Source organism: Lissotriton vulgaris, chromosome 7 (genome assembly GCF_964263255.1).
Source record: "Lissotriton vulgaris chromosome 7, aLisVul1.2, whole genome shotgun sequence".
Classification (NCBI taxonomy): Eukaryota; Metazoa; Chordata; class Amphibia; order Caudata; family Salamandridae; genus Lissotriton; species Lissotriton vulgaris.
This window is the reverse complement of record NC_141695.1, coordinates 1,375,457,523-1,376,610,955: the sequence shown is the minus strand read 5'-3', so window position 1 is coordinate 1,376,610,955 and position 1,153,433 is coordinate 1,375,457,523.

Here is a 1,153,433-nt window from a genome sequence, read left to right as displayed (position 1 = left end):
TGAGTCTGACATGCAGCTGACTCTGCCCCAGCGCTGAGGCTCTTTCACAGGCAATCGATTGCGGACTATTTTACACTGCCACCCTCACCTTTCTATCTATTTCGGGATGTCCATCCATATCCTACCAGAACAGACACCCTCTCTTAAAGTGTTTTGAAACATCAATGCATGGACCTCAATTATTCCTACAACCGATAAAATGACCCTCAAATTGCCTATAATATGACAAATCAAATCCAATCTCCTAAAATTAAGCTAAAAGTTGAAAGCAAAAGGTACAATTTATAAAACAAATAACAGAACTGACCTAGAAATCGACGCTAGTCTCTTATTGTGGCTGTCCGTGGTGTACGGGGGGGGGGGGGGGGGGGGGAACAAACAGAGGCCCAGAAGGAGCACACGTGGGACAAAAAAGCAGACATGATAAAATAAGTATTGGCAACTGACACACAGCAGATGGGCTATTTGTGCCAACAAACAGAGAGCTGGCAAGCCCACCAGGCGTGCAACGCCCATTGGGCTCAAAGGGCTTCAGACCCCCCCCCCCATCGTGTGTGGCACCCTGGGCTGGGACAGCTTCCCGGGCACACACACACAGCTGCACCCGAGTACTTCACAGGTCTTTAAAAGAGCATTTATGTGTTAATGAGACTTTGTTACTTCTCACCCCTTCTAAGTGCCCTTGCATCTTCACTCTGCATATTATTGGAAGAGTCAGCCCCCCCCCCGAAATTTTTCGTAGCTCTCCCCCCGAAATTTTTCGTAGCCCCTCCCGAAATTTGCCTCTAGTTGCGCCTCTGAAGCCCACATGGGAATGGTGCTGGTGGAGAGGTGGTTCGCAGAGGACTGGGAGAAACACCTTGGAGCAGTCAGAAGGTGAACCTAGCAAAGACAGGGTATTTTTATCATCTATGCAGCGGGCATGCAGCCAACTGAGCTATCATAGTGCTGGGAAAATGTACTTACTCGTCACAGTTCATGATTGGGAAATTATTTGCAGTGAAATGAGACAAGCAGAACATTCAGTCAGACCTCCCTGATTCTAAAGTTCGAACCTGTTTCTGCGATGCCTTTGTAAGTCCCGAGGCCATGGACTGCCCGGTCTGGACTGAAGACCCCTCAACCAGAGGAGCCGCTGTGACCAAGAGCTTCGGCTACAGTGAAAACAACAGCCCCCATCACAGCAGCGCCAAAGAAGCAGCTAAGAACGGGTCGACGAATGTTGAACTATATAAAACCCATATGCCATGGCAAGGCTTGAAACAACATAGCACATATGACATAGCACAGCACAAGTGGTGTCATGTCATAACATAACATCGTAATCCATGTCAGAACATAGAGTACCAGGAGAAAACACAATATATACCGTGACATATTGTAATATCATATAACATGAGATGAAGACGACATGGCACGAAGAGACATAGGACAAGGTAACATGACATAACACAACACAATCTGGAGTATAAAACAACATGAACATAACATAACAGGAAACGGCATAAAGGAACACAAACTAATGGCATAACCAGGTCTGGTCATGACATTACTTGATCGAGATTTCTAAATGAGATTTGCCAAGCCAGAGTTTACCTCAGCCTGCAGCCTATGTGTGAATGTGCGGGTGGTGGGTGCTGCTTGTGCATGCCTGGCCTGCACACCCCAGAGGCGACCACTTTCTAACGTGTCTGCAGGAGGGTCTGTGTGCTTCTTGACAGTGCCTTGTCCCTAACTGGGATATTATCTATTGATTCGCAAGTGACGGACTCTTTAAATCCCCTCAAGTGATGTGTGGGGTCGAAGGGAAGGCGGTGAGAGATGGCTTCCCACGGGTGGGGAAGGGTCTGAGTGAGGCAGAGTAACAAACTGAAGTAAAACAGACAAGGTATCATGGGCCGTTCACTGGGCCTCGCCAATGGGAGAGCCGGCGCGGATATGTAAATGAAAAAGCATGATTAAACATAACCTTACTCGAATCAAATTACAGCATCTTACACGCTCTCTGATCACGAGGCGGCGAGCCACCGCATGGCTGCTTTGCTCACAAACAGGCCAGGCTTTCGCCTGCTAAAAAAACAAGGATGCAAACTTTCACGAAAGTGAAAGCTAAGAAGACAAGTGGTAGCAAATGTAAAAGCAGCTGCAGCGGGAGTGGTGCATGCGCGCTCGGCACGACCTAACAAACGCGAGCACCATCTGTTCCCAATTACCGCCAACGCGATAGTTGGAAACAGATGGGATTATAGCTCGCTCCCGTGGATCCTAGGCAATGAAACAACCAAGGCGGGACAATCACCCTCCTTGCACCAATTGCGTGCTGTGTTTTTAAAAAAGACACATGCTCAGGACAATTCGCGGGCTATTTAAAAAAAAAAAGCACAAGCGTGTGTTCAGTGCTCTAAAGCCCTTAATTAATGCCTCGCTGAGCAGCGCATGCGCGCTGGCTCAGGCGAGACCTAAAATGCACAGTACGTGTTCTTTTCAGCTGAATCATTAACCCCCAGCACTACTAGCCCTGCTGTTAAGTTAAAACTGCCAGCAGACAAGAAAATTCAGACCTCTCGGCTGGAACATTAGCCCCAGCGCGTTATTTGACTTATCTGTGCACCACAGAGTCTTACAACTCTGTGATGCAGCTGCCTGTTGCCTCGGGCTGGCCTGAAGTGTCCATGAGCCACACTGAATGCAGACAGCTGGTGTGGATGTCTGTCACTGTGAGGAGGTGATGGAGTCATGGCACCACTGTCTTGATTTTAGAGATTTGCTTTGTGCCTTTTAAAGAAAAGACACTCAGCGGCTCTGCCTCACCATCACTAAAAACAAAATCACCCCGGGTGTGGCGCCCCCTACGTACACACAACAGGGCAGTAACATGCGTGTCAAGGTCAGGGAGGACAGCCAAACTATGGCGTGCTTCAGCAATTCCAGGGGGGCCAGGCCCGCTTTAGCATTCCGCTTGTCCTTCCACTTAAATCAATCCAGCCTGAAGTGAAGGGGCCTAGCGGGCCCTTTCAAACCACGGCCGGGCCAATCACCACAACAGCAAGCATTTAGAATGCAATAGGTTTCGCAACTGTGAGTTTTGGAGCTATTGGCATTGTAAATGGCAATACATTTTATAAAAAATTAAAATGCATTGTCATTAACAACACCAAAAGCAACACTAATTGCATTGCCGAGTGCAGTGTCCATGAAGCAGGCGCCGCGCTCATGACTAAAGTTAATTAAAAAAATAATAAACCCAAGCGGTGTCCCTGAAGCGGGCACAGTGCTCTGTATTACATTTTTTTAAATAATTTAAAAAACAGGGCGCGGTGTCCCTGAAGTGGGCACCACGCTCAACATGCAAATACGACAAAATAAAGCAGCTGCCATTATCCCCATCAGTGTCAATAACAAAAATAGTGCTCACTCACTAGATAAAGCAGACCGTGTAATGTGCCAAGTAAAAGGTCCAGTCCTTATGTGCGGTAACAAATGGCGACAAGGCGGTAACAAACCTCATAATGAATCAGAGGCCAGCATTTACCAAGGACAATGACACCAGCCAATGAAAAATATGGGATGAAAGTGGGCAAGGCTTCCACTGCATACCCTACTAGGTAGGGTAAGCTCGACCTAAAAACATGCACTTTTAATAAGTACTTCTCAGTGCAGTGCTCTATTGTGATGCACTAATGTCAAACCTTCTACACATTTAAGAAAGACATTTTATGTGCTTTTATTATTTTACGTGGTTTATTTTATGATTTACATAGCAATTGTTTTCATGGCCCAGCTGGTGCACTGGCTCTCAGAGCCAAGCCAGGCCCTGGATCGGCTCTAGCTAGGCTCCCTCTGTTCATTTGTTTGCTCGACCTCCTCCAGTATCCACGCCCCTGTTTGTCATCTCTATGTTTTCACTCCTTTTCCTGACACTGGGTTGAGGATGTGGCATAGCAGCCAGAGCGGTTGACTTGGCTTGAAGTTGAGCTTAATTTGAGCAGGTGCTTTCAGGTGCTCAGCACCTGTACTTCTTTCACAGGGCCGGGGCTACAATTTCTGAACCTGCAGGTGGTGGTCTCAATATTAATTGTTCAATTCAAAATAAATAGAATAACATACATTGCATGGTGACTGGCTGGTAAATGTTCATAGGCAGGCCGGCATATGCCTGTTCAGGCAGGCATGACTGTGTATCACCACGTTAGTGATGATGTCATTGTAGGAGAGTAGGGTCTGCAATCCTATGATCACCCAGATTTTTTGCTTTTGTTTCACTGGTTTACGACTTTCTCTGGCTGTGGGCCTGCTGATCAGACCCACAGCCTGGCTGTTCTCTTTCTAAATTACGAGATGTACCCTAGGTGCATTTACCAATTGGTACTGGGCCACCTTGTCAGACCCCGTAACGCAGGGCATAGGGGTACCCAGGGCCGCCAGGGGCTGAAGCATGTATTATGCCACCCCTGGCTGGCCTCCTAAATTTGACACAACTGGCTGCACGACAGCTGGGGCGAAGCCGTGTAACCACCCTTCGCTGTAGGTATAGTAGCTCTATATCTAACCATACAATGGACACCCGAGTTCCTATCAGTCACTCCTATGGCAGGCCTTGACAATCCTGAAGGCAGAGTGCGTGGGCTCGTGTGAGCTAGGTTCAGGCCCGAGCCGAGCCCGGTTGCAGCTTGCGGAATCAAGACCCAATAGCTGTTCCATGATAACGCGTACCATATCGGTAACTCCGGTGTCGCGTTATCAAGGCATGTCGAGTAAGGTGTCATACGAATCGGGGTGCTGCCCTCTCACCAATTCTGGCGATGAGGTTAGCATCCCACCCTTCTAGAGGGACACGACATGTACGTAACTGTGAACCCCGGTTAAAGTTAACTGAAGCCTCAGCTCCACAAAATGGATGCTGCCACCACAGACACGAGTCTGACCTCCTGCTGCTGGGAGTCCTTCCAGCGAGGAGCACTTGGACAAAGGGTTTCCTGTCGAGGGCGCTGTTCGCACCGTCCCAGACAGGGTTTGTGTATTCTGGGTAGGTAGGGCTTTGGCGAGAAGGTGACTGCGAAGTGGCACCCCGGTGCTCACTACGCATCTGCCGGTTAGAACCAGTTCCAGGGGCGACAGCCCTGGCCTGGGGAAAGTCCGGCAGGGGAGAGGGGCGTAACTACCCCCCTTCCTGGTCCCACCCTTAGGGCAGGACCTAGTCATGTACCCACCCCTTTCTTTAGCATAAAGACCGGAGCGGGGACCCTTCCAAATTAGATCATCTTTGATTCAAGAACTACTTTCTACGAAAGGACATTCAAGACTCTTCTCAAGATTTCTCCCTTGTGACTAAGGAGTAGTCACCCTGCATCAGCGGGCACCAACTAAGAACTCTGCGGTTTGCTGTAAGTCCTTCCTCAAGGAATCCGACGGCCCAGCTCGACGAGAACCGGCTTCCCTGGCACCTCTGACCTCTACCCACGTCATCAGCTCAGCTGTGATCTGTGGGTGCGACGAGACCTCGAGGGACCGGCCATCATCAGAACCTGCACGCTCTTAACAACCAGCACGACCATCGAGGTAACTCTCTGGTGAGTGCTCTGGGGTCCGAGAAGCCCCGACCCTGAGCCGCTCCAGCACCGAAGTGCAGTCTCCCAGCATCTCCACGATCTGCGTGGGGCCCTTCTGCTCGCTGCTCAGCACGTTGTCTGGTCACTAGCCGCTGGCTTGTGCCCTTCTGTGACGACATCCGAGAATCATCACTGCTGGTCTGGTTGCTCCAGACTGGCCCTTGCTTCCATCTTTGCGAGAAGCACCCCGGACCCTCCTGGTCCACTCAAGACGCCATCTTAGGCCCACCACGTGGCCCTGAGATCTGCCAAGGCTTGTTGCCCCATCCTGGGCCCAGCGACGCCGACAGCATCATCCTTCGTGGGACAGCTCGCACCTCCACCGTGGTCGCCGACAACGCCTCCTGGTCCGTGAGACTGCAGAGCCTAGCGTCGCCCACTCACCTGGTCGAGGTGACGGCCAACCGGTGCCTTCCTGGTACCCTCTGACTACTGGCTAGTAGTACGAACTTGGTCCCCTCTGCTTTCAGGTTTCTTCAATCTCCGATCCAGGCTTGGATCTCTACGAACTATTCAGCACTGGTCGCCGGCCAGCAACTCCTTTTCTTCCGGCTCCTGGCTCGTCAGCGAAGACCCCGACGCCTGTAAGACTTGTGCAGCCGCAGCCCTCGTGGCTAGGTAACTCGGCATTTCGGTGCCTGCATAGCCTCCTTACTCTAGGGTCCCGAGTCCCTCGCTTCCGACTTGCCTTATCGGGTCCGCCCGAGACCTTTATCTTTCCGTGTCCTCGGACACTTGTGTCTAAATTGTGCACTTGAAGTATTTGCTAAAGAGATTTGGTTTGTGCTTAGTACCCTGTCCTCATAAAGAGTACAGGGCTGTTGTGATTCTTAATAAATATACTGTTTATTTTCATAACACTTGTGTGGTGTCCTTTCACTGGGTGTTCAAGGGGTACATGTGTGGTAAACAGCTGGCTTAACACGCCCTCTCGAGTCTTTAGCCTTAGACTGCTCGTATCCACGCTACTAGGATAGCTGGTCTATAGGTTGACTTACAACCAAACACCATAAGGGTCGTTGGAACGATACATAGCGGTCGCTAGAATAGCGAACGTTGCATATCGGGCCAACTTCTCACATTGGTGGCAGCGGTGGGATTTGAGCTTGCTGTTGTTTTACCACACGTATCCTAAGAATATCTTGTTGAAAGATCGCACAAAGTACTGTTAGTACATATAACTGAAAGCTTAGAATACTCTGAGTTCTACTGAACCAGCTGTTGTAGCTCCTCAAGGCTTAGCACACCTTGGCTACAACTCTTAGCAAGGGTACAGTAGGTAAACACGTAGTGTAGGTAGGTGCATCACTTACACCACACTAGAACCAGTATGTCGGACAAAGGAGGAAACTCTGGGTCTCCCCTTGTGTCAGTTGACCCTCCACAGGTCATCCCTTCAGGATATACTGTGCTGAGCTTCAAGGAGTTAAGACGACTGTGTCACTCCAGGAAGATTCAGCAGGGGTCTAACCCCACAACGTCCTTTCTGATTGGTCTCTTGGAGACTTATGATGCCAGGAGAGCTGAGAAACTTCGTAGCTCTTCTAATCCAGAAGGAGACATGCCTCCCCTCGAGGGAACCCGAGACGATCCTGACCTCATTCACCTCGCAACTGAGAACGAAGATGTGGAGGAGGATGAGGATGAGGATCTCTCTGGGGATGAGGCAGATAAGGGACAGGTAGAAGTCATCAGACTAAGCAGGTCCAACTTAAGCAAACATGATAGCGGTACTGGGGGACCCCCTGGGGCCACTATCAGGTCAGCTTAACATTGGGAATGGACGAGCCCGATCTCTGTCAAGAGACTCTGGCGGATCCCTTCGAACCAATGGCTCTCACAACTCTTCTCAAAGAGGGATGACATCCCCTCAGAGGAGAGTGTACGAAGCTAAGGAAAGGGCAGCCAATCTGAGGATCGAAAGGGAAGAACTTGCCCTGGCCAAAGAAAGGCTTGCCTTTGCTAGAGAGCAACAGTTAAGTGGGGCAGTCCCCACTGGTGGCAGCAATGTACCTAGTAATAGGGAAAAGAGTTTCGATACGAAACACCTTGGTAAGATAGTGCCCCCCTTTAAACAAGGGGACGACATCCACAAATGGATTACTGCGTTGGAGAGGGCCTGCACGGTGCAGGGTGTTCCCCAGAGTCAGTGGGCAGCTATCTTGTGGCTCTCCTTTGAAGGAAAAGGAAGAGACAAGCTCCTCACCACAAGGGTGGAGGATGCTAACAATTACCAAATCTTGAAAAATACACTCGTTGAAGGGTTCGGCCTAACCACTGAGCAGTACAGGGTGCTGTTCAGGGATACCCAGAAAACGCAGTCTCAAGATTGGTCTGATTTCGTCGATTGTGCCACTAAGGCTTTTGAGGGCTGGTTGCTGGGCAGTAAGGTTACTGATTATCAAGGATTGTATAATTTGATGATGAGAGAACAAATTTTAACCAATTGTCAGAACCAGTTGTTGCATCAGCATCTTGTCGACTCGGATCTGACCTCTCCCCAAGAATTGGGAAAGAAGGCAGACAGATGGGTTCGTACAAGAGTTAAGCAGAACCAGGGCCAGAATCAAGGTGGTCAGAAGAAAGCAGACCAGAAGGGTAAAGATTCTAAAGGGGAACAAAATGACCAGAAGTCTTCGACAGGTCCCCAACAACCCAAAGAGGGTGGGGGTCAGGCTCCCCAAAAGAAGAAAGAAGGCCAATCCAAAAGATGGTGCCAGTACTGTAAAAGTAAGTCTCACTGGTTTAGTGAGTGCACCAAGAAAGGAGGAGGGCAGACTCCTGCCACTGCAGCCCCTAAGGCACCTGTGCCCCCTAGTACAGTCAGCAGTGGTAGTGCACCTCCCAAGGGTTTAGTAGGGTTAACCCTGGGTTCTGAGGGGCGTGACAACTTAGTTGGCACACTCACTCAGGCTGTCCTTGTCAGTACAGGGGATGCAGACGTATCCCCTGACGTAAGCCCCAATACTTTGGGCAAATACCGACAGACGCCTTTCATAAATGGAAAGATGGCTCAGGCCTATAGGGACACTTGTGCCAGCGTCACCATGGTGACGCCTAACTTTGTGGACCCTGGACAGATCATGCCAGGTACAGAATTCCTGGTGACCAATGCAAGCAATGTCATTACCAATCACAGTATGGCAATTGTAGCTTTCTCCTGGGGAGGGGTAACTGGCCAAAAGAAGGTTGTAGTTAGTCCAGACCTCCCAGTGGATTGTTTGTTGGGCAATGATTTGGAGTCGTCACAATGGTCAGAAGTGGAGCACCGGACTCACATGGAAATGTTAGGTTTGCCAGCACATGTGTTCGCTGTGACTAGGTCACAGGTCAGGAAATGCCCCACTGAACAGGTGCTGGATCCTGGAACAACGGACCAGACACCTCCCAAGAAAAAGAGCGGTAGGGTTAAGGCTGCGCCTTCCCCCTTGCCCCAGGTCGAGGATCAAGTCTCAGAGGAGGCTGACCTACAGGAATTGAGGGAAACTGAGCCAAGGGAATTCGAACTTGATCAAGTTGAATTCTTGGGGTCAGGGGGACCCTCAAGGGAGGACCTGGGGAAGGACCAGTTAGACTGCCCTTCTCTTGAACCCCTCAGACAGCAGGCTGCTGCTGAGGCTGCTGGGAACGCCACAGGTACCCACAAGGTATACTGGGAAGATGGACTCCTGTACACTGAGTCAAGAGACCCCAAGCCTGGCATGACCAGGAGGCTGGTTGTACCCTTGTCTCAGCGTGGTTTCCTACTTACCTTGGCCCACGAGATTCCCTTAGCAGGTCACTTAGGCCAGACGAAAACGTGGGACAGGCTTGTCTCACACTTTCACTGGCCTCACATGAACGAGGATACCAAGGAGTTTTGCCGCTCCTGTGTCACTTGCCAAGCCAGTGGTAAGTCAGGTGGCACGACAAAGGCCCCCCTTATACCAATGCCTGTGGTGGGGGTGCCCTTTGAACGGGTGGGGATCGACATCGTCGGTCCCATGGAACCACCTACAGCCTCAGGGCACAAGTTTATACTGGTGGTAGTGGATCATGCCACCAGGTATCCTGAAGCTATTCCCCTTAGGACCACTACAGCACCTGTTGTGGCAAGAGCCCTAGTTGGAGTATTCTCCAGAGTGGGCTTCCCTAAGGAGGTCGTCTCCGACAGAGGTGCAAACTTCATGTCGAGCTACTTAACTGCTATGTGGAAGGAATGTGGTGTTAACTACAAGTTCACTACACCCTATCACCCACAATGCAATGGGCTTGTTGAGAGATTCAACAGGACCCTAAAAGGGATGATTCATGGACTACCGGAAAAGCTTCGGCGTAGATGGGACGTCCTGATCCCCTGCCTCTTGTTCGCCTACAGAGAAGTCCCGCAGAAGGGGGTTGGCTACAGCCCTTTTGAACTTCTGTACGGGCATCCTGTAAGGGGACCCCTGTGTTTGGTGAAGGAAGGATGGGAGAGACCTCTCAAAAAGCCTGCAGCCAACATAGTGGACTATGTGCTTGGCCTCCGCTCGCGGATGGCTGAGTACATGGAAAAGGCATCTGAAAACCTTAAGGCCAGCCAAGAACTCCAAAAAGCTTGGCATGACCAAAAGGCTGTCTTGACTGTTTACCAGCCCGGACAGAAGGTGTGGGTGTTGGAGCCAGTGGCCCCAGCAGCACTCAAGGACAAATGGTCCGGGCCCTACACCATCCTGGAGAAAAAGGGAGAGGTCACCTACCTGGTCGACCTGGGAACTCCCCGGAGCCCCCACAGGGTGCTTCATGTCAACAGGCTAAAAGCATATGTCGACAGGAAGGACATGAGTTTGCTCATGGCCCTAGATGAGGGACAGGAAGAGGAGAGCGACCCTCTCCCCGACCTGCTCACTCAGAATCCTGACGATGGCTCGGTAGATGGTGTTGTCTTTTGTGGCAGCCTCTCCGAACATCAACAGAGCGACTGTAAACAGGTTCTTCAGTCGTTCAGGCATATGTTTTCTCTAACACCCAGTCAGACCGATTGGTGCACCCATGAGGTTGACACTGGTGACAGCTTGCCAGTCAAGAGTAAAATCTACAGGCAGCCTGATCACGTTAGAGACTGCATCAAAAGTGAAGTGCAGAAAATGTTGGAGTTGGGAGTCATTGAACCCTCGGATAGCCCTTGGGCTAGTCCCGTAGTTCTAGTGCCGAAACCTCACACCCAGGGTGGTAAGAGAGAGATGAGGTTTTGCGTAGACTACAGGGGTCTCAATGCAGTCACTAAGACTGACGCCCACCCAATACCAAGGGCAGACGAGCTTATCGATAGATTGGCTTCGGCCAACTACCTAAGTACGTTTGACCTGACAGCTGGGTATTGGCAAATCAGGTTAGCTGAGGACGCCAAGCCTAAAACCGCATTTTCAACCCCTGGTGGGCATTACCAGTTCGTGGTGATGCCCTTTGGTCTGAAAAATGCACCTGCCACCTTCCAACGGTTGGTGAATCAAGTCCTTACTGGGCTGGATGACTTCTGTGCGGCGTATCTTGACGATATTGCTGTCTTTAGCTCCACCTGGGAGGATCACCTGGTCCACCTGCGGAAGACGTTAGAGGCACTGCAAGCAGCAGGACTCACTATCAAGGCCACCAAGTGCCAGATAGGGCAGACACAGGTTGTATACCTGGGCCACCTTGTAGGTGGAGGTCAGGTTCAGCCACTGGAGAGCAAGATACAGTCAATCAGGGACTGGGCTCCTCCAACCACCCAGACTCAGGTTCGAGCTTTCTTGGGCCTGACTGGTTACTATAGGAAGTTTGTCAGGAACTATGGTTCAATTGTGACACCATTAAACGAACTTACAAGTAAGAAAATGCCAAAAAAGGTTCAGTGGACAGCGAGCTGTCAAAAAGCATTCGATGACCTAAAGCAGGCCATGTGCACGGCGCCTATCCTCAAGAGTCCGGACTACTCCAAACCATTCATTGTCCAAACAGATGCTTCTGAGTTGGGTGTGGGAGCTGTTCTTTCTCAACTGAATTTTGATGGTCAAGACCAGCCCATTGCTTTTATAAGCAGAAGGCTGACCCCTAGAGAGAAGAATTGGTCAGCTATTGAGAGGGAGGCCTTTGCTGTGGTTTGGGCCCTGAAGAAGCTGAGGCCATACTTGTTTGGTACTCACTTCAAGATTCAGACCGACCATAAGCCCCTCTTGTGGCTAAATCAGATGAAGGGTGAAAACCCCAAACTACTTAGGTGGTCCATTTCCCTACAGGGGATGGACTTTACAGTGGAACATAGACCTGGTACTGATCATGGCAATGCCGATGGGCTCTCCAGATATTTCCACTTAGAACAAGAAGACTCACCTGGTCAAGGTTAGCTTATTGTTCCGACGTTTGGGGGGGGGTCATGTAGGAGAGTAGGGTCTGCAATCCTATGATCACCCAGATTTTTTGCTTTTGTTTCACTGGTTTACGACTTTCTCTGGCTGTGGGCCTGCTGATCAGACCCACAGCCTGGCTGTTCTCTTTCTAAATTACGAGATGTACCCTAGGTGCATTTACCAATTGGTACTGGGCCACCTTGTCAGACCCCGTAACGCAGGGCATAGGGGTACCCAGGGCCGCCAGGGGCTGAAGCATGTATTATGCCACCCCTGGCTGGCCTCCTAAATTTGACACAACTGGCTGCACGACAGCTGGGGCGAAGCCGTGTAACCACCCTTCGCTGTAGGTATAGTAGCTCTATATCTAACCATACAATGGACACCCGAGTTCCTATCAGTCACTCCTATGGCAGGCCTTGACAATCCTGAAGGCAGAGTGCGTGGGCTCGTGTGAGCTAGGTTCAGGCCCGAGCCGAGCCCGGTTGCAGCTTGCGGAATCAAGACCCAATAGCTGTTCCATGATAACGCGTACCATATCGGTAACTCCGGTGTCGCGTTATCAAGGCATGTCGAGTAAGGTGTCATACGAATCGGGGTGCTGCCCTCTCACCAATTCTGGCGATGAGGTTAGCATCCCACCCTTCTAGAGGGACACGACATGTACGTAACTGTGAACCCCGGTTAAAGTTAACTGAAGCCTCAGCTCCACAAAATGGATGCTGCCACCACAGACACGAGTCTGACCTCCTGCTGCTGGGAGTCCTTCCAGCGAGGAGCACTTGGACAAAGGGTTTCCTGTCGAGGGCGCTGTTCGCACCGTCCCAGACAGGGTTTGTGTATTCTGGGTAGGTAGGGCTTTGGCGAGAAGGTGACTGCGAAGTGGCACCCCGGTGCTCACTACGCATCTGCCGGTTAGAACCAGTTCCAGGGGCGACAGCCCTGGCCTGGGGAAAGTCCGGCAGGGGAGAGGGGCGTAACTGCCCCCCTTCCTGGTCCCACCCTTAGGGCAGGACCTAGTCATGTACCCACCCCTTTCTTTAGCATAAAGACCGGAGCGGGGACCCTTCCAAATTAGATCATCTTTGATTCAAGAACTACTTTCTACGAAAGGACATTCAAGACTCTTCTCAAGATTTCTCCCTTGTGACTAAGGAGTAGTCACCCTGCATCAGCGGGCACCAACTAAGAACTCTGCGGTTTGCTGTAAGTCCTTCCTCAAGGAATCCGACGGCCCAGCTCGACGAGAACCGGCTTCCCTGGCACCTCTGACCTCTACCCACGTCATCAGCTCAGCTGTGATCTGTGGGTGCGACGAGACCTCGAGGGACCGGCCATCATCAGAACCTGCACGCTCTTAACAACCAGCACGACCATCGAGGTAACTCTCTGGTGAGTGCTCTGGGGTCCGAGAAGCCCCGACCCTGAGCCGCTCCAGCACCGAAGTGCAGTCTCCCAGCATTTCCACGATCTGCGTGGGGCCCTTCTGCTCGCTGCTCAGCACGTTGTCTGGTCACTAGCCGCTGGCTTGTGCCCTTCTGTGACGACATCCAAGAATCATCACTGCTGGTCTGGTTGCTTCAGACTGGCCCTTGCTTCCATCTTTGCGAGAAGCACCCCGGACCCTCCTGGTCCACTCAAGACGCCATCTTAGGCCCACCACGTGGCCCTGAGATCTGCCAAGGCTTGTTGCCCCATCCTGGGCCCAGCGACGCCGACAGCATCATCCTTCGTGGGACAGCTCGCACCTCCACCGTGGTCGCCGACAACGCCTCCTGGTCCGTGAGACTGCAGAGCCTAGCGTCGCCCACTCACCTGGTCGAGGTGACGGCCAACCGGTGCCTTCCTGGTACCCTCTGACTACTGGCTAGTAGTACGAACTTGGTCCCCTCTGCTTTCAGGTTTCTTCAATCTCCGATCCAGGCTTGGATCTCTACGAACTATTCAGCACTGGTCGCCGGCCAGCAACTCCTTTTCTTCCGGCTCCTGGCTCGTCAGCGAAGACCCCGACGCCTGTAAGACTTGTGCAGCCGCAGCCCTCGTGGCTAGGTAACTCGGCATTTCGGTGCCTGCATAGCCTCCTTACTCTAGGGTCCCGAGTCCCTCGCTTCCGACTTGCCTTATCGGGTCCGCCCGAGACCTTTATCTTTCCGTGTCCTCGGACACTTGTGTCTAAATTGTGCACTTGAAGTATTTGCTAAAGAGATTTGGTTTGTGCTTAGTACCCTGTCCTCATAAAGAGTACAGGGCTGTTGTGATTCTTAATAAATATACTGTTTATTTTCATAACACTTGTGTGGTGTCCTTTCACTGGGTGTTCAAGGGGTACATGTGTGGTAAACAGCTGGCTTAACACGCCCTCTCGTGTCTTTAGCCTTAGACTGCTCGTATCCACGCTACTAGGATAGCTGGTCTATAGGTTGACTTACAACCAAACACCATAAGGGTCGTTGGAACGATACATAGCGGTCGCTAGAATAGCGAACGTTGCATATCGGGCCAACTTCTCACAGTCATCACGCTGATCCAAATCCAAGAAGTCATTGACGAACTATGGCTTGCATTCTATTCCCCTAGTCTGCTGCACCCTGCCGCTGCCTGAGCCTAAATCTCCCATTGAATAATTGTAGCTGGGAGCTGGTGCATGACAGAGTTGAAGCAAGGAAGTGCAAGAGCGCATTTAGAACATGTGAGTGTGGGCTCTTGAGGAATAATAAATGAAAGTAGGTGTAGACTTTCCACTTGTTGTGTAGCCAAAGTAGCTTATCCCGAAGTCCTGCATTGCTGCTATCTTCAGTGTGCTCGATGAGGCAGTGGCCCAACACAACTTTTGTGCGCCATGGCATCACCAGTAGAATCTGTGCGCTGCACCCCAGCATGGTAATTGCTGAGCTTGAGTGAGTCCAGTAGGCACCACAGCCATACTTACCAGCCTTGGCAGCATTACTGCTGGGGACAATGCCTGTGCTGTAGCAGGCAGGATCACAGCAAGCTGAGCAGTGGATTCCGATGCCGTCGCCATCCCTGAACATACTAATTGCAGGCAGCACTAGCAGTGACATGACCTGCTGTGCTCAAGCAGCCGCCTGTTCCGCAATAAACCCAGTCATACCACACTGATTAATATATGCAAAAAAGCATTTTCATTTGGTGTACATTTTGTTTTTGCACTAAGGGTAGGTAAGAAAGTAAAACATCTTCTGCTTCTTTAGGAATGACAACAGGAAAATGCAGAGTTCAAAATAGCAGGGACATGTACAGGCTGAAGACAGAGGTCACAGGCAGCAACAGTGTTAGAGATGAGACAGCGAGAGTAAAGAGGAGAAGAAACAACAAGAGAGGTGAGAGATAAAACAGAACAAAGTAGAAGAAAAGGAGGAGAACAAATCAGATACAAAGAGAAAGCAGCCATAATGTGAAGAAGAGAGCATTAAGAAGAGAGAAGATAGAATGAAAGGATCTGGAGGACAGGACAGAGGAAAAAAAGCAGACAAATGGTAAAATGGAGACACAGCTAATCACTGCTAGAGAGTGATAGTAAAGAGCCAAGATTGAGGAGACAGAGAGCAGAGCATGGATAAAAGTGAAGAGAAAAAAGGGCAGGGCTAAAATGAATAGAGGGCAAATAAGAAATACAGGGTGTGACAAAGGTGATAGAAAGGAAATACAGGGTGTGACAAAGGTGATAGAAAACAATTAGAGAGGTGAGAGGATAGACTCTTAGAGCAAAGACTTAGGGCACAGACAACAGATCAAGGTTAGAAGATAGAGATTGAGGCACTTCGAGTTTTGAAAATGGGGCTCACCGGAGGAAGACGTGTGCGCTGGCCTGCTTGGCAACATTTTAAGCACCTGCATTTCTTTTCTTTTCAAATTAAGCACTGGGAACCACATTCAGTCTCTGAATTAGCACAACATCTTGTGATCCTGGGCTAATCACTTAATCGGTCGGAGCCTGAAAATGAATTTCTTCACCTGTAATTCGGCTGCTGCTCAGGTAAAGTGCTCCGATACCTTTGGGTCGAGTTTGCGCTATATGAAACTGCAAAACAAAATATATCCTCCCGCGTGTGCCACTCACATCTTTTCTCGCCTCGTCTCTCGACTCTTCGTGCAGCTGCATATTTTGGCCGCACCACCGCTTTCTTCATTTTGGTTGCAGTTGTAGGTTAGCACAAATTCGATCCAAGAGCTTTGGAACGCTTTGTATGAGCACCTGTTACATTACATAAGGCTCAATTCACGGGGAGCTTAAATGATTTCTCTAGAATTAAAGGCTATTGAGTCGAGGCGGGGACTCAAACCAGGTTCTCCAGCTCTGATCGTAATGCAACATTCTCTCATCATCTTCATCACTGTCTCTTCACACTCTCCCTCGACATGTCTCACTCGTTTCTTCTGACACTCTTTTCAGAGAGGTCAAAGAATGCATGAGCACAGAGACTCTGAACAGTCTTCTAACCGGCTTGAGAACATTGCTATGAGAGGAGTGGGAGTGCGAGGGTTGGGGGAGACGGCTGCCTTCAAAGCTCCATTTGTTTCACGAAACCCTGAACTCACCTATATGCCTACAAGGCAGACAATTCATACTGTTCGCTACACACATCTGGGGGGAGGGTGTGGTGGTGGTGGGGGTGGGGGGGGTCACGTACCCTCTGCTAAGACAAATATTGACTCAATCAACCAATAGTGAACTTAAGTTGATTTGAACAACAAATCATAAAAGCATATAAATAACAAGTCATTCATAAAAGATCTCACAAGTATACATTTCTCTAAAACAGGCTGTGAGAGGGTTACCACATACATGAATCAGACACTTGGACTAGGTATTGCGGCAGAGTAACAAAGATACTTCAAGACTTTAATCCCCCCTCGTGATTCTTAGCTTTAGAGCAGATCTTAAAAAGTTAACCACACAAAAAAGAGTAAAAACATCAGTTGACAATTTAAAAAATAGCAAAGCTATTGCCTGCCTGCTTAAATCCAGCTTTTCCTAACAGACCCTTCAATTTTTTTTTTAGGGTAGGCGTAATAAGGGCAGAGAGGACTAAATGAGGGGTATCCTGCGAAGACCCATTGTCACAGCCACAGGGCCTTCTCTCTTCTGCGTTTATAATAAAACCTGTTGGTACCGCCAATAGTTGATGAATAAAATGTAATCTAAAATGAGTAATTTAAAATCTATCATGTGCGCTCGTCATTAATGTTAAATATGGTTCTATACCCTGAGTTGTTTTAACTAGAATATAATCTCTCACTGTGTGTTTAACAAGTTCAGCTGTTTCGCGTTGCACCATGGCAAACTTTGAGTAGAGGACTTTGGTATTACCCTTGTCCTTAGGTCTTATTGTTTCCGGTGTGGTAAACAGTCCTGCACGCCCTAGTTTGGTGAAAGAATACTTAACGTATTTTATCCAGGGGATTTTCATTGTGTGGTCTAAGGAGAGACAGTCCTGAATTACCAGCCTTGTCAGGCGTGTCCAAATCTTCAACCAACATAGTAGGGGCTTAACTGCCACCAGGTCTGAGATATATTTAATCCCCAGTTCTCCATGAACGCTAAATGCCGGGGTACTATGATGGACGTTCAATAAACGCCTCAAGTGTATTGTTTTCTTCCCTTTGCAAATTAGTAGTCTTGACGAATTCAAACACCTCACTTCCATATAAAACCTTGGCACAACAGATTGAGATATATAACTTTAACTCATACCTGGGATGCAGCACCCTAACCTATGTGCAAAGTTTGCAATAGAACCTGTAGACCTGTTCAGGACCAGGCACTTTTCCTCTAATAAATGTTTAAAATTCAAATGACCGTCAAAAACATGCCCAAATATGCAAAGGCTGGGACTTTGCCTAGGGTATATGAGCCTATGGTAAAATTGTAGGAATTTCTTGGCTTCTTCCCCATCTCCATGAAATATGATTTTGTTTGATCAGGGAACCTATCCAGGTTTTCCATAAACTTTACAAAACCATCAATTAAAAGCTGCAGGCCATGTGGGGTATAGGCAAGGAGCACCGCATCATCTAGGTAAAGCAGTACCCGGGCCGCCCTTGCCCCTATTCTCGGCAAGTCTGCTTTAATGTCGCGCAAAGTGGTGTCTAGACTGTTAATATATAGGGTAAACAAAAACGGCGCTAATATGCATCCTTGTCTGACTCCACTTAAACACTTGAAATGATCCGTTACCTTCCCCTCCTGTGTGTATCTAACAGCAGCTGTAGTATTGGAATGCAGCGATTGAAGAATGTTTATTATTGCCGGATCCACCTCAAGATCACCCATTATTGCCCACAATTTACTGCGATTCACGCGGTCAAAAGGCGCAGTGAGTTCATGAAAAGCTAAGTATAATGCCCCAGACTTAGCTACTGTATATTTTGCGGTGATGTGAAACAAGTTGAGGCATTGCTCTATAGTGGATTTCCCCAGGCGGAACCCGTATTGAGCGTTTGTGATAATTTGTGTAGCCTCTGCCCATTCCATCAGCCTGTTTGAAATCACCCACCTCAGAACCTTCGCTGAGACATCTCTTCAGGGATATGGGTCGATAGCAGTGTGGACTATCCCTATCGCCTTTCTTGAAAATTGGCACAATAATGGTAGAAGACCAAGAAGCTGGCATTGCTGAGCTTATTGCTGCATTTAGTACCCTAGTTAGTGGAGGGGCCCAGACCTCCGTGTTACAGCGAAAGAGGTCTGGTGGTATCGCATCTGGCCCGGTGCTTTGTTCCCCATCAGGCCCTCAATTCCTACACTTACTTCGTTCAAGGAGAAGGTAACAGGGTTGATGAATCACTGACAAAATTTCGACCTCCAAAATATCGACCTACAGAAATATCGAGTCTAAAATATCGAGGGCAAGAATATCGACATCCTATCAACAACATGGTAAGTACAAAAATATCGAAAAAATAATATAGATGTTAAAAATATCGATGTTAAAAATTATCGTTTTTTTTTCTTTTAAAATATAATTGTAAAATTAATTAAATTACACAAATAAATATAATATACATAGTTATAAGTATCTAATAATGTTTAAAAATAATAAATAATACATATATAATAATAACACATTAATTAAATATATACTGTAAATATGTAATATATATGTTCTGAACAATATGTTGTAATAATTATTTTACTAACTTATAAATTATTAAATTATATTCTAATTTACAAATACATTTACAAACATAATACAATAACATAAATAAAATGTACAAAACATAAAAAATTAAATATACTTTTAATATTTTTACAATTAATTATATAAAATGTTGGATAGCGTAGGGGTCAAAATTACTATTCTCACTCCAGAGAGTGCAACAGTAGGGAAAGCATTGGATAGCGTAGGGGTAAAAATTACTATTCCAACTCCAGAGAGTGCAACAGTAGGGAAAGCATTGGATAGCGTAGGAGTAAAAATTAATATTCCCACTCCAGAGAGTGCAACAGTAGGTAAAGCGTTGGATAGCATAGGGGTAAAAATTACTATTCCCACTCCAGAGAGTGCAACAGTAGGGAAAGCGTTGGATAGCGTAGGGGTAAAAATTACTATTCCCACTCCAGAGAGTGCAACAGTAGGGAAAGCATTGCATAGCGTAGGAGTAAAAATTACTATTCCTACTCCAGAGAGTGCAACAGTAGGGAAAGCGTTGGATAGCGTAGGGGTAACAATTACTATTCCAACTCCAGAGAGTGCAACAGTAGGGAAAGCGTTGGATAGCGTTGGAGTAAAACTTACTATTCCCACTCCAGAGAGTGCATCAGTAGGGAAATAGTTGGATAGCGTAGGAGTAAAAATTACTATTCCCACTCGAGACTGCAACAGTAGGGAAAGCGTTGGATAGCGTAGGGGTAAAAATTACTATTCCCACTCCAGGGAGAGTGCAACAGTAGGGAAAGCGTTGGATAGCGTAGGAGTATTAATTACTATTCCCACTCCACAGAGTGCAACAGTAGGGAAAGCGTTGGATAGCGTAGGAGTAAAAATTACTATTCCCACTCCAGAGAGTGCAACAGTAGGGAAAGCGTTGGATAGCATAGGGGTAAAAATTACTATTCCCACTCCAGAGAGTGCAACAGTAGGGAAAGCGTTGGATAGCGTAGGAATAAAAATTACTATTCCCACTCCAGAGAGTGCATCAGTAGGAAAAGCGTTGGATAGCGTAGGAGTAAAAATTACTATTCCCACTCCAGAGAGTGCAACAGTAGGGAAAGCGTTGGATAGTGTAGGGGTAAAAATTACTATTCCCACTCCAGAGAGTGCAACAGTAGGGAAAGCGTTGGATAGCATGGGAGTAAAAATTACTATTCCCATTCCAGAGAGTGCATCAGTAGGGAAAGCGTTGGATAGCGTAGGAGTAAAATTACTATTCCCACTCCAGAGAGTGCAACAGTAGGAAAAGCGTTGGATAGCGTAGGAGTAAAAATTACTATTCCCACTCCAGAGAGTGCAACAGTAGGGAAAGCGTTGGATAGCGTAGGGGTAACAATTACTATTCCCACTCCAGAGAGTGCAACAGAAGGGAAAGCGTTGGATAGCGTAGGGGTAACAATTACTATTCCCACTCCAGAGAGTGCAACAGTAGGGAAAGTGTTGGATAGCGTAGGGGTAAAAATTACTATTCCCACTCCAGAGAGTACAACAGTAGGAAAAGTGTTGGATAGCGTAGGGGTAACAATTACTATTCCAACTCCAGAGAATGCAACAGTAGGGAAAATGTTGGATAGCGTAGGGGTTAAAATAACATACGTAAAAACTAACAGCTTTTTATGTCAAAAATGATATAAAGTATTAAAATAATTTAAACCATATACAATACCTATACATAATTATAAAAAACATGATTACCTAAATATATTTAACCAAAAATAAATATTAAAATATACCATTTTATAATATGTATTTACCAATTACTAATTATTTAACAATTATATTATTTACAAAACAATAATTTTAAAAAAAGTATTACTTAATTACATTTACATTACTTTCCACCATATTCCCCTATAAACCCACTACCCACAACAGAACCCATTTATCTATTTATGAATTAATTACAATTATTTACCAATCAATTAAAATTAATTACCAATTAATGTTAATTATTTACCAATTAATTAAAATTAATTTATAATTCCTACTAATTAATAATTTATTATACATAATTAAATAACTTCCCACCCTATTCCCCTATAAACCCACAACCCGCTACAGTACATATATATCAATTAATCAATTATTTATAATGAAATAACCATTAATTAAATTTATTTACCAATTTTTTTAAATTATTTAATAATAACTACTAATTATTTTTTAATTTAACATAATTAAATTACTACCCACCCTATTCCCCTATAAACCCACAACCCGCTATAGAACATATTTATCAATTAATCAATTAATTAAAATAATTTACCAATTAATTAAATTTAATCACCAAGTATTTATAATAATATTAACTACTAATTATTAATTAATTTAAGATATTTATATTACTTCCCACCCTATTTCCCTATAAACCCATAACCCGCTACACAACATATTTATCTATTAATCAATTAATTTAAATTATTTTCCAATCAATAAAAAATAATTACCAATTAACTACAATGTATTATTAAATCCTATTAATTAATAATCTATTTAACATAATTAAATTACTTCCCACCCTATTCCCCTATAAACCCACAACCCGCTCCGGTACTAAAACATATAATTTACTTATAAATAAATGTATTAATATATAAATGTAATACACATATAATATTAATTATTTTAATTACTTAAGTAAAACATATAACACATACATAATAAAAAACAAAATAAATAATACAAATATCGATATTAGTGTAATCGAAATTAGTAACATCGATATATATGCTATTGATATTACTAACTTCGATATTACTTACATCGATATTAAGTATTTCGATATTACTTACCTTAGGGTCAATGTTCTGTCCTACGATATTCTTGTCTTCGATATTCTGCACCTTCGAAATTACTGACACGATATTTTGGTACATCGATATTTCATACTCGATATTTTGACTGTGTACCAGGGTTGATACTTAGTGATGTGGATGGGGTCTGCAGCTCACCCTGACTATGACGGTGGTTACTCAAGCCCTAATAAAAAGCTGCTGCCATTGTTCTGGGAGAATATTATTGCATAGCCCTGGCTTATTTGGGTCCGTGAAACAAGGGTTATTAATTACTCTCCAAAAGCGGGCTGAGTCCTTCAACCCCCCCGCCTCCGTGAACGCCTCCAAGGCTGCACGTACCCTCTGCTAAGACAAATATTCACTCAATTATAATAACACAGAAGTGTGCTTGGAGATTTCAGTCTCAAGGAATCCTTGGGTTCGCCTAACTGCGTTGACTGGATTACTGAGCTCTGAAACAGAAGCGCCGCAAGCCCCCCGGACTCCAAGGGAACTATGACGTGTACAAAGGGCATGTGACGCCATACAGTTTATTACACGTTTTCTTCAGAAAGTTATACAGTCTGAGTCCTAGCCTGAGAAGCAGTCTTTAGCATTTTTGCACCCTCCCCCCTACCCCATTTCAAACGCTTGAAGCATTGCATGCGCTTCACAGTGTAAGGTACAGGGCACACATTGTGTCCTTCTGTAACAAAACTGGTGCTATGTAAAACACTCTGATACCCGATGTCTCTGGTCTAGTTCGCGCTATATAAAACAACAAAAAAACATGTAAAAGAGCAGGCACTAGAAAAAACAAGGAGAATGGGCATTTGACTTCTGCACACACTTAAGTTTGCAGAAAACGAATTGCAGATTAGGGTAGGAAGCGGCCGCCATAACCGAAGCTGGCACCCCATGCGTGCTGTGTCCCTTAAAGAAGTAAATAGTTCTCAGAGTTGGTAAGAAAGCTCCAGAGTTAGGAAACAGTAAAAGATCGAGTCCTCATGGGCGGTACCAAATGGAGACAGGGTGGTAAGAAAGAGGGACTAACAAGCCTCATAATGAATCAGAAGCCAACATTTACCAAGGACAATGACACCAGCCAATAAAAAGTATGGGCGGAGAGTGGGCGAGGCTTTCACACCATACTCTACTACTGTATGCCTCGCAGAACAAGCAGCGCATGCACGCTGCCGCTAGGCTCGACCTAAAAAGTGAATAACTGGGCTGCCCCGCATGACAACATTGCTCTAGAAGTCACTCTTGCGGTTGGCCAGCAGGATGAAACAGGGCCGTCACGCTTCCAATGATTGACGTCACTACCAAACTGCATTACCGTACTGGGGCCTGAGGGCGAACATTTTCTCTAGTGGCGTACCTGTATCAAAACTTTTGTACACAAACGGGCAAAAAAGCACAACCTTCCAGGAGAGGTATTTCCCACACAAATGATAAAAACATCACCCATCTGTGCGGGAAACAGCCCAGTCTGGCAACACTGCGTCTTACAGCTCAAAATGCCACTTTTTTATATGTTGGGTTATCCCGCTTTGCAGGGGTAGCCCAGATAACCCATACAAGGCCTGGGCTGTTTCAAATCTCCCATAACTCGGGGGGGGGGGGGGGAGTGGGCGGGGTGGTGCCCTTCTGGGGGTCGGCTCCCCAAATACTCATTCTACACGCCAGAGACCATCATGGAGTGGCCACTAAAATTAAGTTTTTTTTCTGCATAATTGAGGATTGACTACACTTGCCCCATGATCCACCATCTACTGCATAACCTGGTGATCTAAGCAAATAAATATTTATAGCTCATATCAATCGAACGTTTCTACAAAATCTTTTGGTACTAAAGAGGTGAAACGTTTTCCCCACCTGTGATAAAAATGTGTCTTAAAATGACAAGCAAATGACATAACGCTGTCACAGATTGCCCTGCAATTCTATGTTTAATTTTCTTTCTTTGTGCACATAATTTAGGAAATTGCTGTAAATTTCCTCCTCAACTGAGGCATAATTCCAATGGACTGAATAAAGGACTTTGCATGCTGGGCCCTTCTTAACTCGATATCTCTTTGTCACTGACGATTCTATTAATATTAATACTCATTTCAACACAGTATACTTAAATAAAAAAAGAACAGCTCCTGAATATTGGTTTTCCAACCACGCATGTCTTTAAAAGGGAAAGGCCAGAAGCAGTTTGCTTCGTGAAACAGTCATTAACCAGAAATGTTTAACTTTCTCTGAATTAAACGCGTTTTATTTTTAACAGGTCTCTTTCATTTATTTTTAAAAGAAATCTGTGGCTGTTTTAGGCTTTCTATGTTCATTGTAGGCCTGCAAGGCCGCCTCCAACCTGCTGTTCCTCCCCCACATGCTGCCAAAATAGGTCTTACTCTTAGTAAGTCTTGTTCTTAAGTGTGAGAAATGTTTCAAGAACAGGAGAATGCGATTTAAACAGAAAGTGCGGAAGAGACAGATCTCCCACGAATCTCAGTCAAATTACCTAGCTCCCGTGCTCTGTCAGTAAAGGGTCCATTCTATGTTCTAGCAAAGGTCCCTGAATCCTGACCTGCAGCATTCCCTGCCATTGTAGCACGGGGGTCGAACGCCACCATTGCACCTCAGCCCTAACTTCCAGCACTCCTTCTCTTCTATTAGGTCTGCCAATGTACCCCAATCATGACCCCCTGCTTCTCCTACTTATTTGTAAAGTTATATCGACTTGGACATGGCCTGAAGGCTATACAACAGTAGCAGGATATATGGGTTACAGGGCCGGAATGGCTGTAGCGGCACCGGGCATTTCTCTGGTGGACGCCAGGGTGGGGGCCGTTTTTGTTACCGGGTCCGGTTTTGCAGGATAGCTGCAATACCGCCCCCCTACCAAAGCGGCAGCCGTGAGAAGGGCGTGGTGCTTTCCAGTAGCACCATCCACCTCTCCACCCCTGGGGGTGTCGGCCGAGCTGTTTGCCAGGGCCGGTTTCGGTTCCCAGTCCGGCCCTGAGCAAGTTCCAGGTACATTAATTTAAACATGGGCGTTTACATCGGCAAATGCAAGTAAGAGTTACCACATGAGACAATTACAAGAGTTGGTCAAAGGTCGTTCAAAGTTAATGTATCGAATTAGATGATGGGGTCACATAACAAAGTTAGTTCAGATCCTGGTGGAGAGAGTACTTAAGTTTGGTCGAGATTGAGTAACCAATGTGTCTTGTTAAATAGGAGGAGGTTGAGGTCCTTTTTGCAGGTGACAACTCTAGCACCGAGATCCACACACCACTGCACCCCATCCCTTCCTGGCAGTGCCTCTGCCATTCCAGTACTGTGGCACTACCAATGCAGCACAACCTAACATGGAACAGTTCCAGTTATTCTAGCACTGGGAACTGCAAATCACCAATGTGTTTCATCCCGCATAGGAGTTTATAATAAATGATAATAATTCCACATAAATGATCAACGTAACTTATCATCCCTAAGGGAATGCAAGCGCTAAGGGCCATAGGGGAGATTAAGTAAGCTATTGCCCAGAGTCACATGATGCTGAGTTGCCACCGGCGATCGCGTGAGATGCTCAAGCCACTGCGCCACACCTCTCCCACACACAAACTCTGCAGTGATCCAATTTGCTTTTATTTGCCTCTCCTGCTTTGTGCTCTTACAGAGTTACCACTCTAGCTGTTCTTGGCCACACCACCTCCCAGAACAGAGGACTACAAAAGTAGCAAAGCTGCGCATTCGCCTCCTTTGAGCGTGGAATGCCTGACATCACCTTACTGGGAGGTATTAGTCCTCACCGCCGGTATGCCTAACCCTACTGTTCATTCCCTTGTATTTCTTGGTGGTGTTTTGCTCCCACAGGACATTTGACTGTACTCCATGTGAGTTTTTCTCTTATGTTTATGATTTTAATGTTCAAATTTTTATTATAGTTATATTATTTTCCTTGGTAGTGTGTGTGGCAAGGGAGCTTTACCTCACACCCTGGATCTGAAGGAATCCAGGGCCATATTATAAAGCCCCAGCGATAATTATGGCTAAACGCACTTAGCGCTAGGATAATTATCGCCAGGTAGCATGAGTTTTTATCACTGAGATAGTGTACTATTAGCAACGCTTATCTCAGAAGTGATTAAAATCCTCGCGCTAACTGCCAAATGAGAGATTATCGCTGGAAAACCAACGATAATCTCTCGATGTTTGGCGTTAGCTTGATGATAGGGGCTCACAAACGTAGCCATTATATCCACCTTCCATAGGATATCATGGCTAAGTCAGGAAAATACCAGGTGTAAAAAAAGCAGCGCTAACCGCGGTTAGCGCTGCTTTTTTAATCACTAACAGGATTAGCGATATCCTTGATAATAGGAGAAATGTCGCTTAACAACATTTCTCCTATTATTTTTCTCTGGAACGCCCCCTTTGCATCTCATTAGAGATGCAAGGGGAAGCGTAGAGAAAAAGGGTGCTAACATGGGAATTTGCGTGTTAGCACCCTGTTGCTGATAGGGAGATACTTTTATCTCCGCTTTCTTGGCTTTTAAAGTTAAAAAAAGCAGAGATAAATCCCTTGATAATATGCCCCTTAGTTCGTTTTTATTTGTCCCTCCTGTTTTGTGCTCTTTGCATGCTCTCACAGAATTAGAACTCTAGCGCTTCTTGCCCACAGCCCGGCCAGGACATAGGACTGCAAACGTGTCAAAGCTGTGCGTCCGCGAGCTAATGGCACGCCAAAGGCAGACCCTTCTGTGCCTGTCTGTGCTGAACTGTGTCTGGCTTCACTCCCTTTGGTAGCGCTATGACCAAACATTCATCATATTCTCGGCTTGAGCTCCCTTGTTTGAGCCCAATGGGTAAACGTAAAACACTACATGGAGAAATAATTAACTTTGAACAAAACATTTGTTCCATGTGCCCTACAATACGTAATTACCCTCCATATGTGGACAATGCTACAGCTCCCCTAAGGAAAAAGTTTAGCTGGGCCAGAGGACAGTCTTTCAAATTGTATTTAATTAATATGAGATCATTATCAAAGCACAAACGCAACATCTTCAATTTCATCACTGACCTGAATCCTGATGCAATTTCCCTTATGGAAACTTATTGTAAAAAGTGCTCTGTATCTGATATTGAAACAGGAAACCCCCCTGGCTACTCCATTGCCTACCAAAGCTGCACAGATAGCAAGCACTGGCAAAGCCAATAGGTCTGGCGTTGGCAGCCAGCCTTTGCCAATTATTTTGTTTTTGTCATGATTTTTGCACAACTTTATTGTTTGGGAAGCTGTTTGGCCCTTGTTAAGTCTTAAAAAACATTGCCTAAAGGCAAAAGTGTTGTACTGGTCTCAAAAAAGTACACATTACTATGGTACATCCAGTACTGGAGGGAACTATCTTGTGTGTGGGTGTTGTTCTTTTGAAAGGGCAGCATGCCATCACCAACAGTGATGTCATTCAATAGCTGAAGGAGGCTATTTTTGCCCCTTAATGCTAAAGGCAAAAGTGTTTTTCTGGTCTAAAAAAAGTACGCATTAAAGTGGTACAACTGGCACTGAAGGGAACTATCGTGTGTGGCTGTTCTCCTTGTGAAAGGGCATCCTGCCATTACTCCGAGTAAGTCAGTCAATGGCTGAAGTAGGCTTACATTGCCCCTTAATGCATGCTGGAGTGTGTATGGAAAAAAATATGCGTTACAGAGTCACAGGCTAATGGAAGATGTCTGATTAAAAACACTGTAACAATGTTTTTATTACTTTTAATAGGATCAAAAGGTCGTGGCTAACACAGACCTAAAAAGCTATTTTCTGGCATTGACTGCTGGGCTTTCCTTTCAGGGAGAAGAGAAGAGAGAGAAGAAGGAAGGAAAAAAGGAAGGAAGGACAGCAAGCGAAAAAGATGGAAGGCAGACAAAAAAGGAAGGAAGAAGGGCAAAAAAAGGAAGGAAGGGGGCAAAAGGAAGGAATGAAGTGAGGGAGGCAAAAAGGGAAGACAGGAAGTCAGAAAGGAAAAAAGGAGGAAAGATGGAAAAGGGCAAACAGAAGGAAAAGGAAAGAAAGAAAAAGGAAAGGAAAAGGAAGAAAGAAGGTAAAAAAGAAAGACAGTAAGCAAGAAGGCAAGAACAAAGGAAAGAGACCAAAAAAGATAGAAGAAAAAAAAGGAAAGGCACAAAAGAAAAAAAGGTAAGAAATAAGGAAAGAAATAGGGAAAAAAGAAAGAAGGAAGGTATGGATGAAAGAAGGCAAAACAGAAAGCAAGAAACAGGGAAAGAATGGAAAAAAAGAAAATAATTCAAAAAGGAAAGAAAATTGCAAAAATAAGGAAGAAACTAAAAAAGAAAGAAAAAATGCCAAACAGAAAGTAAGAACAAAGGCAAAAAGATAGAAATTATGAAGGAAAGAAGGCAAAAAAAAGAAAAGAAAGTAGGATAGAAGGAAAGGAAACCGTAAAGAAGGCAAGAAATAAAGATACAAAAAGGAAACTAATCAAGGAAAGATGTAAAAAAAGGAAAGAAGGCAAAAAAGAAAGGAAGGAAGGAAAAAAAAAAGAAAAGAAGCACAAAGAAAGAAAAAAGAAAGAAAGAAAAAAGAATGAAATAACAAAATAAATAATTAAAGAAAGAAAAGAAACAGGAAACTAGGCAAAAAGAAAGAAAGAAGGAAAGAAAGACAGATGGAAAGGAAAGTAGACAAAAAAGGATGGAGGAAATAAGAACAAAATAAGGATGGTCTGGAAGAAAGAAGGCAAAACAGAAAGAAAGAAAGGAAAGAAAACTGGAAAGAAAGAATGAAGAAAAGAAGGCAAGAAAGAAAGCACAAAGGGAAAAGGGCAGAAAGAAGGAACAAAGGCAAAAAACAAAGTGAATTTGAAAAATAAAGTAAGAAAGATGGCAAAAACAAAAAAAAGGATGAAGGAAAGAAGGAAAAAATAAAGACAAAGGAAAGACAGTTGGATGAAAGGAAAGAAAACAGTAAAGTAGGCAAGAAATGAAGATGCAAAAAGGAAAGATATTGAGGAAGGAATAAACAAAAAAGAAAATAAGGAGAAAAAGAAAGAAAGAAAAACATGACATCAGACAAAAAGGAAGTAAAGAATGAAAGAAAGCAAGATGGAAGGAAAAAGGAAAGTAGGCAAAACAGAAATAATGATTGAAAGGAGGCAAAAAGAAAGAAAGAAGGAAAAATAAAGAAAGGAGCTAAGAAAGAAGGTGGATTCAGAAAGAAAAAAGGCATGAAGGAAACGAAAAAGAAAATAATGCAAAAAAGAAAGAAGAAAGACAGTAGGAAAGAAGGCAAAAAAGAATGATAGAACGAAAAAAGGAAGAAGGCAAAAAAGAAAGGCAAGAATGAAAGAAGAAGGCAAAAAAGGAGGAAAAAAGAAGGCAAACAAGAAATTCCAAGATGGAGGGAAGAAAAAAGGAAAGAAAGAAGATGGAAGGAAGGAAGGAAGGAAAGAGGGCACTCGGTGTAAAATATTAGATGCTAAAACCCAAATTACACCCACCAATTTTTAAATGAAACTGTTACAAGTGTGCGGCAAATTAAATTCAATAAAGTTTGGCTTTCTTCCTGGACTAAATTTATTAAATAACCATTGGTGAAGCAGAGTCCAAGAACAAAATATGATATGTTGTGAAATAGCAGCAGTCCACTTCAAAAGGAATTTACAACAGTATTGGAAGGAGACAGTAACTGATAAAGCTGGAAAGTGTTCAGCGTTCACTTTAAATGTGTCCTACTATGACACCAGGCAACACTGGCAATGAAGAGAACTAGCTTGTGTGTTGATGTTCACCCCGTGAAAAATCAAAATGAGTCACTCCAAGTGATGTTAGCCAGTGGCTTACGTAGGCTGAACCATTGCCTCATACTGTATGCTGTAGTGGGCGGGAAGCAAAATGGAAATGACACAACAAAAGATCAATGGTGGCTGAAAGCCCCTTTAAGTAAGAATATTACACATATTATTTTAGTAAAATCAAACTGTCTTGGCTAATGCCAGGCCTAATAATGAGGATAGCATTTCCATTGATTGCAAACCACCTTTTACTTGCACAACCACCACTGTCAATAAAATTGCTCAAATTGAGGTGCTTGTTTTTACCATTGGACTCACCGCTACTTACTCTAAGTCTGGATCCCTACTTACAGATATATGAGCCATTCTTCCTCTTTTTCTAAAGATATTCTTCTATACTACATTACCAAAGCCCCAAATGTTGCCATTTTGTATGATTTCAACTATTTTGTCGATGTAAGTACAGATAATACTGCTACGCAGCAGGCTACTCTAATCCTTATTGAAGGAGAATCTCAAGCCACTCACATTGCAGGCCATAGATTAGATTGGATATTTGCACAGCTACCTCTAATCTGGCCGGATCATCTTGCGGTTCTTTTTACAGTACTTAAAACTATCACTGAGGCCAAATAAAAAACTGCTTCTCTTTTAAAAGAGTCTGGTATCTGGTTATTGAACAAGAATTTAATTCTACATTAGCCAGGAATATGCCCTTGGGAGGTGTAAAAGAGGAAGTTTGCCATCGCCATGTCAGGATCATTTTAACCTCCCTTCATAAAACACCGGTACCTTGATTTACCATGGAACTAAGAGGAAAAAACACAGCACTGTCGACAATTAGAACGGAAGTGGAGACTCTCCCATAGTGAATCAGTAAAAAAAATGATATTGGATAACCAGGAAACTCTACTAAAAATAAATAAATCCTTGCTAAAAGCAGCTTCTAGGGGAACAAAATTGAATTGCCGAAAAAGCTCATCTAAAAAGATCTTTAAATTGTCAAAGCAATGACCCACCCGATGACCACCACTCAGAGATTTACCCATTGACAAACACTCTGTGAGAATTTGCTCACTTTCTTCCTATACAAAATCCCAATTATGCATGCTGCTTTTACATCCCCAATCCAGAAGCTCTCTACAATCTGATTTCATCAGTAACTTCTCTCCTGTGATTACCTACAGCCTTAACGAGTTCAACCCCATCTCTCTACAGTCCATGCGGAACCTTATTAGCAATGGAAAATCAGAATCTCTTATGATCCTTGATCCCCTGTAAACTTAAACTAAGTGCAATCACGATTGCACCAACCTTATGTGAACTACTCAACACTTCCATTAGATAGCTACTACTCCCAAATCTTGGAAACAAGCTCAGGTTACACCACTTTTAAACAAACCCTTTGTAGACCCGCCTACACTTCCTAATTATAATTCTATATAATTATTACCAGCACTGGCTAAAATCCTAAAAAAACACATAAATCAGTAATGTATCCTCTACCAGGAAACCAATAACATCCATGACTCCTCCCAGGTTTGTCTGTGGGTGGCTCCTAGAATAGAATAGATTTTTCTTTCTGTTTTGAATCACCCAAAAGGTATTATAGATAATTGAGTAACAGCTGCCCTTGTCTTTCTGGACTTGTCAGCAGCGTTCAACACCATATCACATACCATTCAGACTGGAGGAAATAGGATTAAAAGGTGCAGCTATTGTGTAGATCACTAATTTTGTTTCTGACAGGACTCAATCCATGAGCTTCCTCCTTTCTCTTTGAAACCATGATCACTCCCATATGAAGTACGACAGGGGTCGTCTCTGAACCCTTTACTCTTTAACATTTATATGATAGCCTTGGCAACCATAATTCTCAACTTTGACTTAGGAATGAGTAGTCCTCATGCCAAGATAGGTTCAAGCAATGCCTCATCTCATTCTTCTCATGAATCAATGGCAACTGTACAAAACTGTACAAAACTTAATTTGGAGAAGACTAAAATGTTGATTCTGGGAAAGATCCTCCACTTTGGTCTAAAAACTGGTGGCCCACAGTGCTCGGTCAATCTCCCTCTTCATCTGAGTCTGCTTAAAATTCTGGAATGAAGTTTGACAATTAGCTATCTTTCAAATGTCAAATTATTTCTGTGGCAGCTTCCTGTTTTACCCTGATAAAAGGCTTGGGGAATGATTAGATGCATCCCACAAACAGACAGGAAGATCAAGGTACATGCTCTGATCACCTTGAGGTTAGACAATTCTGACTCTGAGCCAGGTTGCTACATAACCTTCTCAAAATTGTTCCATCTTGTCCAAATTTAGGGATCTTCACTGTCTAAAATTTTACACATTGTCATTTGTCCATAGCGTGCTTCAAAAAAGTGGCCCACATGGCCTGCAAAATGTAACTATTACCTACTCACCTCCAAGAACTTTGAGATCATCTGACTCTAGTCGTCTACTCCCTCCTAAATATTGTTAAATCAGAGAAGAAGTGTGGAATTAGCTACCACCGAGATTAGAAACTATACCTAATCATCCTAGTTTCCTGAAATAATTAAAAGCCTAGCTTTTTTTCATCACCCTAACTTTCGGAGGGATTGCTCTGGTAGTAGGTTGTCACTTTTAGTACCTAGAGACCTATCCCCTGGGTATAAGTCGAGCTTTACAAATCCTCCTTATATTCCATGACATCCCTCTACTGTTGCACTCCTGCTGCTCTATTACTGGGGCTCAATCAAAGCTCTGCCATTGTACCTCAGTCCTGACTCTTGCAGTATCCACTGCTATGCCAGTGTGCAGGGACTAAATATCTAATCACAAATATCGACTTACCTGAATATCGTTGTAAAAATATCGTGGCTCAAGAATATCGACAGACAAAATATCATGGTGCAGAATATCGACTTTGGGTAAGTAATATCAAAGCATAAAATATGAAGTGTTTAATATATTTTGCAAAAATATAGAATTTTAAAATATAGATTTTGTATTAATGTTATGTGTGTTATTCTATATTTTATTTGTGTATGATGCATGTATTTTTTGTATAAGATTTGTTTGTATTTTTATGAGTTGAGTAAAAATTTAAGAAGTTATCAAAGCAGAAAATTGCTTGAATTTTGCCTTTTTAGTTCCGTTGGGGGTTGTCGGTTTATAAGGGAATAGGGTGGAAAGTAATATACTTTTATAAAATGTATTGAATGTTTTGAGTAGTTGTTATGTTTTTTAAAATTTGAATTTTGTGTTTTAAGTACCATAGCGGGTTGTGAGTTTATAGGGGAATAGGGTGGAAAGTAATTTAATTATATAAAATGTATAGAATCATTTTTGTTTACTAATAATTGTTGAATTGAGCTGTTATAGTTATAAATGTATAAATAAATTTTTTATCAATTATGTAATAATTAGTTGTTAATTAAATTTAATTAATTAATTGGCAATAGTTTATGTTAATTGTGTAATTATTTTTATGTATGTGTTGTGTTGTCTATAGGTGAAAATGGAGGAAATGTTGGGAAGTAATTTAGTTTTTAACCTGTTGACTGCGGCATGTATTCCGCTGCGGTGTAGGCAAACTAATCAGTGGGCGGGGTTCGAACGACCCCCGGTAGTCCTCCGCACTCGCCCACTCTGACGTCGTATGGTCGGGGGCTGTCCGACACATGGAACGGGTTAATTGATGATTTAATAATTAGTTGGTACTTAATTTTAATTCATTAATTGGCAATTAATTATATAAATTGTGTAATTATTTTTATGTGTGTGTTGCGCTGTTTATAGGTGAAAATGGTGGGAATGGTGGGAAGGAATTTAGTTTTTAATTGATGATTTAATAATTAGTTGTTAACTAATTTAGATGAATTACTTGGCAATAAATTATGTTAATAGTGTAAAAATTCAAAGTATGTTGTGGTGTTTATAGGTGAAAATGGTGGGAAAGGTGAGAAGTAATTCATTAATAAATATTAGCTAATTAATTAAACATAATTAATTAGTAATTAATTATGGCATTTGTGAACATCATTTTAGGTGTGTGTGTTGTGAATAGTATAGTGTTAAAGAATGCATATTAAATCAATGTTTATAAATTATTGTGCTTAATAATAATTTGTCAAATGATCAATAATTGTGTTAGTTATGGAAATATATTATAATAAACACTTTAAGTTTTTTTTATTGGTGTGGTGTTATAGGCTAGAAAATTAAATAAATATGTATATTTTTTTAAAGAAATTGTTGGTTAATATTTGCTTATTTAAAAAAAAATTGTTTATACATTTATTTATTTTAGATCATAGTTCAACCTTTTTGATATATGTAATTAATATATTTATTGTTAATGCTTAATCCATTTAATCTGCTATTTTTAAAATATTGTTTATTTCTTTTTTATATTTTTTACATTTTTTAAAACATTTAAATGTTATTATTAATGTTTGTTTCCCTGCTATCCAACACTTTCCTTACTGTTGCACTCACTGGATTGGGAATAGTAATTGTTACCCCTCCGCTTTCCTGCACTTTCCATAGTGTTGTACTCACTGGTGTGGGAATAGTTATTTTTTTTGCCTCTGCTATCTAGCACTTACCCAACTGTTGCACTCATTGGAGTGGGAATAGTAATTTTACCCCTCCGCTATCCAGCACTTTCCCTACTGTTGCACTCACTGAAGTGGGAATAGTAATTTTTACTCTTCCGCTATCCAGCACTATCCCTACTGTTGCACTCACTGGAGTGGGAATAGTAATTTTCACTCATCCGCTATCCAGTTCTTTCCCTACTGTTGCACTCACTGGAGTGGGAATAGATATTTTTACACATTTGATGTCCAGCAGTTTCCCTACTGTTGCACTCACTGGAGTGGGAATAGTCATTTTCTCTCATCCGCTATCCAGCTCTTTCCCTACTGTTGCACTCACTGGAGTGGGAATAGTAATTTTCACTCCTCCGCCATCCAGCACTTTCCCTACTGTTGCACTCACTGAAGTGGTAATAGTATTTTTTACTCTTCTGCTATCCAGCACTATCCCTACTGTTGCACTCACTGGAGTGGGAATAGTAATTTTTAATCCTCCGCCATCCAGCACTTTCCCTGCTGTTGCTCCCACTGGAGTGGGAATAGTAGTTTTGACTCATCTGCTATCCAGCTCTTTCCCTACTGTTGCACTCACTGGAGTGGGGATAGTAATGTTACCCCTTTGCTTCCCAGCACTTTCTCTACTGTTGCACTGACTGGAGTGGGAATAGTAATTTTTACGCCTCTGCCATCTAGCACTTTCCCTACTGTTGCACTCACTGGAGTGGGAATAGTAATGGATACTGATCCGCTATCCAGCTCTTTTCCTACTGTTGTACTCACTGGAGTGGAGAACAGTAATTTTTACTTATCCGCTATCCTTCACTTTCCCTACTGTTGCACTCACTGGAGTGGGAATAGTAATTTTTACTCATCCGCTATCCTGTACTTTCCATACTGTTGCACTCACTGGAGTGGGAATAGTAATTTTTTACCCTCTGCTATCCTGCAATTTCCTTACTGTTGTATTTATTATATTGCAAATTGTATGTTTGATTTTTTTTTGTTAAATGTATGAATACATTGGGGTCGATTTTGATTCGGGAAATAAATCCATACGACGATTCGAATTCGTAGCCGTTTCCGTACGAATCGTACAAATCCGTCCCAATCGCGTAGTACAATCCATAGTAAAAAAAAACGGTTGAATCGTTGCGAACCGTACGAAAAGCAAGGGAAAATCCGTACGATACGGACCCTGAAAGTGAACCGTACGAATTGAAAACATGCCGTATGACCCAACAAGTACGATCCGGACCGGAAAATGAGTACGCGATTCGTACGGTAAACGTCGCATATGAGCAATTCGTACAGAGAGCCACACAATCACATAGGGTATGGTTCGTACATCCCATGATCGTAGGGGTACGGTTCGAACACCCCATGATCGTAGGGGTACGGTTCCTACACCTCATGATCACAGGGGTACGGTTCGTACCCCTATGTTCATGGGGTGTACGAACCGTACCCCATGATCGTTGGTAGCTCGACGTGACAATTTGCCCTACAAATTCACACTACAAACACAGCGATGACTGATCCTAGTCAAGTGACTGCACCACCAGCTCCAGCTTCACATGCACAGCTTCAGAGTGCGCAGGCCTCAGTGGCAACACTACCAACTTTTAGACAACTGGATTTTCCTTTGACTGCTGTGCCCAGATTGTACCACTGGGTAGGAAGATTGCAAATTTGTTTCCGTACAAAGTGCAAAACAGACCGCGCCTTCAAGTAGTCACTGATGCTACACATAGGAGGTACGAACTATATGACTTGTTCCAAAGCTTGCCGAACACTAAGGTGCCTGAAGACCTTGATGCAGCAGTGGCAGAGCTGAATAGAACACTTTGATCCACAGATGAACCCCGACTACAAGAGATTTAAACTGCACCAATCATATCAAACAGAAGGAGAGTCTGTGGACACTTATTTTGCTAGGTTCCACAAACTGGCAAACATGTGGACAGGAATAGACAAGCAGAAAGAGATTCGAGCATGACAGATTCAGGGCTGCCGACCATCCAATCTTCGAAAATTGATCCTGCACCAACCTGGCATATCGCTCAGAGAGATCCTCATCCTTGCCAGGTCTCCCATGAACTTGCAGACAATAAGGTTTCCTGAGCTGTTTATATTTATTTATTTATTTATTAATGACACTTATAGAGCGCGTACAATTACCCGTGGGCGTCTCGGCGCTAAACTGCAATGATGTCTCTCCCTGATCCGATTGTCCAAAAGCATGTTTTACTGATTAAATAACCAGGTCTTCTGTTTTTTTTCTAAACTGAAGCAATGAGGGGCTTGTTTTTATATGGTTCGGTAGTGTGTTCCAAAGTTTAGGGGCCGCAATTGAGAAGCGGCGATCACCCCAGGAGACTGTTCTGCAGCGATGAACCACTCGTTGATTGAGTGAGGTAGATCGAAGTGTTCTGGGCGGGTGATAGGGAATCACTTGCTCTTTGAGGAATCGGGGTCCTTGGTCCTGTAGTGTTTTGTAGACTATGCACAGTGCTTTAAATTTTACCCTGTTGTGGATGGTTAACCAGTGGTAGTTTTTCGGAGTGTCCGAGATAGGTGCAAATTTAGGTTTTTTGGCCAGTGCGCGTGCTGCTGCGTTCTGCACGGTCTGCAATTTTTTTGTAACTCTATTTTGTGCGTTAAGCAAAAGACCGTTACAGTAGTCCAAAGAGGTCAAAACCAGGGAGGTGACTAACGTTTTGGCTGCTGAGTCTGGTAGATAGGGAAGAATTTTTCTTACCATTCTGAGCTTGAAATGGGCGTTGGCTGCCACCTTGTTTGCGTGGGCCATGAGATTGAGCTGGTCATCAAATGTTACTTCTAGGTTTCGGACTTTGACCGTGGGACAAGGAGGAGTACCTAGGGCCGATGGCCACCAGGCTGCAGATGTTTGAGGTACCTGAAAGATGTCCAGGTTAAACTGCACATTGATAACACATACATCCTGTAGCACTGAGACACAGGAGGGTGCCTTTTCATTTTCGCCCTCAGGTGGAAAAGGAACTTGAACAACTGGAGCAAGCAGGGCTGATCGAAGTAGTGAAAGGGCCAACTCTTTGGGTGTCCCCTCTGGTGATTCTACTCAAACCTAAACAGTCTGGTGTGCTACAGCTTTGAGTGGATATGAGGCTGCCGAACAAGGCCATTGTTAGAGAAAGGTACATTACAACAACCATTGATGAAATAGCAGCAGATTTGAACAGGGCTAAATGGTTTTCTAAGCTGGATCTCAACTCTGAATGTCACCAACTGATGCTAGATGAAAAATCAAGTACTTCAACACGTTTTCTACTCACATGGGGTTCTAGAGGTTCAAGCTCTTAAGTTTTGATGCGTCATCAGCGGCCGAAGTGTTCCAAGAGCCTATAAGAAACCTACTGTCTGGGCTGTTTGGTGTTCTCAATGTCAGCTATAACATTTTGATATTATCCGCAATGCTGGAAGAATATCACGTGAGGTTACAGGCCATCATGCAGAGACTGGCAGAGTATGGGTTAATGTTGCATCCCCAAAAATATCTATTCTACATCAATGAAGTCGATTTCTTTGGCTACAAGTTATTGAGCGGAGGTTTGCAGGTGGATCCGAAGAAGATTGAAGCAATCAAAGTTTTGCGGATCCTCACAATCTTACGAATAGCTGAACCTCAACGGTTACGGTCGGGGGGATCCATTTGAAACCAGACGGAAACTTTCCGCATCTAATCTCTAGAGCCTCGATACGCCGGAATTGCGGAGGCCCTTCCATGCCGATTATTTATTAGCCAGGAAACATTTTGACTGAAAGACGCTAAATTTTGATTTACGAAACTACATTGTGAGGGTCGGTCAATGCATTTATTTCTTCATAGTGAAATCATGCCCATGTAGCAGTTTACTGTCTTCCCCGTCCTCTGTGCTCTAAAACAACCAGTTGGTTTTTGATTGCGTGTATCCGTCTAGAGCTGAGCACCTCCATTAAGAATGTCTCAATTCTAATAAAACGCCGTCCTTAGAAGCTTATGAGACAGCGCTATGCACCACTCGGATTTGAGAGTGGCTGCCTCCTTGATATATTACCCCCTCCACTCCCCATCGTTTACATGCCCTGACGAAGGTGCGGCCGTAGATCTGGCCTGGCACTGAAACGCGCGTCGGCGTGGTGATCTTTTGTCCTGCTATTACCATCTTGATTCCTCAGCCAGTTGCTGAGAGGATTCCACAGGACAACCTCAGTATATTATTACACCATGTGTACTGAGGCCTATATGTTATGTTAACTGGTGTGATTGATGGAATGTGTGGGAAGCTTAGTTGAATGATTCTGTGATGATGAATGAAAGATGAGTGGGTATTTTGGGGTTTATGTATTGTAATAATTTTTTGTATTGTGATGGAATTTTTGTGATTTGTATATCTTTGAATGATGTTTTGTCATATTTATTGAATAGCACTGATATCCTGACAAATGAAAATAAAATGATATATTTTTTCAAGCTATGTGTGAAGAATTAAATTGTGGCAGCCTTAAATACCAGTGAGCTCATTTATGTGCTTATGAAAATTGTTGGACTCTTTATGAGCCTTTAATTAAAACATATAGGGCAGACTTATCTCCTTTGGTCTTTGGATCCTCACAATCTCTCAGAAGCCCTCAGTTTTATGGGAATAGTCAACTACGGCAGGAAGTTTATCCCTAAACTGGCCACCCTGGAAGAAACTCTGAGGGCTTTCACTCGGAAGGACGTCAACTGGGAATGGAAGAGCAAGGCGGTCCAGGCGTTCAAGGATGTCAATAATGCACTATTACAGGGTGCTATGAATGCCTATTTTGACTCCGCGGAAAACAGAACAAATTATTGATGCCAGTCCAGTTGGGATGGGGGCTGTGATGCTGCAAGCTAAAGGTTCACATTGCGTACGTAAGCAGGGTGTTATCAGCAGGGGAGACTTGCTATACCCAAAAAGAAAGGGAGGCGTTGGCCATAAGTCCTGCAAGCATTTCCACCTCTACTTGTGTGGACACCACTTCCAGGTAATAGCTGATCACAAGCCCCTAGTGCCGCTATTCGCAGGGTCAGCTCACAATGGTCCACAGAGAATTGAGAGGTGGGCTGTTCAGCTCTAGCATACTCATTTGAGGTATCTTATCAGCCTGGGGTGAACAATCCTGATGACTATCTGTCACGCCACACTCTGGGCATGTCACGGGAAGTTGATGCAGGGTCGGAAGACCTAGTCGAAATGATCACAGAAATGGCATTCCCAGAAGCTCTGTCGGTTGTGGATGTTTTCGAAGCCACCAAGGGAGAGGCTTGTTTAATGCGAGCGACTGAGGCTCTCAATAGTCACAGGTGGATGAACGTCCTTGATGGAGAGACGGAGCTGACAGCAGAGGATCACAGCAATCTCACATACCTGTGTCGCTATGGAGATGAGTTCAGTGAAAGTGAGGAGAAGCTGGTGTTGAGAGGCCATCAAATAGTGATACTAATGAAGCTGTGGGACTGCACCATTGAGCTGGCACACCAGAGTGTGGCCTAAATGAAAGCCAGTCTACGACGGAAAGTGTGGTTCCCAGGGATGGATAGCATGGTGGAAGAATGAGTAAGGAACTGCTGGGCCTGCATCATCACAGGCGCCAGTGATCACCAAAAATGCTCCCATTTAGCTGTGGTCGTCAGTGAGTCTTGTTTTTGGAGTTTCCCGGACAACTGCTTGATAGTGGTTCTAATGGGTAGTTACACCAAATTTCTGGCGGTAGAACTAATTCAGTCCAGAGCATTTGAATATGTCAGGCCTGCACTTGAGTGCGTACTCACCCTGCTGGGAATACCTGAAGAGGTCACAACGGATAATGAGCCACCCTTTCACGGCCATGAGGTTTGAGAAAAACCAACAACAGCTTAATATTCGGCATCGCTGCATCACCCCTCAATGGCCTAAGGCAAATGCGGAGGTGGAGAGGATAATGCAGACACTCAACAAAGGGCTTCAGATAGGGAAAGATCGAGGAAAGATCTTGGAAAGCTGTTAACACAAGTACTTAGGGGCCTACCGCCAGACACCCCATAATACAACGTGATGTGTATCAAGTGACTTGATAATGAAAAGGCAAACTCGGGATTTGCTGCCAGCAAGTGATTCCTCACAACTAGCAGCAATCGACGAGGCTGCAGCAGTGCAGCCCAAGAGAAAAGAAAGGCCAAGAACCACAATGCTTGTCATGTCAGGTGAGCGGTGGAACTGACCTTAAGAGCAGGTGATCATGTGGTCATCAGAGATCGCCACCTGGGGTTGAAATTCTGGACCCCATTTGAGAGAGAGCCTTGGGAGGTCGTAAATGTTAAAGGAATATGGGGCCCGATGTAGGTGGCCATTTACCGGCCGGTAACGGCCGATTTCGGCCGTTACCGACCGGTAAATGGGTTTTGGGGTTGTAGGGGGACAATTTTACCGATTCGGTAAATTTACCAAATTGGTAAATTTACTGAATCTGTAAAATACCGAATCGGTATTTTTACCAATTCGGTAACTTCCAGATGTAGGTGGGACTCTTCTGAGTCCCAAAGGCCTTTCTGATTTGGTATTTTACCACCCAATCCAATTGGGTGGTAAAATACCGAATCGGTATTTTTACCGATTCGGTAACTTCCAGATGTAGGTGGGACTCTTCTGAGTCCCAAAGGCCTTTCTGATTCGTTATTTTACCACCCAATCCAATTGGGTGGTAAAATACCGAATCCAGGTGTGCATGCACATGTATGCATGCACACCTATGCCATGTGACAGGCAGACCTGCCCTTAGGGCATATATGCCTGCCACATGGCACACATGCCTGTATTTGGGGTGCTAGAGGGTGTCAAAGTGACACCCCCTGCACCCTTGCTGGAATCGGTATTTACCGAATCGGTAAATACCGATTCGGTAATGCCCATTGATTCCTATGGGCTTCAATGCCCATAGGAATCAATGGGCATTACCGAATCGGTATTTACAGAATCGGTAAATACCGAATCTTAACGATTCGGTATTTACCGATTCTGTAAGACCTACATCCCCCCCCCCCTCTATTTTACCACTTCTTAAATACCGAATCGGTAAAATTCGGTATTAAAGAAGTGGTAAAATAAAATTACCTACATCTAGCCCATGGTGACCCCAAAAAGAGGAAACACCGATGTAACTAGGAACACATCCTGGTTCCGGAGAGTCCACCGATAAATTGAGAGGGAGGATGTGGAGAACAGCTCTGGGTATGAACTGAACGCCAGTGGTGTAAGTTAAGGACTCGTGGACAAGGGTTACCCAACATGAGAGGAAAGTAGTCGGGGTGATTCCGACGACATAGTGAGGAGCATCTTGTCGAGAGCAGCATGGTCTCCTCATCTCAAGAAAGGAGTAGCCGAGCAGTCACTACAATTTGAGGGTGAACCCCCATGTCCAGTCGGAGACTCAGAGACTACGTCTGCTGCGATAGTCCAAAGGCCAGGAGTGACGAATGAAGCCGAAGTATCCTGCCAGAGGTGGCTCCCCATGGACATGGTAATATACTGTCAAGTTGTATTGATGGTGAACCTTTCATCTCTCTCTGGGATGTAGTGATCCACCAGCCACTACGTGCATTAGTGATTCGCAAACAATCTGAGGGCCAGAAGAGATGAGTAAAAGGTGCGCTGGCCGCTCTAGGTAAGAGCACAAAAGAAACTACCCTGCTTCGTGTCTGCGGCCTGCGTGACATATTTAAAGGCCCGTGTTCCAGCAGACGAGCCTTTTGACAGCAGGTACCAGCCATTGGCATTTCACACGCCTGGCAACATCACTCGCAACCTGAAAAGGTCTTGGTATTTTCAGTGATTTCATTTCAGACCTAATCCAGTCGAAGTGGGCCATTTCATGTAGATAAAAATATGCGTATTACTTTTCAAATATAGTCATTAGATGAGGGGTTGATTCTGCCGATGAGCTGGAGGCAAATTCCAGTCTCCGCACAACCAGGAGATTGTACACACAGAGAGGTCGGTCTGTTTGGTTTGTAGGTTACTAGAAACTGGTATTACAACATAATGAAATGGAGAGGTTGATAAAGGAGATTTTTAAATGTACAGCATTTCATATGGGTTTAGTACTTTTTTAGAAAGAAATGTAGTGGAGCAGTTGGAAGGAAAATATGAATTTTGTAGCAAACTGATAACATGAAAGTTTCCATTCATGAAAACACTGTTAAAGGGTTTTGGCAACTTGTGCCAGGAGCTCTACAAAACAATTGAGGGGCATATTATCAAGAAAGGGCCTTACATTATCGACAGGAGACTGCCGATAAAGCGGCGATAATGGGCTTGATAATATGCTCTATGAATTCCAATCGAAGCCCATGTTAGATGTGAAGGCATGTAACATGGGCTTCGATTGGAATTCCATAGAGCATATTATCAAGCCCAATATCGATGCTTTATCGGCAGTTTCCTGCCGATAAAAGCGGCGATAACGTAACGCCCTATCTTGTAAATATGCCCCTGAGTTTTTAAAAGTTACATATTGTGTGTATGCAGTGCACTAGTTGTAAAAATGTAAGTGTAGGGGCTGTTTGGTCTTGATTCCACCTCATTTCACTTCCTGTCACTTTGCCTCACTCTAGCATGGACTTTTTTTATTCATGCTTTTGCCCACTGACATAGTTTTTCTATCTTTATCTCACTTCTTCTTTCTTTCTTCCTTACTGTCTTTTTCTTGCTCTGGGTTTAAGTCAGATGATGAAACTTAAGTCCCGGTCTCCACCACCCACAACCACTAGAATAATTGTAATCACTGTCTCCCTCTTCTTCGGATTGAATTTAGACCAGACCCTATATAAGATAATTGCATGACCTTAACCTTCCATACCAGAGGTTTCCATAAGCAGGTATGGTGCTTGATGTCTTGAGGCCTTTTTGAAGCGACTGATCATACTAATCTAAGACTTCTGTTGGGGAAGCTGTTTTACTGCCATATTGATCAGCGACTTTTAACGCTCGTTATCGGTATCCACTGTGGTATTGAGTCACTAATTTACGTATTACATTTATACGCTTTTACAAATTATTGGCAGTTCCCTCAAATTGACCTTTCATTATTCCACTGGTCATAGCAAGAACCTGCAGTGTGCCTCTGAGCTCTCTCCATCATGGCTGGCCTGAACTAGTACAAGTCTTGCTGCAGGCTGTGGTTTGTTTTAGTGTTGTGTCCGGCCTGCCACAATTTTCTGCCATTCTGTGCAGATGGTGCAACCAGCTGGCTGGCGCTGGCAGAAGAAGTTGAACAAGGAAGCTGGCCGGTCTGGAAGTGAAGTTGTCATGTGCCTTCTTAGCTGATTGCTGCTGTGTCCATTCCAGAAAGTTAGGCAGCTGAAAGAATGTTTTGGGGAAGGAAGTTGTGGATGGCGGATGGAGGAGACAAAGGTTGTGGCTGAGGTGTTGAATAAAGAGCCTCTGTTTTTCACTACAATCAAAGGACTTGCTATTAAGACTACACCACAATTTGGCGATAAACACAAATGAGTACCTCAGTACACTAGCATACAAGGGAGGACACTGGAAAAGGCTTACCAGTGATATGCAATGTCAATGCCTCTGGAGTGAGTAGAAAAATGGTTGTGAAGGCATGATGGAGTGAGTTGAGACGGCCACCAGACAAAACACTGTGTTTAACTTAAAAATAATTTACCTCATTTTCTTAAAGATACTATTTGCGGGGTGAGCTCATGAGGTTGGTGTGCAATTGTGTCTGATCGGCAGTAGAATCCGAATGAAAACAAAAAGGTTGTGGAAGAACTCCAATCATCTGTAAAAAATGACGCTCAACTTAGTGTCAAAGCGGCCATTTTGTGAGAAAGGAAAGTAAGGAAAACAAGCCCAATTCACAACAGAGAGATAAAGAAAGGTCATTATGGCAGCCATTTTGAGGAGTTGAGAAGAAGCGCTTAAATGGTGCACACAGATTTTCTACTAGGTGCAACTCCAAACAAGAATAACAATAACAAGAAAGGTACATTACACGCCTATCCGAGGAAGTGTGATAGGCACACCTCATTGTTATTAAATAAAGAGACTATTAAGAGGTGGTAGGTACACCCATATGTATATAAGTTTATAGCCGGAAGCAGAGCCGGGGTGGGTGCACCCTGCTCAAATCATCAGTCTATCAGAAGAACATTACTAGGCACAACTTAGCAATTGTTTTGGATTTTGCACAGGGAAGTGTTTAAAAACCTGTACATTGTGTAGTACACAGAAACATTCAGAATGAAACATCACCACCGTGTTTATTACCTTCACCCAGAGAACCAGTGTTACCTTGGAGTAAGTGAAAGAAAGTGTTTGAAAATTATGCAAATGTATATGGAACGAATTTAAGCTCAGAGCAAACATATTCTTTACTACTAAATCACTTAGGTTCTGAAGGTCAGAAGGTCTTCGAAAATGTATTTGATCATCCACAGGGAGAGATGAGAAATATGAATGAATATGAAGTCTGCACATGATAACACCAACATCAGTATCTGGAACAACCCACCAAACACATAGTAGGCATAAAACGTGCAATTCGTCCCACCATACAAGTGGCTGGTCTTCACTGCGTAGTCTTTATTAATTCTCTCATATAACGCTCTCTTTATTTGTTGATGCATTGTCAACATTAGACCAACTTTATTAAAACAATCCAACACACATTGATAAACATAGGGCTGTGCAGTATTCGTTTGCACCACAGGTTACAATTGTATTTACAATTCAGGATCTCCAGATCCACCTTGGAGGTGGGTTGTACCAGCAGGCCACAACCCATCTCCATTTCTTCCATTCTATTCCAGGTAACTATCCGTCGTCTACCCCCTAGACGCGGCCACCTTGTACTGCTTTGCGCCTTTCCTCGTGCCCCAGTTTTCCCCAAATTGCTTCTTCCAAGCGCCTGCATCTCGGGTAGGGCCGGAGAGTCCAGGACCACCAGCAGGATGGCCCCCTCTCCAGCCAGCCCTGATCCCCATTGACTGCCCTCCTTGTTCCAGGATGAGCCAGTCCCCGCCAAAAAAGGAGTCCCCAACATTTTTCTTGGCCGGGACGCCACCACAGGGCGAGGAGCCAACTGGCGCCCTCACCCCCCCCCCGTAGCTGCTTCCTTTCCAGATCTGGCACTAAGGCCCCCAAATTAGTGTGGATGGATGATACCAACCCTGCATTCCTTATCACAGGAGACTACTGCAAATAACCATTTTGGTACTCGCCCCAATCTGTTATTGTTGGCTTATTTATGGGGAATGCAATCCTGCTGCAATGCAATGCATATGTTTTATATCCCTTGATGGAGGCACCCGCCCCCAAACTGCCCCCTGTTGCTAATAGGTGACCCTTTTGCCCATTAAACTAAACAGTGGCATCACACCTCCTAGAAAATTATGCAACCAGGTAACATGTGTGAAATTGATCCGGACCATATCAGCCCCCTGTACGGCGCTTTCCATCGACTGTACTACTACCTTACCTTTGCTGGAAATTGGTGCCCAATAAACTTAATCTGGCCTGCAGGACAGAATACCTAGCCTATGCCACATCCTGTGCCCACATGCACCATGAATGCAGCACAGCTGAACCCTTAACACTGCTGTATAGGCAGCACTGCTCAAACCGGTGAAAATAGCAATTGAAGTGCAAGTAGTACTGGTACCTGCTCTATCCATGGTAAATCCCAATACCCAACACCAGGCTAACTGAGCCTGCTCCCCTCTCTGGGCCCCAAGGCGGATTCCCCCTCCAGTATTGCCCGCACAGAACCATTACTGTGTCAGCGCCCAGGGGGAAGCTTCCACTTTTGTCCCGTATCCACCAAATTATACCTCCATGTGGCTATGCCCGAGTGATTACCTTGCAACATTCCTTACGCCCTTGATGGTAAGCGCTACCCTTTGTTCTTTTGCTCTCTTAGGATGGTGAACTGCTCTATAGCCTAACCCATGACAGGACACATAACCACTGTTAAAGCACTACCGCACCGAACACGAAGTCCTCCACTCTTGTGTGCCGGTACTGAATGCTGGCTATCCTGAAGGTTCTGCCAGTTGCCATCCAGAGATCATGTTACTGCCATGTCAGCGCCATGCGCCTCCCACCAGCATGTGGAGAAAAAGAAAAGAAATAGTCAGCGTTTGGATATCCACCCTTTTGAAGGCGCACTTATAAATACATAGTAAACAGTACATTTGTATAAACTCATGAGCAGCTCCATGGCAATAAAGCTGTAGTTCCAGTACACTCTGAAGCTGCTCCTCCCCAAGCGTGAGCTGTGTTAGCAACTTCTGCATCACCCACACCTGTGCCTAAATCACACCTTTGAAGACCTCACCCCGGATATTTGGCATGCCTTAACCCCTGCAATAATTGTGCCTCCTGCATAGCAGCGATTTATTTACTTTTTTCCAAAATGCCAGTGACCCCAAGTCTAACCTGCCGGTCATGTCAGCCAATTAATGTAACTGCCCCAACTGGTATTTGGAGTAATCTGCTAGTTATCTAATGAAAGAGTCCAACTTATTTTTGGGAGTAATCTGCTGACTAGCCCGCCATTTAATGTAAGTGCCCCCTTTGGCATTGAGAAAGAAACAACAGCTTGAAAAACCTTTACGCGCGTATGAATACATAACCAAACGGTTATTGCAGAGCAGAATAAAATCTGACTGAACCTTTCAGCTCCCTCCTGGTAAACAAGGGACATGTTATTTGCTGTTTTGCCTCCTGCTCAATTGAGAATGAAGTAGAATCAAAATCTAAATGCGCCTTTTTTGTTGTTGTTTTTTTTTTTACTTGTTGAAGAAACCAGTGAATGAATATCCATCCATGCTCACAAGCTAAAAAGCAAAACTGTCCAACCTATTTCTTGACGCCCAAGGTACCGGAACATTGCCCCTTTCACAAGTGCCTACGTCTTCTTATACACTGAATTCAATTAACTATGGAGTAACACGGATTATCACGCTACTCCACTAGCAAAGACTGACACCCCGACGGGTCCCCTCAGCCTTTCATCCATCTGAGGTCGTGTAACGGGGTGTACAAAAGGGTGCAAAGCAGGCAGGACTCAGAGTCTCCCGGTGATGGTCTACCTTGTGAAAAGGAGAAGACCGAGGGGAGGTCCGAGCTAACTCTTGTTCCCACCCCTCCTCTCTCTCTATCTCAAACACAGGACCCGTTAGCGAGCTGGACGGCGCCGAACGACCTGGACTGGCCCTTTAACCCTGAAGGACAAGCCGAGTGGGAGGAGCCGACTTACCTGCCCTGCCCCTCAAAAGGAGATCCCGACGAGACACAGGTGTGCTTGTTCACCTGGAGGGCGGAAGGAGAGAGAGAGCGGAAGACGGAGATTCAGGAGGAGGAAGGTACCGAACGGAGGAGGATCGCAGTTCTGGAGGAAAGACCGGGAGAAGACACAGGAACCCTCGAGAGCCGAGCAGCTGGAGAGAAACTCGGGAGTCGGACACCAGGAGAGGAAACGCGTGCAGAGTCGGCGCCTGCCCAGGACGGAGGAAAGCCAGGAGGCCACCGTTCCCACGAGCCGCCCAGCCACTCACCCAGGGGAGGTGCGTGGCTTCTCCAGGTACGTGACCGTTTGAGGGGCTGGGTCGGAGGTCATCGTACGCTAGGTACAACCCCGCGGGACGTGTAGTTTTAAAGGTGTCCCTCAAGCACCCTTCACCGCCGTTCACGCGTTAGTTGGAGCACCGGGAGTCCCCTCACTACCCTCCCCTGCACCGTGTGTTATTTGAAGCAGATCCCTGACACTTTTCTTTCTTTTCCTTTCCTCTGGCTGGGTGAATGCTGGAGAGCTACTCCTACAGTCGGGACGGACTCCGAGGCCGAAGAAACCCCTACCCGAAGACCAGACGGGACCCGGAAGAAGGAGAAGGTCATCCACCGCCGACGGAGTAGAAGCCGCTCACCGAGGAAGTTTCCCAACCGTAAAAGCTGTACTGATCAATTGTTTGCCGCAATAAAACCGAAGTTACCCAGAGCACGCCTATTGCCCTTAAATCCAGCGCCGTAACCCGCACCCGTTGTAACAGTGGTGGAGAATGCGGGCAACCTAAATCTCGATACGGAGATGGAAACCATTCTGCAGGAACTCGTGAAGGGACAGGAGAAGCTAGGCTGGGTGGCTGAACAGCAGTTAACCTCGGCCCAGGCCGACAGGGAGATCCTTAAGAAAGCCCTCGCCGCCAGGGAGGAAACACAACAACCCTGGGTGGATCCCGTCGCCACAGGGGGAACCAGAGGAGAAGGAACTATCCCCCACGGCTCCTCTGCTGTGGCCCTGCAGAAGTACCATGTAGGCGACGACCCTGATGCGTTCTTGCTGAATTTCGAGAGGGCCGCCAGGGCCTGTGGGTGGCCCATCAGCAAATGGCCCTTCTTCTTGGCACCTCTCTTATCAGGGGAGGCGCAAGCCACCTACCAGGTCGCCAACCCGAAATGGGACACTGCATACAAAGATATAAAGACCATCATCCTCGATCACCTAGGGCTAGATCCCGAGGCCTACAGAATAAGGTTTCGTAAGGAAAGGGGCATGCCCGGAGAGACCCCTAAAACCCTATTCGTGAGGCTGAAGATGGCCGCAGATAAATGGCTGACCCCGAACACCAGCACGAAAACCGAGATAATGGACCGCATATATCTTGAACAATTTCTGGAGGCGCTTCCATATGCGACACAGCGGTGGCTCCGCCAACATCACAACCTGTCCACAGCGGACGCGGTGGAGATGGCCACCACCTTCTCGAGAGCCCAACCCCGCTCCTCGGGCTGGGAACACGAGCGCCACCCGAAGGTGCCCGTAAAACAAGAGAGACGACCTGTCCCGCGGTCCATAGAACCTCCAAAACCTCGTACTTGGAAGCCTGAGGTTCCCTCCAGCGCTGGTCCGCAATGCTTTGATTGTGGAAATTGGGGCCACATTGCCAGGTTTTGCCCCTCCAAGAAACCCCAAGATGAACCGATGGAGGTGGGGTACCTGCCAAGGACAGTGCTGTACTCCGCCGAGATGGGGAGCACATATTGGGTGAGTGTACAGGTGAACGGAGTGGTCATACAGGCTCTACTAGACTCAGGGTGCAGGCAGTCGGTTATTCAGGCCCCTCATGTCCTCAGGTCACAATACCTCAGCTCGCAAACCGTGGCCATAAGATGTGTACACGGGGATGTGCGGACCTACCCCCTCGCATATATACCGATACACCCCACAGGCGGGCCTCCACAGCTAGTACGGGTAGGCGTCCTCGATACCCTCCCAGAGCCATTGATTATAGGCACTGACAATCCACAATTCCTACACTGGTTCAGGCAGAGTTTGGGAAAGGGGGAACACCGCTCACCATCTCCAAAACCAGCCCTTCTAACTCCTGAACCCTGGGTTATGGACCGGAGCTTCAAATTCGCGCAGATAAATGACACCACCCTCTTAAACGCTTGGGAACAGGCCCATAGGGAGACGGATGACCCTCACCCCAGATACCCCCGATTTATCATTTCCAAGGACCTTTTGTACCGTCAGGCTAAGGAAGGCGAACCCGAACAGTTGCTGGTGCCTGTCTCCTACCGAGAGCAGATCCTATTTTTCGCCCACTCACATCTAGCGGCTGGACACACCGGGAGCGAAAAGACCACCCAACTCATATTACGGTTCTTTTACTGGCCCGGCATATATAAGGACGCCCAGCGTTATTGCCAGGAATGCAGTATATGCCAAACGATGAATATGACGAGACCACCCGCGGTGCCTCTCCAGCCGCTCCCCATTATTGGGAAACCGTTTGAAAGAGTCGGTATGGACATCATCGGTCCGTTGCCCAAAACCCGGAAAGGATATCAGTATGTGTTGGTGTTGGTGGATTACGCCACTAGGTTCCCGGAGGCTTTCCCCCTCACGGCTACCACTACGAAGCAAGTAGCCGACAAAATGATCGAACTGTTTAGTCGTGTGGGGTTCCCGAAGGAACTACTGACCGATCAAGGGACCCCGTTCGTCTCCCGGCTGATGAAGGAGGTATGCAAATGCCTAGACGTGCACCAAATCAGGACCGCAGCATACCATCCCCAGACGGATGGCCTAGTGGAGCGCTATAACCGCACACTCAAGACAACATTGCGGAAAATGATGGAAGTAAATGGGAGTGAATGGGACCAGATTCTTCCCTTGGCTCTTTATGTTATACGAGGGCAACGCCAAAGCAGTCTCGGCGTTTCATCATTTGAGCTGTTATACGGTCGTCAGCCCCGCTCTCTGATGGAGATGACTAAAGAAGCATGGGAGAACGAGGTGCCCGAAGAAACCTCGGCCACCCTGGACTATGCACAGAACCTCAAATCCAAACTGGGAAAGCTCCGCGACCTGGCATATGCCAACATGGGGAACAGTCAAGAAAAACAGAAACATTTCTACGACAAAGGCAAGAAGTGGAGACAGTTGAGGGTAGGAGATTGGGCCCTAGTGCTGTTACCCTCCTCCACTCAGAAGTTTCGTGCCAGTTGGACGGGGCCTTTCCGAGTCATCAAAACCATTGGGAAGACTACCTATTGTCTACAGATCGGACCCAGAAAGACGCAAACCTACCATATAAACTCCCTAAAGAAATGGTTAGGAGCCCCCCCAGCCGACGATGTACGGGTCCTGACTAGCAGTGTTCCGTCAACTTCTACGCAAGACCAGCTGAACATCAACGATGAGCTAACTCCAGCGCAAAAAAAGGACATACAGACCGTCTTGAAACAACACGAGGGATTATTCTCAGATCAGCCTGGACTAACTAGCCTGGCAGAACATCGAATAAACACTCCGCCTGAAAAGGTTATTCATATCAAACCCTACAGAGTGCCTGAGGCCAGACGTACAGCCATACAGAAAGAAGTACAGGACATGTTGGATATAGGAGTAATAAGGCCTTCCACCAGCCAATGGTCCAGTCCGATCGTTATGATTCCTAAGCCGGACGGGAGTCGGCGCTTTTGCATGGACTTCAGAGCCCTCAATGAGATATCGGAATTTGATGCGTACCCGATTCCCCGAGTCGATGAACTTATAGAACGCCTCGGGGAGGCCCGGTACATAACAACACTCGACCTTACCAAAGGATATTGGCAGGTGCCCTTACAGGAGGAAGACAAGAAGAAAACCGCCTTCAGCACGCACGAAGGGCATTACGAGTTTACCGTCCTCCCGTTCGGGCTCCACGGGGCACCTGCCACCTTTCAGAGACTTATGAACACGGTTCTAGCCCCAGTATCATCCATGGCATCGGCTTATCTTGACGACATCGTCATACACAGTAAATCATGGGAGGAGCATTTGCGACATGTCCACCAGGTGTTTCAGGTACTTGAAAAAGCCGGACTGAAAGTAAACTCCAAGAAATCACGGCTAGCCTACCAGAAGGTGAAGTACCTCGGGTATGTCTTGGGACATGGCATGATAGAACCCCAGATAGAGAAGGTCAGGGCTATTGTGGACACCCCTTTCCCCTCCACCCGGAAAGAGATGAGGGCCTTCCTAGGGTTGGTCGGGTACTATAGGAGGTTCATCCCACTATTTGCGAACATAGCCGCCCCCCTTACCGACGCCCTCCGCCAGCCCGGTAAGTCTAACGCCCCCATCAAGCCCTCTGAGAGCATGGCCGACGCCTTCAACCAGTTAAAACGCATCATAACCACTACGCCGGTGCTCACGTCCCCCGATTTCTCGATCCCGTTCCTGCTCCATACGGATGCCTCCGAGTATGGCATAGGAGCAGTTTTATCCCAGATAGGCAAGGACGGGCTGGAACACCCCGTGGTATACGTCAGCCGCAAGCTCTTTCCCAGGGAACTCAAATATGCCACCATTGAGAAGGAGTGTTTAGCTGTAAGGTGGGCTATTGAGAAGCTAGCTTACTATCTAGAGGGTCGACCATTCCACCTGTACACTGACCACGCTCCCCTCTTGTGGATGTCAAGGAACAAATCCAACAACGCTAGGGTAATGCGCTGGTTCCTGGCACTCCAGCCGTATTCATTTACAGTGCATCATAAGAAGGGAACGGAAAACATTAATGCGGACTACCTGTCGCGCCATCCCCTCCCCGATCGGGAGCGTCCTAGGGGGGAGGTGTGTAACGGGGTGTACAAAAGGGTGCAAAGCAGGCAGGACTCAGAGTCTCCCGGTGATGGTCTACCTTGTGAAAAGGAGAAGACCGAGGGGAGGTCCGAGCTAACTCTTGTTCCCACCCCTCCCCTCTCTCTATCTCAAACACAGGACCCGTTAGCGAGCTGGACGGCGCCGAACGACCTGGACTGGCCCTTTAACCCTGAAGGACAAGCCGAGTGGGAGGAGCCGACTTACCTGCCCTGCCCCTCAAAAGGAGATCCCGACGAGACACAGGTGTGCTTGTTCACCTGGAGGGCGGAAGGAGAGAGAGAGCGGAAGACGGAGATTCAGGAGGAGGAAGGTACCGAACGGAGGAGGATCACAGTTCTGGAGGAAAGACCGGGAGAAGACACAGGAACCCTCGAGAGCCGAGCAGCTGGAGAGAAACTCGGGAGTCGGACACCAGGAGAGGAAACGCGTGCAGAGTCTGCGCCTGCCCAGGACGGAGGAAAGCCAGGAGGCCACCGTTCCCACGAGCCGCCCAGCCACTCACCCAGGGGAGGTGCGTGGCTTCTCCAGGTACGTGACCGTTTGAGGGGCTGGGTCGGAGGTCATCGTACGCTAGGTACAACCCCGCGGGACGTGTAGTTTTAAAGGTGTCCCTCAAGCACCCTTCACCGCCGTTCACGCGTTAGTTGGAGCACCGGGAGTCCCCTCACTACCCTCCCCTGCACCGTGTGTTATTTGAAGCAGATCCCTGACACTTTTCTTTCTTTTCCTTTCCTCTGGCTGGGTGAACGCTGGAGAGCTACTCCTACAGTCGGGACGGACTCCGAGGCAGAAGAAACCCCTACCCGAAGACCAGACGGGACCCGGAAGAAGGAGAAGGTCATCCACCGCCGACGGAGTAGAAGCCGCTCACCGAGGAAGTTTCCCAACCGTAAAAGCTGTACTGATCAATTGTTTGCCGCAATAAAACCGAAGTTACCCAGAGCACGCCTATTGTCCTTAAATCCAGCGCCGCAACCCGCACCCGTTGTAACAGGTCGACAACCTGAGTACCCTTAAGTTGGATAGCGACAAACCGCTGCTACTCAGCGCCAAAATTCCCACGAGTGAACACTAAAGATGTCCACTTATCATGCAAAGACATTTTTGTCAATTATTAACAGAACCCCCCAACTCCGTTTCCAAAGGCAGTGATAAGCTGTCATGCTATCCCAAAATGACATCAAAAGCAATTCATTGAAATAACTGAGGCGTGCAGCAGATTCTAAATGGCATCCGTAATCTGACGCCGCTTACAATTATTGCACTACCGACCCTGCAGATGTGTGCATAACTATGCATCCCGAACCTCTGTCTGCTTCACCATCCTTACGGAATTCTTTCTTTGTTCATAAAATTGTAACTAGCCACCCCTTTTGACGTAATATTGAAAATGTGACCTCAAAAAGACGGTATTTGAACTCATAACTTTGGAGTAAGAATCCAGGACCTTAACCACGAGGCCACCGTGACTCCTTTGACCACTGTTGCTTAATTGTGCCATCGTCTGCCACCCCAATACGACTGCCACCAAACAGTCAACCTTTCGACTGGTTTACCACTGGTGGCAGTGATAACGTATCTTGCTATCACAGAATGTCCTCCCAACCAATTCATTGAGACAACTGAGAAATGCCGCAGATCTCATAGGGCATCTGCAATCTGAAGCCAAGCACATGCAGTGTGAATATAACTATGCATCCCCAAAACCTTAGCCTGCTACACAATTCTTTCAGAATCTTACTTGTTCATAAAATTGCCACCAGTAACCCCTTTTAAAGAAATACTGTAAATGTGAACTCAAAAGGACCTGATTTGAATGCATAATCTTTGGAGTGAGAGTTAGAGACCTTAACCACGAGGCTGCGGTGACTCATTCACACCCTATTATTTAAATGTGAGATCGTCTGACACCAATTTTTTTTTTTTTGAACTGCCAACAACCCGGCCACCTTTAAGCTCGTTTACCACCTGTGACACCTGTTGCAACATCTGCAGCTCCTGCCATGACACCACATCCTCTCCACATATTAATGTCCCATCCCTCTGAAACGCAGGGGAAATCTTCGAAATCTCTCCCCCACCTCCCCATCACATGACATACTGCCAGCCTGAGAGCCAACTTCGACCACTTCCAGAAGCCCTGCTCCTTTGCAACTGCACCACAACAGTTGATGGTACAGAACGCAGAACAATGTCATACATTCACCCCAGTACAGCGATCTGGCCATGACTGTTTTCTTTCTGCTCACCGTGCTAGTTCGCTTTGAACCCAGCCATATGCAAATCAGTCTTGACACTGTGCCCCCTGGGAACAGTCCCGCCCGGACTGCCACGCCAGTTCTTTCGCTAAGCGGCTATTCTAATTGAGAAGCCCAACGTCGTGCTCACTAGCCACATACTCGTAACTGAACAATGTATAGAAAAGGCCCCTGACATCAAAGCTTTTCTTTTCACCCTTGACAACCATAACTTGCATTATCCTTTTTACTTTGCCAACCAGGAGCTTTTAGCTGTAGCCCAGCCGTGACCCGAGGGCAAGAACCTCCCGCTTGTTGTCAGCGTCTTAAAATTTTTAATCATTCCCTAACTCAACTGAAGATCGGCACCTCGATGTGTGCCAACTGAATCGGGCATGCATGACAAGCCGTGGCTGTATTTAAGCAGGAGTAACTCTCGTCCGGGGCGGGACCTTCCTCCTTCAGTCAGATTCCCCCTACCGGTCTTTCTTTGAAAACCCCAATGCCCTGCTCCCTATTCTCGCTATGCTGGCTCTTCTTTCCTTTGCACCAGCCTGTTACAAACTCCGGACTCATTCCGTCAGCCTCCACCTACCAGTTTTATGATGCTGGATGGGCACCAAATATCGCCTGACATACTTCGCAGCGCTCTCACCACAGGATAGACATTACCAAGTTTTTTTTTGTTTTTTTACATGCCGCCCCACGCCTTTCCTGCAAATTACATGGTGGCTTTTTACCCCCAAACCTCACCACTGTTACCAACGAGCGTGGACTGGACCGGGTACAACCCCCAAACCCATTTGCCACCAGCGAACTACAAGTAAAGCATCCCAATATTTAAGCATTCACTCAGTTATGGGAAAAACCCACAAACCCCGCCCCCGGGTTACCTAAGATTTGCATCAGCAACTTACGCATCCAAGGTCCACAACCCCACCGCAGGAACGCTCGCAGCACTGCCTGTCGCCCCAGCGCTCCCCACATTCTTGCCTTGATTTTTTCTCACAGGTGCGTCGCGCCTTAGATACTCGCTTTCGTTCCCCGCCTCCTTTCGAATGCTAAAGCGCGCGCTTCGCTCCACCACCACCCCAGAGTGTGTTCAAAATGTCCCCTTAGGCTGAATGTTACGCAGAATAGTTTTTTTTAATTTTCAGCGTTTTTTATATAGCGCAGACTATTCCCGAAGGTGTCAAAGCGCTTCACAATAGGAACAGTAAAGATACATTAGGAGAAAATTAACTGACGCCCAAACACCAATCTAATTTGGAGGATCATCACACCATACATTGTTCTCAATACATCAAATATTAGCAATTGTCTAAATTGTCTAGCTGTCAGTGAGCCATGAGAAGGGCTTCCTGTGGGAGGAGGAATTAGGGGGATTTTCCTAGTAACGTGAACAATATTTTTTGCCGTTCCTGTGGCGCATGAAGTGATGTGTCGCATCAGAGACCCCGTCTAAAATGTTATCTGTGTCTGCTTCCTCGGTCCTGACAGTGCGTTTCCTCACTCTGCGCTTTATCGGAGAGTGAGCCTCTATTTCTATTAAGATTTCCCTGCCATCTGTTGCCAAATAGTCATAAATAATGGCTGTGTCAAGCCAAATGCTATAAAGGGTTAATGTGCCTTCTCATTGGAGACATAACTGATAATAGCTCTTACCAAGTAAGGTATCAGGCAGCATTCCCAGTGGCAGTGGCAGCACCCACCTATTGCCATGGCATTGTCGACCGGAGTTTGATGGATCTAGATCCATTGGAGGGCCCTGTATCTGCGACTAGAGCTGGAAGGGGGCAAGAGATTCGTAGCGGAGGTCTTAGTCTATTATCGTGTAATATTGTGGGCCTAATGGCCAAAATAGATTTGCCAGATTGGGGGGGACTCATTTATTCATTTGGAATCTGCCTCTTTCAAGAGTCGTGGGCCCTAAACTCGATTCATCGGGTGGGTTTTGCGACCTTCTCCGAACCTGCAGTTAAGGGCCCCAGAGGCAGACCTTCAGGGGGCATGTGCATATGGGTAGGTACCCACATTGATTGCATGGTTAAAAGAGTCAATTCAATTCATGTTTATTTGTTTGATTAATTAAAATCTTACAAAACAGGTATATATTTAAAATATCTTTGAGTAATCAGATTTTTAAAAACGTTATGCATTTCATAAAAACGAAATCTAATTAAAATTTTCTTTAAGATTTTTCCCGATCACTGATAAAAATTTTACAAAAGCAGAGTTCATTAGTAGATCTTTCGGGTTTAGACAAGCCATTACTGCTTGTCTACAAGTCCTTATACCTCGGGCATTAAATAACCTCCTGAGGATTGCTTTCCTTTCTGTATCCATTGCAGAACAAAGACATACCAAGTGCAGAATATCTTCTTGTCCCAGTTTACATAGCCTACATGTCATATTGCCCTCAATGGCCTTCCATGGTGGAAGATGGCACAAGCCTGGCCAGAGTCCAAAGCGTACACTTATAAATGATCGCTTACTTTGGTGGGACCATGGAGTTTCAAGGTATTTTTGGACTTGCTTTTTTTTATATTCGTTTATAATTGGCCATGCATGCTTCCTTTTTACCAATAATTCTTTGTCTTTTAGCAGCGATAAATGAGTAACTAATTTATTAATTGTTTTTTTAAAGCTTTCCTGGGTGATTGTATTTTCCCAAATTGCTGTTATTCCAAATTCTTCTTTTGCTTTATTTAGATAAGCCCAGGCTTGAAGTTTACGATTGTCTCTTACTTCTTGCCATAAGGCTCGGGACAATTAATTATCCTGGTCATTTTTTATACGGTTCCAGACTTTCAAAATTTGGCCTTGACGGGCATATTGTTGATTGTTTATCCCAAACTCGAGCCTTACTTGTGCCTGTGAGGCATTGCATGGTAGCTGGAATAGTATTTTGTATGTTTTTGCCACTGCGTTGTTAATTAAGTCCGCATCCTTACCATTTAGGGCTTCAGCACCGTATGTTAAGGTCAGTAATAGTTTAGCAGTTATGATTTTTAGTAAAGGACCGTATGTCAAGGCAGTTAGTTTCTTTTGTATGGTTCTAAAAGCCGCAATCAAGCTATTTGCTTTTCTAGTGATATCTTTCCTCTGGGGGAGAAAATTTCCATTCTCATTAAATAGAACGCCGAGATATCGGTAGTTATCAACTTGCTCTAGCTGAGTTTGTCCCAGCATCCATTTGTTTTTTTGTCTTCTCTTCCTTGTGACCACCATTACTTTTGTCTTTGCCTCATTTATTACCATTTGATTATCCTTTGCGTAACTAAGTGTTAATTAGTCTTTGCAGTCCTACTTTTGTCTGACTCAACAACACCACGTCATCTGCATACAACAAATTTGATAATTGTGTTCCTGCCAGCCTTGGTGGATGTGAGTTCACTTCGTTTAGTGCATTGGTGAGGTCAGCTAAAAATAAGTTAAAAAGTAATGGAGCAAGGACGCAACCCTGCTTAAGGCCACGCGTCACCAATATTTTACTGGATAAGGTTCGCCCATCACCGATCCTCACCCTGACCCAGTTTTCGGAATACAGTAATTGAATAAGGTTCAGTAGTGAGCCCGGGATTCCATAATCTTCAAGTTTTTTCCATAGAAGAGACCTGTTTACAAGATCAAAAGCCGATTTAAAATCGATGAAATAAAAATAGAGGGACTGTTTACATAAAAGTGCCTTATCCGTTAAAACTGATAGAATTAAAATATTTGTTGCAGTACCTAAACCTTTAATGAATCCGGTTTGGTTTGGGGGTAATATTAGCTTTTCTTTAACCCAATCTGACAGAGTTGCTAGTAGAAGACCCGCAAATAGCTTTGCATCCGTGTCTTGGAGTGTGATCAAGCGATAATTTTCTGGTAGTTGCCAATTACCCTTCTTGTAAACGGGAGATATTAATGATCCTCTCCAGGATTCCGGTATTTGCCTTGTTTCGACAACTTCATTAAACACCTTTGTCAGGAAAGTAGCCCATAGAGCCGGGTCCTCCTTATAAAGTGCAAATGGTATTCCGTTGGGTCCCGGTGCTCCATCCTTTTGTTTCTTTATTAGATTGGCTACTTCGATTTCTAAGAAGACTTTTACCAGATCCATTTCTTGCCCTCTTTCGGTCTGCAATATTTGATTGTTCTCCTTGGGGCTGAATTCTGATTCAGCAAATAGGGTCTTTTTAAGGAATCTTACCCAATCCTCTTCAGTTATTGGCGAGGCTACAACGTGTTTGTTAGATCTGTTAAGATCATTAATTATTTTCCAAAATTCTCTAGAGTTTGTGAGATTACTTGCGTGAAAGATTTTTGTCCACAGTTCCTGCTGGGCTTTGTTTTTTGCAGACCACAACAATTTTCTCAAGTTATTGTTCACACTTCTCAGTTGATTTCTAATTTCCTCGTTCTCTGGTAACCTGGTTAGCTGTTTCCTCAGTTTGTTACGGGTCCGCCTTATTTTTTTAATTGTGTGTGGAAGGTTAATATCAATATCTCTTTTTACACTTATCCATACTTGGGTTTTCCTACTACTTGAAGTACCTTCATCCAATTCGATTGCATTCTTGGTAAACTGTTCCCATTGTTTAAGAGTAGATTGGATAGAATGGTCATTAAAACATTCTTGGACCAATTTTTGGGCCTTTTTTTCCAAAACATATTTTTTATCTGGTTTCCAAATGAGTTTCCTATGGTTAATCGTACTGATTTGACCTTGGATAGTTAAATAGTTTTGGTGTTTTGGAAGTTCAAAATACATTTCTAATATTTGCTGGCTATGGTCACTCTCAATTACATTTTTTAGTCTATAAGAACCAATTTTATCAAAAATATCTATTGACAATAATGTGAAGTCTATTCTTGATTTTGATTCTTGATTGTGAAATGACCAGCCAGCAGGTTGATCAGTTGGGAATCTACCGTTTAATGTTCGTAGTCCCATTGCTTCCAGATCCATCAGTAGATATTTTCCAATTGAGTTTTGTTTGGTATTTATGCTAACGTCGAGTACCTGTTCCGGGATGGACCATTCGTAATTTTGAGATTGGATGAAATCATCCCGTGTCATTTGAATCAGCAAGTTTATATTAAAATCCCCCGTAGCTAAAATATTAACGGACGGGTCAAGTATTATTTGCTCCAGTACAAATGCTACTAGTTCGACACTTATGTTCTTGCGCGATGACTGGTTCGGTGGAATATATATGTTGATTATTATTAACGTATTTATGTTTTTTTGCTCACCGGTTGTAAATGACATCTTTACTGCTTGTATATTTGCGTTATTGGTGACTACCTGTTCATGCTTGATTTGCAAATCAATCCTAATAAGTATTGCCAATCCCCCACATGGACGACCAAATTTGCAATATCTAATTGCTGGCACATAGTACCCTTTATAACCTTGCAGAAAGAAGGGGTCTGTTTCCCAAGTCTCTTGTAGACATATGATTTGATAGAGATTTGCCAGGGAATCTATTTCAGCATTTTTGATCTTTTTACACAAACCATTTATGTTCCAGGAGCATATAATAACTGGTTGCCGGGCATACTTCCTTTCTTCCAATTTATAACGGTTTTTTTCCTGTCAGTGGTCATGTAGTGCAGTCCTTATCCAATTTTCGTTTATTTGATTAAATTCTACAACTTTTGTTTCTTCCGTGCACTCTTCATTGGCCTGTTGTGTACTACCCTGTGGGTTTTTTAATATAGAGTACACCGGGTTGTTCTTTGGTTCCCAGGGAGACTTTTGTGGAGGTTCCTCCTTTTTAAACGGAGTCGGGTAAGGCTTGGGCATAGGTTTACTAATTTGTATCCCCCAACTTTGAAAGATCTCTTGCTCCTGCATGATTTGATCCACTAAACAAACAGTTTTTAACGTTAAGATTGTGTGTGGTTGGGTGCCTTCCAGATTTTGTACAAAGCCCACAGATTCTATGTCTTTTGTTGTTACTTTCTCTAATGAAGGAATTGATTTCATTAGTTGTAAGATATTACCTCGATTCAAAATGTCACTGTTGCCTCTTGAATCGTATAACGGTGTCAAAAGTATATGTGTCAAGATCTTTGAAGTCTGTCTTGTTTTCATTTCTTTTTTGATGGATTTTACAGATAATTAGCTTCTCTTGGACAGTCTTTGTGATAGTTAGTTCTTCATTGTTACCTATGTAATCCCCAATATCCATCTTTTTATTTGCTGGTTCTGAGATAATTGCGGTTTCACATGACTGTTTTCCAACAGGATCCAAGTATTTATTTTTTTGCATGGAGTTAGTGCTTGCATTCAGTAAGTTATTGTGATCTTGATAAATTGTTCTCTGTAGCCTTGAATCTAAGTGATTTTTTTCGATGTTTAGTGATATGTTAGACTCTACTGCAGAAAACACGGTCTTTGTTTCATTAGGGTTACTTTGAATATGACTTGGGTGGCTCCAGGCAATACATCCATTTCCTTTTTGAGAACGTGTTAATTTCCCGTCATGAATTTTTTTTCCCTCCTTTTGTTGCTGTTTTTTATTTTCCTTGGTTTGCCCTTGCGCCAGTTGTTTTTGATCCATAACATCTTCTAATTTAGTTTCATTTAGTGCATGTTGCTTGTTATCTATGTGGGCTTTAGTCGACTTATTGAAGATGTCAAAGTATTTTTCATTACTTCCCACTGTTTCAGAATGTATTTCCTCCACCTCGCTTTTTTCTAGATCTGTTTCTTCTTGTATTGATCCTTCCTGGTTCATTTCTACGGATTTCTGTGACGGGGGATATATTTTTACTAGGTTTCCATTTTTTACCTTATTTCTAGCCTTACAAATTTTTTTCCTTTGTTTCTTTGAAATTTTGTACCCTTGACCGTTTTCCTGTTCCGTACTTGTTTTGTCATGAGTTCCTTGATTGGTGGTGATTATCAAGTCAGTTTCCCCATTTTGGCATATTATATTTTCCGTTTGTTCTGATTTATTGACTTCCACTAGTTCCCCTTGATTTCTTGATGTAGTCTTTATATGTTGATAATTGGGGTGCGGAGACTGATCTGTCTCCTCTTTTTTGTTGTTATATTTTTTATGCACTATGACTTTAACGTCCTCCAGTATAGTATTCACTACTTCAGGGATAGTTGAAAGTTTATTTAGAATCGGTTCACAAGTGCATTCAGAGGTATTACTTGCTGCATATTTTTGGGCTTTAGTAATTAATTGGTTTAGCTCTGACAATTTTCGGTCAATTCCAGTGACTGCATTGGCCATTACTCCTAGTATTTCTATTTGTGTGTCCATTTTGTTTGACTGATATGTCAGTGCTTCCAGTGTTAAAGTAGAAGTTTGATAAAATATATCCCACATGGCTCCTGGATCTTGACTTATTATATTTTTTGGTTTTTGATCAAAATATGTTTTTGTTAACTGGGTTTTATTGGCCATTTCTTCTATATGGTGTACCTCTTCCAGTTTTTTCTTTTTTACAAAGTGATCATCATTGTCAGTATTATTTGGCATCTGTGATCCTTGTCTTTCACTTTCTGCGTTTATGTCCCTTGAGATGCTAAGTTCTGTTTTTGCATCCCTCACATCCCCATATATTGGGATCACACAATCTTGCTTTTTTCCTGTTTGATCGGTGATTTTACTCCCAAGGTTTTTTAATAGTGTAGTTTCTACTATATGTGATTTCGTTATATCGGTGTCGATGTTGATTACTTCTTGTAGTTTCCGCTTTTTCGTTATTTCCACTTTAACTTCTAATGGTATTGGAATATCCCATGCTGGAATTCCTACGAGTTGTTCTGTGGGTTGTTGTTGCAGTGGAGTAGATTGTATTGGCTCTTCAATCTCGCTTTTAAATATTCCTTCTGGGAATTTTTTTAGCTGCCGTGGGGTATGATGTATTAGTTCCCTTTTTTGATCCAAAGGTTCGCATAAAGAATTATTTTGTTTCATCACATTTATGCAATTTTTTTCCTTGTCTGATTCTTCTGTATCCCTGTTTTTTTCCTTAAAGATGTGTAATGGTTCAATTGGGATTTGCAATTTAGTTTTGGATGTGTCAGCTTCCATTGACATTAGTGTCCCAGTCGGGTCAACCAAAAAATCGAATTTCTGCGGTATTTTAGTTGATTTCTCAAACATCCGAGCAATTGGTGAAATTAGGGTTTGATTTAATCCTTTTGCCTGCGCTTTTACCTTTTTTTGTACCTTAGGGGCTTGGTTCTTCCGCACCCTCTTGGTCTGGGGACCTGCTGATCTTTCCTTCCCGGAGCGCATCCCCAGTTGTCTTATTGTTATTCCGTTTGCCCAATTATTAATCCGCTTACCGTTATTAACACTGTCTTTTAGGTGTTTTAAGTTCCCCCTGCTCCCCCTATTCCCCCTGTTGTTGTAGGCTTGTGACCTATGAGTTGCAGCAGCGTTGTTATCTCAGCGCGGATCTCCGCGCTCACACCTGTATGCAAGCTGCACGTGATCTACGCAACCTGCGTGCCACCTACCACCTCAGGTATTTTTCAGGTCTCCTCAGGACTCAGGGCTCGGTCTCACTCGGATTCACTCTCAAATCGACCACTTGCAGAGTGTACACCTGGGGTCAGGGGTTGAGTAGTGATAATCTGACCCCGGTGGCAGCTATGCTTCACACTCGCTTCACACTCTTCCTCACGTTCGCGCTCACCCTCCCAGGCCCGTCTGCCCCTTAGACGAGGGACAGCTGCCGTCAGGGAGAGGGCGGTAGTGGAAGGTAGGCGCTGGGCGATATGCCTATTATAGTGGCTGCTCTCAGTCAATTTATAGTAGTGTATGAAGCTGTTTTGGCCCGGAAATGGGATGGTGCTTCGTTCCTTTTACCTCACGTTAAAAAGAAAAACAAAAACAGAGCTAGAAAGAGTGATGGTGGTGACGGTATCAGTATCGTGCTAGTCTAATCGTCGTCCTTTTAGTGCGCCTGCTTAATCCGACCCCCCTCTTGTTCTTACTGTTGCTGTTTTGGGGGCTTAGAGGACCGGCTGGACCGTAGATTTGACCATGTACGCTTAATTTCACTCTGTAGTGACTGTGTTCGTGAACAGCGCTGCTCAATCACGCTAGTACTCCCCCCCCCGCGTCGCTCACTCACCGGCCACAGTGAGGAGATGCCCAGCGGCTCCTCGCCACCACAAAGGAAGGTCTGCAGCTTTGGTCGTGGATGTATTTATTCCAATAACTCTGAGGGTTATAATTTACTGCTGGTCGCCTCTCCAAATTGTGTCTGACTGCTGAATTCGGATCCTCAGCGCTCCGCCACAAATCTGGCAGCTCCGGCTGCACCCTGCTCCACCTGGCGGCTCCGGCCACAAAGTAGAGTGCTCAGCTATGTTGGTATGTTGGCCTGCCTTGCCCAGGGATGACCAACGATCCTCTAGTCACTCCGGGGTGTGGCCTGCAAATTCACACCGGCTCCGGCCTCGCAAATTGCCCCCAGCGTGTCCGTGCAGCTCCTTCGCAGCACCTCTGAACAACTAGCGGCCCCAGCCGCGTTCACCCGGTCAATCAGCTCCGCCCGCCCGGAGGAGCACCGACGGACCAAAGGAGACACGCCAATCAAAACCAAAGGCTCCCCCAGCAGCTCCCGCTGCAACTGCAGTCCCCGGCAGCCAAGCCGCCCCTTGGCCCGGCCTCCTACGGGCAGTGGCAGTCGGCAGCACTCGGTGTTCGGCACTTGGCAGCACGGGAGACTCCCTCCTCCCTTCTTCTTCTCAGCTGATCGTGTACACTGACGGCTGCCTCGCTCGCGGCTCACTGCTGACCTCTAGTGGACGGAAGGAAAATGCATGATGGTTAAAAGAGTCAACACCCTGTCGCCAGATATAATTTGCATTCTTTTGTCATTTAAAAACCGACAAAAACTGGCACTAATAAATATTTATTCCAGACCTGTCCAGTATAGTGGCACCTCTTCGTGTCTGGCCCAGCTGGATACCCTTTTGAAATCCCTACCGGGTGATGTGACACTTGTGATTGGTGGGGATTTCAATTGCCACTATGAACCCCTCGAGGGAGCATTGAAATCTATTACCGCAGAAGAAGATGCTATTTGGTCTATCCCATCCCCCAACACGTACGAGGTAAAGAGCTGCACACCACTTGTGTTCCAAATGACTACCCTTACATTATCCTCTTCATTAAGGGCTTGTATTGGGCGTTTCCCGAATGACAATCCTGGGTTCCCGACTTTTAAAAGACTAGACCAGGCATCAGTGATTGATTACTTTTTAATTTGTTTGGAACTCTGGCCTAAAGTGATAGATTTTAAGGTTGTTGAGCGTATGGAAAGTGACCACAACCCGTTGTCCATCAAGCTAGATCTCCAAATAGGCGATACGGAACTAGGTCTTTTTATTCGGCCCCAAAATGATCTTACAATCTTAAACGGAGGGAGGCGTATTCGTTGGGCTAAAATTATTCAAACCCCGAACATTGTGGCAAAAATGTACAACGCTATCATTCCCCTTATAGAAGAAGCTGCCACTGTTCAAGTGAACAACATGGTAAGTACTATCGGGAATGAATTGGGAAGCATACACTAGGAGATGGTGGCAACCCTGGCGGTTTTCTTCTATTGTACTTAGCCAACAAAAGGCAAACCACGTGGTCTTTAGACCCAGTGGTGTAGTAGGGCTTGCAGGGCTGCTAAGCGAACCCTTCTATCCTCCCTCAAGGGCAGAGATCAAGTATTAATTAAGGCAGCAAGGGCTGATTTAAAAAAAAAATCATTAACATTGCAATATCCGAATGGGATGAAAATAGATGGTTAGATATTAAGTCCGCCCTAGACGAAAAAAACGCTAGGGCTTTTTGGAACTTGGTTCACACAGGGAATATTGAGGGAAAGACCTGTGTGAAACCAAATATTCCAGAGGAAACATGGCGTCTATATTTTAAAGCTCTTTAAACTACATTGCCAAATGAGCAATGTGAGCTGCCAGCAAGCTTGCTGACAGCAGACCCTTCCTGGTATATCCCACCCTGTACGGTGGTCGAGGTAAGATTAGCCTTAAGTAATCTACAAATGAACAAAGCCCCAGGATTAAACAGGATCCCCAGAGATCTAAATAGAAGTGAGCAGGTAGTGTGGGTCCCCTACTTACACTCACTATTTAACGCAATTCTACAGGGACTCTCAATACCCAGTACCTGGCCCGGGGCTGAGATCATCCCTATTTTTAAAAAAGGCTCTCCTTTGGACCCGGCTAATTATAGGCAGATTAGCCTTATTGATGTATCTCAAAAAGTTTATGCTAGGGTACTCTTACAGCAATTGCAGGAATGGATAAGCGATCATGAAATCCTTACCCCATTGCAAGCAGGCTTTAGGGCCAAAACCTCCACTATAGCTCAACTTTTCAGACTCCCGTTAATCTACTGGAAGCACGTTGTGTTGGAGGGTGGGAGCCTAATTTAACCTTCGTTGATTTAAAATCAGCATTCGATACGGTGGACCATAGCCAGCTTTGGACCATCTTGCTGGCTATGGGGGCTCCACCATACCTATGCTACCAGCTCAAATTACTCCATGAAGGTACCTATGCTAGGGTTAGGTATGGCAGGAACGGACAATTGACAGCCTCATTTCCTGTCGAGAAGGGGGTGAGGCAGGGCTGCGTGTTGGCACCGACCATGTTCTCCCTCTTCCTAAATGGATTGATAGATGTCATACTCACCACTAAAGATATAGACTCCCCTAAATTGGCCCAAACTAGGTTTCCCACTCTGATGTTTGCGGACGATACCCTGTTGCTGTCTAAGTCAGCTCGGGGTTTGCACGTGTTTTAGACCAGTTTGCACAGTTCTGCCAAAAAAGGAATTTGGTGATCAATATTAAAAAAACGAAATATATGTTTTTTAATGCCAGATCCACCAATTGCCCTCAACCGCTGCTAGAGTACGGAGCACTTGAAAGGGTCTCCACCTTCGATTACCTTGGACTTACACTGACTGAAAAAATGGGGTGGGGTCCCCAGCTGGCTAAGGCTAACATAAAACTCACCCAGGCAGTTGGGGGAATTTTAAAAGTCCATAGGAGTTGCGCTGTAAAAAATTTGAGTCCACCACTGGAAATATATAGGGTTCAAGCTAGGTCTATGTCTTTGTATGAGGCCGAACTGTGGGGGCATATGCCCCATATTGCCCTCACAGTTACCGAAAACAATTTTCTTAGAGAAATCCTGACTCTCCCTAAAAACACCCCGCTCGTTCCGCTAAGGATGGATCTAAATATCGTTCCTCTTGCGGACATTATTTCCATTCGGCCACTCTTATATTGGCAGCGGTTGTGGAGCACCTCTGAACTGGCTAGCTACAAGGAAGAGCTAAAAGTGGTGTTGTCAACACTTGGGGCGGGTAGCCTACCCTGGTTCTCGCATGTCAGGCACTCGTTTAGGACAATTGGCTTGGAAAATTTGTGGACAGATCCTGAAGTATCCTGTCCAGCCATCCCCAAGAAATTGTTGGTAAAAGTATGGAAAGAACATAAACTAGCACAAATATTCCAGTCAGCGAACCCCTCCAGCCTAACCTATAGATTTCTTGATTTCAAGAGCCATTAGGAATTTGAGAAGGCCCTGGACACTATCCATCCTACTCTAGTGAAGAAGCTGTTTCTACAGTTTAGATTTGGAACCTTGCTGCTATTCGCAATCACTAATAAGTGGGCGGGAGCTTCCCCTCATTTGTGCTCCGGGTGCCAAACCGAGGAAGAAACATTAATCCACGTTACGCTTTTTTGTGGAGCATATAATCAGCCCAGGCGTAAATGGATTCTACAACTATGTAGGAACTTGGGTGCCAGGAACTACCTAGAGTTCTTTAGGAATTTCAGGTTGAACACCGACTTGGTCTATGTGATCGCTGTATCCAAGTTCCTGATTTCCATGTGGCTAACCCGCAGAAACCTGTTAAAAAGGAATAGCCTATAGCTATTGATTAGGGTCCTAAGATTTCTTAGATTGATATTTGGATGCACAACCATAGTTCATATATGGGGGGGCAGAAGAGGGAGACCTGGTGGGAAGCAACTGGGATTTATGTGGAACAGCTGGCTTTTATTCCTCTTTTAGAGTTTTTAGAGTTTTAACATTTTTTAACTAATTGAATTGTAATTTATCTTTTATAATGTATTTTACAACCATAAAATCCCAGAAAGATGACTGTATTAAGTATTAGTATCATGCCCAAATGCCCACGTATATCATGAATTGTTTATTCTGACCTAGGATTTTTAACAATATTTGTTTTAATGTGACTGCTTTTATGGCTGCACCTAGCCGCAATAAAGTTTTGAACGAACGATAATAGCTCTGAGCGGAGCAGTGTGCCCAGAAGTTTACCCACAAAGCGCTGCCTACACACGCCTACTCCTCAATCTCTTCTGCTCCCACGATGCCATGCAATCGTCACGCCCTCCTCAGGAACCTTTAACGGAACCTCCTCATTCGATAGCTAATTCCCAAAATTACTTGAAAACAGGTCAGGCCCTGGCCTCGAACCCCACACTCAATAAGAAAATACCGCCGGCTCCTACCCGGCGTATACCGCCTTCTGAACCCCCCCTACTCAATTCCACGTTATCAATATAATATCAATTAAACGTCGACAAAAAACGGCCCTAAATACGAACCTTGCCTGCTTTGCTACACTGTGAGGCCCCCTCACCCCGGTGCCCGCCGCAACTTCCAACTTCCTTCTAGCTGTGACCCGCGGCGCCCGGAGGCAAGAGGACAAAGAGGGCTTCTCACTCGTGGTCAGTGCTCTTATCCCTTTCCCTGGGGAGGGGTCACCTGCGCACCTAGGTGACGCACTAAGAGCTCGTCCGTTCTACCTCCTCGCATTTCCTGTTAACCCCTCACACTCCCCTTGACCACATGTCTACTGGCCCAGCCTCTTTCTCGCCGCCTCTCGCCCGTAATGCCACTAAAGACCCCCTCCCCTCGGCGCGGGGGGCTCTCAATCTAGTTACTCCACACAAACTCGAGGACCTGGCATTGCAATGGCAAGGCCCCCACTCCAAGGTAACCTTGGTCCCCACCAATGAGCAAGTGCTAAAAAGTAGAGACGAGGCCTTGGATACGGCGACCAAGTTCAGGGACTCTGCCGTGTGTATATACTCTGCCTCTTCGGAGGGAAGTATTAAACAATCCGATTCGGAGGACAGCGTTGCCTTGTTCCGTACAGTAACATCACAAACTGCTGATGATCTTCTGGGCTGTTGAACCCAGAACTGCAGCCTCGTCGGTACAGTCGCTTGTGGAACTAAGGAACTGTTGCCACATGCTCTCAAGGACATACATATCCTTTTTTCAGTAACTACGTAGGTACTGTAATGTTTCTCTGAGTCGTTCCGGGCTCTTTCGAGCTGGTATAGGTAAATACCGAATTGTACTTGGCGTAAGCAACGTACCCCCAATTGTGTAAGCACTAGTTAAATGCAGAATGATGTCAGTTGTTGTATTTCTCATTTGGTCTGGCATAGTTTACTCGCTGAGCCTTGTATTAGTAGTTCACTTGGGATTAATGTGTTCTAACATAACTTTAATGACACGTCCGGTCCTACCTCTTGGTTCCTTGTCCTGGCCACGGGTCCTCCCACTGTGCATATCATGTGATGCATAAACTAAGTACATACACATTGATAACATGGAACGTTTGGGGTCTGGGATCTGTGCAAAAATGACACAGGGTGCATGCATAGGCGTGGGGCGCAAATTTTATTACGTTATCAGAAACTGTAAAAATTTGAAAGAAATGGAAAGGAAAACTATATTCCACTGTTTACTCCGCCTTTGCTAGAGGTGTCACAATTTGGATCAGATATGGAGTCCCATTTGTGGAACTGTAACAACGATGCGCAGGGCAGATATATTTTTTTTCATGGGACCCTGGATGGCAGGCATATTGTATTGGGGAACATATACGCTCCAAATTTTGATCAGAACAAATACTTTATGGGTTTAAATGTGATTTTAGTGGGTGGGAGGCTTTTCCATGGGTCATAGGTGGTGACTGTAATGCAGTAATGAATATAGAGTTGGATCGTTCACACCCCCCCCGCCGTCGCGCAGGGGGGTTAAACAAGCTTAGGCTCTGCGTAGTTGAGTAACTGGCTGGGACTTGTGCGACGTGTGGCGCTTACAAAATAAAACACATAAAGAATACTCCTTTTACTCCCCAGTTCATGATTTACATAAGAAAATTGACAGGATTCTCTGCTCTCTTTCCATAGCCGTGCAGGTGCCCCACGCTGCTTACTTGGCGAAAACTTTCTCCAATCACAACCCACTAGAAATCTGTATTGCATGGGGTAGGGTCCCCACCCCTGTCCCTGCATGGAGACTATGGCCCCAATTATTGGAAGACACTGTGTTTCGTTCTGCACTATCCACTGCAGTTGTGAATTATTTTGCTGGAAATGGTTATACTGCGTACTCAATTTTAGTGGAGTGGGATGCGCAAAAAGCAGTGACTAGGGGAACTGCAATTAGTACCACAGTGGGTGCCAAACAGGAGGTGCATAAAAATGTGAAATCTGTTGAAAATGATATGGGCTGGTTAGAACAAGCTGCGGCGAGAGACCCGATAAGTGTGCTGCACTGCAAGAGGCTCGCATAAGACATGCTGAGCTGCTGGAAACTCTCAGTCATTTACTGTAGAGCGTACACACAATCACAGCACACAGACGCATATAAATCAGGGACACTTCTGGCAAAGATATTGAGAACGGATCCTCCACCTACTGTAATTAGCCAAATAGCCATGCCAGGTGGAAATATGGTTTATACCCAGCAAGGAATCAATGACTCCTTCTGTTTATATTACACTGCCCTATGCAGTACACAGCCCTCGGTGGATGATGCTCTAATAGATGCATTCCTGGTGGACCTGCCCTAATCTCAGATCTCAGACGGATCGAAAGACAGTTTAGAAGGCTCCATTACGAGCACAGAAATAAAGGCCGCTATTAATGGACTCCTGCGCAATAAGACACAGGGACTAGACTGTCTACCGATGGAGTTTTGTAATACTTCCTCAGAAACTTTAGTCCCACAACTGAAAACCCTATACAAACCTTGCTAGAATCAGGCAGACTCCCCGATTCCACTAAGCAAGCTCTAGTAGTCACAGTTCCCAAACCAGGAAGAGAAACCTCAAACATTACAGGATATCGCCCATTCTCATTATTAGTGACTGAATATAAAATATTAAGAAAAATATTAGCCAACAGGCTTCTTCGCTTTCTACATACACATTGACCAATGTGGATTCATACCTGCACGCAACGCGTTTTTGAACATTAGGAGACTAAAGCACATAATGACAACTAATCCGGATCACTTGGTTAATGCTGGTTGTATAGCACTCGACCTCTGACAAGCATTTGATACGTTTATCATGGAACTATATGTTTCGGGCTATTGTGAGATTTGGGCTTTGTTGGTTATGTCTCTTATACGAAACTCCCAGAGCTAGAGTGAAGACAGGTGGACACATATCGAAGGAATATCCCATATATAAAGGCACACACCAGGGATGTCCTCTCTCCCCACTATTGTTTGTGTTAGCTTTAGAACCACTGGCACTCAGGCTACGTCAGGAAGCTATCCATGTGGGGATACCATCCGGCAATACCACACATTTAATATCTGAATATGTAAATGACATATTAGTTTATGTGAGAGACCTCTTAGATACCTTAGATCCGATACCTAGAATATTTGCCTCCTTTGAACATATATCTGGTCTTGCAATAAACTAATCGAAATCCAACTCCTTTTTCTTTCTAAACCATACATACCCTGACAGGATTGACTTTGGTTTGTGCCAGCTGCTGGTGGCCCCCACACCTTTAAATACTCAGGCATTTAGATATTTAGGTTATCTGTGGATATGTTGGAGGGTAATCTGAATAGAGAAATACGTGGGCTGCTTTCCAACATTGCATTCTGGACCTTGCTCCCGCTCTCAACGATGGGTCGCGTAGCAGTGTCCAATATGGTGGTCCTCCCTTGACTCCTATACTATTTCACCAACTAACTGATCATAATACCTCCGGCCCTTTTTAAGACATTTGATACTGCACTTCTATCATACTGAAGTGCAGGCCTCAACCTGCAAGAGATAGGTTATACAGTGGTCCATGTTGACCAGAGGGCCCTGGATACTCTGCTACTACCAAAGGCTAGGATTCCATCGGATACACCACCCCTATTACAAACGGCACTGCACTCTTGGAAGAGAACACTACAATACATGTATAATTCCCCTCATTATGCAGACAATACACAGCTGTTGGGAATACCACTAAACACTGGAAGGCGCTCCTACATTGCATTCTGGACTTCACTTCTCTCTCAAAGATGGGTCGCGTAGCAGTGTCCAAGATGGTGGTCCCCCCTCGACTCCTACACTATTTCACCAACTTACCGATAATAATACCTCCTGTCTTTTTTAAAACATTGAATACTGCACTTTTGGAATTAATATGGGAACCTAGTAGAAGATAGATGAGCCTTAAAAAGTTACAGGTGGGAATGTGTAGAGGGGGACTGGGGATGCTGGACTATTGAGCATATTATTATGCATGCCAGTTGAAATGGCTATCATACTGGACTGCAGGCCGCAACCTGCAAGAGATAGGTTATACAGCGGTCCATGTTGACCAGGGGGCCCTGCATACTCTGATTCTACAAAAGGCTAGGATTCCATTGGATACACCACCCCTATTACAAACGGAACTGCACTGTTGAAAGAGAACTCTACAATACATGTCTAGTTTCTCTCACTATGCAGACAATATATAGCTGTTGGGAATACCACTACACACTGGAAGGCTTATGACACACAGGATCTGGACATGGTTGGATTAGGGTATAGACACAATTGGGGCTTTTTCAATGCTGGTATATTGATGGACCATGACAACTTTGTACAGGAAAACGGGGTACCAAATCATCTATACATGGTTCATGCATCGATCTTGCATTATGTGAAAAAACACTGGGCCCCTCCAAGGGAGGAACCTCAAACACACAAACTAGTCAAGGCATTGTACTACATTGGACGGGGTAGTCACCTCATTAAATGGTTGTATGTGGGGATTTGTACACACACAGCTATATCCATGGATGCCCTGTGAGTTAGGTGGGCAGAGGAGGTAGAACGTGAAATTACGGATAGGGAATGGGCGACTATAATGGAACATCCCAAGACTAGGAAAGCAAAGTTTAAATTCATACAGTGCATGATTTTGCACAGAGCTCATCTCTCACCACGTCGCCTATTTAAGATGTACCCCCACATGCAGCAACATTGCCCTGGATGTCAACTGGAGGAAGCAGATTTAATTCATATGTTATGGGCATGTCCGCGCTTGAGGGAGTTCTGGGCAGAGGTCCGCCAACATACACAAGCAGTTACAGGTGTGGGTATTGAGGACTCGGTCTTGGAATGCTTGCTAGGTCTCCGTAAACGATCGGCCTCTCATAATGTCCAGCTCATTTTCCTTGATCTTGCGATTATATTAGTGAAAAGATACATCACTATGAGATGGAAATTGAAGAGGCCACCCACAATATATACATGGCACAATGAAGTGATACGTTGGGGAGGGGATGAAAGTGCAGCGGTCTCTGCAAAAAGCAAATATCCTTGGATTGGGACATAGTGATGGAGATGCTCAAAGGAGTAACTACAGACCATGCATCTAGTACCCCGAGCACACAATAAACTATATTTCTGCTATGACACATAACAACATGTGGGTTGGGTGCCCAAACCTGAACGTAATATCGACAAGTATTATTACATTTAGACCAACGACACAGGACTGTGTCACGCTTTACTTAGCAACAGAACATTAGAACACCAGGGGGAGAGTGAGGGGGTTAGAATAAGTTTATGAGGGTTTATACGATTAGCCATACTGCGAATAATAGAACAATTTGGATTAATGCCTGTCAATTTGTCACTGACACAATTTCACAGATTGAATAATGTAGACGTTGCACTGCAGTGTAAGATTATTCTGTCTAAAGGCTGATCATATGGTGCTGAATCAATGTAAATGTGTCAATCTTCTGTGCAACTTGTTCATGAAAATCAATAAACTATGTTTAAAAAAAAAGGCTTGCTGGAGACAACATTTGTACGTTCTCTCACATTTTAGAAAAAGGAAAACTCTCTTCACTACCATTATGGCGATTGCCCTTGTTGCCAAAAAGGCATTTGATAAGGTATCTTGGCATTTTTTACATTTGGTTTCCGATTCACACAACCTTGGCAACCCTTTTAATAAGATGTTCATGGCCCTTTATGCGCAACCTAAGGATAATATCAGAATCAATGGTATAACATCCTCTTTTTTTGGCCTTCATCAAGGAACAAGACAAAGGTTCCCACTTTCTCTCCTACTCTTTCCATTGATCCACTGCTCCGTTTGCTTAATATGAATCCTGGGATCAAAGGGTTCTAGTTTGGAACATATAACCTTAAAACGGCTACATATGCAGATGATGTCCTTATTTTTTCAGGAGACATTGAATCATCGATCCCTTCCATTTCTAACATTATTCGTGATTTTTCTGTTGCCTCTGGCTATACTCTCAATAAAAAAAAGACAGAAGTGTTCCCCCTGAATCCATTGTGTCTTTCCTCACACTTAGGAGATTCAGGCTTTAAATGGCAATCCAGAAGCAATACATATTTTGGGAACTGGTTTTGTAGGGACTGTTAGAATTGAGACATTATTGTCCTATTGTTCATATTTTCTCTCTATCATAAGTTAGCATTGATGGCGCCATTTTATTAGCAATCGCCATTTTGTTGTTTTGATCAAAACTTATCCATCTGCCATTTCCGAGAAACAGCCTTCTCTAGGTAATGATTCTCCGGAGCTGACATCTGGTACACTAATGAATGCACTGTTCTTATTAGAGCATACGTTCCCGTTGGATGTAAGCCTTCTCCCACTTGTCTAGCGGTGGGCACAGGCAGAGTGTCCTTGACTAATAGATAAGGTGTGCCCGGCCTCTGAATCGAAACTTACTTCTTAGTAATTTACTGATCAGCTGCATCTCCATGGAAAATTCCATGGTAAGCATGCTTACATTGGTTTTGAAGTGAACATAATGTATAGTTATGTTTGCTGATGTCAGTCCCTCTGCAGCTATCTCAGGATGCTGGCCAGACTGGGCTCGCTGTAGTGCAATTAAAAACAAATAACTTGGTTTGAATTCCCCACTGTATTACTGACTCTTCGTTTCTTGGAAGGCTGACAGGTGGTCGCAAGTGACCCGGTTGGTTCCGATTTGGGTCACTTCCTTCACGTGGCGCCTGAACAGGGACTCCGTCAGGCTGACCCATCTCGCCCGCAACCAGGTGTGGAGGACAAGCCGCTTTAAATAGAAAGAGAGAACACCCTGCCTCAGGATATAAAGGCCCCAAGGGTCCAATAGATATATATGAAAGGGTGATTAACCTAGGGGTTGACACTACACAACACAATCACATGGTCAAATCAAGTAGACTATACAGTTCATGTTAGAAATATATATTTTTTTATTTTTTAAAGATAACAAGGATATAAATATTGGATGACATTTTTGTATCACAAGTACATTTAGATCATAAATAGGACACACATAGATATGGGGACAACAAACAATAATGAAAAATAATCCTACCCAGTACCTGTCACATTTCATACACACTGTCTCATTCACTTCAATCTCTTCCCACTCTTTCTCATTTTATACCATTCACCATTCATTCTACCATTCGGTCTTCGAATCCTGGCGAGTACAACACATGGGTGTTTAATGTGTTGTATGAATCGGGGTGTTAGTCCAGGTAGATGGTTTTAACTACGGGTCCTGATGTAGTGAGGACAATGACCGTATTCCTGGAGACACAAGCCGACGCGCGTTTCGGTGACAGGCCAATGAGGCCGCACCTTCGTCAGGGCAAGGGGCAGTATACTGGGAGGGGCAAAGGAGTACAAATCTGTAAGCGTATTTTACTCTGTTAATCACACATAACAGATATCTGATGGCAACATGAAATGCAGGAGCACCACTGTGACTGGTATTCATAGGCAAGACTTCAGATCGATTTGAGTCCGGTATAATCGGCACGTCAGCTCTGTGTTTTTTTCCAAGTGCCCCGAGGGTCACGCAAGTTCTAAGCAATAGCCGGCATCTAGCGAGCCGGAGAAGCCGGCTCGTCAGTTCTGCGTTTTTCTTCCCAGTGTCCAGGGGTCGCAGGGGTACACAATTATATTAGGCGTATCACGAGCCTTCCGTTAACAGGACAGCCGTTTTTAGACGGGGGTTCAGGTATTTCTTTCCTTCGTCCGTTTTCTCCGTGGATAACGGGTCGACGCAGCGCCTTCTCTACGTGGTGGGGGCTGACTGAAGCTAGGCCTTAGTCCCGAGGGTTGTCTCCTTCAAGGTGGGGTTCCGCCGACCGAGTCAGTCGGCCTACTGTTCGAGAGGATCCAGTCTCGAACAGTAGGCCGACTGACTCGACCCGTTATCCACGGAGAAAACGGACGAAGGAAAGAAATACCTGAACCCCGTCTAAAAACGGCTGTCCTATTAACGGAAGGCTCGTGATACGCCTAATATAATTGTGTACCCCTGCGACCCCTGGACACTGGGAAGAAAAACGCAGAACTGACGAGCCGGCTTCTCCGGCTCGCTAGATGCCGGCTATTGCTTAGAACTTGCGTGACCCTCGGGGCACTTGGAAAAAAACACAGAGCTGACGTGCCGATTATACCGGACTCGAATCGATCTGAAGTCTTGCCTATGAATACCAGTCACAGTGGTGCTCCTGCATTTCATGTTGCCATCAGATATCTGTTATGTGTGATTAACAGAGTAAAATACGCTTACAGATTTGTACCCCTTTGCCCCTCCCAGTATACTGCCCCTTGCCCTGACGAAGGTGCGGCCTCATTGGCCTGTCACCGAAACGCGCGTCGGCTTGTGTCTCCAGGAATACGGTCATTGTCCTCACTACATCAGGACCCGTAGTTAAAACCATCTACCTGGACTAACACCCCGATTCATACAACACATTAAACACCCATGTGTTGTACTCGCCAGGATTAGAAGACTGAATGGTAGAATGAATGGTGAATGGTATAAAATGAGAAAGAGTGGGAAGAGATTGAAGTGAATGAGACAGTGTGTATGAAATGTGACAGGTACTGGGTAGGATTATTTTTCATTATTGTTTGTTGTCCCCATATCTATGTGTGTCCTATTTATGATCTAAATGTACTTGTGATACAAACATTTCATCCAATATTTATATCCTTGTTATCTTTAAAAAATAAAAAAATATATATTTCTAACATGAACTGTATAGTCTACTTGATTTGACCATGTGATTGTGTTGTGTAGTGTCAACCCCTAGGTTAATCACCCCTTCATATATATCTATTGGACCCTCTAGCTGGGGCCTTTATATCCTGAGGCAGGGTGTTCTCTCTTTCTATTTAAATTGGTTTCTCCCCCCTACTTCCTGCCCTTATCCTAAAGCTACCCACGGGGAACCCCCTTCTTTGTCTAAGTGGAGGACAAGCCGCGTCAGGTCAGATGGGCGGATCGGGGATCCCCGCAAGACAGAGCATAGTTCTCGCAGCTGCCTGGCCTGTCTGATATGGCGGTGCCTCGTCCAGTGGTCATCCAGGCTGGGGTCCTGAAAGGCAAAACTCTTGGATCGGACTATTTGGTTTGAAGAGTCAGCAGTGGAGAATAACTTTGTTTGACCTGTGTGCACCAGGTGAGTTTGCCTTGATTTAGTGAACATGTCACCATTTTGAATAATCTTGGGTATGGCCTGGAGACCATTTCTTGGCTTGCTTGAACTTGTTAGGTCTGCGAGTCGTTCAGACACAGAGGGTCTGCGGAAACTCTGCCAGGCAACGTAATGAATTTGGCGTACTCTTGAAAATGCCTGGTGCCTTTGGTGCAGTCTGAGGACTGACTCTTGGTTTCCTTTGTTGATGTGGTCTGAGGACCGACTTGTATAATAATAAAAAAAAATTAAAAAGGGGAGTTAGTATATTGCAAGTTATTCATCTGATACGGTTAGTGAATGTGTCTTATACTAAGATGCCTTGCTTGAGATGTTTGGGGTGCCGTTGTTGTTCTGCTGATGCTCAACTGGAGGAAAGGCAAGCTGCACCTCCGGAAGGCACCCCGAAATGTGACATTTACGTAAAGCATGACATTGGCCCTATTATCTTTAGTACATTGTGGCACAAATATACGAGGGACAATGCCCAGCTCCAGTGGCCACTGACAGGTACCTTTGATGAACAGAAACTGAATTTTCTTCAGGATCAATTGTTTGCAATACAAAGTAGTACAAAAAGGAAGTGGTCCGAGTTACAAAACAATTAACTTACTGGATTTATTCTGTATTGCATCATACAGACAAACACCACATGTTCATTTTAATGAATATAAATAAACAATTCTAAAGAAGAGATATACAGTGTTCGAATTCAAATTGCATTTATTTATGCAATCATTTACTTCTGTTGTTTGTTCAACATATTGTGTCTCATATATTCAACAACGTTACTTCAATGTAATTGTGAAGTCATTACATTTAAAGTGCTCTCAGTGAGGAAGGGAAGGGAAGTGCAAAAGTTGTGAGGGACTGGGTAAAGGTGGTGTGACATTAAGAACATCGCATTAAAATCAGAAACGCCTTTACAATCAAGGTAGTATAGAAGTTCCCAAATTGCATCACACATAGGTTAAATATATTCTTTTCTTTAGGTCCTATGGTGTGTGAGGCTGGCGTAGTCTACGTTTCGACCCCCATGTACGCTTAAGGGTTATTCATGCCTCATGTTGGGGTCTTCGTCAGGACCGTGGATAGAGAGCATCAATTGACGGACAGCATCTGTACCGTCGTTTTGTGGGCCCTGGCGTGCTCCTTGAAGTTTTGAACAATATTCCTCATGGAAGAATTGGCAACACCATGTCTCGTGTGGTTTCCGTGGCCAATCTTTGAGTTCAGTGCACAGCGAGCACCATTCTGTTCTGCGTGAAGCCGCCGCCGTCAGCACACGTCGCTACCTCGATGCATCTGAGGATTCCTCACTGAGAGCACTTTAAATGTAATGACTTCACAATTACATTGAAGTAACGTTGTTGAATATATGAGACACAATATGTTGAACAAACAACAGAAGTAAATGATTGCATAAATAAATGCAATTTGAATTCGAACACTGTATATCCCTTCTTTAGAATTGTTTATTTATATTCATTAAAATGAACACTTGGTGTTTGTCTGTATGATGCAATGCAGAATAAATCCTGTAAGTTAATTGTTTTGTAACTCGGACCACTTCCTTTTTGTACTGATTTATGGACCCAGGTCCTCGAGTTCTAAGGGCCCACCCCTTTATAACTTGCAATACAAAGTAGGCAGTCGATGTTTGATTCTCTTCAGGTATGGCAAAAAGAGGCTAGGCAAAGGTGCATGAAAACTGAAAAGGAGGCCCGGAGAGGGAAAATGCAGACAGTGACACAGAAAGCAGTAGCGTATGATAGAGAGAAAATAGAAAAGGGTATAGAGGGTGCTGATAGACAGTTTCGATTGCAATGCATCAAATCTTATGTCACCTGTGTGAAGGGGGATACATTCGTGGAGGAGCTGTTAGAAGCTCGACCCCCACCTCCCTATGCTCGGCAGAGAATATACCCTGTATCCCGATGTCTCAGTCTTCCGCCCCTCCTGCTTCCACCAGTGGCTCTTTTGCTCTTGACCTGGATGTTTTGACTACGGTACCTCGTGCCTCTGTTTTAGCTCTACCTGCTGCAGATGCACTAGTTGCAAGTCTTCCTGCTACCCATATTGTTTCCGTTCCATCCCTCACACCCTCAATGCAACAATTAATAACGCTAGTGCCTGCTCCCTCATCTGTTATGTCTTCCTCAAATGTCTCTTCCCCAACATTGCTGAGTATGGGGATGCCAGAGCATGGATTTGGTGAAAGGAATTGGGCAGTAGCCCGAGATCGAATAGGGCGGGTGCTCATATGATCTAATGTGAGGAATGAGGAAAAAAGGATGATGGCTGATCAGGCTTAACAGTGGGCCTGGATTCTGGAGAAGTGTGGCTCAATGATTAGAGCGGCAGACCCTGGTGCAGAGGTCTAGCCCGGTACCAGGGTTCAGTTCCCCGCCTCGGCGGGTCTTGGGCTCAATAATTCCACAGACCTGATAATTCTCGCCTCGGTGCCTATTCCAATCATGGAGTCCCACTCTGCAACTCTGGGCAATAGCTTGCTTAATCTCCACAATGGCCCCCACAACGCTAAGAATGCCTGGCCTCCACCTTGAGGGTGCCCAGGAGTGGACGCCTCACAGGGAAAGCCAGGATGGGTTCCACAGCGGTATTCGTACAAGCGCCTTGAGACCCTTGCGGGTGAGTAGTGCGCTATACAAGTATCAATTTACAATTCTGATTTACAGTGTGGAGCAGGGCTCGAGTGGGGGGACCACCTGGGTGGACGGCATCCCCCCACTTATTTTACAGGGTGGATGCCATCCCCCCTGCTCAAAAGCTGGCATATCTACGATGGCGAGTTACTTGCCAGCACGGATGCCCCAAACTTTCTAAGAGACTTACCGGTCCATTGTTGTCAATCTCGTGTAGCGCGCAAATGCGGAACTGATCAAAGTCCTGCTGTGCCCTCTGCAGTGTCCATGACTAGGAGGCCGGGCCGGAGCAGGTATAATTTGCTATGGCGCGCAACACCCATTGTGATCAAAGGGCTCCCCCCGCCCCCTCGTGTGTGTCAGCCCCGGCTGAGACAGCTCCCGGGCGCACACACACAGCCGCACCCGGATACTTCACACGTCTTTAAAAGACCATTTGCTTGTGAATGAGGCATTGATGTTTTTCACCCGTCTGAGAGCCCCTGCATCTCCACTCTGCATGCTGGAAGAGTCAGCCCTCCCGACATTTTTAGCAGCCTTGTTCCCACCCCCCCCGCCCTCCCCCAGCCCCCTTAGGGAGCAGCATCAGCAACCTTGGACCCAACTGTTCAGGGCTTTTTTCATGCTCCGATGAGATGGTTTAATAACATTCAATTGGTTAAAGAAGCTCTTCTGAAAGTAATGACAGGCCTTGAAACAGAGCATGACAGTTGTGGAAGTACGGCCATAGACTGCTATATTTTAATGCCCTTCATTATTTATTGTAGTAAGTCTGTGCGTTTAAGCTTCACTTTCCCACTGCCTTTCTAAAGATTCATGTGCCCAGATAAGCTGTTTTTCTGCTACCTTTCAGTCCGATTTCATTGACTAATTTCCATCCCGCAAAATTCTAAAAACACGAGTGTGGTTTTTGATTCATTGACTCTGAATTCATAAATATTTTACAGGCAACTCATTCTTAAACACTTATTGGATGCAAGAAAAACTGCAGCATCTTCTGCAAATAATAGTATTGTCACTGCCCCGGTATTTTAGAGCAGCCGTAATTATTTCTTCCACATATAGCACAAATTAAAGAATCCCTCACTATCTGTAAAAGCAACGAGGACAGTTGGCGGCCCTGCTTGGTTTCCTGTTGTACTGCAATATATTACTTACTTGTGCGACTTCAAGCGCTGTGCTGTAACTTGGGAGCAAACTCTGTGAGGGGTCCCAAGACCTCTTCATTTTCTTTGTTTTGTCAATTATTTATTTGTGGCCATTGAGGAGTGAAGTCTTTCTTAAAATTCGTCTGCTTGTCAAGCGCAGTCAGACGAGCCAGTCAGTAGTGACCTTACAATAAAAAGAATAGCTTTTCTCGGCTATTGGTTTTGCCAGTGCTTTTTGCCAATGCTGTTTAGCATTGGGAAATAAAGCCATGATGACTCATGCCAATGTGAATAGGTGGACATCTTGTTTTGGGCTTCTTATTTACTGAGGTAAATGACAAATAATGTAATTTGAGATACTCAGAAGTATGTTTTGCATTGCACAGTGACCTACCAGCAGGGTCGGATTGGGAAGACAGGCAGTCGGGCATTGGCCGAGGTGCCGGCACCCAAGTGTCACCCGTGGGCTGGTTTTTAAGCCCTGTGTCACCTGGCTCACAGAACCTTGCTATCTTTGGCAGCCCCCCAACCAGGCTGCGGTATTGCAAGGGAGGCTGACTGTCAGGGCAGGGACTTGCGTCACAAGGCTTGCCCTGGCGACCTCAGCTTAGCCATTCGGGGGCTGCACAGACAAAGTATTGTTCCTTCTCCCCTGCTGGGCTGTCAAACAGAGACAGGACTCGAAGAATAAAGCAGCCTCACTGGGGGGTTCAGTGTCAGGTGATAACGGCCAATGGCTCATCTTCACCTCAGCTGCCATTGCCCCCTCTACTCCCCACCTCAGAGGCCGGCCCAGAAGCTTTGTTCTTTGCTTCCTTCCACTTCCGCCAGGCCATATCCCTGAGGCTATAGTGGGCTGGGGAGGGAGTGAGTGGGAAGCAGCCTGCCTGGGGGCCAGTTGTTGCTCTGGCTGTAGGGTCATTCTCACATCACCACCTTGGGTTCAACCCAGTCCAAAAGCACTGTCTTTCCCCTGGCCTCTCCCTCACTGGGCCATCTCATCATACTCAGGCGTTGGAGGACAGGCAGGGAGAGAGTATTCAAGGGCTTTGTTAGGGGCCAGGTGTTGTCATCTTTGGCTGTGTCTTTCAGAACTGAGTGTAAGGTGTGTTTGGGGGGCACTGGTGTGTTTGCACAGGCCTAGCTGTGAGGCTACCTTGACCAGAGATTCTAACTTTGGAACTTAGGAACTAAGTTGGAGTCCCGGCATTAGTTCAACATCGCTAATCACTTTGGGCCTCATTTACGAGAAGTGGCGCATCGCTGCGTGAAAGCAGCAATGCACCACTTTTCAGTGCACTCTCCTTGCGACACCAATGATGCGTCATATTTACAGTATGACGCATCATGTTGCAAGGAAGGACAGATACGTCAGAATAACTGACGTATCTGTGAGTGCAAAAAGTGGCGCATTGCTGGAGTTGTGTCAGAAGCCTATTTAAATGTGGTGTTCTAGGTAGCGTACTAAATTTTATAGTTTTGATAATCACTATTGTGGTTTCTAGCATGTGGTTTTCTTTGGGTTTTTTTCAACGCACAAAGTCTGCTTTTGTTCATGGTACCATGTTTTAGTATGCCTCACTTACAGCACTTAATGGCTTGACTAATGTAGTTGTATGCCAAACTTCATCCATATTTGGGCTGTTAATTCCCCCACACAGGGACCTTAAGTCACAGGCTTAAGCACTGAGCAGCCTCAATTGTTAAATCTTGCAATATGTGCAAATGATAGATCTGCCTCACCTGTGATGTCACTTCCTGTTGTAATGTCACTTCTTGCCGTGATGTCACTTCCTGTTGTTGTGTCACTTCCTGTTGTGGTGTCACTTCCTGTTGTGGTGTCACTTCCTGTTGTGATGTCACTTCCTGCTGTGGTGTCACTTCCTGTTGTGATGTCACTTTCTGTCGTGGTGTCACTTCCTGTGACACCACCTAAATTGGAGAGTCCCCCCACTTCTTTTTTTAGGATTTGAGCCCTGGTGTGGAGGATGTGTGGAGTGTGGTGAAAGATTATGAGCCATTTGTGCAGCAGCATGCCCTCAAGCATATGTCGGCTACATTATTAGGGTTGTGGAAACAGTATTTTAATGGTGTTGCACCTCAGATAATTTACAACATCCGGGACCACGTGTATGCTGCTGACATGGCTCCTAACAACGTTTTTAGTAATGGTACCACACTGTTTGGTTACCGAGGTAGGCTATTACAGGAAACCCCAACTACAGTGTCCCAGATGAGGGAAGCACACCCTATTTTCCACCCTGAGATACCGAGCTGCGTAATCAGCATGAAGCTGTTATCAGATAGCGAGTAAAGGCCTACTTTCAAGAACAATGGTTTTGCACTCCATTGAAAAGGAGTGAGGTTTTATCTTTTAAGAGTCAGTTGCCAGATCCTAGAAAAATCCCACTGCATATTGCAAAGAATTGACAGAGGTTGCCTTGTCGACAGTGATGACGGCCGATATTGAGATATTTTTCATTTTGTTCATACCAGTGGAAATTTGGAGAAAGGTACATACACAGGACCATGTTGTGGAGTTGGGTGGCACTTGGGACGACAATAGGGCATGGGATAAGGAGAGGAAGCATGGTGAAAAGCCCAGGGCTGAGATACTAGCTTTGCCGAATAGTATTATCACTTACATGCATTCTCTCATCGCACCTAGAAGGGTAGATTGGGACAAGTTAACGGCATATCGTCAAAAGAAAGATTAAAGTGTGTCTGATTTTTTCACTAGGTTTGAAGGTGTGTTTTGGGATTTCAGTGGGCAGGATTTGTCAATGGAGGAAGCTATCCGACTGTTTGTTAATAGATTTGTTATGAACCTGCTTCCCGAGATCACGACTCGGTTACAGGCTTCGTAGAGCACTTGGACTACAACCTCCCCATCCGTGATATTGAGTATGGCACAGTAGTATGAGCATAGGGAAAAGGAAGAGAAGGAAAAGGAAAAGGTGGAGAAGAAGACTAAAGAGTTGAAGACAAAGATGTTGATGCAGCAGGCATCTAGGGAGAACGGAAGGGGACGTGGTTTTGGTACGGCTCAACAGTTGCCCCGCACTTGCAGGAATAGTGTTCCTGTTGGGCCAAATCAATGTGCGCATTGTAAAAAGGAGGGGCATTGGCACAGTGAGTGCCCAAAATTGTTGCAGAAAGTTGCGGCCCCCAGATTACGTGGTCCTCGCAGACGGGCCATGGTGGAGGAGGTCATGATGGGATCCAGGCAGATGAGTCTTCGCAGGGTCGTTCTGATCAGAACTATTTTGATAACCCTCAAGGAAGGCGGTATTATCACGATGATTATGATATGGATGAGGCGACAGGGATGTCTTACAGCTAGGACAGCCAGGGATAGGGTGAGGGACCAGTTCAGATACTTATAGATCAGCATGGTCCTTATGTCACAAAGGATTTGCATGGCTCAGAGAAATAAATGTTGGTGGATACAGGTGCAATGAATAGCTCTGTTTCTCATTCACTGGTCCCTGGGGCAGCTCTGTCTGGCCAAAGTAACATTTCAGTAGGCTTTTCAGTCGTACCGGTCGTGAGCCCCATTCCCAAACCCCTCGCTTTGACTATTGACCCTTTTACTGTAGATTAACCATTCTTATTGACTACACGTTGTGGAGAGAATTTAATGGGACTAGATCTGTTGAAGAAGTTTCACAGTACAATTTCTTGTTCCCTGGATGGCGCATATATGATGATATGACCAAATCTGACTAGTACCAAACAGTGTTTTTCCAAAGATGCATCACACCCTGCTGAATTCAAGGATGCAGCACCAACACTGTGGGCTACAGGTGATACGGATGTAGAGTTGTTGCAGATACCTCCAGTCTCTATTAAACTGAAAGACAACGCTGTGTTGCCTCGTATTCCCAAGTAGAAAATACTGCAGGCAGGGGAGTGAGCTCTGTGGTGGGGGTGAGCTTCTCGCAGCCTGTGATTGCAGCAATGGGGGCGGGAGGTGGAGAGAGGGCGCAGATTATACAGGATTTTATTAAGTAAGGAGTTGTAGAGAAGACAGCAGGGAATGTGTGTAATGGCCCTATTCTCCCCCTCCTTACGAATGCACCCTAGGATCCCTCTGATGCTCATCCTGATGTCTATCAATTTATAATCTACATCACCTCCCTTCTGACGATGATTCCTTCCACTCCCAAATTCTTTTCTGTGATTGATTTAAAAAACGCTTTCTTTAGCATTCCCATTCATCCAGATAGCAGGCACCTTTTTGGGTTCACTCTGGCCGACAGAAGCTTCCAATTCTGTTGCGCTCCTCAGGGGTATACTGAAAGTCCTAGTATATATAGTCAAGCTTTAAAAAGCCAATTGGATTCCCTCACACTTCCCCTAGGTAATGTATTGCTACAGTACGTCGATGACCTCTTGATAGCTTCTGACAGTGAAGAAAATTGCAAAGATGCAACAGTCAAATTATTACTGCATTTGGCAAAGCACGGACATAAAGTATACCTTTCAAAGTTTCAGTATTGTCGACAACAGGTCACCTATTTAGGTCACATACTGTCGAAGGAGAGAAGGAGACTAACACCTGAACGCATTGCTGCTATTATTAACATGCCCATCCCTAAAACACAAAGGGATGTGAGGGCTTTTATTGGCATCACTTCATACCTTCGGCACTGGATTCCTAACTTCTCTTTACTAACAAAACCGTTGCTGCAGCTGACCACTAAAGATGTGCATGAACCCTTGCCCCGGACGCCTGAATGTCAACAAGCTTTTTAGCAATTAAAGGTTGCGCTTTGCTCTGCGCCTGTGCTTGGTATGTCTGAATACCAGAAGCTGTTCGTATTGTATGTACACAAGATGGCTGGCTGTGCGCTCTCTGTCCTAACACAAGCCTTTGGAGGTAAGCAGAGGCTGTGTGCTTATTTTTCTTCATCTTCTTGACCACGCCGCAAGATCTCTCCCGAGCTGTCTGAGAGCGGTCGCGGCTGTGGCAGTCTTTATTCGACAATTGGCAAGGCTCGTCCTTGATACTGGTCTCACTGTTATGGTACCTCATCGCTGTGGACACACTTTTTTAAAATAAAACCAAGACATAGAGCGTCACCGGTGCACATCTGACTGGTTATGAATTGACTTTCTTCGCACCACACGTCACTATAAAACGATGTGCCACTCTGAACCCAACCATGTTACTACCCCTCCCTTCTGAAAGTAAGGAAATAGACATAAATTATTGTATTTTTCAGACTGAGAAAGACACAAAGGGACGGGTAGACGTGACTGATGTTCCCCTTTCTGACCCACACTAGGAACTATATGTCGATGGCTCTTGTTTTACATTATTAATCAAAAAGGAGGGGTGTAGGGCTTTTAGCAAAGTCCAGCCTACATTCCTGGGCAGTATACAAGGGAAAAGGGTATGCAGTTCCTTGGCGGGTCAGGAGAAGTAATGAGAGCTACAGGATGTTGGCAAAAAGGGCTGAAGGCAGTCCTAAAGTGATAGGCGGTAGAGGGGATTCCTCCCTTCAGAACTTGGGCCCTCAAACACCAGCTAGCTAGGTGTCATGCTTTCATTGGGCCTGCTCCTCTTCAGGTCGGCGCTGCAACACCCAACGTGCAACCAATGAGGGGCTCTTTGGCGGATGTCTTTTGTTCCTTACCATATGGTGCAGTGGGGGTGAGGGGCCTAAAAGGTGTAGATGTGGTGTAGTGGTGGAGGCTTAAAACAGGTTATCCAGTCCAATAAGCAACTTTATTCTGGATGGCTCCCCACCTGATTAAAATGAAGGAAAACGTGGCGATTAGTAATAGTTCAGGATAACTTTGCTCTTCTCTTAAGTGGTCGACATGTTTCTTGCCTAGTAGTCTGGAGGATCAAGCGCAATTCATCAGGACCTAATGAAAAAACTATCTACACACTGTGGCAAAGTAGACCTTTCTACCTACCACGCTGTATCTCTATAGGTAAGGTACCCACAGATGTAGAGGGTGACCTAAAAGAAGACAAATTACCTAGGCATCATTGACAGTGTTAGTTTAGTGACATCATCATTCTCTCTAAATAAAACAATGTGGTGACCCATTGTATGTGCCGAAGTGGCTAATATTGTCACACAACTTTGGTAATAGTGGTAAAACCAAGGCTGTGGTTACAAAATAGATACAATCAATGTGGAGATCTTAATCTTGTATTCTAGCAGTAACAAGGGATAGTGGACATCACAACTCACCTAATAGCTCTAGTAGCCTCACCTCAACAGTGTCCGGCGGGCTGAGACACATAAAATTATTGTGCCCAGAGGAAACAAAATGGCAATCAGAAGCATTAGGCACAAAACAATAGATTCACGGAGTCACCTGTAACCCTGGAATCATAAGCATGCTGAAGGTAAGAATCAGGGACAGCGACGTGCCTGCTCAGACGCACGAGTACACTCACAGGGTTGTATAGTTCCCATTCGCCTAAGCAACTGAGAACAAAGGCTCCCCCAGCGCTCACTAGGTCGCGACCCTCAATGTCTCAGACCCGACGGACGGGGCAGTGCCATATTCCCGTGCTCGTGGGGGGTGAGGCGAATAACCGGCTCCATGGAAAGGCAATGTGCATCATTCTATACAGTCAGCTGCCTCGCTACCCAAACACTCACCGTCAGTGTTACTGCAGATTGGGTCAAGGCTGCTCGCAGTGGCAGTTCTTTACTGCCATACTCACCTCAGATCAATGTTTCCAGGATGGACGACCTACCCCTCACCGTCCGAACCGGGTGGTGAAGTACAGCCCCACTAAGGCGCTGATATATTCACCAGTTCCTGGTAAAGGGAAGGGGCTGGCATCCAATTAGCAACCGGAGTGTATGTAGGGCTAATGTGTCAGTAAAGGATGTATAGGATGAGGCTCGCTAAGCAAAATTGGCGGCCATTTTATACTGTGCTATCAAAGCTCCATTTAGAGTGGTACAGGGAAGACAGATTTGCCCATTGAGGTCTCTGATGGCAAACAATCAGGAATAGGGGGCACCCTTGTTCATGTCGAGTGGTGAGGGCAGTGGTGATGTACCTAATTGTGGATTACCATTAGTAAGGTAACAATTAGTATGTTATAGCCTGTTCTTGGGAGTAAGGTGGAGAGTGTAAAAACACACATGTTCAGAGTTCCAAGTTGTATGCTGAATGCGACCCCCCAGCTAGTTGTAAACGCATCTGGCGGGGTTGCTAACTTGGAGTTTTACAGGGGCCCCCATGGAATGCCCTCATTCAATCCCTGACGGTCGGTGGACAATCGATGTACCCATCTCGGTTCTATCCTAAACAGAGCTCAATTTGTTATCTGAGGAGGGCTTCGAGTACCAACCACCTGAGGGTGTCTGGTGGGTGATTCAGGTCTTTAAAATGTATACACATCTTGGTTGTCACCCGTTGGCAGCTGTCATTACTGCTACTGACCAGCCAAGGAACTGCATTCCCTTTTCTCTTGTATCTTGTTTTAAATTACCAGATGGCACCACCACCGCAGCGTACGCTGTTACTATGCTGCATATTGCAATTGAGACATCACGTGTTCCCTATCAATTGGCCCAAGCTGCAGAGCTAGTTGCTCTCCTTCTAGCGTGCAAGTTAAGTGAGGAACTGACTGTCAATATTTATACTGACAGCCAGTACGCCTTCGGGGTTGCCCATCATTTTGGGCGGCTCTGGGCAGAGAGGGGATTCTTGACTTGGATTAACCAACATATATCTGAAACGCTGTCATACCTCCTGAGGGATCAGGCCATGGCATCGACCTGGTGTTTGAGTGTTAGTAAAGAACTTCCAGAGGAAGGGCTGTTTGGAGCCGCGCTGGAGAGGACCCCTCCAGGTTTTGTTTGCCACCCGCACAGCAGTGAAGGTCGATGGCCAAAATAATTGGATCCACAGCACCCACTGTAAATGGGTGCCCCTACCATTGCTCTACAATCAGTGGGTCCTTGACGGCGTAGGGGGCCACGAGAGGGAGATGGTACCAGGTTTTGTTCCTTTTTCTGACACTCGACTGTGATGGGCGTGAACGGAGGAGGAGATGAACGCTGTTTTGAATGAGGCGTCCCCCCAGAAGTGAGTGCTGCCCATGATCCTCTTCCACTTGGATGACACAGTACCCGGAGTGGCTACGTACAATGTACGTCCCCGACATAGAGCCCGTGCCCCAAAGGAAAAGTCAGATTAGCAGGGATGGACTGCATGGATGAAGAATAGGGTGTATGTACCCTGTCTACGGTACCAACGGTAGATGAGGGAAAGGTAGATTGGTGCATTGTCAGAGACACTGGACAGGATAAGTCAAGGGTGTCTTCCCAGGAGGGAGGGTTCCCTATACTGAGTGTAGTGGATTTTTCAGAAAGAGCTGCAATCACACAGCTCCTTTGAGAAGTGCTCAATAGCACTACCGCAGATGAACAATAGGAGACTACCAGCAAGGCTCAGAAGGACGCTGGATTTTTTGTGTCTCTCTTTTTTGTTTTATCATTGTTGGCTCCATTATATGACCTTCCCTCTGATAGTTTGAATATATATAAAAAGAAAAGAAAATGTACCAATTTGGCCGCCCCCATTATGGAAGAAAAACAGCCTTTTGCTGCCCTGTGTTTTAGACAAACTGGGTCTGGTTGGTCTTCTAAGAAGAAAGTCTTCTGTGATGTTTTTGAATTGTCACTGCCATTGATTTTACGAGGGGTGTTTTTTTGGGTTTTGGAGTGCTGTTATAATACCCCAGCATGTGCCATATATAAGGTTGTTCCTCCAGGTCATGCAAGAAGAGCAATGCCAAGTAATGTCTTTCTAGATACACACAGGAAATTCTTTGATTAAAGTACAGCTTGTTATCCTACTGACTCTGTTATAAGTTTGTGGACTGCTTACCCATTTTCACTGGTTAATTATACATATGTTCACCCACCCCACTTTGTAGAGGTAAAGGGTGAGTTTGGAATGGGATATCCTGGCCCTGTTTGTACTATAGGAAGCCACAAGGGAGGGGATACCAAGGTTGTAACACTAATGTGTATTGCGATGGCATGTATATGAAGGAACAAAACATTACTTTTACAGGGTGGCATTATCAGGATTTGACAGTCACTCCTAAAGCAGGTTACTATCCTGCATGCTGCCCGATAAATAGTACTGGTGCTTTCTTATACATAAATTGTTCTGGACTGGCACTGTTCAAGAATACATTGTCTTTAGTGAGGAAAGATGTTCCAAGTACTAAGGGGATGAATACTAGATATACTAGATATGCTCCTGTAGATTACCAAGGTCCACTTTATGCACACCCAGGATTCTACTTCCTTTCAAATGGTACGTACTCCAATGTTCATAATGGTCCTGAAGATCTGGCTTTGGGAATGGTGCTTCCTATTGGAGTACCTTGTAAGTATAGCAAATAACATGTAAGATGGGTTAAAAGGACATTAACAAAGGAATTCTGCGAAGGAGTGAAACACTTGGAGGTCAATAATTACAATAAAAGTATCACTTTCAGATATTTACTTTCCTAGATTATTATGTTCAGTGGTACCGCCATGGTCAGGGGTGAAAGGGCTAGGGAATATTTTGGCTGTAAGCTGCAGATATTTTCTAACTCTATAGTGGTGGCTTTACGTAACATCACCACCCAGTTGGAGAGTATGCAGATATACTCAGAGCAAACAAGATATGCAGTCGATTTTATCCTTGCTAAGAGTGGTGTTGTGTGCTCAGTAGTGGGGGACCGGTGTGTAGTCAGAATAACATACATGGAAAATAATATCCCCAATACATTTTAGACATTTTAGAGAACGTCAAGGGAATGGAAGTGAAAATTGGGGTTGGTTCCTCTTTGGCGGATAGTGTTGGATTCTGGAAAAGGTAATCTATCTTGTTGTGATTCTGGTTGCATGCTGCGTCTTGGTGCAGTGCCTTCCCTTGTGTTGTTCTTACTGTGCAGCATTCCTCACCCATAGCCTGCAGATGACAGTCTGCGACACTACTCCAATAATGTTGCAGAAGGATATTTATGAAATGATGCAGATAGATGAGGGCATCTTTGGTTCTGCCACATCCCTTGCACCTTCTATTCCTGATATTGCACATATGGATAATATACAGTGCTGAAGTCTCTATGTTTTTCGAATAACTCCTCTCATGAAAATACAAGTTACCACTGAGCTCATGTCTGTTTTGTATGTTATTATATGAATATTACTCATATGTGTGCTGATATCTATCTATTACTGATTTTTCTATGTTACAAATAGCTTTCGCCATAATATACTGTTACTTACGCTTGAATGATTTTTCCTCCCTTTAGATTTGTGAGGCCCTTACCTGCTGGCAATAATAACATTAGCAATGAATGCTAAAAGCAGGGTCTGTTAGAATTGAGACGTTATTGTCCTGTTATTCATATTTTCTCTCTATCATAAGTTAGCATTGATTGCGCCATTTTATTAGCAACCGCCATTTTGTTGTTTTGATCGAAACGTATCCTTCTGCCATTTCCGAGAAACAACCTTCTTTAGCTAATGTTCCTCTAGAGGTGAGTTCTGGTACACTCATGAATGCACTGTTCTTATTAGCACATACGTTCCCTTTAGATGTATGCCTTCTCCCACTTGTCTAGCAGTGGGCACTGACAGAATGTCAAAATAAATAAGGTGTGCCCGGCCTCAAAATCAAAACTTACTCCTTTGCAATTTGCAGACCAGATGCATCACCTTGGAAAATTCCATGGTAGGCATGCTTATATTGGTTTCGAAGTGTACATAGTGTATCGTTAAGTTTGCTGATGTCAGTCCCTCTGCAGCTATCTTAGGAGGCTGGTCAGACTGGGCTCCACTGCCGCACAATTAATAATAAATAACTTGGTTTGTATTGTCTACTGTATTACTGACTCTTCATTTCTTGGAATGCCGAGAGGTGGTCGCGAGTGACCCGTAAGGCTCGATTCAGGTCACTTCCTTCAGAACCTTACAGATACTGTACTCTATCACATACAATAAATAAAGTTAGAGATCTTTTGTTTTCTTAGTCACCTAAAAATATTTCCTGGTGGGGTAGATTGCAAACACTTAAAATGATGATAACTCCAGTTATTAATTTCCTGTCTTCTATGCTTCCTTTAAAACTTTCATCATCCTTCTTTCAAGAAACTGATAGACTCACTTCGATAAGAGAGCTAGAATTTCCTATAAATACCTTAGGAAACCCCCACATTAGAAGGTTGTAACCTTCCGAATTGGAACTTATACCAAACACCTTACTAGCGGCCCAAGGAGCAATTTGTGTTTTAACAGAATCTCATTAAATATCTCAGTGGGTACATATAGAACGAGATTTGTGGTCAACTTTTAGCACTCACTCCCTCCTCACAACCTCAAAATTTACAATTGCACACTCTCAGAGTATTATGTCTGATACGACTAGTGCTTTAAAATACCTTGATAGAAGACTCTCGAAACCCATTCATAAATCTAGAAGGACATCTTTATGGCTTAATCCTAAACTCACTACTAACATTGATCTTAATAAGGCTTCTCAGTGGGCCTCAAAAAGGTATTAGATTGGTGAGAGACCTCTGTGATACTAATCATGATCCTCTTTCTTTTTCCTTCCAAGCCATAACACATAAACTCAGTAACATGGATTTTTATATTTTTTTAAAACTCAAAGTTAAGCTTTCTAAGGTAATTCTTTCTACAGACTCGGTTATTGTTACACTTCTCGCCCTGTGGCTACGGTCGGGCCCTATTGCTTCCAAAATGTACACATTTTTCTCTTCTCCACAGTCTACACAATCCACAATTACTTAAGTTAATCTTTTTGAGAAGAATATATTTATGAATCTACTGCTTGCTTACACAAATTGCAATTACGAGATAATGATCTATGTTAGAATTGCAATTAAGAACCGGGCAGCCATCAACATAGGTTTTTGAAATGAACACTACTAAACTCCTTTTGGGGCCCTATACAGAGACATCTGTCTATAATATTTAATCCACCTATCATTCTCTCCTTTCATATGATTACGTTGGGTTCCTGGGCAATAGTTGTCCCCCTATCACTTGATCATATAAATCTGGAATTATTAGATTTGCTCTTATCCATCACAGTCAAGATTATACTCACAGAATGGAAATCCTTTCATCTCCTATCATACCACATTTGGTGGGCTTGGGTGTCATATCTTCGAGGTGCTCATACTCTGATTGTAGGTAAACAATCTACGCCTTAAATCTCTAGCAGTGTATGGCACTCTTTGGATAAATACATGTGTCATATAGATGCTGCTTTTCTATATACTGTGTTAAGTTAGCATGAGTTTAGCATGAGTTTATTAAGTGTTTAAACATCATATTTTCCTTTGGCTTTAGTTTGCACACAACACATAATTGTTATTGTAGCTTTCAACCTAGACGAAAGATGTGATTTATTTGAGAATAATTATGTTATTACTCTGATATCAGTCGTGCTTGGTACACTGTCTGAACAGTGAGTGCTGAACCCTCTAAGAATAACCTAACACAAGGTTGCTGGGAGGTCTGATCCTCGCACCACTAGACATAACACAAATACAGTTGCTGCCAACATTGGGCTCTAAGCGGGTTTAAGATAGAGTTACTGAGAATGCAAAAACACACTTGATGGTGCTTCGCATGCAGAGAGCTGGTAGCTGATGATGTGATCCTCTCCTCCTCACATTTAGAGGTATGGGCCCGCCCTGCTAAAAACCCAAAAGAGACCATCATAATATAATATAATATGTTAAATAGGGAGGTGAGAACTAGGTGTTAATTCCTATTGATTTTAGCATTATAATATGCTATCACCGTTTGCGTACTATGGACTAGTAACTATGCTGATAACTTTGATTCTTATAATCTGTTTGTTAGTATTGTACAAGATACTGCGTTTGAGAACATTGAATTGATTAATAAATATTTCAAATATGCACGTGTCCTCTTTACTCCAAGTTCTGGTTTGAAATGATTATAGAGCGAAAGAATGTTCATGTATTCCACGATACCTGAGGTAACCTAAGTTCATGTTCTGGTTTGTCTAAGTCATTGGGAGTTTGTTATGACCAATGAGACACTGTAGCTAGCTCGGTAAGGGGATTTTGGATACTGAGGTGAGTTTTGGGTCACCCTAATTCACTAAGGTTCTAGGTCTCTATGTACAGTTCTGTGGGAGAACGGAAACCCTGCTACATGGCGCCCAAACGTTGGTGGTCTTATATCATGACACTCGAGTAGTATATCATTCAAACCTTAACCCCTTCATTGCCGTTTCCGGTAAACGGTGGTGTCGGAAAAACCTACCTATTTTTAAAATAGGTCTTTTCAAGCTTGAATCTATCTAAAACGGTTTCCTTGAATTACTACCCAGTTGTGCTACAAAGTTTTGTTTTTTCTCTTTCCGGTGCTGTCATGGCACAAGCCGTGGACATTCCACTACATAGTCGCATTGCGGTGCGTGACCATTTGCGGGCTTATGATGTTCCCTTGGAAGGCTTGGCTGTGGTTCTGGTGGTGAGTGCGGACAATGCTTACCCGTACAAGCTTTTCTATTCGTGGGTGACATTTCCGCCAGTGGACGCAAATTCTGGAGTGTTCCACTCATACACTGCCTCACCTGTACCTGCTGAGTATGCTCCGTACAGGGCACAGGAAGTCCCTATAGATGTTTGGTAGCATGGAGTTTGGTTTGATGGCACCCTACCCCATTCTATGACCGCTCCGAGGTTAGGTCCTTTGTCCATTCCGGGCACAAATTGGCCCGCTTTGGCTGGATTTACTCCTCACCCTAATCACGGCAATTGTAACGTAGGTGAACTTAGGCGACTCCATGTTGTCGCTATTGCCGTGATTAGAGCGCTTGTACATTACACAAGTCGTAATGTTCAAGGTGCAGCCCCTAGAGGTGCGCATCTTCCGGCAGGGCAGGCTGGTTTGAAAATCAGTCCTGTCATGGTGAATTCCGTTATGGGCAAGAAGCCCCAGGATAAGGATGATTTTCCTTTCTGGCTTGCTGAGAAATTTGACCAGCTGGAGGCTGTGTTTCCTAATACGACTCCTGGTGAAAAACACTGGATTCTTACGCTTAGTTTGCCGAAAGATTTGGCCCCTGAACTTGTTGACTGTGAGACCTGGGGTAAGACTTTTGCAGCGGTCTATTCGAGGTGCTTTGCACCCCGTCTGTGTCCAATCTGTCTACGGTCCTTAAACGTGTTCAAGATGATCACGGACCGGAGTCTGCGGTTGAGTTGGGTATGCGCCTGTGTGGCACCTTTGATGTAGTTTGCGATCTGATCCTTGCGAATGTCAAGGGGGATGCAGTGGACTTTCAGGTAGCTAACGCTTTGGCGGTGCTTCCCGATGCCGAGAAACCCCGACAGTTAGCAAGGATAATTGTGGCGGCTTATAAAACAGTTGGCCGCAATGCCAAGGGTCTTAAGCCTTTTTCTGATAAAGAGAAAAAGCAGCCCCAGGGACAGTCTTCGGTAACGGGTGTTCAGCCCAAGTCCAAGAAACAAAATTGGCCTAAAAAACAGAATCAGGGTAAGCAACAACAACAACAACAAGCACAGGTTTCTCGTCCTGTGTCTCCGTTGCCTGCGCAGTCGGATCGAGTTTATGATTTGCGCGATCGTGCGATGATTAAATCACCTGAACGTTTTCAGGCTTCTGACCAACGCTCTCCTCATTCCTTTCAGGACTCATCGGCCCGACAACCGGTGGAGGAGGGGGCGGCAGGGGTCGGGGTGGTCAACAAGGACGTGGACAGCCCCACCCATGAACCGGTGGAGAGCAGCAGGAAGGCACTACGCCCAAGAGACCACAGTTTGCCAAAAAGAAAGTCGCAGCCTTAACAGCGCATCGATATGCCCCAGATTGTGAGAACGCGGCTTCGGAATCTGACGTGGGCTCTGACCTTGCTGGACAGCGCAGCGGAGATTACCATAGTGAGAGAGGCCCTCCGTCCACTACTGAAGGTGACAGCGACTGACACTTATGTTGTGATTGAAACAGCTGATACAAGAGTAGCTCCCCCTGATAGACTTTTTAAAATTGTCCTGTTAATAGAAGGTGACATACAGCGAACTGTAAAAGGGGTATTTTGGGAAAATCTTTCATCTACGTATGACATTTTGCTTTCGGAGGCTGACTGGCCCCCGCCTTTTGTTCTCGCAGCTCCGCGAGGGGAGGAGGTGATCCTCCCCAGTTTCGCGCACACTGTTTCGAGAGTGGAAGCGCTGCATTTTACAGAAGAGTGGGCTCTGGCGCTTGCGCCGGCTGTGTACCGCAATCAATGTGGCTGGGATAAATTGTCTCCAAGCCATGAGATTCCTTTACGTCTCAGCCGCAGCCTCAACCCCAGTATCCCATACGACGTGAAGCTAAAGCTTCGGTCGCGGCAATCCTTGAACAATTGGAATATCAAGGTGTAATTGAAACGTGTGTGTCACCGATGAATAACCCCCTTTTTACTGTAAACAAGCCGGACGGCTCATATCGTTTGGTTTTGGATTACCGGCATTTGAACTCGCATTGACGTAACTGTGCAGTACAGAATACTCATGGCTCTGCCCTAGTGAATAGTCTTGAGCGTAAACGGTTCAAAACCACGCTTGACATTTCCAATGGTTTTTATGCCCATAGACTGGATGGTCTAAGTTCCCAATGGACCTCCTTTACATGCGGCGGTGTGCAAAAAATGTTTCGGCGTCTCCCAATGGGCTATAAGAATAGTCCTGGAGTTTTTTCCGCCCGCATAGTCTCTCTTTTGGAGAGAATCGACCCAGTTGCTTGTTCGTATGTGGATGACATTTATCTCACAGACGACGAACTTTGGGAGCATCTGTGTCGTGTAAATAGCATAATTTGTAGCTTTGCAGACATGGGTTACAAGTTTAACTTTGCAAAATAGCACATTGCGGAGTATACAGTGTTGTTTCTGGGTTACGAGCTTAACAATGAGGGAAAGGGGTTGGCTCCTCATTTCCTGGAGAAATGCGCACAGTTGCGCTCTCCAACAACACTGAAAAAATTACAATCTTTACTGGGCTTCTTAAATTTCGGGAGAACATACATTCCGGAATACGCCCAGCGTATCAAGCCTTTGTATGCTTTGATACAACCATCTTTTTCCAAATCATGCTGGCTGCCTGAGCATTCAGCTATTCTGCAGTCCTTGCAAGCTGATTTGCTCGCTTCTGAATACTTACAGACTCGTGATAACCAGATCAACCTGGTGATAAGAATTCTCCCTGGGACGGTGGGTTTCACGTACCTAACTTTTAATGAAGGAGATACAGTACCTATTACTTACAAGTCACACTTGTACACTTCGGCTGAAATGCGATTTTCCACTGTGGAGAAAGTTTTGACGGCTGTACAGATGGCAATTCTCAAGGAACGTGCCCTGTCACAGGGAAAACGCATGTTGGTTGTTACCCCGTGTCCTGCCTTGGAGGCAGTTACGAAAGCCAGTGTACCAAATTCCAAAGCTCTGCACCCTCGGTGGATTCAATGGGCTACATCCTTGTCATCCCAGGATGTCACGTTTATTTTTGATGCCACTTTACGGTCGCAGGAGTACTTACAGTATGAATTCGTTCATCCGGCTCCTTTAGCAATGCGGCCGTTGGAGGATTTCCATTGCATCATTTACACTGATGGATCGGCGCAGGTTGCGCATGGCTCAAAACATGCCTACGTTTCCGCGTGTGCCATTGTGGTTGGTGCCATGGTGAACGATGAGTTCAAGTCCAGTGTCGTGCACACGCAGACACTTGGGGACTGCACCGCACAGTTAGCAGTACTTCGTGCTCTGAGGCTCGCATTAGAGTACGCTGATCCTTGTGTGACGACTTTAATCGTAAGTGACTCTTACTACTGTGTCCAGTCTTACAATGAGAACTTGTTCTTTTGGATTCAGAAGGATTTTCATGATTCCAAAGGTAGCACAATAAAACATAAAATGATCTGGGTCCGAGTGGCTGAACTTAAGGAAAAGTTACCACTCGTGTTTGTGATTCATACTCTTGGCCACCAGCGTGTGGGAGTCCACGCTGTCGGTAATTCGCTTGCTGATGAAGCGGCGAAGTCAGCAGTATCAAAATACTTAGTTGCAGCTGTTACACGGTCCAAAAGTAAAATAGATGATGACATCTTGGCGGCTGTAGCTGCCACTGAGAAGGGAGGTAAATATCCTGCGGGGTTCCCTTCGAAGTACACATAAAACTTAAGTCCCGATAAGGTTCCTTACGTGAAAATTCAAAGTGTTAGTGAACGTTTAGTTCCCAACTCGGATCGCAGAGCTACTCTGATTACAGCGGCTCATGAAGGTGTGGCGTCTGCGCATGCGGGCGTTTCGGCCACTGTAACTCAGTTACAACAGAGGTTCTGGTGGCGGGGACTGTACAAACAGACGCGTGATTATGTCCTTCAATGTGACATTTGCCAGCAGATCAAGCCTTCGACTGCTGCGCGTCCGCCACAGACACAGTTGTACATTTCTAATAAACCACTAGGATGTGTTTATTTGGATCACTGCGGTCTTTTTTCTTCTGATACTGCGTATAAGTACATCTTAGTAGCAGTTGATTCATGCACACGCTTTGTGTGAGTATGGCCCCATCGCAGCGCTGATTCACGGACTGTCATAAGAGATTTGCGTGTCTTTGTAGGGATTTTTGCCTGTGGTACCTTCCATTCGGATCAGGGTCCGGCTTTCGCCTCCAAGGCGTATAAGGATGCTATGGTTTCATTGGGACACCAAGTCAAGTTTTTGTCTCCGTACAGACCTGAGGGTAACAGTGTAGTGGAACGAATGAACCGTGACTTAAAGCAATCTTTGACAGCTCGAGTTATAGGCACTGGCAGAAACTAGCTGGCCCACCTTAATGGCGTGCAGCGTGCTCTTAATAATCTCCCTAGAAGGTCTCTGGGTGGGTGGACCCCATACGAAATGCTCTTTGGTATCAAGATGTACGTCCCTGACCTCGACGGTCTAGGCTGCAAGTCCCAGGCCGCGGCCTTTGACGTAGATGAACATTGCAATGCTTTACAGGATCTACAAAAGACCAGAGACAGTCTAGCTAAGGAACATTTGCCCTCCACATCGGATGATGCGTTGCAGATCCCGGTAGTTGGCTGGCTACCCCAAGTTGGAGAACTGGTTCGAGAGAAGATCGATAACAAGAAAGAATTTGGTCCTTCATATCGTGCTCCGGTTCGAGTTCTTGGAGTGAAGGGCACGTGAACAGTCATTTTACCACCACTTCCAGGTCGTAAGGAATACAGATTTATCTCAATTGACAATGTCAAGAGACACAGGGTGTCCGATTCTTCATAGCATGACACCAGCAGTATCCTGTCCTTCCATGGTGAGGCATTCTGTGTTGGCCATTACTTCTGGTGCTGAGCCAGAGGTGTCCCTCGAGATGCCTGTTATTTCCAGTCCTTTATTAAATACTTTTCCTGTTAATGACACTGATGAGCTGAACTACACCTATCCAACTGATTTAACAATGCCGGATTTGCAGACTCGTTTGGACACACAATCCAGATTCTCTTTTGACTCTGTTTCAGTACATTCAAAGAAACACTCAAATATTCCAATATATGCCACTTTATTTAAAAAACTTTTTTGGTTCCCCCTTGGACATACATTTGGATGATTCTATTTTCAGTTTATCTTTTTATGTCAATTGGTTTTGTGTTTTATTTTTTCCGTCTGATCGATGGCCACTATGTCAAAGAAAGAACAGGAATTCGGTACCTAAATGGAACATTGGCCCCTCTTTCCTCTTCACATTCAGCACACAGACTGAAAAGAGATTTAAATACAGTTAACATCACTGCTTGGCCCGTTCTTGATGGGATTGTGTGGGATGCGGTTAGGTTTCAAATACATGGCCCTACTGAAGTGATTAATGTTCCGAATGTGCTTAGAGTAAACATGGGGGATGTGGTAAAACAAAATATACGTTCTGATGATTGGGATATTCAGGCCGTGGAAGCATTATTCTCTGATTTGAAATACTATGCTGCCTTTGATGCTGAGGATTTATACTTAGATTCTGTTCATTATGGTGATTTGTTTTGCTTTCAACATTATGGTAATCATTTTCTGCAAAACAAGTTCCAGAAGGGTTACTGTAAATTACACACAGTGGGAACATTGCCCAGCTCCATTAAAAGGCAGCTCCAGTACATTTCTGAAAAAATACACTTATTTTACAGACTTTAATCAATCAAATCCTGAGTCATTTTATTTTAAAATGACACAAAAGTCCATGTCCAAAGTTAGACTTACCGATACAAAATTGCTGTATTGGAATTCCTTTCTAGACAAGTTATCTGTGGATGGCTATGAGCTATGGAAGGAAACAATTGACCTTAAATTGGTTTGGGGTACCAAAGATTGGCAGGTACAAGGCACTGAGGCTTTGCACCGTGCATGTCTCATACCGAATCACATGTTGTTTCTAAATTCTACTATTTCCCAAACAACATGCTTTGGATTGGCTACTTCTAAAAAACTTAAATACACCACTTGTCCCCGAATTGGAAGAATATTCAGGTTGGGGTAATTATACTGAATTGTCCATTCGTGAGTTACAAACTCAATTGCATAATTCATCCTTTAATGTGTCCAGTTTGGATCCGAAGGGTTGGCTGATGTGGCATAGAAGTGCTGATTCTTGCCAACGTCGTTTTCTGGGTTTGACTAAAGGGTTTACACAAGTCAGGCCTGATCCCCGTTTTGAAACAGATCATACTGTAACAACTTACTCTGTGGGGAAACTGTGTCAGAATTGGTTGCAACATTCCACTTTAGCTGCAGTTAAACTACATCTATCACAGTTAAATGATAATGTGGATTTAAATGATTTTATAAAAGGCCCAGCTAATGGTAGATCTAAACGGTGGATTTAATCGGTTTACAATGAAATTTGGAAATGTTCACAAATTGAGGCTGCTAAGCGCCTAAGGGCAATTGACCAAGCAAATTTGGAAAAAGTGCTTGCAGTTGTTGATAACAGTATTAACATGCTTTCTTCCCGAATTTACACGTTGAATAAAATTGTTTCTTCTGTAGTTGACATTGTGAATGATGAGGTGTCTGTATTATACCATGGTCAAAATCAATTGCGTTCTGTAATGCAGTTTGCATGGACACTACAGACTCTTAAGGCGGGCCGTGTGCCCTGGAGTTACATGAACGTGTCCTCCCTCTTTGCCCCATTTAATTTGACTGACAAGCAGCGCATGCTTTCAATGTGGGATGCATCATTTTCTATGTTACATATTGAAAAGTTAGAATCTTTACCCTTTTCTGTAGCTGAAGCAGCTGCTGCAACATGGCTTATCCATGGATTAATTACGTTACCATTTGCTTTGTACAAATTTACTAATTGTATGCGGTATATTGCAATAGGGCGATATGAACCACTAGGCAGCACATTCCTCCATGAGGCATGGTCTTTACCATACACATACAGATGTCTGAAAGATGGAAAGGAAGTGAATCTTAATGGTGAAGAATGCACACAGTCGCCTGACCGTTCATTAATATGCAGACACATCCAGTTACGCGGTTCTTGTAATCAGCACCGGCCTAATTTAGCCTGTGTTTTGAAAGGCACACCAGTTCCAGCAATAGTTCCCACATTTACATTATTGGCAAATGGTAGTTATTTGCTTTTGAATAACGAAGACTGTTGTGGGTTAATGGTCGGTATCGCTTATGTGGTTACTGTATCAGAACGTGTGGTGTGTTGCAAAAATGTACTATATCCTCCCACACATGGGAATTCAGATGTTTCCATCTGGCCGCGCATCCCAACCTTGAAAGCGGAGTTCAATGGTATGAGTAGAATAAGAGCTCTTTTGTCTCAAAAGGAAGTGGCCCTGAGCTCGGCCCGTGACACTTATGTCCTTCACATAGCTACCACGCACAGAGGTGCAGGCACTTTTAAATACTGACTTGCCGTTTCATTTCTGCGAATTAGTTCATCAAATCTTTAATGCCTCCTCCACGTCTGGCTTAGCTCATTTTTTAAAAATGGTTAGCAGTGGTCTCGTGACTACATTTGAAAAGATTTTTGGTGTCATCCCCGCTTTCGTCCATTCTATATTTTCGAGTTTGTTTGGTGGATTCCCTGTTTTGCTGGCTTTGGCTGCAGGCATTCTGATATTATTCTGCTTCCTAAAACATGGATGCCCGTCCAGCGCAAGAAGCCGCTCAGCTCCTTCTGACACTGTTTAGTAACCAGATGCTTGATTACTATGGCACCCTGGCGCTTGCGACTTTAAGCACGGCATTTGGATTATCGTTTCGATTTTCCTATTTCACATGTGTCCAGCCTGTGTTTCATTGCCTGAGCTGCGATTTCGACTGGGCCATTGATTTGTGTCTCTGCTTGCCGATATCTCCTGACCTCGATTTTAATCACCTGATGGGCCCCGTAGTTGCTCACGAGTTGGTTTGTTCTGGCGAAAGGATTATGGCCTTGGCAGGGATGCATGGACTAATGGGTCATTGGGACATACCCGTAGCAGCGTATGAGTTTCTTGCACATAGCGTTCTCGAGAACCCACCGAGTTGTCCTCTGATGTTGCTAGAGGATCCGGTGCTGGAGGAGCACGTATGTTCTTTCCCATTACTTAATTGGATGGCTGAACTGTTTTCGGATGATGAAAGTGATTTCATGTTGGAAGCTGTTGCTGCCTATTTTGCATATTCTGTCCAATCATGAGATGCCTTGGAGACTTTCATTATTATAGCACGTGACTTTTTAGTATTTTTGAAAGGTGCGTTTTTTCTTACGAACATTTAACTTTATATGATCTAGGCCTATAACTTTATACTTGGCCTCGAGTTGAAGACTTTGGATTAAAAAAAATTTGGGCCACTATAGGCATTCGTACATATTTTTATATAATTTTTATATACACATTTAGCTTGGCTCAATATTGTTGAACTCTGCTTTCATGTTATGCCTCTGTTCTAGTATTGGCTTGTGTAATTTGACCGTCCTCGGATCATTGGGGGGGTGTCATATAGATGCTGCTTTTCTATATACTGTGTTAAGTTAGCATGAGTTTATTAAGTGTTTAAACAACATATTTTCCTTTGGCTTTAGTTTGCACACGACACATAATTGTTATTGTAGCTTTCAACCTAGACGAAAGATGTGATTTATTTGAGAATAATATGTTATTACTCTGATATCAGTCATGCTTGGTACACTGTCTGAACAGTGAGTGCTGAACCCTCTAAGAATAACCTAACACAAGGTTGCTGGGAGGTCTGATCCTCGCACCACTAGACATAACACAAATACAGTTGCTGCCAACATTGGGCTCCAAGCGGGTTTAAGATAGAGTTACTGAGAATGCAAAAACACACTTGATGGTGCTTTGCATGCAGAGAGCTGGAAGCTGATGATGTGATCCTCTCCTCCTGACATTTAGAGGTATGGGCCCGCCCTGCTAAAAATCCAAAAGAGACCTTCATAATATAATATAATATGCTAAATAGGCAGGTGAGAAATAGGTGTTGCTAATTACTATTGATTTTAGCATTATAATATGCTATCACCGTTTGCGTACTATGGACTAGTAACTATGCTGATAACTTTGATTCTTATAATCTGTTTGTTAGTATTGTACAAGATACTGCGTTTGAGAACATTGCATTGATTAATAAATATTTCAAATATGCACGTGTCCTCTTTACTCCAAGTTCTGGTTTGAAATGACTATAGAGCGAAAGAATTTTCATGTGTTCCACGATACCTGAGGTAACCTAAGTTCATGTTCTGGTTTGTCTAAGTCATTGGGAGTTTGTTATGACCAATGAGACACTGTAGCTAGCTCCGTAAGGGGATTTTGGATACTGAGGTGAGTTTTGGGTCACCCTAATTCACTAAGGTTCTAGGTCTCTATGCACAGTTCTGTCGGAGAACGGAAACCCTGCTACACATGGATTTGTCTGCTTGGGGTTTAGTGGATTAACATCCTTTTGGGTCTCTCTCTTGATTTTTTCATTGTATGTGTGGTAGATGTCCCATTGAACACTCCCGACCCCACCCCAACTAGCCTCCCCTCCTCCCCCGTACTTCTTCCTTTCCCCTTCTTGTTTCTTCTCCCTTGGCAATACACCTTATTTACCAAGCAATACACATTCTACCATGCACAACATTATTGCTTTACATGGTGCTCTTTCTTCTGACCCTTTTTCCTTGGGATGATATTTATTATTCATTGACTTGAAACACCTGATCTTTGTCACTATGGATCACTGACAAAAAAGAGAATACAAAAATATAGAATACCCAAAATATCGATGACAAAATATAGAATGACAAAATATCGAAATCCTATCTACAAACAGGTAAGTACAAAAATATCGAATCAAAAATATTGTTAAAAAAATATAGTTAGTCAAAATATCGATTTTTTTTTAAATGTCTTAAAAGTAATTTAAAATTATTTAAATCATAAATATAATGAACTAGAATATACTTAAAAGTACTTAAATAACCTAAAAATTATTAAATAATTAATTTAAGTTAAAAAAATAAACATACAATTTTATTTTTTTATATATATATATATATATATATATATATATATATATATATATATATATATATATATATATATATATATATATATATATATATATATATATATATATATATATATATATATATATATATATATATATTATGTTTCACAAGTTGCCTTTCTGGGAATGCACTCTCCAGCCGGAGTTTTCAAAGCGCAGGGACACTCTTAGATGAAAGACAAATAAAATCTTCCTGCATGCCTCGCCTGACATGTTTCAGAGATAGACTCTTTCCTCAGAGGCCGCATGCTCTGCAGTGTTTGTTTCAAACTCCTCCAACTGATTATCCCCACTTTAAGTAACATGCCCATCCGGGCTTTTGTAATGTTGCATCACAGGAGTTAGAGTTCTCTTTAAACCCATGTGGGTCAGAAACACAAAACACTTTCAATTTGTAAGCAGCATACCTTCTTTTATTCAGCAAAATGTTAAATCATCATGGAATGTCCCCAAATGTAAAGCACATCCTGCTGTTCCAACGTAGCGCTAAAACCTTCTCAGGCCACAGGAATTGCCATGAATCATGCAAAGGTGCACTCCCCGACCTGGCTTGGCCGTTTAAATTATGTTTCACAAGTTGCCTTTCTTGGAATGCACTCTCCAGCCGGAGTTTTCAAAGCGCAGGGACACTCTTAGATGAAAGACAAATAAAATCTTCCTGCATGCCTCGCCTGACGCGTTTCAGAGATAGACTCTTTCCTCAGAGGCCGCATGCTCTGCAGTGTTTGTTTCAAACTCCTCCAACTGATTATCCCCACTTTAAGTAACATGCCCATCCGGGCTTTTGTAATGTTGCATCACGGGAGTTAGAGTTCTCTTTAAACCCATGTGGGTCAGAAACACAAAACACTTACAATTTGCAAGCAGCATACCTTCTTTTATTCAGCAAAATGTTCAATCATCATGGAATGTCCCCAAATGTAAAGCACATCCTGCTGTTCCAACGTAGCGCTAAAACCTTCCCAGGCCTCAGGAATTGCCATGAATCATGCAAAGGTGCACTCCCCGACCTGGCTTGGCCGTTTAAATTATGTTTCACAAGTTGCCTTTCTTGGAATACACTCTCCAGCTGGAGTTTTCAAAGCGCAGGGACACTCTTAGATGAAAGACAAATAAAATCTTCCTGCATGGCTCGCCTGACGCATGCTCTGCAGTGTTTGTTTCAAACTCCTCAAACTGATTATCCCCACTTTAAGTAACATGCCCATCCGGGCTTTTGTAATGTTGCATCACGGAATTAGAGTTCTCTTTAAACCCATGTGGGTCAGAAACACAAAACACTTTCAATTTGTAAGCAGCATACCTTCTTTTATTCAGCAAAATGTTCAATCATCATGGAATGTCCCCAAATGTAAAGCACATCCTGTGTTCCAATGTAGCGCTGAAACCTTCTCAGGCCACAGGAATTGCCATGAATCATGCAAAGATGCACTCCCCGACCTGGCTTGGCCGTTTAAATTATGTTTCACAAGTTGCCTTTCTTGGAATGCACTCTCCAGCCGGAGTTTTCAGAGCGCAGGGACACTCTTAGATGAAAGATAAATAAAATCTTCCTGCATGCCTCGCCTGACGCGTTTCAGAGATAGACTCTTTCCTCAGAGGCCGCATGCTCTGCATTGTTTGTTTCAAACTCCTCCAACTGATTATCCCCACTTTAAGTAACATGCCCATCCGGGCTTTTGTAATGTTGCATCATGGGAGTTAGGGTTCTCTTTAAACCCATGTGGGTCAGAAACACAAAACACTTTCAATTTGTAAGCAGCATACCTTCTTTTACTCAGCAAAATGTTCAATCATCATGGAATGTCCCCAAATGTAAAGCACATCCTGCTGTTCCAACGTAGCGCTAAAACCTTCTCAGGCCACAGGAATTGCCATGAATCATGCAGGTCGGGGAGTGCACCTTTGCATGATTCATGGCAATTCCTGTGGCCTGTATACAATAATTTTACCATAGGATAGCGGGAGGGTAAAATTTACTATTACCACTCCAGTGAGTGCAACAGTAGGGTAAACGTTGGATAGCGTAGGGGTAAAAATTACTATTCCCACTCCAGTGAGTGCAACAGTAGGGAAAGCATTGGATAGCGTAAGGGTAAAAATTACTATTCCCATTCCAGTAGGGAACCGTTGGATAGCGTAGGGGTAAAAATTACTAGTCCCACTCCAGTGAGTGCAACAGTAGGGAAAGCGTTGGATAGCGAGAGGGTAAAAATTACTATCCACACTCCAGTGAGTGCAACAGTAGGGAAAGCGTTGGATAGCGTAGGGGTAAAAATTACTATTCCCACTCCAGTGAGTGCAACAGTAGGGAAAGCGTTGGATAACGGGAGGGTAAAAATTACTATTCCCACTCCAGTGAGTGCAACAGTAGGGAAAGAGTTGGATAGCGTAGGGGTAAAAATTACTATTCCCACTCCAGTGAGTGCAACAGTAGGGAAAGCGTTGGATAGCGGGAGGGTAAAAATTACTATTCCCACTCCAGAGAGTGCAACAGTAGGGAAAGCGTTGAATAGCGGGTGGGTAAAAATTACTATTCCCACTCCAGAGAGTGCAACAGTAGAGAAAGCATTGGATAGCGTAGGGGTAAACATTCCTATTCCCACTCCACAGAGTACAACAGTAGGGAAAGCGTTGGATAGCGTAGGGGTAAAAATTACTATTCCCACTCAGAGAGTGCAACAGTAGGGTAAGCGTTGGATAGCGCAGAGGTAAAAATGACTATTCCCACTCCAGAGAGTGCAACAGTAGGGTAAGCGTTGGATAGCGTAGGGGTAAAAATTACTATTCCCACTCCAGAGAGTGCAACAGTAGTGAAAGCCTTGGATAGCGTAGGGATAAAAATTACTATTCCCACTCTAGTGAGTTTAACAGTAGGGAAAGTAAAGATGTAATATATTGATAAAAATAAATTAAATATCAATACCAATAAAAAATTAATTAAAATAAATTACCAATTTAATATTATGTCATAATTAATCAATTAAATTTCCAAATAAATATTAGTAATTAAAATTAATTTCCTATTAATACAAATTAATTACCAATTAACGATGAATTAACAATAAATAAAAAATCAATACCAATAAATAAATAAAAATGATTTACCTAATTACAATTAATTTACTTCCCACCCAATTTCCCTATAAACCCACAACCCGCTATGGTAAATAAATTATTAAAATTAATATAATTATCAAATAATCAATTAAGAAAAATTAATTACCAATTAAAAATTAATAAATTACCAATTAAAAATTAATTAACAATTAATTCAAAATGAATACCAATAAATAAATTAACATATTTAATTAATTACAATTAAATTACTTCCCACCCTATTCCCCTATAAACCCACAACCCGCTACAGAATTAAATTACGCAAAAATTAAATAACATTAAAAAACACTTAAAAAAATTCGATATTATTAAAAATTCGATATATTTTAATACCTATATAATATACTTCGATATTTTAACTTTCTATATTTTAAAAATCGATATTACATTACTTACCTTCAATTCAATGTTTTTCGCCACTATATTCTGTCCATTCGATATTTTGTCCATTATATATTTTGACTTTGATATTAGTGCTATTCTATATTTTTGATTCGATATTATGTCTGTATACCGTCACGATATGTACATGATCATTTGTATATAATGATATTCTTTCATTATCATCCTAGTTCAAGTGCTTTCTGTCATGTAACTCTTTTTTTTATAAAGATTTTTATTTTTCTTAGCATCAGTGCAGTATAACATACTTTTACAAATAAGATTAACGTCGCACAACACTTCATCACAGTTAAGCACATTCAATATTTCAATGTCACATCTCTGTATTCTAGGATCATTATGATCAGAGCCCCACCCGCACACCCTTTTGTCTTCATTGTCCTTCCGAATCTGAATCTTGATCTTCTCGTTCAGGTGGTGAATCATATATGTCTCCCCTGTATTTGTTCCAGGCCCCCCAGATTTTACTCCATTTTTGGGGGCACCCCCTACTACTGAACACTGTTCTTTCGGCTATCATGGCCGCATCTATGTCCCTTCCCCATGCAGCAAGATATGGTGACTTTGCCCCGCCCCATTTCTGGGCAATGTTCCTTTTTGCGATCCCTAGCGTGGCCTAGCTCTGGGCTGGACGAGTGAGGTAATTCGGTTCCCATATATTCAATAAACACTGTCTGGGCACCGGCACTAGTGACAGTCCCTCTGATTGCGACATTGTCCTCATTACCTGTGTCCGATATTCCATTATTTTAGGACATTCCCATTTGGTATGATAAAAGGTTCCCTCATCCCCGCAGCCGCGTAGACAGAAGGGGTGCGCTATTTTACCTATCTTGTGTAGGGTGTATCTGGTGTAGTATGATCGATGTAGGATTCTGAGCTGCACCAGCCTGAGGCGCGAGGGTATGCCCACCTCCCATGGAGAAGCCAACGCTTCCTGCCATTCCGAGTCATCAAAATCACCTACGTCCTGGGACCATTTGTCTCGCAGGGGTCCCATCGGGTCTGGCAGGTTGTTTACTAATTTGCGATAAGTGAATGAGGTGGCCTTCTTTTGCATGTAGACGGTCAGTAACCTATCCTCCATAGGTATTGCCTCTGGAACTTCGGTACCGTGTGGCAATGCTGTCATTAAGGCATGTCTTATCTGCGTGTATCGGAACAGCTCCAAAGACGCCAGTTCATACTGTTGTTGAAGACGATCAAAGGAAACTATTTCGCCATTATGCCACATGTCGCCCACCGTGGATATGCCAATATCATCCCAATTGTCAAGGCCCTTACTGTTTCTGAGCCTGCCTAATCTCTTCGTGTCCCACAACGGAGTAAATTGGGTCATAACCCCGCGCCATCCCAGTTTGGCCTGGGCAGCATGCCATAGGACAATTGTATGTCGTAGTGGTCCAATCATTGTTGGGGTCAGTTTCTTGTCGTAGAGGGGAGAAAGCATACCTTTTGTACCTAACAGCGCTCTGTCTGCCTTGAATGCTGGGTTTGACTGTAGGGCATGCAGCCATTGATTATTACCTTCAGTTGTGCCGCCCAATAATAAAGTTGTATGTTTAGGAGCACTATCCCTCCATCATACCATCCTTGCACCAACTTGGATTGCGCAATGTGTGCTGGCTTGTTGCCCCACAGAAGGCCGGAGACCTGTGCTGTGATAGCCTTAAAGTAATTTGGCAACACCAGGTACGGCGTATTCTCTAATACATACAGGCAGCGGGGCAGGGCCATCATTTTGAAAAGTGCTGCTTTTCCTAGCAAAGTCAGCGTCAGGTTTCCCCAATTGCGTACATCTCTTTTGAGATGGTCCAGTGGTGGTTGCAGATTCCTTTAAAAAAATCCCACAGAGTCGGCAGTGACATATATGCCCAAATATTTAAAACCACTCTCCGCAATCTGGAGTGGGCAGTCCTAAGGGAGCTGTAGCGGGGAGCCGTGTAGCACATACAATATTGATTTGGACCAGTTTATGGTATATACAGACGCCCTACCGCAAATCGTACAGACATTTAGAAGGGTCAGTATGGAGCGCCTAGGAGATATAACAGGATATTGTTGGCATACAGGGAGACTCGATCCTCCCAGCTGTCTGTCCATTTGAGTCCCTGTATCATCGGCTCCCACCGTATCCATGCTGCCAGGGTTTCCAGCACCGGAGCAAAAAGCAGCGGTGACAGGGGACAGCCGTGGCGCGTGCCCCTTGCCATGGGGAAGTCGTCAGAGGTCTGACCATTAGCAGTGACACAAGCCATTGGTTTGGTATATAAAAGTCGAACCCATACACAGAAGTTTGGCCCAAAACACAGGTGATGGAGCACTGCGAACAGAAAGGGCCATTTGACCATGTCAAATGCCATTTGTGCATCCAATGAGAGCACCACCGCCAGTTCCTGTACATAAACCGCTCGAGCAAGCACTCCATGTAATCTCCTCAGGTTGAGAGCCATGTTTCTACCTGGCATGAAACCTGATTGGTCTGGGTGTATTAGTGCTGACAAATGAGGTGTGAGCCTATTCGCCAATAGTTTTACGAGGATTTTAGCCCCTGCATTTATCAAAGAGATAGGGCGGTAAGAGGTGCACTTATCAGCAGGTTTCCCTGGCTTCAGTATAGCCACTATGGTGGCCGTGCGTTGGTCCAATGGGAGTTTGCCCACTTTCAAGCTGTCAGTGAATATATTTAACAAGTGAGGTGCGATGGTCCCTGCCGTCCTCTTGTATAGTTCGACAGGTATGCCATTTGGCCCTACAGCTTTAACCCTACTGCAGCGCTACGATTGCTACCTGCAGCTCGTCTGCCGTGAGATCTGCCTCTAGTTCCTGTGCTGCTTCAGGGGTGAGTCTGGGCATAGCAATGTCTTTCATGTAAGTCAGCACCTCTTCCAGTGACATCTCAGTGTCTGACGAATAGACTGTCTAAAAGTGCTGCACCAGTGTGTGTACTATCGTCCGTGGGTCGGTTGTTGCCCGTCCCTCCCCCAATCAGAATTGCGTTATTCATCTGTCACCCTTGTCTCTTCTACCTAGCCATGCCAGTAATTTCCCTGCTTTATCACCGGTGTCATATATCTTGTGTCGTGTGGCCGCTATCTGCTGTCTGGTCAAATCTGTAAGGTGTTCTCTGTGTTGCCGCTGCTTGAGGTGCAGGCTGTGGGATGTTTCAGGGGTTGGGTCATGGCGTGTTGGGTCTCTGCATTGTGTAATTCTAGCTCTAGATTGTGCAGCTCTAGCTGCTTCTCCTGCTTATGCGCTGTAATGGAGGCGATGGCCTATCCCCTTAGGACTGTTTTACACGCCTCCCAGAGGACGGTCAGGGAGTCAACCGACCAGGTATTTTCTTGAAAGTAATGGCCTGTCGCTTTTGTGACCTCCTTCCTAATCTTGGGGACTTGCAAGTAGCTGGGACGTATCGGGTAGATACGTCGTCTTTTCTGGTGGTAGTGGGTGTATTTCAGAAGCAGTGGGGAATGGTCAGAGATGCCTTGGGGTCGGATCTCTATAAAGTCGATATTTTTAAGGCTGCCCGCTGATCCCAGGAAATGATCTATTCTCGTTAGGCTATTGTGTACCCCTGGGTGGTATGTGAATTGTCGCTCTGCTGGGTGGTGCCGCTTCCACACATCCGTGAGTCCTAGCGCGTCCATAAAACCCAACAGGCGTGACACTCCCAAGTTACCTGCCCACAAAGGATATCTATCTAGGGCTTTGCTCAGAATGGCGTTAAAGTCCCCACCAATAAGTAAAAAGTAAAAACTCACTGAGATCCGGTAGCGCCACTGCGTGTAGTGCAGGGGGAGATGTAGACGGAAACTATATTGAGGGGCCACCCCTCCCACTGAGTGATTATGGCTATGAACCTCCCTGACCCATCAGTTTTTGCTTTATGTATTATCAATGGGAATTGTTTTCGCACCAGTATACCTACCCCACTGGACCCCGAAGAGAACTCTGAATGTTCCATCATCTTATACCCCCATCTGTCCATCGCCTTGCTTGTGGTGCCAGTAAGGTGCGTCTTTTGCAATAAAACTACCGCTGGGGCGCCCCTCTTGATACATTGCAGAACCAGACCCCATTTTATTTTGTCTCCCAGGCCTCGCACATTCCACGTAAACAGGGAAAGAGGTAGCACCGGGGTTAAGGGGGCTGTAATGTAACTCTTTTTAACTTTTTACTTGTAAGCATCAATTTTTGGTATTCATGTATCACTGATTATATTTCTTGTTCTCCAAATACAATAAAATATTTGAACACCCAATAAAAATTAAGAAAAGTCTTGGGCCTTGATTACGACTACTCAAGATGATATGGTGTTTGTATCACACCAAGTAAAGTCTGATAGCCTAGGGATCAGAATTCACCAGGTTGGATAAATAGTGCCTAATTTGAGCATACCCCTAAAATAGAAGTATGAAATGGATTTTTGTACCTTTCACTTTAAAATCTGCATGTCGCTATATTACCCTTGTCTTTGTTCCTATTAATTTTTCGGCATGTTTGACCTGCTAAAATTTGAAGGAGAAACAAAATCCAGGGTGCATTATTTCTCACACTGCTTGTAATCTCAACTCGTGCACAAAGAAATGCTTGCTCAATAGTCACAATTTTACAGAGACTCATAATCGAGGCCTTGAAGGTTGGATCCTTTTACTTGACATCGGTCAATTGTGAGAAGTTATTCAGCTTGAGTTAGACTGAACTGGAGCGGGCGCTGCTCAGCACACTCTACAGCTGAGAACGCAGTTCTCTCCCAGATTACAGCCCTTGAATTTGGATCCTCACCTTCACAGGGTTCATTAAAAGGTTCTAGCATATAAATGGCAAGCTCTTAGTTTAGAACATATTGGGGAGATTACTTTGTGATGAAGCAGTCATCGGCCATAGCAGAATTTCCATGCCAGTTGCAAGAATAAAGATATTTGATGCATCGTGCCAGCACAGAGGAATGTATAAATGATATAAAATTGAAATGGGACAGCTCCCTATTTCATGATTTAGGGCTAGATGTAGGAAGTCTAATTCCGGTCGGTTACCGACCGGAATTAAGCTTTTCAGATGTAGGTGGCCAAATTGTTGGATTCAGTAATTTACTGAATCAGTAACTTAAGGAATTGGTAAATTACCGAATTCTTAACATACCGATTCGGTAAATTACCGAATCCTTAATGTAGAGAGCACTCAAGTGAGTGCTTTTTACATTTAAGGATTCGTTATTTACCACCAACTATTAGTTGGTGGTAAATTCCGAATACCATTCAAAAATCAATTTTTAGGTTTTGCCTGTCTTTTGTTTTGCAGTATGTGGACTTTGTCCCGCCTCGGTCTTCCATTGGCTAGCTCCATAAATGGAGGCTAGCTATTGGAAGACCGAGGCGTCCGTCATTCTGCGAGGCGACTCGTGGGCGTTCCTGAGATTTTTTCTCATCCAGCCCCTTTTAGCACGTCAGTGCAGCGGTGTGCGGGGTTTATTTTTTTGGTCGGCCATGTTTCTTTTGGTCATTCCGCGGCTGACCGTCGCCGGAGGAAGTCCAGGTCCAGGTGAGTGCTTTTGATTGTGGCCGTTCCCGCCGCCCCCGTGCCCGTTCCCGCACCCCTCTCCCGCTGTCCGTGCCTTTCCCGCCCCCTCCCGCTGTCCGTGCCTTTCCCGCCCCCTCCCGCTGTCCGTGCCTTTTCCGCCCCCCTCCCGTTGTCCGTGGCTTTCCTGTCCTCCCTCCCGCTGTCCGTGCCTTTCCTTGTTCCTTAAGTCAGGCGGGGAGTGGTTTCCGAAAAGAAGGTCTGGCCGGGAATGGCTTCAGGCGCCATTATCCTTTCACATACTGCATGGTGGAGCATACACATAGCGCCATGAAGAAAGACAAATGCACACAGTGACAGACATCACACCATCCTGGGACAGTATACAACCAGCTCCTTTAGCAAGACACGTGCACAGTGACAGCCCTGACACTGCACACTGATAATGACGTTAGACAGGGAGAAGGTTAACCAATCCTTGCAACGAAATACTCCTACATATGGGTGTGCTTCTTAACTGTGGAAAATGTTTCCAAGTGTACACCTTACTTTAGTATTAAATCTTTTTATTGATCAGAAAAATAAGCGCAATGCACCTCTCAAAATCATCAGTGCCGGTCTCGGGAGGAGGCGGCCTAGGACAGAGTCACTGCTTATTCCCAACGTGCCGACACAGGGGCCTACACAGTTAACACAGCAAGCCGCCTACAACCCATCCGGGCCGGCCGCGTCAAAAGAGGTGCCATAGAGGTGCAAGCGGAGCCAATAATAATGCGAGAACTCACAGGAATCCCCAACTCAGGACAAAACAACCCCTGGGGTCCCTCCCCCCTCCCGCTCCCTCCCCTCTCCTTGTCCATTAGTCCAGTATGGGGCAATAGGTCATCACTGATTCTCTACGAGCCAGTCGGCGCCGCATGTGCTGGGCCTCTGCGCTTGTGTGTGCGTGTCTCGGGCTCCGGGAGTGGGGTATCTGCAAGTCGCAGCAGCCGCAGATATCGGGGGCAGCTCACTTCCCTGAACTCCCCGGTCAGCAGGGTGAGGAAGGGTCGCCACAGTGCTGCAAAGTCCGCCCCCCTCCCTGTCGAGGCTAGCGACAGCTTCTCCATTCCCAGAATCGCCCAAAGACGATGCAGCCAACCCAGTTGCTGCGGGGCCTGGACAGCTCTCCAGTGGGCTACTATATTCTGAACTGCCGCCCCCAGGACCAGTGCAATCAGTTTCCCCCTCCAGGATTTCAGGGGGTACATGAGCGCGTTAGGGAGACCCAGTACAATGTAGGATGGGAATCGAGGTAGTTGTGTGTCTGGGTGAGAGTCTATTAGATCCAGAATAGGAGTCCAGTATGGGCGGAGTCTGTCACAGCCCCACAACAAATGTTCTAGCGTCCCCAGCTCCCCGCAACGCCTCTAGCAGCGGTCGCTAACCTGGGGATCCCACCGATGCAACCTCTCGGGTGTATGATACCAGTATGTGGCGACTTTGGTCATTGTCTCAGTGAGACCCGGGTGGTGTGCCGAATGTCTGGCTCTATAATAAACCCCCTCCCATTCCTTCAACGTGAGTTGGCGCCCCAGGTCTCTCTCCCACCTAGCCCTTCCTGCGTTGTATGTGTGAATGTTGGTGAGGAGTAGCTGTTGATAGAGATCTGAGATTAATTTTTTGTCTGATGTGCGGGTCAGCAGCCACCTCTCATAGGGTGTGAGGTGTCGTTGGGCTCCTGGCTGGATCGAGGGGTGAAGAGCCCAGTGTCGCACCTGCAGATATTGTAAGCGATCGGTCTCGGCAATGCCATAGTCCTCTTTCACCTTGTGGAACGGAAGGATACCCTTGGGGTCAAACATGTGTCCCACATCCCTGCAGGGGGTCGCTCTCCATGCCGCGTATGCCCTGGTGTCTAGACCCGGGGTGAAGTCCGGGTTATCAAATATCGGAGTCATCGGCGAGGGAAAGGAGGTCAGTCTTTTAGCCACGGCTACCCTGTCCCACACCCCGAGGACTGTGCTTGTGATCTGTGAGGCTTACAGGTTGGGGGGTCTATGACACCTGGGAGGAATGGGATACCCAGTAGTGGGCGACCGGCCACTGCCTGGTCCTGAAAGAGCCAGTGTTTACCCGATTCTAGTTGATGCCACTCCACTAACGTGTGTAGTTGTGCCGCTTGGAAGTATAACGTGAGGTCGGGTATGCCAACTCCACCGTGATCGGGGGGCAGAGTAGCAATAGTATGCCTAAACCGCGGGCGCCGGCCGTTCCAGATAAACCGCGCTAACTCCGACTGGGTTTTCTGAAGCCACCCGGTCGGCGGCCGCAGGGGAAGCGTCTGGAACACGTATAGAATCTGGGGCAGCAATGTCATTTTAACAGCCGCGATCCGGCCAAGCCAGGACAGCGTGAGGGGTTTCCAACGCCGTAACTGGTCTCGGATTTTCTTAGTGAGTGTCATGTAGTTGGCCTCCGCGGTGCCCTGCACCGTCGGAGTCAGGAGGACACCCAGATAGGAGATGGAGGTGTCAGACCACTGCACTTTGAACTCCGCTTTGACCTCTTCCAGGGTCTCCGGTAGCAACGAGACATTCAGGGCCTCCGATTTCGCCTCATTTATCTTGAAGCCCGACGCCATCGCGAAGGCGTGGAGTTCCGCAAAGAGCGCCCGCAGTGACTGCATCGGATTGATGAGAGACAATAGGATATTGTCCGCGTACAAACTAATTTTGTGCGTGTCTCCGCCAAAGGGAATGCCGGAGATGAGATCATTGCGCCGCACTCTCTGTGCCATCGGCTCCATGTAGAGTGCGAACAGGAGGGGGGGAGAGTGGGCAGCCCTGTCGGGTGCCTCTGTCAATGTCAAATCTCGGGGAAGTATGGCCATTAACTCGCACTGCTGCATTGGGTCGGCGGTAGCAATTGAATATACGGTGTCTGAGGGTTTCCCCGAACCCGAAGTGTCGCAGTACTTGGTCAAGGTAAGGCCAGTGCACCCTATGGAATGCCTTTTCGGCATCGATAGTGAGGAGCATGCAACCCGGCCTCGTGCGCGAACCGGCCTCGATGAGGTGGAGGACCCGCCGGGTATTGTCGCTGGTCTGCCTTTGTGGGATGAAGCCCGACTGGTCAGGCTCTACCAATTGCTGCATGTAAGGCGCTAGGCGACTCGCGAGGATGCCAGTGTAAAGCTTCAGATCTACGTTCAGCAAAGAGATAGGCCGGTAGGAGCCGCAGTCGGTTGGGTCACGTCCAGGCTTGGGGATCACCGAGATGGCCGCTTCAAGCAAGTCAGGAGAGATGGCACCGGGCTGATCAAACGTGTTGAACAGGTCACGCAGGATAGGGGCAACCTGTGGGCAAAATGTCTTATAGAAGGCCGCCGTATAGCCATCCGGCCCTGGGGATTTCCCCACTTTAAGGCGGGATATCACCGAAATGACCTCCTCTAGACCAATGGGCCAATCCAGGAAGTCCGCTTGCGCCTGATTCAGGGAGGGAAGCGCCGCATCTCGCAGATAGTCCAGGCCAGCCGTCGGATCGAGGCAATCTGCATCATAGAGGGTGGCGTAAAATTTACCGAAGGCCGCCGCTATGGCCGCGTCTTCCGTGACCTGGGTGCCTCGAGCGGATTGGAGGGAGCATAGCTGCTGTCTCTGAGTCTGTGCCCGTAGCCTGCTCGCTAAGAGCTTCCCACAGCGGTCACCTCCGGTGTAGTATGCGTGCTTGAGGCGCATGGCAGCGTATTCAGCCACATCTTGATCTAGGGCAGCCAGCATCTTCCTTTCGGTGCACAACTGGCACCACGCCCACGCGGCCCCGGTGCGTTGGTGCATCTGCTCCAGTTCAGCCACCCGTTGAGTGAGTTCGGCTCTCTTCAGCGCTCTTTCCCTATTGTTAGCGGCGGCGATTGATATGATCTCACCGCGTAGGACCGCTTTGAGTGCCGCCCATTGTGTGGTTTTAGTCGTGTCTCCATTCGCATTGTGTGTCAAGAATTGAGCGATTGCAGCTTTGAGTCTCTCTTGTGTGTCTGGGACCTGCAGAAGCCCGTCTCGAAGCCGCCAGTGTCGCTGAGGTGTCGGCGTGGGCGCCACTTGGAAGGTCGCCACCACTGGTGAATGGTCAGACAACGAGGCCGGAAGTATCTCTACGTCCTTAGCTTGTGCCGTCAGTTGGGAAGAGCACAAAAGATAGTCCAACCTCGCATAGGTCTTGTGGGCCGCAGAATAGTATGTGTAAGCTGTCGTATGTGGATGGGAGTGTCTCCATAGGTCAGTGAGGCCTAGATCTGAAATATGTGTATGTCCTGATGTCGAGAGTGCCCCAACCTGTCCGAACCTCTGGCCCGAGCGGTCTGCCGTGTTGTGGAACACTAGGTTGAGATCTCCACCCAAAAGTAAGTGCGGGTGCGCGGTGGCTGTGGCCGTTTCTAATGCTGTGAGTAAGAACCTTTCCTGCCCTTCGTTCGGCGCGTAAACAGTGCCCACCAGTAATGTTTGGCCCGCCACTTGAAAACTGTGGACGAGGAGCCGCCCCTTGATCTCAGCCTCTTTTTGTATGACCCTCCCCTCAAAGGATTTGGCTACTAGTATTGCTACCCCCGCTACCTTCTTCTGAACGGATGAGAAAAACTGCCAAGGGAAGGAGCGCAACTCTGTGGTGGTCTTTAGATACAAGGTGTGTCTCTTGTAGGAGGCAAATGTCAGCTTTCGAGTGTTCCAGGAAGGACAATATCGCCTTGCGCTTGACTGGGTTGTTGAGGCCCCGCACATTAAGTGAAAGTATGGTCAAATGGCGTGTCATGGCGGGCGCAGTGCAGATGAAGCTAAGTCCAGCACCTGGGCTGCGGGCACTAGTTGTAGAATAACATCTCGCTCGACGCAGGTCTGTCTGCCAACCCCATTTGTAAGGACAGAATCCCCTGGACAAGGAGAGCCCTCCCCCTCCCTCTCCCCTCTCAACTCCCCCAACCCAAACATTCACAACACCCCCCTCCCAGCCCGCCCCCCATTCCTTAGTCCCAACCATGAAAAGATCTCGGGCAAACACAGTCCCAGGTCCAGTTAGTAGTCCACTGGACCCGTGGTAAAGTATATCCTTGGTGTGTGAGCAATGGCAACGGTGTGTTAGAACAGGCCCGTCCCCTCTCCACAGTCGTGGAAGAAGTATTAGGGACTCAGTCGGGGAAGTGTGTGGAGTCCGAAATCTCCGCCCCGGCCGCCGGCTCAAGCGGTCCCGGCCCCATCATACTCATCTGGGTCATAGCTCCATCAGTCTGGAGGTCAGCCGCTGTCGGGCTTCACCAAGCCCTGTGCCACGGTTTCCACTGCAGCTCGTTGACCTTCCTCTATCTCCGTCGCTGCGGGGCGCCTCGGTCTGCGACGACGCCGTTGTTGCTTCCATCGCCCGGGGGTCTCCTCATTGGCAGCACCCTCCCCCGTGGGTCCCTCGTCCACCGCCGGTTCCTCAATGCCCAGCAGGCTGTAGGCCTCCCTGAGGGAGCGCAGTTGGTGAAGATTGTTGCCTAGCCTAAACACCAAGCGGAAGGGGTGACCCCAGCTGTAGGAGATATTGTACTTTCGCAGTTCCGCCGAGACCGGCCGAAAGGTACGTCGCTTCTCCAAGGTAAGGGCAGCTAGGTCTTGATACAGAGTCGGGGAGTGTGTACCATAGGTGACCGGAGTCATTTGGCGCGCTTTGTTAAGGATCTCTTCTTTTGTTCTAAAGTCCTGCGCACAGACCAGAATGTCCGCTGGGTGGGCCGCATTAGTTCTAGGAGGGCCCGTCCGGTGGGCTCTGTCCAGCCTCAGGGGGGAGTCCGCCGGCCGGCCCAGGATGTGATTGAACAGCCCCTGCGTAAATTGAAAGAGATCTTCCGTGTCGGGGGTCTGCTTTACTCCCCTTATCCTAATGTTGTGCCGCCGAGAGCGGTTCTCCAAATCCTCTGCATGTGTTTGGAGGTCCACCTGTTGGTCATGTAACTAGCTCCTGTCTCAGCGCCTCTATCTCCGCATCCGCACGTCACTTTTGGCCTCTAAATCTGCCACCCTCTCTCCAATGGCATCGGTATCTCGGCGTACCTCCTTTATTTCCTCCTGGAGCTCTTTCTTTAAGGCATGGATGTCCTCTCGTAGCCCGGTAAAGAGGGACTCTAAAAAGGACCGCGTGACAGGGCCCTCGGGATCCATCTTTCCCAAGGACGGAGATTCTGTGGTCTTCTTCTCGGTGCCAACCCGATGACCGGTCGCAGTGTCGACTGTCCGTTTCCCCATCGTGTTAGGGGTGAAGAGCTCTTTTATGGTGCGTTCTTTCCGGAGCCTCCCGGTGGACATGTCCTCTCCAGCCCCCCCAGCGCACAGATCAGCCGCTACCAAGGTCGGCGGCCCGTGAGTCCCCAAGCCTCGAGTGCGCGAAGGACCCTCAGGACCAGACAAGCCGGCGGCTTAAGGCCTAATGAGCTGTGTGGGAGGGCCAGGAACAGGACCGGACTCAGTCACAAAATGGCGGTCCACCGCCGTGGAGCCCGGGAGGCCACGAGGCAGCGCACCACTGCCTGGGCAGAAGGAGCTTTAGGCGCAGAGGGCCCCACGATCACAGCACCCACGAGGGATCCCCATTCAGTCTCCAGCAACCTGCTATTGTCCACTGAGCAATTGGGGCCCCCTCAGCCTGTCGTCTGTCCCACAGCCTGTCGTCTGTCCCACAGCCTGGGCCGGTGTTTGACTCCGCACCTGTCACTGGCGGTCGCTGTGTAATAGGAGTAGGGCCGCAGAAGGGGACCAAGTGGCGGGGAGCAAGGAGCCAGGCCCGGGCAATGCGTGTTCTGGGTCGGGGCGCTGTGCACTGCAAAATGGCGACCTCCTGCAACGTCCTGTCAACGCTGGGGCCGGGGGTGAATGCAGGCGCCCTGCAGTGTGTGAGGGGGTCCGGCGCTGCCACAGGTCTCCCCCGCCGTCCCCGCTCTGCAGACTCCGTCCCACTGGCCGCTGGGAGGCCGTCCGACCACCCCTCGCTCCTCACCTCCGACCGCGGATCGGTCCCTCCAGGCGCCGCCACTCGCTCCGCCGGTATTCACCGGCAGCGCCGGCAGCACTCAGGGCTGGGGTAGCTCCGTTGCTGGGGAGGGTTAGCAGGTCCGCAGAAGCCCCCGCCACGGAACTGCGGGAGGCCTCGGGCACCGCTGCGCGGGTCGGACCTGCCGTCACCACAGCCGCCCGCCTGGAATGCCTCTGAGGCGGCCTCCGGGCTCCGCCCACCACAGCCTCGCTCCCGCTGCTCCGCTCTCTCCAGGCCCCAACGGGCCGCCTCGATGCAGGGTAGACTCGGCGGGAATTGGGCACCGCTGGTCCTCAGCGCCGACAGTCAGCACCACTGCCGCAGCAGAATCGATTCCGGGCACCCCAGGGAACCACTCGGGCCGGGATGTATGCTATGATAGTGCTAGAAAACGGCGGCCGGCGGCGGGAGCTCGGCAAAGCACGTCCGCTCACACCGCCATCTTGGCCACGCCCCCCGTACACCTTACTTTAAATGTGAAATGTAGTCATTTGCTTGCTCTGGCTGGTTCCTAATAATTATAACTGTTTTAACACAAAGCACATGTGTGGTAGAGTGGTGGGTGAATGCATTGGCTGCACTTACGTCAATGGAAAGAGCTGCACGCGTCACTAATTACAATGGGGTCGTTGATCCTGTATCGATAACCGGCTCCTTCGTGTGTTCCACAGGGCTAACAGATCGGGTGCAAACTCTGGCCAATGCAGGAGGTAGCCCTCTCAATACGCGCCCAGTGAAATGTGGCGCAAATGAAAAGTGAGCGCAATTCTACTTTGCACCCCCCCCCCTCGCCTTCCCTGGACCTTGCGAGGGGGTGTAACGCAGCACAGAAGGTGCCTGGTTAATACTGCTTCCTGGAGCTATGGTAATTAGCATGTGCGCGGTTTGCATCAGTTATTTGCATTTGAATTGTAATCAGGGCTCCGTGATAGGCATTTGTAAGGCTTCAGTGAAGGCTTGTCTTCTAGAGCAGGGGTGAAGTTCAGGTCATGACTGCTGACTCCACTATCCTTCTGATGCGCGTTTCTCAGAGACCATTAACCAGTGCTTTAAGTGTGCCGGGTCTCGCCAGTGCTCAGACCCGGAAGTATTTATAAACAGACATCGACGCGAGTCCTAGTCTGGCCCTATGTTGATGTTCATAGCATAAACGGCAAAAATATTAATCGATTTCTAAACGAATGTAAATGTCATCGTCTATTGGTTCCTGTGTATTTTCAGGTCCTGTGTATACACGTGGGTACAACCCAGTTTCAAGTGTGCACGATACAGGAATAGTATACTACACACACATACACAAAATACAGAACACAACATCCTGGAAATAGCTACTACTGAAATGTCAGAAGCGTCGTATGAAGCATATGTACAACTATTTCTTATTTTTACCTGTTGGTACAGCCTTACAAACCGGGGCCAGTGTGTCTGCCAGTTTTTGCAGTATTATCCTTATACCTGTGTTTGATACTCGTTTGTAACATACACACGCCACTTTTCTCTTGTAACACACCTCTTACATTTTGTTTGCTTTAGATACTTGCACAAGTGCCACCATTGCCTACGTAATGTTTTTTCTTGTGCTTGAGTGTCATACCTCTACTTGTACTTTGGACGCTTTTGTAACCTGCACACATGTCACTTTTTCCTCCTGTAATGCAAGGGCCCTGCGCTTAATGTCCGTCATCATTTTCCTACTGCCAATGCTCCTGCTCCCTTTGCCGTCACTCCCAGAGCAAGGTGAGACTTTTCATTAAAAATTGGTCAAAAGGCCGGGGGGGATCTCTGAAAGCTGCCTACAATATAGCACTGCAGTAGTCTAACCTTAAAATAAACGTGCATAACTGAATTCCATGTAGTGAATTTATGTATCTCATGCAGTGTAGCAAGTTCTCAGTGCTAAGCGTTTCAGCTGTCAATGTCTGAAATGTCATTATTTTTAGCTTCCTGTAATTTTGCCATTTAAAATGAGGTTACAGGAGGGAGCACTAGCTTCTTGAAGTTTCTTGTTGCTCAAATGGCTGTAATTTCTGATATTTTGAAGTTTCCCTCATCTTCATTGCATGATTTTTGTTTGTGAGAAAGTGTCACTCATAGTCGCTGAAATGTCACTCATAAATTCGCTGAAATTATGAAAATGTCACACATGGCAATCTGAAACCTTGGCAGCTATGCGTCCCCCCCTCCCGCTGTCCGTATCATTATTTTTAGCTTCCTGTAATTTTGCCATTTAATATGAGGTTACAGGAGGGAGCACTAGCTTCTTGGAGTTTCTTGTTGCTCAAATGGCTGTAATTTCTGATATTTTGAAGTTTCCCTCGTCTCGTGAGTAATTGCTGTCTGCTGAGCTCGTCCGTAGGGTACAATAGGTCTCATATTTGCGAGAGATTAAGCTAATGGTAATTTAAATGACAATGCCATTTATCTGTTTTCAAAACCAACACATAAATACAAATTTTGTCATTTAAAATGCCAATAGCTCTAACTTTTCCAAAGGCGAAACAATTGCATTGTAAATGCTTGTTAGCTTTTTATTCAGTGCCATGTGGCAGACAAACATGCCCTTAGGGCATGTATGTCTGCCACACGTGCACCCATGCACTATACAGGGGTGCAACAGGGTGTCAATGTGCCACCCTGCCACCCTTGTAAGTCTACCCCCTATTATCGATTCGGTATTTACCGAATCAGTAATTCTCATTCATTCCTATGGGTCTCCAGGCCTATAGGAATGAATGGGGAATACCGATTCAGTAAATACCAAATCGGTATTTACCAAATGTTAACGATTCTGTAAAATTAACTGAATCATTAGCTACATATCAGTTACCGATTCTAAAATACTGAATCGGTAAAATTCGGTATTTTAGAATCGGTAAATGATTTTTACCTACATCTGGCCCTCAATGCCTAACACTGTTGTGAATCCCCAGTTCAAGGGGCACACCTAAAAAGATGTATTTAGCCCCAAAGGGATTTTGCTTATCACATCCCAGTCTGAAAAAGGAAAAAGGGCAGGTGTCTCTCACTCTCAATGCAAGTTAGGTTCTTTGAGATCAAGATTGTTATGAGTCAGACAACCCTGTAAGAGAAGCTGTCATCTGCAGGGAATATTTGCATATATCTGGAATCTCACTGAACCTGGCCAAGAAAACAGTAGACACACCCAGCTGTTTATCATTTATAGTAATAAGTCGTGTATTGCTCAGCTCACATTCAGCACACCAACCTTGTGTGTCAGTGTTATGGAAATTATTAGAAAAACCTAAAATATTTTATATCGCACATCCCAAACCATATGTACTAATATGCCATAAGCTCTACTTAATACCCATAGCTATAATATTAACGCCTGGTGCTTATTGTAATAACTGAGTGATTAATATGTTCCTTATCGATTGTATGTCAAGCCATGTACTATCCCTGTATACCTCAGAAAGCTGTCAGACCTGCAGTCGTAGAATGGCTCTCGGGCATTTCTGCCAGACAACCACTCTTCATGTCTCCCCCTGTCAAACTCATAGGCTTTTCTTTACCTTTCTCTCTAATAATTCTCTATGGAGAGGTGAAGGGGAGTTGTGCAGGCTTTTGCATGTGCATTACAGATAAATTGTGCCTCAGTCAGAGACACATCTGAAAGGCGAGCAAATATATTGAACCATATTTCCTTTCAAATTTGCTCTGTGCTAGGCTGATGGCCTTGCAATGTTGTTCACTACACGTACCTCTCCGAACTGCAGAATAGAAGCTTATTGTTTACTGTATTTCTTTTATATTTGTTAGTGCATCTAATTTCAACCTGCCTCTAAGATAGCACACTCTAAAAATGTAGGGCCTCATTTATGAAAACTGTAACATCACTGCATGGAAACAGCGATGCAACAGCTTTCACTGCGCTCTCTTTGCAACACAATGGATGTGGCGTATTTAATGTCTGCATGTCGCAAGGAGTTGCAGATACATCAGTATTCTGACACATCTGTAGGCGCAGTAATGATGCACTGCTGGAGTGTGTCTCAAAAGTGTCACAACTCCAGCAATAGGTCATTACACATGGGCAAGTCCTATGTTAAATGTGCCTGCGTCAGTCTTACGTCTGCTGAGGCAGGCATAAGATTTGGATGCAGTGGCGTCCTAGAAGTGGCAGCGTGAAATCTGATAGATTTCACTGTGCCACTTCTACGAGTCTTTTTGCAGGGGAATGTCCACCCTACATACATTATACCTGATGCAGGTATAATGTGGTGCAGGGATTTACAAAGTGACACATCTGCTTAGATGCATCACTTTTTAAATAGGGTGCAACATGGCGCATTTTTTACGCCGCTGGAGCCTCACAAAAAGTGACTCAACAGTGGCGCAAAAGTTGCGCAAGGACTTATAAATAAGGCCCTCAGTGCCTTCATATTAGTCATACATTTAGGCATGATTTGCATGTAAGATGCATGTGCCATCAGAAAAGCCCTGCCACCTATGCCAGGACCAAGGAAAGAGTGATGAAGTAGTGGATGAGCCCTCTGCTCGGTCTCTATTAGTAAGCATCACCCCCCCCCCCCCATGTGATAATGCCTCTTAAGACAACCTCTGCGTGACTAATATGATAAGCCTGTCATTACAATGTGATCATCAGCTCTTGTTCCTTCTCACTGCACAAAGAATGTTTGCTCATTCTACAGCGAAGAATGCATTTATTCTCCATCTTATAATTTCTATTCTGTATTTTGGCGTTGTTGTTGTTTTTCTGCTTTGATGAACTTCACTTGTTAACATGCTCTCCAATTCAGAAAGGGCTGGCACATCAATTCCTTGTGCATGAGGCTTGGTCTGCACTTTGTAAAATAATAATTTAAAACAAGCATTTGCAAAGCTATTAGGCCCGGCTTTAATGTGCTAACACGTGTAAATGCAGGCGTTCAAAATGCTGTGTGTATTGCTTTGCATGCACAAATGTTGTGTACCACATTATCGACTGGCCCACTGGCTTTCCCAATACATACGAAAAAGATGCAATTGTTTGCTTTCGGTAAAGAATGCACATAGCAGATAAAGAACTAAGGGGCATATTACCAACAACTAGCGATAATTTTTGTCTCTAACTTGTTTAGAGACAAACATTATCGCCGCACATCGGCGATTTTTATCGCAGATAAACCTTGCTATTAGCAAAGTTTATCGCAAATGCGATAAAAAACGGCCGCAATTCATGAATATCGCTGAAAAGTCAGCGATATTCATGCATTATCGAGCAAATGCTCTTAGCCATGTTATCCACCTCCCATTGGATAACATGGCTAAGAACTGCTCAGGGCAGGTGTTAGCTTTTGGAGATATTCGCGCTTAGCGAGAATATCTCCAAAAGTTGATAATAGGAGATAGCGATGTTAGGGACTGTTTCCAGTCTCTAACATCTTGGCACGCCCACTTTGCATGTCATTAGTGATAAATATCACTGACATGCAAAGCGGGGCCCAAGATGGTCGCTATCTCCTTTTAGCTGTCACTAACTGGTGTTAGCGACAGCTTGGTAATAGGGAGATAATTTTATCTCCGCTTTCTTGGCTTTTAAAGCCAAAAAAGCGGAGATAAACCCCCTTGATAATATGCCCCTGAATGCAGTAAATAGTCTGAGAATTGAGTGTAATTTCAGATTAAAATAGTTCCTCATGCACTGCAATGCAATTATTTCACAGGAGGATTAATGACACACCAAACGCCCAGTAGTGTGAGGTGAAAGCGTGATAGGCCTTTGGGTGGAGATGATTCCCACTCTGTGAACATTTTAAAAAAGTGGTAACAATGTGTCTTTCAGACAGTTGCGCTATCGAACCAGGCCTAAAAAGCTAATGAGGATAAGCTTGGTAGATGCAAGGATGGAGAATCTCTAGCTTTTGACTTGTACAAATGGAATTCCTAGGACCCGAACTGGAATGAATTACTTTTAAGCAGGCGGCACTAATGGAATTTGCTGCCTAGTCGCATTAACTTTGCAATTAACGATAGCAAGGTTGAAAGACATTGGAAGCGTCCGGCCTTCTGTAAAGGCTGGGTTTCATTAGCCTGCTTATGGTAGACTGCACCACGCAAATACAGCTTTCCTTGTTATTATTTCTGTACTGAAATACTCAATACTGATTTTAATTGATTATCATTTTTTTCATATAAAAGGTTATTTTTACAAACTGTAACCCTGATTACAGTATTGAAGCAAATACTGTATTGTCCACAAACTCTCATTTGCCACAAAAATGGGATTAGAAGTGGGCGCAAGAATAATTAGAATAAAAGGAGGAGTGAATTTTACCCCAGTGTCTAGAGCGAAGCCTGGAGGAGGTGGCAGGCAGCAAATGGGTTTCTTGGAGAAAACAGTTGTCAACTTTATGCCAGATAAGGTGAGCATGTACCAGGCGAGCCTTGCGGTGGTCATTAAGACCATGGGGCATATTACCAACAACTAGCGATAATTTTTGTCTCTAACTTGTTTAGAGACAAAAATTATCGCCGCACATCGGCGATTTTTATCGCAGATAGGGGCATATTACCAACAACTAGCGATAATTTTTGTCTCTAACTTGTTTAGAGACAAAAATTATCGCCGCACATCAGCGATTTTTATCGCAGATAAACTTTGCTATTAGCAAGGTTTATCGCAAATGCGATAAAAAACGGCCGCAATGCATGAATATCGCTGAAAAGTCAGCGATATTCATGCATTATCGAGCAAATGCTCTTAGCCATGTTTTCCACCTCCCATTGGATAACATGGCTAAGAACTGCTCAGGGCAGGTGTTAGATTTTGGAGATATTCGCGCTCAGCACGAATATCTCCAAAAGTTGGTAATAGGAGATAGCGATGTTAGGGACTGTTTCCAGTGGCTAACATCTTGGCACGCCCACTTTGCATGTCATTAGTGATAAATATCACTGACATGCAAAGCGGGGCCCAAGATGGTCGCTATCTCCTTTTAGCTGTCACTAACTGGTGTTAGCGACAGCTTGGTAATAGGGAGATAATTTTATCTCCGCTTTCTTGGCTTTTAAAGCCAAAAAAGCGGAGATAAACCCCCTTGATAATATGCCCCATAAACCTTGCTATTAACAAGGTTTATCGCAATTGCGATAAAAAACGGCCGAAATGCATGAATATCGCTGAAAAGTCAGCGATATTCATGCATTATCGAGCAAATGCTCTTAGCCATGTTATCCACCTCCCATTGGATAACATGGCTAAGAACTGCTCAGGGCAGGTGTTAGCTTTTGGAGATATTCCCGCTTAGCGCGAATATCTCCAAAAGTTGGTAATAGGAGATAGCGATGTTAGCGACTGTTTTCAGTCTCTAACATCTTGGCACGCCCACTTTGCATCTCATTAGTGATAAATATCACTGACATGCAAAGTGGGGCCCAAGATGGTCGCTATCTCCTACTAGCTGTCGCTAACTGGTGTTAGCGACAGCTTGGTAATAGGGAGATAATTTTATCTCCGCTTTCTTGGCTTTTAAAGCCAAAAAAGCGGAGATAAACCCCCTTGATAATATGCCCCCATGTTTTTCCAGGTTCAGAGGGTGGTGTCCACCATGTCACTGTGTCAAGGAGATGAAATACAGATTGAGCCATAAGTGTGACTGGGACTTTCAGCATAGGAGGGAGGAAGTGCAGAGTGAAGCAAAACGTAGCACATGTCATATAGCAAACAAGGACATATAAGAATACAAACAATAAAGCATCAGAAGGCGGCAACGAACCCCGGAAGCCCAACCCCCTACTAACCACACCAACCCCCAATCAGGCTGAGATTCCACCCCTACCCACCCCGGGGACCCACAACTGGGATTGGAAAGTTTAATGTCCAGGAAGGGAATTATCCTGTGTAGGCGTGGTGTCGCCCGTCATACTACCCTGCCAAAGAGGCAGGGTGGCCAAGCTTAAGGTTATTGCAGACAACAAAGTAAATTAAAAGAGGGACTAGGGCGTCAGAGGGACTGAGGTGTCTGATGGGATAATGACCGGGGGGCATAGGGAGCAGGAGGGGAAGCAAGAACCTACCATGCAGGAGGGGCAAAAGGCCACGCGGCCACGACAAGTCCCAGAGAGCAAGGGACAGCAAGCCAGAGCACAGTCATAGAATAGAGAACCATGTATAGCAAAAGGTGCAAAGTGGGAGAGAACCACAACAGGCGACTATACACCAAGGAACACAAATTAAAACAGCATCATAACACCAACAGGGTTTAGTCATTGTCACTGAAGTTGCCGTCGGCAATGGCCTGGAAGCCAGCAGGAGAAGAATGTTGTGCCTGTTCTAGTTTCTTTGCGTAGGCCAAAGCGGCTTTCGGATCCAGAAAGACATGCACCTTAGAACCCAAACTGACTCGCAGTTTGGCAGGGTACGTCAAGGAATAGGAGACATTAAGTTTTTGAAGAATCTGCTTAGCCAGGAGGAATTTGTGTCGGGCAGCATTCACAGCCATCTGTAGTCGGGGTAGAATGCCAGAGAGTCGCCCTGATGACAAATTTCACCTTTCTCCCTGGCCGCACGAAGGATGGCGTTGCGTCCCTGAAATTCAAGAGTTTGGCGATGATAAGACGAGCCGGCAAGCCAGGAGCAGGGCGAGGGCCGAGGGAGCGGTGGGCTCGCTCAACAGTAAAAACAGGGGAGAGGAAGTCGCCAAATAGGTCACGAATGAGCTGCTCCACAAAGTCTCCCATTTTAGAGATGTTCAAAGATTCGGGGACGCCAGTGATGCGAAGGTTGCTCCTGCGGGAGCCCCCTCCAAATCCTCATTCTTGTTCCTGATCAAATAAAGAACCTTGTCCATTTGGACAAGCCTGTGGTGGTCTTGAGTTGCGACGTTCTCATTGTTAGAGACCCTCGCCTCAACTTGCAGCAAGCGAGTGTCATGCGAGTCAACTCTGGCTTTGACAGCGTCCAGTCGGGTCGACAGCTGGTAAAGTTGGGCCGCGATGCCAGTGACTGGATTTTACATCCAGCATGATGGCTTTCAGATTGTCTTTCCTTGTCGGGGCCACATTGGTTTGGGGGGCTGATTCGCCCACATCGGTGACCGCACCATCCTGGCGGGTCTGACGGCGCTGGTCGAAGGCGATCTTGGGTTGTTTAGGGTTGGTTTTCGCCATGGTTAGGCAAAGTCTTGTGAGGAAGGCTGCTGGGGATCAGAAGGGAGGCTGAAGTGCAGGGCCGGGTGGACGGTGGAAAAAAAGACTGTTCAACAGCTGAGACGAAGCGGCAAATGTAGGAACCCGGGGGGAAAGCTGAAGAGGAAGTCCGGCCAGTAGTGCAGGGCTGCAGATTCGGGGCTGATGCAGAAGAGGTGCAGTGAGAACAGGCACCTGGCAAGGAGAAAGCCCAGGAGGGTTGGCAAGGGCATGTGTGGCGGCTGCCGGGAGAAGCACATAAACCAGGGAGTCTCCTTAATCATAGAAGGTTGTGCCCAGCTCACAAAGCCATGAAAGATGGGAAGCGCACTGCAGTAGTGTCAGGTGAATAAGCAGTCAGAGTCCAGTTGCAGAGGTCGGGGCACCCGCAAGGCCAACAGCAAACAGGCCTGATGGAGATAGTAGAGGGAAAGTCACTGACACCGCCTCTTGAAATGGCGAGAGATGAGGAGCGGCCAACAGGTCCGAGGGCCCATGGCGAGGAAGGGGATGGAGGCGTGGAGAGCCAGCTGGGCCGATGGTAGGCAGGCGATGGGCGGCCGTGCAGGCACCGGCCCCACAGCGAGCACAGCAGAGGATGGCATAGACGAGGGGACAGAGGCGGCAGGGAGACACCAGGGCGCGCCGCCCACGCTGCAGGTCCAACAAAGAAAGGCTGGAGGTAGTGGGCACCAGCTATGGGAGAGGTATGTACAAGCCCCGCGATGTGGCGAGCGTGCACCCAACCCCGCAGCACCCCCCACCAAAATCAGCAGGGTCTAAGCGGAAGGCAGGGCCCAGCAGGGCGATGAGGTCTCAGCAGGACGGAGAGGTTGAGGAGCAGATGCAGCGGCTCTACGGCAACGCGATGCGGGCTCCAGCCGCGCGCCCGCAGTTAGGCCCAGCAGGAGAGCGCAGCCACCAGCGAAGAAAGGACGGTGCAGCGGCAGGTTCAAAGGCCCAGGAATGGCGAGCAAAGAGGAGCACCCAACAGGTCCGCAGCCCCCGGTGAGGAGGGGGGTGGCGGCATGGAGAACCAGCTGGGCCGCGGTACGCAGGCGATGGGTGGCTGAGGATGGCAAAGCCAAGGGGACAGAGGCAGCAGGGAGACACGGGGTTGTGCCGCCCACGTCGCAGGGCTGAATAAGAAAGGCTGAAGATGGTTGGCACCAGCTATGGGAGAAGAAGGCCCAGGCCTAAGCGCGGGCACACCCAACCCCGCCGTGGACAACCCGGTGGCAGCACCACTCACCCGAATCAGCAGGGGCCGGGTAACAGGCAGGCCCCAGTGGGGCGATCGGGTCCCAGCAGGATGGCGAAGTTGAGGAGCAGGGGTAACGGCTCTACAGCAGCGCGGTGCGCTCTCCGGTCATGCGCCCACAGTAAGGCCCAGCAGTTGAACGCAGCCACCAGCGAGGAAAGGACAGTGTTATGTTATGTTATCAGTGCTTATATAGCGTGCAGCTGCCCCAGCAAAGGGGCATCCTGGCGCTTCCAGCATTAGAAAACGGGCCTAACCACCACAACAGGACAACACCGACAAAAAAGAAAAGACCAAGAAGAACTAAACTGAAGGAAAAATGAATGTTTTGAAGGCTTTTCTAAAGTCCAGCAAACACTCCAAACTACGTATCTGAACAGGCAGGGAGTTCCATAATTTGGCCGCCAAGCAGCGGAAGGACTGGCCCCCTGCTCGAAGGGTTTGACACGGGGAACAATGACCAGGTGCTGCCCCAAGGAAGGTAACTGGGGGGGGGGGAGCATACAGGGTAAGCAAATTACCGAGCAGGCTAGGCGTGGCGAGCTTCAGTATCTTCAAAGAAAGACACAACGTCTTAAATTAGATACGCTCCGCCATGGGAAGCCAGTGAAGCTTCTGGATAGTGCCAGCAACAGGACAGAACGGAGGGTGCCCGAACAAGATTCTGGCAGCAGCGTTTTGAAAATGCTGCATCCGAGTTATTTCGGCCTGATTGGCCCCCAGCAAAAGAGAACTAGCATAATCTAGTCGAGAAAGAATATTCGACTAAACAATCAGATGGCGTGACGGTGGTTCAAAAAACTTCAAGAGGGGCTTAAGACCTCGCAGGAGGCCAAAGCACGTACCGGCAACTTTTTTGGTATAGATTTGAAAGCTGTGAGATGAATCCATCCATACCCCCAGGTTCTTATCTACCTCCTTCGGGTAGGAGTACTATCCAGGATACTCGGCCAAGAGTGCTCGCCCCACAAGCTCGCGTTCTTCTCTACTAACAAAACCTTGTTTTTATTAGCGTTCAACTGTAAGCAATTAGTGGTCATCCATTCATCCATGGCCGCCAGGCAGCCTCTAAACCTGGAGGCATTTAGAGTGGAACCTTTGGCCAGGGTCACCACTAGCTGCGTATCACCTGCATACAAGACCATGGTAAGGTCCCACTGCCTGGTGACCGCTGCCAAAGGCTGACCATACAAATTAAATAGTGAGGGCCGAGCCCTGAGGCAACCCCTGATCGATGGAATGAACTTGAGATAAAAACGGGGAGGGGAGAGACTCGGAAATATCTTTTGATCAGAAAAGATCTGAACCATTCCAGAGCGGAGCCAGTTACACCTGCCTCCTCCAGCCACTGTTGCAGACACCATCCGAGACCGTGTCAAAGGCGGCACTAAGATCCAGCAGGATCAGTGCCGCCGTCTGACCGGAATCGAGGATGGTCCGGAGATGTTCAGACATGGCCAGGAGAGCAGTCTCAGTACTGTGGCCCGAGCGGAAACCGTTTTCCTATGGATCCAAGAGGTTATTGGAGTGCAAAAAATTGGTTAATGTGTTGTTAACATGTGCCTCTGCTATCTTAGCCACCCAGGGGAGGAGAGATATAGGCCTGAAGTTCTCAGGTTTAGCCTGGTCAAGCGATGGTTTCTTGAGAATGGGGGATACCCATGCCTGTTTCCACTGCACCGGCACAGTTGCAGAGGAGAAGGAAGAGTTAGTTATCTGGCAAAGCGAGGCCAGATCAAGAGAGAGTGACTCCCTAAACTGTACTGGCTATAAAGGGTCAGCTGGAGAGCCAGATTTAATTTTCCTGCTGCAGCGGCAGATTCAAAGGCCCAGGAAGGGATCGATCAAAGCCCCAAGGTTAGCAGAGATAAGATTACGTGGAGTGAGGTGGAAGCTCTGTCGTTGTATGCAGGATCATGGTGGATAAACGGCTTGGCGGGCAGAGCCCACTCAAAGTGTGGCCATCTTCCATCCAGCTAAGCCACGCCTACCACAGCCACAGATATCATTATCATTATTTTCTTACATTTCACAACAGCTACTGAACGGATTTACACAAATAACGGAAAGCTTGATCTGCGTAACAATATCTTCCTTTCTGCCAAATTTGGTGTAATTCTGTCCTGTGCTTCAAAATGCAGGTTTGAATAAAGGTCCTATGGCAATTAACATGAGAAATGCATTTTTCTGACCCCCCTTTTACTTGGCCCCCACTTCACAGTTCAACCCGAAACTACACATGCAGAATAAGATTCAGCGGGTAACTTTTTTTCGGTGAAAATTTTGTGAAGATGTGTCAAACGGCTCAAAAAATATAAGCAAGTCAAAAAATGATTTTCCTATGGAAACATGGTCATAAATTTACCCAGTGGCGGCCGCCATTGGGTAGTTATAGTTTGGTCAGAGCTTCCATAGAAAACTTTCCAAAAAGTGCAGAAAAGTCTAGTTTATGCATAGAACGTTTGGGGGTGATCCGGTAAGTGGGGGCCGAGAAAATTGGGGGGTTCCAAAATACAAAATCCTAATGCATTTTCCCTAGAATTTCGAGGCAGTACTACCACAAAAACTGCTGCAGAGAATTATGCAAAATGTGACAGGAGGCTAGATATTGGTCCAGGAAGTACACTTTTTGTGAGTTGGTGTAAATCTGTAAGGTACTTTTTGACATATATATATATTGTAAATGTGTATATCAAGACACAAGGGACAGTCGCAAAAGTCCCTCAAACCCAATAAAAAAAATAGAGTATTCTGATTGGCCCAGCTCTTTTTTTCCCTAGTGCCATCTTGCTCCTGTGGGAATTAGACTCATGTGGGAGAGTCTGCTCTCATTGACGGCCAGCAACATGAAGAACAATGTTGCTGGTAGCCACTACAGGACTGGGGAACTTAAATCCCTGTCCGGCAATTTAAAAAAGAAAATCTAATATGAGGTGTGATACCATGCCCTTAGCTTTTGTGAGATGTAATATAAAAAAAAGATTTGCAATCCCACTGGGATTGGCGGAGGTAGGAGTTATAGTTACCTTAGGTTACAGGTTATAGTTACTAGAGATAACTATAACTAGTGAATTTCAGTTGTTTTCTTTTAGTTTAAATGATATATTGGCACTGAAATTTTCATTTAAGTATAACTTCCCCTTAACCTTTGTTGTATTCAATATATATATATATATCTATATCTATATCTCTCTCTCTATATATATATATATATATATATATATATATATATATATATATATATATATATATATATATATATATATATATATATATATATATATATATATATATGAATCAACAGGATTTCCCTCTCCTAAAGGAAGTAACGCAGGATACCTCTGGATGGCCTAACAGGACAATAGGAGGTTTTGAGTGCTGTATGAAGTGCAAGGCATGCAGGGGGAGCAAAAACTGTGAAAAAATAAAAGTCCCCAATAGTAAGAGAGTGTTCCCTATCAAAGGGCCCTTTGATTGTAACACAGAGTATTGTGTGTACTGCCTTATTTGCCCGTGTCTTAAGTATTACATCGGTAGCACGATTCATAGAGCCAAAATGAGAGTGCTAGAACATAAGAGGGCAATCCGCAATAACAATGAACAATATCCTGTCGCCAGACATTTTAAAATCTATCATGGCCAAAATGACAATTTGTTGTCCTTTGTTAAATGTATGAAAATGTATTTGAGCTTATATAGCGCACAGCTACCCACAAAGGGTTTCCCAGCGCTTGCTTAGGGAACCCGTCCTGGTATTCCCCTGTGAGATAACCCCGGCAGGGTATCCACAAGGTGAAAGTCAGGCATCCCGCCGCGAGGGGCCGTTGTGGAGATTAAGCAAGCTATTGCCCAGAGTCGCAGAGTGTGAACCCGTGAGTCGAGAAGGCACCGGAGCGAGAATTATCGAGTCCGTGAAATTTTTGAGCCCAAGACCCGCGGAGGCGGGGAATTGAACCCTGGTCCAGGGCCGATCTCAGCTTCCGGGTCTGCCGCCTCTAACCCCTGAGCCACACTTCTGTTGTACTAGATGCGGTGAAACAGTCAATAAGGGGTGGAGATAGATTACACCAACTGAGAGTAATGGAGTCAAAATATATCATAGACTTCGAGACTCTACACCCGATTGGTATGAACTCTAATGAAGAGTTAGCAGTACACATAGCGTGAGAAGGTTACTGAGGATCTGCAATCCATCTGTTTTCGTTAACTGAAGTAAACTGTTTTTATGTGACACCAAAATTGTTTTATATTCGTTTTCTATTTAGCTATATTTTTCAGTATAGAACATTTTCACCAACGTATGCACATTTATGTTTTTCATTTGTAGGACATCGTAACTGTTTAACACATTGGAATTCTTGAGACCTCGTCCTTGGGAAGACTGAATGGAAATGTACGTTGCCTTTAAGAACTTATAAGCTCAGTTGGACTAGAGCAGGCCATAAAACAGTCAGAAATTGATATGTTCGGAGAGTATGCCCACTAGGGCGGGACTTTTTGTGAATCCAAAAATTACTCAAACGGAGAATGTGTATATACTTTAGTTATGCCCACTTGGGCGGGAGTATTGCTGTTGTTTAAATAATATTTACTTTTTTGGTTTGATAACCATACAATGAAATTAAGTGTGTTTATAAACTCGCTATTAATGCTTTTTAGCCAGAACTATTCTCCCATGGAACAGATTAGCCAGAGATAATACTGTGGACTTATGGATTTGACTAGTTTAAAATGGCTGCCACGTACCATCTGATAACATGCCCACTTGGGCAGGACTTTGGTGAAGTACACTTGAGCTACGCCCACTGGGGTGTTGCTGTTCGAACATTATTGTATTTATTTTTGCTTGATAATCATACAGAAATCATGTGTGCTTATCAGAATGTTCTTTGAATCAGCAAAGTAACGTCAATTCATTTTCTCATACAATAGATTTGCTAATGAAATAGTATGTGTTTATATAATATGAAGGTCTACTACTATGAGCTTATGGAATTGACTAGCTTAAAATGTCTTCCATGTAATAGTTGGTTGTCCTACTCACAGTTTATGCACAAACATGTAAATAGCACTGGTCACTTTCACAGCTTTACCGTGAACAAGCCGTAACTGGTGAAACGCGTTGGTAGGCAGTTGCCACGTTTGCCTAAATAAACATCTTTACAAGCATCCAGAGGTATCCTGCGTTATTTCCTTTTGGAGAGGGAAATCCTGTTGATTCGTATCTAGGGTGACCGGCACCCACGCAGGATCGCAACCGAGTGAGCGCCAGGAGCAACCGGACTTTGTGGTTAAATATATATATATATATATATATATATATATATATATATATATATATATATATATATATTACCTACTGGCGGTCGCCAGTAGGTATATATAGTTAGGATTTTTTCCCTATGGCATTTTTGAAAATTCTATGTCTAATAACTTTGGCGTTTGTGGACGGAATCGGCTGAAATTTTCAGGAAAATGGCACATTTTGTTTCTGAGCAGGTCCTGGAAATTTGGGGGGGTTCCGTCAAGGGGGGGCCGAGAAAAAAGGGGGGTCCCAAAACGCGTTTTTCCCATGTTAATTTCCATAGGGCGGTTGGACTCACTTTTAGCCCGAACGGCTGAATGGATTTGCACGAAACTTGGCAAAATTGTAGGGACTGTTAGCCCGATGTGCCTTTGCTAGGTCTCAATATATGTGCTTCAGTGGATTTTGAGAAATTAACGTTTAAATCAAGATATATATCTGTAACAGCGCTCCGGGCAGCGATCCGGTTAGCGAACTTTTCGAGTATCGGAACTTTGCGATGCGAAGCTGATTGGCCCTCCGGTGTCTGTCAACATTCTAAACAGTCCGGAGCGGCCGCCATCTTGTCTCTCGGTAGGATCGAGAGACAAGAGGAGGCCAAAACAAAGGGGGAAATTACCATAAGGGGGCATAGTAGATCCTCGTTGACCCCCTAGGTTTTATGTGGAGGTTTTAAAAGGGCCTAGGAGGGTCCAAAAAAAAAAAAAGAATTTTTTTTTTTGCGTGGTAAGCGCCAAGTTCGCGAACCGGAAAGCGTTCTGGGCAGCGTACTATAAGGATAAAAGAATGATAGACTTTTCTAATACTGTATGTTAATTATTTGTTGTTTTTGTTCGTTTTTTTTATTTATTTATTTATTTTGATTTAAAAAAAATGTATTTATTATTTTCATAGTTCATTAAAACTTCCAGCATTACATCATCTGGAATCTCGTCAAACATGGATGTTTCTGTGTCTTCTAAGCTTTCAATACATTTTTCATCAAAAGATTCATCCATAAAATCTTCATCCACATTTTGTTCAGTTAAAATGTCTTGAGTTGTAATGTCGAAGGAAACGTTAGTTTTTTCGTGCTCCCCTTCCATTTTTTTGCTGTAAATTGCATAAAAAAATAATTATATTAGAAAGGTAGGGCACTGTTGGGTTTAAGTTCAGACATGTAGTTCTGTTTTTTTAACAGTGAAGTTAAATTAAGTAAATTCATAATTATAGCAGAGAAGTGTATTTAAATCTATAACTACTACAGAGGGATAGTATATATCTATCAGAAAAAGTCTACCATATTAAGTTATAGTGCACAATATACTTCAGTTTTAAAAATAACAACTAACCTTCACAAACAAGTTGAAGTGTTTAGTAACTATTCAAATGTGATTTACAACAAGAAGTAGCAGTCAAAATGGCTTTGTTTTCTTCTCTTCCTTTATATATATTCAGGTATATAACCAATCAAATGTCAGGTAATAAAAGTAGAAAATGAAAGTAACATTTTCATTGGTTGTCAATTCCAACACTTCAGATGTGTTTTGTGAAGTAATTTACCTCAGGGTATTTAGATAGGTCTACAGGCTAAATGGCTAAATGAAATTTCAATCAAATTTGTGAGAATTAAAGGGATTGTTATGTAGTATGAGCTAATCTATATTTGGTGAGAGTGTCTCTAGTCGTTTTTCTGTAAATTACTTTCCCACCTTTTTTTAGGACCGCTTTCTGGAAAGCGGCCCGGTTAGCGAACCTTAAGCGTCACGGGAGTCCACCATTTTGTGTTTCGGTCGCTTTAAGATACAAGATGGAGGGCAAATAATGTTCAGAATGGGTAGAAGGGGGCACGGTAGACTTATATTGACCCCCTAGGTTTTCTGAGGGTGGCTGAGGAGGCTTATATGTGCGGAAAAAAAACATTTTTTAAAAAAATTCCGCGAGGTTAGCTTTCGGTTAGCGAACTGGGTAGCGCCTCGGGGAGCGTATTTTGTGGAAAATTAGTGAAAAAAGTTAGAAAAAAATAATAATTGTGAGTGATTAGATGAAGGGTAGCTCTGAGAAGAGCTTTTAGGTTTATGGTACATTTAGGTACTTATAAGTAGGTACCAATGCACAGTCTTAAATTCAGAATGAAAATTCTGTTGCCCTCATCTGAGAAGTGAACTCCATCTCCTCTGTAGATATCTTGCATGTAGTAACGCAAGTTATTGTTGTACAGGGAGCCCATTCCATGGTCTCACATGAAAGCTGAAACAGATTTGTTTACATGCTTCCTCGACTTCTCAATTTGTGGACAAAATTGGTTGGACCACCTCCATTTCTGTCTTTGGCATATATTGGAATATACCAAGGCAGTTTGAGGAAAAAGTGCCATTAATTGCTCAAAGGTGTCCTTTAAAAGCATTTCCAGACCTACCCCTGTCAAAGTGCCCAAATCATTACCTCCACAGTGCACTATTAACAGGTCAGGTTTTGGCAAATGCATAAAGGTTTTCACCAATGGTATCAATTGGTGACATTTTAATCCTCTTTGGCCCAACCACTTAATTTCCACATCTTGTAAATTGAGGTTGTGTAAATTTCTGTTCTCAGCATACCTTTGAGCCCAGTGGATGTAACTATGTCCAACAATCCAGACCTTAAACATGGTGGGAGAAGGTTGGGCTGCAGTCAGATGAAGTGTGGTAATGAAAGGGCAGTTGAAACAGTAGGAGTTTGTAAAGAAAAAAAACTGTGGATTTCCAATGCTAATGATTCATTAGCAGTGATTGGTGCATTTCCATTTCTGAAAACAGAAAGTTAGGGTGCATGGATGTGTTCTTTGAAAGATGTAATTTGAATGGTCAAGGAAGAAACTTTTAATGAAAGATTGCACTGGATACGCAGGTGCACTGAGAGTTCAGAGTTCAATTGAAACATTGTTGTGTGAATTTGCAAACATGAGAGGTCTTCCAGGAGGTCGTTGCTATGGAAAAAAGGCAGAGAGGGCAGAGGGGGGAAGGGTTTTGATTTGAAAAAAGTGAGGGAAGAGTTATGATTGGCTAATATGAGAGATATGTGAAATGAATATCTGTATTTCTGTGCTTTCAATAGCTGCAGCCTCTGGAGTGCATCCTTTTTCTTCTGCTGGAGACAATTTGGTGTATTTCTGAGACTGTTTTCAAAACTCAAAAAGTATTTGCTAAGGTGAGAAAAGATTTATTTATTTTAGATAGAGAATAGTATGAATTAAGGAGAAAATGATGAAGAAAGCTGTGTTTTTAAACTGTGGCTTTGTCTGTAGTGATATAGAAATAGATTTTGTTACTTTGAGAAATTGTAATTGCATATTCAGTGTAGCATTCTGGAATGCAGTTATACAAGTTATTGTTGTATATGAAGCCCATTCCATGGTCTCTTATGTAAGCTGAAACAGATATGTTGTTTATAAAAATAATTTTTGAAATCAATTACATTTCTGGATATGTACTGCTAGAGCTTCATAGGTTGTTTTGGGTCATATTTATAAGGCATTTGAGTGTCTTTGATGTTATTTTTCCTTTTTAAATGGAAAGCATTCCTCATGGGGCAAGTGTCTTGTAAATACGCTCCCACCTGCGCTTGGCAAATTTAGATTTTGATTATGGGAGTTACATAGCCATGTTAATAATGTCGAAAAAATGGTGCTAGGGCATTCCAGAAAACGCTTTCATGTGTCTCAAGGACATTTTCAGTCATTTCCTCTTGAATGCAGGTATACAATTGATTTATATGCCGTGTTTAAAAACGATTCTTTTCTATGATGTTATTTTTTCCTTTTTAAATGGAAAGCGTTCCTCATGGGGCCCTGAGCAGTTCTTAGCCATGTTATTTAATGGGAAGTGGATAACATGGCTAAGAGCATTTGCTGGAAAATGCATGAATATCGCTGACTTTTCAGCGATATTCATGCATTGCGGCCGCTTCTTATCGCATTTGCGAGCAGTTCTTAGCCATGTTATCCAATGGGAGGTGGATAACATGGCTAAGAGCATTTGCTCGATAATACATGAATATTGCTGACTTTTCAGCGATAATAGCAAGGTTTATCTGCGATAAAAATCGCCGATGTGCGGCGAAAATTTTTGTCTCTAAACAAGTTAGAGACAAAAATTATCGCTAGTTGTTCGTAATATGCCCCCGGGTTTTTGCTTGCAGAAATCGGGAGGCGGGAGACTAGCACTGAAATCAGTAGTCTGACGCCTGAATCGGGAGGGTTGGCATGTCTGGATTCTCTACAGCTGGGGCTAGGTGATAGCCTGGGACCGGCCTGGCATGTAAAATGGCTGCCGTGCACGACAAAATTGTGGCATTGTAAAAAAGGCAAGATGGCGCAGACAATGTTTATCAATAAGGATTCATTTATAACGAAATATTTTATCGCACTGACAAATTGGTGGTCAACACTTCCTGATTTCCTTCGAATCGAACGTTAACAGACGTCACGCAGCAAAAAAAAAAAAAAAGCTCACGCACAGCCGCTGGAACACATGTATCAACATATATGAGCCTCCTCAGCCACAATCAGAAAATATAAGGGATTAGGATACGTCTCCCGCACCCCCTTATACTTAGTAATTTAATTAAAACGAAGCACAAAATGGTCTCCCGCACCCCCTTATACCTAGTAATTTAATTAAAACGAAGCACAAAATGGCGAATTCCCGTTTCGCCAGCAGTTTGCGGCCCAGTTCGGTGTTCGGAAAGCGTTTCTACCGTGAAAAATATATTTTTTTTATTTTCCTCACGGGACCCTTTAATAACCCCAACAACATTCCTAGGGGGTCAAGAGGGGTATACCTTGCCCCCTTTCATTAAATTCCCCCTTCGTTTTTCACCTCTTCTTCTCTCTCGATCCTACCGAGAGATAAGATGGCGGCCGCTCCGGTCTGTTTAGAATGTTGACAGACACCGGGGAGGCAATCAGCTTCGCATCGCAAAGTTCAGTTTCGCAGGTGGGAGCGTATTTACAAGAAACTTGCACCATGAAGAACGCTTTCCATTTAAAAAGGAAAAATAACATTATAGACACTCATATGCCTTATAAATATGACCCAAAGCAACCTATGAAGGTCTAGCAGTACATATCCAGAAATGTAATTGATTTCAAAAAATCGTTTTTAAACACAGCATATAAATCAATTGTATACCTGCATTCAAGAGGAAATGACTGAAAATGTCCTTGTGATGCAGTGCTGGTGCAAAAGATTTTCTATGTTAAATAATAAGTAGGGCGTTAAGTTTTTGATGATTGTTATTCATTTACTGTTTGGTAATAGTGGTTAATAACATTTTTTATTATATTTTTCCACAGATTCAACTGCAGATCTTTTTTTAATTTGAAAAATGCCAACGAAAAATCGTATTAGAAAGGCTAGAAAACGTCAAAGACAGCAGGATGATGTTTTATTGCAGCAGTCCTCTTCCCCAAATACTTATCAAAACACCAAGAAAGCTCCGGGTAAGAGCACAAAATCATTCTTAAAAAATATTTTTAGTAAAAAAAGTATTTTTCGCAAAAATGTTTCAGTTCAGAAAAAGAAGAGTAATTTAAATGGAAAGGAAAGACCCATCAAAAATGTTATTGGTAGAGGAAGAGATAACTCTGTGCATGATAGTAGAAGGAAACAACAGTTTAGGGACATTCGAAAACGAATGTTTCGTAACAGGATAATAGTTAATTTATTAAAAAATATTAAAAAATGCCAACAGAAAGCGGCATTTTATAAGAAGAAGAAAAATGTAGAGAAAATTATTGATCATGCTTTTGAAATTAAGCGAAAGTTGTTTATTTTGGTAATCAATAGAATTAGGAAACTAAGCAAGGTAATTTCTGATTTCAAAACAAACAGTAGATGGAAGAGAGTAGTAAATCGTAGTAACTTTTGTGAAGTTTTTTCCGGAGAATGGATGCATAGTTCAAGTTCTGAGGCATTTTTTAATGAGGAGAGTTATTTTCAGGATAATGATTTGATGTTTGCAGTTGACACCAGTGGTCGAGCTTATGAAGTGAAGGATGGTTGTCCAGTTGAAAAAGAAAAACTTGTGACAACAGAGACAGAAGAGGTGCTAAGTGATGAGGTTTTAGGAAGACGTCCTAAGGGTCCTGTGTACATTTGGAAGTGTAGTTCTATTTGCAGTGTGCAACAGGTTTCCATCAATTTGCTTTGTGATTTTATACGGACATTTAATAAGAAAAGTTTGAAGCAGAAAATGAAGTTGTTGCAAGATTTAGATCCTTGCAGAGTGAGACAAATGACAGGTTTGCGTGGTCATTCACTGGCTTGTCTTTCCAGGAGAGTATGCCAGAGTGTTTTTCATCATTTCAGGATGCTAGCAGTGCATCATAATAAAGTGAGAAAATTAGTGAGAATGTTGTATTATGCTAAGAGTCCAGCAATTATGCTTAAACAATTATGTGCTGCTCTTTTGCATGGTTCTGAAATAGATGTGAAGAATATTTGTGAAGAAATTGAGTTTTGTTACTTTGGTAGTAGAGATGAGAATGTTCAAATTGACCAAGAAGTAGAGGGTTATGTTGAAGATAATGTACAGGTTTCCAGTACAGATAATTTTCAGAAGGAAATTGCCACGTTTCAGATGAAATCAAGTGAGAGGCCTAATTTCACTTGTGTATGTTGTCGACGCACTTATCATAAGAATCAGACTAAGGTAGTGGATTTATATGCAAAAAGTGAAAGGGAAAATTATAGTGAATGGAAGGATTTTGCCACATACTTGATGGTAGAAAATTATTTTGATTTAGGATCGGATCAACGTGTGTGTACTTATTGTTGTAATAAATTAAACCAAAACCAGATGCCTGCTAGGGCAGTTTATAATAATCTGGAATTGGTTGAGATTCCTTCTGAATTGAAGGATTTAAATACTTATGAATCTATTTTGATTCAAAGTATCCATCCCTTTCAGGCTATTGTAAGAATGGAGCCAAAGACAGGGAAGTTGCCTCCAGCAGATTTACAGAGAGGATTAAAGGGAAGACTTGTTTATTTGCCTCTAGATTTGAACAAAAACATTACCACAATTGGAATAGAAAAAGTGGAAGAGGAACCTCTGGTTATCTTGGTTAATGGGGTTCCGACAAAGAATAAGAAAATCTGGCAAGATTTAGTGGATGTTAGGAAAGTCAAAAAGGCAACAGTGTATTTGAAGAAAAATAATAAGTACTATAAGAATGTATATGTTGCAGAAGAGGAAGTAAGTGATGAAGAGGATAGCGATTTGTGTGCTGGCCAAATTGAGAAAGTAGAGGCCTCTAAAAGTGAAGAAATATATGAACATTATAGTGTTCATCCTTTGCATTCCAAGGAAGTCATGGGGAATGCTATTGAGTTGTTTCAAATGAAACAAGCCAAAGGGAGTCCCATTAGTGTTTGGGAGGAAAGTTTGGAAGCTCGGTGTTTCCCACAGCTATTTCCCACAGGTCGAGGAGGAAGATATGATGAGCGACCTCATCAAATTCCTGCGTCTGAATACCGGACTTTACGATTGTATGCAGAAGATGCTAGGTTTCGTCAATGCATTCCCTATTTGTTTCATCTCCTGTTTGAAAGCGATCTGTCTGGACTGTCATATGCAGTGAACCACATTTTAAAAAGTGGTATACAGATGCGAAATATCTCGGCAAGGGACTTTATGCATAAAGTCAATGTCCAAGACAGTATTTTGGATTCTCACTTAATTAATCTCATGGCGTGTCAGCGTGGTACTAATGAGTACTGGTACCGTCGTCATGGTGATTTAAAATGTATGCTGAGGAACTTAGGAACTCCGACCTGGTTCCTCACTCTGAGCTGTGCCGAGTATGGCTGGGAAGACTTACTTGAATTTCTACGAGAGGCAAATGGAAATATTGAAAACATTGAATTCAAGACACCTGGAGAACTGTGTTCTTTGGATCCAGTGAATGTATGCAGGTACTTCAATCATAGATTTGAAGCTATGATGTCTTTCATCACAAATAAGAAGAATCCACCTCTTGGAGAGGTGTTGGATTTCTTCTGGAGAAAGGAGTACCAAGCAAGAGGTGCTCCTCATATACATATGTTGTTGTGGATCAAGGATGCACCTAAATTTGGAACAGATCCGGATGACTTAGTGATGAATTTCATAGAACAGTATTCTACGTGTGCTGTTCCAAACGCAACGGAGAAGAAAAGCCTAAGAGAACAAGTTCTACGTTTCCAAAGCCATCGTTGTGGAAAGTACTGTCGTCGTAAATTCAGAAACAAGGACAAGTTCTACACCAAATGTCGTTTCAACTTTCCACGACCGGTGATTTCTAAAGGAAAAGTGAACAGTTTGATGTCTTCACTGCGACATAATGTGACGAGGAAATCACCCAAAAATACATACAATTTGAAAAGGAACGAAGAGTCCAAGTACATCAACGACTACAACCCAGTGATTTTGTCCATGTGGAATGCTAACATGGATATACAGTTTGTGGGTGACAACTGTATGGCTGTGGCTCGGTATGTGACATCTTACATCACCAAAAAAGAAAAGACAGAACTGAAGGATATGTGGGAGGACATTTCCCATGAAAAGAGCCTCAGCAAGAAGTTGTACAGTTTCAGTCTGAAGATGTTGTCGCATCGAGAAATCGGAGCTTACGAATGTTCAGATCGATTGTCTTCAGCAAGTCTCTATGCCAAATCCAGGAGTATTGTTTGGGTGAGTCTTGGTCTTGCTGCAACGCGAAATCGGGTTCTAAAACCTGTCCGGGAAATTGAATATTTGGCAGAAAAGGAACCAAACAGTACCGACATTTTGAAGACCAACATGTTGGACACATATTATCCAAATCGAAGCAGTCACCTTGAGAATGTTTGTCTATATGAGGTTCTACAAAATTATATATTCAAGAGGAACATCAAAGAAGATATTGAGAAAGAAGTGTATGCTGTAATTGGAAGTGAGGGATGCTTGGTCAAGCAAAGAAAATGCCAATTAGTAAACCATCGAAAATTGAGTGGCGAATCTTCAGAAAAAAAGGAGTTTTTCTATTTAGCACTTTTGCAACTTTTCAAGCCTTGGCGTGCAGAAGAGGAACTGCTTGGAGATTTCCTCTGTTACGAAGACTCTTTCACTGCTGCTAAGGATAGCATAGAATGTCCTGCTTTTCCAAAATATCAAGAAATGCTAACTTTGGAAATTGAGCAGGAAGCAACGATTGCAGCCGAGATTGCCAGAGACAGTTTTCAGGACAGTCAGAGTTCTGTTTCATTGAGTCAAGATCCACTTGGAGGACCTATTATCGAAAATGAAGCTGCCACTGCTATGAATGAAGTGGAAAGAGCCATGGCACATGCTCAAGAGGATTCAGTTAAGTTAGAAGACTTGGAAAAACAACTCAACGTTGAGCAGAGGAAAATATATGATGAAGTTACCAAGCAGATTGAGCATGGATTAAGTCATGAGAAGAAAGAGTGCTCATGTACATCGTTGAAGCCTGTCCTACTGTATGTGAGTGGAGAAGCGGGAACTGGAAAAAGTTTCCTCATTAAAGCAATTTCATGCTATCTGCAGGAAGGGACTGAGTCATCGCTGTCTTGTGTTGTCACCGCTCCTACTGGACTTGCAGCACATAACATTAAAGGTATTACTTTGCATCGTCTACTGATGCTGCCGGTGGAGCATGACAACAAATTACAATATCACAAGTTATCTGGGGATGCTTGCTGTGAAGTTTCAAGAGTCTTGAGGAAAATGAAACTACTTATCATTGACGAAGTAAGCATGGTTTCCAATGTCATGCTTGCCTTTGTGCATTTGAGAATGCAAGAAGTACTTAAAACTGAATATGATGTGTTATTTGGTGGCAAACACATCATTGTTTTCGGAGATCTTCTGCAGCTGACACCAGTAAAAGGAGAACCTGTGTTCAAAATACTCACGCATGAAGATACCAGGAAGTGCCTAGGGAGCATTGGGAACGTCAATATATGGTTAAACTTCAATTATGCTGAACTGCATGAAAATATGCGTCAGGCAAAAGATGAAGATTACAAGAATATTCTACAAGATATTAGAATTGGAAAAGTGTCCGAGCATGGAAAAGAAGCTTTAAATGCACGATTACTTTCAAATTTATATCCCGAACAAGAGATTGTGGCTGAGAATATTTTTCAGAAAATTACAGAGAAGAAATCCGGAATATGTTTGATGCCAACTCTTGCAGAATGTGCCATCTTCAACAACAAAATGTTGAATTTAGAAAAGCAAGAGATTGTGAAACTTGAAGCTATTGACAAAATAGAGCACATGGGATCAACAATTATTTTGTCAGAAAATTTGAAATCAAAATTGGATTCATTAGAGAAGACTATATCTAAAACAGCGGGTTTTGAAAAGACTTTGAATGTGTGTTTAAATTGCCGAATCATTTTGAGAAGAAATTTACATGTTGAAAGAGGTCTGGTAAATGGATCAATGGGTAATGTTGTTGATTTTGAGAAGTACAGAAATAGAGATGGAATAGAATTTTTAAAAATTAAATTTGATGGCATTGAGGAAGTACAGCTAATTGGTCGTTGTTCTGCTAGGTTTTTGCTTGTTAAAGACTTATATGTTCGCCGTAAACAGTTTCCTGTTTGCTTGGCATATGCGGTAACAATTCATAAATCGCAAGGTTTAAGTGTAGACAGTGCATTGGTGAATATTGGCAGTTCTGTGTTCAAGGAGGGTATGGCATATGTGGCATTGTCACGAGTTAGAAGTTTATCAGGATTGTACTTGATTGACTGTGATGTCACAAACATTTGTGCGGATCTAGATTGTGTTAAGGAATACAATAGGTTAAGAAGAGAGTATGCGCCACATTTGCCTCAATATCCTTTGTTTGAGAAACGTGTGGTAGGCCGGAAACGTAGAAATATCAGTAATAGTAGGGAGGTTGTTGCAAAAAGACTAAAAGTCAATGAACCGAAAATTGTTAGCAGAAAGAAAGTAGATTCTGTTGATGATGTTGTCGGTTTTCAATTTGAAAACAGTTCTGGTGTCAACTGCTATGCAAATGTAGTGGTTAATGTTCTCTTTTCACTAGAGAGTTTAAAAGAACAGATTCTGTTGAATTCAGAACAAATTTTATGCTGTTTGTTGAATTCTGTTTTCGAGAAAAGTAGCACTGATCGAACAAAAGTAGAAAGTGTGTCTGAAGTTCGTTATCTGTTAGATGAATGTTCAGGTCAAACAGACTTCTCTGAAAATAATCAGCAAGATTGTCAGGAGTTTTTAATGTATATGCTTGATGTATTGCAAGATGAGGGTGTAGATGTAGATCACCTGTTTGGGCTTTCTTATCAATGGCGATTGGAGATTGGAGATTAAATCTACATCAGAAGGCCTGAAGTCCACACTATTCCAAAAGAAAACGGATAGGAATAATGCGCTCCATTACGCAAGCTTTCACCCGAAAAGCTTGAAGAACAACCTTCCATATGGCCAGTATTTACGAGTGAGAAGGAACTGCTCGAGAATTGAAGACTTCACCACTCACGGAGAAAATCTGACCAATAAACTGAAGGCACGGGGCTACCCGACAAAACTGTTGAAACAATCAATGAAGAGGGCAAGATGGACACCTCGAGAACACCTCTTACAAAAACGAGAGAAGTCTAATGTCGAGAGAATGGTGTGTGTCTCCACCTTTGGGCCCCACACAAATCCGGTACAGAAAATAATCCGAAACAACTGGCACCTCATTGAGGAAATCCTACCAGACATTGGCAAACCTCTTTTTGCACTCAAAAAGAACAGAAGTATCGGACAACAAATCTCGTCCACAAGAGGGACCATGAAAAAAGAAACACAAGGAACACTCTTCAACATGGGCCCTGTAATGGGGCATCGTAAATGTGGGACTTGTTCAGTTTGCAACTTAACAACAGAAGGGACCCTGTTCACGGACGGCCAAAAACACTGGCGGCATAACAACTTTACGAACTGCAAGACTAAGTATGCAGTATATGCCATTACCTGCCCATGTGGTAAGGTCTACATTGGCAAAACGACCCAGGAAGTGCGCCAACGTATTATCCAGCATCGATCAAGGATAAATAACAAAGTCCTGACGGCACCCTTGGTATCCCACTTTTTACGAAAAGAACATTCATCCAATGACTTTAAATGGACGATCCTAGCCAATATCAAGAACACTCCAGGAGCAGGCGGGGATCCAGATGTACGCCTTGCTCAAAAAGAGGCTTACCTTATTCTGAGGTTCAACACTGCCATGGTAGGACTGAATGACCTCAACGAACTGAGTAATCTGTAGATAGCGTGCCCGCAGCGATTGCTTGTCTGTGCTGCTTGCTACTCATGTGTCTGTAAAAATCACGTAGTTAATATGCTCACGCAGTTGAACAAATGGCAGTACATACACCATTTGCCGACTTCTCATCAGGGCCCCTAAGTATGTCTACTATGCCTCTGAGCCACTTTCCATCGAGCAACCCTGTTCGTCTTAATTCCAACTGTTTTATTTGCCTTTAAATGCCCTTCAACATTGTCAACCCTCTCCCCATGGGAGGAGTAATACCAGCTAATCCGGAGTGGACTACAGGTCCCAGCAGGCCGTTTTACACGCATTACGCGTCCCACAAGGCTGTTTTATACGCATCACGCGTTAAATACCTAGGGACACGCCCCCTCGGCACCCGCGTTGTCAGTTTCTCACCGCCGGTTGCCTGATTCACAGCTCCTGATTCATCGTCTAAAACGTAAGTCCGCTCAAAGAACTCCACAAAATACATTGTAGTCAGATCGAGCGCGACCCGAGCTCTTTCTTAATCTATGCATTCCTTTTGGGTTACAGTTTTCGAACCACCGCGGCGGCTGCCGCCCGTGCCCATGTTTGGAACTCAACTCCTACATACAAAGGTAGGACCGAGTAGACACACGTTGTGTTGCACAGTTACAGGCATTTTTTATGGGATGGTGACACTGTGTTTTACCTCCCTCAGGCGCATTTATTGATTCCGGGCACTTGGGCATTCCGGATAGGTGCATGTACAATTAACACCAAGGTACGTGCCTACAAGCGCTAACATGTATATGGTGGCTCAGAGTGTATACTAAATAACAGAGACTAACTAGGGTCTATACCGTCTTTTCCACAGGTAGCATCCTGATATTTTCCAGCATAAGGTATTTGCATATTCTTCTATAGTGGTTGAGTTGAAGTGAGGTAGTAGTCAGCTTTCCATTGATACCATTTTTTAATTTAACTTTCAGTGACAACGACCTTCCCAATCCTTGTCCTGAGGAGAACCCATTAATTACTGAACGGGTTCGAAACGCGTCGGCGTCCTGCTCCACCCAGATACTGAATCATCAGGGCATAATAGGAATAAAATTAACACACAATTCTACATTGTTACATAGTTTTGTGATTTCCTATTTCTGCACCATTTGACAAACCAATTTATGTGTATCTAGTGGTGGTAAAAACAAGTAGGCTAGTTTGTCATCACAGCGGTCCACTTGTTTATTTTGCATTTAGGATTGGTGCCTCAACAAAGAGAATTTCTTGAGGCATTATACTGTTGTCTTGACTCATCATAATTGTCATATGTTTATGTTTTGATGTAATGTATTGTTTATGGTTTCTTCAATGTATTTGTGAACCTCTGTAAATGCGGTGTGAATTCTTTGATGCCAAAGCATTTTTCCATAACCTTTTTTCATAAAAATACAAGTGACTAAACACAAATGGTTTGTCAGCCTAGCAATTCATTATACTAGGTGTGTATTTGTCTTTTCCAATTGATACTGTCCGGCACCTGTTTTGTTTGTTCACTAAGAGTGGTCCAGCCGGTCAGGGACAGGACCCAGCCTTTCCCCTTTTTCCCTTTCTTATCAATGGCAGCATGACTGCGAGAATTGTAGGGTATCAAGTACTACTAGTGTAGACTCAGAAAGATTTATATATTTAACTTTGCCAGACAGTAAATCAGTCTCCTTTAATAAGCTAGTAAATGCAGCGGATCACAACATGGAGTGTAGCCAATGTAAATCTGAAATGATGTCAACATTATTTATACGTAGATATGGACAGTATGTCATTTTAATGATCCAACGATGTAGGCCTGATGGATCAAAATTGTCAACTTTAATAAAAATTTTTGTGGCTTCTCAGCTTTCAATATCAGGAAGGACTTTTGTAACTGTAGCAATTATCTATCACGATGGTCCTTCAACAACATCAGGACATTATACAGCTTATTTAAAGTCTCGAAACGGCTGGTCATTCTGCAATGATTCCGTTGTAGCTTTCAAAAAAAAATTGCCGTTTGACCTTAAAAATTCTTACCTGGTGTTTTTAAAACCAAAATTTTAATGAAAGAATCTCGGGATTTCCTGTGAAGAATTGCAAAAGGTTCATGAAGTAGAGGGAATGTAAGTCTGCAATGCTGTCTAGATTATTGGTCCAAAACATTTAATTATAATGTCAATTTAAAAATCCAACTATATAAACCTAATGCAAGTAAGTCTGCTTCATAGTAAGCAGTATCAGTGTCATAGGAAAAGGAGAACATGAGTGACAAAGAAGGGTAAGATATTAGTAGTCCAGGATTGTGAAAATAATCTTAAATGTATTCTTTTTGAAAGTTGCGAAAATAGAAAATGTCGGGATTTGATTGGAAGAATTACAAGAGTTGCGAATCGCGGCAACATGATTTGGCCTAGTGGAAACATGTGATAGAATGAGAGAAGTCTTTTCTTCTATGTAACATATTTTTCGAATCGATGGAGGTTTTCTTTCAGAAAGTGGCGGGCTGAAAATATTTATAGCACAACAGAGTGGACGCTGTTCATAGGAGATCCTTCGACGTCATTGAAAGTAAGTTAATTTTAAGGAGTTTTGAAATCAGATTTCTTAGGTTGTATGGGTTTTTTAAACACAGTCATTTTGATTGTGGTTTTTTTCCCCGCTGTTACATGATGAATACCTTCAAGTCACTGATTTAAGTGAAATTTGATACATTCTGAGAACAGCAAAAATAAACCATATAACATGTATAATTAATGTTCTTCTGTTTGTACTTATGATATACATTTAGAAATGTGAGGTAGATATGGAGAAACTGAGTCTTCTGTAAGTGTCAATTTTAATGCTTACAGTGCTGTACTTCTGGGTACTGTTTTTTTTAATAAAATGAATAGGCCTCACCTCAAAGAAAGCTCTTGAAAGCACACATCTTATTTGCATCCTGAAACAATCATTTAAAATATTAGACACAATTTTATGATGGCTTTACATCTTTTTTGCGCTGCTATTGCATCACTATTGTGAGACATCAGCAGTGCAAAAGAAGTACCATGTTCCAAAATAGGTCTCAGTTCATCAGCATGAAGATACTGTTTGTTTAAAATATATATCTTTAGGATTGTGTAGGGGACGTAGAGAAGCAGAGGCTTCTGTAAATGTCAAAGTTGTTGAAAAAGTGTTTCTTCTTGAACCTTTTCCCTTTTCTTTTCTAATTTTTAATTACATGTTGTAATATTTTTGGAAATGTTTGTTCTCTCTTTTACAGATTGAAAGTATGAAAAAATATTTAAAAAAGGTAACAAGAATTATAAGGTAAATGTTTTCTACTCTTTTTACCCGCAATGCACTGCTGATGATGTCACTGACCATGTCATGAATGATGTAATAAGAGGACATGATTTACTTCATTGGTAGGCCTTCACATGCTTTATCTGCTCTGTATTCTTCAACAAGTGTAAAATTGATCTGTAACCCTGAGTAGGTCTCACCTTAAACAAACCTCAGGAGACATCACACCTTATCGTCCTCCTGAATTAATAAATAGATCTATTAAACAGTATCTCTGGTTTACTCCCTATAGCTGTCTTTCTTTTTACATTACTCTCTGTTTACTTCCCTTATACTAACTCTTCTTTTTTTTAAAAAAATATTTTTTTGGTTCGCTTCAAGTTCGCGAACCGGGCTGCGAACTGGAAAGCGAACCAAAAGAAATAGAGCTTGCCAGAATGCTAAACATTCTAGCAATTTTATTTGAAAGGGGAGGTAGTTCTGAAAAGAACTTTTTTTTAATGTTTTTGTTGTTTTATTTATTTATTTTTTTTTCTGAACATTTTTTGTTTTTTTTGTATTTTTAGAACAGTTTTATGTTTTTTTTGTGTTTTTCATGGAGGGGAAACAACAAAAAAACAGGCATTGAAAAGGGCTCAACAGGAGCAAAGGAAAAATTACTGCTTGGGTGGGTTAGGGCAGTTAAGGTTATCAAACACCAAGTTGATTAAGTTTACGCTCATGTTGCCACATGAGAGCATAGCACCACAATGTATGCACGTAAACTTCATGTGCTTGAAGATTGGCTGTATGTTTGGCACAGTTTCCTGTGCCTCTCTTGCAGTCAAAGATATATTTGAAGTTGATCTGGCCACAGGAGTTGTCGGGGGATTATCTTGCAGGTCCCTTAACTCTGCCCGGCTGTAATTTAATGGATGCCACCTGACCATATGGCGATGCATAGTATAGTTGCCCATACTATACTTTTTCTCTGTGCCTCGAGATAATCTGTATTTGCAAATTAGGCAGGTGGCATATTTGGCATTAACCTTCTTCTCCCCTCGAGGAATTGAGAAAAACTGCCATATAAAACTTGTTTTTCTTCGGGAAACAAGGGGCAACTCCTGAATAAATTCAGGTTCATCAGTGTCCTCTTCTTCTAAGTCGTCCTCTTCCTCCTCTCTGTTGGAGATGAATTGTGATGGTGGTCCTCTCTTGTCATGAGGAGGTTGAGGTGGTGGTGGGGGTCCACCAGCTGAAGCAAAGATAGAAGCCATTGCAATCAAAATGGAAAATGATCTTTCTCTCACCAAGATGAAAGTCAGAGTGAGGAAAGAAGAAGGGGTTTACATGATTTGGGAAAAGCAAAAGTTCTGAACCAATGAAAAGTGTTATTTTTAGGTCACATGACCTAGTCATACATCATTTGGAAACCAAAAGTGAAATGAACCAATGAAAAGTTTGATAAACAAGTCACATGACTTGTTCCGCTTACGTTACGCGGTGAGCGCCGCGTCCCGCATCGTTTCCGGTTCGCGGTCCGGAGCACTTTCGGGAGCGCTAAAGCGGCGCGTCATAAGACGCATTACGCGACAATGATACGTCGCGCTTCCGCGACGCGTCACAGTTCCGCTAACGTAACGTTTACCGGTTCGCGTACTAGATCGCGGCATCAAGATGAGCTAACGGAAAGCTTCCCGGTTCGCTTACCGGAAGCGAAGAAAAAAAATATTTCAATGAAAATTATCAATAAACATCTAAAATATATTTTGGGTTTTAAAGAAGAATACATTTTACAGCTACAGATGTTAGCTTTTAAAAAACCAATGAAATTCACAGAAAAAACCATAGGTTATAGTCCATATATAGTTAGGAATTTGCATTTACAAAACCTTGAAAATTCAATGAAAAAACCATTGGTTTTAGGCCATATATAGTTAGGGATTTGCATTTACAAAACCTTATTTTACTCGCATAAAACCATTGAAATTCCATATATAGTTAGATGCGCTAACTATATATCGCGCACCCGCAATCCACTGCTGATGATGTCACATATTACATCATTCATGACATGGTTAGTGACATCACTGATGACATCACTGATGACATCTCAAATGACATCACTGATGATATCACTGATGACATCTCATTTGACATTACTGATCACATCACTGATGATATCATTCATGTGATAATACGATGAACCTCTTCAGACTCTAATATAACCTTAGATACAATCAGTGTAAAGAGACACTCACAGACTGTCACTCATCCATGGAGTTACTCACACACCTAGTCAGTCATGCAAAGAATCAATCACACCTCCATTTCCTCAACTATACAGTTATACACACCTTACTTATTCAAACATATACTAACACATATGTTCTCTCTTATACAATCCCTGATACAAGTTCACAATGATCAATACAGCCACTCACACATTCACTGGCTCTTATGCACAGTTATTTATATATGTCAACTCTCACATGTACTGTGTTTTACATATGTACTTACTTTGACATGTAGCACTGAGATATCCATTCACTCACCAATACACTCATGCACACAGTCAACCGCCCATACAGCTGTTTCCACATGCACTTTTGAACCCATACATCTAGTGAATCAACTACTCACACATCCATGCACAAAGTCCTACACCTCCCAACCACCCACACACACACTCAATCTCCCATACAAATACTTGGGCAACCAATCAATAACCCATACAGTTATTCATATAGCTACTGATCAACACATGCAGCAGTTTGTAGAACAACAGATATAATGATGCACAAATTAAGATAGTTTAGTCACTAACCCATGCACTCATTAAGACACATTTAATCATTCTCTCATACAGTCAGTCATGCACCTACTAAATCCTTCATCCAGACATTTATACATCCACTCATTCTTCAATATGTAAGACACATTTTAACTTTACAAAAACATACAGTCACTGGATGTTGTTATCAGTGATGTCATCAGTGATGTCATTTGAGATGTCATCAGTGATGTCATCAGTGATGTCACTAACCATGTCATGAATGATGTAATATGTGACATCATCAGCAGTGGATTGCGGGTGCGCGATATATAGTTAGCGCATCTAACTATATATGGAATTTCAATGGTTTTATGCAAGTAAAATAAGGTTTTGTAAATGCAAATCCCTAACTATATATGGCCTAAAACCAATGGTTTTTTCATTGAATTTTCAAGGTTTTGTAAATGCAAATTCCTAACTATATATGGACTATAACCTATGGTTTTTTCTGTGAATATATATATATATACATATATATATATATATATATATGTATATCTATATATATATATATATATATGTATCTATGTATATATACATATACATATGCATATATGTATCTATGTATATATACATATACATATGCATATATATATATATATATATATATATATATATACATATGCATACTATATATATATATATATATATATATATATATATATATATGTATATATGTATATATATATATATATATATATATATACATATATATATATATATATATATATATATATATATATATATATATATATATATATATATATATATATATATATATATATATATATATATATATATATATATATATATATATATATTACCTACTGGCAGTCGCCAGTAGGTATATATAGTTAGTATTTTTTCTCTATGGAACTTTTGGAATTCTATGTCTAATAACTTTGGCGTTTGTGGACGGAATCGGCTGAAATTTTTAGGAAAATGGCACATTCTGTTTCTGATCAGCCGCTGAAAATTTGGGGGAGTTTTGTCAAGGGGGGGTCGAGAAAAAAGGGGGGTCCCAAAACACGTTTTTCCCATTCATTTTTCCATAGGGCGTTTGGCCTCACTTTTAGCTCGAACGGCTGAATGGATTTGCACGAAACTTGGCAAAATTGTAAGGACTGTTAGCCCGATGTGCCTTTGCTGGGTCTCAATATATGTGCTCCAGTGGATTTTGAGAAATTAATGTTTAAAAAAACAGATATATCTGTGACAGCGTCCCGGATAGCGCTCCAGATCGCGTACTTTTCGCGTAACGGAGCTTTGCGAAGCGAAGCTGATTGGCTCTCCGGTGTCTGTCAACATTCTAAACAGTCCGGTGCGGCCGCCATCTTGTCTCTCGGTAGGATCGAGAGACAAGAGGAGGAGAAAAACGAAGGGGGAATTTAATGAAAGGGGGCAAGGTAGCTCCCTCTTGACCCCCTAGGAATGATCTTGGGGTTATTAAAGGGTCCCGTGGGGCAAATAAAAAAAATTTGATTTTTCGCGGTAGAAGCGCTTCCCGGTTCGCGATCTGGTAGCGAAACGGGAATTCGCCATTTTGTGTTTCGATTTAATTAAATTACAAGATGAAGGAAAAATAATGTGAGAAATGAGTATAAGGGGGTACGGGAGACCTATCCTGACCACCTATGTTTTCTGAGGGTGGTTGAGGAGGCTCATATATGTTGATACTTGTCTTCCAGCGGCTGCGCGTGAGCGTTTTTTTTTTTTTTTTTTTTGCTGCGTGACGACATGGAGAGAGAGAGAGAGAGAGAGAGGGAGAGAGAGAGAGAGAGAGAGACGTGTACAATAATAGGCCATTTAGTGCGCACACAACGCAGAACAGCAGGGGTTAAGAAATATGGAAACACAGGCAGAGGGACGACGTAGATCCATACATTACGTACACACAAACTCGGGCGGGGGGAGACAGTACATGTATTATATACAAAAATCCAAGACAAAACATAGAACAGTTGCTGACCAAAAAGATCTCTTTCTGCATGATGCGCATCCTTAGCATCCTACTTAATTCATCTGGGGGCTGAGCTCTTTTGACCTTTTTCTTCTCTCATCGTCGGCTGCCTTCGCTGGTGGCTTTGGTTGCAAAAACTTACACCTTTGTCAATTGGTTGGGAACTAACCTGGTCGGGCTAATACTCAGGGGGGATCTTCGAATCATTTTTAGCGAATGGGTTTCCAGGCTGAGGCAACGGTAGATGTCAGTCGGGAGAACAATGGGGCAGCTTTGAGTTTGATGTCTATGAGGGTGCGAGAAGGAGGTGGTAAATTTTAAACATTGGCAACATTCCTAGTCCTCCTGACGGAGGGTACTTGGGTAAACCTCACCTCGGAATATTCCTTAAACTTTCCCTATTTAGTTAAACGTAGGAATTTATTCATTGGTGCACGTCATTCTTGGTTGTATTATTCGGGGTGCCAAGCGAAGTCATATGTTGTCATCCTGTAATAACCCGTCAAGTTTCTGCTTCAGGCTGCCCTCCCAAGCGCTGGGTTCAGAGAGAGACATAGTCATTGTTTGCTCGTTGCGTATAGGCACCATATTCAAAGCCTTTTTCCCATCCCATCGGCCGTTAAGTCACCATTTTTCCGTACTTTAATCGACGTTCCGAAGTGACCTGCAGAAAAGAGGGAAAAAGAAGGGGAGGGGGCAGCGTTTAAAACACATCAGCGCGCATAAACCCGAAAAGGCTTTTACTTACTACATACTCGGCCTATCTCCACGGGATGCAGTCCCTACCATCTCGGCGTTTAAGCCCAGGGGGGACCGGTAATGTGGGAGAGATAATTATCGGAGGCCTGTGGATAGCATAGGTCGCCCAAGTGAGGCATTACGGATCGTGTGCAGGGGAGGGTCAAAACAAAGGGCAGTCGGTGTAAAGTGGGGACGAGCTTGTGCTCTCCTTTGAGGAAGAGAGATAACCTACAGTGGTACGGGGTCATTTTCGTTCGTACTAGGGGGGCCAGGTGACATTCGTTCGGGGTGGCTTAGGGGCATTTAAAACAACTTCCCTGATACAGGTAGCATATAAAGTAGAGGCTAAATACCAGGATCTTTAACGATTGCTTTATGCTGTACAAAAATGAAAAACACATACAACAAACCTGGACCATTCATATTTGCAATGTTTCTGCGTACTATACTTTTTAACCCTCAACTAATCGAGCTGCTTCATTTCACCTGCTTTTTTTTTTATTTTTTATATCGGAAACAGTGGCCATTTATTCGAAACTTACCAATCTACGCGTTACAACTACGTTTGCTTTTTCAAAATCCTTTAATAAAAATGTTGGTGCACAAATACGGGCCTACAACCCCGTGGGCCGGCCACGGAGCAGGCTGGAACTGTAAATGGGGGGGGGTATTTATTTGTGGAAAACATAACAGAGTAAGTGGTCGTTGATTTCATAATAAAAAGTGCGACAAGTGCAACAAAATCATATCGATAATTCATTGTGAGCAAGTACCAAAAGTGTCGACAATTCGAACCTTCAATAAATACAGTAATCAATGATGCATTAGAACTTAATATCAATTCATTTTCCGAACGTGTAATCAGTACCCGTCCCATGTCAATTCATTGTTCGAACGTATAATCAATACCCATCCCCGATCAATTCATTGTCCGAACATATAATCATTCTTATCCCATATCAATTCATGTGCTAAAAACTGCATACATATCTTATGATATCAAGGCTGAGCAATCGGGGCACAACAAGGAGTTGAGAGTTTCATTTGTACCGGCGCCATTTTGGGTGAGGTCAGGAAGGTCCAAGTATAGTCAAAATGTCTCCACCAACTCGTGGTTGGACCGGGACCTCTTTCGGCAGTCCAAAAGTTTTCGTTGAAGGGTAGCAGAGGGGACTGGCGACATGAACCATCAGTGAAAGTGGGGTGGGAGGCAACAATCTCTCCTACCGGGTCATACTGGTGTCCCACCGGAACTGATCAAGTTGGTAGTCTTGCAGGATTTTGGTCATTTCAAGACTGAGGCCGGCGCCGGCATGAGCGCGCCGACGTCCCGTGGCTACGTCGTGGTCGTTCCGTGGGTGATCATGGCAGTCATTCCCCATCGGGGGTGTCTGCGGGGGTCGGGGGCCCCCGTGGCTCTTATAGAATCTTCAAAGTCGAGGAGAACGTGTTTGGACGCAGGACTCATTTTCTAGCTGAACTCAGAAGCGTTGTTGCACCGCAACAGTGGACGAGGCCCCGCTGGGTGAGTGGAGCGCCGCTGCATCGCAAGAGTGAAGGAACCCTTGTCGGGTGAGTGGAGCGTTGGGGGTGCAGCTGAGGGGCCCCCACCTGGGGGGGTGGGAGAGGCTCGTTCGCGCCGCCTCTCCCTCCCAGCGCACCCCACGCCGACACCTGGCGTTGATATCCGTGATGTCCGGACCAGGCGATAAGAGGGGGGGGTCGGAGGCAGAGGCAAGACATCCCCCCCCGTGGCCTGCAGGGCGCCGCTTCAGGGCCGAACGGGGAGCTCATACCAAGCCGGGACCAGACCAGGAGATACGAAGGCAGGGGAGGGGGGGGGGTCGGTGGCATGTGCAAGACATCCCCCCCCGTTGTCGCAGCCATTATTGAAGAAAGAAGAGGGATCCCGTTGGCCTAGGTTCCTCTCCTGGCCCGGGGGGGGGGGGGTCGGTGGCATGTGCAAGACATCCCCCCCCCATTGTCGCAGACATTATTGAAGAAAGAAGAGGGATCCCGTCGGCCTCGGCTCCTCTCCAGGCCCAGGGGGGGGGTTCGGTGTCATGTGCAAGACATCCCCCCCGTTGTCGCAGACATTATTGAAGAAAGAAGAGGGATCCCGTCGGCCTCGGCTCTTCTCCTGGCCCAGGGGGGGGTCGGTGGCATGTGAAAGACATCCCCACCCCCGTTGTCGCAGCCATTATTGAAAAAAGAAAAGGATGGGACAAGGGATCCCGTCGGCCTCGGCTCCTCTCCTGGCCCACCTTACGCGACGACCTCCCCGGCCGACGGCTGCCAGCAGGACTCACCCTACACGTGCCGAAGGCCTCGTCTTCCGGATGGGCGTAGCCGCGAACCTGTTGCACTTCGGGAGTTTCCGGAATGGGGGTAGGTATCTGCTGATTTGTATCTATTTCGTGTTACCGTTATTGTGCGTGGCGGGCGGTGGGACAGACATGCTTGGAGCAGTGGGGGGGTGGCGGAGCCTAGCTACCTCGTGGCTGCCGTAACGTCAAGCTTGGCTTCTCTTACCACTTTCATGTTTCTTATTTCTAGCGAAGTCAAAAACTCATCAGTGGCCTACTCATTTTGTTCGATTTCTTTCCCTTCCTTTTCAAGTGTGTTTCATGCTAAAGTTTCTGTTTAACAGGATACAGTGATTACTTCGTATTTTACATATGTCTTCCTTATTAGGGGTACCCTCCGGTTGAGCCAGATGATGTACCTCTAATAAATGGTCCGGGTGGAACTAGTTTATCAATCAGTGGGGAGTAGATGGGCATGACAGATTACAACGGGGGACAAAGGTCCGCATTACCCACCCTTCACTACTTGCAAAGACTAGACAGAATATTTCTATTCCACGTTATTTGCAAACAGAGAATACCTCGAAAGAACTATTCCTTGAACAATAAATGTCCAGCCAATCAATCAATCAGTGGGGAGAAAAACAGGCATGACGGATTACAACGGGGGACAAAAGTCCGCATTACCTATCCTTCACTATCTGCAAAGGGAGACAGAATATTCCTATTCTTCTCTGTTTGTAGACAGGGAATATCTCAAAGAGCAATATTCGATAAAAAATTAGTAGGATTATAACACTTTAATAACTTATAAATATATACATCGCAACAAAAACAGTAAACACCTTAAAACATTTTTTATTAAAACAGAAGCAACAATGACAACTAACAGTAGTGATATCCTGGGCGGGTGATGGAACTGGGATTGTTAATGGAAAAACATCTACAGAGAAAGCTATTGGTGAATTATACTTCTCCAGAAATTTAAAACTCACAAATGTTTCATTTGTGTAATCGTTTCATAAACATGTACATTAAAAAACTAAATACGCTCCACTGTTTTAGAAAATCTTTACAACTTGCTAGATCACCCTTTAAAGTTACAACTACAAAAACCTACTTACTTAAGCTGTTGAATTCGGCTTCAAATGTAAAGCATAAGTTCAAGCTAGCATATCATATGTCTAAAAGGTTTAACATAATTGATATGCAAATTTAAATACTACCCTTTCTTAATGGTGACACCTTATCTCTCCAATATCCCACAATTTCCATGAGCAAAGCAAAAGAAATTCTGAGGCCCTGAAGAAATAAGGCTTACTGTGGGGTTCAACTCAATCTGGTGTTTGGGAGATTCCATGTTTTAGGGTGATATTCTGTGACAGGGTGCAGGCACCAGAAGAATTTTAGCCTAGTTCATCACATTGGAGAATGAGGGTCTGGGAAAATATCTAATCTGGTGAAGAACCATTCCTTCTTTAAACCCTATGGTGACCAACTATAGTTTATTCTCTATTTCGTTCCCTTGCCATAACAAAATAAAAGTCTTGGGTTATTTATGGAAGGGAATACTTTTTGTTTCTTCCAATTTTTAAAAGAAAAGAGGAGGGGGGGGCAGCGTTCAAAGCATATCAGCGTGCATAAATACGAAAATGTTTTTACCTACCACGTACTTGACATTTTACAGCTTTTCATATTTGCTATTAAAAAACCATTGAAATTCACTGAAAAAACCATAGGTTATAGACCATATATAGTTAGGCATTTGCATTTACAAAACCTTAATTTACTCGCACAAAACCATAGAAATTTGCATATATAGTTAGTTGCAATAACTATATATCGCGCACCCGCAATCCACTGCTGATGATGTCACATATTACATCATTCATGACATGGTCAGTGACATCACTGATGACATCACTGATGACATCTCAAATGACATCATTGATGACATCACTGATGACATCTCAAATGACATCACTGATGACATCTCAAATAACATCACTGATGACATCTCAAATGACATCACTGATGACATCTCAAATGACATCACTGATGACATCATTGATGACATCTCAAATGACATCACTGATGACATCACTGATGACATCTCATTTGAGATTACTGATCACATCACTGATGACATCATTCATGTGATAATACGATGAACCTCTTCAGACTCTAATATAACCTTAGATACACTCAGTGTAAACAGACACTCACAGACTGTCACTCATCCATGGAGTTACTCACACACCTAGTCAGTCATGCAAAGAATCAATCACACCTCCATTTCCTCAACTATACAGTTATACACACCTTACTTATTCAAACATATACTAACACATATTTACTCTCTTATACAATCCCTGATACAAGTTCACAATGATCCATGCAGCCACTCACACATTCACTGGCTCTTATGCACAGTTATTTATATATGTCAACTCTCACATGTACTGTGTTTTACATATGTACTTACTTTGACATGTAGCACTGAGATATCCATTCACTCACCAATACACTCATGCAGACAGTCAACCGCCCATACAGCTGTTTCCAAATGCACTTTTGAACCCATACATCTAGTGAATCAACTGCTCACACATCTATGCATAGAGTCATACACCTCCCAGCCACCCACACACACACTCAGTCTCCCATACAAATACTTGGGCAACCAATCAATAACCCATATAGTTACTCATATAGCTACTGATCAACACATGCAGCAGTTTACAGAACAACAGACATAATGATGCACAAATTAAGACAGTTTAGTCACTAACCCATGCACTCAGTGAGACACATTTAATCACTCTCTCATACAGTCAGTCATGTACCTACTAAATCCTTCAACCAGACACTTATACATCCACTCATTCTTCAATATGTAAGACATATTTTAACTTTACAGAAACATACAGTCACTGGATGTTGTCATCAGTGATGCCATCAGTGATGTCATTTGAGATGTCATCAGTGATGTCATCAGTGATGTCACTGACCATGTCATGAATGATGTAATATGTGACATCATCAGCAGTGGATTGTGGGTGCGCGATATATAGTTATTGCAACTAACTATATATGCGAATTTCTATGGTTTTGTGCGAGTAAATTAAGGTTTTGTAAATGCTAATGCCTAACTATATATGGTCTATAACCTATGGTTTTTTCAGTGAATATATATATATATATATATATATATATATATATATATCTTCACTGAAAAAACCATAGGTTTCACACCAGTTATAGTTAGGAATTAGCATTTAAAAAACCTATTAAATTCACTGAAAAACCATAGGTCTGACACCAGTTATAGTTAGCTGGAAATTTTACTGACATAAAACCATTGAAATTCCCATAGGTAGTTGGACTCACTATAACTTGCGCGCCTGCAATGCACTGCTGATGACGTCACATATTAAATCACTCATGACATGGTCAGTGACGTCACTCATGACAGCCTTTTATGGCCCACATATAAAACCTAGGGGGTCAGGGGGGTCTACCCTGCCCCCTTTTGGTCATTTCCCCCTATGTTTTTGCCACCTCTTGTGTCTCGATCCTACCGAGACACAAGATGGCGGCCGCACCGGACTGTTTGGAATGTTGACAGACACCCGAGAGCCAATCAGCTTTGCGCTCGCAAACGCGCATAGCGCGCTGGAGCGCGCCCCGGTGCGCGTACAGGGGCGCGCTTATAGATATATATATTTTTTTTAGGCTAAACTACTCAAAATCCACTGGAGCACATATCTTGAGACATAGCAAAGGCACATCGGGCTACCAGTCCCTACAATTTTGCCAAGTTTGGTGGAAATCCATTCAGCCGTTCGGGCTAAAAGTGAGTCCAACCGCCCTACGGAAATTAACATGGGGAAAACACGTTTTGGGACCCCCCTTTTATCTCGCCCCCACTTGACAAATCCCCCCCAAAATTTCAGGGAAGGAGCGGAGCACAGCGAGGCAAATTTAAGGAAAATTACAGGCAGATTCCTAAACCGGCGCCAAAGTTATTCCCAATAGAATGTTGCGGATTTCCTATGGAAAACAATCCTAACTATAACTACCTACTGGCGACCGCCAGTAGGTAATATATATATATATATATATATAAATATACATATATATATATTGGACTCCGGTCTGTGGGGTGGGGATGCGAGGCAGCACCTTGAACTTCTTGTGCGTGTCTTGTCCTGCCTTGACCCCTACCCTCGCTATTTTTGGAAACTTGCTCCAACGCCCCTCAGCCACACTTACCTGGGAACAACTACTGCATCCTGGGTCTTGTAGTCCATGGACTTTCACTGGACCGGCTGAAAACTTCATTTGAGAGGCGGAGCTGATAATTTGCACCTATCGGTGCGCGGTGGGGTACATTTTAACAGCGGGACTTCTGGGACTTCCTTTCACAGACACTGCAGGCGCTGACGAAGGCCGATCCGGACGAAATGCATTCGCCACTTCTTGAATAAAAGGTGTTGCCCTGTCAAATCCCCTCTGAGGCTCCCGCTCCTTTCTTCGAGAGGAGATTTCTTTTTATTTGAATTCACGCGTGTGCCAGAAGCGCGTTCAGGAGCCCACTCACTACTTGTGGCTTGGAGAATCTGGATCCAGTCCCGGCTGTTCCTGTTTCTTCACGTTAGTGGATTTCTCCAAGCTCGCCGGATGTCCATGTGTATTGATGCGGCTTAATGAGGCATCTTGCCTCCGCCAGGCGGGTTGCATTGTTCTCCCGCCCCTGCAACTTTGCTTCTTGGACTCCGGTCTGTGGGGTGGGGACGCGAGGCAGCACCTTGAACTTCTTGTGCGTGTCTTGTCCTGCCTTGACCCCTACCCTCGCTATTTTTGGAAACTTGCTCCAACGCCCCTCAGCCACACTTACCTGGGAACAACTACTGCATCCTGGGTCTTGTAGTCCATGGACTTCCACTGGACCGGCTAAAAACTTCATTTGAGAGGCGGAGCTGATAATTTGCACCTATCGGTGCGCGGTGGGGTTCATTTTAACAGCGGGACTTCTGGGACTTCCTTTCACAGACACTGCAGGCGCTGACGAAGGCCGTTCCGGGCGAAATGCATTCGCCACTTCTTCTTGAATAAAAGGTGTTGCCCTGTCAAATCCCCTCTGAGGCTCCCGCTCCTTTCTTCGAGAGGAGATTTCTTTTTATTTGAATTCACGCGTGTGCCAGAAGCGCGTTCAGGAGCCCACTCACTACTTGTGGCTTGGAGAATCTGGATCCAGTCCCGGCTGTTCCTGTTTCTTCACGTTAGTGGATTTCTCCAAGCTCGCCGGATGTCCATGTGTATTGATGCGGCTTAATGAGGCATCTTGCCTCCGCCGGGCGGGTTGCATTGTTCTCCCGCCCCTGCAACTTTGCTTCTTGGACTCCGGTCTGTGGGGTGGGGACGCGAGGCAGCACCTTGAACTTCTTGTGCGTGTCTTGTCCTGCCTTGACCCCTACCCTCGCTATTTTTGGAAACTTGCTCCAACGCCCCTCAGCCACACTTACCTGGGAACAACTACTGCATCCTGGGTCTTGTAGTCCATGGACTTCCACTGGACCGGCTGAAAACTTCATTTGAGAGGCGGAGCTGATAATTTGCACCTATCGGTGCGCGGTGGGGTACATTTTAACAGCGGGACTTCTGGGACTTCCTTTCACAGACACTGCAGGCGCTGACGAAGGCCGATCCGGCCGAAATGCATTCGCCACTTCTTCTTGAATAAAAGGTGTTGCCCTGTCAAATCCCCTCTGAGGCTCCCGCTCCTTTCTTCGAGAGGAGATTTCTTTTTATTTGAATTCACGCGTGTGCCAGAAGCGCGTTCAGGAGCCCACTCACTACTTGTGGCTTGGAGAATCTGGATCCAGTCCCGGCTGTTCCTGTTTCTTCACGTTAGTGGATTTCTCCAAGCTCGCCGGATGTCCATGTGTATTGATGCGGCTTAATGAGGCATCTTGCCTCCGCTGGGCGGGTTGCATTGTTCTCCCACCCCTGCAACTTTGCTTCTTGGACTCCGGTCTGTGGGGTGGGGACGCGAGGCAGCACCTTGAACTTCTTGTGCGTGTCTTGTCCTGCCTTGACCCCTACCCTCGCTATTTTTGGAAACTTGCTCCAACGCCCCTCAGCCACACTTACCTGGGAACAACTACTGCATCCTGGGTCTTGTAGTCCATGGACTTCCACTGGACTGGCTGAAAACTTCATTTGAGAGGCGGAGCTGATAATTTGCACCTATCGGTGCGCGGTGGGGTACATTTTAACAGCGGGACTTCTGGGACTTCCTTTCACAGACACTGCAGGCGCTGACGAAGGCCAATCCGGCCGAAATGCATTCGCCACTTCTTCTTGAATAAAAGGTGTTGCCCTGTCAAATCCCCTCTGAGGCTCCCGCTCCTTTCTTCGAGAGGAGATTTCTTTTTATTTGAATTCACGCGTGTGCCAGAAGCGCGTTCAGGAGCCCACTCACTACTTGTGGCTTGGAGAATCTGGATCCAGTCCCGGCTGTTCCTGTTTCTTCACGTTAGTGGATTTCTCCAAGCTCGCCGGATGTCCATGTGTATTGATGCGGCTTAATGAGGCATCTTGCCTCTGCCGGGCGGGTTGCATTGTTCTCCCGCCCCTGCAACTTTGCTTCTTGGACTCCGGTCTGTGGGGTGGGGACGCGAGGCAGCACCTTGAACTTCTTGTGCGTGTCTTGTCCTGCCTTGACCCCTACCCTCGCTATTTTTGGAAACTTGCTCCAACGCCCCTCAGCCACACTTACCTGGGAACAACTACTGCATCCTGGGTCTTGTAGTCCATGGACTTCCACTGGACCAGCTGAAAACTTCATTTGAGAGGCGGAGCTGATAATTTGCACCTATCGGTGCGCGGTGGGGTACATTTTAACAGCGGGACTTCTGGGACTTCCTTTCACAGACACTGCAGGCGCTGACGAAGGATCCGGCCGAAATGCATTCGCCACTTCTTCTTGAATAAAAGGTGTTGCCCTGTCAAATCCCCTCTGAGGCTCCCGCTCCTTTCTTCGAGAAGAGATTTCTTTTTATTTGAATTCACGCGTGTGCCAGAAGCGCGTTCAGGAGCCCACTCACTACTTGTGGCTTGGAGAATCTGGATCCAGTCCCGGCTGTTCCTGTTTCTTCACGTTAGTGGATTTTTCCAAGCTCGCCGGATGTCCATGTGTATTGATGCGGCTTAATGAGGCATCTTGCCTCCGCCGGGCGGGTTGCATTGTTCTCCCGCCCCTGCAACTTTGCTTCTTGGACTCCGGTCTGTGGGGTGGGGACGCGAGTCAGCACCTTGAACTTCTTGTGCGTGTCTTGTCCTGCCTTGACCCCTACCCTCGCTATTTTTGGAAACTTGCTCCAACGCCCCTCAGCCACACTTACCTGGGAACAACTACTGCATCCTGGGTCTTGTAGTCCATGGACTTCCACTGGACCGGCTGAAAACTTCATTTGAGAGGCGGAGCTGATAATTTGCACCTATCGGTGCGCGGTGGGGTACATTTTAACAGCGGGACTTCTGGGACTTCCTTTCACAGACACTGCAGGCGCTGACGAAGGCCAATCCGGCCGAAATGCATTCGCCACTTCTTCTTGAATAAAAGGTGTTGCCCTGTCAAATCCCCTCTGAGGCTCCCGCTCCTTTCTTCGAGAGGAGATTTCTTTTTATTTGAATTCACGCGTGTGCCAGAAGCGCGTTCAGGAGCCCACTCACTACTTGTGGCTTGGAGAATCTGGATCCAGTCCCGGCTGTTCCTGTTTCTTCACGTTAGTGGATTTCTCCAAGCTCGCCGGATGTCCATGTGTATTGATGCGGCTTAATGAGGCATCTTGCCTCCGCCGGGCGGGTTGCATTGTTCTCCCGCCCCTGCAACTTTGCTTCTTGGACTCCGGTCTGTGGGGTGGGGACGCGAGGCAGCACCTTGAACTTCTTGTACGTGTCTTGTCCTGCCTTGACCCCTACCCTCGCTATTTTTGGAAACTTGCTCCAACGCCCCTCAGCCACACTTACCTGGGAACAACTACTGCATCCTGGGTCTTGTAGTCCATGGACTTCCACTGGACCAGCTGAAAACTTCATTTGAGAGGCGGAGCTGATAATTTGCACCTATCGGTGCGCGGTGGGGTACATTTTAACAGCGGGACTTCTGGGAATTCCTTTCACAGACACTGCAGGCGCTGACGAATGCCGATCCGGCCGAAATGCATTCGCCACTTCTTCTTGAATAAAAGGTGTTGCCCTGTCAAATCCCCTCTGAGGCTCCCGCTCCTTTCTTCGAGAGGAGATTTCTTTTTATTTGAATTCACGCGTGTGCCAGAAGCGCGTTCAGGAGCCCACTCACTACTTGTGGCTTGGAGAATCTGGATCCAGTCCCGGCTGTTCCTGTTTCTTCACGTTAGTGTATTTCTCCAAGCTCGCCGGATGTCCATGTGTATTGATGCGGCTTAATGAGGCATCTTGCCTCCGCCGGGCGGGTTGCATTGTTCTCCCGCCCCTGCAACTTTGCTTCTTGGACTCCGGTCTGTGGGGTGGGGACGCGAGGCAGCACCTTGAACTTCTTGTGCGTGTCTTGTCCTGCCTTGACCCCTACCCTCGCTATTTTTGGAAACTTGCTCCAACGCCCCTCAGCCACACTTACCTGGGAACAACTACTGCATCCTGGGTCTTGTAGTCCATGGACTTCCACTGGACCGGCTGAAAACTTCATTTGAGAGGCGGAGCTGATAATTTGCACCTATCGGTGCGCGGTGGGGTACATTTTAACAGCGGGACTTCTGGGACTTCCTTTCACAGACACTGCAGGCGCTGACGAAGGCCGATCCGGCCGAAATGCATTCGCCACTTCTTCTTGAATAAAAGGTGTTGCCCTGTCAAATCCCCTCTGAGGCTCCCGCTCCTTTCTTCGAGAGGAGATTTCTTTTTATTTGAATTCACGCGTGTGCCAAAAGCGCGTTCAGGAGCCCACTCACTACTTGTGGCTTGGAGAATCTGGATCCAGTCCCGGCTGTTCCTGTTTCTTCACGTTAGTGGATTTCTCCAAGCTCGCCGGATGTCCATGTGTATTGATGCGGCTTAATGAGGCATCTTGCCTCCGCCGGGCAGGTTGCATTGTTCTCCCGCCCCTGCAACTTTGCTTCTTGGACTCCGGTCTGTGGGGTGGGGACGCGAGGCAGCACCTTGAACTTCTTGTGCGTGTCTTGTCCTGCCTTGACCCCTACCCTCGCTATTTTTGGAAACTTGCTCCAACGCCCCTCAGCCACACTTACCTGGGAACAACTACTGCATCCTGGGTCTTGTAGTCCATGGACTTTCACTGGACCGGCTGAAAACTTCATTTGAGAGGCGGAGCTGAAAATTTGCACCTATCGGTGCGCGGTGGGGTACATTTTAACAGCGGGACTTCTGGGACTTCCTTTCACAGACACTGCAGGCGCTGACGAAGGCCGATCCGGCCGAAATGCATTCGCCACTTCTTCTTGAATAAAAGGTGTTGCCCTGTCAAATCCCCTCTGAGGCTCCCGCTCCTTTCTTCGAGAGGAGATTTCTTTTTATTTGAATTCACGCGTGTGCCAGAAGCGCGTTCAGGAGCCCACTCACTAATTGTGGCTTGGAGAATCTGGATCCAGTCCCGGCTGTTCCTGTTTCTTCACGTTAGTGGATTTCTCCAAGCTCGCCGGATGTCCATGTGTATTGATGCGGCTTAATGAGGCATCTTGCCTCCGCTGGGCGGGTTGCATTGTTCTCCCGCCCCTGCAACTTTGCTTCTTGGACTCCGGTCTGTGGGGTGGGGACGCGAGGCAGCACCTTGAACTTCTTGTGCGTGTCTTGTCCTGCCTTGACCCCTACCCTCGCTATTTTTGGAAACTTGCTCCAACGCCCCTCAGCCACACTTACCTGGGAACAACTACTGCATCCTGGGTCTTGTAGTCCATGGACTTCCACTGGACTGGCTGAAAACTTCATTTGAGAGGCGGAGCTGATAATTTGCACCTATCGGTGCGCGGTGGGGTACATTTTAACAGCGGGACTTCTGGGACTTCCTTTCACAGACACTGCAGGCGCTGACGAAGGCCAATCCGGCCGAAATGCATTCGCCACTTCTTCTTGAAAAAAAGGTGTTGCCCTGTCAAATCCCCTCTGAGGCTCCCGCTCCTTTCTTCGAGAGGAGATTTCTTTTTATTTGAATTCACGCGTGTGCCAGAAGCGCGTTCAGGAGCCCACTCACTACTTGTGGCTTGGAGAATCTGGATCCAGTCCCGGCTGTTCCTGTTTCTTCAGGTTAGTGGATTTCTCCAAGCTCGCCGGATGTCCATGTGTATTGATGCGGCTTAATGAGGCATCTTGCCTCTGCCGGGCGGGTTGCATTGTTCTCCCGCCCCTGCAACTTTGCTTCTTGGACTCCGGTCTGTGGGGTGGGGACGCGAGGCAGCACCTTGAACTTCTTGTGCGTGTCTTGTCCTGCCTTGACCCCTACCCTCGCTATTTTTGGAAACTTGCTCCAACGCCCCTCAGCCACACTTACCTGGGAACAACTACTGCATCCTGGGTCTTGTAGTCCATGGACTTCCACTGGACCAGCTGAAAACTTCATTTGAGAGGCGGAGCTGATAATTTGCACCTATCGGTGCGCGGTGGGGTACATTTTAACAGCGGGACTTCTGGGACTTCCTTTCACAGACACTGCAGGCGCTGACGAAGGATCCGGCCGAAATGCATTCGCCACTTCTTCTTGAATAAAAGGTGTTGCCCTGTCAAATCCCCTCTGAGGCTCCCGCTCCTTTCTTCGAGAGGAGATTTCTTTTTATTTGAATTCACGCGTGTGCCAGAAGCGCGTTCAGGAGCCCACTCACTACTTGTGGCTTGGAGAATCTGGATCCAGTCCCGGCTGTTCCTGTTTCTTCACGTTAGTGGATTTCTCCAAGCTCGCCGGATGTCAATGTGTATTGATGCGGCTTAATGAGGCATCTTGCCTCCGCCGGGCGGGTTGCATTGTTCTCCCGCCCCTGCAACTTTGCTTCTTGGACTCCGGTCTGTGGGGTGGGGACGCGAGGCAGCACCTTGAACTTCTTGTGCGTGTCTTGTCCTGCCTTGACCCCTACCCTCGCTATTTTTGGAAACTTGCTCCAACGCCCCTCAGCCACACTTACCTGGGAACAACTACTGCATCCTGGGTCTTGTAGTCCATGGACTTCCACTGGACCGGCTGAAAACTTCATTTGAGAGGCGGAGCTGATAATTTGCACCTATCGGTGCGCGGTGGGGTACATTTTAACAGCGGGACTTCTGGGACTTCCTTTCACAGACACTGCAGGCGCTGACGAAGGCCAATCCGGCCGAAATGCATTCGCCACTTCTTCTTGAATAAAAGGTGTTGCCCTGTCAAATCCCCTCTGAGGCTCCCGCTCCTTTCTTCGAGAGGAAATTTCTTTTTATTTGAATTCACGCGTGTGCCAGAAGCGCGTTCAGGAGCCCACTCACTACTTGTGGCTTGGAGAATCTGGATCCAGTCCCGGCTGTTCCTGTTTCTTCACGTTAGTGGATTTCTCCAAGCTCGCCGGATGTCCATGTGTATTGATGCGGCTTAATGAGGCATCTTGCCTCCGCCGGGCGGGTTGCATTGTTCTCCCGCCCCTGCAACTTTGCTTCTTGGACTCCGGTCTGTGGGGTGGGGACGCGAGGCAGCACCTTGATCTTCTTGTGCGTGTCTTGTCCTGCCTTGACCCCTACCCTCGCTATTTTTGGAAACTTGCTCCAACGCCCCTCAGCCACACTTACCTGGGAACAACTACTGCATCCTGGGTCTTGTAGTCCATGGACTTCCACTGGACCAGCTGAAAACTTCATTTGAGAGGCGGAGCTGATAATTTGCACCTATCGGTGCGCGGTGGGGTACATTTTAACAGCGGGACTTCTGGGAATTCCTTTCACAGACACTGCAGGCGCTGACGAATGCCGATCCGGCCGAAATGCATTCGCCACTTCTTCTTGAATAAAAGGTGTTGCCCTGTCAAATCCCCTCTGAGGCTCCCGCTCCTTTCTTCGAGAGGAGATTTCTTTTTATTTGAATTCACGCGTGTGCCAGAAGCGCGTTCAGGAGCCCACTCACTACTTGTGGCTTGGAGAATCTGGATCCAGTCCCGGCTGTTCCTGTTTCTTCACGTTAGTGGATTTCTCCAAGCTCGCCGGATGTCCATGTGTATTGATGCGGCTTAATGAGGCATCTTGCCTCCGCCGGGCGGGTTGCATTGTTTTCCCGCCCCTGCAACTTTGCTTCTTGGACTCCGGTCTGTGGGGTGGGGACGCGAGGCAGCACCTTGAACTTCTTGTGCGTGTCTTGTCCTGCCTTGACCCCTACCCTCGCTATTTTTGGAAACTTGCTCCAACGCCCCTCAGCCACACTTACCTGGGAACAACTACTGCATCCTGGGTCTTGTAGTCCATGGACTTCCACTGGACCGGCTGAAAACTTCATTTGAGAGGCGGAGCTGATAATTTGCACCTATCGGTGCGCGGTGGGGTACATTTTAACAGCGGGACTTCTGGGACTTCTTTTCACAGACACTGCAGGCGCTGACGAAGGCCGATCCGGCCGAAATGCATTCGCCACTTCTTCTTGAATAAAAGGTGTTGCCCTGTCAAATCCCCTCTGAGGCTCCCGCTCCTTTCTTCGAGAGGAGATTTCTTTTTATTTGAATTCACGCGTGTGCCAGAAGCGCGTTCAGGAGCCCACTCACTACTTGTGGCTTGGAGAATCTGGATCCAGTCCCGGCTGTTCCTGTTTCTTCACGTTAGTGGATTTCTCCAAGCTCGCCGGATGTCCATGTGTATTGATGCGGCTTAATGAGGCATCTTGCCTCCGCCGGGCGGGTTGCATTGTTCTCCCGCCCCTGCAACTTTGCTTCTTGGACTCCGGTCTGTGGGGTGGGGACGCGAGGCAGCACCTTGAACTTCTTGTGCGTGTCTTGTCCTGCCTTGACCCCTACCCTCGCTATTTTTGGAAACTTGCTCCAACGCCCCTCAGCCACACTTACCTGGGAACAACTACTGCATCCTGGGTCTTGTAGTCCATGGACTTTCACTGGACCTGCTGAAAACTTCATTTGAGAGGCGGAGCTGAAAATTTGCACCTATCGGTGCGAGGTGGGGTACATTTTAACAGCGGGACTTCTGGGACTTCCTTTCACAGACACTGCAGGCGCTGACGAAGGCCAATCCGGCCGAAATGCATTCGCCACTTCTTCTTGAATAAAAGGTGTCGCCCTGTCAAATCCCCTCTGAGGCTCCCGCTCCTTTCTTCGAGAGGAGATTTCTTTTTATTTGAAATCACGCGTGTGCCAGAAGCGCGTTCAGGAGCCCACTCACTACTTGTGGCTTGGAGAATCTGGATCCAGTCCCGGCTGTTCCTGTTTCTTCACGTTAGTGGATTTCTCCAAGCTCGCCGGATGTCCATGTGTATTGATGCGGCTTAATGAGGCATCTTGCCTCCGCCGGGCGGGTTGCATTGTTCTACCGCCCCTGCAACTTTGCTTCTTGGACTCCGGTCTGTGGGGTGGGGACGCGAGGCAGCACCTTGAACTTCTTGTGCGTGTCTTGTCCTGCCTTGACCCCTACCCTCGCTATTTTTGGAAACTTGCTCCAACGCCCCTCAGCCACACTTACCTGGGAACAACTGCTGCATCCTGGGTCTTGTAGTCCATGGACTTCCACTGGACCGGCTGAAAACTTCATTTGAGAGGCGGAGCTGATAATTTGCACCTATCGGTGCGCGGTGGGGTACATTTTAACAGCGGGACTTCTGGGACTTCCTTTCACAGACACTGTAGGCGCTGACGAAGGCCGTTCCGGCCGAAATGCATTCGCCACTTCTTCTTGAATAAAAGGTGTTGCCCTGTCAAATCCCCTCTGAGGCTCCCGCTCCTTTCTTCGAGAGGAGATTTCTTTTTATTTGAATACCCGCGTGTGCCAGAAGCGCGTTCAGGAGCCCACTCACTACTTGTGGCTTGGAGAATCTGGATCCAGTCCCGGCTGTTCCTGTTTCTTCACGTTAGTGGATTTCTCCAAACTCGCCGGATGTCCATGTGTATTGATGCGGCTTAATGAGGCATCTTGCCTCCGCCGGGCGGGTTGCATTGTTCTCCCGCCCCTGCAACTTTGCTTCTTGGACTCCGGGCTTTGGGGTGGGGACGCGAGGCAGCACCTTGAACTTCTTGTGCGTGTCTTGTCCTGCCTTGACCCCTACCCTCGCTATTTTTGGAAACTTGCTCCAACGCCCCTCAGCCACACTTACCTGGGAACAACTACTGCATCCTGGGTCTTGTAGTCCATGGACTTCCACTGGACCGGCTGAAAACTTCATTTGAGAGGCGGAGCTGATAATTTGCACCTATCGGTGCGCGGTGGGGTACATTTTAACAGCGGGACTTCTGGGACTTCCTTTCACAGACACTGCAGGCGCTGACGAAGGCCGATCCGGCCGAAATGCATTCGCCACTTCTTCTTGAATAAAAGGTGTTGCCCTGTCAAATCCCCTCTGAGGCTCCCGCTCCTTTCTTCGAGAGGAGATTTCTTTTTATTTGAATTCACGCGTGTGCCAGAAGCGCGTTCAGGAGCCCACTCACTACTTGTGGCTTGGAGTATCTGGATCCAGTCCCGGCTGTTCCTGTTTCTTCACGTTAGTGGATTTCTCCAAGCTCGCCGGATGTCCATGTGTATTGATGCGGCTTAATGAGGCATCTTGCCTCCGCCGGGCGGGTTGCATTGTTCTCCCGCCCCTGCAACTTTGCTTCTTGGACTCCGGTCTGTGGGGTGGGGACGCGAGGCAGCACCTTGAACTTCTTGTGCGTGTCTTGTCCTGCCTTGACCCCTACCCTCGCTATTTTTGGAAACTTGCTCCAACGCCCCTCAGCCACACTTACCTGGGAACAACTACTGCATCCTGGGTCTTGTAGTCTATGGACTTCCACTGGACCGGCTGAAAACTTCATTTGAGAGGCGGAGCTGATAATTTGCACCTATCGGTGCGCGGTGGGGTACATTTTAACAGCGGGACTTCTGGGACTTCCTTTCACAGACACTGCAGGCGCTGACGAAGGCCAATCCGGCCGAAATGCATTCGCCACTTCTTCTTGAATAAAAGGTGTTGCCCTGTCAAATCCCCTCTGAGGCTCCCGCTCCTTTCTTCGAGAGGAGATTTCTTTTTATTTGAATTCACGCGTGTGCCAGAAGCGCGTTCAGGAGCCCACTCACTACTTGTGGCTTGGAGAATCTGGATCCAGTCCCGGCTGTTCCTGTTTCTTCACGTTAGTGGATTTCTCCAAGCTCGCCGGATGTCCATGTGTATTGATGCGGCTTAATGAGGCATCTTGTCTCCGCCGGGCGGGTTGCATTGTTCTCCCGCCCCTGCAACTTTGCTTCTTGGACTCCGGTCTGTGGGGTGGGGACGCGAGGCTGCACCTTGAACTTCTTGTGCGTGTCTTGTCCTGCCTTGACCCCTACCCTCGCTATTTTTGGAAACTTGCTCCAACGCCCCTCAGCCACACTTACCTGGGAACAACTACTGCATCCTGGGTCTTGTAGTCCATGGACTTCCACTGGACCGGCTGAAAACTTCATTTGAGAGGCGGAGCTGATAATTTGCACCTATCGGTGCGCGGTGGGGTACATTTTAACAGCCGGACTTCTGGGACTTCCTTTCACAGACACTGCAGGCGCTCACGAAGGCCAATCCGGCCGAAATGCATTCGCCACTTATTCTTGAATAAAAGGTGTTGCCCTGTCAAATCCCCTCTGAGGCTCCCGCTCCTTTCTTCGAGAGGAGATTTATTTTTATTTGAATTCACGCGTGTGCCAGAAGCGCGTTCAGGAGCCCACTCACTACTTGTGGCTTGGAGAATCTGGATCCAGTCCCGGCTGTTCCTGTTTCTTCACGTTAGTGGATTTCTCCAAGCTCGCCGGATGTCCATGTGTATTGATGCGGCTTAATGAGGCATCTTGCCTCTGCCGGGCGGGTTGCATTGTTCTCCCGCCCCTGCAACTTTGCTTCTTGGACTCCGGTCTGTGGGGTGGGGACGCGAGGCAGCACCTTGAACTTCTTGTGCGTGTCTTGTCCTGCCTTGACCCCTACCCTCGCTATTTTTGGAAACTTGCTCCAACGCCCCTCAGCCACACTTACCTGGGAACAACTACTGCATCCTGGGTCTTGTAGTCCATGGACTGCCACTGGACCAGCTGAAAACTTCATTTGAGAGGCGGAGCTGATAATTTGCACCTATCGGTGCGCGGTGGGGTACATTTTAACAGCGGGACTTCTGGGACTTCCTTTCACAGACACTGCAGGCGCTGACGAAGGATCCGGCCGAAATGCATTCGCCACTTCTTCTTGAATAAAAGGTGTTGCCCTGTCAAATCCCCTCTGAGGCTCCCGCTCCTTTCTTCGAGAGGAGATTTCTTTTTATTTGAATTCACGCGTGTGCCAGAAGCGCGTTCAGGAGCCCACTCACTACTTGTGGCTTGGAGAATCTGGATCCAGTCCCGGCTGTTCCTGTTTCTTCACGTTAGTGGATTTCTCCAAGCTCGCCGGATGTCCATGTGTATTGATGCGGCTTAATGAGGCATCTTGCCTCCGCCGGGCGGGTTGCATTGTTCTCCCGCCCCTGCAACTTTGCTTCTTGGACTCCGGTCTGTGGGGTGGGGACGCGAGGCAGCACCTTGAACTTCTTGTGCATGTCTTGTCCTGCCTTGACCCCTACCCTCGCTATTTTTGGAAACTTGCTCCAACGCCCCTCAGCCACACTTACCTGGGAACAACTACTGCATCCTGGGTCTTGTAGTCCATGGACTTCCACTGGACCGGCTGAAAACTTCATTTGAGAGGCGGAGCTGATAATTTGCACCTATTGGTGCGCGGTGGGGTACATTTTAACAGCGGGACTTCTGGGACTTCCTTTCACAGACACTGCAGGTGCTGAGGAAGGCCGATCCGGCCGAAATGCATTCGCCACTTCTTCTTGAATAAAAGGTGTTGCCCTGTCAAATCCCCTCTGAGGCTCCCGCTCCTTTCTTCGAGAGGAGATTTCTTTTTATTTGAATTCACGCGTGTGCCAGAAGCGCGTTCAGGAGCCCACTCACTACTTGTGGCTTGGAGAATCTGGATCCAGTCCCGGCTGTTCCTGTTTCTTCACGTTAGTGGATTTCTCCAAGCTCGCCGGATGTCCATGTGTATTGATGCGGCTTAATGAGGCATCTTGCCTCCGCCTAGCGGGTTGCATTGTTCTCCCGCCCCTGCAACTTTGCTTCTTGGACTCCGGTCTGTGGGGTGGGGACGCGAGGCAGCACCTTGAACTTCTTGTGCGTGTCTTGTCCTGCCTTGACCCCTACCCTCGCTATTTTTGGAAACTTGCTCCAACGCCCCTCAGCCACACTTACCTGGGAACAACTACTGCATCCTGGGTCTTGTAGTCCATGGACTTCCACTGGACCGGCTGAAAACTTCATTTGAGAGGCGGAGCTGATAATTTGCACCTATCGGTGCGCGGTGGGGTACATTTTAACAGCGGGACTTCTGGGACTTCCTTTCACAGACACTGCAGGCGCTGACGAAGGCCGATCCGGCCGAAATGCATTCGCCACTTCTTCTTGAATAAAAGGTGTTGCCCTGTCAAATCCCCTCTGAGGCTCCCGCTCCTTTCTTCGAGAGGAGATTTCTTTTTATTTGAATTCACGCGTGTGCCAGAAGCGCGTTCAGGAGCCCACTCACTACTTGTGGCTTGGAGAATCTGGATCCAGTCCCGGCTGTTCCTGTTTCTTCACGTTAGTGGATTTCTCCAAGCTCGCCGGATGTCCATGTGCATTGATGCGGCTTAATGAGGCATCTTGCCTCCGCCGGGCGGGTTGCATTGTTCTCCCGCCCCTGCAACTTTGCTTCTTGGACTCCGGTCTGTGGGGTGGGGACGCGAGGCAGCACCTTGAACTTCTTGTGCGTGTCTTGTCCTGCCTTGACCCCTACCCTCGCTATTTTTGGAAACTTGCTCCAACGCCCCTCAGCCACACTTACCTGGGAACAACTACTGCATCCTGGGTCTTGTAGTCCATGGACTTCCACTGGACCGGCTGAAAACTTCATTTGAGAGGCGGAGCTGATAATTTGCACCTATCGGTGCGCGGTGGGGTACATTTTAACAGCGGGACATCTGGGACTTCCTTTCACAGACACTGCAGGCGCTTACGTAGGCCGATCCGGCCGAAATGCATTCGCCACTTCTTCTTGAATAAAAGGTGTTGCCCTGTCAAATCCCCTCTGAGGCTCCCGCTCCTTTCTTCGAGAGGAGATTTCTTTTTATATATATATATATATATATATATATATATATATATATATATATATATATATATATATATATATATTCTAGCAATTCAATAATACACCGCACTCTTCTTGGATGATTAAAGCAGTTTAATCCAGCTCAGTAAAACTTCCTTCACCTACGCGTTTTGAACAATAAATGTTCCTGATCACGGTAGTGTGGTGTATTTTTGAAATGCTAGAAAATAAATTACGAGTCTTGTCCTTGACTCGTCGCCTGCACCAGCTGACTGGTCGCTCCTTCTCAACTAAGGGACGTTTGCTTTGGAAATATATATATATATATATATATATATTCTTCTCCACTCCTTGCCTCGGAAGTAGTCACCGCCGCCAAACCAACGGGTGTCTCGTCTGTACAAAAGACCTCCGCTGCCGGGTCTTTTCGATAAAGCCTCAACGAGTAGAGAAACCACACGCTGACGAGACCGTGTACCAGACAAATTAAAGTTTTATTTGTCAAAACCCTGGACGCGTTTCGCCTGACCAGCAGGCTTGATCACCAAAGGTACAATTATATATATATATATATATATATATATATATATATATATTCACAGAAAAAACCATAGGTTATAGTGGATATATAGTTAGGAATTTGCATTTACAAAACCTTGAAAATTCAATGAAAAAACCATAGGTTATAGGCCATATATAGTTAGGAATTAGCATTTACAAAACCTTATTTTACTCGCATAAAACCATTGAAATTCCATATATAGTTAGCTAACTATAAGCGCTAACTATATATCGCGCACCCGCAATCCACTGCTGATGATGTCACATATTACATCATTCATGACATGGTCAGTGACATCACTGATGACATCACTGATGACATCTCAAATGACATCACTGATGACATCACTGATCACAACATCCAGTGATTGTATGTGTCTGTAAAGTTTAAATATGTTTCACATATTGAAGAATGAGTGGATGTATAAGTGTCTGGATGAAGAATTTAGTAGGTGCATGACTGACTGTATGAGTGAGTGATTAAATGTGTCTCACTGAGTACATGGGTTAGTGACTAAACTGTCTTAATTCGTGCATCAGTATGTTTGTTGTTGTGTAAGCTGCTGCATGTGTTGATCAGTAGCTATAAGAGTAGCCATATGGGTTATTGATTGGTTGCCCAAATATTTGAATGGGAGGCTGAGTGTGTGTGTGGGTGGCTGGGAGGTGCGTGACTCTGTGCATAGATGTGTAAGCAGTTGATTCACTAGGAGTATGAGTTCAAGAGTGCATGTGGAAACAGCTATATGGGCGGTTGACTGTGCATGGGTGTGTTGGTGAGTGAATGGATTTCTCATTGCTACATGTGCAAGTAAGTACGTATGTAAAACACAATACATGTGAGAGTTGAGATATATAAATAACTGAACATAAGAGCCAGTGAATGTGTGAGTGGCTGTATCGATCACTGTGAGCTTGTATCAGGGATTATATAAGAGAGTAAATATGTGTTATTATATGTTTGAATAAGTAAGATGTGTATAACTGTATAGTTGAGGAAATGGAGGTGTGATTGATTCTTTGCATGACTGACTAGGTGTGTGAGTAAGTCCATGGATGAGTGACAGTCTGTGAGTGTCTGTTTATACTGAGTGTATGTAAGGTTATATTAGAGTCTGAAGAGGTTCATTGTATTATCACATGAGTGATGTGATCAGTGATGACAAATGAGATGTCATCAGTGATGTCATTTGAGTTGTCATCAGTGATGTCATCAGTGATGTCATTTGAGATGTCATCATTGATATCATTTGAGTTGTCATCAGTGATGTCATTTGAGATGTCATCAGTGATGTCATCAGTGATGTCACTGACCATGTCATGAATGATGTAATATGTGACATCATCAGCAGTGGATTGCGGGTGCGCGATATATAGTTAGCGCTTATAGTTAGCTAACTATATATGGAATTTCAATGGTTTTATGCGAGTAAAATAAGGTTTTGTAAATGCTAATTCCTAACTATATATGGCCTATAACCTATGGTTTTTTCATTGAATTTTCAAGGTTTTGTAAATGCAAATTCCTAACTATATATCCACTATAACCTATGGTTTTTTCTGTGAATTTCATTGGTTTTTTAATAGCAAATATGAAAAGCTTTAAAATGTCAAGTACGTGATAGATAAAAACATTTTCGTATTTATGCACGCTGATGTGCTTTGAACGCTGCCCCCCCCCCTCCCCTCTTTTGCCTTAGTAGTACTCTCTCTTTGCAGATACAGAAGGGTAGTTAACGCAGGCCTTTACCCCCGTTGTAATCCGTCGTACCTCCTTGTCTCTCCATTTGATTGATTGTTGTCCAAGCATTTACTGTTTTAGAATTGGTTCTCTTTGGATCATTCTCTATTTACAAACAAGCACAAAGTCGCAATACTCTGTTTAGTCTTTGCAGATAGTGAAAAATCGTGTAAAAAAATAAAAGTAATCGAGCAAAATCAGTAGGCCACTAATTGGATCTCTTTTTGACCTCGCTAAAATAGAAATATTAGGAACAACCCTTCTTGAGAAATACGAAAATAGTGAGATGAACTGAGCTCCACACCATGAGGGCTGCAAGACAGCTCGGCTCCATCACCCATCCCGCACAAAATAATGACAAACCCTATGCAAATATTAAAAATATAGACAACACACCAGCAAAGAAATAGGGTAAAACATTTTATTAAAAAACTATTTACATAACGTTGGTTTATAAGATGATCTCAGTAGTGGACCGATGTGTGAATAGATCGAAAACAGCACAAGGCTCCAAGATCCGGATAGCAAGCTCCTGGATGTTGGGTGCCATAGTTTAGAGTTCTAAATTTCAGCCTTTTTCAATGCCTGTGCTTTGTTGAATCAAAATGGCGGCTTGACACAAAGCTGACTCAAGCGTTGTTACTGATGCTATGCAGACCAAAACTGGTTTTCAGTTTGTACATTTTTCTAGATTTTTCAATCCAAGTTTGGTTGACTTTGTAGAACGATGGCTTCAGATTTTCAACATACGGTGTGGTGGCGCTGACTGGGAGGGGGCGCTTCGCTCCTGCCCCCTCCCCAAGTAAGATTTTCATACGTGAAAGTACGTTAATGGTTTTGGTCCCTGAGATGCTTCGATGTCACTACCATTCTCAAATAGCATAAGTTCTGGATGTTGGGTGCCATAGTTAAGAGTTCTGAGCAGCGCTTGTAACACTGTCTGAAGCTTATTTCCACCTACTGCAGCTTCACTATTCTCAAAGTAAGTGAGTGTCGTTTGTGGACCTGACTGCATTAGAAAACAATATGATATGTTACCTTCCTAAACAGCTTGACGGAGGCCCCTGAGGGGCGCTGTGATGGCCATGGACTCGGAGAAGACGCTTGGCTCCGACACCCTCCCCAAGTCTTATAGCACTGGTGTAGCCTGAGATCGCCCCCGACATAGGCGGCCGGCTCCCGGGGTCCGGCGGTACTTTTTGCCTTTTGATGACTCTTCAATTCTGGACCTTGTCCCACAATCCGTTTGACCTGAAGACAAGCTGTAGTGAGGCGCCCCTTTATCGTTTTAGTTGCCATTCCGCCCGCTTTTGCTACACTGTGCCTCTTCCGCCATTCAGCTGTTTTCCGCCCGCTCTTGCGACTACAGCGTCTCGCTCACCATGTAGTTGAGATGCGCCCGCTCTTGCGGTGCAGCGATAGGCGGCTGCCACAGGACTCTCAAAATGGCGGCCGGCTCTTCGGTTTTGGGCCTGGTCCACTAAAATGGCCCTGGGACACCTTGGAACTCGGACGCTTGTCTGCTAGGGCTTGGATCCCATTCTCGAAAAGCATCCCCTCAGCCGTGAAGATTCTACAAAAGTCTTGGGGGCCTCCGACTCCCGCAGGCTTCTGGTGGGGAGCGGCTGCCATGATTGCTCGTGGAATGGCCACGACGGAGCTACGAGATGGTAGTGGTCTCATGCTGACGCCAGCTTTAGTCTGAAACATCCAGAAACACTGTAGACTACCAATTCGATCAGTTCCGGTAGCGCCCCAACATGACCCGGAAGAGAAGAACTTGCCCTCCCCTCTTTGACTGATGGTTCTTGTTGCCTGTCCCCTCTGTTGTCATTTAACAGAACTTTTTGGACTGCTGAAAGGGGTTGTGTTCTGAACGCTGGTTGGTGGAGACATTTAGACTATATTCTTGACCTACGTTGTCGCGTAATGCGTTTTATGACACGCCGCGTTAGCGCACCCGGAAGTGATCCGAGGCGCGGCGCGCAGCGCGTAACGTAAGCATAACAGGTCATGTGACTTGTTAATAAAACTTTTCATTGGTTCATTTTACTTTTGTTAATTTAATGATGAAAAGCTTGGTCATATGACCTAAAAATTACGCTTTTTATTATTTTCGAACAATATTTTTTTTTCAAACATATGTTATAATATTCCAGGCTAATGTACTTTCCCGGAAAATTTACAACTGTCTTGCAAGTAAAATATATTCCTTTTTCGAGAAAAAGGGCGTTTCTTCCTTCCATGACGGAGCCGTTGAGTAAAAGAGATTCGGCCTGCTGTCTTAGTCGCCGATACGCCTGATTATCAGATTCTTATCGATCACTTTATGTTGCAGACATGAAAAACACAACTGCCCTTGACCATTTATCTTTACTGCGTTCCTACATATTATACCTTTTATCCGTCATGTAATTGGACTGCTTTATTTCACTTGCCTTTTACTGATTCGAAAACAGTCACTAAAAGTAAAAACTTTACAAATGAAAATACTACTACCGTGTTTTGTTTTAAAAACCTTTATTTTGAAAATGTCAGTATACAAATACGGGCCTATAACCACGTGGGCCGGCCACGGAGCAAACTCAAATCGTATATGATGAGGAGACATTTACACTGTAGAAGAACGTAACGAGCGGGCCATTAGGTGACAAGAACAAAGGTGTCTAACAGTTGCGGTATCGGTGGACGTACATTTTGTAATTAAAATAGGACAGGGCCACTTACAATAACATTTTCTAGATATACATTTGCGGGCAAAGAGTTACGAGTCCCATTTATACCGGCGCCATTTTGGGCGAGGCCGGGCAGGTCCAAGATATAGTCAAAATGTCTCCACCAACCATCGGCCAGACCAGAACCCCTTTCGGCCCTTTATGTTACAAGATGATGTCTTCCATTCAGAAAATATTGGTGGCAGCATTTTGAAAGGAAACAGAAACAGCCGTTCTCCTAGTGAGTTTCACATTGTTACATTTAGGAAGAATGTTGAAGAGTAGTATGTGGAAAATCTGAAGCCATTTTTCTACAAACTCTCAATCAGACTTGGATGGAAAAAAAAACCTGAAGAATGTACAAACTGAAAACCAATTTTTGTCTGTATAGCACCAACAGTAACGCTTGAGTCAGCTTTGTGTCAAGCCGCCATTTTCATTCAATCAATAGCGTCCCCCTGCACACATTCAGGGACCTGGTCGTGTCTTCAGATGAAACGCATTGTAGGAAAAGAAGCAGAAAGGAAAAGGAAAAAAGTTCCGCCGGACCTAGTGAAGCTGCAGCAGGTGCAAATAAGCTTCAGACAGTCTTACAAGCACTGCTCAGAACTCTCAACTGAGGCACTCAACATCCAGGACTTGCCATTCGGATCTTGGCGCCTTGTATTTTTGTTTTGTTTTTGATGGAGGGGAAAGAACAAAAAACAGACATTGAAAAAGGCTCAACAGTGCAGGGCGCCTTGTGCTGGTTCCGACCTATTCACACATCGGTCCGCTACTGACATCACCTCATAAACCAACGGGGCACCCCACGCCGACTTTCGGCGCAGCATTGTAGGATGGCCACACCAGTGCGGCAATTTGCTGGACACCACCTCGGTGCCATCCAGATCTCGGCGCGTTCATTCATTCAATAGCGTCCCCCTGCACACATTCAGGGACCTGGTCGTGTCTTCAGAAGAAACGCATTGTAGGAAAAGAAGCAGAAAGGAAAAGGCAACAAGTTCCGCCGGACCTAGTGAAGCTGCAGCAGGTGCAAATAAGCTTCAGACAGTTCTACAAGCACTGCTCAGAAATCTCAACTGAGGCACTCAACATCCAGGACTTGCCATTCGGATCTTGGCGCCTTGTGCTGGTTCCGACCTATTCACACATCAGTCCACTACTGACATCACCTCATAAGCCAACGGGGCACCCCACGCCGACTTCCGGCGCAGCATTGTAGGATGGCCACACCAGTGCAGCCACTTGCTGGACACCACCTCAGTGCCATCCGGATCTCAGCGCGTTCGAGTCACTGTGCCGGAAGAGTGACCGGAACTCAGCTGAACACGCCGTCTTTCGGCGCAGCATTGTAGGATGGCCACACCAGTACGGCAATTTGCTGGACACCACCTCGGCGCCATCCGGATCTCGGCGCGTTCGAGTCACTGTACCGCAACAGTGACCGCAATTCAGCTGGACACGCCGTCTTTTGGCGCAGCATTGTAGGATGGCCACACCAGTGCGGCAATTTGCTGGACACCACCTCGGTGCCATCCGGATCTCGGCGCGTTGTGCTGCCTTCGGCCTATTCGCACATCGGTCCGCTACTGACGCCGCCTCACGTGCCAACGGATTTTCTACGCTTTTTGTAGCCCTATGTCGCATAACAGGTCATGTGACTTGTTTATAAAACTTTTCATTGGTTCATTTTACTTTTGGTTTCCTAAAGATGGAAGGCTTGGTCATATGACCTAAAAATAACACTTTTCATTGGTTTAGAACATTTTTTTTTCCCAAACGATGAAAGCCCCACCTTGTTTCTGGATCATTCAGACTGAAGCTGGCGTCAGCATGAGAGCACCACCATCTCGTGGCTCCGTCGTGGTCATTCCGCGAGCAATCATGGCAGCCGCTCCCCACCGAAAGCCTGCGGGAGTCGGGGGCCCCCAAGACTTTTATACAATCTTCACGGCTGAGGGGACGCTTTTCGAGAATGGAGCCCAAGCCCTAGCAGGCAAGCGTCCGACTTCCAAGGTGTCCCAGGGCCATTTCAGTGGACCAGGCCCAAAACCGAAGAGCCGTCCGCCATTTTAAGAGTCATGTGGCAGCCGCCTATCGCTGCACTGCAAGAGTGGGAGCAACTCAACAACATGGTGAGCGAGACGCTGTAGTCGCAAGAGCGGGCGGTAAACAGCTGAATGGCTGCCACCTGGGGAGGCCCGTTCACGCCGCCTCCCCCCCCCCCCCCCGGGCCGCCGCACGCCAATTTTCGGAGCAGCATTGTAGGATACCAAAACCAGTGCGGCAGTTTACTGGACATCACCTGGGTGCCTGTCGTACATGTTGTGTCAGCCATGTGACACTGGACACAGACCGCTACTGACGAGGCCTCCCCCCGCACCACCCGGGACGCCCCACGCTGTTTTTCTGTGCTGCATTGTAGGATCCCTAAACCAGTGCGGCACCCAGGCGACATCACCTGGGTGCCGTCCAGAACTCTGCACGTTGTGCTGCCTTGGGACTATTCGCACAACAGACCGCTACTGACGAGGCCTCCCCCCGCCCCACCCGGGACGCCCCACGCCAATTTTCGGAGCAGCATTGTAGGATCCCTAAACCAGTGCGGCACCCAGGCGACATCACCTGGGTGCCGTCCAGAACTCTGCACGTTGTGCTGCCTTGGGACTATTCGCACAAAAGACAGCTTCTAACCATTGTTGCTTTTTGTGTTAATAAATGTTTAAATGTTTTTAGTTTTTGTTCTGTTCATTATCGTTAAAAGTTAATAAAGTTTTATAACCTTACTTTGTTGGAGTGTTATCTATTTTTTGAAAAACGGGTGAATGGGGCCTTGAATCGGGTTATTGTCATGTGTGGGCTTTGGAAGTGTGCTGCTGCAGGATCGGACATTTCAAACTCAAATGCACGTTCTTTTTCTTACCTTTCCGAAGCATGGAGCGCAATAGCAGGCAGAGAAAGGGTGATGCACGTGTTGAACACTACCTGACCTGGCAAGTTGCTGGCAGTGCCCCCCCGCCCGCTCCTGAAAGAGGGCACACACACACCGCCGCCCCGAGTACTTCACAAATCTTTAAAAGACCATGCGCTTGTTCATGAGGCTTAAATGGTTTATCACCTCTTCTAGAACCCCTACATCGACCCTCTGACGTTTCATGGAAAAATTACCATGTAACACAATACCAAGCCCTATCAGCTGAAACCCCCAAGGAATCGTGGGGCATATTATCAAGGGGGTTTATCTCCGCTTTTTTGGCTTTAAAAACCATGAAAGCGGAGATAAAATTATTTCCCTATTATCAAGCTGTCGCTAACACCAGTTAGTGACACCTAAAAGGAGATAGCGACCATCTTGGGCCCGGCTTTGCATGTCAGTGATACTTATCACTAATGACATGCAAAGTGGCGTGCCAAGATGTTAGCGACTGGAAACAGTCCCTAACATCGCTACCTTCTATTACCAACTTTTGGAGATATTCGCGCTAAGCGCGAATATCTCCAAAATCTAACACCTGCCCTGAGCAGTTCTTAGCCATGTTATCCAATGGGAGGTGGATAACATGGCTAAGAGCATTAGGTCGATAATACATGAATATCGCTGACTTTTCTGCGATAATAGCAAGGTTTATCTGCGATAAAAATCGCCGATCTGCGGCGATAATTTTTGTCTCTAAACAAGTTATAGACAAAAATTATCGCTAGTTGTTAGTAATATGCCCCCGGGTTTTTGCTTGCAGAAATCGGGAGGCGGGAGACTAGCACTGAAATCAGTACTCACACGCCTGAATCAGGAGAATTGGCATGTCTGAATTCTCTACAGCTGGGGCCATAAACTACATCCGCAGGGGTAGGTGATAGCCTGGGACCAGCCTGGCATCTAAAATGGCTGCCGTGCACGACAAAATTGTGGCATTCGAAAAAAGGCAAGATGGCGCAGCCGCTGGAAGAGATATATCAACATATATCAGCCTCCTCAGCCACCCTCAGGAAACATAGGGGATTAGGATATGTCTCCCGCACCCCCTTATACCTAGTACTTTAATTAACGAAGCACAAAATGGCGAATTCCCGTTTCGCTACCAGTTTGCGGCCCAGTTCGCGGCCCGTGAAGCGCTTCTACCGTGAAAAATCATTTTTTTTTTATTTTCCCCACAGGACCCTTTAATAACCCCAACAACATTCCTAGGGGGTCAAGAGGGGGATACCTTGCCCCCTTTCATTAAATTCCCCCTTAGTTTTTCACCTTTTCTTCTCTCTCGATCCTACCGAGAGACAAGATGGCGGCCGCTCCGGACTGTCACGCAGCAAAAAAAAAAAAAAAGCTCACGCACAGCCGCTGGAAGAGATGTATCAACATATATCAGCCTCCTCACCCACCCTCAGGAAACATAGGGGATTAGGATACGTCTCCCGTACCCACTTATAACTAGTAATTTAATTTACGAAGCACAAAATGGCGAATTCCCGTTTCGCTACCAGTTCGCGGCCGCGCTTCTACCGTGAAAAATCATTTTTTTTTTATTTTCCCCACGGGACCCTTTAATAACCCCAACAACATTCCTAGGAGGTCAAGAGGGGGATACCTTGCCCCCTTTCATTAAATTCCCCCTTCGTTTTCCACCTCTTCTTCTCTCTCGATCCTACCGAGAGACAAGATGGCGTCCGCTCCGGACTGTTTAGAATGTTGACAGACACCGGAGAGCCAATCAGCTTTCTGCGCGCAAAGTTCCGATAAGCGAAAAGTAAGCGGACCGGATCGCTGCCCAGAGCGCTGTTACAGATATATATCTTGGTTTGAACGTTAATTTCTCAAAAACTACTGGAGCACATATATTGAGACCTAGCAAAGGCACATCGGGCTAACAGTCCCTACAATTTTGCCAAGTTTCGTGCAAATCCATTCAGCCGTTCGAGCTAAAAGTGAGTCCAACCGCCCTATGGAAAACTCAATGCAAAAAACGCGTTTTGGGACCCCCCTTTTTTCTCAGCCCCCCCTTGACGAAACCCCACCAAATTTTCAGGGGCTGCTCAGAAACAAAATGTGCCATTTTCCTGAAAATTTCAGCCGATTCCATCCACAAACGCCAAAGTTATTAGACATAGAATTTTCAAAAGTCCCATAGGGAAAAAATTCTAACTATATATACCTACTGGCGAACGCCAGTAGGTAATATATATATATATATATATATATATATATATATATATATATATATATATATATATATATATATATATATATATATATATCTCAGTGGGGAGTGACCAACAGGTAAGTTGCACTCAGACAAGACAAAGGATAGCTTTACCCAAACAGCTTTTATTATTGGTCAAACAGCAACACTTGCCAGCAAGTTATGAGCATGAGACTGCAATCCTGACGCGTTTCGAGAAGTCCTCTTTTTCAAAGGATAAAGCAGTCAGAAAGCACCTGATGGCTTGCGATATTGTTTAAAAATGGAGGTGAGAGCCATCATGCGCTTTCTGACTGCTTTATCCTTAGCCATCACGCACTTTTAACAGTATTGGACAATAAAATAATGGGATCTCACTACATTTTTGGAACAATAATTGCGTCAGTATCATGTTATGGGACAAGGCTAGATTGTATACGGGACTTCATGAATAGTGTACACGGATTCTTGCTTATGAGTATGCGTATGATCAAATCTATTTTAGCGTATTTTGCACATAACACTAGAGCACTCTTTTTCTACCGGTCAATATTTCGGTCCTATGACATATTGTGGCCTCTGACTGGTAATATGTAGCACATAGCACTTTTTTTCTAATTCTTGTACCTTATCTTAATTTAGAATATTTTTAAGGACATTGTCACTTTATTAGCGCTGAGGAACAGGATTGCTGCTACTTGTGATGATATTCACTTTTTTATGGGGATACGCACTATTACAAGCAATCAACCCAATTCCCAACTTTGGACAAGGGCTGTGTGGACATATTGGCACTTTAAATACTGGTTACACTGTCTTAGCTGTGTCATGTGATCAAGGCTGTGAATCGGCTGAAACGCGTCATGGGAGATTGAATTGGTGGTAATAAAATGTATTTGCACATATGCTGGGTCCACGCTCGTTCTTTTTGGAATGAGGTTCCCAACGAGGGTTTTAGATATATATAACTATATATACACACACACACACACACACACACACGCAACCACACACACTCCACACACACACCCACCAGTGGGGTGCTCCAGTCCGCTCATATCTTTAAAGTTTCAGGGTGATTCGTCCAGCGGGGGCGAGAAAAAAGAGGGGTCCCAACGCGTTTTCCTCATGGAAAATTTTAGACACAGCTACAGCTTTAACTGCTGAACAGAATTACACCAAATTTTGCAAAAAGGTAGCCCTTGGTCCAGAAAGCACCCTTTTTTTTTAAATGGTGTAAATCCGTTCAGTAGTTCCTGAGAAATTAAAAAAATAGTGGTGAAAAAATCATTTTCCCATAGAAAACTTTAGACACTGTTATAGCAAAAACTGTTCAACAGAATTACACCAAATTTGGCAATAAGGTACTGCTTGGCTCAGAAAGCGACCTTTCTAAAAATGGTGTAAATCCGTTCAGTAATTTTTGAGAAATTAAGGAATAAAGATAGTGATATCTATGGCCGCGCAGGATCCGCGCACCCTCCTGATCCCGAGATTTCTGCTAATTGGCGGTCAACACTCCAAACGAGGAAGTGTTGGCAGCCATCTTGTGCCTCGGTAGAACCGAAGCACAAGAAATCAGTCACATTAATGCGCAAAACGCAAAAAGGTGACAGGGTAGAAACACCCTGATCCCCTAGGCCTGCTTAGGGGGTCCCACAAGGACCCCAGGGCCCCCCAAAAAATATATATTCTTTTTAATCGGCAAAGTCCATGCAGGGTGCGTGGATCCTGCCAAAAAAAAAAAATGAAGCGCGGGCTCCCGCTCTTCGTTGCTATTTAGCCCCTGGGCAGGCCAAATCCCGGGGGCAATATTGTTATGTAATGGGAGGCCCAGAGGGGCCGCCCAGCCCCGGGGACCACCACCCCCGGGGGCTTAGTAAATAATTGGGTGGGGGGGCTCAAAGACCCCCCAAGCCCTGGGGACCGCCACCCCCCTGGGCTGAATTTGTGCTTTATTTATTTTAAAAAAATAGTGTGGGGGTCTCAAGCTCCCCCACACGCCCGGGGGACCACCACCTCCTCAGGGGACTAAATAGTAAAATTGGGGGGTCCGTGGACCCTTGTAGCGGCCTTGGGGACCGCCACCCCCAAGGGCCGGCTCCTGCAGTGTCCCGGGGTGTCCCGGGGTGCCCACCCCGGGACACTGTAGTTTGCTATGGCAGGGAAATCTGCTCTCTCTTTCAAAATGCAAAGCAAATTGCTTTTCCACATGGGGAGCTGCATCTTAGCAGCTCCCCATGTGGAAAAGCAATGCCGGCTCCCGAGGGAGGCGGGTAGCCGGCGGGACCATTGGGGTATTGGGGACCCCCCCACGGTCCCCAACGGAGGGGGCCAGCCCCGGGGGATGGGGTCGCCGGGGCTACAAGTGGCCCGGGAGGGGGCAACGCAGCCCCCCTCCAAAACAATGAAATTTAAAAAATAAGGCCATGCCCTGGGGGATGGGGTCCCCTAGGCCAATTAAGGCCATGGTAGGGGGGCCACGTGGCCCACTTCCAAATAAAAAATGAATAAATAAATAAATTAGGGGGCAGTCCCTGGGGGATGGGGTCCCCATGGCCAATAAATTAGAAAAAGAAGGGGGCCACACAGACCCCCTTCTTAAAGAAATAAAGAAAATAAAAGACCAGCATTGTGCCGCAGGCCACGCCCCCTCCTTTCAGCACTCTGCAAATGCACCCCCTGGCATGTTTGCAGATGGGGTACGAATTCCCCTTGAATACTGGGGGTCCCTGGGGGCCAACTAGCCCACTAGGAATGTCCGGTATGCACCAGGTTGCTGCGTTGCAGAGAGGTGTTCTGAGGCCACGCCCCTTTTTAAACCTCTCTGCAATGCAGCTTTGTGGCGCTGAATGGAGGTAGCTGATGGGCTAGTTGCACCCCAGGGACCCCCAGGATTCAAGGGGACTTAATCCTCCAACTTAAAACACGCCACCGGCGCATTTTAACAGTGGCGATGGGAGTGGGCGGGGCCTGAGGTGACATGTGTGCAAACACGCCCTGTGGTGCGTTTTAATTTGGGGAATTAATTTGTCTTCAATCCTGAAGTCCCCTGGGGGTCAACTAGCCCACTAGGTACCTCCAATAAGTGCCGCAGAGCTGCTTTGAGGAGTGTTGTAAAAAGGGGCGTGGCCTTTGAACACCTCTCTGCAACGCAGCTCCCTGGTGCATACTGGAGGTACCTGGTGGGCTAGTTGGCCCCCAGGGAGCCTCAGAATTGAAGAGGAATGGATTCCCCAACATAAAATGCGCCACAGAGCATGTTTGCACATATATCACCTCAGGATTCAAGGGGACCTAATCTCCCAACTTAAAACAGCCACAGGGAGTGTTTACACATTGGGTAAGGGAGGGGACGGGGCCTGAGGTGACGAGTGCAAACACGCCCTGTGGCGCATTTTAAGTTGGGAAAATAATTCCCCTTCAATCCAGAGGGACCATGGGGGCCAACCAGCCCACAAGGTGCTTCCAGTAAGCGCCACTGTGCTGTGTTGCAGAGAGGTGGTGCAGGTCATGCCCCTTTTTACACCTCTCTGCAATAGCGCTTACTGGAGGTACCTAGTGGGCGAATTTGACCCAAGGGACCCTCAGGATTCAAGGGGACTTAATCTCCCAACTTAAAACGGCCACAGGGCATGTTTACACATTGGGGAAGGGAGGGGACGGGGCCTGAGGTGAAGTGTGCAAACACGTCCTGTGGGGCGTTTTAAGTTGGGGAAATAATTCCCCTTCAATTTTGAAGGTCCCTGGGGACTAACTAGTCCACCAGGTGCTTCCATTAACCGCCACTGCGCTGCGTTGCAGAAAGGTGGTCCAGGCTGTGCCCCTTTTTACACCTCTGTGCAAAGCAGCTTACTGGAGGTACCTAGTGGGTTAGTTGGACCCCCGGGACCCTCAGGATTCAAGGGGACTTAATCCCCCAACTTAAAATGTGCCACAGGGCGTGTTTGCACACATGTCACCTCAGGCCCTCCCCTCCCTTCACCAGTGTGCAAACACACCCCGTGGCGCATTTTAGGAGGTAGTTTTAATCCCCCTGCCCTATTATATTCACTTCATGAATAGTGTACACGGATTCTTGCTTATGAGTATGCGTATGATCAAATCTATTTTAGCGTATTTTGCACATAACACTAGAGCACTCTTTTTCTACCGGTCAATATTTCGGTCCTATGACATATTGTGGCCTCTGACTGGTAATATGTAGCACATAGCACTTTTTTTCTAATTCTTGTACCTTATCTTAATTTAGAATATTTTTAAGGACATTGTCACTTTATTAGCGCTAAGCAACAGGATTGCTGCTACTTGTGATGATATTCACTTTTTTATGGGGATACGCACTATTACAAGCAATCAACCCAATTCCCAACTTTGGACAAGGGCTGTGTGGACATATTGGCACTTTAAATACTGGTTACACTGTCTTAGCTGTGTCATGTGATCAAGGCTGTGAATCGGCTGAAACGCGTCATGGGAGATTGAATTGGTGGTAATAAAATGTATTTGCACATATGAGGCGGGTAGCCGGCGGGACCATTGGGGTATTGGGGACCCCCCCACGGTCCCCAACGGAGGGGGCCAGCCCCGGGGGATGGGGTCGCCGGGGCTACAAGTGGCCCGGGAGGGGGCAACGCAGCCCCCCTCCAAAACAATGCAATTTAAAAAATAAGGCCATGCCCTGGGGGATGGGGTCCCCTAGGCCAATTAAGGCCATGGGAGGGGGGCCACGTGGCCCACTTCCAAATAAAAAATGAATAAATAAATAAATTAGGGGGCAGTCCCTGGGGGATGGGGTCCCCATGGCCAATAAATTAGAAAAAGAAGGGGGCCACACAGACCCCCTTCTTAAAGAAATAAAGAAAATAAAAGACCAGCATTGTGCCGCAGGCCACGCCCCCTCCTTTCAGCACTCTGCAAATGCACCCCCTGGCATGTTTGCAGATGGGGTACGAATTCCCCTTGAATACTGGGGGTCCCTGGGGGCCAACTAGCCCACTAGGAATGTCCGGTATGCACCAGGTTGCTGCGTTGCAGAGAGGTGTTCTGAGGCCACGCCCCTTTTTAAACCTCTCTGCAATGCAGCTTTGTGGCGCTGAATGGAGGTAGCTGATGGGCTAGTTGCACCCCAGGGACCCCCAGGATTCAAGGGGACTTAATCCTCCAACTTAAAACACGCCACCGGCGCATTTTAACAGTGGCGATGGGAGTGGGCGGGGCCTGAGGTGACATGTGTGCAAACACGCCCTGTGGTGCGTTTTAATTTGGGGAATTAATTTGTCTTCAATCCTGAAGTCCCCTGGGGGTCAACTAGCCCACTAGGTACCTCCAATAAGTGCCGCAGAGCTGCTTTGAGGAGTGTTGTAAAAAGGGGCGTGGCCTTTGAACACCTCTCTGCAACGCAGCTCCCTGGTGCATACTGGAGGTACCTGGTGGGCTAGTTGGCCCCCAGGGAGCCTCAGGATTGAAGAGGAATGGATTCCCCAACATAAAATGCGCCACAGAGCATGTTTGCACATATATCACCTCAGGATTCAAGGGGACCTAATCTCCCAACTTAAAACGGCCACAGGGAGTGTTTACACATTGGGTAAGGGAGGGGACGGGGCCTGAGGTGACGAGTGCAAACACGCCCTATGGCGCATTTTAAGTTGGGAAAATAATTCCCCTTCAATCCAGAGGGACCATGGGGGCCAACCAGCCCACAAGGTGCTTCCAGTAAGCGCCACTGTGCTGTGTTGCAGAGAGGTGGTGCAGGTCATGCCCCTTTTTACACCTCTCTGCAATAGCGCTTACTGGAGGTACCTAGTGGGCGAATTTGACCCAAGGGACCCTCAAGATTCAAGGGGACTTAATCTCCCAACTTAAAACGGCCACAGGGCATGTTTACACATTGGGGAAGGGAGGGGACGGGGCCTGAGGTGAAGTGTGCAAACACGTCCTGTGGGGCGTTTTAAGTTGGGGAAATAATTCCCCTTCAATTTTGAAGGTCCCTGGGGACTAACTAGTCCACCAGGTGCTTCCATTAACCGCCACTGTGCTGCGTTGCAGAAAGGTGGTCCAGGCTGTGCCCCTTTTTACACCTCTGTGCAAAGCAGCTTACTGGAGGTACCTAGTGGGTTAGTTGGACCCCCGGGACCCTCAGGATTCAAGGGGACTTAATCCCCCAACTTAAAATGTGCCACAGGGCGTGTTTGCACACATGTCACCTCAGGCCCTCCCCTCCCTTCACCAGTGTGCAAACACACCCCGTGGCGCATTTTAGGAGGTAGTTTTAATCCCCCTGCCCTATTATATACTAGGGGCTTACAGAGGAGGTCATGCTAATCACAGGGATAGCCCAACGCATAGTGTTCCCTAGTATATGTAGGTGTTTTAACTGTATTCTAAGTGTCTTTTAGCATAGCACTGGCTCAAGGACTGGTTAGTCAGAGTCAGTTACCACCAGAACCCATCTGAAAAAGTTGAGGGTACAGGATGATTTTGCAACAAGGCCTCTTTCTGCTCCTCTGTTTCTTCTTTCTGCACGTCTTCCATCTTCCTGCACTTTTCTTCGTCTTTGAGGTCTTCTGCTGCTTCTTTCTGCATTTATTTTTCTTCTTTCTGTGTGTTGTTTCTTCTTTCTTCAAATGTTCTACCTCTGTAGGTATAGTTAGAAACTAACATTTAAAAAAGCTTTGAAATTCACTGAAAATAGCATAGGTTTCAGGCATGTTATAGTTACAAATTAGCATTTAAAAAAACCTTTGAAATTCACTGAAAAAAACATAGGTTTCAGGCACGTTATAGTTAGGATTTAGCATTTAAAAACCTTAGAAATTCACTGAAAAAACCATAGGTTTCAGAGACGTTATAGTTAGTTGGACATTTCACTCGTACAAAACCATAGAAATTCCCCTTTACAGTTAGTTCAGCTAACTATAACTCGCTCACCTGCAATGCACTGCTGATGATGTCACATATTACATCACTCATGACATGGTCAGTGACATCACTCATGACATCACTGTTGACATCTTTAGGAAGGATGTTTTTTAAATCCTGTGTTTGAGAACAGCACTTTTAGAAAGTGGCTATTCTCTTGTCTGACCTTTCTGTGTGCCTTGGACTGTTTGTGAATTGATTGTCTGGTTTGTGAGTGCAGGCTGGGGAGCCCCCAGAAGGCTGGCTGAGTCAGCCCTAGGCTGAATAGCTGCAACTGCATCTTGAGTGGTGGGAGGGGATAGCACCAGGGCCTGAATAATGCTGTGCCTGCCTTCCACAATGCTGACTCCACCTCCTGCTGTGTGGCTGACGACCCTGCCCCTCTCTCTGAAAGGAAAGAAGAAGTCAGGTAGACAAAGTGCTCCAGTACTGACCAGAACTGGTTCTGACTAAGCCAAGGCCTCTCTGCCTCCAGAGAACAAAGGAAAGACTGGTATTAAAAGGGCTACCCAGACTACAGAAAATTAGATCAGCCTGGAATCAAGAAGGAACCTCTGCAAAGGAGAAAGCTGGAAAACTGAAGAGGAAGGACTGTCATGCTGTGTGTTTGTGGGCTGTCCTGCAGTTGCTTTGCTGCCAAGTAGAGGGGAAGGACGTTGCTGTTGCTGTGTCCCCTTGCTTGAAGAGATCTCCAAGGGCCTGAGGGGAGCTGGCCTCCTGTTAAGAAGTCCCAGGAACAAAGGGACTTCACCCCCAGCTCCCCCCTGAACTCTCCTGAGTGAGGTCTGCCCTTCCTAGGGTGCTTGATCCCATTGTGGGGCCTCTGAAAGTTGTTGCCTGCTGTTTGGGGAGCTGGACAAGAAGAAAAGAAGAAGATCTGCAATTTTCACGCATCACTCGCTTGCGGAGCGCATTGACGGCAGTGCGGAAAATTCCTGTCTCCCCGTGCGGGAAGATTCCTGTCACTGTGAGAATCATCGCAGAGCCTGTCATCGCTGGGAGAGATTGACGCACCGCTTGCTTGCCGACCGCATCACGTTGCTGCGAACATCGTTGCAGAGCCATCGCATCGAGGGGCCGTGAGAGGAGAAGATCAACGCTGCGCAGCACATCGCCACCACACCTGAGATCGCCGCCGTCCCGAAGATAGTCGCATCGTGCCTGTGCGAGACACTTCCTACTGAACCTCTGTACTGGAATCCATACAAAGTATCACATCCCTCCCCATACAGACCGGATTCGTCGCAACACACCCACTGCGTCCAGCGGGGCTGTCGCATAGCCTCCCCAGGGTCTCAGGAGTGATGCATTGCTTGTTTTTCAACGCTGCAGCTTCCACTTGGAACTTTTGTCGCATCTACAGGTACTTTGGGCTAAACGTGACGCTACTGTGGATTATTTTGACCCAAACCCTAGAACTCTTTTAAAATCATATTCTTGAACTGTGTATGTTGGATTTTTGTTGTTTTGGTCTTGTGTAAATTAAATAAAGATATTTTCTTTTTCTAAACTGGTGTGGAGTCCATTTGTGGTGTTTTCACTGTGTTACTGTGAGTGTTGGTACAAATACTTTACACATTGCCTTTGATAAGTCTGTCTGCTTGTGCCAAGCTACCTAGGGGGTGAGCAGGGCTGATGTAAAGAGTGTATCCCCCTTATCTTGACACGAAGCAAGGGTCAAAATTTGGACATTGGTACCTACCTCTGCCAACTAGAGACCCAGATCTACCATTGGTGGTCAGCGGTGAGGATTTAAACTTATATTTGTACTTGATGCACAGTAATTGGTGTACATCACTATTTTATTTATTATTTATATAATTTATAGAGCGCACTGCAACCCTACGGGCATCCTGGCGCTTAGAAAAATGTGACTAAGAAATGAACAGCAAGTGGCAGGGAGGGGAGATGAACAGGATACTCCTAAGGTGGTTAGACTTTAGGGAAGAGCCAGGTCTTTACCTTTTTGCGGAAAGGCAGCAGTTCAGTGGTTTTCCTGATCGCAATTGGAAGGCTATTCCAGAGGTGGGCTGCTGCTGTGCTAAATGCTCTGCCACCTTGAGTTGCTTTCCTGATTCTAGGAATACTGATAAGGTTAGTGGATGAGGAGCGGAGGGTCCCTGTGAGCTCATACCATTGGAATTTGTTTTGTAGAGGTTTGGGACCCAGACCATGTACTGCTTTGAAGACAGTGCATAGAGATTTAAAGTGGATCCTTTGGGGCACGGGCAGCCAGTGCAGCTCGGGCAATGCTAGAGTAGTGGAGGATCGACGTCCTCGAGAAAGTGCCATTTTAGCTGCTGCCGCCTGGATACTCTGAAGTCTGGAAATCAGATATGCAGGAGATTCTAGTAGCAGTGCGTTGCAGTAGTCCAGGCGGCTAAGAATGGTACTCCTGACTACGGTTGCTCTGGTCTGTGCTGGGAGGAGAGGCAGCAGCTTTCGGAGGCCCCGCATTAGGGTGAAGCAACTGCTCACTTGCTTGTTTACATTGGTCTCCAGGTTTAAATTTTCATTGAAGCTAACCCCTAAATTCCGCACCGTCTTTACTGGTATCATAGGTCCATCTGAGGCTAAAGGCCAGAAGTCAGTAGGCAGGCTTCTGGCAATTCTTCCCATTTTGCATTGCATAACCTCTGTTTTACCGCTATTAAATTGTAGCGAATTGCTTTTTAACCATGTTGCCATTTCATGCATGCAGGTGTGGAAGGTCTCAAGTGATTCTGCATGAGCGCCATTAAGGGAGATCATCAGCTGCGTGTCATCCGCATAGTTGATCACGCTAATATCATGGGCCTTGATGATACCCATCAGGGGTTGCATGTAGGCATTAAAAAGGATAGGACTGATCGCAGACCCCTGTGGGACCCCGTGTGGGACTTTAGCAAATTCAGACTGGTATGGAGGGAGTGCCACTGCCTGCCATCTATCTGTCAGGTACGATCGCAGCCAATTAAGTGCCGTACCTTCTACTCCAAAGGTTTCCAACCTTGTCAGTAGGATGTCATGGTTCACCGTGTCGAACGCGGCGGACAGGTCCAGAAGAATTAGAATTGCTGATTCTCCCCTGTCCGCCCTCATTCGCAGGTTGTCCAGGACCATCAGCAGAGCCGACTCGGTCCCATGGGCTCGTCTGAACCCGAATTGCTCCTCTTCTAGTATGTTATTTGTCTCCAGGAAGAGGGACAGAGACCTACTGACCAGCCGTTCCGCGATCTTGATCGGATACAGCAGGAGTGAGATGGGTCGGTAGTTCTTGTGGCAACTAGGGTCAAGATTTGGTTTCTTAAGCAGGGGTGTGATGACCGCCTGTTTCCATTCCCTCGGTACAATGCCTGTGCGGAGCGATTGGCCGCATAACTGACGAAGTACAGGAAAGAATTCAGCCCGAGTTCCTTTACGACTTTGTGGGGTAGAGGGTCCAGTGGGGATCCAGAGGAAATATTGAGGGCGATTTGAGCAAACTCTATTTCTGGGGGTATTTAGAATTTGTCCAATTGGCAGTAAGTGCCCATCCATTTCTTCTCTATTCTTCCCATTATCCACGCTACTCTGGTGCTGTGCTAAGGAAGAGGGAGCGTCCTCCATACTCTCTACTATTTTTGTAATTTTTTCCTGGAAGAAGGATGCTAAACCATCACATAGCTCCTGTGAAGGTTTGATGTTGCTACTGGCGCATCTAGGGTGGGACATTTCTCTTACTATCTTAAAAATGTCACGTGACTTATTAGAGCTTTTTAAGATAATGGCTGCAAAGTGTTCTGCCTTGGCTGTGGCAATCTCTTTTTTATATTTAATTATTGTCAGCCTCCAGAGAAGTCTATTCTGTTCTGTATAATCTCTTCTCCATTGTCTTTCCGCCTTTTTACATGCGATTTTCTGATTTTTCAATATTTCCGTGTACCAGGGAGCGGAAGGACTGCCTCTTTTCCTGATAACTTTCAGAGGCACAATATGATCAAGTTTCCTGGTCACATGTTCACAGAGCGAGCGATAGTTCACTGTAATGTCATTTTCCGGGTTAAACAGGGTCTCTAACTGAAAGAGGGCATCCCCTTTTTCCCCTTTTTGTAGTAGTCCTTTCCAGTCACGGCTGATAAAGGTTCTGACCTGTTTGTTTCCAGGCTTTAAGTTAACCAGAGTATGGACATTGAATGTTACTAGATAGTGGTCTGACCATCCCACTGGTAGGGTTTTTCCCATGGACACGAGCTCCTCCCCTGCGAAGATTTGGTCTAGAATGTTGCCTTCCCTGTGTGTGGGAGTGGTTACCCATTGTTTTAACCCTAAGTTGGCACAGGATTGTATGATGCTGTGGAAGGCTGTGTCTAGTTTGCCGTTGTTCCATAGGTTAAAATCCCCCAATCACTAGTTTAGTGCAGACAACAACGCAACCACATACTGTGTCTTGATTGTTGGTTCTTTTTTTTAGTAACTCTTCAAAGCATCATGTCTAACCATGGGAAGGCAACAAGTGAGCCAGCAGAATTGGAGTTTTGCATTGAGGATCTGTATTCAAATAAAGTTGAGCAGCTCAAACAATTCTGCAAGGATCGTGGTTACCCTGTGAAAAGCAGCTTGGGAAGGACGAGCTGCAGAGAATCTTGAAGGTCTGGTGGGAGGCCCAAGATGGAAATGATGCAAGTGGTAGGGATGGGTTTCAACCCCAAGATTTGGCTGTGAGCAACCCAGGCTCAAGGCCTGGCAGCACCCATTCCAGTAGGGATTTCACCCCAGAAGAGTTAGAGGAGGATCAGAGTGTGAGAAACTATTACTTGGAAGTCATGAAGTTAAAGATGAAGCAATTGGAAGTGGTGAAAGACAGAGAAAGGGCGGTGGTGGTGAGCAAGAATGCCGGTACCCTGGAAGAATATAAATTGCTTTTGGCTCATGAGTTGAGCATGAGAGAACTGGATATCAAGGCCAAGGAGTTGGAGTCTGGTTCAAATAGTGGCAGCGAACAGCCAGTGCAGTGGGGTAAAGTATATATTCCCAAGGATTTGGTACAGAATTACAATAGGAGTGAGGATATCTATGGCTGGTTTACCTCGTATGAGTTTGCATTGACAATGAATGGTGTGCCTGAACACAAGAAGAAGACACAATACCCATTACAAACTGGAAAATCGGCATCTCCTTCACATTGGCTCACTGGAGAGCGTCATTATTAATTAAAATGAATTGACTTGGATAGCCGGTATCTGCGAGGAAGGGGAGGGGCAAACCCCATTCCTACACGTCCCACAATGCCTGCAGCCTGACACCAGAGCCAGCCCACCTGGGGGCAGGTAATCAACATCAAAACGTGACTCCCGTAGATGCTGCTGCTTCCCTGTGCAAAGGTCCGTGAGCAAGAGGCAGGAGCCTCGAAACGCGTAGGACTAGTAAATGACTTTGTGGAAGACAGCTGCCGTTTTTTAAAAGGGAATAAAGGACTTCTGAACAAGTAAGGCAGTCCTGTATTGTGTCCTGTGAGCGCCTCCAAGCTACATGGCAAAACTTGGTAACAAATATTACGGCCGGCCACGGTCGTGGAGGGCGCACTGCCACAGAAAGCGAAGTGGACTGCCACGAGGCACCGGAATCTCGAGGGGCAGAAGACACAATACCCATTGCAAACTGGAAAATCGGCATCTCCTTCACAGTGGCTGTTATGGCAGAGTTTTTGGCTTTACTTAGAAGTGATATAGATCATTAATCCTGCTCGCATCTAGTATAGGTATTCTTAGCCTGTGTTGGCCCTTTTAAGCCCTTTTTCCAGACCTAGAAGAGGATAGCTGCTTAATATGCCTTTATTCTTGACTTTAACCTGTCTATTGCCTATTGGCTTTGACATATTAGACACATTGGTATGGTGTATGTAGGTATTCTGACAGAGCTAAGGAGCATTTCACCCCTTTCAGGCCTAAAGCTAGAGAGACTCCATCTTGATGGAAGCAGGGAGGCTTTTCAGGGCAAAGGCGAAGTTTATAGTTAAGGCTGTTTTCCACTTGGAGAGAACCGGTCTGGGCCAGCCCTTATCGGTAGGCTGTATTATTCTCTGTGTAGAAGACACAACAAAAGGCCGGCCGGCTGGTGTGTGTCCTTGATGCGAGGTGATGCAGAGACCTGGTAAGCGGAGGGCTGATGGATGGAACTTTCCATGAGGAAACAGCATTCTATATTTGTGAAGTGCAGAGGAGGAGTCAGTCAGTCAAGCAGAGGGGAGTCGAGGAGTCAGTCGAGGAGAGAGTCCAGCAGAGATAGAGGAGAGCAGTGGAGTGGAGTTGGCAGAGAGAGAGAGAGGGTTCAATCTGGAGAAGAGCTGAGTTGAATAGTGAGCTGGAACTGAAGGAAGCAGTCAGAAGCAGTTGTTTATCAGGAGGAAGTGTGAATAGCTGGAGTCTGAAGTAATGCCTTTTAGAAGAGATAGAGGAGAGCTCGTGGATTAACCTATGGGAGCAGATGGAATTGGACATTGGCGCAGAGAAAGAGCGACTAAGATAGTAGAATGAACGGTGATCAGAGCGGCAGGAACCATTAAAGAGTGAAGACGCAAAGTGGAGAGACAGTCAGAGCGGGGGAGAGGAGTCCAGAGACAGAGCGATCAGCGCAGAGGTGTACCCAAGAGTGCAGGAGAGGAGAGAGAGCATGAGATGAGCCAAGGCACAGACGAGAGAGGAACCCAGATGACAGCTAGAACAAGACTTCACACTAATCAGGTGATATTGTTTTCATCACATTAGCTACACTTAATCTTTTCCCTTTCAGCGGAGTGTTCCTGTTATGTGTAATCCTTCTCTTTCAAGCGGTGTGTTCTATCTATAGTCTTTGTTAGATTTGCATAAATGTTTATATTACTGTAATAAATGTCCCCAGTTTATAACTAATTGGTGTGTAATCCCTATTCTTGTTCACTAAAGGTAAATGGCACTTCTAGGTGTTTGCTAGGCGCATGAATGGATGAGTAATCCCAATCAGGTGAGTGGTGATCACATAAATAGGGAGTGAGTGGACCTTTGATGCCAAGAGCCGGTAATACACAATAATCTGGACCCACATCTAAAGTTATTATTGTAGTTTCATCCCGAGTAGACAGCTGAGATAATATCCCAATATATATATATATGTATAGGTGTTCATAGGAATGTGGTCGTCGTTTGACATGCGGCGTTAATGAGAGCACTGGAGTGTCAAACCAGTGTGTAAAGCCACCGGATTGTGGTAAAAGACTAAGTGAGAGCGGCAGGAGGGACACTGCCGTGGATGTTTCGCAGGATCGCGAACGCTTGGAAAAGGAGAGCACGGGGGCTGCAGACCCACGTGTGTAGACGCACCAGATTGTGTGTCAGATCTGCCCTAGGGTAGAACGGTCTGGGTCAGGGTGGCCGCGAGACCAACTGATGTAAATAAGTGTGGTGTAGGGTATGGATATCCCTAGTAATCAGTGAGTATTCTTAGTATCCCTATAGATTTAGTGGTGTTTTTGATAATATGAGCTTGTATATTGCGAGTTCCCTATCCTCAGGTAGGTACCAGGTGCCTGGATAGGTGGTCCTGAGGACGGAAGGTGAGTACGTTTTGGCTGGGTCATAGGGGCCCCTGGGGGCTGATCCCATCTAAACAGAAAATCCAGCCATTACATTTTGGCGTAGTCGTCATCTTACGAAGCCTGTGTGCCTGGCCATGTGCTTAGAGAGGTTCCCATGTGTTGTGAGGGAGTGCCCTGAACGCCAATTACATTTTGGCGTAGTCGGACAGTTTACGAACTCTGTGTGCCTGGCCATGTGTTTAGAGAGTTGCCCATGTGTTCTGAGGGAATGCCCTGAACGCTAGTTCCATCTGGCGTAATGTTGCAGTTTATGTAGCCTGTTAGACCTATTGGCTTGAACAGTTGCAGCGTGAGGAGATTGTATTACATCATGGCATTTGGTTTATTCAGGGTGGAAGGAATGGTTTTCATCTTGGTGTTTAAACTGTCAGAGTTGAAGGATGGCATTACATGAGGAAGCCTGTTACATCTATGTGATGGTCCAATTGTATAAATGTGTGTAAAAATGCTTTTAAATTGCCCATTAAATTGCTTGCTGCATCTGCTTATGCTGTGCAATATGAAATGTGTTCATTTTAATATGCTCTGTGGAGTTTTTAGAATATAGCTCCTTGTAAATATGGCTTTAGAATAGCGCCATTTTAATGTGCCTTGTGAGGTGCATGTTCTCATGTTGATCTGTTGTGTTGCTTGTGAATGGTGCTTTGGATATATTCTTTGTGAAAAGCGTGTTGTTTTTTGAGTTTGTTTACTGTCTTGTAAATATGGCTTTAGAATGGCGCCATTTTAATGTGGCTTGTGAGGTGCAGGTTCTCATGTTGATCTGCTGTGTTGCTTGTGAATGGTGCTTTGGATATATTCCTTGTGAAAAGCGTGTCGTTTTTTGAGTTTGTTTATTGTCTTGTAAATATGGCTTTAGAATAGCGCCATTTTAATGTGGTTTGTGAGGTGCATGTTCTTATGTTACTTTGTTGTGTTCCTTGTGCATTGCGCCTTGGAAATGTTGTTCGTGAAAGGCTTGTCTTGTAAATATGGCTTGTGAATAGCGCCATGTGGTCATGGCTTGGACAGGACATGTTCTCATTACGTTTGGCAGGAGAGAGCTGGATCTTTCTCGGGTGCTTGGGGATAACGTTTTTGAAAATATGTACGTGTCATTTGTAAACGTGAAGAAATGTGCTAATGATTTTCCCATGTATAACTGGACGTTGGGAAATGTTTCCATTTGAGCTGCCAAAGGGTTAATATCTTGAGTTGAGGTGGCAGCCTTTATTTTTTACATGCTGTCAACATGCATGGTTATCTGACCTGACTATAAAAGTCAGTGAATTATTTTAAGGATTTTTGATGGTTTGATTTTGACTTTTTTTTTGGTTCCTTGGTCAGCCTATGTGCTTTGTCAGTTTCTTGACGGAAAGGTAACATCTTGTGTTTTGAGAAGAGTTCTGTTCATTTCACATTCCTTTTGAAATGCGTCTACGTATTTGTGTGGGTTCACTTTGGAACTGAAGTGTTTATAAATCAACCAGTGAATTACGGAGAAAGCTGTTCTTTTAAAATGAGAGAAATGTTAAAAAGATAGCCCTAGAGTGCACGCTACGAGCTGTTTTCATTAATTATTTCTGTGAGGGGTTTCCATCTAGACAGGAATGTGATGGTTGCAATAATAATAGGTTTAGAATAATAAATCTTGCCCGACAGTGCGTGGTAACATGTGCTTTTAATTAGTGTGAGGCAACCATGTGCTTTTGAATAAAAAGTTAAAATGTAACATTATTATTTTCCCAAATGTGAACTAAAATGTATGCTTTTATAAATGTGTCATCAAAAAATGTGAACTTAAATACAATGTTGAAATGAATATGCATTTTATGCTGTTTTACAAATTATTTCTCTTTGACAAAGGGACCATGTTAATTCGTTTCTCAAATACAACATGTATAATATTGTATGCCAAAGGTAGTTTCCCCTTTAAATGTCTTGCTTTTAGTTTAATTATTTGAACAAATGTCTTTTTATAAAAAATTGGACCTTTTTTAATTGGCAATACACTGTAACAGAATTGTTTTTTTTATTAATATTAGCCTCCGTTAGTTTGAGAATCAGGCCATGAGAACAGGCAAAAGGAATTTGTTTTTTGACCTTGGCAGCCCAGCTGGTCTGCGCAGACAAATTTTTTTCATTCTGCAAGTTTCGATCACGTCCCAGTGTGTTATGATGGGCTACAATCCAATTTTCTTCCGCGCACGGCTTGTTTATTTAAGGGCGGGGTGGCCTGGGCTTCTCTGACCATGGAAATTGGGAGACTTGCAGTGCCCTGCTGATGCTGTCATCATTTGGCAGTATTTCAATTTTTTTTTTTCACACTGTAGCATGACTCTTGCCCAGAAGGGTGAGACTGGCTTAGTTAGGATTAGGGTATGTTAGGCCCCACTCAATGTTACTAAAAGTTTAATTTTGAATGTTTTTAATTAATTAGGATATTTTCTTTTCAATAATTAAAGGCACCCGGGGTGCTTTTTAAATGGAAAATTTTATTTTACAAGAATAATGATACTTTTTCTCTGGTTTCTAGGATTGCTGCAGTTGGGGTGCGTGCGTGCATCTGCCCACTCCCTTTATTTGTTTTAGCTTTTTATTTTCATGTTATTATTTTAGTTTATTGTTTTGGATGATGGAACCAGACCAGACCAGACCAGACCAGACCGGGTGATGGATGGCCACATTGGAGGAAGTGTCCATGATGCAGGGTGGTGGCCTACACTGAAGAATTTGGACATTAAATAATCCCTTGGACTAGCAGGCCCCACTTTTAAAAAGAAATGAAACCCAAACATGTTTTATTTTGTTACAGGATTGTAAAAGGACTTGATTCATAATCCCTTGTACAAGCAGGCCCCACTTTTAAAAAGAAATGAAACCCAAACATGTTTTATTTGTTACAGGATTGTAAAAGGACTTGATTCATAATCCCTTGTACAAGCAGGCCCCACTTTAAAAGAAAAATATGTCACCTATTATAGTTTTTCCAACTGAAGGACTTTTTTCAATGATGGCGCACACATGTGCTCCACTGTGTGATTTAAGCTTGATGTTACACTAGTTATCTTGTAGACTGGGGTTGTAGTTTTTTTTACTGTTCTTGCATTTTCACCTTAATTGATCAAAGGGTGGTTACCTTACAATTTAGATGGTTCTGGGTGGTGTGTCTTTTAGTATGATTATGTGTTAATGTTTATCCAGACCTTGCAACAGTTTGTCATGTTCATTTCTCAGATTTCACCTTAAATTGACTAATGTCAGCAGGTAGGCCTCATTTAGGCCTATTGTTATTTTCATCTCACATATTAGCACCTACACCAATAGTTTCATGTGTCATCATTAGTTTAAGTTGCCTATAGTACGTAAGGCTCATTTAGGCCCTTTCTTGTTTTCTCATTAGGAGTTGAAATACATTTAGCCTTAAGTTGTCCGAAGTAGGCCCCTTTAGGCCCCTTGCTGTTTTCATTCAACACATAAGTCCCTACATCACTAGATTTCACCAATTATCATTAGAAGTTGAGGCACATTTAGTTTGAGGATGCTTTGGTTAGTTTCTTTCGTTATCATATCCAATCTCAGATATTTTCAGCATTCAAGTCAAGGGTGCTTTGATTTGTTTTTAGGTTTCTATTCCCTACAATTGAGTTTCAGGTGGAATTTCCTTGAGTTGTCATTGTTTTTAGGGAGTTTTTTAGGTTTTGATTTGTTGATAGATTGTGTTGATGTTTGTTTATTTAGATGTTATTGTTTGTCAGATGTTCGCAAGATAAGGATCTAAGGGTGGATGGCAGGGATATTTAGCAGTGATATAGATCTTAATCTTGCTCACATCTAGGATAGGTATTTTTAGCCTATGTTGATAGATTGTGTTGATGTTTGTTTGTTTGGATGTTATTGTTTATAAAGATGCTCGCATGATAAGGATCTAAGGGTGGAATGTTATGGCAGAGTTTTTGGCTTTACTTAGAAGTGATATAGATCATTAATCCTGCTCGCATCTAGTATAGGTATTCTTAGCCTGTGTTGGCCCTTTTAAGCCCTTTTTCCAGACCTAGAAGAGGATAGCTGCTTAATATGCCTTTATTCTTGACTTTAACCTGTCTATTGCCTATTGGCTTTGACATATTAGACACATTGGTATGGTGTATGTAGGTATTCTGACAGAGCTAAGGAGCATTTCACCCCTTTCAGGCCTAAAGCTAGAGAGACTCCATCTTGATGGAAGCAGGGAGGCTTTTCAGGGCAAAGGCGAAGTTTATAGTTAAGGCTGTTTTCCACTTGGAGAGAACCGGTCTGGGCCAGCCCTTATCGGTAGGCTGTATTATTCTCTGTGTAGAAGACACAACAAAAGGCCGGCCGGCTGGTGTGTGTCCTTGATGCGAGGTGATGCAGAGACCTGGTAAGCGGAGGGCTGATGGATGGAACTTTCCATGAGGAAACAGCATTCTATATTTGTGAAGTGCAGAGGAGGAGTCAGTCAGTCAAGCAGAGGGGAGTCGAGGAGTCAGTCGAGGAGAGAGTCCAGCAGAGATAGAGGAGAGCAGTGGAGTGGAGTTGGCAGAGAGAGAGAGAGGGTTCAATCTGGAGAAGAGCTGAGTTGAATAGTGAGCTGGAACTGAAGGAAGCAGTCAGAAGCAGTTGTTTATCAGGAGGAAGTGTGAATAGCTGGAGTCTGAAGTAATGCCTTTTAGAAGAGATAGAGGAGAGCTCGTGGATTAACCTATGGGAGCAGATGGAATTGGACATTGGCGCAGAGAAAGAGCGACTAAGATAGTAGAATGAACGGTGATCAGAGCGGCAGGAACCATTAAAGAGTGAAGACGCAAAGTGGAGAGACAGTCAGAGCGGGGGAGAGGAGTCCAGAGACAGAGCGATCAGCGCAGAGGTGTACCCAAGAGTGCAGGAGAGGAGAGAGAGCATGAGATGAGCCAAGGCACAGACGAGAGAGGAACCCAGATGACAGCTAGAACAAGACTTCACACTAATCAGGTGATATTGTTTTCATCACATTAGCTACACTTAATCTTTTCCCTTTCAGCGGAGTGTTCCTGTTATGTGTAATCCTTCTCTTTCAAGCGGTGTGTTCTATCTATAGTCTTTGTTAGATTTGCATAAATGTTTATATTACTGTAATAAATGTCCCCAGTTTATAACTAATTGGTGTGTAATCCCTATTCTTGTTCACTAAAGGTAAATGGCACTTCTAGGTGTTTGCTAGGCGCATGAATGGATGAGTAATCCCAATCAGGTGAGTGGTGATCACATAAATAGGGAGTGAGTGGACCTTTGATGCCAAGAGCCGGTAATACACAATAATCTGGACCCACATCTAAAGTTATTATTGTAGTTTCATCCCGAGTAGACAGCTGAGATAATATCCCAATATATATATATATGTATAGGTGTTCATAGGAATGTGGTCGTCGTTTGACATGCGGCGTTAATGAGAGCACTGGAGTGTCAAACCAGTGTGTAAAGCCACCGGATTGTGGTAAAAGACTAAGTGAGAGCGGCAGGAGGGACACTGCCGTGGATGTTTCGCAGGATCGCGAACGCTTGGAAAAGGAGAGCACGGGGGCTGCAGACCCACGTGTGTAGACGCACCAGATTGTGTGTCAGATCTGCCCTAGGGTAGAACGGTCTGGGTCAGGGTGGCCGCGAGACCAACTGATGTAAATAAGTGTGGTGTAGGGTATGGATATCCCTAGTAATCAGTGAGTATTCTTAGTATCCCTATAGATTTAGTGGTGTTTTTGATAATATGAGCTTGTATATTGCGAGTTCCCTATCCTCAGGTAGGTACCAGGTGCCTGGATAGGTGGTCCTGAGGACGGAAGGTGAGTACGTTTTGGCTGGGTCATAGGGGCCCCTGGGGGCTGATCCCATCTAAACAGAAAATCCAGCCATTACATTTTGGCGTAGTCGTCATCTTACGAAGCCTGTGTGCCTGGCCATGTGCTTAGAGAGGTTCCCATGTGTTGTGAGGGAGTGCCCTGAACGCCAATTACAGTGGCTCACTGGAGAGCGTCATTATTAATTAAAATGAATTGACTTGGATAGCCGGTATCTGCGAGGAAGGGGAGGGGCAAACCCCATTCCTACACGTCCCACAATGCCTGCAGCCTGACACCAGAGCCAGCCCACCGGGGGCAGGTAATTAACATCAAAACGTGACTCCCGTAGATGCTGCTGCTTCCCTGTGCAAAGGTCTGTGAGCAAGAGGCAGGAGCCTCGAAACGCGTAGGACTAGTAAATGACTTTGTGGAAGACAGCTGCCGTTTTTTAAAAGGGAATAAAGGACTTCTGAACAAGTAAGGCAGTCCTGTATTGTGTCCTGTGAGCGCCTCCAAGCTACATGGCAAAACTTGGTAACAATTATTACGGCCGGCCACGGTCGTGGAGTGCGCACTGTCACAGAAAGCGAAGTGGACTGCCACGAGGCACCGGAATCTCGAGGGGCAGAAGACACAATACCCATTGCAAACTGGAAAATCAGCATCTCCTTCACAGTGGCTCACTGGAGAGCGTCATTATTAATTAAAATGAATTGACTTGGATAGCCGGTATCTGCGAGGAAGGGGAGGGGCAAACCCCATTCCTACACGTCCCACAATGCCTGCAGCCTGACACCACTGCCAGCCCACCTGGGGGCAGGTAATTAACATCAAAACGTGACTCCCGTAGATGCTGCTGCTTCCCTGTGCAAAGGTCCGTGAGCAAGAGGCAGGAGCCTCGAAACGCATAGGACTAGTAAATGACTTTGTGGAAGACAGCTGCCGTTTTTTAAAAGGGAATAAAGGACTTCTGAACAAGTAAGGCAGTCCTGTATTGTGTCCTGTGAGCGCCTCCAAGCTACATGGCAAAACTTGGTAACAATTATTACGGCCGGCCACGGTCGTGGAGTGCGCACTGCCACAGAAAGCGAAGTGGACTGCCACGAGGCACCGGAATCTCGAGGGGCAGAAGACACAATACCCATTGCAAACTGGAAAATCGGCATCTCCTTCACAGTGGCTCACTGGAGAGCGTCATTATTAATTAAAATGAATTGACTTGGATAGCCGGTATCTGCGAGGAAGGGGAGGGGCAAACCCCATTCCTACACGTCCCACAATGCCTGCAGCCTGACACCAGAGCCAGCCCACCTGGGGGCAGGTAATTAACATCAAAACGTGACTCCCGTAGATGCTGCTGCTTCCCTGTGCAAAGGTCCATGAGCAAGAGGCAGGAGCCTCGAAACGCGTAGGACTAGTAAATGACTTTGTGGAAGACAGCTGCCGTTTTTTAAAAGGGAATAAAGGACTTCTGAACAAGTAAGGCAGTCCTGTATTGTGTCCTGTGAGCGCCTCCAAGCTACATGGCAAAACTTGGTAACAATTATTACGGCCGGCCACGGTCCTGGAGTGCGCACTGCCACAGAAAGCGAAGTGGACTGCCACGAGGCACCGGAATCTCGAGGGGCAGAAGACACAATACCCATTGCAAACTGGAAAATGGCATCTCCTTCACAGTGGCTCACTGGAGAGCGTCATTATTAATTAAAATGAATTGACTTGGATAGCCGGTATCTGCGAGGAAGGGGAGGGGCAAACCCCATTCCTACATGTCCCACAATGCCTGCAGCCTGACACCAGAGCCAGCCCACCTGGGGGCAGGTAATTAACATCAAAACGTGACTCCCCTAGATGCTGCTGCTTCCCTGTGCAAATGTCCGTGAGCAAGAGGCAGGAGCCTCGAAACGCGTAGGACTAGTAATGACTTTGTGGAAGACAGCTGCCGTTTTTTAAAAGGGAATAAAGGACTTCTGAACAAGTAAGGCAGTCCTGTATTGTGTCCTGTGAGTGCCTCCAAGCTACATGGCAAAACTTGGTAACATATATATATATATATATATATAAGAAAGAGTTGCCCCATGGTGGGAATGCACTTACGGGTAGGAATTAATGCCACCGCAAGGGAGCGAGCCGCGAACAAAGTCCTTTTCCTGCCAGACGCGTTTCGGGCCAACGCCCTCTTCAGTGGCAGACCATGTGATAAGACGGCAAGCGGCAAACACCAGTAAATACCCACAGTAATTATACGCAGGTGTAGCACCTGAAGCAATGCTTTCTGGGACTGGTAGTTTATAAGTAGAACCCAAGTGGGTCGCCGCCGCCATTCACATGTAAAAAAGTATTAAAAGGATTGCCAATGTCCCCGCAAGCACCCCGCAAGTAAAAGGCACCTCCCGTACCACAATACACTGCCCAAATGAGGCAGCTGTGGACCCGCAGTTTTTCGCGGTAGTGCAAACCCGCGACCGGGCTGGCCGCTAACAAATGGAAGAAAGAGTTGCCCCATGGTGGGAATGCACTTACGGGTAGGAATTAATGCCACCGCAAGGGAGCGAGCCGCGAACAAAGTCCTTTTCCTGGCAGACGCGTTTCGGGCCAACGCCCTCTTCAGTGGCAGACCATGTGATAAGACGGCAAGCGGCAAACACCAGTAAATACCCACAGTAATTATACGCAGGTGTAGCACCTGAAGCAATGCTTTCTGGGACTGGTAGTTTATAAGTAGAACCCAAGTGGGTCGCCACCGCCATTCACATGTAAAAAAGTATTAAAAGGATTGCCAATGTCCCCGCAAGCACCCCGCAAGTAAAAGGCACCTCCCGTTCCACAATACGCTGCCCAAATGAGGCAGCGGTGGACCCACAGTTTTTCGCGGTAGTGCAAACCCGCGACCGGGCTGGCTGCTAACAAATGGAAGAAAGAGTTGCCCCATGGTGGGAATGCACTTACGGGTAGGAATTAATGCCACCGCAAGGGAGCGAGCCGCGAACAAAGTCCTTTTCCTGCCAGACGCGTTTCGGGCCAACGCCCTCTTCAGTGGCAGACCATGTGATAAGACGGCAAGCGGCAAACACCAGTAAATACCCACAATAATTATACGCAGGTGTAGCACCTGAAGCAATGCTTTCTGGGACTGGTAGTTTATAAGTAGAACCCAAGTGGGTCGCCGCCGCCATTCACATGTAAAAAAGTATTAAAAGGATTGCCAATGTCCCCGCAAGCACCCCGCAAGTGTGACTTGTAGGCCCCAACGGTTTTAAAGAAATTTGAAAGTACCTCCCCCTCCCCCCCCCTCATTTTGCTGTTCCCTAGCATGCTAGGTCTGCTGTTTTAAATTGAATTATAATATGTGTTCTTCACTGTACTTTTTGTCTTTTATATATGGTAGGAGCTCCTAATGCTGCAAATTTGAATAAGAAATCAAGAGAGCCGTTTATATAGAGCACAGTTGGGCATCCTTTTTCTAACTCATTTGAAATAGATTGGGGTATAGTACAAATCCTTTTCTTCTTTTTTTAGTTTGCGGGCTATGCCTTCAGAAACATAGTAACACAGGCATTCTCCCACTTGAGCGTAATCGATTATAAACTTTAAGATCCATTATATGTAACAGTATTGAAGATTCACCATGGGAGGTTATAGATAGACCATACCCTTTTCTGATGCCTTTAGGGACATGGTGACACTTCTATTCACTCCCTGGTGCCAAGGTTTTAGGTCCAAGGTCCAAAGTTTTAGGACACATGCATAGCAATTTGTTGTATGAATAAACATCCATAATCGATTATAGGAGGTTTAGAAAAGGTCATGCCCCTTTTTATGCAGGCTAAAGGGATCAAGAAAAATGAGATAGGCACCATTAGCAATGTTCCTATATGTTTAGGACATATCTATGATGGTGAACGAATTCCCCGTCTGATTACTTTTCTGATGTGAAACATTGTTATGAACACGGCAATATCCCTTGAAATGAATTAAGGGCAAAGTTTGCCACCTGCAATGTTATTGAGACAGATGACACTACTACAAAGTTATAAAGCCAATTGGTTCTGCTTTAAAGCCTACAGGCTTAATATATTTTTTTGTATATTGACACAAATGTGATATACCACAGTGTTAAAATGGCCGAAATGCTTTGCAAAACCAGGCATCACAGGAGCGTCCATCGTCGATGTTGATTGTAAAACGAATCACATGGTGTATTAAATGGATATGGAAGCGAACGTAACTTTACCTGTGATGAAGGAGCTGATTGCTCCGAAACGTGTTGGGCTGTTTTTGCTGCATTGTAAAAATAAACACGTTGAAATCGCATTGAGCAGCGACCTGCTCCCTTTATTTTCATCAGATGGGTGTGTTACAAGCGTGAACTGGACTTTTGATATGACAAGAGATAAGCTTGTGAACAGTTAAATCAAATCAGAGAAGGGAGTAGAAAGATGCCTGAAACCTAAGTTATCTTTCTTCAAATGTTTGAGTTGTAAGGCATGTAAATAAGGTGAAAATATTAAGAAGATGACAATGAAATACAGGGGATTGGTCAAAATTAAATACTATTTAACCAGCAAAAGCCATTATGCGATTTATGCACTTTGTTGCCCTTGTTGAAAGACAAATGTTGGCAGTACTATATTGCCACCCACAAAAGAATATTACAGCATTTGAGAGCAATGAAAAACAAGGTTGTTAGATACCCAGTTTCTGTACATTTTCATATCATGGAGTAGACTCAGGCAAATTAAAATAAATTGTCATTGACCTAATCACGAAAAGATTGAGGAGTAGTGACAAGGAGAGAAAACTAAAATGATTAGAGTCTTGGTACATTCTTCCACTTGACGCATGATAACCTGCGGGATTAAACATTGATGTAGAACTGCATTATCATTTGTAACACAGAACATTTTTGTGAGTTTTAATTGTTCTGTAGCACAGATGTTGCCTGGCTATTAAATTTGATGTCAGAATATAGCATTCAATGATGTATTGGTTTTTATTTAGTTTTTGTTTCCCATTTTTAGATGTGTTAATTCTCTCATTCTTAGCCCACTGGGCCATGATCACCTAATTGGCCAAGTCCAGGATTAAATAAATGATGATTGGAAATGAGATGGTACGCATATATATTGTTGCTCTATGTAAAATGTTATTGGTGTGCATCTCAACCGATTACACAAGGTGTTTGTTGAATGATTTATAAATGTCATTCCTCAGACAGTTCCCACAGGGAGAGTATGCTGAGAGTGTGATATAATACAGAAAATCATAACACATAGTTATTGTAATTGGTGTATAAACATGATTATTTATATATATTTTCATTTTGTGAATGGTAACTAAACTAATTATTGAGTTATTGTATTCAACGTTTTTCCTTTATGAAGTTTCAAAATGGGAAGTCTGTTTTTATGTGTCTTTAAATGTGAAAAGGGCTGGTTTAAGAAAAACGTGGTGTTTGTTTGCACTGAGACCACAATAAAAGATTGAATTAGTGGAAGCCTCTCCTTTGGAATGGGTGGAGAAGTTGTTGGTGTTTACTGACATTTAAGAAGGTCATGCCTCTTTCGGAGCACCGCCAGCGATCAGGCATCCACAGGAAATCGCCACTCATTGTTTGGATATACACTGAAAGAAACAAAGGTTAAAGGGAAGTTTTTTTCTGTGAATATATAGCTTTGGTTTATTCAGTGTGTGTGTGTGTCTGTGTATATGTATATATATATATATATATATATATATATATATATATATATATATATATATATATATATATATATATATATATATACACATATATATATATATATATATATATATATATATATACACACACACAAACACATATATATACATATATATACATATATATATATATCGCCGCTTCACTTCCGTTACACGAAAAAATCACTCCCGAGAGTCGTTCGGGTCCTTTAATGACAACAAACAAACACAGCAGCAAACAGACGCGTTTCGGTATAAACCTTCATCTATGTTTACCGAAGCGCCGTTTAGATACAGTTGTAAGAAACAATTAGTGTAACAAAAATCAACAAGGGACAAAAGTAACTCATCAATGCCCCTGTAAGTTGAGCGCCATCTTAGAATGTCAAAAATAATTCAGCTAACATCGTCATAGAGCACTATATAGTAGTATACCTTAATTCATTATACTTTACAATAAAGCCAATTGATGGGCAAATGCCAATACAAATTCACGCTCACAAAATATATATATATCATATCTGATAAACGATCCCGCCCTGAATGGGCTTGAATGAATCAACCACATCATAATCCAGTGTCTAATGAAAGCCTCATATACATTGTAATATCTACATGTATACAACAGGGAAATTCAGAGATTAAAGGAGATAAGAAAATCCGAAGGAAGAAGAAAACCAAAAGAAAGGAAGAAGAGAGAAAAATGAAGAAGAGAAAAAAAAAGAATAATCCAATAATTCACTAGAATTCATTTAAACTTAGTAAGAGAGATACAAAGACGCAGAGTATATACAAAGAGATAGGTGAGTGAAACAATGAGCATCTGAATATACAGTCACATGATTCATAACTCAAAAGCTCTGGTAATAACACCCCAAAACCTACTCTAGCAGGTGTCTTGACTGACCAAGGAAACATATACAGGACCATTATTCTCCCAGATGGATCTCTAATTACTCACTACTATTAAGTCCAAGCGGATTCTTAGTTTGCATGTCAATGATGTATCTTGACTCCAATCTACGGAGCCGCAGCAAACTATCCCCACCTCTGGGATTGCTGGGTACATGATCTAACCCAAACTAACTAAGTAGATCCCTGTTGCGTTGATGCACTTTATCAAAATGACGTGCAACAGGGTACGCTTCATCCCCCTGGGCAATGGACCGCATGTGCTCTAGAATTCTAATTTTCATGGGGTGGATGGTGCTCCCCATATAGCGAAGCCCGCAAGGACAGGTGAGACAATAAACACTGTAGGGAGTAGTACACGTGAGAAACCTTCTGATGTTCCTACATACTCCTACATTAGGAATTTTGTAGGTGAGTACTCTTTTGCTGGTTTTACAAGCTTTACACTTCCCACATGGGAAAAACCCTTGAAAAAGAGGCAAAAGCTGATTTTGGGGTCCCAGTCAAATAACTGTGCACTAGATCATTTTTTATTGATCTCGCCTTCCTAAAAAGTATTAAAGGATTAGGAGGAAGATCAGTGCTCAGAACCTCATCTGTCTGTAAAATGTGCCAACTTTTTCTTAAGATCTTTTTCAAGTACGTTGCACTTTTCGAGAATGTAGTGATGAGGCGAAATTTCCCTCCACTATTCTCCAATGAGTCCTTCTTATTGGTCTCCTTCGTCTTCAGTAGGCTCTCTCTTTTGAGGATGTTAGCCCTATTGAATGCTTTATTCAAAATTTCCTGTAACCTCGTGCCTTGAAACGTTGCATACTGGCCTTGGCTGCAATTTGGAACTCCCTCTCATCTGAACAATTACGTTTAATCCTAAGAAGTTCCCCATAGGGGATACTTCTTATAAGATTGGAAGGGTGACTGCTCAAACGTACCAAAAAATGATGGATTTAGGCCCAGATCTCTGTACTGTGGTGAATGTATGACATTGTTCTGCATTCTGTCCATCAACTGAGGTTTTTGCATTTGTCACCCCGAGTGGGATGGGTATGCTCAGACGTGAGTCCCATGCACTCCACACCACTGGATTGAAAGCAAGCCGGTCTGGAGACGGCTGGAATGCCAGAAACCGGTCCTCAGAAGCTTGTTTCCGGTCCAGGGAAGGCATGGCTTGGCAGTTCAGGCTGGACTGTTCCCATGAGGCACAGGGTCAGACTGATTTGCTTATGGCCATGTCGGAACTGGGGTGGTGCGGAGTGCAAAAAAACGATGGATTTAGGCCCAGATCTCTGTACTGGGGTGAATGTATGACATTGTTCTGCATTCTGTCCATCAACTGTGGTTTTTGCATTTGTCACCCCGAGTGGGATGGGTATGCTCAGACGTGAGTCCCATGCACTCCACACCACTGGATTCAAGCTAGCCGGGCTGAAGACGGCTGGAATGCCATAAACCGGTCCTCAGAAGCTTGTTTCCGGTCCAGGGAAGGCATGGCTTGGCAGTTCCGGCTGGACTGTTCCCATGAGGCAGACTGAGTCATGACTGATTTGCATATGGCCATGTCTGAACTGGGGTGGTGTGGAGTGCAAAAAAATGATGGATTTAGGCCCAGATCTCTGTACTGGGGTGAATGTATGACATTGTTCTGCATTCTGTACATCAACTGTGGTTTTTGCATTTGTCACCCCGAGTGGGATGGGTATGCTCAGACGTGAGTCCCATGTACTCCACACCACTGGATTCAAGCAAGTCGGGCTGAAGACGGCTGGAATGCCAGAAACCAGTCCTCGGAAGCTTGTTTCCGGTCCAGGGAAGGCATGGCTTGGCAGTTCGGGCTAGACTGTTCCCATGAGGCACAGGGTCAGACTGATTTGCATATGGCCATGTTTGAACTGGGGTGGTGTGGAGTGCAAAAAAACGATGGATTTAGGCCCAGATCTCTGTACTGGGGTGAATGTATGGCATTGCTCTGCATTCTGTCCATCAACTGTGGTTTTTGCATTTGTCACCCCGAGTGGGATGGGTATGCTCAGACGTGAGTCCCATGCACTCCACACCACTGGATTCAAGCAAGCCGGGCTGAAGATGGCTGGAATGCCAGAAACCGGTCCTCGGAAGCTTGTTTCCGGTCCAGGGAAGGCATGGCTTGGCAGTTTGGGCTGGACTGTTCCCATGAGGCACAGGGTCAGACTGATTTGCATATGGCCATGTCTGAACTGGGGTGGTGTGGAGTGCAAAAAAACGATGGATTTAGGCCCAGACCTCTGTACTGGGGTGAATGTATGACATTGTTCTGCATTCTGTCCATCAACTGTGGTTTTTGCATTTGTCACCCCGAGTGGGATGGGTATGCTCAGACGTGAGTCCCATGAACTCCACACCACTGGATTCGAGCAAGCCAGGCTGAAGACGGCTGGAATGCCAGAAACCGGTCCTCGGAAGCTTCTTTCTGGTCCAGGGAAGGCATGGCTTGGCAGTTCGAGATGGACTGTTCCCATGAGGCACAGGGTCAGACTGATTTGCATATGGACATGTCTGAACTGGGGTGGTGTGGAGTGCAGAAAAACGATGGATTTAGGCCCAGATCTCTGTACTGGGGTGAATGTATGACATTGTTCTGCATTCTGTTCATCAACTGTGTTTTTTGCATTTTTCACCCCGAGTGGGATCGGTATGCTCAGACGTGAGTCCCATGCACTCCACACCACTGGATTCAAGCAAGCTGGGCTGAAGATGGCTGGAATGCCAGAAACTGGTCCTCGGAAGCTTGTTTACGGTCCAGGGAAGCCATGGCTTGGCAGTTCGGGCTGGACTGTTCCCATGAGGCACAGGGTCAGACTGATTAGAATATAGCCCTGTCTGAACTAGGGTGGTGTGGAGTGCAAAAAACCAATGGATTTAGGCCCAGATCTCTGTACTGGGGTGAATGTATGACAATGTTCTGGATTCTGTCCATCAACTGTGGTTTTTAGCATTTGTCACCCCGAGTGGGATGGGTATGCTCAGCGTGAGTCCCATGCACTCCACACCACTGGATTCGAGCAAGCCGGGCTGAAGACGGCTGGAATGCCAGAAACCGGTCCTCGGAAGCTTGTTTCCTGTCCAGGGAAGGCATGGCTTGGCAATTCGGGCTGGACTGTTCCCATGAGGCACAGGGTCAGACTGATTTGCATATGGCCATGTCTGAACTGGGGTGGTGTGGAGTGCAAAAAAACAATGGATTTAGGCCCCGATCTCTGTACTGGGGTGAATGTATGACATTGTTCTGCATTCTGTCCATCAACTGTGGTTTTTGCATTTGTCACCCCACCCCGAGTGAGATGGGTATGCTCAGACGTGAGTCCCATGCACTCTACACCACTGGATTCAAGCAAGCCAGGCTGAAGACGGCTGGAATGCCAGAAACCGGTCCTCGGAAGCTTGTTTCCGGTCCAGGGAAGGCATGGCTTGGCAGTTCGGGCTGGACTATTCCCATGAGGCACAGGGTCAGACTGATTTGCATATGGCCATGTCTGAACTGGGGTGGTGTGGAGTGTAAAAAAACGATGGATTTAGGCCCAGATCTCTGTACTGGGGTGAATGTATGACATTGTTCTGCATTCTGTCCATCAACTGTGGTTTTTGCATTTGTCACCACGAGTGGGATGGGTATGCTCAGACATGAGTCCCATGCACTACACACCACTGGATTCAAGCAAGCCGGGCTGAAGATGGCTGGAATGCCAGAAACCGGTCCTCGGAAGCTTGTTTCCGGTCCAGGGAAGGCATGGCTTGGCAGTTTGGGCTGGACTGTTCCCATGAGGCACAGGGTCAGACTGATTTGCATATGGCCATGTCTGAACATGTGGGATGGGTATGCTCAGACGTGAGTCCCATGCACTCCACACCACTGGATTCAAGCAAGCCGGGCTGAAGACGGCTGAAATGCCAGAAACCGGTCCTCGGAAAGCTTGTTTCCGGTCCAGGGAAGGCATGGCTTGGCAGTTCGAGCTGGACTGTTCCCATGAGGCACAGGGTCAGACTGATTTGCATATGGCCATGTCTGAACTGGGGTGGTATGGAGTGCAAAAAAACGATGGATTTAGGCCCAGATCTCTGTACTGGGGTGAATGTATGACATTGTATGCACCACTGATGCCTAAATGCCACTCCTATGCTAAACCGATCAGCTTAGCTCTAACAGCAGTTGGAGGCATGCATAGGCCCTGACACATTATGCACCCAGTGGCAACTGATTGTTCTTCAGAAACGTTTCCCAAAGGTTTAACACCCACACTAAGTTTTTCAAATGTGGCCAGCCATCTTTGACGTATTTCATCATATTCTTCAAGTACTGATCCAAGTTAAGGGCTTGCAACCACTGATTAGAAATCACTCTATTGTACTCTTACAAATCATCTAGCAATGCCGTCACATAATCAACCTCTTCTTCCTGATCAGACAAACCATCGGATTCCAAAGGCATTCTCAACAAGCCATCAGCTCGGCTGTTTTTAACTCCAGGGATGTCCTTTATGGTAAAAAAAATTCCCGAAGTTGTGCCAAAAGCCTAACCAACTTAGCTGATGCTTTGCCCGTGCCATTACCATTCAATAGATAAATAAGAGGCTTGCAGTCTGTATATATCGCAAAGTTAGTACCCCATAAAAAGACTCTAAACTTCTCAACTTCCCAGCAGAATGCAAGTGCTTCTCGCTCTAAGGTGCTACAATTGGTCTCAGGCTGTCTTAGGGTACGAGATGCAAATGATACACCCTGTTCTTTACCATCCACACACTGTGAAATGACTTCACGTAGACCAACTTTACTGGTGTTCACATTCACTAAACTTTTTTTATCAGAATAAAATGAAGCCTGTGCTGAAGCAGAAGTAATTTGAGTTTTGATTTTTTTTAAAAGCCTGTTCAACATGTTCGTTCTATATGAACTTAACGTCCTTCTTTAAGAAGAACGTTTGGACAACAAAGGCATACCACTCTTTGAACTGGGAATAGTACTCGCTAAGCCCTAAAAAGGACTGAAGACAATCCTTGTCTTTGGGAGGAAACATATCCTGAACAGATTGCACCTGGTAAAATTTTGGTTTAACTCCCTCATTGGAAATATGATGACCCAAATAATCTAGTTCTTGTACTAAAATGTGCATTTATTGTTAATAAATGTAATTCCTAAATCTTTGAAAATTCTAAGGACCATGTCCAATATGTCATTGTGCATCTGGACATTTTTAGCAAAGATCAGATCATCATCCTGGAAATGCACGCCGATATCACCTTCCAGAATGACATCCATGAACCCTAGAAACACAGTGGCAGCAGAGGTCAGCCTGAAAGGAAGACACATGAATTTAAACATACCAAGAGGAGGGATAAAGGTGGTCAAATTATGCAACTTGTTTGCTAAAGGTATCTGGTGGTACGTTGACTGTAAATTAATCAGCAAAAACAATTTGGTGTGGCCCAAATTGGCTAGTAATTTCTGCACTTTGAGGAGGGAGTGAGAGTCCACAACAATGTTTTTGTTCAGAGTGCAAAAATCCACACACAAATGACTTTCCCCAGATTTTTTTCCAGACTACCTCAATGGGGTTCACCCATTCTGCAGAGTCAGTTGACATAATGACTCCTTCAGAAACTAATTTTTGTAGAATTTGTTTGAGGTCGTCATTAACACGTAAAGGAATAGGTCAGACTATGTAGACAATGGGCAATGCATTGGACTTCAATTTAATTTTATGCTCAACATTTTTGATGGACCCAATATTGTCCCATAATGTCGGGAAATATTTGTAAAACATCCGAAACAGTATCTAATGGAACATGGTTGATAGTAGGTAAGGTCTCAAAAGCCTCCACCAACGGGGTATCAAGTAGAGAGAGTGACATGTCATCAGGTAGATGTTTCAACCCCAATTTCGCTTAGAATGTGTCAATTTTCTACTACTGGTGTTTCTGAATCTGTAATTAACATAAGGCCCAGCTTTGCCAAATGTTGCCAGCCAACCAAATATCTGCCTTTCAGAGCAACATACAGCCTGGTAACTGCTGTTCTCCTAAAACAGGTGATAGATTCAAAGAAGTACACAAATAAATCGATGTCCTGCTACCCCAAAGCTTTAGGGTGCAAGTCGGTTTCTTGAAGAGGCATGCTTTTGCTCCAGTACTGATAAAAGCAAACATCAGACAAGATTGTAATAAGGGGCGCTGAATCAGCCATCATTTTAATACTGTATTTACCATTTGTGCTTCTAAAAATGAATGTGTGTGCACTGAAAGTAGTACTTTAGTCAATTCAATTCAATTCAAATTCCTTTATTCGGTTTTCATGAAAATATAAAAACCATAAAAATACAATCTTTAAAAATACATTAAAAAGGATTAAAATTTCATCCTCTGGTTATAATAAATAATTTTAAAAGGTTTTAGGTTCAATCAATGACATTACATACCAACAATATAAAGTGCCAGGATACCAGCTGAATATTAGAGGACCTCAAATGCATCATTAAAGTACAAAGAGGAAAACAACTGTATTCTTACACAGTATATGCGGTACCGATCCTATTCTAAGTTCATCCTGTGTTTAATACAGAGCTTCAAAAAGTGGGCTATATTTTTTGCAAAGCACTCTGCTTCCAGAAATTGCTTTGCAATGTAAGCTGGGCGACATTGTTGCAAGCCCCACATTTTTAATATGGGTGTTACCTGCTGTTTCCTCTGTTCCTTATAAAATTTGCAAAACAGAACCACATACATTGATGATTGCAAAGATACTTCATCACAGGGGCAGGTAGGTAACGTTTTTGACCAATCGTTTGTTTCGGGAAAGGTTATCAAATGGTGGAATATGTTCATCCTAAATCGTACCAAAACAAAGCTATCATTACCACTCAAGTTGAACGTTGGATAAGGCTGTATAGTTAAAGTGGTCTGAATTGTTAGGATATGTTGGACTGAGTTTTTATTTGCCTCCATGGCTAATCTTAGTCCTTCCAAATGAGTCAAGCACAGTTTTTTAGGTCTCGCGACCTATCAATGCGCACAAGCGCATTGAGCAGAGCGAGAATTCAAGTAGCCAAAATCCTCGTCAAACCAAGGGCTTTCTGCTGCGGTTTTGTTTAAGTTCACGTGAACCACGTGACCAAACAAGTACACGCATCAGCCTCCCTCCCTCCTATCGGCCGTACTTTCAGTTTCCCGGCCGCTCATCTTCGCAGCACATCAAAGGACTTCGCCCAGCGTGCTCTCTGCTGCTTCTCGGCTTCTCCTCCCCTAATTATTCTTGGATGGCCGGCCGGCCGTACTTTCAGCTCCAGCACCTCCCCTCACACAGCCTTCCTTGGATTTCTCCTCCCCCTCCCCAGCCAGCTTCCCCCAGGCCGTGTTCCCTCCCCATCTACCCCATCCTCACTCATCCCTCGCACCCCCTCCTCCTTCAGGCCCCCACCATTTGCTTTTGCTTGTTATTTATACGTGGGTACCCTGTGCTCCTTGTTTCTTGAATTATTAGGCTCCTGCAACATCTTCTCAGGTCTTCTTTAGCCTCTCTCGACGTCTTTCATGCCCAAACCCCACTTCAGACCATCAGACGGTCTAAGAACTGATGATAAATCCACGAATGCATTTGCACAGTGAATTGTTAATCAGCCGCATTCTCCCGCCCTTTCACATCTCCGCACTTACTACCAGCACTGTCTCCCCCCAACCCCCACCAGCTGCGTGTATTATTCCAGAAGTCATTTTAACATAATTTGCTGTCCCATTCCATGCCACGTTTCTCTGGTCAATGATTCGGCCTGTTTTTGAGTTATTTAATTACTCGTTATTATTTAAGTGTGCATATTGTTAGACACAGAGAGTAATAACGTTCGGCACTTATTGCCGTTAGCACATTTCTGATCTCTCCCAATTCTGTTACTTTAGACCTCGACCTGTCCGGAGTATGTTTACAAAGCCAGTGCCCCATTTTGCTTGCCAGTGCGTTGTGCTGTGCAGTTGACCACAGGATTTCCCCGGTCAGCATTGTGGATTTTAACCCCCCCCTCCCCCCTTTCACACCTCAACCCCAGCTTCGATTGCGGAGCAGTTTAGTCTCCCACACCAACAGCTCGAGTGTTTTTATTCACGTGCAATCAATAAACTTACATTTAACCCTTCGTTGTGGTCAAGAAATCAATATAAAAGCGGTCAAGAAATCAATATAAAAGCAGTTGTGCTCAGGATTGTGGTCAAGGTTTCAGATGGTCTAAGAACTGATGATAAATCCACGAATGCATTTGCACAGTGAATTGTTAATCAGCCGCATTCTCCCGCCCTTTCACATCTCCGCACTTACTACCAGCACTGTCTCCCCCAACCCCCACCAGCTGCGTGTATTATTCCAGAAGTCATTTTAACATAATTTGCTGTCCCATTCCATGCCACGTTTCTTTGGTCAATGATTCGGCCTGTTTTTGAGTTATTTAAATACTCGTTATTATTTAAGTGTGCATATTGTTAGACACAGAGAGTAATAACGTTCGGCACTTATTGCCGTTAGCACATTTCTGATCTCTCCCAATTCTGTTACTTTACACCTCGACCTGTCCGGAGTATGTTTACAAAGCCAGTGCCCCATTTTGCTTGCCAGGGCGTTGTGCTGTGCAGTTGACCACAGGATTTCCCCGGTCAGCATTGTGGATTTTAACCCCCCCTCCCCCCTTTCACACCTCAACCCCAGCTTCGATTGCGGAGCAGTTTAGTCTCCCACACCAACGGCTCGAGTGTTTTTATTCACGTGCAATCAATAAACTTACATTTAACCCTTCGTTGTGGTCAAGAAATCAATATAAAAGCGGTCAAGAAATCAATATAAAAGCGGTCAAGAAATCAATATAAAAGCAGTTGTGCTCAGGATTGTGGTCAAGGTTTGTGGAGAAGATGTGGTATAACCCAGAGCTGGTGACTTTGGAACTTAGGAACCAGGTGCGAGTCTTGTGATTGGTCAGCTGAACGTCCTGTGATTCTGTGCAAATCACTTCATCGTGCTGTACTTTTAAAGTACAAGTGAATGTATACTTGTGTAATATAGCTGGTGCTCATGTAAAGTGCTCCAATATCTTCGGGTCTAGTTTGTGCTATAATAAACCTTCAAAAAAAAGGAAGGTGGGGCCTGGTGATGGAGCCTGTGGCCAGTGGAAGGACGCTGGCCATGAAGCAGTACTTGGTCCATGATCCACAGCAGGGACAAGGACGGAAGCCCAGGAGGCAGCAAGAGGTAAGGCGGAGGTGTGACCAGTAGGAAGTAAGGAAACAAGGGTGATGTGGGAGGCTACCAATGGTAAGTAATGGGCGGTCTCAAATCCTCATTTGAGTTTTTTTTTAAAATGAACAATAGCTTTCACTGACAGCCCATATAGTGTAGCAGACACTGGCGTGAAATGTCATAGAATGGAGTGTTGTAGAGTAGTGTGGAGTGATGAAGAGGGGCACAGAGTGGAGGAGTGTGGAGTGGAGGTGCATAGCGTGAAGTAAAGCGTGGTGCTGATTTGCATACCACCACACATTGAACCATACATACAACTGCACACACACAACCACACACACTACCACACTCACACACACACAACCACACACACTACCACACACACAATCACACACACACAACCACACGCACAGCCACAAGTCAGTGCACACTTTCAACAGGCACAGACACCATCAGTCGTCAGTGCACGCTTTCAACAGGCAAAAACATCACCAGCCGTCAGTGCACGCTTTCACCAGGCACACATACACCACCAGCCATCACTGCACACTTTCACCAGGCACACACCACCAGCCGTCAGTGCACGCTTTCACCAGGCACACACACACCACCAGCCATCAGTGCATGCTTTCACCAGGCACACACCACCAGCCGTCAGTGCACGCTTTCACCAGGCACACACACACCAACAGCCATCAGTGCATGCTTTCACCAGGCACACACCACCAGCCGTCAGTGCACGCTTTCACCAGGCACGCACACCACCAACCATCAGTGCACAATTTCTACAGGCACATACACCACCAGCCATCAATGCACACATCGATTGTTAACGCATCCACAATTAAGTATTGTACCAATCGCAGTATGGCGCACTTTACTTTTGAACATATTCATCTAAAGCGCAGCATGCCACCATTGCTACAAAAATAAATACACATTTTTTTAACATACAATTTATAGACTTTAGTTGCATTTGGTGTTGCAATATTTAGCAATGCCAATAGCTCAAACTTAATTAATGCGAGACCTATTGCATTGGTTGCCAATAGGTCTCGCAGTAGGAAATTTGGAGCTATTACAATTGCAAATAACAATGCCTTTTTTTTTTCATTTTAAAAACATAAAGGACTTTGTCATTTACAAAACCAATAGCTCCAACTTTCCTACTGCGAGATCTATTGGCAACGCCAGTGCTTGTTTAGCCTTTTTTTTTAGGGATCTCTGATATCTGTGAGGGATTGTAATAATACCTTACCAATACCAAATCGTACAAAACGTTTTTCACATAAGAGAGCCAACCAATCTTGTGTACGTTTTCAAGGCCAAGACAATCATTCAGGAGCTCCTGGTTGAATAGTGTTTTGGGGGATGACCATATACGATGCCATAGCAAAATCGGTTGTAATTTCACTATGATATATGGCAAACCTAATTCTACATGACAGTTGAAGGGCGAAGAACCTTGCGGAACTGCCAGTAGAAACCTCAGAAAGCTATTCTCGACTTTTTGGAGGGCATCTACCCTTCCGTAACCCCACATCCCAGCTCCATAAATCGCCGTGCTGATACATTTGGCTTGGTATATTTGGAGCATCTCCACCGGTTGCCTTTTACCTAGCCTCTGCGCAAAGTTAACTAACGCAGTGGTAGCCCTCATGAACAACAGTTTTCTTACCTCTATTTTGTCTCCATAAGCTCCCCACCTAAACCTCACCTCACCCGTGCCGTGGCATTTGAATATAGTTCTCGTAAAAAAGAGAGCTCTACACCCATCTTTGTTTAAATACTCCATAATTTGGAATGGCTTACGCAGTCGAAAGCTGCGGTTAGATCTACACATGCCATGTACAAGTTCCCCCCCTTTGTGTTCACGTATTTACCCATTAGGAGGGTCAAATTAAGGCCTTGCTCCATGATGCCCAGACCTTCCCTGAACCAGAATTGGAGATCTGACAGTCTTTTGTTCTCATCTGCCCATTGCTGTAGGCAAATAAGAATGATACATCCCGCCACTTTGCCCAAAGATTCTAACAAAGAAATGGGACGGTAGCAGGACGGACTCTGGCGATCTCCTTTTCTGAATATCGGGACCAGGATTGAATCTGTGAGAAATGTTCTATCCATTGTGTTTCATGTACGGCAATTTAAATGTTTTGGTTATCCCTGGCTTCCGAAAGGAATGGAGATTTGATGGCCTTCCAAAATGCAGTACTGTCCTTAATCATACAGCTCTTATGTGGTTTTTCCAAGATTTCTTTTTTTAATTCAACTTTCCTTAATTTTATAGCCCGGTTATATGCTTTTCTAAGCTGGGCAATTTCTTGTTTGTCCCTTACTACTTTATGTAGGGCTAATTTTAGGTCACTGTATGCTTTTGTACAGGTCTCATTAAACCATCCTTTACTTTTACCCTTCCTATATTTTTGTTGGATGAACAGGGCTTCCTTTACTGCTTTTGTTATTGCTGCGAAGCTACTTAAAACCTCTTGATATGGGGTTGTAATGTCCAGGCATTTCTCTATGGATTTAAGAGAGTTCTTTACTACCACTGTTGTAGTCTCAAGTGGGTCAACTTTGTCCCATTTGAGAGAATACCCATTCATCCTGTCCATGATCAAGTTTTTTGCCCATACATTCTCTCTAAATTACTTCTTTCAGGTTTATGTGGGCAAAGTATTGAGACACTATTTGGAAAACGATCGCTGGTAGCATTATCATGGGTTTTAAAATTCAGTAAACGGGACGCAACACTACTTGATACAAAGATGAAATCTATAAGAGTAGTGGCTCCTTTTCCGCTAAAAGTCTGAGTGAGTGGAACTGGGGGTACCACTAGTTCATTAGCCGAACCAAGTTCCAAAATGAATAATGTTTCATTCAGACAGTCGCCACTTATTGTGTGAGGGAAGTGCGTTAAATTATTTCTATTCTCATCTATCAAGCAACAGGTTAAATTGCCATTATGCCCGCATGGCGTTAAGTTAAAATCACCCCCCCATATTACAAAAACATTTTTAGTAATCTTGTTTTTGATTTACTGTAAGACAAAGTTAATTTCTGTTAAAGTTGCAATCAGCGGGTCCTTATGCATGTATTATAAAAACTGAACAGCACGTACATATCATGTTTGTTCGTATTGAGGGTTATAATTTGAAAATTAGGTTAGGATTTAAGGGAAACTATTTCTATAATCTCTAAGGTTGAAGGAGTCGCAGGCGAGAAATAGGTCTTGTAACCCTCAGTGTGTATGGCCGTAGGGGCCCAAGTCTCTTGTAAGCAAAGCACATTAGATTTACCAACGAATTCAAGCCATAGATCGTTGGTAATTTTAGATCGCAGGCCTGCTACATTCCAATAGACAATATGAAGTGTGGATTCCTTCGAAATTCCTGTCTGTATAATGTCATGTTCAGTAAGCCCCAATTGGAATTCGGGGTTCGTCATGTTCCCTACACTTCTCTGTTTTAACTCGATATTTGATATTCGTATATGACACTAAACCAGTGCTATCAGATGCACAGTGATGATGCGAAATCTGAAAGTCGGATTGATGACTAATTTCCATAATGCGGGCCCGTGGACTAGGATTTAACGCATACTCCGAGAAAGGTAGTCCCGGCCTAATATGTTCTTCCTGTGTCCTAAAATATTTGGGTTTTAACTTAGCCAGTCAAACTGTTTCCTCCATGCCAGAGAGCATGTTATACTTATTAAAAGTTGGAAAATTATAGCAGTAGCTTTGAGTTTCTTCGCTATCTCTAAACCTATATTCCCTCACATCCCCAAAAAAAGGTGGATAGAAAAAGCCAAGCGGTAACACATGAATTCCTCCCAATGCTAATGGATTATTTCCTTCCATCCATAAAATTTTCTTCACATGTGAAGGTGTTTTAAAAGTTAGAACAACACAATCTCCTGGCAGCATTTTTCCATGATAACCGACCCACTGGACCCTTCTCACCATCTTGAACTCGGTGAAAATTGTTTAGTTGATCCTACCCTCCTGCCTAACCAATGTAATGATTTATTTCGCAATGTATCCCAAGTTTCTCTTTCTAGTGGGCCTTTTTTTTGGTACGTTTGTCAAAATGATTATGTATGGGGTTGCATCAAGTGGTAAATCAAGGTGTTAGTTTGTTCCAAACCTATCATGGATTTGATCTAAGAGAGGGTCCCCTGGTTGTTGATGGATCTGTGGCACTCGGGGAGGGAAGTTGGGCCTAATATCTCCTACTTTCTTCATAGTACCCCTGTTCCCGTCCCCGTTCTCTATGTTAACCGTTAGATTACTCATCATAATCTGTGGTGGAAAATCTTTTCTCGGGGAATTTGCACTATCTTTGGGGTTGACCAAACTGGGCATTGCAAACTCGTTGTTATTGATTTTATGGGAACTTGTTTCTAGCGCACTTGGTTGCCTACTTTGCACATACTGCCCCTATTCTCCTTTCCTGGTTCGACAGATGTTAATTTCATATTATTGACTTAGTTAGTATTACTGGTCATATAAGCTTCAATGTTGGTCAGTCTAGCACCCATTTGATCTAGTGTGACTCTCACATAGAGGTCCAACCTTTCGACCCAAGTTGTTAGGATCTTTAAATCGTTACTGTGGGAGTCACACCTTCTACTGGACTCATCTTTACCTTTACAAGGACCTTTTCTTGACCCTGCTCTTTTTTTCCCTTGGAAGCCCTGTTTTATCGCAGTGGGAACCGTGGGCTTCAGTGTTTTATTACAGCCATCACCTATTACTTGTACATTGCTTAATTTCTCTCCAGGAGCTGGATTCTTTGTTTTTTCTGGGGAGGTTGTAACGAGGAATCGGAGTCACTCAATAGAATCTCCTCAGAAATATGCTGGATGCAACCATTTGGAGCTGCATTGGACTTTAAACCGAACCTCGAAGAGTCGAATGCATCAGATTGTTCTGGTTCAGAAATAATGCGAGATGTTCCTGCCTCTAGTGACTCTTCTACGGAGGATATCTGTTTGTCCAGGGCCCCCATTGCCCCTGTGAGGTAGCTCAATAAAGTTTGCTGTGTGTCACTGAGAGCTCTTTTTTCTGTGCAGGGCTTGGGACTTGGCATTTTTCTTTTACCCCTTGCTAGTTGTAGAATAAAACAGCTGAGGCCAAACGTTACTACTCTTCACTGGGTGCAATATATACAATATTAAGGTGCTCCACATTCTACTTTTTTCTCCCTGCAAGCTAATAACAGAACCCACAGCCAACTCGAGTACTATGACAATACAAACCCCCGCTCAGCAGAGCACAAGCAAGATACAAGGAGAACCTAGATTTATAGTAGGTATAATCACTTAAATAAAGAGTTCAGTCCCTTACTGACAATCATCTGTGTCCACTTGGTCCATGTGAAGGCTAAGAGACTGGGTCCAGCCCAGCCTCATCCAGGCACAGACGAGCAAGGACGTGCCCGCCCATGCCCCGGGCTTTGCCCGTGCGAGCCCGCACGCGTCCCAAGCCGCGGTAGCCCCGACGAAGGTCTGAAGGCAAGCCGAGTGAGTTGACGCTGCAGCTCCCATGAGATCGCACTGCCTCCTGGGAATTGAAGTTCCGGGCACTCCTGCGCTCCGCGCTCAGGGGCGGCAACAGGTGGGTGAGGCTGGCGGGTGAAGACCACGGGCTTGGCTCAGGCCCTGGGTAGCGTGGCGTTGCAAAAAGAAACAGCAGCAAGTAGGTAAGGGCGTCTGTCAGTAAGTCTTTTGATAGGCCAACCTTTGTTGGATTCCAGGATTTGAGTGGAGATGTATTTTACACTGTTTGTTGCTGTACTCTTCTCCTCTGCCAGTTTCTGGAGCGATTAGACAGCCTCCTTTAATTCATTCTGTGCCTTGAAGATTGTCCAAAGGTTGTCCTGGGCCTCCTTGCTGTCTGTTGGGATAGCCTTGAGGGATTGTAGAATCTGCTCCACCAATACAGAATCAGTTATTTGCTCACTGATGGCCAATGGGGTATTCTGTGTCCTGAAGATCAGAAGATATGCCAGTCGCAAAGTCCTTTAGTCAAATCAGACATTTAGTCATCCATTCCTGCATCCACACTATTGACTTTATGGTTTAAATCTTTTTATTGAAATGTATCCACAAACAGCATGTCTGACATCTCAATCAATCAATCAATCAGTCAATCAATCAATCAATCAGGGCATTTGTAAAGTGTACTACTTACCCATGAGGGTCTCAAGAGGGGGGGGGGTGCTGCTACTGCTCGAAAAGCCAGTGCTTGAGAAGTCTTCTGAAGGTCAGCAAGTCTTGGGTCTGTCGTAATGGGATGGGGAGGGTGCTCCAGGTTTTGGCGTCGAGGTGGGAGAGCGATCTGCCCCCGGAGGTCACTGTTCGGATCCAGGGGACTGTGGCGAGGGTGAGGTCGGCAGAGCGAAGCTGGCAGTTGGGGGTATAGAAGATGAGTCGTCTGTTGAGGTATTCTGGTCCAGTGTTGTGGAGTGCCTTGTGTGTGTGGGTGAGGAGTTTGAAGGTGATCCTCTTGTTGGCTGGGAGCCAGTGCAGGTATCTCAGGTTGGGTGTGATGTGGTTGCGGTGAGGGATGTAGAGGATCAGGTGTGCAGATGAGTTCTGAATGCGTTGAAGTCATTTTCAGGAGTTTGGCTGAGGCTCCTGCGTACAGGACGTTTCCGTAGTCCAACCTGCTGCTGACGAGGGCCTGGGTGACCGTTCTTCTCGTTTCAGTGGGGATCCACCTGTAGATCTTGCGGACCATGCAGAGGGTGTTGAAGCAGGAGGATGAGACAGCTTTGTCATGGGGAGGGCGGAGTCGAGGATGATACCTAGGTTGCGTGCATGGTCGGTGGGTGTTGGAGCTGTTCCCAGTGCGGCCGGCCACCAGGAGTCGTCTTGTCTGAGTTAAGTTTCAGATATATAGCATAGCAAGGGCAGCATAGGCCTCAAGTGGCTGAAATAATGGAGCAAAGAAGTCAGAGCATATGAATAGAATGCCTGAACATGAAATGAAACTTATTCTAAACCCCCCCCCCCCACCAACCCCTCTCCCTTCCCTCGTCCATCGGATGAAACAAAATGTGGGAGCTGTCCGGGTCTCAGTATGTGAGTAGGGGCCTTAGATCAATTTCGGTTGCTGATCAGGGAGTCGTAGGAGTTGCAAGTATCTGCGGTAGGTAACTTCTAGAAATTCAGACGCAAGAAGAGACAAGAATGGCTGCCAGAGCTCTCCGAATGTGGAGCCTTTCCCGGCTAGCGTGAGGGTCAACTTCTCCTTCCCCAGAATGTGTCACAATCAATATATTCAAGCTGTGAACATAGGGGTCTGAGAGGTGCACCAATGTGTTAGTATGTTTTGAAAAGCTGAGCCTAGGGCAATTGCAATCAAGCAGCCTCTGCAGGACCTAAGAGGGTACGTCAAGGGTTTTGGGAGACCTAGTAGAATGTATGCAGGAAACTGTGGCAATTGTGTCTCTAGGTGTTCGTCCACCTCGTTAGGAACCTGACTCCAGTATGCCTGTACGTGTTTGCAGTCCCAAATGAGGTGTACCAAGGTGCCTACGTTCCCACAACCCGCCAGCAGTCAGCGCTCTGTCTAGGGTCCGTGCGGTGGAGGCACTCAGGGGTGTAATACCAATAGGTAGCTAGTTTGGTTAGTGTTTCGGTCAGTCCCGTGGGGTAGGCAGAGTGGCGGGCCCTGTAGTACACTCCTTCCCATTTCTTGTTGCTAAGTAACCTGCCCAAGTCCCGCTCCCATCGTGCACGGCTGTGCTGTACATATGTGCGTTTCTGGCTGGTAGCATTTTATACAGCTCAGAGATTAGTTTTTTATCTGATGTGTGAGTAAGAAGCCATTTATCATATGTGGAAAGGCAGCCAAATTTGAGGCTTTAGTGCCCAGTGTCAAATCTGGAGGTGTCTTAGTTGTTCAGTTTCAGGGATTCTATACTCTGATTTGACCTGTTGGAACGGTATGATCCCGTCAACATCAAAAAGATGGCCCAGGAATCGTCACTCTGAGGATCGCCACCGTACAAAGTCTGCTTCACCCACGCCTGGCTGAAAGTCGGGGTTATCAAATAGCAGGGTGAGCTGGGAGGGGAAGGTGATCAGGCTATGTTTAATGTTAGTGCAATCCCAGGCCTCTACGGTGACTCGAGTAATGTAAGATGCATAGACAGGCGGTCTGAGAGCCCTCTGAAGGAAGGGAACATTCTGGAGGGGTGTAGCTGCAACTGCTTGGTCTTGGAGTAGCCAATGTTTCTCTGATTCCAGACGGTTGCATTCAACCAATTGGCATAATTGTGTCGCTGGCAAATAGGGTTGGAGGTCGGGGACACCAAGGCCGCCTTTCTCTGGTGGGAGGACCGCTAGAGCATGCTTAATCTGTGGTTTGCAGCCGTTCCATATGAATGGCGCGAGGTCAGATTGGGTTTGTTGGATCCAACCTGGGGGAGATCGAAGGGGCAGGGTCTTGAACAGATATAAGATCTGAGGTAGTATAGTCCTTTTAGTGGCTGCTACCCTGCCGAGCCAGGAGAGCGGGTTATGTTTCCATTGACCCAGCTCCTTGCATATTCTCGATCGCTGCTGAGTATAATTAACGGTCGCTATGGCCGGGATAGAGGGAGCTAAGTGGATCCCTAGGTAGGAAACTGTGTCCGACGCCCACTGGATAGGGTGTTGCTCTTGCAAACATGTCCGGGTGGGAGGTGACAGGGAAAGGTCGAGCGTTACAGACTTGTTCTTACTAACCTTGAACCCTGAAGCCTGTGCAAAGGTTTCTAGTTCCAGAAAGCAGGCTTGTAGCGCGGGAACCGGATTTGATAGTGAAATTAGGACATCATCTGCATATAGACTAATTGTATGGGTATCCCCCCCCCCGAATTTGATCCTTGTTATCGCCGGGTTATGGTGGAATCGGTGGGCCAGAGGTTTCATATAGAGCGCAAAAAGGAGGGGTGAGAGGGGGCACCCCTGCCTGGTACCTCTACCTACAGGGAAGCGGGACGAAGTGTGGCCATTCACCCGGACCATGGCTGTGGGGAAGCGATAACAGTTTAGGATGTGTGTTCTGAGTTTATCTCCCATCCCCACGTGCGTGAGCACCTGTTCCAAATATGCCCAATGGACCCTATCAAAGGCCTTCTCTGCGTCGATGGTAAGCCACATTTAATCCCCTTGAGTCCGGGAGGTCTTCTCAATGAGGTGGAGGGCCCATTTAGTTTTGTCGCTCATTTGGCGCTGAGGGATAAAGCCATCCTGATCTTGGCCAACGAGCCTCGGCATGTAGGGCGCAAAGCGAGCAGCTAATATTCCAGTATATAGTTTAATATCAATGTTAAGGAGAGATATGGGAGGATAAGCTCAGCAGGCAGTCCTGTCCCGCCCTGGCTTCGGGATGACCACTATGAAGGCTTTGAGCATTTCTTACGGGATCGCCCCTGGCTTGCCAAAGGAGTTAAAGAGACTGGCCAGGATAGTAGCCACCAGCGCGCAAAACGTTTTATGAAAAGCAGCAGAGTAGCCATCAGTCCCTGGGCCTTAGCTGGTTTAAGGCCCGAAATGGCAGCAATAACCTCTTCTATTCGTATTTCTCTCTCCAAATGGTCTGCCTGAGCTTTGGTCAGTATAGGTAAATTGGTCTCCACGAGGTAGTCGGCGCTGTCAGCGTTGTTCAGTGATAGGCTTGTATATAGATGGGCATAAACATCCCGGAAGGCCTCCGCGATTTCGGAATCCTCTGATACTCGCCTACCATCCCCTAGACGAATCTCTGGGACCCCCTGTCTCTGCCTGGCCTCCCGAAGTTAATGGATGAGGAGGTGACTGCGTATTCAGCCCTATCCTGGTCTAGTGCCGCAAGTTGCTGTTGCATAACCCTCACCTGACGCCACACCCTAGGTGCCCCTGTTTGCTGCTGCATCCGATCTAACTCCCACGTTTTCTGAGTGAGATTGTCTCTCTTACGCCTACGCTCCACATTATCTGCTGTAGAAATGGTCACAAATTCCCTGTGTATGGCCGCTTTGAGTGCTGGGCCGCCGACGGGGGAGACTGAACAACGCTTCCTATTTCGCCGCCACTTTGGCCATACCCCCCCACACTATTGAATTTAAAAGGCGGCTTGCCACCCTTGCAACCTGCTTGGAAATATACATTTACATTTGTTACACCGTTTGCCCATATTCCCAAAATGGGATTTTGAATAACATCTATACCACATTTTGATAGGCACACTCTGAGCAGGTTTGTCTTTCATGTATACAGCATTTGCAGGATGTTCTTCGGAGCATGAGATGTGAAATGTTTGAAACTCCCACAATGAAGAGTGCACTCGAAATCATGGAACGTTCTATGGCCTTGGCAACATCAACCACATCAAGCAGAATGGGATCTCTACAACTCAGCAGCCGTTCTTGGACGTTTTTAGAATCGCAGGCAAAGACAAATTGGTCTCTAAAGTACCTATCTAGCTGGTCACCAAAGTTACAGGAAGTAGCCAGACATCTGCAATCAGAAAATAAACTTTTCAATAATTTTGTCAGGTGATTGTTCCCTCCTGAGAAAGTTAAATCTCTCAAGCAGTAAACGAGGTTGATCAGAGAACATATTCGCACATGTGACATTGCTTCCACATAGACATCCCAACCTTCACAATCACCTCCTGTTGTTGATGAGGCGGGTAAATTATCAAAAACCTGTTGTCCCTCTTGTCCCAGCTAACTGAATAATAATGCTGCTTTCCTTGCAGGTTAAAATGTAGTGGCGTCAATAGCCACTAAATAATTTTTGAAAATGTGGAAACCATTGTTTCCAGACAATAGGTGACTTTCCTGGAATCTGCAAGAATGGCAAAATCGGGACTGGATATGTTAAGTGGCCATAGCAAGAAAGTCATACAACGTGTTTTCAAGGCCCCACAAATCAGTAATTGTAAACAAAAACATCAAATAAACCCAGAGCCAAATAATATAGTACCTGTAGTCTCCATAGGATAATGAGCAAATAATTTGAATAGGAGATGGTAGACGAGTAGTGCATTGCGCACATTTTCCAGGCAAAACACCAAATTTCCAGGCACAACAACAAACTTGGCAGTTACCGTGAGGTCGTTTTTTTGATCCCAACAACAAATAAGTGGCAGCTCTGATGTGACAACAAATAAGTGGCTGCCTTGATGTAGGCGTAACATTGTGACATCACCCTTATCAAAGGTGGATGCTCTTAATACGGATGCACTGTAATGCTGGCCTTTCCCAAAATGGCCGCTCCACCGTGCATAGGGGTGATGACAGTGTATAACTTATTTGATGCTCCAACGTATGTGGACGTGATGATGATCACCTGAAATGCTGAATTGTTTCGGAGAAGCACAGAAGTGATCTGCCTCAAGCCGTGGCAAAGGCTTAAGAAGTGATCCATGAGGCATATTGGTTTTTCATGATACCCATTAAAGTACCGCACTCCAAATCCATTCATATATCCAGCACACAACCCATGCAAAATGATATGACAGCGTCAGATGCTGGCAGGATAGCATCGCTCATCCGCATTAAAATGCTGAAATAAGCCAGGACAGCTCATCTGTAATGTAGACTCCCTTGAATAACCCTTGTTTTTAATTTTAACGTACAGTGCAGCATGGCGGCTTGCTGGGCTGCAATGCATCAAAATATAGTAAATGACGCCCTTCGTCTCTTCAGTATATAAAGCTATCTTTGAAATGTCGCAATTGTAGATTACGCTAGATGATCTAGTAGCAATAAGGATAACTTTGTTGTGTAGTTCCTTCCAATCCGTAGGACCAGCGCATTGTTCGGACAACATAAACTAAAGGCTTGGTGTCAGGAGTGATTCCGGACAATTCTGCAGAAGATGTTGGCCTATAGACCAGCTAACTCACACTGCCACTGTAAGCCCCTCTAACTTACCAGGGAGCAAATAGTTTCTGGTAACCACTTAATATGACAACCTTGACCCCTCAGGGATTGTGTAAACAATACAGAACCTTTCGCTCAGCCACCCTTGCTCACTTATTCTCAGAGAAGTATACAGAGAATAGACAGTGGGACGTTTACAATAATGTTTATATGAATACGTGTGCTGCAATGATTAGTATACAGAAACAGATAAACGTGATTACAAGCACCAAAAGCGTAAATAGTAGATTTAGTTCTACCATGGTGCTAAAACAATGTATATATGCAGGCATATAAACAAGGCAGTAATCTGCCATACTCCTAGTATGTGGACCCTACTCTGAATGTACCTAGAGGTTGTGTAGGTGTAGAGCCATGAATCCCCCAATGGGACGATGTAACCCCATTACCTGATGGGATAGAGTGAAGGACCCTGTCTTGGTCACAGGACACTTCTAGCAAGATGTCAGACCTGTGATTTGTCAGCATGCAAGGACCCTCGGAGTCAGCTGAAGTACCTCCTCTACTAATCTATTGGTATGCTCATCTATTATAAAAAAGAAAGCAGCCTTGCAATACACACATACATTAGTGATGTTATGGATATCCAGATAGCCCTGTCGGCCCGTAGATGAAGCTAGTGATGACATTTGTAAGAATTTCTAAACGAGACCTTGTACATGATGTTCAGGGCGTTGTGATAATGTTGTGCGAAGCTAAATGTAAAAAAAAGTTTTGTTTCAGAGAAACGAATCCACCATTGTTGTGCATGCAAATGTGTGCAAAAGGTCACAGCTGGAAATGTTATTTGTGAGTATAATAAGAAATAAGTTACTTCACTACATGGGCCTAACTCTGCAACATAATAATTAGGGCTCCCGGTTTTCCGTTTAAATGTATTTTTACATATAAATATAGACAGATTTTTTTTTTCCTTTGTCTGTATTTATATGCAAAAACGGCAAAATACTAGCAAATTTTGCCATGTGGTATAATCTTCATGTAATTGATACTTTTGAGCTCTGAAAAATCCTCTCTCATTTTAGTGACAGGATGTTGACAAGTGTGAAGGGGTGATTGTTGCCCCTGGTTACTCTGATTATGACTTGCACAAATCCATAGTCTTTTCCCTGCTGAAATACCCGCAGTTACCGAGGCATGTGGAGCACGTATTCCAGCCTTTGGTTGGTTGGGGCAGGGCAAGGTCGGTTGCCTTATCTGAGTCTGGGGATTGGAGGGGGGCATGGAGAGGGGTCGGTAGTTTGTAGTGCGATGTCAGTCGGTCTTCGTTTGTGTGCACGAGATTCCAAGTGACGGGACGGAATGCTCACCATGTGTTTGTTGTGTTAACTCCACTACTGGTCTCTGACATTTACAAGTTTTCTTTTCTCTTGCGGACTTGAGTGCTGTGAATTAACAATCAGCCTATAGTTAGATGCAAATGAGTTGCATTCCATGTACTTTACACTTGTTTTGATTGAACATGCCCCCTGGTATGCTGTTAGCAGTGTTGTAGAAATCAAGGCCTATAACATTTACTTCCTTGCAATCAGAATGGGACTGATATAATTTCGCCCCCCCTCCCGCTGATGCCTTTAGCCCACCCGCCCCCCAGACAGATGTGTTGTCGTTGCCTCGAGTGTCCATCACTATTACCTACCCCCACCTGGCGCCCTTGGTTGCTCACTCCCCCTTTCTTTGTAACCACTCTGCATGTTCATGACATAATGACGTGTAATCCCACAGCCTGCAGATCCCAGCAGCTCGAACTACGGCAGGCGCACTGAATTCCATGCATCTCAATCAACCTCCACACCAGGCAGAGGCCCAACTAGAGCCAAATTTTGGGAGGGGAGGGGGGTTTGACAAAAAATTCAGGGGGAGACTAATTCTTCCAGCAATAGGCAGAGTGGAGATGCAGGGGCTCTAAGAAGCCTTGTTAACAACTGAATGGTCTTTTGAAGACCTGTGATGTACTCAGGTGCAGCTGGCAGCTCAAAAACTGTCTGTGTGTGTCCAGGAAGCTGACTCAGCCCGGGCTGACACACACGACGGGGAGGGGAGGAGGGGGAACTGAAGCCCGTTGAGCAGTAGTGTGGCTCACTGGTTAGAGGCGGCAGACCCGAGAGCAGAGGACGGCCCGGGACCAGGGTTCGATTCCCGGCGCGGCAGGTTTCTGGACCAGGGTCAGCGGACTCAATAATTCTCTCGCCTCGGTGCCCACTCTGATCAGCGATCACACTCGGCAACTCTGGGCATTAGCTTGCCTCATCTTCACTAACGGCCCCACCAGACCGCCGGGGATGCCTGGTCTCACCCTGGAGATACCCATTAAGGGACCATCTCTCAGGGAAGCCAGGAAGGGTTTCGCAGCGGTCGAAGCGCCTTGGGACCCTATGGGTAAGTAGTGCGCTATATAAATGCCAATACATTTACATTTACATTTACAGTAGCCACCCGTGATGGGAGTGCTGCTGGGCGCTGACGTGGGGCGGGGAGGGGCAGGGTGGGGTGTAGTAAACTACAGATTACGGCCGATTAGAGGTAAGTAATCATATAAATAAATGAAACGAATTTCGCTGCACGCGATGCATCGCCAAATGCGATGCAGCGCGCAACGTAATTCGTTTCATTTATTTATATGTTTCCTTACCTCTAACAGGCCGTAATCAGTAGCTTACTACCCCCCACCCTGCCTCTCACCCACCCCACATCAGCACCCAGCAGCACTCCCACCACGGGCCGCTACCTGCCGTTGAGGCCAATGGGCGCCTGACACCAGGGCTTTAGATGGAAATACAGAAGCGCTGGCACATGTTTGCTCCTGATAAGTGCTTGAACAGGTTTTCAGTGTTCTTCATTTCAATAACAAACTAGAAAGAGCCTCAATGTCCTCAAAATCTCTTGAAATGCACATGTACTTTTACTACAATGGCAAAGTTTTCAGATGAATGTATTGTGTTGACCAATAACAACTGAGCGCATGTGTGCATTGTCAATTTAAAGAAATGTGGAAAAATACTAGCTGTAGCGTCGTCTTTTGCTTGTGGCAAAATTAAATGTGGATATATACAGAAAAAATGACCAAAAAATAAATATGGATAAATACAGACGGAAATGGCAACAAAAAAAATACCATAAAACCGGGAGCCCTAGTAATAATTTATTCCATAAATTCCCTATTTCTTAGGTTAAGTACTACTCTCTATGGACTGAAGTTCCTACCCAGATCAGTAGAGTTCATAATGATTATACCCAGATATCTAAATACTAGGAAACATTCTAGCCATGCTAGTCAGGGAAACCAACTGGAGCATATAGCTGAGATTTCCCATGTGAACTGAGGATAGAGACCTTTTGGCTTTTCTTACATTCCCAGTGGATGCTCACCTTTCACTCCATGCCCCCCTGATAGTGACTCTAGAACGTATTCCCGGCTTCTGTAAAAGTTTCTGAGTAGCTCTGAGAAGACCCCTGGTGGACCTCTAAAAGGCCAGCACACACATCTGGGTGTAGCTCTCAAGAACCTTACTCAAACCACCAGTTCCTCCATTCAGAGCTAAATCCATTAGCCCATTGGAGACTCCTAAGCTCCATTGTTTTAAAATGTAAATGTAAATGTAATGGATTTGTAAAGCGCACTGCTGCCCGTAAGCGTCCTGGCGCTGTAGACCGCTGGGGAACCCGTCCTGGCTTTCCCTGTGAGATGGTCCCTTCTGGGTATCTCCAAGGTGAAGCCAGGCATCTCCGGCGTCTGTGGGGGGCTGTTGTAGAGATGAGGCAAGCTTAATGCCCAGAGTTGCCGAGTGTGATCCCTGTTTAGAGTAGGCACCGAGGCGAGAATTATCGAGTCCGTTGACCCTGGTCCATGACCCTGCCGCATCGGGAATTGAACCCTGGTCCCGGGCCGTTCTCTGCTTCCGGGTCTGAAAAACTAGACTCAAATGCTGTTCCCAGACCAGTGCACCTTTAGCATACATGAGAAACTCCTCAAACCCAGGCAAATGTTATGCCGGTCCTTTAAGAGTTTGCCTGGAATTATGATGCTCACCATCACTTTTGCCATCATTTTGACTCCTGTTACACTGACCACCATAACATTGCACTGTCATTTAGCCATCCCTATATTTAGATCTGACTAATTCGCTTTCCTCTCGATTGAGACAGGTTTGAGCACAAGGCTGGTCGAAGTACTGGTCTGCCAAAGTCAGTAAGGTGATCACGTTAATGGTGGTTGCAGCTAAAATGGGCAATTTACGGTATTCAGTGTTGATAAACACCCAGGCCCACCCTCTTAACCAAGCTCTGGAAGATCCCATTTAGAACTACAGGTGGCATGTGTGCACACCTGGGTGCAATTCTTTGATCTAAACTTCATTCACTGGCTCAGAGTTGTTCTCCTTACCCAAGGCAGAATTCCACATTCCCAGCACGACTTTGATGTTATGTGCACTGCACCACTTTATTGCATTTGACAGTGGTAATATGCATTTTCCGTTTTATTTCCTGTGGATGAAGACTAAAACTTCTCAACAGGCTGTCCGTATAATAAGCTTCAGTTCTGTGCTAACGGTGTTTAACCTCTTCGCTGCGGATGACAAGCTCAGCTCGTCATCCGCCACGGTGGTCGTGTGCGGATGACGAGCTCAGCTCGTCATGTAACGCAGCTTTTTAAAAATTGCCGCACACAGCGGGAAAAGCCGCCGTAGCGATGCGGTTTAAAAGTAACTAGAGCGAATTCTTCCATGTATCCTAAATACTTCGAGTGAAAGCATTATTTTCAACTTATTTTTGCAAACATGTTTTTAGAGCATGTTGGCCCCAACCTTCTTCATAGAAGCACTATAAAGAGAAGGGTAGGAAAACTCTCCCTGATTAGTAAAGGACAGAGAGCCAGGCAGACCGGTTGCTTGGAAACATGTTACTGTTCATAGTGTGTTGTGTGTATGTGTATGTACTGGTTCTGGAGGTTCAAGACAAAGAGACCGTGTTTATGGTGACACAGTACTCTTTACGCCCAGTGCTTGAAATGGAAAAAGAGAAGTGCAGGTACTCTGTATCAGAGTACCTGCTTGGTTCTGAGAAGTACCGGTACACTCCAATTAAATGTATAATGGGGAAGATTTACAAACCCCTTGCGCCACTTTTGTGTCATTTTTTATATAGGAAAAGTGACACAAAAGTGGCGCAAGGGGCTTGTAAATCTGCCCCTATGTCTCTCTTGAGAAGTGCAGGTACTCTCCCTCTCAAAATAAAAAAGTGCTGGTAATCAGTACCGGACAGTACTGGTCCATTTAAAGCCTTGTTTACTCGACATAATGGTCTGCCGGCCAAATTTAAAAGTAGGGGATCCATAGTTTTGCCTTACTTCGTCGGACAGCCAGAGAATTGGCTATTTGTTGCACCCTTATCCTCCACTATTTTCTTCCCATTGGTATTGCCCTCCTCTCCTTTTCTCCCCTTTCCTTTTACTCTTACCTAGTGATGTTCCACACAGCTGGTAACTATTACCTTCAAACATTCATGAGATGAAACCCGGCGCTTGCTGGCTGGATTAGTGATGTCAATTAAAAGAGTTTCACTTCTCATCTAGTATTCAGTATTTTTCCCCAAACACCGGTGACAAGGATAGGATGTTATTGAGCTGTACACACTTTCATTTTTTTCCAATAAATTATTTATTTTGTAATTTGCACCAAAATATCTGTGATCCACCCAAATGACACACATATTATGTATTTGAATGATCATACCATTATGTTTCCCTTCCTACCGCTCTTTATCTCCATTTTCCCTCTTTGGATGCTCATTAACCCCTTCCACGCTGATGACGAGCCGGGCTCGTCATGGCGTAGCCTCCTCGCACGCTGATGACGAGCCCAGCTCGTCACGTAACATGCGCTTTTAAAAATCTCAGCGTACGAGCGGAATTCCGCTAGCGCGCATGAGGTTAATCTATACTACTATTATAAAGAGAGAACAGAAACCTTTTGGCAAGGTAAACTCGGGAACCACAGCGCCAATCCACACACCCAATACATTGTTGTAATCCTCAGGGTGTGTAGATGGACATAGGCTGCATAAAATAAAAAAAAACTTACATTGAAAAATTAAACTATAAAAAAAAAGTAGTCCCCTAAAAGTAGCGCCAGCCGCGACGTAGCGCTGGCCGCGACCTAGCAGTATCCGCAACGTGCATGATGATGACAGGCGGGGAGGAGCGGTGACGAACAGCGTGGAGTGACGGTGAAGTCCGGAGCGCGGGGAAGAGCGGCGGCTCAGGTAAGGCAAAGGCGAGGCGGGGGGCGGGAAGGAGGCGGGAGGGAGGCGGGAGGCGGTCTGGGCAGTGTCGGTGCGGGAGTGCACCCAAGCCTGAAATGTTGCCCCCAGCCCCCTTCTGCCCAGGGCAACGCTGTCGCAATCCGGAAATGCTGCCCCCAGCCCCCTTCTGCCCCAGGCAACGCTGGGGCAGGCTGCTGGTAGTTTATATTTCTTTAGTGGATGTTTAGTTCATAGGTTTTTTTTTCAAAACAAAACCCCAAAGTGGGTTGTATTCTTCCAGCAGAACAAGGCTGCAGACTGAAGCTGAACAGGGCTCCACGAGGCTGGATACCATCATCAATAGGCCCTGCTGAAGAGGGTTTGCTGCTACAGAGAATAGCATAGTGGGAACTGTGGCAAAGTCAATCCCACCAGCAATGCACCTTTGTCCGATTGGTTTGTAGGTACATTCTGATCTCCTGTTGGTTCTCAGAGCAGTTTTTGCTGTAAAATTTTCCAAGCATACAAAACAGTGATGTGTGGAATGTTTGAATTAATCTTAGCCAGTGTGTGGCCGCATCCCAATCCATTGTTATTTTGCACACCATGCCACCTCAGTTTGGACACAGATATATGCAAATCAGTCTAGCCCTGCTCTAACAGGAATAGTCCAGCCCAAACTGCCAACCCAGGTTCTTCCTGAACGAGAACACAAGCAACCCAGGACCAGTGTCACCCTGGTTATGGGTTCATTGGCTGGGTACGTCTTGGTTCCAGTGACACAGTGTGAGTGGGAGTACATCTGGACCTTTCTAAGTCACAGGTTTTGGGTTTTGGTAGGAGAAGGCCACTTTAGTAGCCACACCAATAGTGCAGGGCCTGGAGAGTACCACTTAGGGGCTAGGACTGACTCCAGCAGGGACCAGCTGCAGCAGTTAGGTGGGTTGCAGGGTCTCTTGAAATTGTTGTATCCCTGTAACTCACACAGAGGTAAGTCAGCAAGGTTTTGGAGTCACGCTGGTGGTCCTGAGTTTAAGGAGCAGGCCGAGTCTTCCTTTTTCAGGATGCAGGGCAGTCCATCTTCTGAATTTTCTAAAGGTTCAGAAGTGATCTGATTTGGGGTCTGAGAGTACCACTTTGTATCCCCAGTACCAGCCTTTGTGTTGTGGGGGAAAACACCTGCCCCACTCCCATGGCCCTCCTGGATTTGAATCCCAAATGTCTGGGGTGACAAATGGCTACTGTCATGTTCATTTTTGTTTGTTGTAGCCAAGGTCTATGAATTGTAATTCAGGGTTGGGTGCACCTCCTGTCCCCGCCATCCTGCCAGGATGGCCCATTCTCTCAAACATAAGCCCACTTTGTCCCCATGTCTGGGAGGAATCAACAACACATCACAAAGGAGACACCAACAGCCATGTGACGATGTTTACTGGAAGAAATACACTGTAGGTTTGGTACAGAAATTCCAACTTTCTAAAAGTGGCATTACTAGAATTGTGACCTGAAGTCCAACTTTACCATTAAAGAAGTTCTTCAATTACAATTCAAAAGAGTCCAAAACGTGTTTGCCTAACTGTTCCCAATCTGAAGTTAAACTAAATTAACCATAATAAGGTAACCCAGTGATTGTCCGTGGGAGAGGTAGACTGGTAACAGTGAAAAATGACTTTAGGAGTTTTTCACTGTAAGGACATGTAAAACTTAAACCCATATGTCCTACTTTTTAAAGACCATGCACCCTGTCTTAGAAGCCCTTAGGGCCTCCTTTAGGGTGACTGATATGTTTTAAAAAGGCAGGTTTAGGGATGGCAAAAGTTTCATTTGTCAAGTGGAAATTGCAGTTTACATCCGCATTACAGGCTGCAGGGGCAGGCCTGTGACATATTTTAAAGTGCTACTTTAATGGGCGGCACAACAAGAGCTGCAGGCCCACTATTAGCATTTAATGTACAAGCCCTGGGTATAATTAGTACCATCTACTAGGGAATTATAAGCAAATTAAATATGTCAATAAGGTGTAGGCCAATTTTACCATGTTGTAGGGATAGGGTGCAAGCATTTTAGAGCTGGTTAGAATTGGAAAACATGAATGCCATTTAGAGTTGCCAGGAGTCGCAGCTGAAACTCCTGTCTTGCCTCTTACAATCATTAACACTGCTTTTGCGACCCTTGGCCTCAGAGGTGGCAAATTCAGTGCCAGTAACACAAAGGCAGCTCATCTCCATGGACGTTGATTGGGGCTCCACTCTCCTTGTTTTTTGTAAAAAAAAATGTGTTACACTAATAGTGAATAATATTACATTCTACACTATTGGTGTAATAAAAGAATCGAGTACAGTTAACTGGAATATGAACTACCCTGACACCTGAGGTAAGTAGAGAAAATGCTTTAAAATGTATGGGGTGTGTGTGCTTGCGAGTGAGGGTGTGTCTATCTGAGAGCAGCAGCGGCTGGCACAGGTAAGCGTGGTAGGGCAGGGAGCGGTAGAGGGAGGTCGACGGAATAGGTATTATTTATTTATTTAATTATACCTATTCCGTTGGCTGTTGACTTCCCCCTTCTCATGCCGCCATGCCCATGCCCCTGCCCCTGCCCCATCCTGTTTACTTGTGCTGGCCGCCGCTGTGTGAAACAAAGTTTGTGTTTGTGTGAATGTGTGTGTATGTGTAAGGATGTGTATACAAGTGCAAGTAAAGGTCAAAGGGCATCTAATGTCACTTCCACTTCCCCTGGCATTTAGGTGAATTGACGTCCATGGTGGAAAAGTTCTCACAGTCCGAAAGTCAACAAAAACAAGTTCAACACATAGTTGGTGTAAAGGCAAACAGTTTGGGGAAGTACCACTCAATAGTGTCAGGTCTAACACTTACATACATAAATGCATCCCCCTCCAGCAGGTCCAGCTGCATGACGATCCTGCCTGTAGGATATACCTTTCTTAAAGGTCATGTGTTTGAACACACTGTGATTTCTACAAGACAGTGTCACACTGACCTTTAAGATGAAGGCACAAGCAAAATGACACAGACCCCAGCTCACTGACATGGACTCTGGGAATTGACCCCTGCCTCCATCTCCATTGGACAGAGGGACTTGACCAACTACACTGGAACATGGACAGAAGCAAAGGAACATACACATTGGCGCATCTGTACACAGACAAAAGGGTATGGAACTTGTCACTTATGCACACACTAAGATACAGAGAGTGAGGCATTGATATGGGCTTTTGAACACAGGCACCAGAACAAAGTCCCATGACTTAACACAGGGCATCGGAAAGGGTCATGGACACAAGGGAAAGGGCATAGGACAAGATACCGAGGCAAGAATGCTGGGAAGCTGACACAAACAAAGGTACTTGAATAACCGACACTAGGGCAATGGTGCTGGGACATAGGGACACTGGCACAGACCTGGAGACACTAGAGCACTGTGACAAACACTGAGCTATGACACTGGCCCTGAGCCTTGGGGCACACTGACACTGGGACACTGACACTAGGGCCTGAATCAGAGGCATGGACACTTGGAAAGACGACCGAAGCACTGATAATCCAACAGTAACCCCGACACACTGATACTGAGACATGGACTGGGGGAATGGTCTACGGTACAAGGACAGTGAGACACAAATATTGGGCTCCAGACAGTAGGATGGGGCCAGACTTGGACACAGACACTGGGATGAAGAAACAGGTACACAGACACGAGGCAAACACACAGGAATACACACCATGGGGAACAGACACTAATGTTGGATCGAGAACAGAGACAACATGCATTACTGTGTCAATGACACCGGCTGGGAGAAAAACCGGTGAGCGCTCCATCGTCCAGTGGGACTGTGGGAAAGAGACTGATCCTGACATTTGCACTGGGACACTGACCCCAGGATGGAGGCACGAACATCTGGCAACGCACGACACTCCACCAGCAGATCACAGTGCCAAGAAGCCTTCCAAGTGGTGGACGTTGCACATTACACAGATGACCTTACACTGACAATATGCGGGTTTAAAAGGTGTATTCAAGGCTGCAAGACCACCATGAACTGACAGAGACGTAAAAGGTCGATGTGCAGTTGCAGGGGTTGTTTTTGGTTCTTGTCAGTGAAGAAGGAAATGCACCGGCGAGCTTTGCACATCTTCTAACTCTGTTTTCTTTACTCTGTTGCCGGTTACTCCAGCCCCCTACCGGTTCATTCCTCCACTGTCTCTCACTGTTTCTCCCCCAGACTCTTTAATCGTTTCTCTTCATTTCTCGTGCATTGTGTTTTCCCTCGTGCGTTCTCTCTCCATCCCTCCACTGCCACCATAATAATTTAGACCCAGCCCTGCTCTCTCGCTCACTATCACTCCCGTCTCTCCAGCCCTCCCCACTTCCTCGTCTCTTTTCCCTTTTCCCTCGCCTGTCTGCGTGTGTACATAAATATATCTAATTCGCAGTTATGAATTAGCAGGCTCCGGCCTCAGGGGCTTCGCAGGGGGAAGAGATGAGCGCTCTAATGAGTTATGAGAGTTATTCAAGAGATCCCAGCAGTGAGGTAATTACCGGGGTAGCTCAGCCGCGGACGGCGGCACGGAGGTCTCGCTAATGAGACGCACACGCACCCTATCTGTCTGGAAGTTTCTCGAGGGGATGTCCCCGTTCACGGTGGCCCCGGCCTGACTCGAGCTGTCAGGCAGAGACTGAGACAGAGAGTGTTTCTCGCTGGAGAAAATGCACCTCTCTAGACGTGCAAAATATTCTGCCCACATCCGGTAAGCCCCATAAAACAACAGCACCAGTCAAGAATATGGTTTGGAGGGGGCGGTGGGCAGAATGCCCTCCCACCCCGCCTAGAATTATCAGGCGGGTGGTAGGGTCCAGGAGGAGGGGACACGAGGATGGTGTAGTGTTGTGGGCCCTGGGCCCACATGCTACCAATAATGGTCATAGTCACAGTGTGCTAGGGTACTGGAACTGGCCCAAGGCATGTGTGCCCGGCCCCTTTTATTTGCAGGGTCACCTGACTGCTGAAGCCTGTGATGGTTGGGTGTATAGTGTGGGAGCAACACAGGTGGCACACTAGAACATGTCCAGCAGGACACTACATCCCTCCCAAACTTTAATGAAAAAGAAGCAAACAAAAGTCCAACCTATGGAAAAAAGCAAACAACAATACACTACACCAATGAGTCTCTTCAGGCCATCGGCATGGCAGTGCTGTAGCTCTGGACCACACAGCATTGAGGCTTTGGTCCGGCTTGGTGATGTAGTTCAGACTGGCCTGGTCTCGCGGTGCTGGAGTCTATTTACACAGTTCAATTAGCGGGCATCTGGAGCGGTGATGGAGTCCACTTTGGAGATCTTCTTGAAGGCGGTTAGGCTCTGGTGGATGGCAAACCTGCAAATACTGAGGATGACTTTGGTGGATGAGAGCCTTCCTTGGAGGCGATGATGCTTCCCGGTTCCTGTTGGCAGAGCTGCTTCAGACTTGCCTCTGTTGCCTGGACTCCCCTCTCACTGGAGTCTCCGGGAGGGCCTTCCTACCGGGCTGCCATGGGACTGTTTGGGCTGTGTGGGCCTCTCGTAGGCTGCGCGGAGGCGTCACTGAGAAACTGCCAACAGAACCACAGCCAACTCGCTGATGCAGCCACAAGGGTGGTGTCTCAGAGTGTGTGTGCTCTCGCCGTCAAGACTCAGGTTCTATGCCTTCCTCAGATGGTCTTTGGGTGACCAGTCTCTGAAAGCGACCTCCATGATTCCCGGTGCCTGTCGTGGAGCTGCGGCTGATGCATCTCTCTGGCTGAGATTCCCCTCTCACAGGAACTGCATTGAGTCCTATTCCCCTGGATTGACACAGGAATGCTGGGGCTGTGCGGGCCTGAGGGGTCGCTGCAGAACTCCCAACAGGGCCACAGCCAAGCCTCGTGCAACCCCAAAGGTGGATGGTCCAATGGTCGGTATGCTCTTCTTCAGCAGGCCTTAGGTTTAGGGGGCACACAGAAGGTTCCTGGGTGGCTAGCCTCCCACGTCGCCAGGAGTGCTCAGTTGAACTTCGGATGTCTTGAGCGTTTGAATCCACTCTGGTGATGCGATGCTCCTTAGATGTTCTTAGTGGTGATGCACCTGCATAATGAATATGATGAATTTCTTCCACTTGGGCAGCAGGTGGCCATCTCTTGCTTGAGTTGATATCATGGAGTGAGGAGGACTTGTGGGACTTCATGGCCACTTGCAGTTATCTTCTAGCACGTGCACTTGCTAGACGTGATGCCATCGATGCCAAGCAGCCGAGACAGGTGAGGGGACGGTCGCACTGTGAAGCGTCGGGCCCGGACGCAGATCGCGCCAGCTAGCGGCTTACAGTTGGTCCTCCTGCTGAGCTGTCTCCAGTGACATCTCTGCAACCTGGTGGCTGGCTTGTGTTGATGAACAACTTCACCAGCGCTAGTCCTCTGTCCTATCTCTCTTCTCGTATTCCCTCTTATGCACCTTTGGTGGTTGATCACCCTGTGGCATCATGCCACTCTCTTCTCCTTCACGAAGTGGCGTCCTGCCACGCTGTTTTTTCCCCTTTGCGATATGGTGCCCAGCCACACACTTCTTTGCTTCCCACCAGGTTCCTCACTCGAATGTGACATCCTGCCACATGTCTTGGACATCTCACTGGCCGTGCCCAGTTCTTAGGAATGTCTTAACTTTGTTGCGGACTTGTCGCAGGTCTGTCCTGTTGGTAGGACTTGCTTCTTCTCCTTGAGGACCTTTCGCAAGCCCCATCTCCTCATCAGGGATATTTGCAGTGCTCCTCTGCCAAGATAGCAGATTACCTCTTTGTTCAAAGCCATCTTGCTTGTGCCTCGAGCATGGGCCTTCGGGGAGCTTGCCTCAGTTCGGGCATGCTTGGCTGGGTTGGTCACTTCGTGTGACGTGCTCCTTGCTCCACCACATGTTGCCTGGCGTTGGAGCACATGTTGTGGAGGGGCTGGCCACATGGAGTGTGTGACTCTCCTCTTACTTGTCCGGGGCCACTGGGGACTCCGTCTTGAGGCAGTGTGTGGGAGGACACTCTCGGCCAGATTCCTCAAGCTTAATTGCGCTCGCAAAGGGCCAGATTCTGAGAATCTGGTCCTTTGCGAGTGCAATATTTGCATTTGGGATTCATCACCTTTAGGCCCATAGGAATGAATGGGGAGTTATTCCTTATTTGCGATTAGCAATTTGCTAATCGCAAATAAGGAATGTGTAGGAATCGCAATTTATTTAGCGATTCCTACATGAATTCCGTTTTGCAAGTCCTCAATAGTGATTCCTTAATAATCGCTATTAAGGACACTGGTGCAGTTGAGATGTAGAGGCTCTCCCTGCTGCCTTCAGAATTGATTCTTCTCTGTGGAGAGGTCTCTCTCTCCTGGGCACTTGCCCGTGCTATCAAGTTTTCGTGTGCAGCTCACTACCCACCTCTGACTTCTTCATGGTTGCATGTTTGTTCTTCTTTCTTGCAGTGGTGTCCGTTCACCTGCAAGGGGGGTGGTGCAATTTCCTTGCTTGCGGTGGCGTGAGACAGCCTCAGGGGGTTGCACACTCTGGGCACGTTCTTCACGTACTTCATTTGAGGCTTGCTGTCTTCTTGCACTTTTTTTGGTTCTCTATTTGTTGGGGGAAAGTGCAGAGTCTCGCTACCTCCCTGCCCGATAGGCAGACATGCAGCGGGTGTGCAACGCTGTCTTCCAAATGTTGTTGCTGCCTAGGGACGTGGACTCTACAGGCTTCTAATGTGCCTTTCTCTTGGAGGTCAGATGGGTGCAACTAATGCTCTTGTTCCACTTCCAATGCAAAAACCACAGTTGATGGACAGAATGCAGACAATGTCATCTACACCACCCCAGTTCAGACATGGCCATATGCAAATCAGTCTGACCCTGTGCCTCAAGGGAACAGTCCAGCCCAAACTGCCAAGCCATGCCTCCCCTGGACCAGAAACAAGCTTCCGAGGACCGGTTTCTGGCATTTCAGCCGTCTTCAGCTCGGCTTGCTTGAATCCAGTGGTGTGGAGAGCATGGGACTCACGTCTGAGCATACCCATCCCACTTGGGGTGACAAATGCAAAAAACACAGTTGATGGACAGAATGCAGAACAATGTCATACATTCACCCCAGTACAGAGATCTGGGCCTAAATCCATCGTTTTTTTGCACTCCACACCACCCCAGTTCAGACATGGCCATATGCAAATCTGTCTGACCCTGTGCCTCATGGAAACAGTCCAGCCCGAACTGCCAAGCCATGCCTTCCCTGGACCGGAACCAAGCTTCCGAGGACCGGTTTCTGGCATTTCAGCCGTCTTCAGTTCGCCTTGCTTGAATCCAGTGGTGTGGAGAGCATGGGACTCACGTCTGAGCATACCCATCCCACTCGGGGTGACAAATGCAAAAACCACAGTTGATGGACAGAATGCAGTTCAGACATGGCCATATGCAAATCTGTCTGACCCTGTGCCTCATGGAAACAGTCCAGCCCGAACTGCCAAGCCATGCCTTCCCTGGACCGGAAACAAGCTTCCGAGGACCGGTTTCTAACATTTCAGCCGTCTTCAGCTCGGCTTGCTTGAATCCAGTGGTGTGGAGAGCATGGGACTCACGTCTGTCTGAACTGAACTGGGATGGCAGAGTGGGCTAAAGAACGGTGATGGATTAAACCCAGGTCTTTTGACTGGGTGTGAGTGTTTGATTGATTCAGATGCTCAGTCCATCGCCACCCCCTTTTGTACCGCTTTTGGCCGCCATGGGTGTGGCGGGGTATGCTCAGACGTGAGTCCCTTGCTAACTTTGCCACTGGATTCAAGCAAGCCGGGCTGAAGACGGCTGGAATGCCAGAAACGGGAAACAACCGTTACATCGCAACTTTTACAGCGCACTTCTATTACAACGCAACTTTTACAACGCTGGATCCATTACATCGCATGCCTTTACAACGCATGACATTACATAGCAGATACTATTACAACGCATGCCATTACAACGTAAGTATAGGTAAGTATATGTATATATATTTTTTTTAATTTAATATTATTTAATTAATTTAATTAATATTAACTATAAATAAATATATTAATTTATGTTTTTTTTCATTATAAATTAAATATATTAATTTAAGTAATTTTAAAAATAAGTATGAGTATAGGAGTATATGTTTTGGGGTGTTTGGGTATTTTTAGGTTTTAGGGCTGGGTTTGGGTTTTGGGGTACAGGGGTATTTTTAGGTTTTAGGGCTGGGTTTGGGTTTTGGGGTACAGGGGTATTTTTAGGTTTCAGGGTTGGGTTTGGGATTTGGGGTACAGTGGTATTTTTAGGTTTTAGGGCTGGGTTTGGGTTTTGGGGTACAGGGGTATTTTTAGGTTTCAGGGCTGGGTTTGGGTTTTGGGGTACAGGGGTATTTTAAGGTTTTAGGGCTGGGTTTGGGTTTTGGGGTACAGGGGTATTTTTAGGTTTCAGGGCTGGGTTTAGGTTTTGGGGTAGAGGGGTATTTTTAGGTTTCAGGGCTGGGTTTGGGTTTTGGGGTACAGGGGTATTTTTAGGTTTCAGGGCTGGGTTTGGGTTTTGGGGTACAGGGGTATTTTTAGGTTTTAGGGCTGAGTTTTGTTTTTGGGGTACAGGGGTATTTTTAGGTTTCAGGACTGGGTTTGGGTTTTGGGATACAGGGTTTTTTTTAGGTTTCAGGGCTGGGTTTGGGTTTTGGGGTACAGGGGTATTTTTAGGTTTCAGGGCTGGGTTTGGGTTTTGGGGTACAGGGGTATTTTTAGGGTTCAGTTTTTTAAAAAAAACGACTTTAAATAAATTAAATTAATTAAATTAAATTATATTATTTACAATTTTTAAATTAATTAAATTAAATTAATTAAATTAAATTAATTAAAATAAATTAATTACAATTTTAAAATTAATTAAATTAAATTAATTAAATTAATTAAATTAAATTTATTAAAATAAATTAATTACTATTTTAAAATTAAATAAATTAAATTAATTAAATTAAATTAAATTATTTAAATTATATTATTTACAATTTAAAATTAATTAAATTAAATTAAATACATTTTTTAATTTAATTAAATTAAATTATTAGAATTAAATTTATTAAATTAAATTAATTACAATTTTAAAATTATTTAATTTAAATGAATTAAATTATATTAATTAAATTAACTTAATTACATTTTTTTAAAAAAGATTTACTTATCTATACTTACGTTGTAATGGCATGCGTTGTAATAGCATCTGCTATGTAATGACTTGCGTTGTAAAGGCATGCATTGTAATGGATCCTGCGTTGTAAAAATCGCGTTGTAATGGAATGCGATGTAAAATTATGCGTTGTAACGCCATACATCCGCCAGAAACCGGTCATCGGAAGCTTGTTTCCAGTCCAGGGAAGACATGGCTTGGCAGTTCGGGCTGGACTGTTCACATGAGGCACAGGGTCAGACTGATTTGCATATAGCCATGTCTGAACTGGGGAGGCCGAGTGGGCTAAAGAACTGTGATGGATTAAACCCAGATCTTTTGACTGGGTGTGAGTGTTTGATTGATTCAGATGCTCAGTCCATCGCCACCCCCTTTTGTACCGCTTTTGGCCGCCATGGGTGTGTCAGGGTATGCTCAGACGTGAGTCCCTTGCTCACTTTGCCACTGGATTCAAGCAAGCCGGGCTGAAGACGGCTGGAATGGCAGAAACCGGTCCTCAGAAGCTTGTTTCCGGTCCAGGGAAGACATGGCTTGGCAGTTCGGGCTGGACTGTTCCCATGAGGCACAGGGTCAGACTGATTTGCATATAGCCATGTCTGAACTGGGGTGGCAAAGTGGGCTAAAGAACGGTGATGGATTAAACCCAGATCTTTTGACTGGGTGTGAGTGTTTGATTGATTTCGATGCTCAGTCCATCCCACCCCCTTTTGTACCGCTTGTTCCACTTCCAGCACGTTGCTGCTAGGGGGCATGTATTACTCTCATGGGCTTCACTTTGAGCAGCATGGCAAGTGCAGTCAGCCCCACTTGTCGCCATTGTAGTGGTGTGGGCCATGGGCCCACATGCTACCATTAAAGGACACAGTGTGCTAGGGTACTGGTACTGGCCCAGGGCACGTGTGCCTGGCCCCTTTTATTTGCAGGGTCACCTGACTGGTAACTCCTGTGATGGGTGGGTTTATAGTGTGGGTGCAACACAGGCGGAACACTAGAATGAGTCCAGCAGGACACTACAGGTGGTCAGAGGGCGTGGGGCGGTCCGTGGCCTTCTTAAGGTAAGTAATTTAGGTCTAGGGTGCCATTTTAGTGTTTGGGTACACCCTACAGAAAAATTTCAAACCCCCACCCATCCTGTTACTGGGTTTTGATTATGCAGGTGCTGTTTTCGTTTCGTTTTTTAGATTTCGTTGGTTTATAAGTGTATGTTGTCACTTTGTGAACATGTATATGGCAGTTTTGGTACCCAACTTTAAGTTAAGGCATAGAAATGTTGGTCATGTTAAGACCCAGGTGTAGTTTGGGGGAAGGGGGACTTTATGAATGTGTTGTATGCACGAGGTTTGAATGCACGGGTTTTTGACTGAGGAGAGTGGTGATTGGACTTTACTTAGGGTTTTCGTGGATAGGATGGGTTTAGGGGAGTGGTTTTGTGGATAATTATGAACATGTATATTGAGGCCAAAATTGTGTTAGTATGTAAGGCTGAGAGCCAACATTGTTTTATGGATTTGTGTACCTATTTCATTAAAGCAACAATTTCCTCCTAATTGAAGTAGGCAGTTGTTCTTAGATAGATACCCCATCCTGCCCGAACCCCACTGCAGAGAAAGCAAAGCTCCACAAACAGGACATACAGCACCACTGAAAATATGCCAAAGTGCAAATGCAAGCCCTCTAACCACAGAAAGGATACAGTATGCAAGACACCATGCATGGTAGACCATGGCAGCCAAGATTCACAGCTGCTTACAATGCACACTGAGGCAACCAAGAGGCAGTACCACAAATTAAACAGACAGAACCACACGAAAGAGGACACAGCATCCCAGACAAAATAAATAGCACTGAAATCAAGACACAAAGCACAACAGACATAACAGCACCAATGACAAGATAAATGATCCTATGAGAAACACTAGAGCAGACAGAACACAACACCACAGATACTATTACTTATACACACCTCAGGCAAGATACAATACCACAAGCTAGAAAGACTGCCCAAAGACAACAAAAATATCATCAAAGATAAGATACGTGGGGGCATAAGCAAGATACCCAACACCACAGACAAGACATACCAGCATTGACATATTACATCAGTATATATAACAAACACCAGAGCAGGTAGGGCAGAGCACCAGAGGCACAGAACACCGCAGACAAGACATAACAGAATACACATTCCACACAAAGCCACTAATAAGAAGCAACTCCACACTGTACAACACAGGAAAACAGAAAAAGAACAGCAAAATAGCTGGAATACAACACCCATAGACGTTTTAAAGCATGGGCAGAGTGGGCTCTGGCCCAGGGCCCCAGCTTTTCAGGGGGCCGCTGATAGAACCAGCTCTGTTCAACAGAGTCTTGCCTTTATAGCAGTAAGTGATTCTTAAACAGATTGTCTATTACAGACATTTTGTAGAGAAATGTAATGTTTGATTCATGCAACATCCATAAAATAGTTTCTTTTAGATCAAAGGACCTCATATTTAAGAAATGGGAGAGTGTCACAGAGATTATTTGCACTAATATTAGCGATCAGCTGCTGTGTTACAGTGTTAAAAACACACATCGCTATCCCTGAATATTACATGTAAACACACTCAGAATTTGTACGAGTGTGTCTTTGCACTATCAGTGGCTCGGCCAAAGAGGGCATGAAAGAGCTGAAATAGGATTATAAATTCACAACTGTTACTCACAAGGGCCCCCAAAATATGCTTGGCCCAGGGCCCCCAACACCCTTAAGATGTCCCTGACAACAACGCAAAAGTACACGCCTAGTGAGTCGAAACATAGCACTATAGACTTGTGTCACAAACTTTTAGGCCAGACCTTCGTATTTATTATGCATTTATATGGGGCTTCACACTACTCTTATTGGTGACCTTCGAAGACTGTGGAATCTAGCATTCAGGTTGGTCTGTGGCCTCCATTGCTATGACCACGTGTCTGAAGCTCAGGGCCTCTGCACTGGATGTCTGCTAAGAACATATTGCAGTCCAAGATGCTTTGGAAGGTGCCATCAATAAGGCTCTGACTTCATGACAAATATTGTAACCCCTCTGTGTGTCAGGAAGACCCTTTAGAGAAGTAATATTTCAAGGCACAGAGGTCCTAATGTTAACAGTAATATTGTGAGATAAATATTATATATTGAAAAAGGTTTTTAATAAACAATATAACACGTATAAAGACAGACAAAATCGACATGGAGTTTCTGTGAGGTAAGAAAACCATGCCCAATGATCAAACAATTGTAATACTTATGCGCAAGATCACAGGGTCAATGCCTGCTCCTAGTCCTTTGCTTCAAATGGGCCCAATGTTGTCAGACTTCCTTCAGAGTCCTGTGTCTCCAGCTCCAGAATTCGCTAGCTCTCTGCAGTATTTCAAATTCTGAGCACTTTCACAGATGTTTGAATACTTGTGGGACTTCATTCAGAGTCCTGGATCTCCAGCTCCAGAATTCCCTAGCTCTGTGCAGTATTTCAAATTATGATGAATACTTGTGCTTTTTTTTATTTTTAGCCCTCATTTAATCACAATATGCTCCAAAATCAAGAAGAGGTTTCTCTGACCTTTTTCAAATATTTGAAGGCAGATGTTAACCGGTCTGGTCACACCCCAGAGAGAGAGAAGGATACCATGTATCTCCAGATCCGCACCTTCAAATGCTTGTATGGGCCTCAACCTTTATCTTGAGAATTTGATAGAATTTGATAGACCACTGTATTCCCTCTTGACAGAGGGAAAGATTCAATCCCATCCTGGGATTCTATCTGGGGCATATTCTTAATCATTGAACCCAGAAATCATAATACACAAAAAAAAGAAAGAGTGATAAAATAAATAATATCCAAGGATTTTCAGGGTTTAGAAAGGGAGAAGGGCAAATCCCCGTTTCATAGAGCTTTATATATGACTAACTCCTGCCTCCACCCATTTATCCCATATATCCCAATATTTCATTTTTTTAGTACTTTTACCAGATTTATCTAGGGAGGATACCCTCTGAATGGAGTGAATCCATTCTTCTTCTGTGGGGGGGCAGGGCAAAATCCATTTAATACAAAGCTCCCTTCGAGCTAAAAAGATTAAAGTAAAAAACAGGGGTGGATAGCTTTTAGTTAATACCCTCCAGCAACCTCCCTTGGGGGTATCCCGAAAATTACCAACATAGTTGTTAATTTTATATCCAGACCCATTATATCTGATATGGTCTTACCCACATTGCTCCAATAAGCATGTATTGCCGGGCAACTCCAAAACATGTGAACCTCGTTTGCTCTGTCTTCTCCACACTTAGGGCACTTCTTGGTTTCCCGGTTTCCTATTTTTGATATTCTCTGGGGAGTCCAATAGGGCTTATGAACTGTAAAAAGGTGATTCTTTTTTAAAGGGGCAGCATTTATACAAGACCATAGAGAAGACAGAGATACTTGCCCAATATTTTCGAGTTCTTCATCAGGCAGGTCATTCCTCCATATCTCCATGAATGAGGCCTGCTCTTCTTCTCTGTTTTGGACAAGCAGCCATTACCACTCTGCCACTTCTTTTATTTTTGTTTGCCGAGAGGATATCTTTAAAGCCAGGTTCGAGTTCCCTTTTAACTCTTTTCTGAAGGATTTTGTCCCGCTTAACAATTGATAGTATTTAAACTTTGAGACCCGATTTTCACAATTCGCCTATAGGTGAGGCCAAGAAATAAGTTCCGCCTCAAATATGAGTTGTCCCCAAGTGGTGATCCCGCAGCTCTTCAAAGGGGTTGCAAAGGTATCTTCTAAACATGACGGCATCCCTGGGGAATCCCATACTGGTGCAATATCGTTGTAGTAAGGGATTTTTAAGAGACGTCTCACCGGGGACCAAAGCTTTACTGCGGATAACAAAGTCTTCAAATGTACTTTTTTTTAAAAATGTTGGGTGGCCAAATTTTCAAAAAGAAGCACCCAGCTTGTTGGGAAATATCAGATGTTAACGCTTTGTAAAAAAGAGAGAACATAGAGCTTTCCATCATCAATTGCCGGAAGTTTTTTAGCTGGATAGCACACAGGGGTAAACATCCTTTACAACGCGGTCAAAATACTGCAGTGCCATCACAACGCAGCTTTTAAAACGCAAGTCGTTACCACGACTTGCACTGGAGGGCGCTCTAGGCTAAGGAATAGTAGATTTACTGTTCCAACACCTTGCCTGCTGTGCGTTGTAAAAGCTACGTTGTGATGTACTGCCATCATTTTGATCGCGTGGTAACATCATACATCCCACACAGGTACATATATAAATCGGGAGTTGCAATTCCTCCATATTCTTTTTTTTCTGAGTTTTTTCAAGGCTATTCTTGGACTTTTGTTTCCCCATATAAAGCTTGAGAAGAGCCCTTGCACCTTCTTAAACCAGACTTTCGAGAACTCTAAAGGAATAGTATTATACAGAAATGTATATTTACGGAGAATTGACATTTTTTAATAAATTAGATTTACCCAAAAAGTGTATAGATCTTATGATAGCAGTTCAAAAGAGAGATAGGCCTATGGGACTCGCAAATTCGTGGATTTTTATTTGGTTTTAAAATAATTGTAATAGTTGCCTCTTTCCAGGAGGCAGAGGGGTATTACCTTTTAAGAAGGAAGAGTTAAACAATTGAAGATTAATGGGTGCCAATTTTCTTTTAGTAGGCTATAAATCTCATTAGGAATGGAATCCGGACCTGCTGCTTTTCCCTTTTTTAAAGTCTAATAGCTTGAGCTATTTCTTCCACAGCTATAGGGCAATTTATTTGTTCTTTTTCATTTTGTTGAAGTGAAGGAAGAGTCAGCTCCGATAAGAATTCATCCATTATCTTTTCATCAATTATCTTCTCTTCCATATATAGGTTTTTGAAGGATTGGACAAAGTAAATGTACAGAAATTTATATAGCGCAAATCACCGAGCGGTTTCTAAGCGCTTGCTTAGGGAACCCGTCCTGGTATTCCCCTGTGAGATAACCCCGGCAGGGTATCCACAAGGTGAAAGCCAGGCATCCCGCCGCGAGGGGCCGTTGTGGAGATTAAGCAAGCTATTGCCCAAAGTCGCAGAGTGTGAACCCGTGAATCGAGTAGGCACCGGAGCGAGAGAATTGTCGAGTCCATGGACATTTTTTAGGACTCAAGACCCCGCCGAGCCGGGAATTGAACCCTGGTCCCGGGCTGACCTCTGCTTCCAGGTCTGCCTCCTCTAACCAGCGAGCCACACGCCTCCTCGATTTCGGCATCATCTGTTAATATATTGCCAGTGTCTGAATTTTGGAGATCCCTTATCCAATTTCTCGTTTGGTCAGTTTTTATCTTCCAAGCAAGAAGTTTGCTACACCCCTCCCCATATTCATGGATAGAAAGTTTACTAGCGTCCCACTTTTTTAAAATGATGGTCTCTAAGTAATCAGCAAGCTTGTGTTTTGCATTCGTTACATTTTTAAAGATATTTGAGTTCCCCTGTTCCCTTCCAAGGCTTTCATGTAGTCTGTGAATCTCATTCTCTATTTTTTTTGTATCTTCTTGTATTTTCTTGGCCTGTGAGCAAGATATAGCTATCAATACTTGTGATTTTAATAAGTCTCTTTGTTAGTTGGCTTTAGTACTCCTTGCACCAAGATTCCTTGTGTCCCAAAATACATAAACAGGATAATGAAATGAAAAGAAATTAAAAGAACATTTGTAAAGCGCGGTAGCTACCCTGAGGCGTCCTAGCGCTGCGGACAAACGCTTGTAGAAGAGCGAAGCCTAGTCTGAGTTGATGAACAGCTGGGTATTAAGCTTTTTTCGGAACGAAAGAAGACTGTGTTCTGAGCGCAGGTGGAGAGGGAGGGAGTTCCAGAGTAATGATGGTGTGAATCTCAAGAAAATGCCCCTTTGTATTTCCCTTTCTGTCTGCCCCCAGTGGCATGAAAGATGACACTCAAGCTCTTCTATTCCATGTACAAAGCCTTCTGGAGCAAGGGTCCAAATGGTTTCTAGGGGTGGGCGAAAATTCCGCTCCCTCTGCAAAGTTTGCGGAGTTTTGTCCACTCCACATTCCTCTTGGAAAACGGAGTTCCAGCAAAAGCTGCCAACCGCCGCATTGCAGATTTTTTTTCTCTCACATGGCTTGCCAGGATTAAGTTGGTGATCAAGAATTGACATCCCCTAGCATGATTTGTGAGTGCTACAACACCTCCCGCCTAGATTTCTCAATGTGGGCGGTCATGGCAGGTTGCGATCGTTCGTATTGAGAAAAGTGATACTTGAGTAGAAAATCTACTCGAGCGGCAGAAAGAAGCAGCGCCCTCTGGTACACCGCGTGGTGCCTTTTGTGCTGATTTTACAACTCGGAACGAGCTCCCTGTGCTAAAAATCGGCAGGAGCAGTGCAATGTGCCAATTTCCACCCATTCTGGAAACTCTGCGAAATATGGCAGAGTTTTTATGTAACACCACAGAATTCAGCGGACTGAAACTCCGCAAGTTTCACCCACACCTACTGGTTTCCAGAGTACCTTCTTGTCCACTACATCTAATTCAGGAACTTCACGAAGGCCATGCCAGCTGTACATTTCTGTATTCCCAGAAAATAGTAATACATTATTTTTAACTTCCAACATTAATGGATTTATTTATTTAGTGCATCTAGATTCATTTTATGGGATCAATACGATGCTCACCCTCAAAACAATTAGGAAGTGCTATCCTTATAAGTGGTCTATGTGTTCCTCCTTGTGGCATTCGCAATAGACTTTTCTTGTCAGCTCACCAAGGACATTTAGGTGTTGGGGGTACTTCAAGGAAATTGAAGGAACATTTTTGGTGGCCTGGTCTTGATAAGGATGTTGCTTCATGGATTAATTCTTGTGCCACATGTCGTATTTCAGACAAACATTGGAAGACACCTCAGTTACCCTTGCAAACTGTCCCCTTCCCAGAAGAAGCTTGGCATAAATTGGCCATTGATTTTTCTGGTCCGTTTGAGATTTTGTCTCCTGACAAGCGATACATTATATCGCTTATTGATTATCACTCCAAGTGGTGTGAGTTTGACTTTTGTGAGAATCCCAATTCTTCAACAGTTGTTTGTTTTTTGAAAAAGGTGTTTCTTTCTGAGGGTCCTCCTAGGGAATTAGTGAGTGATAATGGTTCTCATTTTTGTTCTTCTATGGTTGAACATTTTTTTTTTTGAAAACCTTTATTTGACATTTTCAACCAGATACAAACACGGGCCTACAACCCCCAGGGCTGACCGCTAAGCAATTGCAACACAATACTACGATCAAAACTTCAGACCCAGCCTCCCGGGGAACATAGTCGATACATCCACAATGCGCACTGGTTGGAAGACATATCAAATTGGGAACAGGATACAAAAGGTTTCATTTTATAATATAAAATAGAAGGATCAGGTGCCATACAATATCTCAAGCTATGAAGAGAGGGCGAGCGAAATAGCAGTGTGTCCACAGTTAATTCGTTTTCATGTAGGTCAGTGGCGTTAAAGCAGACGACACCCGGATAAACAAGCATACTATTACGGTTCGCGCCAACATTTATGCCCGTCCCGTGGCCCCGAAACATCGCGAGAGTTGAGGCACAGATGTGAAAGCAGAGATGGACCAAACAATGAACCCCCTACTCTGACCCGGAAAAAGAGAAAAGAAAAGGCCAAAGAAAGATAAGAAGAGAAAAAAGGCCATAGAAACAAAGAAAAAACAAAACTCCCATCCCCCAGCCCCCCACCCTGCACCCCTGCAGATGACTACGGCCTACCCCCCTAGCAGCGTGCCTGTCGCCCAAGAACCGAAACCCGAAATATAGAAGAAGCAGGGAAAAAAGGAAAAGAAGTTAAACCCCACCCGAAGAAGGGAAATGGAGGAGGGCTTTATTCAACGTACTCCTGGTCTCTCGCCCCCGTCCTAACCAACCCCGCCCCGGACTCCGTTAATGCAATAAAACAATCCCGTTAACCATAATACCACAATTAACAACCCAGACAACAATCTCAACCTTGGCCCCGTCGATTAAATTCGCTGAGTACGTCAGAGGACAAAAGCCCCGGCCTCAAAATGTCAAAAGGTACACCGAAGTTGGCAGAACAGAGGTCTACAGATGAAAAAAGAACGGCAGGTCCCAAATTAGTCGGCTGGTACCAACGATGCCCCTCCCCGTCTCCGAAGCCAGGCTTTATCCCATCCGCCATCTTGATAGACCGACTGGGGAGGGGGGTCGACACAGTCCAAAACAGGTCACAGTACCAATTGAAAAGATCCGAAGTGGGGACAACATGTAAATGTTCCGACAGTTGCAAAGCCGGGAATTCCAATGGATTAATTGAGTCACCAAGCACAGTACTTTCGGGTAATTCCACTGCGATAGGGGCAAAGACAGCTTCCAGCGCCGGGTCTAAGTACACCACCGGCGCGTCAATCGAAAGGCGAGCTGGTCGCCGGGTCTCGGGCGTCAAGTCAGGATCCGGTCTCAATCCTTTGATTCCATCCGCCACCAACAACAGGCTGCAGGTCTGGGCTGTAACAGTCTCCTGAAGTGCCACAAGGGCCTCCAGCACCGTCCGCAATGACTGGCCACTTTGAGCCTGCTCCGTCAGCCTCCATTGTTCCTCAGGCATGGTGTTCCCCACAGAGAGGCGCCTTCTCCAGGGGAAGATTAGGCGGAGCAGGAATGAGCCACGAGGGACAGACTGGTAGCATGCAGTAGCGCGTAGTGAGATTCCAACCCAAGGGGCACCGGCGATATGAATGCCGGACCCCCGGTCCGGGACCCCCGCAACACAGCGCCGTGCATCACTCGTCACCTCACCTCATATAGAACACCAGGCAGCAGATGGTAGCATAGCAATCCCAAAATTCCGAATGTTCCAGAGACCGGACCCAACCGCATTCAACAGTCCGTTGTTGTTCAACTCGGACCCGGCTAGGCCAGCACTCGAGACCCCGGCTTCTCGGCTGGGTTAGGCCTCAAATCGGTCCTCGACGTTACTCCGCTCCACGATGTCGGAGAAACTCCGGGATCAGATCATCGGAGTGCAAATCAGGTCACACACACGGATCCGGGGCAGGAGATCAGGATAGGTGACAGGATAGTAGAGCGTAGGACGGAGGTCAGCGGAGCCGGGAGACTATGCGGCCATCTTGGTTGGTGTCGTAGCTCCTCCTCCCCCGGTTGAACATTTTTTAAAACTTTATGACATAAAGCATCTCAGGGTTGCTCTTTACTCTCCTTCTTCTAATGGATTGGTAGAAATAATGAATACATTTATTAAAGAAGGAATACAGACTGCCATTGCTTCCAAAGTGGATGTAGAAGAGTTACTGAGAGGTAAACTGTGGTCATATTTAGTGACTCCCCATTGCACTACAGGTTTATCACCCTTTAGACTGTTGAAGAAATGTAATCCAAATGGGAATATTTGCCCATCTTGGATAAAACGTTTGAAGACGGTTGATAAGCCTTGCTTAGCTTGTCATGATAGGGTTATCATTAAAAATAAAGTGTCAAGTCAACAAATGATACAAAAGCGGAATTTTGATCCCAAGGTTATTTCTTCCCAAACTTTTGAAGTTGGGGATTGGGTTATGGTTAAAGTTCATGACAAGGTTAAGAAAGGTTTGTCAAGATTTTCATTGCCCACTCAGGTTCTCAAAGTTTCAAGAGGGTCTCTTTTTCTTGACAAAAAGGGGTGGTGGAATAAACGTGTGATTGTCAAGCTCACCTCAGAACAAGCAAAAAAGATGTTAATGACTAAACATGTTGATAATGATTTTTCCTGTTCTTATTTTCCTTTAGGTACTCCCTCTGATAACATTGATTGTTTTCTACCTCAAAACTTGGTTATTTCAGATAACACTTCTGAGGTCAATGTTGAACCCATTCTTGATTCCCAGGTTGTACCTGTCACCCCTAACGATTCTTCCTTTTCAGCTAGAACTCATAGAAATTGTTCATTTTCTTCACGTTTTAAGGATTATTATTTATTTTAAGATTTTTGTATTCTGGTTTATTTATACTTTTCATTTTTGTGTAAAGAAGGAGAAGATGTGATGTACAGCAAGTTCTCTGCTGATGATGTCATGTACCATTCCACGGCGCGCACTTTCAAAGAGAGTGTTTCTCTTTGAAAGTGCATCGCTCGTGGTGCTTGCAGCTCGTAAATGCTAACTGATGAAAATGCCATTCATCAGTTGGACATTTAAGAGTCAAGACGCGCTCCTGTGATTTTGCCACTGTTTAACTAGAATAAACTTCAGAAATGAAAATCGAAGTTCTTCCATCTCGTTTCGTTTATTCCTACTGAAAACCTTGCACTTTACAGAGGCTAAAGTAGTTTTTTTCGTTGAGCCCAGTTGCCAATGAACAGAATAAGAATTCACATCATGAAACTGGCCGGGGTGGGATGCAGACCCAACAACCTTTGGCAGAGTCAATCAGTCTCACCTGTGAAGAGCTATTGGCTTCGGCAAGGTGTTTTAGCCAAGTTGTATACCATTGCAGCTGCTGATCAGCATGGCTAAAAGTAAGTGGCATGGCGTGATGTGGAGTGGGGTGGAGTACATTGGAGTGGGGTAGATTGGCATAGAGTGAAATGGGGTAGAATGGAGACGATAGATTAGGGTAGATTGGAGTGGGGTAGATTGGAGTAAGGTGGATTGAAGTGAGGTAGATTGGAATTGGGTACATTCGAGTAGGGTAGATTGGTGTGGGGGAGTTGGGTAGATTAGAGTGGGGTAGATTGAAGTGAGGTATATTGGGGTGGAGCGGGGTAGATTGGGGTTGAGTGGGGTAGATTAGAGTGGCATAGATTCTAGTGGGGTAAACGGGTAGGGTAGATCAAGTAGATTGGGGTAGATTGGAGTGGGAGATATTGGGGAAGAGTGGAGTGGGATATAACGTGATAGATTGGAGTGGGGTAGGTGGGGGAAGAATGGGATGGAGTGGTTTGGGGTAGAGTGGAGTGAAGTAGATTTGAGTGGAGTGGGGTAGACTGGAGTGGGTAGATTATAGTAGTGTAGAATATAATGGAGTGGGGGTAGATAAAGGTTGTTTGGAGTGCAGCAGATTGGAGTAGGGTAGTTTAGGATGGAGTATGATGGGCTAGATTGGGGTGGAGTGAGTTAGATAAGAATGGAGGGGTGTAGATTTGAGTGGCGTGTGATGGATGAGAGTGAACTGGAGTGGGGTAGATTGGGTAGAGTGGATTAGAGTGTGGTAGATTTAAGTAGTGGAGTGGGGTAGATTGGGTGGATTGGAGTGCGTAGGTTGGAGTGGAGTAGATGGGGTAGAGAGGAGCGGGGTAGATGTGAGTGGAGTGGAGTTAGATAGATTGTAGTGGAGTCAAGATTGGAGTGGATTCAGATAGACAAGGGAGAAGTGGAGTGGGGTAGATTGGAGTGGAGGGGGTAGAGTAGGGTGGGGTGGAGTGTGGTAGATTAAGTGGATTAGAGTAGAGTAGGTTGGAATGGAGTGGGTATATAGGAGTGAGGTAGTTTGGAGTGGGGTAGTTTGAAAAGGGATGATTGGAGTGGAGGAGTTTGGGGTGGGGTAGATTGCAGTGGAGTGGGGTAGATTAGAATGGAGAGGGGTGGATTGGAGTGGAATTGGGTGGGTAGATTGCAGTGGGAAAGAATAAGTGGGGTAGATTGGGGTTGAGTGGGGTAGATTGGAGTAGAGTAGATAGGGGTAGATTAGAGTGGGGTAGATTGGAGCAGGGTAGATTGGGGAAGGGTAGATTGAAGTAAGGTAGAATCAGATGGAGTGAGGTGGGGTAGATTGTAGTGTGGTGGCTTGGGATGGAGTGGGGTAGATTGGAGTGGGGTAGATTTGAGGAGTGGGGTAGATTGGAGTGGAGTGGGTTAGATTGGGTGGATTAGAGTATGGTAAATTGGAGTGGAGTGGGGTAGATTGTGGTAGATTGGAGTGGGGTAGATTGCGGAGGAGTGGGGTACACTGGAGTGCAGTATGGTAGATTAGAGTGGAGAGGAGTTGGATAGATTGCAGTGGGGTTTGGAGTGGAGTGGGGTAAATTGGAATGTAGTGAGGTAAACTGGGCTAGGGTAGATTGGAGTGGAGTTAGGTAGATTGGAGTGAAGTCGTTTGGATTGGGGTATATTGGAGTGGAGGGATTGGTGTAGATTGGAGTGGATGGGATTGGAGTGTAGTGGGTAGATTTGAGTGGAGCACCATTAATTGGGGTAGATTGGAGCGGGTGGGGTTGATTGGATTAGGTTGAGTGGAGTCGGGTAGGTTGAAGTGGAGCGGAGTAGATCGGAGTGGAGTGGAGTGGAGTTGGGTAGATTGGAGTGGAGCGGAGTAGATTGGGTTAGAGTGGAGGGGGATAGACTGCAGTGGGGTAGATTGTAGTTGGGTGGGGTATGTTGGATTTTAGTGGAGTGGATTGGATTAGATTGGGTTGATTGGAGTGGAGTGGGGTGGAGAGGGGTAGATTGAAGTGGGGTAGAATGAAGTGGGGTTGATTGGAGTTAAATTGGGGTAGGGTAGATTGGATTGGAGTAGATTGGGTAGATTGCAGCGAAGTGGAGTGGGTGTTGATTTGGGAACACTGGAGTGGAGTGGGGTAGGTTGGAATGGGGTAGAGTGGAGTGGAGTAAGTGGTGTTGAATGGATGGGTGTTGAGTGGAGTGGCATGTTGTGTCATGGAGACAGTGGCGTAGATTGGAGTGGTGTGGCGTAGAGTGTCTAAGAGTAGAGAGGCATAGAGTGAAGTGGCATGTCATAGAATAGAGTGAACTGGTGTAGAATGGAGTGGTGTGGCATAGGGCAGAAGGGCATAGAATGGAGGGGTGTGGAATAGTGTGGAGTATACATGATGCAGTAGTGCACTGCCAATTCAGATAAAACATTTTTATTTGAAACGATCATTACATTTGCACTGAAATAAGGTTTTGCTGCACACAAATGATTATGTGTGAAAATGTCATCATATTGTGTACTGATGTGTTTTGATCGTATTCAAATATTGTTTCCACCACACTTCAGAATTACAAAAAGAAATGGTTTTATTTGTACTAATTCTGATATATTCTAAAACATCATCAGTTTTTTTTTTGTTGTTGTGTGCAAGGAAAAAAAACATCCTACACCCTCTCCTCTTACATGGGTACTCAGCAGGATAGTCATATAAATGTTCTCATTTTAAAGCCAAAGAAAGAAAAGTAATTATCAAGCTCCCGCAGAAGAGAACTTGACATTTGACCTCTGTCTTTGAATGCACAGCAAATGTGACACTGATAAGAGCAAGATTTAAAGGCCTATTTACAGAATAGAATAGAATAAGAAGAGTTTGTAGAAGAATATGATAAACACGGTTTGGACAAAAGGAGGGAAAAACTCAAGCTGGACAGCCGAAAACAAATAAAGCTAGAAAATAGAAAGCCAGAAAATGTAAGTTACAAACCACAAAGCCAATGGTCAGCAATGGCAGGAATGCCTTCCTAGGTCAGGTTGCTGATTATCCCCAAAGTGTCTTTAGCAAAACAGGCAGGTCAGCTGTCTGGTAGGCTTTGACCTAAAAAGTAGGGAGATGCCTAAAGTGGAAACCTGTGAATAAAAAAAGGAGAGGAGAGCCTGTATGCTCCTCTAAAGCCTAGGCTGCTCAATTATAAACCACCAAAGCATTGCTATGCTGTAGGAAAAGAGGACACCAGCAAAAGAATTATTCTTATAAAAAGGTACTTATCAACATTAAGTTTTCATATTTCACACTATACATAAATGCAAAAATAATCTGATAAAGTGTAAACATTTAAGTAAGCAGTATATCCGCAATGACAAACAATATACCTTTGTTGGTATTTTTAAATAGCCCTCTCAGGTAGGAACACATGATCCTACTAGATCTATTGGTACAATATGCAACTCAATTGCATGGGTCTATGATCTTAACATAGGTCTATTACAACATTTGAATTAGATACTTGGTCTTCTCATTAGGCACTGATCCTGGATAATGTAGGTTGACGCGTTTCGACCCTTTGCTTTGTGGCCTCCTCAGGACTTTGCGGCACAGGTGCTAACCAAACAACAAGCCCCATACGGTCAGCAGTTAGATGGAGAGAAGACTGCCAGATGTGTAGTGGACACAATAAATGCATCTCAGTGACACAACCCCACAGAGTAGCGTGCTTTGAAAGGGTAAAGAAGGCAGGAGACAACGGGGAGGGACATGCATAGGAATCAACATCCCACGCAGGCTGTAAGAGGGAGAACAAGCGCAATGAATCCGTTGTTTTGAAGCAAAAATAAGCTGTTGTGGAAATGTTTGGTTCGACTACATAATCCTCAAACAGGCGTGAAGTAACTTACGCCCCATGTATAGAACAAGACCCAAGTCTGGCATACCTGTCCCACTTTGTCTTCCTAAGTGGGAAGGGTATGCCCAGACGTGGGTCCTTTGCTCACTGTGCCACTGGATTCAAGTTAGCCTGCCTGATGAGGGGTGATACCCTGAAACCGGTTCGAGGATGCTTGTTTCCATTCCAAGGAGGACCAAGAAAGGCAGTTTGGGCTGGACTGTTCCCATAAGATGCAGAGTAAAGACTGATTTGCATATGGCTGAGTCCAAACTTGGGAGGCATGGAGAGCAAAAAAAGATGGATTAAATCGAGATCTGTGATTCGGGTTGAATGTTTGCATTGTTCACCATTCCATTCATCATCTGTTCTTTTTGCTTGTGTTGCCCTAAGTGGGATGGGTATGCCCAAATGTGGGCTCCGTGCTATCTGTGCCACTTGATTCAAGCTAGCCAGGCTGATGAGGAGTGACACCCCGAGAACCGGTCCCGAGATGCTTGTTTCTGGTCCAGGGAGGACCTGGCCTGGCAGTTCAGGCTGGACTGGTCCCTTAAGGTGCAGGGTCAAGATTGATTTACATATGGTTGGATCCAAACTGGTGTGGTGTGGTGAGAAAAACAACTATGGATTAACCCGCTAACCATGGCGGTAAGTCAGCCGCTGTGCGGGCGTTCTCTTGTGCAGGCGTGGCGCGTTGGCCGTTGGCTCTGCGCAGCACTACGAAGGTAGTGCTCGCAACGGCCGACGGCAGCAGGGAAGGGGTTAAACACAGATCTGTGACTGGGGGTGCATGCTTGCATTGTTCAGCATTCTGTTGCCCTAAATGAAAGGAGGAAGCCCAGGAGTGGGTCCTGTGCTCACTCTTCCACTGGATTCAAGCTTGCCAGACTGGTGAGGAGTGATATCCCGAAACCTGTCCCAAGATGCTTTTTCCCTTTCCAGGGAGGACCTGGCCTGGCAGTTCGGGCTGGACTGTTCTCATGAGGAGCAGGGTCAAGACTGATTTTCTTATGGGTGCTTCCAAACTGAGATAACGTGGGGAGCAAAAAAATGCTGGATTAAACCCAGATCTGGGACTGGGGGTGAATGTTTACATTGTTCAGCATTCTGTCCATCATCTATTCGTTATACTTGACAACATTGTCATGGGCTTAACACAGAGCCCTAAGCCTCTTCTGTTTTGGTGTGTTGTACAGTGTGGAGTTGTATCCTGTCTGTGGCGCTGTGTGGAATATGTATTCTGTTATGTCTTGCCTATGATGTTATGTGTGGGCCTTCGTTTGGGTTCAAACCCTTGAGGGGGTCCCTATTCTGCCCCAAGCCAATGAATGCCAATGATATTGGAGGCTCATGGGTCCTGCATTACATTCTGATGGGGGCCCCGTCATTTACTGTTACACCACTGTACATTGTACATTGTTTGATCCTGTCACATCCACTCCCATTTTTTTTTTATGTTAGTGGTGACAATTTTAGGGTGAAAATGGTGAGCATACGAAATAAAAGGTGTTTGGTTATACAATAAATTAAAGCAATGCTAATTGACAATATACCACCATGTTATCTCTCTTCATGAAGCACATAAAAACAAGACAGGCCAAGCTAATTAAGTGGTTTATAAAAAGAAAACGAAATACGTGCATGTATATGCGATGTCATGAATGAAAGAGTTTTTGATATTAGCTCAGAAAATCGTAGGAAATGATCGAAGTCCGTTATTCCACTGATTTACACCTTTCAGCTGACTCCTCCTGATGGAAAAAGGCTGAAGATGCAACTGGGGGTGAGTGGGGTACTCGGTAGAGTCAGCACAATGGTCGACCAGGAGATGTCTTAATGTCTGCACTTGAAGGTTGGCCGTTCTTTTTGGGCGTAGAAGCTCTGTTTTCCCTCTCTCACTCGCCTTGTATTGCCATTCCACAGACACCTGCTTTATTATTGTTACTTTTAACCTCTGCCTTTTATGGCTTTTATGAATTATGTGGTTGATATGTCATGACCCTGTAAGTGGGGGCGATGCTTTACTCAATGAAATGAATATATTTCTGAGTCACAGCTGAAAAACGTAAGAACCACGGCCCGCAACCGCCAATTAAGCTCTGTTTCTGGAGGTATAATTACAGTTTACAAATCTCAGTAAAGCATCCTTCACCCAGAGGAATCCTCCCTTGTTCTCGCTGTGTCCTCGAAGCATCGTTTGCCTGGAACACAAGCTAACAAAGCCTCGGCTGAATATGCGTCCCCGAAGAGCTTCTTGTTTTTCTCCGAGTTGCGGCTTATGTGTGATGGATGGAGAGCAGGGTTCGGCGTTCGCACTCCAGCAGACAGTGGGTGTTATCCTGGTCCATGTCGGTGCACATACCTTAGGGCCGGTCAGGCAGGAAGGCAGCGCGCAACCTTCGCCCTGAATTAATCGGCACAGTCCTGTCTGTCCGGTCCTTCACATCTTGATTTAATTCGTTAGATACATTACACCAAGCAGCTTGTTAGGAATCGTTGGAGCTGTATGCAGGGCACAAGCCCTATAAAAAGAAGTGGGGGGACTGACCAAGTAAGACAATCTGCAAATGACCTCATGACGTCACGACATAACGCAAAAATAAGAGTGCTATTTCAATTATTTGTGTACATACTGGCACATGCTAACCCATCTGACAGTCTTACAGTGTCTGCATGTATATACAGGAACAGAACAAAGGCAAAAGCATGCCTCTCTTAAGTACCTATGAAAAGAAGGCAGGCTGTGTCCCTTTGTTTCCCTCTGTGGCATTTACATTTAAATGTAAGATTCCAGGCGGCTCCCAGTCAGCATATACAAACAAAAGGAGGCCGGATGGCCCCTTAACTTCGCCAAGCTGGAGGTGAAATAAGCAATAGCTCTCGCAATTACATTATTTTGATCTATTAATATAATAAGTTACATGGTTTTTAGGTCTCGGCTAGCGTAGGCTGCGCTTGCGCAGTCTTGCTGGCGAGATTTTAAGTTTTCTAGTAGTGGGGCTTAAACCCGCCCCTCTTGTCCATTGGCTGGCCTCCTAAAAGGCAGCCAGCCATTGGAGAAGAGGGCTCTGTGACGTTCTGTTTTTGCTGTAAGCCCCGTCCTTTTTGGATTGAGGGGCGTGTTTTTTTCGTTTCTTTCTCTCCTCTCCTCCAGCCAATGGAGAAGAGGGGAGAAAGAAAAACATGCCCCCCAGTCTGAAAAGGACGGGGCTTACAGCGAAAACAGAACGTCATGGCGAGTGCTTGTATGTTTTTCCCGCAAGGCTTCCTCCGTTCCTCCCGCAGCCCTGTCCCTTGTTTAGATCTTCTCCCTTTCCATGCGTCATGTCAACCAACAACAGGTCCATACGACCACTGACTGGGGAATTACGTTCCGAGACCCAACGCTCTTTCAGTGGTAACAGTAAACATCTGTGGGCGGTGTCTGGCCTGAGATCTACTTTCGTTTCACAAAGTGCTGTGCCGGCTGAGAAATGGCTGGGGAAAAAAAGACTTAGGTTTCTATTCCTCTCTGTAGCAGCCAGGCACTGATTAGCATCAGCGATTGCGGAAGCAGGTCGATGTGGCCGAGAGCAGGCTGGGGGCGGGTGTGGCACTGCCTGACTCCCTTGATTCCCGGCCCCGCTGCCCTACCACTACCAACCCCAAGTACTGTTCACCCACTGTGGCCGGAGTTGGGATCTACCCGGGGCCTAGTGGCGAGGAGGAGCCGCCCCTAGGCGCGCTCTGTGACTTCTGTCCCCTGGGGGTGGGGAGACACCAGGCAGAGGGTGGCTGCCTGACCTGCGGGGTCTTCTTCTGCTCGGCGCACCTGGATCCGCACCTGAGGCCCGGTGGCTTCTCTGGGCACCGGCTGCTCGGCTGCCCCCCGGAAGTAGAGGCGGCGGGGCCGGACAGGGATGCCAGGGGTCTGGCTGAACTGCGGCATGACGGGCGGCGCTGCGCCGAGCACCGGCAGCGGGAGGTGGAGTTCTTCTGCCGAGACTGCCGGCTCTGCGTTAGTGCCATGTGCCAGGCCCTGGGGCCGCACCGAGGGCACGCAGTCACTCTGATCCAGCACGAGGCGGAGGAGAAGAAGGAAAGGGGGTAAACAGAGCAGGGTCAGGAGAGGGACTGCACATTCCTTCCAGCTGGAACCGGAGTACAAAGCCATATTCGTAGGAAGTGCAAAATGTAGATCTACTAACATCTGTACATTCTAGCAACGCCCACTTACCCGTGTAATTACATATTCTATTCACTGCTCACCTGTATAACCTGCCACCTGTGTACTCCTTATAATAGAGCAATCTCACCTGTATAACAGAAGAATCGTATGATAGATGATCACACGATTCTTCTGTAAAACCTGCCAACCACTTATTAGCCTCTTGTGTCGTATGCCAGCTAGGGCTGACCCTAGAGTTTTTGACACCTTATACCAAAATGCCCAAGTACTCAGTGCCCCCATGACCACCCGTTCACACACCCATGGACCACACCCACAAGCAAATCAGCCTGTTATTTTGCAACTCATACTTTGATCAAGACCATTTCAGATAATGCATTTTGCAAAGAAAATACATAGGGATTAAACGCCCTTACAAAGTCAAAGATCACCACCACATCCACCACCACCACATCCACCACCACCACATCCACCACAACATCCACCACCACCACATCCAACACCACCACATCCAACACATCCACCACCACATCCACCAGATCCACCACCACATCTATGTGTGTGTGGCTCTGCATGTGTATGTGGGTGAAAATGCAATAGGTTTCACATTTGCGAGAGATTAAGCTATTGGCATTGTAAATAACAATGCAATTTATTTATCTGTTTTCAAAACCAACACATAAATAAAAAATTTGTCATTTACAATGCCAATAGCTCTAACCTTTGCAAAGGTGAGACCGTTGCATTGTAAATGCTTGTTTATATTGTTTTTCTTTTGTAAAACATAAATAAAAGGCATTGAAATAATTTAAAATGCAAATAGTTAAAAGTTTTGTAAATGCAAAACCTATTGCATTGCATTTACATGAGTGTGAGATTGTTCTTCAAATTGACAGGTATGAGTTTATTAATTTAGATAGCATGTTGTTTATAGAGCGGTGGCGACTTAGCACTTTACCCTGTGCATGTTCTGTTTCCACCTTACAAGAGTGGACAATGTATATGCACCAGTGAGTGATGCCTACAATTCTTTGGTCACCATACTTGATAGAAGTCCCGCCTACTCAGCTTATGTTCTGCCTTGAGATTGGTTGTTGTGCTACCAGGAAGTGCTTAAAGCATGGATTAAAGGAATGATTTCCCTTTAAAGAGCACTAGCGGGTGACAAGCTTTAATTTTTTTTTGCACAAGGAAACAGAAGACGCGCTTAGCGACTGTTTCCAATGAGGGGCGGGGGGAAGGGAGCCGCGAAACCTAAAAGAAATATGCACCATTGCTGCCCTTGGGACAGCGAGTCTACAGGGTGTCTTGCTTACGCTACTTGCACGCGCCAGTATGCTCTGTGATTGGTTGACAAGGCCCACCAATCACACTGCTTATTTGCAAGTTGCGAACCAATCACAGACCATACTGGCGCGTGTAGGCAGTATGAGCAAGACACGCTGTAGACTTGCTGTCCCATGGGCGTGTCAAAAAAATATAGGGTGGTAACAAAAACCCGCTGAACACCAAACACAAACAAAAGTTTAACATAAATATCAACATTGCCCAATTGAAAGCATGGGCGGTAACAGAAGTCCCTCTACACAAAATACTTTACCCCAATAGTTTACGTGCTGCAATGCTAGGCGAGACCTAAAAAGGCTCCCTCGCCGCCTGCACAATGCTGCTGGGAATGAAAAGCAGGCCATGCGCAGTTGCTGCTGAACGTGTCCCGGTGTCTGAAAATGACACTGGGACAAGTTCAGCATATTTCTGTGAAGCCCAACCTCTTGGCAGTGAAAAGAGTGGGGGGACGCCATGTACCTGCTTGTACCCCCCACTCGAGCCCTAGCTGTATGCTCTGACAGTTACGTTTTACAGTGCATGGGAACACACTTGCTAAACTAAAATGGTGGCGTACAAGCAAGTAAGGGGTAGGGCCGGACTGGCTATGGGCTTTCCTTTATATCCAATGCAAAACAAATGTTTTTAAAAGTATGCTTTAAAGCTATTTGTTTTGCTTTGTTCATTTAGAAGCACTGGCAGCTCCACAGCAACATATTCAGCCCCTCAGCAGTGAACCTGGAACCCACCTTGCCACCCCAGCAAAAAATACCTGGTAGCCAGTCCGGCCCTGGCAAGGAGGCCCTAACAGGCCGGCTGGTTGAATGTGCCCATGGGGTGCTTGCAGGTGGGGGGGGGCAAATGTTGTGCCCTGCTATATTTGTTCCTGCACTGCGTGGCATGAATGACATGGTACATGTAACACCGTGCAGGAACGTGCAGTAGACTCTGTCACGGCGCCGGTCTGCTTGTTAGGCTCTCTTATGGGCCCAACACATTGCCGCCTTGACACCGCCTCTAGTCCACCTGCTCGCCCTGATTTCAACTCTGAATCTTGTGGGTGGGTACAACACGGGCTTGGAGGTCAACCTGGGAGCGCAGCAGTGGAGGTCCTACAGGAGGTCCGCCAAACTTGTAATCATCCCCTGAGTGCTGTGGCCCAAAGTCATACTTAGAAGCCTTCAGCTTGCACTATTGCATGGTGGTGTGCAGTGCATATTCTTAAATACCACCTCACGCCACTTTCATCCACCACTAAACATTTCCTAAATCTGTATCTCACCCATGCATGATCCTGCTTTCTCCCTTTCTTATGTTTTTTTCTTGATTTCTCCCCCCTTATTTCCCTTTTGTGTCTTCTTCTCTCTCTTAATCTGGGTGTAAGTCGGCTGATAAAATAAAAGTGTTGGTCCCCAAATATGAGTGCTGTTGCCCCCCCCCAAACTCCAACCATTTGCTCAAATTAGGCACTGATTGGGTGCCACATGTAATTCATTATTATGGGACCAAAACATCATGATGGTTTCTAATGGCTGAGGTAGACGGTGGACGGAGGTGGAAGAATCTTTAACTTTTTTTTTATTACAGAGCATCTCTCAATGAGATCCTACATTTTGGATTCCTCCATCCAACCAGGATTGGTGGTAGCTGCTGTGGAAAGCCTAATTCCAGTGTTCAATGCACAGCCAAATAAAGTGACATTGCTTGAGAATCACCTCAGTATCTACTCTCTTCGCTGTGGCTACAAAACACAACTGCCTCATGTTTCTGTCCCTCAAGTGATTTTCCATCTTCTTTTTAGGTCACAGCCTACGACAAAGCGTAGCTATCTGGTTTGTTGAAGACATCTTGGGGACATTCAGACAGTTGACCTAGCAATGGATTCCACCCGTTCCTAACCATTGGCTTTGAGGTGTGTAACTCACATTTTCTGGTTTTCTATTTGCTGGCTTTATTTGCTTTAGGCTGTCCAGTTGAAGTTCATCCGTTCTGTTGCCTAAACCTTGTTTACTGTACTTATCCACAAACTTGCTTTCTGTAAAGATGCCTTTATATCTTGATCTTATCTTGTCACATTTGCTGTGCCTTCAAAGACAGAGGTCAAATGTCAGGCTGAATCTTCCAGGGAGATTGGTGTTTATTTTTCTTTCTCTGATTACAAAGTGAGAGGATTTATGTGACAATCATACTGGCTAGTGGGGTCTGCTTGAGGAAGGCTATAAGATGTTATTTTCTGGCACACAACAACATTTAAATGCCGGTAAATGAACTGTGCTGGTGATCAAATCAACACATTGTTGATCACATTTCCACACATTATTGTTTGTGTGCTGTATACTTTTAACAGTAAAACTGTCTGTGAGTACAAATGTAATGATCATTTCAATTGAAGATATGTTGTCTGTAATGACAGTACGCTACCATACCATGCATACTCCACATTATTCAACTCCACTCTACTCTGCACCACTCCATTCCACACCACTGTACTCTGCTCTGCACCACTCCACACTGCGCAATGCCACTCCACTCCACACTGCATCACTGTACTCTTCTCTACACCACTCCACTCTATGCCTCTCTGCTCTACACCACTCCACTCTACTCTATACCAATGCACTGCACTCCACATTGCTCTACTATGTCACACTCCACTCTTTGCCACTGCACTTTATGCCACTCTGCACCACTTCACCCAATGCCACCCTTCTCTACAACACTGTACTCTATCCCACTGCAGTCTATGCCAATACACTCTACTCTGTACCACTCCACTATACACCTGTGCAATCTATGCCAATCCCCTCTACACCACTCTAATCTACTTTGCTCACTGCACTCCACCGTGAAACAGTCTACTCTATGCCACTGCCTTCAGCGCCACTCCACTCTACTCTGCACCATTCTATGCCACTGCACTCTATGTCAATGCACTGTATACCACTTTACTCAAAACCAATGCACTCTACACCAATCTACTCTGCACCACTGCACACTACGCCTCTATACTCTACGGCTCTGCACTCTACACCATAGTACTTTCTCATGGCACTCTACGCCACTCTATTCTGCTCTGTGTCACTGCACTCTATGCCACTCTATTCTACTCTGCACCACTCTACTCTACACCACTGTTCTATGCCACTCTACTCTGCGCTACTGCACTCCACTTTGCTCCACTGCACTCTGTGCCTCTTTACTCTATACAAATACACTCCACACTAATCTACTATACATCCCTGCACTCTATGACAGTATACTTTGCAACACTGCACTCTCTGACACTCTACTTTATGCCACTCTAGGCCAATGCACTCTACGCAACTTAACTCTGCAACGCTCCACACTACTACACTGCATTCTACGCCAATCCACTCTAATCTACTCTGCAACACAGCACTCTATATCACTTCACTGTACTCTGAAGCAATCTACTCTGTACTATTGCAGTATACACCCCTCTATTCCTCTCCTCACCACAGCACTCTACACCACTTTACTCAAAGGGGGGTCTTCAATGTTGCATAGGCTAAAGAGCCCTTAACAACATTGCGATAAAAAAATGATATCCTTTACACTTGATTCCATCCTTACTTGATTGAGTCAAACATGCCATGATTTTCACTAAACTTGATTTAAGATGGTCATACCATTTGGTAAGGGTTCAGGAAGGTGATGAATGGAAGTCTGCTTCCCTCACTAAGTTTGGGTTATATGAATACTTAGTTATGCCCTTTGTCCTTTTTAACGCCTCTACAGCCTTCCAATTGTTTATAAATAAAGTCTTGAGAGAGTTGTTCCGTATATATATATATATATATATATGTATATGACGTGCTCTGCGGAGATCTGCTAGCGCCGGAATCTGTTAAGTCGCGCTGCTCGGACTGATTTTTAGCACCATGTGTTTGTCCCGCGCTTTGAAATCAGCGTGAATGGCACTATGCTTCGCACCAGAGGGTGCTGCTGCTTTCTGCCACTCGAGAAGACATTCTACTCGAGCTGCAGCTTCCTCAACGCGAATGTCCGATTTCTCAATGCGAGCGGTCATGACCTGCCATGATCACCCGTGATGAGAAATCTCGCCTAGAGGAGGTCTAGCGTGCAATTTTTTCTCACAAGCGCTCACCAACTTACAGATGGTGAGCTGCTCAAGAGAAAAAACTCCACTCCGCGTTACTTCACTGAGTTTTTCGGAACTCCGCGTGGAGTAGGCATAACTCTGCGAACTCCGCCGGCGGAGCGGAATTCTTTACTCACCCCTATTTAAAACTACAAGCATTGGAATGGTGTCACTCTCATCTGTGCATTGGACATCCAGGATTCAAAAAAACACTAGAGCTACTCAGAAGACAATACTGGTGGCCCAATATGGCAACAGACACAAAACAATATAATCAGAAATGTCCTGTCTGTGCGCAAATTAAAAGCTCACAGCAGGATCCTGCTGGTTTGCTAACACCAATGCCCACTCCCCCTGGTCCATGGTACTTTATTTCAATGGATTTCATTGTAGAGCTACCAAAATCCACACAAGGTTGTACAGTCATACTAATAGTGGTGGACAGGCTAACTAAACTGTCCCAGTGTATCCCCCTACATCTAAAGAGTTGGCCACAATTTTTTTGTGGAACACATAATGAGGTTACATGGACTTCCTTCTGTGATAGTGTCCGATAGAGACTCCAGTTTATTTCAACATTTTGGAAAAGTTTGGCCACTCTGTTACAGATCTGTTTTTCATTGGGCCATCATCCTCAAACTGATGATCAGACTGAGAGAGTTAACCAATGCCTTGAGCAGTATTTGAGTTGTCAATTACTGCAATCTTCACTCAATTTGGACACATTTCTATGAGCAGCTGAATCGGCTTACTACAATGGTATGGCTCCTCCATTGGTCTTTCCCCTTTCCTTTGTAATTATGGATTCCATCCTCGCTTCTTGCGTTCACCTCCACCTGTTTCTACTCCTACACCTACTGCTTTGAAGTTTGTTGATCGCATACATGATCTACAGAAGACAGCTCAGGTGAATCTGGATAGAGGCAAGACAGTGTACAAGGGGAATGCAGACCTCCATCACCTCTCTAATCTTGATAATGTGACTCAGGACATGGTTCAGTTATCCACACAAAACATATCTGTAAAAAGGAACCGTACATTTAAATATCACTTTATTTGGCCCCTATAAGATCATCAAAATTGTCAATCTAGTGACCATGAAATTGGGACTCCTTCCTACATTGAAGGTTAATCCGGTTATCATGTTTCTTTGCTGAAGCCAGTGGTGGCAGGGATGCGGATGCCAGTGCGACCTGCCCCGGTGTTAATAGTTGATAAGCCTGAATATGAAGTGAGTGCCATTGTGGACTCTAGGAGAGAGAGGTGTAGGTGACAGTATTTGGTCCATTGGAAAGGCTATGGTCCGGAAGATTGTACTTGGGGAGCTGCTGGCCATGTCCATGCCCCTCGTTTGTTGCGTCTTTTTTTATAGACGATACCCTGAAAAGCCCAAATCAGTTGGGGGAGTTCTTGAGAGGGGTGTACCGTCAGGTTTTCTCTGCCTCCGGCCTGTAGTGTGGCAGAGGCCGAGCGGTGCAGGCATAAAGCCGTCCCGTTTCAGCGGAAGAACGCTTCACATTCTAGATGAAGCATGTGTCTCTTCCGCTTCCTTTTTAAGTCTCGCCTCTCAATGCGCATGCACATTGAGCGGAGCGAGACTATAGGGGCTTAAACAGAGGTTTAACTAAATGGCGATTTGATGCTGTGCCCGTGCGCTTTTAGGTCAATGCGCAAGCGCATTGACCTAAAATGCGCGTGCACAGCATCAAATCGCCAGCCATCTGTTCCCCAGCAGCTCTTCCCGCTCCGCCCCACAAGCTTCCCCCAGCGTGCGCTCTGCCTCAGCCGCACTCCTCCCACACCTTTGAAGTGAAGCTTAGCTTCACTTCAAAGGCCCCTGCTGCTTCACACTATTCACGGCTGCCAGGCCGTGTCTCTCCCTAATCGCCGCTCTACCCGCTCCGCCCCCTGCTGCGGCCATGTCGCATTTCTCCTCCCCCCTCCCAAGTCCCAGAATTCACAGATCAATTGGTAGCTATATGCTATCTTATCCCCTACTTGACACAGAAAACACATTCAAATGGCAAACCTCTTCCTCTAGTTGAATTCAGCGTCTATCGTGCAGGTTTTTCATGTTCGAGTGGGTCCTGCATACCTATTTTTTGCTATGCTTTCCACAACTTGTACTTCTATTTATCTCACTATAAAATCAATATTCAAAGAAAAAAAATGTCGCTGCGAGTGCTACCCAAGTAACCAGGAGTTGTTGACCCTCGCCATGACCACGTGAGAGACTCCAGTGTAAATCACGCACCTGTAAACAACGACTTGTCTTAAAAAATAAAACAGGCCTGCAGCCATCTTTTAACCTTATCCGCATGACTTGCTGTTGATTGAGAGCAATGTAGGGTGACAGAAACCGGGACATGCCATTGACATAGACAAAGGACTACAATGTTGTACTTACTGACAGTGGGGTGCAAAATGACTGACCTATCTCCGACAATTGTCTTTGCAATTTCAAAATTTTTAACTGCAATGTGGTTCACACGCACAAGGCTGTTAAAGGCGGCCAGGGAATAATGGTAATAGAGTCCCTTCCCAGTAATTATTACTGCTTTTTTAAAATCTTTCGAAATTTGAATTGATTTTAAAATATGATTGTAATATGGTTTTACTGATGTAATATTATGTGTATATCTTTTATGGTCTTGTGACCGAAATAAAGATTTGAAATTTGAAAAATTTGAAAATGACTGAAGCGGCAGTGCACCCCTGCGTTGTACGTGGATAACAATCATACACAGTATGGTACCCTAGTTGGTATTTGGCGATCATAAAATAGGATAATAAAAATGCAAATTTGGCTCGCGGTTTCTGTGTTGTTTAGGCTGCTTCCTGATTGGTGCTGCAACACATGCCTGCACACGCGCACATGATTGCCTCCGTGTGTGATTGGTCGACCCTCTTCCCAAACCAGAACATGCGGTTCACTCACATACAACTGCAAGGACAGACACTTAAAATACACGGGGTAGGTGTACCAGGAAATCCGGGGCATCCGGACACTTTACATCTATAACCACTGCTCTTCTGTCCTCGCGCCAGACAAGAAGTCTGAGCTTTGCTGCCAGGTACAGTCTGCACATTGGTTTTTGCTCTGCCCTCTCCATCCGTAGTCCTAAAACGTTAGGACCCTGGTACTTTCCCTTTCTAATCTTCATTCCTCAATGTTGCATCCGCGCCATCTCCTTTGAACACCTCCAACCCTTTAAAAAAAAAAAATCATCGCACACATGGAGTCTGCATAAACGCTAGGCCAATGCGCGTGAGACCGCATCCCCATTCAGAAGCTCGTCAGCTACCAAATCTCATTAGAGCGTCTGGACACCGCCTCGCCACCCCTCAGACCCCCTCACCTGTCGGACGTGTAGGCCGCTGCATTTTGGACTAGTTGGAGTTTATTAAGAAGTCCTCTTGGTAGTTCAACTCACACCCTCACCCACCCTCACCCTCACACCCTCACTCATCCTCACCCCCTCATCCTCACACACCCTCACTCACCCTCACACCCTCACCCCCCTCACAACCCTCTCACCCTCACTCAGCATCACACCCTCACCCTCAAACACCCTCACCCTCACCCACACACCCTCACTCATCCTCACCCCCTCATCCTCACACACCCTCACTCACCCTCACACCCTCACCCCCTCACAACCCTCTCACCCTCACTCAGCCTCACACCCTCACCCTCACACACCCTCACCCCCTCACCCTCGCACCCTCTCACCATCACCCCCCTCCCCCTCACACACCCTTACCCTCATCCCCTCACCCTCAGTCACCCTCACACCCTCACCCTCACCCCCTCACACACCCTCACACACCCTCACACACCATCACTCACCCTCACACACCCTCACCCTCACACACCCTCACCCTCACACCCCCTCACTCGCCCTCACCCTCACACCCTCACACACCCACTCACCCTCACCCTCACACCCCCTCACCCTCACACCCCTCACCCTCACACCCCTCAGTGCTACAACACATATTGTGTTACAATAGGTGTCACATTTGCAAAAGATAAAACTATTGGCATTGTAAATAACAAAGCTATTAATTTCGCTATTTTCAAAACAAGCACATAAATAAAAAATGTGTCCTTTACAATACCAATAGCTCAAACTTTCCTAATGCGAGACCTATTGCATTGCTGTGCTTCTCTCCCCTGCTGCACTCTCCTGCTCTCTAGAGATGTGGCCTAACGACCAGAGCTGCCATCTAAGTCACGTAAATACAAAACATGTTGCATTCCAAATGCTATAGGTGTCACATTCGCGAAAGTTATAACTATTGGCATTGTAAATGACAAAGCTATCAATTTAGCTATTTTAAAAACCAACAAATAAATAAAATATTTGTCATTTACAAGACCAATAGCTCCAACTTTTCTAATGCGAGGCCTATTGCATTTCCAGTGCTTGTTCAGTTACCTGCTCCTTCCGGGTCACGATGCACCACAGTCACGTTTGTCATCAGGCTTCTTGTTCGGTGGAATCATCTGGTTTCTTTTGTTCGGTTTGTGGTCGAATTTCACAGCTCTTCTCCTATTTTTGACTGCGTCTGCAAAAGATAAAAAATAACTATTAAAGTATTGCGTCCAGCATTAATGGTATAACGCACTCTTGCGCTTAGCATTAACAATTTCTTCTGAGTATTACTTATCTAATCATAGTCATCACGGCTTTGGAGATCCCACTTTCTTTGTGCGCATTGTAGAAGAAGCTGTAATAAAGAAAGCAGCTTATTAATGTCTCCCGAGGGTTTAGGGAGATGTATATCACGTAGCACTGCATATTTTTGCATGTTTCTTTTTGTTTAAAATAAGAGGATTATCTAAAGGAATATTTACAGTCTTCTGAACCTCTTATGGATTTGTTGACCTTTTTGGGCTATTCTTGTTTCCCTGCTATATCTTGAATTTAGGTGGGTGTTTACACTGTTACATGTATTTACACACCTCTATTCAATCTACTGAGTTGGGTATACAGAATATTTGTTTTTCCATTTTATAGATTGCACACGGCTCCTGTACACACACTGAATTAGATTTTGAAGAGGGGAATTGAACAGGTAGTTCATACAATTAATACATAGATTCCTAGCCTTAAGTTGCGTGTAGTAATAAAATAGTCATGCACGCTGTGAGCCACGTCTGGCCATACCCTTCCTTCCCACTTAGGGCAACAAAAGCAAAAGGAACAAATGATGGACGGAATGCTGAACAATGCAAACATTCCCCCAGTCACAAAGATCTGGGTTTAATCCATTGTTCTTTTGCTCACTAACCCACCCCAGTTTGGACCCAGCCGTTGCTCCCTTGCTCACTTTGCCACCGGATTCAAGCTTGCCTAGCTGGTGAGGGGTGTTACCCTTAAACCGATCCCAGGATGCCTGTTTTTGGTCCAGGGAAGATCTGGCTTGGCAGTTCCGGCTGGACTGTTACAATTAGGAGCAGGGTCTAAGACTGATTTGCATATGGATGGGTCTGAACTGAGGTGATGAAGTGATCAAAAGAACAATGATGGATTCAACCCAGATCTAATAGTGACTGGGGGGGATTGTTTGAAAAGTTTCAGCGCACTAGCCATCATCTCATTGTGTATGCTGATTCAAGCGTGGGCAAGCTTGCTACACAAATGAGGTAAGTCCTAGTTGATGTATGATATAAAGATAAGTAGCAACAAAGGAGTGGGTCACTACGCTCTAGGAAAAAGCTAAATTCCTACAATATGCTAAAGATTGAGAAAAGAGGAAATTCATGGGCATTAGAATTGATTAGGTAGTATTTCGTTTTTGATATTTCCTTCTGTGTTTTGCCATTTTTTTTGCGTTTTGTCATTTTTTTGCGATTTGTGAAGAAAATGTAGGTAAACTAGTATATTTCCACATTTATTTAATCATGAAATCTATCATTGTGTTTAAATGGCTGAGGGGTACCAACACATGCCCATTTGCGAGGTGTTTAACGGTCATTAGAAAATCTTTACCACTTTTTTTTTATTTCCCTACATGTTACTCTGGCCTGGACGTCATGGCTGGCTGCAGTCTCTACTATTGCACACCTGATGGAACGAGGACTCCACCACAGCCAATGCCCTGCAGGTAGCAACTGAGAATGTTTCAGTGTAGCTGCTAACACAATCCATCGACACATGCACTCTTGAGAGAGAGAGAGAGAAACTTGTTTATTTAGACCATAGTCTTTTAAACAATACAATCAAAATGCAAACAGAATCGGACAAAGTACGAGCAGACAAAATATTCCTACGTCATAAATAGTTAAAATTCATATTTGTTAAAAAGAAAAAAGAGAAGGTTTAAATAGGGTAACACCTCCTGATACACAATTCATTAAACCCAAATTTTACCAAAGTTTTCACATATCTGGAAGAATAAAAAGACAGATTTAAACTTTATAAAAGGCTTAAAAGAACTTAAAATCAGTGCCCATCCTTCGATATCTCCCTTCCAAAATCTTTTACAGCCTTCAGGAATTTGCCCAATGCGATTGCAATTTCTAGCGAATGCATATCTGTTAGTAAGCATATCGCATGGGCACGTGTAAATGTCTTAAGTGATAGGAATATAGGACGTAAAAACAATTTCCTTAAATCCTGTACAAATGTGCAATCAAGCAAAATGTGCAACATATCGTTTCTTATACCACGCCCACACTTACAATTACCTTCTGGGGTAATCAGTACAGATTTTAATTTCCCGTCTATCTTCCAGGGGTTGATCCCAACCCGGGTCCTTAATATTTCATGTCGTAACCCTTGGTTAGGCAATATTTCCAGATAAGGGAACCAGCCTTCATTTACCCATGAGATCTTTAACCACTGGACCGACTTTTTCTCCTGAATGTAATTTAGGTCCTGTGCCCTTGAGAGCGACTGGCCTTGTTCCCTAAGTGTTTTCTTTGTAAAGTGGCCTATCAGGGCGTTATGGATAGATCTCAATTTAAGACGCCCTGATACTTTCTGGAGAGTCTTTCTCACCTCCTTTGCCCAGCCAAGATTGCTTGTCTGGATTTCCTCTCCACACCATTGTGAGACCTTAGGTGTCACTCCTGGGTCTTGGCGCTTCCAGAATCTTGCTAGGGCCATTTGAGATTGTACACTCCAAGAAATCAGCCCTAGTTCCATTCTGATTGCTTGAACCATTGTACAATTTGGTAAAGACAATAACATTTAAAAAAAAAATCCCTCTTCCTGATCCCACGTATGTTTACCGCTCAAGTATAACACTTCAGCCCCATACAATACTTGGGGGGGGGGATCATTGCTTCAAATGCCTTTATCATTGGTTTATGTGTCATGTCTCCATATTCTTTATTAAACTTTTTTAGCCCACAAGTGGATGAGAATACTTTTGCCTTTTGAGCCTCCAAATGGGTGCGCCATTTTAGTGCACTGTCAAACCAGAGGCCTAAATATCTATATTCATTAACTGTCTCTAGTTTATCATCACCCAAAAACCAATTGAAATTTTTCTTACTCTTCCCAAAACATAAAACCTTAGTTTTCTCCCTATTTACAGTCAGTATTTTCCTATCACAATAGTGTTTAAAAGCGGTTAATTTCCTTTGAAGTCCTATTTCAGTTTGATCCATGATCACTAAGTCATCAGCATAAAGAAGGCAAGGGACTTTATGGCCATTCATTTTTGGACTTGCACTTCTTTCTACTTCAAGAGCAGCGGGGAGATCTGCCAAAAAGATTGAAAATAACAGGGGTGCCAAGACGCACCCCTGTCTAAGTCTGTTCCCTACTAGTATCTTGTGAGTTAGTGCCCCCTGCATATCTCTAATTACCTGGGCCCAGTTTCCACTGTGAAGCTCTTTTAGGATCATCAACAAACCAACCGGTAATCCATACTTTGACATATCTTCCCAAAGTTTATTTCGATCCACAGAGTCGAACGCTGCCCTAAAATCGACAAAACAACAATGTAGCTTCCCATTTTGTTCTATCGATTTCCGGGCCAGGGCCCATAGGGCGAAGCAGTGATCTATTGTAGAGTGGCCTTCTTTAAAACCACCTTGTTCCACTAGGATAATTGCTCTCTCTTCTGCCCAAATCTTTATTCTACCCAATATTATCTTAGCAAACATTTTCTCTCCAATATCGAGTAGATTAATTAATCTATAGTTCTTTGGTGCATTAACGTCCCCTTTTTTATGGATCGGCCTAATTATCGCACCCTTCCAAGTACTACGTATTATTCCTGATTTTAGAATTACTGAAAACATGTTAGAGAAAAATTCCGCCCACCATGGTGTTCGTGACTTAATTATCAGTGCTGGCAGGTTGTCTGGACCAGCGGCTCTTGTTAAGTTATGGGTCTTTATCGTATTCAGTACATTTTCTACTGAGAAGTCAGGTTTTAGATCGTCTACTTGACCTCTCCAGTTCCCCTGCAGTTCCTCTTCAATTTCTCTCCCCGCTGGGTATAGTTCTTTCAGGTAAACCTCCCAAGCACCCTCTTCTACCACACAGATCATTGAAGCGGCTGAGGCCTCTGATACTGAACGGACTAGTTTCCAGAACTGCTGTATGTTCTTGGATTCTATTGCCTCCAGAAGTTTCCCACAACAGGTATCCTTATGAGCTCTTCTTGTACTATTAAAAGCATTATATAATCTTTCTTTAATTTGGCGAGGCTTTCTGCTCTAGCCTTATCATATTTTTTACGCAGACTGCGTTGTTCCCTCCTTATTTCTCTTTTCTTATTTAGACATTCCATATTAAACCAATTGCCTTTCTTAACCTGTGTGATTTGACTGCTCTTGCTGGCCTTTACATCTGTTCTAAGTTTAACCTTAATGCTTTGTACCACTTGATTTATTTTATCAACATACCAGGCCAAGTCTAAACCAGCTGCACATCCTAGGGGTATCTTTTGTTGGAGCCTGGTTAACTTTTCTATATATTCTTCAGTTAGCCGTGTTGAGATTCGCCTAGGATAATCCATCTGTTGTATAATTACCTTCTCGGTGACAGTTTCGTTAGGATAGGCCAGCACCAATTCTAAGGTGTTGTGGTCGCTATCTTCTGTATGGTTTACCCTGAACCCCTTTATTAAATTGAATTTCCATGCTGGCATGAACACATAATCTATGGAGCAATATTGTGACCCTTGTTTAAAAGTTTTCTTAGCCGGGCGGTCTTGTGGGAACCTACCATTCAAACAGAAAAGGCTCTTGGTCGCTAGATAGTTCCCCAAGTTTACATCATTCAAAGAGCATGAACTTTCGGGGAACTTTGCTTCCATTATATCGTTTGATTCTAAAATTTCCAGATACATGAGATCAAGCCGCTTAGGGTTAAGTTTAAGGGGGACAACCACCTACCGGCCAGGCACACTCCTGAGGTCACGCTGCGAGCTGCTCCTGCTCCTGCTCCTGGGTGGGGAACGCTGTATGTCTCGCCGCCGCTGCTCCATCCTGGCGGCTGGAGACTACAGCTCCCAGTGAGCTTTGCGGGCACTTCCTGCCTCCCGCCTTCTTCGCGCCCGGAGGCGCTACAAAGCAGGGACGCTCCCTCGGTGGAGCGGGGGACAACCACCTACCGGCCAGGCACACTCCTGAGGTCACGCTGCAAGCTGCTCCTGCTCCTGCTCCTGGGTGGGGAACGCTGTGTGTCTTGCCGCCGCTGCTCCATCCTGGTGGCTGGAGACTACAGCTCCCAGTGAGCTTTGCGGGCACTTCCTGCCTCCCGCCTTCTTCGCGCCCGGAGGCGCTACAAAGCAGGGACGCTTCCTCCACGTCGCAGACGCGCGCAGCCCGGCGCCGGGCGGAGCCGGGCCACCGCTCTTTCATCCATCACTTCTGGCCCAAGGGCTCGGGTCTACCTGTGGGTCTTGAGGTCAACATGTCAACCCGCTCTGGTAAAGCTTTGAGGGGTGGGGGTGAAAGTGCCACGGGGAGTACAATGATTGGCACAATGGACAAATTCATCACTAGGGTAGCTGCCGTCATCGAAAAGGAGATTGTGATGACGGAACGTCGCCTCTCACAAGACTCCTTTCCTTCCAAACGCTCTTCCTTGGGAGCTGTTGCACATGCCTTGTCCCCAATCTCCACACAATCCTGAGAATCTGTCCGGAGTGCCACGGATAGTAGCTATAGTGGCAGGTATTGACAGGATGGAAAGCCTAATAACCAATCCCCTTCCCTCTAGCCCTAGCCTAGTTGCTGCAGAGCCTTGCCCTGCTCCACTTACAGCTACCCCCCCCTGGTCACAATCTCCAATTCTCTACCCAGGTTCCCACACTAGGCCAGAAACCGTTGCCTCAGGCACGAGCTTGTCGGGCACATAAGAAAAGAAAAAGGGTCATTAGCACACGGAAGGGAAGTTATTCCTCGCTTTATAAGCGTCCTAGGATACAGTCCCAGAAAGGTCCTACGCATCCAGAAGATGGAGGGCCAGAACCATCAGGGAGCATTACCCCACCAGTACCAGCGGCTGAAACCCCACTGTCTCACTACTCGGTCCCGCCACTATCTACACCCTCAAACGAGGGGCCCTTTTTTGAGCCCTTCGAGAAATTGGTCAAGTCTTTGCTGGTACCACTTTTAGACCAAGTCAAAAGTCTGGGGGATAGGCTAGACAAATTCGAACAGACCACCCGGGACAATTTTTTCTCCTTGAAAACCCTTTTTAAACTGCAGTCAAGGCTCAGGGAGGATACTGCAGATGGGAACGAAGGGAAAAGGGATTCTGTAGGCTTAGCAAAGGAACACACACCGGCATTGTCCGCTCATGCACAAGCCTCTGGGATGGCTATAACATCAGCACCCCTAGCTAGTGCTAAACCGGCAAAGCCGACTACTATTACCCATGTTGTCCAGGTCCACAATAGTACCCCCTCAGCAGTGAGCCCACCTAAGTCTAACCCTGTCCAAAAAAAGCGGCAAGAAGGAGGGGCTGGTTCCAAATCTAAACCATTGGCTACTCCATCCGCTGAAGCCAGAGGAGTAGCCACGGCTCCAAAGGCAAATATAACTACTTGTCCACCCAAAAATCCAACTCCAGTGGTTATACCACAAAAGGTGGTACGGAAGTGTCCCCCAGTCAATCTCCCCCCTGAGTGTCAACCATACGTTGTTGTCCTTATCAAGGTACCACCTCTGAAGGACACCCAGCAGGAAAGTCACCAGGCACTGAAGAACAAGGTCATTCACTGGTTGCAAGTCAACAGACCCCTTCCATTGGGTGTGGATGGCTTGATCCTCGGTGTACGCAGGGTGGGCTGGATTGGTGAGGAGAAAAAATCATTTGAGGGGGACTGTGTGGTGGTGAATTTCCAAGACTTAAGAGCTGCCCACTCAATATGTAGTTTAGGGCAGGCCACGGCCGGTCCCGGAGTTGAAGCAGTTGATCTAACATTCTTCTACCCGCGGACGGTCACAAACCCCCCAGCTACCCATCCCGTGTTCCCAACCCAAAATAGTTCTTACGGCCAATGGCACCCAGTAACAACTGTAGCGCAGTTGCATGCAGCCTTGCCATCGCCGAGCTGGGGCACCAGGGGTTATTGACTTTTCGACCCCCGTGAGGAGGTTCGGGTGGCCCGGTGTTCCGATGCCCAGTCCCCTCTAACTGCCAAATCTAAAGATCCCTCAACCCTACCAGGCGAACAGGCTGTTTTAGTGGACACAGGGGAATTAAGGGAAGGGAGGGTGTCACTTGAGCCTGCCATTGTCTGCCCTATTATGGGAGAGGTAGACCTATCTGGTCCTGTCGGGCCCGGCAGCATTGCGGCTGTGGCGGACCCACTTATTAGGGTTCTCAGCTGGAATGTGGTTGGTCTCGACAGGAAGCTGGCCCTGCCTGACTGGAACTTACTTGTGGAGCAGTACTCCATATGCCTGTTCCAGGAAACATGGAGTAAGGTGCCCGTACACAAGGCAGGATATTCTACCCACCACTTACCGGCTGTCCACTCAGAGACTGGTAGAGGTCGCCCTTCGGGTGGCCTCCTCATCTGGGTAGCCTCCACTCTTAATTGTAGGGTGGTGGAGCAGGACACTAAATGCCCGGACCTACTTAACATCACCCTGAAAAACCCTAAGGGACATGTTTTCTTAAACATTTTTAACATCTATGCCCGAGGTATGAAGGGGGGTAGAGAATCCCCAACCATAGCCCGTCTGGAGGCTTTGCTTCGATCCTCTCCACATAAACACTGTACCTTGGTTGCGGGTGACTTCAATTGCACCTTTGAGCCCCTTAGCCTTGAAGCCACACAAGATCAAGAGGACAATGACAATAGGTAGGGGATACCAGCTTTAGAGCTCAGCCCAATTAAAAAATGGACGGAAGTAGTGCTCCAGGTTAATTCCCTACTAATGGAGTTTGACCTGAGGGTCCTTAACGGCAGGACCAGTTCCGATAAAAAGGGAGCCCATACATACAATAGGCCCGCGCACACGTCAATAATCGATTATTTTCTTCTTGACGTTCACCTATGGAGCATGGTAAAAGATATGGTGATTATACCCTCTGTTGAGAGTGATCACAACCTCCTCTCGCTTACCCTGACCCATAGGTGGCTAGATGGCACTGGGAGCAGAACCACTTGTATCCCCGCCCCGGATATGTCTTTAGTCTCTAACTGCGGTCGACGGCTAAAGTGGGCCAAGCTGTAGCTTTCAGTGGAGAAAATATCCTCCATAACGCAGCTTTTAGCTGTAGCCCTAGAAAATCTCGAGTCTCCTGTGGGTGGGCTGACGGAGGTTCCTGCCAGGTTCTGTAGCCTAACCCAGGCCCTTAGTGACCTTTTTATTGTCCCAGTTAGTGCCAAAAGGAAGAAACCACGTCCCCGGGCTAGACAAGGCTGGTTTATTCACAAATGCAGGGAGGCGAAGACACTGCTTGTAGAAGCAGTTAAATCCAAATCACTAATTAGGACCAGGGAGGCCAGAAGGCTATACTCTCACTGTCAAAAAAACGCTAAGAAGGAGTGGGAGGATAATTACTGGCAGGACCTCTTGGCTGCAAGTCGAGGGAGAGATGCCAAAGGGTTCTGGGACTTGGTGGGCAGTAGGAATCGCCCTGATGATACCCTAAGGCCCTGCACTATCACTGCCCAGGCGTGGTTCAACCATTTTAAGGCACTTTATTCTGCCGTTGAAGGTACACTTAACGATCCCTTCATCCTTCCCCCCCTATACTTTAGATAGAGATACAGACCTTTTCTCCGCACGGGAGGTCATGAACTTGATTAAAACTCTTACACCACAAAAAGCTGCTGGCCCGGACGGGTTGCCAGGGGACCTCCTTCGAGTCTTTCCAAGTGAATGGGGGATACTGATCTCGGCCCTACTTAATGCTATTATCGAGGGAGGATCATTGCCAGAGTCCTGGAAAGGGGCAGAGGTAGTCCCAATTTTTAAAAAGGGTTGCCGGGATCTACCAGGGAACTATATGCCTATAAGCCTTATAGACTCAACCAAGAAGGTGGCGGGAAAAGCTATTCTGGGGAGGATTTTGCAATGGGTGGATGATAACCACATATTGTCTGATATGCAAGCCGGGTTTCGTTCAGGCACAGGAACCATTGAACAAGTCTTTAGGCTCCTGTTACTTTACTGGAAGGTGGTGGAGCTGGGCAAGGGCAGTCTTTATTTAGCCTTTATAGACTTGAAGACTGCCTTTGACCTGGTTCCTAGGGAGGAACTGTGGAGGGTGTTGTATGGTCTTGGGATGCCCCCCTATATCTTAAACCTCCTTATTAAACTGCATAAATCCAACTATGCCCAGGTTAGATGGGGGTTGAACGGAGAAAAGACTGATAAGATCCAGGTCGTGAGGGGTGTCCGGCAGGGCTGTGTTCTGGCTCCCACCCTATTCTCCCTCTATGTGAATGGGGTTGTAGAGCACCTCTTTGGCGAGCCAGCAGACGCCCCCACACTGGGTGGCGTAAAGATCCCAACTTTGTTGTTTGCCGACGACACCCTTCTCATTTCAAAGACCCCCCAAGGCCTTCAGAAGCTCCTGAACCGCTTCCAGGATTTTTGCACAAACAGAGGACTTGTCATTAATGTGGACAAAACGAGTACCTAATCATGCACCCCCCCGTAAACTTGGCCGCCTCCCGACCCTGAACTCTATCCCCCTTGAAAGAGTGGCAGAATTTGACTATCTGGGAATCCGTTTGAGTGATGTCATGAGCTGGACCCCCCACATCAACAAGATGACTGTTGGCCACAAAAGGGTGGGGGGAGCCTTGCTAAAGGAGTACAACAACTCATCCAAACACTGTGTAGCTCCGATAATAGACATCTATAAAGCCCGAGCTGTATCCGCATCACTCTATGGAGCTGAGCTTTGGGGCCTAGGCAACATGGAGTCTCTGACTAAGGCAGAGAATAAATTCATCAAGGACCTCCTGCCTATCCCGATGAGTACCCCGACAGTTCCGGTGCTATTGGACGCGGGTTGCAAATCAATCAAGGATCAGGCCCGCCTTCGACCTCTCCTGCTTTGGGCTCGCCTGTGGAGGGTCCCGGAACTAAAATTTTACGCAGACGGGCTGGCAGAGGTGATGCGTTCGGACGGTTGGCAGAAGATTAAATGGCTTAGGGACATTAAACATCTGCTAGGGGACCTGGGGTTGGGGTCTTGTTGGTCCACCCACTCAGCTCCCCCAAAGGATACCCTAAAAAAATTATATTGGGAATGGGTTTCTGCCAAGCTCATAAGCAACCAGCGTCACTGTAATTCCACCGCAGCATACCTGAAAATCAAAGACGTTGTTGCCTTTGAGCCCTATCTGGACATTATTACCATCGCCATGGATCGGGCTCTTTATATCAAATTCAGACTAGGGACTCTACCCCTTGCTGACCTTCTTTCTAGATGGAATATGTCTAAGCAGGCATCACGCCATTGCGCCCTATGTACTGACAGACCCGAAACCGTGGCACACTTTCTCTTTGAATGCCCGGACTATGCGCGTCCTAGATCCCACTGGCTGAAACCACTCTGTAGAGAATTGGGTACTCGTCAGTATCTGGTGGCTCTAAGGATTCTATTAACAGATACAGCCCCTCCCATTGTTTGTGCCGTATCCAAATTTTTAAAATGGGCCTGGTTGATCTGCCAAAAAAGACTGTCTATATCAATTTAATTCTTTTTTAACTAATTTATTCCGATTAATTGCTATTTTTATCTGTCTGATTTTAATGTACAGTCTCCCTTACGATGTGCTGTTTTATATTTTTCTCTTGTAATGCTTTTATGATATATGCATATCGAAATAAAGCAATCAACCAACCAAGGGTTAAGTTTATGATTAAAATCTCCTACCAACAAAATCAAATCTGAATCGTACTTTTCATACAATAGATCTAAGTCATTCTTAAATTTTCCCATTTCAACTCCATATTCAACCTGGGTACCCCATTGCATGTACACATTGAAAAGCAACACAGTTTCATACTTGTTACCAGCAGCGGATAGGGTTATTCTACAGCAGAGTAGCCATTTACATGTTACAGTGAGCTTGGACACCTTTTTCACCAGTTTTGTAGATATTAGCGTCAATAGACCCCCCGCCGGGCGTCCTGAACTAGATTTTACAGCCGGTCGGTAAGCTTGACGGAACCCTTTCACTATGGGGGGCTCACCACATAGCCAGGTCTCCTGGATACAAAGGATCATATTATTTTTTGCTAGTTCTTTTAACCGTTCAAGTTTTATCTGATTTCCTAGCCCATTTATATTCCAGGAGACTACCTTTAGGCCACATGGCTGCCCAGTTACCTATTCCACATCGCTAAGGGGCCCGTACCTATTTGAGTCCTCTAAGTACTGCTTGGAAGATCCTGGGGGGCTAGTGTTAAGGCTCCAATTCTTCCAAGAGTCCTCAGGAGCAGAGTTATTTATTATAATATTAAGGTTTCCCGAGCTTAGCCCTGCACCTCTTTCTAACAATCTTACTTGGCGTTTACCTAGCCCAGCATGGTGCTTTAAAAAAGCTTTGCCTTGCGGTAACTTTTCTTCTGCCCCTATTTCTTTAATCGGTACTAACCGAATCCCTGCTTTTAGTATCTCACTTTCTGCTCTCTCAATAGCGTTTTTTACCAAGTCAGAGTAAACTTGAACCTTGGTAAACTCTTTTCCATCGGGCGTTGCTTGAAAGCCCACCTGGCGAAGATATTTTGTGCCGATCCCTTTCAAGTTAGGGCAGTGGGCGAATGAATTAAGAAGAAGTGATCTATTTAAATAGGAGCTCTTCTTCATTTTTTTTCCCGCCCCTTCCCATTTTTACTTGCTCAAAATACAGCCATTGGTTTCCTCTTAGCTCCATACCTTTTGATTTTGGCTCGCTATGAAGTTGTTGTGTGTTAGTTTTAACTTCTATAGCATTCTCGTTGTTTTGCTTCCCCTTATCTAGGAAAAAGCTAAATTCCTACAATATGCTAAAGATTGAGAAAAGAGGAAATTCATGGGCATTAGAATTGATTAGGTAGTATTTCGTTTTTGATATTTCCTTCTGTGTTTTGCCATTTTTTTTGCGTTTTGTCATTTTTTTGCGATTTGTGAAGAAAATGTAGCTAAACTAGTATATTTCCACATTTATTTAATCATGAAATCTATCATTGTGTTTAAATGGCTGAGGGGTACCAACACATGCCCATTTGCGAGGTGTTTTACGGTCATTAGAAAATCTTTACCACTTTTTTTAAATTTCCCTACATGTTACTCTGGCCTGGACGTCATGGCTGGCTGCAGTCTCTGCTATTGCACACCTGATGGAACGAGGACTCCACCACAGCCAATGCCCTGCAGGTAGCAACTGAGAATGTTTCAGTGTAGCTGCTAACACAATCCATTGACACATGCACTCACCATTGTCAACTCTACTGGCCATGCCTCGGTGACTCCCAAGGAGGTTAGCCAACAGCCTTCTCACCTGCTCACATACTATTCTATTCCTCATTGGCACATCAACACACATAACAGCGTACCTTGAGAAGCCATCTGAAATTGTTGTGTGCTCCCCCAACCGTAGTGATAGACACAGATACTCAAGCGCACACATGTTCAGGCGCACATTCATGTGCACACAAACTCACATTCACACATAACATGTAAATCTGGGAGCGCATGTTCACTCCTTGTGGGGCCTTGGCACTTTGTAACATGTTTACCGTTACCCTGCTTAATGATACTCATTTCTGAGCCTCTGAAGTAAAGTCTGACGAGACTCTCTTAGATTCGAACCTGTGACAGTGAGATCAGCACAGATTTCTGCACACAGATTAATGTGCACACAGTTATCCGCAAACTTGTTGCCAATGCAGCTAACATTCTACCTGGAGAAGCCATTCATTTGGCTATTTAAGACGATGAACTAATGGTTTGCCAGTGCATTACATTCTGAAATGCTGGGTGCTGCATCAGCCGCAGCGACGCACACAGGCATGTGCACATATACAGACACAACTCTTGTGCGCACACACTCACTTGAACGCATAGCATTATATAATGTGTTTTTGAAATGTATGTTACACCCTGTTTGTATCTTGGAACTGTGTTACATATTTACTTTTACCTAACTCAATGCTACTTATTTTATCAACCTCAGTAGGATGAGAGGTCGAGTTGACCTGCCAGGATTCAAGCAAACCTGTATCCATGAAGTCAAACACAGATTCCTGCACACTTACACACAGTTATGAGCACACTCCCTAACTAATGCTCGCACATAAATAAGCTAACAGTAACACTCATTTAGAACCACGTTGACGTGCACACTCACTCACACGTACACAAACTCACTTGCACACAATTATGTGCGCCACCGCCACACTCACATGCATACATGTGTACACAAACTGATGTGCACTGCACACACATGTATATCCACACACGCGCACGCAGGCACACACGCACAAGTGCAGACTGCCTCAACATTCAAGACTTTTTGTTTGCTTAGTGGTTACACTGTATCTGTGGGAGCAGAGCAGCAGTTCCCGTCTTTGTCCCAGTCACCCGACCGACCTGTCACTGCTTGAAACCAGCAGGGAACTCTGGGATGAAAGACCCAACCATCTGTTGGATTAATGGACAGCAGCAATGACGGAGCAGGATTTCTAGGTCTAGGACTCCTTAGATCTGTGGCCAGAATCTGCCTTACTGCCCCCCCCCCCCCCCCCCCCCCCCCCCGCGCACCCCTCTCTTCACGTAGCATCAGGCAGGCCCAGACGACTCAAACAGGACAAGGAGTGCCTCGTGGGCGAGCCCGGCTATTAGTATCTGAATGAATTTCGTCGGGTCACTGGGGTCACAATGATTCGGGCCTCCAGCGCGCGGCGCAGCAGCCATTTACTGCTGGATTTTCCTACCCAACTAGCGGTCAGGGAGCATGCTCTTTCTGTCTACGAGGACCCAATGCCCGCTTGCTGCACTGCTGCCCCCGCAGTTGATTATGAACACCTGTTCGGCAGAGCACACAGGGCCGCAGACTTCGCCCGGCAGCTGTCGGTGTCACACATGGAAGTCGCCGGGTGGGAACAGGGGCCAGGAGGACGCTGCCACGCGGTCGGCGACGCCGCGTCCAGCCTCAATGTTCTGCTAACGAGAGCAATTGTTCACGGAATTGCGGCTGAGACCCAGCAGGTCATCCCACAATGCGGTGTAAATGTTTACATGGATTTATCTGCATAACAATTCACAGAATATGTGCGCATCCAGTGAGTCAGAGCAGTGAAGGCAGCGAGGAGGGCTCGACCTAGCTGAGGGGCTCTGGGAACAGAGGAGGCGAAATATTAGCAGCAGCTGTGGCTCTTCAACGCGCGCGCACATCTCTCCTAGTTGCATTTCTATTTTCCTATCAGCTACATCCCCCACATCTCTCTCCCCCCCTCTCTCTCTCATTCTCGTTCTTTAGTTGTCTTGCTCTTCCACTCTGTTTTTTCCGTCGTTGTGTCTCGCTCTTTGCCGTTCTTTGTTTATGTCTATCTCTCCTATATCTCTTTTCTCCCTCTCCTTCTGTGTCTCACCAGAATCGGCACTTTCCCCATCACAGGCTCACTGTCATCTTCCATGTCTCACACACATCATCTATATATTTCTCTCCTCATCTGTGCATTTTCTCCCTCTTTCCTTCCTCTCCACACACATCGTACAAACACACATGCATAACAAGTTTTTCTTTCCCTCTGTGCCGACCTGTCCCTTCTTACCACTTCCTAACAAACACACCTGCAGCTAGACCATGAAGAAGGTGCGCATGTGCAAAATAGGTTGGCATTCCTCTGGGGCCCATTTATGCCCCTGGTTGTCTGGTAGTGCACATTTTATGGCTTGTTTTCCATACTGAGAGTATGGCAGGAAACAGGTCTTGCTATTTTTTCAATTATATTCTCAGCTAGGAAGCGTAAATGTCCACTAACTGATGAGAAATGTACTCCGCACATCTGCGCTAATCACTGCAAAGGCTTGTGTTTAAGTTCGTAAATCTCATAAATGCACCTGCAGAAAGCAATTTTTGCACAGGCATGCATTGCTCATAGTACAAAACACCACTAGAAATGCCAATACTGTTCACTGTTTATTCCCTTAGTTTCCAATTGGGACACATCCCTCACTCAATGTGACACCAAAAGTTTCACTTCATATCTTTTTATTTTTAAATTTTTCATGAGCTAGTTATATTTTTTCTTTGTATCAAACTTCGGTCATGTAATGTACACATATCTTGCTTTGATAACTTTATTTCGGTCAAAGACCAAAAAAGTGCAATAAAATATATACAAGCACAATGATAAAACATAGATACATTGGAATTAAAAAGTTATTAAACTTTGGTTATCAAAGAAATAGTAGAGGGTAAAAAACAGTAGTCCGTTATTTTTTATGAATAAAAACAGTTCTTCTCCGCCATATGCCAAGTAAAAACCGGGAGACGGCAAAAACAATGAGAGGGGCAGTGTCATTAGTTAGCACTCTACAAGCGTGTGCACAGTGTCTGAAACCCAGATTCTTGCATAATGGGATGATCCAGCATTTCCGAATTTCACTGTATGCTGGACAAAAAAAGAGGATATGTACAATGTCAAAGAGCTCTCCAACCCCAACGCCGGAAACAACAACATCACCCCTTCGCAAGACCTCTGCAACTCCCTCGCCTCCTACTTCCACAAGAAGATCGCAGACATACACAACAGCTTCACCACTCAACCGACGAACACCACGACCGAACCACCGCCCCCCGCCACCACCCTCCGCGCCTGGACTCCGATCAGCACCGAAGACACCATCCGCACGATGAACTCCATCCACTCCTGATCTCTGATCGACCCCTGCCCTCATCACGTCTTCAACAAGGCCAACGCTATCATCGCACCCCACCTGCGGGACATCATCAACACCTCCTTCGACACCGCTACCTTCCCGGAGAGCTGGAAGCACGCCAAACTCAGCGCTCTACTCAAGAAGCCATCGGCTGACCCCACCGACCTCAAGAACTACCGCCCCATCTCGCTGCTCCCGTTTCCTGCAAAAGTCATCGAGAAGACCGTCAACAAGCAGCTGGCCGCCTTCCTCGAGACGAACGGATCCCTCGACCCCTCGCAGTCTGGCTTCCGGGCCAACCACAGCACCGAGACCGCCCTGATCGCAGTCACCGATGACATCCGAGCGCTGCTCGACAACGGAGAAACAGCGGCCCTCATCCTCCTCGACCTCTCCGCGGCCTTCGACACCGTCTGCCATCGTACCCTAGTTCAGCAACGTCGGAGTCCAGGAGAAGGCACTGGAGTGGATCATCTCCTTCCTCGCCGGAAGGACACAGAGAGTCCGCCTCCCCCCGTTCAGATCTGAAGCCACCGAGGTCATCTGCGGCGTCCCTCAAGGCTCCTCGCTCAGTCCAACCCTCTTCAACATCTACATGAGCCCCCTCGCAGACATCGCACGCCAGCACAACCTCAACATCATCTCCTATGCCGACGACACCCAGCTGATCCTCTCCCTGACCAACGACCCCGCCACCGCCGGAGCCAACCTTCACGAAGGGATGAAAGAGGTAGCCGAATGGATGAAGAACAGCCGCCTGAAACTGAACTCAGATAAGACGGAAGTCCTCATCCTGGGATCCTCACCCGCCGCTTGGGACGACTCCTGGTGGCCCCACGCCCTAGGCAGCGCACCCAAACCAACAGACCACGCTCGCAACCTGGGCTTCATCCTGGACTCCTCCCTCTCCATGACCAGACAAGTCAACGCCGTCTCCTCGTCGTGCTTCAACATCCTGCGCATGCTACGTAGGATCTTCCAGTGGATCCCCACCGAGACCAGGAAGACGGTCACCCAGGCCCTCGTCACGAGCCGTCTGGACTACGGCAACACCCTCTACGCTGGAACCACCGCCAAACTCCAGAAGAGACTCCAGCGGATCCAGAACGCCTCAGCACGACTCATCCTGGACATCCCCCGTCGCAGCCACATCTCCGGACACCTGAGTATCTGCATTGGCTTCCGATCAACAAGAGAATCACCTTCCGTCTCCTCACCCACGCACACAAAGCCCTACACAGCCAAGGCCCAGGATACCTCAACAGCCGCCTCAACTTCTACGCTCCCAGACGCCAGCTTCGTTCGACCAGCCACGCCCTCGCCGCCGTCCCCCGCATCCGTAGAGCCACCACAGGGGGACGGTCCTTCTCCTACCTCGCCGCCAAGACATGGAACTCCCTCCCCACCCACCTCCGCCTGACCCAGGACCACCTCGCCTTCAGGAAGCAACTCAAGACCTGGCTGTTCGAGCAGTAGCATTTCCCCCCGCTCCCCCCCCCCCCCCAGCGCCTTGAGACCCTCTGGGTAAGTAGTGCGCTATATAAATACGATGATTGATTGATGATTGAATGTCTTCCCTGACGTAATTACAGGCAGGGCAGTTGGCCTTCGTCGTTTTTGCCCATCTGGATGTCAATGCCCCAACCGGTAGAGCCATGCCTCAATTGGATATATAGTTTTCTTGCTAGTGGAGGCTGCACCAGGTCCAGAAACACCTCTGTCCTGTATTCAACTTTTGACACTGCGAGTAAATATATTGTTAAAAATAATTGTTATAAATTAATCCGTATTGATAAACATTGTCTGCGCCATCTTGCTTTTTTTCCAATGCCACACTTTTGTCGTGCACGGCAGCCATTTTAGATGCCTTGACCAGACCCACTCTCTGCACGACGCCGATCGTGACGTCTGTTAACGCTCGATTCGAAGGAAATCAGGAAGTGTTGACCGCCATTTTGATACTGAGCGTCAATATATTGTTAAAAATAATTGTTATAAATTAATCCGTATTGATAAACATTGTCTGCGCCATCTTGCTTTTTTCCCAATGCCACACTTTTGTCGTGCACGGCAGCCATTTTAGATGCCTTGACCAGACCCACTCTCTGCACGCCGCCGATCCTCAGCATGGCTCCCCACCCTCGCAAGCATCTCCCCCACGCATTGGTCACCCCGCTCTCTCTCTTATGCATGGGCCATAAACCTCCCCCCATCTGCGCTGCTCTTCCCTGAGAATCACACCCTGTGCCCGCCCGACACCTCCCTTCCACCCTATTCATTACCGCACCCTCTGACACTCCTCTTCCTTTGTGTCTGATTGTCCAGGCCGGTTCCAGGCTATCACCTAGCCCTGCGGATGTAGTTTATGGCGTCAACTGTAAAGAATCACCCCTCTTCAAAGGAGTTACAGTAGATCAAGGCCCCCACCCCATGAGATCCGTCACACCACATGCGTTCCTACTATCTGATAACGATCCTGGATTGTGATTGGGGAGGGGATTCCCACTGTGAGGGTGTGTGGGACCGAGCCTGAAGCGGAAGATTCCAGGGATGCCTTTTTGTACATCAAAGTCTTCACAATTATGTGTCACATTAAAAATATATAGCACTCCAACAAAGTAGTAGGATTATAACACTTTAATAACTTATAAATATATACAAAGCACCAAAAACAGTAAACACGTTAAAAAAAAAAATGTAAACACAGCAACAATGGTCAGTAGCGGTCTGTTGTGCGAATAGTCCGAAGGCAGCACAACGCGCCGAGATCTGGACGGCACCCCCTTGCCATTCAGCGGTTTTCCGCCCGCTTTTGCTGCACTGTGTCTCGTCAGTAGCGGTCTGTTGTGCGAATAGTCCGAAGGCAGCACAACGCGACGAGATCTGGACGGCACCCAGGTGATGTCCTTTACTTGCCGCACTGGTTTTGGCATCCTACAATGCTGCACCGAAAAACGGCGTGGGGCGCCCCGGGGGGGGGGGGGAGGCGGCGTGAACGGGCCTCCCCAGGTGGAGGCTCGTCTGCTGTAGTGGGGCGCCCTTTTACCATTTCAGTCACCAATCAGCAGTTTTCCACCCGCTTTTGCTGCACTGTGCCTCATCCGCCATTCAGCTGTTTACCGCCCGCTCTTGCGGCTACAGCGTCTCGCTCACCATCTAGTTGAGTTGCGCCCACTCTTGCGGTGCAGCGATAGGCGGCTGCCACAGGACTCTTAAAATGGCGGCCGGCTCTTCGGATTTGGACCTGGTCCACTAAAATGGCCCTGGGACACCTTGGAACTCGGACGCTTGTCTGCTAGGGCTTGGGCCCCATTCTCGAAAGCGTCCCCTCAGCCTTGAAGATTCTACAAAAGTCTTGGGGGCCCCCGACTCCCGCAGGCTTCCGGTGGGGAGCGGCTGCCATGATTGCTTGCGGAATGGCCACGACGGAGCTACGAGATGGTGGTGCTCTCATGCTGACGCCAGCTTCAGTCTGAAACATCCAGAAACACTGTAGACTATCAATTCGATGAGTTCCGGTGGAGCCCCAACGTGACCCGGTAGGGAAGAACTTGCCCTCCCCTTTTTTGAGTGATGGTTCTTGTTGCCTGTCCCCTCTGTTGTCATCTAACGGAACCTTTTTGGATTGCCGAGTGAGAAAAAAAAAGGTGGGGCTTTCATCGTTTGGGAAAAAAAAATGTTTTAATCCAATGAAAAGTGTTATTTTTAGGTCATATGATCAAGCATTTCATCATTAGGAAACCAAAAGTAAAATGAACCAATGAAAAGTTTTATAAACAAGTCACATGACCTGTTATGCGGCTTTGGGCTATAAAAAGCCTACAAAATCAGTTGGCCTGTGAGGCGGCGTCAGTAGCGGACCGATGTGCGAATAGGCCGAAGGCAGCACAACGCACCGAGATCTGGATGGCACCGAGGTGGTGTCCAGCAAGTTGCCGCACTGGTGTGGCCATCCTACAATGCTGTGCCGAAAGACGGCGTGTCCAGCTGAGTTGCGGTCACTCTTGCTGCTACAGTACGCCGAAGGCCGCACAACGCACCGAGATCCGGATGGCACCGAGGTGGTGTCCAGCAAGTTTCATTGGTGTGGCCATCCTACAATGCTGCGCCGAAAGACGGCGTGGGGTGCCCGGGGGGGGGGGGGAGAGGCGGCATAAACGGACCTCTTCCGCCTCCCCAGGTGAAGGCACCTCATCTGCAGTGGGGCGCCTCTTAGCGTTTCATTCGCCTTCCAGCAGAGTTCTGCCCGCTCTTGCGGTACAGCGTCTCGCCCGCCATCCAGCTGAGTTCCGCCCGCTCTTGCGGTACAGCATCTCGCCCGCCATTCAGCTGAGTTTCTCCCGCTCTTGCGGTACAGTGACTCGAACGCGCCGAGATCCGGATGGCACCGAGGTGGTGTCCAGCAAGTTTCACTGGTGTGGCCATCCTACAATGCTGCGCCGAAAGACGGCGTGGGGTGCCCGGGGGGGGGGAGGCAGCGCAAACGGGCCTCTCCCTCCTCCCCAGGTGGCGGCACCTCATCTGCAGTGGGGTGCCTCTTAGCGTTTCACTCGCCTTTCAGCTGAGTTCCGCCCGCTTTTGCGGTACAGTGACTCACCCGCCATCTAGCTGAATTGCGGCTACTCTTGTGGTGCAGCGATAGCCGACTGCAACAAGACTCTCAAAATGGCCGCCAGCTCTTTGGATTTGGTCCTGGTCCACTAAAATGGCTCTGGGACACCTTGGAACTCGGACGCTTGCCTGCTAGGGCATGGGCCCCATTCACGAAAGCGTCCCCTCTTTTGACTGATGGTTCTTGTTGCCTATCTCTTCTGTTGTCATTTAACGGAACCTTTTTGGACTGCCGAAAGGGGTTCTGGTCCGACCGCTGGTTGGTGGAGACATTTTGACTATATCCTGGACCTGCCCTGCCTCGCCCAAAATGGCGCCGGTATAAATGGGACTCGTAACTCCTTGTTGTTTACTGGTTGCCCAACCTTGATATCACGAGATACGTATGCAGTTTTGAAGCACATGGCGGGCGGGGACGAGAATTGATTGAACATTTTGACATCCCTATTGATATTAAGTTCTGATGTGTTATTGATTACTGTACTATTGAAAGTTCGAATTAACGTCACCCATGGTACTTGCCCGCAAATGTATATCTAGATAATTTTATTGTAACTGGCCCTATCGTACTTTAATTATAAAATGTACGTCCACCGATTCCGTAAATGTTAGACACCTTAGTTCTTGCAATCTAATAGGTCGCCCGTTACGTTCTTCTACAGTGTAAATGTTCCCTCATCATATACGATTCCAGTTTGCACCGTGGCCGGCCCACGTGGTTATAGGCCCGTATTTGTATAGTGACATTTTCACAATAAAGGTTTTTAAAAAAAAAAAAATGGTAGTAGTACCTGCATTGGTAAAGTTTTGAATAATAGCCACTGTTTTCGAATCAGTAAAAGGCAAGTGAAATAAAGCAGTCCAATTACATGACGGTTAAAAGGTATACTACGCAGGAACGCAGTAAAGATAAATGGTCAAGGGCTGTTGTGTTTTCTACTCCTGCAACATAAAGTGATCGATAAGAATCTGATATTCATGCCTATCAGCGACTAAGACAGCAGGCCGAGCCTCTTTTGCTCAACGGCTCCCTCATGGGACGAAGAAACGCCCTTTTTCTCGAAAAAGGAATATTTTACTTGCAGGACAGTTGTAAATTTCCCGGGAAAATACATTAGCCTGGAACATTGTTAGTGATAAACTGTAAATGCACCTGGGTCCTTTGCTTTACAAGTCAGAGTGAGAAAAAAAAAGGTGGGGCTTTCATCATTTGGGAAAAAAAAAATGTTCGAAAGCAATGAAAAGCGTTATTTTTAGGTCATATGACCAAGCCTTTCATCATTAGAATAACAAAAGTAAAATGAACCAATGAAAAGTTTTATTAACAAGTCACATGACCTGTTATGCTTACGTTACGCGCTGCGCGCCGCGCTCTGGATCGTTTCCGGGAAGCTGCGCCTTGCGCACCGGAGCACTTCCGGTAGCGCTAACGCAGCGCGTCATATGACGCATTACGCAACAACGCAGGTCCAGAATATAGTCAAAATGTCTCCACCAACCAGCGGTCGGAATACAACCCCTTTCAGCAGTCCAAAAAGTTCTGTTAAATGACAAGAGAAGGGACAGGCAACAAGAACAATCAGTCAAAGAGGGGAGGGCAAGTTCTTCTCTACCGGGTCACGTTGGGGCTCCACCGGAACTGATCGAATTGGTAGTCTACAGTGTTTCTGGATGTTTCAGATTGAAGCTGGCGTCAGCATGAGAGCACCCCGTGGCTACGTCGTGGCCATTCCGCGAGCAATCATGGCAGTCGCTCGCCACCGGAAGTCTGCGGGAGTCGGGGGCCCCGGTGACTTTTGTAAAATCTTCAAGGCTGAGGGGACGCTTTTGGGAATGGGGTCCATGCCCAGCAGTCAAGCGTCCGAGTTCCAAGGTGTCCCAGGGCCATTTTAGTGGACTAGGCCTAAATCCGAAGAGCCGGCCGCCATTTTGAGAGTCCTGTTGCAGCCGCCTATCACTGCACCACAAGAGTGGGCGCAATTCAAGTGGATGGTGGGCGAGACGCTGTAGCCGCAAGAGCGGGCGCAACTCAGCTGGTTGCGTGAAGCGCTGGGGTGTACCTGAGAAACCTCCACCTGGGGAGGTGGGGGAGGCTCGTTCACGCCGCCTCTCCCTTCTAGTGCATCCCACGCCGTCTCCTGGCGCAGGAATATGTGATGGTCGGACTAGGGCACCGCAGGACGTGTCTTCAGGTCAAACGGATTGTGGACAATGTTCAGAATGGAAGAGTCACCAAAAGGCAAAAAGTTCCGCTTGACCCCGAGAACCGGCCGCCTATGTCGGGGGAGATCTCAGGCCACACCAGGGCAACAAGACTTGGGGAGGGGGTCGGCGCCATCACACCGCCCCTCGGGGGCCTCCGTCAAGCGGTTCAGGGAGGCACCGCATCACATTGATTTCCAATGCAGTCAGGTCCACAAACAGCCCCCACTTAATTTGAGAATAGTGAAGCTGCAGCAGGTGCAAATAAACTTCAGACAGTGTTACAAGCGCTGCTCGGAACCCTCAACTATGGCACCCAACATCCAGGACTTATGCCATTTGTGCAAGGCAGTGACATCGAAGTAACTCAGGGACCAAGGAACATACCATATCCAGAGTCCGTCCCACAGCGTCTGCCTTCCTAGTTACCTAGTTATGGTTCTTTCACTCCCACTCCAGGGTTTTAGTTTGTGGATGGAAAACCATGAACCTACACTCACGTATGAAAATGTTACTATTGATGCTTGACTGAGGCCAAGGAGATCAGAGTGCATGAGTCTCATGCTCGATCGATTGAGCAAGCCGGATCAGGCAACAAAAAGGTGGTGGTGGGGGTGGCGGCATCAGCAAGGCATCCTCACACACAACTTGTCGGACATCAGCTCTGGATGTACTGGGGACGAGTCTTGGCGCATGGTGTCGTCCCCGGGCAATTTGCACAACGGTTCTCCACCCCTAGGGCGCCAGCTATGCTACCTCGACAGGAAAAGTGATGGATGTTGCAGCAGGCTGCCATGTAAATAGTTATTTAATAAAACGTTTTACCCTGTTACTTTGCTGGTGTGTTGTATATATTTATAATATTTGCATAGGGTTTGTCGTTATTTTGGGCGGGGTGGGTGGCGGAGCCGAGCTGTCTTGCAGCCATCATGGTGTCGAGCTCAGTTCATGTCACTAGTTTTGTATTTCTCATGAGGGGTTGTTCCTAATGTTTCTATTTTAGCGAGGTCAAAAAGAGATCCCATTAGTGGCCTACTGATTTTGCTTGGTTCCTTTTGTTTTTTTAAACGATTTTTCACTATCTGCAAAGACTAAACAGAGTATTGCGACTCTGTGCTTGTTTGTAAATAGAGAATGAACCAAAGAGAACCAATTCTAAAACAGTAAATGCTTGGATAATAATCAATGAAATGGAGAGAGAAGCAGGCACGACGGATTACAACGGGGGCAAAGGCCTGCGTTACCTACCCTTCACTATCTGCAAAGAGAGAATACTCCTAAAAGAAAAAAGGAGGGGGGGGGCAGCGTTCAAAGCACATCAGCGTGCATAAACACAAAAATATTTTTATCTATCACGTACTTGACATGTTAAAGATTTTCATGTTTGCTATTAAAAAACCATTGAAATTCACTGAAAAAACCATAGGTTATAGACCATATATAGTTAGGGATTAGCATTTACAAAACCTTAATTTACTCGCATAAAACCATTGAAATTCGCATATATAGTTAGTTGCACTAACTATATATCGCGCACCCGCAATCCACTGCTGATGATGTCACATATTACATCATTCATGGCTGCAGTTGTGGAGGGTGGGTGATGTATTTCAAGGACAGTGGGGCATATTATCAAGCCTGGGCGATAAAATTATCGCCGCTTTATCGTCAGGAAAGTGCCGCTAAAGTGGCGATAATGGGTTTGATAATATGCTCTATGGAATTCCAATCGAAGCTCATGTTAAATGTGAAGGTAATCTAACATGAGCTTCGATTGGAATTCCATAGAGCATATTATCAAGCCCATTATCGCCACTTTATCGGCAGTTTCCTGCCGATAAAGTGGCGATAATTCTATCGCCCACGCTTGATAATATGCCCCCTCGCACGTATCTTCATGTGAAGCTGGATATTTCATAAAGCCGGGACAATACTGGAGGGTCTGTTTTTCCCTCATGTTCCGCCCCTGCCCCTCCCCCCCAGCACCCACTGTGCATACCCCACAGCTTCACTATCATTGTATTACCTAATACGTCGTTAGCTGACACCAGACCGCTTCTCGTTGCATGCAATCTGCTCTAACGAGGCCCATTTGAGCACTGGAGCAGCTGGCGTAGCTAGCTATGCAAAGGGGTTGCCAGCTAAAAAATATGCATTCCACAAAAAGCATTGGCAAAGCCAATAGGTTTGGTATATCCAAACTTCTATTGGCTTTGTCAATGTTTTTTATAGGTTGCACAACAGCGTAATCTGCTGTGCAACATGACTTGATTTTTTTCTTTTAATGCACTATTGACCGTGTAATAGCACTTTTTTTCTCTTTACGCCATGCTGCATAGTAGCCCCTTCTGCTGTGCAATATGTCTGAAAACAGCACAGGGGTTAGGTGGGGGTCGAGCAACACAAGGGAGGAGGGTTGGAAACACAATGGAGTGTGGGGGGTCACAATGTGAAGTAGGGAAGTGGGTTAGACACAACAGAATGGACCAGGGTTGCTCAGTGAGTTGAACAATCTACATTAAACTTGCAGAGACACATTGTATAGGTTTTTTGGAAGCTATTGGAGACTGCACGAATTTGAGCTTACTGCAGGCAATGTTTGTTTCAATATCAGGGAAATCAACAGTACAAACTGGCCCAGTAGACCATAAAACAGGCCCACAAACAGGCTCGAACACTGACCTGTCAGACCAGAACGTCACCTACTGCCTAATTGCCCTGTAGGTTGGTCCGGCCTGCCCTGCTGGTATCTAGCATGTCATTTTAACGCTAAGCATGCTCTCTTATGAAAACGTTGTGTACAGAACCACAATGAAAAAAGTCGCACTAGACACTGGGGAATCACATTTCGTTTTTGAAAGAAGTAATTGTGCATAATTCCGCAATATTTAATAAATTTCACAAACTTTTGTGAAATAAATTTGCCGATTTTGCGCATTCCTAATGACTTGGGAATGCACGTGGCCAGCAAACTTTACTGTAAGGAGTAGGTGGCCGTTTTTTCCTGTATGACTTACCACTTGGTAAAAATGTCCCAGTTCTGAGTATTTCAAAGGTAAAAATAGCAGAGGACACAGTGCTGGCTTTAGTGCTGGTGCCGCCCAGTGCGGCAATCCCTTTTGGTGCCCCAACACCCCAGGACCACCGCCTCAGATTCTCTCACTACCACCTGCAAAAGTGCCCCTCATCTCTCCATTCATAAGCTATCGCAAAACACAGCGCCCCCCTTGAGGTCACAGTGTCCCCTCCACAGGTCAGCGCCCAGTGCGACGGTCGCACTGCCTAAAGCCGGCCCTAGGTGTGCTGCTTTTTGCTCTAGGCAGTTTTACGTCCAGATATTTCTGCAGGCCTTAGAATGAGTTCCTTCGTGTGACATCAAGATGAAAACAAACTTGAGATGTCAATATCGGTGCACGTGCTGAAAAGGAAGCTCCGCTTGCACCGCCGCATTTATTTTTTAGTGCGGCAGAATGTGGAATGCGATGTTGTGTCTAAAATCCATAGCGCTTTCAAGTTGTGCCAGTGAGGTGTAGCATAAAGGAGTATAATGCACAATGCTCGCCTCTGATCTTGACATAAAATCCATACTTCACGAAGATAGCTTGCCATTGCTCGGGTAACGCTTTCGCCTTGCTCCGCCGACAGAAGCATGATAGCTTCGATCTTTCTGTTCAAGTCAAGATGTTTCAGAAATGGATTTTACGTATTTTGTCCATGTTGCTTGTAGAGAGGGCGTTCGGCGAGGGCTATGGTTTACAGCAGCGGCTCTTAACCTTTTGACCTCTGTGACCCTCGTCCCTCTGAATCAATACTGGAAGCCAGGGACCCCCACTTTAGCAATTACTATGATTTGAACCTAAAACAAATACTCAAAATTACAGAAACAAGAGTGCATCACATACACAAATTATGTTTTTTTTGATTCCCCAAAAAAATTATGTAAAAATCTACATATTTATTTTTAATCGAATAGTTCTTGCGTTTCATAATACAGTTTTATTTCTAAAAGATGAAGGAATTTCCTTGTCTCCAGCATGCTCCAAATGAATGCTCCCTGTTGTCTGCATTTATCAGTGCTTCAATTGGTGCAACCAATCGTCCATACTAGATCCTTTTTGCTGTACTCGTGCTGCTCCCACCAATCAAGATAAGGATACTAACTGAAGTGTTCGCCTCCAATTTCAAATTCCGTCATACAGCATTCTAAAATGTTCAATGTTGCTTTTTTATGTACATATACCTCCTTAATCTGTTAATAGTTTGAATATCTTTATTCGGTAAAATTTGTTCACCATAAAAGAATACATATACACAATAAATATACAATTCCCCCGCTAAAAAACAGTAATAAAATATAGCAGCATAATTAATATAGACCTGAGATGAAGCATACTCAACAGTCACTAGGTTAAGTAAGGGAGCCTTCAGTTACATGCAGTCAAACAATTGGTAACCTAGAATGCAACTTCAGTAACCGTGAGCGCGTCAGCCATGCACTACTCAAAAATTTTGCCACCCCGCATATCATGACAGTGGATGATGAATCGGTAGAGAGAACACGTAAGGCCAGACTATGACACCTCAACCCCAACTCATACAGGTTTTAGCCAGATCTTCCGGGCCATTTTGTAGGCGGGACAGGCAAAAAATAGGTGGGCCACAGACTCCTTAGGTGCTGCACAGCCAGGGCACGAACGCAAGGAGGCACCTGAATTGGACCACCTCGCGGTGAATTCATGCACCGGGAGGGTCCCGTACGTTAGTTTTAAATATAGCGCTCTGTCTAAGGGTTTGGTTATCAGATCAAAAAAGGGTTCCAGCTTTCTCACCCATTTGAATTCTAAAAACCGATCAGTGAGTGAACCCGCAACCGTACCAGGTACTGCCTCGCCCTGTACCCAGTCCCAGTATAGCTTATTGATCACTAGCTTGGGCGGCGGTATTTGTGACTCCCATGCATCTCTCAGTCCTAGTTGGATAAGCAGGTCTCTCACATTGTTCAGCCACCCAATCTTATTGCCAGTGTCAAGCAGTAATAGATCATCCAACCCTTCAGCATATTTAACAAGCTCCTCAGTCCTTCTTAAGCGGACCCAGAAGAGCAATGGGCGCAGCCCCACTAGGTCCTTAAGGGCTCGTCTACCCAAGTCTAGTCGCAGGGGGATCAGGGGGGTAGAGGCGGGAAGAGCCACCACCTCCCTCAAGAACTTATTTTCTGCTATGGAAAGATCCGAAACATTTTCGAACCCCCAGAGCTCAGAGCCGTATAATGCCGCCGGGAGTATCTGTCCCTCATAAATGGCCATGGCCGGGGAGACAGGTTTACTGGTTGACTCATGAAGCTCCCTCAGAGTCACCCCAGATGCTCTTTTGTGTCCAAGTAACATTTTGGCCAGTTGGTCCTTCCAGGTCATTCGGCTATTTATCCGCACCCCTAGGTAGTCGAATGAGTCGACCATCTCCAGGGGGGCCCCATTGAGTGAAAAGTTATTTTTAAATCTTTTGGAAGGTGAGAAGGCCATCAGCTTGGTTTTCGAGGTGTTGATGGTTAAGCCTCTATTTATGCAAAAGGAGCTAAATCGATTCAAGAGTTTTTGCAGACCCACTGGGGATTTGGAGATCAATAAAGTGTCGTCGGCGAAGAGTAGGGTGGGGATTCTTTCCCCCGCCAGGGATGGGGCATCCGACTCTTCCCCTCTCAGGTGGTCCACCACTCCATTCACAAACAAGGAGAAGAGAGTCGGAGCCATGACGCAGCCCTGGCGTACTCCACTCCTCACAGGGACCCTATCAGTTAGCTGCCCCTGGGTACCCCATCTGATCCTCGCATAGTTCCCCTCGTGGAGCTTTACAATTAAACTCAAGAGTCTACCGGGGAAGCCCATCCCTCCTAGGATCTCCCACAATTTAACCCGAGGGACCAGGTCAAAAGCTGTTTTAAGATCTATGAAGGCCATATATAGACTGCCCTTTTTGATGGTAACTGACTTCCAATAGATAATAAAAAAGCGAAAGACCTGGTCCATCGTGCCTACCTTTCTTCAGAATCCAGCTTGGAAGTGGGAGAGGATGCTAGCCTCCTCCATCCAATCGCCAACCCTTGAGATAATGACCCTGCCAACCACTTTCTGGATTACATCTATCAAGCTGATAGGTCTGTAATTGGCAGGGTCCTCTCTTGCCCCCTTCTTCTAAACACTGTTACCACCTCAGCCCCCTTCCAAGAGTCAGGCACAGGGTGTCCCCTTACAATCATATTCATTATTGTGGCGATTAGGTTGGCCCAAGCCAAAGGTTCCGCAATCAAGAGGTTCCCAGGGATCCCATCCGGACCGGCCGCCTTCTTGGGGGTTAGATGTCTAATAGCCACTGCAACTTCAGAGGCCGTAAATGGGAGCTCGTCCTCCCCTGAAGGATCCCCACCACCACAGCTGGCTACCCCAAGGCTATTTATGTCCTCATTTCCGCCATATAAGGCTGAAAAGTGATTAAACCATTGCTGGCTAGTTATGTGAGCTGCTAATGGTTGCGATCTCCCTTGTCTAGCTCTATTGATTAAGTCCCCAAAAAGATTCGGGTTCCTCCTGCTCACGGCATTTGTTAGGTCTTGCCAATGCTGTTCCTCCCATTCGCGTTTAGCCAGCGCTAATACTTTCAAATAATCCTTCCTAGCCGCTCTAACTAGTAAAGGATCCCTTGAAAGTAGGGCTTCTGTCAGATTTTTCCTTTTACCCTTGTACTGGACCGGATACCAGGGTTTACTTGAGATGGGGGGTGTGGTGTTCTTCCTACGGCTTTTCCCTTTGGAGATAAAGAAGTGACTTACTTGCTCAATTGTGGCTTTATAGACTGTGTCAAGGGAAGTGTGAGGGTTCGTGCTAATCCCGTTTTCACGGTCCTATACCTCCAGATCCAAGTACAGGCTCACCACAAGGGATTTAATGGTCCCTAGTTCGTCCTCCTTCAAATTTGCCTTATGCCATTTCAATCTGCGATTATTGTTATATGGGATAATCTCTTTAGTTATCTTCGTGGGGGCACTCACCCTCCTATCTTTAGTGTTACCCCATTTAAACTTACTACACAAAGGATTATGGTCGCTATCCTGACTTGGTAACACCTCCATATCAATTAGGTCAGTCCACAAACTAACGTCCATTAGGATGTAGTCGATTCGGGATGGCCCAATGAGCCTATTGAAGGTCAGTGCACCTGCCCGGTCGGACGTAGTCCTACCGTTAAGAGCTCTTAGCTTATGATCCCTGGTTAGTGCATTGATTTGAATTGCCCTAGCAGACCATTTTCTAATAGGGGGCAAAGACAGGGTTGGGATGGACCATTTCGAATCTTCTTCTTCAATACCCAGGGGGTCGTCTCCGAGGAGGGGTTCAAACGTACAATTGAAATCCCCCCCACAATGATTTTCGCTGCAGTAGGGCAGTTAGCTAAGGCTGAATCTAGAGATGCTATGGTTGATGAGGGGGTATCCCCTGGTGCCCCTCGGGCATACACATTGAATAGTTCAAGCCTACATCCCTCAATGTGAACCCTAGAGGAGAGATGGAGTATATCACTACACTCCGAGTCGAGGTGGGTCACATCCCAGTCTAAATCCATTTTTATCCAGACCGTGAGGCCTCCCGCCGGCCTGCCCTTCCCTCTGCTTACTGCTGGAGAAAAATAGGTGGTATAACCCGGTTTGTTTATGGGTAGCAGGCTCCAGGTTTCCTGAAACAGACAAACATCGAACTTCTCGATGAATGTATGCCATTCCAGTATATCCAGCTTCCTTTTTAACCCCGCTACATTCCAAGATAACAGGTTTATTACCCGTCGACCCTTGGGTACTTTGGTATGTACCCCCTTACTCCCCCCATTATTACCCACCTTGGTCGTGCAGCTACCCACCGCCCGAATAGGAGATTTGGGGTGTGCAGTGAAGCCAACTGTGCTGACCGTACTCGCGGCTACCAATGGAGCACCAATGGTGCAGGTGGTAGCGGCATTTTGAGCTACAAGGGAACCCTCCTGCCATATATCTTTACGGCCACCTGACCGCGGAGCCTCTACACCTAACTGACCACATCTCTCCCCCTTAGGCTGTGAACATCAATCGCAGTCTTCCAGCCCGGAGAGCTGCGAAAACCTATTATAAGTATCCAGAGGAGTAAAGGGTCTTAGATGTTCCATCCTAGTGTCAAGGTTCATTGTATGTCTCTGGGGCACTGTAATCCAGGCAGAGTGGTCAGCAGCCTGGGCAGGGTACTGCCCGTACTGAGAATAAGTGTTGCTATATGGTAAAGGAGGGATTGGTCTATAACAGTGGAACTTGTTTTGGTACTTGGGAGGAAAGGCCTCTGACCTGGGATAGAAATAAGTTAGGGCCCGAGGGATAATACGAGTGTCCCCACTACCAGTGGGCCAGTTTAAGATGTAGTCTTCTGCCCGAGGGTCTCTGAAGTTAACCACTACTATGTCCCCTTCAATATCTTTGCGTCTGCTACCCAACCAGTTGATCCGCCTGACATGCCCTATATCTCCATCAATATTATGTGCTATGGGCCTATATGTCCTCAACCAGTGAATGATTTTATTTTTCAATTCAGCATAACTCTCCTTCTTGTTTCCTGCTAACGGTGGAACCCCGGTCAAACGGTCAAAACTACCACAAAGGGCACTGCTTCTGGGGGAATTTCCACTTGCGGCCCCTTTTTTCTAGGGTCTCTAGTATATCTACCTTCCCCATGTTCGTCCCGTTTGTTACTTGTGGGGGCCTTCAGCACTGGCCTTTTGGGGTCACCACCCGATTCAGTTACTGGAGTATTTATGTGTTTAGGAGGGAGTGGATTTTGAGGGCCAGGATCAGCCCTGCCCTGGGGCTGTGTCTTCTGTTTAGTCGGCTGGGGTGGGGCGATTGGGGTATTAGCAGCATTGATAGTGGGTATCCTAACTGGCGGTATGGGATGCACCACCCCGCTCCCCTGGGCTTTGGTTAAAGTAACCATGCTGTTTATAGCAGTCTCCAGGATTGTCAGTCTGATTTCAACTTTTTTAATGGTCTCATTAATAGGTAAGAGGAGAGATCTCAGTAAAAATTCCAAATTCCCTATTAATGTGGGGGGAGATGGAATGTCTGATGCTACGACCCCAACATTACTATCAGAATCCACAACCTGTGAGGCTGTTTCAGGGGATTTAGTTTTTGGCGGTGGTGCCTCAGCTGATGGAAAATCGGCCCCTCTGCTAGAACACTCTCATTAAAAATGGGAGTTTTTAACCCTTTACCAAAGTCAGAGTGCGGGATTTTAGCTTTACCTAGGGCCGCCCTTGATTTCCTCCTTTTTTTACTAGGTGGTGGGCGGTGAATCTGGGCAACAACTAATTGCTTGAGTCTCGGCTTCCTCTGCTTCGCTGTAACAGTAATACGGCCGGGGCTAGGGGTAGGGGAAACAATTACAATATGGTCTGAGGGCAAGCAGGGTGTAGGAGTACAATCACGCAACAGAAGAGGGACACCTTCTTGGCTAGCATTTTCCCCACTCATGTCTAGTAAACCTCCCTCCCGGGCCACAGCAAGAGGAGTACTGTCAATAAGGGATCTATTTTTCATACTCTCGACTGAACGTCGCCGCTCAGCCCTTCGCTCAGCCAAAATAGAGTCCTTATCACCCTCACACAGAACCTTAGAAAAGTAATTGTCCAGAGACCCATTACGTAGTCTTCCTCTTTTCCCAGGGGTTTCTTCTTCAGCCAGCATAGCCATTCACCTGCCTGTAGCACGGACCACTGAGCTACAGATGTAAATGGGTGGGCCCAGCCCAGCCTACTCTGGCCTACGAGGGCCTCAGAGGGCCCGCCCTTTGCCCGGGCTTCGCCCCGAGCTCCGTCCTGCGCGCGTCCCGCTGCGCGAGACGGTTGGGCTGTTTATGACCTCTTAGCGAAGGGGGCGGGGCCGCTGCGGGAAGAGGCTTCAGGTGTTGGGAGTGCCTCGCAGTCCCGCAGCGGTGTGGGCGGGTCCTTGTATCAAACGGTGGCAGCTCGATATCCTGAGCCGCGTCCCAGAGGCAAGTAATCCGTGGCGCGCTGTGTCCTTTTCCGGTGCAAAGGCAGGAGAAGTTTCACCCAACAAGTTCAGCCCACGTTAGGATTGAGTAGCACCCGCGCAGCGGGTGCTGCGAAAGTTTATGCAGGCACCGGGCGGGGGGCGGGGCCGCTGCGGGAAGAGGCTTCAGGTGTTGGGAGTGCCTCGCAGTCCCGCAGCGGTGTGGGCGGTGGGCGGGTCCTTGTATCAAACGGTGGCAGCTCGATATCCTGAGCCGCGTCCCAGAGGCAAGTAATCCGTGGCGCGCTGTGTCCTTTTCCGGTGCAAAGGCAGGAGAAGTTTCACCCAACAAGTTCAGCCCACGTTAGGATTGAGTAGCAGCCGCGCAGCGGGTGCTGCGAAAGTTTATGCAGGCACCGGGCGGGGGGCGGGGCCGCTGCGGGAAGAGGCTTCAGGTGTTGGGAGTGCCTCGCAGTCCCGCAGCGGTGTGGGCGGTGGGCGGGTCCTTGTATCAAACGGTGGCAGCTCGATATCCTGAGCCGCGTCCCAGAGGCAAGTAATCCGTGGCGCGCTGTGTCCTTTTCCGGTGCAAAGGCAGGAGAAGTTTCACCCAACAAGTTCAGCCCACATTAGGATTGAGTAGCCTCATTGCCATTGTGAAGCCACGAGGGCTTCAAGGGGGCACTACAGGCATCTCGGGGGGACTCCAAACAAAGGCGCCTACGTGTTCGCGGGGTACAGTAAAGTGCAGATCGGACAAATGTCACTTTATTACTCATGTCGGGTGGGACAGACATTCATGCAAATATGTCATGGCATGAAAGGTGAAAATGCTGCAATTCCTCCTTTAACGTTTGGAGAGGGCTGTGCACCTGCAGTCGTCGTGTTTCACAATCAGTCACTGGGGTTTGCCTCGAACTGGCTGGGGCTGCCCGGAGCTTTGCACTTCAGTAAACATTATTCAGTCATAATATGAACCATAAAAGTGTAACGCGCTGCGCTTTAAAATGTGGACTTTGACTAACAATCAAAGTAGATTTTGTTGCAGTGCGGGGAGGTGCGCCAGGTAAAGCGCCTTGACGCCTCGTAGGGAAAGAGTGAATTGTAGCGCAGGACCTCGTAGGGAAAGAGTGAATTGTGGCACAGTAGAGTGAGCTGGGAGGCCCATCAGAGATGCGTGTCTGGTGCAGTTTGGAAGATGGGAGGTGAGCGGCATTCAGGAGTGTGAGGCACCACTGTGATCATAAGTGTGGTTTCACGAAAGTGAGTGAGGTTGATAGGCGAGGGTATGGGCCTGCTAGAGGTCTCTTGTGAGAGTAGGCGCTGGGGTCGCAGTGAGAGCGAAGGCAAACAGGAGAGTGTGACTCGATATGCAGGCGTGAGGGTGAGTGGGGGGCTGGTGGTAGAGGGCTCATAGACTCCCAGAGATGGTGTGAGGAAGTGCAGGGCTGCATCTGAGAGACCCCCAGGTGTAGGACTTGGAAACCTCCTACTGAGAGTGTGGGAGTGTAGTCGGGTGAGATGTGTGCAAGAGACACCCCCCCTGCCCCTCTCCCCTGGTGTAGGATATTGGAAACCTCCTAATGACAGTGTGGGAGTGCTTATGCCTCGAGCTCCTCCCGCCACTGACTTCGAGGAGCCTTGGCACAGAGCAAACCAGCGTGAAGCTCGACGCCATGTAGCGAATCAGAAATACAATAATGAGCCTGCACTCATTTGATGCCCTTAGCTGTAATTACATTGCATTATATGCGGTTCTATATAGCGCTTCAAACCCTGCCAAGCTGCGGTAGGAGCACGCTTCTTGATAGTAGTGCTAAGGAGGTAGAGAGTGCCTGTGGGCGCTTTGGCGTCGTGCGTGATGGCCAGAGTTGTACTCCTATTGTCCTTTTGTTGCAGCGCCTTGGAATATTGAAAAGCGAGTAAGTGAGGTAGGGCGCTTTAGCCTGCAAGGCACTAGTGTATGGACTAATTGTCGACTATTTTGTGTCGTGCATGTCGCTTTTGGGTGGAGTGGAGCAAGGTGGAATGATAGCTGTACTTGTGGCCCCGCCCACTACCCTTGGGTATGAACTTCGACTCCCAGGCACCTGATAAACATATACATGATTAATTAGCATGTCTGCTGCAGTCCTTCTATGATACTTGGGCCTGCAAAAGCTCGGACAGCCCTCCGGCTGATCTAAGCATGTAACCGACCCTGCCCCAGCCCTGCTGCCTTGTACCAACCCTTATCTCTGGCAGCTCTTGTCTCCCTTGATGGAAGCCTCCATTTTGACTCTGTGAAAAATATAAGATCTCCTTTTGGGGGAGACGCTGAGACCACTGAACACCCTGAAAAATGCATTATTTGTGTTTTCAGAAGTTGTGATAAAAGATGCTATTGGTTCAGAATGTGACTTGGGGGTGGATTTCGAAATACCCTCTGCCCCTCCCGGTTCACTCCAACATTCCTCCCTGTTGTGGCTCCCCCGCGCCCCGAAAGACACAAAGGGGAACAGACACTGAAACACAAAACACAGGTTGTGAGTAACAGGAGTGAGTTCCCTGCTCGGCTGGATGTGGGTTGAATTTATTAGGAAAACAGTGGCTTCTTGTTTAAATACATTCCTGGGGCATTACAGGCCCTGATCATGGGGAAAAGCTCTAAATCCTAAGAAAACAAAGGAGCAGCTTTGGGGGTTTTCTTACAAAAATAAGGCTGCGGTAGCAGATATATTATGATGTTCGGTGGGGCTCGCGCCTGGGCAGCGGCGGCCGCAGAGGCGGTGCGATCCACGCCTGCTTTAGTCATCAGAGCACCACTGCCTTCCAGGCCTCGGAGAGACGTCTGGAGCCGGTCCCTGCAGGGGGTCACTGCACGTCACAGACATCACTGCAGCTCACAGCCCTCACTGCACCTCCCTGCAGGAGCTCACTGCACCTCACAGACCTCCCTGCTGGAGCTCAATTCACCTCACAGACCTCCCAGCTGGAGCTCACTGCACCTCACAGACCTCACTGCAGCTCACAGCCCTCACTGCACCTCACTGCCCTCACTGCACCTCACAGCCCTCACTGCACCTCACAGCCCTCACTGCACCTCACAGCCCTCACTGCACCTCACAGCCCTGAGCCCTCACTGCACCTCAGCCCTCACTGCACCTCACCGACCTCCCTGTAGGAGCTCACTGCACCTCACAGACCTCCCTGCAGGAGCTCACTGCTCCTCAAAGACCTCCCTGCAGGAGCTCACTGCACCTCACAGACCTCCCAGCTGGAGCTCACTGCACCTCACAGACCTCACTGCAGCTCACAGACCTCACTGCACCTCACAGCCCTCACTGCACCTCACAGCCCTCACTGCACCTCACAGCCCTGAGCCCTCACTGCACCTCAGCCCTCACTGCACCTCACAGACCTCCCTGCAGGAGCTCACTGCACCTCACAGACCTCCCAGCTGGAGCTCACTGCACCTCGCAGACCTCCCAGATGGAGCTCACTGCACCTCACAGACCTCCCAGCTGGAGCTCACTGCACCTCACAGCCCTCACTGCACCTCACAGCCCTGAGCCCTCACTGCACCTCACAGACGTCACTGCAGGAGCTCACCGCACCTCACAGACCTCCCAGCTGGAGCTCACTGCACCTCACTGACCTCCCTGCACCGCACAGCCCTCACTGCAGCTCATAGCCCTCCCTGCATCGCACACCCCCTCACTGCACCTCAAAGCCCTCCCTGCACCTTCCATCCCTCACTGCAGCTCACAGCTCTCCCTGCACCTCACAGCCCTCCCTGCACCTCACAGCCCTCCCTGCACCTCACAGGCCTCCCTGCACCACGCAGCCCTCCCCGCACCTCGCAGCCCTCCCTGCACCTCGCAGCCCTCCCTGCACCTCACAGCCCTCCCTGCACCTCGCAGCCCTCCCTGCACCTCGCAGCCCTCCCTGCACCTCGCAGCCCTCCCTGCACCTCGCAGCCCTCTGCAGGAGCTCACAGCACCTTACTTACCTCATTGCACCTCACATCCCTCATTGCACCTCTCAGCCCTCCCTGCAGGAGCTTAATGCACCTCACCGCCCTCCCTGCAGGAGCTCAATGCACCTCACCGCCCTCCCTGCAACTCACAGCCCTCCTTCCACCTCACAGCCCTCACTGCACCCCACAGCCCTCCCTGCAGGAGCTCACTGCACCTCACAGACCTCCCTGCAGGAGCTCACTGCACCTCACAGACCTCCCTGCTGGAGCTAACGTCACCTCACAGACCTCCCAGCTGGAGCTCACTGCACCTCACAGACCTCACTGCAGCTCACAGACCTCACTGCACCTCACAGCCCTCACTGCAGCTCACAGCCCTCACTGCACCTCACAGCCCTGAGCCCTCACTGCACCTCAGCCCTCACTGCACCTCACAGACCTCCCTGCAGGAGCTCACTGCACCTCACAGACCTCCCAGCTGGAGCTCACTGCACCTCACAGACCTCCCAGCTGGAGCTCACTGCACCTCACAGACCTCCCAGCTGGAGCTCACTACACCTCACAGCCCTCACTGCACCTCACAGCCCTGAGCCCTCACTGCACCTCACAGACCTCACTGCAGGAGCTCACTGCACCTCACAGACCTCCCAGCTGGAGCTTATTGCACCTCACTGACCTCCCTGCACCGCACAGCCCTCACTGCAGCTCATAGCCCTCCCTGCACTGCACACCCCCTCACTGCACCTCAAAGCCCTCCCTGCACCTTCCATCCCTCACTGCAGCTCACAGCCCTCCCTGCACCTCACTGCCCTCCCTGCACCTCACAGCCCTCCCTGCACCTCACAGCCCTCCCTGCACCTCGCAGCCCTCCCTGCACCTCACAGCCCTCCCTGCACCTCGCAGCCCTCCCTGCACCTCGCAGCCCTCCCTGCAGGAGCTCACAGCACCTTACATCCCTCATTGGACCTCTCAGCCCTCCCTGCAGGAGCTCAATGCACCTCACCGCCCTCCCTGCAACTCACAGCCCTCCTTCCACCTCACAGCCCCCACTGCACCCCACAGCCCTCCCTGCAGGAGCTCACTGCACCTCACAATCCTTCCTGCAGGAACTCACTGCACCCCACAGCCCTCCCTGCAGGAGTTCACTGCACCTCACAGCCCTCCCTGCAGGAGCTCACTGCACCCCCCAGGTGGTTAAGCTGATCTCGCGAGGATAGCTCTGGTTGGTTCCGGAAGTGGGGGTCTAGGACTTTGAGACCGCCTTCTCCGTGTTTATTCCACCTGGCTTTGCTGTGGCAGAGACTGGTTTGATATTGGACAAGGTGAGAGCAACTCGACGTGACAGCTTCTTGCATTTCCACCAGAATTTCCAGCTAGAGAGATATCTAGACAATCTATCAGTCAGTCTGTCAGTCCGATATACTGAGATGCAGGAATTCTGGCTGTCAGCTAACTTCCCAGATAACCAGCCAGATAAACAGCTAGCCAGCCTGCCAGTCAGTCTACCAGTAAGACAGTCAGTCAGCCAGCCATCCATCCCAGTATCCTGCCAGGCATTCAGTCTGTCAATTAGCAAGTCAATTAGCTAGGCAGTCATCCAACCAGGCAGGGGGCCATTCAGTCTGTCAGCCAACCAGCTAGTCAGTCTGCCATCCAATTAGCCAATCAACCTATCATCCTGTCAGCAAGTCGGCCAGTTAAAGCGTTTGATTAGCCTACGTGCCAGCCAATCACTGTTCCGTTGAGGTATTTCTTGTAGGGAGGTTCTACAAGTGTACATGTCCTACTCGTAGTGTATATGCTTCTGCCGGCTCCCTTGATTACACTTGGGTGAAGCACGCGGCTACAATACACAGCTCTTTGTTCATTTGAAGAGCAGTGAATATCCTGCCCTGGAAACCGGTTGTGGTGATTTATTACAAACTCCCTGTGTCTGCTCTGCTCTGCCTTGTTGATGTGCCCACAAGACAGGTTGATCTGATCTCACCCCGGGCCCTCACTCACCTCTTACCCCTCTGCCCTCAGCTCTTACCCCTCTGCCCTCAGCTCTTCCTAGGCCCTCACTTCTGGCACCTGTGCCCTCTGACCTCAACCCAGGCCTCCAGCCCTCACCACGCTGCCCTCTGCCCTCACCTGTGCCCTCACTGACTCCTGTGCCCTCAGCTCTCACCCATCTTCCATCAGCTCTCACCCCTCTGCCATCAGCTCTCACCCCTCTGCCATCAGCTCTCACCCCTCTGCCATCAGCTCTCACCCCTCTGCCATCAGCTCTCACCCCTCTGCCCTCAGCCCTCACCCCTCTGCCCTCAGCCCTCACCCCTCTGCCCTCAGCTCTCACCCCTCTGCCCTCAGCCCTCACCCATCTGCTCTCACCCCTCTACCCTCAGCTCTCACCCCTCTGCCCTCAGCTCTCACCCCTCTGCCCTCAGCTCTCACCCCTCTGTCCTCGGCTCTCACCCCTCTGTCCTCGGCTCTTACCCCTCTGCCCTCAGCACCGACACCTGTGCCCTGTGACCCTCGCCGGTGACCATGGCTAGCATGGCGGGGGAGATCGTGGCCTTCCTGCTGGCCCTGTCGGGCTGGGTGCTGGTCTGCTCCACGGTGCCCACCGACTACTGGAAGTGTGTGGCTCTGAGTGTGTCTCTGAGTGTGTATGTGTGTGGGACTCTGAGTGGGTCTGTGTGTTTGTGTGTGGCATTTGCGAGAGATTAAGCTATTGGCATTGTAAATGACAGTGCCATTTATTTATCTATTTTCAAAACCAACACATACATAAAAATGTCATTTACAATGCCAATAGCTCTAACTTTTTCAAAGGCTAGACCCCACCCCGTTCTTCTTCGTGGTGCTGGTGTCCGTTACCCCCACCCCGCTCTTCCTGGTTGTGCTGGTGTCCGTCCCCCCCGCTCTTCCTGGTTGTGCTGGTGTCCGCCCCCACCCCACTCTTCCTAGTTGTGTTGGTGTCCGTCCCCCCCACCCCCGCTCTTCCTAGTTGTGCTGGTGTCCGCCCCCCCCCACCCCGCTCTTCCTAGTTGTGTTGGTGTCCGTCCCCCCCAACCTGCTCTTCCTAGTTGGGCTGGTTTCCATCCCCCCCACCCCGCTCTTCCTAGTTGTGCTGGTGTCCGTCCCCCCACCCCACTCTTCCTGGTTGTACTAGTGTCCGTCACCCCCCACACTGCTCTTCCTAGTTGTGCTGCTGTCCGTCCCCCCCACCCACTCTCTTCTTTGTTGTGCAGGTGTCCGTCCTCCCACTCTGTCCGTGTGAGAGTGGCTATGTCTGTGTGAGCTCTTCCTAGTTGTGCTCGTGTCCGTCCCCCCATCCCCGCTCTTCCTGGTTGTGCTGCTGTCCGTCCCCCCCACCCCCGCTCTTCCTGGTTGTGCTGCTGTCCATCTCCCCCCCACTCCGCTCTTCCTGGTTGTGCTGGTGTCCGTCACCCCCACCCCCGCTCTTCCTAGTTGTGCTGGTGTCCGTCCCCCCCACCCCACTCTTCCTGGTTGTACTAGTGTCCGTCACCCCCCACCCCCGCTCTTCCTAGTTGTGCTGCTGTCCGTCCCCCCCACCCCCGCTCTTCTTCGTTGTGCAGGTGTCTGTCCCCCCCACTCTGTCTGTGTGAGAGTGGCTATGTCTGTGTGAGGGTGGCTCTGTGTAGGTGGCTGTGTGTGTGAGGGTGGCTCTGTGGAGGTGGCTCTGTGTATGTGGGTGGCTCTATGTGAATGACTCTGTGGGTGGCTCTGTCTGTGTGGCTCTGTCTGTGTTTGTGCTGTGTGTGTGTGTGCAAATGCAATAGGTCTCGCATTTGTGAGAGATTAAGCTATTGGCATTGTAAATGACAATGCCATTTATTTAGCTGTTTTCAAAACCAACACAAATACAAAATTAGTCATTTACAATGCCAATAGCTCTAACTTTTACAAAGGCGAAACCGTTGCATTGTAAATGCTTGTTTTAAAAGCCGTGCAGGGAGGGCACTAAAGGACGTTCTCTGGCTTATGGGCTTGATTTAGAGTCCTGCACATTCTTAATTGTGGGGATGACAGAGGTATGCATTTGTGGGAATATCACAGTTTTTTACATATTCATAAATTTAAGGGGTTCCCTCTGAATCTTTGTGTCATAATAGGGTATGAACCTAAGGGCCTCATTACAATGGCGGGACCGCCACCGTCAGGCCATCGGTGGTGGTCCAACCGCCATTGGACCGTGGAGGTCCGCCTGATGCATTACAATGGTGGGTGGATGGTGGGTGGTCAGAGAAACTGTCCAACACTAATCTGATGGGCTCAAGGAGCCCATCAGACGGACTGTAATCACTACAATGGTGGTAGTGTCTGCTCAGGCACCGCCGTAGGGAATACAATGTCAGTTTCCGCCGGATTGTTTCATGGTGGTTAACCCGCCATGAAAAGGCAAGCGGAAAGTGACTTGGGGGCCAATAGTGATCTCCCCTTTCTCCCTGGGCCTCCATCATGGGCCCTGGGGGGCACCTTTGGTGCCCCCTAAACATCCCTAGGCCATGTACCTGCCACAAAGTCCAAGGATGTTTGTAATGTGTTTTTTTGAATTGTTTTTTTGTATTGCAGCATGTGCTGAAGCCCGCAGCACACGCCACATTACAAAAGATACACATTGCAACCGCCTTCAAGGTGGTGGCATCCTATTAGAGATGACGGGACTGCCGACAGCTAATTGGACGGTCCCGTTCCCAATACGATGGCAGTCGGATGAAAGTCCGACCGCCCTCATAATGAGGCCCTTAGTCTCTGGATTTAAGGTGATGGATATATACACTGATACCCAAAGCTATACTTAATATAGAGTATGCAGCTGGTTTAGCCAATGATGGAGCTCATTACAACTGGCACATTTATTCCAATGTGGAAGGTAACTATTTTTCTGGCACTACTAAAGCAATAAAAAAAACTGCCAATATCACCTTATAGTATTGGCACACCTCTTAACCATAAGGACAGTGCTGTATTCTTGAGCCAGAACTTATTCAATAAACTCATCTATAGATTTACCTTTTTTGTTATTTTTATTGAATAAAGTAAATTTTTTGTCATACATAAGTTATGTTTTTCTATCCAAATGATGCAGAACAGATTTGGAGGTTTGACCCGTGAGGATTTTTTGTTCTCTTTCAGTATCAGCATTGAACTTCGTCATATAGACTACGGTTTACCAAGTGTCTACCACTAAAGTGCCAGCCCGCCCCTCCCCCCCATCCCTCCCACGGTATCCTGAGATCTCCATTGACAGAATTTTCATCTTCAGATCATTAACTCATCTGTATAGCTGGATACCTTTCATACAATAAAGAAGCCCCCATTTTCAGAGGGCATCGCCCCATGTACAGCCCTTTTTAGCCCTCGGTCACTTCATTCTTAGCCGCCTAGGCTATCCGTGTTGGGTTATTCTCTCTCAACACCATGCCTTTGTGGAATCCAGATAGATGTTACTGATCTACTGTGGACAACACCAGTCTTCCCTCTCTATGCGGTTTGAGCCCTGGTTTTACAGCACCCTGAAGAAGGTGGCCCACATTTTGGTCTTGCACCGAAACGCTCGTCGGCACCATTGTAACCTAAATAGGAACCAGGAAAATGCACAATTATTGCAATATCGAGTTATTTGATTAGTTGGTTGGTATATGGTATAATTTTCTGGCAAAAATGTATTCATCATCGTCAATTCTATTGTATTGTACCAAAAAATCTGTCTGGGAACATACTCCGCATTTTATGATATTTCTGTTTTTAATGTGTTCCAGATTGAAAGAGTATGAATATGATTTATGATTGTTATATGTTTGAATGTGAATGCAATATCTTAGTGTCAGTGGAATGTCGAGTGCTTTGTGACGATTTACATATTTGTTTTGAAATTGTTTGTACATATGTGTAGCAAACTTTCTATAAAAATAAAAATAACAAAAAGGTACATTTAGGTATGAGTTTAATGTACATGTTCGGGCTCAAGAGTACAGTACTGTCCTTATGATTATGAGTTAGACCAATAGTTTAAGGTGGAGTTAGCAGTTTTTTTTATTGCTCTAGTAGTGTATCTTCCCTGGCCCAGCCTCTTCTCTATCCGTTTCTTTCCAGGGCCCTATTATGTATAGTGAACAATGTTTCTGTCTGCATCAGGATTACGAGTCCCAAGGGAACACCAAGGGTTGGGAGTCTTTCACCCAAAAATGTTGTCTTATGAATAACGGTAAAACAGCTGGGTGACACCCTGGAGGAAATGGGGATTTGGATATGGTATTCCCAATTACCCTGGTAATTCTACATTTCTTAACCCCTTCGATGCTTGTGACGGAACGGTTCCGTCACGAACGCCGTTGGGCTTTGCTTATGACGGAACAGTTCCGACACGGCCACGCCCGTTTCTTAGAACCTTCAGCACAGCACGGTGATCCAACAATATTTTTCCCCCAGGCCTGGACTTACTGAATCCATTCCTGTGTTATTAGTAACACCAGCAGGGCTAGCAAGAGGAATGCATGCACATTTGCTGGTATACTTGTAGTGGGCATCTCAGAGGCCACTATCATGAATCAGTTGAACTACTCTGGGGATACAAGCCTGCCCACTGCAACTATGCAGAGATTAAGGGTGACCGCAAGATGCAACGTAGAATGCCTGTAGGCGGCCCTTAGAGGACTGGACCCACCATATTGTCTCGGTGGCCCTATCTTAACCTTGTTTTATAAACAAGTACTAACCTCAGTAGCCCATCATGGCTGGGTATACATAATAGAACAAAATAATGATCTTGTGGGACTCTTTCGCAGTATTACCGTGGATGGTTAATCAGTGGTAATAGAATGAACTTGAAAAAAAGAAATTGACAAATCATTCAATAGTCAATGCAAAGAAATTCAATCAATGCCTCACTTTTCTTAACTGCAATTTTATATTTTTTTGTTCATCATTACTGGCTACAAAATTGTAAGATCTCACTGTCCACACCACCATTAAGTTAAAAAACCAGCTTCCTTTCAGGGATCCTTCTTTCACCTTTAGCCCTTCACTGATTTTATGGACCCGTAATGTAATCAAACTTGATGGACCAAATCCTATAATAAGGTGTCTCCATTCACGCCAATCAGAAGCGAAATAAAGCAAGCATCTATAATTTTCATATCATATTTTATTTTAATTTTAGTATCAAAAGACAAATAAATTCACTCCCACTCATATACTTCACGAATAAATCGTACTGACATTTTAAAACCATTGAAATGAACAATTGTGAAATATTCAATGCCCTTGTCTGAAGGATGCTGCCGGGTTCATATTTCACTACTTAATGACCCCAGCACCGGCAGGGGTCTCCAAACCAGTCCTGGAGTGCTGGATCCATACCAGATTTTTTGGATATCCCCATTGAGATACATGTAGTTATTTTAAAATTCTGGCATGGATCCGGCCCTCCAGGACTGGTTTTGAGACCCCTGGTAGGGGGAATTAAGGGTCACATTCTTCTTGAGGTGTTGTAGGTTTCATTCAGGTCATTACTAAACCTTAAATACCAAAATGTTCAACCTTTGAACCTCAGGCGTATTTTATCTACTAGAAGAAATCTGCACAAAATAGGGACTTCAAATGATGACCTATAAACAATGCACTTCGTCATTTTGGTCGAAGGATATCAGTACTATTAAGATTCCTAATTATAGAAATATACCAAGCATGGATAAAATTGCATAATGAGACATGCTGGTATAAACTGCACTCAACCCATTTCTTTTTCTAGGGAAAAAGTAGCTGATTTCGCAAGTGACATAGAAAGCAGCTTCATTCTTTTTAGAGGTGAGCATGGTTACACATTCAAGATGAGCTAAGAATTTATTGCAATAAGCATAGAATTGGGTAGACACAGAACTGAATATTTAACCCCTCCCCTGCTGATGACGGAACCGCTCCATCATCAGCTACGGTTGGGCTGTGCTGATGACGGAGCGGTTCGGTCATGGCCCGCCCGCCGCTCATGCGCGGCGCGAATTCCGCGCCTGCGCTGAGCGTTCTATTGAGCGAGGCGGGCCATGACGGAACCGCTCCGTCACCAGCACAGCTCAACCGCGGCTGGTGACGGAGCGGTTCTGTCACCAGCATGCGGCCGCCGCGCGGCCGCCCCGCCCCGTTAGCGCTGCGGCGGAATAGCCGCTGCAGCGAAAGGGTTAACATTCAAAATAATGTGTATTTCTTAAAAGCAAAAAAAAAGAAGAAAATTGTGTATTCTTTCTTTAGTAACTCTTTATAACAGAATCAGCTCAACTTAACTGTTATTTTAGCAATTCAATAATTGTACTCTCAAGTCCATTAAAACACAACATTATAACTAATACAAATGAACCTAAAACCGGTGCACATACTAAATACAAAAAAAAACTCTTATAAAAATATAGTGTAATAAAGATATAGGAAACTGATTAGAAATGTTATCTGTTCAAAATATTTGAAACTCATGTAAACAGTCAGCAAGATTATTTGTTTAATATAACACCAACTATTATATTGTGTGGCATCTGCAAACATAAGCACGGCCGACTCAGCGTTGCACCTTCATTAATTGCGTATCATTTGATTGGGTTATTAAAAAAACACCTATTATTTACTGCAATTAAAAGAACAGAAGTGCAGTATATTAAACTAGTTCTTATTAAACTGTTGATGTTCTTCCCTACAACAACTTTTAACTGTGATATGAGGCCTCATTCAAGTGAACTCAGTGCTCTAGTCAAAAAGTAGAAATTGCATGTCTTGATGGGCATCTGCCCAGTGCCAGACAGAATGCCCCTCTTAATTGGGAATTCTATTCCCAATTAATGAACTTGGGAAAGAGAGATAGTACCCTCAGAAACTTTGCTAGTATGCAGGAGGGCAAGAATGACCTGTAACAGGTTATGGCGGGATTTATTCTACAATGATATCATGATGTGTATTTCTGTGGGAACTTCCCATTAGAGGAACGGGCCTTGGTATTTAATACTGGTGGTGGCATCCCACACTCAAATCATTTAAGAAAAGGCCACCAACTATTTGGGCAGTCATGCCCTTGACATGTGGAAAATAACTCCAACCTCAGACAGAGGTAACTATTTCGCTGATGAGCAATGTCAACAAAATCACCCAGAGGTAACAAATAAAGATCAGTAATTCCCTTGCATATGTAGTCCAGGGGCGATCATTCACAATCAGCCAATCAACATGTTTGATTTACACATTCACCCAACAATAACCTGTTAAACTCTCCAATTCCCACACAGACACTCAAAGACAAGAAATAGCAGTCACAAAAATGCTGCAAAGGCTAAAGCACGAGGCTTCCCACACCTCATGTCAAACAGAGAAACTTGATTACAACTAGGTTGTGACTATTATTACACAACAATCCAAGACATGAAACTCTTGGGACCTTGTCGGAAATAAGGCTCTACAACCTCAAGTCTGCACATTTACAATGACACCATACAGCATTTATGCAGGCAAGACATGTAGTCACAGACTTTCAGTCATGCGGCATCCAAGATATGGAACCCATTGGCTTCCTTCGGAAATGACATAACCTATCCTCCTTAAGTCTACACATGCAAGCCACACACAAAACAAAAACATAAAGTTCAATCTTATATCACCTTAACCCCTTCGCTGCGGGGGATATTCCCCCCCTGTGCTGGGGGGGAGGGGGGCGCGCAGAGCGCTCACATGCCAATGACGAGCTGAGCTCGTCATGAGGCACGGCGCTCCTGTGCTCATGACGAGCTCAGCTCGTCACGGCCACACCCGTTCCCGTGGAACACTCAGCACAGCAGGGGAATTATCCCCGTATGCGAGCGTTCCACGGCTCATGACGAGCTGAGCTCGTCATGAGCACCGGGAGCGCCGTGGCTCATGACGAGCTCAGCTCGTCATGAGCATTCAAGGGGTTAAAACAAAATTACCTTTACCAAAATGCAACACAAAATCTGCCCTAACAACAACACTCATACACAAAGTCCCTAGACTTCCATCCCTCACTACTAAACTATACAGGAGACACAACAAACTCGAATACAACTCTAATATAAACAAACTAAATAACATATGCCACAAGGCAAACTCAAGCTTTTGGCTATCATCCTCAACACTCAAATGAAACTTTTAGCTATCCCCAAGAACACAATGGAGTAATACACTACGCACATTGTCACACCATGGGGTGCTTCTAATTGCAACTTCTTGTGACATGGTACTCCTCTTCTCTCACATCGCACCCATGGATTACTCCCCCATGCAATTTCTCATGACAAGATTTTACTTCCCAACAAATTAATTAGACCATTGGGTAGTAGGCCATTCAACTTCTTACAACATGGTACTACTGTTCCCCAACTTAGTAGACCGCTGGGAACTACCCATGCAACCTCACTTGACAGGGTACTGTTCCCCACTTTTGCCCACCACACTTCCCCACATGTGTGACACTTGGACACAACCAACCAGCATGTATCGAGGGGAGGGTGGAGTCGACAGATGACGCATTAGGTAAAATTAAATTAAAAAAATAGATAAAACCACTTAACTTGCGCTCAACTTGGCGATGCGGAGATTGCAAGGTAAGTGTTTTTTTAAAATTCATTTTACCAATCCCATGGTCTGTTGACTTCCCCCACCATACCCCACGCTCTTGCCTGTGCCAGCCGCGCCTGGTATCTAACAACAACAACACCCAGATGCATTCTATACCTTTATCCATAAACTACTAAATCTACTCCATCATACAAAAACATTTGGAGTTGAAAGTAAATGCTGATTCTGTAGTACCAAGACACCCTACAGGTGGACATTTAAACTTCCAACCATTCTTGCAGTACTAAGCAGATTCAGTACACCACAGCCATTGAGATAAACTGCAATTCTCAAAACAACGAAGCTCTAATTTAAGAGAAAAAGTGCCAACCAGATACATTCAGTAGCAGCGGCACGTATATAGTAAATATCAGAACTAATGCCCCCATAGGGTGGCGGGCGGACTTTGTCCGCCCACCATCCTCGCGGTACTAGGGACCGCCCGCCAAAGGGCTGGGGTCCCGTGCATGGGATTAGGATGCTCCCGCCACAGTGGCGGGCGCATCCTGTATCTTTACCATTGAGGCGGGCAGTGCTGAAAGCACCGCCCCCAGCAATGGTAAAGATACATGTTGTGCATTTCAAAGCACAACGTGACAGGCACCGCGTGTTGCCTGCCACGTTGTTCTTTGAAATGCTGGGGGGTACCATAGGTACCACCCGCCCCCGGAGTCCCTGGGGGGCCTGCAACGGGACCCGCAGGGAGTGTCTATATACTTACTAATCATTTTTAATAATTATTTTAATAACAGAAAAATATATAAATTATTAATACATCTATACACATACAACAATAATAAAAAAAATCAAATAAATATATACAACAAATTTTAAAAAAATACAATTCTTTATAATATTAATTATTTACTACATTAACTAAAATAATACAAAAAATATTAAATAGTGGAGGTAATAAAATTACTCTTCCAACTCCAAACAGTGCAACAGTAGGGAAAATGTTGGATAGTGTAGGGGAAAAAATTACTACTCCCACTCCAAGGAGTGCAAAAGTAGGGAAAGTGTTGGATAGCGTACGGGTTAAATTACTATTCCCACTCCAGTGAGTGCAATAGTAGGGAAAATGTTGGATAGCGTTGGAGTTAACTCTAATATTCCAACTCCAGTGAATGTAAAAGTGTGGAAAATGTAGAATAGCGTAGGGATTAAATTAACATACTTATTAATTAAATAATTTCTGTAAAATAAATAACATATTATAAATTAATTAACAAAAAAAATAATATTAAATACCAATAAAATTAAATTAATATTTACTTAAATAACATTAAATTACTTCCCATCCTATTCCCCCATAAACACACAACCCGAAACACATAAAAACCACGAATAATGTAATTGTCAGGTAATCAATTAATACAAATTAATTACCAATTAGTAATAATTTACAAATAAATTAATTAACAAAACAATTAATAAAACATAAGAATACATCAATTATAATTCAATATAATGATAAATGTATCAATTATTACAAATGAATTAACAATTAATAATTAATTAACAATTAATTAATTATCAATAACAATAAGTACAAAATGCTTTTAATTAATTAATTATAATTAAATTACTACCTGCCCTATTCCCCTATAAGTCCACAACCCGTTACACATAAAAATTAACATAATTCATTTAATTATCAATTAACTAATTAACAATAAATTAATTAACAATATCAATAATAAAATAAAATATTAAATAATTAAAATTATATAATGGTAAATTAGCCAATGAATAAAATTAATTACCAATTAATAATTTACTATCAATAAATTAATACTTAATAACAATAAATAAAACATATGAATTAATAAATTATAATTAAATTACTTCCCACCCTATTTCCCTATAAACCCACAACCCGCTCTGATACTAAAACGCAAAATTTACTTTAAAAAATTACCAATTTCGAAACATTTAATACAAATAATAAAAAATAATACAAATACATTACAAACATTTTTAAACATACATATAAAATACATACTAAAATACATAACACTAATATAATATCAATATTATTGACAACAATATTTTTGCAAACAATATTACTTACTTCGATATTACTAATTTCGATATGACTTACTTCGATATAAAAAAAAGCGATATTACTTACCTTAAGGTCGATATTCTAGTCAACGATATTCTTGACTTCGCTATTCTGTCCCTACGATATAAAAACCTCGATATTAGTGTAGGTCGATATAAAAAAATGATATTTTGACTGCTCACCGCCCGAAGCAGTAGCGCTGCCTTCAGGGCAAACCGTACTTGGCTTCTTTATCACTGCAGACCCAGATGACGTGCCATGCTTTTCATTTACTCTGGGTGGGTGCCAAATAAAAAGCGGAGAGCCCTTTCACCCTAAAGCTATGGTTGACAAGCTCTCGTTCTAGGCATCAATCATTCAAAGGTGCCGAAGGTGCTGGCTGCTTGTCTTAAAAAAAAATAGGAAGCACCCAGAGTGCCCACAATGACGCAGCAAAACTGCATGTTTACTGTACTAGATTCCTGAATTTCAGCCCGTTCACATGTCAACTGGTACTGAAAACGAGGACACTGAAGCTCTGCACCCAGGTCTAATTTCTCTCAGCTGACAGGAAAACAATAGCTTTGTTGATCCAGGTCCTTTTCTTTAGGACACAGTAAGGTTGATTTCAGTTCACTGGGAGAACTTGCCAAAGCTCAGTTAAAAGATGATTGGCCGTGAAGCTTCACTAAGTAGAAGTCCTTATCGGTCCTTGCCAGACCTTGCTCAACATCTTTACTGGCCTTTTACTGAATAGCAGCCAGGTTAACACCTCTTGCTGGTGAATTTGAGGGTGGACGACCCGAAATAGTCCTCCATGGTTACAGAGCTATCTTACTTATGACAACAGGGCACCTCCCCTGCCAGAAATTGCTCCCAAATGTCACCATAGTCTTGCTGCATTTTAATGGAGGCCCTTAACAACTCATCACCAAAATACTGCAGTTGAAGGGCGAGGTCTTTATACATGAGTCTGGAGTCACACAATTGGGCCTTAATTTCTTTATTACATTTTAGGCCTTTGGGTTACAGCACCGACAGGTATGTCCTATCGGGGCTCAACCATCCCTCCACTTGTTCCTATATCCTAGCCTTCGCTTCATACCACACACCAACAATTTATTGCCTCACTCACTCTCAGCATTTTACACACCCGGTCAAACCTACGGAATTGAGACAAGAAGGATACTACAAATTGTACTATATATGAGAAATGTGGTTATATGAGGAAAGATGAAACCAGGAGCATGGTGAGATGGTGCTACTGAGCAGGAACTTTCTATCCCAAAGGGGAGATTTCAACAGATGTGCAGGTCTATTAGTCCTTCACACATCTCTGCATTGGGGAATGATATATATGTGAGCTATCGCCAAAGAGGCTGCTGGCACATTTCGACAAATATCCCCTCCTTCCTGAACTTTGTAGTCGTCCACCCCCTTTGAACTTTGAAGACTTCTCTGCAGGGAAGACTCCAATTAGCCTCTGTGAGATTTTACATGAGGGACATTGTATGATCAGATATGGACACATTTTTACAATTAATTGTTTTCCACAGGCATCTGGGCTAACAAGCCCTGGGCAACATAACCCCACTTGTTTTCTTTTTATTATTGCCTGTAGCACAATAGAGAATGTGTGGTACATTTAGGACCTGTGTATGTCTAAAAGATTTCAGGTTGCCCTTTGACTTCCCATATTGGTTTTGGAATTCTTAATATTTGCATTGAGAATAGGGCACCTTCCCACCACATAATTACTTTTGTACTGGAATGTAAATTCTCTTGCAATAGTGTGTGCTGCTTTGCATCACTTTGAGTGACTTTTCCACTGGCAATAAATGTTGCCACAAGTTTCTGTGAAGTATGCATGGTTGTTAAATTAAAAAGTTGTTTTGTGACTCACTTTATCAAGGGGCCCCTTTAAAGGTTAGGGCCACAAGCTATTACCTACTTTGCCCATCCCTTTATTTCTGGGGCTAGTTGAAATGGGGTTTAGAAACTCGTTATCTATCCATTGTGTTAACGTGTTTATGTATATACACCTGTTGTCATATATTTAGTTGTGTGGGTATGTCTCTATGTATTTATTGTTCATTACTAGAGATATTAATATATCTACACATATATTACCATGTCATGAGTGATGTAATATGTGAGATTATAAGCAGTACATTGAGAGGGCGTAAGTTAGAGGGAGAGAATGTGGCTTAAAGGCTAGAGCAGCCGACTATGAGCTGAGGTACCAGGTTCAAGTCTGGCGGGAGGCTTTAGCATCCTGTGATTCTGGGCAAATCACTTAATCACCCCAAATCTAAATAAAATGTATGTGTCCGTCTGTAATGCACCTGGTGCTCATGTAAAGTGCTCTGATACCTTTGCGTCGAGTTATGCTATATAAAACTGCAACAAAAAATATTATAGATAGCCCAGGTAACTATAACTTCTGAATTTCTATGGCTTTGTGTGTGTATAATTTGTGTCCTACTATAACGTCCCAGGAACCTTTGTTTTTTTTCACTGAATTTCTAAGGTTTTTATTACTATTTCCTAACTATACCATATAACTATAATGAACCTTTGTTTTTTCTATGTATATATATATATATATATATATATATATATATATATATATATATATATATATATATATATATTTATATATATATATATTTATATATATATATATATATATATATATAAGTGGAGTGGATTTTTTTACCTATCCGGTAAAATTCCAAGGATTGGATTTAATTACTAGTGCAATGCATCATGGGGCCTGTATTTTAAAGGACTGTCATGTGACTTTTGAAGTTTATAAGCACGCATGTATGCACTTTGCAATTCATTGTCTCCACCTGTGAGCAAGGCAGCAAGATGCTGAAACGCGTAAGGAAAATGGAGATGCCGTTTTGCACTGCTTGCCTGTGATTAAATGCTCCTGCTCCGGTAATGGGCCCCTTGTGGTTCTTTTGGTAGTTAAATTGACGGGCTGCTCCATGCCCGTTGTCCAGAGGCCACCCTGTAGGGTTGGAGGCTCCTGTGCTCGGAGGCTGTGTTGTGTGTGTATATATATATATATTCACTGAAAAAACCATAGGTTTCACACCAGTTATAGTTAGGAATTAGCATTTAAAAAACCTATTAAATTCACTGATAAAACCATAGGTTTCACACCAGTTATAGTTGCATGGAAATTTTACTGACATAAAACCATTGAAATTCCCACGTTATAGTTAGTTGGACTCACTATAACTTGCGCGCCTGCAATGCGCTGCTGATGACGTCACATATTACATCACTCATGACATGGTCAGTGACATCACTCATGACATCACTGATGACACCATCCAGTGAAGTTCTGTCTTTCTGAAAAATAAATATGTTTTATATATGTATTTGTAAAGGTGGATGGAAGAATAAATGTTTAAATAAGTGTCTAAATGGATGTTTTAAAAAAAAAAAATTGATTGGTTAACTGGCTTATTAAGTATATCTCAATGAATACATATATTAGTGAGTAATGTTTAAATATTTAAATGTTTGTATCAGTGTTTCACTTTGTGTATAAGTGGCTGCACAGGTTGGTGAGTAGCTACATGTGTGTGTATATGGGTTATTAGATGTTTTTTTTAGTATCAGTATGAGTGTCTGTATGGTTTGGTGGGGGTATTACTTAGCACATAGATGCATCAATGACTGACTCACTGTTTGTATGTGTTTTGAAGACAGCTTTTGTGCAGGACTGTATGGGTGGATGAGTGTGTATATGTGTGTGTTAGTGAGTGAATGACTGTCTCACTAGTGTCTTTATCAGTAACTACATATGTTTTAATGTAGTATATGTGACTATTGATGTATATAAGTGAGTAAATGTGAGAGTGAGAGATTGTAAGAGTTCCTGTTTAAATAAGTATGTGTTTCTATAAGTGATTGTTTAAGAGAGTAAGTATGTGTAAGTTTCCTTAGAAGTAAGGTGGTAGTGTGTGTATAGCTGTATATGCAAATAAATGGATGTTTAATAGTTTATTTGCATGTGTGAGTATGTGTGTGAGTAACCTTTGGATGACTGTCGGTGTGTAACAGGATGTATAGGTGTATCACTACATATGATGAGTGAGTATATGTATGAGTGACTATATAGAACTGTTGGTGAATGAGTGGATGTGTATATAGATGGCGGAATTACTGAATTGGTTGTTGTAACTGGTATGGGTATCTCCATGTTTTTGAAAATGTTAGTTTCTATTTTTGAATATGTGTTTCAAGGGTTACATTACACTGAAAGGAGGTCTGTCACTCTGTCACAAGGATGGTGTCATCAGTGATGTCATGAGTGATGTCACTGACCATGTCATGAGTGATGTAATATGTGACATCATCAGCAGTGCATTGCAGGCGCGCAAGTTATAGTGAGTCCAACTAACTATAACGTGGGAATTTCAATGGTTTTATGTCAGTAAAATTTCCAGGTAACTATAACTGGTGTGAAACCTATGGTTTTTTCAGTGAATTTATTAGGTTTTTTAAATGCTAATTCCTAACTATAACTGGTGTGAAACCTATGGTTTTTTCAGTGAATTTCATAGGTTTTTTAAATGCTAATTCCTTTCTATATCAAGTTTGTAACCTACGATTTTTTTTAAATTGCTGTTTTGTGTGAGTATTAATTAGTATTATTTTTTTAATAATAATATTTTACTTTTATTTTTTTTTAATCATTTTTTCTTGGGGCGCTCTGGGTCCGTGCACCAGTAAGCTCTCCGGAAAGCGCACCCAGAGCGCTACTTGCTTTCGTGTAAAAAAATATGAATGAAAATTAAATAATAACGCAAGACATTTAGTACCATACATATAAAAGCATTTTTTTTGAATAAGGAAATGAAAATAATTTGGCATTTCCGTGAAACTATCAAAACGTCACTTAGGCGCGCCGCATAAGCGCCCCCGGAAGCGCCTACTTTCGCGCCGCGTATGCGCCCCCAGAAGCGCCTACGTTCGTGCCGCGTATGCGCCCCCGGAAGCGCTCCGGTGCGCGCAGCGTCAGCGCGTCGTCATGTGACCTTAAAATAACACTTTTTATTGGTTGCTAACAGTTTTTTTTTACAAAGAATGAAATCCCCACCCCTTTCCTTCACTTCTTTTTTCACTTTTGTGACTGAAAGACCTACCTTTTTGCTCTTGGATCTTTCTTGGATAATCATGGCTGCCAGGCCATCCAGCAGTGAAGATGACCCTGAATTCATTGATGAAGAGCCTCCTCAGCCGAAGGTCAAAGAGCATTTCATCTTGAAATGTTTTTCCATACCTGATGACCAGAAGAAGGTCAATGCTCCAAAAGTGGAGTGCAGGATCTGTCACACAGTCCTGTCACGGGGTGACCCCACTAAGAAATATTCTTTTGGGAACTCCACAATGCTTCGCCATGTGGAGAGGAGGCACCCCCAGAATTTTGCCCGGGAAAGTGTCAGGGCTCTGGCACAAGAGGTTCCCACTGATGGGGTCTCTAAATCAACCGGAGGAGCAACTACTTCAGTGAGGGGCGATCGCAAGAGCTGGTTCCAAACATTCAGCCTGCATTCAACAAAGGCGTCCTGAATTGCAGATACTGTGATCAGCTACTTACCCTTGGGGAGCAAAGTGTTCTGCTCATGGTTCGAGCATTGGAGAACCATCGCTGCCATTCCCAGCCCCAATTTTATTTGTTTTTTTTGCTGCTTTTGAGCAGTTTCCATTCCCTGTTTTTGTTTTTGTTCTAAAAAAAGAAAAAAGAAAAAAAGTTATTTTCAGAACTACCTCCAATTCTCATCAAAGAGCTATATTCTTAAAAAAAATGAAAAAGAGTAAGTGAAGTGGAGTGCATTGATAATGGAAAGGAAAATGAGTAAGAAAGAACAGAAAGGTATGAGAGGAGAAAGGATGTGAAGTAGGGGGACTGAAAGAAGGTGAGTGTTGGGAAGGAAAGTAAGGAGAAGGAGAGTGAACATGGGGAATGTGGATATTCAAAGAAAATGCTGAAAAGGAACGGGGTGTGGAAGGGTAAGAAAAGATGCATTGCTGGAGTTGCATCTTTTTTGTGACACACTCCAGCAATGCATCACTTTTGTGCTTACATATACGTCTGAAATACTGACGTATCTGTAAGTACTTCCGACATAATACGTCATATATTTAATATGACGCATGACTAGAAGACTGAAGGCCTCATTTATGAGGCCATGCATCACTTTAACGTCACCGGTGCGTCACTTTTTGTGACGCACCAGTGCTGTAAATAATGCACCTTATTCAGTCATATTTACAAAGTGCCGCATCTAGGTAGATGCGTCACTTTGTAAGCCCCTGCGCCACATTATACCTACGTCAGGTGTAATGTATGCAAAAGGGACGTATTGACGCAAGAAAGGGTCGTAGAGGTGATGCAGTGAAATCTATGAGATATCACTGCGTCACTTTTATGACGCTGTTGCGTCCAAATCTTGCCCCTGTATCACAGCAGGCGTTAGACTGATGCAGGCCCTTTCACATGGGGCCTGGCCCCATGTGAAAGGATGCATTGCTGGAGTTGTATCATTTTTGTGACACACTCCAGCAATGCATCACTTTTGCGCTTACAGATACGTCTGAAATACTGACGTATCTGTAAGTACTTCTGACATAATACGTCATATATTTAATATGACGCATGAATAGAAGACTGAAGGCCTCATTTATGAGGCCATGCGTCACTTTAACGCCACCGGTGCGTCACTTTTTGTGACGCACCAGTGCTGTAAAAAATGCACCTTATTCAGTCATATTTACAAAGTGACGCATCTAGGTAGATGCATCACTTTGTAAGCCCCTGCGCCACATTATACCTACGTCAGGTGTAATGTATGCAAAAGGAACGTATTGACGCAAGAAAGGGTCGTAGAGGTGACGCAGTGAAATCTATGAGATATCACGGTGTCACTTTTATGACGCTGTTGCGTCCAAATTTTACGCCTGTTTCACAGCAGGCGTAAGACTGATGCAGGCCCTTTCACATGGGGCCTGGCCCCATGTGAAAGGATGCATTGCTGGAGTTGCATCATTTTTGTGACACACTCCAGCAATGCATCACTTTTGCGCTTACAGATACGTCTGAAATACTGACGTATCTGTAATTACTTACGACATAATACGTCATATATTTAATATGACGCATAAGTAGAAGACTGAAGGCCTCATTTATAAAGCCATGCGTCACTTTTACGCCACCGGTACATCACTTTTTGTGACGAATCAGCAGCGTAATACATGCACCTTATTGAGTTACATTTACAAAGTGACGCATCTAGGTAGATGCGTCACTTTGTAAACCCCTGCGCCACATTATACCTACGTCAGGTGTAATGTATGCAAAAGGGGCGTATTGATGCAAGAAAGGGTGGTAGAGATGACGCAGTGAATAAACTGGGTTTTCCCCATGCTACGCTCCCCGGTCCGCTCCCCGGTGCGCGTACCGGGCGCTCCCCCAGCGCAAATCGAAAAAAAATATATTTTTGTTTTGCCCCGCGGGGCCCTTTTATAGCTCCCACATCAAACCTAGAGGGTCAGGGGGGGTCTACTCTGCCCCCTTATGGTCATTTCCCCCTTTGTTTTTGCCACCTCTTGTGTCTCGATCTTACCGAGACACAAGATGGCGGCCGCTCCGGACTGTTTCGAATGTTTACAGACACCCGAGAGTCAATCAGCTTTCCACGCGCAAGTCGCGTAGCACGTTCGGTGCGCTCTCCGGTGCGCGTACCGGGGAGCGCCTATAGATATATATATTTTTTTGAACCTAAATTACTCAAAAATACGACTGGAGCACATATCTTGAGACATAGCAAAGGCACATCGGGGTACCAGTCCCTACAATTTTGCCAAGTTTTGTGGAAATCCATTCTGCCTTTGGAAATTAACATGGAGAAAACACGTTTTGGGACCCCCCTTTTATCTCGGCCCCCGCTTGACGAATCCCCCCCACATTTTAAGGGAAGGAGCGAAGCGGAGCGTGCCACCTTCTTTGAGAAATTCGCGAAGATTCGTCCACCGGCGCCAAAGTTATCCCCAATAGAATGTTGCGGATTTCCTAAGGAAAGTAGATCCTTACTATAACTACCTACTGGCGACCGCCAGTAGGTTTTATAAATATATATATATATATATATATATATATATATATATATATATATATATATATATTCACTGAAAAAACCATAGGTTTCACACCAGTTATAGTTAGGAATTAGCATTTAAAAAACCTATTAAATTCACTGAAAAAACCATAGGTTTCACACCAGTTATAGTTAGCTGGAAATTTTACTGATATAAAACCATTGAAATTCCCACGTTATAGTTAGTCGGACTCACTATAACTTGCGCGTGCAATGCACTGCTGATGACGTCACATATTACATCACTCATGACATGGTCAGTGACATCACTCATGACATCACTGATGACACCATCCAGTGAATATGTGTCTTTCTGAAAAATAAATATTAGTGAGTTATGTTTAAATATTTAAATACATATATTAGTGTTTCACTTTGTGTATAAGTGGCTACATGTGTTGATAAGTAGCTACATGCGTATGTATATGGGTTATTTGATATTTTTATTAGTATTAGTATGAGTGTCTATATGGTTTGGTGGAGGTATTACTTAGCACATAGATGCATGAGTGACTGACTCTTTGTTTGTATGTGTTTTGAAGACAGCATATGTACAGGACTGTATGGGTGGATGAGTGTCTATATGTGTTTGTTAGTGAGTGAATGACTGTCTCACTAGTGTCTTTATCAGTAACTACATATGTTTTAATCTAGTATATATGAATATTGATGTATATAACTGAGTATATGTGAGAGTAAGAGATTGTAAGATTTCCTGTTTAAATAAGTATGTGTTTCTATAAGTGATTGTTTAAGAGAATAAATATGTGTAATTTTCAATAGAAGTAAGGTGGAAGTGTGTGTATAACTCTATTTTCAAATAAATGGTTGTTCAATAGTTTATTTGCACGTGTGAATATGTGTGTGAGTAACTTTTGGATGAATGTCGGTGTGTAACAGAATGTATAGGTGTATCTCTTCATATGATGAGTGAGTATATGTATGAGTGACTATATAGAACTGTTGGTGAATGAGTGGATGAGTATATAGATAGTGGAAGTACAGAATTGCTTGTTGTAACTGATATAGGTATGTCCATTTTTTAAAAATTTCAGTTTCTATTTTTGAATATGTGTCTCAAGGGTTACTTTACACTGAGAGGAGGTCTGTCACTATGTCACAAGGATGGTGTCATCAGTGATGTCATGAGTGATGTCACTGACCATGTCATGAGTGATGTAATATGTGACGTCATCAGCAGTGCATTGCACGCGCAAGTTATAGTGAGTCCGACTAACTATAACGTGGGAATTTCAATGGTTTTATATCAGTAAAATTTCCAGCTAACTATAACTGGTGTGAAACCTATGTTTTTTTCAGTGAATTTAATAGGTTTTTTAAATGCTAATTCCTAACTATAACTGGTGTGAAACCTATGGTTTTTTCAGTGAATTTCAAAGGTTTTTTAAATGCTAATTCCTAACTATAACTGGTGTGAAACCTATGGTTTTTTCAGTGTATTTCATAGGTTTTTTAAATGCTAATTCCTTTGTATATCGAGTTTCTAACCTTTTTTTTTTTTACAATTTGCTGTTTTTTTTAAGTATTCATTTTTTTTATAATTTTTTTTTTTTGCGCTCTGGGTGCGCGCTCGGGGAAGCTTTCAGCTAAGCTCTCCTGTAAGCTTCTCCGTGCGCTCATCTGAAAGCGCACCCAGAGCGCAACTGTCGTTCGTGAAAAAAAAATATGAATGAAAAGTTAATAATAATGCAAAACATTTCGTACCATACAAATAAAATTTGTTTTTTTTAATATGGAAAATGATTATGCATTTCTATTAAAGATTGATGACGTCACTTCGGCGCGCAACGTACGTGCCCTCGGAAGCGCATACGTGCGCGGCGCCTAAACGCACGCAAAAGCGCCTACGATCGCGCCACGTGTGCGCCCCGGAAGCGCCTACGATCGCGCTGCGTAAACGCACCCGGAAGTGCACCCGAGCGCGCATCGTAAGCGCGTCAGGTCATGTGACCCTAAAATAACACTTTTCATTGGTTGCTAACAGTTTTTTTTTACAATGAATGAAATCCCCACCCATTTCCTTCACTTCTTCTTTCACTTTTGTGACTGAAAGACCTGCCTTTTTTGCTGCTCCATATTCCTGGATTCATCATGGCTGCCAGATCATCCAGCAGTGAAGATGACTTCATTGATGAAGAGCCACCTACCCCAAAGGTGAAGGGACATTTCATTTGGAAATTCTTTAAATTCCCAGCAGACCAGAAGAAGGTGAATGCACCAAAAGTAGAGTGCAGGATCTGCAAAAAGGTCCTGTCACGGGGTAACCCCCAAAAAAAATACTCTTTTGGCAACTTCACTATGATTCGCCATGTGGAGACCAGGCACCCCCAGAATTTTGCCCGAGAAAGTGTCAGGGCTCTGGCACAGGAGGTTCCCAGAGGTGGGGCCTCTACATCAACAGGAGGAGCAACTTCTTCTGGAAGAGAACAATCTCAGGGGCAGGTAGCAAACATCCAACCTGCATTCAACCATGGGGTCGTCAGATGCAGATACTGCAATCAACTCCTCACCTATGGGGAGCAAAGTGTCCTGCTCATGGTTCGGGCATTAGAGAACCATCACTGCCCTTCCCACCCCTAATTTTTTTCTTTTCTTTTTGCTCCTGTTGAGCAGTTTCTATTCCCTGTTTTTGTTCCTCTTCAGTTAAAAGAAGAAAACCAAAAGTTCTTTTCAGAACTACCTCCAATTCTCATCAAAGAGCTATAATCTTAAAAAATGAAGAGTAAGTGAAATATAGTGCATTGATAATTGAAAGGAGAATGAGTAAGAAAGAACAGAAAGGTATGAGAGGTGAAAGGAAGTGAAGTAGGAGGACTGAAAGAAGGTGAGTGTTAGAAAAGAAATTTATGACACAGTGAATAAACTGGAGGCCTCATTTCTGAAAAGTGACGCATCGCTACGTGAAAATAGCGATGCGTCACTTATCTGGACGCACTCCTTATGACATTCCACATATGTCATATTTAATATATGACTAATCAATTCGCAAGGAGTTACAGATATGTCAGTATTTCTGACATATCTCTAAACACAAAAGTAACGCATTGCAGGAGTGCGTCACAAAAGTGACGCAACTCCAGTAATGTGTCCTTTCACATGGAAAAAGCACCATGTGAAAGGTTTGCTGTGAAGCAGGCGCAAGATTTTGGCGCAACTGCATCCTAAAAGTGACGCACTGCGTCATTATTACCAAGCTTTTTGCAAGGAACACCCCCTCTGCATGCATTATACCTGACACTATTTTTTAAAAAGTGACGCATCTAGGTACATGGGTCACTTTTTAAAACTCTGCGCCATATTGTATCTGCATCAGGTATAATGTATGCAGAGGGGGCAATCCGTCGCAAAAAGCTTGGTAATAACAACGTACTGAAATCTATGAGATTTCCCTGCGTCACTTTTAGGATGCTATTGCGTCAAAATTTTGCGCCGGCCTCGCATCACTTTTATGTTTACACATATGTCAGAAATACTGACGTATCTGTAACTCCTTGCAACATGATTCGTCATACATTAAATATGACACATCTGGAATGTCATAAGGACTGTGTACAGAAAAGTGACGCATCACACCAGCAGTGTAATAAAATGTGCCTCGTTGCACTATATTTAAAGGATGCAACAGCATCCTAAAAGTGACGCAGTGAAATCTCAAACATTTCACTGCGTCGCTATTACAAAGCTTTTTGTGGGGGAACACCCCCTCTGCATGCATTATACCTCACGCAGATATAATGTGGCGCTTGATTTTAAAAAGTGACCCATCTACCTAGATACCTCACTTTTTAAATATAACGCAACGCAACACATTTTTTTACACTACTGGTGCAATGCGTCACTTTTCTGTGCGCACTCCTTATGACATTCCAAGTAACGCATTGCTGGAGTGCGTCACAAAAGTGACGCAACTCCAGTAATGTGTCCTTTCAAATGGGGAAAGCAGCATATGAAAGGTCTTGCCTCAGTCTAACACCTGCTGTAAAGCAGGCACAAGATTTTGACGCAACAGCATCCTAAAACTGACGCAGTGAAATCTCAAAGATTTCACTGCGTCGCTATTACAAAGCTTTTTGCGGGAGAACACCCCCTCTGCATACATTATACCTGACGCTATTTTTAAAAAGTGACGCATCTAGGTACATGGGTCACTTTTTAAAACTCTGCGCCATATTGTATCTGCAACATGATTCGTCATACATTAAATATGACACATCTGGAACGTCATAAGGAGTGCGCACAGAAAAGTGACGCATAACACCAGCAGTGTAATAAAATGTACCTCGTTGCACTATATTTAAAAAGTGACGCATCTAGATAGATGCGTCACTTTTTAAATATTGCATAACAATGCGCATTTTTTTACACCGCTGGTGCGTCACAAAAATTGACGCACAGGAAGCGCAAAACTAACAGCGCAAGGCCTTCATAAATATAGTCCTGGATTTAGGGGGTCACAGGGGGTCTACTCTTCCCCCTTATGATCCAATCAGCTTCCTGCGCGCAATTCGCGTGTCGCGCCTGGAGCGCACTCCCGTGCGCGCACGGGAGAGCGCATATCCCCGCGCAAAACGAAAAAAATTTTTTAATGCCCTGCAGGACCCTATTTTAGTCCCTACATCAAACCTAGGGGGTCAGAGGGGGTCTACTCTTCCCCCTTATGGTCATTTGCCCCTTTTTTTTTCAAACCCCTTGTGTCTCGATTTTACCGAGACACAAGATGGCGGCCGCTCCGCACTGTTTAGAATGTTTACAGACAACTGAGATCCAATCAGCTTCCTGCGCGCAAGTCGCGTGTCGCGCCTGGAGCGCACTCCCGTGCGCGCACGGGAGCGCGGCTATAGATATATATATTTTTTTGAACCTAAATTACTCAAAATCCACTGGAGCACATATCTTGAGACATAGCAAAGGCACATCGGGCTACCAGTCCCTACAATTTTGCCAAGTTTGGTGGAAATCCATTCAGCCGTTCGGGCTAAAAGTGAAATCGACCGCCCTATGGAAATTAACATGGGGAAAACGCGTTTTGGGACCCCCCTTTTATCTCGGCCCCCGCTTGACGAATCCCCCCCAAACTTTCAGGGAAGGACCGGACCGCCATGAGACCATTTTCCTGAAAATTTCAGGCAGATTCGTCAACCGGCGCCAAAGTTATTCAAAGTAGAATGTTGAGATTTAACATTGAAAATTATCCTAACTATAACTACCTACTGGCGACCGCCAGTAGGTAATATATATATATATATATATATATATATATATATATTTATATATATATATATATATATATATATATATATAATCCTTGAATCCTGAACCTCGGCCACAATCGCCGGCGCATACACGGGTACAGATCAAAAACGCAAGAAATTTGGATTTCGAGTGGTTTATTTATCCATCGTCTCTAGCATGATGCGTTTCGGCTACGTCACCGCAGCCTTGTTCACATGACATTCAAGAACCAATGGGAGTGCTTAAGGACCGTGAATAGTGATTAACACTGGTCACCAGGTGCATGGACATAGGAAACATACTCTTGGCAAAGGAACGTTCTTGAACATCAGATAATAGTGCAAATACGCAATATAAATAGACATACTTAAGAAATTAGAAGCATAATTGACAAAACATCCTAAATCAAACAATAAATGAATTTGAATAAAATAGGACAAAATGTAGCATCTCTAAACAGTTAGCAGTATTATAAATCTGTTAACTACAATTCAAGTATTGTTATCAGTGTTCCAAAATTCATGCCTACAGTCCTATTGACTTCCTATAACTTCCTAGTGTACACTGCGTATAAAAAATAAAGTGCGAGTGCGAGTGTGAAATGTGTGCAAATTTGTGCATATTGCAAATTCCTAAAATTGTCTTGGGGAAAAAGATATTAAAAACGACATATCAGATTTCCAAGTTAGAAAAAGCATTAAAATAATTAATCTCAGTAAAAAACATGAGCGGGTAAGATGTTACAATTAATTATTATGCCATAATGCCTGAACAAATTAATATATGTATATGTCATCTCATAATTATAAGAATGTAGGTTTTAAGTATAAGCGGAAAATCCGTTCCGCTCGCGGATTTTGCGGATTTTCGGTAAATTCGCAATCCACGAGATTCGCGAATTTCCCGCAAAATCCGCAAATCCGCGAGCAGCGGATTTTATGGCTTGCTCGCACTGTTCGCGTGAGTTCGCGGCTTCCCAGTTCAACTTCGCGCCCCACGAATAAGCGCTAAATTGCAGAAATACGATCTTAGCAAAACTGAAACTACTTACCAGGTTGAAAAGTTCAAGCTCATCATTAGTAGCCATTTCCTGTAGTGCTTCCTGAGGGGCCCCTCCAGAGTTCAGTTGCCTACTTGCAACTATTATGTGACCCTGCTCTGACCCTCAGAATAGTTACACATATGCCACAAAGGTCCTGAATTACAGCTAAGGGAGACAAGCAGGAGCCAGGCTGGAAGTTCAAATCCAGTAACACATTAATCAGCTCCTAATTCATTATTGTCAGTTGGGGCAGGGCAGGTGTTGTAACTAATTTTGCAACAATGAAAGCACTTAGCAAGTGCAAAATATCACTAATCAGGAAGCACTAAGGAAGCAGGTGCCAGCTAAAAAAATATTCTGTGACACATTAATCAGCCCCAAATTAATTCAGGTCACTTGAGGCAGGGAAGGTGTGCTTTGCTTTGCCACAATAATGTACACTGGACAACCAGAGGGTGCTGTGATGAAACAGAGGGTGGCATGGGTGAGCCAGAGGGTGGCATGTGGTGACAGAGGGTGGCAGTGATGAAGAAGAGTGTCCCAAACAGGCTGGACACGTAGAAACAACAAGTTCGCAAAACTTGCAACCCGACAGGTAAGTTCGCGTTTGCGAAATTGTACAAAAACCCTCGCGACCTGGCAGAAACCCGCGCGAACACAAAAAAAAAAATTCCGCAAATTCACGAGAATTCGCGGATATTGCGGATTGCGAGTTCGCAAATCCGCAAAATTCGCGAACACGAGATTCGCAAAATTCGCCCATGCTTAGTAGGTTTGTTCTGATCCCTGGCACTAAGATGTTATGATGGCTAAGTGATCACATCTATAAAGTGCAAGTGCTTGATTCACAGAGTGCAAAGCTGCTGGAGTATACATCACTGAATGAACAATCTATGCTCAAGTGCGGAAATGGTCACGGAAACAACTTAGTTGCCAGGACACTGAGGTTGTTCAGGTAGTGGGGTCCCTGGATCGAAAGGTAAGGATCCACCCACAACTACTAGGTACTGATAGGGGAGTAAACTAAAACTCACTTTTCCTATTGTACAGTTTTTAAAGATAAAAAAACAGTTCTAAAAACCTACAGGAACTCCAAGCACTCTATTGCTCCCGCAATTCTCCTCCGTTGAGCCACAGAGGTGCTTGGCTCGTCAGGGCGGGTCTCCTCCATTGCGCTGTGGCCTCGCAAGAAAATATCTATGTACAGTTGCCTCCTCACAGAAGACAACGAGGGACTCAGCGGGCAGTAACAGGTAATTTTATTCAGTATTTCTTATTGCATGACGCGTTTCAGGAATCGTCCCTCTTCAGATGCCTATGCTTCCCGTCCTGACTCCATGTGGCAGTCCCTGTTTGAATGTGTTCCAATTATGTGACTTACAAGCAGCACACAGTTCCTATTGTCTTGCCCTTCAAGCTTGTATTGAACCATACAGCAGTGGGGTAGGAAGGGGGAGTGCACTGAGTCGTGTGACAAAATGGCAAAAATATGTGTTTTAAATGCATATTATTGCCATTTTGTCAAGCCGGGAATGGCAAGAAATTTTCTGCATCGGGTACCACCTGACTTCGCTACGCCACTGCCAAAAAAAACACTGCCTAATTTGAGCAGGTGGTTTTCGATGCTCGGCACCAACAGCATCTGGCTGATTTAGAGATGACTGTCTGGCTGTTTTAGAGATGACCACAACAGCAGTGAATTATTACTTCATTAAACATTAAAAATGACTATTAGCTGCCGTCCAAGCCAATCTTGTAGCTTTGGGGCGGTAAAATGGGGGCGTGAAATTGTCCGAATTGTCACACTTGTAAGGAGTGTGATGGTTAGTAGTTGTGTTGTAACAATCATTGGCAGTGGCAATGGATGGTGCAAGCTGCAGTGCCCCCCTGGCGAGAGCCCTGGCACTTATTCTTTTTACAAATCAAGCACTGTCTCAAGCTAGTTTGGGTTATTGATCTAATCGTTAGTGAAGTTGAAGAATCATCATCATCAAAAGAGTAAATAAAGTTAAGGTAGCTCTGAAAAGAGCTTTTGTGTTCTGTGTAAATTCTAGGTACTTATAAGTAGGAACCAATACACATTCTTAAATTTTGTATGAAAACTCTGTTCCCCTCATCTGAGAAGTGCACGCCATCTCCTCTGTAGATATCTTGCATGTAGTAACGCAAGTTATTGTTGTAGATAGCACCCATTCTATGGTCTCTCATGTAAGCTGAAACAGACTTATTTACATGCTTCCTCGATTTCTCAATTTGTGGACAAAATTGATTGGACCACCTCCATTTTTGTCTTTGGCATATATTGGAATATACCAAGGCAGTTTGAGGAAAAAGTGTCATCAATTGTTCAAAGGTGTCTTTTAAGAGCATTTCCAGACCTACCCCAGTCAAAGTGCCCAAATCATTTCCTCCACAGAGCACTATTATGAGGTCAGGGTTTGGCAAATGTAAAAAGGTTTTCACCAATGGTATCAATCAGTGACATTTCAATCCTCTTCGGCCAATCCATTTGATTTCCACATTTTGTAAATTGAGGTTGTGTAAATTTCTGTTATCAGCATACCTGTGAGCCCAGTGGATGTAGCTATGTCCAAGAATCCAGACTGAAAACATGGCTGGAGGAGTTTTTGCTGCAGTCAGATGAAGTGTGGGAATGAAATGGCAGTTGAAATAGTGAAGTTTGTAATGAAAAAAAACTGTGGAGTTTGAGTGCAAATGATTCATTAGTAGTGATTGGTGTATTTCCATTGCTGAAAACAGAAAGTTAGGGTGCATGGATGTGTTCTTTGAAAGATGTACTTTGAATGGTTAATTAAAAATGATGTTATGAAAGATTGCAGTGGATTAGCAGGTGTACTGAAAGTTCAGAGTTCATTTGAAACATTGTTGTGTGAACTTGTAAACATGAGAGGTCTGGCAGGCGGTAGTTGCTATGGAAAAAGGGCAGAAAGGGCAGAGGGGGGAAGGGTGTTGATTTGAAAATAGTGAGGGAAGAGTTTTTATTGGCTGACATGAGAGATATGTGTGATGAATATCAGCATTTCAGTGCCTTTGTTGGTTCCATCCTCTGGAGTGCATACCTTTTATTCTGCTAAAGAAAAATTGGTGTGTTTCTGAGACTGTTTTGAAATTCAAAAAGCATTTAAGGTGAGTTTTCGTTTCTATATTTTAGATAAAGATTAGTATGCTTTTTTGCGTAAATAAGAAAGCCAGCTGTGTATTTAAAATCATGTTTTGAGTCAAGTGTTTGCATTATGCTTTCAAAGAAGATTTTGCATTCTTTTACCAATTGTAATTGCAGATAATGTAAAGTATTAGTACTGACAAGGTGTGGTTGTACATAGGAGCTGTGCTGTGTTTTCAAATTATGATCAGAAAATCGTTTTTAAGGAAAAGGAATGCTTTAAAAAATTATGAGAATTTATTTACTTGTGATGTGACTCCTGCAATGCGCTGTTTTTGCGGAACAGATGCATGATGCATCTGTGTTGTTATTGCCCCATGCTGCTCTACAGTGTACATGTAAAAAGTGATGCATAAGTGTTGCACGGGCATTGTAAATACTCTCCTATGTGTGCTTAGCCATTTCAAGCCACTTCCCCCTGGTTCAAGGGCCTTGTAAATACGTCCCCATGTGTGTCTGGTCATTTGTAGTCACTTTCCCCGTGGTGCAAGGTCCTTGTAAATATGCCCCATGTGTGCTTGAAAAATTTTGCTTTTGATTGTTTGAGTTACATAGCCATGTTAAAAGTTATTGAAAAAAAGGTGCAAGGACCTTAAAAAAACGTTTACATGTGCATTAGGGCATTTTAAGTCAGTTCCCCATGAATGTAGGTATATAATTGTTTTACAAAAAAGGTTTAAAAACGTTTTTTGAAATCAATTAGGTTTCTTGATATGTACTGCTAGTGTTTCATAGGTTGTTTGGGGCATATTTACAAGGCCTTTGAGTCCCTTTGATGTAATTTTTTCCAATTTTAATTTAAGACATTTCCCCTGGAGCAAGGTTCTTGTAAATACGCTCCCATGTGTGCTTGGGTAATTTAAGTATTGATAGGGTGTGCTTCTACATAGGACGTAGACTACATCTGCATAATGAGGTAAGTAAGCTGAAGAAATACAGGTGATGTGATTGTTAAATGTGCAAAAATATTTTCACGTTCTTCAATTATATCACTTGTGTTTCCTAACATTACGAATCACATTGTGCAGATGATATTTAGTCATGTTCAGGGAGATAGAGGAGGTCTGGCCTTTGTTCAAGAGTGCAGTGGACAAGATTCACTTCTTTGGTAGGCCTGTACATGTCTTATCACCTCTGTACTCTTCAACAAGTCTAAATTTCATCTGCAACCCTGAGTAGGCCTCACCTCAAACAAAATTCTAGATAGTCCACACCTTATCGTCATTCTGAATCAATCATTTAAAGTGTTAGGGGCAGATTTATGATGGTTGTGCGCCTATTTTGTGCTGCTGTTGCGTCACTTTTATAATGCAGTAGTGATTTACAAGATGCACCATGTTGCAAGATAGCAGCCGCAGGTCGTGGAGGGAGTTACGGTGGGGCAGGGAGGTGGGGAGGGGGAGAGGCAGGGTAGAGGGACCTAAACACTGGCATATGTATTATTGCAGGTAAGTACACAATTTAATGTGCGTAAAGTTTCATGTGGGCTTTTTGTTGCAGGGTGGGCAGTCATTTGCATGAAAGCCCTGTAATACTCTCAATATCACAGTAAAATTAAGAAGATTTCACTGAATCATCTTTATAGTATTGCTGAATCAAATTCTTACTGTTATTGATTTACTGTTTGGTAATAGTGGTTAATAACATTTGTTATTATATTTTACCACAGATTCAACTGCAGATTATTTAGAAATTAGACAATGCCGTCTAAGGATAGAATCCGAAAGGCTACGAAACGTCAAAGACAGCAGATTACTAAATGCTTGCAGCAGTCCTCTACATTAAAATCACCTCAACGCACGAAGAAAGCTCCGGGTAAGAGAACAAAATCATTCCTTAGAAACATTTGTAGAAACAAAAGTATAACTACAGAACAAGTTTTAGTCCAGAAAAAGAGAGCCAATTTAAATGGAAAGGAAAGGCCCGTGAAAAAAGTTTCTGCTAGAGCAGGAGATAACTGTGCATGGCAGTAGAAGGGAACATACATTCAGGGACATTCGTAGGCGAATGTTCCGCAACAGGGTAATTGTCAATTTGCTAAAACAATTTAGGAAAGGCCAACAGAAAGTGGTATTTTATAAGAAAAAGAAAAATGTAGAGAAAATTATTGATCAGGCATTCGAAATTAAGCGACAGTTATTTATTTTGGTAATTAATAGAATTAGGAAACTAAACAAAGTAATCTAGGTTTTCAAATCAAATAGTAGATGGAAGAGAGAAGTTAATCGAAATAATTTTTGTGAAGTTTTCTTAGGAGAATGGATGCATAGTTCAAATAGTGAGGCATTTTTTAATGAGGAGAGTTATTTTCAGGACAATGATTTGGTGCATGCAGTTGACAGCAGTGGTCGAGCATATGAGGTAAAAGATGGTCGTCCGGTTGAAAAAGAAATACTTGTGTCTACAGATGCAGAAGAGGTGTTAAGTGATGAGGTTTTAGGGAGACGTCCTAAGGGACCAGTGTACACCTGGAAGTGTAGTTCTATTTGCAGTGTGCGACAGGATTCCATCAATTTGCTTTGTGATTTTATATGGACATTTAATAAGAAAAGTTTAAAACAAAAAATAAAGTTGTTGCAAGAATTAGATCCTTGCAGAGTGAGAGAAGTGACAGGTTTGCATGGTCATTCACTGGCTTGTCTTTCTAGGAGAGTATGCCAGAGTGTTTTTCATCATTTCAGGATGCTAGCAGTGCATCATAATAAAGTGAGGAAATTAGTTAGAATGTTGTATTATGGCAATTATGCTTAAACAATTAAGCAGAGCTCTTTTGCATGGTTCTGAAGTAGATGTGAAGAATATTTGTCAAGAAATTGAGTTATATTACTTTGCTGGCAAAGAGAACAATGTTGATATTGAACCACTAGAAGAAGGTAATGTGGAAGACAGTGTACAGATTTTCAGTACACATAAGTTTCACAAGGAAATTTCCATGTTTATGGTGAAAACATGTGAGAGGCCTAATTTCACTTGTGTGTGTTGTCGACGGACTTATTATAAGAATCAGACTAAGTTAGTGGATTAATATGCAAAAAGTGATATGGAAAACAATAGTGAATGGAAGGATTTTGTCACATACTTGATGGTAGAAAATTGTTTTGATTTGGGAGCGGACCAACGTATGTGTACTTATTGCTATAACAAATTAAACCAAAACCAGATGCCTGCTAGAGCGGTTTATAATAATCTGGAATTAGTTGACATTCCTTCTGAATTGAAGGATTTAAATACTTATGAATCTATTTTGATTCAAAGTGTCCATCCCTTCCAGGCTATTGTACGAAATGAGCCAAAGACAGTAAAGTTGCCTCCATCAGATTTACAGAGAGGATTAAAGGGAAGGGTTGTTTATTTGCCTTTAGATTTGAAGAAAAACATTAATACAATTGGAGTAGAGAAAGTGGAAGAGGAACCTCTGGTTATCATAGTTAATGGTGTTCCGACAAAGAGTAAGAAAATCTGGCAAGATTTAGTGGATGTTAGGAAAGTCAAAAAGGCAACATTGTATTTGATAAAAAATAATGAGTACTACAAGAATGTATATGTTGCAGAAGAGGAAGTAAGTGAAGAAGAGGACAGCGATTTGTGTGCTGGACAAATTGAGAAAGTAGAAGCCTCTAAAAAGGAAGAAATATATGAACATTATAGTGTTCATCCTTTGCATTCCAAGGACGTCATGGGGAATGCTATTGAGTTGTTTCAAATGAAACAAGCCAAAGGGAGTCCCATTAGTGTTTGGGAGGAAAGTTTGGAAGCTTGATGTTTCCCACAGTTATTTCCCACAGGTCGAGGAGGACGATATGAGGAGCGACCTGTTCAAATTCCTGCTTCAGAATACCGGACTTTACGATTGTATGCAGAAATCCTAGGTTTCGTCAATGCATTCCCTATTTATTTCATCTACTGTTTGAAAGTGATCTCTCTGGATTGTCTTATGCAGTGAACCACATCTTGAAAAGTGGTGTACAACTGCGAAATATCTCGGCAAGGGACTTTATGGATAAAGTCAATGTGCAAGACAGTATTTTGGATTCTCACCTGATTAATCTGATGGCATGTCAGCGTGGTGCTAATGAGTATTGGTACCGTCGTCATGGTGACTTAAAATGTATGCTGAGGAACTTAGGAACTCCCACATGGTTCCTCACTCTCAGCTGTGCTGAGTATGGCTGGGAAGACTTACTTGAATTTCTACGAGAGGCAAATGGAAACATTGAAAATATCGAATTCAAGACACCCGGAGAACTGTGCTCTTTGGATCCAGTGAATGTATGCAGGTACTTCAATCATAGATTTGAAGCTATGATGTCTTTCATCATGAACAAGAAAAATCCACCTCTTGGAGAGGTGTTGGATTTCTTCTGGAGAAAGGAGTATCAAGCAAGAGGAGCTCCTCATATACATATGCTGCTATGGATCAAAGATGCACCCAAATTTGGAACAGATCCGGATGACTTAGTGATGAGTTTCATAGAACAGTATGCTACATGTGCTGTTCCAAAGACAAGCAAAGACAAAAGTCTAAGAGAACAAGTTTTACGGTTTCAAAGCCATCGTTGTGGAAAGTACTGTCGTCGTAAATTCAGAAACAAGGACAAGTACTACACCAAATGTCGTTTTGCATTTCCACGGTCGGTGATATCAAAAGGAAGAGTTAACAATTTAATGTCTTTGCTGCGACATAATGTGACGAGGAAATCACCCAGAAACACATCCAATTTGAAAAGAAACGAAGAGTCCAAGTACATTAACGACTACAACCCAGTGATTTTGTCCATGTGGAATGCTAATATGGATATACAGTTTGTGGCTGACAACTGTATGGCTGTGGCTCGGTATGTGACGTCTTACATCACCAAAAAAGAAAAGACAGAACTGAAGGATATGTGGGAGGATATTTCCCTTGAGAAGAGCCTCAGTAAGAAGTTGTACAGTTTTAGTCTGAAGTAGCCCTGGGCGTAGTGGGCGTAGTAGGGCTTCGCGGAGCTACGTGAAGTGGGTGAGAAACTACCCCCACCTCTGCACTCCGCGTAGCCCCACTACGCAAACACCACTGGCCGCCACCCGCCTCCCTCCCGCCCTCCCTAAATACTTTCAATGAAAAGAGTAAAATAATTAAAACGCACTTTCCTTGCCCGCCGCTGCCCGCCGCGTCCCCGGGGCTCGCTATCTTCATTCTTCCGTTTTGTTTACTAATGCGCATTCGCGGGCGGCCGCGCATGCGCATTTTCTCCCTCTTGTTGGAGGATGACCTGTGGAGTTGGTCCTCTCTTCCTTGGAGGTGGTTGTGGTGGTGGGGATCCACCAGCTGCAGCTACTACAGATGCCATGACTGAACAAGCAGAAACAGGTCTTTCTCTCATAAAAATGAAAGTCAGAGTGAGGAAAAAAGGTTGGACTTTCATCATTTGGGAAAAAAAAATGTTCTAAACCAATGAAAAGTGTTAATTTTACTTCATATGATCAAGCGTTCCATCATTAGGAAACTAAAAGTAAAATGAACCAATGAAAAGTTTTATGAACTAGTCACATGACCTGTTATGCTTACGTTACGCGCTCCGCGCCGCGCCTCGGATCATTTCCGGGGCTCTGCATTTCGCGCCTTGGTTCGCGTTCCAGAGCGCTTCCGGGTGCGCTAACGCGGCGCGTCATAAGGCGCATTACGCAGTAACGCGATACGTTGCGATTATGCGACGCGTCACGATGTGGCTTTCTAACGCGGTACTTGCACTAACGGAACGTTTACCGGTTCGCGTACCGGTGCGAAACAATAAAAAATAATTTAAATTATAATATAAATTAAATTAAAAAAACATAATACAAAAATATATAAAAAATATTTAAGAATTAGAATAAGAATACATTTTACAGCTTTTGATATTTGCTATTAAAAAACCATTGAAATTCACTGAAAAAACCATAGGTTATAGACCATATATAGTTAGGGATTAGCATTTACAAAACCTTGAAAATTCACTGAAAAAACCATAGGTTATAGACCATATATAGTTAGGGATTAGCATTTACAAAACCTTGAAAATTCACTGAAAAAACCATAGGTTATAGACCATATATAGTTAGGGATTAGCATTTACAAAACCTTATTTTACGCGCACAAAACCATTGAAATTCGCATATATAGTTAGTTGCACTAACTATATATCGCGCACCCGCAATCCACTGCTGATGATGTCACATATTACATCATTCATGACATGGTCAGTGACATCACTGATGACATCACTAATGACATCTCAAATGACATCACTGATGACAACTCAAATGACATCACTGATGACATCACTGATGACATCTCATTTGACATTACTGATCACATCACTGTTAACATCATTCATGTGATAATACAGACTCTAATATAACCTTAGATACAATCAGTGTAAACAGACACTCACAGACTGTCACTCATCCTTGGAGTTACTCACACACCTAGTCAGTCATGCAAAAAATCAATCACACCTCCATTTCCTCAACTATACAGTTATACACACCTTACTTTTTCAAACATATACTAACACATATTTACTCTCTTATACAATCCCTGATACAAGTTTACAATGATCCATACAGCCACTCACACATTCACTGGCTCTTATGCACAGTTATTTATATATGTCGACTCTCACATGTACTGTGTTTTACATATGTACTTACTTTGACATGTAGCACTAAGATATCCATTCACTCACCAATACACTCATGCACACAGTCAACCGCCCATACAGCTAATTCCACATGCACTTTTGAATCCATACATCAAGTGAATCAACTGTTCACACATCTATGCACAGAGTCACACACCTCCCAGCCACCCATACACACACACTCAGTCTCCCATACAAATACTTGGGCAACCAATCAATAACCCATATAGTTACTCATATAGCTACTGATCAACACTTGCAGCACTTTACAGAACAACAGACATAATGATGCACAAATTAAGACAGTTTAGTCACTAACCCATGCACTCAGTGAGACACATTTAATCACTCACTCATACAGTCAGTCATGCACCTACTAAATCCTTCATCCAGACACTTATACATCCACTCATTCTTCAATATGTAAGACATATTTTAACTTTACAGAAACATACAGTCACTGGATGATGTCATCAGTGATGTCATCAGTGATGTCATTTGAGATGTCATCAGTGATGTCATCAGTGATGTCACTGACCATGTCTTGAATGATGTAATATGTGACATCATCAGCAGTGGATTGCGGGTGCGCGATATATAGTTAGACCAACTAACTATATATGCGAATTTCAATGGTTTTATGCGAGTAAAATAAGGTTTTGTAAATGCTAATCCTAACTATATATGGTCTATAACCTATGGTTTTTTCAGTGAATATATATATATATCAGTAACAGTCTTCAATACCTCCAGGTCAGCGAAATGAAGAGGCGGACCCCACGGCTTCAGGCAAGGCAATGATTTTATCATTGCAACTTTTCAAAGATGATGCGCTTCAAGCATCAAGTGCTCTTGATCACACAGTGAGCACCGCGTCAGTTCTACTTTTTAAAGTTTTCATATGCCACCTCCTTGTGTGAGTCACATGACCAACCCATAGACATTAAGAAAAGACTATGCAGAGCATTCTTAAAAACCTTAAGCAATATATACATGTTATTGCTTAAAACAAGTTCTTATACCTGTGTCAATACATTGTTTAAATAGAGCATATTTCATGATAGAAACAATAGAAGTCTGATAATTCGGTTAAGTGACTAAATATCGAGGTACAAAATATAGTCTTCCCAAAATATCGACTCTAAAATATTGAGGGACAGAATATACAATGCCTATCTACAAACAGGTAAGTACTGAAATATTGAGTACAAAATATAGAATGTTAAAATATAGTTAACTAAAATATCGATTTTTTTAAATGAATTAAATAATATAAAAGTAATTAAATAATAAACAGAATTGAATAAAACAGTTAAAATAATGTAAAGAAAGCGTAAAATGTAAAAATAATAAATGTAATGTAAGGAATTTTTTTTAAAATATATATTTACTTAATAATATTATAAAATAAGTATCAATCTTAATTATAAAATATATAAAACATGATTACAAATATATGTACATATATATATATATATATAAATTAACCTATTATCTAAATAAAAAATAATATATAATAATTTCAATAATTAAATACTTTTTATGTTAATTAATAATTTACATTACATTAAATATAACAAAATTAAAAACATTACATAGCTAAGGGAATACAATTAATATTCACACTCCAACAATTGCAAGAGTAAAGAATTTGTTGGATAGTGGGAGGGTAAAAATTACTATTCCCACTCCAGTGAGTGAAACAGTAGGGAAAGCGTTGGATAGCGAGGTGTAAAAATTACTATTCCCACTCCAGTGAGTGCAACAGTAGGAAAAGTGTTGGATAGCGTAGGGGTAAAAATCACTATTTCCACTCCAGAGAGTGCAACAGTAGGGAAAGCGTTGGATAGCATTGGGGTAAAAATCACTATTCCCACTCCAGAGAGTGCAACAGTAGGGAAAGCGTTGGATAGCGTAGGGGTAAAAATTACTATTCCCAGTCCAGAGAGTGCAACAGTAGGAAAAGTAATGATTTAATATTTAGATAAGAATACATTAATTATCAATACCAATAAAAACATTAATTAAAATGAATTACCAATCACAACATATTTAATCATTAATTATTTATAAATATCAATAAATATGTCTTACTAAAAATTAATTAACAATTAATAATTAATTAACAATTAACTTTTTATCAATTCACAAAAATAATTTCAAGATTTACTTAATTACAATTAAATGACTTCACACCCTATTCCCCTATAACCCACAACCGACTCCAAAGAATTAATTAATGCAATTAACATAATTATCAATTAATACAAATTAATCACCAATTAATAAAAAATAATCACCAATTCATATTTAATTATCAATAAATTAATTATCAATACAAATACATTAAAATAAATATTTACTTAATTACAATTAAATTACTTTCCACCCTATTCCCCTATAAACCCACAACCCGCTACAGAACTAAAGCGCAAAATGAAATTAAAAATAATTTTAGAATTCATAAAAATGTATATTTAATTTACTATAATTAAATTATTTCCCACCCTTTTCCCTTATAAACCCACAACCCTCTACGGAATTAAATTACGCAAAAATTAAATAACATAACATTCATTAAAAAAACATACATTACAAAAATGATATATCATTTTAACACATATACTAGCAAACATAACACTAATTTTTTTTCTCGATATTATGGAAAACGATATTTTAAATTTGATATTATGGAAATCGATATTTTAAACCTGAATTTCGATATTCTATCCAACTATATTTTGGTAATTCGATATTCTAGCCTATCTGTATTTTTAATTCAATATTTTGGCCAGTTGATATTTTACATTCGATATTTTGGGTGTTTCCCTCTGCTTCCATCTCTCCCTCCTCTCTTTCTGTATCCCTCTTTCTCCCTCTCCCCTATCCCTCTCTCTCCCTCTCCCACTCTGTCACTCTCTTTCTCTCTATTGTCCCTCTCTCTCCTCCTCCTTCTCTCCCCCTCCTTCTCTCTCTCCCCCTCTCTCTTTCTTTCTCTTTCCCCCTCTCTCTCCCTCTCTCCCTCTCTTGCTCCCTCCCTCCCGCCCTCTCTCTCTCTCTCTCACTCTATCCCTCTCTCTATTTCTCTATCCCTCTCTCTCTTGCTCCCTCTCACTCGCTCTCTATTTCTCCCTCTCTCCCTCTCAATCTCTCTCTATAACTATCCCTCTCTCACTCTCTATCCTTCTCTCCCTCCCTCTATCCCCTTTCTTTCTATCCCCATACCCCTCTTGCTTCCTCTCTCACTCTCTATCCCTTTCACTCTCTATCCTTTTCTCTATCTCCCTCTATCCCTCTCTCTTTTCTATCCCTGTATTTCTCTCCCTCTCTTTCTTGCTCTCACTCACTTCCCCTTTCTCTCTCCCTGCCTCTCTCTCTCTCTCCCTCTCTCTCTCTCTCTCCCTCTCTCTCTCCCCCTCTCTCCCTCCCTCTCTCTCTATTCCCCCTCTCTCTCTCCCTCTCTCTCCCTCTCTCCCCCTCTCTCTCTTTCTCTCTCGCTCTCTCTTTCCCGCCTCCCTCCCTCTTTCTCTCTCTCCCCCCTCTCTCTCTCTTCCCCCTCTCTCTCTCTCTCTCTCACTCTCTCCCCTCCCTCTCTCTCTCTCTCTCTCTCTCTCTCTCTCTCTCTATCCCCCTCCCTCCCTCTCTCTCTCTCTCTCCCTCTCTCTCCCCCCTCTCTCCCTCCCTCTCTCTCTCATCCCCCTCTCTCTCTCCCTTTCTCTCACTCTCACCCGCTCTCTCACTCTCTCATTCTCTTTCCCCCTCCGCTCTCTCTCTATCTCTCCCTCTCTGTCCCTCTCTCTCTCCCTCTCATTCCCTCTCTCTTTCCATCCCTCTCCCCGTCCTTCTCTCATTTGTCTCCTTCCTCTATCTTTCTCTTCCTCTTTTCTCCCTCTTCTTTTCCCTTTCTCTTCTTCTGTCTCCCTCTCTCTCTCTCCCTTCCTTCCTTCCCTCTCTCTCTCCCCCATCTCTCCTCCCCACGTAAAAACATAGCCAGGCCTATTGCCACAGTCAGTGCTTGTCCATGCTCACAGAGTTTCTATATAATAGTATTTTGTCAATGAATGTATTATGCAGACATCTTCATTTATTTTTCATGAGTGTTCAGACCTCTCGGCGGATCTGCCTGGGGGTTGGGGTAGAGGGGACTGGGAGCCTCATCACTATTCAGACCTGGTGCTCTTTAAGGTCATCATCTACTATTTACTCTGCTTTGAAAGTTGATACAATATGTAATGAAAAAATGTGCTGTAAAATTCACCATTTTGTTATGTCTTTTTCCAAACTTGTCATGGGGAAGACCCCCCCAAGCCCCCATAGTAGTGGTCCGGCGTTTCGCTGCGCTCGCTCGCTACACACCGCACGGGGAATGGGCTGGCAAAACTTGTCAGGGCTGCTTTCAGTTCCCAGTCCGGCCTTCCGGCTCCCCTGGGATAGGTAACTTGGGTACTTCAGTATCCATGGGTGGGATGGCTCTCCAACCTCCTAAGTTCCGAAGGGTTTCCTCGAAGTCCACCAAAAAGGGTCCTTAAACTTTAAAATTGAAACGCGACTTCCCCATAAATTTGTACAGAGCCTGCGGTCGTGTTAGCAGACTGCACTCGTCCTACGTGGTTCCATGTTTACTCACCTTGGGTGGTTCCTTGAGCCCCCAACAATTCTATGTGTTCTAGACACAGTCTCGACTCCAGTGATGGTTCTTATACCACTATTTTAGTATATAGTTTGGTCTCCCCCTGGAGCCCACTGTGTATTGTGCTACTTACAACTGTTTCTTATCTGAAGTATTGTGTGCTTTGTGTGGTATCCTCATGTAGAGGATACTAGAGTTTGTTATATAAATAAATACGTATTTTTATAGCTACAGTGTGGTTCGCCCTTCATTTAACTATTAGGTAGGGCTTCACTTTTATTCCGTTTTTAGTTTATGGAATGAGGTAGTTGGTATATTTTCTATGACACAGTGCACTTTTTCAGAATTTTTCTGACTTTTTCTGATGTTTTTTAACTTATTACACAAAGGAATGAGTTGTAGGCACGTTAAGGTGTAGATTTAATTGGCCGCCACTTCAGTAAGTAGTAAGAAACTTGGTTGTATGTTCCTATATATACCTCTGTATGTGAAGTTAACATTTCTTGATTAAGGGAGATCAATAAGGTATTTTAATTTTGTAGGTGATTTTGCGCAAAAGTGTATACTCAGCTGCCCGAGTCCTGATGAGGCCCGAAAGTTGATGGGCTGAAACGTTTCGACAGAATAATTGAGGACAACCACAAATCTAAAACAATAAGAAATAAGTTAGGAGTATTGTTGGAATAATAGAGGTAGAAGTTATTAGCCTCAAATTCTCTATTGATAGAGTGATCTTTTTTGCAAGGAATGTTCGGTGTGGAACATTGTTAAGGAGCATCCTGATTAATTAGTAGGGCATTGAGAAACAAAAAGTGAATTATATACTTTTGTGTTTGTGTGTAAATATCGTGTATATATGTCTATGTGATGTAAATGTTGTATATATGTGAAAGTAAGAGTAACATATTCTTTTTTGTGTCTTTGTTAAAACATGAAAAGCTGGAAACAAAAAAGTAATAATAAATACTGAGAAGTACTTTTCAATCAAGACTAATTGAAAGTTGTTTGGAATAACCTTTGGCTATTGATTCTTTTAAAATAGTAAGATTTTTCCAGAGAGTAGCATCTAGAGGAAGAGTTAATTGAAGTATCTCTTCAACCTACTAAGGTTTTGTTATTCATCCCAAGGCATTATTTTTTGTTTGAATTTCCCGTTCGACCCTGAAGCAGGCAGCTGGCTCAATTACAAAATGTCTTTCAGCAAGGGTTTTTCTGTATGAACTAGTTCAAGAGAGCATAATTCAAAATTGCAAATTGCGAATCTTCAATACATTTTGTAAATTTTGCATTACACAGAATTCTGAAATTTTGCAAAACTCACTGTATCATTGACATTTTATACACAAACACTTTTGGGCCCCAGTCTGTCCACCTCAGAATAAGCAGCTTGATTTCTTCGTCTTCCAGTTTACCCTGCTATTTTCATGCTTTAAAGACTGTATTCATCTATCTGTATTATTTGAAAGAGGGACTGATAGCTCCCAGACCCTAAAGAAGAGAAGTGTCTGTGTATGTAGATTGAGTCTGCTGAAGTAGAACTCATATTTTATCCCTGCCATTCTACCATCCATATTACTATATTATTTTACTAGCAGCCCGTCCCTACGTTGTTCGGGTATGAATTGCTCCCGGCCAGTAGTATATTGTTTTGTAGGATTTCGTTTTGATAGCATTTCTTTTCTGTGACAGGCCTATGAAATGCTCCGATTCACAGTGCACTGCTGATGCACTTAAGAGTGCGCGTTCAGTAGTGTGTGAACTCGAGTTTCCCTACTTTATTTTTCATTGCAATATTATATAGCGCAAACTCGACAACATGGCATGAGCACAATTTACATTACAGAAGAACACATTCATTTGTGGTAGGCACGGGGAGACAAAGGCCGTTCAACTTCAGCTCGCGGAATATCTGGAGACCAATTCTTTACTTCAAGATTCCCAATCAGGTTTCCGCACTGGTTTTAGTACGGAAACAGCGCTTTTGGAAGTCTCTGAGACCATTCGAGAGTGTGTGGACAGGGGAGAGGAGGCCATGTTGGTCCTCCTCGACCTATCCACCGCTTTTGATACGGTGTCCCACAGGATACTTTTAGATCGATTGGAGCAGACTGGACTGGGCGGTTCCACTCTGTCGTGGATTAGCTCCTTTCTTCAAGGACGAACGCAGAGGGTTCTTCTTAGACCTTTCCAATCTGAGTGTAAGCCCCTTGTCTGTGGAGTTCCGCAGGGTTCCGCTTTGAGCCCATTGTTTTTTAATGTTTTTCTGGCCCCTCTGGCTAAAGTGGTTGAGTCGTGTGGGGTCAGAGTGATCTCCTATGCTGATGATACACAGCTAATGTTTTCCTTTAGAGATCACTCTGACTCCAGCCTCGCCAGTTTCCGCCACTGTCTGGGCGAAGTTTGCTCCTGGATGGCTTCTAACCATCTTCGACTCAACACTGACAAGACGGAGGTCTTGTTTTTTAATCAAAAAATTACTATACCCTCTACCTTGTGGTGGCCGACTGTACTTAATCCTCCCCCCATTCCTGTTCACACGGCTCGCAATCTGGGTTTTCAGTTTGACAATGCTCTCTCGTGTAGTCCCCAAATAAATAAGGTTACTGCAGCCTGTTTTCGGAAACTGCGGATGATGAGAAAGATCTTTCCTTTTTTGCCTTTGGATGCTCGCAGAACGGTCACACAGGCCTTAATTACATCACATTTGGATTATGCCAACAGCCTCTACGCCGGGGCCCCCCAATACCAAATTGAACGCTTACAGATCGTTCAGAACGCGGCGGCGAGGCTGATTGGCAATATCCCTTTCCGGCATTCGGTTGCAGCTTATCGCAATGAGCTTCACTGGCTCCCAATCGCCAGCCGCATCAAGTTCAAGATGCTAACTCTTGCCTTTCGGGCCCTTAATGGGACAGGACCGGACTACCTACGAAAGAGACTAGTACTATCCCACTCAGTCAGATCCTTGCGGTCCAACAATCTGCGTCTCATTGTTGTCCCTCGGTTCCGTCGCTCCAGAATGGGCGGCAGAGCCTTTGCAGTCATGACGGCCAAACTATGGAATAGCCTCCCCTTAGATCTCAGATTTGCTCCCTCTGAAGCACTCTTTCGTAGCCGTCTCAAGACTTGGCTATTTTCATCTGCATAGGTACAACTCCCTTTTCTAGCTCACAGTCTCAGCGCCGGGACACCCCCGTCGGGGGTAGCCGCGCGCTTTACAAGCTTCCTAAATAAATAAATAATAAATAAATAAAGCGATTTGCCTGGAATAACAGGATGTTGAGCTGATGCCGAGATTCGAACGTAGCTCCCCAGCTCTAAAGTTCGCAATTCTAGAACTTGTGGCTGGAGGTGTGTCTAAAAGTGTATGTCAGTGATGGCCATCAATGAGAGAGACCTGTGCATTTTTCAAATGGGTGGTGAAAAAATATGAGGATGTTGCTGGAGATGTGGGCCGCGTGCCACCGATGTACTTACCGGTGGAGGGTAAACACCCATTTTTCCGCAACTTTCTATCCGCATACCATCACTCCGCATACGTTCATTACAAAAGTACCATGACTCCGCAATGCCACTATAACGCATGGCATTACATTTTTTATGCTTTTACCACGCATACATTTACAACGAAATTCGTTGTAAATGCATGAATGGTAAAAGCATGTTTTTTTTTAAATGTTTGGATAAGGTAAGTATGGGTATAGGGGTATATGTTTTGGGGTACTGGGGTATATGTTTTGGGGTGTTTGGGTATTTTAAGGGTTCAGATATAGTTTTGGATTATGGGGTACAGGGGTAGTTTTAGGGTTTAGGGATAGGTATGGGTTTTGGGGTACAGGGGTATTTTTAGGGTTGAGGGCTAGGTTTGGGTTTTGGGGTATAGGGGTATTTTTAGGTTTCAGGGGTAGGTTTGGGTTTTGGGGTACAGGGGTATTTTAAGGGTTCAGGCTAGTTTAGGGTTTTGGGGTACAGGGGTATTTGTAGGGTTCAGGGCTAGGTTTGGGTTTTGGGGTACAGGTGTATTTTAGGTTTCAGGGGTAGGTTTGGTTTTTGGGGTACAGGGGTATTTTTAGGGTTCAGGGGTAGGTTTGGGTTTTGGGGTACAGGCGTATTTTAAGGGTTCAGGGCTAGGTTTGGGTTTTGAGGTACAGGGGTATTTTAGGGTTCAGGGGTAGGTTTGGGTTTTGGGGTACAGGGGTATTCTTAGGGTTCAGGGCTAGGTTTGGGTTTTGGGGTACAGGGGTATTTTTTCGGGTTCAGCGGTAGGTTTGGGGTTTCAGGTACAGGGGTATTTGTAGGGTTCAGGGCTAGGTTTGGGTTTTGGGGTACATGGGTATTTTTAGGGTTTAGGGATAGGTTTGGGTTTTGGGGTACAGGGGTAAGATCGGTTAGTGTTTACTGGTGTTGGGGTATTTTAAGGAGTAAGGGTGGGTTATGATTATGGGGTGCAGGGGAATTTAAAGGGAGCAGGGTGGGATTAGTTTTTAGGGTGTAAAGGGTAATAAAATAAAATAATAAATAAAAATAATATAAATAATGCAATTTAAAAGAATAAATATTTTAATTAAATAAAAAAAATTGTATATATATATATATATATATATATATGTATATATATATGTATATATGTATATATCTATATATATACATCTATATATATATATATAGCGAATATATGGCGAATCCGTGTGAATAAACTATTTTGAAGTTCACCCTTGCGCTGTGGAGTGGTCTGTACCTGTGGTATCCGTTGTGGCAGATTGGATCTTGGTCCTGGTTTGAGGCAGCGGAACAGGACTGTGAAGTGCATATATATATATATATATATATATATATATATATATATATATATATATATATATATATATATATATATTATATATATTCACTGAACAAACCATAGGTTTCACACTAGTTATACTTAGCTGGAAATTTTACTGACATAAAACCATTGAAATTCCTACGTTATAGTTAGTTGGACTCACACTATAACAAGCGCGCCTGCAATGCACTGCTGATGACGTCACATATTACATCACTCATGACATCGTCAGTGACTCACTCATGACATCACTCATGACATCACTCATGACACCAGCCAGTAACTGTGTGTCTTTCTGAAAAATTAATATGTTTTATATTTGTATTTGTAAAGGTTGATGGAAGAATAAATGTTTAAATAAGTGTGTAAATGGATGTTTTTTTTAAAAAAATGATTAGTTAACTGCCCTATTAAGTGTATTTTATTGAATACATATATTAGCGAGTAACTTTTAAATATTGAAATATATGTATCAGTGTTTCACTTTGTGTACAAGTAGCTGCATGGGTTGGTGAATGACTCACTGTTTGTATGTGTTTTGAAGACAGGATATGTGCAGGACTGTATGGGCGGATGAGTGTGTATATGTGTGTGTTAGTGAGTGAATGACTGTCTCACTATTGTCTTTATTAGTAACGACATATATTTTAATCTAGTGCATGTGAGTTTTGATGTATATAAGTGAGTATATGTGAGAGTAAGAGATTGTAAGAGTTCCTGTTTAAATAAGTATGTGTTTCTATAAGTGATTGTTTAAGAGAGTAAGTATGTGTAAGTTTCCTTAGAAGTAAGGAGGTAGTGTGTGTATAGTTGTATATGCAAATAAATGGATGTTCAATAGTTTATTTGCATGTGTGAGTATGTGTGTGAGTAACTTTGGGATTACTGTCGGTGTATACCAGGATGTATAGATGTATCACTACATATGATGAGTGAGTATATGTATGAGTGACTATATGGAACTGTTGGTGAATGAGTGGATGTGTATATAGATGGTGGAATTACTGAATTGGTTGTTGTAACTGGTATGGGTATCTCCATTTTTTAGAAAATGTTAGTTTCTATTTTTGAATATGTGTTTCAAGGGTTACATTACACTAAAAGGAGGTCTGTCACTCTGTCACAAGGATGGTGTCATAAGTGATGTCATGAGTGAAGTCACTGATGATGTCATGAGTGATGTAATATGTGACGTCATCAGCAGTGCATTGCAGGCTCGCTTGTTATAGTGAGTCCAACTAACTATAAAGTTGGAATTTCAATGGTTTTATGTCAGTAAAATTTCCATCTAACTATAACTGGTGTGAAACCTATGGTTTTTTCAGTGAATTTAATAGGTTTTTTAAATGCTAATTCCTAACTATAACTGGTGTGAAACCTATGGTTTTTTCAGTGAATTTCATAGGTTTTTTAAATGCTAATTCCAAACTATAACTGGTGTGAAACCTATCGTTTTTTCAGTGAATTTCATAGGTTTTTTAAATGCTAATTCCGAACTATATATAGGGCCTCAAACCTATGAAATGTAATATTTTTTATAATAAATCCTATATTGTATATTTATATAATACAAATTTTTTTTTTTGCCCTGGAGCGCTCCTGGTGCGCGCCCCGGTGAGCGCACCGGAAAGCGCAGTTTTCCGGCGCGCACCGGTGAGCGTCCCGTTAGCGCTATTACCGGTGGAGGGTAAACACCCATTTTTCCGCAACTTTCTATCTGCATACCATCACTCCGCATACTTTCATTACAAAAGTACCATGACTCCGCAATGCCACTATAACGCATGGCATTACATTTTTTATGCTTTTACCACGCATACATTTACAACGAAATTCGTTGTAAATGCATGAATGGTAAAAGCATGTTTTTTTTAATGTTTGGATAAGGTAAGTATGGGTATAGGGATATATGTTTTGGGGTACTCAGGTATATGTTTTGGGGTGTTTGGGTATTTTAAGGGTTCAGATATAGTTTTGGATTATGGGGTACAGGGGTAGATTTAGGGTTTAGGGATAGGTATGGGTTTTGGGGTACAGGGTTTTTTTTAGGGTTGAGGGCTAGGTTTGGGTTTTGGGGTATAGAGGTATTTTTAGGTTTATGGGGTAGGTTTGGGTTTTGGGGTACAGGGGTATTTTAAGGGTTCAGTCTAGGTTAGGGTTTTGGGGTACAGGGGTATTTTTAGGATTCAGGGCTAGGTTTGGGTTTTGGGGTACAGGGGTATTTTAGGGTTCAGGGGTAGGTTTGGTTTTTGGGGCACAGGGGTATTTTTAAGGTTCAGGGGTAGGTTTGGGTTTTGGGATACAGGCGTATTTTAAGGGTTCAGGACTAGGTTTGGGTTTTGGGGTGCAGGGGTATTTTAGGGTTCAGGGGTAGGTTTGGGTTTTGGGGACAGGGGTATTCTTAGGGTTCAGGGCTAGGTTTGGGTTTTGGGGTACAGGGGTATTTTTAGGGTTCAGGTGTAGGTTTGGGGTTTCAGGTACAGGGGTATTTATAGGGTTCAGGGCTAGGTTTGGGTTTTGGGGTACATGGGTATTTTTAGGGTTTAGGGATAGGCTTGGGTTTTAGGTTACAGGGTATGTTTATAGGGTTAAGATGGGTTAGTGTTTTTACAGGTGTTGGGGTGTTTTAAGGAGTAAGGGTGGGTTATGATTATGGGGTGCAGGTGAATTTAAAGGGAGCAGGGTGGGATTGGTTTTTAGGGTGTAAAGGGTAATAAAATAAAATAATAAATAGAAATAATATAAATAATGCAATTTAAAAGAATAAATGTTTTAATGAAATGTAATTTTTATATATATATATATATATATATATATATATATATATATATATATATATATATATATATATATATATTATATATATATATATATATATATATATATATTCTCCTCCGTTCCTGCTCACAGCCGTGAGAGGTATTGCCAGGAAATGACACGGCACACCAGGTAAGTCCAGCACAAAAACTTTATTGTGCACAAACTAAAGACGACGCGTTTTAGCGTTAAGCCTTTCTCAAGTAGCCCCCATTTTGTTTTTGCACATATTTAAGTCCCCTTTACCTTGTCAATAATAAACATAGAAAAAACACACAATGTCTCGTATTTTTCCCCAGAAATCGATACATAAATAGTGACACGTCATACAATTGATTGCATTGCATAGTGTATCAGGGACATACATTTACGGCAATTTAGGATGCTGCACAACATTGAGATTTGGATTTGGTCTCCCCGCACTCAGCCGCGCATTGCACAACATGTGGGTGCATTGCATTCTGGTTACAGTATTTTGCGCTATTGCGTGTGTGTAGATAAGGACCATTCGATTCGGTATGAAACCAAATAGAACTCCACCTGTAAAAAAATAAATATATATATATATATATGTATATATATATCTCACAGGACTGACACATGGGTACATCGCGCCCTGCTGCTATTGTTCCCCACCTCCATTTCTTTTCATCAAAGGACTCTCCCCCATTACATCAGCCTGTTCTGCTTGAACATGAAGCATTTTGGGAGTTGTGGTGCGGTGATGTTCAAACGCACTACAACAGGTGAGCAGCACAGCTTGGGGGAGGAGCGGACAGACGCCATCCATACAAAACAGCAGGGGTACTTACCGGGACATTTCCGTCAGGTGTTGGGCGCTGAAGAAGGCAATGCGCCGAAATGCATCCGCTGCCACCAGACTGTTCTGTTTTAATAAAGCCTCTCCAACCAGCCCCCCTCTGGGCTTCTGCTTCCTTCTCCGTGTGGAGGAATTTTCATGCATATATATATATATATATATATTGCAGCTCAAAAAGCACCAGAACGCCGCACTCCCAGGCGGGTGCTTCCATTGCGAGGGTGCACTCGCAAGTCCAATTCTGCTCCACCTCCCAATAGCGAAAATCTCCCGCAGGAAGAAAGGAAGCACTCTCGGAGGTACGTATTCACAAATTTATTTACCACAGCAAACTGACGCGTTTCGGTCGGAACCTTTCTCTAAGTTTACCGAACCGGCAGAGGCGTCGACATTTAAAGTACCAGGGTCATAGAAATCAATATAGGACATGCCTACGGGGAAGGGAAAGAAGCATGAGCGCCATATTGGAGTGTCTGAATATCAGTAGTCAATGGCTGAACTTAAATATCATGATTACGCCCTGGAAGGGCAATACAGTCAGACAAAGCATAATTAATATTATGAAACACGAGTTTCCTGCGCTCCTCCTAAACAAGTAAATATGGTTAAAGTACAAATGTACAATAAAACTGAAAATTCACGTACATTTTCCCATATCCCCACAAAAAATCAATCAAAGTATAAATGCCAATGATGCCATCAAGCCCTGGATGGGCCAATTAGCTAATGATTCAACCAATGAACCAAGGAGGACCCTAACCCCTATGCATCTAGTACCCAAATACGGAGACTCTATGCATTCTAATCTAAAATAAATTAAAGTAAATCAAAATAAAAACAAAAACAACAACCACAAAACCTGACAGCATAATCAATAGCATATGTAGCAAGAAAAATATATAGCAAGTAAAATATCTATCCAAGTAGAGCTCCAATACCTTATGCTGAATAATTTCATGAAATTCAATTACCTAAATTCACACATAATGAATGTAGGACAAAAACAAAAATTGTCATAGATAATGTGTAGCAAAAGCAAATTGAAGTAAAAGTAGAAACAGAACAGAACAACAATCCAAGTCATCACCTAAATGTACCTGAAGGGATACCAGGTCGGATACACATACAGCTTTAAATTCATAATCGACATCTGGTACCTATAAAATACATATCTACAGGTGAACTAATGGAGTCTACTCTCCCAGATGAGATGGCAGTTCTTCATGTATATTCATACCCAATGGCATTTTCGTTTGCAGATCAATTATGTATCTAGACTCGAGTCTACGGAGTCGGACACGCCTGTCCCCTCCTCTCAGGTTCTGTGGTACATGGTCCAGGCCAAAGAAGCTTAACTGATCCCTGTTACGCTTATGTGCTTGATCGAAGTGGCGCGCCACCGGGTACGCCTCATCGAAGTTGGCAATAGCACGCATGTGCTCTAAGACTCGCATCTTCAGTGGATTGACTGTGCTGCCGATATACCGTAGCCCGCAAGGGCATGTGAGGCAGTAGACGCAATAAGGGGTAGAGCAAGTTATAAATTTGTTGATCCTACGTTGTATCCCAGTATTAGGGATAGTGTAAGATCGTACTCTTTTACTAAACTTGCACGCCTTACACTTCCCACAAGGGGAAAAACCACAGGTTTCACCAAAAGCGTTGGTCTTAGGGGACTCGGTCAGATGGCTCTGCACCAGATCATTCTTAATGGAACGTGCCTTCCGATACGTGATCTGGGGATTGGCTGGTAAATCATCTTTGTGTAGGTCATCTGTCTGTAAAATATGCCAACTTTTCTTGAATGTTTTATTCAAAAAAGCGGCATCCTGGGAGAAGGGTGTAAAGGGTAATAAAATAAAATAATAAATAGAAATAATATAAATAATGCAATTTAAAAGAATAAATGTTTTAATGAAATTTAATTTTATATGTATATATATATATATATTCACTGAAAAAACCATAGGTTATAGACCATATATAGTTAGGAATTAGCATTTCCAAAACCATATTTTACTCACACAAAACCATTGAAATTTCATATATAGTTAGTTGCCCTAACTATATATCGCGCACCCGCAATCCACTGCTGATGATGTCACATATTACATCATTCATGACATGGTCAGTGACATCACTGATGACATCACTGATGACATCTCAAATGACATCACTGATGACATCACTGATGACATCTCATTTGACATTACTGATCACATCACTGATGACATCATTCATGTGATAATACGATGAACCTCTTCAGACTCTAATATAACCTTAGATACACTCAGTGTAAACAGACACTCACAGACTGTCACTCATCCATGGAGTTATTCACACGCCTAGTCAATCATGCAAAGAATCAATCACACCTCCATTTCCTCAACTATACAGTTATACACACCTTACTTATTCAAACATATACTAACACATATTTACTCTCTTATACAATCCCTGATACAAGCTCACAATGATATATACATTATGCACAGTTATTTATATATGTCAACTCTCACATGTACTGTGTTTTACATATGTACTTACTTTGACATGTAGCACTGAGATATCCATTCACTCACCAATGCACTCATGCACACAGTCAACCGCCCATACAGCTGTTTCCACATGCACTTTTGAACCCATACATCTAGTGAATCAACTGCTCACACATCTATGCACAGAGTCATACACCTCCCAGCCACCCACACACACATCCAGTCTCCCATACAAATACTTGGGCAACCAACCAATAACCCATATAGTTACTCAAATAGCTCCTGATCAACGCATGCAGCAGTTTACAGAACAACAGACATAATGATGTACAAATTAAGACAGTTTAGTCACTAACTCATGCCCTCAGTGAGACACATTTAATCACTCACTCATACAGTCAGTCATGCACCTACTAAATCCTTCATCCAAACACTTATACATCCACTCATTCTTCAATATGTAAGACATATTTTAACTTTACAGAAACATACAGTCACTGGATAATGTCATCAGTGATGTCATCAGTGATGTCATTTGAGATGTCATCAGTGATGTCATCAGTGATGTCACTGACCATGTCATGAATGATGTAATATGTGACATCATCAGCAGTGGATTGCGGGTGCGCGATATATAGTTAGGGCAACTAACCATATATGAAATTTCAATGGTTTTGTGTGAGTAAAATTTGGTTTTGTAAATGCTAATTCCTAACTATATATGGTCTATAACCTATGGTTTTTTCAGTGAATTTCAATGGTTTTGCAAATGCTAATTCCTAACTATATATGGTCTATAACCTATGGTTTTTTCAGTGAATTTCAATGGTTTTTAATAGCAAATATCAAAAGCTGTAAAATGTATATTTATTCTAATTCAAAAATATATTTACAATTTTTGTAATTTAATGTTTTTATTTATATATTTTTTTAATTATTTTTTTTTGTTTCGCTACCGGTTCGCGAACCGGGAAGCTTTCCGTTAGCTCAATTTGATGCCGCGACCCGGTCCGCTAACCGGTAAACGTTCCGTTTGCGCAACTACCGCATCAGAAATCAACATCGTGACGCGTCGCGGAAACGCGACATATCACGTTGTCGCGTAATGCGTCTTATGACGCGCCGCGTTAGCGCTCCCGGAAGTGCTCCGGACCGCGAACCGGAAGCGATCCGGGGCGCGGCGCGCACCGCGTAACGTGAGCGGAACAGGTCATGTGACTTGTTTATAAAAGTTTTCATTGGTTCATTTCACTTTTGGTTTCCTAAGGATGTAAGACTAGGTCATGTGACCTAAAAATAACACTTTTCATTGGTTTAGAACTATTTTTTTCCCAAATGATGAAAGCCCCCACCTTTTTTCTCACTCTGACTTTCAACTTTGAGAAAGGAAGACCTATTTTGCTCTGTTTAAAAAATGGCTTCAATAGTAGCTTCAGCTGGTGCACCCCCACCACCACCACCACCATCTCCTCATAGGAAGAGAGGACCACCTGCACAGTTTCTTGGAAACCCAGAGGAGGAAGAGGATCCAGAAGAGGGAGAGGAAGAAGAGGCACCACGATGTGTCAAAGAGTTACCCCGGGTATCTCATCACAAAAATAGTTTTATCTGGCAATTTTTTTCCATTCCACCAGGAGAGAAAAAAGTTAATGCACGCTATGCTACGTGCCTTATATGCCAAGATAAATTATCCAGGGGCACTGATAAAAAGTACAGCTATGGAAACTACACGATGCACCGACATATGCAGAGGTGGCATCCATTAAATTATAGTCGGGCAGAGATGCGTGAACTACAAGAGAACCCCCCAACTTCGGTGGCCAGAACATCTACTGATATTTCTCTCACAGTTGCAGAGGCAAGCGAAACAGTGCCAAATATTAAAAAAAAATTTGTCCATATGAAGCTTACTTGCTTATATTGTGGCACTTTAATTTCATGCGCAAATATGAGTGTAAAATTAATTAATTTAGCATTTGAGAAACACCGATGCTCTAAACGCCCCAAGTTTAAATTTTTTTTTTTTGCTCCTGTTGAGCCCTTTTCAATGCCTCTTTTTGTTCTTTCCCTTTGAAAAAAAACAAAAAAAACAAAAAAGTGTTCAAAAAATAGAAAAAAAACAAATAATGTTCAAAAAAGAAAAAAAAAATATAAAACAACAAAAACATTAAAAAAAAGTTCTTACCAGAACTACCTCCCCTTTTTACAAAAATTGCTAGAAAGTGTAACACTCTGGCAAGCTGTTTTTTTTTTAGTTCGCTTTCCAGTTCGATCGCCGGTTCGCGAACCGGGAGCTAACCCCAATTTAAAAAAATAAAAAATAAAGGAGTAAGTACAAGGGAAGAAAACAGAGAGTAATGTTAAAAGAAAGACAGCTATAGGGACTAAACCAGAAATGGTGTTTAATAGATTAATTTACCTAAGAAAAGAAGGAAGAGGATATAATTGTGGAAAACAAAATACATAAGGAAGTGAAAGAATCAAGCATTGAAAATGCAATAGATTTCACAATAGAAGAGTTTGTTCTTTTGGTTTTGCAAATGGATGAGTGGCGTTGTGTGGATGAGAGGCATTGCGTGGATAATTGGCGTTTTGTGGATTATTGGTGTTGCGTGGATGAGTGGTATTGCGTGGATTAGTGGCATTGCGTGGATGAATTGCGTGTGTGAATGGCGTAGTGTGTGTGAGTGACGATGTGTGTGTGAGTGGCGTTGTGTGTGTGAGTGGCGTTGCGTGTGTGAATGGCGTTGCGTGTGTGAATGGCGTTGCGTGTGTGAGTGACGTTACTGTGAGGGGGGGAGGAGAAATGCATACGGCAGACAGGGGAGGGGACGGAGCGGGGACAGTAGAATGAGAAGGTAAAGCAGCCGGGGCGTTTATAGTGAAGCTAAACTTCACTTCAAAGGTGTGGGAGGAGTACGCCTGAGGAAACAGACGGCGATTTGGTAATGTGCACACGCATTTTAGGTCAATGCACTTGTGTATTGAACCAAAACCCACGGGCACAGCTCCAAATTTGCACATTTAAATAATCTTTGTTTAAAGCTCTATAGTCTGAAGCCCTATAGTAGGTGAATGTGATTGAAATGTAACGAAAAGAGTAGAAAACATTTACCTTATAATTCTTGTTAACTTTTTCAATTCTTTTTTCATACTTTCAATCTGTGAAAGAGAGAACAAACATTTCAAAAATATTAAAACATGTATTTAAAAATTAGAAAAGACAAGGGAAAAGGTTCAAGAACAAACAGTTTTTCAACAACTTTGACATTTACAGAAGCCTCTGCTTCTCTACGTCCCCTACACAGTCCTAAATATATATATTTTAAACAAACAGTATCTTGATGCTGATGAAGTGAGGCCTATTTTGGAACATGGTGCATCTTTTGCACTGCTGATGTCTCACAATAGTGATGCAATGGCAGCGCAAAAGAGATGTAAAGGCATCATAAAATTGTCTCTAACATTTTAAATGATTGTTTCAGGATGCAAATAAGATGTGTCCTTTCCAGAGGTTTGTTTGAGGTGAGGCCTATTCAGGTTTAAAAAAAAAAACAGTACCCAGAAGTGCAGCACTGGAAGCATTAACTTTGACACTTACAGAAGCCTCAGTTTCTCCATATCTACCTCACATTTCTAAATGTATATCATAAGTACAAAAAGTAGAGAATTAATTATACATGTTAAATGGTTTATTTTTGCTGTTCTCAGAATGTATCAAATTTCACTAAAACAGTGACTTGAAGGTATTCATCATGTAACAGCGGGGAAAAAAAAACACAATCAAAATGATTGTGTTTAAAAAACCCATACAACATAAGAAATCTGAATTCAAAACTCCTTAAAATTAACTTACTTTCCATGACGTCGAAGGATGTCCTATGAATAGCTTACACTCATTTGTGCTATTAATATTTTCAGCCCGCCACTTTCTGAAAGGAAACCTCCATCGTTTTGAAAAATATGTTACATACAATAAAAGACTTCTCACATTCTACCACATGTTTCCACATGGCCAAATCATGTTAGAGCGATTTACAACTCTTGGAGTTCTTGTAAGCAAATCCCGTCATTTTCTATTTTCGCAACTTTCAGAAAGAAAACGTTTAAGATTACTTTCACAATCCTGGACTACTAATATCTTACTCTTCTTGCTCACTCATGTTCTACTTTTCCTATCACACTGATACTGCTTACTATGAAGCAGACTTACTTGCATCAGGTTTATATAGTTGGATTTTTAAAATGACATTATAATCAAAATTTTGGACCAATAATCTAGACAGCATTGCAGACTTACATTCCCTCTACTCCATGAACCACTTGAAATTCCTCAGAGCACATCCCGAGATTCTTTCCCTAAAATTTTGGTTTTAAAAACACCAGGTAAGAATTTTTAAGGTCATACGGCAATTTTTTTTGAAAGTTATAACAGAATCGTTGCAGAATGACCAGCCGTTTCTAGACTTTAAATAAGCTGTGTAATGTCCTGATGTTCTTGAAGGACCGTCATGATAGATTATTGCTACAGTTACAAAAGTCCTTCCTGATATTGACAACTGCGAAGCAACACATTTTTTTATTAAAGTTGTCAATTTTGTTCCATCAGGCCTACATCGTTGGAACATTAAAATGACATACTGGCCATATCTTCGTATAAATAATGTTGACATCATTTCAGATTTACATTGGCTACACTCCATGTTGTGATCAGCTGCTTTTACTAGCTTATTAAAGGACACTGATTTACTGTCTGGCAAAGTTAAATATATAAATCTTTCTGACTCTACACTAGATGTACTTGATACCCTACAGTTCTCGCAGTCATGCTGCCATTGATAAGAAAGCCCAAACAGGTGATCTACATCTACACCCTCATCATGCAATACATCAAGCATATAAATTAAAAACTCCTGACAATCCTGCTGAATATTTTCAGAGAAGTCTGTTTGACCTGAACATTCGTCTAACAGATAACGAACTTCAGACACACTTTCTACTTTTGTTCTATCAGTGCTACATTTCTCTAACACAGAATTCAACAAACAGCATAAACTTTGTTCCGAATTGATCACAATCTGTTCTTTTAAAGTATCTAGTGAAAAGACAACATTAACAACTACATTAGCATAGCAGTTGACACCAGAACTGTTTTCAAATTGAAAACTGACAACATCTTCAACAGAATCTGTTTTCTTTCTGCTTACAATTTTCGGTTCATCAACTTTTGGTCTTTTTCCTACAACCTCCCTACTATTACTGATATTTCTTCGTTTCCGGCCTACCACACGTTTCTCAAACAAAGGATATTGAGGCAAATGTGGCGCATACTCTCTTCTTAACCTATTGTATTACTTAACACAATCTAGATCCGCACAAATGTTTGTGACATCACAGTCAATCAAGTACAATCCCGATAAAGTTCGAACTCGTGACAATGCCACATATGCCATACCCTCCTTGAACACAGAACTGCCAATATTCACCAAAGCAGTGTCTACACTTAAACCTTGCAATTTATGGATTGTCACCGCATATGCCAAGCAAACAGGAAACTGCTCACGGCGAACATATAAGTCTTTAACAAGCAAAAACCTAGCCGAACAACGACCAATTAGCTGTACTTCCTCAATGCCATCAAATTTAATTTTTAAAAATTCAATTCCATCTCTACTTCTGTATTTCTCAAAATCAACAACATTACCCATTGATCCATTTACCAGACCTCTCTCAACATGTAAATTCCTTCTCAAAATGATTCGGCAATTTAAACACACATTCAAAGTCTTTTCAAAACCCGCTGTTTTAGATATTGTCTTCTCTAATGAATCCAATTTTGATTTCAAATTCTCAGACAAAATAATTGTTGATCCCATATGCTCTATTCTGTCAATAGCTTCCAGTTTCACAATCTCTTGCTTTTCTAAATGCAACATTTTGTTGTTGAAGATGGCACATTCTGCAAGAGTTGGCATCAAACATATTCCGGATTTCTTCTCAGTAATTTTCTGAAAAATATTCTCAGGCACAACATCTTGTTCTGGATATAAATTTGACAGTAATCGTGCATGTAAAGCTTCTTTCCCATGCTCGGTCACATTTCCAATTCTAATATCTTGTAGAATATTCTTGTAATCTTCATCCTTTGCCTGACGCATATTTTCATGCAGTTCAGCATAATTGAAGTTTAACCATATATTGACGTTGCCAATGCTTCCTAGGCACTTCCTGGTATCTTCATGCGTGAGTATTTTGAACACAGGTTGTCCTTTTACTGGTGTCAGCTGCAGAAGATCTCCGAAAACAATGATGTGTTTGCCACCAAATAACACATCATACTCAGTTTTAAGAACTTCTTGCATTCTCAAATGCACAAAGGCAAGCATGACATTGGAAACCATGCTTACTTCGTCAATGATAAAAAGTTTCATTTTCCTCAAGATTCTTGAAACTTCACAACAAGCATCTCCAGATAACTTGTGGTATTGTAATGTGTTGTCATGCTCCACTGGCAGCATCAGTAGACAATGCAAAGTAATACCTTTAATGTTATGTGCTGCCAGTCCAGTTGGAGCAGTGACAACACAAGACAGCGATGACTCAGTCCTTTCCTGCAAATAACAAGAAATTGCTTTAATGAGGAAACTTTTTCCAGTTCCCGCTTCTCCACTCACGTACAGACGGACAGTCTTCAACGACGTACATGAGCACTCTTTCTTCTCATGACTTAATCCATGATCAATTTGCTTGGTAACTTCGTCATATATTTTCCTCTGCTCAACGTTGAGTTGTTTTTCCAAGTCGTCTAAGTTAACTGCATCCTCCTGAGCATGTGCCATGGCTCTTTCCACTTTATTCATAGCAGTGGCAGCTTCATTTTCGATAATAGGTCCTCCTAGTGGATCCTGACTCAATGAAACAGAACTCTGACTGTCCTGAGAACTGTCTCTGGCAATCTCGGCTGCAATCGTTGCTTCCTGCTCAATTTCCAAAGTCAACATTTCTTGATATTTGGGAAAAGCAGGACATTCTATGGTCTCCTTGGCGGCAGTGAAAGAGTCTTCGTAACAGAGGAAATCTCCAAGCAGTTCCTCTTCTGCACGCCAATGCTTGAAAAGTTGCAAAAGTGCTAAATAGAAAAACTCCTTTTTTTCTGGAGATTCGCCACTCAATTTTCGATGGTTTACCAATTGGCATTTTCTTTGCTTGACCAGACATCCCTCACTTCCAATTACAGCATACACTCCTTTCTCAATATCTTCTTTGATGTTCCTCTTGAATATGTAATTTTGTAGAACCTCATACAAACAAACATTCTCAAGGTGACTGCTTCGATTTGGATAATATGTATCCAACATGTTGGTCTTCAAAATGTCGGTACTGTTTGGCTCCTTTTCCGCCAAATACTCAATTTCCCGCACAGGTTTCAGAACTCGATTACGCGTTGCAGCAAGACCAAGACTCGCCCAAATGATACTCCTGGATTTGGCATAAAGACTTGCTGAAGACAACCGGTCAGAACATTCGTAAGCTCCAATTTCTCGATGCGACAACATCTTCAGACTGAAACTGTACAACTTCCTACTGAGGCTCTTTTCATGGGAAATGTCCTCCCACATATCCTTCAATTCTGTCTTTTCTTTTTTGGTGATGTAAGATGTCACATACCGAGCCACAGCCATACAGTTGTCAGCCACAAACTGTATATCCATGTTAGCATTCCACATGGACAAAATCACTGGGTTGTAGTCGTTGATGTACTTGGACTCTTCGTTCCTTTTCAAACTTTATGTATTTTTGGGTGATTTCCTCGTCACATTATGTCGCAGAGAAGACATCAAACTGTTCACTCTTCCTTTAGAAATCACCAGTCGTGGAAAGTTGAAACGACATTTGGTGTAGAACTTGTCCTTGTTTCCGAATTTACGACGACAGTACTTTCCACAACGATGGCTTTGAAAACGTAGAACTTGTTCTCTTAGGCTTTTCTTCTCCGTTGCATTTGGAACAGCACACGTAGAATACTGTTCTATGAAAGTCATCACTAAGTCATCCGGATCTGTTCCAAATTTAGGTGCATCCTTGATCCACAACAGCATATGTATATGAGGAGCACCTCTTGCTTGGTACTCCTTTCTCCAGAAGAAATCCAACACCTCTCCCAGAGGTGGATTCTTCTTATTCATGATGAAAGACATCATAGCTTCAAATCTATGATTGAAGTACCTGCATACATTCACTGGATCCAATGAACACAGTTCTCCGGGTGTCTTGAATTCGATGTTTTCAATGTTTCCATTTGCCTCTCGTAGAAATTCAAGTAAGTCTTCCCAGCCATACTCGGCACAGCTCAGAGTGAGGAACCATGTTGGAGTTCCTAAGTTCCTCAGCATACCTTTTAAATCACCATGACGACGGTACCAGTACTCATTAGTACCACGCTGACACGCCATGAGATTAATTAGGTGAGAATCCAAAATACTGTCTTGGACATTGACTTTATGCATAAAGTCACTTGCCGAGATGTTTCGCATCTGTATACCACTTTTCAAGATGTGGTTCACTGCATATGACAGTCCAGACAGATCGCTTTCAAACAGGAGATGAAACAAATAGGGAATGCATTGACGAAACCTAGGATCTTCTGCATACAATCGTAAAGTCCGGTATTCAAAAGCAGGAATTTGATGAGGTCGCTCATCATATCTTCCTCCTTGACCTGTTGGAAATAGCTGTGGGAAACACCGAGCTTCCAAACTTTCCTCCCAAACACTAATGGGACTCCCTTTGGCTTGTTTCATTTGAAACAACTCAATAGCATTCCCAATGACTTCCTTGGAATGCAAAGGATGAACACTATAATGTTCATTTATTTCTTCACTTTTAGAGGCTTCTACTTTCTCAATTTGGCCAGCACACAAATCGCTATCCTCTTCATCACTTACTTCCTCTTCTGCAATATATACATTCTTATAGTACTTATTATTTTTTTTCAAATACAATGTTGCCTTTTTGACTTTCCTAACATCCACTAAATATTGCCATATTTTCTTATTCTTTGTTGGAACCCCATTAACTAAGATAACCAGAGGTTCCTCTTCCACTTTTTCTACTCCAATTGTGTTAATGTTTTTGTTCAAATCTAGAGGCAAATAAACAACTCTTCCCTTTAATCCTCTCTGTAAATCTGATGGAGGCAACTTCCCTGTCTTTGGCTCCATTCTTACAATAGCCTGAAAGGGATGGATACTTTGAATCAAAATAGATTCATAAGCATTTAAATCCTTCAATTCAGAAGGAATCTCAACCAATTCCAGATTATTATGAACCGCCCTAGCAGGCATCTGGTTTTGGTTTAATTTGTTACAACAATAAGTACACACACGTTGATCCGATCCCAAATCAAAACAATTTTCTACCATCAAGTATGTTGCGAAATCCTTCCATTCACTAATTTTTTCCCTTTCACTTTTTGCATATAAATCCACTAACTTAGTCTGATTCTTATAATAAGTGCGTCGACAACACACACAACTGAAATTAGGCCTCTCACTTGATTTCACCTGAAACGTGGCAATTTCCTTCTGAAAATTATCTGTACTGGAAACCTGTACATTATCTTCAACATTACCCTCTACTTCTGGGTCAATTTGAACATTCTCATCTTTACTTCCAAAGTAACAAAACTCAATTTCTTCACAAATATTCTTGACATCTATTTCAGAACCATGCAAAAGAGCAGCACATAATTGTTTAAGCATAATTGCTGGACTCTTAGCATAATACAACATTCTGACTAATTTCCTCACTTTATTATGATGCACTGCTAGCATCCTGAAATGATGAAAAACACTCTGGCATACTCTCCTGGAAAGACAAGCCAGTGAATGACCACGCAAACCTGTCACTTGTCTCACTCTGCAAGGATCTAATTCTTGCAACAACTTCATTTTCTGCTTCAAACTTTTCTTATTAAATGTCTGTACAAAATCACAAAGCAAATTGATGGAATCCTGTCGCACACTGCAAATAGAACTACACTTCCAAATGTACACAGGACCTTTAGGACGTCTTTCAAAAACCTCATTACCTAACACCTCTTCTATCTCTGTTGTCACAAGTTTTTCTTTTTCAACTGGAGAACCATCCTTCACTTCATATGCTCGACCACTGGTGTCAACTGCAAACACCAAATCATTATCCTGAAAATAACTCTCCTCATTGAAAAATGCCTCACAACTTGAACTATGCATCCATTCTCCGGAAAAAACTTCACAAAAATTACTTTGATTAACTACTCTCTTCCATCTACTATTTGATTTGAAATCAGAAATTACCTTGTTTAGTTTCCTAATTCTATTGATTACCAAAATAAATAACTTTCGCTTAATTTCGAAAGCATGATCAATAATTTTCTCTACATTTTTCTTTTTCTTATAAAATGCCACTTTCTGTTGGCCTTTCTTAATATTTTTTAATAAATTAACTATTATCCTGTTGCGGAACATTCGTTTTCGAATGTCCCTAAACTGTTGTTTCCTTCTACTATCATGCACAGAGTTATCTCTTGCTCTAGCAGTAACATTTTTGATTGGTCTTTCCTTTCCGTTTAAATTGCTTCTCTTTTTCTGGACTGAAACATTTTCTGTAGAAATACTTTTTTTACTACAAATATTTCTTATGAATGATTTCGTGGTCTTACCCGGAGCTTTCTTGGTGATTTGACAAGTTTTTTTGGGAGAGGACTGCTGCAGTAATAGCTGAACTTGCTGTCTTTGACGTTTTCTAGCCTTTCTAATTCGATTCTTAGTTGGCATTTTCAAATTTTCAAATGATCTGCAGTTGAATCTGTGGTAAAATATAATAAAAAATGTTATTAACCACTATTGCCAAACAGTAAATGAATAACAGTCATCAAAAACTTTACACCCTACTTATTATTTAACATAGCAAATCTTTTGCACCACCACTGCGTCACAAAAGTGACGCACACTGGTACAAAACAGGCATACACCTATCATAAATCTCTCCCTAACATTTTAAATGATTGATTCAGGATGACGATAAGGTGTGGCCTATCCAGAGGTTTGTTTGAGGTGAGGCCTACTCACGGTTGCAGATGAGATTTTCGCTTGTTGAAGAATACAAAGGAGATAATACATGTGAAGGCCTACCAATGAAGTAATTCATGTCCACTTCACTCTTGAACAAAGGGCAAACCTCTTTTGAATCTGTGTTCAGACCTAAACTTCATCTGCACAATGTCATTCATAAACTTAGGAAACACTAGTGATGTAATTGAAAAATGTGGAGTTTCTTTTCCTCATTTCAGAATTACATCACCTGTGTTTCCTCATTGACTTAAAATGTCCTTAAGACACATGAAAGCGTTTTTTGATTGCCCTTGCACCATTTTTGGGTCATTTTTAACATGGCTATGTAACTCCCATAACCAAAATCTAAATTTGCCAAGCACAGGTGGGAGCATATTTACAAGAAACTTGCCCCATGGAGAAAGCTCTTCAATTTAAATGGGAAAAATAACCTCATAGACACTCAAATGCCTTATAAATATGCCCCAAACAACCTATGAAGCTCTAGCAGTACATATCCAGAAAAGTAATTGATTTCAAAAAACGTTTTTAAACACAACATATAAATCAATTGTATACCTACATTCAAGAGGAAATGACTTAAAATGTCCTTAAGACACATGAAAGCGTTTTTTGATTGCCCTTGCACCATTTTTGGGTCATTTTTAACATGGCTATGTAATTCCCATAACCAAAATCTAAATTTGCCAAGCACAGGTGGGAGCATATTTACAAGAAACTTGCCCATTGGAGAACGCTCTTCAATTTAAATGGGAAAAATAACATCATAGACACTCAAATGCCTTATAAATATGCCCCAAACAACCTATGAAGCTCTAGCAGTACATATCCAGAAATGTAATTGTTTTCAAAAAACGTTTTTAAACACAACATATAAATCAATTGTATACCTACATTCAAGAGGAAATGACTTAAAATGTCCTTAAGGCACATGAAAGCGTTTTTTGATTGCCCTTGCACCATTTTTGGGTCATTTTTAACATGGCTATGTAACTCCCATAACCAAAATCTAAATTTGCCAAGCACAGGTGGGATCATATTTACAAGAAACATAGCCCCATGGAGAACGCTCTTCAATTTAAATTGGAAAAATAACACCATAGATACTCAAATGCCTTATAAATATGCCCCAAACAACCTATGAAGCTCTAGCAGTACATATCCAGAAATGTAATTGTTTTCAAAAAACGTTTTTAAACACAACATATAAATCAATTGTATACCTACATTCAAGAGGAAATGACTTAAATGTCCTTAAGACACATGAAAGCGTTTTTTGATTGCCCTTGCACCATTTTTGGGTCATTTTTAACATGGCTATGTAACTCCCATAACCAAAATCTAAATTTGCCAAGCACAGGTGGGAGCATATTTACAAGAATCTTGCCCCATGGAGAACGCTCTTCAATTAAAATGGGAAAAATAACATCATAGACACTCAAATGCCTTATAAATATGGCCCAAACAAACTATGAAGCTCTAGCAGTACATATCCAGAAATGTCATTGTTTTCAAAAATCGTTTTTAAACACAACATATCTGTTTCAGCTTACATGAGAGACCATGGAATGGGCTCCATGTACAACAATAACTTGCGTTACTGCATGCAAGATTTCTACACAGAATATACAATTACAATTTCTCAAAGAAACAAAATCTATTTGTATATCACTTGAGACAAAGCATCATTTGAAAAACACAGCTTTCTTCATCATTTTCTCCTTAAATCATACTATTCTCTATCTAAATTAAATAAATCTTTTCTCACCTCAGCAAATACTTTTTGAGTTTCAAAACAGTCTCAGAAATACACCAAATTGTCTTCAGCAGAACAAAGAGTATGCACTCCAGAGGCTGCAGCTATAGAAAGCACAGAAATGCTGATATTCATTACACATATCTCTCATATTAGCCAATCATAATTCTTCCCTCATTTTTTTCAAATCAAAACCCTTCCCCCCTATGCCCTCTCTGCCTTTTTTGCTTAGCAACCACCTCCTGAAAGACCTCTAATGTTTGCAAGTTCACACAACAATGTTTCAATTGAACTCTGAACTCTCAGTGCACCTGCGTATCCAGTGCAATCTTTCATTAAATGTTTTTTCCTTGACCATTCAAATTACATCTTTCAAAGAACACATCCATGCACCCTAACTTTCTGTTTTCAGAAATGGAAATCCACCAATCACTCCTAATGAATCATTAGCACTGAAACTCCACAGTTTTTTTTCTTTACAAACTCCTACTGTTTCAACTGCCCTTTCATTACCACACTTCATCTGACTGCAGCACAACCTTCTCTCACCATGTTTTATGTCTGGATTGTTGGACATAGTTACATCTACTGGGCTCAAAGGTATGCTGAGAACAGAAATTTACCCAACCTCAATTTACAAGATGTGGAAATTAAGTGGTTGGGCCAAAGAGGATTAAAATGTCACCAATTGATACCATTGGTGAAAACCTTTATGCATTTGCCAAAACCTGACCTGTTAATTGTGCACTGTGGAGGAAATGATTTGGGCACTTTGACTGGGGTAGGTCTGGAAATGCTTTTAAAGGACACCTTTGAGCAATTGATGGCACTTTTTCCTCAAACTGCCTTGGTATATTCAAATATATGCCAAAGACAGAAATGGAGGTGGTCGAACCAATTTTGTCCACAAATTGAGAAGTCGAGGAAGCATGTAAACAAATCTGTTTCAGCTTACATGAGAGACCATGGAATGGGCTCCATGTACAACAATAATTTGCGTTACTGCATGCAAGATATCTACAGAGGAGATGGAGTTCACTTCTCAGATGAGGGCAACAGAATTTTCATTTTGAATTTAAGACTGTGCATTGGTACCTACTTATAAGTACCTAAATGTACCATAAACCCAAAAGCTCTTCTCAGAGCTACCCTACATCTGATCATTCACAATTATTATTTTACTCTAACTTTTTTCTCTAATTTTCAACAGACTACGCTCCCCAGAGCGCTACCCGGTACGCGAACCGGAAGCTAACTGCGCAAAATTTCTAAAAAAAATGTTTTTTTCCCGCACATATGGGCCTCCTCAGCCACCCTCAGAAAACCTAGGGGGTCAAGATACGTCTACCGTGCCCCCTTCTACCCATTCTGAACATTATTTGCCCACCATCTTGTATCTTAATTCGACCGAAACACAAAATGGTGGACTCCCGTAACGCTGCTGGTTCGCGAACCGGGACACTTCCCGGGAAGCGGTCCAATAAAAAAGGTGGGAAAGTAATTTACAGAAAAACGACTGGAGACACTCTCACCAAATATAGATTAGCTCATACTACATAACAATCCCTTTCATTTTCACAAATTTGATTGAAATTCCATTTAGCCATTTAGCCTGTAGACCTATCTAAATACCCTGAGGTAAATTACTTCACAAAACACATCTGAAGTGTTGGAATTCACAACCAATGAAAATGTTACTTTCATTTTCTACTTTTATTACCTGACATTTGATTGGTTATATACCTGAATATATATAAAGGAAGAGAAGGAAACACAGCCATTTTGACTACTACTTCTTGTTGTACATTTCAATTCAATTTTCACTAAACACTTCAACTTCTTTGTTAAGGTAAGTTGTTATTTTTAAAAATGAAGTATATTGTGCACTATAAATTAATATGGTAAACTTTTTCTGATAGTTATATACTATCCCTCTGTAGTAGTTATAGATTTAGATAGACTTCTCTGTTATAGTTATGGATGGAGTTAGGCTTCTCTTGTATAATTATGAATATACTTACGTTAAATCACATACACTTTTTTATATTCCTACTTCCACTCTGATACTATACACTGCCCAAAGATAAATTCACTGATAAAAACTGCCTATCTAAAATTAATCCCAACAGTGCCCTATCTCTACTAATATATATATTTTTTTATCCAAATTTCAGGCAAAATGGAAGGCGAAAACAAAGTTGAATTTCAAATTGTCCTGCAAGAGAGCAGCCAAGAATTAATGGCTCCAAATTACATTGAATTTATGGATGAAACTTGGGATGAAGAACTACTGCAATGTGTACAAGCAGTAGATGACCTCCTTCAAAATGAGGACATTTTACACCCTCAGAGATTAGAAAATATGTTCAATGAAAATAATGACATTTCAGACAGTGAAATGTTAGAAAGTTTATTAAATTATGAAACACAATCACAATAATAAATAATTGATTAAAAAATAAAGAAATTAAAAAATAATCAACAAAACCAACAAACAATTAACATACAGTATTTGAAAAGTCTATCATTCTTTTTTCCTTATAGTACGCTCCCCAGAACGCTTCCCGGTTCGCGAACCGGGAGCTTCCCACGCAATAAAAAAAAAAAAAAATTTATTTGCCCTGCGGGGCCCTTTTAAAACCTCCACATAAAACCTAGGGGGTCAAGGAGGATCTACTATGCCCCCTTATGGTAATTTCCCCCTTTGTTTTGACCTCCTCTTGTCTCTCGATCCTACCGAGAGACAACATGGCGGCTGCTCCGGACTGTTTAGAATGTTGACAGACACCGAACAGCCAATCAGCTTCACTTCGCAAAGCTCCGTTTCGCGTCAAGTACGCGAACCGGAGCGCTAACCGGAGCGCTGTCAAAGATATATATCTTTTTTTGAACGTTAATTTCTCAAAATCCACTGGAGCACATATATTGAGACCTAGCAAAGGCACATCGGGCTAACAGTCTCTACAATTTTGCCAAGTTTTGTGCAAATCCATTCAGCCGTTCGAGCTAAAAGGGAGGCCAACCCCCCTATGGAAATTAACATGGGAAAAACGCGTTTTGGGACCCCCCTTTTTTCTCAGCCCCCCCTTAACGAACCCCCGCCAAAAATTTTCAGGGGCTGCTCAGAAACAAAATGTGCCATTTTCCTGAAAATTTCAGCCAATTCTGTCCACAAACGCCAAAGTTATTAGACATAGAATTTTCAAAAATCCCATAGGGAAAAAATCCTAACTATATATACCTACTGGCGACCGCCAGTAGGTAATATATATATATATATATATATATATATATATATATATATATATATATATATATATATATATATATATATATATATATATATATATATATGTAAAGGAGTCCCAGCCTGTCAGTGAGTGACAGGCAGCAGCAGGGTGCAGACCTCGCAGCGCCACAGCAGACAGTCGAAAGTAAAGCTCTCCAATAATCCAGACTCAAGTGAGTAGCAGGTTCAAAACGTTTATTATGAGGTAACGCGTTTCACTCCACTAGGGAGCTTGATCACACAAATGCACTCATAAAAGTGAGGATATATATACAAGGTGTGGGAGGGGCTTGATTGGGAAAAAGAAACGCCCAAAAAGAATAAAGAAACAGTAAAATAAAGCAACAGTGTCTACATTATCCTACATGTTCAGTTCACATGAGAAGCAGCATGTACCACATGAAATTACATGCTGAAGGCAGATCAGTGCAATGTGATAGAAATAAAATATATGAAGTAGAATGTCAAACAAAAACAGAAACAGCGCTACTGAATAAAAGCTAGTTGCGGTTGAGTGGAGAAACATGTAATGTAACATAAAAGTCACGGCATAGTGCCAATATTGATGTTTCATGGGAACAACATTAATCAACCACAAAATAGGAGAGGCGCTAAAGACAATTACGGCACAGTGCCAGAAAAAGTTATCTGCACGTGTTAATCATTGGAACATAGAGGGAAATCATCACAAAACAATGAATTATCACACGAATAAGGATAAACGTGGCACAAGATAACATACTGCAAGAGGCATGTGAGCCAAAATAAGGGCAAATGAGGAGAATACAATACGCTAAAAATAAGTAAAAAAAGTAAAAAGAGGTATAAGAGCCCAACCACAGATGTGAGAAATAACAAGTGAGAGGAGAGGGAAAGACAACAGGACAGATAAGCGAAAAATGGCGGCGTCATGTAAAGCTAGTAAACATGGCAACAAATCCTAGTCAAGTTGAAATAGAACAAGAATCTTGATTCTAAGGTGGCGCCATGCTAAACATTTGGCAAATGGGCCAACAGACAAACAATGACGCCTAGACTAAGCGAGAGGGAGAAAAGCTAAAAACTTAAACAGATCTACACAGACCAGACCACCAAATTGTTGGGAAGAAGAAGCATTACAGGAAGCTTTTCAAATCTTCAGTCAAGTTAAGGCCGTTAGGGGCTTTGGTATCGAGGGACAGAATGAGTTGGGTTTCACCTCCCCGGCTAGGTGGGGGCACTGAACAGAGAACCGTGTATTGGAGGTCCTTAAGTTTCTTGTTATGAACCGCTCCAAAGTGTCGGGCAACCGGGTAACTGCTGTCACTGTTGACAATGGCCCTTATGTGCTGCAGTATTCTTTGATGGACCGGCAGTTTGGTACTGCCAATGTATTCCAAGTTGCATGTGCACTTGAGTTTATAGACCACGAACTCTGATCTGCATGTGAGGTGCTCCTTGATGGGAATGGGAGTGTTACTGAAAGCAGTAACGTAGTGAGTGGCATTAGTGGCAAAATTGCAAGCACGGCAGGAGGTACATTTAAAAAAGCCCATTTTGGTGGTTTTGTTAGGTTTTGGAGGATTTTCAGGTGCAGTTCTATCGAGCGCATCACGCATGGATGGTGCACGTCGGAAAGTAATGGTCGGTGTTTCACTTAGTATTGGGCCTAAGACTGGGTCAGTCAGAATAATCGGCCATTCAGTGCCTATGATGCGCCTGATTTTGTGCTCTTGTGAGCTAAAAGTAGTTATGAGCCTGACAGTGCGCTGGGAATCATCCTGGTTATCATTTGTGCTATTTGTGCGGTGCTCCCTGGGCTTAAGCAGTGTGGCCCTATCTAGTGATGAAGCTTTGGCCAAAGCTTGATCTAGTATGGCTCTTGAGTAGCCTCTTTGCAGGAAACGTTGTTTGGATTCTTCGAGGCATGTTGCAGAAGAATCAGGGTCACTGCAGATTCTGCGAATGCGAATAAATTCGCCGAATGGGATACTGCGGATGGTATGAGCAGGATGGGAGCTATGTGCGTGCAGGATGGAATTTCCCGCCGTACTCTTTCGATGTAGTTTGGACATGAGGGTATTATCCCTGATGAACAGTTGTACATCCAAAAATTCAGCTACAGTACTGCTAAGGTTAGCAGTGAATTTCAGGTTTAGGGTGTTGTTATTGCAGTCTGATACAAATGAGAGGGCTTGGTCTTGGGTGCCCTTCCAGATGATGCAAATGTCGTCTATGTAGCGCCAGTAATGCGCGATACAAGGCGACCAGTGCGCATGTGTGGCTCTGAGCTCGTGCTCCTCCCACCAATCAACATGAAGACATGAATAGCTGGGGGAAAAATACGAGCCCATAGCCACACCGCGCAATTGCTGGTAGATGTTGTTCTTGAAGCGGAAATAGTTGGAGGTCAGGCACAGTTTGATCATGGCAATCAACATAGAGTTGTGTTCCCTGAAACAAATGGCACGTGAATTAAGAAAATATTGACATGCATTTACACCATGCTGATGGTTGATAGAGGTGTAGAGGGATTCGATATCAAGGATCAAAAACAAATAGTCACTGCACCAAACAATATTACCAATCTTGGTCAAAAAGTCAGTGGTATCTTTTAGAAAAGAAGGAAGACTCGCCACATGGGGCTGGAGAAAGAAATCAACGTATTTGGAAATATTTTCCGTCATACACCTAATAGCTGATATGATGGGTCGACCTGGTGTAGGGGTAACAAGTTTGTGCACTTTAGGCAGAAAGTACAAGTACGGTGTTACTGGATGATCTTTGGATAGAAAGTTGCATTCATCCTTAGTAAGGAGACTCAGTCTTTTCCACGAGGTCAGCTGTTTGCGTATCAAGTTGTGATTCTGGACCATCGCAAACTGTGATGAGAGGGTATAGCAAGTTGCGTCAGACAAGTGTCTTTCTGCTTCCATGATGTAGTCTGTGGTTTTCCAGAGAACAGTGTTGCCACCCTTATCAGCACTTTTGATAACGACATTGTTATCAGACTGTAGTTTATTAATGAGTAGATTGTATTGCCGGTCATTGTACTTGAGTTGTTTCCGTTGCATCATGATGGACCTGTTAAGAGCTTTCAGTTCAATAATAACACGGTCGCTGAAAATGTCAACAGCATCACGAGGCATGAGGGGAAAAAATGTAGACTTGGGTTTGAAGGGCGTAGTCACTGATCTGTTGACATTGAACACTTGACTGACAGTTGGCGTAGTTTGAGACGTACCCTCAAATGCTAGGTCGTAAAGGTCTTGCATATATATATATATATATATATATATTGAGATTGGAAGCGGAGGGTCGGCCCGCTGTACTGGCACGCCTCTTGGTTTGGTGCTCCGCATTTGCCGACAAACTTTTGGATTACGTGCATAGACTGCACAAATGCGACGCCCCCCCCCAGCCTGGACTTTGTGTGGGCAAGGGGGAAAGAGTAACAGCTGGTCTGTTGTGGAGTTGGTTCGAGGGATGCAATTTGCCATGTTCCACACAACTAACGAAGGAGCGGGACAAGCTGAGAACTGACTTTGTCAGAGCACAACTGTGTGCTTGTGGGGGGTCACTGTACCTGGCTCACTAAACTTCAGATGTCTGCGGTTCCTTTAAGTGTGTGGGAGGCACACTGCGAGTCATCTTGGGCCAGGGGAGGGGGAAACACTACAAGCCCTCCCCCAGAGATGTCATCCATTTTGGCCCAATGAAAAGACTCACCTGGCGATTTTAACCTGCCCGCGAACGTCCGTCTGAACTCTACCTTCTCAGCACAATCGGCATTGAGGAAGGCACTACGCCGAAACCGGTCTGCCTGAGCTGAAGGGAAAAGACAGCACGAACTTTCTGCAGTGCTGTAATTGGCGGCATTAAATCTTCTTGAAAACAATTCCAGCATGTGTCAGCTCGTTTTTTATGGAAAGCAGGATTGGAGGTGATATATATATATATATATATATATATATATTTATATATATATATATATATATATATATATATATTTATATATATATATATATATATATATATATATATATATATATATATATATATATATATATATATATATCTCACAGGACTGACACATGGGTACATCGCGCCCTGCTGCTATTGTTCCCCACCTCCATTTCTTTTTATCAAAGGACTCTCCCCCATTACATCAGCCTGTTCTGCTTGAACATGAAGCATTTTGGGAGTTGTGGTGCGGTGATGTTCAAACGCACTACAACAGGTGAGCAGCACAGCTTGGGGGAGGAGCGGACAGACGCCATCCATACAAAACAGCAGGGGTACTTACGGGACATTTCCGTCAGGTGTTGGGCGCTGAAGAAGGCAATGCGCCGAAATGCATCCGCAGCCACCAGACTGTTCTGTTTTAAGAAAGCCTCTCCAACCAGTCCCCCTCTGGGCTTCTGCTTCCTTCTCCGTGTGGAGGAATTTTCATGTATATATATATATATATATATATATATATATATATATATATATATATATATATATATATATATATATATATATATATATATATATATATATATATATATATATATATATATATATATATATATATATATATATATATATATATATATATATATATATATATATATATATATATATATATATATATATTACCTACTGGCGGTCGCCAGTAGGTATATATAGTTAGGATTTATTCTCTATGGGATTTTTGAAAATTCTATGTCTAATAACTTTGGCGTTTGTGGACGGAATTGGCTGAAATTTTCAGGAAAATGGAACATTTTGTTTCTGAGCAGCCCCTGACAATTTGGGGGGGTGTCATCAAGGGGGGGCGAGAAAAAAGGGGGGTTCCAAAACGCATTTTTCCAATGTTAATTTCCATAGGGCGGTTGGCCTCACTTTTAGCTCGAACGGCTGAATGGATTTGCACGAAACTTGGCAAAATTGTAGGGACTGTTAGCCCGATGTGCCTTTGCTAGGTCTCAATATATGTGCTCCAGTGGATTTTGAGTAATTTAGGTTCAAAAAAAGATATAAATCTGGGCGGAGCCTAACCACACATCTGATCTGATTGGCTGTCAGCACTTCATCCAAGAAGTGTTGGCAGCCATCTTGGGACCAATATACATGATAGCACCTCATTAAAAAGCATTGTAGTTAATAGAGGGTTTTAGGACTTTAGTTACATTATAAATCATTTGTTGATGGTACCATACTCGTTTTAGGAATTGTGGTGGGTTCTAAGGTGATTTTACCATGTGAAAAAACCTTCTGCTGTGATATCATGAATATTGTTTGAAAGAAAACTAATATCTCATGATTTTCCCACAGTGGTTTGGAAGGGGATCTATAAGCTAAACTGAAAGCATATTTTCTGTAAATTCACATTATCTTTCTCAGTCATGTGAAAATGAAGTCTGACATTCTCAGTAAAACATGTACATCCAACAAGGACAGAGACTGTCAGTTGATTCCTTTGTGTTCTACTGCAGCCTCCTAGAGTGTTCTAAAGAACAACTAGAGCGCTAACAGTCCTACTTATTACAAAGGTATGGCACACCTGAAGCCATCTTGATTGGAATAAAGTGGTAACTCTTAAAACATTTAATTTAAAAAGAAACAACATGAGTGGGTATATTTTGCCATAGAAAGTATGATTAGTGCTGCAGAATGAAAAATTAGGGCACATTTTGAGTGACTTCTCAAATCCTTTTCTATTTCATTAAAACATTCTGACATGCAGTCTCCCAAAATGGCCACCAGAGACAAAAGAGCCCAAATGTAGCCCAAATATCACCCAGATGTAGCCCAAGTATAGCCCAATGACAGAATGTCCCAGAGTGTTCTAAAGAACAACTAGAGCGCTAACAGTCCCACTTATTACAAAGGTATGGCACACCTGAAGCCATCTTGATTGGAATAAAGTGGTAACTCTTAAAACATTTAATTTAAAAAGAAACAACATGAGGGGGTATATTTTGCCATAGAAAGTATGATTAGTGCTGCAGAATGAAAAATTAGGGCACATTTTGAGTGACTTCTCAAATCCTTTTCTATTTCATTAAAACATTCTGACATGCAGTCTCCCAAAATGGCCACCAGAGACAAAAGAGCCCAAATGTAGCCCAAATATCACCCAGATGAAGCCCAAGTATAGCCCAATGACAGAATGTCCCAGAGTGTTCTAAAGAACAACTAGAGCGCTAACAGTCCTACTTATTACAAAGGTATAGCACACCTGGAGCCATCGTGATGGGAATAAAGTGGTAACTCTTAAAACATTTAATTTAAAAAGGAACAAAATGAGGGGGTATATTATGCAATAGAAGGTATTATTAGTGCTGCAGAAAGAAAAATTAGGGCACATTTTGAGTGACTTTTCAAATCCTCTTCTATTTCATTAAAACATTCTGACATGCAGTCTCCCAAAATGGCCACCAGAGACAAAAGAGCCCAAATGTAGCCCAAATATCACCCAGATGTAGCCCAAGTATAGCCCAATGACAGAATGTCCCAGAGTGTTCTAAAGAACAACTAGAGCGCTAACAGTCCTACTTATTACAAAGGTATGGCACACCTGAAGCCATCTTGATTGGAATAAAGTGGTAACTCTTAAAACATTTAATTTAAAAAGGAACAAAATGAGGGGGTATATTTTGCCATATGAATTATGATTAGTGCTGCAGAAAGAAAAATTAGGGCACATTTTGAGTGACTTCTCAAACCCTCTTCAATTTCATTAAAAAATTCTGACATACAGTCTCCCAAGATGGCCACCAGAGACAAAAGAGCCTAAATGTAGCCCAAATATCACCCAGATGTACTCCAAGTATAGCCCAATGACAGAATGCCCCAGAGTGTTCTAAAGAACAACTAGAGCGCTAACAGTCTTACTTATGACAAAAGTATGGCACACCAGAAGCCATCTTGATTGGAATGAAGTGGTAAGTCTGAAAACACTCAATTTAAAAAGGAACAACATGAGGGGGTTAATTTTGCCATAGAAAGTATGATTAGTGCTTCAGAAAGAAAAATTAGGGATCATTTTGAGTGACTTCTCAAATCCTCTTCTATTTCATTAGAAAAATTCTGACATGCAGCCTGAAACATGCACTTTGAATACCAGCAGCAGACGTCCCTGGTGAGCAGTAGCTTTACTACAGTGAACTAATGTGCAACTAGAGTGCTAACATTCAGAATTTATGGCAAATGTGTGACACATCTGAATGCCTTCTTGATGGAACCAAAGTAAACAAGCATTGAAAATGCAATAGATCTCGCCCTCGTTTAAGTTAAAGCCATTCTGTTTGTAATGAGGTGGCTTTTTAGCTTTGCTTTTATTAGTGTTTTTTCAACTTTCATGTAAATAACATGCATCTGTATGCATATAAGTATATGTATGCATGCATTTATGTTTGTATTTATGTAGATATACAGATGATATATGTTTATATATGTATGTATATATATATATTCACTGAAAAAACCATAGGCTATAGACCATATATAGTTAGGAATTAGCATTTACAAAACCTTGAAAATTCACTGAAAAAACCATAGGTTATAGACCATATATAGTTAGGAATTAGCATTTACAAAACCTTGAAAATTCACTGAAAAAACCATAGGTTATAGACCATATATAGTTAGGAATTCGCATTTACAAAACCTTATTTTACTCACACAAAACCATTGAAATTCCATATATAGTTAGTTGCACTAACTATATATCGCGCACCTGCAATCCACTGCTGATGATGTCACATATTACATCATTCATGACATGGTCAGTGACATCACTGATGACATCACTGATGACATCTCAAATGACATCACTGATGACATCTCAAATGACATCACTGATGACATCACTGATGACATCTCATTTGACATTACTGATCACATCACTGATGATATCATTCATATGATAATACGATGAACCTCTTCAGACTCTAATATAACCTTAGATACAATCAGTGTAAACAGACACTCACAGACTGTCACTCATCCATGGAGTTACTCACACACCTAGTCAGTCATGCAAAGAATCAATCACACCTCCATTTCCTCAACTATACAGTTATACAAACTTTACTTATTCAAACATATACTAACACATATTTACTCTCTTATACAATCCCTGATACAAGTTCACAATGATCCATACAGCCACTCACACATTCACTGGCTCTTATGCACAGTTATTTATATATGTCAACTCTCACATGTACTGTGTTTTACATATGTACTTACTTTGACATGTAGCACTGAGATATCCATTCACTCACCAATACACTCATGCACACAGGCAACCGCCCATACAGCTGTTTCCACATGCACTTTTGAAACCATACATCTAGTGAATCAACTGCTCACACATCTATGCACAGAGTCATACACCTCCCAGCCACCCACACACACACTCAGTCTCCCATACAAATACTTGGGCAACCAATCAATAACCCATATAGTTACTCATATAGCTACTTATCAACACATGCAACAGTTTACAGAACAACAGACATAATGATGCACAAATTAAGACAGTTTAGTCACTAACCCATGCACTCAGTGAGACACATTTAATCACTCACTCATACAGTCAGTCATGCACCTACTAAATCCTTCATCTAGACACTTATACATCCACTCATTCTTCAATATGTAAGACATATTTTAACTTTACAGAAACATACAGTCACTGGATGTTGTCATCAGTGATGTCATCAGTGATGTCATTTGAGATGTCATCAGTGATGTCATCAGTGATGTCACTGACCATGTCATGAATGATGTAATATGTGACATCATCAGCAGTGGATTGCGGGTGCGCGATATATAGTTAGTGCAACTAACTATATATGGAATTTCAATGGTTTTGTGTGAGTAAAATAAGGTTTTGTAAATGCGAATTCCTAACTATATATGGTCTATAACCTATGGTTTTTTCAGTGAATATATATGTATATATATTACCTACTGGCGGTCGCCAGTGGGTATATATAGTTAGGATTTTTTGGAATAAGGAATTCTGAAAATTCTATGTTGAATAACTTTGGCGTTGAAGGACGGAATTGGCTGAAATTTTCTGGAAAATGGCACATTTTGTGTCTGAGCGTCCCCTGAAAGTTTGGGGGGGTTTCTTGAAGTGGGGGCCGAGAAAAAGAGGGGGTCCCAAAACATGTTTTTAACATTGAGTTTTCCATAGGGCGGTTGGACTCACTTTTAGCTCGAACGGCAGAATGGATTTCTATGAAACTTGGCAAAATTGTAGGGACTGGTAGTCCGATGTGCCTTTGCTAGGTCTCAAGATATGTGCTCTAGTGGATTTTGAGTAAATAAGGTTAAAAAAAATATATATATCTGTAAGCGCGCCCCGGTACGCGCACCGGAGAGCGCTACGGGCGCGCTACGCGACTTGCACATGGAAAGCTGATTGGCTCTCGGGTGTCTGTAAACATTCTAAACAGTCCGGAGCGGCCGCCATCTTGTGTCTCGGTAGGATCGAGACACAAGAGGTGGCCAAAACAAAGGGGGAAATGACCATAAGGGGGCAGAGTAGATCCTCCCTGACCCCCTAGGTTTGATGTGGGGGCTTTAAAAGGGCACAGCAGGGCAAAAAAAAAAAACGTTTTTTTGCGGGGGGAGCGCCCGGTACGCGCACCGGGAAGCGGTCCGGGGAGCGTACTATGGGGAAAAAAGAATGATAGACTTTTCAAATATTGTATGTTTATTGATTGTTCTTTTTGTTGGATTTTTTTTTAATTTTTTTTATTTAAGTAGCAACATGTAGGTACCAATGCAGAGTCTAAAAATTAATATACACCGTCTCCTTTGTAGATATCTTGCATGTTGTTTCAGAAGTTAATGTGGTATATGGAATTCATATCATAGTCTGTCAGGAAAGCAGAAACAATATGGAGGCAGGAGATGATAAAGAGATGTTAAATACACATTGGAGAAAATATAGTTGGAGAAAGGAAGTAACTATGAGCAAACTTACTATGTAAAACAAAAAAGTTGCACAGTATATTTTAAGTCTCACTTTATATTATATCTTTTTGGGTACTATTTCATAATTTTCATATAAAAAAGAATAATGTCTCAAACAATTGTAACTTTTAAAATTTAAATTCATTGTTCTGATTTTTCTAAATCTAAAAGAATTTGTAACATTAATTCATCTGGTATGTCCTCCTTTTCATTCCATGATTCACATTCTTCAACACATTTAATTAATTCTTGGTCTACAGTGTCATCCAAAAAGTCTATTTCTTCTTTTTCTTCATTAGGATTGTTTTCAATCTTAATTTGAAATGAAATGTTATTTTCTTTTTGCTGTGCTTCCATTTTCTTGCTGTAAATTGCATAAAAAATAAATATATCAGTGGAGATAGGGCACTGTTGGGTTTAAGTTCAGATAGGTACTTGTGAGTTTTTAACAGTGAAGTTATCTTTGGGCACTGTATGGTTTCAGGCAGAAAGTAGAACTATTAAAAAGTGCCTGTGATGAAGCCTAAGCAAATTCATAATTATACCACAGAAGCCTAACTCAATCAATAATTTAAATAACTAAGCCTTTCTCAATGACTAACTCTTATAGAGGGACAGTATATAACTATCTGAAAACGTTTTCCTAAATAAATTTAAAGTGCATAACATAGTTCTCCTTTCAAATTTTTAAAATAACATCTTACCTTTCAAAAAGAAGTTTAAGTTGTCAGTGAAAATGCTCTTGAAATGTACTTCAGGAAGTAGTAGTCAAAATGGCTGTGTTTCTCTCTCTTTATATATATTCAGGTACATAACCAATCAAATGTCATGAAATAATAGTAGAAAATGAAAGTAACATTTTAATTGGTTGTCAATTCTAACACTTCATATGTGTTTTTGTCATGTAATTTACCTCAGGATATTTAGTCAGGCCTACAGCATAAATGTCTCAATGGAATTCCATCAAATTTGGGTAAATGGTAGGGACTGCTATGTAGTAGGGCTTATTCTATATTTGATGAAAGTGTCTCCAGTGGTTTTTCTGTAAATTACTTTCCCACCTTTTTTTAGCGAGCGCTTACCGGTGCGCGCCCGGTACGCGTACCGGCAGCGTTACAGGAGTCCTCCATTTTGTGTTTCGGTAGTATTGAGACACAAGATGGAGGGCAAACAATGTTCGGAATGGGTAGAAGGGGGCACGGTAGACACTTCCTGACCCTCTAGGTTTTCTGAGGGGGGCTTAGTACGCTCATATAGGCAAAGAAAAAAAAATTGCGTGGGGAGCGCCCGGTACGCGCACCGGTAAGCGTACCGGGGAGCGTACTTTGGTGAAAAATAGAGAAAAAAGTTAGAAAAAGATAAACGTTTTGAATGATCAGAGGTAGGGTAGCTCTGAAAAGAGCTATTGGGTTCTGTGGCTGATTTAGGTACCTACAAGTAGGTTCCAATGCACAGTCTTAAATTCAGGAGGAATATTCTATTCCCCTCATCGGAGAAGTGCACACCATCTCCTCTATCGATGTCTTGCATGTTGGAACGCAAGTTATTGTTGTATATTGAACCCATTCTAAAGTCTCTCATGTAAGCAGAAACAGATTTATTCACATGTTTCCGTGCTTTCTCAAATTGTGGACAAAATTGGGTGGAACAGTTCCATTTCTGTCTTTGGCATATATTGGAATATACCAAGGCACTTTGGGGAAAAAGTGTCATCAATTGTTGAAAGGTGTCCTTTAAAAGCATTTCCAGACCAACCCCAGTCATAGTGCCAAAATCATTTCCACCACAGTGCACTATTAAGAGGTCAGGGTTTGGCAGATGCATAAAAAAATTATATTAAAAACATATAAAATATATTTTTCCTTTAAAAGAAGAATACATTTTACAGCTTTTGATATTTGCTATTAAAAAACCATTGAAATTCACTGAAAAAAACATAGGTTATAGACCATATATAGTTAGGAATTAGCATTTACACAACCTTGAAAATTCACTTAAAAAACCATAGGTTACAGACCATATATAGTTAGGGATTAGCATTTACAAAACCTTATTTTACTCACACAAAACCATTGCAATTCGCATATATAGTTAGTTGCACTAACTATATATCGCGCACCCGCAATCCACTGCTGATGATGTCACATATCACATCATTCATGACATGGTCAGTGACATCACTGATGACATCACTGTTGACAACTCAAATGACATCACTGACAACATCACTGATGACATCATTCATGTGATAATACGATGAACCTCTTCAGACTCTAATATAACCTTAGATACACTCAGCGTAAACAGACACTCACAGATTGTCACTCATCCATGGAGTTACTCATACACCTAGTCAGTTATGCAAAGAATCAATCACACCTCCATTTCCTCAACTATAAAGTTATACACACCTTACTTATTCAAACATATTCTAAAACATATTTACTCTCTTATACAATCACTGATACAAGTTTTCAATGATTCATGCAGCCACTCACACATTCACTGGCTCTTATACACAGTAATTTATATATGTCAACTCTCACATGTACTGTGTTTTACAAATGTACTTACTTTGACATGTAGCACTGAGATATCCATTCACTCACCAATACACTCATGCACACAGTCAACCATCCATACAGCTGTTTCCACATGCACTTTTGAACCCATACATCTAGTGAATCAACTGCTCACACATCTATGCACAGAGTCACACACCTCCCAGCCACCCACACACACACACTCACTCTCCCATACAAATACTTGGGCAACCAATCAATAACCCATATAGTTACTCATATAGCTACTGATCAACACATGCAGCAGTTTACAGAACAACAGACATAATGATGCACAAATGAAGACAGTTTAGTCACTAACCCATGCACTCAGTGAGACACATTTAATCACTCACTCATACAGTCAGTAATGCACCTACTAAATTTTTCATTCAGACACTTATACATCCACTCATTCTTAAATATGTGAGACATATTTTACCTTTACAGAAAAATACAGTCACTGGATGATGTCATCAGTGATGTCATCAGTGATGTGACTGACCATGTCATGAATGATGTAAAATGTGACATCATCAGCAGTGGATTGCGGGTGCGCGATGTATAGTTAGTGTAACTAACTATATATGCGAATTTCAATGGTTTTGTGTGAATAAAATAAGGTTTTGTAAATGCTAATCCCTAACTATATATGGTCTATAACCTATGGTTTTTTAAGTGAATTTTCAAGGTTTTGTAAATGCTAATTCCTAACTATATATGGTCTATAACCTATGGTTTTTTCAGTGAATATATATATATATATATATATATATATATATATATATATATATATATATATATATATATATATATATATATATATATATATATATATATATATATATATATATATATATATATATATATATATATTCACTGAAAAAACCATAGGTTATAGACCATATATAGTTAGGGATTAGAATTTACAAAACCTTATTTTACTCACACAAAACCATTGAACCTATGGTTTTTTAAGTGAATTTTCAAGGTTTTGTAAATGCTAATTCCTAACTATATATGGTCTATAACCTATGGTTTTTTCAGTGAATATATATATATATATCACCATTCACACTTTCCCAAAGAAAAGAGAAGAGGCCACACGGGGAGTCGAGAACAGGCTTCCGTTTATTTCAGGGTCCCGGGTTTGACGAATGCATTTCGGCGTATGTGCCTTCTTCGGCGTCTTCCTCCTTAACGAGCCTCTCCCCAATTAGCTCCTTCTGTGAGTGTTCATCTCGAGGCACTGTGTTCCCTCCCCTTAATGCGGTCAGCACAGCGAATGGCAGCCCGTTTTGAATTTGGCGGACTCCAAATCCCAGCATGCGTAGTGTCAGCAGTGTCAGGTGGCTGGTGTAGAGGAGTGGAGAACAACGTGGTTTTGTGCCCTTACAGATGGGTGGGGTGGTTTGAGGGACGATGAACATCGCGGTGCCAGCTCTGTGTCCCCGTTTGACTGCAGCGCCCCTCCTTTCAGGTTAGTTGGAAAACTGGGGCTGTCAGATGCGAGACAGGATGCCCCCTCGAGATTAAATACCTCTGTCAGTTTCCTCCGCGCTGAAAATCCTGGCGGACATCTGGGTTAATCGATCCCTCGATAGTCTTTGAGCTGCAAGCAGCGTGTTTGCCAGTTAAACCCAGTGTCACTTGAAGCTGCAGGGCCTCTTTTCTGCGCGTCTGGCTGCGCAGTACAAATCACCATTCACACTTTCCCAAAGAAAAGAGAAGAGGCCACATGGGGAGTCGAGAACAGGCTTCCGTTTATTTCAGGGTCCCGGGTTTGACGAATGCATTTCGGCGTATGTGCCTTCTTCGGCGTCTTCCTCCTTAACGAGCCTCTCCCCAATTAGCTCCTTCTGTGAGTGTTCATCTCGAGGCACTGTGTTCCCTCCCCTTAATGCGGTCAGCACAGCGAATGGCAGCCCGTTTTGAATTTGGCGGACTCCAAATCCCAGCATGCGTAGTGTCAGCAGTGTCAGGTGGCTGGTGTAGAGGAGTGGAGAACAACGTGGTTTTGTGCCCTTACAGATGGGTGGGGTGGTTTGAGGGACGATGAACATCGCGGTGCCAGCTCTGTGTCCCCGTTTGACTGCAGCGCCCCTCCTTTCAGGTTAGTTGGAAAACTGGGGCTGTCAGATGCGAAACAGGATGCCCCCTCGAGATTAAATACCTCTGTCAGTTTCCTCCGCGCTGAAAATCCTGGCGGACATCTGGGTTAATCGATCCCTCGATAGTCTTTGAGCTGCAAGCAGCGTGTTTGCCAGTTAAACCCAGTGTCACTTGAAGCTGCAGGGCCTCTTTTCTGCGCGTCTGGCTGCGCAGTACAAATCACCATTCACACTTTCCCAAAGAAAAGAGAAGAGGCCACACGGGGAGTCGAGAACAGGCTTCCGTTTATTTCAGGGTCCCGGGTTTGACTAATGCATTTCGGCGTATGTGCCTTCTTCGGCGTCTTCCTCCTTAACGAGCCTCTCCCCAATTAGCTCCTTCTGTGAGTGTTCATCTCGAGGCACTGTGTTCCCTCCCCTTAATGCGGTCAGCACAGCGAATGGCAGCCCGTTTTGAATTTGGCGGACTCCAAATCCCAGCATGCGTAGTGTCAGCAGTGTCAGGTGGCTGGTGTAGAGGAGTGGAGAACAACGTGGTTTTGTGCCCTTACAGATGGGTGGGGTGGTTTGAGGGACGATGAACATCGCGGTGCCAGCTCTGTGTCCCCGTTTGACTGCAGCGCCCCTCCTTTCAGGTTAGTTGGAAAACTGGGGCTGTCAGATGCGAGACAGGATGCCCCCTCGAGATTAAATACCTCTGTCAGTTTCCTCCGCGCTGAAAATCCTGGCGGACATCTGGGTTAATCGATCCCTCGATAGTCTTTGAGCTGCAAGCAGCGTGTTTGCCAGTTAAACCCAGTGTCACTTGAAGCTGCAGGGCCTCTTTTCTGCGCGTCTGGCTGCGCAGTACAAATCACCATTCACACTTTCCCAAAGAAAAGAGAAGAGGCCACACGGGGAGTCGAGAACAGGCTTCCGTTTATTTCAGGGTCCCGGGTTTGACGAATGCATTTCGGCGTATGTGCCTTCTTCGGCGTCTTCCTCCTTAACGAGCCTCTCCCCAATTAGCTCCTTCTGTGAGTGTTCATCTCGAGGCACTGTGTTCCCTCCCCTTAATGCGGTCAGCACAGCGAATGGCAGCCCGTTTTGAATTTGGCGGACTCCAAATCCCAGCATGCGTAGTGTCAGCAGTGTCAGGTGGCTGGTGTAGAGGAGTGGAGAACAACGTGGTTTTGTGCCCTTACAGATGGGTGGGGTGGTTTGAGGGACGATGAACATCGCGGTGCCAGCTCTGTGTCCCCGTTTGACTGCAGCGCCCCTCCTTTCAGGTTAGTTGGAAAACTGGGGCTGTCAGATGCGAGACAGGATGCCCCCTCGAGATTAAATACCTCTGTCAGTTTCCTCCGCGCTGAAAATCCTGGCGGACATCTGGGTTAATCGATCCCTCGATAGTCTTTGAGCTGCAAGCAGCGTGTTTGCCAGTTAAACCCAGTGTCACTTGAAGCTGCAGGGCCTCTTTTCTGCGCGTCTGGCTGCGCAGTACAAATCACCATTCACACTTTCCCAAAGAAAAGAGAAGAGGCCACACGGGGAGTCGAGAACAGGCTTCCGTTTATTTCAGGGTCCCGGGTTTGACGAATGCATTTCGGCGTATGTGCCTTCTTCGGCGTCTTCCTCCTTAACGAGCCTCTCCCCAATTAGCTCCTTCTGTGAGTGTTCATCTCGAGGCACTGTGTTCCCTCCCCTTAATGCGGTCAGCACAGCGAATGGCAGCCCGTTTTGAATTTGGCGGACTCCAAATCCCAGCATGCATAGTGTCAGCAGTGTCAGGTGGCTGGTGTAGAGGAGTGGAGAACAACGTGGTTTTGTGCCCTTACAGATGGGTGGGGTGGTTTGAGGGACGATGAACATCGCGGTGCCAGCTCTGTGTCCCCGTTTGACTGCAGCGCCCCTCCTTTCAGGTTAGTTGGAAAACTGGGGCTGTCAGATGCGAGACAGGATGCCCCCTCGAGATTAAATACCTCTGTCAGTTTCCTCCGCGCTGAAAATCCTGGCGGACATCTGGGTTAATCGATCCCTCGATAGTCTTTGAGCTGCAAGCAGCGTGTTTGCCAGTTAAACCCAGTGTCACTTGAAGCTGCAGGGCCTCTTTTCTGCGCGTCTGGCTGCGCAGTACAAATCACCATTCACACTTTCCCAAAGAAAAGAGAAGAGGCCACACGGGGAGTCGAGAACAGGCTTCCGTTTATTTCAGGGTCCCGGGTTTGACGAATGCATTTCGGCGTATGTGCCTTCTTCGGCGTCTTCCTCCTTAACGAGCCTCTCCCCAATTAGCTCCTTCTGTGAGTGTTCATCTCGAGGCACTGTGTTCCCTCCCCTTAATGCGGTCAGCACAGCGAATGGCAGCCCGTTTTGAATTTGGCGGACTCCAAATCCCAGCATGCGTAGTGTCAGCAGTGTCAGGTGGCTGGTGTAGAGGAGTGGAGAACAACGTGGTTTTGTGCCCTTACAGATGGGTGGGGTGGTTTGAGGGACGATGAACATCGCGGTGCCAGCTCTGTGTCCCCGTTTGACTGCAGCGCCCCTCCTTTCAGGTTAGTTGGAAAACTGGGGCTGTCAGATGCGAGACAGGATGCCCCCTCGAGATTAAATACCTCTGTCAGTTTCCTCCGCGCTGAAAATCCTGGCGGACATCTGGGTTAATCGATCCCTCAATAGTCTTTGAGCTGCAAGCAGCGTGTTTGCCAGTTAAACCCAGTGTCACTTGAAGCTGCAGGGCCTCTTTTCTGCGCGTCTGGCTGCGCAGTACAAATCACCATTCCCACTTTCCCAAAGAAAAGAGAAGAGGCCACACGGGGAGTCGAGAACAGGCTTCCGTTTATTTCAGGGTCCCGGGTTTGACGAATGCATTTCGGCGTATGTGCCTTCTTCGGCGTCTTCCTCCTTAACGAGCCTCTCCCCAATTAGCTCCTTCTGTGGGTGTTCATCTCGAGGCACTGTGTTCCCTCCCCTTAATGCGGTCAGCACAGCGAATGGCAGCCCGTTTTGAATTTGGCGGACTCCAAATATATATATATATTCACTGAAAAAACCATAGGTTATAGACCATACATAGTTAGGGATTAGAATTTACAAAACCTTATTTTACTCGCACAAAACCATTGAAATTCGCATATATAGTTAGTTGCACTAACTATATATCACGCACCCGCAATCCACTGCTGATGATGTCACATATTACATCATTCATGACATGGTCAGTGACATCACTGATGACATCACTGATGACATCTCAAATGACATCACTGATGACATCACTGATGACAACATCCAGTGACTGTATGTTTCTGTAAAGTTAAAATATGTCTTACATTTTGAAGAATGAGTGGATGTATAAGTGTCTGGATGAAAGATTTAGTAAAGGAATGACTGACTGTATGAGTGAGTGATTAAATGTGTCTCACTGAGTGCATGGGTTAGTGACTAAACTGTCTTAATTTGTGCATCATTATGTCTGTTGTTCTGTAAACTGCTGCATGTGTTGATCAGTAGCTATATGAGTAACTATATGGGTTATTGATTGGTTGCCCAAGTATTTGTATGGGAGAATGAGTGTGTGTGTGGGTGGCTGGGAGGTGTATGACTCTGTGCATAGATGTGTGAGCAGTTGATTCAGTAGATGTATGGGTTCAAAAGTGCATGTGGAAACAGCTGTATGGGCGGTTGACTGTGTGCATGAGTGTATTGGTGAGTGAATGGATATCTCAGTGCTACATGTCAAAGTAAGTACATATGTAAAACACAGTACATGTGAGAGTTGACATATATAAATAACTGTGCATAAGAGCCAGTGAATGTGTGAGTGGCTGTATGGATCATTGTGAACTTGTATCAGGGATTGTATAAGAGAGTAAATATGTGTTAGTATATGTTTGAATAAGTAAGGTGTGTATAACTGTATAGTTGAGGAAATGGAGGTGTGATTGATTCTTTGCATGACTGACTAGGTGTGTGAGTAACTCCATGGATGAGTGACAGTCTGTGAATGTCTGCTAACACTGATTGTATCTAAGGTTATATTAGAGTCTGAAGAGGTTCATCGTATTATCACATGAGTGATGTCATCAGTGATGTGATCAGTGATGTCATTTGAGTTGTCAACAGTGATGTCATCAGTGATGTCTTTTGAGATGTCATCAGTGATGTCATTAGTGAAGTCACTGACCATGTCATGAATGATGTAATATGTGACATCATCAGCAGTGGATTGCGGGTGCGCGATATATAGTTAGTGCAACTAACTATATATGCGAATTTCAATGGTTTTGTGAGAGTAAAATAAGGTTTTGTAAATGCTAACGCCTTGAGGGTCGCAGAGTAGATGAGAGGCGCCCGATAGGTTTGGATAGGTTGGCCCAGTTGTTGGCTACACTCCCTGCCACATGTTCATCTCGGTTTGAGGCGGTGTTGTTCCGAGCCGCTTTTACGCTAGCATTTCACGGGGCGATGCGGGTAAGCGAACTGGTGGCAAGGAACAAACAGGATGTGGCGGGGGGTTTGTGCCAAGAACACGTTCAGATCAGAGGAGAGGCAATGACTGTCTCCTTTGTCAGGTCCAAGACCGATCAAGACGGGATGGGTGACTGCATAATCATACGCAGGATTCCCGGGTCCTCCATGTGTCCGGTAAAGTGTTTAGAAGATTACCTAGCACGAAGGCTGGCATTATGGGGGGGGACCTTGTTGAGACACGCGGACGCCACCCCACTGACAAAATTTCAGTTTCAGCGGGTGCTTGCGATGTCAATTGCCGCTGCGGGCTTGAACCCGGGCGAGTTTGGGACCCATTCCTTTCGGATAGGGGCTGCTACGGAAGCTACAGCCAGGGGTCTTAATGTTGAACAAGTGAAACGAGTGGGGCGTTGGTCCTCCAATTGTTATAAGAGGTATGTGCGGTTGCACATGTTGTGAAGCTGTAATGATGTACTCACGCCTCTTGTTTTTGTTTGGTTTTCAGTTGCGCAAGCCTACGAGGCGGGGCGGACTATGCAGTCGACCCAACACCGGGCCAGCGGTCAGACATCACCGGCTGTGAAAGAGGAGGTGTGGGTCGTGGGCCACTCATACGTGAGGCGTGCCGCGGACGTATTCAAGGCAGGTGACATGATTCACGTAGCTGGGGAATACGGGTACAGGGTGTCCTTCTACGGAAGAGGCGGTCTCTGTATTGACCAGTTTCGAACATTTTTCGAGGGTTTGTTAGGGCGGATGAGGTCACCGCCGTCTATAGTCATAGTACATTTAGGGGGCAATGATTTGGTCACCACCGGTAGACGACTTCTCCAGGAGGCAATGCTTTCCACTGTAAGTTGGTTGGCGAGGAGAGTTCCGGGGTGCACAATTGCGTGGTCCCATATGATCCCACGAAAGGTGTGGCGGGGGGCTATTTCTATTCCTGCTTTGAATCATTCTGTTAGAAAGCTTAATAACAAAGTAAGTAGGTTGTTCCGTTCCAGGACATTGCATTCTATTTCGCATGGCTGTATTAATGATGACAGTATGTATTTGGGGGATGGTGTGCATTTGTCTCATGTGGGGAATGAGTTACTCATAGCAGACTTCTTAGCATGGTTAAAAACGTTAAAACATGACCTTTAGGTAGGAGCTTTGTGGGGGGTCCGGATAGCCGGTCAACTATCCGGCCTGTGGTGGTAAGGTCATGATCGGTGAGCACTAATTGGAAGATCCCTATGAGTGGGCGTCACCCAACACGGATGGGAGCGCTCGGGAGAGGTGGCCTTTGGCCCCTCAACGGGGAGGCGGTCCCTTCTAAGGATGGGTCGCCGAAAGAAAAGGAAAGGCGGTCAAGGCCCCTTCCTGTGTAGGAGGGGTTACAGCCCCCTCCTGGGGAATTTCCCGGGGCCAGTGACGTCTGCGACGGCAGATGTGGTAAGTTGTGTGGGGTTTGGGGGGAGGTCTACGCTACCTTATAGATACCTCACACGAGTCCTCGAACGACCTTTAAGTGGCGTCGAGTTTAGGGGTGCCCCCGTCAAGTCAAGGGAAATTGGTAGTTGCACTCGAGGTACGCCTCAGTGCTGTCGCCCCTCCCAAGTGGGGGGGGGTATGTCTGGTTAGGGATCTTGACACCGGTTACGACCTTGCCGTTGGCCCTTAAACGTTAGGATGTACAATTTCAAAATTTCAAGAAAATGTTTTGTAGGTTGTTAGTTCGGCCAGGAGAACCTCTGTATTAGAGAATCTGTTAAGGTTAGCCAAACATCGCAATGTGGTAATGAAATTGTACATTAATATGAAAATGTTTAATTTTTAATTTTTGTTTTAATAAATACGGCCGGGGAGGGTCACTCCCTCCCTCATCCAAAAACTTCAAGAACTGTTTCCGGTTTCCCTCCTTTGGGGATTGTGTTGAGAGGGGGTGGCGGGTATCTCAGCCATATGGAAAGGGGCGACCACTCGGTCCCCCCGAACGTATGGCGGAGTGCCTCGATCCCCCCGGGAAGCCATTTTGGGCGGGAGGCGCGTCTCGGCTGGTATGCCCGAAGCAGCGTAGCCGGGGCGCGCTTTTTCCCGCCCTAGAGTGGGCTGGCCTAGACACTGACGCGGCTGGCCACGCCCTCGGGGCAGGCAGGGGCGGGTTTACGCCCGCCCTGAAGACGGATAAAAAGGGACGCAAGACCAGAAGGCATCCTCTTGTTCCTGTGCTCTGAAGCTGCACCTCCTCGCTGCACGTGAGCTCGAGACGGAACGAAGAGCCAATTTTGACCCACCCACCAGCCCCTGAAGACAGCCAGTTGTTTGTAATAAAAGTGATCGATAATTATATTTCGTTTACAGGTTGTGGTATTATCGTGTTGATAGTGAGTGAGTAATAAAGTTGGTCTACTTTATGTCTGTTTGGTGATTAAAGAAATTCGGATTTAGGGTACATTTATAAGTATGCTTTTTCGGTCATAGTGGCCAATGTATTGTTAGTTTTGTTAGCATTGTCGTATTTATTTTGGTCGGGCGGTAAGGTCATGATCGGTGAGCACTAATTGGAAGATCCCTATGAGTGGGCGTCACCCAACACGGATGGGAGCGCTCGGGAGAGGTGGCCTTTGGCCCCTCAACGGGGAGGCGGTCCCTTCTAAGGATGGGTCGCCGAAAGAAAAGGAAAGGCGGTCAAGGCCCCTTCCTGTGTAGGAGGGGTTACAGCCCCCTCCTGGGGAATTTCCCGGGGCCAGTGACGTCTGCGACGGCAGATGTGGTAAGTTGTGTGGGGTTTGGGGGGAGGTCTACGCTACCTTATAGATACCTCACACGAGTCCTCGAACGACCTTTAAGTGGCGTCGAGTTTAGGGGTGCCCCCGTCAAGTCAAGGGAAATTGGTAGTTGCACTCGAGGTACGCCTCAGTGCTGTCGCCCCTCCCAAGTGGGGGGGGGTATGTCTGGTTAGGGATCTTGACACCGGTTACGACCTTGCCGTTGGCCCTTAAACGTTAGGATGTACAATTTCAAAATTTCAAGAAAATGTTTTGTAGGTTGTTAGTTCGGCTAGGAGAACCTCTGTATTAGAGAATCTGTTAAGGTTAGCCAAACATCGCAATGTGGTAATGAAATTGTACATTAATATGAAAATGTTTAATTTTTAATTTTTGTTTTAATAAATACGGCCGGGGAGGGTCACTCCCTCCCTCATCCAAAAACTTCAAGAACTGTTTCCGGTTTCCCTCCTTTGGGGATTGTGTTGAGAGGGGGTGGCGGGTATCTCAGCCATATGACTCTGTGCATAGATGTGTGAGCAGTTGATTCAGTAGATGTATGGGTTCAAAAGTGCATGTGGAAACAGCTGTATGGGCGGTTGACTGTGTGCATGAGTGTATTGGTGAGTGAATGGATATCTCAGTGCTACATGTCAAAGTAAGTACATATGTAAAACACAGTACATGTGAGAGTTGACATATATAAATAACTGTGCATAAGAGCCAGTGAATGTGTGAGTGGCTGTATGGATCATTGTGAACTTGTATCAGGGATTGTATAAGAGAGTAAATATGTGTTAGTATATGTTTGAATAAGTAAGGTGTGTATAACTGTATAGTTGAGGAAATGGAGGTGTGATTGATTCTTTGCATGACTGACTAGGTGTGTGAGTAACTCCATGGATGAGTGACAGTCTGTGAATGTCTGCTAACACTGAGTGTATCTAAGGTTATATTAGAGTCTGAAGAGGTTCATCGTATTATCACATGAGTGATGTCATCAGTGATGTGATCAGTGATGTCATTTGAGTTGTCAACAGTGATGTCATCAGTGATGTCTTTTGAGATGTCATCAGTGATGTCATTAGTGAAGTCACTGACCATGTCATGAATGATGTAATATGTGACATCATCAGCAGTGGATTGCGGGTGCGCGATATATAGTTAGTGCAACTAACTATATATGCGAATTTCAATGGTTTTGTGAGAGTAAAATAAGGTTTTGTAAATGCTAATCCCTAACTATATATGGTCTATAACCTATGGTTTTTTCAGTGAATTTTTAAGGTTTTGTAAATGCTAATTCCTAACTATATATGGTCTATAACCTATGGTTTTTTCAGTGAAGTTCAATGGTTTTTTAATAGCAAATATCAAAAGCTGTAAAATGTATTCTTATTCTAATTCAAAAATATATTTCATATTTTTGTAATATAATTTTTTTATTTATTTATTTTTTAAAATTATCTTTTTGTTTCGCTGCCGGTCCGCGAACCGGGCAGCTTCCTGTTAGCTCAATTTGGTTCCGCGACCCGGTCCGCGAACCGGTAAACATTCCGTTAGCGCAACAACCGCGTTAGAAAACAACATAGTGACGCGTCGCGTAAGCGCGACGTATCGCGTTGCCGCGTAATGCGTCTTATGACGCGCCGCGTTAGCGCACCTGGAAGCGCTCCGGAACGCGAACCGAGGTGCGAAGCGCAGCGCCCCGGAAGCGATCCGCGGCGCGGGACGCGTAACGTAAGCGTAACAGGTCATGTGACTTGAAAATAACACTTTTTATTGGTTGATTTCACTTTTGGTTTCTGAATGATGTAAGGCTAGGTCATGTGACCTAAAAATAACACTTTTTATTGGTTTAGAATTTTTTTTTTCCCAAATGATGAAAGCCCCCTCCTATTTTTCTCACTCTGACTTTCAACTTTGTGAGAGGAAGACCTATTTTGCTTATTGGAAGATGGCTTCAATTGTAGCTGCAGCTGGTGGACCCCCACCACCACCACAACCTCCTAGGAAGGATGGACCACCTCCCCAGTTTATTCCCAACCCTGAAGAAGAGGAGGAAGAAGAAGAACAGGATGTACATCAAATAGAATTTTTGCCTGAAGAGCCCTGGAAATCACACCACAAGGACAATTTTATTTGGCAGTTTTTTTCATTTCCTGCAGGCCAAAAAAAGGTGAATGCCCGTTATGTTACATGCCTGATATGTAAAGAACCTCTGTCCCGAGGCACGGATAAAAAGTATAGCTTTGGTAACTATACTATGCATCGCCACATGCAAAGATGGCATCCAATAAATTACAGTGTGGCGGAGGTGCGTAATCTACGTGAAAATCCACCAACTCCTGTGGCCACCACCTCAACCCATGAAACTCTTTCGGGACCAGAGGCGAGGGAGACGGTCCCCACTATTCAAACTAATTTTCAACACAGCAAGTTGGTGTGCATTTATTGTGGGGGTTTGCTTTGTTACGGCGAGATGAGCGTAACCTTAATGAACAGAGCATATGAAAATCACAAGTGCTCAAAACGCCCCAGAAAGTGATTTTTTTTTTTGCTCCTGTTGAGCCGTTTCTAATGCCTGTTTTTTGTTCTTCCCCCTGAAAAAAAAAAAAATATATAAAACCGTTCAAAAAATACAAAAAAACTATAAAAATGTTCAGAAAAATAATAACAAAAATATAAAACAACAAAAATAATTTTAAAAAAATTTCTTTTCAGAACTACCTCCCCTTTATAAGAAATTGCTAGAATGTTTAGCACGCTGGCAACCTCTATTTCTTTTGATTCGCTTCCCGGTTCGCGCGCCGGTACGCAAACCGGAAGCGAACTAAAAAAAAAAATTTTTTTTAAAAGAAGAGTAAGTAAACAGAGAGTAATGTTAAAAGAAAGACAAATAGATGGAGTAACACACAGATACTGTTGAAATAGGAACTGAGAAAAGGAGTGGAAAGAGTAGTATAAGGAAGTAATAGAAAAAGAAATAAGGGAAGTAGCAAAGGCAAAAAACTGAGGGTTAAAGAAATGAAGCAGTGGAACTAATAAAAGTTAAATGTGATAGAGATGTAACGTAAAGAGTACTAAACACTTACCTTATAATTGTCGTTAACTTAGTCACTTGTTATTTTTATACTTTTAATCTGTGTAAGAAAGAACAAAAATGTTTAAATTAATAGAAGGTAGTAAAAGATGAGTGAGCATGAGACAAGATGAGTACATATTAAAAATCACAATTCAAAGTACAAAATTAATTATACATATTTAATGATTTATTTTCGCTGTTCTAAGAATATATCAAATTTCACTGAAAACAGTGAGTTGAAGGTATTCATCACATAACAGCGGGGAAAAAAACACAATCAAAATGATTGTGTTTAAAAAACCCATAAAATATAATCAATCAGAAATCAGAACTCCTCAAAAGTAACTTACTTTCTACGATGTCAAAGGATGTCCTATGAACAGCTTATACTCTGTTGTGCTGTTACTATTTTCTGCCCGCCACTTTCTGAAAGATAAGCTCCATCGTTTTAAGAAAAATGAGACATACAAAGCAATTTAAAACAGCACACTAAATTACAGCAACTCCTAGAATCATTATAATCCAGTTACCTACCCTAAATTCTCACTTCTGAAAACAAGTCAAAAGGCAACATTGCTTCATACTAAAATGGTAATCATTGACGAAAGACTAGCCTTTTTTATATTTCAAATAAGCTGTGTAATATCCTGATGTTGTCAAAGGACCATCATAACATATAATAGCTGCAGTTACAAATGTTCTTCCTGAAATCGATGACTATGTAGCCAAAACATTTTTAATTAGACTTGACAACTTATTTTCATCCAGTTTATGTAGTTGAAATTCTAAAATGACATTTCACCCATAAGTTTCTATAAATAATGTGGACAGCATTGCAGACTTACATTTCCTCTACTCCTTGTTTTGATCTACTGCTTGAATTAGCTTATAAACACAAACAGTTTTCGCTCTGTACTACACTTATCCACAAGGCCATATAGAGTAGGAGCCATTAGAAACTCTTGAAATTTCTCAGAACAAATACCAAGATTCCTTCCCTAAAATTTTGGTTGTAAAAACACCAGGTAAGAATTTTGAAGGTGGAAAGCCAATCTTTTTTTGAAAGTTAAAACAGAATCATTGCAGAATGACCAGCCGTTTCCAGATTTTAAATAAGCTGTGTAATGTCCTGAAGTTGTTGAAGGACCGTCATGAAATATAATTGCTGTAGTTACAAAAGTCCTTCCTGATATTGACAACTGCGAAGCCACAACATTTTTAATTAAAGTTGTCAATTTTGTTCCATCAGGCCTACATCGTTGGAACATTAAAATGACATACTGGCCATAACTTCGTATAATTAACGTAGACAGCATTGCAGACTTACATTGGCTACACTCCATGTTTTGATCGGCTGCTTTTACTAGCTTATTGAAGGATACTGATCTACTGTCAGGCAAAGTTAAATAAATAAACCTTTCTGAGTCTACACTAGTAGTACTTGATAGCCTACAGTTCTCGCAATCATTCTGCCATTGATAAGAAAGGCCAAACAGATAATCTACATCTACACCTTCATCTTGCAATACATCAAGCATGTACATTAAAAACCCCTGACAATCCTGCTGAATATTTTGAGAGAATTGTGTTTGACCTGAACATTTGTCTAACAGATTACGAATTTCAGACACACTTTCTACTCTTGTTCTATCTGCGCTACATTTCTCTAACACAGAATTCAACAAACAGCATAAACTTTGTTCCGAATTGATCACAATCTGTTCTTTTAAAGTCTCCGGTGAAAAGACAACATTAACCGCTACATTAGCATAGCAGTTGACACCAGAACTATTTTCAAATTGAAAACCAACAACATCTTCAACAGAATTCATTTTCTTTCTGCTTACAATTTTCGGTTCATCGACTTTTGGTCTTTTTGCTACAACCTCCCTACTATTACTGATATTTCTTCGTTTCCGGCCTACCACACGTTTCTCAAACAAAGGATATTGAGGCAAATGTGGCGCATACTCTTTTCTTAACCTATTGTATTCCTTAACACAATCTAGATCCGCACAAATGTTTGTGACATCACAGTCAATCAAGTACAATCCCGATAAAGTTCTGACTCGTGACAATGCTACATAAGCCATACCTTCCTTGAACACAGAACTGCCAATATTCACCAAAGCAGTGTCTACACTTAAACCTTGCGATTTATGGATTGTCACCGCATATGCCAAGCAAACAGGAAACTGCTTACGGCGAACATATAAGTCTTTTACAAGCAAAAACCTAGCTGTGCAACGACCAATTAGCTGTACTTCCTCAATGCCATCAAATTTAATTTTAAAAAATTCTATTCCATCTTTATTTCTGTATTTCTCAAAATCAATAACATTACTCATTGATCCATTTACCAGACCTCTTTCAACATGTAAATTCCTTCTCAAAATGATATGGCAATTTAAGCACACATTCAGAGTCTTTTCAAAACCAGCAGTTTTAGATATAGTCTTCTCTAATGAATCCAATTTAGATTTCAAATTCTCAGACAAAATAGTTGTTGCTCCCATATGCTCCATTCTGTCAATAGCTTCCAGTTTCACAATCTCTTGCTTTTCTAAATTCAACATTTTGTTGTTGAAGATGGAACATTCTGCAAGAGTTGGCATCAAACATATTCCAGATTTCTTCTCAGTAATTTTCTGAAAAATATCCTCTGGCAGAACGTCTTCTTCTGGATACAAATTTGATAGTAATCGTGCATGTAAAGCTTCTTTCGCACGCTCAGTCGCTTTCCCAATTCTAACATCTTGTAGAATATTCTTGTAATCTTCATCCTTCGCCTGACGCATATTTTCACGCAGCTCAGCATAATTGAAGATTAACCATATGTTAACGTTGCCAATGCTCCCTAGGCACTTCCTGGTATCTTCATGCGTAAGCAGTTTAAACACTGGTTGTCCTTTCACTGGTGTCAGCTGCAGAAGATCACCGAAAACAATGATGGGTTTGCCACCAAATAACACATCATACTCTGTTTTAAGAACTTCCTGCATTTTCAAATGCACAAAGGCAAGCATGACATTGGAAACCATGCTTACTTCGTCAATGATAAGAAGTTTCATCTTCTTCAGGACTCTAGATACTTCACAACAAGCATCTCCCGATAACTTGTGGTATTGTAATTTGTTATCATGCTCCACTGGCAGCATCAGTAGCTGATGCAAAGTAATACCTTTAAGGTTATGTGCTGCCAGACCAGTTGGAGCGGTCACAACACAAGACAGCGATGACTCAGTCCTTTTCTGCAAATAACATGAAATTGCTTTAATGAGGAAACTTTTTCCAGTTCCTGCTTCTCCACTCACGTACAGTCTGACAGGCTTCAACGACGTACATGAGCACTCTTTCTTCTCATGACTTAATCCATGCTCAATTTGTTTGGTAACTTCGTCATATATTTTCCTCTGCTCAACGTTGAGTTGTCTTTCCAAATCTTCTAAGTTTACCGCATCCTCCTGAGCATGTGCCATGGCTCTTTCCACTTCAATAATGGCAGTGGCAGCTTCATTTTCGATAACTGGTTCTCCTAGTGGATCCTGACTCAATGAAACAGAACTCTGACTGTCCGGAGAACGGTCTCTAGCAATCTCGGCTGCAATTGTTGCTTCATGCTCGATTTCTGCATTCAACATTTCTAGATATTTTGGAAAAAGGACATTCTATGGACTCCTTAGCTGCATTGAAAGAGTCTTCGTAACAGAGGAAATCTCCAAGCAGTTCCTCTTCTGCACGCCAAGGCTTGAAAAGTTGCAAAAGAGCTAAATAGAAAAACTCTTTTCTTTCTGGAGATTCACAATTCAATTTTCGATGATTTACCAATTGACATTTTCTTTGCTTGACCAGACATCCCTCACTTCCAATTACAGCATACACTCCTTTATCAATATCTTCTTTGATGTTCCTCTTGAAAATGTAATTTTGTAGAACCTCATACAGACAAACATTCTCCAGGTGACTGCTTCTATTTGGATAATATGTATCCAGCATGTTGGTCTTCAAAATATCTGTACTGCTTGGCTCCTTCTCCACCAAATACTCAATTTCCCGTACAGGTTTCAGAACTCGATTACGCGTTGCAGCAAGACCAAGACTCGCCCAAATGATACTCCTAGATTTGGCATAGAGACTTGCTGAAGTTAACCGGTCAGAACATTTGTAAGCTCCGATTTCTCGATGCGACAACATCTTCAGACTGAAACTGTACAACTTCTTGCTGAGGCTCTTTTCATGGGACATATCCTCCCACATATCCTTCAGTTCTGTCTTTTCTTTTTTTGTGATTTAAGACGTCACATACCGAGCCACAGCCATACAGTTGTCAGCCACAAACTGTATATCCATGTCGTTAATATACTTAGACTCTTCGTTTCTTTTCAAATTGTATGTGTTTTTGGGTGATTTCCTCCTCACATTATGTCGCAGTGAAGACATCAAATTGTTAACTCTTCCTTTAGATATCACCGATCGTGGAAATCCAAAACGACATTTTGTATAGTACTTGTTCTTGTTTCTGAATTTACGACGACAGTACTTTCCACAACGATGGCTTTGAAACCGTAAAACTTGTTCTCTTAGACGTTTGTCTTCCTTTGTCTTTGGAACAGCACATGTAGAATACTGTTCTATTAAATTCATCACTAAGTCATCCGGATCTGTTCCAAATTTGGGTGCATCTTTGATCCATAGTAGCATATGTATATGAGGAGCACCTCATGCTTGATACTCCTTTCTCCAGAAGAAATCCAACACCTCTCCAAGAGGTGGATTTTTCTTGTTCGTGATGAAAGACATCATAGCTTCAAATCTATGATTGAAGTACCTGCATACATTCACTGGATCCAAAGAGCACAGTTCTCCGGGTGTCTTGAATTCAATATTTTCAATGTTTCCATTTGCCTCTCGTAGAAAATCAAGTAAGTCTTCCCAGCCATACTCAGCACAGCTGAGAGTGAGGAACCATGTGGGAGTTCCTAAGTTCCTCAGCATACATTTTAAGTCACCATGACAACGGTACCAATACTCATTAGTACCACACTGACATGCCATCAGATTAATCAGGTGAGAATCCAAAATACTGTCTTGCACATTGACTTTATCCATAAAGTCCGGTATTCAGAAGCAGGAATTTGATCAGGTCGCTCATCATATCGTCCTCCTCGACCTGTGGGAAATAACTGTGGAAAACACTGAGCTTCCAAACTTTCCTCCCAAACAATAATGGGACTCCCTTTGGCTTGTTTCATTTGAAACAACTCAATAGCATTCCCCATGACTTCCTTGGAATGCAAAGGATGAACACTATAATGTTCATATATTTCTTCATTTTTAGAAGATTCTACTTTCTCCATTTGCCCAGCACACAATTCGCTGTCCTCTTCTTCACTTACTTCCTCTTCTGCAGCACATACATTCTTGTAGTACTCATTATTTTTTATCAAATACAATGTTGCCTTTTTGACTTTCCTAACATCCACTAAATCTTGCCAGATTTTTTTACTCTTTGTCGGAACCCCATTAACTAGGATAACTAAAGGTTCCTCTTCCACTTTCTCTACTCCAATTGTATTAATGTTTTTCTTCAAATCTAAAGGCAAATAAGCAACTCTTCCCTTTAATCCTCTCTGTAAATCTGATGGAGGCAATTTCCCTGTCTTTGGCTCCATTCGTACAATAGCCTGAAAGGGATGGACACTTTGAATCAAAATAGATTCATAAGTATTTAAATCCTTCAATTCAGAAGGAATGTCAACCAATTCCAGATTATTATGAACCGCTCTAGCAGGCATCCGGTTTGGGTTTAATTTCTTTAAACAATAAGTACACATACGTTGGTCCGATCCCAAATCAAAACGATTTTCTACCATCAAGTATGTGGCAAAATCCTTCCATTCACTATTGTTTTCCATTTCACTTTTTGCATATAAATCCACTAACTTAGTCTGATTCTTATAATAAGTCAGTCGACAACACACACAAGTGAAATTAGGCCTCTCACTTGATTTCACCTGAAAGTTTAAAATTTCCTTGTGAAACTTATCTATATTAGAAATCAGTAAACTCTGTTCCACATTACCTTCTTCTACTGGGTCAATTTCAACATTGTTCTCTTCACCAGCAAAGTAACAGAACTCAATTTCTTCACAAATATTCTTCACATCTACTTCAGAACCAAGAGCAGTACTTAATTGTTTAAGCATAATTGCCGGACTCTTAGCATAATACAACATTCTAACTAATTTCCTCACTTTATTATGATGCACTGCTAGCATCCTGAAATGATGAAAAACACTCTGGCATACTCTCCTGGAAAGACAAGCCAGTGAATGACCACGCAAACCTGTCACTTGTCTCACTCTGCAAGGATCTAATTCTTGCAACAACTTTATTTTTTTTTAAACTTTTCTTATTAAATGTCCGTACAAAATCACAAAGCAAATTGATGGAATCCTGTCGTACACTGCAAATAGAACTACACTTCCAGATGTACACTGGTCCCTTAGGACGTCTCCCTAAAACCTCATCACCTAACACCTCTTCTGCATCTGCAGACACATGTTTTTCTTTTTCAACCGGACAACCATCTTTTACCTCATATGCTCGACCACTAGTGTCAACTGCATGCACCAAATCATTGTCCTGGAAGTAACTCTCCTCATTGAAAAATGCCTCACAACTTGAACTATGCATCCATTCTCCTGAGAAAACTTCACAAAAATTACTTCGATTAACTACTCTCTTCCATCTACTTTTTGATTTGAAATCATAAATTACCTTGTTTAGTTTCCTAATTCTATTGATTACCAAAATAAATAACTTTCGCTTAATTTCGAAAGCCTGATCAATAATTTTCTCTACATTTTTCTTTCTCTTATAAAAAGCCACTTTCTGTTGACCTTTTTAAAAAATTTTTAACAAATTGCCAATTATCCTGTTGCGGAACATTCGTCTACGAATGTCTCTAAACAGATTTTTCCTTCTACTACCATGCACAGAGTTATCTCCTGCTCTAGCAGTTACATTTTTGAGGGACCTTTCCTTCCCGTTTAAATTAGCTCTCTTCTTCTGAACTAAAGCATGTTCTCTAGTGATACTTTTTCGTCTGCAAATGTTTCTTAAAAAAGATTTTGTTGTCTTACCCGGAATTTTTTGGGTGACTTCACAACTTTTAATTCTAGAGGACTGCTGCAAAGGTCCATTATCTCCATTTTTATCAAGGTGCGGTGTAAGTCGCTTTGCTTCTTTTTTTTTTCTTTGCCTTGAGGGCATGTTTGAATTTTTAAGAATATTTTGAGTTGAATCTGTGGAAAATTTATTTAAAAAATGTTATTAAATACTATTACCCAACAGTAAATCAATAACAGTAAGCAAACAATTGAATTGAAATGGCCAAGCACACATGGGGGCGTATTTACAAGGCCCTTGCACCAGGGGGAAGTGACTTAAAATTGCCAAGCACACATGAGGACGTATTTACAAGGCCCTTGCACCAGGGGGAAGTGACTTGAAATGGACAAGCACACATGGGGGCGTATTTACAAGGCCCTTGCACCAGGGGGAAGTGACTTAAAATTGCCAAGCACACATGAGGACGTATTTACAAGGCCCTTGCACCAGGGGAAAGTGACTTGAAATGGCCAAGCACACATGGAGGCGTATTTAGAAGGCCCTTGCACCACTTATGCATCGCTTTTGACATTGACACTGTGGAGCACCATGGGGCATAAACAGCGTAGATGTATCATGCATCTATTCCATAAAAAACACGCATTGCAAGAGTCACATCGCAAGTAAATACATTCTTATAAATTTAAAAAGCATTCCTTTTCCTTAAAAATAATTTTCTGATCATAATTTGAAAACACAGCACCAGGGGGAAGTCACATAAAATTGCCAACCACACATGGGGCCGTATTTACAAGGCCCTTGCACCAGGGGGAAGTGACTTAAAATGGCCAAGTACACATGAGGGCGTATTTACAAGGCCCTTACACCAGGGGGAAGTGACTTGAAATGGCCAAGCACACAAGGGGGCGTATTTACAAGGCCCTTGCACCAGGAGGAAGTAACTAGAAATGGCCAAGCACACATGGGGGCGTATTTACAAGGCCCTTGCACCACGGGGAAGTGATTTGAAATGTGCAAGCACACATGACGACGTATTTACAAGGAACTTGCACCAGGGATAAGTGATTTAAAAATGCCAAGCACACATGAGGGCATATTTACAAGGCCCTTGCACCAGGGGTAAGTGACTTAAAATGGCCATGCACACACATAGGAGAGTATTTACAAGGCCCATACACCACTTATGCATCGTTTTTAACATTTACAATGCGGAGCACCATGGGGCAAAAACAGTACAGATGCATCATGCATCTATTCAACAAAAGCGACGCAATGCAGGACTCACATCACAAGTAAATAAATTCTTATAAATTTGAAAAGCATTCCTTTTCCTTAAAAACGATTTTCTGATCATAATTTGAAAACACAGCACAGCTCCTATCTACAACCACACCTTGTCAGTACTAATACTTAACATTATCTGCAATTACAATTTGTAAACGAATGCAAAATCTTCTTGGAAAACATAATGCAAACACTTGACTCAAAACATCATTTTAAATGCACAGTTGGCTTTCTTATTTTCTCCAAAAAGCATACTAGTCTCTATCTAAAATAAAGAAACCATATCTCACCTTAGCAAATGCTTTTTGAATTTCAAAACAGTCTCAGAAACACACCAATTTTTCTTTAGCAGAACAAAAGGTATGCACTCCAGAGGCTGCAACCAAGAAAGGCACAGAAATGCTGATATTCATCACACATATCTCTCATGTCAGCCAATCAAAACTCTTCCCTCACTTTTTTCAAATCAACACCCTTCCCCCCTCTGCCCTTTCTGCCCTTTTTCCATAGCAACTACCTCCAGCCAGACCTCTCATGTTTACAAGTTCACACAACAATATTTGAAATGAACTCTGAACTCTCAGTACACCTGCTAATCCACTGCAATCTTTCATAAAATCATTTTTTCTTAACCATTCAAATTACATCTTTCAAAGAACACATCCATGCACCCTAACTTTCGGTTTTCAGCAATGGAAATCCACCAATCATTGCTAATGAACGATTAGCACTGACACTCCAAAGTTTTTTTCTTTACAAACTCCTACTGTTTCAACTGCCATTTCATTCCCACACTTCATCTGACTGCAGCAGAACCTCCTCTCGCCATGTTTTCTGTCTGGATTATTGGACATAGCTATATCCACTGGGCTCACAGATATGCTGATAACAGAAATTTACACAACCTCAATTTTCAAAATGTGGATATCAAATGGATTGGGCAAAGAGGATTGAGATGTCACCAATTGATACCATTGGTGAAAACCTTTTTGCATTTGCCAAACCCTGACCTCATAATAGTGCAATGTGGAGGAAATGATTTGGGCACTTTGACTGGGGTAGGTCTGGAAATGCTCTTAAAGGACACCTTGGAGCAATTAATGGCACTTTTCCCTCAAACTGCCTTGGTATATTCCAATATATGCCAAAGACAGAAATGGAGGTGGTCCAATCAATTTTGTCCACAAATTGAGAAAGCGAGGAAGCATGTAAATAAGTCTGTTTCAGCTTATATGAGAGACCATGAAATGGGCGCCATCTACAACAATAACTTGCGTTACTACATGCAAGATATCTACAGAGGAGATGGTGTGCACTTCTCAGATGAGGGCAACAGAGTTTTCATACAAAGTTTAAGACTGTGTATTGGTACCTACTTATAAGTACCTAGAACTTACACAGAACACAAAAGCTCTTTTCAGAGCTACCTTAACTATAATTAGTCTTTCCAAATTTCGAATGTACCTTTTTTCACTAATTTTCACTTATGTTCGCTTCCCGGTTCGCTACCCGGTTCGCGTATCGGCAGCTAACCACGCGAAAAATTCATTTTTTTTTTATTCCAACATATATGAGCCTCCTCAGCCACCCTCAGAAAACCTAGGGGGTCAGGATACGTCTCCCGTGCCCCCTTATACCCATTTCCCACATTTTTTTTCCTCCATCTTGTGATTTAATTAAAACGAAACACAAAATGGCGAACTCCCGTTACGCTACCGGGGAGCGACCCTGTTCGCGTAAAGGGAAGCGCTTCTACCGCGAAAAATCAAATTTTTTTAATTTGCCCCACGGGACCCTTTAATAACCCCAACATCATTCCTAGGGGGTCAAGAGGGGTCTACCTTGCCCCCTTTCATTAAATTCCCCCTTCGTTTTTCTCCTCCTCTTGTCTCTCGATCCTACCGAGAGACAAGATGGCAGCCGGTCCGGACTGTTTAGAATGTTGACAGACACCGGAGAGCCAATCAGCTTTGCTTCGCGAAGTTCCGTTACGCGTCAGGTACGCGAACCGGAGCGCTAACCGGAGCGCTGTCACAGATATAGATGTTTTTTAAAACGTTAATTTCTCAAAATCCTCTGGAGCACATATATTGAGACATAGCAAAGGCACTTCGGGCAAACCATATCTACAATTTTGCCAAGTTCCCGTGTAAATCCATTCAGCCGTTCGAGCTAAAAGTGAGTCCAACCGCCCTATGGAAAACTCAATGTTAAAAACGCGTTTGGAGACCCCCCTTTTTTCTCATCCCCCCCTTGACGAAACCCCCCCAAATTTTCAGGAGCTGCCTTCATCAGCGCCCAAAGCCTCCACAGGAAAAGTGTCACTGTGCTCACGGTCCCGCCTCTCTTTTGAACTCGATGTGACGAGTCCGCACCTCCCCCAGACAGACTTGAGGCAGCCCACCTGTGTAGTATCCCGTGCATCTGGGAAAACTACAGGTCCCAGAGTCCCTTGTGAGTGGACCATGGGGGTAAGTGCTGGGGGATGGGTTAAAAATAAAGCCATGTGCGTGGGTGCCGGAATGAAGCCGAGTGAGTCCCCAAAACAAAACATAATGCGATGCTCTGTTTTTCAGCTTGATTGTCCGCAACATAGCCTCCTCTGCTCCCTTGGTACGCCTCAGCCTCAGATTTCAGGTGTCCATTAGGCAGGGGCAACGAAGACAATGCCTTTAGCCCAAAACAAGGTTAGGTTAACCTCGCAACTGCCGGTTTTCTTCCTGTGCTCCGAGGCGGATTCAGGACCATCCAACTCACTCTGGTACTACGAAGAACTGAGAACAGTCCAAGCCTATGACTTACTAACCCAAAATGAGGCGGGGTACTCTGTAATGGCGTCTCAGGCTGACACGTGGATATGTACAGCAAGAACTCCTTCCGAAAAAAGAGAACAGAGACCCAAGGGGAAACATTTGGAGGCTTTATTGTGGAAAGTGGCGGATGCTTTTCTGGCTGTTGTTGTGCCTCCGTCAGCGCCCAAAGCCTCCACAGGAAAAGTGTCACTGTGCTCACGGTCCCGCCTCTCTTTTGAACTCGATGTGACAAGTCCGCACCTCCCCCAGACAGACTTGAGGCAGCACACCTGTGTAGTATCCCGTGCATCTGGGAAAACTACAGGTCCCAGAGTCCCATGTGAGTGGACCATGGGGGTAAGTGCTGGGGGGATGGGTTAAAAATAAAGCCATGTGCGTGGGTGCGGGAGTGAAGCCGAGTGAGTCCCCAAAACAAAACAAAATGCGATGCTCTGTTTTTCAGCTTGATTGTCCGCAACAGAGCCTCCTCTGCTCCCCTGGTACGCCTCAGCCTCAGATTTCAGGTGTCCATTAGGCAGGGGCGACGAAGACAATGCATTCAGCCCACAACGAGGTTAGGTTAACCTCGCAACTGCCGGTTTTCTTCCTGTGCTCCGAGGCGGATTCAGGACCATCCAAATCACTCTGGTACAACGAAGAACTGAGAACAGTCCAAGCCTGTGACGTCCTAACCCAAAATGTGGCGCGGTACTCTGTAATGGCGTCTCAGGCTGACGCGTGGATATGTACAGCAAGAACTCCTTCCGAAAAAAGAGAACAGAGACCAGAGGGGAAACATTTGGTGGCTTTATTGTGGAAAGTGGTGGATGCATTTCTGGCTGTTGTTGTGCCTTCGTCAGCGCCCAAAGCCTCCGCAGGAAAAGTGTCACTGTGCTCACGGTCCCGCCTCTCTTTTGAACTCGATGTGACGAGTCCGCACCTCCCCCAGACAGACTTGAGGGAGCACACCTGTGTAGTATCCCGTGCATCTGGGAAAACTACAGGTCCCAGAGTCCCTTTTGAGTGGACCATGGGGGTAAGTGCTGGGGGGATGGGTTAAAAATAAAGCCATGTGCGTGGGTGCGGGAGTGAAGCTGAGTGAGTCCCCAAAACAAAACAAAATGTGATGCTCTGTTTTTCAGCTTGATTGTCCGCAACAGAGCCTCCTCTGCTCCCCTGGTACGCCTCAGCCTCAGATTTCAGGTGTCCATTAGGCAGGGGCGACGAAGACAATGCCTGCCGCCCACAACGAGGTTAGGTTAACCTCGCAACTGCCGGTTTTCTTCCTGTGCTCCGAGGTGGATTCAGGACTATCCAAATCACTCTGGTACAACGAGAAACTGAGAACAGTCCAAGCCTGTGACGTCCTAACCCAAAATGAGGCGAGTACTCTGTAATGGTGTCTCAGGCTGACGCGTGGATATGTACAGCAAGAACTCCTTCCGAAAAAAGATAACAGAGACCCAAGGGGAAATATTTGGAGGCTTTATTGTGGAAAGTGGTGGCTGCATTTCTGGCTGTTGTTGTGCCTTCGTCAGCGCCCAAAGCCTCCACAGGTAAAGTGTCACTGTGCTCACGGTCCCGCCTCTCTTTTGAACTCGATGTGACGAGTCCGCACCTCCCCCAGACAGACTTGAGGCAGCAAACCTGTGTAGTATCCCGTGCATCTGGGAAAACTACAGGTCCCAGAGTCCCTTGTGAGTGGACCATGGGGGTAAGTGCTGGGGGGATTGGTTAAAAATAAAGCCATGTGCGTGGGCGCGGGAGTGAAGCTGAGTGAGTCCCCAAAACAAAACATAATGCGATGCTCTGTCTTTTAGCTTGATTGTCTGCAACATAGCCTCCTCTGCTCCCCTGGTACGCCTCAGCCTCAGATTTTTGGTGTCCATTAGGCAGGGGACACGAACACAATGCCTGCAGCCCACAACAAGGTTAGGTTAACCTCGCAACTGCCGGTTTTCTTCCAGTGCCCCGAGGTGGATTCAGGACCATCCAAATCACTCTGGTACTACGAAGAACTGAGAACAGTCCAAGCCTATGACGTACTAACCCAAAATGAGGCGGGGTACTCTGTAATGGCGTCTCAGGCTGACACGTGGATATGTACAGCAAGAACTCCTTCCGAAAAAAGAGAAAAGAGACCCAAGGGGAAACATTTGGAGGCTTTATTGTGGAAAGTGGCGGATGCATTTCTGGCTGTTGTTGTGCCTCCGTCAGCGCCCAAAGCCTCCACAGGAAAAGTGTCACTGTGCTCACGGTCCCGTCTCTCTTTTGAACTCGATGTGACAAGTCCGCACCTCCCCCAGACAGACTTGAGGCAGCACACCTGTGTAGTATCCCGTGCATCTGGGAAAACTACAGGTCCCAGAGTACCTTGTGAGTGGACCATGGGGGTAAGTGCTGGGGGGATGGGTTAAAAATAAAGCCATGTGCGTGGGTGTGGGAGTGAAGCCGAGTGAGTCCCCAAAACAAAACAAAATGCGATGCTCTGTTTTTCAGCTTGATTGTCCGCAACAGAGCCTCCTCTGCTCCCCTGGTACGCCTCAGCCTCAGATTTCAGGTGTCCATTAGGCAGGGGCGACGAAGACAATGCATGCAGCCCACAACGAGGTTAGGTTAACCTCGCAACTGCCGGTTTTCTTCCTGTGCTCCGAGGTGGATTCAGGACCATCCAAATCACTCTGGTACAACGAAGAACTGAGAACAGTCCAAGCCTGTGATGTCCTAACCCAAAATGAGGCGGGGTACTCTGTAATGGCGTCTCAGGCTGACGCGTGGATATGTACAGCAAGAACTCCTTCCGAAAAAAGAGAACAGAGACCTAAGGGGAAACATTTGGAGGCTTTATTGTGGAAAGTGGCGGATGCATTTCTGGCTGTTGTTGTGCCTTCGTCAGCGCCCAAAGCCTCCACAGGAAAAGTGTCACTGTGCTCACGGTCCCGCCTCTCTTTTGAACTCGATGTGACGAGTCCGCACCTCCCCCAGACAGACTTGAGGCAGCACACCTGTGTAGTATCCCGTGCATCTGGGAAAACTACAGGTCCCAGAGTCCCTTTTGAGTGGATCATGGGGGTAAGTGCTGGGGGGATGGGTTAAAAATAAAGCCATGTGCGTGGGTGCGGGAGTGAAGCCGAGTGAGTCCCCAAAACAAAACAAAATGCGATGCTCTGTTTTTCAGCTTGATTGTCCGCAACAGAGCCTCCTCTGATCCCCTGGTACGCCTCAGCCTCAGATTTCAGGTGTCCATTAGGCAGGGGCAACGAAGACAATGCATGCAGCCCACAACGAGGTTAGGTTAACTCCGCAACTGCCGGTTTTCTTCCTGTGCTCCGAGGCGGATTCAGGACCATCCAAATCACTCTGGTACAACGAAGAACTGAGAACAGTCCAAGCCTGTGACGTCCTAACCCAAAATGAGGCGGGGTACTCTGTAATGGTGTCTCAGGCTGACGCGTGGATATGTACAGCAAGAACTCCTTCCGAAAAAGAGAACAGAGACCCAAGGGGAAACATTTGGAGGCTTTATTGTGGAAAGTGGTGAATGCATTTCTGGCTGTAGTTGTGCCTTCGTCAGCGCCCAAAGCCTCCACAGGTAAAGTGTCACTGTGCTCTCGGTCCCGCCTCTCTTTTAAACTCGATGTGACGAGTCCGCACCTCCCCCAGACAGACTTGAGGCAGCACACCTGTGTAGTATCCCGTGCATCTGGGAAAACTACAGGTTCCAGAGTCCCTTGTGAGTGGACCATGGGGGTAAGTGCTGGGGGGATGGGTTAAAAATAAAGCCATGTGCGTGGGTGTGGGAGTGAAGCCGAGTGAGTCCCCAAAACAAAACAAAAAGCGATGCTCTGTTTTTCAGCTTGATTGTCCGCAACAGAGCCTCCTCTGCTCCCCTGGTATGCATCAGCCTCAGATTTCAGGTGTCCATTAGGCAGGGGCGACGAAGACAATGCCTGCAGCCCACAACGAGGTTAGGTTAACCTTGCAACTGCCGGTTTTCTTCCTGTGCTCCGAGGCGGATTCGGGACCATCCAAATCACTCTGGTACAATGAAGAACTGAGAACAGTCCAAGCCTGTGACGTCCTACCCCAAAATGAGGCGGGGTACTTTGTAATGGCGTCTCAGGCTGACGCATGGATATGTACAGCAAGAACTCCTTCCGAAAAAAGAGAACAGAGACCCAAGGGGAAACATTTGGAGGCTTTATTGTGGAAAGTGGCGGATGCATTTATTGCTGTTGTTGTGCCTTCGTCAGCGCCCAAAGCCTCCACAGGTAAAGTGTCACTGTGCTCACGGTCCCGCCTCTCTTTTGAACTCGATGTGACGAGTCCGCACCTCCCCCAGACAGACTTGAGACAGCACACCTGTGTAGTATCCCGTGCATCTGGGAAAACTGCAGGTCCCAGAGTCCCTTGTGAGTGGACCATGGGGGTAAGTGCTGGGGGGATGGGTTAAAAATAAAGCCATGTGCGTGGGTGCGGGAGTGAAGCTGAGTGAGTCCCCAAAACAAGACAAAATGCGATGCTCTGTTTTTCAGCTTGATTGTCCGCAACAGAGCCCCCTCTGCTCCCCTGGTACGCCTCAGCCTCAGATTTCAGGTGTCCATTAGGCAGGGGCGACGAAGACAATGCCTGCAGCCCACAACGAGGTTAGGTTAACCTCGCAACTGCCGGTTTTCTTCCTGTGCTCCGAGGCGGATTCAGGACCATCCAAATCACTCTGGTACAACGAAGAACTGAGAACAGTCCAAGCCTGTGACGTCCTAACCCAAAATGAGGCGGGGTACTCTGTAATGGCGTCTCAGGCTGACGCGTGGATATGTACAGCAAGAACTCCTTCCGAAAAAAGAGAACAGAGACCCAAGGGGAAACATTTGGAGGCTTTATTGTGGAAAGTGGCGGATGCATTTCTGGCTGTTTTTGTGCCTTCGTCAGCGCCCAAAGCCTCCACAGGTAAAGTGTCACTGTGCTCACGGTCCCGCCTCTCTTTTGAACTCGATGTGATGAGTCCGCACCTCCCCTAGACAGACTTGAGGCAGCACACCTGTGTAGTGTCCCGTGCATCTGGGAAAACTACAGGTCCCAGAGTCCCTTGTGAGTGGACCACGAGGGTAAGTGCTGGGGGGATGGGTTCAAAATAAAGCCATGTGCCTGGGTGCGGGAGTGAAGCCGAGTGAGTCCCCAAAACAAAACAAAATGCAATGCTCTGTTTTTCAGCTTGATTGTCCGCAACAGAGCCTCCTCTGCTCCCCTGGTACGCCTTAGCCTCAGATTTCAGGTGTCCATTAGGCAGGGGCGACGAAGACAATGCCTGCAGCTCACAACGAGGTTAGGTTAACCTCGCAACTGCCGGTTTTCTTCCTGTGCTCAGAGGCGGATTCAGGACCATCCAAATCACTCTGGTACAATGAAGAACTGAGAACAGTCCAAGCCTGTGACGTCCTGACCCAAAATGAGGCGGGGTACTCTGTAATGGCGTCTCAGGCTGACGCGTGGATATGTACAGCAAGAACTCCTTCCGAAAAAAGAGACCCACGCCACGACCACAGCAACGCCGCCCACCACCACCCTCCAAGCCTGGACTCCGATCAGCACAGAAGACACCGTCCGCATGATGAACTCCGTCCACTCCGGATCTCCGACCGACCCCTGCCCTCACCACGTCTTCAACAAAGCCGACGCTATCATCGCACCCCACCTGCAGGACATTATCAACACCTCCTTCGACACCGCCACCTTCCCCGAGAGCTGGAAGCACGCCGAACTCAGCGCTCTACTCAAGAAACCCACAGCAGACCCCACCGAACTCAAGAATTACCGCTCCATCTCGCTACTCCCGTTTCCAGCCAAAGTCATCGAGAAGACCGTCAACAAACAGCTGGCCGCCTTCCTCGAGACGAACGGATCCCTCGACCCCTCACAGTCCGGCTTTCGAGCCAACCACAGCACCGAGACCGCCCTCATCGCCGCCACCGACGACATCCGAGCCCTGATGGACAACGGAGAAACAGCGGCCCTCATCCTCCTAGACCTCTCCGCAGCTTTCGACACGGTCTGCCACCGCACCCTAGTGCAGTGCCTCAGCAACGTCGGAATCCAGGAGAAGGCACTGGAATTTATTTATTTATTTATTTATTGGCATTTGTAAAGCGCAGCATATACCCTGGGGTGTCTTGGCGCTAAATAATTTGCCGGCTGGTTGAAACTGCCTTGCTCTGATGATTATTCTATACCTGGAGTCATGTACAAGTTTATTTATTAAACAGCCAAGTTTTTAATTTCTTGCGAAATTGGAGTAGCGTGGGACATGCCCTAATGTCCTGGGGTAAGGTATTCCAAAGTTTAGAAGCCGCCACTACGAACCGTCGGTCTCCCCACATCACAGTTTTGGTTCGAGGTACCATAAGTTGGTTACTGTTGGTAGAGCGCAGTTGGCGTGTGGGTTGGTACGGTCGTAGGTGGTCTTTGAGGAACTGTGGACCCTGTTTGTTTAGGACTTTGTATACAATGCATTGGGATTTGAATCTGGCTCTATTCTGAATCGTCAACCAGTGTAGTTTGGGAATGGCATTGGATAAAGGAGCAAATTTTGGAATTCCCAGAATGAGACGTGCTGCTGCGTTCTGTATAGTCTGCAGTTTTTTTAAGACTCTTGCTTGGGCGTTGATAAAGAGCCCATTGCAATAGTCTAAGGATGTCAGAACTAATGAGCTCACCAGAGTTTTAATGGCGGTGGTAGGAAGATAGGGACTTATCTTTCGGATCATGCGCAGTTTATGGTGGGCAACTGATGCCACTCTACTGGCATGGTCCATAAAATTCAGATGATTGTCAAAAATTATTCCTAAGTTCCTTACTTTGGTCACTGGATTAGGGGGGGCACCAAAGGTTTGGGGCCACCACGAGGTAGGCCATTCTGGTGAGAGTTGCCCAAAGATCATTACTTCGGTTTTTTCCGAGTTTAGTTTTAGGCAATTTGCTGCCATCCAGTCTCCCAGTTCTGTCAGTCCCCTCTGGAATGTTTTAGCTACTTCCTCGCCATCACCCCTTATAGCCAACACTAATTGTGTGTCGTCCGCGTAGGAGGTAAGGCTCATCCCGTGTGCCTTGATGACATTGGCCAGGTCCGACACATATATGTTAAAGAGTGTCGGACTCAGGGATGAGCCTTGAGGTACCCCACACGGTTGTGACAATTTGGAAGATTGATAGGGGCCCAAAGAGACAGCCTGCGTTCTCTCCGAGAGAAAGGAGGCGAGGAGAGCTCTTGCCGTGGAGGAGATGCCTATTTTTCCAACACGGCCGACCAGGGTACCATGGTCGACCGTGTCGAATGCTGCTGAGAGATCCAGCAGTACCAACACCGCTGTTCCGCCTTGGTCTCTTATTGTTCGTATGTCTTCGGTTGCTTTAATGAGGGCAGTTTCAGTCCCATGGTATTTCCTAAATCCATACTGAGTATCATCTAGCTTCTTGTGGGTTTCTATATACTCAGTTAATTGTTGGTTCATGGCCTTTTCCACCACTTTGGCCATGAATGGAAGACTTGCAATGGGTCGGTAATTTTTTAGTTCTGACTTATGAGCTCCTGGTTTTTTCAGCAGAGGTTTGAGCAGTGTGGTTTTTAGACTAAGGGGATATGTCCCAGAAAGCAGGATGGAGTTACAAACTTGTGTCAGGACTGGTATGATTGACTCCATCACCGGTAAAAGAGCCGATAGTGGGCAAGGATCTAGCTTGGATCCTGCTTTGATTGTCGATACAATTTGTAGTACTTGGTCTTCTGTCAGTGGTTGAAACTCTGAAAAAGATGGAGTCCCTATTGGTGTTAAGTTTTCCTGAGTAATATCGGTTTCGTTCGAATGTGGGATATTTGCCAGAAATGGTTGATAAATATCATCCACCTTCTTAAAAAAGAAGTCGGCTATGGCGTCACACATGTCTTGGGTTTGGGGTGGGGTCAAGTCTGGAATATTACCCGAAAGCACTTTAGTTATATCATACAATTTTTTGCTCGAGTTCTTCGCCTGCTCAATTTGAAGCATATAGTACTCTTTTTTAGCCTTTGTAATCATGGCTTTGTATGTTGCCAGAGCCTCCTTATATTTAGTTTTGCTTGTAGGATCATAAGATTTTCTCCATTGTCTTTCCCAATATCTGTTCTGTAATTTTTGTGTTTTTAGTTCGTCCGAGTACCATGGTGCGGTGGGGGTAATCCTATTTGTGGATATTTTCTTAGTGGGGGCTAATGAGTTCATGGCATGCCCCAACCAGTCATTGAGTTGTTGTATAGCCAGGTTGGGATTAGTGGAGATTGATGGGCGAGAATCATCCAGATAGGTTTTTAGAACCTGTTGATTAACGTTGTGCCAGGCTTTAAAGGTTGTAGGCTGGCGAGGGGGGATGTCAGTGATCGGTTTTTTGTCCATAGCCAATGTGCAAAAAACTGCATAGTGGTCTGTCCAAGGTAGTGGGCGAATGTCATTCACTTGAAGCCCTTGGGCACTTGAGAAGATGGCGTCCAAAATATGTCCCGCTTGGTGTGTGGGGGAGGTAACCAGTTGATGTAACCCCAAGACTTCCATATCAGCAATGAGAGCTTGAGTGTCTTTGTTGTTGTTATCGTCTAGGTGAAAATTCAGATCACCTAGTACTGTGATCGATTCTTCTAAAGCTAGAGATTCCAACTGTGTACTAATACTTGTTAAAAAGTCCGTTCTCGCTCCTGGGGGCCTGTATATGAGAAGCCCTTTAAAGTTAAATTGTTGGCTAAGTTTAATAGAAAACATCATGGCCTCGCACGAGGTATCTTGTATTTGAGTCACTGTTACCTCCATGTTTTTTCTAGCTAAAATGGCGATCCCTCCGCCTCTCTGTCTAGGTTTGTCATTCTGTTGTGATCTATCTTGTCTATGTGCTTTATAGCCTATAGGAGTAGCAGCGACCAAGTCCGGGCCAGAAGATTCATCTGTCCATGTCTCCGTGATGAAGAGTATATCTAGCTTAGAGTCTGTGATTAAGTCAGCAATTTCTTGGCTATGTTTGCATAGTGACCGTGCGTTAATAAGGGCTAAGGATGCTTTATCAGATGTTGCTATTCGTTTTGAGGGATTCTTTATCCCTTGCGGCAGGGTTGTAAAAAGGCAGTGAGGGCAACACAGTTGGGTTTCTGTCTGAATTTTGCCAAGGTTAAAAGTGGCACAGTCATAGTTCCTTAGTGTTCTAAGGTTAAGGAGAACATCCTTGGAGTAGACCAAGCTTGCACCTGTCAGACTTGGGCCAGGGGTCGTGGCCCTCGGCCCGGTCCCGGCGCGGACGGGCGCAGACGGGCTTGCCTTAGGCGCGCCTTCGGCGCGCCATCGGCGCGCCCGCTGCGCCCGCCCGCTGCGCGGCCGGGGTGGTGCTATGTTTTTATTCATTATTGGGCGGAGGAGGGTGGGAGGGTTCTATCGACTACAGCGCTGACCTTCCCTCACCAAGATGGCGCCTCGGGAGGGTCAGGTGAGGTCAGGGCGCCTTCTAGCAGCGCGCTCTGCCTGGCAGCTGAACGGCGACCTCTGGTGAATTACTCTCACCCACGAGGTATTGTAAAGTTAAGATAGCGCCTTTTTAAAATATGTTACAATTTTTAAAATATTTCCTGAAAAATTAGCGAGGGTGTGTAATAAAGGTAGTTCTGCAAGGTAAAGAAAGATTCCCCCGGCTTCCGCCTCAGGGGAGAGCAAAATCGCAAATTACCTTACCAACCCGGTCCTGCCTTAAGTATCCTGGGAGGGCGGGAGGGTTCTATCGACTACAGCGCTGACCTTCCCTCACCAAGATGGCGCCTCGGGAGGGTCAGGTGAGGTCAGGGCGCCTTCTAGCAGCGCGCTCTGCCTGGCAGCTGAACGGCGACCTCTGGTGAATTACTCTCACCCACGAGGTATTGTAAAGTTAAGATAGCGCCTTTTTAAAATATGTTACAATTTTTAAAATATTTCCAGAAAAATTAGCGAGGGTGTGTAATAAAGGTAGTTCTGCAAGGTAAAGAAAGATTCCCCCGGCTTCCGCCTCAGGGGAGAGCAAAATCGCAAATGGATCGTCTCCTTCCTCGATGGAAGAACGCAGAGAGTCCGCCTACCACCGTACAAGTCAGAGGCCACCAAAGTCATCTGCGGCGTCCCTCAAGGATCCTCGCTGAGCCCTACCCTCTTCAACATCTACATGAGCCCCCTCGCGGCCATCGCACGCCAACACAACCTCAACATAATCTCCTACGCCGACGACACCCAGCTGATCCTCTCCCTGACCAACGACCCCGCCGCCGCCAGAGCCAACCTGCACGAAGGGATGAAAGAGGTAGCCGAGGGGATGACGACCAGCCGCCTGAAACTGAACTCAGACAAGACGGAGGTCCTCATCCTGGGCTCCTCGCCCTCCGCCTGGGACGACTCCTGGTGGCCCCCCGCCCTGGGCACCGCACCCAAACCGACGAACCACGCACGCAACCTGGGCTTCATCCTGGACTCCTCCCTCTCCATGACCAGGCAAGTCAACGCCGTCTCCTCGTCGTGCTTCAACATCCTGCGCATGCTTCGGAAGATCTTCTGGTGGTCCCCACGGAGACCAGGAAGACCGTCACCCAGGCCCTCGTCACCAGCCGACTGGACTACGGCAACGCCCTCTACGCCGGAACCACCGCCAAGCTCCAGAAGAGACTCCAGCGGATCCAGAACGCCTCAGCCAGACTCATCCTCGACATCCCACGAAACAGCCACATCTCCGGACACCTGAGAGACCTGCACTGGCTCCCCGTCAACAAAAGAATCACCTTCCGGCTCCTCACCCACTCACACAAAGCCCTACACGATCAAGGCCCGAGCTACCTCAACAACCGAATCAACTTCTACGCTCCCAAACGCCACCTCCGATCAGCCAGCCACGCCCTCGCCGCCGTCCCACGCATCCGTAGAGCGACAACAGGAGGAAGGTCCTTCTCCTACCTGGCCACCAAGACCTGGAACTCCCTCCCGGCCGACCTGCGCCTGACCCAAGACCACCTCGCCTTCAGGAAGAAGCTCAAGACCTGGCTGTTCGAGCAGTAACGGCACCCCCCCCCCCCTAAGCGCCTTGAGACCCTACGGGTAGGTAGTGCGCTCTATAAATGTCTTTGATTGATTGACTGATTGAGAACAGAGACCCAAGGGGAAACATTTGGAGGCTTTATTGTGGAAAGTGGCGGATGCATTTATTGCTGTTGTTGTGCCTTCGTCAGCGCCCAAAGCCTCCACAGGTAAAGTGTCACTGTGCTCATGGTCCCGCCTCTCTTTTGAACTCGATGTGATGAGTCCGCACCTCCCCCAGACAGACTTGAGACAGCACACCTGTGTAGTATCCCGTGCATCTGGGAAAACTGCAGGTCCCAGAGTCCCTTGTGAGTGGACCATGGGGGTAAGTGCTGGGGGGATGGGTTAAAAATAAAGCCATGTGCGTGGGTGCGGTAGTGAAGCCGAATGAGTCCCCAAAACAAAACAAAATTCGATGCTCTGTTTTTCAGCCGCAATAGAGCCTCCTCTGCTCCCCTGGTACCCCTCAGACTCAGATTTCAGGTGTCCATTAGGCAGGGGCGACGAAGACAATGCCTGCAGCCCACAACGAGGTTAGGTTAACCTCGCAACTGCCGGTTTTCTTCCTGTGCTCCGAGGCAGGTTCAGGACCATCCAAATCACTCTGGTACAACGAAGAACTGAGAACCGTCCAAGCCTATGACGTCCTAACCCAAAACGAGGCGGGGTACTCTGTAATGGCGTCTCAGGCTGACGCGTGGATATGTACAGCAAGAACTCCTTCCGAAAAAAGAACAGAGACCCAAGGGGAAACATTTGGAGGCTTTATTGTGGAAAGTGGCGGATTCATTTCTGGCTGTTGTTGTGCCTTTGTCAGCGCCCAAAACCTCCACAGGTAAAGTGTCACTGTGCTCACGGTCCCGATTCTCTTTTGAACTCGATGTGACGAGTCCGCACGTCCGCCAGGCAGACTTGAGGCAGCACACCTGTGTAGTATCCCGTGCATCTGGGAAAACTACAGGTCCCAGAGTCCCTTGTGAGTGGACCATGGGGGTAAGTGCTGGGGGGATGGGTTAAAAATAAAGCCATGTGCGTGGGTGCGGTAGTGAAGCCGAATGAGTCCCCAAAACAAAACAAAATTCGATGCTCTGTTTTTCAGCTTGATTGTCCGCAATAGAGCCTCCTCTGCTCCCCTGGTATGCCTCAGCCTCAGATTTCAGGTGTCCATTAGGCAGGGGTGACGAAGACAATGCCTGCAGCCCACAACGAGATTAGGTTTACCTCGCAACTGCTGTTTTCTTTCTGTGCTCCGAGGCGGATTCAGGACCATCCAAATCACTCTGGTACAACGAAGAACTGAGAACAGTCCAAGCCTGTGACGTCCTAACCCAAAATGAGGCGGGGTACTCTGTAATGGCGTCTCAGGCTGACGCGTGGATATGTACAGTAAGAACTCCTTCCGAAAAAAGAGAACAGAGACCCAAGGGGAAACATTTGGAGGCTTTATTGTGGAAAGTGGCGGATGCATTTCTGCCTGTTGTTGTGCCTTCGTCAGCGCCCAAAGCCTCCACAGGTAAAGTGTCACTGTGCTCACGGTCCCGCCTCTCTTTTGAACTCGATGTGACGAGTCCGCACCTCCCCCAGACAGACTTGAGGCAGCACACCTGTGTAGTATCCCGTGCATCTGGGAAAACTACAGGTTCCAGAGTCCCTTGTGAGTGGACCATGGGGGTAAGTGCTGGGGGGATGGGTTCAAAATAAAGCCGTGTACGTGGGTGCGGGAGTGAAGCAGAGTGAGCCCCCAAAACAAAACAAAATGCGATGCTCTGTTTTTCAGCTTGATTGTCCGCAACAGAGCCTCCTCTGCTCTTATGGTGCGCCTCAGCCTCAGATTTCAGGTGTCCATTAGGCAGGGGCGACGAAGACAATGCCTGCAGCCCACAACGAGGTTAGGTTAACCTCGCAACTGCCGGTTTTCTTCCTGTGCTCCGAGGCGGATTCAGGACCATCCAAATCACTCTGGTACAACGAAGAACTGAGAACAGTCCAAGCCTGTGACGTCCTAACCCAAAATGAGGCGGGGTACTCTGTAATGGCGTCTCAGGCTGACGCGTGGATATGTACAGCAAGAACTCCTTCAGAAAAAAGAGAACAGAGACCCAAGGGGAAACATTTGTAGGATTTATTGTGGAAAGTGGCGGATGCATTTCTGGCTGTTGTTGTGGCCTTCGTCAGGGCCCAAAGCCTCCACAGGTAAAGTGTCACTGTGCTCACGGTCCCGCCTCTCTTTTGAACTCGATGTGACGAGTCCGCACCCTCCCCAGACAGACTTGAGGCAGCACACCTGTGTAGTATCCCGTGCATCTGGGAAAACTACAGGTCCCAGAGTCCCTTGTGAGTGGACCATGGGGGTAAGTGCTGGGGGGATGGGTTAAAAATAAAGCCATGTGCGTGGGTGCGGTAGTGAAGCCGAGTGAGTCCCCAAAACAAAACAAAATGCGATGCTCTGTTTTTCAGCTTGATTTTCCACAACAGAGCCTCCTCTGCTCCCCTGGTACACCTCAGCCTCAGATTTCAGGTGTCCATTAGGCAGGGGCGACGAAGACAATGCCTGCAGCCCACAACGAGGTTAGGTTAACCTCGCAACTGCCGGTTTTCTTCCTGTGCTCCGAGGCGGATTCAGGACCATCCAAATCACTCTGGTACAACGAAGAACTGAGAACAGTCCAAGCCTATGACGTCCTAACCCAAAATGAGGCAGGGTACTCTGTAATAGCGTTTCAGGCTGACGCGTGGATATGTACAGCAAGAACTCCTTCCGAAAAAACAGAACAGAGACCCAAGGGGAAACATTTGGAGGCTTTATTTATGAAAGTGGCGGATGCATTTCTGGCTGTTGTTGTGCCTTCGTCAGCGCCCAAAGCCTCCACAGGTAAAGTGTCACTGTGCTCACGGTCCTGCCTCTCTTTTGAACTCGATGTGACGAGTCCGCACCTCCCCCAGACAGACTTGAGGCAGCACACCTGTGTAGTATCCCGTGCATCTGGGAAAACTACAGGTCCCAGAGTCCCTTGCGAGTGGACCATGGGGGTAAGTGCTAGGGGGATGGGTTAAAAATAAAGCCATGTGCGTGGGTGCTGGAGTGAAGCCGAGTGAGTCCCCAAAACAAAACGAAATGCGATGCTCTGTTTTTCAGCTTGATTTTCCACAACAGAGCCTCCTCTGCTCCCCTGGTACACCTCAGCCTCAGATTTCAGGTGTCCATTAGGCAGGGGCGACGAAGACAATGCCTGCAGCCCACAACGAGGTTAGGTTAACCTCGCAACTGCCGGTTTTCTTCCTGTGCTCCGAGGCGGATTCAGGACCATCCAAATCACTCTGGTACAACGAAGAACTGAGAACAGTCCAAGCCTGTGACGTCCTAACCCAAAATGAGGCGGGGTACTCTGTAATGGCGTCTCAGGCTGACGCGTGGATATGTACAGCAAGAACTCCTTCAGAAAAAAGAGAACAGAGACCCAAGGGGAAACATTTGTAGGATTTATTGTGGAAAGTGGCGGATGCATTTCTGGCTGTTGTTGTGGCCTTCGTCAGGGCCCAAAGCCTCCACAGGTAAAGTGTCACTGTGCTCACGGTCCCGCCTCTCTTTTGAACTCGATGTGACGAGTCCGCACCCTCCCCAGACAGACTTGAGGCAGCACACCTGTGTAGTATCCTGTGCATCTGGGAAAACTACAGGTCCCAGAGTCCCTTGTGAGTGGACCATGGGGGTAAGTGCTGGGGGGATGGGTTAAAAATAAAGCCATGTGCGTGGGTGCGGTAGTGAAGCCGAGTGAGTCCCCAAAACAAAACAAAATGCGATGCTCTGTTTTTCAGCTTGATTTTCCACAACAGAGCCTCCTCTGCTCCCCTGGTACACCTCAGCCTCAGATTTCAGGTGTCCATTAGGCAGGGGCGACGAAGACAATGCCTGCAGCCCACAACGAGGTTAGGTTAACCTCGCAACTGCCGGTTTTCTTCCTGTGCTCCGAGCCGGATTCAGGACCATCCAAATCACTCTGGTACAACGAAGAACTGAGAACAGTCCAAGCCTATGACGTCCTAACCCAAAATGAGGCAGGGTACTCTGTAATAGCGTTTCAGGCTGACGCGTGGATATGTACAGCAAGAACTCCTTCCGAAAAAACAGAACAGAGACCCAAGGGGAAACATTTGGAGGCTTTATTGTGGAAAGTGGCGGATGCATTTCTGGCTGTTGTTGTGCCTTCGTCAGCGCCCAAAGCCTCCACAGGTAAAGTGTCACTGTGCTCACGGTCCTGCCTCTCTTTTGAACTCGATGTGACGAGTCCGCACCTCCCCCAGACAGACTTGAGGCAGCACACCTGTGTAGTATCCCGTGCATCTGGGAAAACTACAGGTCCCAGAGTCCCTTGCGAGTGGACCATGGGGGTAAGTGCTAGGGGGATGGGTTAAAAATAAAGCCATGTGCGTGGGTGCTGGAGTGAAGCCGAGTGAGTCCCCAAAACAAAACGAAATGCGATGCTCTGTTTTTCAGCTTGATTTTCCACAACAGAGCCTCCTCTGCTCCCCTGGTACACCTCAGCCTCAGATTTCAGGTGTCCATTAGGCAGGGGCGACGAAGACAATGCCTGCAGCCCACAACGAGGTTAGGTTAACCTCGCAACTGCCGGTTTTCTTCCTGTGCTCCGAGGCGGATTCAGGACCATCCAAATCACTCTGGTACAACGAAGAACTGAGAACAGTCCAAGCCTATGACGTCCTAACCCAAAATGAGGCGGGGTACTCTGTAATGGCGTCTCAGGCTGACGCGTGGATATGTACTGCAAGAACTCCTTCCGAAAAAAGAGAACAGAGACCCAAGGGGAAACGTTTGGAGGCTTTATTGTGGAAAGTGGCGGATTCATTTCTGGCTGTTGTTGTGCCTTTGTCAGCGCCCAAAACCTCCACAGGTAAAGTGTCACTGTGCTCACGGTCCCGCCTCTCTTTTGAACTCGATGTGACGAGTCGGCACCTCCCCCAGACAGACTTGAGACAGCACACCTGTGTAGTATCCCGTGCATCTGGTAAAACTGCAGGTCCCAGAGTCCCTTGTGAGTGGACCATGGGGGTAAGTGCTGGGGGGATGGGTTAAAAATAAAGCCATGTGCGTGGGTGCGGTAGTGAAGCCGAATGAGTCCCCAAAACAAAACAAAATTCGATGCTCTGTTTTTCAGCTTGATTGTCCGCAATAGAGCCTCCTCTGCTCCCCTGGTACGCCTCAGACTCAGATTTCAGGTGTCCATTAGGCAGGGGCGACGAAGACAATGCCTGCAGCCCACAACGAGGTTAGGTTAACCTTGCAACTGCCGGTTTTCTTCCTGTGCTCCGAGGCGGATTCAGGACCATCCAAATCACTCTGGTACAACGAAGAACTGAGAACAGTCCAAGCCTATGACGTCCTAACCCAAAATGAGGCAGGGTACTCTGTAATGGCGTTTCAGGCTGACGCGTGGATATGTACAGCAAGAACTCCTTCCGAAAAAACAGAACAGAGACCCAAGGGGAAACATTTGGAGGCTTTATTGTGGAAAGTGGCGGATGCATTTCTGGCTGTTGTTGTGCCTTCGTCAGCGCCCAAAGCCTCCACAGGTAAAGTGTCACTGTGCTCACGGTCCTGCCTCTCTTTTGAACTCGATGTGACGAGTCCGCACCTCCCCCAGACAGACTTGAGGCAGCACACCTGTGTAGTATCCCGTGCATCTGGGAAAACTACAGGTCCCAGAGTCCCTTGCGAGTGGACCATGGGGGTAAGTGCTAGGGGGATGGGTTAAAAATAAAGCCATGTGCGTGGGTGCTGGAGTGAAGCCGAGTGAGTCCCCAAAACAAAACGAAATGCGATGCTCTGTTTTTCAGCTTGATTTTCCACAACAGAGCCTCCTCTGCTCCCCTGGTACACCTCAGCCTCAGATTTCAGGTGTCCATTAGGCAGGGGCGACGAAGACAATGCCTGCAGCCCACAACGAGGTTAGGTTAACCTCGCAACTGCCGGTTTTCTTCCTGTGCTCCGAGGCGGATTCAGGACCATCCAAATCACTCTGGTACAACGAAGAACTGAGAACAGTCCAAGCCTATGACGTCCTAACCCAAAATGAGGCGGGGTACTCTGTAATGGCGTCTCAGGCTGACGCGTGGATATGTACTGCAAGAACTCCTTCCGAAAAAAGAGAACAGAGACCCAAGGGGAAACGTTTGGAGGCTTTATTGTGGAAAGTGGCGGATTCATTTCTGGCTGTTGTTGTGCCTTTGTCAGCGCCCAAAACCTCCACAGGTAAAGTGTCACTGTGCTCACGGTCCCGCCTCTCTTTTGAACTCGATGTGACGAGTCGGCACCTCCCCCAGACAGACTTGAGACAGCACACCTGTGTAGTATCCCGTGCATCTAGTAAAACTGCAGGTCCCAGAGTCCCTTGTGAGTGGACCATGGGGGTAAGTGCTGGGGGGATGGGTTAAAAATAAAGCCATGTGCGTGGGTGCGGTAGTGAAGCCGAATGAGTCCCCAAAACAAAACAAAATTCGATGCTCTGTTTTTCAGCTTGATTGTCCGCAATAGAGCCTCCTCTGCTCCCCTGGTACGCCTCAGACTCAGATTTCAGGTGTCCATTAGGCAGGGGCGACGAAGACAATGCCTGCAGCCCACAACGAGGTTAGGTTAACCTCGCAACTGCCGGTTTTCTTCCTGTGCTCCGAGGCGGATTCAGGACCATCCAAATCACTCTGGTACAACGAAGAACTGAGAACAGTCCAAGCCTATGACGTCCTAACCCAAAATGAGGCAGGGTACTCTGTAATGGCGTTTCAGGCTGACGCGTGGATATGTACAGCAAGAACTCCTTCCGAAAAGACAGAACAGAGACCCAAGGGGAAACATTTGGAGGCTTTATTGTGGAAAGTGGCGGATGCATTTCTGGCTGTTGTTGTGCCTTCGTCAGCGCCCAAAGCCTCCACAGGTAAAGTGTCACTGTGCTCACGGTCCTGCCTCTCTTTTGAACTCGATGTGACGAGTCCGCACCTCCCCCAGACAGACTTGAGGCAGCACACCTGTGTAGTATCCCGTGCATCTGGGAAAACTACAGGTCCCAGAGTCCCTTGCGAGTGGACCATGGGGGTAAGTGCTAGGGGGATGGGTTAAAAATAAAGCCATGTGCGTGGGTGCTGGAGTGAAGCCGAGTGAGTCCCCAAAACAAAACGAAATGCGATGCTCTGTTTTTCAGCTTGATTTTCCACAACAGAGCCTCCTCTGCTCCCCTGGTACACCTCAGCCTCAGATTTCAGGTGTCCATTAGGCAGGGGCGACGAAGACAATGCCTGCAGCCCACAACGAGGTTAGGTTAACCTCGCAACTGCCGGTTTTCTTCCTGTGCTCCGAGGCGGATTCAGGACCATCCAAATCACTCTGGTACAACGAAGAACTGAGAACAGTCCAAGCCTATGACGTCCTAACCCAAAATGAGGCGGGGTACTCTGTAATGGCGTCTCAGGCTGACGCGTGGATATGTACTGCAAGAACTCCTTCCGAAAAAAGAGAACAGAGACCCAAGGGGAAACGTTTGGAGGCTTTATTGTGGAAAGTGGCGGATTCATTTCTGGCTGTTGTTGTGCCTTTGTCAGCTCCCAAAACCTCCACAGGTAAAGTGTCACTGTGCTCACGGTCCCGCCTCTCTTTTGAACTCGATGTGACGAGTCAGCACCTCCCCCAGACAGACTTGAGACAGCACACCTGTGTAGTATCCCGTGCATCTGGTAAAACTGCAGGTCCCAGAGTCCCTTGTGAGTGGACCATGGGGGTAAGTGCTGGGGGGATGGGTTAAAAATAAAGCCATGTGCGTGGGTGCGGTAGTGAAGCCGAATGAGTCCCCAAAACAAAACAAAATTCGATGCTCTGTTTTTCAGCTTGATTGTCCGCAATAGAGCCTCCTCTGCTCCCCTGGTACGCCTCAGACTCAGATTTCAGGTGTCCATTAGGCAGGGGCGACGAAGACAATGCCTGCAGCCCACAACGAGGTTAGGTTAACCTCGCAACTGCCGGTTTTCTTCCTGTGCTCCGAGGCGGATTCAGGACCATCCAAATCACTCTGGTACAACGAAGAACTGAGAACAGTCCAAGCCTATGACGTCCTAACCCAAAATGAGGCGGGGTACTCTGTAATGGCGCCGCAGGCTGACGCGTGGATATGTACAGCAAGAACTCCTTCCGAAAAAAGAGAACAGAGACCCAAGGGGAAACATTTGGAGGCTTTATTGTGGAAAGTGGCGGATGCATTTCTGCCTGTTGTTGTGCCTTCGTCAGCGCCCAAAGCCTACACGGGTAAAGTGTCACTGTGCTCACGGTCCCGCCTCTCTTTTGAACTCGATGTGACGAGTCCGCACCTCCCCCAGACAGACTTGAGGCAGCACACCTGTGTAGTATCCCGTGCATCTGGGAAAACTACAGTTTCCAGAGTCCCTTGTGAGTGGACCATGGGGGTAAGTGCTAGGGGGATGGGTTCAAAATAAAGCTGTGTACGTGGGTGCGGGAGTGAAGCCGAGTGAGCCCCCAAAACAAAACAAAATGCGATGCTCTGTTTTTCAGCGTGATTGTCCGCAACAGAGCCTCCTCTGCTCCCCTGGTACGCCTCAGCCTCAGATTTCAGGTGTCCATTAGGCAGGGGCGACGAAGACAATGCCTGCAGCCCACAACGAGGTTAGGTTGACCTCGCAACTGCCGGTTTTCTTCCTGTGGTCCGAGGCGGATTCAGGACCATCCAAATCACTCTGGTACAACGAAGAACTGAGAACAGTCCAAGCCTGTGACGTCCTAACCCAAAATGAGGCAGGGTACTCTGTAATGGCGTTTCAGGCTGACGCGTGGATATGTACAGCAAGAACTTCTTCCGAAAAAAGAGAACAGAGACCCAAGGGGAAACATTTGGAGGCTTTATTGTGGAAAGTGGCGGATGCATTTCTGGCTGTTGTTGTGCCTTCGTCAGCGCCCAAAGCCTCCACAGGTAAAGTGTCACTGTGCTCACGGTCCTGCCTCTCTTTTGAACTCGATGTGACGAGTCCGCACCTCCCCCAGACAGACTTGAGGCAGCACACCTGTGTAGTATCCCGTGCATCTGGGAAAACTACAGGTCCCAGAGTCCCTTGCGAGTGGACCATGGGGGTAAGTGCTAGGGGGATGGGTTAAAAATAAAGCCATGAGCGTGGGTGCTGGAGTGAAGCCGAGTGAGTCCCCAAAACAAAACGAAATGCGATGCTCTGTTTTTCAGCTTGATTTTCCACAACAGAGCCTCCTCTGCTCCCCTGGTACACCTCAGCCTCAGATTTCAGGTGTCCATTAGGCAGGGGTGACGAAGACAATGCCTGCAGCCCACAACGAGGTTAGGTTAACCTCGCAACTGCCGGTTTTCTTCCTGTGCTCCGAGGCGGATTCAGGACCATCCAAATCACTCTGGTACAACGAAGAACTGAGAACAGTCCAAGCCTATGACGTCCTAACCCAAAATGAGGCGGGGTACTCTGTAATGGCGTCTCAGGCTGACGCGTGGATATGTACTGCAAGAACTCCTTCCGAAAAAAGAGAACAGAGACCCAAGGGGAAATGTTTGGAGGCTTTATTGTGGAAAGTGGCGGATTCATTTCTGGCTGTTGTTGTGCCTTTGTCAGCGCCCAAAACCTCCACAGGTAAAGTGTCACTGTGCTCACGGTCCCGCCTCTCTTTTGAACTCGATGTGACGAGTCCGCACCTCCCCCAGACAGACTTGAGACAGCACACCTGTGTAGTATCCCGTGCATCTGGTAAAACTGCAGGTCCCAGAGTCCCTTGTGAGTGGACCATGGGGGTAAGTGCTGGGGGGATGGGTTAAAAATAAAGCCATGTGCGTGGGTGCGGTAGTGAAGCCGAATGAGTCCCCAAAACAAAACAAAATTCGATGCTCTGTTTTTCAGCTTGATTGTCCGCAATAGAGCCTCCTCTGCTCCCCTATTACGCCTCAGACTCAGATTTCAGGTGTCCATTAGGCAGGGGCGACGAAGACAATGCCTGCAGCCCACAACGAGGTTAGGTTAACCTCGCAACTGCCGGTTTTCTTCCTGTGCTCCGAGGCGGATTCAGGACCATCCAAATCACTCTGGTACAACGAAGAACTGAGAACAGTCCAAGCCTATGACGTCCTAACCCAAAATGAGGCGGGGTACTCTGTAATGGCGTCGCAGGCTGACGCGTGGATATGTACAGCAAGAACTCCCTCCAAAAAAAGAGAACAGAGACCCAAGGGGAAACATTTGGAGGCTTTATTGTGGAAAGTGGCGGATGCATTTCTGCCTGTTGTTGTGCCTTCGTCAGCGCCCAAAGCCTACACGGGTAAAGTGTCACTGTGCTCACGGTCCCGCTTCTCTTTTGAACTCGATGTGACGAGTCCGCACCTCCCCCAGACAGACTTGAGGCAGCACACCTGTGTAGTATCCCGTGCATCTGGGAAAACTACAGTTTCCAGAGTCCCTTGTGAGTGGACCATGGGGGTAAGTGCTAGGGGGATGGGTTCAAAATAAAGCTGTGTACGTGGGTGCGGGAGTGAAGCCGAGTGAGCCCCCAAAACAAAACAAAATGCGATGCTCTGTTTTTCAGCTTGATTGTCCGCAACAGAGCCTCCTCTGCTTTTATGGTGCGCCTCAGCCTCAGATTTCAGGTGTCCATTAGGCAGGGGCGACGAAGACAATGCCTGCAGCCCACAACGAGGTTAGGTTAACCTCGCAACTGCCGGTTTTCTTCCTGTGCTCCGAGGCGGATTCAGGACCATCCAAATCACTCTGGTACAACGAAGAACTGAGAACAGTCCAAGCCTGTGACGTCCTAACCCAAAATGAGGCAGGGTACTCTGTAATGGCGTTTCAGGCTGACGCGTGGATATGTACAGCAAGAACTTCTTCCGAAAAAAGAGAACAGAGACCCAAGGGGAAACATTTGGAGGCTTTATTGTGGAAAGTGGCGGATGCATTTCTGGCTGTTGTTGTGCCTTCGTCAGCGCCCAAAGCCTCCACAGGTAAAGTGTCACTGTGCTCACGGTCCTGCCTCTCTTTTGAACTCGATGTGACGAGTCCGCACCTCCCCCAGACAGACTTGAGGCAGCACACCTGTGTAGTATCCCGTGCATCTGGGAAAACTACAGGTCCCAGAGTCCCTTGCGAGTGGACCATGGGGGTAAGTGCTAGGGGGATGGGTTAAAAATAAAGCCATGTGCGTGGGTGCGGGAGTGAAGCCGAGTGAGTCCCCAAAACAAAACAAAATGCGATGCTCTGTTTTTCAGCTTGATTTTCCACAACAGAGCCTCCTCTGCTCCCCTGGTACACCTCAGCCTCAGATTTCAGGTGTCCATTAGGCAGGGGTGACGAAGACAATGCCTGCAGCCCACAATGAGGTTAGGTTAACCTCGCAACTGCCGGTTTTCTTCCTGTGCTCCGAGGCGGATTCAGGACCATCCAAATCACTCTGGTACAACGAAGAACTGAGAACAGTCCAAGCCTGTGACGTCCTAACCCAAAATGAGGCGGGGTACTCTGTAATGGCGTCTCAGGCTGACGCGTGGATATGTACAGCAAGAACTCCTTCCGAAAAAAGAGAACTGAGACCCAAGGGGAAACATTTGGAGGCTTTATTGTGGAAAGTGGCAGATGCATTTCTGGCTGTTGTTGTGCCTTCGTCAGTGCCCAAAGCCTCCACAGGTAAAGTGTCACTGTGCTCACGGTCCCGCCTCACTTTTGAACTCGATGTGACGAGTCCGCACCTCCCCCAGACAGACTTGAGGCAGCACACCTGTGTAGTATCCCGTGCATCTGGGAAAACTACAGCTGCCCCGCTTTACGTGCCGTAGCTCAGGGCCAGGAGCTGGAATCCTCTGCACGACTCCTCGCTCCACCCTCGTTCTGTGGCCTGAGCTACGGCACGTAAAGCGGGGCAGGTGGTTTCATCGTCACTTCCATTGACTCTGCTGCAATTTGGTGCTGGCGTGCAGGCGCGCCCACAGTGGTTTTATTAGAAGAGGACTACCTCACCCAGAAGGCTTTTTGCCAACCCTACTTGAGCAGGGGATGTTTAATCGAGTGCTCTCCTTTAGCGCCTGCATCTGACACTTCCAACACGCCACTGAAGAAAGTAACTCATTCCTGAAACGCGTCTGGTGCTTCACTTTTAACACGAAGTTTCCATGAACTAACCTGCTGGCAGGCTGTTGCTTGAATAAAGAGGGCAGTTATTTTACCTTCGTGAGGCTCCTTTTTCCATAAGGGTTCTGCTATGGCTATATATATATATATATATATATATATATATATATATATATATATATATATATATATATATATATATATATATATATATATATATATATATATATATATATATATATATATATATATATATATATATATATATATATATATATATATATATATATATATATATATATATATATATATATATATATATATTACCTACTGGCTATCGCCAGTAGGTATATATAGTTAGGATTAATTCCCTATGGGATTTTTGAAAATTCTATGTCTAATAACTTTGGCGTTTGTGGACGGAATCGGCTGAAATTTTCAGGAAAATGGCACATTTTGTTTCTGAGTAGCCCCTGAAAATTTGGTGGGGTTTCGTCAAGGGGGGGCTGAGAAAAAAGGGGGGTCCCAAAACGCGTTTTTCCCATGTTAATTTCCATAGGGCGGTTGGACTCACTTTTAGCTCGAACGGCTGAATGGATTTGCACGAAACTTGGCAAAATTGTAGGGACTGTTAGCCCGATGTGCCTTTGCTAGGTCTCAATATATGTGCTCCAGTAGTTTTTGAGAAATTAACGTTCAAAACAAGATATATATCTGTAACAGCGCTCCGGGCTGCGCTCCGGTCCGCCTACTTTTCGCGAAACGGAACTTTGCGCGCAGAAAGCTGATTGGCTCTCCGGTGTCTGTCAACATTCTAAACAGTCCGGAGCGGCCGCCATCTTATCTCTCGGTAGGATCGAGAGAGAAGAAGAGGTGAAAAACGAAGGGGGAATTTAATGAAAGGGGGCAAGGTATACCCCTCTTGACCCCCTAGGAATGTTGTTGGGGTTATTAAAGGGTCCCGTGGGGAAAATAAAAAAAAAATGATTTTTCACGGTAGAAGCGCTTCACGGGCCGCAAACTGGGCCGCAAACTGGTAGCGAAATGGGAATTCGCCATTTTGTGCTTCGTTTTAATTAAATTACTAGGTATAAGGGGGTGCGGGAGACGTATCCTAATCCCCTTATGTTTTCTGAGGGTGGCTGAGGAGGCTCATATATGTTGATACATCTCTTCCAGCGGCTGTGCGTGAGCTTTTTTTTTTTTTTGCTGCGTGACGTCTGTTAACGTTCGATTCGATGGAAATCAGGAAGTGTTGACCTCCAATTTGTCACTGCGATAAAATATTTTGTTATAAATGAATCCTTATTGATAAACATTGTCTGCGCCATCTTGCCTTTTTGTCCAATGCCACAATTTTGTCGTGCACGGCAGCCATTTTAGATGCCTTGACCAGGCCCACTCTCTGCACGCCGTCGATTCTCAGCACGGCTCCCCACCCTCGCAAGCATCTCCCCCACGCACTGGTCACCCCCGCTGTCTCTCTCATGCATCGGCCATATACTTCCCCCAATCTGCGCTGCTCTTCCCTGAGAATCACACCCTGTGCCCGCCCGACACCTCCCTTTCACCCTATTCACTACAGCACCCTCTGACACTCCTCTTCCTCTGTGTCCGATTGTACAGGCTGGACCCAGGCTATCACCTAGCCCTGCGGATGTAGTTTATGGCCCCAGCTGTAGAGTATCCAGACATGCCAACCCTCCCGATTCAGGCGTGAGACTACTGATTTCAGTGCTACTCTTTCGCCTCCCGATTCCTGCAAGGAAAAATCCGGGGGCATATTACCAACAACTAGCGATAATTTTTGTCTCTAACTTGTTTAGAGACAAAAATTATCGCCGCACATGGGCGAATTTTATCGCACATAAACCTTGCTATTAGCAAGGTTTATCGCAAATGCGATAAAAAACGGCCGCAATGCATGAATATCGCTGAAAAGTCAGCGATATTCATGCATTATCCAGCAAATGCTCTTAGCCATGTTATCCACCTTCCATTGGATAACATGGCTAAAAACTGCTCTGTGCGTGAGCTTTTTTTTTTTTTTTTGCTGCGTGACGTTTGTTAACGTTCGATTCGATGGAAATCAGGAAGTGTTGACCACCATTTTGTCACTGCGAGTAAATATTTTGTTATAAATGAATCCTTATTGATAAACATTGTCTGCGCCATCTTGCCTTTTTGTCCAATGCCACAATTTTGTCGTGCACGGCAGCCATTTTAGATGCCTTGACCAGGCCCACTCTCTGCACGCCGCCGATCCTCAGCATGGCTCCCCACCCTCGCAAGCATCTCCCCCACGCACTGGTCATCCCCGCTCTCTCTCTCATGCATGGGCCATATACTTCCCCCCATCTGCGCTGCTCTTCTCTGAGAATCACACCCTGTGCCCGCCCGACACCTCCCTTTCACCCTATTCACTACCGCACCCTCTGACACTCCTCTTCCTCTGTGTCCGATTGTCCAGGCCGGACCCAGGCTATCACCTAGCCCTGCGGATGTAGTTTATGGCCCCAGCTGTAGAGTATCCAGACATGCCAACCCTCCCGATTCAGGCGTGAGACTACTGATTTCAGTGCTAGTCTTTCGCCTCCCGATTCCTGCAAGGAAAAATCCGGGGGCATATTACGAACAACTAGCGATAATTTTTGTCTCTAACTTGTTTAGAGACAAAAATTATCGCCGCACATCGGCGAATTTTATCGCACATAAACCTTGCTATTAGCAAGGTTTATCGCAAATGCGATAAAAAACGGCCGCAATGCATGAATATCGCTGAAAAGTCAGCGATATTCATGCATTATCCAGCAAATGCTCTTAGCCATGTTATCCACCTCCCATTGGATAACATGGCTAAAAACTGCTCAGGGCAGGTGTTAGGTTTTGGAGATATTCGCGCTTAGCGCGAATATCTCCAAAAGTTGGTAATAGGAGATAGCGATCGTTAGGGACTGTTTCCAGTCGCTAAAATCTTGGCACGCCCACTTTGCATGTCATTAGTGATAAATATCACTGACATGCAAAGCGGGGCCCAAGATGGTCGCTATCTCCTTTTAGCTGTCACTAACTGGTGTTAGCGACAGCTTGGTAATAGGGAGATAATTTTATCTCTTTTTTTTTGGCTTTTAAAGCCAAAAAAGCGGAAATAAACCCCCTTGATAATATGCCCCATGATTTCTCGGGGGTTTCAGCTGACAGGGCTTGGTATTGTGTTACGTGCTAATTCTTCCAGGAAACGTCAGAGGGTCGATGCAGGGGTTCTAGAAGGGGTGATAAACCATTTAAGCCTCATGAACAAGCGCATGGTCTTTTAAAGATTTGTGAAGTACTCGGGGCGGCGGTGTGTGTGTGCCCTCTTTCAGGAGCGGGCGGGGGGGCACTGCCAGCAACTTGCCAGGCCAGGCAGTGTTCAACACGTGCATCACCCTTTCTCTGCCTGCTATTGCGCTCCATGCTTCGGAAAGGTAAGAAAAAGAACGTGCATTTGAGTTTGAAATGTCCGATCCTGTAGCAGTACACTTGCAAAGCCCACACATGACAATAACCCGATTCAAGGCCCCATTCACCCGATTTTTTAAAAATATATAGCACTCCAACAAAGTTAGATTTTAAAACTTTATTAACTTTTAAATATAACGAACGCAACAAAAACTGTAAATATATTTAAACATTTTTTGAAATTAACCAGAACTATAACGATAACAACAACAACAACAATAATATAACTTTTATGCCTAAATTACGCAAACATTTAGCTAATCTGCTAAAGGGGGGAGTCGCCATTTCTTTACAATAATCAATAATGAAAAATCAACATCAATAGGGTTGTCCGTTTTCTCGATGCAGCACTATAGTGCAACATACACAGCACCTGGGGTGTCAAGAGTGAACAGGTCCTAGCTGCTTAACCAATGACTGACAAATGCTATATTAAACACTTACTATGTATAATACTTGCGTTCACAATAGTTTTACTTTACAAAACAGAACAAAAGATGTCCCCTGTAAGTAAACCCATATTAGCTGTTTCAGTTATTGAACATCCTAAGGTTTTATGACATGGGGAACAGTGGTGATATCCTGGGCGGGTGATGGAAAAACATCTACAAAGAAAACTATTACTATAACGATAACAACAACAATAATATAACTTTATTAACTTTTAAATATAACGAACGCAACAAAAACTGTAAATATATTTAAACATTTTTTGAAATTAACCAGAACTATAACGATAACAACAACAACAACAATAATATAACTTTTATGCCTAAATTACGCAAACATTTAGCTAATCTGCTAAAGGGGGGAGTAGCCATTTCTTTTGATATTTTTGATAATTCATCCGTAGCCTCTCTAATCTCCATTACAATATGTTTCTTGCTGTCGCTAGCTGATGAAAAAACTAAAGTGATAACTTCCTCATCCTTATTTTATCTTTCTTTGTTCCTTAAGATGTTATCTGTGTCAACCTCTTCCGAGAATGCTGATGCGTTAGGGATTTCCTTGTGTTTCTTAATAGCATTGGTGTCTGCACACTTCTTTGTCAATTCTGTGAACATGATAACTGCTTCATAAACAGACGATATCTTTGTTTAGTCATTAGTGTTAAGTGTGTCTGAAACTACAGTGCCCTTCTGTTTTTCTTTCTTCAGGCTCTACAGAGTTTTGTGTGTTGTTCTTTTGAGCGACAATTATTCCAGAGGTTTCAGGTTTACTTGTTTTGTCCTGCAGTGAGTTAACAGCTTTAGAGACTTCATGTTTATTTGCTATGTCCTGCTGTTCGTCAACTGCTTCAGAGACGTCAGCCTCATTTGTTATGTTTGACTAGATCCTGGACCTGCCCGGCCGCGCCCAAAATGGCGCCGGTGTAAATGGGACTCGTAACTGCTTGTTGTGTACTGGTTGCCCAACCTTGATATCACGAGATACATATGCAGTTTTGAAGCACATGGCGGAGGCTCGTCTGCTGTAGTGGGGCGCCCCTTTATCGTTTCAGTCGCCATTCCGCCCGCTTTTGCTACACTGTGCATTTTCCGCCATTCAGCTGTTTACCGCCCGCTCTTACGGCTACAACGTCTCGCTCACCATGTAGTTGAGTTGCTCCCACTCTTGCGGTGCAGCGATAGGCGGCTGCCACAGGACTCTTAAAATGGCTGCCGGCTCTTCGGATTTGGGCCTGGTCCAGTAAAATGGCCCTGGGACACCTTGGAACTCGGACGCTTGTCTGCCAGGGCTTGGGTTCCATTCTCGAAAGCGTCCCCTCAGCCTTGAAGATTGTACAAAAGTCTTGGGGGCCGTCGACTCCCGCAGGCTTTCGGTGGGGAGCGGCTGCCATGATTGCTTGCGGAATGGCCACGACGGAGCTACGAGATGGTGGTGCTCTCATGGTGACGCCAGCTTCAGTCTGAAACATCCAGAAACAAGGTGGGGCTTTCATCGTTTGGGAAAAAAAATTTTTTAATCCAATGAAAAGTGTTATTTTTAGGTCACATGACCTAGTCTTACATCATTAGGAAAACAAAAGTAAAATGAACCAATGAAAAGTTTTATTAACAAGTCACATGACCTGTTATGCTTATGTTACGCGCTGCGCGGCGCGCTCTGGATCGTTTCCGGGAAGCTGCGCCTTGCGCACCGGAGCACTTCCGGGTGCGCTAACGCGTCGCGTCATATGACGCATTACGCGACAATGCAGGTCCAGAATATAGTCAAAATGTCTCCACCAACCAGCGGTCGGAATACAACCGCTTTCAGCAGTCCAAAAAGTTCGGTTAAATCTTAAGAGTGGGAGCAACTCAACTACATGGTGAGCGAGACGCTGTAGTCGCAAGAGCGGGCGGTAAACAGTTGAATGGCGGAAGAGGCACAGAGTACCAAAAGCGGGCGGAATGGCAACTAAAACGGTAAAGGGGCGCCCCACGACAGCGTGTCTTCAGGTCAAACGGATTGTGGGACAAGGTCCAGAATGGAAGAGTCATCAAAAGGGAAAAAATTCCGCCGGACCCCGGGAGCCGGCCGCCTATGCCGGGGGCGATCTCAGGCCACACCAGGGCAACACGACTTGGGGAGGGGGCAGGAGCCAAGCGCCCCCTCTCAGTCCGCGCCATCTCACCGCCCCTCGGGGGCCTCCGTCAAGCGGTTTAGGGAGGCCCCGTATCACATTGTTTTCCAATGCAGTCAGGTCCACAAACGGACCCCACTTACTTTGAATAGTGAAGCTGCAGCAGGTGCAAATAAGGTTTAAACAGTGTTACAAGCGCTGCTTAGAACTCTGAAGTATGGCACTCAACATCCAGGACTTATGCCATTTGTGTAAGGCAGTGACATCGAAGCAACTCAGGGACAGAAAGCATGAACGAACATTCACGTATGAAAATCTTATTTGGGGAAGGGGTAGAATCCAAACGCCCCCTCCCAGTTCGCGCCACTACACCTTATGTGGAAAATCTGAAGCCATCGTTCTACAAACTCTCAACGCTTGCTATCAGTGCACGAGTTTCATGCTCGATCGATTGAGCTAGCCGGATCGGGCAATAAAAAGTATAAAATAGTTATGTAAATAGTTATTTAATAAAATGTTTTACCCTGTTTCTTTGCTGGTGTGTTGTCTATATTTATAATATTTGCATAGGGTTTGTCGTTATTTTGGGCGGGGTGGGTGGCGGAGTCGAGCTGTCTTGCAGCCCTCATGGTGTGGAGCTCAGTTCATTTCACTATTTTCGTATTTCTCATGAAGGGTTGTTCCTAATGTTTGTATTTTACCGAGGTCAAAAAGAGATCGAATTAGTGGTCTACTGATTTTGCTCGATTACTTTTATTTTTTTACACGATTTTTCACTATCTGCAAAGACTAAACAGAGTATTGCGACTTTGTGCTTGTTTGTAAATAGAGAATGATCCAAAGAGAACCAATTCTAAAACAGTAAATGCTTGGATAACAATCAATCAAATGGAGAGACAAGCAGGTACGACGGATTACAACGGGGGTAAAGGTCTGCGTTAACTACCCTTCACTATCTGCAAAGAGAGAGTACTACTAACAGAAAAGAGGGGAGGGGGGGGGGGGCAGCGTTCAAAGCACATCAGCGTGCATAAACACGAAAACGTTTTTACCTATCACGTACTTGACATTTGACAGCTTTTGATATTTGCTATTAAAAAACCATTGAAATTCACAAAAAAAACCATAGGTTATAGTCGATATATAGTTAGGAATTTGCATTTACAAAACCTTGAAAATTCAATGAAAAAACCATTGGTTTTAGGCCATATATAGTTAGGGATTTGCATTTACAAAACCTTATTTTACTCGCATAAAACCATTGAAATTCCATATATAGTTAGATGCGCTAACTATATATCGCGCACCCGCAATCCACTGCTGATGATGTCACATATTACATCATTCATGACATGGTTAGTGACATCACTGATGACATCACTGATGACATCTCAAATGACATCACTGATGACATCACTGATGGCATCATTCATGTGAAAATACGATGAACCTCTTCAGACTCTAATATAACCTTAGATACACTCAGTGTAAACAGACACTCACAGACTGTCACTCATCCATGGAGTTACTCACACGCCTAGTCAGTCATGCAAAGAATCAATCACACCTCCATTTCCTCATCTATACATTTATACACACCTTACTTATTTAAACATATACTAACACATATTTACTCTCTTATACAATCCCTGATACAAGTTTACAATGATCCATACAGCCACTCACACATTCACTGACTCTTATGCACAGTTATTTATATTTGACAACTCTCACATGTACTGTGTTTTACATATGTACTTACTTTGACATGTAGCACTGAGATATCCATTCACTCACCAATACACTCATGCACACAGTCAACCGCCCATACAGCTGTTTCCACATGCACTTTTGAACCCATACATCTAGTGAATCAACTGCTCACACATCTATGTACAGAGTCACACACCTCCCAGCTACCCATACACACACACTCAGTGTCCCATACAACTACTTGGACAACCAATCAATAACCCATACAGTTATTCATATAGCTACTGATCAACACATGCAGCAGTTTGTAGAACAACAGATGTAATGATGCACAAATTAAGATAGTTTAGTCACTAACCCATGCACTCATTAAGACACATTTAATCATTCTCTCATACAGTCAGTCATGCACCTACTAAATCCTTTTTCCAGACACTTATACATCCACTCATTCTTCAATATGTAAGACACATTTTAACTTTACAGAAACATACAGTCACTGGATGTTGTCATCAGTGATGTCATCAGTGATGTCATTTGAGATGTCATCAGTGATGTCACTAACCATGTCATGAATGATGTAATATGTGACATCATCAGCAGTGGATTGCGGGTGCGCGATATATAGTTAGCGCATCTAACTATATATGGAATTTCAATGGTTTTATGCGAGTAAAATAAGGTTTTGTAAATGCAAATCCCTAACTATATATGGCCTAAAACCAATGGTTTTTTCATTGAATATATATATATATATGTCGCCAGTAGGTATATATAGTTAGGATTTTTTCCCTATGGGATTTCTGAAAATTCTATGTCTAATAACTTTGGCGTTTGTGGACGGAATTGGCTGAAATTTTCAGGAAAATGGCACATTTTGTTTCTGAGCAGCCCTTGAAAATTTGGGGGGGTTTCATCAAGGGGGGGCCGAGAAAAAAGGGGGGTCCCAAAACGCGTTTTTCCCATGTTAATTTCCATAGGGCGGTTGGACTCACTTTTAGCCCGAACGGCTGAATGGATTTGCACGAAACTTGGCAAAATTGTAGGGACTGTTAGGCCGATGTGCCTTTGCTAGGTCTCAATATATGTGCTCCAGTGGATTTTGAGAAATTAACGTTTAAATCAAGATATATATCTGTAACAGCGGTCCGGGCAGCGATCCGGTTCGCGTACTTTTCGCTTATCGGAACTTTGCGCACGGAAAGCTGATTGGCTCTTCGGTGTTTGTCAACATTCTAAACAGTCCGGTGCAGCCGCCATCTTCTCTCTCGGTAGGATCGAGAGACAAGAGGAGGCCAAAACAAAGAGGGAAATTTCCATAAGGGGGCATAGTAGATCCTCCCTGACCCCCTAGGTTTTATGTGGTGTTTTTAAAAGGGCCCAGCAGGGTCCAAAAAAATATATATATTTTTTTTTTTCGCGATGAGCGTCTAGTACGCGAACCGGAAAGCGTTCTGGGCAGCGTACTATAAGGATAATAGAATGATACACTTTTCAAAGACTGTATGTTAATTGTTTGGTTTTTTTTCTTTTTTTTTTTTGTTGTCTTTATTTTTAAAGTTATTTTTGTTATTTTCATTGTTTTTCATACTTTATTAAATTTTCTAACATTTCATTGTCAGAAATGTCATAATTTATTATAGGGTGTAATTGTTTTTCATTTTCAAGCAAGTTGTCTACTGCTTCAACACATTGTAGAAGTTCGTGGTCTCTACTGTCATCCATAAAGTCATCAAGTTTGTCTTGGCTGCTCTCCTTCAGTTCAATCGAAAATGAAATTTGTTGTTCGCCTTCCATTTTGCCTGAAATTTTGAATAAGAAAATATATATTAGTAGAGATAGGGCACTGTTGGGATTAATTTTAGATAGTCATTTTTTATCAGTGAATTTATCTTTTGGCAGTGTATAGTATCAGAGTGGAAATAGGACTATAAAAAAGTGTATGTGATTTAACCAAGACAAGCCTAACTCCATTCATAACTATAACAGAGAAGTCTATCTAAATACATTACTACTACAGAGGGATAGTGTATACGTAGCAGAAAAATTCTATTATATTAAGTTATAGTGCACAATATATTTCGTTTTTAAAAATTATATCTTACCTTCACAAAGAAGTTGAAGTTTTTGGAAGCTATTAAAAGGTGTTGTACAACAAGAAGTAGTAGTCAAAATGGCTGTGTTTTCTTCTCTTCCTTTATATATATTCAAGTATATAACCAATCAAATGTCAGGTAATAAAAGTAGAAAATGAAAGTAACATTTTCATTGGTTGTCAATTCCAACAGTTCAGATGTGTTTTGTGAAGTAATTTACCTCACGGTATTTGGAGAGGTCTAAAGGCTAAATGGCTAAATGAAATTTCAATCAAATTTGTGAGAATGAAAGGGATTGTTATGTAGTATGAGCTAATTTATATTTGGTGAGAGTGTCTCTAGTCGTTTTTCTGTAAATTACTTTCCCGCCTTTTTTTTGGACCGCTTCCCGGATAGCGGTCCGGTCCGCATACTTGGAGCGTAACGGGAGTCCACCATTTTGTGTTACGGTCGAATCAAGGTATAAAATGGAGGGTAAATAATGTTCTGAATGGGTAGAAGGGGGCATGGTACAAGTATTTTGCCCCCCTACGTTTTCTGAGGGTGGCTGAGGAGGACTATATTTGCGAAGAAAAAACTTTTTTTTGAAATTTTGCGCGGTTAGCTTCCAGTTCGCGTACCGGATAGCGCTCTTTAAGCGTAGTTTGTTGAAAATTACAGAAAAAAGTTAGAAAAAAAATAATAAAAGTGTGTGATCAGATGAAGGGTAGCTCTGAGAAGAGCTTTTGGGTTTATGGTACATTTAGGTACTTATAAGTAGGTACCAATGCACAGTCTTAAATTCAGAATGAAAATTCTGTTGCCCTCATCTGAGAAGTGAACTCCATCTCCTCTGTAGATATCTTGCATGTAGTAACGCAAGTTATTGTTGTACAGAGAGCCCATTCCATGGTCTCTCATGAAAGCTGACACAGATTTGTTTACATGCTTCCTCGCTTTCTCAATTTGTGGACAAAATTGGTTGGACCACCTCCATTTCTGTCTTTGGCATATATTGGAATATACCAAGGCAGTTTGAGGAAAAAGTGCCATTAATTGCTCAAAGGTGTCCTTTAAAAGCATTTCCAGACCTACCCCTGTCAAAGTGCCCAAATCATTACCTCCACAGTGCAGTATTAACAGGTCAGGTTTTGGCAAATGCATAAAGGTTTTCACCAATGGTATCAATTGGTGACATTTTAATCCTCTTTGGCCCAACCACTTAATTTCCACATCTTGTAAATTGAGGTTAGGTAAATTTCTGCTCTCAGCATACCTTTGAGCCCAGTGGATGTAACTATGTCCAACAATCCAGACGTTAAACATGGTGGCTGAAGGTTGTTCTGCAGTCAGATGAAGTGTGGTAATGAAAGGGCAGTTGAAACAGTAGGAGTTTCTAAAGAAAAAAAACTGTGGATTTACAATGCTAATGATTCATTAGCAGTGATTGGTGCATTTCCATTTCTGAAAACAGAAAGTTAGGGTGCATGGATGTGTTCTTTGAAAGATGTAATTTGAATGGTCAAGGAAGAAACATTTAATGAAAGATTGCACTGGATACGCAGGTGCACTGAGAGTTCAGAGTTCAATTGAAACATTGTTGTGTGAATTTGCAAACATGAGAGGTCTTCCAGGAGGTGGTTGCTATGGATACAAGGCAGACAGGGCAGAGGGGGGAAGGATTTTGATTTGAAAAAAGTGAGGGAAGAGGTATGATTGGCTAATATGAGAGATATGTGAAAAGAATATCTGTATTTCTGTGCTTTCAATAGCTGCAGCCTTTGGAGTGCATCCTTTTTCTTCTGCTGAAGACAATTTGGTGTATTTCTGAGACTGTTTTCAAAACTCAAAAAATATTTGCTAAGGTGAGAAAAGATTTATTTAATTTAGATAGAGAATAGTATGATTTAAGGAGAAAATGATGAAGAAAGCTGTGTTTTTAAAATGTGGTTTTGTCTCTAGTGATATACTAATAGAATTAGTTTCAAAGAGAAATTATAATTGCATATTTGGTGTAACATTCTGGCATGCAGTTACACAAGATATTGTAATACATGGAGGCCATTTCATGGTCTGTTATGTAAGCTGAAACAGATATGTTGCTTTTAAAAACGATTTAAGAAATCAATTACATTTCTAGATATGTACTGCTAGAGCTTCATAGGTTGTTTTGGGCCATATTTATAAGGTATTTGAGTGTCTAAGATGTTGTGTTCGCCTTTTAAAATGTAAAGTGTTCCTCATGGGACAAGTGTCTTGTAAATACGCTCCCACTTGTGCTTGGCAAATTTAGATTTTGATTATGGGAGTTACCTAGCCATGTTAATAGTGTCCCAAAAATGGTGCTAGGGCATTCCAGAAAACACTTTCATGTGTCTCAAGGACATTTTTAGTCATTTCTTCATGAATGCAGGTATACAATTGATTTATATGCTGTGTTTAAAAACGAATTTTGAAATGAATTAAATTTCAGGATATGTACTGTTAGAGCTTCATAGGTTGTTTGGGGTCATATTTAGAAGGCATTTTAGTGTCTTTGAAGTTATTTTTCCCTTTTTAAATGGAAAGCGTTCCTCATGGGGCCCTGAGCAGTTCTTAGCCATGTTATTTAATAGGAAGTGGATAACATGGCTAAGAGCATTTGCTGGGAAATGCATGAATATCGTTGATTTTTCTGCTATATTCATGCATTGTGGCCGTTTTTTTTCACATTGCTTCATAGGTTGTTTGGGTTCATATTTAGAAGGCATTTTAGTGTCTTTGATGTTATTTTTCCCTTTTTAAATGGAAAGCGTTCATCATGGGGCCCTGAGCAGTTCTTAGCCATGTTATTTAATAGGAAGTGGATAACATGGCTAAGAGCATTTGCTGGGAAATGCATGAATATCGCTGATTTTTTTGCTATATTCATGCATTGTGGCCGTTTTTTTTCACATTGCTTCATAGGTTGTTTGGGTTCATATTTAGAAGGCATTTTAGTGTCTTTGATGTTATTTTTCCCTTTTTAAATGGAAAGCGTTCCTCATGGGGCCCTGAGCAGTTCTTAGCCATGTTATTTAATAGGAAGTGGATCACATGGCTAAGAGCATTTGCTGGAAAATGCATGAATATCGCTGATTTTTCTGCTATATTCATGCATTGTGGCCGTTTTTTTCACATTGCTTCATAGGTTGTTTGGGTTCATATTTAGAAGGCATTTTAGTGTCTTTGATGTTATTTTTCCCTTTTTAAATGGAAAGCGTTCCTCATGGGGCCCTGAGCAGTTCTTAGCCATGTTATTTAATTGGAAGTGGATAACATGGCTAAGAGCATTTGCTGGGAAATGCATGAATATCGCTGATTTTTCTGCTATATTCATGCATTGCGGCAGTTTTTTTTCACATTGCTTCATAGGTTGTTTGGGTTCATATTTAGAAGGCATTTTAGTGTCTTTGATGTTATTTTTCCCTTTTTAAATGGAAAGCGTTCCTCATGGTGCCCTGAGCAGTTCTTAGCCATGTTATTTAATAGGAAGTGGATAACATGGCTAAGAGCATTTGTTGGAAAATGCATGAATATCGCTGATTTTTCTGCGTTATTCATGCATTGCAGGCCTTTTTTTATCACATTTGCAAGCACTTCTTAGCCATGTTATCCAATGGGAGGTGGATAACATGGCTAAGAGCATTTGCTTCAAAGGTTGTTTGGGGTTATATACCATTTTTGGGAAATTATTAACATGCCTATCTAACTCCCATAATCAAAATCTAAATTTGCCAACCGCAGGTGGGAGCGTATTTACAATAAATTTGCACCATGAAGAATGTAAAATAGCATACTAGATACTCAAATAACTTATAAATATGATCCAAAACATCTTATGAAGCACTAGTAGTGCATATTTCCAGAAATGTATTGGTTTTCATTTAATGATTTACTTCATTGGTAGGCCTTCACATGTTTTTTTACCTTGGTTTTTTTTCAGTGAAAATCTTATCTGCAACCATGTGTTGGCCTCACCTCAAATAAACAAAACAGGTGATGGACTGAATGTGGATCAATGACACACATTCACCCCAGTCCAAAGATCTGGGCCTAAACAAACCTTTAGATAGGCTACATCTTATCGTCATCCTGAATTAATGATTTAAAATATTAGGGAGTGATTTATGAGTGTTGTATGCCTGTTTTGTACCATTGAGTGTCATTTTTGTGATGCAGTGCTGGTGGAAAATATTTGCTATGTTAAATAATTAGTACGGCATTAAGTTTTAGATGACTGTTATTTATTTACTGTTTGGTAATAGTGGTTAATAACATTTTATATTATATTTTTTCACAGATTCAACTGCAGATTCTTTCATAGTTTGGAAAATGCCTTCCAGAAGTCGAATACGAAAGGCTAGAAAACGTCAAAGACAGCAGGATGATGTTTTATTGCAGCAGTCCTCTTCCCCAAATACTTGTCAAAACACCAAGAAAGGTCCGGGTAAGAGCATGAAATCATTCTTAAGAAATATTTGTAGTAAAAAAAATTTTGCTCAAAAAAATGTGTCTCTTAACAAAAAGAGAAGTAATTTAAATGGAAAGGAGAGACCCATCACAAATGTTACTGGTAGAGGAAGAGATAACTCTGTGCATGATAGTAGAAGGAAACAACAGTTTAGGGACATTCGACAACGAATGTTCCGTAATAGGATATTAGTTAATTTATTGAAAAATATTAAAAAGAAAGGCCAACAGAAAGCGGCATTTTATAGGAGGAAGAAAAATGTAGAGAAAATTATTGATCATGCTTTTGAAATCAAGCGAAAGTTGTTTATTTTGGTAATCAATAGAATTAGGAAACTAAGCAAGGTAATTTCTGATTTCAAAACAAAAAGTAGATGGAAGAGAGTAGTAAATCGTACTAACTTTTGTGAAGTTTTTTCTGGAGAATGGATGCATAGTTCAAGTTCTGAGGCATTTTTTAATGAGGAGACTTATTTTCAGGATAATGATTTGGTGCATGCAGTTGACATCAGTGGTCGAGCTTATGAAGTGAAGGATGGTTGTCCAGTTGAAAAAGAACAACTTGTGACAACAGAGACAGAAGAGGCGCTAAGTGATGAGGTTTTAGGAAGACGTCCTAAGGGTCCTGTGTACATTTGGAAGTGTAGTTCTATTTGCAGTGTGCGACAGGTTTCCATCAATTTGCTATGTGATTTTATACGGACATTTAATAAGAAAAGTTTGAAGCAGAAAATGAAGTTGTTGCAAGATTTAGATCCTTGCAGAGTGAGACAAATGACAGGTTTGCGTGGTCATTCACTGGCTTGTCTTTCCAGGAGAGTATGCCAGAGTGTTTTTCATCATTTCAGGATGCTAGCAGTGCATCATAATAAAGTGAGAAAATTAGTGAGAATGTTGTATTATGCTAAGAGTCCAGCAATTATGCTTAAACAGTTATGTGCTGCTCTTTTGCATGGTTCTGAAATAGATGTGAAGAATCTTTGTGAAGAAATTGAGTTTTGTTACTTTGGTAGTAAAGATGAGAATGTTCAAATTGACCCTGAAGTAGAGGGTAATGTGGAAGATAATGTACAGGTTTCCAGTACAGATAATTTTCAGAAGGAAATTGCCACGTTTCAGATGAAATCAAGTGAGAGGCCTAATTTCACTTGTGTATGTTGTCGACGCACTTATTATAAGAATCAGACTAAGGTAGTGGATTTATATGCAAAAAGTGAAAGGGAAAATAATAGTGAATGGAAGGATTTAGCCACATACTTGATGGTAGAAAATTATTTTGATTTGGGATCGGATCAACGTGTGTGTACTTATTGTTGTAATAAATTAAACCAAAACCAGATGCCTGCTAGGGCAGTTCATAATAATCTGGAATTGGTTGAGATTCCTTCTGAATTGAAGGATTTAAATACTTATGAATCTATTTTGATTCAAAGTATCCATCCCTTTCAGGCTATTGTAAGAATGGAGCCAAAGACAGGGAAATTGCCTCCAGCAGATTTACAGAGAGGATTAAAGGGAAGAGTTGTTTATTTGCCTCTAGATTTGAACAAAAACATTAACACAATTGGAATAGAAAAAGTGGAAGAGGAACCTCTGGTTATCTTGGTTAATGGGGTTCCGACAAAGAATAAGAAAATATGGCAAGATTTAGTGGATGTTAGGAAAGTCAAAAAGGCAACAGTGTATTTGAAGAAAAATAATAAGTACTATAAGAATGTATATGTTGCAGAAGAGGAAGTAAGTGATGAAGAGGATAGCGATTTGTGTGCTGGCCAAATTGAGAAAGTAGAGGCCTCTAAAAGTGAAGAAATATATGAACATTATAGTGTTCATCCTTTGCATTCGAAGGAAGTGATGGGGAATGCTATTGAGTTGTTTCAAATGAAACAAGCCAAAGGGAGTCCCATTAGTGTTTGGGAGGAAAGTTTGGAAGCTCGGTGTTTCCCACAGCTATTTCCCACAGGTCAAGGAGGAAGATATGATGAGCGACCTCGTGAAATTCCTGCATCTGAATACCGGACTTTACGATTGTATGCAGAAGATCCTAGGTTTCGGCAATGCATTCCCTATTTGTTTCATCTCCTGTTTGAAAGCGATCTGTCTGGACTGTCATATGCAGTGAACCACATCTTAAAAAGTGGTATACAGATGCGAAACATCTCGGCAAGTGACTTTATGCATAAAGTCAATGTCCAAGACAGTATTTTGGATTCTCACTTAATTAATCTCATGGCGTGTCAGCGTGGTACTAATGAGTACTGGTACCGTCGTCATGGTGACTTAAAATGTATGCTGAGGAACTTAGGAACTCCGACATGGTTCCTCACTCTGAGCTGTGCCGAGTATGGCTGGGATGACTTACTTGAATTTCTACGAGAGGCAAATGGAAATATTGAAAACATTGAATTCAAGACACCTGGAGAACTGTGTTCTTTGGATCCTGTGAATGTATGCAGGTACTTCAATCATAGATTTGAAGCTATGATGTCTTTCATCACAAATAAAAAGAATCCACCTCTTGGAGAGGTGTTGGATTTCTTCTGGAGAAAGGAGTACCAAGCAAGAGGTGCCCCTCATATACATATGTTGCTGTGGATCAAGGATGCACCTAAATTTGGAACAGATCCGGATGACTTAGTGATGAATTTCATCGAACAGTATTCTACGTGTGCTGTTCCAAACGCAACGGAGAAGAAAAGTCTAAGAGAACAAGTTCTACGTTTCCAAAGCCATCGTTGTGGAAAGTACTGTCGTCGTAAATTCAGAAACAAGGACAAGTTCTACACCAAATGTCGTTTCAACTTTCCACGACCGGTGATTTCTAAAGGAAGAGTGAACAGTTTGATGTCTTCGCTGCGACATAATGTGACGAGGAAATCACCCAAGAATACATACAATTTGAAAAGGAACGAAGAGTCCAAGTACATCAATGACTACAACCCAGGGATTTTGTCCATGTGGAATGCCAACATGGATATACAGTTTGTGGCTGACAACTGTATGGCTGTGGCTCGGTATGTGACATCTTACATCACCAAAAAAGAAAAGACCGAACTGAAGGATATGTGGGAGGACATTTCCCATGAAAAGAGCCTCAGCAAGAAGTTGTACAGTTTCAGTCTGAAGATGTTGTCGCATCGAGAAATCGGAGCTTACGAATGTTCTGATCGATTGTCTTCAGCAAGTCTCTATGCCAAATCCAGGAGTCTCGTTTGGGCGAGTCTTGGTCTTGCTGCAACGCGAAATCGAGTTCTAAAACCTGTTCGGGAAATTGAGTATTTGGCAGAAAAGGAACCAAACAGTACCGACATTTTGAAGACCAACATGTTGGATACATATTATCCAAATCGAAGCAGTCACCTTGAGAATGTTTGTCTATATGAGGTTCTCCAAAATTATATATTCAAGAGGAACATCAAAGAAGATATTGAGAAAGGAGTGTATGCTGTAATTGGAAGTGAGGGATGCCTGGTCAAGCAAAGAAAATGCCAATTAGTAAACCATCGAAAATTAAGTGGCGAATCTCCAGAAAAAAAGGAGTTTTTCTATTTAGCACTTTTGCAACTTTTCAAGCCTTGGCGTGCAGAAGAGGAACTGCTTGGAGATTTCCTCTGTTACGAAGACTCTTTCAATGCAGCCAAGGAGTCCATAGAATGTCCTGCTTTTTCTAAATATCAAGAAATGCTAACTTTGGAAATTGAGCAGGAAGCAACGATTGCAGCCGAGATTGCCAGAGACAGTTCTCAGGACAGTCAGAGTTCTGTTTCATTGAGTCAAGATCCACTTGGAGGACCTATTATTGAAAATGAAGCTGCCACTGCTATGAATGAAGTAGAAAGAGCCATGGCACATGCTCAGGAGGATTCAGTTAACTTACAAGACTTGGAAAAACAACTCAACGTTGAGCAGAGGAAAATATATGATGAAGTTACCAAGGAAATTGAGCACGGATTAAGTCATGAGAAGAAAGAGTGCTCGTGTACGTCGTTGAAGCCTGTCCGACTGTACGTGAGTGGAGAAGCGGGAACTGGAAAAAGTTTCCTCATTAAAGCAATCTCTTGTTATTTGCAGGAAAGGACTGAGTCATCGCTGTCTTGTGTTGTCACCGCTCCTACTGGACTGGCAGCACATAATATTAAAGGTATTACTTTGCATCGTCTATTGATGCTGCCGGTGGAGCATGACAACAAATTACAATACAACAAGTTATCTGGAGATGCTTGCTGTGAAGTTTCAAGAGTCTTGAGGAAAATGAAACTACTTATCATTGACGAAGTAAGCATGGTTTCCAATGTCATGCTTGCCTTTGTGCATTTGAGAATGCAAGAAGTACTTAAAACTGAATATGATGTGTTATTTGGTGGGAAACACATCATTGTTTTCGGAGATCTTCTGCAGCTGACACCAGTAAAAGGTCAACCTGTGTTCAAAATACTCACGCATGAAGATACCAGGAAGTGCCTAGGGAGCATTGGCAACGTCAATATATGGTTAAACTTCAATTATGCAGAACTGCATCAAAATATGCGTCAGGCAAAGGATGAAGATTACAAGAATATTCTACAAGATATTAGAATTGGAAAAGTGACCGAGCATGGGAAAGAAGCTTTAAATGCACGATTACTGTCAAAATTATATCCCAAACAAGAGATTGTGCCTGAGAATATTTTTCGGAAAATTACTGAGAAGAAATCCGGGATATGTCTCATGCCAACTCTTGCAGAATGTGCCATCTTTAACAACAAAATGTTGAATTTAGAAAAGCAAGAGATTGTGAAACTTGAAGCTATCGACAAATTAGAGCATATGGGATCAACAATTATTTTGTCAGACAATTTGAAATCAAAATTGGATTCATTAGAGAAGACTATATCTAAAACAGCGGGTTTTGAAAAGACTTTGAATGTGTGTTTAAATTGCCGAATTATTTTGAGAAGGAATTTACATGTAGAAAGAGGTCTGGTAAATGGATCAATGGGTAATGTTGTTGATTTTGAGAAATACAGAAATAGAGATGGAATAGAATTTTTAAAAATTAAATTTGATGGCATTGAGGAAGTACAGCAAATTGGTCGTTGTTCTGCTAGGTTTTTGCTTGTTAAAGATTTATATGTTCGCCGTAAACAGTTTCCTGTTTGCTTGGCATATGCGGTGACAATCCATAAATCGCAAGGTTTAAGTGTAGACTGTGCATTGGTGAATATTGGCAGTTCTGTGTTCAAGGAGGGTATGGCATATGTGGCATTGTCACGAGTTAGAACTTTATCGGGATTGTACTTGATTGACTGTGATGTCACAAACATTTGTGCGGATCTAGATTGTGTTAAGGAATACAATAGGTTAAGAAGAGAGTATGCGCCACATTTGCCTCAATATCCTTTGTTTGAGAAACGTGTGGTAGGCCGCAAACGTAGAAATAGCAGTAATAGTAGGGAGGTTGTTGCAAAAAGACCAAAAGTCAATGAACCGAAAATTGTTAGCAGAAAGAAAGTGGATTCTGTTGAAGATGTTGTCGGTTTTCAATTTGAAAACAGTTCTGGTGTCAACTGCTATGCAAATGTAGTGGTTAATGTTCTCTTTTCACTAGAGAGTTTAAAAGAACAGATTCTGTTGAATTCTGAACAAATTTTATGCTGTTTGTTGAATTCTGTTTTCGAGAAATGTAGCACTGATCGAACAAAAGTAGAAAGTGTGTCTGAAGTTCGTTATCTGTTAGATGAATGTTCAGGTCAAACAGACTTCTCTGAAAATAATCAGCAAGATTGTCAGGAGTTTTTAATGTATATGCTTGATATATTGCAAGTTGAGGGTGTAGATGTAGATCACCTGTTTGGGCTTTCTTATCAATGGCAGCATGACTGCGAGAACTGTATGGTATCAAGTACTACTAGTGTAGACTCAGAAAGATTTATATATTTAACTTTGCCAGACAGTAAATCAGTCTCCTTTAATAAGCTAGTAAATGCAGCGGATCACAACATGGAGTGTAGCCAATGTAAATGTGATATGATGTCAACATTATTTATACGTAGATATGGCCAGTATGTCATTTTAATGATCCAACGTTGTAGGCCTGATGGATCAAAATTGTCAACTTTAATAAAAAATTTTGTGGCTTCTCAGCTGTCAATATCAGGGAGGACTTTTGTTACTGTAGCAATTATCTATCACGATGGTCCATCAACAACATCAGGACATTATACAGCTTACTTAAAGTCTGGAAACGGCTGGTCATTCTGTAATGATTCCGTTGTAACGTTCAAAAAAAAATTGCCGTTTGACCTTAAAAATTCTTACCTGGTGTTTTTAAAACCAAAATTTTAAGTAGAGGGAATGTAAGTCTGCAATGCTGTCTAGATTAAAAATCCAACTATATAAACCTAATGCAAGTAAGTCTGCTTCATAGTAAGCAGTATCAGTGTCATAGGAAAAGGAGAACATGAGTGACAAAGAAGAGTAAGTTATTAGTAGTCCAGGATTGTGAAAATAATCTCAAATATTTTATTTTTGAAAGTTGCGAAAATAGAAAATGTCGGGATTTGATTGGAAGAATAACAAGACTTGCGAATCGCGGCAACATGATTTGGCCTAGTGGAAACATGTGATATAATGAGAGAAGTCTTTTTTTCTATGTAACATATTTCACGTATCGATGGAGGTTTTCTTTCAGAAAGTGGCGGGCTGAAAATATTTGTAGCACAACAGAGTGGATGCTGTTCATAGGAGATCGTTCGACGTCATTGAAAGTAAGTTAATTTTAAGGAGTTTTGAAATCAGATTTCGAAGGTTGTATGGGTTTTTTAAACACAATCATTTTGATTGTGTTTTTTTTTTCCCGCTGTTACATGATGAATACCTTCAAGTCACTGATTTAAGTGAAATTTGATACATTCTGAGAACAGCAAAAATAAACCATTTAACATGTATAATTAATGTTATGATTTTTGAAATTATGATATATATTTAGAAATGTGAGGTAGATATGGAGAAGCAGAGTCTTCTGTAAGTGTCAATTTTAATGCTTACAGTGCTGTACTTCTAGGTATTGTTTTTTTTTAAAAAAAAGAAATAGGCCTCACCTCAAAGAAAGCTCTTGAAAGCACACATCTTATTTGCATCCTAAAACAATCATTTAAAATGTTTGACACAATTTTATGATGGCTTTACATCTTTTTTGCGCTGTTATTGCATCACTATTGTGAGACATAAGCAATGCAAAAGAAGCATCATGTTTCAAAATAGGCCTCATTTCATCAGCATGAAGATACTGTTTTTTTAAAATAAATATCTTTAGGATTGTGTAGGGGTCGTAGGGAAGTAGAGGTTTCTGTAAATGTCAAAGTTGTTTAAAAACTGTTTCTTCTTGAACCTTTTCCCTTCTTTTTTCTAATTTTTAAATACATGTTTTAATATTTTTGGAAATGTTTGTTCTCTCTTTTACAGATTGAATGTATGAAAAATTTGCTTGAAAAGTTAACATGAATTATAAGGTAAATGTTTTCTACTTTTTTAACCTACATTCCACTACTGATGATGTTACTGACTATGTTATGATTGATGTAATAAATGGGCATGTTTTACTGCAATGGTAGGTCTTCATATCTATTATCTCGTCTGTATTCTTCAACAAGCATAAATTTGATATGCAACCCAGAGTACGGTTCACCTTAAACAAACTTTTAGAGAGGACACACCTTATCGTCACCCTCACTCAATCATTTAATCTATCACATTTAACATCTATTAGTTCTACTGCTTCATTTCTTTAATCTTTACTTTCCTGTGTTTGCTACTTCTCTCCTTCCTTTCTCTATTACTTAATTTTTCTATTCCTTCAAGTATTTTTCTCAGTCCCTCTCTTCTCATACTTCTTCATTATTATTCACTAATTCTGTCTCTATTAATGTTACTGTTTCTGAATGATCTCCAAAAATTTTAAAAACAAGAACAGTAAGTATAAGGATAGGAAAAGACATTTATGTTACAAGAAAGACAACTATAGGAAGTAAACAGAAAAAACTGTTACTCGCAATCCACTGCTGATGATCTCACTGACCATGTAAAAAATTATGTAATATATGACATGATCAGAAGTGAATTGCGGGTAACAGTATCTTTTCTTTACTCCCTATAGCTGTCTTTTTTTGTAACATAACTGTCTGTTTCCTTTCCTTATACTTACTGTTCCTTTTTTTAAAAAAATTTTTTTGGTACGCTCAAAGTACGCGTACCGGAGTGCGAACTGGTAGCGAACTAATAGAAATAGAGCTTGGCAGAGTTCAAAGAATTCTACCAATTTTTTTAATAATGGGGAGGTAGTTCTGAAAAGAACTGTTTTTTTTTGTTTTTGTTGTTTTAAATTTTTTTTATTAGTTTTCTGAACATTTTTTATATTTTTTTGTTTTTTTCTGAACATTTTGTATTTTTTTTTATTTTTGGGGGGGAGGGGGGAAACAAAAATGATTCATCGAAGACGGCTCAACAGGAGCAACAAAAAAAAAAGAATTTACTTTTTGGGGCGTTTTGGGCACACATGATTGGTGATGGCTCTCATTATCAGGGTAATGCTACTTTCGCGGTAGCAAAGTGTCTGGTTGCACCACACACAGACTTGCTTCACTTCTCCCATGTTGATTTGGATGTTCGGGATCACCTCCCTCGCCTCCGGTCCCGATACCTCCTGAACAACAGATCTTCTTGCCATTTCTGGCGGATTTTGTTGTTGGTCGCGAAGTTGTGCATTGCTGTAATTGTTAGGGTGCCATCGACTCATGTGCCTGTGCATTGTATGATTGCCAAAACTGTACTTTTTGTCTGTGCCCCTTGAAAGACGATCGCCGCAAATGCGACAAAAGACGTATCTGGCATTTACTTTCTTTTGGTCAGCAGGAAATTTAAAAAATTGCCAGATATAATTTTCTTTCCTATTATATCTTCTGGGCTCCTCTGGCAAAAACTCGTCATTTTCTTGCTGTTCTTCCTCTTCTTGATTTTCCTCCTCTTCTATAATTAGTGAAGCAGGTAGTCTTTTCTTCCCATGAGGAGGTGGAGGAGGTGGTGGGGGCACACTGGCAGAAGCAACCATTGAAGCCATTGCTGATGAATCAAAAAAGGTCTTTCTCTCACCAAGATGAAAGTCAGAGTGAGGAAAGAAGGAGGGGTTTTCATCATTTGGGAGAAGGAAAAATTCTAAACCAATGAAAAGTGTTAATTTTATATCACATGACCAAGTATTACATCATTAGGAAACCAAAAGTGAAATGAACCAATGAAAAGTGTTATTTTCGAGTCACATGACCTGCTGTGTTTACGTTTCGCGCTTTGCTCCGCTTTCCGGTCCACTTCCGGGTCCGCTAACTTGGCGCGTCCAACGACGTATTACGCGATAACGCAAAACGTCATGCAAACGTAACAGTTACGCTAAAGGAACGTTGACCGGTTCGCGTACTAAGCCGCGGCTTTAAATTGAGCTAACGGGAAGCAGACCGGTTCGCGGACTGGGAGCGGAACAAAAAAAAATGTTTTAAAAAAATTGTCTAAAGAACATGAAAAATATATTTCAAAATTTAAAGAACAATACATTGTACAGCTACAGATATTAGCTTTTAAAAAACCATTGAAATTCAATGAAAAAACCATAGGTTATACTCCATATATAGTTAGGAATTAGCATTTACAAAACCTTATTTTACTCGCATAAAACCATTGAAATTCCATATATAGTTAGATGCGCTAACTATATATCGCGCACCCGCAATCCACTGCTGATGATGTCACATATTACATCATTCATGACATGGTCAGTGACATCACTGATGACATCACTGATGACATCTCAAATGACATCACTGATGACATCACTGATGACATCTCAAATGACATCACTGATGACATCACTGATGACATCTCAAATGATATCACTGATGACATCTCATTTGACATCTCATTTGACATTACTGATCACATCACTGATGATATCATTTATGTGATAATACAATGAACATCTTCAGACTGTAATATAACCTTAGGTACACTCAGTGTAAACAGACAGTCACAGACTGTCACACATCCATGGAGTTACTCACACACCTAGTCAGTCATGCAAAGAATCAATCACACCTCAATTTCCTCAACTATACAGTTATACAAACTTTACTTATTCAAACATATACTAACACATATTTACTCTCTTATACAATCCCTGATACAAGTTCACAATGATCCATACAGCCACTCACACATTCACTGGCTCTTATGCACAGTTATTTATATATGTCAACTCTCACATGTACTGTGTTTTACATATGTACTTACTGTGACATGTAGCACTGAGATATCCATTCACTCACCAATACACTCATGCACACAGTCAACCGCCCATACAGCTGTTTCCACATGCACTTTTGAAATCATACATCTAGTGAATCAACTGCTCACACATCTATGCACAGAGTCATACACCTCCCAGCCACCCACACACACACTCAGTCTCCCATACAAATACTTGGGCAACCAATCAATAACCCATATAGTTACTCATATAGCTACTTATCAACACATGCAACAGTTTACAGAACAACAGACATAATGATGCACAAATTAAGACAGTTTAGTCACTAACCCATGCACTCAGTGAGACACATTTAATCACTCACTCATACAGTCACTCATGCACCTACTAAATCCTTCATCCAGACACTTATACATCCACTCATTCTTCAATATGTAAGACATATTTTAACTTTACAGAAACATACAGTCACTGGATGTTGTCATCAGTGATGTCATCAGTGATGTCACTGACCATGTCATGAATGATGTAATATGTGACATCATCAGCAGTGGATTGCGGGTGCGCGATATATAGTTAGCGCATCTAACTATATATGGAATTTCAATGGTTTTATGCGAGTAAAATAAGGTTTTGTAAATGCTAATTCCTAACTATATATGGAGTATAACCTATGGTTTTTTCATTGAATTATATATATATATATATATATATATATATATTCAATGAAAAAACCATTGGTTTTAGGCCATATATAGTTAGGGATTTGCATTTACAAAACCTTATTTTACTCGCATAAAACCATTGAAATTCCATATATAGTTAGATGCGCTAACTATATATCGCGCACCCGCAATCCACTGCTGATGATGTCACATATTACATCATTCATGACATGGTTAGTGACATCACTGATGACATCTCAAATGACATCACTGATGACATCACTGATGACAACATCCAGTGACTGTATGTTTCTGTAAAGTTAAAATGTGTCTTACATATTGAAGAATGAGTGGATGTATAAGTGTCTGGAAAAAGGATATCAACTTCTTGCTGAGGCTCTTTTCATGGGAAATGTCCTCCCACATATCCTTCTGCACGCCAAGGCTTGAAAAGTTGCAAAAGTGCTAAATAGAAAAACTCCTTTTTTTCTGGAGATTCGCCACTTAATTTTCGATGGTTTTCTTATTAAATGTCCGTATAAAATCACATAGCAAATTGATGGAAACCTGTCGCACACTGCAAATAGAACTACACTTCCAAATGTACACAGGACCCTTAGGACGTCTTCCTAAAACCTCATCACTTAGCGACTCTTCTGTCTCTGTTGTCACAAGTTGTTCTTTTTCAACTGGACAACCATCCTTCACTTCATAAGCTCGACCACTGATGTCAACTGCATGCACCAAATCATTATCCTGAAAATAAGTCTCCTCATTAAGAAATGCCTCAGAACTTGAACTATGCATCCATTCTCCAGAAAAAACTTCACAAAAGTTAGTACGATTTACTACTCTCTTCCATCTACTTTTTGTTTTGAAATCAGAAATTACCTTGCTTAGTTTCCTAATTCTATTGATTACCAAAATAAACAACTTTCGCTTGATTTCAAAAGCATGATCAATAATTTTCTCTACATTTTTCTTCCTCCTATAAAATGCCGCTTTCTGTTGGCCTTTCTTTTTAATATTTTTCAATAAATTAACTAATATCCTATTACGGAACATTCGTTGTCGAATGTCCCTAAACTGTTGTTTCCTTCTACTATCATGCACAGAGTTATCTCTTCCTCTACCAGTAACATTTGTGATGGGTCTCTCCTTTCCATTTAAATTACTTCTCTTTTTGTTAAGAGACACATTTTTTTGAGCAAAATTTTTTTTACTACAAATATTTCTTAAGAATGATTTCATGCTCTTACCCGGACCTTTCTTGGTGTTTTGACAAGTATTTGGGGAAGAGGACTGCTGCAATAAAACATCATCCTGCTGTCTTTGACGTTTTCTAGCCTTTCGTATTCGACTTCTGGAAGGCATTTTCCAAACTATGAAAGAATCTGCAGTTGAATCTGTGAAAAAATATAATATAAAATGTTATTAACCACTATTACCAAACAGTAAATAAATAACAGTCATCTAAAACTTAATGCCGTACTAATTATTTAACATAGCAAATATTTTCCACCAGCACTGCATCACAAAAATGACACTCAATGGTACAAAACAGGCATACAACACTCATAAATCACTCCCTAATATTTTAAATCATTAATTCAGGATGACGATAAGATGTAGCCTATCTAAAGGTTTGTTTAGGCCCAGATCTTTGGACTGGGGTGAATGTGTGTCATTGATCCACATTCAGTCCATCACCTGTTTTGTTTATTTGAGGTGAGGCCAACACATGGTTGCAGATAAGATTTTCACTGAAAAAAAACCAAGGTAAAAAAACATGTGAAGGCCTACCAATGAAGTAAATCATTAAATGAAAACCAATACATTTCTGGAAATATGCACTACTAGTGCTTCATAAGATGTTTTGGATCATATTTATAAGTTATTTGAGTATCTAGTATGCTATTTTACATTCTTCATGGTGCAAATTTATTGTAAATACGCTCCCACCTGCGGTTGGCAAATTTAGATTTTGATTATGGGAGTTAGATAGGCATGTTAATAATTTCCCAAAAATGGTATATAACCCCAAACAACCTTTGAAGCAAATGCTCTTAGCCATGTTATCCACCTCCCATTGGATAACATGGCTAAGAAGTGCTTGCAAATGTGATAAAAAAAGGCCTGCAATGCATGAATAACGCAGAAAAATCAGCGATATTCATGCATTTTCCAACAAATGCTCTTAGCCATGTTATCCACTTCCTATTAAATAACATGGCTAAGAACTGCTCAGGGCACCATGAGGAACGCTTTCCATTTAAAAAGGGAAAAATAACATCAAAGACACTAAAATGCCTTCTAAATATGAACCCAAACAACCTATGAAGCAATGTGAAAAAAAACTGCCGCAATGCATGAATATAGCAGAAAAATCAGCGATATTCATGCATTTCCCAGCAAATGCTCTTAGCCATGTTATCCACTTCCAATTAAATAACATGGATAAGAACTGCTCAGGGCCCCATGAGGAACGCTTTCCATTTAAAAAGGGAAAAATAACATCAAAGACACTAAAATGCCTTCTAAATATGAACCCAAACAACCTATGAAGCAATGTGAAAAAAACGGCCACAATGCATGAATATAGCAGAAAAATCAGCGATATTCATGCATTTTCCAGCAAATGCTCTTAGCCATGTGATCCACTTCCTATTAAATAACATGGCTAAGAACTGCTCAGGGCCCCATGAGGAACGCTTTCCATTTAAAAAGGGAAAAATAACATCAAAGACACTAAAATGCCTTCTAAATATGAACCCAAACAACCTATGAAGCAATGTGAAAAAAAACGGCCACAATGCATGAATATAGCAAAAAAATCAGCGATATTCATGCATTTCCCAGCAAATGCTCTTAGCCATGTTATCCACTTCCTATTAAATAACATGGCTAAGAACTGCTCAGGGCCCCATGATGAACGCTTTCCATTTAAAAAGGGAAAAATAACATCAAAGACACTAAAATGCCTTCTAAATATGAACCCAAACAACCTATGAAGCAATGTGAAAAAAAACGGCCACAATGCATGAATATAGCAAAAAAATCAGCGATATTCATGCATTTCCCAGCAAATGCTCTTAGCCATGTTATCCACTTCCTATTAAATAACATGGCTAAGAACTGCTCAGGGCCCCATGAGGAACGCTTTCCATTTAAAAAGGGAAAAATAACTTCAAAGACACTAAAATGCCTTCTAAATATGACCCCAAACAACCTATGAAGCTCTAACAGTACATATCCTGAAATTTAATTCATTTCAAAATTCGTTTTTAAACACAGCATATAAATCAATTGTATACCTGCATTCATGAAGAAATGACTAAAAATGTCCTTGAGACACATGAAAGTGTTTTCTGGAATGCCCTAGCACCATTTTTGGGACACTATTAACATGGCTAGGTAACTCCCATAATCAAAATCTAAATTTGCCAAGCACAAGTGGGAGCGTATTTACAAGACACTTGTCCCATGAGGAACACTTTACATTTTAAAAGGCGAACACAACATCTTAGACACTCAAATACCTTATAAATATGGCCCAAAACAACCTATGAAGCTCTAGCAGTACATATCTAGAAATGTAATTGATTTCTTAAATCGTTTTTAAAAGCAACATATCTGTTTCAGCTTACATAACAGACCATGAAATGGCCTCCATGTATTACAATATCTTGTGTAACTGCATGCCAGAATGTTACACCAAATATGCAATTATAATTTCTCTTTGAAACTAATTCTATTAGTATATCACTAGAGACAAAACCACATTTTAAAAACACAGCTTTCTTCATCATTTTCTCCTTAAATCATACTATTCTCTATCTAAATTAAATAAATCTTTTCTCACCTTAGCAAATATTTTTTGAGTTTTGAAAACAGTCTCAGAAATACACCAAATTGTCTTCAGCAGAAGAAAAAGGATGCACTCCAAAGGCTGCAGCTATTGAAAGCACAGAAATACAGATATTCTTTTCACATATCTCTCATATTAGCCAATCATACCTCTTCCCTCACTTTTTTCAAATCAAAATCCTTCCCCCCTCTGCCCTGTCTGCCTTGTATCCATAGCAACCACCTCCTGGAAGACCTCTCATGTTTGCAAATTCACACAACAATGTTTCAATTGAACTCTGAACTCTCAGTGCACCTGCGTATCCAGTGCAATCTTTCATTAAATGTTTCTTCCTTGACCATTCAAATTACATCTTTCAAAGAACACATCCATGCACCCTAACTTTCTGTTTTCAGAAATGGAAATGCACCAATCACTGCTAATGAATCATTAGCATTGTAAATCCACAGTTTTTTTTCTTTAGAAACTCCTACTGTTTCAACTGCCCTTTCATTACCACACTTCATCTGACTGCAGAACAACCTTCAGCCACCATGTTTAACGTCTGGATTGTTGGACATAGTTACATCCACTGGGCTCAAAGGTATGCTGAGAGCAGAAATTTACCTAACCTCAATTTACAAGATGTGGAAATTAAGTGGTTGGGCCAAAGAGGATTAAAATGTCACCAATTGATACCATTGGTGAAAACCTTTATGCATTTGCCAAAACCTGACCTGTTAATAGTGCACTGTGGAGGTAATGATTTGGGCACTTTGACAGGGGTAGGTCTGGAAATGCTTTTAAAGGACACCTTTGAGCAATTAATGGCACTTTTTCCTCAAACTGCCTTGGTATATTCCAATATATGCCAAAGACAGAAATGGAGGTGGTCCAACCAATTTTGTCCACAAATTGAGAAAGCGAGGAAGCATGTAAACAAATCTGTGTCAGCTTTCATGAGAGACCATGGAATGGGCTCTCTGTACAACAATAACTTGCGTTACTACATGCAAGATATCTACAGAGGAGATGGAGTTCACTTCTCAGATGAGGGCAACAGAATTTTCATTCTGAATTTAAGACTGTGCATTGGTACCTACTTATAAGTACCTAAATGTACCATAAACCCAAAAGCTCTTCTCAGAGCTACCCTTCATCTGATCACACACTTTTATTATTTTTTTTCTAACTTTTTTCTGTAATTTTCAACAAACTACGCTTAAAGAGCGCTATCCGGTACGCGAACTGGAAGCTAACCGCGCAAAATTTCAAAAAAAAGTTTTTTCTTCGCAAATATAGTCCTCCTCAGCCACCCTCAGAAAACGTAGGGGGGCAAAATACTTGTACCATGCCCCCTTCTACCCATTCAGAACATTATTTACCCTCCATTTTATACCTTGATTCGACCGTAACACAAAATGGTGGACTCCCGTTACGCTCCAAGTACGCGGACCGGACCGCTATCCGGGAAGCGGTCCAAAAAAAAGGCGGGAAAGTAATTTACAGAAAAACGACTAGAGACACTCTCACCAAATATAAATTAGCTCATACTACATAACAATCCCTTTCATTCTCACAAATTTGATTGAAATTTCATTTAGCCATTTAGCCTTTAGACCTCTCCAAATACCGTGAGGTAAATTACTTCACAAAACACATCTGAACTGTTGGAATTGACAACCAATGAAAATGTTACTTTCATTTTCTACTTTTATTACCTGACATTTGATTGGTTATATACTTGAATATATATAAAGGAAGAGAAGAAAACACAGCCATTTTGACTACTACTTCTTGTTGTACAACACCTTTTAATAGCTTCCAAAAACTTCAACTTCTTTGTGAAGGTAAGATATAATTTTTAAAAACGAAATATATTGTGCACTATAACTTAATATAATAGAATTTTTCTGCTACGTATACACTATCCCTCTGTAGTAGTAATGTATTTAGATAGACTTCTCTGTTATAGTTATGAATGGAGTTAGGCTTGTCTTGGTTAAATCACATACACTTTTTTATAGTCCTATTTCCACTCTGATACTATACACTGCCAAAAGATAAATTCACTGATAAAAAATGACTATCTAAAATTAATCCCAACAGTGCCCTATCTCTACTAATATATATTTTCTTATTCAAAATTTCAGGCAAAATGGAAGGCGAACAACAAATTTCATTTTCGATTGAACTGAAGGAGAGCAGCCAAGACAAACTTGATGACTTTATGGATGACAGTAGAGACCACGAACTTCTACAATGTGTTGAAGCAGTAGACAACTTGCTTGAAAATGAAAAACAATTACACCCTATAATAAATTATGACATTTCTGACAATGAAATGTTAGAAAATTTAATAAAGTATGAAAAACAATGAAAATAACAAAAATAACTTTAAAAATAAAGACAACAAAAAAAAAAAAGAAAAAAAACCAAACAATTAACATACAGTCTTTGAAAAGTGTATCATTCTATTATCCTTATAGTACGCTGCCCAGAACGCTTTCCGGTTCGCGTACTAGACGCTCATCGCGAAAAAAAAATATATATATATTTTTTTGGACCCTGCTGGGCCCTTTTAAAAACACCACATAAAACCTAGGGGGTCAGGGAGGATCTACTATGCCCCCTTATGGAAATTTCCCTCTTTGTTTTGGCCTCCTCTTGTCTCTCGATCCTACCGAGAGAGAAGATGGCGGCTGCACCGGACTGTTTAGAATGTTGACAAACACCGAAGAGCCAATCAGCTTTCCGTGCGCAAAGTTCCGATAAGCGAAAAGTACGCGAACCGGATCGCTGCCCGGACCGCTGTTACAGATATTAATCTTGATTTAAACGTTAATTTCTCAAAATCCACTGGAGCACATATATTGAGACCTAGCAAAGGCACATCGGCCTAACAGTCCCTACAATTTTGCCAAGTTTCGTGCAAATCCATTCAGCCGTTCGGGCTAAAAGTGAGTCCAACCGCCCTATGGAAATTAACATGGGAAAAACGCGTTTTGGGACCCCCCTTTTTTCTCAGCCCCCCCTTGATGAAACCCCCCCAAATTTTCAAGGGCTGCTCAGAAACAAAATGTGCCATTTTCCTGAAAATTTCAGCCAATTCCGTCCACAAACGCCAAAGTTATTAGACATAGAATTTTCAGAAATCCCATAGGGAAAAAATCCTAACTATATATACCTACTGGCGACCGCCAGTAGGTAATATATATATATATATATATATATATATATATATATATATATATATATATATATATATATATAATACACATATATACAAACATATATTTGACGTTTTACTAATGTACTTTTACAATGTATATGACTTTACCACACATGCATTTGCGTTATAATGGCATGCTTGATAAAGTAATATGGTTTGTAAAAGTTTTAGAAATTATGTCTTTGCAGAGTAATAGTCCTGCGTTATCAAAATTGCGGAGTGATGGTATGCGGGATGTTGGTTTGGGGAATATCATCATATATTCCCGGGGGAGGGACAGTCCCTTTCTTGCTATTTCCGTGGAGGTGGGCCTTGTGTCCGGAGGCGCGAGGCCTCTGCGCAACAGAAGTGGAAAAATCTCCAGTGTGCGCTTCAGGCGTCACCAGGGACGCGGAAACAGATGGCCCTGCTGCACAAAGAGACCCGGACTACAATCTGGCACCACGTTGCTTGTCGGCGTTTATTACTCGGGGTACCGAGAAGTCCGGAGACCACCGGCTGTGAAAAACAAGGACTGGAGAATGGAGATATTTTACCTCCTGTAGGGTTTTCTATTGTTGTAATGACGGCCCCCATGCCACTGCGGTCCTACTTCGCAGTCGGTAGCAGCGGTACGAGGGGACACTGTGTGGCGATCGTGGATGTTTGGATCTTACCTTGGAGACACTTGTACCACCTACCTGCCAAGTAACAGCGAGCCTACACCGATGTGTTTTCCTTGCTTTTCATGCCGCGACCTGGAGACATAGCCATGATGTATTCTGGGAGTTGCAGTTGGGACATTCATGCAACAAGCAACTGGTGCGCTGAAACATTTGGGGAGGGGCATTTAAGGCACGCGTGTATACAGCAGCAGTATTGGGTTAACAGGATGCAGGACTCCACGCAGTACAGGGCGCTGAAGAAGGCTCAAGGCCGAAATGCATTTGCCGCTACTATTTTTGGTCCAAAATAAACGTGTCTCCGTGCTGTGAAACCCCTCTGGCCTCGGATTGCTTTCTTGGAAGTTATGTTTCGTCATATATTGCAGCGCAAGCCAGAGACGCGGAAGCAGATGGCCCTGCTGCACAAAGAGACCGGGACTACAATCTGGCACCACGTTGCTTGTCGGCGTTTGTTACTCGGGGTACCGAGAAGTCCGGAGACCACAGGCTGCGAAAAATAAGGACTGGAGAATGGAGATATTTTACCTCCTGTAGGGGTTTCTACTGTTGTAATGTTGGCGCCCATGCCACTGCGGTCCTACTTCGCAGTCGGTAGCAGCGGTACGAGGGGACACTGTGTGGCGATTGTGGTTGTTTGGATCTTACCTTGGAGACACTTGTACCACCTACCTGCCAAGTAACAGCGAGCCTACACCGATGTGTTTTCCTTGCTTCCCATGCCGCCGACCTGGAGACATAGCCATGATGTATTCTGGGAGTTGCAGTTGGGACATTCATGCAACAAGCAACAGGTGCGCTGAAACATTTGGGGAGGGGCATTTAAGGCACGCGTGTATACATCATCAGTATTGGGTTAACAGGATGCAGGACTCCACGCAGTACAGGGCGCTGAAGAAGGCTCAAGGCCGAAATGCATTCGCCGCTACTGTTTTTGGTCCAAAATAAACGTGTCTCCGTGCTGTGAAACCCCTCTGGCCTCTGATTGCTTTCTTGGAAGTGATGTTTCATCATATATTGCCATGCCAGCCAGGGACGCGGAAACAGATGGCCCTGCTGCACAAAGAGACCCGGACTACAATCTGGCACCACGTTGCTTGTCGGCGTTTCTTACTCGGGGTACCGAGAAGTCCGGAGACCACCGGCTGCGAAAAACAAGGACTGGAGAATGGAGATATTTTACCTCCTGTAGGGGTTTCTATTGTTGTAATCACGGCCCCCATGCCACTGCGGTCCTACTTCGCAGTCGGTAGTAGCGGTACGAGGGGACACTGTGTGGTGATCGTGGACGTTTGGATCTTACCTTGGAGACACTTGTACCACCTACCTGCCAAGTAACAGCGAGCCTACACCGATGTGTTTTCCTTGCTTCCTATGCTGCCGACCTGGAGACATAGCCATGATGTATTCTGGGAGTTGCAGTTGGGACATTCATGCAACAAGCAACAGGTGTGCTGAAACATTTGGGGAGGGGCATTTAAGGCACGCGTGTATACAGCAGCAGTATTGGGTTAACAGGATGCAAGACTCCACGCAGTACAGGGCGCTGAAGAAGGCTCAAGGCCGAAATGCATTTGCCGCTACTGTTTTTGGTCCAAAATAAACATGTCTCTGTGCTGTGAAACCCCTCTGGCCTCTGACTGCTTTCTTGGAAGTGATGTTTCGTCATATATTGCCGCGCCAGCCAGGGACGCGGAAACAGATGGCCCTGCTGCACAAAGAGACCCGGACTACAATCTGGCACCACGTTGCTTGTCGCCGTTTGTTACTCGGGGTACCAAGAAGTCCGGAGACCACCGGCTGCGAAAAACAAGGACTGGAGAATGGAGATATTTCACCTCCTGTAGGGGTTTCTACTGTTGTAATGATGGCCCCCATGCCACTGTGGTCCTACTTCGCAGTCGGTAGCAGCAGTACGAGGGGACACTGTGTGGCGATCGTGGACGTTTGGATCTTACCTTGGAGACACTTGTACCACCTACCTGCCAAGTAACAGCGAGCCTACACCGATGTGTTTTCCTTGCTTTTCATGCCGCCGACCTGGAGACATAGCCATGCTGTATTCTGGGAGTTGCAGTTGGGACATTCATGCAACAAGCAACAGGTGCGCTGAAACATTTGGGGAGGGGCATTTAAGGCACACGTGTATACAGCAGCAGTATTGGGTTAACAGGATGCAGGACTCCACACAGTACAGGGCGCTGAAGAAGGCTCAAGGCTGAAATGCATTCGCCGCTACTGTTTTTGGTCCAAAATAAACGTGTCTCCGTGCTGTGAAACCCCTCTGGCCTCTGATTGCTTTCTTGGAAGTGATGTTTCGTCATATATTGCCGCGCCAGCCGGGGACGCGGAAACAGATGGCCCTGCTGCACAAAGAGACCCGGACTACAATCTGGCACCACGTTACTTGTCGGCGTTTGTTACTCGGGGTACCGAGAAGTCCGGAGACCACCAGCTGCGAAAAACAAGGACTGGAGAATGGAGATATTTTACCTCCTGTAGGGGTTTCTATTGTTGTAATGACTGCCCTCATGCCACTGCGGTCCTACTTCGCAGTCGGTAGCAGTGGTACGAGGGGACACTGTGTGGCGATCGTGGACGTTTGGATCTTACCTTGGAGACACTTGTACCACTTACCTGCCAAGTAACAGCGAGCCTACACCGATGTGATTTCCTTGCTTCCCATGCCGCCGACCTGGAGACATAGCCATGATGTATTCTGGGAGTTGCAGTTGGGACATTCATGCAACAAGCAACAGGTGCGCTGAAACATTTGGGGAGAGGCATTTAAGGCACACGTGTATACAGCAGCAGTATTTGGTTAACAGGATGCAGGACAGGGCGCTGATGAAGGCTCAAGGCCGAAATGCATTCGCCGCTACTGTTTTTGGTCCAAAATAAACGTGTCTCCGTGCTGTGAAACCCCTCTGGCCTCTGATTGCTTTCTTGGAATTGATGTTTCGTCATATATATATATATATATATATATATATATATATATATATATATATATATATATATATATATATATATATATATATATATACATATATATATATAGATACACATATATACAAACATATATTTGACGTTTTAATAATGTACTTTTACAATGTATATGACTTTACCACACATGCATTTGCGTTATAATGGCATGCGTGATAAAGTCATATGCGTTGTAAAAGTTTTAGAAATTATGTCTTTGCGGAGTAATAGTCCTGCGTTATCAAAATTGCGGAGTGATGGTATGCGGGATGTTGGTTTGCGGAATATCATCATATATTCCCGGGGGAGGGATAGTCCCTTTCTTGCTATTTCCGTGGAGGTGGGCCTTGTGTCCGGAGGCGCGAGGCCTGTGTGCAACAGAAGTGGAAAATCTCCAGTGTGCGCTTCAGGCGTCACCGGAAGTTAAGGCGAGATTACATTCCCTGCACAATGGCCCCTGTTTGCGCTCCTTTCGGCCTTTGGGAATAGCGCCATGCCTGACCTCCATACAGTAAAGCAGGTGCACGTCATTGGGAGCGCGGGGCAAGCACACCCGGAGCTGGAATGTACAGAACCTGGGAAGAAAAAACAATGAAATATTGGGCACAACGCTCGCTTTTTTTTTCTCCGTAATCCGCGCCCCGCACACGCCCATGCCCCCAGCACATGCCCACAGCACATGATATGAGACATGGCATGAAGGGCGGAACGTACCACACGCCCCCAGCATTTGTCACGTCCCCAGCACATGCCCCAGCACAACGCAGACACGCCCACAAGGGACTACTTTGCTGGCACGGTTCTTTTACCTTTTAAATGTATATGGTGGGCGTCTGCATAGCCTATGTCCTTCTGCTGCAACTGCCCTTTCCAATACTGTATTGGGTGTTGTGATTGGTGCTGTGGTTCCTGAGATTACCTGCCTCAAATGTTTGGGCTCTCTCTTTATTATATTAGTATAGAAGTATAGATGAGCCTGCACGTTCATATTTTGTCCTTTCCACAAGGGGCACTATTGTCTCTTGTGAAAAAGCCCCACAGTCCTTCCATAGTAACTGCACATCTGCACCCTTATACTAATTCCATAATAACTCAACTTTGCGTTATTGGGAAATAGCTACATATTTCAACAGTGCATTGGTCTCTTGTGAATGTCAGTATGGCGATGCACTGTTAAATATAAACGGAAGCACTGCTGAGATCTGTGTGTGCGACCTGCGTGTCACATTTACAGATCTCCGATTTTCATATCCTTCTTTTATCTCTTCTCTCTCTCTTTCTAATTGCTTAGAAAACTGTTCTCTCTAAAAGCTATGCAAACAAAGATCAAGGTATTCCTATTATAAAATATGTTAATCGTAGTATCTTCCTTTTATTCCTGTTGGTATTTTTTTTAGCACAGGCATAGCATATAAGTGCACACCTCCACCATTACTTAGACATTTTTAATCAAAGGATAAATGGTGAACTCTAACCTCTTCAGACGATTAAGAGCTTCATAATGGCTCCTCCTGGGTCAGTCTTAGAGATGAAGTGAGTGTTGCCATGGAGGTGTTCTGCAGGTGGAGACTAATAGCGCTCTTTTATGGTGACCAGGGCTTATATTGTTCCTCAGGCAGAGCAAGAGAGAGAGAAAGGGAGAAGAGGGAGACAGAAAGAAGAGAAATATAGGATAACGGTGACAGCAGGAGGATACGGAGATTGAAAAGACCCTACTAGAGCGGAATAAAGAGAAAGGAAGAGTAGGGTGGTGGAAGAAAGAGGTATGAGGTGGACTCTAGACCAAGCTGCCTTTATGTTCTCCAACCCCTGCATTCGGCTTTTAATAAAAAACTTTGGGCCCCTGCACTTATGTGATTTACAATTCAAGCACTGGTTGGAAGCATGCCCAATAATTGTAGAAGCAATAGCTATTGCGGTGCACACAAGGCGACGCTACTACTTAGTTCACAATAAGGCAGCACCATCCTCTCCATTCTTTAGAAGCCCTGGTGGGGACAGCGGCCTCCATTCTCTGAAAATGGCACAGTGACACCATTCTGTCAACTTCACTCTCAACTTGAGCTCTGAGGATAAGGAATCTGTGTTTGAAAACAACATAGTGAAAAGCTGAAGGGGTAGCAGTAGCTGGAGATAGAGGGGATTAACTGTCTGCTAAGAGGAGAGGGTTTGTAGTCCTGGTCCCCTGATTTACCCTGTAGAAAAATTGTTGTCCAGAGATTTTCATTTTTGATTTGTGTTTTGGTATCCTTAGAGAAGTAATTTAGCTTGGATAGACATTGCTAATCTAGGCTGGATTTTTCTGGATGAAATTTTTTTAAAATGGCAGTTGTGTTGCAGTGATGATGTAAAATTTCAGGACGATGAGATCTATATACTTCCTTTTGGTGTCAAAACATAGATTTTGGAGGGTCAATCAATCAATCAATCATGGCATTTATATTGCGCACTACTCACCCGGAAGGGTCTCAAGGCGCGTGGGGAGGGGTGTCTGCTACTGCTCGAACAGCCAGGTCTTGAGCTGTTTCCTGAAGGCGAGGTGGTCCTGGGTCAGTCGCAGGTGGACGGGCAGGGAGTTCCATGTCTTAGCCGCTAGGTAGGAGAAGGATCTTCCTCCGGCGGTGGCTCTCTGGATGCGAGGCGCGAGGGCGAGGTTCGCCGATCGCAGCTGGCGGGTGGGCGTGTAGAAGGTCAGGCGGTCGTTGAGGTACCTAGGGCCCAGGTCGTGGAGGGATTTGTGTGTGTGGGGGAGGAGTCTGAACGTGATCCTCTTGTTGACAGGGAGCCAGTGTAGGTCTCTCAGGTGGCTCGAGATGTGGCTGCGTCGGGGGAAGTCCAGGATGAGTCGGGCGGAGGCGTTCTGGATGCGCTGGAGTCTCTTCTGAAGCTTGGCTGTTGTTCCGGCGTAGAGGGTGTTTCCATAGTCCAGTCTGCTGGTGATGAGGGCCTGGGTGACCGTCTTCCTTGTCTCGGTGGGAATCCATTGGAAGATCTTGTGGAGCATGCGGAATGTGTGGAAGCAAGATGAGGAGACGGCGTTGACTTGCCTGGTCATCGATAGGGAGGAGTCCAGGATGATGCCCAAGTTGCGTGTGTGGTCTGTTGGCTTGGGTGCGGTGCCTAGGGCTGGGGGCCACCAGGAGTCATCCCATGCGGAGGGGGATGTTCCCAGGATGAGGACTTCTGTCTTGTCCGTGTTCAACTTTAGGCGGCTGCTGTTCATCCATTCGGCGACGTCTTTCATCCCTTCGTGAAGGTTCGCTTTGGCGGTGTCGGGGTCTTTGGTGAGGGAGAGGATCAGCTGGGTGTCATCGGCGTAGGAAATGATGTTCAGGTTGTGGTTGCGAGCGATGGCAGCTAGTGGTTTCATGTAGATATTGAAGAGAGTGGGGCTGAGCGAAGATCCTTGCGGGACGCCGCAGATGACTTCGGTGGCCTCCGAGCGGAATGGCGGGAGGCGTACTCTCTGTGTTCTTCTGGAGAGGAATGAGGTGATCCAGTCCAGGGCCTTCCCCTGGATGCTGGTGTCGTTGAGTCGTTGGACTAGGGTGCGGTGGCAAACAGTATCGAATGCAGCGGAGAGGTCAAGGAGGATGAGTGCCGCTGTTTCACCGTTGTCGAGCAGGGCTCGGATGTCGTCAGTGGCTGCGATGAGGGCGGTCTCGGTGCTGTGATTGGCTCTGAATCCGGACTGCGATGGGACGAGGGATCCGTTCGTCACGAGGAAGGCGGCCAGTTGCTTGTTGACGACCTTTTCGATGACTTTGGCCGGGAAGGGAAGGAGCGAGATGGGGCGGAAGTTCTTGAGGTCGGTCGGGTCCGCTGTTGGTTTCTTCAGTAGTGCGCTGAGCTCGGCGTGCTTCCAGCTCTCAGGGAAGGTGGCTGTGTTGAAGGAGGTGTTGATGATGTCTCGGAGATGGGGTGCGATGGTGGGGGCCGCTTTGTTGAAGATGTGGTGGGGGCACGGGTCGGTCGGCGATCCGGAGTGGATGGTGTTCATCATGCTTGTCGTGTCTTCGGGGGTCACCTCGGTCCCTGTCTGGAGGATGGCGGCTGGGTGCGTAGGTTCGACCAGTGGGTGCGGGGTTTGAGCGCTGAAACTGTTGTGGATGTCGGAGATCTTGCGGTGGAAGTACGAGGCGAGGGAGTCGCAGAGGTCCTGTGAGGGGGTGATGTCGTTGTTGCCGGTGCTGGGGTTGGAGAATTCCTTGACGATGTTGAAGAGCTCCTTGCTGTCATGGGCGTTCTTGTCCAGTCATTCCTTCAGAGATTTCTTCTTTGTGGTGAGCTGGTGATGTCTGCGGGTGGCGAGTTTGAGGGCGGTCATGTTGTCGGTGGTCTTGTTGAGGAGCCAGATCTTCTCGAGGGTGCGGCAGGCCTTCTTGGAGTCCTTGAGTTCATCTGTGAACCAGGGAGCCTTCTTGCTTCTGGGTCTGGTGAGTGGGTCCTTCAGTGGGGCGAGGTCGTCAGCACTTGTGGTCAGCCACTGCGTGAGGTTGCAGGCTGCTGTGTTAGGGTCCGTTGTTCTGACGGGTGGGTTCTGGCTGAGGGAGGTGGCGAGCTGGTCGGCGGTGATCTTGCTCCAGTTCCTGTGGGGAACCTGCTTCGGGTGGTGGTGGACCGTGTTCTTTGCGAAGCTGAAATGGACGCAGCTGTGGTCTGTCCAGTTGAGTACGGTGGAGTGACTGAAGGAGACGTGCTTGCTGGAGGAGAAGATAGGATCGAGCGTGTGGCCGGCGTAGTGGGTGGGGGTGTTGACCAGCTGCTTGAGTCCGAGGTTGGCGAGGTTGTCCAGCAGGGTGGTGGTGTTGCGGTTGTTGTTGTTCTCCAGGTGGAAGTTGAGGTCCCCGAGGAGGATGTAATCGGTGGAGGGGAGGGCGTGTGGGCTGATGAAGTCTGTGATGTCATCGCAGAACTGTGAACGCGGTCCCGGGGGTCTGTAGATGAGGGTGCCTCTGAGGGTCGTCTTGGGGTCGGTGTGGATCTGGAAGTGGAGGTATTCCGCGGCGCTGAATGTGATGCTGGAGTCAGTCGAGATGCGAATGGCGCTCTTGTGTACGATGGCGATGTCTCCTCCGGTCTGGTTGATGCGGTCCCTCCTGATGATCTTGTAGCCGTCCGGGATGGCTATGGCGATGTCAGGGGCTGAGAAGGCATTCATCCAGGTTTCCATGAGTAAGGCGACGTCTGGGGATGCGGTGTCGAGGAGGTTCCAGAGTTCCACGGCGTGGCGGTGGATGGAGCGGGTGTTGAGCATGATGCACTTGAGGTGGTTGTTGCTTCCAGTCTTGGCAGGTGCGGTGCAGGTTCGGTGGCAGGAGAAGTTGCAGGATCGGCAGACGAAGGGTCCATGGGTGTGTTGCGGGGATGCTTGGTAGCATCCGGGGGCTCGGGCGGTGTTGAGTGCGATGAGTGTGGAGCAGTTGTAGGTCCTGCGGGGGGGCTGGCGGGCGCGGGGGCCAGGGGGTCTGGCGCTGGGCGCGGTCCAGGCACGGACGGGCGCAGACGGGCTTACCTTTGGCGCACCTTAGGCGCTCAAACGGCGCTCCCGCTGCGCGCGTCTGCTGCCCGGTCGCTGAGGGGGCGTCATAAATAAGGAGCTGGGAGGGAGGGTCAGGCGGGGTGGCCAATGGGCAGGGAGGGGAGGCGGGACTGGAGGCTGAGGTGGGAGCAGGAGGAGGAGACTGGAGCGGCGGCGGGAGAACGGGGGTGAAGTGACCGGGTCAGCGGCGGCGGTCAGCGGGTGAGGAAGGGGCAGCAGCGGCAAGCAGAGAGCGGCAGACGGTACCTACGAGGCAGGCAGGCTGCAGGCAGAAGGCAGCGACGTCAATCAGCACACTCAGCAGTAGGCAGGCGCCAGGCAGCGGCAAGCAGGCAGGCGGCAGAGCAGTGGGGAGGAGCGACCGGCTGTGGGGGCACAGGGGGTCACACTGACCAGTCCGTCGAGTAGTCTTATAGAGATAGAACATACCTCCTCAGAGCAACCCTTCTGCCATTCTACCTACCTGGGTCTGGAACTGTTGACAAATTAGGCCAGGGCTCTGAATGTTTGGTTGTATAGCAGTGTACCCGGAGCTTTGTGAGAAACCTACACCACACCAGGCCACCTCTATTGGGTATTCCACCAGCTTGTAATCACACCAGGCCTTGGGACTCTTTCATCTTTTAATATAACTCATAAAATTTAAGGTTCATGATCAAAGCTGGGCACCCCCATGCCTATCAGTTCTTTTAGTACAAACGAGGTACCTCTCCAGGTGCTACCTCTGTGAGAAAGCCCAAACATTGACCTGAAACCCCCACACTGACCACTGGAATTCATCCCCACTATCCACTATCTATGAGGCTGCACATTTATTGTGATTATTATACACCACACAACTTACAGAACATTGCCGTGGGATGGTTTCTGCATTCAGGCCTCAGAGATGATTATAAAGCCTTTTTGATGGGTCGGGGGATTGAACTTTTGTTCTTCAGACCCTGCAGGTAAGAAATCACAGTGGAGAGGATGAATCATATTTTTAAAGTAATTGAAGCATGTTCTTTGTATAGCACTTTTAGCCTAGCAACCAGTTTTGGTTAAAGTATTATGACCAAATCTAGCCTGGTACTCACACTAAGGATATTGAAAGTTTGAGCAAACCATGGCAGGATTTGAAACTGCAACATGTAGGCCACACACAGATCTAAGCAGTGAGAACTCAACCAACTTAGCTTCATTGAAATATATATAAAGTGTTTGAATGCTCCATTATATCAAATCAGACCAATACAGAAATACAATGATTATAAAGAATAGCCATTTCTATCTAGGACATTAGACGGAATGCTTCCAGAAGACTAGGCTAAAACTCAGATACGCTTGACGGCAATGCGGGGTTATGATGCATTTTCCTGTGACTTGCATGATGGCTGTAGGCCCTGCATCTGGTAGTAAGGCCTGCCACTTATTTCCTTTTAGAAATTGCCTAAAAACAAGTGGGATAATGGCTTTGATGATGACTTTCAAGGTTTAGAAGAGGGTGGTGGGGAGGGGGAAAGCAGAGAGCGCACGGGGGCATGTGGCATGTCAATAATAATCAATAAATAAACTTGCCTGATGCCGCCACTCACCAACTGTGTTGTGTCGCTCCTGCTGGCCTCTTCTTGGGTCCCAGCACCACCTGGGCAGATCCTAGCCAATCCCTGTGCTGCAGAGCAGTACGGGGATTGGCCTGAGCAGGCAGGAAAGACACCCTGCTCAGGTCATAGAGTCTGCGGGGTTCTCCAGCCCGGCGGCCTGAGACTGCCGCCATACACACACGAACACTTATGGAGTGCACAAGCACTCCTCCTCCACCCTCTCATGCCCCACCCCTCCCTGCGCAAGCTGGCTCAGACTCGGCAAACAAAAATGAAACGATGCTAGAGCATGTTTTATTTTTCGTTTGCTGGCTCTGCGCCAGGCAGTGGGTGATGCTCCTCTGCCATTACGGATATGCCGCCACTGAGGTTTAGGAGTGTGTGTCAAAGACTGTCACTGTTGTGTGTACCTCTAATTCCCCTGCACTGTCGTACATTCACATTCTTGAATGTTCCCCATCGTTGAGGTGGGAGTCCCATAGTAATTATAACTAGTAGTAGAAAGGGAAGCATAGCACAACAAAGCCTAAACAAGTGACATTGTTACCAATCCACATCATTTTAATAGGAACCAATTTTTAGCCAATCAGGAAGCAGATCCTGAAGCACTCTTCCCCGCAAGGGCCACAATACCTCAGATTTCGTATTGCATGGCCCAAGAAAGGAGTTTCCTGAGCCCTTCTCAGTTATTTGCTTCACAGTTATTTTTTAACTAAGCTTTGACCTTTTCTTCTAGCTACATCCTCAAGGTCACATTTTGTGAGTGTTAGTTCTGACAAAACAATGCCAGTGGTCTCTGAAAAGCGTGTGAATCATGTGGTATACTCTGGGACAGCTCTGGGGACCCTCACAAGGAGAGCATCTACTTTCTTCATCCTAACTGTATGCCAAAGGACTGTAAGTATTGCCTTACTTTTTCAGCGAAGACATTAAAGGACAGAGAAGGCAGGCTTCTGGTTAGGCCCCAGAAAAATAAGTCAATCAAGAAACCATCCTCTGGAAACGAAGTTAAGGGTCCATCTACCCCTCACAAGAGAGAACATCCTACAGAAGGGGAATCATCTCACAAAATGAAAAAAGGATCTGCATAAGAGGCCTTTGGATAAGAGTCCTGCCCCAGAGATGATGAAACATGAGAAGAAAAAAGATCTATCTTCTAAAGTGAGGCAATAAAAAAAAACAGGTCAAAGCCTTCTACACCTTCATTTAAGGTGCCTTTAAGTTCGGATATGAAAAGATAAGGGCATCAATGGACCCCTCTCGACGAAAAACATGCATCGACGAGACTGCCAATCATGTCATCAACAGTGAAGAAGACAACACTAATGAACTAAGGAATTTTAAGGACATCATTCTGATCTACAACACTGTCGGCTATGATTTCATCTATGTAGAATGCACCGGTGATAACAAAAATTACAACAATAACACATACATCAGCAGTTGAATTTCTGGAACATTATTCAAGCATTGAGAACAACCGTCAACAACTACCTTGACAAATAAGAACTTTATTTTAAATATGGAAAAGGCATACCGTTTCCTGTTTTACTGGAACAAACTTTTGCCATGCAGGGACTCACCACTTCCCACATAGGGCGAACAGCAAAACACACAAGGTGATGGCCGGCACATCCATCATCTTGTTTGTTTTGCTGTTCACCCTATGTGGGAAGGGTATGCCCAGACGTGGGTCCTGTGCTCACTACGCCACTGGAGTCAAGCTATCCTGGCTGAAGATGGCTGATAGCCAGAAACCGGTCCTAGGATGCTTGATTCCGGTACAGGGAAGACATGGCTTGGCAGTTCAGGCTGGACTGTTCCCATGAGGCACAGGGTCAAGACTGATTTGCATATGGCCATGTCTGAACTGGGGTGGCTTGGTGAGCAAAATAACAATGGATTAAATCCAGATCTGTGACTGGAAGTGAATGTTTTGTGAATGTACAACATCACGTCCATCATCTTGTTTGTTTTACTCTCCACCTCCACCCACATATTTGTTAGCCCTTGATGAATCTGACGATGAGGGTTTCCTTTGCTCTGCTTACAGCCTTACACAACCCCATGTTAAGTATCAGGAAGTTGATGATGAAAACATTGCATACATAAAAGGAGAATTCTCATACCTGATTAGCCAGATGCAACAAGGACCAGATCTATTGAGGCTTTGGCAGAACAATATGCCTGTGACCCATGTGATGAACAAGAATAATATTAGGAGCCGCAAATGCAGGTACTCACAGCTTCATTCATGGATCGCTGCCAAATGCTGGCAGATTACATCAAGAGATTTCCAGAGTAAGGTGGCTCTCTTGCAAGCATGGCTGGCTTCAGCTCCTAAACATATTGCCTCTCCTCATACTCCTTGGTTAATCCAGTCTTTAAGAAGGCAAGGTTCACATTCAGGACAAGTACCACCGCCCAGAACACTCACAGCCATTACCATACAGGATGATTACTCCTACGATGATGAACCCAAGGCGTGTGAGATAACACAGGACTCTCCAGCTGATGCAGGCACAGAGTGGGATGATTATGTGGCACCACTCTCAGACCTGCCTACCCAACCGTGGCTAACTCCCGTCTGGGTGATATAAGAGGGTTCCATTCTCTTTTGGAGAAGGCTTCTAAAAGGTTTGATCTCTCCATCCCTGTAAAACAATCAGACTGTTTTCTTTATTATTTTAAGGAATCCGCACCCAAGTGAGTGAAGGCTAGAGCCATGGTAGACCACACATGAACGGATGTCTTGAAACAAAAGAAAACTCCTGCAATGGGGGAGGCAATTTTACCATGGCTAGATGAAAAATACAAGGCCCCAAACAATTCTTTGACTCACCTTCACGGTCAGATTTAGTTGTCATGCAGGCTTCCCAGAAATGTTTTAGAAATCCTTCCTCGCCTTGATCTGCTCCACCTGACAAGGAGGGAAGATGCCTGGAAAATGTAGGCAAAGCATTTTCGGCTTTGGTGCTTACCACCCTTGGAGCTTTCAATGTCCTAGACTTATTGGGGAGATATGACGGACAGATTTGGTCTAACCTAGAAGCCTATCTTAAAATTTTATCAGAGCACAAAAGGAATGAGGTAAACGTGATTTATTCAAGATGGTTGAGAGAATAGCCACAGTGATTGTAGACACATCCATGAATGTTGCCACTACCGGATTTTGCCAACAGGCTGTCTTAAGGAGGCAAGGATAGCTTAAAAAGCAACCTCCTTTAGACCTGAAGTATGGCTAAAATATTGGACATATCATACGATGGTGAGGCCTAGTTTGGCAAACACTAGGACCATGCCCTTCAGCCTATAAAATCTGATACAGAGACCGCAACAGCCTTGGAAGTACTTCAGCGTAGTAATGTTCAACCCATTTGAGGTACTAGTGTAAGAGACAGTTTTTCTATGAAGGGAACTTTTAGGCCACCAAATATCAACCTTACTCGTAAGTCAAAATAGCAATACAGACAACCACCATCTTCAGTCTACTCCAGACTGCATCTTTGGAAGAAATCTACACTGTCAGGCAGAGGACAAGACTATAGGCACCAGTTACCATGATTTCCACGCATCAAGTATGCTGAAGGCTCTCAAATTACTTCAACAACTGGAGATCTATTACAACAGATCAGTGGGTGCTGATCCTAGTTCAGCATGCCTACGCTTTAGAATTTATTCATAAACCTCGATATCTGCCTCATCATAGATCAGATCAACAACTTCATCTGATAAAATTGGAGATTCTTTCACTCCTCCCCCCAAAAAAGTCATAGAAAATATTCCTTATATCTAACACAAAACAGGTTTTTATTCAGTTTTTTTCTTTATTAAGAAAAAAACAAGACAATTGAAGCAAATACTCGATCTTTGGCACCTAAACACATTCCTGAATAAACAATAATTTGAATAGTTATGCTGCTAGAGGTCCTCTAATTACTGAACCAATGAGATTTCATGAAATCCCTTTATCTACAGAATGCTAATTTTCATATCCCCATCCACCCAAAAAATTGAAAATAGCTAGGGTTCAAGCTGGCCGGATACCATTACAATCTAAAGTTCTGCCCATCAGGCTCAAGTCCACTTCTCTGATTTTCACCAAATGAATGGCCCCAGTTATGGCTTGTCGGAGGAGAAATGTCCATCTAATGTTCCCATATTTGCTCGATTGGCTTATAAAAGATCTTTTGCATCACACTGCAAGGATATCCACAAAAGCATGACTTCAGTTGTTTATGGATCTGAGTTTAACGCTAAACAAGAAAAAATCTAGGCTTCAACACAGCAGGAGAACAACATTCTAGATAGAACATTATGCAAAGCCTTCCTTATAGAAGAAAGGATGCTAACAATAATTAACCTAGTCACCCTCCCATACACTTTTAAAAAGGTGTGCTTTAGTTCAAATATGGAAATCTTTTTGGGGAAAATATCCTTCTGCATTCCCCAAATTTCCAACTGTTGCATACACATGAGATTGTTCCGAGAAGAAATATACAAACAGTGGACTAAAAGTCAAACATCTTTTGAAAACCTTATATAGATCACTCCCAAAATGGGTTTTGCCATTCTTTGGTGGATGTAGAAGGAGAATATATTGTTAGGTCTAAGATTTCTAAACTCACCGCCCCAATTCGTGATGAACACAGATGCATCACTAGCAGGTTGTGGGGCACATTCAGGATCTAGAGGTCCATGGAAAATGGCTTCAGTTCTTTCTTCCAAGGATAATGCGCTCCTCAGTGCTTGTTAGCACAGATAATGCAACAACAATTTACTACCAAAACAAGAAAGGTGGGACAAAGCCCAAAAATAAGTAAATGGATTCTGAAACATCATATCAAGTCTAGCATTGGGAGTCTGTCACAAATGGAAATTAGAGCAACATCAACTAACAGTCAGTTTTCAATCCTGGGGAAGACCAAACTGGGACTTGTTTGGGACATATCTCAATCGCAAGTGCAGATTTTATGCCAGCTAATACCGTCAGAAGGGGTCGTGGAGGAATGCCTTCCCTATACCCTGGACAGCAGTCTTCGCCTATGCATTTCCCCACTTCAATTAATTCCCAGATTACTGAACAAAACGAAAAGAGAGCCGTTCTGCACTTTCCTAACAGCCCCAACATGGCCTAGACAATACCGGTACACAGTGCTGCTTCACTAATTGGAACAACAGCATATTCCACTCAGATCGACATTGGGTCTCTTGACAATGAACATTGGCCAAATTGTTCATTCAACACTGGGATCTCTCAATCCCTATCTCCAGAAAACAATGAATGCCACTTATTGAATATTTCAGATGTTTGCAAAAAGACTCTAGCCAAAGTCCAGGGTGGAAACGGCTAACACAAATTATAAAGGTAAGTGGTCTAGTTTCTATATGTGATGTTCTCAAAATAGCATGCATCCCCTTCTTCTCCACTTGAGCACATCTTAGCATTCCTGTTATACCAGGCACATTTGGGCTTTTATCATCATTTGGTCAAGGTTCACATAGTGGCGATTCACGTTTTAGGAGACCCTCAAGACAATTGTCGCTCTCGTCTAGTAGGCTGGTAAAACAGTTCATTAAAGGTCTTTTAAAAACGTATCCCCGAACGACCTATCCCTTGGCAGTTAAATACAGTCCAGTTGACGAAGAGCCCATTTGAACCCATCCATAGAGTATCACTCAAATATATATCTGGGAAAATGGCTTTATTGTTGGCTTTGACTTCTGCCAGGAGAATAACGAGATTCAAGCTTTTACCATAATAGAACCATATAAGCAAATTAGAGATGACAGAGTCATATTGAGGACCAATCTTCGTTTTATCCCATCAAATTTTCATCTGAATCAGCCAATAGTTCCTGAGTCTTTCTTCCGAAATTGTACTAAAGAAGTGGAAATAGCACTTAATATGCTTGACATCAAGCAATGTCTCAGACTTTACTTTTGCAGAACTGAAATGTTCAGAAAAACAGATCAATTTCTAATAGCCCGTGGTCGTCCAAGAAAAGATGCAGTAGAGCTCGAAGGATTTCTGTGGCTATAGTTTTCTGTTACAAGAAGGCTAGACATCATCTACACGGCAAAGTCAGTGCAAACTTGATGAGAGGGGTATCTATTTCTACTGCTCTTTTCTCTGGACTATCATTACCAGATATCTGCAGAGCCGCTACATGGAGTATCATTAAGAGTAATGGGGTGACCCTGTAACCCTCAGAACCTAGGTGGGTAATTAAACAAATATAATGGTTCTGTCGGAAGAAAGTATTGGATTCTGTGACTACACTTATATGCTCATGTCTCTGAAAACATATGGTAGCACTATATAAAAACACACTGACCACACTGGTAGATAAAGTGATTATTTAGTCATACACTTTCTCAATGTTTTCAATTTGTTTTAGACATATGGTTTGCTGTCCAAACGATACATGAACATATACAATACAAAAACAACGTGGTTTGTGAACAAATAGTGCAGAATAAAAACATACATACATAAATACACAATGATTCAACTTAAAGGTAGTCAATTGTAAATACAATAGTCATTTAGGCAAAAATAAATTCTTTTGTTCCTAATAGACTTTGGGCAGTTAGATCTCAAATATGTTGCGTTAGCCAGAAACCGGTCCTAGGATGCTTGATTCCGGTCCAGGAAAGACATGGCTTGGCAGTTCGGGCTGGACTGTTCCCATGAGGCACAGGGTCAAGACTGATTTGCATATGGCCATGTCTGAACTGGGGTGGCTTGGTGAGCAAAAAAACGATGGATTAAACCCAGATCTGTGACTGGGGGTGAATGTTTTGCCATTGTGCAACATTCCGTCCATCATCTTGTGTGTTTTCCTGTCTGTCAAAACACAGCAGTTGTGTGTAATGTTTTTTTGATTTGTCTCTTGCAGATGAATAACTCGGAATGGGCAGCATCAAAGAAACATTTGCTGGTTGTGCTGTGCATAATTTATAACTCTAGGCTTCTGTGAGCTCCTCTTTAGAATTTTATGAAGCCTATCTTTTATTCACCACTGGAGCTGAATATACCAACAGTTGACTCTTCAGAGCAGAGAAGAGACATGGCGGTTAACGGTAGAAGGCAAGCTACATCCATTGAAAGCATCAGCTCCATGGCATCACCCTTTGTTGTCATCAGTAAGGAAAGCACTGGAGGACGTGCTCACCAGGCTCGTCTAAAACAGCCAGAAGGGACAGGCTCAAGGTCATGCAGTGTATCACATAGCTGAGCCTGCTCCACACAGAAAAAAGGGCAGACATATGAAAAATTCACCTTTCTATAAAATGTGATGTGCTTGAGAGACTTTGAATATCAACAATGAAAACCTTTAAAAAGAAAAAAGCCTTTTAGGGCCATATGTATCATTCCAATTTTCGATCGCAATTTCGGCGTTTGCAATCGCAATTTGGCTCAATGTTATGTATGAAAGAAAAACTGCCTCGCAAAATAAGGAATCGCAAAATTTGCGATTCCCTATTTTGCGATTGCATTTAAGGAATCGCAAATTGCTATTCCTTAAATGCACTCTAAGAAGCACAGAAAAAGTGCAATTTGGCCTTAAGGAATCTCAAATTACCACCAACTTCAAGTTGATGGTAATTTGCGATTTCTCTGAAAAATGATTTTATTTCCATTTTTCAATGTGTCATGTGGCGCACATACATGCCCTTAGGGCATGTATGTGTGCCACATGTACACACATGCACATTTCAGGGGTGCAACAGGGTGTCCTTTTGACACTCTGGCACCCTTGAAATTGCATTCTCAATTTGCGATTCTCTAATTGAGAATCGCAAATTGAGAATGCCTTCCCATTCATTCCTATGGGCCTCTAGGCCCATAGGAATGAATGGGGAGGTATTCCTTAATTGCGTATTGCAATTTGTAGTTAAGGAATATGTAGGATTCGCAAAATTATTTGCAAATCCTACATACATAGCGTTTTGCGATTCTCCAATTGCGATTCGTAAAAAATGGCAATTTGAGAATCGAAAAATCAAAGTTCGATACATATGGCCCATAACTACTATTCTGCAAATTTCCATAAAGCTCCCACCATGTGTGATAAATATATAAGGCTGCGAAATGGCATCAGTGCAGAAGCTTCAATGTGTCTTCCCTTTCTAGGACAGGGCAATGTGCAGTCTTTTCGCTTCTCTCCCTGTGTCAGGACACGCCTGGCCGTAGCGTGCATGGGGCTTTTCCCCGGGAGCCTGGAAGGGTGGGGGCGTATTTTCAGCAGTGGAGGTTGGTTTTGTTACTGGGGACCAGTTTTTCAGTAGTGCTACAATATTGGTCCACTGTAACAAAAGCAGCAATGCACACTAGAGCACCCCCCATCCCCCCCACGAGGCTGGCCTGACATAATTGCCAGGGCTACTTTGGGTTCTCAGCCCGAGCCTGCACTGTGTACATGTATGCATGTATTTTTGAGATATCCAGGTCAGGTGATTTTGCCAGAGTATGTGAGGGCACAGTGTGCATCTGGCACTTTACCAGACCAAAGTGAGAGGTTGATTTGCTTCAGGTGGAGACGGAGGCAAAAGATGGCAATCTACAGCCTTAAATTGTGTCTTGCCTTTGCCTAGGTAGCATGCTCCGAATTCTGTTTGCTGGGAGTCCCTCTGACCGACTGGCTATTCATTTGACTCTTTGTTGATAATCCCTTTTAAGCTTCAATTGGCGCGTGAGTAGAGTTTTATTAACAGTCTTGGCGGGGTAGGCACAGAAGAGCCTTCGGTTCACTGGATGTGTGATGGAGATCGAACCGGAAGCCATGCAACCGCCCCAGGCCCAAAGGTAAGATGGCGAATTCTACATGGGGCGCGTGAGTACAGAACGGCCCGTCACTTGACTGACTGATCGGAGAAGACAGTGTCAGCACGCTTTAAAATGTATGAAATGTAAAGGCTGATTATGAGTATTAACTTTGCGGTGGCGGTGGTTGTGTTTGAAACAAATATTTTTGTCTGTGCAGGTGATGGCTGGATATTACTGTTTATGAAGCTGCACGTGGGCGTCAATAATACATTTCCCAACCTCCCTGCATGAGATACAGACAGGAAGAGCTGTTAGACAGACCGTTTACCTTCTTATCCTTCTAACCCACTACCTTCGTGGGATGAGCTGCAGCATAAGACTGTCAGGCACCTAGATGTGGGCCTGGTTATGACTGGGGGTGCACAAGGGAAGTTGAGGCCATATAACTCAGACATGGAGAAAGCCTTAAGAAAAGGGGCTCCCACCCATGCGACGCACCACCAGTTCGGTAAAGCACCTGTAGGCACACTGAAGATTGGGTTATGCACTCTAGTGGTGATGATGAGAACTATTTTCCAGAAAAAAACCTTTAACATTGAGCACGTGGGAAACCTTAATAAATGATTGAAAGATCCTAAGAATAACCCCAGTCCAAATTAGGAATCTTAGGTGTGGTGATTGAAAGAAGCCCATAGGAAAATAAGATAACAAATTATAAACTTCAGGGACAGAGTCAGGGCTCTTGCTCGTAAGGATCAATTCCTTCTGATATGTTTCTCCTGCAAACCCAGAAACTGTCCAAAAAAACCTGGAGAATAAACCGAATTTTGAGTTTCTCCATACCAATGAAATGCACTAGTTGAATGTTATTGCTGAAATATGTTCTGTTAAAACTGATTGGACCAAGATAAATAAATGCAAACATAAGAAAGGAAAAACCACTGATATTGATAGAGATATGGTAATTGCTCACGAAGCATCATTAGTTCAAGGGTTATTGCCAGAGGTACAGGAACAAATCAGAACATTATGTATTGGGTGACAAAATAAGCATCTTTTGGAAATGGTTTCATTTGCAAATTATTGCATAGATGTGGAATAACAAATGAAGGTATGCCCTGAGACTGAACTAATGTCTTTTCACATACAGTATATCAGTAAACAGTATGGGGAGGGGCCAGGGAGGAATGAAATGACTATGTGATTCCTGAGGGCACGGTGGACGGGAAGGTGGGAGGTCTAGGCAGTGTACCCTAGAATTTGCCTGGCCAGCCTGAGAAATCTGCCATCACTTCTCTTCCACAAAATCAATACCCTCCCTTGTAAGAGCCCAATGGAAGCTAACTCCTCTGTAAATACTTTAATCCCTGTAGATCAGATGGAGGCGTGCTTACAATGTGCCATTAATGGAAGCCCTCTTGTACATTATTCATACTGGTGGTAGAAGACATGCACTGAAAACCTTAGACATTTCCCTCACTACTCCTCTGAGGTGGACAAATTGATGTAGATGCCATTCCTAACATATGTTCCTTACTACATTATTCATCCAGTGTCTATCTCTTTGGGTCAAATTATAGACCATCAAGCTGCTCTCTTGAGCGCGATCTCATCTGCCAGCCTCCTGCAGAGGGCTCTTTTCTGAAAGTGAATTATACTGTGTTTTATACTGGTTATGATTTCAATTTGAAAGTCCCATTCTGGTAGTTCTGCGTGTTTTCTGTTGGAAATGATTCCTGTGAAAAAGAGTACTGGAAAACCTTCACCGCAATCACAATTTGATGTGCTTGATCAAGTTTGTTTCACTCTAAGATCCAAATTTTCTACTGATGTGACTGATTGTAATTGCTGAACACTGTAAAAAGTAGGGTAAATCCTACGAAAAAGCTCCCCTATATACCACAATATCCTGATGAGGACAGGGATCCACCTTGTAATTGCTTTTCTACTGCAACAAGGGATTTTGGAGGCTACTGGAAAAACGTTGGTGATATAACTATTTTAATACAGATATTTTATCATCAGAAAGCATGTTAAAGAAGCCTTTCATTTTGTACAGGATTTACATGCCATAAATAAGTTTGTACTGCTGAGTTTTCATGTTTTACCAAGTCATAGATACTAGCGACTGCCGCATGGTTTATGGTTATGGATTTGTTCTGCTTCTTTTCTGTTCCTTACATCCCGTTAGCCAATATTAGTTGCTTTCTCATTTTCAAGTTCTCGATTGCCTCAGAGATAAACAGAGTTCTGTCTTGTCACAGGAACTCAAGAACGATATGGACACCATTGGCTTTCTAGAAGGAACCATGCTAGTTAAATCTTTTGACAGGTATGCACTCTTTTCAGGGTTGTGGGGTACTGTAGGAATTGGAACATGCTAGCATGGGCAAACTGTTGCAAGGTTATGCTATGATAGACACCCTGAACCTTTGCCTTTTTCTTTAGAGGCACAACAAGCATTCGCATCCTTGAACAAGCACTGTCCTTTGCAGCCATTTTAGGATTGTCCTATCATGCCAAACCTTTCACATTGTAGTGCCCGGGGAGGGGACGCTTTTCTGTGGATGTGTTAGTGCAAGATCACGGCTGCCAAAAGAAACAAATTGCTCATTAATCTTTTGCCCTGGTTGCTGTTGTATAATTTTAAAAGAGACCACAGTGGCAAGCAAGTCAGAGTGGTTGCTCACTAAAGACTGGTTCCATAGTTAGCCCGATAATACCATCTTAGTTGAGATGGCATGATTCGTGCCACAGATACCCACTGGCTTGCTCCCTATTCCCCTTCCATGCTCCAACAATATTGTCATACCTGTGCCACGTCTAAGCTGTCAGTACCAGAAATATTGTCAACCAAGACCACTCCCGCTGTTCCTTTGCCCTCCATGCGCAAATATATTTAATTCAAATTCCTCAATGTTATTCTCATGGCTATGCTCTAGTTGTAGTGTGCATCTTGTGTGGATCGATTGGAACCTATCCTTGTACCCCAGTTGTCTCTATTACTGCAGCTTGTAGCTAAAGAAATGCACGGTAGATTTCACCTCAAGGTTTTAACTCCCTCTGTTGGAGGTGACCAACGAACACAATTTGCATTCTCTGTACTTTAGGAATTGGGAAAAATGTTAGGGCTTAAAACACATCAGCAGTCCACTTATTGCCACGAATCCTCTTGAAAATTGCACTAGGACTTTGAAAAGAAAAATATGTATATTTGTGCAGACACTGGGCATTCGTGGCCCAACATTCTACGAGACCGGATCCAGGAAGTGCTTAACTTGAGCTGTTGACTGCCTGTTGGGACCACGGCACTCACTTTTGGTGACCAGCACTAATTTTTCCTCATCAGACATTTCCTGAGAGAGAGGGAAAAACACAGAACAAGTAAGAAGGAGAACGAAAACAATGGAAAACATTCACAAAGGGAGACATTCTTAATCTGCAAGAGTGAAAGGGACAGGGCGCTCCTGGCAGAGGAATTAAGAGGCCCTGGATTTATTCTGGACCCTGCCACCCTGGTCATTGGCGCACTGACATTCATTTGTGCTGATCGTCAGCTTATAAGCAGTGATTTGGGCACTAGCACTCTTTATTTGAGAAATAAAGCACTGGATCCAAGTGAATTTCTGGCAAATAAAATCTTCCCCCTAGACCTGGTGGTGAAGCTTATACCTCATCCTGCTCACCATGACCACAGTATGAAGTGCCACAAACTACCTGTCGAAATCCATGCAGACCACCAAACTGAGAGCCACTCGGCCTGCAACCTAAAGCACTACTGAATCTACAATCCGAAGTGCTCTGCTATCCAAAGCAACACAGTGCCTGGAATTTGATGTGCTTGTGACAATCCCTTTTTTCCTGTGAACCACACGTGTCCTGAGTGCCCCTGCTCAGTGGCCCTGCTCCTACCATTGCACCACAAAGTTATCATTAGAATGCAACTTCTCCTGTTGCCCACGGCTACGGCATGCACCTACGGTCTTGAGAAGCCTCCCAGCTACATAATCCCTCAATGGATCTAGCCAATCCCAAGCCTGCTTGTTTGTCTTGCTTCGTGATAGTATCTGGTGGAAGGTAGGCACAAAGTAATCCTGCTGAACTTGCTGCCCACTTCTGGGACAAGCATTCTCTCTGCAAAGTAAAACATTTCCTGAAAATTCTGGAGCAGCACAACCGGAATTTTAACCTTTCCTCATGCTGGGCATAACAGCCCAGAGACACTTCAGAGACTTCCCAGTTCCTTACTATACTGATCCCAAGTTATGGAGTGGGACTATTGATCCATGAGATATGCCAAATTTTCAAACTGTTGTAAGAAATATCAAAAACAGCAGAAATTGCCTTACTGTTGTACCCTGACCAATTAGTGGACCAACAAACTATGATTGCAGAGAACAGAATGGCTCCCAAGGAATCGCTCCTGATTTTGTCTTCAATGTCAAAGGTGAAGTTTGTGCCATTATGGGCACAGAATGTTGCACATTTATTCCAAACGTTTCTTTAGGCATACATGAACAAATCGATTACATCTGTGAACGTGTTAAAGGTTTGCATAGAATAGCTAATAGGTGTGCTTTCAGTGATGTTTCCTCAAGAGTAAAATACGTTACAGAGGATGAGGAATGAAGATGTAAGAAACTGTGTTGATCATTTGCATTGTAATCTACGTCCATGTCTGAGTCTGTAACTATACTGGTCACTAACCTAGCCAGGGGCAGGGTACAGTCCCATCTTCCCATCTGAAAATATTGAATAATGATGATTTGAATTCTAAATCTGATTCTAGATATTCAGAATGTTATGAATGTAATATGGGATAGAAATAAATGATTAGATGTCAATTTTCTTGTCAAGTTTTAATTCATATACATGCATGGATCGATGATCATAAGGTACTATCACACTTTCAGATGCGGTTTCAAGGGCACATAGGGACATTAGATCAGATATTCTGCTTCATTACCATTTGCTGGAAGTACATCACTATTAAAAAAGAGCATCTGTATGTGACCTTTATGGACATGAGGGCTGCATTCAATCTAGTACTAAGACATGTGCTTTTTGAGGTGCTGGTAAAGGAAGTGGTCTGATTAGAGTTACCAGGGTAACTCATGACCACTTCTCAGCCTTCCACACAAATGAAGAGTTGGTCAGACAGTAGAGAATACAAATCAAAGATGCTTTATTCAAGGTACACTCAAGTGGAGTACGGTCTGACCAGCCTCCTTGGATTGCTGCAGAGGGACTGACTTCAGCCAGTGTAAAAGTACATTAAATACATTTCAAACCAATGAAGGCACAACCCAGAATGGAAAATCCAATCCCCAGACAGCTAAAACAAAGAGGTACAGTAGGAAAAGTTTCAACTCTAAGGCTGGGTACACACCATCTGTAATTGAAGGTTGGTCTGCCCGTGCCCACCGCTGAGCTGGTGGTAGAAGGCCGATGCTCTATCTAGTGGGAAAGGTATGTGCTAATGAGGAAAATGTACTCAGTAAAAGACAGCGTTAAACCTTGAGAAAAAGAAAAAAACATAAGGAGACATTTATCAGCAAGCTAGAATTAGTTTCGATCACAGTTCAAAATAACAGCTCAACTCAAAAATGGTGCTGCAAATGCTAAGTTTAAATTAAGTAATATGCTAACAAAACTAATGCGTAGCGTTTATATTGCAACCAACCCTCCTTTTAGCAGAAGCTAACCAATTTAAGTTGAGAAACTAGGGAGAGTAACATTGCATGTATATAACAGATGGGCTTCAGAGTTCAGAACAATCCATGTACTCAGCATCAAGGGAAGATGAGTCTTCAAATATAACCTTGTCTATCTGCATAAAGCTATCTATTTCCTTCTGCGTCATAATCACAGCATTGGTATCATGGATGGGCGTCTTCTGCTTTGGGCTGAAAAGGATAACACAATAAGAGTGACAAGCCGGGAGACATTGTATGCAGAGGCAACACATGAGAAAAATACCAGTGACCACAGCTAGGAAAGCAACGATCTTCCAACCCCAGGACGTAAACATATCCCAAAACCACCCATATAGGGTTGAAGTACCATTTTCCTGGTGAATGTCAGATGAGAGTCTATGCAATTTCTGTACGGCAGCATATACATTGGGGCGTGGTTAAGTATGTACACACAGCAGCTACTGCCTATATTGTGACAGGCCCCTCCCTGATCAGCAAGGATGATGTCTAGCACCATCCGTTTTTTTAAGGTAACGAGGTTCGTGGCCTGGAACTCAGCATTGATGTTTGTCAGTATACCAGCTGTTGTAATAACAACCCCTTTAACAACCCTAGTTAACAGATGAATGTTAAGGCTATTAGACATGGGTCCTCAATAGGATACTAAACTCTTCATGGCATCCTCAAACTGTTGTAAGGCGGTATCTGCCTGATCTATATCCTTTGTGTCAATGACCCTTCTGACTCGGGGTAAGTATACACTCCTACGCTGCAACTGGTGATCTTTATGGTAATTGGGCGGAGCAACATACACCGGGGGAAGAAGAAAAGAGAGGGTACACCTACCAGACTATCCCCTAGGAAGCCAGAAATAAGCTTGGAATCCACAGACAAAATAGATGTTTAGGGGTATGATCAGATGAGGACTATTGATTGTGATGAGTGAGTAGGTACAATTGCATCTACTTTCCCCCACCTCTATCTCCCCCTTCCCCTGGACACAAAAGGCAGCTGTTGAGCTGACCACAGACACAGGTATTGGTTTTTTCTTAGTGACATTACGATCTTGGAAAGATTGGAAATACTCAGAGGTGTTAAACATCTCGAAATTGGCCATTTCCATTTGAAGCCATGAATTGTTCTTCACATCATCATATTTGCTTATACAGGAGTCTGGGGACAAAGTTTCAGAGATGTTTTGACCTGCCATACCTATAGGAGTAAAACAATGATGAAAACATATATAATCAACCACAGTGCGAGAATCAGCGGCTGTCATAACCTGAGTGGACTGGTGAACATGGTTGTGTATCATGACAAACAATTAAAACCATCCCTCACAACTTCCTCGGTATGACAAAGACATGGACAACAAATTATCACTTTTGTGAGTAAATGAGGAGAGCAATCCACATACCCAACAATTTGTTGTTAGACACATCATGAGCTTGAGGTAACCTTTATCTAAAGATATCATCTGTGTAAGTCTTTCGGTGCTTCCCTTTGTGAGGGGCCAAAATAACAAACGTGTTCAGGGGAAACAGGTGTTGTCCGAACCCAAGAGCGTACAGAATACTTTTCCTCCAAGACCCATAATATTCCCAACACAAATATTTATGCAATTGCAATTATTGATGCAAAACTATTTTACTTTTTGTGGACCAACCCCTCTCTGGGCGCGGAGGTGCAAATGGCTGTTCTTCCTCAGTAATGGGCCAACCAAACGGTACATTGTGAAGCAAAGAAAAGGGAATGCAATAGAACTGATGACAAAAAGGGGACAAGAGTTCCCAGTGTCAGTCTGAGCCTTACTGGTAGACTCCTATTGTTCATCAACATTGGCGCTCTTGAGCACCAGTGGTTGAGCTGCTCAGTCCTAGCTCATGATAATTCCCACGTTGTCCAGGATAATGTGCCCCCCTCCAAGGGTGAACAGCAAAACAGACAAGATGACAGACAGAATGTTGCACAATGGCAAAACATTTACCCCCAGTCAGAGATCTGGGTTTAATCCATCGTTATTTTACTAACCAAGCAACCCCAGTTCAGACATGGCAATATGCAAATCAGTCTTGACCCTGTCCTCATGGGAAGAGTCCAGCCCGAACTGCCAAGCCATGTCTTCCCTGGACCGGAATCAAGCATCCTAGGACCGGTTTCTGGCTATCAGCCTACATCAGCCAGGAAAGCTTGACTCCAGTGGCGTAGTGAGCACGGGACCCACGTCTGGGCATACCCTTTCCACATAGGGTGAACCGCAAACACACAAGATGATGGACGGAATGTTGCACAATGGCAAAACATTCACCCCAAGTCACAGATCTGGGTTTAATCCATCGTTATGCTGCTCACCAAGCCACCCCAGTTAGGACATGGCCATATGCAAATCAGTCTTGACCCTGTGCCTCATGGGAACAGTCCAGCCCGAAATGCAAAGCAATATCTTCCCTGGACTGGAATCAAGCATCCTAGGACTGGTTTGTTGGCTATCAGCCTTCATCAGCAAGGATAGCTTGACCCCGGTGGTGTAGTGAGCACGGGACCCATGTTTAGGCATACCCTTCCCACATAGGGTGAACAGCAAAACACACAAGATGATGGACGGAATGTTGCACAATGGCAAAACATTCACCCCCAGTCACAGACCTGGGTTTAATCCATCGGTATTTTGCTCACCAAGCCACCCCAGTTCAGACATGGCCATATGCAAATCAGTCTTGACCCTGTGCCTCATGGGAACAGTCCAGCCCGAACTGCCAAGCCATGTCTTCCCTGGACCGGAATCAAGCATTCTAGGACCGGTATCTGATTATCAGCCTTCATCAGCCAGGAAAACTTGACTCCAGTGGCGTAGTGAGCACGGGACCCACGTCTGGGCATACCCTTCCCACATAGGGTGAACCGCAAAACACACAAGATGATGGACGGAATGCTGCACAATGGCAAAACATTCACCCCCAGTCACAGATCTGGGTTTAATCCATCGTTATTTTGCTCACCAAGCTACCCCAGTTCAGACATGGCCATATGCAAATGTGTCTTAACCCTGTGCCTCATGGGAACAGTCCAGCCCGAACTGCCAAGCCATATCTTCCCTGGACCGGAATCAAGCATCCTAGGACTGGTTTCTGGCTATCAGCCAGGATAGCTTGACTCCAGTGGTGTAGTGCGCAAGGGACCCACGTTTAGGCATACCCTTCCCACATAGGGTGAACAGCAAAACACACAAGATGATGGACGAAATGTTGCACAATGGCAAAACATTCACCCCCAGTAACAGATCTGGGTTTAATCCTTCGTTATTTTGCTCACCAAGCCACCCCAGTTCAGACATGGCCATATGCAAATCAGTCTTGACCCTGTGCCTCATAGGAACAGTCCAGCCCGAACTGCCAAGCCATGTCTTCCCTGTACCGGAATCAAGCATTCTAGGACCGATTTCTGGCTATCAGCCTTCATCAGCCAGGATAGCTTGACTTCAGTGGCGTAGTGAGCACGGGACCCACATCTGGGCATACCCTTCCCACATAGGGTGAACAGCAAAACACACAAGATGATGGACGGAATGTTGCACAATGGCATTCACCCCCAGTCACAGATCTGGGTTTTATCCATTGTTATTTGGTGCACAGACATAATATCGAGGCCAAAATATCGTTTGGACATAATATTGAGTATTTAATATAGACTGGACAAAATATCGACAGGACAGAATATAGACAACAAAAATATCGTTTTTAAGGTAAATGAAGTAATATCGACTGTATAAAATATAGATAGTTAAAATATCGAAGTATATAATATAGATAGGTAAAAATATCGATTTTTTAATAATATATAATATTTTATAGTGTATTTTTATGTAATAATATTTGTGAAAAGTGTGTATTTCTGTTATAAATAATTTTATTAAATGATTTTTGTTTTTATAATTATTTCGTAATGTAATTCTGTAGCGGGTTGTGGGTTTATAGGGGAATAGGGTGGGAAGTAATTTAATTATAATTAATTAAATATGTAAATTTATTAATTGATATTAATTTGTAATTCATTGTTAATTAATTTATATGTGTCAATTATTTTAATAGTAATTGAAAAATAATTATTATTAATTGATTAATTGGTAATTATGTAAATTTTACTAATTTAATGCAGTAGCGGGTTGTGGGATTATAGGGGAATAGGGTGGGAAGTAATTTAATAAAAAATAATTAAATATGTAAATATATTGATTGATAGTAATTAGTAATTAATTGTTAATTAATTTATATGTGTTAATTAATTTAATTATAATTGTTAATTCATGTATATAAATTGATTAATTGGTTATTATGTGAATTTTACTAATTTAATTTCTGTAGCGTGTTGTGGGTTTATAGGGGCATAGGGTGGAAAGTAATATGTTAATAATTAATTAAATAATAAAATAAAATACACGTTATTTATTTGGAAATAATAGTGAAATAATTTTTAATTATTAAATAATTAATTGTTTATGTTTAATTAATTTGTATTAATATGTGAATAATTAAAATACTTATTGTTAATTAGTAAATGTCAAATAATATTTATTCTATTACATAACATTTTTATTTACTTTTTATTAATTATTAATAGATATTTCTTGTTAGATTTTTGATTTATATATGAAAGATTTACTTTCCCTAATGTTGTATTCTCTGGAGTGGGAATAGTAATTTTTACCCCTACGCTTTCCAATGCTTTCCTTACTGTTGCACCCACTGGAGTGGGAATAGTAATTTTAACCCCTAGGCTATCCAACGCTTTCCCTACTGTTGCACCCACTGGAGTGGGAATAGTAATTTTAACCCCTACGCTATCCAACGCTTTCCCTACTGTTGCACCCACTGGAGTGGGAATAGTAATTTTAACCCCTACGCTATCCAACGCTTTCCCTACTGTTGCACTCTTTGGAGTGGGAATAGTAATTGTAACCCCTACGCTATCCAACACTTTCCCTACTGTTGCACCCACTGGAGTCGGAATAGTAATTTTAACCCCTACGCTATCCAACGCTTTCCCTACTGTTGCACCCACTGGAGTGGGAATAGTAATTTTAACCCGTACGCTATCCAACGCTTTCCCTACTGTTGCACTCTTTGGAGTGGGAATAGTAATTTTAACCCCTACGCTATCCAACGCTTTCCCTACTGTTGCACCCACTGGAGTGGGAATAGTAATTTTAACCCCTACGCTATCCAACGCTTTCCCTACTTTAGCACTCTTTGGAGTGGGAATAGCAATTTTTACCCTTACGCTATCCAACGCTATCCCTACTGTAGCACTCTTTGGAGTGGGAATAGTAATTTTAACTCCTACGCTATCCAGCGCTTTCCCTACTGTAGCACCCACTGGAGTGGGAATAGTAATTTTAACCCCTACGCTATCCAACGCTTACCCTATGCTTGCACTCTTTGGAGTGGGAATAGTAATTTTTACACTATTATTATTGTACGTTAATAATATTGGCTATTATTTAATTATATTTTGTTACTATATATATATGTTTTAAGAAATATAATTACATTTTTTTTTACTTTCAATAATTATTTTATTATTATAAGTTATTTTAAGTATTTATAAGTATATTTTAGTAATTAATTTTTAATATTAATTTAATTTACCATTGTTTTTAGTAAAGTCGATATTTTTTACAACTATATTTTTGTAAACGATATTTTAAACTCAATATTTTTGTACTTACCTGTTTGTACATAGAAAGTCGATATTTTGACTGTCTATATTTTGTCAACGATATTTTTGAAGGTCGATATTTTATCATTCGATATTATTTCAGTGATCCTTGTTATTTTGCTCACCAAGCCACCCCAGTTCAGACATGGCCATATGCAAATCAGTCTTGACCCTGTGCCTCATGGGAATAGTCTAGCCCAAACTGCCAAGCCATGTCTTCCCTGGACCGGAATCAAGCATCCTAGGACGGGTTTCTGGATATCACCCTTCATCAGCCAGGATAGCTTGACTCCAGTGGCGTAGTGAGCACGGGACCCACGGCTGGGCATACCCTTCCCACATAGGGTGAACAGACAAACACACAAGATGATGGACGGAATGTTGCAAAATGGCAAAACATTCACCCCCAGTCACAGATCTGGGTTTAATCCTTCGTTATTTTGCTCACCAAGCCACCACAGTTCAGACATAGCCATATGCAAATCAGTCTTGACCCTGTGCCTCATGCGAACAGTCCAGCCCAAGGGAGCACATTCAATCTATCATGTCTAATGTCCGAACAATGCACCAATCTCACCTTTCCCTAAACTACTGTTGGTGCTATGGGCAAAGTACACCCTGACTTGCGCAGTCCATCCCTACTAATCTGACTTTTCCTTTGGTGCACTGTTCCTCAGTCGGGATGCACATTGTACCTAGCCACTCCAGGCACAGATGCTTCAGTAAAAAGGGGCTCAGACACAGAGGGGCCAGTGTTAAGGGGCTCTTGAATGGCCTTGATCTCCGGGGGGCACTGCCGCTTTTAGCACCTCATTATTCTCAGCCACCGTTTGGGTCCACGTGAGCTTGGCATCTGAAAAGGGGATGAATCGTGGGACTTGTTCCCACTCTGAGTTTCCGATTCCTTCATTGACCCACTGATCGTAGGGTAAGGGTAGAGGCACTTTGCGGCAGTGTTGCGTAGGAATCCAGTTCTTTCGATCGGTGACCTTTACCGCTGTGCAGGTGGCAAGGAGGACCTGGAGTGGTCCCTTCCACTGGGGCTTCAAACTCTTTTTCCGCTGAAAGTTTTTTGTCAAAACTAAATCACCAGGCCGAATATGATGTCCTGGCCCCTTGGGTACTGGTGGCAGAGAGTCTAGGATCTGTTGGTGAATAGAATGCAGACTTTATGTTAACTCATATAGAAAGTCTGTCAGCAAAAGGTACTCAATTTCGGAAAACTTACGTAGACGCGGGACACCCCAGACATTTGCCTGGTGTCCAAACACGACCTTGTAGAGTGACAATCCTGTCCTAGAATCTGCTGTTGTTCGTGTGGATAAAAGGGCTAATGGCAAAGCATCTGGCCACTTTAACCCTGTGGTCTCCTGATTCTTTGCCAATTTCAGTTTGAGAGTACCTTTGCACTTCTTAACCAAACCGGCGGACTGGGGGTGGTTTGCAGCATGAAACTTTTGTCTGATGTGTAGTCTGTCCCAAACTAGCTGAATAACCTTGGCATTGAAATGACTTCCCATTTTACTCCAGATCAAATGGAGAAAGCAGAAGCAAGGAAAAAACTATTTCAAGAGTATTTTTTGCAGTCGCCATGGCTGTATTTTCTTTCCTGGGATAAGACTCAACCCTTTTACTGAAAGCACAAACAACCACCAACACATATTTCAAATTATTGACTAGATCCATTTCGATGAAGTCCATTTGAAGGACCTCGAAAAGGAAAGTAAGAGGTGCAAAATAACCAGGTGGTGTAGGGGTACTTTTCCCAGGATTGTGCATCATGCACACCATATCGTATTTTACTAAATGAGCAGCGCTCTTTGGGATATTATCATTTTGCCATACAGGGTCTAACAACTTGCAAATACCTTTAGCGCTGATATGAGCTGGCCTGTGTGCCATTGTGACTACTGGAAGAAAATATGCATCTGTTAGCATCCAGTCAGATAACGAAAATCAGTCAGGTCTACCCGTCCTTTCATCTCTTCCTCCATCCGGAAGATACAATCATGTATGTCAACTTCCTCATTCTCAGAAGGGAGGGGTAGTAACATGGCTGTGTTCAAGGAGGCACATCTTTTAATTGTGACATGTTTTGCAAAGAGAGTTAGCTCATAACCTGTCAGACGTGCACTGGTGAGGTGCTGCGTCTTGGTCTTATTCAAAAGGGTATCCACAGCATGGGGCACCATGACTGTGTGGTAAGTATCAAGTACAAGTCCAACTGATTGTCCTACTGAGACGGCCACAGCCGCAACTGCTCTTAGACAGCTAGGGAGGGCTCTTCTGAAAGGGTCAAGAAGAGCAGAAAAATAAGCACACAGCCGTTGTTTACCTCCAAAGGCCTGTGTTAAAACAGAAAGCACACAACCAGCCGTCTCATGTACGTACAGCACGAACTGCTTTGCATAATCAGCCCTACCGAGCACAGGTGCAGAGCAAAGCGCACCTTTTAATTGCTCAAAAGGCTGCTGACATTTAGGCATCCAAGGCAAGGGTTCATGCACATCTTTAGGGGTTAGTGCGAGCAGAGGTTTTGTTAATAATGAATAATTAGGGATCCAGTGACAACAATAGGAAGTAATGCCAATAAAAGCGCACACATCCTTTTGAGTTTGAGGGATAGGCATTTTAACAATGGTACTGATGCGCTCAGGTGTGAATCTCATACCCTTCTTCGACAGTAGGTGACCTAGGAAAGTGACCTCCTGTCAACAATATTGAAATTTGGAAAGGGACACTTTATGTCCGGGGTATGCCAAATACAATAACAATTTAACATACTGTCTTTTCAACCCTTTTCAGTGTCGGAAGCGATGAGAAGGTCATCTACATATCAGGGCAAAACATTACCTGAAGGTAGCGCAAGGGAGTCCAATTGGGCTTTTAAAGCTTGACTATGTATCCTAGGGCTGTCATTATAGCCATGAGGAGCGCAACAGAATCTAAAGCTTCTTCCAGCTAGTGTAAAATTGAACAAGTACATGATACCTGGATTTACCGGAATACTAAAGAATGCATTTTTTAGGTCAGTGACAGAAAACAATTTAGCAGTTGAAGGAATCCTCATCAAAAGAGCAGTAATGTCAGGGACCACCGTGAACTGAGGAACTACTATTTTTTTAACTTTGCGCAAGTCAATCACAAAACGATAAACATCTGCATCATCTTCAGTGGAACCCGAAGGTGCCCTCTTAACAATGGGAAGAATAGGGCTATTACACACATCGGTCGTCGTCTCTTCAACAACTCCTGATTTAATCAAGTCCTGTATGATTTGCAACAAGGCTTGCTCCCCTGCTTGCGGTATTTTGTACTGAGGAATAAGAGGCAAAATAGCATTGTCCTTAACTTTGATAGAAACTGACGATATCTGCAATAGTCCTACGTCTATGTCACTGTTGCCCACAAAGTGGGCAGCAAATCCTTAAATTCAACAGAGAGTGGCGCATCTTTGGACAAACACTGTTTAGCACTGACCACATTCGGGCCCATTGCCTTTAAACACCTGCCGGGAGCAATAAATGGTAGCATGCAACTTCTTTAACAAATCCTAAGCCATCAAATTTTCTCCGCAATTGGACGTCAACAAAAATGGAGAATCCACACTGATAGTACCTATAGTCAGTGTAAGAGGTTTGGAAATTGGGCTCACAACCGGTACACCAGAAAGTCCTACTGAAACATTATTATGGCCAGACAGAGCTGCCCTGGGGACCAATGAATGCGAAATAGAGCTCTTCATTGCACCCCTATCCACCAAATATTCCTTAGCTGAGCCATGCAAATCTGCAGGAACGTAAGGACCGCGCTGATCTACAGGTATTTGAACTGGTCCCTCACTCTATCCCTGGCTGTGCTAGCTGCGATACATTCATGTCACCTCGTCCATGTCATAGTCATCATAATAATACTGTCCGCCCCTATTATCATCGGAGTAGTGATTTTCCAGGCTATCCTGTGAGGATGCGGCATTCTGAGCCCTGTCCTGTCCACCAACTCAACCACCTCATCCATGAGAACCTCATCCTCCAGGGGCTGCGACTTTCTGCCACAACACCGGACACTCGCTATGCCAATGTCCCTCCTCTTTACAATATGCACACTGATTTGGCCCTGCAGGCGTAGTATTCTGACTAGTATGCGGAAGCTGCCGGTCTGACCCACAATGTCCCCTACCATTCCCCCTACCATTTCCCCTAGAAAACTCCTGCATCAACACCTTCGTTTTCAAGTCTTTATGCTTTTTCTCCATCTTCTCCTTGTTCTCCTTGTTCCTATGCTCATAATACTTTGCCATGTTCAAAATATCAGTAGTGGAAGAAGTGGACCAAGTACTTTCAGAAGCCTGCAAAGGAGTCATGATCTCCAGAAGTAAATTCAAAACAAACCTATTAACAAACAATCGGACACCTCCGTCGACAGAAAAATCCTGCCCATTGTAATCCAGAAATACATTTTCAAACCGAGTTGAAAAATCTGACGCATTCTCATCTTTCTTATGATGACAAGCTGAGAGCTTGTCCTAATCTACCTTTCTTGGCAGGATGAGAGAATGCATATACGTGATAATACTGCCTGGCAAGGCAAGTATGTCCGCTCTAGGCTTCACACCAGGCGTCCTCTCCTGATACCATGCCGTTATTTGATCCCAGGTTCCCCCCAATTCCGCGACATGATCTTGTGCATGCACTTATCAATTAATCAATCAATCAGGGAATTGTAAGCGTGCTACTCACCTGTGAGGGTCTCAAGGTGCTGAGGAAGGGGGGTATGCCACTCCATTCAAGCCGTGATCCACTCCATTCTGCCGAAGAGTCAGGTCTTCAGGGTCTTCCTGAAGGTGTTCAGGGAGGGGGCACGTCTGATATCTGCCGGTAGCTCGTTCCAGGTCTTGGCTGCGATGTGGGCAAACGATCTTCTGCCTGATCTGGCCCTGCGGATGCACGAGGTTTCAGCCAAACCAAATATCAACCGGAACCAACAAACCAAAGAACATTTTAATATCCACAAGTGTCATAACCGTCGAGGATGCAGCCTCAGTCAATTCTTGATAATATGCTGTCTGGTTTTTTCTAGGGCCAGGCAACTGAGTCTTGAGGGATAAAGCTTCACTCCTTTTGCAGGGAGTGTAAACCCACTGTTCTTGAAAACGGGCCTCTACCCTTGACCTAGTAACAACATCATGCTGATCCCATAGCTTGGGTATTTCAGGGTAAAATATGGTGTGGGCCTCCCTCATCGGAAACTTAGACACCATCTATGAGCTCTTCTCGAGCAGTCTACTCCGGAAAGCAACAGGGGACCACTGCTTACTCCCTCCCGAGACTGCCAACAGATTTTCAAAAAGGAAGGGATCCTAAGTGTTTAATTTTAATGCTTAAGAACTTGTAAAGCACCTAAATCACCCCGAAGGGGTATCTCCACACTTGAGCAGTACTAGAGCAAAGCCAGCAGAATTAAGCATCAAAAAGTTCAGTTTGAAGGAGTTTCCTAAAGATTAAAAGATCCTTACAACTTCGAGGTGAAAGGGGAAAAGTGGGCTCCTTTTCCTTTGTGAATCACTTACCACTCCAACTTAGAGGTAGCTAACTGATCAAGGCTTTTACGACTGAAATTACAGTAAAAAACACTGATACATTCCTCTCAGAATTGGAAAGAGAAGGTGCATGCCGTTTCATGGCTACTCCTATTGCAATTTGGGAAGGATGGCAAAAGTCCTTTTACGAGTCAGAAATCATTTTTCGACTTGCTCAAATTGCGGAAAGGCTTTTGTACATTATGAAAACTCTCTTGCAGTTGCAGGCCCAGTGGTTTTGTGAAGGGGTTGTGACCACAAAAGGGCTTTGAACTTGAATAGTAAGTTTTTCCTGACTCTGCTCTCATGCATAAGAGCAAAAGAAACAAATGATGGACGGAATGCTAAACAATGCATATATTCCCTACCAGTCACGAAGATCTGGGTTTAATCCATTGTTCTTTTGCTCACCCCACCATCCCAGATTGAAACCTGCCAAATGCAAATCAGTCTTGACCCTGCAGCAGTGGGAACAGTCAAGCCTGAACTGCCAAGCTTGGTCCTCGCTGGACCGGAAACAAGCATCCTGGGACCGGTTTCGGGGCAACACCGCTCATCAGCCCGGCTATCTTGAATCCAGTGGCGCAGTAAGCACGGGACCCACGTCTGGGCATACCTTTCCCACTTAGGCAATAAAGGAAAAGAAACAAATGATGGACGGAATGCTGAACAATGCAAACATTCACCCCAGTCACAAAGATCTGGGTTTAATCCATTGTTCTTTTGCTCACCACGCCACCCCAGTTTGGACACAGCCATATGCAAATCAGTCTTGACCCTGCTCCAATGGGAACAGTCCAGCCTGAACTACCAAGCCAGATCCTCACTCTACTGGAAACATGCATCCTGGGAATTAATGCTTGTTTCCAGTCTAGGGAGTACCTGATCTGGCAGTTCGGGCTGGACTGTTCTCACGGGAAACAAGGTCAAGACTGATTTGCATATGGCTGAGTCTGAACTGAAATGGCATGAAGAGCAAAAAAATGATGGATTTAGGCCCATATCTTTGAACTGGGGTGAATGTTTGATATTGTGCAGCATTCTGTCCATCAAATGTTATTTTTGAGTTTGTCACCCCTAGTGGGACGGGTATGCCCAGATGTTTGTCCCATGCTCTCCATGCCACTGGAGTCAAGCTAGCCTGGCTGATGAGGGACAATGTCCCAAAACCAGTCCTGGGATGCTTGTTTCCAGTCCAGGGAGGACCTAGCCTGGCAGTTCAGGCTTGGCTGTTCAGGGTCAAGATTGATCTGCATATGGCTGGGTCTGAACTGGAATGGCATGGGAGCAAAGAAACATAGGATTTAGGCCTAGATCTCTGTACTGGGGTGAATGTTTGACATTGTGAAGCATTCTGTCCATCAAATATTCTTTTTGAATTTGTCAACCCGAGTGGGATGGGTATGCCCAGACATGGGTCCCGTGCTCTCCATGCTACTGGATTCACATAAAGGATTCCTTGTAGATCGGGGTGTCTTTATAAATTGACTACAACATAAAAAGTCAAGCATGTTGGGTCTGCGTTTTAAGGTGGGCATAGAAAGACCTGTTTAGGTATTAAAGAACATACCACCAACAGGTATGTTCGAAGTGGCAGTATTTCTGTAAACAGGTATTTAGCTTTCTTGACAATACAGATTGAAATGAACAATATTGCGTTGGGCTAAACATGGTTTCATATAACATCCGTTGTACAACACCATTAATTAAATAACTAAAAAATTATGTTCTGAATAGATATGAATAATCATGGAGTCATTATGTATGAAAAACACCTTCATCCTTGACTTGTGTTCTGCACCAATAAGACTGATACTTTAAATGTTGATGGGAATGATCACATCTGACTTGATTGAGTTATCTGATCTGTAGTGATGGACCTTGATGAAATGGAGGTTATCTTTCTTAACGGTTAAATAATCTTAGTTGTTTTGTTCCCATTGAACCAAAAGAATATGGTCCTGAGTCCGTATGGATAAACTGTATATATAATATCATACATAAAAATATCTCTTTGATTCAGACAAGGCTGTAGAAATTACTGAAATGCGTTCTGTTTTTAGGTAAATGATTCTCATGTTCACATTGTTTTTATGTTGTACATATTATGGTATTGTCCCTTGTCATCATTGTGAAGCTTTATTGTTTTGTCACCAGGGTGTAACGAATATAGCCAGTGTAGAATTGTAACTGTTAATATTTTTTGATTTTCAGATTACAATATCTCTATACAGATCACAATTGATAACAGTCCTGAGGATGGTTTCAGCAATTAATTTTTAAGAAACCGAAACGTCGACAGCACATCTTATCCCTATCTTTGTTTGATTCAATGTATTCTGGGATAGGTGTTTTTTAGGTTCTGTTGAGTCACTTAGTAATTTACTTATGTGTGTATCCAAAGTCCTAAATCTTATTCGTTTATTTATCTGTATATGAAGTTGCTTACTTTAATGAACTATTTGATAAAAATATTTTTTCGTATACACCTTGTGTCTTTGTTTATATGTTATATGTTGACAATACGAACTATTCATATTTTGTATTAAGACAATTGATATTGGATTAGCTCACTCTAAGGACGATCGATTGGTCCTTCTCAAAATAAAATAATTTGAACCAACGAATACAGATTAAATAAAGTCCCTTGAAGGCACCATGCATGAGATGAGCATCAGGAATTGCCCGAGAGCCCTCAATTTGTGCTCCCAGGGAGACTGGGAGCCTGTGACTGCAGTCTCCAACTCAGCAATGCAGCTGGGGTTGGAGATAGCTTCACTGCGCATGAAGCTTTGGCCGGCCTGAGAGGGCCACGCAAACCATCATGTGCACTGAATCACAGTGCTAACCACTTTCCCTCCTGCTTCCCCCCCCCCTCCCCCCCCCCCGTGATGGCCCACCCCAAGCCTCATTCAATGGAAGAAAAAGAAAACAATAATAAACTCGTTTTATTATTGTTTTGTTTTTCGAATTTTGAGGCTGGCAGGGGGGCGACGCTCCTCCGCCATAGCAGAGAAGAGAAATCACCCCTAGTCTCATTGGATGGGAAAATGTCTGTAGATGAGTTATTGCCTCTCGAACCAGTCCCTTGTAGGCAAAAAATATGCAAAATATTGTGTTTGCACACTGATGCTAACACAAAATGTGGATTTGCGTGAGATTATGCCAGCATAAACTCTTCACACAAACCTTGTGATTGATTACAGATTAACAGCACAGTGTTAACACTTTGGCACTAATCTTACAAACCTTACTTTTTAGGCCACAACTTTTAATGTAACTCTTTATTGCGTCAATCAGTATATTTCCACTGCTTAAAAAACGTTACAATATGTGTGGAGGTTTAATCTGACTGCGGTGTCAGTCTCCTCAACAACAAATTAAAGCTCTTTTGGAAGCTTCTCAACAACTGCTCCAGCTAATGAGTTATTGATCAAGGATTCCAGTTGTACACACAGAATCATCAAATTTCCGTGAACGATCGATTAGACCATTGAAACATGGGCTGAAATTGAGAACAAATTCTTGTGATTGGCAAGCGTACAGCCTTTGTTATTACTGACCTAAAACCACCATTTACAAGACAATTCCAATAATGTTGTCGGAAATGGAGATGATCTCTTTTTAAAACTCCAAATTAAATTTGTTACAACATATAACTTTGCTTCCTGATTTTGATGGAGCTTTTAAGAGTTTTGTGTCCTTACAATTTATGAGTTAGAAACACGAAGTAGGCCATAAACAACGAATACTTAACATCTTAATTTGTTTTTATTATAGATTATGTTGCATATACATCTGAGATCTGAGTGTCCTGCATTGCTAACCATGAACATGTCAGTAAAACACAGCACACAAAGTCTGCAGTGTGACATGCCTTCTTCTTGCATATAATGCCACACTGCTGACCAGCGCCTTATTACAGAAATAATGTTCACTGCACCTTGATGCACACACAGTGAGCTTATCAATAATCATGCAGCATGGCATGTGATGTAAGAAAAATAAGAACAATGGAATCTTGGGTCAGGTGAAGATAGGGGTTGCAGAGGGCCTGTAATGTTTGGTTTAGACCATCTGCAACAATAGCATCTGCATGTTTGTCTTTTTGTCCCCTATTGAAAGTTAGAACATTCTACCCTCAGCAACTGGAATGCTCTAATAACATTAAAGCTCGTCTGGCTCAAGATAAACTGGTTGCTAAAGTCCCTATCCAAGATCATAGGCCCAAGCCAGACATGCAGATCAGGTTGTACAATCAGTAGAAACATCTACAGCTGTCAATAATGCTGTATTATGTTGGAAATTATCTAATATTGTTGTGTACTCATTATAATATTTTACAAAACACAGTTATCGATACAAAATCTTTCAAAAATAAGAAAAATTCTCTTAAAAGAGAACTATAGACATTGGACATATCTTCTCCAAAACTTTTCAACAACATGTAATACATTTGTCTTACATGAACACACTTTAATTAAAGCTCACCTCTCTACCTACCATGATAATGCTAAATGGAATGAAACATATAAAAAAAAAGTTACAGTCAGAAGAACATACCCCTAGACGAACACACTTCTTGTTGTAAAAGATGCCGCCTGGAAAGTTACTTGGTCGATTAGTTTATGAATATATTTTGTCTATGAACTCTAGGGGGCTCGCCTGGTCCGGGGTCATAGAACTTTGCAAAAGAAGATATCTGTTTGAGTAGATTGAGATTCATAGTACTCTATTGGAAGGACAGTGTCCTGAACTAAAAAAGCAAGCAAGATTGTAGTGTTGCAACTTCTATGTGCGTCAGACAAACTTAGTTTACTAGTACTGAGATCAGATACCCAGATAAACCACTAGATCGGTAGTATCTTACACTGGGTTATTGTGAGTATAGTTACTTTTTATGGCAGCACTTTGACGATTGTGGATAATTCACTGCAATTTTATTTACAGTCATAGATCTACAGCCCCTTGCGCTTTATTAGTTAATTTCAGCACTAGTGTATTTGCACATCTATGTGACGGAGCAAGAGAAGAGAGGTTCCCTAACGTAAATCTTTGGCAACAAGGATGCACCATTGTAAGATCTAGAGGCCCAGTAAAGAGGCCCTGTCAAGTTTTCAGGGAATTCTCTTCAATGCTACTGATCCCGTTCTTTCCTAAAGTCAATTTCAGTACTACAGTGCATTTCTGCAAGGAGCTGAAAATCGAACAGTATGTTCATCTGTCCGCTTAGCCCCAAACACGTGGTAATACATCAGTTTAGTTTAATCAGACTGTGCTTGCATACCAGAAGGGTCTTAATTTAGATATATTTGCACTTTAAGCCATATTATCAGCATAGTGGCTCTGGTTCATAGTAACCTCATATTTAAGTCGGTATTTTGGTTGAAGCTGAGTGTATGGCATTATAAAATGACATAGCTATGTGTGTTCTTTTACAAATTGTATAATTATGCTTGAGGGAGTTCCTATTTGCTCCTTTGTATATGCCGAATTTATATTTTTGTTTTTATCATATTTTCTTAAGATCAGGACATGAATTGTTTATATGGATCCGATATATTGTACCCTATGCATCTTAATGTTTTATTGTCATTTGTGATTAATGTTTCCTATTGTATGGCTTACATCTGTAAACGGAAACAATAAAAATATTGCTAGATTGTAGTCAACATTATACCTCTTATTCTGCATGTGGTACCTTTGTTTAATAACTGTTTCCTGAGACTAATATTCAAAGTAAATCTGTGGTCAAGCTTATCTAGCAAGAACCAGGCATATGTAGTGGAAAGTAAATTACATATTTGGTACCATGTCTCTCGATGACAGAGACTTTGAGACTCAAGTCATCAGGTTATAAAAGAGTTAACAAGTGTTTGGGGTTCTTCTAGGGAACTACTACTTTCTTGGAGTAACTGCTGCTTGGTGAACTTTGAGATGTAAGAATAAATTGGCATCAGAAATATAAAAAGCATTTAGATGATAAAAAGGAGTTGTTTCACCCTTTTTGAACTATGTTTAAAATATGCCCGGGTGAAATTGAACATTTGCCTGCACAGTTTTGTGTAATTTCCAGCACTTTGCATTACGCTTGTTATATAAAATACTGAGATTACACCATGAGGCCACATCATGCAACCGACACTTTGCTCTGTAAAAATCCTTTTGCAGGAGTACAGGAAGAAAGCAGACGCACCCAACGGAGCAATCGTTGTTCGCGAATCACATGATTTTGCACTTTTTGCATTAAATGCGTCCTTACTCCCAAAATGGACGCAAGGACACATTTAGCACTAAAGTTCGTGCAAACTGATGAAGCGGGCGTTTCACGTATTAATGAGCAATTTTGTGTAGTGATTAGGGCATTTCGCCCAGGCGTAGCTTAAGTATGGAGGATTTGTGTTTACGGAAACACAACACTAATGGGGTCATAACGAGTTTGGTGTAATGTTAGAAGCAGCTAAAAATGAACTAAGTACGCCATCAGATTAAATACTAATGCAAACTCCATAAGTATTTATCTTAAATTTGAAATCTTTGGTAAAAACAAATATAGGATTTAGACCTAAATTAGTGAGAACTTGTGCAATATTGTATTTTTGTACATTATGCATTAGCACTTTATGCACCTTTTATGGCGCTATTTCTCCTATTTGCACCAAAACTGTGTCCCCTTTAGTGCTATTTTTTCTCATCTAGGCCACGTTTCTCATGTTATATGGCTTCAGTAAAATAATATTTAATATGAATTGTTTCTCTAGATACGAGATTTTATTTGGTAAACTTATCTCAAAGATAAAGGAGTTTGGACTTTTATACTCTTAAATTTTTTTAATGTATTTTTAGATTTTTAATCTACAGTCACGGACATTTGTATGTATTGCCTTCTTGATTTTACCTTGTTGGAATACTTTGACTAACTTGTTTTCTGTCTTTTTTTACTCTGGATTTACCAAGTTAGCTGTTGCTATCTATTGTCGTCCACTTTGGCCTAAAATACGTAATATGTCGATAAATGAATGTGCTTTTATAGCTATATCTAGCAGCAATAAAGTTTTGAATGATGAATGAAAAAACGTAATATGAAAATACCTGCATTACTGATCATACTGTATTGTACGCCTTTGTACTTTAATGGTCTGAATGACTGAATAAAGTTTGATGATGATGATGATAAGCACTATAAACCTGCAGTTTTACTGCGTGTCAAACACGTGGCTCTTGTGCTTCACTTGAGCAAAGCCTTCATTAGCAGTCCATCTGCCACAGGACCCCCTGCTTGAGAATCTCCGAAGGTCCATCCTTGTTTTGTATAATGTGGCAGGCATGGCGGCGTGCACATGAAGACAAAACAATGGCCCCCACAGGCAGGGAAGATATTTCTGCGTCTCAGGACCATTGATTTTTTAGTGGCAGAAGTAAACCCCTGCTTGAGTGTTTTTTATGCAAAGCAAAAAATAATGCAGACAGACTGCCATGACATGGCGGCTGGCTTGATTTCCAATTTAGCCAAAAGAACTGCAGTAGCGATGCCCATCAGTGTGGCGAGGATCTCCATGTATGATGGGTGAACTTTGGTTGGGAGGGTCGAGATAAAAGTCTCCATCAACCTAGTGGAGTGGCAGGCCACCAGGTATCCAGGACATTTCTCAATATTTGCCAATAGCTAGAGAACCATACCACTATCCCTTTTTGGGGCCTTATTGAGGCAAGTTAACTTCGAAAAGCACCAGTAGGTACATTACATTTGATATGTATTTGTGTTGCTTACTTTTGATGCATTTGAGTTCGAAATACTTTTTCATTGAGATATGCAGATTACGAAGCAGATGAGGGATTATAAAACAATTAAAAAATATGCTCCAAATATCACATAGTCCCATCATGTTTCTAATGTAATATTGCATTTTAGATAGCGTATTAGCTCTGCTGTTTAGGCTTGTCTAAATTATTGTCCATACCAATATTGAAATCATAATGATGGGAGAAGTGAAATCTAACAGATTTAAACAAATCTTCTTTAAGGGCTCTATGTCCTCGACGTTAGGACCATAATATCCCACTAAGGTTTATCTACCATTATCTAGTTGTAGGTCATCAATTACCCACCTACCTAACTTGTCCGATATACCCATTTTAGGTCTCGCAGAACTGGTTGCAGCACGCATGCGCTGATCACTCTGCGAGGCTTCTTGTAATCAAGCAGATTTCAGAAGTGGAGTGTAGGGTCCACCCTTTCTTTCCATTGGCTAGCATCATCCTGCATGCTAAACGCTGGCTTTCCATTGTAAGTGAGGCTTTTTAGTCACTCCTTGTTACCGCCCTGTCTCCTTTTGGCCCCGCCCACCGGTCTGGATCTTTTACTCTGGGCATTATCTAGTGTCCTTGAATTACTGGGTAGGCACTTATTTTGCTACATTGGTGTCCAAGACAGTGTAGCAGCAGGGAAGGGAAGTGTGAACCGCCACTTCCTCGTTCAATTCATTGAAGCTGCTGGCCGTGGAGGACTCCTTCTACGGCTGGACCCCAATTCACTGGGCCGGGCTTTTTTCTACATTTAGCGTGATGTAGGTTGGATTTCCCTTCCCTTGTATTTTTCAATAAGGCGCTTACATGGCGTCCTGGTGCCTTTGTTATTGTACACAGGTCCACACAGTCAACAATGGCCCGCACTTTAAAGACCCCCGCCCAGCACCCGGACAGCTCACTTAACCTTTAACATGAGTGCCACCCTTAATGTATTTGCTGCTGCCCGAGGCCACCCGGTGGCCATCAAGAAGGCGGGCTCGTAGTCACAGAGGGCTGCCCCGCCCCCTACCAGTCAACCACTCCTCTCCGGGCAGAGGAGTCCCAATGGGAGGGTGGGTGGGCCAGTGATGCACGTCCGGGGTGGTAGGCAGGGTGAGGGGTATTTAACCTCCCCTCGCCATCTTTGCTGCCTCTTTACCACTCCGGAAGTCGCGTGTCGCCTTCAAGGACACTCTTTTGGACACTCTTTTCGCTTGGCGGTGAGTACAGGCCTTACGGCTGGTTCCCCCTCCGCCTACTCCCTCTTCGCGGAGGTCGAGCCGGGCTAGGCGGCCCGCTTATCGACAGACCACTGAGGAGGCGTGGGTTGTAGAGCCGTTTCGTGTGCCGTCGCAGCCGACCTCGTGGTCGTGCTTGCGGTGGCCGATCTGGCTGAGTCGGCCCGATTGCGCTCGGGCCACGTGTCTCACCTCACCGGTGTGCTACGAGGCGATCGACCCACTCCCCTGGCATTCGGTCGTTTACAGGGTTGTGTCCACTTGTGGGGCGGGTTGTGGGTGCACAATCCAACTCCCCGTCCCCGTACAGCCATGCTGCACGGATGCCGTAAGCAGGCCTAGGGGGGATGCCGTGGCTTGCGGTATTTAGTGGTGGTTCTCCCCTGGCACCGCTACCCCCGAGTGTACGTGGGGGTTCGCTCGGCTCTGAGAAGCGACCGCCGGTGCTCTCCCCCATCCGGACGGCGGTCCCCAGTTCATTCCCTTCCTGGAATGGCGGGAGGGGTCTGGGGCCGCGATCGGGCACGGAGATCTGGCCAGGATTGTGCAGGGCGGCAGGGGCCCCCCTTGCCGACCCAGTCCCACTTGCTGGTGGACCTTGGCCTGTCCCCAAGGTACTGTCTCGGGGGGCGCTTCCGCTTTGTCCCAATCGTGGTGGCAGCAGCGCCTCCTCGTGGTCGGGCCTGGTGGAGTGGTAGTACACACAGGGCACGTATCGGATATTTCATGTTTATTTGCTTCCATTCTATTTGCGCTCTATATACGATTGTCGCATGCTTCTGCGGTTCACTGGTTGCGCTGGGCGGCTAGCCACACTGCAGGGTTGAGTGCTAAGCCTCCCCCGTTCCCGCCCCCCCTCCGGGAACCGTGGGCGGCCGCCTTCCTGCCGGAGCTTGCAGTGTCCGCATGCCTTTGCCGAACGTCCGTCATCGCCCCGGTGTCGGCCCCTCTCGGGAGCGTCTGCCTTTTGCCACATTATGAGTTCAGCGCTTCCAGGGAGAGGGCACGACAGGCCTATTCCTTCTGGAGCGGGGCTTTGCCTTCAACCGGCGGATCTTTTCATGGCTGGAGTGCGTGCCTCAGCTAGCTGGTTGGGACCAGTATGGTTGAGTCGCTCGGGCCGGTGGTCCCTCTGCCTCGCAACTTCATTAAGTTGGTTGCCTTCCTGTGCTCCGCTCCTTCCAACCCCCCCATCCTTTGTCGGTGTGTAATTCCCTAACACGGGCAGAAGATCTTTAGGGCTGCGAATGTGTAGGCTGCTTGGAGATCGGCGTTGACTGTAATCGACAGAGTCACTTGACCCGTACAAATGTGGAGTGTAATTCCATATTACCAGCATTTATTGGAAAGCGTTTTATAAAATTCTTGAAACAAAATCTTGTCACGCTGGTTGCGGGCGGGGGAGTTGCAGCCAGGGCGGAAGTGGGCGATGGGTACCGGGGATTTCCGGGCTGCGCTGCTCCGCCATCTCGCGGTGCTTCGGGCATCACTTGTGGTCCGGGCACCTCTCCAAGTTTACTGTAATTTAGTAACATGTTGGGTGTTACACTTCGGGCATCCCATGTTCACCGGGCTCCGCGTCATGTCTATGTATCCAGTTGTACATGCTGTGTGTCATGCTTCACAAGTTTCATTGCTTGCTTAGACCCTGCGGGCCCACGCGTGTTCACGCACTGGACGGCCTTGCAGCTCATGTTTACCCGGGCACCCAGTATACTAGCCTGTCTCGCGCTTTTCTCATGCATTAATTTGCTTTTCAGACCAACGTCGTGCCCGCTCCATTCCGATCACGCTGTTGTGCCCCATTCTCGCTTCAGGACCTGTCAGTCAGAGGTATGTATGGGGGCTGCGGGTGGCCATGTTGCGCCATTGGGCGAAGCACGTGCAGGATGAACTGAGGATGACCTAGGATCACCTTGAGGGGTGGCCATATCCCTGTCCTTCTGCCAGCTCACACTGACTTTCTTTTGCAGGGAAATAGCCCGAGCTCGGAATGTACAGCCAGGGTTCCCCCCCGCTTTTCACCCAGACATCCCAAGTCGATGAGTCATTGATAGGACCCTCCCATGATGCGCAACTGAAAGCTGTCATGGAATTGATAAAGGCAAAGGGGGTTGCTTGAGCAAGTGAACTTTTGAATGCCAGCAATCCCGGGGACTACGGGGTCGGCCCGTCGCCATCGGCATCTGAACATGAGATTATAGAGGAAGCAAGGCCCTTGCGAAGGGTCACCATGTCCACCACCACCACCAAGTCCACCACCAAGTCCACCACCACCATGTCCACCACTACCACATCCACCACCACTTATACCACCACCACGTCCACCACCACCATGTCCACCACCATATCCACCACCACCACATCCACCATCACCACGTACACCACCACGTCCACCACCACCATGTCCACCACATCCACCACCACATCCACCACCATGTCCACCAACACCACGTTCATCACCATGTCCATCACCACCACATCTACCACCACCATGTCCTCCACCACCATGTCCACTACTACCACGTCCACCACGTCCACCACCATCATGTCCACCACCACCACCACATCCACCATATCTACCACTACCACGTCCCCCACCACCACCAAGTCCACCACCACGTCCACCACCACATCCACCACCCCCACATCCACAATCATGTGCACCACCACCACTACGTCCACCACCACCATGCCCCCCACCATGTCCACCACCACCATGTCCACCACCACCACATCCACAACATGTGCACCACCACCAAGTCCACCACCACCATGTTCACCACCACTTCTGCCACCACCACATCCACCACATCCACCACCACCACGTCAGTCACCACCATCACCACCAAGTCCACCACCTTATCCACCAGCATGTCCACCACCACCACGTCCACCACTACGTCCACCACCACCACATCCACCACCAGCACATCCACCATCACCATCACGTCCACCACCACATCCGCCGCCACCACCATGTCCACTGCCACCATGTCCACCACCACCATGTCCACCACCACCACCAGCACCATGTCAGCCACAACCACCACCACCACAACCACCACCACCACGTTCACCACCACCACATACAGCACCAACACATCCACCACCACCATGTCCACTACCATGTTCACCATCACCAAGTCCACCACCACGTCCACCACCACCACGTTCACCACCACCACGTCTACCACCACCATGTCCACCACCACATCCATCACGTCCACCATATCCACCACCATGTCCACCACCACCACATCCACCACCACCACGTCCACCACCACCACATTCACCACCACCATATCCACCACCACATCCATGTCCACCACCACCACATCCTCCACCACCACGTCCACCACCACCACGTCCACCACCACCACATCCACCACCACTTATACCACCACCACGTCCACCACCACCATGTCCACCACCATGTCCACCACCACCACCATGTCCACCACCGTCACATCCACAACCACGTCCACCACCACCATGTCCGCCACCATGTCCACCACATCCACCACCATGTCCACCACCACCACGTTCATCACCATGTCAATCACCACCACATCCTCCACCACCATGTCCACCACTAATGTCCACCACGTCCACCACCATCATGTCCACCACCAAAACCACATCCACCGTATCTACCACTACCATGTCCACCACCACCACCAAGTCCACCACCAAGTTCACCACCACCATGTCCACCACCACCACATCCACCACCACTTATACCACCACCACGTCCACCACCACCATGTACACCACCATATCCACCACCACCACATCCACCATCACCACGTACACTACCACGTCCACCACCACCATCTCCACCACATCCACCACCACATCCACCACCATGTCCACCAACACCACGTTCATCACCATGTCCATCACCACCACATCTACCACCACCACGTCCTCCACCACCATGTCCACCACTACCACGTCCACCACGTCCACCACCATCATGTCCACCACCACATCCACCATATCTACCACTACCACGTCCACCACCACCACATCCACCATCATGTGCACCACCACCACTACGTCCACCACCACCATGCCCCCCACCATGTCCACCACCACCATGTCCACCACCACCACATCCACAACATGTGCACCACCACCACCACCATGTTCACCACCACTTCTGCCACCACCGCATCCACCACATCCACCACCACCACGTCAGTCACCACCATCACCACCAAGTCCACCACCATATCCACCAGCATGTCCACCACCACCACCGTCACGTCCACCACTACGTCCACCACCACCACATCCACCACCAGCACATCCACCATCACCATCACGTCCACCACCAGATCCACCGCCACCACCATGTCCACTGCCACCATGTCCACCACCACCATGTCCACCACCACCATGTCAGCCACAACCACCACCACCACAACCACCACCACCACGTTCACCACCACCACATCCAGCACCAACACATCCACCACCACCACGTCCACTACCATGTTCACCATCACCAAGTCCACCACCACGTCCACCACCACCATGTTCACCACCACCACGTCTACCACCACCATGTCCACCACCACATCCATCACGTCCACCACACCCACCACCATGTCCTCCACCACATCCACCATAACCCTGTTCATCACCACCCTGTCCACTACGTCTACCACCATCACCACGTCCAGCACCACCATGTCCACCATCTCCATGTCTACCACCACCACGTCCAGCACCACCATGTCCACCATCTCCATGTCTACCACCACCACGTCCACCACCACCACGCCCACCACCACCTCTAAGTCTATCACCTGTTAGGGTGTGTCCTTTGCAAACAGCCTGTCCATTAACTATTCACTGAATTTAGCATTAAAACTATGTGTATCTTACTTTATTGTAATACTCCAGTCCATTAGGCAAGGATCAACATCTATGTAAAACATCTGTATAGTGTTTTCTGAATAGTTATGTTGTGTTTCAATTGTATGCCTATGTACACAATTGGTTCTAGCAATGCTTCTTGTTTAGCATTTGGTTAAGCAAACATGCCCCACCCTTGAAGCCTTCCCCTACGTGTCAAACAGACAGTTTCCTTCTAACGTTCTCATGTGCAGCAAGCATCCCCACCCATGAGCGCCTATAAAATGAAGTGCATCCCTCCAAGCAGCGCTTGTGTTCGTCGACTTCAGCTCGTTCATCTGCGCTCCAGAGAAGCTCCGGTTTTCGCTTACCTGATCACAGACTGCAGAGGCCCTCGGCTGAGGCGGCTTCATTTCCTGATATCTCCCGTCATCTCTGCCTTCATCATCTTTCCATCCTTCCGTCTTCTGGACATCGCCTTTCAGTTCCCTTCAATCCTTCGTGACACCTGAAATAAATCAAAGGACAAGAATGGTAATTATGTAAAAGAATCCAAAAGGTACGTACCTAAGAAATTATTAAACGGACTTGTTTACATCAAAAGACTTTCATCAAAGCAAGACATTTTAAAGGCCCAAAGGTAATTACGGAACAATTAATCTTGCACTTGCCAAGACTTCGGAACTGACCAGGAATTGCATATTTGTTTAAAGAGTTACGAGTGTTTAATTCTTGACAAGTATAACTTGAACTTTTGGTTACTAACGACAAAGAGACATTTGGTAAAGTAACAGTGTGCCGAAAAGAACAGCTGTTTCAGGAGATATTTAAGAGTAAGCTCAGAGTGCATAAAGGAGTTTAGAACTTTGAACAAGTATATGTCTACCCTGTTTAATTGATGTGTTGGCTTATCTCTATTTTCTCCCCACAGTTCTTTAGGAAAGAGAGAAATACATCTTCCTAAGAGCATCTTCATCTGGTATGTCTGAAAGCCAGATCTGTGAGGTACATTCTAGTTAGTTAGTGGATTTTGAACAGAAGATAATCTCTGCATATAGGTGTAAATGTGACAGGTATTAATAGAGAATGAATACACATATGTACATGTTATTTTTCTCTCTTTCTTTCAAGATAAAGCTCCATAGACAAGAAACTCCTAGCTCAACCACTGGAGAAAAAGTGGGATAGAAGAAGAGCCCGAGAATCAAAGGAGAGCAGATATCTCTTTTTTTTATTTTATCCACTTCCCCCTTCCCTAAAATTTCTTTCTCTTCCACATAATGCTAATGCTGTGTGGAGGGCCAGAGGTTTAAGAGAGGGTGTGCATTTTCGTCTCATCCTTAGAACAGAACTAACTGGGAGCACAGGTGAGTGAGACTTGACAGAAACACAAGCCACACTCTTAAGTTCTGCTCGCACGATGGACGTTAGGGAGGATCCTGAAACTATCTTTGTGCAAGATATGGCACAAGCCTTAGAAGAAGATGAGAATACGAATAAGTCTCTGTCCACTCTATTGCAACAGTTACAGTCAGAAGTAAAGGAGTTAAAATTATAAAACATGATTCTTAGACAGGATTTAGACAAATATAAACCCCGAGGCAACCTTTGGGAAAAAAGGTTTCCTTTTAGTTCAAGAAATCATAGTAAGTTGAGCGCTAAGCCTAGAGAAAACACTTCCGAAGGGTCCCCAGTAGAAATTACTGTCACTGTACCACAAGGAGTACCTTTAGCAGCACCTGAACGGTTTTATGGGGACAGTAACAAGTTTAATTTATTTTTAAATCAATGTCAGTTGCATTTCGTTGGCAAACCCCAACAATTTCCAAATGATGCCACTAAAGTGGCTTTTGTCCTTTCCTATCTTGGTGGTACGGCTGCGAATTGGTCAATCCCGTATGTTGACAGAGATGATGTTATTCTCCATAATTGGGTAATGTTTAAAAGAACCATGACTAAATTGTTTGCCAAGCACACATACATGCAGGCAAGTGACAATGAGCTGCTTCATTTGAAACAGGGTAATAAGGATTTGCTAACATATCTAACCATGTTCAATCGTTTACTCACCGAAACTCAATGGCCTGAAGAGAAAAGGACGTCCTTGTTTTACAAGGGCTTGAGAGATGACCTTAAGGACGCTCTTGCGTACATTGTAGATCTCCCTACTGACTATACTGAGTTTGTTGATTTAGTGGTGAGGTTAGATCACAGGTTAGGCGAAAGGAAAGGAGACAAGTTAAAGACCGACGTAAAATTTTCTATGTTTAAACTTGATAAAAAGGAGGCAGAAAATAATCTACCTGATCCAGAGCCCATGCAAATTGGTACTATTAGAGCACCTTTGACTAAAGAGGAAAAGGATCGACGGAGGAAACTTTTACTATGTCTGCATTGTGGTAAACCTGGGCATTTCGCCAAAGACTGTCCGATTAAACCTAAGACACCTCAGAAAATTAATACATTACAAATCCAGTCTTCTGATTCAAAAAACGACTAACCTCGAAAAGGAAGGAGGTCCCTTCTTCGAGGAACAATAATCAGCAGACCTCTAATCATGTTGCTTACACCGTCCCTCATGTTCCACAATATTTTTTTATCCAGGTTGTTTTGATAATAACTGTGCAAATTAGACATTCTTTACCAGTACTTCTATATTGTGGTGCCACTGGTAATTTCGTGGATAATAAGTTGGCTAAGACTTTGGCGTTACCCTTGCAACAGAAGAAATGTCCAGAAACAGTTTGTGCAGTTGATGGTTCAGAGTTGACATCAGGTCTTATTACCCAAGAAACCGGTCCTATAATCATGGTCTGTCAAAATGGCCATACAGAAACCCTCCATTTTGATTTGATAGACACTCCGACATTCGGTTTAATTTTAGGGGTACCTTGGTTGGTTGCACACCACCCTAAGATAAATTGGGTAACCAGAACAGTGACCTTGGATTCGGTCATGTGTAAGACAAGCTGTTATAGGCCGTGGAAGAATTTTCAACAGTGGTTCATTGTGCCTCCATTAGTACACCTACTGACATCACACTTCCTCCAGAGTATCTTGATTACAAAGATGTATTTGATCCAGTAAAAGCCACTGTTTTACCTCCTCATCGAACATATGACTGTCGCATAGATCTCATTCCAGGAGCTCTACTACTGAGTAGTAGAGTCTATGCTCTCACTGAGGAGGAAACTAAGTAACTGCGCACCTATCTGGACGACCTACTACTATCTGGCTTTATTCGTCATTCCACATCTCCTATCTCCTCCCCTCTTTTTTTTATTCCAAAACCGGATGGTTCGCTGCGCGCCTGCATAGACTATAGGGGGCTTAATAAGGCCACTATAAAGAATAAATATCCACTTCCATTGATACCGGTTCTTTTAGATCAATTACGACATTCCTCGGTATATTCTAAATTAGACTTGAGGGGGGCATACCATTTGGTAAGAGTGAAGGAGAATGACGAGTGGAAGACAGCTTTTAAAACCAAGCTTGGCCTCTTGAATACACGGTCATGCCATTTGCTCTGTGCAATGCACCAGCAGCATTTAAATTTTTTATTAATGAAGTTTTACATGAGTTTCTGGATGTATGCGTAATCGTCTACATAGACGATATTCTGATCTACTCTAGAAATCATGAAGAACATGTACAACATGTAAGGGCAGTATTAGCAAAACTGCAAGAGCACCAACTCTTTGCTAAGTTAGAAAAATGTATGTTCAACTCAAATTCTGTGGATTTTTTAGGTTACCATCTGTCTCCTCAAGGAATTGTGATGGATGATAAAAAGGTTAAGGCAATAAGTGATTGGCCAGCACCAACTACAACAAAAGAAGTGCAGAGGTTTTTAGGTTTTGCGAGTTTTTACCGTCGATTCATTACACATTTCGCAGACACTATGGCACCTATTATTAAATTGCTACAAAAAGGTCAGCCTTTTGAATGGAATTCACAAGCAGAACAAGCATTTTAATTAATGAAACAGAAATGTATAACTGCCCCTGTATTGAAACATCCTGATCCTGATTTTCCTTTTTTTGTGGAAGCAGATGCTTCCCAGGTTGCAGTGGGCGGAGTTCTTTCCCAAAGAGACCCTAAGGATGGACAGTTACACCCTGTAGCTTTTTATTCTAAAAAACTGTTACCCGCGGAACAGAACTACACAGTAGCTGAGAGAGAACTCTTAGCCATTAAGACAGCTTTTGTTGAATGGAGACACCAGTTGTTAGGCGCCAAGTTTCCTGTCACTATTTTTAGCGACCATAAGAACTTGCAATTTTTTAGTTCAATAAAGGCCTTGACCCCACGTCAAATGAGGTGGTTAACTTTCTTTAGCATGTTTGATTTTGTAATCACTTACAGGCCTGGTACTCAACAGGTACAATCTGATGTCCTGTCTAGATATGGACATACCACAGAGTTAAGTAAAGGAAAAGAAAGTCCATCACCAATAATACCCCCCCCCCGAAAAGATTGTGGCCCCCACTCTTCAAAAAGAGTTCCTGCACAAGTTATATGAAGAACATCTACAGATACAGGTACATGATTAGTTGAAAGACACAAACAATAGCATTCAGAATGGATTGCTATATCATAAGTCTTTGCTGTATGTCCCAACCAGTGAGCAACAAAATCAGTTATTACAGTGGCATCATTCAGCAACCTTAGCTGGTCACCCAGGGTGGGAAAAAACCTTGACTAACTTACGCAAACATTTCTGGTGGTCAACCATGGAAAAAGATGTTAAAGAATATGTATCAGCATGCCCCACTTGTGCTCGGCAAAAGTCGCTACATAAAGCTCCAGCGGGTCTTTTACAACCCCTACCTGTTCCCAACATCCCCTGGCACACCATTAGTGTAGATTTCATGGTAGGATTACCGCTTGTTAGAAAATGCACAGTTATTTTAGTCGTGATTGATTATCTGTCTAAATTGGCTCATTTTGTACCCTTGCCAAAATTACCCACGTCTGTTGAATTTGCGGATATTTTTATAAAAGAGGTAATTTGTTTACACGGGTTACCCAGTAAAATTGTATCGGACAGAGGGAGCCAATTTAATTCTAAATTTTGGAAAAATGTATGTAACAAGTTTAAAGTTGAAGCGGCCCTGTCATCAGCATTTCACCCTGAAACTGATGGTCAGTCAGAACGATTAAATCAAACCTTGTTACAAACTCTGAGATGTCTTATGACTGAATTCTCTGACAATTGGGTAGACGCTCTACCTGTGGTAGAGTTTGTCTATAACAATACCACACACTCAGCTACTCATTGTACACCTTTCTTCTTTATGCAAGGTTATCATCCCAAGGCCTTGCCCATGGAGCAGCAAGAGTCTTTGCTTCCTAAAGTTACTGAGCGTTTACGTCTTTTAACAGAAATACAAGAAGTAGCCAAAATACATCTTGTTCAATATAAAGAAAGAATGAAGAGGCAAGCAGATAAGCATAGGTCTGAAGCTCCTCTTTATCAAGTTGGAGACAAAGTTTGGTTATCCGCTAAGAATCTAAATATTAATGGCCCTCATAAACTACAACCCAGATTCATAGGACCATTCACGATTACAGCACTCGTGAATCCAGTGACAGTCAAACTAGATTTATCTGATGAATTCCCCGTACACTCCACCTTTCATGTATCCTTACTAAAGTCTTTTAACCCTAAAACCAGACCAGAAGCACCCCCTCCACCACTTTTAGTACAGGGTCATTTTGAATATAAGGTAAAACGCATCTTGGATGCTAAAAGAGTTAATGGCAGATTACATTATTTGATTTCATGGAAGGGGTATGATGACACTGAAAATTCATGGGAACCAGCATCCCATGTACACACCCCAAGACTTCTTCGACAGTTCCATCTTGCTAATCCCACTAAACCACGATCCGTGGGAGGGCCTTTGAGGGGAGCGACTGTTAGGGTGTGTCCTTTGCAAACAGCCTGTCCATTAACTATTCACTGAATTTAGCATTACAACTATTTGTGTCTTACTTTATTGTAATACTCCAGTCCATTAGGCAAGGATCAACATCTATGTAAAACATCTGTATAGTGTTTTCTGAATAGTTGTGTTGTGTTTCAATTGTATGCCTATGTACACAATTGGTTCTAGCAATGCTTCTTGTTTAGCATTTGGTTAAGCAAACATGCCCCACCCTTGAAGCCTTCCCCCACGTGTCAAACAGACTGTTTTCTTCTAACGTTCTCATGTGCAGCAAGCAGCCCCACCCATGAGCGCCTATAAAATGAAGTGCATCCCTCCAAGCAGCGCTTGTGTTCGTCGACTTCAGCTCGTTCATCTGCGCTCCAGAGAAGCTCCGGTTTTCGCTTACCTGATCACAGACTGCAGAGGCCCTCGGCTGAGGCGGCTTCATTTCCTGATATCTCCCGTCATCTCTGCCTTCATCATCTTTCCATCCTTCCGTCTTCTGGACATCGCCTTTCAGTTCCCTTCAATCCTTCGTGACACCTGAAATAAATCAAAGGACAAGAATGGTAATTATGTAAAAGAATCCAAAAGGTACGTACCAAAGAAATTATTAAACGGACTTGTTTACATCAAAAGACTTTCATCAAAGCAAGACATTTTAAAGGCCCAAAGTTAATTACCGAACAATTAATCTTGCACTTGCCAAGACTTCGGAACTGACCAGGAATTGCATATTTGTTTAAAGAGTTACGAGTGTTTAATTCTTGACAAATATAACTTGAACTTTTGGTTACTAACGACAAAGAGACATTTGGTGAAGAAACAGTGTGCCGAAAAGAACAGCTGTTTCAGGAGATATTTAAGAGTAAGCTCTGAGTGCATAAAGGAGTTTAGAACTTTGAACAAGTATATGTCTACCGTGTTTAATTGATGTGTTGGCTTATCTCTATTTTCTCCCCACAGTTCTTTAGGAAAGAGAGAAATACATCTTCCTAAGAGCATCTTCATCTGGTGTGTCTGAAAGCCAGATCTGTGAGGTACATTCTAGTTAGTTAGTGGATTTTGAACAGAAGATAATCTCTGCATATAGGTGTAAATGTGACAGTTATTAATAGAGAATTAATACATATATGTACATGTTATTTTTCTCTCTTTCTTTCAAGATAAAGCTCCATAGACAAGATACTCCTAGCTCAACCACTGGAGAAAAAGTGGGATAGAAGAAGAGCCCGAGAATCAAAGGAGAGCAGATATCACTTTTTTTATTTTATCCACTTCCCCCTTCCCTTAAATTTCTTTCTCTTCCACATAATGCTAATGCTGTGTGGAGGGCCAGAGGTTTAAGAGAGGGTGTGAATTTTCGTCTCATCCTTCGAACAGAACTACCTGGGAGCACAGGTGAGTGAGACTTGACATCACCACCACGTCCACCACCACCACATCCACCACCACCATGTCCACCACCATGTCCACCACGTCCACCACATCCACCACCACCACGTCCACCAACACATCCACCATCACCACATCCACCTCCACCATGTCCTCCACGTCCACCACCACCATGTCTACCACTACCACGTCCACCACCATCATGTCCACCACATCCACCACCACATCCACGTCCACGTCCTCCATGACCACATCCACCACCACCATGTCCATCACCACCACATCCACCACCACCATGTCCACCACCACATCCACCACCACATCTACCACCAGGTCCACCACCACCATGTCCGCCACCACCACATCCACCACCACCACGTCCACCTCCACCACATCCACCACCACCACGCCACCACAAATCTACCACCACCAGTTCCACCACCACCATGTCCACTACCACCACAACATCCACCACCATTAAATCCACCACCACATCTACCACCACCAGGTCCACCACCACCACATCCACCACCACCAGGTCCACCACCACCACGCCCACCACCACCACATCCACCACCACCACGTCCACCACCATGTCAGCCACCACCACCACATCCACCCCCACGTCCACCACAACCACCACCACGTCCACCACCATGTCCACCACCATGTCCACTACCACCACCATGTCCACGACCACCACGTCTACCACCACGTCCACCACCATGTCCACCACCACCATGTCCACCACCACTTCCACCACCACTACATCCACCACCACGTCCACCACCACATCCACCACCACGTCCACCACCACCACCACCACCACATCAGCCACTACCACCAAGTCCACCACCACATCCACCAGCATGTCCACTAATACGTCCACCACCATGTCCACAACCACCACGACTACCACCATGTCCACCATCATGTCCACCACCATTTCCACCACCACATCCACCACCACCACCTCCATGACCACCACCACATCCACCACCACCACATCCACCACCACTACATCCAACACCACCATCACCACCACCTCCACCACCACATCCACCACCACCACATCCACCACCACCACATCCAACACCACCACGTCCACCACGTCCCCCAGCACCACATCCACCACCACTACCACCACCACATCCACTACCACCACATCCACCACCACATCCACCACCACCACATCCACCACCACATCCACCACCACATCCACCACCACCACATCCACCACCACCACATCTACCACCACCACGTCAACCATCACCACATCCTCCACCACCACGTCCATCACCACCACGTCCATCACCACCACGTCCACCACCGCCGTGACGGGTAAAGTGTCACTGGAGGGCAGGGGTAATAGGAGTGTCAACCCTGGATGTACATGGGACATTTAAGTATGCATTAGGTGCAGGACTAGGGGCTAGAAGTATTACACCAGACCCAAGATACATTTTGAAGAGGCGCAATGTCACAGGGGCTCCTTTAAAAGCACTCGCAGCATCTCTACCTCACAGTGGCATACATGTATGAGCCACTCACTCAAAACGAGCATTGGCATAGCCAATAGGTCTCACCTGCTGGACCTTATAAGTGTTTAGCCATGCAAAACTTGATGTGTTTGTACCAAGGATATTGTGCTGGATAACTAAACACTTATAAGGTTCCAAAGGCAAGACCTATTGGCTATGCCAATGCTTGTTAAAGGGGGCCTCGAAACGGGTCTCTATCAGCTCTGTTTTGTGCCCTGACACAGGCGGGCCTGTAGTGACAGCAGGCACATCGATGGGCGCTGCTCACACTGCTCACTTCTCACAAGTGGAGAAGTTACAGTATTACCATGCCAGGTGAGAGTTGTAGGGGAAGGGAAATCCTTTAAAGAGAGTCATTTTCCCTCTGGATTTCCCTTCTCTTTTTACAAATCTGGAACAGCAACATTGTCTAGGTGTCACCAATGTTTAAGTGGAAGCTTTTTCAATATTATATACAATGAGCCTTACTTACTGCTTATTTATCTTATGCAACTAACAACCATTGAAAAAGCCAATAGTCCTGACTTGTTGCAGGTGTAATGTTACTTGTATCATACATGTCAAAGCAAAACAGAAACAGCAAAATACAAGTCCTGCTGCACACTAATCTAAGCACAAATATTTAGCTCACGTGTTTTTAAGCTGCACCCTTAATTATATTGGCCACACCCCTTTGAGAGACCCCCCCCAGTTTTTTCATTCTGCTTAAAGCCCTGCAAATAGCATTACCATAGTACTCATTTTATCAACACCCAGAGGATGGAAGCCTGAGTTGGAGGTAACACTAATTAACAAAATAGGGAGTGAAGAGGTAGTGTCCAAGAAATGGAAACTGGAGGTGGATACGTCCTCCTCTTGCAATGTATAATAAACAATAGGATCCACCTTCAGGGAGTTTTACAGGAAAAAAGGAGAATCACAATTAGCGGGTCATGTGCATTACCTACATTGTTGGTACGCACATAGTGTTTCTTAAATACCCCTCACACACCAAAAGGGCCCTTGGTGTCATGTTTCATCATAGAGGTCTTCCCGCCCGCTGCGGGACGGGGCGTGCCATGACCTACGACTACGTGGGAGCACTGATGTCACAACTATGTGTGGTATAGGAATGAGTGAAAAAGGGTCAGGAGTGAATAGGGAAGTGAGTTTTAAAAAATACCTAGCTCTTGTGGATTAGAAAATTTTAATATTACGTCGAGCGGGTATTATTAAAAACGTGAGTTGGAGGTATGTTGCTTTAATGTGCAATGACTCCTGTGTGAAGCGTGCTGCTTCTTCTTCAGGACAATATTCTGCTCCCTTCTGCTCTCACAAAACAATGTTGAAAAATTCCAAAATATAGGTATGAGTAGATAATACTACGTGACAAACAAGACCGATTTGTCTTAAGTCAAATATACAATACCCAAGGTATTTCCTAGTAGGTCATCTGTAAGAGAAACGCAACAGTTAAAAGCACAGGTATGCGATGCATGCCAACTGCAGTTGTGATGACCCATGACAAAAGTGGTGTCAATATCCTAAACGTGAGGATTTACTACTTATGTCGTGCTCTGTAAAATAAAAGGACAATACAAGACATACAAAACACACAACATAAATCACACACTCTATAGGGAAAGTTCAGGAGTCTGTGAGGTAATAGAAGTCAATAAATCAATTATTACACAAGCTGTCATGATCTGAAAAACGGAGGTGAAAGATGTAAAGGAATCACACAACCACATACTTGTTTGTGGATATAATAATGCCCCATGAGCCTTAGAACGAGGGGAGACCATGTGCCAGTATTGCACTCCGTGCGTGAATAAAAATGGTGGGGTCAGAATATGGTCGGTAAAGAAGGAAGAGTGCAAAGCCACTCTTATCTATGTATCGGCTATTAGGTACTTACACGATCTGTAAAGCTGCTGTTTCTCGAGGTTCTCCTTTTTTCCTGTAAAACTCCCTGAAGGTGGATCCTATTGTTTATTATACATTGCAAGAGGAGGATGTATCCACCTCCAGTGTCCATTTCTTGGACACTACCTCTTCACTCCCTATTTTGTTAAATAGTGATATTAAGACAGAGCGCAGCTGTGGGAGAACGCCAGAAGGACTGTCAATGGAAAGCATTGGTGTACATACCAATTTTTGAAAGTGCCCATTGTACCTCTTTCTTACACACATACACACATACCTACGCACACCTCTATAGAATCCGATATACACACCACCTAAAAGCCTTACTGAGTGCCACCCTTGGGGAAGACCACCCCACAATGGCTGAGGGCACTGCCCTTACCTTCGGAGAAGAAGAGGTAAACAGAATCTTAGCGACCATCAAGCCATCTTAATCCTTAAGAGCTAGGTATTTTTTAAAACTCACTTCCCTATTCACGCCTGACCCTTTTTCACTAATTTCTACACCACACATAATCGTGACATCAGTGCTGCCATGAGGTCATAGGTCGTAGCACGCCCCGTCCCGCAGTGGGGCAGGAAGACCCCTATGAAGAAGCATGACACCAAGGGCCCTTTTGGTGTGTGCGGGGTATTTAAGAAACACTATGTGCTTACCACCAATGTAGGTAATGCACATGACCTGAGTTGGAGGTAATACTGGTGCCCCTTAGGTAATGCGTTGTCTTCAAAGGGCAGGGAACTTCTGTTTCCTGTTTTCCAACAGCGGTTAGTGTACCACCCTGAGATGGGCATGAGTTCAACCCTGATCAACGTTTCACTGACCCTCAAAGACAGACTCCTTTTGTTCGTTGAATTGGACGGGGGAAAATGCAGCACCCAAACATATCATCGCGGGTTACTCCGACTCTGGCTAGTGTGGACATCTGTCCACATGTTTGATTATTCTATTTTATCCTATGTTTGATTATGCTTTATAACAAATATAACTTGTAACCTGTAATTAACTGATCCTCATGTGAAGCGCTCTGATAGCTAAGGGCCTAGCCAGCACTATATGAAACCCAATAAATAAAAATAAATCTGGGAATCGGGTGGACGGCGATGCGCTACAGAGAGCCCTACAAGGTCCTAGGAATTGCAGACTATGCATTGTGCAGGTACAGTGTCACCACATCCCTGGAATAGAGGGGGGCAGCACCATTTTGCTTCTGGCAGTAACTCTGGAGCTGATCCGAGTTCTAGTTACACCTCATCCAATGACCACACCTGTGTGTCAGTGTGCCACCACTGCGGGCAGCGCCTTCACATCTGGGAAACTGCAGTGAGCGCTATGAAATATCCCCCTTCGCTGATGGAAGCCCTCTTCAGTCCACGCGGTGCCCTAGTTGGGATCAGTTTCAGAACTGGCACACCACAGTTGGAACCTCAAAACTGGCGGCTACATGCACCAGTCGGCCAAGGATACAGTGCAATCCTCGGTGTCATCCACAATTGTTGAGTGGTAAATGAAGATTATAAAGTGTTTTTGCCTTTCTCAAACTTGGAGTCTTGTTCTGTTTATAAAATGTATGATTGCAGAGTATGCCTCTCTGTGATTGTGCTCTAATTACAGTCCTTCATATAACACAGAATACTCACTCAATCTTGGGGTACTTTTTGAAATGTGGTTCTTGATATTGTAATGTATTGTAATTGCATTTATATAGCGCTTACTACCCCTGACGAGGCGTCGAAGCGCCTTTTCGGCGAGTAGCACGCTACTCCCGGACCCATAGAGGATAAGTGTTGAATCAGTATAGTCAAACATGCAAGTACATTTTAAGTGGTGGATCGGTTAGTCAGTTAATTGGAATGATAGCAGAAGGATAGAGGAGGACAAAGGTTTGTATTTATATAGAGCTTGTTGACGCACGCTATTCAGGAAGCCTACAAAGGATTAGTGGCAAATTAATATGGTGAAATATGAAGTAATTTCAGTGGTGGATATTAGTCAGTTACTTGGAGTGAGAAGGATAGCAGAAGGATAAAAGGGGAAGAAAGATTTGCATTCATATAGCACTTGTTACCCCTGATGGGTGTTGAAGCGCTTTTCTGGCGAGTAGCACGCCACTCCGGCATCCATAAAGGATTACTGTTGAAAATTAGTATAGTAAAAAAAATATGAAATAATTTGAGTAGTGGATATGTTATTCAGTTATTTGGGTAGTATATTAGTATAGTTTAATATGGAATTTGAGAAGTGAACATGTTAGTCTGTTAATTTCGATTAAAAAGGATAGTGGAGGGATAAAAGAGTGAAGGATTTTTTTTAGGTCTTAGCAGTAGGAGGGGGATTTTGGATGAGTAAAAAGGAATTTTGGATGGGAGGACTCAGAGGGAAGAGTTTAGAAAGGTTTGTTTTGGGGGATCAGCATAGTAAAAGAGGTGTCAGATGATGCGAGGAGGGGTAGACTAGGAGAGAGTCTAGAAAGGGTTATTTTTGCAAATCATAGTAGTGGTATGGGGTTTGGGATAAATGAGAGAGTGGATGTAGAGGAAATATTGATAGATGTATAGGATGAGAGATAGGGTAGTGCATTGGAAGGAGTAGTAGAAGAAGTTTCAATCAATCAATCAATCAAAGCATTTATATAGCGCACTACTCACCCGGAGGGTCTCAAGGCTCTAGGGGAAGGGGATCCGCTACTGCTCGAACAGCCAGATTTTGAGCTGCTTTCTGAAGGCGAGGTGGCCCTGGGTCAGGCGTAGGTGGGTCGGGAGGGAGTTCCATGTCTTGGCGGCGAGGTAGGAGAAGGACCGTCCCCCTGTGGTGGCTCTTCGGATTCGGGGGACTGCGGCGAGGGCGTGGCCGGTCGATCGAAGCTGGCGTTTCAGCGCGTAGAAGTTGAGGCGGCTGTTGAGGTATCCTGGTCCTTGGTTGTGTAGGGCTTTGTGAGCGTGGGTGAGGAGACGGAAGGTGATTCTCTTGTTGACCGGGAGCCAGTGCAGGTCTCTCAGGTGTTCGGAGATGTGGCTGCGACGGGGGATGTCCAGGATGAGTCGTGCAGAGGCGTTCTGGATCCGCTGAAGTCTCCTCTGGAGTTTGGTGGTGGTTCCTGCGTAGAGGGAGTTGCCGTAGTCCAGGCGGCTGGTGACGAGGGTCTGGGTGACCGTCTTCCTGGTCTCGGTGGGGATCCACCGGAAGATCTTACTTAGCATGCGCAGGATGTTGAAGCACGACGAGGAGACGGCGTTGACTTGTCTGGTCATGGAGAGGGAGGAGTCCAGGATGAAGCCTAGGTTGCGTGCATGGTCTGTTGGTTTGGGTGCGCTGCCTAGGGCGGGGGGCCACCAGGAGTCGTCCCAGGCGGAGGGTGAGGATCCCAGGATGAGGACTTCCGTCTTGTCCGAGTTCAGTTTCAGGCGACTGTTCTGCATCCATTTGGCTACCTCTTTCATCCCTTCGTGGAGGTTGGCTCTGGCGGTGGCGGGGTCGTTGGTGAGGGAGAGGATCAGCTGGGTGTCGTTGGCGTAGGAGATGATGTTGAGGTGGTGCTGGCGTGCGATGTCTGCGAGGGGGCTCATGTAGACGTTGAAGAGGGTTGGACTGAGCGAGGAGCCTTGAGGAACGCCGCAGATGACTTCGGTGGCTTCAGATCTGAACGGGGGGAGGCGAACTCTCTGTGTCCTTCCGGCGAGGAAGGAGATGATCCACTCCAGTGCCTTCTCCTGGATTCCGACGCTGCTGAGTCGCTTCACTAGTGTGCGGTGGCAGACAGTGTCGAAGGCCACGGAGAGGTCTAGGAGGATGAGGGCTGCTGTTTCTCCGTTGTCGAGCAGGGCTCGGATGTCATTGGTGGCTGCGATCAGGGCGGTCTCGGTGCTGTGGTTGGCCCGGAAGCCAGACTGCGAGAGGTCGAGGGATCCGTTTGTCTCGAGGAAGGCGGCCAGCTGCTTGTTGACGGTCTTCTCGATGACTTTTGCAGGGAACGGGAGCAGCGAGATGGGGCGGTAGTTCTTGAGGTCGGTGGGGTCGGCTGATGGCTTCTTCAGTAGAGCGCTGAGTTCGGCGTGCTTCCAGCTCTCCGGGAAGGTAGCAGTGTCGAAGGAGGTGTTGATGATGTCCCGCAGGTGGGGTGCGATGACAGCATCAGCTTTGTTGAAGACGTGGTGAGGGCAGGGGTCGGTCGGAGATCCGGAGTGGATGGAGTTCATCGTGCAGACGGTGTCTTCGGTGCTGATCTGGGTCCAGGCGCGGAGGGTGGTGGTGGGGGGCGATGGTTCAGTCGTGGCATGCGTCGGTAGAGTGCTGAAGCTGTTGTGTATGTCCGCGATCTTGTTGTGGAAGTAGGAGGCGAGGGAGTTGCAGAGGTCTTGCGAAGGGGTGATGTCGTTGTTTCCGGCGTTGGGGTTGGAGAGCTCTTTAACGATGTTGAAGAGTTCCTTGCTGTTGTGTGCGTTGTTGTCGAGTCGTTCCTTGAATGCGGTTTTCTTGGTTGCGTGAATGAGTTGGTGGTGTTTTCGGGTGGCGAGCTTGAGGGCAGTCATGTTGTCCGGTGTTGGGTCTCTGCGCCAGGTTCTCTCGAGGGCTCGGCAGTTCTTCTTGGAGCTCTTGAGTTCTTCGGTGAACCATGGGGCTTTCTTGCTGCCGGGTCTGCTGGGCGGGGTCCTCAGGGGGGCGAGGGCATCAGCGCAGTCGCTGATCCACTTCGTGAGGTTGGTCGCCGCTTGGCTGGGGTTCGTTGCGCTGGTGGGTGGGTTCTTGCTCAGGGAAGTCGCGAGCTGGTCGGCTGTGGTCTTGTTCCAGCTTCTGCGTGCAACCTGTTGTTGGTGGTGGTGGATCGTGGTCCTTCTGAAGCTGAAGTGGACACAGCTGTGGTCCGTCCAGTGGAGTCCGGTGGCATGGCTGAAGGCGATGTCCTTGCTGGATGAGAAGACAGGGTCGAGTGTGTGTCCGGCGTAGTGGGTGGGGGTGTTCACCAGTTGCTTGAGTCCGAGGTTAGCCGCTTGGCTGGGGTTCGTTGCGCTGGTGGGTGGGTTCTTGCTCAGGGAAGTCGCGAGCTGGTCGGCTGTGGTCTTGTTCCAGCTTCTGCGTGCAACCTGTTGTTGGTGGTGGTGGATCGTGGTCCTTCTGAAGCTGAAGTGGACACAGCTGTGGTCCGTCCAGTGGAGTCCGGTGGCGTGGCTGAAGGCGATGTCCTTGCTGGATGAGAAGACAGGGTCGAGTGTGTGTCCGGCGTAGTGGGTGGGGGTGTTCACCAGTTGCTTGAGTCCGAGGTTAGCGAGGTTGTCCAGCAGGGTGGTGGTGTTGCGGTCGTTGTTGTTCTCCAGGTGGAAGTTGAGGTCCCCGAGGAGGATGTAATCAGCGGAGAGGAGGGCGTGCGGGCTGATGAAGTCGGCGATGTCTTCGCTGAATTGTGTGCGTTGTCCCGGGGGTCTGTAGATGAGGGTGCCTCTGAGGGTGGTCTTGGGGTTGATGTGGACCTGGAAGTGAAGGTGTTCGGCGGTTGTCAGGATGTCGTCGGTGTTGGTCGTGATGCGGATGGTGTTCCTGTGGATGATGGCGATGCCTCCTCCGGTCTGGTTGATGCGGTCCCTTCGGATGATCTTGTAGCCGTCTGGGATGGTGATGGCGATGTTGGGCGCTGAAGAGGCGTTCATCCAGGTCTCCGTGAGGAAGGCGACGTCTGGTGAAGTGGTGTCGAGCAGGTTCCAGAGCTCGATGGCGTGTCTGTGGACGGAGCGGGTGTTGAGTAGGATGCACTTCAGGTGGCTGCTGTTGTTGCTCGCCTTGGTCTTGGTGGGTGCGGGTGTAGTGCAGGTCCGGATGCAGGTGAACTCGCAGGAGCGGCAGCCGAAGGGTCTGTGGGTGCGTCTCGGGGTGGCTCGGTAGCATCCCGGGAGTCAGCCGGTGTTGAGTGCGTTGAGGGTGGCGGCGTCGTACGTCCGGCGGGTGGGCTGGGGTCTGCGAGGGCCAGGGGTCCTGGCACTGGGCGCGGTCCAGTCACGGACGGGCGTAGACGGGCTTGCCTTTGGCGTGCCTTCGGCGCACAATCAGCGCGCCCGCTGCGCGTGAACGCTGCACGTCTGCACGGTCGCCATAGATGGCGAAGTGTCAGGGAGGGAGGAGCTGGGAGGCGGGGAGCGGGGAGGGTGCACAAAGGAAAGGGGGCGTGGCCGCTGGCACGGCGTTGGGAAGCGGGGCGGGGGCACAGGGGAACACGGGGAAACAAGAATACAACAAAATATAAACACAGGCTCAGGGGGAGAAAAATACGGACAAATGCATAAACAGTGGCGAAAAATAGCAGAAAAGCGCGGTAGCCCACCGGCAGGGAGAGCGATCCCGCTGGGGCAGCGGGGGTGGGGAAGAGGCGGCAGGCTCAGTGAGGCTGAGAGCGGCAGTCGGGCAGGGGGGCACACGCAGCATCTGGTGGCCGTGCGGTGCGGGGGTATCCTGGGAGCATGAGTTTGAGATGAGTCTGAAGGTTGGGCTAGAAGATATATTGAGCGAAGTATAGGCTGAGAAATAGGGTAGTGCATTGGAAATGATAAATTAGAAGAAAGTGATAAATATATAGATCCATAACTACATTGAAAGTATATAGATACATAAAGGAGGTAAGTATATGTAGATTAAAGATATTGATAGAGGCACAGGATGAGGAATAGGGTAGTGCATTGGATATGCTTTTTCAGGAGAAAAGTAACAGACACACAGATCCAAGTGCATGGAAGGTACATAGATGCACAATGGAAGTATGTACATGTAGACCAACAATGATTTTTATTTATTTATTATTATTTTTTTTTTCTCTCAACAACATAATTATCTTACATGTTTATACAAAGTAATACACAAAGATAGGTACATATCTATAGTGAAAAAATGCTTGTATACAGAGGGATATGCTGTAAATTTCTGTTTGTGTATGGTGCTTATGTGGGGAAGAGCCAAATCTTGAGTAGTTTTCTGAAGATAAGGTGGTTGTCGGTGGACCTTATGTTGGGGGGTAAAAAGTTCCATAGTTTGGCTGCTTGAACAGAGAAGGATGTGCCCCCATGGTTTTTTCCTTGTATGGTGGGTTTTTGAGGCGAGATGCTCCTTTAGAGCGGAGGTTCCTTTGTTGAATGTGTTTGGTGATTTTATTCCAGATGAAGAGTGGTCCCATTCCATGTTTTGCTTTGTGGGTGATACAAAGCAGCTTGAAAGTGAATCTTCTGGCAACCGGTAACCAATGCAGGGCTTTCAAGGCAGGGGAGATGTGGTCTTGCGGCTTGATATGCAAGAGTAGTCTGGCAGCCGAGTTCTGAATCCGTTGTAGTCTTTTCATGTTTGTTAAAGGTGATCCGTGGTAGAGGCTATTGGCATAATCGAGTTTGGACAGAACAAGGGAGATGGTAGCTTGGACATTGTGTGGAAATCCCAAATGAGGGAAAATTTGTTGCAGCGTTTTTATAGTAGCAAATATTGATCTTGCTAGTTTATCCACTTGGGCCTTCATCGACAACTTGGAGTCCATGGTCATTCCGAGATTTCTTACTTCCTTCAATACTTTAGGCAGTGATCCCAGTTCATCAGGCCATGCCGCAAGCGGGTTTTAATGTTTCCAATCGCCACACGTGAGCATTTCAGTTTTTGAAGCATTCAATTTGAGATGGCTCCAGGTCATCCACTGATCCACGGCTCTGAGATAGCTGAAAATTGGTGATTTTCCAATGTCTTTGGGGCATTCCAGTTGAAGGAGTATTTGCGTGTCATCTGCATAGTTATAGCACGTAAGGTGAAATTTATTGATCAGTACTGGTAATGACTTCATGTAGATGTTGAAATGCATGGGCGAGATGATAGAACCTTGAGGGACCCCTGCTTTTGTGGAGTACGGTTTGGATGAGAAAGGTGGAGTATTGATGACATTAGTTCTGTTTCGAATGTAGGACGCGATCCAGTCTAGAGCAGTTCCCTCTATGCCGGCTTCATAGAGTCTTTGTTTCAGAGTGTCATGGTCAACTGTGTTAAAGGCAGCTGAGAGATAGGGTAGTGCATTGGAAGGAGTAGTAGAAGAAGTTTGAGAGGAGTCAGAAGGTTGGGCTAGAAGATAAATTGAGCGAAGTATAGGCTGAGAAATAGGGTAGTGCATTGGAAATGCTAAATTAGAAGAAAGTGATAAATATATAGATCCATAATTACATTGAAAGTATAAAGATACATAAAGGAGGTAAGTATATGTAGATTAAAGATATTGATAGAGGCACAGGATGAGAAATAGGGTAGTGCATTGGATGTGTTGAGGTGTTGCGCTTTGAAGATCTTGTTGTGCTGGTGTCTGTGATATGTTTTGCTTTTGAGGAGTAGTGAAAAAGTGCGCTGATGTATATGTTTCATGCAATGGATTTGGTTGTGTAGTATTCTTTGTGAGAGGAGGTTGTGATATAGAGGGGGTGGTGATGTGTTTTTGAGTAGAGTGTATGTTGTGTGTAGGAGGGAATGAAGCAGAGGTGAGAGTGTTTATCTTAGACTGGTTTGTTGCAAGAGTTACAAAGTGTGATGGTGTGCAGTGTATGTGTTGTGCGTTAGTGTTATTATGGTAGAAGGGAGAGGAGGGTGTTTGTTGGACAACTGATGGAAGAATGATTATATGTTTGTTAGTGATAAAAGGTTGCCTGTTAGGTGTAATTATAGCAGGGAGCGTGTGTCTGAATGGGATGTAGTTATGGATGGTGTTGATTGGCGTTGTGTTAGTGATGAGTGTATTGGTTAGTGGTATAGGATAGAGTTGTGTACTGTTTGTAGGTGATGGTAGATATGTGTGGTAGTTGGCATAGTAGGGTGTGTAGATGTGGTTTGGTTGGGTTTGTAGTGCATGCTGGTACATTAATCTGTGCATAGTGTTCCCCCCAGCTTACCCTGCACCATTTCACACCTACCCTCATCATTCACATACGTACGGGCTGGCTGAAATGCTACTCCTCTTTTAACCAAAACCATTTTACCTCTTGAATATGACAAAAATGAAGCTGCCAGCTTAAAGCCAGCCCATCTCCCCGCAATACCCCGTTCAGTGTGTTTTGTCAAATGGGTCTCCTGCAGCAGGGCTATGTGTACTGAATGCTGATTCAAATAGGTTACCACTTGTTTTACGTTTTTAGGGGAATTGAGACCTCTCACATTCCAGGTCAACAAGCGAAATCTATCACCCATCGCAACTCTGATCAAACGCCTGTCGAACACAGCATTGACTCCAACGGCCACAGAGGGGTACTGCCAACATCGTATCTAGATAATCCAGCACATTTCTCATCCCACATTCCAACCACCTTCAGTGCAACATGTGTAAACAAAATACAACACATACCCCTCTCTTCCCACCCTCCTTCCTCCACCCACTCTAACCTCCCAATTAGGTCAAGAACGAAACCTACCCCCCCACCCGCACATCACCCCCATTAACCATACAACTCGTCAGTTGGGGAATACCCGCTAGGGGCAGAGGATCGGCAACGAATACTCACACCAAGGTGTGGTCGCCAGATTAGGACAATGTGGTCCACATGTGCACATTGACAAACTATGTGACCAGTGCCTTACACAGTGATGAGTGTTAAGTGACTATAACCTTATGAAAAAATAATGTATGTTTAGGAAAGCATCTCCCGTCCACCACACGCTCAGAAAATATAATCAAATCAACATTTATACGTGAATATTACCAACATAAAGAAAAGGAAAGGCCCAAACATGTCCAGCAAATTGAATACAATATCACCAAACTCAGTCCGTTTCCTCCAAGACCGATGTCGCAGATATGCTCCCCACTCCACCCTGCCTAGGCCTAGATTTGCAGATGTGCTTTGAGAATTTCAGGGCCGACTGAGTCCGTAAAGAAGTGCGCCTGCCCCTCGTGTGTTATTTTCAGTTTGGCCAGGTAGAGCATTGCATAGGGCACCGAGGCAGCCTGCAATAACTTTTTCGCTGGCACAAACTCCCTCCTAGCTGCCTGCACCACTAGGGTGTAGTCTGGGAAAAAGGATAACGTATCTCCCTTATAGGTAACAGGGGCCTTAACCCTAGCCTTCTCAGGATAGCATCTCTGTCAGCATAGTTCAGGAGGAGCGCAATTATCGGGCGAGGTGGCACACCCGGCTGAGGTCTGGGGCCGAACGAATGGCGCGCCCTCTCCACTATCAACACTGGGGACAACACCGAGCCAAACAGGTCACGCAGCAACCTATCTATGAATGTCTCCATTTTGGAAATGACGGTGGACTCCGGCAGGCCAATAACGTGAAGGTTATTGCGCCTAGAGCGCACTTCCAAGTCCTCATTCTTTATACTTATAAGTTCCAATACCTTCTCCATATGCAAGATTTGGGGCGAGATTCAGCTTGCAAATCCGGTGTGTCAGATAATCTATTTTCCAGGACGTCTAGCCTGTGCTCGTGCTTATCCGCCTTCTTCTTTACGACATCCAGTCCAGTCACCAGCGCATCTATTTTACTGTCAATCGACTTCATGCCGGCTCGCAGCTCCAACAGGATGGTTCTGTTGTTATCCTCCGTCTCCTCCGCCATCCTCGAGGCACCCTGCGATCCGACCTGATTGCCTATCGCTTCACTGGCACGTGTGCTACGCTTATTCTCGAATTGCAGCTTGGACTGCTTAGGGTCAGACTTTCCCATATTGGGGAGGATATCAGCAGAGTGTTTCGCGGTATAAATAAATAAATAAATCAAGCCTCACCACTTTACTCAAGCCCAGTCTCAGCATTTCAGCTGTCTTCAGCCCGGCTTGCTTGAATCCAGTTGCAAAGTGAGCAAGGGACTCACGTCTGAGCATACCCTGCCAACTTATGGCGAACAAAGAAAAACCAAAGGAAATGATGGACGGAGCGTTGACAATACAAGCACTCACCCCCAGTCAACTGATCTGGGTTTAATCCATCACCATTCTTTAGCCCACTCTGCCACCCCAGTTCAGACATGGCCATATGCAAATCAGTTTGACCATGTGTCTCATGGGAACAGTCCAGCCCGAACTGCCGAACCATGCCTTCCCTGGACCAGAAACAAGCTACAGAGGACCGGGTTCTGCCATTTCAGCGGTCTTCAGCCCGGCTTGCTTGAATCCAGTGGCAAAGTGAGCAAGGGACTCACGTCTGAGCATACCCTGCCAACTTATGGCGAACAAAGAAAAACCAAAGGAAATGATGGACGGAGCATTGACAATACAAGCACTCAACCCCACTCAACTGATCTTGGTTTAATCCATCAACATTCTTTAGCCCACTCTGCCACCCCAGTTCAGACATGGCCATATGCAAATCAGTCTGACCCTGTGCCTAATGGGAACAGTCCAGCCCGAACTGCCAAGCCATGCCTTCCCTGGACCGGAAACAAGCTACAGAGGACCGGTTTCTGGCATTTCAGCCGTCTTCAGCCCGGCTTGCTTGAATCCAGTGGCAAAGTGAGCAAGGGACTCACATCTGAGTATACCCTGCCAACTTATGGCGAACAAAGAAAAACCAAAGGAAATGAAGGACAGAGCGTTGACAATACAAGCACTCACCCCCAGTCAACTGATCTGGGTTTAATCCATCACCATTCTTTAGCCCACTGTGCCACCCCAGTTCATACATGGCCATATGCAAATCAGTCTGACCCTGTGCCTCATGGGAACAGTCCAGCCCAAACTGCCAAGCCATGCCTTCCCTGGACCGGAAACAAGCTACCGATGACCGGTTTCTGGCATTTCAGCTGTCTTCAGCCCGGCTTGCTTGAATCCAGTTGCAAAGTGAGCAAGGGACTCACGTCTGAGCATACCCTGCCAACTTATGGCGAACAAAGAAAAACCAAAGGAAATGATGGAAGGAGCGTTGACAATACAAGCACTCACCCCCAGTCAACTGATCTGGGTTTAATCCATCACCATTCTTTAGCCCACTCTGTCACCCCAGTTCAGACATGGCCATATGCAAATCAGTCTGACCCTGTGCCTCATGGGAACAGTCCAGCCCAAACTGCCAAGCCATGCCTTCCCTGGACCGGAAACAAGCTACCGAAGACCGGTTTCTGGCATTTCAGCCGTCTTCAGCCAGGCCGCCTCGAGGATTCCACATTGAGACGCCGAGCACTGTGCCGACGGACACTTCACCTGATAAATTCAGCGTGCTGTCACCATTTCAAGCGGACTTCAAACCCACTCGATTGGTCGAGCGGCCCCCGTCCAGCAAATGGATCAAATACCGGAATCTCGGATTTCACCTCACCAGAAATTGAACCTGTATCACTGAACTTCATTGGGATTAATCTCATCCCCATATGGATGTACTCAGGTTGGCTGCCCCTTCCTTATTGCCTGTCCTGAAGAAGACCCACCTGCAAGGAACCCCATTTTACCTGCCTACTAGGGTCGAAACGTCGACGCCCGTCCCCCCGACAGCCCCGTTCAACCCACCATTCGTTTTCATGATGGACATGGGGGCATGTTCCTTTAAACTTTGTCATTAAGTAATTATTTGCTTTGTATATTGTTCAACATTGGTATCTCCACACTATTGGATAAATATCGTGTTTTTTATTGTCACGAAATAACCCTCCACACCTTACCTTCACTACATCACTTCCCCCCCCTTCCCCCCCTGGGGCACCTATACCATCATAATTGTATATACTTTCTGAATATTCAATAATGCTCGTTTTCCTATAATGTGAATAAAACATTATAGAGGTATTTCTGTTTATGTGATTTACTTGACTGTTTTTTCTAATTAATTTGTTCTCCCTCACTGGGACCCCCCTATTCATAACGATAACTACCCAGGTCCCAGCGACTTGTTTTGGGTTAACCCTTATCACATATAACGCCCTGGTTAGAGTAGGCACTGAGGCGAGAATTATCAAGTCCGCTGACCCTGGTCCACGACCCTGCCGCATCGGGAATTGAACCCTGGTCCCGGGCCGTTCTCTGCTTCCGGGTCTGCCGCCTCTAACCAGTGAGCCACACCACTCCACTAATGGAGGTTGCAGCGATCACTTCGATTTTAAAACCAGATAAAGAATCTACTGCCTGTGAATCCTACACTTTTGAATAGTGACTACAAAATCCTCGCCAATATTTTAGCCAGAAGATTAAGCGGGGTGGTGATGGAGCTATAAATGAAGACCAGAAGGGCTTTAAGAAGGGAAGAGTCCAGCATGAGTTGACGCATGAACTGACAATCTCAGTTGATCTTGCAACAAGTTTTAAACTCCTGCTTGCTGTATAAGTATTGGACGCTACTAAGGCATTTGTCAGGGTTAACTACTCTTATTTGAATGGATTTCTGAAGCATATCCTGGGATACAGGCCAATGGGTCATCCAGATGATTTATAAAACTCCTAGGGCCAGAATCTTTCATATTGATAGGTTAACATCTGAATTGTAAATAACCAGGGCATGAGACAGGGCTGCCCACTGTTCCCATTGCTATTTGACCTATACATTGAGCCACTGGTGTTTAAGCTTAAGACAGAGAAGGAAATAACCCTTTTTGATATGATGCTTGGGAAAAGAATGTCTCACTCTACGCTGATGACTTTATGATTATGCAACAAATCTATGTTTGGCACGTCCAACCATTAGGCGCCTGACAGAAGACTTTGGTAAAGTTTCTGGCTACACTGCAAATTCCCTAGAGATGGAGATAATGGTCTGGAATGTTGAGGGCAGGAATTGGTTAATAAAAAAGGACATGAAGTACCTAAGAATTGAGATCACTCATGATGTAGTAAAGATTGCCGAATTTAATTTGAAAAGGGTACTGGGTGAAACGAGCTGGTTACATCTTCTGTTAACAATATTTGAAAGAACAAACCTGATAAAAATGATCATCTTGCCATAGTGTATCTTTATCTACATGTCTAAGAGGGCAAGGATCGCAAGGAAGAAACTTTGCAAATGGTACAACAGGGGTGGACTATCATTGTCGGCTTTTCAGATGTATGCATCGATCTTTCAGCTGAAAAACAGCAGATACTTACTTTTGAAGGAAGTCCATGGAGTTAGCCATATGCTGAAAGCCATTTTAAAAAGGTCAAAGGGTGGGAATCAAAGTTTTTGTATAAATTCTAGGACATGACATGCTACAAGAAGGTGAGGCTAAAGGTTTTATAGGAGAAAGCTTTCACTTGAAGGCATGGAAGTCGAGTAACGAGGCTCCCATACTATAGTGGATATGCTCTGGTCTGGGATTTGCCAGGTCCTCTAGAATGTTTGAAGGACAAGATAGCCATGCTGCTCTGAGATAGAGACAAGTGGCTGGGGTCAGTTGCTTCAGGGAGGGAAGCTCCTCCCCAGGGCGGATCTCCAGAGGGAGACTTGGAGTAACATCTCCAAGTTCAAATATCTGAAACTCAACATGAGCTGGAAGAATGGAGGATGGGAACACAAATGAGTTAGAAGAACATTTGATGAAAGGGCAGCAGCTGAAAAAAGAGATCTCACTATGGTATCGGCTGATGCTAGAGATTGTGAATGGAGACTTCGCCCTTTCCCAGGTGCTACGGGTAAGATACCTGCTGAGGCTGCAGATCCAAGATTTATGGTAAGTATCAATGTGCACTCTTCATAGCACAGGAAAATCAGCAAAGTTAAGAAGGAAGCATCTGTTCTCCATACTTAGAGTGTACTGGATGCCAAGTAAGATCTTAAAGTTTTAGAGGAACTATCTGGCATCTTGCCCAAATGTAATCTTGAAGAGGCGGTTCATATCCATATGTTTATGGAATGCCCCGGGATTCAACAATACTAGAATGATGTGGGTAAGGTAATGAGAGACATCCAACAAGAAAAAATCAAGGTAAGCCTGGAGCTGATAATTTGTGAGAGCACACCTGGGTGCATCAAGTTGAGTAAGGATAACAGTAAGTTGTTGGTATATCTGATTCTGTTGGAGAGAAGGGAAATTTGCAGAAAATGGATAACAAAGGTTGTAAAGTTGAATGGTTGGACTCCATCATGTACATTCATAAAATGGAAATGAACAATGCTTTGAAAAAGGAGCATGGACATGTTCATCATTTATCAGATGGAAGGAGGGAACATACAAGGGGGGGAAATAACATTTTAAAGAAATATGGATAGCTCAAGACAAGCATAGACCTACGGTTATGTCTCTGGTTCCTCTTCTGTCATGTTTACACCATGACCTGGATCTTGAAATTCCGATCGCTAAGGGACAGATCCATAAGGGTCGCAATATCTTCCCATGCAGGATAAATTTAAGATCTCCTGCACAAGAAGTAATAGTGGCATGATGGAAATCAAAGGGTACTAGCTAGAAGGGAATGAGGTTAATGGGCACAAAAAAATAAAGTAAATAAATATGCTGTCTTTTTCTGACAAATAGCTTCGGAGTTTGCAAAGCATTGAGGGAGAGAAGAAGAACCTGTTACAAAAATTGCCTGGATGGTATTCGACAATACGCTGTTTTGGAAAACACGTTGGAAAGGTATGAAATACTTATTGCTGAGACAGTTTTTTTGTATGTCTGGTGAAAACACTGGTCCTTAGGGTGATGGAAACACAACTTTGTGTTGGGCATAACAGAAATCTGTAAATTACCAGCAACAGCTTTCAGCTGATATTGTCCATTGTGGACTTTGGAGACTGCAGTGCAGTACATACTGCCCCTGTGTAGTTGGGAATTCACTTTCACGTTCATTGACAGGACTTGTACATTCCCACCTGGGATTACTAGAGGGTATTGCAGCATCAGTGGAGCTGGAAGGATAAAATCTGCAGTGGAGGCCTGTTAGCAATTGCGTTTCTGGTTGGCAAATGTATGCGCCCTGTTCAACCAGAAGCAAAAATCCTAGTCAGGGTAACCTAAATACACACTAATAGATAACCTGTGCTCACCCTCTGGTAGCTTGACACAGAACAGTCAGGCTCACCTAAAGAGGCAATGTGTTAAGTATTTGTGCAACACACACAAACAGTAACAAAATGAATACACCACAAAAGGACTCCACTCAGGTTTATAACAAATAAGTTATCATATTCTAAACAAAACAATGACAAATGACCATAATTCAATGTATAGAAGTTGAGATATTGAATTTTTTAAAAATAATAAAATTAAGCGCTTAGAAGAAAGTAGTGGTAAAAGGTTACTTTAGGTTGTGCTGGACAAGGGCAAATTCAAAGTTCGGGTCAACCTTGTGAAGCGGAAGCTGGCTACAGGTCCCACGCAGGCCCTATTGAGCAAAGTACCTTTCCTGGTCGAAAGCAACATGATGTATCGATCTTCTACATGCAGCGAAAGCGATGCATCAGTTCTGAAGACAGGTGCCGGAGTTGAGATGTGTTGAGCGATGCCCAGGGTTCTGCCATGCAGTCGAGGGTATGCATTGATCTCACCAAGCTGTAGCGGCAGTGATACTCTGTCTGATGCGTTGATTTCTGGAGGCAAAGCTCTGGTTTCGATGCGAGGTGCCGATTTTACTCGCACAATTGGGTCAATAAGCTGGCTGTGTTATACACAGGCAGAAGACGTATCGAAATCTGTGTTGCTAGTATCTGGGTCACTTCCAGTGAGACATGAGCAGGAGCAGGGGTAGAGACTTTGATACCCCTGAGTCTCAAACAGCAGAAGGCAAGGCAACAAGCCCTTGGAGATAACTCAGAGTGAAGGCAGAGTCCAGCTGGCCCCCAGCAGAGTCAGGGAGCAGCAGGCAGTAGGGCAATAAACAGAAAAGCAGGCCTTCTAGATCAGCAGTCCAGTTGAGTCCTAGAGACAGAGGTTCACTTCAAGATCCAGAAGTGTCTGATTTGATGGGGTCAGAGACCCCCTACTAATACCCAAATGTGCCTCTCATGTGAGGAATGACTTCAAAGCAGCTCCCTGAAGTGCACAGGTCCCCTTTCAGTCCAGTCCTGCCTGCCAGGCTAACTATGGGGGGGGGGGATTAGCTCTTTGCGGAGGGACGGGACACTACCTATTCAAGTGAAGTGTTAGCTCCTCCTTTTTATCCTCCCCAGGTACGGCCATCAGAACGCAGATGCATTTAGATGGGTACTAGGACACGTCTAGTCTTCCTGTGTTGGGGCTGTCTCGAAGGAATGCACACAGTGTAGCTATCCCAGATTTGTATTGGAGACAGGCTGTCAGGCGCACAGAGCAGTAAATGCAGAGAAATGTGCATTTCTAAAAGTAATGTTAAATCTAACTTCACCAGTAAGGAGGCTTTATCATTACCATTCCAAAGATATGAAACATGGAATAGCTTCTCCTCTCTGATCAGGAATTACAGCTTAAAAGTGTATTAAGGAATTCCCAATGTTAATCTACGAGACGGGTAGGCCTCACAACAATGAAGAATGAAATTGGTTGTTTGTCACTACCAGGACATGCAAAACATAAAAGTACACATCCTACCTTTTACGTACATAGTACCCATAGCACCCTGCCCTTAGGGCTACCTAGGGTCTACCTTAGGGGTGACTTATATGTCATAAAAATGGGAGTTTAAGGCCTGGCAAGTAGTTTTAAATGCCAAGGCGAAATGGCAGTAAATTATACACACTGGCCTTGCAGTGGTAGGCCTCAGCTAGGTTTGAAATGCTCCTTCTGTTGGTGTCAAAATCAGTCCTGCAGCTCAGTAGAAGCATTTAACTTACAGACTCTGGGTATATGGTATACCACTGTCATGTAGTTCCTATAGAAAGTATAAAGGATCTGCATGTTCATACAACATACACTGTAGGATTGGTGTCAGATGAACTCTGATCACCCCTCCGGATATGTTGGTCCTTTTTGTACCAACTAGCTCATAGTGCCCCCAGAATCTCCTCTTACCAAGGAGAGAATAGTTCTTGGCAACCATCGAACATGAGAACCCTGATTCCTCAGGACCGTGGAAACAATATACTACCTTTCACTCAGTCACTAGTGCTTACTTAGCTTGTCTCAGAGAAATACACTGAATAAAACAGGCTTGGCATTTTCAAAAAGCATTTATTGAACAGTTGTTATTCTGGTGTAGAATAGATGTGCTGCAATAACTGTTAGACAGTATAAGATATAAATGATTTACAGTACTATAAACGTTAATGGATGGTATAGTTCTACCATCTTAATAAAATCATGAATACATTCGATTATATAAAACACATGATAAAAGATGCTTACTCCTACAATGTCCTCCCTAACTAGATGTACCTACATGTACCTAAAATGGGTATAGATGTTAAGCCAAGAATCCCTATGGGATTTAGTCAACCCAATTACCTGAAATGTGAGGCTGTGGGATCCCATCCTGGTCTCAAGCTGAACACCCCATGAGGGATGTTAGACCACTGCAAGCTGGAGTATCTGCATGCAGGAACCTCAGCGTCTCTGGTCAGTGTGTCTGCCGGGAAGTCTTAGTCTCCTCTAACTATCTTAGCAAGATGTGATGTATATATACCCATAGGTCTCCCCAGGGGTCCTACCTTGCTGTATTACTGTGTCTGCCTAAGGATGACGTCGGGCATGAACTTTATACATAGATTTTATACAGGCGATGGCAGTCCTGCTGTGCTTCCAAAATTCCTCATGCATAATGTATGAGATTTTGAACTAGGGAAAACCCTTGTTCTGAATGCAGTGTAATATCTAGGTAGAAGTTCAGTCCCTGTAAACCGTGACCAGTGTAATGTAGGGAGAGAATATAGGTTAAGGGTAACTAGTTTACCGAGGCCCATATTATGATACCTATGTGGAATATAACACCCACTCCTCTTCCGAATGGACGACATAGTTACATTCTAAAAGTACTACTAGGTGGACTAGGTACTTGTACACAAATAAATAAAACATTAGTTTCTTGTTGCGTTAAAAAACGTTATTTTAACATTTTGAAAAGTGTTCTAAAAAAAGGTAAATAAAGAGAAAAAGAGATGAAAAAAATATTAGACATTGGCATTGAAGCTACTGCGCTAATGTGTCCATAGATATAGTCCAAAATACTGCAAGCATTTTGAAAGCCATACATGCTCAAAAGGAATGTAAATTTATAGAAAGAGTTCTAATTTTCTTTTTTGTTTTTCAAAGACCAAATATCTCTCAGCACACGATGGGCCAAGTGAGCCAAATGTTTATGTGTCCTGGCTGGTAGAGGCAATATTCTCGTTGCTTGCTTCCACAGTCGACTGTCCCTGTAACACTTCGCAGATTATGTCAATTGAGCACAGATGATTTTCCGTTATATCCACAGCCAGTGCTGGGGCAGCCTGTGCACCATCCAAGGCCTGGGTGTCAGAGGAGGAGCTGGTATCTATACCAACAGGAGCTGATACTACCTGTGGTGGGTCTAAGAATGGCAACATCAACATGGGAAGATGCTGGGAACACTGCAGAACATGGGCCGTTATTGGATCCAGTAAAGCATCAACGTCCGGTTCGCACATGATTGGAGTGTCAGACAGAGATCCAACATGCATTCTTCTCCGCAAAACAGGCATCGGAGGACAGGTAAGATGCAGCCCAAACAGACTGGTCTAAATGACAAGAACCAAGAAGCTACTACTCAGTATCGGCCACATAGTGTGGTTTGATTAGATCAATTAAGACTAATCTTTTCTCCTTTTTATCGGCAAGAGGTGGCAGAAGTAGTGTTCATGTTCCTTCATCTGGTAGGACAGGTACAGGCTTTCTGTATGATGGCCCAAATTATTTTTTGCCCGCTATTTTCTCTCTGACCAGATCCCCGACTTTAGGGATCCAGACAGGTCTTGCTGTGACACTTTTTACTTCCCAAGTAGCGTTCCTCTTTACTTTGGCATTACTCTGTAGTGCCCTGGATTCATTCCGGTCCTGTAAAACAGCCAAACGTTTATGGATGTCAAAAGGTTTTTTATCCGCCACTGTACCTTCACAATCAAGATCAGGTACCCACATTCTCGTCCCAAATAGGACCTCATAAGGAGTGACACCCCCTAGAGAGCTTCTTGGCTGATTTTTCTAATGCCCTTTGGACTCCATAAAAATGTTTTACCCAATTTTCACCCGAGCCAAATACTCTAGCTGTTAAAGATTGCTTTAAGTCCAGGTTTTTCTTTTCCTGAACTGAATTTCTCTCTAGATGGTACGGAGAGGAATACCGCAGTGCTACACTCTGACTTCCCATAGCTTCCTTGTAAGCACTAGAGCTAAACGCGGGGCCACTGTCAGAATGTAGTGTGCCGATTGCGTATGTCCCTATAAAGACTCTGAATTTTTTTTAAACAGTTAGAGCGTCAGCCGAGCGCTGGGGCCACACCCAGAGGAACCTAGAACAGGAATCCACTGCTACCATGATATACTTGTAAGCCCCATCAGATTGTAAGGGTCCGCAGTAGTCCAAATAAATGCACTTGAGTGGTTTGTCTGATATTAGTAATGGTGTCTGCACTGGACTTGTTACTGTGGAGCCTTTCATCTGCTGACAGATGTCACATTTCAAGACGTAGTCCTTAGTCTGGTTTCTTAGTTCTGCCCACCAGTAGTGCTGTTTCAATAGAGACACAGTAGCAGAAACTCCTGCGTGTGCAGAACCTATATCCTTGTGTGCTGCTCGAATTAATCCTAACTTTTGATCCATATTTGTATTACTCTATCCCCCACCGCAGGAATTTGAGTGAATGGAACATTGTTTGCATCTAACTTTTGGAAGTACTTAAGTGGAAATCATTTTATTACTGCTGAGGTATTGCGTGTGGCAATAATTGCAACCATTATCTCACCGTCTATCCTCGTTTTAGAACTAGTGATTGCAGCTACGGAAGCCGTGCATATGAATTCCCTTCAATGTGAACGCCATCATGTTGATGACTCAGTGTGTGTATCACGTGAGCCCTTGTTAGTTCGTTTTTCACCTCCACTACCTGTTCCCATTCTTTTTTATGCTTAATTGTGCCACCTTTTGCATCTTTAAACCCATTCTGTCCCCAATAATGTAAATATTCATTGTAAGACTGTACACAGTAAAAGGAATCACACACGATAAGTGTGAGGAATTCTCAATCCATATTTACCAGTGCCAGTATTCGTGCTTTTAGTTCTGCCAGCTGCGCAGTGCAATCTGCAAGAGACTGTGTTTTTGTGCAATTCGGATAAAACTTTCCATCCTGCATATGTCCTATAACGATAGAATACGCTGCACTGTATTGCTGTTTACTCCCTATGGCCTTTTGAGCAGAACCATCAGTGTAAATAATGTATTCATACTGATCCAGAGGCATTATTTCATTTGGTAGAGGATATTCTTGTTCGTATTGTAGAAATGCTTCTGTTTTTAGATTTGAGTCGTACCTGTATTCTACGTCTGTTGCAGTGAGAGAATTAGCCCATTGTATCCATCTTGGATGTAAGGCTTTAGCATTGGGAACACTTGCCTTTGTCACAGCCTCTAAAGCTGGAACTGGGGTAAAGTCTATTATATGTTTCCCTTGAGCAAGGGCTCTTTCTCTAACTACAGCAGTCTGCACTGCTGTTAGTATTTTTTCAGTTGATGCACAACACATCTAAGCATTTGTGTACAAATGTGATTTATATGCAATTGGTACTGTTTCACCTTCATTATATGTTAGATAGGCGTACCCAGATTGACCCGCAACTATTCGGATCACTAGATTGGGTACGTTTACGCGTGTCTGTAAGTGTATTGAAGCTATCATGTCAGCTTGTAAGGAATGAATAGTATCTGTGTGTTCCTTTCTCCATTTTCTAACTGAAAAGTCAGGCTTTATTAAATCGTAGAAAAGTTTTACTCTTTCTGCGTAATCCAAAATGTATGTTCTGCCAAAATTCAAGAATCCCAAGATACCTGTCAGGTTTCCTAATATTATCCCTATTCCTAAAATTATACCTCCTTTCGGAGTACTCCTGTGGAGGAGATCTACCTCTGGATTGAGATCTGTTTTCTTTTAACTTTTTGTTTTTTGCTAATGTCCCTCTTCTTTTTTGAAGAAGTAGGTTTCTGCTTGAAGGTCTCCTTCTTGGGACTACTCATCAGTTGTGGTTTTAACACTTCTCCGCCCAAACTGTCCCTGCCTAATTCTGCATACGCAGTTTAAATTATTTTGGGTAGTTCCTGCTCCTGTTGTAAAGGACTGAACTCCCTTAGGCGTTGGCGGATAGCCACTGATGCTGACTCCCCTTTAATATTTGCTAATATTGTTGCTGATACCTGGGCATAGTTACCTAGTAACTTCATCCCCAAGTTCAGAGCAGGTTCTGCTCCATACTCGTTCTGTATTTGTCTTAATTCATCTGGTATTACTACTAATGACGGGATACCATGAGTTCTAGTATATATGGCAGCGAAAACTGTCCCCACAAACAATCCTCTATTTGTGGTGTGATCCGCATGGGCGAGCAAATTGTCAGCATTCTGTGTTTTTCATAAGGGCTTGTATTTGGGAATACTGCTTCTAGCCGTGTTATTTTCTGAGCTATCCAGAATGGCATTTGTTCATGTTTTGCGGGCATTTTACCCATTACTGCGTGTAACGTTTGTGGTGTAATTTTAGTTGCTGTGTTTTGATCGTGAGCTGTATTTGTTGTTACTATCACTGGCTGGGCTGGACTGTAAGTGTCCTCATGACTAATTGTGTCATGTTCCTGTAAAGTTTTATTAATTCTTTGTGAAGTATGAGTAAGTCTGGTCCAAGCATTGTTTCAATGTCAGGATGTGGTGTGTAGACTGCTAATATTGGCCATGTTGCTCCTTCTCTTCTGAGCTGACCGAGTCTTACTCTACCTCTTATATGGGGTAGGGCACCTGTAAACCAGTATAAATGTTCCTGGTACGTGAGTGGAACTTCAATGTCCTCATTCGGACAGTATTCCGCTGGTGCATCACCTTCTGTGTAGAAGTGAAATGTTTTTGTTCTTGCATTTGCTGCCGGGAATGTAATCCACAAATAAAATACCTCTGTTCTTTTTTGATTTGTGTGCTTCAATCACGAAAGCTACTATGCCACCCCTAGGTATTAGACCAAGTGCAAGCAGTTTCAGAGTTACTGCATTTCTAATATTTTCTGCAACTTGAGTTGCATCTGCATTTTCTTCTACATCTGAGAGGTGCAAATTTTGCACAGCTCCTCCTGGGTTATTCGTGTCTTCAATCATTGTTTTAGAGAAGAAGAACTATTCAAGGAGACTTTAAGATAAGGTGTTTTGCACAATTTTAGGATAACTGTGTCCTTCAAGCTTGATTAACCAACAGCCAATAATAAATTGGATATTTCGCCTACTCAGCTGTGACGGAGTTTAGCCCACCCACTCCAGACGTCTCTGGTGTTTTGTTAATAGGGATTTCTGAGAATAGCGCAACTGAACTACTCAGATTCTATTGTTAAATAAGTACCCAACCAACGTTGGTGGCGCCATGTCGTGTAGTTCCTATAGAAAGTATACAGTATCTGTGCATTTAGACAACATGCACTGTTGGATTGGTGCCAGATGAACTCTGATCACCCCCAACGGGTATGTTGGTCCTTTTTGTACCAACTATCTCACAGTGCCTCTAGAATCTCCTATTAACAAGGAGAGACTAGTACTTGACAACCATTGAACATGACAACCCTGATCCCTCAGGACTGTGGAATCAATATACTACCTTTCGCTCAGTCACTCATGCTTACTAGGTTTGTCTCAGAGAGATGCACCGAATAAAACAGGCTGGGCATTTTCAATAAGCATTTATTGAACAGTTGTTATTCTGGTGTAGAATAGATGTGCTGCAACAACCGTTAGACAGTATAAGATATAAATTATTAACAGTACTATAAAAATAAATGGATGGTATAGTTCTACCATCTTATTAAAATCATGAATGCATTGGAGTAAATGTAAATCCAGTATTTGTAAAGCGCTAACAATTGCCCACGGGCGTCAAGGCGCAGGGGACCATCGGGAAGATTAAGTGACTTATTTCCCAGAGTCACATTGTGCTGGGCTGACCTGCCGCCATTGCCGGGGATCGTACCATGAGCCCCTGTGCTCCGGAGTCAGACACCCTGGCCTCTGCACCACACCTCTTCCACAAGTATATAAAACACATGATAAAAGATGTGTACTCCTAAGATGTTTTCCTTAACTAGATGTACCTACATGTACCTAACATGGATGTATAAGTTAAGCCAAGAATCCCTCTAGAATTTAGTCAATACCATTACCTGAAATGTGAAGCTGTGGGACCCCATCCTGGTCTCGAGCTTTACACCCCGTGAGGGATGTTAGACCATTGCGAGCTGGAGTATCTGCATGCAGGAACCTCAGCGTCTCTGGTCAGTGTGTGGCCGGGAAGACTTAGTCTCCTCTAACTATCTTAGCAAGATGTGATGTATATATACCCATTGGTCTCCCCAGGGTCCTACCTTGCTGTATTACTGTGTCGGCCTAAGGATGACGTTGAGCCTGAACTTTATACATAGATTTCATACAGGAGTTGGCAGTCGTGCTGTGCTTCCAAGAATCCTCATGCATAATGTATACGTTTTTGAACTACGGAAAACCCACGTTCTGAATACAGTGTAATATCTAGGTAAAAAGTCAGTCCCTGTAAACTGTGACAAGTGTAATGTAGGGGGAGAATATAGGTGAAGAGTAACTAGTTTACCGAGGCCTATAGTATGGTACCTATATGGAATATACACCACCTTACAAGGGACTTACAAGTAAATTAAATATGTAAGTCAGGTGTACACCAATTAGACACATTTAGGGAAGAAGCACATGCACTTAAGCACTGATCAGCAGTGGTGAAGTGCTCAGAGTCCTAAGAACAACAAAAAAGTTCAGAAAAAAGAGGAAGAGAAAGGTAAAACGTTTGGGATGACCCTTCAGAGAGGGCCATTTTTCAAGACGGGCACATCAGGACTTCATTGTCAAGCCTCCTGTATGCATGTAGATATATGTATCTGTAGAGCTTGATCCCAGCTAGAGAGTAATGAGTACTGAACAAGGGTGAGAGTCCTGCGTTATGATTTAGGATGGTTTCCAATAAACCAGAATGTTCATGAGTGGTAAATCATTTTCGGTGCAACTTGTTTGAACTGGCTAAAATGACCTGGGAAAATGTTGTCAGTGCAAATGTTATCATTCCTAGTAATTACAGGTGAGGGAAACTCTGTATTACTTTAAATTCCTGACCCTTACAACTCACTGGTGGTCAGGGCTTAGGTTTACACATGTAATAATTACTCAGTTTTGACTGGTTCTATTCAGGGAGGCCACTTTTTTGACCATTCTCAGGCGCTGAGTCAAAAGTAAACCGCACCCTATTTGTCCAATTATTTGGTACTGTGGCATTTGGATGGCTATGTTTGAATAAGTATGAACCAATGGTAACTATTCCTGGAACATTCCATTCTGTAGATTTTTAGCATTACAGACAAGGACAATATTATGCAAATCAGCTTTTGTCGCACCCCATAATTGACATGCCATAATTGACAGTCGAGTCTGAACTGTTAATAAACGACCCCTCTATACAGGAAGAAAACAACAGACCACTTTTAGTTCTTGACAACGCTAATATTGAATCTGTTCATCTCCAACAATTGTGACTCATTAATGATCAACGTTTGTTTTTATGTGAGACGGATTGTTACATTAGATGCTGCAGCTTTTAGGCTTTTTGTTTCACTGCTGCACCGTTGTTCTGTTTTTTTATAACCACTAGTGCTCATATTCCTATATTGCAGTTCTCCTATTCCCGGTCACTTGGATCTCGACATTATCTAGGCGCGTGCCCCTTGATGTTAATGTTTGATGGCCTGCAGGCTGCTATATTGCTGCAGGGTGCCCGCTGTCACCGTGCTGGCTTCCTCGGATGTTGTTGTCTTCAGGTGCTTTTGCGTTCTCCGTGAGTCATATATCCAATTCTCAAGCACAAAAATATTGTGCTACCAACATACTGCAGTAAGAATGTTTGACTACCAAAATAATTATGTAAGAATATAATTGCAGGTATATATTTGACATTCTAAAGTCCAAATCCATGTACCTTGAAGATTTATACATTTTCAAGGTACATATGTAAGTTAACTAGTGTAAATCTATGCTTACTTTTATGTTCTATCTTAAAGATATTTTGGTAGGGGATATTCAAGTTATTATATTTTTGTAACATATTTTTACAGCTGGATATTCTGCTGTCAAACATTCAACTCTTGATGAACAACTTTTCTATTTTTTTCTCTGGCTTTCATTGCGAGACATCACATTCTGTGTTTACCTCTCTCTGGGATAAAGGTAACTGCATCTTGTAATTCATTCTGTGTTTTCTTCTTGTTACCCCATTAATCAGTTGGTGCATGTTTCTTGTACCCTGCTGTAGCATAGGCACTGAACAACAGCATTTCCAGTTGGTGGTGTGGGCAACGTGCTCTGACGTAAAGGTGAATACCATTTTGACAGGATCTTTTTATACTGTGAGCTTGAGGGCGTTTTTTTCGGCTTCAGCACTTTGGCCCTCACTGCAGGTGCCCCAATAAACGTGGATCAATGCGATTGATTGCACATGGATCACAATTAGAAACGGTGAAATGTTTATCATACCTGGTAATTACGAGGTGCGATAAAGGCCGTATCATTCATTATCTTTCAGCAGGTCAAATATGACAGAATTTAAGAAAGAGAATAGACCTTTTTAATCAGGACATACAGATTTTAGTCAATTAAACATCAACATTTGCATGTCATTACTTTTAAAAACTCAGAATGTGTGCTAATAATTATTGCATCCAATAAAGTCAGAACACCTCAGTGTTGGATTCTGAGGGACTTTGAGTGCCTGTTTTAATGGGTGCTTTGGTATGCTGGCAGCAGGCCTAGTTGGAGAAGGTCAGAAGTTGAGACAGGGGGTTTGTCACCTGGCTCTGCGATCGGAGTCAGAAGCCTGGGTGCGGACTGGTGACATCTGTCCAAAACAGGGTGCTTGCTGCTTGAAATACAATATCTGACAGGTTTGGTTGCAACACATACACACTTGGAGAGGCTCAAGAGAAAGGCAAGTTAGGAAGTGATAGTATTTAAAGTGATTGACACTGGATCAGTAATGTAATGTAGAACATTAAAATACCAACTGCATCAATAGTTTCTCCTGGGATAGGAAGAGAGGAAAAGACACAGATTTTCAATGCAGGCCTTCTACCACCAGTATTAATAAGACATAAAAATGACTTTTTTTTTAATGACCATCATGCCTATGGTCACATAAGTTCTATAGGAATTAGGGCATTCAAAGAGCAGCTGGCTCTGCTCGGGCTGTCCTAAGGGGTAGGGCATTGTTTATTAGAATACGGGTAAGTTCAGATTGTTAAGGCTGATTGTGTAAATTCTGGGGCAAGCTAGGGCAGTCACGTTCCCAGCCTCCAACTGATGTAAATGAACATGAGGAATCACCAACTGGGGCAGAATCTCTCCTTCCCAATGAAGGAGCTGGGATTCTTATCTAGATTTTTACCTTATCAGTTCTCCAGAATCCCCGGACAGGTCGACTGGACCTTTTTGTCTGCTAAGAAGCGTAGAGGGGAGTTTTCCATACTCATAATTAAAACAGCTTTGTAAATCAGCAATCAAATCCAATTTAAAGAACCACTGACTACGAACTGAAGTTTAAGAATTTATTACAAAGCCAAAAATAATTGGATATACAAACACCTCAGCAAGAGGTTCAAAAGGTAAAATGGCACTAATACAAACATAATCCTACGAAGGAGTCTCAGACGTCTCAGAATAAAAAGCATAGTCAGTTTAAGAAACATCAGGCATCCAATAACAGTCCCTACTTGAAGTCTGGACTGCATTTACAAAAGGAAAGGAAAAGGTTAATCTGTCCCTACACTAACTCCAAGGTGACATCCCTACCTAACAATTCCCTTCAGGCAAGAGTAAAGGTGTCAGCTTTGAAGACTTCCTAAGAAGTACATTCACGTTTCTTAGGGAAGTAGCCTAAACTACTGAGCTCATTCTAAGATGCTCCTTTCTACACCCCACTCTGCCCTAATTTCCCTTGAGTGCTATTTAGGATTTCCTACATCCTGCTTTGACAACCTCCTAACAAAATCTGCTCTCCACCCTCGGGTACTGTTCCTAATACAAAACTCCCAAAATCTTAGGTACGCCCCAAGGCACACCCCTCTGGGCAGGTATCGGTTTTCGGATTTTTCCAACGTGGCATTCTTCCGTCCAGCGTCCGTTGAGGTGTTCTTGGATCCCAGGCACCTTCTCTGCCAAATGTTGCAGATGGACATTCCTCTGGCAATTACCCATCCGCACTCCTACCAGCTTAACCTCTAAACAATGGATAATTCTACCTAACGAGGTCCGTGGCCTTGCAACTGCAACTGAAATACGTGAGAAGCAATCTTGTGCGCATTCAAAGTTACAATTCAATATTCTCTGAGAACAGCACCCTTCCCAGCAAGAAATTATTTCACAAGGATAACCAAAGCTAAGTAAAGAAATCACAGTTAGGCCTCTACTGGCTTCTCTATGTCCCAGGCCTTTACACGTTTAAATGCATTTCTAAATGATTCTACATTATAAGCAGTGCACTCTATTCCATTACAAAAACAACATTACATTTCAACTCTTAACGTAAGCTCTTTTCCATGTTAAAGCGTCACATTTTGTCTCCTACACGTGCAACTCTTAATATGGCACGTTTACTAATTTAGCAATACACACATTTAATCACATTTCTACATTATATAAAACATCACACTCCTGTTAAGGCTCTACCTTAATCTACAAACGCTATGAATGTACCCTTCACACATTGCACTAATTCCTGACCTAGAGTCAAGTGGTGTGGCTCACTGGTTAGAGGCGGCAGACCCGGGAGCAAAGGACGGCCCGGGACCAGGGTTCAATTCCTGACGCGGCAGGGTCGTGGACCAGGATCAGCGGACTCGATAATTCTCTCCTCGGTGCCTACTCTAACCAGGGATAACTCTGGGCATTAGCTTGCCTCATCTCCACAACGACCCCCCACTTACCCTGGGGATGCCTGGTTTCACCTTGGAGATACCCAGTAGGGACCATCTCACAGGGAAAGCCAGGATGGGTTCCCCAGCGGTCTGCTGCGCAGAGATACTCCTTCTGGAGTCGATTGTAGCGCGTTAGAAACCCACAATTAATTTAATGAATGTTACATTTCTAAAACACATATTAGTATTTCCTCTAAATATGTGGGTGCTGACTATGGGCAATTATAATGCACCCCTACAATTTTTAAAGTAACATGGTGCTCTCTCAGTTCCCCCCTTTGATGACCTGTGTCATCACACAATACACCACCCTTAAGGAAAGAACCGAGTTAAACAGAGCTTGTTGCCACTTTCCCTCTCTTGAGAAACTCCATGTTCTTAAGATTCTGATATTGACTGTCCTGCAGTCTCTCCATTCGTCTTTCTTGCACTCTCAATGATCTCTCCAGTCTGCTTGATCTGTACCATTTATAAGTTCGTACCAAACCCCACAATCCAATCACACATGCCACATATATCATCTGGGGTTTCAACACAAAACCAAGAAAAAACCCTTTCCAAGGTTTGCAAACCAACTCCATACTTTGCTAAATCCTTTGCCAACCTTTTCCCACACAGTTTCCTCAGTCAGATCCTCAAATTCACTATGAATCGCAGTAATGTTGCTTATATATTTCTTCAGACCTTTGCTGTTGTCTGGTATATATGTACAACATTCTTGGACCTTCAAAAGTTCACAGACTCCTCCCTCTTTCACTAGAAGGAAGTCTAAAGCAAGACGATTATGCAAAACCATAGTTCTTCTAATTATTTCACAAGGATAACCAAAGCTAAGTAAAGAAATCACAGTTAGGCCTCTACTGGCTTCTCTATGTCCCAGGCCTTTACACGTTTAAATGCATTTCTAAATGATTCTACATTATAAGCAGTGCACTCTATTCCATTACAAAAACAACATTACATTTCAACTCTTAACGTAAGCTCTTTTCCATGTTAAAGCGTCACATTTTGTCTCTTACACGTGCAATTCTTAATATGGCACGTTTACTAATTTAGCAATACACACATTTAATCACATTTCTACATTATATAAAACATCACACTCCTGTTAAGGCTCTACCTTAATCTACAAACGCTATGAATGTAGCGCGTGGACACGCCGGTGTGCGTAACGCAGCGCTCTACAAATGTCCCAATAATAATAATAATAATAATGTACCCTTCACACATTGCACTAATTCCTGACCTAGAGTCAAGTGGTGTGGCTCACTGGTTAGAGGCGGCAGACCCGGGAGCAAAGGACGGCCCAGGACCAGGCTTCAATTCCTGACGCGGCAGGGTCGTGGACCAGGATCAGCGGACTCGATAATTCTCTCCTCGGTGCCTACTCTAACCAGGGATAACTCTGGGCATTAGCTTGCCTCATCTCCACAACGACCCCCCACTTACCCTGGGGATGCCTGGTTTCACCTTGGAGATACCCAGTAGGGACCATCTCACAGGGAAAGCCAGGATGGGTTCCCCAGCGGTCTGCTGCGCAGAGATACTCCTTCTGGAGTCGATTGTAGCGCGTTAGAAACCCACAATTAATTTAATGAATGTTACATTTCTAAAACACATATTAGTATTTCCTCTAAATATGTGGGTGCTGACTATGGGCAATTATAATGCACCCCTACAATTTTTAAAGTAACATGGTGCTCTCTCAGTTCCCCCCTTTGATGACCTGTGTCATCACACAATACACCACCCTTAAGGAAAGAACCGAGTTAAACAGAGCTTGTTGCCACTTTCCCTCTCTTGAGAAACTCCATGTTCTTAAGATTCTGATATTGACTGTCCTGCAGTCTCTCCATTCGTCTTTCTTGCACTCTCAATGATCTCTCCAGTCTGCTTGATCTGTACCATTTATAAGTTCGTACCAAACCCCACAATCCAATCACACATGCCACAAATATCATATGGGGTTTCAACACAAAACCAAGAAAAAACCCTTTCCAAGGTTTGCAAACCAACTCCATACTTTGCTAAATCCGTTGCCAACCTTTTCCCACACAGTTTCCTCAGTCAGATCCTCAAATTCACTATGAATCGCAGTAATGTTGCTTATATATTTCTTCAGACCTTTGCTGTTGTCTGGTATATATGTACAACATTCTTGGACCTTCAAAAGTTCACAGACTCCTCCCTCTTTCACTAGAAGGAAGTCTAAAGCAAGACGATTTTGCAAAATCATAGTTCTTATCGATAACATCTCACTTTCAACCAACACCAATGACTTACCTGTATTCATTGACAACTCATCCACAACAGTTGCCAATTTTCTAATTTTCACATCATTCAAGATCACTCCCAAAGTTGGTATCATTGCTCCAAAAGTGTCTCCAACTATGGCTCCTGCACTTTCACCTCGCTTCACTCTCACATGTTGTCCTCCCTCTAAAAGCTGAAAATCTGCTGTATGGTAGATCTTGGGAAAAATGATTGCTAAATAACATGTTCCATACATTTCTCAGGCAGTCGCACATATGCATTCCTCCCGCAAACAAAATACACAGTCGGAATAACCTGCACCACACTCTGCAAAAAGTCCTTTGCATAATACTCCAAAGTGAAAGTATGCTCACACGTGGTATGACCTACGTACACATTCTCATGGTATGTCTGTGGTCTATGAATGCACAACTTCCCTTTCTGCACTTCATCTAGAGCTATTGGACCATAACTTCCCTTTGAATTGTGCAGCTTTTCTTCACCTGTCCAATCTACTTTACCCTGTCCTGAATCTCGCAACTGCTTTTGTTTCCGGTATCTATCTTCTACTTGTTCTATGAATTTTTTCTCTGTATCTGACAACAAACATGTCAGATTATGGCGATGAGCATAAGACGTCCGAAGTCTGTCTACTGATTTGTAATAATAATACTTATTCAAATGCTTGTAGGCAGGTACTTCAGGAAGTACAGCATCATAATTCGAAAAGAAATACTCAAAAGTATTACGTCCATAGAAAATGCTAAGCAGCAAACTACATGAAATTCCATAAGTCAATGGAAGGTGATGGTATCTAATACCCTCATCTACAGAAGCAGGCAATTGCATACACTGATAACAATCTTTCGCATCCATGGCCTCAATGTACTCATACAACAACTTTGCATAAGCATTAAGCTTGAAATTGCCTCTAAACAGATCTGCATGTAACCTACGACTCTCCTCTAGTCGCAAAGCTCTTTCGTCTCCTATTTTGACCCCTTTTTCGCTAGGAGTAGTAGGTGTAGGTGTTCCCTCTACCTCCACTGCCTGCTCAAGTGGTACCAAATATGAAACTACAACTACTAGGATAATGAAGAGTATCACTCCTCCTACAAGTGTGCCTACAATGCACCTAGCTCAACGATTCAGGTTTCCAGCCTCCATGGTCTTGGGACAATTTACAGCTTTTCTTGTGCAGCAACAATTTTCACAGTCCCTTCTCTCCAACTTTAGTTGCTCAAACCAATTCAAACCACACCTTAGAAAGCTGGAAGTCCCCTTCGAATTTCAGTTCCTTATTTGCAGTTTTTCAAAGACAACCTTAACCCTTCTCCGTCCTCTATGAGAAGCCTCTAAATTTCTTCTTCTTCCACTCGGACCTAGGTTGTCAAACTCAATTTATTTACAGAAAAGTCTCATTTATCCACAATAAGATTTGTTCCAACCGCCTCATATTCCAAAAGTTCAAGACGAAGAACAATAGATTCATGAGATGGTATTTCAGGACCAAACGTAGGAAAGATCATTCTACTCAAAATCAGATGGCGAATTCCTCTCAGTATCGGTGGATACAGGACTGTCATGGTCAGTACACCTCCAATTTGAAGTCCTGGCACCACCAACAGCACATCCAACTTGACGTTAGGACTGGTACTGATCACTGTCACTGCCCTCACCCTCCCCGATCTCAGTACTCTTGGCATCAGTCACAATGTAAGCCCACTCAGGAGTCACGTACCTCCGGTAACGCATCCCCGTTCATTTTGATCTCCTTAGACCTCCACTAGCTTGCCCTTCTTCGCCTTTGTCCAATTCAGATTCCTCAGACACAGGAGCAAGGTCTCTTTCAGAAACCAGTCTCAAGTTCAGTTGCCTTTGTCTCTCCGGCCACTGTTCCTCTGCTCTGCTGGCTCTTGCACCTTCTTCTTGCTCGCCCTGCTCACGACTTTCTTCAGCTGAGTTTAACTCTGGACCACTTTTTACAGCAACTTCCCCTTTCGGAGTCAGTTTCGGAGTCGCTGACGTTGTGACCCTCCTCAGCTTGGTCTAGTGAGCAACCAGCTGCATCAGACACCCTCACAGTTTGGCTTGTCTCCTCCTTTGGCCCTTCCACCTCAGCTGTTTTTTCATTCGGGAGAGGAGCTTTTTCTTCCAAGGGTGCTGAAATTTGACAGGCATGGGAAGCATGTGTCCAGTTCGGTAGCCCCCCACACTTCACAGCAGTGTTCGTGACTAGGATGACTTGGTAAGGGCCTCTCCACCGAACATCCAAGCAGCTCTTTCGCACGTGCTTCCGAACCAACACCCAGTCCCCCGGACTCAGGTCGTGACAGAGGTCACTGGATGCCGGGACCACAGCAGCCTGCACCTGATGAGACACAGAACGGACAACATCAGCGTGTCCTTTGCAATAATCGAGGATCAGATCATCTGTGATATTAATCTGGGCCGCTGCTGGCACCCCTGGCAACCTCATAACCCTTACCATCAGCACTTCATGAGGGGAAAGACCTGTTCTCCTGTCTGGGGTACTGCACATACTCATCAACACCAAGGGCAAAGCATCAGGCCACTTCAGAGACGTAGATGAACACACTTTCGCCATTTGAGCTTTCAGAGTCCCATTGATCTGCTCCACTATTTCAGAAGCCTCTGGACAATAACTACAATGTAGTCTCTGATCAATATTCGGCGCTGTGCAAAGCATCTTCATGATTTCACTATGAAAATGCGTTCCTCTGTCCGATTCCAAAGAAGTTGGAATCCCGAATTAAGGGACAAGCTCCTTCAACAACAGCTTAGCTACTGTAAGTGTGTCGCACCTGCGGGTCGGGTATGCCTCCACCCACCTTGAAAACACACACACACCACTACCAAGATGTACCTCAAGTGGTTGCACCTAGGCATCTCAATGAAATCCAATTGCATTCTGTTGAAGGGCCCCCCTGACATCCCAATGTGACTCATGGTAACTGCAGTTCTCCTTCCGACATTCATTTGTTGGCACGTAACAAATCTCTGACACACAGCTTCTGCCATTGCACAAAACTGTGGATTGTACCATGTCTGTCGGAACACTGGCACCATCGCATCTCTTCCTAAATACACTGCACCATGAATCTGTCTTGCCATCGGACTAAGCAACTCATCCAGCAACACCGCTCTTCCATCACCAGAGACCCAAATGTTCACATCCCCTTTCATGCAGCCTGAATTGATCCACACATTTTTCTCGTGGTCTGACGCCTGTTCTTGCAAACACTTGAGCTCATCCCAAGTATCTGCCATGGCCAGCATCATGTTAAAATTGGTTCTTTCTTTGCCCCCTACAACATGGTTCTCATTGAAGATATAACCTTGTTCAGCACAGAATCGTGCAACTTCGTCCGCATAGCGGTTTCCAATAGACACGAAATCTGCCCCTTTTCCATGACCCGTGCACTTTACAACAGCAATTTCTTTAGGACGTTGTAAGGCCTCTAGAAGCAACCTCACAAACTCCCCATTGTGGATGGGTGATCCTGATGATGTCATGTAACCTCTCTGGGACCATAACTGTCCGAAGTCATGAACCACACCAAACCTATATTGGCTGTCAGTGTTGATGGTAATCCGAATCTGATCTGCTGCTATGCAGGCATGAGTCAAAGCAATAATCTCAACCAGCTGAGTATACTCCTTCCAGACACGCAGATTCAACCACTCCGGTAATGGTACATACAGCAAATGCTGCACTCAGTTGGCCAACACTGTCCATTAAACATGAACCATCAATGAAGAAAATTTCATCAGGGTCAACCAATGGTTCATCAACAATGTCAAGTCTCGGTTTGGTGCAAAGTTCAGTCACATCAAGACAATCGTGGTCCGCACAATCTTCATCAAGTGTGTTTGGTAATGGCATCAAGGTAGCAGGATTCAAAACAGAACACCTCTTAAGGGTCACATTCTCCGCAGCAAGTACGACCTGCTCGTAGCGTGTGAGCCTATTGTTTGTCAGGTGCTGTGTCTTGGTCCTAGTCATCAAAAGTTCAATAGAATGCGTTACATAAATAGTAAGCTGCTGACCCATGTCAATGCTTTCACATCTTTCAAAGCTGACACCTGTTGCAGCAATGGATTTGAGACATCCGGGCAACGCTGAAGCTACTGGATCTGAAGTAGCTGAGAAGTAGGCAACTAGTCTTATCTTGGATAAGTACTGCTAAAGCGCAACCTTCTCGTTCACAGCAAAATAGTGAAAAAGGCTTATTGTAATCAGGCATTCCCAGTGCCGGAGCAAGACAGAGATCATCTCACAACTCAAGGAAAGCATTCATACATTTGTTGTCCCATGGTACCGTATCACTCACATCCTTGTGCGTCAGTCTCTGCAAAGGCTTTGCCTTCAAGGAGAAGTTGGCAATCCACTGGCAACAGTAGCCAACCATCCCTAGGAACATCCTGACCTCTCTCTGAGTAGAAGGCACCATCATACCCATGGTCGCCTTTTTTCTGTCAGGTGATACCTTCCTGTTGCCTTTTTCTATTCGGTGACCTAAGTACTGCACCTCATTCAAACAGTACTGTAACTTGTTTGGCGACACCTTGTGTCGATTCTCTGCCAAATGATTCAGTAAGGTAATGGTATCAATCCAGCATGCATCCTGAGTCTCTGACGCTACAAGGAGGTTGTCAATGTACTGTACGAGAACAGAGTTCCGCAGCAGTACAAGACTCTCAAGATTCTTCTTCAGGATCTGATTAAAGATCAATGGACTCTCTGTGTACCCCTGAGGGATACGACACCATGTTAAAACACGGTTTTCCAACCTAAAAGCAAAAATAAATTGTCTCTCTTCATGCAGAGGGATCGAGAAGAAAGCCTGACACAGATCAATCACGGTAAACCACTCAGCTTGACACGGAATCTGAAACAGAGTCACAGATGGATTTGGTACCACTGGACAACAGGGAACAACTATATTGTTGATCTGGCGCAAATCCTGTACAATCCTGAACTTCCCACTCAGTTTCTGCAATCCCTTAATAGGCAAGTTACATGGACTGCCCATTACTTCTTTCAGAATTCCTTGCTTAATCATGAACTCAATCACAGGCTTTATCCCTGCAATTGTTTCTGGAGTCAAATTGTATTGAGGCATTCTTGGGAATTCAGCATTTTGCTTAACCTGAATCTTAACTGGTTCAACTCCTTTGATCAATCGTATGTCCTCTTCAGAAAGGTGGTGGGGTTACCATCAACATTCCCTTCCACAAATGGTCCCCTCTGGTCTACCTCCAAGACTGCCCCAAGAGTGCAGTCTTTCTTCCCTCTCAGACACCGTCATGCCAACGGGTCTAAGTAACAATCATCACTCTCATCAAAAAGAGGCATCTGCTGGTAAGTCCTAGTCCCGGACTGGATCCTCGGTGGCTGGGGAACCTGTACTCGCGGAGCCAAAGTCCCCCCTTTGACAGTTTTTGGCTTTGACACAGTCGTTGTCACCTGAGGCACCTGTACCTGCTCTACCTCTTCCTCCTGCTGGGCCTGATTTGCAGGATACAAAGGACACTCGCGTCTCCAGTGTCCAATCTGATGACACTGGTGGCAGGCAGTAGTCCTTTTCAACGTGGCTAGGTCTACTCTCGGCCTGGAATCCTCTACATTTCCCTTTGTCTTGTTCTGACCATTCTGCTTCCTTCCCAGCATCCCTCCTCCCGACTGCACCGGACCTTTGTCAGCCGCCTGCATCTGGACCATCATCAACTTGTCCTTAAGCTTTTTGTTTTTCGAATCTATTTCATCACTACAGTACCTAGCATACCTCAAGATTTCATCCAAAGGCTTGTTCTGAAAACAAATCAAATGCTGCTGGATCACAAGGCAGATATCAGGCCGAAATCCCAAAACAAACTTAGAAACAAACTGTCCCATATCCTTAGGATCCATTGCATCCAGCCCACTGTACTGCTTAGAGACTTGCAACAGTCTTTCATAATATTCATGCACTGTCTCCTTTGGTTGCTGAACCGTCCAATCCATCTTCACCCAGTTAACATCCTGTGGGGATACCTTAGATTTTAGCCATGTGATCACCTGTTCGTACTTTTTTATAACCAAAGGCGATGGCCCGTTTGTGACAATGTCTTGATCTGGTTCAGCAGTGGGCCATTCAATCGCAACCTTACATGCAATCCACAAATCTCCCGGAACCACAATGCCGAACAAGGTGTTCAAATCGATCCACAACAACTTAGAGATCTTAACAAACCTCCTAATCTGCTTGTACCACTCAACTGGGTTCTCTCTCAACTTTGGAAAATCGTTTGTGAATGCTGCCAAATCTCCTCGACTCCAAGGTACATGCACATATCCTCCATTGGCCACTTCCCGTAAAGGATATGCCCCAATTCCTGCCATTCTCCCTCCTGGATTGGGTGTCTCTACCACACTCCTTCTGATACTCTTTTTCTTTGACCACCATTCTTCCCATTTTTCGAGTCTGCTCCAGGCTCGTATTCCTATAATCAGCGCTGTAATGTGGGGTTTTAAGCCAATTACCCTCTTCTCTTCTAGGTCTTGATCAGTGTATTGCAACCTATGATTTCCCTGCAACATTTTTGTCCTGTACAGGTCCACATCATATTTATTTGCCAATTCAGTCAGTTTCTCATGTGTCGACCTCGCTTTGCGAGTCACATCCTTTGCTACAAACAGCAACTCATCTGGCTCATAGAGTTCCACTCTCTATAAGGGTAAATTTCCCTCAACTATCTCATCCACTTCTGCTTTTAGTCGCATTACGTCCAGCCTTTTTGCTTTCACTGCTGCTGACAGGGTACCTCTACTAGATACACCACTCAATTCCCTGCAAGCACTGTCCTATTCTCTGCACCTATTCGCTTCGGGTGTTTCTCTAAAACCTGGCCTGTTCTCCGCACTCCCATGGTCCCAATACTTTCTTGGCCCCTCGCTTTAAGCCCCTTTAACAGCCTCCCATGTTCTTAAATCTGGCCTCAATTCGCCAAGAGATTTTGGTCTTGGCCGCCTCAGATCCATCAGATCTCTGGACGAATCTGCAGTAGCCGGCAACGGAGCACTCGATTCCATAGACCTTGGCATTTGGCTCAACCCCCCCACTACACTGTTCCTTACATCGCTGATGCACCCTTCCATTCCCATTTGTGATGGAGTTCCATTTCTCACCGGGTCTGGATTGTACACTGACACTATGGAACCAATAGTAACCGGTACCTTAAGGGCACCTGGCAACCTCTGAGGACTAATGCCTCCTACATTCTGCATCTCCCCTGTTGAGAGCTTTCCCACTGCTTCCCTACTAGGTGAAACTTGTTGCTCTCCAACTCCTCTATCGGGGATGACTTCTCCCCTTCTGACTCTGGATTGTATGGAGGTGGTCTCTCTGATAACATCCTTTCTATCAAGCTATCATCTGTGTCACTGTTGTCTTCTTCAGCATTCTTTTTCTTGCCGTCCCCTGCCTTTACCAACAGCGGATACAACCTGTTATGTTGTTATGTTATCTGTTTTGTAAAGCGCAAACAGCTGCCCCAGCAACGGGGCGTCCCGGCGCTAGAACCATAACACAACCAACTGAGACGAGAGACGAGACCTACAAGGAGGGAAAGAGATGGGTTTTGGTCGCTCTGCGGAAAGCTAGCATATTGTCGATGCATCGGATGTGGAGGGGAAAGGAGTTCCATAACTTGGCCCCCAGTAGTTTGAAGGAACGCCCTCCGATGCGGCAGAACTTTGTGTGGGGTATCATGGCTAAATGTTGCCCCTTGGACCGGAGATTCCGTTTGGGATAATAGGGGGTCAACAGCGAACGGAGGAACTCTGGACCTTCGTTCTTCAGGATTTTAAAGGCGAATATGAGGGCCTTGAATTGGATGCGGGCTTCGATGGGTAGCCAATGTAGTCTGTGAATGGTCGCTCTCGCCGAGCACCTTCTAGGGAGACCTACTATAGCCCTTGCAGCCGAATTCTGGATCCGTTGGAATCTCTTTATTTCAGATTTGTTTGCTCCTAACAGCAGGACACTCGCGTAGTCCAGCCTGGACAAGATGGTTGATTGTACGATAAGTTGTCGCGTTTTGGAGTCAAAGTAGCCTAAGATGGGGTTGAGACTTCTCAGTAAACCAATGCAAGTTGCGGCAACTTTTTTGGTGTGCGACTGGAAGCTAAGAGTAGAGTCCAGCCAAACTCCTAGATTTTTTGCTAGAGTTTTTGGGGGGGGTGCTGGGCCCAGTGATTGGGGCCACCAGAGGTCATTCCAGTTGTCACTGTTTTTCCCCATTATCAGCACCTCGGTTTTGCCACCGTTGAGTTGGAGGCAGTTTGCTGTCATCCATTTCGCGACGGCAGTCAGACCATCCCTGAATCCAGTGGCCTCGGGAGAGGGGGCCTCATTGAGGCTGATGACCAACTGAGTGTCGTCGGCGTACGACACCATTGTGAGGCCCCATGTCTTGGCAACCTCCGCCAAGGGTTGCATATATAGGTTAAACAAGGAGGGACTGAGGGCAGAGCCCTGTGGGACTCCTTGTCCTATGTCTTGGGTTTGGGAGATGAACGGAGGGGCAGATACCCTGAATGATCTGTTGGTTAGAAATGATCGGAACCATTGAAGCGCCGAGTCTACGATCCCGATGTTTTCAAGGCGTTTTAGTAGGATGGCATGGGAGACCGTGTCAAAGGCCGCGCTGAGATCGAGCAGTATCAGCGCGGCACTTTTACCGGTGTCCATGATTTCCCGTAAATTTTCCGTGGAGGCGAGGAGCGCGGATTCCGTGCTATGGCCCGGCCTGAACCCGTGTTGGGAGGGGTCCAGTATGTTGTTTTTTGCCATGTAATCACTGAGAATTTTGTTCGCGTGGGCTTCCGCTAGTTTCGCTACCTATGGGAGCAGTGAAACGGGCCGGTAGTTCTCCGGTTTAGAGGGGTCTAGGGAGGGTTTTTTTATTATCGGTGTTACCCAGGCCTGTTTCCAGCAGGTGGGTACCGTGGCTGTGGTAAATGAGAGATTAAGGAGTGAGGTTAAGGATGGGAGGAAGAATTCAAAGGCTCCCAGGAAGTGAATTGGTCTCATCGGATCTGTGGGGGCACCAGATTTCACCTTCCTACAAAGTTTGGTGAGTTCTTCACCTGAGATAGCGGGTAGGCAAGTGAGCCTGGAGTCTCCAAAGGTGGCGTTGGGGGGGCTGATGTCCTCTGGACTATCCTGGGTGAAGGCGTTGTAAATTTTCTTCACTTTTTCCGTGAAGAAGGTGGCTAGGTCTTCACATTGCTGCGTGGAGGTGATGTGAGAGGCCGGTTTGTCACCATTTTGCAATTTTTGCACGATTTGGAAAATATTTTTCGTGGGGTTGGGGCTAGCTTTTATCTCAGTAGCGTAGAAGGCAGCGTGGGCTACCCGGATTGCCTTGTGGTATGTTCTGAGAGTGGCCAAGTATGTGTTTTTTTCCTCCTGCTTGTATTCCTTCCTCCATTGCCGTTCCGCTTTTTTACAAGTTTTCCTCATCGTTTTAAGGTTCTCATCGTACCAGGGGTTGGAAGGGGTGTTACGCCCTTTTGTCCACTTGGCTGGTATAATGGCGTCCAGTCCCTTGGTGATCCAGTCCTGGAAGGACGCATATGATGTTTCAATGTCGTTTATATCCTCCAGGTTAGGTTCCCCTAGGCTGACCGCTAGGTCACATTGTTGGAGTTTGTGCCAAGGTCGTTTTAGGCGTGCGGTGGGTGATTTTTTTCCGGGAGGGGAGTTGTTCGGGATTGAGAGGGTTATTAACGAGTGGTCCGTCCAGGCCATGGGTTTGGGGTCGTCAGCTTTGGCCTCTGGTATGTTAGTAAATACCGGGTCAAGCAAATGGCCCGCGACATGTGTGGGGGTTCGGACGAGCTGGATTAGCTGCAAGGCAGCTAAGTCTGCAACGAAGTTGCTGATTTTAGCATCTGAAGAATCGTCTAAGTGGAGATTGAGGTCTCCTAAGATCGTGAAGTTGGCCGAGCCAGTGATCATAGCGTGTGCTGTCTCAATAAGCTCTTCAGTGAATTTCGTAGAAGGCCCTGGGGGTCTGTAAATAAAAAGTCCAGAAAGAGTGCAATGGTGACTTGTGGAGATTTTGAAGCGAGCGCATTCGCTGTCCGCAATACTTTCCTTTTGGAAGGAGCAGGTAAAGGCGGATCTATGGATGGCGGCAATGCCACCTCCTCTTGAGTCTCTATTAATGCAAGTCATAGAGAACCCGTCCGGTATGGCTAGATTGGGGATGCTAGTTAGGTCGTCTTTAAGCCAGGTTTCACACAGAAACATTATGTCTGGGTTCTCGTCCATTAAAACCTGTCCCCCTCAATAGTCTGTACTCTCCATCTCTATGCCAATGCATCCCACCTTGCATCCTGAAATGCTCTGACTGACTGTTTTACTCTTTCCTGACTCCTGTCCCTGTTTCTCTCGTGTGCCGCCCTAATCCACGCATTCGGTGCCTCAAACTGTGTTGGTCTAGGCAAAGGGCGCAGAGAAGCCATAATCGATTTCAACTGATATAACACTTCCAATCTAAAAGTTCTGTATCTGGGAAAAGCCAATTCTTCATTTCCATCAGTCATCTTAGCTCAATTTTCAAGCCACAATATAGTATGCAACCCTACATTCATAGCCATATAATGAGCTGGAGTATCCTCGGGTGGAGCCTCTTCTCCCCCCCGGGGTTCTAATTTCTTTTCTCTTTTGAACATTTCTCGCAACACTCTAAAACATTTCATGATGATACCAACTTTTCTCTTTTCGCAGCGCTCCTCTACTTCCTGATGACAATCCACCAATCCCAGCGCGGCTTCACACCAACCTCACAGCGCGGCACCTTCTGACATCACTCGCCTTCGCTTCGCAGTAGTTTCCCTCCTTTACAACTTAGCTCGCACTCACGCATACGTCCCATTCACACACTGAAATGATCACTTACAACCAAGCAATCGGGGAACAAAAAAGATCTGCTGGCATCTTTAATTAAATTGGGGGCTGTTCTTCAGTTTTAATCGCTTTGTGTTTTTTTAAAGCATTATTCGTCATTCCTGTTCTTAAATGTGTTTGCGGTGACTACTACTGCAAACAACTCACCTGACTGCATTTTCACTGCTGGTCCCCGTTCCGCCACGGCTTGTGCCGATTGTGCGGAGGGACAGGAAGCAGCAGCACACCTGCAGCGTCATCAGAGCTGCCCGCCCTCCTCCCTACATATTCCCTTCACTAGCGAGGACGCGTGCAGCGAGATTGGCACCCTTGCTGTGGTGTTTTTGAACTGCTCCTGTGAGTGAGGGTGAATCGGGGAACAAAAAAGATCTGCTGGCAACTTTAATGAAATTGGGGGCTGTTCTTCAGTTTTAATCGCTTTGTGTTATTTTAAAGCATTATTCGTCATTACTGTTCTTAAATGTGTTTGCGGTGACTACTACTGCAAACAACTCACCTGACTGCATTTTCACTGCTGGTCCCCGTTCCGCCACGGCTTGTGCCGATTGTGCGGAGGGACAGGAAGCAGTGGCACACCTGCAGCGTCATCAGAGCTGCCCTGCCCTCCTCCCTACACATTCCCTTCACTAGCACGGACGCGCGCAGTGGCGTGCCGAAGGGAAGCCCGTCTGCGCCCGTCTGCGCCTGGACACCGCCTCCCGCCTAAACCCCTGGTAAATTCTTTATTTCATCTTCCTCTTTTTCTTTGCTATTGGGTTGGGGTTTTCCTGTACTACTATTATGATTTGCTACAGCCGGCAGGAACTTCTATCTCTTAATCCGCCCAAAGGGTTAGCTAATCTACTAGATTGTACCAAGGTAATCCACCCAACCACTGTACCTTCTAGGGTAGTGACCAATGCAACATCGAGGGGCTCGCATATGAAAGCGCTCGCTAATCCTCAATTAACGAACAACACCAGCGCTAATGTAGGTAGTAACACCTTCTCAGCGCTGTATCTTAACACCAGATCTATCCCTAAGCACGCTCTTGAGCTCTGGAGCCTATTGGATAATAAAAAACCGATATCTGTTTCTTTAGTGAAACATGGCTTCACAGCCTGGCCTCACCTGATATAGCCATTGCTTTCCCTTACGAATACCAGATTATCAGACATGATAGAGTACGAAAGAGAGGGGGAGGCATTGCCATTGCGGCAAAAGCCCCCATTGAAATTACTAAGCTCGAGTCACTCTCTAATGAATGGCTGGAAATTTTAATAATTAACATGAAACTTAACACTAACTCCTTTGGAAGGGCTGCTCTGGTATATAGACCCCCGGGAGAGAAATCAAAATTCGCCAACAATCTTTTAGACATATTAGCATCACATTTGCTGGCCACTGATAATTTTATCCTACTAGGGGATTTCAATCATCATGCGGAGCTAACGCATGACACTGATTCTTGTAACCTAATAACCGCCTTGGAAACTTTGGGTCTCGCACAAAGGGTACTCGGCCCTACTCATCAGGCCGGCCACTCCCTTGACTTAATTTTTACTAACATGGCAAATTTCACTTGTGAATCACCCACGCCTATGATTTGGACTGATCACTTTTTAGTTAATTTTAAATTTGCTAAACCATTGGGGTCAAGGACAATCAATCAGAAAGAAACAGCATCTATACGTCCTTGGCACAAACTAACTCCAGAGGCATTTCTGTCTCACTTCGTACCGCCCAACAACAATTATGAGATAATTGAACTAATGGTAACCCATTTGTATGTATCCATTAAAAACACTCTTGATGAAATTATCCCGGAAACTTCAGTCAATGTTAAGAGCATTGCCTCACCTTGGTTCACTGAGGACTTGAAGCGTGAGAAAGCAATCAGCAGATCAGCTGAAAGGCGATGGCGGAAAAATAGAATGCCAGAAAACCGCGACAGTCATAAACTCACTCACTCTAATTATTTAAAAAACATAAAGAAAGCAAAAACGTTATACCTTTCGCAGAGAATAAATAAGGCGGCCCATTCGAGTAAAGAACTGCATAAAATCTTGAAGCAGTTCACCACCCCTCTGGCGGAGCGCTCCACATTTATCCCCACCTTAGAGTGGGTGAACTCATTATCTTTTTATTTCGATAACAAAATTAAGTTAATCTACTCCTCATTTCCAGCAGCCAATCAAGATGAGCCCATGTCAGGCGCAGCATCTCCAGGGACTGTGGTCTCCACTGAAACCACTGTTATCCGTCCTTAACTGAATTTGAGCCTACCACCTCGGATGAAGTGTTAGAAGCCCTTAACAAAATTAAATAGGGTTCCCCCACCGATTTACTATCCCCACGTAGATGCAGTGGGATATTCCCGCTTTTGGCCGGCACGCTGACTAACATCTTTAATCACTCCTTTGAGACTGCTTCTACTCCTAGCAGTTGGAAGCTAGCCCAGGTCAAGCCCATTCTCAAAAAGCCAAACAGCGACCGCTCCACCCTATCCAATTACAGACCTATATCTCTTCTACCATTCTTTGGGAAAGTACTTGAACATCTAGTAAATAAACGAGTTACCACCTACATTGAGACACATGCATTGTTTGATCCCTCGCAGTCAGGTTTTCGTGCCGCTCATGGTACGGAGACCGCAGTGATTGAGATAGTAGATAACATTCGGCTCTCCCTGGATAGAGGGGAGTCAGCCATTCTGGTCCTGTTTGATCTATCGGCGGCCTTTGACACCATCTCCCACAGCATTCTGAAACATCGGCTGTGGGAGATTGGTGTCAGGGGCAACGCCTTAGCCTGGTTTGAAGACTACCTCGTCGGCCGCTATACTTATCTCAAAATGAACACCCTTGTATCCAGGAATATGCATCTCACTGTGGGGGTGCCACAGGGGTCGATTCTTAGTCCCCTGTTGTTCAACCTATATTTGACCCCTTTGGCCAATATTATAAAATCTTATGGCTTCTCCACAGTGTAGTACGCAGATGATACGCAGGTGTTAATCACCTGCAGTTCTCAGTTTCTTGACATCTGTGTTAGGTTCAAACAGTGCATGGTTCATATTAGCAGCTGGATGAGTGATAATAAGCTCCAACTCAATTATAGCAAAACTGAAATCTTGCTATTTGGCAAGGCCAAAACCATCTGGTCCCAGGATTGGTGGCCTCACGAACTTGGACCCTGCCCGGAGCCTAAACAAGTGGTACGTGACCTGGGCATCATGCTTGACAGTGCTCTCTCGATGAAAGCACATGCCAACCAAGTATCTGGTACTTGTTACGGAATACTTAAACAACTGCGCAACATTTTTAAATGGCTTCCTTTAGAGGCAAGAAAACCTCTGGTTCAGGGGCTTATTATAAGCCGTCTAGGTTATGGAAATGCTATGTTGATGTCGATCAATGAGTGTGTGCTTAACAAACTTCAAATACTACAGAATGCGGCTCCCCGATTGGTACTGGGACTAACGCTGAGGTCTGCTTCTGCACCTAGTCTAAAAGAATTGCACTGGCTCCCCGCGCACCAAAAATATCAATTTAAAATCCTAAGTCTTACTCATAAACTCCTCTATGGTACAGGCCCTTCTTACCTGGCAAAAAAACTAGTCTGGTATAGACCGTCCAGAACTCTACGTTCTAGCTCGAAGTCCCTTCTTTCCCAGCCAAAGGCGCGTACCTCCAGAAATGGATGTAGGGATTTCACCTACCTGGCACCACAACTATGGAACAAGCTGCCCTCTCATCTGTTGTCTCTCTCTAACCACCAAGCGTTCCGCAGGAGTCTGAAAACGTGGCTCTTTCCTAATTAATTCCCCTCACGGCCATTTTCTCTCCTCTCAAGGTTGTTGCCTTCTTTTTGCCAAGCGCCCTGAGACCTCTTCTGGTGAATTGTTGCGCTATACAAAAACATTTGACATTTGACAATCACTTCGCTGACTGTACGTCCACAGTCTTGTAATTGTCACCGAACTGGCAACTGTCTGTCCACAAAACGACCGGACAATCACCTCAAATGATAGGTTACAAACACCTAGCAACCCACGACCAGCGTTAGTTACTCACTCACTCACCTACTTGTTCCCCCTATCTCGGTCCAGCGGGCGATCGATGATGCCTCACGATCCCCTTAACAATGGTCGACAATTACTCTGTGTGTAGGGTACACCCGACCCACTTACGCTACTCCTTGAGCCTAATATTTTCCCGGGCTGCGCGCATTCACAGCCTGATCCAGTTTCATACAACAGGCATTCAATCTCCGCAAGACATCACAACACAAACACTGCAATCTAGCAACGTAAAACCCTATACATACTCACTCTCCCACGAACTGCTGCTTTTGCCTCACCGTCACTCTCCGTCGCTTTCCATGAAACGCCGTCTTCCGCCGACAATCCAATGGGCAATCATCACCTAATTTCTATGGACCTTGGAAATCTCTTATCCTAATCTAGATCTCCCCTCACTCTAGAGACAACTATCCTACTCTGCTACCAACTGAAGGAGCTGGGATTGTTATCTAGATTTTTACCTTATCAATTTTCCAGAATCCCCGGACAGGTCGACTGGACCTTTTTGTCTGCTAAGAAGTGTTGAGGGGAGGTTTCCAAACTCATAATCAGCAATCAAATCCAATTTAAAGAACCACTGACTATGAACTGAAGTTTAAGAATTTATTACAAAGCCAAAAATAATTGGTCATACAGACACCTCGGCAAGAGGTTCAAAGGGTAAACTGGCACTAATACAAACATAATCAGACGAAGGAGTCTCAGACGACTCAAAATAAAAAGCAAAGTCAGTTCGAGAAACATCAGGCATCCAATAACAGTCCCTACTTGAAGTCTGGACTGCATTTACAAAAGGAAAACAAAAGGTTAATCTGTCCCTACACTAAATCTAAGGTGACATCCCTACTTAATAATTCCCTTCAGGCAAGAATAAAGGTGACAGCCGTGAAGACTTCCTAAGTAGTACATTCACTTTTCTTAGGTAAGTAGCCTAAACTACTGAGCTTGTTCTAAGATGCTCCTTCCTACACCCCACTCTGCCCTAAATTCCCTTGAGTGCTATCTAGGATTGCCTAAATCCTGCTCTCGCAACCTCCTAACAAAATCTGCTCTCCACCCTCGGGTACTGTACGCCCCAAGGCACACCCCTCTGGGCAGGTATCCGTTTTCGGATTTTTTCAGCATGGCATTCTTTCATCCAGCGTCCGTTGAGGTGACCTTGGATCCCAGGCACCTTCTCCGCCAAATGTTGCAGATGGACATTCCTCTGGCGTTTACGCATCTGCACTCCTACCAGCCTAACTTCTAAAGAATGGATCATTCTACCTAACGAGGTCTGTGGCCTTTCACCTGCAACTGAAATACGTGAGAAGCAATCTTGTGCGCATTCAAAGTTACAATTCGATATTCTCTGAGAACAGCACCCTTCCCAGAAAGAAATTATTTCACAAGGATAACCAAAGCCAAGTAAAGAAATCACAGTTAGGCCTCTACTGGCTTCTCTATGTCCCAGGCCATTACACGTTTAAATGCATTTCTAAATGATTCTACATTATAAGCAATGCACTCTATTCCATTACAAAAACAACATTACTTTTCAACTCTTAACGTAAGCTCTTTTCCATGTTAAAGCGTCACATTCTAACTCCTACACGTGCAACTCTTAATATGGCAGTTTTACTAATTTAGCAATACACACATTTAATAACATTTCTATGTTATATAAAGCTTCACACTCCTGTTAAGGCTCTACATTAATCTACAAATGCTATGAATATACCCTTCACACATTGCACTAATTCCTGACCTAATGTTGCATTTCTAAAACACATATTAGTATTTCCTCTAAATATGCGGGTGCTGACTACGGGCATTTATAATGCACCTTTACAATTTTTAAAGTAACATGGCGCTCTCTCACAAATCCCAGGCTCTATTTGGGCCTTTTGCCTCCCTGTGTACCATGGCCAATCTGGCTTTCCATTCCTCCCTGACGTCTCCCTCTGGCAACTTGTTGGAACAACTGCATTTGTAAAGACATTGGCTTAGATTCTGTAGATTCAGCCTTCCTTTCTTGCACAGCAACACAATGATTTGCAACAGAAACCAACTCAGAGAGACCTTTCGTCTTCCGTCAAGCCCAAATGGTGTGCAATTGCTTCTGTACTTTGGGCAGTGGTCCCTAAACAAAGGTAGCACAAGTAACTTCTTGAGCAGTTTCCCTAGCAATAGCAGAACAATGATCAGACATATCTTTCAAATGATCAAGATAATCAGCAGGTGTTTTGTTGTTGTTCTGTTTACAATTATACATTTTGGTCCAATTGGTTGTCATGAAACATTTATCAATAAAGGCATTCAACGGTGCATCTCCAGCAGCACTAGGAGTACCTACATTACCGGGAGTTGGTTGCAGTCAATTAGTTTTTTCTAATAAACAATGCTTAATTTCACTTGGCATAATAATGAATAACAGTTGATAGGCATAAATTCAGCAAAGTTTATAATATTCAAATGTAATTTGTAATTCTTCGCAATTTATTTTAGGTTTTTAGAAAGTTTGCCTGTTTTCAACACAGTTTACACACAGCTAGGGAACTTAACACAGTTGCTTTTTCCACCCAGGTGGTACATCGCAAGGATATTTAGCTAAGGCTTTTGCAACCTTAGATTTTTTTGCCGATCCATTTCCTTATTACACTTTTATTTACAACAAGGTACTCGTTTAGGTGTCTGTAGGCCTTGTGACACAGCTCATCCCATGGAACGGTGGGGTAGGATGGTAAGAAGGGTAGGGTTGAGTCTAAGAGCTCTTTCATGTATGTTCTCCTGGAAGGAAGTAGGAGAGTTCTTTCCCTCCTGCACACACCACATTACAATCCTAATCACAGTGTTTGGAACTTGCAGAGGTTTTGGCATGGCTAGATCAGTACACCTCTCCCCAGGGCTCAAGTCCTAAAAACAGAAGTGGGGGGGACTCAGAAAGTTAGGCACAATAAGTGTGAAATCACTGTGTGTTACATCAACACGTGTGACATCACCGCATCTGACATCACAGGAAGTGGCATCACAGAAAGTGACATCACGGCACGTGACGTAGCATGTGGCATTACAGGAAGTGGCATCACAACCCATGACCTCACAGGAAGTAACATCACATCTTAAGGTCTCACATATGGTTAGCTGTTCTATCATGAGTACATTTGGGCACATTAAAATATTTAACAAATTCAATTTTGCATTGAGGTTTTGGCAAAATAATGACGCAACCCAGATGCAAAATCGAGCGTCAACTTATATATTTTTTTAATTCTCCAAAAATAAATTGGTAACAAGGAGAAATGCAGCAGTAGATATGTTCTGCTTAATTGGTTTTAATAGCTGTGTTTCAAAATGGCTTATGGGGTTAATGTACCTGCTGCAGAGATCTTTGTGTGTCAGCCAAATCTCAGGATATTTTAATAATGGTGAGATAACTCTGGACAATAAATATTTTGCTGGAGAGATCTGAGTTTAATGCAAAAAGAACAATTGATGGACTGAATCCTGAACAATGTCATACACTCATCCCAGTACAGAGATCTGGGCTTAAATCAATCGTTTTTTTGCTCACAATGCCATTCCAGTTTGGGCCCAGCCATATGCAAATCAGTTTTGACCCTGCGCCCAATGGGAACAGTCCAGCCTGAACTGCCAGGCCAGGTCCTCCCTGGACTGGAAACAAGCATAATAGGACCGGTTTAGGGTTTTCAGCCCTCATCAACAAGGATAGCTTTACTCTAGTTGCATGGAGAGCACGGGACCCTCATCTGGGCATTCCCGTCACACTCGGGGTGACAAATGCAAAAATAAACAATTGATGGACCGAATGCAGACCAATGTCATAAATTCACCCCAGTTCAGAGATCTGGGCCTAAATCTATCGTTTTTTTGCTCACCATGCCTCGCCCAAGGTTTGAATCCTAGTAGCATTGAGGGTTAATATGTCTCTTGCAAAGCACATTATGTAACACGCAGATGACAGATTTTTATTTTATGTAAACGGGTGAGGGAGTTTCTGCTTTTAAGACAGAAATCCTTTTGTTATTTTCAGTTCATAAATTGTAATCCTTCTAATATAGCACAGTGAGGCATGAAGGGCATGTGGCTCCCACACCTTGTCATTCTCACTGTTTTATGTAACACATCCTTTATACTGATGTACAAACATACCATTTATTGTCGCTGTATAATCTGTACATGCAATGTAGTGGCCCTACTCATCCCAGCGCAGGGTTTCAGAGCGCTTTACATCACATGTACACAAATACCAATTTAACTGCCACTATTTTGTGTTATTTCTTTTATAGAGCTTCAGCACTACCATAGTGCTAAAGGCTATAAAATAAATATAACAAAATAGTGGTATTTAAAATGTTATTTTGTGTAAATACTGGGGCTACCAATACACCTGACATTCTTCCAGCATGGATATATATTTCTAATATACAGGGACTGAAAACAGTCAAACCATTTCTCTCTTAAGTACCTGTGAATTTATGTCTTTGCTTACCCTCCATTGCATCTAGGTGAGAGGCTCCTGATAGCTCCCCGCCAGGATACTCCAAGAAAAAGAGACCTAATGGCCTCTTAACTCCGGCATTTGTCATGGGCTCAGCTTGCATCTGATAAGCCCCTGCGCCATCTGATGATTGCTGCTCAGAACAAAAGCAGACAATGTGCAGGCTCTACTGAAAGTGTCCCTGTGTCAGAAAATGAGGCCGGGATAGGTTTGGTATATTTCTGTAGATCCAGGAGAAGTAGGAGGAACATGGCACTCCCCTGAAAGCAGCCAGCTTTGTAACAGGGTAGATAGTGTCTATCCTCTGAAAATAGTGGGTAGATGTGGTCTACCCATGTCTACCCTCGACTACAGCCCTGCCTTTCCCTCACACATTCATCTACCAGGGTCTGGGCTCAGGGTTTTAGGCACTCCTTGCCCTTCCCCTTCCATACCCTTCTGGAGCCTTCTACTCCATACCATGATTTACATATACACTTCTAACTCCTGTTATCATGGGGCTCCCCAGATACCTACATAAAACTCCTTTATCCCATTATTTCCTCCTCACCAGATGACAATCTCTGTTTCAGTACTAATCTATATTTAGCTGACACCAGCTTCAAACTTCATAATATATAAATTTCAAAGCACACAAGCATTGTCAAGCCCTGAGCTGTCCTCCACTGAAGTCTTCCAGGAGAATCTGTCCTACCTTTTTGGCACCTGGGGCTGTTGTGTGGAGCTGGGTTCGACTCCGCCTGCCGCATCCAATCAGGCAGAGGCACATTCTGAAACCAATGCACAAGGACTGTCAAAGAAAATCTGAACGCATGGCAATCAAAGTCTGAAATAGTTCATTAACAAAGAAAAATAATTATCTGTGAATCACAGGTTTGGCCGACCAGGTGACCCCCCCCCCAACCAGTAAACTATATTGATGGGAGCTCATAAGAAAGGCAACTGCAACAGATTATCCTATCTGCCAAACGGACAGTCTGCCTACCTCATTTAGAGCCTGGCAGACTGTAGGTATTCAGTCGACAGAGCCCCAACTGGCTCCATCGAAGGAATACTTCCTCTGACAGCTCGATTGAATAGAGGCTTTCAGAGGAAGCTCAGAACAGGGTCCTCCCTATTTAGGGTGGATGGCGTTATGTGTTTTTTTACCTATCACTCACCGCCATACCTGATGGTGAGGGACAGGAGAAACGTGGAGAGTTTGGTTTTGAAAAATACAATTGCTTGAAATAGTTTGAAAGCCACCCATTATCTATGACAACACAGTCCATCAAATTTTTCCTATCTTGACAGGAACTGCAATGGTAACAGCTTCTATCAACGTAGAGAGATGTCTGTGGGCCAATGGACATCCCAAAATTTTGCGTACAGTATGTGTATCACAGCGACAAAGTAATCCATCATAAATGATTAGCACTCAGAGAATGTGGTATGTTAAAGATTGATCAATTTAAATGATAAGAAGACCAGAGAATCTTTCATATGGGCTAAATGTCCACAATCCCAAATCTTAATTTTTTAAAAAAGGAATAAAGTAAGTGCAGAGGCACAGAGTATTTTCTTAAGACCCCCCAAAAACCACTGCCAAATATTAGGCTTTTTGAATACGAAGGCTGCCTAGCCTCATACCTTATTCTTCTTACACCCTACAATTTCTGTCTTGTTATCTGACTTTTCAGGTTGTTTTTCATTCCTGCTTTCTCCATATTACTGTTTTTCATTTCTTCTCTCCTTCCTTCCTTTTTTACATTTCACTCCCTCGCTATGTGTCAAAGTTTGGGAGTAAAAACGAAGTCTATGCCTCTAAAACAAGGTGTTGATACCTGCGCCCCAACTACAAATTACTACGCAAACAAATGATGGACGGAATGCTGAATAAATCATACATTCACTGCCCAGTCAAGAGATCTGGGTTAAATCCATTGTTCTTTTGCTCACCATGCCACCCCAGTTTAGAACCAGCCATATGCAAATCATTCTTGATCTTGTGCCTCATGGGACAGTCCAGACTGAACTGCCAAGCCAGGTCCACCCTGGACCGGAAACAATTCTGATTGAACTGTGTAAACCTGTTACAGCTTGTGGAGATACGGCGTTGCCCGATCCTTCGTAAGTGTGCAGTCACATTTCTCTTTTCTCATTTTTGCACCAGTACTTTTTCCATTTATCACGATTCCTGTAGCCATTCGGTATGCATGTGACACTTCTGTTACTTTTGTTTGCACTTTACGAACTTCTATACACGCGCTTTCAGTTGTTACTCGGTGCACTCTTTGATATGGATTTTGCCCATGAACAACACGGTCGGCATGTTCCTCAGACACTCTGTTGGGTTACGAAAGGTAGCACGTTCGGTACTGTTTATCATTTTGTATAAACGCATATGTTGTCGGAGTAAGTAATTTGGTCCTGTCTTACCCATTGTTTTCAGACCCCTGACGAAGGGTCATGGTTTTCTGACCCGAAATGCATTGGGTGGACGTAAAATCATGAGGAATCTCAAAATTGCGACATAAGATTATTATTATGCACGCAAGGAATCACTGTTTATAATCCGTCTTTCACAATAAATTGAAGTTTCCACGAACTTAAATCAAAATAAATTGAACTTTGAGAAGAAACCTACGTGTTTCATTGTTTATCGAGCGCATAGTCACGAGGGTAGGTGATCCTACCCACAACACTCGACACTTCGTTCAAAGGCACGGTCTGACTACGTGCGACGACTAGAGTGCCCTCACAAACTATACAGATGTACAGTCAAACTTGTTTATCATCAACAGCGAGTGCACAGGGATAATACATTTTCGTAGTGAGAAAGGGACCCACGTCTGGTCATATTCATCCCACTTCGGGTGAAAAGTGCTACGCAAACAAATGATGGACGGAATGCTAAATAAATCATACATTCACCCCCGTCAAGAGATCTGGGTTAAATCCATCGTTCTGTTGCTCACCATGCCACCCCAGTTTAGACACAGCCATATGTAAATCAGTCTTGACCCTGTGCCTCATCGGAACAGTCCAGACTGAACTGCCAAGCCAGGTCCTCCCTGGACCGGAAACAAGCATCCAGGGACCGGTTTCTGGGTATTACCCTTCATCAGCCAGGCTAGCTTCAATCCAGTGGCACAGTGAGAAAGGGACTTATGTCTGGGCATACCCATTTCACTTAGGGTGAAAAGTGCTACGCAAACAAATGCTGGACGGAATACTAAATAAATCATAAATTCACCCCCAGTTAAGTGATCTTGGTTAAACCATTGTTCTTTTGCTCACCATGCCACCCCAGTTTAGACCCAGCCAGATGCCAATCAGTCTTGATCCTGTGCCTCATCAGAACAGTCCAAACCGAACTGCCAAGCTAGGTCTTCCCTGAACCGGAAACAAGCATCCTGGGACCTGTTTCTAGGTATTACCCTTCATCAGCCAGGCTAGCTTGAATCCAGTGGCACAGTGAGAAAGGGACCCACGTCTGGGCATACCCATCCAACTTAGGGTAAAAAGTGTTACGCAAACAAATGATGGACGGAATGCTGAAAAAATCATACATTCGCCCCCCACTCAAGTGATCTCGGATAAATCCATTGTTGTTTTGTTCACCATGCCACCCCAGTTTAGACCCAGCCATATGCAAATCAGTCTTGATCCTGTGCCTCATGGGAACACTCGAGACCGAACTGCCAAGCCAGGTCCTCCCTGGACCGTAAACAAGCATCCTGGAACAAGTTTCTGGGTATTACCCTTCATCAGACAGGCTAGCTTGAATCCAGTGACACAGTGAGAAAGGGACCCACCTCTGGGCATACCCATCCCACTTAGGGTGAAAAGTGCTACACAAACAAATGATGGCCAGAATGCTGAATAAATCATACATTCACCCCCAGTCAAGAGATCTGGGCTATGGCTCTCTAATTGATTTATTAAGGAATAATCTGGCATATCATGTTGCTACTGCATGCTGGGGAGAAGAGTCTCATTTTTCTCATGTCAGGGTTCCTGCACCAGTAGAACTAAGGTAAAACGAAGATTTTATTGGCTTTGAATGATGATTTAGTATATATACAAGTGAATTAGCATGGTTAATAGTAACAAAACAAATGTATTTATAGCACAGGTAAATAGGATTATTGTACAAAGAGTGGACGCACATAAACTAGTAACAAGTATTTGTAATTATTTAGAGTTAGAGCTGTTGACATTGTAAATGGTAATGTTTTACACGTATGTGTTTTGTTTTTTAGTGTAGTGTATGTATGTGTTGGGTAGTGGAAAAGTGCGTGTTGTTTTGTATTTGTTAGTTGTGTATTTATGTAGTGGGGTGTATTGTATTTGCGTACTGGAATTATGTGACAAGTTGTTTATTGTAAAAGGATTGTGGGATGAATAGATACTGGTAAATGCTATCAGTCTCATGTTTGTTTGAGTTAGAGCTTTTGGCATTGCAAATCGCAATGTGTTTTACCTATGTATTATGGAGTGTATGTAGGTGGTGTGTAGTGGAATTATGTCGGTTGTATTGGTTTAGTTAGTTGTGGGACTGTGTGGCATGGAATTATGTGATATAGAGTGTGTCTGTCAGTTTATGCCTACTACAACATTGGAGAAGACAGGAGAGGCAGTAAAAGGAGATAGATAAAAGGAAATAGCTGCAGAGGGAGGGCAAATTATAGGTGCCTAAAAAAACAAGTTAGCGATGTGGTCTAACAAACAGAGCTGCCGACTTTGTGCCTCAGAAACTGTGTTTAAGTCTTGGTGTTGGTTTCTACAAAACGCATAGGGATGGTAACAATTAAATTTCAACACATAACAAATATAATTATAGTTACAGGATCGGGTGAACAAACGTTCCGGCTCTACAAAACACATGGGGATGGTAACAATTAAATTTTAATACACAACAAATATAATTAGTTACAGGTGAACAAATGTTCCTGCTCTACAAAAAAAGCATGCTGATGGTTGCAATTCAATTTAAACATATAACAAGTATAATTATAGTTACAAAATCAAATCGTGTGAACAAACATTCTTGGAGCTAAAGAAAACAAGTGGGAGAGGGAAGTGCACAGAGCAGGCGGGAGAAGTGCACAGAGGAGGTGCCATAAGAGTCTGATGAGCAGAAAACAAAGATGTGAAAATACTGTGTGTGTTAGCTCCAAAAGGGGAAAGTCAACAAAAAAAGAGTGCCTACAAGGTATGGAAAATAACATGAAAGTGTAACAGCACATGTAACAGCGGCAGTCCTCATGGGAGAATACAAAATTCCAAAAGAGGGGACTACTAAGTGTATTCAGGAATTAAAGGCCAGCATTTCTAAAGGACATCAAGAGAAACCAATGAAAAAGATGGGCATTATTTGAAGACCATATCCTAGACACAGCATGCCTCGAAAAGACAGCGCACGCACTGCCTAAGCAAGTGGTGGTCTTGAAGAAAAAAACACTGCTTGAATTGAGCTCTTATCGCCCAATAACTTTGACTAATGGTGATTCCAAAATTGACTTGAACGTTTTGGCTACACTGCTAGCACCTATTATTCATAAACTTATTTGGGTGCGGCAACATGGGTTCATCCCCGAAAGATCTACAATTGACCATATACGAAGGGTTATCTCTCTGTTTGATGCTATCAGTGAGACAGTGGACCTACGGCTTTAATTCTGCTAGACACAGAGAAAGCCTTTGATTGGATGTCCTGGCAGTTTCTCTGGATATTGATGTTAAGAGTTGGGCTTTATTTAGGTGGTCAAAATGCTATATGTCGACCCAACGGCCAGGGTCGCTGTGAATGGGGTATTATCTGAGTAATTTGCAATTTCACAGGGGACCAGGCAAGGTTGCTCCCCATTGTTGTTGCTATTATATCGACCCCTTTATCCCCAGATTAGAGAGCAATGTTTTCATATCAGCAATTCAGACCCTAGGCTGGGAGACAAAAACTCTTGCCTATGATGATGACATTGCCCTTGTGACCTCTGACCTGGTATTCACTAATAATGCAGTGGAAGAGGAAGCTGGACTATTTGGGAGATTCTCTGGCCTTGAAAAAAAATAAGACCCAGACAATTATTAATGAAGGAATTAAGATGACAGACAGTAAGGTTGTGGAGAAAGCTATTCATCTGGTAGTCAGTTTATCTGCTAGATTGGATAACATTGTTAGGGATAATATGGAACCTCTATTGTGCAATTTTAAGCAAGACCTTGGCAGACTAAATAATCTTCATTTATCCTTAGGGGGAAGAAGTAACGTGATTAAGATGCTTTTTTTCCCAAAAATATTATACTTTTTTCGGGCTATTTCCTTAGAGTTTACATATCAGTGTTTTAAGACAATGGAAACTGTATTCTCCTGGTTTATCTGGTCATAGTCCAGACCCAGACGAGCCTTTAAATTTCTTACACTACCCAGAGAGTGAGGATTGTGGGCACACCCTAATTTGAAATATATTATTGGGCTACAAAATTGATACATAGCTGAGTGCTGCAGTTTGAAAAGGCTGCAAGTGGGGAAATAGAGCAAATACCCTCTCCGTCTGAACTCATGATGGGAAAAGAGGCATAGAGCTGTCTATGGCAGCAATTAAATGACATCTATTATTAGAAAAAGTATGTTTTAAGACTCTTCATGGTGTATTTAAAGCCTGGAGTGCCATCTGTAAAACCTTAGGGATCAGCACAATGTATTTTTATACAACCCTGGTTTATGACCTAAATCTGCCGGAGATCTTTGGAGATCCACTTATGAAGAATTTGGTGCTAGGTGGGGTGTTTTAGTTGGGTTGTTTTTTCATCTTCTGGGCTACCCTCCTTTTACGAGTTAAAAAATAATATTTACAAGTAAGAGATTTTTTGTTGGTAAAGGTGGAGGCCCAGCAGGATTTGTAAGATCTGAGACTATAGAGAAAATACTGGGAGCAAGAGCAATTTCAATTGGGGAAATCTATGGATGTCTTAATTCTGTAAAGGCAAGAGAAGGTGAGGATATTAGACAAAACATTATTTTAATCATTTGACTTGGCACAGTCCACTCTAAAGTCAGTGCGATTTGCAAGCACAGTTTTATAAGACTTGCTTTTTCATATACTTTACACCTGATAATATTGGCAAATGGGGAGAGGGCAAAGGAACTTACTACCCTCAATGTGCATTACATAAAGCAGACATTGTACATATTTTTGCAGCATGTGATGAGTTAGAAAACCTGAAAAAAGAAATATCCAGGTTTTTGCTAGATATTCTGAAGTGAGATGTAGTCGTAGCACCAGACGTAATCTTACTCAGTGTATCGGAGACGAATCGGCTGGAATACAGGCATGAGTTGGTGTTTGTCTCGATGGCAATTTTAAGGCTTTGTGTGGCCTCGGTGTGGCTGGATCCTAATCCGCCTGTTTTCCAACAAAGGTTTGAGAATCTTGGCCCCTGTATCTGAGTGGGTTGATAGATCTAGGTGAGCACAATTAATTTTAGACAGATAGTCATTTATATATGGTTTACTCGGGGGCGTGGCTTGGAGCTCGGCGAACATGGCCGCACTGTAGTGCTGCTCCGCCAGCCATCGAACAAAATCTGCTAGTATCATTGCCCTAATCTCTCTAAATGTTGGAATAAATCCTATGAGTGAATTACTGAAGCCCTGCAGCCGCCGGAGCACTGTGCAGCGTCTTAAACGGACTTGGAAACGGAGTTTGCTGATCCGCACCGGGACTTGCTGAAAATGGCAGCGGTCGAAAATGCGGAGGGAATGACCGGAGCAGAGGCCGCCGTGTGAAACAGCGCTTGCTGGTGAGAGGACGACGAACAGCAACGCTCTTACCCTTTTCCCAGCGCTCGTCTCGCTTATGAGACTGCAGCTGGAAAGGGAGACGCCGGACGGCGAAACAAAGGAGGCGGAGATCAGCGGCTACTAAAGAGTTAGCGGGGGACAACATCACGCTAGGTCCCGGCGCAGAGGACAATCATAGGCCGCAACTGGGGGTGGAGCTCCGCGCAGACGGAGGTATGTGCATAAAGCAGGCGCGCTACAGAGACACTTACCTGTCGCTTCCCACGGACCTGTGCCAGAGAGTCTGGGGGCCGTCACTCTCCTCACCCTCCTAGCGCGAAGTGAACACATACACAATCAATAGGGGGCAATTGGAAGGCCTGCTACCGGACTGAAATCGGACATCCTCACAGCGGCATGTGCGGCACAGGACAAGATACACGCGAGTGCTAGCAGGGTGGGCCGGGAGCGCTGCACTTGGGGAGATCAGCTAACGCCACGCGCGGAGCCACGCAGCTGCTGAGACAGCGAGACGCAGTGCAGAGGCTGGCAGAGTGTCGACACGCGACAGAGCAATGCCCGGGCTCCCCATATTAGCCACTAGTAGCAGATCGGACTGGGAAAAAATGGGCCCTTCATGCACTGTGCACTGCGTACCCCGCACGGGTGCACCACGTGGCCGAGACATCCAGACAGCAGCGAGTGCGGTGTACGAAGAGACTGGTAGACACGCTGTTTGGCGTTCTTGGGGCACCAACTGATAGCTTCCGGCTGATTACTACGAGGTGACAGAACTGCTTAGTAAGCGCATTACACTATTGTAGGCCTTGGCGCATCCTGGAGGCAGCTGGCAGGGAGTGGCAGTAAGTGACCCTTGGCAATACATCAGGAGTGGGCACCTATTTCATTACTGCGGCCCTCCCACAGACTGGCTCACATGGGGAAACCGGACAAAACTCAGCCCAGACTCACGTTTGAGCTGAGGAAAGGGGACGCCCAGTACAAACTTCGACGTCGGAAACAGAACACGATGCTGCCGCGATGCCAAACTCCGCCCTTGAAAAAACTCTAGTTGCTATACAAAATAGTCTACAGTCAATAGACGGTAAAATCGAAGTCTTAACTGGACGGATGGACCAGTTCTCATCGAAACTTGATAAACACACAGTCCGACTAAATGAGGCTGAACAGCGGATATCAGATACGGAGGATGGCCTACGACAAGTTGCAGACAAAACGGGAGAATTTGCCAAGCTATTGGAGGTCATACCTACTAGGAGCGAGGATAGTGAAGCGAGATCCCGCAGGAACAACATTCGCATAGTAGGGCTGCCAGAATCCACGAACGTAGGGAAGCTGGAGGACTTCGTTGAGGCTTTGATTCTGGAAATACGCGGCAAGGATGAACTGTCCCCATTATTTGCTGTTGAGCGTGCACACAGATCATTGGCGGCGCGTCCTCCACCGGGTACGCCTCCGAGGCCCATATTCGCCAGGCTGCTAAATTTTCGAGACAAGGATACAGTCCTGCACATCTCTCGACAAAAAGGCTCCATTGACCACCAAGGGAACACGTTATCATTTTATCCAGATTTTACAGCCACTGTCCAGGCAGCGCGTAAGGAATACCAAAATGTCAAGCAACTCCTGCAGAAAGAGCAAATACCGTATGCAATGTTATATCCGGCGAGATTGCGCATTGGAACATTCGAGAAAGGTAAAATCTTCACAACGCCCAAGCAGGCTATGGACCATGCAAAATCACTACGGCGCCAGCAACAACAGTCATCTGCCTCTCCAAAATCGACATTGACGAATGAACAGTAAGGAGGGTATGTTGATCGCTTGGAGAAGGCATTACAATGCTCACACCTATACCCAGTTTGAGATGGTGTGTGACCTGAAGTAAGTGTTATGGCAGGCAAACTAACTTAAGGGTGGACGCTCACCTGCCGGCACGGGAGAGATTCAGGGAAACACAATGGAATCAATGGCTTCCCTCCCTCTGGATACCTGGGAGTGGTGGAAGCCGCCATGACCCCCAATGGGTGATCCCCTACCTGATTTTTGGTTAACTACGTTGTTGTTTCTTAGGGAGTTAAATGGGGGACATGTCTTTAGCGATTGGGGAGTGCTGAAGTGGGAGGTGGGGGGTGGTTCTTTTTGCTATTTCAGATCAAGGGCAATTGTTTCTAGTTACAATACAACCCAGACGCATTGTGAAGAGTTGCACTCACATACTGACTCAAATGCTAGACACATTGCCTTGCCACTGATACCACCATGGCGGGAACCTCATATAAGGCTATATCGTGGAAGGTACGTGGGCTTAACACACCACAAAAGATACGACAGGTATTAGCGCACTTGGATCGACACAATGTCACACTAGCAATTACAAGAGACTCACCTCACTAAGGTAACAGAGGACAAAGTAGCTAGAAAATGGGCGACGTATAGACTTGCTTCCTCCTACTCCTCATATGCAAGGGGTGTCCTAATATTAATAAAGAAGGGGGGGTCAACTTCAAGATGTTAGACTTTGCTACAGATGAGGAAGGTAGATGGGCGATGGTACTGGGGAAACTGGGACATGCAACAGTGACGATTATAAGTTTCTATGGCCCAGTAGTGGACAATACAAGGCGCATGGGAACTTATATAGAACATTAAGCACATGGCCGGACACAGCTATACTGTGGGGAGGAGATCGAAACACTGCCCAGAACGCTCTCAGATCACAACCCGATATTGCTTACAATGACTGTCCCTCAAAATCAGAAACCACCATTCACATGGAGATTTAAAGCAGAGGCACTTCTAGATCCCACATATGCGGACACGATCAGGGTTGCCATAGAGCGATACTTTGAGGAGAATGTTGGGTCAGTGGATAGCCAGGGGATACTCTGGGAGGCCTTCAAGGCCAAGATCAGGGGAACTTGCATTAGCACGTCAGCCGGCATCTTAAAAGACATACGAAATAGGCTAAATATGTTGGAAGGCAAGCTGAGGGAGCTTGAGACTCAGTATGACACTGAACGTGGTACAGAGACACTAGCACGCATACATGAGCTCGTCGATGAATATAATGAGCTAACAGACTCAGAGGTCAAGTACATATCAAAAAGACACGTAGCTAGGCAATATGGAGAGGGAGGGAGACCGAGCAGATCACTGGCGGCTAAACTAACGTGTAGGACTATGCAACCTCCCATTGACCGTATAGTGGAAAGCAATGGAGGGGTACACCACTCCCCAAAGGCAATCGTAGAGCAATTCCGTAATTTTTATAGCCTACTGTACACTTCTAGTGGGGGGACCGACAGGAAGGATTTGAATGAGTACTTGGATGACATTGCATGTGGATGGCTATCTGATGTGCATAGGAAATACCTTAGCTTGCCGATAGATATAGAGGATGTAGTGACGGCTATCAAATCACTCCCAAATGGAAAGCACTGGGGCCTGATGGGCTGACTGCAGAATTTTACAAGGCATACGCTACGATACTTGCACCTCGCATACTGGCGATGTATGCAGAGGCTTATGAGGCAGGCACACTTCCACCGTCACCACGCCAGGCAATGATTATCACACTACTAAAGAAAGACAAACCCCCGGACGAATGTGAATCTTATCGCCCCCTGTCCCTTATCAACCTAGATGCCAAAATATTAGCGAAGATCTTGGCCACGAAGCTACAGCCGTTAATGCCCCTCCTGGTCCTGCCAGACCAATCAGGGTTTATCTCAGACTGATCTACGTCTCTAAACTTACGCACTATCTTTGCCATGTTACATGTCTTAAATCCGGACCTACCAGATGTTGCAGTGTTATTGGACACCGCAAAGGCGTTTGATTCCATAGAATGGAGTTACATGGTACAGATACTATATAGGATGGGCTTTCCCCCCATGTTTGTAAACTGGGTTCAATTACTATACACGGAGCCTACCGCTAGAGTTCGGATTGGCGGTGTCACATCTGAACCGCTGCGAATAGAATGAGGCACACAAAAGGGATGCCCATTATCCCCGTTGTTATTCGCCATTGTGCTGGAACCTCTGGCGTGCAAAATCCGTCAGCTACACAGAGCTGCGGCGCTCAATTTTGATAACAGACCGGTGGGGATTTCACTTTATGCGGACGACATGGTCTTGTACATCCGTGAACCGTCCACGTATCTGTCTCCCCTTCTTCGCGAATATGTAAAGTTTAGTCTGCACTCTGGTCTCCACATTAATTGGAAAAAATCGGTGATAATTCCGTTAAGTGCTGTCACCAAGTCTCCAATAGTGGAATACCCGCTTGTATGGTCTGACGAACCGGTGAAATACTTGGGAGTGTGGCTACACAGAGATCCGGCAGTGGTCATTGCTAAAATCCCCTTGACAAAATGGATCTTGTTACGGTTGAGAAGCGCTTAATCTTAACAAAGTTCCAATATGCTGCCTTAAACTCTTTTTTTGGCGGAAATAGGTTACTGTCTGGGTCCTCCTACAGACTGCTCCTCCACATGTCAAATAAGGTAATTTTTACTAGGGTATTATGTTCATTCATCAGCTTGTACAAAATCATTCTCTTGTTTCTTTTCCCCATTGCAAATACAGTACAAGCTACCAAGTTCGTATCTACAGGAATATAATGTAGTAGCGTCCTGTCTTCAATCCTGTTTAGCAGCTAATAACTTTCCTTCAGATACATTATCATTCACACCACATACACCATTACATAACATCTCTCATGTTTGTACACCTAAGGCTTCCTTTTTATAATATGTTATTATTTCCTACTGCTGAAAGATCCAAAACTTCTATTGAATTATTGTGGGAAGCTGATTTATCTATTTCCTTTCCTACCCACGGTTGGCATCAAATATGTCTTGAAATATTTAAAGCAAACACAAGAAGATGATGGACTGAGCGCTGAAACTTTTCAGACCCTCACCCCCAGTCACAGATCTGGGTGGATCCATCATCGTTCTTTATCTCACTTCGCCACTCCAGTTCAGACCCAGCCATATGCAAATCAGTCTTGACCTTGTGCTAATGGGAACAGTCCAGACCGAACTGCCGAACCAGGTCTTCCCTGGAACAGAAACAAGCAACCTGGGATCTGTTTCGGGGTAACACCCCTCATTGGCCAAGCTAGCTTGAATCCAGTGGCAAAGTGAGCAAGGGACCCACATCTGGACATACCTTGCCAACTTAGGGTGAACAAAGCAAACACAAGGAGATGATGGATGGAGCGCTGAAACTTTTCAGACACTCACCCCCTGTCACAGATCTGGGTTGTAATCATCATCGTTCTTTAGCTCACTTCGCCAATCCGGTTCAGACTCAGCATGGAAACAGTCCAGACTGAACTGCCAAGCCAGGTCATCCCTGGCCCATAAACAAGTATCCTGGGACCAGTTTTGGGATAACACCCCTCATCAGCCAGGCTAGCTTGAATCCAGTGGCAAATTGAGCACGAGACCCACGTCTAGGCAAACCCTGCCAACTTAGGGTGAACAAAGCAAACACAAGGAGACGATAGACGGAGCTCTGAAACTTTTCAGACACTCACCCCCAGTCACAGATTTGGGTTGAATCCATCATCATTCTTTAGCTCATATCGCAATTCCAGTTCAGACCAAGCCATATGCAAATCAGTCCTGACCCTGTGCCTCATCGGAACAGTCCAGACCGAACTGCCAAGCCATGTCTTTCCTGGACCAGAAACAAGCAACCTGGGACCGGTTTTGGGGTAACACCCCTCATCTGCCAGGCTAGCTTGAATCCAGTGGCAAAGTGAGCAAGTGACCCACGTCTGGGCATACCCTGCCAACTTAGGGCAAACAAGCGATCACAAGGAGATGATGGATGGAGCGCTGAAACTTTTCAGACACTCATCCCCAGTCGCAGATCTGGGTTGAATCCATCATCGTTGTTTAGCTCACTTCGCCACCCCAGTTCAGACTCAGCCAAATGCAAATCAGTCTTGCACCTGTGCCTCATGTGCACAGTCCATACCGAACTGCCAAGCCAGGTCTTCCACGGACAGGAAACAAGCATCCTGGGACCGGTTTCAGGGTAACACCCCTCATCAGCCAGGCTAGCTTGAATCCAGTCGCAAAGTGGGCAAGGGAACCATGTCTGGGAATACCCTGCCAACTTAAGACATAAAGCTTTTCGAATCAGACAATCTTTATTTTTTGTTTATAATATAGCTGTAATTGCCCCTGAATGTATTTCACAATTTTCCTCAACTTCATCTCCATTATGCTGGTCTTGTTCTTCCTGTACAGGCACTGGAACTATTTTATTATACTATTGTTCCAATGTGTTTAAATTTTTGGAGACAATTTGGTCCAAATGTTGAAAAAAATGCTAATGTAACATTCAATTATCAATTCATAATGTTTTCCCTGGAACTGCCTCACCAGATTTTTATTGTTTCTCTCCTAAGCCTATGTTATTTGATCTCTTTATTGCTCTAGCTTTTAAGGAGATGCTTTCTTGCTGGAAAGACACTTCTAAACTATCTATATTAGCATGATGGAACTTTGTTTGTGATGAACACAGAATAGCTACTGTTTCAGCATTTTCGATTCCTCAAAAAATTCAATCGGATCTACTCTGGCTACCTTTTATTACGTGCCTTTCTTCTCAATCAACTATACCTTAAGGACCATCTTTTTTCTTTATTTTCTTTTTCTTTTCTCTTGCTTGTTTTTCTTTTACATATATAAGAATAATTTATTATATTTTATTGTCTTATGATATTATTATTCATATTAGAAACAATTCCACTATTTCATAATTTAAATTGTTATAATGCATTATTTGTTGCTAATGTTAACAGTTTTCTTGTTTTTAATTCTTCAATACATGTGCCTAAAAATGGTGGAGCTACATATATCAGACAGAAGCAAACTTTATAATGTTCCTGTAGCTGTTTCCATTTTTTTGAGGAGGCAAAACAGTTTGACAATGAATAATTTTCTTGTTCTATGACGGCCTACTCACTCAGGGAAATACAGTTTGCCCTCACCCAAAAGCTGATCAGCTAACACACTGGAATCTGACTAGTCACCCTATCCTCCTCCTTCTCTTGTTTTATTTCAACAACAGTGTAATTGTGTGACATGAAGTGTTGTTTTATTTTGATCATGTTCAATCTCTCAATATTTTGGGTGAGAGACTGATGCTTCTCAATGTGACAACTGTACCAGCTGCACTGAACACGCGGTAAGCAGACACACTGGTTACCGGATAAATAAGATACTTTATTGCCAGTCTGCTGAGCTCCGTCATTGGTGCATCTTCCCGTACCAATAAACCAATGGGTTTTGATCCACACACACTTCTTTTCAGTCTTCCAGCTAGTGCTGGAACATCCTCTGAAAGGTCATTGTTGCTGCCACTTGCTCGATCTCTTTTGCCTTCAAAATTAGCTTAAGCCCTGCCACTCGAAACCAAGCCAATGCAGAAGTTGGATCCAACTCTCCTGTTCCTTTTGTTGCCGTGTACTTGTTGCTGGTGTTGGCTACTGTGAGACAACAGCACTGTCTTCTCTGGAAGTTGAAGGCTGCCCCCAGAACATCTGCCCGAGCCGAGATTTTCAAGCTGTTCTTCTTCCAGGTCTCTCACTTGATCAACAACATTCAGTGAAACATCCATTTCTGAAAAAGGAATGAAAGTGACCTGTATTTTTTTGGGACCGTGGTTCCAGAATATATACTGAAACATCCATTTCTGAAAAAGGAATGAAAGTGACCTGCATTTTTTGGGGACCGTGGTTCAAGTATTGTGGCACAGATGTATTTTTTGCATCACACAATGTCTCTTTGCAGCCTTGGATGAACAGCCAAGCGATGGATTAAGCTCTCAACCAAGCCTTGTGCTTTAGTGTTGCCGTTCACGCATGTGAACCTTTGCGACACCATTTTTAAATGGTCCTGTAGGAGATGCAACAATGGGATAGCCTGGCTCATTGTGCTGTCCTCCGTGCTGACTTTCTGTGTGAAAACCTGAAATTGAAGTAGCATCTGTGTTTGGCATTTGCTTAGGCCCTATTTGTCCACCTCCATGGTCATGTTTTTCTCAGTTGCACCTGCTCTTATTTGAAAGACATAGACACTGATTGGTTTGTACTGCTCAAACAGATGCTGCAACATGTAATAGGTCAAGTTGGCACCTCCTGTATGAGAGATTTGAATGGTATATGATTAGTACACTGAATGATCCCCAACTTCTTAAGGGCTTCAATAGAATGGCTGAAATGAGCGCAGATTATACTGCATGTGGTTAGTATTTTTCTGACTATGTCTTCTTTTTTTGGGAGAAAATCCTGCACAATCATGTTGATGCAATGCACCAAACACTGGGCCCTGAAATAGCTGCCATCCGCCATGGCCTTAACTATATGACTGCCATCATTTGTGGCAACAAATTCAAATTTGAGACATCCGGGTCACAGCCATTTAAACACCTTGCTGTTAAAGTTTTCTAAGATGTTTGCAACCTGCAGCCTAACCCCCCCAAAAAAAGATCCAGCGTGCAGTGATACACATGTAATCAGTGGCTTGACAACTCATCCACATGTCTGTCGTCAAGTGGATAGTGTGAACAGCACTCTGCTGCAAAGCTTGTTTAACTAATTGCAGCAGATTGAGATGGAGCACTGGAACAGCAACTCTGGTATAATAGGTCCAGCTGGGAACCTTCCATTTTGGGCAGATGATTACCACAAATTCCCTCTCCTTCAACAAAAGAAAAGGAAGGAGGTCCAGCGCTAACATTTTAGGCAGCTTCCCATTGTACAAACACAAATGTGCCATTGGTGAGGTGCCTTAATAGGGCCCGCCTGCCTAAAGATGCCGGTACTGGTAGCCTGGATTTTTTTCTTTTCTGGTGCCACTGATGCAGACGACTTCAGGAGAGAAGAACCAGGAGGTGGTAGACTCCATGTGCGTCTTGGGGAAGTCACTGTAAGCTGTGGTTTCTCCATCTGACTGATTTTGAAATTGTAGAGTTGGGTGATAGTGGTGCACTGCTGGGTACAGGGCTGCTTTGCATAAAGCTTTCACCCTCTTCTTCCTTATCATCTTCACTTCTCACAGTGATCTGAGCTGATTACCCTCTCTCATTAGCACCACCACCTGAAGCATTTTTAAGGTACACCTCCCACCTGATTGTGGGCAGTTTTTTCATAAGGGTAGTTTGGCCACCAGTTCCCTAGTGTGAACTAGCCTTACCTCGACAAACACTTGCGTGGCAAATGTAGTATATTGCAATGTTATCCACCTGCTTACTAGTCTTACAAAAGTACCAAACTGGGGAGGGGAACTTTCTGAGTGTGCCACTGTCAATGCCAGAAGAAGAAGAACTGGAGGTAGGTGGGTGTGTCATTGATTACCTCTCTGCAGTGCGTACTACAGCTGAGGTAGTGGTGGATACAGGTCACAGCGGGGGCTTACAAATATGGAAGCTGGCGGTGGTGGTGGAACCAGTGCCACATCCCTCTGAGCAGGTTGAATAGGACAGGTAATGCTGATGTCTTCTGGGCCAGCAATGACTAATGACTGTCTCATCCTCCTCATCCCCCATCATATTTGTAAGGCTTTCAGGAACTTTCCTTTTTCCTTGTCCTCTGGGCCAGCTTCCATGACAATGACTGGATCATTCTCTTCACCCCATTTCATATTTATAAGGCTTTCAGGATCCTTCCTTTTCCCTTGTCTCTCCTGGTGGATCTCAGACTCACCTGGTGTCCAATTTATGTCCAAATTGTCAGAAGGGGGACTCGAAGAAGATGGTGGAGTACCCTTCCTTTTTGCTTGATGGGGATGTTGAAGCCAATGGTCAAGAAGAGGTACATCTTGCTTAGCAGGAATCTCAACCTCCTGTTCTGCTCCTACTTCAGGAAGATCTATTGCTGGCTGCGACTCATATTGTCCACTATGCTTAGTTTCCTGCAACAATTGGATACTAGTTTACAGCTGAGACAAATTAAATTTAGACTACTTCTTGTCGCTATGATTGCAGTGGCAGCCTCCCTGAGAGACATTGCCTTAGGCTTAGGTTGGGGTGGGGTGGTGCCATTGATGCAGATTTGCTTCTCTCAGCTTCCCCCCAGAGGACAATACAGTAGGCACGTGTCTCCTGAAAAAGGTTTGGGGTGGCACACCAGTAGTGGAAATCTGCTTCTTCTTCTCCTCCTCACAGCCACTTTTTTGGCAGCATCTTTATTTGGGACTATCTTGAAGGACAGTCAGTTGACAGTGGCACTTAGTTGCACAAGCTTAAGAGATGGGAGGAGTCACATGTTGTGGTCACATTACTTTGTGCTGACCTTCTGTCTGGCAATACTGTAATTGATGTCTCTTGTGTACCTAAAAGCATACAAGCAAGAAAAACATTTAGTGAAACATGCAATTTTTGCAGTTTGATTATTCATATTACAGACATTATAATTTAGTGTGGTTACTTATTATCCTAAATAATTGACAACAATAGTGTAACCATTATGAAGCCAAACCACACCACCATATTATATTATTTCATTTTTAATCAGGATAACAACAATCAAATGTAACTGTTTGCTTTATGTGCATCTAAGGGGAGACACCTATGGAGGTCAGGGAGGTGCACGAGAAAATGGAATAATCCCCCCAAAATGAATGCTAGCATGCGTCTAGGGCAGGCAAGGGGGTCGAGGGGAGAATGGAAAAATCCTTAAAAATGAATTCTGGTGTACACCTATGGCAGTCAGAGAGTCCAGGGAAAAATGGAACAATCCTTAAAAAATAAATGCTGGTGTGAGCATGTGTGCCTATGGCAGGCATGGGGCTCAGAGGAAAAATGGTAATGACAATCCTTAAAAATTAATGCTGGTGTGTTGCTGACATCTATGGCAGGCTTTAAAAATTAAAAATAAACAAATAAGAAAATAAAAAACAAAACACTAAAAAGCAATTAATTGCAGGTGTAATAGGGAGCTATGAGAAACCCATTGGGAGGCATGGCAGTGCAGGGGAAACCATGATCCTGAAACATATTAAACTGATATCAGGGGGAAAGTAAAAAAAAAATTGGCAAAAAAAAATGTCATTGCAAGGTTCTTGTACTCATCAGGGTTCGGACGATGCAATAAGGGGTCCACCCATTGACATCCCCGACTCCAACTGAGTGTTACGGAGTATTAAGGTGATCAAGTCAGGGAAAAGAAAGGTAGGGAACAGCAGGGAGGAGAACCTATAAGACAAAGAACAAATACCATGAATACATATATATATAAATATATATGCAATGCTACTCTCATGTGATCTCACCAGTGGGCTACAAATACCTTATCTACGTGAGCGCTTATCCAAGCCTCTTTCTAGCTCCTGGAAACAACCAGTCTCCTTTGAAGATAATCCTCCAATGCACAACACAGTGAGTTAAACTACTCTCATTCCATCCCCTGCCACCAACACCACAATACTTTGAGCCAAACACACCTTTAGGCATATAAATCCAAGTACGTACTGGTTCTCTAAATGTCAGTAGGATTAAAGTTGCTCATAATCAAAGTCTCGATCCAGAAAGGGTAAACTATCAAAAATATATGTTCCACAGGCACCACTGGTGTGTTTTTTGTAGCACACTTCAAGTTATAAAAAACGGATGCAGTTAAACAACTAAATGAAATGTTGCTCCCTTCTGACTTGTAAACATAAACAAAACCAACAGTGTAGGCAATTCTGACCCTACCTTAGCAAGATCTTTTTCTTGATGGCGGAGCGGTTATCCTCACCGCCGCCCTTTTTCTGCCTTCAGCACAATCATTTCCTATAGGGCTGATCGGTTATCCTCACCAATGCCCAGAATAGCTGCGTCAGGGCACACTCTTCAGCCGGTACAGTGTTCTTTATTTTTCCCCTCTTCACTTCAAGAACACATGCAGGCCTATGGCAAAAGTACACTGGCTGGCTACACAAAATGGTCGCCGGCCGCATGGTCAAAGAACGAACAAGGCAGCATGGACAACAAAGAACCCACACATGCCTATGGATACTGACAAGACCCCCCTGCCACACGGCATGGAGAACAAAGGCAAATGGTGGCCTATGGCAAAAACACACACTGGCCAGAAAAAGGAGGCATGGTAATACTGAAGAAAACACTACCATTAATTCAGCAATATCAAAAACAAAACTTAATTGAGCTATACAAATTTTACAACAACAAACATCCTCCTAAGGCATCAAACATTATCCCACTAATATATATTTTTTTCAGAAAAAAACATGACATACAAAAAAATATGTTTTTTTTACATTTCATCCAATGTCATCAAGGCCCTAAATGAAGTTTTAAAACACCATATACCACAGAAACTGTTGTTTCATGCACCCATGATTAGTACTTTGCCTACTTGCTGGATGGCTCATGGGCAGACTAAGCCACATAGAAAAATAAAAAAATAGAGCAAATTTAACAAACATGGACACAATGTATTGAACTGTGCAAACGTTTTCCCTTACAAAAGATGAAAAATTACAGCCAATAAAATAAGTAGGCCCATACTGAAACTCCAGGCTCCTCTCCACAATCTAATTTAAAAATCGAATAAAATTACAAATAAATACTGGTGCATGCCCTATACCAAACAAACAATAAAAGATTTTCAACTTGTGATATTAAAAAAACAAAGTCCTTAAATCCAGGAAGAGGAAGTTGGAGTCCCTAGGACACTTGCTTCTTAAAAAGTAAAAATAAATGCCTTGCGCACTAAAAAACCACCTGAATGATACGTTGGAGTGTAAAATAAACTCGAAAACCTATTTTTTAGTAGATTTAGCTGCTTCTTAAGTAGAGAATCTGGTCAAGATCCAGCCACTGCCGTTTGTGATTGCCATCAACACAAAAATGGTGCTGGGAGGCTGTGTGGTTACCGGAAGCCATGGTAACAGGCAGGAAGTCTTGTGGGCACTCGCTAGAGGATGGCAATTCCAGTAGCACTCACCAGTGTGTGCCAAAGCAAGCCTTACGTGCGCCAAAGGGTAAAATAATTCTGTGCATTACAAAGGGCAGAATTTAGCGGAAACTTTGAGATCCTGAAATCCGCCAGCTCTACCAGCTGAATTATATTTCTGCTGATGCCTTGTTTAGATTGGAGTGGGAATAGTAAATATCAGACTTTTAGTGTTCAATTACTTCTCCAAAATGGTGTAGATTGAAGTGGGAATAGTAAATGTCACCCCTTTAGAGTACAACACCTTTCCCAAATATGGTTGGATTGGAGTGGGAACAGTAAATGTCAGGCCTTTAGTGTACAACGCCTTCCCCAAATTGGTTTACATTGGAGTAGGATTAGTAAATGTCACCCCTTTAGTGCCTAAAACATTCCTTCAATCTGGTTAGATTGGAGTGAAAACAGTACATTTCACCCCTTTAGTATCTAGCAATGTTTTAAAATTATTCGTGTTGGAGTGTGATTCCTTAAGTTTAGATTTTCATTCTGAAATATTATATTTGACTTTTATTTGTATGTAATAGAAATACTTTGTGTTATTTTACCAGTATTTTTGGTGATTAGAATTATAATTTTATAACAGTTTGTTGTATGTTTCTAACCAATTATGTTATTAACTACATTTTTGGGAAAAATAAAGACTGTGACTCATTATTCTACTTTTATTTATGTTACTAAAGTTTATTTATTGTTTTCTTTACATTTTTAATCACATAAAATTCAAGTTAAAAATAAACATTTATATAAAGTTAAATAAAGAAAACATTGTTATGCTGTTTATTATATATTAACCTTTTCCGTGCTGAGGATGTAACCGCTCCGTCATCAGCCGCGGTGGCGCTGTGCTGATGACGGAGCGGTTCCGTCATGGCCTGCCCAACGCGCCTGCGCGGCGCGGATTCCGCACCTGCACTGGGCGTTCTATTGAGCGGGTGGGGCCATGACGGAACCGCTCTGTCATCAGCACAGCTCAACCGTGGCTGGTGGCGGAGCGGTTCTGTCACAAGCATGGACCCGCCGCGCGGCCGCCCCGCCCCCTTAGCGCTGTGGCGGAATAGCCACCGCAGCGAAGGGGTTAAACAAATGTATATATTTTTACTATTATTTAATTTATACTGTACAATTTTTCTACATGTTATTATCACATTGTTTACATGTTTTCCATGTTTAATAATTTGTTACATTTTCTATATATGTATCAACATTTTTACATTATTTAGTTTCATATAGAGGTGAAAAAAATCAGCTACCTTCTATTTTATAACCTGTTTATGTAATGTTTAGTTTACTTTCACAGAACCAGGTCGCAATAAGGTGCTGCAGTTTGTCAGAACATGTACGTCCTTCTTTAAGGGTTTTGAGGGTGGGGGGTTAGGGGGAAGGTCTATAAATTAGTTATAGTGTTATTTTTTGTTGTTGTATATTTAGATGTATTAGTGTTACTATTTTTCACTAGTTTGTTTTGGATATTCATATACTATTTTAGTATTGCTATGTTACCTTAAATTGTGTTACGTTACATATGTTTTGATAACTAACAGTTATGTAGATGTATTTTTGGAAATGTAATGTGTTTTGTAGGTGGGATTTTAAATTTACTTAACAGGTTTTTGTCTTCAAGCGTGTCCTATGGGCATTACAAGCCTAAGTTTTTTTAAAAAGAAAATAATTTTTGGTTCATAATAAATCAATGCTTTTTACTTTGATTTCCTTTTTTCAGGTTTCCTATAACATTTCAATTTTTAAAAACTTTTCAGGTTTTTTATGGTTTCTGCATACTTTGGATTGCCTTTATGGATTTCTATTGGATTCGTTATGCTTTTGTATTTTTGGGGCTTTTTGAACAATATTTTTCCCATTTTTGGCATATTTCTATTCTTTATTACGTGGATAAAGAAATCTGCAGCTACAGAAAAGTAAGCTTTATTTACTAATTTTTTGGGTCGGAAATGTGCTATTATATTGTTTGTGTAAACATTATGTGATTGTTATGTGGAATTTTTATGTTATGTATTGTTATGTGTTGTAATTATTTTATGTAATGGATTGAGTTTGTTTTTAAGTTTCTTGACTGTTACATTTAAACAAAATAATTTATAAATAATTCATTAACATTAGATGTCAGTGGGGGCATCCCCACTCAAGGGCTCCCATTGACCTTGATTTGATCTGTTTCTTTTGTGGGCACTAGGCCCAGCCACACAAGTGGCTCAGCATTTTTATCAGCACAAGTGGGGTAAGGGTGGGTGGTAAGAATGTTGTGGACTGCTGTGTATTCTGTACGTTTCCATCACAGAAATGTAAGGAAAATGTGCGATTCTAAGCAAAGTTTGAGTTTTACAGGGCATTGTGGGTAAGAAAACGTTATAGGATCCATGTAAGGCACACCAGGCTGGGCTCTCCTCATCGTCTTATTTTTAAAAAAATGTGCAGATTTGCTAAGTTTCCCTAGGTGCCAACTGAGCTAGGGCTAAAACTTCACAGATACCAACTTTGCAAAAAACTGGTCGGCTGTGAGTCGAAAAATGTAATGTATCCATGTTGTGTTTTGGGTTGTTTTCTGCCGCAGACTCTAGGTCTACCAACTCAAGTGAGGAACCATTTTTATCGGGAGACTTGAGGGAATGCTGGGCAGTAGGAAATGTGTGACTTCCTGCACACTCCAGAACTTTCCATCACAGATAAGTGAGGGAAATATATTATTTTAGTCAAAGTTTGAGGTTTGCAACAAATATTGATAGCAAAACCTAGTGACAGCCATGCAAGACACACCATCCATGATTCCCCATTGGTGTCTAGTTTTTAAAAATGTTCATGTTTGCTAGATTTCTTTAGGTGCCACCTGAGCTAGGGCCCAAAATCCACAGCTAATCAGTTTGGAAACAACTGTCTGTTTTGAGTGAATAAATGTGATGTATCTATGTTGCATTCTGGACCATTTTCTGTCAAGGGTAATAGGCCTACTCACACAAGTAAGGTTCCATTTGTAATGGGAGACTTGGGGAAATGCTGAGTAGAAGGAAATGTGCACTCCCCACAGTGTCCACATCTTTCCATCATAGAAATGTGAGTAAAATATGTTTTTTTAGTCAAAGTTTGAGCTTTGCAAGGAATTCTCGGTAACAAAACCTGGTGAAAGCTACCTAAGTCATACCTACCTGGGTTTCTCTATGTGTCTAGATTCTAAAAATTTACAAGTCTTCTAGTTTCCCTAGGTGCCGACTGCTCTAGGGCTCAAAATTCACAGCTACTAACTTTGCAAAAAGCGAGTCAGTTTTGAATGGAAAAATGTGAAGTATCCATGTTGTGTTCTGGGTCAATTCCTTTCCCGGGTGCTAGGCCTACCCACACAGGTGAGGTGCCATTTTTTATCGGGAGACTTGGGGATGTTGGGTAGAAATACATTTGTGGCTCCCCATAGATTCAAGAACTATCCATCACAGAAATAGGAGGAAAATATGCTTTTTGTCAACGTTTGATGTTTAAACAATCATTCACACGTTCTCTAACATTAGAGAATGACCCTCTGGGCGCTGCGGTGCAAATTGCGCTGGCGATGTTCAAAGGAATTAAAGATTAGACCAGATACTTAAGTTGAAGACATTGAATTTACATTCGCATTGAATCTTTATTCAAGCCATAAAGATATGTTCATTTTGTATCAACGAAGATAATGTCACCCTGATAGAAAATCTCATGAAATCTTTATCATTGTTCCCAATGCATTTCGGGCACAAATGGGGCCCTTCATCAGGGAAAATCTAAACTAGAACAAACATAAGTGTCTGGTCTAATCTTTAATTCCTTTGAATATCGCTAACGCAATTTGCACCGCAGCACCCAGAGGGACGTTCTCTAATGTTAGAGAACGCATGAATGATTGTTTTGACTACAACACTCCAAGGTCTAGCGAGTGAGTCCTCCGTGGCATGCGACAACCATCTAATCATTTTAACAAGAGAGCTTGGGCGCAATCAACCCGCATTGAACCGTTTGATGTTTGCAATGAAATTTGAGAAACAAAACCTACTGAGAGCCATGTAAGACACCCCTCCATGGATTTTCCTTATTTTAAAAAATGTACAGGTTTGCCAGGTTTCTCTAGGTGTCGACTGAACTAGGGCCCAAAATGTACAGCTACCCACCTTGAAAAAAAAATTCAGTTGTGATTGGAAAAAGTGATGTATCCATGTTGCATTTTTGGCTGATTCCTGTTGGGGGTACTAGGAATACCCACACAAGTGAGGTACCATTATTATCGGGAGACTTGGGGGAATGCTGAGCCGAAGGAAATTTGTGGCACCCCACAGATTCTAGCACTTTCCATCAAAGAAATGTGAGGAAGATATGTTTTTAGTCAAAGTTTTAGGTTTGCAAGTAATTCTAGGTACAAAACCTGGTCAGAGCCACATAAGTCACCCTTCCATGGATTTGCCTAGGTGTCTAGTTTTAAAAAATGTACACGTTTGCTAGGGGTATTTAGGTGCTGGCTTAGCCAGGGCCCAGACCACAGAGACCCATTTTAAAAAAATGGGTCCGTTTTGAGAGGAAATTATGTGGTGCATTCATGTTGCAATTTGGGTTGTTTCCTGTCGTGGACACTTGGCCTAACTACACAAGTGATGTACTATTTTTATCAGAAGACATGTGGGAGCATAGAATAGTAGGATATTTGTTATCCACAATTGGATTTTGCTGCATTTGTGCCTTCCAATTGTAAGCCAGTCTGTAAGAAAGAAGACATTGGAAAGACACTCTCTAAATCATATGCAAATTTGGGTCCCCAAAATTAATAGATGTACACATAACCACTGCTCATAAACTCCAGATCTTGTACCCATTTCAGAAATATATAGTTTTCCTTGATACCCTTATTTCATTCTATATATTTCACCATATGAATTGGTCTACACTCGATACGCAGTGAAAAAGCATTGTACGGTGCAGCTCAGTTGTTAGCTCTGGGTACTTTTCGTTCTTGGAAGTTTCTTTGGAAACACTATATAACTCCACAATGAAAAGCGCCTAGCGGACATAGTGGTATATTTATTTGTAAATTGGTCACTGTGACAAAAAGTTACAGATGAAAACGTAGTCACAAATGGCAGTTTTTTCCTACTCCTTTTCAGCATTTCTTTATTTCAACAGTTAGTTTCTTCTGGAAAACTTTGAGGGATCTACACATATGAAACCTTGCTGAATTCAGAGTATTAACTACTTTTCTAAAACGTATCGCTTTTCTGGGTCAACCAAAGGATTCACACTAGTTTCCACTGCATATTGAAAGTAGTTTGAGAGGACATAAATCAGGAACAATGAGCTACCGCATTGAAAAATGGCAAAACAGCTCTAAAGTAATTGTTTTTTTTATTCAGCTCTGCATGTTCCTGAAAGCTGGAAAAATGGTGATTATTACACAGTATACCTTTTGTTGATGCCAATTTTAGAAGAAAAAAAACACTTTTACCCAGAACACTTTTTCCTATTTTTCACAAAAAACGAATTGTTGTGCTATATTTTGCTTCTTTTTTCCATTCCGTCCAGGGGAATCCACAAACCCTGGGTACTCGGAACTTAAAATCCCCATGATGTTGGAAAAAAAGGACACAGGTTTGGTCTGGAAATCTTATGTGGAACACAAGTTATGGACCCCTAAGCGTGAACTACCCCAAATAGCTCAGCACTGGGGGGGGGGGGGAGGGCAAACTTCCCAGCAGTCACAGAGTTAAGTATAAGATGTCAATATATTTGTTTAATATATTTAATTTCTTATCCTTTTGTGTTTCGATATTGTGTACATCAATATTATGTCACTGAGCCAGTGTCTAAGTAGACAGACACACCAACCTGACAGGCAGGTAGTTAAACTGCTGTTTATTTGACCCAATAAAACTGCATGGACCTGGTCCTCCCCATTATTTTCATCATTATATTCAAAATCTCGAAGTCAATCATTTTCATCTATTGGTCCCACAGGTTAAAAAGAATTTGAGACTGCTACATTATAAGTAGATAGCTACTTGGATGCCATTCTCCAAGGCACAACAGGATTATGTGAGCTAAAGCCTGCCCTGCGTCTATAAAAATAGTTCAAAGCCAGTGCTTTAATGAGTCTAAGTTTCAAAGATTAATTAGCTAACCTACTCAGCAGAGAGGTGACTAGAAGGAAGTCCCTAAAATTCATTACTATACAATCACCACATGTCCTTTGGGATCACTTCTCACCTAAGGGATCCTTCTGATCATGATATCATCGTAGTCAATAAGTCAAGATCCGTGTTCCTCATTTGTGACAAGCAGGGACCCTCTCCTCTAGTCAGGGCAAGGGACTTACCCTTTAAAATAACCCCTGCTCACCCTCTAGGTTGCGTGGCACGAGCAGACAAGGCTAAACCTCAGAGCATTAGGGGTTAAGCATTTGTAAGTGCTTACTGTAATTCAATGATAACACCACAAAAGGGATACCACACGAGGTTTTGTATCAAAAATAATTACTTTATATAAGGCTTAGCACAAGAACTAATTAAGTTTTAAAATTAGGCCACAATACTATTAGAAAGGCAAAGTTTTACTTCACAAATGCGTGTCTTAATGGTCTCTGTGTGTCGTGCTGACTGCGCGGTTCTCTCGTGTCTTAAAAGAGTAAAAAACGTTGCAGACTCGCTGGTCCGATGCGCACACAGTCAGGGGCAACTCTCACAGTACCCTAAAGTTCATAGGGGTCGACGCGGATGATGCGACAGGTGAAGGTGTCCCAGGAGCGTGCGTGGGCTCTTCTCCGGTGCGGGACTGGGTTGGTTAGATACCTCGGTTCGGGGCATCTGAGCGGGGCTGCAGGGCGAAGCGGACGGTCCGGGTCGTAGCGGCTTCACAATGCGGCGCGGGATGCGCGTCGTGCCTTGGAGCGGGGATGCCAATCTGAACCCAACGGTGCAGTACGGGGCGGCCAGTACACCTCGAGCGCACGAGCCGTACTCTTCAGTGCGCAGCTGCGGGTTCGGTTTCAGGAGTGCAGCGCCAGGGGAGCAGGGTGGATTCTCCTTGCGGGCGCTCCGGTCTTTAACTGCCAGCGGCAGGGGCGGCGAGGCAAGCAGTGCGGCTCACGGGTGAGGGTGCAGCGGGGTGTAGGCGGCCCGGCAGTGGACAGTGCGGGTTACGGCTTGTACAAAGCGGAGCCACACAGTGCGGGGCTGCCACGGACACGGCTGCAGAGTAAACAGGGTTTTGAGTCGCACTTCGATCGCGGCTCTAGCCGCAGGGCAAGTTTTGGGCAATGTCCAGCGGCTCTTGAGACAGGAGGAGTCCAATATTCCTGGGACTCCGTTCAGGGGGCAAGCTCACCCACAAGCCCTTGGAGATTTGGTTGAAGCACAAGTTCTGCAAAGTCTCTCTCAGTCTTTTCCTCTCCTTTCTCAGCACGGCCCCCACTGCAGGCCAATCCCCCAGGTCAGGGACAGAACTCCTCCTTCACTTTTCCAGGTCCTTCTTGTCGGGCAGGGGTTCTTCGTGGTTCAAGCAGGATCTGATTTCTTAGGAGCAGGGCTCCTATATTTATACTGCATTTCTTTCGTTCTTTCAGGCCAGGGGGCCTTTGCCTTGTTCAGTCCAGCTCCTTAGCACTTTGTTGACACGATGCAGGCTTCTGCTTTCAGGGTGCAGGGCAGAGACATCAGACGCTCCACAGGAGGTGGAGCCAGCATTGTGGTGGCAGAGCACAGCCCTATTCAGAGTCAAGGGGCACTCCTCCCACCCATCCTGGTGTAATCTTTCTATTCACCACCTGGCTGCCCAGCCTGTCTACTGGAATTCCCCAGCCCTGTCACACACAGAAACCAGACAGCAGATACACATCCTAGCAGAGGCGGGCTGAAATGGTTAGGCAAGCAAATACCAACTTTCTAAAAGTGGTATTTGCAAACACAGAACATTAAAATAAACCTTACTAAAATATGTATTTTATATTTCTGAGTTCAGGCATACTAAACTCGAATTGCTACCAGTTCCCTGAGTCTGTTGGGATCATTCTGGCCTATGAGAACAGGTAGCCTTACAATAGTGAAAAACGAAAATGGCTGTAATTCACTATTAGGACATGCCACACACATCAGGGCTTGACCTACCTTATACTTACAATGCACCCTGCCCATGGGCCTACCAGAGGGGTGACTAATATGATTTTAAGGGAAGGTTTAAGGACCGGCAAGTGGGTGCACTTGCCCAGTTAGCATGGCAGTACCAGACTGCACGCAGATTCTGCAATGGTAGACCTTAGACACATTTTACCAGGCCGCTCCTGTGGGTGGCACAACCAGTGCTGCAAGCCCATTAGCAGCATTCGGATTTACAAGCCCTGGGCACTCCTGGTGCACTGTACTGGGGTCTGACAGTAAACCAAATAAGCCAATCATGGAATCCAATCAATATAGCATTAATTTATAGTAGGGAGAGCATATGCACTTCAGCACTGATCAGCAGTGGTAAAGTACCCAGAGTCATTAAACCAACAAAAACAGGTCAGAGAGAATATAGGAGGAAGGCAAAACGTTCAGGGATGACCCTGCAGAAAGGGCCAAGTCCAACACTCATTAACCAAATATGTGCTTTATTTTGAAACTATAATAATCCTCCCTTTAGTTCAGTTTTAGCATTGGAACCTCACTTATCATAATCACATCAAATTCTCACTGGTGAAGCTGTTATAAGTAACAATTCTTTAGTAAGGGTTAAATTAAGGGTGAAAATCATTTGTTCTTTGGTTTGATTATCAGTCAGACTATGAATTGTCTTGACAATGCCTTTTCTCATCCATGTATTACCCCTCAAGTTCTCCCCTTCTTGTTCCTTTAAGACAGTGAGGGCAAACACCTGCGGTAAACCACACCCCTTTCCCACTTAAAGCTCAGATGGGATATCTTTCACATTATTCTTAGCTAGCCTCTTCATCCTGTCCACTGCTTCTGTCAAATTTGTCAATGATTCAATGATCTTTAATTTAGAAAATAGGGTCTCAAATGAGCTCTTAATCACATTTCCCATCTGCAATAAAAGAGTGTGTTATATCTTGTGTACTTATCTATGCATCTTCGCTGGTACTTTGGCACTTGCTGCTCAACCAATGTGAATGTGCTGTGTGGCATGTTTGGGTGTCTATGAGGTGAGGAGTGTCAGTTGGAGGATGGGCTGAGCAGCAGGAAGGCTGCTCCTGGTGGGGTTATCCTCATGGCTATCCTAAGAACCTAGCTATGGATGTCTTTATCTACAACTAACACCCCCTTTTGTACCGCTTTGTTCGCCATAAGTTGGCAGGGTATGCTCAGACGTGAGTCCCTTGCTCACTTTGCCATTTGATTCAAGCAAGCCGGGCTGAAGACGGCTGAAATGCCAGAAACCGGTCCGCGGAAGCTTGTTTACCGTCCAGGGAAGGCATGGCTTGTCAGTTCGGGCTGGACAGTTCCCATGAGGCACAGGGTCAGACTGATTTACATATGGACATGTCTGAACTGGGGTGGCAGAGTGGGCTAAAGAACGGTGATGGATTAAACCCAGATCTGTTGACTGGGTGTGAGTGTTTGATTGGTTCAGATGCTCCATCCATCACCACCCCCTTTTGTACCGCTTATCTACAACTAAGGCTAAATACATCAGCTCCTAAAATGACACCTTGGCTACCAGAGGTTCATTACAACATGTTGGAGACGATTTGGAGACAGAGTAATTTGTGTAAACCGCTGTATCTACTGAAGCTAGCTAAAGGAAATTGAGGATTGAACTACTATAAACCTAACAGTGCTACGAAATATGATTTCATACATAAACAGAATGCCCTACAGCCCCACCAGTGTCCTCTATATCAGACGACCCCAGCCAGGGCGTGCTTCTGTTATTTGCATGGGTTGGTTTTCATACAATGGAGACAACCTGCAGTGCCTGACCAGCTACGGTGTGTTTTGATGGATCGTCAGTGCTTGGATGAAGTAACCAGCAGCGTTTTATTTATGGAACTGGCAAGGCTGACAAGAAGAAGTATCTTCGCAGTGAATTATGTCAGTACATCACCAGTGTCCTGTCTCATCAGACAGCCTACAGGCAGGGTATGGTTAACTGCCAGCTACATGTGGAAGATTAAACCTGAATTGAATTGGTAACCTGATGGTTGGCCTGCAAGGTTGGTGGAGGTGATGCCCATCGACAGTGTCTGTGTTCGGTAGCCTGAAGTGAAATCTGGTTATGTTTCACTGTGGTTTAACCAGATTCCAGGATCGGTTGTGAGTATGACGTGTATGGGGAAGAGTTAGTGATCTGCGAGCCATGTCTTGCTTGGAATTTGATGTTGGAGGAAACTGAGGATTGAACTACTGATAAACCAAACAGTGCTAAGAAATACGTTTTCATACAATGCCCTAAATATGGGGCAATGTCAAAATCAATGGGTGTTGCAGTGGAACACCCACCGCAACACACATTGCCCTCCCATTTCACGCTAAGTATAGCGTGAAAGGGTGCCTTATTTACAAGGCAGTGTTAAGCCATGTTAAGTGGCTTAATGTTGCCTTGTAAATAAGGTGAAGCCAATATCGCCACCACAACATTCTCAAAAATGACGTTATGGTGGCAATAAGGGCTTGTTAATATGCCACTTAGTGGAGCTCATACTGCAAGAAACCTTCTTAGCTTTTTTACATGATGGCTGTAGAACATCCTTTTTCCTCTTAGCTGCAGGGGAACCAGCAACTACTATATCAAGTGTTGAATTAATGTCTAGGGACTTGTTACATACCACCGTGGTATTGATTTACAATACTTGAACAGTGAGCCTCGACAGTTCAATTTACTCCTCTGCAAAGTCTAATCTCACAGGTACGGTGCTTTTATGGCCAGCCAAATACAGCCTACATGTTCTGCCCTCACTATCCCCAACTACCTAAAACCCTTCCCACTATCTCTGATCACACCTGACCCCTATAGTCCCTCCATGCCCCCCACACATTTTCCCAATTTTGAGGGTAGCCTCCCACTTTGTACACCATGTGATCTACCCTTTGGCACCAGTCCAGGTCAGCCTCCCAGTCAATGTCAATCGGCGTGGCAGTGGCCCCCTACCTTCTTGTATGTTTCGTTTAGCAACTCCAGCCGCCAGTCTCAACCAAATCTCCGTATACCTGGGCCAATCCTGCTTCCCCCTTATACCTAGGAGTAAACATTTAGCATTGAGAAGGACCTCCATCGCCATAACCCTTTTCATTGTCACCATCACACTAGCTTAATAACCCTACGCCTGGTTCCTCCAGATATCCCCCAATGTTGTATACCTATGTGCTCCCATTTCCAGAATCCCTCAAAGCTTCCTACCTCCAACAGCTGTTCACTGCACCAAAGTGGCGTTAGACCGGTAAGTTTTCCCCTCCAGCTCAAAAACCGGGTGGCCTCCTTCCATATGTCAACCACAGTTTGTGTATGGTGCGGCTTGCCTCTACCTCTAGCTGTTCCATAAATAAGTTCCTCTTACCCACCCTTTGCCATGGATGCCCTATCCACTCTATACGCTCAGTCTTGCTGATTAATGAATTCCCAATCGTTAATCACCAGGAGTTGGGAAGCCCAATAGTACTCCAAGATGTCAGGTACTGCCAGTCCACCATCATATATCCCTTGCAGCAACTTGACCAGAGCCACTCTAGGGGCTACCCCGCACTACAACAGTCTGCAAACTTCCTTGTCAATTCCTTTTTACACTGTTGCCGGAATCATGTAGGGCGTGTTTCGCATAACAGAGAGTAGTCTTGCCAGATTCATCATCTTATACAGGGTCGCTCTACCCATTAGCGTAGGTGGCAGGGTTCCCCAAAGTGTCACCTTTGGTCTAAGTCTGTCCAACTGTGGCTCGATATTCCAGTGGAGGAACTCTTGTGGGTCTCGCGTGATGTAAATCCCTAAACATCGAATCCTTCAGATCTCACCGGGGCCAGGCAGTCTCGGGGCAGGCGGTGAGTCTCCCCCGACAGATGGTAAATCACTGACTTGGACCAGTTATTCGTACACCAGAGGTGATCTCTAAAAATACGAAATACCTACCTTACCCTATCAATGGAAGACTGGGGATGGCGATGTATAAAAGGACATTGTCTGCATGAAGGGAGATCCTCTCCTCCCATCCCCTGATGCCTTTATACCCCTAATCAAGGGGTCAGTTGGATTCAAGTCGCCAGTGGCTCCAGCGGCAGAGCACACATCATGGGGGACAGAGGGCATCCCCACTTTGTACCCCTCCGGAGCTCAAAACTGCATGATAGCACGCCATCATTCAGTTTTGAGCTCCAGAGGGGTACACGGCATTAACCCTTGGCCCTGGGGGGCAAATATAGTAGCCTGACCCACGCCCTGAACTTTAAACCAAATCCCGATCTCCCCAGCACCGCAAATATGTAGTTCCATTCCACTGAGTTGAACATCATCCTAGCCTCTAAAGCTATTGCCAGTCTGTGTCTCCTGGTATGACTCAGTTAGATGGAGCACTCTGTAAAGACGTCACAGGTTGAGCTGAGTGCTTCTGTTGGGGATAAAACCTGACTATTTAGGGTAAACACTCGAGGGCAGGATACCCGGTAGTCTATTTGTCAGGGCTTTAGCCAGCACCTTGACCTCCACATTCAGTAGAGGGATCGGGCTGCATGACCCACAGTCAGTCGGAGTTTACCATCTCTAGTATGACCACTATCGTTGCCATCCTTTGATCAATGGGGAAGCAGCCCGTAGTATTTGCTTCATGAGACATCGCTAGCATTGACTTAACCACCACATCTGCTAACCCGTTGTACTGTTCGACTGGTAAGCCATTGGGTCCCTGTGCTTTGCTGGACTGAAGCTCATCCAATGCCTGTGCCATTTCTTCTTCAGTCAGGTCTGTTTCTAGGGCCTTCTGTTCCTCCTCTGAAAGCACCTGGAGAGCCACATTCTGAAGAAAGTCCATACAATCTGTGTACGTCTTGGAGGATCGGGAGTAATACAGAGTCTCATAGTATGAGGCAAAAGCCTCCGCTATAGCCGCATTAGTGGTATGGCTTTAGTCGTATAGGTGATGCTGTGTCGCTAATGCATGTTTCTGTGCTAGGTCCTCTGCCAAGTCACATAAGTCCTGTTGGCGTAGCTACAGTCAATGTCTATTAATTTCTCCCCTTTCCTCTTGAACTAATCTTTCCAGCTCCAGTATCTTTCTTTCGACCCCTAATTTTCCTTGAAATACAAAATGGCACAGCCATGCACTTTGTCTGCCACATCTCCCAGCACCTGCGCACACTCCAGTGGCTCCCCATCGTAGCTAGAGTCACCTTCAAGATGTTAACCCACCTTCATAAGCCCCTCCACGACACCAGTCCAGCATACCTGAACAGCCGACTCAAATTCCACGCACCCCAAAGGACCCTACGATCAGCCCAGCTCACCTAAGCCATGGTCCCCTGCATCAGAAAGAGCAGATCGGGAGGCTGCTCCTTCTCCTTCCGCGCGGTCAGAGCCTGGAATGACCTTCCGCTCCACCTCAGACAGATAACATCGCTCCCCATCTTCACAAGAAACCTCAAAACCTGGCTCTTCGACAGACCCCCTCCTTGATGGACTGGAACCTAAGACCACCCACCCCCTAGCGCCTTGAGACCCTTACGGGTGAGTAGTTGCGCTTAACAAACACCTGATTGATTGATTGATTTGTCCTATCTCCCTTTGTCTTTAAGGAACCAGGTATCCAGCCTTAGCTGCATCTGGTGACCCACTGATGGTCCAGACATCTATGCCTCCATCTGGAGTGATCCGAGATTCCCCTCGCTAGGTGCGATGCGGCACAGAACCGTGGCATCTGGGCTCGGAATGTTATTAGGTAATTTATTCTAAAGAAACTGCCATGCTGTACCAAGAAATACGTGTATTGGCAGCTCTCAGGTTTATGCTCCCTCCATAAATTTGTCACTCCCATTGCTGATACTAATTGGGGCAGGGGACCCATCCCTCCTCCTCCAGCTGCACCGCTCATTCTATCCAGGCCCGCGTCTGGAACCACATTCAGGTCTCCACCTATCAGCAGTATTCTAGGGGCAGTTTCAACAGTAGGCTTCCCAAGTCAGGGAGAGTCGTCCTCAGGAGTTGTGGCGGAGCATAGACCGAGCAGATATTCAAACCAGTCCCTTCCCATGTTCCATTAAGGGTCACATAGAGAGAATACGTATCATGCCACACCTCACAAGAGATGAAGGGCAATGATTTTCTAACAAGGATGCTTACTCCGCTTGAATCAGATGTGTATCCTGCATGGGCTTTCGGTGCATATGCCATTCTATCTAAAGCCTTATAATGATGACCCCGGAGGTGAGTCTCCTGTAATAGTACTATGTGTGGGCCATGGCGTCGTAAGTGTTGTAGAAGTAACGTGCGTATTATGCTGCTTCCCAGTCTGTTAACGTTCCAGAACCATATCTTCAGCCCCTGGAAGGTGTCACGTGTACCTTTTGTCAACATCTCTTAGGGTATCCACTCTCTGTTGCCCCGGGCTCCCAGTGCTTTCCCATGTTTCCTGGGGTACCTCCAGAGATTGTAAGGCCCCCATAGCCCCTTCGTTATGAAAATAAGAGTCATAGAACTTTAAAGCCTTTGTAAACAGTAAACTAAATGTGAACCCCCTAATCCCCCAACCCACTACCCTGCACTGTAGATTTCGAACTATCCACTCCCCCAACTCGCAAAGCGTCTGTCGCCCCAAGTAAAACATCCAGCAGAGGGGGTAAGCTGCAGCTGCCCTGTCAACGGCATTTCGGATAACTGGTACTTTCATAACTGAGACATCTCTCATATACATTGGTTTAAATGTGTCTGCCCCAGCTCAGTATGGATCTAACATGTCCCTTACATGATCACATTAGTGAGTTCCAGCAAGCGTTCCCCCCACCCTCCTGATTCCTGCCTAGTGCCTCCCGTTCTATGCACTTAACCACCCCCTGCATGGTCTCCCCCCTCGGTATGCTCACGTGCTCTGCAAGGGGGGATGCAGTTCTCACTGGCTGTCGGGGGGGCGATCTCCTCTCACCGGGACACTTGGAACATCTTTCTTCTTGCCACCATGAGCCCTCCACCTGGCCACCCTCTAGCCTTCCAGCCAGTCTCACACTTCCTCAGGGGTGGCAAAGTGCCATGTCTTTTCTTCTGTAAAGACTTTCAATTTGGAGGGGTAGAGCATCATGTATTTCAGTTCCTTGTACATTGGGCCCTGGTTGCAGTGGTGGGCCCAATGCACGATAGGCTCTTTCCACTGAGAAAAAGGCTGTGAGGAGTTTTAGTTTCAGCTTGTTAAGGATCAGGTCCTCAAGGAACAAATCAACACTGGGTAGCCCGGAGCCCTCAGGAATACCAACCACTCTTTTATTATTCATTCTCAGTGTCCCCTCCTGACCTTAAGTCTAGCGGCTATAACTATACTTTGCTTTGTTAGAGTCTGTACTTGTTCCTCTAACTGCTTTGTTGTGGAAAGCAATCCATTTATCTGTGTTTCCGCCACTGCCACTTTTTTGGAAATGTTGTGGAAGTCAGCCCGGAGCAAATGGACATCCATCGTCACGGCATCCAATTTGGGCTTTAAAGGCACAATGGAGCCCCGTAGTGCTGGTATGGCAGCCATAATTGTGTGTAGGGAGGGTTCCCTCTCTTGTTGTGATTCCCCTCTTGGAGCAGTGCTCTCTGCTCCCTGGGTCAGTGCCCCTGGCATGGACATCTTCACCATGTACTGGTCCAACTTATTCTGCTGTGGGGCAATTTGGGGGTGGTCCTTTACCATTGCAGGGGTTTCCTCCTCACCTGACCCCCTCCGCAACCGGGCACCCACCTTCATGGCCACTGGCAGGTCAGGGGAGCCGAAGCACCATCCCACTCACTGGTCCCACCGACTGTCCTGCTGCCTAATGCAATATGGATGTCTGTCACTGCTGTGTGTATGGGCTAAAGCCCACAGTTCACCTCTTTGGGGCCTCCAGTCACACCCGAGTCCAAGGGGGCACCCAAACACCTTCCCTCTTTCACCTTCGATTTCTCAACACGTTGTCACACCAAACCCCTCCAGCAGAGAGCACTCCATCAGCAAGATCATGGCCCCACAGGCTTCCCTCTGGTCCCCAGGCTACACTCACAAGGCTCATCAGGGCCCTTTTATTCTGTATCACAGCAAATAAAAGAGAGCAGGGGAGGGCGGGGAAGCCACCCGATCAACCAATCAACATATCTCAGGCCGACCTATTTGCCCCCCCCCCCCCCCCCCCCATCACTGAGCCAGCAATCAGCCTACCCCGTCCGACTCGCTCTTCAGGCCTTGCCTGGGTCTGCCTTTGTCAGCTGCATAGGCCGCCTGCCATGACTGCCGGCCGCAAACCCCCCTGCCATTCGCTTCCCACCCGGAAGCTGGCAGGCCACTCATCAGGGTCCGTGGGTCTCCACCACTGCTGCCAGCAATGGCAGGGCCCTCTGCGTTCCACCCGGAACAGTACTCCTCTCCAGCGGCCTGCTTCCGTCATCCCCATCGAGGCAGTTTCACATCGCTGTAGCACCTCCCTGCTGCTCCTGTACACTACACTACTGCCACTGGTGGGGTCAACACAACACCTTTCCCTCCGAGGCGGGGCAGAAGTTACAGGATATCTAGGCGGATTTCAGGATATGAGCCCCAGGCGACACGTAGCCTGTTTAGTTGGCAACCATCTTCCTCTGCTGCCATCTTTTGTTCTTTTTAATACTTAAATTTAGTATTTAATATCTATGCTATAATGATATATTTCTCACGTTTTTGCCAACTAATTTGAATTGTGATTTGACTAATTTGCTAACAAACCTTGGTTTGATCACCATTCTCTGTCATTGTTGTGGAGCCTCATTGGTTCTACAGTAATTGAAATGTCCCGCTGATATTAGCTTCTGTCACTCAGTTCAAGTTGGCATGCAAAGGTCCATATGACCAGTCGTGGATCCTGTAAGATGATTTCACTTAGAGATTAAGATTTAGAGATCCCTACTCCATCTTTACATATTTTCTGAACTAACTGATTTCTAATATTTTCATCTTAAAATGACCAGTAATTACTTATAGAAGCCAAAGATCTCAAAGCTGACTCAAAACTATTAATAGGTCCACGAGGTAATTGTCCTCTTGCTAAAATCTTAAGTCTAACTACAACTTTATTTACAATTTACCCATAATTTGTATCCAGCTGATACATGGATGTTTCCTACCCATCCAAGCCTTCCCCTTCCTCGTCTTCTTCTTCCACTAAAATGTGAGGTTGACATTTTAACACAAAATGCCCCTCAGCATCCAATGATTCAACATTGCCAACTTTTCTAACACAATAAATATGTCACCTCCCACGGCTTCGACATTGGCTTATACGTCTTCTTGCTACTCTACTTACTACAGAACCAGTTTCCCTGAATTAGCTAAGAAAGGATTTGGAGAAACCATTCCCTCCATAGTGCAAGCATTGCCTTGCTTTTGTTTGTATAATATAAACAGATTCAGTTCACAGGTCACTAAATGGTGGAGTGATGGAGGAACACCCTTTATTGAACATATATTTCACCAATGTAATTCCTCAATGTATGAGTATACAAATGTTTGTTCCAATACTATTTCAAAGCCCTGTTTACTTTGTTTTATTTTCCTATTTCTTTCTGCCATTTGGAGATGTGAACTAGTTTTTCAGCAAAGGATGCTGCAATCAGCTACACATGATGTGCTGGCAGGCACAGCCCTGGGTGCTCAGCAGAGATTCCTGTTAGTTAGCACCTGGTGGCACAATGGGAAGTCTTAGACAGTCTGCTGACGTGTCCTGTCAAGAATTCCGCAGCTCACTTATTTTGTCAGCAATTACAGAGAGGTCACGTTCCTTACCCATGGAACGCCACTGCCAGGCAGTGTCTAACGTGCTTTAAGACCGCATAATCAGGAGACATCTCCTTTGGACATGCTTTGCATCCCCTGTATCACACAGGACAATCTCACCTGTGGGCTGGTTGATGTGGCCTCATAGGCCTCACCAAGAAATGGTGCGGTGTACTCTGACGTCTCTGAGTATTTCCACGGGTTCCTGAACCCTGTTTTGCCACAGCCAGCACACAGGTGTATACAGTGGCTACCATAGATCCCTATGTATAAAAAAAAGAATCCACTGTTGGGTATGCGTGGTCCCTATAATGGTGGGGAGCACGAGGTGTTCTTAAAATACCCCTCACACACCATTAGGCCCCTTGGTGTCATGCTTCATCATTGGGGTCTTCGCACCCCTCTACGGGATGCGGCACGCTACGACCTACGTCTAAGCGGGAGCACTATTTACTCAGACTATGTGAGGTGTGTGTGAGGGTGTATGTAATATTGAATGAGTGGTGAGGTTTGTAGTGTTTCAAAGTGATGGTTAAAAAGTGCCTGGCTCGTGAGGTAAATCTTTAAGGGTCCTCCGGGCTGGCACTATTAAAAAGGTGTGTGGTGAGGCTCCTATGTATTACAATGTACATCACCTCTTGTGAATTATCAATTCTCGACCCAATTATCAGCGTTAACCTTCCCTCCCTTTACAGCGCAACTAGCGTTATTAAAAGCCCTGCTTCCAAGGAGGACTGCCTCATGAGATTTCCATTCCCTCCCCCCACCAAGAACACACAGTGTTCACGCATGCCCTGAGGCATCTACCCCTCAAGAGGTATACTTTCACTCGCTGCTCGTGTATTCACTGCCTGTTCGCCGTCACTGCTAAGTTGCCGTCACTTTTGACCCACAGTCAATTGAAATCACTGCCTGTTCGCCGTCACTGCCAAGTTGCTGTCACTTTTGACCAACAGTGAATTGAAAACACCCACTCCCTCAGCGATCCAGCAATTAAGGCGGACCTGACGCGCCACGCAGAGCCCTTCAAATAACTCCAATGCTTGTGGGCTTTACTCTACCAATGCCGTATCCAGCAATTGGTCACGCTAGCTCCCTCCTCACCAGCACGGAACCCCAGCCAATAACTACCCATTAGTGACCCACTCCCCCACTCAACCACGGGAGTGATAAGTGCACCAGGCATCACAAAAACCTCTTTTCTCCCCCCCCCACCAAAGTTTAATTTGTTTTCTTTTTTTAAATAAATAGCACGCCCTTGCTGGCACCTCACCACTGCGAATCCGATTGTTGAATAACGCGGCTCAGCTACGTCTCGAAACTAAAACTGCAATTTCTTTTTTTGTTCTTTTTCCCTGTTTTCCTCCCTAACAGGTGTATATATTGTATAACCAGGCAATTATATTGTTAAGTCCTGAAGATGATCCCATTTTAATTTGAGCACGGGATCGAAACTTCGACTCCTTCTAGTAGACATACTGCTGATCACTGTACATTATTGTTTGTATGTGCTACTCTGGGAAACACTGCTAATATTGATTATAAACAGTGCCCAGTTCGCTCACTCTTTTTGCCTGAAGAACCTTTCCTCTGATTTCCTTCCTCTCTATTCTTAATTCTCTACTACGGTGCAGGACTGTGCCTTACTGCAAAAATAGTTTGTTGCTAAATGTATCTAAACTGTTATACACTTGGATTCTTCTATATTAAATTCCCTGTCCAGCTGGGCAAGGAAAATATATAGCAGCCTATTGTGGTCTATTTAGCATTTGTTCTTTATATTCCTTTTCAGCTCTGGACCTTTGTTTTTTCTTATTGCCTGCCAAAATAGGACATCCAAGGGAGTTCCCTTTCACAGCAGAATCCTCACAACAACATTAAGGGGTATTTCAGCAGTATGACACTATGTGATATTTCAGAATACCACATAGTGCTATCTACTGCCAGCTATATGACTTGGTTGTAGTGCTCTGCGCTGTCAAACCAGGATTCATATACAGTGTTCTTCCAAAGGACAGATTGCTCCCACGGATGAAACCCTATTAAATCTTAATGGTTCTTTGAAAAAAAAATTTTGAAGAGTTTTAGACGTGTCTGCATCTAAACTAGGGGAACATATTGTTGGGGAAGAGTGGCCATCAGTGACCGGTCACTGCCTCATGGTAAGGAGCAGAAGCCACACATTAGTGCAGTGATTTCACCTCTATGAGCTGCGCATGCACCATCTACCTTGTTTAGTAATTGGCTACATTGAAGGAGGACAGTTTTCCCATCGCCCTCTCTGGAACCGAGCTGTGTCTCAGCAGTAGCTGATTGTGCAATAACCACTTCAAGGGGAGCGGTGGAACCAGTTGTGGTCAGCTTGTAGCACCTGCATGTCCTAGATGCAGATGGGACCTGGTGTATGAACTTGTTCATGGTTCATGACACTGGGTATCTCACCATACCGGATTCTTAATAAGACAGCCCAACCCTTCATTTCAATTATTACAACTCTTTCGCCGAAAACCAGAGCAAGGTCTATGAATGTTAAGGTTGCCAAAGCTTTCTCTTTTTTACAAAATAACACCCCCAACAGACAGGTCTACGGGTCCCCCAATGCATCCTCACTGAGGACCTGGAGTCATATTTAGATCTGGTGTAAGCCGAGACCTTTTAATTTTTCCTAAAATTACATGCATAATATGTTTACTTGTAGGGTCATTCAGCCAGACAGTTTCTACCATTGGCCTGTGTCATTCACATTTTCTTTTGCCCACTTTAGCACAGCATAGGGCAATGGGTCAGCCCCCTGCAGCCACTGGCTGAGAGTGAAGACAATATTTTCTTTCACAAGAAGCATATCTGTGCATAAAGTAGTTATTTTTAGGTCCAGAGACTACTATGACATTATGTACTTTTTAAAATCTGATCCAATCGAGAAGACGGACAGCAAACAGACGAATTTGATTGAAATCCGAGGTCCATGTTGATAGCACTGGAATAATACGGATCCCACATGGGTTAGAGATTGGAAGCGCCGGAAAAATACCGATCCTGTAGGATTTTAGCGATTGGAAAGGTTACGGCATTCCTGTCTGAACGACTAGTGAAAACACAAAACAGTGATCGTGAAATGTTACCTGACGAGATAGCCGAACAAATGAATTAGTACATCTCTGTAACTAAGTAAAGTGGGACCCGAAAATGTGGCAGGCCTTGTAAGAGTAAGGGAATTAATAGTTCCCTACACCATAGCAGAATGATCACAACTCCCCAGAAATTTGAACCAAGGGATTGATTCAGCCACCACGGCACAGAAGTAGAGACAGTGCCCCAGTAGCTGGAAAATAAATTGTGCATGGTTTGTTGAAGGTGGGACGAACCATTTCAAGTCCCATCAAAACGTTGCGTCGACCGTATTTTTCTCAATCAATTTTCTCTTACTATCTGCTTTTATGTATGGTTTTTAAATTGTGTGATAACTTGGTTATAAACTATTCATATACATATAAATGGTTAATTTTGTGTGTAAATATTAGGACCCAGAATGATGTATTAATATTGGGGAAAATGTGAGAAATATATTTTAATATATTTGTATGATTTTTTTGGAACGCATGTAACTAGACATAAAATACATATAAATGTTTCTCTATATTCAGAAACATAGTGTTTTTTTAAAGGAATTTTTTTACATGGTTCTTCACTGTATAAATTAGTGTTAGGTGCACTTTAATTTGCTTTTGACAAGTAAACTAATACCCCCCTCAAGATGGTTGCACAAAAGGGAATCTTCTTTTTAGATATATATCTACCCTGTCCCTTTTGTGGTTTAGGATGCCTCTCCCTTTTTTTGAGGACTTTTTGAAATCCAAAGCATATGTTTGTTTCTAGTCAGTGTGTTTTTTAACCCCTTCACTGCGGGTGTTTCCCCCCGTGTGGGGAGGGGGGCCGCGCACGGCGCAGCTGTGCTTGTGACGAGCTCAGCTCGTCATGAGGCACAGTGGAGCTGCACTCATGACGAGCTGAGCTCGTCACAGCCACACCCGTTTTGGAACGTTCAGCACAGCGGGGAAATTATCCCCGCGTGCGAACGTTCCAACGGCCGTGACGAGTTCAGCTCGTCATGAGTGCAGCTCCACTGTGCCTCAGGACGAGCTCAGCTCGTCACAAGCTCTCAATGGGTTAATTGGCGTTAATCTGGCAGATCCCTCAGCAGTACAGTTGGGCAAAGCTCATGACAAATCAAATATTGACAAAGTCGAAGGGCTGGCAGTCAGTGCTAGACCTATTGACTTTGGCAAAGACTGAAACAATTGTTCCTTAGAAAACCAGTATACAGTGCTTAATTTGTGCTGGTGCTTTCAGGTGCTCAGCACCGGCACTTAATTGCCAGCACCGGGGTTTATGACTGTCTGCCACATGGTAGTGGTGTCTGCCAATTTAGGTGCAAGCACACAAACTTCTGTTTATTATTTAAATTTAAATTTCCAATTAGTAGTATTTGCCTCCAAAGCCATTCTTATAGCTTTGGGGGCTTGTAATAGTATGAATTGTCACAATTTGAAGATGGTGATGATTAGTAGTGTGTTGTTACTGTAATTGGCAGTGCCGCCAGGGGCAACGGATGGTGCAAGCTCTAGTGTCCTCCTGTCGAGGGCCCGGCACTACGTTTTTTACAAATTAGGCACTGCCTGTATACCTTTTCACTCTCAAACCGCGTGAAGCAAGCGTTGGTAAAGTGAGTAGTACTGGCCTTGGGAAACTGATGTGAAAGTTATAATTATTATTTATTTGCAAGCATGTGCCCCAGGAAAATAAATAAGAAAAAAAGAAAATATGCCATATCCTAAATCTGGCGGCCTTATGCTTGTACTAACATTTTTATTTACAACTACTGCATATAATATTAATAGTACAGTACAGGTGCTTCCTAGCTGGTAAGGTTACATAGAAACCCTTTGTAGTTGTAATGCACATAACAGGAAAACATGATGCTGTAGTATCCTCAGGTTGTATATATGTTCTTGTATATATGCTCTAGCTGCTCAGCCAGTGTGAGTGTTCCTCTTAGAATGTTAGTGTGAGTGGAATGCTTGGGTGCATGAGTGTTGTCAGTTGAGGATGGGCTGAGCAACTAGGAAGCTTCTCCTGGTGGGGCTTAATATATCTACATCTAAAGAACGTAATAAATATCTTCTACTTTTACCTTTATACACACCGAGCACAGGGATTTGAGGCTATACGATATTGCACCTATCCACTAGTATCACTTTTATATATGTAAATTTTAGGTGCTAAGGACAGGAGATCCAAAACCCCTCGATCTCCCTAAGACTAAAAGGTCTCAAACAAACATAATTTTCCACAATGTCCAGCACTCTTTAACAAAGTAAGAATGATCTATTTCTGTGCAATATAGTCACAACAAAATTTGATACACAATATAGAATCGCAGTATTTCATTCAGTCAATCCTGGTAAATCATGAGTCTTCAGTGGATGAGTAGTAAGTTCTTTATTTGTTTAAAAAAACCTGAATTCTGTCTTCATAAAAACAATGTTGTAGCCGGTGCCTACGCGTTTCGTCCAAAAAGGACTTCTTCAGGGCAGATAAGTCACTGTCTTGATTAAGTAAGGCTTTACTATTTCTTCTCATGAAGAGTCATATGTGAGTCACTTCCTTAATACATTTACGCGTTTCGTCCAAAAAGGACTTCTTCAGGGCTACAAATGACACATATATATACATTAATCACAATCTATACATATACACATTATTCATAATCTACATATGCCATCTATTCTTTAAAAATCAAAACATATATTCTATTTACATACTTTATACACAATTTACAATTATTTGACATTAGGTTTGAACCAATAACAACTCCACTGAAGCATTTCCTTCTTTCAAACATTGTCTCTATTTTGGTCTATTTTGAAATTGAAATTCTATACTCTTTGCAAAAGAACAGGACTATCCAGCATGTATATTCAAGGTCTGGTGGGTAGGGCGAACATTATTACTAATGCAAAAATTAGCAGTTGGAAGATTCTTTAACTGAACATAACATTTTCTTAAAAAAGGGGATTAGAGTCTTATTATTGTAGCTATGGACCTTATATTTTAATCCTTTGGAGGTTTGGTGTTTTCATTTTAACCGTAATGTAGGGAAAACATACATAGTATTTTTTTACCAGATAAGTCACTGTCTGGATTAAGTAAGGCTTTACTATTTCTTCTCATGAAGAGTCATATGTGAGTCACTTCCTTAATACATTTTCGCAGTCTTTGTATCACTGATCTATAAAAAAATATATATATATGAGTGGCAAGTTTGTTCAATGTTATGGGGATATCTTTCCTTTATCTAAGCACAAAAATAGTGCAGACAGAACAAAGTGTCATTCAAATTAGTTGTGGAACACATAGATATGCATCTGCTGATACACTATATATTTGCCTACCTTGTAATTTTTCAAATAACGTCTTTCTTGATGTATGTCTCACAATATCTTGAGCAACGGTCTCTGATGTGCCGGAACCTGGGCGTCATCCTAGACTCCTCACTCTCGATGACCAGACAAGTCAACGCCGTTTCATCATCTTGCTTCAACATTCTTCGCATGCTCAAAAAAACATTTCGCTGGATCCCGACCGAAACCAGAAAAACGGTCACCCATGCGCTGGTTACTAGCTGCCTGGACTACGGAAACACCCTATACGCCGGTACCACCGCAAAACTCCAGAAAAAACTCCAACGCATCCAGAACGCATCAGCCAGACTCATACTAGACATCCCGCGTAAAGACCACATCTCCAGCCACCTGAAAAAACTCCACTGGCTCGCCGTCAATAAGAGGATTACTTTCCGCCTCCTAACCCACGCACAAAAAGCACTTTACGAACTTGGACCTGACTGCCTCAACACACGACTTTCCTTCTACACCCCCCCCGCCAGCTACGATCCTCCAACCAAGCCCTTGCTACCGTACCTCGCATCAATAAAACCACCATGGGAGCTAGATCCTTCTCCTACCTGGCAGCTAAAACCTGGAACTCACTCCCCACTCACCTTCGTCTCACTCAGAACCACCTAGCATTCAGAAAGCAACTTAAAACTTGGATATTTGACAAGTAATCCCCCACCCTTCCTCAAGCGCCTTGAGACCCTCTGGGTATGTAGCGCGCTATATAAATTGACTTGACTTGACTTGACATACTTTAAGTCTAAAAGCGTTTTTTGAACAAATACCACCATAGGATTTGCATCCCATAATTATGGTGAAGTGTCTCCTATATTCTAATATGCTAGTTATTTTTACAGGGGAACAGGTCTATTTCCAAACATGCTGATCTTTGTGAAAAAATGATGTATAAAATTTATATATCAGTAATGTCTATGGCAGTTTTGGTAATAAAAATTGCCATCTTTATCAGATCCAAAGATCAGACAAGAAAGCACTCTTTAGTCTAATCAGATATTTAGAGCAGAGTAACCCCTTGCACTTACTTGTATATTGACAAATAGCTGGCTTCGTGGCATCGTAACCGCAGTGGCTTGCAAATAAACGCGTTCTATCTTGCGTTTAAATAGCCCGCTAAAGTGTAATGATTCTGCACAGCTGATCGTACTTTGAAAAAAACGTCATCTTTTGCGTTAACATGCAGGCTCCATCTTTAAATGTGCATGAGCGCTCAGTTGTTTAATCTAAATTTTGACGATTTCATATTATAAAATCTATATCAACTATTTCAACTCTGATTTTGTTATTTTATCTTATGCTGAATCAAACGCCTATCTTTACGAGGATCGAAAAAAACGATGACGTCATTAGGGTGTGCCTGTTTTCCATGCGAAAACGCACAAGCGCCATCTTGGGATGGTCAAACAAATAGTTTGTTTTATTATCGAAGGCGACCCCAAAGTCTTATACATATGCCTATATGCTTAGAAATGCTATTATAGTGCATGTTGGTGTCGCGAAGCATTAGTTATTTATATTTAGGCATTGTTTATGAATATTGATTCAACTTCGAATTTTTTCATTATATATGGTGCGCGGTCATCTATATATTCCATAATGAGTATTATTATTTAAATCTCAGCCAAACTAATTTTCCAATCATATGTGAAGTAGGTATAAGGACAGGGGAAATAGTATCTATTGGCTAATTTTTAGACATTAAATCCATTTTTGAGCGCCATTTTGTAATGGTTTCTGATATCCTTATTCAAACATATTTAACTGTTTATATGTTTATTTATAAGTTTCTTAATTTTCACATATGGTTTTAAAGTTTTCTGATCCTTGCATTTAGTTTTGTCAAATTTATCTATATATCATTTGAAGATGAATTAAACAAGAGCCTAGCGTTTTTTTGACAAGCTTAGGAACAATTTTAATTGTGATTAATTATATATATTCTAGTTGCTTTTTTTGTGTGATACTACCTCCAACCTGTTAGCTGTAAATTCTGAATCGAGCAGGTATATACTGGTGGTGTATCTATAGCGACTATATATACTATTTTAATCAGCATGTTTTTGTTATTTACATATATTGGGAAGGGAAAAGTATTTTTGGGCACTAGGAGCATCATAGAAAGTGATGTAATTCATTATTAATGTTGAGTCCTAGTGTCGTCGCCCGTAGACGACAAATCCATCCTGCCTCTGCCTTTCTTAGGTGTATTTCTCTATTTCCTCCTCGAAATGGGCTTTTTATATGTTCTAGAGCATGGAACCATATATCCCTTTTCTCTGGATGTTGTTCCTGTATATGGACAGCTACAGGATATTTTGTATCTCTGTTTTTAATGGCTCGTACATGCTCTTGTATCCTGATTTTTAGGCTTCTAACACTACTACCCACATACATTTTTCCGCAGGCACATCCCAAAACATATACTGTGTGGGTTGTGTTGCAATTTATGAAAGTTCGTATTGTGTAATTTTTAGAGGTATTATATTTGAACTCAGTCTTTTTATTGAGTCCAATCTTGCACACTATACAAGACCCACAAGTATGGAATCCAACTGGTCTAGTTGGTAACCAATTTTTTGAGGAGGATTTGTTATGCGTGTTAGTTACATAACTGGAACATAGTTTTTTCTTTAGTGTTTCCCCTCTCCTGTAGACAACTCTTGGTTTGTCCGGGATAGTCCCAGCCGGCATGGGCCCAGACTTAAGTAGATGCCAGTTCTTGCGAAGAATGTTATAAATGTGATCACTGTATGCATTGTATTCTGTTATAAATAACACTTCAGCTCTTTTATAGCTGGAACTGTTTACCTTGGGTTTAAGAGTGGACTTTCGGTCTACTTGGAGGGCCTTAGATTCTGCTTTTTTTAGACATTGTTTAGAGTATCCCCTTCTACTTTTACCTGGCCACGTCTACAGCGTCTATTTATGACACCTGAACATGTGGGACCAGCTCACTACAGATGCTTATTAGTGCCAAGAAATTGTACTGGAGACTTTGAATTTCTCCAACCTGAAGCTATAGTTTAAACAAACAAGTATTGAAATAAAAGAAAGCATAAGGAATGGAAACAAGAACATTGGTAAATTAAAGTATTGTCCTGTCAGCCCTGGCACAATTCTTTTTAGGCAGAAGTACATATTTGATCAGGAAAATCGTCAACCCTCACATTGCAAGAGAGTGAATGACTGAAATCAATTAATCAATTGCTCCATGCTATGTGCTGGGGTTGGTAAAAGTAAAATGAGAGTGGCAACTGAACAGACCAATTGAGGAAGAGGTCTGACCCCCTTGACGCTCTAGGAATTCCTATTGTTTTAAATTGTTGTAGTTATTTCTATTAAATGAAGTAGATGAACTCTACTACTGGTTCGAGTACACACCTAAAAAAGTGAGTAGTAGTGCACATTCACATCAGCGCTCACGTATACTTAGTTTGTGCAAACTGACTGGTAGCAAAGAAGTCTGATCCAGTAAATAAACAAAGCAATCTGATCCAGAAAAAACTCTGGGGCATATTATCAAGCCTGTGCGCTAAAATTATCGCCGCTTTATCGGCCGAAAACGGCCGATAAAGCGGCGATTATGGGCTTGATAATATGCTCTGTGGAATTCCAATCGAAGCCCATGTTAGATGTCTTCACATCTAACATGTGCTTCGATTGGAATTCCATAGAGCATATTATCAAGCCCATTATCGCCGCTTTATCGGCCGTTTTCGGCCGATAAAGCGGCGATAATTTTAGCGCACAGGCTTGATAATATGTCCCTCTATTCGTAGAAACTGCTCTAACTTTGCTGTGCAGTGCTTGTCACTGTTTTTCTGATGCTGTGAATTATGTTTGTTGTATGTAAAAATCTGGTAGGACGAGTTATAGGTTAAACAGGCTCCCTACCCCTGAAAAGGAATAACAAGTATTGCCAAAGTCACTAGGTCTGGTTGGAATTCTGAGTCCTGACTAAAGCCTTATAAAGCCCACCTCAGAAAAAAAAGAAAAAAAGGAGTTTCCTGTATAGAGAGTATCTACGAGTTAAATAATTTAATGTCTTAGGAATCATTTTACTTTTGAGATGTAAAATAGTTCCCCGTGCATTGTTACGCCCCAACTGGCACAGTCCAGCTGTAACTGGCAGGTACCTTTCACACCTTCCAACCTCACCGGCTTTTACAGCGTTCGACTGATTCAAATGTTATATAAAATAAAAAAAAACTTCAATCTAGGCAGGCAGGAGACTCTCATTATCATGTGCGGAAGGTTGTCTCAGGTCAAAATGACCTGCTTCATCAGAGAGCTCATGAATGAGAGATAATGTTACAGCAGAGTGCCTTTCAAAAAGAAAGGCCCAGAGCAAAGTAGGTAGTTTACAAAACGACTTGTGAGTAATGAAGGGGATCCGCGCCTGATGGGTATGGTGTGCGCCAGTCTCTGGGATTGATGGTTGCATTTTCTGCTGCAGGCCCAATGGTGGTGTAGCTCAGTGCTGTGAAGCTCCATTGACCACTCTATATTTTTCTTGTCTGGTGGTCGATAGAGGTTGAAGTCGGTAGAGGTCAGATAGGAGAGCTCTTTGCACGATTTTTCACTCTTTCCATGTACTTGGCTTGCAAGACCAGTCGAAGGTGTGTTCATTCTGTTTTAATCAAGGGATTTAATGATCGATTGTAACGGCACGCAAATCATCTGAAATCGCGAGAATGCAGTGTAGTACCGTGCTCTTTTTCGAAACACCATGTAACATAAAATTTGCCTTCAAATTGATTGGTCACCAATTGCTGTACATAGGGCCTGCTTCTGAGCTTGTCAGGGTTTTCATATCTCTGCACAACCCACCATTTGTGGAGGGGGAGTAATTCTTAGTTGGGTGGTATTTACCGCACCCAGTAGCTAATTTACAAGCCCATTACACCGCCGCTGCAACACTTTTATAGACACATCGGCGGCGCAATGGGCTTCCACATATTTACAAGGCAATGTAAAGTCACCTTTTATGACTTTTCACGACCTTGTAAATATGTTTTGCTTTCACGCATAACTCTGCGTGAAAGGGGCGTTCCATGGGTGCTGTTGTGGGTGTTCCCACGGAACATCCATGGAACTTGACCCATTCACAGATTTATAGCATTTTGTAACCCCAGGAATGCAGCAGAATCCTTTGCCTACCAGGGGAGGCGTAAGGAGGGCAAAGAGGAGAAATACTTTTATTTCTCCTTGTTTTTCCTCTCTCATGCATAGAAAGAGGAAAATGCCTTTAATGGTTGTTTTTGTGCAGGAAGGTGTCCCTTGCTGCACAAAAACAATGATCCCCTCAGCATAGGCACCCTTGCAAAGTGATGCAAGGTTGTCTGTGCTGGCGCATGGCTGCTGTTTGTGTGCCGGCACAGGGGAGAAGGTCAGGAATGCGCTGTATCTTGTAGATATCAAAAGACGCACAATTAATGGACGGAATGCAGAACAAATCAAAACATGGCATACCTGGCGCACTTAGGGCGAGAAAGTAAAAGACACACAATTGATGGACGGAATGCAGAACAAATCATAATATTCACCCCCAGTCAAGAGATCTGTGTTAAATCCATCATTCTTTTGCGCACCATGCCACCCTAGTTTAGACCTGGCCACATGCAAATCTGTCTTGACCCTGTGCCTCATGGGAACAGTCCAGCCCGAACTGCCAAGCCAGGTCCTCCCTAGAACGGAAACAAGCATCCTAGGACTGGTTTCGGGGGTTTCACCTCTCTTCAGCCAGGATAGCTTAATTCCAGTGGCACAGTGGCCCAGGACCCACGTCTGGGATACCTGGCGCGAGAAAGCAAAAGACACACAATTGATGGACGGAATGCAGAACAAATCAAAACATTCACCCTCAGTCAAGAGATCTGGGTTAAACCCATCATTCCTTTGCTCACCATGCCAACTCAGTTTAGACCTGGCCATATGCAAATCAGTCTTGACCCTGTGCCTCATGGGAACAGTCCAGCCCGAACTGCCTGGCAGTTCGGGCTGGACTGTTCCCATTGGACGCAGGGTCAAAACTGATTTACATATGACTGGGTCCAAACTGGAATGGCATGGTGAGCAGAAAAACGATGGATTTAGGCCTAGATCTCTGTACTGGGGTGAATGTACACATTCCTGCACTTTTATTTTGACATACGGCAGCGCAGCAGGAAGGCTTACTGCGCTGCCGTGTGTCAAAATATTGTAACTGAGGCCCCCAGTAATTAATGGGGTGTTACATACTTCACCCTTTCTTAATTTCAAACAAGGAATTGCAAAATTTGCAATTCATTATTTTGCAATTTCATTTACGGAATCGTAAATTTTGTGATTCCTTAAATGCAATGTATGAAGCAAAAAAAAATGAAAATTGTCCTTAAAGAATCGCAAATTACCACCAACTTCAAGTTGGTGGTAGTTGTGAATTCCTTGAAAAATGCACATTTTTGCATTTCTAAAAGTGCCATGTGATGCACATACATGCCCTTAGGGCGTGTATTTGCACCACATGTGCACCCATGCCTATTTCAGGGGTGCAACAGGGTCTCCTTTGGAAACCCCTGCACCCTTGAAATTATTCTCAATTTGCGATTCTTAAATTGAGAATCGCAAATTGAAAATAACTTCCCATTCACTCCTATGGGCCCCCTGGCCCATAGAAATGAATGGAAAAATATTCCTTAATTGCGTTTCGCAATTTGCTAATCGCAATTAAGGAATACTAAGAATTCGCAAAAAAAATGCAAATTTGTACATACATACCAATTTGCGATTCTGAAATAGCGATTTCTAAAAAATCGCTATTTCAGAATCGCAAATCAGCTTGATGATACATATGGCCCTTTGTTCTCTTAGATTGCTTACCCCTGTGTCACATCAAGCCCCCATCCAAGCCAAAATAGATGGTGAAAAAAAGGGATACTCCAGGCTGACTTAGCAAGAAAGATGAATGTGCAAGGATTTCCCTGCTCTCTCGATAAAATACAAACATATTTATTGTAATATTTCTCGAGCACTCAGAAAGCGATTTTTGGCCGTATTTTGCAGGGATGTGCCCCGTCCCTAGGTGGGGTCACAAGAAAGTCCTGTGGATGAGCAAGCCATTGCTAAAAACGTGCTTGACAAATGTTTTAACACAGGTACATGTTTCACCTATTAAATGAGACCCTTGATGGAAAGATCAAGGCTAAAAAAGTGCTTCCCACCACAACACATTTTTATTTCTCGTGGCGATTACAGCGCGAAAGCGCTGTCTCGCCAGAGACCTATAGTCACCGGCTCAGCTTCCCAGGAGACAAGAGATGGCCACGTGCATCTTCAAGAATCGGATCGGAGCGGGCCGTGCGTGCGTGTGCACATCTCCTGCTCCTGGGAAGCTCCAACACACACAGCCACACCTCCCCCTGCTTTCGCACACGCATGCGCGCACACACACACACACACACATGAGCGCACACACAGAGACACACATGAGCGCACATACACGCAAGCACACATACAGAGACACCCCCCCACACATACACACACGCGCGCACACACACACAAGCCCACCCTCCCCCCTACAACTAAGCCCCACTCACCACCACTCCGGACTTCTGCAGCCTCCGTGGGGCTCTCCCTTGGGCATGGGAGCCCCGCGTCTCCACTGCTTCTCTGGCCAGGCCCTCCTTGGGCGCGGGCTTCTGGCAAAAGACGGAAGTCCCGCCCCACCACAGGTTTCGTTTTTGCCAGTGCACGCGCACGTCTTGTTTAAAAGACAGCAAGCGGGTTGCTGTGAAAAGCTGCATCATCGATGCAGACGGAGAGAGAGCAGGCCGGCCAGAAGTATTCAGATGTGCCATGCAATACCAGCTGCTCTGGCTCAAATCAATTAGTACAAACCATGTCAGGGGTACAGAGCTCCCCCCTGTCCCCCTCCCCCTGCCCCCCCCTTCTCGCTGCACTCAGAAGTGCTGTGTTAAGGCGTGTGTCATCACAGGGTAAAGGTACTAGATGCATCGACCTGGGAAGGATTAAAAGCGCCATTGACCCTTGAACTGCAAGTCACGAAAGAGGTCAGCCTTGATTCCGGTCTCCCCCCTGCGAACCCTGGATTTAGAGATTTTCTGGTGCTTTCCTCCGGACACCATCCTAACGCCATCTATGGATGTGGCGCGTATTCGTGTATGAGGAAGGAGCTCTGGTCATCAATACGGACACACCGGGCACACAACCCGGCAAACAGAGCCGAAGCGGCCTCATTGTGTGAAGCCAGATAGGCCACCCCTTCCCCAAGCCCTCGTCCTCAGTGCTCCTCTTCTGGAAAAACAACAGCAGCACACAGACATCTGTGTACGACTGCAGCAAGTAAAAGTTTTGAGACGTGCTTGCCGACCCACCACGGCAGCACCTGAAATATAAACATAAGGGTGTCCCGGCAGAGAAAACTAATACTGGAGTGGGAGAAAGAAAACTGAAAAAATGGAAGGAAAAAAAAATGAACCGACCTCTGAAACTACGCTCTAATAATTTAACCAAGTGTCAGAAAACAAATCCAACATCAAAATAATTCTATATATTGGAAATATCTCTATGTCTTTTATTGATTCAAAGAACATAAACATAATTTGAAAGCAATGATTTATCCATAAATAGAACCGTCCCCCCAAACTCCATAGCATCACACAATCAAACTTCTCACATACCACTCATACCTTGCAAATCATACCCATTCCTAACTAGAACTCTCATATGGTCAACATTACAGAACACCAACTCCCAGGGAGAAAAGATGTCCCTTCGCAATACTGCACAAAGGCCACGCGTTAAAAATTGTCTTGACACATACATATATTTATAGACCTGATATGCATTTACAGGTCTATTTCAACATCTGGCACTGCAGCTATCAGACACCGAATCAAAATTGAACTAACAATTGGGAAATATGTTCTCTCTGGTTTTCATTATTCTGTTTTATGAATAAAAAGATAAAAATGATAAATAACTTAAACGGATTAAAACAGGTTTGCTTTCAAGTTATGTTTATGTACTTTGAATAAATAAAATAAATGGATATATTTCCAATATATTGCATTTCTGTGCTGTTTGATTTGATTTCTGACTCTTGGTTTAGAGCTTAGATTTGGAGGCGACCAACCACCTGAGATAGTAGCGGGAATTCCGTTTCTCCTACAGAACTGTGCATAGAGATCTGGAACCTCGGTGAATTAGGATGGCCCAAAACTCACCTCAGTACCCAAAATCCCCTTACCGAGCTAGCTACAGTGTCTCATTGATCATAACAAACTCCCAATGTTTAGACAAACCAGAACATGAACTTAGAATACCTCAGTATCATGGAACACATGAACACTCTTTCGCTATATAATCATTTCAAACCAGAACGTGGAGTAAATGAGGACACGTGCATATTTGAAATATTTATTTACCAATGCAGGGTTCTCAAACGCAGTATCTTATATAATACAAGCAAACACATTATAAGAAACAAAGTTATCAGCATAGTTACTAGTCCATAGAAAGCGAACGGTGACAGCATACTAAGATGCTGAAATGAATAGGAATTAACAACACCTAATTCTCACCCTCCCTATTTAGCATAGTATATTATATCTATGAAGGTCTCTTTTGGGTTTTAGCAGGGCGGGCCCATACCTCAAAATCTCAGTGGCAGAGGATCACATCATCTTCCACCAGCTCTCTGCATGCGAAGCACCATCAAGTGTGTTACGTGTGTTTTCAGCAAAGCAATATAAAACCCGCTTCGAGCCAGATTTTGGCAGCAGCTGCATTTGTGTTATGTCTAGGAAGGTGAGAAGATCAGACCTCACAACAACACTGTGTCGAGTTATCCTTGGAAGCTTCAGCACTCACTGTGCAGACAGTGTACCAAACTAAGCTAATATCAGAACAATAACATATTATTTCTCAAGTAAATCACAACGCTCTTCTCGGTTGAAAGCTAAAATAACAATTATGGGTCATGTGCAAAATGAAGCGAAAGGAAAAATGGCGTTTAAACATTTAATAAGCTCATGCTAACTTAACACAGTATATAGAAAAGAAGTAGCTATATGACAAGACGGTTAGATGTTCATGATGAACAATAATGTGCGTCGCCGTCAGGGTGTTCTAATGAGGGTGAGGGTGAGGGTGGGGGTGGGAGGTGTGATCTAAGGAGGGGGAGGGTGCAAACGTTCAGCGCTGCATCCGACGCGTTGCACTATGGAACAGGGTTTGAATATACTCCTTAATACAGACCACAGTGACAGTGTGAAAAAACAACACACTGTTTCAGTGTGCTTTATTCCTATGTGGCAATGCTTTGCTCAAAACAGGCACATTAACGGGTCATTGTCTCGAAGGCAGAACACAGGGTAGGAGGAGTGCCACACAGGTGCCTGTAACCAGGATGCCGGAAGTTCTCGCCAGCAAGGCACGCCACATATAGCCGTCCTTCACAACATAGACGACACGGCGCATGGGCTGACAATCACCTTGGCCCATGTGCGTTTAACAAAACACATCTGTATCGGATTGCCAACTGCCGCCCAACGTTACCGGTAGTAGCCATCCGGCCAACCGCACCTACAACAGCCGAACACGTACAGCAGTGCGAAAACACCCGACTCTGCTCCGACATGCCATGGAGGTTAACAAAGGCAAAAGCTTGTCTCACTTAAGTACATGTGAATAGAAGGCAAGCTGTGTGCCTTTGTTTCCCTCTGTGGCATTTACATTTAAATGCAAGGTTCCAGGAAGCCCCCAGTCAGCATATACAAACATTAGGAGGCTGGATGGCCCCTTCACTTCGGCCCAGCTGGAGGTGAAACAAGCATTTTCAATGCAATAGGTCTCGCAGTTGTGAGAGTTTGAGCTATTGGCATTGTAAATGGCAATGCCTTTTAATTACGTGTTGGTTTTTAAAACATAAATGAAAGGCATTGTCATTTACAATGCCAATAGCTTAAACTTCTTGTCAGCCAATAGCAACCCCCATGCCCAGCATACACAGAGAACTACACTGCTATGGCACAGCACTACCAACTGCCTCCCTGCCCCTACACTGTTACCCCGCGGTGCAGCCACAGGACAGTGGCTACATTGCCCGTGTCTGCCCCGCAACACGTTGTTCCTGCCATGGAGGTTTCCCACAGCCGGGTGCAGTTACTAAGTACAGGGACCCAAAGATATGTGGCATCGCAGAATAAGAACGGACATGGTACAGGTAGGCTTTTATTTATTTATTTATTTATTAGTTTTCACTTTTATATAGCGCAAACTTTACCCGCAGGTATCAGAGCGCTTTAAATCAGCATGCTTATAACAAGCCAGACTAGCACTCTATATCACTGCCAACTTTGCTTAGTATAAGCAACAGCTAACCATTCACAAACAATGTTTATATACCAATTGCAAATACAAAAAATAAAATAATGCAAAGCATTGTCATTTACAATGACAGTAACTCAAACTTTAATGCTGCGAGACCTATTGCATTGTAAATGCTTGTTAAGTGATGTTCTCTAATGATTCATTTAACCTCATTTTCCAGGCACATTTGGTAAGAAAAAAACTCAGGGGCATATTACCAACAATTAGCGATAATTTATCGCTATGTTGGCTTAGCGGCAATATTTTTATCGCCGAGCTGCAGCGATTTTTATCGCTTAGGAACCTTGCTATTATCAAGGTTTATCTCCTAAGCGATAAAATCGGCCGAAATGCATGAATATCGCTGAAAATCAGCGATATTCATGCATTACCGAGCTAATGCTCTTAGCCATGTTATCCACCTACCATTGGATAACATGGCTAAGAACTGCTCAGGGGCAGGTGTTAGCTTTTGGAGATAATCGCGCTTAGCGCGAATATCTCCAAAAGTTGGTAATAGGAGATAGCGATGTTAGCGACTGTTTCCAGTCACTAACATCTTGGCACGCCCAATTTGCATGTCATTAGTGATAAATATCACTGACATGCAAAGCGGGGCCCAAGATGGTCGCTATCTCCTACTAGCTGTCACTAACTGGTGTTAGCGACAGCTAGGTAATAGGGAGATAATTTTATCTCCGCTTTCTTGGCTTTTAAAGCCAAAAAAGCGGAGATAAACCCCCCTTGATAATATGCCCCTAAGTATTTGAAAAACAGCTTTTATGAGAAACTCATGAAGTATTTCAGTAATTCAAGGTCACTCCTAGTAGCCAAGAGCATTTTTACATACAGTAGAAAATCTTATGTTGTATGTGCATATGAGTAAACTGTGTACCACTTCCTTTGGTTTATTTTCAGGGTTGGTGGAGTTCAGCCCTACATTGTTGGATGCAGCCTGGTGTCCCATTAAGTCAGTCCAGCATGGGCCTATTTTAATTGCAGGATAACATTTTAGCATGCTTTTTTCATACTTATCTGCTTGGCTTACTGACACACTGCAAACATCATAATTGTTGACCTTTCTCTTTATTCCGTCTTCATGAAGGTTACTTACAGTTTATTGGCATTTGCAGTAGCTATTACTTAATTCATTATTTAATTCTCCAAAACTCACAACTTCTTTTATTTGATTTTTTAAGATTATGTATTTGATTTTTTAAGATTATGTAGACCATTTATTGCGACTCAACAGTTTGTAACACTTACAAATTCTCCAAGGTATTTCACAACACTTAGGTGAGTGGCTAGTCATCAATTTGTCAAATTCCTTTCAATCCCAACTGCCATACAATAACAAAACCTGGGATAAATTCCTATTATCTCCTGACCTTCTGAACCAAGGCAAAGCAGTAAAAATCCTGCTCTCAAAGGTTTTTTTTTTGTTGTTTTTTTTTAGTAAAAATCCTGCTCTCATTTTCTCAGACTGTACAGCTAGAAACTCCGGTTTTAATCTTTTCCACAGTATGAAAGCGTTCCCCGTATGTTGTCAAAATTTAAGACGGATATCTGATTGCTTGCAATATAACTTTGTTGCTGTTTGGAGAAACGTCCCAAAAAAACGACTCATCCGACTCAACTCATCCCTGAATAGTTTCAGGGTGATCCATCAAGCCTGGATCCAAAATGTGTTTTCCCCATTCATTTTTCCATACGAAAATTAACAGAGATACTGCAAAATCTGCTTAACGGAGTTACACCGAATTTCAGAGAAAGCTAGATCTTGGTCCAGAAAGTGTGCTTTTTGTGATTTAGTGTAAATCTGTGTAGTAGTTTTTGAAAAATTAAGGTTCAAAGTGTATAGATATTTCATGCCACAGAGGATGCGTGAAGCCAACAGTTCTTGAGATAAGGGGCCAGATGTAGCAAAATCAGAAATACCGACTCTTAATTACCGAATTTTACCGATTCAGTAATTAGGAGTAGGTATTTCTAATGTAGGTACCAATTCGGTAAATTTTACCGAATCGGTAAAAATCAGTATTTACCGATTCGGTAAATACCGAATCGGTATTTGCTATTGAATCCTATGGGCCTTGAAGCCCATAGGATTCAATATCAAATACCGATTCGGTATTTACCGAATCGGTAAATACCTAATTTTGCAAGGGTGCAGGGGGTGTCACTTTGACACTCTCTGGCACCCCTGTTTTAGGCTTGTGTGCCATGTGGCACACATACATGCCCTAAGGGCATGTATGTGTGCCACATGGCACAGGTGTACATGCACAGATGTGCATGTACACCTGAATCGGTATTTTACCATGCAATTGTATTGCATGGTAAAATACCGATTTTCAAAGCCCTGTGTCAATGTTAAAATTGGCACCTACATACCAAACATGCGTTTTCGGTAATGTTACCGACCGGTATATTTACCGATTCGGTAAAATATACAGAATCGGTAATTTTACTGATTCTGTAATTTTACCGAATCGGTAAAATTACCGATTCGGTAAAATTACCGAAAATGCATGTTTTTTATCCCCCTACATCTCCATGGCCATTTACCGGTCGGTAACGGCCGAATTCGGTCGTTACCGGCCGGTAAATGGCCAAAATCTCCCACCTACATCTGGCCCAAGATCTTTTTGTCTGACAGCACATCAGCAAAGGTATGATGAGCAGCTATTTTAGGACTCGGGGGCTCAACCCCCAGTCGTAAAAATAAAAGCCTTATAAAACATATGGGGGCAGGGTATGGATACCCCGCCCCCCACAAGCCTTGAAGTGGTCTCAGAAAGACCACCTTGGGACCAAAACGTAATTGTTTGAAAAAATGTTACCACAAATTTGCGGATCCACAAATGAAGAAGAAAGAAAATGTGGGCTCCTGCTCTTTTAAAAAAAGACATTCACTAGGCCACAGGGCCAGGGGGTGGCAAAATGTATTTGATAGGGAAGGGCGGTGTGCAGCCCCCCCCCCCCCCCCCCACTATTCCGGAGACCTATTGAGGCCTCAGGGGCCTCCTGCCCCAGGGAGGATAGGTAAATTAATGGGTATGGGGAGTGGGTCCCCTCTCTGAGTCCTCTTCATCCCCAGGGCTGATTTTAATATCAGGGGAGGGGAGTGTATGGCCTCCCTCCCCAAGCCTCTTAGATGCCTTGGGGGCCCCATCCCCAGGGCCAAATCTTTTCCTTTTAATGGAAGGGAAGCATGAAGCCCCCCGCCCTGAGTCACAGTTAAGCCCCAGGGACCTCATCACCTGGCGCTCACACAATGTCTCCTAAAGGAACAAACATTTACAAAACAAAATATGAGGGGCAAATAGGGATACCCTTCCCTCAAGGCCTTGGCTGGTGGGGGCATTTCAGAGGAACCGCTCTGAAGTCAAGAAAGTAATTTTTTTAAATGCTGCTGCAGACTCAAGGAGTATCAGCGGAGGAACCACAAATCCATGTTGCCATATAATAAAAAGAGGCTGTCTCCAACACTTTTTAAACATGAGTCCCCACCCCTGGTTAGGCCAAGGTCCAGGGTTTAGGTTTTTATTAAATTAGCACAGTTAATTAAAACCATTGCAATAGAGTGTCATCATGGAGCAGTTACCACGTTAAAAGCAAAAAACAAGAAAACCATCAAGTTTAAGTTCATATACATATAGCTAACAAGGCAGTCTTGTAGTTACCCTTATAATCACGTAACAGGTTTCCAGAGCCAAGACAAAAAATAATGAATACAGGAATACTAGAACAGGGGGCGAAAAAAGTTTGTGATAAGTTTTAGGGGGAGGGAAACTGGAAGGGCAGGGGCAGGAGAGGGTAAAAAGAGATTGACCAGGAGTTTCACATATTTTCCAGACCTTGCAAGCACTTGAGTGTCTAAGGAAGTAAAGCAAAGGGCCGATGCCTCCCAACATGTTCTGATGCCCCATTTTAAATATAAGGTTTTTAAAAGAAGTCTTCTGGGAGCGTCAAGGGCAGGACAACAGCACAGAAGATGCAACCATGATTCAGACCTGTAGTTGCACAGTCTGCAGGCCCCTCCTTACTTGTTGGAGCCCATCAGTTGAAGGCAGTGGCGCGCAGACCTAAGAGACGCATGAACATTAAATTCTTCCGGGCCACTGAGTTCAGACTTTCCAGGAGATTAAGGTACACCAGGGAGGTATTAGTTATTCAAGGGAAGCAGCATAGTTATTGTTTTTAGAACCTGGATGTCCATCCGGTAGGAAATTTGTCTGACCTGCTTATTGATAACCCTTTTCCAGACTGTGTATGGAATAGCGTCTGCGGTTAGGAATGAGTTGTCATTGTCTAGCGTTCTTATGGCCTTTATAATTTGATGATTCCATGGATTCCCAGAGCTGGCAAGAGTTTCTTTTAACCAAGCTTTTAGGGTGGTGTCTGCGGCTTTTAGTGTCCTTATAAAGTATTTCAGGGTATCAGCCTCATAGAAAATAGATTGTCTTTGAAGGCCCAGCTCCAGTCGTAGTCTTGCCCTGTGGATGGAATTCGGAAGATGGAAGATTTTTTTATAAATGAAAACTTGGGCGTGGTCGACACTGGCCGAGCATGCGCCAGGAAAGGCCTGATGCCCATAGTTTAAGGCTGCGAGAAGAGTGGCTTTAATCACCTTCAGAATGGGTTCGGCAGAAGGACTACTCAGGGACTGTTTGAGTCGGGTCAGAGAGTATGTTATTGATCCAGCTCTCTTTTTTAAGGCGGCTAGGTGGACTGATGGTCTGAAAGACTCGCTAAACCAGAACCCCCAGGTAATTGTATTTTGATGTTGTTTTGATCTTTGCGGGCCCAATGTTCCACATTAAACCTTTCCTGTTCTTGCAACAGCCGAATATCAAAACCTTTGTCTTTTCCTGGTTGATTTTTAGAGCGTTAGCAGTATTATATTTGTGGAGCATGCTTAAGGCTCTTTGGAGGCCATATTTTGCCTGGTCCATTATAACAATATTGTCAGCATATTGCAAAATGTGAAGGTTCGTTTTTGCAAGGCCCAGTTTTGGCGGCAGGAGATTGCGTTTCTTCATGAATCTTCCCAGAGGTTGAACAAGAGGGGGGAGAGAACGCAACCTTGCTTTAGGCCGTCTGAGGTTGGAATTTTTGCAGAGACTGTCGTTAGGCCAGTTCTGACTCGTACCCATGTGTTCTTATGCAAGGAGATAAGGGCTCCTAGCAGACTCTGAGGAATCCCCCACTTTCCTCCATAAGGTGTTGCAAGACACTTTATGAAAGGCAGCACTGTAGTCTATAAAGCAGCAATAAAGGAGGATGATTTTTTTTGCGCTGCTTGTTGACTCAGGATGGCTAGAGTGGTGATGCTGTCTATTGTGAAGGCAAGGATCGAAACCCAATTTTAAATTATGGTAGAATGTTATTTTCCGCTACCCATTTTTCTAGCGACCTGAGAAGACATCTGGCATATACCTTGGCCTCAAGATCTAATAGGGCAATGAGTCGGTAATTAGCTGGGAGAGAGGGATCTCCTTTCTTAAAAATTGGGCATAAGATAGAGCCTTTTCATGAGTCTGGTAGCCGATAGGTAGTAGAGACGTTGTTGTATAAGGGGACTAAGAGCTTAGCCCCATCTTCCAGCACACATTTGAATACCCCAGATGGAAGGCCGTTGGGCACGGAAGCGCCTTGGTTTTTCATGGCTTTCAAATTCTTGGAGACCTCGGCCGGAGTAGTCAGCCCATGGGTTTCTATCTGCTTAGTATCGACACAATCTCTAATTTCGCCCTCCACAGGGTCCAGGGTATCACAGCAGTATTGTTGAATCATATGCTGGGACCAATCTTCTTCACGGACCGCTGTACCCCTGCTCTTATTAGAGGAACGAAGTTTGTTTATAAGGTTCCAAAAATTGGTCAGGTTTTTTCCCTTTAACAAGGCAAATATTTTTAGCCAGTCATTCTGTTCTTTTTGTTTCTTGGCTTCCCATGTTGATTTTTTGTAGTCTTTGCGCAGTAAGGCCATATTATTAGCAGAGTGCTCTGTACCTTTCGATTTGTGCAGGTGCACAGCCCTCCTTAGGGCTCTTCTTTGGAACACCGTGTCAAACATCTGCTTCGGGCGAGGCCTGGGGAGTCTGTGGTGAGCTTCAGGGCTTGTTAAGAGGTCTCGTAATTTGACAATGGTGTTGTCCTAAACGTGATGGAAGTCTGTGGGAGCATTGTGTGTGAAGTTTGGAGTTGTTCCCATGAGCCAAGTGCCCACTTTATCAGAACCTGAAGTGTCCCATTTAATTCGCAGTCCAGGGGTTTAGCAAACTTTCCTAATTTGGGGAGGGCACATGTTTACCCATCCAACCCTTTAGGGTGTTCCCGGCATCCCATACCCCTGGGCCAATTGCTTTATTATGTGGAGTTGTCGTCCTGATCCTCACCCTGAACCCAACTGACCCAATTCCCCCAAACAGTTGCTTTATTAAGGGGAAGAGTTTGTGCACTCCCCTCAGTGCCTCAGCAATGGCCCGGAACCTCATCCTCTGAGATGGTTTTTTGGAGGGACATTGGGCCCCCTTCTTGTGCTATAGATCCACTATAGATAGGCGCGCCCCAATCAAAGCAGGATCCCAGTGATCCCATGATACTGCTGTGTTCCCTGCCCGGGCCAGTGCAGGCAGGGAATGTAAACTTTATTCCCTGCCCGCATTCCCCAGGGCAAGGCACACAACTCTGATCCCACCCTGCAGAAGCACAGAAATAAACTGCTATCACCTGGGCAGCAGCAAACTAAAGAAGCCGGCTCCCGCTAGCAGCCAGGATGGGTGCTGGCAGTGGAGCAGGCGCGAGCCGCATGGGCTATTGGCTCTCCCCACAGCACCAAAGATTAGAAATGTTGTGGGTACCCTGGATAGGCAACGAAGTATTCACTTTAAAAATAATGGCTGGCTCCCCTCAACTATGGATTGTGGTGCTGGTAGGGGCCTTAGGGTCCTTGAGGCTTACCTCATACTCCAAACTTAATAACATCTTTGGATGCCCTGGATAAGACTGGGACCTCCAAAAAAATGTAAAAAAAAATATAAAGGACTAATAAATGAGCGGCAGGAACTACTCACTAATTATTCACTGCTCCTTGCAAACAGCGGCTTATAATGCCCTGCAGGGGCATTTATAAATGTGATTTTACTTTTCCTGGTGTTGCCCCTTGAAGGAGCAGGAACACCACGAAACTTTTTTTAATGTGGTGGGGGGCTGCAAGGAATGCCACATTAAAAAAAGAGACACATTATGTCTCCTGGGTCATTGAATCCATGAACCCAGGATGACTTATAATATTTTTTTAAACCACTCCAAGCTGGAGCTTTATGGTCGTCAGCTGGAGTGCAAGGACCCCTTGAGTTTGGTTCTGCAGCTGCACTTTTGGCCTGAAAAAATATTAAAGAAAGAATCGAAGACATATTTGATGTTTTTTTTAAATAGTGTTTAATTGACAATTTTTTGTGACAATCGCTAATGTTAAACATTGCAATGTGTGAATTTTTGAAATATGTATTTGTAGTTATTGGTGACTATTTATATATTTTATTTGCTGGCCCCTTGATAAAGCCAATAGGTCCTCCACTTTTATATTTTGGCATGTTAACCCTTTGACAAAGCCAGTAGGTCTGCCTTACTTAAAATCACACCCATTAAAGTGTTATATTACATAGTCTGCCACAAGCAGCGGCAGGGGAACTGATGCCATGCATGGCCAAAGTCGCTGGGAGTAGGGCCTGACCAGCACCCAAACCCATATCATGCACATCTGAAGGCTATGTGTGGTGGTGGGTTGGCACCCAAATCCCAGCGGTGCACTGCAAAGGCTGTGTGTAGCAGTGGTTGGACCGATTAACGAGGCGTTTGGAGAAGGGCCTGGCCAGGCTCTGTGCCCATGCAGCCCCACGCTGTGTACGGAGATGGACATTTTACTTTAATCACTGAAAAAAATGGTTAAAGTGACTTCATAGACAGTAATTGTAACAATGTCTTCTTTTACTTCAAATAAAACTTTTGAAATTCACTGAAGAATACTAAAGGTAAAAGGGGCATATAGTTAGGTGAAAATTTCAGTTAAAACATACCATTTCAAATTAACTAAACCACTTACATTCAGCAGTTATAGTTATCTCAAGTAACTATAACTTGTCCCCTAGTGTAACTGTAACTCACGCCCTTGCCATGCACTCCTAAATTACTGACATATTACATCACTCAGGACATGTTCTTTGACCTTTTTAACAGTTGATAACATCACTGGAACATCTGAAATGACATCACTGAGAACAACACTGTGCATGGTGAGAGCGCAAATTAAAGTTACATCGGGGCACAAGTTATAGTTATTTGAGACAACTATAACTGGTGAATTTTAGTAGTTTTGTCTGTTTAAAATGGAATACTTTAACTGACATTTTAACCTAACTATAATGTCCCTCTAACCTTTGATTTTTTTCAGGGAAAAAAATAAATAAAATATATATATATATATATATATATATATATATATATATATATATATATATATATATATATATATATATATATATATATATTCACTGAAAAAACCATGGGTTATAGACCATATATAGTTAGGAATTAGCATTTACAAAACCTTATTTTACTCACACAAAACCATTGAAATTCCATATATAGTTAGTTGCACTAACTATATATCGCGCACCCGCAATCCACTGCTGATGATGTCACATATTACATCATTCATGACATGGTCAGTGACAGCCACTGATCTGAAGAACCGCTGCCTGCGGTGCCTCCCTGAGCCGCTTGACGAAGGCCCCCGAGGGGAGGTGTGCTGGTGCGGAATCGGAGGGGACGCTTGACTCCTGCCCCCTCCCCAAGTCTTGTAGCCCTTGTGTGGCCTGAGATCGCCCCCGACATAGGCGGTCGGCTCCCGGGGTCAGGCGGAACTTGTTGCCTTTTGGTGACTCTTCCATTCTGGACCTTGTCCCACAATCCGTTTGACCTGAAGACACGTCCTGCGGTGCCCTGGTCCAACCATCACAGATACCTGCGCCAGGAGACGGCGTGGGGTGCACTGGAAGGGAGAGGTGGCGCGAACGAGCCTCCCCCACCTCCCCAGGTGGAGGTTTCTCAGCTACACCCCAGCGCTTCACTCGGCCACCTGAGTTGCGCTTGTTATTACAGCGTCTCACCCGCCATCCGGATGAATTGCACCCACTCTTCCGGTACAGCGACAGGCGGCTGCCACGGAGCTCAGGAAATGGCGGTCGGCTCCACAGACTTGGGCCTGGCCTGCAAGGATGGCTCTGGGCAACCCTGGAACTCGGACGCTTGACTGCTAGAGCATGGGCCCCATTCCCAAAAGCGTCCCCTCAGCCTTGAAGATTCTACAAGAGTCACCGGGGTCCCCGACTCCCGCAGACTTCCGGTGGGGAGCGACTGCCATGATTGCTCGCGGAATGGCCACGACGTAGCCACGGAATGCTCTCATGCTGACGCCAGCTTCAGTCTGAAACATCCAGAAACACTGTAGACTACCAATTCGATCAGTTCCGGTGGAGCCCCAACGTGACCCGGTAGAGAAGAACTTGCCCTCCCCTCTTTGACTGATGGTTCTTGTTGCCTGTCCCTTCTGTCATATGACGCGCCGCGTTAGCGCACCCGGAAGTGCTCCGGTGCGCGAGGCGCGAAGCACAGCTTCCCGGAAGCGTGGTCCGGGGCGCGGCGCGGAGCGCGTAACGTAAGCATAACAGGTCATGTGACTTGTTAATAAAACTTTTCATTGGTTCATTTCACTTTTGGGTTCCTAATGATGTAAGACTAGGTCATGTGACCTAAAAATAACACTTTTCATTGGTTGAGAACTATTTTTTGTCCCAAATGATGAAAACCCCTCCTTGTTTCCTCACCCTGACTTTCATCTTTGTGAGAGGAAGACCTTTTTTCATCACTTAGCAATAGCAAGTGTTGTAGCTTCAGCTGGTGCATCACCACCACCACCACCACCTCCTAGGAAGAGAGTACCACCTCCTCAGGTGGTGATTGAGCAAGAGGTGCCCCCCCCACACCTTCTTGTTGCCTGATTCGGCCAGCTCAATCGATCGAGCATGAGACTCTGTTGTGATCTGAAGAACCGCTGCCTGCTGTGCCTCACTGAGCTGCTTGACGGAGGCCCCCGAGGGGCGGTGTGGTGGCGCGGACTGGGAGGGGGCGCTTGGCTCCTGCCCCCTCCCCAAGTCTCGCTCGGCCAGCTGAGTTGCGATTACTCTTGCGGCCTACGACATGGAGAGGCCGGGGCGTTGACTAGGCGGGGCCTCCGGCTGCAACCACAGCGCCAACGATTGCTGCTGACGGAGGGGAGCCTTGCCGGTGAGAGCCACTGATCTGAAGAACGGCTGCCTGCGGTGTCTCCCTGAACCGCTTGACGGAGGCCCCCCAGGGGCGGTGTGGTGGCGCGGACTGGGAGGGGGCGCTTAGCTCCTGCCCCCTCCCCAAGTCTCTCTCGGCCAGCTGAGTTGCGCCTACTCTTGCTATTACAGCGTCTCACCCGCCATCCGGCTAAATTTCACCCACTCTTGCGATACAGCGACTCTTCCATTCTGGACCTTGTCCCACAATCCGTTTGACCTGAAGACACGTCCTGCGGTGCCCTCGCAATGCGGCCTGGTCCCTGAATGTGTGCAGGGGGACAGTATTTCTCGCTCGGCCAGCAGAGTTGCGCCCACTCTTGCGGCCTACGACATGGAGAGGCCGGGGCGTTGACTAGGCGGGGCCTCCGGCCGCAACCACAGCACCAACGATCGCTGCTAACGGAGGGGAGCCTTGCCGGTGAGAGCCACTGATCTGAAGAACAGCTGCCTGCGGTGCCTCACTGAACCGCTTGACGGAGGCCCCCGAGGGGCGTGTGGTAGCGCGGACTGGGAGGGGGCGCTTGGCTCCTGCCCCCTCCCCAAGTCTTGTTGCCCTTGTGTTGCCTGAGATCGCCCCCGACATAGGCGGCCGGCTCCCGGGGTCCGGCGGAACTTTTTGCCTTTTGGTGACTCTTCCATTCTGGACCTTGTCCCACAATCCGTTTGATCTGAAGACACGTCCTGCGGCCTGGTCCCTGAATGTATGCAAGGGGACGGTATTGATTGGATCAAGATGGTGGCTTCACACAAAGCTGACTCAAGTGTTGCTGCTGATGCTATGCAGACAAAAACTGGTTTTCAGTTTGTACATTCTTCAGGATTTTTCCATCCAAGGCTGGTTGAGAGTTTGTAGAACGATGGCTTCAGATTTTCAACATACTACTCTTCAACATTCTTCATAAATGTAATTCCGGTCCTGCCGCTACTTATTGGAGACATTAAACTATACTCAGGACCTGCCTTGCCTCCACCAACATGGCGCCAGTATGGGAGCGACTTGCAACTCCTTATGACGTTCTAGTTACTTAGCCTTGACGTTATGGGGGATGTATGCGGTCTTTGTGCACATGGCGGGTGGGGAAGGGTACTGACTGGGAATACGGACAACCCTATTGATGTCAATTTTACATTATTGATTATTGTATTAATAAAGCTTCGAAGTAATGTAACCCATGATACTCGCCCATGGTGTGCGTATGGACGATTTTATTGTAACTGATCCTGTTATACTTTCAATTAAAAAATCAACCTTCACTGATCCTACATCCGTTTATCACGTTTAGTTTTTTCATTATTGATTATTGTATTAATAAAGCTTCGAAGTAATGTTACCCATGATACTCGCCCATGGTGTTTGTATGGACGATTTTATTGTAACTGATCCTGTTATACTTTCAATTAAAAAATCAACCTTCACTGATCCTGCAACCGTTTGTCACGTTTAGTTTTTTCAATAAATGGCTCGCTTGTTACATACTCCTATACCCCTGGCTTTTGAAAGACACCATCTTGTAGAATAAAGGGCTGCGTCAAGGGTGGTATTGCCCAGAATGTCTTGTTTTCTAGTGCTCGTAATAACGAAGCCAGAACTGCCGAAAGGGATTCTGGTCCTGCCGCTACTTATTGGAGACATTAAACTATACTCTGGACCTGCCTGGCCTCGACCAAAATGGCGCCAGTATGTGAGCGACTTGCATCTCCTTATGACGTTCTAGTTACTTAGCCTTGACGTTATGGGGGATGTATGCGGTCTTTGTGCACATGGCGGGCGGGGAAGGGTACTGACTGGGAATACGGACAACCCTATTGATGTCGATTTTTCATTATTGATCATTGTAATAATAAACCTTCGAAGTAATGTAACCCATGATACTCGCCCATGGTGTGCGTATGGACGATTTTATTGTAACTGATCCTGTTATACTTTCAATTAAAAAATCAACCTTCACTGATCCTACAACCGTTTGTCACGTTTAGTTTTTTCAATTAAATGGCACGCTTGTTACATACTCCTATACCCCTGGCTTTTGAAAGACACCATCTTGAGGAATAAAGGGCTGCGTCAAGGGTGGTATTGCCCAGAATGTCTTGTTTTCTAGTGCTCGTATTGATGAAGCCAGACGTAATGGGGGATGTATGCGGTCTTTGTGCACATGGAGGGCGGGGAAGGGTACTGACTGTGAATACAGACAACCCTATTGATGTCGATTTTTCATTATTGATTATTGTATTAATAAAGCTTCGAAATAATGTTACCCATGATACTCGCCCATGATGTGCGTATGGACGATTTTATTGTAACTGATCCTGTTATACTTTCAATTATAAAATCAACCTTCACTGATCCTGCAACCGTTTGTCACTTTTAGTTTTTTCAATTAAATGGCTCGCTTGTTACATACTCCTATACCCCTGGCTTTTGACCCTTTCCTACACGCGGTCTGTACTACCGCCCTCGGGCGATCTATGTAATGAACAGACTACCATTGCCGAAACACAAGGGAATGCATCTCAGAGAGATAAGTCAAGTACGTGGTAGATAAAAACATTTTCGTGTTTATGCACGCTGATGTGCTTTGAACGATGCCCCCCCCCCCTCCTCATCATTTAGATTACCACCGCCCATTGCACAAAAGCGTACCGGGCGCTCCCCACGCAAAAAAAACGATTTATTTTTTTTGCCCCGCGGGGCCCTTTTAAAGCCTCCACATCAAACCTAGGGGGTCAGGGAGGATCTACTATTCCCCCTTATGGTCATTTCCCCCTTTGTTTTGGCCTCCTCTTGTCTCTTGATCCTACCGAGAGACATGATGGCGGCTGCTCCGGACTGTTTAGAATGTTGACAGACACCGGAGAGCCAATCAGCTTCGCTTCGCGAAGTTCCGTTACGCGTCAAGTACGCGAACCGGAGCGCTACCCGGAGCGCTGTCACAGATATATACATTTTTTTGAACGTTAATTTATCAAAATCCACTGGAGCACATATATTGAGACCTAGCAAAGGCACATCGGGCTAACAGTCCCTACAATTTTGCCAAGTTTCATGCAAATCCATTCAGCCGTTCGAGCTAAAAGTGAGGCCAACCGCCCTATGGAAATTAACATGGGAAAAACGCGTTTTGGGACCCCCCTTTTTTCTCGGCCCCCCCCTTGACGAACCCCCCCCAAAAATTTTTAGGGGCTGCTCAGAAACAAAATGTAGTTTAAATATACAAGGGAACCCAAAGTAATGGCCAAGGACCATGGGTTGAGCTACTAATTTTATATTACAAAGGTCCTAGGTTTACCATAATATCAGAAGGATTGATTTTCACAGGCTAAAAATAAAGACTGTGTTTTTTTGCTTTAGTGTCCAGCCGGACCTAAAAGTATTTATTTTCAAAATAATGAAGATAGACAACATACAGCGAAAACATTTCGCACATTAATAACTGGGCACAAGCCTGTACCAAGTCAAGGGGAAACACAATACAGGAAGGAAAGACAAAAGAATTCACAGGCAAACAAGGAGAACAGGGTGGCTTAAAAAACAATGCAAGAAATTCTTGAGTAAGCACAAACCCACAGTAACTGCCGGAAAAATACAATTCATATAGCGGGCAGTACTGCAAACAGTCGACGAACGTTTCGATCCCTATCTCCAATGATGTACTGGGATCATCTTCAGGACTAGAATTAATTTTGCCTGAGTATAGCAAGTGAGCCTGTAGGGTATAAACAGGAGGGAAAAGAAGAAAAAAGAAAGATTTTTCTGTATCCATTATTTACAATGTGAGTGCTAAAAGACTAATGTGCTAGTCAACCGCCATTTTCCATGCAAAGTGCAACATGTGCATATGCAGTCGAGTGTTCCCCAAAGGGCACGGAACTCATTGTGCTCGTGTTTGGGATGCAAGACAACAGAACAGACAAAAAAGGCATACCGCGTATTTTTTAAGTGGCAGTGGTGCTAGGTGGCGGGGAATATGTGGTGTTTGTGGTATCGTGGTAATGGGGACGAATTGGTGGCAATTAATTACCACAAGTGGGGCTGGTAGGACCAGTTGTAGAAGATACAAACTTCGGATCGGTTCCAATTGATGTGGAAACCTGGGGAGAGTGATATGATTATGATTCATATGAGGCATGTGGCTAATAGACAATGCCTTATTTAATGTAAAAATTCACAGTTACCAGGTAATAATTCTTAGATACCAAAAGGAGGAACCGGCCAGCATCAATCCATTTTATTCATGACCTGGAAAAGGTTTTATAAACCGAAGTTACCGGTACTGCAGTGATGCCAACAATGACGAATTGGTGCAATTAAGATTAAAAAACACATTACCGGGAGAGCCTGGCGGGTAGCGTCGGCTCGGATCCGGACTTCAGTTTTAAGGGGGCGGTGATAGTCTGTGAACGAAGAACTATGGTTAACTACAGAAATTCGGGGCAGTGAGTGGTTGAGTAGTGATAAGAAAAACGGGTATTTTTACCGTAACCGGGAAACGGAATACTAGTAAGGCGTACAATGGAGCCTTCCGTGCGAGCCTAAAATAAATAAATATAACCAACCATGGAGCATGTCAAGAGGTACCAGACACGATTGGAAACATGAGGGAGCCACTGATCAGATAGGCGCTTACCTTGAGTCACTCGTAGAGGGGCCGTGATGGGGTCCCGTCAGTGCAGCACAGTGGCTGAATGGTGAGTGTCTGCACGCCGAGGCGTCCATATGTTGTCTTGCCACCAGGGTAGACAGCGCGAATGGACTACAGTCCTTTGGTTAATATCGGTCGCCATATTGGAACGGTGAACCGTGTGAAGACGGGAAATGTGGGGTAACCAATGTGCAGGCCTCTGTTATGATGGAAATTACCAACGAGGGGAATCGATTTAGATAAATTAACTGCTGGATCTACTGACCGACGTGGCCCGTGTTGGTGCTGTATAATAAACAGAGGATTGTAGTGATTTGGGCGCCATTTTGGAGTGGTGAAGTTCAGTGGAGGTGAATATGGCAGGGAAAAGAGGTGTGTCATCAAGTGAATCGCAGTGCCCACAGTATAATGCTCATTCTGTTCAAATACAATTAGAAAACGACTGACATTTCAAGTGATGTTACATTTAAAAACAAACAACTATTTTGTGTACTCATGCTTGAATGGGAACAATTGATCAGAGTTTATATAAGGCTTGTCCAGTCCTCAGTCCTGTTAAGGCCATCCTGGATAGAGTTGAACTGTATAATGGACTTCAGTTCTTCTTTATTTAGTAATTGTCCCATATTTCCACCTCTCGGAGGGAGTTTCAAGACCTTCAACACTGTCCATTTTAGTTCATTCTCAGTATGTTTTTTTGCTGCAAAATGTTCCACCAATGGTGCATTCGGGGTACCACATCTGATGCGGCTCCTGTGTTGTCCAATGCGAATTTTTACCTTCTGGCTGGTCTGCCCTATATACACTTTTTGACATGGGCACAAGATAAGGTAAATGACATTGCAAGTGTTGCAATTGGAGAAGGAACGACATTGAATAGTGATGTTATTAAAAGTGAAACTTTTTCCTTCTATTGTGGTGTCACAGTTATTACATCCGCCACATTTTACATGCCCAACAATGGGGGACAGACCCCATACATTTTCAAGTGTAGATGATGGTAGAGGAGCAGGTAGAGCAGCTCTTACAAGGTGAATACCATGCACGCTTGGTAGCGTTTTTCACTAATTTCTTAGGATACCCTAAAGAAATTAGTGAAAAACGCTACCAAGCGTGCATGGTATTGCCCGAGGGAAGTCTTATTGACACCAAAGGAAAAGACTGCCTCCAAACGCATTCCCTGTATATCCACCTTTTCACCCATTTCAAATCAACTGAGAAAAAGCATTCTTAAACATTGGCCCATATTAAACACAGGTGTTCTCTGCATGGAGAAACCTGTCTTTGCCTTCAAAAAGAGTAGAAACCTTAGAGATCACCTTGTAAGAGCTGCTCTACCTGCTCCTCTACCATCATCTACACTTGAAAATGTATGGGGTCTGTCCCCCATTGTTGGGCATGTAAAATGTGGCGGATGTAATAACTGTGACACCACAATAGAAGGAAAAAGTTTCACTTTTAATAACATCACTATTCAATGTCGTTCCTTCTCCAATTGCAACACTTGCAATGTCATTTACCTTATCTTGTGCCCATGTCAAAAAGTGTATATAGGGCAGACCAGCCAGAAGGTAAAAATTCGCATTGGACAACACAGGAGCCGCATCAGATGTGGTACCCCGAATGCACCATTGGTGGAACATTTTGCAGCAAAAAAACATACTGAGAATGAACTAAAATGGACAGTGTTGAAGGTCTTGAAACTCCCTCCGAGAGGTGGAAATATGGGACAATTACTAAATAAAGAAGAACTGAAGTCCATTATACAGTTCAACTCTATCCAGGATGGCCTTAACAGGACTGAGGACTGGACAAGCCTTATATAAACTCTGATCAATTGTTCCCATTCAAGCATGAGTACACAAAATAGTTGTTTGTTTTTAAATGTAACATCACTTGAAATGTCAGTCGTTTTCTAATTGTATTTGAACAGAATGAGCATTATACTGTGGGCACTGCGATTCACTTGATGACACACCTCTTTTCCCTGCCATATTCACCTCCACTGAACTTCACCACTCCAAAATGGCGCCCAAATCACTACAATCCTCTGTTTATTATACAGCACCAACACGGGCCACGTCGGTCAGTAGATCCAGCAGTTAATTTATCTAAATCGATTCCCCTCGTTGGTAATTTCCATCATAACAGAGGCCTGCACATTGGTTACCCCACATTTCCCGTCTTCACACGGTTCACCGTTCCAATATGGCGACCGATATTAACCAAAGGACTGTAGTCCATTCGCGCTGTCTACCCTGGTGGCAAGACAACATATGGACGCCTCGGCGTGCAGACACTCACCATTCAGCCACTGTGCTGCACTGACGGGACCCCATCACGGCCCCTCTACGAGTGACTCAAGGTAAGCGCCTATCTGATCAGTGGCTCCCTCATGTTTCCAATCGTGTCTGGTACCTCTTGACATGCTCCATGGTTGGTTATATTTATTTATTTTAGGCTCGCACGGAAGGCTCCATTGTACGCCTTACTAGTATTCCGTTTCCCGGTTACGGTAAAAATACCCGTTTTTCTTATCACTACTCAACCACTCACTGCCCCGAATTTCTGTAGTTAACCATAGTTCTTCGTTCACAGACTATCACCGCCCCCTTAAAACTGAAGTCCGGATCCGAGCCGACGCTACCCGCCAGGCTCTCCCGGTAATGTGTTTTTTAATCTTAATTGCACCAATTCGTCATTGTTGGCATCACTGCAGTACCGGTAACTTCGGTTTATAAAACCTTTTCCAGGTCATGAATAAAATGGATTGATGCTGGCCGGTTCCTCCTTTTGGTATCTAAGAATTATTACCTGGTAACTGTGAATTTTTACATTAAATAAGGCATTGTCTATTAGCCACATGCCTCATATGAATCATAATCATATCACTCTCCCCAGGTTTCCACATCAATTGGAACCGATCCGAAGTTTGTATCTTCTACAACTGGTCCTACCAGCCCCACTTGTGGTAATTAATTGCCACCAATTCGTCCCCATTACCACGATACCACAAACACCACATATTCCCCGCCACCTAGCACCACTGCCACTTAAAAAATACGCGGTATGCCTTTTTTGTCTGTTCTGTTGTCTTGCATCCCAAACACGAGCACAATGAGTTCCGTGCCCTTTGGGGAACACTCGACTGCATATGCACATGTTGCACTTTGCATGGAAAATGGCGGTTGACTAGCACATTAGTCTTTTAGCACTCACATTGTAAATAATGGATACAGAAAAATCTTTCTTTTTTCTTCTTTTCCCTCCTGTTTATACCCTACAGGCTCACTTGCTATACTCAGGCAAAATTAATTCTAGTCCTGAAGATGATCCCAGTACATCATTGGAGATAGGGATCGAAACGTTCGTCGACTGTTTGCAGTACTGCCCGCTATATGAATTGTATTTTTCCGGCAGTTACTGTGGGTTTGTGCTTACTCAAGAATTTCTTGCATTGTTTTTTAAGCCACCCTGTTCTCCTTGTTTGCCTGTGAATTCTTTTGTCTTTCCTTCCTGTATTGTGTTTCCCCTTGACTTGGTACAGGCTTGTGCCCAGTTATTAATGTGCGAAATGTTTTCGCTGTATGTTGTCTATCTTCATTATTTTGAAAATAAATACTTTTAGGTCCGGCTGGACACTAAAGCAAAAAAACACAGTCTTTATTTTTAGCCTGTGAAAATCAATCCTTCTGATATTATGGTAAACCTAGGACCTTTGTAATATAAAATCAGAAACAAAATGTGCCATTTTCCTGAAAATTTCAGCCAATTCCGTCCACAAACGCCAAAGTTATTAGACATAGAATTTTCAAAAATCCCATAGAGAAAAAATCCTAACTATATATACCTACTGGCGACCGCCAGTAGGTAATATATATATATATATATATATATATATATATATATATATATATATATATATATATATTCATGTAACAGTTGCTTCCACCGTTCCTAACACAACATTCTGTAGCCCATATTGATTCTTTTCAAGTGAAATATATTTCGGCACAATCACCCACCCTACTGAAGGAGGCGCTGGTTGATGTTCGCCGAGTAAGTGTGGATATATATATATATCTGGTAAAGTTTCACATAATGTTCTGGAGGAAAACAAAAATATCTCAGTAACTACACAAATCACAAAAACCCACGATGCTGTCTCAGCAGACCAAAAGTAATATGTATGTTGGCTGAAACTTAGTATAATTTGTTTTTCCGCTTGTGATTGATTTACCTGAAGCATTGTGTTGTGTTTGTGCTTTCAGTTGGCTGTTGATCCTCCAGTTACTTCCGTGTAGTTCCAAAGCAGCAACGCCTAAGTACAGTTTTCCTCCGCAACTCGCACTTGTTTTAATTAACTGTAGTGTGCCATCTGTTCTCACGCTGTGTTGTTTATTTATTACACGCTCCCCGTGTTCAGTGTAGAACGGCGGCTTCCCTCCCCCAGTCGGCTCCAAGGACTCAGCTTGTTTTTACTTTCACACTTGAAGCGTTTCAGTTTTTCCAGGCATGTAAGCTTGAGGAAAGCTCATTGACAGACTTGAAACGTTTGCGGCCGCAATATATTTGTTATGGCTTTAAGATTGGTTATTGGGAGGCGCATGTTAACAATGTTTATCGGACATTGGCGAGTCCTGTGTTTATTCATTGCAAGATCGTAACTTGCATACTTTACAAATGTTGAGCCTTGCCGAGGCTCGAACACTGGTCCCCAGGTCTCAAGTCGGCAACTCTAATTGCTAAACCACTGCCTCTCCATCTAAGGATAGCAAATTGGAAATGGGACAACTGATGACATGCTGTATGTTTCTTCCCTGTTTATTTACTTTTCTTACAATGGGGCACCCGCGCGGGTGCCGCCATTAACCCCTTAAGTGCTGATGATGGAACTGCTCCGTCATCAGCTGCGGTGGCGCTGTGCTGATGACGGAGCGGTTCCGTCATGGCCCGCTCGCCACTCATGCGCGGCGCGAATTCCGCACCTGTGCACAGCGTTCTATTGAGCGGGCGGGCCATGACGGAACCGCTCCGTCATAAGCACATCGCAACCGACGCTGGTGACGGAGCGGTTCCGTCACCAGCATGCGCCCGCCGCTCTTCCGCCCCGCCCCCTTAGCACTGCGGCGGAATAGCCGCCGCAGTGAAGGGGTTAAAACAAAAGTAAATAAATAAAAGGAAAAAAACTTCTGGCCGCCATTTTCTCCCCTATTCGTTTACTTTGGTTTCAATTGCTGTACCCGTGCTTTAGCTTGAAACATCTGAAGCTAAAGCACGAGTGCCGGGATTACTTCGAAAGTAAAGAAAGAAAAAAATGCACATTTTCTTTTTCTTTACTTTTGAAGCAATCCCGTTGTGCCGCCATCAGCACTAGGATAGTGGGGTGCAGCGTGATGATTTTTTTTTTCATGTTTTATTCCGGGTAACAGACTCAGCTAAAGAGAATCCCAGGGACATTCTCTGGAGAGCCGCAGCCTTCCCGCTTTAGACTGATTGCCACAGTAAAGATGAATGAACACGTACCTCGAACAGATGGACCCAGCACTTCTGGTTTTTCTGAATGACTTGTTTTTATTATCGTTACACTATTCAGCATGGTGTCCATTTCAGGAGCACCGTGCTTTCAGCTTTAAAGCTCCATCTCTCAGTAGGTTGCCCTCCCTCCCACCACCAAAACACAGTCTGTCTATTGAACTCTCCCCCCCGAATCACAGCACACAGCTCTACACACACAAACACACACCCCACCTCAGACCTGAATCATAGCACACAGCTCTGCACAAACAAACACCCCACCTCAGACCTGACTCACAGCACACAGCTCTGTACAAAAACACACACACAAATACCCCACCTCAGACCTGAATCATAGCACACAGCTCTGCACACACCAAGACACACACCTCACCTCAGACCTAAATCAGAGGACACAGCTCTGCACACACAAACACACACCCCACCTCAGACCCAAATCACAGCACACAGCTCTTCGCACACACACACCCCACCTCAGACCTGAATTATAGCACACAGCTCTGTATACACAGACACACACAAACACCCCACCTCAGACCTGACTCACATCACACAGCTCCACACACACAGAAACACACCCCACCTCAGACCTGAATCACAGCACACAAGCACACACCCCACCTCAGACCAGAATCACAGCACACAGCTCTGCACACACAAACACATGCCCCACCTCAGACCTGAATCACAGCACACAGCTCTGCACACACAGACACACACCCCACCTCAGACCCGAATCATAACACATAGCTCTGCAAACACAGACGCACACCCCACCTCAGACCTGAATCACAGCACACAGCTCTGCACACAAAAGCACACACCCCACCGCAGACCCGAATCACAGCACACAGCTCTGCACATACAAACACATGCCCCACCTCAGACCTGAACCACAGCACAGAGCTCTGCACACACAGACACACACCCTACCTCAGACCCGAATCATAACACATAGCTCTGCACACACAGACACACACCCCATCTCAGACCTGAATCAGAGCACACAGCTCTGCACACAAAAGCACACACCCCACCTCAGACCCGAATCACAGCACACAGCTCTGCACACACAAACACATGCCCCACCTCAGACCTTAATCACAGCACAGAGCTCTGCACACACAGACACACACCCCACCTCAGACCCAAATCATAACACATAGCTCTGCACACACAGACACACACCCCATCTCAGACCCGAATCATAACAAGTAGCTCTGCACACACAGATCCACACCCCACTTCAGACCGGAATCACAGCACACAGCTCTTCACACACAAACACACACCCAACCTCAGACCCGAATCACAGCACACAGCTCTGCACACACAAACACATGCCCCACCTCAGACCTGAATCACAGCACAGAGCTCTGCACACACAAACACATGCCCCACCTCAGACCTGAATAACAGCACAGAGCTCTGCACACACAGACACACACCCCACCTCAGACCCGAATCATAACACATAGCTCTGCAAACACAGACGCACACCCCACCTCAGACCGAATCATAACACATAGCTCTGCACACACAGACGCACACCCCACCTCAGACCCGAATCACAGCACAGCTCTGCACACATAGACACACACCCCACCTCAGACCCGAATCACAGCACATAGCTCTGCACACACAGACACAACCTCCACCTCAGACCTAAATCACAGCACTCAGCTCTGCACACACAAACGCCACGTTAACCTCGTGTTCGCAGCAGTGAAAGTCCCACAGTGGTTCGTGTGATCATTCGGTTTGCAGTTAAGTGGCTTGTGTTGTGACCTTGCTTTACTGCATCATCTACACCGTGTTATGATAATTTATCTTTTCATTGCAGAGCTCTAATTACGGTGTATTTTAGTCACTTTAGATAGCTTGTCTATTCTGTGGAGTGCTTACTGCAGTGACATGTCGGTTTCTTGGTCCTTCGTGGGACACACGTGGAAGGCATCAGGTGCCTGTTGTGCTGGACGTGTAAAGTTGGGACAGTAGTGAAACGTTATGATAGCTGTGCCAAATGTTTACTAATCATCTCTCAGTGACGTATTTACTGCTCAAAGTGCTCGATGGTGCCTGGCACGCTACAAGTCTAGGCATACAAATCCAGTACATCTAGCAATACGACAAGGAATATTATAAAGTCCTGCCCCACTGAACATTGGAAAACAAGCATTTGCATACCAAGAGGTCTCACATTTTTTAAAACTCTGACCTATTAGTATTGTGAATGACAATATATTTTATTATTGCAGGTTTTTTAAAAACATAAATAAAAGACATTGTCATTTACACTGCCAATAGCTCAAAATATCGCAAATGCGAGACCTATTGCATTGCAAATGCGTGTTTCTACATGTCCTAACTTGGATACATGAAGTGGCAAGATCTCAGGGTTTTTGCATTTTGTTTTAAAAAGAGAAGTTCAGCTGACTCCTCAGCTTATGCTATAAGGCGTAACCGCACAAGAAGACTCTGGTAAGGAGTTGGTATTTATAGCTATGTCTGTGCTTAGATTATATATCTCCTCAGATTGGCTAGATCCCCTATCTCCAACCTTTGGGCAATGGAAAGCTCGACTCTTACATATCTTTACCTTGGAAAACGCACTTTATGCACAAAAAGGAAGAAAAGGGAGAGCCAAAGGGCTAAAGATGTGGAGCCCGCTCAAAGACTGTGTGGAAGGATTAGGCTAGGAAAAGTGAGCCTTGAATGTAGGGTGAATTTTATAATAATTGTCGATGCTTTTTAAACCCCTTTCCTCTATATTGTATGTGTCTGTCGTTATCTGTCTTTTGCCCAACTGGAAATTCTCTAAATTTTTTATTTTCTGTAAACTTAATGGCGCTACGACAAGGAAAAAGTTAGTCTTTGTTAATTGGTATTCTTCTGTATGTTTGTTCATATAAGAAACAAAAATTAAACAATAATTAAAAAAATAGAAAATCAGGTTGGTGGCCGGGAACAGGTGGAGGGAACTGCAGGGCAGGACATTGTTGGTGGGAGCACCGCCTGCTTCCCAAGAGGTGCTGTAGGAACCGAATGTAGAATCCTGCTGGACACATTCTAGTGTCTCAGTGGGTACTGGTTTAACAGCCACTCCTTTGAGGGCTGTCCATACACCTACCCCACACTGATCCAACCCAGGTGTCAACAGTCACGTGACACTGCCAATAAAAGGGCCCAAGTGCACATGCTTGTGGCCAGTTCTAGTACTATACACACTGTGTCTGTGTTGTTCATTTATTAAAAAGGCCCACATCTCTACATTGGTAATGGGGGTTCTGAGCCCGCATGCCGTCCTGCCTGTGGTCATCCACCGTGCCTGGCGAGAAATGTATTAGTGTGGCTGAGATCACCTGCCCGGGAGAGGGGGTCACGTCGCCCCAAGAAAAGGGAAAACCTCTCCTTGCCGTGATGAGGGAGAGTGTAGTATTTCCTTTCAAGAATGACAACTAGCAGAAGAATTAAGTTGTAGATTTATTCCATAAGAAGAGCACATCCAAGTACTTCAGTGGCATAAGGTAGAATGAATACAGTGGTACATAACAGAATCACAACAGTGTTCCGTAGAACATAGAACCCCAGTATTCAAAAGGATACACACACGATGCAAGCATGTAAGAGCGAGACACTTAAAGGGAAACTACAGGATACTACAGAGAGGAACGAGACTGATTGGCCTCTGACCCCTCGTCGTGGTAGCTGTCATCCGGTGTGAGCACAGGGAAGTGAGAGCAGCACCCTACAAACTCAGTGAGCCATGCGTGCTAATCTGCAGCCAGGCACACATCTCGGCTCCATATTGGCACATGTAGACCCTGCAGAGTTCTCTGCAAGCACCCACAAGTCGCACCGCTGCTACGGGTGTCAAGGCCATCACCTACACGAGCCTTCCCATAGCACAGAGCCTGAAGTTGGTACTGCCGCGAATAAGGAGTGCCCCCACCACCCTCACCCAGAGCGGCAAGAGAGCCCGTGGTCCTACCCCTTGCATGAGGGCAGAGAGGTGCAGGCAGCACAGGGAGCACCTCACAAAGGAACAGCAGGGCAGAGGGTGAGCCGACAGCAGATGAGAAAACACTGCGTGCACCGTGTGCTTGTCTGCTGCCCCGTGAGGTGCAGAAGGAGAGAAGTGGTCATCTTCTGCAATGCCCATGCTGCCCTTATTGTCAATGAATCAATGGTACCCTGTAGTTTCAACCTAGGCAGCACAGACTGAGACCCCACCGCACTGTCACACACTGCCTGCAGCGGCAGAATCAGCAGGGAAGTGTGATTTGAGTGGGAGGCTCCCAGTTCATGTCTCTTCCTAGATTGTATAATGCATAATCACACAAACCTGTATGGCAGCCACGTTCTCCCACACAAGTTGAACCGTTTCCCATCTCCACTCCGCTTTCACCAAAGAGCAGGGAGACCAGCCTTTAGCCAATAAGCCCCCATTTCCTCAGCAGAGTGCCCAACATTGCTGCTGCTCCCGCTGGTAAATAATGGCACAGCACCAGAATCTTAAAAATACGACATCCTCACCATTGGTGTGTGCGTGGAGTCTGGAGGACAAGATATTGCCTACCACCACACACTGCCTGGAAGCTACTCATTGGCGTGGCAAAAGAAAAAACTGACTAGATCTCTTGTGACAAGGGAGGAGAGCTTATACGCACACTGGTGACAAGTGGCCACCACTGCAAGAAAGGGCAGGGACAATGCCAAGAGGGTATAAAGACAATGTGTGGTTGCACACAAGAAGCCAAGTTAGCCAGCTGCCCCAGCACTGAAAGGCCACCATTGGACTGCTGGTAAGAGTGTAACAGGAAGTGACCAACCCTGCCAAGTAGACACAAACCTAGGCAGGACACATTCTTGTGATGGTGCAGCATCAAGGCACAAGCACTGTGCCCTCGAAGGGAAAAAGAGGTGGAAAGGAATCTACCCGCCATCAACGAAGTGAAACACCAAGTTGGTCCCTGAGGGAGGGACAGGACCTGCGAAAGGTCCACGAGGAAAGAAGATGCAGGCATACAGGTAGCCAGCTGAGGGCATCCCAAAAGAGACAATGCTAGTTACAGAAAAGGGCCTGGCTGCCCGCCAGGTGCCTGCGAGAGAGATGCTGATGCCATGAGGAGGAAGACTTGCACTGCTCCCCACAAGTAAGAAGCTACCTGCCATCGGCCCCCACCTATGCCCAGCACCACCAGTGCTCAACAGAGACAAGAGGAGTGGAAAGGCCTAGCTTGGGTTGGAAGCAGGAGGGAGAGCCTCTACATCTCCACTGCCCTAGCATTGCCCCACAGTGGCCAAATACTGTACAGAGAGTGTCCTACCCAATGTTGCCTTAAGATGGAGTCACCAGCGGTCCAATACAGGCAAGAGGAGAGTTGCAAACCCAGAGTGGCAAGCTGCCAAACACCACAGCTCCTTACTGCCCGATGAAGCAAGTCCCTGAAGAGGGAACACAAGATATGTTGTTGGATGCCACCCATCATTGAAGAGGAAAAGGAAAACCAGTTCAATGACTGCGATGATCATCGCTAAGCCGGAGCCCAACACCTGAGGCCAGTGGCTGGACTATGCAAACAGTCGACCGCTGCGCAGCTCTGTTGGCCGACCCCAGAGATTGCGCATGCCACCGCACCCAGAAAAGGAAATCAAAGTGTGACCGGCTGGCCTACACTTGGAACCTGATGACCGACCCAGTTCAGGGGGGAAAGTTGAGAGAGGCTGGGCCCGAAAGGCACACTCACAAGAGTCGAGCTGCTAAGGGAGCACATCCAGAAACATAAGCAGCAAGCTAACAAGGTGACACGACATGAGAACGACCTGGCAACTGCACAGTGGGAGACCCAAGACTAAGCCGCAAGCATGCACAAACAGAGTCTCTGCCTCACACTTCTCAGCGTGTCTATCCAGACACAGTTAGTGACAGCTCAGCAACCCAAAAACATCCAGGCACATGGATTCAGATGCCCCCCCAAAAGAAATAGAAATACCTGGTCACCATCACTCCTGGTGGTCAACGACTCAAGAAAGACCTGCAATGATCTGGGCAAGTCATCACCACCTGTCATTCAGATACACCACACAACTGGCATCTACATCATGTCAAACCGTGTCAAGTGCATCAATCACTACCACCTATGAACTATCGAACGACCGGACTGGAGTCCAACACCATTGCCACCCCAACTGACAATTCCTGCTGCAACAAATGATGGACGGAATGCTGAATGAATCAAACATTCACCCCCAGTCAAGAGAACTGGGTTAGATCCATCATTCTATTGCTCACTACATCACCCCAGTTTGGACCCAGCCATATGCAAATCAGTCTTGACCCTGTTCCTCATGGGGACATTCCAGCCTGAATTGTCAAACCGGGTCCTCCCTGGCCCGGAAACAAGCATTCTGGAACCAGTTTCGGGGTAACACCCCTCATCAGCCAGGCTACCTTGAGTCCATTGGCACAGTGAGCAAGGGACCCAAGTCTGGGCATACCCATCCCACTTAGGGCGAAAAATGCTGCAGAAACAAATGATGGACGGAATGCTGAATGAATCAAACATTCACCCCAGGTCAAGAGATCTAGGTAAAATCCATCGTTCTTTTGCTCACTACGCCACCCCAGTTCGGACCCAGCCATATGCAAATCAGTTTTGACCCTGTTCCTCATGGGAACAGTCCAGCCCGAGCTGCAAAGCCAGGTCTTCCCTGGACCAGAAACAAGCAGTCTGGGACCGGTTTCGGGGTAACACCCCATATCAGCCAGGGTAGCTTGAATCCAGTGGCACAGTCAGCAAAGAATCCATATCTGACAGGACAAGACGCACCAGTGACTACGGCTCACCTGGTTGCATCTGGATCCTGGTAGTGAGAGCACATCTTTACCTAGACCCATCTACCACTGAGGTTTGTGCAAGCGACTAGGCAGGGCTCCTCTGCGGTTTTGCAGCTGCCTCTACGTAGGCGCATACGTAGCCCCAGCGCAGTCCACAAGCAGTCCCGTGGCAACCCAACCAAGGGGCCTTCCCAAAACGCAAGAGATGGACATGATATTGACCCACCAATGGATTCCAGGATGTTACAAGACCATCTAACAGAGACTTCCATAAGTCACAGCACAATAATACACTTTGCAGTGGATCAAACAACACCATTGTTAAACTGTGCAATGGGCTCTGACCAAGCTCCTGACACACTTAGTTTTCTAAACTTTTGAGATTTACCACAAACTGTCCTCAGCATCATGAAACAACTTCAGACCATGGACACGTTTCCACCAGTAGGCTACCAGAGTGCTGCTGATGTATCCAAGTCAGCATTTTCTGTCCTGAACCACTCAGGTTAAATGATGGATGCCGGCGAAGATGTCCTGCTGCAGCCTTTCTCATCAGCCCCTTGCCAACTGCAGTCCCGCTCATCAAGTATAGATGTTGATGGACCCTGTGGTGTTCATTTTATTGTTGTTTACACCCACAGGTTGGACATGTGCTTTGTTTTGATTTTCAATAAAGTTTTGGATGAATGTAGTGCCCTTCTGGACACGTTCTAGGGTATCAGCAGGTACTGCTTTACAAGCTACTCTTTTGAGGGTTGTCCATACACCCATCCCACAGCTATCCAACACAGGTGTCACCAGTCAGGTGACCCATGCTGTATCTGCATCCTTTGAAACTGGGCATGGTGTATCTAGACCCGAGTTAAAAGGCCCTGCATGTGTGGACATAGGGCATCAAAGAATTCCTCTGAGCAGTTTCCAGTCTTGGGATACCACACTGAGCCACTCATAATAAGGCCCACAATCCTACCACAGAGCCACGCTAACCCCAATGTGTGTAAACCACAGAAGATACATGCTACTCAAAGCATTTAAAATCACCTTTGAAAAATATGCATGACACAGGATGTAAACTTCACACCTAGAGTTTCTTACTTCATGTACTAACTTGAGAGGAAAAATCCTTTGGGCAACGATTTCTTCCACTAACCATCAGGAGGGCACTATATCCCCGCCTCACTCTACTCATGCTCCCATACCTCTCAATGTGGCCTTACGTGTCTGCGCTACAACGTCAGGGGTCTGACGTCATGAGGCCATCTAGGGACCTCCTTTCCTGTTTTGTTGCATTTGTGCTCAGCACTAGCACTGGACTGGTTAGACGACAACAGTAGAAGGGTCCACATACTCTCAGACCCCCGAGGCTATCTTGACTTGAGAACTATACAGATTGATGTAAGAGCTTGACAAATATGATATCATTCAGACCTTAAAGGTTGTTAATTCTTCTTACAATAAAAAAGAGATAAGTTAAATTGATATCAGCTGTAGTTCAAAGCGGTACACTCAGGCCTTCATAAGCACTTTGGGGATAGTAGACCAAGTTATCAACTAACCTTAAGACTTCAGATCATTAAAATAACCAACCTAAGAACTAATACCCACGCCTTACATGTATGGGTGCTACACATTTTATTTACATTACAATTTAACTATGCATGTGAAAAAGCTATGCAAGCTTAATATACTCCACATATATTTCACAGTCCTTTACTTAAACAAAGGATGTCCTGTATTTAGTATAAATAACAATCTATTCTTTAGTATTTAGCTCAGTCTCACACATAGCCTTTGGTATTAATACAATGGTAAGAAAAAAATAGACTTCTACCTGGTAAATTAAATGATTGCATATTTGTTATATCCTTGGCTATTCTGTGAATCTTTCTCAGCCCTTTCTATTTTTTCTTTCCCGCGCTGAACTTTCCTAAATGATTGGAGCGAGCACTATTGCATAGGAGGAAAATCATGCCCAATACAAACATTGTTCTACAAACTTTGGAGAACCCCAACCAATGTAAGCAAACATATGAATTGAAAAAGGGTAAGGAAGAGGGAGAACTTCTGTGATCACTCTACTCGCACAGATTCCGCCAAAGAACCATTCACTTCTACCTGCTGCATCTACAGTCAAAGGGACTCAGTTAAGTTCAGGAGGGTGGCCCACCAGTACACTGAGGTGGCGGAGGCCTTTGTCTTAACCCTCCTCATGGATGAGGGCGCGCCATATCTAGGAACCCCCACCTGCCTGGTGGGTGCCTCTGTCATGACAGAGTATGTGCAACATAGTCCTGGCATGATCCATGCCATGTTTTCAGTGTAACAACTATACGTGCATTTGTCTTTTTGTCATTATCCTGATAATCTTGTAGGAACCATGAGATCCTGGATCTGTGTTGAAACCCTCTGATTTCACAGAGTGCTCCTGGGGTAGCAGAGATAAGTGGGGTAATGTGAGTTGCCTTAATTATCCATGTTTTTCAGGTTATTGGATTTTGGTTTTGGGTGTTGAATTTCAGACAGTGTTGTGACATCCAATCATCAAAAGGGATTCGAAAGATGTTGAAGGCTCTCCTCCCCCTTCCCTCCTAAACATTTCCGGCAGGCGGTTCAGTCAAAGAGCCAGGCCATGGCCAATTCGTGGGGTGTCTTTGGGGGGCGGTTTCTGTGACAGTTTAGTGTGCGGAACAGCAATGTTTGTCGCAGGTGCTGTCACTAGCTGTGGCAGGTGGACAGGATTCAGTTCTCGATTGCAAGCATTGGTTGGTCAATGTACTGGTCATCGGGTCCAGCTCGAGGGATGGAAAGGGGTGTCTGGTTGAGGGGTGTTGTGAAGTCTTTATGTGCTTAAGCACCATCGGTTTGGAAAGATTTTGACCATGGGGCCTGGTTTATGGAAGGACATTTGAGAGGATAGGATTGCTTCAGAGCTTCACTTAAGGATTGTTGGGGTGTATAAGGGTGGGATTTTTGGAAAGACTTCACTTGATGTGTAGTGAGGTTTTTAGGTTGGTCAATAAGGCATTTGTCAAGAACTATTTTGTGGTACCATCCTGTTTCCTAGAAGCGGACTTTCTGACATTAAAATTTGATAGGGTCCGTATCGCCCAATTTCAGTTAAGCATCTTTTTAGGGTTTATGTATCTTGAACAGACAACTCAGTATGGTCCGTGATGCGAAGACTCTTTGCTGGGAGGGAAAAATGCCACAGGGATCGGCATGTCATCTGCACTGGCTGTGAGGAGAGGGTACAAACTGCATCTGTAACCAAGGCAACGGCATGTTTGTCCTGCCCTTACTTCAGGATGTCATATCTTGATGCGTTGTGATGTTACAGCACCTTGATTCAAAAACTAATGACCGGTGCTGGTAGAGGCTGGACGAATACGGATGAAAACTGGAGCTGAGTGAAAAGGTCTGCAGGGAACAGTCACTGACCCTTCATTACGATTTGCTGGGAAATCCTGAAAAGGCTCCTATTAACTGTTACTGGCCCCATCAGGTGTACGAGCCAGCAGTGCTTCTGCAGACTGTGTGCTTCTCGCCTGGAAACTGCTGCTTTCAGCATCTGCAGTCTAAAGGTGAAAAACTTTGGGGAATAAAGGTACAGGCTCTCATTACAAGTGCCCTGTTAATTTCAATGGACTGAATGGCTGTTCTTCCCTAATTAATACTGGTACTCCCTCGAACAGTAATTTTGGTGGGCCCTAGGGCGTCAGGAATCTGTGAATTATGTCCACTCTGATTCAAGTCAGTGCTGCACTTTCTTCATGGAATGTGTCCCCTTGGGCACTACTGGTGTCCTTCAATCTAGGCTCTCTATTTTTAAATGAAAGTAATCCACTCTCTGAATCAAGGCCATAAATTGCTCAAGCGGGTTATGTACTTCCTAATTGCTCCAGCTATACCTCATTTCCAAGGAGACCTTAAGGGCCCACCTCATAATCTGTTGGTAACTGTTCTCACTCCCTCCGGGTGGTGGTAATCCAATGGGTGGGCAGAGATACCACAACTGAGTCTCGGGACCTTGGAATGAGGCCCCTTGGATGAGGACTGTGTTCGACTTGTGATCCTCGATTGGGACTACCTGGATGCAGTGTTGAAAATCCTAAAACCTTCCTGCAACCTGCTGTGCATCCGGATCTTTCTGGGGCCTTGTCCGACAGAGTTGCATCTCCAGGGGGTTCCTCTCCTGGGCTATGAACTGGCCACAATTCCAGGGTGCTGGAATCCTAGCCCCAGATTCACCTGTTGCGGAACCACTTCCTATGAAAGTGCAGGTAACACAGGCCACCAGCCCCACTCACCCCCCTGCAATATTATGGGGGTGGCCGTACAATGTTTCAGACATCTTTGGAGGCGCCTTGTTGGCACCCTAACACTCTCTTCACCCCACAACCTGCACTGCACAATGTGCTCCAATTTACTACGGCTGTACTGCTAAATATCGACCCCCGGAATATCGCGGTACAAGAATATCCGGGGGCAAAATATTAAAATGTATGTGCATATAAAGGAATAAAGATTTACAAATTTCCTATTCCTAACTCCACAGCTATGTAACTAAGCAATATATATATATATATATATATATATATATATATATATATATATATATATATATATATATCACATAGGTACACATATGTGTTGTTAGGTATTGAAAAGCTATACGTTTCTGTCAATATTTTGTCCTCAATATTCTGTGACACTGATATTCAGGCTTAAATATTTCAAGGTGGGCACACTATTCATCACATGAACAGAGCAGCTTCTAGATAGAAATGTGAACCTAAGGGACATATTTATCAAAAAGTCACGCAGCGCAGCGAGCCACCTTGCTGCGCTGTATGACAAGGAAAGGGCAGGAATGCGCTGTATTTAACATACAGTGTATTTCTGTCTTTTCCTGGCGCTGGCCCACAATGGCCAAGGGTGCCTGTGTTGTAAGCTGGATTGTTTTTGTACAGGAGGGGATGCACAAGAGGAGCCAGTAATTGTGGCCTGCACTTTATTGCTCATTTCCGGGCCAACAGTTCTCAATGCCTGGGGCCTTATTTATGAAGGCCTTGCGCCACCGGTGCGTCACTTTTAAAATGGGAAAAAGTGACGCACCGGTGGCGCAAGGCCTTCATAAATAAGGCCCCTGGAGTTTGGGGAGAGTTCCTATCTAAAATCAGTAATCCCGGACCTGGTTACAACTAGTTCAAAATCAGGGCATCGCGTAATGAGGCCAAGGTGTTTAGTTGAGCCCCATTGATGATGAGAAAACTCCCTGACGGTGCCTGAGTTAATCCCAAACCTATGGCAGTGCTGTGCTGTGCCACTGCCAAGCAGGGGGAGCCCTTCGTGCCAGCTTCGCATGCCTCTCACGTCGTCCCATCGCCAAAAGGTTCGAATGAAATCCTCAGCCCCAGAGCGCGGTAAAGAATTTATAGTAAACGCAGCTGAAAGCCCTCGGAGGCTGCGAGATGTAGGCCATTTTTACCAACACGCTGGGCGAACGTGGCGGCTCTCCCGGTGTGTCCCGCCTAGCTGCCGTCTCTCAGCTCGCAGACAACCCTCCTGGCATCAGAGCTCTGGCAGCGCTCAGTTTTGACTTGCCTTGGGGAGACAGCCTTCTTTTAAGAGGCTGGCAGCTTGAACGATTTCAGCTCACAGGGAACTCCGGCGGGAGATTGAGGCGAAGGGAGGGAGCCGAGGAAGAGAGTGAATGGCGAAGGGAGGGGGGAGCTGGGAGGGAGAGGGGATGCTAAAAGAGAACGGCGGGGGGGAGGCGGTAGGCAGCAGAGTGACGACAGAGGCTGGGGGAAGAGGGGAAGGGGCGCGGGCCCTGTCAGCTCAATCTCATTTGATAGGTGCTCCATAGGCATCAGTGAAAGTAGCCATATTTTCAAACCCATACCATCCTCTTAAAACTCATTTCACATTCATGTTAATAGGATCACCCTCTTAAAGTTCCAACTTCATCCATATTTTAGGCGCAGGGAGGAAGAAAGAGGAGGCAGATAGGGAACTGGGAGTAGCAGCGCCGGACTGGCCTTAGTGGACATTGGGCATTTTCCTGGGAGGCTGGAAGGGTGGGGGCCGGTTTTGCAACAGTGGGGGTGTTTTTTCGTTACTGGGGGCCTGTTTGCTTTATCGCCCCCAGTAACAAAAGCAGCAGTGCTTTACACTTGCACAGGCCCGGACTGGCCATAACGGGCACCGGGCAATCCCCCGGTGCGCCGCATGGGTGGAGGCTGGTTTTGGGCAAAATCGCCCCTGTAACAAAATCGTCCGAAAAGCAGCCCCGGCAAAGAGCTCGGCGGCACCTCCAACCCTCCCCCCGAGTGGGGGAGGAAGGGCCGGCCGAGCACTTTGCCAGGGCCGGTTGTGGTTCTCAGTCTGGCCCTGCACTTGCACCCCCCCACCACCCCCCACTGTGTGAGGGGCGGACTAATCCTTGAAAATTGCCAGGGCTGCTTTGGGTGCCCAGTTTGGCCCTAGGGAGGAGCCGAGGTGAGGAGGAGGATGCTGGGGAGCTATGGGTCCAGAAGAGGGGTTCAGGGGGAGCAAGAGGTGGATATGGAACAAGAGAGGCAAGAGGTTTCAGAGACTCAGACAATGAAGGAAGAGATGGAGAGGGCCCTGATTGCAGATGAAAGGCAGGGGTCAGTGGCATAGCATAAAATGACCCCTCCCGACCCCCGCCGAAACTGTTGAGATTTCCTGAGAAGCCCATATCTCACAGGCATCCATAGATCTTAAGCTAAACATAAGGACCCCTGCTACGCCTCCCTCTGCTGTCAGATGTGCAGGGGAGAGAGAGTCAAAGCGAGAAGAGGGAGAAGAGATAGAAAGATAAAATAAGGTGGCGAGACTGCAAGGTTAGAAGCAGTGTGGTGTGAGCAGGTGGAAAGGTGGAAGGACTAAGGGTGGTTATCAGTGGGGTAGGAAGGGCGAGAGTGTGGGAGAAGATAGAGGATCCTGGTAGGTAAATGGGCAGGCAGAAAAAGACTGAACTACTGAATAGTGACACCAACAATATCGAGATAGAAGAATATCATAGACAGAATATCAGAGACAATATTTTGAAAGGTAAGTGCATATAGGGAAGTAATAATGTACTGTTCCTAACTCTACATTTACATACTCTGCAAATATATAGTAATGTGTAGGTATATATATATATGTGTAGTTAGGTATGCAAAATGTAGACGTGCAGATATTTTATTTTCAGTATTCTGTCGTCGATATTGTGTCCTATCGATATTGTGATTTCGATATTCAGGGTGCACACCGCAGAAGAGAAGAAGAGGCAGCAAGAGGACTTGGGGAATAGAAACTTAGAGAACACGGAGGGCCAGGCAGGACAATATTGAACATGAGGCTGGGCTAGAATGGGAGTGATCGGGGAGAGAGGTGCATATTGAGCTGGGAGGCAGGCTAGAGAGGAGTAATGGGGCAGCAGACATGCAAGAGGGCAGAAAAAGGAAATAGGCTTGGGGCAGAGAAGTTCTTGCCCAGCTTTGGTAGATATATTGTATGAACTTGTGCTCCTTAGCAGCAGAGGGCACCTGGTGGTCCTGGTTTACTGGATTCGTGGTGACCCCTGGCACAGCATACTATCAACTGATTGCTTGAGCATGATTGACAAAGCCTTCTCCATGAGTAAATGTGACTGGGAGATTGGAGGGATTCTCATCATTACCAGCAGGTCAAGGATTTGGTAATTCATTTGAGGAGAAACAGACACAGCAGGTTAAGATAGATGGGGCCATACTCGCCCTTTCCGTGTGTAGTCTCTCTGGGTTCTGCCCTCATGTCCTTGTTGTCCTGGATCACCATAGAGCACTGCCTCGGATTCTAGATGTGTGACAATGATAACCGGTTTATGGTGCCAGTGAGAGTAAAGGATATTCATGCATTTGTGACTGGTAGACATTGTTACATGAATGCCAGGCAGTTGTTACAAATGATGCAAACACAGAGATTTGGTGGTGGGTTTGAAGTCTAGCCTTATCCATACGTTTTCGTGAGGTTCGGTTGTTAGCGCCCTTACCAACATCAAAAATCAGCAGATGCCCTATTTGCCAAACTTGCAGTTCGCCCTCCCTAGTTAGAGGGGAACAAAGCACCAGGTTTCTGGCGCCAGAGCCTCTGCTGGCTTCACTATTGGAAACCTCTGACCAACAGCCCACCACCCAAAGGGCTGTCAGTCAATGTACATCAGAACAACCACCCTATTCAGGGCCGTCCTCCGATGTAGATTTTTCCTGCTCTGAGCCAGGCGAGAAAACCTTGTGGTCTTGAACAGAAAATAACCGGAATTACCCCAAGCACTTTGAAGAACACTCCCAGGGTATCAGGATCATTTACGTTTTGTTTCTGAAAAACAAACACCCACTCTGGAATTGTTTTACTGAAAAATAACAACATTTGTCTAGTGGGTGCATCAAACATGGCACCTGCAAGCTAAAAGATCCATTCCTTTAATGGGGCTGCCACAGCAGAGGCTGCACTAAAGGCACAGGTATCCCTGCGAGGGAGCTGGGAATTTCTAAATTAAGTGGGCAGCTCTCTGCCGCATGAGTGAAGGTTTTAGCCTTGGATGGCGGTGGGCTGGTGAACCATTTGCCAGTTATTAAATGCCCCCCAAGAGTTTCTAGTCATTGGGTTGTTCAGCGTATCAGGTCTTCGAGCTCCTCCTGTGGAGGTAATGAGGACAATCACATTGAGTTTAAGTGACCAGTAGTGAGTCTTGGCTGGTCCCACACAAGGATCAAGGTGTCAACTGCTTTTGGGAGATGTATTTGTACCTCATGAGAGACAAATGTATTAGTGTCACAAATTCTGAAATGTGTATCCCGAAAGTGGTTAGTTGCTGCCATGGTTTTCTATCCGCTTGATCCTCATGGAGATTTAAAAGGATTTTCCATTAGGGGTTCAAAACACCCTCTTGCAGTAACAGGTAAACAACCCCTGTTCTGTATTAACAGTTAATTGCCACCAATGGTTAGTTTCCTAAGAGTCTGAGAGAATGATTAGTTTATATCCTCCACAGCCAGTAGGGTTATATATTTGAAGGACCCCCAGTTTCAGCAGACCCTTTTGTTTTGCTGGGGAACAATCAAAAACATGTTGACACATACACTGGACTCAGGGTCTGCTTGATACAGTCCAAAAGTAACAGGGCGGTGTAGCAGTTCACCAACATTTCTACAGCAGTTGTGTTTTTTTAGGGCAGGGGCGATTTCTTTCCATATATTAAAACTTTTTTTATTGCAAATGTAGGCCTGAATTTTAAAATGGGTAATGTTGTTTGACATCTTGTTTTGTGACATCAAATAAGGAGGAGCAACAGAAGGATAGTAATCAGGTCGCCCTCCACTCACTGATCCAGACACAAATGACCTGATTACATAGAATACTACACATTTCCAATGTTTTTTTAATCTCAAGAAAGGGGGCAGTTTGTAATCTATCTGACCCTAGGCCAGGCTGCGCTTATTTAGCAGTCATGCCCAACTCCGAGTGTTCTGTGTTCTAAAGAGTGTCAACCCACCACACACATACTCATATAAAAAATAGAGAAGGAAAATGATGTGAGACGTCAGAAAGTACCTCACGTAAGCATCACCCAAGGAGCTACTGGTTGGTACTCACCAGTTGGCTAACGTTGTCATCATCGGTAAATCTAATGACCAAAACAGAAAAGGGAAAGTGAGTCATTCATGCCCAAATCTTAAAGTTGTGTGAGAAAAAAGGTGAAAAACATATATGGTGTCGATGATTGCATCATCCATCAGCCATCTGGACCCCGCAACGTGAAAAAAGGAGAACACTTTTCCAAGCCAAAATTAGTTGTGGCTCACTTTCAGTTATATGTACTTTACTTTTCACATTGAACGCAATCAGATTAAAAAAAACTGCATGTTTAGACCATCTAAATTGGAACGGCCAACATGTTTCATTGCCTTGAAATTTTTTCGCAATATCATCAGGGCTCGGGGACGTATCTCCACCTTGCTGATGCTTCAAGAACAATCTGTGGTGGTTGACAAATTTGTGTATGGAATAGTGAGTGGAGGGCGACCTGATTACTATCCCTCTGTTGCTCCTCCTTATTTGATGACTCATGAATGGTGGCTCAGCCGTGAGAGCAGTTTTTAAAGTAAAGATAGATCATGCCAATTGATTTTAATGGTTGGCTTGTCATTTTTTTTTAGACAGTTGCCTGTTTCCAGCAGCCGAGCAGTTTTTGCTTCTCCTTGTGGTGGAGTGGCCTGTGAATAGATGTTTGTCAGTGTATGTACTTGGAACGTAGGTTCTGGTAGTTACATGGATAGCAACTGTCTTGCCTTTTCTGACAAGCAGATAGCACTAATCCTTTCTAGTCCCTCATTACTCCCCAATGCACCACTAATTAACAGAAATACAGCCAGAGAGGAATGGGAAAAACTTACTAACAGCAAAAAGTGTCAGATTCGCATTGCCCTCCACTGGGCTCATATGACCAAGTATCTCTGTGCCAGTGCCACCCCAGCAAGTCTACTAGTGAGGATTGAGCCTAAAGTATTTCTTGAGGACAAACAATTTTGGGTGGATTGGACCTTTATAGCAAACAAGTGTACTTGAGATTGGTTGATCCTCATTACCAATACAGCCAAGAGACTCAGTGAGGAACTCTTGAAGGAAATTGTAGCTTAGAAGAATCTGTAAAAAGGAACATCACAATTAACGATGCCAAGGAACAGTTGGCTCGTATACAGAGGGACCTCACTGAGTACAAGACCTATATGGTGAATCAAAAGATTAAAGGCTTGAAACGCAATCTCGAACGGTTCTTGCATAAGTGGGCATTTCCCTATGTGGAGGACACATATTATCAACCAAGCACAGAGAAGGTCCAACAGCAATCTCACCAGATGGCCGCTGGCAAGGGAGGAGTCTCCATTCAATGGGACCTTTGATAATACAAGTAGTGAAGAGGAAGAAGTGTGTGAGTAACCATCCACGTCCATACACACAAGGGTAAGATTTACCCCTCAGAATAGAGCTAACGAGGATCTGGGTGCATTACTGAGGTCTTTTTTAGGCCAGAATCAAAGAGGCAAGAGAGGGAATGGTCAGAGGGGGAAAGGCAGGGGACGTCCGAACCAGGAACAGACATGGCAGGTTTATTCCACCTAGCTAACTCGCAGCAGGGTCAGGACGCCCTTGTGAGTAACATAGTGGTTAATCTCTCTGACTGCCAATTATCCCAAGCAGAATTGCATTTCCTAAACAAGGGCTTGGGGTATGTTCCGACCCCCAAACATGACGCATTTAATTTCAGGGCCGAGTTTTTTTAAATGATGCAAAAAATAAGGCTCCATAAGTTCTTTCAAGATAAGACACCAGATCCACTCTCAGTGTTCTCAACTGTAATCTACATCATCCTTCGGTGTTCTGCCCCCAGCCTCCTCTTTGGGCCCTGAAGTAGTAGTAGTCGAACAACTTGTGTTAAAAGATATCACCAACTTGGAACAGTCTTGTGGTCAACAAACCTTTCAGAACATGAGTAAAACCGATTGGCCAGCTTTCAAATCTCTACAGGAGAATGATAAAATAATAATAAAACTGGCTGACCAAGGCGGTGCTATTGTGATATTGAACATCAAAGATTATGAAACTGAGGTCTTAAAGTTGCTAGGGGTACGTTCAAACTACAGACCACTGGTGAGAGATCCTACACAGGAGATTCAAGATATGATTAGGGCAATGGTGGCAGATGCTATGGAAAAGAAATGCATAACCCATAAAGAAGCTGAATTTCTGTTCAATCCCAAGCCAAGAACTCCGGCATTTTACATCTTGCCTAAAATTCATGAAGCCGAACGTCCACCCCTGGCTGCCCAATTGTTTTGGGTATCCAGTCATTATTGGAACCCCTCTCTCAGTTTTCTTATTTCTTTTTTAGGGAAACTGTCATCAACCAACTCTTGTTTGTCCAGGATAATACTGACATCCTCAATATCCTGGAACCTTTGGATTACGATCCAGTGAACCAATGTTTGGTCACCATTGACATTGAATCTTTCTACACCATCATTCCCCAAGATGCCACGCTGTTGGCAGCAGCACGTGCACTTTGGGTTCGCGAGGGCTTTATGACACCCCCGTCCTTTGTGTTACAAAGTGTGGAATTGCAGGGCCGGCTCTAGGCTCATGGTGGCCCTGTGCAGGGAGCGTAGGTGGGAGCTCCAGAAGAGGTGGTCCGGACCCTCATGGACATCGATTCGCCAAAATGTTATGGGTGACAAAAGTGACATGTCACTCCCTTTCACACCCAGTGACATCACAGGCGTGTCTAACCTTGGACTTTCGGCGGCCTCTTATTTACTGCTGAGGTGTTATGGAAAGAGCATGAAATGGAGACAACAGAAAAGTAAACAAAGCTCCATGGGCCCTCTTTAGTTTCTGTTCTTATCTCTCTCTCTTCATAAGCTGAATGTGTGTGGTGTGTGTGTGTGTGTGTGTGTGTGTGGTTAGGGAGGGGTAAACGTAGGGGATGGGGTAAGGACTTTGCTAAGGACTTTTCTAAGGAGACCGGTCACCAAAGGGCAAGGTGGAGGTCAAAAGGCAACACACTGTAGCAGGTGCTTCCTCTGGGCACCCCCAAAATGTCATCCATGTCTATCTCTCGCTTCCACTCTCTCCCAATCTCTTTGTCAGGAAACCGACACTGCTCTCGAGAGTAAAGCCTCTTTTCAGACTCGTTAATCATAAATTGCCCTGACGTATACAAGTGTACAGCCGCCGCATGCGCAAGTGCGCGAAGGGCAGGCGGTGCAACAGAACAGGTGTTCTAATGCAATTTAGTGTTCGCCCGATATCCTCACCTTTTACCCCCGCTCCTGCTTACTGCTCTGCACTTCGACCTGTAGAGTTGTAAATGCAGCGCGTATTCAGTGCAGTCTGGATCAGGTAATGGCAGCGACGCTCCGGGCTCCTGCTATGTCTGGCTCGGGAGAAGCCTCAGACGAAGGTGTGCACTATGTGATTACACGTTTACAGTACAACTGAAGCTGTGCGTGTGTTGCTCGGGGTGATGACATTCACTTACAGACAAACAATGAGACAAATGGCAGAGAAAACAAGAAGAGGTAGTAGTGAGCATACCACAGGCCCACTCTGTTAAACCACTTTAGTGGGGCATTAAAACATGAAAATGGCAACATACGAACAATAACATACAACACGTTCTGCAAGAAAAAGTTACAATGTGATATGCATCGATTTTGACATTCGAAATGCGCCAACAGCGTTGGTTGCATTGTTGAACCTCGAAAGCATCTTATTATCTGTGTACAAACGGGATTCTGTATACACTGAAAAAAATGGGTTGGTGCTTATGGAGTAAAAATAAATCTGGCATTTCACATAAAAACTGCGAAGTTCTGTAGGCAAGATAAAGCGTAACTTCTGACGAAAATACCTTGCTGCGTTTAGGCAGCCTCTGACAGAGCACCAGGCTGAAACATCTGCAAATAGCACAGAAAACCCCTGGCACTGAAAAACCATCTCTGGCACTGCTCTAACGTTCTGTGGGACTGTATAAACATTTCTCTGGCACCCCAACGACACCAAACAATCACCTTCTGGCCGTATAAGTCAATATTCTGTATTATGTCAACAATTTAGGACAATGCATATGGTAACTCTGGAACTACACCCTGCATAAATTCACACTGCCCCTCGTAGTAAACGGACACTGCCCCCTGTTGTGAAGGAACACTGAGCCCTGCACTGCTATGGCCAGTATTTCCTTAAGTGAAATAAAGCCGTCCCAGCAGTAAATCGACACAAGACCACGAGGTGCATTTGAACTCACATCATCAGTGCACGTGCACTGCCACCAGTAGTGATTTGGCGTGGCTTCCTAAAGAGAGTAGACACCCGACTACGCAGGGAGCAGTGTTCTTGTAGTGACCATTGCCTGCCGTGCATGAGCACTGCTCCCTGCACTGCATTGGTGACAACGCTCCCTGAAGAGAGCGGGCACTGCTCGCTGCAATAAACGGACTCTGCCCTCCCGCGCTGACCCCTGGGTTTTCACTCGCGCTTTGCTGCTGCCCCTCTTCGCCGGCTGCCTGAGGGGGCTGCTGACCGCTTCTGGCTCTGGAAGCCCCCCATGCTGCGGGCTCTGCAGCGGCTGTCGCCGCTGGACGGACGGTCGGTCGCTTCCCGTGCCGGACCGCGGCCTGTGCGCGATACTCAGAGCAGCCGGCTAAGAGCATGAGCAGCAGGTGCAGTGTTGCGCACTGCGCACAGCGTGCGGCGCGGGGGCTGTCCCAGGGCCGTCACGTTGTCATTGGTACTAGGGCTAAGATTGACGGCCGTGGGACCCAAACTGCTGGCTGGCTGGGCAAGTCAAGTGAAACTGAAATTAAACAACAACGCTGCCATTGCTAGCCGCCGGGGTCGGAGCCGGAGGCTGCCAAATCCTGCCAGGGGGCCGCCAGTGCCACGACCAGTGGCGTAACGAAACTTGAGGGGGCCCCCCTGCAAAGCACATGGAGGGGCCCCCCGGCAGCTCGGCCCACCACCTACCTACCACTTTGTCCCACCGCCCAGAAATCTAGTATATTTTGATTTGAAACCTCCAACATTTAAATGAAATGCCTCTATATTGTCTTTCTCTAAGTCAGAGGTCTTCAAACTGGGGACGGCCCCCCCTAGGGGGGCCTCAAGTGATCCCAGGGGGGGCGCCAGGCTCTGGCCAGAACAAATATTATGCTTTGTTTTCAGCCTAAAAAACACATGAGCAGCAGTAAGCACGTCTGTAATGGGCCATCATTAACATCCCTTGTCATTTAAATCATGGCTGCGAGAAGGTGTCGAAAGGGAAGGGACTTCAAATTTTCTCCGAGACCCACATCATCTCTCATCAAAGTGCAGTACTCAGGACTGGTTCCTCCCCAGATCCATCTCTGGAGCTGTCCTTGTCTAGAAGACCCTCTGCCCTTGGTGTTTTCGGACATGTTATTACCCTGTGGTCCTTGCTGAGGAGCTTGACCAACAGGATCCATATTTTACAGAATTCCACATCCACATCTTTGGCACTGTACACAGATGGTCCATGACTCAAGAGTCGCCATGTCCACTATAAACACAATTCTAACCTTGGGATCTGGTCTTTCCCCACTACGCTGCTATCGTTGGCCTGGCCGGTACTAACAATGTGGATGTTGTCTTCCTTCTCACAGGTGGGATGCGTTAGCTCTCCAAGGACCGCACAATCCAGCCTCTTACCTCTTATCCGTCTGATGCCCTCTAGGATCCCATCCTGAAGCGTGGATTGTCATGGGCAGCACCACCATGTGTGTGATCCTACCCTTTCTTTGCAACCCCTACAGCACCACTCAGACCTCCCACTGTCTATGGTGTGTAGTTTGGTGTGTGTTTAGTGCCATCTTCTTTCCTTACCCTGGCTGTCTAGCGAAGTTATCTGCGCTGACATATATCTCCCCCTATTGCTTTACCCTCCAAGTACTACCCATTTCATCCTCCGACTGCAGTTGGAAGGAACATTTGTACCCTGGGTCTGTGAATTTAGAAAGTGACTCTAAATGTCTTGCAGATGTTGGCGTACGGGGGAGATTCCAAACCATGCCCAAGCCCATATAGGTCAGTTTCTGACCTCAGGTAGGACCCAGTGCCGTCTTTCCAAGTAGTGGAATCTTTCTGATTCTGGGATTCGTGGTTCCTCCTCAGATCCTCAAATGATTTAATGGTTTTGCCAGTAAAGAAGACTTGTAGCCTGTAACACTGCCCTCTTTCCACATCTTAAATGTACCCCTATCTAGTCCTGGTGTAAAGTGTGCATTGCCAAAGAAAGTACATATGGATAGGTGGGACCTCAGATCTCTCTTTATTGTGTGAGTGAAAAGCAAGGTAAGGAGGCTTTTAGCACTAGCGAGTACCCCTACGGCTTACCATATACTCTTTATGATGCCCTCATACTATTATTTTCTCCCTTAATATCTGACGAACACCCATCTCGTATAGCGTGGGCCAAACCCGAACACTTGTAGAGGTTAAATACTTTTCTAGCATTGAGGGATAACAATATAGTGTCCTTCTCGCTCCTTCACTTTATATCAATGAGATATACTCCCTTCTTCGTATTATCTCTGCACCTACAGCCCGGATTAAAACCAGCTCCATCCATGTATCGGCAACAGAAGCCTCCTCAACCAGCTAATTTGCCTGAATCCTGGACCTTCATCTGGGCATCTAGATTGAGGAACAATATGGGCTGCTATAAAGCACATAGGTTTGGCTTCTTATTTGGGTTGTGAAACAAAGAAATATTGGCATCTCAGATCACCACCGTCCGAGAAGCCATTGGCCAATATGAATATCTCTGTTTTTTTTAAAATCTTAAACATATGCCCAAAGTAGGTCAACACCTTAAAGTGGCCTACATATGCTTGCAATTCAGACTTTAAATGTAAAAAACATTCAGTGGTTTTAATAAAAATAAAAAGCGTTTCAGCTGCGCCATGCATTTTGTTATTATTTGTGAAGTAGACAGTAATAAATCACCACCTAACAAAGCACTCAAATCACAGGCAGCTACAATATCACTTTATAACGGCAACTTTACCAAGCAATGGCAAAGCCAATAGGTCTCGCCTATCCACGATCTAGTGGCTTTGTCAATCATTATAAGACATTTTGCACAGTAGCTCATGCTGCTGTGCAACATGGCTTAAAGTCAAGAAAAAAAAGTGTTATGACACGTACATTGTTGACCTCATCATATCGCTTTTTTTAAGCCATATTGAACAGCACACACGCTGCTGTGCAATTTGTTAAAAAATATGTGGGGGGGAAACACAAGGGGGAGGGAGCAGCAATAACGGATAGCAGGAGATGGGACTATAAGGAAAACAAAACGAGGAGGGAGGGAGTACCAGACGGAAGCAGGGAGAGTTGGAGGATGGAAGAACAATAGTACGTCATTCCCGTTGGGAGCAGCAGATGGGCACTAATTAAGCTGAATAACTCTGTGCTTGGTCTGTCCTCCATAGAAAGAAATGGAAGTGAAGCTTGGCCTGCGCTGGCCAATTAGGAGGCTGCAAAGAATAGTGACACTGAAGTCAGTAAATGGTAAGCAATGGACGTGCTCCAAGCCCCCCATTGTAAACAAGTGTCTCACAAGTGAGAGCGCACGCAGTGCCTGCGCTGATGCAGGCTTGACCTAAAACAGGGGAGGGGCGGAATAAATCACCATATAATCTGGGACCTGCAGTGCAAGCAATATAGTCAATAATTCAAGTTTTCTTACAAAATAATATAAAAGTTCCCTTTGAATCAGCTTTGTCACAGAAGAGAAAGGACATGTGTTTAGGTATAACTGAACAACATGCATAGACTTTGTACAAGCACTCAAAGTGAGTCGTCTCCTGAAGTGGGCTGCCCCACCGTCCCATGCTGTATGTTATGTGTGGTGTGTGGGCGCAAAATGTGAATGACAAACATACCAATGGATGAAGCCTAGCGACCAAAACCCCTCTACATATGCATATCATGCGTCGATTATTTGTAAGAACAGTACTCTGGGGAGATAGCAGCAAAAGCTTCTCCAAGACCGGCCCAAAAACAAAGCACCGAGTGTTTAACTGCATCGTGTTGTTTCAGTCAGACACAACAAGCATGTGCTTGGAGCAGAGACTCGCCTGGAAATTGTCAGGTCACATGTAACATATCACATACTCCCTATATGTGAAGCCAACAGCAACCTCTTATTTTCGTCTTAAGTAGCTTCATGCTGTGGAAGGTGAACATAAAGGTGTTTCAAAGCTGCGGTGGGGCACTTTTTCAACATTTATTGTTGGGTTCTTTCAACACAACAACTTTTGACACTCGACGGAACAGTGCACTGGCACCAGCCACTACAATCACAGTGCAGCATAATAGCATTTTTATTAAAAAGCGCTTCATACCACGATCTGGCATTCCTAGGAACTGGTGTTTTTTTCCCAATGTATTGATACTCAATTCACTGACCTCAGAAGCATGCAGAGGCCTTGTCACCATTCAAACTCATGGCCTGCAGATCACAGCAGATGTCAGCAGCAAACATTGTTCTGTTGGTGAGACATTATGCTGTGTCTGGTTCCTTAGCTCTATCCTCAACACAAAGCAGGACCTTTCATCTGTCCATATGTCTTTGGACTTCGAGCTAAAGGCACCCGCAGCCCCGTGAGTTTCCAGAACATCCTTGCAACATGCTGCAGCAACAACCGTTATTTCTAAGAGACTGGCCCTTCAAGCACTCGAAGGAGACGTGTGCTTTCTAGCGGTCCTTGCTGTTATCCATAATGAATAAATGATTGGTTTACAATGCAATTTTATACATGGCACAGTTTGCAAAGTGGATTGTTTATAAAAGCTCTACATTTTTGTCAGTTACGGGCTCTAGGCATAGGAAATTAAAAGATTCACTCAAGATCATACGATTTAAAACAGGTTCAGACAAGCTGAGCCAGTGGAGAGGATGTGCACACATCCAATGACTGCCGGTAACCAAAGGCCGTGCTGCAGCAGGTTAATCTAATCAAATACGTGTCCTGGCATTAACTGTCCTCCAAAACATGATGGCGGCTAAACCAGAGCACCGCCCCATGCAGTCCACACACTGTGGACGCCTGTCTGAGTCGTCATTAATGAATGCACATGCGGGCTCCAGGGTTAAATTAGATCCCAAAATCTGGCCCCAATGTATTCATTTCTATAGTTCCCCGAAGTCTCTTGACTTCCTCTGCTTGCAATGTGTCACTGGGTTGCTTCGATACACCACCCACTGACTACTCCAGTACGGCTTCCTCAGACAGACACAGACTCACTCACTCACCTGAGGAGAGCTGAGGGCGGCCTGGCCTGCAGCAATAATTTAAATGATGGTGTGTCCGGTGACGGAAGGTCCGGGTTCAGACTCCCGGGACTTTCTGAGACTCTGGCGTGGCGTGGCTGGACGGTCCTGGCCTGGGATCGGATGCCTCACGTCATGTTACACGCACTTGAAGTGTGCTCCAGTCCGCAATGCGCATGACAATGGACCAGCCCAGCCCCACTCACCCTGCAGACTGCGCAGACGCCAAGAGAGTAAACTGCGCGCCCCATACCCTCCATTTAATCAATGAGAGCCTCAGAGGCCCGGCTGGGGCCTTGCGCGTGCGCAAGTGAACGTGTGCACCATTTTCAGAGCCTCTGAGGCCCCGTCGGTGCCCGGCCCTGCGCATTATTTAATGTATTAAGGGGTGCGTACTGCGCACCATCACGATAAAGAGGCTTGTGCTTGCCCTTGCTTGCTCCACTGCTGAGTCTGAGTAAGGGGGCCCCCGCGGGGCGGGGCTGCGGGGGCCTGTGTTACGCCCCTGGCCACGACAATCCTTCCAATCCGTCGTGGCGGCTCCTGGGGTTTGGCGGCCATGTGCAGGTGCACAGTTTGCACATGCCTAGGGCCGGCCCTGGGAATTGGCATTAACACGTAATTTATTCGGCTACCAGAACTAACTATACCTCCAGGTCTCTAGGACCTCTATGGGGGCTACTTTTGCGCCAAGTCTGGCATGCATTTACATCAGCCAGTTTGAGGAGAATTTGATACATCATGTCTCCAACCCCTTCCCACAGTATATTTCTCTTTGGAAAAGGTTTATTGATGATGTGTTGTGCATATGGACCGGGCCAGAGGACAACCTACATGACTTTCTGGGATGGCTGAATGAGGCTGACGGTTGCCTACGTTTCACATGCATATTGTTGCTACCAATAAGAAACTCTTCACTACTGTTCACCAAAAATCGACCAATAGGAACTCACTCCAGAATTATCAATATTCCATCCTAGGGCATTGTGGATAATCTCCCCGTCGGTCAGTTTTTTTTAGGTACCGTAGGAACTGTCCTGATAGAAGTATGTAGATTGAGCAATCATAAAAACTGCAGAAACGCCTTGAAAATAGAGCATACCCGGTAAACGTGATCAAAAAGGCAAGTAAGAGAGCGCTTAATACCCCTTGTGAGGCCCTTTTGGAAAGAAATAAAAGATCTAATGACGCCTGTCTCCCAGTGATCACCACAGTTGACCCTCTGCTACTAAAATCAGACAGGTCATTAAGACATTGGTCTTTGCTGGATACTGGTCAGAAAAAAATGCCTCCACAAGGTTTGCATTTAAAAGGGAGACTAATTTTAGAGACTGGCTGGTCCATACCCCTCAATTTCAACAGAAAAAGGATTCAGGCATACCATCAAGACACTTCCCATGCGTGAATTGTACAGTCTGTGACCTAACCCAGGCAAGAAAGAGTGTTCAATTGGAGGATGGTTGAATCTGGCATCAAAATAAATGCAGTAACTGTTACACTTCGAGTGTAATCTACAGATTAACTTGTGCCTGTGGATTGCACTATATTGGCCTCACGTTCCGAAAAGTAAAAGTGAGGATTCAAGAACATATTAGCTCCATCAAGGCAGGGAAATTGACAGCACAACTGGTCCGGTACTATCAGAAGATGAAACACAACTACAGGGATCTGAAGTGGACAGTGTTGGAGAGAGTAATGAGAGATGCACATAGCATTGATGACATGTTGGTCAGAAAAGAGGCGCAATGGATTTTTACAGAAAAATCTGAGCAAATAAACCTAAATGATTCCATTGAATGGAACAGGGTGGACAGGTAGGACCATGCCCCCCAGAGCTCTGCCGGAGGACATGATATATAACAGGAACAGTTGAAATAAATGTCCCAGCATATATTGCCATCTGTCTATACAAACAGTCTGAACAGTATAACTAGACTGACATTGGCGCAGAGAACTCTGTAATCCACAATCATGAGATTGATTGTTGATCAGTAAGGGTTAGTTGTAGAGTTTTGCACTCACTCAGGTACACTTGACTAAATCCAACTGTAGTCTGTCTTGGGAAATTATCACATAAAACAATGGTGTTTCGTGTATGGGTGCCTAAAGTAGAAATTCGCCCTTGCAACATGCATTTTGTGTATCTCCCAGTAGCTGTATACAGTACTGCAGTACACCCCCTCGCATACATGGTATTAAGGCCTCTATTATTGTATATTGGTGGTAGCATCAGAGAAATATATATGAGGTAGTGGTATATAACCCATAAAACTGGGAGAACCATGATTGACTATCTGCCAGCCAATCGAAAAATTAAACATACTAAGTCTTGAGTCCGACGGCCACTATGGCGCTTGTTGGACTTGGCCCTTTTTGCAGGGTCATCTCTGAACTTTTTGCCTTCCTCCTAGCCTTTTTCTGACATGGTGTTGGTGGTTCTAGGACTCTGGGCACAATTAGCTCTGCTGTCCATTGTAAAGTGTGTGTGCCACTTTTAGGAGTTCGCATCTCTGTGTGCTATATGTCTGCCTGACTGATGTGCATTGCATATCTGGCTCTGTAGTGACAGGGGCTGGGGAGGTGTGTGTGGCTCCAGGGAGGGTAGGGTGAGTCAGTACTAGGCTGAATAGGGGATCTGCATTTGCAGTAGTGGAAGGAGTAGTCAACTGACCGTAAATAGGCCTGTACCCACCTGGGGGAATGCTGGCTCCGCACTCCTGTGGTGGTCTGATGACTGAGCCCCCACCGGACAAAGGGCAAGAGGAGCCCTGTAAGCTGAGTGTTCCAATACCTCCGAGAACCAATTGAGGCTGGTTCCCCCAATCCATGTGCCAAGGGCAGTCAAAGGAAAAGGAAGTATATATACTGGGGCTGTGACCCCAATGTTGTGCTTCATGGGGCTTAGGAGATACTTGCTGCTTCTGGGCCCCAGGAGGAACCGCCATGAGGGATGGCCTCCCTGCTGGAGGGCCCTGTGAGCGGGCCTGCCTGGGCCCAGCTTTTGTGCCCTGGAACTTTGGAGGCAAGAGGAGAGGGCTGTTCCTGTGTTTTGTCACACCTTTTGTGCCCAACTTGCCTTTTGAGCTTCTTGGCTCCTAGCGCCTCATGAGCGCTATATCCTTCTGCCAGGGGATGAGGAGCGCGTGTGTCCTGCAGCGCTGGGCTGCCACGTGCTCTAAGGGTATTTTGGTGTGTTGGATTCCCCTGCGCTGCCTGCAAGGGAAGAGAAGCCTACCCTGCATTTCTTTTATGCTACTTTGAAGAGGCAGCCCACCTTCTGTGCTCCTGTAGCGGATGGAGCCCACCCTGCAATTGTGTGTGCGCTGGAGCGGGAGTCCTCCCCGCATTGCCGATGCAAAGTGAAGCTGTGCATCGTTGCAACCCGGAAGTCAGGCATCTTACCTGGTTGTGGGCGGGGGTGGAAAGGAGCATGACACGAGGCCCGTGGGAAGCCCGGATCAATGGAGGCTTCGCTCCACGAGGGTCTGAGGCACATGTTCGGTGCCTTCATCCTGAGGCCGAGAGCCGCTAAGGAGACCCCGGTGAGCGGGGATAGCTGAGGCACATTGTCAGTGCCTTCCCACTGCCACGAAGTTGTTAGCCGGAGGAGCCCCGGTGAGGGGGGCTCCATGAAGCATTGCCGGCACCAGAGGAGACCGGTGGAGTCCCTGAACAGCCCTGTGAGCGGGGCTGAAGCCTGAGCATTGGTGTCAAGTGAGTGCACCAGACGGAGCCCAGTGAACGGGGCTCTCAGGGCACAGTGAGTGCCAGTGTTGGTTTTGTCTTCACAGCTGCACCACAAGAGTGGGCATCTGCAATGTGGGGGCAATTTTGAGTCCAGAGTCCTAGAGTGGGGCTCAGGAGGTGCTGCAGTGCCAAGGGGGATTCTTCACAGCTGCACCACTAGAGCGCGGGCAGCTGCCACGTGAAGGGGTATTGTTTCTGGTCTCTGGAGAGACCCGGGTGAAACAAACCCTGGCCCTGATTTCTGGTGCTGGCTGGTGGGGCCTGAACACCGCTGCTGTGGCAGCTAAGAGCGCTGACGTTTGGGACAGAGGGCATTTGAGCACCAGAAAAGGCCAGTTGGCCTTGGGCTAGCTTTATGGTGTTGATAGGGCGCAAGGCCCTAAGGTGATGTATGCACCTGGGGAGTGTCACTAAGGTGCCCTCATGATTGTGAGTTTGTGCATAATGTGTTTTATGCCTAATATGATGCATACAGAGGTTGCATAATGTGTTTATGCTTATGAGATGTATGCCTAATGTGTATTATGCCTAATGTGATGCAGACATAATGCGCTTATGTTGCAGGTGATAATGCTAAGTACAGTATTTTACCAGTAGTCACTGGTTGTGTTTTATATGTACTACTAGTGCTTTCTAAAGGTTCTGACAGTAGCCCAATTGGCCCTGTCATGTATACAATCCCATGTGAATATTGCCTAGTGCCAGTTGACACAGTGTATATGTGTGATTATGATTATAATGTGTTTTGGATAATACAAAGGCTATTTGTTATATAACCTTGTGTGGAGTCTCTTTTGTGGTGTGCCTAGTGGGTACTTGCTACTGTGTGTGTGTGTTGTGCAAAAGCTTTACACATTGCATCTGGGGTAAGCCTGACCGCTCGTGCTAAGCTACCAAGGGGGTGAGCAGGGGTTATCTTCAGTGTATAACTCTCTTGCCCTGACTAGAGTGGTGGTTTCTGCCTGGCTTAAGCGCAAGCCCTAGCCAACCGAAAATTCCATTTCTAACAGCCCTTTAAACAACAAACATATCAAGTGCAGCGTAGACGACTGTTTACAATAAAAAATGGCACCCTTGTAAGATCTGTGGTCAAATTGAAAATAGAATCGAAATTTGCCTAGCTTAGTAACGGTAAGTTTCAATTCTATTAAGGACACGGAGGCGAGGATTATGCTTTTCTCTCTTCACTGTTTATTCACATAACACCACACAGCAGCCAGAAAAGCATCAAAACTTGAAAATTTTTGTATTCCAAACACAGGAATCATCAGAAAAAACATCATAATAACATTTCTTACAACCACAAGTCCCATCAGTCCAACATTAGGTAGTCCTTTCTTAGTGTATATAGATCCAAATATAGGGCGTCCATCTTGTGAAGTCCTCCTCTTTCTTCGTCGCGAGTCAGGCCAAAGTCTCAACGATCTTGTTTCGCACCATCATTACCTGGCGGAAAAAAGAACAACGTGAGCCATGCCATACCCGCTAAGCTTGAAGGAAAGTCAACGAAAGCATTGCAACAAGTCAATGACATGCAACCAAAGAGAACAGTAAATCCATATTGCAATCCGGAAAAAGATTACTTACTCCAGTACGGGCGGGATCTCCGCAGGAGGTATGGGTGGGATAATCCTCCCCTCCGTGTCCTTAATAGAATTGAAACTTACCGTTACTAAGCTAGGCAAATTTCGATTCTATGTCAGGACCGGAGGCTTCGGATTATGCTTGTTCAAAGCTTGTTCACCACCAAACTAGCAATATCCACCACCGGCTTGAAATAGAACCTTTTGAAGGTGGAATCTGAAGACCAGTCCGCAGCGCGCATGAGGTCTTCTAAATGTGCCCCAAGGGCAAATGCTTTGGAGGCCATGGCCCCTCTTGCGGAGTGAGCTACGAACTGCTTTGTATCAATACCAGCTTCCTGTAATACCCAACGCACCCAACGCGCTATAGTGGGGGAAGAGACAGCCTTGTGAGGTTTGCGCAACGCAATGAGCAACTGCCGCTCGCCCGGAGGGCGAAGTTCTGTCGCGACATCCTCATACGTTTTCAAACATTGCACCACACACAACTTAGGGACATCCGCAAAAGCAGGGTAAGAAATAGACCTCGTAGCAGATTGTGTGCGGCGGCCCACGGTAAAGGTAACCCCATCCGGGGAAGACGCTTTCGCCGTGATATCTAAGGCACGCACGTCGGACACCCTGCGACATGACACCAAACAGAGGAGCATCGCCAGTTTAGCCGACAGTTCCTTTAAGGAGAGATACTTGTTATGCTGCCAAGAAAGAAAAAGGTTCAACACCACGTTAACATCCCACAGGACAGAATATCGTGGCTCTGGTGGTAAAGCAAGACGCACTCCTCTGAGGAGTCGACAGACGAGGGGATGTTCCCCGACCGCCACTCCATCCAACTTCTCATGAGCTGCTGATATGGCAGACCGTATCGTGTTAATAGTCCGGTATGCTAAGCCGGCCGTAGATAGTTCTGCCAGGAAATTCAGGATGGGAACGAGACCTGCGACCACGGGATCCAAATCCCGTCGAAGACACCAACAAACCCACCTGGTCCAAGCCGATCTATACTTTTTTGCAGTGCTACCTACCCAGGCTTTGGACAAAAGGTGCTGAGCCGAGTTCGAAAGGCCAGGGAGCGACCAGCGTCTCCTGAAAGCCTCCTTGCCATGAGGCGGAGAGAACCCTGGAGGAGATGGTGAGGGTCCCCGTCCGGATTGAGGAGAAGACGAGGGAGCCGGGGGAGTAGGATTGGAAAATCCCAGGAAAGTTCCAGAAGAACTGGAAACCACACTTGCGACCTCCATACGGGCGTCACCATCACTACGTCCGGCATCTGTCGGCGAAGCTGAGCCGCGGCCCGCACTATCATGGAGAAAGGCGGAAAGGCATACGGTCGTTCCTGACTCCAGTCCTGGAGGAACGCATCCGTCGCTTCCGCCAGAGGGTCCGGTCTACAGCTGAAAAACCTCGGCAGCTGGAAGTCCAGACGGGATGCAAACAGGTCTATGGAAAAAGGACCCCAGCATGTCGCCAGCCAGTGGAACACCTGAACATCCAGCTTCCACAGGCTGGAGTCTCGCAGGTATCGCGAGTGCCAATCCGCCACTTGGTTGGCCTGTCCCGGAAGGTATTCTGCCGTTACGAGACCTGATGGGCGAGACAATAGTCCCAAAAGTCTTTCACCAAATCCGCTAGCGCCCGCGATCGCGGGCCCCCCAAATGGTTCACATACCGAACCGCCGAAATATTGTCCATTCGTAGAAGGACACAGGACTTCACCGAGTCTCTGGTCCAGCAACGGACGGCAAAGGATCCTGCTAGAAGTTCCAAGCAGTTGATGTGAAGCCGCTGTTCGTCGGATGACCAAGCGCCGCCTGTGGAGAAATCCCCGCAGCGGGCACCCCAACCGGACCTGCTGGCGTCGGACTCTATCACCAAGTCCGGAACGGACCCGAAGATCGCTCGGCCATTCCACGCCTCCATGTGGGCGAGCCACCAGGACATTTCCTCCTTGACCTCCACCCACAGGGGAATCAAGTGGTTGTAAGAGAGCCCCCTGCGCAAATGATGCGCTTTGAGGCACTGGAGGGCCCGGTAATGAAGAGGGCCCGGAAAAATCGCCTGAATTGACGACGAGAGAAGACCTACCACTCTGGCAACCTGCCGAAGAGAGGTGTGCGATTTGGAAATTGTCTGCCGCAGTACGTGCTTGATTTTGGCCATCTTCCTGGATGGCAGACTGAGAGTCGAGTGCACCGAATCTACCACGAAGCCCAAGAACACCATGGTTTGGGCGGGCGCGAAAACCGACTTCTCCTTGTTGACAATAAAACCCAGACCCTGCAATAGGGAGACTGTCTGGGATAGATGAGGGTCAACCTGCTCGGGTCCTGGCCCATCAGCAAAATGTCGTCCAGATAGACGATCAACCGAATCCCCTGACTCCGCAGGGTCTCTATGGCCGGGTGCAGAATTTTGGTAAAGCACCAAGGGGCCGAGGAAAGCCCGAATGGAAGGGCCTTGAACTCGAAAACCATGCCCTTCCAGCAAAACTGGAGGAAACGGCGATGAGGCGGATGGATGGGGACCACCAAGTACGCGTCTTTGAGGTCCAGGCGAACCATCCAATCGTTCGGGAGCAATACGTCCCTCAACAGATGGATGCCTTCCATCCTGAAGTAGTTGTACACTACCCAGCCATTGAACTCCTTGAGGTTGATGACTGGCCGTCTGCCCCCGTCCACCTTCTCCACAAGGAAAATATTGCTCAGGAAACCCCGGGGTGACGCGTTGTTCAACAAATAGCCCCTTTGCGCAGCAGCGCCGAGACTTCCTCGTCGATCAACAGCACGTCTGGCTGAGAGAAAGTTATGGGCCGAGGTGGCTGTAACTGGCGCGGTTGATCGTAAAACTCTATGCGGAACCCCCGCACGGTCTGAAGGACCCATGCGTCCGTCGTAATAGCCGCCCAAGCCTGTGGGAAACATGCCAACCTTCCCCCAATAACAACCTGATCTGCAGGGTTCACACTCACTGTGGGAATTGTTGCCGCCGGAGTCATTCCTGAAGCCTCCACGTCCTCGGAAGCGCTGACCCCTCGTCGGGTAGAAGTTGTTGTAGTTTGCAGAGGAGTTGTAGTTTCCTCTGCCGGAGCCCTGCCCTTTATTGGGTTGCTGCTGACCGCCACGGCCGGTCGTGAGGCCCCTGCCACGACCAGCCCCTCGGGAAAAACGCTGGTGGAAGACCCTTTTGATAGTGGACTGGGCCTTGTCCAGTGAAGTGAAAGTTGAGACAAATTTGCCTAGTTCCTTTATAAATGGTTCTCCAAAGAGACACCCTTGCGCAACAGCGCCTGCCTCCGAGGAGGCCAAATCTCCCAACTTGGGGTCCAGTTTGATTAAGAGAGAACGCCGCCGTTCAGTTGAGAGGGCGCAATTAGCGTTCCCCAAGAATATGACGGCCCGCTGCGCCCAATTGGATAACACCTCCGGGCATATGGCGTTGCCCGACACCTTGGCCTCTTCGGCCATGTCCAGTATCTTGGTGAGGGGGCCAATGGCGTCCAACAGCTTGTCCTGACAGGAGCGCCAAGAACGGTCGATTCCCTTACGAGGGTCCTTCACAAACTTCGCCATGAAAGGGGCCATCTTCCCATCCAATTCCGGTGACATAGCCACCTTTCCTTCTAGGGTAGGACGGGGGTACTCCCCCCTCAAGCAACTGCGCGCCTTCTTCTCCAAGGGCTTGCGGAGGTGGCCCGCCACAAACTGCGCAACCTTGTCCCCAGGCGCCCAAGCAGCCGACCGTGGGTGGATGATTTCATCTGGATTGAGCATGCCCGAAGTGTCCTTGGGCAACTCCGTCGCCGATGAGGACGGTCGCCAAGACCGCACGGAATCCTCGTCATCCTCGTCCGTATCCGCGGGGGAAAAACCTCCCGAGGAGGGAGGGGCAGTACCAGCCGATGTCGAAGGGACCTGAGGCGGGAGCGACGCAGGGGCAGGCACGGTCGCCTTAGCCAGAAAAGCGTCCCGTAGGCGCTCGAAGGCGTCCTTGTCCACGCCCTGCGCGCCACCAGGATCCGCGTCCCTACATGCCTTCTTGGCCGCCGGCGGCTGACTGGGATCGTTGGCGGGCACCCCCGCGAGACTCGGCGCCAACTTGGCGCACTCCTCAACAATGCGGGCTGATAGCCTGTCCTCCATGGGCCCTACAATCTCCTGCACACAACAATAAATTGACTGGTCCACAGCCGCATAAAATTCGTCGTCTTGGAGGCACTGGTGGGACTCCTCCTCCTCGACGTAATATCCCTCAGCCATGGCGCACTCAACGCGCAGCAATAAAAGATAGGGCTCTGAGGGTTTCGATGGCGTAGACAAACCGCCAAGTATGGGCCAACCGGAGGTTAGCAGATTGTTTGTACGCCGCAGAACCAGGCAGTCACGAAGGCAGCACCAGCCTTCCTAGCGCGCCGACCCTCTCACAGAGACCTCCCAGCACGCTTAAGCGGGTAACACCCCAGCGGAAGCAATGTAGAAAAAAAGGTGCTCAAATCTGCCCGAAGGCGTCAACGTGGTCACAACCACCAATACGGACCCCAACGGGGCGTTCAAATACAGGACAATACAACCCAAGAAGGGCGTCAGGGTTAGGCGGCAGCAGGGCTCCGGCGACTCCATCTCCCCAGCGCGGCTCCAATCAGCGAGACGGAAGCCGCGCTAGGGCAGGCGAGACGCTACGGCGCCCTCTAGCGGTGATATCGACACCGCGGAACACACGGGGCCATCGCGTAAGGGGCGAAGGCGTCCCCACGATGAAAGGGGCTCTGGAAAGGGAAAAAACCCCACAGAACCCCCAAAGAAATAAGCAACAAATCTATACAAATAGGATATACAACAAACAAGAAAAAAACCCTTTCAGACACAAAACTGTGGGAGAGAGGGAGAAAAAGCACTTAACTGGCTGCGAAGCAGCGAAGAAAGAGGAGGAGTTCACAAGATGGACGCCCTATATTTGGATCTATGGACACTAAGAAAGGACTACCTAATGTTGGACTGATGGGACTTGTGGGTATAAGAAATATTATTATGATGTTTTTTCTGATGATTCCTCTGTTTGGAATACAACAATTTTCAAGTTTTGATGCTTTTCTGGCTGCTGTGTGGTGTTATGTGAATAAACAGCGAAGAGAGAAAAGCATAATCCGAAGCCTCCGGTCCTGACATAGAATTATATACACTGAGTGTTCAGTCCATCCGCTCACAGAATCCCAATTGCATTGTAGACGGCTTTGTACAACTCAAAGATGGTGCCCAGTTAAGATCTCTGTCTTATAAACAAGGGTGGATGGCATTGAACAGACTCCCGTGCTTACGCTATTGGACGATGCAGGCCGGTGACCCAGGTGAGAGGGCGGGTCCCACTGTCCTACTACTGGGTCACGATACGCGTACTTTACCAGGCACAAGAGCTTTCTCGGCGTCCAGGAAGAGGTTGAAGCCCAGAATACTGGTAGAGCAGTGAGTGCTATGTTGCGGGTAATGGGAAGGCATGTCTCGTCCATGTACTTTTACATACAATTTTACACATCTGAGTGTAGCACATGACCCAAGAAGTAGAAAGCAGGTTTGGTTGACAAGTGAATAGCATTCTGGCTTCACAATGTACAGATCAGGCAAGACCCGGGGGGCTTTCGTTCATCTGCACATATTAAAGACGTAAAGAAGGCATTTAGATGCTAATAGGAAAATACGAGAGAAATGTCGAAACATTGGCATAACCAAAAAATGTCTGATGGCTAAATAATGCATGTATGTATTCACAGGCTGACGACTGATGGCTGCAGTTTACTTGATGGGAAAAACGTGGTTCAAAGTAGTTTTTGTTTCCCTGTATGAGTGTGTTGCTGGTAGGAGTCCATCTGGCAACCACTTGGTATTTATGGCATAAACTATGCATATTTTGCTGAGAAAATGGTGTGGCAAGGTCGCCACCAAACACTATTTCAATATGTGTTTTTCACATCTTTGGCACTATCTTTCTTTTATGTTGTTTGTCTACCACCACAGATTGTTCTTGAAGCATCAGCAAGGTGGAGATACGTCCCCGAGCCCCGATGAAATTGCCAAAAATTGCAAGGCAATGAAACATGTCGCCATTCCAATTAAGATGGTCTAAACATGTTGCTTTTTTAATCTGAGTGCGGTCACTGTGAAAAGTAAAAGTATGTATAACTGAAAGTGAGCCACAACTCATTTTAGCTTGGAAAAGTGTTTTCCTTTTTGCACATAATGGAGTCCAGATGGCTGATGGATGACACAATCATCGACACCGTATATTTTTCATCACCTTTTTTTCTCACACAGCTTTAAGATTTGGGCATACATTTCTCACTTTCCTTTTCAGTTTTGGTCATGAAAGTTACCAATGATGACAACGTGAGCCAACTGGTGAGTACCAACCAGTAGCTTCTTGGGTGATGCTTAAGTGGGGTGCTTTCTGACCTCTCACACCTTTTTCCTTCTCTATTTTTTTGATGTGAGTATGTGTGTGGTGAGTTGACAAACTCTAAGGCCATATGTATCAAGCAGAATTGCATTTGCAAACGCCGAAATCGGCGTTTGCGATCGCAATTTTGCCAAATGGTATGTATGAGGCAAATCTGCGTGCAAAATAAGGAATTGCAAAATTTGCGTTTCCCTATTTTGCGATTGCATTTAAGGAAACACAAAATTTGCGATTCCTTAAATGCAATGTAAGAAGCACCAAAAAAGTGCAATTTGCCTTAAGAAATCGCAAATTACCACCAACAAATTGGTGGTAATTTGCGGTTTCTTTGAAAAATTCACTTTTTTGCATTTTTCAAAGTGCTATGTGAAGCCCATACATGCCCTTAGGGCATGTATGTGTGTCACAGGTGCACCCATGCTTATTTCAGGGGTGCAACAGGGTGTCCTTTTGACACCCCTGCACCCTTGAAATTGCATTCTCTATTTGTGATTCGCTAATTGCTAATATCAAATTGAGAATGTCTTCCCATTCATTCCTATGGGCCTCTAGGCCCATAAGAATGAATGGGGAGGTATTCCTTAATTGTGAATCGCAATTTGAGATTCGCAATCAAGGAATATGTAGGATTCGCAAAATGTATTGCAAATCCTACATACATAGCATTTTGCGATTCTCAAATAGCGATTCGCAAAAAAATCGCTATTTGAGAATCGCAAATGGACATGTTGATACATATGGCCCTAAATGTTCAGAACGCAGAAAACTCGGATTTGGGCACAACTGATAAATAAGCGGAGCCTGACCTAGGGTCAGATAGATTACAAAATTGCCCTCTTTCTAGAGATTAAAATAACATTGAAAGTTTGTAGTGTTCTATGTAATCAGGCCATTTGTGTATGGATCTTGTTTTGTGACACCTCAACATTTTATCTCTAGGTTCTAATTGTCAAACGCAATGTTCTTTTTCCTTCTTTCCCATGAGAAGTGTTTCCTTTCCTTTATGATTACTGTGGAAAGTCTTCATGAATAGACCATTCAAGAGAAACCTGCAGTGTGCAGACGAGTCCATGGGCCTTATTTATGAAGGCCTTGCGTCACTTTTGTGCCGCCGGTGCGTCACTTTTTGTGACGCACCAGCGGTGTAAAAAATGCACCTCGTTGCGCCATATTTAAAAAGTGACGCATCTAGGTAGATGCGTCACTTTTTAAACCCCTGCGCCACATTATACCTGCATCAGGTATAATGTATGCATAGGGGGCGTTCACCCGCAAAAAGCCTCGTAATAGTGACGCAGTGAAATCTATGAGATTTCACTGCGTCACTTTTAGGACGCTGTTGCGTCAAAATCTTGCACCTGCCTCACAGCAGGCGTAAGACTGACGCAAGCCCTTTCACATGGGGCTTTCCCCATGTGAAAGGGCGCATTGCTGGAGTTGCGTCACTTTTGTGACACACTCCAGCAATGCGTCACTTTTGCGCTTACAGATGCGTCAGAAATACTGACGTATCTGTAACTCCTTGCGACATGATGCGTCATACATTAAATATGACGCATCAGGAATGTCGTAAGGAGTGCGCAGTGAAAAGTGATGCATTGCTGTTTTCACGCAGCGATGCGTCACTTTTCATAAATGAGGCCCCATGTATCTTATCTTATTACTTATAGTGTAGGGGTGAGCAGTAAATTCCGCTCCTCCGGCAGAGTTTACGGAGTTTTGCCCACTCCGCTCTCCACTGGAGAGCAGAGTGTGGCAAAACTCATTTACCGCCCACCCCTAATTTAAATCACGCACCCCCTATACAGAACATGAAGCTCACTCTAGCAGCTCTGGGATGCGGCTGCTTTCATGAGATGGCTGTGAATTCCGGTGGAGGTGTTGTGGCTGCCAGCCAAAACACGTCTCCGGGATCTGACCAGGTACGTAGGTAGTGCGACTCCTGGCTCTGTGTTTTTTGAGGCACAGTGAAAAAGAGAAAGCTCGCCACAAAGAAGGAGCAGCGGAGGACCAGTCCAGTCAGCGACAAGGAAAACACCCCTGCACTTTAGGACTTTGTTGTAAAGTGGACAAGAATTTTTTGTTTGACATCCTTGCAACAACACGCAGAAGCACCATGCTTGCGAATGCAACAAAATCTCTATCTCCCTTAATACCGAAACATTTACTTCGTAAAGGAACTTTCCTTAACTAGGCAACTATTTTGAATTAGTACTCCAGTTTTGCAAGATTAAGAGGGAAAAAGGCAGACCCTATTAAAGGGCATATACAAGTTAAGCTTGAAAAAAACTACCAACGCCTGAAACAACCAGCAAGTTTGGCTGTAAATTTAATAACATGATTTGATATGGTATTAAATATTACATTCCACAGACCACATTGCAGCGTGTTTTCCTATTTCAGAGGGCCAAGTCGCCCTAAAATAATGGTCTGTGTCAGACTGACAGCACCGCAAGGACTCCCTGCATACTAACAGTGTCACTGTGAACCCCTCCCCTGCTGGCAGTGCGTCTAGGGCTTGTTGCTCTGAACGTAGTTTTGCTAATCCGATGTTATGATTGCGCTCTCATGCCACTACCCTCCTCTAACCCCTACACTGCTGGTTGCCTCTGTCACTGACAGTGCCATAAGCCCCTTTGCTGAGTTTCAACTGCCTTGTCATCACATCGAACCCCTCCCCTGCTAGCAGTGCGTCTAGGGTTTGTTGCACTGAACGTGGTTGTGCAAATCTGATGTTATGATCGAGAGCGCGATCATGCCACTGCCCTCCTCTAACCCCTACACTGCTGGTTGCCTCTGTCACTGACAGTGCCATAAGCCCCTTCCCCGAGTATCAACTGCTATGTCATCACACTGACTATGCTCAGATACATCAACCCAGGGCCTGCTTTAGGGCACTGCACTGGGCTCTGACCTGGGGAAGGGGGTGCTAATCTCTAGGGGGTGCTGTGCTTAGCAATAATTTACGATTTAAAAATACCTGCTGCAGAGGTCCTTGTGTGTCCCGATTTAAGGCAGCAATGCAAATGCCGAGATAACTCTTGTGGTTAATGTTCCTGCTAGAGAGAGAGATCAGAGTTTTCTCTATTGGCAGTTTTGACTGGCCTTAAAGTACCGGAGGGTTAATATGCCCACTGCAAAGAATGCGTACCCTGCAGATCACAGATCTGTATTTTATGTGGATAGTGAGTGGATTCCTGCTTTTGCCACAGAGATCCTTTTGTTACCGCAGTTCATAAGATGCAACCCTGATATTGAACAGTGACTGTTACGAACTGTAACGAAAGAGCTGCATGCAAACTGCATAAAATAGGTTAGGGAGTTATGCTTTCTTTACCAGTCTTTCATCATCCATTCCTAATGTTGCTAAAAAAGTTTCATTTGGATAGATATACATTCTTATTAGTAAAGCCAGCCTTTACCAGTGTTTTAAAACAAATGAAATGTATGTGAGAGAGGGGCTATTGAGAGATGAGGGGCACTTTGCCCGGTGGTAGAGGGGAATCCGAGAAGGAGGTCATGGGGGGCATCGAAAATGATTGTCGCACAGGGAACCACCAGCGCTAAAGCCGGCCCTGCATCAACCTCACTGACAGTGCTTGACACTCACACTCTCTCGCTGGAAGTGTTCCAGAAGAGATAACCATCATCATTCTGGAAAGAAGGTGATTAATGATGAGCGTGTAGGGTGGACTGGAATTCTGCCACTTGAGGAACTCCACAGAATCTCGCAGAACTTTTTAGGTAACCGTGCAGCAAAGACAGAAGCCTGTGCGGCATCCTTGTAGTGACCCTGAGATTCAGGTGGGACTGCAGTATAAAAGACTGTCTTGGGATCAGGGCCAAAGCCTGCACTACACTGTAGCAGCATCCCCACTTGCCAAGATAGGCTGGCATGGTAAAGACTGCCATTCTGTAAGGACAGAAGCCTTGTGTGGCTGTGCAACCTTGTACGCCGGGAAAAACTGCGCTGTGTGGTTCGGGTGGGAGCTCGGGGATTGTGAGCAGTTGTACCCATAGGTAAACAGGTGCACTAAGATCTGTAACTGACACAACAAAATGGACCGAGTGAGGATGCCGCGAGAGCATCGCCACCTTAGCCGAATCGAGATCAGAAGTAAGGATGGGCGGAAAATCCGTTCCGCTCGCGGATTTTGCGGATTTTCGGTAAATTCGCGATCTGCGAGATTCGCGAATTTCCCGCAAAATCCGCAAATCCGCGAGCAGCGGATTTTATGGCTTGCTTGCACTGTTCGCGTGAGTTCGCGGCTTCCCAGTTCAACTTCGCGTCCCGCAAATAAGCGCTACATTGCAGAAATACGATCTTAGCAAAACTGAAATTACTTACCAGGTTCAAAAGTTCAAGCTCATCATTAGTAGCCATTTCCTGTAGTGCTTCCTGAGGGGCCCCTCCAGAGTTCAGTTGCCTACTTGCAACTATTATGTGACCCTGCTCTGACCCTCAGAATAGTTACACATATGCCACAAAGGTCCTGAATTACAGCTAAGGGAGACAAGCAGGAGCCAGGCTGGAAGTTCAAATCCAGTGACACATTAATCAGCCCCTAATTCATTATTGTCAGTTGGGGCAGGGCAGGTGTTTTAACTAATTTTGCAACAATGAAAGCACTTAGCAAGTGCACAAGATCACTAATCAGGAAGCACTAAGGAAGCAGGTGCCAGCTAAAAAAATATTCTGTGACACATTAATCAGCCCCAAATTAATTCAGGTCACTTGAGGCAGGGAAGGTGTGCTTTGCTTTGCCACAATAATGTACACTGGACAACCAGAGGGTGCTGTGATGAAACAGAGGGTGGCATGGGTGAGCCAGAGGGTGGCATTTGGTGACAGAGGGTGGCAGTGATGAAGAAGAGTGTCCCAAACAGGCTGGACACGTAGAAACAACAAGTTCGCAAAACTTGCGACCCAACAGGTAAGTTCGCGTTTGCGAAATTGTACAAAAACCCTCGCGACCTGGCAGAAACCCGCGCGAACACAAAAAAAAAAAATCCGCAAATTCGCGACAATTCGCGGATTTTGCGGATTGCGAGTTCGCAAATCCGCAAAATTCGCGAACACGAGATTCGCAAAATTCGCCCATGCTTAATCAGAAGCATTGGAATGACCTTTCCCCTCCTTTTGATAGTGTGGAAATGGTAACTACGCAAAAGATCGAATACAAAATATAGACTTACATTAAAATCGAAGTAAAAATATAGAATGGACAAAATGGCGAATAGACAGAATATAGTCAACAAAAATATTGAATTTAAGGTAAGTAATTTAATATCGATTTTTATAAATATAGAAAGTCAAAACATCGAAGTATATAATATAGGTATTAAAATATATCGAATTTTTAATAATAACACATTTTTTAAAAGATTTTGTATGTTAGTATATGTGTGAAAAGTGTATATTTTTATAATAATTTATTTTAAGTAATGAATTTTATGTTATTTAATTTTTGCATAATTTAATTCTGTAGCGGGTTGTGGGTTTATAGGAGAATAGGGTGGGAAGTAATTTAATTGTGATTAATTAAATATTTTAATTTACTTATTGGTATTTATTTTGAATTAATTGTTAATACATTTTAAATTAGTAATTATGTAATTTTGAAATGGTAATTAATTTGTATTATTTGATGAATTGCTAATTATGTTAAATGTATTAATTTATTTTCCATAGCGGATTGTGGGTTTATAGGGGAATAGGGTGGGAAGTAATTTAATTGTAATAAATTAAATATTTTAATTTATTTATGGGTATTTATTTTGAATTAATTGTTAATTAATTTTTAATTGCCTATTAATTATTTGTTAATTGGTAATTAATTTTTATTAATTGATTATGATGTTAATTTCATTAATTTATTTTCCGTAGCGGGTTGTGGGTTTATAGGGGAATAGGGTGGGAAGTAATTTAATTGTAATTAATTAAATATTTTAGTTCATTTATTGGTATTTATTTTGAATTAATTGTAAATTATTTTTTAATTGGTAATTGATTAATTGGTAATTGGTAATTAATTTGTATGAATAGGCAATTAATTTTAATAATTAATATTTATTTGTATTTTTAATTGATCAATTATTATATTAAAGTGGTAATTACTTTTAATTATTTGTTTTTGGTATTGACATTTAATTTATTTTTAATAATATATTAAATATTTACTTTCCCTACTCTTGCACTCACTGGAGTGGTAATAGTAAATTTTACCCTCCCGCTATCCAACGCTTTCCCTACTGTTGCACTCACTGGAGTGGAAAATAGTAATTTTTACCCCTACGCTATCCAACGCTTTCCCTACTGTTGCACTCACTGGAGGGTGAATAGTAATTTTTTCCCCTATGCTATCCAACACTTTCTCTACTGTTGCACTCGTTGGAGTGGGAATAGTAATTTTTACCCCTACGCTATCCAACAGTTTCTCTACTGTTCCACTCTCTGGAGTGGGAATAGTAATTTTTACCTCTATGCTATCAAGCGCTTTCCTTACTGTTGCACTCTATGGAGTGGGAATACTAATTTTTACCCCTATGCTATCCAATGCTTTCCCTACTGCTGCACTCACTGGAGTGGGAATAGTAATTTTTACCCCTACGCTATCCAACGCTTTCCCTACTGTTGCACTCACTGGAGTGGGAATAGTAATTTTTACCCCTACGCTATCCAACGCTTTCCCTACTGTTGCACTCACTGAAGTGGGAATAGTAATTTTTACCCTCCTGCTATCCAACGCTTTCCCTACTGTTGCACTCTCTGGAGTGGGAATAGTAATTTTTGCCTTTCCGCTATCCAACGCTTTCCCTACTGTTGCACTCTCTGGAGTGGGAATAGTCATTTTTACCTCTACGCTATCCAACGCGTTCCCTACTGTTGCACTCTCTGGAGTGGGAATAGTCATTTTTACCTTTCCGCTATCCAACGCTTTCCCTACTGTTGCACTCTCTGGAGTGGGAATAGTAATTTTTACCTCTATGCTTTCCAACGCTTTCCCTACTGTTGCACTCACTGAAGTGTGAATAGTAATTTTTACCCCTATGCTATCCAACGCTTTCCCTACTGTTGCACTCCCTGGAGTGGGAATAGTAATTTTTACCTCTACGCTATCCAACGCTTTCCCTACTGTTGCACTCACTGGAGTGGTAATAGTAAATGTTACCCTCCAGCTATCCTATGGTACAAATATTGTATATTTTTTATTAATATTATGTTATATATATATATATATATATATATATATATATATATATATATATATATATATATATTTACATGTTTTAAAAAATAATATTGTATGTTTTTTAATAACTTAAACGTATTATTTAATAATTTTAAGGTTATTTAAGTATTTTTAAGTATATTTTAGTTAATTATTTTTAATATTTCAAATTATTTTTAAGACATTTTAAAAAATTCGATATTTTTACTCACTATATTTTTTTTAACTATTTTTGATTCGATATTTTTGTACTTACCTGTTTGTAGATAGGAATTCGATGTTTTTGTATTCAATATTTTATCCTCAATATTTTTGTAATTCTATATTATTGTAATCGATATTATTTCAGTGATCCGTCGAAATGTAACCCGAGGAGGAGCGAGGAAACACCTCTGATCGCTGCCGGAAAATGACTGCATAGTGTAAGGTAAAAACCTGTGCTTGCCGAGTGCTGACGCCAAGTCTGCGTGCAACTGTCTCACCTGAGCAAGACTGGAGCTGTTGTGAGTTCCTGCCCCACACTCAGGCCTGTATTCTGCACAATTTTCACATTGTTTGTAAATCTGTGCATAAAAGCTGGATTCCTTTTATGCACTGACTGATGTTTTAACCACTATTAACTATAGATTAGCTGAACCCTTTCTGATCACCTTTGCAGACCTGTTTTGCAACGAGTCTGCATTCTGTGTATCATGCTTACTGCTCTAACCCTATGCACAAAGGTTCACTTTACTTTGTGCTCCTTTTATTTTTTACTTATTACTGCTTTTTACTGTTTCAGAAGGTTTTTATTATCGATATAATAAAATTGGCTAACTGACGGACTCACCTGAGCAGGACCAGAGAAGTTGAGAGTGCCCGCAAATGGGGCATCCTTCAAGACGCTGCAACCTTCTTCCCTGCCGAGGCAAGTAACACTTATTACGGGCCTACCAGGCCCTAGGTGACGTGCTGCTGAAGCGCTGCCATACTAATACACTTTTGGCTCTATTCAAAGTGTCAGAGTGGACTCTTGAGATGAGGCCTGCTAGTCAGCATTCCGTGCATGTACCCACTACAGGCCTGACTTCAAGGGGAAAATGTGTTGTTGTTTGTGAATGCCGTAACCTTCACTTGAATGAGTATAGTTAGAAATAAAATAGTTCTTTTGGTTAAACAGTAAGGATTGGGTTAGTCATTGATTTATTCCTGCTGCTGCGTGCTTTTTGAGTTACGAGTCGTGTTCACTAATCTCTATCCACCACTCCACCCCTGAGGGAGCCTTAGATTGCTCGTTCGTGTCTACCACTGAGAGTCAATTGCAGAAGGGATACTTGGGTCAGTTGCTCAGGATCCATAGTAGATCGGGTCCCATGACATCAGGAGTAAAAGGCCTCAAACCCCACTGTTGGGCCTAGCAACCCCTCTGCGCCCTGTGGCCCTCTGAAAGGGGTTCTGACATAGTAGTTTTGCTGTTTTCTTCATGCAAAGCAGATCTGAGGGAAGTGAAAGTCAAGCATGATGTGAGCTATGTCATGAGGTTTTGCACTGAGGTTGGTTGTTCAGGTTTGTGTGCTCCGCTTAGATTGGTTCTTTCGTTGTTTTGTGTTGCACTGCAATCGGTTATTTCCATTGAGCTGCTCTTGAATTGGTTGTTTTTGTAATTGAGTACCGCATTCTGATTTTGTTAACAACTGTTAATTATTTCATTTCGGAGTGACAAATTCTGTGTTTCTTTTTGCACAAGGAATAAAGGTGAAGTTCTTTGAGAAAATGAGTGCTATGTCAAAAAACCTTAATGCACCTCTTGTCATGGTAAGGAATCTTCCCCAGGAGGGGATTTGCCACTCATGACTTCACATGTGTGTGGGTCAAACAATTTAATAAGATCACAGTGAAAAATGGATGGGTGTTTGCAATTTCCCTTGTATGGCGTGTTCAATGTGAAAAAAATTGAAAATTTGGGAAGAGTGATGTATAAGATAACTCTTCAGCCAAGCCCTATACAGTTTGAAGCATTAAATGCATAGGAACATGTTATGCAAGAAAAGCAAATTGAGCAATATGGAACACAAATAACAAATACAATTTGTAGTCAAAAGGAATCACAATGAACACGAGACAACAGGGGTGGTGAGAGAATGTGCTTGAGTGTGTGGGTGTTTACCCTGAATTGTAATGTGGGAGATTGAGGCAAAAAAGTCACGAGAGGGAAGTGGAAATGACATGAGAGAGTTAGAGAATGAAAGAGATATGGTTGACTTTTTGAATTCTTGCCCACCGCATACAGTGTTGTCCCTCAACCTGTAGTGCGACCTCCACTGCAGTTGGGGGCAGCAGGAAAGGGGACAGACTTCAAAGAAAATGCAAGTGCAATGTTGGAGCAGTGACACCCGACAGGAGGTCTAAACCCTGCCACTTCAGGTTCATCTTTAGAAGCCCCTAGTACATCTGTATAGCTTTAGCTTTAGAATTACAATCAGAAGAGGCTCCCTCCAAAGAGATGAATTTTGTAAAATTAAGTGCAGAGTTCGAGGAGCTTTTAAAGGTGACTCGAGCTAGATATCGTAAACACATATAATGAGGCTGAACTCTTGTTTTTGAGTAGAGAGGCTGAAAGATTTTATTGTGAGTCACATTCTAGATTAGAAGAGTTGGCTAACAGGTTTGGAATTGATTTGACTGAAAATAAGAACTTGAGAAAGAACTTCAGGATGGTGATGAAGGATGATGAATTAAAGAAAATGAGAATGGCAAGTTTGAAAGTGCATGTTAAGGAGGTGGTGGAATGTATTCGACAGTGTGGGAAAGTAAAACATTGAAAACCCGATGATCAAAGCATGAACATAATAAAAAGAAAAAGAAAGGGGGCACAGGAGGAAAAGAAGAGCGAGCTATCCTGAGTGGATCAGATGTTGGAGAGCTCCCACGTTCATGTGCCCTGGAGACACTCTGATCTTTTTTCTTTCACAAATCATTTTCCAAAGTTAAGAGAGAATCCTGACTAATGGTACCTTGAGATGGAACGGGTTGAGAAAATCTTGAAAGTGTCTTGGGTAGACTTGAACCGTTTTATGAAATTGTGGTCCCCAAAGATTTATGGGCAGAACATACAGTGGTCATGGGTCGGCTAGATGATGATCTGCAGAGAGACATCCAAACACATACACCTTCCCCTACAGTCATGGACATACATAACCAAGTAATTGCTAATTTGGAGAGGAAGATCCAACAGAAAGAGATAGATCGGCTCAAGTATTCAAATCTATTCAAGAGTCCAAAGAATGAGTACATGCTTATTGTGATATATTGATGCATGTTTTCTGACAGTATAGTGGTGTTGAAATTCAAAAAGGGAGTTTTAGAGGGGTTCTTTCTCAGTTTGAACTTGATTTGTGTCCAGAAATGTGTAACAATAAGCAGCAGAATGTGATTTGTTGGTAGTCGAAGTCCTTGGATGAGATCCTTAGGTATGCAAAATATTGCAGTGACAATTTAGAAGCGGCAGAAGATTAAGGAGAAATGTATGCTAACACAGACTAAGGAGGCACCAGGAGGATGTCAGGTAGGTCTGTAAATGGCAGATTCAACATTTGATTCTGTTCCTGGTGTTGGTGCAGGGATGCAGGGAGTTGGGTTTCAAGGTGGTGGTCAGCAGAGAATTAAGGAATTTTGGTCAACATTGCAAATGCTGAGGTATGGCTGCCAACTCGATTGTAGGGATGGCGGCCAATGCCCATCTTAATGGGAGTAGCGGCCAACCCCCTGACCTTTTGCCCAAAAAGAAGTGTTTGTCAGGCTGAGGAAAGGACAGCCTGACAGACACTCTTTATTTTCAGGTCAGGTAGCCAGGAGTTAGACATGAGGTAAGTGCAGGCCCCTCGATGCCTGAGCTGAACTTATTTGGGCTGAAGTTGCCATAGCACCTGTGGGCATGACCTCTGTAGCCTTGCAAAGCACTTCAAGGCCCTGATGAGGGAGAGGTTAACTGATTGCCTCAGATCTGGGCACTTCAGTTCTAAGCCCTGAAGTGCCCAAGGAAGGGAGTATATCATTTCCACCTCATCACAGAGTGGGTTTGGGTCAGCACCCCTCACTGACCCCATCCCACTCTGTGATGAGTTGAGGGCAGCCAAAGAGGGAAGGCAGCATTCCCAGTTATGTTATGTTATGTTATGTTATTTTTATTTGTATCCCGCACACCTGCCCCAGCAAAGGGGCGTCCTGGCGCTGGAACCTCCAAGGCAGGGCTACACTGGTAAGTGGGACTTTTTCTATATGTTTGGTGTGTACGTGTATGAATATTTGGGATTGAGTGTTTTGAATGGATGTGTGTGCATGTGCATGCCATGTGAATACATGGGTGTGAGTCAGTGTTTATGTGTGCATTTGTGTCCCGTCCACACCCCTCCCTGCTAAAAGTGCCGGCCGCCACTGAGGGATGGACCTAAACATGTTGAAGACAACCACTGCTTGTCATATATGTAACAAGGTGGGTACTGGAAGAGGAAATGCAGATTGAACTCAAACTGAGGGCAAAATGATGTTACAATGGCAGGTATGAATGAATGCTGATGCAGAATATGCAGGTTCAAAGGTCATATGATGCTAATATGCCCCAAACCCCAATGATGCAACAAAACATGGCAAACAAAAGGTACAGTTTCTACAGACGACCACAAGGAAAAATTAAATAAGTAATTCATTTTCCCTCGTCTCGTCGTCTGACGAAATACCCCTCCAGCCCACCGCTTTTACTTGCACAGGCCCCTGCAGTACAGTTTGAATCCAAATACCAACATTTAACAGAAACCTTTTATAATTGCTGACAACCTCCAACAGGTCCCAGTTTTTGACTGCGCCAATGGACTGGACCCTGATCAATCACAATGATGACAACTGAGGGGTGAGGAGAATTGCATATTTGGTAGACCATAGTGGGCCATATGTGAATGGAGAGGTGAATTGCCACCCATTACAATTTATGATCGATACTGGAGCTACCCGCTCTACTATGAGAACAGTGGAGGTCCCTAACCTACAGTTCTTGTGAAAACAAGTACAAGTTGTAGGCTTCTCCAACAGATCACAAACCCAGTTTCAGCCAAGGTTCCTGTAAAGATAGGTTCCTTTAAAAATACATTTGTAATATGTGATTCAAGTCCCATCAATGTGTTGGGCAGGGATTTACTCTGCTATATGAAATTTGTTATCTGTTACAGAATGTGGATCTTCAGACACACACTGAGGATGTACATTTTAAGTTCAAATCACGAGAGGCAGCTGTTACGTTAATCCACTCCTCATCAAGGAAGACTTAACTCCCTACTTAAGATGTACAATGAATGAGGAAGCTTGGAACTTTACAGGCAAAGACATTGGATTGATTAAGAATGTTGAGCCAGTGGGAATCACATTGAGACCTAATGCAGAGAATCCCCATATAGCTCAACCTTACACCGGAGGCAGTGGCAGGATTTATGCCTGCTCTTGAATCCATGTTAGAACAGAGCATTTGGAAAGTGCTAAGAAGTTCCTGCAACTCACGAGTGATGGGTTTGCAAAAATCAAACAAGAAATGGAGGATAGTTCAGGACCTAAGGAAGGTGAACCAAATAGTAGTCCTGTGTTTCCTCATGGTTCCAAATCCTACTATTATATTCGTTCAGTTTCCATTTGATACCTGATCAGTGTCAAGCATTTTGTTTCATTCCCTTACATGAGGATAGTCAATTTAATTTCGCTTTCCGATTTTTAGGGAACATCTGTGTGTGGTGCTGAATACCACAGTGGTATACAGAGAGTTCCTTGATCCTTAATCTGCTACTAAAGAAAAATTGGGATATTTTACAACTGCAACACAGCGCGGTTCTAGTACAGTAAAGGAGAGGAGAGACGATAGGTGAACGTTAATTGAATCGAAAATGGCTAAATTGCCCTTGATATTCCCATGCCTACAGTAAACGTTGTACATACCATAGGAGTCACTAGAAGGAAACTGCAGGATAATACTCAAAACATCAGGGGAGCATGATGAATAACTTCAGTTGTACATAACAAAGTGGTTTTAATCCAGATTATGAGACCCCCCTCTGGCCCCTTTCAGAAGGCCACTCTTTCCCTAATGAGGATGCCGGCTGGTCAAAATTAGCTAAATCTATTTGAAACTGAGGGGATATAGCCCAGGTCTCCTGGAACAGACAGATATCATTTGTTCACAAACTTACACCAGTCTGGTCATGAGAGTTTATTCTTGATGCCAGCAAGGTTCTAAGAGACAATATTTGAGTGGGTAGTGGCAATGGTCAAAGGGTCACCAATGTCAGATGAGATATGAACATCATACAAAGACTGAAAGAGACCCTCGACTGCAGGAGATCTAAGAAAATTAGAACTGGAACCCACTTCCAAAGCCCCCTTCAATGACGGGCATCCTACCCTCCTAAGGGGAAGGAGGGCATCCGTCATTGCTATCCAAGCCTATAAGGTAGGTATCTATTTAAAGTAAGGACAGAGAAGATCCCAAGCACATCCGATCAAAGTGGTAAGAGCCCAATTCCACCCAATTGCTGTGGATGAACCGGTTTGTAAAAGAAACCTAAAGGACTAACGCTGGCAATTACTCCTAATTTGCAAATCCTGATCCTGGTTGGATTAGGTGCTGAGTCAAATTCAGATGTCTCAGTTTATGACTTCACAGTCCCCCCGAATATCCACAGTTTATAACCACACAGTCCCCGTTTATGACCACGCAGTTATGGATTCACATGCTCATTGTGTGGTTTCTTGTGCCCTAAAATGGGACAAAGGAGTAACCAGTCTCAAGCTGGGCTTGAGGGCACATGAGATTTGGTGTGCAGTTGGGGAAACAGCAGTACCTCAGTTGGAGTACTTGCGAAATTGGGGAAGAGTAGTACTCTATTGCATGAGTATGCATGGGGAGTATTCCATGGTGTGTGAAATTAGGGACAAGTCGTCCCCTCTCACAAGGGGATGCAGGGGGAGTGCCTCTGGTGCGCAAAACTGGCAGAGTGGAGTATCCTTCCACATGTGATTGCATAGGAGAGTACCCTGTGGCGTGTCTAAGTGGAAACGAATAGTACCCTCTTACGAGAAGAATTGTGGAGAAGTGTAGTACCCCATATGCTGTGATTGAAATGCACAAGCTCTGCTTTAGTGTGTTCTTTGGCCAGTCATCACTGTGTATGAATAGGAAATTTTGACAAATGCATGTAACCGGAGGCAGAGTATTTCAGTGTGAGGTATGGTGTTTCCTTTTTTCTGTACATTTTTGTTTCACCTATATGTTCTCTAGGATCAGTCATCATTTTGTAAAAATGGGACGATTTGACAGGTGTGTGGTACTGGAGGCAGAGTACATTGGTGATTTTCCAGTTTATGCATCAGATTGGGTATATTGGCGCGTAAGTCATCATTGTAAACAGATAGAAAATTCTTACTTGGCTTCAGTGGACAAAAGCGTTAGGCTGGTATTTTTTTCCTATTTTGGCACCTTGAGGCATGGGTCCGATGTACTGATGTGGACTGGTGCTGGGTTGATAGTACTGAATTACAACAGTGTTCTTACCGAAGGCTGTCATCATTGTGTACAGAAGACGTTGCGCCTGATGGTTGTGCAGCTACCAGCAGGAGTGGGGCTAGGCGCTTTCCTCAAACTAGCCCATAGTCGTCTTGGCTTGTTCATTGAGTGTGACAGGGCATTGAGCGTGGCCTCTGACATGTAATTACAGAGGATACTTACACCTCTACCTCACCGGCTCGTCTCTCATCTTTGAAGAACCTTCCTCAAGGCTTAACAAACTAACAGGTGAGATGGGACCAAACCTACACATGATTAGCAGTCACAGAAACTCTGCGACGGGTCGAGGAAAACCTTGCAACCCTACAAGAGGATATACCAGCACGTCTGCACAACCACTTCACTGCATTATAACCCAATTAACACCGTAGAACTCCATTGGTAAATAGTAGAAAGAGAATACAAAGCAATGTCCTTGCAATATTTAACAATGTAAAGCAAGCATTGCACTTTAAACATAAAGCTCTGACACTTAGATCTTCCATGGCACAATAAACTAAACTCGGCTTTGTACATATCAAGTGCTAACACAAAGCCTGGTGTCCACGTATACCTATAATTGAAAACCAACTGAACAGATGTATTACGAAAACACTGCTCCTAGCAAATTACAATGCCATCTCAGCTAAACCCGTACATAGCAAGACTATATTAACCCAGAAATAATAGCATTGCACAAATACAAAGGAGTTTCAACAAATCTGTTACGTAAAATCAAAAATATAAAATTATTTTTGAAACATATAGTCTGACAAACAACATTACAGGCAGCAGAACATTGCCACATGGGAAGGAAATGAAAAATAGATAATTGCAGTAACGAACACTGATGCCAACGAAGTCTGTATTTATAGAGCTGAACAAAACTCTTGGGGCCTCATTTATGAGAAGTGTGGCATCGCTGCGACAAAGCAGCGATGCAACACTTCTAAGTGTACCCTCATTTCGATACCAAAAAAGGTCCATATTTACAGTTGTGCATCATGTCGCAAGGAGTTATAGATACGTCAGCAACACTGACGTATCTGTATGTGCGGAAGTGGCGCATTGCTGGGATGTGTCTGAAAATAGACGCAACTCCTATCACAAGGACCTGCGTCACTTTTACACCTGCCTGCAGGCATAAGATTTTGACGCAATGGCGTCCTAGAAGTGGCACACTGAAATCTTATAGATTTCAATGCACCACTTCTATCAGGCTTTGATGCGGGGAATGCCCACCCTGCATACATTATACCTGACGCAGATATAATGTAGCGCTGGGGTTTACGAAGTGATGCTTCTGCCTAGATGCGTCACTTCATAAATATGGTGCAACGTGGCGCATTATTTATGCCGCCGCTGCATCACAAAAAGTGGCGCAACAGTGGCATAAATGTGACACAGGGGCTCATAAATAAGGCCCTTCCTTTCTTTTGGCAATGACAATCTGAGGGGATAATGTGATGAAGTGAAAATTCATTCTGTGAAGAAAACAAAGTCCTTCTCTCGCAGTAACCTAACCAGACTGCAGCTAGAGAGCTAATGTCCTTTTTCACTTTCACTGGCTTCTTGCTCAGGACGTGAAAACAGAGAGAAAACAGGCGGAAATAGCAAGTGTTATGTTATGTTATTATTTATTTATAGAGCGCACGTACACCCAAGGGTTTCTTGGCGCTGCTATCTGGGTCCTGAGACGATCCCTAGTCATAGGCCTGTTTGAATAACAGGGTTTTCAGGGATATTCTGAAGACCAGAAGACTGTCACATTTCCTCAGTGAGGTAGGCAGGGAGTTCCATAGTAAGCTGCTAGATGGGAAAAGCAGCTTCCTCCTTGCTTCTTCCTTTTAAAGTAGGGGATAGTCAGTAGGTTTAGGTGAGAAGAATGTAAGTTACGTTGTGGTTTATGAACCGTTAGCAGCTGTCTGATGAATTTCGGGCCTTTACCCTGTAGAGCTTTAAAAACAGTGCACCCGGCTTTGAAAGTAATCAGTCAGTCAGTCAAAGTTCTTTATTGCGATAACTTAATATCATACAAAGACAATGGCATAAAAACACAGACAACAAATAACATGAATAAAAACGGTTAAAAACAGTTAAAACATTTAAAAAGAACATTTCAGATAAAAATCAATATACCATATTACAAGTCATTAAAACTTTGTAGTTACATAGTATTAAAGTGCGATAATACTAAAGTACATAATAAAGTGCAATGTACCAAGGGATGATCCCTGCATAAATATTCTGCTAAGGTGACTACAAGCCCTGACACACTGTGATCTAAAAATTTGTTAACCTGAGGTTGCCAACAGCCAGATTAATTAATAAACAAGTCTGCGCTCTTGAGTCTGGTATTCCTGCTTCTTATTGCTCTCACCAGGAAATTCGCCACAAAAAACATGATCCTAGGGGTTTGCAACATTTGTAGATAAATAAGAGCAGGTCGGACCAAAATAAATCCCGCTTCCTTTAGTATAGGAACGAGAAACAACCTCCGGGCATCATTATAATAGCTGCAGAACATTGTAAAGTGCATTGTGCTCTGTTCTGAGAAAAGATCACAAGGACAGGGCGGGGCCTTTTCAGGGATACTCCACTCAGAATAACAACCCAAGTTAAAATGAATCAGGTTAAGTCTAAAACGTGTTAAAATGAACCTATGATAAGGATTAGTCACCACATTGAGATAGTTGTCAGGACCACTAGGTATAGCCAGCAGAAGGCTGGCCCTAACACAGGGTTTCTTTAGCTCGATTTCCTCCCTCTCCAGGAAAAGGAGCTCCTTCATAGCAGCCTTAGTAAGGACGACGTCGTTGGATGTTATGGAGTCAGTGGCTGTGTATAATTCAGGCCTCCCCAACCTGCAAAAACTGTCCTTAATGTACTTTAACCATCCAATCCTGTGTGCATTGTCTAGGGTCAAACAGTCCCTGATTATGGAATGGTTTAGGGGAATTTCAGGATTGAGCCACAACTTGAGCCATGCGATTAATGGAGCTATTCTAACCAAATCGCTAATAAAACCTTCTCCTAACTCCTGGTGGACAGTATAAGATGGGGTTGACTGCGGGACGCCCAAAACTGATCTAAAAAACCTGTTTTCCGCGGTCTGAATGGGATCAACTCTTTTATACCCCCAAAGGGAGCTCCCGTATGAAGCTACAGAGATACATTTAGCTTTGTATATTTTGCTAATAGCTTCAAAGGGCCTGCCCCCCAGTCTTTTTGAAAAGCCATGAAGGGCAGCGGAAGTTCTGGCCAGTGTAGCTACTCTACTTTTTACATGAGGGCTCCAGCTACCTTTCTCATCAAAGGTGATCCCCAGATAGGGGAAAGAAGTTACCCGAACAAGTTTTTCCCTTCCACAGAAAAAAGTTTTATGGGGGGATTTCCTTGAGGCCCGGCCCATGAGCATGACCTGGGATTTTTTTACATTAATTTTCAGGTCTAAAGAACCCATGAAGGATTCGAAAGCATCCAACAGCCGTTGTAGCCCCACTCCTGTTCGAGCAAGTAGCACCGCGTCATCCGCGTACAGGAGAACTGGTATACCCTGTTCCCCTGCACGTGGAATGTCGCTTGTAACCCCACTTAGGGCCGGCTCTAGGGCATTCACATACAACGTGAACAGTAAAGGTGCCAAAATGCATCCCTGACGGACTCCCCTTTCAGAAGCAAACACTTCAGTACATCTTCCATCAGTGGAGACTCTAACTTTAGCAGACAGGCCAGAATGGAGGTCGGACAGTAAGTTGACTATAGATCTGTCCAGACCCATCTCGACCAGTTTACCCCAGAGCTTGGATCTATTGACCATATCGAATGCGGAGGAGAGGTCCATGAACCCTAGGTACATGGACCCATCCTTGGCTCTGGTGTATTTTTCAATCAGTAGGTGTAGATTGAGACACTGGTCCAGGGTGCTTCTCTTGGGTCTAAACCCGTATTGCACGTTGCTCAAGATGTTATTCTCAGTGGCCCATTCATTCAGTTTTGCTAATAGAACTCTCCCTAGAATCTTGACTGAGGAGTCTATCAGTGAAATGGGCCTATAGCATGCAGGGTCCTGCCTATTACCTTTTTTAAAAACCGGGATAATAGTCGAGGTTTTCCAAGACTCAGGAATGTTGTCACGGTTTAAGGCGTTAAAAACCCTGCAGAGCAGTCTTGACCAGAAGTTGGGGAAGCATTTAAAGGCATCAGCCGGAACACCATCCGGTCCCGGTGCCTTTTTTGTCAAAGTACGATTAATAGCGACTAAGATTTCCTCAACTTCAAAGTGCAAGTGGTTACCCAATATAGTAGTAGACTCTTCATAAGCACTATATTCGACTAAAGACTGGCCTGAGTATATGTCTCTAAAGTGTTGGATCCAATCCTGATCTGGGATATTTGTTTCCAGGGGGGAGTTATCCTCGCCTGTAAGAAGAGGTTGATTAACAATTCTCCAGAACTCCCCACTATTTTTTATTATGGCTTGGTCTGTAAGTTGCGCCCAAGCTTCGTCTTTAAGCTCTTTCTTTCTGGCTGCAATGGCTTTTTTGTTTAAGGCCCTACTAGTCCTAATAAGGTCACGATCCTTTGGATCGGATTTAAGAGCGTTAAGCAGCACAGAATGTGCTAGGGAGCAACTATGATCAAACCATCTTTTAGGAGGTTTTGTTTTGGTCTTGCTGGTCACAGAGAGCCTACCGTTTATCTTACAGCATATGTTAGTAAATGCAAGAATGACATCCCCATCATTAGCATCGTTCGAAAGGCAAACCCCAACCTCTTCCTCAGCCTCTAACAAAACTTCCTGAATAAACGGTTCTGGGGTTATACTGTCCCATTTGAGTCTGCGTCTTTGGTCCTTAACTTTAAGAGGTCCATCCATAAAAGTTGTACCATGGATGCGTCCTAATAATTCACCCTCTCTTAGGTCCAGAGAAACTGGGTTGTGGTCACTAAAGGCAGATATCACAGTTCTATACATAAAAATATTGGATAAAAAACGTGCAGAGATAAAAATGTAATCAATGATAGAGCCATTGTCTGAGCCCTTAAAAGTAGGGGCCCTAACCTTCCCCTCCCCACAACTAGATTCATATAGGTTCCATCTAGCAAGAACATTTTCTAGACAATCCCCCTGCTTGTTGTGCGCCAGATGAACCATTGCACTGTTCGGGGGGGAGTCAACGTCATCACAAACACATGATAGTAAACAAGGATGTATGTTAAAATCCCCTAAAAAGATGATTTCGAATACATTGACATCCTCACTATAGACTGACAGGAAATCATCCAATCTACCGAGACTATATGACGTGCAATCGGCAGCATTGGAGTTATAAAAATTAATAAACAAAATATTAGGAGACTCAGCACGAGACAATTCAACGATAAGGCAATATTCTGAACCTGAGGCTAGTAACTTGAGGCAGCCCTTAATATCAAGTTTAAACAGGCTAATCAGGCCCCCCTTAGCCCTTCCTGCTGAGCTAGCCACGGCAGGAGTACTAAAGTAGCTAAAGCCATCAAGAGTAAAGGTGTTGTTAGTGTCCCAGGTTTCCTGAAAGGCGATAATGTCATACTTAGATATAAAATTTAACCAGGTTGCATTATCTGCCTTTGACTTAATGCCGGCAATATTCCAGGTAAGAATACTAAAGACAGGCACATTGGTCCTAGACTTTACAAGGTGTTCAGACTGGAGTCAATCATTATGGTCTAAAAATGAAAGCGGTGCAAAACGATTGGACAGTGAGAGGGGTTGGGCAAAAGGATTCTGAAACCCTTGGGGTACTGAATGATTCACAGTATTGCGAGTGTGTTCAAAACCCGATCTGTGGTGTATATCAGGGTTAGAATCCCAAGCAAAGGCTGGTGTTTTAGGGTATGTGACATTCTGTTGTTCACCATAAAAGAATTTAAGTGTCAATGGTACAACAGAGCCCTGCCTGCGTTGTGGTGGGAGTAAGTTGGTTAGGATGTTGGGTAACACCCCTGTGTGAGTAAAACTTACAGCTACACAATCCCCCTTGAATTTTTTGGGGCGATTGCCCAACCATGAGACCCTTTTGGCTGTTTTAATTTCCTGGGCCAGCTGCCGCCCACCTCCTGGAGCTAATCTCATGTTTGTTGTAAGCCACTGTAGGGCTTTATTAGACAGGGAGGATGAGGATTCCTCAATGCCCGCTTCTAATGGTGGAACGTTAGCCAGAACTAAAACAACAGGGGAGGCTTCAACTATAAATTGAAGTGGGTCGGTTGGTTGATCTTGAGCAGGGGGTATCTCAACCGTTAAAGAACCCTCCCCTCTGCTAGTGCCAGAACCGCTAATGGGTTGGTCAAGAAGCTGGGGTAGTGGATTACTCGGGGCTACAACTGGATTCACCCTCTCTTGGTCATCATCCTGCCTTCTGCTATTACCCATATTTGCCACATTTGCCACAGCTGCCATAACACAGTCAACTCCCTCAGTTAGTTTGATCATCTGCCCTCCCAACTTTTTAATCTCGGATTGAAGTTTATCAATTTTTGAGAGCAGAGGCTTGACAATGGTTTTAATTTTCGAATCAATTAACTCAGTGAGTCTATCGAATAAGTCCTCGTCAAAACTATTAGTAGGCTTTGCACGCCCCCCTCGAGTCTCCTTAGGAGGAGCTTTTGGGGTATTTACCCTCTTCCTCCTAGTCCCAGATCTTAGTCCACCCCGCCTAGGCGGGTTTTTATTTTTCCCGGAATCCGAACGGGAAGGAAGTTCAGTGATTGAGGTGTCATCATCGGTGGGAGATGCAAGAATTTCCTGGTCCTCATCACTGTCCACTTGATTCCCAAGGTCCACTAAGAGAACCTCGGAGCCAGATCCGGATGGTACGTTACTGGTCACAGGGCCGGATTCCAGTGCTGTGGGACACATGAAGCTAGCATCGGGGAATGTCTGTACAGAGACTATATCCTCAGATGATGGGGTTAAGGAGGGGGATAAGCAACGTAGGTCAGGTGACAGGCTAAGACCCAATGATTCTCTCCTTTGAGAATTGATTTTTTCCACAGTCTGTACCAAATAGTTCTTCATGTTATTAGCTTGTGGTACTTGGTTCTTTTTCGACATTATAGCTAGTATAACGCAAAGCCTAGGCAGCTGATGGTAAACGAGGGGCTATTAAAAACAAATCAGTCTTACTTGGTCCGTAGATTGCCTCTTGTGCTTCTGACAGGGTTTTTGGCCCTGCCCCTGCCTCTTCGTGCCGATGAGGGCCGTAGAGGGCCCGCCCTTTGCCCGGGCTTAGCCCCGGGCGTCCCGCTCGCGTCCCGCGACGCGGGTCTCCTTGCGCCTTTTGGCCCTTCGCGCCCTCTCAGCGCGTCACTCTACGCGCCGCCGCAAGTCCTGCCGGGAGTTGTGGTCCCGGAGCGGCGACGCGGAGTAATGTGGGCTGGTGACTCTTGGCGGTGGCGGCTTCTCCCTCCGTTCGGCGAGTAACAGGTAAGTGGTGCTGTTAGGTAGCGGTCTCCCCCGCTCTGCCGGTCTCCTTGCGCCTTTTGGCCCTTCGCGCCCTCTCAGCGCGTCACTCTACGCGCCGCCGCAAGTCCTGCCGGGAGTTGTGGTCCCGGAGCGGCGACGCGGAGTAATGTGGGCTGGTGACTCTTGGCGGTGGCGGCTTCTCCCTCCGTTCGGCGAGTAACAGGTAAGTGGTGCTGTTAGGTAGCGGTCTCCTTTGGGCCAATGGTAACCAATGGAGTTTTTCCAAAATTGGTCGGGACGGCTGCCACTTGGGCTGTTTCCCTATCAGCCTCGCCGCCTGATTTCGGACCATCTGCAGCTGTTTCAGGGTGCCTGCTGGAAGCCCGAGATAAATGGTGTTTGAGAAGTCAAGACGCGAGAGCACCAAGGCGATTATTACCTGCACCAATGCCGAGTGGGTGAGTAAATGTGTGATTTTCCTGATTTTCCATAGTTGGAAAAAACAGGATGAGACAGTGGCTCCCACTTGCCTTTTTAGTGCGAGGTCAGCATTTAGTGTAACCCCCAGGCTTTTGACTTTCTGTGAGGCTATAGGCGGGGAACCCATGTGTGATGGCCAGAAATGGGGACCCCAACTGAGCTCGCTCTTCCCAGGCAAGATGATTAGCATCCATTCACTTTTGAATGAGTGACATTGTTTCCTGAAACTTATTGACTGCATCCGGTGTGTTCACGGGGAATATCAGTTATAAATCGTCAGCATAATTAAAGATGGTGACTTTATGATTTTTTAATAGATATAATAGGGGTCTCAGGTAAAGGTTAAACAGAAGCGGTGAGAGTAACGATCCCTGTGGCACTCCGCAGGATGCCGGTAGTTTTTGAGCTGTGAATGCACCAAGTCTCACAGATTGCATCCGGTCAGATATAAAAGATGCTATCCATCCCATCGCTGAGCCCCTGAGGCCGGCCTGCTCGACACGGTTTAACAAGATGTTATAGTCAACCGTGTCGAACGCGGCCGACAAGTCCAATAGCACCAGCGCTTGGTGGATGTCTTTGTCTGAATTGGATCTAATTGTGTCCTGCACTGCGAGGATAACCGTTTCAGTAGAGTGGGCTGGACAGAACCCTGCCTGATTGGGTTCCAGGAAATCTGATTGCTCTATGAAATTTGACAGGCATCTGGACACATCAGCCTCGAGCAATTTTGATAGGAACGGGAGGAGGGAGATGGGCGTGTAGTTTGCTGATTCCAGATGATCGGCCCCAGGTTTCTTTATGAGCGGAACGAGCGTGGCTGCTTTGAACCTACCAGGTACCTTGCCCTGTGACAGGGATGCATTCAGGATTTGGAGGATGCTGGTAGGTAAGGCTAAGCATACCTCTTTCAGAATATGTGAGGTACAGCTGTCGTTCGGGTATCCGGATTTGACCCTGGCTAGGAGTTCCAATAGCGTGTTTAGGTCAATAAGGGGCAAGGCATCCAGCGTTTGCCGGTTGATGCTGACATCATCCAGAACTTCAGGATTGGGTGAATTAGGGATACCCCTTTTGATGGTAGTGATTTTGTCTAAAAAAAAGGAGTTAAGTGAGTTGCAGAGTGTCTGGGTGGGTACCAGGGGTAAGGCGGTTCTCTCGCTGTAACAGAGTTCTTTCACAATTTTGAAGACATCTTTGGTTTGATTTTGGGAATTCAGAATCTTCCTAGAGAAGTAGTGAGTTTTATTTTTTAGGATGGTTTTTAAATATTCTCTGCGAGCCGTCCTGTATATCCCTTTATGTTGCTGACAGTAATAGGTTCTCCAGGCTCTCTCTTTCTGGCGTAATTCTAGTTTAAGTTTCCTTAGTTCAGGGCTGAACCATTTGTGGGCATCTGTGTCGCGACTGCGAGCGAACTTGACCACTGGAGCGTGGGTTTCCACAGCCTCAGATAGCCAATCAGTGATTTTTTTTTCCATATTGTCTAAATCGTTGTCTAATCTGGGCTGTGTGGATTTCAAGGTTCCTAAGAAACCCACTATATTTATAGAGTTCCATTTTCTGGTTGAGCCTCCTGTCTGGTATAATGGTTTGGCATAGCCTTCCATGGTGATAGTAAACTGTATTAGATGGTGATCAGACCAGATACAGGGAGTAATGGAAGGGGTTGGGAGTGACAGGTTATGGGACCAGATTTGGTCTAGTGCATGACCCTTTTCATGAGTAGGATCAGCTATGTGTTTGGTCAGGTTGAGATTCACAAGCAGTTCCTGTAGCTCAAATGCCTGGGGCCCGACTGCCTCGTTGTCGAGCCAGTAATTCAAGTCCCCTGCAATGAGGACTTTCGGGTAGTTGACTACCAGGGGAGCTATTTGATCTGCTAAGGATAATGGGAAAGATGTCATGGAGCGAGAGGGGCGGTATATCAAGACTATTAAGAGGGCGCCCAAGTCTGAATCTAGTTTGATGATAAGGTTCTCTGACTCTGTGAGGGTAAGGGGGGTGAGGGACAGGAATTTGTGGTCTGTGTGAATAATAGCTGCAACCCCGCCCCCAAGCTTGCCTAGGGGGCGGTTGTTTGCATGGATATAGTATTCCGCAGGGAGTGCGGCTAGGATATCTGGCAATTAATCCTCTGTCAGCCATGTTTCTGTGAGTAACAGAATATCTGGTTTATCAGTAGCTAGTAGTAGGAAGATATCTAGTTGGTGCTTCACCAGGGACTGGGTGTTTAGATCGGCACAACGAAGTGTAAGGTGAGGTTTGATCGTAGGCCTAGGGTTTCTTAGTAAGTCCTGGCCGGTTGAATAGTCCCTGGCAATGCCGTTGATGGAGATACAGCGGATTGTATTTGAGGACAGGGGACGGTCTGTGTGAGGTGGGGAATCCAGTGACATGAGGACCCTAGGTGAGTAGGTTAGAATTTGACCAGGGTTTCCTGCCCCTGGCGCCGGGCCGGCCCGGACGGGCGCAGACGGGCTTGCCTTTGGCGCGCCAGCGGCGCAGTCGCGGAGGGATAATCATTTTGTAGTAACGTGTGTGGGAGGGGCCAGCAACTGGGTCTTGGATCAGGTGAGGAGAATTCCCTCCTAAGATGGCGGCCTCTGCCGGAGCTATTCCCCGCTGTAGCGCTTAGTCGACTGCAAGGGGAGAGGATTCAACCAGGTAATTAGCCAAGTAATCTGGCCTTTCCCCAGCTCAAGTGCTAGTGCGCTGGTTTCCTTAATTTTTTAAAGATCGCCTCTGAGTGGCAACAATATTTTAAAAACGTGCACGAGTGAAATAAAACAGGTTTTTAAAACATGAGCAAGCAAAACCTACAATTTTTACGAGTAGCGGCTACTTCCCGGATTTCCGCCTCAGGAAGGGGACAGTCAATGTAGAAAGCGCGGTTCTACCACAGCGCAGCTTTTGTAGTATTGGTGTGGGAGGGGCCAGCAACTGGGTCTAGGATCAGGTGAGGAGAATTCCCTCCTAAGGTGGCGGCCTCTGCCGGAGCTATTCCCCACTGTAGTACTTAGTCGGATGCAAGGGGGGAGGATTCAATCAGGTAATTAGCCAAGTAATCTGGCCTTTCCCCAGCTAAAGTGCTAGTGTGCTGGTTTCCTTAATTTTTTAAAGATCGCCTCTGAGTGGCAACAATATTTCAAAAACATGCGCGAGTGAGATAAAACAGATTTTAAAAACATGAGCAAGCAAAACATACAATTTTTACGAGTAGCGGCTACTTTCCGGCTTTCTGCCTCAGGAAGGGGACAGTTAATGTAGACACTACCTACGCCCTACAGGAATCTTGACAGGCTCTTGGCAAATTGTATGTTCTGGATGTCCATGCACCTCAGTATTCTCAACACTAAACTGCCTATTTCCATTAACAGGTGAGCACACGTGCAATACATCAAATAGCAGCCTCGTCATCTGCTGCACAGGCACATTTGAAAAAAGCAAAAAAACATTTGTAAATAAGCAATAAAATATTTGAGTGTGCTTGCATTGCCTAGCAATGTTCCCAAGTGTCAGTTATTCTAACTCAGTTAAAGAAAAGGGGTGACCCTGTGTCCATCAGAACCTGGGTAATTAATGGTTAAACAAAGAAGTGGTTCTGTTGGGTAAGACAAAATTACTATGACACTGCTATTAATACAATCTGAGATGAACGCTCTCCCATAAACACAGCTTTCAGAAGTTAATACTTAACAAATAAGTCATGAGGTCAACTGTTTTTTATCAGAATTACTTCATTCTCAACAGGCGGTTGCTATGATAAAAGCGAAACTTTAGGAGTCTTTCGGTCAGGACCTTGCCAATAATTACCTTCAATACCGCACAATGATGTTTGAGTATGGCGAAAACTTTGGCTGGGTACTGGCTTAGAGGCTCCATCACAGAAGTGTACAGAGTCGTATCACCAAAATTCAAGATGAAATGGGGGCTGTACAGGACACTCAGAGGGGTGTGAATGGGGTGTTTCTAAAATACTATGCCAAATTGTACACTGAAGATATTTTGAGCGCTCAGGTAGAGTCAGAGATTGAGGATTTCTTATTGGGGTAGATACTTCTAAGATATCGCACGAGCAGAGCGATATGTTATCAGCTCCTATTCTATGGGAGGAGGTGGAGGCGGCTGTCAAGGCTCTAGCTAATGGTAAGGCCAGTGGCCCAGATGCTGTGCCCCTGGAGTTCTTTAAGACATTTCTAGGGGAGATTCGGCGGGATCTCCTTATGGTGCTTAGGGCCGCACAGAATGGTATTGTTCCGGACTCATGGCGACAGACTACTATAGTTCTGTTTAAAAAGAAGGGCAAGCCGGAGCTGAGTCCATCCTCCTTTCGCCCAATTTCACTCATTAATAGCAACTCTAAAAATGTTTCAAAAATCTTAGCATCTAGGTTAGCTCGGGTGATCGACCCATTGGTATCTCTGCGCCAACACGGATTCATCCGAGAGCGGGACACTGCAGATCATGTCCGGCGTGTCATTGCCCTATTAGATTGGGCACAGGTCACGGCCTCTCCCCTTGGGGTGATCCTGTTGGATGCCGAGAAGGCGTTGGACAGGGTCTCCTGGGGGTTCTTGTGGGCCGGGCTTCGGTGGAAGGGATTCAGTAATGAATTTCTTCAGGCAATCCTGGCATTGTACTCCTCTCCGAAAGCTGCGCTTTGTATCTCAGGCCAAAAGACTGTTTTTTTAAATATAAGTAGGGGCACTCGGCAAGGGTGTCCGTGTTCGCCCTCTACATTGATCCATTCCTGAGTAAAATTGAAGGACATAAGAGTATAGCACCGATAAGGGTTGGTGATACAGAGTACCGGGCTTTAGCCTACGCGGACGATATTGTTGTTCTAACATCAGATGTTTCTTCTGCATTTAGGGTACTCAAGGTGTCCGCGGAGCAATTTGGGTTAGTGTCAGGGTATAAGTTAAATGTCGCCAAAACTCAGGTTGTTCAAACGCCAAACATGCCATACTCAGAGGCTCCAGTTGTCACCGAAGCAATGTACCTAGGGGTTAGAATAACCGCTATGTCTAAACTATTCCGGATTTGAATATCCTTCCGGTAGTAGACGCAGTAAATATTAAATTAGAACGGTTAGATCATCTTCACCTTTCCCTATTTGGACGTTGCAGTGTCCTCAAAATGCTAGTACTCCCGAAGTTTCTATATCTGTTTAGGACGATTCCTTTAGAACTATCACAAAGCAGCCTGATCAAGGCTGATAGGATCTGCTACAGATTTTTGTGGGGGTATAGGCTTTCCCGTAGGGCAGCCAAGTGGATGTGCCTTCCTCGTGACCAAGTTGGCTGGTCTGTACCAAATCTGGTACTGTATTATTGGGCAGCGATGGTCCAATCTTTGCTAGGGGACAATTTCGAGGTGTCACTATGCAGTCGACCTACTATTTTTGAGATTGGCTTAGGCACAGCGGCTAAGGGTATTCCGTTGGAGGTTTTGGAGCCGAGTTACTTCAAAAGAACCAGATTTAAGGTAAATATAGCTATGTTTTTAATCTGGCAAAAAATCAGGCAGAAACTCTCTATTCCTAATATTAATATATACACTCCCTTTAAAGCTGCCCGACTTTTACCCTGCATATTTCAGGATCAGACAATGTTTAGATGGCAAAGGCAGAGTTTCCGGGTGATAAGGGACTTAGCTGCGGACGGGCAATTATTATCTTACTCTTCTTTGAAGGACAAATTTCAGTTGCTTGCACACTATTATTTTAAATATCTTCAGGTTCAAAGCTTTGTTCATAAACATTTGGATGGTCTGATAAATTACCCATATTTGAATTAATTCAATAAAGAATAGGAATGTTGTATCAGTACTTATTGTCTAGTCTTCCGGATGATTTAGGGGTCCAAATTGCCAAATGTGAAGGCAAACTCAGAAAGTCGGGTATTGATTTAAAGCCGGCATTGGAGTTTGCCAGTGAGGTGTTGGTGACTGGTAGTCTTAGGACCCAAAGCTACATGGCATTGTTTGATTTATATTATACGCCTGCAAGAATTGCGAAATGGGGCAGTAGAAAGGGGGACCATTGCTCAAGGTGTGGGTTGTTTGCAGCAGATGTCATTCACATGTTTTACTCTTGTCCATGTCTCTCTGATTTTCTATCTGATGTTGAGAATTTTATAAACAGTACGCTCAAGATTTGGTGCACCCTGACTCCAAAAATGGTGATAATGGGCTATGATTCGGGGAATATTGAAATACGTGGCATATGTCTGCCTTCTTGTTTATAGCTATGTCTCAGATGTGTATAACTTCGCAATGGCTGTCTCCTGAAGTACTGACATTTACGAACTCTAGAGCTAGACTGCTTGCTATTCATAAGCTTGAATTTTAAGTATTTTCTTTAAAGGGCAAGTGGAGGAGGAAGCTGGCGTCTAAGATCTGGGCACTGATTGAGGAGTGGATAAAAAGATAGGATTCCTATTAGGTTTTTATTGGTTTATAGTTAATCTTCTGCCCCACTTTAGTTTCTAGTTTTGAGTATCTTGTAGGCTTTGTGTAATATTATTTAAATTTGCTGGTCATTTTTCTTTTTCCACTTTTCCTTTTAAGAAATCTTTTGCATATTGTTTTGTCAAATGAAATCTGATTTATAATTTGATGTATTATTGTATTGAATGCCATGCCATAAAAAATAACTTCATTCAATGATAACATACAATACATGGGTAGACTGTCAGAATTAGTGTTGAAGTGCAATTGAGTGACATTTTGTGTAGTGCTCAAAAAGTGAAAAATATATACAGTGGAAACAATTTCATATATACAGATATATACAGGTTTTTCAGTGGCCAGCTACTGATATGCAGCCAATGATTCCTATTCTTCCTATTGGAATCCTGGTGGTACTGGACCTATCACAAGCGTCGACGTTTCAACCCATTGGTGCCCCAATCGGTGGTCACGGCGGGTCTTTCTCAAGACAGGAATGGGGGGGGGGTGGGGGTGGGGGGGTGGGGGGGGGGGAGTTTTGACAGTTCTGTTTTCAAGGCCGGAGACCCACAACAGTTTCCAATGCCGCTCCTCCTTAATAGAACAATAGCAACAGTATGGTTATAATGAAAAAAGAACTCAATAAAATAAATATAACAGCCAAGTTAGGTTCATGCATCTAGTGTAAGGTTATCTCATTCAGCAAGTATTGACAGTGGGCAGGGACAAGGAGAGATGGGATGAGGAGTCTTCTCTCCATGTACCGTGCATAATACATTGCTTTTAGACAGTATGAGTGTTTGTGCCCAGGAAATCAGCATCAATATTTGTCCAGCTATCTTCTATAAGATATTTACGAAGGCAGTGGTGCTTCTTATTACGTAGTGTGGAACCTTCTGCTTTTGCCCATTTCTGTACTTCTTTTTTTCCATTTACAGTGTGTGGGGTGGCCTTCTGAGAAACACCAATGCATTGCTATTGATCTCCTAGTCAACACCAAAGTCAGTCAGTCAGTCAAAGAAACTTTATTCGGTTATTTAAAACCATAAAAGCAAGACATGGTATACAAAACAAGTTTAAAATTCAATTAAACATATATGAAAAGACATTACTACACCTTCATAAAAGGTACAAAGAACCGAATTTTGTTAAAAATAAGTGACTGTAAGAGCAAGTTTACATGGTGTCCAACAAAAGTTATACAAGTGCCAAATTTTGGTTGTTAGAAGTAGCAGCCATTCTTAGTTTATTTTGTCTGGCAGCTGCTGCCAGAAAACAGGCTACCCCATATGTTGTCTGTACTGAGTTCAGCATCTGTAGATGTAATAATGCTGGCCGTACCTGGACAAAATTAAATTTTTTCAGAATAGGTACCAGAAAATTTTTGCGAGCCACCAAATAATGTTCACAAAGCATAACTAAGTGGAGGGCGTCCTGTATGGAAAAACAGTCGCAGGTACAGGGGGGTAAGTTCTCTGGTAAGCCCCACTTTGATTGTGAGCCAAGCACTAGGTGTATTAAATTAAACCTGAACCTTATGAGTAGAAAGCGATGGTAAGGCTTGGTAACATATTTCAAATAAGGTTCCATGGCTAAAGTTGAGGAGAGTTGAAAAAGTGATCGTACCATTGGTTTACCTAATTCAACCGTTTCCCTTTCAGACTCCAACAAGTTTTGGAAATTCAGCTTGACCCACTTTACATCCTCTTTTTTTAAATTGTGTGGTAAAGAGTACATTTCTGGACGCCCTAGTCTCGCGCATGCCGCTCTAACATACGCCAGCCACGGGATGTTATTGGCTTTATCCAGAGACAAACAATCTTTGAGGATACAATGATTTAAACTGATTTCCTCGTTTGTCCACGTTTTAACCCAATATATCACTGTGGCCATTTTTAAGAGGTCAGTAACGTGGCCCAAGCCTAATTCATTATGAATTGTGTGTATTGGGGAAGATTTAGGTAGTGATAGTAAGGCTCGCAAAAAATTATTTTCTGCAATCTGAATGCCTGGGCATGAGACATAGCCCCATATGGCAGCCCCATAAGAGGCAATTGCCAAACATTTAGCTTTATAGATACGGGACATGGCTTCCATAGGTTTTGATCCCAGTTTTTTAGAGAAATGCAGAAGGGCTGTAGTGGATCTAGTAACTCCATTCTGTTTTAATCTCATTTGTGCGCCCCATGTTCCTTTCTCATCGAAGGTGACGCCCAGATAGCAAAAGAAAGGGACCCTGGAAATTGGTGAACTATTACAGCTAAAAGATCTGATCTTCGTGTGTTTTTTCCGTGACCCTGTAACCATAACATGGGATTTGGTCGAGTTAATTTTAAGATCGAGAGCTTCCATAAAGAGGCCAAAGTGATCTAAGAGTTTTTGGAGGCCTGTGCCGGTCCGAGCTAAGAGGACGGCGTCGTCCGCGTATAGGAGGACCGGAATAGGTACCCCCCCCCCATACGCGGAATGTCTGGGGTGACTGAGTTCAATGAATTACCCAGGGAGTTGATGTACAGTGTGAAAAGGAGAGGTGCCAGAATGCAGCCTTGTCTGACACCTCTTCCAGACTTGAACTTTGCTGTGCACCTTCCATCCCTGTTCACCCTAACAGATGCAAATAAATTTAAATGAAGATAGTGCAGAAAATTAACCAAAGTTGTGTCCAAACCCATATTGCCCAAAATAGTCCACAGTTTAGAACGATTGACCAAATCAAAAGCGGATGATAAGTCCATAAAACCCAAATAAAGGAGTCCCCCCTTCGCCACTGTGTACTTGCTGATAATTAGGTGGAGGTTGAGACATTGGTCCATGGTCCCTCTGTGTGCTCTGAAGCCATACTGTAACTCCGAGAGGATCCTGCTCTCTCCAAGCCAGTCCTCAAGCCTCTGCAAAATGACCCTGCCCAAGATCTTAACGGCAGAATCCAGCAAGGAGATTGGCCTGTAGCAAGCCGGGTCCCCCTGTTCCCTTTCTTGAATATGGGGACAATGATAGAGGTGGACCAAAGTCAATTCTAGGATTCTATTGGCCACCCACCCCTGTTTGGTACGCGGATAGAGCCCAAGGTAATATATGTCTGGAGTGTATAAGGCATATTTCTCCAAAATACATTCCAAGTCGGATACCATCATTAGCTAGGAGCGAACTATTAGGGGTCATCCCAGACCATGTGAAAGAAATCAACAACTACTTGATTGAATCGAGGACAACATTTGTTTGTTTTTTCTGCTATTAGGTAACATCTGTATGGAGATAGTTAAGTAGTATGTAGGAAATTAAACTGGGTGTACTTAAACCATTTATTTCTAGACCCTTGTGTTTATGTTCTATTGTAGCAGACCTGAAAGCATGGACAAACATGATCGATAGATCCAGAACTGGCAGTAAGGAGAATTTGAAGGACTTTGTGTGTTGGCAGCTCTGCTAGGTTGTCTCCCCAAAGATGTCTCACCACTCTGGAAATTTGCCATAGACTGTTGTGAAAAAATTGCCTTTTGCAGATTCACTACCACTTTTTGACTATTATGTTTGGTTCATATGACTCTGAGAGTGCACTGCGGCCAGTGCTCTGACCCTTTAAACTTTGGGGATTATTTACAAACCCCTAGCGCCGCCGTTGCATCACAAAAAGTGACACACCGGCGGCTCATTTTCATGCCCCATATTTACAAAGACAGGAATGGCCGCCCTTCGTGGCTTTTCCTGTCCTTGTAAATACGGCCCATTTACACGCGGTACCTTGCGTGAAAGGGGCGTTCCATGGGTGTTGCTGTATGTCTTCCCACGCAACACCCCTGGAGCCTGACACATTTCCAGATATACGAGAAATCTTAAACCTGTAAATGCGTCTGAATGCTACGCCTCCCCAAGGGAGGCGTAGATAGGCTCAACGAGGAGAAATATATTTATTTCTCCTCGGTTCTTTCCTCTTTCTATGCATGCTACATTTTGCAGCATATATAGAATGAGGAAATCACCTCTGGTGATTGTATATGTACAAGAAGGTGTTTCTTCCTGCACATAAAAAATCATTTAGAAAAATGAATTTTTGCAAGTTCTATGCGTATTGATGTACCACACATAGAAGTTGAAAAACGCCAGTTCAGATTGTTTATGTGCAGGAAGGGATACCTTCCTGCACATAAACAATCAACTCCGTGGCGCAGGCATCCTTGCACCCTGGTGCAAGGGTGCCTGCGTCGGAGCATGGCAGCCAATTGTGGGCCAGCACAGGGATGGGACATATTATGTCGCATCCCTGTGCTTTGAAAGTGCAGAAGTGTGGCGCAGCCAAAGTGGTTGCGGTGCAGTGCTGCGGAACCTTCTTGTAAATGAGGCAATTTATGTCCAATTGGCTTAAGCCCAATTGGCATAAGTTGACTTACTTATAAGTCCCTAGTATATGGTACCAGGGGTACACTGGGCCTGTACATTAAAGTGTCCCTCATGGGCTTCAACACTTTTGTACCGTCAGGAGTGTGACAAAGTAAAACATGTCTCCCAGCCTGCCATTGCAGACTCGTAGAGCACTATTAAACAGCTAACTCTACTTTGCCATTTAAACTAATTACAATTTTCTGACCTTCCTTCTTAACATATAAAAGTCTCCCATAAGGATGGCCTGTCGAGCACCAAGGCAGAATGCTGTATATTAAAAAGGAGGAAATATGTTTTATATGTCCTAACTGCAAAAAAAAAAATATATATATATATATATATATATATTTTACTGTACAAAGGCCAGTAGCCGCATTGGCAAGTATAGAGTTGCATGATCACAACTCAGCTGTGATAACTTCTTAATGAGGCTACTAAAGTTGGTACTTCGAGGTATCAAATGAATCATTACATTTAACCTGTCTTAATGCCCAAGTCAAATTTAATGTAACTTTTGAGTAAAAGGCAACTTTAGAAAGTTGCCACTCTGTTGCCCAAGTTTTCCAGTGGTCATTTAGAGTTTCTGGCCAAGAGACAACCTTCTGCCTTCCTGGGGAGTGGTGTGAATGGCTCCCAGGAATTGGACACAATAGATGCCTGCTGTAGGAAGAGATTTTACCTCTCCTGGACAGGACGTCAAGCAGGTTGTAAGCCCAAAAGCTGCTTCAAAGGGGAAGCTGCTTTTGAAGGGCGTATTGTGGACATTTACTAAGGGCCTGCTCTTTAGGTCTGGTAGACAGGTTAGCGTCAGGGACAGAGATGGGGAAACGGTTGCCAGTTTTCCCTTGAGCATGTAGCCCTCAGGTAGCCACTCCTCTAGGTTGGGCTACTAAGTGCCAGACAAAGAGAGAAGAGTTCTTCCATCTTGGTGAGTGGGCAGAATATTGCACTCTAGGATAGCTAGAACAAAACTTTGTAAAAGTTTTCAAAGTAATCACTAGTAGTTTCCAATACAGTTTTGCATTTAGAGTGAAAAGTAGTGGTTTATGATTTGCTCAATAATTTATATCTCCAGAATCCTCCAGTGTATTTTGTTTGTTTTGGTGTCTAAAAATTCATAAAAATAAGATCTATTTTTATAAATCTGTGTTGGATTTTATTTGCATTGCTTTTCTTTCACTTTCACTTGTTCCTTTGGTACAGCCTGACAGCTCGAAGCCACAGATACTAAGAGTTGAGCTAAACTTTTATAAATGCACCTGGCTGTACCCAAGTTGGATTAGTGCATTTATAACATATTGAGGCCACACAAACATACCATATAATAAACCAATTTCCTCACTACAAATTGTGAGTCCGGTAACAAGTCTTTCCTTACCATAGCCACAAAGTATACCAGTCTCCCTAGGTGTCAATTACTGATAACCCCCTTCTGACGGCAAGGAACCCTGTCCCCCGAGGTACTCAGGATACTTGGGGAGAATTACCACCTTTGATAAGCTGATTGTAGCCATAACCAGCAATCTAAGAGATCTACAAAATGCTGTGCATAGAGCTTGAAGGGCAGCATCAACACTCCCCTTTCACGTTACCCTCTGCATGGTAAACATTGACTCCTAGGTAATGGAACACGCAGGGCTCCCTGTAGATGTTTACTCTGATTATCGCTTCTGGAGTTCATGTCATTTCAGAGGAGATCGGAGAAACACACATTTCTCTCACAATTGGAATACAGGTCTGAGGCCCATCACCCAGCCATACCAGCGTACTTTGGCCAAATTGTCTGGGTGTTATGCCCACCCTCCCCCAAAAGATCAAATAAAAAGTCTTGGTGTGTGGCTGGATCACAACCTGAATTTTAAGGAGCAGGCACGTAGAGCGGCAGGTACCTGGTATGGTATTCTGAAAATTATTAGGAAAATTCTACCCCTTCTGCCCTTCAATGCTCGGAAATAATTGGTGCAAGCCTTTATTATCTCTCGGCTCGACTACCTCAATGTGCTTTACTTAGGCTCTCCTTGCTCTACTATTAAAAAATTGCAAACAGTCCAAAATTGTGCTGCCTGACTCCTCCTGCAGGCCCATAATTGGGAATCTGCTAAACTTCATATCATCTTCCTGCACTGGCTGCCGGTTGCCGAAAGAATTCAATTTAAGGCTTTGTGAATTGCCCATAAGTCACTCTCCGCTAGGGCCCCACCGATTCTTCAATCTATCATTTCCACCTACCTCCCAAAAAGATCACTGCGCTCCGAGAAGAAACATCTAGCAGCCGTCCCCAGAGTAAACCGAGTTCGGAGTGGTGGACGTCTGTTTTCCTCCGTTACGGCGAAATGCTAGAATCAGCTTCCAGACCATATTCCGCTTAAAACTAATTATCATTCCTTCCGCAAGCTTTTGAAGACTCTGGTGTTCCCTTGAATCCTCGGCTACATCTCAGTTGATGACTCTGTTTCTAGTGCTGGGAGGCCTCTTGTAGCCATGCGCTGTATAAGTGTAAATTCATTCATTTATTCATCTCATACATAACAAGAGGTAAAAACAGAGGTGGATACCCATTTCTGCACTCGGATGTAGATCAGCATTCCGTACCAAGTTTATCAATATATTATGCTCTCTTTCCCCAAGGCAGATGCTTGATCCCCACCCTACCTTCCTCATTATATTGGCAAATGGTTCCAGGGCCAGAACAAATAGCATAGGTGAAAGGGGGCAGCCGTGCATCATTCCACGCAACACTGGGAATGGATCTGATATGTATTGCCCTGTTCTTGTTATGACCCTTGCTTTGTTACACAACAAAGTCAAGTCAAGTCAAGGAAAGCTTTATTTGACTGCTGTTATAACAATCATAAAAGCACATAAAAAGACAAAGATACGTGATCACAAAATTACACACATAAAAATAACAGCAATCCTAAAATAACATTAAAATATCAGTTAAACGTTGAAGCTACAGTAATAAAAACCATAAAAATATCAAGTGCCCGTTCTACTGTAATTCATTTGTCATATGGATTTCCTTTGAGAGAGTACCTTGTTAAAGAACATAGTCGAGCACCAGCAATTTGTTTGTCCTCTAAAAACTGTAGCCTAATCAATGCTGGGCTGCATTGCCGCAGTCCCTGTTCTTTAACCCCATGGCTGCTAGGCGTTTTCCCGTCCTGTGCTGAGTTTTTATGTTTTCCTTTATTTCATGACGAGCTGGCCTTGTCATCCGCGCACGGCAGGTAAGCGCCATGACGAGGCCAGCTCGTCATTAGCCTCGAAGGGGTTAAAAATCGGTAAGATCCATGCTTTCCTCGGAACTACATACAATTTACAAAATAAAACCAAATGAATGGTGGACTGGGTAGAGTGATCGTCACATGGACATACAGGCAAAACCTGTGACCAATCATTGATTTTTGGGAAGGTCATAAGTCTATAAATGATGCCCAGCCTAAACCAAGTTAATAATCGCCTGTCCCAACTGCCAGGTACAAATGTAAGGTAAGGTTCCATATTAGAGGTGGTTATAATTAACTGATGTTGCCTTACACATGGTTTTTAAATTTCTCCTGTCATTCTTATTGTGACCAATAGCTGAAGACACTCCTTTCTTGGGGCTTTTCTAGAGATTGCCTGTATGGACCTAGGATCGGTACAGTATTCTGGGTGGCCAATATCGTTCATAAAACACACCCATACTTTACCCAGGGGGTCTTCAAAGCCCCTTCCAGTTTTAGGCAGTCCTGTAAAATCTCCCTATTTAGCTTCAGCTGATCCTTTTCTCCAGATCCTGTGCCACAGGAGAATTGGTTCTGATTTATTAAGATCGGAGATAAAAGGACGACCCAGTTCATCGTGGCAGGCATAAGAAGGTGAGCTGGATGGCACCGATAAAATATATCTAAAGATATACGGTTTGAATAGGGTACATATTAACAAACCCCTATACACCCGCCCGTACATTATGTAAGTGGTGCATTTAGCCTTATAAATTTAAATGAGCTCAACAGGTGGCTTCCTACCTAGTTTTCTTGAGAAATATGTCAGGGTGGCTGTTGTCTTAACAAGTGCCAGTTTTTTTGCAAGAATGGCTTGATCCCACAAGTCGCCTTGATTGAATAAAATGCAGAGATAGGAAAAACTCCTTGCCTGTCCACAAACATGCATTTCATCCCTTGAGGTCGGACTTCCACAGCTCATTGTGTACGTTTTAGAAATGTTAATCTTAAAACCAAGATCCTCTATAAAAATATTAAAACTATTTAAAGCCCTCTGGAGGCCTAACTGAGTTCTTGACATTAATACTGCATCATCCGCATGGAGGAGAGCAGGTGTAGGATGTCTGTTTACAGAGGGAAAATCTTGATTGTTCCTAAGGAGTGCTTGGGACAATCTAATAATTTATACATTAAAAAAGAAGGAGGCTAGCACACAGCCTTGCCAAACCCCCCTCTTAACGGGAAAGGCAGGTGTGAGCTCGCCACCTAAACCACAGCGCACTCTCGCCATTGCACCACCATACAAGCGCCTTAAAAAGAGAATAATATGAGGATCCACCCCAAGAACCTCCCACGGCCTATTGTGCTCTACAGAATCGAACGCCGCAGTAAGGTCAACTAATGCCTGGTAGAAACTGCCTTTCTTGGCCCTCATATATTTACCCACCAGTAAGGCCAAATTTAAACTCTACTCAATCGTCCCCAAACCTACTCTGAAGCCATATTGTATATCAGATAGGACTGAGTTATTTTCTGCCCAGGCTTGCAGGTGTTCCAAGATAACCTGTTCCGCTACCTTGACCATAGAATCTATTAAGGAAATAGGCCTGTAGCACTCGGGATCGTCTCGGTCCCCTTTTTTAAAGACTGGGACAATGATGGTTTCTGCCCAGGTCTTTGGCATAGAGGACATTCAGCTGGCATTGATAACTTGTGCTATGATGAGCCCCAAAGGACAATGTTTGACTTAAACAAGTCCACAGGTACTCCATCAGGGCCAGGCGCCTTACCGGTACAGAGTCACGCATTTAATCCTTGAGAATTCCAGGGACATACGGTCAATGACTGCTCTAAGGTAGTCCCAATTTAAGGAGTTGAAAGTTTTTTACGGTCAACTGACAGCACTACTGTGTCCTGCTCATGATGGCGAAGGGTTTCTTCCTGGATTCTAAAGAATCTCCAGATATTGAGGGATGTGTTATGTTGGGGAATTAATCTTGATTGATCCAGATGAATAGGTGCAGCTGCAATATGGAATGTCAGAATCTTACAGAGAATTTTGTAATGTGTTTTAAGCATTGAAACCAGTCTGTAGGACAACACACCCGCTGGTTGTTTGCCTGGTTTGAGTATAGACACTATGACTGCCTCCCTGGAGCTAGGGGGCAGTGACCCACTCGAGATCAACTAGAGTTCAACTAACCATAGCACAAGCAAAGGAAAAATTAGTGATAAAACTCTGTGGGCAATCTGCCTGTACCTGGTGACTTACCCTTTGCAATATGCCTATTAATGCCTCTAGTATCTCCCTCTCCATTGTTGGGCTTCCCAGTGCTGTCCAACATTCAGGGGTTAGCTGCGGTAAGGTCCCCCTATCCAAGAATGACTCAATCACCTCCTTCATCGCTGGCTCCTGGAGGTCATAAAGAAATCTGTGGTACTGTGTAAATGTCTCATGTATGTCCTGTTGTGTATATACAAGACCACCCATCGGGGATTTAATGCTTGTAATGGAAGAACATCTGTTCTCGGGCTGTATTAACCATGCCAGCAATTTTCCCGCTCTCAAAAGTCAGCAACAAAGCCAAGTACAAAGGTAGGACTTCACTATTGTTTGCAGATTCCCTGAAAATAGAAAGAGCAGCATGCAGGAAAGCCAATCGTAAATGGAGAGCAACAAAAACAAAGTAGGAAAGACTATTCTACAAAAGAACTCACAGACAATATTTAAACAACATTAAGGAAGCCAGGAAAACCCACATCATTAATAGAATTGAACATGCAGCCAATTTTCACAAGGAACTATATAGAATCTTAAAAGAATTTACAAACCTCATATCTTGTCAGACCTCCATCCTAGCGTCACAAGACATGGTATAAAAACTGTCCATCTTTCTTGAGAAACAAATGACTAAAACATATAACACCTTTCCCAAAAACAGGTCAGATGGAAATAATGCAGAGGGCAGTAAAATGGAAATCACCCATGATGCTCAGTTGAAGAAGTTCACTGCAGTAACACAGGATGAGGTCAGAACCATAGTAAACAGGATCAGATCAGGATCTCCAGAAGATCTAGCCCCACCCTATATCTTGTCCATCCTAACCCCCACCTTACTCAACAGTCTCACAGACCATATCGGGTTTCAACAACAGGAGAGAGAGGGAAAAAGACACTCTCAGTCCCCCAGGTAAATGTATATCAAACAACAGAAGAGTGCCAGTCGTTCTATGTGTATAAGTACAAACAAAGGAGAAAGGTGAAAGTAATAAATCTCATTGGATTTTACAGGAAGCCCTCACTCACCACCCTGGTTGGTGACATGCTTCATCATTGGGCCCACCAGGAGAAGCCGAATGCCTCCCAGTTGTGCTACCACGCCAGGATACTGCGGAGCTGGTTTTTGTGACAGTAGTGTGAAAAGGTGAGTTAAAAATGTCAAGGTTGTGTCCCACACAAAAACTTTATTCAGTGGTCAACCTGACATATTAAAAGTGTGTGTTGGGAAATTGCCAAATAAATTGTTTGGATATTTCCACTTAAAGTGGGGCCGACATGTTTCTGCCCGTTATGTGTAATTTACTGGCCATTCTTCAGGACCATGGGGAGTGTACCTCTGCGGTATGGGCGCGCTAAGGCCCACCCTAACCTGAGGATGTGATAGTTAAAAATAGTGTAAAAACTAGTAAGTGCAAGAAAAAAGAGAACAAACCAACAAGTTGTGGGGTTTCCCTCAAAATCAGAGGAACCTGTATAGTTTGTCAGCTAAAAGATCCACGCCCCAGGCTCGGTACTTTTGGCGAGGGAGCAGGGGTTCCGCCGGACAGTCAGCCTGCTTTACCGTAATCCAACTGCGTGCTTATTGGTAAATGGAGATCTGTCGGACCCTTTTACCATCTCAAGGGGGACACGGCAGGGCTGCCCGCTCTCCTCCCTACTGTTTGATTTTTACATCGAACCCTTTGCGCAACAACTGAGGGATGAGGGTACTATTAAACCTTTTTCATACGGAGGGTGGGAGAGAAAAGTAGCCCTAAATGCCGATGACGTGCTTATTTTCACCTCAGAGGTTAGCACCGCACTCCCCGAAATTCTAAAAATTGCTTCTGCATTCGGTCAAGTATCTGGATATGAGATCAACGCTGCAAAGACCGATATGCTTGTTTGGAATGACGAGGAGAGCATCACCGGGGTACAGGCAGGTTCTTCAATGCGGTATTTGGGCTTGAATATCGTAAAAGATATCAATAAAGTTGCCCAAGTCAACCTTTTAGCTGTGGTAAAAGAGTGTCGTAAGCTTTTGCAATCATGGTCCCACCTCCCTCTTTCTTTAATTGGGAGGATCAACTTAATTAAAATGTCGATTTTACCCAAAATGCCCTTCTTATTTTATACCATTCTCTTATATTTTGACCAATCTTGTTTAGTTAAATTTCAGTCAGATATCTCATCTTTCATATGGAACAACCCCTTGCCAAGAATAGCATGGAAAAAACTCAGGAGGTGAAGGGACAAGGGGGGCTTGGCGGCTCCTGACTTAAAACCATACGCATGCGCTTTTCAGCTTTCTCATACCCGAATGCTGATGAAAATCCCCACTGACCACGGGTTGGGCTTAATGTTCTCCGCTATGTTGGATGGTGAAGGTGTCAGTCAGTCTGGTTTTCTTTTTAAATTTGGCAATCCGAAGTTTAAAAAAGAAATGAAACTGAAGGTCCTACAAGGTCTTGCAAAAATGTGGGCAGATGTAACAAAATCTATAAAACAGGGGTATTTTTGTGACAAAACACCGCTATGGGGGTTACCTGAAAGTCCGGCTTGGCTTGGAGATAGCTTAGCGGTACCCTTGAGAGAGGCAGGCATTTTTTTATGTGGACTTACTTTCATGGGATCATCTTCGAATCAAGATCGGCTCCAACCTTTCAAGGTTTAAATACCTGCAAATGGCCAGTTGGACTCAAGCATATAAATCTTTACCCCATAGAGGGAATAAACTTGTTCTTGGTGGCTATAGCCTCCTAATTACCAATCTAGTGAATAGCGGTCCAGCAAAAAAAGAGATCTCCCAATGGTATAAACTTATACTTGAGGAAACGGATGGGGACTTCAGCTTACCTGACTTGTTGTGGGGCTCTTTGATTATCGGCCACAATTTGCAAGAACTTTGGGCTGCTTCTTTTGAGCTTTTATGGAACATTGTGAAGCCGTCTTGGCTACGTAGAAACCATCTTTATACCCTGCACAGGGCTTATTATTCTCCACTTAGATTATCTAAATTCACCGAAGGTAATTCAGTTTCATGCGCTAAGTGTGGGCTTATCGCCACATCAGATGCCCATATGTTTTTCGAGTGTCCCCGATTAGACTCTTTTTGGGAAGCAATTAGTAACATTCTAACAACATCATTGGGGGTTCAGGTTGCCATAAATTTGCCTCTGGCGATATTTGGGATCCTAGATGGAGTTCAGAGTTCAGCTAAGAGTTTGGTGTTCTACGCAGTGCTGCTTGCAAGAAGGGAGATATGCAGAAAATGGAAAGACCCTTTACCTCCCTCCTTCAGTGACTGGCAAGCCTCCCTCTTGCAGACCTCTCGTATGGACCTGGCTAGGTCTGGTAACCAGAGTAAAAGGGCCTTTTGGTATATGTTATCATGGATGCAATGAATTGCCCGGGTTTTTTTTTCCCGGGTCCGATGATTACACTACTATGGTGTCCCTTGGCCTACACCATCTGCACAGCTGCTGCCCGGTCCTAGCCCGGCCCGTGCTGGCTGTCATTCCGACCTAGGTTACCGTTGTTTAGGTATTCGGTTCGTCTTTGCCTTTCGGTGGAGCCCGAAACAGCTGAGAGATGTCTGGCCCCCACTTTGTCCGCTTTTATCCCCGCCAGTTTTGATAAACTAAGACAGCTGTTTGATGGCTAATCCGTCTTGGCATTGAGATTCATGGTGGTTATCAGGACAAAAAAATGTAAGGAATCTAGGTATAATAATAGATATACTCTCTATGCAAAGACCATGCAAACCACACATCAGGCACTTGCTATGGCATCACGCGAACTCTACGCAAATGTTTCAAATGGATTCCATTGGGACCTAAGAAATCGTTAGTGCAGGCACTAGTAATCAGTCGCCTGGACTATGGAAATGCCTTAATGGCGTCCATGAATGAAGAATTATATAACAGGCTTCAGGTGGTACAAAACACTGCAGCACGGTTGGTACTACATCTTCCACCATGGTCACCGTCCGACCCCATCCTGAAAAACCAACACTGCTTACCATTAGAGAAACAAACATGTTTCAAACTCATCTGTCTATCACACAAAACTCTACATAAAAATTGGCCACAGTACCCACAAAGAAAACCGAATTGGCATGGTCGGGGAGGAAAACATTTATTGCTCCCCCATATGGCCATGCACTGTCAGAAATAGCCACAGATCATTTTCTTACCTAGCCCCTCAATTCCGGAACCAGGGCCCCATACACCGTCAGGCCTCCATGGACCACAGATTATTCAAAAAAGGGCTAAAAACATGGATGTTCCAATTGCTCCTAACTCCGTTGTTAATATGTGCTGGAGCATTCACAGCAGCGCCATGAGAGCCTAATAGGGAGAAAAGTCTGCGCTTAATAAGATCCATTAATAATAATATTGCTCTCATCATGGTTTGTGGCAATATGAACTTTATAAGTCAGGGTGTGGAGTCATTCCTGAGTTTGTGGTGTATTTTTTGCCCTCCTACAATAGTCTGGGTTGTACCGAGGTATTAGTGAGGAGTACCAGTTACACAAACTACTCCATCTATATTCATGAGTTCCTTCTCCAATGTGCTTATAGCTCCCACCACTTGACTCTGACAGTGCCCTCGAGTTACGAAATTAAAGGATTTCCATTTGGTTATTACTGAAGCAGTAATATGGCTGTTCAGTACTACTGGGTTTTGTCCCCAGGGGTTCCCTAAAGATTGGATCATGGAGATAGGCTACTGGATTTTACAGGAAGCCCTCACTCACCACCCTGGTTGGTGACATGCTTCATCATTGGGCCCACCAGGAGAAGCCGAATGCCTCCCAGTTGTGCTACCACGCCAGGATACTGCGGAGCTGGTTTTTGTGACAGTAGTGTGAAAAGGTGAGTTAAAAATGTCAAGGTTGTGTCCCACACAAAAACTTTATTCAGTGGTCAACCTGACATATTAAAAGTGTGTGTTGGGAAATTGCCAAATAAATTGTTTGGATATTTCCACTTAAAGTGGGGCCGACATGTTTCTGCCCGTTATGTGTAATTTACTGGCCATTCTTCAGGACCATGGGGAGTGTACCTCTGCGGTATGGGCGCGCTAAGGCCCACCCTAACCTGAGGATGTGATAGTTAAAAATAGTGTAAAAACTAGTAAGTGCAAGAAAAAAGAGAACAAACCAACAAGTTGTGGGGTTTCCCTCAAAATCAGAGGAACCTGTATAGTTTGTCAGCTAAAAGATCCACGCCCCAGGCTCGGTACTTTTGGCGAGGGAGCAGGGGTTCCGCCGGACAGTCAGCCTGCTTTACCGTAATCCAACTGCGTGCTTATTGGTAAATGGAGATCTGTCGGACCCTTTTACCATCTCAAGGGGGACACGGCAGGGCTGCCCGCTCTCCTCCCTACTGTTTGATTTTTACATCGAACCCTTTGCGCAACAACTGAGGGATGAGGGTACTATTAAACCTTTTTCATACGGAGGGTGGGAGAGAAAAGTAGCCCTAAATGCCGATGACGTGCTTATTTTCACCTCAGAGGTTAGCACCGCACTCCCCGAAATTCTAAAAATTGCTTCTGCATTCGGTCAAGTATCTGGATATGAGATCAACGCTGCAAAGACCGATATGCTTGTTTGGAATGACGAGGAGAGCATCACCGGGGTACAGGCAGGTTCTTCAATGCGGTATTTGGGCTTGAATATCGTAAAAGATATCAATAAAGTTGCCCAAGTCAACCTTTTAGCTGTGGTAAAAGAGTGTCGTAAGCTTTTGCAATCATGGTCCCACCTCCCTCTTTCTTTAATTGGGAGGATCAACTTAATTAAAATGTCGATTTTACCCAAAATGTCCTTCTTATTTTATACCATTCTCTTATATTTTGACCAATCTTGTTTAGTTAAATTTCAGTCAGATATCTCATCTTTCATATGGAACAACCCCTTGCCAAGAATAGCATGGAAAAAACTCAGGAGGTGAAGGGACAAGGGGGGCTTGGCGGCTCCTGACTTAAAACCATACGCATGCGCTTTTCAGCTTTCTCATACCCGAATGCTGATGAAAATCCCCACTGACCACGGGTTGGGCTTAATGTTCTCCGCTATGTTGGATGGTGAAGGTGTCAGTCAGTCTGGTTTTCTTTTTAAATTTGGCAATCCGAAGTTTAAAAAAAAATGAAACTGAAGGTCCTACAAGGTCTTGCAAAAATGTGGGCAGATGTAACAAAATCTATAAAACAGGGGTATTTTTGTGACAAAACACCGCTATGGGGGTTACCTGAAAGTCCGGCTTGGCTTGGAGATAGCTTAGCGGTACCCTTGAGAGAGGCAGGCATTTTTTTATGTGGACTTACTTTCATGGGATCATCTTCGAATCAAGATCGGCTCCAACCTTTCAAGGTTTAAATACCTGCAAATGGCCAGTTGGACTCAAGCATATAAATCTTTACCCCATAGAGGGAATAAACTTGTTCTTGGTGGCTATAGCCTCCTAATTACCAATCTAGTGAATAGCGGTCCAGCAAAAAAAGAGATCTCCCAATGGTATAAACTTATACTTGAGGAAACGGATGGGGACTTCAGCTTACCTGACTTGTTGTGGGGCTCTTTGATTATCGGCCACAATTTGCAAGAACTTTGGGCTGCTTCTTTTGAGCTTTTATGGAACATTGTGAAGCCGTCTTGGCTACGTAGAAACCATCTTTATACCCTGCACAGGGCTTATTATTCTCCACTTAGATTATCTAAATTCACCGAAGGTAATTCAGTTTCATGCGCTAAGTGTGGGCTTATCGCCACATCAGATGCCCATATGTTTTTCGAGTGTCCCCGATTAGACTCTTTTTGGGAAGCAATTAGTAACATTCTAACAACATCATTGGGGGTTCAGGTTGCCATAAATTTGCCTCTGGTGATATTTGGGATCCTAGATGGAGTTCAGAGTTCAGCTAAGAGTTTGGTGTTCTACGCAGTGCTGCTTGCAAGAAGGGAGATATGCAGAAAATGGAAAGACCCTTTACCTCCCTCCTTCAGTGACTGGCAAGCCTCCCTCTTGCAGACCTCTCGTATGGACCTGGCTAGGTCTGGTAACCAGAGTAAAAGGGCCTTTTGGTATATGTTATCATGGATGCAATGAATTGCCCGGGTTTTTTTTTCCCGGGTCCGATGATTACACTACTATGGTGTCCCTTGGCCTACACCATCTGCACAGCTGCTGCCCGGTCCTAGCCCGGCCCGTGCTGGCTGTCATTCCGACCTAGGTTACCGTTGTTTAGGTATTCGGTTCGTCTTTGCCTTTCGGTGGAGCCCGAAACAGCTGAGAGATGTCTGGCCCCCACTTTGTCCGCTTTTATCCCCGCCAGTTTTGACAAACTAAGACAGCTGTTTGATGGCTAATCCGTCTTGGCATTGAGATTCATGGTGGTTATCAGGACAAAAAAATGTAAGGAATCTAGGTATAATAATAGATAAACTCTCTATGCAAAGACCATGTAAACCACACATCAGGCACTTGCTATGGCATCACGCGAACTCTACGCAAATGTTTCAAATGGATTCCATTGGGACCTAAGAAATCGTTAGTGCAGGCACTAGTAATCAGTCGCCTGGACTATGGAAATGCCTTAATGGCGTCCATGAATGAAGAATTATATAACAGGCTTCAGGTGGTACAAAACACTGCAGCACGGTTGGTACTACATCTTCCACCATGGTCACCGTCCGACCCCATCCTGAAAAACCAACACTGCTTACCATTAGAGAAACAAACATGTTTCAAACTCATCTGTCTATCACACAAAACTCTACATAAAAATTGGCCACAGTACCCACAAAGAAAACCGAATTGGCATGGTCGGGGAGGAAAACATTTATTGCTCCCCCATATGGCCATGCACTGTCAGAAATAGCCACAGATCATTTTCTTACCTAGCCCCTCAATTCCGGAACCAGGGCCCCATACACCGTCAGGCCTCCATGGACCACAGATTATTCAAAAAAGGGCTAAAAACATGGATGTTCCAATTGCTCCTAACTCCGTTGTTAATATGTGCTGGAGCATTCACAGCAGCGCCATGAGAGCCTAATAGGGAGAAAAGTCTGCGCTTAATAAGATCCATTAATAATAATATTGCTCTCATCATGGTTTGTGGCAATATGAACTTTATAAGTCAGGGTGTGGAGTCATTCCTGAGTTTGTGGTGTATTTTTTGCCCTCCTACAATAGTCTGGGTTGTACCGAGGTATTAGTGAGGAGTACCAGTTACACAAACTACTCCATCTATATTCATGAGTTCCTTCTCCAATGTGCATATAGCTCCCACCACTTGACTCTGACAGTGCCCTCGAGTTACGAAATTAAAGGATTTCCATTTGGTTATTACTGAAGCAGTAATATGGCTGTTCAGTACTACTGGGTTTTGTCCCCAGGGGTTCCCTAAAGATTGGATCATGGAGATAGGCTACTGGATTTTACAGGAAGCCCTCACTCACCACCCTGGTTGGTGACATGCTTCATCATTGGGCCCACCAGGAGAAGCCGAATGCCTCCCAGTTGTGCTACCACGCCAGGATACTGCGGAGCTGGTTTTTGTGACAGTAGTGTGAAAAGGTGAGTTAAAAATGTCAAGGTTGTGTCCCACACAAAAACTTTATTCAGTGGTCAACCTGACATATTAAAAGTGTGTGTTGGGAAATTGCCAAATAAATTGTTTGGATATTTCCACTTAAAGTGGGGCCGACATGTTTCTGCCCGTTATGTGTAATTTACTGGCCATTCTTCAGGACCATGGGGAGTGTACCTCTGCGGTATGGGCGCGCTAAGGCCCACCCTAACCTGAGGATGTGATAGTTAAAAATAGTGTAAAAACTAGTAAGTGCAAGAAAAAAGAGAACAAACCAACAAGTTGTGGGGTTTCCCTCAAAATCAGAGGAACCTGTATAGTTTGTCAGCTAAAAGATCCACGCCCCAGGCTCGGTACTTTTGGCGAGGGAGCAGGGGTTCCGCCGGACAGTCAGCCTGCTTTACCGTAATCCAACTGCGTGCTTATTGGTAAATGGAGATCTGTCGGACCCTTTTACCATCTCAAGGGGGACACGGCAGGGCTGCCCGCTCTCCTCCCTACTGTTTGATTTTTACATCGAACCCTTTGCGCAACAACTGAGGGATGAGGGTACTATTAAACCTTTTTCATACGGAGGGTGGGAGAGAAAAGTAGCCCTAAATGCCGATGACGTGCTTATTTTCACCTCAGAGGTTAGCACCGCACTCCCCGAAATTCTAAAAATTGCTTCTGCATTCGGTCAAGTATCTGGATATGAGATCAACGCTGCAAAGACCGATATGCTTGTTTGGAATGACGAGGAGAGCATCACCGGGGTACAGGCAGGTTCTTCAATGCGGTATTTGGGCTTGAATATCGTAAAAGATATCAATAAAGTTGCCCAAGTCAACCTTTTAGCTGTGGTAAAAGAGTGTCGTAAGCTTTTGCAATCATGGTCCCACCTCCCTCTTTCTTTAATTGGGAGGATCAACTTAATTAAAATGTCGATTTTACCCAAAATGTCCTTCTTATTTTATACCATTCTCTTATATTTTGACCAATCTTGTTTAGTTAAATTTCAGTCAGATATCTCATCTTTCATATGGAACAACCCCTTGCCAAGAATAGCATGGAAAAAACTCAGGAGGTGAAGGGACAAGGGGGGCTTGGCGGCTCCTGACTTAAAACCATACGCATGCGCTTTTCAGCTTTCTCATACCCGAATGCTGATGAAAATCCCCACTGACCACGGGTTGGGCTTAATGTTCTCCGCTATGTTGGATGGTGAAGGTGTCAGTCAGTCTGGTTTTCTTTTTAAATTTGGCAATCCGAAGTTTAAGAAAAAATGAAACTGAAGGTCCTACAAGGTCTTGCAAAAATGTGGGCAGATGTAACAAAATCTATAAAACAGGGGTATTTTTGTGACAAAACACCGCTATGGGGGTTACCTGAAAGTCCGGCTTGGCTTGGAGATAGCTTAGCGGTACCCTTGAGAGAGGCAGGCATTTTTTTATGTGGACTTACTTTCATGGGATCATCTTCGAATCAAGATCGGCTCCAACCTTTCAAGGTTTAAATACCTGCAAATGGCCAGTTGGACTCAAGCATATAAATCTTTACCCCATAGAGGGAATAAACTTGTTCTTGGTGGCTATAGCCTCCTAATTACCAATCTAGTGAATAGCGGTCCAGCAAAAAAAGAGATCTCCCAATGGTATAAACTTATACTTGAGGAAACGGATGGGGACTTCAGCTTACCTGACTTGTTGTGGGGCTCTTTGATTATCGGCCACAATTTGCAAGAACTTTGGGCTGCTTCTTTTGAGCTTTTATGGAACATTGTGAAGCCGTCTTGGCTACGTAGAAACCATCTTTATACCCTGCACAGGGCTTATTATTCTCCACTTAGATTATCTAAATTCACCGAAGGTAATTCAGTTTCATGCGCTAAGTGTGGGCTTATCGCCACATCAGATGCCCATATGTTTTTCGAGTGTCCCCGATTAGACTCTTTTTGGGAAGCAATTAGTAACATTCTAACAACATCATTGGGGGTTCAGGTTGCCATAAATTTGCCTCTGGTGATATTTGGGATCCTAGATGGAGTTCAGAGTTCAGCTAAGAGTTTGGTGTTCTACGCAGTGCTGCTTGCAAGAAGGGAGATATGCAGAAAATGGAAAGACCCTTTACCTCCCTCCTTCAGTGACTGGCAAGCCTCCCTCTTGCAGACCTCTCGTATGGACCTGGCTAGGTCTGGTAACCAGAGTAAAAGGGCCTTTTGGTATATGTTATCATGGATGCAATGAATTGCCCGGGTTTTTTTTTCCCGGGTCCGATGATTACACTACTATGGTGTCCCTTGGCCTACACCATCTGCACAGCTGCTGCCCGGTCCTAGCCCGGCCCGTGCTGGCTGTCATTCCGACCTAGGTTACCGTTGTTTAGGTATTCGGTTCGTCTTTGCCTTTCGGTGGAGCCCGAAACAGCTGAGAGATGTCTGGCCCCCACTTTGTCCGCTTTTATCCCCGCCAGTTTTGATAAACTAAGACAGCTGTTTGATGGCTAATCCGTCTTGGCATTGAGATTCATGGTGGTTATCAGGACAAAAAAATGTAAGGAATCTAGGTATAATAATAGATAAACTCTCTATGCAAAGACCATGTAAACCACACATCAGGCACTTGCTATGGCATCACGCGAACTCTACGCAAATGTTTCAAATGGATTCCATTGGGACCTAAGAAATCGTTAGTGCAGGCACTAGTAATCAGTCGCCTGGACTATGGAAATGCCTTAATGGCGTCCATGAATGAAGAATTATATAACAGGCTTCAGGTGGTACAAAACACTGCAGCACGGTTGGTACTACATCTTCCACCATGGTCACCGTCCGACCCCATCCTGAAAAACCAACACTGCTTACCATTAGAGAAACAAACATGTTTCAAACTCATCTGTCTATCACACAAAACTCTACATAAAAATTGGCCACAGTACCCACAAAGAAAACCGAATTGGCATGGTCGGGGAGGAAAACATTTATTGCTCCCCCATATGGCCATGCACTGTCAGAAATAGCCACAGATCATTTTCTTACCTAGCCCCTCAATTCCGGAACCAGGGCCCCATACACCGTCAGGCCTCCATGGACCACAGATTATTCAAAAAAGGGCTAAAAACATGGATGTTCCAATTGCTCCTAACTCCGTTGTTAATATGTGCTGGAGCATTCACAGCAGCGCCATGAGAGCCTAATAGGGAGAAAAGTCTGCGCTTAATAAGATCCATTAATAATAATATTGCTCTCATCATGGTTTGTGGCAATATGAACTTTATAAGTCAGGGTGTGGAGTCATTCCTGAGTTTGTGGTGTATTTTTTGCCCTCCTACAATAGTCTGGGTTGTACCGAGGTATTAGTGAGGAGTACCAGTTACACAAACTACTCCATCTATATTCATGAGTTCCTTCTCCAATGTGCATATAGCTCCCACCACTTGACTCTGACAGTGCCCTCGAGTTACGAAATTAAAGGATTTCCATTTGGTTATTACTGAAGCAGTAATATGGCTGTTCAGTACTACTGGGTTTTGTCCCCAGGGGTTCCCTAAAGATTGGATCATGGAGATAGGCTACTGGATTTTACAGGAAGCCCTCACTCACCACCCTGGTTGGTGACATGCTTCATCATTGGGCCCACCAGGAGAAGCCGAATGCCTCCCAGTTGTGCTACCACGCCAGGATACTGCGGAGCTGGTTTTTGTGACAGTAGTGTGAAAAGGTGAGTTAAAAATGTCAAGGTTGTGTCCCACACAAAAACTTTATTCAGTGGTCAACCTGACATATTAAAAGTGTGTGTTGGGAAATTGCCAAATAAATTGTTTGGATATTTCCACTTAAAGTGGGGCCGACATGTTTCTGCCCGTTATGTGTAATTTACTGGCCATTCTTCAGGACCATGGGGAGTGTACCTCTGCGGTATGGGCGCGCTAAGGCCCACCCTAACCTGAGGATGTGATAGTTAAAAATAGTGTAAAAACTAGTAAGTGCAAGAAAAAAGAGAACAAACCAACAAGTTGTGGGGTTTCCCTCAAAATCAGAGGAACCTGTATAGTTTGTCAGCTAAAAGATCCACGCCCCAGGCTCGGTACTTTTGGCGAGGGAGCAGGGGTTCCGCCGGACAGTCAGCCTGCTTTACCGTAATCCAACTGCGTGATTATTGGTAAATGGAGATCTGTCGGACCCTTTTACCATCTCAAGGGGGACACGGCAGGGCTGCCCGCTCTCCTCCCTACTGTTTGATTTTTACATCGAACCCTTTGCGCAACAACTGAGGGATGAGGGTACTATTAAACCTTTTTCATACGGAGGGTGGGAGAGAAAAGTAGCCCTAAATGCCGATGACGTGCTTATTTTCACCTCAGAGGTTAGCACCGCACTCCCCGAAATTCTAAAAATTGCTTCTGCATTCGGTCAAGTATCTGGATATGAGATCAACGCTGCAAAGACCGATATGCTTGTTTGGAATGACGAGGAGAGCATCACCGGGGTACAGGCAGGTTCTTCAATGCGGTATTTGGGCTTGAATATCGTAAAAGATATCAATAAAGTTGCCCAAGTCAACCTTTTAGCTGTGGTAAAAGAGTGTCGTAAGCTTTTGCAATCATGGTCCCACCTCCCTCTTTCTTTAATTGGGAGGATCAACTTAATTAAAATGTCGATTTTACCCAAAATGTCCTTCTTATTTTATACCATTCTCTTATATTTTGACCAATCTTGTTTAGTTAAATTTCAGTCAGATATCTCATCTTTCATATGGAACAACCCCTTGCCAAGAATAGCATGGAAAAAACTCAGGAGGTGAAGGGACAAGGGGGGCTTGGCGGCTCCTGACTTAAAACCATACGCATGCGCTTTTCAGCTTTCTCATACCCGAATGCTGATGAAAATCCCCACTGACCACGGGTTGGGCTTAATGTTCTCCGCTATGTTGGATGGTGAAGGTGTCAGTCAGTCTGGTTTTCTTTTTAAATTTGGCAATCCGAAGATTAAAAAAAAATGAAACTGAAGGTCCTACAAGGTCTTGCAAAAATGTGGGCAGATGTAACAAAATCTATAAAACAGGGGTATTTTTGTGACAAAACACCGCTATGGGGGTTACCTGAAAGTCCGGCTTGGCTTGGAGATAGCTTAGCGGTACCCTTGAGAGAGGCAGGCATTTTTTTATGTGGACTTACTTTCATGGGATCATCTTCGAATCAAGATCGGCTCCAACCTTTCAAGGTTTAAATACCTGCAAATGGCCAGTTGGACTCAAGCATATAAATCTTTACCCCATAGAGGGAATAAACTTGTTCTTGGTGGCTATAGCCTCCTAATTACCAATCTAGTGAATAGCGGTCCAGCAAAAAAAGAGATCTCCCAATGGTATAAACTTATACTTGAGGAAACGGATGGGGACTTCAGCTTACCTGACTTGTTGTGGGGCTCTTTGATTATCGGCCACAATTTGCAAGAACTTTGGGCTGCTTCTTTTGAGCTTTTATGGAACATTGTGAAGCCGTCTTGGCTACGTAGAAACCATCTTTATACCCTGCACAGGGCTTATTATTCTCCACTTAGATTATCTAAATTCACCGAAGGTAATTCAGTTTCATGCGCTAAGTGTGGGCTTATCGCCACATCAGATGCCCATATGTTTTTCGAGTGTCCCCGATTAGACTCTTTTTGGGAAGCAATTAGTAACATTCTAACAACATCATTGGGGGTTCAGGTTGCCATAAATTTGCCTCTGGTGATATTTGGGATCCTAGATGGAGTTCAGAGTTCAGCTAAGAGTTTGGTGTTCTACGCAGTGCTGCTTGCAAGAAGGGAGATATGCAGAAAATGGAAAGACCCTTTACCTCCCTCCTTCAGTGACTGGCAAGCCTCCCTCTTGCAGACCTCTCGTATGGACCTGGCTAGGTCTGGTAACCAGAGTAAAAGGGCCTTTTGGTATATGTTATCATGGATGCAATGAATTGCCCGGGTTTTTTTTTCCCGGGTCCGATGATTACACTACTATGGTGTCCCTTGGCCTACACCATCTGCACAGCTGCTGCCCGGTCCTAGCCAGGCCCGTGCTGGCTGTCATTCCGACCTAGGTTACCGTTGTTTAGGTATTCGGTTCGTCTTTGCCTTTCGGTGGAGCCCGAAACAGCTGAGAGATGTCTGGCCCCCACTTTGTCCGCTTTTATCCCCGCCAGTTTTGATAAACTAAGACAGCTGTTTGATGGCTAATCCGTCTTGGCATTGAGATTCATGGTGGTTATCAGGACAAAAAAATGTAAGGAATTTAGGTATAATAATAGATAAACTCTCTATGCAAAGACCATGTAAACCACACATCAGGCACTTGCTATGGCATCACGCGAACTCTACGCAAATGTTTCAAATGGATTCCATTGGGACCTAAGAAATCGTTAGTGCAGGCACTAGTAATCAGTCGCCTGGACTATGGAAATGCCTTAATGGCGTCCATGAATGAAGAATTATATAACAGGCTTCAGGTGGTACAAAACACTGCAGCACGGTTGGTACTACATCTTCCACCATGGTCACCGTCCGACCCCATCCTGAAAAACCAACACTGCTTACCATTAGAGAAACAAACATGTTTCAAACTCATCTGTCTATCACACAAAACTCTACATAAAAATTGGCCACAGTACCCACAAAGAAAACCGAATTGGCATGGTCGGGGAGGAAGACATTTATTGCTCCCCCATATGGCCATGCACTGTCAGAAATAGCCACAGATCATTTTCTTACCTAGCCCCTCAATTCCGGAACCAGGGCCCCATACACCGTCAGGCCTCCATGGACCACAGATTATTCAAAAAAGGGCTAAAAACATGGATGTTCCAATTGCTCCTAACTCCGTTGTTAATATGTGCTGGAGCATTCACAGCAGCGCCATGAGAGCCTAATAGGGAGAAAAGTCTGCGCTTAATAAGATCCATTAATAATAATATTGCTCTCATCATGGTTTGTGGCAATATGAACTTTATAAGTCAGGGTGTGGAGTCATTCCTGAGTTTGTGGTGTATTTTTTGCCCTCCTACAATAGTCTGGGTTGTACCGAGGTATTAGTGAGGAGTACCAGTTACACAAACTACTCCATCTATATTCATGAGTTCCTTCTCCAATGTGCATATAGCTCCCACCACTTGACTCTGACAGTGCCCTCGAGTTACGAAATTAAAGGATTTCCATTTGGTTATTACTGAAGCAGTAATATGGCTGTTCAGTACTACTGGGTTTTGTCCCCAGGGGTTCCCTAAAGATTGGATCATGGAGATAGGCTACTGGAAGTTTCCGTGTGCGCATCAGAGCTATTTGTCACCCCCATTAAATGTCCAGGGCAAGAGGGTTGTGGCCGGACAGTGTTCAAGCCCAGTACTTACTCTGGGTGATGGAATCACTAATATTAGCAGAGGACATTATTGTTTCTGGATGGACATGTAAATTGTGTACTAGAGAACGAAACAAGTATTCTCTTCATCCTTCATTACACATCGTCCAGGCATCCCTCAGTTCCAGTGAGACATCTGTAAAATCCTTCACCGATTTCGAAATCATGGTGTCTCGAGGCGGTGGAGCCGATCGAGCTAAGAGGGTATCTGCCCACATTTGAAGTCTCTCCATTCATCATTGGGGTTTCAATTTCGGTAGCAAGAATAGGGGTAAGAGATTCAAAAAACTGTGATTGCCCAACAGTAGGTGCATAAAACCTGCCAATGGTCACCAAGAAGCTGTCTAGTAGACCTCTCACCACCACATATCACCTTTTGAGGTCCATGGATGTGCTCATGAGTTCGAAAGGACCCCCAATCCTGACCCATATGAAAGATCTTCTAGCACGGAAGAGAACTCCAGAGCATACACAGACCCCCTCCACCTTCTTCTCAACCATTCAATCTCACCAACAGATGGATGGGTTTCTTGGAAGAGCGTTATTTCGACTTCCCTATGGTTTAAGTAAGTTACGACCCAATGTTGTTTCATTGCTGAGCCTGGCCCCAAAGAATTCAGGTGAGCAAGGTCTGTGCATTCATGTAATAGTTCATAGAAAACATGCATGCAGCTCCTTCCCCTGTACCACCCACATCATCGGGGAAGACACAACTGTTCCCATGAAAAGTGACTTCCAATACTCACCACACAGCCTACCCACCTGCTTCTGTTGCAGCATGTGGAACCAGATTGTAAATAAAGAACCATAGAAAGAAATCCAAACTCTCATTATCTTAGTCAGAGTGGTAACAGCCATCCATCCAATCAACTTTAGGAACAACATGGTAACAATGGCAAATGTTGTCTCCCCATCACCCGATGGGCAATAGGCTCGGGGGGTTCTAGGTACTGTATTGAGCTCAAACTGCCCACTTGTTCCATAAATGGATCATCAGCAGCTCATTCCCCCCTCAAGCAAGCATAGTACAGCACGAGTCATGACAAGTTATGGAGAACCCACAACAGTCGACATAGGGACCACAAGCCATCTGCCATGTGCAACGTTATGCTGGGATATCACTGGCCCTATTCCGAAATATAATCATAGCCTGAATAGTTCGGCACCAGGTTGGCAAAGTGAATGTTCACAGGCCGTTCTGTTAAGGTTTCATAAGTCACTACGGTTTCAACAATTGCCAGTTGGTCTCTCTACACCTGTCCCCTATCCAGTCCGCATGAAGCCGTGGTCCTTGCAACTTCTACGTCATTGTCACCTTGTAGTCTGTCTGCTCCACTCCGGTGCTGCGTCCATCCCCAGTCAATGTTCTTCCAGAAAGCTCCAGATGTCAGATCAAGAATTAAAGGACACAGTGTGGTGGTCTACAATAATTTAAAGTCTGGTGAGGAACAGCACATATAGCACATATAGCTAACGCCGACCTCCTGTAATCCCTTGTTCACTTCCAAAAATCACGTTTTTGCTGCACTTCCACAGTGTAATGCAGCATCTTTTTTTTTACCAACATTTGCACCAGTGATCAGGCTTTCTGCAAGATCAGGTCTCGTCCCTGTAGTGGAGGACATGAGCCACCATTGGGTGTGGGTGTACTCCTGGCAGAGGTCTCCTCACAGGAACCCATTGGGCTCTGTCTATGGTGTAGAATGTAGAGAGTCCATATGGTGCTATCTCCTCTGAAAACCACTTCACTAGATAGCCAGTCATGTTGCTGTCTTCAACGGCCTCCGGGAGACCTACCACACAGATATTATTCCAACTGATATGTCCCTCAATGGACATCGGGGGCAAGATGACCGCTGACTGAACTCACAGAAAGTCGGCGCCGGCCGTTCTCCTCATCATCGAGACCCTGTTGTAAACAGAATGCTGAAAACTTGAAGGGAAGATATGCCCAATTGAACTCCGATTAAAGCCTGCATGAATCATCATAGCTGCCTGCTTGTTCGCTCTAGACTCCCACAGCAACAGTTCTCTTACGGAGTCATTAGGAGCTGGACGGTATCGCTGGTCCTGATTCCGCTTAAAACTTTTGATTATTTTAGAAAGCTGTGGCGGCTTAGGGTGGCCCCGGAGAATTCTAAAGTTCAAAAATATCTGACTTCCGGGAAGGATGTTGGTAAAAACCTCGTTAGTGAGACTGGGGGGGGCTAAAGATGATATGAGGGAGGCAAAAGAACGCAACGAGAAGAAAGAGCAGCCCCCGAGCTCTGACACTGCTGGGAAACTGGGGCAGCCCCGGCGCGGCGGCCCGATGAAAAAATCAGAAGATTCCAAAAATCACGAAGGTGCTATTGCCACCAGGACACGGCTGGGGACAGCTAATGCTGGCAAAGGCCCAATGAGACAGCCTACTGTACTGGGATGGACCTTTGAACTGAGGTTTTTATATGATCCTGATTATATTTCATATATGAAGGGGTGGATTAGGGAGTTTTGGGAGTATAATCGAGGATCTTCCAGGGTTGGAATTGTCTGAGACACGTTCAAGGCAGCTGTGAAAAATTGAGCTACAAGCCTGCATTGGCGGAAAGAGGAGCGATTCAGGGAAGCCGAAAGACGGCAGGAGCTGTGCAGGCTTGAGGAAGCATTAGTGATGGCGATTAACTCGGGTGAAGCACTTGATGAACTATTAGTGCAGTTAGCTATGAAAAAGGCAGAAGTAGGGGATCACTATGCCAAAAAAGCAGCTGAGATATATATGGCTAAAAAAGAACAGAGCTATGAATTTAGTGAGCTGTTGGGGCATATGCTTGCGGTTAGAACTAGGCAAAAAGTCTCAGGGGGTAAAATTTCCAAAATCTATGATGGTAGCAGGAGGCTTATTACCAATTCTGCAAGTGTTCGGGAGACCTTTAGGCTTTTCTACAGTCAGTTATATTCCAGGGGTGCAGGGGTGGTGTTGGAGGACATTCGCGAGTACCTAGATAGAAAACCGATTCAGAGGGTACACTGCATTGATAGGGAAGAACTGGAGAGGCCATTCTCTCAAGACAAAATAATGGGCGCGTTGCAAGATCTGCCTTCCGGAAAAGCTGTTGGCCCCGACCAGATCCCGCCAGAATTTTTGTAAAATCTTCAAAGATGACATAGGCCCTGATTTAATAGAGGTGGTGACACTGGCACAAAAAGGTGGGCCTGCTCCTGAATCATGGGCAGGGGCAGACATTGTGATCTTCTTGAAAAAAGACAAACCAGCTGGGGAGCCGGGTTCATACCGTCCAATTACGTTACTGAATAGTGACGTCAAGGTGTTTTCTAAAGTGTTGGCCACACGTTTAAATAGAATATTTAAAAAAACTATTTACCCTTAACAACATGGGTTTATTATTGGACAGGGGACACCACAGCATATACAAAGGGTGATTACGCTTTTTGATGCAATTGAGATCTCAGGAGACCCTTTGGCCGTTCTGCTTTTAGATGTAGAGAAAGCATTTGATAGGGTCTCCTGGGATTTCTTTGGGAAGTAATGAGATTGTTTGGCCTCGGTGAGGGGTTTATACAATCGGTTCAAGTGTTATAAAGGGCCACCACTGCTAGAATAAAGATAAATGGCAACTACACTACTCCGTTTGTTATACAGAGGCGGACACAACAGCGTTGTCCTTCATCCCCTTTACTATTTGCCATTTATATGGACCCTCAAATTCGATTGTTTTTGGCTAACAGCAGAATCTTTCCAGTAGTTAGTCAAGGGATTGAAACTAAAGTCCTCGCATACGCAGACGATGTGGCCATAGTCTCTTCAGATCCTAAATTAGCTATGGAAGAGGTTGTGTCTTAAGCATCAGAGTTTGGCATATCCCTTTGGAGTTTCAAAAATGTTGGTTTATTAAGTTAGAAGGCTTACTCTGGGCACCCGGTAAAACGAGGCGGGTACTGCGGTTTATGTCTTTACCACGGGAAAGGAGGGGCTTCTCGGTCCCTGATTTCAGAAGCTACTATTGGGCCGCCGATCTACAATATATGGGATACTTACAGGGGAATGTCCCCAGGATATGGAAGGGGGGAAATGAATTACCGGATGTTTATAACTTGCTACTGGGTGAAAATGCGGGGGTGTTTTTTAAAATTTTCAGAGCCCAGCTACTACAAAAAAACTAAATTTAAGACCTTGATTGCTGCTTTTAAGATCTGGGGGCTCTAAAGAAGAAGCTCGGTCTGGGTAGAATTAATTATTATACGGTGTTATATAAAAACCCCGCATTTCCCGCAATCTTTTCTGATGAAATTATGGCAGGATGGGATGCCAAGGGTGTCTAAAAGGCTGAGGACTTGTTTGGAATAGATGACTTTCGCCAATTTAGTGATATAAAGATGGAGTTTTTGATGGAGAATTGTAACTTTTTCAAGTATCTGCAAATCCGCAGCTTTTTTGTTAAGAAAACGGGGGGGATTGTGGGTTTGAGAGTAATGTTATTGTTGATGTTATGCAAGGATGGAATAAGGGGGGTATCAAGTTGATATATGCAGCATTAATAAGGCTAGAGCAAGATGATCTAAATAAACAGGAGGCTAAGTGGGCTGAGAGAGTGGGAACTGCTCCTGGTGTACTCTTGAGGTCTATAGAGCTGGGTCAATCGGTGTTATGCTCCCCTGGGCTCCAGGCACAGCATTTTAGAACTGTATTTTCGCTGTACTACACGCCGGCCAGAATTGCTCAGTGAGGCGGGATGTCCGGGATAACCTGTCCCAGGTATGGGGGGGTGGATGCGGATCTGGTGCATATGTTTGCATCCTGCCCCCGCCTGCAAGAGCTACTGAAACTAATTAAAGGAATTTCTAGATCGGTCTCTCAGGGTTAAAATAAAGCTAACCTATGAATTAATTTTGTTAGGAGTAAGCATTGTGACCCAAGAGGAGAATGCATATCGGTTTCTCTTTGTTGCTATGGCTGTGTTGAGGATTAAAATTGCTTCTGCCCGGTTAGACCCCTTACCCCCTACCTTTCAGCAATGGATGGCTCGCCTACTCTCTATATATAGAATAGAGAGAGCAATGTATGACAGAAAGGGTAGGAAATCGAAGTTAATGGGAAGCGGAAGCTCCAGCTGGTTCAAAACCAGGCAGCCAGATTGGTGTATGGCCTCCCCCGTTCCCATCATTCTACTCCCCTACTGAAGGCATTACACTGGCTACCTGTCAGGGAGCGATCCCTTTTTAAAACTGGTTGCATGGTTTTTCAGGCGCGCCAGGGTACTGCCCCTGCCTTCATTTCTTCCCTGATAAAAGAGTATACCCCTGCTCGTGAGCTCCGCTCATCCACTCAATCACTTCTCCAGGTACCCCGTTACAGACGTAAGAAATGGGGTGGAGCCAATTTTTCATTCTTGGCACCATCCTTTTGGAACTCCCTCCCCGATCACTTACGTCTGGCCAGACATTGCTCCCTCTTCCGAAAAGATCCCAAGACCTTTTTGTTCACCCAGGCTTTTTCCTAATGTAAACTGACCTTATTTTCTGTTCCCCCTCACTAGTATTTTCGTTCCTACTGCTAAATTAGTCTCCACAGCGCCAAGAAATCGCACGGTGAATGTAGCGCTATATAAATATTTTAAATTCAAATTCAAATTCAATGCATTTGGGCTCCACTAATAAAATGGAAAGTAAAGAATAATTAATTGAAGGAGAAATCTAATGTTGTCAACGCCGCTCAAATGCCGTTTATTCTTTTCTTCCTTTTTCTGTCCATTTGGTTTATTCTTTCTTTTTCTTGTTTATGTTTTATGTTGGAAATATAACTCTGTGCTTTATGGATTAGATGGAAGATTGTTTCTTTTTTATGGTTATCTAAACTGGTTGTTTCTTCACTTTGTCTGACTTACTTATATGCTGATATGCTTGCAGGAATAATATGAAAATCTTAATAAAGATATATTTTTAAAAGAAATGATATGTCCCTCAATGTCCTCAGCCCTCTTGTCTAAGTGATTCACCCTCACTGTTAATGTGCCTATTTGTTTATGCACATCCTCTACTGTAGGGCGTACCTCTCCAAGTTGTTTTGGTGTTATTGATTTTTCACGCTAGCTTTCTATGATTGTTTCTTAAGAGACCCAAGTCGACTGTTACCACATCAAATTTATATAAAACGGCCTTACTGGTTCCATTAATGGCATACAGGTTTCTGTCCAACTTGCTCTCAGTGGCCAAGTGGTGGGATGACGTGCTGGAGTCTCGGTGTAAGCCGTCCGTGGGAGTGTGACCTCAAGCCCAATCTCTGGCCTCCAACAATATCCTTAGTCTGTTGCACCCCAAGACGGAGGAACTATTTGACAAAGTTATGAGGCACGGAGAGAGAGGCATGGGAATGGTAGCATTAGGTAGGTATTTTAAGAGGGAAAGGGCAAAGGATAAGAGCCAGAGGAAATAAAATGGGTGAGAGCAAAAATCAAAAGTGTGACTCAGTGGAAACATATCCATTTCTTGTGTCATGGATGACAAGATAGTGTATTGGTAACGGGAGGAGAAGATGAAGATCCAAACTCATTACGTATTAATAATCTATGAGTCCTCCTAGCAGTAGAGGTGGAGGTCCTATTACAGGATGGAGGCTTAAAGCCACTATGTTTTAAGAATCCTCAGGGTCCACCCAGGAGCGGCATCAGAGGAACATACTGGAAGATACATCTTTCAAAAAGCTACAGGTATTTAGCCATTTATGAGTTGCACTCAGAAGTTACAGAGATGGAATTCGCTTGAAGACGCTGCTTTCAAAATCCACAATGATTGTACAAGTATATGAGGTTTAAGGGGGAGTAATGGAGATGCCATCCGTTGGTATAACTTCCCAAACCACCAAGTGTTAGGAAACTACGGGGTCCACATAGGAGCTGCAGCAGTGCAAACCATTAGAAGACAGAACTTCTCAAAAAGAACAAATGTTAAGAGTCTAACTGAACCACCCAAGAGCATCAGGGTGAAACAAACTGGAAAACGAAGGTTCCCACAGTTACCAAGTTTTAATACTCGATGATCACCCCCAATTGCGGCATTAATGCAATCCAAGGGGAGTTGCAATTCCAAGTTCATCAAATACTAGATCAAACCAAAGGGTATGCAGTTCCTAAAGGGTGGGAAGGGGAGGTAAGAGGGAAGCGGGAGACCAGGTAAGTGAAGAACTAGGAAGATAGGGAGTGCTCCAATAAGGAGCAAGGGCCCTCATACACCCCAAAAGGTGTCATGCATCATCATAGGGCAGCTCCTCGTCGGGCCAGCCCTGCAATGCCCAACAAGCCCTGCAGAGGGGCTCTATGCCTGAGGTCTTCTGGATTGGTAGCCGGAGCCCCTATGTGATGAGGTGGAGGGGAAAACGTGTGGCATTTCCACTTTCCCCTGATACAATATTACCTTCTCCATAATATTCTATGAGCTTCCTTTTCATGTGCCTACGATCACATGCTTGGATGTCACTTTCTTGTAGTTATTCCTCTATTTGGATATTAGGTCTGCAATACGCATTTATTCATAATCAATCGAAACAGATAACTACACGTCTTCTGAAAAGCTTTATGTTGGTCTTTATTACTTGGACGCCCTACTTTCAACTTCTTCGATTGCTGTTCAACAGTTGAAAATTCTTTGGGGATTTTTCTCATGCTTGGAAAGTTTACACTGCAAGATTGGTGGTAAACGCAATCTGTGGCATGAAGATCCAAAAGAAAGTATTCAATACGGCCTCTTACTACAAGCGACCATTCATCCTACTGACTTTTTTTTAACTTTAGAAATCTTCATTTGCCATAAAAGAAAAACAAAACATATAGAAAACAAAATGCATGGATGGCAATACAATTCATTTTAGCGGGACATAGTGAATTAAAACCGTTACTATAGACCACTGTCGAGTAAAAACAGTAAAATGATTGGATATAAAGCCCTACAGTAAAAAGTTTGCACAATTTCAAAAGAAAACATTATCTTACAGATTGCTTTCACTCAATAATCATCATGAATTGGCAGTTAGGCACCTTCGCTTATACCACATAGCTGCCAGAAACTGGGAAACAGCAAATACAATGGGCCTGCTTGTATCTGTCTTTAGTACTCTAAAAGCATGCATGCACTGTACAAAACCCAAGTTCTTGCACAGGGGTGCGAGCCAGAAGCTCCTAGGCCCGGAGTATACTGGACAAAAGAAGAGAACGTGCAATTCATTTTCCATGTCACAGTTACACCCCGGACAATTTTTCAAGGCTGCGGAGGACCATCTACTAGTAAAGGCACTCAAAGGTAGAGTACCATATCTCCAATGTACATACAGTTTCCTCGCTAAAATAGGATAAATGTCATCCATGAAATACTCAAAGTGATAAAACTCTTTAATTGTTAAAAAAGAATCAGTTAAGATGCCAGCTTGGGGATTGGACAAAGCAGCAGTAAGTAATGTCCTGGTGATTGGCTTGCGTGTAACCATTCTGCAACCCCTCTTGGGATCAGACCATAGGACAGGCACTCCTAGCCTTACACATTCATTCTTTATAAACATAAGCCAAGGAATTTTCCCTGCTCTAGAAAAAGTAAGTATTTCCTTAAGTTACAGGCTATAATTTAGCAGCTCCGGTGTTACCCAAAGCCTACGCCAGAACCTAAGAGGTTGTCATCAATAGGTCTCACCCCCAAATCAAGCCTTAGAGGAAGAAGTGGAGTACTGGAAGGTAATGCTAACAGCTGCCTTAGAAATGTGTTTTCTATCTTGGTGATTTCGGCCCTGCAAGAGTGTCCCCATAATTCTCCGCCGTACATAATCGCACCCCTTGCTTGCATTTTATATATCTCCAATGGCGGGCCAACAGGTTTAATAGTAGACTTATTGGATAGCTTGAGGATTCCACCTGCAAGTTGGGCCAATTTCAATTGTGACCTGATTTGCTGGGGGCCCCACGTCAAGGTCTCATTGATGGTAACCCCCAGGTAGTCAAAAGTCGAGACCCTTTCCAGTCTTTTTGTGCCTAGATTGGGATTTGGCCGGGTAGTTGCGGAGGTGTTAAAGATCATAAATTTAGTTTTAAAAGCATTTATCTCTAAACCACGACTTGTGCAGAATTCTTCAAATCCGTCCAATATACGCTGTATCCCCATTGGGGACTTTGACAGCAAAAGGGTGTCGTGGGCGAACATAATCGCAGGGACCCTACTGCCCGCCAGCTTTGAGGCGTTGTTGTTCTGCACTCCATTCAGGTGAGCAATTACCCTGTTGACATAGAGGCAGAACAGGGTAGGTGCGAGTACGCACCCCTGCCTTACCCCCCCCCCCCCCGCCAACTGGGAATCTAGATGACAATGCACCATTTTTCCCACATCTGACTTGGGCGAAGTTCGCCTCGTGTAGCTTCACAGCACCTTTTTATAGTTTCAGAGAATTCTAATGTCCGTACATACACATTTTCTGTTATTTGCTGGTCCTTGCACAAAATGTTCACATGAGTTCCACAACACAGTCAGTCGCACTGTAGAATGCTCCAGCAGGTATTCAAGCACTTCTCTTTGCAATAGATGCTGTGCTTGCTTCTCAATTTTTTACTTAAATATCTTTCTTATCAGTAAATCTCTTCCAATATGAAACATGAACTCTAGATCCAGAAGTTACGACGTCATCACTTTCATGGTTTCGACTGGCAGTGTTGATGCCCTCAGCTCCTTTTTCAGCCAACATCACAATCTTCTGCCTATTATCCAATTTCTCTTTACAAATAGGATACTGCTGTTCAAGAGTAGTCATATCATGTGAGGAAAGGAAAAATAGGTTAATAATCAAAGGTATAGGGACTATTTAAGTATCCCAGTATATTTAAAAGTCACATTTGTGTCCCTGCTACTCTAGTTAAAACATCCTAAATAGCCTTATGATATATTTACATGCCGCCATTTTAAAATTTACTTTTTGGGGCTTTCCCGTAACTCAATTTTGTCAGATATTGGTAATGTCAAACAGTACCTATTCCTGAGTAGAAACCCACTTAGAAAGCTTCTGTTGCAATTTTGTTTCCCTCCATGTTTACTCGGTCTACTCTGTAAGAGTGCCTCTAAATGTGTAACGGGGCAGCAAGGATTACCATGTGCCCGATGCAGTCCTATCCCATTGCCATGGGCCTCCTGGTCTGTTTTGGGTTTCCTAATGGATATCAGTAAGGCATCACCTTGTACCTTTGCATGGTCTAAATGCAAACCACCCTGCAAATCCTGTTTGTTTTGGGCCACTAATTCCCCAATCCTAAAAGCACCATAAAAGGCTAATGAAAAGGCGGCTCTGAACAGCAGAGCTTCCTCTGGGGTGCTGCAAATAAGGTCAAGAGCCCCCAGTAAGGATGCTAGCAGCTCCACCCCTATCAGACGCCTCGTGTCCGGTGCTGACCCCTGGAGGCGCTGCCACCCCTTCAAGGCTTTTGTGACTGTGAAACTATTAGTGGGGTCTCCCCTATCTCTAGTTTGTGCAGAGAAAGAGATTGCCGCCACATGCCGCCTGTCTACTGCAGCTGAGTGCTCATCTTTGTTCAAAGTATCCAATTAGTGCAGGAGGGTCCCCGTGTCATGCCACTTCTCTGCCCAATTCATTCCCAAAAATGTACAATATGCCCAAAACACCCCTTCATACGCTTTCTTGTTCCTGTGTGCTAGGCTAGCTGCCACGAGGTTCGGTAGCTGGGGGCACCAATCTGCCAAAGTACTTCTGGGAAGGATGTGGGAGTCGCTGCTGCAAAGAGGAGGTGTGCCCTGAAAACCTGCATCTTGAAGCGAGAGAGTGTGTCAGCAGCATAATTCAACACAACTGGCACATGTTTAGCTTTAAACTGCATATTCAATCTCATACATAACAACACTATCTCTTTCAACAGGCGGAGAATGTTGTCTGACCAGAACTCCACCGATTGATTGCGCAGTCTTTCAGGTCAAACTGTTAATGCCACCCAGATGGGGAACAGTTCTAAAAAAACGATGTTACATTCTGCACCCACCAAGCCGGCCAACGCTGAGCCACCCACTCAGTACCGAGTATGGCACCAAATCCCAGACTACCCGCAGCGTCAGTCATTAAAACTAACTCCGCAGAAGTAGTGGGTGGACCAGGCCATACTACCCTGCCGTTGAAGTCCTGCAGGAATGCCATCCAAATCTACATGTCCTGCCTAACCTCAGCCGGCAACCTGATGTGGTGGTGTTTTTCTTTGAGACCGGTCATGGCGTGTGAAATGGAGTGGGAAAATGGTTGTGCCATTAGTATAACTCTCAGGGCAAAGTTCAACTGCCCTACCGTCTGCTGTAACTGATGCAAGGTGACCTTATCTTTTGCCAAGCATTGCTGCAATTCTGTCCTGAATTTAGTAATCTTGTCTGCTGGTAAACGGAAACACCTTTTGGACGGAATCTAACTAAATTCCTAAGAAATCTATTGTTGTTGTTGGCCCTACTTTCTTTCCCAGTGTCAGGGGAACCCCAAAAGCCTGCATGAGCGTGTAAAATTCTTGCAGTTCCCACGCACACTCCTGGGAGCCCGCTGACTCCAAGATAAGAAAGTCGTCCAGGTAATGCATGACAAACCGGTGCCCTGTCGCCTGTCTAAAAACCCATTCTAAAAAAGAACTGAATTTCTCAAAGTAAGCACAGGAGAGCGAAAACAACCCATCAGGATACACATATCCATGTAGAATCTATCCTGGAACTTAAAACCCAGAAGCTGAAAGTCGGATGGGTGAACTGGCAACAAACGAAAGGCAGACTCTATATCAGATTTAGCAAGCAATGCTCCCGGTCCCAAACCCCTGAGCATCTCCACCGCTTGATCAAAGGAGGCATATTTTACCCTACAAATCTCATCACTGATAGCATCATTCAATGAGTTGCCCTTAGGTGCTGATAGATTATGTATCAACCTGAACTCTACCCCCTCCTTTTTGGGGACCAGCCCCAAAGGGGAGCAGATGAAATTCTTTACTGGGATGCAATCAAATAGTCCAACTATTCTGCCCACGCGCAGTTTTTTTTAAATTCTTTGTTGCCACCATGCCTGGATTGGTCCTAACAGAAAGTTGATTTTTGCATTCAGGTGTCCCAATGTAGTCAGGTGCAGGAATCCTAAACCCATACATGAAACCTTCTAGCAATGTCCTAGCAGTGGAATGACAGGGGTATTTGTTCAGCCAAGGAGTCAGAGCAGTCGTGTTAATGAGTGAGGTGCCATGTGTTGTGCCATCCCCTCACTCATGCTTCCTCCTTCCCTTATCTTTTGACCTTTTGAGACATTTGGACTCTGGGTGCGATGGGTTGGCACAGATAGAGCTAGCATGTTTGAACTTGCACGTGCCTTTAGACCTAGTACATGTGCGCCTATTAAAGTCCAAACATGTCCCTTTCTGTACTCCCCCGCTACCTGAACTAGTGGCAGGGCCTGTGGGTGGAGGTGGCCGAAAGGGCTGAAAGGACTGGAAAGACAGTCCCCTGTTATTGTACTGGGATCCCACACCAAACTGGTCTAAACAAGCGATTTTGTCAACGCGGTCCCAGGAGAGGGATTGGTTGGATGCCTTGGATCTCCTAAAGTCTTTATCGTATTCCTTCCACCCAATCCCTCCATACTAAAAAAGAACAGAATTTCTCAAAGTAAGCACAGGAGAGCGAAAACAACCCATCAGGATACACATATCCATGTAGAATCTATCCTGGAACTTAAAACCCAGAAGCTGAAAGTCGGATGGGTGAACTGGCAACAAACGAAAGGCAGACTCTATATCAGATTTAGCAAGCAATGCTCCCGGTCCCAAACCCCTGAGCATCTCCACCGCTTGATCAAAGGAGGCATATTTTACCCTACAAATCTCATCACTGATAGCATCATTCAATGAGTTGCCCTTAGGTGCTGATAGATTATGTATCAACCTGAACTCTACCCCCTCCTTTTTGGGGACCAGCCCCAAAGGGGAGCAGATGAAATTTTTTACTGGGATGCAATCAAATAGTCCAACTATTCTGCCCACGCGCAGTTTTTTTTAAATTCTTTGTTGCCACCATGCCTGGATTGGTCCTAACAGAAAGTTGATTTTTGCATTCAGGTGTCCCAATGTAGTCAGGTGCAGGAATCCTAAACCCATACATGAAACCTTCTAGCAATGTCCTAGCAGTGGAATGACAGGGGTATTTGTTCAGCCAAGGAGTCAGAGCAGTCGTGTTAATGAGTGAGGTGCCATGTGTTGTGCCATCCCCTCACTCATGCTTCCTCCTTCCCTTATCTTTTGACCTTTTGAGACATTTGGACTCTGGGTGCGATGGGTTGGCACAGATAGAGCTAGCATGTTTGAACTTGCACGTGCCTTTAGACCTAGTACATGTGCGCCTATTAAAGTCCAAACATGTCCCTTTCTGTACTCCCCCGCTACCTGAACTAGTGGCAGGGCCTGTGGGTGGAGGTGGCCGAAAGGGCTGAAAGGACTGGAAAGACAGTCCCCTGTTATTGTACTGGGATCCCACACCAAACTGGTCTAAACAAGCGATTTTGTCAACGCGGTCCCAGGAGAGGGATTGGTTGGATGCCTTGGATCTCCTAAAGTCTTTATCGTATTCCTTCCACCCAATCCCTCCATACTTGTCATGTGCCCCAGTTATCCTGCTCTAGTAACATACCATCTCTGCCTGTATAGTAGGAAAACGTTCAGCCATCACTGCCATGAATATTGAGAAACCTCTATTCCAATTATTCAAGTTCTCTTCAATCCTGAACTTTAGTCGCTCACTAGCCCATTCTCTAGGGAGCATCAAGTCATTCTTTTTCCTTGCTTCCTCCCTTTCATTTTCATACAGAAGCAATGAAAACATACTAACATAACTTCCTGACCATTTTTTCTTTCACTTCTTGTGTGACGTGTCTCGTCAGGTGTTCCCTCCCGGTGCGGGATTCACCCACACATAACAGAGGTAATGTTAGCTGCTTACCTACTAGAGTTGCCCCAGCTGGCTCAGTCAGCTGCTTCAAGGCTGTTCACTGGTACTCCTTTGTTAGGTTCAAGTGGGGATGCCCCACCGGCTGGAATGTGAGGGGAAGGTGCACCCAACCCTCACCTGCCTTATCCCCAGGTTTTGCATCAAACTGTGCTACTATCCGTCTTGCTTCAGCCAGTGGGTCCCCCCTTATGTTCTTTGCTCCCACTGAAGCTGAAAACATCCCAGCCTTTCCAAACCAGGGAAGGACCGCGGCTAACTGTGACACTAAGTCTTGTGGAACTGAGGTATTGCCTGTAGGAGCATGTGGGGGTTGTGCCCCCCCCCTTTGGGTCCCCACCCATAGGAGTAACTGGATCTTGTGTACGGCTTCACGCCGGGTCCATCCCCGCAGGAACAGCCGGGGCACCTAATGGAACGCCTCCCAGAGGAACCACCCCCGATGGACCAGGCCCCTCCCCTTCACCCATGGGCTGGGGGACTGGCACAGGGGCCTTTGGTATATCCTTTTCCTTTGGGACCACTTTCCTGGGCTAGCTTGCTTGGGGAGGGGGGAATGCTGCCTTAGGGGGCACTATGGTACGCCGAGGCCTATCCTCAACATCACCTTGTCCTTCGACCCTCTCCCTGAGATCAGCAAGACTCTGTCCCAACTTATCTGTTAAAGTTTAGATTTCAGTATGAACATCACCGGCGCCCATCTTGTCCCAACCTAGGCCCGTACGAGCGCGTAAGCGGCAGCCATTTTAGGCACCATGGCCACTTCATGCATTGCCGATTGCCTGCACATCTCCCTGACCTCGCTAGCATCACCCGCGCGCTGGCAGCCCCCTTGCACACATGCCTGAACCATAAACGCACCTACAGCTCAACCCTGCCCCGGAGCCACTTCCCGTGCCGGACCTACATTCTCTTTCATCCTTTTCACTCGAACAGCCCCTTTGATAACCCCTTCGTCTGTACCCAATTGTCTGACCCGATCCCAGGCCATCACCTAGCCCTGCGGATGCAGTTTATTGCCCCCTACTGTAGAATCTCGCCTTTCATCAAAGAAGCCGGGGTTAATCAATGTCATCACCCCATGAGATCCGACCGATTGCACACATTACGGTTCCCAACGGAATGTCCAGCTGCGCGATAGTCATCACCTGCTGAGATTGGGGTGGGAGGCCTCAACTATGAATACGTGTGGGAACGGGCCTGAAGCGGGGATTCCGGGGATGTCTTACTGTACTTCAAAGTAATGTTAAGAATGTGTCTTCATGCAATAAAGCAATAAACTACAGTATAAGAGGCCAGGCCACGGAGATGCAGTTAGAGCACCTCGAGCCGATACCCTGTTTGTCTGATCTGACGTGCTTTGCTCTGGAGAAATAAAAAACAGTTTCCTGCTTTCCAGTTCCCAGCGCCCGCCTCTTTATTTGATAATTATTGAATGGTTCAGAGCCAACTACCGCCAAGCAGTACTTGAAGTTCTTCTACAGAAAACTGGTTTTCCACAATTGGCGCCCACGGTGGGGCCCATCAGTGACATGTGGGTCCAGTGAGCGAGGTCCTAACGACAGAGTGAATGACTGCAACGATCGGGAAGAGCTCCTGCCCGATAGACCCACGTCTGGCAGCTGATCATCCGACCTTCACCGGTTCTGAACGAACCTCTCTCGAGTGATCTACGGTCCTGACTGGGAGCCCTCAGGAGTGCCGCGGCAATAACGGAGAATAGAGGACGATCGGGCGCTGGAAGTGGAAGACGAGAAACTGTCCATTCGGTCCCGGTAAGGTCGTGCAGCATGACTCTTTTTGTTTGATTGTTTGATTGATTGTTTTTGATAATACTAGTATTACTTATTGATTGATTCGTTTAGCCTTCGTTGCCACTCGATATATTTATTGGTTCTTTTTGAGATATTCTCTGTTTGCAAACAACGAAGAATAGAAATATTCTGTCTATTCTTTGCAAGTAGTGAAGGATAGGTAGTGCAGGACATTTGTCCACCATTGTTTGAGATCTTTACTTGTCCGATGTACGTCATGCTTATCTTCTCCCCACTGATTGGTAGTTGCTTCAGCCCGGACCGTTTATTAGAGGTAGATCATCCAGCTCCACTGGAAGGCACCCCTAATAAGGACAGGTTTACGAAATATGGACTAGTCGCTGTAGCTTATAGTAAGTTATGGCATAAAAACACTAAAAAGGATCGAGAAAGTCAGTGGCCACTGATAGGATCTTTTAACCTCGATAAAATAGAAGCGTTAGAAATAGCCCTTCTTAAAAATAAAACCACGCCAACCATGCTTGATAGTCTCGGCATGTGGCGCAAAGAAGCAACGCAGCGCAAAAAGAGAGACGAAGCAAGGTTCGATAAAGAGCTACGAAAAGCAGCTCATCTAGCCGGTAAACAGCTAGAAGAGGAAATCAAAGAAAGAGAAAGAGTTTAAAGAGAACAAGAATCAGAAACTTCGGGCCAATGCCCTGTTAGAACACCCTCAGTGCTTTACCCTGAGCTCCCATCAAAACAAAGAGCAGATGATGATTTACTTTTAGGTCCCCCAATCATCTATATGCCCCCTCCTTATGCCCCTACCCATCCTTTAGTACAGCCCCTACAACCCCAGAGCCTAAATGAAGACAGTGCCTGGGCCTCGGTATCCATGGCCTCCGCGCCGGCCGAGCCTGTCGTACTAAATATTGTATCAAAAGATGCCTCAGATAAACCCGAAACGAAAGAAAAAGAACCAGCAAGAATTCTCCGTTTGAACAAAAATGAACAAGCGGGCATTGATAAAATAGTTAAAACGCTAGTGGACCGAAAAGAAATGGAAGAGTATATATCGGACATATGTAACTCATATGCCGACAACCATAAACAACACTTTATTGTACGTTTTTGTTACCATACCCTCACAGCATATGAAGAAAGGTATAGAGGTAAGGGACCCGAACGCCTTTCAGCTCTGTACAGGAAAATAGATATCGGGGATGAGAGTGAGTGTGATGTGACAGAACTTTTATCGCATACACTAGAGGTCTTCCGCCACCTCACAGAACAACAACCAATAACCAAAGGTGCAACCCCTGTAACGATCGAACTCCCGGTAGAAAAATTAGACACTATGATGCCTATAAAAGAAGCTGCTCCCTACTGGGTCCCCCCACGAGGTTAGGGAACTCATGATGATATCAATCACCAGGACGCTAAAGGTAGAGTGGTGTACAATTAGGTATACCAACCCTGGGATCGGCAAGATATCCTGACCTTCCGTAAATCCTTGCTGGATTTGCAAAAGAACCCCACTGCCTTCTACACAGAATTAGGTACTGCCTTAGGATCGACAATCATGACCCTAGCTGGCATAGACTTGTTCTTTGGGCTATGTCTGCCAGCTGATGTGTGGAAGCAAATCCGGAAAGTCGACCACCTTGAGCTGTTCGGACATACCTGGGGACAACTCGATGTCATAGACAAACAACGAGATCTTGGACAGAAACCCATGAAAGCTATATTGGAACTCCCAGATAAAATTGTGCAGAAAATAAAGACTCTAATCCCCGAGAAAAAGGTAGACTGGTCAATAGTAACAGCTTGCCGCCAGAAACCCCAAGAAGATGTTTCCGAATATTTCTCACGGTTCGAAACAGTGTTCTCCGATTACAGCGGTCAGGACATGACTGCTGCAACCGGACATCACTTATTTGTACGAAATTACGTTAAGGGTCTGTTGCAGGAAGTTTTGCAGAAACTACAGGCTAGCGAAAGTAGTTGGGCAGCCTCAAAGCCTGCGGCCATCCTTCAGATGGCCCAATATTATGAACATCAAAAGAACGAAAATGATAGAGCCTCAGAGAAAAAGAAGAAAGACTTAAAGGAGCAAATCATGATAGCTCAGTTGCAAGGAGTAAATTTAGGGAAGGAACCCTACAAAGGAAACTACCAGCAAAATGTCCTCAGAATTCCACCTCCTAGAAATAATGCACCCGCACCCTACACTGGACCTAGAGATTTAGGCGAGAACCAATGCGCATTTTGCAAAGAGTACGGACATTGGAAGTCGCAATGCCCGGTCCTGCTAGAAATAAACAGAAACAAAGAGAATAGAGACTTAACGAACGGACCAAGAAATAGAGGACGTGGGCGAGGGTACACAAACGACACTAGCGACGAAAACCCGTTAGAGTGAACACCTTTGACCGTCCCCGACAGAACCAATACCAACAATCCGACTATGACAACGCTTACGACTTTGCATAGGACTGCCAAGGGTAAGTGAGGGATCCAGTCGAGCGCTATGTTGACTAGCAAGGCCCTTATGTCACCGCTAAGGTCCTAGGCACAAAGTCTCCATTTCTGGTAGACACAGGAGCAACACGTAGTGCATTATCCAAACAACTGATTCCAAGGGCACCCTTGTCTGGCTCACACGTAACATCAATAGGTTTTGATGGTATGCACTCCACTAATCCCTTGTCCAAACCAATCCCTTTTGATCTGGAAAATAATATCACCGACACGACATTCCTTCTCTCCTCCAATACCCCCGATGCCATTATGGGTCTTGACTTGTTGAAACATTTTCGAGCAACTATTAGATGCTCACCCGACGGAGTCCGAGTCATTTTATACGACAATCCCAATCTACTCAGACCTTGTCCCTCACGACACATGTACTCCATAACGGATGCCGACATGTCTCTGCTTGACACTTTACCTTCTTACTTATGGGCAAAGGCAGACTCAGACGTAGGACGGATGATGATAGACCCAGTGCATGTGACTGTACGACAGGACGCAACGCTACAGAAAATACCGCAGTACAAAATATCACCCAAAGGCGAGAAAGCATTGGTGGAAATTATCCAGTCCTTAGTGAATGCAGGAGTGGTAGAGGAAGTAGTCAGCAACATTTGCAACAGCCCTATCTTACCGATTGTCAAAAGGCAAGGAGAAGGAGATGAGAAAGCGTACCGCTTCATCATTGACCTACGAGAGATCAACAAAATAGTTGTGCCACAGTACCCCGTAGTCTCTGACATCACCACCATTCTAACCATGATCCCGTCCACTGCCACCACATTCACCGTGATTGACCTCGAAAATGCCTTTTTCTCCATACTCATCCACCCAGACAGCCGCTACCTCTTTGGATTTACCCTAAAATCCTGCTCATATAGATTTTGTTGAGCACCCCAAGGGTACACCGAAAGTCCGAGCATTTATAGCCAGGCACTCAAGAGACAGTTAGATGCAGTTCAGTTACCGGACGGAGTGGTGTTGATACAGTACGTAGATGACATCCTTCTAGCAGCAGACACCACTCCGCTCGCAGTCACAGCCACCGTCCGACTCCTACATTTCCTTGCAGAGAATGGTCACAGGGTTTCCTGAAAGAAATTACAGTTTTGCAAACCCCAAGTGACATACTTAGGCCACCTCTTGTCTGAAGAAGGAAGGAAACTCACGCCCGACAGAAGTCTGATCATTTTGGAAACCCCCATCCCTAAGAACCAGAAGCAAGTCCGCTCTCTGGTAGGCCTCACCTCATTCTGCCGACAGTGGCTGCCAAACTTCAGTCTCATTGTTAAACCCTTACTTTCCCTTCTGGCCAAAGATACTCCCTTCCCACTCCCTTGGACCCTCGAATGCCAAACCTCCTTCATAGAGTTACGAGATGCCCTCTGTTCAGCACCAGTTATAGGAACCTGAGACTACTCCAAACCCTTCTCCCTCTACACCCACGAAAGGGAGTGATGTGCATTATCTGTCCTAACACAATCCATTGGCCCCAAACAACGCCCTTGTGCTTACTTCTCTGCCACTCTTGACCCCGTAGCCAGAGCTCTACCAGCTTGCCTACGAGCTGTAGCAGCTGCCGCCGTTTCAATATGACAGAGTGAAGGAATTGTACTTTCGAACCCCCTTACAGTGTTAGTACCCCATGCTGTTGACACCCTCCTGAACCAGACCAAGACTCAACATCTGACTAGCGCACAACTGACTGGATACGAACTGACACTATTGGCACCACACATTACCTTGAAGCGATGTACCACTTTGAACCCGGCTACTTTGTTACCACTACCTGAGAACGACCCCAATGTCACTCTCCTTTATGACTGTGTGACCCTCACTGACGAACAGACTAAGAGTAGGGTAGACCTCCGAGACACTGCCTTCCCAGGACCTGACGGAGAACTATGGGTAGATGGCTCATGTATCAAACTCCATGACGGCACCACCTCAGCTGCATATGCTGTTACCACCACCCGAACTGTTGTTGAAACAGCCCGCATTACCCAACGATCCAGACAGGCTGCAGAACTAATTGCCCTTACACGAGCGTGTATTTTAGCAGCAGGGACAACAGCGAACATATATACGGACAGCCAGTATGCCTTAGGGGTGGTTCACCATTTTGGGCTTCTATGGAGGGAACGAGGATTCCTGACCTCACACGGCACACCGATCTTACACGGAGATCTAGTCTCTGGCCTGACTGAAGCCGTCCTCCTCCCCAAACAACTGGCCGTAATCAAATGCCAGGCACACAAGAAAGTGACGGACATCGTAGGACAGGGAAATGCACTGGCCGACATCACTGCCCGAACCACAGCCGAAAACAGAACGACAACATGAATGTACATGACCAGGTCACAAGCAGAGAAATGGACAGATGCTAGGGAAACTATAAAAGACATCCAATCGACAAGTACACCACATGAACTGACTGAATTGGCACGGGTGAGACTAAAAGACGATGAAGGCTGCTGGAGGACGAAAGACACGGACAAATGGTTGCTGCCCAATGCTTACCTGATCCCCATACTGACCATGGCACACTCACCTGCACACATAGGATCTGCCCCTATGACTGAGCTAATCACCAGAGTATGGCACAATGACAAAATATCAGACTCAGCGAAACGCCTAGTTCAGCAGTGCATGATATGCCTACAACACAACCCAGGAAAAGGGACTGTAGTACCTTGGGGAGGGTTTGGGGTCCCTGACCATCCCTTCAAAATCATCCAAATGGATTACATTCAGCTAGAGAGGTGCCATGGTCTAAAATACATGCTAGTGAATGTGTGTGCGTTTAGCAAATAGGTGGAAGCTTACCCCACTCGCTCGAGACAACACCGCCATCACTACTGCCAAGGTGTTGTTGAAGGAGTTTTTCCCACGCTCCGGCATTTGTAGAATTTTGTGGAGTGACAATGGCCCCCACTTCTTAGCCGAAGTTATCCAACTCATACTGAAAGGGTTGGGTGTAAAACAGAAATTTCACGCAGTTTTCCACCCCCAATCTGCAGGCCTGGTAGAACGACACAACGCCACACTAAAACTAAACCTAGCAAAGATAGTTGCCACCACGGGACTGAAATGGCCTGACGCCCTCCCACTGGCCTTGTTATCAATGCGCTCCACCCCAACCAAACACCACCTAACTCCGTATGAAGTTGTCTTCAGCTGACCTATGAATATTTGGTGTGTATAACAAAAAGGAGAGTAAGGGAAGTTTGCACAGTCTTATGTGTGGTGGGAACTCCTGGTCCCCTAAACTAGAATTAAACAAACAGTGGAGGAGTACCCCCTATGGGCAAAAAGGTATTTATACACAGAAGAGATTCCTTCAGTATCAGGAGCTTAAGGCTCTGGTTTTAGCAAAAGATTGCCCCAACCTTTTTATATTGGACAGTCATAGTCCTTATAGAAGACCCCTCACTCACCAACCTAGTTGGTGACATGCTTCATCATCGGGGTCCCACCCCATAGGCCGAGTGCCTATAGGGTGTGCTGCGACACCTGGTTACAGTGGAGCGGGTTTTTTTTTTATTTTTATATGTGCAAATGATAATTATGGAAAGTGTGTTAAAAAGGGTTCAAGTCTACTCACACCAAGAATTTATTCTGGAGTGCTTGGACCCTATTAGAAATATATGTTGCACCAGTGCCTATTTAGGAAGGATTAGGTGCTACGAGACGTGTGAAAAAGAATAAAAATAGCGTAGTGTGCTATGTGAATTATTTACAAGTTAAAATAGGTCTAGGAGGACGTCTCCTGGCCCGATCGACCCTAACCCAGGGCCTGGCCAGGCCCGACATCCCGGCACCACCATCCACCCAGGAGGTGAGCGGACTACTTGGCAGGTCAATGGGAGAAAGAGGTGTCGATGGCTCTCCCCCGCCAGGTGCCGATCGCCCCGGCTCCCCCGGGCACTGGCTCCACCCCCCTGCAAGGTGTCTGGACTCCCTCATCCCGGACCTCCCGACCTCCAAGTGCGAGGGTCCGGACATCAAAGGGGGCCAGACCTATAACTGGGGCAGCTCCAGAGCAGGAAGGCAGTTGTATCCTGGAGTCGAGAGACGCAGTGAAGAACTCATCCTTGACGGACTACTGGCGCTGCCGTAGTCCTGCCTTGCGAACTATCGTCCTGCTTGCTGGCGCTGCCGCAACCTTTCTGCAACCTTCATCGTCGTCGGGACCTGCTGGCGTGGCCGCGGACCGTTTGTAACCACCACCTTCATCGGGACCTGCTGGCTCCGCCGCGGACCGTCGCTACCTTCAACCATCCCGGGACCTGCTGGCTCCGCCGCGGCCCGATCATCTAGAACGCCGAGCTCGAGGATTGTGAGCTATTCCCTCTACCAGATTGGTAACAAGACTGTCCCGCTACCCTTTTCCCAATCAAGAGACTAGAACCAAGGGGACCCCTGAGTCCAGACCTCCTTGTACCATTCCACCGTACTTAAAGAATTGCTTATAAAGAACGTTAAACCTTCTCCTTGTGTGGTGTACATCTGTGGGGGGGGAAGTTACTCGTCTGTACGATCGCTGGAAACGGCTCTCCCCGGAGACCTCTCCCCTTATTCTCGGCCGACCCTCCCGGTCCGTCTAACATGAATCTTACCATCTATCAGGACACACCATGAAATTGAAAAAAATTCGGGACACCGGATCCTCTCCTTAAAGATTATCAGCATCAACAAAACTGTAGGACCAGTGATAGAATTAAGAATCCGGTTGCCACCAGGAGAAACCTACGCTGTGAGACCAGATACATATTCATTTATCATAGATATCCTTATGATGTTACCATTTTAAACGTCCTTTGATGAACTAGGACTAGTCATCCAGTGTTACCGCTTTACGAAGTAGCCATACTGCAGGCGCTATCAATTGTATAGAACATATACAGAATTCCTGAGGAAGGCCAAGCCGAAACGTGTTGAAGGAAATTTTTCTGTATATAGTTATGAATAATATTGCTGTATCAAATAATTATTGTATTCTGTAGATGTGAATAGACATGGTTTTTTGTACATAAAAATAATACATTTAAAAAGTAAGGAAAAAAAAGACAAAAAAAAATATCTAATAAAGTAAAATTCTATCAAAAATACAACTGCTATTGGAATTATATTAGATACAATCATGCGTCTTGAGGATGTGTAAAAATATGCACAAAACCCGGTGCTAACTGTGCTTCTTTTACAAAATTGCTTTCTTCCTTGCCAGGGTTTATCTTTTTAGGCAGGGGCCCCTATTCTTTCCTAAAATACCAACCAGAAAAGGGTACAACTTGCGACAAAAGGAGAGTGCTTCGGACAAGCAGACTACTAACTAAGTCAACAATCTCAGAGCGGTAGCTAACACTACAAAGGCTACCAGGAGAGACGCCAGACAAAGTATGTGGTCCTGCCCGTCACCGAGCCTCTTGAAGGTGATGGAAGATCCTGGATGTCCGAAGACCCACCGTAAAGACCCCAAGACTGCCAAGCTGCAGAGCACAAGCACAATCGCACTCTTCATTGCCTCCCTCATCTGCCCCTTGCTCATGGTCACAGTTTGGATCATGGAAGAAAGTGCTCCCGCTCACAAGACAATAATACCAACTGTGCAGCCCACCACCAAGAAAGAACATTATCTTATTTCGCTTTCACCCAACTCCAAGAACGGCGCAAAGAATTTTGGAACCATTCATTTGTACAATTGCTGCATCAACACAACCTTGCTGCCAATGCCACGAACTGCTGGATCTGTGGGCTGCTTCCCCATGCAACTGGACACTCTATCCCCTTCATCCCTTCACCTTTCTCTGTGCATGGATCCTGCCTTGTCTGGCTGATACTCCTACAAGGGAGCTACAAAGACAATGCAACATCCGATGAAACGGTTGCACAGTTCCATGATGAGTTCTGGCTGAACAGAACAGGAAAGACCTCTGCTCCCTTTTGCCCTCTGACTTCCAACACCACTTTTCAAATAGACATCCCGGATAAAGAAAGAATCGAAATGCAGGTGTTCAACAATCCAGCCAGACCCACCTTCTCCTATGTTCCGAAACGGACATCTGCAACTTTGACTGTGGCCCTATCTGTGGTGAACGTCTCAGGCCTTGTCTGCATTGAAGGTCATGGGACGAAAATCGTGGGCCACAGCTCCTGCCGCATCACAAGAACTCTGTACACTGCTGATCCTCCATATTTCGTTGCCTCTCCGAACATGTACTTTGTCTGCGGTACAAACGCCTACACCTGGCTCCCAAAGGGCTGGGGGGGCACCTGTTACATTGCCATTGTCCTCCCTCCAACGTATGTGGCAGCAGCAAATCACCACAGGCAGAAGCGAGCAAAAGACATAGAACAAGCAGATTCCACCGCATCACAGTTTCTAGATGCAGTAAAAGGACTCATTCCTCTCTGGGGTTCGATGGCAAACAGTCGAGCCATCCGTCATCTGACCCAAGCAGTCGAAACAGCATTGAATATCACGGCTGGCATCCTTACGAATAATACAGCCGAGCTACAGGCGGTCCGCCTGGTGGCTCTTCAGAACCGTCTCGTCTTAGACGTGGTGCTAGCGGATCGTGGAGGAGCATGCCGCATCATTGGATCTAGCTGCTGCACCTTCGTACCGGATAACTCACCATCAGTTTTCAAAGCAATTGAACACCTCCACAGACTTTCATCAGAGGTCCATCAGGAACAAGAAGGCTGGTCGCTTGGGAGCTGGTTCTGGAGCACTTTGAAAGACTGGGGTTGGAAGTTATTAATGATAGTATTGGTACCAGTTTTCATAATATGTGGTTGCTGCTTGGGGATACAGTGCATACCGCCTCTGTGCTCTCTTCTCATGAACTCTATTTGCCCTAAAACTTTGGACTCTAAAACTGAACGTATGAAAGCCTTATATGATTAGAAGTATGGAATATAATGTGCCTCAATACAGACTAACAAGCAGGCTAGAGATGTTCAAAAGGGTGCACTGTTAAAGTTTAGATTTCAGTATGAACATCACCGGCGCCATCTTGTCCCAACCTAGGTCTGTACCTGCGTAAGCGGCAGCCATTTTAGGCACCATAGCCACTTCATACATTGCTGATTGCCTGCACGTCTCCCTGACCTCGCTAGCATCCCTCGAGCGCTGGCAGCCTCCATGCACACATGCCTGAACCATAAACGCACCTACAGTGCAACCCTGCCTCGGAGCCACTTCCCGTGCCGGACCCACATTCTCTTTCATCCCTTTCACTCGAACAGCCCCTTTGATAACCCCTTCATCTGTACCCGATTGTCCGACCCGAACCCAGGCCATTACCTAGCCCTGCAGATGCAGTTTATTGCCCCCCTACTGTAGAATCTCTTCTTTCATCAAAGAAGCCGGGATTAATCAATGTCACCGCCCCATTGCACACATTTTGGTTCCCAACAGAATGTCCAGCTGCGTGATAGTCATCACCTGCTGAGATTGGGGTGGGGGCCTCTACTGTGAATACGTGTGGCAACGGGCCTGAAGCGGGATTCCGGGGATGTCTTACTGTACTTCAAAGTAATGTTAAGAATGTGTCTTAATGCAATAAAGCAATAAACTACAGTATAAGAGGCCAGGCCACAGAGATGCAGTTAGAGCACCTCGAGACGATACCCTGTTTGTCCGATCTGACGTTCTTTGCTCTGGAGAAATAAAAACCTGTTTCCTGCTTTCCTGTTTCCAGTGCCCGCCTCTTTATTTGATAAATATTGAATGGTTCAGAGGCGACTACCGCCAAGCAGTACTTGAAGGTCTTCTACAGAAAACTGCTTTTCCGCATATCCACTTTCTTCCATCTCCTGTACATAGCAACCATCTTGCGCATCATTGTTTCCTTGATGTTCTCCATGCGAGAACGCCTTTCGCCACGCTTTATCTTACTGGCCATTGCTTCACACGACTGCAGAGATTATCCTAAATGTGTTGGCTACTACTACAGCTCCCACCTGTACAATGCTTCCCACTTAAGCACGGATACTCATGCAATTAGCGTAAACAAACACACCCAACTGTGTTTCCAGGCCTGGTACACCGTCCAGGCCCTTACCTTGCAATGCTGGAGGTACACGACCGGCCGTAAGCACCCACTCAACTAGAGCCATCCACACTAGCTAATCCAGTGGGTCAGGCGAGTATTCTCTAGCCCACGTGGCTCCCAGAAGCCCTGGAATGCAGGCCTGTCCGTGCCCCCTTGGGTATCTCCTGTGTGCTGCACCCAAAAGAGATGGGCCTCTTAGCGATCTTGTCCCGGTTGTTGCGACTCTTGGTGCTTTAAAACTGTAATAAAATAACAGTAACAGTTCAAGGTAAGCCCCCCCACTGGTCTACACCCAACAGGTCTGACTCCCACTCTGCTAGATGCCAACTAAGGCCTAAACTACCACAAAATCTAGAAAGAGCAGTACCAATCAGGCGTGACTCCCACTCCAGATAAATTAGATAAATGCTCTATTACCCCACAATATACCTAGAGCGCTTCAATGTTGTAATTATGCTATCTCAAACATATTACTCTAATGCGCCCTCCTGATTGATTGACAGGCGACTGCTTCTGCTCTTTGCCTATTCCTCTTGAGTGAGCAACTGTGATAAATGTCCATTTTTTTAAATACAATTGTAAAAGGAGCTCCTCACTGCTGCCTCCCCCTAATTATGGCACTGTAAACCACTGACTCTGATGCGCCCTCTCAATTTTTTACTAGCGCGCTGATCAGCTGATTATGTTTACTGGGACCACGAGCTATTGAAGTAAAAGGAGCGCCCCTCTTCCACGTGGAAAGCAAGCAGGTCGCAGCCCGCCCCAACACATGCCCCACCACAACTGGACAAAACGCCTGTACTACAAAACGGAACCCTTTGTGACACGATCTAGTCCGCACAAGCATACGCACCACCACAGAGCGCGCGCTCAGCTGAACTGAAGCTGGTGCTCACACGGCTGCCTCTGTGACACGTTCCGCCCCAACACCTTACCTCGTGTAATCCTTACGCCTCAGCCGATCCAAGACGGCAATCCGCTCAGCTGATTCTGCGATAAGCCAAACTCCTCGAGCGCTTCCGCGTCTGTCAAAGCCTCGATGCTCCTGCCGCCATGCACAGCCTGTAGAAAGAAAGCAACAGCTCAGTACTTTATCTGATGCGATGCTGCTACACTCCCTGACTTCTTCGGTGCCACACAGGCCTCAGGAAACGACAAACCTGAAAAACAAAGAAGAAATCAAATTACAGCCTCCTAGCGAGGCTGATGCAGCAGGGTGGGGGAGCGGGGAGCAAAGATGCCGAGTCCCAGGCTCCCCAGCTTTTTATGTCCCCTTTCAGCCAGGCCAATTCTAACCGGCCTGGGGTTAGCCCAATGCGTGACCCGGAAGTGATTATAATCACTTCCGGGTCACGTTCAGGGCCTGCAACCAATTGCAGGCGGGGTGCGCCTGCCGCGTCACCACTGTGCGTGACAGGCCCGCCTCTGTGGTCGTCAGGGGCCGGCACGACCGCCATACTTTCGGCGTGTCCGATGCCGGCCCTGCTTTTCTCTATCATCACTGAGCATGTTCCTGCATTTCCACCTTAATGTCCTCTGCTTCTGAAAATACATGTTTTGTTTTTGTACCAGCTGTATGTATATTTTAAAGGGGGAATCGCTTTTTTGGCACCTTCAAAACATTTTAGAATAAAATGGTAAATATCAAGTTCTGAAGGCTCATTGTGTGCACACAGAAGTGGTCTATATACTTTTTTGAGCAATCAACAGTAACATGCATTTAAGGCTCCACACCAACAGATTTTATTTCCCTTTCCATGCCTTGGACAGGCTGCAGTGAGCTTGGTTTTCTGCCTTGAATCATATTGGTTATTTCCCCTCTCATGTATTGTTAATATCTTGTTTCTGATGGCAATTCTTAAAAGCAGGTGCGCTTGGTCATTTACAGTCGACTGCCTGTCTCCCACTCATCATGGCCCCTTCAAAAACCCACTTTGCGGTCTGTGCAGCTAGACCGCTGGCACCTTGTCCAGCAATCATATCCAAACAGTAAGTCCATCATTTGCGACGGAAATCCTGGGAGGCCGTAGGGGTGGGGGAGCAGCTCAGATAGCCTCTCTCACAAAACCAGGTAAGGTATTTCACTTGTCACAGGTGCCTGTCATGTTCGGCATCATTAGCCACTTCTCAGCAAAGCTTTTTAGCCGACATAATTTTGCAAATTGGGCATTTAAATTGAACCTTGAAAAGTGAAACTATGTGTCCCAAAATGCAATATAATGTAGGTTAAAATGTCAGAACTAGAATAAGGTGTCACACATGCTGAAGGACTGTTTGGAAGCAAATCTTTAACTGACACCATCTCAAAATAAAAGGAGCAGGAACACTAAATATGTACACGAGTCACCATGATTTAGGAAAGTGGTGAAGCAAGAGAAAGGAGAAAAGTGGCGTGAGAGGAAGAAGGATGGCCAAATGGAGTAGGTGAGGAGAAGGTATGAATCGAGGTAGAAGTAAGGGGTGAGAAACAAAGGATTGTGTGAGAGCTGAGTTAAAGAAACGAAGTAGATGAAAAAGTTAGAGGGAGGGATATTAACAACTGGGAGGAGTAAGGCGAGTCGGAGTAGCGACAACTGTAGGAGTGAGGGGAGAGACAATGAGAGATACAAAGGCTGGAGGCAAGTGAGAGGAACAATAGACAAAAGGAGAAGGGAAGATTGGGCAACAGGTAGACAAATGATGGAGGGGAGGAGAAAGAAAGAGAGGTGGAGGTCAAGAGGAGTAAAGAATGGAACAAGGAGTGAGGACATGAGGGGGAGAGAGAAAAAAAAGGAATGAAAGGAGTGAGTGCCAAGGAGGGGGAGACTGTAAGAGTGAGAAACTGAGTAGCAACAGCGAAGGCTCACATGTACAACTTGTGAATCCTCTGTGGTCGATAGGATCAGGTCTAAGAGACCACTATTCACCTCACCTGTTTCATGGTTTTAGGCTGCTGCAGTTCTTTCAAGTCCCCTTGAAACCATCACCTGTAACAAAAAAGGAGTAATTCACTAGCAAGAGTGTCACTCATATGCCTTGAAATGTTGTCACACATAAACACACTGCACACCTGGATGGGAATGTCACACATAAGCCATCCAAACATTTGGCAGCTATGAGTATGTAGCGTGTATCCAGGTGCAGAGGGGCGTCAGCCACCACTGGCAGTGGCAGGCAACATTTAGAAGCACTAGTGTTAGATCAACCACCAGATACTACATTTAAGGTGATGGGGAACGGCGTGCCACTGAAATGGGGATTTAAAAATAAGAAAATGTGTCAGTCTAGGTTACTAACAGAGCGAAGGTGGGGGTCGGAGGGGGAAACACATGAAACTCGTGGGGACAAAGCTCACAACAAAAGCACACGTCACTTCGGAGTAAACTTCAACAATGACATTGAAAATGAAGCGCGAATCAGGATGATAAAAATAACAGAATAATAGAACAAGAAATCAAGAAAAGGAAACATTGTATATGAGAGGTCAGGAAGAAAGACGAAAATGTAGCCGGGCTGCTTTGGCAACAGCTGCTCATCGCTAACACTAAGGATGTCTAAACTCAACGGATTCGCAGGCGCTTTGGCAATCTGTGAGCAGGACATTCCCAATCTACACAGCACATGCATTAACCTGCAATAAACAGCGCTATATTGCTCTGTCAGAGCCCACTCGGCGTTAGGATGCATTACAGACTCCCGTTTCACCTCTCCTCCCAGTCCCTCGGCTCTGCCAGTCAGTCATCCATCACTTCCTCGCGCTGCGGGGGACGCACGGCCTCCGCGCGCCTCAGCGCCCGCATTTTCCCGCCTCTCGGCGGCTCTATTGATCCCACAGTTTGACTCGAGGATTGATCGTCGACTGGGGCTGCAATTCTGACTGGGAAACAAACAGCGTCACTGTTTACTCACCTGCCAGCCTGAAGGTCATCTAGGGAGGGAAATAAGAAAACAAGAATTGCTCAGAAATCCCGCTTTCCTTCCAGGTTCTTTGAGTAATTATTGATCGACAGAGAATGTCTTGCTTGAGGGGACAACTGAGCAGGGGGTTTCGCCGCACCGAAAAGAAAAAAAAATCTGACTTCAGCTAGGGCAGAGACATTTTGTTGTTATTAATATCATTTTGTGTGTTACTGGAATTTGTATAGTGCACAATTAGGGTTACTTCCAGGCCGGTTCAATATTGGCACATCCGGTATACCTATAATATCCCTGCCGGTATAAATTTGTGAAAATTGCCTAAAGTTTGTGTTGTTTCCCATTATTAGTACATATTTTAAACACAAAGGGGCATTTTTACACGAAAATGGAGCAGCGTGGTGGCGCAAGGAATTTTGCTCCGCAAAAAAAAGGTGCATTCCTGTACTTATTTTTCCGCAAAAAAGCAGCCTAGTGCCAGCGCAGGCACCCTTGCACCAAGGTGCCTGCATTGCAGGGGTGATTGTTGTTGTGCAGGAGGGGGCACCTGGCGTTTTGCTCCTATGCGTGCTGCAGAATGGAGCGCACATAAAAAGAGCAAAAAATGAGGAGAAATAAAAGTGATTCTCCTCGTTGCGCCACTCTTACTCCTCTGCTGGTGTAAGAAACAAAGAGCTTAAGTTTTTGGCACTGCCTCCGCTTCACAGATCCATGTAAATCTGGAGCAGTTTCGAAAAGCAATGGGTGTGTCGTGAGAACGCCCATAGCAACACCCATTGCACGTTCTTTTGCTGCAGAAAACTGCATTGAGGAGGACCATATATAAAAGGCGGCATTAAGCCACGCAAAGTGGCTTAGTGCCGCCTTGTAAATATGGTGCAAGGCACAATGCCACTGGAGTGTCGCAAAAAGTGACTCTCTGGTGGCGCAATACTATTGTAAATATGCCTCCAGGGGCTTATGTACAAGTCCCTTGCGCCGCCAGGTTGTCCCTTTAAATGATGCTCCAGGTTGTAGAGTGCAGACCCATATCTATGAAGCCACGCAAAGCCACTTTGCGTGGCTTTTCGTGGCCTCGAATATATGGTGTAAGGTGACTCAGCGTAAGTCTCTGTGTTGCCTTACACTGATGCAGGGAGGTTTTCTATGGGTGCTCTAATGGGTGTTCCCACTCATCACCCTTTTGTTTTGACGCATTTCCAGATTTACAATGATCTATACTTCTGAGAAAGTGTTAAAACTTTACGCCTCCCTATGGCAGGCGTTACGGGGAGAGAAATATTTGTTTCTCCTCTTTTTTTCCTCTTCTTATTTGTACTGCATTTTGGAGCACACAAAGACGAAAACGCCGCCATGAATTATTTTTGTGCCAGAAAGTTTCCCCTCATGCACAAAACCAATCCTGCCAACAGCTCAGACACCCTTGCACCGGGGCGCAAGGTTGCTTGCATTTGGACTAGGCACATTGTGTGGCAGCCTAAAGGATAGGAATGCACGTATGTTGTAAATACAGTGCATTCCTATCCATTTTATTTGGCCAAGTGCAGCTCAGCAAAAACACTTGCAGTACTGCCCTACATCAAATCAGTGTAAATGAGACCCTAATAAGCTCATTTATGTTTTTATGATATGCTTGCAGCACTGGAGCATCACTTTATTTCACGTCCTGTGTCGCTTTACATGGCCTCATAGATATGGAGTAGGACAAAGCAGCGCAAGTCGCTTCCTTGCCTTACTCTGCATCAAGCAGGTGTTCCATGGGCATTGTGGTGGGTTTTCCCGTGCAACACCCATGAATTTTGAGGCAGCCCCAGATTTACTTAATCACGTAAATGTGGGGCTGTGGTGAAATCTTACATCTCCCTAGAGCAGGCGTAATGGGTAGAAATATTTTTATTTTGCCTCGTTTTTTCCTATTTAAGTAGAAAGAGGAAAAAGCCTCTCTGCTTTTTTTTGTGCAGGAAGGTGCCCCTTACTGCACAAAAACAAGCCTGCCTGCAATGGAGGCAGCCTGTCATGATGACCCCTGACAGATACTTAAAGTAAATAAAGACAGAAAGGTCATTTTCAAAACTAGCACTGGCTAAGGCAATAGGTCTTCTATTCAAGAGCTGTTGACATTGCCAATGTTTAAGCCATGTTGCACACAAGCGTGGCTGCTGTTTATCATGGCTAAAAGTTAGTGGAGTAAAGCAGAGTTGCGTGTTGTAAGGTGGAGTAGAGTGGAGTGTTATGGAGTGGCATGGAGTGGTGCAGAGGTAAGTTGATTGACGAGGAGTGGAGTGTCATGGAGTGTCATGGAGTGTTGTGGAGTGTTGTGAAGGGAGTAGATTGTTGTTGAGTGGAAGGGTGTAGAGTGGAGTAGAGTTGAGTGGCGTAGAATGAAGTAGAGTTGAGTGGCATAGAGTGGATTAGAGTGTCATAGTGTAGTAGTGTGGAGGGGCATATAGTGTTGTGGAGAGGTGTAGAGCAGAGTGGAGTGGCATAGAGGGTGTTGCCTAGAGTGGAGTAGAGTGTTGTAGAGTGGCATAGAGAAGAGTAGATTGTCATAGAGTCGAGTGGCATAGAGTGGAGTAGTGTAGGAGAGTGGAATGGCATAGAGTGGAGGTGAGTGTTTTATAGTCTAATGACGTAGAATGGAGTGGCTTAGAGTTGAGTGGAGTAGGGGATCATAAAATAGAGTGGAGTAAAGTGGAGTAGCTTTGTAGAGTGGCATAGAGTGTCATAGAGTGGAGTGGCATAGTGTGGGGTAGTGTGTCATAGAGTGGAGTGGATTTTAATGGAGAAGAGCGCCGTAGAGTATCATAGAGTGGAGTGTCATATAGAGGAGTGTCGTAGAGTGGCTAGAGTAAGGTGGCGTAAAGTGTAGTGGTGCAGAAGACATTGACGTAGAGTGCATTGATGTAGAGTGTACCAATATCCAGTAGAGTGGCGTAGAGTGCTGTGGCATCGATTAGTGTGGTGTAGAATAGAGTGCAGTGACATACAGTAGAGTGGTGCAGAGTAGAGTGAAGTGGCATAGAGTGGAGGGGGTGTAGGGTAGAGTGCAGAGGTGTAGAACAGAGTGACATAGAGAGCAGTGGTGTAGAGTTGAGTGCTGTAGCATGTGGTGTGAAGTGACAGGGTACAGAATAGAGTGCAGTGGAGTGATGCAGGGTGCATTGGCGTGGAGTGCAGTAGAATGGTATAGAGGTGAGTGGTGCAGAGTAGAGTTCAGTGCCATAGAGTGCATTGGGGTCGGTTAGTGTGGTGCAAAGTAGAGTGGTGCAGAGAGCAGTGGCATAGAGTACAGTGGTGCAGAGTAGTATAGAGTGGTGTAAAGTTCAGTGATGTAGAGCGCAATGGTGTAGAGTGGTGTAGCATGCAGTGGCCTAACCTGTAGTAGTGTAGAGTGCAGTGGTGCAGAGTAGAGTGCCATTGAGTTTAGTGGCGGAAAGTGCAGTCTTGCAGAGAAGAGTGCCTTAGAGTGTAGTGGTCTAGAGTGCAGTGGTGTAGAATGGAACGGTGTAGAGTGCAGTGACCAACAGCACAATTATGTAGAATGGTGTAGCCTGCAGTGGCGTAGAGTGCAGTGGTGCAGATTAGAGTGGCATTGAGTTCAGTGGCCTGGACCGAATTTTGTAGAGTAGATTGGCATAGAGTGCAGTGGGGTAGAGTGGTGCATAGTAGAGTGGTGCAGAGAGCAGTAGCATGCAGTGACATAGAGTGCAGTGGTTTAGAATAAAGTGGTATTGAGTGCATTGGCATAGAGTGCAGTCGTTTAGAGTAGAATGGCACAGCGGGCAAAGGCACAGAGTAGAGTGGTGTAGAGTAGAGTAGAGTGGTGCAGAGTGGAGTGCAGTGGCAAAGAACAGATTGCTTCAGAGAAGAGTGAAGTTGTGTAGAGTGGAATGGTCCAGGGTAAAATGGAGTGGTGCAGGGATGGGTGCAGTGGCATAGAGTAGTGGCGCAGAGTGCAGTAGCATAGAGTAGAGTGGTGCAGAGTAGAGTGGCATAGAGTGCAGTGGCATAGAGTGGAGTGTGCAGACTTGAGTAGAGTGGCGTAGAATGCACTGGCATAGGTTAATCCAGAGTAGAGTGAAGTGGCGTAGAGTGGAGTCGTGCAGGGAAGAGCTCAGTGGCATAGAATAATGTCATTGAAAGCATTGGCATAGACAACAGTGGTTAAGAGTAGAATGGCGTAGAGGGCGATGACATAGAATAGAGTGGTGCAGAGTAGAGTGGCGCAGTGTGGAGTGCAGTGGTATGGACTGCAGTGGCATGGAGTGGCACAGAGCGACATAGAGTGCAGTGGCATAGAGCAAATTTCTTCAGAGTAGTGTGTAGTGGCGTAGAGTGGAGTGTTTCTAGGGTAAAATGGAGTGGTGCAGGATAGGGTGCAGGGGCGTAGAGTAGTGGCGTAGAGCGCAGTAGCAAAGAGTAGAGTTGTGCAGAGAAGAGTAGAGTGGCATAGAGTGCAGTAGCATAGAGTGCAGTGTTGTATAGAGTGGAGTGGTGCAGAGTGGAAATGTAGAGTGCAGTGGCAATGAATAAAGTGGTGTATAGTAAAGAAGTTTTGTGTAGAGTGGCATAGAGCGTTGCAGGGTGAAGTATAGAGGCGTACAGTGCAGTTGCTTAGAATGTATTGGTTTTGAGTAGAGTGGTATAGAGTGCATTGGTGTGATTGCAGTGGCTTAGAGTGCAGCTGCGCTGTAGGGGTTGGAGCGCTGACCTCGGCTGCTGTAAATACCTGTGGGGGCTGCCTTGCGGACATTGTGAGGAGAATCCTGCTGGGGGCCTGAAGCGTAGGAGGACGCCACCTTATCCCGCACCCCCCCTGACATCAGAGTGGGACAGAAGGACTACGAGTCCCTTCAGCCCCTGGGAACGCCACTGTGAAGGGAGCACCTGAGGCTCGTTAGCCTCCACCCTTATAACATCTTGCAGCAGCCCCTGCAGCGGGTGCCGCTGCACTGTGGGGGTTGAAGCGCTGACCTCGGCTGCTGTAAATACCTGTGGGGGCTGCCTTGCGGACATTGTGCGGAGAATCCTGCTGGGGGCCTGAAGCGCAGGAGGGCGCCACCTTATCCCGCGCCCCCCTGACTTCAGAGTGGGACAGAAGGACTACGAGTCCCATCAGCCCCTGGGAACGCCACTGTGAAGGGAGCACCTGAGGCTCGTTAGAACCCTCCATCATATTAATGCCCAGGTCTCACGCGATGCGGGACTCACGCGTGCGGGCGCCGGGCGAAGCCCGGGCCAAGGGCTGGCCCGTCTGAGCCCGTCTGAGACTGTTCGAGGCTGGGCTGGGCCGACTCTCTTGGTTAAAATATTATTAAACCTGGATCAAGTGGTAAAGTGAACGAATTATTCAAGTGCCCTGGGGGTAAGCTCCATCTGAACTCTTCCTATTTAGGACTGTTTAGGCTAGAAGCTATCAGTAGTACGTGGCACCATTTTATTTTATTATTTGAATGAATGTAATTGACTTTCGTGTATAGCAGTTCCTAAAGCTTTATTTTTATTTTTTGCATCCTGGTGATATTTTTAAATCTAATTTTTAAATGGCACGGCGTAAGGGAAGCAAAACCCCAGTAGGACTTGTCAGCTCTACAATCAATAACTATCTTGTTAGAGCTGTGAGCACCATTAAGGAGCAAATTACTAGAACAGAGCGGCGACTTTCGCTCGACCTTAATAGTCCATCAGTATTACCCTTAGCACAGCTGGTAGCTGTAGATAAAAACAGGGAAAATACTAGTTCTAACATGTCCCCGCATACTAGTATGGTTGAGCCGCCTATTGTACTAATCATTTCACCTAATATGTCAACCCCAGGTTCGCCCGCTCCCAGAACTAGAAGGGGTAATAGGAAAGCACAATCTAAATGAGGCACAACCAATCAAGGTAAGGGTGTTAAAAAGTCTACTGGGATTGTATCAGGAACAGACGAACATTTAGGCAACACTAGCTTAGTAACACTAAATAATGTACAGCTTGAGAGTCTTGTGAACCTGTTTGTCACCAAACTAGAAGGATCCATTAAACCTTTATCAGCTAGATTGGATAACCTTTGTAGCGAGGTCAAACGATTAGGGGAGGAGATTACTGTACAAAAGGAACTGTCAAAAATTGCTTGGACAAACTGGGCAACCCGGTTGGTATAACAGTAACAGGCGAAGTGACTAAACCTATTGCCAAAAGTAATGATGGAAGACCCCAAAACAGAGTACTGAACCACCAAGACAAACCCCCTATGTAGGAAAAAATAAGGCTGTTCCTAAAATAAAGGGGGAATCAGAACGCCATAACATTCAGTGCAGTCGGGCTATTAACTTACCACCGGACTGTATGCTGTATGTGGCAGTCTTAACCAATGTCCACCTTGTAAATGAAAATGTGCCTTTAAGTCAGTTAGAGTCCCACGAATCACTTAAAAAGAAAACCATCTCATGGCTAAACCGGGAGTGTGGGTTTCCGGTGGCACTTTCCGACCAGATTCTAACCACCAGAAGAGCTAATTGGATAGGTAGAACACGTAAAAATATTAATGGGGATTGTGTTATCATAAACTTTAAAAACCCACATTTCACCACCACCTCCCTGATAAGAGCTACATCATTACCCTATAAAGATCAGGGATTAACATTACGCCCTCTGGGCTATTTTTATAGCCATTTAATGTACCAGACCAATGATGAACCTAAAAGGGACAGAGGTAATTGCATTGACATATCTAATAACTAAGCGGTCGCAACTTCTAATCGGTTCCAATCCCTGAGCGGCCTAGATTCAAATGATTGACTCGAACAGGATCACCTTCACATGGGGGAGGAGATTATTCCTGTGAGGGTTGGGGCGGAGAAAGACAATTCAGGAAAACCATTGGCTGAGCTTGGATTTGGAAATAGTAATAATGACAATAACATTGGGGACATTCTAGGAGATTGTAGCCATAATGTGGAGGATGTGGTTGGGCCTGCTGTCATTCATAGAACTGAGGGGGAGGAACAAAGGGGGACATTATATGGTCAAACATTTACTATGTCTAATAAAGTTAACCAGTACCCACCATGTTCAATTGCTAGCTGGAATATCGCAGGGTTAGCTGCCAAAGGAGACACCCTGGGATGGACAGAGTTTATTAAGTCATATGACATTATCTGTCTCCATGAAATTGTTCCTTCAAACTGTGTCAGGCGCCTAAAGTGGGCAAAAGCATCAGCGGATGAAGTAAGGATGGCGCAAGCAGGGACCATCATGTCAGTGGTGGGGCCACGGCTTGATGCCTTATGTCTCACCAGTCAAGATGTTTTACCGATATTCACAGAAACTATTGTGGCATTAAGCGAACTGTTTACCATTTCCCAATCCAGTGCGAGGGTTGTACCGAAAGGTGTTTCTAAGGCAAGAGACAAGTGGTATTCCTCCAAATGTCGGGATGCTAAGGGGGAACTTATCTCCGCAGTGAAGAACAAGGACCCAGTCAATATCAGAATTGCAAGGAAACTTTACAAAAAAACTGTGGCTGAGGCTAAGGAGGCTCATGAATACAATTTTTGGTGGGAGCTAGTGGAGGCAAGTACTAGGAAAGATTCCAAGGGGTTTTGGGATTTGCTGAGAGCCAGGGACAAGCCTCTTGATCAACAGTTAACCTGTAATATCCCTGGTGACGTCTGGTTTGCCCACTTCTCCAAGCTATATTCTGCTCCACTGGGGGCACCTCATCCAAGTTTGGGTCTTTTGCCCAGTCCCCCAGTTGACATTCCAATTAATGACTGCCCCTTCACCAGTGAGGAAGTTGAAAGGGCAATCAGGTGTATCGTAACCAATAAGGCTGCAGGCCCTGATGGGATTCCGGGTGACTTGCTGAAGAAATACCCATTATTGTGGAGCAGATTAATTGCTTCACTCTTAAATGAGGCCTTGCTGGGAGGTTCTATCCCTGACTCATGGAGGGGTGCTGAGGTCGTCCCTATTTTTAAGAAAGGTTGCAGGGACGACCCAGCCAACTATCGCCCTATCAGTCTGCTGGACTCAACACAAAATGTTGCGGGAAAAGTGGTACTAGGTAGGATCTTGCAGTGGGCTGAAGAAAACCAGATCCTGTCAGATTTCCAAGCAGGTTTTAGAACAGGGACAGGCACCATCGAGCAGACATTTCGCCTTTTAATGATATATTGGAAAGTGGTGGTGCTGGGTGGGGGCAGTTTGTATCTAGTCTTTATAGACTTGCGAACTGCCTTCGACCTGGTTCCACAAGCCCAATTGTGGAATGTCCTCGATGGGTTAGGTATACCCCCTTACTTGTTGGCTTTGCTTATAAAATTCCATGAAAGCAACTTTGCTCAGATTAGATGGGGTGTTCAGGGGGAAAAAACATCTCGTATCCCTGTAAATAGATGCGTCCGCCAGGGGTGTGTGCTTGCCCCCACTCTGTTTTCTCTTTACGTTAACGGAGTGGTGGAGCATCTTCTTCAACATCCATCAGATGCACCTTCCCTGGCTGGAAGGAAAGTTCCGACGCTCCTATTTGCGGATGACACCCTCCTAATCTCAAAATCACCAGCAGGCATCCAAAAGTTGCTTTCTAGCTTTAAGGCCTTTTGTGATACTAAGGGCCTGTCTATAAATATAGGCAAAACCAAATTCCATGTCCTTAACCCCCCCAAGAAATCTGTTGCCCCTCCTGCTCTAGACTGTTCCACTCGAAAGAGTCAAAGAATTTGACTAACTGGGCATCCGACTCTGCGACACTATGAGTTGGAAGGCACACCACCAAAAGGTGTTTCTGACCCATAAGAGGGTCGCAGGTGCCCTGCTCAAAGAACAACGTGCCTCATCTATAAAACCTACTGGGGCACTATTAGACATTTACAGGGCAAGGGTGGTGAGTGCAGCATTGTATGGCGCAGAACTGTGGGGCATTCAGAGAGTTGACACCTTATCGCACCTCGAAAATAACTTCCATAAAGATCTTATGAGGTTACCCCACAGTACCACTACAATCCCCCTCTTGCTAGATGCAGGCACACGCCCAATATGCGAGCAAGCAAGGCTACGTCCCCTTTTATTATGGGCCAGGATATGGAACGTCCCAGAATTGTGTAGCTACGCAGATGCCTTAAGTGAACTCTTATCCCTTTCGGGCTGTCATAAGGTAACCTGGCTCAGGGAGGTTAAGCGGCTTCTCTATGAGTTGGGGTTAGGAGACGCTTGGGTCAATAGATCAGCACCGTCAAAACAATTGCTAAAGAAGGCTTATTGGTCATGGGTGGACAACGAGAGAATGTGCAATCCTAAGCATTGTAAATCTGTTGCTCAGTTTCTGTTAGTTAAGGAGCTCCCCTATAGGGAACCCTATCTGGACCTAATTCATAACTCGGGCGACAGATCACTGTACTTCAAATTTAGGGTGGGAGTACTCCCCTTAGGGTTGTTAACTTCCACCTGGAAACCACCATTACAAACTGTACCATATTGTCCCTTCTGTGACTCAAGGGTTGAGTCCGTTGCTCACCTGTTGTTTGAGTGCTATGCTTATGCGGTGCCTAGGTCGAGATGGCTGAAGCCTTTATGTAGGAGCTTGGGCACTAGATCACATTTGGAAGCCTTACGCATATTGCGTACAGATGCCCGACCCTTCTTTGCCTGCTGTATGGCAACATTTCTGGGCTGGGCTTGGCGAATAAGAACTGCAAAGAAACTGTTGATCCAGTAATGTGTTTTCTGCCTGTACTGGCTTTTACAATTTGCCCAATAATACATTCTTTTAATCCCACTGTAATTCTGTAGGATTTTTACATTGTGCATTGTTAAAATGTTTTTATTATTGATGTAATGTATTGCTTTTATGATATGTTTTTATATTGAAATAAAGCTTTCAATCAATCAATCAATCATTATCTGTCTCCAGGAAACCTGGTGTAAGGAACGGGTTAGCTATACTGGCCATGTCTCATTTAATCTGCCAGCGCTGGCATCGCTATCCGGAAGAGCTAAGGGAGGACTTCTGATACTGGTCTCTGTAAACCTCCCCATTATTGTGAAAAGATATTTGACGGTTGGGGCCCATTCTCAGATCTTGTGGCTACACCAGAATCAGGGACGCAATATCCTTCTAATACATTTTTATAATAATGTTTTTGATAGCACGAGGCACCAAGTTGTGAACCACTTGGAGGCCGTTTTAGATGATTTAGTTACAGGGGTAAATGTTGTTTTTGATTTTATTTGGGTAGGTGATTTTAACACTCCAATCTGCACTTTGTCTACCCTGGGGGTATGCGGGGTCAAAAATCATCTTGGGGAAGATGACCTGCACTTCCCGCATAACCATTATGGGGAGTCTCTGAATAAATTAATGGTGGCCCATGACCTGGAAATCCTGGCCTATGCCAAGGATGAATGAGGTGATACAATTCCCACATTCACGGGAAGGAATGCCAACACAGTGATTGATCATATTTGTGTGTCATCTAGTATTATTTCTCGGTGTAAGGCTCCTAAGGTTGTTGATAACATGCTAAGTGACCATAACTGTATCACCATTGAAGTTACCATTTGGAAAGATAGGTCTCCACCAATTGTATGTTCTGTAGCGAATATTGAACCCCACACACCCACTGGTGTAAGAGTAAGATGGAAGGGTGAAAAAGCCGATGTGGTACTAAAATCTATTGTTAAAGGTTGTTTTGGAGAAATCAACGCTATCCTTGAGAGTGATCATGATGCCGCTGATATTGTAAGGGATTTTATAACAATCAATAATATCATCAATAGTAAGTTTACTAAAATTGTCCCGGGAAAATCAGTGGTCAAAACTAATCTACAGCTCAAAATTACAGAATTCTAATATATTCTGGCAAACAATAAACCAGTTAACGAGACCTTGTGACGTCCTGAGTTCTAATGTGCAGGAATCAGAGTGGGCAGCATTTCTCGCAACTAAATTCTCAGACACTCTGGAAAAAACACAAAGCAGTGACCCATGTACTAAAAGTCAAAACAAACCGTGCCATGTAGAAGAAAAAGGGGGTAAATCGTTGATCAGAGACCATTGTGATGTAATAAGCTCGGACCCTCAGAATAATCCATACACCGTGGAAGAAATAATCAAAATAATCAAAAAAGGAAAAACAAGTGGGGCGCCAGGCCCGAATGGCATCCCACAAGCGGGGTACAAATATGCTCCGGAAGTTTGGGGACCTTGTCTGGCGGAACTGTTCTCAGACGTACAAAACATGAACTAAGTACCAGAGAGCTGGACAGGATCAATATTCACGCCGATTTATAAAGGTGGAGAAAGATCTTTAGCAAACAACTAATGCTTGATAGCGTTGCAGGACATCGAGGCAAAATAATTTGCTTCTCTACTCTTGAACGATTTGGTCGCATGGTCAGGTGAGAGAGAACTGATCCCCATAAATCAAACGGGGTTCAGGAAGGGGATCGGAACAACAGCAAATATCCTATCCATCACTATGATCGCGGAGAAGTGCATGAGTAGAAAACAGGATCTGAATATGTGCTTTATTGATCTTCAGGCGGCCTTCGACAGTGTGGATCGTAATCTACTGTGGGCGAAATTGAGATCATGGGCAATTCCTGAGTGTATTCTAAGGGGTTTGCTGCTATTTTATTCTGATACTTCGTCACAAGTAAAAATTGGTGATGGAACACGACTGCCGAGAAAAGTTCCCACAACGATCGGCCTCAAGCAGGGGTGTGTTCTTGCGCCACACTTATTTAACCTCTTCATCTCAGATCTCTCTGTGAAATTGAACCACTGCAATGCCCACCCACCAAAACTTGGTGATTTACAGCTCACTCATTTGGCCTATGCAGATGACTTTGTACTCTTGAGCCTAACAAAGGTGGGGCTAACCAGATTAGTAACGGAACTTTCGGCTTTCTTGTTGGCAAACAAGTTGGCATTAAACGTCTCAAAAACTAAAACCATGTTGATTACTAACCGCCGTGGATTGCATCATGAAATATGGTTAAAAGGAAAACCACTAGAGAAAGTCTCGGCTTACAAGTATTTGTTTTTTTTATAGATGACAAACTTAACCTAAAAGAACAGAAGAATTATCTGACCCAAAGAGCGGGTGCTCTGATATTTCAACTAAGTACCCTGGCAAAAAAACTGGAAGGGCCATCACTTAAACCCTTTCTAACCGTGATGGCATATAAAGTCCTCCCAACCCTGACCTATGCAAGTGTGGCAATGCATGGAAAGGACGCCGACCTACTAAACACCTTGACAACTAAAATATACAAAAAAGTATTACGACGCCCACGCACGACATCACCAGCTCAATTGCGACTTGAATTCGGATTAAAAAACGAAATACCGGGGAGAATATATTCATATATTAAGGTGTGGTATCAGATCAAGTAAAAAGCAGTAATAACAATCTTAATACCTACCTATGGGAAGAGCTTAAATCCCAAAAAAATCCAAAGCAAATCAATTCCTCATGCAAGATTTGGAGACAACCTGCTCAAAAACCTTATGGGATAATAATCTGTCATTTGCTGTACTAAAACAGACCCTAAATAAAGTGGCCAAACTCCATTCGTTAATTTTGGACAAAGAAATTTTCTCCCATCGTTCGCACTCATGGGCTGTGATAAATGGCTATAAGACATTGACAGCTGCACTATACCTGGAAACAACTTACTCTATTTTTATTAAGAAAAAGCTGATGGCTTTGAGATTCGGCGACTTTCCGACATGAGCCAATGAACCTGCCTGGAAACTGCTTGATGCTGTTTCTTGTCGACTGTGTGGTAGCCCTAAAGAGGATCTAATACACATAATTTGTCACTGTAAGATGCTATCCAAGGAACGGTCATACCTACAGGAAAGTTATCGGTCCATGAAACTACAACCATGCAGATCAGCCATTATTGGAAGTCTGGACACTACCGCTCCAAGAATACACTGCAAGCTGGTGAAGTTCTTGCAGGCATTTGAGAAACGTATAAAAACAACATGAACATTTAATGATTTGAATTTCTTCTGTCTCAATGACTCTTACAGCGATGGAAATATCAGTAGGAAAAATATTGAGTTTTACACTGTTTTTTTTCTTTTTTTTTTTTTTTCTCTATCATAAGTCTTTTTATCAATCATTTTAGTGATATCTTATACATTTTATATCTGTTGCGTGACATGTTATGGTTTTAATTAACTAAACAATAAAGTTTAAATTTTTTTAAAAATTCAGTTTTTAACAAAGGGTGGTTTGATCACGCTTGTACCGCATTGTTAACGGAGCTAAAGCTGGCCGACAGGCCGAGAGACAAGAAGGCGGTAACCCAACTTAGGTATGACTATAAGGTAGCGGTTAAACGGAGGAAGATTGAGCTACAGCAAGAGCATTGGGAAAAGCATAAACCTCTAACTGTGCATTATTTTGGGCAACAGTCACTTGCCCCTTCCTTAAAGACGATATGGTCCCAGAATTACCATCGAACGTCAATATGGCAACTTGGGTAATGCATTTCTCCACTATCTTTCACTCTGATAAACCACAAGGGGATAACCGTGGATCTTGGCCCATTGTACCGCTGGATATCACCATTGCTGAGGTCTTACAAGGTATTACTGCTAGCAAAGGGGGTAAGGCCCAGGGACCGGATGGGGTTCCCATTGATGTATATAAAACCATTCCCGCTATGTGGGGGCCCATGTTAGCTAAAGTATTTAACGCTGCAGTATGCAATGGAGCACCACCGACTTGGGAGGAATCTATTATAATACAGATCTATAAGAAAGGGGATAGGGGGGACGTTAAGAACTATCGTCCCATATCCCTATTAGATTCCTCAGTCAAAATCATGAGCAGGGTGTTACTTGTAAGGCTGGAAGAATGGGCAGAAGACAATGGTATAATGGCCAGCACCCAGTACGGTTTCGGAAAGGGCGTGGAACCCTGGACCTGTGTTTAAATCTAAAACTTCTCATAGGGAAGTATACACAGGCCAAAAAGGGCTCACTCAATTCTTTGGGTGAAGTTGTTAGAAATGGGGGCACGAGAAAGTATCCTCTTTTTTCTAGCTTGAATATATGACTACCTTCGAACTAGTGTACGGTATAGTACAAATGGGGAGTGCACCCCAAAGTTTAAGGTTAGGCGTGGGATAAGGCAAGGCTGTGTACTTGCCCCACTACTTTTTACCCTTTTTATTAACAAGGTTGATGCAGTTTTAAAAACAATTAGGGCTGACGTCCCTAAAGTCAATGGCCTTGACGTCGTGGTATTGTTATACGCGGACAATGCCATGTTACTGTCAAGGACCCCAATAGGGCTTCAACGTTTGATGGATAGGTTCTCCATATTTATCAAGGATAGAAAATTACTTATAAACAAAACTAAAACTTATACCATGACCTGTGGGGCCGGGCGCAGGAGACCCCATACTTATTTTATCGACGAGCACAAGGTCCACCAAGTTGACAAATTTTGTTGCTTGGGAATTACATTTGCAAAGGACTGTAGCTGGGCCCATGAAATTACCAAGGTACGGGCCAAGATGGCAAAAAGTGCCCATGGGGTATTCAAATTTGCGACTAAAATAGGGGATAGATGCATCAGGGACATGCTACAGATTTATCAATCGCGATGCGTGTCCATCGCCCTTTATGGGGCTGGGGCGTGGGGACACGTCTCCAATAGTAGCCTGCAAGTGGAGGAAAATCTTTTTCTCAAAAAACTTTTGTGTCTACCCAATTCTGCCCCAAACGATTTAACCCACAGAGAGCTAGGGATCAACTACCTGTCAGATTTGATATCTTTAAGGCCGCTAATGCTATGGCGTTTAATCTGGCAGAAGGATGAGACCGCCCTGAACAGAGCCGTTATCAGCGACTGTCTCTCTGTTGATAATCATCTTAGGATCCCGTGGTTAAAATATATTATTTGTAGTTTCCAGGAAATTTATGGTATTGATATAGTTGCTGACTGCTATGCTGCTACAGCATTGTCAAAACAGGAAATGAAGAATATATTTATGAATCACAGGGCTGAGAGGCGGAAGAGTAGTATTGGCCAACTTTCCACCTGTATGTTTTATAATAAATTTGGGGGAAGTGAAGGCTATCAAATATACTTAAGTCAAGTGACCAGAGTGTCCCATCGGTTTATCTTAACCAGACTGAGGCTTGGGATTGTACATAACCTGGTGGCCTTTCCATCTCCCAAAAAACATCCAGTTGGCCCTTGCCCGTGTGATGATACTTCAGTAAAATGCACTTTGCACTTTCTTTTGATATGTACTTTTTATAGAAAACTACGCATAGCTTTTTTAAAACCATTTCTTGTAAAATATGGAGTTCGTACCGTGCATGATTCCATGAAACTGCTTTTTAACATGCATCCCCCCGATGTTTGCTTTTTTACTGCCACCTACCTTCTTAAAGCAATTCATGCGAGGAAAAGTATGATGTTTTAATTATTCTAACATATGTCTAGTTGTAATAATGACCCCTGTAATTTTGCTACTTGACAATATTTGTATGCTGCTTTTATGTGCTTTTATGGTCATTGTCTGATATGTACCGAATAAAGCTTTATGAAAATGAAATGAATGAGTGCAGCAGCATAGAATAGAGTGGGGTGGAGTGGAGTGATGCAGGGTAGATTGCAGTGGCATAGAGTAGAGTGGTGTAGAGTGGAATGGCACAGACTGGAATAGAGTGGCGTAGATTGCAGTGGTCTAGAGTAAATTATTTCATAGTAGAGGGCAGTGGTGTAGAGCACAGTGGCATAGAGTGCATTGGTGTAGAGTGTAGTGGCATAGAATGGTGTAGAGTAAATTGACATAGAGTGAAATGGTGTAGAGTAGAGCGGTGTAGAGTGCAGTGGCAAAGAGTAGTGTGTTGCAGAGTAGAGTATAGTGGTGTACAGTGGTGCAGAGTAGATTGGTATAGAGTGCAGTGGCTTAGAGTGCATTGGTTTTGAGTAAAGTGGTGTAAAGTGCATTTGCATAGTGCATTGGCATAGACTAGAGTGGGATTCGAGTGGAATGGTGCAGGGTAGATTTCAGTGGCATGGAGTGGAGTGGCATACTGTGGAATGGCACAGAGTGGAATAGAATGGTGTGGGATGCAGTGGCATAAAGTAAATTGTTGCAGAGTAGAGTTGAGTGGTGTAGAGTACAGTGGCATAGAGTGCTGTGTCATAGAGTGCAGAGGTGCAGAGTAGATTAGAGTGTCTTAGAGTGGATTGTCATAGAGTGCAGTGGTATAGAGTGGAGAAATGCAGAGTAGACTGGCATAGAGTGTAGTGGTGCACAGTGCATTGCCGCAGAGTAAAGGAGAGTGGCATAGAAAAGAGTGGTGCAGAGTAGAGTGCAGTGGTGCAGACAAGAGTGGCGTAGAGTTCAGTGGTGTAAAGAGCAGTGTTACAAAATAGAGTAGCAGTGGAGTTGTGCAGAGTAGAGGCTAGTGGCATAGAGAGGAGTGGAGTGGTGCAGAGTGTAGTGGCATAGAGGGCAGTGTCATAGATTGCAGTGGTAAAGATTGCAGTGTTGCAGGATAAACTGTGGTAGAGTGTACTAGTGTATACTAGAGTGCCATAGAGTACATTGGCTTGGAGTGCAGTGGCATAGAGTACAGTGAAGCAGAGTAGAATAGAGTAGCATAGAGTAGTATAGAGTACAAAGGTTTACAATGCAGTTCTGGTAAGTATTGCAAAGTAGTGTATAGTGTTGTAGAGAGCAGATTGACGTAGAATGCAGTGGCATAGAGTGCATTGTTTTTGAGTAAAGTGGAGTAGAATGCATTGGTATAGAGTGAAGTGATGCAGAGTATAGTTGTTAGACCTGGCACCTTGGCGTGAGTTTCCCTTCCACTTTTTGCTGATGTACCTCAGATGTTTTGCTGGTGTTCGATGCTCGGAGCACTGCGCCACGGCCAATCTGTGCTGCAGTGCAAGTGCTCCCAATGTAAAGTGTATGTGTAATTGATTTTCACGATTGGATTATTTGGTTTACTGTTAGTCCCCAGTAAAGTGCACGAGGCGTGCCGGGCTTGTAGATACAAATGCTGCTAGTGGGCCTGCAGCGCTGGTTGCGCCACCCACAGAAGCGGCCTCGTAAGATATGTCTCGGGTCCGCCATTGCTGACCCCGCGTACAGTCTCGTGCTGTCACGCTGACTGTGCAAGTGCCCACACTTGCCAGTCCCAGAACCTTCCCTCACCTTCATATCAGTCACCCCTATGGTAGGCCTACGGGCAGGGTGCATTGTAAGCGTAAGGTAGGACAAGCCTAGAGTGTGGCATGTCTTAGTAGTGAATTACCGCCCTTTCTCGTTCTTCACTATTGAAGAGCTACCTGTTCTCTTAGGCCAGATGAGCTGTTGGAGCTATTACACGCTATAGTCCCGGCAGGCTCAGGGAACACGGTAGCAGGTCGAGTTTAGTATGCCTGAACTCAGAATAATAAAATACTTCCTTTAGAAAGGTTTATTTTAATATCCTGTGTTTGCAAATGCTACTTTTAGAAAGTTAGCCTTTGCTCGCCTAACTGTTCAGCCCGCCTCTGCCAGGATGTGTATCTGCTGTCTGGGTTTGTGTGAGTGACAGGGCTGGGAGATTCCCGGGGATAGTCGGGTGCTCCAGGTGGTGAATGGGGTGCTTACACCAGGATGGGTGGGAGGAGTAGTCCTTGACTCTGAATAGGGTTGTGCTCCACCACCACAATGCTGGCTCCACCTCCTGCAGAGCGTCTGATGTCTCCGCCCTGCACCCTGAAAGAAGACGGCATCGTCCTGTCAACAAAGTTCTTCAGAACCCGGTTGAACCAGGCTCAGGCCCCCTGGCCTGCAAAGACAAAAGAAATGCAGTATAAATATAGGAGCTCCGCTCCTTACAAATCAGAACCAGTTTTGACCACGGCGAACCTCTGCCTGACTAGAAGGACCAAGAGAAGCTGATGGACGGAAACCAGTCTGTATCCTGTTGGACTGGCCTGCAGTGGTGCCTTGCTGAGAACAGAGAGGAAAGGACCAGAAAGGACTTTGTAGACTTGTGCCTGAAACGATCTCTAAGGGCTTTATCGAGAGCTTGCCCCCTGAACGGAACCCCAGGACCATTGGGTTCTATCTGCTTGTGCCCGTCTGCTGTTGGGCCTCAGTTCTAATTCCCTCTCCAGAGTTGTGACTCGGGTGCCTTCGCCCCCTCCCAGGTCGTGACAGCTCAGAGCTTGTTCGCCCCGCCGTAGAGAGCCCCGCTCATCCCTGAGTCGCTCTCCGCTTCAGTGCCGGGCTGCCTGCTCTCCTGTCACCTCGCCGCTTACTGAGCGCGCTGTGTGCCTCTCACCTTCTCCAGCCGGAATCTGCACGGAGAGCATTTCATAGCCTCGGACGGTCCGTACGTCGTAACGTACCCGACTGTCTCGCTTTGCGCTCCTGCATACCAAGGATCGTGCCGCACCTCAAGAAAGGCCGCCCCGTACCGTGGTACCGGAAGCCTGGTGCTGCACCCGTCTGCCCGAGAACTTGACGCCTCTCACAGATCCATGAGTACGACCCGGCGTGCTAAGAAGTAGTACGTCCCGCAGGCCTGAATGGTGCCTCGCCCCATGAGCTGCATCGATCCCGGATCGCCGCAACCCTCCACAGTCTAGCTCTTTCACCTCGCTCCTCGAGGGGGATTGAGCCAGAAAGACCCTCTGGAGAACCGTCGGCCTGGTTCGGGGTCCGCCCTCACAAGTAGCCGCGCCTGAAACACCTCGGACTTCCACCAGCAAGGTACACTTGAACTCCGTCTCGAGTTCATATCGGATCCAGGGTCCGCAACGTTCTTATTTCCCTGTCATCGTACCTTGCTAACCAACGAACACTGAAAGACTAAGCTTTGCTATTGTAATCTGGTGACCTCGATTTACTAAACGTTATTCGGTCTTGTGATAATCCTGCTTGAATCTACCTTTTATATAAAGTATACGTATTTTTGATACAACCATTTGACTGGTGTCCATTTGTGGTGGGTCAGTGGGTTTACTGTGTGTGATCATAAATGCTTAACTTACTATCGCCCTAGGGATTAGCCTTGTCTGCTCGCGCCACACTACCTAGAGGGTGAGCAGGGGTTATTTGAAGGAGTAGTTCCCTTGCCCTGACGAGGAGCTGAGGGTCCTTGCTTGTCACAAGTACATACCTGTGCCAACCAGAGACTTCCGGTTCCAACATTGGTACCAGCGGTGAGGATTTCGGATTTGCATTTATGATTCATATACAGTGAATTACTGATCACCACGTAGTGAGAGCAGTCCAATAACGCGACCAGATTACATTCTTGCCGAGAGATCTCCAATCTCCAAAACCTTCCTGGTTCACTTCCCTCAAGAGCACTCTCTGTTATCTTTGGAATCGACGATGTTGACTGGGAAGGGCTGGCATTCTCATCTCTGTCACTTAAGGGTTTATCCATAGTCACTGCCAACTGGGAGTGTTCCTTGACTGTTTGACATATTCATGTGTGCATTCGCTCTACCCACCACCTCTGTGTATGTGCACCACCTGCTCTTCATGCCACATGGGTATACATACACCTATTCTCCCTGCCAATTTGATGTAAACCTGCCATCGACCCCAACTCCATTGGTGTTCTCCCTTCTTAGAGGAGGTGTGTGGAAAAACAAAATGTTTCGACAAACAAAAAAGGGAAAACATGTTTTCTTTATTTCACTTCAATACTATGTTTGTTCTAGTTGATTCAACGCCCATTAGATTCCCAATGTTAGACTAATGTTCTGATTTGTTACCTTTGCCTCAAATTGTAAAGCGCTCTGATATCCTTCGGGATCAAGTTCGCGCTATATAAAACTTTATAAATAAATAAATAAAGGAGCAAAGCCGAGCACTTGAGAGCTCTATGCGAAAAGTTCAGAGTTTCTCAAGCAAACTGCAAAACCCGAACCCAGCGCATCACAGCACTGAGAGCCTGGAAAGAGTCCAGAGAGCCCGAAAATCAGGTTGTAGTGGATCCACCCGATAGCCTCATCGAAGTGCAGGGAGGCCCGTCGGCAGAAGAGCTGGCAGACAGGGCTGCAACCAGAGCGCATGAAGTGGAGATGGCCAGATTGAAAGGTCAGATGGCCATGGAGGAGAAAAGGCTCCAGCTGGAGCACAAGATACGCCTGAAAGAATTGGAGCTGAAAGCAAAGAGCTTGGACGCAGCTCCTGGTGGCAGCACAACGCCATCCCAGGTAGAGTCAAGGGTCTACGTACCGAAAGATGTGATGAAGGAGTATTTTAAGGGAGATGACATAGGGCAGTGGTTCTGAGCCTACGAGGTAGCGATGTCTTCCCACCGGGCCCCTGTGAAAGACAGGGGAGCGGAGTTGTGGGGACGGTTCCTGACCGAGGGGCGGGATACCCTGCTAGATCTTCCTTCTGAAGAATCCATCTCCTATCCCCACATGAAAGATGCCCTGATAAATCGATTTGGGTTAACGCCTGAAATGTACCGACAGAGGTTTAGAAATTGTGTGAAGATTCAAGGGGGTTCGTATGTGGAGTATGTGACCTTTTTCTGCAGAGCGCTGGATGGTTGGGTGAAGGGCAGTAAGGTAAATGATTTTCAAGGGCTGCTTGATTTGATGGCATGGGAGCACTTGTCGGATAATTGTTTTCCTGAGTTACGCCAGCACCTGTTCGATAGCAAGCTGTCCAACCCAAGGAAGCTTGCTGAGGAAGCGGACCACTGGATCAGCACCAGGGTCCACAAGGGTCCAGTGGGAGACTCAGCCAAAGGTGGGCAGGGTCCCCGGCAGAAGAGTGGGGGGGACAAGGGAAAACAGAAAGGATTCTACAAAGGTCCCCAAAGTAATCCCCAAGGGAACCAAGGGAAAGGTTCTCAGCCTCCTCCACCCCCGAAATCAACCAGGGCCCGACAGGTAAACCTGTTCAAAAGGGGCCCTTCACCTGTTTTAGGTGTGGCGACCTCGGTCACGTTGACTCTGACCCTAAGTGTCGCTTATTTGCAAAACCCGCACCCACTGGTGCTCCACCCCGGCAACTAGCTAATGTTAACTTTGGGGAGGAAGTAGCCGTCCCAATGGGTGGGGATCCCGTTCAGATAACCCTAGTCTCGCTAGGAGATAGTGAGATGGTTCTCGAGAACTACCTACCCAATAACACTAAGAAATATGGGCAGGTAGTAACCATCAACGGTAAGAAGGCGGAGGCTCTTCGAGATACAGGAGCCAGTGTGACTGCAGTGAGGCAGCACCTGGTGTCTCAAGAGCAGGTGGTACCGCACGCCTACTGTAAGGTTGTCAATGCTGACAATTCTGAGAGCCAGTGTCCGATGGCTCAGGTTCCCTTTGAGTGGGGGGGGGTCTCAGGTACTCTTCAAGTTGTTGTGAGGACCTTTATGCCTGTAGATTGTCTGCTAGGGAACAATTTGGAGAACTCCCCTTGGGAAAAGGCGGAGAAAACGTCCCATCTGCGGATGGTGGGTCTACCCGACTGGGCGTGCATGACCACGCGGTCCATGGCAGCTAGTAGGCGTGTCGAAGAGGTCCTGGAGCCTGAGGGAGAGGCCCAGGAACCGGCCTTACAGAGGAGGCACAGGGGGCGCAGACAGCCGGTCCTCAAAGTTTCCACTGCCCAGGAGGAGGCAGACCTCGAGGGGGATACCCTGGAGCCTACCGGGGAACAGATTACCGAACTGGGAGACTTGCCTGAGCTGACCCATTGGCAGCAAGAAGGGGGTCCCTCCAGGGAGGAATTCTGTGAGGAGCACAAAAAGTGCCCTTCTCTCGCGGGTATGCGGCAGCAGGCTGCAGACCAGGCCAATGGCGTTCGGCCCGGAAAACACTTGGTCTACTGGGAGAACGATCTCCTGTATTCAGAGCCTAAGGCTGCTGAACCTGGGTCAGCCCGTGTGCTGGTGGTACCCCAGAAGTTCAGAGCCTTCCTACTGGGTTTGGCTCACGATGTACCTTTAGCAGGACATCTGGGGATGGACAAGACCTATGACAGGCTTGTCACCCACTTTTACTGGCCCCAGACGCACTGGAACTCAGACGCTCACTGCAGGACTTGCCAGACTTGCCAGGCAAGTGGTAAGTGTGGAGGGAAGAACAAGGCTCCCCTCCAACCATTCCCCGTCATCAGTACCCCATTCCAGCGAGTGGGAATTGACATTGTGGGGCCTCTGGACCCCAAGACAGCCATGGGCAACAGGTTCATCCTGGTCTTGGTGGACCATGCCACCTGGTACCCTGAAGCCATCCCTCTGAGGACAGTGACGGCCCCCGTGGTGGGACGAGCACTGATGGGAATTTTCTCACGAGTAGGATTCCCTCTAGAGGTGGTGTCTGACAGGGGCACCAACTTCATATCAAAATATATGAAGTCCCTTTGGCAAGAGCGTGGTGTAACCTACAAGTTCACCACCCCTTACCACCCCCAAGGAAACAGGTTGGTTGAGAGATTCAATCGAACCCTGAAAGGCATGATTATGGGCCTAGAAGGACCAATGAGGCGTAAGTGGGACGTCCTCTTAACATGTCTACTGTTTGCGTACCGAGAGGTGCAGCAGAAGTCGCTCGGGTTCAGTCCCTTCGAGCTTCTGTACGGTCACCTGGTCCGAGGACCTCTGAGTCTGGTTAGGGAAGGCTGGGAGCAATCTACCAGGAAACCTCCCCAGAATGTATATAGCTACATGCTAGCCTTCCGAAACTAGACCAGGCGATTCAGGCAACTTGCTGAGGCAAACCTGAAAGCCAGCCAGGAGGAGATGAAGCGGTGGTACGACCAGAATGCCACTCTGGTAGAGCTTCAGCCTGGACAAAAGGTGTGGGTATTGGCCCCAGTGGAGCCCTGTGCACTTCAGGATAAGTGGACGGGTCCTTTTGAGGTTGTGGAGTGCAAGAGTCCTGTCACCTACCTGGTGAACTTGCAAACTCCCAGGAACCCTTTGAGGGTCCTACATGTTAACCCCCTTAAGCCCCACTTGGAGAGGTCCGAAGTGGGCATGCTATTGGCAACCGATGACGGAATGGAGGAGGAGACCGAACGTCTTCCGGACCTCTTGGTGGCCTCCGAGCGAGGTGGGTCAGTGGATGAAGTTAACCTCGCACCCTCCCTGACCCCTGAGCAGCAGAGTGATTGCCGCCAGTTGCTGAGGCAATTCTCTGACTTGTTCTCCCTGATTCCTGGTGTCACAGATTGGTGCGTCCATGATGTGGACACGGGAGACAGCTTACCGGTGAAGCATAAGGCTTACCGCGTGACTGACAGGGTACGAGCCTGCATCAAGGAGGAAGTCTCGAAGATGTTTGCTCTTGGGGTGATTGAGTCCTCCAGCAGTCCTTGGGCCAACCCAGTGGTCTTGGTCCCGAAGGCTGCGACGCCGGGAGCCACACCAGAAACTCCGGTTCTGTGTGGACTATCGAGGACTCAATTCGGTCACGAAGACTGACGCGCACCCCATCCCCAAAGCTGATGAGCTCATCGATCGGTTGGGAGCTGCTCGGTACCTCAGTACGTTTGACTTAACGTCTGGGTACTGACAGATTGCCTTAAGTGAAGGGGCCAAAGAGAGGTCAGCGTTTTCAACCCCAGATGGGCACTACCAATTCCGGGTCATGCCCTTTGGGATGAAAGACGCCCCTGCCACCTTCCAGAGGTTAGATAAGAATGGGGGGTTTTACCCAAAGGAATCCACATGGGACCTGGGTGCTATGTAATGTACAAAATGAGTGTCCCTGTGATCTGATAAACCATTATTCAAATTTATTAAGGAAATATTAGTAAAACAATCAACGCACTGTAAATTAATCACAATGAGTAATACTATACAATTTGTAAATAACAGTGCCCCAAAGGAAAGGGAGTGAAATAGCGTGATGCTGTGAAAAGAGGGAAAATAGTGAAGAGGTAGTAATCGTGACAAATGAATATATCTAATTTCATTAGGAATTCAAACACTATTAAACGGCTTCAGATCCCTGAGCCTAAGTAAGGGATCATTACATATCCCATTAGTGTAAAATTGTCTATATTGACACTGGTATAGGAATATCCAAAGTAATGCGGGCGGTGTCAACTGAGGAAAGAAGGAGGTAGCCGTCGATGTTTCGACCCCACGCTACAACAGTAGGCGTACTTGTGGCCTTACATCGAGGTCTTCATCAGGACTAGGTGTATACAGGGTGCACTACAATTTCTGTAAAAATTTAAATAATGTAATGTGAATATGAGAAAAAACGATAATGAATATCAAATTACCGTAGTGAGCGGTAAATTAAATGATTCAGAATTTACCATGGTTCTTAAGGATGGTTACTTGTGGTGATCGATGGTAGAAATAATTACATTCGTCAAATCTACAAAGATGAACAATCATCAGCTATTGCACTATGAACTTAATTATGTAAATACATTTCTCTCTCAATGGATGATACATAACTTATCAGCGTTAAAAAACATAAACACAGAATCCTGCGTCGACCAGGATTAACCAAGATTCTATCAATAGCAAGACCAACAGTCTTGAACGTCATATTGAGTGTACTGAATTTTAGAGAGTGAGCCTTAGAGATGTTCGTAGTTGGCACTTACAACAGGATAATAAAGAAGGTGAACCTATAAGTACTGTATAGGAATTGGGCGGAACCCTACTAGTTGGAAAACGAGAAGTTAATATGCTTACTTTAGCTGTAATCATGATGTTCGCATATCGTCAATTCTGATATGGCATTCCTCATAAAACCGATCTAGTGGAACTATAAAGAAACCCGACCTGGAAAGGTAGAGAGAAAGAACTGTGTAATTCACATTTTAGCTCGAAGGCAAACCCAAGCCGTTACTCATTATTAAGGAACCCGCTGACTTGCACACGTACCTAAACGAGACTTTGAAGATGCATCCTGTTCAATAGCACCCAATCGGCCGTATCTGTGGGTAGCAAACGTAACTCTCAGTTTCTTTTCACGAGCTGGGTTTTGCTTAAATTAGCGAGATAAATGTGGATTAAGACCATGCCTCACCTAATACTGGCGTCGGTTTCATTCAAGCGCGAAGGTAGCCTCTTCGTGTCTACGATCAACAAACGAGTGAGCATACTGCCAATATAAACGTAGGACTAAGAATCTAACAAATCCGGGTCGTTACTCGGGGCAACAGCGGACTAACCGCAAGGTGTTTCCGGGTCGTAACTAATGACAACAAACGCTCCGGTTCTGATGTATTGAAAGCACCGTTGTGATGTTTTTAAACTGTAGCTACAAAGCTTTATGACACAACAACGTAATAGCATATGAATTTGGAAGGTGATGGCCGTATCAAACATTTGGCATTACGATTAATCAAGTTCCCAAAGGAACAACATTTGTCAAACAATTGGTTGTTCAGAATTACAATTAGCAAACATTAGGAAACTGTTTGCCGCACACCTCTCACACAGGAGGGTGAAGAGGCAGAGTATGTCATATTAAAGTATTTAGCAAACTTGGAGGCGGCTATTTAAGAATAACCAAAAATTATTCAAGGGGCACTTTTAGTATACTAAGAAGGACATTCATTAGAGTTGAAATATCAATGATTAGATCTGCATCTTATACAAAAATTTAAGTGGCATTAAGCAACATGTTAATACGCATTATAAGGTGGCTCAATCTAGACATATCATGATTACTCAGAAAAACAAATTCTCTTGAAAGTGCATTATTGGTGGAGAATAAGGACAAGTATTGCAATACAGTAAATCAATTGAACAGATGCACCTCTCGAACATGAGGGTGAAGATCTTTATAGTTAATTTCTCATAATTACTCAGAAATATTTTTTCTCTTTAAAGTGCATTATTGGTAGAGAAAAAGGACAATTGAACAGATGCACCTCTCGAACATGAGGGTGAAGATCTCTAAAGTTAATTTCTCATAATTACTCAGAAAAATTCTCTTGAAAGTACATTATTGGTAGAGAATAAGGACGAGTGTTGCGATACAGGAATTCAATTGAACAGATGCACCTCTTGAACATGAGGGTGAAGATCTTTCAAGAGAATTTTTCTGAGTAATTATGAGAAATTAACTTTAGAGATCTTCACCCTCATGTTCGAGAGGTGCATCTGTTCAATTGTCCTTTTTCTCTACCAATAATGCACTTTAAAGAGAACATTTTATTCTGAGTAATTATGAGAAATTAACTATAAAGATCTTCACCTTCATGTTCGAGAGGTGCATCTGTTCAATTGAATTACTGTATCACAATACTTGTCCTTATTCTCCACCAATAATGCACTTTCAAGAGAATATGTTTTTCTGAGTAATCATGATGTGTCTAGATTGAGCCGCCTTATTATGCGTATTAACATGTTGCTTAATGCCACTTAAATTTTTGTATAAGATGCAGATCTAATCATTGATATTTCAACTCTAATGAATGTCCTTCTTAGTATACTAAAAGTGCCCCTTGAATAATTTTTGGTTATTCTTAAATAGCCGCCTCCAAGTTTGCTAAATACTTTACTATGACATACTCTGCCTCTTCACCCTCCTGTGTGAGAGGTGTGCGGCAAACCGTTTCCTAATGTTTGCTAATTGTAATTCTGAACAACCAATTGTTTGACAAATGTTGCTCCTTTGGGAACTTGATTAATCGTAATGCCAAATGTTTGATATGGCCATCACCTTCCTAATTCATATGTTATTACGTTGTTGTGTCATAAAGCTTTGTCGCTACAGTTTAAAAACATCACAACGGTGCTTTCAATACATCAGAACCGGAGAGTTTGTTGTCATTAGTTACGACCCGGAAACACCTTGCGGTTAGTCCGCTGTTGCCCCGAGTAACGACCCGGATTTGTTAGATTCTTAGTTGGCAGTATGCTCACTCATTTGTTGGTCGTAGACAAGAGGCTACCTTCGCGCTTGAATGAAACCGACGCCAGTATTAGGTGAGGCATGGTCTTACTCCACATTTATCTCGCTAATTTAGGCAAAACCCAGCTCGTGAAAAGAAACTGAGAGTTACGTTTGTTACCCACAGATACGGCCGATTGGGTGCGATCGAACAGGACGCATCTTCAAAGTCCCGTTTAGGTACGTGTGCAAGTCAGCGGGTTCCTTAATAATGAGTAACGGCTTGGGTTTGCCTTCGAGCTAAGATGTGAATTACACAGTTCTTTCTCTCTACCTTTCCAGGTCGGGTTTCTTTATAGTTCCACTAGATCGGTTTTATGAGGAATGCCACATCAGAATTGACGATATGCGAACATCATGATTACAGCTAAAGTAAGCATATTAACTTCTCGTTTTGCAACTTGTAGGGTTCCGCCCAATTCCTATACAGTGCTTATAGGTTCACCTTCTTTATTATCCTGTTGTAAGTGCCAACTACGAACATCTCTAAGGCTCACTCTCTAAAATTCAGTACACTCAATATGACGTTCAAGACTGTTGGTCTTGCTATTGATAGAATCTTGGTTAATCCTGGTCGACGCAGGATTCTGTGTTTATGTTTTTTAACGCTGATAAGTTATGTATCATCCATTGAGAGAGAAATTTATTTACATAATTAAGTTCATAGTGCAATAGCTGATGATTGTTCATCTTTGTAGATTTGACGAATGTAATTATTTCTACCATTGATCACCACAAGTAACCATCCTTAAGAACCATGGTAAATTCTGAATCATTTAATTTACCGCTCACTACGGTAATTTGATATTCATTATCATTTTTTCTCATATTCACATTACATTACTTACATTTTTACAGAAATTGTAGTGCACCCTGTATACACCTTGTCCTGATGAAGACCCCGATGTAAGGCCACAGGTACGCCTACTGTTGTAGCGTGGGGTCGAAACGTCGACGGCTACCTCCTTCTTTCCTCAGTTGACACCGCCCGTATTACTTTGGATATTCCTATACCAGTGTCAATATAGACAATTTTACACTAATGGGATATGTAATGATCCCTTACTTTGGCTCAGGGATCTGAAGCCGTTTAATAGTGTTTGAATTCCTAATGAAATTAGATATATTCATTTGTCACGATTACTACCTCTTCACTATTTTCCCTCTTTTCACAGCATCACGCTATTTCACTCCCTTTCCTTTGGGGCACTGTTATTTACAAATTGTATTGTATTACTCATTGTGATTAATTTACAGTGCGTTGATTGTTTTACTACTATTTCCTTAAAAAATTTGAATAATGGTTTATCAGTTCACAGGGACCCTCATTTTGTACATTACCTTCCAGAGGTTGGTCAACCAGGTGTTGGTCGGACTGGACGCGTTCAGTGCCGCCTACCTGGACGACATCGCAGTGTTCAGCGGAACATGGAAGGAAGACTTGCGGCACCTTTGGGAAGTGTAGGCGGCTCTGCGCAAGGCAGGCCTCACGATCAAGGCAAGCAAGTGCCAGATCGGGCAGGGTTCAGTGGTGTATTTGGGACACCAAGTTGGGAGCGGCCAGGTGGCGCCCCTCCGAACCAAAATTCAGACCATCCTGGCTTGGGAAGCCCCCAAGACCCAAACGGAGGTGAGGGCCTTCCTCGGACTCACCGGGTACTACAGGAGGTTCGTCAAGGGATACGGCACCATCGTTGCCCCCTTGACGGAGCTGACTTCGAAGAAGCAGCCCCGGAAAGTGATCTGGACCGACGCCTGTCAGGAAGCATTCGACACCCTGAAGAAAGCCATGTGCACGGCGCCCATGCTCCTGGCTCCTGATTTCTCCAAAGAGTTTGTAGTGCAGACTGACGCTTCAGAGCATGGGATAGGGGCTGTCCTTTCACAGACGACTGAGGAGGGCTGGGATCACCCTGTGGCCTTCATCAGTCGAAGGTTACTTCCACGGGACCAGAAGTGGAGTGCGATTGAGCGAGAAGCTTTTGCTGTGGTCTGGGCCCTGAAGTAGCTAAGACCCTACTTGTTTGGGTCTCACTTCCGAGTTCAGACGGACCACAGGCCCCTCAGATGGTTGATGCAAATGAGGGGTGAGAACCCAAAACTGTTGAGGTGGTCCATTTCTCTACAGAGTATGGACTTTACAGTGGAACACCGCCCTGGCATAGACCACGCCAATGCTGACGGTCTGTCGAGGTTTTTCCGCCTTAGTGATGAGGAACTACCAGGGGTAGGGTAGTTCTCCTCACCTTTCAGCTGGAGGGGACACGTGTTAGACCTGGCACCTTGGCGTGAGTTTCCCTTCCACTTTTTGCTAATGTGCCTCAGATGTTTTGCTGGTGTTCGATGCTCAGGGCACTGCGCCACGGCCAATCCGTGCCGCAGTGCAAGTGCTCCCAATGTAAAGTGTATGTGTAATTGACTTCCACGATTGGATTATTTGGTTTACTGTTAGTCCCCAGTAAAGTGCACGAGGCGTGCCGGGGCTTGTAGATACAAATGTTGCTAGTGGGCCTGCAGCGCTGGTTGCGCCACCCACAGAAGCGGCCTCGTAAGATATGTCTCGGGTCCGCAATTGCTGACCCCGCGTACAGTCTCGTACTGTCACGCTGACTGTGCAAGTGCCCACACTTGCTAGTCCCAGAACCTTCCCTCACCTTCATATCAGTCACCCCTATGGCAGGCCTACGGGCAGGGTGCATTGTAAGCGTAAGGTAGGACAAGCCTAGAGTGTGGCATGTCCTAGTAGTGAATTACCGCCCTTTCTCGTTCTTCACTATTGAAGGGCTACCTGTTCTCTTAGGCCAGATGAGCTGTCGGAGCTATTACACGCTATAGTCCCGGCAGGTTCAGGGAACACGGTAGCAGGTCGAGTTTAGTATGCCTGAACTCAGAATAATAAAAAACTTCCTTTAGAAAGGTTTATTTTAATATCCTGTGTTTGCAAATGCTACTTTTAGAAAGTTAGCCTTTGCTCGCCTAACTGTTCAGCCCGCCTCTGCCAGGGTGTGTATCTGCTGTCTGGGTTTGTGTGAGTGACAGGGCTGGGAGATTCCCGGGGATAGTCGGGTGCTCCAGGTGGTGAATGGGGTGCTTACACCAGGATGGGTGGGCGGAGTAGTCCTTGACTCTGAATAGGGTTGTGCTCCACCACCACAATGCTGGCTCCACCTCCTGCGGAGCGTCTGATGTCTCCGCCCTGCACCCTGAAAGAAGACGGCAGCGTCCTGTTAACAAAGTACTTCAGAACCGGGTTGAACCAGGCTCAGGCCCCCTGGCCTACAAAGACAAAAGAAATGCAGTATAAATATAGGAGCTCCGCTCCTTACAAATCAAATCCAGTTTTGACCACGACGAACCTCTGCCTGACTAGAAGGACCAAGAGAAGCTGAAGGACGGAAACCAGTCTGTATCCAGTTGGACTGGCCTGCAGTGGTACCTTGCTGAGAGCGGAGAGGAAAGGACCAGAAAGGACTTTGTAGACTTGTGCCTGAAACGATCTCCAAGGGCTTGATCGAGAGCTTGCCCCCTGAACGGAACCCCAGGACCATTGAGTTCTATCTGCTTGTGCCCGTCTGCTGTTGGGCCTCAGTTCCTATTCCCGCGCCAGAGTTGTGACTCGGGTGCCTTCGCCCCCTCCCAGGTCGTGACAGCTCGGAGCTTGTTCGCCCCACCTTAGAGAGCCCCGCTCATCCCTGAGTCGCTCTCCGCTTCAGTGCTGGGCCGCCTGCTCTCCTGTCACCTCGCCGCTTACGGAGCGCGCTGTGTGCCTCTCACCTTCTCCAGCCGGAATCTGCACGGAGAGCATTTCATAGCCTCGGACGGTCCGTACGTCATAACGCACCCGACTGTCTTGCTTTGCGCTCCTGAATACAAAGGCTTGTGCCGCACCTCAAGAAAGGCCGCCCCGTACCGTGGTACTGGAAGCCTGGTGCTGCACCCGTCTGCCCGAGAACTCGACGCCTCTCACAGATCCATGAGTACGACCCAGCGTGCTAAGAAGTAGTACATCCCGCAGGCCTGAACGGCGCCTCGCCCCGTGAGCTGCATCGATCCCGGTTCACCGCAACCCTCCACAGTCTAGCTCCTTCACCTCGCTCCTCGAGGGGGATTGAGCCGGAGAGACCCTCTGGAGAACCGTCGGCCTCGTTCGGGGTCCGCCCTCACAAGTAGCCGTGCCTGAAACGCCTCGGACTTCCACCAGCAAGGTACACTTGAACTCCGTCTCGAGTTCATATCAGATCCAGGGTCCGCAACGTTCTTATTTCCCTGTCATCGTACCTTGCTAACCAACGAGCACTGAAAGACTAAGTTTGCCTATTGTAATCTGGTGACCTCGATTTACTAAACGTTATTCGGTCTTGTGATAATCCTGCTTGAATCTACCTTTTATATAAAGTATACGTTTTTTTGATACAACCATACGACTGGTGTCCATTTGTGGTGGGTCAGTGGGTTTACTGTGTGTGATCATAAATGCTTAACTTAATATCGCCCTGAGGATTAGCCTTGTCTGCTCGCGCCACACTACCTAGAGGGTGAGCAGGGGTTATTCGAAGGAGTAGTTCCCTTGCCCTGACGTGGAGATGAGGGTCCTTGCTTGTCACAAGGACATACCTGTGCCAACCAGAGACCTCCGGTTCCAACAATAGTGCAATGACACAGAGTAGAGTGAAGTGGCACTGAGTGCAGTGGTACAGAGTAGATTGTTTCAGAGTAGTGTGAAGTGGTGCGCAGTGGTGTACAGTAGTAATGAGTAGAGTGGCATAGAGTGCAGAGTAGATTAGAGTGGCATGGGGTGGATTGGCATATTATGCACTGGCATATAGTTTATTGATATAGAGTAGAGTGCATTGGCATATAGTGCAGTGGCATGAAGTGCAGTGTTGCAGAGTACAGTGGCATAGAGTGGAGTCGTGCAGAGGGATAGTGTAGAGTGCAGTGGAAAAGAATGCAGTGATGCATAGTAAAGTAGTTTTGGGTAGAGTACATTGGCATAGAGTAGGGTGGTGTAGAGTAGAGAGGCATAGAGTGAAGTGGCGTAAGGTGCAGAGTAGAATGTAATGATGTAGTGTGTAGTGGCGTGGAGTAAAATGGCATAGTGTGGAGTGTGCAGAGTATAGTGGAGTAGGGTCAGTCAAGTATGCATGGTGTGTGCTACTGCACTGGTATTAGAGACAACACATCTTCAATTGAAATGACCTTTACATTTGCACAGTCATACACTTTTACTGATAAAACTTCACAGTGCACAAGCAATAATGTGTGGAAATGTCATTGTCTAGTGTATTTATTTGTTTTGATCATATTGCATTTTTGTTTCCACCACACTTCAGAATTACCAAAACATTTGCTTTTTTTTTTCTAACTCTGATATACTCTGAAATATCATCACAGTTCATTTACAGACATGCACATTTTGTTGTGTGCTAGAAAAAAAACATTGTACAGCCTTCATCAAGCACACCCCCAGTAGGTAACATATTTGTCACATAAATCCTCTCACTTTGAAGTCAGAGAAAAAAATATACACCAAGATCCTTGGAAGACAGAGACTGACATTTTACCTCTGTTATTAAATGCACAACAAATGTCATAAAATAAGAACCAGATTTAAAGGTCTGTTTAGAAAGATCCAGTACTGGTGGAAGAAGATAGTAAATAGGGTTCGGGCAACAGAGGTGACAAACTCAAGCTGGACAGCCTAAAACAAATAGAACCAGCAAATAGAAAGCAAACACATTTGAGCAGTAGCGGCCTGTGATTGGAGTGCTGCTGGGGGCTGACGTGGGACGGGGGTAGTAAACTAAGTATTACGGCTGATTAGAGGTAAGTAAACATATAAATAAATAAAACAAATTCCGCTGCGCGTGCTGCATTGCCAAATGCGATGCAGCTCACGCAATGAAATTAGTTTAATTTATTTATATGTTTACTTACCTCTAATCGGCTGTAATCCATAATTTACTACTCCCACCCTCCCCCGCCCCACGTCAGCGCCCAGCAGCACTCCCACCACGGGCCGCTACTGCATTTGAGTTACAAACAGCAAAATAAATTCTAAGCAATGTGTGGAATTCACTCCCAGGAAACCTTTCTGAATTTTCCCAAGATGTCGTTAGCAAACCAGGAAGCTGCGTTTTCTGGAAGGCTTCCACTTAATGGATACAGAGGACTCATATAAAGTTCTACTAAAGAATCGGGTCTTTGCAGAATTTTAATACGTGAACAGACGTACAGTATTTTTCTCTGGAAAAGGTGGCAACTCTGTGTACAATCTGTCAATACAGCGGGGCAGAACCTTATCTAATCTGGGGTGACTGTCCAAATGGTCCCTTATGTACCGGTGTGATGTAACCTTATTAACAGGATGTAATGCACTTGAACGGTTACAGAAACTGCTTCTACTGTGTAATCTCAACATTTATATGATTGTTTATATTAACGTTTGCTTCACAGTAACGAGTTGCAGTTCTCTCAAATATCTACAGCTGTATGTTTTGAATACTATTGTATCTCTTATATGTTCACGTATTTCTTTAAATAATGCTCTCCGTTTATGTTATAACGTAAAATGTATCCATTTAAATAGTGCTCTACACCTATATTGTAACTGTATATGTATCTGTAATCATGCATTTAAATGTGCACTGAAATGCTTGCCGTTATAAAGTTGGCCAAAGGCCTGAAGCTTTTGAATTTCGCAATGTATCATTTTAATTTGAACGCTTGCTTTGGATGCAATGTTTTTCTTTCCTCTGCTGGTGTGGTTGCTTTAGCTCATGGTTAAAGAAAGGCACATCATGTGAAAGAGATAGTGAGGCTCAAAGGAGTACCTCTTGGCAAGGATAAGATGATTTAAGAAAGGAAGGGAGGACTACTAACCGAGCAGGATAAGGAGACAGGAGGAATCCAAGGATGTTTTAATTTGTAGACCAAAGGAAAGAAATCTCGAGTATAGTTGCCAAGTTTGGTGTTTGAGGATGAGAATAAATTGGACATGTGACCTGGTATTCTCGAAGATTCGTTTGGTGGGTATAATTGGGCATTGCACTTTGGTTTGTTCAAATTCCCTTTAGCCTCTTTTCAACAACTCGGTTGTGTGGCTTTATGCTATACAATACTTATTTTTAACAGTTTTTTTTTCATTTTCAAAAAGACATAGGCATAAATGTGATAGGGCCGAGTTCCTCTGTACCAATTTACTCTGAAACCCTTGGTCAATGGGTCGTTAATATCTGCTGAGAAGTGTAAAGGGAATAAATAACTCATTCTGGCAAACTACAGCTTTAAAGGACCATGACTCTGAAGAATCACAGACTGAATTCCAAGTTAGGAGGTTTATTACTAAGCCAAAAATAACTGGACATACAGTCACCTCAAGATGAGGTTGTAGAAATACATTGTAATTAATACAAATCCAAACCTACAAGCAAGATTGAAACGCTTCATTTGAGGATGGTAAGTGAAAAGCATTTGTCTGTCTCTACACTACTACCATGACATCCTTACTAGCATTCTCCAGGTAAGATCAGGTAAAAACAAATAAAACATAGAACTTGCATCCACAGCTTGCATCTGGATCACCTCATCCTGCTGGGCAATTCTCATAGGTGATTTTCCATTTAGTTTCGATACTCCCAGCTTCTGCCTCGATGACCTTGATTCCCAGGCCTCCTTCAGTGAGAAAGAACACCGTCTCCCAATTATCAGCATTCTTTGCATAAAAGTATCTTCTTCTCTCCAAGCCTAAGTCCTAAAACAAAAGGTGTTATTCTAACTAACATAGATGACTTTCTCCACCTGCAACAGAAACATGAGAACAGAACAAATCCAACATGCACATGAAATTCAGATTTTAATCATTACGAAAGCAGTCATGGAGAATACAACTCAGGTCTACAGAAATCAGCCAACATAAGAGTGAAGCACATAGGCCCTACGAATTACACATAATTTAAGATTTTATATAAGCATTTCTAAACCATCATGTTACATAAACACTTCAAATGCGCAAATCATTATGAGCAGCCTATGATATCCTACGCATTAAAACTCCATTAACCGCATCCACATGCAACTTTAATTTGGTGCACGTTTAAATCTCTGCATTACATTGTAAAGGAGCAAACTTCATTATTCAGTTGCAAACTAATGCTTAGGGTTACAGTATTCACAACTAACTGCCATATTTGTTTCTTTACATGGCACAAATTAATTTTGTTTTCACATGTTATTGCCAAGTACATTCTAATAACTAAATGTTAACACAACAAAAGAATAAATGTAGGTGCAGACCATTCGTGATTATGATGCACCCCTACAAATGGAAGAGCACCATCGTTCTTCATTAGTCCCTGTTCTAATGACATGTGTCATCACAATTGTTCACAATTGTTCACAACTCCCTGTAGAAAGAACCAACATAAACAGAAGCCGTAGCCAGTCATCCTTGTTGCAACATTTCTAGGCTTTTGAGATTCTCATAGTGACTGTCCTGCAGTGTCTCCATTTTCCTCTCACATTCCATAAAAGATCTCTCAACATGTCCTGCCTTGTGCCATTTGTAAGCCTTTACTAGTCTCAACAAGAGAATCACACAAACCAGCTCTATGATGATGGGCTTTAAAATGTAACCAAGGATTCCCTTACCAAGTTTGGCAAACCAACTCCCAAGGAAGAGGGTGATAGTGAATACCCTCCTCCACAGATGCAGACAACTGCATACACACATAGCAATCTCTCACATCCATCATGCTGACATACTCATATAGAATCTTTGCATAAGCATTTAGCATGTAATCACCTTTAGACAAATCTAAGTGTAACATGCGACTAGTCTGATCTAGCATAGTCTTTTCAGATCCTACTATACCCTCTTTTGTGCTAGGAGTAACAGGCGTGGATGTCCCTTGCACTCCCACCCCTTCAACTTCTGCATCATGGGAAATCTTTACAGACACAATAATTATTGCTATCACTATTATCATCTCTACTGTGAGTGTACCTATCACACACTTGGACCTACGGTTCGAATTTCCAGACTCTATTTCTAAATTGTCGGTTTAACACTTCAAGAAGATCAATGCAAAGTCTCTTTCTCTTTGTCTGATTGCTGATCAACCAGTTTACACACAGTTTGCTGAACTCCTGGAAAATAGTTCACAGTTTGTTGCACCTTTATTTACACAACTCAAAAAGACTTCCTTATCCCTCTTTCTTCTTCTACGGAAAGTCCCTAAATGTGTTCTTCTTCCACTCTGGCCTAGGTTATATTCCTTTATAGCAAGTTGTATTTACAATTGAACATTCAATCAACAGTCTTTCATAAGCTCAGAACCAATTTCAGCAATGGCACGTTATAGAATCTCAAGACAAACAGCTGCAAACTCCTTTTTTGGTGGCTAATATCTAAAAGTTGGAAAAGACAAATCCCCCAGAATCAAAACTCGCACCCTGCTCCATATTGGAGGCCTTGGTACAGTCGCAGTCAACACCCCCTCTATTTCCAGTCCAGGGACTACTAGTTCAATATCAATTTTCAGTTCTGGGATTCTGCTGACCACTTGTGAAGACCTCAATCTCCTGCTCTCCACTGCTCCCGGCATCTTTGATCAAGTTGGTCCACTCTTGGGCAGCGTACCTCTGGCAGGGCACTCTTTTTCTTCTCAGCCTCCTCAGACTCCCTTGAGCTTGTTCTGCGTCACTTAGCTCTGATTCAGACATTTCAGACACCGGAGCAAGATCTCTTTCAGATGCCAATCTCATGTTTAGCCCCCTGTCTCCCAGGCCAAGATTCCCTTGCAAGTTCTGCTCTTCTACTCTGCACCCAACTGCTTTGCGTACCAGTTCCCTCAGCTGAGTCTGACTCTGTGCCACTCACAACGTTACCTTCTCCCGCAGAGGCAATACCTCTGGCTTGTATAGCGTGACCCCCTCAGCTTACTCTGGTGGGCAACCATCCTCATCAGCAAACCTCACAGCTTGCCTCATCCCATCCTGTGGCCTTTCAACCACAGCTAGATTTTCTTCTGGGAGAGGAGCTGTTTTTTCCAACAGTCCTGAAACTCTGCGGCTATGTGAGGCGTGAATCCAGTTTGGCAAGCCTCCACACTTCACAACTGTATTTGTCACCAGATTCACTTAATATGGACCTCTCTACCGAGTATCAAGGCAGTTCTTCCTCATGTGTTTGCGAACGAGGACCCAGTCACCTGGACACACGTCATGGCAAAGGTCCTTCGAGATTGGGACAGTCACAGCTTCAATCTGGTGAGACACAGAATGGACCACGTTAGCCAGTCCTTTGCAATAATCAAGAAACAAATCATGTGTGATGTTTATCAAGCTGTAGACGGTACTGCTGGCAAACACATTACCTTCCCCATCAGGATCTCATGTGGCGAGAGATCTGTCCTCATATCGGGGATACTACGAATTTTCATCAACACCAGGGGCAATGCATCAGGCCATTTCAGAGGAGTCGATGAGCACACTTTTGCCATTTGCATCTTGAGAGTTCCATTACTCTGTTCCATAATGCCAGATGCCTAAGGTCGGTAACTACAATGCAGTCTTTGATCAACTTGTAAGGCAAGACAAAGCAGCTTCATAATCTCACTATGGACGTGTGTCCCTCTATCCGACTCCAATGATGGTGGCAAACTGAACTCTGGTATAAGCTCTCTAAGCAACAACTTTGCTACTGTGAGACTATCACACTTCCTTGTCGGGTAAGCTTCCACCCACCATGAGAAAGCACACACCACAACTAGAATGTACCCCAATTCATTGCACCTGGGCATTTCAATGAAATCTAGCTGGATTCTGTTGAAGGGTCCCCCACATCTTCCAATGTGACTCAATGCAACCACAGTTTTCTTTCCAGCATTCATTTGTTGACATGTAGCACATCTGTGAAATACTGCTTCAGCAAATGCCGACATCCATTGATTAAACCATGTCTGTCTGAACACTTGCACCATGGCATCCCTTCCATTTTGAACTGCTCAATGAATCTGCCTCGCCATAGGGCTCTGTAAATCATCTAGTAACACTGCTTGAGCATCAGCGGAAACACAAATACCATCATCTCTTTTCCCACAACCTGCTTTAATCCAACCAGCTTCTTCCTGTCCTGACACTTCTCCCTGCAAACGCTTTATCTCATCCCAAGATTCTGCTATGGCTAACATCATGCTGAGCTGGGTTCTTTTTGAACTCTCTCCAGTATATTCTCCAGTGAAAATGCATCCTTGTTCAGCACAGAAATGCACAACTTCATCTGCGGACCTGTTATACAGGGTCACAAAGGTGTTCCGTTTTCCATGGGCACCACACATTACCATAGGTATTTCTTTTGGACATTGCAAAGCTTCCAACAGTTGTCTTACATATTCCCCATTTCTGATGGGAGATCCTGATTATGTTAAAAACCCCTTCTGTGACCATAGCTGTCCGAAGTCATGAACCACAACGAACCCATACTGGATATCGGTGTAGATGGTGACTCTGATTTGATCAGCAACCAATCAGGAACGTGTCATGGCAATGATTTCAGCCACTTGTATGGAATATACTCCCTGTAAACAAGCAGCTTCCACAACTCCAGAAATAGTTCATACATCACACACTGCTCTCAGATGACCCACATTGTCCCTTAAGCATGAACCATCTACAAAAAAATATTTAATCTGATTCAGGCAGGTTCATCAACAATGTCAGGTTTCAGTTTGGTGCAAAGTTCAGTCACACCTAGACAGTCATGGTTCTCACAATATTCATCATCAACATTTGGAAAATGCATCAAAGTAGCAGGATTCAATACAGAACATCTTTTCAGAGTCACATTCTCTGAAGCAAGTATGACCTGCTCATAGTGTGTGAGTCTGTTATTTGTCAAATGTTGTGTCTTGGTACTCATCATCAGAAGCTTAACTGAGTTTGGAACGTAAACAGTAAGAGGATGACCCATCACAATACTTTCACACCTTTCAATGCTGACACCTGTTGCAGCAATGGATTTGAGACATCCGGGCAGCGCTGAAGCTACCAGGTCTAAGGTAGCTGAAAAGTAAGCAACCGGTCTACGGACACCTCCATGAGTCTGTGTGAGTACTGATAGTGCGCAACCCTCCTGCTCACAGTAAAATAGTGAGAAGGACTTGTTGTAATCAGGCATTCCTAGAGCCGGAGTGCAACACAGGCTTTCTCTCAGCTCAATGAATGTAATCAAGCAGTTGTTATCACATTGTACTGGATGACTCACTTACTTATGTGTCAACCTCTGCAGAGGTTACACCTAAGCATGGGCGAATTTTGCAAATTCGCAATCCGCGAATTTGCGGCTTTGCGAATTCGCGATCCGCAAAATTCGTGAGTGCGTGCGAATTTGCAGATTTTTTAATTTTTGCGTGTTCGTGGGGTGCTTTGCGTGTTCGCGGGTGTTTGCGGGGCGCTTTGCGTGTTCGCGGGGTTTTTTGTTTTGCCTGGTTAATCACTGCCACCCTCTCGTTTTTTATGCCCTTCTGCCCTCTGTACCACTCGTTTCTGTGCCCTTCTGTCCTCTGCCCCACTCTTTTTTTGTCCCCTTCTGCCCTCTGTCCCACTTTTGTGCCCTTCTGCCCTCAGCCCCACTTAGAATGGCGCCTGCAAGCTGCCAGCGCCATTCTAAAATAGCTACAAAGAGCTTCAACAGGAAGCACTAATAGATAAAGTAAAGCAGGTGCTCGAGTTGAAGGTCAAATTAAGTTACACAATCATTAATCACCCCAAGTTTGGGGTGATTAATGATTGTGTAACTGAATTTGAGCTTCAACTCGAGCACCTGCTTTACTTTATCTATTAGAGCAGAGGTTCCCAAACTTTTTTAACCCGTGGCTCACTTGACCTAACTGGCAATTGGCCGTGGCTCCCCACCATTTTTTACCGTTGGGCGGGTGGGGTTGATGTAAGCAAGACCTCGGGAATACTTCCTGTTGGCTTCCTTAAATTAATTGGGATGCAATGAAGGTATTAGGGATAACAAGGATAGCAGATGCTAGCTAGCTGTTCACAAACTACCAGCAGACCATTAGTCATTCTCAGAGGTGTTGTAAGCACATCAAGTAGTACCCGAAGAGCATCACAGTGCACATTTTGGAACACTGGACAGATGATTTTTCACCTTTTCTTTAAATTAAAGGGGATGAGTAGCATATTGGCAAGACCTGGGGTGCACATCTACAGCACTTTATTCATTTTGAAAGTAAACACAAAAAATATTTTTTATAGATGCACATTAGGGAGGGCGAGATACAGGATGTACTCAAATATTGTGGTGGTTCACATATTTGTTGGGTTGACTTGACATGGTGTCCCATCCAGAGCCCACTCTCCCACCTCATGCCATTGGCATTTCACCTTTTATTATGGACTTTGTGCACTGGAATGCAGGAGGGATCTTTTTAATTCTCCACAGCACACAGATTAATAATCTGTACTTCATACATGCATTTTGTGGTCAAAGCAATACTTTTTGTTTTGTCTATCCTCAATACAGCAAGTTTCTGTTATTATGTTTTATTCAGGATTTTAATTTTACCTGCTGGACCATGCCAAAGACTGATAAATATTGACACAGCCCACTGATCTAATCATTTTCAAACTTTCACACATGAAAGGTGAGTCTGGCTGCTAGTTGTAACAAATAAATGCAATAGCCGAGGGGCATCGGTGGATCTACAGATGTGGGGATATGACTACTGACTCATTGTCAGTGAAATTGCTCTCCCTCCAAGATCCCCCATTAAGTGAAGCCTTTCCCCACCCAAGCCCCGGCACTCTTAAGTGTTGGTGTTGGCGGCTCCCTCCACCTGCAGGTTTAACCTGCGCCTCATCCCTGGTGGTCCACTGGACCTCTGTCTCGATTCTCTTGCTCCGCTTTTTCTCTCCTGTTTCACTCAGTTTTTTTCCTCACTTCTATCTCCCTCTTCACTCTCCTTCTGGGTCTTTCCTTCACTTTCTGTCATTTCCCCCTCATTTCAAGCTCCCCCTTTCACTCTCCTGTGTTGACTCTTTCCTCTGTTTTTTTACCCTCATCTCAATCTCCCCCTTTCACTCTCCTGGGTCCTCAGTGTCTTTCCTTCACTCTTTCATGCACTTTTTCGGTTGTTTCCCCCTCATTTCAAGCTCCCCCTTCACACTCCTTCTGTGTCTTTCCTCTGTTTTTTACCCTCATTTAAATCTCCCCCTTTCACTCTCCTGTACGTGGGGTACACAGCGATGAAATATTGCTGCTAAGTAATGTTAGCGGTAGTTATTGTCAGTCTTCGTACATATGTCCCAAAGACCCATATGCCAGCAGGGTAGGGTGTTAAAATATCGATAACAAAAATATAGCTGACATAAATATCGTTGCAAAAATATCGTTTACAAAAATATCGACACCCTATACTTAAACAGGTAAGTACATAAATATCGACTCCAAAATATCGTTGTAATTAATATAGATGTAAAAAATATCGACTTTTTAAAATAATTAAAATTACATTAAATAATAAATAAATATAAGTACTATTAACAAAATACATTACATTACTTTTATTTTTTAACTAATTCAAACAAATTTACTACACTTTTTAATTATAAACTTAATAAATGTGGACATATAAATTAATTTTACACATTACTTTATATAACAACAATAATACATATATATAATTAAAATACCCCTTTACCCAAAAACCCAAAACTGACCCTGAACCCTAAAAATACCCCTTTACCCAAAAACATTTTCACTAAAAAAATCCTGTACACACACCTAAAATTAATTAAAAAATTAACATAATTAATGACATAATTATTATTCAATTAACTAATTAAAATTAATTAACTATTATTTATTACACTATTTATATTTATTTAAAACATTAATTAATCTATTATTTCATTATATTTAAAAACCCCTTTACCCAAAAACTGAAAACTGACCCTGAACCCAAAAAATACCCCTTTACCCAAAAACTAAAAACTGACCCTGAACCCTAAAAATACCCCTTTACCCAAAAACTAAAAACTGACCCTGAACCCTAAAAATACCCCTTTACCCAAAAACTGAAAACTGACCCTGAACCCTAAAAATACCCCTTTACCCAAAAACTGAACACTGACCCTGAACCCTAAAAATACCCCTTTACCCAAAAACTGAAAACTGACCCTGAACCCTAAAAATACCCCTTTACCCAAAAACTGAAAACTGACCCTGAACCCTAAAAATACCCCTTTACCCAAAAACTGAAAACTGACCCTGAACCCTAAAAATACCCCTTTACCCAAAAACTGAAAACTGACCCCGAACCCTAAAAATACCCCTTTACCCAAAAACTGAAAACTGACCCTGAACCCTAAAAATACCCCTTTACCCAAAAACTGAAAACTGACCCTGAACCCTATAAATACCCCTTTACCCAAAAACTGAAAACTGACCCTGAACCCTAAAAATACCCCTTTACCCAAAAACATTTTCACTAAAAAAATCCTGTACACACACCTAAAAATAATTAAAAAATTAACATAATTTATTACATAATTATTATTCAATTAACTAATTGAAATTAATTAACTATTATTTATTACACTATTTATATTCATTTAAAACATTAATTAATGTATTATTGCATTATATTTAAATTACTTCCCACCCTACTCCCCTATAAACCCACAACCCGCTACGGAACTATTAATACTAAATTCAACTGAAAATACATTATTAAATAATAATATACTACTAAAAATAGTACTTTGACTAAAAATAATCATTAAAAACACTACATTACTTATAATTATTTAAAAAACGATATTATTGTAAACTATGTTTTTGTAAACGATATTTATTACAACTATATTAATGTTAACGATATTACTTACCTGTCTGTCGATATTTTGGTCAGACGATATTTTTGTCATCGATATTTCTTCCTGTAGATATTTTTGCGGCGATATTTATGTTAGGCGATATTTTTGCGGCGATATTCCTGCTCTGTACCTGCCAGCAGATTATGGCAGTCATTTTCTGAGAGTGGTGAAGTTTGACTTGGATGCCAAACTTTGCGGTGAACCATTCTACCTCCTATTCTGACAACTGCTTAAACCTGAACTTTTCAAAGGATCATTTGTTTGAAGTTTTTCCTCCAGGGTCACTCGCAAAGAAGCATGGCAGATTGCGTAAACCCATGCGACCACGCACTGGTTACTTTTCTCATTGTTTGCTTTGCTCTTTCTTCTCCCTGTTTGATTAATTATCACAAGATGACATTCACCATTCTAGAAAAAATCCTAAATGAATATATACAATGTAAGCACTGCAGTAACAAGTTTAACTGCCTCCCATTCAATAGCTGTCAGTCTTGGAACTGAGATGCCTAAGGCAGGAGATTTAAACCTGTGACTGAAGTTTGAAAGCCCACCAACATACCATGGGGCATATTATCAAGGGGGTTTATCTCCGCTTTTTTGGCTTTAAAAGCCAAGAAAGCGGAGATAAAATTATCTCCCTATTACCAAGCTGTCGCTAACACCAGTTAGTGACAGCTAATAGGAGATAGCGACCATCTTGGGCCCCGCTTTGCATGTCAGTGATATTTATCACTAATGACATGCAAAGTGGGCGTGCCAAGATGTTAGGTACTGGAAACAGTCCCTAACATCGCTATCTCCTATTACCAACTTTTGGAGATATTCGCGCTAAGCGCGAATATCTCCAAAATCTAACACCTGCCCTGAGCAGTTCTTAGCCATGTTATCCAATGGGAGGTGGATAACATGGCTAAGAGCATTTGCTCGATAATGCATGAATATCGCTGACTTTTCAGCGATATTCATGCATTGCGGCCGTTTTTTATCGCATTTGCGATAAACCTTGCTAATAGCAAGGTTTATCTGCGATAAAAATCGCCGGTGTGCGGCGATAATTTTTGTCTCTAAACAAGTTAGAGACAAAAATTATCGCTAGTTGTTGGTAATATGCCCCCATATCCTTGTAAAAGTCATTTCTTAAAATAACAAATACTATAAATAAAGGGGTTTATTTACAAGCCCCTTCCGCCGCCCATACGTCACTTTACACATGTTAAAAGTGATGCACTTGCGGCGCAAGGGGCTTGTAAAAAGCCCCAAAGAGTGTAGACAAGTGGCATAGTATTTTATTTTGAGTGCAGCTGGACATACAAGCCCCCCATCTGCATGCTCCACGAGAAATGGTGCTCGGGAAATGGAGGAGGCAAATGGAAATGGTCGCAAAGGAATGCTTAAACATCAGTCTCTTATTCAGTTCAGCAACTTTAACTTTTTCTCCAGGGCGTTCATTCGTCGCTGGCTCATGCATAGTTGCTTTCACTGTGTGATTCACTACTTGATTCACACACACTCAGTTACTCATAACACGTAGTCACAGAGCTTTGCGTGGCTTTTGTCCACAGTTTCTCTTTCAAGTTACCGAAGCTGCAGAAATACAAATATTTTTAAAAAACTGCGCAGATTTGAGGCCGAAAGCTCCAAGGCTTCAACACACTATTACTCTGGTGTTCTGGCGGGCGTTCTGCACTTCTGACATCGCGGCCAGAGCTATCTTTCTCACATCGTGCGCAGTGCCCCTGGCTACTGATAACGGCGCACCAGGGCGCCGCGGCGCACAGTTTGGGAACCACAGTATTAGAGCTTCCTGTTGAAGCTGACTTTTGTAACTATTTTAGAATGGCTCTGGCAGCTTGCCGGCGCCATTCTAAAAGAGTTACAAAAGTCAGCTTGAACTTTTGACCCAATCCGTTCCGCTCGCCGATTTTGCGGGAAATTCGCGAATCTTGCGGATTGCGAATTTACCGAAAATCCGCAAAATCCGCGAGTGGAACGTATTTTCCGCCCATGCTTAATTACACCTTCAGCAAGAAGCTGGGAATCCACTGGCGACAGTACCCAAGCATTCCCAAAAACATCCTGTCTTCCTTTTGTGTGGTAGGTGCAGTCATGTTCATGATCGCCTCATTGTGGTCTGGTTGCACCTTCCTCTTGCCTTTCCTAATGCAATTACCCAAGTACTGAATCTTAGTCAAACAGTCCTGTAGCTTGCTCGGGGACACCGTGTGTCCATTCTTTGCCAGGTAATTTAACAAAAATTGAAACGACCAAAGGAGTCAGGTCCGTAGCGGGACTGAGGGGGGCTGGACCGTAATACTATAAGCAACAATGGAAAGTGCCCACACCTCAATTCTTTAAATTCTTTAGAAAAGAACAAGTGTAAATCAATAACACCTGAAAAGGTAATTTTATTTATACCCATTAATCATATTTTTGTTTTATTTAAGAAGTTTCTTTTAGGAACAGAAAAAGATGCACTATAAAGATCATCACAATAACTAGACAACTTATACAAAATTCTAAAGAAAAACAATCAATATAATACATGAAAACAAGAACAAAACGCATTAACACATCAATTCATGAATATTTACAAATTAATTCCTATTTCATGACAACCAAAGCTAAGTGAAAACAAGAGCACAAACTGTGTTTTTCTTTTTGACAGAAACACTTAATGATACGATTGGCTCTTGCAGAATGCCTGCTAGAGCCAATCGTATCATTAAGTGTTTCCGGTGTCAGATTGTACTGGGGTGTTCTTGGGAACTCAGCATTTGGCTTGGTCTGTATTTTAGCTAGCTCAACCCCTTTGATCAATCCTATCTCTTCAACCCGTGAAATCCCATACATCTAGGGAGATTCTCACAAGTCTAGTTATAGTTGTCCAGTTTTAGCATCGGATACATCTCTAAGCAGAGATTCTGATTCGCCAGTTTGAATGCAATATCTTCATCATTAGTCTGCAACTCCACTCCCTTGGGTGTGCAATAGGGGGTACAATTCACCTTACACAAGAGATCGCGACCCAACAGGCAGAATGGACTCAAATCGCGAACCACAAATTAGTGTAGATCCTGGAAAGTTCTTATTCTCACAGGTATCTCATCTGTCACTGGATTAGTCATTCTCTTATTAGCAAATCCTACAACTTGGATCAATTGTCCCAAGAGGGGTAGCTTTGGGACTACTGCAGATCTTACAGTAGAATCTGTAGCACCAGTATAAATCACAAATGTGATGGGATGACCGTCAATCTCTGCCTCTACATACGGTCCTCTCTGGCCTACCTTCAAGACTGCTCCAAGAGTACAGCCTTCCACCCCTCTCTGACACTGTGATTGCAATGGGTCTGAAAAGAATTCATTGAAAATCTCGATGAACGGCATCTGCTGGTACACCTGATTCACCTGTGGCATCCTGGGAGGTTGGGGAACTTGCACTTGTGGACTCAGACCCCCTCTGTGTACAGATCTGGGCCTCATTACTGTATTTACAGCCTCAGATGCCTGCACTACTTCCTCATCTTGGATCTGATTAGTTGGGTTTGACCTGTACTCATGCTTCCAATGCCTGATTTTGTGACAATAATGACATGCAGTAGTTCTTCTTAGGGTACCAACGTCTACCCCCATCTTGGATCTATGGGTTTCCCTCTTCCCTGACCGGACGCATTCTCCGCCCCTCCATGACTGTTTCCCTGCCTTGGTTCCAACGTTCCTTCTCCCGGCTGTGCCTGGTCCACTCAATCTGCATTCCTCATCTGGACTAGCATTGGCTTATCCTTGAGCTTCCTACTCTTCGAGTCTACTTCATCACTACAGTTTCTGGCATACCTCAGAATCTCATCCATGGATTTGTTTTGCCAACAGATTAAATGCTGCTGGATCATAAGGCTAATATCTGGCCTTAGTCCTAGGATGAATTTGGAAACAAACTTCTCCCATTTTCTTCGAATCTAGAGTGTCCAATCCACAGTACTACTTGAAGGCTTGCAGGAGCCTTTCGTTGTAAGCATGTGCTGATTCCTTGGGCTCTTGGGTAGTTCGATCTACTTTAACACAATCAATATCTTGTGGTGAAATCTTTGACTGTAGCCATGTAATTACTTGCTCAAACTTTTTCATAACTACAGGTGAAGGACCATGCGTTATAGGGTCCTGCTCAGGTTCTGAAATTGGCCATCTAACAGCAATTTTACAAGTGGACCGCAATTATCCTGGTACTACACTACAAACAAGGTATTCAATAACTGTGGGCCAAAAATCAGTTCCGCTCGTGGAATTTATGGATTTTCGGCAATTTCGCGATCCGCGAATCTCCCGAAATTGCAGAAAAATGTGCAAATCCGCTCGTGGGCGGATTTTTCTTTTGGCCCACAGGAAGCACCTACAGTTAAGGCAGGTGCTCGAGTTAAAGCTAACTTTGTAACCATTTTAGAATGGTGCCGGCAAGCTGCCAGAGTTGAAGTTGTTTACTTGCAAGTTGCAACTTCAACTCATGCAGCTTGGGGGGGGCGCTAGAGGGCGCCGGACAAGATGGCCGCACTTGCGTGAGGCTCTGTCGAGACCTAGTAATATTTGCCCATTTATCCTAACATTTCTCATGCCTGCACCCTGAAAAGACGCCGAGAGAACCCCACTGCCATCGGGGGTCGGATGCGACGCTTTTTTCCGGCGCCTGCGGTGACTCGGTGAGCCCCTGGGGGCCGGGACGCTCTGCACCGCGTTAACGCTAGCGCGGTCTGGGGACCTCGTGGAGGAGACGCCCCGCTGCCGTCTGACCTGAGGACACCGTTGCCTCCTGCGTGAGCTGTCCCGGAGGCGTGGAGTCGGCAGACTGAGGAGGAGAGTCGGAGGCGGAGCACGGCAGCGGAGAGACACCGGAGTGGCAGCGGAGCGGCCTGGACCCGGCCTGCCGGCGTTGGTGAGTGGGGCGGGCCACTACGCAAGCCCGGGGCTGCGGAGGTGGCGCCGGGCATGGTTGGGCCGCGCCGCGCGAGCTAGGGCTGGCGGGGGAAGGGCGGAGGAGCTACGGTGCGCGGGGATGGCGGAGCTGTGACCCTGAGGGGTATTCTTATCGCCCTGGACTGTAACGGTAGAGCGTCCTGTGTACAGCGGAACTGCTGGGGCCCTGAACTGCGCTGAAGGTCTGGCGACCTGTGGAGCGTCCGCCATTTCCAGGGACAAACAACCAGATCGGAGGACCTTGGCTTTAGAGGGGAGCCTTACACAACGAAGCCACAGACGGTACGGACTGTACACGTGGTAGTGGGGCTGTGCTAAACTCCATTGGACACTGTGCTGGTTGTAGCACATGAAGCTGACGAGAGCCTGAAATTGCGACGAGGTGCACTTCTGCTTCCTTCAACGGAGGGCAGTTAGCCTGCCAGCGCCATGCTGTAGTGCACGGAAAGAGGCTGGGAATAGCACTGGGCAGTGTTCTGGCCCTGAACTGTGAGCATAGCCTGAAATAGCTGCGTCTCTGCTTGGTATCTCTTCTTGGGCTGATTTAACCGCCACCATGGGCAGGACAGACAGGACTCAGCCAAAAATAACGTTTGAAGCGAATAAAAAGACTGCGCACACATCTTCCCAGGCGCCTGCTGACCCTGATCAGGGGGGGCTGTAGGGGGCGCCCCAAACTTGGAATCCACCCTGGTGGCCATGCAAAAGACCTTACAATCAATTGAAGGCACCATGGAGTCTGTCAACCACCGCCTCGATCAAATGGCGACACAATTCGACCGCCAAAACGAACGCATGGGGGAGGTGGAACAGAGAGTTTCTGCCACGGAAGATGGTCTGGCCACAGTCTCTTCTAAGGTGTTCAGCATGGAGAGGGTGTTGGCGGTCATTCAGGCCAAAAACGAGGAGTTGGAAGGGAGGTCCAGAAGGAACAATGTAAGGGTCACGGGCCTGCCGGAATCCACAAATGTGGGTCGTATGGAAGACTTCATGGAACGTATGATTATTGATATATTCGGGGCTGATCAACTGTCCAGACTCTTTATAGTGGAGCGGGCCCATCGCTCTCTGGCCAAGCGGCCTCCGCCTGGAGCACCACCGCGCCCGATAGTAGCCAGGATACTAAACTATAGGGACCGAGATACCATCCTTCGGCTTGCGAGGGAAAAAGGGGCTATCGAATACCAGGGCAACAAACTCGAGTTCTACCCCGACTTCACCATGGCGGTGCAGACAGCTCGGAAAGAATTTGCTGCGGTGAAGCAGATGCTCCGAACTGAGGACGTGGCATATGCCATGCTTTATCCGGCACGCCTGCGGATCGGGCCCCCTGCGGACAATAAGATCTTTTCCTCCCCAAAGGCGGCCATGGACTACGCCAAACAACTGAAAAGAAGAGCTAAAGGGCCGAGGGAACGTCGAGACGACGACAATGGCGGGCAGGAAGAAGCCGCCTGAGCTGAAGATGTGCAGTTGTCTGTGGAGGGGAACTTGCTGCGAGTCACTGTGCTATGCCACCTCCACTGTTGCTTGGGCTGTTAACGATGCTGGGACTCGGGGTCCACTGGGGTCTGCTTTGCCCTGCTCAGCGAATATGTACATTGTGGGCGGAGGGGCATGTTAACTGATGGGGACTCTGTAGAATGTGCGGCACTGGCCCTTTATAGATCATTTCACCTGTGTGAGCATTGCTAGGCCGGGCTGAGGGCCACTGGCGTTGAGCGCTGTGTGCACGTGCTGCGGTGCGCATGCGGCGCCTATTTGCCTATGGGTTCTGATCTATTTGCTGAGGGCCCGGACTGGAGCAAATCTAACAATATGCTGGAGTTTACTCGATTATCTGTTACTTTTTTATTCACGGAATAGGATTGCAGGTATGGGGATGTAGTTCTAAATGTTAGGTCTACGCTCTCGTCAATACCTGGCGTGAGTGGAGTGCCACTACGCCCCCCAGGACGGGAGCTCCCCACACGAAGTTGTTGATATTGTTGGGGTTTGGGGTAGGGGGGACAATGGGATTGCTTTGGCATTTTGGGCACGCTGAAGTGGGTGGAGGGATGGGGGCTGAGTTTCTGGGGGATGTTGGGGGACTGTTCTTTTACCTGGTCAGGGAAGTGAGACCTGTGTTGCTGTTAGACTGTGCTTGGAATTTCTGGTACTGGATCGGTCTTCGTAGTGGAGGATCTTATGTCCTTTATGTGCTGATGGTGGCTGTGGATGGGCCTCTGAGATGGAAGCCGGGGAAAGCCTATTGCATTGAGGGTGGATTGCGGGATTGGTGTTATGGAGAGGGGGGGGTAAGATTAAATGCATTACTGGGAATGTGCGGGGACTCAATAGGCCGCAAAAGACTAGACAAATGCTTGCCTTTTTGAATAGACATGGCGTACAGGTGGCCTTCCTTCAGGAAACGCACCTTCAGGGTAAGGCGGCCGAAAAGGTGGGCAAACAATGGGCTGGGGTGAGACTGGCTACGAAATACTCTTCCTATGCAAGAGGGGTGATGATCCTGATCAAGAGAAATGTTCCCTTTGAAATTATGCATGAAGACGTTGACCTGAATGGTAGATACATCATAGTACAGGGTAAATTATGTGGCACACTGGTAACTCTGCTCAATGTTTATGGACCAAATGTGGATGACCCTGAATTTTATGTAACGCTCTGGAACAAGCTATATTCACTTGCACCTTCGGCTATCATATGTGGGGGGGATTGGAACGTCACCCTGGATTCAGACCTAGATAGGAAGCAAGATAGAACTCCTGTGCTTAAAAAGGCAGTGGATGCGGTGTGCGAGGGCATGGATGGGTTGCGACTGCTGGATGTATGGAGACTACGTAACCCGACTAAGCGGGAGGGCACCTGCTACACCTCAGCACATGATACATGGTCGCGATTGGACTACTGGCTAATAACACGAGATGTCAGTGGTTGGGTGGTGAGTGTTGACCATCTACCTCGTACTATCTCTGATCATGCGCCCGTCACACTGGTGCTGCAGCTCCCATCTCATGTCCCCACTCCTTTCACCTGGCGACTTTCCTCTGGGGTGCTGACGGACCAAGTGTTGTCTGAGAAACTGAGGCAGATAATTGAGGAGTTTTTTACTAACAACGTGGGATCTGTAGACAAAATGGGTACGGTCTGGGAGGCCTTCAAGGTGACGGTGAGGGGTGCGTGCATTGGGCTGAGGTCAGGGGTGCTTACGTCCATTAGGGGCTCCATGACCAGGTTAGAAAGAGAGTTACTGATTCTGGAGCGGCAACTAGAGGAGGGAGTGAATGGCACGGTTTTTGCTGACATTCGAACGAAAGTGGACGAATATAACGATCTGGCAGAGCAGGAGGTAAAATTCCTCTCCAAGAAAGCCACAGCTAGGTATTATGGCGAAGGGGGCAGACCAGGCAAGGGCCTGGCGGATCGGATCAGGGAGCCATGGGCACGACACTGCACAGTGCAGGAAATTATGGATCAGGGGAACGTGGTTACTAGCACAGAGGGTATACTGACCTTCTTCTCCAAACATTATGAGCAACTCTATGCGCATAGGGATACAGCGGATGTGGAAGAAGTGAATCAATATTTGGAAGATGTAGCCTTGGTATGGCTATCTAGGGGGCAGCAGGAATTCCTTATGCATCACGTAACTGAGGCCGAATTCAGGGATGCAATAGCAGCCCTCCCTAGTGGTAAGGCGGCTGGTACGGATGGCTTACCCTCCGAATTCTATAAAACATATGCAGATTTACTGATCCCGCAGCTGGCACAGGTGTTGGAGGAGGCGTTTGACTGCGGACAATTGCCGGCAACCATGAGGGAGGCACTGCTGGTGGCACTACCTAAACCAGGGAAACCGCCTGATAAGTGTGACTCATACCGCCCCCTTTCACTTATGAACACTGATGTGAAGATAATTGCAAAAGTCCTGGCCACACGGTTACGGTTACTGCTGCCTGTCATGGTCTTACCGGACCAATCAGGCTTCATTCCACTCAGGTCCACTACCCATAATTTAAGGACGCTCTTTGCCGTTCTGCACCTGCTTAAACCTGAACTGCCTGCAGCCGCGGTCATGCTGGACGCGGCTAAGGCCTTCGATTCGGTGGCATGGAAATACATGATGGCTGTCCTGCACCGGATGGGGGTACCGTTCTTTTTCACATCACTCGTCGCCCTCTTATATACTGCACCCACGGCAAGAGTCAGGGTTAACGGCCACGTGTCTCCCTCGTTCCCGATACAGAGGGGAACGAGACAGGGGTGCCCTCTGTCGCCGTTACTGTTTGCCATCATGATGGAACCCCTGGCCTGTATTTTGCGTCAACGATATGCTGAAGCTGCATTGAAATTCCCGCTTCGAACTCTGGCGGTGTCAATGTACGCGGATGACATGGTCCTGTATGTTAGGGATCCGGCTCTCCACCTGGAGAACATCCTACGCGAATTCATTAAGTTTGGTCGACACTCTGGTCTCACTATAAATTGGGACAAATCTGTGATCATGCCGCTCACGGAGGCGACCCGCCAGACCCAGCTGGAGTTCCCCCTGGAGTGGGCGACAGAGTCAGTTCGGTACCTGGGGGTCTGGGTGCACAGGGACTGCCAGGAGGTTATCCGGGCCAACTATGGTGTGGCTGTATCTAACCTAGAAGATCAAGTGGCGCGCTGGACTCGACTCCCGTTGACTCTAGCGGACCGAATATCCTTAATTAAAATGGTGGTGTTACCAAAATTTCTCTACCTTTTCATTAATATCCCTGTCCTGTTGAAGTCGCATTTCTTTGCGAGGATCAGATCGCTCCTGATAACTCTCACATGGGCTGGCAAGAAACCAAGAGTGACTTGGGAGGTGCTGACCAAACCGTATGCACTGGGAGGGTTCGCCCTGCCGGACATGAGGCTATATTTTCTCTGCGCACAGGCGCATTTTGCGAGTTATTGGTTGAATGCTCCGCCATTCACCCCACACGTGGCACTTGAGGCGAGTGCGGTTCTGCCGTATCCGCTGAGGGCCATGGTAGTTAACGAACACTCGGTTTTTGAGAAGGGAGAGATAGACACAGTGCGGATTACGGCGACAGCTTGGGAGCACCTTGGTCGCAGAGCGGCCCGCCTGCCGTTATATGCACCGGCTATGCCGCTACTCTACCACTCTGATATTTCAGTAACTGGTGAGATTGGAGGGTTGCAGGTCCTGAGGGAAGCCGGATTACAATCCATGGGGGACCTTTTTCCCGGGGCGTCGTTTCTCTCTTTGCAGGCCATGACGGCTGGATCGACAAACACGTGCATGCCCACTTTTATTTATGCCCGGCTGCGGGCTGCGATAAAGGATTTGTATCCAACATACCCAGAGGAGCCCCCAACACTCGGGGCATTGCAGTTACTCTACACAGCTAAGGACAGGGCTAAGTTGGTTTCAAAACTGTACAAGGCTGCGCAGGAGGATGAGGGAGGGGGGGCGGACCTGGCAAGAGCGCGGTGGGATAGAAGCCTTCCTGACCCTCTTGATGATGACGAATGGCATGAGTGCTGCAACATGACGGGAGGATATGTGATAAATGGAAACTTCCGGCTCTTACATTATAAATTTCTGCATCAGTGGTACTACACACCGATTCAACTAGTGAGGTATGGGCTTCGCACTACTGCACGTTGCGTGAGATGCGGTGCGGATGATGCTGACTTTATACATCTTGCCTGGGGTTGCCCGCGAGTGTATGACTTTTGGAAGGCGGTAACAGAGTGTCTGACGATTATGACTTCAGTTGAGGTTCAACTTGATGTGCGGCTCTGCCTGTTGGGTATAGCCTCTGGGGTGGCAGCACAATCACGACGACTAGTGGTACTGGCGCTCCAATTAGCTAAGAGGAGAGTCGCTATGGGATGGGGGGGAAGGAGGGCACCAGACGTGCAACTATGGCTGAAGGATATGGCTTACTGCAGAGACCAACTGCACTGTTATTATGAGGGTCTACCGGAGAGGTCTCGCCCGCGAGACATATGGGCTCCATTTACGCTGTATGTCTTGTCTCTTGAAGATTCAGATAGCGAAAGGAATACGATTGCTGAAATACCGGAACATGATCTTGTATTGGATTGAATGTTGTTCGAAAGCGGTGAAGGTGGCTGCGTTGTGCAATGTGCTCGTGCTGTTGTGCTTCATGTGTACTGGACATTTGCTGTGATAGATTCGCCAGGCCAGACTGCCTTCTGCTGCCCAGCTGGGATCCGAGTATATGCTGTAAGAATAGCGATACGTTAACTACGATGGCCGCACACCCTGGGCCGTTCCCTGCAACAGCTAAATCTTGAGCGTTGTGTATGTCCAATAGTAAGGCTCACTAAGACCGGGAGGGGGAGGGGTGGGAGGGTGTTGGAATTGTTAGTCGGTTGACTTTGTTCTACAAAATCAGAAAATGAGACCGAGATCACATGAGGGCTATACGGCCGACATCATCGTATGCTCTGACCACTGCAATTGGAACATATATGGTGCCTACAGGAGCTCAGTATGGGACTGCAATTGTGCCAAAGGTGTGTATTACTGAGATCCACTGTGACTGTATGATGCACTGATTGCGGCCGGCCCTGCCAGTGGGTTGTAGGCACTCCGCTGTGTTTATTCAAAATGTGCAATAAAGGTCTACCAAAAAAAAAAAAAAAAAAAACTCATGCAGCTTGCCGGCACCATCCTAAAATGGTTACAAAGTTAGCTTCAACTCGGGCACCTGCCTTAACTCTGTAAATGCTTCTTGTGGGCCAAAAATTAAACCTCAACAGGAAGCACTTACAGATATAAATAAAGCAGGTGCCCGAGTTGAAGCTCAAATTCAGTAACGTTTTATTCAGCCCAAAACATTAGTGAGCACGGTCGAGGCTGGGCAAGTGTGCTTTAACCCCATATCTGCAGTGGAAAATTAGCTGTAATACTCGAGGGAGGTCTTTGAATCCCTGAGTTTCTCGAGCGCAACCCCCGTGTAGTTCCTGTGACCAGGAGGCTACTTTCTCCTCACCTGCTGCCCTGCTCGCTCTCTGACCCTTTATACACAAGAGGCATATTGACACGCATAGAAGCCCCGCACCACACACTAGCGGTATCAAACATCTTTCTGCCCTTTCCCAACTATGATGGACAGCTCACTCAAGGGACCTCTGCGCCTTTTGGCGCTGTGGCAAAGTTACAGCCACACATGGTCAGTGGAGACAAATCTTCTGGCCCTTTACCCAGCTGCAGTGTAGGAAAAGCACTTTACATTTACCCAAGGAGGTAGCACTTACTGGATTAGCCAGTAGAAAGTACTCCAGTTGAGTAGAGGTATTGCACAAAACGGTGGCATATTCGTGGATAACTATGCAGGGCAGGATTCATTCTGGCACAAGGCTCCTGTCACAAAAATTAAACCTCAACAGGAAGCACTTACAGATATAGCAGGTGCCTGAGTTGAAGCTCAAATACAGTAACGTTTTTAATCAGCCCAAAACATTAGTGAGCACGGTCGAGGCAGGGCAAGTGTGCTTTAACCCCATATCTGCCGTCGAAAATTAGCTGTAATACTCGAGGGAGGTCTTTGAATCCCTGAGTTTCTTGAGCACAACCCCCGTGTAGTTTCTGTGACCAGGAGGCTGCTTTCTCCTCACCTGCTGCCCTGCCTGCTCTCTGACCCTTTATACACAAGAGGCATGTTGACACGCATAGAAGCCCCTCTTGTTTGGCCCTGCACCACACACTAGCGGTATCAAATGTCTTCTGCCCTTTCCCAACTATGATGGACAGCTCACTCAATGGACCTCGGCGCCTTTTGGCGCGGTGGCAAAGTTACAGGCACACATGGTCAGTGGAGACAAATCTTCTGGCCCTTTATGCAGCTGCAGTGTAGGAAAAACACTTTACATTTACCCAACAAGGTAGCACTTACTGGATTAGCCAGTAGAAAGTACTCCAGTTGAGTAGAGGTATTGCACAAAACTGTGGCATCTTTGTGGATAACTTTGCAGGGCAGGATTCATTCTGGCACGAAACTCCTGTCACAAAAATTAAATCTCAACAGGAAGCGCTTACAGATATAGCAGGTGCCTGAGTTGAAGCTCAAATTCAGTAACGTTTTAATCAGCCCAAAACATTAGTGAGCACGGTCGAGGCTGGGCAAGTGTGTTTTAACCCCATATCTGCCGTCAAAAATTAGCTGTAATACTCGAGGGAGCTCTTTGAATCCCTGAGTTTCTCGAGCGCAACTCCCGTGTAGTTCCTGTGAGCAGGAGGCTGCTTTCTCCTCACCTGCTGCCCTGCTCGCTCTCTGACCCTAAGAGGCATGTTGACCCGCATAGAAGCCCAGCTCGTTTGGCCCCGCACCACACACTAGCAGTATCAAACGTCTTCCCGCCCTTTCCCAACTATGATGGACAGCTCACTCAAGGGAACTCGACACCTTTTGGCGCGGTGGCAAAGTTACAGGCACAACCTGACCTGTTCTGTGACGCTCATGTACTCATCACAGATCACGTTCGTGACGTCATCAATCGGTCACTCTCCACTGCCAGTGTTCCCATCAAATGGAAGCAGGCATGGGTGTCCCCTATTCTAAAAAAACCCACTTTAGATCCCTCACTTCCGGAGAACTTTAGGCCGATCTCCCTGCTCCCTTGGCTTGCTAAAGTGGCCGAGGCACACGTCAATAACATCTTGTCCAACTTCCTCCTCACCAATAACATCCTGGATGACTCCCAACACGGTTTTAGAGCCGGTCATAGCACCGAGACGGCCTTGCTCAGTGTTTCTGAAGACCTCCGTTCCATTCTTGACGCCGGCGGTACTGCAGCACTGGTCCTATTGGACCTCAGTGCTGCCTTCGATACAGTATCACATGAGGTCCTCTTGATGAGACTGGAGGAAATTGGAGTCATAGGGGCAGCCCTGGGGTGGTTCAGAGACTTCCTGTCTAACAGGTCTTTTAAAGTCTCCACCCCCCCTTACATCTCGAAGGAGCATAGCATTGGACAGGGAGTGCCGCAGGGCTCGTCCCTTAGCCCTACCCTGTTCAATGTCTATGTCCGCCCGTTAGCGGAGGTGGCCAGAAGGAATGGAATGGCTTTGGTATCATATGCAGATGATACCCAGTTGGTGGTGGCTTTGAATAACAACAGTGGTCTGGAAGCTCATCACTTTAAACAGACACTCATTGACATCACCAACTGGATGACGGCGAATTTTCTCCAATTAAACGCCGGTAAAACCGAGATTCTCCTCTTGGGAAAAAATACCGCATCCTGGGGAGATAATTGGTGGCCTGACATTCTGGGCCCACCCCCCAAGCCAAAGGACTGTGTCAAGAATCTAGGTGTTTGGGTCGATTCGGCTCTAAAATATACCATCCACACCAAGAAAGTGGCCGCCACGTGCTTCGGCATTTTACGCAACATCAGGCCCATCCTGAAGTTCTTTGACTGCCGCACCCGCCAGCTTATCGTCCAGGCGACGATCCTTTCTAGACTGGACTATGCCAGTTCTCTCCTTTTGGGAGCGAACCTGGCCGAAACCACCAGACTGCAGAGAGTCCAGAACGCGGCTGCCAGGGCTCTGGTCGGCCTCCCTCGCCACTCTTCAGTCTCAGGAACCTTAAGAAAACTGCATTGGCTCCCGGTGGGAAAAAGGATCCAGTTCAAGGCTCTATGTTTAGCCTTCAAGATCCTCAAAACCGCCTCTCCCCCACTGCTGAGTCCCCTCTTGTCTGAGTACACACCTAGCAGATCTCTCCGCTCAGAGGGACAACATCTAGCGATCATTCCCCACACTAGACTTGCCAGAGTTGGTGGACGATCTTTCAGCCTCCTTGCTGCCAAGCTATGGAACAGCCTGCCTGTAACCATACGGGGGATGCATGATCTCTTAGCCTTTAGAAAGGCCATCAAAACCCATCTTTTCCAATAATCTGTTTTCTTTGTGCACCTTCATTCTGCACTCTGGTCAGCTCGCAGCGCCGGGACGCCCCTTGGCTGGGGCAGCCGCGCGCTATACAAATTTCCATAACATAACATAACATAACAAATGGTCAGTGGAGACAAATCTTCTGGCCCTTTACGCAGCTGCAGTGTAGGAAAAACACTTTACATTTACCCAACGAGGTAGCACTTACTGATTAGCCAGTAGAAAGTACTCCAGTTGAGTAGAGGGCAAATCTAAAAAAAATCCGCGAGTTCACAGGAAAATCCGCGAATTCGCAGATTTGTTTGCGATTTTGCACAAATTCGCGGACCGCAGATCCGTAAAATTCGCCCATACTTAGTATTCAAATCAATCCACAATACTTTTGAAATCTTGACAAAGCGATCAACTTGCTTGTACCACTCAACAGGCTTTTCCCTCAACCAAGGAAAATCCTTTGTAAACGCTGCCAAATCACCCCTGCTCCAAGGCACCTGCATATACTCTCCACTTGGCACCTATCACAACGGGTAAGCCTCTAATCCTGCTGTTCCCCCTCTTGGAGGTGGCGTATCTCCAATTCTCTTTTTAACACCCTTTTTCTTGGACCACCTTTCTTCCCACTTGTCAAGCATGCTCCATGCGCGTATCCCCACAATCAATTCCCGAATGTAAGTTTTCAATCCTATGACTCTTTTCTCTCCCAATTCTTTATCGCTGTAATTTAACCTGTGACTTCCCTGCAACATTTTTGTTTTGGACAAATCCACATCATACCTCTGTGCTAATTCTTTCAGCTTCTCAAGGGCTTTCCTTGCTTTATGAGTCACATCCTTTGCCACAAACAACAGTACATCTTGTTCAAAAAGTTCCATCCTTTCAAGGGGCAACTTTCCACTTCTCATCTCATCCTCTTCTACCTTTAACCATACTACATCTAGCACTTTGGCCCTTATAGAAGCTTATATCATTCCCTGACTTGATGCACTACTCAGTTCTTCGCTTTCACTGCTTGGATTCCCACGGTGACTCCCTTCAGCTGTGTTCCGGTTTGACATTTTCACTTCCAGAAGCTCCTTAATCAACTCCTCCTCCTTTCATCCTCCCCATGAGACCTCTAACTGGGGCTTCCCACATCCTCAAGTAAGATCGTGAATCTTCTAACAACACTGATCCTACCACTCTAGGTTCAATGTGCCCTCTAGAAGAGTCTGCAGTGGCTGGCAATGGAGTACTATCCTCTACAGGTCTCAAAAAGGGACCACTTCCGGTCACCGTAGCATTACCTCCAGAACTGATTCCTTCTCCTACTATTGACTGGGCTGTACTACTGTTTTCCACTTGACCTGGATCATACACTGACAATATGGTACCATTGGTGACCGGCACCATAAGGGTTTCCAGTAGCTGCGAAGCAGTATTAACTCTATTCATCTCTGCACTCCTCAATGCTTGTATCGCTATTCACTCCATTCCTGTTGAAATCTTTCCCACTACTCTTGCACTAGGGATCCCCTGTGGTTCTCCTATACCCTCCATAAGAGCTGGTCTTCTCTCCTCTGAACTTGGATAATATGGAGGCGGAGGCTCTGCTAGCAACCTATCTAACAAGCTATCATCTGTGTCACTATCGTCCTCTTCCTTCCTCTTCTGAGCGTCTCCTGTTTTCACTAACAGTGGGAATAGCCCCTCTCCCTCAATGGTATCTACCCTCCACTTCTTCAACTGTACTTCCCAACGCACATCTTGATTTGCCTTTATCTCCTTTTTCATCCTTCCTTGACTTTGCACCCTCTTCTTTGCCTGTGCTGCGCTCATCCATGCACCTACTACCTCAAACTGTGTGGGTCTAGGTGGAGATGGCAATGAAGCCTTCACTACCCTTGGCTGCTACAGCACCTCTAATCTAAATGAACCATAACATTGAAAAGCCAAATCTCCCTCTTTTCGATAATCTTATGTCAATTTTGAGGCTAAACTATGGTATAAAGTCCTAAATATTTGGCCATGTAATAAGCTGGGGTATCCTTGGGTGGTGCTTCCTCACCCACTTGAGTTACTACTCCTCTATCTCCCCTACAAAGATCTTGTAACACCCTAATCCATCACATGATTGAATCAAACTTTTTCCCACCAGGTGTTTTTGTTTCTATTTCCTGATGACAATCCAGGGCGCCTAGATGCTCCTTGGAGCGATTGTTGCGCGATACAAATTGGCATTTACATTACATTACATTACCAATCCCAGCACACCTTTACACCAGCTGAACAATCACAGCGCAGCGCACTCCAACGTCTCTTCTTCCTCCTCACACAGCAGTTCACCCTCCTTCAAATCTCTTCCTTACACATTCAAGCACCTCACTCATAGAATCAAGTAACGGTCTGTCCACCAAACGACTGGACAGTCTCAAGTAGTTGTCAGCCTCACCTCTGGCAACTGTTTGTCCGCGAAATGACAGCTGCACCTCAGACCATCTACACATGAAGAGCCGGACATTCATATAAATAAATCGATAGGATCCACTCGTTCAAACCCATTCACACCAAGTGACCCATGACCTGCATTGTCCACTCGCACCGCTGCTGTCTGGCCTTGAGCGCTATCTTCCCAGGTGACTTTATCAAGCTCACTCACACACGTTCCCTATCTACAATGGTTCTTCAATACCGTTTCACAACTCCCACAATCACTGGTCAGACAATTACAGCACTTGGTGTCTTCTACACCTCAAATCTATCCCGGTATCCTAGGCTACTTGTCGAGCCTTGCCTCAAAATCAAAGCAAATCGTATATCATGGCCCGCTCGCGTTCGGCCCAAACCCACAATCACTCCACTCTCATCCCAACTCCGCAAGATATCACATAATCAAATCATCACCACAGTCTAACACACACACATCACTATTCATACTCACTCCACTGTGAACCGCTGTTCCCGCCACACCGTCACTCTTAGTCAGTCTCCACCAAAGCATGTTGTCCTCCGCTCTCAACCCTCTAGGCTTTCATCCTTTGGGCGCTTTGGGGCTCAATGACTAACTTTCCCTAACTTTCTAAATTCTCCCCTTACTCCAGAGGTAACGTCCTCTTGCTACCAACTGATAGGGCCGGGTTCCTCTCTACCAATTTACTCTATAACCCTTGGTCAATGGACTGGTATTACCAGCTGAGAAGTGTAGAGGTGAGAAATAACTCATTATGACAAACTGCAAGCTTTAAAGGAACATTACTCTGAAGAATCACACACTCCGAATTCCAAGTTATTAGGTTTATACCAAAGTCAAAAATAACTGGACATACTGACACCTGAAGACGAGGTTATACAAAACATTGCAACTAATACAAATCCAAACCTATGAGGAAGATTGAAACGCTGGAGCATGAAAAGAATGACAAACTCCAAAAATTAGAACTCAGGCAATGATTGCCCCCATGTCAAGATCAGTCTTCATTTGAGATTGGTAAGTAAAAAGCATTTGTCTGTCCCTACACTACTACTATTTTGACATCCCTACTTAGCATTGCCCAGGCAAGATCAGGAGAAGATGTCAGCGCGTGAAGACGTCCTAAAAAGTGCACCCACGTTGTATGGGTCAGGTAGCCAAAGCTACAGAGCTCGTTCTAAGATGCTCCTTCCCTCTCCATAGATCTCCTCACTCTACTCCTGACTCAACCCTGAGGCACTGTCCCTAGCTCGAAATACAAAAACATAGAACATGTCCACAGCTTACATCTGGATCACCTCATCCTGCTGGGCAATTCTCATAGGTGATTTTCCATTTAGTTTCGATACTCCCAGCTCCTGGCTAGATGACCTTGATTCCCATGCCTCCTTTAGTGAGAAATAACAATGCCTCCCAGTTATCAGCATTCTTTGCATAAAAGTACCTTCTCCTCTCTAAGCCTAACTCCTAAAACAAAAGGCATTATTCTAACTAACAAAGACGGCTTTCTCCACCTGCAAAAGAAACGTGAGAACAGAACAAATCCAACATGCACTTGAAATTCAGCTTTTCCTTATTACGAGAGCAATCAGGGAGAATACACCTCAGCCTACAGAAATAGGTCAACATAAGAGGGAAGCACATAATCCCTACAAATTACACATAAATGAACATTTTATATAAGCATTTCTAAACCATCATGTTACATAAACACATCAAATGCACAAATTATTGTGAGCAGCCTATGATATCCTACGCATTAAAACTCAAATAACCACATCCACATGCAACTTTAATGTGGTGCACGTTTAAATGTCTGCATTACATTCTAAAGGAGTAAACTTTGTTAATCAGTTGCAAATACATGCTTAGGGTTACATTATTCAAAACACAACTGCCACTATTGTTTCTTTACATGGCAAAAATTAGTTCTATAATTTCGCTTTCACATGTTATTGCCAAGTACATTCTAATAACCAAATGTTAACACAACAAAAGAATAAATGTAGGTGCAGACCATTTGTGATTATGATGCACCCCTATAAATGGAAGAGCACCATCGTTCTTCATTAGTGCCCCCCTCTGATGACGTGTCCTCACAATCGCTCACAACTCCCTGTAGAAAGAACCAAAATAAACAGAAGCCGTAGCCAGTCTTCCTTGTCAAAACTTTTCTAGGCTTTTGAGATTCTCATAGTGACTGTCCTGCAGTCTCTCCAGTCTCCACTCACGTTCCTTAAAAGATCTCTCAACCTGTCCTGCCTTATGCACCCCTACAAATGGAAGAGCACCATCCCGCTCCATCACATGCATGGCAATATCGAATAAGAAGATGAGTTGTTATTGGCAATTGGCCAGTTGCAATAAGCAATTGAAGGAAGGGAAGTATACTTCAGCCAAAGTATGCAAGTATGCAATGTGCTAGCAGGTTACAAGTTATCACTGACAGCAAAGGAAAAAAAAGGAAAAAAGAAGAGAGAGGAAATAACTGGAACAGCAATAGTAAATAACTGATTCCGCAGTGTAAAGAAGAGTAAGGTTGCTAATGTCAGATGGTCTGTTAAGCGCGAGTGGAGAGAGGATAACTCCCACGCTCCCACAAGGGTCACCACACAATGTAGGGGGGACAATAGGTGGGGAGACGTAAACTAGGCAAGGGAAGTGGGGGGGAGATGAAGGTGTCAGAGGAAGTCTTCCGTCCAATGTGTTGCAGGCGGATGTTGCACCTGAGGGAATTGTGGGTCAGGAGGGTGAGAGGAAGGGAGGAAGGGGAGGGAGATAGGTCACAGGCCTGCGAGTAATATTTAGGGAGTAGTGGGGGGAGCCCTGATGCATGCGAGTTTTATCTCACAACTGAGCTGTGAGTGATAGTAAATAAATGTGTATTGGTTGCCAAATATCTTTCGTTCTAGAATTGGTGGTTGTAGAGATGCATACATCTCACTTGTGGTGTCACAGTATGTCATACTCTTGTGTCAGTTGGGGGTGTTGGGTGGCAGGTGCATGCCATAGTGAATTGCAACATCACGTTTTGTCAGGAGAAGAGCAATTGCCGTGAATCCACTAATGCTTTTTGGGAGATCCAGCACATAGACCAGCAGTGCCAGTAGTGGGTCTGCAACCACATCAGTCTCCAGCATTCTGGATAATTCCCACCAGTAATGTGCTACATGACTGCAAGACCAGACCATGTGTTGAAAATCCGCAGCTGGAGTGTGACATATCGGGCAGTCAGAGGAGAGTGTTTGGTCGTATCGGAGTTGGTCAGAGGGAGTCACATGGGCACACCGCACATTTTTTTAAATGCATGAGTTTGTGCCGATGGTTGGGTGATACCAGTTGAGATGGGGTGCTACATGCAGCCTATATTTGATTTATTAGGGGCCTTCAGAGGTCATGCTCCCAGTGGGATCTCAGCTTGTCATTGTGTGTTGGGAGCAGTGCCACACTAGTCTGATATATTTTAGACACCAAACGCATCTCATCCGGATCGATAATAACTAGCGTAACAGGGAAGAATTCATCCAGAGCCAGTGGATAGGTAGATATGATGGATCGTGATGCAGTGTGTATGTGATGCATAATAAAACGGTCCATAAGCGAGGCAGCACCAAAACACAGGTCCACGTAGTGGGTTATAGCATGCCTATCCGGAAAGAGGTTGCCTAATGTATGGAGATTGTAATATGACAACATGAGCTTCACCAAAGTTTTGCAGATGATGGGGAGCCATTGGCTATCTGGCTGTGTCATGGCTGGGGAGTATAGGAGTGTTCCTCCCAAGATATACTGGATTTTCCTCCACACCCAACATGTAGTTAATAGTGTTTGAATATTATTAGGGTCCAAAGGGATCCCCTTTGGAAGGAGGGAGGCAAGGGAGGTTAGGGCTGCAAGGTCCATCTCAGGTTTCGTATATAGCAGTCAGGTGTCAGCATGACACCAGTGGTGGTGTACTGGTATTGCTTAGCTAGGTAATAAAACTGAAAATTGGGCACTCCGAAGCCCTCCCTCTCATAGTGTCGCAACTAATGTGAGGCCTCTGACCAGCCAAAATTAGTTTAAGGCGTAAACCAAGTAGGGTGGAGAATAACAAGTTAGTACGTGGTATAAGAATGTCAAGGCACAAATACAGGAAGTGGGGGAGAATTACCATCTTTATAATCGCAACCTTGCTGGCCATTGAAAGAGGCAACTGGATCCATCTATCGATTTGTGCCAACATCGGGGCCATAGTTGGTTTTTATCACCTGCTCTTTATCTGGATGGCTCACTACTCCAAGATATTTACCTGGCCCTTCACACCAGGTTAGTGGTTAGTCACACTGGATCTGCAAAGTAGCTGGTGGTACAGGAAAAATATCCGACTTGGACCAGTTTTTTTGAAGACCAGATAGATTCCCAAAGCTTGTCAGTTTGGTCAAGGTGGGAACAGGTTCTCCTCCAGGTGCCTGATAAATAATAAAATGTCATCTGCGTAAAGGGATATGAGGAGGGGGCCCGGCTTGAATTGGAGGCCACAGTGTAGGTCCCTCATGAGGAGGTGTCATACTGGGCGGGTTTAATGCAACAGCAACAAAAAAAGTAAAGAGGACAGTGAGAATCACTAACGCGTGCCCCATGTTATGGTGAATAGTACCCTGAATGAGTCATGGACTCTAAGTCGTGCAGTGGGATGTTTATACAGCAGGTGGATACAGGATGAGAAACCAAGGGGTATGCTATACAATATACTTTAATTTTGAGAACTTCTACAGAAGGTCTACTCCCAATCCGCTTGTTCAGACATCCTGACTTTTAAACATAGAGTACCACAAGGCTCGATTTTGAGTCCGTTACTTTTTAACTTATACATGAGCCCGCTTGCTAAAGTAGTAGATGAGACTGGATTGCAAATGTTTTCCTATGCTGACGATTCTCAGCTCCTCTTCTCTCTTTCCTCTGCCGAAAGTGATAATCCCTCTATTTTAAAAAAAGGTTTGGGAAAGATTGCAGGGTGGATACAAGAAAACTTTCTCAAACTGAACGGTGATAAAACCGAGTTAATCGTCCTGGGAAAAAACAAAGAACTCTGGGGACCCCAACATTGGCCATCTGAAATGGGTACTCCCCCGATCCCGACTACGCAGGCTCGAAATCTAGGTGTCAGAATCGACGACTTGTTGAATATGCACCAGCAAGCTGTGAAGACTTCGGCCACTTGCTTTGCAATATTAAAATGGCTAAAAAAAATCTGCTGGATGCTACCGGAACACACTAAGAAAACGGTCATCAACGCCCTAATAACATCCACGCTTGATTATGGCAATGTGCTGTACTTAGGAGCAAAAAAGGCAACGATCCATAGACTACAAACAGTGCAAAATGCAGCTGCAAGACTGTTATGGAAAATCCCTATCTCCTCATCCACCTCCAAATACATCCGAGAGCTGCACTGGCTGAGAATAGAGAATCGGATCAAATTTAAATCCCTATGCTTCATGTTTAAGATCTTCACTAAAACAGCCCCCAAGTATTTACAAAAACTAGTCCGTCCCTATCATCACTCTCGGAACTTGAGATCTGCAACAGCCAATCACTTTGTTATCCCTAAAATAAAACTTGCACGCATGGGTGGTAAATCTTTTGCATTCCGTGGACCCTCACTTTGGAACACCATGCCACATGCTTTGCGATCTGAGGTGAGTTATATGAAATTCAGAAAAGCCTTAAAAACATGGCTATTCAACATCTGAAAATGCCTGTCCTGCCATCTACTACTGAATCACTAGCGCCGGGAAACCCTTTGTTGGGTAGCTGTTGCGCTATATAAGTTAAAAAAAATTAAAATAAATAAATAAGGTCTGCTATGCTGACAGCTTTCTCAGTTTCCCCGATTTAATAGGCGTTCCCTGATTCCAAGTCAGAATAGAGTTTAGTAGGTCTCCTTGAACAAACTTATGTATAGGCAAGAGGATCGAAAGTTTTAATCTACACATCAGACTGTATTTCTCATTTTTTGTATACTGCCTACTGAATTCCTCATTTGATTTCTGTTATTGAAGATCAATATTATCCGTCTCTTTGGATATCCTTCAGTGATTCTGTATTCTAATACTATGTTTCAGCGACTGACTTTTTATTAGTTTGGCTTTGAATTTATAATAAATCCATACTTAATCACATCAATCGACTCTTAGCTTTACCGTGCGACCAAATGGGTTACAGTGTAATTGGTAAATTGTAGTTGATCCTAACTCCTTTTATACCTCAGGCACTTAGAACCTTCCATGGCGGGGGTCAGTAAGAAGGAGTCCACGTTATATGCATTCTCAAAAACGAGTCCCTGTGGGACCCCTTCCCTTTTGTGAAGGTAAAACAGATGGCTGTATGGCAGTGGGTCAGAGGACCACTTCCAACTCTTAAACCTTTAAATTGTTTTTTTTGTAACCCAGCTCTGCTGTAAGGAAAATGGGTTGCATCTAAACAATAAAAAAAAGATTTACAAAGCCATCACAGACCTGGAGGTTTGCTGACCACAGCAGACCACTATCCTTGTGATGACCACTAATTGTAGTAAGTAACAATGTGCGACCTACCTCATGAACATTGATGAGGAAGGTTAGATTGAGGCTCACTACGGTTTGGAAATTTGTGAATCTATATGTACATAAGTTTCCTGCATCTAGCCTCAAATGATATGGGGTGGTCCGAGAGCAATGCCCACCCATTCTCTCTCACGGTTTGATTTAGATCAAGATGACAAACAAAGGACTGGGGCACAAACACTATTATGCATTTGTGTAAAAAGTAAATTATTAGTGCTCTAAAACCTGCATCCTCAAATCTCAGCCTATATTTGAGTCGCAACTATGGGCCAATGGTTGGTGTCATTGAATCTCCTACGAGCCAGGGTGAGGGCCTCAATCTCAGTAGTTTTAGTGCACACAGAAGATAGGATGAAGCCTCCAGAGAGTTTAGTGGCACTTTCAGTAGTGCAAGATATGATTACATTAATAAAATTGCGAAAAATTTAATTATTTCATTTAGATTTTGAGTGACAAGCAAACAATTATTCCTTGTCAGATGTTGCCTTTTAGCGTGTAGCCATGTCTGCTGACAATCTTTGTCCATGTTTTTTAAATCGAGTGCCATGTTGTGTGATTAAAGCGAGCATGGGTATGCTCTTAAAGGTGCAGGGCAGCGTATTGGGTGCTATGATGAGCGAGGATAGTGTTTGGTCCGGCTGTCAGGAAGGAAAGAATCCGAGCTTTTGCAGCCCTGATAAAAAGATTCATTCCATCCGCTGCATGCACTATCATGCCTTTGGTTCAATGTATGGAACAACCTCTATTTGTCCCTCCCTCCTTATCTGAATTTACCAAACAAACCTATTTAGACATAGGTCAGTTTTGAAAATATGCGCTCATAGGGACCCTTCCTTTTTGCAAATGGGTTACCACCTCCTTTGGGGTGCCGTTAACATTTCAATGATTTTGTACTAAATTTTGGTAGCAAAACACTGATAAATACTATTGTAATTAGGAACAACGCTCTGTAACTTGAAGTCCTTTATTCAGAAAGAACATATAACACGACATCCATAACCCTGCCCGTCAAGTACTGACAGGAGTGTGACTTAGAACGTTGACATGTAGGAAAGGGTCAGCCCAACTGGGGCAGAACAGAGGGGGTCGGACTGTACCAACTTTACTGTTTAGCTAGATACAACACATCTCCTACCCCATAATAGAACAGCTTACCAGGGTAGCAGCACGAGATGAAAATTTAGTCACAGACAACATTTGAACAGCTCCAGTGACACAGATCTAAGTAACCAACATTTGCTTGTATGCCTGCTCCCAAGTCCCTTCCCCGACAGCCGACACTAGTTAGGGTGGCATCTAGATACCCCACCTGACATTCCTTAATCTTCCTGGTACTTTCCCATGTCCTCCTTCTCCTCCTCTTTCTTCTTAAGTTTTAATATTCCTATGTTAGTGCCTGGTCTATTTGTTTTTTCAGATTCACCCGTAGATGGCCTCAGCTCGTCAGCTGATATGGATAGATACAACCAATTTGTTTCCTCAAGTGCTTTCCTCTCGTTGACCATGGTGTTACTAACCATTTGTGGAGTATCTTCAATCATCTGATTTCCTTTCTCAAATATTCTATTCACTTTGTACAACATAATGTAGGACCTTGTAGAAATGCAACTCCTTTATTATGTCCCTCCCTCATCTGTGGTAGGACAAACCGAATCTCATTTTCTTACACCATGTTAGAGATGCTCCTTAATTCCTTAACCTTTCTTGACAAAGCACTGTTATTAAGTTGATAGTCTCCTTTTCTACACACTTTTCCCCCACTCCGCAGGAATGATAACCCCCGAGTGGCTCGTTGCATCTTGCTTCCACTTCTTTAGCCTCCCAAGGTCCTACTCTGCCCTTTACAGATTTCTCGCCAAAAGAGGTGGGTACCTCAACTGGCAATATGCAAACTTCCTTGCTTACTGCAGTCATATCACTCTCAGTACACCTGCACTGTCTATAATACTTTCCGTTTATCATTAAATTACAACCTAATTGACAAACCTGGGTTTTAGTCACTACACTTCCTCTCCTGATCTCTTGTGGTACCGTCTCACAATCTCTATCCAAGATCCTTCCCTGGATGATTATTTTGTTTCTTCCCTCCTTAATGCTCTCCTAGTTCAATTAAGAACCGAGAATCAACAACCATTTCCTCTTCTTCCTTCTCTACCTCTTGACTAGGGGTGGTCCCTTCCCTCCTGGTGCTAATATCCATAGCCAGGACCATGTCCCCTTCAATGTCCCACTGGCCTCGAGGAAGGTCACTCATAGTTTTATGCTTTCCTTCCTCACTGGTTAGCACCTTTTTGTTGGTGCCCTCTTCAGCTCTTATTACTATGGGCACGACTCCACATGAGTTCCCTGCAGGTTCTATCTCTTCCTGCCTTACATACTCTCTTTGAACTCCTTCAGAGTTTTCCTTTATTATTTTGTTGTTTGTTTTATCCTCATATTGCGATTTTATGTTTTTTGGAAATATCAAGGTTCAGTTTCTGCATTAACTGTACCAGCACTGCCCCTGAATACGAGTGTGTACGGGGAGTTTCCCAAAGATTTTGCAGAAGAGTCCCCTTTCGAACCATCACATAAATAACTTTTCTGTTTTTTCGATTGTGGGATAGAGATAGCCACCTTGACTACTCAATGAGTATTGTACCCATCAACAGAATGTTACCATCGCTTGATCATAGGATCATCATTCCGTCTCGACCACTGAGTTTGGGTTAAAATAATTTTCCCATATTGTCCAGAAATTGTTTCTATTGGTATGCTTTCCCCTCCTGTCTAGTTTGTTTATTTTCAAGACTGAATTCATCCATTCCCCAATCGTAGGGGGTACTGAGCTAACCCATTTAATACACATCTCTCTTCTTGCAAGGAGGATTAAGACAAAAACCCAATTTCGTCTTTTTCTTAGCTTACCCACTCCTATGTTACTATCGATCCCAAAGAGTACAAGGGTGGTACTTACAGTTAGTTGCTGTTGTAAGATCGAGCTTATAGTCTTACCCACTCCAGACCAAAACCCGGTATGGGCACTCTTTAAAGATGTGAATGTCGTCTGCTCTCTCCTCTCCGCATTTTGGACATTTCCTGATTTGGGCCCCTTTAAATTTGGACAGTTTTTTTGGGGTCCAATAAGCCCTATAGATCGTGAAGAGATGATTTCTTTTTAAAGACGCTGATTTTAGTGTGGCCCAGCATTTTTCAATTGACTTCAACCATACTCCCTCTGGGTCTGAAATTTGTAAATCCTTCCCCCAGATTAACTCTGCAGTCTGAGGATTTTCGTTTCCTGATGTTATTAGGACCCAGTACCATTTGGCTATCTCTTTCTTTATGGGTAAAACTTTCTGCATATCTTTCTCCAGCTCTTCGGTATCCTTTTCATGTTCTGTGAGGCTTTTTGCCCACCTAGAAAGCTGATAGTATTTGAATTTAGAGATGGTAAACCTAGTGATAGTATGAAGATCATCCCATGAGATCAGAGTTGATCCGCTTATGATTTGACCCCAGTACTTAATATTGGCTGTTTTCAGAGGGTTTGCCAAGCTGTCCTTTAGGCAGTCTGGGGTGCCCGGGGAGTCCCATATAGGGGCCAGAGAGCTATAGTATCAGATGTTTAAGGTCCTCTGATCTGAAACCATAGCCTGGCCGCGTCTTTCAGGACCTTCAACTTTATTTTTTTTTTAAATTTTGGATGGCCGAATTTATATAGGAAGTGGTCATCTCTCTTAGTTATTGCTTGAAGGTATTCGGGATATTATTGGTGAACCCTCAACCATGGTCTCATGTTCTTAAAGTAAAAAGCTCTGTAATACTCCCACAGATCAGGGCTGGCTATCCCTCCGTGCTCTTTTCTTCTCCTAATTTTCTTCCAAGATATTCTGGTTCCCTTAGAAGCCCAGATAAAGCTCGCAATTTCTCCCTGTAGTTTTTTTCAGTGAATTCCTTTTGAATTCTGAGGGAATTGTATGTAAACAGATAGGTATATGTGGGCAAAATAGTCATTTTTATGATATTTGATCTGCCTAGGAAACTTGAGGGGAGGCCTGTCCAGACTTTTAAAAGTTTTCTTGTTTCGGCTGCCACACAATTTAGGTTTATCTGCGAAATTTTCTCCAGGTCATGAACTAATGTAATTCCTAGGTATTTAATTTCATTTTTAATACTGGGATTGGTGAAATTTGTGTTCCAAGTCATAATCTCGGTTTTGGAGTGGTTAATCAAATAACCTGAGACTTTCCCAAAATTCTCAAGGGAAATTTTGATTTCAGATATGGAAGACTGATAGTCATTGGTGAAAAGCATTAAATCATTGGCATATAGAGCTACTTCTATGGACCACCCCTGGTGTTTGAATGGTAGTATTTTTTCATTTTCCCTTAGAAGGTTTGCCAGTAGCTCCATATACCAGTTAAAAAGTAATGGCGAGAGGGGGCAACTTTGCCTAGTTCCTCTTTCAATGCGTATGTTATTAGTAAGATCTCCATTCACCAAAATTTTGGATCTTGGGGTCTTACAGATCTCTTTCACCATATGTAAGAAAGATTCACCCAGGTTATTTTTTCTCATCACCTTATTTAAAAAGACACAGTTAACCCGGTCGAACGCCTTTGCGGCATCAAAGGTGAGTATTGTGAGAGGGGTTTTTTCGGAGGTAGCAACGTCTATCGCCCCAAATAGTTCATGAGTCAGGTCCTGGAGTTGTCTTCCTCTGATGAAGCCTTTTTGATCACTTTGAACCAACTGGGTCATCACTCTCCCCAGCATTTTTGCCAAGATTTTTGTGCAGATCTTATAATCACAGTTGAGTAGTGATATTGGCTGGTATGAACCACATCTTGTGGGCTTCTTTCCAGGTTTTAAGATTATAGTTATAATGGCGTCGTTCCAAGAGTCTGGGATCTTTTTATGTTGTTTATACACCAGATTGAGTAGGTCTGTGATTTGTGGCAACAGAGTTTCTCTAAGTGTTATATATAACTCGTTTGGAAGAGCGTCCGGACCTGCAGCTTTCCCTTATTTCAACCCTTTTATTGCTTCCTCTACTTCTTCTTTGGAGAATTCTTCATTTAGATCTTTTTTCTCTTCCTCTCTTAGGGCTAAAATGGGTAGAGTATTTAAGTAACCCTCTATTTGTTGTTCCGATGGGTTGACATCTTCGGAGTATAACTCAGCAAAGAATTTTGTAAATTCCTGCCTTATTACTGTTTCCTCAGATGCTGGTGATGACTGACTGTCTTGTTGTATATTTACTACCTTATTCCTTGCTAGATCTGATTTTAGTTTCCAAGCTAGTAGTTTCCCACAGCCTTCCCCATACTCGTGGTTTGCTAATTTACTCGCTTCCCACTTCGTTCTTACTCTGTCTTCTAAGATGTCAGCGAGACATTCTTTTTGCCTTTGTCTTTCCTTCTCCATCTCTTCCCTTTTGTTTGGTGTTTGCTCACCCAGTATTTGTGCGTCCAGATGATTTAGGGAGTTTTCCAAGTCCCTTATCTTATGTTTTATTGTCTTTGATCTAAATGCCCCTCTGCTTAGTAGTTTCCCTCTAATGACTGCCTTGTAGGTATCCCATGTAATTTGCCTTGATGTACCTGCTCTGTTATTTTCAAAGAAGTTTTCTGTTTCTGACCTGAGTACCTGTATATAATGCTGGTCGAGCAGAATAGCCTGTTCAATTGTCAGTCTACTTTGCGTTTTAATTTTAGTACTTTTTAACGTAAGCCGGACTGCAGAATGATCTGACAGGTGAGCTGGAAAGTGTTCCATATTTGTTACCTCTTCTGAGAGGCTTCTACCAATTAAAAAATAATCGATTCTTGACCTATGTCCAAGTTTCTTGTTGTGTAGGGTGAAAGGTTGTCTTTTGACCCCTTTAATTTTCCAAATGTCCATTAGGTCTAGATCCCTCCTATAGTTTCCAAGCCATTCTCTCATTTTTGGGAGGTTTGAATGTCTTCCCGGGGTTGATCTGTCTATTTTAGGGTCCATAATTATATTGAAATCACCACCTAAAATTATTGGAGAGGTAGCTGACAATAAGTGGGTGTACAACTTTTGTAAAGGTCTCGGATCGTCTGTGTTCGGGCCATAATAACCTGCTATTGTATAGAGGTTATTCCCAATTCTTACCCTAGCTATTGCCCATCTACCTTTGTTGTCTACATCGGAATATTCAAGCTTGATTTTAAGAGTTTTCTTGAAGATTATAGCTATCCCTTTTATGTTGCATTCCTGATTCCTGCATAGGTACATATCGACCCACCCTAGATTTTTCATTATCTGGTTCCATTCTTTTTTCAGGAGGTGTGTTTCTTGTTATATGATAACCTCACTGTCTGATGTCTTTAAATACTCTAAAATCCTGTTTCTTCTGTTTTTCACCCTGAGTCCATTTACGTTCCATGAGAGTATATTAAACTCTCTACTGGTTGACCCCATCTATTATTGATGAGTAAAGGTAGTCATTATGACTGTACTGGTCGGAACCTTGATTTTCCAATTTTTCGGAAGTATTGAGGATTTTTTCAGATTTTTTTTTCCTAATTTGCTCCCCACCCGTGTTTTGTTTCGTATATTTTGCTTTAACTTTATGTATATCTTGTTTACCCTCCCTGGGGAAGCCTCCTTCCTCTTTTTTTAGGCCATTCTCCTTGCCCTTTTCAGGCTCCTAGACTCTTATATTTTTTATTTGCGCCTATACTTTGTTCTTTCTTCCTTTTCCATAATGTAGTTTTCTAATGGTTCATGGGGTTTTCAGACCTGATATTGTCTCGGGCCATCTCAAGAAATTCTTTAACCTCCTCAGGGTCTCGTATGTTGCGCATTTTATTCCTCCACATGATTCTTAGTGACTGAGGGAACTTCATTTGCACCACAGCACCGAGAGATTTTAGTTCCGTCATGAATTGCCCCAGTTCCCATTGCCTGTCTTGCGAGGCTTTGGACATATCTGACCTGATCCTGAAGGACCAGTTGTCCTTACTGAAGATTCCGTTTTTTTAGCGCCTCACCAAGGATTCTCTCTTTCAATGTATATATTTTAAAATTGACGAGAATTTTCCTGGGTGTTTTCCTTTCTTTGGCTTTTCCGAATGGGTCTTGGTGAACCCTTTGAATATCCTCTTCGAGCAGTTCCTTACTTGCCCACGAGAAATGTTCTGCGAGAAGTGTTATTACAAATTATTTTATATCAGCACCTTCTTGATTTTGCGATACATTCAAAATTCTTATGTTGTTTTTTCTGGCCTGGTTTTCTAGTGACTCGAGTTTCTCACTCATGTGTTTGCCCTCCTGTCTTAAGGATCTAATCTCTTTTTGGTGGGCATCGACCTTCTTGCTGAGGGCACCCACCTCCTCTTCCACTGCTGTTACCCTGTCGCCAAGCGCATTTAACTTGCAGTCCAGTGCCTCGCATGCATCTTGAATTTTACCTTGGTTGGCCTCTGATATCGCAAATTTTTCTCTCATTTCGCTTAATATTTTCTCCAAAAATTTCTCCATAGAGTCAACCTGAGACCCAGAGCCAGTTATGGTATTTTCTACTTCCTCACCTACTGGCTTCCCTTCAGTGCTCAATGGAGGCGTTTCTCCTGTGCGATCTACCTCTTCCATATTTGTCGTATCTATACGTTCGGAAAATGTAGGTCTTTCCCCCTGAATTATGTCTTTAGGTTTGAAGGTTGCACTCCTGAGGCAGTGGAAAAGGGGTCCCTTAAATCCTGTGGGGCCGGTTGCTGTCTCTGTTTCTTACTGGGTAGGTCTTCGCCGTTCTGTGCGTTTTGTGCGAGTTGTTGGACTTTAAAAAAAGTTTTCAGAGAGGGAGTAACTCTTATTTTTGGGACCTGTCCCTTCTCTTCTGATTTTGGCTTCTCTGCTCTGCACTTAGGTATTGGGCGTACCTTCCTGGGCTTTTTACCGGATTTCTTCAGTGTGGTGCACTTGGGTGCAGGGGGGCTGCCTTCCTGCTTGAGGTACAGTCTACTTCTGAGGCTGTAACAAGATCTTACAAACTTGGTCTGTTCTGGGTGAGGTTTTACCCCCCCTTCTGCCCCCCCTTCTGCTCCCACAGAGAATAAGTGGCTAGAGATGTAACAGATGTCTTGTTGTTCTTCTTCTCTCTACTATCGATCTCTTCTCTGGGGTCCTCAATGACAGTGTCAGTATCAGTTTCAGTTTCAGTGTCAGTGTAGGTGTCAATCCCACTGAATGCCCTTTCTCCGCCCCACTCGCCCGATGCCTTGCTCATGAGCTGATACTTGCTGTTTTTCTCTTGCAGGGTCTCACGAAGGACTTCTTGTTCGCCTGTTTCTTTCACCACCGAAAGCTTTGCTTGTATTAATACACCGGAATAATCCTCTCCTTTATTTTCGCGGCAAATAAATATTTCCTTCGGGACTGCGGTGCTTTTCTTCACTAATTTAAAACCCCTAAAGGAGTCTTGATGCGTGTGGGTGTGCTTGTATGCTGCGGCAAGAATCACTTCAGCCGGGGCCAGTGAATACTCTGCTTGTAACGCTAGATCCGCACACCCCCAGCGAGCTCTGCCACTTTCCCCCCGGAAGTGAAAGCCGAGTCTCCCGGCAGCACTCCGAAGGCTTCTCCTTGCTAGTGCAGCAGCCGTCCACGTCCCGAAAAATGGCCCAGCAGCGCGCCGCTTCTCAGGTGTCTCTCGACCTTGATGTGGCCAGCGTTCTCCGTTGCTGCTCGAGGAGTAGGTTACCATTTCATTTCTTTTTCCCACACGTAGCCGTTACTGTTTTAATGTCCGTGGCTGTATGGTTTACAATTTTTGGATGTAATTGGGCACCTCTACGCGAAGTCCTGCATGGTCGAGTCAGGAGCCTCCGACCGGACGTGTTATCCGGCCGCCATCTTCCCCCCTATAACAATCCAGTCTTAGAGGCCTATTCCAGAGTTTTTCTTTTCCACAAATGAATTCTCATTGCACATCTTTTTTTCTACTTCTATCACCTCTTCACCACACTCCCTTTTACTTGATATCATGACCGGTTCTTCGCTAGTAAAATCTAGGATCATCCTTAAGTCTTTTTGTTGAGCCCATCCCAGTAAGTTTAGATCATCTATCACCACTAGGACTTTTCCTAACATGCTTTTTCCCTTAAAGGATATTTTCCCTATGAACATTCCTTCAAGTGGTATTCTCTAACCGTTGTAGCCAATGGGGCAAACATCAGGTTCCATCAACCTTATGCCCCCTTTGCCAGATTTTTCCTTGCACGTCTTTAAATTGATGAAAGTAAATTGAGAACAAGAATCTGTAAATACTTCTATCATATCACCATTAAGATCAATTACACATTTTGGTAAATCTTTTCTCTTGACAGAGTCTACATCCTTATTACGAATGCATAACACGTACCCTTCTTCACACTCATCACTATTGCTCACCAGATTCACAGATTTAACTTTTGGATTATCTTTGCATGCTCTTTCAAAATGCCCTTTCCTGTTGCAATTCCTGCACATTGCTGCTCTTGCCATACATCTGGTACTATTCGCTAAATGTGTGGAACTGCCGCATCTAAAACATTTGAGTCTATCTTCTTCCTTATACTTCTCTTCTTTTTGTTCCCTATAGGAGTCTTTGCTCTTTATGTTCTTTACAGCATACACTTCTCGGTTGACCTCCCCGCTACCACCAATTTCATTTAACTTACTTCCCTCGACTATATTCATTTCCTTCACGCATTCTGCGGTGTGTTCTACACTCTTGGCTAAATCTATGGCATTTTTCAAATCAGGATTACCTACCAACAACTTCTCCTGAATTTTCTTGTTATTGGTGCACCTCACCAGCTGATCTCTTATAAGTGATTCTGTCAGATCATTGAATTCACATGTGTTCGCTAATCCTCTCAGGCATGCTATATAGTTTCCTACTTTCTCGTTTTTCCCTTGCACTCTTCCATAAAACTTGTGTTTTTCCAACACTACATTTATCTTGTCTGCATATTGCAATTCTAGTTTCTTTAAGCTTTTATCGTAGATATCCATGTCCTCACCTTCACCTACCCCTCCTTCCAAATCTGGTAGGCTGTCAAAAACTTTCCTTCCCTCCGTTCCTAGATTTATCAGGAGTATGCTCTGCTTCCTGATAGCAGAAAACCCACTTGCTCCTATAGCGACCACGTATGACTCAAAACCCTTTCTCCAATCTTTCCATGGCAGCACTGGCTCCCCTTCCTCTGTTAGGAAAGGTGGCGGTTGATTCATGCTTGCTGCCGCCATTTCCAAGGTGACTACGTAAAAAAAAATTCTAACTTCCTGTTGTGCTACACCTATAGTGCACAGCCTACTAGTAGTGTATGGCGTAGTTTCTTGTACCCTATACTACCTCATAGTAGTCACTCCCCTAACAACTTCACTTTTTCTTTCACAGCATTACACATCCACCACCCGATCCTGCAAATTATTAATTTCAATTAGGTCCTTACCCATACATTTGAATTAATCTGCTTATGAACTAAATTATTTCCTGTCACAACTCAATTAGTGCTCCCCAACTCGTGTGACCATTCACCTTAAACAGTTTCTCTCTCTCTTTTTTTTTTTTTTTAATCTGCAAATCAGATTCTCCAGCAGTTTCCCGAGGGTCTCTTACTTCAGCAATATTAACCTAAACCCCCCTTGAATTACTGTGCTCCCACCCCTTAAGAATGACCTAAAAGGGATTAATTCAGTTCAGTCAATAAGTTCCTCCGCAAATTTGCTCTGCTCCTTAAGTCAGTTCAGTGAGGAATCTGCCGATGATGTTCACAGGGTCTTTGATGAATCTGTCACAACGAATCTCTTTATTCTCCACTGCGTCTGTCACTCGCCTCACGCAGTTGCACACGGTCACCACCACTCTTCAGGAACGCTCCCTACTCAGGAAAACTCTTTACGTGCACAAAAATGCCTCACTTCTTCCACAGCGGGATACCTCCCACCGTCGTCTAAACGGGCCACAGCTCCCTCCTTTCACACGGCGGTTCAGTCTCTCTCTGGGGATTTCTTCTACACTTACTTCCCGCTGGCCTGCGCTGTCACACAAAATACCGCCTCGCCGTCTATCACCCTGCTGCCTTGCTCCAATTCACGACGACACAGTTCCTCACAGGATCCTTCTTCTTCTACAACGAGATGCCTCACTCCGTCATCTCAAAACTGGCCACAGCTTCCTCCTTCCACACGGAGACATTTTCTCTCTCAGGATTTCTTCCTCGCTCACTTCCCTCTGGCCTCCTCCGTCGCACAAAATGCTGCCTCACCGACTTTCAACCTGCTGCCTCTCCTAATCACGACGGCACCGTTCCTCACCGGAATCCCTTCCGCTTACTTTTTTCACGCGTCGCCTGCTCCAGACACCACGATGATTCCTCTCACCTCAGATTGCCTACGCCTTGTTGCCTCCTCACGGATGCCGCCAGTCACCACTACGGCTCCGCTCTGTGCATAACCTTCCGTCCCCCAGTCCATCAGATAGCACCGGCAACTGTGAGTACCTCTGATTTTTTTTTCCTCCTTTCATTCACAACCGAGGTTTCCACCTGCAGATCAGTTTCACTTCTTTTCAGCTTGTGCCGTCACACTGTGGGTATTTCCTTTCATCCAGTCACAGCTCGATCGCCAGCGGATCTGTTACTCGCAGCTGTTCTCTCCTTTCAGCCTGCCGATTCCCACTCACTTGTCTCTTCCTCTCATTCACAGCTCATCACGCCCGCAGATCAGTTTCATCTTCGCCTCAGCTTTTTCTGTCACCTGTGGGTACTTATCTCCTTTTTTCTTTCAGTTGCTGCCCATTTTCGCCGGCAGATTAGTTCCCAAGCAGCTGTTTTCACCTTCCAGCCTGCCGGTTTCCACACACTTCTCTTTATTCCGTCTGCTCGTTCACATGTAATTTCTTTTTTTTCCTTCAGTTGCTTGCAGGCTCACTTTGCTCAGCCACAAAAATCTACTTCTTGTCTCTCTTCACGTTCCGTATCGTTACGTTACTTTCCTCTCTTCTTTCCACTGGTCCCGGGTAACGAATGGAGGGGATGTCGTACGTTGGCCTCCTCCCAACGATCGTCGCCGGTATTGTAATTAGAAACAACGCTCTGTAACTTGAAGTCCTTTATTCAGAAAGAACATATAACACGACATCCATAACCCTGCCAGTCAAGTACTGACAGGAGTGTGACTTAGAACGTTGACATGTAGGAAAGGGTCAGCCCAACTGGGGCAGAACAGAGGGGGTCGGACTGTACCAACTTTACTTTTTAGCTAGATACAAGGGGTGCCGTTAACATTTCAATGATTTTGTACTAAATTTTGGTTGCAAAACACTGATAAATACCTTAAAAAATTGTTTTTTCAAAGGGACTCCCTCAATACACTACTTCTAAATAGCAACTTGTGGATTTATAAAACCATTTTACGATTTCTTAATCTGTTGCATCTGGCCCCAGATGTACTATTTGTAAAGTTTACTTTTTTGTTTCTTTGAAGGCTGGCGGTGGTCTCCCGGACCACTGCCTATTCCCCAAAAAACTTTTTTTAATTCCATTTTGCAAATGGGTTACCACCCCAACTCTGAGGTCAGAAAAATGTCAATGTTTTGCGTCCGGATTTCAGTTGGAAAACATTGATAAATATGATATTGTTGCAGTATTTGGAAGGGACATTGTAAACCCACAACTTCCAGATACTGAATAAGTATCCATTTGGAATTCCATTTGAGGATTTGGAAAACCTTTGCAGACTCCTAAAATAGGATTAGTATGCCATAAAAAGCATTATAATGGTCACCTACCGTAGAATCTGCGCACGTGTGACCGTTAGAATGCTTTATATAACCGGCTACAAAAAACAGTGCCCTTGAAGGCCTTGTCTTATCCGTATTCTTCACATCAAATATTAATGGTTTCAATTTCTTTACTTGCCCATGCAACTTATTATTTGCAATGCAACGTATATCTCTTGATTCCTCAGTGGCCATGCTTCAACAGATTTTAATAATGATTAATGACAGGGTTATGAATGCCAGATGAACAATGAATCTGTAATGTGCACTGCATCCACACGCTAATCTGTATTCCTTTATAATGCTCGCAGAGGTTCCTGGTAAACGCTCAACATAAAGTAAATTGTAATAATAACATCCGTAATAGGATTACTGAGAAAAAGATAAATTGCCGTAAAATTAAAATAAAAGGATTTTTTTAATGCTTTTTTATGCTCTTATGTCAGCGTCTCAAGAATTACACCTTTACAGAAGAATACATTTGTCCCTGTCCTGCTCTGACTCAGTGGAATCACAACGAACTGAGGGGCATATTATCAAGGGATTTATCTCCGCTTTTTTGGCTTTAAAAGCCAAGAAAGAGGAGATAAAATTATCTCCCTATCAGCAACAGGGTGCTAGCAAGCAAATTTGCATGTTAGCACCCTTTTTCTCTATGATTCCCCTTGCATCTCTAATGAGATGCAAAGGGGCGTTCCAGAGAAAAATAATAGGAGAAATGTTGTTAAGCGACATTTCTCCTATTATCAAGGATTTTGCTATTCCTGTTAGTGATAAAAAAAAGCAGCGCTAACCGCGGTTAGCACTGCTTTTTTTACACCTGGTATTTTCCTGACTTAGCCATGATATCCTATGGAAGGTGGATATAATGGCTAAGTTTGTGAGCCCCTATCATCAAGCTAACGCCAAACTTTGAGAGATTATCATTGGTTTTCCAGCGATAATCTCTCAATTGGCAGTTAGCGTGAGGATTTTTATCACTTCTGAGATAAACCTTGCTAATAGCAAGTTATCGCTGCGATAATTTGCGGCGATGCTTAGCGTTAAAAAATTCATTGCTAAGCATCGTTAGCGTTAAATATCGCTTAACGTTGGTAATATGCCCCTGAATTCCAAAAAGCAGTAAAATGCTACAGAAACACAAGACCAAACGAAAAGATCGACTAAGCATTGCGAGTCAGACTAAAAAAAACAAGAGGTCATGAGAAGCCGTCACCTGTTTAAAGATCATAGTAGAACAAGGGAAGGAATACGTAAAGATAAAGAAGAGGCGCAATGAAAGTGTACAGCAGGAAGGAAGCAATAAAATGAAGGAATTACAAGAAGGATGGAATCTGGGAAAAGGGGGAGGAAGAGTGAAATAAACACAGGAAAAGAAGGAAAATAACAAAGATGAAGAAGAAACAATGAGCGGGTGAAATAACAAGAAAAAATGAGAAGAATGAAACAAAGAAAATAAGAAGAGGAAAATTAAAAAGAAAGGACAGACATGGAAAGAAGGAAAGGAACACAAATAAAGAATAAAGGATATAATGGAACATAGAAATGTGATAAGAATGGAAGAAAGGAAATGAAAAACAAAAGGAAAGGAGGAGGAGCAGAGACGCATGGGCAAAGTGGGCTCTGGATTATCTGGGCCCCCCTGATAGAGCTGTCTCTGTTCTGAAGACAGTCCTGCCCTGATGATCTTGAATGATTCTTAAACATACATGGTTTCAAATACTGTTTTCCTTTGATTTATTTTTTAACACGAGTAATGTATGGGAGTTGGTTACAGACATTTAGCAGGCAATCCGAAATATTGTTTTTCAACACAATCCAACAGTCATTAACAATTATTTTAGGGCGAAATAGGACCTTGCATATTTGGGGAGAGGGTCACCGAGATTATTTGCAATAATAGCAGTGTGCTGTGGCTGCATTCAATATTGAAAAACTCATCGTAATCCTTGAATAGTAGATGGAAACACACAGAATTTTGACCAGTGTCAGTGTCCTGAGCAAAGAGGGCATGAAAAGCTGGCATTGGATCATAACTTCAAAGATGTTCCGAACATTGTCCCCCAAAATACGTTTGGTCCGGGGCCCCCAACACCTTTAAGATGTCCCTGGGAGGGCTAGAGTTCTATTAGATAGAAGGAAAGAAGATGAAGAGCAACAGAAGAAAGATGGGAATACAAGAAGACAGAAAGAAAGACAAAAATTAATGCAGAGGTTTGGCACAAGAGAATGGTTGAAAAATATTTAGTACAGAAACAGCAGGGGCAGACCCCATGCAAAGAGTCCTTGATGGCATACACGGTATAAACCTGGTAAGCCTGCACAAGGACAAAGATTTGCAGACATGTTCAAGGATGTCACATAATACTGTAGGTCTGGGAGAACTGCTCTCACTGATTTTAAAAGTGTGTCAGAAGTGAGAGCTCTTGTTGACTGTGGTTTTCATTGGTTCTGGGTTTCATAAAAACATATTGTATTCGAAAGCTTCGTAGCCCTGTTCCAAGGTTCAGAAATGTCTTCTCCATTGTAATACTTTCTTTTGTGACTTCTACAGGGGCAGGTTTCGTATCAACATTTAAGTTAATCGGTGAAAGCTCATTGGCTGCTCTCACAGAACATGGTTGTCATGTGCTCTGTCCAAAATAGGGCAAACTTCTTTGGCAGTTTCTAGGATTTTGGGCAGTTAGAGGAGCAGTTATAGTTCGACGTTTATCCACAACATTTTTGTAGTAATCAGGAAGACAAAGAAAAGCTCTCGCCTGACTCTGGGTCTTCTGATAAGTGTTGTGAGGTTGGATCAGCTCTCCACCTCCATGGCACAAAACCACACAATGATTTACCCAGTGGTTGAAGTGGGCGGGATCAGAGGGGCAAGGTGTGCCCCTACTTATTTTATTAAAAAGATTCAGTTCACCTACTTTTTCTTTTCAAAACTGTGTCCCAGGATGGCAGAAATAGCAAAGGCATTCAGATAAAGCTTGGCTTGCTTTCGTGGACGTTCGGGGACGGGTAGAGAAGGAAAAGGACTCTGTCTCTTCCTTACTGACCAGAGAAGACACGGACAATGTCCTCTTCTTTTCTGTGCTGGCAGCTGCCCCCTATTATTCCCTCTCTTTCTGTCTTGCTCATCACTTACTGAAAACTGTGACTTGAAGAAAGGGTTCACAACCTCTCTTTCCTTCTTTCATTTAGTTGCTTCCCTGTGAAATGGATCCAAAAAAGAAAAACACTCTTGCGGGAAATGCCCTTTTTCTGACATTGTTCTATTTCAAAGTGCAGCCTCGGGATGGAGAGAAATAAAAGGTTTTAAATATGAAAAAAATACATAACTAAATAAAGCGAGACAGAGTGGTTGCAAAGGGGCCAGATTAGTTTTATTCACATCCAAACACATCAACCTCACTTTACAGACTTTGCAGTGAAGCTCTACTTTTGTTTTATTATCTTTCTTTGAATAGCATTGATGTCCCCAGGTGTGGAATTGCACCATTCCTGGATGTATTGCAATACCTGGTTGATGGGTGGATTGGAAAACAAAATGTGTACCAAGGCTCTGTGTTTATGGATGTGGTCTTTTTAAAATACTGTTTACGTTTTGTCCGGATATCAGCAATGGACATTGAAACGGTTCCCTTCAAGGCCCTCTAGTCATGTCCTTAACTTTTCAGGTAAAACCACTTGCTGATTTCTGAATAGTGAGTGAGAGATCGTTAAGGTAACCATTTTGTTTCTGCTTACATTTCACATGCTTTACTTAATTTTGCATTCCCTATGAGTGTTTGTTTTTACTTTTGTGTTTTTTTTAGGCAGCATATTACTCTTATCAAGTGCATAATTAGAATTGAGCCACATCCAAGTGTTTATAGCAGGCACAATTAGGTTGTAGCTGAAGACAGTGTGAGTTTCTTTCAGTGGGGCAGTATGGTGTTCAGTGGGGGAGAGGATATGGCACCATGGCCAGAGCTGTCGAATTTGGAACTGGGGAACCGGGTTCAGCCTTCATGACCAGTCCACCAGACCACTCTACTGAGGGAGCATATTCCCTTGCTAGACCTTAGAAGGCTCCACTAGACCTTAGAAGGCCTGATGTCTTAGCACAAGCAGGTGTACCCCAGTGGTGTCAATTGTGGGTTAACCTTGAAGGCCTGTCAACCACAATCCATACTGAAGTTTATCTCCAGTCTTGCAAGCAAGCTTACAAAGCAGCACACCCTAGAGCAACAGTGATCCAGTCACTGTGACTTTGTCACTGAGGTCACTTGAACGTTGAGCAGGTTAGGGCAGTGCAAACGGTGTGACCGCACTGGGTATCTATCTTGGTTGGGTGCGTAGTGTTTGCAAGTATATTATGGTTTTAAAAAACCTTGCTGCCTCTTCCCTGGCCTCCAGCAATTTTCAGCAACAATAAAAATGTCACAATAACTTTGGTGATTAATGTTCTTCCTAGAGAGAGATCGGAGTTTTGTCTAGTGGAAAGGTTGGCTCCTGGAAAGGTAGCACAGAGGGTTAATGTGCCTGCTGCAAAGAACATGTACCATGCAGATCACAAAGTGCACATAATGTTAACTAGGTTAGTAGGTTACTGCTTTTGTCAGAGAGATCTTTTTGTTACTTGCAGTTTATAAGTTAAAATCCTAACATAGAACAGTGAGCTATTAAACCATACTGCCCACTAGTATGGTTGTCATGTGGCTTCTACACCTTGCAGTCAGTCAGAAACCTTTATTCGATTCCAGATGAATCATAAAAGTTCACAAGGAAGACATACAATCATAAAATAAAACAATATTTACAACAAAAAATCAACAACATAAATAATATCTTTTGCAGACAATAAAACATCCAATTACGTACTTTTACATTGCATATCGTTGCCTTATTATAAAAACAATTTTTATAAAACTAAGCACAGAGCTACAAATGGAAGCATTTGCTAGGTTAACGCAAATAATTAAAACCCTCTCTATGGGATCGGAAACAATTTTCGTTTAAAATTGGGTTAAGAAAATGCACCCTGGGGTCTTTATATAATGTGCAAAATAACATAAGGTGCGTAGTATTTTGTTGGGCTGTGTTACAATGACAGGAGGGTAGCCTCTCACACCACCCCACTTGTTTTGGTAAAGCCACAAGATAGTTGTTGGACAGGCCACATGAAGGGCTCGCTCCCTCCCCGAATGACAGAGCCAGGACCCGGCTCCTCAGGTGCTACCCCCAGAAGCAACCCACACTCCGTCCCCTACGGGACTCCTACCCCCGGACATCTCTGTGTCCCGGGCCCGGGACACCGTCAGCACCATTGCCCAGCCCGGCCGCCATCTTGGATACTGCACCACGAGGCCGCATGGCCTCAACTCGACCCCAACCCTGGGCCTGGCCATGCCCCGACATCCCGGCACCACCATCCACCCAGGAGGTGAACGGACCACTTGGCAGGTCAATGGGAGAAAGAAGTGTCAATGGCTCTCCCCCGCCAGGTGCCGATCGCCCCCAGCCTCCCCGGGCGCTGGCTCCACCCCCCTGCTGGGTGTCTGGACTCCCTCATCCCGGACCTCCCGACCTCCAAGTGCGAGGGTCCGGACATCAAAGGCCGCCAGACCTATAGCTGGGGCAGCTCCAGAGCAGGAAGGCAGTTATATCCTGGAGTTGAGAGACACCGAGAAGAACTCATCCTTGACGGACTGTTGGCGCTGCCACAGCCCTGCCTTGTGAACTGTCGTCCTGCCCGCTGGCGCTGCCGCGGCCCTCTGCAACCTTCATCCTCGTCGGGACCTGCTGGCGCTGCCGCGGCCCTTTGTAACTACCATCTTCGTCGGGACCTGCTGGAGCTGCCGCGGACAGTTACCACCTTTGATCCACCCGGGACCTGCTGGCGCTGCCGCGGCCCGTCCTCCAAGAACGCTGAGCTCGAGGATTGTGAGCTATCCACCATCTCATCGCATCTACCACATTGGTAATAAGACTGTCCCGCTACCCCCTTCCCATCCAAGAGACTATAATCGAGGGGACCCCTGAGTCCAGACCTCCTTGTACCATCCTACCGTACCTTAAGATTGCTTATAAAGAACGTTAAATCTTATCCTAGTGTGGTGTCCATCTGTGGGGGGGAAGTTACTTGTCTGTATGATCGCTGGGGACGGCTCTCCCCGGAGACCTCTCCCCTTGTCCTCGGCCGACCCTCCAGGTCCCGTCTAACATTGGTGGCCAGCGGCGCGATCCGGACCAACGCGTAATCGTACAGAAAGCGACTCACCCCACGACCAAACCACAATGTCGACCCAAGAGAGCGGGTCTACAGAGAAATTCCAAATGGACAAGCTGGAGGAGTACAACCATCGAGAATTAAAACAATTTTGTATGGAACTGGGCATTGCTACCACCGGTCTGAGCACAAAAGATGACTTTAAACACGCCCTAGAATCGTGCGCAGAAGCAAATACCGCTGGTCCCCGGGACCAACGCATCGAAACACCAGAGACTAACACCACTCCTTCCGAAGAAAGGAGAACGGGTCTCTCCCGGGAAGAGATCCAAGAGCGAGAAAAAAGCAGACTGCATGAATTAGTTGGCACGGCTCAAAATGGATGGAGAACTAAAATAGCGGAACAAAAATTGAACCTAGAACACTTACGGCTCCGAGAAGAGCGGGAAGAAAAACAAAGACAAAGAGAGCTCGAAGAAAAAAGACTGGCATACGAACACGAGCGCAAACTAGCAGAAATAGAGCTACGTAAGCAAGGCAAGGACCTGGGGGTGCCCGAGCAACCACGCACCCCAGGAGCCACAGAACCAAAGGTCCACATTCCCAAAGATGTCGTCCGAGAATACTACCGAAACGACGACATACAGCAGTGGTTCAAGGCCTATGACATCGCCATGTCCTCTCACCGGATCGATCGAAGTGACTGGGGAGCCGGTCTATGGGGGAGGTTCGTCAATGAGGGCCGTGATGCCCTGTTACAGCTCCCGGATCATCAAATGACGTCCTATGATCACATGAAGGCCGCCCTCCTCACTCGATATGGGCTGACACCCGAAATGTACCACCAGAGGTTCCGCGACTGCACCCGAATCCCGGGTACAACTTGGGTGGAATATGTGAACTATTTCAGCCGAGCCCTTGAGGGATGGATCAAGGGGAGCAACGTAACGACCTACGAGCAGCTTTTTAACCTTGTTGTGTGGGAGCACCTCTCCAACAACTGCTTCGTCGAGCTCAGGCAGCACCTCCTCGACAGTAAATTGACTGATCCACGGCAGCTCGCCGCCGAGGCTGACCGATGGGAAAGCACCCGAGTGGGCCGGGGTGGCCCGAACGAGCAGAATAGGAACAACCAAGGCCATCACCGTCCCCGAGGAGGAGGAGGAGGCCAGGGCCGGGGGAAAGACACCGTCCCGGCCGCTCCCGCTACCAGCACCCCGCCCCCGGCCGGTCAGGGCAACCCCCCGATGCGCCCGGGGTTCAGAGCCAACGTCACGTGTCATCGGTGCCAGCGAGTCGGTCACTACGCCAATGACCCGAACTGCCCACAGAACCGGACTCCAAGGCCCCGCCAAGTAGCTGCCGCCGCCCTAGGGGAAGAGCAAGTCTCCGAAGAACAGGAGGAATACGAACAAGAGCAACAAGAGTGGGAACCGGCCGCCATGGTCCTGGCGTGCCTAGGGGGAAGAGACATGATCCCGCGGGCTCCCCTACCCGCCAACACCAGAAAATACAGTCAGTGGGTGAATATAAATGGGCGCAAGGCTGAAGCCCTACGTGACAAGGGGGCCAGTGTGACGGCCGTCCGCTGTCACCTGGTGACCCCAGATCAAATAATACCAAACATTCTCTGCCCCGTCCGTTCAGCCGACAATTCGGAGAGCATGTGTCGGATGGCCTGCGTCCCCTTTGAGTGGGGAGGAGTATCCGGCATGCTGAAGGTGACGGTCCGCGATGATGCCCCCGTGGACTGTCTCCTGGGGAACGATCTCGAGAGTTCCCCGTGGGCCGCCGTGGAAAGAAAAGAGCACCTGGGGATGTTGGGCCTCCCGGACTGGGCGTGCGTAACCACCCGGTCCATGGCGGCCCGCGCCATCCCCCGACCAGAAGAACCAGAATGGCCGGCACCTCCTCCCCCGATCGCTCCAGTGGGGGACGCCGACCCCCCGGAACCAACGCAAGAAGAACTCGCTCAGCCCCAGGACCTCCCAGACCTGGCTCAGTGGCGTCAAGAAGGGGGACCCACCCCAGAACAATTCCGTCAGGAGCAAAAGACATGTCCCTCCCTCGAGGGACTACGACAGCAAGCACTCGCCCAGAGCACGGGAGACACCTCCGGGGCCCACTGGATCTATTGGGACAATGATCTATTGTATAGCGAGCAAAGAATCGCCGAGCTGGGGGCCAGTCGAGTGTTGGTGGTGCCCCTCCGTTTTAGAGACTTCCTGTTGAATTTGGCCCACGACGTCCCCCTGGCCGGACACTTGGGTCAGGACAAAACCTATCAACGCCTAGTGACCCACTTTTACTGGCCCAAAATGAGAAATGATGTCCTCAATCACTGCCGGTCCTGCCCCACTTGTCAAGCCAGCGGGAAGAGCGGCCGCAAACTCAAGGCACCCCTGCAGCCCTTCCCGGTGGTTACCACCCCGTTCGAAAAGGTGGGAATAGACATTGTGGGGCCCCTGGACCCCCGAACAGCGCAAGGGCATCGATTCATCCTGGTACTGGTGGACCATGCCACCCGCTATCCCGAGGCCATCCCCCTTCGAACTGTCACGGCCCCGGTGGTCTGCCGAGCCTTAATGGGGATCTTCTCCCGGGTGGGCTTCCCCCGGGAAGTCGTCAGCGACCGAGGCACGAACTTTATTTCGAAATACATGAAATCCCTCTGGCAGCAGTGCGGGGTCACCTACCGATTCACAACCCCCTATCACCCGCAAGGAAACGGACTGGTTGAGCGGTTCAACCGCACACTCAAGGGAATGATTATGGGGTTGGAAGGGCCCCTCCGCCGCCAGTGGGATGTGCTCCTCCCGTGCCTCCTCTTCGCCTACCGAGAAGTCCCTCAGAAGTCCCTCGGCTTCAGCCCCTTCAAACTCTTGTACAGACACCCTGTTCGAGGGCCCCTCAGCCTAGTGAAGGAAGGTTGGGAGATGGCCCCCCTGAAAACCCCTCCAGACGTCTACAAATACCTCCTGACCCTCCGCAATCAGACCAGACGATTCCGAGAAATCGCCAAAGCCAATCTTGAAGCCAGTCAGGAGGACATGAAGAAATGGTACGATCAAAATGCCTCCTCCATAGAGTTCGAACCTGGCCAGCAAGTATGGGTGATGTCCCCCACCGAACCTTGTGCCTTGCAGGATAAGTGGACAGGGCCCTTCAAGGTGATCAAGCGCAAGAGCCCCGTCACCTATCTCATCGACATGGAATGTCCCCGGAACCCCCTCCGGGTCCTCCACGCCAACAGACTCAAACCCCACTTTGTGCGCTCGGAGCTCAGCCTACTGATGGCTACAGACAGTGGGGCGGAAGAAGACTCCGAGCCCCTCCCTGACCTACTGAGGACCGGGGAAAAAGATGGTTCAGTAGACGGGGTCCGGCTGTCAGATGCACTAACCTCGGAGCAGCGCCAAGACTGTCGGGCTCTCCTGCTGCAATTCGCAGCCCTATTTTCCCTCACCCCAGGGGTCACCCCCTGGTGCTTGCACGATGTGGACACTGGGGACAGTCCCCCCATCAGACATCGGGCGTACCGCGTGCCAGATCGGGTACGTGCCTGCATCCAAGAAGAAGTATAAAAAATGCTCACACTCGGAGTCATCGAACCCTCGGACAGCCCCTGGGCCAGCCCAGTTGTGCTGGTCCCCAAAGCTGCTGCCCCCGGCACCACCCCTGAGCTCCGATTCTGCGTCGACTATAGGGGTCTGAACGCTGTCACCCGAACCGACGCTCACCCCATTCCCCGAGCCGATGAACTGATCGACCGCATGGGGGCTGCCCGCTACCTCAGCATCTTCGACCTGACAGCGGGCTACTGGCAGATCGGCCTCACCCCCAGGGCCCAAGAACGATCCGCTTTCTCCACCCCGGATGGCCACTACCATTTCAAAGTGATGCCATTCGGCATGAAAAACGCTCCAGCAACCTTTCAACGCCTGGTGAACCAGGTATTGGCGGGCCTCGAAGAATTCAGCGCCGCCTACCTGGACGATATCGCGGTATACAGCCGCCACTGGTCAGACCACCTCCGCCACCTCCGAGAGGTCCTGCAGGCCCTCCAACAGGCCGGCCTCACCATCAAGGCCAGCAAATGCCAAATTGGCCAGGGGTCCGTGACCTACCTCGGACACCAAGTGGGGAGCGGTCTGGTGGCCCCCCTCCAACTCAAGATCGCTGCTATCAAGTCCTGGCAGCCCCCCGTAACGCAAACCGAGGTCCGGGCCTTCCTGGGGCTCACCGGCTACTACCGACGGTTTGTGAAGGACTATGGCAGCATTGTGGGGCCACTCACGGCACTTACATCTAAGAATCAACCAAAAAGAGTCGACTGGACTCCCGACTGTCAAGCGGCCTTCGAGAAGCTGAAGACCGCCATGTGCACCGCCCCCGTGCTCCAGGCTCCCGACTACAGCCGGGAATTCATCGTCCAGACTGATGCCTCCGACCACGGCATTGGGGCCGTCCTCTCCCATCTGAACCCCGAGGGAGTCGACCAACCAGTGGCCTTCATCAGCAGACGACGACTGGCCCGGGAACAGCGCTGGAGCACCATCGAGAGGGAGGCCTTCGCAGTAGTGTGAGCCCTCAAGAAGCTCCGGCCCTACCTCTTCGGTACCCACTTTCGGGTGCAAATAGATCATCGCCCCCTGCAATGGCTAATGCAGATGCGGGGGGAAAATCCCAAGCTCTTGCGATGGTCCATCTCCCTGCAGGGGATGGACTTCACTGTGGAGCACCGCCCTGGCCAGGATCACGCCAACGCGGATGGCCTGTCACGCTTTTTCCGCCTCGACGAGGAGAGTCCCCAAGAAGATGGGTGACTCTCCCCGCCTTCAGCTGGGGGGGACGCATGTTGGACAGGCCACATGAAGGGCTCGCTCCCTCCCCGCATGACAGAGCCAGGACCCGGCTCCTCAGGTGCTACCCCCAGAAGCAACCCACACTCCGTCCCCTACGGGACTCCTACCCCCGGACATCTCTGTGTCCCGGGCCCGGGCCACCATCAGCACCATTGCCCAGCCCGGCCGCCATCTTGGATACTGCACCACGAGGCCGCATGGCCTCAACTCGACCCCAACCCTGGGCCTGGCCAGGCCCCGACATCCCAGCACCACCATCCACCCAGGAGGTGAACGGACCACTTGGCAGGTCAATGGGAGAAAGAAGTGTCGATGGCTCTCCCCCGCCAGGTGCCGATCGCCCCCAGCCTCCCCGGGCGCTGGCTCCACCCCCCTGCTGGGTGTCTGGACTCCCTCATCCCGGACCTCCCGACCTCCAAGTGCGAGGGTCCGGACATCAAAGGCCGCCAGACCTATAACTGGGGCAGCTCCAGAGCAGGAAGGCAGTTGTATCCTGGAGTCGAGAGACACCGAGAAGAACTCATCCTTTACGGACTGTTGGCGCTGCCACAGCCCTGCCTTGTGAACTGTCATCCTGCCCGCTGGCGCTGCCGCGGCCCTCTGCAACCTTCATCCTCGTCTGGACCTGCTGGCGCTGCCGCGGCCCGTTGTAACTACCATCTTCATCGGGACCTGCTGGCGCTGCCGCGGACCGTTACCACCTTCGATCCACCCGGGACCTGCTGGCGCTGCCGCGGCCCGTCCTCCAAGAACGCCGAGCTCGAGGATTGTGAGCTATCCACCATCTCATCGCATCTACCACATTGGTAATAAGACTGTCCCGCTACCCCCTTCCCATCCAAGAGACTATAATCGAGGGGACCCCTGAGTCCAGACCTCCTTGTACCATCCTACCGTACCTTAAGATTGCTTATAAAGAACGTTAAATCTTATCCTAGTGTGGTGTCCATCTGTGGGGGGGAAGTTACTTGTCTGTACGATCGCTGGAGACGGCTCTCCCCGGAGACCTCTCCCCTTGTCCTCGGCCGACCCTCCAGGTCCCGTCTAACAACAGTGTAGTGTGCCTAAATGAAATATAGTCATTAAAAAATGTGCATTTCCCTGTAAGCTAAAAGACAAATAAAATTGTTGCTGTTTTAAAAAAGGGGGTCCGATCTATCGGAGGACCTAGAAGATATACTCAGCTCATATCCAAAAGCTTCTTTTATGGACATTTTCATGTTTGGGGGTATACACTCAGGTTTGTCAAAAAAAACTTCTAACCCTATTTTATAAAAGGTTTGTTTAACATAGCGTAACCAGGATACCACCATTGCATTGTCTAGATTCATGCAATCTTTTAAGACAAGTCGGGAGAAATTAAGTTCGTCTGAAGACCAGATTTTCCCCCATAAAAACAGGGGTGCCATGTGTATTCTATCTTTAATATAATCCATGCCCACCTCCGAGTGACAAAATGAGGTAGGCGAACTAGACGGGATAAATAAGAGTCTCTTCAAAAATGTGTTCTCAATTATTTGGATCTGTGTACACTTTTGATATCCCCACACTCCTGCACCATAAGTTGCTCCTGACAGACATTTTGATTTGTATGGGGTAATCAGCACTGCAACAGGCTTATGACCAAGTTTGGCCGCAAATCGAAACAGCCACTCAATAACTCTTGAAGCTTGTTGCACCCGAGATATTAAAAGTTGGTCCCAATTTAGGTTAGAATTAAACGCATTCCCTAAATAACTAAAGTTTTTTACCTTCTCAAAAGCTATCCCATTCACTGTGTATTTTCGTGTTTTCGTTGATTTGGGCCTGCATAGTGCATACCATGACAAAGGATTTCTTATAATTCACCTTCATATCTAGTGACGTCATATATTCGGTGAAAGCATCCAAACATCCCTGGAGGCTGTTGGCAGTCAGGCCTGGACTTGTCCAGTGCCTTCGACACGGTGTGCAGGAAAAAGTTGTGGGCACTGATGGAAGCTATGGGCTTTGAGGAACCACTTGTCACTCTCCTCCGCAGACTACATGCTTCCACTTCTGTAGTCATCCGGTATGGCCCAGGGGGAGAGAAGACAAAGGCCATTGTGTCGACAGCGGGGGACCGGCAAGGCTGCATCCTACCCTCGTTTTTATTTTTGGTTTATACAAATGGGCTGGAGCAGTTTCTGTTAAACAAACATTTGGACATCCTGAGAATAGTAGGTGCCCAAGTACCTTTATTGTCGTATGCTGACGATACGGTCCGGAAAGAAAAAACAAAAAAAAAACCAACAAAAAAAACCACCTTGCAGTCCTTTGTCTTATGTAACATTTCCTACACAGTGATTTACTCACCTATAAAGGATTATCTCTGTGTAGTGTGTGTGATGTAAAGTGCTCTGACACCGTACACATGTATGAGTGGCACTGTAAATCAAATTAAATGCATCTGACAAAGAGTGTGGTTATGGAGACTTGAGAGGGACTGTTAAAGGGTGGTAGTGAGGGAGTCCGGGCGTAGGTGATCATTGGGGGCATCAACAAACATAGTTGCACATGGCGCAACCAGCACTAAAGCCGGCCCTGCCATCGAGGCCAGTCCACCTCACCCATTGGTACCTCCATTGGCCTTGTTTCAGCAGTAGTAGCTGCAACTCAACAAGGATCGGCAATGCAGGATTTGCACACACACCAAGCAAACTTCACAGTCTCTCTGCTTCATGCACAAGCACTTTTAACATGTGCTACCTGCTCTGGAGCCACTGGAATTATGCAGCAATGGTGGATAAAATGATGCCGCAGTGTTGACTAAATTATGCAACAAAAAAAAGTCTGCAGCGTAATGCAATATATTTTCTTATACTTTATTATTTAGACATTTTTACACATGTCAAGTCTCTGCAAAGATTCTGCCTAGTATCAGTATAACATACAAATGCAGCAGTGGAAAGATGATCAGTCAACCTTTGCAAAGGGCCGTCCACTTTGCAGCAACTCAAGTCACGTTTTTTTAGTAACTTTTTATCCGTTTGAGCTACAAAAGTGATTAGTTAAAACTGTAAGATTATGCAGTGGATGATGTATTATGTGACAATTATGGCAGAAACATAATTATATAGAAAACATTTGCAAACTAGGATATTTTGCCAATCATGTTTCAACTGCTCTTGTGGAAGAAGGGAGGAGAAGTGCTAATGAGAGAAACTGCATGGCTTGGAGACAAATGGCTTGTGATTCCATTTTAAAGTGTATTTGGGACATTGTGTGATTGGAAATATATTTAAATGCCAATAACTCCTATTAAAACCTTAAATAATCCAGTGTATCCATTGGTTGAATTAAATAACACAATAAACTGTAACTGGTCGGTGAAATGCCAAACAAATACTGAAAATTGGGATGTTTCGCACATTCTGGCCACACCTCTGACTCCGCACAATGATCCAAACCTTGAGTTATCCCCGCCCTCGGAGTCTCCGCCCACGGTTTCCCTACTTTTGTTCCCCCACTTCGACCACTGGATTTGACCTATCTACCAGTTACTTAGTTTGACCATGAACTTGCCTCTCTCAACGGGTCAGGGTGGACCTGCTAGATGGCTAAGTCTGTTCCACAGACAAAGTGCCTCCAGTCCAGTTAGAACCCTTGTTCACCTCACTGTGGAAAATAGAAGAGGATTTTTCAACACTAAGGGCATGGCCCATACCTTGTACTGGCTCCACTATTATTGCATTGAAAACTATACTATGTTTTAATTTACCGATAAAGAAATACTATAAAAAACTCGTACTGACTCATTGATTGTCCAATATAGGCTTTTCCATGGCACAAGGGGTCAGAGCAATCTGCAAGTATCGAGTTGGAAATTCAAAGGTGGTCAGGAGCTTTGCAGCTCCTAACCTGTCCATACATACATGTTGCCTAGGAACAGGGTATTACATCGGTTGTAGTGGCCTCATTGATGGTGTAGTAGCCAAAGCAAAATCTCATGCCTGCTTTGCATTTGAAATCTATGACAAAAGCACTTGTCTTCGGACCGTGTGGCCTTTGAGTAACACAACCACCCACCATATTCTGCTCTTGACAGAAATACCACCCCATTTGTTAATGTGTACATGAAGGGGGCGGCAATGCCAAGCCTAATACCTCTTACAGCACTTCTTAGCACTATTCCTGTTGATCAGGTTTCAGATCTGGAGAGAGCTGGACTCCCTGCACTGAGCAGCACTTAGGCTCTCCTCTAACCTAAAAGAGCTCACTGCCCTCCTCATCATTTTCTAAGCTGAAACGGATAATAGAGATCTCTTCCCTCTGGAGTTATGGATTCAGCCTGCTCACATTCAACACCTGGCTGGGATTTCAACCGGAGACCAAATAGTCCATATATTTGACATGTCTTCATGGATAATGAAGCAATTGGTACACACCCTCCAGCACTATAAGACCCACAGGCTTCATGGCCGACACCACCTCGTCCTCCTAGTACCAACTAAGTATTGTCTCTCTATCCTTCCATCTGTCTAGCAAAGAAAGAGTGGCATAGGTGACTGGAGAATGAAAGGCTGGCTATTGAAGACAGAAGATAATGGCTGTGCAACCAAAGAGGAGTTTGGGGCTCACGCTGCTAAGGAACCCAGGAAGAGAAAAGTGACTCCCTTTCTAAACCTTCAGAACCCACTGGCAATGTCCCCAGTAGGTTGAAGCAGATGTATAAGTCAGGCTCTGTATCACGGGTTGAGTTATGAGATCACATTTGAAATGCAAGAAGTACCTTAACCCCTTCAGTGCTGATGATGAGCCCAGGCTCGTCATGCAGCACGGTGCTCGTGTGCTCATGACGAGCCTGGGCTCGTCATGAGCCGTGGAATGCTCACACGTGGGGCTAATTCCCCCGCTGTGCTGAGCGTTCCATTGCGCGGGCGGGTTCATGACGAGCCCAGGCTCGTCATGAGCACACGAGCACCGTGCTGCATGACGAGCCTGGGCTCGTCATCAGCACAGCGGCGCCGTGCACGGCCCCCCGCACCGCGGGGAAATTAGCCCCGCAGCAAAGGGGTTAAGAGTCCAAGGCACCAATTTCATGTCGCAGCCGCCCTGTCAAAGAGATTGAGGGCATCAGAAGAATACCTGAAAATCACAATTTGACTTACGAATGCATGAAAGAAGCGGATGTTTGTTCTGATCCATCCCAGTCGTTTCAGAGATCCTGCAAGAGAAAGAAGGTATACAGGATGTTGATTGAGTACTGGATCCATGATATAGTACATTACGGGAATGAATGTTTGAAAGTGACACAAGGAAGGATTATCAGCCCATTAACCACATGAATGTGACCAAGAGATGAGTGCTCCACCTCTCACTGACAGAACTTGTTTGACTTGACAGAAAAGCATCTGTAGAGACTAGTTGTTTTTATTGACAAGTGGTTAGCTAACTCCACCCAAGCTGAGAGATGCCACTGGCTGAGTCGTACAAGAAGGACTGTGCAATTAAGGATCCAGTATCAGCTGCATCACTGATAGTCAGTGTGCTGTCAGTGGTTGTGGATACCAGTGAAAGCTGAGTGGCACTCACCCTCATCACTATGGGCATGTGGGAGTGAGACCCAGATACTCTCAAGACCATTCGCCTGAACACAATGAGGATTGTTAGTGAGGTGAGTATCAATGAAAAAAAGTCCTTACTGTGACATACTGGCACCTACACAACTATGGTTGAGAGGAAATATCTCAAATTCAAGGAGATCAGACCAGTTGCCATTGGCAATTGCCCAATAGCCAGCTTGCCCAAGTACAGTTTGAGAGAATTATATTATAGCCATGGACACTGTAGGGCAGAGAGAGAATCTAGATGCTGTTTGTCTGCTGTACATTTACTTTCTTACACCTGGGTTAGGCTCATTGCGAGAATTATATCGCCTATACAATATCAGCTGTTCTTATCAGCATGTCAGCCTCAGGAGAAGGCTGTGACTGCTTCTAGGATGCAGGGATCTGAAGAGGTTGTGCAATGCCTATCAGGGCAAACTTTGAGAAGAGACAAGTAATGGTGTCCATCGCTCCTGCACCACATGGAGAAGAAGATGAGTTTCAGGAGGCTGACCAAGTGTTTATTCTGCGTTACTGCCAGAACTTCAGTAATTCCTAGCAACTGGAGGACAATCTTTGGAAGAGTTCTGCCAAGCACAAGTGGAGTGCACTACTCTAATGGGCCTATGTAAAGTAGCCCAGGACCATATGGTCACTAGAGTGGTCAGCAGTCACCACATGGTCTGGAAGGAAGGGCAACTATATAGTGAGCTCATGTACTCAGACCGCAGTGCCCTCAAGAAGCAGGGACGCACACACGTGCACAGGAACCTTGTTGTCAGTAGCTAATGAGTGCAAATGTGCATCAAAGTACCAAAGATAGATAAAGCTTAAGTCCTACTAGCCATATACAGGTCAAGATGTAGAGAGAGTGTTTAGAACCTGTCCAGGTTGTCAGGTGAAAGGCAAGCCAAGTCATTGTTGGTGCCTATACCTGTGGTTGGCGTACCATTCAAGAAGGTGGGCATAGACATATTTTATTGCTTTGGTAGTAAACTGATACTGTTGTGTGGTGTATCACCCCTCAAGGTACTCGAAAGTGCCACTACTGGCAATCACTACTGCAAAGGTAGTAACTAGGACCCTCCTCAGAATCAGTTCCAGAGTTGGATTCTCATTACTGTGTTAGCTGACAGAGGGAGTAGTTTACACCCTCCCGGCTTCTGTTTCAGCATTCCAGGGTTCACCAAATCTTGTTAGAGAGGCCTGGGAAAGTACACTTCAGTTCCCTACCCATAATGTGCTCACCCATTTCCTCGACCTCAGCAAAATTATTGATCAGTACACAAACAAATCTAAAAAATCCCTCTATGCTAGTCACAAGCTGATAAAGGATTGGGAGTACTAGAATTCAATGCTAGCTAGGAACTAGGAGGGTCAACATGCATTGATTATTAAGCTAATTTGCCCTCAAGCTTTAGAGGACAAACAGAGTGGCACTTGAAGAGTGGGACAGGATATCTCTGATGTCAAGTAACCAGTGGAAATTAACAGCCAAAATGTATTACTCAGGAGACACCAGTGGGCTACACTGCAGCTGGAGGTAAAAAGCACAGTCCTTTAACTACAATCAGTTGCTTCCACCGTTGCCAGTTCTATCTAGACCAATGAGATGGCAGTAGTCACTGGGACCAAGATTTACTAAGGTTTTTGCGATGGTGAAATTCAAAGTGGTGCCAGTCAGTACATGTTAATTACTATCCTATAGAAAGAGAACATTCAATGGATTTTAAAACAAGCTGAGTTCAGGCGAATGCAGGGTAGAAGGCAGAAGCACATTTTGAAATGTAGGGATAGTCCTTGTCTCTTTCCTGCTTCATCCTTCCACATTGGGTGTGCCTCATAGATTTTTGTGTAGTAGCCAGGCGAAGAAGACCTCAGTCAATTTGCGCCATTGTTTTACAGCCATTTACAACAGCCAGCACTACCCGCCTTTATGCTTTTACTTGAGTTCAAAGAATTGTGATTGAGTAGCCAATCTGAAATAGATCCCATCTCCTAAAACCAGACTTGAGAGTAAACAGAACTGGACTATGAGATAAACGTCTCAAATAGATGAATATTGAGGTGTGACAGATAAATATTGAGAAGAAACTTTTAGTCAGTCTGCCAAAATTTCTCATTGACTAGTTCTAGGAATCCCACAACAGGGGAAGTCGAGGAATGCTTCTGTATTAGAAAGAAACAATGGTATACTAGAGGCTAATAAGGTCATCGGGTTGCCTGGGCTAGAGTTATTTAATTAAGTGTTTAGTCAGGTAAACAAGGAAAAAGTCCACATGGGACTAGTTGTGCAATATATGCAGGGACACAAGGTTGAAATGAAATCACATGTATTAACAGCATAAATGGAGCATCAAGTTTCTATAACTCAAGTGACAGTTCTGGTGCTCACACACGAATATAGTGAAGGTGCATGAAGTGAGGGGTGCTAGCGACATTTAAAATTACATCGCATTGACAACATTTAAGCAAAACTCCAAATTAAATTAATGCAGTGAAGGAGTTTTGGTTGTAAATGGTCAACGGCGTTTCGATCTCATAATTGTGAGATCATCATCAGGACGATAAGAGTGTGAGCAAGTCGATTCTGTGTGGAGGAGAAAACATGTATTAACCATACGTCCCAAGTAGTAAGCAATTATATTGTATACAGAACCCATTCCTGAATGAGAATGAATGGTAATAAAGAGAAGGGGCTCGAGGAGCAAAGAAGAGTGAATACAGTTAATGTTACATCAGGAAATAGCCAAAGAGTTCTCGTTCAAGGGGAGTGGGGAAATGTACCGTCAAGAGGAAAGAGCAAAGGTTTGGAGGTGTGAGAGCTCAGAAGTGGCTGGTCTCAGGGATCAAGTCAGGACAGAGTCTTGAAGGATAAGTAGAAGACAGAGTCATAACAGGAAGGGACAGTACGAGTAAATCACTGCTATGGAAGTTACTAAGCGCCAACCAGGGGAGAAAGCGCTAGGAAATTTAATGAAACTTTGCAGCTGCTAGGGATAAGATAAGAAAATCGCAGGAGTGATAGCATTGCAGGATCTAGCTCGGTGCACAGAAATGCAAGCGCTAACCGTGGTGCAAAAGTGATAAGGTCGCTGCCCAGGGGTGTGAGAGAGCCTGCAGAGAGCATGAAGGTAGGTGCAGGAGCAATGAAGGCACTGTCAACTGCTGGACTTACTTGCCAGATGAAAACTGGTGCTCGTGGCCACAGTTGACCGAGTCTTGAAGCAGGAAAAAGGAAGAAAGGATCCGGTGGCTAGGAACCCGGGATAGCGGGTGTACAGGAGCACGAAAATGACTGAAAGACAAGGCATGAGGATGAGGCAGGGAGAACCCGGGAGCGACAGCGTGGAAGCGCTAGAGGACCGGGTCTTACTTGGATGACCGTGAGGCCGGATCCGTGGGCCACAGGTGGCTGCATAGGTAGGCAGAAACGGCGGGGAAGCCTGGAGTCCCAAGTACGTTGTAGGCAGCGTGGTTGAGGATAATTTCTGCAAATAACCACAAGGGGTTTAGGCAGCAGTAAAGGAGGACGCGGGTCAGCGTGGCAGTGAAAAGCAACTTACTTAACATCCAGTGGCCTCAGAGGGGGCCTGAGGGATCACACAGAAGCGGTAATAGATGTCCGGATCCCGGTGGAGGTATTGCCTCAACAACCCAGCAAGCGTGGGTGTTTGCATTAGTCTCTGAAACCAAAAGGAGGTATCTTTAACAGGGAGAGCTGGTTGGAGGGGGATGAACGGGCCCCAGCAACGGCGAGTGTACTTACTGGAAGAGCCTCGTTAGTCGGGTCTGTGAAGAAGATGGGGACAGGTCTCTGAGGTCTTCTGTCCTGGGAGTGAAGCCGCAAAGTGCTCCACAGAGGGTGGGAACTGGCTATAAATAATTAACAAGAGTGCACGGGGAGGTGTGTGCATGTGCACAGGAGGGCGGCCATATTAGGAAAGCAAGGTGGAGGTACTAAGTAACTGGAAGCGCACGAGGGAAGAACCATATGTGCACTGGGAAAAGTGGCCTGAATATGGTGGCCATAATGGGGAGGTGCAAGTATGGTGAAAGTGATCCAAAAATTATTTTAAAATTATATAAACGGAGGGACTCCTGGAGGCAAAAACCTAATTATAGGCTTTCCAGAGAAAGGTGCAATGCCAGGGACAGCAGATGTAGGCGAGCAGTGTGGACAGATGTAAATAATTATGTAGCAGTGGTTTACTTGTACTGTCCCATCCTGCTGTGACTCTGTCTTCTACTTATCCTTCAAGACTCTGTCCTGACTTGATCTCTGAGACCAGCCACTTCTGAGCTCTCACGCCTCCAAATCTTTGTTCTTTCCTCTTCGCGGGTACATTTCTCCCCCACCCCCCCCCCCGCCCCCCACCGTGAATGTGAGAAGTTGGCCTGATATATGATGTTTCCAATTCAGGAACCACCTTGTATCAGTCCAAACAACCCTTATGGTGTCTGGTTGTAAGTCAATCTTATTAGACAAGCTATCTTAATGGTAGCATAGACTAAGCAGCCTTAAAGGCTTAACTCAAGAGGTCGTGTTAAGCGAGCTGTTTTACCAATCACAGTCCTGTAATATCAAATGAAAGGACACCACACAAGTATATATTATAAAAATATATGTATTTATTTCTAAATTAATCCCCAGTACTCTTTATGAGCAAAGGGGCACACGCGTTAAATCAAAAGCACAGTATAACATACAAAGTTTGCACAATTATGGATGAGGGTGGGTGGCCACTCAAACCATATATTAAAAAAGTGGTATAAGAGATACCAATCGAACAGTGGTTAGGCCTAGGGCCTAGGGAATCACTGGGAGCAGTCGGGACTAGCAATGCTGAAGTCGGGAAAAGCCCGCGGAATTCGGGTGCAGCGCTTAAAGCACGGCTTGCACCAATGCAATGTCAATGGTGCGTAAAAGTTACACAAATAGAGTTTAAGGATACTTCCGCTGAGCCTAGAAGGACCAAACTTTAGACACAGACCCTAGAGGTGTGTACCAGTGTGGGAACACCGGCGTTGCAATGTTACCTCACCCACAGAAAGCGGGTGCATAGGGTCGAAGTGGCGTCGGGTTTTGGCACGCAGGTTCTTGGTGCTTGAAGCTGAAGTTGCTGCAGGCGATGTGAAGGAGAAGTGTCCGGTGTGATCCAAGGGTGGATCCGAGTAGAAAAGTACCTGAAAGCATAGGGGACAGAGTCTGAGTCACTCAGCAGTGACCAGGGTGGAACCAGGACGGAACCAGGCAATGTTGGGCGCAATCAGGTGGTTGTCTAGGAGATTCTCTCCACTGTCACGTGGGCTCTTGGGCATCTGCGACGTCCAGGAGCAGGTCACAATCTGTGCCACGTAGGCTCTCACCGTCGGCGCAGTCGGCTTCAAGATTGGAGCAAACAACACTTGGCAAGAGCAATCCACGCAGGACCGGAAGATTGCTTTTCACTCGGACCAGGAGGGTCAGAGCGGGTGCTCCTTTTCAGAGGAGCTGGTGCAAGTCTTGAGCAACCAAAATCGCAAGTCGGTTTTAGGTTTTCGTTGGCACAGGGGCCACAAGCCAGCTGGCAAGTGACTGGGCCAATGCGTTGAGCCACAGAAAGCAGAAGGGCCCCACGCAGCACTCGTCGAGTGTAGAGGGGTGAGCTTCGGTGCAAGAGTGGCTCAGGGTTGGGGCTTCTCAAACCCCGGTGTACAGCTTCGAGGGTCACTCATGGGCTGCACGGTCAGTGTCTCAAGGTCTTTTCAAGATGGCGTGCCCCATGCTTCCGGTCACCTCCACGGGTCTCAGCTTTGCAGGGACTGTGGATCGGGCTGTAAGAAGGCAGGCAAGCTTGATCTCGTTGATCTCTGTTACTCGAGTTCCGGTGGGAACTGCAACAAAGCAGATGTCAAGGTTCTGGATGGTGTTTGCACAGGGTGGTCACTCCTTGACCACAAGGGAGATTCTTCAGTCTTCTACATTGAGTAGGATGTCGAAGGGTCCAGAGTTTCATTTCAAATGTTTCATCAGGATAATCTGAGTGCGTTGGCACTGCTCCCATTCTTATACCAATCTAGGGGGCTGGATTACCTGATAGGTCCCCTCCTATGGATGGGACCCAGGAAGGGGGTGGATACACCCCTTTCCCTTTGATACAGGCCGCGCTGGGACTGGGGCTGGTTTGCCCCAGAACCGGTTTGGCCGGATTATGCAAGGGGCAGCCTTGTGCTCCCCAGGCAGTGTCTGGTTTCTTTCAAACCTCTCTGCTACAATCCACTACCTCCTGTCTGGGGTGGTGTGACACCTCCCTGTGACAGGAAACCCTTTGTCCAGGCCTCCTTGGCTGAGTTTCAGGCAGCTGCAGGAGGTCAGACTCGTGTCTGTGGCAGAAGCATCCATTTTGTGGATCTGAGGCTCTTTTTAAAAAATCAACCACGTTTTAGAAAGTTACATGTCGTCTCCCTCTAGAGGGGTGGAATGCTACCCCCGTCGCCAGGACTGGCGAGGGGGTAGTATTCCAAATCGTATGACACCTTACACGACATGTTTTGATAAAGCGAAACCAAAGTTAACGTATAACCGCGAGGATTATAATGCACTTAATAGTATATGGTATGGCATTATCCCGGAACAGCTTAGGGAATTGGTCCCGACAGCTGCAGACAGGCTCAGCTCATGCTAGAGCTCCATCTCACATAAAACCAAGCACTCTGCCTCCAGGATTGTTAAGGCCTGCCATAGGAGTGACTGATAGGCATATATGTGTCCAGATAGGTTTAGATATAGGCATACTATATCTAAGCAAGGGGTGATTACACCACCTTGCCCCAGCCGAGGGATCAGCCAGTTGTGTCAATTTTAGATAGCCAGCCAGGGGTGGCAAAAAATATGCTGCAGCCCCTGGTAGGCCTTGGATGCACCTATACCCTGGGCACCTATAGTGCTCTGTACAGGGGCTGATAAGGTGAGCCAAGCCAATCTAGTTATGCACCTAGGGTACATGGAATCCATTTTACAGAGAGAGCAGATAGCCTGGGGTCCTGATTAGCAGAGAACCAGGCCAACTAAGTCGAAAATCAGCTAAACACAAGGCAAAAAATCTGGGGTAACCATAATCAGGCAGCCACCTTCCTACACCCCCCCCCCCCCCAAACGAAAGGAGATAAGGCTATCCTTGGCCAGGTAAGCCTATATTGCCTGAGTGGCCATATAAGGAAGTACCTGCACTAGCATGGGTACCCCCTGTACCATGGTCCACTAAGCAGTCCCTCACCCTTGGGGTATTAGAGGGTCTCCACCATAGGGAATCACTACCTTGATTGTATTTATGCAAGGAAAAAGGCTGGTTTTGATATGGAGTATTGAAGTGAGGCTCCACTAATTTAGGGCTCAGCTTCCTCCAATTATCTTCCACCATGTGTGCCTTTCTTTCTTCAACTGAGTTGCACTGTGCTCTCAGGGTCAACCTCTGGCTACCTAAAGCTGGAGGCTGGGTCCCTCTGTTTGGCTTGCTGGAGGGACAGTTCAGGTTTGGGCCCTTTGGGTCACATGTTTGGCTGTGCCCAACAGAATCCATCTGTGGGAGGTCCCTAACTATTTTTAAGGGGGCTCCCTCAGGGGTTTTTAAAGTTTTCACCTCACTAGGGCTACTAGTTTTGGTGCCCCTAATCTGGTGATGGGGGTGTTTTATTTGACAGGGGGCCCTCTGGGTCTCACTGTCCTTCTTGTCCTCTGCAGCCCTGGGCTGACTAAGGTAAGGTAGAGAGGGGCAGGTTACCTGCTCCAGACTGGGTCCCACCTGAGAAGGGTCCACTGCCATCAGAGGCTCTGTCAGGCCAGGCCTAAGAACCTCTGGGGCAGTTCCTTCATCAGGGGTAAGATCAGTTCCCTGAGGAGGCTGATCCTGTCCTAATGTCTGGTGAGGGGAAGATTTATCTTCCTCCTCCATGCTCTCAGTTTGGGTGGAGTGATCCATCATTTCAGGTTTCACAACACACATATCCGTTTGAGTTTGGGCTGTGGCCATCACAGCCCCACCAACCTTTTCAGGAGGAGACTCAGTTTGGGTTTCTGCTGTTATCATAACAGATTTGCTATTCTGTTTTGGAAGAGCTTCTGTTAAAGATGGGGCAGAGAGTTGCTCAGCCCTACCAACCTTTTCAGGAAGGACATCTTGGGTTGGGGCTGTAGCCATTACAGCCCCACTAACCTTTCCATTGGAGTTTACCATTCTAGAATGGATTTCCTGTTCAACCTCAGCCCAGGCTGAGATTTCTAAATCATTACCAAGTAGGCAGTCTACAGGCAAGTTTGGTGACACTGCCACTCTCTTTGGGCTGGTGACACCTCCCCAGCTGAGACTTACTACTGCCATGGGATGATTTGTCCGGATTCCATCAATGTTTGTTACCTGGTATGTGGCACCTGGTAAAAGTTGCTTAGAGGGGACTATACAGTCAGCCACCATGGTGATGCTAGCCCCTGTGTCTCTAAAGGCTTCAACTTTCAAACCGTTGATGATGGGTTCTTGTCTATATTTGCTCAAGGTATTTGGGCAATCAGAGAAGTTGGCAAACCCCATGCCAGTCTCATAAACAAGATCATTTGGGGATGGGGACCTGGATAGGCCAGGGTTCACCTGGGCTCCAAAAGTAAACCCACCCAGATTCCTGGGTGTGCTCCCACTTCCTGGGGGATTACTGCTGACAGTAACAGGAGGTGTTGGAGCTGGCTTTGGAGGTATATTCTCTTTATTGCCATTCTTGGGACAACAGCTGTCTGTTTTGTAATGCCCAACCTGTTTACAGGTATGACAATAAGGCTTTTTCTGAGTTGAAGAAGTGTCTTGGGACCCACCCCCATCCTTGGAGTTTTGGGGCCCTGGGGAAGTATTTTCTTTATTTTTATCCCCACCCTTATCTTGAGGCTTGGTAGACTCCTTCTTCTGGTTATGGTCCTGATTCATAGGCCTAATCCTGGTTCTGACCCATTTATCTGCCCTCTTTCCCAATTCTTGGGGAGAGGTCAAATCTGAGTCCACCAGGTGTTGGTGTAAGAGCTGGTTCTGACAATTACTTAGGATCTGCTCCCTCATAATCAAATTATACAATCCTGTGAAGTCATGTACTTTGCTGCCATGTAGCCAACCCTCCAGAGCCTTAGTAGCACAATCTACAAAATCAGTCCAGTCCTGTGTCTGTGTCTTCTGGGTGTCTCTGAACTTTAACCTGTACTGTTCAGTGGATAAGCCAAACCCATCTATTAGAGCACTCTTCAGGACTTTGTAATTTTTAGCATCCTCATGTCTGACAGTGAGGAGCTTAGCTCTCCCTTTCTCTGAAAAGGAGTACCATAAGATTGCTGCCCACTGTTCCTCAGCAACCTGCTGTACCATGCAGGCTCTCTCAAGAGCAGTTATCCACTTGTGGATGTCATCCCCTTCTGTGTAGGGGGGCACAATCTTTGTCAGGTTTCTAGTATTATAGGACCTGTCTTTCTCTCTAGGATTATTGCTGCCACCAGTGGCATCTAAGCCACACATGTTCTGGTCCCTAGCTAAAGCAAGTTTACCTTGGCCCAGGGCTAACTCTTCCCTCTCTATCTGGAGTTCTAGAGCTCTCATCCTGGCCTTATGCTCTCTTCTCTGGGGGGAAGTCATTCCCCTTTGAGAGTTTCTGGAGGCACTAGAAATGTGAGAATCCACTGAGGGAGATCTCACCCTTCTATTGCCTGTGGGAACTAGGTTATAGGATCTGGGGAGGTGCTGGCCCTCTCCATTCCCTAGTAGGTCCAAGTTGGCTTTGCTAAACCTCCCCACTGGGACCTGGTTACTCCTCTGACTCTGAGCAGGCTCATCTACCTCTGAGCCTTCTTCCTCCTCTTCTTCCTCTTCTGGAGTCATCTCATTCTGAGGGTTGTTCACTCCATCTCCTAAAGCTAAGGGAGCAACACTCGCCTTATCTAAGTCATCCTTCTCCAGGATGGCTATCAGGGAAGGAATGGTGGGGTGTCTGCCCCTTTTTAGCCCCCTTGCAATGCACAAGGCACTCAAGTCTTTGTGGCTATGTTTGTCAAAGCTGGAAGTTGCCTTGGTAAGGTCAACTTTGGGACAGAGCCTGAGGCTCCACCTGCGTCAGACATGACTGCTAGTGAGGTGCAAGTGGTGCACTTACCTACACTAAGTGTTTTCTTACTGTACCTTGCTAGTGAGTTGTAGTCAGGGTGTGCTAATCCCTTTAATCTACAACTACTGAGTTCAGTAGAACTTAAATATGCTAAGCTTTTGATTTATATGTACCTAAGGTACTTGATGTGATCTTTCAATTTGATAAAAAGATTGCAATGGTAAAACAACAGCAAGCTCAAATCCGCACCGCTGCACACCAATGTGAGAAGTTCTTTAACAGGGAGAGCTGGTTGGAGGGGGATGAACGGGCCCCAGCAACGGCGAGTGTACTTACTGGAAGAGCCTCGTTAGTCGGGTCTGTGAAGAAGATGGGGACAGGTCTCTGAGGTCTTCTGTCCTGGGAGTGAAGCCGCAAAGTGCTCCACAGAGGGTGGGAACTGGCTATAAATAATTAACAAGAGTGCACGGGGAGGTGTGTGCATGTGCACAGGAGGGCGGCCATATTAGGAAAGCAAGGTGGAGGTACTAAGTAACTGGAAGCGCACGAGGGAAGAACCATATGTGCACTGGGAAAAGTGGCCTGAATATGGTGGCCATAATGGGGAGGTGCAAGTATGGTGAAAGTGATCCAAAAATTATTTTAAAATTATATAAACGGAGGGACTCCTGGAGGAAAAAACCTAATTATAGGCTTTCCAGAGAAAGGTGCAATGCCAGGGACAGCAGATGTAGGCGAGCAGTGTGGACAGATGTAAATAATTATGTAGCAGTGGTTTACTTGTACTGTCCCATCCTGTTGTGACTCTGTCTTCTACTTATCCTTCAAGACTCTGTCCTGACTTGATCTCTGAGACCAGCCACTTCTGAGCTCTCACGCCTCCAAATCTTTGTTCTTTCCTCTTCGCGGGTACATTTCTTCCCCCCCCCCCACCGTGAATGTGAGAAGTTGGCCTGATATATGATGTTTCCAATTCTGGAACCACCTTGTATCAGTCCAAACAACCCTTATGGTGTCTGGTTGTAAGTCAACCTTATTAGACAAGCTATCTTAATGGTAGCATAGACTAAGCAGCCTTAAAGGTTTAACTCAAGAGGTTGTGTTAAGCGAGCTGTTTTACCAATCACAGTCCTGTAATATCAAATGAAAGGACACCACACAAGTATATATTATAAAAAATATATGTATTTATTTCTAAAATAATCCCCAGTACTCTTTATGAGCAAAGGGGCACACGCGTTAAATCAAAAGCACAGTATAACATACAAAGTTTGCATAGTTATGGATGAGGGCGGGTGGCCACTCAAACCATATATTAAAAAAGTGGTATAAGAGATACCAATCGAACAGTGGTTAGGCCTAGGGCCTAGGGAATCACTGGGAGCAGTCGGGACTAGCAATGCTGAAGTCGGGAAAAGTCCGCGGAATTCGGGTGCAGCGCTTAAAGCGCGGCTTGCACCAATGCAATGTCAATGGTGCGTAAAAGTTACACAAATAGAGTTTAAGGATACTTCTGCTGAACCTAGAAGGACCAAACTTTAGTGGGAACACCGGCGTTGCAATGTTACCTCACCCACAGGAAGCGGGTGCATAGGGTCGAAGTGGCGTCGGATTTTGTCACGCAGGTTCTTGGTGCTTGAAGCTGAAGATGCTGCAGGCGATGTGAAGGAGAAGTGTCTGGTGTGATCCAAGGGTGGATCAGAGTAGAAAAGTACCTGAAAGCAGAGGGGACAGAGTCTGGGTCACTCAGCAGTGACCAGGGTGGAACCAGGACGGAACCAGGCAATGTCGTGCGCAATCAGGTGGTTGTCGAGGAGCTTCTCTCCGCTGTCACGTGGGCTCTGGGGAATCTGCGACGTCCAGGAGCAGGTCACGATCTTTCCCACGCAGGCTCTCACCGTCGGCGCAGTCGACTTCAAGATTGGAGCAAACAACACTTGGCAAGAGCAATCCACGCAGGACCGGAAGATTGCTTCTCACTCGGACCAGGAGGGTCAGAGCGGGTGCTCCTTTTCAGAGGAGAAGGTGCAAGTCAGGAGCAACGAGAATCGCAAGTCGGTTTTAGGTTTTTGTCAGCACAGGGGCCACAAGCCAGCTGGCAAGTGACCGGGCCAACGCGTTGAGCAAAAGAAAGCAGAAGGGCCCCACGCAGCACTCGTCGAGTGAGCTTTGGTGCAAGAGTGGCTCAGGATTGGAGCTTCTCAAACCCTGGTGTACAGCTTCGAGGGTCACTCGTGGGCTGCACGGTCAGCATCTCGTGGTCTTTTCAAGATGGTGTGCACCACGCTTCCGGTCACCTCCACGGGTCTCAGCTCTGCAGGGACTGTGGATCGGGCTGTTAGAAGGCAGGCAAGCTTGATGTTGTTGATCTCTGTCGCTCGAGTTCCAGCAGGAACTGCAACAAAGCAGACGTCGAGGTGCTGGATGGTGCCTGTTTGCACAGGGTGGTCACTCCTTGACCACGAGGGAGATTCTTCAGTCTTCTACGTTGAGTAGGATGTCGAAGGGTCCAGAGTTTTGTTTAAAATGTTTCATCAGGATAATCTGAGTGCGTTGGCACTGCTCCCATTCTTATACCAATCTAGGGGGCTGGATTACCTGCTAAGTCCCCTCCTATGGGTGGGACCCAGGGAGGGGGTAGATACACCCCTTTCCCTTTGATCCAGGCCGCGCTGTGACTGGGGCTGGTGTGCCCCAGAACTGGTTTGGCCGGATTATGCAAGGGGCAGCCTTGTGCTCCCCAGGCAGTGTCTGGTTTCTTTCAAACCTCTCTGCTACAATCCACTACCTCCTGTCTGGGGTGGTGTGACACCTCCCTGTGACAGGAAACCCTTTGTCCAGGCCTCCTTGGCTGAGTTTCGGTCAGCTGCAGGAGGTCAGACTCGTGTCTGTGGCAGAAGCATCCATTTTGTGGATCTGAGGCTCTTTTTAAAATCAACCGCGTTTATCAAAGTAACATGTTGTCTCCCTCTAGAGGGGTGGAATGCTACCCCCGTCGCCAGGACTGGCGAGGGGGTAGTATTCCAAATTGTATGACACCTTACACAACATGTTTTGATAAAGCCAAACCAAAGTTAACATATAACCGCGAGGATTATAATGCACTTAATAGTATATGGTATGGCATTATCCCGGAACAGCTTAGAGAATTGGTCCTGACAGCTGCAGACAGGCTCAGCTCATGCTAGAGCACCATCTCACATAAAACCAAGCACTCTGCCTCCAGGATTGTTAAGGCCTGCCATAGGAATGACTGATAGGTATATATATGTGTCCAGATAGGTTTAGATATAGGCATACTATATCTAAGCAAGGGGTGATTACACCACCTTGCCCCAGCTGAGTGATCAGCCAGTTGTGTCAATTTTAGATAGCCAGCCAGGGGTGGCAAAAGATATGCTGCAGCCCCTGGTAGGCCTTGGATGCACCTATGCCCTGGGCACCTATAGTGCTCTGTACAGGGGCTGATAAGGTGACCCAAGCCAATCTAGTTATGCACCTAGGGTACATGGAATCCATTTTACAGAGAGAGCAGATAGCCTGGGGCCCTGGTTAGCAGGGAACCAGGCCAACTAAGTCGAAAACCAGCTAAACACAAGGCAAAAAATCTGGGGTAACCATAGTCAGGTAGCCACCTTCCTACACATTTCTCCCCCCCCTCCCCCCCCCCCTCTCCCCCACCGTAAATGAGAACTCTTTGGCTATTTCCTGATGTAACATTAACTGTATTCCCTCTCCTTTGCTCCTCGAGCCTCTTCTCTTTATTACCAGTTATTCTCATTCAGGAATGGGGTTTGTATACATTGTAATTGCTTACTACTTGGGACCTATGGTTGATACCTTGTTTTCTCCTCTATATAGATTCAACTTGCTCGTACTCTTTTCGTCCTGATGATGATCTCACAAAATTGAGATTGAAACACCGCCGACCCTTTACAATCATAACTCCTTCACTGCATTAATTTAATTTGGAGTTTTGTTTAAATGTTGTCAATGCAATGTAATTTTAAATGTCACTAGCATCCCTCACTTCATGCACCTTCACTATATTCTTGTGTGAGCACCAGAACTATCACTTGAGTTATAGAAACTTGATATTCCTTTTATGCTGTTAATAAATGTGATGTCATTTCAACCTTGTTTCCCTGCATGTATTGCGTAACTAGTCCCATGTGGACTTTTTCCTTGCTTACCTGACTAAATGCTTAATTAAGTAACTGTAGCCCAGGCTACCTGAGGACCTTAGTGGCCTCTAGTATCCCATTGTTCCTTTCTAATACATAGATTACCCTTGGTCAGACTACTGGGGTCCCCTTGTTCTTAAGAATATATGAGAAATACTACTGGGCTCCAGGTCTAGGGTCCTGACTGCCATCTCCTCTTGCAAGGTTCAGCAACAGCAGCTTGGAAGTTCTGCATTGTGTTCGAAGGAGCTGCCTTGACCCACCCTGAATGAAGGACCCCGCTGACTTCCGGTGAGGGTTCATAGAGGCATCCTTGAATGATGTTATGGCAACTTGAAGAGCAGGAGAATGAGGAGATGGGCAGGAAGCCTAGAAATTAGCTCGCTGTAGTCTTTGGGGGGATCTGCACTTCCAGGCTATGCGGTGAGGCCTGTGACTCTCTTTCTCCTTCCCCATGCCTTATAAAAAACACAACTTGTCCCCAACTTTTTGCTTGCATAGGGGCCCTTCAACCTCCCCCTGACTGGGGTGGCCGGAGGTGACCGGAGAAAGCGAGAGTGACTCAAAAGACAGATATCAAGAAAAGGCACTTGTGAGGGCTTGGTGCTATGGAATAAAATGTAACCACAGTTGGCTGTTTCATCCCAAGAAGCAGAAGCACCTTTGTGGTGAAGAAAATGATAACTGCATTTGGGGCTTGTTCTTTAAAGCCTTGACAAGATCCCATCTGTGACTTTGGGTAGGCTGTTCATTGGATTTAATGCAGGTTTAAATTCAGACCCCAAGGGAAGATCTCCCTTGTCACGGAGGGTGCAATTCGTGCTGCCTAAGCTAGTCGGGACCATGAAGCCCCTCCTCTTCTGGTCTGGAGGCCTCTGCAGCACACATGCACATCATCGGAGGATGTCATTGGTACAGATGGAGCTGGGACAGGGACAGCAAAAAGTCTCCCAGGAACTGTGTGTAGTGGACTCATAGACGGAAACCCGAAAGGGAAGAAGCCCAGGGCCTGAAACTCGAAACGATACGATGTGCACTAAGAGCGCAAGGACCTTAATTAACTTCACTGACACTGGGGCAACTATTGTCATAGCACACAATGAGGTGCAGATTGCCTTCTGTATTTCATCGATACCATTTAGTAGTACGGTGTGATCAAAGTATTTTTATCTTTCATGGAAAAACGCTAGCAGGACAATGATGTATTAATTGTATTTTTTCTGTTGACCGAGTTGTGTTCCTCTACCCCACACCACCTTCCAGATTAAGCTCTGGAGCACTCAGTTGATCTACTTTGAGGGTCAAGTCCTATAGGGTTGAACTTGGAGATCAGTTTTGGTTCCAACAATAATGTAACCCCCAGGAAACCAGGTGTAAAAGGTTCTTGTTGTCACAGTTTGAGGCTAGCCACCCCTGAGTGCCCTGTGACTAAGGAAAAGCACTATATGACATTGGAGACAGAGGTTTATTGCGTCCTGTGGTTATCTCAGAGGGGATGTTATTTGAGACACAAGAACATGGTGCGAGGCATGTATTCTAGTCAGTAGAGGAGAAACGTTGAAGATGTCCCGCAGCGATTACTTTTAAATGAAAACTAAATCCAGAATGGCATCGTGTGTGAAGGGCATGCACTTTGGGCCATATGTATGAACACATTTTCTCATAGACACAGAATGGGTAAAACCCTTTGATACATCTGGCCCTTTGTAAATTGTAACTCATGGTCATGTGGCAACACAAGGAAGCACAGTTTTATCGGTGGATAGATGCTTGCTGTGACCTGAGGTCGTGCCACGCAGCCACTTATCCTGGAGGGCTGTCTCTACATTTGCATACACTCATACCTCTCAGGCATCACTTGTCATGTGACCCTGCTAATAAAATGAAGTCGGGCGCAGTTCCCTCAATCCACATATCTAGTTCACTCCTATCTCTGGAACTTTCCTGTGCTCCCCCATTGCTTTGGTCCCCCCACACTTCAATGCTATTGTGAGGTCCAAAATATTTTGCCCTGTAACCAGTGATAATTTGAGCCAGTGGTGTCTGGTGCTTGGCACCTGCACTTAATTGTCAGCACTGGCGCTTATCACAGTCTGCCACATGGTGGCCCTGTCTGCCTAATTTAGAGAAGAGCACAACAACAGCTGTTTATTCATTGAATATACATTAAAAATGACTAATACCTGCCTCCCAATCCATTCTTATAGCTTTGGGAGCCTGGAATAGTAAGAATTGTCACACATGTAAGTGTGTGATGGTTAGTAGTTGTGTTAATACCGTCTTTTGCAGTGCTGGCAGGGCTAATGGATGGTGCAAGCTGCAGTGTCCTCCTGGCAAGAGCCATGACACGTATTTCTTTTACAAATTAAGGTGTCAAATGTGGCATCTTTTGTGAATTTTTTTGTTTTTCGAACTAGAAATATTGCCTGTTCCTTAACCATGACTTCTTTTTTGCTGTTCCCTTCTTTATTTTCCTGATCGGTGGTTCTTCCATCTCATCCTCCCTTTTCTCTTAAGGTCACAGAAATAAACGATCAATGTTTTCCTTTGTTATCTCTTGAAAAGGTCATTTACAGAAGGGAGCAATGATCTTGTCCCCTGACTAGAAGCTCCATGTGAGGGCAGCCGACAAGGCCCGATGCTCTAAGTGGATTTGTGTCAGTCTGATGAATTTTACCGGTGGAAACCAATCTAGTCTGTTAGCTTATAGCTTGCAAGTAGTGTGTCTGAGGTAGTATTTGACTGCATTTTGTGAGAATGAGGCCTCGTCTTCGACCTCGTACTCTGTTATGCTTCCTTCAACCCTCTTTGTCTTAATCCATTGTGTAAGAAGCTGTAATTACCCAGCAGCGGCCTGTGCAGGTAGGAGCGGTGGGGCCAGGCGAAGATAGGAGCGATGGGGCCAGGCGGGGATGGGGGTAATGGGGGTGGGGATTTCATTAGAATCCGATGAGGGAAAAAATATTATTTAATTTTGCCTCGTGGTTGTCTGTCGAATATCCCCCGTACCTGAACTAGTGATAATGCACCTATACAGTGCTCCTCGCACAGGCACATTCAGCCTGATTCATGAAAGACCCGTTTTGCGAGTCTCTAATAGCGATTCATAAGGAATCACTATTACAGGCTCGCAAAAGGGGATTCATGTAGGAATATCCCCAAAAAATGCGATTCCTAATCATTCCTTATTTGCGATTAGCAAATTGCTAATCGCAAATAAGGAATAACTCCCCATTCATTCCTATGGGCCAAAAGGCCCATAGGAATGAATGGGGAGTATTCCTTATTTGCGATTAGCAATTTGCTAATCGCAAATAAGATAGCGATTTAAAGGGTGCCAGGGGTGTCCAGAGGACACCCTGTAGCACCCCTTAAATGCAAATTTAAACAGGTGTTGCGCTCACACATGTCCAAAGGACATGTGTGTGTGCAACATGCAACTTAGAAAAATGCTTTTAAAAGCATTTTTCTAAGTTTTCGCTATTTACCACGAGGTTTCACCTCGCGGTAAATAGCGGGCCGAAATTGCGAATTCGAAATTTTAAAATGGATGATGAATTTCATTTAAGGAAACTCAAATAGAGATTGCTTAAATGTCATTCATCGCAAAATAGCGAAATCGCTATTACCGATTTTTGCATTTAGGATGATGAATCCCAAATGCAAAAATCGCACTCGCAAAGCCAGATTCTGAGAATCTGGCCCTTTGCGAGTGCTATTCTGCATGATGAATCAGGCTGTATACTTCCCTCGGCTGCTACCTCGAATGTGACTCGTTCACTCTGAAAACAGTGTGATGCCCTAATTGCTTCATTGGAGAGGGTCCATTGCTTGCAATCTGGACTTGATTGTTCTTCTTGGAGCAGGGCCAGGGATGGTTTGCATTTGGTTGGTGGTGACGCAGGTCCTCATCACTTATTTGTGCTTAATGGTATGCTAATGTGTAACCCTCACAAACATTGCTCACATGATTTCCACATGTTTTATTAATTATCTCACATTTTACTACACACATTATTTACCATGTTGTTATATATTTATGTTTAGTAATCTGATGAACCACTTTTTGATTAATTTTAGTTCGCATATGTAAATCTTAACATAATCAAGAGTTGGCCTAGATGCCTTACTCCATTATGAAAGAAATGTATTTTTTCTTGCTGTGCATAACGCTTTTTCTGTTTCAGGCACCAGTGTCACTGTGTTCACATTTAGAAATGTTATTCTTTGTTAGCTTATAGTTTGAAAGTCGTAGAGAAGCAATTAATTAGTTTGGAGGCTGACTTTCAGCACCTGCAGGGGATAGGAAACTGAGGAGGTGAATATTCCTTTTGAGATATCATGCGAGATGCAATGAAGGCATTGTATTATCTCTGACAAGGAGGCAGACACCAAGTTTAGAGAGAATACTGGTTTTTTTAGGTCGAGGACTATCGGTTCTGCCGAAGGCAGAAACCGGAAGTCGGAGATTTTATGATTCTTAGAGTGCTGCATTTATCCCTCCCTCTTTTTACTCTTTCTCCATTGGCTGGCTTCCTAAATGGAGGCCAGCCATTGGAGGAGAGAGCCGTCCCTCCAAAGAAGCCCCGTCTTTTTCGGATTTGGGGGCGTCATTTTTGCTGTTCTTTAGACAGTGACGTCGTCCGTCACTCAGAACAGCAAAATACGCCCCCAATTCCGAAAAAATTTCAAAAGCTTGTGGCCGCCATTTTAAGTCTTCTTGTGATGAGGTAGGCTGCTGTCCTCGTTTCCCGCTGTCTTTTTCCCGCCCCCCCTCCCGCTGTCCGTCTCTGTTTCCGCCCTCCTCCCGCTGAATCGGTCGGCCGTTGTATTCTTTCCCTGCCGTGGTCTTTTTCCCGCCCCCCTCCCACTGTCCGTGTTTGTTCCCGCCCTCCTCCCGCTGATTAGGTCGGCCGCTGTGCTGTTGTATTCTTTTTCCCACCCCCCTCCCGCTGTCTGTCTTTCTTCCCGCCCCCCTCCCGCTAAATAAATCATTCAGTAGTAGCCGTCTTTTTTGCCGCCCCCTCCCGCTGTCTGGTTCCCGCCGTCTTTTTTCCCGCCCCCTCCCGCTGGTCCTGTCCCGCCCGCACAGGATCTCATCGCAACTGGTATCTTGAACGCCGACCATAATTGCAGGACGCTGAGGTGTGCGTGTTCAGGACTCGGGAGACGGAGGGAACAGACCGGAGCACTCCCGAGGAACGAGGACGAGCCAAATGAGGAACAAGGACGTGAAGCAGATGAGCTCATCGAGGAGCGAGGACGAGAAGCAGACGAGGCACCCCAATGACGTGCGGAGAGAGCCGGTGTTGAGCAGGAGGAGTGGACGGAAGAGTGGTGGTCACTCCCGGAGGACGTTGTAACGCCGCCGTAGCTCAGGAGAATTGCGGCCCCCGTGGTATGTGAAACGGGGCAAGGGTCACAGTAATCCGGGAAGATGGGGGGGGGGGCGAGTCCGAGGGACTCAAGGGGCATGGGCAGCTGGAGTGCTAATCTCTTGTACCTATTCCCTCACTTACCCTCATTTCCCGCTCACAGCCTTCGTTATTCACTTTTGTACCACACCCTAAGTCTTGTTTATCATGAAGCTGAACTTGTAAACGGATTTAGCCATGCTTCAATGTACACATTACGGTGCAATTGTAGTGTGCAAGATCATCATGTCCAGAATGTACTAAAGATATTCAAGCGGTGAAAAACGTTTTTTAATGCATATTTACCGATATGCTGCATTTACACACACGACGTGCTATATTTCTGTATGCATAAATATTTACTCATGGAAGTACTCATGGGACTCTTGACAGTTGTAGCACCTTAGAAGAATACATTATTCTTTATGTATTTCAAGAAAGATGAAAGTGTCTGTAAAACTTGGGCATAAATCGGCAAATGTCGTACTTTGCTTGTGAAACTAGACAAAAAGAGGGAAGGGCCGATTAGTAGCTTATAAATCATATTTATTTAATTAACTTACTTTATGAGGTGTTTGACAACTTACACCAGAACGTTTAATTGGCATTTCTTGTTGTAGATGGCACACTTGGATGGTATTAATTGTATCGAGTCTGGACAGATGACAGGCTGAGGCGGCTCTGTTGGATTCGAATCTGTAACCTAAGGGTCCAAGACAGATTCCCCTGGCAGGCTCCCAGCTTCCAGAGCTGTCTACCCGATATATGGGAAGAATGCAATAGGTCACAGCATAAGAATGTAGAAAAGGGAAGGGGCCGATTCCTCCAATAAAATCGGACAGCTATCTGTGAAGGAGAAACCTTGCTGTGATAAGGCTTTCTGAAAGTGTCTGTAAAACTTGGGCATAAATCGGCAAACGTCGTACTTTGCTTGTGAAACTAGACAAAAAGAGGGAAGGGCCGATTAGTAGCTTATAATTCATATTTATTTAATTAACTTACTTTATGAGGTGTTTGACAACTTACACCAGAACGTTTAATTGGCATTTCTCGTTGTAGATGGCACATTTGGATGGTATTAATTGTATCGACTCTGGACAGATGACAGGCTGAGGCGGCTCTGTTGGATTCGAATCTGTAACCTAAGGGTCCAAGACAGATTCCCCTGGCAGGCTCCCAGCTTCCAGAGCTGTCTACCCGATATATGGGAAGAATGCAATAGGTCACAGCATAAGAATGTAGAAAAGGGAAGGGGCCTATTCCTCCAATAAAATCGGACAGCTATCTGTGAAGGAGAAACTTTGCTGTGATAAGGCTTTCTAAAAGTGTCTGTAAAACTTGGGCATAAATCGGCAAATGTTGTACTTTGCTTGTGAAACTAGACAACAAGAGGGAAGGGCCGATTAGTAGCTTATAAATCATATTTATTTAATTAACTTACTTTATGAGGTGTTTGACAACTTACACCAGAACGTTTAATTGGCATTTCTCGTTGTAGATGGCACACTTGGATGGTATTAATTGTATCGACTCTGGACAGATGACAGGCTGAGGCGGTTCTGTTGGATTCAAATCTGTACCCTAAGGGTCCAAGACAGATTCCCCACACCACTCTCTTCCCCCACACCACTCTAACACACAACTTTCTTCCCCCACACCACTCTTCCCAACTTTCTTCCCCCACACCACTCTTCCCCCACACCACTCTCTTCCCCCCACCACTCTTTTCCCCCCACCACTCTCTTCCCCCCCACCACTCTCTTCCCCCCACCACTCTCTTCCCCCACACCACTCTCTACCCCCACACCACTCTCTTCACCCACACCACTCTCTTCGCACACACCACTCTCTTCCACCACTCTCATCCACCACAACACACTTCGCCCACGCCACTCTCTTCCACCACTCTCTTCCACCACAACACACTTCGCCCACGCCACTCTCTTCCACCACGCCACTCTCTTCCCCTGCTCCACTCTCTTCCCCAACACCACTCTTCACACACACCGCTATCTACACCACTCTCTTCCCACACACCACTCTCTTCCCACATCACTCTCTACTCCCACAACACTCTCTTCCCCCACACCACTCTCTTCCCCCCCACCACTCTTCCCCCCACCACTCTTCCCCCCACCACTCTTCCCCCCACCACTCTCTTCCCCCACCACTTTTCTCCCACCACTCTTCCCCCACAGCACTCTCTTCCCCCACAGCACTCTCTTCCCCCACACCACTCTCTTCCCCCACACCACTCTCTTCCCCCACACCACTCTCTTCCCCCCACCACTCTCTTCCCCCCACCACTCTCTTCCACCCACCACTCTCTTCCCCCACACCACTCTCTTGTCCCCACCATGTCTTGCCCCCACACCACTCTCTTGCCCCCACATCACTCTCTTCCCCACACCACTCTCTTCCCCACACCACTCTCTTCACACACACCACTCTCTTCACACACACCACTCTCTTCACACACACCACTCTCTTCACACACACCACTCTCTTCACACACACCACTCTCTTCACACACACACACCACTCTCTTCACACACACACCACTCTTACCACACACCACTCTTACCACACACCACTCTCTAAACACACACACCACTCTACTCCCACACCACTGGTATTTCTCTGCAGGTAGATCTTTTAATAAATAAGACTAATACATGATATTGGAAATTAGCTTCAGTTTTGTGTGTCTGCATGGTCAGGATCTCTCAGTTCTTTCTCACCCTCAAATCTCAGGAGGGAATAATTAACGAGCAGTTAAATAACTTTAAAAGGCTCCTTAAGATCCAAAAGGACAACAGGCAACAATTCCTAATTCAATTGAGCCACTGCTGGAAGGATTAAGCTGACTGCTCAGGTTGCAGGGCTGGGGAGCGCTGACTAAGCCTGGAGAAACTTTTACAACTCTTCCTCTGGGTAACAGCGGGGGAAGAGTTATAAAAGGCTGAAGGCACAAATTAAACTCAGGCAGCCGTGTTCAGCCCGGACTCACGTGGTGTGACCTATCCTGCAGCAGGCACCACCAAGCTGACACTGTCCCACAGCTGCATCGTGTTATATTCAAATTGATGGCATCGCCCCTTCATTGCTGCACTCTCTGCTCAGCCCCGCCCCCATCCAGCCTGTAGCCCTCACTCCTCCACTGCACCATCACTCACTGCTGAACTCTCTCCTCAGCCTCTTACGGTACCGTCCTTCACTAATGCACTCTCCTCAGCCTCTCACTGCACCATCCCTTCACTCTCACCTCAGCTCCACTATACCGTCCCTTCGAACTCTCTCACTCTCTCACTCTCTCTCACTACCTCACTCTCTTTCACTAACTCACTATCTCTCTCAATACCTCACACACTACTACACTATCTCTCATTCACTCTCTCTCTACCTCAATCTCGACCTCACTACTCAACTCTCTCTTTCTCACAGCATCACAATATCACTACCACAATAACAATCTCTCTAACACACTACTTCAAACTTCACTCTCTCTATCTCACTACCTCACTCTCTCTACATCACTACCTCACTCTATCTATTACTATCTCACTATCTCACTCTCACTGCCTCACTCTATATCAAGACACGCTCTCTCAAAAATTCACTACAACACTCTCACTACCTCACAACTTCACTCTTTCTCTCTAACTCACTACTTCACTCTCTATCTCACTACCTCACACTCTCTATATACTACCTCACTCCATTTCTATCTCACTGTCTCTCTCTCACTATATCACGACACACTCTCTCTAAAGTTCACTACATCACTCTCTCACTACCCCACAACTTCACTCTTTCTCTAACTCACTACTTCACTCTCTCTCTCTCTCTCTCTCTCAAATACACTAACTCACTTTCACACTCATACACTACCTCACTCTCTCTCTAGCTCACTACTTCACAACATCGCTCTGTTTCGATCTCAATACAGCACAACAACTCTCACCCTCACTACCTCATTCTTTCACTACATCACTCTATCTCTCAGTACCTCACTCTATATCTACTTCACTCTTCCACAAAACAAAAATAACTACATCACTACTCAAATTATATCAATAAAACTCTCACTCTCTCTTTCACTAACTCTCTCCATACCATCACTCTATTTCAATATCACTCTCACTACCTAACTATAACACAAGTCACTCACTCAAAAAATAACTACAACACTCTCTCGCTGACTCACTCTCTATCTCACTAGCTCACAAGTTCACTCTCTCTCTCTCCAACTCACTTCATCGCTCTATCTCACTAACTCTCTCTTTCTATCTCACTAAGTCACTTTCACTCTCTCTTACACTACCTAAATCCTTCTCTATCTCACTACGTCACAACATCACTCATTGTTTCTATCTCACAACCACCAAAAAACACTCTCCATCACTAACTCACTCTTTCACTACCTCACTCTCTCTGTCTCACTGCCTCACTCTATCTACCTCACTCTCTCTCACTACCTCACTCTCTCTCTTTCTATCTCACGAAGTCACTTTCACTCTCTTTCACTACCTCACTCTCTCTCTATCTCACTACCTCACAAACTCACTCACTGTTTCTATCTCACTACCTCAGAACATCCCTATACCTCACTCTTTCACTACATCACTTTCAGTCTCTCACTACCTCACTCTCTATCTACCTATCTCTCACTACATAACTCTCTACTCCACTCTATCTCACTACCTCACTATCTCACAACTTCTCTCTCTCAAAACATCACTACCTCACTCTCTCACTCTCTAGCTCACAACATCACAACGTCACTCTCTTTCTCTAACTCACTACCTCAATCACTCTCTATCTCACTACCTCACTTCTATCTCACTAACTCACTTTCACTCTCTTTCACTATCTCTTTCTCTATCTCACTACATCACAACATCACTCTATGCTTATATCTCACGACCTCACATCACTCTCCCTCACTACCTCACTCTTTACTACCTCACTCTCTATCTCACTACCTCACTCTCTATCTACCTCACTCTCTCTCACTACCTCATTCTCTCTATTTCAATACCTCACTCGCTCTCTCTATCTCACTACCTCACTCTCTCTCTGCTAATGCAATAGGTATCACATATGCAAAAAATAAAGCTAATGCCAATACAAATAACAGTGCCATTTATTTAGGGATACAAAAAAAGATGTAAAAATAATGAGCAATTCCAATAGCTCTACCTATAATATTGCCGAGACCGTTGCATTGTAAATGCTTGTTTAATTGGTTCCTGTTCTGTAGAGTCCTAGAGAATGTAGCACATGGATGAAATCTTATGTTTTAACTGTGTGAAGCTTGTTAGTCAGTTAGACTTGCCCTTGTCCTTTTTTGCAGGTGGACATCCCTTTCCCTCACTTGAGACCTAATTAATGCTCATTACATTTTTGCTCATAGACTTATTTTCTTGAGCAAGTATATTTTTGCTTTTCTTGATTGGAACCTTCAATTGGGTTCTTCTTTCAATGCTATATTTGCTGACACCTTCTGCTCCTGCAATTTCCCAACTTATCCACAAAATTGGCTTAGCATTTGGGAGTTTCCCTTTATGGGAACAAGACTTTGCCTTATTTTACATATGTTGTCTCCAATGTGTACTTGCATTGTCAGATTTTAAATGGCTGGACTATATTCATACATGCCATATTTCGGTGAATATTGACTTATGCGTGATTAATTCAATTTGAGATTATAACTTTACTAATTTCCTAATGAACCTTCATGGTTTGCAAACACACTCTTCAAAATCCTCTTCACTGTCATTGCAATGTTATAGAATTTGCGATATTAGCCTCAGTTCAATAAAAAGGTCCATCCTAGTAGACAAAGCAGAGTTCCGAGTTTTCACCCAGTTTGTGCAGTGCAAATATCATCCTTATCTATCCCGGTGGCCCGGGCCTGATTTGCATTCGGTTGGTCCCTGCCTTTTGTGTCACAATGAGTAAAAAAAGATGATGGAATTAAATGAACAAATATCAGACTTTACAACACAGGTCCTTACCCTGCCTTTACCCGTCGGGCATTACAAAGTGTTGACTTTTACACCATGTTGCAATACCGCGCAGGGTTTTACAATACATAACTTTACCCTGCACTGTTGTTGATAATTATATATATATATATATATATATATATATATATATATATATATATATATATATATATATATATATATATATATATATATATATATATATATATATATATTCAATGAAAAAACCATTGGTTATAGAACATATATAGTTAGGAATTTGCATTTACTAAACCTTATTTTACTCGCATAAAACCATTGAAATTCCATATATAGTTAGATGCGCTAACTATATATCGCGCACCCGCAATCCACTGCTGATGATGTCACATATTACATCATTCATGACATGGTCAGTGACATCACTGATGACATCACTGATGACAACATCCAGTGACTGTATGTTTCTGTAAAGTTAAAATATGTCTTACATATTGAAGAATGAGTGGATGTATAAATGTCTGGATGAAGGATTTAGTAGGTGCATGACTGATTGTATGAGGGAGTGATTAAATGTGTCTCACTGAGTGCATGGGTTAGTGATTAAACTGTATTAATTTGTGCATCATTATATCTGTTGTTCTGTAAACTGCTGCATGTGTTGATCAGTAGCTATATGAGTAACTACATGGGTTATTGATTGGTTGCTCAAGTATTTGTATGGGAGACTGAGAATGTGTGTGAGTGGCTGGGAGGTTTGTGACTCTGTGCATAGATGTGTGAACAGCTGATTCACTAGATGTATGGGTTCAAAACTGCATGTGGAAACAGCTGTATGGGTGGTTGACTGTGTGCATGAGTGTATTGGTGAGTGATTGGATATCTCAATGCTACATGTCAAAGTAAGTACATATGTAAAACACAGTACATGCGAGAGTTGACATATATAAATTACTGTGTTTAAGAGCCAGTGAATGTGTGAGTGGCTGCATGTATCATTGAAAACTTGTATCAGTGATTGTATAAGAGAGTAAATATGTGTTAGAATATGTTTCAATAAGTAAGGTGTGTATAACTGTATAGTTGAGGAATTGGAGGTGTGATTGATTCTTTGCATGACTGTCTAGGTGTATGAGTAACTCCATGGATGAGTGACAATCTGTGAGTGTCTGTTTTCACTGAGTGTATCTAAGGATATATCAGAGTCTGTAGAGGTTCATCGTATTAACACATGAATGATGTCATCTGTGATGTTGTCAGTGATGTCATTTGAGTTGTCATCAGTGATGTCATTAGTGATGTCATTTGAGATGTCATCAGTGATGTCATTTGAGTTGTCATCAGTGATGTCATCAGTGATGTCACTGACCATGTCATGAATGATGTAATATGTGACATCATCAGCAGTGGATTGCGGGTGCGCGATATATAGTTAGCGCATCTAACTATATATGGAATTTCAATGGTTTTATGCGAGTAAAATAAGGTTTTGTAAATGCAAATTCCTAACTATATATGTTCTATAACCAATGGTTTTTTCATTGAATTTTCAAGGTTTTGTAAATGCAAATTCCTAACTATATATGGACTATAACCTATGGTTTTTTCATTGAATTTCAATGGTTTTTTGAAAGCTAATATCTGTATCTGTAAAATGTATTCTTCTTTAAATCTTAAAATATATTTTACATGTTTTTTATACATTTTTAAAAAAAAAAAAATTTGTTGCGCTCCTAGTCCGCGAACCGGTCAGCTTCCTGTTTGCTCAATTTAAAGCCGCGACTTGGTGCGCGAACCGGTAATCGTTCCTTTAGCGTAACTGTTACGTTATCATGACGTTTTGCGTTGTCGCGTAATACGTTATCCGACGTGCCAATTTAGCGGACCCGGAAGCGGTCCGGAAAGCGGCGCAAAGCGCGAAACGTAAAGACAGCACGTCATGTGACTTTTCATTGGTTCATTTCACTTTTGGTTTCCTAATGATGTAATACTAGGTCATGTGATCTAAAATTAACACTTTTCATTGGTTTAGAACTTTTGCTTTTCCCAAATGATGAAAACCCCTCCTTCTTTCCTCACTCTGACTTTCATCTTGGTGAGAGAAAGACCCTTTTACATTCTAGAGAAATGGCTTCAGTTGTTGCTTCTGGTAGTGTTCCCCCACCACCACCTCCACCTCCTCATGGAAAGAAAGGACCACCTACTCAACCAATCTTTGAAGAAGAAGAAGATCAGGAAGAGGAGGAAGAGCCTGAATTTTTGCCTGAGGAGCCCAGGAGGTACAACAGAAAGGAAAATTTCATCTGGCAATTTTTTTAATTTCCACCAGGGCAAAAGAAAGTCAATGCAAGATATGTCTTTTGCCGTATCTGTGATGAACGCCTTTCAAGGGGGACGGACAAAAAATATAGTTTTGGAAATTTTACAATGCACAGGCACATGAGTAGGTGGCACCCAAATAATTATAGTGCTGCTCAGCTTCGCAACGAACAACAAAATCCCCCGGCAATAGCAAGAAGATCTGTCGTGCCGGAAATATCGGGACCAGAGGCAAGGGAGTTGATCCCGAATATTCAAATGGACATGGGGGAAGTGAAACAAATGTGCGTGTGGTGCAATCAAATATTATGCTACCGAGAAAGTAGCATTACTCTTATAATAAGAGCAATCAAAAATCATGTATGTCCAAAACGCCCCAAAAAATAAATTCTTCTTTTTTTTGTTGCTCCTGTTGAGCCCTTTTCAAGGAATCATTTTTGTTTCCCCCCTCCCCCCAGAAAATAAAAAAAATTACAAAATGTTCAGAAAAAAAACAAAAAAATATAAAAAATGTTCAGAAAAATAATTTAAAAAAATTAAAACAACAAAAACCCCAAAAAAAGTTCTTTTCAGAACTACCTCCCCATTATAAAAAAAAATTGGTAGAATTTTTGGAACTCTGCCAAGCTCTATTTCTTTTAGTTCGCTCCCAGTTCGCACTCTGGTACGCGAACCAGGAGCGAACCAAAAAAATTTTTTTTTTTAAAAAACAGTAAGTATAAGGAAAGGAAACAGACAGTTATGTTACAAGAAAGACAGCTATAGGGAGTAAAGAAAAGATACTGTTACCCGCAATTCACTTCTGATCATGTCATATATTACATCATTTTTGACATGGTCAGTGACATCATCAGCAGTGGATTGCGAGTAACAGTATCTTTTGTTTACTTCCTATAGCTGTCTTTCTTGTAACATAAATGTCTGTTTCCTATCCTTATACTTACTGTTCTTGTTTTAAAAATTTTTTGAGATCATTCAGAAACAGTAACATTAATAGAGACAGAATGAGTGAATAATAATGAAGAAGTATGAGAAGAGAGGGAGTGAGAAAAATACTGGAAGGAGTAGAATAATTAAGTAATAGAGAAAGGAATGAGAGAAGAAGCAAACACAGGAAAGTACAGATTAAAGAAATGAAGCAGTAGAACTAATAGATGTTAAATGTGATAGAGTAAATGATTGATTGAGGGTGACGATAAGGTGTGTCCTCTCTAAAAGTTTGTTTAAGATGAAGCGTACTCAGGGTTGCATATCAAATTTATGCTTGTTGAAGAATACAGAGGAGATAATACATGTGAAGACCTACCATTGTAGTAAAACATGCCCACTTATTACATCATTCATAACATAGTCAGTGACATCATCAGCAGTGGAATGCGGGTTAAAAAAGTAGAAAACATTTACCTTATAATTCTTGTTAACGTTTAAAGAAAATTTTTCATACTTTCAATCTGGAAAAGAGAGAACAAACATTTCCAAAAATATTAAAACATGTATTTAAAAATTAGAAAAAAGAAGGGAAAAGGTTCAAGAAGAAACAGTTTTTAAATAACTTTGACACTTACAGAAGCCTCTGCTTCTCTACGACCCCTACACAATCCTAAAGATATTTATTTTAAACAAACAGTATCTTCATGCTGATGAAATGAGGCCTATTTTGCAACATGGTGCTTCTTTTGCATTGCTGATGTCTCACAATAGTGATGCAATAGCAGCGCAAAAGAGATGTAAAGCCATCATAAAATTGTGTCTAACATTTTAAATGATTGTTTCAGGATACAAATAAGATGTGTGCTTTCAAGAGCTTTCTTTGAAGTGAGGCCTATTACTTTTTTTAAAAAAAAAACAGTACCCAGAAGTACAGCACTGTAAGCATTAAAATTGACACTTACAGAAGACTCAGTTTCTCCATATCTACCTCACATTTCTAAATGTATATAATAAGTACAAAAAGCAGAACATTAATTATACATGTTAAATGGTTTATTTTTGCTGTTCTCAGAATGTATCAAATTTCACTTAAATCAGTGACTTGAAGGTATTCATCATGTAACAGAGGGGAAAAAAAACACAATCAAAATGATTGTGTTTAAAAAACCCATACAACCTAAGAAATCTGAATTCAAAACTCCTTAAAATTAACTTACTTTCAATGACGTCGAAGGATCACCTATGAACAGCGTCCACTCTGTTGTGCTATAAATATTTTCAGTCCGCCACTTTCTGAAAGAAAACCTCCATCGTTTTGAAAAATATGTTACATACAAGAAAAGACTTCTCACATTCTATCACATGTTTCCACTAGGCCAAATCATGTTGCAGCGATTCGCAACTCTTGTAATTCTTCCAATCAAATCCCGTCATTTTCTATTTTCGCACCTTTCAAAAAGAAAACATTTGAGATTATTTTCACAATCCTGGACTACTAATATCTTACTCTTCTTTGTCACTCATGTTCTCCTTTTCCTATGACACTGATACTGCTTACTATGAAGCAGACTTACTTGCATCAGGTTTATATAGTTGGATTTTTAAATTGACATTATAATTAAAAGTTTTGGACCAATAATCTAGACAGCATTGCAGACTTACATTCCCTCTACTTGATGAACCTTTTGCAATTCCTCACAGGAAATCCCAAAATTCTTTCTTTAAAATGTTGGTTTTAAAAACACCAGGTAACAATTTTTAAGGTCAAACGGCAATTTTTTTTTGAAAGTTACAACGGAATCATTGCAGAATGACCAGCCGTTTCGAGACTTTAAATAAGCTGTATAATGTCCTGATGTTGTTGAAGGACCATCGTGATAGATAATTGCTACAGTTACAAAAGTCCTTCCTGATATTGACAGCTGAGAAGTCACACATTTTTTTATTAAAGTTGACAATTTTGATCCATCAGGCCTACATCGTTGGATCATTAAAATGACATACTGGCCATATCTACGTATAAATAATGTTGACATCATTTCAGATTTACATTGGCTACACTCCATGTTGTGATCCGCTGCATTTACTAGCTTATTAAAGGACACTGATTTACTGTCTGGCAAAGTTAAATATATAAATCTTTCTGAGTCTACACTAGTAGTACTTGATACCATACAGTTCTCGCAGTCATGCTGCCATTGATAAGAAAGCCCAAACAGGTGATCTACATCTACACCCTCATCTTGCAATACATCAAGCATATACATTAAAAACTCCTGACAATCTTGCTGATTATTTTCAGAGAAGTCTGTTTGACCTGAACATTCATCTAACAGATAACGAACTTCAGACACACTTTCTACTTTTGTTCGATCAGTGCTACATTTTTCGAAAACAGAATTCAACAAACAGCATAAAATTTGTTCTGAATTCAACAGAATCTGTTCTTTTAAACTCTCTAGTGAAAAGAGAACATTAACCACTACATTTGAATAGCAGTTGACACCAGAACTGTTTTCAAATTGAAAACCGACAACATCTTCAACAGAATCCACTTTCTTTCTGCTAACAATTTTCGGTTCATCGACTTTTGGTCTTTTTGCTACAACCTCCCTACTATTACTGATATTTCTACGTTTCCGGCCTACCACACGTTTCTCAAACAAAGGATATTGAGGCAAGTGTGGCGCATACTCTCTTCTTAACCTATTGTATTCCTTAACACAATCTAGATCCGCACAAATGTTTGTGACATCACAGTCAATCAAGTACAATCCCGATAAAGTTCTAACTCGTGACAATGCCACATATGCCATACCCTCCTTGAACACAGAACTGCCAATATTCACCAATGCACTATCTACACTTAAACCTTGAGATTTATGGATTGTCACCGCATATGCCAAGCAAACAGGAAACTGTTTACGGCGAACATATAAGTCTTTAACAAGCAAAAACCTAGCAGAACAACGACCAATTAGCTGTACTTCCTCAATGCCATCAAATTTAATTTTTAAAAATTCTATTCCATCTCTATTTCTGTATTTCTCAAAATCAACAACATTACCCATTGATCCATTTACCAGACCTCTTTCAACATGTAAATTCCTTCTCAAAATAATTCGGCAATTTAAACACACATTCAAAGTCTTTTCAAAACCCGCTGTTTTAGATATAGTCTTCTCTAATGAATCCAATTTTGATTTCAAATTCTCTGACAAAATAATTGTTGATCCCATATGCTCTATTTTGTCAATAGCTTCAAGTTTCACAATCTCTTGCTTTTCTAAATTCAACATTTTGTTGTTGAAGATGGCACATTCTGCAAGAGTTGGCATCAAACATATTCCGGATTTCTTCTCAGTAATTTTCTGAAAAATATTCTCAGCCACAATCTCTTGTTCTGGATATAAATTTGAAAGTAATCGTGCATTTAAAGCTTCTTTTCCATGCTCGGTCACTTTTCCAATTCTAATATCTTGTAGAATATTCTTGTAATCTTCATCTTTTGCCTGACGCATATTTTCATGCAGTTCAGCATAATTGAAGTTTAACCATATATTGACGTTGCCAATGCTCCCTAGGCACTTCCTGGTATCTTCATGCGTGAGTATTTTGAACACAGGTTGTCCTTTTACTGGTGTCAGCTGCAGAAGATCTCCGAAAACAATGATGTATTTGCCACCAAATAACACATCATATTCAGTTTTAAGTACTTCTTGCATTCTCAAATGCACAAAGGCAAGCATGACATTGGAAACCATGCTTACTTCGTCAATGATAAGTAGTTTCATTTTCCTCAAGACTCTTGAAACGTCACAGCAAGCGTCCCCAGATAACTTGTGGTATTGTAATTTGTTGTCATGCTCCACCGGCAGCATCAGTAGACGATGCAAAGTAATACCTTTAATGTTATGTGCTGCAAGTCCAGTAGGAGCGGTGACAACACAAGACAGCGATGACTCAGTCCTTTCCTGCAGATAGCATGAAATTGCTTTAATGAGGAAACTTTTTCCAGTTCCCGCTTCTCCACTCACATACAGTCGGACAGGCTTCAACGATGTACATGAGCACTCTTTCTTCTCATGACTTAATCCATGCTCAATTTGCTTGGTAACTTCATCATATATTTTCCTCTGCTCAACGTTGAGTTGTTTTTCCAAGTCTTCTAAGTTAACTGAATCCTCCTGAGCATGTGCCATGGCTCTTTCCACTTCATTCATAGCAGTGGCAGCTTCATTTTCGATAATAGGTCCTCCAAGTGGATCTTGACTCAATGAAACAGAACTCCGACTGTCCTGAGAACTGTCTCTGGCAATCTCGGCTGCAATCGTTGCTTCCTGCTCAATTTCCAAAGTTAGCATTTCTTGATATTTGGGAAAAGCAGGACATTCTATGGTCTCCTTAGAAGCAGTGAAAGAGTCTTCGTAACAGAGGAAATCTCCAAGCAGTTCCTCTTCTGCACGCCAAGGCTTGAAAAGTTGCAAAAGTGCTAAATAGAAAAACTCCTTTTTTTCTGGAGATTCGCCACTCAATTTTCGATGGTTTACTAATTGGCATTTTCTTTGCTTGACCAGGCATCCCTCACTTCCAATTACAGCATACACTCCTTTCTCAATATCTTCTTTGATGTTCCTCTTGAATATATAATTTTGTAGAACCTCATATAGACAAACATTCTCAAGGTGACTGCTTCGATTTGGATAATATGTATCCAACATGTTGGTCTTCAAAATGTCGGTACTGTTTGGTTCCTTTTCTGCCAAATATTCAATTTCCCGGACAGGTTTTAGAACTCGATTTCGCGTTGCAGCAAGACCAAGACTCGCCCAAACAATACTCCTGGATTTGGCATAGAGACTTGCTGAAGACAATCGATCTGAACATTCGTAAGCTCCGATTTCTCGATGCGACAACATCTTCAGACTGAAACTGTACAACTTCTTGCTGAGGCTCTTTTCATGGGAAATGTCCTCCCACATATCCTTCAGTTCTGTCTTTTCTTTTTTGGTGATGTAAGATGTCACATACCGAGCCACAGCCATACAGTTGTCAGCCACAAACTGTATATCCATGTTAGCATTCCACATGGACAAAATCATTGGATTGTAGTCGTTGATGTACTTGGACTCTTCGTTCCTTTTCAAACTGTATGTATTTTTGGGTGATTTCCTCGTCACATTATGTCGCAGTGAAGACATCAAACTGTTCACTCTTCCTTTAGAAATCACCGGTCGTGGAAAGTTGAAACGACATTTGGTGTAGAACTTGTCCTTGTTTCTGAATTTACGACGACAGTACTTTCCACAACGATGGCTTTGGAAACGTAGAACTTGTTCTCTTAGGCTTTTCTTCTCCGTTGCGTTTGGAACAGCACACGTAGAATACTGTTCTATGAAATTCATCACTAAGTCATCCGGATCTGTTCCAAATTTAGGTGCATCCTTGATCCACAACAACATATGTATATGAGGAGCACCTCTTGCTTGGTACTCCTTTCTCCAGAAGAAATCCAACACCTCTCCAAGAGGTGGATTCTTCTTATTTGTGATGAAAGACATCATAGCTTCAAATCTATGATTGAAGTACCTGCGTACATTCACAGGATCCAAAGAACACAGTTCTCCAGGTGTCTTGAATTCAATGTTTTCAATGTTTCCATTTGCCTCTCGTAGAAATTCAAGTAAGTCTTCCCAGCCATACTCGGCACAGCTCAGAGTGAGGAACCATGTCGGAGTTCCTAAGTTCCTCAGCATACATTTTAAATCACCATGACGACGGTACCAGTACTCGTTAGTACCACGCTGACACGCCATGAGATTAATTAAGTGAGAATCCAAAATACTGTCTTGGACATTGACTTTATGCATAAAGTCCCTTGCCGAGATATTTCGCATCTGTATACCACTTTTTAAGATGTGGTTCACTGCATATGACAGTCCAGACAGATCGCTTTCAAACAGGAGATGAAACAAATAGGGAATGCATTGACGAAACCTAGGATCTTCTGCATACAATCGTAAAGTCCGGTATTCAGACGCAGGAATTTGATGAGATCGCTCATCATATCTTCCTCCTCGACCTGTGGGAAATAGCTGTGGGAAACACCGAGCTTCCAAACTTTCCTCCCAAACACTAATGGGACTCCCTTTGTCTTGTTTCATTTGAAACAACTCAATAGCATTCCCCATGACTTCCTTGGAATGCAAAGGATGAACACTATAATGTTCATATATTTCTTCACTTTTAGAGGCCTCTACTTTCTCAATTTGGCCAGCACACAAATCGCTATCCTCTTCATCACTTACTTCCTCTTCTGCAACATATACATTCTTATAGTACTTATTATTTTTCTTCAAATACAGTGTTGCCTTTTTGACTTTCCTAACATCCACTAAATCTTGCCATATTTTCTTATTCTTTGTCGGAACCCCATTAACCAAGATAACCAGAGGTTCCTCTTCCACTTTTTCTATTCCAATTGTGTTAATGTTTTTGTTCAAATCTAGAGGCAAATAAACAACTCTTCCCTTTAATCCTCTCTGTAAATCTGCTGGAGGCAACTTCCCTGTCTTTGGCTCCATTCTTACAATAGCCTGAAAGGGATGGATACTTTGAATCAAAATAGATTCATAAGTATTTAAATCCTTCAATTCAGAAGGAATCTCAACCAATTCCAGATTATTATGAACTGCCCTAGCAGGCATCTGGTTTTGGTTTAATTTATTACAACAATAAGTACACACACGTTGATCCGATCCCAAATCAAAATAATTTTCTACCATCAAGTATGTGGCAAAATCCTTCCATTCACTATTATTTTCCCTTTCACTTTTTGCATATAAATCCACTACCTTAGTCTGATTCTTATAATAAGTGCGTCGACAACATACACAAGTGACATTAGGCCTCTCACTTGATTTCATCTGAAACGTGGCAATTTCCTTCTGAAAATTATCTGTACTGGAAACCTGTACATTATCTTCAACATTACCCTCTACTTCAGGGTCAATTTGAACATTCTCATCTTTACTACTAAAGTAACAAAACTCAATTTCTTCACAAATATTCTTCACATCTATTTCAGAACCATGCAAAAGTGCAGCACATAATTGTTTAAGCATAATTGCTGGACTCTTAGCATAATACAACATTCTCACTAATTTTCTCACTTTATTATGATGCACTGCTAGCATCCTGAAATGATGAAAAACACTCTGGCATACTCTCCTGGAAAGACAAGCCAGTGAATGACCACGCAAACCTGTCATTTGTCTCACTCTGCAAGGATCTAATTCTTGCAACAACTTCATTTTCTGCTTCAAACTTTTCTTATTAAATGTCCGTATAAAATCACAAAGCAAATTGATGGAAACCTGTCGCACACTGCAAATAGAACTACACTTCCAAATGTACACAGGACCCTTAGGACGTCTTCCTAAAACCTCATCACTTAACACCTCTTCTGTCTCTGTTGTCACAAGTTTTTCTTTTTCAACTGGACAACCATCCTTCACTTCATAAGCTCGACCACTGGTGTCAACTGCAAACACCAAATCATTATCCTGAAAATAACTCTCCTCATTAAAAAATGCCTCAGAACTTGAACTATGCATCCATTCTCCGGAAAAAACTTCACAAAAGTTACTACGATTTACTACTCTCTTCCATCTACTGTTTGTTTTGAAATCAGAAATTACCTTGCTTAGTTTCCTAATTCTATTGATTACCAAAATAAACAACTTTCGCTTAATTTCAAAAGCATGATCAATAATTTTCTCTACATTTTTCTTCTTCTTATAAAATGCCGCTTTCTGTTGGCCTTTCTTAATATTTTTTAATAAATTAACTATTATCCTGTTACGGAACATTCGTTTTCGAATGTCCCTAAACTGTTGTTTCCTTCTACTATCATGCACAGAGTTATCTCTTCCTCTACCAGTAACATTTTTGATGGGTCTTTCCTTTCCATTTAAATTGCTCTTCTTTTTGTGAACTGAAACATTTTTGCGATAAATACTTTTTTTACTAAAAATATTTCTTAAGAATGATTTTGTGCTCTTACCCGGAGCTTTCTTGGTGTTTTGATAAGTATTTGGGGAAGAGGACTGCTGCAATAAAAGATCATCCTGCTGTCTTTGACGTTTTCTAGCCTTTCTAATTCTATTTTTCGTAGGCTTTTTTCAAAATATGAAAAGATCTGCAGTTGAATCTGTGGAAAAATATAATAAAAAATGTTATTAACCACTATTACCAAACAGTAAATGAATAACAGTCATCAAAAACTTAATGCCCTACTTATTATTTAACATAGCAAATCTTTTGCACCAGCACTGCATCACAAAAATGACACAGTGGTACAAAACAGGCATACAACAATCATAAATCTCTCCCTAATATTTTAAATGATTAATTCAGGATGACGATAAGGTGTGGCCTATCTAAAGGTTTGTTTAGGCCCAGATCTTTGGACTGGGGTGAATGTATGTCATTGATCCTCATTCAGTCCATCGCCTGTTTTGTTTATTTGAGGTGAGGCCAACACATGGTTGCAGATAAGATTTTCACTGAAGAAAACAAAGGAGATAATACATGTGAAGGCCTACCAATGAAGTAAGTCATTATTTTAAATCAATTACATTTCTGAATATGTACTGCTAAAGCTTCATACGTTGTTTTGGGTCATATTTATAAGGCATATGAGTGTGTATGATGTTATTTTTCCTTTTTAAATGGAAAGCGTTCTTCATGGTGCAAGTTTCTTGTAAATACGCTCCCACTTGCGTTTGGCAAATTTAGATTTTGATTATGGGAGTTACATAGCCATGTTAATAATGTCAAAAAAATGGTGCTAGGGCATTCCAGAAAACGCTTTCATGTGTCTCAAGGACATTTTTAGTCATTTCCTCTTGAATGCAGGTATACAATTGATTTATATGCTGTGTTTAAAAACGATTATTTGAAATCAATTACATTTCTGGATATGTCCTGCTAGAGCTTCATAGGTTGTTTTGGGTCATATTTATAAGGCATATGAGTGTCTATAATGTTATTTTTCCTTTTTAAATGGAAAGCGTTCTTCATGGTGCAAGTTTCTTGTAAATACGCTCCCACCTGCGAAACGGAACTTTGCAATGCGAAGCTGATTGGCTCCCCGGTGTCTGTCAACATTCTAAACAGTCCGGAGCGGCCGCTATCTTATCTCTCGGTAGGATCGAGAGAGAAGAAGAGGTGAAAAACGAAGGGGGAATTTAATGAAAGAGGGCAAGGTATACCCCTCTTGACCCCCTAGGAATGTTGTTGGGATTTTTAAAGGGTCCCGTGGGGAAAATAAAAAAAAATATATTTTTCACGGTAGAAGCGCTTCCCGAACCGCGAACTGGGCCGCAAACTGGTAGCGAAACGGGAATTCGCCATTTTGTTCTTCGTTTTAATTAAATTACTAGGTATAAGGGGGTGCGGGAGACCATTTTCTGCTTCGTTTTAATTAAATTACTAGGTATAAGGGGGTGCGGAAGACGTATCCTAATCCCTTATATTTTCTGAGGGTGGCTGAGGAGGCTCATATATGTTGATACATGTCTTCCAGCGGCTGTGCGTGAGCTTTTTTTTTTTTTTGCTGCGTCACGTCTGTTAACGTTCGATTCGAAGGAAATCAGGAAGTGTTGACCATCAATTTGTCAATGCGATAAAGTATTTTGTTATAAATGAATCCTTATTGATAAACATTGTCTGCGCCATCTTGCCTTTTTTACAATGCCACAATTTTGTCGTGCACGGCAGCCATTTTACATGCCAGGCCGGTCCCAGGCTATCACCTAGCCCTGCGGATGTACTTTATGGCCCTAGCTGTAGAGAATCCAGACATGCCAACCCTCCCGATTCAGGCGTCAGACTACTGATTTCAGTGGTACTCTCCCGCCTCCCGATTCCTGCAAGCAAAAACCCGGGGGCATATTACCAACAACTAGCGATAACTTGTTTAGAGACAAAAATTATCGCCGCACATCGGCGATTTTTATCGCAGATAAACCTTGCTATTAGCAAGGTTTATCGCAAATGCGATAAAAAACGGCCGCAATGCATGAATATCGCTGAAAAGTCAGCGATATTCATGCAATATCCAGCAAATGCTCTTAGCCATGTTATCCACCTCCCATTGGATAACATGGCTAAGAACTGCTCGCAAATGCGATAAAAAACGGCCGCAATGCATGAATATCGCTGAAAAGTCAGCGATATTCATGCATTATCCAGCAAATGCTCTTAGCCATGTTATCCACCTCCCATTGGATAACATGGCTAAGAACTGCTCAGGGCCCCATGAGGAACGCTTTCCATTTAAAAAGGAAAAAATAACATCATAGAAAAGAATTGTTTTTAAACACAGCATATAAATAAATTGTATACCTGCATTCAAGAGGAAATGACTGAAAATGTCCTTGAGACACATGAAAGCGTTTTTTGGAATGCCCTAGCACCATTTTTTGGACATTATTAACATGGCTATGTAACTCCCATAATCAAAATCTAAATTTGCCAAGCGCAGGTGGGAGCGTATTTACAAGACACTTGCCCCATGAGGAATGCTTTCCATTTAAAAAGGAAAAAATAACATCAAAGATACTCAAATGCCTTATAAATATGACGCAAAACAACCTATGAAGCTCTAGCAGTACATATCCAGAAATGTAATTGATTTCAAAAATGGTTTTTAAAAACAACATATCTGTTTCAGCTTACATAAGAGACCATGGAATGGGCTTCATATACAACAATAACTTGTGTTACTGCATGCCAGAATGCTACACCGAATATGCAATTACAATTTCTCAAAGTAACAAAATCTATTTCTATATCACTAGAGACAAAGCCACATTTTAAAAACACAGCTTTCTTCATCGTTTTCTCCTTAAATCATACTATTCTCTATCTAAAATAAATAAATCTTTTCTCACCTTAGCAAATACTTTTTGAGTTTTGAAAACAGTCTCAGAAATACACCAAATTGTCTTCAGCAGAAGAAAAAGGATGCACTCCAGAGGCTGCAGCTATTAAAAGCACAGAAATACAGATATTCATTTCACATATCTCTCATATTAGCCAATCATAACTCTTCCCTCACTTTTTTCAAATCAAAACCCTTCCCCCCTCTGCCCTCTCTGCCTTTTTTCCATAGCAACCACCTCCTGGAAGACCTCTCATGTTTGCAAATTCACACAACAATGTTTCAATTGAACTCTGAACTCTCAGTGCACCTGCATATCCAGTGCAATCTTTCATTAAATGTTTCTTCCTTAACCATTCAAATTACATCTTTCAAAGAACACATCCATGCACCCTAACTTTCTGTTTTCAGAAATGGAAATGCACCAATCACTGCTAATGAATCATTAGCATTGGAAATCCACAGTTTTTTTTCTTTACAAACTCCTACTGTTTCAACTGCCCTTTCATTACCACACTTCATCTGACTGCAGCCCAACCTTCCCCCACCATGTTTAAGGTCTGGATTGTTGGACATAGTTACATCCACTGGGCTCAAAGGTATGCTGAGAACAGAAATTTACACAACCTCAATTTACAAGATGTGGAAATTAAGTGGTTGGGCCAAAGAGGATTAAAATGTCACCAATTGATACCATTGGTGAAAACCTTTATGCATTTGCCAAAACCTGACCTGTTAATAGTGCACTGTGGAGGTAATGATTTGGGCACTTTGACTGGGGTAGGTCTGGAAATGCTTTTAAAGGACACCTTTGAGCAATTAATGGCACTTTTTCCTCAAACTGCCTTGGTATATTCCAATATATGCCAAAGACAGAAATGGAGGTGGTCCAACCAATTTTGTCCACAAATTGAGAAAGCGAGGAAGCATGTAAACAAATCTGTTTCAGCTTACATGAGAGACCATGGAATGGGCTCCTTGTACAACAATAACTTGCGTTACTACATGCAAGATATCTACAGAGGAGATGGAGTTCACTTCTCAGATGAGGGCAACAGAATTTTCATTCTGAATTTAAGACTGTGCATTGGTACCTACTTATAAGTACCTAAATGTACCATAAACCCAAAAGCTCTTCTCAGAGCTACCCTTCATCTAATCACTCACAAGTAATATTTTTCTCTAACTTATTTCTGTAATTTTCAACAAACTACGCTCAAAGAGCGCTACCCGGTACGCGAAATGAAAGCTAACCGCGCAAAATTTTTTAAAAAATGTTTTTTCTCCGCACATATGGTCCTCCTCAGCCACCCTCAGAAAACCTAGGGGGTCAAAATACTTGTACCGTGTCCCCTTCTACCCATTCTGAACATTCTTTACCCTCCATTTTATATCTTAATTCGACCGAAACACAAAATGGTGGACTCCCGTTACGCTCCTAGTTCGCGGACCGGACCGCTTCCCAGGAAACGGTCCAAAAAAAAGGTGGGAAAGTAATTCACAGAAAAAAGACTGGAGACACTCTCACCAAATATAGATTAGCTTATACTACATAACAATCCCTTTCTTTTTCACAAATGTGATTGAAATTCCATTTAGCCATTAAGTCTATAGACCTCTCTAAATACCGTGAGGTAAATTACTTCACAAAACACATCTGAAGTGTTGGAACTGACAACCAATGAAAATGTTACTTTCATTTTCTACTTTTATAACCTGACATTTGATTGGTTAAATACCTGAATATATATAAAGGAAGAGAAGAAAACACAGCCATTTTGACTACTACTTCTTGTTGTACATCACATTTCAATAGCTTCCAAAAACTTCAACTTCTTTGTGAAGGTAAGTTATAATTTTTAAAAATGAAATATATTGTGCACTATAACTTAATATAGTAGACTTTTTCTGATAGATATACACTATCCCTCTGTAGTAGTTATGGATTTCGATAGACTTCTCTGTTATAGTTATGAATGGAGTTAGGCTTCTCTTGGTTAAATCACATACACTTTTTTATAGTCCTATTTCCACTCTGATACTATACACTACCAAAAGAAGAATTCACAGATAAAAACTGCCTATCTAACATTAATCCCAACAGTGCCCTATCTCTACTAATATATATTTTTTTAATCAAAATTTCAGGCAAAATGGAAGGCGAGCAACAAGTTACATTTTCAATTGAACTGAAGGAGAGCAGCCAAGACAAAATTGATGATTTCATGGATCAAAGTAGAGACCACGAACTTCTACAATGTGTTGAAGCAGTGGATAACCTGCTTCAAAATGAAAAAGAGTTACACCCTATATTCAATTTTGACATTTCTGACACTGAAATGTTAGAAAGTTTAATGAAGTATGAAACACAATCATAATAAAAAAAAATTAAAAATAAAGAAAACAAAAAACAAAACAAACAAAAAAAAAAAAACAATTAACATTCAGTATTAAAAAAGTCTATCATTCTATTATCCTTATACTACGCTGTCCAGAACGCTTTCCGGTTCGCGTACTAGGCGCTCACCACGCAAAAAAAAAAATTTTTTTTGTTTGCCCTGCTGGAACCTTTTACAACCTCCACATAAAACCTAGGGGGTCAGGGAGGATCTACTATGCCCCGTTATGGAAATTTCCCCCTATGTTTTGGCCTCCTCTGTCTCTCGATCCTACCGAGAGACAAGATGGCGGCCGCACCGGACTGTTTAGAATGTTGACAGACACCGAAGAGCCAATCAGCTTTCCGTGCGCAAAGTTCCGTTACGCGAAAAGTACGCGAACCGGATCGCTGCCCGGACCGCTGTTACAGATATATATCTTGTTTTAAACGTTAATTTCTCAAAATCCACTGGAGCACATATATTGAGACCTAGCAAAGGCACATCGGGCTAACAGTCCCTACAATTTTGCCAAGTTTCGTGCAAATCCATCCAGCCGTTCAGGCTAAAAGTGAGGCCAACCGCCCTATGGAAATTAACATGGGAAAAATGCGTTTTGGGACCCCCCTTTTTTCTCGGCCCCCCCTTGCCGAACACCCCCCAAATTTTCAGGGGCTGCTCAGAAACAAAATGTGCCATTTTCCTGAAAATTTCAGCCGATTCCGTCCACAAACGCCAAAGTTATTAGACATAGGATTTTTTCCCTATGGGATTTCTGAAAATTCTAACTATATATACCTACTGGCGACCGCCAGTAGGTAATATATATATATATATATATATATATATATATATATATATATATATATATATATATATATATATATAATATATGGCGTAGCTATGGGGGCCAGCTTCTCCCCAGCTACGCTTGCCTTCACATGGGTTGGTAGGAGGAGTTAGTCGTACAAAAATCCCTTGAGGTGATATTGCAAAGCAATGTAAAACTATGGCTACGGTATATTGATTGCTTGTTTTTAATTTGGCACGGGACCTCGCCAAATGCACAAAGTTTTATTGAGGATTCGAACAAGAATGATATCAATCTGCAATTCACAGCAAATATTAGTGCAGACACAGTGACTATTCTTGATGTCCAGGTGTATATAAAAGAGGGTAAGATGGAATCCAGGGTACATAGAAAACCCACGGCTGGCAACTCTGTTGTACGCAGCCAGCCCCCACCCAAGGCACCTTATTCAAAGTATCCCATACGAAGAAATGATCAGGCTGAAAAGAATTTCGTAACCAACAAGACTTATGGACAGCACAACAAGCAAGCAAAATAAGGGGCCATATTATCAAGAAAGGGTGATACATTATCGCCACTTTTATCGGCAGGAAACTGCCGCTGAAGCGATGATAATGGGCTTGATAATATGCCCTTGTGAATTCCTATAGAAGCCCAGGTTAACACAAGAACTTGGACTTCTATGGGAATTCACAAGGGCATATTATCAAGCCCATTATCACCGCTTTAGCGCAGTTTCCTGCCGATAAAAGCGGCGATAATGTATCGCCCTTTCATGATAATATGGCCCAAGATTTCTTGACACAGGGTACACCAGCAAATGCATTAATGCAGCCATCACTAAGTGCCATACATTGCACAGGGACGATCTACTTAAAATCACCAAACACCAGACACCTACCCAAGTACCCAGGGAAGCTAGCGACAGGCAAGACATTGGTAGGGAAACGTTTAGAATAATTATTGGATATAGCAAAAAGAGAAAGCCATAAACTGAATTATTTGTATAAACTGGCCAATTATTTTAAACGATCCAACAATAGGCCATTTACTACCAGTAAAAACAGTCATTACCCACAGCAGATCTCCCTCTATGAAAGATTACCTGGTGCAGAACAACCCTGTCAGCAAAACAGCCACGACATGGCTGGCACAAATGTAAATCTTGCAAATCTTGCCAGCATGGTACAGATAGGACAACGTACGCAACCCCTTTCGGCAATTAGGAGCACAATATAGACAAGGCTCTAACATGCAAAACTAACCATGTTGTGTATGTACTCGAGTGCCCTTGTGGTTTAAGGTATGTAGAAAATACCAAGCTACAGGGGCACAAGAGAATATTACAACATCTCAGAGCCATTAAAAACCAAGATCAGACATACCCGGTGGCACGTCACTTTGGGGAAATGCATAAATCTGACCCCAAACAACTAAAATATTTCTTGATTGATGCCGTGCAACAAAAGGGGTGGGAACAGAGAACAGGCAGTCTACGTAGACTAGAGACACGATACATTCTGGAATTAGATTGCAAACATCCTGGGGGATTGAGCACCTCGAAGATCTCTATACATGCCTGTAGTAAAAATCAGTGGTTCACTGGGCAGTAGGCTAGGAATTCTACTAGAGGTAATAACCAAAAGTATTGACACAATACTTGTTTCTAGCCTAATGTAATAACCGGCCAACAGCTGCCGGGCCAATCAATAACACAGTCACATTTTTAACTAACTTTATGTATTTTTTAGCTCTTTTAGCTTTTTTACACAGCACTTGCACTTTAAAGAACAATTTAAGCCACCAAACACTTTAAGTAGTCGATGATTACATAACGCAACTTTACTTGTAATTGTTTATGCAAGCATCCTATGGGGATCAGGATGGGACATTCCCGATTACCCAGTTGAACCAGTACTGTATTTTGCAAACTTTGCACATGCTGTATTTTACAATGATGCCTTTTTTCACAGTTTTTAGCCGGTAAAGTATGATACAATTAGGACTCCCGATTTTATGGTATTTACATTTTAGACATTTCCGTCTGTATTTATCCATATTTATTTTTTGCTAGTTTTACCAGTATTTATCCATATTTATTTAAGGTTTTGTGAAAAAATAAAGCTGAAATGTGTATATTTCTGCACTTATTTAACCAGTTAACGTGCACTCGTGCCAGAACGCCTAACAAGGTTCAATGATACATACACACTCAGATGATAAAGTATGCACTTTTAAAAATTCATGCAAATTTGAGCTTCAAAGCTGTGCAAATCTACTGCTGTTTAAGGCTCTTTATTAAATCTCCTTTATTTTTTTAATCCCCTTGCCTGTCAATCTGCACAGCTAACTAATTGTCTGGAAGTCATGACTAATACAATTTAGAATCACTCAAAAACAACCAAATTCCAGTTTTACTCCACATTTAAAAATAAATACAGACAGGAAAATAAAGGGTTTTCTGTCTGTATTTATCTGTAAAAATCAGCAAAAACGGAAAACAGGGAGCCTTAGATGCAAATGATTTTATTGGAAGACCACCCAAACTGTTGACAGACAATACGTGCTTTTAAAAGCTGGTATTCAAACCGATATTTATTTTGCACTTTACAAAGCCATGCTGATCACATAATGACATCGCATTGTTAGTACTGTGTGTGAACGATATACAAAAGGTATTATACTCAAACTGAGGTGCTTGCAATCAAGTCAATATACAGTATTTTGTTTATGTCCATGGCTACAAACCTTTCTAGCACTTGTCACTTTAAAAAAGGGCAAAAAAGTGGTATAAATAACAACTATTAACTGTTATGCTCCGCATGTGATCAAGGTTCTCCGGGGGTGTAACGCGTTATGGCTGCCATGCAAACGGAATAAAGAAACTTACAAGCACTCATTCTGTGGTCCGTGCTCCATTTTCTGTGAAGACGTCGTCAAGTGTCCATTATGGGCCAATTGTCAAATGTTCGCCTTGTATTTCCTTCCTCAATTTATCTTTTATCATGTGTTTGAATGCTGTGACGGATTTTAGATTGTTAGCCCTCCTGTTCACCCTTGGGCCTTCGTATTCCAGTTGGAAGCCCCATCTGAAACACTTCTGTAAAAGCCTGTGATCCTCTTTCTAATCGTACAGTGCCAGACAGAACTCAAGTCAATTCAGCTTAATTGGTGTATGAGCCCTTACTCCCATATCCAGAGTTGCCCCGTCCTGCCCTGAAACTTGATGTCTGACTGTGCTGCTGAGTGCTTGTGCGTCCCGTTCTTTGTTGCACCTGCCCAGAGTAAGTACTGGCGTGATGCTCGCCCCATTGGAATGGGTAAATGCATGTCTGCCAGCACATTTGGAAAATTTGTGTCAAATACTGCAGTATTCCCTGGTGCATATGCCTTTATTTGAATTTGAATTTGAATTTAAAATTTCTTATAAAGCGCACGTATACCTGCGGTTTCTTGGCGCTGTTACTAACAGGATCCTAAATTAAAAAGCTGGGGGAACAGGAAAGTTATTATTCGAAATATTTTGTGAACAGGTAGGTTTTGAGTTGGTTGCGGAATTGTGGGTAGAGAGAGATGGTACGGAGTTCAAGGGGAAGGGAGTTCCAGAGGGTAGGGGCGAGAGTGGCAAATTTAGAGCCTCCCCACTTCTTTCTCCGGAAGCGTGGGATGGTGAGGAGGGACTGGGAAGATGAACGAAGTTCCCTGGTGGGAACATAGGAAACAATCTCGGAGGAGATGAACGCAGGTGCGAGTCCGTGTCGGGCCCGGAAAGTGATGGAAGCAAGCTTGAATTGAATTCTGGCTCGCACAGGGAGCCAGTGAAGTGATTTTAGGAGCGGGGTAGAGTGGTGAAATTTGGGGAGTTTGAAAACCAGGCGGGCCGCCTGGTTTTGGATCTGTTGTAGGCGACGCAAACTGTAGGCGGGGATGCCGGCATACAGGGCGTTGCCATAGTCCAGGCGGGATACCACCATGGCCAAGATGATGAGCTTTAGGGCAGAGAAAGTGAAGAAACGGGACACCCTGCGTATAGTGCGCAGTGAAAGAAAAGAAGAAGACACCACAGAGCTAACCTGGGAGTGAAGAGTGAGTTGAGAATTAAGTTTTATACCAAGTGTTTTGACTGAGGAAGCGGGGTAGGAGGGGGGCCAAGAGAAGGGGGCCAGAAAAGAGGGGACCATGGGCTGGATGAACCACCCGTCAACACCAACTCGGTTTTGTCGGGGTTGAGTTTAAAGTCCCAGCAAGCCCTGTTTGACTTCTCTGTCCTTTTCTTGTCACCCTCTCCGAGTGAATTGCCCTTCAAAAGGCCGGTAAACTATAGGTAACCTGCTTGCAATAAAGATTGTCTTCCCAAACTTTGGCGGGCTCAACGTATGGTGCCAAGGGTCTGAGTCCATCTCCCCCCAATTGTGCATCTGGCTCCAGGGCCATGCAAGCACAAAACAAATCATCATATTGGGCCCAAGCTTAGCCCCCATAATTATTCTGCACCTCTCATATGACGTCCATACTCTTAAAAAGTACCAGGCACCTGGAACTTTTCACAATAGACGCTGGCATAAATTAGAAAGACAGTTATCCAATTTTCTATGGTCAAGGGTACCTTGACTAGCTCATGATCCTCTCCCTTTGAGCCTTCTTTAGCCCTAAATTTCCAATGAAGCAATTTCTTCATTTCTACATATTCCCTTTTCCATATTCTCTCTTTGGTCACTAGCATGAAGTGTGCACTCAAAGGCTTAGAGACCCTCATATAGGGGAGCTTTTTAATCTTCAAATCTTTTCAGCCCCAGGCCTTCCGTTTTTGCCTCCCTTGTGGTTTTCTCCACGCACTTCTCTACAACTTTGGCCTGCATCTCTTGCAGCCCCCTTCTTTTCCATTGGCACCCTGAGCTGACTCGGTGACCCCCAGCTTCTTGACCAGGCGGTAGGTCTTCCTGGCTGGTCCCTGTTCTTCTGTGCCTACCCACATATCTGTCGGGTATAAACCGTTCTGCAAGCGTGTTGTGCCATATTCCTGTGACTCCATCACATCCACACCAATTAAAACCAATCAGGCCGAAATTTTTCCATTCCGCAAATTCTTACCTGGCCCCAAGGTCGGTTCCTGGTCCGGGGCCTGCCACCTCATCATTTGTCCCCTCCATCCGGCACTCCACGGCTTCCTTGCTGCTGCCTATCATCTCTTGCACCCGGAAAAATTCTAAGCCCAGACTGATGAGTGTCCCCCTGGACCCACCCACGCCATGTAGTCACCACCTCGATTCTTAATCTTGATACACATCATCCTTCACCAGTTCACCTTCATCTATACTCTTCTTATCATAATCCAGCACTGACCTGTCTCACACGTCTACAAACTCTGGATCTGAGGCAGTGTTGACCACCTGCCACTGCGGCATTATGTCCTGTGTTACACCTGTACTCCTCTGCAATCAGTGCTGAGGGGCTGCACCATGCCCTCAGAATCTCTCCACTGACGCAGGACACGTTTCCCGTGCTGTCTGCAATGGGGGTAGCCAGTACCCTCCCGCTGGTTACACTGCCAAAGCAGTTCTGGACCTTCTTCGGCTGTGATCTTCCCATCCAGCTGGCTGTACTTGGCCAAGTCTTCTCTTCCCCTCGGGGTATCAGAGCCGCACTGAGCTCTCCCAAGTCTGTCACACCACTGTGCTATCCTCCCTGTAAAAAAGAGGAAAGGCCTGGTGTGCTGGCAACTGCATCTCACAAACCCATGACCACCCCTGCATCCAACGACCAACCACTACTTCCTAGACTCAACCTTGGACTTGTCTGTGCTCTCATCCATACACCTTGTTCCCCCAACACGCTATGCTGCCTCCTGAGTCACTCCGCCTATGCTCAGGTCTGGCTTGACATACATCCTCATGGGCTTTCTCTCTTCATCCCCACGCCATCTATGTCTATTCCACGTCCTCTGCTTTTTGCCGAACTCCCCTTCCTGTCCTCTCTCCTCCCCATCCCTCAACTCAAGGCATGCCACTACAATTTCTGACACTGGGCCTGTCGGTCACCCTGGTGTGGAAAAGGGGTAGGTGGTCAACTCTGCTCCGCCGGCAGAGTTTGTGGAGTTTTGACACTCCACACTCCACTTGGAGCACGTAGTTCTTTAAAAATCCGAGTGGAGTTTACTGGCCGGCGCAGCTCACCATGCTCCTAGCATTTGAAATAAAATGAGACTAACATTAATTGCCACTGCCAAGCCGTTTTTTTATAAAAGCAGTTCATTTACTTTAGAAACGTATTCAGCACTAAGTGCAGACCTCTTTGTAGGGGAGAAACAGTAGAGGGCATTTATTATATTGCAGACAGGAAGCTACCCATCAGTGCACTGTGCACACGGACACAGGGTGCAAACAACAATCATTGCAGGGTTCACCGCTGACATTGCTTTCTGACACTATGAAAGGAAAGGCAACTGATGTTCTCAAAAGGGGGCTGGATTGCGTTGTTTTACAGCAGGTATCAAAGATAAATAATTTGACACTCACACGGTAAACACACAAAGCTACTAATGCTCTCTCTCTCCACAACGCTTTAAGACGTGGAAGAATTGGCAGTTTTTGAGAGAAGCCACTCCTTTGTCAGTGGGAACTATGGATCATTCTCGAACGCTTCAATAGAGGGATGAAAGGCAAAAGTAATAATCTTAATTTGGCTTGTCTTTTCTTAAACAATGGATGAGAGCATTTAGGCATGCAGGAACGTGTGCCAGTCTTTTCTTAGATTTATTTTATTCTCTTGCTGAAGCGGTAAGCATCCGCTTGCAGAGTTGACAATATGTTAATTCTCTGAAAGTTAACACCATCCTTCAGATTGAGCTAATGCTATTCAGGATTGTGAGAAGAGATTGTTTCCTCCACCAACCTGGCCTTTTTGGAGTTAAAGCCTCATGCTTGTTTATGGCAAGGACTTGGGCAGATCCGAAGAGATACTCCGACCACATGCGGAACTCCGCGGACTTTAGCGGAGTTTTTCAGTAACTCTGCAAAATTCCGCAGAGTGAGCCCTGCATGACCCTCACTCCTGCACCTCCTTGTTTGAAGTTTCCCATTCAGCTTGTGCTCATGTTTAGACTTTTGCCCCAGCACCACCTGGTCTAATTACTCCCTCACTCTCGCTGGGGCTTGCTCCAACCAAACCCTACTTTCTAATGAGACACATGGCTAACGTAGTGGTCCCCCTCCCCCCTTTCTACCCTCCTCCATTCTGTGTTGCTCCCACTGGCACCTGGGCTTGCAACCTGTGGCCCTGCAGAGCCCACTGCTGCATCAATCACCTCCCTGAAGGCAGCCCGTTCTTCCCTGTTCTTACTCTCCCAGCACGTGCCTGCTAACGATAGCCAAATTTCCCCTGTAGAAGCCGAATTTGCCACCCTCTTTCGTGCTGAAGGAGGAATGGGGCATGTGATTCTTCTTCCCGCATTTTCCATCCTGGCCATTGCACATGTGTTTGGAGTGACCCAGCCCACCACCGAGCTTGTTCAGCCTCCTGCAGCCCTTCATTTTACTTCTATACACTAGAGCTTTCCCCTGTCACTACATATTCACCCGAGGCCTCCATTACTCTGAGGAGTGCTGCACTCTCCAGCAGAGCGAACTGCCAGGGCATAGAGTCCGTCTCGTGGCTCAGCTTCGATGCTGTTGGGGCCTGTGGTGTGGTGGGCCCTAGGCCCACATGCTTACAATGATGGACACAGACAACGTGTGGTAGGGTAATGTAATTGGCCTTGAGCATGTGCACCCGAGCACTTTTATTAACAGGGCCAAATCACTTGTGATGCCTGTGATGGATGGGTGTGGGGTGCATGTGTATCCAGCTCTTGAGGGAGTGGCTGGGAATACATGCTGAGATATTAGAAAGTGTCCAGCAGGACACTACATTCCTCCCAATCTTTATTGAAGACCAAACAGAAACCAGTCCAACCTGTCGGGGTAAACAACAATCAACTAAACCCTGCAGGGTTCATCTGCCTCACGAATAGTGCAGTGGGAAGACAGCAGTCATGGGGCTGGTGACTCGGACAGCAGCAGGACAATCTTCGCTGGCACTCATCATTTAACCTGAGTGGTTCAGGACACGAATACTGGGTTGAAGACGTCAGTCGTACTCTGGTAACATACCAGTGGGAACATGTGCTTTGGTCTGAAGTTGCTCCACTCCGCTGATGTTGAGGATGGTCTGGGATGGGTTCTAACAGTTCATTAAAACAGGGTGCGTCATGAGCATGGTCGGAGTCCATGGTGAAGGTTCTCGAAGGTGTTGCTTGATCGACTGAAGTCTCTGTTGGATGACTTCGCTTTATCCTATAATCCGGCTGTGGGGTAAATATCAAGTCCAACTCTCCCACCTGGGGGAGGCCCCTTGTCTGGGTTGTAATGGAACTGCTTGTGGAATGCGCTGGAGCTGTGTGTGTGCCAACATGGGGCAGCTGCAAAACCATCAAGGATCCAGTGACTAGTTGCTTGCACAAACCTCAGGGGTGGATGAGTCTTGGTCCAGACATGCTCTTGCTGCCAAAATTCAGATGCAAACCAGTTTAGCGGGTGGTCTCTGGTTCTTCTTGTCGGCTGGTGGGGCAATGGTGTAGGACGTCAATCCATGTGTTTGATACTCTGGGGATGGTAGTGTTTGACCCACCTGAAACTGCCTGACGTGTTGGCATGGCCAGCTGTGTGGTGAATCTGGACGACCTTCGGTGATGACTTGCTTTGGTGGGTGCAGGTCTTTAATTCAATCACCAGGAGTGGGGGTGGCCAGGCAACTACATTTTCTTTGGGTAGGAATGTGCATTCCTGCACTTGGATGTCATTGGCTGCTAAGCCATTGATGACAATGGTGTGGTGGATGCACTGAGAAACGTGAGGCAGAAACTCTGTTTGTGCCTTTTTGCAGTTTACTCTCGGTCTCCTGCTGGGGGGGTAGACAGGTCATTCTCAGATTGTCACCCACTTCACTTGCTGTTGGTGTGTCGGGATGTGCTCCATCAGCAGCTCGAATTTTCTTCAATGTCAGGCCTGGCCACTCACAACTTCTCCTCCTGAACTTGGTTGGTGATCAAATTCTTATTGTAGACCCTGCGGTCACACTTCCATATTTCCTGCTGGGTGTGGTGTCATGCACATGGTAATGATACATGGTTGCCATTGGACCAGGACTACATGTGGTGATGATCTTCCAGCAGGGGAGATTTCTGGAAGGACTCTTCACAGCTACATGTCTCTGTCTTGCTGATGCTGTTCCTTCACCCATGGCATCTGCGGTCAGGAGCAATCCGACTTAGACTGCTGATGCTCGGGATGGACAGTCACACTGGGAAGAGTTGGGGAGAGACAAGGTTCGCACTTGCTGCGGCTTACTTTTGGTTCTCCCATGGGGCTATATCCAGGGACGTCGGTCTACCTTAGTGGCTGTCTGGTGCCTCTGGGTGTTCTCTTTGCATGCGGTGGTACGAGTCCTTGTGCTTCTCCTCTTGCTCTCTCCAGTGCACCTGTGTTCGTCTGGTTCTTCATGGTGATGGGATTGTCACTTCACTTGGCGGTTCTTCTTCCGGGTGCAGTAGCATGCACCTCTTTCCAACAGGCCAAAAAGGGCCTATCAACTTCCATGGTCCATGGACTATGCAGGCAAGACTTTCAGTCTCTCTTCTACCTCCTAGGTGCTGGGTGGCATCCAGCCACTTCTCTCGTGTATTTCCTCCTCAGGGAGCTTCTTGAAGCTCCTACTCCAGGTGTCCCCTATTCTGGGAATGGCTTCCTTGGGCAGTAGGGAGCTGAGGAGGCGGCAGCATACCACTTGGGGTGTGTGACTCTCCTCTTGCCTGTCTTCGGCCTCTTGCGACTTCGTCTTGAGGCAGTATGAGGAAGGACACTCTTTGCTGTCTTTGGCCCGCTGTGGGGATTTGCTGGTGCAGTGGAGATTTATAGGCTCTCCCTGTTGTCCTTAGCATCACTTCTTCTCTGCCCATGGGGTCAAATATCTGGGTGCATGCATCGGCGCACCTAGGATCTTGACCTCTTGGTCCTTCACTGCGCCTTTTTCTGATACTTGGTGTGGTTGTTTGATAGGTTGCAGTGGTGTCCATTCACCACTGGGGGCATGTGGCACAATTTCCTCTCCTGTGGTGGTGTCAGACAGCTACACGGGGTGCGCTCATATTCCACTTGCGCCTTTCATGGGGCATGCTTGGCTGCCATCGGTCTGCTTACTTTTGCTGGACCTGGCTTGGCCACTTGATGCTTCTCATGGCTGAGGTACCTTTGAGCTTCTTGGACCTCTGTCAGCAGGGTTTCAGTCTCTTCCCTTCAGCCACTTAGGAATTCCACTTGGGTGTGCTGTACCCTCTTCTATCAGACTTTTGGATTTGGCTGCTTGGAATGCAGTTTTACGAGTGCTGTGAGCCTTTCTTCTCTGTACTGGCTACGTCTCTGGCAGATGGCAGCCACATGTGTCGACAGTACTCCGAGGATGTCTTGCTACTCCCTTGTGTTGTGCAGAGGGCGTCTGATGTGTCCTGAGGCTTGACATCTCTGTAATGGGGCACAACTATCCTCCACGCTACAATGTCTCTTCCTACTATCTGGGGGGAACCACTTCAGGTAATTTTTTCCCCACCTTGATACTCATCGGCGCCTTGCAGTGCTCCTTTGGGTGATGTGCGGGCAGGTGCAGGGGTGATGCTCCCAGTTGGAAGCAGCAGGGTGTGCTTTGAAGTGAAGGAGGTGTGAATCTGTTTCTGTAGTAGGTGAGTTTTTGTGGCTGCTTTCCTTTGGGTGGAGACCTGAGCTGGGAGCCTCCTGTCTGTGCCTCTCTTGTTTCTGCTGATCTAGTATGCGCCTTTACACATTTTTGCCCTGTCGGGCCTGCTTTATGCAATTATAGCAGGGTGTGTGCATCAAACAACAACTAGGTGCTGTGTTTAAGGTCCCAGGCCCGGCAGTCTTTTCTGGAAACTGCGGGCCTCTACTGTCTCGAACATGCAGGTACCGGGCTGTGGATGCTTTGGTGCAGGTATGTTTTCTGCAAGCCGTGTTGTGCAGCGCTGGGTCAGTGAGCAAGGCAATCTGTTCCTGTAGCAAGACTCGCAGGCTTCTTGTTCTGTGGGCCGACCAACATGTCCCCGCAGGGGACACTCATAAGAGGGCGGCCCCCACAAGATGGCACACAGGGCAGCCCAATGTTCCAAGCAGGCCCGGTTCTAGCAGGTGGGCCGGGTGGGCCAGGCCCGCCCAAACATGAGCCTGGCCCACCCAAACAGGAGTCTTGGCCCTCGCAGTGAGAGCTTGAAGGCAACGCTGTCTGTGTGTGTGCGCCCGGGCTGAGACAGCTTCCCGAGCGCACACACACAGGCAGTTTCTGAAATCATCGCAGCCACACCTGAGTACTTCACAGGTCTTTAAAAGAACATTTACATGTTAATGAGGCTTTGTTTATTTTTTCACCCCTTCAACTCCACATGGTGAAAGGCGACTAATCCTTCCTTTGACAAGGGTAACCTTTGCCTACTGTTCTGCTGCATGGATATTTCTTTTTCTATGCAGTGCCGGAGAAAATACGTTTTTTATTCCTATTCACCTTTCCTGACCCCTGCAGCTTGAGGTTCCGTGACAATTGTAAGCGGTGTTTTCGACTCGCACGAATATGGTCGAGTCTGGTATCTATGAACCGCAAATGACGAGTTTAGTAAGTGTGCGCAGTTTCGCTGTGCTAACTTAAACCGTTCGTTTGTTATGTGGGTTTTTCATCTGTACCCACGGGTTCCATCTTAGATACGGCATCCATTTTGTCTCTTGCCCTCAAGTAGCCAGCGAACGGACGCTGTCCGCTTCGCGACCCTGGGACTCCCAAGATATTTGCGGAAGACACATGTTCTTTGTAAGTGTCTTTATGACGAGGGGGTTGCTACTGTAAGGCAGGTGGCGCCGCTCGAGGCTCATCTTGCCGCATGGACTTATTGTCTCAGCCGTGCATCTCATTAGGCACGTCCCTTTGATGCCTGTATCTCGTGCTTTCCGATACCTCCCCTTTTACACCCTTTCCGATTCCCCCACTGTCTCCGTCTTCCTCTGCACCTGTCTTTGTTCCTATTTCAATCTACTTTACTGTTGATTGGAATTCGCTAATGGTGGGAAGATGGGTTTTTACAGTTGGGAACCGCCAAATGTTTCCGCACTTATGTTCCGGACCTTATGTGTTTCTAAGTGACCAAAGCGACCCCACTGGGAGTTAAATGTGGGAACCGGGTTGTAAACTTTTGTGTTCAATGTTATCCTATGGGTAAAGACTGTATAAAAGGAGCGATCCACAGAACCAATTTGAAGCAGTCTCCCCGAACTACACTCGATGTACTTCCTGTGACTTCTGTGTTCCCTGCAGCTAATAAACCTTGAATCTTTGACGTCGAAGGAAGTGTCCCGTGTCTCTGTGACTTGTACGCCGGAGCAGGTTACCCACGAAGGTTTCAGGTGTTGTGCCCTGGCACCGCTGGGTCTAAAAGAACCCAGTCCTTCAGTTGGCGCCCAACGTGGGGCTGCATCAGTGGTACCGGTCCAAGCCCGACGATCGTGAGGAACTTCGTGTGAAATCTCCGAGGGAAGGTGCACCCCGCTTCATCGATCCTGTTGTCGAAATAAGTGGCCCGAAGACTTTTCCCGCGAAGATTCCCGCCTCCTGACGGCTGCGACGGACTGCTGCCCTGACTGTAGACCTGTTTTGGCGCCTGGCGTAGACCTTGGTATAGCGAGACGATAGACGGGCCTTCCTGGTGACGCCATCGATCTTTGAGTTAAGTATTTTTGGGTCGCTCCCAGAGTTCTTGGTTGTTGACACTTCAGCGAGTGTCTTTGTTGTACACGCTGTGTGAGTGTTTTTGTCGGTGACACTTTGCTAGCGTACTTTGTTGTTGTATTGTTTGACGACTGCAGCCGCCAAAAAAAAACCCGAGGGTTTTGTTCTTTGCTGGGACCTGGTAAATCCCGTAACCCTTGAAGTTTGTGAAACTCGGCTAGTGTGCAAGATGCCTGGTCGCAGTACTTTGTTTAGTTGTTTCAGACCTTGTGGTGCGGATTCCCTGCTGGAGGACTCGTGTCCGATACCTCCAGTTGGAACTCCTACTTATGACTTATATAGCAAACATGGGCTAGGCCCGATTGCTTTTAATGATTATTGGATTAAATATACAAAGAAAGACGGCGACCTTCGTTGGCCACCTCACGGTAGCTTCGAGGCGTCCATCTTAGATAATCTAGAAATGAAGTTGTTCGAACGTAAATCAAGGCCGGCCATGTTTGATGCCTTTCGGTTGTGGCGCAAAGAAGCCCGACAGAAAGAAATCAGACAAAATAAACGTAGTCAGCGAGATAATGTTGCTACCATTGTAAAGAAAGCTGAGCAGTTTCAGCGTGATAAGGAGGATAAGGATAAGGAAGTGTTTGAGAGACTACAGCGTATGACCATAGATAAATGTTATCCTGCTTTACCTACGGAGTCGGATAAAAAGGAAGAGGCAGTTGAGGATCCTTTACTGTCCTACCTAATGAAGTCGCCACCTCCGTACGTTCAGGGTACCGCAGCTCCTGTGGTCCCTGCCGTACCTGTTCTTCCACCTATTGTTCCTCCACCAGTTCCTCAACCTGCACCCGTTCTTCCGACTGTCCCTGCTCCTTTGTCTGTTTCTATTCCTACTGCTCCTCCGCTTCCACATACTCCTGCTCCCGCTACTGCTCCTGTTTTGTTAACCCTGTTGTTGCTACTGTTTCTACTCCTTCTCTTGTCAGTCCTGTGTCTTATCTCTCTCCATCTACTCGTAGTCGTAATTCTCCTATTGCACCAAGTTTCTTCCAGTCGCTTGGACCTGTTTTTGGGTCTGCTGGTTCTGATGGTCCTCAGAGACGTAGCCAGCTTCCTGGTAACAGGGAACGCGCTGCGCTATATAATATGGCGATGGGTTGGATGGACAATCCGCAGAGAAATCCACCCCGAGTTGTCCTTGAAACGTTTAGTCAATTCAACATACCAACTCAGAGATATGTGTTTGACGAAATGTGCAAGTTCCTATATGATCAGATAGTGGCCAATGCGCCTGACGAGGTGCTGACCGCCCTGTCTAACCTCCGGCTTCAGTTCGCAACCGGACTAATAGTAGATACTAATGTCCGACGTGCTATTGAGCAGTTGCTATCCCTTCGTCCCGCTCCCATTCCTCATGCACTGTTTGTTGAGGATATTGAAAAACAAGACGAATCTGGCCAATATCCTATGCGCGAAGTTCCGCCGGTTTGGGTACCAGCTGATAATACTAATGCTGCCCATCCAGTAGCGGCACATTTTGAGAGAGTATGGATACATCTTCCATGGAAACGTTCGGAAGTGCTTCAGGTGAAACAATCTTTGCCCGATCCTCGTAAAAATCCTACTGGGTATTATAAGGAATTATCGCAGCTCGTAGATGCTACGGTAATGACTCTTGCCGATATCGATATGTTGTTTGGTAACGTCGTACCGCAACCAGTATGGGCTAAGATTCGTCACCAAGATCACACGAATGAATTAGGTGGTGATTGGGCTGCCATTACAGCGGCAGATGCTGGACAAGTGGCTGCTACTAAGCCCGATCAATTGATTGCTGCTCTTCCTCAGCGGATAATAACGTTAATGAAGACTCTTATGCCAGCTATGAGGGTAAATTGGGACAAGTTGTCAGCTTGTAAACAAAAGAAAGATGAGAGTGTTTCCGACTTCTTCACAAGGTTCGAGGAAGCATTCATTGATCATAGTGGACAGGATATGGGTACTGAGGGTGGACAGAGGTTGTTTGTGGATAAATTTGTGTCGAATTTGTCGCCCGATTTGAGCAATAAATTAAAGAATTCGGAAAGCGCATGGGCCGTTTCTACCTCAGCTCAGATATTGGCTACGGCGCAATATTACGAAAATAGGGAGAAAGAAGAGAATGACCGTGCTGTTAAAAAGGCGAACGAGTTAAAAACTAAAGTGTTGCTGCAACAAGCGTATCCGCCGCGTTCTAATCAGAATGCGCCTCAGCAGAATAGATCGCAGTCGCAATCGAATCGATCGCAGTCGCGTAATGATTCCTCTTTCCAAAGATCCTCGTTAGGATATAATCAATGTGCTTATTGTAGACAGGAGGGACACATTAAATTCAATTGTCCTGCTTTAAACGAACGTAATAGTGGTAATTCGTCTAAAGGAGGCCGTGGTGGTTCACAGCAGGCATCACGTGGTAGAGGTCGTGGTGCTCAAAATGATCGATCAGACAATTCATCTAATTCTAATAATTGTTTCGATCAACGTGGATCGTCGCAAGGACGATCTGCACAGTACAATGTAGATGATTATTACGTCGATCAGGGAACTGACGACAGTAATTACTAGGACAGCCAAAGACAAGGAGAGGGAGTGGTATCAGTTCCGGTTGATCAGAGAGGGCCTTATGTCGCTGTTGCTACATCGGGCGTCGTTGAGCCTTTTCTGTTGGACACTGGTGCAGCGAAAAGTTCTATTATGCATTCGAAACTCCCTGGCGCACCTTTGGCTGGCTTAACAAATGTATCCATTGGATTCTCTGGCGCCCCCGTTAGCAATCCAGTTTCTCGCCCTTTGCCCCTTCAAATTGGGCCACGTGAGCTCGAAGCTCCGTTGATTTTGACCACTGGTTGTGGCGAAAATCTTTTGGGTCTGGATTTGCTTAAACGTCTGTATGCAACATTGTATTGTTCTCCTGCGGGTGTAAAGCTTACGTTAGGAGAAAGGGTTGTCTCTCCTATGTATTTGTCTCTCGATGGGCTTCCACCGGAATTGAGTTCTCTTCCTGCGTCTTTGTGGGCGACGGGTCCAAATGATGTGGGCCTACTTGATATCTCCCCTTATGTTGTTCAGTTAAAAGCTAATGTGCGGCTGCCACGTATTCCCCAATACCGTATCTCCCTCGATGGTGAGCGAGCATTGTTAGCGATCATTTATGATTTGATCGAGAAAGATGTCATTGAGGAGACCCGGGGAAATGTGTGCAACAGCCCTGTACTGCCCATTCTTAAACGTACTGATCTTACAAAACCGCCTGTTTATCGTTTTGTTATCGATTTACGGGAGGTAAATAAAATTGTGGTTCCTCAATTTCCTGTCGTGCCTGACATCACGGCGCTACTGACTCTGATTCCAGCTACTGCTTCATGGTTTTCGGTGATTGATTTGAAAAATGCGTTTTTCAGCATCCCGATTGCCGAGGAGAGCAGGGACCTTTTCGGTTTCTCTCTCGGTGGGCGTAGCTTCCGGTTCAAACGCGCTCCTCAGGGCTACTGTGAAAGTCCATCGATTTACAGTCAAGCCTTGAAGGGTCAACTGGACGCGTTTAGGTTGCCGGTTGGTGCGGCCTTAATTCAATACGTCGACGACTTATTGGTGGCTGCTGATACTCAGGACATTTGCAAGATTGCTACGGTGTCGTTGCTGCAACATCTCTGTGAGTTAAATCATAAGGTGTCGCCTTCTAAACTCCAATATTGTTGTCAAGAAGTAACCTATCTAGGTCACTTATTGTCAAAGGAGGGAAGGAGATTGACCCCAGAGAGAATTGCAGCGATTGCGCGAATGGCTGTGCCACACACCCAAAGAGATGTGCGTGCCTTTCTAGGTATCACATCGTACTGCAGGCAGTGGATCCCTAATTTTTCATTACTAGCGAAACCATTGGTGGCTCTGACGTGCAAGGATGTTTCAACTCCTTTACCATGGACGGAAGAATGTCAGAAAAGTTTTTCTGAATTACGTGATTCGTTGTGTTCGGCTCCTGTGTTAGGTACCCCTGATTACAGTAAGCCTTTTACATTATATGTTCACGAGAGGGAAGGTTGTGCTTTGAGTGTTTTAACGCAACCTTTTGGTGGTAAGCAACGTCCATGTGCATATTTTTCCTCGACCTTAGACCCAGTAGCTAGAGCATTGCCGAGTTGTTTGAGAGCAACTGCGGCAGCTGCGGTCTCCATCCGACAATCAGCAGGATTGGTCATGGATAATATGCTTACGGTGATGGTTCCACATGCAGTCGATACTCTTTTGAATCGAACGAAAACTCAGCACTTGACGAGTGCGAGGTTGTCTGGGTACGAATTGACGCTTTTGGCAAGCCACATTCAGATAAAACGTTGTAATGTCCTAAATCCGGCAACTTTGTTACCAATTAGTGCAGAGTCAGATGAAGTAGCAGAACATGACTGTTACTTGCGGACAGAAGAGGAAACAAAAGGTCGAGTGGACCTTAAAAACACCCCATTGGAAGACCCGGATGGCACCTTGTATGTGGATGGGTCATGTTTTAAGTTGTCGAATGGCGATGTGACTACTGCTTATGCTGTGGTAACATTGAATACTGTTGTTGAGACTGCGAGATTGAATCAGAATTCTGCCCAAGCTGCAGAATTGATTGCTCTCACTAGAGCATGTGTGTTAGCAAAAGGGAAACGTGTGAATGTGTACACCGATAGCCAGTACGCTTTCGGTGTAGCGCATAGTTTTGGACGATTGTGGCGAGAGCGTGGTTTCTTGACGTCGCATGGCACGAAAATCCAGCATGGCCAGCTTGTGAACGATCTTTTGGATGCATTGACTTTGCCTGCACAGGTTGCAATTGTTAAGTGTAGTGCGCATCGTAAAGTGACGGATGATGTTGGTCGTGGTAACGCGTTTGCCGATGAGATTGCTAAGGAGACTGCCCGGAACCTTAGCACTCGAATGTATGTGACGAGTTCGGTTAGGTGGCCTACAGAATCAAGTATGTGTGAAGATACTGTTGAGAGTGTGAAAGCAATTCAGAATGAGGCCACTGAGACTGAAAAGACGAAGTGGAAAGAAAGTACGGGAAAGTTGGATGTGAATGGTTGCTGGATTGATTTGTCGGATCAAAAAAGATGGATGTTGCCTGATGCGTATGTACTGGCCGTTGTGACAATGGCACATGGGTTAGCACATATTAGCGCGAAAGGCATTTGCAAGTTGTTGGCCGATGTGTGGAAGAATGATGGCATTACAAAGTGTGCTGAACGTCTGGTGAAGAATTGTATGGTGTGTATAATGTACAATCCTGGCAAAGGAACCCCAACTCCCCCTGGCAGTTTTGCTCCTCCTTCGTATCCCTTTGAGGTGATCCAATTGGACTTCATCCATATGGAGCGATGCAATAACCTGAAATACGTTTTGGTTGTGGTTTGCGCATTCTCCCGATGGATCGAGGCCTATCCCCTCAAAGATAATACTGCTTTGTCTACTGCGAAAATCCTACTGAAGGAATACTTTCCTCGGTATGGAATGCCTAGAGTCGTGTGGTCAGATAACGGAAGTGAGTTTGTTGGAAGTGTGATGAAGAGTGTGTGTAAGGGCCTTGGAATTAATCAGAAATTCCATAGCGCCAATCATCCCCAGTCAGCTGGATTGGTTGAGGGGTACAATGGCACCCTTAAACTAAAGCTAGCGAAGATTCAGGCTACGACTGGACTTTCGTGGCCTGATGCTTTGCCTATAGCATTACTGTCAACTAGGGCGACTGTACACTCCCGAATAGGGCTTAGTCCCTATGAGATAGTGTTCGGCCGTCCTGCGAATGTATGGGGGGTTCCCAGGCCAGGAATATTCTCTGATCTTGAGTATCCGATGTTGATTGACTACTTACATGACTTGACTGCTAAACTGAGGTTAATTCACCAACAGGTTTACGACGCCTTGCCAACGCAGACGGAGGGTCCAGGCCACCAGCTCCAGCCCGGGGATTGGGTGGTTACTCGTAACTTCTCACGCAAGAATAATCTGGACCCCCGATTCACCGGACCTTACCAGATACTCCTGGCCACGAGGACTGCCGTTCGTCTTGAGGGGCGGAAAAATTGGGTACATGCTACCCATTGTAAGCGAGTCCCTATTCCTCTGCCGGCAGACCCGTGGGTAAGGAAAGGCATTGCGTCAACAGAAACAGAAACATTGCCGGCGTTTGTACCGTTTAGCGACGCACAGCTTGTTGGAGAACCCTCAGCACAGCAGAAAGCCACTGTTGAACATTTGTCAGCGAAAGACTCAAGACCAGATCAACGAACTGATCAGCAGGACGCTGTCTCTTCAACAGATCCTTTGTTCGACGAGCAGACACGTCCCGGGAAACATCGATATTCTTTGCGATCTCACACCAAGGACAAATAAAATTTTCTTGTTTTGTTGAAATTGATAACTGCAATATTCTCGTTTCCCATGATCAACTTTGAACATTCGTATCATTGAAAATTTTCTGTGCATATGTCAAGCTTCTTCCTTGTATCTTTTTACTTTTACAGCTGAGAGACATTGTGCCTATATATACATATTGTGTATCGAAGGCCGTAGGGCCGCGCGCGTACTTCCTTCTGGACAGTGGGCTTTGACGTTAGGTTAAAGGCCGTCGGTTCCTAGGAACTCCTGGGGATTGACTATTGCTGCACAGAACGAAGTGCGTCAAGAAACGTTGCGGACGGTCGTAGGGAATGGCTTTCTCGAAGCTAAATGATTTGGAAGGAGCTCAAGTCTACAGATTCAAGCTGCAGCAACTCAGTCGTACCAAATGTTTTATATTTCAATTGTTTATGTTATTTCTGGCTGCTTCTGCATTTTTGACAGGTGGGGTGTATTACACTATGTCTTACTTCTTACCTGCTACCCCTACTCCTACTCCTCACCCTAATCTTACCACTACTGCTTCTCCCCATTCCTTTCACATGTTACCGGAACACGAGCAGGCTAGACGTGTAGAATTCCGCAACAATTCCTTTATTCAGCTCCTCCATCAGCATCAGTTAGTGGTTAACACTACTAATTGTTGGGTGTGTGGGTTGATGCCACATACTACGGGTAAGGGAATTCCATATTTGGTGTTACCGTATAGTTCCCAAGGGTCAGCTCGAGCATTTCAAACAATGTTTCGAAGCGCACTGGGTTTCCACCCCAATCGAGAACCACGTTCCCCCAACTCTGGTCCTACCTCGTATCAGAAGATGCTATCAATGGCAATAGAGGATATGGAGGATGAGATCCATGATCCTTTTCTTATCCCTGAAGAAGAGGTACGAGCTTATAAGGTCCTAAGTAGAGGGGAATACAGTTTGTTCACTAGTGAAAAGCAGCTTAAAAGCTCGCCTCCAATATGGGTCGTACCCCACACTGGTAATTTGTGTCTCATGGGTCGTGGCCAAGGTCCGCAAGCCCGATTTGGAGACAGTGCTTGCACTGAAACCTACGTTGTGCCAATGACCCCGTCCCCTGTGTTTCTGGCTGCCAAGGGTACTTACTTTATCTGTAATGATCGTGCATACACATGGTTGCCCGCAGACTTTATGGGCACATGTTTCATTGCAAATCTGTTGCCTCCGACGTTCACTGTAGATGCCGATTATCATAAGACTAGAGTTGTACGAGGCGTAATTAGCGAAGAAGATACTGCCGGTCAAGAGGCAGGAGACTTTTTCAAGGGTTTCCTCCCGTTTTGGGGACCTATGGTTAATAGTAGGAACCTGAGACAGTTGACTCGAGTGGTAGAATCGACAGCTAATGTTACTGCCAGTGCCCTTGGTAATATCACCACAGAACTTCAGGCGGAGAGGCTTATGACGTTACAAAACCGTATGGTTTTAGATGTCGTCTTAGCAGATCGCGGTGGGGTATGTAAGGTGATCCATTCGAGCTGCTGCATTTTCATCCCAGATAATGCTCCTACTGTCTACCAAGCCATCTCGAAGTTGCATAAGATCTCCGAATCCATACACGTGGATGTAGGGGATTGGACGCTACTTGGATGGTTTTGGGGCCTGATGTCGACTTGGGGTTGGAAGATTCTGATGATCATCGGAGTTGTGGTAGTGTTCCTGTTCACGTGTTGCCTTTGCGTGCAGTGTGGTCCTGCCTTATGTGGCCTCTGTGCTACAACGTGTATGAGACAACCATCTGTTACCAAGGGGACTCGGTTGGACAGAGCTATGCTACAACAACATCTCGATGGTCTGATGAATATCGAATATGATTCCGACTAGTGCTTGCCTACATGAGGGCAAAAGGAGCGTCTGAGGTTCCGTGACAATTGTAAGCGGTGTTTTCGACTCGCACGAATATGGTCGAGTCTGGTATCTATGAACCGCAAATGACGAGTTTAGTAAGTGTGCGCAGTTTCGCTGTGCTAACTTAAACCGTTCGTTTGTTATGTGGGTTTTTCATCTGTACCCACGGGTTCCATCTTAGATACGGCATCCATTTTGTCTCTTGCCCTCAAGTAGCCAGCGAACGGACGCTGTCCGCTTCGCGACCCTGGGACTCCCAAGATATTTGCGGAAGACACATGTTCTTTGTAAGTGTCTTTATGACGAGGGGGTTGCTACTGTAAGGCAGGTGGCGCCGCTCGAGGCTCATCTTGCCGCATGGACTTATTGTCTCAGCCGTGCATCTCATTAGGCACGTCCCTTTGATGCCTGTATCTCGTGCTTTCCGATACCTCCCCTTTTACACCCTTTCCGATTCCCCCACTGTCTCCGTCTTCCTCTGCACCTGTCTTTGTTCCTATTTCAATCTACTTTACTGTTGATTGGAATTCGCTAATGGTGGGAAGATGGGTTTTTACAGTTGGGAACCGCCAAATGTTTCCGCACTTATGTTCCGGACCTTATGTGTTTCTAAGTGACCAAAGCGACCCCACTGGGAGTTAAATGTGGGAACCGGGTTGTAAACTTTTGTGTTCAATGTTATCCTATGGGTAAAGACTGTATAAAAGGAGCGATCCACAGAACCAATTTGAAGCAGTCTCCCCGAACTACACTCGATGTACTTCCTGTGACTTCTGTGTTCCCTGCAGCTAATAAACCTTGAATCTTTGACGTCGAAGGAAGTGTCCCGTGTCTCTGTGACTTGTACGCCGGAGCAGGTTACCCACGAAGGTTTCAGGTGTTGTGCCCTGGCACCGCTGGGTCTAAAAGAACCCAGTCCTTCAAGCTGCTTATCACATCAGGCTGTGACACAAAGTTTGACTAATGGAGTAGTAGGTAAGAGAATGTGTTACTATTTGTTTTTCTTTTAAAAATCTGCCAAGCCCAGCAGGACACATACTTCGTGTGCACTTCATTTAACCCCTTAAGTGCTCCTATCGGCCAGCGGCCATCGCAAGCACTAGCTCCGTAGTGCTGTGCACGTCCGTTGGCCGACGCGGCCCCGCCCACTCTTTAAAACCGTGGCGGAATACGCGCCTCGGTTAAGTGGTTAAACAGTTTTTATCATTATCATGGCAGATGTAGGACAATAATAAGACAATACAAAATGCCCAGATAACTCTGGTGAATAATGATCCTGCTGGAGAGCAATCATTTGTCTGTTAGTAGTTTTTAAATGCAGATTAACTGTATTTTATGTGGAAGCTCAGTGGGTTACTGCCTTTGTCACAGAGATCCATGTGTTACTTGCAGTTCAGAAGTTACAATCCTAACGTAGGACAGTGACCTATGAACTGTCATCATAGAGCTGCATACAAACATGAATGGTATAGTTAGAACTTCGCTTTTTTGTTTTGTGATATAGTTAGAACTTACCCAGCTGTTCATTATTCTAATGTTGCTAAAATTATGTTTGGGCAGATATACATTTTTATCAGTAAAGTGACCCCCATAGAATACTCTTTAAATCCTAAGGTTGTGTTTCACCAGATCAAACCCTTTTAAAATATACTGCCCACCTATATGGATGACATGTGATTCATACACCTTGTAATCCTCATTGGTTTATACACATTTCCTATAGGCTGATTTACATACTTGTATGATTCATTGTCGCTGTATAATGTGTGTGTGGTGTAAAGTACTGACACACACTAATATGATATGAGTAGCGCTATACAACAAATGAAATGCATATCGGAGAGGGGCTACGGAGCGATGAGGGGCACTGGTGGAGGGTGGCAGTGAGGGAATCCGAGGAGGAGGTAGTGGGAGGGGCTTTGGAGTGATGAGGGGCACTGATGGAGGATGACAGTGAGGGAATCCGAGGAAGAGGTCATGGGGTGGAGGGGGAGCTAGGGAGAGATGAGGGGCACTGGTGGAGGGTGGTAGTGAGGGAGTCAAACAAGGAGGTCATGAGGGGGAGGGGCTACAGAGAGATAAGGGACACTGGTCTCCGAGGAAGAGGTCATGAGGGGGAGGGGCTATGGGGATATGAGGGGCACTTGTGGCGTGAGGCAGTGAGGAAATCCGAGGAGGGGGTCAATGGTGGGCCATGGCCTGGATGAGGGATACTGTTGGAAGGTGGTAGTAAAGGTATTTACGGAGAAAGAGGTCATTGGTGGGGCGCCATAAAAGACTTTCGCATCAGCCCGATCATGGCCTTTCTGTTTTTGTTTATTTAATTAGCAGTCGGGTCATAAGGGCTACTGTGGAACATACTTTAAAGTGCGTGCTAATTATATTTACTGCTGTGTTCAATGTTTTAAGTTTTACCGGGGAAAATGGAAGTGGAGTCCGATGGTGCCTGATATGGGGCTGGGGCCCAAGGTCAGCTGTGAGATAAGGTGCACTGGAGAGGAGTAGTGGATAGTCAAGCCTGGGATCAGGTGGAGGTAGTAATGAAGAGGGATTCTCCCTGAAGGCTCGCACAGAGGGAGCCTGAGAAGTGTCACTTGTCTGATACTCTCACCTCAGAAACCTCCTCTTTCCATCAAAGGAACATTACATGGAAAAAACACTTTTTGAGAGTGATAATATTTAGAAAGAGATTTGAAAAAAGAGTGCGTTTTAATGGGCCTTGTAAGACTAAGAAGAGATAAAGGAGGGCCCTGAAGCAGGTCTGCCCAGACATATATGCGACAAATCGAGCCCGCAGTGGCCCACCCAAATGCACCCTTGGCCCACCCAAATAAAAATTCCTGGAGCCGGGCCTGGTTCCAAGACCCCTGTTAGGGTTCTGCTCGTCACTTCCGGCCGGGGTGTGGGGCGGGGAAAGGTATATATTCCTCCCCCGCCCACCTGGCAGCCTCTTTGTCCCCTCACCCTGTCGCCGTTTAGTCGTCCTGGTGATGCAGTGGTACCTTTGTCTTGAGTTGGTTTTGTCCGGTGAGTGTTTGGGCCTTGTCGCCCGTCCCCCCACACAGCTCGTATCCCTTTCTGTACACGGATTGTCTTGGGCGACCAGGAGTTGGAACCGGGTCGGGTTGGGCAGGGGTTCGGGGTCGTGCAGTCCCTACCTGGCCTGGCGGTGTGTTGTGCGTGGGGGAAATGACTTGTAACAGGTTTGTCCCGCGCATACCCTGAAATGCCTGGACACTCTGTTCAGCCTCACGGGATCATCCTCACGAGGGGTCGAATGTTGGTGCGGCCTGGGCAGACAGCTTCCGTGCTGTTGGATGACTGGGGGCAGAGGGTGTCCAAGGCTCTGAAACAATTTTGTGCGGAGGTTAGGGTGGGTTAAACTGCTCCGCTGCTGGATTGAGGAAGGTTTCTTGGCTTGCGTAGGGGTTAGATAACTGTTTTGTGGGGGCCGCCGGCCTGGTCAGGCCAGAGTCCAACATCTTTTTCTAGCACCTGGGAGGCCTGCTGAGGGTCAGCTGGGGAGTAAGGCGCAGTTAGTAGATTGGGAGGCCTCTAGACTGCCTGTCCATATGCTTTTCACGGGCCGGAGTTATGTGGAATCTAGCTTGCGATTTGTCGGGCCTGGAAAGCTCTCACCCTGGCCCTGGTACTTGTTGGTGCGAGGTGGTGGCTCAACATAGAAAGCTGGTGACTTTGGTGCAGGAATACAGGATTCAAGCATCCGTGTAGACTGCAATAGTTAATGTGATTTCATTTAAATCATCTGGCAGTGGTGTGCCGGGAGCGCGTATGTACAGTGCACGCGTTATATCCATTTTGCATTGCCTGTACAGCTGCCTTAACACGCGGCCGGAGCGATGCATCATGTTTTCCTCTCCATTGTAATGCACGCTTGTCTTGACAAAGGAAATGTATACGGATTTTGGCCACTGCGACCAATAATACTTAAATATAACAACTCTTGAAAGCGCCCCTCTTACGACTGAGGGGGAATTTGTCGCTGAATTCAGACCTGTCCTGGCTGCATAGATTGGCAAGGTGCTTAATGAAGCTTCAGTGGCGTCGGGCGCCCGTTCTTGTTTTGTGTATTTGCCGAACGTGGTGCGGGAGTCTGGGGGTTCGAGCCTTGGGAGCACGTCCAGGCTAAAATCGCTTAATATCCCCGTGGCTGTATGTGATATGTAAATTCGGTGTTCGGTAAGCGATCCAATAATTTTGGGCGAGTTAACGCTATATATTTAAAATGGTCGGGCTTGACCAGGCTGTGGCAGTAATGTGTTAGGTCGAGCGCGAACTGGCTTAATTTTCAGTTTGCTTTTACAGATATCCCGCTACAGATGGCTTTTAACTGTTTTCGAATCCTTTCCCTACTAGATCGGGTGAGCAAAAAGGTAGGGTCGTCGTGCCAGTAATTACTCCTCCAATGGTTTGCTCCTGCTGACAAGATAGCTCGGAGGGTGCTTCTCCTCCAGGGTATCGAACTGCGTAACAGGGTATTTCAATACCAGCACGGTAGAGCGAGTATTGCAGTAAGAACTTGTGTTTTACAGTGAGTGTTGCGTGTTAATGGCAGTGCCGGCTATTTCAGCGCCTAGGGTCCTCAGGTGCTTAGACTTTCTTAATACTAGACTTATTAATGTGATCCAATTCATGGGCAGTTGATCTTTCAGTTTAGTGTGCAGAGCCTCTGTCTTTCCTCGCACATTCATTATTTTTTTTTTTTTACTAAATCACTTGCATAAAAGTTCCCACATTGGTCATCAGTGTTTCGGGATATATCCTCAGCTCCCGCACTTTTATGGTTTTAAGGGCGGTGCAAGCTGGCGCACCATTACTGTCCGGTGCACGTGCCGGGGAGAACAGTGCTTGGGTGACGCATTGGGGAGCAGCTCATTATGGAGAATGCAATTTTGCGTTTGCGCAGATTACATAATTTGAAATGTTCTTGGTACACAGGTAGCGCGCTAACAGCGACCGCGGATAAAGTACAAGTGGAGGTAACGGACCGCAATTCAGGGCAGACTTTCAATCGCAAGAACAAACGTTACGAAAGCAATGCTGGCGCTTGTGCAAGCATCGAAAGGAAACACAATGTAAGAGGTGGCAAACAGTGTATACAAGTAAAAAGTGACGTGTGCGTGTTGCAACAGAATGCCTAACACAGCGAAAAGGGTAATACGGTATTAAGTGGAAGACTCTCAAACCACAGAACACACGGGATAGGCTTTTCCATAGTCAAGGAGCATAGAATTTTCTATACAACAGGTCTTACTTAAGATAATAGAGAGGGCATGTATTTCATCGGGAAGTGTCCTTTAGGACGAGAACGTGGAGGTCAGTTTGGAAGGTCTGAGAGGAGGAGGTGGTTCTGGGATGAAAAGTAAGGGAACGAGCAGAGCAGTGGTGACCCGCTTGTGTTTCCCGACGGCAGGGCCGGCTCTAGGCATGTGCAAGCTGTGCACCTGCACAGGGCCACCAAACCCCAGGGGCCACCACGCCAATATATATCCTTAATATATTAATCCTCTGAGGATAGATACATATTAGCGTGGTGGCCCCTGGCAGGGATTTGGCGGCCTCCGGCTCTGTTCCACTACTAAACACCCTGACCCCCTCCCCTCTTTACTGGCCTTTGCGCTCCGCCCCGCCCGGACCACCTCTTCCGGGCCCCCTACCTACGCTCCTTGCCCAGGGCGACCATGAGCCTAGAGCCGGCCCTGCCGACGGGCACGAATTTCTGTTGATGCGGGGGGAACCGGGCTTGAGTCTAGTATTGACGCTACGCCTCCCGCTTCAGTTCACTATCATGTGTTCACTCTGATTTATGCCCTTAGATAGCGCAGACTTTTCCCGAATGTGTCGGAGCGCTTCTCAATAAGAGCAAAGCAGATACATGAGGGTACAAGAAGGGATCAGATACAAAAGCAAACGCTAAGTTATACGTAGTAAAGTGTCAAACTCCAGCAAACACTAAGAGGTAGCAAACGGGGCATTACAGGAGGAAAAGTTGCAGGGTGTAAGTACATAAAGCGTTTGAATACAAGTAGAGGTAAAATACTGTAATCCATGCAGACAGTCAATCAGAAGAACTTACGCTACGTAGGCAATGCGACACTTGTGCAAGTACTGGAGGGAAACACAATGTAAGAGGAAGCAATCAGTTTGTTACAAGAGAAATGTAACATGTGAATGTTACAAAAGAGTTCCTAACACAGGTAGAGGGATAATACTGCAATAATTGGCAGACTCTCAAACAAGAACACACCAGGAAGACACGTCATAGTCAAGGAGAATGGAAATTTCTCTAATAAATGGTCTTCCTTCAGATCATAGAGAGGGCGTGAATTGAATTTGGAAGTGTCATTCAAGGAGAAGAACTTAGAGGTCAGTTGGAAGGCCGGGGAGGAGGAGGTGTGTGTAGATAGAATGGAAGGGGGTGAGTTAAGATGTGGTTCTAGATCACAAGCACCAAAGTGCAATGGTCATTAGCTGACTGTGCATTAGTATAATTGACTTAGTTTCAAGCCACCACTCTACTGCATCAGGCGCTGGAGGCACGAGGATGTAATGTGGACGAGCTAGTTCTCGTAAATGACAAACAGGCTTGGCCTTGGGAGCGTGGGGGGCATTTATGGCCCCTGTCTCATAGCAGAGAATACAGATTGGTATATGAGGGGGGCAGGGCTTCTAATGAATGTTTTATGTCTCGAATGCAGGAACCGCGTGGAGAGCCGCCCTACTCACATGGGGGGCCATCTGAAGGATCAACAGGTATAAGGGTCAGTGCACACTGTGGGCAGTGTGCTCGGGTCTGGGACACCCAGGTTCTCCCCAAGGTCATTTCTGTCCCTTTTGAGGGACGCGCAGGTTACACCCAATGGAAGTAATAAATTGGTAGTCAACTGGTGAGTCTGAGCACAGCAGGTAGCTCCTGTGCAATTATGGGATGTTTGCTATTGTAAAACAAAGGAGGAGTCTAGGCAATTTTTTTGATTTACTGGGCAATAATTGGGGTGTTCTCTCAATAGGCAGTGGCAGAGTAAGGGCAAATCTTGCATCCCCTGTGACAATTTGAAATCGTTTTCTTCTATACAAAAGGTGTGTCTGGGCAGACCCGGCATCCCATGTGCAGTAATGGAATGTGTTCGTTTGTACAGCAAATGATGCGCATGTAAGGGCCCTGATTCTGGCGACGAGTTAGCGATAGGCTTACCTGCCAAGGCTGGTTAGGGGCTGTTTTCATGGATTTGTTCTATCTTCCAGATAAGCACGTGTTTCATCTATAAATGGACAAACTGCGCCTAGCAGGCTGGCCTGCCAGGGCTTGGAGCTGGATGATCGGATCAAATACACAGACACTACTCGGAGAAGGTCAGGTGGGAACAGAAGAAGGAATGGCCGGGACGTGCTCCAGGCCCGGAGCCTGTATGCCGTACCGGGTTAAGTGCTCTTGAGGGGCATAGGTGACAACCCGTTTCAGACTTCTCGTAGGAGAGAGTGGAAGAAATGTTAAGTGTAGCGGGTGCAATTTCCAGGACATCCTTGCACAGTTGCCCCAGTTGTGCTCAATTACCTTTTGCACCTACTCCCCTCAGCGCTTGGGTGGCAGGAGGGGTAACCACAAGGGTAGATGGGCAGAAGACTGGTATGGTGATCATTAGAGGGGTGCCCAGGTGTCTTTCCAGAAGTGATCTGAAGGTCAGTACTTATGACACACCATAGTGTTGCACATAGCAGGGGAGAAGGCCTGTCCAGGTGGTCAGGGGCAACTGTATTGCCAAAGTCTAGATTTCCGTAAGCACGGCTAGGGCCCGCCCAAAACAATTCTTCACCAGGAGTATTCCTGTGATTTGGTTAGCTAGGGGTTGTCTCATTGTTGTTCACTCGGTAAGCAGGATCATGGTGGACAACTGCCTTCGGCCCAGGGCATCCTTTGAGCCTTAAGGGGGCCTGGTGCACTTCTTCTGACTCACTGCGAGTTGGACACAGATGGGTCAGTTCTGTTGGGGGAAGGCTGCTTAGTTAAGTGAGCTCTTTAGGGCAAGGCGGCACCAGGGACCTGGGGTAGCCAGCTCAGGCTTGTCATGGGGTTGTCAAGCTTGATGTTTTGGACAAATGGGTGCTGCACCATGAGTGAATGATATAGTACAGCATATAGTTTACCGGTCCTGGATGGGACCATCATTGGCAACAGCAGCTGCGCACAGGGGTGACAGTACAACTTCCTTTTGTTCACCCAGGGTGGGGCTGGCAAGGTCATCGGCATGGTGGCCGGAATTGGAGTAGGATATTTCTGATCTGCGATGGGTCAATTCGCACTCGCCAGTCAAGAAAGCTAAGTTTCAGCAGAACCATGATAGATTGTGAGGAACAAATGCAAGTTTATGGGCTACACATATAGGCCTTTCTGTGAGCACGGTGCGCGAGTGAGACATTCCCAGGAGGGTGCGGCTGGACTTGAGGGTGCTGAAATGGAAGAAGTGGAGTACTACAACTCCAGAGATCAGTTTGCAGTCATAGTTGCGAGGAGCAGGGACAGTACTGATACATTTCACGGCCTGTAGAGTGTGTTCAAGTTGCACAGAAATTTGGGCATGCTTTAGCCACACATACCTCCTTCAGCTTGACCCCACTAGGACCTTCTAGCCTGGCTCCGCTTTGGGGCTGGTGGATACAATAAAGCAGCTGCTTGTCTAATCTCTCTGGACACAGGTTGGTGCATTTAAGGCCATGTAGGCGATTGTTTGGGCTGATTTTCTTGAAGGGTCCTGATGTGGGCAGAAAAACATTTAGCAGCCAAAAAATGCAACAGCTTGGGTTAACATGCAGTGGAGGGCCTTTAGCTAAGTCCACTGGTAAGCTTTCATCTGGACAGTATTTTATTTTATGGATAGTCAGGTCCTAAAGTAGGGTTTCCTTTTGCAGTTGTCACATGCCAGGAAGTACAAGTGAGGAAGTAATGGTTTCCCTAGTGGCACAACGTGTATAGACGGGTGTATAGGGTGCTTGCAAAAAGCTTCATAGGGTCCAACGAGTGCCAGGGAAAGGGGGACGACTTGTACAAGGGATAATCATGAGGGGATACCCTACACAGTGTTAGAAGGGATGTCGCCTAAGCAAAACTCCACCTGGCCTTATACTCACGATGGTGAATTTTGCGGCCAGGCAGTGGTCTGTCCATCTAATATGATATGTTAAAGGTAGCAAGCATGCACCAAGAGGGGGATCCTCGAGATCATCCAAGACAGACAATAAAGACCCGCCCTAGAGCCAGATTTGTGTGGGTTGCGGGGCAATAAGGCGAGGGGAACATGGGGTCAGAGCATTTATTGGCTACTACGTTTAAAGGGGCCCAGCGGAACCATCAAAATGATCTACAGCGAAAAAGGTGATCAGAAGCTGGTAGTCCGACACCATTTCTGGTGGAAGTAGCAAGGCACTCAGGTGGATAGCAGGGACCAGGCAGCGGTGACCGGTCAAAGGTTCAGCAAGCAGAGTAGGCTGCTTAAGTTGGCTCTTCTTGAAAGATTGCAGTGCCTATTATCAGGCACCTTACACTCTTTACCTCCAACAAGTTATGACACCAGGCTATGTTCTCCAGGGATCAAGTGACAAGAACTGTGAACTTGTCTGGTCAATGCGGCAATTTAATGCAACCCAGAAGTAGACCACAAGGTGCATTTGGCAACCAGTTGAGGACAGGTGTACTTTAGTGGTCTGAATTCACCCCCTTCTCCCGTGGCATGTAACTCTGTTGGGGGTTGAGGCAGCCGGCGCGCAGGAGGTCATCGGCGCGAAGCGTGAATTTATAAAGAAGAGAGGTGGCTTTACTAGACATGAGTGCTACATGCCAAATTCGCAGGGTGTTTCAGGACAATGGAGTACAGCTGCCCAGTATTTGCAGAGACCTGTTTGTTTTTGGATAGGGGGGAGGCCCTACAAACAGCACGTAGGAAATAGTAAGGAGGAATGCCGGCCTTGGTGGGGGGCCCTGGCTGCGACGGTTGCCACACCCAGGGCTGTGGCAGAGTTACAGGGCGATCCAGAGGCGGAAAGGTACTCAGGGGTACCCTCTTCAGGAGCACAAAGGGTGCTGAGGCCTAATATCCCTAGGAAGTCTGTGCGGTGGACCCTGGGGTGCGACGGCGCTCCATCTATCCTACGGGCGGTTGGAAACCTGTACAACCGGGGGTCGCGTGAACGCTCCGCCCCTTGTAGGGGGGGCGTGAGCAAGAGGGTGGGCAGATGGTTCACCGGAAGTGGGGGTGGCTATCCCCTCACCACAACCGCTAAGCAACGATTGGCTAAGGCCACGATGCAAGTTGTCCCATCAGGTGGTAGGCCGCGAGGGACTGCTTGCCTTTGGATCACCTGTAAGATAACCCACCATGTTGGCATATGTGTATGCTAATAAACCTGCAGCAATTTTCTCCCCCAAAAAAGTTATCTTGTCTGCTTATTTATGCTACATTTATGTTGCTGTGGGAGGGCTGGTGAGTGGGCCGATATTGGCACTATGCGGGCCGACCGATATGTCCCCGCAGGTGACACTCATAAGAGGGTGGCCCCCTTAGTGCCACAAGATGGCACACGGGGCAGCAAAGTGTTCCACGACCCCTGTTAGGGTCCTGCTCGTCACTTCCGGCCGGGGTGTGGGGCGGGGAGAGGTATATATTCCTCCCCCGCCCACCTGGCGGCCTCTTTGTCCCCTCACATTGTCACCCTTTCCCTTGCTACTGCGTACCCGGCGCTTTCAGGGTGGGGGGGAAATGTGTTCTAATCTTTATATTTGTGTTGCAGGCGGAGTTACAGGGTGATCCAGAGGCAGAAAGGTACTCAGGAGTTCCCTCTTCAGGAGCACAAAGGGTGCTGAGGCCTAATATCCGCAGGAAGTCTGTGCGGTGGACCCTGGGGTGCAACGGCGCCCCTTCTATCCTACAGGCGGTGGGAAACCTGTACAACCGCGGGTCGCTTGAATGCTCCGCCCCTTGTAGGGGGGGCTTGAGCATGAGTGTGGACTGATGGTTCGCCGGAAGTGGGAGTGGCTATCCCCTCACCACAACCGCCAAGCAACGATTGTCTAAGGCCACGATGCAAGTTGGCCCATGAGGTGGTAGGCCGGAGGGGCGGCTTGCCTTTGGATCGCCTGTAAGATAACCCACCATGTTGGTATATGTGTATGCTAATAAACCTGCAGCAATTTTCTACCAACAAAAAGTTGTCTTGTCTGCTTATTTATGCCACATGTATGCTGCTGCGGGAGGGCTGGTGAGTGGGCAAATATTGGCACTATGCCTCTTGGTTCAGGATGTGGTGCAGCAAACTGATGCTGGGTGGCGCTGCGGTCACCGGCTCTGTACCACATAGCGCCTGACTTGGTGCCTCTGGAAGTCACCTGTGGAGCGCAGGCAGGATGGGCAGTGCAACGGTGGCTGGTGCGGCAGCATGAGCCCATGGAGGCTCCTCTCTCTATCAGGTGGGTGCTCATGCTCAGCTGCCTGGGGACACTGCTGCTTCTTTAATAATGCCGGTCGGCCAGTGCGCAGGCTCATCTGGCAAGTGTGTGGCCCTGCTCAGAGGTGGCCGGTCTGCAGGGCGGCAGGGGTATCATGTTTTCTCTGCTACCACCCCGGCCGGCGCCTCTGCACGCAAAGTGCTTGGTGGTGTGGCAGCTTTCAACCGCTGCAGGCGTGTCACCTTTCGTGGGGGCTGCAGGAACACTGTTTGTGCGGTGCACTACTGACTTCTCGGGGCTGCTAACGCCCAGGTGCCTCAGGCCTGCACGGAGCACTGCAAGCTTTCATTGCGGCTTCCACTCCTTATGTCAGGACCGATGGTGGCATGCTCACACAGAGTATTGCGCCATGCTGTAGGTCTCCTCTAACAGTGCCGCTCAGTCTCCCTCTTTAGGCGAGTAGTAGCAGTAATGCAGCAAGTGCTCTCCACTTCTGGCTGCGTAAGTCGGCAGTGTGCAGAGACCTCGAGATCGGTGCTGTGGCAACACCTGTCCCTCTTTCACAGCATTCAGTTACTGTCACGCTGGCAGCAGGTGTTGGGGTGCTTCATGCTCCGGCTACTCCCTACTCCCATGACAAACATCAAAGCGGCCCCCAGCATGGACATGGGCTCAGACCCGCTCGTTCCCAATGTGGTTTTGTGGGCCCTAGGCCCACATGCTTACAATGATGGACACCGACACCATGTGGTAGGGTACTTTAATTGGCCTCGAGCACTTGCACCCCGGACCCTTTTATTAACAGGGCCACGTCACTCGTGATGCCTGGAATGGATGGGGTGTGGAGTGCAGGTGTGTCCTGCCCTCGAGGGAGTGACTGGGAATACAAGTGCCTGCTGAGACACTAGAACGTGTCCAGCAGGACACCACGGGGCCCCTCTCCTAAATCTAGAGTGGCCCGCTCACTTACCTGATGTTCTTGCACTGTGGGGGGTCCAGCTTGGTGGTGAACAAGTGATCACTGCCTCTGCAACCCCCCTGATGCCCTCTGCATCGAACAGCCTCCACTGGCTACGTTCGGAGCCAAGAGTTCGAGACGGCAAGACTCTTCCAAGAGCTGCAGTGCTTGGGCAACCTTTTCCGCAGACGACTTTCTTGTTGAACTAATCGAGGCACCCCCACTACCTATAACTTGCACAACTGACAATAAAGCTACTGGGGCCTACTACCAGCCACTGAGTCACCAGTCTAAAATGGTGACTGGTAACCTAACATGCTGGGTTTTATACTCTTGGGCTACAAGCCAGCCTAAAAAGGCTGCAATTGCTGGACTGCTCCATTTCCCAATCTCTCCCACGGGGCAGACGCCCCCATGGTCAGCTGCCCCCAAGTCTCCCTTCGCTATAATGATAAAATACTAACATATACTCCAAAAGTTACTAACAAAATGGGATGTGTGTGTGTATAAGGAACCACAAAATATAAAAAAATCTGCATAAATGTATTTGAACGAATAGTTGTGTCCACATTTGGTCTGGACTATGCTACTTTTGTTTCGGACATTCATGCAGTTTTTTAGGTTTCGCTGGGGGGCGGAGCCGTTAGGCTCCTCCTCCAGAGAAATCTATTGAGTACAGTAAGCACTATGGAACACGCCCCCCGTCCCATTGGCTAGCTCCATAAATGGAGCCTAGCCATTGGACATGGGGCCTGTCCATCAATGCCGGACCAGACACGGGGGCGTTCCCGAGATTCTTTGGCTTTTGCCGACGTCACGCGACGCCGGGAACGCCCCCGAGTCTGGTCCAGCCGGGCCGTGCTTGCTGCTGTCCTGCCTTGTGTCCCTCCTCCCGCCGTCCCCCCTCCCCCCTCCTCGCTGTCCTGTGCACGTTTCCGCCTCCTGTGTCCTCTCCCGCCCCCCTCGTCCTCTCCCGCCGATGAGCAAGGCAGAACTGCCGTGAGGACGTGAGATCTTTATGTGTGGGGAGCAGGGCTCGAGCTCCGAGAAGCATGTGCTGCATTTGAAAGAGGTCTATAAAACAGCCCAGTGTTTGTCTGTAAAGGTGGATTTATGGCCCCGGGCGAGCGTCCCCTCCTCTCCTCCCGTAAACGCTTCCTGCATGTGCTGCGTGTGTTGGGTGAGGCAGGAGGGGGTGCAGCGCAATGTGCGCTGCCTGCTCCCCATTGTCAGGCAGCGCCGAGAGTGTGGAGAGACCTGCTGCTGCTTGCTGTTGTCCTCTGTTATCTCTCAGCGTGCTGCGAGGAGGGAAGCGTCGGCGCTGCTGCTCCTCTCCGCCCCCTCCCCTGGCTCCACGCGCTGTGCTGTGTTTTCAGCCGGCAGCAGTCAGGACGCAGGATCAGTGCTTGCCTCCAGCGTGTGTCACAGTGCAGCGCGGCCAGAAGCTCTGCTCTAGGCACAGTACTCAGCCATTGCCGCACGTGTGCTGTCAGGGCCCGGCGCTGTAGCCGTATCCCCCCTTTTCTCCTAGGGAGGTAGGAACTGAGTGCTCACGTCTGGGAAGATGATCCACGTGTGTGTCCCTTGCTTCCCTATAAGCTACAAGCCGTCTTTTTGGGTAAGAAGTCACCCGTAGACAGTGCCAACTGCAAAGGAGTGCTCCGAATACGAGGCAGGGTAGAACGAATGCTGCCACACCAAAAACCCAAAGAAAACCCTGTATCCCGGTGATTTGCAGCTGTGCATCTTTTTACAAGGCAGTGGTGTCGCACAGGATTGTAAACGAAGGGCGACCAAACGTTCTGACATAACTATGACAACCACCAAAGAGGATGACACGAGTCTGACCATGAGGCATTTGGAGGGAGCAGCCCTCGGCTCGCAGGATTAATCACACGAGGGACTTTATTTGTAAACTAGAACCATTCGTGTGTTTGAGCCTGGTAATGTAAACGGGAGCCCCCAGCCTCCACCCGCTCTTGCAGCTGAGGAGCCCGAGGCTGCGAGGAAGGAATCCCCTCTTAGCTCCTTCGTGTAACCTAAACAGGTCCCGGGCAGACGGGGATATTGTATTTAGTCTGAGGCGACAGAGTGCTTCGAGCTATAGCGCCTGGGGAATAGAGCGCGAGGCGGGCGGGCGGGGTCAGCATTCTCGCAGGCACTAGCCGTGTCACTGGAGGAACGGTGTGTGAACACAATTGAAACTTCACACTACAGAGGAAGGTTCCTTACTTCAAGAGATGTGGGAGAACCTCACAGCGATGCCAGGCCCGGTGTCAACTAAAGGGGCGCAGAGGTACTAATGGTGCTGGGAAGAGGCGTCCACAGACGCGGGACACCCGGGGTCTGTGATTGACGGCAGCGGGTTGGTGTTTCAAGTGTCTGGGAATGGTTCAGCTCCACTCACATACTTCGGGGCATATTAGCAAGAAGCTCGTTAAAATTATCGCAGTTTTAGCGGCAGTTTCGATAATTTTAACGAGCTTGTTGCTAATATGCGCCAGTGTTTTTCATTTTGTAGAGGGAATAATTCCAATAGTATATAGTGAAGGCTTTATCTAGCGGTACATACCGCAGCTCAGTCGCTTCTAAGCACCCACAGACAGCTGTTATTAGGCAAATGACATAGCCGGCTGGACCCCCTGCTCATGTGTTGTCCACTTCACGAATAGGAGTGAAAATATCTGGCCTGTGGAAGTCCTCTAGTGAATGGTCAGCTGGAGGGCCTGAGGGGGGGAGGAGCGTGAATACGTGAACGTAATTAACACTTAGGAAGCCATCAATGTTTTGTGTATGGCAAATGCAACCTCTGTATATTGGGGGGAGGGGGGGGTATTCAAGGTACCCCTCTTTTAAGAATCTTCTTAGAAGTGATCCATAATGAAGGGATCCTTAAAGAAAGGACCCTTGAAGGAGTCCCGATAGAAGGGGTCCATCCGGAATAGTGCAGGGCCCATATAGAGCGGAGCCGCTGTTGAAAGGACCCCTGTAGGAGGGGCCCCACGAAGAAGAATTACCTCTTGAGGTGAAAAGTGAGCAAGAGCCCGTGAACCTACAGCCTTTCTCCCACGTTAGAATCGGCGCCAGCACGGATTCCACGGGCAGCCTGCTTAGCTTGCCTCAAGCCCGCCCGCTTTCAGGCGCTCGCTCTTCAACTCGCTTCCCTGCTTCGAAATTACCATATTTGCAGAAAAGGTGATGGCGTAAGTGTCAAAAACACATCTGCGCTGACAGAATGTTTTTTTTCTTTTCACACTCGGTGCAGAGAACGAACCGCACACAAATGAAAAGCGTGCGAGTTGTGGCTTCGCTTTACACTCCGCGCTCATCTTCTTGACAAACACTTTTCCCGAGAGGGAAAGCGTTCTGCATTAATCCCGGTCTGTTTTTCATTTACATATCTGTGGCAATTCAAGCAGTAACTGCTACAGCGAGGCACTCATGTGCAAGACACGCGCTTGGCTGTCTTTTGGGAAGTTTTACGAAAAATAGGGTTTGTAGTTTATTCAATTTTTAGCAAAGCTACATGGGCTTATTTTCGGAAAAAAACTTGTTGTTTTCGTATATTCATCCCTTTACGGGATATTCTGGAGGCATCCAAAACAAGGGAAAAATCAGTAAGGAGAAGTGGAAGAAATATTGCTGAATACTAGTCAATAATGTGGGCTGTAGTGTCTCAGATTGAAAAATTTGGCAAGCCATATCACTTAAAATTACTGAACACAAAGTCAGTCAATGAAGCCAATTATAGGCCTTCGCCTGGCTAATGGCCCGCACCTCAGGGCGCTCCTAAGGAGGTATAGGCAGGGACATTGGAATTTTGCGGCACTGTAGGGCCAAATTATGTGGCAGGGTTGTTTAAATTATGTGGAAAAAAAGGCAAATTATGCAGAATAATGCAACACTTTTTGTGATAGTATTACTTCGTTTGTAATTTTTGCTCATGGTAACACTGTCTGGGCAAAGATTTAACCAGGTTACTAACAATTTAACCCAGAAATACAGAAATAAGCAGTTGACAAATGACCAGTCTGCAAAGACTTACCACTATGTCGGAAGCTTGTTGCCACACTTTTAGTAACTTTTGGTCTGTTTGTACTAGAATCTTTTCTTTGTTAAAATCTGCAAATTATGCAGCAGTTGACGGATTTTGAGGCAAATGTGGCAAATCCACAATTATGCGAAAGACGCAGCAGCTGCATAGTCACATAATTCCAGTGGCCCTGGGCATAGGTTAATACTTAACATTTTATTGAAAATATAGTTATTCCTTCTAAAAAGGCACTTGTCTAGTGTGGCAGATGGGGCCTAGAGTCATGACTGACATCCACTGACTACAGTCTGAGGAACATGATTGGCTACCCCCACTCTCAATATTCCAGTTAGTGTGGAAATTGCTTTTATTTGTTGCTCCTGTAGCACCAGCATTCAGCAGTACACTGTTTCACAGTGCTTGGCACTCAGAGGCAGCTTTTTGGATGGGAAGCAATGAGGAAAAAAAACACACCTCACAGCTTCTTAGTGGTCTGTTAAAGTTCTGTTCCATTCCTCTCCTCTCCTCTCCTCTCCTCTCCTCTCCTCTCCTCTCCTCTCCTCTCCTCTCCTCTCCTCTCCTCTCCTCTCCTCTCCTCTCCTCTCCTCTCCTCTCCCTTGTCGTTGTCTTTTCTTTATTTTATTCCATCTATGCTTATTTTTCTTAGATTTTCTTACGTCTATTATGTTACCTAGTAGTCACTATCGAATTGTTGTGCATACAAGTTGTGGTACAGTTAGTAAATATCCTTGATTATGGGCTATATATAGAGTTATGGATAAAGTTAAACACTCCTAGATCTTCTGCGGTAGGATGGTAGTTAGTCTCGAGTGTGCTTATATTCGCGAGTGCGGCCAGTAGCATATTTTCTGTGACTTGCCTTCAGTAAGAAAGAGTTCGACGGTTGTGGCCTCTCACTGCTGTGGCCCAGCTCATGCACGCCTTCCGTGGAGAGCTCAATTTTTATCTGTACTCTAAAGAGGTGATAGGTTGATTGTGGCACTAGTGGTGCAATGAGTTCACCACAGAACCTGGAGCCGTGTTTGTGAATTGACATAGAGGCAGTCATGTGGGAGGTTTTATGGGTGCACTTGGGGGATCTTTCTCCCAGGATAGTCTGGCCTGTTTTGTCAAAGCTCTTCAGGCATGATGCATTTGACCTTCCATTCCACTGGGAGCCAGTGAAGTCATTTTAATGTAGTTTGGACACATACATAACTTAGCAGGTTGATTTGCAAACATCTAAATGGCACCCAAAACATAAACGTGATTAAAAAAAGGAATGTGAGAAAATGTTCTTTGGGGGGACATATCTGTAGGCACATGTGAACTACTGCAGGATGGGTTTCTCTTTCAGTAAGAATAACAGGCAGCAATGTACACACTAAGGCCACAGAGACTCCTTTAGCCCACAGCACCCTAAAGATCTGTATCTGCAGAGAGGTCAAGACTAGTAGCTAAAATAAATTGCAAGGGTGGACAAAGATGAGCAAAGTAAAGGGGAAAAAAGTATAACAAAATACATGGAATTTGTGTCATTGCATGATTCGCACAGGCTCTAAAAATTCAGCTGTTACACTTTCCAACCAATGAACAGAGAGCTGGCCCAGTTGTCAACAGTTTCACTCTGAAGTAAAATCGGCATTTCCAGTCCACCCCTTACTAATTGAATGTCAAACATGGTTGGAAAAGAGGTCTTACATAATTTCTCGCGTGATTCATGAAGGGTTAAATCCCTGCCAGCCCTAATTTCCTCTGGTCAATTGCTTTCAAAGGCTCGCTCCCAGCCCTGCCATTTCTCAGGCTGCCAGGCGGGTTGTATGGCTGGTGAAAGTTAATAGGCATGCTTGCCTTTCCTCGGCCTCCTGTCACTCTGCCTGCGAGTACCAGCCAGCCCCTGGGCTGACTTGGGGAAGAGGGGCAGGGGGCACATGTTTGCACGTCTCTGCTTTTACTAGCGTCACCCTGTAGTGGAGCCCGCGCACACAGGCCTTCTTTGTGCCTCGTAAAATAGCATGATGCAAAAATGCCCAACCTGGGTCCCCACGGTTAGAGAGACTCATTGTTCCGAGCAGTGAGCATGGGCGCCAGCCAGAGCCGGGAAGCTGAGCTTTCGCACACAATACCTGTTCAGTCTGCTCCATGAATCCTGGCTGTGGATTGTTTCCATGGATGTGGGGAACAGGTAATGGCGGGAGTGTTTAACCATTGTGTTTCCAAGGCCTCCACCACCGCTAAAGGCACAGTCTGCACTAAGCATGTTAAAGCACCACAACCATATTCCAGTTCCTGCAAGGAAGATGACAAACGAGGGTGATTCTGGCAGGGGCATCCACTGTGGACCACCACCCACGAGCACGACACATCTCCAAAACACATGTCACAGTGCAGTACATGGTATAGGCCAATTCTACTACAGTACCTGCTTCAGTGCACACTTGCACTGAGAGCAACTGCTGTGCTGTGACAGCTGTGTGGGCGGATGGCTGTGAGAGCTGTGAGAGCTGTGTGGGCTGTGTGGGCTGTGTGGGCTGTGAGAGCTGTGTGAGCTGTGTGGGCTGTGAGAGCTGTGTGGGCTCTGAGAGCTGTGTGGGCTCTGAGAGCTGTGTGGGCTGTGAGAGCTGTGTGGGCTGTGTGGGCTGTGAGAGCTGTGTGGGCTGTGAGAGCTGTGTGGGCTGTGAGAGCTGTGTGGCCTGTGTGGGCTGAGAGCTGTGTGGGCTGAGAGAGCTGTGTGGGCTGTGAGAGCTGTTGGCAATGTAAATAACAATGCCATTTATTTATAAGTAAAAAAAAAAAGAAATGTCATGAGCAATGCCAATAACTCTAACTTTTCCAAAGGCGAAACCATTGCATTGTAAATGCTTGTTTATCATGAGTACAGGCAGAATATTTATAAGCATGAGAAAGTGAATATCACCAACACTGACCCTAACTAGACAAAATGATCTCAAACGAGGCAGGGTGTGCCTGCCCTGAGTCCACTCGTTTGTGGTTAGACAATTTGCAATCAATTGAATTTTATTTTTTGATTGTTATCTCTCTTGTAGTTTGGAGCCTAAGTACACAAGCTCTTCGCGTTGTATTTTTTTGTTGTGTTTAATTGACAGCTAAAGATGTATCGCAGCTTGCAGATTACAAAATAGTGGCTTGTACCCTTGTAAGCATAATTTCTAAGTCTCTAACCAAGGGGTGCACAAAAGAGTTCTGTGTTCAGGTCATTCAGCAGGGGGATGTGGGAGGAGGGGTGAGCCTGTCTCTAGGCCATGTGTTCTTTCTTTAGAACCGCACAGCTTTAGCAAGCAGTCACACACATAACACACATTACTTCCTGGTCTGTCTTCCTCTCACAGCCCTTGCTCATTGAGAAAGCTTCAGTCCTCATACATATTGACAGCCTAGTGATGAAGCTTTGTCATCATCACTTGTTTGCACTTAAGGTATGTTGATTTTTAACCTGCATAACCACTGCTTATGTGATTTATACATGATTTATACACACTCTATTCATTCTTTCTGCATATGAATTTCACATATTATATACCATATTGTTTTATATTTAGGTTTCGGAGAATGAATCGTTTATCTGATTATCTTTAGTTAGCTAATATGCTTTTAAAGTTGGCATGAGTGGGCCTAGAGAATGCTGAAATATGCGTTGTATTTATGCTTGCTGGGCATATTATTTTCTGTTTCAGATACCAGAGTAATTGTGTGCTCATTTAAAATGTTATTCTTTGCTAGCTTAAATGTTGAAGGGCATAGAGTAGCAATTAGTTGGTTTGGACCGTGACTTCAACACCATCAGTGAGTGAGAAAATTGAGGAGGTTAATATTCCTTTTTTGTTTTTTTATAGATTTTATTTGTTCAGCAAACAATGCAGAAAAATAAAATGATACAGCTCATGAATTCAGCAGCATCATCCCTTCAGCATCATGTATATGACACACAGCATTATGGCAGGTTTCTAAACAGCACTTTACAGTTTATCATCTGGACAAACAGCAATTCATTGGAAATCATGGAGAGTCTCTAGGTCCCAAACAAATATGCTGTAAGAGAAGTCAATATGTCCTTCAGTTGTGCCGTCATAGGTAGTTCCTCTGAGTATGTTGCCAAGGTGTCCCTACAATACACCATATATTTCAACCATCTCTCATATTGTGAGGCATTGCACTGACCCCAGTGTAGAGCCACCTGTCCCTTCGCCAACAGAAGTTCAACTGCCACAAATAAACGCCCCTGAGGTTTTAGCTTCTTAACTAAACCCAGCAAACATACTAGGATAGTTCAATCTACTGAGTCTGTCCTCATCAAATACAGGTCCCACACCCCCCCTCAAAAAACTCCCTGGAACTCCACGCAACTCCACGCAAGATGCACAAAATCACATCGCGTTCCTCACATCTCTGACAGTGTGTGTCTTCATGAAGCCCATATCTATACAATCTGGCAGGTGTATAGTACATTTTCTGCAGGTATTTAAAATATGTAAGACGAGGATTGCAGTTAAGGGTTGGCACAAGAGTGTGCAGCAAATTCCTAGTCCTCATGTGTCCGGGGTGTATCTAGCACAATATTTAAACACTCCAGGGCTGTGTATGAGCACGGTGAATCATCTACCTGTACGGCATCTTGCGTTTTGAGCTAGTGATTATTATCTGCAGCGCCTCAGTGAATGAGGGATAGAGAACTCTTAGGGGTCTATTAGTATGTCAGGCGGAGGTGGTGGTATGTGAAAAGGAATAACAATGATTTATTGCTGATTAAGGCCAAGTCAGCGGGTTCTAGGAATTTCCCATGGTGGTACATGTCTTCCATTTTCACAATGCACACCTGTGTGAGAAGATGAATGCTCCCCACTTCTTGTGTCACTAAGAGAGCTAGATGATGGGCTAGGCGAAGTTCAGTGACATATAGTGGTAACGTGTGCGCATTCGCGCCTTTAGCATGCGTGACCCTGCAGTGCAGCTAATAGTGTTTATGTTAGCGTGTGAGGTCTCCTTGCAAGTGTAGGTAAGGACATTTTGGAGTGGTACAGGGTGTGCATCTTCTGCGTAAACTGCCAGATGAAGTGTAAAGCCTGGGGGTTGATACCAGTAATGCGCCTATTGTGCCAGCTCACATAAATGATACAGATATAAATCTGGTTTACCAAAGCCACCCCTCCTAAATGGTAATGTCATTACCTTCCAAGCGATTCATGGATGCTTTCCTGTCCACGCCAACCTCATTAACTGTGAGTGTAAAATTTCAAGGAGGCTCTGTGGTAGTTTTATAGGGAAATTACAGAATAGATAGAGGAACCGCGGTAGTACTACCATTTTCATTATAGCCACTCTGTTTACCAAAGACAGTGGCATCCTGATCCACCTATCCACCTGCTCCTCCAATTTTCTTATTGCTGGACCAAAGTTCTTCCCGATCACCCTCTCGGGTTCATTATGTATCCACACTCGCAATTACTTCACTGTCTCAGTGCTCCACTTTAGTGTATATTCCAAATGGTGGTGTTTTGTGCACTGTGTCAATGGGATGATGTTCAATTTATCCCACTTTATACTGAGGCCAGAATGACTTTTGAACTATTTGTACTCTCCGAGCAGCAGTGGCAGATGCACAGATGGATGTCTTGCATAGGGAACCATGTCATTGGCATACAATGACACGCCTATTGTGTGCTGGCTAAACTTAAGCCCTGCCTCCGCATGCCTTTGACTTACAATGCATTTCAACGGTTTCAGTGCAAATGTGGAAAGGAGTGGTGAGAGAGGGCACCCCGGCTGGGTATATGCAGTACAGACAACATATACCTGTTAACGCAAACCCATACCTTACGATCTGTGTATAACAGTTTAACCCACCTCTTGAATGGATCAGGTATATTCATGCGTTCAAGTACTGTGAATATGTATTCCCACTCTATTAGGTCAAAGGCTTTGGCTGCATCAAGAAATACAGTCGCAGCCTCTAGCTCTAAGTACAGCTGATGTTGGAGTACAAATATCATATGGAGGTTGCAAGCAATGGATCGCATTGGGACAAATCTGGACTGGTCCGGTAGCACCATATTTGCCAATAGAGGTTGGAGCCTATTGGCAAGGCTCTTTGCCAGGATTTTTGCATCTACTTTAATTAGTGAAAGTGGTCTGTAAGATTTACAACACTCCAGCTGTTTATCTGGCTTGAGGATGGTAGTGTCCAGGGCCTCAGGCAGCATCGGGGGGAGAATTTGCCTGTTGAATGCTACCTCACACATTGCATAGAGACGAGGAGCCATCAAATCTATATATTCTTTATAAAATTTGCCGGTTAGCCCATCTTGGATGGGAACTTTTCCATTGGAAAATGTCCCTATAGCCTCACACACATACTCTATATATTGTGATAAGTATTCTTGTTGCCCTTCTGAAAGCCTTGCTAGGGCGATATAATTTACATATTTATTGATTTCAGCAGATATAGAAGTTGTGAACCAGGTATACAGAGTTTCATATAAGTCAGCAATTTCCATCAGAATTCCGGGCATATCATAATGACCCTCCCAATTATTATCCATTATTTTTATCGCCAGTGTTGGCCCACCTCCCGGTTTCAGTTTGGCCGGCAATGCAAATCCAGGTCTTCCCCATTCCCTGTAGGTCTGTGCCAAATGTTGACTCAAGAAATATTTCAGTTCCCTCTCTGCATAGTCTTGATAACTCTTGCTGAGATCTCTGATGGTAGCCAAGGTGTTGTTACATGGTTCAAGCTTATACTCACCCTCCAATTACCGAATATTGTTTTTGGTCCAGGGAGGACCTGGCCTTGTAGTATGGGCCTGACTGGTCCAATGGGGAGAAGGGTCAAGACTGATTTATATATGGCTGGGTCCAAGCTGGTGTGGTGTGGTGAGCAAAAGCATGATGGATTAAACCCAGAACTGTGACTGGGGTGAATGTTTAATTTGTTTAGCATTCCTTCCATCATCTGTTCTTTTAACATTCTAATAGTGGCATTTTGTGAGCAGCAATTTAAAAACCAACTTCACTAAAAGATGTATTTTTAAATTGTGAGTCCAGAGACACCACACTACAATTTTCTATCAGCTCCCAATTGGAAGATACGCTTGTAAAGTGTTCCAAGGCAGCTCCAGGGTGAACCCATGGGAGAGATAGGCCTTGCTGTCGGAAAAAATCAAATTTAGTAGTTTTTCACTACCTTTTAAATACACTGGACCCTGGCCCTGGGGCTACCCAGGGCCTATCTTAGGGGGTGTCTTACCTGTATAAAAGGAAGGTTTGGGCCTGGCACGGAGGTGTACTTACCAGGTCGACATGGCAGTTAAACTGCACATACAGGTTCTCTGCAGTGGCAGACCTGAATCATGTTTGGAGGGCTACTCATGTGGGTGGCACAATCAGTGCTGCAGGCCCACTAGTAGCATTTGATTTACAGCCCCAGGGCACACACAGGGCACTGTACTAGGGACGTATTAGTAAATTAAATATGCCAATCATGGAGAAACCAATTGACATTATATTTTAGACACAGAGCATATGCACTTTAGCACTGGTCAGCAGTGGTAAAGTGCTCAGAGTCCTAAAATCAGCAAAAACAAAGTTCAGCACACAGTCAAACACAGGAGGCCAGAAGCAAAAAGATGGAGGAAACCACACCCAAAAATGTCAGGTCTACACATACATACTCATTGAGTAAGGACTGTGAAAGGAGGATGAATAAGAAGGTAATATGCTGGTTACTTATTGGTAAGCTTCATTACTCTGATTCCAGGTCTTCCTTGTCACAGTCCTGTATCCCTGCCCCTCACAAATTCCTTATATCTTTGTTTGATTTTGATTCCTTTTTAGTGTCAATATCTGCTTGATTATTGCAAAACGTGAGTGACATGAGCATGATCCTCTATCGTGGCATGTTGGGAGAGGGCTACCCCCTTTGGTGTAGTTCTTGGTCTGGCTAGGCTAGTAATATGTGTGAGGAAGGAAGCTTTATCATTAAGCAAGGACTGTGACAGGAAGACCTGGACTTGGAGTAAAAAAGATTAACGGTAAGTAACTAGGACATCCCCAGAGATGCTGGAGATTGTAGACAAAGATTTCATGAGCTGTGCCATTTAGTGCCTCTTGTGTGTTCAGACAGTACAATGTGTTTTTAAAGTGACCTTTTTAATGTCCTTTGGTACACATTTCAGTCTTGAACAAGAGATGCTTTCTTGGATTTACGTTTTTGTTAAAAGTATAAACACACTGACAGCTCGGTATTGTTTGAATATAAATCACATAATACAGAGACATCTATAATGGTACAATGACAGCAATAATACGCTCAAAGTCAAATAAAAACAAGCATTTGCAATGCAATAGGTCTCGCATTATGAAAGTTTGAACTATTGGTATTGTAAATGACATATTTGTTATTTATTTGTTGGATTTGAAAATAGCAAAGTTAATAGCTTTGTCATTTACAATGCCCATAGTTTTAACTTTCGCAAACGTGACACCTATAGCATTTGTAATGCAATATGTGTTGTATTTACATGACTTAGATGTATTAATATTACAAATAACAATGGCTTTTATTTTATTTTAATAATTAATACTTAAATAAAAGTTATTGTAATTTATAATGGCAGTAGCTTAAACTTTTGTAAATAACTTTTGGGAAGATTATGTTCAGTGTATTTTATTGTGATGAAAATCCAAGAACAGAAGTGAAATATTAAAATCTTTTTGTGACATTTGTAATAAAGCTTGAAACATTGAGAGAACATATTAGAACCAGTTATTGTTGAATGGTTGCACAGAGTGATGCTATGGCATTCAGTGGTGCTGAGTGATGCTGTGGACTTCAGTGGTGCTGAGTGATGCTGTGGCATTCAGTGGTGCTGAGTGATGCTGTGGCATTCAGTGGTGCTGAGTGATGCTGTGGCGTTCAGTTGTGCTGTGGCATTGAGTGATGCTGTGGGGTTGAGTGATGCTGTGGCATTGAGTGATGCTGTGGCATTGAGTGATGCTGTGGCGTTGAGTGATGCTGTGACCTTGAGTGATGCTGTGGCCTTGAGTGATGCTGTGGTGTTGAGGGATGCTGTGTGCTGAGTGGTGCTGTGGCATTGAATGGTGCTGTGGCATTGAGTGGTGCTGTGGCATTGAGTGATGCTGTGGCGTTGAGTAATGCTGTGACGTTGAGTGATGCTGTGGCCTTGAGTGATGCTGTGGCATTGAGGGCTGCTGTGCGCTGAGTGGTGCTGTGGCGTGGAGTGGTGCTGTTGCATTGAGTGGTGCTGTGGCGTTGAGGGGTGCTGTGGCATTGAGGGGTGCTGAAAGATTCTGTGGCGCTGAGTGATGCTGTGGTGTTGAATGATGGTGTGGCATTGAGTGATGCTGTTGCGTTGAGTGGTGCTGTGGCATTGAGGGGTGCTGTGGCGTTGAGTGGTGCTGTGGCATTGAGTAGTGCTGTTTCATTGAGTGGTGCTGTATGTTGAGTGGTGCTGTGGCATTGAGTTGTGCTGTGGCATTGAGTTGTGCTGTGGCATTGAGTGATGCTGTGGCATTGAGTGATGCTGTGGTGTTGAGTGATGCTGTGGCATTGAGTGATGCTGTGGCATTGAGGGATGCTGTGCGCTGAGTGGTGCTGTGGCATTGAGGGGTGCTGTGGCATTGAGAGGTACTGTGGCATTGAGAGGTGCTGTGGCATTCAGTGGTGCTGAGGATACTGTGGCACTGAGTGATGCTGTGGCATTCAGTGGTGCAGTGGTGTTGAGTGGTGCTGTGGTGTTGAGTGGTTTTGTGGCATTGAGTGGTGCTGTGGCGTTGAGTGGTGCTGAGTGATGCTGTAGCTTTGAGTGATGCTGTGGCGTTGAGCAATGCTGTGGCATTGAGAAATGTTGTGGTGTTGAGTGGTGCTGTGGCATTGAGTGGTGCTGTGGCATTGAGGGGTGCTGTGGCATTGAGTGGTGCTGAGTGATTCTGTGGCGCTGAGTGATGCTGTTGTATTGAGTGATGCTGTGGCATTGAGTGATGCTGTGGCGTTGAGTGATGCTGTGGCGTTGAGTGGTGCTGTGATGCTGAGTGGTGCTGATCGGTTCTGTGGTGTTGTGTGGTACTATGGCGTTGAGTGGTGCTGTGGTATTCAGTGGTACTGAGTGATGCTGTGGCATTGAGTGATGCTGTGGCATTGACTGGTGCTGTGACATTGAGTGGTGCTGTGGCATTGAGTGGTGCTGTGGCATTGAGTGGTGCTGTGGCATTGAGTGGTGCAATGCAGTAGGTCTCGCAATTATGCAGGTTTGAGCTATTGCATTGTAAATGACAATGCCTTTTATTTATGTTTTTGTTTGTAAAACATAAATAAAAGGCATTGGCATTTACAATGGCAATAGCTTAAACTTGCGTAAATGTGAAACCTATTGCATTGCAAATGCTTGTTTGAAGAAGGTTTTGCCTTGTGTGGCCGTATTGTAGGAGTGCTAACAGCTGTGGGGACTTTGGGAAGTCACGGGAAGCACGAGGGGAGGAGAACCTGGCAGGGAAGGGTGGTTTAAATTTACAGATGTAGCAGTGCGGCGAGGTGCTCTTGGATGCCGCTCAAACACAAACAATTATTTGTAAAAAGCTGGCTCCACTAAACAAGCAATGCGTGCAACTAAATAAATAATTAAAAGCGGGCGCCATGCTAAATATAAAACGTGCACAACCAAATAAATAATTAAAAGCGGGCAGAAGTGAAAGGGAAGAAGAACCTGGCAGGGAAGGGGGGGTTTGAATTTACAGATGCAGCAGTGCGGAGAGGGGATCTTGGGTGGCGCCAGAACAAAAGTGGAGTGAGAAATTGTGACGGAATAGGGTGGAGATGAGGGATAGGAAAGGTTGAGGGGGCGGGGAAGCTGACAATGAGGTGGGGAGGGGCAGCGAGGCGCTTGGGAGAGCGCTGTGTTTTGAGGCATGACGGCCTGAAGGAAGGCGATACATTGTGGAGGTTCAGGGGGAGAGTGTAACAAGTGCTAACATCTGGCTCTGCCAGTGGAAAACTACCTGCCGGCCCAACTCTAAATGAGGCGGGCAGAGGGTATGCCATTGCAATTGAAATGGAGTACCTCTGGAGCGCTCTGACACCTTCGGGTAATGTTCGCGCTATATAAAATCGTATTAAAAAAGTACCCTGTTCGCAAGACTCTTAATCCAGCCCCAGCAGTGAAATTATATAACACGCAATTTGAGTCAAAAGGTAAAACAAGCTGTAGAGTGAGAAATATTCATCTAACAGTTGTAGAGTTAATGTACGGGGCACCGGGTGTACTGCGAGAGCACCCACACACGGCGCCATTCACGCCGGTGGAACTGTGCACGGTGCCACCAGCTCTGGATCACCAGGGCCGCCTCGTTCTACCTGTGAGACTGGCAGTGAGGCTACGGTGATATGGGAGAGACGTGGAGACAGCACTGGGGTGAGGGTGAAGGGAAAGCAAGGCAAGAGAGAGGGGGACCGCGTGGAACGAGAGAAGAGAACGGGGGAGACAAAGCGGAAAAAGAACGAGAAGGAAAAAAGAGTGATTTAGCAATAAAATGAAACAAACAAAAAACACAGGTAAGAGAAGCAAAAGAGAGAGACACCGCGAGAAACAAATCGCGAAAGGCAGATGAGAGTCCCAAGTTTGAGGGGAAAGTGTTGGTAGGAAGGGAAATATGGAAAACATGGAAAGGCAAAGATGGAGAAATGAAGGGCAGAAGTTACAGAGGCAGGAGAAAGAAAGGTAAAATATATAATGAGGTGATGTGATACAGGCAAGAGGTAACCATAAGAGCAAAACAAGAGGTAACCATAAGAGCGAAACATGTCGATGGGGGTGGGGGGGGAGCAGGGGAGTGAGTGAGTGGGAGGGAACAAGCATATGGGGTGTGAGTGAGGCCAAGCGCGCGCTGGCGAAGCGTCGGGCTTCAAGAGCCTAGTGGTGTGGGAGGCTTACTTGCAAGTCGGATGGGGGGGGGGGGCGGGGGAGCGAGTGGGAGGGAACGAGCATATGGGGTGTGAGTGAGGCCAAGCGCGCGCTGGCGAAGCGTCACTCTTCAATAGATCACATGCATTGGGAGGAATCCGCTTGGAATCCGCTTGTTCAAGAGTGTTGTTTCCCCTACAATATGTCAGAGCTATAAATGGCTCGACCTAAACAAGTGCTGTTTTGTGGAGTTTAAGCCCGGTCGGCGAAGATGAGCAGACTTCATTGAACAAGAAGGAGCATTCAAATGTGCCCAAATTGTATGGGGACCAAATCACTGAGTGCTGGGGAAGCAAACGAGGGTGAGGGAAAGAAAGGCAGAACGGGGGCATTGTAAGCGATAGGCAATATGGAGAAGCCACGGACAGGCCCAACAGAGACGGAGATGGCAACTAGAGCCACACAGAGTGAGAGATGTACATGAGGAGGATGGCTCGAAAGCACATTCATTCTAATGGAGTGCTCAACAAAAAATAAAAAAAGTACTTCTTGAAATGCAAGTATGAAAGCAGTGATGTCAACCAATCAAAGTGATAGTAAAAAGGCAATGCTCCATGGGAGGGACAAAGACTAAATTGACAAGTAGTACACAAATAGGAAGCAGGCAAATGAGAGTAACAAGGAAAGTCAACCAATTGTAAGCATTGCGCGGGCTCTTAGTCTTCTCTGTTGTTCATAAAATAGGATATGCCTAGCAACAGACAGCACATGCACTATCTAGTAGGATCGATCTAAAAAGGGGGTCTGCATGGCACTTACTTATGGGGTTCTTAACTGCGTGCTAACGGCCTGCGGGGTATAGACCGAGGGGTCAAGCCTGTCTACCGAATCACCATTGGCTGAGATTAATTCAGGCATTTAATCCATACATTTTTCATTTCTTCAGAGTGATGCTCAGCATCAGTTATCCCTAAACATGAGTGCCATAGCTGGCTGTGCAAAGTCAGTCAATATGCAACTTAGTTAAATATCTTGTTTTGCTTGTATTTGTATTTGCTTATTGTAGAAGGGCAATGGCGATTTGCATTTGGTTGTTCCCTATATGTATTGACACGATGAACAATGAACAGAAATGCTACACGGGGTGGTTCTCAGTGGCTGAGAATAATTCAAGCAACCCCACCACCACTTTTTTGCTGTGGTGATTCCTCCTCCAGCACTGGCCCTTCCCTTCGCAAACCTTGCTCTTTCTGCACCCTAGTCCTTCAGCAGACTGCTCCAGCCCCCTTCATCAATAGTACTCCAATCTGATCTTTGACTCATCTTTGGGTAAATGAGCATAAAATACCTCTGCACTGATGTTATTAGGTCCCTTTCACGCACCTGATCATCGAGTATCTCCTTACTGCCGCATTACCGACTCTAACATGCAGGAAGTGCTTTATCTTCCATTGCTGCTCTGCAAGCTGTCTTAGGTGTTGCAGCTTTCAGGAATGCAGTAATCGACCATTTACTGATCGATCTTTCAGATTCTTTCCTCCATCATACTTCGATCAGGACGTTCATCAACAGTGAAGCTCTGTGCCATTTTGAGAATGAGCGTAATGCTAAATTAGCATATAAATTTGAGCGCTTTTCTTGAATCTTTTACAAAAAAGAGACTGACTGTTAACATATCTTGTTCAATGCTTGTTATAGATCTATGCCATTTTGAGATCGTTTGTGATGCCATGTTAGCATATTTTGAAGTGCTGTAAATGATTTAATAAGTAATTATGTATGTATGCTGTCTGCATGTGTTTGAAAGTCCAAGTTAACATATTATGTTGCTATGCTGAATTGCTGGCTGCATGTGTTGGTAATGCCATGTTAACAGATTTTTTAGTACTATTCCTGGATTCATACCGTATAGGGTGTGAGGGTTGCACCTTGTGGAAATGATACTTTCATTTACTTGCTGTGGGGGTTATGTTTTTCGCCCACACGTTTTATACTTTTACTTGAGATGGGGTATGGTTAGTGCATCCCAATCAATTCTTATAGTTCCTGCTGATGGGACAGGGATGCTGCAACCCAAACCGTGCTTACTTACCTTTGCTGGTGATAGGTATTTACGTTGTGCCTAAGCCTTAACGTTTAAATGTGTTGGGGCATTTTTTCTTGCACCATAATATTATATTGTAATGTGTGATGAGCTGGTGATTTGCTTGTCAAACAAATTCTTACTTTACAACTCTTACAGTTGTTGATGATGGGGCGTTTGCTTTCCGCTCAAACCTTTTCTTTGGGGCATATGTGTTGCATCCGCAGGGGCATATGTTTTGCTTGTGCCAGCTGTATGGCTTCCGTTGGGCACATGTTTTGCACGCCTGTGCTATGTTGTGGTGATGGGGCATTAGTTTTACACTCTAACCTTTACTTTGGGGCATATGTGTTGCACCAATAGGGGAATATATTTTGCTTGTGGCATATGTATGGCGTCCGTTGGGGCACATGTATTACACCCTCGTGCTATGCTGTAGCGTCGGCGACTTTAATGGGAGGTGCCATTTTTATTTCTCCTCTATATTTTAATGTTTTCTAAGGGTGGGGGAGTATGAGTGTTTCTCCCAAGTGATGTATGTATGTGTTATTCTAATCCTTGTATCGTTATTTCCTTCTCTAGTCCATTTATTATTATGCATTGCAGTATTGATTTTTTTTCACTTCCTTCATTCTCTTTTTTAATAGATATTGTGTATAACGGTCTTATTTGGACTTATATTTCCTCTTTTTTCTATAAAGAAGGGAGGTGTGTGGTATCTTGATTTCTATATCATGTATTCTTTCCTCACTGTTATGTCCCTTGCTACTCAGCCAGAGTCACTGTGATGTAATAGAATGCTGATGTGTCCCTGGTGGTGTGAACGTCAGTTGAAGTGTGTGGGCTGAGCAGCAAGGATGCTGCTCCCGGTGGGGCTTTAATGATACTTTATTACCATCTTCTACCTGTAACCTTAGACTCCCATTCTAAAGAATAAAGCATATTGTTTTCACCTATACTACTGAATACCCTGCATCTTCATTTACCACAACCTGTTAAATCGCTGAAGCTCAGATGAGGAGACAGCAGAGTAGCCCTTTGAGTCACTCTGAGGTCCTGAGTTCAAGATGGAGGTTGCAGGTGTAGTTCTTCTTTCCAAGGCAAGAAAACAGCAGGTTACTACAGCAGGGCAGCAGCCCCTTCGGAGTAGCAGTCCAGCAGATTGTCAGTCCTTTCAGCAGCACAGCAGTCCTTCTTCTTGGCACAGTAGCTACAGCCCCAAAAGTGTACTGTTGTGGTGTCTGAGGTTCCGTAATTATACTCTGTAGTGGCTCTGAACTGGGGAGACTTCAAAGACAAGCCTTTGAAGTGCACAGATGTTGTGCCCTTGCTGCCATGGCTACAAACTCACTACAGGGGGTACGTAGCCCCTTGTGTGGTGACAGGACACACCCTATTCAGGTGTAAATGAGGCTGGGTCCAGCTCCTCCCTCCAATCCTGCCAGGATGGTCCATCAAGTCACACCTAAGCTCCCATTGTGTGCAGCTGTCTAGGGAGCATACACAAAGCCTTGCTATCACTCACCTCAGACATGTTCAGAGACAGGCAGCAGGCATCAAAAGGCTAAAGCAAGAAAATGCCAACTTTCTAAAAGTGCCATTTTCTGAATTGCAATTTAAAGTCTGACTTCACCATAAGTTAGGATTTGAAATTGTGATTCCAGAGGCACCAAACGTAGAGGGGTCATCTCTTCCCATTTGGAAATTACACTTATAAAATCTAATAAGGCACCTAAAATGTTATCTTAGGGAAGAGATAGGTCTTGCAGTAGTGACAAATTAGTTTAATGGGTTTTTACTACCAGGGCATGTAAAACTTAAAAGTAAATGTCCAACTTTTAAAATACTTTGCACCCTGCCTCTGAAGGAAGTGACCCAGTTAGGGTCACCTGGGTCACTCGCGAATACTTCGCAGCCTTCCATACAAATGAAGAGTCGGTCAAAAGTAGAGAATACAAACCATGTATATTTTATTCAAGTACACAAGTGGAGTCCAGTCTGACAAGCCTCCTTTGATTGCTGCAAAGGGACTGACCTTAGCAAGCATGGTGATACATTATGTACAGTTCAGAGCCAATAAAAACACACCCTGCTTGTAAATTTCCAGGTGGTAGCTGGTGAACAAAGGAGATACAGAAGGATGGGTTTCGATCTTGAGACCGGGCACATGCTATCTCAACGTCACTCTACCTGCTCCCACCACTCTAAGGGTGGGAGCAGGCCTATCTAGTCGGAAAGATATGTACAGACAAGGACAATTTATTCATTAGTACAGCAAAGCTCAACCTTGGAGAAACTAAAACTATCGCAGCTGCTTTCAGCTGGGGCAGAGAGTGAGAGAGACAGAAGTTAGTTTCGATCATAGCTCAAAATGGCGGCTGAATACAAAATGGTGCAGCGAATGCTAACTTAAGACATACAATGCATGGATAACTCAGCTAAGACATTTTTAGTCCAACAGACCCTCCTTTTAGCAGTCGCTAAATCATTTTATTACTACAGAGAAACAGATCACATACTGCAGAAAATAGGAACTACCACTACTAGCTGATGTGTGCATGGTCAATATTCAAAGTTACCTTCATCAATCAACATAATGTCGTTAATATCTTTTATCATCATAATCGTGGCATTAGTGTCATGGATGGATATCTTTGGCTTAGGCGTCAGAGTATTTACACAATAACCGCAACAGGCCAGGAGGCAGTGTATGCAAAGGCAACATGTAAAGATAATACCAGCAACTGTAACCAGAAAGATAAGAATCTTCCAACCCCAGGGTGTGAACATACCCCAGAACAACCCAGAGAGAGTCCGAGTATCATTTTGTTGGTGTATGTCAGCTGAAAGTCTATGTAATTTTTGTATGCCAGCATATACATTGGGGGCGTGGTCAGGAATGTACACAGCAGCTATTGCCAATAACTCAACAAGCCCCTCCCTATTGGCAAGGATGACGTCTAATACCATCTGATTTTATAAGGTAAAACGCCTCATAGCCTGAAGCTCAGCAGTAATATTGGTCAGTCTCCCTGCTGTTGTATTAATAACCCCTTCCACCACTCTTGTAAGCCGACAAAGCTGGAGGCTATTGGCCATGGGGCCCCAGAAAGGTATGATATCCTTCATGGAATCCTCAAATTGTTGTAAGGTTGTATCTGTCTAATCGATATCTTTTGTGTCAATAACCCTTTCAACTCGAAACAAGTATACACCTCTACACTACAGCTGATGATTTTTATGATAATTGGACGGAGCTATATACACAGGGGGAAGGAGAAAAGAGAGATAACAACTGCCCGACCATCCCTCCGGGAGCCAGACATAAGCTTGGGATCCACAGACAAAATAGACATTAGGGGGGGTGCTAAGGGTGGACTATCGGTCGTTCTCAATTCATATGTGGAATTACACCTGCTCTCCCCTAATTTTGTCCTCCCAGCCCCTTGACACAGAAGCTAGCTGTTGTGTTGACCACGAACACTGGTATTGACTTGTCCTCAGTAACATTACGAGCCTGGAAAGAGTGGAAGTACTCGGATGTGTTGAACCCTTGAATTTCAGCTATTTCCATTTGAGACCATGAACCGTTCTTTACACTTTTGTATGCATTCATGCAGGTCCTAAAAAACAATTTACCAAACGCCTCTTGGACTGTTGGACCACCGGGGTGAACGCTATGATGTAAATGCACATTCTGTACCACAGTGCGAGAATCAGCAGGTGTCCTATCCAGAGTATCAAATTGGGGATGGGGAGGCCCCATACTGAGCAATGCAAACCAACCCACACAACTACTGATGTATGACAGTGGCATGGACAACAAGATATCACTTTTATGAGTCACTGAGGGAAGTAATCCACAAACCCAGCATTTGGTTGCATTTGTCACCTCATGAGCCTGATGCAACATTTGTATAAATACGTTATCCTTATAAGACTTTCAATGCTCTCCTTTGTGAGGGGCCAAAAGGACAAAAATGTGTTCAGGAGGAATCGGTGCTGTATCAACCAAAGAAGGCACATGATACTTCCCATCCAGGAACCAGGATATCCCTAATACAATTATTATTGTAATCAGAACTATTGACATAAAAACTATTTGACTTTTTGTAGACCAACCCCGCACTGGGCGCGGAGGTGCAAATGGCTGTTCTTCCTCAGTAAGAGGCCGACCAAACGGATACATTATGAAGCAAGGAAAAGGTAATGCAATAAAACTGGTGGCAAGGGGCAAGTGTTCCCAGTGTCCATCTGAGCCTCAATGGTAGACTCCTATTGTTCATTAACGTTGGCGCTCTTGAGCACTGGCAGTGGAGCTGCTCAGTCCTAGTTCGCGATGAATACCACGTTGTCCAGGATAATGTACCCCCATCCAGGGGAGCACATTTGATTTATCTTGTCCAATGTCAGAACAATGCACCAATCTTGCTTCATCCTAAACTAACACCGTTGGTATCATTGACAAAGTAGACCTTGACTTTCTCACTCCATCCCTAGCTAATCTGACTTCTCCTTTGGTGCACTGTTGCTCCGTCGGGGGCGCAAATTGTACCTAGTGACTCCAGGCACAGAAGGGTCAATGAAAAGGGGCTCAGTCACAGGGGGGTCAGTGGAAAGGGGCCCCTGAATTGTGCTGACCTCCGGAGGGCATTGCTGCATTTAGCACCTCATTATATTGAGCATCTGTTTGGCTCCACGTGAGCTAGGCATCAGAAAAAGGGACAAATTGTGGAACTCTTTCACACTCCGACTCCCCAATACCATCCCTCACCCATTGATTGTAGGGCAAGGGCAGGCTAACTCTGCGGCAGTGGAGCAAATGGATCCAGTTTTTTCGGCAGGCGATATTCACAGCTGTGCAGACGACAAGGAGGACCTGGACTGGTCCCTTTCAGCGGGGCTCCAAACTCTTTTTCTGCTGGAAACTTTTCACTAAGACAAAGTCACAGGCTGAATATCATGTCCTGGCCCCTCAGGTACAGGTGGCAGGGAGTCATGGATCTGTTGTGAATAGAACGCAGACTTTTAGTTAACTCACACAGGTTCTCTCAGCAAAGGATACTCGATTTCTAAAAACTTACGCTGCCACAGGATGTCAAAGACATTCGCCGGGCACCCGAACATGACTTCTTAAGGTGACAATCCTGTCCTAGAATGTGCTGTTGCTCTGCTGGACAAAAGGGCTAATGGTAAAGCATCTGGCTACTGCAACCCTGTGGTCTCTTGAATCTTTGCCAATTTCAGTTTGAGAGTACCATCAATCTATCAATCAATCAATCAATCAGGAGTTTGTTAAAGCGCAACTACTCACCCATAAGGGTCTCAAGGCGCTAGGGGTGGGGTGGGGGTGCAGGTTCCATTCCATCAAGGAGGGGGTCTGTCGAAGAGCCAGGTTTTGAGGTTTCTTGCGAAGATGGGGAGCAATGTTGTCTGCTGAGGTGGAGCGGAAGGGCGTTCCATGCTTTGGCCGCGAGGAAGGAGAAGGAGCGGCCTCATGATCTGGTCTTTCTGGTGCGGGGGACCTCGGCGTAGGAGAGCTGGGCTGATCGTAGGGTCCTTTGGGGTGTGTGGAATTTGAACCGGCTGTTCAGGTATGCTGGTCCGGTGCCGTGGAGGGCCTTGTGTGCGTGGGTGAGCATCTTAAAGGTGATTCTCGTCTCAACGGGGAGCCAGTGGAGTGTGCGCAGGTGCTGGGAGATGTGGCAGTGTTTTGGCAGGTTGAGGACCAGTCTTGCGGCGGCGTTCTGGATGTTCTGTAGCTTGCGGATGAGATTTTTGTTTATTCCGGCGTAGAGTGCGTTGCCGTAGTCGAGTCTGCTGGTGACCAGGGCGTGAGTGACTGTCTTTCCGTGTTCAAGGGGGATCTATTTGAAGGTCTTACGAAGGAGGCGGAGGGTGTGGAAGCAGGAAGATGAGACAGAGTTGATCTGGTGGTCCATTTTGAGCTCGGAGTCCAGGATGATTCCCAGGTAGCGTGCGTGGTCTGTGGGGGTTGGCGGGTTTCCGAGGGCGGTGGGCCACCAGGTGTCGCTCCAGGCGTCGGGGTTTGGGCCCATGATGAGTACTTCTGTTTTGTTGGTGTTTAGTTGTAGGCAGCTGTTTTTCATCCATTTGGCGACGGCTTCCATGCCTTCTCGAAAGTTGCGTCTGGCGGTGTTGGGCTCGTTGGAGAGGGAGAGGATGAGCTGGGTGTCGTCTGCGTATGACACGATGTTGAGTCTGTAGGTTCTGACGATGGCGGCAAGTGGAGCCATGTTGACGTTGAAGAGCGTCAGGCTGAAGGGAGGAGCCCTGGGGGACTCCACAGGTTGTAGGTGTGGGGTCTGAGAGGAAAGGGGGGAGTCTGACCCGTTTTGTCCTGCCGGAGACGAAGGAGCAGAACCAGTCGAGGGCCTTGTCCTGGATTCCTGCGTCGTAGAGTCTGCGTATTAGGGTGCGGTGGGAGACTGTGTCGAACGCCGCTTATAGGTCTAGGAGGATGAGGGCTACTGTTTCTCCTTTGTCCAGTAGGGTGCGGATGTCGTCTGTTGCGGCGAGGAGGGCGGTTTCCGTACTGTGTTTTTTTCTGAAGCCAGATTTAGAGGAGTCGAGGATGTTGTGTTCTTCAATGAATGTGGCGAGTTGGCTGTTGATGGCTTTCTCGATGACTTTCGCTGGGAAAGGGAGCAAGGAGATGGGTCTGTAGTTTTTGATGTTGGTGGGGTCCGCTGAGGATTTCTTCAGGAGGGGGTTGACCTCGGCGTGTTTCCAGTCGTCGGGGAACGAGGCGGTCGCCAGGGAGCGGTTGATGGTGTGGCAGAGCATGGGTGCAATGGTGTCAGCGGCTCTGTTGAAGATGTGGTGGGGGCAGGGGTCCGTGGGGGCCCCTGAGTGGATTGACTTCATTGTCTTCAGTGTGTCTTTGGTGGTGAGGGCTGTCCAGTCATTAATCGCTGGTTTCCGGGTGTTGGGGTGGTTGGTGAGGGTTCAGTGTGTTGATTGTCTTCGTCGAAGTTGTCGTAGATGCTCTTGATTTTGTGGTGGAAAAAGGTGCTGAGTTTGTCGCAGAGGTCTTGTGAGGGAGGGATGTCGGTAGACTCGCTGGTGGGTTGGGCGAACTCCTTGATGATGCGGAAGAGTTCCTTGCTGTTGTGCGCGTGGGTGGAGATTCTGTCTTCAATCACTTTTTTCCTCGTTTCTCTGATGAGTTGATGGTGAGCGTTGGTGGCGGCTCTGAAGTTGTTGTGGGCTTCTGTGGATTTGGTGTTTCTCCAGGCCATTTCGAGGCGGCGGCATGTGCGCCTGGACTCTCGAAGTTCGGTGGTAAACCATCTGGCTTTCTTGGCACGGGTATTGTTGTTTTTCTTGAGGGGGGCGATGGTGTTGTCCGAGAACCATCTATGTAGGGTTCGGGCTGCGGTGTTGGGGTCGTCGTTTTCCGCGATGGTTGGGGTGGAGTTGTTGAGTGATGAGATGAGCTGGTCGTCGGTGATTTTGGTCCAGTTTCTTTGTGGAAGCAGGTGCTGGTGTCTGTGGATGGCGGGTGTTCTGAAGGTGAAGTGGATGCAACTATGGTCGGTCCATGGGAGTTCGGTGGTGTGGCTGAAGGTGATGGAGTTTCCTGTAGTGAAGAGGGGGTCGAGGGTGTGTCCTGCTGAGTGCGTGGGCTCGGTCACGATCTGGCAGAGTCCAATGTTGTGGAAGTTGTCCAGGAGGCATGTGGTGTTGGGGTCCAGTTGATTGTCGAGGTGGAAGTTGAGGTCTCCCAGCAGGGTGTAGTTGGTGGATGCGATGGCCTGCGGGGAGATAATGTCCGTGATGGAGTTGGTGAAGGGTCCGCCGGGTCCAGGGGGTCGGTAGATGAGGGTTCCTCGGAGGGCGGCAGTGGGGCTGGCCAGTATCTTGAAGTGAAGGTGTTCCATCAGTTCTGTGGACTCGTCAGGGAGTGTGCTCAGGCGGAGGCTGGATTTGTGGTCGATGGCGATTCCTCCTCCTGGGTGGGTAGGGCGGTCCTTCCTGTAGATCTTGTATCCTTGGGGGATGGCGATGGCGATGTCCGGTCCTGAGGTGGCGTTGGTCCAGGTTTCGGTGACGAATGCTACGTCCGGGGTGGTGCTGTCGAGGAGGTCCCAGATTTCTGTAGCGTGTTTGTATAGGGATCGGACGTTGAGGAGGATGCATTGCAGGGTCTTCGGTTCGGTTGTGTTCTTGTGGGCGGGTTGTGCTGGATCCGTGCTCTTGGCTGTGCTGCAGGTGTGCCGGCAGCTGTGACAGCTGAAGGGTCCATGGGTGTCGGCTGGTGATGCTAGCTTGCAGTTGTTGTTGCAGCTTGGGTTGAGTTCGTGGAGTGGTGCTGGGTCATAGCGTTGGCAGGGCGGAGGTCCAGGGTTCCTGGTGCTGGTCGCGGACGGGTTGCGGACGGGCGCAAACATGCTTGCCTTTGATGCGCCTTCGGTGCACCAGCTGCGTGCCTGCAGCCCGCGGCCGCCATTAAGTAGGGGTCGGGAGGGCTGGACAGCTGGGAGGCGGGAGCGGGGAGAGGAGCTGGATAAAGAAAAAAGGGAAAAAAAGCAGAAATAAGGTACAAAAGAGCAGACATGCAAAAAAAGGGCAGAAAGGTGAAAGATGGAAAGGGTAAAAAACGAGTGAAAACGAGTGAAGGAGCAGAGGAAGAGAAAGGGAAAATGGGCAGAAATAAGGCAAAAAAGAGCAGAGGTGCAGACAGGTGAAAGATAGAAAGGGTAGAAAAACGAGTGAAAACGAGTGAAGGAGCAGATGGAGAGAAAGGGAAAATGGGCAGAAATAAGGCACAAAAGAGCAGAGATGCAGAAAGGTGCAGAAGGGTGAAAGATAGAAAGGGTAGAAAAACGAGTGAAGGAGCAGAGTGAGAGAAAGGAGACAGAGGTCCACTGGACCACCAGGGATGAGGCGCAGGGAAACTTGCAGGTGGAGGAGGGCCTCGATCACTAACACTCAAGAGTGCAGGGGCAGGGGAACCTCACTTAATGGTGGAGCTGCGAGGGTGGGACTTTTGTACTTTTCAACTAATCCTGCTGACTGGGGCGATTTGCAGCATGAACTTCTATCTAATGTGTAGTACCTCGCAAACTAGCTGAATAACCTTGGCATTGAAATGACTTCCGTTATTATTCCAGATCAAAAGGGGCAAGCCGTAGCGAGGAAAGAACTCCTTCAGGAGTATCTTTGCAGTCGCAATGGCTGTATTCTCTTTAGTGGGGTAAGCCGCAACCCATTTACTGAACGCACAGACAACCACCAACACATACTTCAGATTATTGACCCAGCCCATTTCAATAAAATCCATTCGAAGGACTTCAATAGGGAAAGTGGGAGGTGCAAAATTACCAGGTGGTGTAGGGGTACCCCTGCCAGGATTGTGCATCATGCACACCATGCAGTATTTTACTAAATGGGCAACTGTCTTGAAGAGGTTGTCATTCTGCCACACAGGGTCTAACAACTTGCAAATACCATCAGCACTGATATGAGCTGGGCCCTGGGCCATTGTCACTACAGCAAGAACAAATGCATATGGCAACATCCATCTCTGCTTACCGACTTGTCAATCCAACATCCTTGATCATTTCAATTCGCTGTACTTTCTTGCCACACCACTAATTCCTCTGCCGTGGCCTCAATCTGGATCTCCTTCATGTTTTTAATGTATCCTCAAACATGGAGAACTCAGGCACCCACCTAGCTGAACCTGCTACAAACATTCTCTTTATTTTAGTGCGGGTTGTTTCCTTAGCTGTCTGATCTACAAAAGTGTTCCTCTCACCCACCTTGTCAGTAACCTTTTTATGAGCGCTGCACTTCACAATTGGCAGTTTCTTAGGGAGCGTCAGGGCGGACAGAAGCCTATATTTGAGTTGACCATGTTGAATGCATGTCCCATGAGAAGTAAGAAACCCTCTCGCTGCCCAGAGCCACCCAAAATTATGGGCGACCTGAAGGTATACTGGCTGTCAGAATAAATATTAACAACCAGTCCCTCACTCAAATTGCAGGCGAGAATTAAGGCAAATAACTCAGCTGCTTGGGCGGACTGAACGGGGAACTTGTGAAGTCCCAACTATCGTGCTCAGTATAGTTATTGCATAAGCTGCAGTGGTGGTGCGTTCTGGTAATTTGAAACAAGAGCCATCGACGTATAGTTCTCCTTGGGGGAAGATATGGGAACATCAGTCAGGTCTACCCGTCCCTTTGTTTCTTCCTCTGTCCGGAAGATACAATCATGTATGTCTACCTCCTCATCCTCAGAAGAGAGGGGTAGTAACGTGGCTGGATTCAGAGTGGCACAGCGTTGATCGTAATTTACTTTTGAAAGAGCGTCAGCTCATAACCGATCAGACATACACTGGTGAGGTGCTACGTCTCCGTCTTATTCAAAAGTATATCCATAGCATGGCGTACCATAACTGTGAGGTCAGTATTGAGTATGAGTCCTGACGATTGTCGTATTGAGACAGGCGCGACTGCTCTTAGATAGCTGGGGAGGGCTCGAGTGACTGGGTCAAGCACAGCAGATAAATAAGCACACACCCGTTGCTTATCCCCAAATGTCTGTGTTAAAACAGAAAGAGCACAAACATCCAGCTCATGGACATACAACACAAAGCATTTCATATAGTTAGGTTTACCAAGCACTTGAGCGAAGCAAAGCGCAGTTTTCGATTGCTTAAAAGACTGGTGACACTCTGGCGTCCAAGGCAGGGGCTCATGCACATCTTTTAGTGGTAGTGTAAGCAGGGGATTAAGAAGCAGTGAGTATCCAGGTATTCACTGCCTGCAATAGGAAGTGATACCTATGAAAGTGCACACATCTTTCTGAGATTTTGGAAAAGGTATTTTCACAATGGTACTGATGTGCTCAGGGGTCAATTCCTACCCTCCTTCGACAGTAGGTGACCTCCTGTCGACAATACCGGATTTGGAGAAGGGATACCTTATGACTATGGTCAGCTAGATGAAGCAACAGTTTAACCGTACTATCTCCACAATCTTGTTCTGTGTCTGAAGCGATGAGCAGGTCATCAACATATTGGAGTAATAAATTACATGTGGGGAGCGACAAGGACTCCAACTGACTTTTCAATGCCTGACTATAGATACTCAGACTCTCTGCATTGCCTTGAGGAGCACAACAGAATCTAAAGCTTCTACTACCTAGGGTGAACCCAAACAGATACCTGCTGTCAGGATGAATGGGGATGCTGAAGAAGGCATTTTTCAAGTCAATGACAGAAAAGAATTTAGCAGAAGAAGGAATCATCGTCAAGAGAGTCGTAACATCAGGGACCACTGGAAATGTGGGAATCACAATTTTGTTAACTTCACGCTAATCAATCACAAAGCGATAAACATCTTTGTGATACTCAGAGGGACCCGAAGGTGTCAGTTTGAGAATGGGAAGAATATGGCTATCACAGACATTAGCAGAGCCTCCTCAACCACTCCTTTATCAATCAAATCCTGCACAATTTTTATCAAAGCTCGCTCACCTGCCTGCAATATCTTAAACTGAGGAACACGGGGTAAAATAGCACCTTCCGTGACACAAATCAAAACAGACGATATCTGCAACAAAATCACATCTGTGTCACCCTCAACATTCGGACCCATTGTCGTGTAGACACCCTCCGGGGAACAATATATTGTGGCATGCAATTTCTTTAATAGATCCAGACCCAATAAATTCTCTCCACAATTGGACGTCAACAAAAAATGGCGAATCCACAGTAAAAGGACCAATAGCCAACGCAAGAGGTTTTGAAATGGGGCTCACAACTAGTAAACTAGAAAATCCTACCAAAACATTATTATGGCCAGACAGAGCAGCCCCAGGGACCAAGGAACGAGAAAGAGAACTGTTTGTCACACCTGTGTCCACTAAAAACTCCGTAGTTGAACCATGCACATCCGCTCTAACGTACGGTACTCTTTGGTCTACAGGAATCAGAACTGGTCCCTCACCCTGTCCTATCTGTAAGACATCCCAGTCACCTCATCAGTATCATAGTCATCATGGTAGTACTGTTTGCCCCGAGGCTTGTCCAAGTAGTTCTGATCAGTACGACCCTGTGATGTCTTCACTGTCTGAGCCCTGTCTAGGCCATCATCTCTACGACCCCATCCACGAGAACCCTGTCCTCTTGGGACCGCCACCTTTTGCAAAAGCACCGGACACTGGCTGCTCAAGTGTCTCTCCGCCTTACAATATGCACACTTATTCAGCCCTACCGTTGTAGTATTCCTGCTAGTACGAGGAAGCTGCTGACCCAGACCACCACGTCCTCTACCATTCCCTCGAAATGCCTGCTGCAACAACACCTTTGTCTTCAAAACCAACTTTATGCTTCTTCTCCACCTTCTTTTCCTCATTTTACCTGTGCTCTGCTCCTAATACTGTGTCATATGCAAGATAACAGAAGGTGAAGATGCGGACCAGATACTATCGGAAACCTGTAATGGAGACACACTCGCGGGAAGCAAGTTGGAAACAAATCTACTAACAAACAAACCCACTCCACCTTTAACGGACAAGTCCTGTCCACTATAATCTAGAAACGCACCTTCGAACTGAGTGAAAAAATCATTCACGCTCGCGTCTTTCTTCTGACAACAGGCCGATAGCTTGTCCCAGTCAATCTTTCGGGGCGGGATAAGGGAATGCATTTAAGTGATAATACGGCCAGGCAGAGCAAGTATCCCTGCCTTAGGCTTCTCCCAGGCTTCCTTTCCTGGTCCCATACCTTAATTTGGTCCCAGGTACCACCCAATTTGGCAACGTGATCCTGTGTATGTACCTGTCACCAAATATCAACAGGAACCAACAAACTAGAGAACATTTCAATATCCGCGAGCGTCATCACTGTCGAAGAAGCGGCCTCGGTCAATTCCTTGTAATATGCAGTAGGATTGTTCCTAGGTTCAGGTAACTGGGTTTAAGGGATAGGACTTTGCTCCATTTCCATGGAGTATAAACCCACTGTTCCTGGAAACGGGCCTCTACCCTTGGAATAGTCACATGATCAATCTGATCCAGGATCTCTGGTATCTCAGTAATATATATGGGATGCACCTCCCTCATCGGGTACTGAGACACTGAGGTGGGGCTCTTCTCAAGTAGCCTTCCCTGTTAAGCAACCAATGTTGCAACATTACCGAAGACATGAGTAAGCTTCATATCAGTAACATACACATGATCCCTGATATCATCTAGAATCTGCGGTGCTTCACCCCTAAAATGCTGCTCCCAAAGACCGATCAGAGTAGCTGACATGTGCTTAATGGCATGTTGCTGTACGAAAGGCTCATAATCTTTCATCACACTCCACACATCTTCCACACTGTAAATGGTGTTACAAGCCCACTGTGCTGCTTGATTAGCCACAATCTTTTTTTGTGCATCTCCCACTTCAGAACGGACCAATGTCCGTCCCAGGTCCTCTTTAAAATTCGGCCACTCTTGATCCTCAGGGCCACGCATCGGTGTCTCACTACTCAGTAATGTCGGGGAATGGAGGAACACAGTGGGGGTAATAACAGAGGGAGCAGGCACTAACATCATTGTCGGCTGTGTCGTGATTGCAAGGGCTGGAGAGAGAGACGCCGAAGCGGTAGGCCTTGCAGGAGTACTAACAGTCACAGTTGCCATAGACGGCGAAGACAAAGAAAGGACAGGAGGTGCAGTGGCCAAGACAATCTGATCAACAGTAACGGAAGCAGAAACAGCAGAGACAGAAGAACCGGGTAGCTGGGCCTGTCAGGGAAGGGAGGGATACACCCTCTGCGAGGCATTGAGAGGTGGGGGTCAAGAATCTAGCTGTTCCTCTACAAAAGTGTCATTTTCTCCTCAGGCTACATATGATTTATCAAGATTAAGTCGAAACCTCCTATCTTCACGTTCAATTCCTATTTCCTGATTCTCTCTATCATGTGCTACAGCAATCTTAGTCAATGTTTGCATCCTCCCCTTCCGAACCTCTTCCTCCTCTGGTTAGCCTCTTTGTGCCATGTTCTGAGGGAATCAAACATCGACTGCCTACTCCTTTTTGCAAACAACTTCTCCTGTAAAAAACTATTTTTTTGTTCATCAAAGGTGCCTGTCAAAGGCCACTGTACCTCGGCATTGTCCTTCATATATTTGTGCCATAACGTACTAAACATAATAGGGCCAATGCCATGTTTTACATACATGTCAAAATTCGAAGTGCCTTCCGGAGTCGCTGGTTGACTTTCTTCTAGGCAAGCATCAGCAAAACAACAACGACAACCGGAAACCCAGAATTTACTACACCTAGGCATTTTCAAAAATATACCAAATTCGTTATGTTGCCGGGCAAAATGTTCAGAAACACTTTGTATCCAAATCGGTCCTCAGACTGTCCAAAGTGCAAACCAAAATCTGTCCTCAGTCCGTGCCAAAGACAAACCAAAATGGTATCATATCCACAAAGAACCAAAGCAAGCTCACCTGGTGCACACAGGTCAAACAAATGTATTCTCCACTGCCGACTCTTCGGACCAAATGGTCATATCCAAGGGTTCCACGGTTCAGGACCCCATTTGGGATGATCGCTGGGCGAAGCACCGACCGGTCAGACAAACGGGCCAGCTGCGAGTTCAGGACTCTCTCATGCAGGGATACCTGGTCCTCCGTCAAACCCGACGTGGCCAGACCTCATCACCCGTCCGCAGGCGAGGATGGGTCACTTGATAGAGTCCCTGTTCGGACGCCAACTGATGGAAGTGACCCGATTAGGGTAATCCGGGTCACTCACAACCACCTCTCAGCCTTCCATACAAATGAAGAGTCGGTCAGACAGTAGAGAATACAAACCAAGTATATTTTATTCAAGTACACTCGAGTGGAGTCCAGTCCGACAGGCTTCCTTGGATTGCTGCAGAGGGACTGACCTTAGCAAGCATGGTGATACATTATGTACAGTTCAGAATCAATAAATTCACGCCCTGACTGGAAATTTCCAGTTGGTAGCTGGTGAACAAAGGAGATACAGAAGGATGGGTTTTGATTCTGAGAACGGGCACATGCTATCTCAGCGCCAAGGTCACTCTCCCTGCACCCACCACTCTAAGAGTTGGAGCAGGCCTATCTAGTGGAAAGGTATGTACAGACAAGGACAATGTATTCATTAGTACAGTGAAGCTCAACCATGGAGAAATAAAAACTATATATATAAAACGGTGCCGCAAATGTTACCTTAAGACATACAATACTTGGATGACTCAGCTAAGACTTCTTTATTCCAACAAAGACCTTCTTTATTCCAGCAAAGACCTTCTTTATTCCAACAAAGACCTTCTTTATTCCAACAAAGACCTTCTTTATTCTAACAAAGACCTGGCCGACCTTCCTGAGCGGAGCCGCGGTGGTGTGCAGCAAGTAAGTGGCGCGGCAGGGGAAGGAACCCATCCTCCAGAGTGGCAGATCGGTGGTAGAAACTTGGCCGCCACTAAGGAAATGGAATAGGATGGTCGCCATGACCACGAGGAGCGGCCTGGTGTAAGGAACACTGAGGAGGGAAACAAAGGCGTGCTTCCAAATACCAGCGGCCGGATCGGGCCGTGTGGGTGTGTGCTGGTGGCCTGGGCAGCCAGGCTTAGATTTGTGAAGAACAGCTGAGGGGCACTTGGACAGACGGCCAAAGCAATAAGTAGGTCTGAGGCCAGGGCCCACCAGGTACTGCTCCTGGAGCGAGTGGGGGTATCCACCTGGTGCGATCACAGATGCATGGTGTGGGATCTGGTCTAACTCTGACGGCCATATATGTAGTGCTGGAACCTGCTGAGATGCTACGCCGCCAAGCCAAGCTCGTGTGGTAGTGGTTATTGACTTCAGGCGAGGATCAGGAGACATCTGGGCAAGGGTGTTGACTTGGGTCTGGGCATTAAAACTCAGGGGCATACAGCTCAATGGCCAGAAGGGCAGCTGGGTGCCCGTTAGGGGTGAGAGGGAGGTTGGTTGCCTGTGGAAGCTGCCAGTTTATGTCCTGGTGCGTCTTGTAGGTTGGGGCCCTCCTCCCTGCCCTTGGCTGTTCATGAAGGATCCGGACAAGACATTGAGAGTGGGTTGCGCGTGGTGCCCCTCCCCCTCACTGCCAAGAGCACCGCAGAGGAAATGGAGGATCTGCCGGGGGCCTTTGACGAACACACACCGGCGGTGCCTGTGCCAGGCCCCGGAGGTTAACTCAGGTCTACACCATGACGAAGGGCAAAGAGCCTGAGGGGTCCACTAAACAGAGTACCCTGGACCGCTATACGGGCCCCGGGCTGAAGCACCGGACCATAGTGGTTCGGCAGGGCCATTATGGACAACGCCATTACACAAGCCAGAAATACCCTAGATGCCAAAATTCGGGAGGTGGGCTCCGATGTCATGCTTATTCAGCAATACCAGGCCAATGCGGTGGAGAGGGTTACGGAGACTGAGAGAAGGCTGTCAGGTGTTGAAAAGTGGATCCCCTAATGATCCGGCTCCTATGAACATTCTTCAGCATGTGGGACCTACCATCTCGCCTCTGGCCACAGATCTTATTAATGCCTCACTTGACCAAGGAGTGGTACTCCCAAGCTGGAAATGGGCAGTAGTAAAAGCACTGCTGAAGAAACCAGGACTTGACACCATGACTTTGCTAACCTCCGACCAATCTCTCTCTTGCCAGGGCTGAGTAAGATTACAGAGAAAACTGTTAACCAACAACTGTCGGCCTTTTTAGAAACCAACAATCTGCTCCGCCCCTCTCAAACTGGGTTTCGCCCGGGCCAGGGGACTGAGACCGCCCTTCTAACAGCGGTCGAGGAAGCAAGGTGCATCTTGGATTCAGGAGGATCTGCTTTGCTGATCCTTCTGGATCTAAGCGCTGCATTTGATACTGTAGATCATAAGATCCTGATTCAGCGCTTTCTCAACTTAGGGGTAAGAAGCACCGCACTGAGATGGCTCACATCCTTTCTGAAGGACAGAACCTTTCAGGTATGTGAAGGGAATGCGTGCTCCAAGCCTTTCCCCCTCCAGTGTGGGGCACCTCAGGGCTCTTCATTGAGCCCTACCCTATTTAACATTTATATGGCCCCCCTGGAGGATGTTGTCACCCCCTTTGGGATTAAATTTGTCACATATGCTGATGACACCCAAATGGTCGTCTCACTCTCCCTTGAAAAGGACAACTTTAAAAAGTTGCATAACTGCCTTTCAGGAATCTATAATTGGATGTGTGACTCGCGACTTAAACTTAATGGCACAAAAACAGAGCTCATGCTGCTGGGCCAGCGAACGACATCCCTTCCCACCTCCATATGGCCCCTGTGTCTAGGGAATCTCCCGCAACCAAAGAAAGAACTTAAAAGCCTAGGGTTCTGGCTAGAGCAAGACCTTTCTCTGAAAACACAGGCTAAAAAGAAGGCTGGCACCTGTGTGGGCCTACTTCGCTCAGCCCGAAAGATTCTCCCCCTACTTCCGGCACAATCCCAAAAGCTGCTCATTCAGGGTCTTATCTTATCTAGATTAGACTACAGTAACGCCCTTTTTATGGCCGCGCCAGAATCCACCATTAATATCCTTCAGCGCATCCAGAATGCTGCAGCTAGGCTACTGACAGGCACCTCCCGGAGAACATCGGCTAAACCAGCACTCAGAGCCTTTCATTGGTTGCCTATCCGGGAAAGGATAAAATGTAAGGCCCTGTGTATCACCCAAAGATCTCTTCAGGGCAAAGGGCCCCCTATGCTTGGGAAAATGCTCTACCCATACAAAACTACCAGGTCCCTGCGTTCATCCCATGGTAACCTGTTTACTGTTCACAGAGTTAGGAAGGCCCGCGCTGGAGGCCGATGTTTTTCGGTCACCACAGCATCCTTATAGAATTCTTTGCCAATCTGTCGCCGATCAGAACCGACCTACATGAAGTTCCGTAAACTCCTGAAGACACATCTCTTCCCACAATAGCCATAAGTTCACCCATCATCCCCCCCTGAGCTTCCCCTCAGACTTCCACTGCATCCTCAGCGCTGGGACGCTTCCGGGCAGCCATGCGCTTTAGAAATATTTTTTAATTTCATTTCATTTCAAGATACAGTTACCTGTCTACAAACTAAGGTGGCCAATTTGGAGACCCTTACGAAAGGTCTGGCGCCCTGGGTGGAAGACGCAGAGGGGAGAGCCAGAAGGAACAACCTTCGCTTTGTGGGATTTCCAAAGGGAAGCGAGGGTAACAATATGGTGCAATTTTTAACCCAGTGACTCATGGACTGGCTCCCCCTGGACTCTTTGTTGTGGCACTTCATAATTGAGAGTGCCCATTGGGCTCTATTGCAGAACCAAAGCTGTCTCCGGGTGCAGCTGAGACCCGTCATTGCTTAATATTTTAAACTATCATGACAGGGACATGAGACTAAAACAGGCCAGACTGAAGGAACCTCTTACATCAGGGGCATAACAAAGGTCCCCGCATCCCCCGCAGTGCGGGGGGCCGCAGCTGCAGGGGGCCCCTTCAGCACAGTACTGAGATCTGAGCGCTCCGGATAGAATCCAGAGCAGGGGACCTCTGTTTACATTACAGTGGGGCCCCTTAAACTTTTGTTACGCAGCTGTAGAGGCATCGCATAATTTGAATCCTAAAAATGAAACTTTGCCTGTTTTTCTTGGATCTCATTTTATCCCCACAAAAAGGCTCACGAGGGAAATTCATAGATTTAAAATTAATTGTGGCTGCAACAGGAAGGGACTGTAGCTTCCTTTGGTTAGGGGAGTTGTGTTATCTGTTCATTTCATTTTTTTCACAACAAGTTTATTGATAAAGATGAGCACATGTGATAGAGTGGCCCCCTACAATCAGGATGGCACCACCAAACATACCGAGACAATCATGAAGATAGGACTAAGCGTCCAGTCAAGAAATCAATGTAATACAAGGATACAGGAAACATTAACCCCGTCTTTATCTTTTCATCTACCCATCAACCCAACTCCCAGAACCCTCCCCTGGATCCCACCCTAACCCCAGGCATGTGCGCATATACAGTATCGACGTAAGTTCCTAGTGCGGCAAGTGTAGGTGTGGGGGAGCGGGGTCACCAGGCCACATGGGGCTAAAGATCTTCCTCCGGTTCAGCAGGGGGGTCCAGTTGCAAGCCCCTGTGGTCTGCCCACCTTTTCCATATTTTAAAGTGTTTACGGGGGCATCCCCGAGCCTCGAAGATCGGGCGTTCCAAACCCATACAGAAGTCAATGCCAGCCTTCCACGCACTCAGGGGGGGGGGCCTCACATCCTTCCATGCTCGGGCCAGATCCCTCTTGGCCACCACCAGCCCCAGGAGGAGCAGGTGCCTCTTGTAGATATTTCCACCCACCCCCTCTAGGATGTGCAGCAGGCCCAAACGGTGGGTACGGGGGAGGGTCCAGCCCAATACCTCTGACAAACAGCCCCATACACCTCTCCAGAAGCCAATCAGTCTGGGGCACGACCATACTGTGTGGAGTAACGTACCTATCTCCGACCCACACCGCAGGCAGTCCTGGGTCTCAATCAGTCCCGCCTTCCACAGACGCTCACGCGTATAGTAGGCCCTATGGAGAATTTTGAATTGTATGAGTCGAAAACGCATCGCAATAGCCGCACCCCTCGGGGACTCCAGGGCCTCTCGCCAATCATCCTCATCCAACTGACCAACGTCGGCCTCCCAGGCCGCCTTCAGCGGGAGGAGGGTGGAGGAGCAATGGATGATCATAGTCTGGTAGATGCGCGAAAGTTTTCTATCTCCAAGGTCGCCCATGAAGACCTTCGCTTCGATCGGGCTGAAATCAGGGAGTGAGTCAAGGTTGGTAAGACTGGGCAGCAGCGCATGCCGGAGTTGTAGATATCGAAAGAATTGAGTTTGGGGCATATCAAATTCGGTGCGAAGGGCCTGGAAGGATTTGAGCGTCGTGCCGGACAGCACATGGCCTAATTGCGAGATACCAATCGCGTCCCAGCCTTCGAAGCCCGATAGCTTAGACAGTTCCGGCAGCATACCGTTATGCCACAGGGGCGTCTCCGCGGTCAGTCTGCCCCACCAGCCCATGCGACGCAAGGCCTGTCGCCACACCGCAAAAACAAGTCGCGTAACCCTCGGCAACGAGCGACGCAGTCTGGGTGAATAGAGGATGGTGTGAAGCGAGTTGTCACCCATCAAGGCACGCTCCAGGGCATAAGCTGGGTCTCTACCATCGCCATACCACCAGTCATTTAGGATGAGAAGATGCGCGGCTTGATAGTATGACAGTAAATCTGAAGTGGCCAAACCCCCACAGTAGGTGGACAAAAAACAAGTACGCAACGCAACTCTGGCAGCACCTCCAGCCCACAGAAAGCGGCCCAGCACCGAGTTGACCTGCCTAAACCACTGAGGCGGGATGGGATACGGATGGTTCTGTAATTGGTATAATAGGCGCGGTAGCGCCACCATTTTAAATATAGCGGAGCGGCCAAAGATTGATAGGGGCATCCGAGACCAGGTTTTAACATCTGACTGTACCCGCTCCCAGACTGGTATGAGATTACGGTCCCATGCAATGTCCGCCGAGTCTGAGAGAAACACGCCCAGGTATTTCAGCCCGGTCGTGGCCACTCGCAGCCCCAAAGCCCAGGGGTCCGTCACCTCGCCCCCTTCCAACACCCACAGCGTGGATTTATGGAGGTTCAGAAACAGGCCTGAAGCCTCCCCAAACAGTTGCATAACCTCTAGGACACGCGGGCCTGAGCGCCGCAGGTCGGTAAGGAAGAAGAGGACGTCATCGGCGTACAGTGCGATTTTGTCGGACAGGGTGGCAGTCCACTGGAAGCCCCGTATCAGCGCGTCCTGGCGCACCCTGGCAGCCAAAGGCTCCATGGCGAGTGCAAATAAATAGGGGGAAAGAGGGCACCCCTGTCTGGTCCCGCGGCCGATACGGAACATCCCCGATACTGCCCCGGCGACCCGCACCGAGGCCGTGATATCTGTATAGAGGAGCCGGACATACGACAGAAAGACCGGGCCCAGGTTGAGACAGCGCAGCAAGGCAAATAGGAACGACCAGCTGACGGAGTCAAACGCCTTATCAATGTCGGCCAGTAACAGTGCCGCCTGGTCCCCTAAGGTCCCAATGGCGTCGATCGCCGCCTGTGCGCGACGGATATTATGCCGCGTCGCCCTGCGAGGCATGAAGCCTGCCTGGTCAGGATGGACCAAGTCTGTGATATGCGGAGCGAGCCTGTTCGCCAGGGCCTTGGCCAAGACCTTGGCCTCAACATTAATCAACGAGATGGGCCTATAAGAGTCATGGCGATCCGGGGGTCTGCCCGGTTTCAAGAAGACCACTATTTCGGCGTGGCGCCAGTCCGGGGGCAACACCCCTCGCTCACGCGCCACCTCAAGCGCCCGACGATACGGAGAACCAAGCTGTACATGAAATTTCTTGAAAAATTCACTCGGGTAGCCGTTAGGGCCAGGGGCCTTGCCAGTGTTGAGTTGCCCCAGTGCATCACCCAACTCCTCTGCTGTGAGGGGCGCCTCTAGGGCCGTCTTGGTCTCATCCGATAACGGCACCGGTGGCAGCTCTGCGAGAAAGCGAGCCAGCTCACTGTCAGACAGGTGGTCGCGCGGGGCGTACTGGGTTGAATAGTACGTAGCAAAGCTCGTCGCCAGTTCGTGCGGGTCGGTCAAGACCTCTCCCTCACCATTTGTAAGGCCTGGCAGCAGGAGGGGTTGGAAAGTTTGGTGGCACAGTCGATGGAGCATGGAACACGACTTGTCCCCCCATTGATACACCCTACTTCTGGTAGCCAGCCATGCCTGTTTGGCTTCATCCAGCAGGAGGGACCCGTATGTTTGCTGTGCCTGTAACAGCAGACATATCCCGACTTCATCGTCACCTTCGCGGCTTTCCTGTTCCAGGGTCGCCACTCGTGCGGCCGCTTCGGTAGTTCGCTCCTGACGCTTCCGCCGAGCTGCCGAGCACCATGCAATATCTATTCCCCGTATGGTAGGCTTCATGGCTTCCCATACCGTTCCTACATCGGCATCCCCAACTAGGTTTTCCCGCCAGTAGTGGTCAATGGATTCGCGCAGGTGATTAGCATACTCCGGTTGCAGGAGATGCCAAGAGGACATCCTCCAACGGAACGGCTGCCTCTTCCGGGTGAGTTCCACATCAACAGAGACAGGGGAGTGGTCGGACAGGCCCCTAGGCAGGATGTCAGCGCCCTTTACTCTACACAAACATTCCCCAGGCACAAACACACAGTCAAGCCTCGAGAACGAGCCGTGCACAGCTGAGACATAAGTATATTCCCGGGCTGCGGGGTGCATATGTCGCCAAGCATCCACCCAGCCCAAACCCTCACTCATTGCACGCAGTCTGGTGGGTGAAGGGGACGGGGGATGAACCTCGATCCCCTCTCGGCGCCTATGGCGATCCACGCATATATTCATCACATCGTTCCAATCTCCCCCAATCACAGCCAACGACCCGGTAATGTCCTCCCATACTGCAAACAACCTCTCAGCCAGGGCCCATTGTAGGGGGGGAGGGGCGTAAACGCTGCCAAACACCACTGAGTCCGTGCCCACCATGCCTTTAACAAACAAGTAGCGACCCTGGGGATCAGCCCACTGCTTCTTATGGGTGTACGCCACTCTACGGTGGATCAAAATGGCCACACCCCTGGATCCCCTGGAGAAACCCGCATGGAAAACTTGTTGATAACCAAATCTCTGTAGGCCCAGAGCCTTTGTGCCCATCATGTGGGTTTCTTGTAGCAATAGAACATCTGCAACCTCTTTTTTCCCCCAGCGTAGCACAGCCCCGCGTTTAATTTTGTCTAATAAGCCCCTGACATTCCACGTAATCACCCGCATAGAGTCTTCAGGGAGTCTATGAGTCAGTTCAGCCATGGTCCATGAAGATCCACCACACAAGCCCTCCACACCCGCGCCACCCACCACACGCCATAAGGAACATTTCTGCGACACACACATGCACACTACCGCCCACCCCAAGGAAAACAAACCCCAACTCTACAGTCCCACAGCCCCAAACAGTCCCAATCCCCAACTCAGCGGTCCCAACCCCGACCGCCCACATCCCACCTCCCCCCACCCTATACCTCAATGAACTATGAAGTACCTGTCGCGGCATGGGTGGTCCCGAGACCAAAACGCAGGGCCCGGGCCCACCCATACCAATGGATCCCAACATCCCCAAAGAGAACAGCAAGCTCACCCCCCTTCCCTCAGTTTCTCTCTCTCGAGAGGGAGAGTGGTAGCCACCATCACGTAGTCCCCGACCCCCCACCCCACAACCCTATTTTCGATCAGGAGTCGGATGCAATACAGTCCCAGGGCAGTAGCCGTGCCGGGCAGCCATTAAGGTCCAGACGACACAGTGAGCCCGACCAGGGGGCACAGCAGTGACCGCAGAAACGGAGAGTGAAGGCCCCGGAGTCTTCAGTGGTCCGTCCCAGAATGTTCCGAATCCTCAGTCCTACCACTGGTCTGAGTCCCATCAACCGAGGCCGCGCGTCTGCGCGATTTGGAGCGCTTGGTACGACCCTTCTTCGCCGTCTGATCTCTCTGTGCTCGCGGCGATCCTTCAGGAGAGCCCGAATGGAGCCCTGGTTGAGAATTCGGTCTGAGCCGCACCGTTTCATCCGTCCACTTGAAAAGGTCCTCCGGCGTATCAAAAAACAGTGTCCGTGATTGGAAGATCACCCTCAGGCGCGCCGGGTACAACAGAGAATATTGGAGCTTGAGACCTCTTAATTTCGCCTTTGCGGCCATGAAAGAGTGACGCTGCTGTTGCACAAGTTTGGTATAGTCAGGGAAGATCATGATCTTACAGTTTTCATATAGGAGGGCTTCCTTGATTCGAGCTTCCCTCAGCACGGCATCCCTGTCGTGATAATTCAGCAGTCTAGCGATCACCGCCCTAGGCCGCTCGCCCTCAGGCGGCCTCTGCGCCAGGGCGCGGTGCGCCCTCTCGATAACGAAGCAAGTTGAAAGTGTCCCCGGCGGCATCCACGACTCCAGCCACTGTGTGAGGAAGCGTTCCATGTTGCCCTTTTCACAGCGCTCCGGAAAGCCGATAAAGCGGAGGTTGTTACGGCGCGCCCGCCCTTCGGCATCCTCCACACGGAGCGCCGTGATCCGCTGCGCAGATTCCATCGCCGCCATTCTTTTCTTAAGGGAGGTGACGTCTTCCTCCACCACCGTTACCCTGGATTCAGCTTCGGTGATCCGCGCCACAGCATTCCTCAGGTCTTGGCGCAGTAGGGTCACATCCGCTCCCACTGCCCCTATCTTGGCGTCTAGCGCATCCCTCGACTGGGTGATGGCCGCCATAAGGGCTGCATTGTCTGGCCCCCCTCCGGGCGGAGCACCCCCGGACTGTCCAGAGCCCCCACTGGGCCCCGTGAATTTATCAATTGTCACCTGTTTGGCGGGGCCACCGCCCCCTCTGGTCATGGCCGCCGAGAGTAAATGGGCTTCAAGATGGAATGGAGGCGCGGGACCCCGACCGCCCTCGTTGAGGTCTATGGAAGGCAGTGAGGAGGGGAGGGAAGACCGCGACCGGTCGCCAGCCCTTGGGCAAGTCCTGACTGACCCGGCCCAGCGCGACTCAGTGTCCAGATCAGAGCGTGGCCGGCCCCAGCGGCCGCCAAGAATCAGGGTCCCCTCCGGTCAGCGAACCCCCCCCCGGGGGAAGAGGTGGACAGGCCTGGTGGATCTTGCGTTAAAGCGCTGGTGTCCCCTCCGGTCCGGGTGGGGGGGGGGGGTTTTAGCCACTACTCACAGTTGCTGCCAATCTTCTGCGCCGTGGGTTGAGCACCGCTGGGCGGGAATACCAGGGCCACCGACACTGGGCCGCGAAAATCGAGGTCCGGGCTGCACCCAGTCCACCAGGCCGCTCCGGCCGCTCCCGGTCATCCGCAGCCTCCGCGCCCCCTCAGAATACAGCTGGGCTCTGGAAGAGGGATCACGCACCTTCCCCAGCGTCCTCGATGCCTCGGGTTTCCAGGTGTTGCGGCCGCCACCAGGCCAAGCGGGTTAGTGCGCAGCTCCCCGGCCGGGGAGCGCCAAAATCGAGGCCCCGGCTGCACCACTGTCCTCCAGGCCGCACCTCGCGCCTCGTTGCAGCGTCCGGTCACGGGACTCCGGACCACCGCTGGGCACACCGGAGGGTTCCTGGCACACCCGGCGGCCCTCGCCCCGCTGTTGTTGTGGGTTTCGGGGTCAGGGACCAGGATAATTAGGAGGATAAACGGCGGGCCGGCGGGAGCTCTAGCAAGCTGCGACCGCCATCTCCGCTTGCGTAGCCACGCCCCCCTGTTCATTTCATTTTTAATCATCTTTGTGCCCTAGTTCTGCATAACCTGGTGGTTGTAAGCAATTTCGTGCCTTGCCAAGTAACAGCTCGTTGTGGTAATCTAATTGCGTGCCAATAATAGCCCTAGTAAGAGTGGGTCTGCACTTTCAGGGCTAAATTAAGAGAAATCCTATGCTGTAGCTTGAAATAACAATAATTGTATGAAAAAATACTCCATGAGTTTTCACTGTCGAGTAAAGAGTGATAATAGTAGCTGTACCTTTAATTGAATAGTATGAGATTATTTTTCTCTAACCTCGTGGAAAAGTTTGAAAAATCAAGTGCTAAAATTTTTGTTCGATTGTCATTGAGCCTTATTCAGTGTTACTCATCTCGGTGTGTGTGTATAAGGTTTACATTCAGTAGCTATGTTTTGCTCAGGGAAAGATAAAAGTGTAAAAATAACCTTTGCTGAACTGCATGCATGTGATATGACACACCCTGTTGCTACAGCAGTTGGTGCAGAAGATGAAAATAAATACTGAGATATGTGAGTGGAGGTGGTCAAGGATATTCAAGATAAGACCAGTAGCATTATCTATGGACAGGACCAGTAGCAATTTTCAAGAACAAGATCAATGGCATCAACAAAGCAGCACAACATTTACCCCAAATATACACAATTGATGTCTGTGTATCAAGTGTGTTAGTTTTGATTCCCTAGGTCTGAAACCTGACTGTCATTTACATGGGAAAGGGCCTAATTTATGGGGAATTATGTAGGGCAGCATCAAAAGTCTTCGTGCTGTGCTGCCCTACACCAATTTAAAAGGACAGGAATGCATTCCTGTCCTTTCCCCTGCACTGGAGCACAATTTGCTGACTAGCGCCAATGTAGGTTCCCTTGTACAGGGGTGCAAGGATGCCTCCATTGCAGGCAGGATTTCTTTTTGGCAGGAACAGGGGTGTAACACAGGCCCCCGGTTGAGGGGGGGCCCATGCTCCAGGGGCCCCCTCACTCAGCGGAGCCGGCAAGCTTCTTTATTGCGCACGCCCGGCCTCTTAATAAATTAAATGATGGGCAGCTGCAGGCCCTTCGCCCCAGGACCCGGGCCCCGGCCGGGCCTCAGAGCCTCGTCTTCATTAATTAAATAGTGTGCTGCGCCGCACACCCAGGCCAGGCCCGGGCCTCAGACTCAAAGGCGCTTCATAAATCAGGACTGAATTAAATGGTGCACAAGTTCAACTGGCAGTGCGCATGCGCTGAACCCGGCCGGGCCTCTGAGGCAGGGCTCTTCATTAATTAAAAGGTGGGTGGCTGCTCGCCGGACGGTGCACAGTTGTCGCCGCAAGTCCAAGGTGGGGCCTGTGACCAAATTTGCATTCGCATTGCGGATCGCAATTAAAGTGCGCCTGACTTTGAGGTGAGGCATCCCCCAGGACCCAGCCACGCCAGAGACTGAGAAGGACCCTCCTTCATTGGCCATAATAACTTCATTTATTACTAGCCCCTGCCTGCCTGGCTATCCTTGCCCTGCCCCTGCCCTGTCTCGCGCCTGCCTCTGAAGCTGCTGAGCAGGCCTCGTCCTCAGCCCTTCTGGAGAGTCAGAGTCTGTCAGAGGCAGGAGTGGTCCGTGGGTGGTGGCGAGAACCAAGTCTCAGTGGGTGGGGACCTGGGGTGGTAATCACATCGAATGAGAAGAAAGATGATAACTTGGAAACAAGGAGGGTATCATGGTGGGGTCCAACCGGGAATAAAAGTAACAGTTTAAAACATAATATAGTGTGGGCCCAGTGAGTGACACAGGCCCCCGCATTGCGGCGGGGGGGGGGGGGGGGCGATGCGGGCTCCTCTTAGTTTCAGTGAGCCAGCAGCAAGCCTCGTATTCATTAATTAAATAGTGCACACGCCAGGGCCCCAGCCGGGCCTCTCTGAGGTTCTCTTCATTTTATTAGGTGGTGCGCACGCCCGGGCCCCGGCCCTCGCTCTGAAGGCAGATTTTGTACATCTGGTCCAAGAAAGCAGGTTCCATAGCTTACAGTGCTGAATCTGAAGGTGCTTAGATCTTTCTATGGGTATTTTGTTTAATTAATAAATATGTTCCTGCCTACAACTGGTGGGCACTGGGCAGCTGTCAGGTTAGACTTAAGTGTATGTTTCTGTGTTGATGCCAGACGGACCTCGATGCAACAAGATTCTCAGTTTGGATGACGCAGCTGTATACCACAGCGACTAGTGACCCCAAAGCCAACCCGTCCTACGACATTATCACTGACGGGTGAGCAACAGAAGAGAACCACATGAGAGCCTGTCAGTAACACAGCCCTAGGGTCGAGGAGCTGGCCCGCCGCTTGTGGTAGGTAGGGTCGGCTGCCCAAGTGTAGATACTGGCTATAGGAACGATGAGCAGGTCTTCAACTGTGTCCAAGTCAAGGAGTTCAAGATTGCATACCTGATACTCAAACAGAAATGAAGGAATATGGAATCTATTTAAGAAGCAACGCGCTCTTCAACTGTTACAGTTTACAACGGATCATGTCATATCAGGATTGACAAATTAAGTAAAAGGAAAATATGTGTGAAAGATAAAAAAATATGACCTAGTGTATGAGGATTGTACATTTGTTTTGTTTGTTATTTGTGCTCCGACGTGGCCTTCCAACAGTATGAGCGCGATACATATCTATGCCGAGTCACAAATAGAAATGCGGAAATTACTTTGTAAGTTTCAGTTTTACTCTTGGTAAATCATATGCATGTTTCTACATATAAGGAAAAAACTAATAATCGATAGAAATGAAATCACTGAGAGTGGTAACATTTATAATGAAAAGGCTGGTACTCGTACATATAATGTGATTTTTATAAAGGCATTGGCTTTATGGTAATAAAGAACCTCCGAGGCAAGTTAAGAACATTCGTGTGAGGGCACACTGACCGTGCTCGATAGTCTGAGACAGAATATCTTTTTTGTATATACAGCTTTTGTGGTAGGGCATAACGTGACATCTAGACCCTATTAACTTCAATGGCTACATATCTAATCCACCCTCTGCATGAAGCGAAGAGTCCAATCTTTAAGAATAGTGCAATGGTGCCTTCTATTCACTCCCACTCTCAACTTGCACCCTGGGCGGGAGGGAAGGATCATGCCCTTGCAGTTTCTGAATTATGAGGTGAAACACTCCTCTTTCTTGTAGTATATGGTGAGGTGGCCGGACCCAAGTGTTTTTGCAACATGTCTATCCAATGCTGTTCCTGTGCTGCAAACTGAAGCTTCTCCTTGCTGTTCCTATATTGTTAGAAGTAACTCACTTATTTTCCTTGCAGTGTGTGTGAGGTGCAGTATACACCTCACCTTCCCTGCAGTGTGAGGTGAAGTATCTCCCTCGCTGTTCCTTTAGTGCAAGGTGAAGTGTCCCTGCAGTGCGAGGTGAAGTCACCTATTCTCGCTGTTGCTGCAGCATGGGCACTCCGTAGTGTAAAATATATGACACTTACTGAACCCACAATGGAATGTTACATGTCCCTCCTGGGCTCAGTGTTCCAGCAACGTTAGCTTAAATGTCTCCCCTGTGGTAGGGATGTTGGAGTGTGACCTGGCGTCATGCTGCGTGGCCCACTGCCTGTGATATAACGCTGCAGTAACACACGCACAAACAGTATTAGTGTATGGGCCAAGACCTCGAGTGGTCATGCACCAGTTTATTTATCCCCTCAGGCGAGCACCCCCTCCGGGGTGATACATGGTGATGATACATGTTGCATGATATGTTCTCATATACTTGTTGCACCATGTGTTTTTCAAAATTTTACACCAAGTTTTCTGAAGTTTCATGTTGTAAATACAAAGCACCATCTGAACCTTTTTATTTGTTTCTTGCTGGGGGAGTTATTTTTTGCTGTGGGAGCGCCCACTTGGGAAGGTCGACCCCAAATACTCCTCTTTCACTTTTGTGGGCTTGCTGTACTCACTTGCTCCTTCAACTTGGATCTCAGCTTTTCGCTTCACCCCTTTTAGGATCCACCAGCCGCCACTGGTGCATGGGCATCTGGCCCCTGACCTGAGAGCTCACGACTGAGTCCACATGGTGGGGGGCCCCCTACATGTTCTTTGCAGGGGGGCCCCCTCAAGTTTCGTCACGCCACTGTCTTACATATGCATCTAACCGTATCGTGTTCTTTCCAGATTACACCAGGCTGGTTCAACAGATGTGACATTCCTTCGCAGCGGCGAAGGCCCACCTGTGGGATCTGGGTCTCTCTTATGCTCTGCTGTAACCAGAGAGGCTGAGAGTAGTGTATCAATCACAAACATTCTTCTTTGAGTCTCTTGAGGATGTCTTTGCATGGGCGGATGAAAAAGTGATGGGCCAGCCTCATACTCCACCCCGATCAAGTCAGACTCATCCTCCAGTGATGTGGCCCACAGGCAGCCAAAGCCTAAAGTGAGGGGGTAACAGGAGATTGAAATCCAGACAATGCTCTAAGTCCCGCAGAGACCTCAATAGTGGAACTCCGGTGCCCCAAAACGTGCCTGAAGTTATTTAGACAATGAATGCATGGGGGAGGTCATTTGAAATGTAGCCACTGGGGGATGGGGAAATGAGAAAGGGGCTAATACTTGTAGCAGACTTGATGTAGTCTCTAGGGATCACCCTGTGTTCTTGGGCTGATTAGGGTGGAATCATTGGAGGGAGACAGACGTTGGTCCCCATTTGGGTTGGTGCCATCTCTTTGCCACAACAGGTACTTCAGAGGTTTTGAGGTATGGGGGGCCGGAGTGGGGGAGTTGGGGAAACAATGTTAGATCTTTATGCTGCACCAACACACCTTGCTACAGACACCCACTTAGCTAAGACCATGTATAGTCACCCTAAGCCATTGTCATTTCGCCTACAGGTACATCTATAACCCAATCGTATGCCCCCAGGAATGGGCTACGGATAGTTGGCTGGAATGTAAGAGGGGTTTTGGATAACGTAAAACGAGGCGCATTTCTCCTGCAGGCCAAGAGATACCGAGCTGATATCCTGTTGCTCCAGGAGACAAATTTATTCGGTACCAAAACGCTGTGCCATACTAGATTTGGATATACCCGGTTCTTCCATTCAGATTTCACTAGGGGGTCTCGGGCATAGCTATTGTGATTCACGGTAGGGTCCCTTATGAACATTAGCGGGAATGATCTTATACACAGGAAGGTACATCCTCATGCCTTTATTCCTCCTGAATCTGTGACATTGATCCACATTCTGTCCATCACTTGTTTTGTTTGCAATTGCCGCCATAAGTGCGCTGGGGATGCTCAGACGTGGGTCCCAGGCACTCCACACCACTGGAGTCAAGCTAGCCGGGCTGATGAGAGGTGTTACCTCGAAACCGGTCCGGTCCTCGGATGCTTGATTCCGTTCTGGGAAGGACATGGCTTTTGTAGTTCGGACTGGACTGTTCCAATGGGGCACACGGTCAGAGCTGATTTGCATATCGCCATTGTCTAACCCAGGGTGGTGTGGAGTGCAAAAAAACGATGGATTTGGGCCCAGATCTTTGGACTGGGGTGAATGTGTGACATTGATCCACATTCTGTCCATCACTTGTTTTGTTTGCAATTTATTCCTCCTGAGGCGCTAAAAACAGTGGTAATTGCTCTGTCCATTTCCAGGCTGGACCATGGCAATGCACTTTATTTGGTGATCCAAAGTCAATTCTTGAAAAAGATACAACGACTGCAGAATGCAGCAGCCAGACTGATTTTGGATATACTTAAATCTGAGTCTGTTTCTCGGCAGTTGGAGGTATTGCACTGGCTACCAGTCAATAAAAGAATCGTTTTTAAAGCTCTGTGCATCACCTTCAAAGCACTACAGGGGAAAGGCCCATCATACTTGACAGCGCGTCTAAAATACTACGCACCATCCAGGAACCTCAGATCTACCCAACAATAACTGTTGCAAGTCCCGCGATTCAAACAAGTACGATGGGGAGGCAGGAGTTTCCTGCTGTGAGCCGCCAAATCCTGGAATCTTCTACCACTAGCAGTTAAAAATAGCGTTGATTTTAAAACATTCAGGAAAGCAGCAAAAACCTGGCTATTGCAATCCGACCTCTAAACGCTTATTCACATGCTTACTTCACTCTTGTCCTAGTCCTTAGCGCCAAGACACCCCCGGGCATTTGTTGCGCTCTATAAATCCAAAAATCAAATCAAATCAAATCATTACGTGCACCTTGTACGGGGAACAATTGCTCCTAGGAGGCGTCTATGCCGCCCCCTACACTTGTCTTGATCCCTGGTGGAACACCTGACAACACTCTGGACAGAAACACCGGATGGATTGGCTGTGGTGAAGGGTACTGGAACAATGTGCTGGACCGGAGTAAGGACAGATGGCGTGGGACAGGCAGCTCAAATACACAGAAGGCCACAAGATTGGGCTTCCTTGTGAAGGAAATGGGCTGGATAGACACATGTAGGAGACTACACCCGGAAGAGCAGGGGTTTACATATTATTCTGGGGTGCCTGATTCCAGCTCCCGCCTTGATTTATATTTATACCCTCCAGCTATGCTCATAGAGGGAGGATCACAGATATCATGCCTAGGAGCTTGTCGGATCACCCTCCGGTTGTGCTTGAGCTACAGATAGGCCCGGAGAGACCGGCCCTCCAGTGGTGCCTCTCCGCATGGTGACTGCTTTATGAATAATATCGGTCCCACATGCACTTGGCGATTGAGCGATATCTAGATGTTAACGTGGGATCGGTAACGTCAGCAGAGACCCCGTGGGAGGCCTTTAAGCCAACGATCCGAGGCATAGATATTTCTTTTTGCACTGCATCGCGCAAACATCACTGGAGAATAACTACTGCGCAGAGAAGCACAACTGATAGCTCTTCAGCAGCGAGGATGTGGGGTGAACAGAGGCCAGGAGCGCTATCAACTAATACTCCTGCAACAGACCCACATGAGTGAATTGCTGGATGAGGCCCCAGAGGCCTGACTGGCTTCTCACTGTAGGATTTACTAGTGGGGGGATAAATCTAGCAAGTTACTGCACCGCTTGTGCCAAAGGACCCTTCAACCCCATTTTATCCATGGTTTACTCTGTCCTGGCGGCAAGGTGATTAACAATCCCACATTGATCGTCACCAGCTTTGCAGACTACTTCACTGATCTGTACGCCCCTAGTGAAGTCCCATTGGAAGAAACAATAGAACGATTTATAGAGGACATGCCGCCGAGGGCCCTTTCGGACGAAGCGAGAGCAGACTTAGATGTCCCTCTTACAATGGAGGAGCTGAGCGATGCACTGGGTGACTTACAATCAGGCAAGGCACCAAGTCCAAATAGATTCCCCTGCAAATTGCTCAGGGCCTAATTTACCTAGCTGAGTCCTTACAACCTGGCGGCCGTGAATGCCACGGTGGAATGGAGGTGTCTCCAGCAGGACTGGAGACACGCCGAGCTGGTCGTCTTCCACAAGCCAGCTCGACCCCAGGAGCAACACGCCTCCTATCGTCTCATATAATTGCTGAACATTAAAGCTGAAATGCTGGCTAAAGCCCCGGCTAGCCGCCTACTGCTCCATATAATTGGTCTATCCTGACCAAGCTGGTTTTATGCCCTGGAGAGCCACGCGCCATAGTATTCATTGAGCCCACAATGCTATAGTAGCCATTGACGCATACATGAGGGGTCTGCCGCGCTACTATTAGCGGACATTGACAAGGCGTTCGATTCCCTTAGTTGGACGTACCTGTTTGCACTCCTGCACTGTCTTTAAAAGGGGCTCCAGTTTTTATCATATCTCAGGCTACTTTACACTGCTCTTACCGCCTCAGTGCGAGTGGCAAGTTCCACATCATGTACATTTCCAATTGGATGGGTACCCAACAGGGCTCCCCCTGTCACCATATTTATTTGCTCTAACAATGGAGCCACTCGCTGCATGGGTGAGAATTGGCGTCCAGGTGCAGGGTTTTGAGTGGTTGCTCAGGGTCTCTGATCGAATTGCGCTCTACACAGAAAATGTTTTGTTTTTCCTTACGGATCCCAATAGGACGGGTCAGAGACTGCTCAGCATTATGCAGATCTTTGGGGAGGCTTCGGGCCTCTACATGAAACTCCACAAGTCTATCCTGTGGCCCTTGAATGGGGCTAGCGAACTGGGCCTGTGAGCAACAGCCGTAAAGATCGCAACAGATGGCATGATGAATCTGAGCGTCCTCCTATCGGCTACACAACGCACATCATGGGAGAATAAAAATGCCCCAATTTGGACACAAGTAAAAGAGGTTGCATTTGCCCTTATCTAAATTCAGTAAATCTGCCATTTAAAAATGGTCTCCTACCTCGCTTACTTTACCAGTTACAGAACCACCCTTACCCAATACCACAGGTTTTATTCCGTCACATTAACGCAGCCCTGGGGCAGTTTCTATGGGGTGGGGGGGGGGCTCTCCTGTAGCCCTGTGAACTTGCATCCAGTCCACGTATTGCTGGGGGTCTCGCCATAGCAGATATCCAATCCTATTATGCAGCCTCGCATCTATTGGTGCTCAACGAATTGTGGTACGGGGACAGGCAAGACATGACCTATGCAGTGGAACGCTGGCTGATGGGGGACGTAACCATTCATACTCTCTTACATTCGGGGCAGCTGCTCCGAACCCTGCTGTCTGTGAAGAAAGTGGTGTTACAAATATGGAAGCAATCTCTCCACAAGATGGAGTGGTGGGGTAAGTTGATGGGTGAGACCCCTCTATGGAACAACGGGGGTCTGCTGCAGTTAGCTACACTGGCTGGCTTTCAGGGTTAGAACAACATCGGCATCTCTACATTGAGAGATGTCATGCAGGGATCAATTCTGAAATCTTTTCAAGATCTCCAAGCAGAGTATGGCATGCCCGGTACCCAATTTTACAAATATCTAAAATTTAGACATGACATCTCCCCATATATAGCGAATATGGCCGCCCTCCCCTAATTCAACCCGATCAAAGCCAAGGTATTTATGGGGGACTTAGGAGACCATAAAATAGCCAGAATCTACCAGTCCCTGGTAACGAACAATGGACATGCTGAGGTTGGCCTGGACACAAGACTTTGGCTAAATTGGCGGTGATGATTGGGTAGAGGAATTGGCGTCCCCACGTGGTGCAGTGATAGCATCACAATTACGCCTTATCCAATGTAAGTACGTACACTGGGTCTATTACACCAGAACAAGACTGTGGAGGGTGGGTTTGGTGCCATCTACAGAATGTTTGTGATGTGGACATGAAGAGGGCACCCTTATTTACACGATATGGCACTGTACGGAGCTTGCAAAATTGTGGCAGGGTGTTATGGTGTGCCTCTGAGTGGGACATCCCTTTCGCGCCAAGACTGGGAATCCTACATATTACAGAGGACATTGGATGCAACATATATAAGCAACACTTGCTGATGTTGGGGCCTACCCGTGCTAAGAGGGACATTGCGAGTTTGTGGAAGGCCGCCTCCCCACCTTCACTGACTGCCTAGAAAAAAGGATTAGACTTTTGCATGGTCGTGGAGATTCAGGTGTTTAAGGCCTGAGGGTACCTGCAGAACCATCCTAAAATATGTCAGTTCTATGCCTCTCTGAACTCAGTTGGATCCCTCTGTCTATACGCTCCTGAGCCATTGAACTGACTGTCATGTCGTGTACAGCAGTCTAGTGTTTGGGGATAGACTCGTGGGAGGAGCAGGAAAGGGAGGAGCAGGAAACGGGGAATAGGAGATCAATTATGAGCAGGCATGATAGAATAAAGGTCGTGTTGCAACCTGCTCCTGGCTCCTGTGGTAATTAAGGGGAAGGCACGACAAGGGCGACGAGGGTGGGATCAGTACTGAAGCCCACATTGCCTATAAACCCCTGCCGCCTGTAAGCGGCCGTGAACAGAGAGCCTGCAGCCTGTGCCAGCGTGGCGCGTGTGGAGCGCGAAAACCGAAGGACTCACACGCTGCCCCTGCTGCCCAAAGCGGTGTCCAGCGGACTCCACCAAGCTGCCTGCCTAAGCAAAGAAGACGCCCGGCGTGCGACGCCTAAACCAGCCAGAAGTGTGGCCAAAGTGGAAATCAGCGCGGAAACGGCGCGAAAATCGGGAAGCACCCAACAAGCAGCTGCACCGATTGCAAATGAGAGGGTGAGTCAGCCTGGTCCGAAGCTCCGTGGCTGGAAAGCAGCGTGGAGCGCTGAGGAACTCGCAAGATAGACAATCGGTGCGATTAACACTGCAGCTGGCGGCCCTTCTGAACAGACCTGGTTTGGGTGTATCAAAGTAAAAGCCCCCCCAGACGGAGAGCTGCCTCAAGGACAACGATGTCCACCCTGCTGAAACACAAAGCAGCTGCCCTTCGCTTATGAGGCTACGGATGTTTAGCCATCCCCTGCAGAACAAGAAAGAAGCCCTGTCCTGGCACCAGCGGCTGAGCGCTGCAACTATAGCCCAAGAGCGCTGGTTCGCGCCAAAACAGCGCGAGTGCACCATGAATACCCCTGGAGGGTTTGAGGTCAAAGAGGAAACTGGGAGCCCACCCCAGCCCTCCTGAAGCGCCCTGAGGAGGGAGGGGTGTCCAGAGAAGCGAGGGACCCCTGTGGAGGCGCCGGAAGAAAAGCGCCGATTTTGCCGACATCGGGGCTCACCCCTGATGCGTGAGGGACGGCACGTGGACAAAAGAAAGATGTCGAGAGTTTATCCCAGGCCTACCTGAAGGGTGGAAAGTGGCCAAAGATTGTGGACTGCGCTGGAAAAGACCTGCTGGACATGTAAGAAGCTCCCGGTGAGTGTCTGGTGTGACTCGGTGAGCTGGAGACTGAATGTATCTCAAATCTCGTGGAGAGTGAGATTTCCGGGCGGCCATCTTGGAGTCAGGCGGGTTTTGTCCCACACCCTGTTAAGTATCCAGAGCGGCCATTTTGAAGTCAGGCAGGCTGAGGCGGAAACAAGCATTGGCAGATTGGATCAAAACAAGCATTGGCAACTGTGATGAAGTAAGAGCTAAGGCAAATTGTGAAGCAACAAACCCAAGCAAATACAAGCCTTAAATGCAACTAACCCAAGCAAATGCAAACTTAAACACAAGAAGCAAAAGCCAAAGACAACGTAACGCATCGAACGCTGGCAAAGGTAAATGAACAGACATTGACAAACGTACAATCTCAAGTGCAAGAATTGCAACGAGACAAGTACAAGCAAATGCAAGGCGCAATTACAAACAACGCAGATAAACACAAGTCACGCATGCAACACTCAAGCCAATACCAAGCGCTAAGGCAACAAGCACCAGCTCATACAAGCCTCAGGCACAACAAGCCCGAGCAACTGCAAGTCCGGAATGCAACAGGCATAAACGAGTCCCGGCTTCAGAGTAAGTTCCAGCGCTAAGTGAAAGCAAGCGATTAAAATCAAAGAGGAAATAAGTGTACATAAGATTTCGACTGCAGAGAATTCTAGAATAACGTGGAAGGCACAAGGGAACAGTTTCGTGACGGTAGCATACTAGGACTCTCCTCTGCCATGTCAGTGAGAAAAGGAAAACACAAACCCAATATCTGCATTGAGGTGCCACCCCCAGTGACACAGACCAAAGACCAGAGTCTAGGTTCTAGATGGACTAGGTGGCTAGAATCATTAGATGCATTTCTTGAAACAACCGGAGAGGGAAGAGATAGCAACCGCTTACTGTTACTACTTCGGCTGGTGGGTCACGAAGGTCGACATCTAATCAGGACATTCTCAGCAAAGGACACAGAGACATATAGAACCCTCAAAGAGACGTTACGCACTCACTTCAACACACAGGAGAGTGTGGATAACACACAGGAGAGTGTGGATCATGAACGCATCGCCTTCAACGCAGCATGGCAGGAACCCGGAGAATCATTACCAAACTTCATAATAAGGCTACAAAGTCTAGTGCACCAGTGCCATTTCAACAAATTTACAGATGAGGAAGCAGTTCGTCTCCGGGTAATTGAAGGTTGCTCAAAACCTGAAACAAAACGCAAGATCCTTCAAGGGCGGTTCTCGCTACAAGAAATCATCAGGAGGGCTGACGTGGGAGAGCGAGTCAAAGCAAGACAATCAGCAAAAGAACGGCACCCGACCACAAGTCACGAAGTCAAAGGAATGGAGACGTTTCTCATGTCTGTGGGAAAAGCCCAAGCTACAAACAAAACCAGAAAGAGGGAGGGCGAAGGCAGAATAATGACAAGACAGCGAAAGAATCCAAGTGACGTAAAACACCCAGAGTTAACAATACAAAAGGCAGGGAAGGATGCCAACGACAGCCTCACTGATACGTCTTCCCTAAATCATTCAGCAGACATCACACACTATCCGGATGAAGCATCAAGATAGACAGATGACAGTCTGCTCAGTGGAAAAGCGCAAAGGACCAAATACAGACGAGTGGACAAGTCACACCAACTCTGGACACCGGCACATGAACACAGTCGAGCACCCCACTGCCCACCAAATGTCGTAGACGCTTCTGAAGAAGCACCAAGCAGGGAGACTCATTACACAAATGTCACTGCTGTTAGTACACCCAACAAATGAGCACCAAGCAGGGAGACTCATTACACAAATGTCACTGCCGTTAGTACACCCAACAAACGGGAAGAAGAAACAAATCACATGAAGTGTGGTACGCCACCGAGGCGCCGGAAAGAGATAGGCACGCGCGCCAAAGCCACCCACAACGACGAGAAAACTGGGGAAAGACAGTTAATACCATGTGAGAGAGACAGTGACCAAACGCTCCACGACCAGACCAAGGAAATAAATGCGTGGTTAGCAAATAACCCATTCACAGCAATACTACAAAAGACACCTCAAAAGCCAAACGGTCTTACAGATGACTCCGATGACTCCGACTCCAGGAGCATATCATCACAGACCACCAGCTCAAGACATGTATCGGTCAAACAGCCCTCAAAGAAACGTCCTCGGGGGAAACCGGCAAGAAGCTCCTCCAATTCAGGAAACATGTCTGTATGGTCATTCCGATCAACTGAGTCAAGGTCCTCACAATGCTCATGGCACCAATCACCAAAGTGCGTAACAGAATCAGAGAACATTCTCCCTGCCCAGAGCAGCACATCCCACGTCAAGGACCCAAAATATCTGATCACCCCACAATACCACACATCATGTCAGTCACGGTTACGTCACGATATAAAGAATATACCGGCACCCCTGAAGGGGTCTGCGAGACTGACTGAACGCGCCCGCAGAAGGAAATCAGAGGTACGAGACAACACCCACCCGGTGAGAAAGGAATACCATGCCACTCAGCAAGGAAGGCAAAATGAGTGGATAAGGAAGAAACATGCACATGCCCGGATGATCAAAGAGTCCACCAGTCCCAAATGCGAGTGGGAGTGGGAGAGACAAACAGAGTCAACAAACGAGTCCCGAGACCAAACCGGGTCACCCATGTCAGACAGTGCCCTGCTGACTGGCATGCACGACTCGGAACAAGAGGACAGTGCTGCCACCGACTGGACGAGACAGAAGAAAGTAAGATCTCGTACAGATGCTCAGAAGAGAACCAGAACACCGTCCACTCCTGAAGGAGATCGAGCGTCAGTCGAACGAGAACTACCAAGGAAAACAGATTGCTGCCATCGAGCTGAGCCACCAACCGTCATCTCACACAAAGCAGCCACGATCGTGTCAGAATCTGCAAATAAGTGGATAACCCGGAAGACTATTGAAACCCGCAACGAATCTGAGAACCAGAAGACCACACACAACACCTCATACTTTCAAAGACACACTCCCGCAGTCAAGGATATTCGTGTCGAGGCAGCCAACAGCAGCTCGAACAAAGCAGTGCCCCCAATAGACTATACCTTGCCAGTGCCTGACAGAGTCTAAGCCTGGAACGGCAATGTGTCTATGACCCATGCGGACTCCCGCAGTCCTGTGTGAACAGTTAAGAAACTACGAACATGTTGAAGATGACTATTTTGTTAAGAAAGGGGGAGATGTAATGTCGTGTACAGCAGTCTAGTGTTTGGGGATAGACTCTTGGGAGGAGCAGGAAAGGGAGGATCAGGAAACGGGGAATAGGAGGTCAGTTATGAGCAGGCATGATAGAATAAAGGTTGTGTTGCAACCTGCTCCTGGCTCCTGTGTGACACTGACCCTTGAGGAACACTTCTCCTCACCTGTGAACCTCATCGGTACAACACCTAACTTTAACTTGCTCACAGATGCATCCCAGTAAGCAGACATTACCACCATGACCTACAAAGTGATGTGGCCCGTTTCACCCCTAGGGTCAGCAACCAACCGAGTGACAACAAATAGGCCCTAGGCCATCCAAGGGTCTCTGGCCTCTGAGGTTTCGGAGTGGAGAGCAGTAGCCCAATGTGTCGTGCACTCTTTTTTCACTCTACCTACTACCATTTCAGGGGTGGTATCCTGAAACTAGTCGCTCAACTCAGGGTTTGTATTCTTAGGCTGAACATGTGCGGGGTGTGCCAGGACTTCTAGGGGAGTACCACTACCCCCTCAAACCAGGACAGTCATGGGAGTATCACTACCCCCTCAAAAGAGAGATTCTGTATCATGCAAGCGTTTGTCCAGTACAGGTTACCAGCCCTCTGTCCCTGTGACAGTGCATGGTCAGAAGTGGCCTCACTTGGGTCAGTTTTGGATTGCTCTGTTCTCAGAGCTGGCAACACCTGACCCACTGGTCCTCCCACTGTGGACTGTTTTCACCTCTCACCCTCCATCTAGCTTCTGTACCTTCCACTTCGGAGACGTGCTCCCAGAACACTGAACTGTCGTGCACCCTGGGCGGCCGCCTCTCCCAGTTCCACAGACACCGGGTCAACTTATTCACCAGAATGAAGTCTGTGAGCATCCGGGGACTTTCTACCACCCTCCTCTGGTTCACCTCCCCACCCCACTCCAGGGATACTATGTCTATAAGGTGGAAAAAGTCCTGCCCATGGACCTGAGCTACCCTACATATCTTGCTGGCGTACTGCTGTGGCGAAACTAACCTTTCCACTACCATGGTCTGGCTAGGCCTGATATCCCTTAGAGCAGTGACTGGGAACTCATCCACTTCATCTGGTAGAAGTGAGGACTCCCACCCACAGGGATCACCAACTCACCCTCAGAGCCCACCTAAGGGAGATCATGGCAAGATCTATTATCTTACCCTGGAGACTACTTAACCCTAAGGCCACATTGGCCAGCCCTGCCAAGGCACAATTAGTGGGTCAATCAATCAATCAATCAAAAACTTGTAAAGCGCACTACTTACCAAGTGAGGGTCTCAAGGTGCTGAGGGGAGGGGGTGCCATTACTGCTCGAACAGCCAGGTCTTGAGGAGTCTTCTGAAGGTGAGAAGGTCTTGGGTCTACCGCAGGTGGGTGGGGAGGGTGTTCCAGGTCTTGGCAGTGAGGAAGGAGAAGGATCTGCCGCCATAGGTCGTTTGTTGTATGCAGGAGATGGTGGAGAGGGCAAGGCTGGTGGAGCAGAGCTGGCCGGTGGGGATGTGGAAGCTGAGTCTGCTGTTCAGGTAGGCTGGCCCGGTGTTGTGGAGCACTTTGTGTGCGTGGGTGAGGAGCTTGAAGGTGATCCTCTTGTTGATTGAGAGCCAGTGTAGGTCTCTGAGGTGGGGGTGATGTGGCTGGGATGGGGGACGTTTAGGATCAGTCGGGCGCAGGTGTTTTGGATGCGTTGTAGTCGTCGCAGGTGTTTGGCCGGGATTCCTGCATAGAGTGCGTTCCCGTAGTCCAGCCTGCTGCTGACGAGGGCATGTGTCACCGTTCTTCTTGTTTCGGCCGGGATCCACTTGTAGATCCTTCAGAGCAAGCAGAGGGTGTTGTAGCAGGAGGAGGAGATGACGTTGACATGCTTCGACATGGAGAGGGAGGAGTCGAGGATGAATCCTAGGTAGCCTGCGTGTTTGGTGGGTGCTGTTCCCAGTGCGGTTGGCCTACGGGAGTTGTCCCAGGCAGAGGGGGTGGGATCAGGATGAGGACCTCCGTCTTGTACGTGTTAAGTTTCAGACGGCTGCTCCTCATCCAATCGGCGACGGCCTTCATTCCCTCGTGGAGGTTGGTTTTGGCTGTCAGGGTGTCCTTGGTGAGGGAGAGGATGAGCTGGGTGTCGTCGGCGTGGGAGATGATGTTTAGGTCGTGCTGGTGGGCCACTTGTGCGAGGGGGGCCATGTAGACTTTGAACAGTGTCGGCTGAGCCCTGGGGTACGCTGCAAATGATGTTGATGGATTCGGACCGGAACGGGGGTAGGCGGACGCTCTGGGTTCTGTCAGAGAGGAAGGATGTGGTCCAGTCCAGGGCCTTCTCTTGGATTCCGGCTTCTTGGAGGCATGTCTTTAGTGTGCGGTGGCAGACCGTGTCGAAGGCGGCTGACAGGTCCAGGAGGATGAGGGCGGATGTTTTGCCATTGTCTAGTTGGTGCCTGATGTCGTCCGTGGCGGCGATGAGGGCTGCCTTGGTACTGTGGTTTCGTCTGAATCCGGACTGGGACGGTTCTAAGATGTTGTTATCCTCGAGGTGGCGGGCCAGTTGCATGTTGACGATTTTCTCGATGACCTTCGCCGGGAAAGTGAGCAGGGAGATGGGCCGGAAGTTCTTGAGGTTTCTTGAGGAGGGCGCTGATTTTGGCGTGCTTCCAGCTTTCTGGGAATGTCGCTGACTCGATGGAGATGATGATGACCTTCCGTAATTGGGGTGCGATGGCTGCGTTTGCTTTAAATGTGGTGTGGGCAGGGGTCTGAAGGTGATCCTGAGTGGATGGAGTTCATGACCTTACGTGTCTCGTCGTTGTTGACGTTGGACCAGGAGGTGAAGAACCGGGTTTTAGAACCCAGCGGCGGCAGGGGCATGCCCAATGTCTTCGGGTTCACCTGTCTTAGAATACAGAGACACGGGATACTTCTCGGTGACGTCAAAGATCAAATTTATTGGCTGCAACCAGGAACAGAAGTCTACGAAGTACGACACAAGTAGGTTCGCTAGAGACTGCTCAATTTTCGTATTGCGAGACATCGTCTTTTATGCTAAAAATCACATTCCTGACAAACACCCATTATTTACGAATTGTCCAATCATAGGTAACATTGCAAAAGGTATCGCGTGACGACAAACCCACTTTTCAGTTGTCCAGCCCACCATCAATTACACGGGAAAGCCCAACATTCTTGCTCGGACAGGCCGGACAAACCCATAATAAAAGACCACAACCCAAACCATAAACAGATCATAAAAGAAGGAACAGAAACAGATGTGAAGCAAGATAAAGGGGTGTGTGCGTGTACAATAAACTCAACAATGTCCTGCTCTTTGATCTCTATCTCGACCAGCTACCGGACAAGGAACTGGCTTAGCAAGGTTAGCTTCAGGCAACGGGGTCAGTTCACTCAGGTCATCTAGAAGTCAGCTAAAGGTGTACGTGTCCCAAAGACTCGTTCGGCCGTAGTCCTCAGCCTATGTGAGGGCAACCACAAAATGGCTGCCGTACACAAAATGGAACCCGAGGGTTCAGAACGAAATCCCTAAATACGTAGTGAATCCATCGATCGAACATGACGAAAACACTCGTACTTGCCGCACTCACCATTTACGGTTCGCTACTATCAAATTCGTAACGATACCATGACCTTTATGAAACGGGTTCAGAATTCACGGAACCTCAGAGGTCAGGCGGTTGGGTCGGGTGGTGTTCGCAGGGGGGTGGAGTTTGACGTGGTCGAGGCGGCCACGGTGTTGAAGCTGTCGTGAAGGTCAGTGATCTTGCGGTGGAAGAAGGTGGCCAGGGAGTTGCACAACTCTTGTGAGGGCGGGATGTTGTTGGTGTTGGCGCTGGGGTTGGAGAGTTCCTTTACTATGCTGAAGAGCTCTTTGCTGTCGTGTGCATTGTTCCAGGCGGGCTTTGAAGGAAGATCTCTTGGCTGATCTGATGAGGTGGTGATGTCTGCGGATGGCGTCCTTGTGGGCTGTGTGGCTGTCCTGGGTACGTCCGTTGAGCCATTTCTTATCCAGTTTCTGACATGTATGTTTGGAGGTCTGGAGCTCTTCGGTGCACCAGGTGGCTTTCTTACTGGTGTGGCTGTTGGAGGGCTTCTTGAGCGGTGCGAGGGTGTTGGCGCAGTCGTCAATCCACTGTCTGAGGTTGTGGGCGGCGGTGTCAGGGTGGGTGGGGTCTGTGGGAGGGTTCTGGGCGAGGCTGGTGGTCAGCTGGTCTTCTGTGACTTTGCTCCAGCAGCGGCGGGGCAGCTGTTGGGTGCAGTGGTGCGTGGTGGGTTTCTTGAAGGTGAAATGGATGCAGCCGTGGTCGGTCCAGTTGAGTACGGAGGTGTGGTTGAAGGCGACGTGGGCGCTTGTGGAGAAGACGGGGTCGAGTGTGTGGCTGGCGACGTGGGTGGGTGCGGTGATGAGTTGTCTGAGGCCGAGGTTGGCGAGGTTGTCATTCAGGGTGGCGGAGTTGGCATCGTTGTTGTTCTCGAGGTGAAATTTCAGGTCCCCGGGGAGGATGTAGTCCGTGGAGGCGAGTGTGTGGGTGCTGGCAAGGTTGGCGATGGAGTCGCTGAACTGTGCCCAGGGTCCGGGGGGTCTGTAGACGAGTGTTCCTCTAATCGTGATGTTGGGGTCGGTGTGGTTCCGGAAGTGCATGTGTTCAGCAGAGTTGAGGGTGTCGTCTGCGTGGGGGAAGACCTTGAGTGTGGACTTGTGGACGATGGGGTGGGTGGTTTCTTAGGACAGACAAAGTCCCCCTACTTATGCCCTAGCTGGGACCAATCAAATCAGTGAGGCTGGAAATGGGGTGCCACGCCACCGCCCACCAGAGCCTCCCCCGTTTCTCAGAAGGGGAATGGGAACCCTTTCCTCCCCCTCTTTACCTTGGGACCTGTCTGTGTCCTCCATGACCTCCCCCTCACTCTGCTGGGGGGAACCTGAACCACCCTTCTTGGAGTCACTCCCAGATACCTTATTGTGGACCCTGGTGCTGATGCAGCGGTCCATATCCTTAGCAAGCTCCCTCAGGTCAGTGAGCCTACTCTCAATCAGGTGTTGGAGGAGGTCTGGAAAACAAATACTGAACATGTGCTCTCTAGAAACTAAATTCTACAGCCCCCGAGTATCCTTTACCGCACTATTCTTCACCCAACCATCCAGTGCCTTGCAAAAGGAATCAACACAATGCACCCAGTTCTGTTGGGCCAGCTTCTGACTGTCCTTTAATTTTGCCTATACCTTTTTGGAGTCAAACCATATTTCCTGATAAGGTCCTCTTTCATGGGGGTACACCTCATTCTGTCCTCCTTCTCTAGGGCCAGTAGCATGTCCCCCGCTGTCACCCACTCCGGACATGTGATCAGAGACAGGCAGCAGGTAACAAATGGCTAAAGCAAGAAAAATGTCAATGTTTTTCATTACCAGGACATGTAAAAGTTAAAAGTACAATTTCAATGTTTTAAAATACATTGCACCCTCCCCTTTGGGCTGTCCTGGGCCTACCGTAAGGGTGACGTATATGTATTAAAAAGGAAGGTTTGGGTCTGGTAAGAGGTTGAACTTGCCAGGTCGACATGGCGGTTTAAAACTGCACAGACTGACTCAATGGCAGGTTTGAGACATGTTTAAAGGGCTACTTAAGTGGGTGGCACAATCAGTGATGCAGGCACACTAGTAGCATTTAATTTACATTCCCTGGGCACAGGTAGGCACTTCTAAGTAAATTAAATATGCCAATTGTGTATTTGCCAATGTTACCACGATTTAGGGTGAGTGTTCAGAGTGCTAAAGCCAACAAAAGTGAATTCAGCAAAAACGGAGAGAAGGAAAGCAAAATGTTTGATGGTGACCCTGGAGAAAAAAAGGGCCATTTCCAACACTTCCTTTCAGATTTCTTACTTTCACCTTTTCTTCCTTCCATTTCCCTTGAATCCTTTCCTCTTTTTACCTCCAATCTTTCTTTCTTTCCTCATCTTATTGTCCCTCTTACCTTTCTCCCTCTCCCTTTCTTCTATTTGCAGCCTCTCCATATTGGATCTGTTGCCTTAAATGAATTTAGAGTGGCCCTTGACCCCAGTCTCAGTTCTAGTCTGGTATTCTCTTAAAGCACTTTTAGGAGCTTTTTCCTTCAGAATCTAAAATCAAACTAATAAACGTTTTAGTGGGTTGTTTTACCAAGTCGTCGGGGCCAGTGGTAACCCCCACTTTAGCTGCGAAAGCCAGGGGCTCAACACTCCGGGGCTTTAAGTGGGCCGGGTCTTGTTGCTGGTGAGCACCAGTAGTTCTTAAAAGCAGGTGCTAAAACGTGTCCCTATCAGGCTCTCCATTTTTACCTTCAGGGTGTAGGGGGGATAAAAAGCTTAACTCTGCGATAGTGCCATCCATCACTGCTTTTGATGCAGCTTCAAAGAGACTCAATTTTCAGTATTATATAGCGCAAACGTAAGCAGCAGTTACATAACACAAGACCATATTCATGTTTTGAATCACAGGATGTTGAGTCTAAGTGAGGCTTGAACCTGCTTTCTCAACTGGAAGGTCGGCAGCTCTAGCTGGCCACAACCTTGCCCACAAGAACGGATGCATTTTCAATATTAAATACAATGAAGTATTAGTTGTTGCATATTAATCTTATGAAATTTACAACCATTGACAATACTTCTGCCTTGTTCTGGGTATAATGTTACTTGTTGTGTTAAATAGCTGGATATTGGACAGAAAAAAAACAAAATACCAGTGGGATGGCACACTATGCTAAGTACAGATTTTTAGCTTAAGTGTTTTTGGCCATGCGCACGCCTATAATTACATGGGCTACGGCACCGCCCTTTGAGAGACCCCAAGTTTTTTTATCCCGCATAAAGCTGTGGGCATCACTGTGGAGTTATCACATACGCCTTTGTAGCGGGGAGGCTCCTGTTGCAATAACTTGTTTTTATTACCTGATTTATTTTTATTGCCTGATTTATATTGAGCGTCTCCGTTTTCCTAGGCGCTGTAAGTAACAAATGTTTCCATTGCACGGATTAATGGTAGTCAATTTGCTAACTGCAAAAGAGTAAATTCCCAAATTGGTCTTGCTAAAATTAGACCTAGGTTCTGCGGTTTTAGAACACCCCTGTGAGTAAGAAACAAATAGAAGGACCAGGAGACAAATAAGAAAATGGCGGGGGTGGTAAATCTGCAAATAACAGCTCCAGCGTTGCGGGCAGGATAATGCTTGCTTAAATTGGATTTCTAGCAGGTTTGTGCAGCAGAATACTTTAAGTTGTGATGGATGAGCTAGTAATTTGACAGCAGAGTACAATCAATAATTGCCAAGAATGAGAAAGGCTGTACGATTGCTGGATCACTTGGCAGAGTTTGACTCGCTGGGGCCCAGGGGCCTCCATTGACATATTTTATATTTATATTGTTTGGCTGGGCGTGAGGTGTTTTGGGAAATGAGCAGTGACAGAAAGTGGTAGTGTAGGCAAATCTGAGCAGCACTGTGTGGATTTCCTTACTGGGGAGCCAAAGAGAAACAGGCCAGGTTTGGGGTGCACTGGCAGAGCTTTATTTGGGTTCCAGTACTGGAACAGAAGGAAGGGCTCAGGGCAGGCGCGCAACACCCATTGGGCTCACGGGGCTTCAGCCCCCCCCCCTCGTGTGTGTCAGCCCGGGCTCACATGGCGAGCATCTAACACCCGAGTACTTAACAGGTCTTTAAAAGACCATTAATTGTAAATGAGGCTTTTGTTGTGTGTTCACCCATTCTTACAGCCACTCTGTCTGTGGTTGGAAGAATTTGCCCCCCCCCGAAATATTTTTCAGCCCCCCCCCGCCTGGCTCAGGGCACAAGTCGGGGGTACAAGGGGGTACAAGGAGGTGTACTGCGTCCACACGTCGTCCACCCTGCCAAGAATTTGGGCCCCACTGATTAATGTGCTGAACTGGTCCTGGTGTAATTTCCAAACAACGGGACACTTTCAGCAATGCCTGCACCTTGTCTGCTTTCCATATGCAACAAGCAACAACTTGCAGGTGGGGGCGGGGCTTTCTTGTTTAAGACTCCTTGCTGGGGCCATAACAAAGGACAAATTTGAGGGGCCATCAGGCCTCCCTTTGTTCAATCTCTTGGCTGGAAGCAGTCAGGAGCCACACACCTGATGGAAATGAAGAGGAGGGGAAACAAAGGCTTAAACCTTGTTAGCATTTCACAAGTACTTTAGAGAGGCAACATTTCACTTTGTTTAGTCCCTGTTTAGGATAAATGCATGCACTGTAAGAATATCAGATGCGTTGGTCTTTCCCAGTATTTACATAAAACAAATTGCATTTATTGCATTTATATAGAGCTTACTTCCCCATAGGAGGCGTTGAAATAACTTAAGTACCACTATTTTTTCTTGTATAGCCCTACTCATTCTAATGCAGGGTGTCAGAACGCTTTACATCAACACATGCATATTACATGTACAATAAATGATATAAGTTTGTAAGTGAATGTACAGGATGTGTTACATAAAACTGGGGGATTGCAAGGTGTAGAAGTCACATATCATCTTCCATAGCTCACTTTGCTGTTATCCTCGCAATGTACTCAAACATGCACATGAGAGACGTGCTAAACATATATGTGAGGGCCTTTAGATCTGATGTCGCTTCTTGTGATGCCACTTCCTGTAAAGTTGTGGCTTGTGATGCCACTTTCTATGATTTTAATTCCTGTGATGCCATGTGTGATGTTGTGCGCCATATGTTGCACGCCGTGATGTTGCGTGCCGTTATGTTGCGTGCCGTGATGTTGCGTGCCCTGATGTTGCGTGCCGTGATGTTGCGTGCCGTGATGCCTCTTGCATACTGCCAAACTAGGTCAGTCTCTCCACTTCTCTTTTTTAGGACTGGTGATCTGGAAGGGCTGTAGGTCTGGAGTGGAAGAGCACTTGCCGAGCGTGCTTGAGTGTCAGTACTGGAATGACTGAGATGCTGGTGAGGACTGTGGTGAACCAGTAAAGCTTCAGGAGGGATGCCGTGCCAGAACAGCATGCTGTGCTGCAGGTCTGTTGGTCCACAGCAGGTGCGCAACGCCTATAGGACTCAAAGGGCTTCAGCCCCCCCTCCCCCGTCGTGTGTATCAGCCCGGGCTGAGACAGCTTCCTGGGCACACACACAGACAGTTGTTGAGCTTATCGCAGCCGCACCCCAGTACTTCACAGGTCTTTAAAAGGCCATTTACTTGTTAACGAGGGTTTGTTTTGTCACCCCTTCATCTCCACTCTTCCTATGGCTGGAAGAATTAGCCCCCCCCCCAAAACTTTCAGTCGCTTCCCCACCCCCCACAAAGTTTGGCTCTAGTTGCGCCTTGAGTCCCCTGTACTGGAGTAGGAGGGGGTACCGCAGCTCTGGACTCACGTACTCGCACAAACGTGTGGGCTGTACTACTGCGTAAGGATGGGGTGCATTGGCGAAGTTGCAAAGGGCCCTCAGCTAACGCCACTCAAAGCAAAGCGAGCTAACAGGTTGATTAACTGCCGAGTGGATGTGGCCCCCTGAAGTGACGCTTTCAGCCTGTCGACAGTCAATAGTTTTAAATGGACTACATGTTGCATTCTGGGAAGTGTAGTTTATTATTAAGATCGTATGTTTGGGCTATAAAAACAACATGCTAAGTGATGATGGGTAAAAAGCAAGCAACTGGTGTAGAGGTGCTAGTCTGTAGAAAGATTCCTTAATCAAAAGAAGCAGGCCCTCTGATGGAAACCCGTGTTTTCTTTCTAGAGGAATCAGTCTTCTCCCAACAATCCTCCCCCAGCTATCTACTTTATGTTAAGAGCGTGGCCCTTCAGTAGCTGGGCGCAGTATCAGCCATCTCAACTGATCATAATGTACGCCTCTACCTCATGGAATGGCCCTCCTGCCCGAGGTCATCCTAAAACTCATGAAAACGGTCTGCCCCTTTCATAGAAAAGTTTATGTTTTACGGTACTCCCCATGAATGCCGTTTCCAAAATGTCGTCCTGCCATTTATGGTCGAGGTACATATGTTGGGTTATGTAAAGTACACCTATACTTGCCTATGTTTATTTGTGGTGTTGATATTCTGGTCCTCAACATTTTGGCATTGATTGTACGGCTGAACAACATTAGCTCATGCGGCTAGGACTGTGAGGATGCATTTATTATGTATGTGATGTCTGTCCAATCGAGCACAAGTAAAATAAGGATGGCTCAACCTGACAAGCTAATGTATTCCTCAAGTTGCTTTTCTGAAATCTTGTTTTAGGTACAGAAACAATGTGGACCCCTAAAAAGTGGTTAATGTATTCTATCAAGTGATTTACCAACCCTTGATGATGTTGTGCCAATTGAATTACTCTCTTCTCTTTTTATAAAGCAAATGAAGTATTTTCTATATGGTTTGGGATATTTGCATAATACGTATTGATATGTATATTTGTGGTTTTTATATTTTTTAAGAATGATTTGTGAACTTCTATGGTTTTCAAATATGTAAACTGAATAAAGTATTTTGAAATGTGTTCATGTGTTCAAAGCTTTATTTCGATATGCAAGATATCATAAAAGCATTTACAAAATATAAAAACCACAATTCATAAGAATTACCTTTTACAGGATGGGTTACAATAAAAACATTCGTATTACAATAAATAATTTAAAAGGCATATTAAACATTAGCAGCTTTGTGAATATTAAAAAAAACAGCTAAAAATAGGGTCATCTCATAGCCTTTAATCTAATCAGCCAAGCTCAGCTCAGGAATTTGGCAACCCCGCACACTAGGCTTGTACTAGTGTCAGCCTTGAGTATCCTAAGTGCGGAGGAATGGTCCCTGGTCCCGAGCAATAAACACACAGGTTTAAGCCATTTCTGTCTGGGTTTAGCATAGGCCGGGCATGCAAAGAAGACATGGGCAATACTTTCAGTGACACCTTTGCAGATTGGGCAGTCAGGGGAGGTTTGGTACGGGGGCTTCCACTTGCAGATATACTCATGGACGGGGAGGTTTCCCAACCTGAACTGAATGAACAGGGATCTGTCTCTTGGTTTCTTTATGAAATCCAGGTAAGGTTCCAAGCAGGGTAGTGGTTTGTGCTGTTTAAACTCTTCAGTCAACCTTCCTTGGGCTGGGTTTCTTAGATCTTGCTCATCAACCCAATTCCAGTAAACTCGCTTAATTTTGGCCTTGGATAAAGGAACTCCAAGCTCCCAATCAATTGGCAAGCCAGTTTCGTGCAGAAGCTTCTTTAAGTTGCGGATCCAATTAATTTTATGGGTGCCGTTAAGGCTCATGACCTCTTTCAAACCATCTAAGTACTTTGAGAGCTCCGGGGTCCGCCATAACCTAGCCCAATATAAAAGAGGCCGTAGCCTGGCTAGGTCCTGAATGGAGTGACGACCCAGATCACTCAAAAGTGCTTTTATGGGGGTGCCCCTTGGAAGGAATACCAACTCCCTAAGGAATTTGTTCTCAGATGTGATCAGGCTTTTAATGCAATCGAAACCCCACAACTCTGCACCCTAAAGGGCGCTGCCCACAGCTTTAGCAGCGCAAATGTCCAAGGCAGGAGCAATGGGCTTGGAGATAGACCTACGATGTTCTCGCCCTAGAGCACCAGCCACCCTTCAATGATTTAAAACCATTTTATCCATGTGTGGCTGCCACTTCAAGTTTTGTGTAATTCTGATTCCCAGGTAGTCAAATTCTTTTACGCGCTCCAGTGGTTCTCCATCGAGAATGATGGTGGATCTGGAAGACTTACTTGGGTTGAAGTAAAGGAGCTTAGTTTTCGATGTATTTATAACAAGGCCCCTAAGCTTACAAAACAAGCAGAAGTGGTTCAACAACTTTTGCAGGCCCACGGGGGTTTTTGAGACCAACAACGTGTTGTCTGCAAAAAGCAGGGTGGGCACTTTATCACCTGCCAAAACCGGAGCATCTGCATTTACTTCAAGCAAAAAATAGACCACACCATTGACAAATAACGAAAAAAGTGTTGGGGCTAGCACGCAATGAAATATTCCTCAAGTTAAGAAAGAAAAAAACAGCGATGGACCAGGTGCAAGATAAATGACTTATTGCTAACTTGAAGGACGCAATACCGCTGCCTGACTGTCTGGCCTCGCCTGTGTTTCCAGAGTAAGTGTCAGTCAGTCTCTGCATCCAGAGACGGTGCTCCGTGTTTTTCGACCACTCAACAGCCAAGAACAAGGCTCTGGTCGGTAATGGGACACCCAAAGACCACCCATATTGAAAAGTGACTTCTTCTCCTCCCTAGCATCAGACCAACTAGAGTCTCACGTCTATTAACAGTGGTCTAATGCAAAATGATCCCCCCCACTCCCCACCCCGATTCAGAATGTAAAGAGGGGCCCGCATCTACCATACCTCACATATATTCATTGACCTTTGCTTGAATGGGGCCCTCTGGAGGATTTGGAGGCCCCAGAAGGGGTGTGCCTCCTCCCCCAAAGCCACAGGGGCTTGTGTTATGCCCCTGGCTGTGGAGATTGTATAAAAGGGCACAGGCTTTTTACAGATAGGGGTCTGCGAATCCTCTCTGTCTAAAAGCTGTTAGCTCCCCTGCATGGATAGAGCCTACTGTGTGGGGGCTCAAGTTTTATGTGTATGGAGACCAGGTGAAAACTGCTCCAAGAGGGGTAAAAGCCGGGTCTGGTGGCTCAGTGGACTAATGTGTCCACTGCAGGGCCCTGTGTTCGACCTCATGGTAGGCATGTTCAAATCCCGGCGGGTCCACTCAACCTTTCATCCATCTGAAGTCGATAAAATGAGTACCATTGAGCCATTGAGTTGGGTGACAATAAACATATCTTATTCAGGGCAAAGTTACCTCTAGGTGAACACGTGCTTTACAAATACACATGTTATGCTGTATGCAGCACACAAAGGGGATGGCCTCTGCAGGGTAAGGCCATTCTGGCGTGCCTGTCCTTAGACTAATCTACAGGATAAAAGGACAAGATGGATTCAGCCCTGAGCCTGCCTTCCCTAAACCAGGTTCATCATAGCGTATTCTTGCTTGGGGTGTGTGACCTGTGTGAAGTCCAGCACATATCCTGTCAGACCTTAACTTTGTGTGCTGTTAAGGTCTTACTGGAAACCACAAACATCTCTCTCACCATCTGTGCACTTGTTTCCTGGAAATAGTCCTTACTTAACCAGTTAAACTTTGCCCTTTCTATCCCTTTGAAAGCGTGGAGAGCAAAGCCTGTGACGACACATGCACTTTTGACTTGATTAGCCAATGCCTTCCCGGTAGTGTGCAAAGTTTTAGACAATGAATGTACTTACTTCAGGAGAAGCCTTGCTGTGACACCACCGGCAGAAATCTGACCATGGATAGGCCTCAGGAAGTTGCTGTTTTATTCAAGTGATGTAGCAAGTCTAGGACCTGGGAAGCCCTACCACGTCACTGGGCCTGTAGAAAGTAAAAACTGAGCTGCTGTGTGTGCTGAGAAGAGCTAACCCTTGACCCAAGGACAAGAAGGAACGCCAGGTGGACTCGGTCTGCATGGTGATAAACGGAAACCCAGGATTTAGAATAACTAGAACCAAACTGAAGACTTCTGCTTTGCAGAGATCAAGGACCTTCGAGAAGACATTTCATGGCTGTAAGTGTAATAAACCAACGACTCCCTGTCCCAGCCCCTTCCATATAGCCCCCTTCCAAAATAGGAGGGGCATCAGAGCTTTTCTCTGTAACTTTATACAATATTTTAAGGCTAGATGAGTTGGACATGGTTTGTATTAACAGCAGTCCAAAACCTCACAACCGGAAGGATCAAGTGATCCAAGAGAAAAATCGCAACCACGCTATTTCATATACGCTCAACCCATTGGGTCTTTCAAAGGGCCTGTAACGAGGGGGACACGGACTCGGGCCCTCCAGGCTTACCTGTTCCTATGTCCCCTCTTTCTGAACAGCACACCAACTCCTGGAAGACGACGGACATGGTAAACAACCCCGCGCGGGATACCGAGGACCAGTGTTTCTTTAACTGGGCGGAGCTGGACCCTGAACCCGCCCACCTACCACTGGTAAAACCCAGCCCGGAAATCACACAGGTGTGTTTTTCACCCGGAGGTAGAGAAGGAGAGTGGCGACAGGAAGGAGAGTGGCGAGAGGACGGAGCAGAGCGGAGGTCGGAGGAGGCGAGAGAGGAACAGCGGAGGTCAGAGGAGGCGAGAGAGGTACAGCAGAGGTCGGAGGAGGCGAGAGTGGAACAGCGGAGGTCGGAGGAGGCGAGAGAGGAACAGCGGAGGTCGGAGGAGGCGAGAGAGGAACAGCGGAGGTCAGAGGAGGCGAGAGAGGTACAGCAGAGGTCGGAGGAGGCGAGAGTGGAACAGCGGAGGTCGGAGGAGGCGAGAGAGGAACAGCGGAGGTCGGAGGAGGCGAGAGTGGAACAGCGGAGGTCGGAGGAGGCGAGAGAGGAACAGCGGAGGTCGGAGGAGGCTGAAGGAGCAGACAGAGGAGCCCATACCATCGGAGGAGAACAGAGAAGGAGCCGAGACTTCAGCGACAAGCCAGGAGGCCAACGGGAAGGAGCATCGCCCAGCCACACTTCCGGGAAGTGTGGCTAGAGCAGGTACGGTCACGCTTTACGGGTTGGGCGGGACGTAGGTGGGCCAAACCACCCTGAGAACCACTCGGCATACCGTGCACTTCCCCCCCTCACTAAATCGACACTTGTCCTTGGGTCTAGTAACTGCACGCGTGTATCCTCACTCCCTTCCCCTTACGCCTGCAAAAGTACCAGACTAATACTGGTTTCTTTTTTTCCTGGTGCTGTGGACCGGACAACGTGTCCAAACGGCGGAGGAGCGGCCTACAAATCCCAGAAGGCATCGGGACTCCCGGCGGCTAGGAGTTGCAAAGCACCAGACTGAGGACACAGAAAACCCCCTCCCATACTGCCGAGCGCCTGTCCAGAAGAAGCGGTTATATAAAACAATAAAGCCATCTATACCCAAAACACCGTTGTCCATGAGTCTGTTCGATTCCCCACTCGAAGGCTCAAAAGTGGTGGAGAATGCGGGCAGTGAACTAGCCATCTGGGAAACGAAGATGGAAGAAATGCTACAGGCTCTGATTAAAGGCCAGGAACAATTGGGATGGGCTGTGGAGCATCAGCTCGCATCCGCGCAACAAGATAGAGAAACCTTCAGGAATACAGTGGTGGCACAACTCGAGGGGTTACAACAGACAGTCGACCCTGCCGGTAACCCTGTCAGAGACACACAACCACATCCCACACCTTCAGGTATATCCCTGCAAAAGTATATTGCCGGCGAAGATCCCGACGCGTTCCTGGTAAATTTTGAGAGGGTGGCATTGGCATGTGGGTGGCCATTGGAGAAATGGCCATTTTTCCTCGCCCCCCTGTTGACCGGGGAAGCACAGGCGGCCTACTAGGTGACCAACAGCAACGGGCAGACACCATACGGACAGATTAAGGTGATCATCCTAGACCACCTAGGATTGGATGCGGAGGCCTACCGGGTACGCTTTCGCAAAGAAAGAGGGCTTACAGGGGACAATCTGAAAACCTTGTTTTTTCGGCTGAAGTCTGCTGCCGATAAATGGCTCACCCCCAGCACCAGCACAAAAGAGGAAATCATGGACAAGATTTACCTTGAGCAGTTTCTCGAGGTGCTGCCCTACGGGACTCAGAGGTGGCTGAGGCAGTACTCCAACCTTTCGACAAAACAAGCCATGGAGATGGCCGTCACGTTTGTTCGGGCCCAGCCTCGGTTGCATACAAGTGAGCCAGAGAAACCGAACAGACCACCTCTCTGGCCGGACCGCCGGCACGAGCCCCCCCTGGGCTCCCAGTTCCTCGTCTTACGACCCCGGAGGTCCCCCTGTTCCGGGGTCCACAGTGCCTCGACTGTGGGGCCTGGGGACACATTGCTTGCCTGTGCCCACAAAAACGAAACCAGGAGGAACCCATGGAGGTCGGGTATTTACCGAAAGCTGTTATGTATACCGCAGAACTTGGAGGTGCATATCACGTGAGTGTCAGAGTCAATGGAACAGTGGTCAGGGCCCTGTTGGATTCGGGATGTAAACAGTCTGTGATACAGGGATGTTTTGTGAGACCCCCCCAGGTAACAAGGGGGACACGGACTCGGGCCCTCCAGGCTTACCTGTTCCTATGTCCCCTCTTTCTGAACAGCACACCAACTCCAGGAAGACGAAGGACATGGTATACAACCCCGCACGGGATACCGAGGACCAGTATTTCTTTAACTGAACGGAGCTGGACCCTGTACCCGCCCACCTACCACAGGTAAAACCCAGCCCGGAAATCACACAGGTGTGTTTTTCACCCAGATGTAGAGAAGGAGAGTGGCGACAGGAAGGAGAGTGGCGAGAGGACGGAGCAGAGCGGAGGTCGGAGGAGGCCAGAGAGGAACAGCAGGGGACGGAGGAGACGAGAGAGGTACCGCGGAGGTCAGAGGAGGCGAGAGAGGAATAGCGGAGGTCGGAGGACGTTGAAGGAGCAGACAGAGGAGCCCATACCATCGAAGGAGAACGGAGAAGGAGCCGAGACTTCAGCGACTAGCCAGGAGGCCAACGGGAAGGAGCATCGCCCAGCCACACTTCCCGGGAAGTGTGGCTAGAGCCGGTACGGTCACGTTTTACGGGTTGGGCGGGACGTAGGTGGGCCAAACCACCCTGAGAACCACTCGGCATACCGTGCACGCCCCCCCCTCACTAAATTGACACTTGTCCCTGGGTCGAGTAACTGCACTCCCCACTCGAAGGCTCACAGGGCCCTAGCCTAGAATAAAATTCAACAACACAGTCAAGCCTAGGTTAAAGTAAGAAAAGGTGCAGAAACCTGTAACGCAAGGGGGAACAAGACCATGCTCATTCCCCTTATCAAAGACCGCAAAGCCGCCTTGGTACTCTTCAAGTTCTCAGAAGCCTGTAGAAAGGTTGGCAATAACATCTTACTGAAGAGACTTAAGGGATGGGTTGAGGTGGCCATAGAGTGGATTTGATCTTGACTTCACAATCAAGGGCAGTATGTACAAATTCCATTGGCTGCACCACCCTCAAGTAATCTGCTATATGGGCTCCTATAGGTGTCCCTGCCTCACATTTGTCTTAGGACATACAAATGCTCTTCTTGGCACAAGATCTTGACCAGCACCATACGTGTTTTTAAATGTCTGCTGAGAACACTCTCTTTCATATTAATCTGGACAAAATGATTAGTGTTACACAATGCCATGATCACATGAGAGGCAGCTCCCACTGTTAAAAAGGAGCCCAAATCTAAAATGTAGAAGATCATTTAATTTGTGAGCGGCGGCCTGCTGGTGCCCTACAGCTCAGTGGATACCCTGGCCTCTGCTCCCCTGGTGTGGCAGATGCACTGAAGAGAAAGAAGAAAGCTGAGTAGGTGTTATAGGTTTTGAGCATTTAGCTTTTAAGAAACAAACCATTAGAACTATGGTATCAAAGTATGGCCAGAGGGTTGCTGACTACATTCGGCCCCCAGCTGAATGATTGCACTGAGATGCTGTTTACTTCAGAAACCACTAAACATTCCAAAATATGTTAAAACATGGAAATCGTTTATTTACATTCTTACTGAAGTAAAAGAAAAGAAGCAAACAAGGTGTTCTGAAAATCTTAATTTAGATACACATTCATTTTTCAATACATCTTGCAACAAACGTGTAAAAAATATGATAGTCTCTTTAAAATACAGGAAGTGTATATCACTAATATGCAGAAGCATTACACCTCCGTACATCAGAACAGATAAGTGAATTCAGAAGTATTTCATTTAAAACTAATAGCTTTCAGAAATGAGTGTAGAAATATTCCTTCCTCCTCACACCCTGACAACAATGTCAATAGTAAACTAAGAGGCAAGTCAGTTGCCACGTGAAATCCTCTGGGTGGTCAAGGTTGTTATTAGTTTAAACAAAATGGAATCCACTCAGAGGGTGGTAGTGATCCCTAAAGTGATGGGGAGCACATAGTGTTGTTTAAATGCATCTCACACACCAACAGGCCCCTTGGTGTCATGCTTTATCATCGGGGCCTTCGCACCCCTCTACGGGATGCGGCGTGCTGCGACTCACGAATACGTAGGAGCACTGATAGTGAACTATGTGTTTGTGTGTGTGTGAGGGAGAAGTGTGAGTAGTGAGGTGAGGTGAAAAAAGGGAGGGTTAAAAAATACCTGGCTCGTAGGAAAAAATTATTTATTATGTCCTCGGCTGGTATTGTTAAAAAGGTGCAGTGTGAGGTTGACAAATATACGTATTAGGGTATATCAACCTCTGAAAAGCATCGACATGTTTCGGAGTACAGCGACTCCTTCTTCAGGACAGGATATGCACGTTATCCTCACCTTACTCACATGGATGTACAATGTAAAAGTGTATTTTACCAAAAAACTAGGTGTAAATGTACCTATCAGTGTTTTTTTTGTAGATAATTCAGAAAAGGGGGTGGTGATGAACAGAGTGTCTGAATTAAGCAGACCACTCTTACCCAGTCCAAAGATCAGGGCTTCATCCATCACCGTTATTTATCTCACTGCACCATCCCAGCTCAGAACCTGGCTATATGCAAATCAGTCTGTCCCTGGCCCAGTGCATCATGGGAACAGGGCAGACCAAACTACCAAGCCAATTCTTCACCAGAAAGGAGACAAGCTACCGGGGACCGGTTTCTGGCATTTCAGCCGTCTTCGGCCCGGCTTGCTTGAATCCTGATGGTGCAGTGAGAAAGGGACTCATGTCTGAGTATACCCTGCCACACCTATAGTGGCCAAAAACGATTCAGAAAAGGGGGTGGTGATGAACAGAGTGTCTGAATTAAGCAGACCACTCTTACCCAGTCCAAAGATCAGGGCTTCATCCATCACCGTTATTTATCTCACTGCACCATCCCAGCTCAGAACCTGGCTATATGCAAATCAGTCTGTCCCTGGCCCAGTGCATCATGGGAACAGGGCAGACTAAACTACCAAGCCAATTCTTCACCAGAAAGGAGACAAGCTACCGGGGACCGGTTTCTGGCATTTCAGCCGTTTTCGGCCCGGCTTGCTTGAATCCTGATGGTGCAGTGAGAAAGGGACTCATGTCTGAGTATACCCTGCCACACCTATAGTGGCCAAAAACGATTCAGAAAAGGGGGTGGTGATGAACAGAGTGTCTGAATTAAGCAGACCACTCTTACCCAGTCCAAAGATCAGGGCTTCATCCATCACCGTTATTTATCTCACTGCACCATCCCAGCTCAGAACCTGGCTATATGCAAATCAGTCTGTCCCTGGCCCAGTGCATCATGGGAACAGGGCAGACTAAACTACCAAGCCAATTCTTCACCAGAAAGGAGACAAGCTACCGGGGACCGGTTTCTGGCATTTCAGCCGTCTTGGGCCCAGCTTGCTTGAATCCTGATGGTGCAGTGAGAAAGGGACTCATGTCTGAGTATACCCTGCCACACCTATAGTGGCCAAAAACGATTCAGAAAAGGGGGTGGTGATGAACAGAGTGTCTGAATTAAGCAGACCACTCTTTCCCAGTCCAAAGATCAGGGCTTCATCCATCACCGTTATTTATCTCACTGCACCATCCCAGCTCAGAACCTGGCTATATGCAAATCAGTCTGTCCCTGGCCCAGTGCATCATGGGAACAGGGCAGACTAAACTACCAAGCCAATTCTCCACCAGAAAGGAGACAAGCTACCGGGGACCGGTTTCTGGCATTTCAGCCGTCTTCGGCCCGGCTTGCTTGAATCCTGATGGTGCAGTGAGAAAGGGACTCATGTCTGAGTATACCCTGCCACACCTATAGTGGCCAAAAACGATTCAGAAAAGGGGGTGGTGATGAACAGAGTGTCTGAATTAAGCAGACCACTCTTACCCAGTCCAAAGATCAGGGCTTCATCCATCACCGTTATTTATCTCACTGCACCATCCCAGCTCAGAACTTGGCTATATGCAAATCAGTCTGTCCCTGGCCCAGTGCAATAAGTTGTCCACCATAAGCGTTGAAGGGTATACTCAGATGTGAGTCCCTAGCTCATTGCACCATCAGGATTCAAGCAAGCCGGGCCGAAGACGGCTGAAATGCCAGAAACCGGTCCCCGGTAGCTTGTTTCCTTCCCAGTATAAGAATTGGCTTGGTAGTTTGGTCCGCCCTGATCAAGTCCTGATCTTTGGACTGGGTAAGAGTCGTCTGCTTAATTCAGACACTCTGTTCATCACCACCCCCTTTTCTGAATCTTTTTTGTAGATAAGCTCTGTTGCGCCCAATTGGCGTGAGAAGAACCTGTGGGGTAAAAAATATAGTAAACATCACAGTCGGACGTCCAGGAACAAGGAAAAACAATGATTTCCAGGTGTATGAGGGTAAAAGTGAACCAGAAATAAGGTTCAAGGACCCTGTGAAATAAAACATTAAAAAGACACACAGTAGACACAGACATACATTTAGTGGTAAAACGCCAAGGCCACTTTCCCAACAGTGACTGTGGAGGAAGGGAGAGACTTCAATAGAGGCTTACTTAAAGTTCAAGATTGTCTGACCTCATGAGCCTAAGCGTGGTATTGGGGGTTCCTTCCTCACTGCTCAGTATAGCAACCTAAAGGATGTTAAGGGTAGGTTTTAGGTTCATATAATAGTCATGGGAGAAACTAGATGGCCCTTGATTTCACAACCCAACTCACGGTTACTGCACGGTCTAGTAGACTGCCTTCCCCTCAACGCGGCTCCGACGATGTGAAGGATTAGGTTGACTAAGGCCTCTTATATACTGCCAAATGCGTCAATTAGTGAGTTTATGAGAAGCGGAACCATGCCCAAACAAGGGTACAGTATGCAGGGCAGGTCCGGTATTGCGCGCTGATCAATGGCGCGGTATGCGGTTGGACGGCGCATGCGCTAGGGGTTAGTATACCTGAACGGCGCGCATGAATATTGCATGCAATGCCTCCGTCCGGCAAATCTAAACGGCGCGCATGCATGTACTTCAGACGCTGTATCGTAGCGCATGCTACCCGGCAGGAGGGTGGGAACCAGGCGGGGATTCTTAGCGCTAAGAGTATAAGTACCAAGGACAGCGTTAGCTAAACCGAAACAGCTCACAACAGTATGGAAGTATTGATAGATTCATAAATAAAACAGCCTAAATGCATAGATGTTTCAGCACAGTTTCACTGTCATCATGGAAGGAAAACAAAAGATGTCTATCATGTCAGATCAGATCAACGTAACTGGCTCCATGGAATGGAGTCATTTAGCCCTGTGGTGTCAGGCCCAAGGCGGAACACCCACCTCTGCTCTTTTTCAAATAGCCCTACTTCTGTGGGCAGTTCGCAATCACTGTCCAGTGTATTTCATTAACACAGTGTTGGTATTCTAGAAAGTGGGCTGCCATTTTCTTGGTTGTTTTCTTGCATCTTATGTTGCTTTTGTGCTCATTGATCCTTATTTTGACTTGCCTTGTTGTCATGTCCACATATTCTTTGTTGCAGGGGCATGTGATTAGGTACACAACGTTCTTACTGTTACAGTTAGTGAATGTGCGTTGTTCCCAACTGGTACCATTCGTGAAGGTCAGGGTCTGGCTTTTCTTGGTTAAATGACAGCTGTTACAATTGCCACAAGGGTGGTGGCCATGTAATCCTTGTAACCTTGTTTGTTCCACTTTGTTTGTGGGAGGTCTAGTATGGACAAGCATGTCCTTTAGATTCCTTCCATGTCTGTGGGCAAACAGTGGTTTTTCCAGATTCAGTGAGCCGCTTGTCAGAGTGCGCCAGTGTTTATTGACCAATTTGGAAACTTGGTTCGAGATTGGACTGTAAGTGGTGACACAGACTGTTCTGCTAGGTTGGTTGTCTCTCTGAGGTTTGTCTTCCAAAAGGGCTTCACGGTTATTGTTTCCAGCTCTTTTCATTGCCTTTTGAATAACCTGGTTTGGGTATTTTCTCTGTTTCAGTTTTTTACCCAGGTACTTGGCCTGAGCTTTGTACTTGGCTATGTCGCTACAATTGCGACGTAGGCGTAGGAACTGCCCGTATGGTAAATTCTCCCTCTGGTGACGTGGATGGAAGGTGTCAAACCTGAGGAGGCAGTTCCTCGCCGTCGGTTTGAAATGGGTCTCAGTTTTTAACAAACCTGCCTCATGATAGATGTTAAGATCTAGGAAGACCATGGAACTGTTGGACATTTGGTGGGTTAACTTGAGGAAAGAGTTCTGGTTGTTGAGCCATTGCATGAACTCAGTGATCGATTGGCCATCCCCTTCCCAGATCACCAGGATGTCATCGATATAGCGTCGCCACGTGCGGATTCTCTCCCTGAAAGGATTGTCTGGGTGGAGAATCTTGGAGGATTCTAGATGGTGAACGTACAATCCCGCCAGACTCGGTGCAAATGTGCTCCCCATACTAGTTCCGTGGCTTTGCAAGTACAGAGTGCCCTCGTATTCAAAAAAGTTTTTAGTAAGTGCTAGCGAGATACACTCCATAACCACTCCACGGGGGGTTTGGTATCTCCATCCGTCAGAGTGAAGTACTTCCTCGATATTCAGAAGTGTCTCGTCATGTGGAAGGCTAGTGTAGAGACTCTCCACATCAAGGCTCAACATCATTTGGGATTCAGGATCAAAGGGATGGTTCTGTAGCAATTGCAGAACCGCTTTGGTGTCTCTGAGGTACATGTCGGTTGCTTGCACCAAGGGTCTTAAAAAGGCATCGGCAAACTTAGACAGTGGCTCAAGGATGGATGAAATGCCAGACACAATAGGGCGGCCTGGTGGGTTTTCAAGGTTCTTGTGGACCTTGGGTATTGTATAGAAGTACGGAGTGCGGGGATTTTTTTGAACAAGGAATTCTGATTCTTTTTTGGTAAGCCAATTGTGCGCCAAGGCTTCCTCAATCATTGCCTCTATTTGTACTCATAGAGACTCAGTAGGGTCTTCTGCCAAAACTTGATAGGTCCTTCTGTCAGAAAGGAGTCTCCTGCATTCTTTATCATATGCAGTTGTGGTCGTAGAGGGGTGCGAAGGCCACGATGATGAAGCATGACACCAAGGGGCCTGTTGGTGTGTGAGGGGCATTTAAACAACACTAAATGCTCCCCATCACTTTAGGGATCACTACCACCCTCTGAGTGGATTCCATTTTGTTTAAACGAATTACCAGGGGAGACTGAATCCACTTGTCTCTCTCCCTCCCTCCTGTTGTTATATTTACGTTCTAGACAGCGCGCAGCTGTGGGAGCCCCTCTCCACTTTTTTGACCACACTAAGACATTCGACATACACTACATCCAACGCCTTAAATCTTCCCATTCACCTAACCATCATGGAGGACGAACACGGCCTAACCTTCAGTGAGGACGACATCGATAGAATTCTTGCTGATGTCAACCCTTTTGAAGGGCTAAGTAACAGTGACCCAAGCCCAGCAGTTGCAGACTGGGATGAATTGATGAACTTAAGAAAAGTCCAAATAAGGGCGGCCCTACATGGCCTACTAATGAGGGAATACTTAAGGAACAAAATAGCCCCGCAGGGTTTAATGGTCAGAAATGAACCATTCATCTTTCAGGACGACCTCACTTTTAAAAAAGCTTGGTCCCTTATCTCCTGGCATTGCACCAGAGATTGGCTGGTGTTGATAGTTCAAACAGCCACAAGAAAATCATTGGAATTAAAAGTTGACATCCAGAAACTCGAAGTACAACTGAAAGCTTTCATTTTACCAGCAGACTTAAAGAAAGGGTTGGAAGAACTGAATCAACAAATGAAGGATTTTGAGGCTACTTTAAAACAAAGCAAATTTAACAAACTGAAAAAGGATAAGGGCCGCTTTACCCCAGAGAGAGCGTATCCATACACAAGAGCTGATTATGTGATGAAAGGTAACATTAGTGACACCGACAGCATAAGTTCCGATGGTAGTTCTACCAGCACTAACTCAGGTGGTTTCCAGGAAAAGAAACAACAGAGGGGATGTTTCCGTCAACAGAGATCTCAATTCCCCCGCCAGAGAGGCTGGAGACGTTTCCATGGACCCCAATACAATCCGTACCAAAATCATTTCCAGTTCCCTCAATACCAATTCGGCCCGCCACAAATGGGACAAATGTATCCCCAATGGGTGCCAGACCAAACTAGCGTACCACACAATGCTCAGCCTTTTTTATCATGGGGCCAAGGACCCCGCAGAGGAAGGAACAAGAAAGGCAACAATGTCAACTGGCAACCCGCAGACGAAGCAGACCCCAGGGTCCTCACGAGGATCATGACTACGAACCAAGCATCAACGAGCAAGAGGGGGACCTAGTCATTAACATAACCCCATGGCCTTTAACTAACCTACAAAAAGAGGTACTCAACAAAGGCTTAGGGTACGTCCCCACTAATAAACCTGACACTTTCCTTTTGCATAAAGAAATCCAGGTTTTCATCAGAACAATCAAACTGAGGGCCTTCTTTAAAGACAAAGAACCATCTCAAGAAACCTCCGATACAGGTCTAAGACCGAAGTCTATTTTCACACCCCTAGACAACCAACTCCCTGTGGAAGTCTTGGCGTTCGAGAAGGCCATCATGCTGGAACTAAGCAAAATAGACACCAAGCAGAAGGTGTTCCAAAACATGAGCAGACTGGAGAATGAGGCAATCAGAGAACTAAAACAGAACAAAAACCTCACCATAAAACCTGCAGACAAAGGTGGGGCAGTGGTCATTCAGACCACAACTGCATATGATAAAGAATGCAGGAGACTCCTTTCTGACAGGAGGAACTATCAAGTTTTGGCAGAAGACCCTACTGAGTCTCTACGAGTACAAATAGAGGCAATGATTGAGGAAGCCTTGGCGCACAATTGGCTAACCAAAAAAGAATCAGAATTCCTTGTTCAAAAAAATCCCCGCACTCCGTACTTCTATACAATACCCAAGGTCCACAAGAACCTTGAAAACCCACCAGGCCGCCCTATTGTGTCCGGCATTCCATCTATCCTTGAGCCACTTTCTAAGTTTGCCGATGCCTTTTTAAGACCCTTGGTGCAAGCAACTGACACGTACCTCAGAGACACCAAAGCGGTTCTGCAATTGCTACAGAACCATCCCTTTGATCCTGAATCCCAAATGATAGTGAGCCTTGATGTGGAGAGTCTCTACACTAGCCTTCCACATGACGAGACACTTCTGATAATCGAGGAAGTACTTCACTCTGACGGATGGAGATAACAAACCCCCGTGGAGTGGTTATGGAGTGTATCTCGCTAGCACTTACCAAAAACTGTTTGGAATACGAGGGCACTCTGTACTGGCAAAGCCACGGAACTAGTATGGGGAGCACATTTGCGCCGAGCCTGGCGGGATTGTAAGTTCACCATCTAGAATCCTCCAAGATTCTCCACCCAGACAATCCTTTCAGGGAGAGAATCCGCACGCGGCGACGCTATATCGATGACATCCTGGTGATCTGGGAAGGGGATGGCCAATCGATCACTGAGTTCATGCAATGGCTCAACAACCAGAACTCTTTCCTCAAGTTCACCCACCAAATGTCCAACAGTTCCATGGTCTTCCTAGATCTTAACATCTATCATGAGGCAGGTTTGTTAAAAACTGAGACCCATTTCAAACCGACGGCGAGGAACTGCCTCCTCAGGTATGACAGCTTCCATCCACGTCACCTGAGGGAGAATTTACCATACGGGCAGTTTCTACGCCTACGTCGCAATTGTAGCGACATAGGTAAGTACAAAGCTCAGGCCAAGGAACTGGGTAAAAAACTGAAACAGAGAAAATACCCAAACCAGGTTATTCAAAAGGCAATGAAAAGAGCTAGAAACAATAACCGTGAAGCCCTTTTGGAAGACAAACCTCCGAGAGACAACCAACCTAGCAGAACAGTCTGTTTCACCACTTACAGTCCAATCTCGAACCAAGTTTCCAAATTGGTCAATAAACACTGGCGCACTCTGACAAGCGGCTCACTGAATCTGGAAAAACCACTGTTTGCCCACAGACGTGGTAGGAATCTAAAGGACATGCTTGTCCATACTGACCTCCCACACATAAAGTGGAACAAACAAGGTTACAAGGATTACATGGCCACCACCCTTGTGGCAATTGTAACAGCTGTCATTTAACCAAGAAAAGCCAGACCCTGACCTTCACGAATGGTACCAGTTGGGAACAACGCACATTCACTAACTGTAACAGTAAGAACGTTGTGTACCTAATCACATGCCCCTGCAACAAAGAATATGTGGGCATGACAACAAGGCAAGTCAAAATAAGGATCAATGAGCACAAAAGCAACATAAGATGCAAGAAAACAACCACGAAAATGGCAGCCCACTTTCTAGAATACCAACACTGTGTTAATGAAATACACTGGACAGTGATTGAGCAACTGCCCACAGAAGTAGGGCTATTTGAAAAAGAGCAGAGGTGGGTGTTCCGCCTTGGGACTGACACCACAGGGCTAAATGACTCCATTCCATGGAGCCAGTTACGTTGATCTGGTCTGACATAATAGACATCTTTTGTTTTCCTTCCATGATGACAGCGAAACTGTGCTGAAACATCTATGCATTTAGGCTGTTTTAATTATGAATCTATCAATACTTCCATATTGTTGTGAGCTGTTTCGGTTTAGCTAACGCTGTCCTTGGTACTTATACCCTTAGCGCTATGAATCCCCGCCTGGTTCCCACCCTCCTGCCGGGTAGCATGCGCTACGATACAGCGTCTGAAGCACAGGCATGCGCGCTGATTAGATTTGCCGGACGGCGGCATTGCATGCAATACGCATGCGCGCCTTTCAGGTATACTAACCCGAAGCGCATGCGCGGTCCAACTGCGTACCACGCCCTTGATCAGCGCGCAATACTGGACCTGCCCTGCATACTGTACCCTTGTTTGGGCATGGTTCCGCTTCTAATAAATTCACTAATTGATGCATTGGGCAGTATATAAGAGACCTTAGTCAACCTAATCCTTTACATCGTCGGAGCCGCGTTGAGGGGAAGGCAGTCTACTAGACCTTGCAGTAACCGTGAGTTGGGTTGTGAAATCAAGGGCCATCTAGTTTCTCCCATGACTATTATATGAACCTAAAACTTACCCTTAACATCCTTTAGGTTGCTATACTGAGCAGTGAGGAAGGAACCCCCAATACCACGCTTAGGCTCATGAGGTCAGACAATCTTGAACTTTAAGTAAGCCTCTATTAAAGTCTCTCCCTTCCTCCACAGTCACTGTTGGGAAAGTGGCCTTGGCGTTTTACCACTAAATGTATGTCTGTGTCTACTGGGTGTCTTTTTAATGTTTTATTTCACAGGGTCCTTGAACCTTATTTCTGGTTCACTTTTACCCTCATACACCTGGAAATCATTGTTTTTCCTTGTTCCTGGACGTCCGACTGTGATGTTTACTATGTTTTTCACCCCACAGGTTCTTCTCACGCCAATTGGGCGCAACAGAGCTTATCTACAAAAAAAACACTGATAGGTACATTTACACCTAGTTTTTTGGTAAAATACACTTTTACATTGTACATCCATGTGAGTAAGGTGAGGATAACGTGCATATCCTGTCCTGAAGAAGGAGTCGCTGTACTCCGAAACATGTCGACGCTTTTCAGCGATTGATATACCCTAATACGTATATTTGTCAACCTCACACTGCACCTTTTTAACAATACCAGCCGAGGACATAATAAATCATTTTTTCCTACGAGCCAGGTATTTTTTAACCTTCACTTTTTTCACCTCACCTCACTACTCACACTTCTCCCTCACACACACACAAACACATAGTTCACTATCAGTGCTCCTACGTATTTGTGAGTCGCAGCACGCCGCATCCCGTAGAGGGGTGCGAAGGCCCCGATGATGAAGCATGACACCAAGGGGCCTGTTGGTGTGTGAGGGGCATTTAAACAACACTATGTGCTCCCCATCACTTTAGGGATCACTACCACCCTCTGAGTGGATTCCATTTTGTTTAAACGAATTACCAGGGGAGACTGAATCCACTTGTCTCTCTCCCTCCCTCCCTCCTGTTGTTATATTTACAAGGTTGTTATTATACATGGACGACATTATGGTTTATTAAATCAAACACAAGAAGTTGTACCACATATATTCTGAACTCGTGTATTTCAAGGAGCTCTTATATGTCATAATGAAAAAGGAGGCAAAGTGAAATTATGCCTTGGATCAAACAATTGGGTCGAGTGGGAAAGCCAGCATTGATCCTAGGTTTTCTGGTTTCACGTTGTGCAATTCTATTTAATTTCAATTAAATTAAATTATCAAGTTACTTCATTTTTACAAATGCCTCCCCACGAGGTAGCGATGGCAAGCAGAAAGGCTTATCCCCAGGAGCAGTAAAGCATTTCAGTTGCAGAATAACCGTATTGTCAAATGTATGTCTCTTCTAGAGAATAGGGGTGTAATGTAGAGGGCAGTATGGGAAAAAAAACTAAAAATTCCTCCATGACTCACTGACCACACCATGGATGTGATTTGCTTTCCCTATGGCCACTTAACCCCTCACAAAACCCCACTCCCACTGTGCTGCGATTAATGTGGCCCTCGGGCACAGAACAGACAATAGTTTATGACCCCAGAATAAATGTTTGCGAGTACCCACCCTTTAGAACATAAAACCCAAAAGTCAAATGTCTATAATGTGCAGGAACATCTCTCCATTCGCATCAGGTACATTTCCTCGCTTTCCTGAATAGGGCAGAAGACTGCCATTGCGATGATGAACAATGATTTCTGACCACAGTGGCAGCTGAGCCTCCTCCAGTAAAAACACTGCAGTTGCCCCACCTAGGGTGACCAGACGTCCCGGATTTGCCCGGCAGTCCTAGTTTTTCACCTGCTGTCCCGGTAGATTTAGGCAATTTTGGCTCTTGTTCCGGTTTTTAAAGGGGGTCGACTGAAAACAGTGAGAGGCACTTTTTTGAATAATCTAAAGCTGAGCTAGTTAGCAGCTGTTATAAGTAAGAAGCTTTAGTAATAGGTATGATGTTGGATGCAGAAATTACATTTTATTTATTTTCTTGATGCATCTTTTGTTATACTATGTTCATGGGGGCTGTCCTTCTGCGCCATTCCTTGGATGAAAAATTATTGTCCTTCTTCTATTTTTCCGAAATGTCCCGGTTTTTGGATGTCAGGATCTTGTCACCATAGCCCCACCCAGGGCTTTAAGTGAGCCGGGTCTCACCAGGTCCGAGCCCCTGCAGTTTTTTAAAGGGGGCCTCAAAACGCGTCTCTATCGGGCTCTGTTTTGTGCCCTGGCACAGGCGGTCCGTTTTCTTCGAACGTTATAGGGGAAGTGAAATCCTTTAAAGAGAGTCATTTTCTCTCTGGATTTCCCTTCTCTTTTTGAAACTCCGGAGCAGCAACATTGTCGTCTTGTCACCAGGGCTTTAAGAGGAAGCTTTTTCAATATTATATCCAAGCCATAATTGCTGCTTATTTATCTTATGCAACAAGCAACCATTGACAAAGCCAATAGTCCTGACTTGTTGTAGGTATGATGTTACTTGTTGTATCATATATCTGGATGTAATGACAGAAACAGCAAAATACCAGTCTGGTGGCACACTATGCCAAACACACATTTTTAGCTTATGTGTATTAAGCCACACCCTTACTTACATTGGACACCCCCGTCCCCAGTTTTTTCATCCCACTCAAAGCCCTGTCCCCACCTCAAAATAAGACTGAAGAACTGCAAGTTTGGCAGGGAGGAAGCTAGGCCAATTTATGGTAGTGCTTCCCCTCCGCGGAACTCTAAATGCCCCTCTTAAACTTGAGAGTGGAGCGTGCCCCCACTGTCTTCACCTTCATCTGGCCTGCAAACTTCCCCTGCAGCAAGAGCAATGGAGTCTCCTAGGAGTCCATTTTAGCTCAAGCCCCAGGTCCTGCCCACTCATCCATGAGGGCATTCAATTTTTTTTAAGTTTAAAGAGCTTTATTAAAGAGGATATACAATGTAAAACATCAGTACATAAGAAGAAGGCATCAAAAAGAGTTAAGAATTAAAAAAATATATAACAATTGGAAAAACAAGCTCAATAGGGGTAAATGAGCTTTACTAAGGGGAAAAGCTTTTAAGGAGATTTTGTGTAGAGGGAGAAGAAAGAGGGGGGAAAAAAAGAAAGGAGAAGAGAAAGGAAAAGAAAAGAAAAGAAGATAAAAGAAGAGAAGACAAAGGGAGCAACCTAGAAAGAAAGCTCAATACTTGAAGGTAATGTAAATGCAAATAATTCTATCAAAACAGAAAACAACATTACAGGTGCAATATAAACTCTATACATGTAAAAACGGCAAGGTACAATAAAAAAATAAGAAGTTGAGAGAAAGACATTACGTGACACCTCTGGAAAGAAAGTCAGTTAATGGCATCCAGGGCATTCAATTTTAACTTTCACTTCTACAGAAGATCTACGCTATCCTAGAATAGAGCTAGCAAAGGTCTGGATAGTTTCACCTCTGGACTATTGCAACGTGATACACACCAGCCTTCCAAAAACCAGGCTACAAAGAGTGCAAATCATGCTCTTTCAAAGGCGTGATCAATCAAGCCAGCTTTGAAAACTCCTCGTTGGAATACAGAATCAAAAGTACCACCCTCCCCTGGATGCACGAATCCTCCTGGGGCGAGGGCTTGAGCACCGCATTACACCCCCGCCTGGAAGTTACAATCAGCTTCCTTCCCGCTAATCCAGCAAAGATGTTTCAAAGGATGTAAGCACGGAGGCAAATCCTCGGTGGATGAGGGCCTCACTCTCTGAAACTCCATCAGCTCACCACTTCTCTCTGTAGTTAATTATCTTCAGCTCAAAAAGGGCTCGAAAATCAAATTATTCAACACAGCGTTTATATGTATGTCTCGCCAAAGAGAAGGACCGAAGAAGTCAAAATCTAGGACTAGATTCCTGTGTCTGGCTGGGCTCTAACTTCCTCTCCTTTGCCATTCTGTTTGTTTCTTCTCTCATTTCCAGTGCTTGATTTGTAAAATAATAAGTGGTGGGGTCCAAAGGTTTGCTGAGAAGTCCACGACCTTTGCTATTGAATTTTGGGGCTGCCTATTACGAAGGCTTGAGTCCTGCATTCACCTCATGCCTCTTTCTTCCACCACCAGGCACACCCTACTCTTTTGCCTTTTTTTCACCCCTGCTTTCTCCCTTTATCAATGTTTTTTCCTTCTTTCTCGTCCTCCTTCTTTCTTTCTTTTTCGGTGGGTAAAAGTCTAATGAGGAAAAATAAGTGCCGGTCCCCAAAAATAAGTGCCAGTGGGCCCCACCTGCAACTACCAGATCAAAGTAAGCACTGCTCTCTGCTCTGCAGTGACCAGGGTGCTGCTGCACAAAACAACTAAATAAAAGGAGAGAGTCCAGATGATTAGGACTCAATATCCTAAATTTGCAAGTGTTCGAGCTATGGTTATTCTCACTAAAGGTCTGGAGATATTTCAGGTCAAAAGTGCAGTGGAACTTAGGCTAGTTTCTGGTGGGAACTGGTCTGTCCAGTATTGCTGGGGTCCTGTGCATGGTCCATTTACACAAATATATTGTCTGGGAGGAGCCTGTCATGAGGTGTGGGTTATTGAATACTGGTACCATGGGGATTGTGCCATAGCTACGGGGGCCTGTGAGGGCCGAGCTAACCTTTTCTATTGTTTGCCCCCCCAATACCTTGGCAGACTTTCGTGGGATAAATACCTATTTCCATTTCTGCATTTTAGCTGTGCAGCTTCATTTCTGATCTGTTTCTGCTAGTATTAGAAATGTTTTTATGATACCAACTGTTCTAGTTCATGTCACACATTTGACCAGGGAAAGCAGAAAGGCAAGGGAGCTATAGGCATTGATCCAAATAATAAACTCTTGACACAATAAATAGATCAGAGTATCTTTTAAATACTACATTATTATGTTCAAATACGATGATGTAGTTTGTTTATAGTTTTGTAACATCACAAGCATGTAGTAATATTTAGGATGACCTCTTGAGTGCTAATACTGGCTTCTCCATTGCATTTAATGGTTTGATCCTCGTCATTCACTTTATCCCCATTTACCATATTTATTTTTTCAGGGAGCATATGGGTCTCTAATCAGAACTCAGTTTGGGCTTGTAAATTTTACTTGCATGTGTATATATCTTTTTTACAAGTGCAATGCAAAGTGTGCACCTCACATAAATGTGCACTCTTAAGTCCTTCGCAGTAAAGTTCATCTGGGTGGTGACTGGGTGATCCAAGGTTGGAATGCCAATTACATTTTCGAACATCCACAAACGTACATGTTTGTAGGTAGTCAGAACTCCATTTCAGACGATTTACTCTTATATTTACTCTTGTCAACAGCAGGAATATATTCCTTACCAGGATGAGATGTTAGCATGTGTGGTTGTACTTTCTAGATTTTTATTACGTTTGAAAAATACATGACTATTTGCTGGCATACAAAACATTAATTCACAAACTTTCTCCAAGAGTACTTCTGGAAATCTTTTTTAAAGGCATAAATCAGTATCCATGTCAGTTGTTAAATCTTAATACATAGCTCTTCACCTTTAGTCTCAGGCCCCTGTAGAGCTTAGAAAGATTACAATTTAGTGCTATTTACCTATAGGAATGTATGTTACTTGTCAATCTAAACTGGAGAGGCCAAGTATTGTACGTTTATGCCATGCCCCCACCACACTCTTTCCCCCACCTTTTCTTCATCAGTAGCTATCAGGCAAACTGATGGCAGCATAGGATGCTAGCTTCACTTCCCAGCAATGCTGCTATTAATGTTCAAAGGAGCAGTACTCATGCTTCCACATAGGGATCTTATCATTTGAATGCATCAGCACTTCAAAACATAATTGTTACACTTTCATAGGGACAAAAACCATATTTCTTATAAGACCATTACTCTGCGAACTCCTTTGATTTGGAGCTGTAATGCCTTTAAAAGCACTTCCCCCAGTGCTTTAAATGGGCAAGTACCATCAGGTGCTCTGTACCTGTACTTCTTTAATTTGGAAGGGATAGTCCTGGAACTTCTCAGCACGGCTCCAATCATTTTAATGGGAGAGTTCCGGCACTTCTCAAAAGCAAACATATTCTCTGGGACAAGGAGTACCTGCACTTCTACATTTCCATTTCAAGCATTGACTCCCCCCAGAAGGTTTGTGTTAATGTTAATCATGGAGTACTAGCACTAATTGACATTTCTAGCTGAAAGGCTGCAAATTGAATTTGAATAGTCTTTATTTCTCTCTCACCTTTCAGATCAGGCATGATAAACAAGAGTTACAGTGTTAACAGACTATAATACTGTATGGGATATTTAGTCATAGTGCTAACAAACCCTTTAATACCATTTCCAGTGGTATACATACCTCCTGGTGCTTCCATTGCCCTGGTCCTACCATCTTTTAGACACCATGTCCAATGAGAACATCTACCTATTGCCACAATGTATGATTTCTTTGATAATCAAGTAGGGCTGGGCAAGAATCATTTTTTCATTTGACTGGCACTGCTCTAGTCTACAGCCTCTCCAGAGGTAGCCTGCTGTGAAAAGTTGCTTGGTAGATAAATAAGCCTGCTACCAAATCATTGCAGGGGGCCTTCATTACGAGCTATTGTGATATGTGTGTAAACCCTGTTATGGCACATAACGCAATTATGAGTTTAGAGATAAATATCAGCAAGTCAAATATGGTGATATACATTAGGGGAAAAAGCCCACCTGGAATTTGCAGGCTTTGGAAAAATAAGCACCCAAATACGCATTTTATTCCCAAAATCTCACAATTGGAAGGTATGTTTTGTGATTTTTATATGTTGTAATTTAAAGTTTATGAAGTATGATTTTGCATCCACTATGCGTTTTAGGTCAAGCCTACCAAACAGCGCAAGCTGCCTAGTTGCAAAAGACTTATTGTGGGCTTACTAGAAACATACAGGTGTTTGGTGTTGTCAATTGCTTACCATTGGGTGGCTTTCCTGTCACTCTCATTTAGGTACTTTTTTTAATGGATTTTTCGTCAATCTTGTGTTTGTCCCTCCTGTGGAACATTGCCTCTTTCCCATCTCTTTGATTGACTGGCTTCTAGGCTTACTCTTTTTGCTTTTAGGGAACCACTTTTTTTGTTGTTGTTTAAGTTCTCCATGACAGTGCATGTATTATCCAGCTGTCTGCTTAGTGCACTTTTCTCCCCCGTTTGCTCTCTCTGCCCATGTGCTACTTGCTCTCAACAAACACTTGTGTTGCTTTCTCTCTCCCATGTGCTTTTGTCTCCCTACTCCTCATTGCTCTCTTTTGCTTGTGCTTTTCCCCTGCCCACCTGTTGTGTAGCTTCTCCTTGATCTAACATTTTTCTTCACCTCCCTTCCCAACATGCTCATCCATTATAAGTTTTTTTAGTGCTTACATTCCATGTTTTAAAACAGCTTTTTCAGACTTCTTTTAAAAAATGAACTTAACCATCTTAGATTGGTAAATATAAAAAATAGTGTTCATTTGTACGCACATGCATGTGTGTTGAAAGCATGCTATTGCCTACCACATTATTATATCACTGTGTCTCTTTTTATTAAAGCTATGCTGTACAGCAACTGTGATGTTCTATCTACAGCATGTATAAAAACATTAGCAAAGCCAATAGATCTTATCAGAGAAACCTTTTGGCTTTGGGAATGCTTTTTTTAATTAAATGTATTGATTCTTTTAAAAATATACCTTTTGTTTGAAATAATCAGTTTATGTTAATGATTAATATATTGCTTTCTTTCTCACTGAAATATAGAACACCAAATAATTGGTGAGCATTTGTGTACATCTGGACTTGAGATGTAACTTAACAGATCTGTGAATAATATGTGTTAAGCATGCATCAGTATTTTTCCTTCTTCCTTTCAGAAGCCCATAGAATGAGAAATGTAGAACCAATAAAAAATGATAAAAACACTTACAAACTTTTGCATGAGTACCTTTGATTATGATATTTAAATGAAAACATCAAATTGCTAAGAGTTTCTTAAGAAAAGCAGATAACTAAAAAGGTGGAATTTAAGCACATTAACAACCTTCTCTGATCAGCAATTTGTTGAATAGCCAACAGAATAGCATTCTAAAGCTGTGGGGCAAGAAGAGAAAAGACAATACCACCAAGCTCTGAGTGCTTTTTGAAACATAAGATCATCAGCAACAACACAGAGCCAGGTCAGTGACTTGGGGTGCCATGCTGAGAAACCTTGGGAAAAAATACAATTGGTTCTGTCGGGTGCGTACTATTTCTTCAAGTTACTCGGGCTATTCAAGAAACTATTCACAATTAGACAAGTTAATCCTAATAAATCCAAATCCAAACTATATGGGGTATTTTAAGAACTTTCATAAATTACATCATTTATAAATATCCTATTTCAATATTTGTAAGGCTGTTAAAGGCATATAGTGATACATATTATGTGAAGAAGGTGACATTTAGTGCTCAGTGATATTGTGAAGGTGTAGTATATACAGAGGTGATTGAGGGGAGAGGGAGGAGAATTGGACAGAGATTCAGAATGTTGCAAGTAATTCTGCGGACTGAATGAATGAGTCTCATCGCAGAATCCTATGGCTGGTCCAAAGAATGTAATGTTGATGTTTCAACCCTGGATCTGCACTGTTGGGAGGTCAGTGCGGGTCTTCATCAGGACTTGGGTAGGGGGTTAACAGCCTAAGTAGGCCCAGGCGGGCTCACCAGAAATAGCTCAAGAAGTATCACTTTCAAGGCTGTGGGCTGTAGGAGCCTGTCGTTCCCTTCATTCAGTGGCGCTTGATTACAAAAGGTGGTGAGTTAGCGTTGTATACAACTCACAGGGTAGTCAATTGCTGTTGTGGGTAGATATGAATTCAGACCCAAGACGTAACAGTTCCCAGACGTAGTCTGTGAGATCAACGTGTAAATCTTCCTTGGCGCGCGGATACTGTAGCATCTAATTCCTTTTGCCACTGCTGCGCTCGCAAATGCTGAGAAAGCTTGGCATAACTACACTTAGAACCCTTCTAATAAAATGCCTGGTGGCAACATCAAGAGCCTTCTATTTGATCAACTGCTCATTAGGAAGCTGGGAAACTTCAGAGACCTTTATGGAGGGTAAATACCAACCTAAGCACGACTTTCCAGGTGATCTGCAATCTCTGAGTCGCATCAGAAGGTAAGCCCCAGTAAAGTCACCTATTACTAGAATTTCTGCTCTCATCACCAGAGCATGCAGATGATGACGAATAAAAGGAAGACTCTTTTCCAGCAACCGCATCTGCTGATAACATGAGAGATTAGAAAGCTCACTTGTTCCCCAAAAGACAGCAACTTATCAGAGCAAAAGCCAGAGTCATTAACCTTGGGGACTGGTGAGGAGGATCTACTCATCTCAGTGTGCCAAAAGACTTGGCTTTACAGCCACTTCTGGCCCACACTCTTATACCTGCCTTGTTGGCATTGAGTTTCAGTAAGTTACTAGTCAACAAAACCTCAATTCAAGATAAGGAGTAGTAGAGTGTGCTGAAATGGAGACGTAGGCAGGTCAAAGCACAGGATAAGTTGAGTGTTATCAGGGTAAAAAAGGTAGTACACACTGAAAGATTTAATAAATGCTCTATCAGTTAGATGTTGGAAGAGAAGAGCAAGCGGAACTTACAAAGAGAAAGGTCACAGTTCAGAATGTAAAGGTGGGATTGCAAATACCTGGTTCTGACTAGTAAGAAAGGAGAAAAACTGTGATAAGACCAAATCATGTAGGCCTACTTCCACCAGGTTGCAGATTAAAAAGGAGATATCCATGGTGTGAACCATTGATTGATAGTTTACCACAGGGAGACACATAACCCAATCCATGGTACTTAGCAATAGATAAATACAATTCCAATCTGGAATTTCTTTGGGAAAACACACACACCTCTCAAAAGAGGTGCAATAGCAACACTTCTCAGGGAGGCCACTGAGCATTTATTGAATTATTACCAGCACTTTGTATAAGGTCTACACTATTTTTAATTGGACACTATAAACATTTCTCTGCAGGGTTGCAATACTTGTCATTAAATAGTACTGCCATTTCTTAGTAAGGTTATCAAATCTCTAATAAAAGCAATGCAGCACTTGCTGAAAGGACTACTATATTTCTAATGGAACACATAGCACATCTCTGTCAAACTGCCTTTAATGGTACATTGCTGGCTATTAGTAGGCCCTTCCACACTTTCAACAGGAGAGTATTGATACTACTCTAACACTGACCCGCCTCAGCAGGACAGTTCTGCCTCCAATGGGACAATGTACCCCTTCGAAGAAAGCCTCTGTGGAATTGTATGACCCTTCTCATGAGGGAAAGTCATGCATTTTTTAGAAGACTATTGAGATCTATTAAGAAGGCTGATATTATTTTAAATAGAGTTGGCATTTTTGCAGAGGTATAGATAACACACATGGTTGAAAAGTCCTGTAATGGGCAATTACCACCAGGTCCCTCCTGTCCTCGTCCCCTTCATACAGACAAGTGAGATAATCTATCTCACTAACAGAAAAAAAGAAGGAATGCTGGTACCACCCTTACCCCTCCCACTGGGAGTACATAACCGTACTCTACCCAGCATTCCTACTGTTCTCTTTTCTGTCTACTGACAGTATGAAGGATGTTCAGGAGCTTGGAGGCTCCTGGGGCTTACCTGCTGCTGAGCGGCGGGTGAGTGGCTGTTCTCGTTGACTCCCTCCCTGCCAGGCTTGGGGGGTGGTACAAAAGGGGGTGGTGATGGACGAAGCATCTGAATCAATCAAACACTCACACCCAGTCAAAAGATCTGGGTTTAATCCATCACCGTTCTTTAGCCCACTCTGCCACCCCAGTAGTCCCATGCTCTCCTCACCACTGGAGTCAAGCTATCCTGGCTGAAGACAGCTGATAGCCAGAAACCGGTCCTAGGATGCTTGATTCCGGTCCAGGAAAGACATGGCTTGGCAGTTCGGGCTGGACTGTTCCCATGGGGCACAGGGTCAAGGCTGATTTGCATATGGCCATGTCTAAACTGAGGTGGTGTGGAGTGCAAAAAACCGATGGATTTAGGCCCAGATCTCTGTACTGGGGTGAATGTATGACATTGTTCTGCATTCTGTCCATCAACTGTTGTTTTGCATGTTGTCACCCCGAGTGGGCTGGGTATGCTCAGATGTGAGTCCCATGCTCTCCACACCACTGGAGTCAAGCTATCCTGGCTGAAGACGGCTGATAGCCAGAAACTGGTCCTAGGATGCTTGATTCCGGTCCAGGAACGACATGGCTTGGCGGTTTGGGCTGGACTGTTCCCATGAGGCACAGGGTCAAGGCTGATTTGCATATGGCCATGTCTGAACTGGGGTGGTGTGGAGTGCAAAAAAACGATGGATTTAGGCCCAGATCTCTGTACTGGGGTGAATGTATGACATTGTTCTGCATTCTGTCCATCAACTGTTGTTTTGCAGGCTTGGGGGGTGTTATGTTGACTCCTCTGCCTTCTTTTGGTTTCCATATACACTTTCTTTCCTGCTGGACTGCTCGCTTTGGCTGTGTAGTCTTCGCCGCGCCTCCCGGGTTTCCGGGCACGTCGGGGGCATGGCGGTTCCTGCTTAGATTCTGCGGCGGCCCTCTGGAGCCTGGGGTGCTTCCTTCCGGGTATTGCCTGACTGCGGGGTTATAGGTGCAGGAAGTCATGCATTCTGGTGCAGTGCGGCTGGCGGTTGCGACGTTAGTGGTAGACGGCCGGCGCGTAAGTATTGCACAATGGTTTTTCTTTATTATTCCTGTTGCCATTCTATGGAGCCGCTGTGGCATGGTGGTTGGGATCGCATACTCTTACTTCATAAGTAGCGCCCGCCTGTGACTGCCAAGTGCTGTGGGCTTCTGTGGATTGCCTCTGACTCGGGTGTGGCTGCTGTGATTCGGTTGTACAGTTCCAGGTGTGACTCTTCTGTACTGCCCTCTGCTGGGGATTTCCCATTTCCCTGCATGTCCTTGCAGACATTCTCTGATGTTGGCGACTTGTTCAGGAGTTTTTTCTGGTGTCTTGCTGGAGGGTGTGGTGTGCTCCTACTCTTTTTGTTGCCCAGACCTGTGGACATGGGTAAACATTCAAGGAAGTGCAGGCATGTGGAGGTTTCCTTCTCTTCTTCCTCAGTGTCTTCTTCTTTACCCTCTCCTGCACGCTCCATACGGCGTAAGGAGGGTAGTGATGCCAAAATTAAACGTTTGATTAAGGAGACCTTGCTGAAGATGGGTGGCACTCCTTGGTCCAAGAGCTTTGGTCACGCTCCCCATTCTCCTTCTTCTGCCTCGGAGAAGGAGGGGTTGGGAGGTTGTTGGAAATGGCCCTTTTTGTAGGGTTATCCCCAAACTATTTGCTTCTTCCTCCTATTTTTCCCTGACCTGTTTGTGTTGGTTTTAGGACTCTGGGCACTTTACCACTGCTAATCAGTGCTAAAGTGCATATGCTGTCTGTGTACATTGTGTTATTCCATGATTGGATATTTGATTTACTTGTTAGTCCCTAGTAAAGTGCACTGAGTGTGCCAGGGTCTGTAAATCAAATGCTACTAGTAGGCCCATGGTACCCTTGTGGGCAGGGTGCAGTGTATGTGAAAGGTATGACATGCCCTGGTGTGTGTGGCATGCCCTGATAGTGAATTACAGCCAATTTCGTTTTTCACTATTGCAAGGCTACCTGTTCCCCATAGGACAGAATCAGAAGGTTGTTTATAACATCTTATAAACATAACCGGGGAACTAGGTAAAAAAATTAAATTTAGTATACCTGAACTCAGAATCTAAAGATGCATCTATTAGTAAAGGTTATTTTTACGTTCTGTTTTGAAAGTACCACTTTTAGAAAGTAGGTATTTTCTAGCTCAGTCATCCTGTGTGCCTTCTGGTGGAATGTGGATTGCCTGTTTGGGTTCTGAATGCCAGAAGGCTGGGGGGGCAGGAGGGGCTACAGATAGTCTAGGTGGGTCAGGAAAGGGCTGAATAGACCTGGGTTGCGATGGGGGAAGGGGGAGGAGATTTCCTTGCACCTCAAAGGGCCTGGTCTGCCTCTGACAATGCTGTCTCCACCCCCTGCCAGGAAATCACACTAGAGAAGCCAGAACTGGTTCTGTCTGGGCACAGACACCCTCTGCCTAGAGGATCAAAGGATTTTTGATACAAATACTGGGGCCCAGATCCCTGAACTTTAGAACTCTTTTGTAACAAGAAGAATGCCAAGAAGAAAAGCCGGAGAAGCTGCAAAAAGGAACAACTGCTTTGCTGGGTGCTTTGCTGGGCTGACCTGCAGTGGCTGCTTCTGTCTTGGGCAGTGAAAGGCCTGGACTGGACTTTCTGCAACCTAATTTGTGAGTCTCTCCAAGGGCTTGAGGTAGAGCTTGCCCCCTGTTCATGAAGTCTCAGGAACAACAAAGACTTCAAGCTCTTCTGCCCGCAGCCCTGGGGACTGTGCATTTTGTGCTGCACACAGAGGAAAAACAACTCGACTGCCGAATCCGTGTCCTGAAGGTACTGCAAAGGGCACCACTGCAACGCCGCAACGCAACATTGGTCTCACCGACGACACCTGTTGACGCTGCCACCGAGCCGCTGCTTGCACCGTGACCTGTGGGCACCGCACTCCGCACCGCCTCACTTCACACCAAAGCTGTGGCACTGCAGGGAGCACCTTCGCAACGCGACATTGGTCTCACCGATGACGCCTGTTGATGCCGCCACCGAGCCGCTGCTCGCACCACGACCTGTGGGCACAGCACTACGCACAGTCTCGCTTCACACCGAAGCTTTGGCATCGCAGAGACCACCGCCGCAATGCCACACCGCTACCTTGGTCTCATCGACGACACCCGCTGACGCTGCCACTGAGCCGCTGCTCGTACAGTGACCTGTGTGCACCGCATTCTGCACCGCCTCGCTTCATGCCACAGCTTTGGCACCGCAGAGAGCACCGCCACACCGCGACCTTAGTCTCACCGACGATGCCTGTTGATGCCGCCACCGAGCCTCTGCTCGCACCGCGACCTGTGGGCATCACACTCCGCACCGCCTTGCTTCACGAGGACGCCTTGGCCTCCATGATGCCACCGTGCCACGCCGAAATCGACAGCGCTGCTTTTACCCTGTGGTCAGAGGGCACCGCTCATAACTTACACGATGCACCACCCTCATCCCGCACCGCAGCCTTAGCCTACAGACGCCGGCGCCATCGACTCCCGCTCGTCATCCGACGACATCGCTTCAGCAACGATGATGCTGCTGCTTGCACCGTGACCTGCTAGCACCGTGACGAGCACCGTCCTCATCTCACACCGTGACCCGGGGGCACCGCACCGCTGCACTTTGCACAGCAGCCTCTGACACCTTCCGAGGCCAGCGCTCCTGATTCCATCAGAGAGGAGCTCGACCTGCAACACAAGTGACTTCAAGGGCCTCATCTCCATGCATTTCCCACAGGTACTGTTTGCTGGTCTTTCCGACACCGTAGCTGGCCCGTGACCCCACGACCAGCCAGAACTGTTGGATTTGTTGTTGACGACGCCGTGATAGCCCCGGACGGAGCTTTCGACATCAAGGAACTGTGTTTGAAACGCATTTTGATAAATGCAGATTTTTAAGTATAGTATTGTGGATTTTTATAGTATTTGGTCTTGTCTTAAGTATATAAAAATTGGATATTTTTTTTAACTGGTGTGGTGTCCTGTTGTCGTGCGTACATTGTACTACTGTTGGTTATGTGCCAATGCTTTACACACTGCCTCTAAGATAAGCCTGGCTGCTCGTGCCAAGGTACCAAGGGGGTGAGAAGTGTAACTCACTTATCCTGACTAGAGGGGTTGTTTTTGCCTGGCTTTGGCCCACGACCTAGCCTACCAAAAATCCCATTTCTAACAGGGGTGATCAACTAAAGGGCAAGTACATTGACAAGGATATGTTGCCAGACTTGGTGAAGCATGTAAAGTCTAATATAGGGTTTCCTTGCGATGATACCCCCAGCACTTCTGGGGGTTCTTTGCTTCACCAGTTTCAAAGCTCGGTTGATGTTCTGGTCCATCTCTACATCTGTGAGGTTCTTAACCGGGAGTGGAAGGACCCTGATCGCATTATGCTTTGGCGGTTCATGGTTGTGAGAAGTTGGACTGGCATATGCTGTCCACTATTCTAGTGGGCACCTTGCACCAGTCCAAACAACCCCTATTGCTGGTAGGTTTAAAGTCAACCTTATAGAACGCTATCCTAGTGGTAGCTGTGGAGAGCAGCCTTCAGGCTAAGACTTAGAGGCGAGTTAAGCAAGTTGTTTTACAAGTCTATAAACTCTTGAATGACCAAATGAAAGTACACCACACAAGATATATCAAAAATATATGTATTTATTCTCAACACAACCCCTCTGGTCTCTTTATGAGGTCAGAGGTAAAAGTACAATACAAGGAACTCAATTAGCAAACGATAAGTTGCACAGTATACGTTATGTCCTAGGGGCCTCCACAAACCATATACTAAAATAGTGCTATAAGAACCACTTGAGGGTTAGAAAGGAGGCCTAGGGCTTGTAGAACCGCTGGGACTACCAGGAACCACCCATGGTAGGGACACAGGAGACCCATGGGGGACGCGTGCAGTGTCTAAACACAGCCGTGAATCAATATTGACTTTCTATGGAGAACAAACAAGTTACAATTTTTAAAGATTAAGGGCACTTAGAGGTGAACTACGATGGAACCCTTTTAGACTAGGACACTTCAAGAGTCAAGACCCACGGGAGCACCGGAGTACTCGTGTTACCTCACCCAGGGAAGCCGGGTGCATGGGTGTCTTTTGGTGTTGGGTTTCGTCGTCGATTCCAATGGAGAGCTGCGAAGGAATGCTGCAGGCAACCAGAGGAAAAGTGTCCGGATTGATCCAAGGGTAGATCAGAGCTGTGAAGAACCTGAAAGCAGAGGGGACAGAGTCTGGGCCACTAGCCAGTGACCAGGATGGCAATAGGAAGATGCCAACCAATGTCGGGTGTTTTCAGGTGAAAGAGGTGAAAGAGGTGAAACTTGACTCTTCAGCCACGAGGACCAGGAGGTGTCGATGACAACCATGAGCTGGATTCAAACTTTCCCACAAAGGATGTAGAGTGCTGCAGTGTCAGAATCCAAATTGGTCCCAACAAGCTTTGGCAACAGCAACCCATGCAAGATTACAAAATTTGCTTTGATTCAGACCAGCAAGGTCTGAGGAACTCCTCCTTTGGAGGAGAGTTAGAGCACATCTCGAGCAACCAGGAAAACTCAGGAAACAAAGGAATGGCCTTTGTGGGGGCTCACTAGCCAACAGACTAGGAACCACAAAGGAGCCTCAAGCTGCAGTGAAGATAGGGGACTCACGGGTCACTTGTGGAGTGCTGGCCTCTGTACTTCAGTGCAAAAGGTGCTTGGGGCAGGGGCTTCAAATACCCCAATGCACAACTTCAGGAAACTTCGGGAAGTAGGTGCAGTTGCAAAAATGCAGGATGTCCAGGAGTTCCGGTCCCACGTCTCTCGTGTCAGCTACAGGTCTCAGCTTTGCTGGGAACTCGTGTCAGCTTCAGCGATATCTGGAATTCTGTGTCCTGTCTTGCAGATTCTTTGGGATCCAGCGGGAGCCTCAAAATGCAGACTGGCAAAGATGCTTTGGTGCCTGTTTGCACAGGGTGGTCACTCCTTGACCACAAGAGAGATTTCTTCCATCTTCCCGTCGATATGGAATGTCAAAGGTCCAAGATATATGTTGCAGAGTTTCGTCCAGGTTAATCTAAAGTCCTGGGGACTGGGTTCCTATACTTATACTAAGTTTAGGGGTTGGGCTAACTCTAAAGGTCCCACCTATGGCTGGACCTGGGGAGGGGGTGTTTACACCCCTTCCCCTTTGCCCAGTTTTGCACCAGAGCTGTGGGTGAGTCCCCCAGCAACCGGTTTGATCTGGGAAATGCATGGAGCATTTTCTGTGCTCCAGGCAGTGTCTGAAAAGCATTCACTGAATGTACTCCACCCTGCCCCAATACACTAATGCCTGTCTGGGGAGGTGCCAGCACCTCCCTTGACAGGAAACCTATTGTCCAGGCCTCCCCTGCTGGAGTTTCGTCCAGCAGCAGGAGGGCAAACTCGTGTCTGTGGCAGCAGCATCCATTTTGTGATGCTGGGGCTCTGTTTAACTTTAACCGGGTTTACCAGTATCTACATGTCTTCTCCCTCTAGAAGGGTGGAATGCTAAACCCGCCACCAGAACTGGCGGGAGGTAGTATTCCAAAGTATTTGAAACCTTACACGACATGTTTTGATAAAGCCAAACCAAAGTTTGCATTAACCGCGAGAATTATAATGCACTTAAGAGTATATGGTATGGCTATATCATAGAACAGCTTTAAGGAGATATTTCTGAAAACTGCAGAGGGGCTCAGCTCATGCTAGGGCACCCTCTCATACAAAACCAAGCACTCTACCTTCAGGATTGTCAAGGCCTGCCATAGGAGTGACTTATAGGTTAATATGTGTTATATGTAAAGGTAGATACAGGTATACTATATCTAAGTAAGGGGTGCTTACACCACCTTACCCAGGCTGCAAGTGAGACCTGTGGTGTCAGTTTGGAAGGCTAACCAGGGGTGGCACAATACATACTTCAGGCCCTGGTAGGCCTCTGGGGTACCTATGCTCTGGGCACCTAAGGTACCATATGCAGGGACTCATAAGGGTGACCCAGTAACCAATCTGGTATGTACCTAAAGTACATAGTATCAATTTAGAGAGAGAACAGCTAGGCTGTGGTCCTGATTAGCAGGGCCACCGCCATACTAAAGTAAAAAAAACTGTGAAACACAGCAAAAAGTGGGGGTAACCATAGGAAGCAGACCATACTTTACTACAATGGTCAAGCTCTATTATCTTCAGGATATGGCCAACAATTGCCTGACTCCATTCCTATTGATTCTTTTGTGGCCAGTCTAGTGAGTTGTACTTTGTTGGCTGAGGAGGCAGAGGTCAGGGAGCCAGTGTATAAGAAGGTGGACGATTCCCTTCCAAAAGTTTATTCTGGTTCCCATCTGGCTCTCAGGGCGGGCATTTATGAAACTTATGTTCCTCAGTCGCTAATCTCAGATATCAAGTCTCTTTATGGATGATTCTTCTGACTGTTCGGGTCTTCTGGAACATATTGAGAGGCAGAAGCTCCCCGCTATTTGGTTCTGAAGGACTGGAAAACGGATTCAGCCTGAAGTCCTCTGCCCTTCGGTTGTCCTTTCAGGGTACCATGTTGTTTGACGAGGAGATGGAGGACAAACTGCATTGTCTTTTTAAGGAGAAGAAGCATTCCTCCTCGTTCAAACAATTGTCCTCTGTGGCAGTTTCTTCTAAACCCAAGTCCTTCTTCCATCCCCCCATCCTCATAGGCAGTTTTCTCGTGGTCGCGGACGATTTGCTTATGGTAAAGTTCGGGACAAGAAGGTGAATTCTCCTCCTGTGAAGCCTCTTTCCTGACTATCTTGCAGCCGATGCCAGGTTCTTGGTCGTAGGTTAGCTTCAGTTCTTCCCTCCAGCTTGGATGCGCTCCTGTTCCGATATGTGGGTCCTGGACATTGTTAGACTGGGGTACCTCATCGAATTTTCAGAGCCTCCTCCGAACTAGGGGGTCTATCCAACTCCCTGGCCGTCTTGTCCGACCAAGACATCGGAGCTGTGTCTGGGGAGCCAGGCTCTGTTGGACAAGGGGGCAGTGCAGGAGGTTCCTCCTTTGGAGAGGGGAAGGGGGGTTTATTCTATATTTTTCCTGGTGCCCATCGAGACAGGGGCGTTCCATCTTGTCCTGGATTTGAAGGCCCTGAGGAAATTTGTGTTGCATCTGCCATTCAAGATGGAGACTCTCCAACAAGTGATTCCCCTGGTTCCCCCGGGTCATTTCATGTGCATCCTGGATCTTCACGACGCTTATTAACATGTCCCTGTTCACCCCATTTCTAGTTCATTCCTGAGGTTTTGTCTTCCGGGGCGAATTACCAGTTTTGGGTTCTGCCCTTCGGCCTGAGGTCGGCCCCCAGGGTGTTCACCAAGGTGGTGGCGCCATTGGTGGCTTCCTTCCATCTTCAGGGTATCCTGATTTACCCTTACTTGGACAATTGGCTCCTTCATGCTCCTTCCATGGATCTGTTGTTGTGGCATCAGGAGTTAGTGTGTTCAGCATTGGGGGCCCAAGGGTTTCTCCTGAATCTCACCAAGTGTCAGCTGGTGCCTTCCAAGGACTTGACATTCATAGGGGCTTGTTTCCGCAACGATCTGAATTGGGTTTTCCTGTCTGTGTCTCGGCGGTGACCTTGTGCTCCCTTGCTCATCATTTTCTGAGTGGTTGTTCCTTTCTGGTCCGTCTCTGGTTGCAGCTTCTGGGTATTATGGTGGCTACAGTGTTCACAGTGCCTTGAGCACGGTTCCATCTGCGGCCTCTTTGGTCATTACTGTTTTTCTCAGTGGAATCCGTTGCCTCACAATTTGTCCCTCTTGGTTCCAGTGTCCCTCTCAATCCTCCCTGCTCTGCGCCGGTGTTTGACAATCTCGCCAGGGGTCTGCCTCTGCAGCCCTCCCCTCTGGTTGTTCTCACAATGGATGCCAGTGCACTAGGATTGGGAGATGATGTTGGGGTCATACTCCCTTCAGGGTCGGTGGTCCTTTCTGGAGGGTCGGCGGTCTTCGAATTTGCGTGAGTTGTCTGCAGTGTACCAGGCGGTCATGGGGTTCTGGGATTGGTTGTTGTACCGCAATGTGCTGGTTCGTTCGGACAACACAGTGACGGTGGCCTACCTGAATCACCAGGGGGGTATCAGGTCCAAGTCCCTGAATGCTATGGTGTCCTCATTGTTTTGCTAGACGGAAGAGCACCTCTTGTCTCTGTCGGCTGTTCATATCCGGTGGTGGGTAATGGGGTGGCGGATGTCCACAGTCGGTATTTACCCACCTCTCAGGAGTTGGCCTTGACTCCCTTGGCCTTTCATCTGGTGTGTGTGAGGTTTGGTCTCCTTTATCTCGACCTCTTTGCTTCCCGGCTCAATGCTCAGCTTCCTAGCTTCTGCTCCTGGGTCCCTCAGGCGGGGTCTTGGGGGGTGGATGCTCTGACCATATATTGGCTGCTGTATGCCTTTCCTCCTCTTACTCTGATCTCTCGGTTTCTGTCTTGCCTGGTGATGGAGGATCGGTGGGTGGTGGTGCCCTTATGGCCCCGCCGGTCCTGATTTCCCACTCTTTGGCTGTTAGTTGTTCAGGGTCCTTGGTTCTTCCGGTTCCCTCTGTCTCCCTTGCGGTCCTCTCCGATGTTGTCCCTCAGGCAGCTTTGTCTGTCGGTCTGGAAGTTGAAAGGCAGGGGTCGAGAAATGGGGTCTCCCCAAGCATCCAGCTTTGTCGATTCAGCAGTCCAGGAAGTCATCTACGCTCAAGTCCTACAGTCGTCATTGGGGTAACGTCCAGAGTTGCTGTGAGTGTCTGACGTTGTCTCCTCTCATTTGTCCTTTGCCTGATGTCCTTCAGTTTCTCTGGGCGGGGTTTGAGAAGGGTTTGTCTGTATCCACTTTGCGGGCTAAGTGGACTAGTATTCGAGCTTTGCGTTCCCCTTGGGGAATTGGTCTGATGTTGACAACCTGGTTTCTTGTTTGTTGCGCAGTTTTTCCTTGTCACGTCCTGTGGTGTGGCCTTCTTTTCCTCTTTGGGACCTCCCTTTGGTGTTGAGAGCTGTAGTGGCTGCTCCTTTTGAACCTTTGGAGGAATTTGACCTGAAATTTGTTACTTTCTAAAAAAAGATTTGGGTGGCCATTACCTCGGCAAGGCACCTTGGAGAGTTGGGACCTTTGCTGGCTCTGGAGCCTTTTCTTTCCTTTCTTTCCTTTTCTGTGGATGGTGTAGTACTGCGTTTGGATTTGTAATTTGTTCCCAAAGTTCCTTCTCAGTTCCATCGCTCCCAGGAACTGGTCATGCCTGCTTTATGTGTGGAGCAGGTGGAAGGGGTGATCTTCCTTGGGCTTTGTTGGATGTTTGCAGGGCGTTGCGGATCTATGTGGACCATACTCATCCTTTGCAGCAGTCTGAATCTCTGTTTTTTTCTTTTGGAGTTTCCTCTCGGGTGCAGGGATTCCTCTTCCTCCATTGGTCGCTGGCTGAAGCAGGTTATCATGTTGGCCTACACCCTTTTGGGCTCTCCTCCTCCGGCTGGGGTTAAGGAGCAATCTACTCATGGGGTGGAGACCTCTTGGGCGGAAGTTTGTGGCATGTCCCTGTCTGAGATGTGTAGGGTGGCCACTTGGGCTTCTGCTAATACCTTTGTTAGGCATTATCGTTGTTGTAATACTTTATTCGATAGATATTTATCATAAAAGTACAAACATGCATACAAAAATACATAAAAACAATCTACCCAAAAGTACTACATTCCAACAGGATATCTCAGACAATTTAAAAAGACGTAGTTATTTTAAAATGAAAAGGAAGATTAAAACTATACAGTCGTTTCAGATGAGTTTTTATACATTGCCCAACAACCTAGATCGAATTATTCAGACACCCGCTAGATATTTTGCAACCCCACAGATAATATACATTGAGGCAGTGTTAGTTAACATAATACGCAGGGCTGATCTATGATCTTTCACACCCAAAACCCTGCATACTGGTTTCAGCCATTTATTCCTAACACGTTTGTATGCTGTACATGCGAATAAAAAGTGACCTAGGGTTTCCTCCGGGCAACTGCAACCTGGGCAATTTAGATCATGCCCCCTCATGCCTTTCCATCCTTCCATAAATTTCTTAAGGGGCAAAGTACCATATCTCAATTTCAAAAACAAGGTCCTGTCTCTGGGTAGCTGGATAAAATCCAAAAAGGGTTCCAGCTTACACGTTGTTTTATGTTCAAGGAATTTGGTCGTCAGAGATCCCAATTTGGGGTTGGCATGGACCTTGGTCTCAACCCAATCCCAGTATAACTTTTTGGCAAATTGTTTGGGAGGTGAACTTTGCGAGACCCAAGATTCTCCCAAACCTATAGAAGTTCCCAACAGCTTAAGGTTGTTGAGCCACTTAATCTTTTTGTTGGCATTAAGGGAGATTAATTTGTCCAACACTCGGGCATGTTCAATTAATTCTTGGGTCCTTCTGAGGCGCACCCAAAATAACAGTGGCCTGAGATGGACTTTATCAGCAATTGATTTCTTGCCCATGTCAAAAAATAATGGTAACAAAGGGGTTGACACTGGGAGTGATACCAAATCTCTAATAAACGTATTCTCTGCAAACACCAGGGCCTTGATGTTTTCAGTACCCCATAGTTCAGAACCGTAGACTGCCGAGGCTACAGCCTTCCCCTCATAGACTGCCAAGGCTGGAGCAACCGGTCTGCTAATGGAGAGGCGCTGGTTTTTTAATATCACTCCAGACACCCTTTTGAGATTAAGTACCATTTTGGATATGTGGGAGCCCCAGGACATATTTTTGGATAACCTAACCCCCAGATAATCAAATTCATTTACCACCTCCAGAGGTGACCCAAAAAGTGAGATGTGTACCTTTCTAACCTTTCTTTTTGCAGATAAAACCATTAGCTTTGTTTTCGCGGTGTTTATTGATAAACCACGCTCTTTACAGAAGAGAGAAAAACGGTCAAGCAATTTTTGCAGGCCCTTCGGGGTCTTGGACATCAGGAGGGTATCATCCGCAAAGAGGAGTGTGGGGGTCTTCTCTCCGGCAAGGACGGGCGCGTCCGCAGGGTCCTCCCTTAAATTAGGCATTATCATATTCAGAATGTTCTGGAGGATGATGCTAACTTTGGTCTGGGGTGCTTCATGCTGTGTGCTCCTGATTCCCCTATTTTTCTGCTCTGTGTTTCTATAAATCACTGGCTTTGCTCTTTTTTCTGTGTCCTGGTGCTTTGTTGCGGGATGATGGCCGGTTGCTGCTTGGGTATTCTCACTTGTTTGAATGAAGGGGACAAGGTCAGGAGGGGCCTGGGGTAATGTCCTATTACTTATCGGTAATCTTCATTACTCCGGGTCCCTATGTCCTCTAGCCCTTCATAGCATCCCTCACTCCTTCCCGCACTTGCCGGCCCTCATCTGGGGCTTGGTGGTTCTGGAGGAATGTTGGGTAGAATATGGTTATGTGCTCCCAGTGGGAGGGGGAGGGATGGTACCAGCATTCCTTCTTTCTTTTTCCTATTAAAGTACTACAGTATAAGTGTGATCCTCACCAGATCACACTTTCATAAGACACCAGTGACCGCGGTTGTGTAGGAGAGGGAACTCCAATGAAATGTTGTGTTACTGTGTAGTTTAATGAAATTAAGTTTTCAGGAACCCCCTTCCTAATTATATCAGTTTTATTCTATGAATCACTGTGACTTCTTATAGTTAAAGCTCTCTTCGGATAAATTCAATAAGAACAGTAATAGAAATACAGACAGCATACTATGAGGAGGGGGGCACATGGAGAGGGAGACAAGGGGAAAGGGATGTAGAGAGAGAAGAAGAATTAGTGAGATATAGAAGAGATGCCAGGGAAAAGCAGGAGAGGGAAAGAAGATAAAAGGGGAGAAAGCAAGTGAGGGTTAAATTGATAAAGGGAGATAAAACACAAGAGATAAGCATGCAAAAGTAACAAAGAAAAAGAGAATACATATAAGAAAGAAGGAACTAAAGAGCATGAATATATATACAGAGGAAGAACAATGTGAGATATAGTGGAAGGTGAAGTGCGTGTGTGTAAGTGATGCACAACATGGAGAAAGAGTATGATTGAGAAACTTGGAGAAAGAATGGGAGAACAAGCATTGGTAATTCATCGGTTTCATCTATGTAGTGAATAAAGGGCTGCTTTCATCACTCATAGTACGGGAGATGGAAAGAGCTCCCTGACAGATAACACAGGAGTGGAGAGGATGTGGCTCAGTGGCCAGAGCTGCTGAATCAAAAGCTGGGGATCCAGGTACTACTCTCTGTGGCGCCACACAACATCCTGTGATTCTATGCAAATCACTTAGGGCTCTATTAGGATGGCGGGCGGAAAGGCCGCCGTCAGTCCGGCGGTGGCAACCGCTGTACCGGTGGTGACATTCCACCCACAGTCGTAACCCGGAAAACCGCCAGGCTGATTAGCATCGCGGTCGTGACCTCGGCGATGTGATTTTCCGCCCGCCACTTTTCCGCCGGTTGCAGTCTGCCCGCTTGCCTGGCGGGCAGAACTGGACCGCTACAATTGTGGTGGATCAAGGCCAAGCACTGCTGGCACGATTATAATGCCGGTGGTAGCCAGCCTCTCCGCGGTGGTAGAACCGCCATGGAAAGGCATGCAGAGACATGTTCTGGGGGCCCACTGCAGGTTGGGGGGTGTGTGCGTGCCCATGGTACCTCCTACATTTTCCTGCGCCAGGTGGCAGGCACTGTGCAGTGCCTGCCACGCATTGCAGATAGTGCAGGACATGCTCCTTTTAACATCGCGGTGGTGCTGCTGGCAGCAGCGACCGCCGCAATGTTAATGGCCAGAATCCGACCTCCGCGGTCGAATTTCGAATGTGGAGCATCCTAATTGGACCGGCGGTTATGCCGCGGTCCTTGCGTGCGGTCTTTTACCGCTACAATTGCGGTCGGGGAGGTTTTCTGACCGCCATCCTAATAGACCCCTTAATCTCTCTGGGTGATAAATTGTCATATAAATATGCTGCAATAGTATTACGCTAAACCTTAGGAAAATATAGTTCCAGGAAAGAGGATATTAATAGTATTTTCTGTAACGGGAAACTGATAAGGGAAGCAGATGAGGAACAAGCACTGAGAAATGCAGGAAAATATGCTACAGCCAATAGAAATGGAGAAAAGGTAAGCGGCACGCACAGGAACCAATGAGAAGCTAGGAAAGAGACGAAGCAGGATGTAAGTCCCTTTTAAGTTTATATTAAAAACAATAGATTTCTCAAGCACAGCGCAAGATCTGTGCAGGCGAAACCTAAAAAGGGAGATGCTGCAGTGAACATTAGTGAGGTGGGTGAGAACATGAGAATATGGACGGAAGAGACATCTATAGAGGTAAGCAGAGAGAGGTAGAGTAACAAAGGCTGAGAGAGGCGGAATAGGGAGAGTTTAAGAGGAAAGTTGATAAAAAAGTTAGAGTGAGCATAATGGAGCAAAATGAGAGAGCGAGAGGGCAATTGAAGATAAGATATGAGTCTTCGGGTTGTATTGAAGGTTAATCAGGTTTTGAACAATGTTAGTTACCCAATGCACTTTCAAATAGAAAAATGCACTCAAGTTCTGAAAATGGTTGTAGGCCACTACCCAAACATCCCCTTGCAAAGATATACTTGAGGTTCTGTTAAAGGCTCACCGATGACACCTTTCCAACAGTGCTTTTTTTGGCAATTCTCTTACCAATCACTCCACCTTTACCATGGTTCCTGTTAGTATACTATCTTTATAAGAAGTGTTGTTACTCTCTTTTTATAGGTATGGCAGTCTTGCCATAAAGAGTTGGTGTGTCACTGAAATGTGCACCTGATATCTTGAGAAAGAATGAATCTTTTACAGGGGTGATATGATGGATTTCTAATTTGGATTGCACTGTGGCAGCCAATCACACTGCCCAATACAATAATATCTGACAATGGCCTTTGCAGCTCTCATCTGTCATGCTGCAAGTCCATTTGGTATATTGCCAGTACAGCTGGCAGGCCCTCACTCTTTCTACATTCACCATGCAAAAATATATGTGTCTGTATATGCCAAGTTAGCTGCCTGATGTCAACCACTTTGATGGGCCTAAGCAAGATCCATCTGCATAAGAATGAGAGAAGGAAGTCTAGTTTTATGGAATTTGGGTACTTTCCCAAATGAATGGCATCATGCAAGCAAGAATAAAGTGATGCTAAGAGGCTGGCATAGAGCAAGAGCCTTGACCATAACTGTGAATTAACTACTCAAGAGCAGAGTCTTGTGGCTGAGGGCTCCCCAAGCCCACGCATGTTCTTTTGCTGGAGATAGAAACAATGTGCCCATCCAAGCCTCAGGCCTCATATCGACCCGTCCCAGCCTCTTGCAGTGACCCGCCTGCACTCAAGTTTACCTGTCTTGTTGCTGACTCTCTGAGGAAGATCTAATTTTTTACAGCCTCTTCAGAACAACATTCCTGTAACTCTGATGGGGCATGCCTATGTTGTACCAAAGGCCCTGATTTAGAGCTTGGCAGATGGGTACTCTGTCACAAACATGATGGACATCTCACCCGTCTTATCGCTAGTGCAGTTTTTTTTAAACTGAGATTGAAAATGCCAAACTTCACTCTTTCCTAATACGGCCAGAGTTCCCCAGACTGGGCCCCAAGGCAACGTTTAGTCCCTCAGCCGATGATGATTTGCTGCTGCAGCAATCCCCACACACACAGAGCAGAAACAGAGAAAGTTCCTTTTAAGTGAGAAATACAAGAAACCTTCAATTGCACTAAAAAAAGAAGGTACTTAAACCTGTAAGTCAGACAACTTCACACCTCTATAAATTCAATCACTGGTCAATTCTGCTTCATAAGGTATTATTATCTGAAAACACTTTATTTATTTTAGTAGAGTAACACCAATAATTAATAGTATGTGTTAAGGCCTATACTTATTACCCCAGTCTTTACACAAATATGTGTGATTGAATCCACCCCTAGAATGCCTCTTTTTTGTCTTGTCATTACTTGGGACACGGCCCCCCAAAACATACACTCCTGGCTACGGCCTGCCTGGGGAGGTCCTGCTCTACTAGCCCATTTCCAGCTCCAGTCGCCCTCTAGTTAGAACTGTGTCTTCAACGCCCAGTTAGAGCCTTACAACTCTGCCAACTACCCTAAACACTTATGTTTCTTTGGGTATAAATCCCAATTCACTTTTGGGTGCTGGATTCTGAACTGTTTACAATATTGTTGTCTTTTGGACATCATTGACAGGTCCTCAGGAGCCTCAGATCAATCTCAGGGTCGTCACAACTTGAAACCAGACCTACTGAGAAACTTCAACAGGGCCAGCATTTGATTGCAAACATGACACACCAGCACATTGTGTCTCACCTCTTTACTCTATGGACTGTGGACTCTATAGTATGAGGTCTGACACCTGAAGCCCAAAACTCCTCACCTTTCTTCAGTCAGATTGTATTACTTATAGACAACCCTATGATATAAATTGTAACACTTTACCATGTAAGCGCTATAAAACCATTTGAAGTTGTTAGACCCTGAAAGAGCAAAGAACTTCTGATGTTAATGTTATTCATTATTGTAATTGAATATTTTCTACGTATTTATAAAGATGTAGGCCCACTAATGACACAAAACAGTAGATGTTCCCCCATATCTTCATTGTCTTGTCCCATTTAGACTCTTGGGGGAAGACAGCACCACAGCTGGTACTCCTGCCTATGTGGCTGAAAGACTCGCCATTTCCCGTGGCTCTCAGCACAGCCACAGCCAGGACATCATCAGACTGGAGACGAAGAAGTGTAAAAAAGAGAAAAAGACAAGGCAAAAGTCAATGCACTCAGGATCTGGACTGACTTTTCCCATGTATCACCTGGACTGCCCCACCAAGGTCCAATTTAGGAAAGAGCTGAAGACTCTAACATTTGTTAATGCACACACACAAGTCATTTCAGTGCACAGACCACGAAAACCTGAACATGCACCTATGCCTTTGATACCAGGGCACGAATCGGGGGTACACGCGGGTGGCTGTGCCCACAGACTTATTTCACAGGGTGAACCCGTCCTCCCTGCCAAGAAGTTGGACCCCACTAAAAAATGTGCTGAACTCGTCCTGGTGTCATTTCCAAACACTGGGACACTTTCAGCAGCGCCTGCACATTGTCTGCTTTCCATCTGCAACAAGCAACAATGTGCAGGCGGGGACTGGCTCTTCTTATTTTAGACTCCTGCTGGGCCCATAACAAAGCAGGAATTTGAAGGATCATCACCCTCACCAAAATGGAAGATCTTCACTTAGTGTGATTCCGGTGGTTACAGCGGTATTCATTTACTATTCATTTACTATTAAAATATAATATTTATTTAGTATGCATGAAGACTAAGTAGCATGCCCACAAGCCAAAATATGCAAATGAGTGAATACTAGTTCTACCTTTCAAATACATAATGAACACTTCAATTGATTGCTAAAAGAAGACTAGTATTATGACTAGTATTATTCTAGAAGAATAGTATTTGAAGCTTAGTAGTATTCTGTTAGGGTTTATTTGCAGCTCTTGTGCTATTTCAAGAGCAAAGTGAAGGCTAGTCTCATTGATTGTGACCACTGTTTGAAGACTAGTGGTATTCTTTGTGAGCAATATCTGAATACTAATGGCAATTATTGTGAATGGGGGGGTTCGCACAGGGGGTTCGAGGTTCACACAGGGAGTTTGTGCAGGGGGGTTCGCACAGGGGGGGTTTGCGCAGGGGGGTTGGCGCGGGGGGGTTGGCGCAGGGGGTGTTCACGCAGGGGTGTTCGTGCAGGGGGGTTGGCGCAGTGGGGTTGGCACAGGGGGGTTGGCGCAGGAGGGGTTTGTGCAGGGGGGGTTTTGCAGGAGGGGGTTTGCAGGGGGGTTTGCGCAGGGGGGTCACGCGGCAACCGGCGCTCCTCCTCACCTGTGTCTGTGGTGTCAGTGCTGGCTGCATCTCTCCCGGGTGTGGCCTGCCTGTCCCGCGCTGCACTCCGGGCTGCAGACAGTCCAGACACAAGAGCGGTTCAGTTAAGGTGGCTGCCGCAGCCCTGGACCCTGTCAGCCCCGCCTTCGATGACACTTTCTCAGTGCGTGGACGCTGGTGCTGTACCTCCGAGTACGGTGCACGCCAAATGAGGCAAATAAAAATTTAAAAAAAATAATAATGATTACATTCACTAAGCCAATTTGTCACTGAATATATACTTTTATGTAGCGCTGCCGCGGTATTCGTTGTAATTAGCAAGTATCACTGACTTCCAAATAGAATTATTGTCAATGAAGAGCTATTTTACGATATTTGGAGCCTTCTACTATCCTCTAAAGCCTTGTAGTGCCATTTAGAGCTACCCTTTTCCTAAAACCAACGGTATAAACTTAAGCAAAATGCAGACTTATATCATTTAGAGTAACAGAGCATTTTCAACATTTAAACTAAAAAAAATGCAGCCCATAATTTTCTCAATCTGCAAGTTTTACAAATTGGTTATGACTGGGGTTATGTTTTGCTCTGCATTAAATCAAAATAGAATCCAGCAAACATCATTTCATAACCAAATCAATTATTTTTAGGGGTGTTCAGCATTATAGAGTTTTCCTCTGAAATATTGTGAAGTTATTTCAAAATTTCCCAAATTTCATGCACTTCACAAAAGTTCAGAAGATTTCAAAGATCGGGAGTTACTTCATAGGTTTATATTGGTATGAGTGCTCCACATGAAATGTGTTAAATTTGGGCTTTTAATGTTGGAAAACTGTGGCCATCCAAGCACACTTTATCAATGACCCACTCTGTGCCACTGCACACGGGGCAGGCAGAAAAAGAGGGGTAGTCATGCAAAGCAAGGTTTTAGTAGGCGACTAAGACCAAACAGCTCATCCTATCATCGCAACTTTCCTGCATAAGTATCTGAAGCATAACCTGATATCCAGCTATCAGGTGATGAGCCAAGAATCAGAGGATGGGGATCCGTCCCTGGGACTCGAACCTGGGCACCCAGCTTCAAAGTCAGCAGTTGTGACTGTAAGACCATACCATTGATGGTAGGGCGATACAAATGCTCACATTCAATCGCTACCACACATGCTTTTTATTAAGAGCATGTAATTCATGTGAGCCTGAAGTGCCAATGTTGAGAGGGGATCTCAGACACCCTGCCTCAATTGGAAGTCCCACATTGAATGCCCTGCAGCGTTCTAAAAGCCCATAAATAATGGGATCCAACATAGATGCCAAAGTTTCAGATTGCTTATGTGTGGAGTTTTCTGAATTTCAGTGCAATTATGAGTGAGATTTCAATGACTATCAGTGACACTTTCTCACGAGCAAAATCAAGCCTCAACATGAGGGAAACATAGAAATTTCAGAAATTACGGCTATTTAAGCAACAAGAACCTCTAAGATCATCTTAAAACTGCTGCAAAGCACCAGGAATGGAAGAGCTTGACATCAGAGTTTGAGTTTGAGTTTAAAAGTTCTTATATAGCGCTCTTACACCAGCGGTTTCATGGCGCTGTAACTGGCAGATCTCCACAATGGACAAGGAAAGGAGGTCTGGTGACAAAGGACTAAATGAAGGTTTTGCTAAAGAAATGAGCTTTAAGTTTCTTTCGAAACTGGGAATATGGGGTTAGGGATCTGAGATCTAGGGGTAATGAGTTCCAGAGGGTTGGGGCAAGGGTCGCAAATTTTGAGCCCCCCCCACTTTTTCCGGCGAAACCGGGGAACTATCAGGAGGGATTGGGAAGAAGATCGGAGCTCCCTAGTTGGCAAGTAGGGGATAATCTCCGAATAAATGAATGCAGGGGCCGTGCCCAATCGAGCCTGGTAAGTGATAGATGCAAGCTTGAATTGGATACGTTCCCGAACCGGGAGCCAATGTAAAAGTTTCAGAAGGGGGGTGACATGTGAGGATTTAGGAAGGTTAAAGACCAGCCGAGCCGCCTGGTTTTGGATCATCTGCAACCGCCTGAGACTATATGCAGGTATACCTGCATATAGGGCGTTGCCATAATCCAGGCGGGAGATGACCATCGAAAGGACGATCAGTTTCAAGGCCTCAAAGGTGAAGAATCGAGAGACCTTGCGGATGGTGCGAAGAGAAAGAAAAGAGGAAGAAACCACAGAACTAACCTGGGAGTGAAGGGTAAGGTGAGAGTTGAGTTTAATACCAAGGGTTTTGACCGAAGTAGAGGGGACCGGAGAGGGACCAAGGGAAGGGGGCCAAAAAAGTAAAGACCAGGGACTGGAAAAACCACCCGTCAACACCAACTCGGTCTTATCAGGGTTGAGTTTCAGGTGGTTGAAATCCATCCAGTCCCTGATGAAAATCATAGTGGACTGAAAATTAGAGATAGAGGCAGAAGAAGAGGACAGATTGAAGACAAGTTGGAGGTCATCCGCATAGTTATATACGGCGACCTCCATTTGTTCTAAAGAAAAGATGAGGGGAGAAATGTAAAGATTAAACAGAAGAGGTGAAAGGGAGGAGCCTTGGGGGACCCCGCACAGAACCTTCCGAAAGTCCGCAGTGAAGTCACCCAGGTGAACTGCCTGGGAGCGGTCCCTCAGGAAGGAGGACAACCAAACCAGGGCCGTACCCCCGATCCCCGCCGCCGCGACACGGGAAAGTAAGATGGTATGATCCACCGTGTTAAAGGCGGCAGAGAGATCGAGGAGGACCAGAGCCTGGAATTTATTGGTGTCCCTCCCCTCCCTGAGGTTGTCAAGGACCGAAAGGACTACGGACTCCGTAGAGTGTGCGGGGCGAAAACCAGCCTGACGGGAAGCCATCAGGGTTTTAAATGGGATGAAAAACAAACATTTGCAATGCAATAGGTTTCGCTTTTGCCAGAGTTTAAATTATTTGGCATTGTAAATGACAATGCCTTTTATTTATCTGTTTTGCTAATTAACACACGCAAAAAAAGTACAATGCCAATAGCTCAAACTCTTGGCCATGCGAGATCTTTTCAAAGAAGCGGCTGCAATTGTCCCAACTCCTCGGAAAGGGAAAGCATGCATGGCATGCTGAATGTTGCAGGAAGCATGTTGTGACTGCAGTAGGAGAACTCATTGAAGAAAATAGTGCTTACATCTCCCACAAATTACTTCACCTTTAATCTAAACTAAGTATCAGACTGATTTATAGTGTGAGTGGGGGCCATTACGTCAATCACTGGGGAGAATGTTCCAACCAGGTTACAATTATGAAAAGTGGGTGGCAGAGTGTTCTCTGCCATTGTTAATGTGTGAATGAACCACTCTGGAGAAGAAGGGGTAGTCCTCTAGTGGAAATTCTGCCACTGCCCATCACTGATGAGTCTCTGTTATCTGATGTGGGGAACTAAAAAGCACCCACAAGGTGGGGTACATAGTAGTGATCACATAAATGCCCTCCCTAACATCCTGACTTTATGAAAGCATTTAGGGACACTACAGACCCTTCCCTGAAAGTCTGAAAATATATGCCTATGTAAGGTTTTCACAGGATTAACTGGGCTACCATGTTGAAGGAATTAACTCTGAAACTACCAAACTGTTGGGGAAGTTGGAGGATTCTCCTACAGCACTACGTCCACCCCCAGGTAAACAGTAAATAGAACTTGTGCACCACTGGATGTGAGAACTATGCTTGTTTGTGCGGATTCTCCTTGACTGCCCACCACTAAGTTAGGCCAGATGTCTTTTTCATTCATCTTTAATAGGCATCATTACGCCTAGCAACACACATAAAAACAACATTTGCAACCACTTTGGGGAAACAATACTTTGAATAATTTGCAGCTCTCCATGGGGTGGAATTCGATGAGCTTACTCCAAATGAAAACATTTCCACGAAAATTTGAAGAACAAGCTGGGAGAGTTTCTTCACTGGTCACAGTGACGGATAGAGGATTAGAGCAGAGACCCAACACCGGACAACATGACTGCCCTCAAGCTCGCCACCCGAAAACACCACCAACTCATCCGCGCCACCAAGAAAACTGCATTCAAGGAACGATTGGACAACAACGCACACAACAGCAAAGAACTCTTCAACATCGTCAAAGAGCTCTCCAACCCCAACGCCGGAAACAACAACATCACCCCTTCGCAAGACCTCTGCAACTCCCTCGCCTCCTACTTCCACAACAAGATCGCGGACATACACAACAGCTTCAGCATTCAACCGACGAACACCACAACCGAACCACCGCCCCCCCACCACCACCCTCCGCGCCTGGACTCCGATCAGCACCGAAGACACCGTCCGCACGATGAACTCCATCCACTCCGGATCTCCGACCGACCCCTGCCCTCACCACGTCTTCAACAAGGCCGACGCCATCATTGCACCCCACCTGCGGGACATCATCAACACCTCCTTCAACACCGCTACCTTCCCGGAGAGCTGGAAGCACGCCGAACTCAGCGCTCTACTCAAGAAGCCATCGGCTGACCCCACCGAACTCAAGAACTACCGCCCCATCTCGCTGCTCCCGTTTCCTGCAAAAGTCATCGAGAAGACCGTCAACAAGCAGCTGGCCGCCTTCCTCGAGACGAACGGATCTCTCGACCCCTCGCAGTCTGGCTTCCGGGCCAACCACAGCACTGAGACCGCCCTGATCGCAGTCACCGATGACATCCGAGCGCTGCTCGACAACGGAGAAACAGCGGCCCTCATCCTCCTCGACCTCTCCGCGGCCTTCGACACTGTCTGCCATCGTACCCTAGTACAATGCCTCAGCAACGTCGGAGTCCAGGAGAAGGCACTGGAGTGGATCATCTCCTTCCTCGCCGGAAGGACACAGAGAGTCCGCCTCCCCCCGTTCAGATCTGAAGCCACCGAAGTCATCTGCGGCATCCCTCAAGGCTCCTCGCTCAGTCCAACCCTCTTCAACATCTACATGAGCCCCCTCGCAGACATCGCACGCCAGCACAACCTCAACATCATCTCCTACGCCGACGACACCCAGCTGATCCTCTCCCTTACCAACGACCCCGCCACCGCCAGAGCCAACCTTCACGAAGGGATGAAAGAGGTAGCCGAATGGATGAAGAACAGCCGCCTGAAACTGAACTCAGATAAGACGGAAGTCCTCATCCTGGGATCCTCACCCGCCGCTTGGGACGACTCCTGGTGGCCCCCCGCCCTAGGCAGCGCACCCAAACCAACAGACCACGCACGCAACCTGGGCTTCATCCTGGACTCCTCCCTCTCCATGACCAGACAAGTCAACGGCGTCTCCTCGTCGTGCTTCAACATCCTGCGCATGCTACGTAAGATCTTCCGGTGGATCCCCACCGAGACCAGGAAGACGGTCACCCAGGCCCTCGTCACCAGCCATCTGGACTACGGCAACACCCTCTACGCCGGAACCACCGCCAAACTCCAGAAGAGACTCCAGCGGATCCAGAACACCTCAGCACGACTCATCCTGGACATCCCCCGTCGCAGCCACATCTCCGGACACCTGAGAGATCTGCATTGGCTCCCGGTCAACAAGAGAATCACCTTCCGTCTCCTCACCCACGCACACAAAGCCCTACACAGCCAAGGCCCAGGATACCTCAACAGCCGCCTCAACTTCTACGCTCCCAAACGCCAGCTTCGTTCGACCAGCCACGCCCTCGCCGCCGTCCCCCACATCCGTAGAGCCACCACAGGGGGACGGTCCTTCTCCTACCTCGCCGCCAAGACTTGGAACTCCCTCCCCACCCACCTCCGCCTGACCCAGGACCACCTCGCCTTCAGGAAGCAACTCAAGACCTGGTTGTTCGAGCAGTAGCAGACCCCCCCCCCCAGCGCCTTGAGACCCTTAGGGTCAGTAGTGCGCTATATAAATACGATGATTGATTGATTGATTAACCCTCCCACGTAGCCGTGTTCACGACAAGAGTGGTACAAACTGCAGAGGCATAGCAATGTTAAACACTTAAAATGTACAGCATTGATGGCGAGCAATACTGAAAGAAAAAGTCTAGAATCTAGCACTTGGGCACGAGTGCAGCATCCGCTGTATGGCACTTGTTGCATAAACTGAACCCGTCATCAACTCTTCCCTCTTCCCTCAAAGCCTCCACGCTCAGACAATCTTTTCTAATCCAGGAGAAGCAAAAACATAATTCAGACCAGTAATGGTCCGAAACATCGGAAAGAGAACTATGGGAAGGGAGCCGAAATGACCGGGCATAGTTTCACATGATAAATACCCATCCACGCTCTACTCAAATTCACAGACTTACTAAGTCAATAATGTTTCCTACCTCATATCTTCATATCTACATATCTGACCTCCGTTGACCTTGCATGATGTTGCCACCTAACCGCTCTAGACATGTAGGATGTATGTAATCATGCCTGCAATGTTGACTGATATGTATGGCACAGCAGGTACCAAAAGGAAAATTATTAGGCGACAACTTTTGAAGGCATAGGTGGCATATTTAGCATTGAATGATACAGGAGATTCCATTTGTTATGTTCAACTGATTACATTTACACTCAGGGGCTGAATTCCAATTTCTTACCAAAAAACACGTAGAGCACTTATCTTCAAAAATACATTCTGGAGTGCGACCGATTTGTTTCCTGTGGAGGACGAGAAACACTGTGGGGCAGATTTATGTTAACTGGCGCATCCCCAGGGATGCGCAGGTTAGCGTGCGCCACAGTGCACCACAGCTCCGCCACCCATGGTGCGCCGCATTTGTAATGCGGCGCACCATGGTGCAAAACGACACATCTGTGCCGGAAATGTGGCGCATTGCTGGAGTTGCGTCGCAAGCGCGACGCATCTCCAGCAAGGCTCGGGGTGCCCCATCTACACAATGCTGCATCAAGACCTACGCCTGCTTCAAGCAGGCGCAGGGTTTTGACGCAGCATTGGCCTGAAAGTGACTGAGTGAAATCTCATAGATTTCACTCAGCCACTTTCAGGAGGCGTTCCTGCGCAGGAACGCCCCCCCCTGCGCAGGAACGCCTCCTTATGGCGCAGGGCTTTACAACGTGACGCATTTCCTAGATGCGTCACGTTGTACATAGGGCACATTGTTTGCGCCGCAGTTGCGTCAAATAAAGTGACGCAATTGCGGCACAAGGGCATCATAAATCTGCCCCATACTGTTTAAAAGTGTATGGGTTTTCTTTGCTCATTGATCGGCACCTTCACCGTAGGTGGGCCTCCTTTTGTTCCAGTCTCCTGGCTGGCAGCAGTCAGGAGCCTCACACCTTATGCAAATGCAGCAGAGGGGAAACAAAGGTCAGCACTTCACACATACTTCAGAGAGGCAGCTTTTCACTTTGTTTAGGCTCTTTTTAGGAGATATGCATGCACTGTAAGAATGTCAGATGTGTTGGTCTCTACCAGTATTTACACAAAATAAATGTAATTTATATAGCGCTTACTAACCCGGAGGAGGCATTGAAATAATTTAAGTACCACTATTTTTAATTGTATAGCCCTACTCATCCCTCCCAAAGCAGAATGTCGGAGCGCTTTATAACACACATACATATTAAAGTTGTGGCTTGTGATGCCATTTCCTATGATGTCAATTCCTGTGATGCCACATGTAATGTCCTGCGCCGTGATGTCATGTGCCGTGATGTCACGCGTCGTGATGTCACGTGCGGTGTGATGTCACTTGCATACTGCCTACTTAGGTTAGTCCTCCCCACTTCTATTTCTTAGGACTTGTGCCCTGTTTGATACATGTAACATTATCAAACACACAGAAAAAGTGTTATGAGATATGACAGTAGATATGTGTCACGATCGCTTCTTGAAGTGAACTAGTGGTGAAGTAGTAATTTAATGTATTTATCTTAAATAAGTATCCTAGATATAGACCCGCCTGCACAGCTCCCCCCTCCGTTCCCCTCCGACCTCGTCATTGAATGCAAGGATGTAAAGAGCCATTCATGAAACTCTAATGTCATTTAACTAAGATATCAACCCAGGTGTCTGAATCAAGTCCCGTGACGCCTGTACAATGACGTGTACCGGCACGATTGCAATCAGAGCTGCGGCAGTTTAGTGCTGTTGAGCCTTTTCACTTTGGTTAGAATAGACATAGCCGTCTGCTGCTGACTGGCAGACTGCATATCAAGAAGGAAAGAAATGAAAAGAAAAGAGGACGAAAGACACAACAAAAGGAAGGCTGGGGAGAAAAAGGCTGGGGTGATGGAAGGATGGAAGTGAGAGGTGGGTGGGAGTTATACCGTAGGAAGAGGACGAAAGAAAGACACAGAAGGGCAGCAGCGCTGAGGTGCTCCAGCCCACGCACTGAGAGACTGAAATGTTAATTCCCCAGATTAATGACAGGCTCCGTCAGCCCTCTGCCACCAGCGCCTGGAAATTGAATCATGACAATTCCGTGGGGCGCAGTCTTTAATGTCAGGCGACAAGTGACAGCTCAGCGCCTTGTGTTAGAGGCAGGCAGGTAATGTGGGAGACAGGAGACGCACCATTAACCCGCTGTGCTGTCGCAGCTGCGGCTTGTTTTCTTCTCTCCTTTCATCTGCGGACCCAGCTCTCTTCTAGTTCACTCTTTCCACGTCCACCTGTCCCTCTGGTCCTTTCATTATTTCACCCGTCACACGGTACCCAAGCTGCGGCCTTATGTCTGCCTTCCCTTTGTTTATTTTCTCTCTCGACCGCATTTTCTCCCCTGCGTTTTTCCTCTGTCCCTTTTTTTTCTATATTCTCTAACCCGTTTCTAGAGCCACATTTCTTTCTCCGTTTCCTTCTGCACTTTTTCCTTTCCTGCTCTCCCCTCCAATCTTTTACTTTCTCTCTCACTTCTCGACGACTACTTTCGTGCCCTATCACTCATTTTGGCTTTGTCATTTCCTTTTACATACCACCCCTCTCTGTTTAGAATCTTATTCTGTGCTCTATTTTCAGATAACGGGAGATTAATGTTTTAACAGAAAAGCCTAACAAAACCCTAATATCTGTCAGAAGGTGTTACCCAACATGAACCTGTTCGGGGTATGATTTCGCAGATGAAATTCCAGGAGACATCTTCGATTACCAATCATATGGGCTTGTCAGTGCTCTCCTTTGCTTATTGTGTTCCTATGCCGTTATCCCCCTATTTATTCACTCTCTGAATGGTTTACCCAATTAACCAATCATCTATTTATTCACAACGCCAGGCCGGACTGCCCTTCCCGGGCATCAGGCGTTTCCCCCTTGAGGCGGGAAGGGAGGAAGCCGGTTTTGTCCCTGGGGTCGTTTTTTGTTACTGGGGGTGGTTTATCCCTCTTTTTATATCCAGCAGTTTTCAGGCAACAATAAAAATGTAAAGATACATCTAGTGATTAATTTTCCTGCTGGAGAGAGATCTGTGTTTTGTCTAGTGGCAGTTTTGACTCATCTAAAGTAGCGCAGCGGGTTAACAAACCTGCTGGAAATTACTGCACGCGATGCAGATCAGAGAACTGGGTTTTATGTGGATAGCTCAGTGGGTTACTGCTTTTGTCACAGAGATCCTTTTGTTACTTGCAGTTCATATGTTACAATCATGCCATCAAAGAGCTGCATGCAACCCGCATAGAACCTGCATGATACAGGTGAGAAATTAGGAATTATCACAGTCTTTCATTATCCTAATGTTGCTAAAAAGGGTTTGTTTGGGTAGAATTAATTATTATTAGTGAAGTCAACCCTAACCACTGTGTTACATTTTGAATCATGAGTTTGTGCTTCTCCAAACCAAGCAATATTATAAAATGCCTGCCAGTATGGATGACATCTGAAGCCTACACCTTGGAGTCACGTTTGTCTTATGTAATATTTTCTAAACACTGATTTACACACACATGACTCATTGTCCTTGTATGTGAAGCAAGGGAATGGTTTTGGTGGGTGTCAGGAAGTCTGGCGCTCTGCGTGTTCCCAGAGTGTGAGAGGTCGTTAGGTAGTTCAGGTCGTTGCAAGACAGGTCAGGGGAACAAAACCAGCTGAAAATAGCCCCTGGGTAGACAGAGATGAGGATCTCTGGTCAAGTACAATGTAACAAGTATCCTGTGCACACGAAAGAGGTATGTAGTTCTCAGGTGAGAACCAGAGCGAGATTGGTTCTTTAAGAGAAGTAATGTACTTCGACAGAGTGGTCTTTTGAAGAAAAAGTTTTTAATTTATCTGCATGAAAAATCAGTACAAATAAGAGCACAGAAGCCGGCACGTGTTTCGTCACACCGTGTACGGGTGGTGACTCATCAGGGCTGTACTGGTGCGGTCTCGAGTTGAAGCGCGCCAGCGTAATGGAAAATAAAGGTCAAGAAACACCAAAGGAGGCGATCCTCGCTCCGGGTGGGGGTGGTCGTGAAATTAATCACGAGTGCTGGTCGAGGACGGGTGTGTCCTGGTGTTCGAGCTTAGCTCTGTGGTGGCACCGGTTGTGCGGGAGAAACAGTCTGCATCCACTACTCGAGACCGCACCAGTACAGCCCTGATGAGTCACCACCCGTACACGGGGTGACAAAATACGTGTCGGCTTCTGTGCTCTTGTTTGTACTGATTTTTCATGCAGATAAATTAAAAACTTTTTCTTCAAAAGACCACTCTGTCGACGTACATTACTTCTCTTAAAGAACCAATCTCATTCTGGTTCTCACCTGAGAACTACATACCTCTTTCGTGTGCACATGACACTTGTTACCTCATTGTCTTTGAATGTGTGTGTGATTTAAAGTGCTTCAACACCCTACACTGGTATGAGAGGCGTAATAAAAATCATGAAATACATACGAGAGAGGAGCTATGGAGAGATTAAGGGTACTGTTGGAGATTGAAAGGGAGGAAATCTCTAGGGGAGGAGATCATTGGGGGCTGTCCAAAAATATTGTTACACTGAACGCCACCAGCGCTAAAGCCGGTCCTGCTGTGCCCCTTATTGGGATGGAGGATGCAAAGATCGATCAAAATGGCCTTTCATTGTGTTCTCAACTTCTTGACTGTGAAAGTTTGCACTTATGTGCTATATTTAAATTCATGTTTCATGCTTGACATCTTATTTTGTGTGTTCTCTATAAGAATTCTGTGGGTATGTCTGGGTAAGCTGGTGCTCTGTAAGGTCTTCATTTACTATGCTTTAAAAGCTAATATAATTGAATATATGGTGAAAAATATGTTGTAGAATGCACCCTTTTTGCAATTTTTTCACAAATAATCTTGGGGGAAACCGCCCCATTCTCCTCTAGTAGTGGTCAGGCTCACGCACTGTTCTTGCTACACACCATACGAGGGCTGGTCTGACAATATTCGCCAGGGCTGCTTTAGGTTCCCAGTTCAGCCCTGACCAACCCACATAGTTATCCAATGGTATATCCATTCTTTAACCTGCCTTCTTATTCATCAACTTGCTCAGGACCTCAATATGAGATGCCCTCTTCTGGCAGACCTGGCAACCCTGAACATTTTTCCACCCTGTGAAAAAGGAGGCAGGGGGCAGGGACTTGTAAGAGGATTGGTCCTAAGCACCATAAATGCCCATGGAACTATGTATAGACACTGGGGGGGGGGGGGGCAGTTGGCCCCATGGGAAAGGTGTGGGCTTTGTGCCCCACTAGTGAAGAAAAACACTCCTACCCTCCCCAAAAACGCCACCGCCTATGCCTGGAGATAAATTCTGCAGAGCATCCACAAGTGATCAGACTCAGTCTGTGTAAAGGGTTTCCAGCTGATCATGGCAGCTCTTAATTTGAGCCAGTTGTTGCTGATGGAGCCCATTGGCACTCATTTTGGTGATCAGCACTTATTTTTCCTCACCAGAAATTTACAGAGAGTAAGAAAGACAAAAAATAACAGAAAGGGAGAAACAAGGGACCTGAAAGTGTGAAATAAAAGGGTGGTTTTGTGCGATATAATTGAAAAACAATTTTATGTAATACTATCACTGGGAAACCATTTCACTTAAATTGTTTAATGGAAATTTGCAGAATGATTGGCATTTACCGTTTCATAGAGACAAAATCATTGAATGTCCTCTTTTTCTAAGTGTCTTTTTTTTTGCATGCTTATTTTTTAAAGTGTAAATACAATGTTTGCAGGTGTTACTTTAATACATTTTTTTGCCAGAGGTATTTAATTCAGGATTTTACTTCAACGGTTATTATTTCTGATTAATATTTTTTATACTGTCAAACAATTACTTATGAAGATTTTAATTCACTGGCCCTCACCACCCCTAAACACAATCCATGCCTGCCCTCTAAATATTCTGCACCACCTAATCTGCACCCATCCTTGACCCCCAAACTTCAACTATTCCTGAACCTTGAAAGGTCTTTTTACCCCTAAATTCCACACATCTCTCAATCCTACAACACCCTAAATACACCCAAACTTCACCCATCTCTGACCCCTAAACTCTGCCCATCTCTAAATTCTAAAATTCCTTTCTACCCCAAAACTTCGCCCATTCCTAAACCCTAAAACCCTGCACTACTCCTAATCTCTACCCATTCCCTAAAATCCATTTCTTTGCTCAAATCCAACTCAGCTTTGAACCCTTTAAACTCCTTGTGTAAACTGCACCTATTCCTGAAATCTACACCACTTTCTACCCATAAGCATCACCCATCTCTGACCCTTCAATCCCCTCTCTACCCCTAAGTCTAACCCATTTTTGGACCCTAAAAACCCATCACTGATCCTCTACCCATCGCTGAACCTCAAAACCTCTCATCCGACTTAAACTCCGCCCATCCATGAGCACTAAAAACTCCCCAACACCCCTACACTCCACCCATCCATTGACCCTTAAAACCCTTAACCACCCCTACAGTACACTCACCCATGAATCCTAAAGACCCCTTACCACCCCTAAACTCCACCCATTTCTGATCCCTGAAAACCCTTATCACCCCTAAACATCACTCTTCCCAGAAGCCAAAAAACCCTCAGAACCTCTAAACTGTACATAACACCGAAATTCCAATTATAATTTGGGATTTGTCCCTAAAATGATCTTTCTTTTAAAATGTTTCCTTTAAGTTTCAAGTAATCGGAATTTCTTCAAATTTGTCTCTCCTTAAAATTGGTTTACCATGATTTGGTTCCCTCCTAAGTGGTTTCTCAGCTTTCAATTCTCCTTGAATTCACGAATCTCAAAAGGGGCAGGTTATGTGTGGTAGTGGATTACAGAGGCATGAAGACTATCCAAGACTACGCAGGTTTTCAGGGAACTGATATTTATTAGTGCTGGCTGCAGGCTTCTAAGCACAGCTTTGGGCACCAGAACTCATGTTTTTGCAAATTAAGCATTGACTGACAGGGCGATGCTGGCATTTCACAGTTGTACAAGTGCAGACTGTTGCTATTGTTTGACACTTGGTTTCATCGGGTAAGTTGACAGGTCTGTACTGGGTCCCCTATTTCTCTTCCCTGGAGAATCCCTTACCATGCCCCTAAGGTACCTCTGGATCCAAAAAATCACACCATTCCAAGTTGAGTAATTACGGAAAATCACAGGCCTGTTCAGAGATTCTTGCCCCATAAGTATATCACAAGGTCTGTAGAAACTCAGGAGATTTCAGTTGCTTTCAGCAGGGAGAAGGAAATACCTGGGGAATCATTACAACTTATGTATGGGTAAGAACTTCAAAATGTAAAGAACTTTAGCTTGAAGGATTGACCTTTGAAGTATATGCACCCTTCTGCCACAGAGTCACCAGCTGGCGGATCTCAAATAAAGAATCTCTTTGCTCCTGGAGAGACAACATCTCATGTATTGGAAAACTTAGGGGACAAGTCAGAAGTTCATTTCTTGCCCCGGAGCATCGCCCACTGCTCATTTGTAAAAAAACACAAAGTTTAAAAAAAAAGAGCAAGGGTTAACATTTTTCTAGGAAGAGCAACTATAGCTCCAAATGCTGTGTTTTGCCGAAAACCACTGCTTTTTTCTGCACATACACTTCTCAGACACTGATTCATAAAATTGTGATCTGTGGACTTTCAAGCAGTGGAGTTTGCGCTAGATGTGTGGCTCCAGCTACAGGTGTCTGGAATAGTTGAGGAGATGGGATGAACCACAGGAGTGGGAAAAGCATAGGTAGCGAACACCCTAAAAGTTATAACTTTGTGAGAGTCAGCCAACTTTTGCCGCATATTTGCCACAAAAACTAAACTTCAAAACTTGCATTTGCAAAACATAGGGGTAAATTATCCACCAAAATTATTTTTCTGGGTGATATAAGGTAAGTGCTGTTGTCATATTGGAAATGAAGGGAATCGAGGAGTTGGGGTGAGAGGCTCAGCCTAGTCTCCCCCAGGGGATTTTCATGGAATGGTGAAGGCCAGGACAGGGGATAGATAGGGACAGGGGAAGGGGTGGGAGTTAGGGACAGATATTGTTATGAATAGTCCTCAGGATCGTTTTGTTGAAAGGTAAGCCCACCTCTCAATCTAGCCAACACCTGGATAGCCGTTACAGCACAGAGTGTTGACAGGATTGAGTGAGGGGAAAAATAAGGAATATCAAGGAAGGAAAGGATGGGGACAGCAGGGAGGGAGATCTGAAAGACACAAACAAACACAGGCATAAGACTAAATCCCTACACCGTAAATGGGTAGCTTCTATGACTGTTACTATGAGGTTTCATACCTGTAAAAGAAAGGATAAAGCCTTGAGGATGTGAAGAGGTACGTAGGGTTGGATATGCTGTAACTATAGGGATACAGAATATATACATGAGCGATACATACTCCAGCGTAACATATAACACAATGCTTGCTACGACAAATCAGTTCCTACACTAAGCACCTACCTATATAAGACCAAGCGTCTAAAGGCATTCAAATATGTCACAAGATATTTTTTTCTTGCCTTAGTTCCAATAATTCTCTGTCTGCAGTATAAGAATCTGCCCTTCTGTCGAATACCCGTAGGAATTCTGTTTTGAAGGCCTCCCAATCATGCAACAAAGGATCGTTGCGATTTACTAGGGGGACAGCCCACTGTGCAGCATTGCCCGCTAAATAAGAAATCAGAAAGGCCACCTTCGCCTGATTGGTGGGAAAAGATCTAGGCTTACAGGAATAGTGCAATGCTATCTGTGTGAGAAACACCTGCACCTTATCCGAATCCCCACAGAACCGTTCCGGTGAAGCCAATGGGACTGATACAGGCATCTCTACCACAACTGCTTGAGGCGGTGGCGTACCCCCTGCATCAAAGGGATTGCGTTGAACCACATCAACGCGTGCCCTCAAATCTGCTGTTTCTAACCTAGAGGCAGCTACTTCTAACTGCAATACGCCCAATGCCTCTATCACATCCTCTAAAGTGGCCATACCAGCACAACCCGACCGGGAGGACAAGAATTCGTGGGTCGGTGATTCTGTTATGAATAGTCCTCAGGATCGTTTTGTTGAAAGGTAAACCCACCTCTGAATCTAGCCAACACCTGGATAGCCGTTACAGCACAGAGTGTTGACAGGATTGAGTGAGGGGAAAAATAAGGAATATCAAGGAAGGAAAGGATGGGGACAGCAGGGAGGGAGATCTGAAAGACACAAACAAACACAGGCATAAGACTAAATCCCTACACCGTAAATGGGTAGTTTCTATGACTGTTACTATGAGGTTTCATACCTGTAAAAGAAAGGATAAAGCCTTGAGGATGTGAAGAGGTACGTAGGGTTGGATATGCTGTAACTATAGGGATACAGAATATATACATGAGCGATACATACTCCAGCGTAACATATAACACAATGCTTGCTACGACAAATCAGTTCCTACACTAAGCACCTACCTATATAAGACTCCACTAAACCTCACAGGGGTAGAGTGTAATCCACACCTCCTAATCCCCTGTTAATAGAAAAGCCAAAAGAACAAGTTACACATCTGTACATATATACATATATAATCCGTGATACCCTTTCACACACAGTGTTTGTTATGTCTCTCAAAGCTCCTCTGGAAATTCCCAAAGGTGGACTTCCGAACTAATACCTCTTAGCTGGGTTCCAGGTATAGTCTTATGTACAACAAAGAAAAGAGCACCCCAAAAGGAGTAACTATCCAATGTTCGATAGTTACAACTGAAATCACCGCCGTTGGCCGACAATACCAACCGGGACAAATCCAAAGTAAATCCCCAAAGCAAAACACCAGAACTAATCAAGGTCTCCACAAATGCCTTTACAGCCGGAGGTGGTTAGGAAACAAACAGCCGCTGATAAGGAACACACAGCGTCGTGGTAAACACACTCTTACCACACCAGCAGGACAGAACTCCAAGGACAAGCAAAGCTACGGGTCCGGAATCACCGACAACTTGCTCCGGCCGCCATTTCCTTTTTTATCGCATCGCGGAAGCGTGATGCACCGCATGGAATGCCGGGAGTTGTAGTCTTTTCCCGGAGGATGCCGGGATTTGTAGTTCGCGGTACCTCCGCGATCGTAACAATACATCCCTCTCTCAACCACGAGGACAGGGGCCAGGCTTCAATGGACACCTCCTATGGAATGCAGACACCAACCTCGGGGCATGGACACCTAGAGCAGGTTCCCAGGAGTTCTCTTCAGGTCCGTACCCCTTCCAGGACACCAGATACCACAACTTACTCCTCCTGAAAAGGGAGTCCAGAATACGACGGACCACATACTCTTCCTCACCATGCACCAATACAGGAGGAGGACGGGACTGGCCCTTCGACAATGATGGTTTCAGCAAAGAAACATGAAACACAGGATGTATGCGGAGATGGGAAGGGATCTTTAGCTTAACCGCTACAGGATTTACCCTTTTCAACACCCGGTAAGGACCAATGTATCTAGGGTTGAACACACTGTGCTTCCTGAAGCGCAAGTTCCTGGTAGACAACCACACCTCGTCCCCTACAGCATATAAGGGGAACATCACTTACAACGCAACTTTTACAACGACATACCATTACAACGCAACTTTTACAACGCAAAAACTTTTACAACGCATGTATTTACAACGAATGTTTTTACAACGCAGGTACCTTTACAATGCATACCATTACAACATAAGTATTGGTAAGTATATAATTATATTTTAAATGTTATATGTTTGGGGTAAAGGGGTATTTTTAGGGTTCAGGGTCAGTTTTGGGTTTTTGGGTAAAGGGGTATTTTTAGGGTTCAGGGTCAGTTTTTAGTTTTTGGGTAAAGGGGTATTTTTGGGGTTCAGGGTCAGTTTTTAGTTTTTGGGTAAAGGGGTATTTTTGGGGTTCAGGGTCAGTTTTTAGTTTTTGGGTAAAGGGGTATTTTTAGGGTTCAGGGTCAGTTTTTAGTTTTTGGGTAAAGGGGTATTTTTGGGGTTCAGGGTCAGTTTTTAGTTTTTGGGTAAAGGGGTATTTTTGGGGTTCAGGGTCAGTTTTTAGTTTTTGGGTAAAGGGGTATTTTGGGGTTCAGGGTCAGTTTTTAGTTTTTGGGTAAAGGGGTATTTTTGGGGTTCAGGGTCAGTTTTTAGTTTTTGGGTAAAGGGGTATTTTTGGGGTTCAGGGTCAGTTTTTAGTTTTTGGGTAAAGGGGTATTTTTGGGGTTCAGGGTCAGTTTTAGTTTTTGGGTAAAGGGGTATTTTTGGGGTTCAGGGTCAGTTTTTAGTTTGTGGGTAAAGGGGTATTTTTGGGGTTCAGGGTCAGTTTTTAGTTTTTGGGTAAAGGGGTATTTTTGGGGTTCAGGGTCAGTTTTGGGTTTTGGGGGTACAGGGTAAAAATAAATTAAAATTAAATTTAAATTAAATTACATTAAATTATATATTTTTAAATTAATTTACGATTATAAAAGTAATATATATTTACCAATACTTACGTTGTAATGGTATGCGTTGTAAAGGTACCTGCGTTGTAAAAACATTCGTTGTAAATACATGCGTTGTAAAAGTTTTTGCGTTGTAAAAAATGCGTTGTAAAAGCATGCGTTGTAATAACATGCGTTGTATCAACATAGATCCGCATATAAAGGTCCTTGCCTCCGATGCTTGTCCGCCGCAGCTTTATACTTGCTTTTCACCGCTCACAGGTTGTCTTGTGCCTTGACCATTGTCTCCTTAATATGTGCCACTCTATGAACCACACCAGGAAGCAAAGAGTCAGTTCCAGGTTGCACAAATGGAAGGAAACGTGGATGCCTGCCGTACAAACAGTAGAACGGAGAGATCTTAGTGGAACCATGTGTGGCATTATTATAGGCCACCTCCGCCAACCATAAATAATCCACCCAGTTCTCCTTGTCATTGTCCACATAGCATCTTAGATACTGCTTAAGGGTTTGGTTCAACCGCTCAGTCTGTCCATCAGTCTGCGGGTGAAAACTGGTGGAGAGGGCAGACTCAATATGCAACGAGGAACACCATGTCTTCCAGAATTGAGCTGTGAACTGAGACCCTCTGTCAGAAACAATGACGCTCGGCAATCCATGTAACCTCACCACGTTGACCATCAGCATGAGTGCCAGCTGACCCGCCAAAGGTACTTGTTTACAGGCCACAAAGTGCCCCATCTTGGACTGGTAATCAACCACCACCATAGCGGCGGTGCAACCTTTGTCAGCGGGAAGGCAGACAATGAAGTCCACTGAGATCCGATCCCAAGGAATCGTTGGAGTAGGTAGAGGCTGCAACAACCCCTGCGGACAGCCATGGTTCGATTTCATCCTGGCGCATTGCGCACAGGCTGCCACCCAGCGCCCCACATCAGGTCTCACCGAAGGCCACCAGAACTGTCTTAATACACGTTCCAGCGTCTTAGCCACCCCAAGATGTCCTGCGCTAGGCGATTCATGGCACCAGATGTATACCTGCCTTCTCAGAGCCCGAGTAGGGATCAGCAACCGGTTATGGAACATCGGCAGGCCCCCATACAATCTCCATTCCGAGGGCTACCCAACCACTTCTTCCAGTCAATGGAGTTCACTCCCTGCCGAACGTCTCTCAATAAAGTATCCGGCTGCAATACACACACCACCTTCTCTGGAGCCACTATGCTCGCCTCAGCCTTTTCCTCATTCGGACTGCAAGTTGACTGGCGCGTCAGAGCGTCAGCCTTCCTATTGTCTGCACCCGGGCGAAAGGTGATGATGAAATTGAATCCGGAGAAAAACATCATCCACCGGAGATGTCTGGGAGATAAATGACGCGCCGCAGACATGAACTGCAAATTCAGATGGTCGGAATAAACAGTGACCACATGACGAGCACCCATGAGAGAGTGGCGCCATTCCTGAAAAGCGTCACGTATGGCCAGCAACTCCTTTTCTGCTATGCGGTAGTTCAACTCCGCCGGATTCAACTTTCGTGACATGTATGCCACAGGGTGTAACTGACCTGTGTCTGAATTGCGTTGAGACAAGACCGCTCCTATTGCCACCTCCGAAGCGTCCGCCTCCACAATATCGGGCTTGCCCGGGTCAGGATGTGATAACACAGGGGCTGTTATGAATGCTTCCTTAAGGGACGAAAAGGCGGATTGTGCCTCTTCAGACCACACAAACCCTTTACCTTTCTTCAGCAGATGTGTAATAGGCGCCACCAACCTCGAGAACTGGTTTATGAAACGCCTATAGAAGTTGGCGAAACCCATGAAGCATTGTACATCCCTCACACAAGTTGGAACAGGCCAGTCCCTTACCGCCGCCACCTTCCTGTCCGCCATTTCTTGACCTTCCGGACTCAGCATCACTCCCAGAAATTCCACCACATGCACATGAAAGTCGCACTTGCTGATCTTGCAGTATAGATGGTTAGCCTGCAAGATAGTGAGCACGCTAGTGACATGTTGGGAATGTAGTTCCTCTGATTCGGAATATACCAGGATATCATCAATATATACAATTACATAGCGGTCCAAGATGTCCCGGAACACATCATTCAAAAAGAATTGGAAGGCCGCAGGGGCGTTACAGAGCCCAAATGGCATTACTCTGTACTCAAACAACCCATATCTGGTTTTGAATGCCGTCTTCCACTCATCCCCGCTACGCATGCGGACCAGGTGATACGCCCCCTTTAGATCCAATTTCGTGAATATCTTAGCCTTCTTCACTTGTTCTAATAACACACTGATCAAAGGCAAAGGGTACCTGTTTTTGATAGTAATGGCGTTTAACGCACGAAAGTCCACACATGCGCGCAGCTCACCATTGGCCTTAGGAATGAAAAAGAGGGGCGATGCGGCTGGGGATTTGGATGGGCGGATAAAACCCAAGGCTAATAACTTGTCCAGATATTCCCTAAGATGCAGGTTTTCGGGCTCTGTTAGTGCATAAATCCTACCACAGGGAATTGAGGCACCTGGAACCAGATCTATTTGACAGTCATACTGTCTATGCGGTGGTAACCCCTCAGCTTGTTCCTCGTTAAATACCTGATTAAATGACTGATAGTCAACAGGGAGTTGCACACTTTTTTCCGCTGTGGTGGCGATACAGGACCCCCCTAACAAACCCTGAACTGGTCTCATCGATTCCTGAAAACAATGAAGCAGACAAAACTCCGAATTCATGTGCACCTTTCTCGAGTCCCAGTCTATCTTAGGGTTATGTTTCTCCAACCAGGGTAATCCGAAAATGATACCATATTGAGGAGCCCTGATCACACCAAACGTAAGCATCTCTGCATGCTTGTCCTCCAACCTCACCTCGATTGCTTCAGTTTCAAAACTGATCGGACCCATGCTCAGCTTCCTCCCATCCACAGCATACACCTCTTCTGGTCTTTCTTTAGGAACCAAAACTATTCCTAGACGTTTAGCTTCTTGTAAATCAATGAACATGCCCCTTGCCCCGGAATCCACCATAGCTGAGGCTTCTACCGCTTTCCCAGCCAACATTAGTACAATGGACACGTAAAGATGATTACTCACATACTGTAATTTGTTACTCAATGAAGGGACATATTGAGGACTCCAAGAAACCCCTTCCTGTTTCCTAGAGTCTGCTAGTTTTCCGATGCCTTCTCTGCATCAGCAGCTACTCTTGAATCGGTTGGATTTAGGCTTCACAGGGCATTCCCTTACATAGTGGTCCTTCTTGCCACAATATAAACAAAGGCCCTGTTTACGCCTCAATTCCCTTTCAGCGGGTGTCAAGGCTGTTCTTACCGCCCCTATTTCCATAGGCTCGGATGAAGAACCCGAACTGGTTTCCTTAGAAGCATGTGTCTCTACCACTGGTTTCCTTCGGTTATCTCCCTTCCTCTCACCCAGTCTATGGTCTAGACGCAGGGCCAAGTTAATCAATCCCTCACAAGTAGTAGGCTGGGGGTCGATTTGGGCAATCACATCTTTGAGTTCATCATTCAACCCCTGATGATACAAAGATGCCAGTTTGTTTTCGGGCCATGTGGTTTCTGTTACCAAGCGTCTAAAGGCATTCAAATATGTCACAAGATCCTTTTTTCCTTACCTTAGTTCCAATAATTCTCTGTCTGCAGTATAAGAATCTGCCCTTCTGTCGAATACCCGTAGGAATTCTGTTTTGAAGGCCTCCCAATCATGCAACAAAGGATCGTTGTGATTTACTAGGGGGACAGCCCACTGTGCAGCATTGCCCGCTAAATAAGAAATCAGAAAGGCCACCTTCGCCTGATTAGTGGGAAAAGATCTAGGCTTACAGGAATAGTGCAATGCTATCTGTGTGAGAAACACCTGCACCTTATCCGAATCCCCACTGAACCGTTCCGGTGAAGCCAATGGGACTGATACAGGCATCTCTACCACAACTGCTTGAGGCGGTGGCGTACCCCCTGCATCAAAGGGATTGCGTTGAACCACATCAACGCGTGCCCTCAAATCTGCCGTTTCTATCCTAGAGGCAGCTACTTCTAACTGCAATGCGCCCAATGCCTCTATCACATCCTCTAAAGTGGCCATACCAGCACAACCCGACCGGGAGGACAAGAATTCGTGGGTCGGTGATTCTGTTATGAATAGTCCTCAGGATCGTTTTGTTGAAAGGTAAACCCACCTCTGAATCTAGCCAACACCTGGATAGCCGTTACAGCACAGAGTGTTGACAGGATTGAGTGAGGGGAAAAATAAGGAATATCAAGGAAGGAAAGGATGGGGACAGCAGGGAGGGAGATCTGAAAGACACAAACAAACACAGGCATAAGACTAAATCCCTACACCGTAAATGGGTAGCTTCTATGACTGTTACTATGAGGTTTCATACCTGTAAAAGAAAGGATAAAGCCTTGAGGATGTGAAGAGGTACGTAGGGTTGGATATGCTGTAACTATAGGGATACAGAATATATACATGAGCGATACATACTCCAGCGTAACATATAACACAATGCTTGCTAAGACAAATCAGTTCCTCCACTAAGCACCTACCTATATAAGACTCCACTAAACCTCACAGGGGTAGAGTGTAATCCACACCTCCTAATCCCCTGTTAATAGAAAAGCCAAAAGAACAAGTTACACATCTGTACATATATATATATAATCTGTGATACCCTTTCACACACAGTGTTTGTTATGTCTCTCAAAGCTCCTCTGGAAATTCCCAAAGGTGAACTTCCCAACTAATACCTCTTAGCTGGGTTCCAGTTATAGTCTTATGTACAACAAAGAAAAGAGCACCCCAAAAGGAGTAACTATACAATGTTCGATAGTTACAACTGAAATCACCGCCGTTGGCCGACAATACCAACCGGGACAAATCCAAAGTAAATCCCCAAAGCAAAACACCAGAACTAATCAAGGTCTCCACAAATGCCTTTACAGCCGGAGGTGGTTAGGAAACAAACCGCCGCTGATAAGGAACACACAGCGTCGCGGTAAACACACTCTTACCACACCAGCAGGACAGAACTCCAAGGACGAGCAAAGCTACGGGTCCGGAATCACCGACAACTTGCTCCGGCCGCCATTTCCTTTTTTATCGCATCGCGGAAGCGTGATGCGCCGCAAGGAATGCCGGGAGTTGTAGTCTTTTCCCGGAGGATGCCGGGATTTGTAGTTCGCGGTACCTCCGCGATCGTAACAGATATATAAGGAGTCAGGAAGGGCGTGGCAGCTTTTTCCTGACTCCTTGCACCACCGGGTGGGAGGGTTTTTTGAGATGATGAAATGGAAGACCATCAGGGTGTACGAGAGACCTTGAGCACCTTCGGAGCCGTGGGGCGTGCTGATTTACTCAGGCCTGAACAATTAAACCAGGCCTGGCCAGCGATGAGCCACCCTGTGGGTTGCGTCAGCAATAGAGGTTTCTTTGCCTCTGTGTGGGAGGACACGAGGTAGGCGGGGCAGGGCGAGGTGCCGGCATGCTTCCTGCTGCCAGCAAAGATTACGGCGGTGGCGGAGGAGACCAAGTAGAATGGGACTTAGATGAAGTAGAGGGGGAGGAGGGGCGGGCCCAACAGCAGAGGTAGCATGTTTTCAGGAGCGCTGAGCAGGCCTTAACATCTGGGCACGTGACAGCAGGGAATGACTCCCCTTTAGATCCAACTTCCAGACCGACACAGATGGGGCTGGGGCAGGATGAAGGGCTAGTGATGAGTGGGGCCTCCAGGAAAAGGAAGAGAGGCGACTTTCTTCTGAGATGACAGTGGAGGGGGTTGAGAGACTGGTCCAGGTGGCAGGTGCAGGGAGCGAGGCAGTGCTAAGGCCGACAGGGCTGGGGACTGAGCAGCGATCTTAGTTGCAGGAGGTGGACCTTGAGGCAAGAATCAGAGAGCAGTGCCAGTTTTTGAAGGACACAGAGGAGAGGTGGGAGAGACCATAGGGAAAGAGAGGCAGCCCGTGAGCAGGGACACAGGTTGAAGAAGGTTAAAGGCATGGCAGAGGCTGGTGGGCCCGGGGACAGGCCCAAGCGGTCAGCGGGCCATTGGTTATGGGTGCCGGAAGAGGAGCTAGAGATGTCAAGGGATAAGGGCACCAAGGGGCCATTGGTGCAGGGGCCTCAACAGTTTGGTGCATTCTGGAGTTGGTGGACCAGACAATGCCAACAGGAGGGGTTGGTAGGCAGATGGAAATGCCAGCGGGGTGAATGACAGTCCCTGGACGTTGGCCCGGAGAGATGGGGGATCAGCGGAGGCCCTTCCTACACCACGGGCACTGGCACGTGGAGCGAGCATGGAGTGGTACTGCATGCAGGTACGTGTGACGCCTGGGAGAAGGAGTGGTGAGATTGTGAGGGCTGAAGTATGTGATGTGTGCATCGGAGAAGATGAGCTGGTGATGGACTACGAAGATGGCAGAGATGAATGGGTAGAAGGTGAATGGCAGGATGAGGATGAGATGGTGGAGCAACCTCCGCGTAAGGAGGATAGAAGGGAGGCAACGAAGACTACAGTTGGAGGCTTTCAGACGTACAGAGAGGACTAACAAGGCATCACTGGAAAACTGTCTGGTCAGGGGGCTGACGTCTCAAGAGGAGACAGGATGGTGATGGCTTACCTTGAGGTAACAAAGAATGCTGATCAGTATGGGATGCTAAGGAGCAAGGGTCAGGTGCAAGGGCATGCAAGTCACTGAGGGGTGGGGGACTGGACCATTGACTGAGCAGGGGTAAAAGTTAAAGAGGCGCAGCAGGTGCTCTTTGCGCCCAAGAAAAGGGGACCAGAAAGGGTAAGGAAACATCAGGGAACATGGTCGAGAAGGTGTCAGACGACATGGGGCAGAAGGGAGCAAGGAGGAGGAACATAAAAAACGACTTCCATGTATGGGTTTTTCAATGCCCCTGGAGATACACATAGCCAACAAAATGAAGAACAGAATTTCAAAACACATCTAGAGGAAATTGGTTACCGCATCCTGCCAGAGCAAAGTGAGAGCACGAGTGGTGAGGATGCTACTGCTACTGCTGTGCTGCTGTGCTGCTGCCGTGCGGCGCTGTGTTTTCTCGCTCAGCTTCTGGCTTCTGGTTCGGTGTTACAGTGTCGCCGAGAGAGTCGAGCCGAGGGAATCGAGGGATAGCGGCATTGAGGAGCAGAGCAGGGGGTGAGCGAACGAGCGGTGGTTTCCTCCCCTCCCTAACACCTTCGGCAACATCAACCGGCTTGTTTTTGAGCGGCGAGGCGAGGCGAGGTGAGGTGAGGCGGCGAAGGGAGAGCCAGTGCAGCCGTTCTTCATCGGGTGGTAGAGCCCTCTAAAGAGGGGCAGAGAGAAACACTGTGCGCTAGCTGAGTCAACGGCGGCGGAGGCGGTAGCACAAGCACAAGCGGAGGCATCGAAGTGGGGAGGAGCAGAGGCTGAGGTGAGGTGTAATGGAATCAGGGGACCACTCACCGTAATCCCCCCCCCATCAGCTCCCCTGCAACTTACATCGAGAGTTCTACTTGAGTTTTCTTTCTACAGTCCCGCTGGAAAAAAAAATATATATATATATATACGCCAGAATCCAGTTACCCACAGGAGAAGCACTAACTGTATTAACTGCATTAACTGTACATACTTCAGCTTCAAATCTCACGCTGATATTGGCAGTTGTGTTTGTCTCCAGCAGGCTACAGCTGAGTTTCTACTGCTCGACTCAGCAAATAATCCCCAGAGAGACAAATCTATTGATGCCCTTATCTATCTTTATCTATCCACCAACAGGCCTCCCTCCATCACCCTCAGTGGGATCTTAGTGGGGTCGGAGACCTGAGGATGCGCTGTTGTGTGGAAATTGGTAAAACGTGATTCTGAGGAGAGCGGAGCAGCGGAGTGGTCACGATTTTACGGAGCTTACAAACTTAGCTCTCCACCCGCCACTTAGCTCTCTAAACACGTCGAATAGCTCCCCACTTAAAAGTCAACTAAGCAAATTGCAAATGGATTCATCTGAAACGGAAAACGCCAGGCTATCATTAAACAAGGATAGTAGTGAACAAGGTACCCAAATAAAAGATTTACTAAATCCCAAATCTAATGAAACACTAATACAATCAGACAAAGCAAATATGGACAAGGAGATAATACAACCTGTGGGAGTCAAAAGAAGATGTATCTCTGATCCAGTACAATCATCATACTGCGAAGACTATAATAGCAGCAACGAAAAAAACTTCACTAATATTGATCAGAAATCGCGGGGGAGTGAAAAATTCAAAACCTTAAACAATCAGAATTTGGCCTCAGTCTGGGATATTTTTTATCAAACTTCAGCACTCACAATTGAAGCACTCTCACTTCAGTCTAATAAAATGGATATCCAAATTGACATTTTGGGCACAATGGCTAAAACAGTTGCAGGAATAGATCTCAAATTAGCTAACCTTAACTCTCTAATAACCAGAGTACAGGACAAAACAACATGCTACGTAGAATGTCCTTATACACCAATAATTAACAAACTTGCAACTATTCCAGAGATTATCGGTATCATAATAGAAAATGCTAAAACAACGCTGAATAGGGGCCAAAATAGGACAATAGACGAAAATGTTATGTTATGTTATGTTACGTGTATTTGTACTGCGTGCAGTTCTATAACAGAGAGTAAACAAAATATAAAACAGAACAAGCCATGCCAAATTGAATTACAAACCGCAAATCAATTGACAGACAGAGTAATAGTTAATACTCCAGAGCAGGGGTCTCCAAACCGGTCCTGGAGGGCCGGATCCATGCCAGATTTTTTGGGTATCCCCATTGAGAAACATCTAGTAATTTTAAAAATCTGGCATTGATCCGGCCCTCCAGGACCGGTTTGGAGACCCCTGCTCCAGAGAATGCCAAACACACCGAAATCGAGAAGTCAATTACACAAGAAGCGGAGAACTATAAAGGATATATCGACACTGAGGATACAATCAACACGGACCAAAATCCATTCATTATGCCAAAAAAGGAACAAGAAAAAGTTACGCAAAGCCCGAAACAAAGCAAAGCTGGTGCATCAGTTAGGTCAATGCCCTCTAGACAAAACATCACAAAATGCATCCCCTAAGGGAAATAAAGGACACCAAACAATAAGGGAAATAAACTAGCAAATAGGCGATAACTCGCTAACACAACCAAATGCAAAAAAAACAAAATATTACGATATATTTACACAATATAGAAATAGCACAAATAAGGATAAGAAAACGGAAATTATTACACATGGAGAAAACAAACCGAAAAATTGCACAGCTGGCCATAACAGTGTTTTAAGTGAGCATTCGGCTGATAATGTCGCAAAAAACAAGACTCAAATACAACTGAATGGTTACAATGCAAAAGGTTTAATAAAACAAGATATAGGTAATACTGTGCAAGAAGAAAATAACTCATGTACAAAGTATGCTGAACTCATGGAACAACAAACAGTGACCCATACTAAGAAAGAAGTAGCAAATAGGACTGACCTCTCACCAATCAAACTGGTAAGAGAAATAAAGAATCTAACACCAAATAAAATAACCATAACAAGACGACTCCGATTGATTGTACCAGCAAAATCATTGGAACTTATTCCACCAACAGAAACGTTGGTCGAGACAACAAAAAAAATCAATTATTAATAGTTAAAAGTGGTAATAACAAACGACTTATAAATTTAGTCAAAACCGGTTTGAACACAAATAACACAGGGGAAACAAAAAATCGGAAGAGGGAACAAGTAATCTTTAAACCAGTATAGGAGGCCAGAGGACAACAAGATACGCTCAATAGAGGAAACTTGTTGTGCCTTTTTTCATCAGTTCCATCTCTGGAAAAAATAACAACTAATGATATTGATGTTGTTGGTTTCCTAGAAAATCCAGACGGCCAATTACCGATAACAGTAATAACACTCGCTTCCCCTACCGTAGCTGAACAAATTATAATGGAAGAAGACCCTTTCCGTAAATGGAGAATAATGGTTAATAGAATCAAGCCAAAAGAATACCCCACACCACTTTTGAGACCACTAAATCTGTTAGGTTCGGAAAAAAGTAAAAAGGACCATGCAACGTATTCTGTTCTAAGGAACCCAAACCAACAATTTGATAAAGGTGCCCTGGATCTGGTAAAAGACAATAGCAATGGAATTAAAAATGGGATAAATGTTTCATGGATCAAAAGTGCCCTACATGGAAATACTACACAATGACAAGCAAAACAAGAAACAACAGTCAAAAAAACAAATAAATTCACCACTGATATAACAATTTGTTCTTGGAACGTAAACGGTGTAACTAACAAATTAGATAATATAACTTAAGTACTCATGAATTATCAAATAATTCTGCTACAAGAGACCTGGGCAATAGCCCCGTTTATAATTCAAGGTTACAAAGGATACTATATACCTGCTGTTAAACATAGCACTTATGGACGCCCGTCAGGCGGCCTAGCAACTTTTATTTCAAGCGATCTTAATGCGGAACATGCGGAAATAGTTACAAACAGTACTAAGGTACAGTCCATACTAATAAGGTACAGGATGTACGAACAAAAAAGATCATTGAAGTTGCTCAATATATACATCCCTCCAACGACTTCCTCTAGGAAAACTATGTGTGCTTTACTCTCTATGTACCTGCTCGAACAAAGGATGGAGGACCCCTTATGGATTTTATTATTACAGGAGACTTTAATCTTAATCTTTTAATACCATTCACAAGAGAGGAAGTAACACAGTCACAAGACCATCAATGGTCTATCCCGGTTCAAATAACAGAGCCCTCAAGTAAACAATGTTACCAACTAACGGGTATACATTTTATAAAGGTTATGGAAGCCTTGGGTCTACGAACATTCAATGGAAGATTTCCAAAAGACTCACCACCAGCATGGTCCTATTATAACAACAGTACTAAATCCCGTATCGACTATACTATGGTATCATTAAATATCTTTGGCAATTGTACATCTTATCATCTAAAGAAGGTCCTGGAGAGTTATCATAGTCAGCAAATCGTCACCACAACATTCAAAAACAAAAATCACCAAATCTATCTAACAACAGAAGAAAATATTGGAACCATTAATCATAAAAAATTAATTTGGGAAACGGAGTCTCAAAACAACCTATTATCTAGCAATCTGGCACTAAAACGGCTCAGGGAATGCAGCGAAGAGGCACCATTTGCATCAGCAATCGACCAATGGACAAGTTTTACTTCGAGATTGCCTACCTGCAAAGGTAATTCCAATAACCTAAGAGATAGTAATATAACTCAAGCAGTGAAAAGGGTAACCTATATTAATCTCCCATATGCAGTACGGAAAATAATACGAACTAGAAATAGATTAAGGAAAGACCTGACCAAATTCCTAGACAAAGAAGAAATTAAAACCGCCCTAAAAGAGGCAAATAAAAATTTAAAGAAGATGATATGGAATGAAAAAACTGAAGCTAATACCATTCTTGCAACTCAAGGGAATTCTGGAAGATGATTAACAGCTTAACAAGGCCAGATAAAGCTGTAGTCTCATCAGTATTGACTGAAAAAGAATGGATACATTTTCTGAGTCACCATCTAAATCCACACCCAACAGTACACGGGACCAAAGACCACAGCCCGTGGAAGAAAATTGCAATAAGAAGGCAAGAATTGGAGATGGATATAACAGAAGAACAGATTGTTAAACTAATAAAAAAACAGAAAGATGGAGCACCAGGAACGAATGGGATACCCTTTGCTGTATATAAAGAAGATCCGGAAACATGGTCAGAACTTCTTGTCAAGGTCTTTAAGGAAGTAAATAATAAAGGGAAGATACCGGAAAGCTGGAGAGGCTCTTTAATATCCCCGATATTCAAAAAAGGAGATTGGGCGCTTCCGGAAAACTATTGTTTAATAACGCTACAGGACGCTGATGCAAAATTATTTGCAGCCCATCTGCTAACAATCTTATGTGACTGGGTAAAAAGGAATAGCATTCTTCTGCTAAACCAAACTTGCTTCATTAAACGTCTTGGACATCTTCCAATATCCTGGCACTATCGATTTTAATGGAAAAAGCACTTGCAAGTAATGAATCACTATTCTTATGTTTTGTTGATTTTAAATCAGCTTTTGATTGTGTTAACAGAGATCTGTTATGGGAAAAGTTACATGCACAAGGGATTCCCCCGCCTTTAATATACATGATCAGTCTCCTGTATACAAAAACTTGGGCCAGAGTTCGTATTGGGAATGGCAGATCACTAACTGAGGAAATACCAACACTAGGGGGAGTGAAGCAAGTTTGTGTATTGGCACCTTTATTATTTAATCTGTTTTTAACTGATCTAACTGAAGCCTTAAACAAGATTAATGCACACCCACCCAAGCTTGCTGATAAACACATATCAAATCTGCTATATGCAGACAATGTCATCCTTTTAAGTAGAACAAAGGTGGGTTTGCAAAGATTGATTACATGTATACAGGAGTACGCAATAGAAAACAAAATGGTAATAAATGAATCAAAATCCAAAGTTATGGTTGTTTCAAAAAATGTGAGAAGGAAGTACAACACAAAATTGTTTTTAGGAAAGGAAAAACTGGAACAAATTAAGACCTATAGATATCTGGGAGTGGTCTTTGAAGACAATGGTAACTTTAAACCCCAGAAATTGGATATCGCAAGGAAAGCGAACTCCCTAACAGGTGCATTTGGGTTTATAAAAAAATCCACCAGTAATTTATCCTACCAACCTCTACTTAAAGTCATATCTTCAAAATTGCTACCTTCTATAACCTACGGTAGTGAGGCGTTAAATTGAAAAGACGCAGTAACAATAAACAAAGAAATCTCGAAAACTTTCCGATCCCTTTTTTGTCTACCTAAAAATTCTTCACAATCCCAAATTAGACAGGAATTCGGTTTAAACAACCAACTATATGCTCAAATGGGTAATGTTATAAAAGTATGGAACAGAGTAAAAAATGACAAGGAGAATCTAATCTCACAGCTTTTATGGAAAGAAATAGAGGGCAATAACAAATCATCTGTTTGGAAATATCTCAAGAAGGCTTTGGATGAATTTGGACTCAAGGGGATTTGGATGACTACTATTCCTCAAGAATCCTTTAAAAAAATTGTAAATAAGACAACTGATCTTCTATCATTGATAAATGACAAAGAGTCCCTGGTTAAAAGGAAGCACGCTTGGCCCATAATAAATGGTTACAAAAAAAAGAGTGCTCAAGAATATTTGTACGCAGCTTGGACTTGGAAATATAAAAATATATTCTTGAAAGCACGTTTCGGAATTTTACCCGGAGAATCGCATGCACTACCATGGAAAAAATTGAAAAATAACATATCATGTCGGTTGTGTAACACAGGAGAAAAAAACATTATACACCTACTGTGCCTCTGTCCGGAATTAAAAAATGAAAGACTAACATTGTTAAAAAGGTTATTCAATGAAAGATCAATAAGGACTCTTCTATACTTTTAAACACACGAATTTACAAATTTAAAACAGTTTTATAAGTCACGTGCACTATTTTAAAAAAAGTTTTATGCTTCATTTTTTAAAATCACCTTCTTTTTATAGTATTATCATAATTGAAATGTTTATACTGTGTATTCATTCTTTGTAAAGATTTTAAATAATCAATCAATAAATAATCACTCACTCACTCCGGTAAAACACGAATATGTAGATGTCTTCAAGCTGTTGCACAGGGACATTCAGGCTAAAGATGGAGTCTAAGGAGAAGGAATGGGAGCTTGGGTGGCAGCCCAAGGTCAGCCTTTATGATTTATGCCAGCATTTACTGTGCTAAACATGCAGACAGGGCAATTGCATTGTAATATATGGACATTATCAGGAAAGCGCAAATGCATTTTGGTGGCTATGCATGGCTGAGTTATGGCAAGGAGTTTAGGCCGAGCTAGCTGATAAGCGTGGCTCAAATCCACCCGAGTGACTTACCACACTCACCTATAGTTATTCAGTAAGAAGTCAGCCGCACAGTGGAGAAGAATAAACAAGGTAATTTTATTAGGCCACAAACTCCCATATGAGAGGGCCCTGTCCGACCTCACCCCTAAGAGTGCGCCGAGAGGACTAACTCATATCATCACAGCAATACATTATAACATGGTACAGCAAAGTAAAACACGCCCCTTCTGGAAAAGTACTGAACCCCAGAGAGGGGAACAATGGCCTCACACAAGAGGCATCAGCACCTGCAGGAGCAGCATTCGGCTATCTCTGCCAAAGGCCGCGGAGCCGGACCTCAGCATCTCTGGTGCATGAGAACATTACAGATAAGGAACTTGTTAGTTTCGGCCACAGTTAGCTAAGAAACAAAAAACTGCTGCATTAGGGTTTTTCCTATTCCTACGGGAGGGGGGATGAGCGAGTGCGACTTGCAGACACAGAGGAATACCCAAAATGGAGGCACACAAGCTAAGGAAACTGAATATCACCACACGCATAAATGAATAACAATATGAAGAGTAAATTAAACGCAAAGACACAAGTGAATACTTCATTAGTTAGACACATGATGCTAACTTGCATATGTAAATGTTAATGGGCGGGGTATCGGAAAATGAAACCTATCAGACCCTCCTTTTAGCATCATTTGGCTAACTGGAGCGTAGCCTTTATTAACTAAAAAGGTAGCGTCTTTACACTCCATTCTAGGGGCGGGGAAACACTTCAATCAAAAATATCATCATCAATAAGCATCAGCCAACGAATATCAGGAAGTTCAATTGTATTAGAAGCAAGATATTGTCCAGTCACTTTTCTTGGAGACCGCAAATTGCTGGCACACATTGAGCAACAAGGGGGAAGGCAATAAATGCAAAGGCAGCAAGTCAGTAACACACCCACTACTCCTACAGCCCCCATTAGAATCTCCCAGCCCCATGAGGAGAAAACGCCCCACAGCCACCCTTGTAGTGACCATGTCCCAGTGTCCTGATGAAGTTCAGTCGCTAGTCTATGAAGTTTCTGCACCGCTAAGTTAACAGTGGGGGCTGAATCAGGAATATACATGCAGCAGGACGTCCCAATGACGCGGCAGGCTCCACCCCTATCAGCGGGGATGACGTCTAACACCATCCTATTTTGGATTTAAATAATCTCATAGCCTGCATCTCGACAGACATGTTAGAGGCAATGTCTGCCTCAGTGTTCACTACTTTCTCCATTACCCTAGATAATCTACGGATAGCCCTGCTGTTAAATATTGGACCCCAGAATGGCAGTAAACCCTTAGAAAAATCTGTCCATTGTTGTAGAGAGGTGTCTGTCTGATCTACATCCTCAACTTGGAGCGCCCTCCTTATGCGCTGCTCTGGCATAACAGCAAACCTACGGTGGGTCTTATGGTAGTCTGAGGGTGCCACATAGACGGGTGGAAGCAGATAGGCCAGGTAACAGACTCCACCCCAACCCTCAGGCAGCCACAGATACCCTTTGTCTCCGCAGACAAAGTAAATATTTGGAGGTGTAACTAAAGAAGGACTAAGAGGCAGGCGGATCAATGCAGTCACGTTGCAAGAACTGTTCCCAACTTTTATAGGGCCCCTCCCTATGATACAAAAGAATGGTGAAGGCCCCACAACTGCTAAGGGCATCAGGGAATGACTGCTACCATTCGTTGCTGGGGGTGTCTATATGATAGAGAACAGTTCAACTGTAGAAAACTCTCCCGAACTTTGTCAGTGTCATTTGGAGTCATGAATCGCCCTACTTTCTTCGAACATGTCTCCAAAAATGTTTGATCAAAACGTCCATCAGTAAACAGCTGTCCAAGAGAAGAAGTAGGCATAGGGCGTACTTGCATTGTCATGGTAGATCCTCTATTGGGTAGTCAGGGATATCGAAAATCGGGTTGCTGGAAATATTTCACCATACCAATCAAGGTGTACCACCCCACACAACTATTCACAGGTGTCAGGGGAAGTGCCAAAAATCTATCTTTCTTATAAGCAGCAGAAGGTAACAACCCACAAACCTTTTCGTAGGCATTGTTCACCATAATCAACAGTAATCATATTATGTTCAGGAATGGCAGAAGGTGCGGGAGCAAACACATGTACGGGATAGACTTTGTCCAGAAAAAACAATATTCCAAGGATCAGAATGAATGCAATAATCAGTATTATAATGGCCACAATTTTTCCTTTACTTGTTAAAGCCAACCATGGGGAATCAGGCTCTGGTCTACGAGGAGCTGCAAATGGCTGCTCCTCCTCTGGGACGGGACGGCCAAAGGGGTACATTTTCCCTAACTAAAATCAAAAAGGAAAAAAAAAACTAAACTAGAAATAAAAAAAAATAGTCCCAGTCACTCCGAAACCGGCCAGAGGGGTTCTTCAACCCTAAAAAGGGATCTTCTTCCCTGTGTCCGTTAAAGCCTCACAGGTAGACTTCTATTGTTCATTCCCTAATCCCTTGATGGAGTCGCACGGCTGCAGCAACTCAGGAGCACTAATCTGGGCCCAGACACAGCTCTAATGTCTCGTTAAACAAAGTCTTCGGCCAAGCAACAGGGCTCTTACCAGCAGTCCATCCCTACCTCTGAGCTATCCTGCAAGACATTGTCCGCACCTCTTCCCTATCTAAGCCCTTCTTCCAGTGCTCAGTTCTTCATACTTTTCTCTTTTCTAGGCCGCAGATTATAACGAGTGCTCCCTCGCACTTCAGGATCTGTGAACAGAATGGGGAGGTCTCTGGCAATAACTGTATCCTCTGATGCCTGCTCTCTGTGATCAGGGGAAACCTCAGAGCTTGCAATCGGATTTTTCCTCCTCTTTTTCATACTCAGCTCCTCACCCCTCAGTGAAGCATCGGAGAAGGGAGCGTATCTTGGTATCGTTTCACACTCTTGATCAGCAACGCCGCCTCTCACCCATTCATCATACGGCAATGGGAACGGAACACGTTTGACCTGAGATGCATGCGTCCACGCCTTCCGACCCTCAACTCGAAGAGCGGTGCGGGTGGTCAGGAGCACCTGCCTCGGCTCCGACCACCTTGGTTCCAAACAAGACTTCCGTTGATACTTCTTCACCACAACCCAGTCCCCGGGTTGTATGGTATGTCAAGGCCCCTCCGGCAACGGCTTCAGGGTGTCTGCTACCTGCTGATGAATAGAATGGAGATCTTTAGTCAAAGCATACAAGTAGTCTATCAACAAAGGATATTCTATTTCTGAAAAACATTTTGGCCTCGGGACCCCCCACAAATTGGCGGGTCGTCCAAAGACGACCTCATGGGGGGAAACGCCTGACTTGGAGTTAACTGTTACTCTGGTTGAAAGCAAGGCCAAGGGAAGCGCGTCAGGCCAACGTAGCCCTGTACTCTCTTGTATTTTGGCCATCTTCAGTTTAAGGGTGCCATTGAACCTCTCCACCAGACCTGCAGCTTGGGGGTGTTGGGCTGCGTGAAACTTTTGGGAAATCTGCAATCCCTTACATATTTGTTTCATCAACTCAGCATTGAAGGAGGTGCCGTTATCACTCCAGATCACTCGGGGCAGGCCATACCGGGAGAAGTACTCCTTTATCAACATCTTAGCTGTGGAAATGGCCGTGCAATCTTTAGTTGGGAAAGCCTCCACCCACCTACTAAATTAGCATACCACCACCAGGACATATTTAAGATTATTGATCCTCTCCATTTCAATATAGTCCATCTGAATCACCTCAAAAGGAAAAGAAGGGGGAGCGAAATTGCCCACCGGAACAGGAGTTCCTTTTCCAGGATTATGTCTTAAACATACCATGCATTGTCGCACTAAATACGTAGCCACCTTGGAAATATTCTTGTTGCTCCACACTGGGTCTAATAGTTTGCATATTCCCTTGACACTAATATGGGCTGGCCCATGAGCCATTGTCACCATTGGGAGGACATATGCGTCCAGTAGTAACCATCGTCTTTTGTCTGTCACGTCCGTCCAACATTAATCAGAGTCCAATCGCCCCCCACCATCCTTCCATGTCCTCAATTCATCCTCAGTCGCCTTTTCTTGTATGTTCTTCACACTCTGCACAGTATCTGCAAACATGTTAACATCTGGTACCCACCTAGCCGGTCCTGCCACAAACATTCGTGGGAGTTTCGTCCTAGCTGTCTCCTTAGCTGTCTGGTCTGCAAATGTGTTACCTCGTCCTCCGTCATCCACCACCGCTTTGTGTGCACTACACTTTATCACAGCTAGTCGTCTGGGGAGTGTCAATGCTGTCAGTAGTCGTAATATCAATGGGCCATTCTGTATTCTTTATCCGTGTGATGTCAAAAACCCCCGCTCTGCCCACAGTCGCCCATAACTATGAGCACGCCGAAGGCGTATTGGCTGTCAGTGTAAATATTCACATCCTGTCCTTCACTCAATTCACGCGCTCACATCAAAGCTATTATTTCCGCGGCTTGAGTTGAATGATATGGAATCCTAGAAGTCTCCACCACTGTTTCTAATGTTGTAACTGCGTATGCTGCAGTTGAAGTACCGTCTGCTAGTTTAAAACAGGACCCGTCAACATACAGTTCCCCATCAGGATCGTCTAGGGGTGTGTCTGTCAAATCTATTCTTCCCTTCGTCTCTTCCTCTGTCCGAAACAAACAATCATGGACTTCATCGTCCTTTTTATCTGAAGGGATGGGTAGCAACGTGGCTGGGTTCAGAGTGGCACATTTTTTAATCGTAACATGGGGTGCAAACAATGTCATTTCGTAACCAGTAAGACGAGCACTAGTTAGGTGCTGCGTCTGCGTTCTGTTCAATAGGATGTCCACAGCATGCAGTACCATTACTGTGAGGTCTGAACCCAACACGAGCCCTGCCGATTGTCTAATAGAGACCGCAGCAGCCGCTGTAGCCCGTAGACAGCTCGGCAGCGCTCTTGCCACATTGTCAAGCATAGCGGAAAAGTAAGCGCAGGGTCTCTGTTTCCCACCAAAACATTGTGTTAAGACAGACAACGCGCAACCTTCCGCCTCATGCACATAGAGTACAAAAGGCTTCTGGTAATCAGGAGTTCCCAGAACGGGGGCAGAACACACATCAGTTTTTAGTGACTCAAAAGCTTCTTAACATGCTGGAGTCCAGGATAGGGGTTCGCGCACCTCTTTAGTAGTCAGATACAGTAGGGGTTTAGTTAGTAAGGCATAATTGGGTATTCACTGGCGACAATACGAGGTTATGCCCAAAAACGCGCGCACCTCTCGCTGCGTGTTAGGTACAGCCATGTTAGTTATCACCTTTATGCGCTCCGGTGTCAACCTCCTCCCCTCCTTCGATAGGAGATGACCTAAGCAGGTAACCTCCTGTCGACAGTATTGAAATTTAGGAAGGGACACTTTGTGTCCCTTGTGAGCCAAATGATGTAACAATTTAACTGTAGCATCCCGACACCCATCCTCGGTGTCCGATGCAATGAGAATGTCATCCACATATTGTAATAGGACATTGCCTTCAGGAAGTTCTAAATCATCCAACTGGGCTTTCAAAGCCTGACTGTAAATGCTGGGGCTCTCTGTATAACCTTGAGGAATTCTACAAAATCTAAAACTTCGGCCAGCCAATGAGAATCCGAAGAGATAACGGCTATCTTCGTGCACAGGAATACTGAAGAAAGCATTCTTCAGGTCCAGGACAGAAAAATATTTAGCCGATGGGCGAATCATCGTTAAAATCGTGGTAATATCAGAGACTACTGGGTACTGGGGCTCAACCACCTTGTTAATATGACGTAAATCAATCACAAATCTATAAACATCAGGTGCATCGTTACTGGCGTCAGCAGACTGTCTTTTAAGAATCGGAACAATAGGACTATTGCACCTGTTAGAGTCCGTTTCTTCCACAACCCCTGATTGGATCAAATCTTGTATGATTTGCAAAAGAGCCTTCTCGCCATCTCTAGAAATCTTATACTGGGGTATTCTCGGCAGTCGAGCTCCTACCTTAACCTTGATGGACACAGGGGCAATATCCATTTTTCCCACATCAGTATCACTGCTAGCCCACAAGCTCTCTGGGATCTCACTAAATTCAGCCGGCAGAGGCTCATCTTTAGAAAAACACTGTTGCGCACGCGCGACAGTAGGACCCAATGTGAGGTATACACCATCTGGAGAACAATAAATAGTGGCATTCAATCTCTTCAACAAATCGAAGCCCAACAAGTTCTCACCACAATTTGAAGTCAAAAGGAAAGGAGAGTCAACCGTAAAAGAACCAATCATTAGAGCAAGAGGCTTAGAGATGGGGCTAATCACCGGAGTACCTGAAAACCCTATGGAGATATTATTTTTGCCAGACAGAGCCGCCCCTGGGACCTGAGAACGTGCCACTGAACTTTTCATTGCAAACAAAACAGGTGATGGACAGAATGTGTATCAATGTCACAGATTCACCCCAGTCCAAAGATCTGGGCCCAAATCCATCGTTTTTTTGCACTCCACACCACCCTGGGTTAGACAATGGCAATATGCAAATCAGCTCTGACCCTGTGCCCCATATGCATATTCGTTCCTTGTCCCAATCCTGCAATTCCACCCAGGTACCACCTAGTTCCTCCTTGTGATCAGTGCCCTTCACCTGTCTCCACACATCCACCGGAACTAACAATCCAAAAAATAATTCAATGTCTGCTAAAGTCATAACTGTCGAGGAGGCTGCCTCCATCAATTCTTTATAATAGGCAGTCAGATTTTTTCCAGAGTTGGGCAGCAGAGCTTTCAAAGCTAACACCTCACTTCTTTTCCCTTGCGTATATACCCACTGTTCCTGGAAGTGGGCGTCTACACGAGCCCTAGTGACAGCATTTGTTACTGAATCTACCACTTCGGGGACTTCGGGGTGAAAAATAGGATGCACCTCACGCATTGGATGTATGCCAGGAAAGTGGGGTGTACCTGCAGACGGTAATTCATTTCTATACTCCAACAAGGACCTTAAGCTTCGCATCACCTCCCGTACCCCAGTGTTAGCCCTATAGGCTCCATCCTTTATGTCATGAAGAATTGCGGGCGCCGCCCCTCCGTACCCTTGTTCCCATAATGCTATCAGTGTCGTCGACATGTGCCATAAAGCGTGCTGTTGCATCAGAGGTTCATAATCTTTCATTGTAGACCAAATGTCTTCAAACGAGTAAATATTATTCCTGGCCCACTAACAAGCTTGAGTAGCCACCACCGTTTTTTCATCCAACCCAACTGTAGAGCGCGTAAGCAGCTTTGGCACCTGAGTGAGCAACCCACTTCCCATACCTCGATTCGGGGTCTGTAACACATTGCTGGGAGTAGCGCTAGCAGAAACAGCGGGAAGTGCAGAGGGAAACACAGAGGGGGTAGGTGAGCTCGCCGCAAGTAGAGAAACTAGGGGCGCAGGCAATGAAGGGGAGGCAGAAGGTAAAACCTGTCCAACATCTCCGTACAGAGAGGATGCTAATATAGGAGAAGTGGAAGCACCGGGCAAGTGGGGAGCACTCGTTTGTGGACCCAAAACCCCACTGGGAGAAGTTGAATCCGTCAACGTGGGGTACAATGACTGTGCGGCGTAAGGGGGAGGGGCGAGCACTCAAAATGTCCTCCATCTCATCCTGGTCTTCCTCCCTCACCACATAACTTTTATTCTCCTGTAGCCTAAAAAGCCTGTCTGCGCACTCAATCCGCTGTTCATTCTCTTTCTTTGTGTGTTCCCGCGCCTTCTGTGCCATCATCTGCGCTGCTCTCTTCTGAGCCACCTTCTCCTCTCTCAACTGATGCTCTTTCACCTCCTTCTGCCACATCCTTAGTGAATCAAACATGCTCTGACGACTACGCCTAGCAAACAGTCTGTCTTGTAAATAGTCTATTTTTGCCACATCGAAAGAACCCGTCAATGGCCACTGCAAATCCAAATTGACCTTAGTGTACCTGTGCCACAAAGTACTAAACAAAATCGGGGTCGATCCATGTTTCACGAACATATCAAAATTAGGGGAGCCCTCCACCGGGGCGGGCTGGCTCTCAGCCAATCTGGTGTCCGAGGCGCTGCAACAGCATCCGAGGCACCGCAGCTTACTGAAACACGGCATCTTCACACCAACACAATCACACCCTGTCACAAACTCTCTCGCACCTGCTCACCAATTTCCCAACTGCACAATCGCTCCTAAACACACACACATATATGTTCATACATCTTATACATCAAATTCCTACCAAACACGTGTTAGCAAAATGAGACAAGGCCCGTCGACCAAGTCCTGGGGAACCTGGACCCTACCGCAGACCGAACAGTACACTAACTGTTCTGAGGTTGGTGGACACATCCGCCACCCGGGCGGCACTACATGTTGTTGTGCACTTTACCACGGGAGACCCAGGACCCGTTCCCAATGAACCACACACTCTAGGGGTTCGGGTTGAGTCCCTGAATCTAACCGCAATGAGCCACGCCTCCACCGCAGTACCACCCGGTCGGATGACCGCAAACAAACGTCCACTCAACCTCCGCCAAGTCTGTCAGAGCACCACTCGCACTCTGAGTTCCCCGGAGCACACTAGCCCCAGGAGCGCACCGGCTCCTCCAACCTCAGCTCCCTCAAACACCAGTCGGACCACTCACCTTCCGGATGCGGTACTGACCTCTACCGTTCTCTACCTCCAGCTGCCAGGACCAACACAGTCGAACCGGGACCTCTCCCGATCAGCAGGGTGGGGCAGCGCTGCGAGAACCAAGCTCGGCATCAAAGTGGGTACCCGGACCCACCGTGCCGACCAGAGGGTCCCCGCTCTTCTGCTACCCACTTACGGGTGAGAAAGATCCTAATCGCGGGGTCCCTGTTCGGGCGCCATCTGATAAGCGTGGCTCAAATACACCCGAGTGACTTACCACACTCACCTATAGTTACTCAGTAAGAAGTCAGCCGGACAGTGGAGAAGAATAAACAAGGTAATTTTATTAGGCCACAAACTCCCATATGAGAGGGCCCTGTCCGACCTCACCCCTAAGAGTGCGCCGAGAGGACTAACTCATATCATCACAGCAATACATTATAACATGGTACAGCAAAGTAAAACACGCCCCTTCTGGAAAAGTACTGAACCCCAGAGAGGGGAACAATGGCCTCACACAAGAGGCATCTGCACCTGCAGGAGCAACATTTGGTTATCTCTGCCCAAGGCCGCGGAGCCGGACCTCAGCGTCTCTGGTGCATGAGAACATTACAGATAAGGAACTTGTTAGTTTCGGCCACAGTTAGCTAAGAAACGAAAAACTGCTGCATTAGGGTTTTTCCTATTCCTACGGTAGGGGGGATGAGCGAGTGTGACTCGTAGACAATGAGGAATACCCAAAATGGAGGCACACAAGCTAAGCTAAGGAAACTGAATATCACCACAGGCATAAATGAATAACAATATGAAGAGTAAAATAAACGCAAAGGCACAAGTGAATACTTCATTAGTTAGACACATGATGCTAACTTGCATATGTAAATGTTAATGGGCGGGGCATCGGAAAATGAAACCTATCATAGCATCAACCCTGACAAGCCATGAGGGAGGTCAAGTCAGAATTTTAGTTGAAGTGGATGTCATCGACATAGACGACGACCGCGCCTCATATGGCTACCGGCCCTTTCAGCCACGTCTCATCAGCAGAGGTGGAGGGGGGGGGGGAGTGGGGGGGGTGGTTGGTGCCAAACAGTAAGGGATCCAATGTTGCGGCATGTTGAAACTTTAACAAAGGTTTCTGCTACAGATATTTATATGAGTGCAAACACGAGTGTTCCAAATGTGGGGGGAGACACCCCGTTACACAGTGTTTCACATTGTCCAGCCCTGAAGAACAGTGGCAGGCATCCAGGGGGAGAAGATATCAGGGATCGACTGGGCCAAAGGGCTCCTACATCAATTAGAATTGACGGGCTGCTTCCCTGACTTGCAATCCACCTGGATAGGAAGCCAGCTTTGAAGCTAGAATGGGGTTTGCAAGATGGTTTTCGGGTGGGGTTTCAAGGGCCTAGGGGACATACGTGAGCAGTCAACTTGCAACCAGCAAAGTCAGCACCTGAAGTAGTGACTGCCAAGCTAAAGAATGAGGTGACAAAGGAGGATTGTGGGCCCTTTCTATTAGTGGCCTTTAGAGGACTTGAATAGATCTTGAATAGATCTTGAATTGAATAGACTTGAATAGATCCCCGTTGGGGGTAGTGCCCAAAAAAAGCAGAAGGAGAGTATAGGATGATACACCACTTGACATGGCCGCAAGGAGCCTCAGTGAACTATTTAATTTCCACATAGGACTAAAGTAGTATATGCGTCAGTAGATGATGCAGTGCGCTTGGTGAAACACTGTGGCAAGGTTGAGGTGCTACCGAAATGTAATTTCAAATTAGCTTTTTGGCTGTTGCCCAAGCATCCAGAGGATTTTCCTTTGTTGGGCATGCAATTTGGAGGGGCCATATTTTTTCACAGGGTGTTGCCAATAGGATGTGCCATCTTCTTTGCTTTGCTTGAGACATTTAGCACTTTTCTGCAGTTTTTGCTTAAGAAGAGAAGTGGGCACCTGAGGTGTTGCACTACCTAGACGATTTTTTGTTTGTAGGCAGACAAGAGTTGGACGAATGTCACAGGGCTCTGAGACATTTGGAACAGATGGCAGATGAACTAGAAGCTCCGTTTATCCCAGAAAAGCCAGAAAGCACCAGTACAGTCCTGACATTTCTAGGAATTGAGTTGGACACAGTCTTGCTGGTGGTGATGTTGACATGTGAGAAGGTGAAGGAGATCCTGAGAGGTTTTGGACGAGTGGATTGAGGAAAGGAGTTTGGAATTGAGAAAGGTGCAGAAGTTGCTGAGGTTTTTTTAGTTTTGCATGTAGGGTAGTGAAGGGGGGGGTGCATTTTATGCAGGAGGCTGGGTATGGCGATGCCAGGAGGGGTTTTACCCCATTATAGAGTGCGTATTTCTTTGGCAGTCCGTGCGGATCAGTACATCTGGAGGGCTTCCCTGTAGGATTCCAATGGGGTGTCCATGTTGTTTCTGGAGGATAATACGGTTTGGCAGGTGAAGATGTTTTCAGATGCGGCAGGGGCATATGGCTTTGGTCTGTTCCGGGACAGCAGGTGGCGTGCTGAGTGGTAGCCGTCACATTGGTTGCAACAAGGAAGGAGCATTGACTTCTTTAAATTATTTCCACTTTTGGTGGTCTTGTCAGTGTGGAGTGGGAGCTGGTGAACAGGAGGGTGATGTTCACTGTGACAAAATGACAGTAATCAACCTGGTGAGCAGACAGAGGGCAAGGGACATGAGAGTGTTGCGGTTGTTGAGGCAGTTTCCTCTGGACAGTTTGTGATTTAACATTGTTTTCAGAGCAAAGCCCAATCCTGGTGTGAACAATGACATAGCTGATTCATTATCTCGTTCATAGTGGCAACATTTTCGCATCCTAGCACCGGGATCAGAGGACCTCAAGACTCCAAAACCTACAGACATATGGGCGTGGGGGTGTGAGAGTGATTGGGCTGTTGGAGAGGTCTTTAGCAGAGTCCACAAGGAGAAGGGACAGTGATATGTTTTCTTGTGTCTTAAATTGACAGAGGTTTATCGCCCACTTCTATTAAAGGCAAGCTGGCAGGTATTTCTTTTCATGGGAAGCTGTATTACTGGGGTTTGGACCCAGTGAGGGATGACGTTTTGGGGAAGATTTTGAAAGGTTGGGGCAGAGAGAGGTGGGTGGATGGTTCGAGCTTGCGGGAGTCAATCATGTTTGACTTGTTGCTATGGATGTTTTTGATGTACCAATTTTCAGACTGTGTATAATATGGATATTTTGGGGTGTTTTCAGGGTGTCTGAATGGCTGGGGTCTGCGTAGGACTGGGGTGTTCTGCATAATAAGATCCATTCGAACAAGGAGCAGCTGAGGATTTGGCTGCAGAAATCTAAGACAGACCAAGCTGGGAGGGACAAATGGATGTGGCTGAAGGCGGGGGAGAGCTGAGGCTTGCCCGTTGACTGTGTGGAGCAAGTTTTAGGCCTGGTCACGGCACGGGCAGGAGGCAATGTTTTTTCATGACGGCATGGCAAAGGTAACAGCCTTTCAGTTACCGTAAGTGCTGCACATGGTTTTGACTAAACTAGGGCGGGATCCAGCCAGTTTTGAGATGCACTCCTTTAGGTTTGGAGTTCAAGTGATGCATCTGGGGTGAGACTGGAATCAGATTGGGTGGATAGGCAGGTGTAGATCTAGGTGTTGTGAACGCTACTTGCAAAAGTAAGAGATGTCAGCGCCTGAAAGTTTGGGGAGAGTGTCATAAACTAACGCATTTCTTTCACCGCAGGGTGCATGAACAGCCCTGAGAAGAGCAACTGGTGACTTGGATAGTTGGACACTCTTTTGTACACTAAGAGGCTAAGTATGTAGACCAGCAGATTTATGGACAGAGCCTGGGATTGTCAAGTAGCAGGCATGAGGTGATATGGTGGGGGAAGAGTGGAATGCGATTGGACAATATCTTACCATTTCTAATGAAGCTGTTCCTGCAGAGTGGTTGCCCAGACATGCTTTTGGTGTATGTGCAAGAGAATGACCTGGTTCAGTTGTCAGCATCACATTATTGCAGGACAAACATGTCTGGTTTGGACTGAGTTTGTGCCTAGGCGTCAGTGGAGAGGAGAGCTTAAGTATGCAGCCATTGACAAGGCCAGGAGGAAGCTTAACAGAGTAATGAGGTTGTTTTGCATCTCTGATGACATTAAGGTGACAGCCCATGGGGGCATCTGGGATGAAGAACAGAGCCTGTTCAGAAATGATGGGGTACACCTTTCACAACTGGGAAATGCTTATTATATGATCGAAATGAGGAACGTCAAGTGATCAGAAAACTATGGAATTAGAAAATTTGGTGCAAAGTAGTGTATTAGTAGAGAGCTTGGTGACAAAGAGATGTTGAGGGGCAGTCAAATGCCCTACAGGGATTTCCAAGGATGGCGGTAGTTGGGGGGCTAGAGAGTCCAATGTGGGTGTATCCACCTCTCGGGGTGGGATGAAGGGAGCAAAGGCGAAGAAAGACAGGGTGTGGGATTCTTGGAACTGGACAAGGAGACTTAATTGGAGAATGTGTGTTAGGGGAACTAAGAGAAAGATAGGGGAATGGAAGGAGGTTAGTGAATGACAAGGGAAAGAATGAGCTGAGATATGATGCATTGGTAAATCTTGGTGAAATGTGAGAGGTGTGGGTGAGAAAGGGGACGATGGTTCAAAACATTTGACGCTATGTTATGTTTTGAAAGTTTACTGTTTCTCAACCCTGTCCTAATAATGTGGCCTGTTACACTTCGTGGTGTTATGGCATTGATTATTTCACAGTGAAATGACCCCGGGTAGTAATAGGCGCAGCCTCGTCTCCCGCATGGATTTTCTTGGGATGGTGGAGGACAGGACGGGGGATAGGTAGGGACAGGGGATGGAGCAGGAGTTTGGGACAGATATATAGGGAGTCAGGAAGGGCGTGGCAGCCTCTTCCTGACTCCTTGCACCACCTGGCGGGAAGGGTTTTTGAGAGGACCTCCATAAAAAACATTTGCCTGGAGTTGAAGGGACTGGTTGAGCATTAGCAAATTCCATATTAGGACAGGTTGTAAGTGGCATCAGCGGTAGTTGAGTGGGTGGAGAGTCAGATGCAAGCATATCCACCCCTCAGCGGGGGGAGAGGGGAGCACAGGCAAAGGAAGACTGGATGCAGGATTCTTGGAACTGGACAAGGATGCTTCATAGGAGGATGCATAGTAGGGGAATTGAGAGAGAGATTGGGGACTGGAAGGAGGTCAGTGAATGAAATGGAAAATAATGAGATGAGGTATGGAGTGTTGGTAAAGCTTAGTGCGATGTGAATGGTGTGAGTGAAAAAGGGGATTATGGTTCAAAACGTTTGTCTCTATGTTAGGTTGTTAAAAGTAGACTGTTTTACAAAACTGTCCTAATACTGTGGCCTTTTATGCTTCATGGTGGTATGTCATCTTTTATTTCAGAAGTGTTTTCCAAATGAAATAAAAGAAATGTGCTCCAATCATCCTAGCTGAATGTATGTCTGCTATGCACACACAATGCAAGCATTAGGTTTAAGTGGAACACATTTCTCATGCATACACCTTGAGCTATTTATTCACAAGTGGACACCTATGCCTTTTAAATTTGCCTCATGTTTTCTAAGTACGCCATTAAAACCACTTAAGTCGCATCTGGAGCATATTTATGTAGGTTTTGCATCACCCTGGCACCACACAAGGTGGCGCAGGGGCGACGCAAGACCAAGCTAGGATTTATCAAACCACGCACGACCACCTTGCTTGGCCCTGAGTTGCTTGATAAATCCAGAATAACACTACTCATCGCAAATCACTTATTTACTCTGTGCTGGGACGGCGTTCCATGGTTGGAGCAGTTGTGTTCCCACATATCCAACCATGGATTCTGAAGCATTCCCAGATTTACCAATACTAGTAGACATGGTAATAGGTCAGAATGCTACACCTTCGTAGGTGAGGCATAACAAGGAGAAATATCTTAATTTCTCTAAGTAACTTCTTCTTTCTATATATGCTGCATTCCGCAACACACATAGCGGGAGGAATATGCCTCAGGGGTTGTTTTTGTGCACTAAGGTGTCCCTTCCTGCACAAAACAATTCTGCTTTCAACGCAAGCACCCTTACACCATGGCGCAAGGGCACCTGTATTGACACTAGGCAGCACATTATGAGCCAGTGCTGGCAAATGGCAGGAATGTGCTGTATATTAAGTACAGCGCATTCCTGCCCTTTTCCTATCACACAGTTCAGCAAGGTGGCTCTGCGTGATATCTTAGTAAATATACGCCCTGATTCGCAAAACTGAAACGTGCAAATTGCCCAGGAGTATAATTTGTGCAACACCTTCAATTTGATAGGTCACATTTTGCGACCCTTGTGACTAGCCTGCCTGTAAATGGCAGGGCTTCTGTCTACAATGTACTGCTCATCACATTTCCTGCATTTGCTTTCCCACATTTAATAACAACTCCTGTCCTTTAAAGGGAATGTGCTGTTTGTTAAAACAATTGTTTTGCTGTTTGGAATTAAATGCAGGGTTGACGATCAGCAGTAATTCCCAGGACAACTTCCTGTTGCCCCAGGGCATCCAACATGATCACCAAAGTGATGCTTCCGCTTTGCAATGCAATTCCCAATCCATCCTATAAGAGAGGAGATATCTTTTAAATGGTTTGAAACTTCAATTGAGATGATAAATGCTGTGATTCATTTTTATGCAACTCACAAAGAGAGGGGGTACACCTCTTTCACAACCCCTCCTGTGTGTGATTCAGAAAGGGTTGTAAAACCTGTTTGATAAGTCAGAAAGATATTCCTTGCTTGTGAACGGGTTGTGCCTGAATAAATGTTTAATACATGAGGCCCCTTGTCTCACCGGTGAGCTTTTCCACCTTCATCTCACAAATCCCCTGCACCCCAGCTTCATGAGCAGCTCGAAATTTGGCCTTTTAGTCTTTACATGATCCACTGGTGAGGAGAGGTGCAAGTGTTCTTAGTGCCTCATTATGAGAGCCCAGAGATTTAAAGGAGGTAATACCCACCTGACTGATAGCTAGTCTCTCACCCCTGAGGCGGAAGCCGGGGGATCTGTATTGTGATTTACTGTGTTTTTAAATCGTGTGCCTTATTTTCTGTTTCCATACTTTCCAACTTGGATTCATTTTAATTAACAGACCCCATTGTTAAAAACCGCCGCTTCACCACGCTCTAGCATCACGCGCAGCAGAATACGTGCTGACGTGGGCGCCATACTGGAGGTAGGAAGGGTGGCGGTCCAGTAGCTGGACGCCTCCCGCCCTCCCGGACTACATAAGCAACGCAATAACGCACGCGCGCTGACTGATAGCTAGTCTCTCACCCCTGAGGCGGAAGCCGGGGGATCTGTATTGTGATTTACTGTGTTTTTAAATCGTGTGCCTTATTTTCTGTTTCCATACTTTCCAACTTGGATTCATTTTAATTAACAGACCCCATTGTTAAAAACCGCCGCTTCACCACGCTCTAGCATCACGCGCAGCAGAATACGTGCTGACGTGGGCGCCATACTGGAGGTAGGAAGGGTGGCGGTCCAGTAGCTGGACGCCTCCCGCCCTCCCGGACTACATAAGCAACGCGATAACGCACGCGCGCTGACTGATAGCTAGTCTCTCACCCCTGAGGCGGAAGCCGGGGGATCTGTATTGTGATTTACTGTGTTTTTAAATCGTGTGCCTTATTTTCTGTTTCCATACTTTCCAACTTGGATTCATTTTAATTAACAGACCCCATTGTTAAAAACCGCCGCTTCACCACGCTCTAGCATCACGCGCAGCAGAATACGTGCTGACGTGGGCGCCATACTGGAGGTAGGAAGGGTGGCGGTCCAGTAGCTGGACGCCTCCCGCCCTCCCGGACTACATAAGCAACGCGATAACGCACGCGCGCTGACTGATAGCTAGTCTCTCACCCCTGAGGCGGAAGCCGGGGGATCTGTATTGTGATTTACTGTGTTTTTAAATCGTGTGCCTTATTTTCTGTTTCCATACTTTCCAACTTGGATTCATTTTAATTAACAGACCCCATTGTTAAAAACCGCCGCTTCACCACGCTCTAGCATCACGCGCAGCAGAATACGTGCTGACGTGGGCGCCATACTGGAGGTAGGAAGGGTGGCGGTCCAGTAGCTGGACGCCTCCCACCGTCCTCAAGACTGGATAAAAGCAGACGTCCACCCCGTCCGCGCAGCGGGCGCGCCGGCGGCGCGCCAGAGGCAAGCCCGTCTGCGCCCGTCTGCGCCGGACATGCGCCTAGCGCCACACCCCCTGTGCCATTTGATATCGAAAGGATTACCTACACCTCTGATGAAATACGTAAGTGGAATCCAGGACAATTGATTACTTGTACCCAGCACAACCCAGAGGATCTCTCAGATCAAACTGAAATTGGGTGTAGGGACTGTAAATCTACCGTTCCCCTAATTAATAACAAAGTCAAACATCTGACCGATAGCACCGCCAAACATACTACTATATCCATTTCCCTCATTAACAGTCGCTCCCTGGCTAGGCATAGGCAGGATATCGCCGATCTAATTGTAGACCACGCAATAGATATCCTTTTTGTAACTGAAACATGGATGGATGACACATCCGAGCCCGACCTTCAGGTAGCAGTACCAGACGGCTTTAAGGTGTATAGGCGGGACAGGCAGGGGGGAAAAAGAGGAGGAGGCCTGGCAATTTTTACCCGGGATATTTTCCCAGTCAGAATTTCCCCGGTACCATCGCCAGCATGTGAGGCGTTACACTTTGCCATCAATTTGAACCCTTCACACAACCTTAAGGGAGTGCTCATCTATAGACCACCAGGACCTCGCGCAGAGTTTCTTTCCGCCTTCACTTCCTGGATGGAACCTCTAGCCATTGAGGACTCCTTTATGGCATTGGGAGACATAAATTTCCATCTAGACAAGACAGACGAGGCTGATACTCAAGCTCTACTAGCAGAATGTCACACACTGGGTTTAAACCAGCACATAAAGGCACCAACTCATGATGCTGGACATACCTTGGATGCCATCTTTTCCAACATTAATGAGTTGGAGGTATCCAATATACTGCCTCTCACGTGGACAGATCACCATGCCATTTTGTGTCATATACCGATTAAACGAACCAACCCCTCTAAACAGACCACTTTTCAGAATAAATTTTAGAGTATGGAAGGACATCGATTACGAAACCTTCAGGATGTCCTTGTCTAACACTCGCCTGGATATTCAGTCAGACCCTACTGAAGCAGTAGGTCAGTTTCTCAATTGGGTAGGCAACGCGGTGGAAACGCATGCTCCACTAAAAACCATATCGAAAAATATGAAAGTGCCTTCAGCACCGTGGTATTCAGAGACCCTCAGAAAGCAAAAACAGATCTGCAGGAACCAGGAAAGAATCTGGCGCAAGACGTACGACAACATAAGCAAAGCCAAGTATAAAGACGAACTAACCATTTATAAAAAAATGATTCAGGAGGAAAAAAAGAACTATTTTGAGCAGCAAATTGACAAATCAAAAAACTCAAGTCGACAATTGTTTGAAGTAGTCAAGACTCTGGCAGGGAAAGTGGTAGACTTGAGCCCTCCCCATTCACAGGAATTCTGCAATAATTTAGCAGGTTTCTTCTTTTCAAAAGTAAACGACATATATTCGGAATTTTCGGTTACTTTACCAAATACTAACACACAACCTAAACAACTAAGAAATAACCCGGACTGCTCATTTACTAGATTCAGGGATGTGACGAATGAGGAGATAAAAGATCTCATGAGACAGGTAAAAACAGGCTCATCTCTAGATCCTTGCCCCCTAAAATTTTCATTCCAGTAATTGACATGGTTAGTGAAGTCATTACCCCTATTTGCAACGCCATGTTCCAATCCGGGATTTTCCCGGACAAGTTAAAAAACACACTACTGAAACCCCTCCTCAAAAAAACTGGTCTAGACAAAACAACCCTCAAAAACTATAGACCTATCACCAGCCTGCCTTTCCTGGCCAAAATAGTGGAGAAAGCAATGAACAGCCAACTAGCTGAATATATCGAACAAAACAACCTCCTGGACGAGTCTCAGTTTGGGTTCCGGAAACTTCATGGAACAGAGACTGCTCTCATAAAGGCTGCCGATGACATCAGAACCATCAGGGACCAAGGAGGAACAGCGATACTGGTCCTGCTGGATCTCTCGGCGGCCTTCGACACGGTCAATCATGCTGTCCTGATTGACCGTGTCGAGGAAATGGGCATTCGCTCAAGTGCCAAGGAGCTTCTGGCTTCGTTTCTGTCTAACAGAACGCAAGCAGTGACCCTGGGCGCATTTCAATCTACTGAGCTCGCCCTCCCATGTGGCGTTCCGGAAGGCTCATCCCTAAGTCCGACACTTTTTAACATCTATGTGTCGGACTTAGTGAGGGTAATCAAGAACTACCAGATGAGCCTTACCTCATACGCCGACGACACCCAATTGGTGATCGCAATTAAGAATGATGGTGAGGAGGTAGCCGCCAGGTTCCAAGAAGGCATGCTGGCCATCAAGGAATGGATGTCAGAGAACTGCTTACGTCTTAACTCAGATAAAACTGAGGTAATGATCTTTGGAAAACTATCGCCACAGTGGTCCACCTCTTGGTGGCCGACCCCACTCGGAGCCCCCCCAGAACCTGTGCAAAAGGTCAGGAATCTAGGAATTATATTCGACGACAATCTCAACTTCTCCAGTCATGCCAATCAGGTTGCGTCGTCTGCCTTCTATAAGCTTAAGATTATCAGGAAAATCCTGCCCTATCTTCCTGAGAGTACAAGGAAAACAGTGGTGAGCTCCTTAGTACTCTCATCACTTGATTATTGCAACGGATTATTTGTAAATGCTCAGGCACGGGTGGTGGCCAAATTGCAGCTTATTCAAAATGCTGCCGCAAGGCTACTAGCTGGCATTCCCAAATTTCAGTCCACCAAGCAAGCGATAAGGAATTACCACTGGTTAACGGTGAGAAATCGCATCAGATTCAAGACCTTGTGTCTCACCTATAAAGCTCTCAAAGGTCATGGACCAGCATTTCTCAAACAGAAACTCTTCCACTACCTACCGAAAAGATCCTTACGATCGGAACAGAGACATCTACTGGTTGTGCCACGTACCAGGACGGTTACATGGGGCGACAGATGTTTCACTAATTCTGCAGCCAGACTTTGGAACACGCTTCCAAAGGAAATAAAATTGGCACCCTCGCTACTCCAATTCAGAAAATTGGTAAAAACCTGGTTATTTGACCAATAAACTGCTCAGGACAACATTTTCTAAGGTAGACACATGCTCAATCAGAGATCGTCAGCTAAGTCATAGCGCCAAGACACCCACGGGTATACGCTGCGCTTTATAAATTTTTAAAATAAAATAAAATAAATAAATAAATATTGATTGAAATTGTATTTATATAGTGCTAACTACCCCTGACGAGGCGTTGAAGCGCTTTCTGGCAAGTAGCACGCTGCACCGGAACCGAAAGGATAACTGGTAGTTTATTACGGGGAAATATAAATTGTCAATCTGATACTGCCATGTGCGGTCTTTCCCGGGTGTGATATTTCCTGCGAACCTCAGAATGGCATGGCACATCAATAACACATTAGAACTGCATGCTTTCCATATTCATAGATGCAATCTACATCCATGCCAGGGCAAAAGTTCTTTACATTTCATGTTTAGAATGAACATAGATTATAATCCCCTAAATTCTCCTTCTCTATCACCTCCACTCAAATTCTTAGCAATGTGTGCTATTAGTCATTTTGGACTTATCACAACTGTGAATGTTTTTTAAGTGTCTGGCTGTGTGATAACTAGTATTGTAATTTTTTTCACTCTTAAATGCTGTAGAATTATTTTATGTACTGGCAGTATCGTGCTGTCCACATTTACTTTTTTTTTTTAATATATATTTTATTGGTTTTACAATGTACAATCACAACACTTTCCAGTTCCTCAAGCAGGAAGTAGTGCAAACCATCCCTTCAAACCATCACATTAATCAGGAACACCGGTAATGTATCTTGGAACTTTAGTCACTTATCGCATTTTATAGGGCGGGTACAATAATAAATGGAAAAGGAAATAAAAAAGTGAGCTGGGCTCAGCATTCCCAGACAGCGTACTGTAGTCGAGGGTACATTTCTTCTGCACGGCTCAGCGTGTATGATACAGGAAGGTGTTATGCAATAGGAGTGACATGTTCCCGGTGCTTCAGTTTGCATGTATGTAAATAAGGCATGTTGCAATAGGCAGTTGGAAGTGAACTGCTATGTCTGTGAGCCATGAGGGCGGCATGCGGCTCTTGGTGTTTCTTGTTTTTTATTTTTTTTCTCTTCTCTTCTTCCCCCCCAGCATGGCTGCGACTTGCGGGTTTGCCAGACTCGCCGCCGTTTCTAGACCTTTAGTAAATGGTACGCCATACTTGGTGGTCCCGTGTGTGTGCGTTGTTTGCTGAGTGAAATCAAGGATTAGAGTGATATATTCAACATGCTATGTCTCAACCTGTCAAACAAAGTGTCTTTTGGTTAAGCCGCCTTGACACCAAAATCTTAAATCCAACTATATACGAGGAAAAAGCAGCCAAGGGGGTCAACATTTACTTTGATTATGCCTAAAGTAGGGTGGACTTGTATAAATGTATTACAAAACTGAAACAAACTAATGAAAATTCAACAGAGAGAAATGTAAGGATTTGAATGAAGCGTTGGAGAGGGTGGGTACCACTAGTCAGTATTTTGCTAATTTCTGACATGCCATGGCTTCTGTATCGATCATGCACTGTTTAAATGATGGCAGACTTGCACGCCTAAATTGAGCAGCTGATCAAACAATAGTTTTGGTGGCAGCACACTGTTTAATCATCTCCTGATTATCAGGAATGTAGGTATATAAGAGATATTTCTTTAGTGCTGAATTTGGTCAAAGACATTCACAGTGAGATTGGAGGGGTAGCTGGATTCTTAGAGCAAAGCAGATTGTTACTACATCATAATGCAGTGTTCTTTAAAGGAGTGTGTCTCTTCAAGGTTGGACTGACACCTGAAATAGGCCCGGATACCAAATTATAAGTGGCCCCCTTTAGGAAATAAGACATCTAAAAGGTGTCCCTCGTTCTGCAAATTGGGGAGTTTTGAAATCGTAACAACGTGCTGTATAGTGTCTTTCAAGGTATGGGGAACTGCATAAATGTATGCTTGCTGCAGGCAGTATTTGGGAAATCAAGAGTAAAAAAAGGCCCACCAGGCACAAAAACAGGCCCACCAACAGCGAAAAAACATGGCCTATGCACTGACCTGTCAGACCAGCCCATCACGCACTGCCAGATTGCCATATAGCCCTCCGACCCTGATAATGTATATGTAGTAGACCAAAAGCAAGTCTCTGCTGATATCAGTTTTCTAGCTAAACTTTATGTGCATGCAGGCAGGCTGTATGTGCTAAATTGTTTCATCCTGTTTCCTTGCATTAAGAAAGCCACAGATGGGATGTTGTAAGGCAGCTAGACAGCTGCTTGAAGACTGACCTTGTGCAAGTTCAATGCCAGCAGAATTGGAAAGATACAACACAGTAGCCTCTACCTGCTTCCTAGCAAACTCGTTGAAGATTGTCTTGTGCCCACTGTAACCAATGTTGGAACGCGAGTGGAAAGGGGTAAAGAGAAAATTCAAATATATTAAAAAAATAACAATGCTTGTGTGTATTTCTGGGGCTCAGGGTAGGGCTATGGGATGTCTCCTGCAGATGCGAAAGATTCTCTGACAAATTTCTTTGACTCCTAACATCTCCACTTCACCGAGCATAGCTCAGTGGAAGGGATAAGAGACACAGCAATTCTGCTTTTTTCCAAACACTTTGGACCTGATTTATGAGGTCCCTTGTGCTGCTGGAACGTCACTTTCTGTGACGTTCTGTTGCACAGGAGCCTGCTGCATTTTTATGAGGCAGCACTAAGCCACCTTTTTCGGCTTAATGCAGCCTCGTAAATATTGTTCCCTTTACACAGTTATCTGCAAAGGAGGATACAATTGGTGTTGCTAGGGTCGTTCCCAGCAACATCCATGGCTTTTTGGCACTGCTTAAGATTTACGAGAAATCGTAATTCTGAGGCAGCGCCAAAAATGTACACATTCCCAGGGAAGGCGTAAGAGAGGCATAACGAGGGGAAATATCTGTATTTCTCTTCGTTTTTCCTTTTTCTGTGTGGTGAATTCTGCAGCGCACACAGAAATAGGAAAAAGCCTAGTGATTGTTTTTGTGAGGGAAGTTTTGCCTTCCTGCTCAAAAATAATCTTCCCTGCAATGAAGGTACCCTTGCACTATGGTGCAAAGGTAGCTTCGTTGGAGCACAGCAGGCCATTGTGTGCCGGAACAAGGGAAAAGCACAGGCACAGGGGGATGCGCTATATCTGACAGAGAAGGTGCATTCCTGCCCTTTTATTTTGCCATAGGGCAGCGCAGCAAGAAGACCTGCACTGCTGCCCTACTGTAAACCCTCATGAATGAGGCCCTTTTCAGGTCTCGCTGAGCCAGCGCATGCGCTGCACGTAGAGACATTTAGTAGGTGAGTTTTCAAAGTGCTTCTGGCTGGCCTAGCCAGAAGCACTTTGTGAGCGTGCACGCGCAAACCGGTATACAACCGTTACAATGAATCTTTTACCACGCACTACCATTACATGTGAGCGTGCACGCGCAAACCGGTATACAACCGTTACAATGAATCTTTTACCACGCACTACCATTACAATGCAGTCATTACAACGCAAACCATTACAACGCATTGCGCTGGGGGCGCTCTAGGATAGGGAATACGTTTAATTTACTATCCAACACCTTCCCTAGTGTCCACGGGGACTGGAGTTGGAATAGTAAATTAAACTATTCACTATCCAGCACCCCAAAGCGCTATGCATTGTAATGGTATGCGTTGTAAAAACCGCGTGGTAAAAGTATGCGTTGTAACGTCATACATCCGCGCAAACCGCCAGCCTTCAGAGCCATCTCTCTTTCCTCTCGCTTCCTCCCTGCCTCCGGCCCTCCCCCGCCTTCGCGCTTACAAGGGCCTTCACTAAATTTGCACGTCTTTGGCCGTTCCCTACCAAATATGATCTGCCCAGCCTTTCCGAAAAGCACAGTTAATCTCCTTTTCTTCACGTTGTAAGCTAAAATGCCCAATTACATTTTGCAGACTGTGAGCCAAAATGTGCACTTATGCCCACCCTTGTTCACATTGCTCGCTGCCCATGCTCTGCAGTTACCCTCCCTACAAACCACCATTTATGTTCTAGTAATGCCCTGCACCCTTCCAGGAGATATTTTCACCCTACACTCTGCAGAACGTTTCCACATCTTGCATAGCCTCTGTCAAAGCTCTCGGCATTGGTCTAAACCGACTGGCAATACTCACTACCATGCTGCTAACCCTCAATCAGGCTGTGCACAAACACTTTTCCTAGACACCTGCTCGCCTTTCATCACTTTTTCCGGTTGCTACTTTGCACTTTTGCTCTTTCCCTAATTCTCTACCGCTTTGTTTTTCTAGCGCTCTTCTCTTCTTTCCTCTTTTCTTACTCACTTTTCTCTTGCTTCCATTTCTTTGAATCCCCTTACTTTTCCACGGACACTTTTCCTAAGCACCCACTCGCCTTTCATCCCTTTTTCCCGTTGCTACTTTGCGCGGTTTGCTCTTTCCCTAATTTTCTACCTCTTCGTTTTTCTAGCGCTCTTCTTTTCTGTCCTCTTTTCTCACTCATCCATCTTGCCTCGTCCTTTTCTCTCTCCTCTTTTTGTCTCCTTCTGCTTTTCTCTACCCTTTTTCATTGCGAGTTCCATGACTAAGGTCCACTTACAGAAAATCTACTTTGAAACGAGAGTGTTCGCGCTCACTGTTGTGTATCTGAGCCTTCTTGTGGCCTGTTGTGAGTGAGAAATGTGCCGTGGTAAATATGGCCTTTTGATGTTATGTTATGTTATTCGCACTTATACCGCGCACAGCTGCCCCAGCAAAGGGGCGTCCTGGCGCTTAACAAGGTACACAAAACACAACTTAGTTAAAAGGCCAGAAAGAGGGAACAGCAGAATACAAATTAATAAAAGCTAGACAAATAAAATAGTCTTAATGGCGCGTCTAAACTGCAAAAGGTCTTCAAGAGCCCGGGTGTGAGGGGGGAGAGAGTTCCACCACTTCGCCGCTAACACCCGAAAGGAGCGGCCACCGGCTTTACTCAACCTGAAGCGCGGAACAGCTGCCAGGTTTTGGCCCAGAGATCTGAGGGTTCGCGAGGGTATATATGGTACCAGCAAGTTCTCCAGTATTTGGGGGCTGAACCCTTGAGGATTTTAAATGCAAGGCATAGTACCTTGAATTTGATCCTCTGGTTCACAGGGAGCCAATGGAGAGAGCGCAGCGTGTTAAGAGACCGAGCACTGCCTTGGCAGACCTATCACCACTCTGGCTGCAGCATTTTGAACTCGCTGCAGCCGGGTGAGTTCCGACTGATTAATCCCCGCCAAAAGTGAGCTAGCATAATCCAGCCGGGACAACACTGACGCTTGAACCACTAGTTGCCTGGTGGGTTAGTCGAAGAATTTAAGGATAGGTCTTAGACCTCTGATAATGCCATAGCAGGTAGCCGCCACCTTCTTGGTGTGACAGATGAAACTAAGGGTCGGATCAAGCCAAACCCCTAGGTTTTTAATCTCTGATGCTGGAGAGGGGGTCACACCCAATTCAGGAGGCCACCACCTGTCACCCCATAACTCCGCCTGCTTACCGACCACCATAACCTTGTTTATTTTGGCGTTTAACTGGAGACAGTTGGAATTCATCCAGTTAGCCACTGCCCGTAGTCCGTCACAGAACCTGGGGGCCTCCATATCAGAGTCCCCACTCAACGTGACCGCCAGCTGCGTGTCGTCTGCATATGATACCATCGTCAAGCCCCATTGCTTGACGACCGCAGCCAGCGGCCTCACGTAAAGGTTGAATAGATTGGGATTTAACAAAGAGCCCTGTGGGACACCCAGATCCAATGGATAAGATATAGACTGGCCGGGCGGGATCGCCACCTTAAAAGACCGTTCGGCAAGAAAAGAACGAAACCAGATAGTGTCGAACGCGGCACTAAGATCTAATAGCAATAGTGCCGCCGTCCGACCCGCATCAAGCACAGAACGCAGATGTTCGACCATAGAGAGTAGGGCCGTCTCCGTGCTGTGGCCCGCACGGAAACCGTTCTGGGTGGGATCGAGGATGTTAGCCCTGGTGATGGTCAGAAAAAATTTTGTTCACATGGGCCTCGGCAACTTTCGCAGCCCAAGGAAGCAAGGAAATAGGGCGATAGTTCTTGGGTTTAAGGGGGTCAAGGGTAGCTTTCTTCAAGATAGTTGTATCTACGGCCTGTTTCCACCTAATGGGAACTACACCTGATGATAAAGACAAGTTGATCAAGGAAAGCACCGGAGTACGACATAACAGTGACATATTCCTGAGCTGAGCCGGTTTCATCGGATCTGCAGGAGATCCTGATTTAATTTTGAGGCTCAAGGTGTTAAAGGCCTCTATTGATAAGGAGGGCAGAGTAGTAAGAGACTCACATCCTCCCAGGCTACAGCTGACCGGCTCCGGGATAAGGGAGCCATTCGGAAAAGTTCGATAGATGGCTTTGACTTTCTCAAGAAAGAAAGAGGCCAGGTCCTCGCAATGGGAATCCGAACAGATTTCCGCCGCCGTTTCCCTCTTAGCCATCAGGTCCTTTAGCACCTTAAAGATGAGTTTTGATGGATTCGAGCTATTCTGAAATTCTTGGGCATAAAAGGCTGCTCATGTTCTACACACCGCCCTATGGTCAATTTTGATTTTAGCGAGGTAGGAGGCCTTCATTCTGGGATCGAACGATTTCCGCCACACCCTCTCAGCCTGTCTACAGGCTTTTTTAAGAAGCGCTAAAGAGCTATCATACCAGGGACTAGGCTCTTTCGTACGACACTTAGACCGTACCAAGGGGATCAAAGAATCAAGAGCGTGGGTGATCCACTCGCAGACGAGATCATATCCGCGTTCAACATCAGTGATGGGGCCCAGTGGAGCCTCTTCCAACAGATGGTAGAAATCCTCCAGTCTCAGTTTGTGCCAGTGTCGCCTAAGTACTATTCTATCCTGAGGTATAAAAGGAAGCTCATGTGTGGGGCATAGCATTTTCACCAGCATATGGTCTGTCCAGGCGATCTGAGTAGGGCATAGGGCTCTCGCTCCCTCTAAATTGGTAAAAAAAGGATCAAGAATATGCCCACCCCTATGTGTAGGAGATGTGACCAGCTGGGCAAGTTGCAAGGCCTCTAAATCAGCCGGAATATTGCTGATAGAAGGGGAGGTCGGGCAGTCAAAGTGGAGATTGAGGTCTCCATGAATATTAAAATTAGCACATCCTAGTGCCTCTGTGCTAATTAAGTCCGGGAGAGCTGCCCTGATAGCAGAGTCACAGCCCGGACGGTGATATATCAGCATGCCAGAGAAGGTAAAGTGATGGCTGATCGAAACTTTAAAAAGAGCACTCTCACATCCTGGGAGTTTTAAGACCTTCCACTCGCACGGATAGCATGACTTGATGGCCATCGCAATGCCTCCCCCCTAGTAGCACGGTTAAGCGTGAAAGTGGAATATTCCGGGGGGAAGGCCAAGTTGAGGATTGAAGTATCCGTGCCCTGCAGCCAAGTTTCAGTCAAGAAAAACAAGTCAGGAGACTCGTCCTTGATGAGGTCATATATCTCCTGATGATGCTTAACCAGTGATCTGACATTTAGATTCCAAACGCTAAGATCACGCAATCCTACCGTACTTTTGTGTGAAGATGGCAACTCCTGCGTTCGAAGGGCAGGAGTATCCAAGGACCATCCTCCACATATACACCGGTAAGGACCACATAGCCGACCCACAGGGGGATGGCCACAGTTAGTAATCCGACCTCGGATGGCCAGCAGTTCCTCCCTTAAGTAAGTAAAAGTAGGTGGCGACATGGCAAGAAGACTAGAGCTTGGAGTCCTGCCGCGACCCGCGCCTCCTTAGCGCTGACGGGCGCAGACAGGCATGACTCTGGCACGACTCAGGCGCAGGGAAGGTGCGCCCGCTGCGCGAAACCGCTGCGCGTTGAGGGGAGCATAAAGTAAGGGTCCCTCAAGGCTGTCGGAGCGCTAGACTGCTCGCAAATGGCGCCCGCTGATTGTCCCAACCACCCTAAGATGGTGCCTGTAGTTCCCCACCCCAGGAACCGGACCCGCTAAACAGCGGTGCACAAAACAATTAAGCTGCAAGTGAGGGGGGAGAATGAGTCCCGATTAAAAACAAGGGAAAACAACTAAAACGAACAGATATAGAAAAATAGGTAGGTTTAAAATGCAGCAGCGCGGCTAATGTAGCGCAGCGCGCAGGAAGCCTAGAGTACAAAGCCGCATGAGGGTACCTCGTCAAGGCTGTCCACTGAACTGGTCACCGTAAGTAAGCGTCCCTCGAGGCTGCTGGAGCGCTAGACCGCTCGCAAATGGCGCCCGCTGATTGTCCCAACCACCCTGATGAGAAGACTTTGTATACCTCTAGTCTAGTAGTTGTACGGGTAGTGAGTTCCTAATAAAAAGAAAAACTCTCCCATTGAATTACCCATTAACTATCAATTTAAAGGAGTGGACAAATAGATGCATACATGAGAGTAGTTGAATAGTTTATATAGTCGGTATGTGGTTAATGAGCATATGAGACAGAATCACCCATTGCCACAAACCTATCCATTTTGTAACTGTAGCAGACAGACAGCCCTTTATGCATTTGAATACAAGGCTGCAGGGGTTGCTGGAGTGAACTGCAAGCCCCTATGAGCATTGTGCCAGGAGTAGCCATCTTCCTGCACTTTTGCACTCAAAAGCGCTTTTAATCTTCTGCAACACAGATGCTACAGAGGCTGCAGGGGCTGCTGGAAGGGCCTACATGCTCTGGCGAACATTGCGCCAGTTGGGACCGCCTTAATGCACTTTTTACGATAAAATGTGCGGTTGATCTCCCGCAGTGTGGGACGTTACTGAGGCTTCAGGAGTTCCCGGAGGGGACTACAAGCCACAGTGAGTATCATGCCAGGAAGCGCCACCTTCCACACTTTCGCTCTAAAAAGCGATGTTAATTTCCTGCAGCAGGGGACGTACCCAGGCCCGTTCTGTGTCAGGAAGAGGCGGGGCAAAGCCACCCTCTTTGGTTCTGCATCCAAGGAAATGTGACTCCTTTGCTCTGTGGCATTTAAATAGCTGGGGCTGGGATTGAGAATTGTTTTGTTGTGATAATACCCAATTCTGGCTTATTATACTTGATTTGCTGTTTTCTGGGGTGTCTCGTATTCTGAATTTTAGCTGGCTCTTTCCTTCTGTTTTTGAGACCCCGCCCTATTTATGTACGCATTATGGGGATAAGAAAAGTAAAGGCATTTATGTTACCGATGAGCGTCCTAGAACTAGCACCACTATTTTATCCTTCTTTAACTAATGCAGAGGGTGCTCTCTCCTAGGAAATCTACTATGCAGAAGAACAACTAACCCACTCCAGCCGGGAACCAGACTTTGCATTGGAATTAGGGGAGCAGCCTATCCTGGCTCGTTCCCCCCAGAGCTGTTTACTCATTGGGAGCCAGCAAGAGATACAGGATGCAGTCTAAAGACCCTCCCCTAATCAAGCATGTGCAGGCTTGTACTTCATCACAGCCTGGTTGGGTAATTGGCGAAACCATGTCCAAGAGTAACAAGCATTGGCATAGCCAATAGGTCTCGCCTTTCAGACCTTATAAGTGTTTAGCCATGCAACAGTTGATGTTGTTGCACCAAGGATATTGTGCTGCATAACTTAATTCTTATGAGGTCCAAAAAGCGAGACCTATTGGCTATGCCAATGCTTGTTTTGTGTTGTAGGCGCTCAGAAAATCTACATGGCATAACCTTTAAAATATCATGGTAACAGAACACAATAGATGGCTGCTGTGATCCCAGTTCAACTGAAAGGTACCAGTCGCATGGAAGTACACTGCCGCAAGAACGTTGACCCACACGAGGATGGCATGGGAGTGGACAATTGCAGCTGTGTGACCCACCTCCCGGTCCTAAGCCATGTTGTGGATCTTATGGGGAGAGAAGCACTACCTCCTAACCCCACAAAGAATGCAATCTTCATCTATTTTTATTTCTCTCCTCACCTTATTGTTGCTGATGCTAATTCCAACATTGCCTCTACCTGATGTTTTGAAAGAAAAGCATTTATTTTAGGTACTTACTTTGGTCAATCTAGTCTTTGAAACACACAAATGTTGTTGGGAGGAATGCTTGCAATTTGTCTAACCACTGGCAATCACTCAGGGTAGCATCCCAACCTCTCATTTGTTCGCTCACAATGCCATCTTAGTTTGGACTCAGCTATATGCAAATCAGCCTTGTTCCTGCTCCTCATGGGAACAGTCCAGCCCGCACTGCCCAGCCAGGTCCTCCCCATCACCTTTTCTGTGTTTCAGTCTAGTGTTTGGCCTCATCGTACAGGTTCTGCAAAATTATTGGATGAGTGCTTTTTATTTGTCATTTAAATCAGCAATGCTAGCACTTTCCAAGATGGCTTTGGCGTGAAACTGTGTTCACTTGTGTATAATTGAAGTCTAGTTTGCTTTTAGTTCCTTACCACCTTAACAAGTGTACTGTTGGCATTCAAATGTTTGGAGAGCCAAGGCCATGTAAAGTGTCTTACTGTAGGTGAGTTTTGGACGTGAGTGTGTGTTTAGTTTTTATACTATTGTGTTATCGTCTTTACTATGAGGGTCTTGCAATGGAAATTATTGTTTACACAATGGTTGTGAAGACTCTTCTTGCTCTTCGCTTTTTCACTCCCCTCTTATCTGTTTTAAATGTTTGATTTTAAGAAACTCGTTAAAGGTTGTTAGTCTTTGTCTGCATCCTTTGCAGTGGGATGTGTGTGGTGTGCGACTTACCCTGAGGCTACGTGGGTGTAACTTAGAGTAGATTGAGCGCTTCTGGAGTAGGGCTGTGTGTCTCTTTCGCTTGTGATTTCCTCACTTGTAGGTTTGTTGTATGATTTGCAATGTCTTTCATTCCTCCCTTGCCATCATCTTTTTGAGGATGCATTTTCGAGTCCCACCCCTAAATAGCTGCAATCGTTCCACATTTAAAATCATTTTTGGTTCATTTCATATCCTTGTTTCTTTATCCTTCTCTTCCTTTGTGTCCCGCTCCATTTTATGTTTACACTCATTGTCTGCAATACATAAACATGTAGCCATAATAAAAATGAAATCTTGGGGGAGGAAAATCAGATGAATATGTGGGGCTCCTCTTTTCCTCCGAAACACAATGTGCAGCTGTTCAGATACAGAATTTGCTTTATTATTGTTTTTATAACTGGGGCAGTTTGAACATCGTTCTCTTCAAAAGGACCCCTTGGTAGAGGTGCAGCTGCTAGGCTCTAATGGAAGGATTTTCTGAGCTGCAGGCAAAATTACTTTTTTTCAGCCACCCTTTTGTTTTAGACATAGGGCCTTTTTAGACCATTTGTTGCCATCTGGCACCTTGCACGTTGGCACCACACAGCAGTTGCCTGCAGTCGCCTTGATGTATCAGTAACCTGCAGAGCGATTCACATTTTAATTTGACGGTTCACTTTTTCACTCACATTAGGGGTTATATTATTTGATGGGCTCATTGCCCATGTCTGCACCGCGCTGCACCTTTAACTAGATACGCTGGGCGCAAACAGAGACAGTGTGCTCCAGGGCACGAGACGTAAAAAAAGAAATGGGGGGGACTCTGGCACCGGAAGTGACGTCACGACCGGAAGTGACGTCACGAAATGTGCCGAGCTTCTCGTCCCGGAGAGGCCACAAAGTGAAGTCCAGCTGTTTGGCAAGGTAAAATAAGTGGGGGGACGCCGTCCACCCACGTGGTACCCCCAACTCGAACCCTGGTGTGCTCTATTACTGAGAATGTGCTGCCCCCAGAGCAGCCGCAAACTGGTGCTACCTTGTGGGTAGCACATCAGCGCACGAAGGACCAGCGATTGAAGCAGCCGGCCTGCCTTTCACAGTGCAGACAACACCCGACCTGCACCTTCAAGGGAAAATCTCACTGCACTTTAAAGGGAGCCCCCTGCACTTTCAAGAGAGAACCACTGCAGGTGGGACCAGTGAGTGACTGCACCCACCTGAAGGGGGATGACTGGGGTCAAAGGCAGGGTCAGAGTGGCTGTAGTGGGCATCGGGCATTTCCCCAGTGGGACAGGGGGTGGGGCTGGTATTGTGGCCATGGGGGCCAGTTTTGTCACTGGGGGCCAGTTTTGCTGCAATATCGACCCCCTGTAATAAAAGAGGGAGCAGTGACTCTTACTAGCACCGCTCCCCCACCTACCTCCCGCTCTCAGGCTGTTAGAGCAGCAAACTGCCAGGGCTGGTTGCTGTTCCCAGTCCGGCCCTGGTCCAAGGAACTCCTCTCTCCATTCCTGATGGCTGCCCTCAGGGGTGTCCTTATTGTACGCCACCTTTGTGTGGCATGCTGTCAGTGTACCTCTTTGGCTGTGCGCCTGTGCAGTAACACAGTGCAGCAAAATGTTTCCCTCATTTGCATGGGGCATAGTAACCTGGGAGGCTCAGAAACAGGCAAACACGCTCCCTGCACCCTCAGGTCACTGTATGTAATACAGCAACATGTATTTTGACCACTCTTTTGTTTAAAAGACTTGCCATGTTCATTCTAATTTTTTGCCATAAATGTTACTCTAGTAAATCAACTTCCTTTGCACAGACCCTCTCTGGGGGTTTGTAGAGCTCATGCATGTGCTTTTACCACCTACAATAGCAGGTAATAGTCCCAATTGAAACAACAAGAAATCTCTATTTCAGAAACGTTTGATATGAAACTTCTAGCATTACTAAAGTTGCAGCTAAAAGATAATCAGGTCGAAAAAGACTATTGGTAATGTTAACATTGTATCACCTAAATTGTTTCTAGAAGTTGGGGGGTGCTACCCATATTCTGCCTAGGCTCATGTGAATGTTTAACAGGTATTCACATACATATCACTTCTAATCTTCTTTGATTAGCTGTCCAAATGAAGCCAGCAGCTGGAAGAACAAAGGGAATCTACACAATGGACAACAGGATTGGCTGGGGAGATTAGCCTTGATTACTTACAGGGCACATCATCCTCTACATACTTGTGTATTACTCTTTAACTTTCAGGTTACAGGGTAGGATCATGCACATTAGACTGCATACAGGCAAGGGGAGATTGTCATTGAAGCTAGATCAAAGTAACTAATCTGTCTATTGGTGGAGTTAGGAGACTTTGAGAGCTCATCACAACTGAACAAAGGGTCCAACATGACAATTGTGTGGTGCAAGGGACTGTGACATATATTTCTGCCTTAGACACGATCCTTGTAGAGGACGCAGAGGGTTCTAGAATTTCTCTCTGTGGGAGCATGCATTATGTTATTGGGGTTCCTATGGTGACATAGTCATCAGTTGTGTTTTTCAGGGATTCCTCTCATTCTTCTGTTTTTCATCTACCAGCTCCCACGCCACACTTGTATTTTCCCTGTTGCTGTCATCCTTTCCCCTGAACTATATTGTACTGCCTCTGGTAAGCGAGGTGGTGGCCTGCTCTGTAAAGTTCGGCCATTTTGACATGGTGTCAGGCCTCAACTTATATACGAAGGTGGATTGGACATGCAAGGCACGCCTTAGTGTTTTGTTGCGCCCACTTTTTTCAGTTTTATTTCTAAAGGTTGTAGCTTTAGTGACCACGCACAGAAAATAGGTAAGTAAATATGCTTATTTCTCTGTAAACTGGAGCAGCTATACCATCGCCCCTCACTTCAACGCCACCACTCTTCTACAACCGTCTCCTCATTCCACATTCCCTGTTCCATCCCAACATTCCAACTCCAGCACTACACATCTCTTCCCCTTATAATCAAATAAACGTTTTTTTCCTGAATACCATATTTAAAATAATATTATAAAAACGTATACTGTCAAATACAACAAATTCATAAATGGTGAAGGAAATCAAAACCCCATACCCAGTTAAATATTCTTAAAAAACACATATAAATAAATTAGTAAATATTCTTGAGCCAGATGCATTAAGAACCCGTTTTGTGATTTCCTAATTGAGAATCCTTGCGATTCGCAATTAGGAAATCACAAAACAGCATGCATCAAAGCGTGTTGAACACTTTTTGTGATTTAATTCTGGTTCACATATTACCTACCTCATGAATATTAATGAGGTAGGTTGCAATTATAGACCCCCTAGAAATCGCAAAAATCACAGGGATGGTGACCTGCTGGGGTCAGCAGGTCACCATATCTATGATTGCTTTTAAATCAAGCATTTTTTTTAAATGCAGCCCGTTTTGCTTAAAGGAAAACGGGATGCATTTCTAAAACAAAAATGAAAAGTTTTCTTTTAATTTTTTAAGATGTCCGTGGGACCACTGCCTGGTCTTAAAATTCGCTGTAACAAACATTCACAAAGGGGAAGGGTCCCTTGGGGACCCCTCCCCATTTGCGAATGGGTTTCCACCTACTTAATGTAGATAGTAAAATGCAAATGTTTTGCGCATTTCGGTCACAAAACATTCCTACATACTGATGCGATTCGGTATTAGGAAGGGACGCCCTAAACACTCCCCTTCCTAATAGCAAATCGTAAACCCAGTTTGCAATTCAGTAACAGATTATCACATCACAAAATAGGGTTTGCTGCATCTGAAAAAAAATGTTTGTGTTCGCAAACGGGCCGATTCCCGAAGACAAAAATGCTTGATGCATGTGCCCCCTTGAATCTTATTCATGAGTAAACAAGTATAATCACATACAAACACATCTAAATCTTTAGGATGTTTAGTTACTCTATTTGAACATCTCACATTTCCTTCCGTGTTTCTATTTTCTGTGTTCTGAGGAACAGACACAGAAGCTTCTGAGGAGACTTAAGTTTCCAACATATTCACGGGAACATTAGGATCAATTTCGGAATCACATGTAGGTACTTGAAGATCACTAGACATAGATCCTTCTTCCCTTCACGTTGATGAATCCGGAATTTCAGCACTTCCACTGAACGTTTTGTTGGCATATTTAGCATCACTGTTATTACAAGTAACATCATTTGTATATGCAAATTTCCCTTACCATTGGTACAAGGGTTATATCTATCGTGCTACTCTTCATAAATTCCAGCCCCTCCATTCTTACCAAATGTTTTAGGACATGGACCAGTTTTTGAGGATCAAAAATCATACAAACACCTTGAAGAATTGTACCCAGTTTCTGTATCCTTTACCAGTTATCCACCTTGACATCAATCTGTTTCACACAGTGCCTCTTGTCATAGTAACTTTTATATACACTATGCTTTTTCCGGAAATTGTTTTGTACCTCAATGCACCCTTTAAGTATCTATTAACCAACCAGGTTTAAACTTTGAAGTAGGTTTCCTTCCTCTCATAATTTCAAAAGGAAAGTAACCTGTCACATCAACTACTGTTGTTCTATCAGACCTCAAAGCTTTCATGATCTGTTGTCCCCTTCTTAACCTATTTTTAAAGGCAATTTGGATGGCCCCTTCAAAACTCAATTAAACTGCTTCAGCATTCCATTACCACTCAAATTATAGAGTGATGCTGTCCTATGAATTATGCCAAACAATTCCATATACCTCTTTGCTTTGGTGGAAGTGACTTATGTATCATTATCACATAAAATGAATGTAGGTAACCCCTCACGTTAGAATAGGTGGCCCAAAAAAATCAACACACAATCAATGTCAATTTTGTCAACTACTTCATCATATGGCCATTTAGAAAACGCATCCATAACTACAATATTGTACTTATTTCCAACACCAACGGGTCTCATGAAATCAACAAGAGTGCTTTCCCAGGGCGCTTTCCTACACTCAAATGGTGCCATGGGTGGTCTCAGTGTCTTCACTGTTTTATTAGCCATTTTACATTCACCACATTGTCTGACAACTATCTCTACACCCTTATCGGCTGCAGGCCACCAATATGTAACCCTCACTTTACATTTGGTTTTCACAATCCCTAAATGACCTTTGTGGCACATTAAAATAATCCTTTCCCTCAAAGCACTGGGGGGGGGGGGGGGGGGGGGGGGGAATCCTATAGCTCCTACAAAATGCAGATTCACATTTGTATAATTCACTGTGTACTTCCCAAAATGGTTTCAAATTGCCTAGTTTATGCTTTCGTGCTGCAAGGCCTCGTGCCTTGGTCACGTGCAGCTGCAGAGACAAGGACTTTTGCGTCAAAAATACCTACACACATGGAGTATCATGTGTAGAGCAATCAGCAAGAGGATCCGAATCCTTTATCCGCTCACAAAAAGTCCACCAGTTAGACATGACCAGCAAGTTGTCTGGTCGAATCCCATCCTCATTGCCAAAAGTGTGTAGTGACCACACACATGAAATAGGTACGTAAATATGCGTATTTCTCAGTAGGCCAGAGCAGCGAAACTATCACTCCTCCTTTTAACTCCTCTACTCCTTTCCATCCATCGCCGCATTCCACATTCCCTATTGCATCCCAACATTAGAGCTCCCACCCCCCTTGCAAGTGGTTAATTCATAGAAGAATAAGTACATGTGTCCAAAGCCCTTCTCTTAAGCCGGAGGCTAGCACCACCAGCGTATGAGCCTGGAATCCATCTCATCACTCTTTAATCAACTACAAGACACTTTTATCTCACTCTTGTAGGTTCCTTTTTCTGCATTTTGTTACAGCAGAACCCCCATCTCCTCCAAATCCCTGCTTTGGTGGTTTTTGTATTACTTTTTCAGATCAGGACACCTGGGTCTCTCCCCTGGCATTGTTAGGTTTCCCTACCTGCACTTTCCCTACCTGCACTTGCTACTGTGAGTATTCTCATGGTGAGGTGAGAAGAGAAGTGGCCAGAGACAAGCAGTGAGAACTCTGAATACCATATACTGGATTACACCGCTACATAATCTGCACAGTAGAAATTCTGGAATTTTAGTTCTATATGCTAAGGCTGAATGGTTTCACCCTTTACAGTGTTTTTCTTACCCCGCACCAAAAAATAAAACCTGCCCGGAACTGCTGCATCAAAGGACTATTGGCATGAGAAGTTTTTGGATCTGTAGTGAATCTCTGGAAATAGAACATTTTCCAGAACTGGTGGCACTAGCCTTGTCCCTTCAAGGTATCAGGGCCTGCTAGTGAATTCTGCTTGGCCCCTGGAATCTTTCGCTAGGGTTGTGCCACATTCGGGGATTTGCTTTTGCATAACTATGAAAAAGTGCGGGAAACTTATGCGAAATTTCATTTCAAAATGAAAAATGCACATCCGGCATTTAGCACTATATTTCAGTGTGAAATGTGTCCTTGAGTCCATTTTGAACACGAGAATGCACTTTGCGCAAAAGACACAATTATAGTGAACAGCAGTTCTCGCTGGTCGCATTTGTCCTGTGGTATTATTTTACCATTAACCCGTGTCATTATGGAACGTGGCATATTGGTGTAATTTCAGGAATTTCATTTAACATGCCTAGCATAAAATTCATGAAAACTCCACTAATTACGCCGCCATAATTGGAATTCCACCCACGTCTACTTTAAACCTGTGGGTAAAAGAAACACAAAGAGCATTTTTCATACCTGGAAGGAAATTAGTGGACCAGTTTACATCTGGAACCTTCTCCTGCCTAGGCATGCGAAACTTCCATCCTGCGGTTAGGGAATGCACCAGGTCCAGGGAAGCTATTTATAGTGTAGAGAAACCCAGAGTACCAGTTTAAAATAGATATTTTGCTGTGGACCTGAAATGAAATTGTGGGAAATTTTGTGCGATTAACGGCATTAAGTGGGATCTGTAATACCATTCCTAGATATCTGAAGGCTTTTTATCATACCCCTTTCAACATGAAGTATAACCTGTGAAGATGAATCGTATTGCTGCAAATCAGCAGAACGTACTGGGTTCCTTTGAAAAACACATCTCTTTTCTAAACATATTTTCACCTGAGCAAATTGCAGACGGGCCTGTTGCTTCATTTGATATCGAAAACGAATGAACTTCTTCCTGCCTGAGGATGTTTTGAAAAACAAACTGTTAGATTTTTTCTGCATAATGCTGATTCAACTAATAAGTAATACCAAATTGTTTTTGCTACAATTTTTGATCCCTCAGTTTGATTTACTTAATTTTTCTGGAATTTTTCTTGTAGAAGTCTCACGTTTAACTATCTTTGTTTAAACATTTTTGAACATGTAACCAATGTATTTAAACCTTGCAGCTAATGATGTATCACAAAAAATATTTACCTTGCAGGAGTCATAGCTTGGGCGCTGTGCAAGCTCACTAACAGCACAATTAACAATATGTAGCCTCTCTCAACCATAATGAGGATGAGTAAAGGAGAGAGGTGGCCCCACCAATCAAAGGGACCAGGGCACTACTAAATAGTGAAGAAAAGATATGTCCTTTGGCAAGGAGAGAAAACTCAACTGCACAGATACAGCCTCATTCAGACTCGTAGACCACTACAAGCAGGGAGTACACATATACTAGAATCGTTCAACTAAGATACCACCAAGATATCACCAAGCACAAAAATGTAGCGTCAGAGGCTATATATATATATATATATATATATATATATATATATATATATATATATATATATATATATATATATATATATATATATATATATATATATATATATATATATATATATCTCCAAAAACGTTGCCTGCTGTATGAAGAGAGCCACCAAACAGGTAAAGAGTAGCCACATATTTATTGTTGCAGGGAGCATTCAGGAACATCAAGTTGGTATTCACAGTGTTAAGTCCAGCTAGTCAACGCGTTTTGTGTTGACACACTTTTTCAAAGACACTGGACGCCGAGCAAGATCATGGCGGTTTCAAGGCACCACTAAATACTGTCAACCACCGCCCAGTGGGCGTGTCCTCAATGAGGCATGATGGTCCTCGTAGTGCACTTACTGGCTCCAGTGAGAGCCGTGACTTTGCCCCACAAATTTATAAACAATAAAACTCCAGTGGGTGGTGAAATTTCACCTGTAGTCCCCGTTGCTCTCTTATTCTGCCGCAATAGGTGCCTGTTTCCATTGCGGCAGCGTCGTTTGGCGTTGTCGCTGGAGTGCTTTGCAGAACCGGGGCTCTTGATGTTCCTGAATGCTCCCTGCAACAATAAATATGTGGCTACTCTTTACCTGTTTGGTGGCTCTCTTCATACAGCAGGCAACTTTTTTGGATGTTTCTGCGGCCTGCCTGGGCCGCGCTGAGAGCCCCGGTGCTGCAAAGCACTCCAGCGACAACGCCAAACGACGCTGCAGGAATGGAAACGGGCACCTATTGTGGCAGGATAAGAGAGCAACAGGGACTTCAGTTGAAATTTCACCACCCACTGGGGTTTCATTGTTTATAAATTTGCGGGGCAAAGTCACGGCTCTCACTGGAGCAAGTAAGTGCACTACGAGGACCATCATGCCTCATTGCGGACACTCCCACTGGGGCGGGGGTTGACAGTATTTAGTGGTGCCTTGAAACCGCTGTGATCTTGCTCGGCGTCCAGTGTCTTTGAAAAAGTGTGTCAACACGAAACGCGTTGACTAGCTGGTCTTAACACTGTGAATACCAACTTGATGTTCCTGAAAGCTCCCTGCAACAATAAATATGTGGCTACTCTTTATCTGTTTGGTGGCTCTCTCTTCCCTAACTAACTTACTCCGCCCCCTTGATGTGATCTGCATCCTCGTGCAGTCTCGCGTAGTGGAACTGCATAACCCACAATGCCCCAATGTTCAGCACCGTGTGGTTGGATGCCTCCTGAATGGGGTGATATTTTCAGAGAGAGTGTTCGTGGGAAGCACAGCTTTAGGATGTCGATGGGGTAAGCCATGTGAAACAACTCCATGCCCCCTCGAGTCCCCCTGCTTTGCCGCTGCGACCCTTCTGCTTGGAGTCCTTCGCGGGGGTGAACACAGGTTCCTGGTTACCCAATTAGAGGATAGAATATCCCCTGCCGCAGTCTACGCCAAGCGTCGAGGTGGGTTCTGGAAGTTACTGCTACCGCAGTGTCCTATTCAGCCGAGTTTGCCAGAGTGTCCAGACCAAATTTTGGCAGCGGGGGTACACGTAGATGCCCCTGGCATAGTGCATCAATGTATGAGCAGCTACCTCCTCCAAAGAAAAAGGCCGTGACCCGAAGGGAGACAATCAGGAGCACTTTTTTGAACAGATGGTTTCGGCGAATGCATTTCCAAAATATCAGCCTTCCTCAGCGCCCCTCTCCAACTGTTCCTAGCGCTGTGAAGTAAGTACAGTCCTTCCCCTCTGTTGTTTTAACTAACTTGCTCCGCCCCCTTGATGTGATCTACATCCTAGTGCAGTCCCGCGTAGTGGAACTGCATAACCCACAATGCCCCAATGTTCAGCACCGTGTGGTTGGATGCATCCTGAATGGGGTGATATTTTCAGAGAGAGTGTCCGTGGGAAGCACAGCTTTAGGATGTCGATGGGAGGTAAGCCATGTGAAACAACTCCGTGCCCCCTCGAGTCCCCCTGCTTTGCAGCTGCGACCCTTCTGCTTGGAATCCTTCGCGGGGGTGAACACAGGTTCCTGGTTACCCAATTAGAGGATAGAATATCCCCTGCCGCAGTCTACGCCAAGCGTCGAGGTGGGTTCTGGAAGTTACTGCTACCGCAGTGTCCTATTCAGCCGAGTTTGCCAGAGTGTCCAGACCAAATTTTGGCAGCGGGGGTACACGTAGATGCGCCCTGGCATAGCGCATCAATGTATGAGCAGCTACCTCCTCCAAAGAAAAAGGCCGTGATCCGAAGGGAGACAATCAGGAGCACTTTATTGAACAGATGGTTTCGGCGAATGCATTTCCAAAATATCAGCCTTCCTCAGCGCCCCTCTCCAACGGTTCCTAGCGCTGTGAAGTAAGTACAGTCCTTCCCCTCTGTTGTTTTAACTAACTTGCTCCGCCCCCTTGATGTGATCCACATCCTCGTGCAGTCCCGCGTAGTGGAACTGCATAACCCACAATGCCCCAATGTTCAGCACCGTGTGGTTGGATGCATCCTGAATGGGGTGATATTTTCAGAGAGAGTGTCCGTGGGAAGCACAGCTTTAGGATGTCGATGGGAGGTAAGCCATGTGAAACAACTCCGTGCCCCCTCGAGTCCCCCTGCTTTGCCGCTGCGACCCTTCTGCTTGGAATCCTTCGCGGGGGTGAACACAGGTTCCTGGTTACCCAATTAGAGTATGTCATGTGATCATGCTTCTTTTCGAGGCGAAACGCGGCATGGCGGATGCGCTGGCATAAATAAATTAATCACTTTGCACCAGCAACTCAAGGGTCTGCTCTTTGTCATTGGGTCCTTTAAGCGAAGGCTTTTTTTGGATGGCGACTGTCTAGATATATATATATATATATATATATATATATATATATATATATATATATATATATATATATATATATATATATATATATATATATATATATATATATATATATATATATATATATATATATATATATATATATATATATATATATATATATATATATATGCTGCAAGGCTCGCCCTCCACAACTTCTCTCCAACAGACTTGCAATTAGACGAGGTAGACCCAATTTAGTGCTTCTTTTTAGTTTATTTTCAAAAGTGCGACCACATCATCACAACGTCTTTCGGCAGCTCCCTGCCTTGATCACATGACAACAGTGTCGTGTGATGCACCTCCTTTTAAAGTGACAGTGCTTAAATAGACATAGAAGAAATATTTTACTTCTTTTTCTTTATGAAAAAAATACCTGTGCAATACAGTTTCTCATAGGGTTCAATTATAAATGTAAAATACATTGTTCAAGCAAGGAATGTTGGCTACCTGTATAATATAGTTTCTCATACTTGCTTCAAATGCATTAATAAAACAGGGGATTCAATTATATATATATATATATATATATATATACATACAAAAAGAAAACTAACCGCATATTTGAAACATTACAATTTACGTTTAAAAACCTTAATTGTCTTACAATTCTTAAATAAAACATAATAAATCTCATGTGAATTAAAAACAATTCATACAGAACACAATAAATCCAATGGGCATTTAAAACCAACTCGTTGCAATGATTGTAACAAACATATAGACCATAAAAACAATGTGTACATTTTTTATCGAAAAACATGTGACACAAAAATATACATTAAAAGAGAAAAAAAACATGAAAACCTAACAGGGAGATCCTATTGCACAGTCAAGGAGGTGCTGTCAAAAACCTGATCCAACTTTTCACATCGAATTCATGTCATTATTGCTGTCTACCATTGTTTTTTGCAATATTCTTTCTCCCTGTTTGTAGGGGTCTATGACTCTGAGTGAAGCCGTTTCTGTGTGAATTTGAGTTTTCTCTTCTCTCCAAGGGACATATCTTTTCTTCACTCCCTCAACCATATCTCAACAATCCCATTTACTATACATCCCTGTCCCTTAGGGGGTTGGGCAGCAGGGTGTCAGCAGTGAACTGAGGGTCAAGAGTCCACGGTAGACACCCATTGAGAGGCAATGAGATGGAGATTCAGGCAATTAAGACGTTACACAACATGTGAACTGGCAAAATACACAAATTCTCACTAACATGTGGCAGCAGAGCCAGATTGGGAGTTTCAGTGAATTGTTTGAAATGTGTATTTACATTTTTATAGATAGTTAAAACCATACAGTATACACCTTTACATGACTAATACATATTAAACTAACATTTGCTCATACATACTTGCCATTTTATGTTTAGATTTTCCTATGTTTTTGATTAATTCATAATGTTTGCAAGGTTATTTGATAAAGTACAATCCATGCCGTAGGGTATATGAAGCTATAGGGTGTAAGCCATTTCATTAAAAATTCAAATACCCATTTTATATACAATACCATAAAATAAGAAAAACATTTCTTTTGAGTTTCCTTTTTTCCTGGCATAGTTTGACTGACAACCAAATGTTGTATTTCCCCTCCTACTTGTGGTGTGTGGTTCACTGTTTAGCACTCATTTCAGTTTAGTGTATCAGTTTGTAAATACCACAATGAGGGATCGTATAGCTCCTCCTTCCCTATGATATTAACCGAAAATGATTCAGTTGGAAGTTTATTTACCATCTAATTTCCCAAAATAATTTCCAAAGTATGAAACCATTTAATTCTTTTCAATGTTCTACTCCCTCAATTGTGCCCACAACATCGATACATGGGACCAAATATTCTTCTTGCATTTATGTCACAGTTTGTGGAAAATGATCACTTTCCAAGTGTTTAACAATATTGAAGGTGCAGAAACAATTGACTAGCTCTATTGAAGAGATGGTATAACTTAGTACTACTTTTCTCGTTCTTGCAACATGTGTGAATTACATTGGGTAGTCTAACTCTAATCTACCATTGACTATTCTCAATCTCATATTCGCAAGAATTTAAGCAACAATTTGCCTATTGGATTCTCTCCTTGTGTTATGGTTGTTTGTTCCATAATGCTCGGTAACATGTCTACATTTTCGTGTTCAATGTCCTCTATGGAAGTTGGCCATACATTTGAATTAAAATCTCCTGTCAATATAACACCATAAGTACTCTGTGATGGCAAAAAATGATCATTGAATGTTAACTAATTTGTTATGGTTTACCTTTTGTTGACTGTTCCTGGTTGAATGTAGATGTTTAGTATACATTTAATGATGTATTTGTCAGATTTAATGTAATTAGTAAGATCCACAGGAATCTGGCCATCTATTCTCTCCAGTTTCAGTTGTAAACCAGGTGCCACCAAAATCATCAAAACCCCAGCTGCTCTTCCTTTGGATGATGCGCTAACTGCCAGATTGTTCAACCATTCAAAGTCTTGGAATGTCAAATTGTGAAGTTTCGTGGGGATATACTATGTCAAAGCTTGAAATAAAAATTACATCATCTTTGTGTTCTTGTAGTTGACGCCATCCAGCAATGTTGGAGGAATATATTTTACAATTTGTTGATTTTACTGAATTTCCATGAACTAATATGTAGTTACTCATATCTATTACAGATGGGGTAACAGTTCTGGTTTATATTGGTGGAAATTATCCATTTTCAATAGTTACTCTAATAGCCACGTCCA